The 1,153,433-nt window shown below is 42.7% G+C and overlaps 1 protein-coding gene across 1 annotated transcript; it reads right to left on the bottom strand.

Annotated features, from left to right (window-relative positions):
- Positions 1–357,990: 357,990 nt before the first annotated feature.
- On the bottom strand, positions 357,991–916,937 carry LOC126176756 (serine/threonine-protein kinase 32A). Its single transcript, XM_049923925.1, has 10 exons — positions 916,820–916,937; positions 768,957–769,012; positions 605,837–606,002; positions 576,018–576,177; positions 514,086–514,123; positions 444,887–444,976; positions 412,463–412,680; positions 389,821–389,946; positions 371,729–371,866; positions 357,991–358,671 (listed from the first exon to the last, which is right to left on the bottom strand). Exons 1-10 carry the CDS (start codon positions 916,872–916,874, stop codon positions 358,195–358,197), a joined length of 1,524 nt encoding a protein of 507 aa, XP_049779882.1. The 5' UTR covers positions 916,875–916,937; the 3' UTR covers positions 357,991–358,194.
- Between the last annotated feature and the right edge of the window lie 236,496 nt (positions 916,938–1,153,433).

Consider the following 1,153,433-nt stretch of genomic DNA (forward strand, 5'->3'; position numbering starts at 1 on the left):
AGGAAGCAGATATGTGAAGCACTCTCTATACTAGATGAAGATAAAAGGCAGTATATATTTAAGAGAGGCGTTCATTGATTAAGAAAGGTCATCATCAAACAAAGCAAATTAGGCATTGGGTATAAGATCACTTTGTCTATTGAGCAGTTTTACACGATCTTGTTTTTTATGTTTTATAAATTTGACGTTCTTCTGTCAAATGGAGAGTAGGCATATTATCCTCAATGCTCGCTATACTATGATTAGTTTCTTATAAATGCAATTCCAAGGAAGTTCTGTTGTGCGGCTATGAATGCTCATTAAAACCTTACGTTATAAGGGGAGCCAGGTTGCCCGATATGGTATTTATAACAGTTGTAAATAGGCTGTTTAGGTTTTTATGTTGGTAACGCCACTTAGCGCTCTGTATGAAAATCATTGACTGTGCTGTGAGCAGTCTGTGGCTGGTTTGCATTGTTGGAATATTCGCTATTGTAGTGTTGGGCAGTTGGACGTGAACAGCGCGAAGCGTTGCGCAGTTGGAGGTGAGCCGCCAACAGTGGTGGATGTGGGGAGAGAGAAGGCAGAATTTTAAGAGCGGACGATCTGGACGTGTATCCGCCAGAAAGAGTAAATTTGTAATACTCGATATTATGAATTAATATTTTATGACTTTTGAACATTATTAAGTTAAATACATTGTTTGTTCTCTATCAAAATCTTTCATTTGCTGACTATGCCTATCAGTAGTTAGTGCCTTCAGTAGTTGAATCTTTTATTTAGCTGGCAGTATTGGCGCTCGCTGTATTGCAGTGCTTTGAGTAACGAAGATTTTTGTGAGGTAAGTGATTCATGAAAGGTATAGGTTATTGTTAGTCAGGGCCATTCTTTTGTAGGGATTTTTGAAAGTCAGATTGCGTTGCGCTAAAAATATTGTGTGTCAGTTTAGTGTTGATGAGAATAAGTAAAGAGAATAATATCCGAGTACGTTCAGTTTTGCTCAGTTGTTTGAAAATCAAATAACGTAAGGGGTTTACCAGCACACTAATTCATGAATTTTTTTAAGGGGAAGCTTCACAGTTATTAACATCAATCCTGTATAGTCCAGAGCCATCAAATTTCTCTTACATCGTTTTCAGTTTACGTTTTACGCGCTATTTTAGGGTGCTTTGAACTTGAAACCCACGTCTAACATTAGATTTTTCTGAAACAGTTCTGTTTTCTGGGACATTTTGCCGTGAAATTTCATTGGAATGGTTTTCATTCGTTCTGGATAAGAGTATTTTTGCCTGCTGTTTATTATTCGTTTCTTTAGCCAATTGTAAGGGTACGTGACATCATTTACAGAAAACCATTAGCTGTTGCAATTTGTTTAAAATACCGAGTTCCTTACGTATTTCGCTTTCGGCCAAAGTTAGACGAAAGAATCTGGGAATCATTGGAAAAAGAAGGCTTTTTTTTATATTGTGGAGAATGGTATGAGCTGGCGAGCTTACGACACAAGCGTCTTGTGGCTGTTGTACCTCAGTTTGTTATGAACGGTAGCGCTGTTAACAAGACGACACCGCCGCACGTTGTCCTATTATACGCAGTATTTTAAATATGCGCGACGATGCTAAGCCGATTTTGTGTTTATCTTTTGACGAGGCCACTATGGTTTCATTATACTATGGCATGCTTTAAAGCAAGTATGCCTCGTCATATTTAAAGCGTATGTTTTCCATGTGTATATGAGTAATACTTTTCATTATGGCCTAATTTATGAAAATGTAGACAAGCAAATAGTTGTATTTGTTTCCTTCCAACTTTTGCTGCAGATCTGAGGGAGGCTATAGCTGACCGAAACTGGTGGTCTGAGGACCTAACGGATTTGTGATCACAGAGGGAAAAACAGAAGTTTATTTTACTTACGATGGGTCTTTTTCTTTTCTTATTGTGATTTTCAGCACCTTGTACAAAGGTGGGCTGTCAGCAGCATAATACGCTGCTCTTCAGCCGAGAGTAATACAATATAAAAACAGAATGGAGGTACAGATAATACAAGACAAAAGGCGGGTAAAGAACTGTGGACACTAAAAAACAATATACACGAAGCCGCTCACGTTGGACAAGAAAAAACACTAAAACCTGTGGACACGGCGCACAAAACACAGAAGACTGCGACGGCACAGGTGAACAATGGTGGTGTGATGGCGAAAGAACACTAAACACAAAACGAAGGCACACACAAAAGACACTGATGGCGATGATCTCCAGCGCGCGAATGTGTACTGAGCGTGTGCGAGTCCAGGGACCTGCCAAGAGAGGAGGAATGGGGGTGGGAGAGGGAGTGGGGAGAGCAGAGATGCGACGGGCAGGGGAGATAGGGGGGAGGAAGGGGGAGGGGAAGCCCGGGGAAGAGGGGTGGGGGAAGAGGGGTGGAGGAAGGGGGGGAAGGAGAGAGAAGGGAGGGAGGGTGCCCAAAGGAAAAGACACAAGAAGTGGGAGGGGAGGATCAAAGTTGATAGGAGGGGTAGATGGAGGGGAGGAGAACATCATCAGGCAGGGGCAGCTGGCAGAAGCCACCTCGGGAGAGGGTAAGGAGGGTGGAGAGATGGAGACCGGGTGGGACATCGGAATAAAGGTGCGGCAGCGGGCGGAGGTGGGAGAGGATGGGTGAGACAAGTGGGTGAGGAGGATCGAGTTTACGGGAGGTGTACAGGATCCGTATCCTTCCAAGGAAAAGGAGGAGGTGGGGCAACGGAATGAGGTCATACAGGATCCACATGGGGGAGGGGAGACGGATGCGATAGGCAAGGTGGAGAGCATGGCGTTCAAGGATCTGAAGGGGCTTATAAAAGGTAGGGGGGTGGAGATCCAGGCTGGATGGGCGTAACAAAGGATAGGGTGGATGAGGGATTTATAGGTGTGGAGTATGGTGGAGGGGTCCAGGCTCCACGTACGGCCGGAAAGGAGCTTGAGGAGATGGATTCAGGAGTGTGCCTTGGCTTGGATTGTCTTGAGATGGCGGGTCCAGGAGAGGCGACGGTTGAGGGTGAGGGCAATAGGACGGCCATAGATGGTTAGATAGAAATTGAGGAGGCAGAAGGAAGGGATGGTTTTGTCTACAATGATCGCCTGGGTTTTGGAGGGATTGACCTTGAGCAACCACTGGTTGCACCAAGTGGTGAACCGGTCAAGATGGGATTGGAGAAGGTGTTGGGAGCGCTGCAGGGTGGGGGCAAGGGAAAGGAAGGCAGTGTCATCGGCAAACTGGAGAAGGTGGACGGGGTATGACGGCGACGGCATGTCCGCCGTATACAAAGGTTACAGAAGGGGAGAGAGGACGGAGCCTTGGGGCACACCAGCAGAGAGGAAAAAGGTGTAGGAATCCGTGTTATGGATGGTGACGTAGGAAGGACGGTGGGAGGGAAAGGAGCCGATCAGACGGACGTAGTTAATGGGAAGGGCGAAGTTTGGAGCTTGAAGAGGAGACCAGAATGCCATATGTGGTCATAGGCACGTTCGAGGTCCAGGGATCGGAGGATTGCGGAGCGACAGGAATTAAGCTGCTCAGGAAGGAGATGAGTGAGGTGAAGGAGGAGGTCAGTGGAAGAGAAGGATGGCCGAAAGCCACACTGGGTAACGGGAAGGAGACGGTGCTGGAGGAGATGCTGGTGGATGCGTCAGGTGAGGATGGATTCCAGGACCTTGCTGAAGACCAAGGTAAGGCCGATGGGACGGTAGGAGGAGACGGCGGACGGCGGTTTACGAGGTTTAAGGAACATCAGGATACGGGAGGTTTTCCACAGGTCAGGGTAGTAGGTGGTGGACAGGACTACATTGTAGAGTCTTGCCAGGATGGAGAGGAAAGAGACAGGAGCTTCACGAAGGTGGCGGTAGGTGACACGATCGTGACCAGGAGCGGTGTTGCGTTTTGTGCGGAGTGTAGCAATGAGATCCTGTGTAGTGATAGGGTCATTGAGTTCCGTGTGTGCAATGTTGTCCAAGTACTGGAAACCAGGTGCGTGGGGAGGGACAGAGGTGTCAGTTCGGTCGCGGACATCTGGGAAGAGGGAGTAATCGAACTGGGGATCATCGGGGATGGAAAAGATATCGGAGAGGTAGGAGGCAAAGTGATTGGTCTTACTGAGGCTGTCAGGGAAGGGGTGACCATCATGGAGAAGAGGATAGTAGGGGGAGGGTTTAGTTCCGGTAAGGCGACGGAAGGCTGACCAGAACTTGGACGAGTTTATAGGTAGGGTAGCATTTAAACGGGTGCATGTCTGTCGCCAGTCCAGTCGTTTCTTAGCCGTGAGCAAATTTCGAATGTGTCGCTGGAGCTGCCGGTGGCGTCGTAGTGTGTCCGGGTCACGCGTGTGGAGGAAGGCACGGTAGAGACGGCGGGATTCACGGAGGAGGAGGATGGCCTGTGGGGTAAGGTAGGACGGTGGGGGTGGATGGCGACAGTAGGGACATGGGCCTCCACGGCCTCAGACAAGGTCTGCTGCAGAAAGGAGGCGGCATGGGTAACATCGTCAGGGTGGTGGTAGGTGAAGGGGTGGCTATCGACCTGGGTGGAGAGGGTAGGCATTCCAGTAGGCACGGGAATAGTCATGGATGTACTTTGGCGGAGGCTCATTACGAGGGTCGGGGCGGGGGCGACGACCGTCTGAAACGGTGAGGAGGACAGGGAGATGGTCGCTACCAATAGGACGATGGGTCTGCACTGAACATTACAAGTTCGACTTCCCAGGTGAACTAGAAATGAGAATAAATTGCTTAGCAAATTAAATACCACACACTGTTCATCATCATCATCATCATCATCATCATTATCATCAACAACAACAACAACAACAACAAAAACAACACCATCATCTTGTTCCTTATTACTTGGACTGGTGCTTTCTTCCTGAAACAGTGACTAGGAACACACTGATCTAGCAGGCTGGCCGGCTCAAGCCACTGCTGACGTAAACGCGCTGACTGTATCGAGCAGCTGGTGAAGCATTTCGCCATCACATTGGTACCACAACCCAGGCAGCAACCAGTGGTGTTAATGGGATGAAAGGTGCTCCTGCGGCATTGTAACTTGGGAACTATCTGTCAAATCGCCTGACCCTGCCACATACCCGCTTAGAGGACAAGAGACACTGAGACGTTTAAAAACATGTGTGTTTGATCTGAGTAGGTGCGTTTAAACGTAGAGTCCATATATACTTCCTATGTGCAAAAATTGAAGGAAGGAGAAATTCGTGTCGAATGATTCCATTTTTTGACTCGGAAATAATCGTTGTGTTGCACGGTATTTTCTAATAAAAATTGCTTGGTCATAAAGGAGCATAAAATGATTTATCTAACAAACTGTTTGCGTGTTCCAAATGAGAAAACTTCAGAAATATTCATTCACAGTTTGAAGCCACGAAAACATTGCAAGTGGTGTGAAATAATGTTTTTATATTCACCACGTATTGAACCATGGCGTAGACGTGTTACGATCGTATGTACACGATTGTACCCAATAGATGTTAGTGGAAATATTGGACAAAGATTTAGAACCTAATGTTCAGAACATGCCCATTACTGACACGTTATAAATTTTCCCTTGACGTTTTGACTATTGGATTATTTGCCCTTTTTCCTTCAATATGTGTGGGTACTTCTCCGTTAACTATGAGCATCTAGTTACAGGTGGGTGCTAACGTCTGTGTTGAACCATCACCGCCATTCACCAGATCCGATGTCGCTTTTCAATTTGATATAGTATGCTGTCACATATGCTCATTTAGTTATTGCTATATGATACAGAGCAAAAAAGCGGTAAACAATTTACACTTAATCCTAAATAGCTCAGCTCGACGAACCAGTGATATTCAAGCCTTTGTGCACACAATCTTCAAAGATGGAGAGAGTTGCATATAAACTCAGCAACGACCTCCAACGAGAACACAAAGTGAGTTACCGACAGATGACGTAAATGCAAATATGGAATAAAAGCTGACTATGTATATGCATTGTAGTGGATATGAATGCAAATAGATATCACGACCACGTTATTTAACAGTTAAATGAGTAAGCGTACTGCCAAGAATTAAGTTCGGCTGGAAATTGCCTGAGTTTTTACGCTCACCTTTCCCAGATTTTTTGCATAATGTAAACATCGTCCCACCGACAATACTTTGAGGGAAATGTTTATTTCTAACGACCTGACGAAGTAAAGTAGCTGTTGCGTCGTCTCCCCATTAATATTTCATTAATTCAGTGTATGATGTTGTTTCGTCAGGTGTGATACTCAGAAACTGCTATGCAGTTACAGTTAAACCAGAATACAGTTTACCTGACGAAAGCTATCGATAAGCAATCATCTCCTACACATGCATGTCCATGACAGTAAAGAATCAGCATATGTACTTCACGATTCTTCGCGCATTCTGCGTTGATGAGCTGTGTTAGAGATCGGTCTAGTGCTGAAAAGCTGCTTCTTACGCACAAATACGAGGGGCGTCCAATAAACAATGCGACACTTTTTCTTCTTGGCCAATTTCGGGTAAAAATGAGAAATTTGTTGTGGAACTTCACGGAATATTCCTACTGCAGTTGCTATAGTTTCATGAAGTTCGGGTAGATAGCGAGTCTATACATCGCCTTCAAAATGATGTCTGTAACTGACGTGCGTTCGAAGCGGAGAGTTGAGTTTCTTTTGGCAGGAAACAGAGCATCGCAAATATTCATTGGCGCTTGCGGAATGTCTACGGAGACATGGCAGTGAACAAAAGCGCAGTAAGACGTTGGACGAAGCTTCTGTCATGATCGCAACAAGGCTGCGCACACCTGTCCCATCTCCAGCGTGCGGGCTGCACAGTTGTGGCTTCTGCAGTGTTGGAACGTGCTGATAATCTCATTCGAGGTTCTCGAAGGGTCACAATGAAATACCTCCCTACTCAAATGGACGTCTCTGTGGCAGTCTAACATATTCGCCAACCGGTAGAGGTACTCAAAGATGTGTGCCCGCTGGGTTCCCCAGCACTAACAGAAGACCGTAAAGAGCAACGAAGGGCCCCCTGTGCGGAATTTCTTGCGCGATAGGAGACTGATCGTGCCAAGTTTTTGTGGAACATCGTCAGAAAAGATGAAATACTTATTACACGTTACGTTCTGCAGTTTAATTCTTAATTGCGGCCCGCCGGAGTGGCCGTGCGGTTCTAGGCGCTACAGTCTGGAACTGAGCGACCGCTACGGTCGCAGGTTGAATTCTGCCTCGGGCATTGATGTGTGTGATGTCCTTAGGCTAGTTAGGTTTAATTAGTTCTAAGTTCTAGGCGACTGATGATCTCAGAAGTTACGTCGCATAGTGCTCAGAGCCATTTCTTGATGGCGGAGTAAGGAATCCATGGTGAATATCCATGGACAGTTTGTACAGTGACTGGTACTGATGCAGGGGATAGAGGTATTATTAGGCGATGTATAAAGAAAGTAAAATGTGAGGAAGAGCAGAAACTGAGCTCCAAGATCAACCACGTTCGGGGCGCCCTGTCACAGCCACTGCACTCGACATGGTGAATCACGCGGTTGCCATCATTCCTGCAGACCGCATAATCACAACCCAGTAATTGCTCTCCGGCCATTGGTAAGTATTCGACGCTCGCGTGCAATGACGGAAATTCAAAGATGTGCTCAAGATGGTTTCCACAATTCCCCACAACACACCACAAGATTCAAAACCTACACTACTGGCCATTAAAATTGCTTCAGCAAGGAGAAATGCAGATGATAAACGGGTATTCATTGGACAAATATATTATACTAGAACTGACATGTGATTACATTTTCACGCAGTTTGGGTCCATAGATCCTGAGAAATCAGTACCCACAACAACCACCTCTGGCCATAATAATGGCCTTGATACGCCTACGCATTGAGTCAAACGGAGCTTGGATGGCCCGTTTCCCCGACATCCATTGAGCACGGTTGGGATGCGTTGGGGGACGTGTTGAAAGAAATGCCCGTGCACCAACGACTATTCGGCAGTTGCCTTACCGCGAGAACTCCTTACCAGCCTTTAGCCTTGCGTCCGTCCACCACCATTGTACTCTACGGTGAACACACACTGGTAAGAACCATGTCTTGCCTTCTGTAATGTCCAGGAATAATTAAAAATCACGTTGACATCAGTGTGATGAAGTGAATAAAACTGCCATTTCTGTTCGACTCACTGAGTATTTCTTTCAGTTATTTTCTGTACTATACTGTTCCGTTGTTCCTATGCATGGTCCGAATTTCATGGAGCTATGTTACTGGCAGTGACACATCGTGCGAAAGTTACGTTCGTCCTTGAGTATAATACACTAGTCTAGGAGCACATAGCCAACTTTTTACCATTACAGGATGAAAAGAGTGCAATATCATCTCATGGATGAAACAAGCGCTGTAAACACACATTCACATAAACCTGTAACCATAAGAAATGATAGCTTAATTTGAAGGAACAACTCAGTGCATTTCATTGTTTCCTTCACCTCTCTCTAAAATATTCGTCCCACAATATACACTCCTGGAAATTGAAATAAGAACACCGTGAATTCATTGTCCCAGGAAGGGGAAACTTTATTGACACATTCCTGGGGTCAGATACATCACATGATCACACTGACAGAACCACAGGCACATAGACACAGGCAACAGAGCATGCACAATGTCGGCACTAGTACAGTGTATATCCATCTTTCGCAGCAATGCAGGCTGCTATTCTCCCATGGAGACGATCGTAGAGATGCTGGATGTAGTCCTGTGGAACGGCTTGCCATGCCATTTCCACCTGGCGCCTCAGTTGCACCAGCGTTCGTGCTGGACGTGCAGACCGCGTGAGACGACGCTTCATCCAGTCCCAAACATGCTCAATGGGGGACAGATCCGGAGATGTTGCTGGCCAGGGTAGTTGACTTACACCTTCTAGAGCACGTTGGGTGGCACGGGATACATGCGGACGTGCATTGTCCTGTTGGAACAGCAAGTTCCCTTGCCGGTCTAGGAATGGTAGAACGATGGGTTAGATGACGGTTTGGATGTACCGTGCACTATTCAGTGTCCCCTCGACGATCACCAGTGGTGTACGGCCAGTGTAGGAGATCGCTCCCCACACCATGATGCCGGGTGTTGGCCCTGTGTGCCTCGGTCGTATGCAGTCCTGATTGTGGCGCTCACCTGCACGGCGCCAAACACGCATACGATCATCATTGGCACCAAGGCAGAAGCGACTCTCATCGCTGAAGACGACGCGTCTCCATTCGTCCCTCCATTCACGCCTGTCGCGACACCACTGGAGGCGGGCTGCACGATGTTGGGGCGTGAGCGGAAGACGGCCTAACGGTGTGCGGGACCGTAGCCCAGCTTCATGGAGACGGTTGCGAATGGTCCTCGCCGATACCCCAGGAGCAACAGTGTCCCTAATTTGCTGGGAAGTGGCGGTGCGGTCCCCTACGGCACTGCGTAGGATCCTACGGTCTTGGCGTGCATCCGTGCGTCGCTGCGGTCCGGTCCCAGGTCGACGGGCACGTGCACCTTCCGCCGACCACTGGCGACAACATCGATGTACTGTGGAGACCTCACGCCCCACGTGTTGAGCAATTCGGCGGTACGTCCACCCGGCCTCCCGCATGCCCACTATACGCCCTCGCTCAAAGTCCGTCAACTGCACATACGGTTCACGTCCACGCTGTCGCGGCATGCTACCAGTGTTAAAGACTGCGATGGAGCTCCGTATGCCACGGCAAACTGGCTGACACTGACGGCGGCGGTGCACAAATGCTTCGCAGCTAGCGCCATTCGACGGCCAACACCGTGGTTCCTGGTGTGTCCGCTGTGCCGTGCGTGTGATCATTGCTTGTACAGCCCTCTCGCAGTGTCCGGAGCAAGTATGGTGGGTCTGACACACCGGTGTCAATGTGTTCTTTTTTCCATTTCCAGGAGTGTATCTCAAAACCTTTCTAGTTTAATCGCCATAAATTCATTTTTCCATCTAATGAAGCAGCTAGTTATTTCGCGGCTACGTAATGTTTGTCTGTATACTTGCTCATCAAATAGTACCCTTTTCGTAATACGCCAGTGTCAATACCAAAATCAAGAATTACGAAGTAACTTCAAAACACGTAAATCAACATGGCTGCCACTCAGGTTACTCTATCAACCAATCACTGACGTCAAGCAAACATGGTTCTCGCAGTAAAACAGAACAATTTGCATGTATACTTCAGTATTTATTCAGTATTACTTTTACTGCTTGGTGAATTGATTTTGTGGTGACAGCGTAATCTGTTGCGAAACCTGAGGAATAAGTTAAGCTGAAAGGTGATCAGACACCATGTTGATTTACATATTTGCTAAATTATAGCCCTATATTTATGCTTGTCTACTACGAAAACATCTAGTTCAACTGCTATATCGCATTAAATAATTCTGAAAAACGCGTGATTTTTTGTACGATATATCTACCAAAAGTGCCGGGAAATGTCACGTCGGCACCCAGAACTGCTACTAGAATGGAGGCTATTTTTATTTGAGCATGCATATAGAACCATTGTTCTTTGCCTGGGAAATCAACTGTCATTTTATGATTATGTGCCACTTTCCATGTTGAGATAAACAATAGAACTACAGTTTCTCATTCAATATCAGTTACCAATATTAATAAGTTGTCACCTAGAGATTTACGATATTTTTACGTAAGAAGCACAAAAATGTCTAATTTCGTCACATTTCATACAAACTGCCAATTTCACGTTATGGCGCTAAAAAACGAAAAATTTTGCGTTATTCTTCGCTATACAATATGCGTGAAATTTTCCTGCCTCTGGCTTTACAGGACGACACCAAGGGACGTAATTTTTCTCTTCACTCAATAATTACGTTTCTATTTTCGGCATGCCGAACAACATTTGCAGTTCGATTATATTCTGCTCTAATGTAGCGCACATACACAATTACTACTCCATCACCGGACTCTTCGATTTTGCACCACGGGAGCTATCGTTTCATAACAAGCGTGTTATTGTCAGTGATACAATATCACGTGTACAATATTTTTAGGTTTCCGTACCTCAGTCGGTACAAACGGAACACTTACAGGACCGCTCTGTTGCCTGTCTGTCTGTCTGTCAGTCTGCCTGTCCGACTGCTGGAAACCCTTCTTCTCAGGAATAGGCAGGCGCGTCAAGTGAAAATTTATGTCACGTACTAAGGTCTACATTTCATTGGCGGTACAAAAATTTGAAGCTTCTAATTCATTGCAATCAAAAGATACGGCCATTTACATTACTGGCCATTAAAATTGCTACACCAAGAAGAAATGCAGATGATAAAAGGGTATTCATTGCACAAATATATTATACTAGAACTGACATGTGATTACATTTTCACGCAATTTGGGTCCTTAGATCCTGAGAAATCAGTACCCAGAACAACCACCTCTGACCGTAATAACGGCCTTGATACGCCTGGGCATTGAGTCAAACACAGCTCGGATGGCCTGTACAGGTATAGCTGCCCATGCAGCGTCAACACGATACCACAGTTCATCGAGAGTAGTGACTGGCGTATTGTGACAAGCGAGTTGCTCGGCCACCATTGACCAGACATTTTCAGTTGGTGAGAGATCTGGAGAATGTGCTGACCAGGGCAGCAGTCGAACATTTTCTGTATCCAGAAAGGCCCGTACAGGACATACAACATGCAGTCGTGCATTATCCTGCTGAAATGTTGGGTTTCACAGGGATCAAATGAATGGTAGAGCCACTGGTCGTAACACATCTGAAATGTAACGTCCACTGTTCAAAGTGCCGTCAATGAGAACAAGAGGTGACCGAGACGTGTAACCAATGGCACCCCATACCATCACGCCTCGTGATACGCCAGTATGGCGATGACCAATACACGCTCCCAATGTGCGTTCACCGCGATGTCGCCAAACACGGATCCGACCATCATGATGCTGTAAACAGAACCTGCATTAATCCGAAAAAATGACGTTTTGCCATTCGTGCACCCAGGTTCGTCGTTGAGTACACCATCGCAGGCGCTCCTGTCTGTTATGCAGCGTCAAGGGTAACAGCAGCCGTGGTCTTCGAGCTGATCGTCTGTACTGCTGCAAACGTAGTCAAACTGTTCGTGCAGATGGTTGTTGTCTTGCAAACGTCTTCATCTATGGACTCAGGGATCGAGACGTGGCTGGACGATCCGTTCCAGCCATCCGGATAAGATGTCTGTCATCTCGACTGCTAGTGATACGAGGCCGTTGGGATCCAGCGCGGCGTTCCGTATTACCCTCCTGAACCCACCGATTCCATATTCTGCTAACAGTCATTGGATCTCGACCAACGCGAGCAGCAATGTCGCGATACGATAAACCGCAATCGCGATAGGCTACAATCCGACCTTTATCAAAGTCGGAAACGTGATGGAACGCATTTCTCCTCCTTACACGAGGCATCAAAACAACGTTTCACTACGCAACGCCGGTCTACTGCTGTTTGTGTACGAGAAATCGGTTGGAAACTTGCCTCATCCGTGGCCGAGCGGTTCTAGATGCTACAGTCTGGAGTCGCGCGACCGCTACGGTCGCAGGTTCGAATCCTACCTCGGGCATTGATATTCATGATATCCTTAAGTTAGTTAGGTTTAAGTAGTTCTGAGTTCTAGGGGACTGATGACCTCAGATGTTAAGTCCCATAGTGCTCAGAGCCATTTAAACCAAGGTTGTTCTGGCTTTTCTATATGCTGAGTCAGTCCTTCCGACAATCATTTCGTCTTAGCTTCCCAGCACTACCTATTTACTTCATCCCTAAGTGACTTTATTTCTGTATTCCTAAATTTCCGTGAAAACTTTTGTATGTCCTTTTTCCACGAATAAACTTGAGTATTTGTTCTGTTAACCACGGTTTCTTCGCAGTTACCTTTCTTGTACTTATGTTTTTGTTTCCAGTTTCCGTAATTGCCCTTTTTAGAGACGTCCATTCCTCTTCATCTGAACTGCCTACTGAGCTGTTCCTTGTCGCCGGTATCTACAGCCTAAAATAACTTAAAATGTATGTCTTAGTACTTCCGTATTCCACTTCTTTGTGCATTGATTCTTCCTGACTAGTCTTTAACCTTCAGTCTACACCTTACAATCCAATATCCTATTTCGGAAACTCTGCCTGACTATGATGTAATCTAACTGAAATCTTCTTGTATCTTCCGGCCGTTTTCAAGTACACCACTTTGTCTTGTGATTCTTTAACAGAGTATCCGCTTTTACTAATATTTATTCCAGAAGTAAGTTAGTGTTTCTTCTCGCTCATTTCTAGTATCAAGCCGCTACTCCCCGTAACGCTTGCTTCACCTATACCCGAATTTCAATCCCCCATGACTATTAGATTTTCGTCGCCCTTTACGCAGTGAATTACTCGTTCAATGTGCTCATATACTGTCACTATCTCTTCATCTTCGGCTTGCGACGTCGACAGACATACCTGAACTATCGTTGTCGGTGTTGGTTTACTGTCGATTCTGATAAGAATAACCCTATCACAGAACTGTTCACACTACTCACTCTCTGCCCCAACTGGCAGGTAGCCCCACGACCAGAAATCACAGGGAGTAAGATCAGGTGATAGTGCCGGCCAAGCATGTACAAACGATCGGCTGATAATTCGATCGTTCCCAAACGTGTTTCGCAGAAGCAGGAGACCTTCATGAGGATGTGCAGTGGGGCTCCATCTTGCATGAAAACTGTTGAATTCAACACGTCTCTCTCCTATAGGACGGGTATGACATGCTGACGAAGCATATCGCAGTAACGATGGCCAGTCACACTGCACGTCTTTGGTCCTTGAGCGCGAACCAGTTCAAAAAAGAATGGGACAATGATAAACGTAGCCCTGAAGCCACACCATACGGTGACACGTTCACCATACAGAGGAACTTCATGCACAGTGACTGGAGGTGAAGATCCCCACGCTCGGAAATTCTGTGTGTTCACCTCACCCGTCAGAGAAAAATGAACTTCGTTTGTCCATAGAATGGTCCAGTCTCCGTCAACTTCAGTCATTACGGGAAAGTGGAGAGCGGAGTCAAGATGTCATAGTGCGTTCTGTGGTGCAAGCTGCTGTACGATATGGGTGTTGTACGGATACCGTTTGAGAATGGTCGACTGTCGTGACACAGCACGCGCGCTGTCTGACAATCGGGAATCGCGCGCAGCGTTTTCTGCCAGAGCAACAGAGATTTCATGAACCACCTGTGGTACAACCGGTCGTCGACCTCTTCCTGGAGCCACGCAAAGTTCACCAGTTGATTCGAACTTGTTCATCGTGCTGTGCACAGCAGGTGGAGAAAGAGGACCATTCCGTAATTCTTTCAGCCGGCTGTATTCTCGCAGTGCAGCTGCAGCGTTACTATTGTTTTGATAATAGACCTTCACCCATAATGCCCTGCTCCTTTTGTCCAAGCTCATGTTTACACGTCAAGTGCACTGCTACTGGTTAGAGTATGAATCACGGTGGCTGATCACAGCACCTGGTGGTCATAGTTGGAACTGGACGGTAGCGTTGTGACGCATTGAAATCATACACCCCATACTCTAGGCATTAATGCTACCAAGTTTGTTACTCATACGGCAATTAGCTTCCGATTTATACCGTGTTAAATAGGGAAAGTTTAATTATAACCACCCATATTTTGCCGGAATAAAAAACATTTGTACACCTGGAAAGTCGATGTGCATTTTGGTCCGATGACGGCATGTACGTCCTGGCAGACAGTAGATGTAATGGTAATGGTTTAGTCCGCCAACAACAGCGTAGTGGCGTAGCTACCAGAGCGCCATTTGTGTTTACCCTTTAACAAGGGAAGCTAGAAGCCAGAAGGATCACTGTGGTGCAAAAGTGTGAAGCAAGTAGGCAGCCATGCCACGGAGCTCCACTCGTGCCTCCTACAACCACCTAAGATAGTCTGAAAGGGGTCAAAATGTGGCCATCCGAGTTGCGGGATGGTCCATTGAGCTGGACGGTCTGCGACAGTTGTGCGACAGTGCTGGTATCATTGGGCACATGAACGTTCTCACACATTTAGCCGAGGTTCTGGCTGTTCAGGCAGTACAGACGCCCGCCAGCATCATCGTATTGTAAAAGAAGCCCAGATAAGACGGCTTGTGAGCCCATATGTGTCAACACGAACTGTTTCGAACAGGTTATTAGCAGTGAGACAATGAGCACGCAAACCTCTAGCGCATCTTCTACTCACGCCACAGCATCGGCGTGCGCGGCTCGACTGGTGCCGTCAAGGATCACTTGGAAGATGGACTGACAGGCCGTGGTCATCAGCGGTGGAAGCATATTCTGCCTGCACGCAAGTGATGGTCGCTTGCACGTACGAATAGACCCGGTAAGCGCTGTTGTGTAGTGTGCATTCGTCCAAGACACAGTGGGCCCCACCCGAAGCCTTGTGGTCTGGGGTGCGGTAAGCTACAACTCTGGTTTACCTTCACTGTTTCTGGAAGGAACGCTAACCAGTGCTTGGTGCGTGCAGAGTGTTCTTGTACCCGTTCTTTTCCGTTTTTACAACTGGAAGGTGATGTGCTGTTCCTACAGGATAATACTCACTCACACACTGCCTGTGAAAGTCAACATGCTCTGCAAGAGGTGCAGTAATTTCCCTAGCCTTCCAATCGAGCACGTGTTGAATGTGATAGTACGAGAAGTGATTCATGCAACTCGTCAACCAACAACTCTTACGAACTACGAGAACCGGTCAAGCAGGAGTGGCATGAAGTATTTCAGGAAAGTATTCGCCATCTATACGATAAACTGGATGCCAGAGTCAGCGCTTGCATCGCGCGGTATGGAGGCTACACCACGTCCTAATATGGGTGTTTCAGCTTGGGTCGATATCGGGTACTTCATAGCCGCTGCCGTTATTGATCTGTAAATGTAATCGTTTCATATACTCCACATGCAGTGTTGCAAAAATAAATCTTGAGTGATCTGCAAACCTGTGAAATGTGTACTAACTTTTTTTTCTGGCAGTGTATTGCAATGGTGTGTGTTCTTTGTTGTATGGTCTGTACGAGCTCGACGAGTCTTTGACGTTTGACTCGGTGCGGATGCTCTAATATCGTCCGAAATCCTACTGTAATCATTAATTTGCGAGTAGAGGGTTAAAGGGCAAGGGATGCTACAATGTAGCGTGCGACATCTTGTAAATTTGGGTCAGTCAGAGACCGTTTCTGGATGACAGAACTGGTAGAGGTAGCCGTTCATGAGAAGCGGTTAATCCGCGTTCGAGTCCCACGAACTTTATTGTTGTTTATATGTTTGTAAGCATCTGTGAACTACAGTGATTTTCCTACGTAATGTAATTTCATTATTGGAATTAACTTGAAGGATTTTAGTCGCGATAACAGTGTTAATGAGCTTCAAATTTCATAGTGAATGTTAACGATATTTCACAGTGTCATACTTTTAGATTTGCCTATTATAAGCAAAATACTTATATTGTGATACCTGAAATGATACTTTGTCACCTCGAGGTACTGCTCTACTGAGGGATTCAACGATTAGTGCAATTATGTTGAACACGAGAGGCCACAATTTATAAGCAACAGCATCATCACCTTATACAACGTTGGCTGTGAACCTGTTATTTCTAGATACATTCCGAACCAGTGACACATTTTCCATCAATATGTGTGCCCTGTCTCAATTCCTTACATTTCTCTTGACGACGGAAGGTCTTCGTCGTAAGGATGGAAGGCAGGAATAAAATTTCAGTTGGAAGCTCTGATTTACATAATTATATCTCCCTCTGACAAGCGCAAGAAGCATTCTCACTATAGTATTATTTCTGTTTTGGGCAGACCACCAATCTAATACTATGTCAAAATGTTCTCATTTTCAGGAATAACTTTAATATAGTCATACAAAAATAAACTTTGCTCACCAAGCTCTTTAGTTGCAGTACGCTCATGGTAAAAAGTAAATCACTTAGTTGTTATCTCTTAAGCTGTCAATCTGTAACACATTCACAGTTAATTGCCTGAGGTAAGATGCTTTGTTGCGCTGGCAGCCTAGGTAAGTGTAAGTGTTCCATATAATCTATGCATATCCCTACTGTATCGGGTTTTCTTTTTGTAACATCTGATATGTGTTAGAGGCGATTGTAAAATATTTTAGGTCTACTAGAGTGCATCATTTTTTCACAAACAAAGGCTCTTCTTACGTTGTCAGCTAAAGTCTCATCTTTTTTCCTAGAAGAGAAAGATTCACAAGTGAGACAGACATGTATCTGAGGCCTACCAAAACATAAAAAAAGTTTTCATTGAACATTTTTAGATAGAAATTGTAGTTTACATTTGAATTCCAAGTAATTTTCACTAAACATCTCTTTGGAACAATAGTGTGGTTCGTTAACAGGAATATATGAAATGTAGATCTTTCTTTATAGCTTCCACGACGTGCCCTGAACCTCTTTTATTAATAGGACGTTATCCTTCATACAATAGATTACAGAGTTGGATAGCTCTGTCATCACAAACTCCATATAAGATACAAAATGCGTTCTTACAAACAATGTGCCTTCCAGGGGGTTCTAAAACTTACCGTTCGAAGGCCACACTAACACCTTGCCTACATGTTTGTGCTTATATACCCGCATCGTAGTCGCACTGGGTTGAATGTACACAACAGGGAAGCGCTCAAATGGAATTTTTTTTATCTCCTCATATTTAAATGGGAGAGATGTTCCTTACATTTGTTAGAGTTTCTTGACAAGGCCTTATTTTTTGTATGGTAAGAGGACTGATGAGACATTGTAAAATAGTAACTTGTTCTTTCTTTGTGAAAACTGAGTAATCCTCCAATGAACTTCGTCCTTGGTATCTCTAAGCTTGCCAGAAAAATCCTTTCAGCATCTGGTACTACGAAGAAATAATTACATCATACGTTGTATTCGACACTGAAGAGGTTATTTTTCACCAATTCTAGCACTACAAAATAAAAAGGTTGGAGTAAGTTAAACAGTTACTTCCAATTTAATCATGTATTTTTAGTCAACAAGTGACAGGCTAAGAAGAAAACGTACTTGCAAGGAAAACTACAATTTCATTGGTGCATTTCTTTGTTATTCTAGCCTACATATGAAGTTTTCTTCACTCTTGCTACTATTTTTGTTATGTTACACCTCTAGACATGTGCATTTCCAATTCCTTTATTCTTTTTGACACTGACATCATTATCGCCCGAAGAAGGCATGCTTGAACAGCTGAAAAAATCAGAAACGCCTCTATAACAAACACAAATCAATCTGGGGACGAAGTATTTCGCAATGGCATTGTTATATAGAACATTCATGGACTTCTTGCCGCGTCAATTCAGGGTTAAAACATCGAGCTTCCGACGATTTCCTCCGTCGCCTTCGTCAGGCGCAATTACCTGTTAAAATTACTCCTGTGTCGGACTTATATAGTCCAAAGATAGCTTCTGATTGGACGGTAATTATGTCATGCTGTCGCTGATGCTGTCAACGTCTGCGCTGGTGGCCCCGCCGCTCCCTCTGTAGCTTCTTTTCTGCATCGAGAGCTCTCTTCCATGAGCCGCTAATATTATATCCACCATCACCGTTGGAGGTTTTCTAACACATTCTTATTCCTGCAGCATCCTTAATTATAGACTCTCAGTACGTGGGAGCCAGGGACAAAACTTTTGATTCGTCAAACAGTATTTCATGTTCTTTTGCGAGGCTGTGCTCAGCAACTGCAGATTTCTCCAGTTCTTGATTCTTTTTATGCCACTGATGTTCTGCAGACCGGTTGGAAACGTTGCTTCCACACTCACATTGGATGTTATAAATGACAGAAATCCTGAGGCAGAGACTCTCCTTAACAGGGCCTAGCATCTGCTTTATCTTATTAGGAGGTAGGAAGTTAAATTTGATTTTTCGCCTTCACAGGTCTCTGCCTATTTTGCTGCATGTAGTGCCGCGGAAGGGAAGGAATGTAATCGGTGGCTCATCACGTGAATGTTCAACATTTTCTGTGGCGCTACATCTAGCAAAATAGGCAGAGTCCCGGGAGGACGAGGTATCAGATCCATTTTCCGACCTCGTAAGAAAATAAATCAAATGCTACGCCCTCGTAAGGACTGTCTCCGTTCAGGATTCTTGGGGTTTACAACATCCCACGTGAGTGCGAAAGTGATTACATCGGTCGGTCCATCCGCAACGTTTCCTGCCGCTCTGCAGAACGTCAACGTCATATAAAAAATCTAGAACTGCAGAAATCTGCAGTTCCTGGGCACAGCCTCGCAAACTGTTTGACGAAACATAAGTGTTGTCCCAGGCTCCCACACACTGGGAGTCTATAATGAAAGATGCTGTAGAAAGAAGAACGTGTGAGAAAAACTTCATCGGTGACTATGGATATAATCTTAGCGGTGCATGGAAGCGAGCTCTTCATGCAGAGAAGATCCAGAGATATTCCGCAATATTTACGCTACGGCACGGGCGGTGGCGCCACCAGCAGGATCGTTGACACCATTTGCGACAGCATGACGCAATTACCGACCAATCAGAAGCCGTCTTTTGGCTACATAAGGCCACCAAAGCAGCAATTTGAAAGGCGGCCATATACGTAACTGCATGCCTGACAAGAATGCCTGCGCATGCGTGCTTCAGCAAGCATGCAAAAATTCCTGGCGTACACACACGGTTCAAGCATGCTTGTACAAGTAGTAATTTGTTTATCAGAAAATGTCGAGCTTAGACGGCGATGTGCTGGCTTTGCAACCTTTTTGCTTGTATTAAAAAAAGGATAAAACGTGATATGTGGAGTGAAAAATGGTTAAACAAACGAAAACATCGGTTCTGTGTTAACTATTCGTTGTAGACACGCCGTGGAAAATGTCTCCCAGTCCCGTTGATTTTCTTCTCTCTTTCTCCAAGTAATATTGTATTCTTTGACTTGACCTACAGTACAGCACAAACTTTGTACAGAATGTAGTTTAGCAGGACCAAACAAAAATTACATCAAACCATACAACTGACAAATCTCCCTATTCTTGGTTTACACGCTGAAGCATACACATTCTTGAACGCTTGCACAAGCATCCATAATAGGAATTCCATCAAGCACCAAGCTATTTGCGCAGTCTTGATGCTTGTGCAAATTTATCTACACATTTTCAAGTATGCTTGGGCAAGCACGCTTGCACAAGCGGTCTTGTCGAGCATGGAGTTTCCTGTGGGGCCGCCTTGACAGGCAGTTGCGACTGACGAAGATGGAGCAAATCGTCAAAAGCTCGAGGTTTTACCCTAAATTGAAGCGGCTAGAAGTCAGTAAGTGTTTTACACAAATCAGTTTGCTTCGTGCTATTAGTAAAATTCGTTTCACCAGGAGCTGATGCCAACAACGCGCTCTAGCGGTAAAACGCTATCACGTTGAGAAACCCCACAAGTAAGTGGCGTACAGAGCTCCAAAACCAAAGTAAATATTTACGATCCTTCCATGGCCATTGTATGCAACACACTTACGGGTTTCTATACATAATAACATATCTACTCTTCAACATTCGCTTTGTCACATAAAACGGAATTCTCATAAAAATATGATTAATGGGATTTTAAAGTAGCCGATTCAATTGTGATGTCCAGCAAGTAGAGTTGCGAGTACGTAAAAGAGTTGTTTTTTCGTACCTACTGTGTGACAGAAGGATTGATTTCCTTCACGCAACTGACACTCATGAAGAAGTTTTGATTCTGCCAGAGATTCAATAAATACTCTGCCTGAATAAAAAAATGACGCACCGACAAGACATGATCACATTTATTTAAATGTTCAGAGTTTGCAATACTCTATAAAAGGTGAAATGGCTAACAGAGTGCATTAGTTTTTAATGTTTAGCGATACCACCAGGCCTGATGTACAGAGTGAAGAAAAAATGTGAATGAAAACATGATACAAATAGGCTGTATTTTTTTATTACTTATGTGACTGGACAGTTTCGACGTTTAGTCATTTTCAAGCACGTATCTTAATCTTCCACCTTAATTTTTGATAATAATATGTCGCAGGTAGGCGTCGACAGGAATACGTCTTACTTCTAAGCGGATGTGGTACAGAAGTACGACGTATTACTCTCGACACGAACCAGTGATACAGTACAATGTAAAATGAAGCTGAAAGCTTAAAATACATGCTTGAAAATGAAGAAAGGTCGAAATTGGCCAATCGCATAGATAATAAAAAATAATACAGGCTCCCTGTACCTTGTTCTCATTCACAAGCACCTTTAGGCTGTGGATCACAGCCGCCGTAGGCCACTGAATGTATAGCTGACAGTCAGGCCTCATCCACCATGGTGCTATGGTTTGAATCCTATTCAGGCACCTTTTATATTTTTAGACATCCGTACCTAGTTCTCGTCTTTTATTAGCAGAACATCATTTTGTCCTCTGACAACAAGCTATCAGATGATCATTAAACCACATGAATGTGTCTACTAACCGCGCTGTGCACAACCATAACTGGCCCTGACAGGTTCATGTATGGCAGCTTCCAGATGGAGTACCCAAAAGACGAATGCGCCGAGAGTGCGGTGCGCTCGAGCGAGTATGAGCGAGAAAAACGCCTAATTTTCAGATTTCAGTCCTGCAGTACGCCGGACGCAGCGTTTGATTTGTGTTTGAAATTCCCTGCAAGTTTCTGATGTTCTGTTAGGACGAATGAAAAATCTGAGATAAGTAATTGTTCCTTTTTCAGAGGTAAATTACGTAACGGGTTGCCTCACGCCTCTCCATGGCTCTTCTGAAATGATAGGTCATATTAACTGCTACAGGGGTTGAGCCGAGGTGTCTTCGGAAGCCAGACTGATACTTGCAATTGACGTCATAAGTCTTACGGTAGTCTTTCAACTGAATGCGAACAACGCCCTCTAAAGATTCTCCGACTTCAATGAATTCGGCGCCGGCGTAAAGTTATACCCTAATCTTGCTTTCTTCCTTCTAAAGCTTCTGTTATTGCATGTAATATCTTGATCAATCTCTTATCTACATCTACATCTACATTTATACTCCGCAAGCCACCCAACGGTGTGTGGCGGAGAGCACTTTACGTGCCACTATCATTACCTCCCTTTCCTGGACTTTCCTCTGTTCAGTGATTCCAGTTGCTTTTCTATTCCTTGGACACTTATTTCGATGTCAGCCATTTTTTTCGTTTGTGCGAGGATTTAGAGAAGGAACTGCAGTGCGGTCTTCCTCTGTGAAACAGCTTTGGAAAAAGGTGTTTAGTATTTCAGCTTTACGCGTGTCATCCTCTGTTTCAATGCCATCATCATCCCGGAGTGTCTGGATATGCTGTTTCGGATAGTACACTCAGTATAATGTCACTCGATGCTCTGTCCCTACCACCCGTCCTAAACATCTGAGTATCCCAGTCTATATCTGGTAAATTGAAATCTCCACCTAAGACTATAACATGCTGAGAAAATTTATGTGAAATGTATTCCAAATTTTCTCTCAGCTGTTCTGCCACTAATGCTCCTGAGTCGGGAGGTCGGTAAAAGGAGCCAATTATTAACCTAGCTCGGTTGTTGATTGTAACCTCCACCCATAATAATTCACAGGAACTATCCAATTCTACTTCACTACAGGATAAACTACTACTAACAGCGACGAACACTCCACCACAGGTTGCATGCAATCTATCCTTTCTAAACACCGTCTGTACCTTTGTAAAAATTTCGGCAGAATTTATCTCTGGCTTCAGCCAGCTTTCTGTACCTATAACGATTTCAGCTTCGGTGCTTTCTATCAGCGCTTGAAGTTCCGGTACTTTACCAACGCAGCTTCGACAGTTTACAATTACAATACTGATTGCTGCTTGCCCGCATGTCCTGACTTTGCCCCGCACCCGTTGAGGCTGTTGCCCTTTCTGTACTTGTCCGAGGCCATCTAACCTAAAAAACCGCCCAGCCCACGCCACACAACCCCTGCTTCCCGTGTAGCCGCTTGTTGCGTGTAGTGGACTCCTGACCTATCCAGCGGAACCCGAAACCCCACCACCCTATGGCGCAAGTCGAGGAATCAACTTAGGTCATCATTATTACATACAGGTTACGTTAAGCATTACCTTGTAGGGTATGTAGGTGAGAGTTTGTACCTCGGTAGGTTTTACGCCCCTACCTAGACAGGTAATATAGGTTTAATAAATTTTCTTTTTTCTTTTTTAAATCATGGCATTCACGTTTTATGTGTTCCAGTCTTTTTCTGAAATTACAAACATTACTCCGGAAAATTAAGATCTTTCCCAAATGTGAAAAATTTCCAAGGTGCAACATGGTCACGCACCTAGAACAGATATTATAGAAAAATTTAAATGCGTTGCAGTCGAGGAAATGTTGTAAATACTTTTGTTACATTATTACTCTGCTAGACACTAGTAATCATTAAGTGAAATCAAATTGAAAATAATTGTTATCAAATACCAGTTACAAATTAAATACGTTTTGAAACAGACAATTTTAAACCATCACAAATTTGAAATAAAGGATTGTAACTCCGTCATAAATTACATTGAGAAGTACCTTTTGTTATTTCTTAATGGGAACAGGTGTCCTTTTTCAAACCATCCGTACCGTAGGTGTGACACTGGAGACGATCGCCTATGTACAAAAAGTGCCCCAGCAGTGACGATCAAAGGGGCACTATGGGCGGCTCTGCAACAGTAAATACGCCACATACGACTACATTACAGACTCTCGACTGTCCGTCCTATGTGGTGTATTTACTGTTGCAGAGCCGCCCATAGTGCCCCTTTGATCGTCACTGCTGGGGAACTTTTTGTACATAGGCTACCGTCTCCAGTGTCACACCTACGCTACAGATGGTTTAAAAATGGACGCAGGTGTCTGAAACTAGTCATCGTCCAGAACTTAAAAAAAATTAAAGAAAAAATCTTCTCAATGCAATTTATGACACACTTACGACCATTGATTTCAATTATAAATGACGTTATGGACCTATTTTTCACCTGCAGTATGCTGCAAGTTCGTCAGCATAGATTTCCATTTTCAAGCAGGAAAATTGTTAAGACATTCAAGAATCTCGCTTCATTTGCCGGAATGTAATGTTCAGCGGTAGTAGACCTTGTCCTGATTCAAGGTACAGGATGATGCAGCACCGACGAAGTAGAGCTAAACTGTCCATATGTTGCGTACACAGATTCAAAAATATTAAAGGTTTTACTCATCATAAAATTTTGATTTGCAATTCAAAAACTAGCAATATATTAAAAATAGCTTCAACATGTAATACAGCATATCAGCTGGAAACTCTAACAGATCTTTCTGGTGCTGATTCCCTCATGTGGTTCCAAAATCAGTCACTACACTGAGGTACCTACCAAAAACCATCGTGTATACCTATGTACAGCAACAAGAGAGAGGTTGAAACTAATTATGAATAATCTACTCGACGCCTGAAGTCTTGATTATGCTCATTCTGTCACTATCTGGAGTCTCAGAAGAAGTTTTCCTATTGACTCTCAGAACTAAGCTTGTACAGATATGTTTTAAGAAAAATGCGTCAGCCGTGAAGGAGTCGTCTCGGCATGTTACCTGTTAATGTATCAGGGACAGAGCGCGTTATGAAGAAACTAACAAAAATAGTAGCTACGAAAGAAAGAGAGGCTACATGCAGCTCTGAAGAGATAAAATGTTTAATATTAAATACCGAGGTAAATATCAACGATTTAGAGCAAATCAAAGAGATGTATGTTCAAAAGACAATACCAAAATCCTACGTAAGTGAGAAATCTAATAGCTTAAGAGAAACATATGTATTCCGTATACCATTAATGGAGTACCGCAGTCCGTCTTTTTACGAGCAGTTCAAAGAGTAAACAAGAGTACTGTAACGTCGATATAGTTCCAAAAGGGTTAAAAGAAAATCGAATTGAATATTCACTTGACGTTCTTAAATGTAGGCGTAAAGAAAGCTAGAACTTCTCGTACCAGTGTTGAAACAAGTGGTAAATCATATACATGCAAAACTTCACAAACCAAATTCGGCTACAGCAGGAGTATCACTGTGGGAAAACGACAACTAAGTTATTTACAATCTTCAAAAAGTCAAAGTGAGGGAGTAATAAGAGGAGGGGTCCACCTAAACACAGTCGTAATATAGGCACACCATTTATAAGTACTGGTTTGAGACGTTTCTGGAAGAAGCAAGAAAAATGGCAATTTAAAAACCATCGAGGCTGTAGAAAAAGTAATAAATTAGTTCTATTCGAGACTATTTACTTCACAATCCAAGTAGCGGATAGCGAAAGAAAAGGGGAAAGAGAAGGTAACCTGAAAACAAATATGCTTCATAAACGTAAATTATTTCTGCAGACATCATTCGATCTTTCGAGTACGCTATAAATATTATGGGTTGATATACACGTTACTAAACACATTTACGTAAACGGAAAACGTGCTGAAAAAGAAGAAACACTATTTCTCCGCTTCTGGACTTCCTTGTGGGAGTGACGCTTTGATTATACGCGCTGCTCAGTAGCAGAAAGAAAATATACAGCTCAGCTGCAGAAATGTAAGCTGTGGGACGTCAATAAACAAACGTTTAACTGATAAAATTTTACGGAATGTATACAGATATTTTGTAGCAACGCACGATCGAGTTGACAAAGATATTAGAAAGTCTAGATATGTAGTAAAATAAATAAAACATGAAGAAAAGGATATCAAATATCATTCATCATTTTGGTCAAAAATATCAACGAGGTTAGCAAGAACCAGCAGGTTCAGAATAGCCCGCACACGTATCCTTTAAAACGTATTTCCCCCTCCTACTGAGTAGATAGGAAATATTTCACACTGTTCAAAGTAGAAGAAAAATATATCTGTATGCCTAACTGGTAAATTACAGCGTTACTCTTTTGTTTAATACAGATAAAAAAATCGCTGACTATATGTAGTTAAAGGCAATGTGAGTTACAGCACAGTGAAGAAACTGAGATCTATACCAAAAGTAATTTAAATCGCATCAGTTATTTAGGAATGTGTAAAGTAGATATGAAGATATATGTCTAATAATATGAGCTACTTTCATCAGTATCTTTTAGCTCTACCTCCTGTATTTTAATTAGAGATGGATGGAAATAGCTTTTCAAAGCTTTCGAATTCGCTAAGCTCAATGCTTTCATTTCAGTTCCAGAAGCTTCTTCAGGCCATAGGTGATTTGATTTACAGAAACGAAGGAAGAGAAAATCAAGGGGCCAGTCAACAGAGCTCCCCACGAATGTGAATTCGGTAATGCAGCTATCACGGTAGATGACACCGAATACATTTTTCTTGTGGACTTAAATCGGCCATTGTGTAAGCTATGACCAATGTCAGAACGATGAATTCGCATATCACTTATCAGTTAAAGTAGGACTTAAACAACAATCTCATGACGAACTGTTGGAAACCAAATTTGTTCATCATATTCAATTTCTATTTCGGAATGTGACCAGCTGCTTTTCTCTTACGCCTGGAAACGAAGATGGTCTGTGTTTTTCTCAGCTCAGGAAATACTTGTCTGTCCTCACGGATGATCGCAAATTAAAGTCTCTTCTATGTGAGCATACAACTTATGCACAGCGTTCAAAAACAAATGTCGACTACTTTGTAATAGTAGCACTCATCGAAACAAGAAAAATAAGTTAAGTAAACATAGGTCGGGAAATGCATACTGTCTGCAATAAACACGTGTTTACAGGAGGTATTCAACGAGGCTTCCACTCATGAAAGTGCATCTCTCTGCCCCCTGGCGTAAGGAATGACGCACCGTTTGAAGTATACCCGTTTGTTGTTGTATCTACTGGCAAACATTGATGACACGGCCGTGTAGTATCTGCACGTCGTTGATTACCATGGCGTAGACCAATTCTTTCAAGTATTCCCATAACCAAAAGTGAAGGGGATTGAGGTCTGGGGAAAGAGCTGTCAAGGTTGTGGGGCCCTTCCGACCAGCGGTCTGAAATGTCTGCGTCAGATATTCGCGCAACATTGTGAGGAAAGTGTGCTGGTGGGCCATCATGCGTGAACCAGATTTTTATTCGTTGCTGCAGTGACACGGCCTCCAGCAAGGTAAGCGATACATTAATCAGAAAGTCCAGATAATGAGCCCCAGTTGACCATTGGTCCTATTGATCTATTGGCAAGTACGCATGCCCATTCGTTGATTAAGAATCGGTGTTAAAACCCTCTATCCTGAATTGCTGCGGGATTTACATCTGCCAGCAAATGCTGTTTATGGATATTCACAACACCATCTCTTGTGAAGCTTGCCTCATCAGTAAATAAAATCTTGGGTGTGAACAGTGGATCTGCACGTCACTTGTACAGCTATCTGTGACAGAACTGCCGTCTACCATGACGATCCTGTAGCCTTAGGGCCTGAACGCGCTGTAGATGATATGGGTACAGCAACTTTTCATGAAGTCTTTTGCTGCTGCTAATCGTCGCACAATGGTCCCCGGGGTTTCTTCTACCGACCGTAGCACACGCTCCTCCATGTCAGGCGTGCTGAGTGTGCTGGGCTTTCCGCTGTCAGTCTTCTGAGACGCAAGGATACCTGTGTTCCTCAGGCGATGGTAAAATCTGTGTGGTCGATATTTTTCAGTATAGAGGGCATTGGCTCGCAGACTACGACCATTTGCTAGACCATAGCAGAATATCATGTCCGCCTTTCAATTTGTCGAGTAGCAGGCTTCCATTGCTGACAAATGGTGGAAGAATGAGAATGTACGAGGTGCATTCAAGCTCTAAGGCCTCCGATTTTTTTTTCTAATCAACTACTCACCCGAAATCGATGAAACTGGCGTTACTTCTCGACGTAATCGCCCTGCAGACGTACACGTTTTTCACAACGCTGACGCCATGATTCCATGGCAGCGGTGAAGGCTTCTTTAGGAGTCTGTTTTGACCACTGCAAAATCGCTGGGGCAATAGCAGCACGGCTGGTGAATGTGCGGCCACGGAGAGTGTCTTTCATTGTTGGAAAAAGCCAAAAGTCACTAGGAGCCAGGTCAGGTGAGTAGGGAGCACGAGGAATAACTTCAAAGTTGTTATCACGAAGAAACTGTTGCGTAACGTTAGCTCGATGTGCGGGTGCGTTGTCTTGGTGAAACAGCACACGCGCAGCCCTTCTTGGACGTTTTTGTTGCAGTGCAGGAAGGAATTTGTTCTTCAAAACATTTTCGTAGGAGGCACCTGTTACCGTAGTGCCCTTTGGAATGCAATGGGTAAGGATTACGCCCTCGCTGTCGAAGAACATAGACACCATCATTTTTTCAGCACTGGCGGTTACCCGAGATTTTTTTGGTGGCGGTGAATCTGTGTGCTTCCATTGAGCTGACTGGCGCTTTGCTTCCGGATTGAAAAACGGCATCCACGTCTCATCCATTGTCACAACCGACGAAAAGAAAGTCCCATTCATGCTGTCGTTGCGCGTCAACATTGCTTGGCAACATGCCACACGGGCAGCCGTGTGGTCGTCCGTCAGCATTCGTGGCACCCACCTGGATGACACTTTTCGCATTTTGAGGTCGTCATGCAGGATTGTGTGCACAGAACCCACAGAAATGTCAACTCTGGAGGCGATCTGTTCAACAGTCATTCGGCGATCCCCCAAAACAATTCTCTCCAATTTCTCGATCATGTCGTCAGACCGGCTTGTGCGAACCCGAGGTTGTTTCGGTTTGTTGTCACACGATGTTCTGCCTTCATTAAACTGTCGCACCCACGAACGCACTTTCGACACATCCGTAACTCCATCACCACATGTCTCCTTCAACTGTCGATGAATTTCAATTGGTTTCACACCACGCAAATTCAGATAACGAATGATTGCACGCTGTTCAAGTAAGGAAAACGTCGCCATTTTAAGTATTTAAAACAGTTCTCATTATCGCCGCTGGCGGTAAAATTCCATCTGCCGTACGGTGCTCCCATCTCTGGGACGTATTGACAATGAACCCGGTCTTATTTTAAAACAATGCGCATGTTTCTATCTCTTTCCAGTCCGGAGAAAAGAAATCGGAGGCCGTAGAACTTGAATGCACCTCGTATGTGTAATACACCATTCGTAAGTAAAAAAAACACAGTTACTGTAAACACATAAGTGAATTCGCGTTTGGAAAACAGTAAAACAGCATGATACGTACCAAGGGTTGACAGTACTGTACAACAAGGCACACAAACACGACGAAAACTAACGTAGCCTACAACACGACTCGAACCACACAACTGACTGCAGACTACATAACGGTAGGTAGAGTACTGTGAGCAAGGCAGCGTAATACTTTAGTGACACTTTTGACAGAGCGGCAAAGCAACGACTATGTTAATATCCGCATCCAAGAGTCGCGCAGCCCTTCCTATAAATGCGTCTTTATCTCGGAAAGTACATGCTTCCGGACCCAGGGTTTTTCGACTTATTTGTCTCGTTTCGGTGAGAACTATCTCCACTCAAAGTCTTCAACACTTTTTGTTCTGAAAACCCTGAATTTGACCCTGGACAGTGTGGTGCCAAGTATTAAAATGACGCACTTCTCGTGTTAATATTGGAACGCTTTACTTGCTCCACGGATGTTTAACATTCTTTTCCCGGCTCCCTTCCTTCTTTCCTTTGTCTAAGAGCTGTCCTGGTCTTATTCTTGTTCTCTCTTTTGAAAATATAAGTGAGGTAGCTCTACTGTCTTCCTAGTGAGATGTACAGGTATTTTCTTTGAAAGCCAACCATCCATAACACATTCTAATATTTCTGAACCATTCGCCTGAAGCATTTCGTCTACTACTCAGAATTTAAAAAAAAGAATTATTTTGTTACTCGCTACTGACCCACTGTATAAACCTATCCACAAAATTTTCTGTTTATCACTTGTATCGCACAGTCATTAAATACCACGGAACTCTTATCTTCTTCCTCCTGATTCACAATAGTCATGTGCAATTTTCATTTAGTTGACAGAAATTTCACAGGTTAGCCTTATGCACATACTAATATACAGATGGCGTTAATATCGGATGCAAAAAGTATGAAATTGCAGTGCATTGGCGGAGCTGTCATTTGTGCTTAGATGATTCATGTAAAAGTTTTTCCTACATGATTATGGCCGCACCACGACAATTAACAGACTTGAACGTGGCATGGTAGATGGAACTAGACGTATAGGGCATACCACTTTGGAAATAGTTAGGAAATTTAATATTTCGGTATCCAAAGCGTCAAAAGTATTCCCGGAATACAAAATTTGGAGATTTATCTCTCACCACGGACAACTAAGTGGCCGACGGCCTTCATTTAACGACCGAGAGCGGCGGTTTTGGCGTATAGTTATCAATGCTAACAGACAAGCAACGCAGCGTGAAATAATCGCAGAAAACATTGTGGGACATAGGACGAAAGTATCCGTTTGGACAATGCGGCGAAATAGGCGTTAGTGGGCTATGGTAATAGACGATCGACGCGAGTGTCTTTGCTAATACCACAACATCGTCTGCAGCACCTCTCTTACGATCGTGTCCATATCGGTTGGACCGTAGTCGGCTGGAAAACTGTGGCCTGGTCAGATGAGACCCGATTTCAGTTGGTAAGAGCTGATGATTGGGTTCGAGTGTCGCCCATGAGGCCATGGACCCAAGGTGTCAATAAGACACTATGTAACCTCGCGTTGGCTCCATAATGGTGTAAGCTGTGTTTACATGGAACAGACCGGGTCCTCTGCTCCATCTGAACCGACCACTGACTGGAAATGGAGACCTTTTGCAGTCATTCATGGACTTCATGTTCCCAAGAAACGATGGAATTTTTATGGATACAGTTCGCTATGTCATCAGGACGCAACTGTTCGTCTCTGACTTGAAGGACATCCCGAACAGTTCGTGCGAATCTCAATGAACTTCTTTTGGGGGGAGAGGGGGGTGTCATCAATCTGCTAACTGGTTTGATGCGGCCCTCCAAGCTTTCCTCTCCTGTGCCGACATCTTAATCTTAGAGTAGCACTTGCAACCTACGACCTCAATTATTTGCTGGATGTATTCCAATCTCCGCCTTCCTCTAGAGCTTTTGCCCTCTACAGCTCCTTCTAGTACTATGGAACTAATTTCCTGAAGTCTTAACAGATGCCCTATCATCTTGTCCCATCTTCTTGTCAGTGTTTTCTACATTTTCCTTTCCTCTTAAATTCTGCTCAGAACCTTTTCATTTCTTACAGCATTCCATCTAATTTTCAACATTTGCCTGTAGCACCACATCTCAAATTCTTCGATTCGCTTCTGTTGCCGTTTTCCCACAGTCCATGTTTCACTTCCATACAACGTCGTGCTCCAAACGTACGTTCTCAGAAATTTCTTCCTCAACTTAAGGCCTAAGTTTAATACTAGTAGACTTCTCTCGGCTAGGAATGCCATTTTTGCCATTTCTAGTCTGCTTTCGATGTCCTTCTAGCTCTGTCCGTCATTCTACATCTACATCTACATTTATACTCCGCAAGCCACCGAACGGTGCGTGGCGGAGGGCACTTTACGTGCCACTGTCATTACCTCTCTTTCCTGTTCCAGTCGCGTATGGTTCACGGGAAGAACGACTGCCGGAAAGCCTCTGTGTGCGCTCGAATCTCTCTAATTTTACATTCGTGATCTCCTCGTGAGGTATAAGTAGGGGGAAGCAATATATTCGATACCTCATCCAAAAACGCACCCTCTCGAAACCTGGACAGCAAGCTGCACCGCGATACAGAGCGCCTCTCTTGCAGAGTCAGCCACTTGAGTTCGCTAAACATCCCCGTAACGCTATCACGCTTACCAAAGAACCCTGTGACGAAACGCGCCGCTCTTATTTGGAGCTTCTCTATCTCCTCTGTCAACCCGTCCTGGTACGGATCCCAATCTGATGAGCAATACACAAGTATAGGTCGAACGAGTGTTTTGTAAGCCATCTCCTTTGTTGATGGATTACATTTTCTAAGGACTCTCCCAATGAATCTCAACCTGGCACCCGCCTTACCAACAATTAATTTTATGTGATCGTTCGGAAAGCATACTCCCAGATATTTTACAGAAATAACTGCTACCAGTGTTTGTTCCGCTATCATATAATCATAAAATAAAAGATCCTTCTTTCTATGTATTCGCAATACATTACATTTGTCTATGTTGTTGTTGTTGTTGTGGTCTTCAGTCCTGAGACTGGTTTGATGCAGCTCTCCATGCTACTCTATCCTGTGCAAGCTTCTTCATCTCCCAGTATCTACTGCAACCTACATACTTCTGAATCTGCTTAGTGTATTCATCTCTTGGTCTCCCTCTACGACTTTTACCCTCCACACTGCCCTCCAATGCTAAATTTGTGATCCCTTGATGCCTCAAAACATGTCCTACCAACCGATCCCTTCTTCTAGTCAAGTTGTGCCACAAACTTCTCTTCTCCCCAATCCTATTCAATACCTCCTCATTAGTTACGTGATCTACCCACCTTATCTTCAGCATTCTTCTGTAGCACCACATTTCGAAAGCTTCTATTCTCTTCTTGTCCAAACTAGTTATAGTCCATGTTTCACTTCCATACATGGCTACACTCCATACAAATACATTCAGAAACGACTTTCTGACACTTAAATCTATACTCGATGTTAACAAATTCCTCTTCTTGAGAAACGCTTTCCTTGCCACTGCCAGTCTACATTTTATATCCTCTCTACTTCGACCATCATCGGTTATTTTACTCCCTAAATAGCAAAACTCCTTTACTACTTTAAGTGTCTCATTTCCTAATCTAATTCCCTCAGCATCACCCGACTTAATTTGACTACATTCCATTATCCTCGTTTTGCTTTTGTTGATGTTCATCGTATAACCTCCTTTCAAGACACTGTCCATTCCGTTCAACTGCTCTTCCAAGTCCTTTGCTGTCTCTGACAGAATTACAATGTCATCGGCGAACCTCAAAGTTTTTACTTCTTCTCCATGAATTTTAATACCTACTCCGAATTTTTCTTTTGTTTCCTTTACTGCTTGCTCAATATACAGATTGAATAACATCGGGGAGAGGCTACAACCCTGTCTTACTCCTTTCCCAACCACTGCTTCCCTTTCATGCCCCTCGACTCTTATAACTGCCATCTGGTTTCTGTACAAACTGTAAATAGCCTTTCGCTCCCTGTATTTTACCCCTGCCACCTTCAGAATTTGAAAGAGAGTATTCCAGTTAACATTGTCAAAAGCTTTCTCTAAGTCTACAAATGCTAGAAACGTAGGTTTGCCTTTTCTTAATCTTTCTTCTAAGATAAGTCGTAAGGTCAGTATTGCCTCAGGTGTTCCAACATTTCTACGGAATCCAAACTGATCGTCCCCGAGGTCGGCTTCTACCAGTTTTTCCATTCGTCTGTAAAGAATTCGCGTTAGTATTTTGCAGCTGTGACTTATTAAACTGATAGTTCGGTAATTTTCACATCTGTCAACACCTGCTTTCTTTGGGATTGGAATTATTATATTCTTCTTGAAGTCTGAGGGTATTTCGCCTGTCTCATACATCGTGCTCACCAGATGGTAGAGTTTTTTCATGACTGGCTCTCCCGAGGCCATCAGTAGTTCAAATGGAATGTTGTCTACTCCCGGGGCCTTGTTTCGACTCAGGTCTTTCAGTGCTCTATCAAACTCTTCACGCAGTATCTTATCTCCCATTTCGTCTTCATCTACATCCTCTTCCATTTCCATAATATTGTCGTCAAGTACATCGCCCTTGTATAAACCCTCTATATACTCCTTCCACCTTTCTGCCTTCCCTTCTTTGCTTAGAACTGGGTTGCCATCTGAGCTCTTGATATTCATACAAGTGGTTCTCTTCTCTCCAAAGGTCTCTTTAATTTTCCTGTAGGCAGTATCTATCTTTCCCCTAGTGAGACAAGCCTCTACATCCTTACATTTGTCCTCTAGCCATCCCTGCTTAGCCATTTTGCACTTCCTGTCGATCTCATTTTTGAGACGTTTGTATTCCTTTTTGCCTGCTTCATTTACTGCATTTTTATATTTTCTCCTTTCATCAATTAAATTCATTATTTCTTCTGTTACCCAAGGATTTCTATTAGCCCTCGTCTTTTTACCTACTTGATCCTCTGTTGCCTTCACTACTTCATCCCTCAGAGCTACCCATTCTTCTTTTACTGTATTTCTTTCCCTCATTCCTGTCCATTGTTCCCTTATGCTCTCCCTGAAACTCTCTACAACCTCTGGTTCTTTCAGTTTATCCAGGTCCCATCTCCTTAAATTCCCACCTTTTTGCAGTTTCTTCAGTTTCAATCTGCAGTTCATAACCAATAGATTGTGGTCAGAATCCACATCTGCCCCAGGAAATGTCTTACAATTTAAAACCTGGTTCCTAAATCTCTGTCTTACCATTATATAATCTATCTGATACCTTTTAGTATCTCCAGGATTCTTCCAGGTATACAACCTTCTTTTATGATTCTTGAACCAAGTGTTGGCTATGATTAAGTTATGCTCTGTGCAAAATTCTACAAGGCGGCTTCCTCTTTCATTCCTTCCCCCCAATCCATATTCACCTACTATGTTTCCTTCTCTCCCTTTTCCTACTGACGAATTCCAGTCACCCATGACTATTAAATTTTCGTCTCCCTTCACTACCTGAATAATTTCTTTTATCTCGTCATACATTTCATCTATTTCTTCATCATCTGCAGAGGTAGTTGGCATATAAACTTGTACTACTGTAGTAGGCATGGGCTTTGTGTCTATCTTGGCCACAATAATGCGTTCACTATGCTGTTTGTAGTAGCTAACCCGCACTCCTATTTTTTTATTCATTATTAAACCTACTCCTGCATTACCCCTATTTGATTTTGTATTTATAACCCTGTAATCACCTGACCAAAAGTCTTGTTCCTCCTGCCACCGAACTTCACTAATTCCCACTATATCTAACTTTAACCTATCCATTTCCCTTTTTAAATTTTCTAACCTACCTGACCGATTAAGGGATCTGGCATTCCACGCTATGTTAAGGGTCAGTTACTACTCCCTGCACCAAGTGCCTATTCGCTGCAGATCTTCCTGCATTTCGCTTCAATTTTCTAATGCTGCAACTTCTCTGTATACTCCATCATCATCCGCGAAACGTCGCATGGAACTTCCGACACTATCTACTAGGGCATTTATATATATTGTGAAAAGCAATGGTCCCATAACACTCCCCTGTGGCACGCCAGAGATTACTTAAACGTCTGTAGACGTCTCTTCATTGAGAACAACATGCTGTGTTCTGTTTGCTAAAAACTCTTCAATCCAGCCACACAGCTGGTCTGATTTTCCGTAGGCTCTCACTTGATTATTTAGCTGCTTAGTAGCAGAATTCCTTAACTTCATCTACTTCGTGACCGTCAGTCCTGATGTTAAGATTCTCACTATTCTCATACCTACTACTTCTCATCACTTTCGTTTTTCATCAGTTTACACTCAATCCATATTCTGTACCCATCAGATTACTCATTACATTCAGCATGTCATATAATTGATCTTCATTTTCACTCGGGATAGCAATGTCGTCAGCGAATCGGATCACTGATATCCTTTCACCTTGAATTTTAATTCCATTTCCGAATCTTTCTTTTATTTCCATAATTATTTCTTCAATATACAGATTGAACAGTATGGAAGAAAAACGACATCCCTGTCTTACGTCCTTTTTAATCCGAGCACTTCGTTCTATATGTTGTATATTAGCCGTCTCTCCCTATAGCTTATCCCTATTATTCTCAGGAATTCGAACATCTTGAAACATATTGCATTGTCGAACGCTTTTTTAGGTCGACAAATCCTATGAACGTGTCTTGATTTTTCTTTAGTCTTGTGTCCATTATTAACAGCAAAGTCAGAATTGCCTCTGTCGTGCGTTTACCTTTCCTGAAGCCTAAAGTGGTCGTCATCTAGCATATCCTCAATTTTCTTTTCCATTCTTGTATATATTGTTCTTGTCAGCAACTTGGATGCAAGAACAGTTAAGCTGACTGTGCGATAATTCTCGCACTTGTCAGCTCTTGCAGTCTTCGGAGATGTGTGATGATATTTTTCTGAGAGTCATGTGGCATGCCGCCAGACTCATACATTCTACACACCAACGTGAATAGCCGTTTTGTTGTCACTTCCCCCAATGATTTTAGAAATTCTAAGGGAATTTTATCCATCCCAAACGCCTTATTTGATCGTAAGTCCTGAAAGCTCTCTTAAATTCTACTACTGGATCTCCTATCTCTTCTAAATCGAATCCTGTTTCTTATTCTCTCAGATCAGGCAAATCTTCCCCTTCATAGAGGCCTCTTTCTACCTATGTGATCTCCCCTCTGCATTTAACAGTGGAATTTACGTTGCACTCTTAATGTTACCACCCTTGCGTTTAGTGTCACCGAACGTTGTTTAGACTTTCATGTATGCTGAATCAGTCCTTCCGTCGATCATTTCTTTTTCTATTTCTTCACATTTTTCATGCAGCCATTTCGCCTTAGCTTCCTTGCACTTGTTGTTTATTTCATTCCTCAGCGGTTTCCATTTCCGTATTCCCAAATTTCCTGAACATTTTTGTACTTCCTTCTTTTATCGATCTTGTGAAGTATTTGTTCTTTTACCCATTCCTCCATCGAAGTTACCTTCTTTACACCTACGTTTTTCTTTCCTACTTCCGTGATTGTCGCCGGCCGGTGTGGCCGAGCGGTTCTAGGTGCTACGCAGGTTCGAATCCTGCCTCGGGCATGGATGTGTGTGATGTCCTTAGGTTAGTTAGGTTTACGTAGTTCTAAGTTCTAGGGGACTGACGACCTCAGATGTTAAGTCCCATAGTGCTCAGAGCCATTTGAACCATTTGAACCGTGATTGCCCCTTTTAGACATGTCCATTCCTCTTCAACTGTACTGCCTTCTGAGCTATTCCTTATTGCTGTATGTATAGCCTTAGAGAACTTCAAGCGTATCTCATGATTCCTTAGTACTTCCGTATCCCACATTTTGCGTATTGGTTCTTCCTGACAAATCTCTTAAACTTCAGCCTATTCTTCATCACTGATAAATTGTGATCTGCGTCTGTATCTGTTCCTGGGTACACCTTACAATCCTGTATCTGATCTCGAAATATCTTTCTCACCATGATGTAATCTAACTGAAATTTTCGCGTATCGTCATGCCTTTTCCAAGTATAGCTCCTCCTCTTGTAATTCTTGAACAGAGTATTCGCTATTCCTAGCTGAAATTGGTTAAAGAACTCAATTAGTCTTTCTTTTCTCTCATTCTGCGTCATATTCTCCTGTAACCTTGTCTTCTACTCCTTCCCCTGCAACTGCATTCCAGTCACCCATGACTATTAGATTTTCATCTCCCTTCTCGTACTGTATAATATAATATGTACCTTGAATATCCTCATATACTTTCTCTATCTCTTCATCTCCCACTTGCGACGTCGGCATGTATACATAAACTATCGTTGTCGGTATTGGTTTGCTGTCGATTCTGATAAGAACCACCTAGCACTAAATTGTTCACAGTAACACATTCTCTGCCCTAACTTGCTATTCATAACGAATCCTACTCCCGTTATACCTTTTTGTGTTGCTGTTGATATAACCTTCTACTTTGTCTTCTTTCCATTTCACTTCACTGACCCCTACCGTATCTAGATTGAGCCTTTGCATTTCCCTTTTCAGATTTTCTAGCTTCCGTACCACATTCAGCCTTCTGACATTCCACGCCCCGACTCGTAGAACGTAGCCCTTCCGTTGATTATTCAATCTTTTTCTCATTGTAACCTCCCCACCCCCCCTTGACAGTCCTCTTCCGGAGATCCAAATGGGGGCTAGTCCGGAATATTTTTCCAATCGAGAGATCATTATGACACTTTTTCAATTACAGGCCACATGTCCTGTGAATACATGTTATGTGTCTTTAATGCAGCGTCTTCCATTGTCTTCTGTTTCCTCATGCTGTTAATCATTAATGATCCTTCTGCCTTTAGGGGCTGTTTCACACCCCAAGGACAAGACAGTCCTCTGAACCTCTGTCCGCTCCTCCGTCTCCTTTGACAAGGCCGTTGGGAGTGTGAAGGTGACTTTTTATGCCGCCAATGCTGATTATTAGTCAAAATTTTAGCGATGGCGGGTTTCGAATCGGTGACCGAGACCGTTGTGATTGCTAATCAAAGACGCTACTCCTACTCCACGGGTCCTACTAAAATCAGCGTTTATGGGAATAGTGAAACAGTCACTTCGTGCACAAACTCCTGCACCGTCAGCACTTTCGTAATTATGGTCGGCTGTAGAGGCAACATGGTTCCATATTTCTACATGGGACTTTTAACGACATGTTGACCCCTTTACACTTCGAGTTGCCGCACTGCGCCGGGTAAAAGTAGTTTCGACACGATATTAGGATGTAATCCATGACTTTTGTCATCTCAGTGTATAGATATTTTTTCGCGAAAGAACTTTGCGTAGTCTATTGTCCTAAATGATTTTTTTTAAAAAATCACACGGTGTACTGAAGCCTACGCACTTATTCTCCACTAAATTTCACCTTGCCTCTTCCGTCATTCACAGGGTTTGATTAGTATTAAGACCCTGTGTTCAAACGACTACTGTGATGTCGTCAGTCATACGACCACACCGCAGCCTGAGAGATCGTTCCGCCGGATGCTATTCTCTCGATAAACAGAACTGAAGAACGACTGTGCTAGCCAAGGAGTACACAGTCAGTCACAGTACTTATGCTCGCCGCGAGGCGCCGCTAGGCCACTTCACGTGTAGCAGGAGTGTAGTGCAGTTGTGCCTGTCTACAGTGTGTCAGTGGTCAGCCAGAGCCGATGTTAGTCAGTCATCGTCTGGAGCTCAGTCATTGCTGTCATCGAGTCTTTGTAGCCCAGCGCCAAGTTAGTCTTCAAGTTCACCGGATTCGACATCCAAGATTACGAGAGTAATTCGTCACTGCAAGATTTATGACTTTAAAATTGTTATTCTATACACGCTTAGTCTAGTCGCGTCTTCTATAATCATCAACCAACATATCATGGACTACAACAAAGTTAAGTAATAAATACATTCTTATTTTGTACTCCTGCTACTTAATGCGTTTTCCTGTTGTAGCTACCAAGCAGTCTTTGCATAGTAGAGCCCACGTTTCCACCTCCTTGGTTACCTCATATTTGCTACCTCATGTTTATGGACTCGGTTATGGTGGAAGATCGAGAGCCATCAATTGCATTACGCTGCTTGAGCTTAACTCGTTGGAGGATTTTTTTTTTGCTTCTAATGATTCTTTAGTCTACAAAAGATGGCATTCACCATGCCTCGTATTATGTTACTTACATTCAGTCTTATTAGCATTTAGCCTCAGAACGTGTTTTTAAGGCATTCAAACACGCCATTTGTCTCAATAGTAAGAAACCCTGTCATTTGATGATCTGGTGTGCTTTGATTAACCACTATTTATAATTTTTCTTCAAATGATATATTCAGCTATTCCTGCCATCTCCTTTCAGCAGCTTTATTTGCTCTTTTGCTCTTTCTAGATGTAATTGTCACATCGTTGCGGAAAGGAAGTCATTATTGTGTCATTCCTCTTTGCAACTCCAACATGGACTAGGTTAATTGCGCTGAAAATATTTTTACCTCAGTTTCAGTACCTTCTGAGTAGTTATCTTATCCATCCATTTAATCTTCAGAATTTTTCTGAAGCACGACGTTTCAAAAGCTGTTATTATCTTCTTGACTGAACTCTTTATCGTCCACGTTTCCCTTCCATACAAGACCACAGAGATGCATCTAATATCTTGTCGGACCTTCTCCTGCCCGCCGTAGTGCATCAGCTCGACCTGTCATGGACTCAGCAAGTCGTTAGAAGTCTCCTGTAAAACTACCCAGCCATACTGGCTCTACAGCCATCCATAACTGCGGAAGTGTTACTGGTGTAGGATTTTGTGCGTGAACTGATGTTTGAGTCCCATAAATGTTCTATGGAATTCATTTCGAGCGATCTGCGGGCCAAATCATTTACTCTAACTGACCAAAATGATCTTCAAATGAACCGTGAACAACTTTGGACCGGCAAAATGGAGCATTGTCATCCATAAAAATTCCATCGTTGTTTGGGAATATGAAAATCATGAATAGCTGCAAATGGTCTCTAATTAGCCGAACATAACCATTTCTAGTTGAGTTGGACCAGAAGACTCAGTCTGTTCCATGTAAACACAGCCCACACCACTATGGAGTCACCACCAGCTTGCGTTGTGCCTTGTTGACAACTTCGTCGTGTCGCCACACTCAAACCCTGCCATTAGCTGTTACTAACTGAAATCGGGACTCATCTGACGAGGCAACGGGTTTCCAGTCGCCTAGGATCCAACCGCTATGGCTACGAGCCCAGAAGAGGTGCTGCAGGCGATGTCGTGCTGTTACCAAAGACACTCGAGACGGTCGTCTGCCGCTACAGTCAATTAACGCCATCTTTCACCACACTGTTGTAATGGATTCGTTCGTAATTCATCCCATACTGATTTCTGCGGTTACGTCACGCAGTATTGCTTGTCTGTTAGCACTGACAAATCTATGCAAACACCGCCGCTGCCGGTCGTTAAGTGAAGGCCGTCGGGCACTGTTTCGTCTGTGGTGGGAAGTACTGCCCGAAATCTGGTATTCTGGCACACTCCTAACACTGTGGATCTCTAAATATTGACTTCTGTAATGATTTTCGAAGTGGAATGTCTCATACGCCTAGCTCCAATTTCCATTCCGCGGTCAGAGCTTGTTAATTGCCGTCGTACGGCCGTAATTACGTGGGAAACGTTTTCACATGGGTCACCCGAGTCCAAATGATAGCCCCGTCAATGCAGTGCCCATTTCTTATGTACACGAAACTACCGCAATTTGCGTACGTGCATTCCTTGACTTTTGTCACTTAGTGTATAATGGATGTATTTGCGCTCACTTACCCAGGTCATATTGGTTGGTGTCACAAAACCAAATTAATCAAATGAAGGCTGCTGGTAGTCTTCAGGGACCATATGTTTGTCTCGACTCCCCATAGATCAGCCCCCATCCATTCCCGCCGCCACTACCGGCTACCTGCAGCGTTGAAGCAGGGAACCCATCCCACTTCTTCGTGGTCCATAGTTTGTCTGGAGTTAATGCCCTCAATTCATAGGAGAAGAGCTTCGACAAGGTTCTTCAAGTATGCCATGTCCAGCTGAAGTCACTCTTCGATGTTTAGACACCGCAGAGATATTCAGCTGTGGGGATGTTTAATGCTACTTTTAATTCACTGTTCCAAAGAGTCCCATAAATTTATATTGATCAATATCGCGTCGTTCTGCAGGCCCGTCGAGTTGCAATAGGATGGTTGCAAGTTGGTCGAACTTCCTTCATCTCGGAAGACGGGTGGATCCACAGCATACTCACCTAGTCATCATGAAGATGCAGAAGAAAGGACGACACTTGGTCACCGAAAATGTTTAAATAAATATCTTATTTCGTGTTTCATGGTTGGTTGGTTTGTGGGAGACGACCAAACGGCGAGGTCATCGGTCCCATTGGATTAGGGAAGCATGGGGAAGGAAGTCGGCCTTGCCCTTTCAAAGGAACCACCTCGGCATTTGCCTCAAGCGATTTAGTGAAATCACGGAAAACCTACATCAGGATGGCGGACGCGGGTTTGAACCGTCTTCTTCCTCAATACGAGTCCAGTATGCTAACCACTGCGCCGCCTCGCTCGGTTGTGTTGCATGGTAAGCTGAGTGGACCCAAGATGTAGTTCGGAAAAAAAGACAAAAAAGTTCACAGAACCACCTCGAGCCTGAACTACACTCTCTATAGCGTGTGGGTTAAACACTTCACTGAGAAGTCGGATCATTCGACGCCCAACATGGTTTGAAAAGGTGCAAAGTCTCGACTCCTCGTATTCCACTAAATGCCTCCAGCTTCTGTTTTGTTCAGCTCATTGAAGTCGCGAAGCTTTATGTTTCCCTACAAGCACCATACTTTTGCGAGGTACTCAAGTCCAAATGCATATTGCATGCTCTTATCCCACAATGTTTGCTTGGAAAGTAGTTGATACGGTCGCGTTGACTGATATAATTACGCAACATTTTTTGTCAAAACTGTCACGTACCATAATTATATTTCAATAAATTAATAAATTAATCCAGTTAATGTAAATTAATCCCTCGCTGTAAACGAGAGAATAGTTAATGTCAATGACTGCTACATCAAACTGCTGTATTTCCATATTGAATTCTCCTTCTGGAGGTCTTCACAAATGTCATTGAAAGTCTTATTGAGTGCCGGTTCAACAGAGGCCAGTCGACCAGGGAGATCGCCAGCGACCACAAATGAAGAGGGACTGAAGGCTTTTCAGAGGAGAAACACCACCGGGGAAACGAGGAAAGCAGGTAGAAAGTTTTGTGCAGTATATTTCGAGCACGCTGAACTCTGCCAAAGAGGCATGGTCTATTTTTTCTCTTAAATGATGGAAAGTCATTGTATCATGTTTTTAACATGGGCAGTCTGCTGGCAACGAAGAGACACGCCAAGAGAATACAATGAGGAATAGCTCTTGCGACCAAACAAAAGAAACATTCTTCCTGCGCAAGCGATGGATGGGAGAAGTGATCTGAACAGCGTTAGGAATAAATCGGATGTAATACCGGTACTTAAGCTTCCCTGACAGGGATTGCTATTCCCTCACATTCTAAGAGGGTGGAAGGTCACAGATAGCGACCAAATGTGACTGCAATGGGTTAACACCCTGGCTATTAATGCTCACATTTGTCACTGTTACTGTATCATTATAATATTTGCCACAGTCCTACTTGAATCTAGACTATCTAGTAAGGCCTTGCAATTCAGTCACCCACTGACGATATGTCTGTTCTCGTTGCTTACGCAACCTAAAGAATTTTTAACGGGCAGCAGCTACTTGTACCCCGTGCTCATAATATTTTGTAAGCGCTTGCAGTAGGACATCGTATTGTACCAACTCAAGGTCCGACGTGTGAAACAACGTCACGCACAACCTATAAATAGTCACTCCCGCGCCGTAGCCAAGAAATAAGTATGTTGCTGGTACCTTGTAAGTGATGTGCTGCGATGTGCACTTTGAACTATGCGAGGTACTCTGTCCAGTCTTCCTTCACCTTGTCAAACTTACGAAATAGCGGCACATATGCAGGCAGAATGTCTTGTGTGAAGCCATGTGCGCCGTCATGAAACGATTCATCACTTGAAGGTGTTGCGCTATTTGTTGACTCTGAAAGTGAATAAGCTGAGTTAGATCAACTGTAGGCACCGGTGAAGTAGCCACTTTAACTAAGCAACCCATAAAATAACAAGACAAATAAGAAAAGAGAAAGCAGAAAGAGGGGTGCAAAAGCAAGAGCCTTGGAACCCAGAACATGATGCGAAAAAAAAACAAAAAAAAAAAAAAACAGAAGAGCAAGAAGTAAACTAGACTTCATGATGGCCACACGTAGGTTCAAAATGTTCAAATGTGTGTGAAATCTTATGGGACTTAACTGCTAAGGTCATCAGTCCCTAAGCTTACACACTACTTAACCGAAATTATCCTAAGGACAAACACACATCCATGCGCGAGGGAGGAGTCGAACCTCCGCCGGGACCAGCCGCACAGCACACGTAGGTACTAGTATTCGTCACCAGGTGTGTTTTGCATGACTTCATACACAACGGTAAGGAGAGGTGGGCTAAAGAGTTGCGCAACAACTATCAGAATAAGACAGCTGGACATAGCAGAAATTATTGGCGTACCAATTAACACAGTAAAAAGAAGATTTACGTAACTTGTATTTCTCCAAACGTGTGGAGACTCAAACAGTACGGCAAGAAATACAGTCCAGGTAATACAATAGCAACAGTGATGAGGCTCTCGGAACTAAAGCACAACTGGTGATGCCGGAGCGGCAACGAAGTGGTGTCTGCGTGACGTGGCGTAACGAAGTGACTGCAAGTACGAGTGGGCTGTGTGTCTGCCTCCAGCCGTCCTGTGTTGTGGAGACAGAGCGCGCTCATGGTACGGAGCTGCTGGAGGCGTGCCTCAGTGGGTGTGCTCCTTTGGGTCCGCTGAGTACTGTACGACCGCTATCGGCATCTGATGGAAACTTGAAATTCCATTGTTAACTTTGAGACACCCATGCCGTGTTATCAATATGTGACACCATAGAATAGGAATCGACCTTGTCGTTATCGAAGGACCTATCTTAGAGACTGCAGTAACTAGACAATGGAAAGCTAATCTGGACAAGGATTTAAGTAACAATACCGCGAAGCTAGTTCTCTGTTTTAACCTCAGCGGTAAGACATAGATATGCAGGAAGGATTCTAGAGAACAACAGTTCAATACGATCAGTTCCAGAATACTATCCCAGTGTTTGAGGTTTTATATTGTGATTTCAATGGAACACAAATTTAATGGCGCGTTCTTAGGATCGTAGCAGACCGATATGTCTCATACAAGAAAGAGATGGAGATTCTCAGAGTGCTTAAACGGAAACTTCTGCAAGAACAAGGACATTTTCGCTAAACCTTTTGCGGAAGTTAAGAAGAGGATTGTGCGTAAGTTATTGTGACTCCTCTCCTCCTTTGTCGAGATTGAAACGTCTACCACAAGTGCATATACCGGGTGATCAAAAAGTCAGTATAAATTTGAAAACGTAATAAACCACGAAATAATGTAGATAGTGAAGTAGAAATTGACACAAATGCTTGGAATGACATGGGGTTTTATTAGAACCAAAAGAAAAACAACAACAAAATATTGTTAGATGCATGAAACATCTCTTCGTTTGGTGATGATCGTGCGCTCAGCCGCCACTTTCGTCATGCTTGGCCTCCCAGGTCCCCAGACCTCAGTCCGTGCGATTATTGGCTTTGGGGTTACCTGAAGTCGCAAGTGTATCGTGATCGACCGACATCTCTAGGGACACTGAAAGACAACATCCGACGCCAATGCCTCACCATAACGCCGGACATGCTTTACAGTGCTCGACTACAGCTATTGTTGAGGAATGATGGTGGACATATTGAGCATTTCCTGTAAAGAACATCATCTTTGCTTTGTCTTACTTTGTTATGCTAATTATTGCTATTCTGATCAGGTGAAGCGCCATCTGTCGGACATTTTTGAACTTTTGTATTTTTTTGGTTCTAATAAAACCCCATGTGATTTCAAGTATTTGTGTCAATTTATACCTCTCTATCTACATTATTCCATGATTTATTCAGTTTTCAAATTTGTACTGGCTTTTTCATCACCCGGTACGTACACCGTCTGTCCAAAACTTCTGAGACTGATTTTATTCCTGGCATATAAGCGAAGACAGTGTAATAACTGCAGTGGCAGCTCGAATTAAAAACCAAATGATGTGTAACCGACGAATCAGTTGTGAGCAGGCGGAGTTAAGCAGCGGACGTGCGGAGGTTGTGTGTCAGCGTTGTTACGCCACAAATCTTGATCTAAATCAAGAGTTCAATATATTCTCCAGAAAGATATGTACATGAGGATAGTGTGGTTAAAGTTTGTTCTATGTACGTTGACTTCTGAACAAATGCAACGACGGGTGGATGTCCGCCGCAACTTTATTGAAATGCAAAACGTGGACATTTGGTTTCTGAATATATACCATGAACTTACAACAAAATGAGAAAGTGCAGAAATTCGTATGAAGGGTCATCACTTTGATAGCATACTGAGCGGAGTAGCGCAATGGTTAGCACACTGCACTCGCATTCAGGAGGACAACTGTTCAAACCCGCGTCCGGCCATCCTGTTTTAGGTTTTCCGTAATTTTCCTAGATCGCTTAAGGCAAGTGCCGACATGTTTCCTTTGTCATCATTCCGTAATCCGAGCTTGTGCTCCCTCTCTAAAGACCTCGTTGTCGACGGGACGTTAAACACTAATCTCCTCCTCCTCTTCCTCCTCCTTTGACGAGACTGAAACCAGTGTGACGCACGAGTTGAGTAACGTCCAAAAGAAGGATATTTCTGACTCTTTCACATGGTTGTGTGAACGTTTTGAGGAACGTACTGAAATGGGAGAGACTATGCAGAACCACTAAAGAATTAAAACCGCTATCTTCACTTTTTTATATTTCTTTTAACCCAGCCCCGAATTGTTTGGACTGACGGGGTATATTCCACAAGCCACTGTAGTGCGTGACGGAGGCTACCTCTTACACTATTATGATTGTAATGCGATATGTACGACAGGGATAGCATTATGAAAACACAGTCTTCTTTCAATACAGATTCTCCAAATATAGACAACATGGTTTTGGCGAGAACCACGTCATTTCGTAGAATACATTGTTTCACGGCAATGTATAAGCTACTGAGAAAATTTTCTCGTCCTTCCAATGAATCAAGTGATTACATATCCACAGGTTTTAGGCCGAGTGCTAATCAGCCGTTGGTAAATGGTGACAGCCAACATTTGACAATGGTGAAGGGGCCCTTGGCCGAAAGCTCATGGGTATGTAAGCACGTGACGTGGCAGGAAGGCCGAGAAAATTTTATCATTACTTTGTCTTTATTCCGAGGATTTCAATTTATGTTCTCAGAATATATTTCGTACACTTTCGTATGGACTGCACCGCTCTATTATCATCCCAGAAACACATTTTCGGACTGGTAGGTTGTTTCCACCACCTTCAATGAAAGTATTATTTGTAATCATTATCTTGACCTCATGTAGTTTAGCAGATTGCTTCTCTGCTATTCGCTTTTTATACAGTGCCTGCAAGAACGATTGCGTTGGGAACCTACTTTATTGATTTTATTGCGTATCAGAATTATTTTTTACCCTTTATCGATAATTTAATCACAGATAGCTCTTTGATATGTGAATGTGTGGTTGACTAGGACGGCATGTGCGACCATAGAAATAGAGTTGCTACAAATGGACCTTGAATTTTAAATTTCAGAGCTGAGTTGTGATGTGAGTGGACCAGAAACAACAGTTTTCCGCACTCTTTTTAAAAGAGTACATCTTGTGATTGCTCAGTGGGACCAACAGCTGAAATGTAGGACTATCCACTCAATCTTATTTCGATTTTTTTATGTATATATATTTGTGGGACGCTGAGTAACGGGAACTGGAATTTGTTTTAGCATCTTCCGGGCAAGACGAGGCGTTTGGTACCGCGAGATCGTTTTTTTCTTCCTATTGGCCACTCACTGGCCTCTTTCGGGAATGTTGCACCAGACAACAGCGTATGCGAAGTCTGAGGACGTTTCATTGTTTGATGATGTGGTTAGTAACACGTGTTGTTATCGAGAACGCTTGGTTGGGATTCTCGTTAGACGTTTCACAGAGTAATGTAAGTAATCCGTGGAGTAATTAAATTCATTTATCAAGGCAATTGGGCGGCTAAATTTTTCGTATGTAAATCGTATCGTTTTAAGCTTACTTTTTGGAAGGGTTTTCATTAGCCTTACACTTACTTCTTTGTACTCTACGGATTTTCACGAGCAGAATAACCAGTACCTACCCATGTTTGACACCAACCACTCGAAATTTGTAGGAATTATTAGAATTTTCTTTGATTGGTAAACTTACCTTCCAGTGACTACCATTCCCATCTCTAGTGTGTGTTTGAGATTTAAGGCATTCACAAACGCAAATGTGTCCCTTCGTTCGCATGACACGATCCTTTGCTGACAGAATAAAATACGTACAGTTTCTTACGATATAAATCCCTGTAAGGAACCATAATACTAGGATGACCTTTGTTTTGTTAAATGATTGCTAAACTTCAAGGAGAGAATAGCCCGTGTCAATTAATGTCCTTTTTCGTGTAGTACACTTCGCCAGTCTTCGCCATTGTGCATTCCACCACTCCTTCCGCTTCTGGTGACTAATAAGAATAGCTGCCCTGCTTGGGAAATGTCTTTTTAAATTGTTAATGAAACTCACTCTCTGATAATTCATGCTGAAGTCGTTCAGTCACATTCCGTTGCACATTGCAGATAAATCATTAAGCTAAATTACATTACATTCTTCTATCGACTTCAGACGACATTGTACTCAATGGAACTTACGCTTAGAGAGGCATTGTATCTTGATAAGAATCGCAGTAGCTTCATAAATTCCATTAGACATGGCGAGAGATGCACCCATATTTTCAATACTACTAAAGTTCAGAAATCAACAAAATTAGACAGTCCATAGCATCCATTTTTAAGGTTAAGTCTAACTGAAATAACAATGGGCGTCATTTATTACTTTCTTTTGACTGATTATGTGATGAAATTAGAATTATATTAATACCTTCAGTTGCTAACGGACGTTGATATATATCAACGGGGACAGGTGAAAATGTGTGCCCCAATCGGGACGCAAACCCGGGATCTCCTGCGTACATGGCAGACTCTCTATCCATCATTTGTTTCTTATTTTTGGTCGTTGCGTTTGGTCTGGACGGACGTCACAAGACAGCAGTTCCAAATTGAGCGTTGATTCCTTTGTTCAGTTTTTTTTATTACGGAACGCCACCGCTTCTCTGACCGAGCACGGTGAGCTACCGTGCCGGCTTCCACCTGAGCCACCGAGGAGACAGATGAATAGCGCGACTGCAGGGACTTATCTCTTGCACGCTTCCCGTGAGACCCACATTCTCAACTGTCCAAAATCTACATACGCAATGTACCTAATAGATATTTGCCCATCCACTCATTACTCACGCACACTAAGATGACGATTCCCGTGAGAGTTCGGGCAATCTGTGCGCATTCGCACAGACGAAGGTCAATCGCTGGGTAGCCTTTAACTATATATATGAAGATAGTAACTGCTCTCGAAAGAACAAACGGTTAAAATGGCTCTGGGCACTATGGGACTTAACTTCTGAGGTCATCAGTCCCCAAGAACTTAGAACTACTGCAACCTAACTAACCTAAGGACATCACACACATCCACGCCCGAGGCAGGATTCGAACCTGCGACTGTAGCGGTCGCGCGGTTCCAGACGGTAGCGCCTAGAACCGCTCGGACACTCTGGCCAGCTCGAAAGAACAGATACGATTGATGACAGTGCAGGCACACATTTTCAGCTGACCCCATCGAGGCATATCAACAACACTTGTCGGCAGCTGAGGGTTTCAATTAATTATCATTTATTTTTCAGTGTAAGTTTCGGATTATACATAAAGATACAGAACCTGCTGACACGGTACCTCCATATAAGTTCTCTTCCGTTTCATTGGAGCTCAAGGCCCCTTTGCTGTTAGTAGCCGCCATGTTAGTGCGTTTCACGATACTAGTGTGGCGCAACGGCAGTCTTGTGATATCCAGCGTGTTTCCACAGGGGCTGGTTGGCACTCTTGGAGCCAGCCGTGCTGATAACAGAGTCGTGGCGCGCTCCTGACGGAATTGTCCGCCACCGCTACGGTCGCGCGCAGTTCTATACGTCCGTCTGCGGCTTTGCGTCGTTTGCCCACACGGCCAGCTGTTACGACGCTGTTACCCGATCCTGCTACTGTGGAAGGTAAACACAGACACTCAGGTAAACGAGGCAGTGGAATTTCCTCCTGTGGAATATCGTGAGACTTTGTGTTTCGTGGGAGAAGAAAAGACAGGTCACTAACCGGAAGTGTTGTTACGTGATAAAGTTGTCTACAACGTCGGTTAGATTTGAAACGTCCCGTTAGAAAAATTATACATGACTGTGCTTAAACTGACACACAATATTTTTGGCGCAACGCAATCTGACTCAAAAATCCCTACAAACGAATGGCCCTGACTAACAGTATACGTTTTACAAATCACTTACCTCACAAAAATCTTCGTTACTCGAACTACTGCAATACAGCGAGCGCCACTACTGCCAGCTAAATAAAAGATTCAAACTACGGAAGGCACTAACTACTGATAGGCATAGCTAGCAAAGGAAAGATTTTAATAGAGAGCAAACAATGTATTTACCTTAATTGTCATAATATATATAGCAGTTCATGACATCCATTCGTACAAATGTACTGTTTCCGATGGACACACCTCCAGATTATCCATTCTCAAAAATCCGCCATCTCACTTCCCCACATCCACCACTGCTGGCGGCTCGCCTTCAACTGCGCAACGCTACGAGCTGTTAATAGCCAACAGGCCAACACTACAATAGCGAATATTACAACAATGCCACCCAGCAACAGACTGCACACAGCACAGCCAGTGATTTTCATACAGAGCGCTACGTGGCGTTACCATTAAAAAAACCTAAACAGCCTACTTACATAGCCCCCATGCTCCCCACAAAAAATTTTACAAATTGTTTTGGGCAGTGGCCAATACAGATTTGAAAAAGTTTTTCATAATTACAATAACAAAGAAATCAAATGCACACACTTATCGATACAATGTTGGTCAAAAGCTAAAATTTTTTCACAATCCATAAAGACAGTCCTGATCGTTCATCACAGTAAAATTGCAGTGTTTTTCTAAAAGTCTGAGCAGCAAAAGAGAATGCACACGGAAGTAGTGGATTTCCATGCAGTCTTGAAGAAGTAGTGTTGTCCTTCCAACGGAAAGACAGTGCTGACTCTTGACATGCAGACAGGTAATGGGCCACAACAGAGCAAACCCACAGCAGAGCCAGTCGAAGTTTTGAAGAATATTGGTAGGTAGGTCATCTCAGAGCAGATCCACTGTAGTCCTGGTAGAGAGTATGGTATTGGTGGGCCACCAGAGGTGCAGACCCACTGCAGACCTTTTACAGACGGCCAACAGCCATCTGTTGCGACTGTGCAGGTGCACAATCACCATCGAAGAGTCTTGCGGAGAATATAGCGAGTCCATAAACCACCACTTGTCCACTCTCAAAGTTTTTGAATTGTCCTTAGAACCAGCAATGCTGTTAACCAGTCCCTTGCTGAATTATCAACACACGTCCAAACACTAACAGTCCTCTTTTTTTCACATATTGTGCATATACTATCACCAAGAGAAATGTGTGCAGTGAAATGAATGCTTACAAGTTACTTAATTTGATGAACTGGTGTCAATTACAATTTTATAACACGATAATACAATAACAAAGGTACAAAATACATCATTAAAGAACATAACAATGCAGATATCATTTGTAGTAGTACAGGCTTTACAAAAGAATCGAAATAACATACACTTCATGTAGGGAAGCAGCCTACTCACGCTGTATAAAATTCTCATCAGTCTTTCCATTGTGTGCCAGCCTAGTTCGCTATAACTAGCTCTGACGTCATAAATGTTGCGCAATACTTTAAAAATCAAGTAAATAACCTGAAACGGTTCTAGCATGTTAGGAGTAATACTAAATCAATATGTGTTGAATGTCAGTTCAATAACATTAACCATTTTTGGAATTTGGACGTTTTTCTGTAAAAATCATTGGCGCAACAGAAAAGAGCTAGAGACTTAAAAATTTATATTTAGATTCCTTTTTCATAATAATTTAATAGAAATATTACTTTGGAACTCACAAATTAAAATTTTAGTGGAATTCATAATTTTCTGGTTTTTGTCTTAAAAATTAAGGAAGCAAGATAGATTTAGTAGGCTATTAAATAAGGCTCGGATGTTTAAATTTGAGTAGAAGGGAGATCCGCTATAATTATAAAGATGTGAGAAGTTTTAATTGAATAACTATAAAACTATAGCGATAGTGTATCTCCAAAAGGGCAAGTTCAGAGCTCGTCTACTGCGTGTGGTGTAATTAAATTAATTCACTCGCCCAAAATACTTTACTTAGCCACGTCAGACTGTTATTATGATTACTTACCTGTGTGCTGATTGCACATTTAAACTGAGAGCTTCATCGGCCATCAGCAAAGGAAGCGATGATTTATTCAATAACTTAAAGTGGTGCATTACTCATTACTAGCCCAGCGGCTAGTCGGGAGAGCCGATTTGATCAGGCGTTCCCTTAGCCATCCGCACCGCGGCTTTATAAATAAGAACGCTGCGCGAGGAAGCAAGGCCCCAGTTCTCCCCAGATGCTGAATATCACACCATCTGTGTCGGCAGTCGCGTCGCGTCGGTATCATTGCTATAAACAGCCTCGGATGCCATATTAAGTTACTCGGGATATGCGTAACCATGAAATCATTTTCGAGTGAAGTGTTAATTCTGGGATAACTTTAATGATCTATCTACAGCTTGCGTATGTCATATTTTCACGTGCAGCCGCGGGACAGACATTCTGCCATTATTTAGCGTGGCGTTTGATGAACATTATCATCAAATTATGGCGAGCGTTCACTTATACATTTAATTTGAACAGTTATAGTTGCATCAGCACATTAGACTCTGAACTCTTCTGGTAGTTGGATTGTGTGGATTCTCTTTTTTTTGATCTGTGACTTTCAGAATATAGCGAACGTTTTTACAGGATCGTTTTTGATTATGAATCCCAGACAATCTCCTAATTCCTCAGAGCTATAAGCTGTAGCTGTGAGTGTATTTCTCAGATGAAGTGGGCACTAGGAATTCTAATTACAGGCTTCACGTTTTGCTAATCACTTTCTGGTTGCCAATATTGTAGTTAGAGAGCCAGTGTTGAGAACAGCAAGAGACAGCGTAAATAATAGGAACATTTATATAACAATTACTTCCACCAGCCGTCCCACAAATGGTGCATCAGCCGGGAAATGCATTTTTTCTACATTACAATTCAACATTATATTAACAGCATATAATTTCCGCCAGCCACCCCACAACTGGTGCATCGGCCAGGAAATGCATCAACATTCCAAAACACTCTACATTATAAATAACAACAAACAATTCCACCTGCCGCCCCACAATTGGTGCATCGGCCGGGAAATGCACCTCATCTACATTACAAAACATTCTACATTTAAATAACAGCATAAATTCCACCCGCCGCCCCACAATTGGTGCATCAGCCGGGTAACAAACTGAGTAAAAGTGAAAGTGATTTTTAAAAATTCGGATTCGGGAGTGAAATGCGACATGCAACTGAGTAATAGAACAGTGATAGTGTTACGTGTGTATGTGGACGACGCAATTGGATTAACAACGCATCTGGATTGACGGAGCTGGCACTGAGTCTAGCGGCGCTGCCGGCATCGCGAGAAGCCAGTTTCGCCTCACCGCAGTCGGCCGCTGGAGCAACCAGAGCCGTGCCTGCCGTTGCGGGCCACGCAAACACACAGCAGCCGTAGAAGTGCCGTCTGCAGTTCAACGCGCTGCGTAGCGTCAGCAATCCTGGTATGCCGCGCCGGCAACGCCATACGTCGTGCAGAAGGTACTAAGTTAAGTGTAAAGCTGTTAAAAATTTTACTAACTTGCACTAAAAGAATGTCGGCGATGGAACCGCCAGAAGAAACTGAGGTTAAACTTAAATCAGAACCTATGTGTGTTGAGGGAACTGTAAATCCAGACAAGGGTTCAAGTGTAAATATGCGTGAAAATAGTAATATTAAAGTGAAATATGAAGTATTGTTTCCTGACCGTAGTGTGAAAAGGGGCAATGATTCAATAATAGAGACCCCTGTAGTGAAGCAGAAATCAGAAATTGTTAATTTATTGGATGATAGTTTATCTGATGAGTTAAAAACGAAACAGTCATCAGAGATGGTAGAGTTTAAACAGGAGAAGTTAGATATGACTGATCAATCAGAAGTTTCATTTAGTTTTGATTATTCTGGTGTTGGATCTAGTTTTTCGACACCTGAATGTGATAAAAAGCCAGCTAGTGAGCAACCCAAAGATACTGGGGCTATTGATTTAAATGTTATATTACAAGCAATAGCTGCCAGTAATGCAAAATTGTCAGCCAGTAATGCTGAATTAAAATATGAGATTGTGGCCAGCCAAACTAATTTTAATAAACGATTTGAGGCAATGGACAACACCTTCAAGGCTGGTTGCAATACGTTGAAAGAGGATCTTGACAGTTTGAATTATAAAATTGATTACAACCATGAGGATATTAATAAAAAGGTTGCTCAACAATTTTCTGAAATGTATAAAACAGTAAAATCCGAAGTTGCTGAGGTTCGCAAAGACTTCCAAATGGAAGATGCGAAGCTGGAGCAGAAGTTAACAGAAAAGATCGAGGCGGAATCTGAACTGTGCTCAGATAGGTTCAAAGATGTTAATATAAAAGTAAACATATGTCAAGGAGAAGTAGAGGCAATCAAAACTGATACTAATCATATTGTGCAAAGAGTAGATAATGTTGAAATGAGAGTAGAAAATATTAGTACTAACATTGCTAACATTGAGAGTAAAGTAGCTTCAGTAACTTCTGGTAATGGTAGTATGCAACAAATTGTAGCTGCAAACGCCGCTTTTATCGGGTGTTTGCAGTTCTTGCGGTTCGATCCAGATAAAAATGTCCACCCGCTAGATTTCTGGAACGATTTTGAAGATGTGATCCCACCAACTTGGTCTGAACGAGAGAAAATCTCATTTATTAGAAGCCATTTAGCAGGTGACGCCATGCGTTGGTCAGCTGATGTTATGGGGCATTAGCAGAATTTAAAACAGCTTTCATTAATGAGTATTGGTCTAGCAATAAGCAAAATGAAGTGTTGAGAGAATTGTTGAGTGGAAAACGCTTCAATGTAGGCAAGGAATCTATTAAAGAGTTTGCTAGGTCATGGATCTCACGTTTGTCACATTTGGCCGAAAAGCTAAAACCTGAAATGATAATACTAGGTCTTGAAGCCAAACTGCCATGGTATTGGCAAACTAGAATTATATCTGCCCCTAGAGACAATCTGGATTGTTTAATTGAATTTTTGGAACGTGTAGAGCGCGTGGCTGCCAATGAGGAGCAAGCACGTTATAACAGAAATGCTAATAACACTAGTAGTAATTTTAAGAACGAGCAGAATGGCAATGTAAACATCAGCACAGTAGGTGTTCGCCATCCTAAGAGAGGTAGGAATTGGAGAAATAATTATCAGAATCAACAATGGCATCCAAATGATAATAATTTTGTTCCGAACAAAATTATGCAGGAAAACATCAGTGCAGAAAGCAATGCTGTGCCAGTTAACTATAATGGAAATAAAGGAAACAGTAGTAGGCCAAGGCAGGAAAACTAGTTCCCGTCTATGACGACAGTGGCGCTCACCAGGCGGTTATTTTTCCTAAGCCAGTAGTTACAGTAATTGGTAAGACAGATCAGAATATTCAGACTGAACATGTGGATGAGGGGTCGGTAGCATCTAAGGATACAGCAGAAATATTAGATCACTCACAGTATTTGATAGATACCGTGTTAGAGACGCTTTCTAAGTGGGATGAGAAAGAGAAGGCGCAGCAGTATAACGGTAGGGAAGAGCTACAAAATACTGAATTGTCAGGTGAAGAAGCAGAAGAAATTCATGCTTATATTTACGATATTGGTGATGTGATCTTATCTTAAGTGCCTGTGCAGGATGTTGATACTGTACTAATAGATTTAGGACAGGAGGTAAGTGAGAGTGTAGAGGATAGCCTGTTGGGGGTCGGTGAACCCAGTAGCTGTGACCAGTTGTCACTTGAGAAGGAACCCGACGATAATAATGAAAGTGGTTTAGCTGTAACTAGTGTTATGCCTAGTCTGGAGGCGCAGAATCGCTCAGACTACAGTAATTTGGGTCATATTCAGCAAAGTAAATGTAATGAAGTCGTGCGGTGTTTCGATTTGAAAGTAATAGATCGACTGGAAAAGGCAACTGAAAATGTAATTGAGGAAACCCCTACACACTTTGACCTAAATGTAATGAAGACAGATGTCTATCACGTTAGTTGGAGACAAATCCAAAAGGAACTATTGAATGAGTTTGAGGAACCACCTGTACAACCTAGAATAAGCCACCCTATAATAATAGTGAATATGTTGGGTATCAATGTACATTGTCTCTTAGACAGTGGAAGTGAGGTGAGTGCGATATCTCAGTCCTTCTTTGATGCGTTACCTGGTAAAGACAAGCTTACAGTAATGAGGGTATCAGGACTAAGAATAATTGGTGCTACTGGCAAGGTGTCAAAAACGATAAAACAAAAAGCTTTGCTGCCCTTTGACATTAATGGTAATTTAATTGATCATCCATGCTTAATTGTAAATAATCTCAGTATTGAGGTTTTAATTGGCATAGATTTCTTGTCGAAATATCAGAGTGTTGTTGACTTTGAAAGAAGCCAGTTAAAAATGGTCTTGCCGATAACTGGAGTAATTACAGTACCTTTTAGTGATAAACATGTAGTAACTAATGATGAAACTTGGGAAGTGCCTATACGAGTTCTGAAAAATAGGGGATATTGGGACGAAGGCGTTAATTTTAGTAAAAGTAAGCTAAACACAGAAGAAGAAGAAGCAATGATTTTGGACAAAATAGAAGATAAATTGCAGGAAATCGATAAAAATTCAGCTAATCAGAAGGAAGAACTGAGACACGTTTTAAAAAGGCATCATAAGGTGTTTTCAAATCGACCTGGCGTGGTCAAAGGTTATGAATGTCAATTAAATTGGTAGTGAAAAAGCCTACCAATTAAAGTGGTGCATTACTAGCCCAGAGGCTAGTCGGGAGAGCCGATTTGATCAGGCGTTCCCTTAGCCCTCCGCACCGCGGCTTTATATATAAGAACCCTGCGCGAAGAAGCAAGGCCCCAGTTCTCTCCAGATGCTGAATATCACACCATCTGTGTCGGGGGTCGCGTCACGTCGGTATCATTGCTATAAACAGCCTCGGATGCCGTATTAAGTACTCGGGATACGCGTAACCATGAAATCATTTTCGAGTGAAGTGTTAATTCTGGGATGACTTTAATGATCTATCTACAGCTTGCGTATGTCGTATTTTCACGTGCCGCCGCGGGACAGACATTCTACCATTATTTAGCGTGGCGTTTGATGAACATTATCATCAAATTATGGCGAGCATTCACTTATACATTTAATTTGAACAGTTATAGTTGCATCAGCGCATTAGACTCTGAACTGCTCTGGTAGTTGTATTGTGTGAATTCCTTCTTTTTTTTTTTTGATCTGTGACTTTCAGAATATAGCGAACGTTTTTACACGATCGCTTTTGTTTATGAATCCCAGACAATCTCCTAATTCCTCAGAGCTATAAGCTGTAGCTATAAGTGTATCTCTCAGATGAAGTGGGCACTAGGAATTCTAATTACAGGCTTCACGTTTTGCTAATCACTTTCTGGTTGCCAATATTGTAGTTAGAGAGCCAGTGTTGAGAACAGCAAGAGACAGCGTAAATAATAGGAACATTTATATAACAATTACTTCCACCTGCCGCCCCACAAATGGTGCATTGGCCGGGAAATACCTTTTTTCTACAATACAATTCAACATTATATTAACAGCATATAATTTCCACCAGCCGCCCCACAACTGGTTCATCGGCCGGGAAATGCATCACCATTCCAAAACACTCTACATTATAAATAACAACAACCAATTCCACCCGCCGCCCCACAATTGGTGCATCGGCTGGGAAATGCACCTCATCTACATTATAAAACATTCTACATTTAAATAACAACCTAATTCCACCTGCCGCCCCACAATCAGTGTTACAGGAATTATGACATAAATAAATATATAAAACAATGAGAATAGTTTTCGAAACATTAATTTCACACATGAGCATTGAAACTGAACTGAATTAATAATGTGTAGACATCTTTACAAAGACAATCACATAGTATTTGAAAAATTCTACAACATAAATCTTATTAGCTAAACACATGGAGACAGGAAAAACACAAACGCGCAAGGGTAAACAAACACATAATGGGATAACACAAGGAAAGGACAGGATTTGTTTTACTGCAGTATTTTGCAAACAAAACTTTCTTCACTTTTTGGATATCTCCCTTCGTTCTTCATTATTCCAAAAAAGCCCTATCTATATCTGCTTTCTGTACTTTTTTCGTATAACTTCTCAATGCATTTCTTCCAATTCATCGCAACTCATTCTTTTATATAGCCTACCCCCTCTTAAGCTAACTTAAATCTACTGAGCTCAGATGCATAAACTAAGGGATGAGGCAATGCAGCAGCACAAAACAATTAACACAAACAGCAATGACAAAAAATGCAAATTGGCAAAGCTAGCAGCAGTAAATCTAATAACTTATATCTAAACATGACAAAGCTCAAGCAGAAAAAATCTTACAGTAAAAATGGCCATGTTTAATGCCTATGTCACATCTTAACACTAAAGTGATGCATCACAGAAACTTACTCTGCCAGAAAGTTACCAAGTAGTTAAAAAAATTATTTATACAATTCCTGTGAGGGGAAATGTCTATTTGTGTTACCTTTTTTTTTTAAAGAAAGTAGATCATAAAATTATTCTTCACTGTGTCTGTAGACAGAAAATAGTGATATTAGTACATCTATTAAATTTTTTGCTTTAACCAATGCTGCAGTGCAGTTACAAACTAGATATTAAACAAAATGAGAGATCTCTCAACTAGAAAGACAATAGATGAAAATGTTTCTCATCATTTCATTAGGAATTTTAGTAAATATCATAAATTAAGAGCTCCACAGTGTAATCATATGGCCGGCCGCAGTGGTCTAGTGGTTCTAGGTGCGCAGTCCGGAACCGCGGGGCTGCTACGGTCGCAGGTTTGAATCCTGCCTCGGGCATGGATGTGTGTGATGTCCTTAGGTTAGTTAGGTTTAAGTAGTTCTAAGTTCTAGGGGACTGATGACCACAGCAGTTAAGTCCCATAGTGCTCAGAGCCATTTGAACCATTTTTTGTAATCATATGTTTTCAAGTTTGAGCGTGTCTTATTTCCGATGCTTTCTACAAAGGAATGTCAATAGCGAGATTAATGACCTCTTTTTTTCTCCACCTAATGGCTTTCTTTTGTCAGACAACTATCTCTCAGCTGGGCACCCAAAACGCATTACGTCAAGGTCACTTACCTTTCTTATCGATACACAAATACATAGCATAATCAGATTCCTCATATAGCATCAGCTTATTGATCATAAACATACCGCAACAGTGTAATACACATCGTCAACATAACATCATAAAACCTCAGCCAAATATCAAAATCATCGTAGCTTCCTCCAATAATTTCAAAACCTAAAAAAAATTATCTGCTCATGTCAAAAGTTTCATCTACCTCAAACATACTTTAAATATCATGATCCCATATGAAATATATCATTCAAAGCTCTCATAGTATCACAATGGTTCTGAAAAAATATGAACATTTCACAAAGTACAGACAAATTACAATTTCATAAGTGTGAAGTTATCCAACTGTGTAATTACGTAAACATCTGTCACTGATGTAGTAAAATAAATATTTGTCTCTCTCAGTTAAATGATCAGATAACTGTGTAATTCTTTGTTACAGAAATATGGTACCGATGTGTAAAGTTGTATAAGCAAATACCATATTAGCTAGGGCTCCTTGTGCTTGCCAAACACATGGTACACAAAGTAGGTGTGTACCCCCCTGAGGATTAATGTAATTATACCCTCAGGTGTTACAGATTACAGCAATGGAATGAAATGTATTACGGAAAACCTTTGTATCATTGTAATTCAAAAATCTTTAAAAATAAATGTTTTAAGTACAAAATTAATCACTCAAATGCGTGTCTTGTAGCACTAAATGTGCGTCTTACCGATACACAAATACATAGCACAATCAAATTCCTCATATAGCATCAGCTTATTGAACATAAACATACCGCAACAGTGTAATACACATCGTCATCATAACATCATAAAACCTCAGCCAAATATCAAAATCGTCGTAGCTTCCTCCAATAATTTCAAAACCTAAAATACCATTCTGTGGAAGTGTCGTAGTTATCGTCCTCTGTAAGCAAAGTTCTGCTGAAGTCAACGTACTTACCTCATCATAAACGAAAGTGAAATGCTTCGCATATAGATATCATAGTTATTACATACCTTACGTTGATCAAGAAAGTACTATAATGTAACCTATTGTTGTGCTACGAAAAAGGCTGTCTCATTTTAGCTATACCACAAAAGTTACTACTAAAACATGTTTTACTTTCCAGAATAATACAGAAAAACTGTGCAGATATAAAACAGATACACCGCAAAAGCAACAATGTAAATTTTTTCACATATTAGTAGCGTCGTGATATAATCGTGTAGCTGTCAAATAAACTAACCACTGTGTTATCTAGTATCTCTCAGAAAGTACTTTAAATCCAGAATGTATTTTCAAGTAAACCAAAATGTTGCATTAAAATCTCATTAGCAGTACCGGTACATGTTCTAAGTATGTCAGCCTTATAGTCATTACGTAATCGTGCAACTAACAAGCAAGAATGTACACACACAATAACACTGTGTCGTCTGTTCACTATAACAATGCACTCGTAAATACTGTCTAAATATGTTCCCTAGGTTCTAGACTGGATAGTGAACTTCAAAACATTGTTGCATGTTAACAGTTTCTAAGTCTGACAAAGCATTCTAGCAACGTGAAGTGAAAAGTTTTATGGCAAAGACGAAGTTAAAAAGCAGATTATCTTTCAATAAACGGTTTTACATGTGAAATGTCATGTAAACCTTTACTCTTCCTAGTACGCAGAGTATCAACTTCAACGCAATTATCATGTGGTATACGTCGGTAAGGAACGCTAAAATTTTTCTCAAGGTTAGCGTCTATGTTATTTTTCTCTGAGCCAGCCAGCGCAAGTGACTGCCTGCGGTGCGAGTCATTGTCTGTCTCTTTGTTGGCGCGCGTCGTTATTAGGATTAGGAGACCTAACTTCTACAAATTCACCTTGTCGAGAGTGCCCTGCTCTGTTTGAATCTCGCCAGTTCTGATGCAATTCAAGTCTGTCGTTACGATTATATCGTCTGTCGTCATGTCGGTAGTTCCTGTAGTTTCTTTCTTGTCGGTTAAGTGGTGGAGAATTTCTCCCTGAATTATCACTGCATGGTGGACCGTTGTGTCTGAAGTTATTCTGTCTCCCGTGATAATAATAGTTCTGGTTTCCATATTGTCTGTTTCTATGATTGTCTCTGTTATATTCATTACTACGGAAATGCGATCTTTCTTTGTAACTATTACTCTGCCAGTGGTTGTCATCTGGGTGGTGTCTCTTTTGGTCACGATTTGTGTTGTGAGAATAGCCTTGTCGTGTCCAGTTATTATTTCTTTCATTGCCGAATTGCGATGGATGTGACCTATAATTGTTGTGTTCCTGTTTTCGCGTTCTGTGATTGTCAGTGTCAATTTCTAATTCTTGTAAGAGTCCCTGAAAAGCTTCAATGCTGTCTTCGCAATGTCCTGCCAAAATAATATGTCGTAAATGTTCAGGTAATTTGATTAAGCAAATGCGGATGAGTTCTGAGGGGCTGTATAGGTTTGACAGGTACTGATTCTTGTGCAACATGTCTTCAAAATATTTCACAAGACTGGAGAATTCCGATTGTTCGAAATGTTTCATCATTATGATGCTACGTTTTACTCGGTCTTGTGTAGCTTGAGACCAATATGCTGAGAGGAAGGCATGATAAAATTCTCCTTCACTGTGGCAATCGTGAATGACCGATCGCATTCTTACAGCTGGTTCAGTCTCTAAATAGCCACACATAAATTCTAATCTGTGCTGCAATGACCAGTTGGGAGGAAAACAATGAGAGAATTGATGAAGCCATGCTCGTGGATGAATGTCGTTGCCAGAATTCTTAAATGTTTTGAATTTACGTGTAGTAATGAACAGCTTATAGTCAAAATCATCGTGTCGGCGAGTTGCACATCGCTCATTGTTACTTCGTTTCGGCGGTTCCATCTCAAAATTCAATGCGTCTTGCCACTTTCTTTCACAATTTCCGAAGTGTCCTGTGTTATTATTTTGTGGTTGTCCCGTATTTCTATGTCCCTCTTACCGCACTGGAGCGCGAGTGTCCTCTGAAATATGTAACTCTTGTATTACTTGTGCCAACTGATCTTGTGTTTCCCGGATTTCTCTTTTGTACTGTATGTTGATTTGATTTTGATTTTGTTTGAATTTTCTAATTTGGTCATACTCTTCAGTGTCAGTGAAGGTTACAGGTCTTGTGTCATTCAGATCATCATCTACCTTTGTGGATAAGTTAGTGAACTGATCTGAAAGTTCGACTACTTTATCCGATAGTGAAATTATTTCCTCTGTGTGTTTTTCTGAACCAAGTTTCAGGGTGTCCACTTATGTTGAAATTGTATCTATTGTGTCCTTTAAGTTTTCCTGAGTTTTTGCAAGTTGCATAACCGAATCGGTAGATGCAACTGAGTCAATTTTAGCTTGCAAGGTCTCATGATTTTCATGAACAATAGTTTGCAGTTCTTTTATGGCTGCTTCGTGATTCTGTAATGCATTTTCATGCCGCGAAAAAATAGGTTGAAAATGCTCACAAATTTGTGTTTTTACGTCATTACAGACTTTTTGACATTTCGATTCAATGTTATGTAACTCAGTAGTTAAATCTTCACGTGTTTGTTCAAGCGTGGTGTCTAACTTCCGAAGATTTTGTTCCATTGTGTCTAACTTTTGAAGCTTTTGCTGTGTTTGTCTCTGGTGCTGTTCCATTGTGTCTAACTTTTGAAGATTTTGTTCCATTGCGTCTAACTTCTGAAGCTTTTGCTGTGTTTGTCTCTGATTTTGTTCCATCGTGTCTAACTTTTGAAGATTTTGTTCAGTTGTGTCTAACGTTTGTAGCCTTTGTCCCATTTGTTGCATTAACTGTAATAACAATGCACTGGTGTCTGAAACATGTTCCTCAGTGCTATTAGGCAGTGCATTTTAACCGGCAATATTCGCACTTTGGAAAGCAGAAAATGTGTCTTGACTTATTTGAGAAAACGGTGAGGACGCAAAACCTGAATCTACAGTATTTGCAAGATTGTGTCCTGTCATTTCAGATTCCTGAGGCGAGCTGTTGCCGACCGATCGATAGATAATGCTTCCCTGTGCGCCATTTGTTTCACTGTCTACGCCATTATTTGCAGCCCACTCCATTTCCCTAAGCACAATTACCAAATTACTACTTTGAACATTAGTTAATTCATTACTCGGCGGCGCTAACACACTGCTTTCGTCTTCACTGTCATTTCTCAGCTTACTTTGGAGCCTAGTATTACATTTTTCACACGCCATTATTGTCACAATATTTCACACGATAACACAGAAAAGCAAAATTTGAAGAGCAAAAATAAGAGAACACATTAATGTAACACTGAAAATAATATCTCGTTAATTGCAAGCGCAGCTGCGAAATACTTGGTGCAAATCTACATGCACGCCACAACTGTTTTACTGTACAACAATGAAAGACTGCAACTACAAAGGAGATTCTCTCTACAATTACGCGCTAGCAATAAACAAAAGCTACACTAATTACACAAACTACAAGAAAAAATCAGAAGATTCCAGTGAGGCATCCTCGGCTAAGTGTCGACATATGAAACGTCCCCTTAGAACAATTTATACATGACTGTGCTTAAACTGATACACAATATTTTTTAGCGCAACGCAATCTGACTTCCAAAAATCCCTACAAAACAATGGCCCTGACTAACATTAACCTATAGGTTCACAAATCGCTTACCTCACAAAAATCTTCGTTACTCGAACTACTGCAATACAGCGAGCGCCACTACTGCCACCTAAATAAAAGATTCAAACTACGGAAGGTACTAACTACTGATAGGCATAGTTAGCAAATGAAAGATTTTAATAGAGAACAAACAATGTATTTACCTTAATAGTCATAATATATATAGCAGTTCATGACATACATTCGTACAAATGTACTGTTTCTGATGGACACACCTCCAGATTATCCATTCTCCAAAATCCGCCATCTCACTTCCCCACATCCACCACTGCTGGCGGCACGCCTTCAACTGCGCAACGTTGATACTCGCCTTCAACGCTCATACAGAGTGCTACGTGGCGTTACCATTAAAAAAACCTAAACAGCCTACTTACAGATTCTATTGTGGGTGCGAAAGCTAACAGTCGGTGTCGCGAACGTGAGTAAAGCGTACTGGTACGAGAAGCGGAATGGACGAAGATAATAAACTACTTCTGTTTGAGATATCAGACGAGACAGATGTATTACTGATACCAGTAAGAAGGCATCTTACATTATTAAAGTCAAACATGTACTAAGGTCTTGATGTTAAAATACACACGGGTATAGAAAATAGAGTAATTTAACAGTTGCAAAAGAAAGATTTAAAGTTTAAACAACTAAGACCACACAAAGAAGTTTATTTAAAGCAATAAAATTTAGGTTGGAGTTTCATCTCAGTGATTGCAAAGTTCGAAGTTCATGTACTGTTATGACTCGCATAAACCAAGAGGACGGATTTGTATTGGAAACTCGGGCAGACCCTGCAACTTACACGGTCAAACTTATCTCTGAAAGTAAATTTCTTAGAAGCAAAATAATTGTTCTAAAAGTATTTCCTTGACCTTCTAATTCCTACGGACATCTGAACTCTGTTACCACACACGAACAGATGCAGTGAAATTTACGTGAAGACCGATCGCATTTTCTGAGTTCCAGCTAAATCTTCAGACGGGTCGATCAACCAACCACGAATGAGGTCATCCTACACAGACCTGAACAATATAAAACTTCCTGGCAGATTAAAACTGTGTGCCGGACCGAGACTCTAACTTGGAACCTCTGCCTTCTGCGGGCAAGCTTCTGTACAGTTTGGAAGGTAGGAGACCAGGTACTGACAGAAGTAAAGATGTGAGGACGGGGCGTGAGTTGTGCTTGGGTAGCTCAGATGGCGCCGGAATGGTAGCTCAGCATGTTCCGTCAGATGGTTAGCTGCCCTCTGTAATAATAATTAAAAAAATACTGAGTTAATCGATCAAAAACTAACTACAACGGATATCTTACGACGTCCGTCCCGAGCAGATGCAACGAACAAAAGCGAAAAAATTAGATTCTTTCCCTTAAAAAAAATGGTAGAGCACTTGCCTGCGAAAGGCAAAGGTCCCGAGTTCGGGTCTCGGTCCGGCACTCAGTTTTAATCTGCCACGAAGTTTCATAGCAGCGCACACTCCGCTGCTGAGTGAAAATCTCGTCCTGAACAATATAGTAAAATGTCGACTTAGTGCAGGACAACGAAAAGAAAGAAGTGTAGACATAAGTAAAGGTGAAAAAAGACTTTACATATGACAAGAAAGAGAAAAATGGATAGAAAGGAACTGATGTAATAACAAAACAGAAGTTAATTGTTTTCAGTGTGCGCTATGCATATAATGTGTATTTACTGATACGGATGTATTGTTTTTCGTGGAACCGTCTGGTGGCTACAAATACCAAGTCACTGAGCACACAGGTCCATCACAAGCGACTTTCAGGCGCTGTGATAACAGAAACGCACGCCCATGCACAAAATTTTTTTTTCTATACAGTCTGAATCTGTTTAAGATTTAAACTTTCAGCGTTGAGCAGGAGCAATACTTGGACTCTATAGTGTTCACAGAATTGTGTTATAAATTTCATACTTCTTGCTGTGGATTCATTTAAGTATTAGTGTTAGATATTCGTCTTTTACGTGTAAAAATGTTACAGGATTATCTGTTTATATCTAGCTACCAATTATAACAGTCGTAGACAACAGGAAGTGTATTACTGATTAAGTAAGCAGAGTAGTGAGGGATTATTACGGGTTGTGGTATTAACTACACAACAGTATAAAATGGAGAACGAAAGGCAACATAATACACTGTACAACCAAAAGAAGAGACAGGTGTAAGCTGCACAGCCACCCACAACTAGCCAAGGATTGATAGATCCTTTAAATACTATTCTGCATTAGTTATCGCTTCTAGTAACTGAAATCGAAGGTATCTCAAAGAGAAATATCAACAAACAAACAGAGAAGTCGCCTCAAGTCAGGAGTATATTAACTCAAGTTCCAGCAGTCATATAGAAACAAGGACAGGTCTGTAAGGGTCTAAATAAACTTAAAAAAAAGCGCTGCAGAGTTTTTCACAGGAAATTTCAGACATTAAGTTAAAGCAGGATGTGTCGAATCATCAATCACAGCAACAGTAAAGGATTTGTTTCAGGAAAACGAAAAGCTAACACAGCAGAAGTTCAATCTACACAAGCAGTTTTTTTCACAGGAAATAGGTCCTTGGGCTAGGACAAAGGAAAGCCAAGTATTCCAGTGCGCAAAGAAAAGCACATCTGAAGCAGTCGAGAATTTGTCGGGAGGTAAGTTACCTGAAGATAGTTTTATAAAACTCGAACTATAAGAAACCAAAAGGCCAATCTGTTCAGATTTCTTGAAATGGAAAACACAGATATCACATTCGATAGAGAACACGAGCAGAGAAACAGAAAAATTGCGGTGGGCTATAAAAGAAAGTCGCACTGACTTACAATACGCCGAGCGGCAGCAGATTTTGCCCAACATCTCGGAAACAAGAGAGGAGCGCTCACATGAGCTGATTGGCAACAATCGACAGTACGCTCACACTCCACCACCGCCCACGCCAATGTTATTGGAAGAAAAGTTAATAAAGCACAGACATTTCCAACTGTTCTTACCGGATGGAAAGAAAATAAATCCAGCCGTGTTTATACGCAGTTTTCCTTGTGTATGACCGAGATCATGGAGTGAGTGACAGGAAACCAGTCACATTTTAGTATATTTATAAGGTGACAGCGCTCTGTGGGCAACATGTATCGTAGAATATCAGATGGAGCGTGCATTCCTTGCAAAATACAGGTCCAGAGGACTATAAGAACGTCTCAGGAAAGAAGTGTTCTATTCGGTATCATATTGATTGAGGAACGGCATATTTCTCAATAAAGCGAGGTATTTTCGAATGATTCACTTCCACAAAGGTACATCTTACAAATGTTGAAATGTAAATTACCATTTGATGTAAGAGTAAACTTGAATATCATTTCAGAGTTGAATTTAGAACACTTTCTGTCTGTTCTTGATTCTGTTGTTTTAATACAAGAAGACGTCAGGAAAAAGTCACGATCTAACAAACGTTTAGTACAGGGAAATGCGTACAATAATAATAATAATAATAATAATACATGGCAAGCACCCGTATCATCTAACACAGCCACACATCGATCAAGACGCACCCAACACATGGCTAAGAAAAGGCAATATATACAGTGAGACGGAAGGATTCATGTTTGCAATACAGGATCAAACAATAAACACCAGATATTACAGCAAGCATACTATTAAAGATTCCAATACTACAACAAATAAATGCAGACTTTGCAAACAACAAATAGATACAGTAGATCACATCACAAGCGATGTACAATACTAGCAAACACGGAATACACCAGAAGACACGACAATGTAGCAAAAGTAATACATCAACAACTTGCCATACAACATAAACTAATAAAACAACACGTTCCCACATACAAGTATGCACCACAAAATATACTGGAGAATGATGAATACAAATTATACTGGAACAGAACCATTATAACAGATAAAACAACACCACATAACAAACCTGCATTTCTTCTTGGTGGAGCAATTTTAATGGCCAGTAGTGTAGCTGTAATTGGATGTCTTCCCTGTAAACAATTTTGTCGTAGCTTCTATTCAGTATTTTAGCATCAACGACCATCAGTATTATGGTACATCAAGCTAGAGGCAAGATAAGATTAATTCCTGACGCTAGGGTCATAAATAAAATAATTGTACCCATGACAACATATCTGGAGAATATAAATGAACTAACACAAAAATTTCACAGTGTATATTATCTGGTAAACATCGATCTCCGAGCCTAATCTGGTATGGAAAATTGGATGAGGAACCACGGAAACACAAAGCATTCATTTATGAAGGACGTAGTTATCAATCGAAAGTATTGTCTTTTGGACTAAATATTAGTTTTGCGATATTTATTTCCGTTTTGGCTCTGTCCAAGGGCTTGAATTCAAAAGTTAACTTACTCTTTTTGTAGATGCTTTACTGATTTCTACGATTTCAAGGGATGGGCATCTGGAAATCTGAGCGAACCTGTTCAAAGTTTTTGAGTTCAGTACACCCATGCAACATTGCGCCTCTTGACACCATGACACATGGACCATCTGAACAGTCGTTTTCGACATGCTTATATGGCAAGAGATGAGAACACGCAATGCATGCAGGAAAATTATCGAACATGGTAGTTCTAGTGGTCCAGGTCTATTGGGTCGGGATGCATAATGTTTCATCGGCGTAATCTCCAAATCATCGAACACAGCACAGTCATTGGTCAACGTCATCGTAACACTGTGCTCCTTCCGACTGTGCTTTACCTCTGGAGTGTATTCGGCCCTGACATCATTTCTCTGGATGATAACCTGCGAGTTTGTCGAACAGCGCAGTGTGGAGGAGCTCTGGGAACGGATTGATATTCGGCGAATGGAGTGACCTGTTCGTTCCCCTTCGAGAGGGTGTGGGATCCGTTAGGGAGCCGCACTCAAGCACGGCAACACGTACCAACGACCGTGAAGTAGTTCTCAACCGCTCTGGTCAAGAAGTGGAACGCTCTGCCACGAGAACTTCTTACCAACCTTGTTGCCAACGTAGGAGTAGGTTGTAGAGCATGCATCGTTATTGTATTTGGTAAAAGGGTCATATTGGTTCGTCTCATTGCATATTTTTTCAGATAGCTTCTCTACTTTATCGTAGAAATTCTTTCTAAGTATGGTTCAAGTTTTATTGAGCTATCTTAGTTGGTAGCGACACATCACACGAAAGTTACTTACGAGAAACTTACGCACCTGACAGAAAAATTGATTCATCGTTAAATCCAGTCACTAATATGCCGTTCTCTTTAACACTCTTTACTGTTGTAGGGAAGAAAGATGGTTAGTGATTTACTTACGGCTGTTTATAATTCTTCAGCTGTGCAGTTTTGAATCTCACAACAACTCTATGACTGAAAGAAAGGATGCCGTATCGGTAGCCTATAAATGCAGTGCTTATAAATGCAGAGAGCAATGAAACTGAAGCGAGTGTCACCAAGCGAAATATCTTCAAAGGAGATTTTCTCAGTTCGCTATGGTTCATATCACGTGTTCATGCACTGTTAAAGTTTCTGTTCAAAATGGTTCAAATGGCTCAGAGCACCATGGGACTTAACTTCATCTAAGCTCATCAGTGCCCTAGAACTTAGAACTACTTAAACCTTACTAACCTAAGGACATCACACACATCCATGCCCCAGGCAGGATTCGAACCTGCGACCGTAGCTGTCACGCGGTTCTAGACTGTAGCGCCTAGGACCGATCGGCCACCCAGGCCGGCAAAAGTTTCTGTGTTCAAACAGTGGCATTCGTCTGAAATCATGGCAGTGGAAACCTTACACGTTCAGCCATCGTGCGTTCTTGGACTGCATTACGTATGTGCTGGAAATTAGCGACAACTCAGAGAAAATTATAAAACAACATACAAGCTTTTACTAAGGTCGTCAAAAGCCTACCGAGAAATACACCAAGTAATTACACTGAACAACCACTTGATTATTGGTAACGAGCATTGTGGCATGACAACGTATGTTGGGCGTACCTCTTACAATTTTTGCACGATTTTGTTAGTGGACTACAGCCACCAGCGGGCAGCTGCCATCGCAGTGGAAGATTTACGGTACTTTCAAAACGTCCCCAGACGTAGGTCGTTAAGAACAATCGGTGGGCATGTGTAAGGCGTTCCAGGGATAGCAACGTGGGACTTGACTAAACATTTTAGGCATAGACTGAGGATAATCACAGAGGACTCGCAGGAAAACACACGAAAAATGCTGTCGAATACTAATGGAAATTCCTGGATGTGAAAGTACTAGTTTTTGTTTTTAAGAGTTAAATTTTTAGTTAGTTCTATGAAGAAAAATAGTAAGTAGTCTCATAACAGAATTTTTTGATATAAAATGCATTTTAACCATCAGCTTTTCATTTATCCAGTTAATCAACCACCGGTTTCGGCTATTAACCATAATCCAGCAGGTTTTGCTTGTATCTAATGTGTTGTGTCCTACATCGTGGATGATGGTTAATAAACGAAAACGGAGGATGACTAACGGGACAAATAAACAGCTCATGGTTGAAGTGCATTTTATACAGGGTGACAATTATTGAACTATATGGGAAAAGAAACATAAATTAGTTACAAACTACAGCGTGCACACACTTTATTCAACATGTAAACGTCGCTACAGAAATTCGTATTTAGTTTATGATACGTTCGATATACCTCCTATCATTGGCGGTGATGTGGCGCAGGCGAACAACGAAATTCAGCGTGACCCGGTAAAGTGTCGGAACATCGATGCTGTCGATGACCTCCTGAATGTCTCTTTTCAGCTCAGCAATGGTTTGGGGATTATTCCTGTAACCTTGTCTTTATTACAGCCCCACAAAAAGAAGCCGCATGTTAACAGATCCGGAGAATATGGCGGTGAATCGAGGCCCTTGTCAGTAGGCTCTGGGTATCCCAGAGCCAGAATACGGTCTCCAAAGGGCTCCTCCAGAACATCAAACACTCTCCTGCTTCCATTGGGTCGAGCTCCGGCTTGCATGAACCACATCTTGTCGAAATAAGGGTCACTTTGGATTATGGGAATGGAATCATCTTCCAAAACCTTCACGTATCGTTCGGCAGTCACTGTGTCATCAAGTAACATCGCACCCATTATTCCGTGACTGGACACTGCACATCACACAGTCACCCGTTGAGGGTGAAGAGACTTCTCGATCGTGAAATGCGGGTTCTCAGTCCCCCAAATGCTCCAATTTTTCTTACTGACGAACCCATAAAGATAAAAGTGGGCTTCGTCGCTAAACCAAACTATGCAATCGCATACTAATTCCCATCTTGCCCCGCGGCCAACCATGCAGTTTTAACGTCCGAACGCAAACCGTTCTGAAGTTATGATGATTTTATTTCATATAGTTCAGTAACTGTCCGTCTATAAAATGCACTCCTGGAAATGGTAAAAAGAACACATTGACACCGGTGTGTCAGACCCACCATACTTGCTCCGGACACTGCGAGAGGGCTGTACAAGCAATGATCACACGCACGGCACAGCGAACACACCAGGAACCGCGGTGTTGGCCGTCGAATGGCGCTAGCTGCGCAGCATTTGTGCACCGCCGCCGTCAGTGTCAGCCAGTTTGCCGTGGCATACGGAGCTCCATCGCAGTCTTTAACACTGGTAGCATGCTGCCACAGCGTGGACGTGAACCGTATGTGCAGTTGACGGACTTTGAGCGAGGGCGTATAGTGGGCATGCGGGAGGCCGGGTGGACGTACCGCCGAATTGCTCAACACGTGGGGTGTGAGGTCTCCACAGTACATCGATGTTGTCGCCAGTGGTCGGCGGAAGGTGCACGTGCCCGTCGACCTGGGACCGGACCGCAGCGACGCACGGATGCACGCCAAGACCGTAGGATCCTACGCAGTGCCGTAGGGACCCGCACCGCCACTTCCCAGCAAATTAGGGACACTGTTGCTCCTGGGGTATCGGCGAGGACCATTCGCAACCGTCTCCATGAAGCTGGGCTACGGTCCCGCACACCGTTAGGCCGTCTTCCGCTCACGCCCGCCTCCAGTGGTGTCGCGACAGGCGTGAATGGAGGGACGAACGGAGACGTGTCGTCTTCAGCGATGAGAGTCGCTTCTGCCTTGGTGCCAATGATGGTCGTATGCGTGTTTGGCGCCGTGCAGGTGAGCGCCACAATCAGGACTGCATACGACCGAGGCACACAGGGCCAACACCCGGCATCATGGTGTGGGGAGCGATCTCCTACACTGGCCGTACACCACTGGTGATCGTCGAGGGGACACTGAACAGTGCACGGTACATCCAAACCGTCATCGAACCCATCGTTCTACCATTCCTAGACCGGCAAGGGAACTTGCTGTTCCAACAGGACAATGCACGTCCGCATGTATCCCGTGCCACCCAACGTGCTCTACAAGGTGTAAGTCAACTACCGTGGCCAGCAAGATCTCCGGATATGTCCCCCATTGAGCATGTTTGGAACTGGATGAAGCGTCGTCTCACGCGGTCTGCACGTCCAGCACGAACGCTGGTCCAACTGAGGCGCCAGGTGGCAATGGCATGGCAAGCCGTTCCACAGGACTACATCCAGCATCTCTACGATCGTCTCCATGGGAGAATAGCAGCCTGCATTGCTGCGAAAGGTGGATATACACTGTACTAGTGCCGACATTGTGCATGCTCTGTTGCCTGTGTCTATGTGCCTGTGGTTCTGTCAGTGTGATCATGTGATGTATCTGACCCCAGGAATGTGTCAATAAAGTTTCCCCTTCCTGGGACAATGAATTCACGGTGTTCTTATTTCAATTTCCAGGAGTGTACTTTACAGCTGTCGAACCTCACTTTATGGAAACATGATAACAGAAGGCTGCGAACGAAGTAGTAACGATGTTTGAGACTGACTCACTTCTGCAGGAGCTGTAAGAGAATGTTGACGCGTCTCAGTCTGTAGTGAACTAATCGAAGTTAGAATGTGTTCAGAATATGTGTAGCAATTTGCAAAGTTTAACTAGTTAGTGTTGTTTAAGCATAATATAAATTTTTGTTATTTTTGAGGCTTTTTAATTTGTAGAAACACTTAGCATTCCAAAGTATCAAAATTCTTCTACGGTAATACTGACGCATAGCCACGAACCAGTACTTATTTCATTTAGCAATCCAGAATTGAGAGGTTCGCTCAATCTCCGTTTGATAGGATCAGGAGCTAAGAGACTACATAGAGAAGACGCCAGGATGATGGTGAGTCTCTGGCACCTGTTGAGAGACCTTATCGAGTCGACACCTATATTTGGGGTTTGTCAGAAGTGACGCTCGCCGCAGACCACAATCTAGTTTAAAATTAACTTGCTCCTACTGAGTGATAGGAGGCGATCTGTATGTATTCAACATGAAGGAAGACAACTTCTCTGTTGCTGTATTAGTAAATATAGTTTTTACCTGCTACAAAAAATTTGTAACCACAATTTTATCATCACAATTTTATCTTCACAATTTTATCATAATTTTATTAAAGTTACATATATGCATATTTCCAGTTGCAAGCGGCCCCCAGCGGGACTGAATGTCAACAAGTTCTCTAGTTGCTTACGTCGAATCATTTCAGTGGCGATCCTGTATCAGTGAAGTACTCTACGATATGTAATAGAGACAGATCCACTTGGCGAAACGTATTTTACGAGGGCTGTTCAATAAAGAACGATCGTAGTTTTTATTTGACAACATACCTTTACTCATCCTCATAATTTTGATGGTCGTTCTCAAAATAGTTTCCTCTGAATCCGATGGACATGTCCCAGCGTTTCGATGCACCTTCTGATGATTGATAATGGCTCCCACGAAGGCATTTCTTCGTGTCAGGGAATAGAAAAAGTCACATGGGGCTAAATCCGGACTATAGGAACGGTGAGGGATGCATTTCACGTTGATTTTTGTGAGATATTCAGCAACAACATTGGCAATATGCGGCCGCTCATTATCTTGTTGCAGCATCCAGCCTGTTTCAGGGAAATGTGCCTGATATGGACTTGCAATGTTTTCAGGACATCCCTGTAGTATTGTCCAGTTACTGACGTGTGTGCAGGTACAACATGCTGATACACCATATCATGAATATCAAAGAGTGACATGACGATGGCTTTCCAAACAGAAGCAACCATTTTTGCTTTTTTGGGAGTAGGTGATGGAGGAGATTTCCACACTGAGATTCACTGTTTGCTCTCAGGATAAAAATAATGTAGCCAAATTTCATCAGCAGTGATTACATTTGAAAGAAACTCCGGATCTTCCTCTAGCATCAACTTTAACTGCATGCAGACCTGCACGCGAATGTCCTTTTGTTCGGGAATCGACAGCCTTGGAACGCATCGTCCACAAACACGTGTCATGTGTAATTTTTCTGCCACCAACGTTTGGATGGCACACAATTAAATGTTCAGTCTTTCAGAAAGTGATCTTAAGGTAATTCGTCGATAGTGTCTCACAATGACAGCACTGTCAATGATTTCTTCCGTAACAGCAGTAACTGGAGCACTGGGTCCACCTTCCTTTAAAATTGACTGTATCCCCTCTTTAAACATTTTAAACCACCTTCGAGCTGTGCTCTAGGGAAGAACAGACTCTCTATAGGCCTCCTGTAACATTTTATAGGCGTCAGCTGAAGATTTGTAGAGACGAAAGCAAAATTTCAAAGCCGCCTATTGTTCCTAGCGTGTTATCTCCATTGCAGCGGTAGACGATACTGAACATGTCTGACCTTGCCAGCCTCTCACAGGCGGGAACCAGAAGTCCCAACAATGAAACTACTACAGCGCGTTTGTTGTACATTAAAATTTGGAAATTTGTGGTAAGGTCTTATGGGACCAAACTGCTGAGGTCATCGGACCCTAAGCTTAAACACTACTTAATCTAACTTACACTAAGGACAACACACACATCCATGCCCGAGGGAGGACTCGAACCTCTGGCGGGGGGGGGGGGGGGGGGGGTAGGGGAGGGTGGGGGGGGGGGCGGGCGCCGCGCATTGCACATTAAACTAACAGAATTTCATAAGATTAAATTTTAGCGCGAGAAATTATGACCATAAAAAATTATGATCATTCTTTATTGACACAACCCTCGTAAATACTAGATTTAGCTTTGATACGCTAATGTATCTTACCTCAACTATCCGGTTAAGTAAGTTATGAAGTAGATGTGTAGCTCCAATTAGGCACTTCAGCTAACGGCTGTAAGATGGCTATCTTTTGATGGTGTTATTAGATGTGATAATACTTGTAAAGGAAAATGATATATTTGAAGAATTGTGGTCAGAGAAACAGTTGTTAGACAACAGTATCTGTGTCTGCGAAGGCAGCACTGTGGAGTTGCATAATCTTTAACAGTCAGTAGTGGAAAGCTGCGGTGTGCAGCAGGCGGGGTTCTTCGAGTGTACAGTGTAATGCATGGACGCACTTTCGGAAGTATGTGAGTTGCAGATTTATTAGGAGGAGGAATGATGACTCAGAACGATGGTTGGATATCATACGGACATAAAACAGGGTTTTGTAATGAAGAATAAGTTATTATTTCATGAGGTAAAAGGTTGATATTTATTTTTGTAGACTTGTATTGTTGGTCGATTTCACCCTCTTCACAGTCGAGTTTTTGATAATTATTCTGTTCACTGATCTTCTGAGTTAATTTACTGTACCATGGAAGTTACCAGATTAAATTAATTTTCATACTAGAGTATATATATTATTTTTTTTGATAAGTTCCTTCCTAACAGAAATTTCAGAACTTAAAGGTTGAGTTATGTGTTTCATTAGCATTCTGTGTCAAGATTATGAACTCATTCTCGCTGGACCAACGCTAGTTAGTTTTTAGCAGTATTTTATTAGCTTCTTCGGAGACTTGTTGTGTTTCTGTTTCAGCCAGTACTTCATTTTGCATGTGAGATTCATAATAAATGATTGTTTCGTTTTCTTTGGGCGATGAAGGGTCTGTCAGTTTCTTTATTTTACCACGGCCATTTGTCAGTGCAGAAATTTTCGTATGTTCCAGGTTACATTCTTATACAGATTGACATTACAGTTTCTTTTATAAAGTAAGTTTTTTTTTCTTTTTTTCCAAAACAGTTCGCACTGACCGAGTCTCCTGAGCGTGAAATTTATTGCATATTTATTTTCTTACGGATGTGTTCGGTTTTCACTCACACAGGATTCTTTTCAGTTTCATATAAGTGATGTGGCTTTGAGCTCAGTAGCACGTGTAGGTTGTCCGTTCACATTGCCAAGCTTGTATTTACGATAACACACACTAAAGTAAAGGCTAGTCACTTACACGACCTTGCCACAGTGGTAACACTGCTTCTCGCGGGATCACTAACTTAAGCGCTTTCACCTGGATGGGTGACCGTCTGGTCTGCCGAGCGCTGTTGGCAAGCGGGGTGCATTCAGCCCTTATGAGACAAATTGAGGAGCTACCTGATTGAGAAGCAGCGGCTCCGGTCACAAAACTGACAAAGGCCGGCAGAGCGGTGTGCTGACCAAATGTCCCTTCATATCCGCATCCACTAACGCCTATGTGCTCAGGATGACACGGTGGTGGGTCAGTACCGTTGCTTCTTCCAAGCCTGTTCGGACCGAGTTCAGTTTAGTTTAGTTAAAAGATGCTTCAAATGGCTCTGAGAACTATGGGACTTAACTGTTGAGGTCATCAGTCCCCTAGAACTTAGAACTACTTAAACCTAACTAACCTAAGGACATCACACACATCCATGCCCGAGGCAGGATTCGAACCTGCGACCGCAGCGGTCGTGCGGTTCCAGACTGTAGCGCCTAGAACCGCTCGGCCACTCCGGCCGGCTTAGTTTAGTTTAATTAGACAGTTGTATTAACTTTTATCAGAGTATGTATAATAATAATTCACTCTGTTACATTAATGACATTTTAGACTCTTTTTACCGAAAACGGTCATCGTAAACAAAGGTTTTAAAAATACTGTCCCCGCTGAGAAATTGTCTCCCTTCAAGCTGACAAGTTTATAGATTTGTGTCTTTAACTGGAGATACCTAACGTAAAGTGAATGGATAACAATGAATCACCAGCGATACCACCTTAAATCATGCTATAAAATTCCCAGTGGTGAACGCATTGGTACTCAGCATTATTGACATATTATACAACATAGTGAACTGCCCTGCCATAGTGCTCTAAGGTAGAGACAGCCGCACAACAATTAACACCTAAAGTACGCAGAGAAATTAAATACAATGAACTGATGGAAGCATTTTTATGTGTTTATGGTTTATGAACGCTCAATAGCGAGGCTATCAGCGCCCTTACTAAAACAGGTAGAAACGTTAGTCACAGGAGACACAAATATCACAGTATGGAGATGTAAGAGAATAAAAAAGTCCTAATATTGATACAGAAAACTGAGCAACAACAAGACACTCTAGAAACTTGTGACAGGTGGAGAGGGAATTGGAAATGAGTGGGGATATTTTTCCTCACCTGCCCGATCTCTTAAAGATGTTTCAATTACTATTATTGAGAGTTACTGAAGTCAGTACGTTATAAGAAGCGCGCGATACATAGAAGAAAACAAGCAGATTTCTGCAAATCATTAAAAACTCTGTAACATAGCAAACAGTAGTGTGATAACTCTCACGAATTATGACTAGGCAGGTTCATGTCAAAAATCTGTGGAAACCAGAACACATTTAATGTAGAGGCTTAAGATGAAGTAATGTAGAGGATGAAAGCGATCGTGAGCATGATGTAACATATGCTTACCTTTTGATGACATTTTCAAGACTAATGACTAATATCTGAAGGTACAGCGGATAGTTTTTACTTTTGTATATGCTCAGTCAATTATTCCGACAATCATTTAGATTTCTTCATATAACATTTTTCATTTCGCCTTATCTTTCCTGCACTTCCTATTTCTTTCATTCGTAAGTCTCTTTTACAGTGTGAGCAAATAAAAGTGGCCCGAACAAGTGGATACGATTGGACCATTTGGGGCAGAATTAACGGAAAAGGAAAAGACCTGCAGCTACTTCCAACAGCAAGGAGCAACTGCCCATACAGCCGGCCGAATCTTGGGGCACATTTACACGACCTTCACGCCTGACGTCCGCCGCTCGTGGTCTCGCGGTAGCGTTCTCGCTTCCCGAGCAAGGAGTCCCGGGTTCGATTCCCGGCGGGGTCAGGGATTTTCACCTGCCTAGAGATGACTGGGTGTTTGTGTTGTCCTCATCATTTCATCATCATCCAGGAAAGTGGCGAAATTGGACTGAGCAAAGATTGGATAATTGTACGGGCGCTGATAACCACGCAGTTGAGCGCCCCACAAACCAAACATCATCATCATCACTTCACGCCTGATAGTTGTCAGCAGAGGTCCTAGCTGGCCACCGAGGCCACCTGATCAGTCAGTGTGCCACTACTATGTATTGAGAGCCCTCAAGTCTAAAGTGTATCGCAACAACTCCCATAGTCTTCAAGAACTGGAGCAGAACATTTTGTATGAGATTGCAACAATCCCAGCAGTCCAGCTTCGATCCGCCTTCAGAAACTTGTTGACCGGGGTCCAAAAGCGTCAAGAGATGAATGGCGATCATTTCCAACGTTTGCTATAATCAGGTTAATACTGTATTCCCTTCCTCTGTTGTGTTTCTTTGTACTCTGAAACTCTGTTCTACGGGCCAATTTTATTTACTCTATCCCTTATTTCTGCATTCCTGAATTTCCCTTAACAATTATTAATATACGACGACCGAAATGTAACATTTATCTTGATGGTGATCTACGAAAAACGTAATCGTCTATATTGCATCGAGTGCTTTGGAGATACGCTTCCATTGAAGTTTACGGTTTCCCGAATCTGGAAAAACATTTTGCAGTGAGATTATTCGTGGTCTTCGTAGGAAAACAGAAAGCACAGCGCATGTGCATATTTTTTTTTTTTTTGGGAGAATCACCATCAGGAGCAGCACGCAAGACCTGTCATGGCTGGTAACAAACGAGCCACGATGAAAGGTTTCATAACGAGAAGAGCCCTGCGGGAGGTGCGCTGTCCTCAGGCGGAGACGGTTACGACGACTTTTTTTTTTACAGCTTATATAAGTGGATGTAATAGGGTGGGGTAAAGAGGGAAGAGAGGCGCGGAAGGGGAGACAGGAGCTAATCTGATGAGCACAATCCTGTAAATGAGTTTCGTGTCGCTCTCTCTCCTCTAGACGCAGGGTTCCAAGCGAGGAGTTCCTTAGGGCTTATTTCAAGTTACCTACGAACTTCCAACATGGTATCCGTCACAACAATAAGTTCACCGATTTTTTTATTGATAGAATATATAATGAAAGGAGCACATTTCGGCTTTTTAATACGACCCACACTTGCTGAAATACTCTGAACTACTATGTCGTGGTCGGGTGAATTTCTTGTTGAAACTCGACGTTTATTACGCGTCTGTGGAGGGCAGCACATCCTGGCTCGCTAATGAGTGAAAGAAAATTCCCTGTCCGCGTGCTCCTGCGATGAGGCGTGACGTTGTATGTTTTGTAAACGCAAGCGCAGTTCGTCGTTGTGTGTTGCTGTTACTATCAACTCATGTGGAGAACCGTTACACAGACTCTTCAGCAACTGAAACCAGATACCAATCATTTTTAACCCCTCCTCCTTCCAACTAAAATTATGGGAGTGTTTAGTAATTTCTACGCCCTCTCTGTATAGATGATGAGTGGTAACTGGATTCCAGTGCTGAAGAAGATGAGGGTGGCTGTACCTGTGTTAGTTCAAAAATGGTTCAAATGGCTCTGAGCACTATGGGACTTAACTTCTCGTGTCATCAGTCCCCTAGAACTTAGAACTACTTAAACCTAACTAACTTAAGGACATCACACACATCCATGCCCAAGGCAGGATTCGAACCTGCAATCTAAGCGGTCACGCGGTTCCAGGCTGTAGCGCCTAGAACCGCTCGGCCACTCCGGCCGGCTATCTGTGTTAGTCCAAAATTGCATACACTATCTGATCAAAATTTCTGAACACCCATATGTTGTGCAGATTTGAACACTAGGTGTCACGAGAAGCGGACTCGCCAGTTTCAAAGGAGATAAGGACTATGGTGATGTCAGTAGACAAGCATGGAATCAGCAGAAGTAAGTAAGAGTTCCAAAGTGCTTTCAGCAGTCCACCTAGGACAATGAGTGTGCGTAGGGAGTAAAAATGAATGACGTGCAATGGTTATGTAGCTCCTCTTATGCCAAGCACTTCTGGAGTCAGTGCTAAGCCATGCTCGAGGTGGTGTAAAGGGCGACGCCACTGGGTCGTGGATGACTGGAAACTATTGGTATATAGTGATGAATCACGCCACACTCAGCGGAAATCCGCTGGAGAGGTTTGATTACGGGCAAATGTCTGGAGAACTTTATTTAGCATCAAAGTGTACTGACAGCTGTGTAGTAAAGAGGAGGTAGTGCCACAATATGGAGGGACATTTCGTATTTGTGTGGTCCCCTTGCTGTGTTCAAGAAAACGTCACATGTAGAAAGATGTGAACACATTTTACGGATTTATGTACTGTGTACAGTGAAGTAATAGTTGGAGGCGATGCTTGTTTATTAGCAGCATGACAGTGCACCCTGTCATGGAATAGTATCTGTGAGGCTTTAGTTTCAGCACAATGACATTCCTGAAATGAACTGGCCTGCCCAGACTCCCGACCTGAACCTGATGGAACACCTTTGGGACGAGTTACAATATCAGCACCGAGCAAGACACCACTGTCCGGATCGGTACATTATACGGTTTCAGCTCTTAAGCAAGAACGTTTCTCTTCCTCCACAGACGTTCACACACTTCCTTAATAGCGTCGCCAGTAGAGTTCAAGCGGTCATAAAGGCGGAGAGTGCATGCACACCATGTTAATATCCACTAATGGGTGTCCCTATACTTTTAGTATTAGTATTAGTTATGTCATGTTCCGTAGATCGTTTTCTCGATTATTTTATCGATATGATGTCGAGCAAGTCAGATTACAAGATATACAGGGTGAGTCACCTAACGTTACCGCTGGATATATTTCGTAAACCACATCAAATACTAACGAACCGCCGGCCGTGGTGGCCAAGCGGTTAAAGGCGCTACAGTCTGGAACCGCGCGACCGCTACGGTCGCAGGTTCGAATCCTGCCTCGGGCATGGATGTGTGTGATGTCCTTCGGTTAGTTAGGTTTAATTAGTTCTAAGTTCTAGGCGACTGATGACCTTAGAAGTTAAGTCACATAATGCTCAGAGCCATTTGAACCACTTTTGAACTAACGAACCGATTCCACAGACCGAACGTGACGAGAGGGGCTACTGTAATTGTTTAATACAAACCATACAAAAATGGACGGAAGTATGTTTCTTAACACAAACCTGCGTTTTTTAAAATGGAACCCCGTTAGTTTTGTTAGCACATCTGAACATATAAACAAATAAGTAATCAGTGCCGTTTGTTGTATTGTAAAATGTTAATTACAGCCGGAGATATTGTAACCTAAAGTTGACGCTTGAGTACCACTCCTCCGCTGTTCGATCGTGTGTATCGGATAGCACTGCAACATACATCGCGTTTCTACAGAATGATCTGCCAACGTTGCTCGAAAATGTCCCACTGGAAACGCGTTGACGTATGTGGTATCAGCATGATGGTGCACCTGCACATTTCGCAATTAACACTAGGCTGACCCTTGACAGGATGTTCGACGGGCGTTTCATAGGACGTGGAGGACGCATAAATTGGCCAGCCCGTTCTCCTGATCTTACACCTCTGGACTTCTTTCTGTGGGGTACGTTAAAGGAGAATGTGTACCGTGATGTGCCTACAACACCAGAGGATATGAAACAACGTATTGTGGCAGCCTGCGGCGACATTACACCAGATGTACTGCGGCGTGTACGACATTTATTACGCCAGAGATTGCAATTGTGTGCAGCAAATGATGGCCACCACATTGAACATCTATTGGCCTGACATGTCGGGACACACTCTATTCCACTCCGTAATTGAAAACGGAAACCACGCGTGTACGTGTACCTCACCGCTCATGGTAATGTACATGTGCGTCAGCGGAAAGGACCAATAAAAAGGTGTTAGCATGTGGACGTAATGTGCTGTTCCAGTCTCTTCTGTACCTAAACGGCACTGATTACGTATGTGTTTATATGTTCAGGTGTGCTAACAAAACTAACGGGGTTCCATTTAAAAAAAACGTAGGTTTGTGTTAAAAAACATACTTCCGTGCATTTTTTTATGGTTTGTATTAACCAATTACACTAGCCCCTCTCCTCACGTTCGGTCTGTGGAATCGATTCGTCAGTATTTGATGTGGTTTACGAAATATATCCAGCGGTAACGTTATGTGACTCACCCTGTATACACGCATACATGAATAGTGCTAATATTAATATTACTGAAATTTTTAGCTCTACACATGCAACTACATTTAGAGGTACTTGATGCAACAGTGTATAAGGTGCTCGAAAATAGATGTAACTGTACAAAACAGTTTTAGATTGTTGATGGGAAAGCTCTGAACCTCAGACAAAACTGATTGTGTTAATACTATCGAGTTTTTTTTCTAGATAAATCGTCACATGTTAGTAATGCGGCTTCATCAAGGCAGCGTTAGAATTCACTGGCCTCCGCTGTTACTAAAAGTCAGCACCTACTGTGCTGAATAAAAGTTTAAGTCCACAGACCGACTCGAGAACCCCCCATTCAGTGTAGTCATAGTGTAGTCTGTCTCACCACACGCCTATAATAGGAACACGGCTACATCGGCGTATTTACCAGTTTGCAGAAGACATCTAACAGCTTCCAGGAGCAAGAAAAAATTGATTTTCAGTATTTCATGTAACTACTGATCGAATTAAAAAATGCTATCATAATGTAATCATTAAGAACTATAGGTTTATTTTGAAAATTTAACACAATGTGACAAGAATTAAAGTTCTAAACTGTATATATGCATAGGCAGCCTAAATCACGGCGCGCAAATTACCTAGACCGTCTTCATTCAGTACTTGAGAGTGAGAGCACGTTACACGTGATGTCAAGCAAGAAAACGTCACACATAATGTCAGACACCTTAGAAACTCCTCCTCGGTGACACCTCGCACAAAATAAGGAAAGCTGTTTACCGCTTAATACATTTTCTCTGTTCATGCAGTAAAATTTCAGCATCAGGCGTGACGACGCTTTAATTTTTACTGCTTCACTACTAAATGTGTTCGCAACACATTTTGTACACGTTAACCACGTACTGAATGTACCTGAAAACCTATATCATCGTACGACACATAATACATGAGATGTGAGATTGAGATGCGCGTAGAACTGTGCTTCCTTAAAAAAGAGTGCTATCACGCATACTGTATTCATCCAGTTTTTCTTAATGAAAGCAGTTAGCAACTTCCAACAAACTGTAAATGTTATTACAAACCCTTTCTACACTTTTCCTCGCTTTTTTATGCAACTGCTTATCTGCATATTTACTTCCTCTTAAGGTTTGTTGTTAATTATTCACTGCAGTTGAAAAGGAATGTACATAATTAAAATACAGAACAAAATAAACATTCATCACTCCACATTATTACCGTCTTTACCAGTGGTTCAAAATGTCTGACATGCAGCAAAGTAAAATTTGAAAACATACTGAAAACAATACTTCCATGTATGGAAGTGAAACATGGACGATAAATAGTTTCGACAAGAAGAGAAATGAACCTTTCGAAATGTGGTGCTACAGAAGAATGCTGAACATTAGATATGTAGATCACATAACTAATGAGGAGGTACTGAACAGAATGGGGGAGAAGAGAAATTTGTGCACAACTTGACTAGAAGAAGGTATTGTTTGGTAGGACATGTTCTGAGGCATCAAGGTATCACCAAATTTAGTATCGGAGGGCGGCGTGGAGGGTAAAAATCGTAGAGGGAGACCAAGACATGAATACTCTAAGCAGATTCAGAAGGATGTGGATTGCAGTAGGTATTGGGAGATGAAAAAGCTTGCACAGGATTGAGTACCATGGAGAGCTGCATCAAACCAGTCTCTGGACTGAAGACCACAACAACAACAACTGAAAAAGTCTTTCTCTGACAACTCGTTCTCCATTGCATCTCTCTCCCTCTCTCTTCCACACACACACACACACACACACACACACACACACACACACAGACACACACACACACACACACACACACACACACACACACATATATATATATATATATATATATATATATATATATATATAGGGTGTTTCAAAAATGACCGGTATATTTGAAACGGCAATAAAAACTAAACGAGCAGCGATAGAAATACACCGTTTGTTGCAATATGCTTGGGACAACAGTACATTTTCAGGCAGACAAACTTTCGAAATTACAGTAGTTACAATTGTCAACAACAGATGGCGCTGCGGTCTGGGAAACTCTATAGTACGATATTTTCCACATATCCACCATGCGTAGCAATAATATGGCGTAGTCTCTGAAGGAAATTACCCGAAGCCTTTGACAACGTGTCTGGCGGAATGGCTTCACATGCAAATGAGATGTACTGCTTCAGCTGTTCAATTGTTTCTGGATTCTGGCGGTACACCTGGTCTTTCAAGTGTCCCCACAGAAAGAAGTCACAGGGGTTCATGTCTGGCGAATAGGGAGGTCAATCCACGCCGCCTCCTGTATGTTTCGGATAGCCCAAAGCAATCACACGATAATCGAAATATTCATTCAGGAAATTAAAGACGTCGGCCGTGCGATGTGGCCGGGCACCATCTTGCATAAACCACGAGGTGTTCGCAGTGTCGTCTAAGGCAGTTTGTACCGCCACAAATTCACGAAGAATGTCCAGATAGCGTGATGCAGTAATCGTTTCGGATCTGAAAAATGGGCCAATGATTCCTTTGGAAGAAATGGTGGCCCAGACCAGTACTTTATGAGGATGCAGGGACGATGGGACTGCAACATGGGGCTTTTCGGTTCCCCATATGCGCCAGTTCTGTTTATTGACGAAGCCGTCCAGGTAAAAATAAGCTTCGTCAATAAACCAAATGCTGCCCACATGCATATCGCCGTCATCAATCCTGTGCACTATATCGTTAGCGAATGTCTCTCGTGCAGCAATGGTAGCGGTGCTGAGGGGTTGCTGTGTTTGAATTTTGTATGGATAGAGGTGTAAACTCTGGCGCATGGTGACGATACGTGGACGTTGGCGTCATTTGGACCGCAGCTGCAACACGGCGAACGGAAACCCGAGGCCACTGTTGGATCACCTGCTGCACTAGCTGCGCGTTGCCCTCTGTGGTTGCCGTACGCGGTCGCCCTACCTTTCCAGCACGTTCATCCGTCACGTTCCCAGTCCGTTGAAATTTTTCAAACAGATCCTTTATTGTATCGCTTTTCGGTCCTTTGGTTACATTAAACCTCCGTTGAAAACTTCGTCTTGTTGCAACAACACTGTGTTCTAGGCGGTGGAATTCCAACACCAGAAAAATCCTCTGTTCTAAGGAATAAACCATGTTGCCTACAGCACACTTGCACGTTGTGAACAGCACACGCTTACAGCAGAAAGACGACGTACAGAATGGCGCACCCACAGACTGCATTGTCTTCTATATCGTTCACATCACTTGCAGCGCCATCTGTTGTTGAAAATTGTAACTACTGTAATTTCGAAAGTTTGTCTACCTGAAAATGTACTGTTGTCCCAAGCATATTGCAACAAACGGTGTATTTCTATCGCTGCTCGTTTAGTTTTTATTGCCGTTTCAAATATACCGGTCAATTTTGAAACACCCTGTATATACTTGTGAGTGTGTGTATATGTGTGTGTGGTGTATGGGGGTGTGTGTGTGTTTGTGTGTGAAAGAGTTTGCGATGTGAAAGCAAAATGACTTGTTCCACATCATTACGATTCATCGTGCAATTGATCTATGGAACATGAAACTAACTAAGTAACTTGAGAGTTTGTAGTTTATTGGTATTCAAAGTCCCTACTATAGAAGCTAAAAAGTAATCAAAGTCATGTAAATTACAAAATAAATACAAGAATGGAATACCTAAACTCAAAAGATTACGAAATTCTGACCAGCATTCATTATCAGAAACTGTTACTGGTTCTTATAAGCACACTGGAGAAAAACTGAAAAAGTTCGAAAAACCCATGAAATATATTCAGAATCTGAACTGCGACGCAGCACCGAGAAAGTTACGAGTATTGCGAGCATGCACACCCACGTAAAAAGTCTCGGTCAACCTTAGCCACGCCGCTGGATCGCCACACAATCTCACGTAGATTCTGCTTTGTCTGTAGTCCTTAACTGAAATCCTACCCTAAACCCTGGCCGGCCTTTAGGTCGGGAGGTGGGATTTCTCTAATATCCGACCTGACGCTAAACAAAATGCATTTGTAGAGGCATGCTTTCGAGGTGTTTCAAATAATCTGTCAGAGGACATTGTACTTTGAACATTTTACTCACGATTAACTATAAACGAATCACCATGGGTGAACACTTCCATTAAATAATTAACAGTTACTCAAATTCGTAATTTACGATAAATGTTGCTTAAAATCCTCATGCGGAGTTCACATGCCGATAAATCAATAAGTTTTATCATAGCTTCAGTATAGTTTGTATTACAGCCAGTTTTGTTAGTGAACATATCAGTCTAGTAGTACATTGCAAGATATGCATTATAATTATTGTGAATGGTGTGACCGAAAGTCTGTTTCCATATGTCGCATTGGTATGGTGTGTAGCTGTCTCATAATTTGAAATAACTTAGTTGTAGAGGCAATATGCTTGTAACTGTCATTTCAATTATGTAATTGCTGACGAAAGCTGGTGTTTCTTCTGTCTTGACGAACTTCTTAAACTTTCAACTTAATCACTAATTTTATTATATTATTAATAATTTATAACTGTTTGTGTATTACATCTGCATCCATCTTAATGTAGCTTTAGTTACTTTTGTGTGATCAAAGGAAATGTAGTACTGAATTCTTCACCGCGACGGGCTCCTTATTATGAGATGTCCAACACGTCTCTAACATGGATATTGTCCACAGTATACGTATGTATTAAAACACGTAATGCCACACGCTTCTGCATACCTCTCCTATAGAGAGACGTCATTATACACTCCTGGAAATTGAAATAAGAACACCGTGAATTCATTGTCCCAGGAAGGGGAAACTTTATTGACACATTCCTGGGGTCAGATACATCACATGATCACACTGACAGAACCACAGGCACATAGACACAGGCAACAGAGCATGCACAATGTCGGCACTAGTACAGTGTATATCCACCTTTCGCAGCAATGCAGGCTGCTATTCTCCCATGGAGACGATCGTAGAGATGCTGGATGTAGTCTTGTGGAACGGCTTGCCATGCCATTTCCACCTGGCGCCTCAGTTGGACCAGCGTTCGTGCTGGACGTGCAGACCGCGTGAGACGACGCTTCATCCAGTCCCAAACATGCTCAATGAGGGACAGATCCGGAGATCTTGCTGGCCAGGGTAGTTGACTTACACCTTCTAGAGCACGTTGGGTGGCACGGGATACATGCGGACGTGCATTGTCCTGTTGGAACAGCAAGTTCCCTTGCCGGTCTAGGAATGGTAGAACGATGGGTTCGATGACGGTTTGGATGTACCGTGCACTATTCAGTGTCCCCTCGACGATCACCAGTGGTGTACGGCCAGTGTAGGAGATCGCTCCCCACACCATGATGCCGGGTGTTGGCCCTGTGTGCCTCGGTCGTATGCAGTCCTGATTGTGGCGCTCACCTGCACGGCGCCAAACACGCATACGACCATCATTGGCACCAAGGCAGAAGCGACTCTCATCGTTGAAGACGACACGTCTCCATTCGTCCCTCCATTCACGCCTGTCGCGACACCACTGGAGGCGGGCTGCACGATGTTGGGGCGTGAGCGGAAGACGGCCTAACGGTGTGCGGGACCGCAGCCCAGCTTCATGGAGACGGTTGCGAATGGTCCTCGCCGATACCCCAGGAGCAACAGTGTCCCTAATTTGCTGCGAAGTGGCGGTGCGGTCCCCTACGGCACTGCGTAGGATCCTACGGTCTTGGCGTGCATCCGTGCGTCGCTGCGGTCCGGTCCCAGGTCGACGGGCACGTGCACCTTCCGCCGACCACTGGCGACAACATCGATGTACTGTGGAGACCTCACGCCCCACGTGTTGAGCAATTCGGCGGTACGTCCACCCGGCCTCCCGCATGCCCACTATACGCCCTCGCTCAAAGTCCGTCAACTGCACATACGGTTCACGTCCACGCTGTCGCGGCATGCTACCAGTGTTAAAGACTGCGATGGAGCTCCGTATGCCACGGCAAACTGGCTGACACTGACGGCGGCGGTGCACAAATGCTGCGCAGTTAGCGCCATTCGACGGCCAACACCGCGGTTCCTGGTGTGTCCGCTGTGCCGTGCGTGTGATCATTGCTTGTACAGCCCTCTCGCAGTGTCCGGAGCAAGTATGGTGGGTCTGACACACCGGTGTCAATGTGTTCTTTTTTCCATTTCCAGGAGTGTATATCCTGGGTCTTGGCAAAAACATTGCAACTCGTCAGGACTGCGAAAGGTGATATAGCTTTCTGTATGAGGAATATTAAGAAGATACCTCATGAGTGTATTTTCTGGATGGACAGTCAAACTAAGAAGGATCGCATCACAAAACATGTTTCCAGATGGGTTACTTGAGAAATCAGTCGTGGCACAATACGCTTTGGAATACAGATATGGATATCATTCAACGACAACTCGGCGCTTATTTCTACAAACCGAGCGAGGTGGCGCAGTGGTCAGCACACTGGACTCGCATTCGGGAGGACGACGGTTCAATCCCGATTTAGGTTTTCCGTGATTTCCCTAAATCGCTTCAGGCAAATGCCGGGATGGTTCCTTTGAAAGGGCACAGCCGATTTCCTTCCCCATCCTTCCCTCACCCGAGCTTGCGCTCCGTCTCCAATGACCTCGTTGTCGACGGGACGTTAAACACTCATATCCTCCTCCTCCTCCATTTCTACAAATAGAATACAGTCATATAAAAATTTTAAAAAACCTTAAATTAAAATCTCGGGAAACAGTGTCAACAAAGAATATGGCTTGCAGCTCAGTATAGCTTAGAGTTCGGCTTTCGTGTGATTAAAGCTGCACAAAACATGGCCCTATTCGCCAACAGACTTAGCACCACCAACGTCATAGCTGGCAGCTGGGATTACGTCAGCGGCCTCACGGCTCTCATTGACACTTGAAACTGGCCGAAGACAACTCAGCCGATAGTTCGTGGAAATTTAATCACACATCGTAGTTAGAACCTAGAGAAGATTTAATTAATTCATTTCGCCGCGAGGCCACACGCTCCAACATTAATGTAAATTTAAAAACGCTACTGCTCCTCTCTGGAACTGAATTTCCATGACTGATTGTTAGAAACTTCTGCGACTATCTAATTCCTTTTTGTGACGAAGTTAGGTTCAGTAGAGGTGAAGGTGATCCTTGTAGGTGTTTTATATTTCCACTACAGTGTTATTCTTAAATTTAACCCTTTCAGACCTGAATTTCTTCTGGAGGAAGGAAATTTTTATTTATGTGGTAATGCTCTAAAGAGATTTTTTAATGGTTTCAGATGCAGGATTTATACAAAAATACGTAAGCTTTTCAGAACATACTTTGTACACTTTGCTTCATTTTATGGATTAAAATAACTAATTACGAAATGTTCTCTAAGTAATAAATAGTAAAATGATCATTTAACAATTAGCACGTAAAATAACGATTACAATATTAAATTATACATGGGAATATCGCAAATCAACAACATCCGTGTGTTCTGGTGGTGATGAGCTGCTGCGCACCGCTACACTGACGTGGTGACATTTCTATAATGATGCCCATTAGTTGGCAGCACTTGCGCATGATGAAGAGGTTGGACAGACCAAAACGTGTACCTGAGGTAGCCATTGGGAAAAATACTTCTGTTGCAACTAAGACGCAATAAAATTTAATGTACACCATTGTAGCCAGAGGTTCTGACAGGGTTAAAATGCGAGACTGAACAGAGATAGGCTGACGTTTTTGTTCATGTTCAAAACTGCTTAATTATTTTCGTACAGAATGCCTGAGAATGCAGTGTGTAAGTCCAGTAACATTCTTTTCTGTAAGGAATTTTTAACACGTGAATTACGATCCGCCTGAAATTATGATTGCGTAGGATTCAGTGTATGCAAATGTGCTAATGTTAGTTCATGTGACCCAAAATGTATTAAACTTTGATGGAAGTTGCTGAATATAAATGTTTTCATAGGACCATACACTACATGTTTTTGTTTTGTTAGGAGTTATGTCAACATGTACGACGTTTACAGATTTCCGTCCAAATACGTAGGCATGTAGTTCTAACACGAAAGAATTACAAATCGTCAATATGGACCTGGATCAAAAATCCTTCGTTAGCGAATTACGAAAGGAATTCCCTGTAGTTATTCCTGACCAGGCAACGCACATCAGATGTACATTCTTACTTGAATTCTTCTTTACAGGTGGTCTTGACTTTTTTTTTCAGTTAGTGTGACTATCGTTTGTTCAGTAATAGTGCGTGGAGTACACTCATTTGTGATCATATTATTGCTCCCTCTTTTTCCCCACAACGTCTTACTGGAGAAACATACCTGTTCTTTGTATGTCCATCCTTTCAATGCGTAGTTATCAGGACTGCGGCTGTTCAATATGAAATGAAAATTAAAACACCCATAGGCGTCACTTTTGTATTTAATTTATTTATCCAACCAATTTCGAGTTCTATTACACCATCTGCAGACGAAATTTAGCTGATGAAAGGCGAAAATATAAAGTCACACTAAAAGAAGCATGTGAAATGGAATAAATTAAAAAAAACGTGATTGATAAGAATAATGGAAGAATGCTATGCTTTAATGGCTGGAGGACTAATGTAAGGATTTAGAAGCATATTTCACTAGAGGAAGATGGATACCTCTTATAGGAAAATTAAGCAGACCTTCGGAGAAAAGGGAAGCGGCTGTACGAATATCGAGAGCTCAGGTGGAAAACCAGTCCTAAGCAAAGAAGGGAAAGCTGAAAGGTGAAACGAGTATATATAGAGTCTATACAAGGGAGATTTTCTTCCGGGCACTATTACAGAAACGACAGGGACTTAGATGAATATGAGAGAGGAGATGATATGATACTACGAGAAAAATATGATAGAGCACTACAGAATAAAGCCGAAACAACGCCCCAGGAGTAGAGGACATTTCGTCATAACTGCTGATGGCCTTGGGAGATCCAGCCATGACAAAACTCTTACATCCAGTTTGAAAAATGTATGAGACATGCGAAATACACTAAGACTTCAAGAAGAATATTAAACTTCCAGTTCCAAAGAAATTAAGAGCTAACAGGTGTGAATATCAGTTTAATAAGCCGCGGTTGCAAAATACTAACAAGAATTCTCTACAGAAGAACGGAAAAACTGGTAGAAGCCGACCTCGGGGGAGATCGTTTTAGATTCCGGAGAATGTAGGAACACGCGAAGTAATACTAACGCTACACTTCTCTTCGAACCTAGCACAAGGAAAGGCAAATCCACGTTTATAACATTTCTAGACTTAGAGGAAGCTTGTGACAATGTTGATTGGACTACTTTCTTTGAAATTCTGAAGGTAACAGGGGTAAAATACAAGGATCAAAACGCTATTTACATTGAGAAAGCAGTAAAGGAAGACTAAAGAAATTTGGAGTAGGGATTAAAGTACAAGGAGAAGAAATAATGTGTCGATGACATTGAGAGAGACAACAAATGACTTGAAAGAGAAGGTGAATAGAATGGACAATGTCTTGAAACAAGGATATAACTTTAACACCAATGAAAGCAAAATAAAGACAATGGAATATATTAGAATTAAATCACGTGATGCTGAAGGATTTAGATTAGCAAACGAGTCACTTAAAGTAGTAGATGAGTTTTGCTGTTTGGGCAGCAAATTAACTGATGGTGGCCGAAGTAGAGAGGATATACAACGTCGACGGGAAATGGCAAGAAAAGCGTTTTTGAGGAAGAGAAATGAATTCAAATTTAAGTGCCAGGAAGTCTTTGCTGAGATTATTTGTATGGTGTGTAGTCATGTATGGACGTAAAACGTGGACGATAAAGTGAACAGAAGTTTTTGAAACGTGGTGGTGCAGAAGAATCCTGAAGACTGGATGCGTAGATCATGTAACTATTGAGAAGGTATTGAATGGAACTGACAAGAAAAGGAAGTTGTGGCACAGATTGACTAGAGGAAGGGATCGGTTGATGGGACATCAGGGGGTCACCAATTTAGTACTGGAGGGAAGTATGGGATTGGAGAGGATAAAAATCGTAGAGGAAGACCGAAAACCGAATACAGTAAGCAGACTCTGAAAGATGTAGTTTGCAGGAGCTATTAGGAGATGAAAAGATTTTTTCACAGCATGGAGAACTGCATCAAACGCGGCTTCGGACTGAAGACCACAACAACTTCAGTCGCAAGTATTGTATCTATAATGATAACAAATATGGTGTACTACCACACTTTTTATTTTAAAGCATCCCATCTTTATTAATTCGCCTAATAAGGGCACGAGAAAGCTATCCTGGATTCGCTAACAAAGCACTAGATGTCCTATCTGGAGTCTTGTGCATAACGAACTGGAGATCGTTTTAGTTACCTGTTCAGATATCTAAATATCCGCGCTCACAGTGACAGATACTTACCAGAATACAGGATATGTTCGCTTCCAGGAGAATACGATTATGAAATAGAATGTCATCACGAAACACTTACATTGTTAGGTTACAGAAGACGCTATAATTTCACTGTGAAAGTCTACGGGAGTCCTTCCGGCTTCGACCCAAACTTTTTAAATGCTGTGCTATCTCACTCCAAGCATAATGTCTTAGTCCCTGAAAGCTGCATACAGTGAATAATAAATGTACATATAATTATTGAAGATAATTCGTAATTATTTAATTTCTTATATATTTAGCTCCAGTACCTTTCTACCAGATTGCGCATTATCGTGCTCATTGTGTTATTTAATTAAGGAATGAATGTTAGATAGATAGTGTCTCTCAGTCCTTCAGAACTAATTGTGGTATTCGTAATCTACTGTTTACAGTGTAATACTAAAAATTGTAGCAGTACTTTATGATCATGAATTACGAGGCATGATAAAACTGAATTAATGATTTAATAATGAACAATTTAATTATTTTTCATGCCATCCTTTATGCGAAAGGCCTAGGTTATTACGCTTCCGTTCACGAAAATAATTCGTCTACCGGGCACGCAATCCAATAGCTTCCGACCAATTGAAGAACTAGTGACTGAGATTACTTGTTGATGTATGTGTATGGCTTTCCCTTGCTGTCTGGAGGGCTGATTTGATGATATCAGGACAGCTTCCAGATAAATGATAACTTCGTTATCAGCAATATACGCATTATACTTTGGTCAGAAAATGTAAGGTGTAGCTTTTCAATTATGCAGAACTAAAAAAGTATTAATATATTTTTGAGAAAAATTACAATTAACGTAATGTATGTACCAAGAATCAAAGAAATGTCTTCAGAGTTCATAATCACATATGCTAATTTCCTTTTTCCTTTCTTCAGTAACACTTATTTTATTTCCCGTAACAATATACAAATTTTTTGAAAGCTTTCGTTCTCTTGTCAGAGAGAGAAAAATGGTAGTTAGGGTGATTCAAACTGAAAGTAGTGTTTATATCATTTTTATTTCTATTGGGTCTTCTTCCTTCACTTTATGCTTGGCCTTTCACTCCTCATTAGAAGCTTTTACCTGCTTCATAACTTTGTTGAACGCAAAACGTAATCAGAACCGAATGTAGTATCTGTCAGCTCCAGTAGGGGACCTACAACTTAAGTTTACATCATCAGTAACAATTGTTTCGTGAATGAAATTTCTGTGGCCTGCAAACTATTCCGTACATGTTAAAATAAGATCGATTTGCAGTGAATCTCTGGTCAATCACTATTGTACTCAGTGGGGTTTGGTGGTGCTGCAATTAGTACTTCACAAATGTTGCTCCTCCAGATTTTCCATGCAGCCATTGCCAGGATACTTCGGAATATTTCCTTATAACAAATATAAATTGCTGCCATACGGAGTACATTCAGAAAAACATAACTACTGACGTAAAACAAAGGTTGCATCATATCCATTAAACTCATTCTTGCTGCGTTAGAGCGCCCACAGTCAGCCGCCGCAGCCAACACGTCCAAGATGTTCGCTTAAAGCAGGTGTTCGCAACCTCTCTGAGACTGTAGTTCCGAAGAGACTCGAGAAGGAGGAAACTGAATATTGAGCTTTTATACTTAGAAAAAAAGCACGTCACACTGAAACATTTGGAGTAACTTGTGCAAAATGCGTAAAATACCACATAAAGAGAGCATTAATTGATTAGGCAAAAAAAAAAAAAAAAAAAAAACAATCAACTGCGTTCAAATTACAAAACACATCTGTAATTTTTTTACAAATTTCATAATGCACACTTTTTATATTTAAGTTACTCAAATAAGTAATTAGCATTAATACTCTCTGTCTCAAACTGAACGAACGACAGCAGTCAGTCGCGAAATCCGTAATGTACTGCAGATATAGATGTCGATTACAACACAGACGTCATTGGAGACGTAGTTTTTTGGCTGCATAATCCCACTTACATAGATTCCAGTAACAGTTTTCTACATATTTTACGTCTGTTCTCGAATCTAACTGCTTTGTATTTTCGCATTGATGATGCTGTTATAGTAGAAATTTAGATCTGCAATGTACTGCGGATTTTGCGACTGACTGTTGTTCGCTTTCAATTTGAATGCTCAACGGTGTTGCAGACATCACTCTTGTTTAGCAGCAACTTACAGATGAGTTCAAAGTAGTGAAAGATGCTTCAGTTTTCAGAACATGCCGTATACACTCGTTGCTATTATTAAATTAACAAGCAATGCTATCTAAGCTCTGAGTTTATCAAATTTGGCGTGAGGTATCACAGCCCCATTTATTTGGAACAGCATCTATGGTGCCAGATCGATAGTGATGAAGTTGTTGTAGAGCCTACTAAATGTTTCTTTTATATCCAAAGCAGAGATGGTGTGCATGTACATTCTTTCTGTTTTAAAACTGCATACGCTGCTGCGAATGATATTAATTGACGATAGCGAAAAAAGCGTTTTCCCAGTCGCATGAGGACTCTGCATGGTGAACAAGTCGAAACGAGCAGCAGCAACACAGCACTCCTCCTCAATGCACCTACATCTGCATCTACACCTACATGACTAATCTAAAATTCGCAGTTAAGTGCCTGGCAGAGGGATCTTCGAATCACCTTCAGACTATTGGTCTATCGTTTCGTCCGCCAAACATTCGCGGGAAAAATTAAGATCTAAATTTTTCTATACAAACATTGATTTCTCTTATTTTATTACGATGATCATTCTTCCCTGTTTGCACGGTAAAATATTTTCACATTAAGTGCAGAAACTCTCGCCGCAACGATAAACGTCTTTCATTAACAATTTTCGCCCCAACTCGCTTATCATATCCGTGACGCTCTCTCCTCTATTTCGCAGTAATGAAAAACGAGTTACCCTAGTTTGTTCTCCATTAGTCCTATCCCTTAAGAGTCCTATACCCAACAGGTACACGCTAGCAGGAAAAGGACATGTGTATGTAGCCAGTCTCTTCAGTGAACCTGTCCCATCTTCTAAGTGTTCTACCAATAAAACGCAGTATTACGTTTGCCTTCCCCTTTGTGATCGTTCTAATATAAGATACACGTAATTGCAATTCCCAAGTATTTAATTGAATTGACAACATTTATGTTCGTGAGATTCATCGTGTGATCGAAATTTAACTAATTTCTTTTAGTACCATTGTGGATGATCTCATACTTTTCCTTCTTCAGAGACAATTTACCCTTTTCGTTCGATACAGATAACATATCTAAATCATTTTGCAATTGGTTTTTATCTTTTAAAAGCAGTTGCAACCTTCGCCCGCAGTTATTTGCTGGATGTATTCCACTCACTGTCTTCCTCTACTGCTTTTACCCTCTACATCTTCCTCCAGTATCACGTAAGTTATTCCTGGATGTCGTAACATATGTCCTATCAACCTGGCCCTCCTTCTTATCTGTGTCTTACATATGTTCCTTTCCTCGCCGATTCAATGAGGAACATTTCTTATCAGACCACCTTATTAGATCCTTATCGGTCCATCTAATTTTTAAATATTCTTCTGTAGCACGTCTCAAAGGCTTCGATTATCTTGTGTTCCTGTTTTCCAACAGTCCATGTCTTATTACCACATAACGCTGTGCTCCAAACGTACACTCTCAGCATTTTCTTCCTCAAATTGATACCTGTGTGTGACGCTAGTAGATTTCTCTTGGTCAGGAATGCCCTTTTTGCCAGTGTTGGTCTCCTTTTGATGTCCTTCTTGCTCCCTCCGTCATTGCTTATTTTCCTGGCTAAGAAGCAGAATTCCTTTATTTCATCTACTTCGGGGAAATTCCGATGTTAAGTTTCTTCTCATTCCTGCTATTTCTCATTACTTTCGTCTTTTTTCGATTTATTGTCTGTTTATCTTTTCTTCATTCCAGATCCTGTAATTCTTCCTGTAATCCTAATTCACTTTCATTAGGGATGGCTATGTCATCCGCGAATCCTATCACTGATAAACGTTTGCCTTGAATTTTAATCTCATTCTCGAACGTTTACTTTATTTCCATAATTCCTTCTTCAGTGTATGGAGTAGCGGCGAAAGACTACATCCCTGCCTTACACCCTTTTTAATTCGAGAACTTCATTTCTGGTGTCCCTGTCTTATTGTTCTCTTTTGGTGCATTCTGCACACCATCATCAATAGTTGTTTTGTTGTCAATTCTCCCAGTTACTTTAGAAATTCCGATGGACTGTTGGCTATCATTTCTGTCCTATCTGATCTTACGTCTTCCAAAGCTGTTTTACATTGATTGTAATACTGGACCCCTACCCCTTCCTTATAGACTCATATTCCTTGTTCTATCACGTCATCAGACACGTCTTCCCTCTCCCAGGGGCCATCAATGTACTCTTTACACCTACCCAGTCTTTCCTCTGAATTTAACAGCGGAGGTCCTACTACGTTCCTAATATTACTGCCCTTGCTTTTAATTTCACCGAAGGCTGTTTTGTCTTTTCTGTATGTTGATTCCGTCCTTATGACGATCATTTCTTTTTAGATATTTCCACATTCTTCATGCAGCCATTTTGCCATAGCTTTCCTGCAGCTCCTATCTATTTCGCCCCTAAGTGACTTGTTTTCCTGTATTCTTTAATTTCCCCGAATATTTTTGTACATCCTTCTTTCGTAGATCAATTATTGCTTGTGTTACACAAGGTTCCTTTGCATTTACCGTCCTGGTACATACGTTTTTCTTTCCAACTTTTGTCATTGTCCTTTTTATGTATGCCCATTCCTCTTCAACAAAACTGCCTACTGTGGTGTTTGATATCGCAGTATCCACATCCTTAGCGAAAGTCAAATGCATTTCATCATCCCTCAGCACCTCTTTATTCCACTTCCTACAACAGTGATTTTTCTGGATGATTCTTTTAAACTTTAGTCTACTCTTCACCTTTTATAACTTGTGAACTCAGTTTACATGTGCTCCTGGGAACGCCTTACAATCCAATATCTGACTTCGGAATTTCTGCCTGATGATGATTTAATCCAAGTGGAATATTCTGGCATTTCCCACATTTTTCAAGTATACCTCCTCCTCTTGCGATTTTTGAACAGAGTAGTCGCTATTAATAGCTGAAACTTCGTTTGTTTATATAGATTAGGAACAGCAGAGGACCTAGGACCTGTAGCACTTCCTTGGAGGCAGCACGTATTATTTCTCTTTTGCTCGATGATTTTCTATCATTATTACGTAATGCGACGTTTCTGGCAGCAAGTCACCGCTTTCATTTGAATTGTAGAGACGATACTCTATAAGCACACAGTTTTGTTAGAAATCTGTTGCGAATACCAGTGTGAAAAGCCTTCTGGATGTTTATAAATATACAATCATTTTGAGATTCCCAGTCAAAAGCGTTCATTAGTTTTTGCGACTAAAGAACTAGTTGTGTTTTGCAAGAATGATATTTTCTGAATACGTGCTATGTGTCAATACATTGTTACCTTCTAAGTAATTCGCAATGTTCGAACACTCTGTATTTTCCAGAGTCATACTGCAACTCCACGTTAGCGACATCGGTCTTCAATTCAGCGGATTACTCCTATTTCCTTTCTTGAGTATTGGTGTGACCTGTGCAGCTTTCTAATCTGTACGTACAGATCTTCCGTCGAGCGAGCGGTTGTATACGATTGTTAAGTTTGGGGCTATCCTATCAACATAATCTGAAGGGAACCTAGTTGGCATAGCATGTGGACTGGAAGAGTTGGCTTCGTTAAGCGATTTAAGCTGCTTTGCTACATCGAGGATATTTACTTTTAAGTTACTCGTGTTGGCTGCTGTTCTTGATTTGTATTCTGGAATATTTACTTCGTCATCTTTGGCGAAGAAATTTCGGACAACTGTGTTTAGTACCTCCGCTGTAGTGCCGCTGTCATCTTCAATTTTACCATCAGTATCTCGCAGTAAAGGTATTTACTGTCTATTGCAGCTGGCGTATTTTACATGTGGCTAGAATCTCTTAAGATTTTCTGCCCCATTTCGAGACAAAGTTTCTTTAGGGAAGCTGTTAAAAGTTCTCTGCTCTGTTTCGATCTTCAGTAAAATAGCTCAAATCTTGGAGATTTTTCGTTCTTTTAAATTTGATATTTCCTTTTCGTTGCTTCTGGAACAGTGTTCTGACCTGTTTTGTGACCATGGGGAGTCGGTATCGTATTTTATTAAATTACTCAGTATAAAATTCTCAACTGGTGCCGATACTATTCCTTTGAATTGAAGCCTCATTTGTTCTGCGCTTGAGTAGTTTGGAAGGAGTGGATACTTTCTCTTAGGAAGGAGTCAAACAAATTTTTATCTGCATTTTTTAAATTGGTACATTTTACATTTATTTTTGATGGATTTCGATGTTTCGGTGATCAGTTGCTTTACAACTACTTAATGGTCACTAATCCTTGTATCCGTCACGATGCTCCTTATTTACAATGGATTGTTAGTTGCTAAGAGATCAAGTATGTTTTTGCAACCATTTTGACATCGAGTGGACTCCTCAACTAATTGCTTAAAATTATTTTCAGAGATACTTTATGCTCACCAACGTCTTTGAACATGTATTTTCCCAAAAATACAAATGGTAGATTCAACTCACCACCAACTATAACTGTATGAGTTTGATACCTATTTGAAATGAGACTCAAGTTTTCTTAGAACTATTTATCAACTGAATCATCTGAGTCAGGGGGATAGGTAAAAGAAACAAATTACTAATTTATTCTGTTTTTGAGGTATTATAGCTTCACCCATACTAACTAACAGGAACCATCAACTTCAATTTCGCTACAAGATAAATCAGTTCCAACAGCAACAGACACACCTCTACCAACTGTACATAATCTATCCTTTCTCAACACCGTTAGGTCCTTTGTAAAAGTTTCAGCGGGACTTATCTCTGGCCTTAAACAACTATCGCTTTTATAACGGTTTGCACTTCAATGCATTCTACTAGTGCTTAGAGGTCTGGTTCTTTCCCAACGCAGGTACAACAATTAGTTTACAACTACAGTGTCGATTTCTTTAAAGTCAGTACCGCCATTAGACGGTTGTTTATTTACAGTGTTACATTTACACTTACACAATCATGATTTCGGCTTCAAAGTGCCAGTAGCAAGTGTTTTAAATGTTATAAATTGCCTATGATGCAATACTGTTGTGTTAAAATACACTATTAGACATATTGTCATAATAGGTTATTTTAATACAACAGTATGCCATCTTAGGCAATTTATAACACTTAAAACACTTTATAATGGCACTTTGAAGCCGAAATCATGATTGCGTAAGTGTAAATGTAACATTGTAAATGAACAACAGTCTAATGACGGTACTGACATTAAAGAAATATATTATGACTGTGCCTGTAAATGAACAATAGTCTAATGGCGGTACTGACATTAAAGAAATATATTATGACTGTGGCTCCGCATTATGAAAAAATTATTGAACAGTGCTGATTGTTGGTATGTCTATCCTGGTCCTCTGATTCTCCTGCAGCCTTTGAGACTGAAACCATTTCTGTACTTTCCTAAAGCCCTCTAGCCTAAAAAATCGCCCAGTATATTCCACGTAGTCCACATTATACATGTGACCGCCTTCTGTGTGTAGTGGGCCACTAAACCTATTAAGGGGAACCCAAAGGCCTCCACCCTAAGTCATAAGTCGAGAAATGTGCAGCCTATAAAGCCACAGAAACATCTGAACCGCTCACTCACTCGACTCTGTATCAAAGGTCCACAATCGGTCCTGTCGATGATGCTACAGATGTTTAAAATACACAAGTTTGTGTTAGAAATAATATTTGTTTCCCAACTAAAATTTCGCATAGTATTTGGTTTCTTAAGCCCCTGCCGTACGTTCATGCTGGTGAAAACCGCTTTTGAATATCTATTGTTGTTTCAGAGATATTTGAGGTTGCAGAGTTAGGAGCGCTATATATATATATATATATATATATATATATATATATATATATATATATATATGTGTGTGTGTGTGTGTGTGTGTGTGTGTGTGTGTGTGTGTGTGCGCTTAGAGAGGCCGTGTGTGCTTAGAGAGGCCTATGTTACTTACTTATATTATTGCCCACAGCCTGTGTATTACTTTCACACCGAATGCTGACAGTATCCACACTCAGCAGCCTGGTCTCATTCAGAGCAGGTGTGGTGATTGTGTCTTCCTGGAATCATGCTTTATGCATACCCATCAGACTGAAATCTTAAAAAAATCCTGGGAAACAAAAACAAATGATAAACACTGTAAACAGTCTTAAATAATTTTTCGATGTATACAAATAAAACTGAAACTTATGAATGTCATCTGTCACACCAAAAAATGGATAAGATCACACCAATACATGAACAAATGGGGATGTCTACAGACTTCATCATCCATTCCAGAATGATCACATGAACGTTTTGTGGCGGATAGTCCGATTAATACTGATATAAATTCACGCTGTTCATCTGTGTCCTTTATATAGCCACAGGAGGGCGAGTGAAGGAGGCAGGATGTATGTACTTCTACCATGTGAGTGCAGTCACATATTACATATTGAACCAATGAAGGCAGTAGGATAACAGCCACTGAATTTTCCACCAACAAGACAAGCGATCTAGATGGGAAGCAGAAAGGGGTGGATGCACCCACATCTGCCTTGCAGGCTGTGCCCACAGAATGTCTACCAGACATCTAGAGATTATAATGTTTACATGTCTAATCACTATAATGTATGTATGTTGGGTAAATATGTTCATGTGCCAGTTCACCACTGGGTAAGTTCTGAAATGCATTATTTGTGCTGAAGCCACCAGGTGGGGTAGCTGGCACACTGACTCATATTACACAGCCAGCTGGGCTGGGCCACATGGATTCATGGTAGGTGAGATGCTAATCAAAATTACCCTGCTGGGCCAAATGGGCTCAAGGCACTATAATGTAGCCAGCAGCTGGCTGTCTGCTAGTTGTCTAGTGCAGAATGGAGCAGTGTGCTGCATCTGGCGACTGCCAGAAATCTTTGCAGACTGTTCCAGTTATTTTAGACGTGTGCAAACGTGCGCTTAAACATTCTAACGTCACGAAATTCATACATACACACTCCTACTCTTTATAATGTTAACCCCCACTTTTGACACACACACACATCCGATGCGAGCAGAGGCAGTTGTTGAACTCCTTTAGCAGCTACATTTTGATGTAAATGAAAAGGTCCTGCTACAAGTGAATGTCATATTGAGCTATGAATTTTGGTGACAACGATGAGGACTGTGGTACAGAGGTGGTCATCTTTTCACCATATTGTGCAAGAAATTGTAGCGATAAGGAAAAGAGTGTCCTAACTGTGTAATAAATGACAACAGTAACGATAATAGCATGGATATTAGAACATAGTGATACAGATCCTAAATAAACACCCTTATCTCCCCACAACCAATACAATGACACTCCAACATTCAAACACAAGGTAATTTCGCTGGAGTAGGAACAGGAGGGGAGGACGTGAGAAATCAATCTGGAATCTGATCTTGCAGATGTGGATGAGGCAAAAACTGAGAACTCTTATAGCCTCCATACCCACCTCAGATTCCCTTTCTCTGGATTCATTCATAAAGAGTTTCTCATAGCTAACATGAATGCAGTCGACTGTCAGTCCAGTAGACTGTGACTTTACAAGCACTAAACAAAACAAATTTGTGAACATGAACGCACTTCCTTCCAGGGGCTAGACGAATACATATGTGTTTCTTCCAGAGATTAACCAGGTAATTAATTTCGATTGACAATAACCATCTTCAGACCCTAGTGTGAGATTTACTTCACCAAAATTAATTACATGGTTAATAAAAATTTTGTGACCCGTGCCTGAATGTATAGGAAAATTGATGTTTCGTAGATCACTGTGGAACCTTTTTGCAAATATGTAGCAGTGTCGTGTTTCATCAAATGTTTATACATTTCTTATTGAGGGTTTTCATTGTTTTATAATTTTCTTGCTGCCTCTATTTACAACAGTGAATTATTATTAATTACTCACTGTGCATGCTCTTAACTGGAATTACCGTAATGTCTTCCTACATATAGACAGATAGGAGTATTTATTGTCTATGCTATAGTAGGTTTGTAGCTTATACCAACGTCGAGTTCTTTGTGTGTTATGTGTATTGAGTATAACAATATTATCTGCCTAATTTGAATCATTTCTCTTTTGTAACACTGTACTATAGTTGAATGTAGCTGTCAACCCTGCATTTCTTTTCTGTGTTTTGCATTTCTATATGGTAGTCTTGATCGCATTTTGCCTACATCATGATATCATTTTGCCATTTTGATGTGCAGCAGATATAAATTCATGTTGCTAAAAGAGATCGTTTCATTGCTTCAATACGGACCAAATACTGTTCTCTATATGATGTGCAGTCTATGTATGAACCATCCATTCATGTTGTGAACTTTTAAAGGTATATCTAGTAATACATGTTCAATATGCTCTCAAATGACTAGCTGCATTGCTCAGTAGAGGTCTGTGCCAGTTTTACACATTGCTTTACAAAATAGAATTAGGTTCACTTTGTATTATTCTAACTGTTTCCACGGACTATTGGGGAGCCTTGGCGAGGGAAGGTACATTCATACTCAGTGTGTTGGCAGTCAGTAGGAAGCTGCAAAATTTGAGCAATCGACACTCAGTATCTGGAGGTATAGAATTGTATTGGCATGAGTCACAGTTTGTCTCAAAGATATCTTTCATCCAGGAGTATATTCAGGGGTCAGTCCATACTTTCACTTATGCTGATGTGATAGATATTGTAAAGTGGCATGGTCTCCTGACCTTCATTTCTTACGTATTCCGTCCTTACAATTGTATTCTGCACATCAAGACGCTTCATTCGAACCCAAACTCGATAAGGTAGAGTAAATTTTGTATGAATTCATGGAAGCAATACACAAATCTAATAAGTAAATCGCAAGTGCGCACCAAGGTTGAAAAAGTCGAGGCTGGCGTACACAACATGACGGCCACAGGAATTTTCGTTCTAGGGAGGCGGCCGGCCTGCTGGGAGGCCCATCCCTTCAGAGGGGTGGGTTGGCACACAACTACTTTGGCTGGAACAGCCGCCCAGAGAGAGAGGACAGCTTTTGCCAGAGCGAAGGGATAATAACCCCTGTGTTTGACTTAAAAGCAAATTCCGCTACATTGTGTGTGAGCACCCAGAAGACGTATTTTTTCACAGACAGACTGCGTAGTTACAGAGTTCTCACAGGAGAACAGTATACGCCTAACAGAGATGCTACATATTTCCACTTTGGTTGACTCAAATGAAACGTCATTCTCCTGTTAAAAGAGCAATGCTGATTGGCGGAATATTTCTGACGCAAAGAGCGAGGAACAAAGTCTCTCCTCAGTACTTCACTGGGAGAGCACATCTGTTGTTAGCGAATCAGAGTGGTACTTTACATGATTAAGTGTTGTTCACTGTGTTGGCCGCCGCATGGACAGAGTACTAGTTGAACGCCTGTGAATGAATCTTGAATGGCGTCACGGTGGACTGGTTATCTGACTGGTGTACCATGCCAATAGTTAGCGTGGGGGCAGATAAGAGTTCTTGACTTCATCAAGGTGTAGGGAGAGTTTGATTGGCGAAGGTCAATCCAGATAGAAAGAGATAGTTCTGTTATTTGTCAGCAGCGAGCGATGCAGCAGCAGTCAATGTTTCATTCTGCATAGCTGATGGCAGACTGGAGTCAAAATCACGGTCGTAGATTGTATGTAGCTCTCACCCTAAAATGTGAGTAACTTTCCCTGTTCATTACTTTTGTTATTCCTCCAGTGCTACTTGCAGTGGTCGTTCACTACAGTACAGGAATCTAGGATCCCTTTAGCTTTGGGCTTTCCTCTTGTTAATGCTCCTTCCCTCAGCCGCTAAAAACGGAAATCTTATCTGATCCCTTTTTTGTCCATGTGTCTGTCCATCCGACTTTTCAAATCCCTTTCGCTCAGGAAAGAGTAGGTGAATCAAGTTGAAATTTATGTCACATATTAAGGTCTATATCCAGTGCAATCAGAAGACATGGCCATTTGTGGCACATATTTTGATACTCGCAAAACTCACTCATGAAGACTTATAGGGTGTTTCCCTTTGACCTAAAGCCCAAAATTGTTCCTTTGTAAGTTAATCACACGAAAAAAACTGTTTTTCATTTGTTATGCTTATCCCACATCATTTTCACAATGAGGGTCCGGATGGCAGCTTCGGTATTAACAATGAAATACTCCATGGGTAAAGTTCTTCTTGACGGATGGACCATTCCTCTAAGGTCAAATATAATTCACTGAGGGTGACCATTGCTTTAGACATTCCGCAATTTTTCTTCTGTCGCTCTGAGCAGCAATTGTCTTCATCCTGCATGTTCCTGTGAGCGATCTGGTTGATCTTATCCCAGTCTTCCCGATGAATGCTGCCATTTAATTGGCTTCCAAAAATTGCTCATCAGTTCTTGGCGAGTCTCTCCTTGTTACATAAATTTTCTCGCGAAGAAAAGATCGTTCCCTTTCTGCTAGAGATATAATGTGTCTACGCGGTGGTGATTGGAAACCTACACTTCAGGAACTTTGGTGTGGACCCTACGTTCTGACAACGCAATAGAAAGGTGAGAGCGGACGCAAATTGGCTCTCTTCTTAAGTCGTTGGTCGCGGCAGCGGTACATTCTTGAAATATACTATCTCCAGAAGAGTATTACGAAACGGTTGAGGCTTTCGTTGACACATTGTTTAGTTGCTTCTGCCTCGCGTTCTACTACTCACGTTTGTTTGACCATTTTTCTGACAAAAGCCGACAGGCAATTCTCCAGAGTGTTTTGAAGACGTGAGAAGTGCATACAAAATGTGTGCTGCAACAGCATGAGTGAAACTTAAACTGCGGACATTTCTTCTATGGCAAAAATCACCAGATCACCAGTTACGATAGTTGATTTGATCAATATGAACATACCACGAACACCAAAGTACGAAAGTCAAATTAAGGGTCAACGTTTTGACGACACAACAAACGTTCGAGCCAATGTGGTGCATAAGCAGACCAACATCCTAAAGAAGAACTTTACTGACAATTTCACACGGTCGTACATTGTGCTAAAGTGGGGCCGAGGCTATGCAGAACGCCTGAAACCTTAAACCCATGTTTCAAATATTCTCAGTCTCGAAACTTTTTGCACAGAGGGAGCAATTTTCAGAATCTCCCTATAACGCCATATTTTTTTTAATCTTATGGGACTTAGTGCTAAGGTCATCAGTCCCGAAGCTTACACACTACTTAACCTAAACTATCCTAAGGACAAATACACACACCCATGCCCAACGGAGGACTCGAACCCCCGCCGGGACGAGCCGCACAACACCTTATCTCAAATGCTTTGAATCTCTTCTTTTCCAGTCCTCCCACAGACAAGATTTGGCTTCCATAAAACTCTGTGCTCCAAAAGTAGATTATAAGAAATTTCTTCCTCAGATTGAGGCCTATGTTTGACACTCATAACGTTTTTTTGATAACGGAGTGTCTCTTAGCTTGTGCAAGTCTGTATTTTGCCGTCATGTTATAAGGACTACTGCTATCTTTGATGTTATAGTGTATCGAAATTGTATTCCAGGCTTATCGCTGGCTTCTGCAACTTTCAAAGCTGGGCGCACCTTTTCTCTATAAGGAGCACTGTCTTGTATAATGTCATCAGTTCCCTAGCAGAAGTGTTCGCGAACGGTCGTAGTGTGTGGAGAAGGGTCGTTATTGGGCTTCCGCACGAGTGGTCGCGCGTAGCATAGTCATAGGTAAATAGAATTAAGAAATTGGCGGACATTACAATTCAGAGTGTGAAGTGACACGTCAGTATGAGAAAGTGTTTGCGTAAGGCAGTTATTTCTCGGGAGGGCGCGGGATTTGTTATAAGACTACGGCCCACACAGTGTTGTGCTTTGTGAATCAGTAATTTTCGTGGAAGAACATATCGACTGTAGAACGTAAATGGAAACTCTTCTTTGATCACTGGTTACCTGTTCAATTACTTTGGCAATGCAGTGTAACAATAGTTACTTCAGAATGCATGTGAAACGAGCTAGAGTTTTAACGCAGGACTAAATGGTTTAGGCACTGTTAGGAAAGGTCTACGGGTGGCGTTTTTGGCAAGTAATAAAAATGTCCTAGATCCCGGATTCGAACCTGGTCACTGCTTAAATTTTTAATAAAAATCAATGGCAATGGCAGCCGAAGACTTCCGGCATAAGAAGTTCTGCCAACGGCCTTGCCAGAGCGGGTGGAAGAGCGGGCAGAGGTTCAGGGCACTGTCTTGCCTTTGTATGGAACACCGATCATAAAAAGCGGAAGAATCAGCTACGATTAACGCCATGCAGATCGCAATGGAAATCACTGCATTAAAGACAAATGATGTGTATCCACAGGGTACGTGGACCATAATTGATAAAGTGTCATCAGCAAAAGATTTTGAATTAGTCCTCCATTCGAATCTCCAGGAGGAGACTGCCAAGGCGAAGTGACAATGCGAAAAAGATTGAATAACCAACTAAAGTGTTACATTCTACGAATCGTGGCCTGAAAGCTAGAGCTTTGAACGTGCTGAGAAAGCTAGAAAATTAGAAAAGGAAAATGTTCAGTCTAGATATAATTGGGGTCAGTCAAGTGAAATAGAAGCAAGTTAAGGATATCTGTTCAGACGAGTATAGGTTACTATCAACGGTACCAGCAGAGAGCAACCTACTGTGAATAGTTCAGTGACAGGGTTGTTCGTATCAGAATCGGCAGCAAACTAACTCCGACAACAATAGCTCAGATACATATGCCGACGTCGCAAGCAGAACATGAGGATATGTAGGAAGTAGATGAGTATACTGATCGGGTAATTCAATACCTAAAAGCAGATAAAAATGTAATAGTTATGGGGGACTGGAATGCAGTTGTAATGGAAGGACTAGAAGAAAAGGTTACGGGAGAATACGGGTCTGGTAGTAGGAATGAGAGGTGAGAAAGACTAATTGATTTCTGCAATAAACTTCAGCTAGTAATGGCGAATAATCTGTTCAAGAATCACAAGAGGAGAAGGTGTACTTCGAGAAGGTTGGGATGTACGGGAAGATTCCAGTTGGATTACATCATGGTCACACAAAGATTCCGAAATCAGGTACTGGATTGTAAGGCGTTCGCAGGAGCAGTTGTAGACTCAGATCACAATGTAGTAATGATGAAGAGGAGACTGAAGTTTAAAAGAATCATCCAGAAGAATCAGTGTTGCAGGAAGTGGAATACTGAAGTACTGAGGAATGATGAAATGCTTTTGAAGTTCGCGAAGGATGTGATATGGAATACCACAGTAGGGAGTTCTGTTGAAGAGGAATGAACGTATATAAAAAAAGGGCAATGACAGAAGTTGAAAAGAAAAATGTAGGTACCAGGACGGTAACTGCGTCCGCAGCTCGTGGTCGTGCGGTAGTGTTCTCGCTTCCCGGGCCCGGGTTCCCGGCTTCGATTCCCAACGGGGTCAGGGATTTTCTCTGCCTCGTCATGACTGGGTGTTGTGTGATGTCCTTAGGTTAGTTCGATTTAAGTAGTTCTAAGCTCTAGGGGACTGATGACCATAGATGTTAAGTCCCATAGTGCTCAGAGCCATTTGAACCATTTTTTTTTGACGGTAACTGCGAAGGAATCTTGGGTGCCACAACAAATGGTTCAGTTGCTGGATGAATGAAACAAGTAGAAAAAGTTTCGGAAAAATTCAGGAATCCAGCTATAAGTGGCTTAGGAATGAAATGAATAGGAAATGGAGGGAAGCTAAGGCGAAATGGCTGCATTAAAAATATGAGAAAATAAAAAAAAAAGAAGTGGTTGTCGGAAGAACTGATTCAGGATAGATAAAAGTCAAAACAGTCTTCAGTGAAATTAAAAACAAGGGCGGTAGCAAAAAACTTGTTCAAATTGCTCTGAGCACTATGGGACTTAACATCTGAGGTCATCAGTCCCCTAGAACATAGAACTACTTAAACCTAACTAACCTAAGGACACCACATATATCCATGCCCGAGGCAGGATTCGAACCTGCGACCGTAGCGGTCGCACGGTTCCAGGCTGAAGCGCCTAGAACCGCTCGGCCACACCGACCGGAGGGCGGTAACAAATAGGATGCTATGGGAGTTACACTGTTAACTGACGAGGAGCGAGCGGATAAGTGGAAAGGGTACAATGTGTGGCGGGGGTTCGGGGGGGAGGGGGGGAAGACTTGTCTAATAACATAACAGAAGAACAAACAGGAGTCGATAGGGTAGAGATAGTGTATCCAGTATTAGAATCAGAATTTAAAAGAGCTTTGAACGGATTAAGTTCAAATAAGACATAATGGATGGATAACAATCCTGTTGAACTTCTAAAATCGTTGGAGGAAACGGCTATTCGCATTGGTGTGTAGAGTGTATGACACTGGCGATATACCATTAGGCTTTCGGAAAAATTTCATCTACACATTTCTGAAGATAGCAAGAGCCGTCAAATGCGAGTTATTATTGCACAATCAACTTAACCCTTTGACTGCTGGAGGCGCACGGTCCGCTTGGCACGCTGAGGCGCTGTGGCCTGCACTGTCATCCGTACACCTGCGCTTATGTGGCTGACCCTCGAGCTGCCGCCTGGGGAGGAGCGCCACTCGCTGTCCCACCCGCCCTGTGCTGAATATTTCTGCAGTGGCTGCGACTCCACGCGAAATATTGTGTGTTCTCACGGCTGACACAGAATACTCGTAAATGCTCTCACTACGTAGTTCCCCTGCAGGTGAATTACTACAGAATCAAACTGTCTGGTAAAACTACACTCCTGGAAATGGAAAAAAGAACACATTGACACCGGTGTGTCAGACCCACCATACTTGCCCCGGACACTGCGAGAGGGCTGTACAAGCAATGATCACACGCACGGCACAGCGGACACACCAGGAACCGCGGTGTTGGCCGTCGAATGGCGCTAGCTGCGCAGCATTTGTGCACCGCCGCCGTCAGTGTCAGCCAGTTTGCCGTGGCATACGGAGCTCCATCACAGTCTTTAACACTGGTAGCATGCCGCGACAGCGTGGACGTGAACCGTATGTGCAGTTGACGGACTCTGAGCGAGGGCGTATAGTGGGCATGCGGGAGGCCGGGTGGACGTACCGCCGAATTGCTCACCACGTGGGGCGTGAGGTCTCCACAGTACATCGATGTTGTCGCCAGTGGTCGGCGGAAGGTGCACGTGCCCGTCGACCTGGGACCGGACCGCAACGACGCACGGATGCACGCCAAGACCGTAGGATCCTACGCAGTGCCATAGGGGACCGCACCGCCACCTCCCAGCAAATTAGGAACACTGTTGCTCCTGGGGTATCGGTGAGGACTATTCGCAACCGTCTCCATGAAGCTGGGCTACGGTCCCGCACACCGTTAGGCCGTCTTCCGCTCACGCCCCAACATCGTGCAGCCCGCCTCCAGTGGTGTCGCGACAGGCGTGAATGGAGGGACGAATGGAGACGTGTCGTCTTCAGCGATGAGAGTCGCTTCTGCCTTGGTGCCAATGATGGTCGTATGCGTGTTTGGCGCCGTGCAGGTGAGCGCCACAATCAGGACTGCATACGACCGAGGCACACAGGGCCAACACCCGGCATCATGGTGTGGAGAGCGATCTCCTACACTGACCTTACACCGCTGGTGATCGTCGAGGGGACACTGAATAGTGCACGGTACATCCAAACCGTCATCGAACCCATCGTTCTACCATTCCTAGACCGGCAAGGGAACTTGCTGTTCCAACAGGACAATGCACGTCCGCATGTATCCCGTGCCACCCAACGTGCTCTAGAAGGTGTAAGTCAACTTACCCTGGCCAACAAGATCTCCGGATCTGTCCCCCATTGAGCATGTTTGGGACTGGATGAAGCGTCGTCTCACGCGGTCTGCACGTCCAGCACGAACGCTGGTCCAATTGAGGCGCCAGGTGGAAATGGCATGGCAAGCCGTTCCACAGGACTACATCCATGGGAGAATAGCAGCCTGCATTGCTGCGAAAGGTGGATATACACTGTACTAGTGCCGACATTGTGCATGCTCTGTTGCCTGTGTCTATGTGCCTGTGGTTCTGTCAGTGTGATCATGTGATGTATCTGACCCCAGGAATGTGTCAATAAAGTTTCCCCTTAGTGGGACAATGAATTCACGGTGTTCTTATTTCAATTTCCAGAAGTGTATTTTCCGTTACCAAGAATGATATCTTGCTTGTAGTTTTTTGCACTATTTTTGTAGATTATGCCGAAAGCGACGTGATTCGTTAGCTTTACATCAATAGTTTATTGTTCTTTCTTGGATACCCGTTTATAATGTCTGCATTTATCTATGTGTTCCTCACCGTACTAACTCAAGAACGAATAAAATAAGCCATAGATTATAGATTACTGTACGTTATTTTTGTTGTTCAGAACTTCGTATTACGTCGTTTATAGGAGAAAGCGACATACAGATCATCTTTCATATCGCACTACAACATCGGAATTTACTGTGAGCAACGGTAAGAACAATTTTACTTCACGTCGTTAAATTCGTATTCTGGTGTGATAAGAAGTTTCACATGGCCTGCTGTTTGTATCGCTGAATTGCCCGAGTATTTCTTGCGCTTTGTAATTACCCGATTATGGGTAATTTTATTTCTTTGACTAAATTTGTACAATACTCGTGATTGTTGCACATAAGTCTTCAACAGATTTCCAAACATTTGAATGCTGTGAAATCTGTCTTTTTGATAGCACATTATATTCACTTATAGAGAAAATTCAAAGTCATGATCTGTAAATTTAGGCATTACTTTTACACTTTGTGAATATGTGTCCCATCCTTCTTTTTGATCCGGGCTTTGGTCCGGCACTGGCGAAGTTAAAAATATTTTTATTTCGTTTTTCCCTTTTTATAATTGCTTTTCGTTTTCGAAGTTTTTTCTAGTAGCATTATTGTATTCGCTCTATTCTGCAATTAGTAATTCTGATTCGTGTGGTATTTTTCAAAACAGGGTTCGACACACAGTGGTACCTTGCAAGTTTTACATTCGTACCTGCTTTCTCGACGCACTTTTTGTTTCCAGCAAACAATGCATCTACGCGTTAGCGCACTTTTCTTGGATTGCGCACTTGTTATAATGTCTGGAAATGCCTTCCCACAAATCTTAGAGGATTATCATCAGAACACCTTCCTCTGCCAGCTTTTCTGCGCTCTAACGCATATGTTTCTGTAAGTTCCCTTGCCAGTGACAGATGAAACTCTGCTATCGTCATTTTACGACCTGTTAGTGATCTGTGTAGGACATCAGCATTTAAAACACACAGATCTAGAACGTGAAAAAAGAACATTTTACACTACTTCATTGTTTTCCGTATACATCCGACAGAGCTAAGCAGCATATCAGATTGGTCAACTGTCCCATATTCAAGTTATAATTTACATTGCTTTGTGGTTTCTTAATTTTTTCTCCAATATTCCTGTCAATCTTTCCTGTGTCAACCATTTATGTGGTGTTACATGTGGTCAACATCCACACTTCCCTTTTGTCACACCACTTTATAGCAAGCATTGCATCAGTACACATAAATGGAATATCTCCACGTTCCAGTTTCTTCTGAAGTTTCGGCATGTTGCGTCTGTTCTTACGGATAGTACCACATGCGTTCGCCCCATGACTGTGAAGCCAGGCAAACAAGTCTGGGCTTGAGTACCAGTTATCGACATAGAGGTTATGTCCACTTTCTAAATAGGGCTTCATAAATGTAGCCACTATGTAACCACTTTTCCCTAAATTGTGGAAATCAGTTACTGTTGATGCCCCTGTATAAACAATGAAATCCAAGACATAGCCAGTCATACAATCACATAACACAAATGTTCTTATACCGAATCCACTCCGTTTTAATGGAATGAATTGTCTGAAAGATAAGCGTCCTTTGAATAATAAAAAACTTTCATCTATGCAGAGTTTCTGATGTGGATTAAATGCACAACGGAAAGCTGTACGAACTTTATTGACAATGTTCCTAATTTTGAATAATCTGTCTCCTCCAGTATTGGCAGAGTTGTCACTGAAATGTAACGTTCTTGTAAGTAACAAAAAGCGGTCTCTTGACATGAGTTCAATAAAAACTAGCGTATTTAGAAGAACGTCTCTGGTCCAGTATTCGCTAACTTTCAGTTTTTTCGCGCGAGGCATCAGAAGACAAACAGCTATGAAACAATACATTTCTTCATATCCAGTATCTTTCCACTTTGAGATTCAAGAATACGATTCGGGAGTATTCTCATTGGTGAAAGAACAAAACCGATTCGTTTCGTCAACTATATATTTCATGAGTTCTTGTGTAAAGAATAGCATGAAAACTGATAGGATACTTGACTCATTCCCAATTTGACACACATGTCCCGACAGCGTATCATCAAATGCGTGATTAACTGGCTGAAAGTAATTTTTTTCCAGTCAAATATATCACTAAGACGTGCTTTCTTCCTAGGCGTTTCACTATCACTTTCTGATTCTTCAGATACAGAACAACTAACATCTCTTGTTGAAACATGTGACTGCTTTGACACCCCTGCTGACGTGGACGGTTCATGAATAGAGCTTCCGTACTCTGTGGAAGAGCTATCACTTTCGTCAAAATCAAGTAGTTCACCCTCACTGTCGCTCCTCGTAAGAACCTCCGTGATTTCTTCCTCAGTGCAACCACGACGTCTCGCCATTTTCCTTGTAAAATACAGGAGGCGAAGAAAACTGATGTAAATTCCGATGAACAGTGAACTGTAGTGCGAAGCCTAGGCTCACAACAGACAAGCTAGCGGCCAGAACTGCGAAAGGCTACTGAGACATGGGGCGGGAAGTCCGCTGTCCGAGTATCTCGTCATCGGCACTCAGGTAGCGGCGCGCCTGTACTCGTCATCAGGGCTCAGGGGAAAACCGGCGCCCGCGACTATACTGGTCATTAGCACCCATGGAGCGGCACCCAGCATGACGAGTAAGCTCGTCAACAGCAGTCAAAGGGTTAACAGCGCATGCATACATGTTGTTGGCAATAATATACAGAAGAATGGGAAAAGAAAATTGAGAATATTTTAGATGATAATAAATTTGGCTTTCATAAAGGCAGAGGCAGCAGAGATGTAGTTCTGACGTTGCGGTTGATAATGGAAGCAAGAATGAAGAAAAATCAAGACACGTTCATAGGATATGTCGATCTGCAAAAAGTGTTCGGCAACGTAAAATCGTGCTAGAGGTTCTAAAATCTAAGAGCCAAGAGGATACAGTAAGACTGAAAAACCAAGAACGAAGTGCTCGAATTGCGAAGTGTGTAACAAAGGGATGTAGTCTTTCGCCCCAATTGTTGTCTCTACATCGAAGATACAATGACGGAAGTAAAGGAAAGCTTCAAGAGTAGTATTACAATTTAAGGTGAAAGGATATCAAAAATTCGCTGCTGATATTGATATCCTCGGTGAAATCGAGGAAAAATTACAGGATCTGTTGGAAAGAATGAAGACTCTGAAAGGTATAGAATAAATATTGATAGTAAATCGAAGAAAGACCAAAGTAATGAGAAGTAGCAGAAATGAGAACTGCGAGAAACTTATCATCACAGTTGTGGATCATAAAGTAGACGAAGGAAAGAAATTCTGCTACATAGGCAGGTAAATAACCCAAGATGGACGGAGCAAGGAGGACATAAAAAGCAGACTAGAGCTGGCATAAAGGGTATTGATGGCCAAGCGAAGTCTATTAGTATCAAATGTGGACCTTATTTTGAGGTGCACGTGTCAGAGAATGCACGTTTGGAGCATAGTATTGTGTGGTAGTGAAACATGAGCTAGGGGAAAACTGGAAATAAAGATAATCGAAGAATTAGAGATATGGTGCTACAGAAGACTGTTAAAAATTAGGTGGATTGATAGGGAAAGGCATTCGGAGGTTCTTCGCAGTATCGGCGAGGAAACAAATGCATGGAAAACACTGACAAGAAGAAGTGACAAGATGACAGGACATCTGTTGTGACATCAGGGAACTATCATACTAGAGGGAGCTGTAGAGGGGGAAAAAATGTGTTCCGTGCCAAAGGGACGATAAAACATCAAAGTAATTTGAATTGTACTGTTTAAAGTGATATTTTTCGTTTCTCAACTGAGAAGTTCTAAACTTGAAAAGTGTAAGAGATACGTATTCGTATTAAGCGCATGGTTAAGTGTACATCGCGACGAAGTGTGTTGTCTCTGTAAATCTATCGAATTCGAGTCAGATTGTCCGAAAGAAAATTAATCTAAAATAATCGAAGACAGGAACTTTACACTGAGATGATAAAAACCATGGGATAATTCCTAATATCGTGTTGGTTTCAGGCCGACGAAATGCCGGAATTCGACGTACCATGGACACAAAAAATCATTGGCTCTGCAGGAATATTGGGCCATGCTGCCTCAATAGCCATTTTGAAAGGGTTGCAGGTGCAGGATTTTTCACACGAAAGGACCTCTAGATTATGCACCGTAAATGTTCGAAGTGTGGCCAAAACCTTCAACTTCACTAATTCTACTTTGTAGTCCCCAAATTTGATGTTAAGCTTATACCAATTTCATTTCTGCTAGCTCATATTACTTTCTCTATAATTCCATCCGCATACAGATGGTTGCGGGGCCTTGCTGACCAGTATAAAATGTCGAATCGAACAACTACAGCCGTCTAAATTTCCGGCTGTTTTTTTATTTGAGCAACCAGTTTCAGTGCTACATTACACCATCTTCAGGCCCTATGAAAGACGTGTAGGAAGAATCCCACCTCTGGTCCAGTCAACATAGAAGCCAGAATTCAGCGACTGGAATCTGTAGATTTCTTCTTAAAACAGCGATCGCTTTCTTTGGCTTTCCGTTTATACTCTCTGCGTATCAGATTGTTCATTGTACAGAACACGTCCTGTAATTCTTCCTCGCTTTCACTGAGGGAAGGAATGTCATAAGTGAACCTTATAGTTGACACTCTTTCGACCTGAATTTTAGTACCACTCCTTAAACCTTATTTTTGTTCTGCCATTGCTTCTCGTATGTACAGGTTGAATACTAAGACAGACAAACCGCATGTCTGCGTTACACTGTTTTTAATTCGAACACTTCTTCCTTCGTATTTCATTCCTAACCTTCCCCATTATTAGTCTTTTCCCGTGGCATACATATGCACTGTCCAAAAAAATTAGGGGAACACGTGCATCAATGTCCGTCTATTTGATACAGGCTGTACCTATGATCTTATTGCATGGCCTGAGATCTTCGGTTTCAAAGCAGGCAACAATTAAATTAATTCGCCATCCAGTGACTGTGCTACGCATTTCGGTGTCAGGTGACCCCTAAGAAGTAAGTCAGTACCGGTGACCCAGTGTTTTCTACTGAGGTACACGGACGGCAGCTGTCAATTGTGAACGTCTTATTCAACCAAGTACTTAGAATGCGACATCTTAATGCAGTACAATCTGCAAGGGTGGTCTGTTTGATCCAGAAACGAGGGATTTTCGGTTGTATCGCCGCAGACGGCAGTGCTTCTCAATTGTCATCCCTAAACTGTGAGCAACCTACAGGGAGACAGGTCATTACACAGGGCGAGTTGGACAAAGTCGCCGACGCACTACAACTCACGTGAAGACTGATATCTGACCATCTTCGAGATGCGGCGTAGTATGGATACAGCCAGAGCACTACAAGACAATCTCAGAAGGGTGACTGGAACCGCTGTTTCCAATCAGACTTTGATGAACAGGCTGAGAGGATGGACCGTACGATAAAGACGTCCTCTTCTAGCACCCCACTTGATACAACAACATCTCGCAACTCCTCTTCAGTTTTGCTGTTCCCATATCAACAGACAACTTCGTCACTGGTGAAACGTGTTATTCATAGACGAGTCCAGATAGTCTCTGATGCTTGGTTACGATCGTGTTCATGTGCGGAGACCCGTGGTGAGCGGTACCTGCGAAATGTTGACTATGTAATCAACTGATTTGTAAAGTTCCGTTACGTTGTTGGGAGTCTTCAGTGTTGACATTCCCCATGGTCGGCTTACTGCCAGTCAGTACATCGAACACATCTTGTTGGACCACGTGGTGGCCGATGTATACGGTGGTGGCACTGAATTCCTTCTGATGCGAAGTTTCATATGGCGGGCGTCAGCAGGGATGTCTTGCGAAGCCCGGACATCGAAGTAATAGAATGGCTGGCGTTGAGTCCCGAAGTAAGCCCTATCGTGCGTATATGGGACATTCTTGACAGACGTGTTCGTGTTGCTCTACAGACACTCCAGGAGCTCTCATGGGCTCTGTTGAAGAATGGGAAAGAATACCGCAGAGTAACCTCTGGGTCTTTTATGGTGCATGCCACGCAGGTGTGGGGGAGTGATAAACGCTCATGGAGGAGTACACGTGACTGGGGTTTTCAAGTCCATTAACAAGCACCCGCGATGATGGGAAGAATGTGTCATCTTTATTTTCGATACCTGTCGATCATTTCAGTTCTTTTTTTTATGAACGATGGAAGATGTAATGATGTTTTATTGTGTACTCACTGTGTCAGAGATAAAGGTATAATTTGGTAATATATCCAGTCCTCAGTTATTGCTCAAAGAAGAATGGCAAACACCCGAAAGTCACGCTCCTCTAATTATTCTGAACACTGTATTTTGATGAGTATTTTAAACATCTGGTACTGTTTTACGTTGCCGAATGCTTGCCCGCGGTTGCCAGATCCGATTCAGGCATTACGGAGTGGACGCACTCACTGTTCAGCGCTTAACATCTGTGCCGGTTAACTGCTGTGCCTCCCCCGGGGGCCGGTAGCCGTGGGGGCGATCGCAGTGCGCGTCCGGAGCCGGCAGGTGTGAATTATTCCTCTCGGCCGCTAAACGCCGCCGGTCGGCTGCGCGCGACGTGCCGCTGCATTATTCACGCCGACGGCGCCGCTGCTTCTGAATTGTTTATGCCGACGCGACGCACTCCAGAGCTCTTCGACTCTCCAGCGGCTTCACCTTCCACTGCCGCGCAGAGTTTCTGTGACACTAATTTTCTATTCTGATATTTTCAATTATTTACAAAATTTTGTACGCATCACACATCATCTATGACAGAGTCGTAAAAATAAGGTCGACCGGCCAGTCGCGATATTCGATTAACGTAGATGGTAGAATGTGGAAGCGAACCATACTGATAAGCTTCGAGACTGTCCACAATTGATCTTCGACTCTGCAGCGAATACTAAGACATACGAACTGCATGGCTGTCTTACACTGTTTTTAATTCGAGCACTTCTTCCTTCGTCTTCCTAACCATCCCCATTACTAGTGAATCTTACAGGCAGATTAAAATTATGTGCTGCATCAGGACTCTCATGTGTAGCGTACCGACCATATATTACTGTGAGCCTGCACGATGTATTGCAGCAGCTCTTACATCAGGCGGTCTCATGATGTTTTTACTGTAATAATTAAGCAAGATCGACGCATTGTTTTCTAGGCGCTACAGTCTGGAAACGAGCGACCTCTACGGTCGCAGGTTCGAATCCTGCCTCGGGCATGGATGTGTGTGATGTCCTTAGGTTAGTTAGGTTTACTTAGTTCTACGTTCTAGGCGACTGATGACCTCGGACGTTAAGTCGCATAGTGCTCAGAGCCATTTGAACCATTTGAACGCATTGTTGCCAAGCAGGTTAGACTGGTGAAGCATCAAACTCAGCGGTACTGCACAGACTAGTGCAACAAGGGGCAAGGCAGATTTCCACACAGGCAACGGCAGTAGGATTTTTAGAATACGTAACTGATTAGTGGCGCTCTAGTCCGTCTGCTTAGTTGGGTGTTAACGTGCTCGTCTCCCATACAAGCAGGCCTGGGTTCGATTCTCGGCCGGGTTGGAGATTTTCTCCGCTCTGGGACTGGGTGTTGTGTTGTCCTTATCACAATTTCATTCTCATCACCGGCGCGCAAGTCGCCCAATGTGGCGTCGAATGAAATAGAACTTACACTTGGCGGCCGAAATTCCCCGAATGGGGGCCTCTCGGCCAACGATGCCATACGCTCATTTTCAGTGGCGCTTAAGCACAAAAACCATGTCGCTATTGGCTGTAGGTACTGCACATTTTTTTTAAATTAAATTATTCTTAGTCTTGTAGCCTTACCATGGCGATGGTGCTGTGCTGGACGACGACGCCACATGGATCTGCTAGTAGAAGTCAGAGGTTCGAGGCACTGCAAGGCAACAGCTGTACAAACTAGGCCTTTCCCTTGACTTCCAAGGGTACTTAGAAGGGACACCTTTAGTGCGAGGTCGCAAGTTCAGTCTTTATAAAACTTGTTGTAGAGTGTTTTGTTTACAGTTATGAGAGAAAAAAATATTAGATTCTAGTGACTCAGCACGTGCATCAGGAGGGTGACAAAAATAAGTGTCTGGGAGGTGCCGAAATCAACCTTCTATGGGATGTATGTATTACACTTCACAAAATGAGCATCGTCGACATTCAAGAAATGTTCAAAACAATAGATAAACTGTCATCATGAACACCGAATCAAAATGTACGGGCTGCGCGGCCGCTCCCGAAGGAGGTTTGGGCCCTCCTTCGGGCATGGGGGTGCGTGTTGTTCTTAGCATAAGTTAGTTTAACTAGTGTGTAAGTCTAGGGACCGATGACCTCAGCAGTTTGGTCCCTTAGGGATTCACACACATTTGAACATTTTGAAAAGTGGCACGCACAAAGGTCTGCGCCATCCAGATGGAAGGCAAACTCGTTGGCAGTGACAAATCGTGAAGGACGTTCAGCTACGTACCCATTCTTAAAGAATGCGTATAGAATGAAACTGGTGTAACAGGGTGGTGAGAACTGATGGAATGTGATGGCATGGAACGGAATGCGTCGTGTAGCTTATTGTGAAACTGGCTATCCGTTAAGGCGTAGCTGCAGATAGAGTGTTTTATTGGCACGGAAAAAAAGATCCAGAGGCTGAATTTGTCCTATGGCTCCGGTTGGTGTGAATTCCAACGTCACACATTTTTCAAGAGGGAAGACGCCCTCCTCTAAAGGAATACGATTTTTATAGTCCAATAATCAAGCACAAGCAAAATTTTTTGAGCAGCTATTGGTGAAACGCAATGCTCATACCACAGCTGTACTTCGCTTACGCCCATTTTCCCACTCTTGCTTGCTACATTGCCTACTGCCCTTACAACATGACGTACACGAGAAAGAGTCGTAGCTGGCACAGCACCTCCAGCTCCTCGGAACACAATAAATAACTTTTCAGCCAATTTATCATCCAGATTGACAGTCGGCCTAATTGTATTTGCATTCATTAGGGTACGGGTGTCATCTGATCTTGATTCAATTTTCTTGGTCCCTCTAATTTCCCGCATATGCATTTCTTCTTCCGATTCGTCGGAGTTGAAAACAGATTTTTTAATGAAAGAGGGGAAAAGTTTGTTTATCTCAAATTTTCGGGATGATTCTGCAGTTCGCTGTGCACCGCCATGTTGATGTTTTGTTTCAAATTTTGTTACCTTACGTCTTCCAATTATGTAGCACTGTCTGAAGTTACGGAACCACCCACTGCTTCCCGTGAAATCACTGTAATCTATATCGCGCGCAGTTTGATATTAATGACGTAGTAGGTCTTTATCATCCACGTCCTGTAAATTTTATCGAGGATCGCTGAAACGCGCAAGCACCATTTTCTGTAACAAGTGCGCCTTGGACTCTGTTCAATACGCGTTGTTTTTCTTAAGCACTACACTTTTTTTTCTTCTTTTACTATGCTGCCGATGATCTCCCATTCCATGTACGTAATGAGTAATGACGTTTAGTATCTGCATCTTGGAAAAGGATTTCACTGAACAAGGGATTTGTGGCTTCCTGTACGAGAAAGGTGATGAATTACATGGTGGCGATTGCATTTTCACTTGTTAAGCAGGTATCATCACCATTGTACTCAACATGTACATTGTCTACACACTCGAGGTTATACGATCGCGGTCGCTTTCTCGCGAGGTCAGGGATTTTCACATGGCCCCGAGATGACTGGGTGTTTGTCTTGTCCTCATAATTTCATCCTCATTCATGAAAGTGGCGAGATTGGACTGAGCAACGGTTGGGAATTTGTACGGGCGCTGATAACCGCGCAGTTGAGCGCCCCACAAACCAAACATCATCATCATCATCATCGTGCGTATACGACACCACACATTCCACTGACTCACGTTACAGAAACGCTAAGATTTGATCTACCACTCCTTCCTCACTCTCCAAATTTTCTAGCTTTCCTTTCTGGTGAAATGTCAACTTCGGCAGGTGTTGTTGCACTCATAATGCCATAAGGCACCACGCGTGATACCCGCGCGGGCGCGGTTTAAGGCACCTTGTCACGGTTCGCGCGGCTCCCCTTCCCCCTCCCCGTCGGACGTTCGAGTCCTTCCTCGGGCATGGGTGTGAGTGTTGTCCTTAGTGTAAGTTAGTTTAAGTTAGATTAAGTAGTGCGTAAGCTGAGGGACCGATGACCTCAGCAGTTTGGTCCCATAGGATCTTACCAAAAATTTCCAAAAAAACACATAATACAATGTTTGCTTGTTTATCGTTGCCGTTGCTCTGCTTTGTATCAACGCCATTATTACTGTAGCACTGTTGTGAGTTACTCGTCCACTAACCAGTTAAACTACGCTCCACAACATCATGTTGTCCTTACTATTGGATACCTCCAGTCCCACTCCCTATTGCCGTTAGCAACCAATATTGTGGTTGCACGGCAGACAATATCTGGGTCGTCGAATGTACATATCATTGGCCTTTTGCGACCTCACAATCAAGGGGTTCCTTGTTAATGCCGCAGCGAGGCTGTCCATCACAGATCAACTCTAGCAAAACAGCTCACTCTTGCCCAGGGGGCAGTGAGTGGCTCCCTGTGCACACCACCCATTGTCCGTCATCATGAGACAGGCGTCTGTTCGTTGTGGGCATCCACCACCGAGACGCAGTCGGACGTCGCCCAGGGCGACAGCAGACACAGCATCACCACGCTTACACTGCGCAGGCACAGGAACCTCACTGCCGCGCTTCGTGGGCACTCGGCGTCAGCATCGGGGGCTGTGCAAGCAGTCAGCCCAACAGAATTCAGCGGCCAGCCGGTCACTGATTAGGTGTATCAAGCAGAAAAGACGGTTCAATAAAGAACTTGTTATAAGTGCAGTAGCATTTCACTGGAGCCTGCTGTCCTCCACCTAGTCTTCACTACCGGTAACACCATCTCGGCTCACAGCTGTCCCTCCCTGCACTGCGGCACTACACAGGTAATGCCCCCACCGACTGAATTATCCATGCACATCCCACTACCCTCCCTCACAGCGTTATTCCTCCACAAACACACTATCAGATTAACACAAGCGAGACACTGGCAGAAAAACACGTAGTGAGAGAGAATACTGAGTTGTGCCTGGACAGCTCAGGCGATAAGAGCATTGCCTGCAGAAGCCATGGTTCCAGGTTTGACTCCCAGTCTGGCATACAGTTTAAAATTTCCCATGAGGTTTTTATGCTCGTGGATGATTAGTTTGATATAAGTGGGCTATCACAACTGTTCACTATATATGTTTCGTGACGAAGCTTTGCATATTTCTTTCATTTCTTGTCACCAGATGCTTCGATTTGGATGATATCGTACTGTAACGAAGGCAGTCGCCATTTTGAACATACACTTGGAAAACCTGCGTTTATTGTGTCAATAAACATTAAATACAAGCACTATTTTCCGGTTAATAGATCATCAGACTATCTGTTTCATTAAATAAACTATCTTGACAAAAGCAGTGAAGCACCCAGAAGATACATTCAGATGCCACACCATCAGCAGGTATATAAATGGTTAGAGGGGCGATTCTCAGTGAATGGATGGACAGGATGGACATTGACCCACGGGTTGTGCCGACAGCGGCTTTTCTTCCAGACACCGGACCAGCTGAAGAACTCTACTCACATTCGGATACTGAAACACACGTCCGTAAACAGCGTTCCCCACGGAAACACAAGAGACGGCGGCGTGCGCCATCGGACGAGTGTTTGCAGCGATCGTCTGACATGGACTGTGGACACTCCGACGACGGTACCGGCGGTACAAAGGCCGCAGCAACATCCCACCCAACAGATCGCCATGGTGACGACTTCAGTCCGTCCGACCGCACAGAACAGCAGGATCACAAGCAGACAGCCGCTGCCGATTCCCAGCCATTAGAGCCGATGGAGTCAGCGCCGAGTGCCGCAGCGGCCACAAACAGCCACCAACAGGTTATGGTATTTCATGGCGACTCGGCGGACGACAGTGAGGAGAACTCCTTGCCCATCGTGTAGGACGACACGTGGGGGAATTTACCCCGCCAGTGTTGATCCTTTCCCGCCATAAGATACAAGGGTACTGATGGCCAATACAGGTGCTATGGATAGACCTCAAACTTATCGCGTTGTAACTATAAATATTAATACTATACGGACGCGCGCTAAGTTATCATTGCTTCAGGATATGTTGAATTCTGCTTCCATCGTATAACCCTTCTCCAGGAAGTGTATGTTGACGACTTCGCAGTCATGTACGGTTAAGATGCTTGCGTCTCTCCAGCTTCCCCCACAGACAGCGGTGTCGCTGTACTTCTTCGGGAAGGGATAGTGGCGGACGATATCCTCTTTCTGCCTGGGGCAAGAGGAATGGCACTCACAGTACTAGGTGTCCGCCTTATCAATATCTACGCGCCTTCCGAAACGAACAAACGTCGCGAACGTTCACGATTCCTTGCGGAAGACGTCGCCCCGCTCTTCCAAGACCGCCACGACCATCTGGTGTTTGGAGGTGACTACAATTGCGTACTGGCGCCCAGAGACCAACTCCCAGGGCATAATCCGTGCCCGGAACTCGAGACGCTAATTCGAGACCTGCAGATGGTGGACACTTGGGAACATCTTCACGGCCACCGACCGGCATTCGCACACTTCACGAGTCACTCTTCACTCTTCCAGTCGCATCAACCGGATTTATGTCTCACGCTCGCTCGCCACTGGAACACAAGATGCGGAACTGTGGCCTGCAGCCTTCTCGGACCACTCAGCTTACATTTGTGCCGTCACCCTGCGGCGGCAACATGTGTTGGAAAGCCGCAGCCCGTGGAAATTAAACATCGCTCACCTGTCGTACCCGGATTGCCGCCATGGCAACGTGGCATTCATGTGAAAATCGCCTCCGTGCATATCCCACGACGATCCGCTGGTGGTTGGACTGCGCAAAACCGGCACTGAGGCGAACGTTGATAACCTACGGTCGCGACCACGCTGCTTGGCTTAGACATATACTCGACTTTTACTTCAGAGTACTGCGCGATTGCGATGGTATGGCGCCGTCTCCGGAACGACAAACGGCGGTCCACCGTGTTAAGGCTCAGATCGTCGCTAATATGCGGCGCCACCTAGAGGGGGTGGTTATCCGCTCGAGGACGCAGGATCGGATACCTAGCGAACGCCCGTCGATGTTCCACGTACTTCGTGAACGTAAACGACGCCAACGAGCGCTGATATGCTTCATCGACACGGAGGACGGTCGTCGCCTCACCACACAACAAGACATAAACACAACGTTCTACGATCATTATTTCCAGCTCTATTCTGCTCAGACCCCAGATCTCACAGCACTGGAGGACGTCTCTCAGACAATTTACGGCATCGTCACCACGGCAATGGGAGTGGCCTTGATGGAAGAAATTGCAGAAGAAGAAGTGATCGACGCCATTAAAAAAGGAGCTGTCAACAAGTCTCCTAGTCCTGATAGCCTCCCCTTGGAATTTTACCGGACTTTTCAATATTTATTAGCCACCCGATGGACGAACATCTGTCGTGAACTACTATCCCCGGAAGTGCCGCTCCCTGCGGCCCTTGTGGAAGGGATGATTATTCCTATTCACAAACCGTCCGGTGGCTCATGGCTGCAGGACTACCGCCCGTTGACCCTCTTGATCTGCGACTTTAAGATCTTTTCTCGACTGTTGGCGGCGCGGATACATCAGAGCTTACGAAACGTTACCCCCCCCCCCCCCGATCAAACGTCATTAGGAGGGACAATAATATTCAAACAGCACTCAGTGAATATTGTGACTTGATCTCACTGGCGAGGGCATGTCGTCTGAAGGGTGCACTGGCGGCAATCGATTTCAGCCAAGCTTTCGACCGAGTGGACCACGACTATTTGGAAGCGGTCATCCAATATATGAGGTACCCACAGCCATTCGTCACTGTCGTCATGCGACTACTCCGTGGCGCGACATTCCAAGGTGATCGTCAACGGTCGATCTACGCAGCCCCTCACTATTTCTCGATCGATACGCCATGGCTGCCCTTTGTCCACTTTACTTTACGCTGTGGCCATGGAACCACTCCTATGCGGCGTGCGCCAACGACTAACGGGTATGACGTTACGAGGCCACACTTTCCGATGTAAAGCGTACGCTGATGACCTGGTGATTGTCATCCGCAATGGCGACGACACCGCTAGCGCACTGAATTGGATAGCGACATATAGCATTGCCACTGGTAGTCGTATCAACGTCGCAAAATCGGTGGCGATGAACATCGGAGTCGGATTGTCGGAGGACGGTGTCACCCCCTTACAGCTCAGAGATACTTTGAAATCTCCTGGCATTGATTTTACAGACGATATACGACGAACTGCTGCTCACAACTTTCGACGGCTTTTACGAAATATTCGGACTGGGATTGCCAACAACCGTCTAAGAGCCCTGAACGTCCAACGGACCCACTATGTTAACACACATTTAGCGTCACGTGTTCTGCACATCGCCCAGATGTTACCTATACCGGTGGTGTTAGCTCGCCGTATACTTGCGGCTTTTGGTTTCTTCGTGAGTTCAGGAATGCTTTTCAAGATCAAATATGAGACTCTCACGCTTCCCCCGGATCGGGGAGGGCTTGGCCTTTATCACGTTCATGACTGAGCGGTCGCCCTATTTGTGAACACGTTAGTCAAACAATGGCACCGCCGTCCGGACAGTCTGACGAGTTTGTTGGTTGGTTGGTTGTTTCGGGGAAGGAGACCAGACAGCGAGGTCATCGGTCTCATCGGATTAGGGAAGGACGGGGAAGGAAGTCGGACGTGCCCTTTGAAAGGAACCATCCCGGCATTTGCCTGGAGCGATTTAGGGAAATCACGGAAAACCTAAATCAGGATGGCCGGACGCGGGATTGAACCGTCGTCCTCCCGAATGCGAACGAGTTTGTTAATAGAAGAATCAGCACCGCCCTCCCTGTTGCCACCTGTGTCGATACACCACGTCCCCTCCCCGCTCTTCTACATCGGTGTGTTTTACCTCGAACTCAGTTACGTTCGACTTGCATTACCAGCGACTCAACTGGCGACAGCAAAGACGGTTTATCGGGTCCTGCAACGTGGACGACCCTATAACGTCGTGGAGAGGAAGCACCCGAACATCAACTGGCGAGTAATATGGAGGACAATTCACCATTTAACACTGGATACTGACGTCACGGCGATGTGGTATATCACTGTCAACGGTAAGCAGGTGACCAGATCAAGGCTACATGCGGTCGATCTGGTAGACTCACCCATGTGCACGAGCTGTGGCGTTCAAGACAACGATGAACACCGTCTTAGCTGTGGCGAGTCTACGGCAGTGTGGCACATAGTGAGGCAAATGTCAGCATACTTCTTTCGAGTAACGCCGAATCATATCGACCTCAAGACTATCTTATTCCCGGATGGGACGTATTACCCACGCACGAAAACTAATGCCATGACGTGGCTTCGTGGACATGCGGTGCATTATTTGTTTCAAGACGGCACTAAGGACACTTTAGACTTTTGGAACTATTTGCAGGAACGACATTGCAAGATCCTCCGTAACCCAAAGTAACGACAGTATTTTTCAAATTATTTGTGGAGTGCGTCCACATAGCTGGAACATCACGGGTAAGAGAAGCTAAAATTACAAGACGATGATAGAACACTACACGGTACAACGTGGGATCTACCTTGGTCATTACGAGAAGTCATACCTGGATGATACAGCAGATGGAGAGTTTCTTCGTGAACCCTCGCACTCTATAGCAGTATTTGCCCCATTTCCTCTTTTTGTCCTCGGTGCGAAAAGGTCTTCGCAGTTTTTGTTTCCTACCCTGTGCAAAATGTAGCACCGGTTAATTGTGGTATGGATTCCACCCTTAGGTTTTGTTTCATGGCTACCTTAGCCCCGCACTTTGCTCTCTTTCTTTCTGCCTTTTGCTGCAACTGTAAGCATGTTTTTAGTTATGTGTGTCCCCAACACGATGCAACGAGTGTACTTACTACTTTTCAGTTACTTACCCTCGGGCATGGGTGTGTGTGTGTTTCTCCTTAGGTTAATTTAGGTTAAGTAGTGTGTATGCTTAGGGACTGACGACCTTAGCAGTTAAGTCCCATAGGATTTCACACACGTCTGAACATTTTTTGAACATCTGCACCTGCCATTCGAGAAAAAATAGGGGACACAATGCAACATTCTGTGTCACACATACGGTTCTTCCAATCTATTGGAGAGACACATCGGTGTTACTCTTGGCGTCATGGTGTGGGGAACCATCGGGTATGTCTTCAGGTTATTGTTGGTAGTGTTTTGGGATAATCTGGTGGCACAGTGGGAAGTCACAGACATCTTGGCTCCTCATGTGGTACGTCCCATGCGGCATTAGGGTGGTACCGTTTTTCAGCAGGACAATGCTCATCTTCATATGGCACGTGTCTCTATGGATTGACTTCATGATGTTCAGGTATTCCTCTGGATAGCGATATCCAGATCAGCCGTGTTAGAACATTACGTGGGAGCATCTCGGACATAAGCTCTGTCTCAGTTCTAGAACACAGGATAACAAGGACCAGTTAACAACAGATGTCAAACAGCTAGCCTCGGGAGAGGATTCACGACGTTTATGCCACCTTTCCCAACCGAATAAGTAATTCATTCTCACCATACAAGTCATACTGAAAAGAGCTCACATGCTGTTAACTTCTCCATAATTTCAGTTTATGTTTTAATCTCTGAGTTAACATCACATATCCGCTCAGGCTGTGAAGTTTCATTTCGTACCTTCGTCTCCTTCTGGGTACTTCACTTACTGTCAGGCAGTCTGTTTTTATTTATTAACAATCTTGCGGTATGTTTCATTTGTGCCCTGTCAGAAATAGTAGATGATGCCACAAGTCATAAGAGACATGTTGAATAGAGTAATATCATTCTTTTTTTAATGGAACAGCGTGTAACCAGGTTTCTGACCAAACATTGTTCCAATGTACCAGAATAACCTAGTGTGTGCCATGGCAGTTTGATTCTACGAAGTACGAAGTGTACTGTTAGGAGGGTGCAAATGCATTATTCCTCTGCAGTTCCCGTCTCTGCCTTTTGTAGACGATGCTCGATAGCACGATCTGTTTCGCCTTAAGAACAAGCCTGCCATACAGTTCACAGTGGTTTTCAGATTATAGAAGTACGTACATGTATATTGATACCAACTATAAAACGACCGAGTTAGTTCTTTGAAGGGGTAGCCGGGGGGCTGAGGCGCCTTGTCACGGTTCGCGCGGCTCCCTTCCTTCGAGGTTCGAGTCCTCCCTTGGGCATGGGTGTGCGTGTTGTTGTTAGCGTAAGTTAGTTTAAGTTAGATTAAGTAGTGTGTAAGCCTAGGGACCGATGACCTTAGCAGTTTGGTCCCACAGAACTTACCACAAATTTCAGTTTACTTCTTTCAAACTCGACCGACATTACACAGTTTTGTTAACAAATCTTTGTTTGTGTGATAGAGTCACGGAGTAGAATACGTCATTGTATCCGCTGTTATCGAATACATGTAAGAATGTTTAATCCTTTTCCTTTATCACATGACAAAACAGTATTCAAACTCATTTTGTGAGTGAGTGACAGGGTGGAATGGAAGGGAGCTAAGATTATTCATCCATTACTGTTTATTTGAAGTTACTGGCTGGTAGTACTAAATAAAAGATTGAGCGAGACATCGAATTACTCAGTAGAATGGTGAGAAATAGGAGGCTAGTGTGAAGTCATCACAAAAATAAACTAAGTGTATCTGTGTGATCAATTACTCAAAACACACTCACTTCGGCTAAATATGGTCGGTATCTAGTATTTCGATGCCCTTATTCTAGTCGAAATGTCAGTTTCCTATTGTCGATTTTTCTGGACAAATTATCTGAACAAGCGAATCAGATGCGATCCAATTGTGAATCAGAATGTATGTTAACAGTGATTTGGTTAGTCGTTTCCCTATGTTTCACGGGCTCTAGTCTTCAATATCTGTTTGCTTTCTGTAAATATCTCAATGCGGAAATTATTGAACTATTCATAGCTGTAAGATGTTTCTTTCTGTGTCTATTTAAGTTACGTGATTTACAGCGGAGTTTGTTTCTTTTTATAGTGTTCTCCATCTTGGCGCTAAGAAGCGTTTGTCTCGCAGCAAGGCTTCCGCTGCCTTTAATAATTTAACATATTTAACTCATTTAACTTTGTCGATAGCTGCCCACCATGTTGCGACAGTCGTAAGCAATCTAAGAGAAGGAAGTCTGCAATCTGTTGGTGGATCGTGTAAACTTCGATATGTGCAATATATTATATTTGCCTGGGCGTCGTATTTTCTTGGGTGTATAAAGGGTATCAACCCATATTTGCCTGGAGAACCGTCTAAAAACCAGACTCGGTCTAGTCGGTGAGCCAATGGTTGTCAATTTGCACCTGAATTCAATATGGGCTCGGATTCTCCGTACCCTCCCTTCTCATTACCGTCACTCAAGGTAGCGCCTTGCACAGTAAGCTATACGAACCGGTCCGTAGCTATTTCTAATGTTTGTCGTATTTTAAATGACTAGTCGCAAACGACATAATGGAGGAAATACACTCCTGGAAATTGAAATAAGAACACCGTGAATTCATTGTCCCAGGAAGGGGAAACTTTATTGACACATTCCTGGGGTCAGATACATCACATGATCACACTGACAGAACCACAGGCACATAGACACAGGCAACAGAGCATGCACAATGTCGGCACTAGTACAGTGTATATCCACCTTTCGCAGCAATGCAGGCTGCTATTCTCCCATGGAGACGATCGTAGAGATGCTGGATGTAGTCCTGTGGAACGGATTGCCATGCCATTTCCACCTGGCGCCTCAGTTGGACCAGCGATCGTGCTGGACGTGCAGACCGCGTGAGACGACGCTTCATCCAGTCCCAAACATGCTCAATGGGGGACAGATCCGGAGATCTTGCTGGCCAGGGTAGTTGACTTACACCTTCTAGAGCACGTTGGGTGGCACGGGATACATGCGTACGTGCATTGTCCTGTTGGAACAGCAAGTTCCCTTGCCGGTCTAGGAATGGTAGAACGATGGGTTCGATGACGGTTTGGATGTACCGTGCACTATTCAGTGTCCCCTCGACGATCACCAGTGGTGTACGGCCAGTGTAGGAGATCGCTCCCCACACCATGATGCCGGGTGTTGGCCCTGTGTGCCTCGGTCGTATGCAGTCCTGATAGTGGCGCTCACCTGCACGGCGTCAAACACGCATACGACCATCATTGGCACCAAGGCAGAAGCGACTCTCATCGCTGAGGACGACACGTCTCCATTCGTCCCTCCATTCACGCCTGTCGCGACACCACTGGAGGCGGGCTGCACGATGTTGGGGCGTCAGCGGAAGACGGCCTAACGGTGTGCGGGACCGTAGCCCAGCTTCATGGAGACGGTTGCGAATGGTCCTCGCCGATACCCCAGGAGCAACAGTGTCCCTAATTTGCTGGGAAGTGGCGGTGCGGTCCCCTACGGCACTGCGTAGGATCCTACGGTCTTGGCGTGTATCCGTGCGTCGCTGCGGCCCGGTCCCAGGTCGACGGGCACGTGCACCTTCCGCCGACCACTGGCGACAACATCGATGTACTGTGGAGACCTCACGCCCCACGTGTTGAGCAAATCGGCGGTACGTCCACCCGGCCTCCCGCATGCCCACTATACGCCCTCGCTCAAAGTCCGTCAACTGCACATACGGTTCACGTCCACGCTGTCGCGGCATGCTACCAGTGTTAAAGACTGCGATGGAGCTCCGTATGCCACGGCATACTGGCTGACACTGACGGCGGCGGTGCACAAATGCTGCGCAGCTAGCGCCATTCGACGGCCAACACCGCGGTTCCTGGTGTGTCCGCTGTGCCGTGCGTGTGATCATTGCTTGTACAGCTCTCTCGCAGTGTCCGGAGCAAGTATGGTGGGTCTGACACACCGGTGTCAATGTGTTCTTTTTTCCATTTCCAGGAGTGTATAATGCGACGCTTAATCGAGCACCGTTACTTATATAGTTTTCCGCAATAGATTTAAGGAACCACAAGACTTTTTTGCTACAAATTGTTGTGTGTGACATGTTTTGTATCAAAGTGTGGAGTTATCACTTACAGAGTAACGTTTATGGCTTTAATAGCCGTAATATTCGACACCGAGCTTCACTTAATAATTTGATTGAGATTGCAGTAACTTATGTTAGTTAACTACACGTTCCACAGATCATTTGAACAATTATTTTACTGAAATGGCATGGATAGTGTTTACAGGCACGGATCTTACATGATTAGTGTTAACATTGGTGAATGTATAATTTTGTAATCTCACTCACTCCACTATACGTAAAAACTACCAATTTATAAATAGAAATTCGTCCACGGAATAGAAGGAGCTGTCCTGGAGACATGATTTTAGGTTATGTTTGAAAGCTTGCTTAAGCTGACTGAAGATGTAATGTATGTCGTAAAAAGTGGAGCGAGGCGCAGACAACAGAGCCCTTGAGAAGCTGTGCCTATTTAATATACGTATAACCTAACTGGTTGCCACAACAGGAGATGTGGGGGTCACTCTTACGCTAGCAAGACAAATGTCTAACTTTCAGTAGTTATTATTTTTTAAATGTGACTCTGACTTAAATTGACAGTCACACTAGCTGTCAGATCAATAGTAAGCTATCATCCAGTTACTTCAGATATCATTTTAAATACCACTGTTGTAACGATTTGCATCATCAGCTTCCACCAAAAATGCGCAACAGAAGAAACGATTCGTGCTGACGAGTCCAGTTGATGAGGGAGGGGCCGCACGGTACAGTTCGGTCTGTGGGCCGCACGATTAAGATCTACGTTGCGCGCCGTATATAAAGATCTCACATATAATGACCTGGTGAGCAACGCGGGGTGAATCAGAGTATAGATCGTGGTAAATGATCTGTCACTGTGATTTCAACAATGCACTTAATATACCATCATCATAAGCGTTACATTCTCGAACTGTGTTAGGCGTGGGTTTGTAGGCGTACTTAGAGTTACCAGTTTGTGACTTTGGCTGCTACGTGTGTTGTAAGGAAATAAAAAAAAATTACCGGCATCCCAGTTAACTCTGGATATCCGTTTACTACCACATGAGCCTTAGGCAACTTACAAGTACATTCCACAGTTTCGCAGATTTCCGACTTGAGTGGAGCATTTCCGCGTCAAATGGGTAGACAATTTCGGAAACTTAGTGTTGTGCTTTGCTGCAGCTGAGTACAATAGACCCTTCATTTGCCCTGCATTTCCAGTGTGAATGGGAACAGCAGCATGCTGCCAGACGTAAAACAGTTGACGAAATAAGTGCAAAGATCGCTTTTTGTGCTGAACACTCTTTGCCGTCGCAATCTATTGAAAATGTTCAATCGTTTCGTTTTCAATAACATGTAACATCAATTTCTTTTTTTTTTGTGGGGGGGGGGGGGGGTTGAGGAGAGACTTCGTAACCACCACCAAAAATAACAAAAAAACAAATTTCGTTGAATATGATTAACATTAATTAACAACATACTTTTAAATGGGTTCTGATGAATAAGTAGGGTACAGAAACTGAAAATATATTTTAGCACCAATACTTTTCCTGTCATGTTTACACTCAGTTGTAGGGTTCTTTATGACACCACAAAAATTTAAACTATTACAAATTTCTATTACTTGTCGTTAATTTTTGTTCACATCATATTTTTTAAAGTTATAGAGATGTGTTAGAAGAGTCTGATCCTGAAAATATGAATATGACATTTGTTGCAAAAAGTCACACTCACTACCAAAACTGAGATTATTAAAAGCGTTAAATATTCTTTCCAAATTTTTAAAACATGAAGTACAAGATTAGGTTACTTCAAAAAGGTGTCCATAAAGTACCCCCCCCCCCCTTCCTCTTGGTATCGCAGGGCATATGCTCTGCCTAGGCTAAACTGCGTTTAACCACTGTTCATGGAATCCATGAGCTATATGCAGTACGTGGAGTGGAGCAAAATCATGCAAGGCAGCAGGTAGTGCTAGGGAGCTATGAGAAGCAACACACGTCAGATACAACATTCACCAGCTCGGAGTGGCGAATGACATATATCAGATCTTCGGATGGGGTGCGTCAGCAGTTCTGATAGCGGTACTTCACACCAATAGCAAGCAGCCGCGTGAGTTTCTCTCGGTGACAGTTGTCAGGTTAAGGACAGGTTCTCATTCAAAATGGTCGAAAATCAGGTTATTCTTTTATTGCATGTTTTTAAGGGAATGTGTTTCTAGAATTATGGGACGTGCGTTACATAAGTTTCTACAGCCCCATTGTTCGAAGCAGTGTGGAACGCTTCCAGCCAGAGACACATTGCTCAGATGGAAAATTGTCTGCGTGATACACGATCACAAAATGATTTGTATCGCAGCACCCATGCAAACATATTCGCCGAAAAAGCTGACGAACAACGTATGCAGGCATATCCAGTTCAGCCAGATCGGCTTTTCTCGCCAAGGACAAAGAGAAAATTTCTGGCCAGAATCAATTCGAGTTAGAGGAAGGATTGTTATACGGTCCTGGAATTGCAGACTGAATTTCACTAACGGAAACACTTTGTTTCGGTCGAATTTTGGTCAAAACATAATTTTTGGTCTGCCATATTGAATTTTGAAAATATAGCTTGAGATTTGGGTTCAGTGACATCAAAAATATATAATAACGCGTATTTTTATGCAATTTGAACTAATTATATATATATATAATAGTTTTCCATAAATTTTAAAGGGATTTTTCTCGAGAAAATATTTTTCAAAACTGCGTTCAGCATAAAATAAAACGGTTAAACTCATTAACTTCTATCTTTCACCCACGAAAAGGAAAGATGGTATCTTCTTAGAAGAAGGGAGGGAAAGCAAATTAATTGTGGTAGCGACGATTCTTCAGATCAGCTAAAAGATACAAGTTATGACGTCAGGTACTATATGTATGAAAATGTAGATTTCGTCACGAATGACAACACTTAAAATGAAGAATCACTTGTGCTTGACCACATTGTCATGGTAGATTTGAATTAATTCGTCAGAGACATAGAATATGACGTCGACATTTCGAATGAGGCGATAGAAGAATTATTTAGATTGAGATATGATACTGAATCAGCTGACACTTTGCCAAAGAGTGTAATACTGCAATAAAGTAATATTGTGGGATAAAACCATACCCAGTCGGTAGAGCCAATTTTAAGATTAATATTATCAAGGCAAAAGGAAACTAAAGATGAATTAAAAAAGGAACTTTGAGAATAAAAGTAACTGCTAGATCAAAAAATTATGAAAACTGAAGCTAAAACTTATAAAATTTTATCAAGGAAGTACATGCAGAATGAAATAATAGAATAAAAATTTAAATGAGCCTCAGGAAAGAAAGGGGATAATCGGAATAATTTATGACTCACATTCACATTTAAATGCAAGGACTATTAATGACTTACAGGTAGCAAATACGTTTAATAATCATTTCTTAAATGTAGTAGAAAATACGGGGACAAACAGTTCAAAAGAAAAGTCAATGCTGTATGTTGAACAGGCAACTTACATAAATTTCAACAGTACAGATGGCTCACCTACCTCTCTATATTTGTGTCTATTGTCCGCAAACTACTAAGAAGTACACAGGAGAGGGTACGCCTCATTGTACAATTTACTAGGTTTCTGCGCTTCCATTCACGTACAGAACAAGAGAAGAATGATTGTTTAAATTCCTCTGTGCGAGCTGTTATTGATCTAATCTTGTCCTCACAAAGTCTGCAAGAGCAACACGTAGAGGGTTTTAGTATATTCCTAGAGATCATTTAAAACCAGGTCCTGAAACTTTGTAAGTAGGCTTTCTCAGTATGGTTTACATCTACCTTCAAGTTCAGTTCCTTCAAAACCTCTGTGCAACTCTCCTCAGGTCAAACAGTCCTGTGACTATTCGTGCTGACCTTGTCCATATACCTTCAATATCCCCTATGAGTCCTATTTGGTATGGGTTTCATATACTTGAGCAACATTCTAGGACTAGTAGCGCGACTCATTTGTAAGCAATCTCCTTTGTATACTGATTACATTTCTCAGATGTTCCATCAGTAAACGAAAGACCATCATCCGCTTTACTCACGACAGTGTAATTGATCACAGAATGTCATATTCCTACAAAGTGATACACCAAGGTAGTTGTATGGGTTGATTGATTCCAACTGTGACTCACAGATATCATAGTCACAGGATACTACGTTTTTTCGTTTTGTGAGAAGCAAGTTGCCAATCTTTGCACCACTTCGAAATCTTTTCGAAATAGGACTGAATATTTATGAAGCTTTTTTCAGAAAGTACTTCACTACAGATAACTGCATCATCTGCCAAAAATCTGAGATCACTATTGATATTGTCCGCAAGCACATTAATATACAAAATGAACAGCATGGGTTCCAACACAAATGGGGCACATCCGGAGTTACTTTTAAATCTCTCAATCACTTTCCATCCAAGATAACTTGCAGCGTTGTCCCTATCAAATAATCCTCATTCCACTCACAAGTTTCGCTTGACATCACATACGATCATACTTTTGATAGTAATCGTAGGTGTGGTGTTGAGTCGAACGCTTTTCGGAAATCAAGCAATTCTTCATCTACCTGACTGCCTTGATCCAAAGCTTTTAGTACGTCATGTGACGGCAGTGTGATACGGGTTTCGCATGATCAATGTTTCCGGAATCCATGCTCGTTGGAATGGAGATCATTTTGTTCAAGATACCTCAATATGTTAGCGTTCAGAATATGTTTTAAGATTCTGCAACAAATCGATGTCAAGTTTACAGGACAGTAGTTTTGTGGGTCACTTCTAATACTCTTGTTGTAAACGAGTGCAATCTTCCAACCACTGAGCACGGTTTTTTCTTCGATGGAACTATGTCACATAGTAACAAAAGGAAGAGCCAACTCAGTCGAAAATTCAGTACAGAATCTACTAGGAATTCCATCGCGCTCTGGAGTTTTCTTCAGTATTAATACTTTCCGCTGTTTCCCAAAGCCACTGACACTAACAATTATATCACTAATCTCTCTAGTGGTGCCAAGATAAACTTGGTGCAGTTTTCCTGGGTTTTTCATTGCAAAGCAACGTTTGAAATTAAGCGTTTCTGCTCTTTGCTTTTCTACCCTCAATTTCACTTCCTGTGCCGGCCGCTGTGGCCGAGCTGTCCTAGGCGCTTCAGTCCGGAACTGCGCTGCTGCTACGGTTGCAGGTTCGAATATTGCCTAGGGCATGACTGTATGTGATGTCCTTAGGTTAGTTAGGTTTAAGTAGTTCTAAGTCTAGGGGACTGATGACCTCAGATGTGAAGTCCCATAGCGCTTAGAGGCATTCAGTTCTTGTTCCATATCCGTGTGAATGGACACTAACTTTGGTGACACTAACAGCCTTCCAAATGACCGGAATTTCTTTGGGTTTTGTGAAAGATCACCTGACGGTATTCTGGTACGGTTTCACTGACAAGTTGACGCACTGATCTCAACACGTTTTATTCCACATCTCTCTATCTATAGCCATACACAGTTTGCTTACAAGTTTCTTTACAATGATTGTATACCATGGAAGGCCCCGCTCATTATGAACTATTCCTCTAGGTACATCTCTGTCCCGTGCAAGGATGATTATTCTTTTTCTTTTGAATTTGAGTCATATATATGACATCTGCGTATGTACTGGTCTTTTGAATATGTTTCTTACGACGTTGCTTTCGTGGCTTAGACTCTTCTGTACTGGTGCTGAAGGTCGGTTTCACAAATGTTATCTGAAATATCACAAATGTTGCTTGACAGTGTACGGTCCACTGTGCCAGAAGATTACTTCTTTTTATGAAAGCCGCTGTCAATTGTAGTTCTCGAACATAATGAGAGTTAATATGCTGTTCGATAGAATTGGAAACGGGCTGTTGAAATAAATTGGAACTGTTGTGACCACTATTCTTGTGGGCTGTGACATCAGACTGGGCTGGCTTATCGTCGATAGTAAAATTCTGTTTGCTCAAAATAACATTTGCATCCGTGCCGGAATTCTGAATGTCACTTCCACAAAGTTGGTGTGTTGTATTTTCTGTAGTAATGGACATCGTCTTCTTTTAGTTGTTAATATTGGGATCTGACGGTAGGTTGTCGTGATTATATGTAGCTGCTTTGAAATAGATAAACGGAATAGTGATATACTGCGTGGTTTCACAGGAATCCGTAGCAACAGTAGATGGATTAGGAGTGTTGTTAGCAGCCCATTCTGACAAGCAAAATGTTTCTAAGTATGTCAATGGGCTGTGAGGGAAATACGTAGTTTACTTTTGCCCAGTACTAGTTGCACAATTCAAAGGTTCAATGTAAGAGAAATCGTCTTGTTCTTCAAAAAATTTAGCGTTGTGACGCAGTGACAATCTAATATTTCTGGTATGCGTCACAGAAGGAAAAATAACTCTGTTCTGCGTTGAGACAGAATGTGGCTTCTGATGTTTGATTGTTCGCATCGTTAATCTGAAGGAAATAAGAGTTATTTGTTGAGGTTTGATTTTGCTGTATGAATCTGGTTTGCAAATCGATGAGTGGGGAATAGAATTTATCATGACAAAGGTTGACTGAAGCAGAAGTGTTTACACACGATGAAGCGGAAAGCTGTGGCGGGGACGGAAGGTTTTCATGACTAAGGCCGGTGTTGTGTGTATCATTTTCGGGTTGACAGAAATCTTCTTTACTGTTAGTGTCATCACGTTTAATATAGGGCTTGATAACTTCACTATTAATTGTTTCAGACAGCGTGGGTGGCTCAACAGAGCGATCATGTGTGTCGCTCCATGTAGTATTGTCGTCAGTATCACTAGGATGGAATGAAATTTCTGACATGGAAACATAGCTTTGTTATCAGATTTGGTAGGTATAACTGGTTCATTAATATTTTCAGAGATTAGCCAACTGTTGTCGCTGACGGTAGCGTCAGAGGAAAAACTGTCATTTCATCCTGCTTAATAGAGGTCTCAGAGTGAACTTTAAGGCGTGCATCTCATCGAGTGTCTTGTTGATCTGTTATTTCATTAACTGATTGTATTTCATCTGTAAGCTCTTTATATGCTTCACTATGTAAATGTTAAAGCATTAATGCCATCCCTCAAAGGTTTGGTGCTTTCTGTGCATTGCCTAGCTATGACTTCAATTTTATCGCAAAGAAGTTTTTCACTGGCCTTGACGTCTGTATCTACCTGTTTGAAACGGTTATCAGTCGTTTCTATGTACTATTGAAGCTCGTCACGTATGACGGAAAACTATTCATCATTTTTATTAAATCGTTCATTGAACTGAGTGATGATGTAAACTCATAATTCTCGTAAGATAGAAAATTGCTCATCGTCTTTATTAAATCGTTCATTGAACATGTGCATGAGATTTTAAAACGTCGCTTCGATATTGCTTTGAATTGATGCGACATGTGTCACTTGTGTTGTCCTGTGTGGTGTGGAGATATCATACAATGGACGTTTAGTTTGTTGTCTTGTCTGCATAATTACCGTTTACGGAATTTGACGGATTTTTAAAAACAGATCGAATACTTTGCACTAATGTGTCCTCTGACATACCGTTGGCACTCTAACTGACTGTACAAGTATTGGATAGTTCATTGACCTGATTCGGTAAAGAATCGTGTTCTGACATTTGCGTGTTAGCAAAATCTACCTCAGCGTCTTCCGCTATCCTGGAATCGACAGTCTGAGCAGATGGTAAATTAGGTGAAATCATATTGTCATGAAACTGTACATTACTCTGGGAAGCGTAACTCACGTTTTCTGTTGTGCTTTGCAACTGTTGCACCGCAGCGTTGTTACTGTCATCCTCAACATAGTTGTCAGTAATAGGAAATTAGTCTATTTCGTTATGTACAATTATCAGATTACGCGCCGGAACCTTGACGCTTTTGCGCTGAATCGTTTCAAATACTGAGTACAAGACCAAAGATAAAAATTCAACACTCAACCCAATAAAAAAAAAAGACGGAGCATAAGAATGTCGGTGAACTGTGGAAGAATTTGGTACAAGTTAGTAAATTGCGTTGCGCCAAAAATTTCTAACTACTGTTATTGCTTCAGAGTTGTTGAGAGAACAGAATATATATATATATATATATATATATATATATATATATATATATATATATATATATATATATGACTATTCTAATATCAAGGATTTCACAAAGCGAACGACTGGCAGAGCTGTCACCAAGTGTAATGTTCTTTCATAAAATAAAAGCTTTAGGAATACGTTGAATGAATGTCTGATCTGTGGAATGAGTACTGAGCTCGAATTGACGTGTTGCGTGTTATAAGGGCAGTGGTGTGCTTACTCTGTGTTACGAAATGACTGGGCGATGCAGCTCCCAATACCTTTGAGGAAATACAGTCACCGCAAAATATATTCAGCCTCTTAGGCACTGAATCATTTGTCCTGTTCAAAACTGATAACTTTGGTCCCTGTGCACATAACAAATAAATTAAATTGTCTCACGTCTCTAGAGACGCGATATATTCTGGTCTCTCATGAAAAATGTAAATGCTAGCTTCAGGCTCAGCAGTGTGCAAAGCTGGCCATAATACACTCCTGGAAATTGAAATAAGAACACCGTGAATTCATTGTCCCAGAAAGGGGAAACTTTATTGACACATTCCTGGGGTCAGATACATCACATGATCACACTGACAGAACCACAGGCACATAGACACAGGTAACAGAGCATGCACAATGTCGGCACTAGTACAGTGTATATCCACCTTTCGCAGCAATGCAGGCTGCTATTCTCCCATGGAGACGATCGTAGAGATGCTGGATGTAGTCCTGTGGAACGGCTTGCCATGCCATTTCCACCTGGCGCCTCAGTTGGACCAGCGTTCGTGCTGGACGTGCAGACCGCGTGAGACGACGCTTCATCCAGTTCCAAACATGCTCAATGGGGGACAGATCCGGAGATCTTGCTGGCCAGGGTAGTTGACTTACACCTTCTAGAGCACGTTGGGTGGCACGGGATACATGCGGACGTGCATTGTCCTGTTGGAACAGCAAGTTCCCTTGCCGGTCTAGGAATGGTAGAACGATGGGTTCGATGACGGTTTGGATGTACCGTGCACTATTCAGTGTCCCCTCGACGATCACCAGTGGTGTACGGCCAGTGTAGGAGATCGCTCCCCACACCATGATGCCGGGTGTTGGCCCTGTGTGCCTCGGTCGTATGCAGTCCTGATTGTGGCGCTCACCTGCACGGCGCCAAACACGCATACGACCATCATTGGCACCAAGGCAGAAGCGACTCTCATCGCTGAAGACGACACGTCTCCATTCGTCCCTCCATTCACGCCTGTCGCGACACCACTGGAGGCGGGCTGCACGATGTTGGGGCGTGAGTGGAAGACGGCCTAACGGTGTGCGGGACCGTAGCCCAGCTTCATGGAGACGGTTGCCAATGGTCCTCGCCGATACCCCAGGAGCAACAGTGTCCCTAATTTGCTGGGAAGTGACGGTGCGGTCCCCTACGGCACTGCGTAGGATCCTACGGTCTTGGCGTGCATCCTTGCGTCGCTGCGGTCCGGTCCCAGGTCAACGGGCACGTGCACCTTCCGCCGACCACTGGCGACAACATCGATGTACTGTGGAGACCTCACGCCCCACGTGTTGAGCAATTCTGAGGTACGTCCACCCGGCCTCCCGCATGCCCACTATACGCCCTCGCTCAAAGTCCGTCAACTGCACATACGGTTCACGTCCACGCTGTCGCGGCATGCTACCAGTGTTAAAGACTGCGATGGAGCTCCGTATGCCACGGCAAACTGGCTGACACTGACGGCGGCGGTGCACAAATGCTGCGCAGCTAGCGCCATTCGACGGCCAACACCGCGGTTCCTGGTGTGTCCGCTGTGCCGTGCGTGTGATCATTGCTTGTACAGCCCTCTCGCAGTGTCCGGAGCAAGTATGGTGGATCTGATACACCGGTGTCAATGTGTTCTTTTTTCCATTTCCAGGAGTGTATTTTGAAATGCACATGAAATTGTTTTGGCTGATAAATGAGACCATTTAAGAAAATCCAAAGTCCTTAAATAATATATGACCTGGACAAGGAGGCGGTGCTGATTACGGAGAATTACTACCACTAAGTTTTTTTTTTACCAAAATTATATTGCCAGTTAAGTTTGGCTTTTCAAAAGCATCTAACTATTGAAGTTACGTTACTCACAATCGATTCACAATCAATGAGATTTAAACAGCAAGTATTATCTAACCTCATTAAACCATTATAAATGCAGATCATCGAATTACATATAGCTCTGTCAACAAATCTTAGAAGCATTACAAAAGCGAAATATCTAACTAGCCTTTTTATCAAAACAGTTTACATACATTCTGGGGTTACTCAACAACTACAATTTATCAGGCAACCCCTCTATACTAACCATCTAGCCGAAACAGAAATCATAATTATTTTATATTTTTACCTTGCTTGCATGAAGACGTCTGCTTCGATGTTCAACAATATTGACATACCTAAATTAATCTAAAACTGGATGGCTTCAGGCAGCACACCACAAAAACTGCCTACTCCATCGTCTTTACCTCACAGACAGCTACGTATAACTGTGTGCCAACCGCTCTCTTACTCCAATATTGTAATAATCTCTGACTAGAAGCAGTATATCTGGGTCTGCGGTCTTATACAAGTGTGCCCTAGTGTTAGTTACCCATTGTAGTTTGATAATCTTCGTTCCCATAACAGCCTCATGGTCATTAATATCTGTTTTGATGTGGAAGTTCTCAAAGAAGTCAGGTCTATTCGTAGCCATTAGAGCAAACATCTTTCCACCATGAGTGGGGCCCCGAAGTTTTTGTTTCAGTTAGTTCTCAGACATGTCATTTTGTGATGTTTCACAATACAGTGGCATCGTTTCCTTCTTATTTTACGAAATAAACTGTATTGCAGTTACGAATCTGAAACACATAATCTTCTAACGTTGGCTACTGGCACTATAGTACATGTTTAATATTATAGGAGAGGACGATATTAACTAAAGCTCTTAAAAGAAATATAAACGGTGTACAATTTTGTACTCATCGGTATAATAGTTTTAGATCTGACGCTCATTGTCTTCTTTGTCTAGGGATGAAATGGAGGTGGGTTTTATATTTCACAGTAAAGAAGTTTTCTTACAATGAACCTGTAGAATGGTTTAGTTCACATTTGTATTTCTTGTTGCCGGTTGGAGTGGCCGTGCGGTTCTGGGCGCTACAGTCTGGAGCCGAGCGACCGCTACGGTCGCAGGTTCGAATCCTGCCTCGGGCATGGATGTATGTGATGTCCTTAGGTTAGTTAGGTTTAATTAGTTCTAAGTTCTAGGCGACTGATGACCTCCGAAGTTAAGTCGCATAGTGCTCAGAGCCATTTGAACCATATTTCTTGTTGGAACACTAAAATTTCATAGTGATAACTGTTTTAATACTGAACAGAGCTTCTCTATAAATGTGTCTCATTCATGAGAACCACATTTCAGTGTGCACTACTTAAAGACGAAAACAATATTCACATGTATATGTTTCCAACTGCAGGTAGAAAAATAGCAGCTGTTTGCCACAGAAGCTGCGTGCTATATGACGACTGTATTAGGGGAATGAAAACTTAATGCATAATTTGTCCTGTATTTTAGAATATGACATTCTAACATGTTCTCGAAATGGCAGTGAAAGCAACAGCTTTTGAAGTTTACAGAAATGTAAGGTTAAAATTAGTAACAACAATTTCTTCAAATAACTATGAACTGTAACTTCTGAAATTTCTAAATATGCTGTGTGTGGAAGACAACATAGCTTTGTCTGCTAAGTGAATGTATTTACAAGAACTTATATTTTTTTAAACATAATAAACATTTTCTATTTATTGAATGAAAAAATTTCATGAACAGTTACATGAATAATATTTTGGCGAATACCCGAAATACCTGTCACTTTTGGTAACTTATGTAAAGTTGAATCTATACGATAACTAATTTTCTTAGCAGAATACTGATTCACAAAAGAGTGCAAAATTATTATTACTTTATGTGCAGATTTGAAAAGATACAAGGATTAGCAACTGCACCAATGTATAGTGCAATTTTTTGGTGAACATGAATCCTGCAATTTGTAGCTGAAAATCAGATTAAACATTACATAAAGTTAGGTGGTACTGAAAATTTATGTTATTCTGTGAAACTACTACAAATCCTGATTTGTTGCAACAAGATGTATTATCATGTCACCTCTAATAAAATTATAATTCATCAAATTGATTGTTTGGTGATTAAATGCTCCACCATCCACCAATGATGGCAATTTTATTGGTGAAGTTACGTACAAGGAACTGAAGTTTCTCTAAGAGTTTCACTTACATCAGGAGATGAATCTGATGCTCGACATGTCGGTGTATCTGAGTGTCTTGTTTGCTGACATATAAACAACCTTCACTTTTCCTTTAACCAATCCTTTCACTAGACATTTAAATTTTCTCAAAAATATCTCGCTCTGTCAACTTTAGGTTTTAACCTCCTATGTGACCTTCACTGCTATGTACTGTGTGACCTTCACTGATTTTCAGGAATTCTTCAGCTCTAGTACTCTGTTGTGAATGTCTCTGCAATTAATCACTAGAATTTCATTCACACCTGTGATTGACGTTCCTTTGGATCTTACACTGATATATCTGGGTCTCACACAGTTCTCGGTATCTGGATAGAGAGTTGCCTAATCAGAGAAACCCTTGTCAGTACCCCACACACGTTAATTAGCTGTGTAGCAACCTCTGACGTGTAGTGCACACGTGACTCATTTAGGGGGCCCTACAGTTCTTAACAATATAGCGCAAGACTAGGAAGTCGCAGCCTATCTTGTCACTGAGCCTTCGAAGTCTCTGGTTCATTCCTCCCAGACGACTCAGTACCAGGTGGGCAGGATCTCCGTTGGATCTTCTCTCTGTCTTGTATCAACCCTATCTGGTATGGATCCACACTGCTGAGCAGTATTCAAGCAGTGGGCGAACAAGCGTACTGTAAACTACTTCCTTTGTTTTCGGATTGCATTTCCTTAGGATTCTTCCAATGAATCTCAGTCTGGTATCTGCTTTACCGACGATCAACTTTATATGATCATTCCATTTTACATCACTCCTAATGCGTACTCCCAGATAATTTATGGAATTAACTGCTTCCAGTTCCTGACCTGCTATTTTGTAGCTATATGAAAAGGGATCTATCTTTCTACGTATTCGCAGTACATCACACTTGTCTACATTGAGATTCAATTGCCATTCCCTGCACCATGTGTCAATTCGCTGCAGATCCTCCTGCATTTCAGTACAATTTTCCATTGTTACAACCTCTCGATACACCACAGCATCATCTGTAAAAAGCCTCAGTGAACTTCCGTGTCATCCACAAGGTCATTTATGTATATTGTGAATGGCAACGGTCCTATGACACTCCCCTGCGGCACACCTGAAATCACTGTTACTTCGGAAGACTTCTCTCCATTGAGAATGACATGCTGCGTTCTGTTGCCTAGGAACTCTTCAATCCAATCACACAATTGGTCTGATAGTCCATATGCTCTTACTTTGTTTATTAAGCGACTGTGGGGAACTGTATCGAACGCCTTGCGGAAGTCAAGAAACACGGCATCTACCTGTGAATTTGTGTCTATGGCTCTCTGAGTTTCGTGGACGAATAGCGCGAGCTGGGTTTCACACGACCGACTTTTTCGAAACCCATGCTGATTCCCACAGAGTAGATTTCTAGTCTCCAGAAAAGTCATTATACTCGAACATAATACGTGTTCCAAAATTCTACAACTGATCGACGTTAGTGATATAGGTCTATAGTTCTGCACATCTGTTCGACATCCCTTCTTGAAAACGGGGATGACCTGCGCCCTTTTCCAATCCTTTGGAACGCTACGCTCTTCTAGAACCCTACGGTACACTGCTGCAAGAAGGGGGGCAATTTCCTTCGCGTACTCTGTGTAAAATCGAACTGGTATCAGATCAGGTCCAGCGGCCTTTCCTCTTTTGAGCGATTTTAATTGTTTCTCTATCCCTCTGTCGTCTATTTCGATATCTACCATTTTGTCATCTGTGCGACAATCTAGAGAAGGAACTACAGTGCAGTCTTCCTCTGTGAAACAGCTTTAGAAAAAGACATTTAGTATTTCGGCCTTGTCTGTCATCCTCTGTTTCAGTACCATTTTGGTCACAGAGTGTCTGGACACTTTGTTTGGTCCACCTACCGCTTTGACATAAGACTAAAATTTCTTAGGATTTTCTGCCAAGTCAGTACATAGAACTTTACTTTCGAATTCATTGAATGCCTCTCGCATTGCCCTCCTCACTCTACATTTCGCTTCGCGTAATTTTTGTTTGTCTGCAAGGCTTTGGCTATGTTTATGTTTGCTGTGAAGTTCCCTTTGCTTCCGCAGCAGTTTTCTAACTCGGTTGTTGTACCACGGTGGCTCTTTTCCATCTCTTACGATCTTGCCTGGCACATACTCATCTAACGCATATTGTACGATGGTTTTGAACTTTGTCCACTGATCCTCAACACTATCTGTACTTGAGAAAAAACTTTTGTGTTGAGCCGTCAGGTACTCTGTAATCTGCTTTTGGTCACTTTTGCTAAACAGAAAAATCTTCCTACCTTTTTTAATATTTCTATTTACGGCTGAAATCATCGATGCAGTAACCGCTTTATGATCGCTGATTCCCTGTTCTGCGTTAACTGTTTCAAATAGTTCGGGTTTGTTTGTCACCAGAAGGTCTAATATGTTATCGTCACGAGTCGGTTCTCTGTTTAACTGCTCAAGGTAGTTTTCAGATAAAGCACTTAAAAAAATTTCACTGGATTCTTTGTCCCTGCCACCCGTTATGAACGTTTGAGTCTCCCAGTCTATATCCGGCAAATTAAAATCTCCACCCGGAACTATAACATGGTGGGGAAATCTACTCGAAATATTTTCCAAATTATCCTTCAGGTGCTCAGCCACAACAACTGCTGAGCCAGGAGGCCTATAGGGACATCCAATTACCATGTCTGAGCCTGCTTTAACCGTGACCTTCATCCAAATTATTTCACATTTCGGATCTCCGTCAATTTCCTTCGATACTATTGCACTTCTTATCGCTATAAACACGCCTCCCCCTTCACTGTCCAGCCTGTCTCTGCGGTATACATTCCAATCTGAGTTTAGGATTTCATTACTGTTTACGTCTGGTTTCAGCCAATTTTCTGTCCCTAGTACTACATGGGCGTTGTGACCGTTTATTAATGAGAGCAGTTCTGGGACCTTCCTATAGACGCTCCTGCAGTTTACTATTAGCACATTAATATTGTTATTCCCTGTTGCATTTTGCCTACTCCTACCTTGCCGCATCTCAGGAGGCGTCTTGTCGGGCCTAGGGAGGGAACTGTCTAACCTAAAAAACCTACATGTGCACTCCACGCGTACTCCGCTACCCTTGTAGCCGCTTCCGGCGTCTAGTGCACGCCTGACCTATTCAGGGGGACCCTACATTTCTCAACCCGATAGCGGAGGTCGAGAAATTTGCACCCCAGATCTCCGCAGAATCGTCTGAGCCTCTGGTTTAAGCCTTCCACTCGGCCTCAAACCAGAGGACAGCGATCGGTTCTGGGAACGATACTACAAATAGTTAGCTCAGATTCCATCCCGCGAGCGAGGCTTTCCGCCTTCACCAATTCCGCCAACCGCCTGTACGAACTGAGGATGACCTCTAAACCCAGACGGCAGGAGTCATTGGTGCCGACATGAGCAACAATTTGCAGTCGGGTGCACCCAGTGCTCTCTATCGCCGCCGGCAGGGCCTCCTCCACATCTCGGATGAGACCCCCCGGCAAGGAGACAGAGTGAACACTGGTCTTCTTCCCCGACCTTTCCGCTATTTCTCTAAGGGGCTCCATCACCCGCCCAACGTTGGAGCTCCCAATAACTAATAAACCCCTCCCCCCGTGTGCCTGCTCGGACCTTGCTGAAGGAGCGGCCACATGTCCACTTACAGGCAGAGCGGGCGATGCCACACAACCAGGCTCCACATTGACCCTGCGCCTCGTGCGCCGCGAAAGCCGCTGAACCCGCCACTCCCCTTGGGGAGAGGGTGGCCCAACCGCGCCCGGTACCCGCGAAGATGTCTCGACAGCAGGGACAGTGGGTGAAGCATGTAACACCTGAGGTGTACCATGCGACGCACCAGCTTTTACAACATGTCGAAAGAGGCCGCAAGGCAAACACGCTGAATGCACGTGGTATTTTTTCCTATCCCCTGTTGCCATTTCCCTAAGGGAATACTACTATTCGCCGTATATTTGAACTGCCAACGATTGATAGACCCCAACTCCTTTCCAGTTACCTCCTCTTCACATAGGACAAAAGATTAAACTTAATCGCAGTCGCGAATAGAGTCAACCATCACCTATGGAATGGAATGATGATAGTGAAAATTTGTGCTGGACTGGGACTCGAACACGAATTTCCCGCTTATCGCTAGCGGTCGCCTTACCATTTGGCTATCCGTGCACGACTCAGTGCCGGACCCAAACTTCCATATGTCGTCGATCATTCGTCCACAACCTGTACTCGTACATCCATTATGTATTTTCAGGTACAGGTGAGACATTTTACTTGGAAGGCACCTGCCTGGGGTCAGATAAATACGAAACTTGTTCCTAATGTGCCCCATTACGCTCCTAACGTTGGAGCTACCAACTACCAGCAACCCCACCCTCTGTGAATGCCCAGACCTTACAGGCCGAGAAGCTTACTCTGGACGGCTGCAGAGGCCCAGAGACATCGTCAGATACAGATAAGGCCTGAAACATGTTCGTCAAACGAACCGGGTAGGCCCTACGATCGACCCTTCGGAAAGTTTATTGTTGCCTGCCAGACTTTGGTACGATCTCCCACTCGACTACGGGTGAGGGGTCATCCTCAGTGCACGCAGTACGCGGGGTGGCCACAGCAGTGGACCGATCAGAGGACACGTGGGACATGCTCGACGTCCCTCGCATCCATGCGTTCGATCCCCCACAGTGACGTCCCTCGGCAGCAGCCTCAAGCTGTGTGACGGAAGCCAAAGCAACCTGGAGCTGAGAGCGAAGCGTCGCCAACTCACCTCGCATCTGTACACAACAATAACAGTTCCTATCCATTACTGCAGTCGCTCCTGTTTGAAGCTCATACAAAAAATGCAACAAACGAACATTGTACTCGCCTTATTAGCAGCGGGAAATCGAAGTGCTCTCTCACTGACTGTTTAACCGACACTGAGCTGTTCTAACCAAACAAACAAAAGCCTGTACGATACGAGGGTCGATACAAAAGACGATAGCTACGGCGGTACTGTACACTAAACTGTTATTTAAATAAAATGTTGTGCCCACTAAGCACTCAAACATGCAAGAAATTACAAAAATAAACTAGTAACTACCAAGATAACTGAAAATAAGTCGCTCCTGTTTGAAGCTCGTACAAATATGTAACCAGCGAACGGTGTACTCGCCTTAGTAGTAGCAGGAACAAGGGGTGCGCTCTCGTTGACGGTCCTCTACATGAGTCAGGATCCACAGGAGAGTATAGCTCTTTATGTACCTTTGGTACACAAGTCTTGGGAGCTCTCCCAGCACACTGAAATTAAGGAAAGTATATTTTCTCTGCAAAATTAAAGCTCGCCTATACTTGATGGCGTTTCCAAAGACAGACTTCTTCCAATACAAATATCTAATGTATCACTGTCTCAGGACATATTCCGCTCTGCACCGTTAGAGGTGCAACACCAATGAAAATTTAACACATGGTGAGAAATAATTAATAGCGTGGAATCGTCGAAATGTTTAAATGTCCATATTGATGAGAATTTAAACTGGGGAAGACACATTTGGAACATCTAAAAAACTTATTTCAGCTACATTTGCACTTCGAGTCATTGCAAATGTTGGGCAGAGATAAATCAGAGGTTGACATATTTCGCGTATTTTCATTCAGTAATGTCATACGGAATAATGTTCTGGGATAACTCAACTTTAAGAAAGAAATTGTTAACTGCTCGAAAACATGCTTTAAGAATCATATGTGGTGCTTATCCACGATCACCTTGCAGACATACGTTTAAGGGCTGGGCATTCTGTCTACCGCCTCACAGTATATTTATTCCCTCACGAAGTTTGTTGTAACTAATTTACTACAGTCCAAACTGAACCATTATGTTCGTAATTACCATACCATAAGAGAAAATGATATTCATTATTCCACATTAAGGCTGTCTTTAGCTCGACAAGGGGTGCACATTGCTGCCACCAACATTTTTGGTCACTTTCCGAATGACAGAAAATGCCTGAGAGACAGCAAAGCTACATTACAAAAAAGTTGTCGATGATTACCACGTAGCCAAATTTAGGTGTGTTATGTTCAACGTGAATTAAGATGACTCGTTCCACATCATTATCATTAATCATACAAATGATACGCCCAACATGAAACTAGCTATTCGATTAGTGTTTTCTGGTATTGTTCATTGTATCCAAGGATTGTAAAAGTTAATTTTAGGTGTGAGATAGAGACTGAATATAAATGTTATGACGCTGCTATTGAGAGATCCTCGTCATTATTTTTGCCACTTTCGATCATAATGATAGGCACAACTGCATATCAACTGCATATCAAAACTACAATACTGAAGTCCCTGTGTTGTTCAGAAGTTCATTGCAAAATTCCTTCGTACATACATGCATGTCCGAAGGAACAGACACTGCTGCGGCGACTACAGCCGTTATGAAATATATGAAATTTATTCGTATTTGCGAATATGGACAGCACTTAGCTGTGTAATGGAATAATGCCAATGAGAATCTGTGTCGGACCGGCTCTCTAAAACGGATTTCTCGCTTAACACGAGAAGGAAATCCGGGTTAGTGTCCCGGTCCGACACAAATTTTCATTGTTGTCACTCCACTATACAGCTGAGTACTGTCCACATTCGCAAATGCGAATAAACTTCATGTATTTCATAACAGCTGTAGTCGCCATAATCACTGTTTCTTTGCAACGTGCTTCTGAACAACACAGGCACTGCAAAACTGTATTTATCCGTCGATACTGGGCTAGCGACTTTCTGTTCAAATGTCTCCCCTGTACAGGAATACACGAAACGAATGTACGAGGTTAATCCCAAAAGTAAGGTCTCCTATTTTTTTATAAGTACATAGAACTGTTTATTTCTACAATGGTTTACTTCAGTTTACAGCTTGAACATTTAGCTATTTTTCGACATAATCACCATTTCTGTCGATGGATTTTTTTAGAAAATGGTTCAAATGGCTCTGAGCACTATGGGACTCAACATCTGAGGTCATTAGTCCCCTAGAACTTAGAACTAGTTAAACCTAACTAACCTAAGGACATCACAAACATCCATGCCCAAGGCAGGATTCGAACCTGCGACCGTAGCGGTCTTGCGGTTCCAGACAGCAGCGCCTTTAACCGCACGGCCACTTCGGCCGAATGATTTTTGTAGACGCTGTGGCATTTTTTGTATGCCCATGTCATACCAGCTCACCGCTATGCTGTTCAGAAAGTTATGAACCTCTTCTTTCACCCTGTCGTAGGTAACAGGTGATAGTCACTGGGGCCAAGTCAGGACTATAGGGTGGGTGGGTGATTATGTTCCACAGAAACTGTTGCAGGAGAACAACGATTTACCGAGCGATGTGCGGGCGAGCGTTGTCATGGAGAATGTATAGGTCTTTGCTCAACATTCCTCTTCTCCGGTTCTGAATTGTCCGTTTGAGTTTTTTCAGAGTCTCACAGTAATTGTCAGCGTTAATCGTGATCCCAGCGATTGAGCTCCGACGACGATGTGAAAGAAGAGGTTCATAACTTTCTGAACAGCATGGCGGCGAGCTGGTATGACATGGGCATACAAAAACTGCCATAGTGTCTACAAAAATGCATCGACAGAAATTGTGATTATGTCGAAAAATATCTAAATCTTCAAACTGTAAACTGATGTAAACCATTGTAGAAATAAACAGGTCTATGTACTTATAAAAAAATAGGAGACCTTACTTTTGGGATTACCCTCATACAAGTGCAGGTTGTAGACACATAGTTGACGACATGTGGAAGTTTGGGTCTTGGTATGGGGCGTGCTCTGATAGCCTAATGGTAAGACAACCGCTCGCGATAAGCGAGAAATACGGGTTCGAGTATCGGTGCGGATACAATTTTCACAGTCGTCATTCCATTACACAGCTGATGATTCTCCGTATACGCAATTGCGCGTACATTTCATGTTTTCAAAATCATCTGTTGTCTGCGAGAAAATTGCAGTTTTGGAAAAGCCGCAAGGGAGGGAACGGGTAACATTTATTTCCTTAGAAGCCGTATTATAGACCCAAGAAGCGAAGCGAGGGGCAGACAACATATGGTACAGTGGGCACTGTTTCCAGAAGAAATTTCATCAATTAAGTGGTCAGATAATGCAATTGCTTGCTACACCAGTGGTTGTAAGGAGTAGCCTTGGACCACAGTACCAAATCTCTAACTTTCATTTAACAATTATTTTAATACAATTCTGATTCAAATGTCAATCATATATCATCACAGTAGTAAGATAACATGAGCTGACTTTAATCTGCTTTCAATAACCACTTTTTGTAGCATTAGAATAGTGATGTGCAAACGAAGAACTAGATGCAACATTGTTATCAAAAGTGCATACCGAACGAAGCAATTCGTGCTGACCAGCTCAGTCAGTGAGGATGGACCATGCGGTAAAGTTTGGTCTATGGACCATACGATGAAGACCTGAGCTACGCACATTTTATACTGATCCTGGAAAATACTGATCCTGTGAGCGATATAGAGGAGAACAGAGTATAGAATGTGTAAACTGGCATCCCAATTATCTACTGATACCCATTTTGTATTGTAGTGAACCTTAGCCAACTTACTAGCCAGTTCCATAGCCTCATCTCAAGGCCAGCGGATCCGGGATATAGTTGATTCTCTGCACAGGAACAAGGACCATCTTTAGAAGTCATTGAGTTGTTGGACAATTACAGAATCTCAGTGGTTTGCTTTTATGCAACGGAGAACATGTATGTCCCTCACAAGTCACGCATTCCCAGTACAAGTGGGAGTAGTTACATGCTGTCTGTGGTAACACAGACGAGAGAAATAAAGATGTAGAGCGCATGTTGCACTGGACATTGACTGCCATCTCATTCAGTCGCAAGAGTTCAATCGTTTCGTCTTTTTTATCGCAGTAGTAGTTTTCTATATGACATTTATCAATTATGACTCAAAACAGATGTTAAGAAAATCTTCAGTATGTCATTTTCCATTAAAATCCATGTTTAGTTTTATACCGCGTCATCATCGTTAGAAAGATCGGGATTGATACCTCAAATAGGGAGCAAGATTCAGGCTGCCGCTAATACTGTTTCACCACATTCTAACCCGGTGTCGTCTAGGGTCGTTTACATTAGGTCGGGCGTATCGTATCTCGCTCGCGCAAACTCCTCTCTCGTATCAGGGCACAGTCAGCAGCGGCAGATCCGGGAGAGGAGAGTTAATGGACAGTGAAGCAGTCGTCCGTATCGAGTGATAGTTTTCATTCGTTCCGTCGTTGAACCGTTACCGTTAAAGGTCAAAGGAGACTGTTTCAACTCTATCACTGGTCCGGCTACTGTTCTAGTTAGCAACTTGTGCCTGGCGGTTAGCAGATGAAGCGCTGCGGCACGAGTAGTGAACTGCTGACCGCTTCAAACACTGGTGATAAGACACCTTAGACCGCGCGTCCACCACGCGCGGCTCAATCTAATTGTGTGGCTAAGGTGAACAATAGGATTTGTTCCAGGATCCTATTAGATACATCACAGCTTATACAGAACTGTAACTTATAAACAACTCTAAATTAAGAGTGACATGAAGCGCTGGTATTACGATTCACGTTGAAACTGAAAACAAAACTTACTTCCATTGAAGCAACAACTTGCAAATATTCGTATGTAATGTGTAACTACGAAATTTCATTTCCGTGTAGTTGAGTTTTGGTCGTATGAAGTGTTATACATTCCTTATAAGTTACGAAACTAACGAACCAAATCATAGTTTCAACTGCTTGCAAATGTTTAAGCTGTTAATGCTATAGAACTTTTCGTATAGATTAAAACGTATTGCGCTAGCTTGTGCGATATCTTCCATGTTATCCATACCTCATATCCACGTGACGGCTGGCGCTCTTGAGGAATGCGAAAACTCATCAGATATACTGGCACCCTTACAAGACTACTATTGGGAGGTATTTTTGGTTTTTAATGAGCAGATCATTGACTGTTTAAGTTAGTTTGGCAACTTATATTTACACGTTTTAACGTTTTTACTAGCATTTCTTAACTCACCATATTTTTCGAAGACATCTTTCAGCGAGGATTTATTACAGTGCATTTAATTAAATACTTTCACAGAAGCCACTAAGAAATTTATTGTCTCTGCCATATCATTCTACAAGTTATTCCATCCGCGTTCAGCAGCCCTCACCTGAACTTACGCCAGATATAGAGGGTGTTACAAAAAGGTGCGGCCAAACTTTCAGGAAACATTCCTCACACACAAAGAAACAAAATATGTTATGTGGACATGTGTCCGGAAACGCTTACTTTCCATGTTAGAGCTCATTTTATTACTTCTCTTCAAATCACATTAATCATGGAATGGAAACGCACAGCAACAGAACGTACCAGCGTGACTTCAAACACTTTGTTACAGGAAATGTTCAAAATGTCCTCCGTTAGCGAGGATACGTGCATCCACCCTCCGCCTCATGGAATCCCTGATGCACTGATGCAGCCCTGGACAATGGCGTATTGTATCACAGCCGTCCACAATACGAGCACGAAGAGTCTCTACATTTCGTACCCGGGTTGCGTAGACAAGAGCTTTCAAATGGCCCCATAAATGAAAGTCAAGAGGGTTGAGGTCAGGAGAGCGTGGAGGCCATGGAATTGGTCCGCCTGTACCAATCCATCGGTCACCGAATCTGTTGTTGAGGAGCGTACGAACACTTCGACTGAAATGTGCAGGAGCTCCATCGTGCATGAACCACATGTTGTGTCGTACTTGTAAAGGCACATGTTCTAGCAACACAAGTAGAGTATCCCGTATGAAATCATGATAACCTGCTCCATTGAGCGTAGGTGGAAGAACATGGGGCCCAATCAAGACATCACCAACAATGCCTGTCCAAACGTTCGCAGAAAATCTGTGTTGATGACTTGATTGCACAATTGCGTGCGTATTCTCGTCAGCCCACACATGTTGATTGTGAAAATTTACAATTTGATCACGTTGGAATGAAGCCTCATCCGTAAAGAGAACATTTGCACTGAAATGAGGATTGGCACATTGTTGGATGAACCATTCGCAGAAGTATACCCGTGGAGGCCAATCATCTGCTGATAGTGCCTGCACAAGCTGTACGTGGTACGGAAACAACTGGTTCTCCCGTAGCGCTCTCCATACAGTGATGTGGTCAACGTTACCTTGCACAGCAGAAACTTCTCTGACGCTGACATTAGGGTTATCGTGAACTGCACGAAGAATTGTCTCGTGCATTGCAGGTGTCCTCGTCGTTCTAGGTCTTCCCCAGTCGCGAGTCATAGGCTGGAATGTTCCGCGGTCCCTAAGACGCCGATCAATTGCTTCGAACGTCTTCCCGTCGGGACACCTTCTTTCTGGAAATCTGTCTCGATACAAACGTACCGCGCCACGGCTATTGCCCCGTGCTAATCCATACATCAAATGGGCATCTGCCAACTCCGCATTTGTGAACATTGCACTGACTGCAAAACAACGTTCGTGATGAACACTAACCTGTTGATGCTACGTACTGATGTGCTTGATGCTAGTACTGTAGAGCAATGAGTCGCATGTCAACACAAGCACCGAAGTCAACACTACCTTCCTTCAATTGGGCCAACTGGCGGTGAATCGAGGAAGTACAGTACATACTGACGAAACTAAAATGAGCTCTAACATGGAAGTTAAGCGTTGCAAAATAACATGTGATGCACAAAGCATGGACGATATTAAAAGGAAGTTACTACGGGCAAAGAGGGCGCTCCTGGCTGAGATAAGTCTGCTAGCATCAAATATAGGTCTTAGTCTGAGGAAGAAATTTCTGTGTGTATATATATATACTCAGAAATTTCTTCCTCATATATACAGGAATGGAATTAAAATGCAGGGTGATAAAATTCGATGATGATATTGCTACCCTCAGTGAAAGTGAAGATGAATTGTAACGTATGTCGAATGGAACGAACATTCTAATGACTACAGAATATGGACTGGGAATAAACGAGTGGCAGAGATGAATTTAGCGATAAACTTAACACCACAATCAAAGAACACAAAGCACTCGAAGGAGAGGAATTCTGCTACTTTGGATGCAAAATAACTCATGACGCACAAAGCATGGACGATATTAAAAGCAAGTTAGTACGGGCCAAGGGGGCCTCCCTGACCAAGATAAGTCTGCTATTATGAATCATCGGTCTTAGCCTGAGGAAGAAATTTCTGTGAACCTATATTTGGAACACATATTGATGGTAGTGAATCATAGACTGTGGGAAAACATGAAAATTACCGAATCGAAGCCTTTGGATGAGGTGCTATGTTTACCTTCAGGCGGACTGATACGATAAGGACTGACGAAGTTCTCCGCAGAATCGAGGCAGAAAGGAACATCTGGAAAACACCGACAATAAGAAGAAACGCATGGGAGGGTGTGTGTTAAGAAAAAACTGTAGGGGAAACAGTGACTGGAATACCGTGAACAAATAGCTGAGGAGAGTGTGCAGGCGCTATTCTGACATGAAGAGTGTGGCAGAAGAGAGGAATCCGTTGCGGGCCGCATCGAACTAGTCAAAAACATGTGTACTCAAATGGGAATTATTGGAGAGAATAAGACGTTCTTTTCACAAAACACTAATGTGGACGGCTTCGACACCGGTCATTTGCGACAGTCCTTGAATGACCCTACTGCCACCAACATACATCTTGGGTAAGGACCACGAAGATAAGTTTTCCACACTAGGTGCGTATGATAGGTGTACTAGTGACAGAGGAGAGCCATTGTCCTTTGTTCAAATGTGTGTGAAATCTTATGGGTCTTAACTGCTAAGGTCATCAGTCCCTAAGCTTACACACTACTTAGCCCAGGGGCGGGCAAACGTTGCACGCGGCTCATGAGCACACAGCGCTGCACGTGTGCTGCTCGCGTGCAATCGTCGAACGGGACAGTGCCGACAGCCTGCAGGTTGCGGCAGTGTAGTACCAGGCTAAGCTGCGGACGTTGAAGCGAAGCGACCACTACGTAGTGAACGTTGTATTTCAATAACCGGAAAATGCAGAGTGAATCAAGGAAACGCAGAATTGGAGATTTGCTATCTTTTAAAAAGGAATGGGAGAATCATTTGTGCTCTGTGGAAAAACGTGAAAATTGGAAAGGTATAATATGTGACAGTATTCTCGCTGGTGAGCGGAAGTATTATAATAAATTTCAGTATGTTGCCGTTCTTAGTGCAATAAAAGAGGAATTTCTCAAGCGATTTGGGGATATATCTTACTTATCCCAAGGTTTTGAATAGTTCTCGAGAGAATCTGGTTTCTGTAGATGATATTCATCTCAGTTTGCAAATGGAATTAATAGATCTACAGTGTAATTCTCGTCTGAGAGACAAGTTCCTTTTGGCAAGACGTGTAATAGATTTTTATCAAGACTTTCCACAGCAAGAGTTTCCTCGTCTCCATCGTGGAACCATGAAGATAGTCAATGTTGGGCTCGACATACTTTTGTGAGAGATTTTTTTCTGTTATGAAAATTAATAAGTCTCGGTTAAGAGCAAACATCAGTAATGAAAATTTACATAACTGTTTGCGTTTGTCTGTATGTAGAAATTTTGTTCCAGACATTAAACGTATTGTAAACTCCACCTGTGATAATTAAATAAAACGTATCGTAGGTAATAGGTACTCTTTCAAACCATGATTACTTTCAAGCACTCCTACTAACCTTATTCCTTCATTTAACAAAGCAGGCGAGAAAACAAAACGCATTACAGGGGAAGAAGCGGAGAGACGGTATGGTGGGGAGGGATGAGAAGCTGGTTGCCAGCTTGCCCCTGTGTGCGCGCAGAACACTTGTTAACTGCACACGTGCATGTGCACCGCACACGTGCAGATTTCCTGCCCGCCCCTGACTTAGCCTAAATTATCCTAAGGACAAACACACACACCCATGCCCGAGGGAGGACTCGAACCTCCGCCGGGACCAACCGCACAGTCCATGACTGCAGCGCTAGACCGCTCGGCTAATCCCGCGCTGCCATTGTACTTTCTTCGAATGATCCCTGCTACAGTACTAACAGTGAGGTTTACTCAAGGAAGGATTTTGGTAAGTTTGGATACGCCTCAGGCGAGATATGCCCTGTTTTTCTTGTAACTGAATACCAAATAGTCGCAACGTTTTTATTTGAATATATCTGTGAGGCAACAGGCATACTATTCTAACTCAAAGATAATCGGTCTTGCTTGGACAGAAAATGCATACTGTCCAGTCCAACAATGTAAATATTTTTGCAGGATCTCGATAGAATGATCGAAACTTTGTAAATATGAATGCTATCATGCTGATGTAGAATGGTCCAATAACAAGCTGCAGTTCATATTGGGAATTATATTGTCGCGTCAGGTGTATTCGGAAATATCCACATTTATATTTCCTTTCACAAAATATAATGATATCGGAGTCCATGTCAAAGTGAATAATTGTAGACAAAGTTACTACTTCCATAGAGTTATACTGTTTACAAAACATAAGCAGGAAAACACAGCTTGTAAGTCATCCACAACGCCCTTACATACCTATTTGAGCTTCACATGCAGTAGTTACTTAGCCTATGAATCCTTCTTGACTGTAGAACAATGACGGCATTGTTTACGTAATCGACATTGCAGAAGCCTGTGTCGTATTTCCTGAAGACATCATTCTGTAGCTTCTCTCTGTATCTGGGAAGTGACAGAAGTGTCCTAAAATGGCTGTCAAAGTAGTATTACTGATTGATACATATATGGCAATCCTAGGTATTGCGCGACATTTGATTTAACACTGCGGTGTGGTATTTTTCGGTCGGCATATTCTTCAGTTCGGCAGAACTGTGCTATCAGCGCTGTTTAACCATCGCTCTCGATATATAAGATGTTCACACATCCAATGGATGTTGGAACAAAAAGAGCAGTCTATCGTTCCATCGTCACAAGTGACAGAATACAAGAATTAGCTGAATATACGAGTATATTATGTGGTCACGTAATCGTCGGATAGCTCATATTTGCTATGGAACGACATTACATCACTGAACAGAAATCACTTAAATATTTCGTTCACGATGAAAAAGGAAAAAATTACGACGACTGACAACTATCAGTTGCAACAGTTTCCAATGAAGTAAAACGTAGCGTATGGAGACTTTACACATTAATGGAAAGTACGTTAGTTAAGCCGAGGGGCGTACCTGGAACGATTTTTCGATTTAAAACCGTCTATTGTTGAATATCTGAAGGAAAAAAGAAAGCAGTTAAGAAAATTAGAACCTCCGCAATGGATTGCAGACCTTGCATTTTCAATGGATTTGCCGCCACACTGCTACAGTATGACAGTGCAAGGTGAGGAACGATTTATTTGTGATTTGATGTGGTGCATTAGAAAATCAATCGTCTGACAAGAAACACCGTCCATTCCCGTAACCTCACTGAGCTTGAAGAAAATGCGAGTTTCGAAGAAGTCATCGTGGCCTTGAAAGAATTAGAAAGATAGTTTTCTAAACGTTTCAGGATATTGCAAATCTTACATGTGTTTCGTGCTGTTTACGAGATGGTTTGCAGTTTCATTTGAAAGTGCACCTGTGTGCGTGCACGTGAAACGGATTGATCTGCGGTTTATGCCCCATTTAAATGACAAATTATTTTACGTTAAAACTGTCTAAGGCGCATTCATTGTTTTCCTCAGGAAGAGTATTGAGGTTCCAAACGCGATAAAATATTCCTGTCAAAACATGTGTGTCAAAGCATTTCTCCGCTCTGGGTCATGATTACATGGCAATCTGAGAGCGAAAATCTGTGAAACTGTCTGAATCTGTATGCCGACTGTTTGTACGAGTTAAGAACTTTATCGTGTCTTCAGTGCCGAAAAATAATTAAATAATACTGGGAAGTGACCTTGTTCATCATCTATGTTGTGAGAAGTATGAAACATAAAAGGAAGTCATAGGCAGTGCGACTGCATTGCCATTTAAATGCGGCGCTTTCACAGTTTCATCGTCTTCTCCCCTCCACGCTCAAGCAGTGAGGCATGGAAGTGGGAGAAATGTGCAGATAGGCGAGAGTGCTGGAGCAATCACGCTAGCACACGGCTCACGTTCCAAGTCTTCGATCGCCTCTGGTGTACGGTGAAGGGTATTCTGAACCACAATAACATGCTTTCTCATCCAGTTTAGTGCCGAGGAACAAAGATTACTGTGGCCCTCTGCTTACACCGGAATGTATCTAGTTCTGTCCTCGTCCTACTACGCCAGAGGTTTGATGGAGGAAATTATATGTGTCTAATATCATATATGTTTGTCGACATATACAATTTGGGTAACAGTCTTAGCGATCCACAGCGCATTTTCGTAGCATTTCATACTATATTTTCTTCAGTATTTTATTGGACACTTTGCCACTGACTACGCGAAATTCTGATGAAACACGTAACACTTCTTTGAATATTTTCTTTCTCTTCCATGAATCTGATGTAGTAAGGATTACAAACTGACGAAAAATAGTTAAGAACAAATTGGACGAGATTTTCGTAACACACCTCCATCACAAGTGTGCACTTCAAATGGTTCTGAGCACTATGGGACTGAACTTCTGAGGTCATCAGTCCCCAAGTGTGTACTTCCTTAGGAATCTTTCTGTTGACCTCTGTCAGATATCTGGCTTCCCCTAGATTTACAAAGTGCTGTGACATAGGTTTAGTTACCACCTCGTAAGAATCAATCTGCTACCATGAAACGTTGTGACGGTACTAGGCCTCTTCTATATACTGCCCCTTCAGTCTTACACGTTCTTCTCAGCAATGGAGGCCTTTATTCTAGAAGTCAACAGTTCGGCTGTTAAGGAAACGTCTCACTTCAAAAATCACTATTTTCATCATTCTGGAAATGCCTTCCATGCATTGTCTTCTTCATTCAGGGAAGGAGAAACGCTTAACCGCCTGCCGTGCCAGCAGAATCCAGGGACGAGGGAACATTTGATAATCAGAAGAGGCAGCATGTGTGACAGTTTCCTGCCTCGAATCAGGTAGGGCGTTGTCGTGCAGCAAGAGCACCTTCTCGGCAACTCCTTATGGCTCTTTTTGACAGACTTCCGTAAGCTCGTCTGACTTTCCGATAGCACGCTTCTGTGACGGTTTGCATCATACATGCATAATCTGTCAGCACCACACCACATCAGTTCCAGAAAACACTCACCATCACTTTGCCCGATAATGGTCGGGTGTCGGTGGCACTGAATCCACTTATGTCCACTGACTTGGATTGTCCGGAACAGCTGCAACATTTCCGCTGCACAGTGTGTTCAACGAACTTTTCGCTTGGTGCCAGCAATCGTGGAACCTAGCAGGCGGCGAAACTGATCTGTGGCTGAGTTTCACATGCGGCACTACTGCCTCGATTTTGATTCTCCACACTTAGAGCACCAGAGCTCCCACTTCTCTTTTACTTTATTTATTTTCTTGTGATTCCAGAGTCGTCTCACAGAGTCGGTCATCCACTTTGTTGTTTGCCGTTCATGCTCGTCTGACCTCAATGGAAGCGTCTTCGCCATCTAAGCACAGTGTGAGGAGATGGTGTCTTGTGTAATAACTCAGCATCGACGGTTACAGCGTTGTTGCTCCTCAAATACAGGAAGCGAATTACCGCACAATATCCATGCGCCGCGTCATTTTGATTTGGCTCCTCTATGGGCGTGCTACGGAACTGTGGTATGAGGATTTCAGTGTGCCCGAAGAGAGCAGACACGTACCGGTAAATAAATAAAACATTAATATCCAACTTCATTGTATCGAGATGATAGTCAGAACTAATGGGTTGAGCAATAAACAATTCACTTCTTCAAGTGAAAATTTTCTGTGAGAAATATTTTTTGGCATTGTGTTTTAAGTTATTCGATAAAGGATTGTGTGCTCTCCAAAGTAGCGCGGTTATTTTTTTAAGTTCTTGTACTGTATTCTTTTAAAGTCATTAAAATGAATTTTCAAGTCGAGATGAAAGAGTATTTTCGACACCTTCTGGTTTTTACTTTTAGTCGAGGTGCCAAAATCACGGAAGGTATTCGAATTTATATGTGATGTGCATGGCGAACAAACGATGCCTCTGGCCTCTGTGCATGGCGAACAAACGATGGCTGTCCCACGCCCGGGTTCCCGGGTTCGATTCCCGGCGGGGTCAGGGATTTTCTCTGCCTCGTGATGGCTGGGTGTTGTGTGCTGTTCTTACGTTAGTTAGGTTTAAGTAGTTCTAAGTTCTAGGGGACTGATGACCATAGCTGTTAAGTCCCATAGTGCTCAGAGCCAGAGCCCTTAGGGCTGGCTCGGAAATGATGTAAGCGATTCATAGACGGCAATTGTAACCTGAATGACATGCAATGTCCACCATGAATTGCTTGATCGGAACGAAATCGAGAACGTGAAACGTTAAGGTCAGCAAATTCAACGGCACAACAACGTTACTCAGAAAAAACGAGCTGATCGGTGACATGGAGTTCTCTTGCAACCGGCTACGCCCTCACATCGCCAACTGGACGCGCTGCCAAATCCTGCCTATCCTTCCGTCTTGGCACCTTCGAATAGCCATTTGTTCCCAATCGTTTCGAATGCGCTGTGTGGCGCTTCGCTCAATAATAACGTGGAACTAAAGGCTTGGCTGGACGATTTCCAAGAGTGGAATCATTGGTTATTTCTACCGTCGAAACACAGAGCAGGGTTCTTAACGTTGGGAAGAAGTTGTAAAGAAAAACAGAGAATACGAGGGTCGTCCACAAAAGTAAGTTCCGTTTCTATTTCTATCCGCTGCAGCTCTACGATCGCAGTTCCGAGCATGTGCGGCAGTTGCTCTGAATCAAGGAGAAGACATGTACGCCATTTTCATATCACTGCTGCCGACGTGTGCTTTGTAGTGCTTCTTTATAACGTAAGCCGTAATTGAAAATGCCACCGCGTGTGAACGTGGGGATGAAGCGTGCCTCCTTTCCATTGATTGCCGTTTTGTTCAGGGGTGTCGTACGATACCCAAGTTTCATCCTCTGTGACTATCCGACAAAGAAAACCATCGCCTTCTTCACTGTAGCGTGTCAAAAACTGAAGTGCACTGCTCGTCCGTTGTTTTTTCGTTGTTCAGCAGGAATTTTGGGTACCCAACGTGAGCAAAATTTTTGAAATTTCAGTTTTACAGTAACAATTTCATGAATTAGTGGTCGTGAGATTTGTGGACTTTCCATAGCAAGGAAGTAAGTGTAAAGTTACGGTTGTGCTTAATCTTCTCTTCAATTGTGTGAAGCAGTTGATCAGTAACCGCAGGCCGGCGTCCACTTCGTTCTTCATCGTGCACTCGATCACGACCTTCACTGAACAGTCTGACCCATCTTCTAACTATTGAATCACTCATAGCACTTTGTCCGTAAACCTCTCAGATTTGCCGATGAATTTCCTTTGGCTTAACTTTCTTTGCATTTAGAAAATGAATCACAGATCTGATTTCACACGCGGCGGCATTTTGACTTATATATGACATTACAAAGAAGCACTACAAAGCAGACGTCGGCAGCAGCGATCTGAAAATGGTGTACACGAGCTATCTAAAATGGTTTCTTCTCCTTGAGTCAGAGTAACTGCCGCGGATGCTCGGAACTGCGATCGTAGCGCTGCCTCGGATAGAAATAGAAACGGAACTTATTTTGGTGGACGACCCTCGTATATGACTGATTGATTTGTTGTTCATTTCTCACTTATTTTTGTGAAAATCTAGACTTAAAAAACTTAAATAAAAAATGAAACACCGGAACTTATGGGCCAAGCTAACATGTAACAACTCCTAACTTCCCGTTTCTCTGTAAGCTACTTCGGCGAATTTCCTATCTATTTTATGGCTATGTCTGTCTCCAGAGGATGGCGGTAGTGAAACGATAAAGAGTCTTCCTGTATTTTTAGGTTGATGGTCAGGAGCAGCTCTTTGAACCAAGCTCCATCTCTTTCAAATCGCCAGCATTTCCCTGTAAATAGCTGTGTCGTCTACAGTCAGCCTCAGAGACCTAAAAAATTTCTCTCCCAGGTGGGTTTCTGAAAAGTAACTGTCCCATACACTTTGTGTGAAGTGAAAGGTACTCCACACTGTTTTCTTTAGTGAGATTGTCTCATTAAGAACGGCACACTTGAATGTATTTGTTAACAACTGTTCAGTCCAATCACATACCTGCATCCGGCGACCTTGCTGTCCAAGTCAGGGTTTTTGTCAACAGCGAAGATTAACAGCAGAAACTATCGCCATGTGCGGTCGGGCATTATTTTGCTGAAATGTAAGCGCAAGATGGCCTGCCATGACGGACAACAAAAGAAGGCACAGAATAACGTCCAAGTACCACTGTGCTGTAAGGGTGCCGCGGATGACAAAAAAAGAAGCGGCTCTGCTATGAAAATAAATGACTCCCCAGACCATCACTTCTGCTTGTCCGGCCGTATGGCGGGCGACACTCAGGTCGGTATCCTACCGCTTTCAGAGGCATCTCCAGGCATGTCTTAGTGAGCATCGAAGTTCACTGCGAAGCGGGACCCATTACTAAAGACAATTATACTTCAGAAAATATGATTTCAGACCCGAGACGTGTGTGGAGACGCCCCAAACAATGGTGAGATAGCAGTTTGGTTGTCGCCCGCCATACGGCCCCAAAACCAAGAGTAATGGTCGGGTATGCTATTTCTTTTGACGGCAGGAATCCTTTGGCTATCATCCACGGCACGTCGTTTGCCCTTCATGAGAAGCCATCCAGGGCTTACATTTCAGCAAGATAACGCCCGACCGCACACGGCAAGTGTTTCTACCGCTTGTCTTCGTGCTTGCTAAACCTTACCTTTGCCGGCGATGTCATTGGACCTCTCCCCATTAAAGAACTTTTCGAGCATTACTAGCAGGCCCCTCCAACTAGCTCGGTGACCTAACGTGCCAATTGGGCAGAATTTGGTATGATATCCCTCAAGAGAATGTATGAGAACTCTATTAATAAATACGAAGCCGAATAACTGCTAACATAAGGACCAGAGGTTGACCAAAGGATTATTGACGTTCTCAATTTGTGAGTATATTTCTCTTGAATAAATCACCCTGCGGTATCGTCTTCATTTCTGTCGATGAACCAACGTTTGGCAGTCGGCATCAAACATCTTTGATAAACGCAACGCTAAAGCTGCAGTGTCTGTTCCTGCATATCTCCGTCAGGAATTCGAAGAAAATTTGTGTTTTATGGACATTGCTTGAAGGACAAACTTTCCCTCTGTTGGGTTCTGAAAGAACTAATTCGATATCTTTCACAATCTGTGTTTCACGCCGACTGTGTTCTTACTTAACAGACTGTAATTTACAGGACAACGCACCAGGTCCACCGCTCTATTCAGTTTCACCTGTCGTCAGTTGTTTTTGGTTTCCCAGGTTTTGTATTTCTTCGTCATTTTCACATCTTTGCCACAATGGAAAGTAGGAGTTATTTGTGATACATTATTAGTGGAGTAATTTTAGAAGACAGAATGTGATGTATCTGCCTTCACTCTACAACTTTTCGGTTCGGTGTCATCACGATCAACAGTCTTTCGGACGTATGGGTTAGTTTAAACGGTTTGAATTTACACGGAGAAAAGCCTTATTTTGTTTTTAAGCATTTTTTTAAATAACAGTTGGACTTGAAATTCATTAAATTCTGTCCTTACTTTTGTTGAACTCTGTTCACCCTTTCTTTTTCTACGACGATTTGGTTTATTCTTAGTTGTAGTCTTCTGCGGAATACTCCTGTATACTGTATGTCTTAGTGCAAGAGAGTTTGACTTGGTTAAGTTCTTCCCTGACGAATACACATCTGCTGCAGAAGACAGATATAATTTCTGTGAAATTTCTCTAACTAAACGCCTGACAGTGTTTTCCCTCACAGTCTCATTTCTTCTGAAACTGTACAGTTCTCTAATATGACTTCATTTAATTTCAATTATTGTATTTTTAAAGACCTGCTGCTCAATGTTTTAAAAGCAAGTCACATAACTTAAATTCTACATACAATAGTACATTGTTACACATTACTATCAAATATGGTTTTGAGCAACCAAAAACAGGAGTCATAACAATGAGTTACAAAGAAAATTAAATTAATTGATGGAAACGGATGGTGCAAAGTAACAAATTTTTAGTAATTTAGAACAGAAAGTGGAAATATAGGAAAGTGACAATCTGCTGATTTAGAACTTATAAATTATGAGCTGTGTTGTTGCTGCTCCAAGTAGAAGGGCCTAGGCAGAAACATCGAACCTGTCTCACCCGAAGTAACATACGAAATTGTGTCTTCTTATGTTAATAAATGAACCACGTAATGGATGATTCTATCTGCATTTGATCCCACTGTCTTAGGACACGTACTGGTTATTACATGTCTAGCTCCTTATGTAAGGCGTATAGATAGCGCTATTTGTGTCGATATATCTAAACCTAAATCTATGTCTGCTGTTATGTTGTACTGTATGTTTGTGTGCATCATGCTGTTTCCCCTAATCAGTACCATAGGCCTCGAAACTTAAACTTCGAGCCTCGATTCCCTGTATAACGTATTCCTTAGATATGTTTACATTACTCATTTTCCTTTACGTTAGTTATTTATCATGTTTGAAGCGCGTATTAGATACGTGGACCAGTCTCGTGCTATGTCTGCTCTGCTTCTAGTTATCTTATTTATATATTATCTTACTTATATATTATGCTCCTCCTTCTGACATTATGGTTGTGGTCGTATCATTTTATGTTTCTCCTTAGATCACTATCTGTGTCTGATTTTGTGACCTCCAAAGCATCGTGTTGCCGTGATTATTGTGTGTCTTATCGAGATCTGTCGTATGAACTTTCTTGTCTATAGACGTCATGCACTGTTCTTGAAACATTATCAGGAAAGTTACCTAGAGCACAGATCTCGTAACATTTCTTTGATGTCAACGTATTCTGTTATATAGTTCTACGTGTGTGAGGGTTTTGCACGGTAATGTCACGTGTTCAGAAGATCCATATGACCCACAAGTGCGTGTAGCGCTCTGGTTGAGGCCCAGGCGGCTCAGATGTGCTGGGTGCGGGCTGTGGCCGGTCAGTAAGTGAACCATGCCACGACTTGGGTCCGCATAATTCAGCGTCAGTTGATCCCGTATATAGAGGAAGAAGGACAAAACGTGATGCCTTTTGTCGGTCGTCTCTCACACCTCCAGCCATGTGTCAAGGAGTTAGATTTTTAGTTGACGCATGTTTACAACGTTCTCCCCTGTTATTTCACGAACTTTATCATGTCTGAACTCTTTAGCCACTATGTTGCTGGCCTGTAGCGGAGAGTGATGTCAGTGTGGCAATTCTCCAGAAACAACACATTCTTACTAATGTGCTTCTCTGTCCTCGCCTCACAGTGTTTTTATAGATCAGTAGACACAGGTGGTGCAAGCCCTTTCTGCAAAGCATACTATGGCTTCCAAGAGATCTGCTTGATACTTTCGTAGCGTCCTCAGTGGTACTCTGTGATTGTGTCGTGTTTTGCCTCTGCATTAGTTTCGCCGCTTTGTCAATGTGGTGTCCACACTGAAAGTAAGTCGTTCGTCAATACGTATTCCTAAGTACTGCGTTACTAGTTTCCGCTTTACGTTAATGTCAGCCAGTCTAACAAATGGGTTCCGTTTCAGTGCCCCTTTGAGTAATGGGTTTGCTGCTATTTTGAGTTTGTTTTGGCTACAACCATCACATATACTTGTCCGCATCCGCAGCTGAGAGGTCAGCGTAAATAGCTGCTATTCGGAGGACCCAGGTTCGATTCCCGGTCTTGCGAACGGTTTATCCTTGGTGGGAGGATAGGTGTAAGGTGCACTCAGCGACGTGATGCCAAAAGAGGTGATGCTTGATAGAGCAGAAGAAACCAACTGTCTGGAAAGTCTGCAAAACGAACAGGAGAGCGGTGTGCTGACCACATGCCTCTCCATACTGCAATCGGCATGGTGCCGCATGGTGGAGGACATCCTTTCAGCCTTCACGGCGTGGATGAGGAACTCGTTTAATTTCTTATACTTCTGAGAAGTTGTGTAGATTTGTTTTCAAGGTTTACTAGTTGGGTTTTCTGATACGACAAGTAAGTCATCGCCATAAGGGGCTACCACATTGACCCTGTCATCTGCGTCCAAGTTGTTTAGGAATGCCTCGTTAGCAACGTGACAAAACATTGGTCCATATATTTATCCTTGCCGGCATCCTTTCATTGTTTTCTTGACTACTTTCTGGTGTTCTCCTTGCCACTCTTCTGTCCTGTCTTTGCCCTAATCTAATTAGCTACTGCACATTGAACAATGCAGGCCAGCAAAGGTAATCAAAAGCACCTGCTATGTCCATTAAAAGTACAACTTATTTCTAATGCGCGTGTGATTTAGTCATCTATTAATTCGGTTGTCCTGAAACCGTACTGACGTGGACTTAGGCCAAAGAGCTGCCTGTGTAACTGCACCTAAGCCAGTGTGTTTTGGCGGCAGATTGGCTTCTATGTTTTATATCAGTTGGACGCTATCCTCTGAATCCTTGATACTGGCCTCGTTGGCAGCTTTCCAAGGATCAGGGACTCTTTCTTGTTGTAAGGCGTCGTTAAAAGGGGTATTATCAGTGTGAATGGATTTTTAAGAGTTAATGGATTTATTCCATCCGAGTCGGGTGCCTTGGTATTTTGAAGTCTAGCTATCTGTAGTACTTCCTCTTCACCAGCGAAAGGATGGTAACACCGCCTTTTGCGTAAATATCCTTCATTTGATAGTGTAAGTCTGCATGGTGTTAGTCATGTGTTTGTTCGTCATCAGGGAGGAGCTTGCTGTGCCGAGCTCTTCAGCCCTGTGCCGCCGTACCGTCTACCCTTTTTAGCCCTCGAATTACCAAAGGGGGCGGGAGATTGGCACATTGTGCCCACGGTTGGAAAATATCCTAATCTATTCTGGTACTTTTTATTTTAAAATTTTGAAAAAAAATTATTGTTTGAAATTATTGTTTTACATTACACTCCAAATCTTTTTTTTTTTTTTTTTTTGTTAAATTTAACCTAATGACTCACCACGTGCATCTGGAGGCGACAGACTTTGTGAGTGCGGGAGGTGCAGAGATCAACCTTCAGTTAGATATATGTATTACACTTCACTAAATGGACATAATCGATGTACCAAAAATGCTCTAAACAAACCATTAACTTTGCCCCATGAACACTGAATTAGAAATGGCGCGCTCCAGTGACCACAAAGGTTTCCACCATCAAGATCGAAGGCGAAACCCTTGGGAGCTACAATCCATGTTGGACGTTCAGGTAGATGTCGACTCTTAAAGAAGGCAATAGAGTCATACTGATGTAACTGGGTAAAGAGAACTGATGGAATGTGATGACATGCAACAGAAAGCGAAACACGTAGTTGCAGTGCCTGTGTTATGCCTATGTTATTTTGGATGACGACGCACTGCAGCGACTACAGCCGTTACGAAATAGAGTAAATGTATTCTCAGTTGCGAATATGGACAACAATTAGCTGTAATATGTGTAAGTAGGCTGTTTAGGTTCTTATATTGGTAACGCCACGTAGCGCTTTGTATGAAAATCACTGGCTGTGCTGTATGCAGTCTGTGGCTAGTTTGCATTATTGTCTGCCATTGTAGTGTTGGGCAGCTGGATGTGAACAGCGCGTAGCGTTGCGCAGTTGGAGGTGAGCCGCCAGTAGTGGTGGATGTGGGGAGAGAAATGGCGGAGTTTTGAAATGTGTAAGACTGGATGTCATAAACTGCTATGTATATTATGATTTTTCAACACTATTAAGAAAAATACATTGTTCGTTCTCTATTAAAATCTTTCATTTGCTATGCCTATCAGTAGTTAGTGCCTTCAGTAGTTTGAATCATTTATTTAGCTGGCAGTAGTGCGCTCGCTGTACTGCAGTAGTTCGAGTAACGAAGATTTGGTAAGTGATTTGATTTGTGAAACGTATAGGTTAATGTTAGTCAGGGCCATTCTTTTGTAGGGATTTTTGAAAGTCAGATTGCGTTGCGCTAAAAAATATTTTGTCAGTTTAAGCACAGTCATGTATAATTTTTCTAAGGGGACGTTTCATATGTCGACCCTTAGCTGAGGATACCTCACTGGAATCTTCTCATTTTTTCTTGTAGTTTGTGCAATTAGTGCAGCCTTTGTTTATTGCTAGCGCGTAATTGTAGAGAGAATTTCCTTTGTAGTTGTAGTTTTTCATTCTTGTACAGTAAAACAGTTGTGGCATACATGTACATTTGCACCAAGTATTTCGCAGCTGCGCCTGCAATTAACGAGATATCATTTTCAATGCTGTGTTAATGTGTTTTCTTATTTTGCTCTTCGAATTGTGCTTTTCTGTGTTGTCGTGTGAAATATTGTGACAATAATGGCGTGTGAAAAACGTAATACTAGGCTCCAAAGTAAACTGAGAAATGACAGTGAAGACGAAAGCAGTGTTTTAGCGCCACTGTGTAATGAATTAACTAATGTTCAAAGTAGTAATTTGGTAATTGTGCATAATGAAATGGAGCGGGCTGCAAATAATGGTGTAGGCAATGAAACAATTAGTGAACAGGAAAGCATTATCGATCGATCGGTCGGCAACAGCTCGCCCCAGGAATCCGAAATGACAGGACACAATCTTGCAAATACTGTAGATTCAGGTTTTACGTCCTCACCGTTTTCTCAAATAAGTCAAGACACGTTTTCTGCTTTTCAAAATGCGAATATTGCCGGTTCAAATGCATTGCCGAATAGCACTGAGGAACATGTTTCAGACACCAGTGCATTGTTATTACAATTAATGCAACAAATGGGACAAAAGCTTCAAAAGTTAGACACAATGGAACAAAATCTTCAATAGTTAGACACAATGGAACAACACCAGAGACAAACACAGCAACAGTTAGACACAATGGAAGAAAATCAGAGATAAACACAGCAACAGTTAGACTCAATGGAACAAAATCAGAGACAAACACAGCAAAAGCTTCAAAAGTTAGACACAATGGAACAGAATCAGAGGCAAACACAGCAAAAGCTTCAAAAGTTAGACACCACACTTGAACAAACACGTGAAAATTTAACTACTGAGTTGCATAACATTGAATCTAAATGTCAAAAAGTCTGTAATGACGTAAAAACACAAATTTGTGAACATTTTCAACCTATGTTTTCGCGGCATGAAAATGCATTACAGAATCACGAAGCAGCCATAAAAGAACTTCAAACCATTGTTCATGAAAATCATGAGACCTTGTGGGCTAAAATTGACTCAGTTGCATCTACCGATTCGGTTACGCTACTTGCAAAAATTCAGGAAAACTTAAAGGACACTTTTGAATACCATTAAGGTAAATACATTGTTTGTTCTCTATCAACTTGCAAAAACTCAGGAAAACTTAGAGGATACAGTAGATACGATTTCAACACAAATGGACATTCTGAACTTGGTTCAGAAAAACACACTGAGTAATTAAGTACACAATCGGAGAAAGTAGCCGAACTTTCGGATCAGTTCACTAACTTATCTGCAAAGGTAGATGATGATCTGAATGACACAAGACCTGTAGCCATCACTGACACAGAAGAGTATGAACAAATTAAAAAATTCAAACAAAATCAAAATCAAATTAATACGTAACACAAAAGAGAAATCCAGGAAGTACAAGATCAGTTGGCACAAGTAATACAAAAATTACATATTTCAGAGGACACTCGCACTCCAACACGAGAAGAGGGACATAGAAATACGGAACAGCCACAAAATAATAACACAGGGAACTTCGGAAATTATGAAAGAAATTGGCAAGGTACACCGAATTATGAGATGGAACCGCCGAAACGACGCAACAATAAACGACATGTGACTCGCCGACATGATGATTTTGACTATAAGCTGTTCATTACTACACGTAAATTCAAAGCATTTAAGAATTCTGGCAACGACATTCATCCACAAGCGTGGCTCCATCAATTCTCTCATTGTTTCCCTCCCAACTGGTCATTAGAGCACAGATTAGAATTTATGTGTGGCTACTTAGAGAATGAACCAGCTGAAAGAATGTGATCGGTCATTCACGATTGTCACAGTGAAGGAGAATTTTATCATTCCTTCCTCTCAGCATATTGGTCTCAAGCTACACAAGACCGAGTAAAACATAGCATCATAATGATGAAACATTTCGAACAATCTGAATTTTCCAGTCTTGTGAAATATTTTGAAGACATGTTGCACAAGAATCAGTACCTGTCAAACAAATACAGCCCCTCAGAACTCATTCGCATTTGCTTAATCAAACTACCTGAACATTTACGACATATTATTTTGGCAGTACGTTGCAAAGATGACGTTGAAGCTTTTCAGGGACTGTTACAAGAATTGGAAATTGACACTGACAATCGCGGAATTTGAAAACAGGAACACAACAATTACAGGTCACATCCGTCACATTTCCGTGATGAAAGAAATAATAACTGGACATGACAAGGCTATTCTCACAACACAAATCGTGACCAAAACAGACAGTACCCATATGACAACTGTTGGCAGAGTAGTAATAATTACAGGGAAAGATCACCTCTCCGCGGTGGTGACTATCACAGAGACAATCAGAGAAACAGACAATATGGGAACCAAAATAATTATTATCAAGGGAGACAGAATAACTTTAGACGCAACAGTCCAGCGTGCAGTTACGATTCAGGGAGAAATTCTCCACCACGTGACCGACAAGAAAGAAACTATGGAATCTGCCGACATCACGACAGATGGTATGATCGTAACGACAGCACTGAATTGTATCAGAACTGGCGGGATTCAAACAGGGCGGGGCCCTCTCGACAAGGTGAATTTGTAGAAGTTAGGTCTCCAAATCCCAATAACGACGCACGCCAACAAAGAGACAATAGGCAATGACTCATACCGCTGGCAGCCACAAAACGTACTTCTGAAACTGACGACGCAGCTGCCGTAGCTAGTAATTACGTAAAAATGTAAGACATTAGGGACATCTTACTCCAGGAACACGACGTATAACGTAACAACATTGCATATTATCCTGTGAGTCACATTACAGTAAATGACGTAAAATTTACGGCAGTACTTGACTCTGGCAGTCCCATTTCAGTAATTAGCGAAACAGCGTTCAGCTAATGCAACAAATCGAACGATTGCCCCACACTTCCGTGACGTAAGATTAAATTACAAGGTGCAATCGTGGGAAGAAGTGTAGATGTACGCCAACAAACCAACTTAGAATCCTTTTGTGAAAGCCACAGCTTTTCTATGAACTTTCTTATTGTTCCATTATTGTCGACGGAAATTATATTGGGAGTAGACTTTTTGAATGAATACAAAGCAATCTTAATCTTTCACAATGCTGAAATAAGTTTAGAGAAAGAAGGTAAGTCAATAGCATTGAAATTTGAAGACTGGCTCTCCAACCATGACGAAGAAATTAATTTGCTTTACCTCCTGTTAGACAACAGTTCGGAATTTGCGACGGAACTTGACACTAACAATCAGTCTGCAAGTACTGACAGGGATGATATCGACGGCGCATTTGATACTAATGAGTTAATTCAGAATAAAATTCAAACAATTGAGAATTGTAATGACACTGATAGGCAAGACCTTTTTGAGATTTCTACAAGCACATTCCACAATTTTTACTCACAAAACAAGAACAATCAAGGGATTTCAATTCCAATTTCGTGTTCGTGAGCATACTAAATCTTGTGTTAGACCATACATAATTCTGGCGCATTATAGAGACCATGTTAGAACAGAAATACAATCTATGCTTGACGAGGGCATTATTGAGCCTGCAGTAAGCTCACACAACAATCCATTACATGTTGTTGAGAAGAAAAATGGATCAATCAGGCTTGTCTTAGATTCGAGACAAATCAATACTATCATCATTCCTGAAACAGACAGGCCGCAAACGTTAGAAGAACTTCTTCAAAATTTTAATGGTGTAAAAATGTGTTTTCTTCTATTGATCTCAGATCCAGCGTTTATCAGATCGAACTTCATCCAGAATGTAGAAAATACACAGCTTTCCTTTGTTTCGGCGTTTGTTATCAGTTTCGGAAACTTTTGGTTTGAACATTTCTTCGGCAGCATTCATTCGCAGGCTAAATTCCATATTACCTGAGTTCTTAAAATGTCACATCACCTTATATGTGGACGATATTCTGATAGCAGAAGCCTCATTGGAACAACACAATCGCATCCTCAACAGAGTGTTACATATTTTTGCAGAATCTGGAATTACAGTTAACTTGGAAAAGTCTGAATTCGGTAGGACAAAGGTGAAGTTTTTGGGACATCTTATTTCTTCTGAAGGTATTCAGCCCGATCCTGAAAAGTTAGAAGCAATCAGAGCCATTCCAGTTCCATTCACAAAAAAACAAGTCCGCAGTTTTTTAGGTCTCGTAAATTTTTACCGTCGTTTTCTGAATATGCAAATTCTAGTTACACCAAAACTTTGTTCTCTCACTGGAAAAAATACTATCTGGAACTGGGACGAACAAGCACAGTTGGAATTCAATTCTTTGAAAGAATCGCTACTTAACCAGCCAATACTATCTCATCCAGATCTGTCACAAGATATCTGCCTTAACACGGATTCTTGTAAAGTCTGTCTTGGTGCCCATTTATTTCAAGAAGCCACAGAAAATGACACTACTGTTCAGAAAACCATTGCTTTTGCTAGCCGAGTGCTAAGAAAATCTGAAAAAAATTACTCCGTTACTGAATTAGAAGCTTTAGCTATCGTTTGGGCATTTAACAAATTCCGTTTCTTTCTTTATGGTAAGCACGTAAAAGTATACAGTGATCATCGTGCATTACAATTTCTTATGTCTTCAAAATTAAATCATGACAGGTTAAAACGTTGGGCATTGTTTCTGCATGAATTCCACTTCACAATAGTCTACATTTCCGGCAACGAGAACATTGTTGCGGACGCACTGTCACACGCACTGGCTGGGTTTGAGAAAAGGGAACCTCGAGAAAAATTTCAGTATTCTTTACATTCAGAAAGTCGCCTTTGAAAACTTCATCTCCATATCCTTAAAGGACATTGCTCATGAACAAGATAAAGATCCGATTTGGAAAGACATCAAAAGCAAATGGCATGAAAAGACACACACACAGATTTGGCATTATTATCTGGTTAGAAACAACATACTGTTCAAACGCTGCACTGTTGATGACAAGCTATGGGTACTTTGCATTCGTGACGATTTTGTTAATAAGCTCATTTGGTACATTCATTTCAGCTATGCACATTTTGGCCCACGAAAATGTTATCATATTCTGCGGACGACTTGTTATTTTAACAATATGGAAAAGAGAATTCGAAGAGTCTTGTCCATTTGTAAACTTTGTCAAAAGGCGAAACCATCTACTATCTCACATCGTGCTCCATTGTTTATTATCATTCCTTCTAAATTAAAAGAATTTGCTGCTGTTGATCTCTTGGGACTCCTTGTCAGAACATGGAATGGATTTTCCTACGTTCTAGTCGCTGTTGAACTTACTTCAAAATTTGTTTCTTTCACTCCGTTACGTAAAGCCACTGGACGGTCTGTATCCAACGCCTTTGTTAAAAATTTCTTACGTGAAGTTGGCCACGTTGCTAAAGTCATTTCAGATAACGGACCGCAATTCAGATCTGCTGTTTGGTCACGCATGCTTCGGAATCATAAAATCAAACCTGTTTTTATTTCATTGTACTCACCACACTGTAACCCCTCCGAATGGATTATGAAAGAAATCAATAAGCTTTGCAGACTTTATTGTCACAGAAAGCATCAGCATTGGGACAGATATTTACACTTATTTCAAAACGTGCTGAATGAAATGCCTCATGACTCCACTGCTTTACCACCTACTCTTGTACTGAAGAATGAAGAACCACCGAACAGAATCAGAGAGCTTGTACCTTTACCGAATACACGTAAACTTCCACACAAAGACATAATTGATTTGGCTATTAAAAATATAAAATCTGCAGCAGACAAAAGGAGAAAACTACACGGCAAAGCAAATGCAAAGAAATTATATATTGGTCAGAGAGTTCTCATTGAAGCTCATTCATTGTCACATAAGAAGAAACACTTGAGTCACAAATTCTTTCTAGTTTACAATGGACCTTACAGAATCCGACGTATGCCACATGATAATTGCGTTGAAGTTGAAACTCTGCGTACTAGGAAGAGTAAAGGTTTACACCACATTTCACATGTCAAACCGTTTATTTAAAGATAATCTGCTTTTTAACTTTGTCTTTGCCATATAACTTTTCACTTTACATTACTAGTATGCTTTGTCAGACTTAGAATCTATTAACATGCACCAATGTTTGAAGTTAAATATCCAGTCAAGAACCAAAAGAACTTATTTCAACAGAAATCACGAATGCATTGTTATAGTGAACAGACGACACAGTGTTGTTATTTGTACATTCTTGCTTGTTAGTTGCACGATTACGTAACGACTATAAGGCTCACATACTTAGAACATTTACCAGTACTGCTAATGAGATTTTAATGCAACATTTTGCTTTACTTGAAAATACATTCTGGATTTAAAGTACTTTCTGTGAGATACCAGATGACATAGTGGTTAGTTTATGTGACAGCTACACGATTTTATCACGACGCTACTAATGAGTGACAATTTATAGTGTTGCTTTTGCGGTGTGTTTGTCTTATATCTGCACAGTTTTTCTGAATTATTCTGGAAAGTAAAACATGTTTTAGTAGTAACTTTTGTGGTATAGCTACAGTGAGACAGCCTTTGCCGTAGCACAACAATACGTTACAGCACAGTACTTTCTTCATCAAGGCAATAACCGTAATAACTAAGATATCTATACGCAAAGCATTTCACTTTTGTTTATCATGAGGTAAGTACATTGACTTCTGCAGAACTTAGCTTTCGGAGGACGGTAACTACGACACTTCCACAGAGATTATCTTACAACAAGACGCACAGTTTAGCGCTACAGTACACGTATTTGAGTGATGAATTTTGTACTTAAAACATTTATTTTTAAAGATATTTGAAGTACAATGATACAAAGGTTTTCCGTGATACATTTCATTCCATTGCTGTAATCTGTAACACCTGAGGGTATAATTACATTAATCCTCAGGGGGGGGGGGGGGGGGTACACGCATACTTTGGGTACCATGTGTTTGGCAAGCACAAGGAACCCTAGCTAATATGGTATTTGCTTATACAACTTTACAGATCGGTACCATATTCCTCTAACACATAAATTACACAGCTATCTGATCATTTAACTGAGAGAGACAAACATTTTTTGTTACTACATCAGTGACACATGTTAACACAATTACACAGTTGTATAACTTCACACTTATGAAACTGTATTTTGTCTGTACTGTGTGAACTGTTCATATTTTTCCGGAACCATTGTGATACTATGAGAGCTTTGAATGATGTATTTGGTATGGGATCATGATTTTAAAATACTTTTGAGGTAGATGACACTATTGAAATGAGCAGAGATTTTTTTTTGTTTTGAAATTATTGGAGAAAGCTACGACGTTTTTGAGATTTGGCTGAGTTTTTATGATGTTATTATTACGATGACAATGTGTATTATGCTGTTGAGGTATGTTTAGGATCAATAAGCTGATGCCATATGAGGAATTTGATTATGCTACCTGTTTATTATGATGAAATATTGAAGAAGTGTCGACGAATATGTACACTCCTGGAAATGGAAAAAAGAACACATTGACACCGGTATGTCAGACCCACCATACTTGGTCCGGACACTGCGAGAGGGCTGTACAAGCAATGATCACACGCATGGCACAGCGGACACACCAGGAACCGCGGTGTTGGCCGTCGAATGGCGCTAGCTGCACAGCATTTGTGCGCCACCGCCGTCAGTGTCAGCCAGTTTGCCGTGGCATACGGAGCTCCATCGCAGTCTTTAACACTGGTAGCATGCCGCGACAGCGTGGACGTGAACCGTATGTGCAGTTGACGGACATTGAGCGAGGGCGTATAGTGGGCATGCGGGATGCCGGGTGGACGTACCGCCGAATTGCACAACACGTGGGGCGAGAGGTCTCCACAGTACATCGATGTTGTCGCCAGTGGTCGGCGGAAGGTGCACGTGCCCGTCGACCTGGGACCGGACCGCAGCGATGCACGGATGCACGCCAAGACCGTAGGATCCTACGCAGTGCCGTAGGGGACCGCACCGCCACTTCCTAGCAAATTAGGGACACTGTTGCTCCTGGGGTATCGGTGAGGACCATTCGCAACCGTCTCCATGAAGCTGGGCTACGGTCCCGCACACCGTTAGGCCGTCTTCCGCTCACGCCCCAACATCGTGCAGCCCGCCTCCAGTGGTGTCGCGACAGGCGTGAATGGAGGGACGAATGGACACGTGTCGTCTTCAGCGATGAGAGTCGCTTCTGCCTTGGTGCCAATGATGGTCGTATGCGTGTTTGGCGCCGTGCAGGTGAGCGCCACAATCAGGACTGCATACGACCGAGGCACACAGGGCCAACACCCGGCATCATGGTGTGGGGAGCGATCTCCTACACTGGCCGTACACCACTGGTGATCGTCGAGGGGACACTGAATAGTGCACGGTACATCCAAACCGTCATCGAACCCATCGTTCTACCATTCCTAGACCGGCAAGGGAACTTGCTGTTCCAACAGGACAATGCACGTCCGCATGTATCCCGTGCCACCCAACGTGCTCTAGAAGGTGTAAGTCAACTACCCTGGCCAGCAAGATCTCCGGATCTGTCCCCCATTGAGCATGTTTGGGACTGGATGAAGCGTCGTCTCACGCGGTCTGCACGTCCAGCACGAACGCTGGTCCAACTGAGGCGCCAGGTGGAAATGGCATGGCAAGCCGTTCCACAGGACTACATCCAGCATCTCTACGATCGTCTCCATAGGAGAATAGCAGCCTGCATTGCTGCAAAAGGTGGATATACACTGTACTAGTGCCGACATTGTGCATGCTCTGTTGCCTGTGTCTATGTGCCTGTGGTTCTGTCAGTGTGATCATGTGATGTATCTGACCCCAGGAATGTGTCAATAAAGTTTCCCCTTCCTGGGACAATGAATTCACGGTGTTCTTATTTCAATTTCCAGGAGTGTATATGTGTAATAAGGTAAGGAATAATGAGTAGTGGTTAGGGACTCTGACGTGTGAAAAAGGATGTTGGAAACCAGGAATCATACTTTAAAAGTTATGAAAGTGTGTAAATGCGTGAATGTATCACAATGCCAGCGAAAATTTTTGGACACTCTTATATTTATAGGATTTTGCTTCTATACATTTGTGACGCAAATTCTCGGCCTGTGAAATTTTTATATGAGACTGTCACTGCTGTTGTAAATATTTCGGTAAGAAAGTTAAGTGACCTTCACGTAATGCGTCGTGGACGACCAGCTGTGCCACCTGCCTGGAGAAAAAGGCATTAGGTGGAAAAAAATAGAGACAATAAACCTTGCTATTGACATTCCTTTGTAGAAAGCATCGCAAATATGACACGCTCAAACTTGAAAACATGTGATTACACTGTGGAGCTCTTAATTTATGATATTTACTAAAATGCCTAACGAAATGATGAGAAACATTTTACATCTATTGTCTTTCTAATTGTGCTCATTTTGTTTAATATCTAGTTTCTAGCTGCACTGCAGCATTGATTAAAATAAAATTTAATAGATGTACTAATATAGATATTTTATGCCTACAGATCCAGTAAATAAAATTTTATGATCTACTTCCAAAAAAAAAAAAAAACTAGGGGGCACAAAACGACATTTCCCTTCACAGGAACTGCATACATAATTTTCTTTTCAAGTACTTGGTCATTTATTTCATAGAATAAGTTTTTGTGGTGCACCACTTTAATTACATAGACATTAAGATGTGAATATACATTTCCCTTATCTGCGTTGTTGTCTTTAGTGTACTATTTTTTCTGCTTGTGGGTTTGTCATGTTTAGATATAAGTTATTACATTTACTGCTGCTAGCTTTGCCAATTTGCATTTTTTTCATTGCTGTTTGTATTAATTGTTTTGTGCTGCTGCATTGCCTCGTCCCTTAGTTTAGCATCTGAGCTCAGTAGATTTAAGTTAGCTTAAGAGGGGTAGACTATATAAGCGAATGAGTTGCGATGAATTGGCAGAAATACATTGAGAAGTTTTACGAAAAATGTACAGAAAGCATGTATAGATAGCACTTTATGAAGGGAGATCTCCAAGCAGTAAAAAAAGTTTTGTTTGCAAGATACTGCAGTAAAACAAACCCTATCCTTTCCCTTTCTGTTTTCCGCTGTGTGTTTGTGTACTCTTGTATATTTGTTTGTATATTTGTGTTCTTCCTGTCCTGATGTGTTTAGCTAATACGATTTATGTTGTAGAATTTTTCTAGTACTAAGGTACATTCACTAGGAATACTGTTATCCTCAAATATAATTTGCATTAATAATATGTTATTCACTTTGTAAAGATGTGTAGACATTATTAATTCTGTTCTGTTTCCATGCTCAAGTGTGAAATTAATGTTTCGAAAACTATTTTCATTATTTTATATATTTATTTATGTCATAATTCCTGTAACACTGATGTACATGTTTATTTCTATTCTTTTGTAAAGCCTGTTTTACTACAAATGTTATCTGTATTTTTATGTTCTTTAATGATGTATGTTGTACCTTTGTTATTGTATTCTTATGTTATAAAATTGTAATTGATACCAGTTCATCAAATTAAGTAACTTGTAAGTTACATTTCACTGCACACATTTCTGTTGGTCATAGTATATGGACAATATGTGAGAAGTAGGGACTCATAGTGTTTGCACGTGTGTTAATAATTTAGCAATGGACTGGGTAACAGCATTTCTGGTTCTAAGGACAATTGAAAAAAAAAAAACTTTGTGAGTGGACAAGTGGTGGTTTATGGACTTGCTATATAGTACAAGACTCTTCGATGGTGATTGTGCACCAGCACAGTCGCAACAGATGGCTGTTGTGGCCCATTACTTGTCTGCATGTCAAGAGTCAGCACTGTCTTTCTGTTGGAAGGACAACACTACTTTAAGACTGCATGGAAATCCACTACTTCCATGTGCATTCTCCTTTACTGCTCAGCCTTTGAGAAAAAAAAACACTGCAATTTTACTGTGATGAATGATTTGGACTGTCTTTATGGACTGTGAGAAAATTTTAGCTTTTGACCAACATTGTGTCAATAAGTGTGTGCATTTGATAGCTTTGTTATTGTAATTATAAAAAATTATTTCAAATCAGTATTGGCCACTGCCCAAAACAATTTGTAAACTTTTTTGTGGGGAGCATGGGGGCTATGTAAGTAGGCTGTTTAGGTTCTTATATTGGTAACGTCACGTAGCGCTTTGTATGAAAATCACTGGCTGTGCTGTGTGCAGTCTGTGGCTAGTTTGCATTGTCTGCCATTGTAGTGTTGGGCAGCTGGATGCGAACAGCGCGTAGCGTTGCGCAGTTGGAGGTGAGCCGCCAGTAGTGGTGGATGTGGGGAGAGAAATGGCGGAGTTTTGAAATTTTTAAGACTGGATGTCATGAACTGCTATATATGTTATGACTTTTCAACACTATTAAGGTAAATACATTGTTTGTTCTCTATCAAAATCTTTCATTTGCTAACTATGCCTATCAGTAGTTAGTGCCTTCAGTAGTTTGAATCTTTTATTTAGCTGGCAGTAGTGGCGCTCGCTGTATTGCTGTAGCTTGAGTAACGAAGATTTTTGGTGAGGTAAGTGATTTGTGAAAGGTGTAGGTTAATGTTAGTAGGGATTTTTGAAAGTCAGATTGCGTTGCGCTAAAAAATATTGTGTGTCAGTTTAAGCACAGTCATGTATAACTTTTCTAAGGGGACGTTTCATAAATGGAATGACGACAGTGAGAATTTGTGTCGAAGCGAGACTTCAACTTCCTTATGTCATCAGCTATGCGTCTACGATCTGTAGCCGTACATCCATGATATATATTCTCGTACAGGTGTCTCATTTTATTTGGAAGTCGCTTGCCCATTGTCGCCGGATAAATACGATACTGCAGTGCCTGTGATATTCGAAATTGCGATACGAAGTTCCTCTGGACATGCATGCGAATTTCAAGTAAATTGTCCCGCCTGTCGGTGATATACATAATGGAGGCATAAGTACAGGTCATAGACTTATGGTTGACGAAATATGGAAGTTTGGGTCCGTACGAGAGTCGTGCACAGACAACCAAATGGTAAGGTTACCGCTAGCGATAATGAGGAGATCTAGCTTTCAGTCTCGATGCGGCACAAATTATCACTGTCGTCGTTCCATTCTACGGCTGATGGTTGTCCATATTCGCAACTGTGAATACATTTAATGAATGCGAGACTGTGTGTTGTGGAGCTTATTGTGAAACAGACAGTTTCACGATGTTTTAAGGCTTAGCTGTAGATAGTGCGATAATACTTTTTGTAGGTTTTGTATCGCGAGTGGTCACAACAGTAACTCGTGGGCTAGGAAGTAAGAAACAGATCACGATAGCTGGGAACACTACAGAATATCAATAGACAGTGCTATGACTGAATAATCAGACACGTTTACTTGTCTTTCGACAGGCAGTCTTTTGTCTGTTCAATAAAAAACTACTTATCTACGTATGCTGACTCTTGCAGACCTAACTATGACGTTGGCAACTGCTATCTGGTGGATGTTCAAATGTGTGTGAAATCTTATGGGACTTAACTGCTAAGGTTATGAGTCCCTAAGCTTACACACTACTTAACCGAAATTACCCTAAGGACAAACACACACACCCATGCCCGAGGGAGGATTCGAACCTCCGTCGGGACCAGCCGCACAGTCCATGACGCTATCTGGTGGAGCTGAGCTGTCTAGCTGAGGAGACGCTCTGCCCTGACGAAGTGACTCCCTAGCCGTGTCGTCGGCGTCCTTTATGCAAGCGCCGGGGAGCGCGCTGGTGCCGTGCAGTCTTCCCTGACAGAGGAGATGCGGGACCTGATTTGCGCCACCCCTGGGGGTCCGCAGATACTGACGTTCACGCAGCCGGACCTTTGACAGCCACCGCACGAATGGTGTCTTACGATGACACCACAACAGGCTCGGAAAGAACAAACATCCTTAGGCTGAATTTACCCAGTGATTCCAGGTGGTATGAACGGTAATGCCACACACTTCTCAGGAGGGATAGTTTGCTCTAAAGGAGTATGATTTTTACACGCGGACCAGGAATCAAGTAAAATAAAGTTATTTAGACCAGGTATTAGCCAAAAGCAGTGCTTATACCATAGTTGTTATTTTACGCTCATTTTCCCACTCTTGCTTGCCCTTACAAGACCACTCACATGAGAAAGAATCGTAGGGGCAGAGCACCTCAAACTTCTCGCAGCAAAATAAATAACTTTCCAGCACATTTACCATCCAGATTAACAGCGGGCATAATTGTATCCGAGTGCGTTAAGGCACTGATATTAGTTGATCTGTTGTAAATTTGCTGCGATGGAATAGAAACGTAAAGATTAGTTTTTCCAAATTCTCATTTAAGAAGTATAAAGTTATTATTCTGCAAGAGTTTACCACAAGTCATTTTATGTGCATTGAAGGATAATTAATGCGGATTTTTAAAGATGGTTATAGAGTAAGGATTTATGAAGATCCGACATTTCCTTCAGAGATTATTTACAGCACCGCCCGTTCCACAGAGAGGAATCGCTGTTTTTACCAGTATAACGGGATTTCCTTTCGATCTAGATTAAGTCTCTAGACCTTCGACTCTCCTAACTGCTTATCATAAAACTTCAAGAAGTTGAGTTGCGCCATACGTGCTGGTAGCAAAAATCCGAAAACGGTCAAACAAGATTAAATCAAAATTTAGTTCAGTGCAAAGCTGATTAAGTGAAAACTAAACTTCTGCTATCCTCGTACATCGGAACCAGCATGGAACTAGCCTGTGTAACGCAGCACCAGGTGTATGGCAGTTTCATTAATTTCGGTGATCTGATGTGGAGTACTGCAATTATTCCAGCGACAGTTCGATCAGTGTACATGTGTGTGTGTGACTCTAGATGGAATATATCCTCTGAGGCTCCTCCATTCTGAGTAACATCTACGTTTGGAAGGTGTCCCATTGATACAAGTCGCACTGGACTTGCCAAGTTAAGTATTAGTCTACCGCACATTGAGTACATATGTGGTCGATGTAGTCTGCCTTGATAAGAAAGTAGCTGCTGAAATGTATCACATGAGTGAAGTGACGGCAGTTTCCCTATTTCTAGGTCCTTGATTGGCGTAAGTCCCATGTGTTGCCTCCAAGCGATTGCTCGGTCCGAAGCTCCGGTCCCAGTAGAAGGTGAAACATACTGTCGGTTTTATAGTCCATACCATTTTTGGAGGTAGAAGTTGTTCTACGGGCAGTGTGGTTATATTCTGTAGCGAACGTTGTCCGAAATTTCATATTCGGTGTGTTCAATTTGACGTCTATATAACTGCCTGTCTCTTCGACATTCAGGTCCCCCAATCTTGTCACAGATCCTATTTCGATGTTTCGCACATCTTCCACAGAACTGTTCTGTATCACAGCCTTTCGTAGAATGACCAGGGAACCAACAGGGAAAACACTTATGAGCCACTACGAAATCCTAGAAGCTTATCGCCGCGAATTATACACTCAAGAGCCAAAGAAACTGGTAACCCTGCCTAACATCGCGTAGGGCCCCCGGGAGCACGCAGAAGTGTCGCATCACGACGTGGCGTGGACTCGACTAATGTCTGAAGTAGAGTTGGAGGGAACTGACATCATGAATCCTGCAGGGCTGTCGATAAATCCGTGAGAGTACGGCGGGGCGGAGATCTCTTCTGAACAGCACGTTGCAAGGCATCCCATATATGCTCAGTAACGTTCATGTCTGGGAGTTTGGTGGCCAGTGGAAGTGTTTCAATCTAAAAGAGTAATACTGGAGCCACTCTGTATCAATTATGGAAGTTTGGGATAACGCATTATCCTGCTGGAATTGCCCACGTCGGTCGGAATACGCAATGGACATGAATGGATGCTTACCTACGTTCCACCTGTCAGAGTCGTATCTAGTCGTATCAAGAGGCCATATCACTCCAACTATACACGCCTAAGACCATTACAGAGCTTCGACTAGCTTGAACAGTCCCCCTGTTGACATGTAGGCTCCATGGATTCATAATGTTGTCTCCATACCCGGACACGTCAATCAGCTCGACACGATTTGAAACGCGACACGTCCGACCAGGCAAAATGTTTCCAGTCGTCAACAGTCCAATGTCGGTGCTGATGGGCCCAGTCGAGGCGTAAAGCTTTGTGTCGTGTAGTAATCAAGGTTACACGAGTGGGCCTTCGGCTCCGAAAGCCCATATCGATGATGTTTCCTTGAATGGTTATCAAGCTGACACTTGTTGATGGCGCAGCACTGAAATCTGTAGCAATCTGCGGAAGGGCTGCACTTCTCTCACGCTTCAATCGTCGTTGGTCCAGTTCTTTCAGCATCTTTTTCCGGCCGCAGCGATGTCTGAGATTTGATGTTTTATCGGATTCCTGACACTCACGGTACGCTCGTGAAATGGTCGTACGGGAAAATTCCCACTTCATCGCTACCTCGGAGATGCTGTGTCCCATCGCTAGTGTGCCGACTATAACAGCACATTCAAACTCACTTAAATCTTGATGACCTGCCATTGTAATCGGAGTAACCGATCTAACATGTGCGCCAAACACTTTTTGTCTTATGTAGGCGTTGCCGACAGCAGTGATGTATTCTGCCTGTTTACATGTCTTTGTATTTGAATACGCATGCCTATACCAGTCCGCTTTGCTTTTGCTTGGTCTGTCCGCGCCTCCAATTTGTATTTCGTCTTTCCAGCTGAACCAGTGGCTGCTACTGCTCAAAACCCTGCGGGATGAGTCTGCTTTCGTATCTTAACTTCGATTCTCCTTTCCGAGCTCGCTAACTTCCACTTTAAGAAGTAGGTGTATTATTCATTGTATGATTATTTACGTACTGGATAATAATGAGCTTGTTCTGTATTTTAGCATCTTTAACTGTAATTACTAATTTTCTTTTTGCTATCAACTGTATTTCAACGGAATGTAAATTTTACGATCGACTGATGTATGTGACGATGATCCGATCGAGCTCCAGCCGGGCTATAGTTAATCATTTTGCTATTAAAGTCGAACATGCTTTATTTGGCAACGTTGGCAGCTTTATAGGTATCAGTAGTACGCCTACCTGGTTGCACATTGAACTTTGAAGTTATTCACGTCATCAGGTAGGTCATACTGGCAAAGGCAAAGTCAAAGGCAACTGCACCAGGCAGTTCTTAGCGCAAACGCTCATTTTATTTCCTTAGCTCTTCGGTTTATTCTAGCTCAGCTTGGGACGGTACAAGCGCCCATATTTTCTTTCTTACTGAGACGACAGTGATGTAGATACCTTCTTCAGGTTGAGTTCGCTATGTTGTTCTCTCGAGATTTCGTCGACTAATGCAGAGTTACCAGCAGCTGGTATACCCACAGCTATCTACATTCCCGCAGAAATACTACGCACTGTTACATCTGTCTTCCTGTTGGTTTCTTTTTATTCATTCCTTTTGCCGTCAGATGTCTCCGTGAATCCATTTTGGAGCCCCGTTTTCACTTCTTGGACTCACTGCTCGAAAAATTAGTCTCAGCTAATGAAATCATTACACGTGCCATTTAATGTCTTGTAGTTCCTTCCCTGGGCTTTAGGACCCCTGCGTAAGCATGGCAAGTGAGTCCACAATGTTGTGATGGTACGTCACTTCCACTCGTTGAGGATTTGATCGAGCAGTTCCACGAAATTGCGAGGATGCTGATGTCAATGTTTTACTCGCTGTTCCCAAGAATACTTCAGATCTTCTTCAAGTTGGTTGATTTCGTATTCAAATCAGTGTGTAATAGGGTGCGGAGTGTTGAGGAAACTAGTCACATTATCTTCTAGCCCGATGAACTTTGCTGTTGTAATCTTCAGAAATGGGCGTATCAATATCAAGCTCATGATGCAGGTGTTGACTGAAGGGCAACACTGACCAATCAGTATGTTTACACAAACATGGTGGTTCATGTTAGCCGTCACCTCTGTGAGCGAGCCCAATTCACGATAAGAATAACACCCCACAAACTTCAGAGACCCACTTCCAGCTTGAATCTGACCTTGCACATATTCAGGGCTGACGTAGTGCTTTGAATACAGGAAAAACGAAATTCGTCAGACCACATTACGTTCCACCAGTCAGCTACAAATGCTATCCCAGCTTGATAATTTCTGGCCCACTGCAGCCGCGCAGAAGCATGTTCCTATGTGAGCAATGGCCTCTTACCAGATTTCCAGCTCCATATGTTCATTTTATGCTGTTACCGTATCATTGCTCTTCAGCTAACAGGTTGGAATGGGCCTTCGTTCACTACCTGCAGCAATTCGTGTCGGGTTTGGAAGCGATTTTAATTCACAAGCTGTGAAACTTATCACCAGTCCCTCTCAGTTAGGATATTTTTCTGACCACAGTTCTGACGCCGAGTTTAGTGGTCACGTGTGTTACACTACAGCTTGTAGACTCTTTGAAGAGTCCGCCGCGAAACATCAACAAATCGAGCAACTTTACACACCGAATGGGCATAGATACGGCCAAACAGGATTGCCCCTTTTTGTCACTCTGCCACTCTGCCACGTCCTTATTTGTAGCCATTTTTGCGTACAATGTCCGCTTGAAACATACATGTCTCAGTGATCGCTACCTCCTTTTGCTCAACGCAGAGGCAGAGCGCTTGGCATTTGAGTATATAACTCGATCGCTGCGACATCTGTCAAGTCAGAACGACTCATCTGTGCGTGTGCACAGGGACGACTAATTTTTTGCCCAGAAAGCTTAGTTTTCTGCAATAACCAGTGTCAGTGTATTAAAGAATACGCAATGCACTCAATCTAATTAACTAATTTTGTGAGATATTGAGACCAACGGAAACAAAACACCTTCACATCAACACGCCGGATTGGGACGATGGTTCTAATCTGCGTCCATCCATGTAGGCACAGTTTTTCCATCATTCCCCTAAATCAGTTAAAGTGGTTGTCGAGGTGGTTTCACTCAAAGATCAAGGACGGTTTCCTTCTTCAATTTTCCCTAATTCCTGCGTGTCTAACAGCCTCTCTTTAACGACACATAACACCTCCATCTTCCTTCTTTTGTTTGATGTCGACGCATTACCCTATTAATATAGAGATAATCATGGGTGTAGCATAAAAGTCATCCATACCGCGTTATGTGGTGAGGATAGTGAAGTTTGATCACATGCTTTACTTATTTAGGGAAAGTGGGTGGATAAATTCAAACTTGTTTCAGGTATGTGAACGACATTCAAAGTAAACATTCTCATTTCATCTTTATGACATTACTGTTTGCTTATCTATTCCACGAAATTTAAGGTTTTCTCTTAGCCTAGTTGTTAAAAGTTTTCGATTTGTGCCCTAAAAATACTATTAATTCTTTACATGCGAATATAATGTATTTCTGTGGTTCGTGGGTGGTCCTATGCGTTATTTCGTTATTTTCCTACTGTTCAAGTTAGATGTACGTGACGACTGCACCAGAAGATGAACACTATATTTGTGCTGCTGCTGAAAACATTAGTGTTCCAAAAAATATTTTGGGACCGATAAATAATCATTCCAACATTCATTAATGTGGTGTATATCACATCTTAATCCCCTTTTAGCGCACTAAGTGTTCTCTAACATTAAAATATGAACACAGTCCTGAGGTGGTCTTTAAACTCATGAAATTACTTCCATTCTCAGCCTGATGAAGTAAAAGCATTAACAGCCTACAAAGGCCGATGCCTTGCATTGAAACTGTCTGGTCCACGCGATTAAGCGCGATAGACTAACAGAAAGGTTCGTGCTGAAGGCTTTACAAAGCAGTACGGGGAACTGCAAGCATTGTGGCCAGAAAGCAATGTCTAATTGATAGAGCTTCGCATTCAGGGCTAATGCAGACTGAATTGATGCCAGTGGCGCATGAAAGGACTATTTAACGCAAGTGGCACTAATTGTCTCACCGCCGGTAAATTGACAATGTCATCATTGTTAATGTCATCACGCACGCCATACAATGCGGGGCGTCGATCATGTGTGGTACATTAGCACGAGTAGCTGGGCACAGGACAGCCAGCAGGGATTTCTGTGTGGACGTCGTGTGTGTGCGCAATGCAGTGCAATACCCATGTATAGCTGATATCATGTATAATTTTAGAAAAGATTTGTCGACCATTTCGGAGACATAACGATTGTCACAATACCATCTATGTTACGCTATGTGACCTTTTCTCTCTAATTGTATTATTACAAATGTAATGACACCATCGAATCTGTTCTGTCTTCTCCAAGAACTTGTAGATGAAGGGTGTAATTTCTCAATGCGTGCACCAGCGTTTGTCTTATTTATTCGTAGTATGAGTAATTACGAGCTAAATAATAATACTATTGTTCTGTATTTTAACATTCATCATTTGTAATTATTAATTTCGTTTCTTGCGATCAACAGTATTTCAAAGGAACTTATTTTCTGCGAGCCGCTATTAACGAATTGTCCAGTGATTTATCTGATAATGAAACGAACTAGCTCTAGCCGCTCTATAGTATGTTATTAAAGTCGAGTTTGTATAATTTGGTAACGTTGTCCATCTTACAGTTATCAGCATTACGTCTAGTTGCTAGCGTATTGAATTTTGAAATTATCCACGTCATCAGAAAGGTCATATTGGTAAGATCAATATAAAGGCATATAACTGCATTGGCCACATTTAAAATTAACTGTAATGAAATAAAATAAAATAAATATTAATGTGGCTCTAACATGACCGGACTTTTCTTCAAATTTAAATTAATTTAAAACTTGTTTTGTTAACACCTTCATTAATGTATAATTTAACAATATGCAACTCTGCACTTTAGGGTCCACAGCTAGGATAATAAGTTCTTCACATTAGTCATTCCATAGTGCCAAATAATTTCAGCTTGGATCTTAAACGAGTGTTCAGCTCTTTATTAGCTTCGTGAGTCAGAGTAAACATTTTAAACATGCTCAGGGCTTGGCATAAATAGGCAAACCCTTGTCCAGGATAGCACTTTTTGGATTTTCTGAGAAACAGTCTGAGACATTAATATCAGGGTGTGCATAAATTGATTTTCATTAATTGTAAATGCCTTAGCCAAAATGAAATTACACAGAACCGTAATGACATATAGCACTCTGCTAACACTAATAAATAATAACAAATGTAATTTGTTTCTAGTGCATGTTCATGGTTTCGTGGATTTTGTTCAATGGCTGATTGTTTATCAGCATTGTAAAATTTTAGATGGACTGTGTTGGGTTGATTTGTGACAGGTTACAACGAAAATAGATGTTTGTTGTAAGGGTGTTCTGTTAATTGGTTTTCACATTTTAGTCAGTATTCTATTTTGAAGTGAACACAAATTAAAACATGGCTCGAATCTTTTTAAGTTATCAGTTTTCTGACTGGTTTGATGCGGCCCGCCAAGAATTCCTCTACTATGCCAAATTCTTCATCTCAGAGCAGCACTTCAAACCTACGTCCTCAGTTATTTGCTCATTACCCTCTACATCTCCTCTAGTACCACGGAAGTTATTTATTGACGTCTTAATAGATGTCCAACCGTCCTGCTCCTTTCTTCTTGTCAGTGTTTCCCATATATACATTTCCTCACCGAAGCTGCGCCGAACATTCTCATTCTTCTGCTTATCAGTCCACAAAAATTTCAACATTCGTCCACAGCGCCACATCTCAAGTGCTTCGTTTCTCACCAATTCCGGTTTTCTCAACGTTTATGTTTCACTAACATACAATGCTGATTTCCAAACGTACATTCTCAGAAATTCTTCCTCAAATTAAGGCTGATATTTGATACCAGTAGACTTCTCTTGGCAAGGAATACCCTTCTCGTAAGTGCTAGTGTGGCTTTGCTGTGCACCTTGCTCCGTATGTCGTGGGTTGCTTTCCTACGTAGCTAGCCGAATTTATTAACTTAATCTACTTCGTGACCATCAGTCGTGATGTGAAGTTTTTCGCTGTTGTCATTTCTGCTGCTTCTCATTACTTCCGTCTTTCTTCGATTCACTCTCAATCAATATTCTGTACTAAAAAGACTGTTTATTCCATTCAGCAGATCTTGTAATTCTTCTTCACTTTCACTGAGGATAGCAATTTCATCAACGAATCTAATCGATGACACATCTTCACCCTGAATTTTAAATCCATCCTTGAACCTTTCCTTTATTTCCATAATTGTTTCTTCGATGTATAAATTGAACATAAGGGGTGAACGACTACATCCTTATCTTACACCCTTTCTAATTCGAGCACTGCTTTCTTGGTCTTCCATTCTTATTATTCGCTCTTGGCTCTTCAACATGTTCTCTGTTGCCTGTCTCTCCCTGTAGCTTATCCCTATTTTCGTTAATACTTCGAACAATTTCTACCATTTTACATCGTGGAACGCTTTTCCACTTCTAAAAGTCCTATGAATGTATTTTGACTTTTCTTTAGTCATGCTTCCATTATCAATCGCAATGTCAGAACTGCCTCTCTGATGCATTTGCCTTTCCTAAAGCCAAACTGATCGTCACATAATACATCATCAGTTTTTTCCCATTATTCTGCGTATTATTTTTGTCAGCAGTGTGGATGCATGAGCTCTTAAGCTGATTATGCGATAATTCTCGACCTTGTCAGCACTTCCTGTCTTCAGAATTGTGGGAATGTTATTCTTCCGAAAGTCAGATGGTACGTCGCTAGACTTACACATTCCACACACCAACGTGAATAGTCGTTTTGTTGCCACTTCCTTCAATGATTTTAGAAATTCTGATGGAATTCCATCATCACTTTTAAATTCTGATTCTAATACTGGATCCTCCATCTCTTCTACATCGTCTCTTGTTTCTTCTTCTATCACATCCGACATTCCCTCTCTTCGGGGCCTTCAGTTTGCTCTTTCCACCAGTCCCATTTCTCCTGTGCGTTTAACAGTGGAACATCCATCGGACTCTTAATGTTACCATCCTTACTTTTTCTTTCACCGAAGGTTGTTTTAAGTTTTGTATATGCTGAGTGGGTCCTTCCAACAATTTTTTCTTATTCGATATCTTCGCATTTTGCATGCAGCGACTTCCTAGTTATTTCAATCCTAAGAGACTTGTATTTCTATATTTCTGAATTTCTATGAAAATTTTTGTACCTTCTTCTTTCATCAATCAGAAGAAGTACTTCTAATCCAACGTCTGGCACCACGTCATGAATAGCATTTCATTTGTTTTAAGCCAAAAAATGTTATAAAGTTTCATTTGTTGAGTCACATATCTTTAGAACAACAATACATAATTGACCGAAGGTAGCATAAATGGAACTGGTTCATTCCATGTAATTTACAAAGATAGACGGAGGAGGTCCAACAGCCGATCTGTTCCAGTCATTCCACGAAGAAGGAGGTACACGGCTCGTGTTGTCTGTAGTTCAACCATGCTCAGACGGTCAATACCACGGTTCCATCACGTCCGCATTGGTACTTTGTGCCAAGAAGGGCTCTCGACAAGGGAAGTGCCCAGGCGTCTCGGGGTGAACCAGAGCGATATAGTTCGGGCGTGGAGGAGATACAGAGAGACAGGAACTGACGATGATACGACTCGCTCAGGCCATCCAAGGGCTCCTACTGCAGTGGATGACCGCTATCTGGGGATTATGGCTCGGAGGAACCCTGACAGCAACGCCACCATGTTGAAGAATTCTTTTCGCGCAACCACAGGACGTCATGTTACGACTCAAACTGTGCGGAATAGGCTGCATGATGCGCAACTTCACTCCCGACGTCCATGGCGAGGTCAATCTTTGCAACAACGACATCATGCACCGCGGTACAGATGGGCCCAACAACATGCCGAATAGAGCGCTGAGGATTGGCATCACGTTCTCTTCACTCATGAGTGTCGCATGTGCCTTCAAACAGACAATCGTCGGGGACGTGTTTGGAGGCAACCCGGTGAGGCTGAACGCCTTAGACCCACTATCCAACGAGTGCAGCAAGGTGGACGTTCGTTACCGTTTTGGGGTGGCATTATGTGGGGTCGACGTACGCCGCTGGTGGTCATGGAAGGCGCCGTAACGGCTGTACGATTCGTAAATGCCTTCCTCCGACCGACAGTGCAACCACATCGGCAGCATATTGGCGAGGCATTCATCTTCATGGACGACAATTGACGACCCCATCGTGCACATGACATCTACATCTATATACACTCCTGGAAATGGAAAAAAGAACACATTGACACCGGTGTGTCAGACCCACCATACTTGCTCCGGACACTGCGAGAGGGCTGTACAAGCAATGATCACACGCACGGCACAGCGGACACACCAGGAACCGCGGTGTTGGCCGTCGAATGGCGCTAGCTGCGCAGCATTTGTGCACCGCCGCCGTCAGTGTCAGCCAGTTTGCCGTGGCATACGGAGCTCCATCGCAGTCTTTAACACTGGTAGCATGCCGCGACAGCGTGAACGTGAACCGTATGTGCATTTGACGGACTTTGAGCGAGGGCGTATAGTGGGCATGCGGGAGGCCGGGTGGACGTACCGCCGAATTGCTCAACACGTGGGGCGTGAGGTCTCCACAGTACATCGATGTTGTCGCCAGTGGTCGGCGGAAGGTGCACGTGCCCGTCGACCTGGGACCGGATCGCAGCGACGCACGGATGCACGCCAAGACCGTAGGATCCTACGCAGTGCCGTAGGGGACCGCACCGCCACTTCCCAGCAAATTAGGGACACTGTTGCTCCTGGGGTATCGGCGAGGACCATTCGCAACCGTCTCCATGAAGCTGGGCTACGGTCCCGCACACCGTTAGGCCGTCTTCCGCTCACGCCCCAACATCGTGCAGCCCGCCTTCAGTGGTGTCGCGACAGGCGTGAATGGAGGGACGAATGGAGACGTGTCGTCTTCAGCGATGAGAGTCGCTTCTGCCTTGGTGCCAATGATGGTCGTATGCGTGTTTGGCGCCGTGCAGGTGAGCGCCACAATCAGGACTGCATACGACCGAGGCACACAGGGCCAACACCCGGCATCATGGTGTGGGGAGCGATCTCCTACACTGGCCGTACACCACTGGTGATCGTCGAGGGGACACTGAATAGTGCACGGTACATCCAAACCGTCATCGAACCCATCGTTCTACCATTCCTAGACCGGCAAGGGAACTTGCTGTTCCAACAGGACAATGCACATCCGCATGTATCCCGTGCCACTCAACGTGCTCTAGAAGGTGTAAGTCAACTACCCTGGCCAGCAAGATCTCCGGATCTGTCCCCCATTGAGCATGTTTGGGACTGGATGAAGCGTCGTCTCACGCGGTCTGCACGTCCAGCACGAACGCTGGTCCAACTGAGGCGCCAGGTGGAAATGGCATGGCAAGCCGTTCCACAGGACTACATCCAGCATCTCTACGATCGTCTCCATGGGAGAATAGCAGCCTGCATTGCTGCGAAAGGTGGATATACACTGTACTAGTGCCGACATTGTGCATGCTCTGTTGCCTGTGTCTATGTGCCTGTGGTTCTGTCAGTGTGATCATGTGATGTATCTGACCCCAGGAATGTGTCAATAAAGTTTCCCCTTCCTGGGACAATGAATTCACGGTATTCTTATTTCAATTTCCAGGAGTGTATATATATACTTCTGTAGCCACCAAGCCGTGTGTGTCGGAGGTCACAATTCGCGCCAAAGTCATATTTCCTTCAAGATAACGCCATCGCTGGATTAGAGTGGTTAGCGTGTTCTCCAGACAGGAAGCCTATCGATGATACCTGGGATAGATTGAAAAGGGCTGTTTTTGGACGACGTGACTCACCAACCACTCTGAGGGATCAGAGCCTTGATGAACTTGTGGATATTATGCCACGACGAATACAGGCATTAATCAATGCAAGAGGACGTGGTACTGGGTATTAGAGGTACCGGTGTGTTCAGCAATCTGGACCTCCAGCTCTGCAAGTCTCGCTGTATGGTGGTACAACATGCAATGTGTGGTTTTCATGAGGAATAAAAAGGGTGCAAATTATGTTTATGTCGATCTCTATTCCAATTTTCTGTGCAGGTTCCGGAACTCTCGGAACCAAGGTGATGCAAAACTTTTTTTGATTTGTGTAGAATGGCGAAAACCATGCTTTCTACGTAACCACTGTCATTCCACATGCTCAGGTTAATGTAATGTGCACACACACACACACACACACACACACACACACACACACACACACACACACATGGTGTTAAAAAACTATCCCTGATGTCCATTCATCTCAACACATGCCTCTCCCCTTCGGTGTAAGGACTCTCTGGAAGCCCCCTGATTGGTTCTCATTGTGATAAGATGCACAGAAGACACGATTGAGTAGTGTCTACACATTTTTTATTGGAGTGGCATGGAACAATTGCTTCATGTTCCCCCATAACCAGAATTCCAGTTGGGTTGGGTTGTTTTGGGGAGGAGACCAGACAGCGAGGCCATCGGTCTCGCCATCGGATTAAGGAAGGACGGGGAAAGAAGTCGGCAATGCCCTTTCAAAGGAACCATCCCGACATTCGCCTGGAGAGATTTAAGGAAATCAAGGAAAACCGAAATAAGGATGGCCAGACGGGGGATTGAACCGTCGTTCCCCCAATTGCGAGTCCAGTGTGCTAGCCACTGCGAGAACTATAGTGGGTTTGGGTCTAGGGAACGAGCAGGCCAAGGTGTGAGAGCTCCCAAACATATCCACTGGTATTCAAATGTCTTCGTCAGGTGCCGATGCACAATGCAGAGAAAATGTGCTGGAGCATCATCATGCATGAACCACTTCTTCATTCTGTCCAGACATGGCACACTCTCCAGTTAGATAGGCAGTAGGTTCTTCAGAAAGCGGTGGTAACGACTCCCACGTAAGCTCTGTGGTAGCATGTATGGCCCTATTAATCTAGCGCCAAGAGCGCCTACCGATACATCGATTGAGAATCGATCCTGACGCTTGTTTCTTCAACCACATTTGGATTTTTGTCGCCCTACACACGCTGATTATGGAAATTTACAATGCATCTCGTGTAAACTCTGCCTCATCTGTACACAAAATCTTGGAGATAAATTGAAAATCTGCACCACATCGTCGGGAGAAACACTGGCACAACTGCACGCTGAGGGGATGGCCTTCTGCCCTAAGGGCTTGGACGTGCTGAACGTGGCACGGATACAACATGGCTCATGAAGTAGTGCCCAGATTAGAGAATGACTAACACCTTCAGCTGCTGCTATTCGTTGCACACTGGTTCCATGACTGTTGTCCGCTGCACCTAGAACACGTTCCTCCATTTCAAACGTGCCAACTGAACGAGGCCTTCCACTGTCTACTTTGTTGGGTGGCACGGAACCTGTTTCCCCAGGACCTTGGACAATCGTAGAAACATCTTAACGGATGGTACCCTGCGTGCTCGAATCGTTCAGTGTACGCGAACGTAAACAGATGTAACAAGACTACTGTACATTCACATAATGTAAACGGAAAAACTCACTAAAGACCACTGAGCCAACTAAAGCTCATATCTATACTGCACGGCAGTGTCCCAGCACACTGTGGCCCTGGTATGACATGGAGAGCTAATGCAACAACGATGTTCATATCCGCAACCAAATGTTTCACTAACATACAATGCTGTGTTCCAAACGTACATTCTCAGAAATGCTCCCTTAAATTAAGGTGGATATTTGATACCAGTAGCCTTCTCTTGCCAAGGAATGCCCTTCTCGCAAGTGCTAGTCTGCTTTTGATGTCCGCCTTGCTCCGTCCGACATGGGTTGCTTTGCTAGCCAGGTAGCCGAATTAATTAACATAATCCTCATGCTAAGTTTTTCCCTGTTGTCATTTCTGCTACTTCTCATTACTTTCGTCTTTCTTCGATTTCCTCTCTGTCCATATTCTGTACTAAATAGCCTGTTGATTCTATTCAGCAGATCTTGTAATTCTTTTAACTTTCACTGAGGATAGAAATGTCATCAGCGAATCCAATCGTTGCTGTATTTTCACCTTGAATTTTAAATCCATTCTTGAACCTTTCCTTTATTTCCATAATTGTTTCTTCGATGTATAAATGGAACATAAGGGTCAAAGACTACATCCTTATCTTACACTCTTTCTAATTCAAGCACTGCTTTCTTGGTCTTCCACTCTTATTATTCGTTCTTAGCTCTTGAACATGCCTGTCTCTCCCTATAGCTTTTCCCTATTTTCGTTAGTATTTCGAACGTTCTGGACCATTTTACATCGTGGAAGACTTTTACAGGTCGAAAAGTCCTATGAACGTATTTTAAGTTTTCTTTAGTCTTACTTCCATTACCAATCGCAACGTCAGAACTACCTCTCTGGTGCATTTACCTTTCCTAAAGACAAACTGGTCGTCATGTAATACATCCTCAATTTTTTCCTTTACTCTGCGTATTATTCTTGTCAGCAGCTGTTAAGCTGATTGTGCGATAATTCTCGCACTTGTCATCACTTCCTGTCTTCCGAATTGTGGGGATGATATTTTTCCGAAAGTCAGATGATACGTCGCTAGACTTACACATTCTATACACTAACGTGAATAGTCGTATTGTTTCCACTTAATTTAATGATTTTAGAAATTCTTTTGGGATTCTATGTATCCTTTCTGCACTATTTGATCTTAAGTCTTCCAAAGCACTTTTAAATTCTGATTCTAATACTGAGTCCTCTATCTCTTCTACATCCACTCCTGTTTCTTCTTCTATCACATCCAACATTCCCCCTCATAGGAGAATTCAGTATACCCTTTCCACCAGTCCTCTCTTTCCTGTGCGTTTAACAGTGGAACATCCATTAGACTCTTAATGTTACCACCTGCAGGCGATGTAACGCTAACTCAAGAGACTGAACTTACTGAACACAAATAATCGAGAAATATACGAACTCCTACAACAGAAATATATAGTAGTACTAAAAACAGCTATATATAATCAGGTACTGTTCACCTCTACTCACATGAAAGAAAACCCGGTATTACATTCTACACCTATCGCATTAAAGTCTGCACCAGCTCCAAAAGCGTACATAATCGGACAGAATGCTTGTTTACGTCATTAGCGCTGAGCGTGAACGTTGATATTTTTGTAAATCTGCTGTTTACTCACTTGGAAAGTCCTAAAAGGTCTAAGCTCTTGTTTATTAAGAAGTTATTGTTATCTTGTGTCGGTAGAATGAAATTACGATGTGATCATACAGACTAAAGTGTTGCCTGTGTTAGTTTTATGTCATGCTGGGACAAACAAATGATTATCTATGTCTATGTTTCACAGAATTGTACACTTGGAGGCCGCAATTATGTATGCATCATTTGCTGTGGCAGTGTCCGCCTTAGTCGTTAGCAGAAAGGCAGAACGGTGACTTAATGTCATTGGTAATGCCAGGAGTAGGAACTGGGTTCGACCCTGGCTGGGAAGAAGTGGTCAAGGCAGGGGCATATACTCAGCTGTTAACGAAGGAGTTGAGGCTCGAGGATTCACAGTAATTTTGAATCTTCGTGAGAATGGACGTGCGTAGTCGACAGTCACAATGGGATCGACGCAAGTGACACAGTAATGAGGCAACCTATTTCACAACAGTTTGACCGCAAAGATGCAAAACAGTTCATGTAGTCCTCACTGTTCGTGGCCAGCACACCTGCTCTCACTGTAGTGGTTACTCTCTCGAAACTGTCCTCCCTGGCATGCCGAAATAAAACAATAGATGCAGTAAAATCAAACATATGCTGTACTTTCACACATATCGAAAGTAAAACTATATACACTTCCATGTGAAAATATAAACTTAGAATTAAACATTTGTAGTCTTAACTTATTATGGTACAGCGTATAAAGAGGATCATATAGACACCTTTTCTTGCTGAATGTCTCCATAAGCACGCTTGTATTTTCTCTATCTCATTTCATTTCAACAATAAGAAGTCATCATTGGATATAAAGCTTTTCTCAACGGCAATACAAAGAAGAGAAATTTCACTTGTTTTATTATTGTATTTATAAAAATGTATTAAGTGAAATATGTGTAGAATACCTCATGCAATAACCGAAAGAGTCCTCGAGAGCTCACGTATTTCTGACCACGCGCGTAAACAATAACAAGCAAAATGCCCGCAGTTAATGGTACGTTCTGCGCAAGCACGTATACCCCCCCCCCCCTTTTGCTGCATATTCGCAGGTCCAAGGTGGAATAGAACGGCTCCTATTTCTCCCCGGCGGATAAACCATCTGCTGAAATTATAGCTTCACCCATTTTACTGCTAAGTGGCACGTTGTCTACAGTTGGCTTGTCCACGTTAGGTGTGTCGTGTATTACAGACTTAAGATTACCACTAAATTAAACTGTATATACCGTCAGTTTAGAAACGATAAGCTCCTGTTGCTGAATCCGCTCTGCTCTAACGTTGGAGCTCTACCAACGCTACTTCACCTCTCTCTCCAACATAAACGTTAAAACCACCATCAGACCTTCTCTAGCCTTCCAATATCCACTACCTAACGTTATGGTTTGTTGCTAACCACGCCGAGCAATGCAATTGGAAGAAACGGATGGCCGAATTCACTTTTGTTGTAAGGAAATGTTTTCAAACGTTTTTCTCTGAGAAATATTAAGTCTGCATCGTTTTACATAAACTGTTTTTGGCGAAATGCTGTAGATTCCTGGTGCTCTTACGGGTCGTTGATAATGCAATCTCGTGAGAGCCTATTTGCAGCTCTGACACAGCGAACGGGTCGTGTCACGAACTAGCTTGCTTATGAGCATAGTAACACTGAAAAATGTATCTGTTTTGTGTGAGAAACCAGACAGTTTATATATACTATCAGCGTTTCAGATTTGTAAGTTATATGTGCTATAACACGTTTTAATAAATGCTTCACTCCGAATGACTTGCTAAATAATTCTCCCGTTCATTACTTCTTACGACGTGAACTCAGCGTGATAATTTGCATCAAAGCTGTAAAAGAAAAATACCTGCTGCTGTCTCATAGTATCGCAAAACATCCAGGCCATAGAGCAAAGTATAATTCACAAGCACCCAGGCCCGAAAAAAATATTGCCCTTTCTCAAGCTGGAGACATTATTTATTTTCGTGGCACTGAATCTTCGATAGTTGCGGAAATCTTTTGGCACAAGACAGATAATATCGCGTCCCCTATAGAAACTTGATACGTTCTTTACGACCAATAAAGATCGGTATCAAAAGACGAACGACGACAGATGTGTACCAAACTGCCGTATTATATTAGACAGCGAAACTAATGGAAGTCGTTGTGCACAATTTGCATCGTTCACATACGTGCTTCCACTGCAGCGTTTTACTGTGCATCATGCAAATAGGCTCACGTATTACAGCGTGCTACAATCCAGAGCTTTGCATAAACTATCACGTTAGAACAAATGAAGTATAGTAGCAAAACTTCCGACTGTGGGAATTTCTGTAAGACTTTAATTTAGTCATTTGCATCGTTCACATATTCTTGTTACTATACATCTTTTTGATATGAATATGTTTATTAGTTTACAAATATGACTAAGCACTTAACCTGTGACTGGAGTGAGAATTTTTGGTATTTCAGATACAGCATGTTATTTGTGACATACAGCCGTCGACAAGCATATAAGTAACGTCGGGTATGCCCCAAGGACGTGTGTTGGGATGTTTTCTCTTCATGTTGCGCATTAATGACCATGTGGGTTGTATTAATAGTAATCTCAGGTTTTCGTAGATTATGTAGTTATCTATAAAGAGATACCGTGTGAAGAAAGCTGCACAAATATTTAGTCAGCTCTTTACAACATTTCAAAGTGCTACAAACACTGGTAAAAAGCTTTGAAGCCAGACGCAGAGCAAAGTGTATTCTTGTACTTAAACATATATATCTCCACAAATATCGCAGGTAAAATAGCAAAACGTGAGACTGTTACGTACAACATAGTGCTCCATACTATGAGCAATTTTTGTTTGAAAATCCGCATGGAAACACATTTTATAAGGATTTGAATTTTTAATTACCATTGTTTCTATAATGGTCCATTTCTCGTAAACGAATCAAGAAATAAAAGTGGAGTTTCATAATTCATATCTGCATAAGAGGCTAATAAAGCGTGTGGAACAACCTTTTATTTAAGGTCATGCTACCTTTGAAATTAATTTTTCAGTTTTGCGTTACCTGGGACTGCTCTATTTCTCTCAAATTGTAAAGGAGAATTTTTCTTAGAGAAAAGATAACGGAAAAGTGTTCTACAGGATTATTCAGTAAGTAATTATTAAGAACTATGACAAATTTCAGAGTGTTAGCTTTTATAGTTCCTGAGAAAATGTACATTATAGAACAAAAAGCCAGTTTACGGCAATTCGCAATTCACGTTTTTATTTAAATTTTTGACATCTATAGTTACTAATGCTGTCCATACCCATAATCTTTATTCTCTTCCTCGTATTCCTGAAATAATCACTTGTCTAGCCAACTTCTGTATTTTTCCTTCTGCTGCCTGAGCTTTATTATGTCGCACTTCATCGATGCTTCTGAGTATCTTCAGTGTGATTGCACCTGGACGGAAGCCCAGTCTCTGCAGACACTTAATACTACTTACATTACCATTACTGAAGACAGACACCACGCAGCTATCTTCACAATGACGGAGAACACAGATACTGTTTTTGGAATCAAATGGTTCAAATTCAAATAGTTCAAATGGCTCTGAACACTATGGGACTTAACATCTGAGGTCATCAGTCCCCTAGAACTTAGAACTACTTAAACCTAACTAACCTAAGGACATCACACACATCCATGCCCGAGGCAGGATTCGAACCTGCGACCGTAGCGGTCGCGCGGTTCCAGACAGAAGCGCCTAGAACCGCTCGGCCACTGCGGCCGGCATTGTTTTTGGACAACGCATCCATGTAAGGTGATTGTAGCTCTCATTTATGGTCTGTGCTTTCCCATGCATGCTGACATTTTTTCAGCAGTTTAGGGTCGTCTAGGTACCTGAAAGTTGGTTTGATAACATCCAAAACAGCAAATGACAAACCATGTTTGTAGGCGTACGGCTTTCCACTGGCTTCCGTCTGAAGAAATGCCACAAAGGAAATGTTGAAGATTATCGCCTGTGGAAAGTTTGTGAAAGAATTTTGTTCTCACGGATTGCTGCATTGTTTTCACACTATGTAAGTTATCCTTGATAGCTCCTCCACAATATGTTTGTGAAATGTGAATTTTCTTGTCTGTCAGTCTGTTAACATCTCCCTGTGGCTTCCCATCTTCTAATTTCTTCCCGTTCATTTCTTTCTTAAATCTGAAAAATCTACATCTCATTCGCTTCTCTAAAGCAATCTTAAAAGCACTAGAATCTCCATCACCTATATACTTCACATACCTAACACCATAATGTTCAAATGACCTTTGTAATATTAATTTCATCCCAGTTGCTTCCATTCCACTACTTGACCCCTGGTAATTCTTGCTGCTCATTTTCTTGTATTCCTGCGGCCGCCTTTCTTCTTCACTGCCATCTTTGTTCTTTCTTGTATCACACTGAGAACAATATTTGGTCATTACTGGAATTCGAATATTTTCCCTGTCTCCACTCTAATGACAAATGATACATCATGAAAAGATGTATGGCCCCTCTTCATCTAGATTTCCTCACAAGACACACACAGATCTGACTTCACTACACAGTGTCCTTCTTCCCGCTCATTGTTAATATCTACAGCTTTCTCAACAGCTGCTTTCATGTCCTCCTTGCCCTCAACATCAAGAACACTGACGAGCGTTCTGTTGCAGGCATGTTCATCAAGCCACAAAACAAATTTGTGCATTCTCTGTCTAAACCTAAGCATCTCATGGCGTAACACAATCTTGCATTTGCCTCATAAATCTTCTCATCGGGAGCAGAATTCTTTAACCGAACATTGTATTTACAAACTTTACACAAAATATGTGTATTACATACAATGCCAATTCTGTCACTCTCATCATACAGTCTAAGGCGCTTTGACCCACAGTTACCACACGCTCATTAAACATTAATCATATGGGTCAATGTTTCTAAGTCAATTAACCTAAATCTACTGGAAAACTCGTTTTTGGTACCGAACACAGCATCAGAAGTGCTTTCAATAATTTTCTTCTTGGATGATCTCAGTGACTTTGTCGAAAATTGTTCTTCACGGCAAGGAGCATCATCTATAACACTGTTATTTAAATTTCTTGCATCTTTTACACGTGAAATTCGACATTTCCTCACTTTTTTTTTGGATATGCGTCCACTGTTACGACCCATTTCGAGCAAAACAGGTCGATACATGAAAAACTAAAACTGAAATAAGTTTGTGGCACATACTATTAAAAAACATGTTGTAAACACAGGAACAACCAAAGATAACTTTCTCGCAGCCTTTTAGACTCATCCACATTTCGTTTAGATTGTGTTAACGAAAAATTAATGCACAAAAAATTTGTAGCGTAGGGGAGGTGTGGATTACAGTATAGAAAGAGGGGGTGTGGCAGGGGCAGAAGCCCAGACAAATTTTTTACGACATATTTCTAAACAGAATTCCATTATGAAACATTGCGATGTTATTCTCAAAGAATCAATCTAATAAATTACGCAATTTAAAAAATATATATATTTTTTTCGAACTTTTGTTCTACAGCCGCACTTAAATGTTGTGAAATATAAAACTGTAAACTTCCCAAAAAGAAAAAAAAAAACGTAGGATCTTGGAATTACACTAAGGCAAAACTGGCTTCAGTAAATTCATATATTACTGGTCAAAAGTTTGCGGTCACACATAACACACTCAAGCACCAACGAAACTGGTACAGGCATGCGTATTCAAATACAGAATAACGGCACTGCGATCGGCAACGCCTGTATAAGGCAAGTGTCTGGCTCAATAGTTATATCGGTTACTGATGCTACAATGGCAGATTATCAAGATTTAAGTGAGTTGGAACGTGGTGTCATAGACAGCGCATGAGCGACGGGACACAGCATCTCAGAGGTAGCGATGACGAGGGATTTTCCCGTACGATCGTTTCACAAATATACTGTGAATATGAACCATGGACCTTGCCGCTTGTGGGGAGGCTTGCGTACCTCAGCGATACAGATGGCGGTGCCGTAGGTGCAACCACAACGGAGGAGTATGTGTTGAGAGGCCAGACAAACGTACGGTTCCTGAAGAGGGGCAGCAGCCTTTTCGGTAGTTGCAGTGGCAACAGTCTGGATGTTTGACTGATCTGCCCTTGTAACATCAACCAAAATGGCCTTGCTGTGCTGGTACTGCTAAAGGCAGAAAGCAAGGGGAAACTACAGCCGTAATTATTCCCGAGGGCATGCAGCTTTACTGTATGGTTAAAAGATTAACAGCCTCGTCTTGGGTAAAATATTCCGGATGTAGAATAGTGCCCCATTAGGATCTCCGGGCGGGGACTACTCAGGAGGACGTCGTTATCAAGAGAAAGAAAACGCGTTCTGCAGATCGGAGCGTGAAATGTCAGATCCTTTCATCAGGTAGGTAGTTTAGAAAATTTATAAAAGGAAATGTATAGGTTATACTTAGATATAGTGGGAATTAGTGAAGTTTGGTGGCAGGAAGAACAAGACTTCTGGTCATGTGAATACAGGGTTATAAATATAAAATCAAATAGGGATAATGCAGGAGTAGGATTAGTAATGAATAAAAAAATAAGAGCGGGGTAACATACTACGAACAGCGTAGTGAACTCATTATTGTAGCCAAGATAGACACAAAGCTTTCGCCTACCACAGTATTACAAGTTTATTTGTCAACTAGCTCGCAGACGACGAAGAGATTGAAGAAATGTATGATGAGATAAAAGAAATTATTCAGATAGGGAAGGGAGACGAATGTTTAATAGTCATGGGAGACTGGAATTCGATAGTAGGAAAAGGAAGAGAAGGAAAAGTTGTGGGCGAATATAGAATGGGGATAAGGAATGAAAGAGGAAGCCACATGGTGGAATTTTGCACAGACCATAAATTAATCATAGCTAACACTTGGTTTAAAAATCATGGAAGACGGTTGTATTCGTGGAAGAAGCCTGGAGACACTGGACGGTTTCATATAGATTATATAATTGTAAGACAGAGATTTAGCAACCAGGTTTTAAACTGTAAGACGTTTTCAGGGGCAGATATTGACTCTGACTACAATCTGTTAGTTATGAACTGTAGACTAAAACTGAAGAAACTGCTAAAAGGTGGAAATTGAAGGAGACGGGATCTGGATAAACCGAAAGAACCAGAGGTTTTAGAGAGTTTCAGAGAGAGCGTTAGGGAACGATTGACAAGAATGGCGGAAATAAATACAGTATAAGAAGAATGGATAGCTTTGACAGATGAAATTGAAAAGGCAGCAGAGGATCAAGTATGTAAAAAGGCGAGGGCTAGTAGAAATCCTTGGGTAACGGAAGAGATATTGAACTTAACTGATGAAAGGAGAAAATTTAAAAATTGAGTATTCCTTTTTGTATGCTTCATGCAGACAAATAGGAATACAAACGTCTCAAAAATGAGATCGAGAGGAAGCGCAAAATGGCTAAGCAGGGATGGCTAGAGGACAAATGTAAGAATGTAGAGGCATATATCATCAGGGGTAAGACTGCCTACAGGAATATTAAAGATACCTTTGGAGAAAAGAGAACCAGATCTATCAATATCAAGAACACAGATGGAAAACCAGTTCTAAGCAAAGAAGGGAAAGCAGAAAAGTGGAAGGAATATATAGAGAGTCTATACAAGGGTGACGTACTTGAGGGCGTTATTATGGAGATAGAAGAGATAGATGAAGATCAAATGGGAGATATGATACTGCGTGAAGAATCTGACAGAGCACAAGGCCCCATCAGTAGACAACATTCCATTAGAGCAACTGATAGCCTTGGGAGAATCAGCCCTGACAAAACTCTGTTGTTATGTTGCTGTGCTCGTTGCAATCTTTTCGCCTTGTTTTGTTTCTTTAATAAAGGTTTATTGGCCGTTATGTACCCCTTCAAATCTTGTTCACTAAGACGGAATTGCACTGTTTGGACAGAGATTGGAGCTGCTAACATACTATTTACTTTCTCGCGAATTTCAGGTGCAGTGCGCGTCCTCTGACGTATACTTTGCGCGCGTATGAATCGATCTTCCTTGTAGGCTGTTAATCGAGGTGTTCCAGATCGCGAAACACTTGTATTCGCACCAGCTTACTTGAACCGCTGGAACGTGTACACCACCGCGGATAGGGTGCTTTCAACTGAAACGGCAATCTGTCTCGAAGACAGACGTAGGATTGACAGTATCCTCAAAACGTTTACGAAACTATTCTTTTAATTGTTTGACAGCATGTTCAAAATGTTTACGAAACTATTCTTTTAATTATTTTGAGGCCACAATGAGACCTTCAAACCTCGAGTTTTCTTTAATGTCAGCGAGTTTAGGAAACTGGGGTGTGTTTGTAAGAAAGCGTCCCCTCTGTAGCAAGATTTTCTTTTTAATGGATCCCCCTAAAATCAGAAACAAGTTGTGTCTCACGTTGCAGTCTCTTACAGTGGATAGTGTGCTATCAAGTTTGTTTAAAATGTGAGGTCTGCAATTCATTTCGGGTGCTCTAATTCTCGTTCTTGCACTCCTCTTTCCTTCATAAATTCATCGGTTAGGAGTTTAATTCGTTCCAGGTGTGACCCTTATCTTTACCAACGTACTTTTCAGTAATCTATAAAGTATACAAATTCTTCGTTAAATTCCATCGGATACTGTTGCAGTTATAGTGGCAAAATGTGTGGGACTTCAGAAATTTTGCCGTTCATACCATCAGTTTCTTCATGTGTTGCAAGCCGGAAAATGTAGCACAAAGTGCTTCTTAGTGCACTGAACAATGAATTCTTTCTGTATATCTTTGTAATTTTTTGCTCTTTCATTGTCAGCTAAATCATTAAATGCTTTCTGTATGCTACTGTAACGTCATTTCGTAGCGAATTTTTAGTATCCGTTGCTTATCGATTTCATAATAGATATTGAGGATTTTCATCCCTCTCTTCCGTCATTCCCATTCAATTTAAAAGGTTTGTGACGATAGATCGCTAGAATGCCTCCTTTTCTGAAAATATCCACTGAACATGTGAACGTACACATAACATGAGCAATAGCTACGGGTAAACAGCGCTAACAGCACGATTCTGCCAAACTGGAAAGAGATGCGCTGATCGAAAAATGCCACACCACTGTACCATTAAAGCTGGATGAAAAGTACAGGCAACACTGCCGTAACATAAAAGATGTGCATCAAATGACATGCGCACTGTCTGTAGCTACTAGCAGGTCAGCTGAAGTAGTGCATTGATCGGTGACTACTGTGTTTGAGTCAGCTGCATTGTGTTCTGTCTGAAAGAGCGGGAAGCCAGTTCAGGCAGCCTAACAGACGGTCACTGCACCTTACTACTGAAATTCCTTCCAACATCACCTTCATCCCACATTAAGAAGGAAGTGATGGCACACTTTCTGACACTGCACTGCTTCATCCTTCATGAAAATGCTCGATGCCACCGATTGAACTCCATGCAGGAGCTCCTGCATAAGAGGGGATGGAAAATACTTGAACATCCGCAGTATTCACTGATATGATTCCACAAAATTACGACCTGTTCGCCAAAATGAAAGAACCTCTCAGTGGCATGCACTGCAACAAAAGAGATATCATCCATGGCATAGGAGGGCCCTTGCAAGACAGAGATGGACTAGCAGATGGTGTAGGACAACTTCGAATGTGATCGAGATTGGGCGATTATGCTGAGACCATGTGATATGGTGAAGGTCTGTTAGTAAGTTCTGGTATGAATTATAACAGTGGTCCCACTGTTTTTCATCCAAACCATGTAAATGAAATGATGTACTGTACTGAGAACTTCTGCAAAGGGACGAGCAAAGCTGAGGCAGACAAGCTGAACAAAGCCCACACACCATGCATGTGTGAAGTTTGGCACACATGTGCAGCCCTGATACACACTGACAACAATTTCACAAAATTTTGTAACGATTTGTATCACAACTATTTTAGCACAGCTTGATGTGCCTGCTTCTTTAAATTGTGTATATGACTGATAGATAAGTGTAAGAAAACGCAGCATAGGCTTTATGTGTAGAGTTTTGTACCGCAAGGAAGCAAGGGAGAGGATGCTGTTATCAGTGGCTGGCATCCTCTTTCTACAACACAAATGCACGTTTGAAATAATGCAGTTGTGTATTTACATGAACTGGAACATTTACTTAACTTGAATAGAGTCCACATTTGTGGTACAAGCTGATCAGCAACAGTCCTACTATAGTCACTAATCTGGTCATTATGTACTGTCATAGCCTGTGATGAACTAAACCGTTCTGTGAGTAAACTGTCAGACGCCAAACTGGATGATTGAGTGAGTGAGTGAGTCAGATCCTCCAGTCTGCGGCGGCGGCCTAAATACGTGCTGTCGAGAGGACGTTGGCGACGCATTGCTTGTGTTTGTGTCTGTGGCCTCTCTCGTTATAGGTGCTCTTGATGCAGTGCCTACTAATCGATATTTGCTTTATCTTTGCCGACTGGTGTGCTGGAGACAACTTATGACAGCACATTATGATTTGTTGGTGATACATAAAAAATGTGAAGTTTTTGAGAAGACTGCGAGCCTGCTATGCAATCAGGTTGCTTAAGTGTGCATAGTTATTATAGCTACCGTTTCACATGTGCACAGCCTTTCGGTCTTCTGCAGCTGCATGAGTAGGTAAAGACCATCAGTGCATTGACAAATTAAGTTAATGGTTATGACTGGTGGCAACAGTGAGTATTGAATACAACTAGAACAGTGTCTACTGTCGATAGCTCGCACGTACTTGACTATCTGATTTTTCTTGGTGCTCAGTAGTGCACACTTATCACTTGCGGACTCGCATTATTGAAACTGGCGGACACCCGTGGGTTCTCTCACGTATCGACAGTTTTGCCGTGATCAGCGATGGTGATTAAGTAAGGTACTGTACATGGAATAATACCAGTTGCCCTCATGTGTGTGCCTGTCAGGTAAGAACAACTGACGATGTGACAACTGATGCACGACATGGCAGGACGCGCAACGTTCCTATGAACAATGCATGTGGAGGGATGTGGGGAGGTAAGCTCCTCTATACATAGTGCTACTAAAGTAGCTATACATACGCAGAACATACCTATCAATAATAGCATTTTCAAATCTACAATATAGTTCAACTTCAAAGTATAAATACATTTTTCAAGAAATAAATATTTTTCCTGATTTTCGTAATATTCTTCAGATCAATAAATACATAGCACACAGTGGAACCTCGTATAGAGAGAATAATTCGTTCCAGAATCTTACGCGTTGTGTGAAACACTCGTTAAGCGAAATAATTTATACCATATAAATTAATGTAAAATATGATAATGCGTTACATGCACAAAAAGTATTAAAAGTTTTATCTTACTCTCGCCATTTATTCAAAGAAAAAAATACATACAGTATTATGTACTTTACTTACGATACATAACTAACTCATTTTTACTATCTACGCTAAGTATCCAGACACACCTGGCTGAAAGTGACTTACAAGTTCGTGGCGCCCTCCTTCGGTAATGCTGGAATTAAATACGGTGTTGGCCTACTGTTACCGTTAAAAATACCGGTTATCAAATAATAACTGGAACTTTGATATTTTTTCCAAGCACTTATATTGGCAATGCGCCAGTTTCACGTAGCCAATGGGAAGACAGTTTTAAGTATCCAATGAGAAACGAGGAACGATGTAAATGTTCGGAGCGCTGGAATTGAAATTGTTTGACGTTCTATAGAGGTTTCTTACAGTTTCTTTGATATTTCAGCCCAAAAGACTGGAGGTTTTTTTTTAAATTACGTGATTTGAATGGAGGTTGAGGTGAAAGCTAGGTTTGTAATGTAGCGTATGGTTTTTGTTATTGAACTGCTCTTAAGGTTAGCGAAATTACCTGTTCAAAGTTTCATAGTTCTAGAAGTTCAGTGCATTCACAGTTGCTGCGATATGATATGCTTATGTACACCTAGTAAATGATACTTGTTATAAAATACATTGCATCGACATTGTAAACCAAAGCGGTAGCTAAATTTAGTTTTACGAAAATAACAGTTTCGTGTGACTGCAGTCTTCACAAAATATTGATTGAATATCATCAAATTACTTCGTTTTATCTCGATTGCATAGTAGCTGTGCACTAACCTAACGACGGTTTCTGTGGCAAACGTTTGCATCTAGATTAAAATTATCATCAATTGATATTTTTCATATTCTCTCGTAAAATAAATTTCATTGTGGTGTCCCAGTCCGTGGTATTTAAGCTTAAAATCTACTCTTATATTATGTAACTCATTTGTCGCAAAGCAAATTTTATTTTCAAACCGTTTTACAGAAATTGTGTTTTAAAAATCATTTGTGTGTTATCTTTATTTAACTTAGCGTCTGAACAAATACGTTGAGTATTATAATGAATAAGTGTACAAACTGTTGCAGGAGTGTGAAGACCCCAGTCTTCGTACAGCCATCCTGATTTAGGTTTTCCGTGGTTTCTTTGAATTACTTCAGGCTAATTTAGGATCTGTCGCAGGTTCAGTCAGGTGCTGCAAAGTTTCTTGGCGAATGGCGGCCCATTCTTCACGAAGTGCTGCGCTGAGGAGAGGTATGGACGTCGGTCGGTGAGGCATGGAACGAAGTCGGCGTTCCAAAACATCCCAAAGGTGTTCTACAGGATTCAGGCCAGGACTCTGTGCAGGCCAGTCCTTAAATGGATGTTATTGTCGTGTAACCACTCCGCCACAGGCCGTGCATTATGAACAGGTTCTCGATCGAGTTAAAAGATGCAATCGCCCTCCCCGAATTGCTCTTCCACTGTGGGAAGCAAGAAGGTGCTTAACACATCAATGTACGCCTCTGCTGTGATAGTGCCACGAAAAACAAAAAGGGGTGCCAGCTCCCTCCATGAAAAACACGACCACACCATAACACCACCGCCTCCGAATTTTACTGTTGCACTACACACTCTGGCAGATGACGTTCACCGAACATTCGCCATACCCACACTGCCATCGGATCGCGACACTGTGTACCGTGATTTTTCACTCCACACAACGTTTTTTCACTGTTAAGTCGTCCAGTGTTTATGCTCCTCACGTCGTTTGGCGTTTACCAGCGTGATGTGTGGCTTATGAGCAGCCGCTCGACCATGAAATCCCAGTTTTCTTACCTCCCGCCTATCTGTCATAGTACTTGGAGTGAACCTCGATGCAGTTTGGAATTCCTTTGTGATGATCTGGACAGATGTCTGCCTATTACACATTACGACCCTCTTCAATTGTCAGCGGTCTCTGTCAGTCAACAGACGAGGTCGGCCTGTACGCTTTTTTTGCTGTACGTGTTCCTTCACGTTTCCACTTCACTATCACAACGGAAACAGTGGATCTAGGAATGTTTTGGAGTGTGGAAATCTCGCGTACTGACGCATAACACAAGAGACAACCAATCACCTGACAACGTTCGAAGTCCGTGAGTTCCGCGGAGCGCCCCAGTTTGCTCTCTCACCATGTCTAATGATTGCTGAGGTCACTGATATGAAGTACCTGGCAGTAGGTAGCAGCACAATGCACGTAATACGAAAAACAAATGTTTTTGGCGATATCCGGATACTTTTGATCATATAGTATATAGTAATTTGTTTCTGTCGACGCTTCAACCTTAGCGAAAATGCGACACAGCATTATCGTAAAATAAATTTGTAGCGGGCCTCTCCACTGCTTTATTGGGGTGATGATTTTCCATGTAGGCTGCAATCGGTTCACATGCTTTCATCATTTCTCTTAATGCGCCAGAAGACTGCTGCTCTGCTGTTACCGCCTCCTCCGCCTCTCTGAAGAACTTCCCTCCGGAGCTTCCTGCTGTGAAACACACTGCAACTCCATAAGATCGGTGATCATTTCTTGGGCGAGATCTTCTACAAGCTCATCGATGTCATTGTTATCGACTTTTGATCATCTTGACTCTTGGCCAAAGACAGAATCTCGTTGACTACAGGCTCCACAGGTACTGACTCAAATGCCACAGAGTCACATTCGACAACGCACTCCAGCCAAAGCTTCTTTTAAGCAGAAGTGACAGTTCTCTTTATAATCCCTTCCCATACCTTTTCTATCATCTTAACGCAGGCAACGATGCTGAAGTGATATTTCTAAAGCTCTCAGAGAGTGAGATTGGTAGCTTCAGTCAGCTCAAACAGTGCTCGAAGAGTGCTTTAGTTCAGAGCTTCTTAAAGTTAGAAATAATCTGCTATTCCACAGGCTTGAGTTACGGACTGGTGTTGGGAAGCAGTAATCGGATCTTGATTAATTGAAATTCTTCAAGGAGTTGGCCTGGAGAATCGGCAGGAGCGTTGTCCATAACAAGCAGACATGGATTGGGAGATTCATCTCACTCAAATATTTTTTCACCGATGGACCAAACACTTCATTGATTCAATCACAAAGAAGATCACGCGTCACCGAAACCTTGTTGTTGGACCTGCTCATCACACCTAACTTGCTGTTCTAGCTTTACACTTCTTGAGGGCTCGAGGAGTTGCCGAATGGTAAACAAACTGCGGTTTAATTTTCAAATCTATGCCTGCATTGGCACAGAATAGCAGCGTGAGACGGTCTTTCATTGGCTTGTGACCGGGCAGTACATTCTCCTATGCTGTTATAAAGTCATGCTTCAGCATCTTTTTCCAGAATAGACCCGTCTCGTCACAATTAGAAACCTGTTGCGGCAGATAACCATCAGTATCTACGAGCATCTTGAAATTGCTGTTGATGATCTCTGCTGCCTTTGTGTCGGAGCTGGCTATTTCACCGTGCCTCTCAACGTTGTGGACGCCGATTCTTCTCTTAAACTTCTCGAACCACCCACGGCTTCCCTGAAACATTCCGTAGACAGCTGATAAACCTCATTTCTTCTTAACGAGCTCCGTAAAATCATTCTCGCCTTTTTACAAATGATGTTCTCGTCAAAAGTGACGCATTGCAATTGCTTTTCATTTATCCATATAAGGAGCAACCTTTCGACATCTCCCAGAATACTAAACCGTTGTTTAGGTACTCAGGTGACTCCCTTTGAAGCATATACCTCCTTAACCTTGTCTTTGAACTCGAGGATAGTGCAAATAGTTGATGTACATCGATTTCATAAGCGTGCTAAATCAGCAACGCTGCCGGCTGGTGTGGTCATGTGGTTCTAGGCGCTTCAGTCTGGAACCGCGCTAGCGCTACGGTCGTAGGTTCGAATCCTGCCTCGGGCATGGATGTGTGTGATGTCCTTAGGATGGTTAGGTTTAAGTAGTTCTACGTTCTAGGGGACTGATGACCTCAGATGTTAAGTCCCATAGTGCTCAGAGCCATTGAAACCATTTTGAACCATCAGCAACGCTCATATCACGTTCGCGTTTCTCAATGCTTTTACGTTTCATTTCTAAAGTCATTTTCTTTATTTTACGATCGTCTTTTGTGGCTTTGTCTTCGGGGCAATTTCTTTGATGGCTTTTAAAATTTGCACACAAAAAACACTGTGTGAGCTCAAGTTTAGAAAAATGTGTGATCACAAGCTGCATTAAGATAGCAGAAAGAACGCTGAAATCAGACGGCAGTGCGTACCAAAAACATAGTTCATATGCCGCTGCCTACGCTGATAGGTGTTCATTTTGTTGAACGTTCCGCCTGCCGCTCGCGAACAGCTGCTGACGTCACACTAAATCGTCGTCACTCGTTATGCATAACATTCCTCGCAAAGCGAGGCATTTTTTTTACAATTTGTTTTGCTCGTTATGGAAGCTGCTCGTTAAGGGGACTTGTATATGAATAACTGCCAAAAAAACGATTCTTTAATTTTTGTTTAAAAAGAATCTGTGTAGTTTTCTGAACGAGAAAAAGTTTACTTCCAGGATAATGGTGCACAGAAGATACCAAATTTAGTGGAATTTAAAAATGGCTGCACGCACCACGATGTCCTCATGGGAAACAGTCATCTCTGTTAAAAAATAAAGTTTGTGAATCCAAACCTTACGCTCACACAGAAACTGAAAAAATTTAATGTGTTGGACATGTCCATAAAATGTTAGGTAGAAGAACGAAGAACTTGAAGAGGAGTTTGAAGGGAATGAAATTAGCTGGCGGTAAGTGCATTAGTGGACGTGGTCGGCTTACAAACGAAGAAATAGACAGGTTGTAGCATTATTATGGACAAAATAAAAATGACTTGAAGTGCTAAAGGCAGTATGGACGACCTCATTTCATAAACCCTCCACAGATGACAACCCATGTCATGGACTCTGCCCACCTGGCAGTGACTGTTGCTGTGTCTACCAGAAGGCTGTTACTCAAGGTGAGAGCTACAACCATAAATACTCTTTCCCATTTGCTATACTGGAAGTTATAAAACCTATATATAGGGATCTCAGTGACACAAGATTATTAGAGAAATGTTTACAATGTAAGACTGGTTGGATTCAAAATTCAAATGCAAATTTCAACAACTGTATATGGGAACGGATACCAAAAACTGTTCTAGTAGAAATAAATACTTTGGAAATAGGTGTGCTACATGCTGTTCTATGTTTTACTGACGGTGAAGTGTCAAGGCTTAATTTTATGGAACTTAGGGGTGTGCCTGGTGGCTAAATATCTATAGAGCTCTAATAGCCATTGGCCAAAGGAGACTCTTTGAAGCAGAAAAGTCAGAGTTGGAAGCCATCAGAGAAGCAAGAATAAGAAAAAGAAGTGTGAAAAAGAGAAGGGAGGAAGAACAAAACTGGAAACAAGGTGAATATGATCCTGGAATGCATTAGTGCCATGCAAGTTTAATAGAAAAAGCAAGTTTTAACTTTAACTTGAATGTCCCGAAATTTAAATTATTCTACATTCTTGTACACTTTGGCCAAAAACTGTTGAAGATAGAGAGCTGATTTCTTTTACTGTCTTAAAACATGCTTAACTGGAAAGTAGACTACTCTTGTGACTTAACTTTGAAAATAAAATGCTTTTTTGGAGAAAACCCATGAATTCATTAACAAAATTTATGATAATTATACTTTAAATTTTTTGTGCCACAATTTGTGACACCGCCATCTTCTCAGTACTCTGCTTTAAAGATACTAGTGTAAAGAACTTACAGGAAAAGACATATCTTCTACTTTGTTTGTATTTTGAGTAATGTGTACCTATGATTAACACAAATATTTAGCGTGGTTTATAACACTTGCAACAAATAAATGCAATTAATGCTTAAGCTGTGGTTTATACAGAAAAATGTTCCAAAAACATGTCTTAAAAGTTGGTAATAATTATATGGGCTTGCAAATCTTATTGTTTGAGTTACAGTGTTTAGAAAACTGACAATTTTTCAAGGTTTCCACTGCCATTCACAGGCCAGTCCCCTTAAGCGAGGCTCGACAGTACAACACACTTTCAGTAGTTTCCTATGTTCTTCCTCAGCATTCAAACTACCTCCATACCAAATTTCATCGAAATCGGTTGAGCAGTTACGTCGTGAAAACGGAACACACGGAGTTATTTCTCATTTACAATATTAGAATCATTATGTGTATGGATTAGTATGTATTAACTTCGGCTGCACTGTTGTGATGAGTGCAGCTATAATCAAATTTTGAATGACACGCTGTTCTGTAACAAAACTGTACTATTTTATACGATGTTATGGTAAAAGATTATAATAAACAAGACAATCGTTTAGTCGCTTTTCAAATGATCACACTACCATTATTCCCATCCTTGTTAGCATACTCAAAAAAACCTACGTTGCTGAGTGTCAACATGCAAGAAGTAAAATTTCTTCCGAAATTACGAGAGGATTAGAAGTTGCACATGAATGACTTTCATTATATATAAAACAAAATGCAGCTCAACTGTAGTAGTTATGTGCAAGAGTCCATCGTAATAAATTTTTACCTACTAATGACGCTGTACTTCGTCTCGCAATGAACATGCATGCAACAGACATTATTTTCGGGTTAAATTTGGGAGAATTATACGTACGCCTCTTGACCACGTGCAGACACTTGTGTTAGTAGTCATTAAGCTACGAATACAAATCGAAACGTCCGACGAACGAGGCACATACTCTTGCGTTAACTTTTCCCTCGTTAATTGCAGCACTCTCATGTAGCTCTACAGTTTCGTATTTGAGCTGATAATTACAAATTAAAAAATGCGTGTTAGGGGAACACCAGGTAGCAAAGCACTGATAAGGTCATTGTCACAAAATGCTTTCAGTTTTTTAAGTTTAAAGAACATAACAATTTTTTTAACTAACAGAAAGAAGTCCTGGCAAGTACGATATCTTTACTGCTGATTCAGATGCACAAAAAGCGAAAATGATTGAACCTGTGCTCAAAGTGGAAATACATTCAGGTTGCAATAATTGGAAAAGTGACGTAGTGACACTGAATGTCACAGCTGTAAATGTTGTCGGACAGGAAACTAAACTTACAGATCTTTGAATATGGGCCTTGTGAGAAATTAGCGGCTGAAAATATTAACCATTTTTCACAGTAGATGCATTAGTGCATATACAGGGGACGACGGGAATAAGTGCATATACTTCTATTGGTGGACGGTGTGCTGAACAACATTGCATCAATATTTACGCCATATTCATACCAACAATTATATCTATAAACGTAATACTCACATGTTTTTAGGTTGGTTTGTACCTCCAAGTAGGTGTGGCAGAGGCATGCTTTTAGTGCTTATCTTCCCCTGGGAAACAGATCAGATGTTGAAGTGTGGACATGTAGATGAAAAGCGGTTAGTCTGAACCGACAGATGTAGTCCACTTAGTAGTGCAGTTACGACTATGCACAAAACATCAGGTCACAAAGCTTCTGACATATTTGTGGAAAGACTGTTTCGACACAGTGAAAAAGCAACCAACACACTGATGTGTGTAAATATCAGCACTTTCACCCAGTATACAGCACTTAGCCAAATGTTATTAAATGTATGAATTATGTTATCGTGTCGTATTACTTACTGCATCCTGTAATAGAATGAAATGTTCGCAATCTTTCCAAGAGTTTAGTGGAACAATGTATGGCCACTATGGTTGACAATGGTTACCTAACTGTTAGCAGGTGACCATACATGGCCACCTTATGGTCCTGAAGTCTAATATCTGCAGTTAATCAAGCTACATTCAGTAAGACAGTTTACTTCCACAGACTACTGGTGAGCATTCACTGTGAACATAATGATAAATAACTGTAAGTTCAGTTACATACAATTTTCGTGTTTTACAAATGCAATTAATCAAAAATTTCCAAATTTAAGTTTAATGAGATCAGGTTTCCAAGTGAGTTCAGCAGTTGTAATCCAACATGTGAAGTGATGAAGTGTAAAGTTGGTTCACACTGTTCAGATAGTAAGTCAACAACAATACAAAAACTGTGAAAACTTAGGGTGAGTAGCCAAATTATTCAAAACGATAGTCAACTCTGCTGCAGGCTCAAAGACCGGTGCAGTTCCAATCATATTCTGCCTCTGCATCACGGGGTCCTGGGTTCGATTCCCGGACGGGTTTGGGATTTTCTTTGCCCGGGTACTGGGTGTTTGTGTTGCCCTGATCATTTGGTCATCATCATTTGTGACTGTGGCTAGACTGGACTCTGTAAAAAAATTGGAAAGTGTAAAGACTGGGACTTTCTACAGGCGCTGATGAGCGGGCAGTTGAGCGCCCCACAAACTAAAAGTCATCGTCATCTTACAGTCATATTCCTCTATAGTCATGTGAATTTGAGCTGGAAATTTTCTGACTGTAGAAACCACATTTCGAAAACAGATTGTTTCTTCAGATTACACAATAAGTCCCATGACGTCAGGCTAACACGAATTGCTTTACTACTGTCTAGAATGACAGCGGTTCACTCTCAGTTATTCGCAATGCTTTTCTATCTTGTCTGCTGCCTTTGGTTCAAATTGCTCTGAGCACTGTGGAACTTAACATCTGATGTCATCAGTCCCCTAGAACTTAGAACTACTTAAACCTAACTAACCTAAGGACATCACACACATCTATGCCCGAGGCAGGATTCGAGCCTGCGACCGTAGCGCTCACTCGGTTTCAGACTGAAGCGCCTAGAACCGCTCGGCCACCAACGGCCGGCACAACGACGGTCTGATTGCAGCTGACTGCGTCCACTTGGGATCCCTCTACAGGGCTCTTCGCGTCACAGAAATAATTTTATATTGTGTATAGTACCCCCCACATTACGTATACCGTCAGTCTTATTTAGCATTTGCATCTCTAATGTCTGCACAAAAATATTTCTTTAAAAGTTGCATTCTCAGAGAGTTGCCCTATATTTCAGTAATTGCTTACCGAATGTTTCTCTGTTAATTACTTAGAGTAAGAGCCTGGGCTTCGTGGTTATCACTTATTCTTCAAAAAATGATTTTCAGCTCAATATTTTTAGTGTTTAGGTCAACTTAGGAGTGTTACTTGTGTCTTCATTCAAGGCTTTCACATTGCTGCCCATTTCTTTGTGTTCGAGCGGTTTGCATAGCCTCAATTCTCACAGCATTCTTACTGACGGTTTGTAGAACCGACCGAGTTTGCATAAGGCGATCGATACATCACACAGCAACACACAATGTCTTATTTGTGAAAACGAGTTGGTTTAACGAGCGCCTCCAAGTAAGTTGATTAATTACTTATATAACTCGGATTCAGTAGTTCTCTACAGCTGCGACATTCAAATACTCTATGAACTTCACTCAACAACGTAATTCAGGTAATTCGCATCCAGCGCTGATTGCTTGACTGCAGTCAATTATTTCCATAAAATTATGAGCGAGTGACGTAAGCACTCAAGAACTATACCGGTGCGCCAACTTAAGATTCCACGCACTCATGAATTTGGTGACCAACATTCTCTCTCCGTTTACTTCAGTCACGTATACTTGCTGTTCCTGCTTACTTCAGGAGATGCGGCGAGATGTTTACCGCCACGTAATACATAACGCTACTTTTTAAGATTTAAAACGAACGCATTAATTGTAGAAGAAAGTAATGAAGTTTGTTGTTCATGGTAGGTTAATAACAGACCTAGAATGACAATAAGTGATATTTTTAATTTATGAGCTAATGTTACGCACGCAGTAACATTGCCCTGCGTTTTGGTGGGGATTGTTAAACGATTTTTAACGATTCTGGTGCCAACATGACTTCTGCTTCATCGTATACTACCGTTCTATCTCGTTAACTGCACAATAGTAATAAACCGCACCTACTAAATATACAAGTAAAATCTATCTATAGACTACAACTACTAACTGGCGAAATATGTAATATACCCAGTCCCAAATGTTCGACAATTATTCTTCATAATAACATTGCTACGTCATGTTGTTTTTCATGTTTTTTCAGTTGAGGATAGAATTCAGTACATTGCAATAATAACTGGTACTTATCTTTCCAAGGTGGATTCGGTGTCTGAGTCTCTTCTCCAGTGTAATATTCCGTAAAAGGAGAACCTGTCCTGTTTATTAACTCGATACAAAGAATTAACAATTTCAGTTTGCCACACATGTTTCTTTTTATCTTCTCATTTGAGCATCCATATTTTCACAAACATTCGTAAGATTCCTCGAAAACAATACATACAAAATGTATCCTTTCCACACAATAATTTTCACTGAAAACCTGTCCGATCATTATCTGTGAGCAACATGAATCAAAATCTCAAACTGCTAACCCCACTCTAACGCTCTTGACACCAAAAAATTGTGTGTATATTGCAGTGCTAGTTTCCAGGAATGCTAGAGCCGTAAGTAAATCAATTTCGCATTACGATAGCTTTCATTAACGAAAATGTTCGTCAGATTGAATTATGTGTTGTTTCTTGAAAATAATTATTTACGTGAAGATTTACAGGTCAAATAGTTAATATCAAAGGTGGTAAATTTTGGAAATATTAAAAATGAAGCTCTCCAATTTTTAATATCGACAGTGAAATTGATGAAATTATAAATGGGGGCAAATATTTTATTTACTGCTAACTTTGAAAATCACAAATTAATTATTGTATGTAACAGACTTCTTTTCGGTTCACATACTTTTAAAATTGTGTTTACTAATTTTCGTGATGTAAGATCGATACCTGATAATACATCGAAGTACAAGTGGAAAATATTTTTACGGAAAGAACGTATTTGACAGCTGTGAATTTTTATAAACTTTCATAGATAGGAAATAAAAAAAATACGTAAGAAAGTCAACTCGAGTCTTGGTAAACTTTAGATCGTAATACTTCATTAGTGGAGCAACAATTCCGATGGGTATTGTTATGTCCGCACTATAACACAACAAATATTCCGTGATAACCAAATTTATTTGACCTTCTGTCACTCAAATCAAAACTTAAGTTCGACTACACAACACTTCGCTGACTGTAGCGCCAAGGAGAAATCAGAGTCACTAGTAGAGAATACAAGTCCAGACCACTGCCAACCAGTCGATACCGACGCGTCCCAAGTTTCCAGCCGGGGAGGCCACAGTACGGTTCGGTCGTCGCGAAACCAGCAGCCGGGTAGTAACACAGTCATCGGCGAAGATTGAACTGGTTAAACGGGCTCAGGTCTGGCCAATCAGAGTGTTGGTAGATGGCGCCCTTATACGGTTGCTCACTCTGGTGGCAAGGGCAGCGCCGCCAGGGTAATCCGTATCGATAGTGGCGTGTAGGCTGCCGCTAACCCCGCGACGACGCGTTCACTGGCGCCAGTTGTTGACATCGTGTGTTTCGCCAGCGGCACTCGCTGTGTGCCGCGCGTGTTGTAGCACGCCGCGCCGACTTGACGGCTGCTGTGCGGCGGCCGATACGACAGGTATAGATTCTTTGCAATGTGCAACCACTATATTCCATGCCTATAAAGCCAAACTGTAAATTAACCTCTTATTTTCACGTCACCTGCATTTACATTCTGCTAATATTCTGTCATTTCCGTAAAATCCTCCATCTAGATGCGAGATTGCTTTCGGTAAACGTCAACCCTTCCTCACGCAAGCCCTCGAGCCCATATGAACTTATTAAATTCCATTCTCCCCCCTGAAAAACTGAACAATTTCGAATGCCGTTTAATTTACATTAGGTTGAGACGAGCCATTCTAACATTCCATCCCTAACTGGCTCTTTTGACCCTTCCCCACGCAAGCCCTCGAGCTCATATGAACTTATTAAATTCCATCCCCCCCCCCCCCTGAAAAACTGAACAATTTCGGATGCCGTTTAATTTACATTAGGTTGAGACGAGCCATTCTAACATTCCATCCCTAACTGGCTCTTTTGTTTTTATTTCAGATGAAAATGATTTAAATTGTATTTAAATTTTTAATTACTATTTTCATTCAATTTTCTTAAGAGCACCGCCAAATGTCGTTTCTAGGTTTAACAACATTACAGAAATTTTGCATAATAATATTCATCGGCTTCACGCGCTCAATTGTCCATGTGTCCATGTGTCCATGTGTCTCATTCTCCATTTATTTTGACCGTTTCTGCCGTTCTTTGAATCATCCATTCTAAATATTGTTATTGATGCGAAATACGTCTTGTAGCCATTGGAAAGAACATATTGTCAGCCATTGCTCGTAAAAGTCCATTTCTGCTTGTTTTATGTCATTGTAATTAGTTTAATACGTAACAGGTTCTCATTCAACAGACGACTTTGATGCGCCTATTCATTTTATGTACATGGGCGATCCGAAAATTATGGTCTATTTTCATACAATGTTGCAAAATGGTTTGCTGCCTTTCGCCTTTTGGTGACCTACTCGAACGCTGCGGAATTTGCTAGAAAATTTATTTGACATCTTCTGTTTACATGCTACTTCTTAGAGTTATTATAGATCATGTTTTCCTTCAATTTTCCACGGTAAATGCCTTTTATGGCTTACATTTCTCCTAACTGAAATTACTAATTACTTTTCTACGTCATTCACCTACTTCAACTGTACGAACCGGTACATCTTCCTTTTGCAATTTCTTAGTTTCACTGTTTCCAGGTAATATTCTTCTTTCCAAATTCCGCGTGTATTTACTTGTCGCCGGCCGCGGTGGTCTAGCGGTTCTAGGCGCTCAGTCCGGAACCGCGGGACTGCTACGGTCGCAGGTTCGAATCCTGCCTCGGGCATGGATGTGTGTGATGTCCTAAGGTTAGTTAGGTTTAAGTAGTTCTAAGTTCTAGGGGACTGATGACCTAAGATGTTAAGTCCCATAGTGCTCAGAGCCATTTGAGCCATTTACTTGTCATTTTTTCTCATCTGCTTCAGTACAAATTGTAATTTCCATATTGCATGCGTCTGAGACAATTAATGCAAACAATCACTCAATGTACAATAATGACATAAACAAACTAGTTTACACCGAGTAATTACCTTCTGTTATCATGCCAAATATGAATCACGTTTCGCAAAATCAAAAGCTGGTAACGGTTAATCACTGATTGTTGAACAACTTCGTATTTGTAAAGGAACAGATAGTACTGCGACCACTCATTAAGCGCATCTAATTATGAATGCTAGCCAGCAATTCTGTCTTCCATGTATGGAGCCTTTATAGTCCTCATTTTCCACTTATTACTCCAAAAGAGAATACGTATCACCCATTATTGTTTTGAATTTTCAACTATACCTCTTCTGCATTCTTCAGAGACTAACTAATTGTCAATAATTAGGAGTAGCCTCGATGCTCCTGTCAGTGCGGGGTTTCGAGTAAATTGCTCTCTAGCGCAGCAAATTCCTATTGCAGCAAATAAACAGTTACTGCAAATAACATCGGCATTGACGAACTGCAGTATCAGTTTTCATTGTGACAGATATGTAATTGGGTGGCAGACATATTGCCAACGCAGATTTAAGTCTTAGCGGCTATAAGTCATTGTTGTTGTTGTGGTCTTCAGTCCTGAGACTGGTTTGATGCAGCTCTCCATGCTACTCTATCCTGTGCAAGCTTCTTCATCTCCCAGTATCTACTGCAACCTACATCCTTCTGAATCTGCTTAGTGTATTCATCTCTTGGTCTCCCTCTACGATTTTTACCCTCCACACTGCCCTCCAATGCTAAATTTGTGATCCCTTGATGCCTCAAAACATGTCCTACCAACCGATCCCTTCTTCTAGTCAAGTTGTGCCACAAACTTCTCTTCTCCCCAATCCTATTCAATACCTCCTCATTAGTTACGTGATCTACCCACCTTATCTTCAGCATTCTTCTGTAGCACCACATTTCAAAAGCTTCTATTCTCTTCTTGTCCAAACTAGTTATCGTCCATGTTTCACTTCCATACATGAATGCACTCCATACAAATACTTTCAGAAACGACTTCCTGACACTTAAATCTATACTCGATGTTAAAAAAATTCCTCTTCTTGAGAAACGCTTTCCTTGCCATTGTCAGTCTACATTTTATATCCTCTCTACTTCGACCATCATCGTTTATTTTACTCCCTAAATAGCAAAACTCCTTTACTACTTTAAGTGTCTCATTTCCTAATCTAATTCCCTCAGCATCACCCGACTTAATTTGACTACATTCCATTATCCTCGTTTTGCTTTTGTTGATGTTCATCTTATATCCTCCTTTCAAGACACTGTCCATTCCGTTCAACTGCTCTTCCAAGCCCTTTGCTGTCTCTGACAGAATTACAATGTCATCGGCGAACCTCAAAGTTTTTACTTCTTCTCCATGAATTTTAATACCTACTCCGAATTTTTCTTTAGTTTCCTTTACTGCTTGCTCAATATACAGATTGAATAACATCGGGGAGAAGCTACAACCCTGTCTTACTCCTTTCCCAACCACTGCTTCCCTTTCATGCCCCTCGACTCTTATAACTGCCATCTGGTTTCTGTACAAACTGTAAATAGCCTTTCGCTCCCTGTATTTTACCCCTGCCACCTTCAGAATTTGAAAGAGAGTATTCCAGTTAACACTGTCAAAAGCTTTCTCTAAGTCTACAAATGCTAGAAACGTAGGTTTGCCTTTTCTTAATCTTTCTTCTAAGATAAGTCGTAAAGTCAGTATTGCCTCACGTCTTCCAACATTTCTACGGAATCCAAACTGATATTCCCCGAGGTCGGCTTCTACCACTTTTTCCATTCGTCTGTAAAGAATTCGTGTTAGTATTTTGCAGCTGTGACTTATTAAACTGATTGTTCGGTAATTTTCACATCTGTCAACACCTGCTTTCTTTGGGATTGGAATCATTATATTCTTCTTGAAGTCTGAGGGTATTTCGCCGCTCTCATACATCGTGCTCACCAGATGGTAGAGTTTTGTCATGACTGGCTCTCCCGAGGCCTTCAGTAGTTCAAATGGAATGTTGTCTACTCCCGGCGCCTTGTTTCGACTCAGGTCTTTCAGTGCTCTGTCAAACTCTTCACGCAGTATCTTATCTCCCATTTCGTCTTCATCTACATCCTCTTCCATTTCCATAATATTGTCCTCAAGTACATCGCCCTTGTATAAACCCTCTATATACTCCTTCCACCTTTCTGCCTTCCCTTCTTTGCTTAGAACTGGGTTGCCATCTGAGCTCTTGATATTCATACAAGTGGTTCTCTTCTCTCCAAAGGTCTCTTTAATTTTCCTGTATGCTGTATCTATCTTACCCCTAGTGAGACAAGCCTCTACATCCTTACATTTGTCCTCTAGCCATCCCTGCTTAGCCATTTTGCACTTCCTGTCGATATCATTTTTGAGACGTTTGTATTCCTTTTTGCCTGCTTCATTTACTGCGTTTTTATATTTTCTCCTTTCATCAATTAAATTCAATATTTCCTCTGTTACCCAAGGATTTCTATTAGACCTCATATTTTTACCTACTTGATCCTCTGCTGCCTTCACTACTTCATCCCTCAGAGCTACCCATTCTTCTTCTACTGTATTTCTTTCCCCCATTCCTGTCAATTGTTCCCTTATGCTCTCCCTGAATCTCTCTGTAACCTCTGGTTCTTTCAGTTTATCCAGGTCCCATCTCTTTAAATTCCCAACTTTTTGCAGTTTCTTCAGTTTCAATCTGCAGTTCATAACTAATAGATTGTGGTCAGAATCCACATCTGCCCCAGGAAATGTCTTACAATTTAAAACCTGGTTCCTAAATCTCTGTCTTACCATTATATAATCTATCTGATACCTTCTAGTATCTCCAGGATTCTTCCAGGTATACAACCTTCTTTTATGATTCTTGAACCAAGTATTGGCTATGATTAAGTTATGCTCTGTGCAAAATTCTACAAGGCGGCTTCCTCTTTCATTCCTTCCCTCAATCCATATTCACCTACTATGTTTCCTTCTCTCCCTTTTCCTACTGACGAATTCCAGTCACCCATGACTATTAAATTTTCGTCTCCCTTCACTACGTGAATAATTTCTTTTATCTCGTCATACATTTCATCTATTTCTTCATCATCTGCAGAGGTAGTTGGCATATAAACTTGTACTACTGTAGTAGGCATGGGCTTTGTGTCTATCTATAAGTCATTAAGACACCATATAATATAAAATTTAGTGCTATTAAATAGTTTCAGTATTTGTTTCTTAAATATTTGATTTTCCTAAAATGTCTCCTTCATTGAAATTAGGTGTGCCAGAGCCTCCCTTTCACCATAAAACTTCTATAAAATTTGTTCATCAGCTAGTCAAATCTTTTTCTTCTACGCGAGTTGAGTTGGCTCATTCGGGAGGAAGAAGGTTCGATTCCCCTTTCGCCTATCCCGATTTAGGCTTTCCATAACTTTTTTTTTAATTTTATTAAGGCAAATGATAGGATAATTTCTTTGAAGAGGAACGGAAGATTTCTACGCATAAACTTCACCAAATCGATCGCGTGCCCTGTTGTTAATGACCAAGTCACTAACAGGGCGTTAAACCCTGGTCGTCCTTCCTTTTGTATTTTTCTCTTTTTCTGACAAATTAAACATCAAGAACCTCGTATGAAGCTTTATTTTGACAGCAGTTTTATTTTTCTTTTCATGTTTATCTGCTTCTGTTGTTTCACTCTCAGTACAGTCCCTCTTCACAGTTACTCACTCAGATAAACGAAACTAATTAAACGTGCTATAAGCCGAATCTCATTATGCATGGTACTGCACAGAATCTGTGTTCACAAGACCAAAGTAATGAATTCCCTTCCTAACAATGACATCAGTGAACCATACCTGATGTATGACTCTTCTATGTATCAATAATACTCTTGTCTGTCGTAAGCTCTTCAGTTGACTTGTAACGCTTTTAGACACAGATTAATTAACGTTTGGTAACAGATGGATATTAGAGACTGCAAAATCTGATGTGATGATATCTCTAGCAGTCATTAGTCCACATCGCTGTTTTCCCTTTAGCGTATCATTGTTGTTGGCGGGTGCAATGTCCTGATGAAGAATATTTTTATGCAGTTCAAGTCCTGTTTCAATTTTTTTTCATTCAGTTTGACAAGAATACTTTCGTAAATTTCGCTAGTTATTGTTTCCTCATCATTCTCTATGGAGAGGGGTCGCTTAAGGCTATGCACAATCAAACCTGGTGGACTTCCTTTGGACGTGTAAACTTCCATGCGCAACTAGTGAGTGAGTTTCCATCAATACGTCCATGTGTGTTGTTTAGACCTTATCTCTTCTTTCTCGAACTTCACGTTTTCATAACTCTCCTAATAGCATCTCTGGTCTGTAAATTGGTGATTGCTTCTCGGTGTGAATGAAGTAGCCTGATTTTTTTAAAAATTTGTGCATGTGTTGGCTCAGCCAGTTTCAGGTCATAGCTTCTACAGGTCGGAAACAGTCTGAAAAGCTTGTAAGGATGTTGCAGGGTAGGTTGTGCTGAAATATAATTGTTAAGGAAAAAAATTCGGTCAGTTACCCAGTTCTCGTGTTAACTGCCATTGAAGTTAGCCATTGAGGACGTCGCGCGTCCAATTTCAAGCGGCACGCCAGGTGCAGTTAGTGTCAGTTTTCCTCATATAGTAAATTATAGCCTACAGAGTGCTCAGCCTCTGGTGCGGCTTAGATTCTTACTACCGTCGCATGCCCAAATTTTGTATCACTCTCTTCTGTGGCTGGAGTCACCATCATGGTAAATTTTTTAAATTATGCTGCCGCCATTTGACTATAATAACTTATATTTTATTGTTTTTCGTGGTTTCACTATCCAGATTTCGTCGTTTCAAGCAAATTTTCACATACAAATAAGTACAAATGGCCTAAGGTCGAAATCTGGATCGTCCTTGTTGGCTAACTTCAGTGTTAATTAACCCGGAAACGGTACAGGGTACCAATTTTTTTTCTTAACAGTTATTTCTCAGCACAACGTACCCTGCAACACTATTACAAGCTTTTCATACCGCCTATGACCACCCTGCATATGTCTCGCTAGTTAAACTCTCTACATACGCATTTTAACTGTAATTATACGGATTTGGCTATAGATTTTTATATTAGGTTTTGGGCGATGCACGCCACCTTCATTCTTCCTCCTATGATTTTTATCAAAATTTTAGGTTCTTTATCTTCTGTCGATGTTCTGTGTCGGAGAGAAAGTTGTAATACAACTTCGGCGTACTTACTTGGGACTGTGATACATTTATACTATTACTGCACGAATCTCATGCACAGTTAACTGGCAGTCGTAGCATACTTAATTAACCGGACTCTTTAAATGTTTGTTCTGTCATATAAGGTTTGTTAATGTTTATGACGCTGTAAATATCAGTTTCTACTTTTATTTGTGGAGCTCACTTAATTTTTGTATGATCTAACCTGAGCGCAAAAGGAAAAGTTAGTGAGAGTTGCTACGACGTGGTTATTGTAATTGTATGGAAGAATTGCAAGAATGCATGATTAAATTTGTAGTTAATTCAGGAATATAGAGGGCATGAAGTATACTAAACACAGCTGCCATATCCTGGAACAACTGGGGATGTAGTCGAATTGAACAAGGATGTCAGATAAGGTAAATCACTGCATACTACTTCAATGCGCTGCCACAATTCATCAATCACAGTGGCTGACGATTCGAAGCATGATGGTATCTCCACAACTCATGATTATATACTTTCAGTGGGTGACATTTAGACAACGTGCTGGTCACAGAAACGATCGAATGCGTTGTTTATCAAGGTAGATCAGGACAGCATTAGGCGAGTTATGGTGGCACGTAGGGACATGGCTGCCAAGAAGGGGGAGGGGAAGAAGGCTAACGTGCACTTCGTGCGCATACCGAGTGGAGTCGTTCCACACGTAACGGGCGACTTGTGGCGCCCTGAAAATATTCCAAGTTCGGAGTTGGCGTGGCTGCATGGGCCGCTGGGCAAGCCGGGGCTCGTCAGCATCCACGTGATGCCAAACATTAGCTGGAGCAAGAGGGGTAGCCCCAGCACGTGGTCCAGGCCAAGTGCGTGGCTGCGAATTCCATGTTGACGTTGTGTCGAGAACTCTGCTTTGTGTCGATGAAGGAGATTTGTATGCTGGGAGTACCAAAGATGGCGGACTTGTGAAACCATAACGGCAGACATTTCACAGTTCATGTAGAAATTAATAATAGACAGAAGAATCATGATACCTTAAAAAGAAGCATGTAAATTACCATTATTTACACGACGATTCTGATGGTTTAATCAGAATTTCAATATCTTTATTAGTTTAGAGTTTAATAACTGACTGTAAATTATACAAGTAACATCTAGCAACGAATTTCCAAAGTCTAAGCGGTTCATCCTATTTTGTCAATAGACATGTCTTTAGAAAGCTGTTAGTGTAAACCTAAATTGGTATCAATTACAGACATGTAACTTGAATAGTACATGAGTTTTCGGAGGTCAAAGTGGCAGATTACTATTGATTGCGTCAGGTCATAAGTACTCCACAGTTACACGAAAAAACGGTAGCAGCATGCTTGTAAATATATTTATTCGTCTATGTCTTTGTTTATATCCGATCTGTACTACTCATGACGAAATTGGTCAAATATTTACTATGCTTTAGAAAGCAGAGAAGCATTAGACTACTGGCCTATTTTTGCTTCTATTCCTTTTATATATGTTTATTTAATCTGTTCATGTATTACATAATGTGTATTAGAGCGTATTTACGGTTCAGCTGTAGGAATATTTATTTAATTTCAAGTTATTTAACTGTAGATCCAGTATTTCATGTGTTTCAATATGTTTGTGAGTGTGCATTGTCTTGGAGACATGGTGGGAACGCTCTAGCCAATCACAGCGATCGTTATTATGGTAGGCGACTACCGAAGTCAATGGAGAGAATGTATGGAAGAGCGGGAGGACCATCGGGTCGCACAGGACACAGGAGGACGCTGGATGGGAAGGAGCGACGGATGTTAGCAGGATGCATTTGGAGAGTGTTGAGAAGTTTGCGTGTGGTCACCGGAGATAGAAATATTTCGTAGTGCCAGCTTGTGTACTTGTGACATTTCCGTGGCATCTGCAGTAATGACGTAATATGCGTCTAAATGTGAATATCTCGCGAGCTATGTTGTTGCTCATAACTAACTACGTGAAATAGAAATCTACTGTTTCCCTGTTATTCAACTCTCATTTTATGTAACTGCTGGACAATCGACACTGATAAGTGTTCTGCAAAAATAAACGGCTTTCTTAAAAGTACATGTGCTATCGTACTCATCATTTAAAGTCGTTAAAATAGGACCTGCAGATTTTATTTAATTGCAATCTTTCATTTATACCTACGTTACATTCAAAATTCGCAATTGCTGAGTGATAGGAACCTTCGACCATTCGATTCATGTGTGCTTTCATATTGTATACTATGGACTCAGCAGTATTTGGCTTGTAATGCGGCAACTACGTATTCCACCCCCTAGACAACGAAACGTGTGAAAACGTTTAATATTTAAACTCTAAGTCTGAGGGTACGTAGTTGAGGGCCCCCATTAACTTTCTTTTTGAAACCCTACAAACGGTTCCTTCCAGATGACATGAAGAGCACAGGACGCAGCCAACTGCAGGTGGTTGCTCACGCCAGTACCAATGATGTGTGTCACTTTGGATTGGAAGAGATCCTGTCCGGTTTCGGGCGGCTAATAGAAGTGGTAAAGGCTGCCAGGCTCGCTTGCTTGCGAGATGGAAGCAGAGCTGACCATTTGCAGCATAGTCGACAGACCCGACTGCGGACCTGTGGTACAGAGCCGAGAGGAAGGTCCGAATCAGGGGTTCAGACGATTCTGCAACCGTGTAGGCTGCAGATTCCTCGACTTGAACCATACATCTATATCTAAATCTACATGGATACTCTGCAAATCACATTCAAGTGCCTGGCAGGTGGTTAGGTACAGGGTTCCGCTGAATAGGTCAGGAGTCCACTATACGCAGGAGGTGGTTACACGGGTAGCAGGGGCTGTGTGGCGTGGAATGGACAGTTTTTTTAAATTAGAGGGTCTCGGGAAAACACAAAGAGGGCTTCAGGCAAAAAGGGTGAAGGCCGAACACAGGACGAACATACACTACTGGCCATTAAAATTGCTACACCACGAAGATGACGTGCTACAGACGCGAAATTTAACCGACAGGAAGAAGATGCTGTGGTATGCAAATGATTAGCTTTTCAGAGCATTCACACAAGGTTGGCGCCGATGGTGACACCTACGGCGTGCTGACATGAGGAAAGTTCCCAACCGATTACCCATACACAAACAGCAGTTGACCAGCGTTGCCTGGTGAAACGTTGTTGTGATGCCTCGTGTAAGGAGGAGAAATGCGTACCATCACGTTTCAGACTTTGATAAAGGTCGGATTGTAGCCTATCGCGATTGCGGTTTATCGTATCGCGACATTCCTGCTCGTGTTGGTCGAGATCCAATGACTGTTGGCAGAATATGGAATCTGTGGGTTCAGGAGGGTAATACGGAACGCCATGCTGGATCCCAACGGCCTCGTATCAATAGCCGTCGAGATGACAGCCATCTTATCCGCATGGCTGTAACGGATCGTGCAGCCACGTCTCCATCCCTGAGTCAACAGATGGGGACGTTTGCAAGACAACAACCATCTGCACGAACAGTTCGACGACGTTTGCAGCAGCGTGGACTATCAGCTCGGAGACCATGGAGGCCGTTACCCTTGACGCTGCATCACAGACAGGAGCGCCTGCGATGGTGTACTCAACGACGAACCTGGGTGCACGAATGGCAAAACGTCATTTTTTCGGATGAATCCAGGTTCTGTTTACAGCATCATGATGGTCGCATCCGTGTTTGGCGACATCGCGGTGAACGCACATTGGAAGCGTGTATTCGTCATCGCCATACAGGCGTATCAAAAATGTTCAGATGTGTGTGAAATCTTATGGGACTTAACTGCTAAGTTCATCAGTCCCTAAGCTTACACACTACTTAACCTAAATTATCCTAAGGACAAACACACACACCCATGCCCAAGGGAGGACTCGAACCTCCGCCGGGAGCAGCCGCACAGTCCACGACTGCAGCGCCTGAGACCGTTCGGCTAATCCCACGTGGCTGGCGTACCACCCGGCGTGATGGTATGGAGTGCCATTGGTTACACTTCTCTGTCACCTCTTTTCGCAATGACGGCACTTTTAATAGTGGATGTTATACTTCAGATGTGTTACGACCCGTGGCTCTACCCTTCATTCGATCCCTGCGAAACCCTACATTTCAGCTGGATAATGCACGACCGCATGTTGCATGCCCTGTACGGGCCTTTCTGTGTACAGAAAATGTTCGACTGCTGCCCTGGCCAGCACATTCTCCAGATCTCTCACCAATTGAAAACGTCTGGTCAATGGTGGATGAGCAACTGGCTCGTCACAATACGCCAGTCACTACTCTTGATGAACTGTGGTATCATGTTGAAGCTGCATGGGCAGCTGAACCTGTACACGCCATCCAAGCTCTGTTTGACTCAGTGCTCAGGCGTATCAAGGCTGTTATTACGGCCAGAGGTGGTTGTTCTGAGTACTGATTTCTCATGATCTATGCACCCAAATTGCCTTAAAATGTAATGACATGTCAGTTCTAGTACAATATATTTGTCCAATGAATACCCGTATATCATCTTCATTTCTTCTTGGTGTAGCAGTTTAATGGCCAGTTGTGTAGATACAAGAACCGTCAGTATAACAGCAGTAAATTGTCGTAGCTGTGTTAGGAGAGTATCAGAGCTCCTAGAGCCAATAGATAGCACTAATACTCAAATCATTAAAGTCACTGGAAACTGGCTAAAGCCGGAGATAAGTTCAGCCGAAATTTTACGAAGAACATAACAGTGTTGCGAAAGGATAGTCTAATGAATGCCCTTACTACTTAAATCGATTTTGCTGAAAGTCTTAAGTTACATGAAATCAGCCTATTAAAATCTCTGGTGGAGCCCTTATTCTTAATATTCAGCGGCTGGCTTGCTAGAAAAGATCTTCACATACGTTATTATTATTAAGCGCTGCATTCAGTTGGGAAAAAATCGATCGTTTTGAACACTTCGTTCAGTTTACGACAGATCTAAAATTTCAGATGTGGACGAAGCCTTTTTGGACGATTTCAATAAAACTCAGAGATTGCAGGCTCTCTTCGTCACAGCTGAAACTTCCCAATTAATTACAGGCCCCAGACAATCATCAACAATTCAGACAGAGAACGCATTCGTCATTCACTCTAAAATGAAATGGCCACAAACCTTATTTCTGAGGAAAATTGTATATTGAATCCATTTCCGTACATGTTCCGTTTCCGTGGATTTTTAGTCTCATGAAATTTACTTTTACAAGTCCTTCTTTCTCTTTGTCTACCCCGCTAGCGGCACAAACTTTCCTGCCTCGCTTTATCGCGAAGAAGAGTAAATAAATCTCCTTTTGCAATACGAAAATCTTCCAACCGATACTTTCCGAAGCTGTTCCTTTCTCCCTCTTTGTATCTCTCTTTCTATAACTATAACTATAACTATAACTATAATGACCATGGAGCATACATCTGTGTACCTCTGTTATTCCAAAGAATAAACGTACTCGAAAAATACCTTGGCGTCGACGAGCTGTCGGCGCATATATTACTAGAAAATCTGCTCAGATACTTTTCATACGTAAATAAATGTGGATGATTTGATTGACCATTATTAATTATTGCGTGGTAGAGGGTAATTTTCCGTGGGGAGATTACAATAGGCTAAACCCAGTTGCCGGTTGGATGTTTGTTGCTGTCAGAAGTAGTTTATCTTGTCACGAACCCCTGTGAGTTAGTATGGCCATAGGTCATTGTTGGCAACCGGAGTAAAATAATAATTGGATCCTTTTACCGAGCTCCCAATTCAGATGACAAAATTGCTGAAAGGTTAAAAGAAATCTTGAGTTTGATTTCAAATACGTACCTACTCATACAATTGTAGTTGGTGGTGACTTTAATTTACCCTCGATATGTTGGCGAAAATATATGTTTAATTCCGGAGGTAGGCATAAAACGTCATCCGAAATTGCTCTTAACGCATTTTCTAAAAATTATTTCGAGCAGTTAGTTCACGAGCCCACGTGAATAATAAACGGTTGTGAAAACAAAACTTGACTTCTTGACAACCTGAGTTAATAATGAGCATCGAAACTGATACAGGGATCAGCGAACACAGGGGTGTGGTAGCAAGACCGAATATTGTAGACCCCAAATCCTACAAAATCAAACGAAATATATTCCTATTCAAAAAAGCAGATAAAAATTCACTTGACACCTTCCTGAGAGACAATCTCCACTTCTCCCAAATTAACAACGTTAGTGAAGACCAGATGTAGCTTGAATTCAGAGAAATAGCATCGGAAGCAATTGAGAGATTTGTATCAAATAAATTAACAAACGATGAAACTCATCCTCCTTGGTACATAAAACGGGTCAAAAAACTGTTGCAGAAACAACTAAAAAAATATGTCAAATTTAAACAGACGCAAAATCTCCAAGATTAGTGATCTTTTACAGAAGCTCGAAATTTATCGTGGACTTCAGTGTGAGATGCTTATAATCGTTTCCAGAACGAAACATTGTCTCGAAACCTGGAAGGAAATCTAAAGAGATTCTGGTCGTATGTGAAGTATGCTAGCGGCAGGACACAATCAGTCCCTTGTCTGAAAAATGGCAATGGAAATACTATCGAGGACAATGCTGCTAAAGCAGAGTTTTTAAACACAGACGTCCCAAACGCCTTCACAAAAGAAGACGAAGTAAGTATTCCAGAATTCCGATCAAGAACAGCGTAGAATTAGATATCCTCGGATTGGTGAAGCAACTTAAATCGTTAATAAAAGCAAGTCTTCTGATCCAGACTGTATACCAGTCAGGGTCCTTTCAGAGTATGCTGATGCAATAGTTCCATACTTAACAATCATATACTACCGCTGGCTCGACGAAAGATCCTTACCCAAAGACTATAAAGTTGCACAGGTCACACCAGTATTCGAGAAATGTAGTAAGAGTAATCCACTAAATTACAGGCCCATATCATTAACGTCGATTTACAGCAATATTTTGGAGCATTCATTGTGTTCGAACATAATGAATTACCTCGAAGGAAACTGTAATTGGCAAACAGTCAACACGGATTTAGAAAACATTGCGCTTGGAAAACTCAACTAGCCCTTTACTCGCACGAAGAGTTCAGCGCTATTGACAAGGGATTTCAAAGTGAGTCCGTATTTCTGGACTTCCCAAAGTTCAAAATGGTTCAAATGGCTCTGAGCACTATGGGACTTAACATCTGAGGTCATCAGTCCCCTAGAACGTAGAACTACTTAAACCTAACTAACCTAAGGACATCACACACATCCATGCCTGAGGTAGGATTCGAACCTGCGACCGTAGCGGTCGCGTGGTTCAAGACTGTAGCGCCTAGAACCTATCAGCCACATCGGCCGGCTGGACTTCCCAAGGCTTTTGACACTGTACCACATAAGCGGCTTGTAGTGAAATAGCGCATTTATGGAATATCGTCTCAGGTATGTGACTGGATTCTTGATTTCCTGTCAGAGTGGTTACAGTTCATAGTAACTGACGGAAAGTCATCGAGTAAAACAGAAGTGACTTCTGGTGTTCCCCAAGGTAGTGTTATAGGCCCTTTGCTGTTCCTTACCTGCATAAACGATTTGGGAGACAACCTGAGCAGTCGTCTTAGGTTGTTTGCAGATGACGCTGACGGTTATCGACTAGTGAAGTCATGATAAGATCAAAAAAAATTAAGATTTTAAAACAATATCTGTATGGTGCAAAAATTGGCAATTAACCCTAAATAACGAAAAGTGTGAGCTCATCCACATGAGTGCAAAAGGGAATCCGCTAAACTTCGGTTTCACGATAAATCAGTCAAATCTGAAGGCCATATATTCAACTAAATTCCTAGAAATCACAATTACGAATAACGTAAGTTGGAGGGAACATATAGAAAATGTTGTTGGGAAGACTAACCAAAAAATGCTTTTTATTGGCAGAACACTTATGAAATGTAACAGACCTGGTAAGGAGACTGCATACACTACGCTTGTCCGTCGTCTTTTAGAGTACTGCTGCGCGCTGTGTGATTCTTATCAGATAGGATTGACGGAGTACATCGAAAAAGTTCAAAGAAAGGCACCACGTTTTGTATTACTGTGAAATAGGGAAGAGAGTGCCACTGAAGTGATACAGGATTTGGGATGGACATTAAAACAAAGGCGTTTTTCGTTGCGGAGGAATCTTCTCACGAAATTCAAATCACCAACGTTCTCCTCCGAATGCGAAAATGTGTTTTTGACGCCAACCTACATAGGGAGAAACGATCAACATGCTAAAATAAGGGAAATCAGAGCTCGTACGGAAAGACATAGGTGTTCGTGCATTCCGTGCGCTACACGAGATTGGAATAACAGATAATTGTGAAGGTGGTTCTAGGAACCCGCTGCCAGGCACTTAAATGTGATTTACAGAGTATCCATATAGATGTAGATGTAGAATACGCGGTCTTGTGTAATCTTGTTGGAAGAGAACGTCACAGAGACCACGAGGACAGTTTACAGCCACATGTATTAACGCTTCAGAAATCACCTACAAACATCACCTGCTCTACGAATCACAGGTGATGGTATTATGTGCCCATTGGTACCAATACGATCAAGGCAGCTGCTGGGTTCGTTCACGGTACTGAAACCAGACTATTAATGTTCGTTTTCCTTGAAGACTACACATAGATGCGTCCAAAGTGATGGCTTATGGAGTACAGTGAGTTGGTGTTAGTCAAGAACGCCTTTCAGGTGACGAAGACACCATTATGAACACTTCACTGAATTTGAATGGGGTGGTGTAATACGACTAAGAGGTGCTCGATATTCCTTCCACGATACTGAAGAAAGACTCAGCAGGAATGTAGCCACTGTACATAACTGCTGGCAGCCCTGTTCGCGGTGACGTATGGTCACAAGAAAACCAGACAGGTGGCAGTACCGACAGGGAAGACCAGCGAGTCCGGCGTGGGGCTCTGGCGCATCGTACTGCATCTGCAGCAACAATGTGAGCAGCTGTTGGCACCACAGTGAGACAATGAACTTCACGAATTGGTTACTTCAAGGGCAACGCCGAGCCACAGGCCCTGTAGCGTGCATTCCACTTGACCGCAAACCTCTACCATTGGCGACTTCAGTTGTGTTAAATGAGAGCTCATTGGAAGGCAGGGTAGAGATCTGTTGTGTTTTCTGATGAAAGCTGATTCTGCCTCAGTGCCAGCGATGGCCAGCTGAGGGCCTGCAACCAATCTGTTTGCTTACAAGACACACTGGACCTACACCTGGAATTATGGTCTGGGGTATACTTTCATATGATAGCAGGTGCACTGTCGTTATCCCACACACTGAACTTTGTATGTCAGTCTGGTGATTCGACCTATTGTGCTACCATTCAGAAGCAGCATTCAAGAGGGTGTTTTCCAATACGATAATGCTCCTCTACATACCGCTGGTGTAACCCAAAATGCTCTACAGAAGTTCGACATATTCGGTTGATCTGATCGATCACCATATCTATCTCCTGTCGTGCACTTAAGGGACGTCATAAGGCGACACTCCAGTGTGATTCACAAACAGCATTAGCTGTCCGTTTGTTGACTCACCTAGTACAACTGGCGTGGAACACCATCCCGCAAACAGACATCCGGCACCAGGACAACACAATGAATGAATGCTCACAGGTTTGCATTGAACATTCTGGCGGTTACAGTGGTTATTAATGTACCAGCATTTCACATTTGTAATCGATTATCTTGCACTTGCATTAACTTCTCATCTTTAAATTTTAATACACCTAAATACGCCACCTAGAAAAATGTATTCCTGAAATTTCATTACTGTACATTAATTACTATTTGATGTTGCGAATTTTTCCCACCATTGTATATAAATCAGGCTGTATGTGAGTATGTCAGGGATCACATACCAAATTGCTGGATCAGTTTTAACTAAATTAGACTCAGGAACAGCAGCCCTTACTAGTATCAGGACAGCAGGATTTATAAGGAGCTACTTACAATGTCATCAGAGATACGGGCAAAAGACCTGTTTCTTCCAGCCAATGGAATATAGTCTTCCCTGCAAGACAGATACATTGTGTGGGAAGAGTATCCACCTGCCAAATCAACCTGCTTCACAGGGCAGCCTACACATTAGAGGCATGAAAGGCTTTTCTGGGCATGACTTGCATAGCAGGTGTGTTGTGTTCTAGCAGGGTCTTCATGCTTTATCGACCTGCTTTGCAGGGCATCCTGCACATCACGGGCAAATAAATTATTTTCAAGCCCCTGACATGTAGCTTGGCGCACATGGCAGTTATGTTGTGGGTGTAGTATCAGTCTAGTTTACTGAAATGTATCGTAGGGGCTACGTGTGCTGATGAACATAGCTGTGGACAGGTTGACATGGATAAAGGAGGCGATGGACAGAACGATGTTTAGGTGTAAGTGGACACAGGAGAAAGGGAAGAGGGGAGATGCTTGAGGCACGTGAAAGGTGGAGGGGTAGTGGGCAGGCGGGAAAGAAAGGGGGGTGGGGTGGATATGGAAGGACAGATACGGTCAGAAGAAAGTGTGGAAGATATATTCAGTAAAGGTGGGGATGAGGAGATAGGCACACAGCGGTGAGAGAATGCGGTGGACAGGCATAGCGGAAGCAGCAGGTGCGTTCAGCATGTGTGCTGAGTGCTTACTCAGATGAAGCAATAGAGAAAAGGCTCGTAACACACTAAAAGTATATATGACCCATATCAGTAAAAACAGTCATTTGTCACAGTACACAACTGCATTCAGGTGTCTTTATATCCCGTGAAATAAACTATACAACATTAAAACAGATGCGTTAGTAACAACGGAAATATTTCATGTGAAAATTTCGTCACACTTGTATAAGTAGATTCCTCTAAAGAACCTGAGTAGTAGTGTCTCTATGAAAATATACGCTGGCTTGTGTATATGGCTGAAATACAACAGGAAGGTTGGGTTGCAAGCACAGTGAGGGTACGCCTTGGCCATGTTGCGGCGACTTCACGAGCTAACAGAGACGCTTGCTTGCAGAGAATGGGGCCGTTTCAGCAGGCAGCCTCCTGCTTAGACTTGCAAACGGCCGACCGCGGCCGCACTCCCGGACCCGTCTGCAGCAAACACGGCCGGCTCGCCTACCTCTCCAACTTCACATTATAGCTGGCCTCTCATCTTCTCGCTATTAGAAACAATATCAACAGCTCTTAGCTCCGTGCTTCAACTTGATCGCTCGTCATATTGAATATAAAGGCAGGTCCATATGTCTGTATTTTAAACTCGGAATTTAGGCCTATATCTTCTTCCTGTCTCCATTTCCGTCACCATAGATGTTCCTTTTCTCCCTTCCTATTTCCATCTTCCTTTCCTTTACATTTTTTCGCTTCCTTTTCTCTCCCCCTCGCCTTTCTATTCCTATCCTTCATTCGTTTCCCTCCTATCTTTCTCCCCTTCCATTCCCTCTATCTCGTGACAGTTTTCTCCTTATTTTCTCATATTGTTTTTATTTTCTCTCTTCCTTTCTTTCATTGCCTTGTGTATTTCCTTTTTTTGTCTTTATCTTCTTTCTCAAGCTACAGCCGTCACCCACATATCTCGATTGGTTTTAAATCCAGGGAGTTTGGTGAGCAGGGAAGAACCGTAAACTCATCCTGGTGCTCTTTGAACACTGCGAGCTGTGTGACACTTTGCATTGTCCTGCAGGCAGACGTCGTCGTGCCGAGGAAAACTGCATATAGGTGGAGGGGACATGGACGCAAAGACACATGCATACCCTTGTGCCTTCCAGAATGTCGGTATCAACAAAGGAAATCTATGAAAACATTCACCAGGCCATAACGCTTCCTTCTCTGCCCTGGACCCTTTACTTTCATCTGGGAGGTCAGTAGCTCAACAGCTGCACGTCTACTCGCCTGTACACATCTCCCCTGTCATCTATGGGCAGTGGTGCACCACAGTTACCTCGGCGCCAGTTCTAGAGAGCGCCATTTTTCCATGCACAGAGGCACGCGATCAGTTTACAACTCAGCCGTTTAAGAAATGCTTCCATCGTTGGTCCGAAAGCCAATGATTATACCCTTTAGGACTTCAGATAAATGACTGCATTTCCCCATTACGACAACGATTGAACTCTCTCCCGTGTGCCCCCGAAACGCTTTATCTACCTTCCACTGGTAGTACTGTCAACGGATCCAAAGCAGAAATGCTTCTGATCCCTTAGGCCATACTGTATCAGACAATTCTATTGGGACTCATTACACGTAACGGTATTTAGTGCATCTCTCGGATGCGTTTGCAGTGTGGGGTATCTTTCAGAGGTTGAATCAAACAAGAGATTAGCACACAAATAACTAATTATGTAGAACATAAAATTCCAGCTCAGCACAAAGGAAACGATCTGAACATCAGGGATCATTCTTAGTTTACTATGGTTCCTCATACACACAACATGTATCAGACTGGCTAAATGGATGAGCAAGAACTCTACAAAAACGTGGGACAGGATGTCTGAAACTGATTCGCCCAGGTGGGCTGTAATACCCAAATGTAACATGCTCGCTAAGAATTTAATTATTGCAATAACACCTGATCATGGGAAATATTGTCATGCATGTGGGGGTTCATTCTGCTCAGGATCACCTTGGATTAGGTGGGAGGGTACTATTCGGTATAGTAAACAGGATCATCTGCAGGAGCTAATTAGTTTAAATACAGTAAAATTGCTTATACGAAACTGATATTAATGTTGTGGTATTCATTATCTTCATAGCACTGGTCTCTCTTTAGTGAATGGGATTCTTAACCGAAAAAAATAGATTTCGCACTACGTTCTGAACAGTATCATACATAGAATGAACATGATCCTACCAAACATATTGCTTCAACAACAAAATTAGCGGCACGAACTTGAATTATAGTGGTAAAGATCGATGAGGGGAAGAAGAAATAATAAACGGAACTCAGAGTTACAAAAAAACAGCAAGTGTGGCGATCACTGGTGAAGTACCAGATCCACTACACATATAAAATTTCTTTGTCGTTAAGAATTTCGCTCAGTTAACGCTCTGCAGAACCAGATGCTCTGGGTTCTCAAAGGGAGACACAGAGCACGGATCTTTTCAGCAGGTAGGACGATACGGCCACGTGGATACGTAGATACTACTAAAGAACAAAGCATGAGCACAAAATTATAGATTATACTTTCATCTGCTAGTATCCAAAACCGAATATTATTCAAAAAGCATAACTGATCATTGACTAAATACAGCTCATTTCGTCGCTAAAAACACCGTAATTCACAAAAAAGGAAAGTGGCTTATACCCAAGCCATGTTCCAGGGGAACTGCCATGCTCACGCTTCTGAGCCTGCAGGAAGAGTGTGCTAGAAGCCGGCCTCTGGGCGTCCACTAAGGATGGCGCCTCGCTATTGGCAAGGGGAGGAGATGGCGCCGATCAGCTAGTCAATAGAGCAAAACTGAGAAAGCTGGAAATCTGAGGATACGCAGCATGCTGTTTTACTGGAAGTCTATGGACCGCAAAATGGAATGCTGGAGGGTAGAGTGGTAATGCTATGTTCTCAGGGAAAGAAACTTCTATCCCCAGATATTCTAAAATGCACACCCACACAGCCATATCACGCAGGTAGACAATCAGGACCCGGTAATGGGAGAGGAAGAAGCTGCTGATGAAGATTCTTCTCCCAAGTATCGGTATGTAATCACAATATGATACTGAGGGCAATAAAATTGTAAAATTTATTATTTTCCCAGTGTATGAACTGTTCAAAGATAGTTCGGGATTGCAGCCGGTCGTTGTAAACTTCATTCCACAATTTGAACAGTTCTCGGGTATCCGACCGGGTAGCGTCGTAATTTCTCCACAATATTATGGCAGACGTACACACTACCATCTTCAGGTGGTTCCTGACGAATGCTGTGCTGTTCCTCACAGCATACGCAGGGAAAACTTCAGATCGCATTTTATTCCACGATATTTCGGCTGAACAACTGCCAGCCCTCTTCAGGTGAGCTGAACGAGGACTGACAAACACGTTCTCCGCTCCACCTTATATTGTGCTTTGATGGTACTGCCACGTATGCGTTGAAGTCGCGGAGACAGAAGGAGCACACCGCGCAGCGGCAGCGCCCTCGCTGGTGGAACTGCAAGACTCAGCTGCCGTCGGTATTGTCGCTGGCCGTAGATATCGAGGTCTTCGTCTCCAGCAAATTTCGGAGATGACGGGATTCCACGGGTTATTCAGCTGGTATCCACTGTCATGGTATATTAGACTTTCCGCAATGCGTACTTCAAGGGATTCTCTGATAATGGAGATCCAAAAGGATGTTACTGTGGCCAAAATCTAAGTTTTGTCATACACCATTGATTGTCCGTTGGAAATACAATGTTCCGCAACTGCAGACTTACTGGATTGAAGTAGGCGAGTGCAACGTTGATGTTCCATACAACGCTCTTCCACTGGACGCGTTGTCTTTCCTATAAAGACCATACAACATTGACACGGTATTTTATAAATTTCCGCTTTCCGTAGTAACAAATCATCCTTCACCGATACCAGCAGATCCGAAATCTTAGAATGTGGACGGAAAACCACTTTCACATTAAAATTATTAAGAATCCTCGCTATTTTGAAGGAGATATTTCTAGCGAAGGGAAGAAAAGCTAGGGATCTGGTTGGCGCCGCCTCCTCTTTAACCACTTTCCGGTTGCTGGCTTTACTTGAGAAGGCCCTGTTAATTTGCCGGGTCGAGTATCCATTGTCTCTGAACACCGTCCTTAAATGTGTAAGTTCCTTACGCAAATTCTCTGCATCCGACACCGTATGTGCCCTGTGCACAAGTGTTTTAAGCACACTCATGGTTTGGGTTGGATGAAGGCAACTTGAAGAATGCAAGTGCAAATTAGTGTGAGTGGGCTCACGATAAAAATAATGTCCCACCGATCTGTCACTCTTCCGTTTAACCAAAACATTCAGGAATGGAAGGCAACCCTCTTTCTCTAGTTCCATAGTAAATCGAATATTCTGATGGATGGAGTTAAGATGATGAAAAAAAAACCATTAACTTTTCTTCACCGTGGGCCACACTATGAAAGTATCATCGAAGAATCTCCCAAAAACAGTTGGTTTACAAACTGATGATTCAGGTGCTCTTTCCTCAGAATACTCCAAAAAAAAGTTAGCCACCAGAGGGGACAGAGGGCTGCCACATTAAATAGGTTGAGGAAAGAGCATGTCGAAACAAAGCAGTGATGTCCGTTTCTAGCTGGTGACCAATTAGCGTGAAGGAATTCGCATGAGGTATTTTTGTGAAAAGGGAAGCTACATCAAAACTCACTACAAGATCCGGACGATTGTTCCACCTACACTTGAGGACTGCAGCACTTCTTTCTCCTGTATCATGGGACTGTGTGGATGGACTGACTTCAGCCAAGTTAGATTGGGTATAATAGGCTGCTAGTTCCCTGCAGATGTCGAAATTCTAAGATCTGTTGGTATCGGTGAAGGATGATTTGTTACTGCGGAAAGCGGGAATTTGTAAAATATCGTGTCAGTGTGGTATGGCCTATATAGTAGAGACAATGCGAACAGTGGAAGAGCGTTGTATGGAACATCAATGTTGCACTCGCCTACTGCAACCTAGTAGTTGTATTTACAACGGATATTCAATGGAGTATGACAAAACTTTGATTTTGGCCACAGCAACATCCTTTCGGGACTCCATTATCAAAGAATCCGTTGAAACACCCATTGCGGGAAATCTAATGAACCGTGACAGTGGTTACCAACTGAATAACGCGTGTATTCCCGTCATCTCCGAGACGAAGACGCCAGAAGACTTCGATAGCTGCGGCCAGCGACAATACCGACGGCAGCTGCGTCTTCCAGTTCCACCAACGAGGGCGCTGCCGCTGCACGGTGTGTTCCTTCTGTCTCCGCGACTTCAACGCATGCGCGGCAGTACCATCAGCGCCCTATATAAGACGGAGCGGAGAACGTGTTTGTCAGTCCTCGTTCAGCTCACCTGAAGATGGCTGGCAGTTGTCCAGTCGAAACATCGTGGAATGAAGTTTACGACGACCGGCTGCAATTCCGAAATCTCTGAACAGCAATAAAATAGTGTATAAGCATGTAATGAAATCATAAATTAAGAAAGGGGTGGGGTGAAAAGACGTACTCGTTTGAACTTATTCGTACTTAGTAATCCAACAATTATCACCGTCCACAAGCAACGGCAGGTTTCCTCGATAGTCCAGGTAATGTCAATAGCTGCTGTCCAAAGTGCTACTCGTATTTTACGGCCGAAGTGGCTCCAAAACAATGGCTACGCTCTGTAGTAGAGGGCACCACATGACGAGTGGTAAGTGGCTCCTAGCACGGGCTGCAGTGTCTTGAAATTGCTTCCTGTCTTGGGCGAGTGATTTCAACAGGTGCAGTATGGTGCATCTTTCAGATCGTACAGGACACGGTGTTAAAAACAACTCACGTAAATAGTTAGATATAGGTGTATCATACACACTGACGAGAGGTAGAAGTGAAACACACAGCATGACACAGACTGGTGTACGGCAAGATGTGTCACTATGTGTTTGCAGTGTCTTGGAGGCCAGAGGAACGTCAAGATACCATTCACCGACTTGAATTTCCCAGAGACAGCAAAGGTTTAAGACTTCTATGGTCACCTGAAAGCTGGCGTTGCATGCTGAAAGGTAGAGTTTAACGTTTTCGGGTGGGTTCCTCTTTAATCTGTTGCACACTGGACAGCTTTGAGAGATGAAATAGTGAAAGCAGCTGAGGATCGAATATAACTGACAGACAAATGTAAACGAGACAGTTGAAAAAAAGTAAGTAATCTTTATTATATCATGAGCAAAGCCCAGAAGTGTTAAATCATTTATTCCACTAATCGACAAGGCGACCAATGCCTTCATGGACAAATGTTTATGATTCTCTAAGGACCCACAGCATGTGAGGCGGTGAATAGCATTGAGCTGTTTGATCTTTAATTTTGAACGTTGTTAATGTTGGAATATTTGATAGTTTCGTGTGGTATATGGATACCACAGGCTTTTACTAGGGCCTAAAAGTGCGTGTGCAAACAGCCTGAAAGAGATGGAGGGCCGGCCGCGATGGTCTAGCGGTTCTAGGCGCTCAGTCCGGAACCGCGCGACTGCTACGGTCGCAGGTTCGAATCCTGCCTCGGGCATGGATGTGTGTGCTGTCTTTAGGTTAGTTAGGTTTAAGTAGTTCTAAGTTCTAGGGGACTGATGACCACAGATGTTAAGTCCCATAGTGCTCAGAGCCATTTGAACCAGAGATGGAGGACGTAAGCGATCTGAGGCTTTCCAAGTATATATGCTGCTTCGAAGGTCCTCGGGTGCACTGTCGGATCCAATCGTCGAAGTCCCACAACATTTCAGTGAATAACCGTTCCGCCGTCTTCAGGTGATGCTGATGGAGTTATGTGTCCGCTGCAAGCTGGCGGTATTTATACCTGCCTGTCCAGAGTTCGTGCCTCGCCGGCTCCGTGCCATGTTCGGTAGTGGCAGGGGCGGAGGGAGGTTAGGGATGGAGGACTGGGGGGCGTATGGCTGTGGTGATGGTGGTGGTGGTGGTGATGGTGGTGGTGGTGGTGGTGGTTGGGAGGGGAAGTGAGAGTCTCAGTCACTTCCTGCCCGCAGTAGCTGTCGCGTGTCTCGTCCAGTCGTCACTTTTTGTTTTGATGTTGCTCAGTATTGGCGCCGGCCGGCGTGGCCGTGCGGTTAAAGGCGCTTGAGTCTGGAACCGCGTGACCGCTACGGTCGCAGGTTCGAATCCTGCCTCGGGCATGGATGTGTGTGATGTCCTTAGGTTAGTTAGGTTTAATTAGTTCTAAGTTCTAGGCGACTGATGACCTCAGAAGTTAAGTCGCATAGAGCTCAGAGCTATTTGAACCATCAGTATTGGCTCTCAGGCCTTGCTCAACTGGAAGCGCTTGTCCCTGTTAATTGTCACATAGATTTCAATCGCTTCTTTGAATATGGAGTAATCTACCATTGCAGAATTGTTGGTCTGCAGTAAGCGGGTTGGCGCTCATGTCCTGAACATCGATCTTCGATTGCGTGGATCGTTTGTGCAGTACAAGATTTTCGGCATTCACACGGAACTTGGCACATCGCCGGCCAGACCGTCTCTCACTGTCCCTAGTAAATCTCGCATTTCGGTTGGCGACCGGAAAACTGGCGTTATGTGGTGTTTCCGCAGTAGTCTGCCAATTTTTCATGATACCTTACTAGGAAATTGTAGGACGGTGGTCTTGTTATTTCTTCTTCCATGTTTTTGGGCTCTTGAATTCGAATCTGTCGGTTGCTGTATCCATTCTAGCAGAAGACAGGTTCGAGGTGCTGCAGCTCTACCGTCAGACTTTGTTCCTCTGTGTCTTAAGGCGCTGAGCACGCTGTTTTTTTGCGAGGGATGGCCGCAGCTAAAAGCATGGAGACATAAATCCGTATGCATTGGCTTACGGTATACACAGTGGACAAGCTATCTTTGTCTATATCCATGCTAAACGTTGACGAGATTCAGATGATTTAAGAATTTCTGAAGTTTTTTCGGGTCCATGTGACCAAATGACAAATGTATCGCCAACATACCGAAAGAAACAAAAAGATTTTAGTTCGGTGGTTTCCAGTGCTCTGTCGTCTGTGAAAAAATTTGATACAACTAGCGAGAAGGGGGTGCCCGTGGCTATGCCATCAGTCTGCTCGTAGTATTGTCCATTGAAAATAATACAGGTCGGTCAGAATGTCTCTATAAAGCTGCCTCAGGGCTAAACGTGTCGTTGATCAGTTTTATGGAGTCTCCTAAGGAGACTCGAAAGAAAAGAGAGCCGACATCAAAGCTGAGTATAATGTCGGACCCCTGTAGCCTTTCATCCACTGTTAGTGCTGCCACATGCCATCTGAGAGTGATTATTGCACGTTGTCGTCCAACATAGGCAGTGTTCACATTAATGTGACTGGACCTGTGATTACTATTGCCTATGAGCGGCCACAGACCTCAGTATCTAATAATGTTCTTGTTGGTGTAAGCACTCAGGGTGGTTCAGCTGCCCCTACCGTTGTCGTTTTATGCAACCCTCAATGTTACATCTGACCTTTATAAACAACGCGCAAGATTTTGATATTCTCTCGCTCGCTAGGGACGAACTATTAATCACACAAAAATATGAGCACTACAGTACCTGTAGAAAATTTAATTAAATTAAATTTTTTACTAGGAGGCATTTTCACTAAAGACTGTAGTTCTACAATTATTCAATAACAACGGATAGCAGTAAACTTCAAATACAAAAGTGTTGTTTTTTTTTCAAACACATCTATACTTCCATACTCAGCCCCTATCGGTCAGGATTTCTATTATGTCGTTCATGGCATTCCCTCCTTCCTACCATTGTACAGATATTTGCGACAGCAAGAATCATTTCCCACATTCGACCTTTTGTAGTTCTTCACTGACTGACCATTTCACGCCACGGCGTAGTCGAGCATTTACAGATTGTAAAAGTGACGTTTGTGTAAATTTTACCAATAGCATGAGATAAACAATTAAATCGTTGTATTCATCAGGCCTTTTGACTACCAAACAACTGTGGTGGTAACTATCAACGTAATTGGCTTTGGCGTAACGTTTACAAAAATCGTATTTCATTCATTACCCTCATAGACACGTGTAAATTAATAATGTTACCGAAGTAGCCGTCTACGCAGATGGTGTAATCGCCCAATCAATATATACCAAAATAGGTCGATTATCGAAATACACTCCTGGAAATTGAAATAAGAACACCGTGAATTCATTGTCCCAGGAAGGGGAAACTTTATTGACACATTCCTGGGGTCAGATACATCACATGATCACACTGACAGAACCACAGGCACATAGACACAGGCAACAGAGCATGCACAATGTCGGCACTAGTGCAGTGTATATCCACCTTTCGCAGCAATGCAGGCTGCTATTCTCCCATGGAGACGATCGTAGAGATGCTGGATGTAGTCCTGTGGAACGGCTTGCCATGCCATTTCCACCTGGCGCCTCAGTTGGACCAGCGTTCGTGCTGGACGTGCAGACCGCGTGAGACGACGCTTCATCCAGTCCAAACATGCTCAATGGGGGACAGATCCGGAGATCTTGCTGGCCAGGGTAGTTGACTTACACCTTCTAGAGCACGTTGGGTGGCACGGGATACATGCGGACGTGCATTGTCCTGTTGGAACAGCAAGTTCCCTTGCCGGTCTAGGAATGGTAGAACGATGGGTTCGATGACGATTTGGATGTACCGTGCACTATTCAGTGTCCCCTCGACGATCACCAGTGGTGTACGGCCAGTGTAGGAGATCGCTCCCCACACCATGATGCCGGGTGTTGGCCCTGTGTGCCTCGGTCGTATGCAGTCCTGATTGTGGCGCTCACCTGCACGGCGCCAAACACGTATACGACCATCATTGGCGCCAAGGCAGAAGCGAATCTCATCGCTGAAGACGACACGTCTCCATTCGTCCCTCCATTCACGCCTGTCGCGACACCACTGGAGGCGGGCTGCACGATGTTGGGGCGTGAGCGGAAGACGGTCTAACGGTGTGCGGGAGCGTAGCCCAGCTTCATGGAGACGGTTGCGAATGGTCCTCGCCGATACCCCAGGAGCAACAGTGTCCCTAATTAGCTGGGAAGTGGCGGTGCGGTCCCCTACGGCACTGCGTAGGATCCTACGGTCTTGGCGTGCATCCGTGCGTCGCTGCGGTCCGGTCCCAGGTCGACGGGCACGTGCACCTTCCGCCGACCACTGGCGACAACATCGATGTACTGTGGAGACCTCACGCCCCACGTGTTGAGCAATTCGGCGGTACGTCCACCCGGCCTCCCGCATGCCCACTATACGCCCTCGCTCAAAGTCCGTCAACTGCACATACGGTTCACGTCCACGCTGTCGCGGCATGCTACCAGTGTTAAAGACTGCGATGGAGCTCCGTATGCCACGGCAAACTGGCTGACACTGACGGCGGCGGTGCACAAATGCTGCGCAGCTAGCGCCATTCGACGGCCAACACCGCGGTTCCTGGTGTGTCCGCTGTGCCGTGCGTGTGATCATTGCTTGTACAGCTCTCTCGCAGTGTCCGGAGCAAGTATGGTGGGTCTGACACACCGGTGTCAATGTGTTCTTTTTTCCATTTCCAGGAGTGTAGTTCGTGTAGTCGGAAATTTTTGCACGGTGGTAGGAGGGAGTGCCACGAACAACATACTATAAATCCTCGCTGGTGTGGGATGTGTGTGGCGTGAAGGTTAATTTGAAGGTTACTTTTGTGCGTTTCTCGTAAATAACTCGGAAACTGTGGCCTCCAGCGAAAACGAGTCCCAGTGCAAAATTTAACTACATTACATTTCCTACAAAAGGTCCTGCTCATTTTTTCTGTAGGACTAATTGTTTGCAAGTAGCGAACGAGAGAATATACCAATTTCACGCTCGCTTTACGACGGCCAACATTAACAATGCAGGTTGCATCAAACGACAGCAGTACGTGCTTAAATTTCAACCAAGGCCTACGTTAACAAGGATCACTACACTACCTCAGTACATTACATTTTGCAACATATTGTAAACCTTCAAGGAAGTGCTCTGCGTATCATCCTCACACGACTAAAGTAATAGAATATTTCTCTTTCATATCACATTCAAATTTCTTCTCCTGTTTATCTAGGACTCTCAACTATGCTCTGTTCAAAATTACTTTGTGGTTGGCAGGTAAGGCAAAAATAGTTGGGAGGAATGTACCACGTTTCGTACACAAAGTGCGTCGTACTATCTCTAATTCAAATCTGGGAAAACCATCAACAAATTTTCTTGATAATGATCGTTACCATTCAGTTGTTGTTGAGAAGGCAGTTACCATGGGAAAGCTGAAGATGGAAATGATTGACAGGCTCCTGTGGTTTACTGTCCTGTGACTCATAACCTCAGAAAGGGAGAATTTATGGCACTAATATCTCTCGATAAACTACAGGTCCCCATATGCGAAATCCTCGTTGTGGAAAAATGGGGAACCAGCTTGCGACTGCTATTTAAATCCAGTAGAATTAACAATGGCCCAAATTGAAGGTCACACTGCTAGCCACCATTCGATGCCTGGCGCAAGTTACTTTGTACCACTGTTAGCGATTTCCTGTAAAATGGAGCGGGGGAAAAACGACCATCCCTATGCCTCCGTACCAGCAACAATTTCTCTTACCTTCGTGGCCCTTGCGCGCAAAGTAAGTTAACGGCACTAGAATAGATCTGAAGTCGGTCTGAAATGCCTGTTCCACAAATTTTCTCAACAATGCCACACGAAAAGAACGTCACCTTCCCTCCAGAGATTCCCATTTGGTTTCACAAAGCGCGAACCTACCGGCAACAAATCTAGCTGCTCGCCTTTGAATTTCTTTTATGTATTCCGTTAATCCGACTACGTGGTGATCCAACAAACTCAAACAGTACTCAAGAATGGTTCGCACTAGTATTCTAAATGCGGTATCATTTATAGATGGACTAAATTTTCCCGAACTTCCTCCAACAAACTGAAATCTACCATTCCCCTTCCCTTCTACCGTCCTTACAAGCTCGTTCCATTTCATATTTTTCTGCAACGTAACCTTACATATTTCATCGATATGACAATGTGAAACAGTACACTTCTGCTGTATTTGAACGTTACAGGATTTTTTACTCCTACTCATTCGCTTTAACTTATATTTTTCTACATTTAGAACCATTTATATGACGAACTAGAAATTCTGTGTTATCTCGTATCCTCCTACGGTCAGTCAACGACGACACCTTTCCGTTCACCACAGCGTCATCAGCAAGCAGCCATAAATTGCTGCTCACGCAATTATGTATATAGAGAGTATATAGAGAGTAGAAGTAGTCCTTTCATACTTCCCTGAGGCAATCCTGAGTCCTAACGAAACCCTGTCTCTGACGAACATTCGCCGTCGGGGACCACGTATTCAGTGCTGTTACTTAACAAGCCTTTGAACCACTCACATACCTAGGAACCAATTCGTATGCTCATATCGTCGTTAACCCTGGTTAGTAGGATGTCATGTGAAAAAAAGGGTATTGTGGGTTACGCATGGGCGATGCTTTTTAAATCTATGCTGATGTGTGGACAGAAGATTTTATGTCTAAAAGAAATCTATTATATTCGAATTTATAATATGTTCAAGAACTCTGCAGGAAACCAGTGTTATGGATATTGATCCGAATTTATGCGAGCCTGTTCTTTTCCCCCTTTTATATACTGGAGGCACCTGTGCCTTTTTCCAGTCACTTTGGACTTTGAGCTGGGCCAGAACATTATGACCAGCGACCTATTATCGACATAAGCCCGTCCAGGTGATAGGAGCGTCACCTGACGAGGAATTACTGCTAGTCACACATACGCACGTTGCACGTAAAGTCAGTGAGTGTGCGTCCGTCTGTAGAATGTGGAAGACGCGAAATCTCTCTGAGTTTGACCGAGGGCTCATTGTGATGGCCCGGAGCCTCGGCGTGAGCATTTCGGTAGCTGCCCGACTTGTCGGGTGTTCGAGGACTGCTGTAGTGAGTGTATTCAACACGTGAAGAAAGCATGTCAAGACGTCGTGTGGTTGGGCGATCACCATTCGTTACAAATGTCGGACTTCTAGGTTAGGCACACTGGTAAAACTGAACAGGTGGCGAAATGTGACATCAGATTTTAATGATGGGAAGTGTACAAATGTGTCTCAACACACAGTGCACCGAACACTCCTAACGATGAGTCTCTGCAGCCGACGGACCCACGCATATGGCAATGTTCATCTACATCTACATCTACATTTATTCTCCGCAAGCCACCCAACGGTGTTTGGCGGAGGGCACTTTACGTGCCACTGTCATTACCTCCCTTTCCTGTTCCAGTCGCGTATGGTTCGCGGGAAGAACCACTGTCTGAAAGCCTCTGTGCGCGCTCTAATCTCTCTAATTTTACATTCGTGATCTCCTCGGGAGGTATAAGTAGGGGGAAGCAATATATTCGATACCTCATCCAGAAACGCACCCTCTCGAAACCTGGCGAGCAAGCTACACCGCGATGCAGAGCGCCTCTCTTGCAGAGTCTGCCACTTGAGTTTGTTAAACATCTCCGTAACGCTATCACGGTTACCAAATAACCCTGTGACGAAACGCGCCGCTCTTCTTTGGATCTTCTCTATCTCCTCCGTCAACCCGATCTGGTACGGATCCCACACTGATGAGCAATACTCAAGTATAGGTCGAACGAGTGTTTTGTAAGCCACCTCCTTTGTTGATGGACTACATTTTCTAAGGACTCTCCCAATGAATCTCAACCTGGTACCCGCCTTACCAACAATTAATTTTATATGATCATTCCACTTCAAATCGTTCCGCACGCATACTCCCAGATATTTTACAGAAGTAACTGCTACCAGTGTTTGTTCCGCTATCATATAATCATACAATAAAGGATCCTTCTTTCTATGTATTCGCAATACATTACATTTGTCTATGTTAAGGGTCAGTTGCCACTCCCTGCACCAAGTGCCTATCCGCTGCAGATCTTCCTGCATTTCGCTACAATTTTCTAATGCTGCAACTTCTCTGTATACAACAGCATCATCCGCGAAAAGCCGCATGGAACTTCCGACACTATCTACTAGGTCATTTATATATATTGTGAAAAGCAATGGTCCCATAACACTCCCCTGTGGCACGACAGAGGTTACTTTAATGTCTGTAGACGTCTCTCCGTTGATAACAACATGCTGTGTTCTGTTTGCTAAAAACTCTTCAATCCATCCACACAGCTGGTCTGATATTCCGTAGGCTCTTACTTTGTTTATCAGGTGACAGTGCGGAACTGTATCGAACGCCTTCCGGAAGTCAAGAAAAATAGCATCTACCTGGGAGCCGGTATCTAATATTTTCTGGGTCTCATGAACAAATAAAGCGAGTTGGGTTTCACACGATCGCTGTTTCCGGAATCCATGTTGATTCCTACATAGTAGATTCTGAGTTTCCAAAAACGACATGATACTCGAGCAAAAGACATGTTCTAAAATTCTACAACAGATCGACGTCAGAGATATAGGTCTATAGTTTTGCGCATCTGCTCGACGACCCTTCTTGAAGACTGGGACTACCTGTGCTCTTTTCCAATCATTTGGAACCTTCTGTTCCTCTAGAGACTTGCGGTACACGGCTGTTAGAAGGGGGGCAAGTTCTTTCGCGTACTCTGTGTAGAATCGAATTGGTATCCCGTCAGGTCCAGTGGACTTCCCTCTGTTGAGTGATTCCAGTTGCTTTTCTATTCCTTGGACACTTATTTCGATGTCTGCCATTTTTTCGTTGGTGCGAGGATTTAGAGAAGGAACTGCAGTGCGGTCTTCCTCTGTGAAACAGCTTTGGAAAAAGGTGTTTAGTATTTCAGCTTTACGCTTGTCATCATCTGTTTCAATGCCATCATCATCCCGGAGTGTCTGGACATGATGTTTCGAGCCACTTACTGATTTAACGTAAGACCAGAACTTCCTAGGATTTTCTGTCAAGTCGGTACCTAGTATTTTACTTTCGAATTCACTGAACGCTTCACGCATAGCCCTCCTTACGCTAACTTTGACATCGTTTAGCTTCTGTTTGTCTGAGAGGTTTTGGCTGCGTTTAAACTTGGAGTGAAGCTCTCTTTGCTTTCGCAGTAGTTTCCTAACTTTGTTGTTGTACCACGGTGGGTTTTTCCCGTCCCTCACAGTTTTACTCGGCACGTACCTGTCAAAAACGCATTTTACGATTGCCTTGAACTTTTTCCATAAACACTCAACATTGTCAGTGTCGAAACAGAAATTTTCGTTTTGATCTGTTAGGTAGTCTGAAATCTGCCTTCTATTACTCTTGCTAAACAGATAAACCTTCCTCCCTTTTTTTATATTCCTATTAACTTCCATATTCAGGGATGCTGCAACGGCTTTATGATCACTGATTCCCTGTTCTGCACTTACAGAGTCGAAAAGTTCGGGCCTGTTTGTTATCAGTAGGTCCAAGATGTTATCTCCACGAGTCGGTTCTCTGTTTAATTGCTCGAGGTAATTTTCGGATAGTGCACTCAGTATAATGTCACTCGATGCTCTGTCCCTACCACCCGTCCTAAACATCTGAGTGTCCCAGTCTATATCTCGTAAATTGAAATCTCCACCTAAGACCATAACATGCTGAGAAAATTTATGTGAAATGTATTCCAAATTTTCTCTCAGTTGTTCTGCCACTAATGCTGCTGAGTCGGGGGGTCGGTAAAAGGAGCCAATTATTAACCTAGCTCGGTTGTTGAGTGTAACCTCCACCCATAATAATTCACAGGAACTATCCACTTCTACTTCACTACAGGATAAACTACTACTAACAGCGACGAACACTCCACCACCGGTTGCATGCAATCTATCCTTTCTAAACACCGTCTGTGCCTTTGTAAAAATTTCGGCAGAATTTATGTCTGGCTTCAGCCAGCTTTCTGTACCTATAACGATTTCAGCTTCGGTGCTTTCTATCAGCGCTTGAAGTTCCGGTACTTTACCAACGCAGCTTCGACAGTTTACAATTACAATACCGATTGCTGCTTGGTCCCCACATGTCCTGACTTTGCCCCGCACCCGTTGAGGCTGTTGCCCTTTCTGCACTTGCCCGAGGCCATCTAACCTAAAAAAACCGCCCAGCCCACGCCACACAACCCCTGCTACCCGTGTAGCCGCTTGTTGCGTGTAGTGGACTCCTGACCTATCCAGCGGAACCCGAAACCCCACCACCCTATGGCGCAAGTCGAGGAATCTGCAGCCCACACGGTCGCAGAACCATCTCAGCCTCTGATTCAGACCCTCCACTCGGCTCTGTACCAAAGGTCCGCAGTCAGTCCTGTCGACGATGCTGCAGATGGTGAGCTCTGCTTTAATCCTGCTAGCGAGACTGGCAGTCTTCACCAAATCAGATAGCCGCCGGAAGCCAGAGAGGATTTCCTCCGATCCATACCGACACACATTATTGGTGCCGACATGAGCGACCACCTGCAGATGGGTGCACCCTGTACCCTTCATGGCATCCGGAAGGACCCTTTCCACATCTGGAATGACTCCCCCCGGTATGCACACGGAGTGCACTTTGGTTTTCTTCCCCTCCCTTGCTGCCATATCCGTAAGGGGCCCCATTACGCGCCTGACGTTGGAGCTCCCAACTACCAGTAAGCCCACCCTCTGCGACCGTGACATCGGAAACTACGGCACTGGACGTTGGAGTAGTGGCAGAACGTTGCATGGTCTGAAGAACTCAGATACCTTCTTCACCAAGTGATGGGAGGGCGCGAATCCGTTACCTTCCAGGGGGATAGCTCCTTGACACCTCTACTGCTGGACGGAGATAAACTGGAGGCGGTTCCAGTATGTTCTAAAGAACATTCACCCAGTGGAGCTTGTTCAAATCACCACGATGGTCAAGGAATATCATACACTGATTGCAGACCACATCACCCCATCTTGACGATCATGTTTCCCAATGGAAGTGGCATTTTTCAGTATGGTAATGCGCCATGTCACAAGGCCATGAGTGTGATGGAGTGGTTCGAGGAACACAGTGACGAGTTTCAATTGATGTGCTGCCCTCAGTCACCGCCCCCCAGATCGTCAGATCAGAACCCGTTCTAACACATCTGGCATGTGACTGAACGTGACGTCAAAGCTCATCGCCGTCCTACCCGGAATTTACGGGAATTATGTGACCCGTGTGTGCAGATGTGGTGCCACCACCCTCCGGCGACGTACCAAGGCTTCATTGCTTCCGTGTTACGATGCGTCATCGGTGTTATCCGTGCCAAACTCATTAAGTAGGTGGTCAGAATGGCGCAGCAGTGTACCCCATAAAGGCAAGCTAAGTAAGTTACCAATGCTGCAGCCCACGCTCTGTAAGACGGAACTGGTATTCCATTCGGCCTGGGTACTTCATTGTTTCCAACTCTTTCAGCTGCTGCTGCTCTATGCCGGGGATGCCTGTTTCTACTTCTTCCATATAGGAGTCTGCGCGACAGTCAAACGACAGTATGTCTATACGATCCTACGGTGTGAATGATTTCTTAAACGCGGATTTTAAAAGTTCCGCTTTCCTTTTGCTGTCTTCTCTAGCGACACCGGGCTGGTTAACGAGTAACTGCAAAGAAATTTTCTGCTCGCTCATTAATCTTACGTAAGATCAGAATTTTCTCTCGTTCTCGCAAGATCTTTCACTTAGGTGTGACGGCGGAAGTAATTGTATGATTTACGCATCAACAGTACGACAGATGCACGAATTTCTACCAACTTTTGGCTGTTGACATTAGCGCGTTCTTTCTTGAACCGAAAGTGCAACAGTCTCTGCTTCTTCAGCATTTTCCGGATTTTATCATTAAATCAAATGGCGTCTTTTCCACCCTTAATCCATTTACACAATACATAGTTACTCACCGAGCGATTTACAGTAAGTTTAACTATTGCCCATAATTCCTTCACATTCCATCAAAGTGAAACTAAATTATGCTCATTTATTGTCTATGTGATATGCTGACAACTGCTTATCTGCTCCTTTCAGCATAAATACTCTCTTAGCCTGCTTGTTGAATTTATTAAAGTAAGTAACCATTGTCCCTATGACGACATCATGATCACTAATCCTTTCCTCCATACTGACACTGTCGATAAGGTCACGCCCCTTTGTTGCTACAAGATCTGAAATATTTCCACTGGGGTAGCCTAACTAATTGTTCACCCTTGAAGACTGAAAGGAAGCCACCTAACTTATGCAGAGCATCATGGAAAGTGCATGGCAGAATGAATCTGTTTCGGAAAATTGAGCAGGGGAGGTGATCATTTTATTAAAATATAGCAACAGCAACAACGACAGCGAAAGTGGCACTGAAAGCACCCATCACAGCGACGAGATTGAGGTCAGTGGAGTTTTTCCATTATCACCAGAGAAATTAAGCATAGGCGGATTCAACTAGAGCACAGGCGGATTCAACTACAGGTTTGGAAAAATTTGCAATGGCATGCCGCTATATTTGAAAATTATTTATTCTTAAGCTTCGACATTTTACTATCAAGGCCGTTCAACAGATAACGCCCAATGAAGTTTTTCTACCTTATCAATAATACAAAAAATTAAACTCACCTTAGGAGTTCAGTTTGCATCACACAAAATAAATATTACGTTTAGAATAAAAAACTGATATATTATTCCTGTTTTGCTTTTGTTCTCTTTCCCAATAACGGTTGGTCTCTTTAGATCATGTCTTCTCAGCGTGATAAACACGCATAAAACTTATTTGTTGTTACTTTATAAATAAGTAGCCAGATACCAATGGGTTAACAATCAACCTACTTCTCGGAAACAATCCTTACGGGCTACCCGTTAGCACTTGACGGGTGAGATGACCGTTGTGCATGTTATGTAACTTAAATTACGTCTTATTAGAAAAATCTGGCGAGGATACGATATTAAATAGATCAAAATGTTATGTATTCTTAAGATTTCGTTTGCATAAATGTGTTCACCTAGTTTCACTAACAAAAACGTATCACGCATGCCGAAAACTTAGTAACGTCTTAAAAATTACATTTCGTAATTTGTCTGTATATTGTCTTCATAATTTGCTGCCGCAAATAAAACTAAACTGAAAACGTTGTGTATCCCTTGCAGAACACAGTGATGCCCGTTTCATATTTGGTCATCGAATATTTAGTCTGTTTGGGATAACTGAATCAAAGTAAAATAATTTTAACCGACTATACTTTCGTAGAAAGTTATCTAAAATTTAACTACTTAGTGTTGAATTTCTTTGCATTAACATACAATTTAGGCTGTTATACAGGGTCTTATTGGTCGGCAGGTTGATTTGTGGGAGGAGACCAAACAGTGAGGTCATAGGTTCCATCGGATTAGGGAAGGGTGGGCAAAGAAGGCGACCGTGCCCTTTGAAGGGAAGCATGGTGCCAGCAGGCATTTGCCTGAAGCAATTTAGGAAAATCACGGAAAACCTAACTCAGGATGCCCGGACATTGGTTTCAACCGTCGCCATCCCGAATGCAGGTGCAGTGTGAAAACCACTGCGTCCCGATGCAAAGTGAAATAACATACACGTCAGAGAACTGAAAAGTAACGTTATTAAAATAAGAAAAATAAAGAAAATTTATATTTTCAGTCTTTCCACTAAGTTCATAGGCAGGGCATTTTTACTGAAGCTAATCTAGTCCTTTCTATTGCCACTAAATCCGGATTTAAATATACCGTCTGTAAGCTTAAATGGAAAAGAATTGTTTGTTCATTTAATATCTAACGCTAGGAAAAGAGAATGTATTTCTATTGCTGAGTATTGTGTGTTTGGGATTTATTTTAAAATAAAAAAAACCATTTCAACAATAACTAGATACAGATTTATTTTTGTTGATCTCACCAATAACTTAAAGAAACACTACCAGTGTCTGTTGTTGTGGGGGTTTGAGAGGAGGGGGGGGGGGGTAGGGGAAGGGGCTTAGCCGCTTCAACATGTCACTAGTGTGGAGAAGTGTTCTGGAACCTGTCCTCATATGGAAGAGAAGGTGCCAATGTATGTTGTGCCATTGCAAACATGTCATCATTACTTTTGAAAAGTCTTAGTATTGTCTGTGAGAGAATGTGGCTACACCTATCATACATCTAATTAATGATAGTGATGGTACTGTTTCTGAAAGCATATCCTTCCTGCGATAGTACGTGGATGTAAATAGGTCATCAGTCTCTTCATGATGTATCAACAGTTATTTTTGTCGACACGAGTAAAGCGTGGGTCACTTTACGAGGAGGGAAAACACTAACAAGAAGTGACAAAAATGAAGGAGATGAATGGAGGAAAGGTGCACACAAAGACACACAGTAAGAAACAAAGGCAATTAAATGGGGTGTATGGTACCAGCAGGCATGAAGTCCATATTCATGACAAGCGTGGTGTCCATATGTGATATGCCTTGGTGATGGAGACTCCAGTGTTGTGTCTTGCCCACTAGTCTCGTATAGGGTGCCTAAGGGATGCTGCATTCTTATAATGCTACACAATTCAGGCATATAACATTACTAGTTTTATTTCTATAATGCAGATTGACAATAAGTAGCTTGTATTTACAAAGATGTCGAAAACGATGGGCGAAATACAACATATGTCCGATCCCTTGCTATACACAATGTTCCTGCAAGTTGACAAGTTTCTGATAACTGATCCGCAAGAGCCGGTCTACAACTGAGCCTATACTGACCACTAATGTCCTCTAATATCCGTGTACTGAGCCGATCTGAGCGGCCGAGGCTGGTAGTAGCGGCCCTTGTATTCACTCCGGTTTGAGGGCGCTCCTGTCGTGGTGCGGTCCTATACCGTTCACCATTGGCCGACGTCGTCTCACCGCGTTGTCTAGTGTTGCGTTCTTCGTCTTCGTTCCGGCACTTGTGGCTACGCCAGAACATCCAGTGCTTACAAAAATGTAAAACTCTTGATGATTGGAAATCACTTGGCGAAAAGGATTGACTCAGAGTCTACATAAAAAATTGCACTCAATTGTTTTGTGGCATGGTTAAAGACACAATATTCAAGCTCTAAAAAGCATGCCAGTCCCCACCCCCTGGTTTCCTCCTTCCTCTCCACCCACCGCCCGTTGCCACGCCTCTATCGCTGTATCCCTCCCTCTCTCAACCTCCACACCCTCCATCTCTTTCATCAGGGCAATTTCCAGCACCTCCCCCTCCCGGATGTTGAACTTCGCCGTGACATCTACCCTTCCTTTCAACTGTAACCTGGACTTGTTCCCTCCCCTGCCCAGGACCCCCCTTTCCCTCTCCCCTCCTTCTCCAAGAGCGAATTTTCCTCCTCCCCCCCACGAGTCATTTCACCACATTATCAGCTGTGTCACTCCCACGTCCTTCCCTCCCCAGCCCTCTTCGACGCGCCCCCGTCCTTCCCCCCCCCCCCCTCTACCCCCTTCCGCCCTTCTTCCCTTCTCCGTCATCTCCATGCCCCTGGAAGATCCCGTGTTTTGCTCATCGTCATAAGAGTGCTATGTCAGTGTTGTGTTTGGTGCTGTCCTCCTGTCCGTCAAGAGCTGTGATTTTAATTGTGTGTTGGACATGTACATAGTGTTACTGTCAGTGATCTCAGTCATCGTTATGTGCTACGCCATCCATCGATACTTTTATGCTGCAGCCATACTTCACCTTGTGTTCTTTTAATTGTCCCCGTGTGAGCTTTTTTGTTCACAATACTTTTTTAAGGTTCTTATCTCCATTTTACAGTCGTCCCCCTTTCGTCTGTTCTCTTCCATTATTTTCACCCTTTTTTATATTTTTGTCCACCATATTTTCTCCTTTGTAATTTTAAATGTCTTCTGTTGTATCATTATTGTCTTTTGGCTGAAGAGCAGCGCATATGCTGCTGCCAGCCCGGATGGGACAAAGAAGAAAAGAAAAATGCATGCAAACAATATGGGATACTGATTTTCATGTTCTGGCCACTGATGAGCATCTTAAACATAGTTTGTTTTCTGAACTGAGGTCCAAAAACAAAACAAAAAAACATACGACTATAGATGACATAAAATACAAACATAACGTCGTAGAAGCTGTTATGACGGCAGTAATGCCAGCATTTAAAGCCTAGGCAAGTCAATATTCGTTGAAAATATATGTCCCACCGAAAGGTTGAACAATCCCAAGACTATAATTGTATCAGCAAAAGTTACAGAAGTGGTTGCTGTTGACGTTGTATCAATGCTGGAAGTTGGAAATGTTAGGAGAGTTAAAGATATTAACAATGTAACATTTATTACTGCTGCAAAGACAAAAAAATAATATGAGACATTGACGAGTAACCTATTACGGGCGACAGATGAATTAATAGACAATAAATCATTTTGCTCAGAAGTTGTTAATGTGTAAAAGAAAGAAGCAACAGAATGGGCTAAGAAAATCGTGACTTTCTCAAGAGTTCTTGTGACATCAAGAGAGAACTTCGGAACTTACTTCTTATAAGAGCCATTGCCTTCAAAACTTGGGGTCAACGAAACGTTAATTTTTAGTATGGAATTATTTGCAAAATGATTACTCACTTTGCAGTTAAAATGTATGTTACTTTTAAACTAGTCACACAAAGCAAAATTTTTACTAACAAACGGTTGGAAGGTCTACTTCTTTTGGATGTACGAAATAACACATTTATTTGTAGAATTCTAAGGAAATCTATACTTAGAAATTTTTAGAAAATTACTTTATGTAGTCGCCTGAAATAAAAAGGAAAACAATCTGAACAAATCTGAGAGGTTATCTGACGGCATTTTGCCTTCAGTGGTTAAATTTCATTGCTATGTTGTTGAACTATACGAGATAATGGCATACATTTGTGGTAGCTAAATTTTGTCTACACAGTTTGTGAGGTGTATCAGATGCACGGCGCTCATATAAAGAGGTTCTGAGAATCTCTGTAAAAAGCATTTAGCCGGCCGCGGAGGCCGAGTGGTTCTACGCGCTTCAGTCGGGAACCGCGCGACTGCTGCGGTTACAGGTTCGAATCCTGCCGCGGGCATGAATGTGTGTGACGTCCTTAGGTTAGTTAGGTGTAAGTAGTACTAAGTTCTATGGGACTGATGACCTCCGATGTTAAGTCCAATAGTGCTCAGAACCATTTGAACCAAAAAGCATATATCAAAGTGCCAGCCACAGCACCTCATTTCTTTCAAATATCTAACGCTGTTAAGCAGAAGCTAATTTTTCACGCATGCCGATGTTTATGAAATCATAATTATGAATTTGCATATGTACATGCAGACTCAAATTATGTTGAACAAGAGACCATTTGAAAACGCTGTAAGAATAAACCTGTACGTAAGGTGATCTCCATGGTCTATTGGTTATCTCTAAACTAATATTAATCTGTAATTTTTGTCTCAATTAAGGGTATTATGCTTATTTTACGCTGTTGAAGCTATTGATGGTTGTATCATCAGTGTTGCCTAAAGTCGAAATAAATAAATAATAATAAATTTCTCCTGAGCTGTGTGCCGTACAGTGATACAATTTAGCAAGTACAGTTACTGTAATATATGGATACTGTGTACAGAACGTGTTACAAATTTATTTAGTAGTGAAGGAGTAACGAATTATGCCTGATGTTCAATTTTTTTCTTCATGAACGACGAAAACGTGGCAAGCGATATATATTTCTTCTTCTTTCATAATTTTTTTGAGTGCGTCACCAGAAAAAAGTTTCGACAGGGTTAAAATTATGTATCAAGTTTGTCGGAAGAAGCTACGTGCTCTTATTGTCAAATATTTTATTCCATATAGTGTGGGTAATCCACAGTGAGGTACGGTCTCTCAAGGCGTATACGTTGTTTCTAACTTTAATACCGTACTGTATTTATTGTGTTACAACTGCAACGTAAGATTATATCTTTCTAATGGGAAGATAATGATGGCATTTATAATTTTTAAGTTTGGTCAATAATTATATGAAATAAGAAAGCCAACGATTCTTTAAAGATCGATCTTCCATACATAAAACAGCTTCAACGTCTGATCACAGAGTTAATGCGTTAAATCTCTGATTTTAAGCATCTATCGAGGAAAAGTCTAGGAAAAGGCTTGAAATTATGCTCCTGTGTTGTAAGTCGCTAAGTGTTCCCACTGTGAAACACTGAATGAACACATTGTGGTTAATTTGCGCTCCATTTTCAGCAAAAACCTAGTTTTTCATAGACATTAGTGCCAAAGAAACCGGTATAGGCACGCATATTCAAGTACAGAGATACGTAAACAGGCAGAATACGGCGCTGCGGTCGGCAAAACTTATATAAGTGCCAGGCGCAGTTGTTAGATCGGTTACTGCTGCAACAATGGCAGGTTATCAAGATTTAAGTGAGTTCGAACGTGGTGTTATAGTCGGCGCACGAGTGATGGGACACAGCATCTCCGAGGTAGCGATGAAGTGGGGATTTTCCCATACGACTATTTCAAGACTGTACCCTGAATATCAGGAATCCCGTACAACATCAAATCTCCGACATCGTTGCGGCCGGAAGAAGATCCTACAAGAACGGGGCCAACGACGACTGAAGAGAATCTTTCAGCGTGACAGAAGTGCACCCCTTCCGCAAACTGCTGCAGATTTCAATGCTGGGCCATCAACAAGTGTCAGCGTGTGAACCCTTCAACGAAACATCATCGATATGGGCCCTCTGGGCCGAAGGCCCACTCGTCTACCGTTGATGACTGCACGACACAAAGCTTTACGAATCGCCTGGGCCCGTCAACACCGACATTGGACTGTTGATGCCTGGAAACATGTTTCCTGGTCCGACGAATCTCGTTTCAGATTGTATCGAGTGGATGGCCGTGTACGAGTATGGAGACAACTTCATGAATCCGTGGATCATGCATGTCAGCGGGTGACTCTTCAAGCTGGTGGCGGCCCTGTGATGGTGTGAGGCGTGTGCAGTTGGAGTGATACGGGGCCCCTGATACGTCTAGACACGACTCTGAATGGTGACACGTACGTGTGCATCCTGTCTGATCACCTGCATCCACTCGTGTCCATTGTGCATTCCGACTGACTTGGACAGTCCAGCAGTACAATGCGACACCTCATACGTCCGGAATTGCTACAGAGTGTCTCCAGGAGCACTCTTCTGAGTTGAAATACTTCCACTGGCCACCAAGCTCCCCAGGCATGAAAATTATTGAGCATATCTGGGATGCCTTGCAAGTGCTGTTCAGAAGAGACCTCCACTCTCTCGTACCCTTACGCATTTATGAGCAGCCCTGCAAGATTCAGCACTACTTCAGACATTAGTCGAATCCATGCCACGTGGTGTTGCGGCACTTCTACGTGCTCGCGGGGCCCTACACGATATTAGGCCACAGTACTAATTTCTTTGGCTCTGTACTGCATATCTCAATGTTTATTTCGTCATGCTTCCTGTACTATGTGCCATACAAGGATAAAATTTTTCTGACACATTCAATGTTATATGCGAGTACTGTCAGGAAACAGTGTTGCAGAGTCGGTAGTACAAAAATAATGTACTGAAACGTCATGACTGATGCAAAATTTTGGCTGCATGAACAGTGAAAACGTAGTGAGCTATAAACTGTTTTTTCATTTTATTGTTTTAGGGGGAAGTCAGCGAGAAAATGTTTCGTGAATGTTTGAAATTATTGCTAAAGTTTGTAAAGCTAAGTGCTACCGTTATCAAATACTGGATGAGTGAAATATAGATATCTGTGCGTCATCAATTACGCTGCCTCAAGACAAAGATAATTTCTAACTGTAATAGTTGCCTTTCTGTGTTAAACTTTGAATCTTAGGATCTGTTCGTAATGATTACTACACATCATTTTCATTTTTTTTAAATTTCGTTCAATAATTGTACGAAATGTGTATACAAAATGTAGCTCCTGGAACTCATTAGGTGGGCAACCTACAACTGTTCTGGGTGACTGTACTCGTTTAGCAGTATAGTTAATGAATTTATCATAATGTTAGGTACGGAGAAACCACAACTGAATTAAGTACGTTTGACACCAATAGGAATTATACTAAGGACGAAACAATAGTAAAGCAATGGTGGAAATAATTACAAGGGAAGGATCTGAGCATAGTGAAAAGTAAACGCGTGAAATGTATTTTAGGATACAGTAGCTGTGGTACAATACGATTGCGGTTTCATTATTGGTTCAAATGGCTCTGAGCACTATGGGACTTAACTACTGTGGTCATCAGTCCCCTAGAACTTAGAACTACGTAAATCTAACTAACCTAAGGACATCACACACATCCATGCCCGAGGCAGGATTCGAACCTGCGACCGCAGCAGTCGCGCGGTTCCGGACTGCGCGCCTAGAACCGCTAGACCACCGCGGCCGGCTGTTTCATTATTCCAGACTGGAAACAACAATGGTAATTTCTGCGGGGTCGTAAAAACGGTTGGTGTGTTCTGTTAATCCTCCAAGCACAATGTAATCCTCATTGATTTCTCGCTGTGGGAATGAAACGAAAATTAATTTTACACCCCAAAGGATTTAGTTAAACGATTTAGCACGAACCGTTTGGTGTTACGCGATTTAGCAGATTTCGTTAATTTGCATCATGTGGATCGTTGTTTTCTTTTGTTTTGGTCATCAGATTTTCGATTACTCAGATGCAGCCCTATATCTCTTCAAAGTTCGTGTTGCTATTTACATCCCTGCATTCCTATTACAGCCATCGTTCTCAAAAGCCTGTTTACGAACACTAATCTTTGCTTACCTTGAAAGTTTTGTTAGTAAAAATTCTCTATTTAAACTAGACTGAACTGCATGTGACTGCTTTAGTCTTCAACAAAACTTACATCTGACTGCGTGAAAATATTGTTGGAAAATTAATACTCAAAATACACATCTGACTGCATGAAAGTTTAGTGGTAAAAATAAATTAAAGTCACCAACCTGCATCTGACTGCGTCTGTGGACTTAGCTCGTGCACTCCATCCCGTTTAGCCGATAATAAAACATATATTCAACTCAGCCGTAGTGGAATGGCATAAAATTGTCATTCTAGATAACTTTACAAATTTTGGCCCTGTTTGTTACTTAATAAAAATTCTGTCCTGATCTGAATAATTTGCTAACTGTGCAATGGCATATAGATTATTTTACTCTGATAAATGAAATTATTAGCTTTGCTCATGGGAACTTTAGTTTAATGTACCTTTTGGTTGAATGCAAGCACAGGATGCGGAGAACGACGTAAAGTGTGAGATGAAACTCTAGTTTTATCTAAAAAATATTTATTGTTCAAACTTTTAAGGCACATGTGAAAAACTAAAAAAAAAACTTCTATAGCATGGATTTACGAGAAAGTTTCACAAAACGCTTATTGTATCAACAATGGGATTTCTATCTAGCTTTTAGACGTTATTTAACCAAAGAAAACCTATTTTATTAATTATTCTTTCTAGTTTCCCCAGGTATGTGCTCAATATATAGCTTATTATGTGCATAGCGCCAATTCTTACTTTGATGCCGTCACGACCCGGCTGCCTCTTTCAGGCATCTAACTCCGACTCGAAACACGCCTACTGTCTCTGCGCATCTCCTCAAAACTACTCAAACTTTTACCGCGTGCACCTAGCTCTGTTAGCTGTCAAAGATCTTACTACTCGAAGATGTACTACTCGTCCAACCTTGCGGTTGGGAATTATCGACATTTTTCACTGGCTCTATCCTGATCGAATCTCAGCACATACCTTTCAACATACATAATTTTTCTCCTTCCATTATTCTTGATAGCCACCTCTTCTTATGATATGGGTTTTTCGCAGATTTTACTCCATGCCTTTTATTTTTGTCCTTTTTATTTTCTACTTCGTGTGCCCGTTTCACTCCTAAATATTCGGTAGCAGTACATCTCAAACCTGTCAGTTTCCTTCTTCTGTAGTTTTTGAAATGCACTGTTTCGCTTTCAAATTAGCCCTTTTCTAACACATCGTTTTTAATGAAACTTCCTGGCAGATTAAAACTGTGTGCCCGACCGAGACTCGAACTCGGGACCTTTGCCTTTCGCGGGCAAGTGCTCTACCAACTGAGCTACCGAAGCACGACTCACGCCCGGTACTCACAGCTTCACTTCTGCCAGTACCTCGTCTCCTACCTTCCAAACTTTACAGAAGCTCTCCTGCGAACCTTGCAGAACTAGCACTCCTGAAAGAAAGGATATTGCGGAGACATGGCTTAGCCACAGCCTGGGGGATGTTTCCAGAATGAGATTTTCACTCTGCAGCGGAGTGTGCGCAATTTGCGTACCGGTAAATATTTTATGTTCTAGAAAACTTTTTCACTTTCTGTAGCCGACTTCTGGTTTCTCTCTAGCTCTGGTTATAATATTTTATGTTGCGTCTTAGGAGGGATACTTCTTTATCTTCCTCTATTGTGCATTCTGCTATTAATAGATCGTCATTCTCCCACCCACGATGTGTTACGTTACCAATGTATATCCTCATTGGCCATCTTCAGGCCAGCAGGTGATGTTTGAAATGATTGCTGTCTCGAAAATCAACAGATACCGGTCTTTGAATGTTGGCCCACGTTTTGGACAGAACCGAGGTTGCAGTCTTCCTGAATGTCGATCACGGGGCTTGAAGATGACGTAATATCGCCGAAACTGGTAGCTGAATAAAATAAAAATTTGGAAATGTAGACGACTGGAAGGTGCTTGATTTGATATTTCAAGACTGTTAGCGTCGGTTGGTGCAAAGGAGGTTGGCTTGCAGTCCACTTAAATGTCGTACCACCGGGGAGAGCCACGTTGGCTACCAACGAATGGATGCAGCTACTAAGGGCTTTCTCAAGATTTGCAAAATACGACACTGGAGAAAACTTTGCGAGAAACTATGCACGAACTCCTCCTACGGACCGATCTGGACAGTGATTCCTCTCTCAAACGGAAACATATGTCTCCCAAGCGGCTGCAGACCTGGACAGGCCCGTCTGTCAACATTATAGCACGAACGTTGCGTAAACCAAATGATTCCGCGGCGGCCGGTTCTGCAGACTCCCTTCTAGATAGTTTAACGAAACCATTCTCTCTCGCCAAACTACACAGTGCTCTGACGTGCTCAACGGACGCATCACCGGTTACGACCAAATCTCTCCGTGATAAGCCTTTCTCCGCCAATGCAAAACGCGCTCTCGTGAGCTTCTTCAATAAAACTTTCATGGACGGGAACATTCAAGCCTGAGTCGTGCTTGGATATCTCAGTTGGTAGGGCACTTGCTCGCGAAAGGCGAAGGTCCCGAGTTCGAGTCTCGGTCCGGCACACAGTTTTAATCTGCCACGAAGTTTCATATCAGCGCACACTCGGCTGCAGAGTGAAAATCTCATTCTGTGGTATCTGAATGCTTTAGTTATTGATTTCGTGAGCTCTTTAGCAAACTGAAACTTCTACACTTTTCGGTGAGCTTTTTACGATTTCTATATGGTTTGATCGGCTGCCGTACCGTATACGCCCGTGACCAGAACCACGAGTTTATGACCCTCGCATCGTGTCTCATGGTTTCCACGAGGATGCGATATTGTGTCCCCTGCTATACGCCTTGTATTCCATCAACCTAGAGACTCTGCTTAGCTCCAGCATCAAAGTTCTTCAGTACGCGGACGACGTTTTTATGTACGCCCAGCTGGAGTGCTTTTGGGATTATAAATGGTACTGGTCAAGTGATATCGTATCCTCCGATTGCACTGTCGTCATGTATGTGTAAGACCTTTGAACGTCTCCTCGAGCTACGCTTCGAATGGTGGTTAGAAAATCAGGACTTCCTCCCTCGGATGCAATGAGGTTTTCATAAGGGCAGAAGTACCTTTGACAATACTACTTCTCTTGCTATGTACACTGAAAAAAATGTTGCTGACTAACGGGTGTCTGAATGAAACTTCCTGGCAGATTAAAAACTGTGTGCCGGATAGAGACTCGAACTCGGGACCTTTGCCTTTCGCGGGCAAGTGCTCTACCATCTGACCTACCCAAGCACGACTCACGCGCCGTCCCCACATCTTCAATTCTGCCAGTAACTCGTCTCTTATTTTTCAAACTTCACAGAAGCTCTCCTGCAAACCTTGCAGAACTAGTACTCCTGGAAGAAAGGATATTGCGGAGACATGGCTTAGCCACAGCTTGAGGGATGTTTCCAGAATGAGAGTTTTCACTACGCAGCGGAGTGTGCGCTGACATGAAACTTCCTGGCGGATTAAAACTCTGTGCCAGACGGAGACTCGAACTCTGGACCTTGGCCTTTCTCTGGCAAGTGCTCTGTGCTCTACCAACTGAGACGAGATAGTGGCAGAATTGAAGCTGTGAGGACGGGTCGTGAGTCGTGCTTGAGTAGCTCGGTTGGTAGAGCACTTGCCCGCGAAAGGCAAAGGTCCCGAGCTCGAGTCTCGGTCCGGCAAACAGCTTTAATCTTCCAGGAAGTTTCATATCAGCGCACACTCCGCTGCAGAGTGAAAAATCTCATTCTGGAAACATCCCTCAGGCTGTGGCTAAGCCATGTCCCCGCAATATCTTTTCTTCGAGGAGTGCTAGTTCTGCATGGTTCGCAGGAGAGCTTCTGTAAAGTCTGGAAAATAGGAGACGAGATACCGCCGAAACCAAAGCTGTGAGGACGGAGCCTGAGTCGTGCTTGGATATCTCAGTTGGTAGGGCACTTGCTCGCGAAAGGCGAAGGTCCCGAGTTCGAGTCTCGGTCCGGCACACAGTTTTAATCTGCCACGAAGTTTCATATCAGCGCACACTCGGCTGCAGAGTGAAAATCTCATTCTGTGGTATCTGAATGCTTTAGTTATTGATTTCGTGAGGGCTTATGACAACGTAATGATACCTGAGCTCTTTAACAAACTGAAACTTCTACACTTTTCGGTGAGCCTTTTACGATTTATATATGGTTTGATCGGCTGCCGTACCGTATACGCCCGTGACCAGAACCACGAGTTTATGACCCTCGCATCGTGTCTCATGGTTTCCACGAGGATGCGATATTGTGTCCCCTGCTATACGCCTTGTATTCCATCAACCTAGAGACTCTGCTTAGCTCCAGCATCAAAGTTCTTCAGTACGCGGACGACGTTTTTATGTACGCCCAGCTGGAGTGCTTTTGGGATTATAAATAATGGCTTAATGACGTATGTGAAATGCTGCCCACGTGAGATTTAGGAAATAGTCTCACTAATTCACCCTAAAAATTTCCCGTAGTGATACTTACGACGAAAAGAATTGCTTCTCATCAAACTTAGCTTGGGCCGTGCAGATTTCCCGTTCATTCATTGCTATATTACTCGGCCTCTACCTCGACTGCAAGCTGACGTGGACGTGTCACGTAGCGTACCTCATAAACAAGATGGAAAACGCTGGGAATGTGCTGCGGATGCTTGCTGGAGTTTAGTGGCGAGTGGAGCTGACAGTCCTTTTGGCAATTGCTTCTCACCAAACTTCATCAAGTCTTGATCCCTTCTGTATTCGATTGTGTCAGCATCGTCTACGCCAACGCAACGAAATCGACTTTCCACAAATCGATGCCCTACATTATAGGATGATATGTCTTGTTCTTGGAGCCATGAAATCAAAGCCCATCGACGCACTGCTGGTAGAATCGTCTGCAGTCACGCTAATCATACAACGGCAGATGTTTTCTGATACATTTCTCTTCATTCGGTCTTCGATAACTGATTGTCCTTCCCTGAAGACCATCGACAGAGCTAGGAGCCAGGACAGAGAAGAAAGAGGATTTCTAACTCGCTTTCGAGGATAAGAAGAAGGTGCCTGAAGAAAGAAGAAGAGGCCGGAACTAGCCCAGCGACAGACGGCCCCAGGGGACAGGGAGGACATCCAAGAAGGAGGCCACGGGTGGCGCAGCCTCACTAACAACGGACGGACGCAGGAGTTGTGGAGGACATCCCGGAAGGTGGCTAGGGGAGGTTGATGGTACATTTATATGTGCTCACACACCACCTCACTGAATAAAAATGAACTGATCTCCCCAACTTGTCCCCAGATACGAAAAACGGCGACATCTCTTGCAACTAGTTCCACAAAACTCGAAATTCACTTGCTTTCTCTCTTCGTTCGGTATTTTCTTTAATCCAGCACTGGTGCCGCACATGCCATTCGCATTCAGAATGGGGACTGACATCACTCTCTTCCGAGAGCATTTCCTTCCCGCCACTGGCAACAGTACCGCTTGCATCTATAAGGATAGCTCCAAAACTGAGGCAGGTGTGGGATGCATCTTCTTCAGTCCGTCTAGCGGCACCTACCAAGTTTATGCACTTGCTTTTGAATCGTCTATGAACACGGCGCAGTTACTGGACATCAGGGGGACCTTTATTGTCGCTCACAGCTTTTCAAGCTCGTACTGATTCTCATGGACTTCCAAAGCGTGTTGCAGAAACTACACCATCCGTTATTTGATAGACTAACAGATATGTCTTGGATGGCTTGGAGGTCGTAACAGATGGGCCAACATTGGGCATAGACGTCCACTTAATCTGGATGAAAAGGTTACCATGACATTATCCATACTGAAACTATTGATCCCCTCGCCAAGAGGAGCATTACGGAAGGACAGTTACATCCAATACCGATTCCTTCTATTGATCTCAAATTGAAATTAAGGAAGGTGCTTTGGAACTGTGAATGGCACTATAAGGGTGACTACCAGCTGGCCACAAAACCGTTCGTCTTTGTTCGACCATGGTTCGTCTCAGTGAAGCTTAATAGGCATCATGTGACTTAATATCATTCGCATGATGTACAGACAAGGGAGCTACATCGTCCACCTACACCGTTAGAAATTATCACTTCTGGACACTGCGACAACGACCAAACGGCAGTGGGGGAACTGAATCAAGGTGTGTACCAATCTTGCACATTTAAAAAATGCAGCCCCTGAAAAACAATGGAACAGTAGCAGAGGTGTCACGTGAGCTCTCGTGGAAAGCGACGAGGCACACCAGTATGAAGGCGGATGCGCCGTCATCCCAAGAGATTTCAGTACAGACAATGGTCTAAGAGGGACGTCTGTGCAGGTCAGATCCGGGGCCTGGACTTGTAGTATTCCCTCTGGCTATGCTCGCGCTCGTACTTAGATGTGTACCTCCCTCCCTGAGCGTAATTTCATTCAAGTCATTATGCAATTCTTGCTCCAATGAGCATTTAAAGCTGTAGTTATTCAAGTTTTTTCTTTGTTCTATTGTTTCCCGACCTAGGTCCACAGCTCTTTCGAACTTCCAGTTAGCCATCTGCACATTACCTGACTGGATGGACCTTCTCCAGTCTCCAACATCACTGAGCGTGTAGAGCGCTCGCTGGATGCGTTATATAGGGATTTTTTATGGTGCAGATGTGGGGCTAGGTCAGGTAATAGATCGCTTCTCTTACGAATATCGAAACTGCTCAGCCTGACGCATGTAAGACGACGGAACGGTTCTGAGGAACCCTTCTGCATTGCATGAAAAATCCGAACATAGGCCCGTGGCAGGGCAAGGAGCTAGGACAGAAAAACAGCAGAAGGTTTCTCTCCCTTTTGAGAAGAAAAAGGAGGTTGTAGGGAAGCAGCCTACTCACGCCTTATAGAATTCTCATCAGTCTATCCGTTGTGTGCCAGCCAGTCCGCTGTAACTAGCTCTGACGTCATAAATGTTGCGCAATACTTTAAAAATCAAGTAAATAACCTGAAACGTTTCTGGCACGTCAGGAGTAATACTAAATCAATATGTGTTGAATGTCAGTTCAATAACTTTAACCATTTTCAAAATTTGGACGTTTTTCTGTAAAAATCATTGGCGCAACAGAAAAGAGCAAGAGACTTAAAAATTTATATTTAGATTCCTTTTTCATAATAATTTAATAGAAACAGTACTTTGGATCTCACAAATTAAGATTTTAGCTGAAATTCAATATTTTCTGGTTTTTGTCTTAAAAATTAAGGAAGCAAGATAGATCAAGTAGGCTAATAAATAAGGCTAGGATGTTTATATTTAAGTAGAATGGAGATCCGCTATAATCATAAAGATGTGAGAAGTTTCAATTGAATAACTATATAACTATAGCGATAGCGTATCTCCAAAGGGCAAGTTCAGAGCTCGTCTACTGCGTGTAGTGTAATTAAATTAATTCTCTCGCCCAAACTATTTGACTTAGCCACGTCACACTTTTATTATGATTACTTACCTGTGTGCTGAATGCACATGTAAATTGAGAGCTTCATCGGACATCAGCAAAAGGAGCTATGATTTATTCAATGACTTAAAGTGGTGCATTACTAGCCCAGCGGCTAGTCGGGAGAGCCGATTTGATCAGGAGTTTCCTTAGCCGTCCGCACCGCGGCCTTATATATAAGAACGCTGCGCGAGGAAGAAGGCCCCAGTTCTCTCCAGACGCTGAATAGCACACCATCTGTGTCGGGAGTCGCGTCACGTCGGTATCATTGTTATAAACAGCCTCGGATGCCATATTAAGTTACTCGGGATACGCGTAACCATGAAATCATTTTCGAGTGAAGTGTTAATTCTGGGATGACTTTAATGATATATCTTCAGCTTGCGTATGTCGTATTTTCACGTGCCGCCGCGGGACAGACATTCTACCATTATTTAGCGTGGCGTTTGATGAACATTATCATCAAATTATGGCGAGCATTCATTTAAACATTTAATTTGGACAGTTATAGTTGCATCAGCGCATTAGACTCTGAACTGCTCTGTTAGTCAGGTTGTGTGGATTTTTTTTTTTTTTTCATCTGTGACTTTCAGAATACAGAGAACGTCTTTTCACGATCGTTTTTGATTATGAATCCCAGACAATCTCTTAACTCCTCAGAGCTATAAGCTGTAGCTATAAATGTATTTCTCAGATGAAGTGGACACTAGGAATTCTAATTACAGGCTTCATGTTTTGCTAATCACTTTCTGGTTGCCAAAATTGTAGTTACAGAGCCAGTGTTGAGAACGGAAAAACAACAGCATAAATAATAGGAACACTTTAAAACAAAATAATTCCTCCCCACCGCTCTACATATGGTGCATCGGCCGGGAATTAAACTGAGTAATAGTGAAAGTGATTTTTTTAAATATTCGAATTCGGGAGTGAAATGCGACACGCAACTGAGTGACAGAACAGTGATAGTGTTACGTGTGCATGGGGACGACGCAACTGGATTAACAACGCATCTGGATTGACGGAACTGGCACTGAGTCTAGCGGCGCTGCCGGCATCGCGAGGAGCCAGTTTCGCCTCACCGCAGTCGTCCGCCGGAGCCGTGCCTGCAGTTGCGGGCCACGCAAACACACAGCAGCCGTCGAAGTGCCGTTTGCAGTTCAGCGCGCCGCGTCGCATCAGTATTCCTGGTACGCCACGCCGGCAACGCCATACGTCGTGCAGAAGGAACTAAGTTAAGTGAAAAGCTGTCAAAATTTTTACTAACCTGCACTAAAAGACTGTCGGCGATGGAACCGCCAAAAGAAACTAAGGTTAAACTTAAATCAGAACCTATGTCTGTTGAGGGAACTGTAAATCCAGACAACTGTTCAGGTGTAAATATGCATGAAAATAGTAATGTTAAAGTGAAATATGAAGTATTGTCTCCTGACAGTAGTGCGAAAAGGGGCAATGATTCAATAATAGAGACCCCTGTAGTAAAGCAGAAATTAGAAATTGTTAATTTATTGGATGATAGTTTATCTGATGAGTTAAAAACGAAACAGTCATCAAAGGTGGTAGAGTTTTAGTTTTGATGATTCTGGTGTAGGAGCTAGTTTTTCATCACCTGAGTGCGATAAAAAGCCAGCTAGTGAGCAACCCAAAGATACTGAGGCTATGGATTTAAATGTAATATTACAAGCAATAGCTGCCAGTAATGCTAGAATGACAGCTGAATTAAAGTCTGAAATAAGTAAACAGGTCGAAAGCAGTAATGCTGAATTAAAGTATGAGATTGTGGCCAGCCAAACTAATTTTAATAAACGATTGGAGGTAATGGGCGATACATTCAAGGCTGGTTGCAATAAGTTGAAAGAGGATCTGGACAGTATGAATTATAAAATTGATTACAATCATGAGGATATTAAGAAAAATGTTGCTCAACAATTTTCTGAAATGTTTAAAACAGTAAAATCCGAAGTTGCTGAGGTTCGCAAAGACTTCCAAGTGGAAGAAGCCAAGCTGGAGCACAAGTTAACAGAAAAGATCGAGGCGGAGTTTGAACTGTGCTCAGATAGGTTTAAAGATGTTAATATAAAAGTAAACATATGTCAAGCAGAAGTAGACGCAATGAAAACTGATACTACTCATATTGTGCAAAGAGTAGATAATGTTGAAATGAGAGTAGAAAATATTAGTACTAACATTGCTAACATTGAGAGTAAAGTAGCTTCAGTAACTTCGGGTAATGGTAGTATACAACAAGTTGTAGCTGCAAACGCCGCTTTTATTGGGTGTCGGCAGTTCTTGCGGTTCGATCCAGATAAAAATATCCACCCGCTAGATTTCTGGAACGATTTTGAAGATGTGATTCCACCAACTTGGTCTGAACGAGAGAAAACCTCATTTATTAGAAGCCATTTAGCAGGTGACGCCATGCGTTGGCCAGCTGATGTTATGTTGAAGTGTAAAACATTAGCAGAATTTAAAACAGCTGTCGTTAATGAGTGTTGGTCTAGTAATAAGCAAAATGAAGTGTTGAGAGAATTTTGGAGTGGAAAACGCTTCAATGCAGGCAAGGAATCTATTAAAGAGTTTGCTAGGTCATGGATATCACGTTTGTCACATTTGGCCGAAAAGCTAAAACCTGAAATGATGATACTGGGTCTTGAAGCCAAACTGCCATGGTATTGGCAAACTAGAATTATATCTGCCTCTAGAGACAATCTTCATCGTTTCATTGAGTATTTGGAACGTGTAGAACGTGTTGCTGCCAATGAGGAGCAAGCACGTTATAACAGAAATACTAATAACACTAGTAGTAATTTTAAGAACGAGCAGAATGGCAATGAAACATCAGAACAGTAGGTGTTCGCCATCCTAAGAGAGGTAGGAATTGGAGAAATAATTATCAGAACCAACAATGACATCCAGATGATAGTAATTTTGTTCCAAACAAAATTATGCAGGTAAACAACAGTACGGAAAGCAATGCTGTGCCAGTTAACTATAATGGAAATAAAGGAAACAGTAGTAGGCCGAGGCAGGAAAACTAGTTCCCGTCTATGAGGACACTGGCGCTCACCAGGCGGTTACTTTTCCTAAGCCAGTAGTTACTGGAATTGGTACGACAGATCTGAATACTCAGACTGAACATGTGGATGAAGGGTCGGTAGCATCTAAGAATACAGCAGAAATATTAGATCACTCACAGTATTTGATAGATACCGTGTTAGAGACGCTTTCTAAGTGGGAAGAGAAAGAGAAGGCGCAGCAGTGTAATGGTAGGGAAGAGCTACAAAATACTGAATTGTCAGGTAAAGATGCAGAAGAAATTCATGCTTATATTTACGATGAGGATGATGTGCTCTTATCTAAAGTGCCTGTGCAGGATGTTGATACTGTACTAATAGATTTAGGACAGGAGGTAAGTGAAAATGTAGAAGGTAGCCTGATGGGGGTCGATGAACCCAGTAGCTGTGACCAGTTATCACTAGAGAAGAAACCCGACGGTAATAATGAAAGTGGTTTAGCTGTAACTAGTGTTATGCCCGGTCTGGAGGCGCAGAATCGCTCAGACTACAGTAATTTGGGTCATGTTCAGAAAACTAAGTGTAATGAAGTCGTGCGGTGTTTCGATTTGAAATTAATAGACCGACTGGAAAAGGCAGCTGAAAATGTAATTCAGGAAACCCCTAAACACTTTGACCTAAATGTAATGAAGACAAATGTCGATCACTTTAGTAGGAGACAAATCCAAAAGGAACTATTGGATGAATTTGAGGAACCACCTGTACAACCTAGAATAAGCCATCCTATAATAATAGTGAATATGTTGGGTATCAATGTACGTTGTCTCTTAGACAGTGGAAGTGAGGTGAGTGCGATATCTCAGTCCTTCTTTGAAGCAAGAAGCTTTGCTGCCCTTTAACATTAATGGTAATTTAATTGATCATCCCTGTTTAATTGTAAACAATCTCAGTATTGAGGTTTTAATTGGCATAGATTTCTTGTCGAAATATCAGAGTGTTGTTGACTTTGAAAGAAGCCAGTTAAAAATGGTCTTGCCGATAACCGGAGTAATTACAGTGCCTTTTATTGATAAACAAGTAGTAACTAATGATGAAACTTGGGAGCTGCCTATACGAGTTCTGAAAAATAGGAGATATTCGGACGAAGGTGTTAATCTTAGTAAATACAAAGGACTTTTCAGGATCATAGGAAAACCACATGCCAATGTATATAGGCTAAAGTACCCTAAGAGTAAAAAGATATTAGGTCTCAGGAACGTGATCGACCTAAAGAAGTTCATAGGTAGTGAATGAATGCTGTAGGGAGGAGGTTGCTCTGTAGCCTCTACACAGTGTGGCAGCTGTGAAGTCCCAGCTGTGTGAGATCTTCTTTCACATTTTGGATTTCACTCTCTCTTCATCTTTTCTATCCACCTAAAATATCGACCTCTTGTTTCCAACACATAAAATTTTCCGGTATGATTATCAAGCCAAAAATAAACTAATGAATTCTGTAGGGAGGAGGTTGATCTGTAACCTCTACACAGTGTGGCAGCTGTGCAGTCCCAGCTGTGTGAGATCTTCTTTCCCATTTCAGGTCTCACTCATTCTTCATCTTTCCTATCTACCATAGTTTCGACTCCTACTTTGCAATACAAAAATTTTCCGTCATGGCTATCAAGCCATGAGTTCTGTAACCATTCTATCCACCGATTAGTGAAGAAAATACCTAATCTGACAAACCTAACAGTGACATAAACAACAAAGAAGTATGATGTAATTAAGATAAAAGATATTTGAGTAACAAGTATGTATAGAACCCTGGTAATATTGTAAGTACAAAGTGTTGTTTTATTGGAAATGGTCCACCAACAGTAATTTAAAAAGATATACAAATTCGTGTACAAGCAGGTTCTGAAGTGGCAGTGTAACCTATTGTATTCTGTAGAGCTAACTAATTAATAGTAAAAGAGAGTGCTTAGTGTTATGAAAAATATGAAGATAAGTTGTAAAAATGAACTCACCTTGTGTAGCAAGGAATGGCAGTGTAATAGAATTGAACAGTGTTTGTGGTTGAGACGTGAAGTACAGGTCCCTGAAGTATTTATAAGGTTGGAGCTGGCCATTATTTTGGTGTAGTCTGTGACAGGACACACCTACACCTATTGAGGTTATGAGTTGGAGGCGTGAATGCGTCCATAGGTACCCTTATGTTAGATGAGACAGAGTAGCTCATGGTGTCCTATAGGTTTAAGGAATTTAGCATTACGCTATTCCATAATTACTTGATGCACTTTAGTGGTAAGTCGAGAGAGACTACCTGTGGTTTCAGCGTCCGATCGAGTGGAAATGGATTGCCACGTGAGGAAACTGATCAGCTGCAATACACATGGAATAAATGTGCTATCCTATGCTTTAAAATGTTAATGGAGTGAGTATTACTTAAGTTCATACACTAGCAAAGTAAATAAGTAACATAATGGCAGACGTGAAACATTAAATATAACTCAGCATAAATACACTTATATGAAGTAAGTACATAATTGCAGATGTGGAACTGACACAGCAGCAGAGGACCAATAAGTGGATTTAGTAGTCAACTAAACGTAGTGTGTTTTGAACACTCAGAACTGTACTATTACCACAAGTTACTCACATACACAAAGAAGCTGAGAAGACAATTACTAATCAAATATACTCATACTATCTCTAAGAATAAGGTACTCGAAGATGAGTCAGTTAAGTAAATAAAATACAGATTTATCAGGAATGTACCGAGCATTGGTTCAGTGTTCCGGCCCAGAAATAATAAATTGAAATTAAATAGGATTTATGATTGTATGCCTTGAACATAAATGTTCTCTAGTATGTGACTAACGGCGATTTGAGCCGTTTGTTTACCGATTTCATGACAGTCAAGTGACCGTGAGAGTACAATTAAAAAGGTTCTGTTAACTTTGTTCCAGTAACATATTGGAAGATAAAATGTATATATCCCCATTTCATTGTGACCCACCCTTAGATATTAAGTGAACAGAGTCTGAGGCACTCTTTTTGTTTGTTCTACAGGACAAACCAGACAATGACACCCTGGTAGCTGCGTGAAAGCGTGGAGTGACTTGGACACAACTCACAGTGACCCCTCCCCTTTCCCCATGTAAATTAGAGTGAACGTGAAGGACGCACACCATAGCAACTTCCCCTCCTCTACCCTTGTGAACGGAAGTGTAGAACGCCAGCCAAAGCGGCTACAACCACGTGTGTAAAGTTGAAATTGTCATGATTGTAAAATTTTCTTTCAGGTTTAGAAAAGACTGCTAAGATATGATCATTTGTTTATGTATCATGAATAACTGTGTTATATTCTTTGAATTTGTGGATATAAAAATGTATTTAATGAATTTAAGATTTTCATAATTTTACATATTTTATGTCTTTCTTTGTCTAAGACAATATGTATGCCAAAGTGTTTCATTGATTTTGCTTAAATTTTGAGAGATAATATTGCTTAAGAGGCAGTGAACATGCCAGTAATTTAAATAATTAAAGTAGATAATCAGTTTTCCTTTTAATATTTCTATATGTTTACATTTAAATTTTAATTTTCATAGGGAGTTAAGCTGTACTCTTGCATCCCTTTTTGTAATGAAATTTTTTTTTCGTTCATTAACATTCAAAAACAAAAAATTTAAGTAGAGGGTGATGTAGGGAAGCAGCCTACTCACGCCTTATAGAATTCTCATCAGTCTTTCCGTTGTGTTCCAGCCAGTCCGCTGTACATCTACATCTACATTTATACTCCGCAAGCCACCCAACGGTGTGTGGCGGAGGGCACTTTACGTGCCACTGTCATTACCTCCCTTTCCTGTTCCAGTCGCATATGTTTCGCGGGAAGAACGACTGTCTGAAAGCCTCCGTGCGCGCTCTAATCTCTCTAATTTTACATTCGTGATCTCCTCGGGAGGTATAAGTAGGGGGAAGCAATATATTCGATACCTCATCCAGAAACGCACCCTCTCGAAACCTGGCGAGCAAGCTACACCGCGATGCAGAACGCTTCTCTTGCAGAGTCTGCCACTTGAGTTTGTTAAACATCTCCGTAACGCTATCACGGTTACCAAATAACCCTGTGACGAAACGCGCCGCTCTTCTTTGGATCTTCTCTATCTCCTCCGTCAACCCGATCTGGTACGGATCCCTCACTGATGCGCAATACTCAAGTATAGGTCGAACGAGTGTTTTGTAAGCCACCTCCTTTGTTGATGGACTACATTTTCTAAGGACTCTCCTGAATCTCAACCTGGTACCCGCCTTACCAACAATTAATTTTATATGATCATTCCACTTCAAATCGTTCCGCACGCATACTCCCAGATATTTTACAGAAGTAACTGCTACCAGTGTTTGTTCTGCTATCATATAATCATACAACAAAGGATCCTTCTTTCTATGTATTCGCAATACATTACATTTGTCTATGTTAAGAGTCAGTTGCCACTCCCTGCACCAAGTGCCTATCCGCTGCAGATCTTCCTGCATTTCGCTACAATTTTCTAATGCTGCAACTTCTCTCTATATTACAGCATCATCCGCGAAAAGCCGCATTGAACTTCCGACACTATCTACTAGGTCATTTATATATATATTGTGAAAAGCAATGGTCCCATAACACTCCCCAATGGCACGCCAGAGGTTACTTTAACGTCTGTAGACGTCTCTCCATTTATAACAACATGCTGTGTTCTGTTTACTAAAAACTCTTCAATCCAGCCACACAGCTGGTCTGATATTCCGTAGGCTCTTACTTTGTTTATCAGGCGACAGTGCGGAACTGTAACTAGCTCTGACGTCATAAATGTTGCGCAATACTTTAAAAATCAAGTAAATAACCTGAAACGTTTCTGGCACGTCAGGAGTAATACTAAATCAATATGTGTTGAATGTCAGTTCAATAACTTTAACCATTTTCAAAATTTGGACGTTTTTCTGTAAAAATCATTGGCGCAACAGAAAAGAGCTAGAGACTTAAAAATTTATATTTAGATTCCTTTTCATAATAATTTAATAGAAACAGTACTTTGGATCTCACAAATTAAGATTTTAGTTGAAATTCAATATTTTCTGGTTTTTGTCTTAAAAATTAAGGAAGCAAGATAGATTAAGTAGGCTAATAAATTAGGCTAGGATGTTTATACACTCCTGGAAATGCAAAAAAGAACACATTGACACCGGTATGTCAGACCCACCATACTTGCTCTGGACACTGCGAGAGGGCTGTACAAGCAATGATCACACGCACGGCACAGCGGACACACCAGGAACCGCGGTGTTGGCCGTCGAATGGCGCTAGCTGCGCAGCATTTGTGCACCGCCGCCGTCAGTGTCAGCCAGTTTGCCGTGGCATACGGAGCTCCATCGCAGTCTTTAACACTGGTAGCATGCCGCGACCGCGTGGACGTGAACCGTATGTGCAGTTGACGGAATTTGAGCGAGGGCGTATAGTGGGCATGCGGGAGGCCGGGTGGATGTACCGCCGAATTGCTCAACACGTGGGGCGTGAGGTCTCCACAGTACATCGATGTTGTCGCCAGTGGTCGGCGGAAGGTGCACGTGCCCGTCGACCTGGGACCGGACCGCAGCGACGCACGGATGCACGCCAAGACCGTAGGATCCTACGCAGTGCCGTAGGGGACCGCACCGCCACTTCCCAGCAAATTAGGGACACTGTTGCTCCTGGGATATCAGCGAGGACCATTCGCAACCGTCTCCATGAAGCTGGGCTACGGTCCCGCACACCGTTAGGCCGTCTTCCGTTCACGCCCGAACATCGTGCAGCCCGCCTCCAGTGGTGTCGCGACAGGCTTGAATGGAGGGACGAATGGAGACGTGTCGTCTTCAGCGATGAGAGTCGCTTCTGCCTTGGTTCCAATGATGGTCGTATGCGTGTTTGGCGCCGTGCAGGTGAGCGCCACAATCAGGACTGCATACGACCGAGGCACACAGGGCCAACACCCGGCATCATGGTGTGGGGAGCGATCTCCTACACTGGCCGTACACCACTGGTGATCGTCGAGGGGACACTGAATAGTGCACGGTACATCCAAACCGTCATCGAACCCATCGTTCTACCATTCCTAGACCGGCAAGGGAACTTGCTGTTCAAACAGGACAATGCACGTCCGCATGTATCCCGTGCCACCCAACGTGCTCTAGAATGTGTAAGTCAACTACCCTGGCCAGCAAGATCTCCGGATCTGTCCCCCATTGAGCATGTTTGGGACTGGATGAAGCGTCGTCTCACGCGGTCTGCACGTCCAGCACGAACGCTGGTCCAACTGAGGCGCCAGGTGGAAATGGCATGGCAAGCCGTTCCACAGGACTACATGCAGCATCTCTACGATCGTCTCCATGGGAGAATAGCAGCCTGCATTGCTGCGAAAGGTGGATATACACTGTACTAGTGCCGACATTGTGCATGCTCTGTTGCCTGTGTCTACGTGCCTGTGGTTCTGTAAGTGTGACCATGTGATGTATCTGACCCCAGGAATGTGTCAATAAAGTTTCCCCTTCCTGGGACAATGAATTCACGGTGTTCTTGTTTCAATTTCCAGGAGTGTATTTAAGTAGAATGGGGATCCGCTATAATCATAAAGATGTGAGAAGTTTCAATTGAATAACTATATAACTATAGCGATAGCGTATCTCCAAAGGGCAAGTTCAGAGCTCGTCTACTGCGTGTAGTGTAATTAAATTAATTCTCGCGCCCAAACTATTTGACTTAGCCACGTCACACTTTTATGATTACTTACCTGTGTGCTGAATGCACATGTAAATTGAGAGCTTCATCGGACATCAGCAAAAGGAGCTATGATTTATTCAATGACTTAAAGTGGTGCATTACTAGCCCAGCGGCTAGTCGGGAGAGCCGATTTGATCAGGAGTTTCCTTAGCCGTCCGCACCGCGGCCTTATATATAAGAACGCTGCGCGAGGAAGCAAGGCCCCAGTTCTCTCCAGATGCTGAATAGCACACCATCTGTGTCGGGAGTCGCGTCGCGTCGGTATCAGTGTTATAAACAGCCTGGGATGCCGTATTAAGTTACTCAGGATACGCGTAACCATGAAACCATTTTCGAGTGAAGTGTTAATTCTGGGATGACTTTAATGATCTATCTTCAGTTTGCGTATGTCGTATTTTCACGTGCCTCCGCGGGACAGACATTCTACCATTATTTAGCGTGGCGTTTGATGAACATTATCATCAAATTATGGCGAGAATTCATTTAAACATTTAATTTGGACAGTTATAGTTGCATCAGCGCAGTAGACTCTGAACTGCTCTGTTAGTCAGGTTGTGTGGATTCTTTTTTTTTTTTTTTTTTTTCATCTGTGACTTTCAGAATACAGAGAACGTCTTTTCACGATCGTTTTTGATTATGAATCCCAGACAATCTCCTAATTCCTCAGAGCTATAAGCTGTAGCTATAAATGTATTTCTCAGATGAAGTGGGCACTAGGAATTCTAATTACAGGCTTCACGTTTTGCTAATCACTTTCTGGTTGCCAAAATTGTAGTTAGAGAGCCAGTGTTGAGAACGGCAAAACAACAGCATTAACAATAGGAACATTTTAAAACAAAATAGTTCCTCCCCGCCGCCCCACAAGGTGCTCGGAAAAAGAAGAAGAAGGAGGGTTTAGCCCAGCAACAGACGGCGCCTTTGGACAAGAAGGACTTCCAAGAAGGCGGCCAGGGAAGGTACAGTCTCAGTAGAGAGGACGGACGGCGCCCGCGGTCGAGGAGGACATCCCACAAAGTGGGCAGGGCTGATGGCAGCGCGAGGATGCGGACGACAGCGTGAGGACAGCCGGCAGCCACGGCGGGCAGCGTGGTGTCGCTGGACGAGCTGCGTTACGCAGCGCGGGGTCGCAGCCGCCACAGAGGCGGTACACCGGAACGGGCAACGTCGGGCAGTATCGCAGTGAACACACGGCGTGATGGCAGCCGGCAGCGGCAGGCAGACGCACCAAGGTACAGGCGGCGATGTCAGGCAGCGAAGGGCAGACGTCAGCGGCTGCGGCGGCGGTACATGGGCAACACTTCGCAGGAGTGCAAGAGCAACGGCAGCCATGAGACTTCCAGTGGTGAATCAAAAGACTACGAGGCATGTAACTTGTAAACATTTGGCATATGTAGAAGTCAAGTATCCTTTCGCTAGTATAGTGTAGCGTGCACAGCCCGCTAAGTGGCGCTTCGATTTCTGACTAATAACTCGCTATATACTGAGCCCATTATTTTAGTTTTAACAAAACCAGCGCAGCCTCTGACCCACCTGAGTTACAAAGTAAGCAATTCATTAATTTCTCAGACGTGCTAAAATTAATACCACAATCGTTTGGTGGCACTAAGAACGCTCTAAATGAGTTCCTTGACAATTCTATTCTTGCGTTAGAACTTATAGATCGTCCACCTCCGGTAGCTGAGTAATGCCGGCACGGTAGCTCAGCGTGTTCGGTCAGAGGGCTGCTCACACTCTGTAATAAAAAAAACTGAGTAAAGGAATCAACGATCAACTTAAACGGATGTCTTGTCCGCCCAGACCAAACGCTACGAACAATACTGAACGAAATGAAAAAAAAAGTGGTCAGCGCGGCAGAATGTCAATGCTAAGGGCCCGGGTTCGATTCATGGCTGGGTTAGAGATTTTTCTCCACTCAGGGACTGGGTGTTGTGTTGTTCTAATCATCATCACTTCATCCCCATCGACGCACAAGTCGCTGACGTGGCGTCAAATCGAAAGACTTGCACCCGACGAACGGTCTACCCGATGGGAGGCCCTAGTCACACGACAATTTTTTACTTATAGACCCACAGCAGCTTGATATTCTTTTGAAATTTGTTAAAACTAAAATAATGGGCTCGGTATATAGCGAGTTATTAGTCAGAAATCGAAGCGCCACTTAGCGTGCTGTGCACGCTACACTATACTAGCGAAAGGATACTTGACTTCTACATATGCCAAATGCTTACAAGTCAGCAAGGACGTGAGGAAAGTATAGCTCAGTGGAGCCCAAGGTTGTATACCATGCAGCGTCATTTCAGCGAATGAACCAGAGGAACCATGCGAGAATCGCAGCTAGAAAGTAGCCTTGCACTCATTTGAAAATTAATCTGAGGAGTGTTTATCCAAGGGATTTACGATGACAGGATAAAAACAATAGTGCGTGTGTGAGGTGAACAGATAACTTTACCAGAGGCTATACAGATAGCTCTGCCAGAGGAGAGCACGGTAGCATTAGTCCGAGAAAAGGTGACTGCCTAAGGAGGTAGTGTGGTGCCGCGGATTGAAAATAGAACCACAAAGTGTTTCACACGTGGGAAGCCGGACCACGTGGCACGAGAGTTCAAAATGGTTCAAATGGCTCTGAGCGCTATGGGACTTAACATCTGAGGTCATCAGTCCCCTATAACTTAGAACTACTTAAACCTAACTAACCTAAGGACATCACACACATCCATGCCCGAGGCAGGATTCGAACCTGCGGTCATAGCGGTCGCGCAGCTCCAGACTGTAGCGCCTATAACCGGTCGGCCACCTTGGCCGGCTCATCTTTTTCCTTTCGTGGCCGCTACCGTCGATTTCAATATATTTGCCGTGACATTCAGAACGTGCAGTCTTTCTTTTCATTTAATTTCGAAGTCCACGCATTTACGTTCTAAGATGAATAAATGCAGTTAACTGTAATTCTTTTTATCCAGGGTACGGGGGATGATAACACTCAAAATGTACGTGCCTCTATCCCGTTCGTATGTTAGCATACAGAGAGCAATAACAGAAAGATTCAGGACAGGCATTAAAATTTGGGTTGAAAGGATATCAGTGATAAGATCCGTTGACGACATTGTCATCCTCAGTGAAAGAGAAGAAGAATTACAGGATTTGTTAAATTGAATGGATAGTCTAATGAGTACAGAATGTGCACTGAGAGTAAACTGGAGAAAGACGAAAGTAATTAGATGGAGCAAAGATTAGAGTAGCAAGAAACCTAATACCAAAAGTGATGGTCACGAATTAAACCATCAACATCATCATCATCATCATCATCATCATCATCATCATTTAAGACTGGTTATGCCTTTCAGCGTTCAGTCTGGAGCATAGTCCCCCTTATAAAATTCCTCCATGATCCCCTATTCCGTGCTAACATTGGTGCCTCTTCTGATGTTAAGCCTATTACCTCAAAATCATTCTTAACCGAAGCCAGGTCCCTCCTCCTTGGTATACCCCGACTCCTCCTACCCTCTACTGCTGAACCCATGAGTCTCTTGGATAAACTTGCTTCTCTCATGCGTGTAATATGACCCCACCATCTAAGCCTGTTCACCCTGACTGCTACATCTATAGAGTTCATTCCCAGTTTTTCTTTGATTTCCTCATTGTGGAATGTCAGATCCCTTAATCGGGCAGGTAAGTTAGCAAATTTAAAAAGGGAAATGGATAGATTAAAGTCAGATATAGTGTGAATTAGTTATGCAGGAGTAGGTTTCATAATGAATAAAAAAATAGGAGTACGGGTAAGCTACTACAAACAGCATAATGAACGCATTATTGTTGCCAAGATAGACACAAAGCCCAGCCCACTCATACTACAGCAGTACAGTTTTATATGCCAACTAGCTCTGCAGATGACGAAGAAATTGAAGAAATGTATGATAAAAGAAATTATTCAGATAGTGAATCATCATCATCATCATCATCATCATCATTTAAGACTGATTATGCCTTTCAGCGTTCAGTCTGGAGCATAGCCCCCCTTACACAGCTCCTCCATGATCCCCTATTCAGTGCTAACATTGGTGCCTCTTCTGATGTTAAACCTATTACTTCAAAATCATTCTTAACCGAATCCAGGTACCTGCTCCTCGGTCTGCCCCGTCACCTCCTACCCTCTACTGCTGAATCCATGAGTCTCTTGGGTAACCTTGCTTTTCCCATGCGTGTAACATGACCCCACCATCTAAGCCTGTTCGCCCTGACTGCTACATCTATAGAGTTCATTCCCAGTTTTTCTTTGATGTCCTCATTGTGGACACCCTCCTGCCACTGTTCCCATCTACTAGTACCTGCAATCATCCTAGCTACTTTCATATCCGTAACCTCAACCTTGTTGATAAGGTAACCTGAATCCACCCAGCTTTTGCTCCCATACAACAAAGTTGGTCGAAAGATTGAACGGTGCACGGATAACTTAGTCTTGGTACTGACTTCCTTCTTGCAGAAGAGAGTAGATCGTAGCTGAGCGCTCACTGCATTAGCTTTGCTACACCTCGCTTCCAGTTCTTTCACTATGTTGCCATCCTGTGAGAATATGCATTCTAAGTACTTGAAACCGTCCACCTGTTCTAACTTTGTTCCTCCTATTTGGCACTCAATCCGTTTATATTTCTTTCCCACTGACATTACTTTCGTTTTGGAGATGCTAATCTTCATACCATAGTCCTTACATTTCTGATCTAGCTCTGAAATATTACTTTGCAAACTTTCAATCGAATCTTCCATCACAACTAAGTCATCCGCATATGCAAGACAGCTTATTTTATGTTCACATATCTTAATCTCACCCAGCCAGTCTGTTGTTTTCAACATATGATCCGTAAATAATATGAACAACAGTGGAGACAGGTTGCAGCCTTGTCTTACCCCTGAAACTACTCTGAACCATGAACTTAATTTACCGTCAACTCTAACTGCTGCCTGACTATCCATGTAAAGACCTTTAATTGCTTGCAAAAGTTTTCCTCCTATTCCATAATTACGTAGAACAGAAAATAACTTCCTCCTAGGAACCCGGTCATATGCCTTTTCTATATCTATAAAGCATAGATACAATTTCCTGTTCCACTCGTAACACTTCCCTCCATCTGCCCATTATTTGCCGTAAGCTAAGGATCTGGTCCTGACAACCTCTAAGAGGCGTAAAGCCACACTGATTTTCATCCAGTTTGTACTCAACTAGTACTCGCACTTCCCTTTTCAACAATACCTGAGAAGATTTTACCCACAACGCTGATTAAAGAGATACCTCTGTAGTTGTTACAATCTTTTCTGTTTCCATGTTTAAAGATTGGTGTGATTACTGCTTTTGTCCAGTCTGGTGGAACCTGTCCAGACTCCCACGCCATTTCAATTATCCTGTGTAGCCATTTAAGACCTGACATTCCACTGTATTTGATGAGTTCTGACTTCATTTCATCCACCCCAACCGCTTTATTGCACTGCAATCTATTGACCATCTTCTGCACTTCCTCAAATGTGATCCTATTTCCATCATCATTCCCATCTCATTGTACATCGAAATCTGAAACATTACTGATTGTATTTTCACCTACATTGAGCAACTCTTCAAAATATTCCCTCCATCTGCCCAAAGTATCGACAGGTTTCGCCAGCAGTTTTCCTGACCTGTCTAAAACACTTGTCATTTCCTTCGTACCTCCCTTTCAAAGACTGCTAATTACACTCCAGAATGGTTTTCCAGCAGCTTCACCCAATATCTCCAACCTGTTTCCAAAGTCTTCCCAAGATTTCTTCTTGGATGCTGCAATTATCTGTTTGGCTTTGTTTCTTTCTTCAACATAACTTTCTCTGTCTACCCTAGTTCTAGTATGTAGCCATTTTTATACGCCTTTTTTTTCCTTTTACAGGCTGCCTTGACTGTGTCATTCCACCAAGCTGTTTGCTTCATCCCACCTTTACGTATTACTGTTCGAAGACATTCTTTAGCCACTTCTCGTAGTGTGTCCCTGTACCTTGTCCATTCCTTTCCAATGACTGTAATTGACTACACTCAACTAAGTGGTACCTTTGTGAGATCACTGTAATGTACTTGTGCCTGATTTCCTTATCCTGAATTTCTCCACTGTTATCCTCCTACCTATGGACCTGACCTCCGGCACTTTCGGCCTCACATTGCGAATTTCACTGCAGATTAAATAGTGATCAGTGTCATCAAAGAATGTCCTGAATACACGTGTGTCCCTCACAGCCTTCCTGAATTCCTAATCTGTTATTATATAGTCAATGACAGATCTGGTTCCCCTGCCTTCCAAGGTATCCCGGTGAATGTTCTTATGTTTAAAAAAGGAGTTTGTGATTGCTAAGCCCATACTAGCACAGAAATACAAGAGTTGTTTCCCGTTACTGTTGGCCTCCCTATCCTCTAAAAATTTACCCATAACCTTTTCATACCCTTCTGTTCGATTTCCAATCCTGGCATTAAAATCACCCATGAGCAGAACACTGTCCTTGTCCTTTACTCTAACAACTACATCACTGAGTGCGTCATAAAAACTATCCATCTTATCTTGATCTGTCCCTTCACAATGCGAATATACCTTAATAAAATATATTTGTACTTCAAATCTTCATCATTGTTCTGTTGTGAAATTTACAACTGTGTTACCTTGGTACTACCGTAACTACTGCTGGTTGTATGGTGCTCGCCGGCCGTGGTGGTCGAGCGGTTCTAAGCGCTACAGTCTGGAACCGCGCGACCGATACGATCGCAGGTTCGAATTTTCCCTCGGCATGGATGTGTGTGATGTTCTTAGGTTAGTTAGGTTTAAGTAGTTCTAAGTTCTAGGGGACTGATGACCTCAGAAGTTAAGTCCCATAGTGCCCAGAAACATTGAACCATTTGTATGGTGCTCGTCATTTCGTGTTCCTATTTTCCATTAAGAAGATATGTTTGTACCTCAGATCTTCATTATTATTCACCGTCAAATTTGCCCTTACGTTAACATGGTGCTGTTGTAACTTCTACTGACTGTATGGTCGCTGCTGTCTATAGCTACAATAAACAAATTTATAAAATTAAATGAAGCAGACTTTTATGCGGGTCAGTTTCACTAATTTTGATACGTCCTGTATTGTACAAAAATTTTGGACATGGACACCTGCGACACCCCTTTAATCTAAGCGTCCAATGCCTCTCTTGTGTCGCTTGGGCCTTAAACCAGCCATGGTTACGTACCCGCCTTGTTGCTAAGCTACTCAGGAACTGGTAATTTTGAAACTATGTAAACTTTTTCATGGCTCCCTTTTGATCCGCAGATAATGTGAGGTTATCTCACTTATTCTTTATTGAGATGCCAGACATAATGTTAGAATTGTTTCCTGGTTCGTTTCCTTTCACATCGGTAATCATTAAGTACTCATTGTCATTCAATAAATGTTTCTCTATCGTTTGTGGCAAGTACTTCTTGAGCGTGAAAAATCTTTCAGCTCGCGTCTCATTCATTAGCATGTCCTAGAATTCTGTCTACAAATGTTTTCCAAAAAATAGGTATTGTAGTTATTTTAACAATCACCAGTTTCACTAGATCCTAAAGCAATGTTCGTCAAACATTTTTGCTAAACATGCAATACTGACATTGTGCGGCGGCACCACGGACCGCATGTGCAACGAGCCTTTTATTAATTGGTAACCCACACAAATTAGCTTCTTATGAGTCCCCAACAGAGCAGCTATAGCAAGGGCATTATAGGCTTGCTTCATGCTGACCGTTAAAAGTAGGCACCATTCGGAACGTTCCGTGTCGACTTTTCTCTGTTTCAGATTGCTGACGACCTTAGCGACCACAAGGTTGTGACAGTTTAACTGCCTGGCCAAGTATTGTTGTATTGTCTTTGCGGCCGGATGTATAACTGATTAATAACAATAACTGTGCCTATATTTTAATGCATTATGCAACACGATACAAGATCATAAATGTCATTTTTCTTACACTCATTGCGCTGTATTACAGAAAATTTATTTTAATTTCATATTACTTGCCACAAATTTGTACTGCATTTGAAGACGACAGCGCATCCACGAATGAGTGTTCCGTGTCAAAATTTATAACATAGCAGCTGATCAAATGGAGGCCTTTGAGTTGCCAGAAAACAATCCCCCTCTCACATTTCCCGACTATTCAGTGGCCCCGCTACTTCCCTTCTGACTCTTAAGGTAAGCGGCCAAATTCACTTCACACATGGTCGAGTTCACCTTCATGAGTTAAAATTAGGTACACCTTCAAATATCACTGACCTTGGGAGTATTTTCGCTTGTTACTGAGAGGGAAAACTACGATCTTAATAAGCTCTTTTACCCCCCATGAACCATAGACCTTGCCGTTAGTGGGGAGGCTTGCGTGCCTCAGCAATACAGATAGCCGTACCGTATGTGCAACCACAACGGAGGGTTATCTCTTGAGGTGTGGTTCCTAAAGAGGGGCAGCAGACTTTTCAGTAGTTGCAGGGGCAATAGTCTGGATGACTGACTGATCTGGCCTTGTAACACTAACCAAAACGTCCTTGCTGTGCTGGAACTGCGAACGGCTGAACGCAAGGGGTAACTACAGCCGTTATTTTTCCCGAGGGCATGCAGCTTTACTGTATGGTTAAATGGTGATGGCGTCCTCTTGGGTAAAATATTTCATAGGTAACATAGTCCCCCATTCGGATCTTCGGGCGGGGACTACTCAAGAGGACGTCGTTATCAGGAGAAAGAAAACTAGCGTTCTACGAATCTGAGCGTGGAATGTCAGATCCCTTAATCGGGCAGGTAAGTTAGCAAATTTAAAAAGGGAAATGGATAGATTAAAGTCAGATATAGTGTGAATTAGTGAAGTTCGGTGCCAGGAGGAACAAGACTTTTGGTCAGGTGAATACAGGGTTAAAATACAAAATCAAATAGTGGTAATGCAGGAGTAGGTTCCATAATGAATAAAAAAATAGGAGTACGGGTAAGCTACTACAAACAGCATAATGAACGCATTATTGTTGCCAAGATAGACACAAAGCCCAGCCCACTCATACTACAGCAGTACAGTTTTATATGCCAACTAGCTCTGCAGATGACGAAGAAATTGAAGAAATGTATGATAAAAGAAATTATTCAGATAGTGAATCATCATCATCATCATCATCATTTAAGACTGATTATGCCTTTCAGCGTTCAGTCTGGAGCATAGCCCCCCTTACACAGCTCCTCCATGATCCCCTATTCAGTGCTAACATTGGTGCTTCTTCTGATGTTAAACCTATTACTTCAAAATCATTCTTAACCGAATCCAGGTACCTGCTCCTCGGTCTGCCCCGTCACCTCCTACCCTCTACTGCTGAATCCATGAGTCTCTTGGGTAACCTTGCTTTTCCCATGCGTGTAACATGACCCCACCATCTAAGCCTGTTCGCCCTGACTGCTACATCTATAGAGTTCATTCCCAGTTTTTCTTTGATGTCCTCATTGTGGACACCCTCCTGCCACTGCTCCCATCTACTAGTACCTGCAATCATCCTAGCTACTTTCATATCCGTAACCTCAACCTTGTTGATAAGGTAACCTGAATCCACCCAGCTTTTGCTCCCATACAACAAAGTTGGTCGAAAGATTGAACGGTGCACGGATAACTTAGTCTTGGTACTGACTTCCTTCTTGCAGAAGAGAGTAGATCGTAGCTGAGCGCTCACTGCATTAGCTTTGCTACACCTCGCTTCCAGTTCTTTCACTATGTTGCCATCCTGTGAGAATATGCATCCTAAGTACTTGAAACCGTCCACCTGTTCTAACTTTGTTCCTCCTATTTGGCACTCAATCCGTTTATATTTCTTTCCCACTGACATTACTTTCGTTTTGGAGATGCTAATCTTCATACCATAGTCCTTACATTTCTGATCTGGCTCTGAAATATTACTTTGCAAACTTTCAATCGAATCTCCCATCACAACTAAGTCATCCGCATATGCAAGACAGCTTGTTTTGTGTTCACATATCTTAATATCACCCAGCCAGTCTGTTGTTTTCAACATATGATCCGTAAATAATATGAACAACAGTGGAGACAGGTTGCAGCCTTGTCTTACCCCTGAAACTACTCTGAACCATGAACTTAATTTACCGTCAACTCTAACTGCTGCCTGACTATCCATGTAAAGACCTTTAATTGCTTGCAAAAGTTTGCCTCCTATTCCATAATCTTGTAGAACAGACAATAACTTCCTCCTAGGAACCCGGTCATATGCCTTTTCTATATCTATAAAGCATAGATACAATTCCCTGTTCCACTCATAACACTTCTCCATTGTTTGCCATAAGCTAAAGATCTGGTCCTGACAACCTCTAAGAGGCCTAAACCCATACTGATTTTCATCCAATTGGTCCTTAACTAAATCTCGCACTTTCCTTTCAACAATACCTGAGAAGATTTTACCCACAACGCTGATTAAAGAGATACCTCTGTAGTTGTTACAATCTTTTCTGTTTCCATGTTTAAAGTCTGGTGTGATTACTGCTTTTGTCCAGTCTGATGGAACCTGTCCCGACTCCCAGGCCATTTCAATTATCCTGTGTAGCCATTTAAGACCTGACATTCCACTGCATTTGATGAGTTCCGACTTAATTTCATCCACCCCAGCCGCTTTATTGCACAGCAATCTATTGACCATTTTTTCCACTTCCTCAAATGTGATCTTATTTCCATCATCATTCCTATCCCATTCTACCTCGAAATCTGAAACATTACTGATCGCATTTTCACCTACATTGAGCACCTCTTCAAAATATTCCCTCCATCTGCCCAAGGCATCCACAGGATTCACCAGCAGTTTTCCTGACCTGTCCAAAATACTTGTCATTTCCTTCTTACCTCCCTTTCGAAGACTGCTAATTACACTCCAGAATCGTTTTCCAGCAGCTTGACCCATAGTCTCCAACCTGTTTCCAAAGTCTTCCCACGATTTCTTCTTGGATGCTGCAATTATCTGTTTGGCTTTGTTTCTTTCTTCAACATAACTTTCTCTGTCTACCTGGGTTCTGGTATGTAGCCATTTTTGATACGCCTTCTTTTTTCTTGTACAGGCTGCCTTGACTGTATCATTCCACCAAGCTGTTTGCTTCATCCTACTTTTACACACTACTGTTCCAAGATATTCTTTAGCCACTTCTAGTACTGTGTCCCTGTACCTTATCCATTCCTTTCCCAATGACTGTAATTGACTACATTCAACTAACTGGAACTTTTCTGAAATCGCTGTTATGTACTTGTGCCTGATTTCCTTATCCTGAATATCTCCACTCTTATCCTCCTACATTTGGAGCTGACCTCCTGCACCTTCGGCCTCACAATCCCAATTTCACTGCAGATTAAATAATGATCAGTGTCATCAAAGAATCCCCTGAATACACGTGTGTCCCTCACAGCCTTCCTGAATTCCAGATCTGTTATTATATAGTCAATGACAGATCTGGTTCCCCTGCCTTCCCAAGTATACCGGTGAATGTTCTTATGTTTAAAAAAGGAGTTTGTGATTACTAAGCCCATACTGGCACAGAAATCCAAGAGTTGTTTCCCGTTCCTGTTGGCCTCCCTATCCTCTAAAAATTTACCCATAATCTTTTCATACCCTTCTGTTCGATTTCCAATCCTGGCGTTAAAATCACCCATGACACTGTCCTTGTCCTTTACTCTAACAACTACATCACAGAGTGCCTCATAGAAACTATCCATCTTATCTTGATCTGTCCCTTCACAATGCGAATATACTGACACAATCCTAATTTTCTTGCTAGACACTGTCAAATCTATCCACATCAGTCGTTCGTTTACATACCTCATTGCAACTACGCTGGGTTCCATTTCTTTCCTGGTGTAAGGCCCTACACCCCATTGTGCTATTCCTGCTTTGACTCCTGACAGGTAGACCTTGTATTCTCCCACTTCCTCTTCTTTCTCACCCCTTACCCGAATGTCACTAACAGCTAAATCGTCCAGCCCCATCTTACTTGCAGCCTCTGCCAGCTCTACCTTCCCCCATTGATATTAATAGCTCCCCATCTCATTACCATTTGTTTGCCAAGTCGTATCTTAGGAGTCCCTGGTTTGTCAGTTAGAGGTGGGACTCCGTCACCTCCAAAGGTCCAAGGCATTTTGCTCTGATTGTTGCCAGCATCATGTTCAAAGTACCAGGGAAGCAGGTTGCTAGCCTTACTTGCCCCGACTCCCATTGGGTTTTACCCCTAACGGCTGAGGGACTAACCGGTGGATTTGGTAGTCTTTGCCGTATGAGCACAAAGGTGACCACGACTCAGAATATGTCCGAGATGCCCAGCCTTATTCCAAAGTAACTGGTATCCCGACTGTCGGGACCACTTACTTGGCCACTCATACGTTGCCCGCGGTTCATGAACTAGGACATGACTACAGGAACCCACACCATGAACCACCCAGATAGTGAAGGGACACGAAAATTTAATAGTCATGGGTGACTGGAATTCGATGGTAGGAAAAGGAATAGCAGGAAACGTAGTAGGTGAATATGGATTGGGGGGAAGAAATGGAAGTGGAAGCCGCCAAGTAGAATTTTGCATAACTTAATCAAGGCTAACACTTGGTCAAGAAACATAAAAGAAGATTGTATGCATGGAAGAAGCCTGGAGATACAGAAAGGTTTCGGATAGATTATATAATGGTACGACAGAGATTTAGGAACCAGGTTTTAAATTGTAAGACATTTCCAGGGGCAGATGTGGACTCTGACCCCAATCTATTGGTTATGAACTATTGATTAAAATTGAAGAAAGTGCAAAAAGGTGGGAATTTAAGGAGGTGGGACCTGGATAAACTGAAAGAACGAGAGGTTGTACAGAGTTTCAGGGAGAGCATAAGGGAACAATTGACAAAAATGGGGGAAAGAAATACAGTGGAAGAAGAATGGGTAGCTTTGAGGGATGAAGTAGTGAAGGCAACAGAGGATCTAGTAGGTAAAAAGACGAGGGCTAGTACAAATCCTTGGGTGACGGAAGAAATATTGAATTTAATTGATGAAAGAAGAAAATATAAAAATTCAGTAAATGAAGCTGGCAAAAAGGAATACAAACGTCTCAAAAATGAGATCGACAGGAAGTGCAAAATGGCTAAGCAGGCATGGCTAGAGGACAAATGTAAGGACGTAGAGCTTTATCTCACGAGGGGTAAGATAGATACTGCCTACAGGAAAATTAAAGAGACCTTTGGAGAAAAGAGAACCACTTGCACGAATATCAAACCTCAGATGGAAACCCAGTTCTAAGCAAAGAAGGGAAAGCAGAAAGGTGGAAGGAGTATATAGAGTGTCTATACAAGGGCGATGTACTTCAGGACAATGTTATGGAAATGGAAGAGGATGTAAATGAAGATGGAATGGGAGATATGATACTGCGTGAAGAGTTTGACAGAGCACTGAAAGATCTAAATCGGAACAAGGCCCCGGGAGTAGTCAATATTCCATTAGGACTACTAACAGCCTTGGGAGAGCCGGTCCTGACAAAACTCTACCATCTGGTGAGCAAAATGTATGAGACAGGCGAAATAGCCTCAGACTTCAAGTGAATTTAATAATTCCAATCCCAAAGAAAGCAGGTGTTGACACATGTGAAAATTACCGAACTATTAGTTTAAAAAGTCACAGCTGCAAAATACTAACGCGAATTCTTTACAGATGAATGGAAAAACAGGTAGAAGCCGACCTCGGGGAAGATCAGTTTGGATTCCGTAGAAATATTGGAACACGTGAGGCAATACTGACCCTACGACTTATCTTAGAAGCTAGGTTAAGAAAAGGCTAACGTACGTTTATAGCATTTGTAGACTTAGAGAAAGCTTTTGACAATGATGACTGGAATACCCTCTCTCAAATTCTGAAGGTGGAAAGGGTAAAATACAGAGAGCGAAAGGCTATTTACAACTTGTACAGAAACCAGATGGCAGTTATAAGAGTCGAGGAACATGAAGGGAAAGCAGTGGTTGGGAAGGGAGTGAGACAGGGTTGTAGTCTCTTCCAATGTTATTCAATCTGTATATTGAGCAAGCAATAAAGGGAACAAAAGAAAACTTACGAGTAGGTATTAAAATCCATGGAGAAGAAATAAAAACTTTGAGGTTCACCGACGACATTGTCATTCTGTCAGAAACAGCAAAGGACTTCGAAGAGCAGTTGAACGGAATGGACAGTGTCATGAAAGGAGGTTATAAGATGAACATCAACAAAAGCAAAACGAGGATAATGGAATGTAGTCGAATTAAATCGGGCGATGCTGAGGGAATTAGATTAGGAAATGAGTCACTTAAAGTAGTAAAGGAGTTTTGCTATTTGGGGAGCAAAATAACTGATGATGGTCGAAGTAGAGAGGATATAAAATGTAGACTGGCAATGGCAAGGAAAGCGTTTCTGAAGAAGAGAAATTTGTTAACATCGAGTATAGATTTAATTGTCAAGAGGTCGTTTCTGAAAGTATTTGTATGGAGTGTAGCCATGAATGGAAGCGAAACATGGATGGTTAGTAGTTTGGACAAGAAGAGAATAGAAGCTTTCGAAATGTGGTGCTACAGAAGAATGCTGAAGATTAGATGGGTAGATCACATAACTAATGAGGAGGTGTTGAATAGAATTGGGGAGAAGAGGCGTTTGTGGCACAACTTGCCTAGACGAAGAGATCGGTTGGTAGGACATGTTCTGAGGCATCAAGGGATCACCAATTTAGTATTGGAGGGCAGCGTGGAGGGTAAAAATCGTTGAGGAAGACCTACAGATGAATACACTAAGCAGATTCAGAAGGATGTAGGCTGCAGTACGTACTGGGAGATGAAGCAGCTTGAACAGGATAGAGTAGCATGGAGAGCTGCATCAAACCAGTCTCGGGACTGAAGACCACAACAACAACAAGAAGCAACAGCAAGAAGTCAGATAAGATCCATAAACATGGCTGAAAATCGCGGGCCACACGATTACTTAATTTACATTGTTACTGTACTGTATGGGTCTGATTATCAGTACCCTACCACACTATCGCCGCATTACTGGATCACGTTTCTGTTTCAAATGAACCTCCTTCTATTATCTTTTCTCCTGAGTGCGACACGGCTCTTTTCCACCGAAGAGAAATTCGTTGTTCTCCTCTGAATCTTCCAGGCCTTTTGTTCTGTACAATGTGTCTTTACACCTATACTTCGTGGGTTAATACATTTACTATCCTATGTAAATAAAGTCTTTCAGTTCCTACTATCAAGATTCCTTACGAAAATCTCTCCTTCAATTTCGTTACATGTTTCCTTCATCAGTTCGAGTAAGTTATGGCTCTACATTAATGGGTTGCCATTTAGTACCTAGTTTTTTTTTTCAGTTTCCTTTATTTACCGATGATCTGAAATATTTCATGTGTTCTTCATACCTTCTTCGCCTTGATGGTGAATTCTTAAACATTTCCAGGTGTTTCTTCTCTTGTGTTGTCCAACTTCAAAAGCATTTACCCCCTCTCATTGCTTTCTCTCGACGTAATTTACCTAATAGATACGCATAACTTTTCTTACCTCATTATAAGTTTCCATTGTCCAAGAGCTACCGAATTTCACACACAATCCAATATTTCATCATATTTTCACACTGTTTCTTTATCGAAATTACGATCTAAGTCTAAGTAGTGGCGGTTGACTACAGTTATGAAAACAGCAAGATCGTCCATATGTTTCCCATAACAGTTTATCCTGTTAACTTCCTTCGCATTCGTAGAACTAAGTACGCCTGTTGCTTGGTCTACTAATGTATTATTAGCCGGTATGCAGCTCGACATAACGTTTGCTATACATTTTACTTCACCAATTCCTACTTGCGTTAGTCCGTCAATCATTCTTTTCTGATTTTCTCGTTTCAAAAGACACATAAATTTGTAACAGGTCACACTCCATCTCGTAGTGTGTTATCCCTATCTATGCTCTACCACGTAAACCTCTCTTAAAATCTCCGTACTCGGAAACCCGATCGGTGAACTAACTGGGTGTGGATTTTTTCACGTGGGATATTATTTTGCAAAAACTGTCACTCACATGAATACATATTTCATATCCTTAATTTAGCAACCCGTACTCTTTTGTCGTTTATCGCAGCTAATCATTTCGCCTCTTTCGCCCACTGTCGGGAATGTGCCCAAAAATTCATCACATTCTCCATCCATTATTGATAATAACATTGGTGGATTACGGCTATGTACCACTACCTACAGGCTTCGTCTGTGAAAACTCTTCTTCCTGTGAGTGCACAAAGGAATATTATACTTCGATTTCCTTGCTTTTACTACTTTGGGATCTTTGGTGTGACGTAATAAGCGAGTGACTGCGTGTGAGATCGCTCTCTAAGTTTTTATATATTTTTAGGTTTCAGATACATATTTTAACGGTTTTTGTGATAATATTTACTATATAAGTGACTTATTAGTGGTTTCTTCATTCACCTCTGCCTTTCTTGTGTTGTGACCTGATATTTGTGAGTGTTTCGTATCGAGCAACGTAACTTCTTACCTGTGTTTACGTTCCGCGCAGACCAGTTGCAGCTGTAGCGGTGCATCGAAAGCTAAGTACTAATTAATTGTTTGTGTATAGTGGTTTATTTAGGAACTTTAGTAGTCTTCAACCGGTGTTTTTTGTGTTTTCTGGTGAAATAATTTCAGAAGAACCTTTTGGGAACTGTTTTCAGCTTCGTTACTGTGTCATTAGACGTTTGATTCTCTTTCTGTATTAGTCTTTTGTTATATTCACATTTGTTGTTTATTAATACTGTTAATAATAGTAGTTACTTCCCTTGTAGAGTAAGTTTGTGATTATTGTAGTCAGGTTTTTAACATCTTCTTATTGTAGTAGCGGAACTTAGAAAAAGTAAAATTTTACCATGAGTGAGACGTGTGGGCTTTGCCGTAAGTTCGTGAGTAGTGGACTGCGGTGTGAGACTTGTTCGAAGTATTTTCACTGGGGGGAATGCCGTGGGGAAGCTAGTGGGCATTCTGGTGAGATCCTCTCCTGAAACTGCAGGTTATGTAGCAAGAGTAAGTTGATAGAGGAGCAGGAGCGTAAAATCTGTGCCCTTCAGGTGCAGTTGAAAAACGCACAGGAGGAGCTAGATAGGATGAGGAGGGAGAAGGGGGTTGGGGAATGGGAACTGGCTGTTGGCAAGAGATCTGCTAGGAGAAGAAGATTTTCAGGTATTTCTACTATTGGTGTTTACAATAGATATGACCAACTGTCAGAGTCCAGTGGAGAGGAATCCCTAGTAGATGTAGGATGTAGATGTAGGAAGTATGCAGCAGACCTCAGCAGTTACGGTGGCTAGGACAATTGCAAAGTCGAAGAGGAAGAAGAAGGTTCTGCTGTTAGGTAGTTCTCATGGCAGAGGTGTAGGCCAGCAGTTGCAGGAAGTGCTGGGGAGTGAGTACCAGGTCACCAGCATTGTGAAGCCTAATGCACGATTGGCTCAGGTGATTGTTAACATAGGGGGGTTATGTAGGGATTTTACTAAAGAGGATCAGGTAGTGATTGTGGGTGGGGCTGGTAATAGTATTGATAGGGATGGGAGTATGACATAGATGGTGACCTGGAAAAGATAGCCACTCAGACTGGCAACACGAATGTGCATTTCGTGGAAATGTTTCAGCGTCACGATCGGCCTCATCTTAATACAGCTGTCAGGCGTAATAACATGAGACTTGGGGGTGCACTGATGACAGAAAGCATGGGTCACATTTCAGTGGTGTCGGTGGAGTCTATCAGCAGGAAGGGTTTCACTAGACATGGCCTGCACCTCAACAGGTATGGGAAGGGGAGGTTGGCAAAGCTTATAGGTGACAGCATAGGTGGGGTTGGTGAGATCGCTCATGGGAAAATTCCTGCAGTAGTGGGTGTTAGAGCTGCACCTTTTTTAGATTGAAGTCAGCTGATAGGTATTCCTGCTTAAGGGAAGTCTCTCTAACAAAGGAACCACTTTTGACAAAGCTTAGGTATCGGAGTAATGAGGGAATTAGTATATTTCATCAAAATATACAAAGTATTAGAGATAAAGTTAGTGAACTGCTTATAGGTGGTGACTCTGAAATTATTGGTATATCTGAACACTTCTTAAATAAGGAGATAATTCAGAGGCTTCCTTTACCAGGATACAGGTTGGCTGGCAGCTTTTCGAGGAGCTCTTTGCGGTGTGGGGGAGTAGCCATGTACGTGAAAAACGGCATCCCATTTGAGTCAATTGATGTTTCAAAGTACTGCACTGAAAAGATGTTTGAATGTTGTGCAGGTGTGGTTAAATTTAATGGAGCTAAACTTCTAACTGTTGTTATTTATAGATCCGCAGACTCCGATTTCACAACATTTTTGCTAAAGCTAGAGGAGGTTCTTGGTTCACTTTATAGGAAATACGGAAAGTTAGTTGTATGTTGTGACTTCAATATTAATTGTGTAAGTGATCGTGCAAGGAAGAGGATGCTGGTAGACCTCCTTAATTCACATAATCTTACGCAAACCGTATTCTTTCCAACTAGAGTGCAAGGGAACAGTAGAGCAACCATTGACAACATTTTTGTTCATTCCTCATTACTAGAAGGGCATTCTGTTAGCAAAAACGTGAATGGCCTTTCAGATCATGATGCACAAATTTTAACTTTAAAAGATTTTTTTCTGCTGCAACACGTGTTAAATATAGTCATCAGCTGTTTAGGAAAGCTGATCCAGTTGCTGTAGAGACCTTTGTAAACCTTATCAAGGAATAAGAGTGGCAAGATGTTTATAGCGCTGATACAGTAGACGATAAATATAATGCTTTTCTCAAGACTTTTCTCGTGCTCTTTGAAAGTTGCTTTCCGTTAGAACGTTCAAAACAGGGTACTAGCACAAACAGGCAGCCTGGGTGACTGACTAGAGGGATAAGAATATCTTGTAGAACAAAGTGGCAATTATATCAAAACGTTAGAAACAGTCAAAATCTAAATGCAGCAGCCCATTACAAACAGTATTGTAAGGTGCTTAAAAATGTTATTAGGAAGGCAAAAAGTATGTGGTATGCAGATAGAATAGCTAAGTCTCAGGATAAAATTAAAACCATATGGTCAGTCGTAAAGAAGTGGCGGGTCTGCAGAGACAGGTCGAGGATATGGAATCAGTGCGTAGTGGGAATGTCCGTGTTACTGATAAGTCGCATATATGTACAGTATTTAATAATTACTTTCTGAATATAGCAGGTGAACTAAATAGAAACCTAGTCCCAACAGTGAATCATATAGCGCTCTTAGAAAAAAGTGTTCGGAGACTGTTACCTGAAATGCTCCTCCATGATACTGACAAGAGGGAGATTGAGTATATAATTAAATCACTAAAGACCAAGAACTCTCATGGATATGAAAGTACTCGGTAGTGAAGCCACTTTATAAAAAGGGAGACAGGGATAATGTTGACAATTTTAGACTTATTTCTATGCCATCGGTGTTTGCTAAAGTTATCGAGAAGGTTGTATATACAAGGTTACTGGAGCATTTAAATTCACATAATTTGCTGTCAAATGTTCAGTTTGGTTTTAGAAATGGTTTAACAACTGAAAATGCTATTTTCTCTTTTCTCTGTGAGGTTTTGGACGGATTAAATAAAAGGTAGCGAACGCTAGGTGTTTCCTTTGATTTAACGAAGGCTTTTGACTGTGTTGACCACAAAATATTACTGCAGAAGCTGGACCATTATGGAGTAAGGGGAGTAGCTTACAATTGGTTCGCCTCTTACTTTAGGAACAGAAAGCAGAATGTTATTCTCCGCAATATTGAGAGTGGTAGTGATGTTCAGTCCCAATGGGGCACAGTTAAGTGGGGCGTTCCCCAAGGGTCGGTGCTGGGGCCACTGCTGTTTCTTATTTATACACTCCTGGAAATTGAAATAAGAACACCGTGAATTCATTGTCCCAGGAAGGGGAAACTTTATTGACACATTCCTGGGGTCAGATACATCACATGATCACACTGACAGAACCACAGGCACATAGACACAGGCAACAGAGCATGCACAATGTCGGCACTAGTACAGTGTATATCCACCTTTCGCAGCAATGCAGGCTGCTATTCTCCCATGGAGACGATCGTAGAGATGCTGGATGTAGTCCTGTGGAACGGCTTGCCATGCCATTTCCACCTGGCGCCTCAGTTGGACCAGCGTTCGTGCTGGACGTGCAGACCGCGTGAGACGACGCTTCATCCAGTCCCAAACATGCTCAATGGGGGACAGATCCGGAGATCTTGCTCGCCAGGGTAGTTGACTTACACCTTCTAGAGCACGTTGGGTGGCACGGGATACATGCGGACGTGCATTGTCCTGTTGGAACAGCAAGTTCCCTTGCCGGTCTAGGAATGGTAGAACGATGGGTTCGATGACGGTTTGGATGTACCGTGCACTATTCAGTGTCCCCTCGACGATCACCAGTGGTGTACGGCCAGTGTAGGAGATCGCTCCCCACACCATGATGCCGGGTGTTGGCCCTGTGTGCCTCGGTCGTATGCAGTCCTGATTGTGGCGCTCACCTGCACGGCGCCAAACAGGCATACGACCATCATTGGCACCAAGGCAGAAGCGACTCTCATCGCTGAAGACAACACGTCTCCATTCGTCCCTCCATTCACGCCTGTCGCGACACCACTGAAGGCGGGCTGCACGATGTTGGGGCGTGAGCGGAAGACGGCCTAACGGTGTGCGGGACCGTAGCCCAGCTTCATGGAGACGGTTGCGAATGGTCCTCGCCGATACCCCAGGAGCAACAGTGTCCCTAATTTGCTGGGAAGTGGCGGTACGGTCCCCTACGGCACTGCGTAGGATCCTACGGTCTTGGCGTGCATCCGTGCGTCGCTGCGGTCCGGTCCCAGGTCGACGGGCACGTGCACCTTCCGCCGACCACTGGCGACAACATCGATGTACTGTGGAGACCTCACGCCCCACGTGTTGAGCAATTCGGCGGTACGTCCACCCGGCCTCCCGCATGCCCACTATACGCCCTCGCTCAAAGTCCGTCAACTGCACATACGGTTCACGTCCACGCAGTCGCGGCATGCTACCAGTGTTAAAGACTGCGATGGAGCTCCGTATGCCACGGCAAACTGGCTGACACTGACGGCGGCGGTGCACAAATGCTGCGCAGCTATCGCCATTCGACGGCCAACACCGCGGTTCCTGGTGTGTCCGCTGTGCCGTGCGTGTGATCATTGCTTGTACGGCCCTCTCGCAGTGTCCGGAGCAAGTATGGTGGGTCTGACACACCGGTGTCAATGTGTTCTTTTTCCCATTTCCAGGAGTGTATAAATGATATGCCTTCTATTATTACAGGTCATTCAAAAATATTTCTGTTTGCTGATGACACCAGCTTGGTAGTGAAGGATCTTGTGTGTAATATTGAAATAGTATCAAATAATGTAGTTCATAAAATAAGTTCGTGGCTTGTGGAAAATAATTTGATGCTAAATCACAGTAAGACTCAGTTTTTACAGTTTATAACTCACAATTCAACATGAACCGATATTTTGACAGACAGAATGGGCAAATTATAAGCGAGACGGAACAGTTCAAGTTCCTAGGCGTTCGGATAGATAGTAAGCTGTTGTGGAAATCCCATGTCCAGGATCTTGTTCAGAAACTAAATGCTGCTTTATTTACCATTAGAACAGTATCTGAAATAAGTGACACTTCAACACGAAAAGTAGTCTACTTCGCATATTTTCATACGCTTATGTCGTATGGTATTATTATTTGGGGTAATTCTTCTGATTCAAAAAGGGTATTTTTGGCTCAAAAACTGGGTGTTCGAGCTATATGTGGTGTAAGTTCGAGAACCTCTTGTCGGCCCCTATTCAATAGTCTGGGAATTCTGACATTGCCCTCACAGTATATATTTTCTTTAATGTCGTCTGTTGTTAGCAATATTAGCCTATTCCGAAGAGTTAGCAGCTTTCACTCAGTTAATACTAGGCAGAAATGCAAACTGCATGTGGAATGCACTTCCTTGTCTCTTGTGCAGAAAGGAGTGCAGTATTCTGCTGCATCCATTTTCAATAAGCTACCGCAAGAACTCAAAAATCTTAGCATTAGCCCAAACTCTTTTAAGTCAAAACTGAAGAGTTTCCTCATGGCTCACTCCTATTCTGTCGAGGAGCTCCTGGAAGAACTAAAAAATTAAGCAAATTCCAGTGTTACATTGTTGATTTTCTTTATTTAAACTTTCGACTTGTCACCTGAATATGTTTTTTTATATTTCCTTCTATCTGTTTCTAATATCGTGTTATAATTTCATGCATTGACTCGTTCCATTACCATGGAGACTTCTCCTTAATTTGGTCCCACGGAACAATAAATAAATAAATAAAATAAATAAGAGGTCATTAGAGGGGTCTTAAAGGGAAAGATTTAGTTGATATATCAACTACATTTTTTCGAACATATCATTCCAGAACCATGATTAATGCTTAATGGAACCGAGGTTGACCTACATCTGGATGAGAAGGTGATCATTTTAATCCCGCCTCTCCAGAATTCGGGTTCCGTCTGTTAGCCACTGCGCCATCGATGTTCTACATCCACATCGATACTCTGCAAGCCACCTGACAGTATGTGGTGGAGGATACTTCTGGTACCACTAACTCATTCCCCCTTCCGTGTTCCACTCACGAGTGTTAAGTGGGAAGAATGATTTCGGTAAGCCTCTATATTAGCTCAAATGTTTCGAATTTCTCGTTGTGGTCATTTCTAGAGATGTATGTGGGAGAAGTAATGTGTTGTCCGACACTTCTCGGAGTGTACTCTCTCGAAATTTCAGTAGGAAACCCCACCCCGATTTGCAACGCCTGTTTTGTAGCGTCTGCAAATGCAGTTTACTGTCGGCCGCAGTGACCGAGCGGTTCTAGGCGCTTCAGTCTGGAGCCGCGCGACCACTACGGTCGCAGGTTCGAATCCTGCCCCGGGCATGGATGTGTGTGATGTTCTTAGATTAGTTAGGTTTAAGTAGTTCTAAGTTGTAGGGGGCTGATGACTTCAGATGTTAAATCCCATAGTGCTCAGAGCCATTTTGCTGTTATTGAGCATGTCTGTAACGCTCTCGCAGCGACCAAACGATTCCTTGATGAAACGGGCCGCTCTTCTTTGCATCTTCTCTATCTATTCTTTAATTCCTACATAGTGAGGGTCCCAGACTAATGAACAATACTCAATAATTGGTAGAACAAGAGCATTGTTAGCCATTTTCTTCGTGAATGAGTTACATTTCCTGAACATTCTTGTACGAATGTCAGTCTGGCATTTGCTTTTTCTATTATTTGCTTTGTGTGGTCATTTCATTTAAGATCCAGATAGATACTCTTAGAATGACGTATTGTTTTCTGTCTGCAAAGACGTCCCGAATACAGTTCTCCAAAAGTACCTCTTGAGCATAATCATCTTCCATAATTCCAAAACAGATTGACGTCAACTGTATAGACCTATAATTATGCCCAGCTCTCCTAAGACCTTTCTTTAAAACGGGAATGACCATCGATTTTTTCCACTCACTGAATACCCTTCGTTGCTGCAGGAAACTACAATAAACTACGGCTACAAAGGGGAGCAAATTCTTTCGCATGATCTTTGTAGAATCTTATAGATATCTCATCTGGTCCTGATACCTTTCCACTACTAGGTGTCTGTGGTTGCATTTGTGTTCCGCTATCGGTTGTCTCAATATCTGAAATTTCCACGTTCCTACTGTGATGAAAGAAGTGACCGTATTACGATCTTCCGCGGGAAAACAGTTTCGGAAGATCGAATTCAATATTTAGGCCTTCTCTCCGTTGTGTTCCGCGCTATGAGACTATGGTCTCTAACTCTACAGATGATTTCGAATCGCTTACTGATTTCACGTAAGAGAAAGACCTCTTAGGGATCTGAATCTGATAATTTGACAAAATTTGACTTTAAAACCCACTGAACGCTTTTTACATTGCTCTCCTTACGCTCATTTTCGCTTCGTTGAGCTTTTGTTTTGAGTTCTCTTGAATCTATGATGAGGCTCTCTTGGTTTACATAGGAGGTTTCTAACACAGTTATTAAACCACGGCAGTCATCACTGAAGACTTTTCCTAAAGTTTCCTCTCCGACTGCGCGAGACATGTTCAGAGGTAAAGTGGGGAACTGCAACCAGAACTCGAGGGAGTGCCGAATATATAGGCAGTGTAGAAGGCACCACAGTCCATCACGTGGCATCGGCTGCGAGCTTATCTCTGGCAGTGTCAACATTGCCGATTGAAATTAATCGATCGTTATTCTTACGTTGCAATGTTGACATCCAAATTTTATTTAATTTAACACCTTCCTCTTTTATGTAAAAATTATTGTGGTGTTTATGATTCTCAATAGCCTCTCTGTACACGTTTTCGAAATGACACTCGTCTCAACGAATTTTTTTCATGACCATCCTCTTGGTAAAGATGTTCCGCTACAGCCGAATTATGTCCCAGGCGGCAATTTCTCTTGTGTTCAGCCAGACGGGTGTTAACACGTTTTTTGTGATACCTACACAAAGCAGTCCACAACTGCAAGGAATGTTATAAACACTCTGTGTAGCCGATCTTAAACATTCTTTTATCTTCCTGGTGAGTCCGAAGGTAGTTTCCTTACCATACTTGCTCAACACATTTCCAATGCGATCTATAATCCTACTGATGAACGGTAGAGAATTTGTACCTCTGGGTGGCCGTCGTTCCCCGTCAACCCTGATTCTCTCTGTAGGGCGAAGTGGTCGATCTGCGCCCTTGTTAGAATAATTATTCTTCTTGAATAACGACCGTCGATATTCAAGCTCATCTTTTAAAGAAGTCGATTCGCTAATTTTTTTCGACCTGTTTACCAAGGCTTTCGCCGCACCTCTTTTTTGTCTGGGGCTGTGGTTAGTACCTTGGTACAGGTAACGGTCAGTATGCGTGGGTTTCCTGTACATTCTATGGCGCAACATCCCGTCCCCTCGCTTGATAACGGACACACACAAGAAATTAATTTGGCGATTATTCCCGTCTCTAACGTAAATTGTATTTTTGGATTGATACTGTTGAGATGTATCAGGAACTCATCGAATTCCTCTGCGCTGTGTGTCTGTGAAAGCTTTCACTCTGTGATGAAACCAACGTATGTCTTTCCCATCCGTTTCGACCTTGCTCAGGCATATTGAACGATGCTTTTGATTTTTTCTATTTGTGCTTCACATCATCATCCCTGTCGCTGAATGTTTGATGTTGACTACTCAGAAAATCTGTAATTTGTGCTGTGTCGCTCTTGATAGTCGGAAACATTTTCCTACGTTTCTTAACATGCCTTGCCATACCCGCAGTTGCTATAATTGCTGATATCATCCTCTACGTTAACTGATTCGACAAGTTCAGGTCTGTTTGTCGCTAGACCGTCTGAGACATTACCTTCACGACTTGTGTTCGAGGTGCTTCAGCTAGGAAATAGTTCGGAGCACTGCCGCTGCTAAAAATGAATACGTTTCTTTGGCACATCTAGTAGGAGACGAATACGTTTCACTGTAATGAAAAATTCTGTCGGAGACAAGCTAGGAGCTGAAGTGGGAGGGGTGCGAGACATTCAGGTGACGACCGGAGTCGCACGAGTTTCGTTTGCCCCCTTCTTTCTTTTGGGTGTGGACTCTCCATCACACAAAGCGCTTACATTGTAAGTGGTGCGCAGGTCTCTCTTTTAATTAAACCCACAGTCACTCCTCTGGGGAGAGCGGGACGACCGGCTGGAGGAATTTTCTCGCTGCTCTTAGTTTGCTGACGGCTTGGCGCCGCCTCTTTGTTCTGGAACAGACCTGAAATTACACGATGGAGGTGCGGAGGGACGGTGGCGCGTAGAGCGGAGAAGTTACTCTGTGCGGTACTTCCAAAAACAATTGTCTGCGTAACCAGCTTCTCTGCCATCAACGTTTTTTTTTGCCATGTGTGTTACGTGGTCACGTTCAGTGTTCCTATGCTACACACGTAATTCTACAGCAGCATTTCGTTGCAGGTTCTGTACATGCAGTGTATAAAGACTACATCATATGAAAATTAGATTATACATGATGAATATCAGATGATCAATGAGACATCCATATCTCTATATCTTAATGTATGTTGAGTTTCATTTCATATTTTATAAGCAATCGGAGATGTCTCGAATAGGCTGTGAATTCTTGAAGGTCCAGCAGAGGCCAGTTCAAGGAACTGTGGTACTAACTACTGCTTTCCAATAAATGTGTTCGTTATGAAATTTGTCGTTAATACATTTCTTTCTCAGAGCTTCTGCACAGTTCACGGAATCAGCACTAGAAATATGAACTTACTTTGGTGCCCATTACTCTGTACACGCAGTTTCATTAACTTGCTGTAAGATATAACTGTTTAACTACTCATAAATTCCTGTTCACGAGGAGCCAAAGGATTTACTGCTTGCTGTCTCCTTCTAGTCCATATTGTAGAACAACCGACCGATGGGACTGTATTAAATAAAATCTGACTTCCGTACATCTCTGGTGCAGTAATGCCATCACTGTAAGTAACACTAAACTGATGAATCATGTTAGTAACAAATTTACGATTACCTTTTGACCGTAACTATGTTTAAGAGTTTTTGACTTATTCCATATCCATTTCATCTGGCATATGTGGAACGGACATTAGCATGCATTTTGTAAATTTATTTTGTGTATTTTTCTTTTCCGGCACATTCTAATCCATACAGCTATGTACGCATGAGTGTAAGGGTGACTGCGTTCTGGGTGCCCTTTTAGACGTCAAATTTATATGGAAAATAATGAAATTGACCATTCAATAACCACTCCCTAAACCCCACCCCTATCCCCAGAAGACATCATGTGCTTTCCTCAGCTTGCAAGTCGGTGTTAGCACCCTCCCCCCTCCCCATACACCCTCCCCCATCTGCCCGATTGGCGAGAATTTCGAATTTTCGCGGGAATTTCGAATTTTCGATAGATGTCGAATTTTGGCAGGAATTTGCTCACATGTCAGAAAATACACAATCATTTTACATCTGACAACAAAAAGCTATAATTCAAGAGGATATTGTTGTTTTGTACACTACGACATGTCCCATTTCACCAATGCAATGCGTTTCTGAAACAAATCGTGAGACCATGTCTTGTAATGGAACCTCCTAATGTCACCCAGTAAAGAACCCGATAAGATTCCTCTGACACATTGAAAACAAATACCTTATGCATGATGATGCCTGACATTTTTTGCTTCGTTACTTGCTTCTGCCGAACTGTGTGTATAGTTTTCATTATCAGCAGACAACGATTTGCAATAGCAGCGGATTCTTGCGTTCTAGTTTCGTAAGCAACTTGGTCATCACCGAACAGCCTGTTTCAGGCAATCTACTTACATGTCGGGAACAATACTGTCATTTCTAGGTTCCACAATGAGCTATAATTCTAATGGTATCTATAATGAGAGATTATGAAGTATGAAATAACGCAGTTCTTGTAGTAACACCTGTCTTTAAATGTGAAGTTGTGACGATAATAATGAAACAGTAATGATTACATGAGAATAGGTATAGTTGATTCCTATTAATTTTATGAGCAAAATAGATGAGTTTGAGAGCATTCCACGTAATCAAATTACAAATTGTCATGCACATGGGTATTACATTCATTTCAGAGATATGAAACACTGATACAAGCATCTATAGTCATTTATTACATGTCAGAGCATTCCTCATCATGATTTGTAACATCCAGAATAGATAAAAAAAAACTAAGAACTATCTGCATCCAAACCAGTCATACCTCTCTGTGTAATAGAACCTCCCATAAGATTTTACTAAGACTTTCTCTTCTGATGTAGCTGCACGGAGTGGCCGCGCAGTTTGAGGCGCCATGTCACGGATTGCACAGCCCCTTCTGCCAGTGGTTCGAGTCCTCCGTTAGGCATGGGTGTGTGTGTTGTTCTTAGCATAAGTTAGTTTAGCTAGGGTATAAGTCAAAGGACTAATGATCTCAGTAGTTTGGTCCCTTAGGAATTCACATACATCTGAACGTTTTTTATTCTGATACATCTAAAAACAAATACGGTATGTCTTGACATCCAGCATTTACATGTATTGCCCTTCGGAGCAGGTGGCCATTAGTTGGAGTCACTTGCGAAGAGCTTTGTAATGTTTTGTTGCATGTACTCGAGGAAGACCATGTCCAACAGACTATCAATGACAAGACGGGGTTCCTTTATTGTTCCTTCATAACCAGTTTAATACATCGTTTTCGTGCTGTAATGTCTCCAAGCAATGTATGACTACAGATTTGTACACTGCCATACGTTTTGGTATTCTACCATGACTTTGAGGTCTGCGTCAGCTGCTGAACTGACATTAACACATTGCGGTCCATTGGCTGTAACAGAATGCTGAACATCGTGTGGTGTAATCTACACAACTCCTACAACACACGTGATGGTAGGAATATTTCTTACTGACAAAAATGTGGAAGACATCATAGCATATGGAAACTGGAACAGTTTGCGGCATTGTGGAGCATTTCCAAACTGCTGTTTGAAGGTGGTGACCTATACAATTCATCTCATCTTCCTCAGTGATGGGGTAGTGGTTGTCTAGTGTTCCAACAAGACTCTCTCAGGCTAGTGTTGTAAAACTCAAGTGTCCAGCACTACGTGGTATGAACACCAAACGAAATGTGCACTCTATCCTCAGTCAAGTGCCGTAACTATCATTTTGCTGTAATTATCTCCCAACCAGAGCAGTATATCTGGCATTTGGATCAGAGGAATTCAATGGTTAAGGAGTGTTCATCGAACGACTGTCAGTTACGTTGTTAATGATCAATGTGTTTGTTGGGTTGATGGATACCGAAAATGTATTGAAAAGTGCAATTTACTAACTTAGATTGGAACGAGCACACACATTTACTATACTGATCTGATTGTATTAATTACATCAGCATGCCACTGCATTCCTAGTGTAATAGGAAGAGCGAACATATTCAGCCTAAGGATGGTGCCATCTCCTGAGTTGGAGATGCACCCAGCGTCATCAAAGTGAAAAATGGGCGAATCTTTCGAAACAGGACCCAATGGTTGGTGTACATCTGTTGCTTTTGAGAGGGTAAATGTTCATTAAATTCCCTTTAATAGGTCAGTTGAGAACAAAACCGTCAACGAGAAAAAAAATTACATCGCTGATGGATCTATTTTATAAATCTTTTATGGATACAGATAACCTTACCCACAGTGTTATTCTTACTAGTGACATAGTTAGGTTGAACGTTCGATGTAATCCATCCAGTTCCTGCCTTAGTACTGCATTTAATGCCCTTCAAATATGTATACATCTATAACTGCTCTTTAACATCCGTGCCGTTTTTCACTCAAGCGATATCCCAGATTCGTCATATCCCTTGTCTGACTCGTTTTGACAAGGTATCTGTGGCGGGGTTTGCTGATACACAGGAAATTCGTGGTGGATTTCAGTACATAGCTGATGCTTTGTGTATGTGTGTGTTTCATGGAACTAATTTCATTTTTATTATTTTACAGAACCGTTACTGGTTAGCCTGGCATCACCGTCGCCACACCACCGCAGGAACCGCTAAGGTGGTACTTAATGTTTGGGGTAAAGCAGAAGGAGGCAGAAGATGAGGAGGAGGATAATGAAGTTAAATTTTTGTATGATACTGTAAAAGTAGAATAAAGGGACATATTTTTATATAAAAATTGTTTTTCATGACCCCTGTCTTACATACCTAGCATCTTCTATAAGACACTCACTTACAACCCCCAGTACACTACTGCAGACCATGGGTGTCTTATGCTTTGGAAATACGTCATGTGGTGCCTCTCGAGCTGTTAGTAGCATCGTAGCAACCGCAAGCACAGTGAGTAAATGATGCACTAACACTGCTGCTGCCGAACACGCGATTTCCAAGACAGAATGTGTCGTATTTAGCCACGAACTGCTTTCGATATCTGTATCAGTTTGCCACACAGCATCTCCCAATCTGTTTGAATGATTCCCCGCTTCTTACCTCACTATACATTCTCAATTTGCACTATAACTTTGATGCCACTGTCACCTGTTATACTGACATTCACACACATACTCAGTATTTGGGTTGTAACAGAGTATTTACGCTGACAGCAAGCTCACTGCACCAGCTGATTTGCATTGTCATCAGAGAGAGAATTTAACTGCGTATCTACCCTCTCAAGAGTAACTGAAAGTATAGCAACTGACGTATCCTATTTAGAAAGACTCATCCACTATTCAGTTTAAAGACTCTCGGTTCCTCTCCAGATCAGGAGATGGCACCATCCTTAGTCTGAATAAGTTCGCTCCATTTCTCCAGGAGGGCAGTGACATGTTTCTGAAATGAATATGTCAGACCAATATATTAAATGTGCGTGCCCATTTCAGTCGTAAATAGTGAAAAGCACTTTAGCACTTTTCAATCCATTTTAGATATCCATCACTCTACACAAACACATTGATCATTAACCATGTAATTGGCTCTGATTTGATGAACACTCCTTAATCATCGAACTCATCTTATCTGAATGCCAGTTATAGTGTTCTGGTTGGGAGTTAGTTTCTGTGGAATGGCAGTTACGGCACTTGACTGAAAATATAGCCCGCCGGGGTGGCCAAGCGGTTAAAGGCGCTACAGTCTGGAACCGCGCGACCGCTACGGTCGCAGGTTCGAATCCTGCCTCGGGCATGAATGTGTGTGATGTCCTTAGGTTAGTTAGGTTTAAGTAGTTCTAAGTTCTATGGGACTGATGACCTTAGAAGTTAAGTCCCATAGTGCTCAGAGCCATTTTTTTTTACTGGAAATATAGTGCGCGATTCTTTCAGTGTCCATTTCACATAGTGCCAGATACTTGTGTTTTACAGTAACAGTTTCACACAGTCTTGGTGGAACACTAGACATCATCTACCCTGCTACTATAAGATATGAGGTCAATTGCATAGGTCACCACCTTCAGACAGCTATTCGGGAATGCTCCACAAACACTTCCATTTTCCATATGCTGTGATGTCTTCCAGATTTTTGTCAATAATAATATCGCCACTTTCTTTTCTTTCTACCATCCGGTGCGTTGTGGGGGCAGCATAGTTCAGACCATGCAGTGTTTATCTTTTGTTACAGTCAATGGATCGAAACATGTTAATGTTAGTTTAGCACCGGACACAGACCTTGAAGTCAAGGTAGAATATCAGAATGTGTGGCAGTGTACAAAGCTTTAATCATACACTGCTTGGATGTGTTACAGCAGAAAAACAATATATCAAACTGCTTATGGAAGAACGACACAGGAACCCTTATTGTGATTTACAGTCTTTTGGATGTGGTCTTCCTCCACTACAGGTGACAAAACTTTACTCAGATCTGTGTAAACGACTTCGACCACTGGCCACCTGCTCAAATGGATCAATACATATATATGTAATATGCTCTATATCAACATGAACACAGTATTCGTTTTTCGATATATGAGAAGAGAGAGATGATGTAAAATCATATGGGGGAGTTTATTACAAGGAGAGGTATGACTGGTTAAATTTTAGATACAGATCGTTCCTAGTTTCTTACCTACTGTGGATGTTACAAATAACGATGGGGAGTCTTCTAGAATGTAATAAATGACTGTATAGATGCTGATCTGTATCAGTATTTCATACAACCAAAATAAATGTAATGCTGTCATGTATGAGAATTTGTGATTTGAACACATGGAGTGCTCTCAAACTACAACCTTTTGTGCACAAAACTAATAGGAAAGGAATATGTCTATTCTCGTGTAATCATGACTGTTTTTATTATTATCGTTACGATTGCGCATTTAAAACTAAGTATTACTGCAGGTCCTGTGTTTTCTCACACTTCACAATCTCTAATTATAACGTAGACGCCATTTGAATAATAGCCATTGTGGAACCTAGAAGTGATAGTGTTGTTCCCAACATGTGAGTGCATTGTTTGAAACAGGCTGCTCTGTGATGATCAAATTGCTCATGAAACTAGATCGCAAGAATCTTCTGGTTTTGCGAATGAGTGTCTGCTGGATGACAGAAACTTTATACACAGATCGCTAGAGGCGAGTAATGAAGCAAAATATATGTGTCATCACGCATTGTTTTTGATGTGCCAGAGAAATATTATCAGGTTCTCTACTAGGTGATGTTAGGAGATTCTATTACAATTCATCCTTTCACAATTTGTTTCGTAAACGCCAGTTCAATGCAGCATTGCATTGGTAAAATGGAAACTGTCATAGTGTACAAAACAACAATGTGCTCTTGAATTGTAGCTCATTGTTGTCAAATGTAAAATGTGGTTTTTCTGACATGTGAGCAAATGGCGTGGAACACTGTATTCCTCAATGTTGTTTCGCATGTCTAAAATGTTTGTAATACACAAGTGAAGGACAACTGATTTACAGGCACTAATTTGAACGTGAGGGACGCTCTCGAGCCATGTAATTTTGTCCACCAAACTGAAAGAAATCCCTCGAACATCTGCAGTTTGGTCAACTGTAGCAGGCAGTAGTGATGAAGCTTTTTCTTCACTTCATTGGATGTCGCAAAATAATGGGAGGTAGGGGGAGAGAGAGGTGCGAATTGTATCCTGCAGTTGCACATAAAAACTATACAGATTTTCTCATAAAACTGTAAGAGTGTGTGCTGCTCCTACTTTTGTGGAAAGAGGACATTTATCATTGTCATGATTGCACTTTCATTTTTTAAATAGGTGCTCGCTTATAGGGAGGTGCGCTGGCGTAAATGAATATTTTCTCCATCACAAAATAGCCATCGGTTGTGACTGGGAGGTGCGTCCAGCGTGTGTTGTCGCCTGAAGCAGCTGTTGTCCAGCCTGGGGGCAGTGTGGTGCGGTTACATTTTAGACGAACAAGTTGTACTCAGGGAGGCCATCATTTATCTCCCTTTGTTCAGGGGTGCTGCTAGAATTGCCTTCTATTGTGTATGCCAACATCATTACATCACAGCGACTGCCTGGACAGTGCAGACACGTGCTCATCGAGGACACATTGGACTGGAGGCTCTGCCACCAGATATGGCAGGAGGCTGCAGGCAGCACAGGCACCATGTGGAAGCAGTAGCAGTTGGCCGATTGGTAAATGCTGTATCCTCCACCATAGGTAAGAGTGGCTGTAAGTTTGGTAGTTCGTGACCACACATCGTTGCAAATGTATATGCAGTTGCTGACCCTCTCTCCTGGTGCAATCTTTTGGGGCGAAGATATTCCTTAGTCCCCAGTACATGTGTTGCCTTATCATCGGTTGATTATGAGTGATGGAGTTTCTTTTCCATAAAAAAAAATCGTTCAAATGGCTCTGAGCACTATGGGACTTAACATCTCAGGTAACTGCCCCTAGACTTAGAACTACTTAAACCTAACTGACCTAAGGACATCACACACATCCATGTCCGATTCGAACCTGGAACCGTGGCAGCAGCGCGGTTCCGTACTGAAGCGCCTAGAACCGCTCGGCCACAACGGCCGGCGTTTCTTTTCCACAACAATTTCTATTTGCAGTTACAACAGTGAAGGATTTTGCATCAGTGGTGGTAGTGTGAACTGGCTTTCCTGAATTTCGATTACCTAGGTTGCAGGGTGATTGTCGATGAATGCAGCAGGAGGCGTCTCTAGCTACGCCAATCGTCAAACAGCTATAGACACAGTCCTCCGCTGTATGCTTACAGATAATATACTTATTATACCCCGGACTGTCCAACACCAGCATCTCGTCAGTTGAACATATTTCCCACGAAAATAATGGTAGTACCTTTAACTCCAGCCTTTTTGCTGCCAGCTTGTAGATGACGGGTAGAGTCTAAGCACATCTGTCATTAGTTTCGAGTGGTATTGTGAATTTTTTTTCCAAGCAGGATAACACCAGGTATATGGCATCGTCAATTTTTAAGCTGTTTGCTTTTGAAGTGCTGTGCGTATAGTTCTGTAATTAGGACCGATTTTTATGAGTAATTATATTATTAGGACCATTTTTTAATTCAATTTCCCAATCAAAATAAATAAAGTGCACCAACGTAAACTCCTTCTCCTGCATCTGGATAGTATCCATGTGTTGAGGGGGGGGGGATGGGGTTTCACTTGGATGTTCAGTCCAGAAGTCTGTGATTAGAGTACCTAGAAAGGGCACATCAAATTCCTGGGTGTCGGGTGGGTTGGGAGGTCAGCACAGCCTTGGGGCACCTTTCTGAAATAACTGCAATTTTTAAAATGCCCGCCAAAATTCGTAAATCTCTTCTAAATTCGAAATTTCCTCAATAGGACAGATGGGTGACCGGTGGGGAAAGTGTGTGGTGGGAGACGGGATGGGGACTCATGTGCCAGCTGCGGAAAACACATGATGTCATCTGGGGGTGGAGTTGGGGTTTGGGGCGGGGTGGTAATTTATTGGTGAATCACATTAATTTCCATATCAATTTTACATCAAAAGTGCACCCGGAGCCTTATGACTGCTACTCACGTGGAGTAATTTACTTGACCGTGTTGCCTGAAGCCAATGTATCTCGTAATTTAAAAGTTTCAGTCTCATTGAGTAAGGATAGTTTGAATAAAAGAGTTAACATTCATTGTTTTATCACTCTTAAATAATGGTGGTTCAGGTTTCGACTTAAACTAGTTGCAGCATCTTAACTAAAACTAAATATGAAAGGAAATTATATTGCATCACCAAGTTACGGATGAATTCACAACAGTTTGTATTGTGACCATTGTGAAGCGCTCCAAGCAATTGAATCCAGTATGGTTTTTAACGAAAACGTCGCCGCAAATAATGCCAAACAGCTAAATATTGGTTGGCACGACGAGTATCCTTCTGTGAACTACGTGCAAAGTTCCACTGGAAACATTCTGCGTCTTGATTGTACAAACTACTAGGGACCGCCTGCGGGTTCCTCTATACTTTAACAACCATGATCTTGAAACGACTGGGACCTTCCTCTAATGCTTTAAGTCGCAGAAGGTGCAGCCACGAGCTCCCAATGAAAATCATGGGGTATAGTTGTAGCTCATCTGCACACGTTGACATGAAGAACGTAAAATTGTTCATATTTTGACGCGAGTGGGCAACTGTTATGTTCCGAAGAGGCAGATGTCTTGTGCTCGTTGCTCATGCTAAATGGGTGGAAGGTGGCAAAAGGGATCTGTCAGTGTAGGAGTCTGGAAAGGCTAACAAAAGATTAGTTGACACAAGTGCACTTTAAGTAAATATATTTTACTGAAGCTGTTGCTGAACAGCTGCTACACTGCTGACAACTTGTGGCAGTCGTAGCCAGCTGTAAGTGGAGGCCCGGCAAGGATGTGCGTCTACGTTCACTGAATGCTTTCCTGTAGAGGTAGCAATCAACAACCCGGTGTAACGTTCGGCACCAACAAGCAGCACAAAACTAATCTCGAACTAGAGGAAGGTGCCCAGGTGCCCACCGCTTATAACATCGTCCTGGCGGTCTTCATTGGTTGGCAGCATGGAGGTTCTACATTGGTCAGGTTATCCTATAGGTGACGATTTCAAAGCACCGCTCGCGACACCCACAGGAATCTTAATCCAGACGCTGATTACGATAATACAGTTTATGTTGGAGCGTTTCCGCCGTCTAGATATAACACAGAGTGATCAACGGGCAAGGGGACTATCAGTTCCAGGCAGCCATTACTGCCAATCACATGAACCAGGTACTTACAACTAACGGCAAAATAAACGTTTACTTTTCAAGCACGAGCTAAAATTCACCTCATTTTTTGTCTTCTTTGGTGTACGAGAAACAGTTTTACGGAATCGGATGAATTTCTTTGAAACAGCCTCTAACATATCACGGAAAAAATCCGTTGAAGGTTATACCTCTCGTACTTAGCGTAATTCAACACAGTGCAGCCATTACTGAGAAGTCTGCTAACTATTAGTAGACAAGCTAGATGCCTGAATCGTTGAACATTAAGTTTTTGCTTTCGCGTCGAAAGAGAAAAGCGTACTCCGTCAGAATGGTAGCACGACTTCCAGTCCTTGTCTCGGATCAGGATTAACTGCTCGCGATGGTATTTTAGTAAAAAAAAAAGTATTTTAGAAGCTCAATGCCAGCACGGAAACTTTTCTTTGTGGTATATAAAGGACCGTCGAGAGGCAACTACGTTAATATGGGTCACAGAGAAGAACACGGCCCACTAGATATTGTCACTATCAACAGCAGTAGGATTCGGTATGACATACACTGGCCGAGAAGGCTCACTGAATATGCGAAGCGGCCAATTTACCGTCGACAACGCAGAGGCTTCACATCATATTCAGAGCTAACGGATTCTGCAAAGATACCACCAAAGAAAGGTCGTCTTACGAAAACGGACCGCTCTTCTACAATATTTGTAGGAAGTTACTGACCATGTCTGGAAATTCTTCTCCAAGTGCGAGTTAAACAAATGGCAGCTGCAGAGCGGACACTGCACAGCGGTCAGTTTCAGTTGTTCATTCAGCGATTACTTCAAGAGTTTTCCAGTTATGGATTTAGCTCGAGGGCAGCATTCCGCCGGAGAATATTACACAACGTGAACAGAGGTGCTGCCTTAAAGCTCATAGGACATATCCTGTTTTCCGGCGTACATCGATTTCTCTTAAGTGACAAAACACACTCGTTTATAGTTATAGCAGTAGGATGGAGTAAACGTGTGGTATGTAATTTTAGAGGTACACCTTATACTTCTGAAAATCACTAAACAGAAGAGCTGTACTTTCAATTTTCACGAGACAAACCCCCATAGGATGTGGTTTCAACAGGATAGGTCTCCGCCACACTCCGATGTGGCCGTTCGGAATCACCTCCAAATTACGTACCCTTCTAAGTAGATCTTAGGCCCAAAGGCGTTTTTACGCTGTCGTTTAAAACAAGTTGTCTAGGTACACGATCAGTCGAATATTGTTCGAAATGGGCAGCTCGCCACAGAGGTATACTATTTACACAAGTTCTGTAGGTAGCTAATAACGACGTGCGAAGTGGAGGTAATCTTTCGACGCAGGTGATTATTGAACGTCATAATACTCTCGTGCCAGTTCAGCATACCTCCGTAACCTACGACACGTTACATACGACCTTTTTCAGAAGTCAACCAAACAAAGTATTCTTTAGAACCGCTTACTGACCATGTCACATCCAATGTTATAACATCAGTTTAATTAAAATAAAAAATAAAAAAATAAAAAAAAATAAAAAAAATCAGACATTACCATATTATGCTTGAATTTTCTTCAGGACAGTGTGTTTGACCACCAGCTGCCACATGAGCTCTTGCAAAGCCTGGTTTTCAGCGGTAAGGTTACAGCAGTAGCGATGGTAAACCTACTCATCACTTTGTACTATTTTAGTTTGTCCATAGACCCCACATAAAAAAAGTTTTGCATCACCTCGGTTCCGAGAAAACCGGAAGCTGTACAGAAAACTGGAATAGAGATCAACATAAACATCATTTCCCCCCTTTTTATTGCACATGAAAACCACACGTTGCATGTTGTACAACCACGCAGCGAGGCCTTTAGAGGTAGTAGTCCAGATTTCTGTACACATTGGTACCTGTAATACCCATCAGCACGTCCTCTTGCACTGATGCATTCTCGTATTCGCCGTGGCATACTATACACAAATTCATCAAGGCCCTGTTGGTCCAGATTTCCCCACTCCTCTACGGCGATTCGGCTTACATCCCCAGAGTGGTTGGTGGGTCAACTCGTTCATAAACAGCGCTTTTCAAACTTTGTCAGACATGTTCTATAGCGTTCATGTCTGGAGAACATGCTGGTCACTCTAGTCGAGCGATGTCGTTATCCTGAAGAAAGTCATTCACAAGATGTGCACGATGAGGACGCGAATTGTCGTCCATGAAGACGAATGCCCCGGTAATATACCTCCGATATAGTCGCACTATCGATCAGAGGAAGGCATTCACGTATCGTACAGACGTTGCAGCGCCTTCAAAAACCACCAGTGGTGTACGTCGGCCCCACATAATGCCACTCCAAAACAGGAGGAAACCTACACCTTTCTGCACTCTCTGGACAGAGGTGTTCAATCTCAGTCGGTTGCCTCCAAACACGTCTCCAACGATTCTCTGGTTGAATACATACGCAACACTCATCGGTGAAGAGAACATGATGCCAATCCTGAGAGGTCCATTCGCCACGTTGCTGGGCCCATCTGTAATTCGCTGCAAGGTGCCGTGGTTGCAAAGATGGCCCTCGCCTTGCATGTCAGGAGCGAAGTTGCGCATCACTCAGCCAGCTGCGCACAGTTTGAGTCGTAACACGACGTCAGGTGGCTTCACGAAAAGCATTATTCAACATGGTGGCGTTGCTGTCAGGGTTCCCCCGAGCCATAATCCGTAGGTAGGGGTCATCCACTGCAGTAGTATTCCTTGGGCGGCCTGAGCGAGGCATGTCATCGACAGTACCTGTCTCTCTGTATCTCCGAACAACATCGCTTTGGTTCACTCCGAAACCCAAGGACACCTCCGTTGTTGAGAGTCCTTCCTTGCACAAAGTAACAATGCGGACGCGATCAAACCGCGGTATTGACCGTCTAGAAATGGTTGAACTACAGACAACATGAGCCGTGTACCTCCTTCCTGGTGGAATGACTGTTCGGCTGCTGGACACCCTCCGTATAATAGGCGCAGCTCGTGCATTGTTGTTTATATCTTTGTGCGGGTTTAGTGACCTATCTAAACAGTCAAAGGGACTGTGTCTGTGATACAATAACCACAGTCAACGTCTCTCTTCAGGAGTTTTGGGAACTGGGGTGATGCCAAAGTTTCCTTGATGTGTGTAGTAAGTCTATAAATTGCGAGCTGTATACATCTAAACCGAAACAGGTGGGGTCGAGGGAAGGAAACATTGGAAATTTGTGGTAAGGTCTTATGGGACCAAACTGCTGAGGTCATTGGTCCCTAAGCTTACGCACTACTTAAACCAACTTACGCTATGGAAAACACACACACCCATGCCCGAAGGAGGAGTCGAATCTTCCGACGGGGGAAGCCCCACGGGCCGTGAAAAGACGCCTCAGACCGCGCTGCGGGGAAACATTATGAACACTCTGAGACTGTACGTAGTCTTATCACCTTCTATTCAACGGCCTAGCACGTTTCGCAGTTTAGCGCCATCTTACCACATGAATACGACATTGTGGGACATATATTTATGACACCAGAGGACTGCAGTTTAAAGATAACTTTATAAAATTCTGCCTTAATTCACCGTAGTTCTGAAATTTAGAACTAATACAGTTTACAAAAAGGTTCTTTTTTGATAAAGTTCTCTACGTATAACTCGTTTAGAAAGGTATCTTGTTCTAGGTCAGATACGACTTCTTCCTAGAGAAATGCTCACACTAACTACTGGACAGTCACTGTGGCTAATGTGCTATAGACTCATGTCAGGTTTTAAATTTTACAGTTGCACAGCACATTACATACAATGATGATCGGAAAATTAATTCCTTCATCCACCTCGGAAAAACAAGCATAGAACGGATTCTAAATGTTCTTGCCAGTTTGCCGGAGGTATGTGGCGCCAGATATCCTCTCACGGATCATACAGTTCCCGTAAATTATATTCTGGTGGTCTGTTAGTGCGGTTCTGTAGCCAGAGAGCGTACCAGATGTTTATTTAAAGACGCCTTGTTATCACCTTGAACTGCATGTAAAACACTTAATTGCCACACCGGTATACGGGCATAGAACCCATTGTCAGTATCATACGTTATGTACCTCTATATCAAATCACGTGCGTCTCAATTACACTGAGGTGACAAAAGTAATGGGATACCTCCTAATATCGTGTCGGACCTCCTTTTACCCGGCATAGTGGCGTGGACTCAACAAGTCTCTGGAAGTCCCCAGCAGTAACACTGAGCCATGCTAATACCGTCCATAATTGCGAAAGTGTTGCTGGTGCAGGAGTTTGTGCACGAGTTGACCTCTCGATTATCTCCCATAAATGTTCGATGGGGTTGATGTCGATTGGGTGACACAGAGCATTGGCGTCCATGAAAATTCCGTCGTTGTTTGGGAATATGAAGTCCATGAATGGTTGCAAATGGTTTCCAGGTAACCGAATATAACCATTTCTAGTGAATGATCGGTTCAGTTGGACCGGAAGACCAAGTCCATTCCACCCCCCCCCCCCCCCTGCGGGTCCGGGGTAAGAATAGGCCCGAGGTATTCCTGCCTGTCGTACGAGGCGACTAAAAGGAGTTTCAACCGTTTCGGCCTTCCATGTGATGGTCCCCCTTGGGGTTTGACCTCCATTTTTCAAAATTCTACAGAAGTACGAGCCTTTTGGGGAAGGACACCTTACGTGGTGTACCACTGGTCCTAAGTGCACTAAGACCTTGGCACTCAGCATTGCACCGGCGTTGTAACCATACCCACTATTCCTCAAATTGGGCCTAAACGCCTGATGGGTTGTCCAAGTTACGCCCATAGTGCATCTCCATCTGCACCAGCGATCATGATGGACTTTCCATGGCACCAGAAATCCAGCACGGTAGCCAGCCCGTTGTGGTGGGGTCGTCATGTACCCTCTAGGTTGTAGCCCCCTGACAACACAGGGATCGTACTGCCGATACCTGAGCTGCACCCTCCCCACGTCGGCCAAGGAGTAGATGCCCGTCTCCTTGGGGCATCAGGACTCCCGGCAATGGTCATCCTGCCAGGTGGCCCTTGCTGCGGCTGGGTGGCGCCCGTGGGGAGAGCCCCTGGTCGGAGTGGGTGGTATCGGGGCGGACGTTTTGCAGATGAAACGTCACCACGTATCAGGTCGCTCTGCGGCCGAGTCTTTCAAAAGAAAAGGTACCGTTTCTAGTTCTGGTTCTCCTGCCCTTTCCCCCCTGGCCACTCCAAGGGAGGAGGGACAGGCCCGCCGGCTTGGGGCGAAGTACTTCCCCCGCTATTTGGTCTGTTCTCGAACCGATAGGGGGACATTCGCCACCTCCAAGCCCATGTTCTTTGTTCAGCACATTGAGGACATCTTCGGGGAAATCGAGGCTCTCAGCAAGATGCGTTCAGGGTCCGTTCTTATCAAGACCACCTCCGCCACACAGTCGGCGGCGCTCCAGGCGTGCGACCGACTAGGGGACATCCCAGTCTCCATTGTCCCACATCTGGCACTAAATAGGACGCAGGGGGTTATTTTTCATCGTGACCTCCTGCTACAATCTGATGAGGAGCTCAGGGCCAACCTGGAGCGCCGAGGCGTGCATTTCGTCCGGCGAGTCCAGCGCGGCCCCAAAGACCGTCGCATCGACACCGGAGCCTTTATCCTCGCCTTCGAGGGGGACGTTCTCCCGGAGAAGGTAAAGGTGATGTGCTACCGGTGTGATGTGCGACCCTACGTCCCACCTCCTATGCGCTGTTTTAGGTGTTTGCGCTTTGGGCACATGTCGTCACGGTGTGAGGCTGAGCCCCTTTGTGGCGATTGTGGACGTCCTCTTCATGAGGAACATACATGCACCCCACCACCTCGGTGCGTTAATTGCCCTGGCGTCCACTCGCCTAGATCCTCAGACTGCCCCGCATATCAGAAGGAGAAGAAGATACAAGAAATCAAAACTTTGGATCGTCTCTCTTATTCTGAGGCCAGGAAGAAGTATGACCGCCTCCATCCCGTGCCATTGACCACTTCGTTTGCCTCAGTTGTGTCCACTCCTTCCGCGGTATCCTCACCCCTATCCTGTCCCCCCTCCGCCTCCTCCGCCCATCAGGGGGCTCTGCCTCCGCCTCCCAAATCCCTCCCTTCCAAATCCTCCTCCCCCGTGGCCCCCACCCCCTCTGCCCCAGGGGCCACCCTTCCTCCTCCTTCTCCCCCCACGCCACCTGAGAAGCGATCCTCTTCTCAGGCGTCCATCGGGGAAACGTTCCGGACCCCAGCTTCCGAGATCCGGCGTTCCAAAACAGACCCCGCGCGTGAGGACCTTCTTTGGGTCCAGCCCACCATCCCTGTGCCTCCTCTGCCTTCCAAGAAGGCCTCCAAGAAGAAGTCTCTATCCCCCTCTCCACCCCGGCGCGTTTCGTCTGACGCTCCTTCCGTGAGTCGCTGCTCCCGGCCGTCCTCAGTTTCGCCGGGACGCTCTGCTGCCAGGCGCTCAGCTGGCCTTTCGTCGCAAATGATGCTGCCCCTCCTACACAACCAGGGACAGCGGCCGCAGCTGGCGACGAGTCGATGGAACTGGATCCGCCTCCCGTCAGTTGTAGCGTTGTTCCCTCGCAACCTGGCCCTCCGCGGCCGTCGAGGTGACCAGCTCTTCCCCCGTCTCGTTCCCCCGACTTTTTGACTAGCGATGGCGTTGTTTCATTGGAACATAAGAGGTATTCGATTTCATCGGGAGGAATTACAACTGCTCCTCCGCCTGCACTGTCCGATCGTCCTTGGACTCCAGGAAACCAAGTTGCGCCCGACTGACCGTATTGCCTTTACCCACTATACCTCGGAGCGGTGTGACCTCACCCCTGTGGACGGTATCCCAGCTCATGGTGGGGTCATGTTGCTCGTTCGGGACGATGTCTATTACCATCCCATCCCATTGACCACCCCACTCCAAGCAATAGCTGTCCGCATTACTCTTTCTGCTTTTACTTTTTCAGTTTGTACCATCTACACTCCACCGTCGTCTGCTGTTAGTCGGGCTGACATGATGCACCTGATCGTTCAGCTTCCCCCGCCGTTTTTATTGTTTGGCGACTTCAATGCCCATCATCCCCTTTGGGGCTCTCCTGCATCCTGTCCAAGAGGCTCACTCTTGGCAGATGTCTTCAACCATCTCAATCTTGTCTGCCTCAATACCGGCGCCCCGACTTTCCTCTCGGAGTCTACTCATACCTACTCCCACTTGGACCTCTCGATCTGTTCTACCACTCTTGCCCGTCGGTTCGAGTGGTATGTCCTTTCTGACACCTATTCGAGCGACCACTTCCCCTGTGTCGTTCGTCTCCTGCACCACACCCCATCCCCACGTCCTTCGAGCTGGAACATACTGAAAGCTGACTGGGGACTTTACTCATCCCTGGTGACCTTTCCGGACCACGATTTTCCCAGTTGTGACAGTCAGGTCGAATACCTCACGGCTGTTATCATCAATGCTGCCGAACGTTCCATTCCTCGTACTACTTCTTCTTCACGTCGCGTTTCCGTCCCCTGGTGGAACGAGGCTTGTAGGGACGCTATCCGTGCTCGACGACGTGCTTTACGCACCTTTCGCCGCCATCCTACGTTGGCGAATTGTATTGAATACAAACGACTCCGAGCGCAATGCCGTAAAGTCATCAAAGACAGCAAAAAAGCTTGTTGGGCCTCTTTCACCAGCTCCTTTAACAGTTTTACTCCCTCTTCCGTCGTTTGGGGTAGCCTGCGCCGACTGTCGGGCATTAAGGCCCACTCCTCGGTACCTGGCCTGACCTCAGGTAATGCTGTCCTTGTTGATCCTGTGGCTGTCTCCAACGCCTTTGGCCGCTTTTTCGCGGAGGTTTCAAGCTCCGCCCATTAGCATCCTGCCTTCCTTCCCAGGAAAGAGGCAGAAGAGGCTCGGCGACCTTCCTTCCACTCGCTGAATCTGGAAACCTATAATGCCCCCTTTACTATGCGGGAACTCGAACGTGCGCTTGCACTGTCCCGGTCCTCTGCTCCGGGGCCAGATGCCATTCACGTTCAGATGCTGGCACACCTTTCTCCGGCGGGCAAAAGCTTCCTTCTTCGTACCTACAATCGCGTCTGGACCGAAGGTCAAGTCCCCATGCGTTGGCGTGACGCCGTTGTTGTTCCTATACCCAAACCCGGGAAGGATAGACACCTTCCTTCTAGTTACCGTCCCATTTCTCTTACAAGCTGTGTCTGTAAGGTGATGGAGCGCATGGTTAATGCTCGGTTAGTCTGGATTCTTGAATCTCGACGGCTACTTACTAATGTCCAATGCGGCTTTCGTCGCCGCCGCTCCGCTGTTGACTACCTTGTGACCTTGTCGACATTCATCATGAACAACTTTTTGCGAAGGCGCCAAACGGTAGCCGTGTTCTTCGACTTGGAGAAGGCTTATGATACCTGTTGGAGAGGAGGTATCCTCCGCACTATGCACAGGTGGGGCCTACGCGGTCGCCTGCCCCTTTTTATTGATTCCTTTTTAACGGATCGAAAGTTTAGGGTACGTGTGGGTTCCGTATTGTCCGACGTCTTCCTCCAGGAGAACGGAGTGCCTCAGGGCTCCGTCTTGAGCGTAGCCCTTTTTGCCATCGCGATCAATCCAATTATGGATTGCATTCGACCTAATGTCTCAGGCTCTTTCTTTGTCGATGACTTCGCGATCTACTGCAGTGCCCAGAGAACATGCCTCCTGGAGCGCTGCCTTCAGCGTTGTCTAGACAGCCTACACTCATGGAGCGTGGCAAATGGCTTCCGGTTCTCTGAAGAGAAGACGGTTTGTATCAACTTTTGGCGATATAAAGCGTTCCTTCCGCCATCCTTACATCTCGGTCCCGTTGTTCTCCCATTCGTGGAAACAACTAAGTTTCTAGGGCTCACGTTGGACAGGAAACTGTGTTGGTCTCCGCATGTCTCTTATTTGGCGGCCCGTTGTACACGTTCCCTCAATGTCCTCAGAGTTCTTAGTGGTTCATCTTGGGGAGCGGATCGCACTGTCCTGCTTCGCTTGTATCGGTCCATAGTCCGATCGAAGCTGGATTATGGGAGCTTCGTCTACTCGTCTGCTCGGCCATCCCTCTTACGCCGTCTCAACTCCATCCACCATCGGGGGTTATGTCTTGCAACCGGAGCCTTCTACACTAGTCCTGTCGAGAGTCTTTATGCTGAAGCTGCCGAATTACCATTGACCTACCGGCGCGACGTACTGCTGTGTCGGTATGCCTGCCGGCTGTTGTCTATGCCCGACCACCCCTCTTACCAGTCCTTCTTCGCCGATTCTCTCGACCGTCAGTACAGGTTGTATGTGTCTGCCCTGCTGCCCCCCGGAGTCCGCTTCCGTCGCCTGCTTCGACAATTGGATTTTGCCCTCCCTACCACCTTCAGAGAGGGTGAGAGCCCGACACCACCTTGGCTCCAGGCTCCGGTTCATATTTATCTCGACCTCAGCTCACTCCCAAAGGAGGGTACTCCGGCTGCAGTGTATTGCTCACGGTTTGTCGAACTTCGTGCTCGACTTGCCGGCCACACCTTTATTTACACCGATGGCTCCAAAACTGACGATGGTGTCGGCTGTGCCTTTGTCGTCGGGGCCGCCACCTTTAAATACCGGCTCCTCGACCAATGTTCCAGCTTTACGGCCGAGCTTTTTGCTCTCCATCAGGCCGTTCAGTATGCCCGCCGCCACCGCCATTCATCGTATGTACTCTGCTCTGACTCACTCAGTGCTCTTCAGAGCCTTGGAGCTCCCTATCCGGTCCATCCCTTGGTTCAACGGATACAGCAGTCCCTCCATTCTTTCGCTGATAATGGTTCTCCTGTCCGCTTTCTGTGGGTTCCCGGACATGTAGGAGTGCCTGGGAATGAGGCTGTGGATTCTGCGGCCAAGGCTGCAGTCCTCCTGCCTCGGCCAGCCTCCCATTGTGTCCCGTCATCTGACATTCGTGGGGACGTTTGTAAGAGGCTTGTGTCGTTGTGGTGGGATGCTTGGTCATCCCTCCAAGGAAACAAGCTCCGGGCAGTAAAACCGCTCCCAACTGCTTGGACAACCTCCTCCCGACCATCTCGGCGAGAGGAGGTCCTTCTGACCAGGTTGCGGATTGGGCATTGCCGGTTTAGCCACCGATACCTGCTCTCTGGTGATCCAGCCCCGCAGTGCCCTTGTGGTCAGGCATTAGCAGTGCGCCATGTTTTATTGTCGTGTCCCCGCTTTGGTGAATCTCGTGTTATCCTGCCCCTGCCATCTACTTTACCGGATATTTTAGCTGATGACGCTCGGGCAGCTGCTCGTGTTCTGCGTTTTATAACTTTGACTGGCTTGTCCAAAGACATCTAACTTTTTTACTTATTTTATCTGCATCTTTGTCAAGCCTTTCTGGTGTCCCCCCTCCCCTTGAGTTTTACTAGATTCCCTGTGCTCTAATAACTGTGAGTGGGCGCTAATGACCTCAGTAGTTGAGCGCCCTTAAACCCCATCAAAAAAAAAAAGTCCATTCCACGTAAACGTGGTTCACACCATTGTGGAGCCACTGCCAGGTTGCTCCATTCCTTGACAACATGTGTCCATGGTTTCGTGGGGTCTTATCGTCTGAAATCGGGAATCATCTGACCACGCAACAATTTTCCAATCGTGCAGGGTGCAACCGATATGGTCAAGAGCTCGGGAGAGAAGCTGCAGGTGATGTCGTGGTGTTAGTGAAGGCACTTTCGTCGGTCGTCTGCTGCCATAACCCATTAACGCAACATTTCGCCGCACTGTACTAACAGATACCTTCGTCGTGCGTCTCACATTGATTTCTGCAGTTACTCCATTCAGTGTTACTTGTCTGTTAGCACTAAGAACTCTACTCAAACGCCGCTGCTCTCAGTCGTTAAGTGAAGGCCCCCGGCCACTGCGTTGTCCGTGGTGAGAGGTAATGACTGAAATCAGGTATTCTCGGCACAGTCTTGACACTGTGCATCTCGGAATATTCCCATACGATCTCCGACATGGACTGCCCTATGTGTCTAGCTCCAACTGCCACACCACGTTTAAGGTCTGTTAATCCCGTCGTGCAGTCATTATCACGTCTGACACTTTATCATGCAAACCACGTGAGTACAAATGACAGCTCCACCAATGCATTGACCTTTTATACCTTGTGTACGCGATACTACCACTATCTGTGTATGTGCATAACATCACTATCCCATGACTTTTTCACTTTTTCTCTATGATTTCGAAGTCGCCTTGTGTACGTGTTGCGGCTGGCAAATGCTATGTTAAACGTTTGACATTTCCTATTCACATCTCTTGACAAATACTCATGAGGATTGGAACACCAAGCGTATAAGAACTGCACGTCCCAGGTATGTTCCGTCGCCATCTAATCAGTCAGATTTGACCTATAAGTTATCAGGTTGGGAAGTAGGAGTAATCCGCTGAATTACAGGCCTATATCACTAACGTCGATTTGCAGTTAGGTTTTTGAACATATACTGTATTCGAACATTATGAAGTACCTCGAAGAAAACGATTTATTGACATGTAGTCAGCACGGATACAGAAAATATCATTCTTATGAAACACAACTAGCTCTTTATACTCATGAAGTATTGAGTGCTATAGATAGGGGATGTCAAATTGATTCCATATTTTTATATTTCCAGAAGGCTTTCGACACCGTTCCTCACAAGCGTCTTCTAATCAAACTGCGTGCCTACGGAGTATCGCCTCAGTTGTGCGACTGGATTAGTGATTTCCTGTCAGAAAGGTTACAGTTCGTAGTAATAGACGGAAGTCATCGAGTAAAACAGAAGTAATAACCGGCGTTCCCCAAGGAAGTGTTGAAGGCCGTCTGCTGTTCCTGATCTATATTAACGACATAGGAGACAATCTGAGTAGCCGTCTTACAGTGTTTGCAGATGATGCTGTCATTGTAAAGTCATCAGATGATCAAAACGACTTGCAAAATGGTTTACATAAGATATCTGTATGGTGCGAAAAGTGGCAATTGACCCTGAATAAAGAAAAGTGCGGAGTTATTGACATGAGTACTAAAAGAAATCAGCTAAATTTCGATGACGCGATAAGTCACAGAAATCTGAGGGCTGTAAATTCAACTAAATACTTAGGATTACAATTACAAATAACCTAAATTGGAACGATCACATAGATTATATTGTGGGTAGAGCAAACCAAAGACTGCGTGCGATTCATAGGCAGGACACTTAGAAGGCGCAACAGGTATACAAAAGAGACTGCTTACACTACGCTTGTCCACCCTATTCTGGAGTGCTGCTGTGCAGTGTGGAATCCGCATCAGGTGGGACTGACGAATGACATCGAGAAAGTACAAAGAAGGGCGGCTCGTTTTGTATTATCGCGAAATAGGGGAGATAGTGTCACAGACATGATACGTGAATTGGCGCGGAAGTGGCAATCATTAAAACAAAGGCGTTTTTCGTTGCGACGGGATTTTCTCATGAAATTTCAATCACCAGTTTTCTCCTCCGATTGAAAAACATTCTGTTGGCTCCTACCTACATAGGAAGAAATAAGAGAAATCAGGGCTCGCACGGAAAAATTTAAGTGCTCGTTTTTCCCGCGTGCCGTTCGAGCGTGGAACGGTAGAGAGACAGCATGGAGGTGGTTCATTGAACACTCTGCCAGGCACTTTCTTGTGAATAGCAGAGTAATCACGAAGATGTAGATGTAGATCAACGTGAGTTCATTTTCGTGCTGCTCAGTTTACTGTAGCACGAATCTGTCGCTGAGACACGACAGATATCCTGACACATGATGCCATCGCCCTTGGGGAAACCATTAAACGAAGGGACGCAGGTGTTCCTCAACAACGTTCGAATCTGTCACTGCGATTTACATTACTGAAACAGGTTCATTGGTCCACTGGAAGGTCAGATGAATATCCTCCATGGTATAATATTCCCCCCACCAGCCCGTGTCCATGGCGTCTAACACGTTTCGAGTAGCCGTTCGCCTGGATGACGGCGTATCCGGACAAGACCGGCAACGTGGTCACACAAGAAGAATTCATCCGAGCATTGATTCACGCTCAAATCTCTGTGATCCTAGGCACACTGCAATCGTAACTGACGGTCATTGAGTCAACATGGTCGTTTTCTGCGATACTGCATGTTGAATAATCATTGTAAGAATACTCGTTGACTATCACATAGTTTTCCGTCTCGATTGCTATTTATATCTTTACTTTTTAAAACTATATATCGAAACGTATTTCAGGCTTAGTAATCATCAGAATCTGTCAGATAAACAGAAGAACTGAGAAGTTCTATTTGTACCAGAAAGACAATAGTGCATTGTACAGAACAAAACGAGGACATACCACAATTAAAATGTCTATACACAGCACTTCATCAAAGCACATGTAGACTTGTACCATGACTAGCGCTGTTTAGTGGCCCTTAGGTGGCGCTGAACGCAATTGGACTTCTTAAAAATAATTCAAACTGACGTCTACAAATTAAGCATACGGTCACTTCAAAAAATTATCTGCAAAAATAATAAACTGAAACTGTCTCGAAAAATTTCGAAGTGACGTCTACAATTTGAACATGAAGTCTTTTCATAAAATGTAATCTATAAATATGAAATGGACAACCGAGTTGTTAGAAAGGCTTTAAAACTATACAAGGCGGAGCTTAATGTAGCTCCGTTTCTACGGTAAGTTATGTAACGCTGTATTGCAATTTCATGTTACCTTTCATAAGTTGAGAATATAAATCATATTTACTTCATTATTGAAGTATATAGCAAAAGTATTAGCATATTAACATAGAAAGAACTGTAGAGTTTGGTAAACTCTTCAATGTATAATTTTAAAGTCACATGTGAAATGGTTTTTAACTACATAATTGTTTATTTTATTTTTATAGATGGTTTTTGACGAAATAACTGTCTGCTGTTCTTATGAATTTACGTTGATTTTTAGCGTGGCACTTCCAATTAAGATTAGGTACCTATGCACCGTTCCCTTCACTATCGGAATCGGCCTCTTAAATAATCTTCACGTGTACGAAACAAATGTAAATCAGATTGAGCGAGATGAGGACTGTGTGCAAGACGCTCTAACGCCTCGAATTACATATTCTGAAGATGTGTAGGCGCACGCTGTCATGGAAAAAAGTGAATAAAAACGCTGATTGAGTACAGACCTTGGAATTTTTTTTTTGTACGCTTCAACTCATAGGTCAGCATATCATTGTAACGTTGACTCTTTACTGTTACCTCTTTTACCAAGTAATGTTCCAGAACTGACCAATATGCGTCCTAAAAATCTGTGTTCACAGATTATTAGTCACGCATTGGTCAGTTCTAGAATATCACTTATCCCACAGAGGGTTGACTCTTGTAGTTTATATTTGGTTGGAGGTTGACTCTCCAATTTGTATTTGTTTGGAGATCTACATTGTTCCCTTTGCTTGGTCCAGTGTTTGATATTTGGGTATAAGTGATGAACCCATTATCATTCGTTTCAAAAACATTTCACCTAAGCTCTCTTTATGGTCCAACATCAGCTGACAAATTCTCACACGATTGTGCTTGTGCTGTGCAAGGAGTGTTTCGGGACACATTTTGAACAGACCTGACGAACATTGAGCCTATTATGAGTGTAGTCAAATAGTCATATCCACTGCCACGACTAATGTGCTTTGGGTTTACCGCTTCAGCAGCCACTTGTTGTTACTTAAAATCCAATCTTGGACTTGTTCATTGTTGGAATTAGTGCTGGATGGGAGCGAGCGTCCAGCTCTTTATTAGTTTTTCCATCTACCTCGGGTGCTTTTGTTCATTCCATCCGTAAACATTATACCGTTGTAAAACCTTTCCGCCGTATCGTGCTGAAAGTCTTCTGTGGATTGTTTCTCTTACATACCGCCGGTACGGATTACAGAGCGCTGCTCTTTATTGGTGCAAATGGGGAGTGGCGCAGTAATATTAACTTTTCAACACCACAGGGCCAACTGATCTGACAATGAAGAAACCTGGCGCAAACAAATAGAATGGTGTCATCCGCGTTCTAGCGGCTGCAACTGCACTAAGCAGTACTGATAACCTAAATTCAATTAGAACAAAACTATAAATACTTCTTAAACCAAAGCAATGATGTTCCTCCCACGGAAATTTTTTATTAAGTTACTGGAACATTCATTAAATGTAGGTGAGCTGGAGCCATCTAGGGAAAGAAATTCTTGTAACAGGATTTCCGAAACAGAACAATCAGAATTTGTGGCTTACCATTCAGAATGCAAGATCTTGGATTAAATCTTGCCACCTCTGCAATCATAAGAATTGTGGATATTGCTTATTCCACTTTTAATTATGTATGATTCCCCGTGCTCCTTATGTGGCTTTTCCCTTGCTTGTCTGTGAGATACATTAGACTGCACTTAACTGATAGCATTCCACTCTTCCTGTCTCCCTTACTCCATTCACGGACGTCCATGTTTAGAGTTAATGAAGTGCTCCCTACCAATACTCTGTAGATGTAAATACAGTGAAATATCGCGTTCATTCGAGAAATGCTTGAGAGTTCTCCCTCCATTCGATCGTCACTGGTCCTTCAAGCTGAGCACTAGGTATGTATTTTGCTTCTTAAACGTCATATCGATAATCACGACGCAATACAGAGCTTCCTCAACGACATAAGTTTAAGCAACAGAATGCTGGAATCTCAAAGAATCACACCTGAAATTTAGCGGTATGATATTACCGACAACCCCACATCCAGAGAAGGAATAAAACGAGTCAATAATGACTGAAATAAAAGAGGAATTATGTCTAAGAGAAACGTATAGTAATTGATGCTGAAACTGGTTAAGCAAACCTTTAACAAGAACAGCATTGTGAATGGTAAATAACTATATACATAAATCATACTTATTGCGAGGAAAATAATTAGCAAGTTTATGATGGTGGCAGAGAACAACAAGAAAACTTGAACTAATGACTAGTAAATGAATCCCAAAGATCAGCATAACGTAAAAATAGTAATATCTAGAATTCTCCTCAAGAAAAAATAACCAAAGGCATCCATACACATCTTACAAAATTGTCATGTTCAGTTCAAGTCATTGATGTAATCCAGAAGTAGAGCAAAAACGAACGCTGCAATGAAGAAAACAAATGCGTGTTACGTCTGTCTCTACACATGTTAAAATTAAAGTTATTAGAAAGTTGCGCAATAATCAAGTATCTGCATGTGCTTTAAGAATGTCGTGACTTCATAGACATGCTTTCCACAATGCTGTTTAAAATGTTCGACCTACTTTCCTTTCAGCATCCAAAATTGTTCTCTTCAGTCTTGATTTTTCTGCACATATAATTGGAATAGCGATGCAGTCGACATTTAACTGCTTGGGATATACTGATTGACACTGAACTTTTATTCAGTAAGAAACGTGGTCGAAGGTCCACCACGACACAGCTAGTTTCTAGATTGTTCTCCATACATCACTTTCCTGGACGTGTGGGATGATTCCTTCCAAAACACAACGAAAGACTCCAGGCTGTTAAAAATGTAAGTGCAGACTCCTTTATTGGTGACTGAAGACAGTAAACTGAAAACATTACATCAGTATTTACTTCATTTGCATACTAATAATTATAGCTATTAGGTGTTACATGTTTTTAAGTTGGTTATTACCTCCAAGTACATGTGGTAGGAGCTAGCCATTAATTCTTATTTTCTCCTGGTCAGTAGGTCAGGTGTTGAAATGTGGACATGTGGACGCAGAACAATTAGTCGATACTAATGGGCGTAGTCCACAGTGTTGCAGTTACAACCATGCAGAAAACATCAGGAAGTAGGTTGTGTGAGGTATTTGCAGGAATACTGTGAGATGCAGAGAAAAAAAAGAACAACTAACACACTGAAGTGAGTAGTGAGTAGAAATTAAGGCACCAATGATCTCAACATCCGTATATACCACACACTGTACAGTGGTAGAATATAAAAGTTGTAGATCTGATGTCCTGCTGTTAGTTAGTTAGTTAGTTTTCTCTACTGTCAAATGCAGTTTCTGACTTTCCCTTGCATCTCCTTGCTATATTCCTCTCTTCCAGCTCTAATAGTTCCAACTGCTAAAGACACAAAGATCCACTACCCTCACGCTACAGAACAGGTTTCCCTCTAATGGATAGAGGATGGACCTCTATGGTAGTAGTTCCTGCTAGTAAAAGTAGTGATTTGTTAACAAATGGCTCGTGAACACCATACTGACTACCATGCTCCAGTACTTGCCAGTCGCCTTACTCTGGGCTACCTGTTTTGCATCCTGCAACGTGGGACTTGACATACATTGTATGCCTTTTCCTGTCTTCCCGTCTAGTAGGGCTGTGACTGATGGCATAAAGTGGACTGTGTGATGTGAAGTCACTTAGATAGAATCATTGTCTAACGGGAGAAACAGACACATGCAAATTCATTTTTATAATACCACGTCTCGTCCATTAATCCACACACTGGCTGCGGCCAGTCAAAAGTAGTTAGCATAAAGATAAACCTCACGGTGAAATACAGAGAAGAGTTGGAGGCCGAGGAGTGAACGTTTTAGCGCGAAGCACATATTTGGGTTTTTGTACAGTGTGAGTACCTTCTGTTACTCAAATGTCGAAGCTCCTAGGAAGCATCCCTATTAGAACTGAGAGTAGGTAAATATATAAGTGGGTGTAGAAAAATATCCGCTACCATTCACAATAAAAGGTTATTTATTTGTCATAAGTAAATAACCTTTTACTGTGACTGGTAGCGGATATTTTTCTACACCCGGTGACGGAACAGTCACGGAGTTCGACAGCATCCACTATGGATAAAATTCATTTAAATATATAAGCATCTCATTAAGGCAGTCATCAGCTTGTAAGTGCGTTATAAAATACATGACACACACAAATGTGGACTTCATACAGGATGAGGCAAATAAAATTGGCTCAGACTTTGTGAAACCGTTTCTGGCAGCATTAATGGAGGAGAGAAAGATCTACAGTCACTTCCGACAGGATGGAGCAACTGTCCATACAGTTGACGGAACCGTGGAGCACAGTCTTCACGCCTGACTGTTTTTAGCAGAGGTGAGTCTGGACACTGTCCTAGATAGCCACCCAAAATCACTTTGTGTGGGGAGCGCTCAAATCTAAAGTGTATTGCAACAACCCCATTGTCTTCAAGAAGTGCAGCCGAATATTTAGGATGAGACTGCAGCAATTTCAGCAGTCCAGCTTCATCCGCCTTCAACGACTTGTTGACCAGGGCCGAAAAGTGCCAAGAGATGAATGGTGGTCACTCTCAACGTTTGCTATAGTCAGGTTAGTACTGTATTTAATTTCTTCTGCTGTATTTCTTTGTACCCTGGAATTCCGTTCTCAGGCCCACTTTTATTTGCCCGACATTGTAATTTTATTCCTAATATAAGGTAAATATGTGTTCGTTTACAGGAGATTATTGTACTTTACAGGGGGCATTTATATAATCTGAAAGCGTGAAAGCTGCTACTGTAGTTTCGCAACTAATACAAACATGGTGCTGGTGTACATTTACACAACTCTGTTGGGACACTTTTATGTACTATTTTGCATTGCCATCCCAACTGATTTTCCAGTCAAGAAAATTTTACAACAGCAGTCAGAAGCGCAATCTAAAACCAATGAAGACACAGGAGAATAAAAGGTAGAGAAAAAACTATTTTGACATAATGAATCTCAAGAAAAAATAATTCTATGAGAACAAGACTGATAAGGACAAGAAACTGGTATTATGAATGTGAAAAATGTGGGTGGGCCTACTTTTGATATCATCACCAGAACTCTGCACTAAGGTAGGTCTTCATATGGTTCTATATTCTCCTGTCTTCTACAATCCTCTTCAGGTTCACGTAATTTCCAGTTCCCTTGTGCTTCCAAAGCCACTCCGGTCTCAACGAATGTCCCATGCAGTTGGTCTTTCTCTCATAGCTTGCAGTAGTCTTATGAAGCGGATGAAAATTTTGTATTTACTGCTTCGGACGATACAGCCAATGAAAAGGAATTCAAAGATGGGTCCATTGCCTTACATGTAGGAGCGGCACACAACGATTGCGCCAAAGGGAACACTTTTTTTGTGTGCATGAATTGCAACTTGGACAATGATGAAGAATAGGCCCTTAATTAACAGTCAGACACCTGTGTAGGCCAGAAGTTCGCCAAAAGTTTTGTTTACATACAGTTTCATTTTTTTTCCTTGTCTGTTGGTGTAAGTAATCCAGTCATTTTGTTACTGGCAATGAGAAATATTTTGAAAATGTTTGTAGCATATTTTGTCTACTCGTCATTGTGCTCTGTGATACGCATAAACAAGCCCCCCATAGGTGTGTAAACTTTCCCCACAACCAGGGCAGGTTTACACACTCGACTTGAGCCTATATGAAATTATTTTGCTCTCTTCAGTTTAATGTTAACTTAGAAGTACATACACCAAATCATATTTTAATAAGCATGTTACAAGACTCAAATAGTTTCAAAAACGAGAAATTTAACCAGAAATTATAAAAATTCCAAAAATAAATCAACATAAATATACTCCGGTATCCCCAATAAGATTTACGTCTTGTGTCATATTGTTGAGTGATGTTTTTTTGGAAGAGTGCGGAATAGAAGAGACTCACAGAAAATATTGAATCATGTGTTCTAGGAAAGTATGGAAACGGTTGATGAAGAGCCGACAGATAAGATGTGTATGGACAGACAACATCGAGTGTCAGTGATGCTGGTACAAAATCAGCTGGGCAGTGACGACGGATGAAGTGCAGATTAACCATCAAATTGTGAATTGCATCATTAAAAAAATATCTGCTGCAATTTGTGCTACACAAAATAACTAGCGAGCAGAAGCATCATGGATGGTGAATGGTATATATTTCATTGTCATGTGTGACATCAACGGTCAACGGGATGACACCTAATCCATCGGTCTGGTCAGCGTAGAGCGTACAACATCCCAGTCGCAAATCACAGTTGTAAACTTACCTTTTCGGCATTCAATTATCTGTGACATCAATGTTACACCAGTAGTCGTCAAACGTTTTGGCTCAGTAGCCAGTAACGACGTTGCGGGGCGGCACCTCGGGCTTCATATGTACCCATCATTTTATTAATTGGTGATCAACTGAAATCATTATGTTATGAGCCGCCATTAACCTAGGAACACGACTTAAGGTCGTGACAAGTTGGCCGCCTGCCCCCAAGTACTGACAATTAAACGTTGGCACCATTCGGAACACCACTTGTCGACGGCAGTCTGTTTCAGATTCCTCCCACTCTCAGCGATCCCAAGGCTGTGACAATGTAGCTGCCTGACTAAATGTTGTGTATTGTCTGTTAGAAAGAATGAGTGACTCATTATTACCAGTATTTGTACTTATGTGTAAATACGTTATGCAATATACGATACGATCGTAAATGTTTGCTAATTGTTTTGAATGTAAGTTGTCTTCAATCCATTGCATTGTATTACAACAGTATATTCCTTGCTACAAATTTGTACCGTATTTGAAGATGTCCACCTCTGCAATTCACATTCAAAAATCAATGTCACTTCCATTTGAAAATTATAACACAGCTGCTGATCGATATGAGGAACACATACGCCCATGAGTTGTCACTACCTGAACCTGAAATCTATCAGTCCGTGAAACCAGTTTCGCCCCTGATGTGACCGGTCAGGTTCTCGCACACCTGCTATAATTCTTTTTTGTGTTTTTTGTTTTCGGACATACATAAGTTATCCCTCCTCAAAACCTATTAAACGTTAACATTTCTTTCATATGGAAGTGTATATTCGAAACTGGTAAAAACTGATTGAACAGTCCACGGGTATACTGCCGGTTCATAGTGTCCAACGGGCACAATATTTCGGCGATCAGACATGTCGCCTTCGTCAGGTGTTCCTGAGGGCTCCAGCCCACATTCTGCTGGCTTCTCCAGGCAGCTAAGAAACGAAGGGTTTACTATTTCCTGAGGGCGGGAGGCCGATTTAAATCCCCTCCCTCCGCGGGCCGCTCTCTTCGCCGTCCGCGCCCGCGCGCCGGCGGTCGCGAAGACGTGGGCGTCGGAATTTGTCGTAGCGTTGATGTGCTTGCTACGTCCGCCCTGTGCTGTACCTGATTGCTTCATCGAATAAAATCATTGTGCAGTTTCTGACATTCATCAGTCACGTTTTAGATATTAAAATGCTCAAATATAAGGAACAAATATTTTAAATTGATGCCTTTAGTTTTTACAACACAAGAGATCGTGGACTGTATTCACGGGAGTCAAATGTTGGGGCTCCACGTTTTGTCAATACCTAGATTTCTAGTGATGTATTCGCAACTGAATTCACCAAGTCAGTCAAAATTTAAATACATTATGAAATGTTACTCTCTATGAATATTTTTCTTTGTTACCGAGCAGAAAAACTACAACACTAAGATGCTCTTAACGTTTTTGGATTCGGCTGTTAGTTGCCAGATGCATATAATTGTGAAATACGCCTGAAAGCCGCGGGGCCCCGTGAATACTTTATTCGGGCTGCATGCAGCCCGCAGTTTGATGACCACTGGGTAAGACCTATCAAACATACCTTTGCCGACAGTATTTAGCAATTACTCCAAGATTATTGTAGACAGTGCAGATAACTTTTGGCGGTGAACGTAATATTTTGATTGTATCTTGTGTTTCATTGGTTTTATTCTGTGATTCACAAAACAGTTTAGTCGAATCTTATAAATACCACATTGCGTTTCCTATATTCTTCAGTGTTACACACATAAAAAGGTGCAGTGTCCACCTCCAATCTGTGTTAAGAGCTTCAGTCACGGAACAGCTGGGTGGTTAGCGGATTTACACGGTATACGGGGAGTTCTGTGTCATAATTTCAGTTCTGATACTAAAACACAACACTGACGAGGCAAAGCCTTAAGGGAGTGTACTTGATACTGTGTTGGTCCACCACTACGAAGCTGATTCTGCGTGGCTTCGATCCGACTAGTTCGTGGTAAGTCTCCAAACCCATGTTGTGCCAGTCATCTACGCACACATCGCGCAACTCCCGTAAATCACGAACCGATGCGTTATTCGTGTTGTGTTGGTGATCGATAGCGTGACAGATGTGTTCCATCCAGTTTAGATAAGGCAAATTTTATGGCCAAAGCATCAACGCGAGTTCACTCTCTTGCTCCTCAAACCACTGTAACATGACTCCCGCTTTGTGACACTGAATGGGAAAGCCATTGCCATTGCCATTGCCATTGCCATTGCCATTGCCGTCGAGAAAGAAGGGATTCAACCCAAATAATTTACACTTATACTAGTCCCCAACTTTTTATTTATTTTACTCCTGGCGCACTGCGAGGAATGTGAGAAAAGTAACGAGACTGATTTTTTATCAGCCAAAGTCTTTATTTTGTTTTCAAACAACAATATTGCCCCTTCAAAGTAGTCCCTTTCGGCAGCTGTTCAGCGCCAGACTCGTTTCCAGTCTTGGTTGCAACACCGAAAGGCTACAACTTTTACAATCTCTGGCATGTAGCTCACATATTTTTGAAGTTCTCCAAAGCCGCAAAATGACGTCCTTGTAAGAGTCAAAAATTCCATGATGGGAGTGGCCCTGTGACATGGGGCTTTGTCATGAAGTAGAATCCACTTGTCTGCAATGTTCGGTCTCATTCCATTCACCCTTTTGTTGAGCCTTTAAAGGAAAGCTTTATGTACTGGAGTAACAAATTCTCTACGAATGGTAGCCCCACTGTCAATAAAGGAAATCAGCATAGTTTTGTTCTTTGATTTCTTCATTCAAGATTTTTTCGTTCGAAATATCTCAGTGTGGCACTATCACTTTGCGCTTTGTTTCAGGCTCGTATTCAAAAATTCGTGATTCATCGGCTGTCATCACATTACTGAATCTCGCATGGTCTTGGCAGTTCCCGGAAGAAGATCAAAACACACGTTTCTTCTACTAGCCTTCTCATTAGTTTTGAGGTTTTTCGGCCCGATTTTGGCACAAATCTTATGCATGTGAAGAACTTCGCTCAAAATTTGATGCACGGTTAAAGTGTTTACGTTTAACAGGTCACCCATCACCCTTGTTGTCAAACATAGGTCTGATCTCACAAGAGCACGCACACGTTCGACGTTTTCGTCGGTTTTTGAAGTTGGAAGTCTCTCTGAGCGAGGTTCATCTTCAACGTGTTGTCGGCCTTCCAAGATGATATGTGACAGTAAAAAAAAATAAAAATAAAAATAAAAATAAAAATTGTGCTCTTGCTCAGGAATGTTTCCCTTAGACCCACTCAGATTTTCAATGGTCATACTCTCCGATTTCCCAAGTTTAACACAAAGCTTGATGTTACTCCAAATTCCCCCATTTTCATAACATACAACAAAAACAAAATTTTACTGATGGCGCTCTCAAAACGGTTCAAATGACTCTAAGCACTACGGGACTTAACATCTTAAGTCATCAGTCCCATAGACTTAGAACTACTTAAACCTAACTAACCTAAGAACGTCACACACATCCATGCCCGAGGCAGGATTCGAACCTGCGACCGTAGCAGCTGTACGGTTCCAGACTGAAGCGCTTAGAACAGCTCGGCCACAACGGCCGGTTTCCCTCAAAATTCACGTGGTGCCTGTACGGAGCTGAAAGTCGGACTGAGCATCCGGAACAGACCAATACACAGGTCTACAAAAGTACAACAACACAGCGTTACCAGATCGTTCACAGTGTTGTTAGTTTGATTACTTTTTCCACACACCTCGTATGTGTACAAGAAATTACGTAAGTATGCATATAAATCATATTTTATGCATTACGTTTGTACTGATGACGCGTTAAGTTGAATTGCATACCTTAATGGAATGGATACCCAGTATCTACTCAAAATAATCCTCATTTGTCACCAGAGGCCAAAGTGGATACATGTTGTCTGCAGTAATTTTCACGTAATCCACAACTGTCGTCGGACCCATGGAATCCCGCTTGTTTGATGACATCTTTAGGTTAACCCGGGAATACGCAGAGATCACCTGCTGTGGAATCCCATGGTCAAGTACGTTCGCGGAACGGAGTGCTCTGAAACACTTGTGCCTGCACCATCATTGTACTGTGTCGTCAGATACGCCGCAGATTACCACCTACCCTGCTTTATACACCGAGATGCCTCCGAACATTACGTTCTGTCTCTAATGTCCTCCATGTCAGCGGGACGTTAAACCCCATGTGACGAATCTTGGCGTCCAGTAACTTGCCATCCACCGGAGATATCAGCGTCCTTATGCCGCTTGCGGGAGGTCCTCACGACAATAGCACGCAAACAGCCGACCGGTGTTACCGTTCCCGAGATGCACGTTCCCAGGGTCGGGGTCACAAGCATCTGCCCTTCGTCAAAATCGCTTATGACAATGGGTAACAGCGCACACTGCACTGCACAGTGAAAATTTCATTCCAGTGGATTTTCTCATTTTACGTCCCGTATCGTCACTACAATGAGTCTCCATTATTCTCCGCTCAGCTTACATACACTAGTGTGCTAAGTGTACTGCCGAACGTAATATTCGCGTGATGTGTTGCTGTCAAGTAACATAGTTCGACGAAACTTGGACCATACACAGAAAGAACTGCCATGTGACAGTACAGCACAGCGCTGTGCAATAGGTAACTGAAAGAAAGATGCAATGAAGCAAAGGTAAATGACACATTTATTCAAAAGCAACAGTTACACTGCAGTCACCACAACTTACGATGGTCCCCTGAACATTACAAAAGGCGGGTGTGTGATCACCACGGACATCAGTGTTCTCATGCTGGTTAGAGGGTTGTTAAGGAGTCCTTGCAGTAGGGCGTTCCATTGCTCCGCCAGCGCGCTTGATGACTGCTGGATGGGCGCTGGTGCATGTGGACAGCTGGAATACGTCTTTCCAACGCATCCATGCGTTGTACATGGGATTTAAGTCAGGGGAACTGGTAGGTTATCCATATGCCGAATACTCTCTCGTTCCAAGGGCTACTACACCTGTACAGTTCGATGCGGTCGCACATCCTGAGTCATATAAAGGAAGTCAGTGCCCAATGCACCCCAAATAAAACGCACATAGGTTAGGAGTAAAGTGTCACAAACAACGTTGACCAATGAGTGTACGTTATGTCTGCCCACACCATATCTCTTGGACCACGAAAATGATCATGTTCGGCAATGTTCCTGAGTGCAGACTCCATAAGAGTATACCTGTAGCATTGTTGGACATGAACGCTTTGTGGGTCCAAGTGCTATAGTGTGGGGATGCGTAAGGTTGCAGCCTTCCAAATGTTTGAACACTGTACACTCACACGTCCACGTCATTGTGACACTGTACTCCTTCCCCATGTGCGTCACTTCAGGGATGCAATCAGCCTGAATCCATTTTTATGGATGAGAGTGCCAGACTGCATTGAACTGCCCCTTCGGTGCAGCTCTTGTAGTGAAAGGATATTAGGCAAATGGACCGTCCCACCCGTTACCCGGACGAAAATCTCATTGATCACGAGTAGGATGCGACGGAGAAACGTATGGCAGCACGTCCACACGCACCAACGCTCATCCAGCAGTTGTCAGCTGCGCTGGTGGAGCGGTACAACAAGAGCTCCTTACCAACCTTGTGGCCCGCATGTATGCACGTTGCAAAAGATGTATTTGTGTCCATGGCATCACACCTCCAATTAACAACCACGTCCCGCCTTTTGTAATGTCGGCGGGGCCACCAAGAATCTCAGTGACTTTAATTATTGCTTTTGGATAGAAGAGTCATTTCTGTTCGCGTCACTGCGTATTCCTTTCAGTTATCTTCCATACCGCACTGTAAATTTTGATATCTAACCGATTTGTGCGCAACAAGACACACACACACACATACACACACTCACTCACACACACACACACACACACACACACACACACAAACGCGCACGCAAACACACACAGACGTGAGAGAGAAAGAGAGTTGCTGACAATCAAGTTTGTACCCGGTTTCAACGCCATTTTTAATGCAGTTCTGTCTGCCTGATTTCTACGAGGTTCACTCCAAAAGAAATGCACACTATTTTTGTAAAAATACAGTTTTCATTCTGCATGTGTGAAAATTTTACAGTGTGTAGATACATCCTTCCCGCTAGTTTTCGAACTTAGTTCAAACTGTTCCCGTGACTGGCGCCGTCACAGCATGTCTTCAAGATGGCTGCTACACTTGACGTTCGTCAGAAGGAACGTGCTGTCGCAGAATTCCTGAGCTGTGAAAACGACAAAGTGGGAAACATCCACAAGAGGTTGAAAAAGGTGTATGGATATGCTGCTGTTGATTGCAGTACAGTTAGTCGGTGGGCAAGCAGGTTACGTGATGAAAGCGGGCACGGTAATATTGAGGATCGTCCTCGCAGCGGCAGGCCTCGTACTGCACACACACAGTGTGCAGAGAGTTAACGAATTGGTGACTGCTGAGAGGCGTATCACAGTGAACGAAGTGTCACACTCCGTTGGGATAGGGAACGGAAGTGTTTGCAAAATGCTGAAAGTGTTGGCGTTAAAAAAGGTTTGTGCCAGATAGGTTCCCAGGATGTTGACAGTGACTCACAAAGAAACAAGAAAAACGATATGCAGTGAACCTTTGGAACAGTACTAGAATGGTGGAGATGAATTTCTTGGAATAATTGTGACAGGTGATGAAACTTGGCTCCATCATTTTTCACCAGAGACGAAGAGGCAATCAATGGAGTGGCATCATGCAAATTCACCCAAGAAAAAAAAATTCAAAACCACACCTTCTGCTGGAAAAGTTATGGCTACGGTGTTTTTCGGTTCTGAAGGACTCTTGCCTGTGGACATCATGCAAAGTGGAACCACCATAAATTATGATGCATATGTGACGACACTGAAGAAACGTGTTCGACCACATCAGCAAAAGCAGGATGTTTTGCTTTTGCACGACAATGCACGGCCACATGTCAGTCAAAAAACTATGGAAGCGATCACAAAACTCGGATGGACAACACTGAAACACCCGCCTTACAGTCCTGACCTGGCTCCATGTGACTATCATCTCTTTGGAAAACTGAAAGACACTCTTCGTGGGACAAGGTTTGAAGATGATGACTCCCTTGTGCACGCTGCGAAACAGTGGCTCCAACAGGTTGGTCCAGAATTTTACCGTGCGGGTTTACAGGCGCTGGTTTCAAGATGGCGTAAGGCAGTTGAGAGGGATGGAAAGTATGTGGAGAAATGAAAATATTGTTCCTAAAGAATGTATCTACACTCTGCAAAACTTTCAAACATGTAGAATAAAAGATGGATTTTTTTAAAAAAATAGTGTGCATTTCTTTTGGAGTGACCCTCGTAATTAAATACTGGTTGAGTCAATGAGTCTGAAACGTATAAAAACGTCCAGTCTTAAAGTTTAGGTTTAGATTCAAAGGACACACGAAATTTTCACAAGTTTATCATCTGCAACTCTTTTTGAAATAAAGTTGTGACCACTTTCATTCCTGGATTTATGGCTACTGCTCGTCTTCCATGACAGCATAAATCGCAGTGCATTAAAAGGTATCAGACTGAAACTTTTTCGTGATGCGCCCTTACAAACAAGTAGGTCTTCAAGACACCGAACATGTGTAAGTAAACAGTGTCCCACTTAGGTCTGTCAAAGACATACCTCTGACTAAGCAACGAATGTCTTGTACGGATTGTTGCTTTCACCTTCCTCAGCTTGTCGTCACTTACGTCCAGGAATACTCAATCTTCCATTTACTCGTATACAAGGTGTGTCCACCAAGAGTCGCCAGAAGCATTTTCTCTGGTGTTTCGACAGATATTTTCAGTTTCGTTTCCGCGAAGTGTAGCTGGAGTCAGACCAAACAAATGCCACTCAATTTGTCTTAAATGAGACGACAGGCGCAGATGGAAAGCGTCGGTTTGCGTCCCGTTGTGAACAAAATTATTTTGAGATAGGAATTTTGCGTGCCCATTCGACAGAGTGATTCCAAATTAGTCCAGCAGGATATTGGTTTTATCGACGTGTTACTAGAGGGACAGTAAAACACGAAGAATGATTAGTGCTCCAGCGGTGACAGCACCGCCGTGGCCCGCGCTCACTGCTGCCGCCATGCTGCGGCACTCGCACAATCACTGTTCGAGTCCTAGGTTACTCTTCGTGTTTTACTGTTCCTCTAATTACATGTCGATAAAACCAATATCCTGCTGGACTAAATTGGATCACTCTGTCGAATGGGCACGCAAAATTCTTATTTCAAAATAATTTTGTTCGTAACAGGAAGCAAACCAACGCTTTCTGTCTAAATTGAACATCGCATGAGAGATATAATGACCAATATTGGCTTGGTCTGATCCCAGTTACACATTGTAAGAACGAAACTGCAAAAATCTCCTAAAACACCAGGGAAAATGCGTCTGACGAGCCATAAAAGAGGTACTGAGTAAATTACCTAGCCTTTAGCGGGATTGCACATTGCTATCATTCCTATGGGCCTCATGGACAATTACAGTCTTTACAGAAAAGGTAGGAAAGACAGACTTCATGTCGCCTTAGCTTTCCACCGCCGTATGAATAACGAGCCTATGTCAAATTTACTTTTGTAAAAAAAAAAGTGTTGATTTGCCAGCTGCAATAAAAACTGCATCAATACCGTATTTCGTGTTACATGCAAAAATGTAAGTTTCTGAAATAACTAGGGCATTTTTGCTGCATGAACATTGGCTATACTCGCATCGTATTCTTTTTAACTTCAGTTTATCTTGGATTTCATTTTTATAACGAATAAATCTCAGTTGACACATGTTTCTCTATAGAACACCAGTGTTACCGTTTATCATTTATTTATTTATTTATTTATTTATTTATTTACATGTCAAGTTCCGTAGGACCAAATTGAGGAGCAAATCTCCAAGGTCATGGAACGTGTCAGTACATGAACTTACAACATAAAAGTAATAACAGATAAAAATAAATGTTCACGAACCTGAAAGAAAATCAGTCCATAAGTTTAAGCAAACGCTATCAGCAATACAATGAGAATCAGCTCAATTTTTCAAGGAACTCCTCGACTGAATAGAAGGAGTGACCCATGAGGAAACTCTTCAGTTTCGATTTGAAAGCGCGTGGATTACTGCTAAGATTTTTGAATTCGAGTGGAAGCTTATTGAAAATGGATGCAGCAGTATACTGCACACCTTTTTGCACAAGAGTTAAGGAAGTCCGATCCAATTGGAGGTTTGATTTCAGCCGAGTATTAACCGAGTGAAAGCTGCTTATTGTTGGAAATAAACTAATATTGGTAACAAGAAACGACAATAAGGAATATACATATTGAGAGGCCAATGTCAAAGTCCCCAGACTCGTGAACAGATGTCGACAAGAGGTTCGTGAACTCACACCACTTATTGCCCGAACCGCCCGTTTCTGAGCCAAAAATATCCTTCTAGAATGGGAAGAGTTACCCCAAAACATAATACCATACGACATCAGAGAATGAAAATAAGCAAAGTAGATTAATTTACGTGTCGAAGTATCACTCACTTTCGATACCGTTCGAATAGTGAAAATGGCAGTATTAAGTCTTTGATCATTAAATACCAGAAGGACATCTGATGATGAACATAATGTTCGAAACTGGCATTAGTGATAATCAATTAAATGTGTAAAAATATATATTACAGATTTTGTTGGTAGCTGTTTCAGAACGTATTTTACCACACAACAACAGAATCGTCAAAATGCGACCTACTGACAAAGTAGTTTAAAAAACAGGAGCAGCTCAAAAGTTTAAGATTAACATAACCTTCACCAGCTTTGGTTCGTTTAATAAGTATCAGAACTAACTGTTGAATAAGACAAAGTTAGATGCTCAAAGGTGGAGATGGTGGCGCCCGAAAACTCATCAAACTGCAGACCGTTACCCATAAACCGCCCGGTTTAATGGAGGGATATAATCCCACCACGCCTTTGGCTACCCTTTCATCTATGAAAGTAGCGCAAAATATTGTTGCTTTGGAATGTGTAACAGTTAAACATGAGTTTGGGTCAAACTGACATTATCTAGCATTGTAATAAGGTCCTCGTTCCGGCTCCGGACGGTCCAATAGATGAAGTGCAGGCCTGAAGAAGTAAAACGCTGTCACATAACAAAAACTGGCGTGAAATATTCTATAGCTTTCGTTATCTAGGTCATGACTGTGTGAATGAGTCATAGATAAATGATCTGTTTTACTTTCTTTCTTTTTAAAGCATTAATTTAAACGTTGCGCAGTATTAGTGATAGGCGCGAACAGCGTCGAAGTCCCACACTATCTAAGACTTACCTGTCGTTGCATATATTCGTTTGTGCTTTTCTCCTTCCTCGAGACGGAACTTTGAAGCAACAGAAAAACTATAGCAGTCTCAACGATCACTGGAACAAAAACTGTGACAGTTGGTTGGTCTTGGATTGGGGCCGAGTGAGAAGACCTACAATAACTGCTAGAGAGAAACAGTATACTATTCCTGTCTCACGACTGATGATTTGGAAAGATTGTTGTTTCCATACATCAGTACAGACGAGTGTGATTGGCAATTACGTAAAATATTTGCAGTTAATTTCCATTCCTTGTTGTCATGCAATTCGTGACATGTATGATCTACGATAATTTACCAAAAACATAACCGAGAAGCTACTTAACAAATTTTTAGTATACAAGGGCCACTCAATAAAAAGTGGAATATATTTTACGAATCTTTTATGAGGATAGAATACAACACTTATTTAATATTCAATGTAACCATCTCCAGTTCTGTGTATATATGCCAGCACTGCAGAAGCTTCTCCCTTCCACTGGCAAACAATTCTTAGAGATGAGTGCGTGACCAGTCAAGTGCTGCCGTCTGGACTTAATCATCAGTGAACCTTGACCCACTAAGAGATTGTTTCAGGAGTTTGAAAATATGATAGTGCCAGATCTGGGGAATACGGGGTGTGGCAATAAGATCCACCAGCACTCATCCGTGCGCTTATCTTTCGTTTCTGATGTCAAATGTTTTGGAACCCACCTCGCACACACTTTCTCGGACGTCATGAGCAATATGATTGGCTGATCTGCCCCTAATGCTCATTGTTGCAGACGCCTGTATTCCCGTATCAAGTCTCGCAGTGTTGTTCATCGTGACTCCACAGAAAGAGCGTCCTACTCGTGTCGAACCTTCAATACTTGTTACACCCTGTCTGACTTTATCTTCCCACTCGTGCTCTTGTTTTCGAGTCACAAAATTTTCACCAAATTGGGCTTCCGTCCGACTGTGAATTTCAATTTGTTTCAACGCTGCAGTTAACAGAAATCCAACGACACTCCGCTGCTCCGCGTTGGTGCGAACCGGCAAGGGTACCACCATCTGATTTCACAGACTCCCAACATCCAATTCGCGAGGCAGGCTTGCCACTCCCGTAATAGTTCTGTAACACAGAAAAAAAGACCGAAGAAACATAACCTTGGTTGAAGTTTCGGATTTTTTATACAACTTTTCTGGTTTATTATTGAATGGACCTTGTAGCGTGTAATCGTCTGTTCTGATATAAACCATCTGTTCTGTAGAGGAATTTTAATAAAAAAAATGACGGTTAATGCATTGTCAATTATTAACATTTTCATCTCTGAAATTTTGTTTTATTATTGTATTATATTGTCTGTGAAAGATCGACGTGAGGGAACGAATGACGATAAGTATTAATGTTCCACCGGAGACGAGGTCATAAAAAACGGAGCACAAGTTCGTGTTAGGGAATTACGTCAATCTGGCCCAGTCACTTTGCACAACTACACGAACTTCCATAGCCCGCCTCCGTCCTCAGTCAAAATTCCCATTCAAGCCTCATCCCACTCGGCATTCCCACTCAACTTGAACAGCATTCCAGACGCTCTCCAGCTGTATTTCAATACCTCCTCAACATAGAACGAAACTAGGGATCTTGCCTGAAACCCAGACATAGGTGCATTAATCAAATGAAACTATACGGTTCCAGAGAACGTTTCAAGTCTCAAACACCTGTCATGTGTACCAACTGGGTTGAGGTGTGAATGCGTATTTGGACTGAGGACAGAGGGGTGCTACGGCGGTCCGCGCAATTGCGGAAAGACACTGTGTCAGCGTGACTTAGCGGTTAGGGCATCTGCGTAGTGAGCTGGAGAATTGGTTTCGAATCCTTGCATTCGTACAAATTTTCGTTCGTTGCTTCAGTCTGCAAATAAACATAATTTAATACTCTATGCTTACAAGTGAAACGCGTGACTATGAGTGCTTACAACAGCACGAAAATGTGCATAGGATATAAATATCACATCCTAAAATCCGTCGTATGAGCCATTTGCATGTGAAACTGCGCTCCTTATCACGAGAGACATTTGATTGTTGAGGAAATTTGGTAATGCGAAAAAACAAAATGTCAAAATACACAGAAGACAAAAAGTATTCTCAACCTTATGTGTACTTCTTTAGCAATTTAAGCTCTACGTGAGAAGGACCGCTGTACCGTCGTCAGTCATCATCAGACATCACTCTTGCTGTAACAAACAATTTTATACACCGAAGAAGAAGTTTATTCACAAGTAACTTAGTGAAAGGCAGATTACGACACTGACAGAGGAATATAAGCTTTTGAAAATATAATTAGTGCGACGTTTGTGAGTGGACTCCTTGAGTGCAGGAATGATGTTCGGTGTGAAGAAGTGCATGAAGTGCATGTTGTTCTCTTTCACTTTTCTTTGGCTAAGTCATGGAAATACCACACCTATATTTCGGAGACTGCTGTACAGCTCTATCAAATCAGTATAATGAGCTTGTTTTTCAGATGGCGTACATATTTTAAGCAGAGGGAAATAAAGCAATAAGTCATCACACTGAAATATAGGTGTTCTTGGTTTTGTTACAGCGATATTTTATTTCTTTGCTTAACCAAAGTTCCCGTTTTAAGCTGTGAAATGTCACTTGCAATGAGACACGCAGTTTTCCATGCTAATGGGTCATACTACTGTTCTTTGGACCCACGATTATATTCTAAGCACATTTTCGTGTGATTGTGAGCGTTCAAAACCACGTATTTCCCATGTTAGTGACGTCGCTGCCGATGCTACGTTAAAGTCTACATCTACATCTACATCCATACACAGCAAGCCACCTGACGGTGTGTGGCGGAGGGTACCTTGAGTACCTCTATCGGTTCTCCCTTCTATTCCAGTCTCGTATTGTTCGTGGAAAGAAGAACTGTCGGTATGTCTCTGTGTGGGCTCTAATCCCACTGATTTTATCCTCACGGTCACTGCGCGGTATACGTAGGAGGGAGCAATATACTACTTGACTCCTCGGTGAAGGTATGTTCTCGAAACTTCAACAAAAGCCCATACCGAGCTACTGAGCGTCTCACCTGCAGTGTGTTCCACTGGAGTTTATCTATCATCTCAGTAACGCTTTCGCGATTACTAAATGATCCTGTAACAAAGCGCGCTGCTCTCCGTTGGATCTTCTTTGTCTCTTCTATCAACCCTATCTGGTACGGATCCCACACTGCTGAGCAGTATTCAAGCAATGGGCGAACAAGCGTACTGTAACCTACTTCCTTTGTTTTCGGATTGCATTTCCATAGGATTCTTCCAATAAATCTCAGTCTAGCATCTGCTTTACCGACGATCTACTTTATATGATCATTCCATTTTAAATCACTCCTAATGCGTACTCCCAGATAATTTATAGTATTAACTGCTTCCAGTTGCTGGCCTGCTATATTGTAGCTAAATGATTAAGGATCTTTCTTTCTATGTATTCGCAGCACATTACACTTGTCTACATTGAGATTCAATTGCCATTCCCTGCGGCATGTCTCAATTCGCTGCAGATCCTCCTGCATTTCAGTACAATTTTCCATTGTTACAACCTCTCGATACACCACAGCATCATCTGCAAAAAGCCTCTGTGAACTTCCGTGTCATCCACAAGGTCATTTATGTATATTGTGAATAGCAACGGTCCTATGACACTCCCCTGCGGCACGCCTGAAATCACTCTTACTTCGGAAGACTTCTCTCCATTGAGAATGACATGCTGCGTTCTGTTACCTAGGAACTCTTCAATCCAATCACACAATTGGTCTGATAGTCCATATGCTCTTACTTTGTTCATTAAACGACTGTGGGGAACTGTATCGAACGCCTTGCGGAAGTCAAGAAACACGGCATCTACATGTGAATTTGTGTCTATGGCTCTCTGAGTCTCGTGGACGAATAGCGCGAGCTGGGTTTCACACGATCGTCTTTTCGAAACCCATGCTGATTCCTACAGAGTAGATTTCTAGTTTCCAGAAAAGTCATTACACTCGAACATGATACGTGTTCCAAAATTCTACAACTGATCGGCGTTAGAGATATAGGTTATAGTTCTGCACATCTGTTCGACGTCCATTCTTGAAACCGGGGATGACCTGTGCCCTTTTCCAATCCTTTGGCCCGTACGCTCTTCTCGAGACCTGCGGTACACCGCTGCAAGAAAGGGGGGGGGGGGGCAAGTTCTTTCGCGTACTCTGTGTAAAATCCAACTGGTATCCCATCAGGTCCAGCTGCCTTTCCGCTTTTGAGCGATTTTGTTTCTCTATCCCTCTGCCGTCTATTTCGATATCTACCATTTTGTCATCTGTGCGACAATCCAGAGAAGGAAGTACAGCTTTGGAAAAAGACATTTAGTATTTCGGCCTTTAGTCTTTCATCCTCTGTTTCAGTACCATTTTGGTCACAGTGTGTCTGGACATTTTGTTTTGATCCACCTACCGCTTTGACATAAGACCAAAATTTCTTAGGATTTTCTGCCAAGTCAGTACACAGAACTTTACTTCCGAACTCATTGAACGCCTCTCGCATGGCCCTCCTCACATTACATTTCGCTTCGCGTAGTTTTTGTTTGTCTGCAAGGCTTTGGCTATGTTCATGTTTGCTGTGAAGTTCGCTTCTCTTCCGCAGCAGTTTTCTAACTCGGTTGTTGCACCACGGTGGCTGTTTTCCATCTCTTACGATCTTGCTTGGCACATTCTCATCTAACACATATTGTACGATGGTTTTGAACTTTGTCCACTGATCCTCAACACTATCTGCACTTGAGTCAAAACTTTTGTGTTGAGCCATCAGGTACTCTGAAATCTGATTTTTGTCACTTTTGATAAACAAAAAAATCTTCCTACTTTTTTTAATATTTCTATTTACGGCTGAAACATCGATGCAGTAACCGCTTTATGATCGCTGATTCCCTGTTCTGCGTTAACTGTTTCAAATAGTTCGGGTCTGTTTGTCACCAGAACGTCTAATATGTTATCGCCACGAGTCGGTTCTCTGTTTAACCGCTCAAGGTACTTTTCAGATAAAGCACTTAAAAAAATTGCACTGGATTCTTTGTCCCTGCCACCCGTTATGAACCTTTGAGTCTCCCAGTCTATATCCGACAAATTAAAATCTCCACCCAGAACTAAAATGGTGGGGAAATCTACTCGAAATATTTTCCAAATTATACTTCAGGTGCTCAACCACAACAGCTGCTGAGCCAGGGGGCTATAGAGACATCCAATTACCATGTCTGAGCCTGCTTTAACCGTGACCTTCACCCAACTTATTTCACATTTCGGATCTCCGTCAATTTCCTTCGATACTATTGCACTTCTTATCGGTATAAACACGCCTCCACCTTCACTGTCCAGCCTGTCTCTGCGGTATACATTCCAATCTGAGTTTAGAATTTCATTACTGTTTACATCTGGTGTCAGCCAACCTTCTGTCCCTAGTACTATGTGGGCATTGTGACCGTTTATTAAGGAGAGCAGTTCTGGGATCTTTCTATAGACGCTCCTGCAGTTTACTATTGGCACATTAATATTGTTATTCCCTGTTGCATTTTGCCTACTCCTACCTTGCCGCGTCTCAGGTGGCGTCTTGTCAGGCCTAGGGAGGGAATTCTCTAACCTAAAAAACCCCCATTTGCACTCCACACGTACTCCGCTACCCTTGTAGCCGCTTCCGGCGTGTAGTGCACGCCTGACCTATTCAGGGGGACCCTACATTTCTCCAACCGATAGCGGAGGTCGAGAAATTTGCACCCCAGGTCTCCGCAAAATCGTCTGAGCCTCTGGTTTAAGCCTTCCACTCGGCTCCAAACTAGAGGACCGCGATCGGTTCTGGGAACGATACTGCAAATAGTTAGCTCAGATTCCACCCCGCGAGCGAGACTTTCCGCCTTCACCAACTCCGCCAACCGCCTGTACGAGCTGAGGATGACCTCTGAACCCAGACGGCAGGAGTCATTGGTGCCGACACGAGCAACAATTTGCAGTCGGGTGCACCCAGTGTTCTCTATCGCCGCCGGCAAGGCCTCCTCCACATCTCGGATGAGACCCCCCGGCAAGCAGGCAAACACTGGCCTTCTTCCACGACCTATCCGCTATTTCCCTAAGGGGCTCCATCACCCGCCTAACGTTGGAGCTCCCAATAACTCGTAAACCCCTCCCCCCGTGTGCCTGCTCGGACCTTGCTAAAAGAGCGTCCCTATGTCCACACACACGGCCAGCCTCCACACTGATCCTCCGCCTCGCGTGCCGCGAACGCCGCTGAACCCGCCACTCCCCTTAGGGAGAGGGTGGCCCAACCGCGCCCGGTGCACGCGAAGCTGTCTCGGCAGCAGGTGCAGTGGGTAAAGCATGTAACACCTGGGGTGAACCATGCGACGCACCAGACTCCCCACTGCCGCTACACTCCGAGGCAGCAGCCTGAAGACGGCTGACCGCGGCCATCAACACGTTCAGCTGTTCGCGACACAGCAGTCACACATCCAATCCATCCTAAGAAATCAATTTACTGTAGAGAGTTAATCAACTTTTAACTAGACTGCTAATTCACTAAAAGCGGCTGATAGTTGACAAAACTGTGATTACTAGACACTTCTCGTAGAAAACAATGAAAATAGCACTACCTGTCTCTAGACTGTATTGAAAACAAACACTAGCACTGCTGGCACTATGGCTGACTAAAGGGACTCCGACTGTATTCAAAACAAACACGAAATCTATGGAACACTATAACTAGCACTCGACAATTAAAGCTTCCTAAAAGCAAAAACACACGGAAGAAGAAGTGACAAGTAAGAAAAATACAGTTAATACTTAAATTAATGTAGCTCGCTGCACAGCAGACGTGAAGCAGACGGCAGTTACCAAAATGATAACAGAAGTTCTGGAATGTCTGTGGAGTGCCTGTTAGAGTATTAATTATGAAGTTTCAAAAGAACAACAACGCGATGGCGTTATCAGAGGTTTTTTTTTATCACCACTCTTCTGACTAATTTGAGGCATCCCGCTGCGAATTCTTCTCCTGTGCCAATCGTTTCATCTCAGAACCGAACTTCGAACTTACATCTTCATCTACATCTACATCTACATGGATACTCTACAAATCACATTTAAGTGCCTGGCAGAGGGTTCATCCAACTACTTTCACAATTCTCTATTATTCCAATCTCTTATAGCGCGCGCAAAGAATGAACACCTGTATCTTTCCGTACGAGCTCTGATTTCCTTTATTTTATCGTGGTGATCGTTCCTCGCTATGTAGGTCGGTGTCAAAAGATATTGTTTGCATTCGGAGGAGAAAGTTGTTGATTGGAATTCTGTGAGAAGTTTCCGTGGCAATGTAAAAACGCATTTCTTTTAATGATATCCAGCCCAAATCCTGTATCATTTCTGTGACACTTTCTCCCATATTTCGCGATTATACAAAAGGTGCTGCTTTTCCTTGAACTTTTTCGATGTACTCCGTCAGTCATGTCTGGTAAGGATCCCACACCGCGCAGCAGTATTCTAAAAGAGGACGGAAAAGCATAGTGTAGGTAGTCTGCTTAGTAGGTCTGTTACATTTTCCCATTGTCCTGCCACTAAAACGCAGTCTTTGGTTAGCCTTCCCCACAACATTTTCTATGTGTTCCCTCCAATTTAAGCTGTTCGTAACTGTAATACCTAGGTATTTAGTTGAATTTGCGGTCTTTAGATTAGACTGATTTATCGTGTAACCGAAGTTTGAGTTCCTTTTAGCACTCATGTGGATGACCTCATACTTTTCGTTATTTAGAGTCAACTGCCACTTTTCGCACCACTCAAGTATTTTGTCTAAATCGTTTTGGAGTTTGTTTGGATCTTCTGATGACTTTATTTAGTCGATAAACGACAGTGTCATCTGCAAACACCGAAGATGGCTGGTCAGATTGTATCCGATATCGTTTATGTAGATAAAGAACAGGCAAGGGACTATAACACCACCTTGGGGAACGCCAGAAATCACTTCTTTTTACATCCTCAATTATTTGCTGGATGTGCTTAAATCTTTTTCTTCCTCTTCAGTTCCTACCCTCTATAGCTCCCTTTAGTACCGTGGAACTCATTCCGTTGTGTCTTGAATGACGTCCTTTCATCCTGTTCCCTCTTTTTGTCAGTGTGTCCCATATATTCCTTTCCTCGCCAAATCTGTTCAGAACCTCGTGATTCCTTACCTTATCGGTAAATCCATACATGTATCTTCTCATCATTACTAACTTTTCTACAGGAGCGTGTATACAATGTAAATGGCATATTACTATATATATAAGTAGGTCTACTTTGGGTCCTCGGATCAATACCACAATGCCAGGTCTTGTAGGCGATGCCATCTCGATCGGCTAATAATTCAAGGATGCAACAGTTTGAAAAAATTCGGAAACAGTGCCGCACTGGCCGCTGAACGCCTAGCGAATCGGTGAGGCAACCCGCCCGACTTGGCTCGGCGTCAGGCCCGGACTCACCAGAGTAAAGGCCGGTTCCCACTAGGGCTGCCGCGCGTCAAAACCGCGCGTCAGCGGCGTGGTTGCCATGGAAACGGCGTCAGCGGCACGGCGCGGCGGGCTCTGCGTCGCGGTTTGATCATGTCGAACCGCTTCCGCTGCCGCGTGACGCGCCCCAGGTGCGCGCCGCCAATCACAGACCGCGCTGAGCGTGACGTCAGGTACGGAACCCCGGGCCACGCGAACTTTCGCCGAACCGCTGGCGCGGACGCGGCGGCAGCTATGAAATACTTATCATCCGATTCCAAGGAAACTATTCGGTAGAAAAATTTGATTCTTGGGCATGTTACAGCCTGATATCTTCTCTCGATAAAGAACCGAATTTCTTTTCGTTATTCGTGGTGGTTACTTGCTGTATCGCATTTACGTAAACCTTTACACGAAATTTTAATGAGTGTGCAGGGGTAAAAACGCATTGCGTGGACTTTGCGTACAGTTCATTTTAGGTAATACATTATTGCGTATGAAATTTAGTCAACATATCGAAATTGTTTTTAAAGCTGAGAGCAGATCGATAGCTATCACCGTTCTCGAGATATTGACTGGTACGTCGGCGGACGGGCTGTGCCGTGACCGCGCGCGGGTTGCTCTCGACGCGACCGGTACTTCGTCCTGCTCGTCGTAAACCATGTGGTTGTATCAACCGCAAATTTCGTAAACGGTTCAAGAAACGTGTTTTTTGCAAACAATAACTTGTAAAAAGTCATGTATTTCGTCGCATGATAAATATCCTAAATCTGTTTATCTACCGAGATATGAAAGTAACTACAGTTTTTCAGAAGGGATAAATGAATATTTTTAAATGACATTAATAGCATGTCGAATGAGAAGTTAAACCGAACGTTGCTAGTAGGGCTACAGCACGCATCCGGGATAACCCACTCCTGCTGGTGCGTGCAGAGTGTAAGTCCCTTATCAGCTCGTTACTGGCTGAAATCCTTTCATCCTGTTGCCTCTTCTTGTCAGTGTGTCCCATATATTCGTTTCCTCGCCAAATCTGTGCAGAACCTCGTCATTCCTTACCTTGTCGGTGCACCTTATCTTCGACATTCTTCTGTAGCACCACACTCAAGTGCTTCGATTCTCTTCTGTTGCGGTTTCCCCTCAATCCACTTTTTTGAGTTTTATCACGAATAAAATGCTGTTCTAAAAATAAAGATGAAACATTTATTTTCATTCACATGTATATACATGTTGTTCGAGTGTCAAAAGTGAATTCGTTTTCAGTCTTCCATTTTAGAGCGCCTCTCCTTACTGAGATTTCGAATGAGTGTCCTCGGTCCTGCAGCACGCACCGCACAATACGTCAGCTTACTCCGGCACCACTGCGGGAACCGCGGCGACGCTCACCCACGCGGGGAGACGTGGAGACTCAGACGGAAGATTCGTAGCTGAGGCCGAGCGCGAGGCGCGGTCACTGGCAGACTGGTGTGGTGGTCGCGGGCCGCAGCACGTCGCTGCCGCGCTCTCCCTTGCCGCCCTGCTGCGCCGGGTGCGGCGCCTTGGCGTCGTGCAGGTGGTTCATGGCGGCGTCGAAGCTGACGCCCTGGTGGCGGTGCAGCAACCCCGAGCGCGCCCGCGGCTGCTCTCCGTGCTGCGCCGCACTGCTGTTGCTGCTGCTGCTGTTGTTGTTGCCGTTGCCGTTGCTGCTGCTGTTGTTGCCGGAGCCGGGGGCGCCGGTGCTGTCGAGCCGCGGGCATGAGGCGCTGTGGGGCGACAGGGCGGCGGCGGGCACCACGGCGGAGACCGCCTCCGACGCCGCCATGGCCGCCGCCAGCTCCTCCTCCCACGCCTTCTCCTTCTGCTCCATCGCCAGCACCCTCTCGCGGTTGTACACTCTGAACTCCGGGACGTGACTCAGCTGATTCTCCGCTGGCAGGTCGCAGTCAACCTGAAACGGACCGCGAGGTACCTATCGTTTTAGTCCTGTTAAGGCCGAATAAACACCATCGGAATGGGGCATAACGACAGGCGACGTTACCGACCAATGGTGAAGTGTTCACATTAGAACAGTGGTTCCCAATCTGGGGGTAATTATCTGATGAGAGTGAAAGGTATGTGCTAAGGTCTGATCAGGGTAGCTCCAGAAAATAAAATCGGTAGTTGCCAACCGCAAGGTGGAATGAGTATAATATCTTTGAGTAGGAGGATCTTTGATGGATAAGAGGGCCGGGCGCGCGCGTGAAAAAAAAAGCTGTGTGACGGACCGAGACTCGAACTCGGGACCTTTGCCTTTCGCGGGCAAGTGCTCTACCACCTGAGCTACCCAAGCACGACTCACGCCCCGTCCTCACAGCTTTACTTCTGCCAGTATCTCGTCTCCTACCTTCCAAACTTCACAGAAGCTCTCCTGCTAACCTTGCAGAACTACTGAAAGAAAGGATATTGCGGAGATATGGCTTAGCCACAGCCTGGGGGATGTTTCCAGAAGTTTGGAAGGTAGGAGACGAGGTACTGGCAGAAGTAAAGCTGTGAGGAGGGGGCGTGAGTCTTGCTTGGGTAGCTCAGGTGGTAGAGCACTTGCCCGCGAAAGGCAAAGGTCCCGAGTTTGAGCGAAGATATGCAGGTTGGTCAGAAAATGTGTGAAATGCTTGTAGGGATGTTACAGGGCAGGTTGTACTTAGACATAAATGTTAAGAAAAAATTCGATACATTGCTCCGTTTCCGAGTTATTTAGTGTAGAATTTAGCCAATCTGGGCGTCGCGCGCTCACACTCAAGCGGCCTGCCTGGGGCGGTGTTGCCCAACGAGTGCTTTGTCTCGTTAGCTGAAACTTGAATTTACGCGCCGACGATCTGATTGGCTAACTTCAATGCTAAATAACCCGGAAACGGCGCAACGAATCGAATTTTTTTCTTAACATCTATGTCTCAGTACAACCTGCCCTGTAACATCCATACAAGCATTTCACACATTTTCTGACCACCCTGTATAATCATTTCAAACTGGTTTTTGTTAGATAATGTTCAGAGTTAGGATTTGTATGTCCAAGGTTTGACGCAGTAAGCGTTTTAGAAAAATTTTTGTCAGAGAGATTCGTGCTACAAAATGTTTGAAATGGTCTGATCAGGGTCATACACAAAACCTATATATATATATATATATATATATATATATATATATATATATATATATATATATATATATTGTTAAAATTTTTAGTCATACACAAAACCTACCATTTCAAACATTTTTGTAGCACAAATCACTCTTACAAAAAATTTTCCAAAATATATACTGAGATCAACATTGTGTTTAAATCTAACAGCCTGAATCATAATCCAAGTCCTTAGCTAATATTGAATACGAAAATCAGTAGTAAAGTAAAGTTTCCCACCAGTGAAAGAATGTAAAGAAAATGAGGCCTCTATGCAATATATATGTGCAATTCATGGCTTGAAATCGATTTTGGTCGAACTAACGAGCAAAGTTAATTCAAATAACTAATTTTATGCCATTGCGCAACTAGCATTATTCAAGTCAAGATATATTTTTATTAAGTAAACATCTGGGCCAAAAGTTAATTTCCCAGTACCATATTAATTCCATTGCACAAACGGCATTATTCTCTTAAACTTGATTGCTGAGTCAAATACGTGTTGCATTTCTGGCAAAATGGAGGAGGGCAAGAAACAAGTTCACAGACGCAGTCAGACGCAGTTTAGTTGAATAATTAATTTAGAACAATCTTATCAATGATACAATCACAATAAAAAAAGGAAACAATTTTGGTTAGCTACTTTCAAGAGGTAAAATTACATTTTCCGAGGGATAAACATTAAAGGTTTCGCTACTGTTTTGGTCAACAAACTGAATTGTTTTTGGAAGTCATTATTATTACCACTACTTTGCAAGATTGCAGTGCTAGGTGGATAATTTACCAACAATTACATTTTTTCGAATACTAGCCTTAACGTGTGGCACAATATGGTGGAGGTTACAGCCTATCAAATAAACATATAGACAACTTGTTCCTTACGAAGTCCATCCATTACACACAGTCGCTGTATCAGGCACTTTTGACAGTAACATTATCAAAAAATGGTTGAAATGGCTTTGAGTACTATGCGACTTAACTTCTGAGGTCATCAGTCACCTAGAACTTAGAATTAGTTAAACCTAACTAACCTAAGGACATCACACACATCCACGCCCGAGGCAGGATTCGAACCTGCGACCGTAGCAGTCGCTCGGCTCCAGACTGCAGCACCTAGAACCGCACGGCCACTCCGGCCGGTGACAGTAACACTGAGGCATATAAATAACATGCAGGGTATTTCCGTAAGTGCGTGAGAAATTTTAACAGGACGTAGAGGATGCGCCACTGAACAATATGAGGTACGGAACCTGGGGTCGGAGAAACTTTCTTAGGGAGATAATAGGAATAAAATCATACTACTGTGTACTTTCCTCTTTATATCAGTTAATTGCAAATACCATCATCGACACAATGAATGTACCATTTCTACTGTATCTTAAAAAATGTGCTGAAACTGACGGCCATCAACCTCAGTGCTAGCTTGACATTGGCGAACAACGTTCTGACGCACCCTGACAAATATCCCTGGTGTTTCGAAGCACATGATAGGCAGCTACAACTAAGGCAACTAATTCCATGTCCGTATCCATTGCGATCTCACACACAAGTGACTTTAGAAATCCCCGTATGAAATAATAAAGGGGATTGAGATCACATGACCTCGCAGACGTTGGATCAGGACCTTCCCTTCCAATCCAGCGACGAGGAAATACTGTACCGGTACTGCTCCACCGTGTTGTACTGTACTTCTCTGAATAGCACTGAGTAATGAATGAGTTAAAAAATGGTTGAAATGGCTCTAAGCATTATGGGACTTAACATCTGAGGTCAACAATCCCCTCGACAGGATTACTTAAACTTAACTAACCTAAATACTTCACACACATCCATGCCAGAGGCAGGATTCGAACCTGCGACAAGAGCAGAGCGCAGTTCCGGACTGAAGCGCCTAGAAACGCTCGGCCACAGCGGCCGGCAATGAATGACTCTGTCGTTGATTCATAGCACGTTGTGTCACGGACAATGTAAATACGGTACAACAGAGCCACTTTATAGAGAAGTAAAGTAAACGAAACTTGCAACATGGCTTCCTGATAATCAGGCTCTTCCTCCTTGTCTCTTTGCAGGAAATAAATAATCTACATGTAAATAAATAGCACAGTACGTGTATACTTGTACACGTTCTAGTTGCAAATAGGCTGGAAAACAGTAATACTGTTAGACAAACCGGTAGACAGGGTTAATTCCATATCTCCTTAAGCTGACTTCTCCGAGCCCTGCTTCCTTGCTTCAATTTGGTCAATGGAGAATTCTCTATGCCTTGTTACATTTTTGGACGCTCTTACGGAAATCCCTGTATACACACAAACGAACTAACTGACGGCATAACACAACAGTAGCTACGAGGGTAGGTCCATAATTCACGGCAACTATGGTATACCGAGCGAATGTTTCGCATTACCATAATCAGAGTAAATACTGTACATTTGAAAGCCCGCGGCAGACATTACTGAAATCAAGCAATCGCATTCGAGGATGGCTCGGTACCAGCGCCTGAAACATTCAGTATGAGCTGAACGTGCTACGGGATGGATCTGCCGACCTCCCCCCCCCCCCCCAACCCCCACCCTCATCCAATCTACTCACCAGACCTTAGTCTACGCTACTTGGACCTCATTCCACAACTAAAGAGACCACTGCGTGGGAGGCGTTTTGCAGATAGGGTGAATGTCCTTGCAGCATTTCGACGACAGGTGACACACATTGATGGCAATGCCAAAGGTATTCATAGCCTACTCCATCATTGTAAACGCTGTGCGTATGCACTGGGAAACCGATTTGAAGCACAGCATTTGATTCTGATTCATTTTTGTTCCATTTGTACTAGTGCACAATGAATTGACCCGAAGTTCCAACGAGTGTGATTCATTTCAACTTTACCGTGACCTCCTGTACTGGAGGCATTCAGATATACACTGTCGCGAGATCCTCAAGTTGTCGCATTATCGCAAAATATACCATAGTTGCTATGACTTATACAATGACCCTTGTATGTAATGGCTACTACACTGCTGTAGGGTCTACATTGTATTACTATTATAATTATTAGTTCCAGTGATAGGATAAAACGCATCGGCTGCCTGAAGTCTTCCGATTTTTGTGAGCTCAGAACCAAGGAGTCTGGCAGTCACAAGATTCACAAACAGCAGTCCTCAGTATAGTGCAAGCCTTATAAAATAATTGTCTTTAAACGGGGATGCAGGGTGTGGGTGCAGCGAGTGACTCTAGGGGGACGAATGGTGTAGCGGAAACATATCACTACCCTCGATGAAGACAATTAGTTTTCTTTCCTGACAAGGAGTTGTAGATACCACTCACGATGCACTGAAATTTGCTATATCATACCACAAAAGATGATGATAAAAATAAGGTGTACCAATTGTCTCATTGTCTAATTCGTATATGGTTTAGTAAAACACTTGCAAAAACTAAATTTATTTATCTTTGGTCGTTGTGAAAATAAAAGCGTTCAGGGAAAATTCTTTTTCGTTCTAAAGTTTAGCTAGGCCCTAATGTTGATGATAGTCGGCGGAGGAGGAGGTGCTACCTAATATCCTATTGCACTCTGCGCTAATGGTCTCACAAACACTGGGAATAGAAGAAACGTCAAGACGTCAGTTCGATTACACCAGTACTTACAAGGGGAAAACTGATTTTGGTAACTTATTATATTTATGGTACATGAAGCTCAGAACGCAAATACACCTCCCCCGAAGCAGTTCGACGGAACTCACAGAAATACTAAAGAGAAGCAGCTTTGTAGGTTTCCCGCCGTTTTTAGTAGCTTAAACTGTCGGAGTGGTCTTTCTACATGCGAGGTGGTTTTGCGGTAGAGTGCTCGCCTAAAGCATTTGGGGGAGGTGGGCTGGGTTTGAATCCTGGTAGAATGAAGTTTTTAAAGCAAGTTACATGTGCTCTGAGCATTTACATGAAGTATGAAATACAAAAAGGTGGATAAAATTTAATTTGTGATTTCTTTAATTGTACAGTATTGATTAAAAATTCTTTATAAAACATGGAATATAATGAAACTTTTTTTGCAACGAAACCTGGACTTTTATGTGCAATAAACAATTATGAATAATAAGGCATGTTTTTTTCATGAAAATGGCAATTGAATGTATTAGTTACCATATATTCGATGAATTTTATATTCAGTTGACGAAGGTATTCGAACTCGACGGAAAAAATACGAAAAAATTATGACCGAAACGAGAATCGCTCTAGCGATTACCATTTTCGTGCGCTTTATGTATTCTGCTCTTCACGAAAACGCTCATAGAACATTTACCTTTGTCTAAAATTCTTTATTGTATCTGGAATCGAAACCGTACCTCCCCCCAGACACTGAGCGAGCACTAGACCATATGACAACGCTGCTAGTTGAAAGGACCCTCTTGGAATGAAATTTTCACTCTACAGCGGAGTGTGCGCTGATATGAAACTTCCTGGCAGATTAAAACTGTGTGTCGGACCGAGACTCGAACTCGGGACCTTTGCCTTTCGCGGGCAAGTGCTCTACCAACTGAGCTACCCAAGCACGACTCACGCCCCGTCCCCACAGCTTTACTTCTGCCAGTACCTCGTCTCCTACCTTCCAAACTTCACAGAAGCTCTCCTGCGAACCTTGCAGAACTAGCACTCCTGAAAGAAAGGATATTGCGGAGACATGGCTTAGCCACAGCCTGGGGGATGTTTCTAGAATGAAATTTTCACTCTACAGCGGAATGTGCGCTGATATGAAACTTCCTGGCAGATCAAAACTGTGTGCCGGACCGAGACTCGAACTCACCCTCTTAGTTTACCATAATCAAAATGGCCGGAAAACTTCAAATCCATGTTGTCAGGTAATTTTAAAAGTTACATCGGACTGTTTTGGGGGAGATGTACACTCCAAGATAAAAACAAACAACGCACCACGAAGAAATTATCCGTATGAGACGAAAATCGGTACATGTGTACAGACTAACAAATGGATACAGTTTCAGAAAAAACTGGATTATTTATTCCAGAGAAGGAGCTGCAAAAACTTGCGTGAGCCCACCTCTGGCACTTATGAAAGCAGATATGGGGCTTTGCATCTACTGATAGACTTGTTGGATGTCCTCACGAGGGATATCGCCCCACATTCTGTCCAATTGGTGCGTTAGGTTGTGAAAAATTCAAAGGTACTTGGAGGGTCCTTCGCTGGTCATCGGGGCCAGATGGAAGTGGGACTCATCGCTGAAGACAATTCTTTTTCAGTCATGAGATTCCAGGCCGAAGACGTGTCTGGAAACGCCTGGGACGGGTCGGATACCACAATCAACGTCGGCCGTCACACAGCCCCACGTCGAAGATTGACAGTTGGGGTGTCATTCGGATCTCTTTGGTTGTCATCCGTGGCATCCTTGTAGGGCAGCGACACGTCGAACATATTCTACGCCCCTTTTTGTTGCCCTCACGTTTCAGTAAGACAATACCCGCCCGCTCATAGCGAGAGATGGGCCGCTTGTCTTTGTACTTGCCAAACCCTATCTTGGTCATTGAACATAATTTGACACGATATCCCTCAGGAGGACACGCAACAACTCTATTACAAATATCAAGTTGAATAACTGCCACCCCATTACGATAATTCCTTCGTGGTGCGTCAATGTTCTATTTTTTTTTTTAACTTAGGGTGTATTTGAGGTCAGAGCTTCACGGACAATACATGTAAAAAATTACAAAAACCCTATTGCCGTGCGGTCCGTTTCTAGCGGTGAAGGTGAAGTTTGAGGGATGCTAAAACGAAATAACCACATGAAAAAGTGGAGAAATCGAAAAAGAAATGATTGTTGCAAGGACTGAATCAGTATACAGACACCTCAAGACAGCATTCTATGAAATTACGAGCAAGGGGGGTAACATTAAAACGGATATTCCACCGTTCAATGCAGAGGAGAAAGCGGATAGGTGGAAAGAGTATATTTAGGGCCTCTACGAGGCGGAGGACTTATACGTTGACGTGATAGAACAGAAAAGAGGAGTCAGTAGGGAAGATATAGAGGATCCAGTATTAGGATCAGAATTTAGAAGAGCTATGGAAGACTCAAAATCAAATAAGGCAGGAAGGATGGATTCCATGGAAGTTCTAAAACCACAAGTGGCAACAAAACGACTATTCACGTTGGTGTGTAGAATGTATGAGAACTGGCGATATACTTTCGGAAAAATATCATCCACACAATTACCAAGATTGTAAAAGCCGACAAATGCGAGAACTATCATGCAATCAGCTTCACAAATGTGCATCCTGACAAGAGTAATATACAAAAGAATGGAAAAGAAAGCTGAGAATCTATCAGATGAACATCGATTCCGTTTTCGGAAAAGAAAAGGGACCAGAGAGGCACTTCTGATATTTTGGTTGATAATGGAAGCAAGACTGAAGAAAAATTAAGACACATTCATAGGATATGGAAAAAGCGTTTGACGCTGTAAAATGGTGCTATATGTTCAAAATCCAGATACAATAAGGACGGGTAATATAAAGTATGTAGAAGAGCCAAGAGCGAAGATTAGAAGACTTTAAACGAAGTGCTCGAATTAAAAACGGTATAAGAGAACGACATAGTCTTTTGTCCTTAATGTTCAGTCTCTACGTCGCAAAAGCAGTGCCGAACATAAACGAACGATTCGAGAGTGGGATGAAAATTCAGAGCGAAACGATATCAATGTTAAGAGTGGCTGATAACATTGCTATCCTCAGTCAAAGTGAAGAAGATTTACATGACATGTTGAATGGAATGAACAGTCTAATGCGTATAGAATATGCATTGAGAGTAAAACTCGAGAGTAATGAAAAGTAGCAGAAATGAGAACTGAGGGCAATTTAACATCATAACTGGTGATCATGAAGTAGACCAAGTTAAGGAATTCTCCTACATAAGCACCAAAATAACCAATGGCGGCGCTGCAGTCATGGCCTGTGCGGCTGGTCCCGGTGGAGGTTCGAGTCCTCCATCGGGAATGGGTGTGTGTGTGTCTGTCTTTAGGAAAATTTAGGTTAAGTAGGATGTAAGCTTAGGGACTGATAACCTTAGCAGTTAAGTCCCATAAGATTTCACACACTTTCGAACAATCAATGGCGGACTGAGCAAGGAAGGGATCAAAAGCAGTACAGCACTGGCAAAATGGCATTCCTGGCCGAGAGAAGTATCAAACATAGACTTTAATCTGAGAATGTACTTTTTGAGCTCAACATTTTATGGTAGCGAAACGTGGAATGTGAGAAAACTAGGACAGAAGAGAATCTAAGCATTTGCGATGTGGTGCGGCTGGCGAATGCTGAAAATTAGGTGGAATGATAAGATAAGGAATGGGGAGGTTCTGCGCAGAATCGGAGAGAAAAAGAATATGTGGAAAATACTGACAAGAAGAAGGGACAGAATGAGAGGACATCTGCTAAGACATGAGGGAATGACTTCCATGGTACTAGAGGGAGCTGTAGAGGGCAAAAACTGTAGAGGAAGACAGAGATTGGAATACATACAGCAAATACAGGGTGATAATTTTTCACAACTATATGAAATAAAACCATCATAATTTCTGAACAGATTCCATCAGGACGTTCAAACTGCACGGGTGGGCATGGAGCGTGATGGGAATTAGTGTGCGCATGCGCACGCACCTTGTTGTCGGGCATTTGCAAGTGAAAATGTCACGGTACAGCGTGCCTGAGGGTTTAGTGCTTGTGAAAGAATACTAGACGAGCAATAACAACCCGACTGCGACTCGAAGGAAGTTTGAAACCGAGTTCAAGTTGGAGATAAGCGATCCAGTTGTACTAACAATCAAGAATTTGATTCCCAAGTTTGAGAGAATAGGTAGAGTTCGTGATGACAGTGTTCGCAATGTCGGTCGTCCAAAAAGGGTGAAAACGCCTGAAAACATTTAGAACATAGGCGCTGTGCTTCAAACCAGCTCCAAGAAAACTATCGAACAAGCAGCACAGCAGTTGGGAATTAACAGCGAGACATGCGACAAATTGTTGGTGAAGACCTGCATCTCACCCCTATTTCTTTTTCTTTTCTGAGTCATCATTCTTCTGAGTGGTTTGATGCAGCCGCCACGAATTTCTCTCCTGTGCCAACTTCTCCATATCAGAGTAGCACTTGCGACATACATCCTCAATTATCTGCTGCATGTATTCCAGTCTTTGTCTCTCTACAGTTTTTGCCCTCTGCAGCTCCCTCTAGTACCATGGAAGAGAGTCCCTGACGTCTTAACAGATGTCCTATCATCCTGTCCCTTCTCCTTGTCAGTGTTTTCAGTGTTTTCCACATATTCGTTTCCTCTCCGATTCTGCGCAGAACCTCCTCATTCCTTGCCTTATCAGTCCACCTATTTTCCAACATTCGTGTGTAGCACCACATCTCAAATGCTTCGATACTTTTCTGTTCCGGTTTCCCCACACACCATGTCTCACTACCATACAATGCTGTGCTCCAAATGTATATTCTCAGAAAATAAGAAGCGCGGAGTAGCCTTGCGGTGTGAGGCGCCTTGCCAAGGTTCGCGCGGCTGCCCCCTTCTCCCCCCATCTCCTCCGTCGGAAGTTTGAGTCCTCTCTCGGGCATAGGGGTGTGTGTGTGTGTGTGTTAAGCCTAGGGACCGATACCGTTGACCTCAGCAGTTTGATCCCATAGGAACTTACCAAAAATTTAAACATTTCTCAGAAAATAATTGCTCAAATTAAGGCCTATGTTTGATACTTGTAGATTTCTCTTGGCCAGGAATGCCCTTTTTACCAGTTCTAGTCTACCTTTGACGTCCTCCTTGCTCCGTCCGTCATTTGGGTCATTGCGTATTTTGCTGCCCAGGTAGCAGAATTCATTAACTTCATCTACTACGTGATCATCAATCCCGATATTAAGTTTCTCACTGTTCTCATTTCTGCTGCTTCTCATTACTTTCGTCTTTCTTCGATTGACTCTCAGTCCATATTCTATACTCATTAGACCGTCCATTCCATTGAGCAGATGATGTAATTCTTCTTCACTTTCACTCAGGATAGCAATGTCATCAGCGAATGGAATCACTTTCAGCTTGAATTTTATTAAAACTTTGTTTTACTTCCATCATTCCGTCTTCGATGTACGGATTGAACAGTAGGAGCGAAAGACGATATCCTTGTCTTACACCCATTTTAATCCGAGAATATCTCTATCCTGGTCGCCCACTTTTATTATTCGCTCTTGTTTCTTGTACATATTCTATATTACCCCTCTCTCCCTATAGCTTATCCCTATTTTTCACATAATTTCGAACATCTTGCACCACTTTATATTGTCAAACGCTTTTTCTAGACCGACAAATCCTATGAAAGGGTCTAGATTTTTCTTTAGTCTTGCTTCAATTATTAACCACAACGTCTGAATTGCCTCTCTTGTGCCTTTTCGTTTCCTGCAGCCAAACTGATCATAATCTAACACCGTCTCAATTTTCTTTTCGATTCTTCTGTATATTATTCCTGTCACCAACTCGGATGCATGAGCTGTTAAGCTGACTGTGTGATAATTCTCGTACTTGGCAGCTCTTGCAGTCTTGGAATTGTGTGGATGACATATTTCCGAAAGTCAGACTGTTTATTGACAGACTCGTACATTCTACACACCAACGGGAATAGTCGTTTTGTTGCCACTTTCCCTAATACTTTTAGAAATTCCTATGGAATGTTATCTATCCCTTCTGCCTGATTTGATTTTGATTTTCATTCTAATACTGGATCCCCTATCTATTCTAAATCGACTCCTGTTTCTTCTTCTACCGCATCAGACAAATCTTCTCCCTCATAGAGGCCTTCAATGTACTCTTTCCAGCCATCTGCTCTCTCCTCTACAGTTAACGACGCAATTCCTGTTGCACTCTTAATGTTACCACCCATGCTTTTAATTTCACCGAAGGTTTTTCTGACTTACTTATATGCTTAGTCAGTCCTTCCGAATAAGTTTCTTTTTCGATTTCTTCACATCTTTCATGCAACCATTTCGTCTTAGATTCCCTGCATCTCCTATTTATTTCGTTCTTCAGCGTCTTATATTTCTGTATTTAAGAATTTATCTAAATATTTTTGTACTTCCTTCTTTCACCGATCAGCTGAAGTATTTCTTCTGTTATCCATGGTTTCTTTACAGTTATGTTCTTTGTGCATATGTTTTTCTTTCCAGCTTCTCTGATTGCCCTTATTAGAGATGTGCATTCCTCTTCAACTGTACTGCACATTTGACTATTTTTTATTGCTGTATCTACAGCCTTAGAGAACTTCAAGCGTGTCTCGTCATTTCTTAGTTTTTCCGTATCCCACTTCTTTGCTTATGCATTCTTCCTGACTAATCCGCTAAACTTTAGCCTACTCTTCGTAGCTACTACATTATGATCTGAGTCTATATCTGCTCCTGGGTACGCCTTACAATACAGAACTGATTTCGGAATCTGTGTCTGACCATGATGTAATCTAACTGAAGTCTTCCATTATCACTTGGCCTTCTCCAAGTATTTATACCACCTCCTCCTCCTCTTGTGATTCTTGAACAGAGTATTCGCTATTACTATCTAAAACTTGTTACGGAACTAAGTCTGAAAGACTGTCCCAAGCCCATATTCTCCTGTAACCTTTTCTTCTACTCCTTCCCCTACAACTGCATTCCAGTCTCCCAGGAATATTAGATTTTCGTCTCCATTTATGTACTGTATTAGCCTTTCAATATCCTCATATGCTTTCTCTATCTCTTCATCTTCAGCTTGCGACGTCGACATATGTGAACTATCGTTGTCGGTGTTGCTTTGCTGTCGATTCCGATAAAAACAACCCTATCACCGAACTGTTCACAATAAGACACTCTCTGCTCAACCTTCCTAATCATAACGAATCCTACTCTCGTTATACCATTTTCTGCTGCTGTTGATATTACCGTAGACCCACCTCACCATAAATCCTGGTCTTTTTTCCATTTCACTTCACTGACCCCTACTATATCTATATTGAGCCTTTGTTTTCCCTCTTCAGATTTTCTAGCTTCCTACCACGTTCAAGCTTCTTATATGCCACGCAGTGACTCTTAGACCGTTATCCTTTCGTTGATTATTAAATTTTTTCTCATTGTCACTTCCCCCTTGGTAGAAAAACATACGCCCCTCTTTATGTAGGGCTATATTAAAGGAAGGTGTACAGCAATAACGCCAAAACCATTTCTGAGCTGAAAACAACTATTCAGGAGATCATCGACAGCATCGATGTTCCGACACTTTCTGCTTCACATCATCGCCAATGATGGTAGGCATATCTGACGTGTCATAACCTAAATCCGAATACATTTAGTGACGTTTACATGATGAATATGGTGGGTGCACCACGCAGTTTGTAACTAACTTGCGTATTTTTTCATGTAGTTCGATAATTGTCACCCTGTAATTGAGGACGTAGGTTGTCAGTGCTACGCTGAGATAAAAATGTTGGCACAGTAGAGGAATTCTTGGTGAGCCGCATCAGACCAGTGAGAAGACTAACGCCAAAAAAAAGTGAGGTACATCCGTGAAGAAGTGAAAAGCACCTGCACACCATAATGTAATGCGAATCTGGCCGCGATGAAACACACAGACGTGTGAGAGCTCCTACGGAAGCTTAAGGCAGGCGCTCCTTCCACGCATCTTTAGCGAGCGGAACAGAAAAGGGGGAACTCATAATTGGTACCAGAGCCGCCCTCCGCCACAAACCGTAAGGTGTATACAAAACTACTAGGTAGGATAATTGTTTCCATATTAGAATTTAGTCTGAATGAAAAATCCATGTTTGAGTTATACATATGTGCATTCCAAAACTCACCATATCAACACTCACTGACCCCTGCATCTCTCGCAAAGAGCGCTGCTTGGCAAGACGCTTTTTCTTCTTGTGAAGTGGTCGGGTTTCAATTATCATCTCTTCCAGCTCAAAAGTAGGATCGCAGTTGAGATGGTCCTTCTGCAATAAAATAATTGTTTCATTATAATGTAATTTACGTGTCACGACTTAGTTCTTTAAAGACCAATGACCTTGACGGTATCGATACATTTACGCAAATGTGCAGACAAAAACACCTTTAACTCATCACCGAGAATTTTGTAGCTGAGGGCAAGTAAACAGAACTTTATGCTAAAGCAAATGAAGATTAGTGATTAACATGTAACTGATAGCGTCGTTATGGGAGATACAGTATCATTTCCATTAGAAAGTATGGCGAGGGAAGTCAGGCATGGAATTTTCTAACATTCGTGAGAATTGCTTAGAGAAACCACGAAAGACGAAAACGAACGAGAAATGGATTTTGACTCTTACTAATTGAGTCTTGTGTCTTCCCACGTGCACCGCTTCGCTAACTAAATCATAGTGTATCGCAATTTACGTAATTTTAAACTGATTCAGAAGTATGTATGTTGCAGTAGTTATTCGGAAATGAAGAGGCTGGCGCAGATGGAGCAGTATGGTGAGTAGCATCGAACTAGTCTTTGGGCTGAAGACCACAATAACAAAAATATGGCTACTGATACAAATAGTGTTCGTTGCTTTGCCCCTTACGTCTAGGTACGTGTAGTTCAGGTCTGTATCAAAAAGCGGATTTCCCTAACTAAATTCCTCGACTGTTTCTGACAGGGCGAACTTTGTTTTCTGCTTGCAGCTGAATATGCAAACAGAATTCAACTCGTTAACCTTGTCCTGCAGAACTTTAAGTAGCTCTACGTGAGTTGCCTGCCTGTGGAATGTGTAACCCGCTTGCCAACGGGAACATATAACAAGCTAAATGAGCACTGTACATGATATACCTTGTATAAATGCGTGTGCGCGCTTCTAAAATCTGTTTGAGTTTAAATGTGCAGTATCAACAACGAAGATAATTTTTAAATTAACTAAGGAAAGGACAGCGCATGGGCACCACTCGCATAACCCAAAGACATGAATTATTCTGTCCTGAATCAAAGTAAAATTGGCTACAAGTACTTCTAAAACACTAACCAAATGAAGAATAGTTACAGAGCTTAAAAAGCGTGTTCATCTTCATTTCCCCCATGTACGACTCTGTTATGGATAGCTGCGATTATTTACGATTTAGAACAAAGTGAATGTGTGAAATGTATGTCGATTTTTATTTTGTCCATGAATGACTGTTTTGGGGATATCTGCAAATATTTATGAGCTGAGACAAAATTAAATTAAATTTCTTAATAATTTCTTAAAATAAAATTAATTTCTTAGTATTTCACTTTCCATTTTCCTTACGTAAGAAGTGTAAAGGATCAGTAGCTGCAATGTATCCCACCATTTCTCGCACTGTCGTGAACGGTGAAAACAGCGCAGTCCATCTCCAGCCACAAATAGTAATCGTTGAACTCAAGACAATATCATTTTCTATTAACGTCCAGAACGTTTAAATGTATATACACTCCTGGAAATGGAAAAAAGAACACATTGACACCGGTGTGTCAGACCCACCATACTTGCTCCGGACACTGCGAGAGGGCTGTACAAGCAATGATCACACGCACGGCACAGCGGACACACCAGGAACCGCCGTGTTGGCCGTCGAATGGCGCTAGCTGCGCAGCATTTGTGCACCGCCGCCGTCAGTGTCAGCCAGTTTGCCGTGGCATACGGAGCTCCATCGCAGTCTTTAACACTGGTAGCATGCCGCGACAGCGTGGACGTGAACCGTATGTGCAGTTGACGGACTTTGAGCGAGGGCGTATAGTGGGCATGCGGGAGGCCGGGTGGACGTACCGCCGAATTGCTCAACACGTGGGGCGTGAGGTCTCCACAGTACATCGATGTTGTCGCCAGTGGTCGGCGGAAGGTGCACGTGCCCGTCGACCTGGGACCGGACCGCAGCGACGCACGGATGCACGCCAAGACCGTAGGATCCTACGCAGTGCAGTAGGGGACCGCACCGCCACTTCCCAGCAAATTAGGGACACTGTTGCTCCTGGGGTATCGGCGAGGACCATTCGCAACCGTCTCCATGAAGCTGGGCTACGGTCCCGCACACCGTTAGGCCGTCTTCCGCTCACGCCCCAACATCGTGCAGCCCGCCTCCAGTGGTGTCGCGACAGGCGTGAATGGAGGGACGAATGGAGACGTGTCGTCTTCAGCGATGAGAGTCGCTTCTGCCTTGGTGCCAATGATGGTCGTATGCGTGTTTGGCGCCGTGCAGGTGAGCGCCACAATCAGGACTGCATACGACCGAGGCACACAGGGCCAACACCCGGCATCATGGTGTGGGGAGCGATCTCCTACACTGGCCGTACACCACTGGTGATCGTCGAGGGGACACTGAATAGTGCACGGTACATCCAAACCGTCATCGAACCCATCGTTCTACCATTCCTAGACCGGCAAGGGAACGTGCTGTTCCAACAGGACAATGCACGTCCGCACGTATCCCGTGCCACCCAACGTGCTCTAGAAGGTGTAAGTCAACTACCCTGGCCAGCAAGATCTCCGGATCTGTCCCCCATTGAGCATGTTTGGGACTGGATGAAGCGTCGTCTCACGCGGTCTGCACGTCCAGCACGAACGCTGGTCCAACTGAGGCGCCAGGTGGAAATGGCATGGAAAGCCGTTCCACAGGACTGCATCCAGCATCTCTACGATCGTCTCCATGGGAGAATAGCAGCCTGCATTGCTGCGAAAGGTGGATATACACTGTACTAGTGCCGACATTGTGCATGCTCTGTTGCCTGTGTCTATGTGCCTGTGGTTCTGTCAGTGTGATCATGTGATGTATCTGACCCCAGGAATGTGTCAATAAAGTTTCCCCTTCCTGGGACAATGAATTCACGGTGTTCTTATTTCAATTTCCAGGAGTGTATTTGCTTGTAGTCATCGCACTGAGCCAACAGACACTATGATCTGAACAAAGGATTAAATTTCTTGATATTTCCCTTTCCATTTTCCTTATGTAACGAATGTAAACGATTTGTAGTTGCAACGTGTATCACCCTTTCTCTCCCTGCAGTTAACAATGAAAACAGCGCAGTCTATCTCCAGTCTCACTTGGTATCGTTATACGCATGACACAACACGCACAATAAAGAATGGAAACGATTGCAGATACACTGTTTCGTCTAGTCTTCAATCTCCCAGACAACGACAACACCGTACAACACTACATTTTAGCAACAACGGTAGTTTGACAAGCAATATGTTGAGATATTAAAATATTGTCCTTAAATGAGACTATCTTCCGTATCTTCAGCTTTCACTGTCTCTGATTCGGCAAATGAGCTAACTGAGATTCCTAACGGCTCTCTTCAGTGTCAGAAGATAAGATATGTAAATGCAGTCTGTCTATGTAGCGTTTGCGATTGATTTAACTGAGAAACTATACTCCAGATTACCAAATTCGAGTCGCAGCCTGGCACTGAATTTTGATGTAAAGAATTTCATGGAAGTAACACCCAATAATCAAACCGAGGCTTCATATCTGATCATTCGTCATGGTAACCTTACAATACAAAGAGATTATGATTAAAGTTAGAGTTTAACTGGTGATTCGCCATACTACGGCTATGAAGTGAGTTGCACATTAAACCAGCGGTACTGTGCAATGAGCATGACTGCTCAAGTCTGGCTTTCAATAGTTGTGGCACTATTAGCTAGAAAAGCCCATCCATCCCGGCAACGTCGTACCACATCGGATGGAAGAAATCTGTTTTTAATTGTCCTGAACCCTCAAACCACATAAAAATGCCACAGTGATATCGGTTAACTGTCATGACAGCGGCCAAGGCATGTTCAATGTGTTGCCCACCGTTTTTGGTGCAAGTTGAAATCGAGGAACAACATGTTCCACAACAGATCGGAGCGTCTCAGGGGTTTTATTCAGAATGTGTTGCGGAATGCGTGCCTTCATTTCAGCTACATTCTTAGAGTACTGAACGCAGCATCTTTGCGATAACTCGACAGCCAGAAGTCACACGGATTAAGATCAGGTGAACTGGACAGCCAGGATGTAGGGAGACGCCGACTGATAGTTCTACCACTTCCAAAATGCCGCTGCAGCAGCTTCCTCACTGGCTACGCAATGTGCCGAGGAGCGCCAGGCTACATAAAAATAATCCTGCTCATACATTCACGTTGTTGAAGATTTGGAATGGCATAGTTTTTACCACTGACGGCACAGGTACCCGCAGGACCCATCTACTCGAAAAAAAAAATGGCTCTGTGATAAACGATGCCGTCGACACGCACCACGAAGTTACCTACGCAGAATAAAGTTGTACCGGTTGATGTGCGAGTGGATTTTCCATTTTCCATATTCTGAAATTCTGTGTACTGGCATAATCTTGGAAATGGGCATCGTTTCTCCATAAAATACACTCCTGGAAATTGAAATAAGAACACCGTGAATTCATTGTCCCAGGAAGGGGAAACTTTATTGACACATTCCTGGGGTCAGATACAGCACATGATCACACTGACAGAACCACAGGCACATAGACACAGGCAACAGAGCATGCACAATGTCGGCACTAGTACAGTGTATATCCACCTTTCGCAGCAATGCAGGCTGCTATTCTCCCATGGAGACGATCGTAGAGATGCTGGATGTAGTCCTGTGGAACGGCTTGCCATGCCATTTCCACCTGGCGCCTCAGTTGGACCAGCGTTCGTGCTGGACGTGCAGACCGCGTGAGACGACGCTTCATCCAGTCCCAAACATGCTCAATGGGGGACAGATCCGGAGATCTTGCTGGCCAGGGTAGTTGACTTACACCTTCTAGAGCACGTTGGGTGGCACGGGATACATGCGGACGTGCATTGTCCTGTTGGAACAGCAAGTTCCCTTGCCGGTCTAGAAATGGTAGAACGATGGGTTCGATGACGGTTTGGATGTACCGTGCACTATTCAGTGTCCCCTCGACGATCACCAGTGGTGTACGGCCAATGTAGGAGATCGTTCCCCACACCATGATGCCGGGTGTTGGCCCTGTGTGCCTCGGTCGTATGCAGTCCTGATTGTGGCGCTCACCTGCACGTCGCCAAACACGCATACGACCATCATTGGCACCAAGGCAGAAGAGACTCTCATCGCTGAAGACGACACGTCTCCATTCGTCCCTCCATTCACGCCTGTCGCGACACCACTGGAGGCGGGCTGCACGATGTTGGGGCGTGAGCGGAAGACGGCCTAACGGTGTGCGGGACCGTAGCCCAGCTTCATGGAGACGGTTGCGAATGGTCCTCGCCGATACCCCAGGAGCAACAGTGTCCCTAATTTGCTGGGAAGTGGCGGTGCGGTCCCCTACGGCACTGCGTAGGATCCTACGGTCTTGGCGTGCATCCGTGCGTCGCTGCGGTCCGGTCCCAGGTCGACGGGCACGTGCACCTTCCGCCGACCACTGGCGACAACATTGATGTACTGTGGAGACCTCACGCCCCACGTGTTGAGCAATTCGGCGGTACGTCCACCCGGCCTCCCGCATGCCCACTATACGCCCTCGCTCAAAGTCCGTCAACTGCACATACGGTTCACGTCCACGCTGTCGCGGCATGCTACCAGTGTTAAAGACTGCGATGGAGCTCCGTATGCCACGGCAAACTGGCTGACACTGACGGCGGCGGTGCACAAATGCTGCGCAGCTAGCGCCATTCGACGGCCAACACGGCGGTTCCTGGTGTGTTCGCTGTGCCGTGCGTGTGATCATTGCTTGTACAGCCCTCTCGCAGTGTCCGGAGCAAGTATGGTGGGTCTGACACACTGGTGTCAATGTGTTCTTTTTTCCATTTCAAGGAGTGTATTTCATGACCGTTCATTGTCTACTTCCATGCGAGCAAGAAATTATGGAGCATACGTTTTCCTTACTGGCTGACAGCATTAAACAACTCTAGAACGTGGGTAATTTTGAATGGAGAGAAATGCAGGGTGCTTCGTAGAAGTAACTGCTCCGAAGTCACTGACATGTCCAAAGATCGGGCAATTCTTCATGATGCACTGCGTGTTTGCCCACCGCCGCTCGTCTCCTCCTGCAAGGTTGACACCACATCCTCTACTGGCGTCAGATCGACTGTTCCGCTCCCTCTGCGAAACTGCACTTCAATAGAACCTATATTTCTCTATATCTTAATCATTTTCTGAAACCCTTGACAGACATCGGAACAATGCGTTTTCTCATACACTTAAGTGTCCAGAACTTTGGCGCAACTACTGGTGCACGGTCGCCATTCTTGTAAAAGTGATATACCGGCAGCGCGTGATCCTGCACTGAGACAATCATGTCGAGCGTCTCAGACACAAACTGAGGAACGGCCTTTACTCTGACGAGTGGTTGTTTATCTCTTACAGCGTTTTCAAGCACGAACCATAACTATAGTCACCCTGTACAATAATCGAGAAGTCCCTAGGATATATATAGTTAAGACATCGAGCAGCCAGCACCGGACATACATGCTTGCAGAAGCACTAGCACTTACGAGGGGCGTTCAATAGGTAATGCAATCTCTTTCTCTCCACCAATTTCTGTTGAAAAAATGCGTAATTTGTTGTAGGAAATCGTGAAATATTCCAGCTTCAGCCCCTACACTTTCATGAAGTTCCACCAGGTGGTGTCTGTAGCGGAGGTGCCTACCAAGCAGAAAGCTGTAACTGAGTTTCTGATGGCGGAAAACCACAGCATCGAAGATATTCATAGGCGCTTGCAGAATAGGTACAGAGACCTGGCAGTGAACAAAAGCACGGTGAGTCGTTGGGCGAGGGGTCTGTCATTATCGCAACAAGCTCACGCAAACCTGTCCGATCTCTCGTATGTTAGCCGGCCTCACACAGCTGTGATACCGGCGTCGTTGGAACTCCTGTATGTTCGTCGTCACAAAAATGAAAACGAACTTCTGCTTCTCCATGACAACGCAAGGCGTTGCAGAAGTCTGCACACCTTAGAGTAGCTCACAAAACTGATTTTACTCTTCTTCTTCATCCACACTACAACTTGGATCTTGCACCTTGCGATTTCCTTCTGTTTGAGCCAATGAAGGTCGCCACAGGAAGCGCTACATGGGGAGGTTACTGATGCGGTAAGACGTTGGATTTGACGTCGACCGGTAGAGTGGAAACATGTGGGCATACAGGCCCTCCAAGTAAGGTCATGTAATGCGGTCGCATCGAACGAAAATCATGCTGAAAAACTGGGTTTTGTAGCCAAAGAGTGGGGAACGATGTGGTGTATTGTAATCCTGAATAAAAAAAACTTGCTCTCAGAGAAAATATGTGTTGCATTATTTATGAAACGCCTCTAATATAAGTACTGGATCTAAAAGGCAGAAGTGCAGATACCTTTATATCTGCCATAGTAATATGTACAACCAGCAGTGTATTGGTAATTTTTCCTACAAACACGTCATGAACTTTACGACCTGATGTTTTCTGCACAGTCGTAACTGCACCACAAAGATGAGTACGCCTGTCAGTTAGTCAATCATTGTGCATCCACGCATCCAAACTTCACCACCTGAACTGCTGCCAAATGAAAATATGTACTAGTGGCTTGCTCTCGCCACATGTACCGTTGGAGATACTAGCCTTCCTAGAAACCCACTTCTCCCAATAACTATAATTACTAGTGTGCAGATGGTGTAAATACACTACTGGCCATTAAAATTGCTACACCACGAAGATGACGTGACACAGATGCGAAATTTAACCGACAGGAAGAAGATGCTGTGACATGCAAATGATTTGCTTTTCAGAGCATTCTCACAGGATTGGCGCCGGTGGCGACACCTACAACGTGCTGACATGAGGAAAGTTTCCACCCGATTTCTCATAGACAGACAGCAGTTGACCGGCGTTGCCCGGTGAAACGTTTTTGTGACGCCTCGTGTAAGGAGGAGAAATGCGTACCATCACGTGTCCGACTTTGATAAAGGACGGATTGTAGCCTATCGCGATTACGATTTAACGTATCGCGACATTGCTGCTCGCGTTGGTCGAGATCCAATGACTGTTAGCAGTGTATGGAATCGGTGGGTTCAGGGCGGTAATACGGAACGCCGTGCTGGATCACAACGGCCTCGTATCACTAGCAGTCGAGATGACAGGCACTTTATCCGCATGGCTGTAACGGATCGTGCAGCCACGTCTCGATCCCTGAGTCAACAGATGGGGACGTTAGCAAGACAACAACAATCAGCACGAATAGTTCGGCGACGTTTGCAGCAGCATGGACTCTCAGCTCGGAAACCATGGCTGCGGTTACCATTGACGCTCCAACACAGACAGGAGTGCCTGCTATGGTGTACTCAACGACGAACCTGGGTGCACGAATGACAAAACGTCATTTTTTCGGATGAATCCAGGTTCTGTTTACAGCAGCATGATGGTCGCATCCGTGTTTGGCGACATCGCGATTAACGCACATTGGAAGCGTGTATTCGTCATCGCCATACTGGCGTATCACCCGGCATAATGATATGGGGTGCCACTGGTTCGCATTGACAGCACTCTGAACAGTGAACGTTACATTTCAGATGTGTTACGACCCGTGGCTCTACCCTTCATTCGATCCCTGCGAAACCCTACATTTCAGCAGGATAATGCACGACCGCATGTTGCAGGTCCTGTAGGGGCCTTTCTGGATACAGAAAATGTTCGACTGCTGTCCTGGCCAGCACATTCTCCAGATCTCTCACCAACTGAAAACGTCTGGTCAATGGTGGCCGAGCAACTGGCTCGTCACAATACGCCAGTCACGACTCTTGATGAACTGTGGTATCGTGTTGAAGATGCATGGGCATCCAAGCTCTGTTGACTCAATGTCCAGGCGTATCAAGGCCGTTATTACGGCCAGAGGAGGTTGTTCTGGGTACTGATTTCTCAGGATCTATGCACCCAAATTGCGTGAAAATGTAATCACATGTCCTAGTATAATATACTTGTCCAATGAATACCCGTTTAGCATCTGCATTTCTTCTTGGTGTAGCAGTTTTAACAGCCAGTAGTGTACTAATGTAATGTTGTTCCAAACGCTGTTCTCAGGACCAACAGAAATATCTGCACTTACACCTATTACACCAAGCATAATTAACTTTGAAAATAAATGCATCGACATCGAGGCACTCTGGAAAAGAGGAAAGGATGAATAAATTAGCTGTCGATACAGAGAAAAATATCAAGATACTGTATAAGAGCTGTAAGATCGAAAATTTAGAGGACTCCAAGCTTTTGATGAGAGACCAGAGCCTGCTAAACATTGCATTCTCTTACAAAGCGCTTGTTTGACGGAAGGTTTAGTACCAGTCGCCTGGTAGATATCCAAAAGTTGTATAGACCTAGTCAAAATGATGCATGGATAAATTATCAGCACATCCTAGTTGACAATGTATAATCTTGCTCTGAAGAGACTAAAGAAACTTAGACCAGAACAGTTGTCCCACGTTACGTAATGACATTGGGAAGAAGCTAAGTCAATAGTTATTACAATAATCGTAAAAGCACAAGTGGTTTCTCACATGGAAGTAATAGTAACAAAAATATACAGTACTTCCTCTCCTAAATTTTACAGTAATTACATTGTATCACGTATTTATTTAAAACCAATTTAAGTTATACCCGGTAAACAAAAATAAAGAACAGGTTTCAACGCATGTCACTGGGGTTCAAAGTTTTGACAAACTGTGCTGCAACGTGGCGACTAGAACACAAGAGGAATCATTTTGTGTGTTGGACTTTGCGCGAAGTCAATCCATTGTTCATGTGCAATGTGCATTCTGCCGTCGATACTGTTACGGCGTAAATTGGGTGGTTGTGTACTCATCATATCATCATCATCATCATCATTCGTGACAGTGGATAGACTGGACTGTGAAAAAAATTGGACCGTGAAAAAATTGGGACTTTGTATGGACGATGATGACGGCGCAGTTAAGCGTCCCACAAACCAAACACATCATCATCATCATCATCATCAACACAGACTTGGGAATTGTTATACTGAAGATACTGCTTACTTTGTATGCCGCTCTTTGCTTGTGACACTTCTGTATAATTGTCAAAGTTAAGTGTTGCCATTTACGTTTTTGTAATAAAACTCATTAATACGATTTGTTTGAATTGCTTGTCTAGCCAACCTAGTAAACAGGCTTCCTAGACCCTACATATTTAACAATGAGCACGGAGACATAATAGATTCAGCGATAAGTCGCCTCTGTATACGCACATTCATGACTGTCTTACCAAATTCTTGGATATTTGTTCGATATGCCAAGAGAAGAGCACTGTTCGGCCACGCACGTGTCATGAAAAAGTCGTCAGCATACGAGATCCGTTTACACGAAATCCGCAGAAGTTCACAAGACGGGCAAGCCAGGAACTTCAACTTCCTCAAACAACGGTGTGGAGCGTTCTGAAACGAAGCCTGCGTATGAAGCCTTACAAGCTGCAGTTACTGCAGTAATTTCGTTCCAACGACCGTAACAGAAGGTACAAATTTAGCATTTCGATTTCCCAGGACAAAGAAGAGGACACTTTTCGCGAACGACGCGTCTCTTCGGACAGATCGATATTTCGTCTACCGGGTAAAGTACACCGCCATAATGTAAGAATCTGGGCGTCACAAAATGATGGCATTGTTGTCCAACGTGAAAGACTCACCGAAACTGAATTTGTTTTGTGCTATTTCCATTCACAAAGTTTACGGAGCCTCTTTTTTTGCCGAAGAAACTGAGACAGGAATATCAAACGTGGACATGATGCAAAATTGGTTGTTTCCTTAAATTCATGATGATTCCGATGATTTCATTTTTATGCATGACGGCACCTAGCCTCAATTTCACCTTGACGTGCGGCGCCATCTTACCAATAGCGTCCCACAACACTGGAATGGAAGACGTGGACAATAAGAACCTGTTCATTGCTTTTGGCTTCCTGGACACCAGGCCTCGCGTATAGAATTTTTTTTTTGAGTCTATATGAAAGGCAGAGTCTGTGTCCCACCTATGGCAGCTACTTTCCAAGAGCTGAGAAATCGAACTGCTGTAGACTCAATAAACAGAGACATATTGATTCCTGTGTGAAATGAAATAGACTAATGTTTCGATGTTCCTATCTTTTGCAGTTTGTCTGTGAGAAACATTTGAAATCTGTCCTATCTTTCTGACTTAACCTATATTTTGACTGTGGCTACATTCCTAAACAGGTTGCATCTACGTGGCAGCAATTGACACAGCTCGCGTTGACAGCTTTGATGCATATGAAAATGTTGGCTGAGGGAGTACATATTTTATGCTTCAATATTTCACCCAACACTTTCTTGATTAATCACCTGTGATCAAAATATTAATGTTCAGGTGCGTAATGAAATAAAAATTGGTTACGATAGTCTTATAATTAAAAACTCGACAGCGTTCAGCCATCATCCCATTTCTCTGATGCAAAGATTTCTGTTGGGAAGGGAAAACCTTTGAAAACCGTTGACGTTTTTCTTAAAGTTTAGTCAGATTTTAGCTTAAGCTTCGAAACTTGGCGCCACCTGTATGTTGCGGGTTCATGTGTTTGTTGGAATGGGACCTCCAAGTCAGCTGCCAAATTCATTGGTTCGCTCGTTCATTGCGTACTGAGTGTCGAGTCAAGACGGTGACAAAAAAGCAACTGCAAGTGTAAAGCGTTCTTCCTTTCAAAAGGTGCAATTCAGCTACAACTGTGTGGTGTTATTTTCGTTGGGAGTACCCCATAGCACCTTCTACATTTCAAAGTTGTATCAAGGCACTGGTTGTTTATGTAGGAGGAAATCTACACGTCGATCACGAGTGCGCGTTCAGGACGTACAGCACGTTTTCCTCGAAGTCCACGGAAGTTTACTCCTGGTGCCAGCAGACATATACTCATTCCTAACGTGTCTGGCCTTTTTGTTGCGACGTTTTTGCTTCAGGCCATACAGCATTCAGTGGCTACAAGGCTTTCATATTTGCGGTAAGCAACAATGTGTAGAGGTTCGTAAATTCATTCTGGGAGTGCAGACGGAGACGACAACTTACATTCACAGTTGGTGTTCACTGATGATGATACATCCTTTTTTGAAAGAAAAGTGACTCGCCATAACATGAAAATTAGGAGGACACTGTATGGCGTCGGCTAAAAGGAGATATCGGTATCAGTAATGAGCATGACTAAATCGAAGCACGATTCGACAGAAACCAATACAAATACTGAAGAGTCTAAGAAACTGGTACAACTGCCTAATATCTTGCAGGGCCCCGCGAGCACGTAGAAGTGCCGCAACACTATGTGGCATGGACTCGACTAATGTCTGCGGTAATGCTGGAGGGAACTGATACCATGAATCCTGCAGGGATGTCCATAAATCCGTAAGTGCACGAGGAGGTGGAGGTGTCTTCTGAACAGCACGGTGCAAGGCATCCCAGATATGCTCAAAAATGTTCATGTTCGGGGAGTTGGGTGGCCAGAGAAAGTGGTTCAACTCAGAAGAGTGTTCCTAGGGCAACTTTGTAGCAATTCTGGTCGTGAGGGGTGTCTCATTGTCCAGCTGGAATTGCCCAAGTCCGTCGAGATGCACAATTCACATGAATCGATGCAGGTGATTATATAGGATGCTTACGTATGTGTCACCTGTGAGACTCGTATCTAGACGCATCAGGGGTCCAATATCACTCCAAGTGCACACGCCCCACACCATTACAGAGCCGCCACGAGTTTGAACAGCCCCCTGCTGACATACAGGGTCCTTGGATTCATGAGGTTGTCTCCATACCCCTACACGTTCATCCTCTCTATACAATTTGAAACGAGTCGTCCGACTACGTATCATGTTTTCTCTCATCAACAGTCCAATGTTGGTGTTGACGGGCCCAGGCGAGTCATAAAGCTTTGTGTCGTGCAATCATAAATTGTACACTAACAGGCCTTCGGTTCCAAATGTCCATAATGTTTCACTGAATGGTTTTCACGCAGACGGCTCAGCATTGAAATCTGCAGCAATTTGCAGAAGGGTTGTACTGCTGTCACGTTGAAAGATTCTATTCAGTCGTCGTTGGTCCCGTTCTTGCAGGATCTTTTTCTGGCCCCAGCGATGTGGGAGATTTGATGTTTTACCGGATTCCTGATATTCACGGTACACTCGTGAAATGGTCGTACAGGAAAACCCCCACTTCATTGCTATCTCGGAGATGCTGTGTCCCATGGTTCCTGCGCCGATTATAACACTACGTTCAAACTCACTTAAATCTTGATAGCCTAGTATTGTAGCTGTAGTAACCGATCTAACAACTGCGCTATACACTTGTTGTCTTATATAGGCCTTGCCGATCACAGCGCCGTATTCTACCTGTTTACGTATCTCTGTATTTGAATACGCATGCCTGTAAAAGTTTCTTTAGTGCTTCAGTGTATAATGCGCAACGGTACAATCTATTTGTATTATAGAGATTTTCTGGTGTCATACGATTAATAAACGACCTCTGTAGGCTGTTAACGGACAGCTCCTATCCTTATAGACGAGAATACAAAGTCAAATCACAGATACAATTGCTCATACAAGGACTGATAACGCCACACTACCAGAAAGGATAAGATAGGAACTCGGCAAGAGCAGCTTCGTCGTTCGGCAGCGTTACTTACAACATTACAATTGTGACTTCTCATGCACGCAGTATTGAGGCAGTAAAAGTTAATAATCGGTAATAATAGTAATCACAGAATATTTATTGATTATTACTTTAGAAGAAGCATGAGTATGGAACATTATTGTATCGAAGGTAGAGAAATTGTAAAATTCAAGTAAACTTGTGGTTTATTAGAATAATTACTACAACAAATCCTCGTATAAACTAATAGAACACGTAACATCTGCTGCACTCAATACATTTACATTTGTTTCGAATCCTGAATCGGGAATGTTAAGAAACATAGAGAAACATTTTCTGTCTGTTTGGTGAATGAATACCATGATTTACTAACTCCCGATGGTGGCTTAGATTTGGATGCGAAAGTAGCCATTGCTGAAAATTAGACCCAGCCTAATCGTCATTCTGTTCCACGGTTCATCGGCCATAGTACCACCAGATACACGCAAAGCCATAATAAAAGGAAATCAGTAACATTTTACTTCGGCTCTATGAGAGTCATTTCAGAAAATCAATTCAGAAAATATAGCTTGCTCTCTCAACACTAATATTGTAGCTATTCTCAATAGTAATACCAGCATCACGCACTCGTTCTCTACAACCGAGTGGCAACAGAATTACTAGACCACATCTTGTTTAATACAAACAACGTTGAATCAGCCTCTTCCGGCTCAGCACTGCCTGCTCGCACCAACTCATAATAATATGCAGTTCACGCGCAAAACTCCTCAGCACTGATTAACTGATAATAAGATGCACTGCAGTATATGGCAAGCCCACTTAGGACGGCGCACGCCCCACAATAGGCTAACTGCCTCACTACAACTGCTTCCAAACAACTGACTCTTTGCAAGTGTCCTTGGAACTGCCTCCTTCCCTTCCTTCAGACACAAAGCGCTCACATAGTACCACAGAGCCCTAGACTTTGTTAGCTGAAATGCTGAGATTCTTTCTCCGAAGATCGCCAGTGAAAGCTAAATACTTCCCAGGTAGCATGGAGATATCGAAATCGACCAGCGAGCGGAAGTAGTAGATATGCAAAAATATTCCATCGAAATGAAGGATGAGTGAATCAGCGAACACCTTTAAACACACAAACCACATACCACAGTCGACCGATAGAAAGTACCTACAAAGCTTCATGTGTTTTGTGCCGCTTCCTGAGAAAATATTGACGGCCCGTCCGTTTTTGCACAAATAACGTACATGGATGTGTTTGAGAACAGGCTTTTCCACAATTTATGTTAGAACATGACGAATATTTTAGTTTCCAACAGGATGGAACACCGCTGCACTCGCCACTGCATGTAGGAGCATTTGTTAACAATAAGTCGCCTTAGTGATGGATCTGCCATAAGAGCTATACGGATCGTTCAAGGAACTATTGGCCTGATCTCACGATAAGAAACTTTTATATAAGAATTCGTGGAAATCTTCGCCAGTGCGCCTCCCCTTCCAAAACTCTGGGAGAACTGCTACCCCGCATAACAGTAGCAGTGATAGTAGTTGCCGCAGACGCGATAAAATCCATCTCTGGTATACTGCGTGTCACGAAGATTGTTATACACTACGTTTGCTTCCACGAAGGGTCGTGTAATATCCTGGCTCCCGAGACTGTGCTGCCATACGATGTTTTATTTAATGTCTGTTGGGACATGTTCGAATATCGTCTAGATGTTTCTCAGATATCCGGTAGCGGGAACATTGGGAGTTTGTGGAAGTTAAATGAAACTACTGTTTCTAAACGGAATCGTAAAAACTATTCAAGATGATGTATACATGCATGTGAAACACATATCCTTATAAAATCGGATTGTTCTGTCGAGAACTAAAACTTTATAAAACTATGCACAGGTTGAGAACAATCCCTTGTTACTATCGTCATTAATGTGGAAGCTATAGAACTGTGAAACTGGTTAACCGTTTTGAACAGCTCCATTCAGGATGTGGTTTAAGACGAGATATTTCCATTAAAATACATGTAACGTATCTCCGCTCTCTGATATAGTACGCTCATCTCTATTGATTTAACACTGAAGAATGCGTGCTTTGATTTTGAAGTAAAATAAGATTAGGTACCAGCCTATGCTTGTAATACCTGTTTTTGACCTATTTTGTATCTGTATCGATATTTCGGTGTCAGTTTGTAGTATTGCTTATGTATGATGTTGTATCTGTCATGGAAATTCTTTGCGTATGTATACATGTTTCAATTATGTGAATTTTTGAACGATGTTGTTTAGTTTATACTTTTGAATTTAAATAATTCATGAAATGTTAACATCGAGTATAGATTTAAGTGTCAGGAAGTCATTTCTGAAAGTATTTGTATGGAGTGTAGCCATGTATGGAAGTGAAACATGGACGGTAAATAGTTTGGACAAGAAGAGAATAGAAGCTTTCGAAATGTGGTGCTACAGAAGAATGCTGAAGATTAGATGGGTAGATCACATAACTAATGAGGAAGTACTGAATAGGATTGGGGAGAAGAGAAGTTTGTGGCACAACTTGACCAGAAGAAGGGATCGGTTGGTAGGACATGTTCTGAGGCATCAAGCGATCACCAATTTAATATTGGAGGGCAGCGTGGAGGGTAAAAATCGTAGGGGGAGACCAAGAGATGAATACACTAAGCAGATTCAGAAGGATGTAGGTTGCAGTAGGTACTGGAAGATGAAGAAGCTTGCACAGGATAGAGTAGCATGGAGAGCTGCATCAAACCAGTCTCAGGACTGAAGACCACAACAACAACATGAAATGACTGTTATGTAATGTACTATAAATGACTTGGTTCATAATTAGGGAAGAGGCCAGAATAGCTTAAGGGCAGTATTTATGGGCCTCGGATGCTGAATTTGGTGATACTATTTTCATGGCATGGTTCTTGGCCCTATAAAAACATTGTTTCAACACCAAGAAGATCCGTTATAGGGCGAGACCGACAGTAATAACATGATTGCATCGCCGCCAGATTAATAGCAACCGCAAATGGCGTCACCATCCTTCCACTAAATTGTTTTGTATTTGACATTCTGTAAATGGACCAGGTATTTGTGAAATTTGCTTGAATTTAATAATGGTCATGGTGTTACTAAAAACTCTGTCTTACCCCCGCGATTATCTCAAATCACAAACCTGGAAAGGGTTCCTGTCCCAGTCAATTTAATTCCGAGTGTCCTAATTTATTATGAGAAAGTGGCTGAACTTGAAATTAATGTTGTGTTATCATTTGTACAGCCAGTTATAATTTTGAGTAGGTCAAAAGACTGCATATGAAAGTGCATTTGTTATTTAAAGAGTTATAGTTTGTTGTGCTTCACTTAACTATTAATTAAAGATAAGAATACTTCGCTTTTCTCATACATACTGGTGTAGTTTTGTTAATGAGCATGGTTCTTAAAAACATGAAAGCTTAGCGATCCTCATGTACCAGCGTAATTATTTAATGAAGCAATTCAAAGACTCGTTCGGAGCCAGTGTAGTTAGATTTGCATTTTGTTCAGTTGCTTCAAAGCGAGTTTAAGAAAGAACTGTTTACCGTGTTATCTATTCTAATACAAGTCGATTAATGCACAGGCTTAGAGACTCTGTATTAGGCAATGAAGTTATAGATTATGATCATTAGTAGACTCCTGATTTAAATTCTGAATCATTTGAAGCTTTTCCCTGTCTATTATTGCCACTAGTTTCATGTGTGTCGCTATTTGGTTTTATAAACTGTTGCACCTAGTTCATTTAAGGTACGTGTTTTTGAGAGGTATATGTTGCTGTTTAGTATCTCATTGGCTTATCTGACTTACTAGTTAGTTGCACATCTATGTTTAACGTTAGGTTACTGTGTTGTAGTGCGAACAGATATATAGGAAGAGTTTTGTCTGTGTGTGTGTGTGTGTGTGTGTGTGTGTGTGTGTGTGTGTGTGTGTGTGTGTGTGCGTGTCAAGAAAGGCTACGTTAGCCTTGACACTGCCTTCTGCTGTGTCGTCATGCTTGATACAAGAAAGCCTAATTAGGCTGGCGACCTGTTTTAATGTTTAATGTTACAACCTGCTTTTGTGATGGGAGAACGCCTGTTCCTGACCCGCAATTTACTATTGCTTACACTCTGTTGGAGTATTTCGGAAACGAATTCAAGTTTGATTGTTCTGCTTCCATTAGGTTATCCCACGGTCACATCTCAAAAATTCCTCGCAGAGGTATAACTTTAGCATCGATTGCCGTTTAAAGGTGGTCGGTGGTAGCGTTACATGCCGTCTTGCTATAAGCCGAGAAGCCAGTTAATCAGCTCAGTGTAATAATAGGTGGACGTCACTTACCGGAGGCACAAAGTCGGGCTTAACTTCCTTCCGCAGCACAGCGGCGAAGTCCGTGCGGGAGTAGCTAGGCAGCTTGCGCAGCTCCTCCATCGAGCTGACCCGGGCACCTGGCCGCACGCTCAGCAGCTGTGAAGAGAACAGCCTGTTACTTACAGCATCAAGCACAGCGAGCAACCACCGGCACCACGTGACGTTCCTTAAAAGGCTACATGAAGCTTGTCGTAAAATCAGTCCCTAACTACTAAAGATACTTGAAGATCCGTCTCTCCAACTGCTAAACAGGAGTATTTATTCTGTCATACCATTTTCTTTATATTCACTTAACAACTAGCGGACGGATCCCGAGTTTACTAGCGTTTCGCGCACAAATTGTTGCCGACGAATCACGAGATAAATCATGTTTACAACACACTGCCTATAGACTTCGTACAGTCTTTACCTCCATTAGCAACGTATCAAAAGTGATAGTCTTCATGTACCGTTTGCTTATTTACCATTGGGAAGGTATTTTGATAGTTGAAATTTAGCTCAAAGGTGGCTACAACACTCCTATGTAATGGTGCAAAAACCTGGTACCCTACTATGTCAGCGTCACGCTCCGTGACGCTACAAACAGCAAGACGTCGACACCTGTGAAAGGAGGGCCACAGCTTAGAAGTTCATGTCGCCTGTACTGTGAGTGAATCATGTAACATTGGCACCAGATTTCATCGAAATTCTGCCCTATGGCCCCAGGAACGTGTCACACAACGAGAAGGGCGTCACGTCCCCTCTTACTCAAATTTCACACCTTATTTTCACTCTTCTGCGATGGATGCTAGAACCTCGGCTCCCAGCGTTGAAATCATGCGGGTTTCGTACATTTGGCCGAGGAAAACGTTTCATACAAACCACTGCTCGGAATCGACATTAAAAGGGATCAGAGCGTGGCATAAAGGGTGTCAATAAAGTACCCTTTTCACTTGGTGTTAATTACCACACATTTTGTGGTTGAAAACGACAGTTCGCGGTGCGGTGTTCTTGATAACATTTGACACTGCTGACACGCTAGTATGTTTCAACCCTTCTCTAAGGGCGTTGAGGGACTGCATCAGCATTGAACGAGATCGAACTTCCCGCCCATCCCCACCCACCGCCCTAGTTCGGCAACACGCTCCGTACCACCCGCGCACCGTTGTTGATCACATTAGAAATGCACCTGTCAGAAATTTCGGCACCAAGTAAGCCTCGCCGCTGCTCTAGCGCCTAGGGGCTAGGCAGCACCTTCGACACCCGCGATGTGCGGGTTGTCTACCTTCAGGCGCTAGTGCAGCCGCCAGGCTGAATTTGGTGTCGAAGTTTCTGACAGGTACTTGTGTAAAGTGCTAAGTATACGTCCGTGGATGGCACAAACGGTGTTGACGAACTGGTGAAAGGGGAGGGGAGGGGGGTCTTAGATTGACCCATTGCCGTCTTATTTACTAACATGTATACAATGCACTCGCGCATGATGACGCCACAGGAGGGCTAAAAGCAGGAGGGCTGGAAAAAAAGAAGTACCCTTTCCTGCTTCGGATCGTGTTTAAATTTCGTCGAATATTTATGAACGCTCCCTAACGATTCCAACCTGTACACATGACCAAAACTTGCGATGGCACTGCGTTTCAAAGGGGTGCTATCACTTTCAAAGCGGATGGATGCAAATAAAAAAAAAAAAAATTCAAATATGTGTGAAATCTTATGGGACTTAAATGCTAAGGTCATCAGTCCCTAAGCTTACACACTACTTAACCTAAATTATCCTAAGGACAAACATACACCCATGCCTGAGGGAGGAGTCGAAGCTCCGCCGGAATCAGCCGCACAGTCCATGACTGCAGCGCCCTAGACCGCTCGGCGAATCCCGCGCGGCGAAATGCAGTCCCACAATGCCATTACAGAAGAGCAGAAACGTCCTATGGTGCTGGCAGTGTCAAAGGTTATCGAGAAAATGTTCCCGTTGCTCATCACACTGCGAACTTATGCTTGAGAATTTTGTGGGATTCAACGCCCCATGAAAGGAATGATTTCATTTATGCCTTTTATACCACCCACTGAGGCCTTTTCGCATCGATTCTGTGTGGCGTTATGTCTGAAACGTTGTCTTCGACCAGCGATAAGAAAACCGCATGATTTCAGCGCTGAGTGTTGTGGTTCTGAACTTCATCGCAGAGACGTCAAAAGATGGGGTTAAATGTAGGTAAGAGAAGCTCTGACAACCTTCTCACAGGGTGACTCGTCCACAGGGGCGTTGGTTAGAATTGTGGAGAAATTATGTGCCAGTGTGACACCGTTAACGCAACGTGTAGCTGTGGCCTTTCTTCTGCGTGTGTCGACACCTTGCCGTTTGAAGTGTCGCCGAGCTCGGGCGTAACGTCGCAGGGCGCGACACTTTTGCACCGTTAGGGAGAAAGGCTGTAGACATCTTTGAGCCAAGTGTCAAACTCATGCACTGCAACGGGAGACAATTACGGCATTTCGAAAAAGGTATCCTTTAATTTTGTTGTATATAGGGTTCTGAAGGCGATGCCAGCGACAGTGTCTTTTTCAGACATGTGAAAAAGCGTAAGGTGGCAGTGTTTTCCAGTGGTTAAGACAATAACTATGAAGGTGACACCATTATTGTGAATGGTTCGTTATGTCATAATGACAACATTGATCGGTGTGAAACTGACAATCACAGTTGAAACCGCTTGAAGATCATTCTCGCGTCATGAATTTCCAGCACAGTGTGACTCTATAGCCTGTGTGATTAGTCTGATCGTTAGTAATGATTATTTGAACTGTTTTTCAAAGAGTTATGCACCTATGACGATCAAATCTCAATGAAACGTAAAACATGGCCTGAAGCACTCAAGAAATCTGCTGCGACAGAAACAGACATGAAGAATCTCCTTTACCTAATTTTTCTAAAGGGACAAACAATAAAACGTAGGTGTAAACATTAATGATCAACAGATCCTCTAATAGGCACAACAGTATTTTCGCAAATTATGAGTCGCAACAGATCTGAACAGGCCTGTACTGGGTTATTTCTTCAAAAAATTCAGGATACTTTAGAAACCAAATCAACAGTTATCTTGGGACGACTGGGTGATTCCATGGTGAGGGCGCCTGAGGTTACCAACGTACGATCCTGCAAAAATTGCGAAGTGTGGGTTACTTCTTAGGATGGTATGCAGGTGTGACAGAGGCTGTCTGAAATAAGGTGGTTTACAGTGGAGGAGGAACGAAACTGGAAGACGCTGTTCTCTCAGTTCATGGCCCTTATCTTAGTATGTGGCACTGTATCTACCACGATAATTATTATGCGTTACAGTACCTCTAGTGCAGAGTTACTACTGAAAAATAAAACCAGAGTCTATGGTACTATTAGGGTGAATAGAAGTTTACCGCCGAAGAATAAAGAATAATAAAGAAAGGTGGCATAGTTCTCTCTATGTGACATACTTCCGCTTGTATGGAAAGCAAAACGACATGTCAGCATGATATCAAAAATTATGATGCCTCTGGCGCAAACACAAAGAGAAAAATATAGAAAACGTAGAGCATGTACTGAAGCCTATGTTTGTAAATCAATACAATGCTCACATGAAAGGAGGTGCTGGTGTGAATTGGTACCTATCTTAGTACCCTATTCCAAAGAAATCGAGGTAATGAATAAAAAAAGTCCATTTATCTAATAAACTGCGAGCTCTCCAATTCCTTTAGCAGCTACAAAGAAGAGAAAACTCTCTTCTCTATTCGATGGCGAAATACAGGCTTACCGACGATGTTAATGAAGGCTCTCCAGCCTTAGAGAGAGATATGTCCAGCCCATTAGTTAGTTGAACAGGGCGGCCACCACGTGAAAATCCATCTGGAAGGCTTTCAGGTGACGTGAAGCAACATGGACCTGTATCCCTTTCAAACAATGGAAAAATGAAATTTACTACCAGTGAATTTAGATATATTTTGGTTCCGCTCCATATCGAGAAATGTTTTATGGAGTACCATCCATTGAAAAAAAACTAGGAAACTTCGTTTGTGTACACCAGTGGAAAAAAATTAGAACACCCTTTTAGAAGTTTCTAAGTCACACAAGATTTGTTTTTGCAACAGTACATGAAACGGTTACATTTACAGATCAGTAGCCGCGCCGAGTGGCCGACTGGTTTGAGGCGTCACGCAGGGACTGCGCTGCACTTGCCGCCGGAGGTTCGAGTCCTCCCTCGGGCATCGGTGTGTCTATTGTTCTTAGCGTAGGCTAGTTTAATTAGTGTGTAAGTCTAGGGACCGATAACCTCTGAACATAGCTGCTAATATTCAGTGACCGTGTCAGAATTATATTGTAACAAATAAGCCCTCGGTCAGAAATATTAAGTCAAAAATGGACCTGGTTTCGACGCTACTATGAGTGTCGTCTTCAGAATTAGACTAACTGTACTAAAACATTAGGTATATAGTACATTAATAAAATTAAAGTTTGTACTATTTGTGACCGAGGGCTTGTTTGTTACAATATAACCAATAACCTCAGAAGTTTGGTCCCTTAGGAATTCACACACATTTGAACAGATCACTAACACAAGCGGTTCTGAGGTACCCGGTATCGATCCATGACGCAACACCACAGTATAGATGACGAATACTGCGAGTCACTTCTGGTTTCATCATATCCCACACGTTCTCGGCTGGAGGCAAGTTCGGAGATCGTACTGGCCAGAGAAGATGCTGCACATCTTGCAGAGCATTTTGAGTTTCACACGAAGTGTGTTTGTGCGAGCACGCTCCTGTTGGAAGAAAACATCAGCTTCCTGTTACAAGAACGGCAAAAGAACGTGTCTGTCTGACAATATTCTGCACATCCCGAACGCTGGTTAGTGTCCTCTCCAGAAACACTACCTGTGAACGAGAGTTGTAGCTTATCGCGCCCCAGACCTTAAGGCCTGGGTTAGGGCCAGTGTATGTTGGATGAATGTACTCTACGAGGTAGCGGTCACCAGTCCTACGTCAGAGGCGCAAGCAACCGTCGCTTGCGTGCAGGCAGAATCTGCTTTCAAGGCTGAAGACAACGGCGCGAAATTCGATCTTCCAAGTGATCCTCTGACGGCACTAGTTGAACCACATACATCGATGCTGTAGTATGAGTGGGAGGCGGGCTAGATGTGTGCGTGACCGTAGTACCATTGCTAATAGCCATTTCGCGACAGTTCGTGTTGACACGTCTGGGCTCACCAGCCCTCTTACCTTGTAAGTAGGCTGTATATGTTTTCTTTATGTAAGTAGGCTGTTTATGTTTTCTTATTGGCAACGTTACGTAGCGCTCTCTGAAAATCACTGGCTGTGCTGTGTGCAGACTGTGGCTAGTTTGCATTGTTGTCTGCCATTGTAGTGTTGGGCAGCGGCAGCTGGATGTGAACAGCGCGTAGCGTTGCGCAGTTGGAGGTGAGCCGCCAGCAGTGGTGGATGTGGGAAATGAGATGGCGGATTTTTGAGTACAGAATGGATATTATGAACTGCTATGTATATTATGCTTTTTCAACACTATTAAGGTAAATACATTGTTTGCTCTCTATTAAAATCTTTCATTTGCTAACTACCCCTATCAGTAGTTAGTGCCTTCAGTAGTTTGAATCTTTTATTTAGCTGGCAGTAGTGGCGCTCGCTGTATTGCAGTAGTTCGAGTAATGAAGATTTTTGTGAGGTAAGTGATTTGTGAAAGGTATAGGTTAATGTTAGTCAGGGCCATTATTTTGTAGGGATTTTTGAAAGTCAGATTGCGTTGCGCTAAATAGTATTGTATGTCAGTTTAAGCACAGTCTTGTGTATAAATGTTCTAAGGGGACGTTACAACCTGTGCTGTGGTAGCTGTAAGATCTGCCTCTGCTGCCCTTACAGTACGACAATCCTGGCTGGGGCGTGTGCTGCGTGGACGTCCAGAACCTCGTCTAGTGGTGTGAGAAATTTTACGTGACCACTGGTACCAGCGTCGTTGCACAGCTGATTCAGCACGTGGAACATGAACGGCATTTTCCGAAATGACCATCCCGCCACTCGGAAGGTCACAAAAAATGGCTCTGAGTACTATGGGACTTAACATCTGAGGTCATCAGTCCCCTAGAACCTAGAACTACTTAAACCTAACTAACCTAAGGACATCACACACATCCGTGCCCGCGGCAGGAATCGAAACTGCGACCGTAGCAGTCGCGGGGTTGCGGACTTAAGCGACTAGAACCGCTCGGCCACCGCGGCCGGCGGAAGGTCGCAATCTGACTCGCTGAGTTGTCTGTACGGAGCACGAGTGCCTACCCGTGGCATGATAACTTCTTGCTTTGCATATCTGCACCACAACGAACTTTCTGGCTATGACAATTCGTTACTGAAGGGTAGACACAGATGGCCCTCTGTTAGCTACGCCACTACGATTTCTGTTGGCGGACGACCCTGAAATAATTACCAGCACATATATTATCCTCCACGTGGCATATGCCATCATAGGATCAAAATCGACGAGCTTTGTGTAAGTCAGGGCAGTAAATTTCATAAAGGAGCATATCAACAAATGAACGCTGTAGAAATAGATAATTTTTGTTTGTGTGATACAATGGATTCGTTGTTGTACATACTAACTTAGTGTTTTATGACGATAATTTTTACATGTAGTTCACAATTATTACATTACGATTACGTTCAGGCACTATGTAAGTAAACTTGTTAGGTTTTTATATTGGTAACGCCACGTAGCGCTCTGTATGAAAATCACTGGCTCTGCTGTGTGCAGTCTGTGGCTGGTTAGCATTGTTCTAATATTCGCTATTGTAGTGTTTGGCAGTTGGATGTGAACAGCACGTAACGTTGCGCAGTTGGAGGTGAGCTGCCAGCAGTGGTGGATGTGGGGAGAGAAATGGCGGAGTTTTGAGAGCGGATGATCTGGACGTGTGTCCATCAGAGATAGTAACTTTGTAAGACTGGATGTCATGAACTGCTATATACACTCCTGGAAATGGAAAAAAGAACACATTGACACCGGTGTGTCAGACCCACCATACTTGCTCCGGACACTGCGAGAGGGCTGTACAAGCAATGATCACACGCACGGCACAGCGGACACACCAGGAACCGCGGTGTTGGCCGTCGAATGGCGCTAGCTGCGCAGCATTTGTGCACCGCCGCCGTCAGTGTCAGCCAGTTTGCCGTAGCATACGGAGCTCCATCGCAGTCTTTAACACTGGTAGCATGCCGCGACAGCGTGGGCGTGAACCGTATGTGCAGTTGACGGACTTTGAGCGAGGGCGTATAGTGGGCATGCGGGAGGCCGGGTGGACGTACCGCCGAATTGCTCAACACGTGGGGCGTGAGGTCTCCACAGTACATCGATGTTGTCGCCAGTGGTCGGCGGAAGGTGCACGTGCCCGTCGACCTGGGACCGGACCGCAGCGACGCACGGATGCACGCCAAGACCGTAGGATCCTACGCAGTGCCGTAGGGGACCGCACCGCCACTTCCCAGCAAATTAGGGACACTGTTGCTCCTGGGGTATCGGCGAGGACCATTCGCAACCGTCTCCATGAAGCTGGGCTACGGTCCCGCACACCGTTAGGCCGTCTTCCGCTCACGCCCCAACATCGTGCAGCCCGCCTCCAGTTGTGTCGCGACAGGCGTGAATGGAGGGACGAATGGAGACGTGTCGTCTTCAGCGATGAGAGTCGCTTCTGCCTTGGTGCCAATGATGGTCGTATGCGTGTTTGGCGCCGTGCAGGTGAGCGCCACAATCAGGACTGCATACGACCGAGGCACACAGGGCCAACACCCGGCATCATGGTGTGGGGAGCGATCTCCTACACTGGCCGTACACCACTGGTGATCGTCGAGGGGACACTGAATAGTGCACGGTACATCCAAACCGTCATCGAACCCATCGTTCTACCATTCATAGACCGGCAAGGGAACTTGCTGTTCCAACAGGACAATTCACGTCCGCATGTATCCCGTGCCACCCAACGTGCTCTAGAAGGTGTAAGTCAACTACCCTGGCCAGCAAGATCTCCGGATCTGTCCCCCATTGAGCATGTTTGGGACTGGATGAAGCGTCGTCTCACGCGGTCTGCACGTCCAGCACGAACGCTGGTCCAACTGAGGCGCCAGGTGGAAATGGCATGGCAAGCCGTTCCACAGGACTACATCCAGCATCTCTACGATCGTCTCCATGGGAGAATAGCAGCCTGCATTGCTGCGAAAGGTGGATATACACTGTACTAGTGCCGACATTGTGCATGCTCTGTTGCCTGTGTCTATGTGCCTGTGGTTCTGTCAGTGTGATCATGTGATGTATCTGACCCCAGGAATGTGTCAATAAAGTTTCCCCTTCCTGGGAGAATGAATTCACGGTGTTCTTATTTCAATTTCCAGGAGTGTATTATGACTTTTGAACACTATTAAGGTAAATACATTGTTTGTTCTCTATTAAAATCTTTCATTTGCTAACTATGCCTATCAGTAGTTAGTGCCTTCCGTAGTTTGAATCTTTTATTTAGCTGCCAGTAGTGTCGCTCGCTGTATTGCAGTAGTTCGAGTAATTAAGATTTTTGTGAGGTAAGTGATTTGTGAAAGGTATAGGTTAATGTTAGTCAGGGCCATTCTTTTATAGGGATTATTGAAAGTCAGATTGCGTTGCGCTAAAAATATTGGGTGTCAGTTTAAGCACAGTCATGTATAATTTTTCTAAAGGGACGTTAGAACTAAAACGATACAAAGTCGTTGAGATGTAAATTTGTTTATGATTACTTGCAAGAACAAAACAGCTAGCCAAGAAGATACCGTTTCCTATAGCCACACGACTGAACTGAAAGGTAATTACAGGACCTGAAAGACAGCTGTGTGGTGTGGGTTACATGCACATCAGGTTGGACATACTACCCTACTACTGTGCAATGTTGGAACCAAAAGTATTTCGTCCCTAAAGTGTTACAGAATCATCTACATGTTCATTGTCATGTGATGACTGCTTACATTCGCAAGTGTCGCCAGAGTGTCGCCTTAATGTAGATTTTATAGGTATTCCTGCCTCTGGCATAAGTTTTCTCGGCGTAATTTCCTTCGTCACGCATCACACTGCACATTTCAGGACGTATAAAGTTTATCATTAGACTTCTGATGATGCGGCCAGTCACGAATTCCTCATCTGCGCTAACCTCACCACCTCAGAGTAGCATTTGCATTCTACATCCTCAATTATTTGTTGAATGTGTTCCGATCTCTGTCTTTCCCTACAGTTTTTACCCTCCTGTTACCATGGAGGTTATTCCTTGTAGTCTTAATACTTGCTCTATCACCCTGTCTCGTCTTACTGTTAACGTTTTCCTCTCTTCTTCGGTTTTTGCAGAGAACCTCCTCATTCCTTATATTCTCAGTCCACCAAGTTTTCAACTTTCTTTTATAGTACCACCTCTAAAAGGCTCTGATTCTCTTCTGTTCCGATTTTCCTGCGGTCCATGATTCTGTACAACCTACAAATGTGCTCGAAAAGTCCCTATATTCTTGGAAATTCGTCACTGAATTTAAGGCCAATTTGATACCAGTAGACTTCTTTTGGTCAGGAGTGCCCTCTTTGCCTGTGCTAGAATCTGCTTATTATGTCCTCCTTGATTCGTCCATCACGTGTTATTTAGATCCCAAGGTATCTTGGTCTACTTCATGATCCCCAACAGTTTCTCCCTATTCTTAATTCTGCCACTTCTCATTACCTTCGTCTTTCTTCGATTTGTCCATAATCATCAATCATTACATTGTTCATTCCATTCAACACATCCTGCTGTTGTTCTTCACTTTCAATGAGGATGGCAACGTCATCAGCGAATATTATCATTGATATCCATTTGCTTTGAATTTGAGTCCCACTCTTCAACCTTTCTTTTGTTTCCGTCATTGCTTCTTCGGTGTTTAGAATCAACAGTAGGGGCGAAAGACTTCATCACAGGCTTACACCTTTTCTAATACAGACACATCGTTCTTTCTCTTTCAGTCTTATTCCTTCCTCTTTGTTCTTGTATACATTGTATAGATCTCTCTTTCCCTGTAGCTTACTCCTACTTATCTGAGAATTTCAAAAATCTTGCACCATTTCACACTGTAGGACGCTCTTTCTAGATCGACAGTCCTATTAGCTTACCTCGATTTTTCCTTAATTTTGCTTGTATTATCAAGCTCAAAGTCAGATCTGTCTCCCTTATGCCTTCACCTTTTCTAAAGCCAGACTGGTCGTTATCTAACAGATCCTCAATTTTCTTTTCGATTATTCTATGTATTATTCGTATCAGCTTCTTGGATGCATGGTATGTTAAGCTGATTGTGCGATAGTTTTCACACGTATTTGTCCTTGCTGTCTTCGTAATTGTGTGGATGATATTTTTCCTAAAGTCTGATCATACGTCGCCTGTGCCTTAGATTCTAAACAAAAACTTGAACAGTCGTTTGGTTGTCAGTTCTGTCTGCTTTATTGTTCTCATGACTTTCAGAGGTCTTCTAAATTCCGACTGTAATAACACATCCAATAGGACTTCCATATCGACTACAATTTGTTCTTCTGTCAAGTCAAAAGACAAGCTATCTCTCTCTCTCTCTCTCTCTCTCTCTCTCTCTCTCTCTCTCTCTCTGTCTCTCTCTCTCTCGTAGAGGTCTTCCATTTACTCTTTCCTCTGCGTTTACAGTGAAATTCCCTTCGCAGACTTAATGTATCCACCCTCGCTTTTAATTTCACCGAAAGTTCTTTTAAACTTTTAACATGCTGAGTCTGTCGTCCCGGCGACAGTTACTTTTTCGATTTCTTCACCTTTTCTTGTATCCATTTCATTCCTACGTAACTCATAATGATGTGTTTCTATCTTTCACTGAATGCTTTAGTACTTCATTCTTCCATAGATCATTTGAAGTATTTCTTTTGATACCCAAGGTTCCATCAGCTTTATCGTCCTTGTACCTATGGCAGTCCATCATCTGTGTTCACCTTTTTAGAGAAGACCACTGGTCTTTAATGAACTGCCCACTGTTGCATTCGTTATCGCAGCTTACTCATCTTTAGTGAACTTCAAACGTATCTCACCATTCCTCAGTACTTCAGTATCCCACTTCCTTCCACGCTGCTTTCTCCAGACGATTCTCTTAAACTTGAGCCTTCTCTTCATCCTTAGTAAACTGTGATCTGAACAATATCTGATTTCGCTATCTGTGTCTAGCCATGATTTAATATATCTGAAGTCTTTCCGTGTCTCCGGGTCTTTTCCGAATATAACTCATCCACTTACGATTCTTGAATAGAACATACGCGATTACCATCTGAAATTTATTGCACAACTCAATTTTTCTCTTGTCTCATTCCTTCTTCCAAGTGAATATTCCACAGTAACTGCTTCTCCTATTCCTTCCCGTACAACTGTGTTATTAGATTTTCATCTAGCTTTATATATTGAATCATTTGTTCGATGTCATCGTCTAGCTGCGACGTTGGTTCGACCAAATATAGCACCACTAATATTTAAATAAGTTTGTCTGACTAGACGTAACCATACAAACATTTAATCAGAGAATAGTAACGAAACACTAGTGGTGCAACATTCAATCGTGTTTTACATCGAAAATATCGAGATCCGCAAGCGAAAGGGACACAAAACACTCGTCATATATCTAGAATACCTGACAAATTTGCATGCAGACGATCCTTCTGAATGTAAGAAGTTAATAAGTGGAGGAAGTAAACACAGATGATATTTTATACCGATGAAATGATATGCTTATGACGGAATGAATATTTCTAGCAGCCGCTAAGACTAATTTTCAAATATTTTAAGTAAAACAGCCTCGGGCACCATAGCCAAACAAATGAAGTATATTTGTGTTAAGAGATGATTGAATTACTACTTATGAATGACCTCAGAGGACGCAACTAACGGTTTTACAAATAACTACATCGACAGAGAGACAGTGTTCAAAGACATTCTGTAATTGCAACTCATAAGTTTCGAATTTTGAACTCAAGGAAAGCTCGCACGACAACCAAAGAAAAGTTTAAGCTTAATGTTTAATTAGTACATATTGCACACAAAAGAGAAACATTAATAATGAACGACAAGTTTTGATGTGACAAATGAATCTGCTCTATATCGTTGTGTTTTAACAAGTTTATGCCAGTGGACACCTACACATAATCCTAACAGTCAGTTCACTGTCTTGTCGAATTTCTGACGTCTGTCATAAGAGCGCCATTTCCGACGACTAACTTTCAGTTTCGTCCATCGTGATTTGAGAACTCTTAGATCATTTCCATGTCGTTAGACATGAATCTAAAGACAGAGTAAAATAGTATCAAAGATCTGTATTCTCACATAAGGAATATGTAACATTTGTGAAACGTGTTTAGTGCAAAGTACAGTTGTTTTGCGTTTTTGAATCAATCTTGAAAATTAGATGACGTGTAATTAAATTACGCAGTCGTTATACAGACGTTTCCTAATTTTAAGGGAGCATTTGTTCAATTCTGTTTCTTCACCAAAAGCGCTCTGCTAACTTCGTTGTACCTTTTTGCCATTTCAAGATCGTCAGAAAAAACTGATGTACAGATGTTTCGGAGCTTCAAAAGGATTATGTACCATTTCTATTCTTAATCTTCGTTTCTAATAGAAATCTAATTTCTTGAGTAAAGACACTTTTGTAGATAATCAATCTGAAAGATATTTATACACTGTACCAGTGATAGTGCTGTATTACAGCTAAATGTTGAGCAATAATCTAGTATATCCGAGTTCTTCCTTTTGCCTTTTATTGCTGCTGTTGCCGCATTGCCGATAAATTGGTGCACAAAGAGCATTTTTAATTAATCGGATTGATAATAAAGATAAAAAATCCTGTGGCAATATAACGGGAAAAGGTTCATTTGTGTTTTTCCGCTCTTTTCTGAAATTATTAAGCGAACATTCATTTTAATAAAGCACTTGTTAATACGAAATTGTCCACGGCATCTCTTTCTTGCCTGCCGATATGATTAATAACTTTTACCAATAACTGAAATGCGACCTGTAGTAGTGTAAATAACACGGTCGTCTCTTCCAAACGACCGTTGCAACGAGTAATTTCTTACAATGAAATGAACACCCTTAGCTGCTTACAGGCGTTGACATACGTGTGCCCCGACAGGGACTAGAATCCGGGATCTCCTGCTTACATGGCAGACGCTCTATCCACCTGAGCCACCGAGGACACAGAGGATAGCACGATTGCAGGGTTTTATCTCTGGCACGCCTCCCGCGAAACCCGCATTCTCAATGTATTGTCCCGCACTCGAAAACAACATTCTCAATGTATTTCCCCGCACTACATTCGTAGTGCCCCCGCCCGTTATACTCATTACTCTCGGCGCGTTGCCGATTCCCGTAAGAGTTCGGGCACTGTTTGTGCATTCGCACAGAAGAAGAAGATGGTCAAGTGACCGGTGAGCCTTAACTATATATATATTAAGATGGTATCTGTTCTTTCGGACATGTCCGAAAGAACAAATACCATCGGTGACCATGCAGCTCGTTAGAATGAAATTACAATGAAATGAACACCCTTAGCTGCTTATCTTAGTATATATAGAGTAATTTCTTTTTGACTGTGAAGACATCTGCGAATCTGAGGTCTCATATGACTAAGTGTTTAATATTATTGCCAGGAACTTTTTCTCAGTTATGCAATAGAACTTTTCCCCTGGTTAGAATGAAAGGTTCTGTTATCGTGGAATTGTAATGCATGATGACTGTCTATACTAGCTGAATCGATTTTCTAGAACGTTCTTACACTTTTCGATGACACGAGGGTACTGCTTCAGAATAACCATCATCAGCTACACACATCAAAAGAAGTTGTACATCACCCCGGTTTCCAGAACTCTTGAAGATAGACGTTGACTGTGGATATTGTATCACAGACACAGCCTCCTGTGACTGTTCAGGAAAATCACTAAACCGCCGGCCGCGGTGGCCGAGCAGTTCTAAGCGCTTCAGTCTGGAACCGCACGATTGCTACGGTCGCAGGTTCGAATCCTACCTCGGGCATGGATGTATGTGATGTCCTTAGGTTAGGTTGGTTTAAGTAGTTCTAAGTTCTAGGGGACTGATGACCTCAGATGTTAGGTCCCATAGTGCTCAGAGCCATTTGAATTTGAGCCAGCACTGAACCCGGCCAAAGATGTAAACAACCATACATGGGCAGCGCCTATTACATGGAAGGGGTCCGACCACCGATCACTTTCAGTCATACCACAAGGAAGGAGGTACACGGTTTGTGTTGTCTGTAGTTCAACCATGCCTAGACGGTCAATACCACGGCTCGATCACGTCCGCATTGTTACTTTGTGCCGGGAAGGGCTCTCAACAAGAGAAGTGTCCATGCGTCTCGGAGTGAACCAAATCGATGTTGTACGAACATGGAGGAGATACAGAGAGACAGGAACTGTGGATGCCACGCCTCGCTCAGTCCGCCCAAGGGCTAGTATTGCAGTTGATAATATACACCTACGGATTATGGCTCGGAGGAACACTGACAGCAACGCCATCATGTTGAATAATGCTTTTCGTGCAGCCACGGGACGTCATGTTATGACTCAAACTGTGCGCAATAAGCTGTATGATGCTCAGCATCACACAACGTCCTTTCGAGGTTTATCTTTGCAGCCACGACAGCATAAAGCGCGGTACAGATGGGTCCAACAACGCGCCGAATGGACCGCTCAGGATTGGCATCACATTCTCTTCACCGATGAGTGTCGCATATGCCTTAAACCAGACAATCGTCGGAGACGTATTTGGAGGCAACCCGGTCAGGCTGAACACCTTAGACACACTGTCCAGCGAGTGCAGCAAGGTGGATTTTCCCTGCTGTTTTGGGGTGACATTATTTGGGGCCGACGTACGCCGCTGGTGGTCATGGAAGGCGCCCTAACGGCTGTACGATCGTGAATGCCACCCTCCGACCTCCAACCATATCAGCAGCAAGGCGTTCGTCTTCATGGACGACAATTTGGGACCCCATCATGCACGTCTTGTGAATGACTTCCTTCGGGATAACGACATCGCTCGACTAGAATGACCAGCATGTTTTCCAGACATGAACTCTATCGAAGATGCCTGGGGTAGATTGATAAGGGTTGTTTACGGACGACGTGACCCACCAACCACTCTGAGAGAGCTAAGCCGAATCGCCATTGAGGAATGGGACAAAACAATGGTTCAAATGGCTCTGAGCACTATGGGACTTAACATATGAAGTCATCAGTCCCCTAGAACTTAGAACTACTTAAGCCTAACTAACCTAAGGACATCACACACTTCCATGCCCGAAGCAGGATTCGAACCTGCGACCGTAGCGGTCGTGCGGTTCCAGACTGAAGCGCCTAGAACCGCTCGGCCACCAAGGCGGGCAGGAATGGTACAATCTAGACCAACAGTGCCTTGATGAACTTGCGGGTAGTATGCCACGACTAATACAGGCATGCATCAATGCAAGAGGTCGTGCCGCTGGGTATCAGAGTTACCGATGTGTACAGCAATCTGAACCACCGTCTCTGAAGGTCTCGCTGTATGGTGGTACAATACATAATGTGTGGTTTTCATGAGCAATAAAAAGGGCAGAAACGATGTTTATGTTGTTTTCTGTTCCAATTTTCTGTCAGGTTCCGGAACTCTCGGAACCAAGGTGATGGAAACCTTTTTTTGATGTATGTATTTTTTCTAAAAATAAGATGCACGTATGTGCTGGAGTAACAACTTTTAACTGGTCGATGACTTCTGTATTGTGGATAGTTTCTGTCTAAAACAACAAGATATTTGGCTCAAAGTTTCAGAAAAGAAGCAGAATGTTTCATCCACTGACAGAATAGATCGTATTGGATGTAACCTGATGTATGAAAATACTGCAATGGCTCCAAGAGGAGTCCCTGTCGTTTGGTTCATGTCTTGGGGAAAACGGGGAACTATCACTGGAGAACTAACTGATCAGTAGCCGACATGTAGGTGATAATAGTATTGAGACTCCTTCTCTGATGACAGCCCGTGAACCATAGATTTGCCACTGAAAGGAATCACTTGCACAGCTTTGGATTGTACAGTTGTGATCACTGTCTCCTTCATATTGAAAACAGGATAGAATAGTACTTTTTTTAGTTCTGTTTTCCGGATTGAGAAAAAACTGATGTTTTGTTCCATAAACAATAAGATCATAGCTCTTGAAAGACTGTGAAAAGGTGTGTTTGATAGTCTTATTGTCCTCTTGGGGAAAAATTGGAGGAAGCCAACCGCTTTCCACCAGCTAGGTGGAACGCCATCGACATCATGTGATTCCCAGTAAGGCCTAGAAAGTTATTTTCCATATCAGTGCAGTAATCAAGAAGCTCCGATTCTTCGGTCTCCACTGGTTTTCTCCCGAGCTTCTTTTATTCTACTATAGCATCTTCATTTTCATCTTTCTTATATGTCTAGTGTCGCTAACAGTTGATATTAGTACTCCAAGCACTTACTCCTTTTTCAGTGTTTCCGTTTCTTTATTTTAAACAGCACAACAACCAGCTTGAAGAATTCGTGTGGACCACGTCTCCCTTTTCTTCATATTCGAAACTTTTTCAGTTAAACAGAAACGTTAATGACAGTATATTAGATTAACAAAATAGAAATAAAAACAAGAGAAAACAGAAGGGTAAGTCGGTGAATGGTATCCAATATGAATGTTCCCAATATCACCCATAGCCGATACTACTCACCTACTGGTGAATGCACACAGCCCTACTGGAACACTATCAAGAGAAGCAATTGCGAAAATAGTATTTTTTCCAAAATTTTATACTACTGGATTTTTCTATCACCTTGCTTTGTTACGGTATAAGCAAAAAGAAGATTTGATCACATAAAATTGTTCGTACCCAGCTGGAATGTAAGTCAAAACGAAGATTAATAGGCTTACAAAACTTTCAGATCCCAGAGATGGCGCTTATATTGGCTTCAGAACTAGTGTAAGCCATTTTATACAAGGGGGGGAGGGCGATATCTGCGACACTGAACATACTACTGTGTCTTTCACCGATAGTGCTAAAATCTACACAAATGATCAGAAGTATGCAATAAGACAATGGTAGTAACAGAATAATGAATTACAGACGGCTATAATTTTTATGTTAGTTCACCTCTTATTACTTTTCGGTGTTCTCTTTTCTTATCTGCATCATTTTCATCCCACAGTGTATACCAAAACGAATTTATATTAAAACAAATTTAATGTGGTCACACAAGTACATTCTATGGCAAACTCTCACAAGTTTATTGCGTTTAGATTTATCACAAAATTTAACAGAAAAATATGGAGACAGTTCATCGAAAAACGCTGAACATGATATCCTCTAATACAAACGTGACTCATGGTTTCTACACTGAGGAAGACTGTGAGTCTGTTACCAATGTGGTCAATCTCTCAAGTGATGGATAGTTCGACGGTTTTTCTTTGTCTCCCTAATTAACGTACGAAAATACGTGCTTCTGGTACTTAATCTAAGGTTAGGTGCCACTCTTCGTTCCATCAGTACCACAGGAGAACACAGCTCTCATTTGTAAATTAACGAACTTCTAAATAGAAGATACTTAAATAGTTTTACCATTGCCTTTTGTAGTTTCATTCTCCACTTCCTTGAGTGTTTTGTATTCCTAGGCACAGTCTTGCATTTTAACAACTGTGTAGAGCAGAGTTCGGTCGTCTTGTGTATGGATAGTTACTCATATGGCTGTTTTCGGGTGCAGACTGAGTTTGTGAGAGTTCACCATAGCTCCAGTCGGTGCTGGAATTGTTTACGTTACTTGAGGCCTTTCCAATGGGCTTCACACTTTTGTGTAGGGGGGGGGGGGCAGAGAGGGGGACGGAGGGCGAGCAGGACGTGTGAAATCCAAGGAAAATCGGAGGTTCGAGTCTTCCCTGGGGCATGGGTGTGTGTGTTTCCTTAGTTGTCCTTAGTGTAAGTTAGTTTAAGTTAGATTGAGTAGTGCGTAAGCTTAGGGACCGATGACCTCAGCAGTTTGGTTCCATAAGACCTTACTACAAATTTCAAAATTTTCTAGAACAGCGAGTATTAGGTCTGTCGCCACGCCAATTACGAACAGCTGCATTTCAGTTGGCTGAGAAAAATAATTTGAAACATATCTGGAACTTATAATGTAAGGTTGCATGACTCATTGGTTTACAGGATTTATTAAGAGGCACGTTAACCTTAGCCTGCGAAAACCCGAGGGACTTTCACGAGACAGAACTGAAGGCTTAAATAAAGTAAGTAAATATTTCCAGAATTTCGAAGACATGTTAAAAGGAATGTTTTGTCTGATAAACAGGGTGTATTTATAATATGGATGAGTCCGACTTTCCTCTTAACAACAGACCCCCAAAAATAGTTAGTTGTACGGGTAAGCAAGAAATTGTTTGATTGACAAATGTGGAAAGAGTATAAAATGTGACTATTGCTACAAGCAGGGATGCATGTTGCACGTATTTTCCACTACTGGTAATTTTCAAAGGGGTGAGGAAACATCCTGAATTTGAAGACGGTTTACCTCCTAGTTCAATTACGGAGATGAGTGAGTCTTATTACATCAATGAAGAACTGTTTATGATGTGGCTTGGACCCTTCGAGAAATACGAAACAGTGGGTGGTATTACAGTTTTTATTATTGACAACCATGGCAGTCATACCAGCTTACATGCTGTAGAGTCCTCTCGGGAAAATGGGATAAAACTTTTGGGATTGTCTCCACACATTACTCATGTACTACAGCCATTAGACAGAACTTTTCTCAAGGCTCTAAGGGTTCAATGTCACAGGAATAGAACTAAGTGGATTCATTGAAACCCCAATGAAAGCATTAGAGAACAAAGAATGTGTACTATTTTCTGTAATGCCTGGAGCAAAACTGCATCTGCTGGGTGTGTAGTCAAGGGGTTCCAGTGCACAGGAATAATGCCCTTCTTCAAAGACGTTGTTCCCGAGGAGAACGTTGTTCGAGGCACGTGGTCCTTAGACCCCCACCAATCAAGCTACTGCCAGCATTATCGGAGAAGAGCGCATATCTTTAAAAGATGTAACTGAAGACCGTAACACCAGCATCAAATACGATTTCTCAGCATGGACATCTAGCCAACTCCAGAGAAAAAAAGAATCTTCCCGAAAAAGAAAACACAGACATCAGTTCGACTCATTTGAGACGAAAATCTGGAAAACCTCCGCAGCGTGGCTGTATACGCTTTAAAAATGTAATGTTTGATATCACGGAGCTTGCATTGGTGCCAGAGGGAAAAGGTGATTTTGATGTGGAAGATGTCACTGATAAGAATTGTATCAAGAAGTGATCGCAATTGTACCTAATGTGATACATATTCGAATAACTCTACTCTTTTCTTCCACCTTTTCTTGTGTTCAAACCAACACTTGCAATGGTGTAATATTTTTGTTACATATTCATTAAACATCAAGGAATAAGTGCCATAATTTAAGTTACTTCTTTCTTCAATAGGTTCCGAGCTACAATAGCATTTGTCGGAAATGATCGGAATTGCACCACCTTGCCCTAAGCATAAAAAATGTAGTTACGTCAAATGCCATTAGAAAGAACATGACTATGTTCTTTATCATAACAGTGCAGTTCAAATGGTTCAATTGGCTCTGAGCACTATGCGACTTAACTTCGGAGGTCATCAGTCGCCTAGAACTTAGAACTAATTAAACCTAACTAACCTAAGGACATCACACACATCCATGCCCGAGGCAGGATTCGAACCTGCGACCGTAGCGGTCGCTCGGTTCCAGACTGTAGCGCCTAGAACCGCACGGCCACTCCACTCCGGCCGGCTAACAGTGCAGTACATAAAATACTCTTAAACAATACTAATATTTAACAGAAATATGAGCGGTGGGATAAATTCTTAAATACAAATGCGTAGGCTTCCTCGGCAAGAGTTAGTTGGTTCACATAAAAGGTTTCCAAGTAAAGTATGGTTTAGCCGCCCTGTTATCCGTGCGGTCTAACGCACTGCTCTCCGAGCGGGAAGGCGTGCCGGTCCCCGGCACGAATTCGCCCGGCGGATTAGTATCGAGGTCCGGTGTGCCGGACAGTCTGTGGATAGTTTTTAAGCCGGTTTTCCATCTGCCTCGGCGAATGCGGGCTGGTTCCCCTTATTCCGCTTCAGTTACACTATGTCGGCTATTACTGCGCAAACACTATCTCCACGTAAGCGTACTCCGTAATTCCTCTACCACGCAAACATTTGGGGCTACACTCGTCCCGTGTGAGACGTTCCCCAATGGAGTGGGGGGGGGGGGGGGTTCACTGGGGCCGAACCGCACAATAACCCTGGGTTCGGTGTGGGGCGGCGGTGGGGTGAGTGGATTGCTGTAGCCTGTTGTGGGGTTGTGTACCACTGAGGGCTACGGCGGGGACGAAGCTTCTCCGTCGTTTCTAGGTCCCTAGTTCAATACAATGCAAGGTACGGTATCATAAAAAATTGTACTGCAGTAACCAACGTTTAGGCTACAGCTACAGTAGCCGTCGAATATGTCTGCTAGTGCGACTTTGGCGTGCAGTCATTTATATTTTGTTATTACTACTCACTGAGCGTGACAGTGGGTCACAATTTTAAAAGGTCGCTGTTATGACTGGTCTTTTGAAGAGGAAGCAGCGGAAACTTAATTATAATAGTTTGCTATGTTGGAGGGAGGAGGATCTGCTGTTACGTATTGCTTCTTGCGCTGGGGATCATGACTGCTGGATACCGGCGAATAAGGCATGAGCGATGCATCACGGATCTTATTTACCCCTGACTCAGTACGAAGCCGCATAAAAGGTCGATGAACCTGAAGTAAATGTTGGAAGTGTCTTAGGTTATGCTGAGAGCAAAGTTAATTGTGATCAGTAAAACCAAATGTTGTCACTGAGCCTTTAGTGATGTACAGTGACAAGCGGCAGAATCACATGCATTTGTTGTACATAGTAGTGTTTCTCTCTACGTACAGTAATTAAAAATGTTCCATTTCAAGTGCCAAGAAAATCTTAACGTATATAGCACATTTTGATGGATTAAACATAACTCTAATGCCCATCACTTGATTTACGAGTTTCTTTGAATCTCTATGTGTCTTTCCTGTAAAATTTACTTAATGTGACTTACTATTATGCAGATCCGAGCACCTCACTTATTCTAGCTGTTACCTGAAAATGTGTGTCTGGAGCGTCATCTGCTTACATTCCTTCGTACACTATACCTTAAAACAGTGGTTCCCAACCTTTCATAGACCATTACCGCTGAGTGCAATCAGACATTAGCTAGTACCCCTGCCGCCCCCATGCCCCTCCGCTCCGCTATTCCACCCCCCCCCCCCCCTCCCCAATCAGTCACATTATCACTAACTTAAGCACCTACCTAAACTATAGAATGAAAGACTTTTCTCGAAACACATGAATGATATTTAGTTTGTGTGTTTCTGTGTGTGTGTGGGGGGGGGGGGGGGGAGGGTTCGAATGAATGGTGAAGGAATTCGTGCTGCAACGCAAGTACTTCTCACTTCTTCTCAGATAAGAAGGCTAACTGTCCATAGTGACGGTAGATACTAGTCACGAAACATAGTTCTCCTGCATTACACCTCTCGGCCCGTCTTTGACCTGCACACTGCAATCCCATTTAAACTCAGACAAGCTCAGATATGTGGACTATGGTTACTGTTTGTGAACTAGTTGACTGCTGGACTCCTTGGCAGAAATTGGACTACTTCAAGCTGTTACTGTTTTCTGTCTAACCACTCTAATAATAATAACAATAATACTGTGTACGGTGTTACGTAGTCACTGTTGTGTCGTGCTGTCAGTTAATTCATTTATCTGTTACGAAGGGAGTAATAAACCAATTTCTGGATGACTACAAATTGCAGAAGACATTTTCCTTAGATTTTAGCATTTGTTACGTATGTGTCTCACTTTTATCGTCAGAATACTGACATTTGTGGTAAGATACTATGGGACCAAATTGCTGGGGTCCTCGGTCCCTAGACTTAAGCACTACTTAATTTAACTTAAACCAACTTACGCTAAGGAGAACACACACACCTATGCCCGAGGGAGGACTCGAACCTTCGACGGGGGGAGCCGCGCGAACCGTTGCAGTGCGCCCTAGACCGCGCGACTACCCCGCGCTGCACATGCGGGACAAAGCGCAACTTTTTGTTTAGTGGATGGACTATGTGAGGAACCCGTAGCCTTCACTGGATTAATGTAGTTATTGATAACTTATGTAATCAATATTAAAGTCTTAGAAAGGTTTTCTAATAGTAATGCACTTTTGAAATTTATTTAGCTTCGTGACTGAAGCAGAGTCGAATTGTTTGGTTTTCAACCCTCAGAAAATTCATTTAACTCCTCATGGGGTGATTACTCCGGGGTTGGGAACCACGGCCTTAGAAGTTAGAACTCAGTTGTGTTACGTACAGCTGCACAGAAATCAGGGTTTCTTAATGTATGTCGAGGGTGGTGCAACGGCAAATGGTAACACTGTCGTTCAAGCAGACAGGCAGGTATAGAGTAGTAGTGGTACTGACCGCGGCGACCAGCTCGCGGGTGCTGGGCGACCAGGCGGCGGGCAGTGCGGCGCCGCGCTGCAGCAGCGCGCGCACCTCGGCCACGGAGGTGCCCGAGTGGATGTCGAAGGGCCGCGCGCCGCACAGCGCCTCGAACGCCACCACGCCCAGCGACCACCAGTCCACCGGCGGGCCGTAGCCCAGGCACGCGTCCGCCGCGCACTCGAAGATCTCGGGCGCTGCCGGTAAGACGAGACACGTCAGCTTAAACGTGGCAAAATGTCTCCAAATACACCTTTTACCATTGGACGGATTCTGTGTTATCCTAAGAAGGGAAACTCCCCCATTGCACCCCCGCTCAGATTTAGTGGGAGAGCGCCAAGTGGACAGCCCGACAAAAATTGAATACAGATCAAGCATGAAAACAGGTAGAAGGTGTACTGAATTGTTAAAAAAAATCAAAGCAGAATATAGAGCAGGCCAAAAGAACGACGGAGTCGTGGTTAAGCGGTCACGGGGTTGAAAGTCCAAGCAGCCGTGCCGTGTTCAAACTTCCCTTGTGCCTCCCCCCCTCTTCCCCCCCCCCCCTTGCGCGTTGTTCGCTGTGTTCGAATTCGTATCTGTGGCGTGGTGTATCGTCCGTTTGCAACAGCGATGTGTAATGAAGCGGCCAATGTGAGTTGATTTTGCACAACTACGCTATTAGCAACCGAAAGGAAGTGGTTGGTTGGTTGTTTTGGGGATGGAAACCAAACTGCGAGGTCATCGACCTCATCGGATTTGGGAATGATGGGTAAGGAAATCGACCGTGCCGTTTTCCAAGGAACCTTCCCCGCATTTGCCTGAAGAGAATTAGGGAAATCACGGAAAACCTAAATCAGGATGGCCGGCCGCGGGATTGAACTGTCGTCCTCCCGAATGCGATTCCAGTGAAAGGAAGTGGCTTTCGATTGGGAACCGCAAACGTTTGATGACAAGGCGACAAGTCAACCGACTCCTCCAGCGGAAAACACGTCTAATCTGTCACACGCAGTGTTAGTGACAGTAAGTGTGTCATATGATAGGAATCTCTCACCGACGCACCTAATTTGTACGCCTGGTAACTAAGTGAGACATGCCTCCTTGCCCGATTTAGGTGTCCGTATGAATGTGAATGTGATCACCCCCAAGGAAATTATGAAAACATAACAATTTGTTATGTAACCTGAAACAAATGAACGCAACAGTTTCACAGTCACGCAATTTCTCTATGCTCTGCCAAAACGTATGTTTCTAATGTTCTTGAAGTTGCGTTTGTATATTGAATTTTTGACCCTTGAATTTCTTTGTTGTAACATAGTTCACATTTCTCTGCCTCATGATGACTGGGTGTTGTGTGATGTCCTTAGTTTAGTTAGGTTTAAGTCGTTCTAAGTTCTAGGGGACTGATGACCATAGATGTTAAGACCCATAGTGCTCAGAGCCATTTTGAACCATAGTTCACACTCGCTTATTTGTTGTTTTCATTTCTGTGAGCCGTCTATGGTGTATCTCGCCTGCTGTCACTATTGCTTCAAATGGCTCTAAGCACTATGGTATTTATTATCTGAGGTCATCAGTCCCCTAGACTTAGAACTACTTAAACCTAACTAACCTAAGGACATCACTCACATCCATGACCGACGCAGGATCCGAACCAGCGACCGTAGCACCAGCGCGATTCCGGACTGAAGCACCTAGAACCGCTCGGTCACAGCGGCCGGCTGCTCTCATTATTCATCACGTTTACTTGCGACGGTAACGTATTCTGACCACATGACTTACACTCTATTACAAATGTGTAGTATGAAAACTGCCAAGACTACAGAAAGAGAACAAAAATTTCAATGACAGGACGGACAATTCCTAATGTTGTGTAAAAGAATAAAATGGCACGAGGGAGTTTTGTAGACGGCTCGTCCGCTTTCCCGTCCACTTAACCACGACGCCGCACCTGCTCATCTTCGCTCGATATTGCACTTGCTGAACTTGGGCCGTTCACGGTTTCTACTTTGTTTCTTTTCTCACGGTTGAGTGCACCTTTTTCGTGTTTTCGTGCTTGCTCTGAGTTCAGCTTCTTAAGGGCTATCCACTGAGCATATTACGACTGAATCTGAGGAGGGTGCGCTGGAGAGTTCCTATGTAGGTACAATATACTTAGACTTGATTAAGGGGCAATCTGTAGCTCAGTGCACACGGTACAACGATGTGCTGAAATCTTAAAACTTTTTAAATCAAACAAACGTTATTAACATACTACGTCTTTATCCTTCATGCCTACAGCTTTGCAGACCTTTGACGCCACAGGATTCCGAATTGTTGCGTGTAACGAGCCGCTGTGTAACATAACTACACTCCTGGAAATGGAAAAAAGAACACATTGACACCGGTGTGTCAGACCCACCATACTTGCTCCGGACACTGCGAGAGGGCTGTACAAGCAATGATCACACGCACGGCACAGCGGACACACCAGGAACCGCGGTGTTGGCCGTCGAATGGCGCTTGCTGCGCAGCATTTGTGCACCGCCGCCGTCAGTGTCAGCCAGTTTGCCGTGGCATACGGAGCTCCATCGCAGTCTTTAACACTGGTAGCATGCCGCGACAGCGTGGACGTGAACCGTATGTGCAGTTGACGGACTTTGAGCGAGGGCGTATAGTGGGCATGCGGGAGGCCGGGTGGACGTACCGCCGAATTGCTCAACACGTGGGGCGTGAGGTCTCCACAGTACATCGATGTTGTCGCCAGTGGTCGGCGGAAGGTGCACGTGCCCGTCGACCTGGGACCGGACCGCAGCGACGCACGGATGCACGCCAAGACCGTAGGATGCTACGCAGTGCCGTAGGGGACCGCAACGCCACTTCCCAGCAAATTAGGGACACTGTTGCTCCTGGGGTATCGGCGAGGACCATTCGCAACCGTCTCCATGAAGCTGGGCTACGGTCCCGCACACCGTTAGGCCATCTTCCGCTCACGCCCCAACATCGTGCAGCCCGCCTCCAGTGGTGTCGCGACAGGCGTGAATGGAGGGACGAATGGAGACGTGTCGTCTTCAGCGATGAGAGTCGCTTCTGCCTTGGTGCCAATGATGGTCGTATGCGTGTTTGGCGCCGTGCAGGTGAGCGCCACAATCAGGACTGCATACGACCGAGGCACACAGGACCAACACCCGGCATATTGGTGTGGGGAGCGATCTCCTACACTGGCCGTACACCACTGGTGATCGTCGAGGGGACACTGAATAGTGCACGGTACATCCAAACCGTCATCGAACCCATCGTTCTACCATTCCTAGACCGGCAAGGGAACTTGCTGTTCCAACAGGACAATGCACGTCCGCATGTATCCCGTGCCACCCAACGTGCTCTAGAAGGTGTAAGTCAACTACCCTGGCCAGCAAGATCTCCGGATCTGCCCCCATGGAGCATGTTTGGGACTGGATGAAGCGTCGTCTCACGCGGTCTGCACGTCCAGCACGAACGCTGGTCCAACTGAGGCGCCAGGTGGAAATGGCATGGCAAGCCGTTCCACAGGACTACATCCAGCATCTCTACGATCGTCTCCATGGGAGAATAGCAGCCTGCATTGCTGCGAAAGGTGGATATACACTGTACTAGTGCCGACATTGTGCATGCTCTGTTGCCTGTGTCTATGTGCCTGTGGTTCTGTCAGTGTGATCATGTGATGTATCTGACCCCAGGAATGTGTCAATAAAGTTTCCCCTTCCTGGGACAATGAATTCACAGTGTTCTTATTTCAATTTCCAGGAGTGTATGTCGGTACATGAGAAACAGCGTGCAAATTGGAAGACTTTATTACACTCATGGAGCACTCTCTCCTTCAGAACGACAATTCCAGACCACACGCGAGCCCTACGACATCTGCGAAAGTGCGACACTTTGTGTCCACTGCCATCCTCCATACAGTCCCTAGTTGGCCCCAATCGACTTTCATCCGTTTCCAAAACTCAAACATTTTCGACAACTTCATTTTGACAGGATGAAGCGGTTCAAGAACAGGTGAGGTTGTGGTTACATCAGCAAAGTCAGACATTCTACAGTGACGTTATAATCAAACCGGTCTCACTTTGGGAGAAATGTGTTCATCGTCAGTGTGACTAAGATATGACGTAAGTATGTAGAAGAAGATTAAAGATGTAGAATGTTAATAATATTTGTTTTATTCAAAAGGCTTTAAGAGTTTTCATAGAAGAAGTTAGGAGGCATTACTTCTGAGTACGCTTTCGTAGCAGAATTCTGAGTGGTCCTAACAAGGAAATATCACTGAAACGAAATGATCGTAGTCGGGGCCGTAGTTTTCGATACGCACTCATAAAAGAATTCTGACCAATGCTAATTAGGAATCATCATTGAAATGAAGTGATTGTGTGGCATTGATTGACAGGAGTCTCTATCTAGGAAGTCTTTTAAGTTAACGCCATATTGGGCGACTTGCTTGTCAATTATGATGACAACACAATACCATATCCCCGAACTAAGAAAATCTTCGATCTGGTCTGGAATCAAACCTTGGCTTGCTGCATGGCGTTCAGACGCGTTGATCACTGATCTAAGAAGGTGGACAGGAAATATCAATAACCTGACCTCATATTTTAATGAAAAAATGTATGTTTATAAAATATCGGTCCCAGCATTCGATCACAAGCGAAAATTTGTGCCACAATTCTAAGAATGCGTAGTTATGACCATACGAAAATACGGCTTTTAACAATTCACGCGCATCGGTTGCCTGTCCTTGGTTCCACCCCACTGCAACCGCCTAATGCCCGAACCCCAAGTACTGACAACCAGAGCCGTCTAATTCACGTGATGTTCAAGATGAGGCAAGAAGGGGAGGCAGATGGACACATCTGACCAAAGTCTCAGAATTTTGTTCGAGAAGACGTTATCCTAAGCGATAAATGGGAAGCAATATGAATAGTGTTCTGTACGTCAACCTCACGCAAATATGCATACGACATTATTTTAACAATATTCTCGTACTAATATTCTGGCCCGCCTGTTTAACCGAGAGTGCTAATGCGCTGTTTCCTGGACTCGGTTAGGCGCGCCGTCCCGGGATCGAATCCTCCCGGTGGCTTAACGACGCGGCCCGGTGTGCCGGCCAGCCTGGATGTGTTTTTTAGGCGGTTTTCCTCATCCCCTAGCTGGTATCACGTCCCGCCTCAGTTACACGACTCGCAGACATCTTAACACGGCCGGCCGGGATGGCCGAGCGGTTCTAGGTGCTACTGTCTCGAACCGCGCGACCGCCACGACGGCAGGGTCTAATCCTGCCTCGGGCATAGATGTGTGTGATGTCCTTAGGTTAGTTAGGTTTAAGTAGTTCTAAATTCTAGGGGGATGATGACCTTAGAAGTTAAGTCCCATTGTGTTCAGAGCCATTTGAACCATGTGAACCATCGTACACTAGATGCAGACAACTGGGGTACACTCATTCCATTCTGGGGGATACGGGGTGGCGGCAGGAAGGGCATCCAGCCACTCCTTACATTAACAATGTCAATTCCGTAGCTAACCACGCCGACGCTGCTCGACCGTGAGATACAGGCGCAATCGACAGATAGATTCTCGCACTAACAGTTTGCAGCTATACATAACCTCAGAATCAGAATGGATAAACTTAAGCAACTGAAGACTTATTACGGGAAGAACTTAATAATTTTGGATTTACTATTTAACCATGCAAATCACGTTGAAGAATACAATATCTCCTCCAAATATGCTTCACTTTCACAGAGCCAGCTTTAAAATCCAACGGCAATAGCGCAAATCCCCGATGTTAATAAGTAAATAGCGCTACGCTACATTTTTATTGGCACACTGATTCGTTTCATTCGTTTGTATTGCATTTGCGAATTCCAACATAGAAATGTTTGGAGCTCACTTTGACAAAGTGAACAAAGGATGCCACCATTATCAAAAGAGTACTTTACAAACCTCTTATGCACCCCACTGTGTGGTAGTTCGAGTTCGGACATTAGTTGCTGCAGTGGAACGGCGCGAATGACAAACAACCGGTGAGGGAGAAAGTTTGCACACTGTGATTTCAGAAGGTCATAGCTGCGTACTACCAGAAATATGGCCCAAATTTTGGCGCAGAATCGATTGAGGGGGCTGATATTTTGCGCGTATGTCTTTTACTCATTAAAATATGAGGTCAAGTTGGTGACATTTTGTTGTAAGTTCAAAACACTTACCGTCCATTAAGGAGCAACTGGTAGGTTCAAATGGTTCAAATGGCTCTGAGTACTATGCGACTTAACTTCTGAGGTCATCAGTCGCCTAGAACTTAGAAATAATTAAACCTTAGTAACCTAAGGACATCACACACATCCATGCCCGAGGCAGGATTCGAACCTGCGACCGGAGCGGTCACCCCGGTCCAGACTGCAGCGCCTAGAAGCGCACGGCCACTCCGGCCGGCAGCAACTGGTAGCTCAGTGCATATCGTTTATCTGTTCACTGCGAAATCGATGGTCGATTCTTGGTAGAAACAACTTTTGTTTACGTCTATTTCAGTTTCTATTTATTATTAGATGGAAATTTTAACTGACAAACAATGAACTATACTTTCTTAGTAAAGATAGCATCTTTACGTTATCAATTACAAATCGCATGAAATTACGAGTAATCACAATGACATAAAATTCAGCACAAAATTGCGAAACATCAATCAAACAGGAAATTAATTAATTTTTGGTTTCTAGAAATTGAATATTAATATCACTGTATGTAATTTTTTCAGTTAACAATTTCGCATGTCTATGTTAAATATTAGTTTATTATCTACATCTACATCTACATCCATACTCCGCAAGCCACCTGACGGTGTGTGGCGGAGGGTACCTTGAGTACCTCTATCGGTTCTCCCTTTTATTCCAGTCTCGTACTGTTCGTGGAAAGAAGGATTGCGGTATGCTTTTGTGTGGGCTCTAATCTCTCTGATTTTATCCTCATGATCTCTTCGCGAGATATACGTAGGAGGGAGCAATATAATGCTTGACTCTTCGGTGAAGGTATGTTCTCGAAACTTTAACAAAAGCCGTACCGAGCTACTCTCCTGCAGAGTCTTCCACTGGAGTTTATCTATCATCTCCGTAACGCTTTCGCAATTACTAAATGATCCTGTAACGAAGCGTGCTGCTCTCCGTTGGATCTTCTCTATCTCTTCTATGAACCCTATTTGGTACGGATCCCACACTGCTAAGCAGTATTCAAGAAATGGGCGAACAAGCGTATTGTAACCTACTTCCTTTGTCTTCGGATTGCATTTCCTTTGGATTCTTCCAATGAATCTCAGTCTGGCATCTGCTTTACCGACAATCAACTTTATATGATCGTTCCATTTTAAATCACTCCTAATGCGTACTCCCAGATAATTTATGGAATTAACTGCTTCCAGTTGCTGACCTGCTATTTTGTAGCTAAATGATAAGTGATCTATCTTTCTATGTATTCGCAGCACATTGCACTTGTCTACATTGAGATTCAATTGCCATTCCCTGCACCATGCGTCTATTCGCTGCAGATCCTCCTGCATTTCAGTACAATTTTCAATTTTTACAACCTCTCGATACACCACAGCATCATCTGCAAAAAGCCTCAGTGAACTTCCGATGTCATCCACAAGGTCATTTGTGTATATTGTGAATTATCATGGAATTAGTGATTAAGAACATGTTGTTGTTGTGGTCTCCAGTCCAGAGACTGGTTTGATGCAGCTCTCCATGCTACTCAATCCTGCGCGAGCTTCTGCATCTCTGAGTACCTAATGCAACCTACATCCTTCTGAATCTGCTTAGTGTATTCATCTCCTGGTCTCCCCCTACGGTTTTTACCTTCCATGCTGCCCTCCAACACTGAGTTAATCATCCCTTCGTGCCCCACAAGATGTCCTACCGACTGATCCCTTCCTGTAGTCAAGTTGTGCCACAAATTACTCTTCTCCCCAGTTCTGTTCAGTACCTCCTCATTAGTTACGTGAGCTACCCATTTAATCTTCAGCAATCTTCTCTAGCACCACATTTTGAAAGCTTCTATTCTCTTCTTGTCTAAACTGTTTTCAGAAAAGACTTCCTGATACTTAAATCTATACTCTATGTTAACAAACTTCTCTTCTTCAGAAACGGTTTCCTTGCCAATGCCAGTGCACATTTTATATCCTCTCTACTTCGACCATCTTCAGTTATTTTGCTCTCCAAAAAGCAAAACTCATCTACTACTTTAAGTGTCTCATTTCCTAACCTAATTCCCTCAGCGTCATCTGATGTAATTCGACTACATCCTACTATCCTCATTTTGCTTTTGTTCATGTTCATCTTATATTCCCCTTTCAAGACACTGCCCATTCCGTTCAACAGCTTTTCCAGGTCCTTTTTTGCCTCTGGAAGAATTACAATGTCATCGGTAAACCACAAAGTTTTTATTTCTTCTCCATGGATTTTAATTCCTACTCCAAATTTTCCTTATGTTTCCTTTGCTGTTTGCTCAATATATAGACTGAATAACATCGGGGGTAGGCTACAACCCTGTTTCACCACCTTCCAAACCACTGATTCCCTTTTATGCCCCTCAACTCTTATGACAGCCATCTGGTTTCTCTATGTAAATTGTAAATTGCCTTTCGCTCCCTGTATTTGACCCCTTCCACCTTCAGAATTTGAAACAGAGTATTCTAGTCAACATTGTCAAAAGCTTTCTCTAAGTCTACAAATGCTATAAATGTAGGTTTGGCTTTCCTTTATCTATCATCCAAGATAAGTAATAGGGTCAGTATTGCCTCACGTGTTCCAACATTTCCACGGAATCCAAACTGACCTTCCCTGAGGTCGGCTTCTACTAGTTTTTCTATTCGTCTGTAAAGAATTCGCGTTAGTATTTTGCATCCGTGACTTATTAAACTTATTGTTCGGTAATTTTCACATCTGTCAGCACCTGCTTTCATTGGGATTGGAATTATTATATTCTTCTTGAAGTCCGAGGGTATTTCGCCTGTCTCATACATCTTGCTTACGAGATGGTAGAGTTTTGTCAGGACTGGCTCTCCCAAGGCCGTCAGTAGTTCTAATGGAATGTTGTCTACTCCCGGGGCCTTGTTTCGACTCAGGTCTTTCAGTGCTCTGTCAAACTCTTCACGCAATATCGTATCTCCCATTTAATCTTCATCTACATCCTCTTCCATTTCCATAATATTGTCCTCAAGTACATTGCCCTTGTATAGACCCTCTATATACTCCTTCCACCTTTCTGCTTTCCCTTCTTTGCTTAGAACTGGGTTTCCATCTCAGCTCTTGATATTCATACAAGTGGTTCTCTTTTCTCCAAAGGTCTCTTTAATTTTCCTGTAGGCAGTATGTATCTTACCCCTAGTGATATACGCCTCTACATGCTTTCATTTGTTCTCTAGCCATTCCTGCTTAGCCATTTTGCACTTCCTGTCGACCTCATTAAGAACATACATCGTTATAATTAAGCGATTGATTCAATATTTCCTAATTAACATTTTATTTTGACAACTGATTATGTGGCTAGACACAACAACGTCGACCAGTGAGTGCATCGTGTTTAAAGATTTGGAGGTCAGTACGCCCACGCAACATTACACATCTCCGTAGCATAACATCTGGATTACGAAAACGACAACGCTCGACAATGTGGCAGCGTGCTTTATGTGGTACCACTTGTCGCCACATGATAATGCTGCTGTAGTTGACCGTTCTCGACCATCTCCTCTCTTTCGGGCAGCAGTGCCTTTGTTTCAGAAAGTTACCATCCACGTGAAGTAGTGCTACGTACAATACGAAAATCATGGGCAATACTCGTTACACACACCCTTGTTTCAGTTTCCCGATGATTCTTCAGCGTGTGAAGTCATCCATGTGTTGTCTGCAGACGACGTTGCAAACGAAGAACACAGGGCACCGAAATTACTCGCTGACTGACACACAGTCTTTCACGTTCCTTCAATTGTCTCGTGTTGTGGATCCAGCCATGTTTGTTTCTGCAGTCACCCTGATCCATGCCTAATGACGTTCAACTTTCTGTTATGGCTGGGAGACGTCTTGCATCATGCTCCAGCACTTTGTCTTTTCCACTGACAATATATTACGTTACTTTTATGTTGCTTGTCCTTAGACTTTGCAGTAGTGCGCCACAGCTTATCCATTGTTAATAGTTAATTTCCTTGTTAAAGCTTTCATAATAGTTAAAGATCTTACTGTGGAGCTCCACATTACTGATGCCCTAGGCTGCTGCGTTAGAAACAGTATACGGTAATTGACTTCCTTGTTGAAGCTTTCATAACAGTTAAAAATCTTATTGTGGGGCTCCACATTACTTATGTGCAGTGTGGTCTAATTAAATTGAAACTTAACATAAATAATAATAATAGTAAGGTTTCTTCTTTACCATAACTTCATAATGCCTAATTTAATCTATTTCATATCATCGGACGCTATAAGGAATAGTTATTACAATAACTTTAAATATAGCCTTTACAAAACATGTATAATTAGTTAAAACTTTTCTCTCTTCCATTTATTGTTGAGGATTTCTTGCTTAGCGTTCATCATGCATTGTTTAAAGTCGTTTCTAGACACACCTTTCTCGTTGAAGACTTAGTTTATAAAATAATGCACGAAACAGGCGAGTATTCTACTCTCGGACGCTGCTAATGCTGTGACGTTCCTGTGCATTATTTTCTCGTTATTTCGTTGACCCTCGTTGAGACTAAACTCTAAACATGGTTCAAATGGCTCTAAGCACTATGGGACTTAACATCTGAGGTCATCAGTCCCTTAGACTTATTACATATGAGGTCATCAGTCCCTTAGAACTATTGAAACCTAACTAACCTAAGGACATCACACACATCCATGCCCGAGACAGGATTCGAACCTGGGACCGTAGCAGCAGCTCGGTTCCAGACTGAAGCGCCTAGAACCGCTCGGTCAAAGCGGCCGACTGTAAACTCACTGATTTAAATTTTAGCCATTACCACATACCTATAATTTTCCAGCAAGCTACTGTTCGGTGTGTGGAAACCTTCAACTTTGCCTGCAAAATTACAGCAGACCTTCTCCCAGTTCAGGTCTTTGCGTTTCACCTGATTTGTTGGGGGACATGGAGTCTTTTTCAAATAGATTCGATTATTTTGTTTCTCACGTAGAATATTACAAGGGAAGTCTTCAATAAAACATTATGCTGATGTCTGAAAGGCACGGATTACATTTACTGGTATCCTCCTGTCCCTATGTGTATTTTCTGTCGCGGCATCTGACACTGCATTTACTAACTCCTACGACTAGCTGGTAATTTGAGTGTGTTTATGACCATTTCTCTACTTGGTAATATTTTGTTCTTAACGATGCTCAAAAATATCCTAAGAAGAGCAGTCAGCAAGGACCCCTAGTGCGAGCTAGTATCACTAATTATAACACAACGAACTTTATAGGAGGGTGGTTGATGGGTCTTGGTCGCCAGCGTCATTTGACTTGCGTGTGCGGTTAAGGCCGGGCTGAGGTGGGCGTGTAGGCCGCCGAGTGAGTGCTCCCTTTGCCGCGCTGCTGACCAATGGCGGCCGGGCCAGGAAACACCGGAACACCGGATTCAAACGAGCGTACATGACGTCAGTTCCACCGCTAGCACCCTCAGAAGTATTTTATATACTGAAGAGCGAAAGAAGCTGCTACACCTGCCTAATATCGAGTAGGGCCCCGCGAGCACGCAACAGTGCAGCAACACGATGAGGCATGGAGTCGAATAATGTCTCAAGTAACGCTGGAGGCATTGACACCACGAATCCTTAAGGGGTATTCATAACGTAAGAGTACGACAGTGTGGAGATCTCTTCTGAAGAGCACGTTGCAAAGCATCCCAGGTATGCTCAATAATATCCATGTCTGAAGAATTTACAAAATTGTTAAGGCTTTCGTGGCCACTTGTTGACAAACTGCCTATTGGCTTCTGTCTCGGGTTCTTCGGCCGACGTTCATCTAATGATTTTTCTGACGTTTCGCCAGCACGAGTGGCTGGCATTGTCAAAGCTTCACCCTCCATTGCCGGTGGTGAACTGGCGGCGAGCTCGCGGCCGCAGGCTAAATGTACCTGGCGCGCCAACGTCCGAGGGCTTCTCCGCGGTCATTTCCGGTGCTTTTCTCCTCTTGCTACCTGCGACGGTCGTTCGCTGCAGTACGGGAAGCCAGGATCCGTTTACCTTAAGGCTTTCCTCTTTCTTGTTGAAACTGTTCGCGTGTTTTTTGATTTCTACAGCTTCTCAGAACAAGCGCGTGTGATAGTGCTTCTCTACAGACAGAACTTCCGTGTCGGCGAATTTTATTACGTGGTCGGTCTCATTCAGTGCGTGCTCTGCCACGGCCGATTTCTCCACCTGCCCCAACCTGCAATGTCGCTTATGCTCTTTGATCCTGGTATTAATGGATCGTCCAGACATTCCGACATAAACTTTTCCGCGTGTGCAAGGTATACGGTATATTCCCGACATTGCAAGTGGGTCTCTTTTCTCCTTCGCCGATCTAATGGGTACTCCACAAATTACATTAGAAGTGTAACAGAGCCAAACACTCGGCGAAGTAAGGAACCAGAAAAAGAAATGTCGGGTACGGCCTTTCTGCCATACATTCCCAGAGTGACGGACAGAATCGGGCGTATATTGCGCAAACACGGCGTAAAGACGATTTTCAAACCGACAAGGAAGATCAAAGAGTGTCTTAGATCGGCGAAGGAGAAAAGAGACCCACTTGCAATGTCGGGAATATACCGTATACCTTGCACATGCGGAAAAGTTTATGTCGGAATGACTGGACTATCCATTAACACCAGGATCAAAGAGCATAAGCGACATTGCAGGTTGGGGCAGGTGGAGAAATCGGCCGTGGCAGAGCACGCACTGAATGAGACCGACCACGTAATAAAATTCGCCGACACGGAAGTTCTGTCTGTAGAGAAGCACTATCACACGCGCTTGTTCAGAGAAGCTGTAGAAATTAAAAAAACACGCGAACAGTTTCAACAAGAAAGAGGAAAGCCTTAAGGTAAACGGATCCTGGCTTCCTGTACTGCAGCGAACGACCGTCGCAGGTAGCAAGAGGAGAAAAGCACCGGAAATGACCGCGGAGAAGCCCTCGGACGTTGGCGCGCCAAGTACATTTAGCCTGCGGCCGCGAGCTCGCCTCCAGTTCACCACCGGCAATGGAGGGTGAAGCTTTGACAATGCCAGCCACTCGTGCTGGCGAAACGTCAGAAAAATCATTAGATGAACGTCGGCCGAAGAACCCGAGACAGAAGCCAATAGGCAGTTTGCCTGAAGAATTTGGTGGCCAGCGGAAGTGGTTAAACTCAGAAGTGTGTTCGTATGGCACTCTGTAGCATTTCTGAACGTTTGGAGTGTCGCACTCTCCTGCTGGAATTGCCAAAGTCCGTCGGAATGCACGATCGACCTGAACAGATGGAGGTGATCAGACAGGATGCTTACGCACGTGTCACCTGTCGGAGTCGTATCTACACCTATCGGGGGCCCCATGTCACTCCAACTGCACACGCCCACTCCATTACGGAGCCTCCGCCAGCCTGAACAGTCCCCTGCTGACATGCAGAGTCCATGGATTTATGAGGTAGACTCCATACCAGTACACGTCCATCCCCTCGATATAATTAGAAACGAGACCCGTCCGACAAGTCGTCAACAGTCCAATGTCGGTGCTGGCGGGCCCAGGCGAGGCTCTAAGCTTTGTGTCGTGCAGTCATCAAGGCTTCGAAAGCCCATATCGACGCTGTTTCCTTGAATGGTTCGCACCCTGATATTTGTTGATGGCCCAGCACTGAAATTTGCCGCAATTTGCCGAAGGTTTGCACTTCTGTCACGTTGAACGATTCTCTTCAGTCGTCGTTCGACCCGTTCTTGCAGAATTTTTTCCCGGCCGCAACGATGTCGCAGAACTGATGTTTTTACCGGATTCCTGATACTCACGACACGCTCGTGAAATGGTCGTACGGGAAAATCCCCACTTCATCGCTACCTCGATGATGCTGTGTCCCAACGCTCGTGCGCTGACTATAACACCACTTTCAAACTAACTTAAATCTTGATAACCCGTCATTGTAGCAGCAGTAACCGATCTAGCAACTGTGCGACACACTTGTTGTCTTGTATTGGCGTTACCGACCGCAGTGCCGTATCCTATCTGTTTACATATCTCTGTAATTGAATATGCATGCGCTTCAGAGTATTTATCGTGTTTGCACACCTGCAATGCAAACCGTAATAGATACATCGAATTAACGAAGCAAAACGATTCACACTATGAAGATATAAATTGTAATTCGCCCAGTTTTATCCCTTAATTCAGCAAATACATAATAATTTTTATATTATTTAAGGTACGAAAGAGATGAAGCACTCGATCTGTAGCAATCAGCGATGCTTTTTGATTGAGATACATGTTTTGTAGAACAATTAATTAAACAGCGAAATGCTTTTTAATTGAACTTTAATTAAAAATCGACAAAAAATCTGATACAGAACACATTCACAATCAGCAATGTAGACTGGATATGTGGATGTTATTACACAGCACGCCCAAAATGTAGTTTGTAAGATTTTGTAAAACCAATGGCATAAGAAGTCACTCTCGTTCTGCCAATGGCTTTGCCTTTGGATGGTAAGCTGACCCTAGAAGGCCGAAGAATCAGCAGTGATAAATGACACGAGAATACAGAAGAAATGGAAACGACACAATGTGTATCCATAAGACATGCAGCCTGTACCTGAAAAAGTGTCATGATGATCTCTCCACTGACAAAAGATTTCGGACTGATACCTTTTTCGAATCTCAGGGAGGGAACTGCCAAGGAGGAGATGAGCGTGGAAAGAGACCGAATAACCAATGAAAGGATAACGCTCTATGAGTCGGGCCATGAAATGTCAGAAATGTGAACGTGGTAGGGAAGCTAGAAAATCTTAAAACGGAAATACTAAGGCTCAACTAGATATAGTGGATGTCAGTGAACTGAAATGGAGAGATTACGAGGATTTCCGATCAGAAGAGTATAGGGTAATACCAACAGCAGCACAATATACTTTAACGGGAGTAGAAGTCGTTATGACTAGGAAGATAGGGCAGAGTGAGTTTCTGTGAACAGTTGAGTGATAGGATTGTTCTCATCAGATTTTACATCAAATGGTTCATATGGCTCTAAGCACTATGGGACTTAACATCTGAGGTCATCAGTCCCCTAGACTTAGAACCACTTAAACCTAACTAACCTAAGGACATCAAACACATCCATTTCCGAGGCAGGGTTCGAACTTGCAACCGTAGCAGCAGCGCGGTTCCGGAGTGAAGCGCCTAGAACCACTCTGTCACAGCGGCCGGCCAGATTTGACAACAAACCAACATCGCCTGCAATAATTCAGGTATACATACCGATGTTGCAAGCAGAAGATGAAAAAGTAGAGAAAGTATTTGAGGAAACTGAACAGGTAATTCAGTTCATACAGGGGGATTAAAATCTAATATTCATGGGGAACTGGAATGCAGTTATGAGGGAAGGAGCAGAAGAAAGGGCTGCGGCACAGTATGGGCTTGGTACTAGGAATTAGGCAGGAGAGTGACTAACTGAGTACTGCAGTAAATTTCAGTTAGTAATAGTAAACACTCTCTTCAAGAAGCACAAGAGGAGGAAGTATACTTGGAATACAACAGGAGATATAGGAAGATTACTTTAGATTACTGCATGATCAGGCAGAGATAGCAGAATCAGATGTTGGACTGTAAGGCGAACCCAGCAGTAGGATGAAATTTAAGGGAGTTGTCAGAAAGAATCAATATGCAAAGAAGATGGATACGGAAGTCCAGAGGTATGAAGAGATACTCTTGAGGTTCTCTGAGACTATAGATAATGCGATAATGAATAGCTAAGTAGGCAGCTCAGTGGAAGAGGAATGGACGTCTCTAGAAAAGACAGTCACAAAAATTGTAAGGAAAAACGTAGGCACAGGGAAGGTAACCATGGATAATACGAGAAATAGTTCATGTGATCGACGAAAGGAAGTACAAAAATGTACAGGAAAATTAAGGAATCCAGCAATACAAATCACTTAAGAATGAAGTAAATATGAAGTGCAGGGGAACTAAGGCGAAATGCCTACACGAAAATCATGAAGAAATTGAAAAGAAAATTTGTCGGAAGGACTGACGCAGCATGTAGAAAAGTCAGTACAACCATCGGTGAAATTAAAATCAAGGGCCGTAACATTCGGAGTGCAATTGGAATTCCACTGTCAAATTCAGAGGTGAGAGCGAATAGGTGGAAAGAGTGCACTGAAGGCCTACATCTACATCTACATTTATACTCAGCAAGCCACCCAACGTGTGTGGCGGAGGGTACTTTACGTGCCACTGTCATTACCTCCCTTTCCTGTTCCAGTCGCGTATGGTTCGTGGGAAGAACGACTGCCGGAAAGCCTTCGTGCACGCTCGAATCTCTCTAATTTTACATTCGTAGGGGGGAAGCAATATATTCGATACCTCATCCAGAAACGCACCCTCTCGAAACTTGGACAGCAAGCTACACCGCGATGCTGAACGTCTCTCTTGCAGAGTCTGCCACTTGAGTTTGCTAAACATCTCCGTAACGCTATCATGCATACAAAATAACCCTGTGACGAAACGCGCCGCTCTTCTTTGGATCTTCTCTATCTCCTCTGTCAACCCGACCTGGTACGGGTCCCACACTGATGAGCAATACTCAAGTATAGGTCGAACGAGTGTATTGTAAGCAACCTCTTTTGTTGATGGACTACATTTTCTAAGGACTCTCCCAATGAATCTCAGTCTGGCACCCGCCTTACCAACAATTAATTTTATATGAGCATTCCTCTTCAAATCGTTCCGTACGCATACTCCCAGATGTTTTACAGAACTAACTGCTACCAGTGTTTGTTCCGCTACTATCATACAATAAATGATCCTTCTTTCTATGTATTCGCAATATATTACATTTGTCTATGTTAAGGATCAATTGTCACTCCCTGCACCAAGTGCCTATCCGCTACAAATCTTCCTTAATTTCGCTGCAATTTTCTAATGCTGCACCTTCTCTGTATACCACAGCATCATCCGCGAAAAGCCGCATGGAACTTCCGACACTATCTACTAGGTCATTTATGTGTATTGTGAAAAGCAATGGAACACTCCCCTGTGGCACGCCAGAGGTTATCTTAACGTCTGTAGACGTCTCTCCATTGAGAACAATATGCTGTGTTCTGTTTGCTAAGAACTCTTTAATCCAGCCACACAGATGGTATGATATTCCGTAGGCTCTTGCTTTGTTTATCAGGCGACAGTGCGGAACTGTATCGAACGCCTTTCGGAAGTCAAGGAAAATGGCATCTACCTGGGAGCCTGTATCTAATATTTTCTGGGTTTCATGAACAAATAAAGCGAGTTGGGTCACATACGATCGCTGTTTCCGGAATCCATGTTGATTCCTACAGAGTAGATTCTAGGTTTCCAGAAATGACATGATACGCGAGCAAAAAACATGTTCTAAAATTCTACAACAGATCGATGTCATAGATATAGGCCTATAGTTTTGCGCGTCTGCCCGACGACCCTTCTTGAAAACTGGAACTACCTGTGCTCTTTTCCAATCATTTGGAACCTTCCTTTCCTCTAGAGACTTGCGGTATACGGCTCTTAGAAGGGGGGGGGGGCAAGTTCTTTCGCGTACTTTGTGTAGAATCGAATCGGTATCCCGTCAGGTCCAGTGGACTTTCCTCTGTTGAGTGATTTCTGATGCTTTTCTATTCCTTGGACACTTATTTCGATGTCAGCCATTTTTTCCTTTGTGCGAGGATTTAGAGAAGGAACTGCACTGCGGTCTTCCTCTGTGAAACAGCTTCGCAAAAACGTGTTTAGTATTTCAGCTTTACGCGTGTCATCCTCTGTTTCAATGCCATTATCATCCCAGAGTGTCTGGATATGCTCTATAAGAGGGTGGACTTGTTTGATGACGTGATAGAAGATGAAACAGAAGGCCAAAAGGATATATAAAATTGCATCGGAATTCATAAAATTTATGTATAGAATACATGACAAATGCAGTATACCCAAAGTGGGTAACGTTATGCCAATGCAATGTCGGAGTAAAAATAATTTTTTCTTAGAATTTAAAATTTATTGAAACCATGTTACTTATATGATAAACATTATCAGCCTTCAGTAAACGGAGTCATCGACCGAACGTATTAACTTAGTTAAATAATGCGTGTGTCACAGCCTTGCCACGATTCGCGCTGCTCCCTTCGTCGGAGGTACGAATCCTCCCTCGGACATGTGTGTGTGTGTGTGTGTGTGTGTGTGCGCGTGCGTTTAAAGGAAGGGGGTGAAGATGGTTGCAACTTAAAGCACATTAAACACCAAGGGCTATCAATTCCATTAACAACTGGACAAATGGGCCTATTACTTTGTTCTAAACTTGCGATCGCAAGCTAATTAGTGTGGTGTTTGGGAGAGAAAGCGGATTTACAAGAATCAAAAGCTTCTTTAAGCTCTTTCATCTATTACTTCATTAGTAATAATTCCACTCGTAACACATTTTACAGACAGTATACACATATACCACTGAATGTACCTGCCAAACTATATCATTGTACGACACATAGCTCAGAAGAAATGACATCAGAAACAATAGGTTGCGTAAAAAGTAGCTTCTGGGAAAAACGGAGCCGAAATTACCCAGACTATACTCACCCAGTGTTTCATGATGAGAGCAGTTAGCGAGTGACAACAACCTTTAACTATGATTTCAAATCCTATCTAAACTCCTCCTCACCTAAATGGTTAACACATAAACTCACTTTTAATTAATCAGACGTTTCAAGCAGTTTTACACTTGGGATTTCGACTCTTTAAAGGCTCAGGCATTTGCTGATATTCCTCTATCGGCAACATTACTTCTCTTCTCGCCATTTTATCGCTCACGCAACTCACATCAACAAAAAGCAAACTAGACCGGACGGGAGACGAAAGCTATCTGTACTGTTAGCGCCGAAGCCGAGAGGACCTGTATTTCCTTTGATGACTCGCTAAAGCAACCACAACCAGTGGAACACTATTGAACATAAGCTAATGCGAACTAAACACGACCGCATACTACTGGCCCGGACTCACCTGTCGTTGACATCTGAGAGAATTCTCGTTCACTGTTGCAGGGCCGTTTGCGACCACTCCCGTACAAAGGGGACGTGGGGCTTAAAATGCTCCTGCGCTGACCCCCGCCCCCTTCGCACCACAACCAGGTAGGCGTTAGGCTGCTGCTATGGCATTATCTTATCGTATCAGTCGTGCACCAGAACACCAGTATTTGATCGGTAAAAATCTTGTAAGGCAGCCAAACACTGTCATACCCATTAAACAATGAAATAATTTGTGAAGAAGCAGAGCCAATTTCCAGTTGAGTCGCAACGTCTGGTGGACGTGCACTTAAGTGACTACCCGCCTCTGAACGTGCTGAGCAGGTGCTGGTTTACATTAGAGTTGAATTTACGATGAACGACGAATAACAGCAACACAGAAAGACAACGTATTCATAACAGACTAAATTCTCGAGTCGCAATAGCTGTGGTTCTGATAAACCTGTCAAATCTGTTATCTACCTCGGTAGCCGCCTAATGATCTTTTCTTTTTATGTACAGAATGGATTGTGCAACTCGAGACATCAAAATAACTTTGAAAATATGCATCCATCCCCTTAAAAGACAGTAAGGATTGAATTCGTGTAACTGACGGGAGCCTAAAAGACGGCGCGCTATAGTCGTGCTCTAGAAGAAGATAAGTAACTTTGTGCAGCAACTTCTTTTGCTACACATCAGTAGTTAAACCAAGTGTGAACGCATACTGACACGCTCTGTTAACATTTATCTTCTTCGGAAATACCATAACAGGATCCTGCTTTCTTGGTCCTGGCAAAACTTGTTGTGCACCCTGTTGTTCAAATGGTTCAAATGGCTCTGAGCACTATGGGACTTAACATCTGAGGTCATCAGTCTCCTAGAACTTAGAACTACTTTAACCTAACTAACCTAAGGACATCACACACATCCATGCCCGAGGTAGGATGCGAACCTGCGACCTTAGCGGTCGCGCGGATCCAGACTGAAGCGCCTAGAACCGCTCGGCCACACTGGCCCACGCACCCTGTTGTCCCACTTCGTGTTGTTGCCGTTTGTATGATTGGCATGAGCTCAGAAAAAGTCACGTAATATAAGCTTTACCTGGATTCTGCATTTCACAACAAGATAATCATTAAACACTGTATTCTTTGTTTATACTATATTTCACCAGGTATAAACATTTATAATTGAAACGGTCGATTGACTGAGCAACTTCCCAGTCTTCTTCAAAGGTAAATGATCACGAAAATACGAGTCATACAGCGTTTTGATATACTGATAACACATGTTGATGAAATTCAAGAATCATGGGCACCATTTCGAGAACTTAGGTGAGGTTTAAGCGAAAGTAATTGAAATTGTGATTACACTGTTTCACTATTTCCTCTTTATACGTTCTTTCAGTCCATTCTAACCATCCACGTAAAAAAAACCATTATTGCGCTATACTGTTGTTCTAATTTGTCTGAAATGGAATGCAGACGCCTACAAAGGGTTGAGTAACAGTTTTTCTATCATACTGTACTTCTCAAACCGTGGGGCGACATTATTTACATTCTACACTTTTGTATTTTTCTGGTCAGCAGAACGTCCTCCAGAATTATCGTGTCTGAATTGTCTGACTTAAGCAGAAAAAGTTTCAAGTTCTGTAAATCCACGTCACTGAAAAAGGGAGCCCAACGTCCAATAAGAATATAGTAAGCATGACTTCAGCAGTGGTAGATTGGACTCGTTAGTTGCCACTGGGTAGAGCTATGTTCTCTCTTGTTTCCGTCAGTTAATTGTGAATTGTGTATTGTTGTGATTTCTCATCTTGTTTTACCGTAAATGTGTCAGGCGTGCACGTTAGTTGTAAGTCAGTGTGCTAAGTAATGCTCCTCCAGCAACGTGTAATTTAATGGAGAACATTATTCTGCTATTCTGCTTACCGCAAATTGATGTTGATCTGTAATAATTGTCGCTTGGCACGTTGTGTTGTAACAGACACGTGTACAAGGGCTATTTCGTGAACCATGTACAACCTTTGGGAAGTCATGTCACTGCAAAATCTTTCAAACGGCATACAAAGAATAAACTATAAATTGCTTGGAATAAACAATGCAAATGACTGACAGCGTGAGCAACATCGAAAACAGCGAATGCGTAATATTAATTTAGGTGCAGGAATCGGTATTTATATCTTGCTGCTTTACGCTGTACACTGGGCTAAATTCCTCTCTGAGGAATGGCATGTGACATATAATAAATGGGAAGGATAAGTTAAGTAGCTTCTCTGGTGATATTCGAAATATGTGTACGGTTAGTGGATATCAGATTTCACCCTCTCGCCGCTCTCGTCATAATCATCATCATCATCATCATCATCATCATCATCATCATCGCCACCAACGACTGTGACGATCACAACAACAACGACAACAATAACCATAGCAACAGCGTTACATTCCACCACTCCACGAGTATTCGTCACTCGTCACACTCTCGAAGAGTAAAGCAGCTTCCAGTACGGCGTTATATACCCGCCCTAGTCGCATTCCCTCTCCCACTAGATCTATATAACAACAGGAAACTGGAGCTGCAAAAACTAAATTTGTACGGCAAAGAACTTTTTTCGCAATAACGGCTATTTGGTGTACCGTAAGGTACACTCAAGACAAATTTAAAGCCGCCAAAACGACATCGACAAGTGGTCATACAACAGAGTGCGAGTGACTTACAAAACGTGTACGAACTGATTATTCAAGAATGCTTGAGCGGTCAAACGCAACGCTATGGGATCCCGCTACTAAATCTACATCTAAATCAATACTCTGTGAGGCGCTGTGAAGTGCTTGGAAAACGATACGTCCCATTGTACACGTGATTAAGGCTATTTTCCCGTTGCATTCACGCATCGAGTGCGAGAAGAATGACTGTGTAACTGCCTCGGTGTATGCTGTAAGTAATCTAATCTTATCCTCAAGATACCTATGGGATTTATTTGTAGGGTTGTAGCGGGGTCAGGGATTTTCTCTGCCTCGTGATGACTCTGTGTTGTGTGATGTCCTTAGGTTAGTTAGGTTTAAGTAGTTCTAAGTCCTAGGGGACTGATGACCATAGATGTTAAGTCCCATAGTGCTCAGAGCCATTTGAACCATTTTTGTAGGGTTGTAGTATATTACTAGGGTCACAATTGAAACGCGGTTCTTGAAAATTACTTAGTATACTTTCGCAGGATAGTATCCGCCTACATTCAAGAGTCTACCAGTTCAGTTCTTTAAACGACTGCGACCATTCTCCCGCGCGTCAAACCAACCTGTGACCATTGCCCTGCCCTTCTCTGTACACGTTAAGTATCTCGTGTTAGTCCTATTTGGCACGGGTCTCACACACTTGAGCAGTATTCTAGGATGAGTCGCACAAGTGATTTATAAGAAATCTCCTTTGTGGAACGATTGCATTTCCCTAGTATTCTGCCAGTAAACCAAAATCTGAGCCTGCTTTGCCCAAGACTGATCCTGTATGATCGTCCCATTTCATGACCCTACTAAGTGTTACATCCACGTATTGTTATGACTTTAACGATTACAGCTTTGGCTCACAGATAATATATTCATATTGTACTATGTTTTTTAGGTTTGTGAAGAGCACAGTTTTAAATTTCTGAACATTTAAAGCAAATTGTGAATCTTTCTACCACTTTTAAATCTTATCGATGTCTGACTTAACATTTGTGTAGCTTCGATCAGACTGTACTTTGTTACAGACAAATGCGTCATGTGTAAAAAGTTTGAGATTACGGTGCTATTAATATTGTCCTCAAAGCCATTAATGTAGAACATGGACAGCAATGGTCACAATACAGTTCTCTGGGGTACACCCAAAGCTACTTCTACATCTGTCGATGATTCTCCAAACAAGATAACACGCTGCGTCCTCCCTACCAAGATATCTTCAGTCCATTCACAAATTTAGCCCGATACCACTTACGATCACTCTTTGGATAGTGAGTGTAGATGTAGCATTGAGTCAACTGCTTTTTGGAAATCGAGAAATACTGCACCTACCTGACTGCCTTGAACCAAGACTTTCAAGATGTCGTGTGAGAAAAGTGCAAGTTGGTTTTTATATGATCTATGTTTCCGAAATCCATGCTTGTGTCCAGGAGGAAGTCGTTCTGTTCGAGATACCTCATTTATGTTTGTGCTCAGAGTATATTCTACAATAAAAGGATGTCAAGGATACTGGACGATAGTTTTGTGGATCACTTCTGCTACCCTTCTTGTTTCTGTTCGGGGGATCTACGACGGATGAATCAGCCGCAAATTGGTTACAGAGCGGGATAGGCTTTCCATCGTGCGCTGTACCTTTTAGCGATTCCAGCTGTGTCTGAACGCCACTGACATTAGTATCTATTTCACTCATCTTTTCAGTTCTAGTGGCTTCAATTGAGGCAATACTCCTGATTTTTTTTTGTGTAAAGGAACATCTGGAAACAGACTTAAGCTTTTCTGTTATTGCTTTGCTACCCTCAGTTTCAGATCCAGTCTCGTCTATAACTGTCCAGACACTAATTATGGTGCCACTGACAGCCTTTACATGCGATCATAATTTTTTTGGGTTTTGTGAAAGATTTTTCGTCAATTTCTGCTAGAGCAGTCAAAGCCTTCATGCAATGCTCTTTCGACCACCAAACACGTTTCCTTCAGCATCTATGTATCTATAGCCGTATTCTTAGTTTTATACCCATTATGTGGAGCTCTATGTCTTTAGAAGTTTCTTTACAGCGATTGCATACCATGAAGGATCTCCTCCACCGTGAAGTGTTCTACAGACCACGTATCTATCCAGTGCATGGTCAACTATTGTTTCAAAATTGACCCATAGTTCTTCTACACTCTTCTGCCCAGAGCTAAGAGTTTCAGGTTCGTCAGTGAGATATCACACTTCTGATTCTTTATCTTGTGTACCGAACACGTTTATGAACACTGGACAGATTTTCAACTACCAAGATCGCTAAAATTATTTATTCATATAGATGACCGGTTTCGGCAGTCCTCTGTTCTCTTCATCGGATCTACTGTACTGAAGGAGGAGACTGTCTAATGGCGTGAACGTGGATTGAAATTTATTCATTGCTCATAAAACTACTGATCGCCTCCAAGCTGACGACGTCAGAAGGATATATGAAAGTATATATCTTTCTACATGTTTTAATTGACCTTCTTACTTTCGTATTCATTATTGCTATAACTGCCTCACGGGCGCTGATACCAGTTTTGAATTAGACATCCTTAAACAGGTCAGGACCGATGTTGCCATTAGATGTAATGTATTTGATGTCTCCTGGGGGACTTATATGCAGTTTCAGTATCCATCTCGATGGATTATAGTTTCTTGTCTGTTTGCAACAAATACACCACCTCACTTCCCATTTCCCTATGCTTTTGGTATATACTTAAATTTTTCGCAAAGATCTCACTTCTGTCAACTTAAGGTTTTAATTAGATCTTTGTGCTTTCTAGTATTACGTGAGCTGCATTGATTTTTTGGAACGCTTCAAACTCTAACACTTTGCTGCGGATGCTTCGGCAGTTAATCTCCAGGATTTTAACATTCTCACCTACGGCTAGGGGGAAGGAGTATTGATTTGGATCTTACACCGTGTCTTCCGTGTTTCCTACAGCTATCGTTACTTCATCGCATGGAGGGACGCCTAATCTCTATGCCTCTGACGTGTAGTTCACACCTGACCCATTTAGGCCGTCAGCTTTCGCTGGTGAAACTGCAGGAGACCAGTAAGTCACATACGTAGCTTCTCTGTTTGTTTTCATAGTTTAATTAAATACTTCGCAATTATTGGTTAATGGTTTTGTTTAATTCTTAAATTCACTGGGTACTTTTTGTATTTGAGAGGTGTATTCATCCATTTTAGTAACACTAACGTGTACATTCACTCTTTCTGCAGGGCAGTGGTCATCTGTTTGTTTCGTTTGGCTAGTAATCACTTATTACAGCTCGATCAGTCATTAGCCTTCATTGGTAAAACACCAGGAACCTTTTGAAATTACATTCTTAGCTTTTTCTGTTTTGTTCCATAGTTCAGTTCTTAAGCTAGTGGTAGTAGGATGGATAGAGTGTGGGCGTTTCGTGTTTAGAAGCGCAAGAAGCTGGCTGCAGTTCATCAGCAGCTGAAAACGCTTATCGCCACGGTCAGCCGTCTGCAAGCTGTTGCCTCGGGGTGTGGCGGCAGAGGAGAAACTGGCGTGCCGCACGGAACACCACAGGTGTCGTTTGTTTCGCCCACGGGCTCTGCTGTCGGGACACCTTCGAGCGTATCCGACAAGGGGGGCATCCGTCCTCCCTGCAGGGTGAATGGCGGTTTAGGCGGCCGTGTCGCTCATGGCGGAGAGCCACCGTCGAGGCTGATCGCTTGGCCTCGCCCACTCGCTCTGTAGGTGCACAGTTTGCCGTCCCTTCAGGAGCGTACTATCAGGCACACGGCTGGAGGCTTTTGGTAGCTACTGGGAGTTCTAATGTTAGGCACATTGTGGAGCCTCTTAGAGAAATAGCGTCTATGACTGGAAAGAATTCCAGTGTGCACTCGGTATGTCTACTGGGTGGCCTCTGTTGAGATGTGTACGTGGTTGAGACCCTCGATTTGCCTGCAAATCAAAGGACTTCGCTCGTACAGGGCGAGGCAAATTTTTGTTCGTGTAGACACCACTGGCCTCTGGCACTTTGCTGATGCCACCCTCAGTTTCTACGGCTGGCTTGTGAAAGTGGCCATGATTGCTGGCTTCACTCGTGGGGTGCAAGAAAAGCTTGCAATTTGTAGCATCGTACCAAGAGTTGATCGAGGTTCTTTGGTTCGGAGCCGAGTTGAGGGTCCCAGCCACAGGCTCCGTCGACTCTGTGATGATTGCGGCTGCAGATTTCTGGACTTTAAATATGGGGTCGATTGTTGTAGGATTTCTTTATATAGGTCAGCTGTCACCACACAAAGAACCGGCTACTCGGGCTGCAGATGGGGGTTTTTTAGGAGAGGCATAGTTTGAATTTCTCTTCGCTCGCCAATCGATTTGCAAAGTGAAAAATCTGACTACGACCAAAATAGAGATACTTCGGCCGTCAGAATTTTAACGTAAATTGTCGAAGTATTCGTAACAAAGTTCCTGAACTTATTGCCCTCCAGGGAAGTTGTTGCTCTGAAATCATTATTTGAACCGCAGCTGGCCGATAACGGAATTAGAAAGTTTCGAAATATTTCTAGAGGCTTGGGAAATCTATCGGAAAGTCGCCATAGGAGGGAGGACTGTTTATTGCTGACGACACGATATTGTGTCAATCGAAGTCGAATTTGAGTTATTTGTTACCGAGTATGAGGTCTAGGTCAGCTCTAGTTAATTATTCGATGTTTTTGCCAGCCACTTGATTCCACCAAAACCGTTGTAAAATCATTCAAGAAAACTCCACGGCCAGTAGCGCGGAAGTACTCCGATCGTGCAGCATAAGCTGGAGGCGAGTTGAATCTACCGTGTATAGACTGGGGTAACTACGGATTCACTACACGTGGTACGGATACAGTCTTGTGAAGTACTTTTGAACACTTTTCGAAAGCCTCCTTGTACAGCTAGTTAGACAACCCACACGCAGTGGAAATATATTAGACCTTCTAGCTACAAACAAGCCCGACCTTATTGACGGTGTCAATATAGAGACAGGGATTAGTGATCCGCCACGGAGCGGGCGGCCACTCCCGCCGGAGTTTCGAGTCCTCCATCGGGCATGGGTGTGTGTGTTGTCGCTATCGTAAGTTAGCTTAAGTAGTGTGTAAGTCAATGGACCTATGACCTCATCAGTTTGGTCCCACTGTAATTCACACACATTTGAACATTTGGTTAGTGATCATGGTTTCATCATAGCGACGATAGTTGCTACAGTTAATACATCGATCAAGAAATCCAGGATCGTATTCATGCTAGTAAAAGCAGATAAGAATTGTTAGCATCCCATTTACGCAATGAATGGATATCGTCTGGCTCGAGTATCATGCAAAGTTTAAGCAAAGTGTGAATTGCCCTCTGGTGACGAATATGCCAGATAAGTGGCTTAAGGGTGGAAAAAGAGTCTCTGTGGTTCAATATTGAAATTCAGAAAATGCTGAGGAAAGAGAGTGTTGCACTCTCTGTTCAAAAATGAACGCGCAAATGTCGACAGGCAGAAGTTAGTGGAGATCCGTGTGTCAGTAGGAGGATCAATGCCCGAAGCGTACAACTTCCACTGCCATCTTGACCTTGCGAGAGCGCAAGAAAATTATGGCCATACGTAAAATCACTAAGCTAGTCGTTGTCTTCTACCCTGTTACTCGTCGACCAGTCGAGGGTAGTAATAGAAGAGGAAATCTGAAGTTTTAAATTTCAAATTTAAGAAACCATTCATAATGGAGAATCGTAGAAACATAAACAAACCGTCGTTTGAACAACACTCAGCCTCCCCCACAGAGGAAGTATAAATAGGCATCGGTGGCGCAGAAAAAGCAACTGATAGAGTTGAAAACGGATGAGTTACAAAGTCAGATGAAATCCCTATTCGGTTTTAGACAAAGTACTCTGCAGGACTGGCCGCTTGCATAGCTTGCCTCTATTTCGCTCATCGCTCAGAGCGAGGTCCCAAGCAAATGGAGAAAGCGCAGGTGACTCTTGTACATATGAAAGGTAAAAGAACTGAGCCGGAAAATTACAGATCAGTATCATTAACATCGGTCTGCTGCAGAATTCTTGAATACATTCTGAGTTCGAATACAATAAATATCCGTGCGACAGATAAGCTTCTGCCCATGAATTAACACAGATTTAGCTAACATCGATCGTGTGACACTCAGTTTGCCCGTTTCTCACAGAGTATCCTACAAACCGTGAGTGGAGGGCAACAGGCAAATTGCATATTCCTAGATTTCCGAAAAGCATTTGGCACAGTGCCCCACTGCAAACTGTTGACGAAGATCCGAGCATCTGGATTACGTTCCCAAATATATGAGTTGTTCGAATACTTTTTAAGTAATAGAATCAGTAGATGTCGTGTACAGCAAGTGTTCACGAGACAAGACGGTATCGTGAGGAGTGTCCCAGAGAAGTGTTATAGGCCGCTATTGTTCTCCATACACATCAGTGACTTGGCGCAGTGTGTGAGACGCAGTTTATGGCTATTTGTTCATCACGTTGTGGTATACGGGAAGGTTTATCGAAACTATACATGATTGTCTTACTGGGATTGCCGCGATCATTCTTTGAATAAAAATATTGCATTTCAGTCTTTGATCGCTATTTTTTATTTTCAATAACCGGTTTCATGCTAGCTGCCCATCTTCAGATCATATATTGCAGTTACAGAGTAACCTGTCAGTACAGAACTATAGGTTTGCTGTCATAACTCATTATGTACCCTCCGCCATGCACCGTATGGGGGCTTGAGGAGTATATATGTGGATGGAGATGTAAATCCTGCAACTGTCAGCCCTATGGTGCAAATCAAGTAAGTCAAAGCCTAGCTTGTCACAGAACCTTCATAGTCTCTGTTTAGCCTTCCTCTCGACTCAGAATCATGGTTCAAGATCTGTTTTGGGGAGAATATTTCCAAACTGTGAGCTTTCCTAACCTCCATGAGCAACGCTGGTATTCTTAACCTCCTTTGCTAGTTGCCAGTATGATCCAAGTATGACCTCAGAGCCCAGATTCTTGGTACCGTTTGTTCCAAACAGCGCAACAATTTCCAACTGGTGGCCCCTGTTCCCCCAATGGCTGCCGTAATAGAGTTTTCGACATCCTGAATGATACCCTCAAGCATATACACTGAGTAAATCTGATGTCCCTCCCCATCCCTTGCTGCCATTTCTCTAAGGGGTACCATTATTCGCCGTGTGTTTGGATTACACCGATTACAAGACCTGCATCAAGGGACGGCGAACACAAAGGGATAGGCCCTTCGTGTTCGTTTCCGCTTGACACAGGACACAGCAGATTTCCCAAGGGGTGAAGCGAGTATATTGGCCTATTTCGGTTTCAGTTAAATACAGCACCTTGACACACAGTCAACAGGGATTTAGAGCCAGCCGGTGTGGCCGTGCGGTTCTAGGCGCTTCAGTCTGCAACCGCGTGACCGCTACGGTCGCAGGTTCGAAGCCTGCCTCGGGCATGAATGTGTGTGATGTCCTTAGGTTAGTTAGGTTTAAGTAGTTCTAAGTTCTAGGGGACTGATGTCCACAGATGTTAAGTCCCTTAGTGCTCAGAGCCATTTCAACCAAGGATTTAGAAAACATCGCCCTTGTGAAACACAACTAGCTCTTAACTCACACCAAGTGTTGACTGCTAATGATAAGGGATTTCAAATTGATTCTGTGTTTGTAGATTTCCAGAAGGCTTTTGACACTCTACCACACAAACGGCTTGTAGTGCAATTGTGTGCTTATGGAATATCGCCTCAGTTATGTGAATGGATTCGTGTTTTCCTGTCAGAGAGATCACAGTTCGCAGTAACTGGCGGAAAGTCATCGAGTGAAACAGAAGTGATTTCTGGCGTTCCCAAAGGTAGTGTTATAGGCCTCTGCTGTTTTTTTATCTATATAAAGGATTTAGGAGAATATCTCAGCAGCCGTCTCAGGTTTCTTGCAGATGATACTATCGTTTATGGTCTAGTAAAGTCAGTAGAGTATCAAAACAAATCGCAAAACGATTTGGAAACGATATGTGTACGAGATATAATTGGCAGTTGAGGTTAAATAATGAAAAGTGTGAGGTCATCCACATGAGTGCTAAATGGAATCCATTAAACTTCTGTTACACGATAAATCAGTGAAATCTAAAGGCCGTAAATTCTACTAAATACCTAGGAATTACAATTATGAACAACTTAAACTAGAAAGAACACATAGAAGATGCTGTGGGGAAAGCAAAGAAAAATAAAAGACTGCGTTTTATCAACACAACACATAGAAAATGTAACATATCTACTAAATAGACTGTCCACTTTATGCTTGTCAGTCCTGTTTTGGAGTGCTGCTACGCGGTCTGGAATTCTTATCAGATAGGATAAAAGGAGTACGTCGAAAAATTCAAAGAAAAGCAGCACGTTTTGTATTGCCGCGGAATAGGGGAGAAAGTGTCAGTAACATATACGGGATTTGGGGTGCACATGATTAAATCAACGGGGTTTTTGGTTGAAGCGGAATGTTCTCATGAAATCTCAATCACCAGCTTTCTCCTCAGAGTGTAAAAATATTTTGTTGACGTCGACCTGCGTAGGGAGAAACGATCATCATAACAAAATAAGGGAACTCAGAGCTCGCATTGGAAGATATAGGTGGTCGTTTTCTCCGGGCGTTGCTCGAGATTGGAATAATACAGAATTATTGTGAAAGTGTTTCGATGAACCCTCTGCGAAGCACTTAAGTGTGATTTGCAGGGTATCCATGTAGTTGTAGATGTAAAACCTGTTAGCTGGATGGGTGCAGCATCCTGCGTTCTCCTTGATCTCTGTCTCCTCTGTACAGGACGCTTAGACCTACCATTTACACGCCACTCACAGTAAAGTAAACGTGTAATGATGGGTTCTGTATTTCCTACAGGCGAGACAGTATCCACAGATGATGGTGGTATTTGAAGTACATTTGGTATTTCTGGTACACAGCTGTTGGTAGCCCTCTCAACTCACCCACTCGCAGCAGCTTATAATCACTTTAGAGTAGTCAGGGAGATATAATAGCTGTTTGCGCACAGAACCAAGTCATCCCTTGCCAGAAAAAAGCAAACGGAGTGGGGCTACCTTATGTCCGGTGCAATATTTTACGGAGAAGTAAAAAAAGAAACTTACGCCTGCTGCAGTGTTATTCAGAACAGGGAACAAATAACTTTATACTAAGCTTGTTGACTTTCTTTTAATTTATGCGTCTGATATGCTGCAAGTACGCTATTCCCAGTAGCCTTTTGCAACTAACGAGACATTTACTACGACAACAGAAAAATTGGTCCAAGTTTTAGTGCTTCTCTGAAACGTTTCTCAGGTTATGGTCACTACGAAAATTCGACAGTAGCGCTAACTTACGATACGCGCAGGCAATATACACACCAATTAAAGGAGAGAAATAAAGTGGCACTATATCTTACTTATTTACAGTAAGTGTTAACCACAAACACCGATTCATTACGAAATAGGTGATACAAAACACCTATAAAGTATGGAAATCTTTGGAAACGTTCGAAATTTCTCACAAATATGCCTTTTCCACGTAATTATGTAATGGAGTTTGGGAACGTTTACAGTTGACGATATAATACCGTACAGTATATCAGATTCCTCAGAAGCACCTATTTACTACGTTAACAGCTGAGGCGTTGTTGTCACAGTTACGAGAACTATTCCTTCAAAGCCGGCCGGAGTGGCCGTGCGGTTCTAGGCGCTACAGTCTGGAGCCGAGCGAACGCTACGGTCGCAGGTTCGAATCCTGCCTCGATCATGGATGTGTGTGATGTTCTTAGGTTAGTTAGGTTTAATTAGTTCTAAGTTCTAGGCGACTGATGACCTCAGCAGTTAAGTCGCATAGTGCTCAGAGCTATTTCAACCATTTTTATTCCTTCAGATACTAATTACATTTCATCAGTTCATACGACTTAAAAAAAAACTGTAATGCCACGTAAAACCTCGTGGATACGACATAGCAATTAAAATATTTGTTGTTAGTTACGTTGAATATGTCAGTTTCTTCTGGAACTATCTCATTTTGCTTTCTACAATAAAAGACTGGGAATCTAACGATTTATATTACACTGACAACTTAGTCGGTGATCTTGTCGGCCAAGGAATGGTCGTGAATTATTCTCTAGACTGCTGTTCAGGTCTCATGCTTCTAACCAAAGAGCAGTTACCTGTCGCATGACATGACTTTTTCATCAGGGTACTCTAATGTCAAAATAGATACAGACGCTATGGGAGAATGTCCACATAACCTTCACCTGTCATTGGTCCTAGCAATCGGATTATGGGGCTTGATTACGACCCAGACTTTAACTGAGCAACTTCGGCCTAGACACGACCTTGTTGACATGTAGGATGCTCAGGTTCATGCGGTATATGCCACACTCTCACACGCCCACCAGTCTCTTCCTTTACTCATATCTTTGCACATGCACACCCACATGCACGCATCCGCAAACGCACATCAACGGCCTACTAACCCATGTACGGCTTGGTGCCCGACATGGATGTCGCCAACTGGCCAGGCTCGAGGACGGTGGCGATGTTGAAGTCCGTCAGATGGGCGTGACCTGCAACACAAACACAAAGAAAGTCCACCTTAGTAATAAGATTATGACAGTGTTACACGAATACAGGTTCAATTCACTCATGTTATTCCCTTACAGTATGTTCTTGTGAGCTTTTGATGTGATTTGGGAAGCTCGCTCACATTCGGCAAACGATGTTTGTTAATATTTCAATACTTTGATGGTTAACTGTTTTGTTTCAGATCAGACAAATTCAAGGAAATATTCAGTTGGAGGAACCCGTTCAAAATGGTTCAAATGGCTCTGAGCACTATGGGACTTAACATCTACGGTCATCAGTCCCCTAGAACTTAGAACTACTTAAACCTAACTAACCTAAGGACAGCACACAACACCCAGTCATCACGAGGCAGAGAAAATCCCTGACCCCGCCGGGAATCGAACCCGGGAACCCAGGCGTGGGAAGCGAGAACGCTACCGCACGACCACGAGCTGCGGACAAAGTTTAATATCTTTGAATTTCAAAAATTACGACGGAAGTAAGTCACCGCCAATTAATCGATATGTTTCCGAATGAAGGAAAACAATAAGTGCCTTAATCTGAAAACAATCTAAACCTATTAATATTAATTAAATAGTGAACTAGGTCATTAAATTAGAATGTACCAATATTTGAAGTCTGTTTAGCTGCATACAGAGCGTAGCGCTAATTGTTGTGAGGCGGTATAGTACCATCTTTGATCGCTATGCTAATGATTATCACCTGCGGTACTACCACACATAATTGATAGTTCTTGACCAAATTTACGTGAAAAGATATTGTGCCCACATTTCAGACGAAGTAGCGATCTAAAAGAATTTTCTTTGTCGTTCCCACTGTTGGACTTAGCTAAAGTTACGAATGATACACACTCACTAATCATAACAACAATTTGTCACTTGTCTGGTTTTGATGCGCTGCGTTTTTAAAAGTGTCTCCCTTGAAACAGTACAAAAGGGATATACCAGAATAGGAGAAACCCGGGCCCGGTGTGGTCTCTCTGCCCCGATATGTTGCGCGCCGACACAGCCAATGATCCAGATCGATCTCCCTCTCTCACGCCCAAGGGCTTTGTCGCGCCACTATTGTCCCCCTTCCATTGCTCTGCTCTGATTCGCCTCCTTTTACTGCCCTTTGGACACAGTACTCCACCAAATACAAGTTGACAGTTTCTGCAGTCAGTACCTCGAAACGTTTATTTAATGAAGGCGACGAGTATACTATTATAGCAGCACGTTCCACACCAGTTTATCCATTCATATTCACCTCGTTGTGATACTGAAGTGAGAAAGCGGACTCAACGCAAGCACTGAACAATTTAATACACAAAAAGTGTTAAAGACGTGTGTCGGAACTACGATCGTTTCTTTCCCACAATTGCCAAAAAGTGGCGTGAAACCTAGCTTCCAGCGAAGTGACACGTTGGAAAACATTTGAGTGTGACGGAAAAAGCGACTCCGTAAAACTCTGGTAAATAATTATTAATTTATTTTGAGACGACAAACAACCTTAATATCATGAGGAATAAACAACAATAATAGCAGTACACATACTTATGGAATCAGTTTCAATTATTGCAGATATTCCAATGAAAACATTCTTGTTTAGTTTTATATTGTTTATAGCAGAAAACTATGAGGTTATTATTGGTGAAGAACGAAACCAGCCATAAATACTTCCAAAAAACTTTATGTTAACTCTGTTACCTGTTTCTAGATTTTGCAATTAACGTAACAAATTCAGCAGCAACATAGATATAAAGCTAAATGTTTGTACTGTGAAATATTTATGGTATCAAACGTTTGATATCAGTACAACTACAGAGTATCCTATTTGGTTTCCAAAGGTGATGAATGCTAATATTTGACTGGGGAATAAAATGATAAGGCTTTTTCGGTAAAAATTCATTGAAAAATGTTTAGATTGATAGCAGTATGACTAATTACGACAACTGTTCGGACAAAGTTGAACAACATATATAGAAACAACAACATATAGAAAAATTTGGTGATTTGGCTTTAGGGAAGTGAATAAATAAAACAACCTTACCCTTAAAAGGTTTAATATTATAAACGACTAGAATATTTAGTGTAACAGACGAAAACTGGTTTGTAAAAAGATAAATACTGTAGATTATTACAACAGTGAAACTTATTTCCATTCTCAATCAGTAAAATATTCTAAGAAGAACAAACGGAACAGTCAATTAATGCAAAAACATTACTTCTAGAACACATGTCTGAGGCTGCAAATAACATGATGTCTGTAGTAAAGAGTGCTTTCTTTAGTATGTGTCTGCCACGCATAACGTTCAAGACAAGAGAAAAGGCCGTACACTAGAACAAATGAAACTGTGTGTAACTTCTTATCCCATTCATGCTATTTTCCTCTCTACACAATATACGCAGTGGCTCTGGTTACATAAAATGGTGAGAACTTATGCCGCAGCATATATCGAAAATCGACATTCACCGACCGATAGCTCCACAAACTTTCCAGTCACCACCCGAGCCAACATAAACATAACAAGCTCGCGACGCCCACAAGACAAATATGTGGGCCGCAACAGCTCCGAATCAACGGGTAACATGTGCTTTATGAGAAACAATGGCTTCCCCACAATTGCCAAGAAGTAGCATGATACCTAGCTTCCAGCGAAGTGACATGTTAAAAAAAAAAAAAAATATCATGTACCGCCAGCGAGCCACACATTCGTAGAGTTGGTCGTATGTTGCGCAAACACGGCGTAAAGACTGTTTACAAACAGACGAAGAAGATCATCAAAAGACAAAAGGGGGCCAATCACAATTTGGGGAGCACATCGCATATCCTCTAGGGTAAAATATTCCGGAGGTAAAATAGTCCCCATTCGGATCTCCGGGCGGAGACTACTCAGGAGGACGTTGTTATCAGGAGAAAGACAACTGGCGTTCTACGGGTCGGAGCGTGGAATGTCAGATCCCTTAATCGGGTTGGTACGTTAGAAAATGTAAAAAGGGAAATGGACAGGTTAACGTTAGATATAGTGGGAATTAGTGAAGTTCGGTGGCAGGAGGAACAAGACTTCTGGTCAGGTGAATACAGGATTATAAATACAAAATCACATAGGGGTAATGCAAGAGTAGGTTTAATAATGAATAAAAAATAGGAATGCGGGTAAGCTACAATAAACAGCATAATGAACGCATTATTGTGGCAAGGATAGATACGAAGCCCATGCCTACCACATTAGTACAAGTTTACATGCCGACTAGCACCGCAGATAATGAAGAGATTGATGAAACGTATGATGAGGTAAAAGAAGTTATTCAGATAGTGAAGGGAGACGAAAATTTAATAGTCATGGGTGACTGGAATTCGATAGTAGGAAAAGGAAGAGAAGGAAACGTAGTAGGTGAATATGGAATGGGGGTGAGGATGGAATGAGGTAGCGGCCTGGTAGAATTTTGCACAGAGTTTAACTTAATCATATCTAACACTTGGTTCAAGAATCATAAACGAAGGTTTTATACATGGAAGAAGCCTGGAGATACTGACAGGTTTCAAGTAGATTATATAATGGTCAGACAGAGATTTAGGAACCAGGTTTTAAATTGTAAGACATGTCCAGAGGCAGATGTGGACTCTGACCACAATCTATTGGTTATGAACTGTAGATTAAATCTAAAGAAACTGCAATAGGTGGTAATTTGAGAAGATGGTTGTAGAAAGCTTCAGGGAGAACATTAGGGAACTATTGACAAGAATGGCGGAAAGAAATACGGTAGAAGAAGAATGGGTAGCTTTGACAGACGAAACGGTGAAGGCAGCAGAGGATCAAGTAGGTAAAAAGAGGAGTGCTAATAGAAATCCTTGGGTAACAGAAGTGATACTCAATTTAAGTGATGAAAGGAGAAAATACAAAAGGGCAGTAAATGAAGCAGGCAAAAAGGAATACAAACGTCTCGAGAATGAGGTCGACAGGAAGTGCAAAATAGCTAAGCAGGAATGGCTAGAGGATAAATGTAAGGATGTAGGTATATATATCACTAGAGGTAAGATAGAAACTGCCTACAAGAAAATTAAAGAGACCTTTGGAGAAAAGAGAAACACTTGCATGAATATCAAGAGCTCAGATGGAAACCCAGTTCCAAGCAAAGAAGCGAAAGCAGAAAGGTGGAAAGAGTATATAGAGGATCTATACAAGGGCCATGTTCTTGAGGACAATATTATGGAAATGGAAGAGGATAGAGATGAAGATGAAATGGGAGATATGATACTGTGTGAAGAGTTTGACAAAGCACTGAAAGACCTAAATCGAAACAAGGCCCCGTGAGTAGACAACATTCAATTTGATCTACTACCATCTGGTGAGCAAGATGTATGAGACAGGCGAAATGCCCTCAGACTTCAAAAAGAATATAATAACTCCAATCCCGAAGAAAGCAGGTGTTGACAGATGTGAAAATTACCGAACTATCAGTTTAATAACATACGGCTGCAAAATACTAACACGAATTCTTTACAGACGAATGGAAAAACTGGTAGAAGCCGACCTCGGGGAAGATCAGTTTGGATTCCGTAGAAATGTTGGAACACTTGAGGCAATACTGACTCTACGACTTTTCTTAAAAAAATAGATTAAGGAAAGGCAAACCTACGTTTCTAGCATTTGTAGACTTAGAGAAAGCTTTTGACAATGTTGACTAGAATGCTCTGTTTCAAATTCTGAAGGTGGCAGGGGTAAAATACAGGGAGCGAAAGGCTATTTACAATTTGTACAGAAACCAGATGGCAGATATAAGAGTCGAAGGGCATGAAAGGAAAGCAGTGGTTGGGAAGGGAGTGAGATAGGGTTGTAGCCTCTCCCGGATGTTATTCAATCTGTATATTGAGCAAGCAGTAAAGGAAACAAAAGAAAAATTTGTAGTAGGAATTAAAATCCATGGAGGAGAAATTAAAACATTGAGTCTCGCCGATGACATTGTAATTCTGTCAGAGACTGCAAAGGACCTGGAAGAGCAGCTGAGCGGAATGGACAGTGTCTTGAAAGAAGGATAGAACATGAACATCAACAAAAGCAAAGCGAGGATAATGGAATGTAATCGAATTAGGTCGGGTGATGCTGAGGGAATTAGATTAGGAAATGAGACACTTAAAGTAGTAAAGGAGTTTTACTATTTGGAGAGCAAAATAACAGATGATGGTCGAAGTAAAGAGGATATTAAATGTAGACTGTCAATGGCAAGGGAAGCGTTTCTGAAGCAGAGAAATTTGTTAACATCGCTTATAGATTTAAGTGTCAGGAAGACGCTTCTGAAAATATTTGTATGGAGTGTAGCCATGTATGGAAGTGAAACGTGGACGATAAATAGTTTAGACAAAAAGAGAATAGAAGCTTTCGAAATGTGGTGCTACAGAAGAATGCAGAAGGTTAGATGGGTAGATCACATAACTATTGAGGGGGTATTGAATAGAATTGTAGAGAAGAGAAATTTGTGGTACAACTTGACTAGAAGAAGGGATCGGTTGGTAGGACATATTCTGAGGCATCGAGGGATCACCAATTTAGTATTGGAGGACAACGCGGAGGATAAAATTCTTAGAGGGAGACGAAGAGATGAATACACTAAACAGATTCAGAAGGATGTAGGTTGCAGTAGGTACTGGGAGATGAAGAAGCTTGCACAGAATAGAGTAGCATGGAGAGCTGCATCAAACCAGTCTCTGGACTGAAGACCACAACAACAACAACAAATGCGGAAGATTTTTATGACTAATAGAAACATGTTTATATAAGTTCGACGAAGTGTTGAAGCGCTGTTTGTTATATTTTTGTCCCGTGTTTCTTTTTTTTTTAATTTCACCCATATTTGAGGAAATATCCTTCTTTAGCACTATGGGATGAATATTTTTTTTATTTCTTCTACAATATTCCTCTGTTTTACGTTACGGATCTCAATTTCTGAATAAATCATGAATTAAACATTGAGAATTTCAAGTTTGCTATAAAGACTGTTTATTTGTAAGTAATAGACAGGAGGTTAAACACGCAGATCGAAAATGTTCCTTAGGTTATGTGGTCCTATACATATCCTCAATAAGTTGCTAGATGGTTCACCACCTCAAGTTTCCAGGGGAATCTTGCAAGACACTTATCGCATACCTAAACAAAACGATCCATTTGAAGTAACGCCAAGAAGGTGTGCCACATGCTTAACAATCAGGTAATGCTGTACGTCATGAATTGACCAAGACTATTAGGGTAACGACCGTAGTCTATACTTATGATAGCCTTTGGTGTCCGCCCCGAAAGCTGAACGGTCAGCGTGACAGCTGCCGTCCTAAGGGGCCCGGATTCTATTCCCGGCTGGGTCGGGGATTTTCTCCGCTCAGGGAGTGGGGGTTGTGTCGTCTTCATCATCATTTCCTCCCCATCCAGAGTGCAGGTCGCCCAATGGGGCGTCGAATGTAATAAGGCCTGCACCACGCGGCCCGACCTGCGCCGTAAGGGGCCTCGTGGCCAATGACGCGAACGCTCATTTCCATTTCCATAGACTCTGGTAGTTTTACAACTTTAATACAGTGCTGCTGCAGTCCGTGAGAGAGTGAGGGCACTGGCGAGTTATCGTAAACTTTGACTGCTTAGCTACCAACCACAATACTTGCAGACTGGTCAAGTGTGGGCAAATGGCGGGCAGGTATCGGTCGACGGCGTCTGGCAGTTGGTCAATGGCTCTCAATTCAAGTGACATGTACAACAGCGGTAAGAGTGGAAAGCCATGACAGAAGTGTGTAATGGTATCGTTGTCCAAATCCCTAATAACGATCGACCTAGCAGTTCATTTCCAGCGACTTTGACGCCTTTGGTCTTCCAGAGTTTTTAGGGTGATAAGACTTCACGCTCCTGTGACAGCGCACGGTTGTAAGGAGTGGCGGAGAGGGCAGTCGGTGACGTGTGCCTGGCGGTGAATGTTGGACTGCAGCTCTGTGTGAGGAAAAAGCTAAATGTGTGTAATAAACATTCTACACAAAATTTAGAAGTAGTATACAAGTCGAAGATGTATTTAAGTAATCCCTAAAAGAATTTTAGCAGAATTATCTCTAAAGACCTACGAGTTTATAGCTGCGAAGTGAAACAGTCAACTATCCTTAACAGGCATTGCGGTAAACAGAAAATTATTTCTTTAAAGGCGACCGTGATTCAACTATGTGTATCAGAAGAGGTAATCAACTATTTCCTGAGAAGTAACGCAATAACTAAATTTAATAACATGAACACTCATGACACTGGAGAGAGCGCCCAGTTGAAATAAGCCATGTCCTCCAACTTCAGCAACTGCCTGAGTTGGCAGACGTACGTGCATGAGGTGTGCTTACTTGTGTGAATTAATGGTGTGTGTGTGTTCTCTTTTTGTGACGAAGGCTGTGGCCGGAAAGCTTATATGAAAGTCTCTGTTAATTGTGTCTATGTACAACATAACATGACATCTTTACGTTAAATAGAAATCTATATTTACCTACATTGTTGATTCATCTATATTCTGCAAGCTATCTTATCGTAGGCGGCGGAGGGTACTTGTGCGCCACTGTCATTTCCCCCTTTCCTGTGACAGCAGTATATTCGTTGACTCTTCTAGGAATGTCCGTTCTCTGAATTTTAACAGCAAACAATAAGTGACACACAACCCCTCTCTTGAAGCTGAGTTGGAAACACACATCTGTGACGCTTTCAAGTTTAATAAACGAAACTGTGCCGTAACGTGCTAATATTCTTTGGGTATTGTCTATTCCCTCCATCAATACAATCTGCTACGGGTCTGCCCCCATGCAGTAAGTTTTACGTGGTCATTTAAATCGCTCTTTACGCATTCTATCAGACATTTATGGCTGTGATTGCTCAGTTTGATTGATATGCGGTGGTGTTATCATAAAATACTGGATATTTCTGTCTATTTATACACAGTAAGTTACATTTGTTTATGTTGAAATTAAATGCCAATCCCAGCAGTCAAGGGATTCCTGCAATTGGCTCAAATTTTCTACGTTACGACTTCTCTGCATCCAAAGGAATCAGCTGCAAAGAGACTCAAGAAACTTAAAACATTATCCCCTATGGCATTTGCACTAAGGTGACAAAAGTCATAGGACACCTCCTAATACCGTGCTGGCCACCTTATTTCCGGCGTACTGCAGCATCTCGATGTAGAACGGACCCAATACGTCGTTGGAAGTCCCATCAGTAAATACTGAACCATGCTATCTTTATAGCCGTCCATAATTTCGAAACTGTTAAGGGTGCAGGATTTTGTGCTTCAACTGATCTGTCTATAGTGTCCTATAAATGTTCGATGGAATTCATATCGGGTGACCAGGGAGGCCGACGTATTCACTCGAATTGTTCATAATGTTCTTCAAACCAATCGTGAACAATTGTGGTCCGGTGGTATGGCGCACTGTCATACATAAAAATTCCATCGTTGTTTGGGAACATCAAGTCTATAAATGACCGCAAATGGTCTCCAAGTAGGCGAACATAGCCATTTCCCCCATCCATTCCATATAAACGCAGTCCACACCACTATCGAGCCACAGCAAGGCCGCACAGTGTCTTGTTGACAGCTTTGGTCCATAGCTTCGTGGGGTCTGCATCCTACCGCCAGCTCTTACCAACTGATATCGGAAGTCATATGATCATCCTGCGGTTTTCCAGTCGTGTAGCGTCCAACAAATATTGCCACGAGCCCAGGAGAGGCGCTGCAGGCCACATCGTGCAGTTAGAGCTTGTCTTTGCTGCAAAGGTACTCGTGTTGGTCGTCTGCTGCTATAGCCCATTAATGCCATATTTCGCCGTACTGTCCTAACGGATACGTTCATTGTCTGTTCCACATTCATTTCTACGGTTATTTCACACAGCGTTGATGGTCTGTTAGCACTGACAATTCTTCGCGAACGGCGCTGCCCTCGTTCATTAAGTGAATGCCGTCATCTATCGCATTATCCATCGTGAGAGGTGAGCCTGAAATTTGATATTCTTGGCACACTATTAACACTGTGGAACTCGGAATATTGCAGTCCCTAATGATTTCCGTAATGGAATTACCCATGGGTCTAGCTCCACTATCCTTCCGGGTTCAAAGCCTGTTAATTCCCGACGTGCGGGAAACACCTGAGTACAAATCACAGCTCCGCCAATGCACTGCCCTTTCTACCTCGTGTATGTGATACTACTGCCATGTGTAAATGCGCCTATCGCTGTCCCATGTGTTTTGTCAACTCGTTGTACAGGATTAGTCATAAATACAGGGGATTTTCAGAAGACGGTTGCGCAAAAACTAGAACACGTACAGAAAACATACACAAATCGGTGGATAGAGCTCCTCTCAAAGCGCTAAACTTACTTTACAGTTACTCGATATGGACACCGTTTGTGATGTGGCAAACTTCAGTACGGGCGGAAGAGAACGTGTGTGTAGTGTACTGAAGGTTGCTGCTGCTACGGCGGCAGTCCTCTTTGGAAATCTATTCATTGAGTTGCCTATCTGCAGGCACGAACTAATTCGATGCCACAGTATGGAGTGGTCATAGAGCTGTATTCTACGAAAACTAAGGTTCAGTAGTTTCAGTACACTACATAAATGAGGTAGCAAATGGTAGAATTACCGCTATCGTTGGTACGGAAAGAAACATTAATGATTGTGTAAGACAGGAATTGGGAGTCGACAACTTCTCTTTGTTTATTCGCTTTGCGCATAGTTACAACCGCTCATCATTGAGTGTTAGTCCACTGTGTATTTCATATCCTTACAGAATATAAATTACATTTTATAGGTAATAAAAATTAGTTGATTGTGCTTTCCTGTAATCAAAGTGGTTACTTTTGATGCTAGCACAGTTTACATGCACAACCATAAAAAGCTTTATAATCACTGATTTATTTTATACTCAATAGAACGCGTACATCACGATCAATGCTGATAAATGCGAAAGTTCCTTGTGAATATCAGAAACACGTTTCACGTAATCTTGACGAAGAAGTGAAGCGCTGCTTGACAGATTTTTGTTTTGGTTTGTTTGTTAATCTTACTTTTTTTTAAATAAATTGCGTTTTGCAGCGCTATATGATAAATCTTCTTTTCCTCCTACAACATTCTCGTTTCACGTTACATTTCAAAAGTTTTCAAGTACAAACTGTATAAATATTGACAGTTCTTATTTTCTGTAAATACTTCTGAACAAAAATATTCCATAGGTTCCACTGGCCTTTATATATCCTCATTCAGTTTCTAGATTTTTTTTCCTTCATTGAATTTCGATTCCCCCTCCCAGAGTGGGGCGGGCTGGCAGCAGCGAACGATGCTGCTCTGCGGCCTACAGAAGAGTTAAAAGCATAATGAGGAGATAATAAAACAATATAAACAGGCGATATTTCTGGATGGTTCAACGCTTCCATTATCGAGGGGAATCTAGTAAGCCACTGATCGCGTACGTAAACAATGCGATCGATGTGAGGTACAGGTAATGCGGGTGCGACCGTAACTGCCTAAAGATTCTAGAAAAACTCCCGTAGTCTACGCTTACTTATGGTAGCATACTGTAGTTTTAAAACGCTAGGAGTGGATCATTTCTCATCAGGTCCCAACACGTCTACCCCCTAGTGGTGCACTCAGTAGCTAAGCCACGGTAAGTATTACGAGTCGAAACTTGGAGAGACGCTCTGTCCATTCACAAATGTCATTTTTTATGCGTCTTGTAGTGTAGGCAAATTCATCTTATTAATCGCCTCGTACACATACTGTGAACAGTAATTGTTGGCTACACACGAAGCTATTTTTACGTCTGAAGTTTTCTCTCCGTTACGAATGATATGCAGTGTTCTATTGGCTAGGTACCCTTCAGTCTAACCGAAAAAATGCTGTGATATTCCACACACTCACACTTTTTACATTAGGCGACAGTAAAGAACACTATCGAATGCTTCCTGGGGATAAAATAACGTGGCATAAACCTGGTGGAGACATTGTAATAAATTAATTCATTTCGCTGTTTCAAAGATAAAAAATCCACGTAGTATCTGTATTACGTCACAGACAACGTTGATATAAATTCGTTCTCCAACTCTAAATTAACTGAAGCACGCATAGCCTCTTGTCGATCGCCTTTTTTCTCCCGTCCACCTCATGTAAAGACGCACTTCCTTGTTGCTCATAATTTCGCTAGTAATAATGATCGTGTATTTACACATTTATATTTTTATTTTATAACCATTCAGTAGGAATCCTGTTACTAATCATGTATTAAGATGTGATGTCTGTTTTGTCTTTAAATGACATTGAGAAGCGATTAGTTTCGTGACGTGACAATTACGGGCCATCGACGCCCCATTACAAAGAGATTTGCATTTTCCACAAGTCGAACCTTGCAATCTAAATTTCCTGTTACGAAGTCCTATTACTATTATTCCTTGCGTAATGCACAAAATACCATTGCATTATACCTCATATCATCACGGTCCGCTGCCAGCAAGCTCTTCGCTCCCCAACGTCGAGTCTGCACCCGTATACAAAGAAAACCAATCTTCCTACAGGTAACAGGGCCATCTATTTTACCTGGAGAATAGGGACGTTGACAGGTTCCATTCATTTTCGCTTACAATAAGCATACATAGGGTCAATTACGTATCAGAACAGGAAACGCTGAATACACAGAACATTAAATTCGCACCATCATTCTAATCATTTTTTGGACGATACTGTCAGTTCATACGTTTCAAAGCTATCTACATTGTAGGCCTATATAAAATGTAATATCATATACGTAAGGTAATGCACTGTGCAGGAAAGTAAACTGATACGGTCATTCCGTATACAGATTGGTTGCGTACAAACATTTGCTTCAACAACCCGCCGAGAATAATTTCCCTACACTGTATTTCCCACGTGGGCAATAAAATCTGAATATCACTTACCGTCGGTGCGTATTTTGTGGTCGCGTTGACGTTTTGTTGGATATTGGTATCTCGTGTAGCAAACGTGGAAGCGCGATGGGTAAACAATTTCCTGTGACGTGTCACAGTGAACAGACGATAACAGTCAGCAAACGGCAACCTGCAATTTTAAATCACTCTCACTGCGTTTCGTTTACACTAGCGTGTGGTTATGTGATTGCTGTCCATCTCTTTAGCGACTGTTTGTTTAACAACGGGGAAAGATGAATTCAGCTCCTACATAATGTCATACATAGCATCTAATTTCGCTTCACTTTCGTCCGTAATTCATTACAGAGGTAACCCACTTTAACACCCATATAGCACCGAGCGAGGTGGCGCAGTGGTTAGCACACTGGACTCGCATTCGCGAGGACGGCGGTTCAAACCCGCGTCCGGCCATCCTGCTTTACGTTTTCCGTTATTTCCCTAAATCACTTCAGGAAAATGCCTAACCCATCCTTCCCTAATTCGGTGGGACCGATGACCTCGCCGTCTGGTCCCTCCACCAAAACAACCAAGCAAACCATATAGCTCCCTACGCATGAGCCGATACATCAAATGGTTCAAATGGCTCTGAGCACTATGCGACTTAACTTCTCAGGTCATCAGTCGCCTAGAACTTAGAACTAATTAAACCTAACTAACCTAAGGACATCACACACATCCATGCCCGAGGCAGGATTCGAACCTGCGACCGTAGCGGTCGCTCAGTTCCAGACTGTAGCGCCTAGAACGGCACGGCCACTCCGGCTGGCGCCGATACATTCAGTGGAATTCAGTGCTATTGAAATGTGATTCGGAGAGATGTAATGAGCTAAACAAAATTAATGTTTCAGTTTTGCTTGTCTTACATAGCGACCGAAATTAGTATGAGTAGTTTCAGCGAGAATATACTTCGGGCATAGCCCAATATCTTTGAGACAGGCATGACTTGTAAACTTACTCTATTTTACGAGTGCTGTGTTGAAAATGGGCTAAGCCCAGAACATATTCACAGACACAAAAATATATGTAACAGTGCCCTTGGGGTTGTTTAGAATGTGGCAGTACGTATAACCAGTAGTTCAGGGATTCACGAGACACCTCTTTGAATCAAAGTGTTACAGTAATAAAATAGACAATGAAGCGCAAGATTGCTTACAACAATGTTGACCTTTTACCGGTAACGCGATTATTGTAAAAATGGTACAAATGGCTCTGAGCACTATCAAACTTAACATCTGAGGTCATCAGTCCCATAGAACTTAGAACTACTTAAACCTAACTGACCTAAGGACAGCACACAAATCCATGCCCGAGGCAGGATTCGAACCTGCGACGTAGCGGTCGCTCGGTTCCAGACTGTAACGCCTAGAACCGCACGGCCACGCCGGCCGGCTGTCGTCTTAGAGGACGTATGTCAGTTACTAGCAGATGGTGAATGTGTATGACTAAAACCGGTAATCAAGATAAATACTGTCGGCTATTGGTCATAGCGATCAGCGACCATGTGAATCTAGGGCAGTGTCGTGCCATAGAACATTAGGTGACTTCTTCTTTTGTCATGTACGGCCCTCTATTTAAGACACATTTGTTTATTAGCAGTGCAGTGAGCAATTAATTTACGGCATGTTAAAAACAGCCATTGTGGTAGGATTTTCCGGCGACAGTTGCTTTTAACGTGAATAGTATCATCATGAGGGATGCTAAAGAAGACAATCTGATATTGAAGAAATACTACTAATAAATCAGTTTCATATACTATGCATACAAAATACCGTCGATCTTCGAGAAGACTAATAATGCAAGTTCCAAGAAAGAAATCTGCTGACTAGTGTAAATATTAGTAAATAATGTCTGCAAAATACAAACACGAACTTTTGAGGCCTATATGGGAAGACTGAATGAAGCCTATCGGAGGGAGGATCAGTCTGGATTCGGGATAAATGTAGGAACAGATGAGGCAATATTGACTGTAAGATTTATCTTAGAACTTGCCTTGAATAAAGGCAAAGCTACGTAAATAGCAATTGAATGTCTAAATAAAACTTTTGAAAACGTAGCCAGGATACACTCTTAAAATAATACAGATTGCGGGGTGTGTGTTTGGGGGGGAGGGGGGAGAGAGGATTATCTACAGCTTGTACAGAAATGAGGTGTCGAAGGACATGAAAGGAAATCCGTAGTAGAGAGGAGCGAGACACGTGGTTGTACCCAATCCACGAAGTTGCTGAATCTGTACATCAGGCAAGTAGTGAAGGAAACCACAACATAAGATGAGATAAACTCTTCATATGTTTAGAATTCTGTTCGGAGGTGGTATAAGAGTTGGAAGTTCATTTGAAGCGAAAGGACATTCGCTCAGAGGTAGACACAAGACGAGCATCAGCAAACGTAAAGCAAGGATAAAGGACAACAGTCGAATTAAATAAGACGACCCATATGTAATTAGATTAGGAAATGAGACACTACAACCAGTAGATAAGTTACGTTATTAGGGCAGCAAAAAACTTAAACTGACCGAGATAGAGTAGATATAAAATGCAGACTGGAAATAGCAAGAAAATTTTTTCTGAATAAGAGAAGTATCTTATACCATAAAATTAAATGTTAGAAAATGTTATCTAAAGACATTTGTCTGGCGTATAGCGTTGTTAGGAAGTGAAACATGAATGATGGACAGGATAGACAGGAGGTGGATAGAAGTTTTTTAAGTGGGGTGCTGCAGAAGAATGCTGAGGATTAAATGGATGAATCGTATAGATAATGAACAGATACTGAATCTAATTGAGAAGAAACGAAATTTATGGTATAACTTGGCTACAGCAATATAACGAACAATCAATTTGATGGATGAGTTGGGTGTGAGCTGTAAAATTTTAGAGGAAGACCTAAGCTTGACTATGGCAAGCAGGTTCCAGCGAATCTAGGCTGCAGTAGTCATGTAGGCAGGAGGAGACTTCTACGTGATAGACAAGTATCAAACTTGTTTACGCAACAATATATTCAAAAGCGAGAATCAGAAAACACTGGCAGATGTGTAAGTTTTAAGAAGAAAAGTGTTGCCAGCATTCACCAGACATTAAATTATACGCGATCAACAATTTGAGTGATGCATTACTGGCAGGACGCTTGTGATTAATTTTGTAGCGCTGAGCATGACACATACGAGAATTACTTCTCGTGGAAAAAGTGTTAATCTCGGTGCAACTAGTTTACCATCCCCTGTGGCAGTTGCTGACAAAGAGACATTTGGCAGCTATACAGCCGGCTCGACACCCTGGGTTGCAGTGGATGATCACTGTGCAGCTCGCGCCGCTTGTATCTGTTGTCAAAAGAGTGTCACTTCCTGCCTGTCTCGCAGACGCTCTGGGAGAGTTCAGCGTGTCACGGCATGGACTTTAGACTTCAGGAGACTCCACAGACTGGCGAAACTCATGCAATTTCGTTCGAGATTGAGTAATACCCCAATAGTAACAGATTTCCAGTCGCTAGTTTTCCCAATCGTCCCATATCGTCTGCAGTGATGCTATCCAGTCTTTTAACAGAAATAATAAGTCGCCGTAAAGTATTATTAGAAGCTCATATCTGTGCTCCATGTATTATTAACGTACTTTGTGGAAATCAATATCGTCCTCCCTCCCCCCCCCCACCCTATAAGGCTCGTTACGGCGGATTGGTTGGTTGGCTGGTCGGTTGATTTAGGGGGAGGAGACCAAATAGCGACATCATCGGTCCCATCGGACTAGGGAAGGATGGAGAACGAAATCGGCCGTGCCCTTTCAAAGGAATGATCCCGGCATTTGCCTGAAGCGATTTAGGGAAACCATGGGAAACCTAAATCACGGCGGCCGGACACGAATTTGAGCCGTCGTCCTCCCGAACGAGAGTCCAGTGTGCTAATCACTGCGCTACCTCACCCGGTGGTGGAGTTGTATAACTTTGTAAAACACACTTTAGTTTCTTCCTGTAACATGCTGAGATAGCTGCATTGGGGGTCACATTCTATTTCTTCAGTTTGAAGACCTATGAAGCAGGAAAGTGGATGGACACAGTCTGGCGACCAAGTTCAAAAATGGCTCTAAACTCTATGGGACTTAACATTTGAGATCATCAGTCCCGCAGACTTAGTACTACTTAAACCTAACTAACCTAAGGACATCACACACATCCATGCCCGAGGCCGGATTCGAGCCTGCGACCGTAGCAGCAGCACGGTTCCGGACTGAAGCGCCTAGAACCGCCCGGCCACAACGGCCAGCGGCAACCAAGTCCCTCGTGCTTCAACCCTCCATCATCCCTCCACTCTGTGCATCCCCAGAACATAGTTTCTCCTTTAATACGGCTCTATTACACTTATTTGCAATACATACATTTAAAATTTTATTTTGTGGTGGTCGACAGCCTCAGCAAGTTCTGAGAACCTGTCAAGTAGACTGTATTGGTTTTAGTGTATATACACTGATCAATCGGAACATTATGATCACCTAACTAATACCCGGTTTGTCCACCTTTCACGTAAATAACATTGACGACGCGTTGGTATGGAAACAATGAGGCCTTGGTAGGTCGCTGGAGGGAGTTCTACATCTACATCTACATCCGTACTCCGCAAGCCACCTGACGGTGTGTGGCGGAGGGTACCTTGAGTACCTCTATCGGTTCTCCCTTCTATTCCAGTCTCGTATTGTTCGTGGAAAGAAGGATTGTCGGTATACCTCTGTGTGGGCTCTAATCTCTCTGATTTTATCCTCATGGTCTCTTCGCGAGATATACGTAGGAGGGAACAATATACTGCTTGACTCTTCAGTGAAGGTATGTTCTCGAAACTTCAACAACAGCCCGTACCGACCTACTGAGCGTCTCTCCTGCAGAGTCTTCCACTGGAGTTTATCTATCATCTCCGTAACGCTTTCGCGATTACTAAATGATCCTGTAACGAAGCGCGCTGCTCTCCGTTGGATCTTCTCTATATCTTCTATCAACCCTATCTGGTACGGATCCCACACTGCTGAGCAGTATTCAAGCAGTGGGCGAACAAGCGTACTGTAACCTACTTGGCACGACATATTCACACACAAGTCACCTAATTCCCGTAAATTCCGGGGAGCGTGGCCCTGAGCTCTGACGCAACTGCCAATACCTCAGATGTGTTCGACTGGGTTGAGGTCTGGCGCGCTCGCGGGCCACTGTCTTCCTTGACCACTCTGTCACACTCCTGGCCTTGTGACATTACGCACTATCTTGCTGACAAATGCCACTGCCGTCGGAAACATGATGGACATGAAGGGTTGTCTGCAGCCAGGGTACGATACTCTTTGGTGTTCATGGCGCCTTGTGCAAGGGCCACTGGACGCATAGATGCCCAGGTGAATATTGCCCAAAGCATAATGGAGCAACCGTCAGATTTTCTCCGTCTCGCCGTAGAGGTTTCAAGGAGCTGTTCTCCTCTAAGACGACGGATTCGTGCACTCTCATCGCTGTGATTAAGACGGTATCGGAATTCATCAGACCATGCAACACTCTGCCGCTGCGCCAACATCTAGTGCCGACGCTCACGTGCCCATTTCTGTCGTAGTTGCCGATGTCGTGATGTGAACAGTGGCACATACATGGGTCGTCGGCTGCGAGAGCCCATCGTCAGGAGTCTTCGGTGCACTGTGTGTTGAGATACACTAGTATTCTGTCCAGCAATAAAGTCTGATGTGTGTTTCGTCACAGTTCGCCGCCTGTCCTGTTTTACCAGTCTATCCAGCCTACGCCATCCGACATCTATAATGAGGGGTGCCCCCCCCCCCAACCCCACGACATCAGGATTCGGTTTCACCACGTGTTGAAGACACTCACCAAAGCACTCCTCGATCACCAGAAAAGTCGGCCGAGACTCCTGGCCATCACAATCTGCCCCCGATCAGACTCAGGTAGATCGCGCGCCTTCCCTATTCTACACACGGACAGCATGCTCAGTGATACTACATGCACTGTGCTTGTGTCTGACAAGCAGTTATTCCTCGCCAGGTGACTACTATCACCTGGACAAGTTTGTATCGATAGTAGATCAGCAAGGCTAAAGAAAAATCAAGACACTTTCATAGGATTTGTCGACCTGGAAGAAGCGTTCGACAATATAAAATGGTGCAAGCTGTTCGAGATTCTGAAAAAAGCAGGGGTAAGCTATAGGGAGAGACGGGTCATATACAATATGTACAACAACCAAGAGGGAATAATAAGAGTGGACGATCAAGAACGAAGTGCTCGTATTAAGAAGGGTGTAAGACAAGGCTGTAGCTTTTTGCCCCTACTCTTTAATCTGTACATCGAGGAAGCAATGATGGAAATAAAAGAAAGGTTCAGGAGTGGAATTAAAATACAAGGTGAAAGGATATCAATGATACGATTCGCTGATGACATTGCTATCCTGAGTGAAAGTGAAGAAGAATTAAATGATCTGCTGAACGGAATGAACAGTCTAATGAGTACACAGTATGGTTTGAGAGTAAATCGGAGAAAGACGAAGGTAATGAGAAGTAGTAGAAATTAGAACAGCGAGAAACTTAACATCAGGATTGATGGTCACGAAGTCAATGAAGTTAAGGAATTCTGCTACCTAGACAGTAAAATAACCAATAACGGACGGAGCAAGGAGGACATCAAAAGCAGACTCGCTATGGCAAAAAAGGCATTTCTGGCCAAGAGAAGTCTACTAATATCAAATACCGGCCTTAATTTGAGGAAGAAATTTCTGAGGATGTACGTCTGGAGTACAGCATTGTATGGTAGTGAAACATGGACTGTGGGAAAACCGGAACAAAAGAGAATCGAAGCATTTGAGAAGGTAAGGAATGAGGAGGTTCTACGCAGAATCGGAGAGGAAAGGAATATGTGGAAAACACTGATAAGGAGAAGGGACAGAATGATAGGACATCTGCTAAGACATGAGGGAATGACTTCCATGGTACTAGAGGGAGCTGTAGAGGGCAAAAACTGTAGAGGAAGACAGAGATTGGAATACGTCAAGCAAATAATTGAGGACGTAGGCTGCAAGTGCTACTCTGAGATGAAGAGGTTAGCACAGGAAAGGAATTCGTGGCGGGTCGCATCAAACCAGTCAGTCAGTAGACTGATGACCAAAAAAAAAAAAAAAAAGATCTGTGGTCACAACGTTGTGGCTGATCAGTGTACGCTTCTCTGATAGAGGCCAATAAGAGATACAATACTGCATTTACTCATGCTGGAACGACGAATGAAAATCAGAAAATATAAAAGAATTTATTCTGTAGCTACTCCAGAACTTTTCGTTGGCTTTAAATTTACCATCAATTTCTCATTCCTTGACAGACAATGGTTCCTTATGCCACGTAATTTGAAGTTCTCTGCAAACTAGTGCCCATTTACTGGATATAATTAATATTTTTAAATCTCGTAGATTCTTTCTGCGCTTATGTTCCTCGTCAATATTTCGAAGAAGAGAATGTTTACCACAAAGTTATCGTTTGATTGTGAAGTAGATTTCAGCCAACCTACCTAGTATTGGGCCACGTATACTTTTCGTTTGTGCGCAGATTTACACCAGGCAAAAAATGGTTCAAATGGCTCTGAGCACTATGCGACTTAACTTCTGAGGTCATCAGTCGCCCAGAACTTAGAACTAATTAAACCTAACTAACCTAAGGACATCACACACATTCACAGAAGGAAAAAGTGGGACAAAATGACTCCCACTGGAAGGTCATTTTGTTTTATTTAAATCATTACAAAATCAGGTAAAACGAACAGTAAGGTTGTCAGTATAAGCACATTACTGTTGTCAGTATGATGCTGCACTGCCCAGGGCCAGTAATGATAAAGGACCCGTTTAGGTCAGGCATATTGTATACAGAAGTGGAAGATAGAGCACCACTAAATTCTAATCCGTATGCATTGCATACACACAGAAATTACTGTTACAGTGTACTTATGGAGCCCAATGAGTGAATTGCGTATTTTCCGGTGAGAAAGAGCACTGGAAAACAGTCTTCGCTACATTAGGTTACTTAATCTGGTGTTACTCTGAGCTAGAATTTATGGTCAGCGACTAAGTGTAAGGTCAATGAGTTGGATGCGAGTTTTTCAACTGTGAAATACTCTCCTACATTATAGAAGCGAATATTAAATTTGAACTAATATTGCGAAAACTTTGTACTTGAATAGCTTAGAACGAAAATTTTTCTGTTTATTGCAAACGAAAACAATGGATTTTCTAAAACATTGTCTGTCATACACAACTTGAAATAGGTCGTATCGACCAAATCATGTGGAAGAACTGACAGCGACGTATATCGCAAGGCAGTAAGATCTGTTTCCCTTTGGTTTGGCAGTACTCGATAGCCATTTCTAGGCGCAAGTAAATGAAGAAAGGCAGCGCGTTTTTGTTGTCAAGTAACGTCTCCATCAATTACTTTATTTTTAATGTAATCTACGAGTAATTCTGATGTTTGATATTAACGTGAAAAGGAATCCGTTGACAGGGAAAGAACCGTGTTGGGTTCGTATCTCTGTTGCAGAACTTCACATCATGCACTTCATCTTTAAATACATGCACGCTTTGTTACTTCAGAATAGAGGTATATCAGACATCTTTTGTGGTTAGTTAACAGGGACGAAAGGGTCTTGATAGAAGTCCCGGTTAATACAAAAACCGTCGTCTTTTATTTTCAAGTTTAGATTTGGTTATTGGTATTAGTAAAAATTACGGTAATTCGTGACTCTTAATGGCTAGTCATCAATATGATATTATTAGATTAGATTACATTAGATTAATTCTTGTTTCATACATCATGAATACGATATTTCGTAATGATGTGGAACGTGTCATTTTAATGAATGATTTCTTTACATACCATGATTCAATTTCTTTACAATTTTTTACTCTCTCTCTCTCATTCTTTTTGATTTTTATCTCTCTCTCTCTCTCTCTCTCTCTCTCTCTCTGTCACACACACACACACACACACACTCATTCTTTTTTTTAATAGTTTGTTGTGCTCGACCATCGGCGAGGCCCGGAAACGTCTGTGAATGAGTTTCTTAGTTTTGAGTACACTTACGAAAGAAATATAAAAACAACTATGAGAGTTACTGATTTATGATGCTTAGTTTGCAGCCAGTTCTGATTATTATTAGTAACTACGCTCCAGTCCCTAAACCTAGATACAGAAATCCGAATCAGAGGCATTACGTATTCCAGGCCGTAGCAGCCGCGACTTGGAGACACCAGCTATGGTCACTTCTCAGCCCGCTATAAGATCACTTCGGTTAGTCTTCTTCCTGCTGGTACTGTAACTGAGAATTGGCAACAAGGCAATGTATGTTTGGCAACTCTGTGATCGACGAGTTACTTCCTGGTGTGCACGGAATTAAGCCTCAAAGTTCACTTGATTTTACCTGTCATTTCCATTGAATAATCTGGGTTATTATCGCTTGAGGTGCAACAAAAGATTGTAAATTTACGATTTTCAGCCCAGGAAAGTCGTTGTACGTGGAAATCGCAACTAATCTCGTCCTTCAAATAGCGGTTTACGAGTTCTAGCCCCTATTGGTCTCGTAAGAGGACGCTAAGCCACATACTTCTCCGCCAGCTCTGTGGTAACGTCCTGACCTGTGAAAAAGCGTCTGTTATGGTTCGCAGATCCAGTCTCACTGAGTGTAGCGTTTTCATCCCTTCTGTGAAAGAGCTACAAACAGTCAGATCAAACATCGATAAGGAAATCGCAAGGAAATACTTTCGGCCTCATAGTGCAATGGTGAAAAACTTACAATGCTGCACAACAGGTAACGCCTCTTTCCGCTGCTGAAAAGCTAATTTTATGTTTCCACGAATACAGAACTTTATTTATGAAATGCCACATTTGCATACCTCTTGTATGACACAGCATACCATTTAAACACAGACCCAATCAAAATCTAAGTGAGTAGTATTTTACCATTTCGGGTCGATAGAGCACGCTCGTGTACAGATACTCAGTTTTATAAAAACAGACTTTCGTCGTACGGTTATTGTGGGTAGTTTTATTACATTTCTTATAATACAGCTCACAATTTTCCTAAGGTTTCCTTTGGTGTTGTTAAAACAATAGTAAACATGAGAGAGAAATTAATAATCAACGATATATGCGAATTCTCTGATGTTATCTATAACAGTCTGAAAATGCACATGCGGTTTATTGATTATATGCATGTAGAAAACTTGTTCTGAGTTAAAGCTGTCAAACAAGGTTTGAAGAAGAATAAAATGCCACTACCAGACGACAGCTAATGTAGAAAATACTTTTCGGACGTATTTTGGCACGATGCGCTCTCCCCATACACAATACAAAAGTTTCGAGACGCGTCTGCTGCCTGGTTGTCTATTAAATCTGAAAAGAATAAAATGTCGCAGAAGTTAGCCCTATTCCCACATGCGACTATTTTGGGTTGAGAAGTGAAGAGAATTATGTTACAAGTTCCATTAGATTGATAACATTAGCAGACAGCAGAATTGGGTTTAAAAAAAATATAGCTATAAATTTACTCGAACTCGAGACATCTTACCTACCGTGCGTACTACGTAGCATTGCGCTACTAGCTGACACGTAGCTATAACAGCTCCAGAAGTCAAGAACAGTTCCTCCGGAACTTCTGCATTCCACAGCGCTGTGGGATAATGCATATGGCAACATCAATACTTATGAGAGACAAACGGTTATACCTTTTCTTTTGCACTGCACGACGTTTCAACAAACAGATAGCGCTCAGTAGCTCAAGTGAAAAGGAACACTTCCTATTTAAATTTCTGCAACCTACACTGTTGGCAGTTCTGTGTGGGTGGCAGTTACGTGATTTTATTTCGGTGATTACAAAATAAAGATTAATGTATGCACTGGGTAGCTGAGGCATCTACTTCATGGTGATTCGGTCAACCAAGTAAATGAATTTACTGAACATGCTGCAAATTGATACAGGCAGCCTGTGTGTCAGAATTCTCAGCCAGTGTGGCACAACTGCGTTATGATAGAAAAATGAGCCAATGAGGAGAGGATTTGGTGGTCTGTTGGGCTGATGATAGGTTCATATATCTGTGGTCTGGGTTCGATTCCAACTTCGGTCAGTGATTTTAGATAGGGAGGGACAGATTCCATTCTCTTCTGTCTACACCAAGTGAAGAAGATATACAGGGTGTTACAAAAAAGGTACGGCCAAACTTTCAGGAAACATTCCTCAAACACAAATAAAGAAAAGATGTTATGTGGACATGCGTCCGGAAACGCTTAATTTCCATGTTAGAGCTCATTTTAGTTTCGTCCACCTATGCTCAATGGAGCACGATATCATGATTTCATACGGGATACTCTACCTGTGGTGCTAGAACATGTGCCTTTACATGTACGACACAACATGTGGTTCATGCACAATGGAGGTCCTGCACATTACAGTCGAAGTTTTCGTACGCTTCTCAACAACAGATTTGGTTACCGATGGATTGGTACAGGCGGACCAATTCCATGGCCTCCACGCTCTCCTGACCTCAACCCTCTTGACTTTCATTTATAGGGGCATTTGAAAGCTCTTCTCTACGCAACCCCGGTACCAAATATATAGACTGTTTGTGCTCGTATTGTGGACGGCTGTGATACTATACGCCATTCTCCAGGGCTGCATCAGCGCATTAGGGATTCCATGGGACGGAGGGTGGATGCATGTATCCTCGCCAACGGAGCACATTTTGAACATTTCCTGTAACAAAGTGTCTGAAGACACGCTGGTTCGTTCTGTTGCTGTGTGTTTCCATTCCATGATTAATGTGATTTGAAGAGAAGTAATAAAATGAGCTCTAACATGGAAAATGAGCGTTTTTTTTTCTTTATTGATTTTCAATTCCCCCCGAAGGGGGCGGGCTGGCAGCAGCTTTGCACGCTGCTCTACAGCCTACAGACTTTTTTTAAAAAAAGGAAGAAGAAAGAAACAAGGAAAAACAGGCGATAAAATGGTGACTTAAAGTGTAAAATGGCGTAAAAATGCGGAAAGTTAAAACAGAAAGCAAAAGGGGTTGGCAATGTTGATAAAATACACAGGAATCAGACAAGTAACATAGTAGACACACAATTAAAAAACATGGCGACAGTCTGGTTTCTGTTCGCAAGAGATAAGAAATTTCACCCAGCGACAGTATGATGGCTGTTCGCTACACTTCCCAAAAGACACAACACGGAACACTCACTGGAAAAACACACACTTAAAACACTGCACGAAAATGGCGGCACAAATACGGCACTCCCGAGCCAAAGGCAGTTGGGGGGGGGGGGGAGGGAACCTGGAGGAGGGGAAAAACAAGGAGGGAGGAGAGGAAAAAACGAAAAGGGGGGGGGCAAAGGGGGGAGAGGACTAATAAAGGGGGAGACGCGCAGACGCTAGAGGGAATGAGAGGAGGCAGAGGAGGGAAATGTAAAAGGACTCGGGGGAGAGAAGGGGGCAAAGAGAGGGGGGGATGGGGAAGAAAGAGGATGGAAGGGGGGAGAGGGAGCCGGGAAAAGGACAAAGGAGGGGGAGTGAGGATCAGAGTTGAGAGGAGGGATAAATGGAGGGAGAGAGGGCATCATCCGGGAGGGGGAGTTGATGGAAGCCACCTTGGGAAAGGAGATGTAGTGTGTAGAGATGGAGGGTGGGGGTGACACAACAGTGAAGACGTGGCAGGGAGCGGGGATGGGAGAGGAGAGGAGCAACCAGGGGGTGAGGGGGTTCAAGGCGGCGGGAGGTGTAGAGGATGCGGACTATGTTCGAGGAATAGGAGCAGATGGGGGAAAAGAATGAGATCATAGAGGATCCGCGTGGGGGACGGGAGGCGTATATGGAAGGCGAGGCGGAGAGCATGACCCTCAAGGATCTGGAGGGACGTATAGAATTTGGGGGGGGGGGGGGGGGCAGATATCCAGGCAGGACTGGCATAACAGAAGATGGGACGGATTAAGGATTTGGCCGCTCCAGTGCTCGCTTCGTCCCTTTATACTGTTGTACCGCGCAACTGTGCATGCGACCACAGATGCAAATGCGCCATTGACGTTGGTCGGCGGCAGAGACGTGCATAATGCGCGACTTGTATCTATGACTCCGCAGTTGATTTTTGTTGGCATATCGATTTATCATTGTGGGCTGCACTGTGACGACGTCTTTACGAGTTTATTACAGCAAGTGCCGGATTCCATGATTTATCAAACTATCTCTATTAAGTTCGTCGTCAAGCGAATTTCAATTGCCTCCTTTACTATCGAGTCCCAAAAGGATGATGTAGTTGCCAAAATTTCGACGTTGTCATACAACATACTGTGACCATTATCAATACAGTGCTCTGCCACTGCAGACTTGTTAGGTTGTAAAAGTCGTCGCTTGACGACGAACTTAATTAATAGAGATAGTGGTTTTAATCTTGATAAATCATGGAATCCGGCACTTTAATAAACTCGCAAAGACGTCGTCACAGTGCAGCTCACAATGATATATCGATATACCAACAAAGATCAACTGCGGAGTCATAGATACAACTCGCGCATTATGCACGTCTCTGCCGCCGACCAACGTCTCTGGCGCATTTGCATCTGTGGCCGCATGCGCAGTCGCGCGGTACAATAGTACGAGGTGCGGCTAGAAAAAAACCGGACTGATGCTGGAAAAAACATTTATTTACAATTATTTACAATTTCATGTTATCTCCTTCAAATTACTCTCCTCACCGGTCTCTACACCGCTCCATACGAATTTTCCAGTGTTCATAGCAATGCTGCAGATCATTTTCGGTAAGTCCATACATTACTTCCGTCGCTTTTTCTTTTACTGCTTCAACAGTCTCAAACCTAGTTCCTTTCAAAGCTGACTTGACTTTAGGGAAAATAAAAAAGTCACAGGGGGCCAAATCAGGTGAGTAGGGTGGATGATCTAAGATGGGAATGTTGTGTTTTGCCAAAAACGTCTTCACTGACAACGCACTGTGAGCTGGGGCATTGTCTTGATGAAGGATCCATGACTTTTTTCTCCACAAATCGTTCCGTTTTCTCCGTACTCGCTCATGTAGGGTAGCCAGGACGCTAATGTAGTAATGCTGATTCACTGTTTGTCCCTCTGGTACCCAATCAATGTGCACAATCCCTTTGATGTCAAAAAAAAAAAAAAAACAATCATCATTGCCTTGAATTTCGATTTTGACATTCATGCTTTTTTTTTTCGTGGAGAACCAGGAGTTTTCCAATGCATCGTTTGGCGTTTAGTTTCGGGATCGTAAGTAAAAAACCACGATTCATTGCAAGTAATAACATTTTGTAAGAAGGTGGGATCACTTTCTATGTTTTCCAGGATGTCAGAACAAATCATTCTTCGGCGTTTCTTCTGTTGAATTGTGAGACACTTTGGAACCATTTTTGAACACACTTTGTCCATGTTGAAACTTTCATGAAGAATCTGCCTAACACTTTCCTTGTCAACTCCTGTTAACTCAGACACTGCTCTGATTGTTAAACGGCGATCTTGTCGAACAAGTTTACCGATTTTTTCAATGTTTGCATCAGTTTTTGCTGACAATGGTCTGCCAGTGCGAGTGTCATCACTGGTGTCTTCGCGGCCATCTTTAAATCGTTTAAACCACTCAAACACTTGTGTTCGCGATAAACAATCATCGCCGTACACTTGTTGTAAAATTACAAACGTTTCACTTGCAGATTTTCCTAGTTTGAAACAAAATTTGATGTTAACACGCTGTTCTTTCTGTACACTCAACATTTTCCGACGCACAGACAAAACGTCAACTACTTAAAACAGACGCCACGGGCAGACTGAGTGCAGGAGGCAGATGAAACTCGAGCAGTAGGCGGAGCGAGAGTCACGTGACAGGCCACGCGACTTTCAGCCTTATTGCATTCGTTTTATTGTTTCACCGGTACTAGTCCGGTTTTTTTCTAGCCACACCTCGTATAAAGGGACGAAGCGAGCACTGGAGCGGCAGTTTTGCGGCTCACTCTGAAGATGGCTGAACGTTATACAGCCGAAATATTAGAAGAAGAAGAATATTTATTCGGTTGCACACCCAAAAGTTAATGGAAGAGTCTGAAGATTCACAATATTTAACACCTCTCGTAGTTCGTTAACAGGGACAATAGGTGCTGGGTAGGAATTCGCGTCCGTTAAAAATGTTTGCGTTATGTAATTTAAAGTTGGTATTTGCTAATTGATACTGTCTAAAATCGAGGTATATCACTCTCTGTATGCCTAATCAGGAATGACTGTTAGTTTCCGTCAGTAACGAAATCTTTTCTTAGTCTGCATGACCTGGGTTTGAATCCATATGCAGAACGAGACGGTTCGTCGTATCATTTGAAATTCATACATATTCTGAACTAGCTGCTCGTGAATAACTTAAATTTTTAATGACATTTTGTGTTTAATAATAGGTACGGAATGTACTTTGAAGAGGAAATCATGAATACGACGAACTTACTGTGGTGTCACCGCCAGACACCACACTTGCTAGGTGGTAGCTTTTAAATCGGCCGCGGTCCGCTAGTATACGATGGACCCGCGTGTCGCCACTGTCAGTAATTGCAGACCGAGCGCCACCACACGGCAGGTCTAGAGAGACGTAGTAGCACTCGCCCCAGTTGTACAGCCGACGTTGCTAGCCATGGTTCACTGACAACTACGCTCTCATTTGCCGAGACGATAGTTAGCATAGCCTTCAGCTACATTTGCTACGACCTAGCAAGGCGCCGTATTCAAGTGATATTGAGATTCTATTAATGTATCATCAAGAGCGATGTTCTACAATTGTGGATTAAAGTTAAGTATTCCAGAAGCTACGTACTTTTCTTTATAGCATTCATTACGTATCCTGTTTCAGACCTCACGCCAGCCTGCGTGAGTTTAAGCGCGTGCCTTTCGGCTTCCACTCATTGTGTCTAGGCTGTCTTGTCTAGACACAACACTTACAACGTGCGTTACCTATCTGACGCAATAATTAGAGTGGTAACATTTCAGGTATGTCATTTATTGTAGAGGACCTGCTAGACAGCTGTGTTATGTGGGTTGCATGCGAATCCGGCGAAATGCAATTCAGGTCGTTCGGATACTTTTGACTATGACTGTATATATGAGTATATGTTGCATTCTGAGTGTAAAGCAAATAAAAAGCATTAAATGGAGCTATGTACGCTTAACAATTTAAGATGACATAACAAATTTATTAATTCGGGTATATTCAGTAACTGAATCATATATAAGAAATTTTTGCTAAAACCATATGTACGACTCAAACATGCATCGTACGTTAGCATGCTACTCACATCAGCGGCACTAAACGCTATTACGGATTTTGAGTGCGCAAAGTAACATTTCTGATGACTGTGATCCTACACGGCGCAAACCAGTGTCAGCGCCTAGCACTGTTAGTATTACAACTAGACAACGATGTACCAATTCCTCTCTAGAATGTCGATACCTTCTTCGCTGTGTGACAGGCGTGGATTTCTTCCCTTACTTGATAGTAGAACTAACGAGTATTTATATGATGCCATGTGGAGTAACAGTGATTGATCAGAAATGTATAACTATTCAGTACCAAACAGCCGTTGATTCGGATGGCTACGAATGGCAGGCAGTACCTCAGAACCACCGGAAAACAGTTCTCTGAATACTGAGACAAAAGGCATTATCTCGAAATAGCTCACCCATTCCTTCGGCAGTAATGCTATTTACCTCAGTATGAAACTTCAAGTCTGTTTGTATAATCACCACCTAGATGTCATAAATTATCTATGTTATGTTTTGGTAGTCTATTTTCTTCACCGTTCTTGTAATAACAGGATTTAATTATTTCTCGTTCGTGATTTTCAGATTTATGCACTTTAATGTAATGAAACGTAGTACACAGTTAATGCAAGCATTGCCATTGTTTACTGTCCATCTCCACGCTTCATAAAGCACCTAAATGTGTTTAACGACGCACGTACTCGTAGCTATATGCATCCAATCCACTTTGTGATGAGCCACGGGCTTTAAAACATGTACATGTACATGACTGCTCTAGAATTCACACTTAAGTGCCTGGCAGAGGTCATCGAACCATTTCAGACTACTTATCTACAGTTCCATACTCGAATAGCGCGCGGAAAAAAGGTTATTTAGATCTTTCCGTGGGAATCCTGATTTCCCGTATTTTATTGCGATGGCAATTTCTCCCTATGTAGGGTGGCACCAATAAAATATTTTCTTATTCAGAGCAGAAAGTTGGTGACTGAAATTTTTTGGAAAGATTACGCCGCAACGAAAACCGCTTTTTATGTTGTCCTTTGAACTTTTATGATGTTCTCCATCAATCCTATCTGGTACGGATAACGTACCACGCAGCAGTTTTCCAGAATCGGACGGACAAGTCAAGTGTACGCAATCTATTTGGTGAATTTGTTGCACATTATAAGAGATCTGACGATAAACCGTAATCTCTAGTTTGCCTTCACCACAACATTTTTTGTGTGTTCGATCCAATGTAAGTTGTTCGTAATTGTATTACACTGGCGGAAAAAATCGCAACACCAAAAATAAAAATTAATGTAGAATAACGAAATCACCGGTATACGTTTCTCTAGGTAACATATCTAAGTGATTAACATTGCAAGAATACAGGTTGATGTAAGTACTAGATAAGCCATTGCAGAAGTGAAATGCTAATGTATTAATAACTGGTATAACCACTAGAATGTTGACTGAAAGTATGCAGATGTGCATGCATTGTGTTGTACAGATGCCGGATGTCAGTTTATGGGATGGAGTCCCATGTCTGCTGCACTTGGCGGTAAATACTGGGACAGTTAATGTTGTTTTTGGATGAAGCTGGTGTTGTCATTCGATGATGTCTCACATGTGCTCGATTACAGACAAATCTCGTGATCGAGCAGGCCATGGCAACAATTATCCTTTTGGAAAACACCGCCTGGAACGCTGTTCATGTCATACGAAATCAGGCCCCAGATCATAACTCCACGTGTGGGTCCAGTGTGTTTATCACGCAGAAAGGTTGGTTGCAGGTCCTCAACTGGCTGCTGCGGATGTCGTACTATGCGCCAGAGCCATACGCCGAACACGATGGTCTTGGCCCTCGGTAGTGCGGTCTTCATGCGACCGTACATTCCCGTGAATACAGCTGCCAGCAGTCATGTACAATGGCTACAGTCCTGGTAAGTCTTTCTGCAGTATCGCAGAAGGATCATCCAGCTTCTCGTACCTCTATTACACGACATCGTTCAGACTCAGTGAGGTGTCGATAAACGGCGTCATTGTCCCCTTAAAGGCATCCTTGACTAACGTCAACTCACCGCGTCCAATCTCATACGTAACCAACACTCATGAGGCTTGCTGCGTGAATTTAAAGCAAACCTGATTTACATCCTCATAGTGCAACTAGATAGGAATATAAATAGATATAATCTCTCAGATGTAGAAATACGCCTACCAACTTCTGTTTATGTCGCACAACTTCTTCGTGGTGTTGCGACATTGTTTTCGTCAGTGTACGTTGGTACATAGTTGAATTCACAGGCTTTATGTTTTTGTGATTAATCGTATAACCAAAATTTAATATATAACTTTTTGTACTCATGTGGATGACTTTTCATTATTTACAATGAATTGCCACTATTCACATTAGTGGAAGTTTCGAATCCCTCCCCCAACCTATATCTAATCTCTCCATCAAACTGTATCTGTCACATCAATTGTAAGACAATGGTTGAGAAAGTACAAAGCACGTAGAAAACCGTAGCAAGGAAGTAACTTCAGATGTGCCACAGGGAAGTGTGTTGGGACCCTTAATGTTCATTACGTATATTCACGACCTGACTGACAATACAAATAGTATCAGAGGTTTGCAAGTGATGCAGATCTCTGTAATAAAGTAATGTCTGAAAAAAGCTGTACATATATTCAGCCAGATCTTGAAAAGATTTAAAAGTGTTACACATATTGGCCACTTACTTTAATTGTTCGTGTATGTAAAATTGTGCGTTCCACAAAACGAATCTGCGTTACAGCCTATGACTTCAGCATCAATGGCTCAAAACTGGTATCTGTCAACTCACAATAATACCTGTATATAACAAATGTGGGAATATAAAATGGAAAGATCACTCAGACTAGGTCCTGTGTAAAGCAAATGGCAGCCATCGGTTCTCTGGTACGATACTGGGAAAATAAAAATAGCCTACGAAGAAGATTGTTAACAGAAAACTGATGTGTCCCATCTTAGAACATTCATCAAGTTAGTAAGACTAATGCGGGATACTGAACGTACACAAGTGAGAAGATCATGGAGATACTGAGAAACTTCAACTAGTCAAAGCTTCACCAGGAAAGCCTGCTTATAAGGTTTCATAAAGTAGTGTTAAATACGTAATTCAGGAATATTTTACAACCCCAAGTATTACTCAGGTAGATCCTGGAAAACAAGTTCAGACTAATTACAGCGTGCACAGGCGCATTTAACTGGTCATTCTTCCTGCATTCCACATGGAAATGCAACGAGAAAGTGCCCTAAGACGTGGTACAATTGGAAGAACCATCTGGCAAGCCCTTCACAATGGTTTATAGAGTGTAGATGTACGCGTACACATATACGTTTATTAGATGTGTATTTGACAAAAATTTGAAGCGTAGCGATTCAAGTTCGCTTTCGTACTCTTCACCGTTATTAACTTAGAACGTTCACCACAGCTAATGTCGTTGTGTGCTGTCCTTTATAGATCCTAACTGACTGGGTTTCTTGTTTGAAACACGTACTATTAAATCCACAGAATTACACTGAATCACCATTGTCGGTCATTATTTTTTAATCACTATGCTACTACCTTTTAATAAAACTCTTCAACTAAGTTACGACACGTATTATTCAAATGTTTCACTTTCTTTATGTCAGATTTCTCTTATGTACTCGTCACTTACGTTATGTTTGCATATCATACCGATTACTGCTTCACGTAACTGCACTCGTTAAACTCCGACACACTCAAACGCTGAGTTATTTCATCCAACTCAAACGGTTCACTGACTTCGTAGACTGCACATCCTCTCGAATGGAAAAGCTACCTTATGAATATTGTAATGCTCAACACATATCCCTGCGCTTACCAAAGGAACTGAACCGGTAAACGCTACATTTTCAAGATCTGTGTACATAAATTTCAGTTTGTGCGAGAGTATGTACAGTTCTACTTCGATAATTTCCTATTTATTATTCTGAAGTCAGAATTTAATTACAAGTATTGGTGAAAGCAAGTTTGCATATGGAAATTAAACGCCTTGGAACTGTAGGTCAATGCAAATAGCTAATAAAGATGTGGCTTGTACTGTGACCTGTACGAGCCCTCTAGATGCCATTCAGCCTGCAGATTCGCGGCTCCCCTTTGTATGTGCTGTCCTTTTGACGAACCAACACCAGCCGTCTGATAATTAACTCTGCGGAAGCCAGTCCTTTGAGAGACACCAGCGCAGAAACGAAGGCTTTTGTAACTACAAACCTGGAGAGACACACTTTATGTCCCTATACCCACGTGATTCATGCCTAAAAAGCCGTTCGTGTACACCACTTAGATGAGTTAATGACATGTACTGTTTTACAGCTACAGTATCATATTGAAGCTTAATCAAGGAAGTTTCTCTGCATCTAGTTATTTCGACGTTGATGAACATCATCTACTTTGCAGGACGTTCCTCTGTGACAGGTCTGTAGTCATCTAGAACAGTCACTGATCGAAAGGGTGAGTGGAAGTGTGCATAGTTTGGTCGTAACCCTCTAACAGGCATGTTCTGTAAACTAGGCTATTCTACTCAGAACGCAAAATAAACCTCATGCGACGCTCGATTACTTTCAATTTGTTCTGTAATCACGTATTCAGAACGGTACATATTTAGCGTACGATTAAGTACGTTTGTTGAAGTTCAAACTTCACATTACGAATGATTCCCACTTTAAAAATTAAATTGCGCCGCTTTGACGGTGAACCGGGTTTTCCAGTATAGTAAGGAAACAGTTCATTCCTCAGGAGCTACCGCTGATTAATTAAGCTGCACAGCGAAATTTAACACAGTGCACCGTGTCTGTGGTATTACGTACCATCCTCTCAAAGTTGCAATGGAATTGCAAGATCGCCGGCCGCGGTGGTCTAGCGGTTCTAGGCGCGCAGTCCGGAACCGCGCGACTGCTACGGTCGCAGGTTCGAATCCTGCCTCGGGCATGGATGTGTGTGATGTCCTTAGGTTAGTTAGGTTTAAGTAGTTCTAAGTTCTAGGGGACTGATGACCACAGATGTTAAGTCCCATAGTGCTCAGAGCCATTTGAACCATTTTTTTTTTTTGCAAGTTCCCGTCAGACGCCGATAGTTGTGTGGGATACCACCCCATGAGCGTCTCAAAGTTGGCAATGGAACTGTTAAGTTTCTGTCAGATGCCGGTAACGGTCACGTGGGATGCACCAGACGTAATGGTACACGCCTGCTGAGCCAATTACTCCAGCAGCTCTGGACTCTGAGCGCCCTCTGCCGCCACGATATAGGACTGCCGGCGGCAGTCGCACAGCCCTCTCGCACTAGGAGCCACTTCTCTACGTGACGCTATGCAGACACACCCTAGTCACAGCTTCAACACCATCATTTGTGCTTTAGTTCAGAGATCCTCTTCAGTGTTGACATTAAGTCTTCTGTTTACTTCATTTGCTTCTTCGATCACTTCTGCTCCTGTCGAGCTTTCCTATGATGACGGTTGCAGCATCACTCCGTAGCCCATCCATACTATAGCACGTGAAGTCGTACACAACGGTATCTTCAGTGGGTCTCAAAAAAAAAAAAAAATGGCTCTGAGCACTATGGGACTTAACTTCTGAGGCCATCAGTCCCCTAGAACTTAGAACTACTTAAACCTAACTAACCTAAGGACATCACACACATCCATGCCCGAGGCAGGATTCGAACCTGCGACCGTAGCGGTCACGCGGTTCCAGACTGTAGCGCCTAGAAGCGCTCGGCCACTCCGGCCGGCCCTCAATTAACTTTCTTCTCGTATTACTACTAATGGCTACGAAAGGATAATGCATGATTGAAATGCATTTATAAATTAAGCCACAACTGACGTAACAGGTACTGAAAGGATTAAATAACCATTATAAGCTTTTTAGCAAACTGGTTAAGTAGATGCAGTAGCATCGTTATTACATTGCAAAAATAGGTAAGTACACAGAGTCTGCAAAGTGAAGATATCAGCAAGCGAAGGCAAGCATATTACCGGCGAGCGACGGAGGGTTCACAACTTCCTTAGGATATAACAATTTATCGCAACTATCCATCCATATCATGCTGTTGCTGCAATATTTTCTTACCGTAAGCACTGGAGGTCGGCATCAAACTGTAGTAGCATAAACTGAGGGGCCCTCCATCTCCGTCGATCGAGTGAGCACTCCTTGGGATCTTTCCCATCTTCCCTTGACCGTTTGACACCAAATGTCCTCTTTCAAATCCCCGTGTCCGGAATCTACTCCGACCCTCCATCGCTGAGTTCTGGATGTGAGTACTTCCGCCTGAATATCCAAAGGCACTCTTGTCGGCCTGCCGGCTCCCTTTCGTTCTCCTGGAGTTTCCAGTCAATCAGCAGATTTACCGCCAGCACTAGCCATTGTTATAATTTAATATGTTGCACCGTTCTTCCTGTGTCTCCTTAAAAGTATTCTCCCAATCAACTTCTTCACTGCCACTGTCAATCCAACAAGTGGAATTCATTATGTCATTGTCCACCTACCAGTGCCATCCGTTCTTTTCCCGATGGCGCGTTCTCACCATTGAAGGAAAACAAAAAGGAAAAAATAATTCCCTACTCTCTCGACGTTGGCTTTGTTGGCAGCCACGCAATAAAGTCACAGTCGGTGGTGTTCTTGGTACGGTTTTTCAAGATACTATCTGCAGTAGGAGTTTATGCTTTTGCACACCCACACAAGCTCACAGTATTTCTCTGCATTCTCTCATACCACTGGGAATGTTTATCTCGGTAACCAGAGTGCACGTTTTATAGCCTACAGGTTAGACTGGGGGGAGGGACGGATCAATGGTATTGCTGAACTGCATCCCTGAGTACTGTTCTCGGCCCTGGCGGTCTGCGCTCCAGCGCTGGCCTCGTGATTCCTCAGCCGTCCCCAAAAAACCCCGTTCTGCTGCCTTCCCTCGACCATCGGTTCATTGTCCAGCACGAAACAGCACTGGCTCCTACACCCCAAATGACTAGCCTTATAGTGGCCCTCACTGTCCCTAGCACTCGCTCTTACCTGAAGTGACCATGTCCACCTCTAAACATCACTATACAGCATCCTTGAAATCCTCTTACAGTGTAAAAGCACAGAGAGTTAGCAAAGCTACTGCAAACACTGTCACGTCCCTCCCAAAAATTCTAAGAGCAAGTGGCATATTTTATTCTTATTAACATATTAATTTGTTTCATAACCTCTTACATGAATGAGATGTGGCTAGACAGAATGGTTAGCCGCATTTCAGTCCCAGTGGAGACCATAAAGCCAAATCCACGTGTGTTACAATAATAAATTCCTTAACCAGTATGTGTATTGAAACAAGAAACAACTCATAACTCTAAAGAGGTTACATACCATTATGGCCATAGAAATTTTTCATGGTGCCTTCTCCTTTCCCATAAAAAAATTACAGAGAGTTTTCTGAAGCCTGTAGACACAGGTGTAAGAAAAATCACGTTCACACTTACATTTACAACACACACTGACTCTCTGAAACACCAATATACAATGAAAAGCCAAAACAACTGGTACACCTGCCTAGCACACAGAAGTGCCGCAACAGGACGTGGCATGAGCTCAACTAATGTCTGAAGTAGTGCTGGAGGGAACTGACACCATGTATCCTGCAGGGCTGTCCACAAATCCTTAAGAGTACTAGGGGGTGGAGATCTCTTCTGAACAGCATGTTGCAAGGCATCCCAGATATGCTCAATAATGCTCATATTTGGAGAGTGTGGTGGCCAGTGGAAGTGTTTAAACTCAGAACAGTATTGTTCTGCTGGAAATGCCCAAGTCCGTCGTAATACACAAAGGACATGAAAGGATGCAGGTGGCCAGAGTCGTACCTGGACGTATCTGTGGTCCCATACCACTCCCACTGCACACGCCCCGCACCACAAAGCCTCCACCAGACTGAACAGTCCGCTGCTCACATGAAGGGTCCATGGATTCATGAGGCTGTCTCCATATCTTACACTTTCATCCGCTCGATACAATTTGAAACGAGACTCGTCCGACCAGGCAACATGTTTCCAGGCATCAACAGTCCAATATCGGTGCTGTCGGGCCCAGGCGAGGCGTATATCTTTGTGTCGCGCAGTCACCAAGGGTAAACGAGTAGGCCTTTGGCTCCGAAAGCACGTATAGATGATTTTTCGTTGAAGGTTGGCACGCTGACACTTGTTGGTGGCCCAGCATTGAAATCTGCAGCAATTTGCTCAAGGGTTGCACTTCTGTCACGTTGAACGATTTTCTTCAGTCGCCCTTGGTCGCGTTGCTGCACGATCTTTTTCCGGCTGCAGTGCTGTCGGAAATTTGATGTTTTACCGGATTCCTGATATTCACGCTACACTCGTGAAATGGTCATACATGAAAATCTCCACTTCATCACTGCCTCGGAGATGCTGTGTCCCGTCTCCCGTGCTCCGACTATAACACCACGTTCAAACCCACTTAAATCTTGATAACCTGTCATTGTAGCAGCAGTAACCAATCTAAAATCTGCGCCATACACTTGTTGCCTTATACAGGCGTTGCCGACCACAGCGCCGTATTCTGCCTGTTTACGTATCTCTGTATTTTAATATGCTTACCTATACCAGTTTCTTTGGCGCTTCAGTGTACAAATAACTGTTCCTTTTCGTACTGACCACTTAATATGACCTGAAGTCATCAGACTCCACAAACAGAGTTCTCAGTCAGCTGTGTGTACCCATTTTTATTGTTAACTCTGATTTTCACTCGCAACTTAATTTACTACTGACACTGACCATGAAAGTGATTTCGGCAGAGTGGGATCATCTAACTGGAATCCATTTTTGCTGACAGAATTAAGTAATCTGTGTACTACCCACATTAGGGACGGTACAAAGCGGTGAGAGAAACCCAGGTAGCTTTGCCCCGATATCAGAATGATAGAGCTTTCTGTATCTCTCTCCTTACCTCTCTCTCCCTTTCTCTCAATCTCTAACCACCCTCCTCCTTCCACATCACCTGACTTTTGTAGATTCCATCTGATGGCCCCGACATCCGACCTTTAGGGATCGTTCTGGCTTTCTTGTCTGACATTGAACTTGTTATCAGAAGCTGAAGAATGAAACGGAAAAGTTATCTGGGTTAAAAATACTTATTCTTCCTTTACTCTGGCAACAAGCTGTCTGCTCGACATACAATATGTGATCAAAAGTATCCGGACACCTGACTGAATATGACTTACAAGTTTGCGGCGGCCTCCATCGGCAATGGTTCCCGGGTTCGATTCCCGGCGGGGTCAGGGATTTTCTCTGCCTCGTGATGGCTGGGTGTTGTGTGCTGTCCTTAGGTTAGTTAGGTTTAAGTAGTTCTAAGTTCTAGGGGACTGATGACCATAGCTGTTAAGTCCCATAGTGCTCAGAGCCATTTGAACCATTTTTGAACCATCGGCAATACTGGATTTCAGCATGGTGTTGGCCCACGCTTAGACTTGATGAGAGCTTCCACTCTCGCAGGCATACGTTCAATCATGTGCGGGAAGGTTTCTTGTGGAATGGCAGCCCATTCTTCACGAAGTGCTGCACTGAGAATAGGTATCGATGTCGCTAGGTGAGGCCTGGCACAAAGTCGGCGTTCCAAAGGTATTCTACAGGATTCAGGTCAGGACTCTGTGCAGGCCAGTCCATTACAGTGATGTTATTGTCGTGCAACCAATCCGCCACAGGCTGATCATTGTGAACAGGTGCTCGATCGTGTTGAAATATGCAGTCGTCATCCCCGAATTGCTCTTCAACAGTGGGAGGCAAGAAGGTGCTTAAAACATAAATGTAGGCCTGTGCTGTGATAGTGCTACGCAAAACAACAAATGGTGCAAACCCCCTCCATAAAAAACACGACCACATCATAACACCACCGCCTCCGAATTTTACTGTTGGCGCTACACACGCTGGCAGACGACGTTCAACGGGCATTCGTCATACCCACACCCTGTCACCGGATCGCTACATTGTGTACCGTGATTCGTCACTCCACACAACGATTTTCCACTGTTCAATCATCCAATGTTTGCGCTCCTTACACCAAGCGTGGCATCGTTTGGCGTTTACTGGCGTGATGTGTGGCTTATGAGCAGCTGCTCGACAATGAAATCGAAGTTTTCTCACCTCCCACCTAACTGTCATAGTACTTGCAGTGGATCATGATGCAGTTTGGAATTCCTGTGTGACGGTCTGGATAGACGTCTGCTGATTACACATTACGACCCTCTTGAACTGTCGGCGGTTTCTGTCAGTCAACAGACGTGGTAGGCCTGTACGCTTTTGTGCATTACGTCGCTTTACGTCTCCCTTTACGTCTCCACTTCACTATCACATAGGAAACAGTGGACCTAGGGATGTTTAGGAGTGTCGAAATCTCGCGTACAGACGTATGACACAAGTGACACCCAGTCACCTGACCACGTTCGAAGTCCGTGAGTTCCGAGGAGCGCCCCATTCTGCTCTCTCATGATGTATAATGACTACTGAGCTTGTTGACATGGAGTACCTGGCAGCAGGTGGCAACGCAATGCACCTAATATGAAAAACGTATATTTTTCAGGGTGTCCAGATACTTTTGATCACGTAGTGTACAACCTGTCAATCATTGATAAAGTTGGGAGATTTCCATTGTCAGTAGCTCATGATAGAAAATGGCTCTGATCACTATGGGACTTAACATCTATGGTCATCAGTCCCCTAGAACTTAGAACTACTTAAACCTAACTAACCTAAGGACATCACACAACACCCAGTCATCACGAGGCAGAGAACCTCATGATCGATGTAAGGTATCACATATAAATTGTTGTACAGAGCCGGCCGGTGCGGCCGTGCGGTTAAAGGCGCTTCAGTCTGAAACCGCGTGACCGCTACGGTTGCAGGTTCGAATCCTGCCTCGGGCATGGATGTGTGTGATGTCCTTAGGTTAGTTAGGTTTAATTAGGTCTAAGTTCTAGGCGACTGATGACCACAGAAGTTAAGTCGCATAGTGCTCAGAGCCATTTTTTTGTTGTACAGAGGTAATATATTTCCCGCCGAACTCAAGTACATTTTGCGTAAGAATCACAAAGATACGATAAGGGAAATTAGGGCTCTTGCTGAGGCGTATAAAAAATCGTTTTGTCTCGCTGTATTTGCGAGTGGAACAGGAAAGAAAACGACTACTTGTGATAAAAAGTATACTCCGCCACGCACCGTATGGTGGCTTGCGGTGTATGTACGGGGTGTGTGAAGAAAGTATTGAGACTTGTTTTTTGCCTACCAAATTTTTTTTTTTTTTTCAAATTACAATATTGTCTTCTTCAAAGCAGTTCCCTTCGGGAGCTGTACACTGGTGGAGTCGTTGATCCCAGTTTTGGTCGGGTCTTTATCATGTCGGGCACATTCTTCCGAATATTTTCCAGAATCCCAAAATGAGATCCTTTTAAGACATTTTTGGATTTTTGGGAAAGAAAAACATCAGAAAGACTCAGATCGGGTGAACAGAAATGACTACTGAGATCAAGAAATCCTTGATGGACGTGGCCGTGTGACATGGGGTGTTGCCACAATTTTTGCAGAGACCTTTCGGATGTGCTAAACTTAGATCAAAATTTGAAGTACAGTGAATTTGCTTAAATTTAACAGGTTACCCCTCATCTTGATTGTTAAACGTTGGTCTGATATCTCAATAGCACGGACATATTCGCCGTTTCCGTCAGTTTTTGAAGTTGGGGGTCTCCCTGAGCAAGGTTCATCTTCAACGTGTTCTTGACCTTCCAAAATGATTTGAACCAGCGAAAACCTTGTGCTCTTGATAAGAAATGTTCCCCGTAGGACTGTTTCAACTTTTCAAAGGTGACACTCGTGGATTCCTCTAGTTTAACACAAAACTTGATGGCATGACGTTGTTCCAAATTAGGCTGTTCCATTTTCGTGGCACACAACGAAAACAGGACTACATTAATGGCCCTCTCAAAAATCATGTGATGGCTGTATGGAGCAAAAACTCGGACGAAGAATCTGGATGGTATGAACACAGTGGTCTACACAGTACAAAAACACAGCGTTGCGAGATCGCTCGCATTGTTCTCAGTCTCATTACTTTTCTCTTAGCCCCGTAGGTAGATGTAGACGTGTAAAGCGGCAAGCTGCCCGTTAACTTGTGTGATTCTGACCAACAACACAGTAGTAACCATAGTCGCCGCTGAAATCGCAAATTGTTATCGTGGATTTTCTGTCCTATCTGCGTAGGTAGAACATAATTTATGATAACTTGCACAGGTGGTAAGGTACGGACCGACGAAACAAAATAAGCGGTTCCCGAACTAAATGACAGCAGTGATCACGAAGTACTAACCAAAAGGAGTCCAAAGGATACATAGGTCGTCTTATGCGTATACAACAATCAAGGTAGAAATACAAATCAAAAACTTAAATCAGACAATGTCAAAACTGTACTATTCTAAGACGTGTAACTAAAGGCTTCAGTGACCGGCGAGAGCCTGGCCGGCAATAGTCGGGCTGCGGTATTTAGCGGTGAACACAGATCAGAGGCCGGCGTCACCTCATGTGCTTGCCCAGCCAGCTGCTCCGCGCACGGGTCCACTCGTTCCTTAACAAGATAATTTGAAACCCTCTTCCTGAGTTAACAAGCCTTGTACTCTACTCGAAAACAGTCAATAAAGGAGCAGAAAGGTAATCGCATATTGCACTGTAAGATGAGACTGTCATGTCACAGGTGCTATAGAATGATATTGAAAACTATATTGATCAGTAATTTAAGAAATGAAGATGTTCTCCACAAAACTGGTAAAGGGGGGACTCAGAATGATGTAAACCACCGATAAGAAGATGGGACAGTCTGATGGTACATGTGTTAAGAACTACACTACTGCCCATTAAAATTGCTACACCACGAACATGACGTGCTACAGACGCGAAATTTAACCGACAGCAAGAAGATCCTGTGATATGCAAATGATTAGCATTCCAGAGCATTCACACAAGGTTGGCGCCGGTGGCGACACCTACAACGTGTTAATATGAGGAAAGTTTCCAACCGATTTCTCATACACAAACAGCAGTTGACAGGCGTTGCCTGGTGAAACGTTGTTGTGATGCCTCGTGTAAGGGGGAGAAATGTGTACCACCACGTTTCCGACTTTGATAAAGGTCGGATTGTTGCCTATCGCGATTGCGGTTCATCGTATCGCGACATTGCTGCTCGCGTTGATCGAGATCCAATGACTGTTAGCAGAGAATGGAATCGCTGGTTTCAGGAGGGTAATACGGAACGCCGTGCTCGATCCCAACGGCCTCGTATCACTAGCAGTCGAGATGACAGGCATCTTATTCGTATGGCTGTAACGGATCGTACAGCCACGTCTCGAGCCCTGAATCAACAGATGGGGACGTTTACAAGACAACAACCATCTGCGCGAACAGTTCGACAACGTTTGCAGCAGCATGGACTATCAGCTCGGAGACCATGGCTGCAGTTACCCTTGACGCTACATGACAGACAGGAGCGCCTGCGATGGTGTACTCAACGACGAACCTGGATGCACGAATGGCAAAACGTCATTTTTTCGGTTGAATCCAGGTTCTGTTTACTGCATCATGATGATCGCATCCGTGTTCTGCGACATCGCGGTGAACGCACATTGAAAACGTGTAGTCGTCATCGCCATACTGACGTATCACCCGGCGTGATAGTATGCGGGTGCCATTGGTTACACGTCTCGGTCACCTCTTGTTCGCATTGACGGCACTTTGGACAGTGGACGTTACATTTCAGATGTGTTACGACCCGTGGCTCTACCCTTCATTCGATCCCTGCGAAACCCTAAATTTCAGCAGGATAATGCACGACCGCATGTTGCAGGTCCTGTACGGGCCTTTCTGGATACAGAAAATGTTCGACTGCTGCCCTGGCCAGCACATTTTCCCGATCTCTCACCAATTGAAAACGTCTGGTCAATGGTGGCCGAGCAACTGGCTCGTCACAATATGCCAGTCACTACTTGTGATGAACTGTGGTATCGTGTTAGAGCTGCACGGCCAGCTGTAACTGCCCACGCCATCCAAGCTCTGTTTGACTCATTGCCCAGGCGTATCAAGGCCGTTATTACGGCCAGAGGTGCTTGTTCTGGGTACTGAGTTCTCAGGATCTATGCACCCAAATTGCATGTCAGTTCTAGTATAATATATTCGTCCAATGAATACCCATTTATCATCTGCATATCTTCTTGGTGTAGCAATTTTAATGGCCAGTAGTGTACTAGTTGCACTTAGACACTCACGAGTATTTACTTCCACTGAACCAAGCAATTTTCTTGCAACCATTGTCATTAACGGACGACGTTCCCTGTCCATCAGTACATGAGGTCTGCCTGGTCTGAGGTTAGCTGTGGCTGTAACTTCACGTTTACACTTCACAATAAAATCACCAACAGTCGATTTCGTCAGCTTTAGAGGGGCGAAATGTCCCTGAGTGGATTTGTTATTCAGGTGACGCCCGTGACTTGTCCACTTTTGGAATTACTAAGGTCTCCTGACTGTCCCATTCTGCTGTTACCGCATCTCTAGGACAACAAAGTACTCCCTACCTCCTTCTGCACTGGGGATCTGCTTATCTTGATATCTAGTGGTCAATTGCTCATTGTGTTCAGATACTTTCGATCATATTATGTGTAATTCCCTTATGTCTGTGTTATGGAGTAAACGACTCATGACAACTCGAGACCTCAACCGAGCTCTCATTAAATTGTTCCCAACTGCTCCTGGTGTCCATCTCATAACGAATCGTTCTAGAGTCACAGCACAACAGCCATTGGTCTGTGACCTGTCGGTATGATGCACCCATATCACTCATTCAAATGCTTCAACCTTTCTAGAAGTCAAAGATGGTGATCAAGCTGGATCTGTTCTGGGGATGCTGTGTTGCAATCTCCAACTGAAAATTTCCACTAACGACAAACGGAACCAGTAGCCTTCATATAGCCGTTGCTTTCTTAAACTGTGGGAATGAGTTCTCTTTCTGTACCGAACATAAACTCACACTAGGACGAAAATTACATCGATTTAGCCAGCACGCACGAAAATACGAGTACTGGAGTATATGCGTGGTAACGTTCGATCAAGGTGTACGAGGTCTAACCCTTTCCAGTTACGCCAGTGTAGGACTGAATCATACTGTTTAACTACTACGAAGATTTACTCGCTTTTTTCAGGGATTTCCAAAGTCGAATTTACTTAGCGCGATTAGATTGGCTTCCCTGGCTCATCGGTTTCACGTGATGCGCCCCGAGCGCGGCACGAGAGGAGTCATAAAGCGGCGCCCCGCTGCCGGATCTGGCCGGGCCGCAATAAACGTGGCCGCTGATCCCCGAGGTGATCGGTCAGCAGAGTTTTATGGAAGTCCTGCGTCCTGCCGTCGCGATCGGTAACTGCCCGACCGCTAAGAGAGACCGACCTCGCTTTATGGCCCCCACCTTACCCCGAGGAACTCCCTCTTCTCGCAGGTTCGAACGTACTTCTGGAGAGCAGTTACTTTCACGTCATCGTTTATGGGCAAATAATACTTCTGGTGCTGAGAATACCACCTACTCTATAGTTCTGCAATGATGCGCAAACGACGACGCCGATAATCTGAGACTAATCTAAATAACTATTCAAAGAATATTTTTAAATATCAGTGATAATGCTGATGAGACTTTTTTTTAAGGAGGTCCTCATATAAGAATTGCAACTGACCTCTTCTTCAGTAAGAATTTAGTCTGTGTGCAATATATTTTTACGAGTGAACGACATGGTGAAATGGTTTTGATGTGATCTACACTACCATAATAGCTATACATGTCCATTCCATCAATACGAGACTGTGAAACAACTCTTAGCTAAAAAGAAGACATTACGCACCCCGTGCAAGTCGACGAATAAAGAGTTTCTATTATATTCGTTGTAGTAGACATATTTCGGAATTAATCTTCACAAAAATACGGCTGTGTAGTTTATTGTCACCATACACATTTCCAGAGGCTTCTTCTGTTTTTTCTTTTCTTTTTTCCTTATTTTCCGTGCTTCATCTGTAGTGCGTCTCTAAAAAATTTGTAATTACAGCTGCTGTTAAGAGTCCAAACAGGTATTATTAGAAATAAGGCTCGAATGGTATCAGCGACAATAGTCGCTAATGACGTTGACATCGTTCGTGAAAGTAAGGAAGAATAACAGCTCCTATCGAATGCGATGATGTGCTGAGCACAGAATATAGACTGAAAGCAGACTGTTGAGTGGTACTTAAGATAGGTAAATAAATTGGTGAAATCAATGTGAAGTGAAGTAGAAATTAGAAAATAAAAGAAAAACTTAGTTTAGTTTAGAAGAATTACACACTGGCAAACAGCGGGCAAAGCAGCAGTGGCAACGACCGGCGCTTGAAGTCAGCACGTTCAGGAGAGAAGCGGAAACTGTCGATTCAGCCGTCAGGGCATCGCCCGACCGGCTCACGTGAAGAAGATTCTCCGAGAAGCTTCTCAACGTGACAGAAGAGGCAATGACCGGCTCACGTGTTTCTCAATTGTCACATGTGATCAACGGTCCTCGCCTACATTCCAAGAGCCAATGACCGACGCTAAGAAGATTCTTCGAGAAGCTTTTCAACGTGACAGAAGAGGCAATGATCGTGAAGTCGTTCACCTCCAGCGAACTGAAGTGAATAAATACGCGAGACGTAGTGGGCCCGACAAGAAGAGAGAGTAGCAGTAGTTTTCAGTCAGTTTCGGTGTTGAAGACCGTCATGCAAGAAGAGACTACATCATACACAGACGCACCAAGTCCTCCACTGTAATGGAATAGCAAGCAGCAGCCTCGGCGCCAGAAGACAGAAGTTAAGAGGTATTTGAAGACTGATTTTTACGTAGCCAGGTGATCGTGAGGACGGGAAGGAGACGGCCTCACATCAGCAGTCACCTGTGAGCTGGGATGAAGATCTGACAGCCGAAGACTGGCAAGCGGGAGTCCGTTGTTCGAGTTCGGGACACGCCTTCCCCCGCCGCTCCGCTCCGCTGGCCGACAAACAACACTGACACAAGCGGCCGCTTAGAGAAGATAAACACTGGGACGCCACACCCAAGGTATCACCACCCGATTAACGACTTCGTTCTCAATAATTAAACGGGCCACACAGCACGATGCGCGTCTCCAGTCAACTGGGCGAGACGGCGACACGAGATACACTCCTGGAAATGGAAAAAAGAACTCATTGACACCGGTGTGTCAGACCCACCATACTTGCTCCGGACACTGCGAGAGGGCTGTAAAAGCAATGATCACACGCACGGCACAGCGGACACACCAGGAACCGCGGTGTTGGCCGTCGAATGGCGCTAGCTGCGCAGCATTTGTGCACCACCGCCGTCAGTGTCAGCCAGTTTGCCGTGGCATACGGAGCTCCATCGCAGTCTTTAACACTGGTAGCATGCCGCGACAGCGTGGACGTCAACCGTATGTGCAGTTGACGGACTTTGAGCGAGGGCGTATAGTGGGCATGCGGGAGGCCGGGTGGACGTACCGCCGAATTGCTCAACACGTGGGGCGTGAGGTCTCCACAGTACATCGATGTTGTCGCCAGTGGTTGGCGGAAGGTGCACGTGCCCGTCGACCTGGAACCGGACCGCAGCGACGCACGGATGCACGCCAAGACCGTAGGATCCTACGCAGTGCCGTAGGGGACCGCACTGCCACTTCCCAGCAAATTAGAGACACTGTTGCTCCTGGGGTATCGGCGAGGACCATTCGCAACCGTCTCCATGAAGCTGGGCTACGGTCCCGCACACCGTTAGGCCGTCTTTCGCTCACGCCGCAACATCGTGCAGCCCGCCTCCAGTGGTGTCGCGACAGGCGTGAATGGAGGGACGAATGGAGACGTGTCGTCTTCAGCGATGAGAGTCGCTTCTGCCTTGGTGCCAATGATGGTCGTATGCGTGTTTGGCGCCGTGCAGGTGAGCGCCACAATCAGGACTGCATACGACCGAGGCACACAGGGCCAACACCCGGTATCATGGTGTGGGGAGCGATCTCCTACACTGGCCGTACACCACTGGTGATCCTCGAGGGGACACTGATAGTGCACGGTACATCCAAACCGTCATAGAACCCATCGTTCTACCATGCCTAGACCGGCAAGGGAACTTGCTGTTCCAACAGGACAATGCACGTCCGCATGTATCCCGTGCCACCCAACGTGCTCTAGAAGGTGTAAGTCAACTACCCTGGCCAGCAAGATCTCCGGATCTGTCCCCCATTGAGCATGTTTGGGACTGGATGAAGTGTCGTCTCACGCGGTCTGCACGTCCAGCACGAACGCTGGTCCAACTGAGGCGCCAGGTGGAAATGGCATGGCAAGCCGTTCCACAGGACTACATCCAGCATCTCTACGATCGTCTCCATGGGAGAATAGCAGCCTGCATTGCTGCGAAAGGTGGATATACACTGTACTAGTGCCGACATTGTGCATGCTCTGTTGCCTGTGTCTATGTGCCTGTGGTTCTGTCATTGTGATCATGTGATGTATCTGACCCCAGGAATGTGTCAATAAAGTTTCCCCTTCCTGGGACAATGAATTCATGGTGTTCTTATTTCAATTTCCAGGAGTGTACACACCGCCACACGTAATCAGACGCCGCCGCTGCCGCAGCAGAAGGCTTCGCAAACGACACAGCTGCCGCTCTCGCAGCCAGAACATCCAGTAAGGAAACAGTTGTTACAAAACTTTCAATAAAAGTTATCTTATGTAAAAATGCTGTTTCATTCTACCTCATACCAGAGCCAAGGAAGAGCCCACCCTGCCCACATGTTGTTAAGAGAGAAAAATTAATTTATTTAGTATTTTGACCCTGACATAATGCTTTAGAATCAAATGCCCTTTGCAGTAATGCTCATCCTGACAATTGACTAGCATCAAAAGAGAAAACCCAGTTACATTTAGTGACAGAAGTGTTACAAGACCAAAGAAAAAGTGGAAGCATTGCGCAGGAGCAGATTTGAGACTACTGGTGGTTATCAAAATTTGGAATCACATTTGCCTCCAAAGCGCAAAATAACGGATGATGGACGAGGCAAGGAGGACATAACAAGCAGACCAATATAGGAAAACGAGCTTTCCTTACCAAAGAATTCTCCTTTTTTCAAACATAGGCCTTAATTTGAGAGAAAAGCTGCTGAAGATGTGTATCTAGAGCGATACAGATTTTTGTGACTGAGGATCGTGGTCTACGGAAAAGTCTGAATTACGATATTACAGAACTATGTTGACAATTAAATGCATTGATAATACAAGCAATTAAAGAGTACTTGCGAGGGTCAGGAATGCTTATTAGGAGCAGGAACAGGATAACTGCCTATGTGTTAAACCGTCATGGATAACTCCATGCCATTAGAAAGAGTCGTAGAGGATAACAGTTGCAGGGAACGTTGTAAGTGCTACTGTAAGACAAACAACTTTGTACAGAAGGGATGCAATCTGTTTTATCTTAATCCTTACTATTGTTATGACATGTATTTGCCGAATGTACGTGTATGTGCACGACTGCCCCAAGTGTTGTCTACGAAAGGACTCTCCCGTGTCTTCCGTTTAGTCGAATTCGAGCATTAGTTCTGTAAAGTTGTTTGTTTCTTGTGTTTTTGTGTCTGCTTCTGTGGAAGAAGTGGTCATTAGATGCAAATGACTCAGTATCAAGAAACAGCAAGTTGGCAACGTTTCAGACCACATTATACAGTAATCACCGTTACATGGTTAATTGCGGGGATGACGACACATTCACCAATGGTAAAACAAGGACAGGCATGAATGAAAGTATAAAAGAGCACCAGCAAAACGGGAGTCGCGTGCGTAAAAATTAAATGTGGAATTTAGATTTTCACTGCCGGAAATATCTCACCTAATACACTAAACCTACCTCCATGGTCCAAATGTTGAAATGTGTGTGAATTCCTAAGGGCCCAAACTGCTGAGACCATCGGTCCCTACACTTACACACTACTTAAAGTAATTTAAACCAACTTATGCTAAGAAAACACACATACACACCCATGACGAGGGAGGACTCGAACCTCTGGCGGGTGGGGCCGCGCAGTCCGTGACATGGCGCCTCAAAGCGCGCGGCAAAATCTCCCCTCCTCCTCCCCCCCCCCCCCCCCCAATGGAGAAATAAAACGTTTCCTCTCCTTGTGAGTAGATCTTCATGAGGCACTGTAGGTTCTATTGATAAAATAAAATATTGTTTCTGCTTGCTCCTGAACGGAGGCGTAACTTCAGACATTTTCGATACTCGAGCTGAGTTGGCAGTTGTCGTTTGCTGCCATCCGCTGTTCCTAAAACAGATGAAGACTGGTACACGTCTTCCAGACATCATTCACTTTCACGTCCACCTCCTCCCGATTAATATTAATATCCTGTTTAATAATCCATACCCTCTGTATATTGCATATCTTAAAAGACACTTGCTCATACCAGCTGGACTTGTGTCTTTTCAAATTCGATCCGATGCTTTCCCATATGCAGAGTGTTCTCAAATAGCTGATTCGATTGTTTCTCTCCTTCTAAAGTTGCCCTTATGTTCTTATAATCCATTTTGCAACTTCCATTTTGTAGTATCCGCGTTCAAAACTACATGGTGCGTAATTTAGCGATTGGAAAGCATCCATGGCGGACCACAGGAGTTCCTGTATTTTTCGCTTGAGTTTTTAAATACTTCAATACTCGTTCCAATGCTTTCTCTGTGCCGTCAGTAATGTTAACAATGTACGGCCAGATAATCTTTCATTTTGCAGACGTCACTATATCACTATGATATTTAATTTTCGGTGCCAACGAGTAACAGAGTGAAATGGAGCTGCCCGACGCAGACATGAATTATGTTACCAGTACGTTCCTTAAATGAACACAGCGTTGTTGTATATCGACATGTGTTCCATACAATGTAGCAAAATGCATTTGATAAGCTAATGACTCACCGAAATGAAACGGAGTCAGTGTAACATCAAAAACTGACTAACATTATTCTCGTTTATTCTGTTTATAAAGTCTAAAGACTTTACTTCCATGATACGAATTCTTGAGAAATTAGCTTAAAAGTTCTTGGAACAAAAAAAGAGGGAGCGATTACACAAATTATTGCTTTAATGCACATATACGTTTGATGACAGAGTGATGAGTTCAGACCATAGGTTCAAAACTAATAGTAGTTCTTTAAATGTAATATCGATGATAACGCATGTCTCAGCAGTTTAATACAATGTCAATTAAATGTGTTGGAATTATGATTTCTTATACTGACACCTAAGACATACAGTAAGGGTTGCAGTTCATCATAGTAGTATGTAGGAGAACACTAAAGTGGGAACGGGCTACAAAACTAACGCATTACACTTCGCATTGTTTGTTGCTGTGTGAAGGGTGTTACATGACACACGAGGAAGCGATACCGAACTCAATAAACCCTATCCTCAGGCACACATGCAGAGCTGGTAATTTTTTTCTCCCAATTCCTTAGGGTTGGTGGCGTTATACTAGTCCCGTGAAATCTTGCTCAAATTGCGCTTGCCTCACAAGTGACTTATAGGGTGCACGCTCTTCATGCCTGTACGGCACTATCTCCGACATCGGCTATTTCGACTTGATGATAACGTTTTTTTTCTCTTATTTATACGATATATTCATCTCGTTTATAAATATAGCATTAGTAGAAACTAGACGTATTTTGCAATCGCACGAAAGTCAATTCCCCCCCCTCCCCCTCACCCCATCACGGATCGCGCGACGGGGAAAACAACTGTCTGAACGCCTCAGTATGAGCTCTAATTTTCCTTACCTCTGAATGGTGATCATTGCGCGATTTGAAAGTTGGTGGTAATAATATATGCTCCACATTCTCAGCGAAGATCGGATTTTGGAATTTAGTGAGCAGCCCCTTCCGTTTAGCTCGTCGTCTATCTGCAAGCATGTCCCACTTCAAACTTTCTACGAGATTTTTAACGCTCTCGCGATGGCTATATGTACCAGTCACAAATAATGCCACTCTTTTTTGGACTTTCACAATCTCTTGAATCAAATCCAACTGGTAAGGGCCCCGTACGGACGAACAATAGTCTAAGACTGGACAAACTAAAGTATTGTAAGGAATTTGCTTTGTTGAAGGAGTGCATCGCTCCAGGATTCTACCAATAAACCGCAATCTAGAGTTCACCTTACCCGTTACTTTTGTTATCTGATCGTTCCATTCGAGATCATTTCGAATAGCCACACCCAGATACGTGACAGATGTTACCGCTTCCAAAGACTGGGCATTTATTTTTTACTCGTACATTAATGGGGTTTTCGCTTTGTTATCCGCAGTAGGTTACACTTACTAATATTCAGAGATAACTGCCAGTCATTACATCACGCATTTATTTTCTGCAAATCCTCATTGATTTGTTCACAACTTTCGTGTGATACTACTTTCCTGTAGACTACAGCATCATCGGCAAACAGTCTAATGCCGCCGTCAATACCATCGACCAGATCGTTGTATACTCGTATATCGTAAAAAAACAGCGGACCTATATTATACGCTGCCCTGAAGCCCACCTGATGTTACGCTTGTTTCTGTTGAAGTCTCTCCATTCAGGACGACATACTCCTCTCTGTCTGTTAGAAAAGTTTGCCGATCACGGTGGTCTAGCGGTTCTGGCGCTGCAGTCCGGAACCGCGGGACTGCTACGGTCGCAGGTTCGAATCCTGCCTCGGGCATGGGTGTATGTGATGTCCTTAGGTTAGTTAGGTTTAAGTAGTTCTAAGTTCTAGGGGACTTATGACCTAAGATGTTGAGTCCCATAGTGCTCAGAGCCATTTGAACCATTTTTTTGTTAGAAAAGTTTCTATTCAACCGCTTATGTCATCGGATAGACAGTAAGCGCGCACTTTTTGGAGCAAGCGACAGTGCAGAACTGAGTCGAAAGCCTTTCGAAAGTAGAGAAATATGGCATAAACCTGGAAGCCGGCACCTACAGCCTGTTGCACATCATGCACAAAGAGCGCCAGCTGTGTCTCCCATGACAGCTGTTTCCTAAAACCATGCTGGCTTCTGCCAACGAGTTTCTCTGAGTGTAGAAAGATCATTTTGTTTGAACACAAAATATGTTCCATGATCCAACATATCGATGTCAGTGAAATTGGCCGGTAATTAAGTGCATCCGATTTTCTACCCTTTATATAGATTTCTGTAACCTAGGCCTTCTTCCACTCCGGTGTAACTTTCCATGATAGATGATGGATAGTCAACATAAAATCTTACAGGTGTATGGTCTGGGTCAGATGCCTTCCTGGCGTCTAAGGATCTTAACTGTTTTAAATCCCAGATATACTAAACATTATGCCAGTCATCCTTGCGTTTGTTCGGTAATTGAAAGGGGGAATGGTGCTGCAGTCCTCTACCGTAAACGAGTTTTCGAAAGCTAGGTTTAGAATTTCGACTTTCTGTTTATCATCATCCGTTACATTAACTGTACTGTCAGCAAGAGAAGGTAATTATTTGTAGCGTTCATAGATTTTAGGTACGACCAAAATTTTTTGGGTTATTTGTAGAATCTGCAGATAAAATATTGCTTTCAAATTCATTAAAAGAATCTCTCACCGACCTTTTAATAGCTGCTTTCATTTCGCATAATTTCTGTTTGTCAGAGGGGCAGTGACTACGTTTGAAACGACTGTGCAAAATTCTATACTTTCTCAGCAACTTCCTAATATGTTGAAACTAGGTGGATCCTCCCCCCCCCCCCCCTATATTTTTTCTAGGTACATATTTTTCTAACACGTGGTGGACAATACCTTTAAATTCCGACCAAAGATACTCAATATCCTTGTGTCCCGCGGTGAATGCTTGGAGCTGACTATGAGGATATTAATTAACGACACTTTTATTTGCTCTCCAAAACAAGGAAACTCTACGCTGTTTCTTTGGTTTTTTTTTTTTTTTTTTTTTTTTTGCAACTGCCACTGACATAAAAGCCACAACGACATTATGGTCGCTAATATCTTCTTCTAGACTATTTTCCTCAAAAAGATCAGGTTTGTTTGTCGCCAAAATATCTAATTTGTTCCCATCTAGAGTTGGTTTTCTGATCAATTGCTCAAGGTTGTATGTTGAGAGCGCACCCATTGCCAGGGTGTTCACATTCTTTTCTTTCGAATGAAAAGTAAATGTTTTGCAGTTTTGCGTTACAGTATTTATAGCGTACAGTCTCATTGATGCATTCACCGTCTAAGTTTCACGTCAACATGCAATAACCACTCACAGACGGCAGGTGGCAGCACTAGCAGTGGAGGGTATATAAAGCGTGTCGGGGCGAAGCGAAAAGCAGTCGTTGTGAAAACGGAGCTATTTGTTCTGACGTCCAAAAGGCATGATCACTGACTTGCGAGCGGAGGTTGGAAGCCTCTCTGAGAAAGCTATTCTGTAAACTGTCCGCGTGTCGCCGTGACTAAAATGTACCGTGCATGGCAAAATGGCGCCATCTACAACCGGCAACGGCGCAACTGTGGTGCGTCAAGGCCCATAGACGGCAGGGGTGAACGTCGGCTGCAGAGATGTGCACGGGCGAATAGACATGAAACTGTTGAGCAACTGAAGGCCCAGATGAACGAAGGGGCTAGTAGCAGTGCTCCTCAATGACTGTTTAGCCGCGCTGACTGCAGTTCATTGGCTGGATTTTGCTCGCCAGGTAGCCTTTCAGATGAATCACGTTCAATGCTCCATCGACGTGAAAAGACTGAAAGCAAACACCCTGTAACAATCGTCGGAAAGGCCCAGGCCGGAGGAGGGAGAATATGGTCTGGGGAATGTTTACGCGGCATTCCCTGGGTGATCTTGCCATTCTGATAGGCACACGAGATCAACGTAAGCATACATCTATCGTTCGGAACCACCTCTGCCTTCATATGTAGTTTGTTTTTCCTCGCAAGATGACATCTCCCAGTAGGACAACGGAACGTTTCACACAGCTGGAAGTGTATCTGCATGGTTCAAAGAGCACCAGGCTGAGTTCACCATATTCCCCTGCCCACCAGACTCAGGATTTAAACCGAACCGAGAATCTGTGGGACCATATCGATCAGGCTGAACGCGCCATGGATCCTCAACCGAGAAATGTAGCTCAGCTGGCCATGGTACTGAAGTCGGCATGGCTCCACATGCCTGTCTGTACCTTCCAGAACCTCATCGACTTTCTCCCTGTACGTCTTGCAGCTGTGCGCGCTGCGAGAGGTGGTTTTCCAGGTTTTGACAGGTGGTCAAAAATGTGAGCGGGCAGTGTACATTCTACATCTATATGAATACTCTAAAAATCACACTTAAGTGCCTGGCGAGGGGTTCATCGAACTACCTTCAAAATAATTCTCTATTATTCCAGTCTCTAACAGCGCTCGGAAAAAAGAACACCTACATCTTTCCGTGCATGCTCTGATTTCCCTTATTTTATTATGATGATCGTTTCTCCCTATGGAGGTCGGCATCAACAAAATATTTTCGCAGTCGGAGGAGAAAGTTGGTGATTGAAATTTCGTGAGAAAATTCCGCCGCAGGGAAGAATGCCTTTGCTTTAATGATGTCCACCCCATATCAGTGACACTCTCTCCCCTATTTCGCGATGAAACAGAACGTACTGCTCTTCTTTGAAATTGTTAGATGTACTCCGTTAATACTATCTGGTAAGGACCCCGAAACGCGTAGCAGAACTCCAAAAAAGGACGGACAAACGTAGTGTAGGCAGTCTTTTAGTATACATGTTAACTTTCGAAGTGTTCTGCCAATAAAACACAGTCTCTGGTTTGACTTCCCCACAACATTTTCTGTGTTCTTTTCAGTTTAAGTTGTTCGTCATTGTGATCTCTAGGTATTTAGTTGAATTTGCGGCCTTTAGATTTGACTGATTTATGGCGTAACCGAAATTTAACGGATTCATTTAGCACTCATGTGGATGACCTTACAATTGGAATTATTAACGGTCAATTGCAAATTTTCGCGCCATTCAGATATCTTTTCTAAATCGTTATGCAATTTGTTTTGATCTTCTGATGACTCTACTCGACGATAACAGACAGCATCATCTGCAAACTACCTTAGATGGCAGCTCAGATTGTCTCCTAAATCGTTCATGTTAATAAGAAACAACGGAGGTTGGTTGGTTGATTGGTTGGTTTAAGAGATGGCGGGAGGGACCAAACTGCTAGGTCATCGGTCCCTCGTTCCGATTAAAATAATTCGATGACTTTCCAACCAACTGAGACCCCTCTGACAGGAAATCACGAATCCACTCACTTAACTGAGACGATATTCCGTAAGCACGCAATTTCACTACAAGCCGCTTGTGTGGTACAGTGTCAAAATTCTTCTGGAAATACAGAAATACGGAATCAGTCATTTTTATCATATCATTATTAACAATATATACACCTTAATATGACACATTGATGTTCGTTTCTGCCTGTCTGTCTGTAGTCTGCAGTATAGCTGAAATTTTACTACAGTTTGTTATCTGTAACTAATCAGGATTTATCAATAATATTACACGTAAAGAACTTTTTTCTTGCGGTCTGTTGGTGTTAGACTATATTACTGGAGTTATCTATGTTACAGTCTACTGCCAACACTGAACTGTTAATTAGCATTTAACTATTCTTTGCTGGCGAGTTTAATAGCTTTCGAAAGTGCGATGACGTGTTAAAAAAAGTGTGTGAAATCTTATGGGACTTAACTGCTAAGGTCATCAGTCCCTAATCTTACACACTACTTAACCTAAATTATCCTTAGGACAAACACACACACACCCATGCCCGAGGGAGGACTCGAGCCTCTGCCGGGATCATCCGCACAGTCCATGACTGCAGCGCCTTAGACCACTCGGCTAACCATGACGTGTTACTTGTGATATTTGTGAAACGGTGAAGCGGAAGGGGAGCGTGGATGTAATTTTATTTTACTTATTTTTTGTTGTCTCCATGCACGGAGACATAAATACATGGAAACAAGAGAGCAAAGAAGAAGCAAAGATTCTGAAATCAGAATGGTCAGTAGCTTAGGAGTACTTACTTAACCTATGTGACAGCAAGTATAAGCTCTGAAGGGAAGACGGCATTTCTGACAATGAATTGTAAGATAGTTTGTTCAAGATTTCCAAGTTTTCAGATAGTCTTTTACTTGAGGATTACGTGGGATTCACACGGAGTGGTACAATTAACTGTTGCAACAGCCACTTGTAGGAAGATACAAATCGTCGAGCGATAATGAAAGCAACAAGTGAGAGGTTCGCATTAGCACCAGTGTGTGGGCAGGTGTTGTGCGTGACAGACTCATGGGCTTATATACTGAACAACACAGATTAACGGCTGCTGTGTATCAAAAATTTCTGCGCGAAAAATTACCCACGTTGGATAAAGTTACCTCTGCAGAAAGACAGTGGATGTCCTCTAATCGAGACGTGCCTAAAGCCAATTTATTACGCCTCGTGTAATAGTGCATAACACAAACATTTATTGAGTGGTGGATTGGTCAACAATGTCCAATAGCACGACTCCCCACACTGCTGACCTTAGTGCTTAGATTTCAGGTTACGGAGACGTTTAAATCCGCCGGTGTATTCCACACCCTCACACACACTCAACGTGACGCATGCATATGATCAGATGCAATAGCAGCCAGGGATATTCGCATGAGCTCATGGCTCTTTGAGAAGGAGGGCAGACTACGTTGTGACCCCATGGAAAACCTTCAGCAGAGTCAGTGACACGTGGTTAACATAGAGCAACATTACCCAAATGCCAACGAGTATTTGTTTGTTGACACTTGTTTTTAGGTCAGATTTCTAGTTTTGCCTAGTACTACTGTGATATAATTCTATTCAACTCACCGCTCTTTTCATAAATCGGAAATCGACTGTGACTAATCCATCTATTATAAGCCGATGGCTTCAGATGAAAACTGGTTTCTTCATCATAACGTAAATTCTGCGTAATAAACATTCGATCTGATATAATATAAAAGACACTCTTGGTCACTAGCCCAAAATTGCTTCAAATTATCCATCCCTTAATTGGTTTCTAATTTATCGCTAGCTTTGCTAACATACAATGGAATTCAGAACGACCTGTTATCTCCAGGGATGATAGCTTCAATGAACTGATCGTGCAAAACACTGCTAATCTTGCTTTAGAAAAGCATTTGTTACATTTAAGTCGAAGCAGAGGATAAAAATATCTTCATTTTGAAAACTTATTTTACTTCAAAGGCGATGTCGCAATTACTGTTAATTAATTAAAACATCCGTATAGATATATCGGTAACCTTCGCAATGCTGTGCCTAGACAAAATCCAGTTTCAGTTCCGTAATTCTCTCATCAAACGGAAACGATTCATACACGTTATCATGATAGCATTCTGGTTGTATTTTGTTTTGCTTTTTTCCAGTAATTTCAGCTTTTGTATATTGTAGCCCTTCCACCAGCTTTCAACCCCGTTCAATTAAAATATTATCCTAAGCAACAATTTGTGAGGGGCTTCCAATGTCATGTGGGTAAATTGAATTATCTGAATAAGTACACATCAATATAACATAAAAATTTGATGCGTAAGATATTTTGTAATTCTGAAGTATGACTTGTCTGATGCCATGTAAATGATATCACCAGCCACTGGAAGAAAGCCTCATCTGAGGGGGACGCTTAGGGGCACTTGACAGCTACAGGTGTGCGTATGTTTCGTCCTGGTTGAAGACGGCACAATGAGCTGTGAAATATTTTAGTGCATATATCTCGTGTTATCTTTGATGTACAAAGAATTAATAACAAAACATTATTCGGAGTTTTTGTTCGTTGTTAGTGTTGGTAGAAAACACGTCAAGTAACATATCAGACCGTGAGTAATGGAGCTTCTGGTGATAATGTATCACTGTAACTAATAAATGGTAGAGGGGCAGCGCATATTCAAGAACAGATAACGATGTTATCTCAAGAACACTGATAAGACTTCTGGAGTATCAACTTACGTCCTAGCCTTGAATGTAACACAAACTAGTGCCCCAAAGACATTGACTGTATCACATATGCTGAGCTTTTATCCACTTAACATCTCGTGCATCAGGTTCATCGTAAAATGAACATGCTTTACTACAAAAAAGTGTTTAAGACCCGAAGATAACAGCTAAGACTGTTGTCTTGAATTTAAAAATATATATATATTTTATGCCATCCATGCTTATGAGTAGGTTTTAACAAATAAAACAAATTGCCCTCCAATACTCTCATAAGGAAAGAATTTAATCAATATTTGCGGGATTCGTCGCTTTAGGAGGCTACGTGGTAAGTGCTGGGTCCAGTTAAGGCCAGGCCCGACAAAAGCATGCTCTTTAAGAATCTTTTTCTCGGGATGTGTTACAGATATCAGTGTCAAATGTGGTCTAAATGTTTATTGATACTTCCTCTACAAATTGGAATTTTTTCGACCGGAAATGTCGAAGAGCAAAGGCGGAAGTGGCGTCGGAACGAAACAAAATTTCGATGTAGACCTCCACGGGCGGTATGTCACAGGTCACCCGGCTCGTCTGAAATCAAAATTAAGTTGACGTTAGTGAATAATATAAGATTATTTAGCAGTTGTGCCTCGCTTAAGTTATTTGGACCGTAGGAAACAAAATGGCGGCCATTTGAAAAAAAAATAGGGTTGTCTTCATCGACTTTACGACTTCTTCGCCAAGTAAAAATATTTATAGTTGATAAATGGGAACAAAAGTGGTATAACTCCTAGACAATTTAGCTACATATAAATGCAATATTATGCAATGTACTTTCAATCTCCTATTCCGGGTCCATAAATTAGTCCTTCCTCTTCCCCACAGAGGGCATTCTGCTCGATCTGGGCCATCCTGCGCTGCTCCAGAACCGCTCGTACGGCTTGTGACAAGTGGTTTTCGGCCCCTTAATCCGGTGGTCGTCTGAATGCTTGGCGAATTGCGTCGAATAGAGTCTCGGGGTGACGTCCATCGTTGTCATGGTCTTCAAAATTGCTGAATACCCTTCGTTGAAGCTGCTCACTGCCAGGAAAATCGCAATCTCTACAGTCTGCGCACCAGAATGCAAGTGCTTAACTTCCAAACACACGCATTCAAACTTTCATTTGAATTTTGTGCGTTTCCACCGAAGCACCGGTACAATAACTCGTCCTCCGAAAGAAAAAAAAGAAACTGGAGCGTGAAAAAGGCCGATTTCAGGCAGGTGCATTTTTTTGTTCAACCGCGAATAACAAACAATTCCGTTCCGTATTCGGAAAAACCGTTTCAGGGGTGGATTCTAACATCCTGTAAGGGTTCGAAAAATGCAACTTCAAAAAAATCGATTTTTTTTAACCAGAATATAGTAAACCTCCCCTTAATGTCATATTAAACAAACTATCCTATGATGATAGTTGTAAGATATTTTTTGAATAACCTTTCTACAATGACAATGATGAACGAAATTAACGAATAGCTATTACTCTCTAACTGGCCGACAATAGGGAGAACATATGGTTCAGGATTTAGAGGTCACTTTCAGAGCCGTAATCCAATCGTGCGCTGGTCTAAGCGATTGATACGACAAAGGTCGTACCTGTGGCAGTTATTAGCTCAGGGAGGCTGCCGTTATCGGGCTGGGAACTTAAGCTCGCCGTCAGACTGAGCAGACGTTACGGGCTTGGGCGCGGCTGCGGATTAAAGCGGATGGTCCAGTCAGGCTAGCAGTACGGGCTACACAGCCCAGGTCGGCAACAGGCAGCCGCCTCCTCCCCTTCCCCCCGGCCACCCCCACCAACCCTGCCGGGCTGCGCCGGCGCCGGGGGACGGCCGGCCGGCGTCGCGACGCCGTGGCGCCGGGGGCAGGCCGCGTCTCGCCGCGGACCCGCCTGCCTCTTATTTCCAGGTGCTGAGCGAGTCGATGCACCCGCCATTTCTCACAGTAGGAGTTCTGCAGCTCAGGTTGGGGTTGGGGGTTACCTGCTACTAGCGCTTTTGCGATTTCTCTAAACGCCACCACAAAACCAATGAAACTGTCTTCAGCATGTACCAGAATCTAAGTAAATCTCGAACGGAAATTTGAGGATAAATTTGCTACCAGCCACCTTGCTATAGAGAGGTGGATCACAAGCAATTCGTAAAAATGCTTTTGGCGTAATAACAAATGATTCAAATGGCTCTGCTATGGGACTTAACTTCTGAGGTCATCAGTCCCCTAGAACTTAGAACTACTTAAACCGAACTAACCTAAGGACATCACACACATCCATGCCCGAGGCAGAATTCGAACCTGCGACCGTAGCGGTCGCGCAGTTCCAGACTGTAGCGCCTAGAACCGCTCGTCCACCCCGGCCGGAGCGTAATAACACTAAACAAATGAAAATAGAAATTTACTAGCGAACCTGGTAACGCTTCGCAACTGCTATAATAACTAGGTAACATGCTGATCTCCTCCTATTCCCTCGTTCGATCCACTTTCTCCTCCACTTTCTTTCTCCTCCTTGCCCCACTCTCTGTTGACCTCCTGTTGCCGCCACTCTATGTCCATTTCTTCCCCCTTCCGGTCTGTCCATCTCCCATTCATCTCTCTGTCTGACCCTGAGTCTTGTTTATTGTTGTTGCAAATTCAAATTCCGCGAAAATATTCCAATCATAACGCGATGATTCATAAATGAATCTTTCCTGTTTTCTGTGGAAAACGAGTGCTAGGAAAGGAAGAAAACCCACATCTATCTACATACAATTTTCTTTACAAATATACATAATGAGAAACATTGTTATGTTGAAGAAACAATTTGTCTAATGATTTAAATGCCCTGCTATCGTAGCTTGCTATCGTAGCTGTAATTGACTGCGAGAAAGACAAAAAGAACAGCAGATTTTCGCAGCAGCGCACTACAGAGTACTTTCTTCTCCTCAGTTGGTCTTAACAGAAAAGATGTACATTGTCCTTTAATTTTTCCTAACAACGTTTCCTCTTTCTACATTCACTATGTTACATTTAAAAAAAAAAGTTCCGTTTCATACAGTAACGTGTAAAAATCAAGTAAATCGGTAGAGAACTACTATGGATTTTTGCTAACTTCATCTTTTAGCATGCCCCAGATTAAAAGAATTCATGTCTGTCGTATCTGAGGATCGTGAGGGCCATTCAGTAACACCCCGCCTGCCAATCCATTCATCAAAGTTTTAGTTTATAAACACTCCCATAATAACCGAATAATGGAGGGGCGCTCCTGCTTGCTGCCATAGCAACTTCTCAACCGGCTGCAGTTGTTCAAAAATAGCACTACTTTTCAGTTCTAACAACGCTTCTTGAAGCAGTCTATGTAATTTATAGAGTTATCGTTATAGAATAAGGCGCAATCAGCGTAGCGCTGAAAATACAAAGGCCATACACTCACGCCAGGAGAGTTTAACTCTGTCTCCATCGCCACATGGGGATTTGTAGAATCCCAGTAGACACTCACCTTCAAAGTCGCTTCGTCGTTCCATGAGAAACAGTAAGTTGCGTACAACTCGCATAGTTTTGTATCCGTGCCCGGATGAACTTCATTTATGCCTTGATATACAGTAGGACCATGTGGTCTTCATTAAAGCTTTTTCTGGGTCTTTCGTAGGGCTTGTTGTTGCTGTCCCGTACTCTCTGGAGGGTTTTGTTTGACGTTTAGCAGGGGACTGCACGAAACATTGCAAGAGGAGTTTAAGATTCTTTTCTGTAGTTACAGAGTTTGACCTACATGAACAAGGAACGTCCGCTACCGACCCAGTCCCTTTAAATTTTAAATTTGCGAATACGTTGTTGAGATTGAGGCAGGATGTTTGGGAAACGTTCTACAGAAAAATCACAAACGTACTGTCATGTTCCCACCAAGCTTGCAACACAAATACCTGCTGTTCTGTAGTTCACTTTCTCCTCATTGTTTCTCAGATAACAACACATAACACAACCTGTAACTGCTTCTGTCAGCTGATTTATGAGTACTGCACATTAGTCGAGTTCAGAAATGACTACCTTTACATTTTTACCCTTTTTGTGCAACCTATAATCTGTTCTTAAATTCTTTTTTAATTCCACATCGTGAGCTGACACTGCAACAAAGTGTGGACAGGTTTAGCAACTACCAGCACGAGGATTTCCAAGCCCATGTTGAAATGTTTGTAGAACACGTATTTACACTTTGAAAGAGATCAACCCAGCAACACTTGTTCAGCCCGAAAGCACTGCACCTACCATGAATTTTTTAAGGATTTAACTCTGGTGAAAGATACGACCGCTTTATTTTACTTCTAGAGTAATGTGTACGTCCTTAATGAATTGTGTCTGCGTTCATCCCTCTCCCGCAGCTTGCGAGTTTGTCCTCTTCAATTCTACTTGAGTAGTACACCCTGTAGCTTACCTCTTTCGACAAAACGCCTTTATCTGACTCCGGACAGGCCTGGGCAAATACATATCGATGGTAGGCAATGAAAACCTCGTAACTCCTTTTCGTTAATTTTGCAGGGGAAACAAAAACTGCTTCTTAAAAACTAATGTTAAGTGACACAGAAAGTTTCTACATGTGGAACTGTATAGTAATAGCCTAGTTATTGACAGATTAGATAAATCCATGCGCTTTCAAATGTCCCTTTGATTACGGAGTTACTGGTTACTGTAATTACGAGTTTTCACAGACAGATGGAGTAACGAGGTTTACATTGCCGACCATTGATATGAAATAAATATATCCTGTTCAGACAAGTATTTACAGAGTACAAGCCTTTTGTATCGGCTAAAAGTAAAATCAGGCCTAGTTTTCACTTTTCTGAACGTTGAGGCACACACAGAAATCCCTCAGATTCCTTCTTCTCTCATATAATATGAGAACATGACAGGTTTTTGCTTTTATCGTCTTCTTTCACTCTGTATCTTTTAGGCAAGTTCACTCACATGTATAGTAGTGTAAAATTATCCTGTAAAACTTTTGTCGTACTTATATTCATGCTGTCTCTGAAAGAATAAGTAAGAACATTTAAACACAAACACCCTGCTTTGCAAGTCGTTTCCCTTGTTGCTTCAGTATGGCTACAGTCTATATTTACATATTCATTTGAGAGTGAAATCGTGCACTTCTTACTTTTTTGACGTTGACTACTCTTCTTTTGTCTTCCACTTTTCACTACCTGCACTGTTTCAGAATATTCCCACTCTTCTAAGACGTTAATAACGATGTTCCACAAAGAATGTTCTGCAACAGCTACTAATCTTATGGAGAAACGGTGACTGAACTTGAAAGAGAATTACACGGAACAATACGATTGTTATCCAACAACTGCTTGGAAATGAATTGGTTCATCTTACGTCATGTGATTGCCCGAATATAAACACATACCTGAATGTAAAGGCTATGCAAATTAACTTGTAAATTGTATGTTCTCAGTTTCTACCGTGCAGTATAAAATAAGGATTAATTAAGTTCTGAGGAATCTTTGAACACCCAGATGTCGGGTTTCGTAAAAATTTGCTGTATTCAGGCGCCTTTTTTAACGGTAAATATTCAGTTTTGTCGTATTTTCTTTTAGGCCAAAGCTCATATGTTCATGTGAGGTGTAAAGTGGTTCAGTGATGACCCATTGGCAGCAGATTTCACCACACTTCCGTCCTACGGCCATGTGGACGTCTGGCACGGTGGGAAGGTCACCACGCTCCCTCTTACCCACATTTAAATCCTGTCTGCAAATGGTTAAAATGGCTCTGAGCACTATGGGACTCAACATCTGAGGTCATCAGTCCCATAGAACTTAGAACTACTTAAACCTAACTAACCTAAGGACAACAAACACATCCATGCCCGATGCAGGATTCGAACCTGCGACCGTAACAGGCGCGCAGTTCCGGACTGAAGCGCCTAGAACCGCTCGGCCACGGCGGCCGGCCTAAATCCCATCTGTTGACGCCTCTGCGGTGGAAGTCAGAATCACGAGGAAATTATCTGAAACACGGGATTGTCTTGTGGGTCGACGGGGAAAAGACTTAACACACCACTTCTCAGAGGGTGCCATAAGGGGCGTCAGTGAAATATCCCTTTCCTTGGGCGTTGATTTCTACACATTTTGTGGTCTACAACGACAATTCGCACCGTTCTGGGCAATAAGACGACATACTTGACAACCTTGGATGCTGGTGACACCCTCCGCGGACGATTCAACTCTTCTCTGTGTACTCCGTGAGGCAGCAACGTCACTGATGACACCCCTTTGGAGGGCTGTGCGACCGCAGTTATTCCTCTGATGTACGGACTGAAAACCTAGGGAATGTTCAGAAGCATTCGAAGAAATTTGAAAGCGATCCGAAGTAGTAAAATGTGCTTATACCTTTTGCAGGAGCCCTGTTTCGCGCCCTCCTGTGGCCTGATTGCTGAGCGGTGCGATACTGACACATGTGAATAAAATGCAGAGGGGCTCTAAGATCCCAAGTTAGAAAAGGCTCACGATGGCACCTGCCTGCCTTTGTTGAGCACTTTAAAGATATACCTGCACAGAGACATTACCGTACCGGAGTCCTGGGCACTCGCAGATACGGATCGCATTGACGCACCTACGACTCCACTTGCCTTCTAGCAGGCGCATAAACAGGCGCCTAGGTCCCTCCTTTGGGTTGCGCAGTGTTTTTATATTACAACTGTTACTTGTAACATACGCGGTGGCTGCAGTTGCGTTCTCGGTGCAACGACATTTTCTTGTAACTCATTTGGTTACCCCAAAACATCGACATTTGTTCCTTTTTTTCTGCTTTTATTATAATTAATGACAATAACTAGCTTTATTTTTAAAACCGTCTCTGTCTGTAGCCATATCAGGGCGATTTTGCAACAGATGAAGTACCTTAACACAGAGATGCATTTACTGTCATACTGCTGAACTCCTCATATGTTAAGCAATACGATGTCTGATATTATTCTGCGTTAAGGGCTTCCTCTGCTGCCAAATTGACCTGACGATGGTTGTATACCACTGCCAGAGCTGGGCACTGCAAAATTACAATCAGAACTATTTTACGGTTCCGACTTCTCTGAATCGACAATTTATGTTTTATTTCACATCAACATTAGTATTTCTGATCGAAATCAATATAATGTGATATTAGCTTCCATATGAAACGCGCTTACTATTGTGGATTAATATACAAAAAGTACAAACATTTTAGTGGTACCACAACATGAAGAATCCAAGTTCTATGTGAAAACGATTCCTCATTTTATGGAAGTGAATAAGAATAAATATTCTTTAACCTATCAGAGATTATTTTAAACATAACTCTAATAGTTGTCAAATAAATGAAACATAATAACATGGATTGAACCAATCAAATTGAGTGAATTAAAAACTGAATTCCCTTCTCCTCAAATATTTCCTAAACTGAACATTCAGTACTGTTGTGAAACACGGTTGGTATGAACGAATTATACACACATACGATAGCTTCGACCGAGTGTATGTACTGAAAATGGACAGAAACAGTCGGTTACAAACCGATTCAACAGATTTACTGACTGGAAAATGGCTCTGAGCACTATGGGACTTAACTTCTGAGGTCATCAGTCCCCTAGAACTTAGAACTACTTAAACCTAACTAACCTAAGGACATCACACACATCCATGCCCGAGGCAGGATTCGAACCTGCGACCGTAGTAGCAACGCGGTTCTGGACTGAAGCGCCTAGAACCGCTCGGCCACAGTTACTGATTGGAATTTATTTTTATAAGACGTGTGACATTATTGTAAGGTAGTGTAGTGTCTATGGGCAGTATTCGTATTCTCTAAGTGTCTAGAACTCGGCTCTTTCCATTGATGTAATTGGTTTCACAATGTAATACTCGAATTATGTATTCTCATTATATCTGAGTACGTCAAAAAGATAATGGATTCTGGTTTCTTGAGTACAGAAGTCTCAAGCTACAAATCTATAAATCTTTCAGCCGAATTCAGTTTCCTGATCCTCCTGCGCGAAAATAGCTTTTTGTAACACGCTACTCAACTAGTACCACAACTTTATATAGGTTTCATGTTAGCGTCCAACAGCAAACACAGTAAGAAAGAGAATTCCGATTAATTGTTCCTTACCTACAAGTTCTACACCTTCAACCCACATAACTGCATCCAACATCAATAAGAAATGAACTCAATAGAACATTCAGTAGCAAACGGAAATATTATCGGTAGAATCATAGTGAGGAATATAGTGAAAACATTGGTCAGTAAACCAAACGGACTCTGTGGCCGAGTGGTTCTAGGCGCTTCAGTACAGATTGGCGAAATCAATATGAAACAATAAAAAAGAAAAATATACGTTAAACAGTAGCTGGCATACCTGGATGCAAAACGTGACGGTGCTCAAATAGAGTATTCGTTTGGATGACATTTCTCAAACGATTTCAGAGTTCGATAGTCACGAATATCCAGAATGTGTCTGTCAGCTTGCTATAAGGAGAAGTGTAGCGAAAACATTGGTCAGAAAATGACTTTTTCCGTCAAATCTGAAAGCACTACAATGTTGTAAATCAGACAGGATAAATATCATGTAATGCTTTCTTTCTGTATAAATGTAGAGCAGTTAACTAAATTTCTATTAACGCCACCAATCAGTTTGCAGATTCTACTAGTCCATCAGCTCCTTTACTCTCTGTCCTTCTCCTCCGGACCCCTCTCTGTCAATCTCCTCATCTTCACTCTTCACTCTTCTTCATCTGCTTTTCCCTTCTATCTCTGTCCATCTTCTCCTCCCCACTCTATCTATCTACTCCAGCCCCTTTTTCCAGTCCTCCAGCGCCCTCTAGGTCCAACTCCTCTTGTCCCTTCCGTCTCCTTCTCATGCACTCTATCTCCTTCCACTACCTCCGCCCATCTCCACCACTTTCCTTTCTCTGTGCACTTCCTCCTCCTCTCCCACATCGTTGTCCATTTCACCCCTTCCCCTCCCTGTCTCTCCATTTCTTCTCCCACCCGTTCTTTTTCCACATTATTACTCCCACCCCAAAATGTGGCTACTGGCTCTTACCCACAGAATACTTCTTTCCAGATAGTAAGTAATGTGGGTACCAAATTGAGTTGATATCATCCAGGGGCTTATGAGGGTTTTCTTTATCTGCAGTTCTACCCACTTACACATATGTCACATCGGTTTCACACATATTTAACATATTTCGCACGTATCCGTGTACATATTTCACCTGCATGTCTAGCGAATTTGGCCCTCCACATTCGATTTCACGTAGCTCAACGTTCTCGTCGTAATAATTCTGTAGGTATATTCAGTGACATATGTGGATACTGTATGCGAAATGTGTTGCGTTTAGAATTAGTAGCATACAAGTAATAAATTTAAATGTCATTCACGATGCGGCAGTTTTCCAGGCATCTCAGTGTTTACGACGTAATGTCTCCTAAACTATGTGTCATACCATGATTTTAATTTTGCTGTTACAGTCAGCGGTATATGCGAAATTCTTCGCGAATAGAGTCTAGCATAGAAATTACACATCAAATCATCATGCCTGTCGTGGTCGTGCGGTAGCGTTCTTGCTTCCCACGCCAGGGTTCCCTGGTTCGATTCCCGGCGGGGTCAGGGATTTTCTCTGCTTCGTGATGACTTGGTGTTGTGTGATGTCCTTAGGTTAGTTAGATTTAAGTAGTTCTAAGTTCCAGGGGACTGATGACCTCAGATGTTAAGTCCATAGTGCTCAGAGCCATCATGCCTGATGCGGCAGTTTTTACTGCATGAGTAGCGAACATGTAGTAAGCAATAAAATTTTTTGCTTTCATCATTTTGTGGAGGTTGCCAACAAGAAAAGTTTTTAAAAGTTTGAAATTGTGTGGAATATTTGTTGCAAGTAACTAGTGCTCTCATTCTGAAATATTGATGAATGGAGTCTGGGAATTTGCGTGTAGTAGGGTACTAACCCTTTGACAGGTAGGTGGTTTTAGCGATTCTTTCCAGAAAGTAAGTAATATGTGTACGAACTTTGGTTGTAAGCTGTCCAGTGGTTTGGGAGTAGGTTTCGAACGTACATGCATAGATACATTTTTATAATATGTGTGGTTTAAAAGGCAAACACAACCTACAGTAGAGGTTGCAAAAGATGACCAGTACCAACATAAAATCATTATAACTTTGTTTTTCTTTTTCATCAGGGACAGACAATGAAAGCGTGAGTCTAGAGGCATGTTTTTAAAGGAACATGTGATTACGTTTGTTCTTAGGAAAATTATAGAATTTGTTCCTCTATTCATGAAACCGAGTAATTCGCCCTTCTCGGTGGACATACAAAGTAATCTGTATCAACAGGATCTCATACAAGAGGGGGGAGCACCGTACGAAATAACGCGAAATTTAAAGTCTGATTGCTTACTCATATGAAGATTTTTCCATTCTCTACTGGAATTTAAAGTAAAGTCGAATTTTGGGGATAAACGTTTGATGTGGGAGAACATACTAGTTGAGGCTATCAATTTACGAGAGTATCTTTTTTCTTTCACTTCCATCTTGTTTTTCATTCATACAGGAACGTTATTCTTCCATTTATCTTACTATTTAGCACATACCGCCGCAGTTTACGGTTTCGTGGAAGAGAAAAGGTTGTTGTCTGTGTACTAAAGCAAGGCATGCTTTTTCAACGACAGCGCTTACAGGTGAAACGACTTGTCTGGTAAGTGAACTTCACCACCGGAGGTGTGAAGCTAACGCTGACAAAGACGTCACACAGCAAAATGGTTGATCATACCCGTTCAATGGCGCTACGATATTATGTCGTAGCTATATTTCTGGGATGATCATATCACCTGGGCGTGGCTGCTTCATGAGAAAAAGTTTCCACTCGGGTCACGCAACGCCTGTCACGACCGCAATATATCATCCACGAAGCAAAGCGCCTCAAACAGCAGCACATTTCATAGAAACCACAGTGAGTGGACGAAAGAGAGAATGCCTTGTTTCGGAAGTATTTACAACGTATTTTCTTTTCTCTTGCTTTATTATAGCTTAAATTTAGTACAGTTTAACTTGCTTGTTTATCTTTCCGGTGGTTCAGTTCATACATCAACTGTAATTACGGCCTCTGTAAGTGATGAATTTTAATAACTGTGGGATGCTTCTTACCTCGTAAACATGTGGTCTCCTTCTGCTCCATTTCTAATCCCCATTTGCTGTGATTTAGTCCCATATGGTCACTTTCACCTCTACTTCCTTAAGATACTTTTTACATATCGGTAATCACGATTCCTTTATAAAAGAATTTTAATTTTATTTTCGTTATGCTATATTGCGCTACACGTCCCTACATAGTTTAACTACAAAATTGCAGCAAAAATGTCGCTAGTGACAATTAAAATGATTAAAAAGAAACGTGTACTGATAGTGGGTGATGGCAGATGCAGAACGAAATTAAAGATAGTTTTTCCATGAAACAGATGTTCATTTTTACCCCTATTTTTCCATAAATACGCAATGACTGATATAAGACTGGATAAATTCTTCCCTACTGGGTCACTGAAAACTACGCGTCGTAAATTTAGTCCTGGTGGCAGAGCCAAAATGATGAATTATTGCTCTTTACTGTGCTAGCCATTCTGACGTTTTAATCTAACACTACAACACTTATTTAACATGCAGCAGAAGATAATGGAACCAACTGAGTACATTACCGATACTTAACACTAACGTAATATGCGAACTACTTATGCGAAACAAATCAATTGTTGAAAATCTTTTTATTATGTCGCTTACCCTCCTCGTTGAGAAGTATGTTGTCTGGTTTCACGTCCCTGGAAAGAGATAAAGGAATGTAAGCTACATGTTTTGTTTTGGCTCAAACTGTCATTATAATTTCCTTATTTCTTACGATTTCAGTGAATAATGGAAGAAACAAAAATGTTACGTAGCCACTAAGGCAACGTAGAATCTTATAACACACACTAAACTAGGAAAGAAAACGAATCGTGTGAAGAGGGCCTGCTACCTATTTTCGCTCACGACATGAAAATAGCAGGCAAGACTGCATAATGCAGTATGAAGGACCAACTTTTACTGATTTCTTACACCGCATATCACTGTATATAGGAAGCTGTAATATATTAAGTTCTGCTATGTCAGAATTTCCAAACTGGTAACTATCTGAAATCTTTGCCAATTTTATACAGGAGTACAGAATGTATTACGTACCTTTAATAAAATTGTTCATTCGTCTACTCGTGTTTAAACAACGAGAACAGTTTCCACACGCGATGTGATGTGTGCTTCAGGACTTCAGCTGTTCGTAATTTGGTCCTAAGATTCATATACAGTGAGTCAGGAGTGAGGGTATATACTTTTAGGGCTGATAGTATTGGTGAATCGGAACAAAAGACTTGAAATGAACATATGCCCTTTTCTAGACCATATCCGACATACAGCTGTCAGAAATGTTGTTCTTCACCAACACTCACGAATACAACCAAAGTGACTCTAGGCTACGTAGTGATCTCCTTACTAACCATTTCAATGCGCACTTCACGAAGGAGGAACTTTTCGCTCGTGTTTTACATGCGTGTTCTCAAATAAAGAACTGTACGGTGAGCTCAGATCAGCGACACAGCAGCTGTTCGCAAAATGCAGTGCAATTGATGGCCGACTTTTACAACATCATTTGTGAGGAAACCTCTAAATGTAACCTTCAAGTAACATTCATTATGTAGTTGTGTACACGGAAGTAATAAAAGCAAGATACCTACTCCGTACAGGACCTGCAACATGCGGTCGTGCTTTATCCTGCTGAAATGTAGAGTTTCGCAGGGATCGAATGAAAGGTAGAGCCACGGGTCGTAACACATCTCAGGTGTAACGTCCACTGTTCAAAGTGCCGTTAATGCGAACAAGAGGTGACCGATAGGTGTAACCAATAGCATCCCATACCATCACGCCGGGTGATATGCCAGTATGGCGATGACAAATACACGCTTCCAATGTGCGTTCACCGCGATGTCGCCAAACACGGATGCGACCATCATGCTGTACACAGAACCTGAATTCATCCGAAAAAAATGACGTTTTGCCATTCGTGCACCCAGGTTCGTCGTTGAGTACACCATCGCAGGCGATCCTGTCTGTGATGCAGCGTCGAGGGTAATCGCAACAATGATCTCCGAGCTGATAGTCCATGCAGCTGCAAACGTCGTCGAACTGTTCGTGCAGATCGTTGTTGTCTTGCAAACGTCCCCATCTGTTGACTCAGGGATCGAGACGTGGCTGTACTATCCGTTAAAGCCATAGATCTCGACTGCTAGTGATACGAGGCCTTTGGGATCCAGCACGGCGTTCCGTATTAACCTCCTGAACCCACAGATTCCATATTCTGCTAACAGTCATTGGATCTAGACCAACGCTAACAGCAATGTCGCGATACGATAAACCGCAGTCGCGATAGGCTACTATCTGACCTTTATCAAAGTCGGAAACGTGATGGTACTCATCTCTCCTTACACGAGGCATCACAACAACGTTTCACCAGGCAACGCTGGTCAACTGCTGTTTGTGTATGAGAAATCGGTGGAAACTTTCCTCATGTCAGCACGTTGTAGGTGTCGCCACCGGCGCCAACCTTGTGTGAATGCTCTAAAAAGTTATTCATTTGCACATCACAGCATCTCCTTCCTGTCGGTTAAATTTCGTGCCTGTAGCACGTCATCTTCGTGGTGTAGCAATTTTAATGGCCAGTAGTGTAGTTGCAAGTTCTGATAACGACGATGGAAGCTGGTAGGGATCACGCACACTACTGTCCAGAGCAGACCACAAAGGCTCAATAATGTTGACATCTGGTGAGTTTAGTGGCCAGGGGAGATGCAACAATTCATCCTCGTGCTCACAAGACCAGCCTTGGACGATGCGAGCTGTATGAACAGGGTCCCTGGCGTCTTGGGACACAGCACCACTACTGGGAAACAAACACTGTGCTGTGGTCTGGATCTGATCAGCCAGAAGGGTCGTATAATCCTTGACAGTGAAGCGATCTTGCAGAGTAACCACCACGGGGCGCACGGAATACCACGAAACGGCTGCCAAATGATCACCGAAGCCCCGCCATTATTCATTCTTGTGACGTAAGTACGACCAGAAATTGAGAACAGTGTGAAACAAGACACATCCGGCGAAGTGACTTTCTCCCACTGATCAACAACCCAGGTTGTATGTATCCGGCTCCATGTTTTCCTGTTACGGGTATTTTCACCGCTGATGGGTGGTTGTGCAATTCCAGCTCGCCTGCAATTCCCGGCTCCCTTCGTTTTGTTTTGGTTTTCAAGAGTGCTATATGTAGTTCTGCAGTGACTTTTACAGCTGCCGTCCCCTTATTTTTTTGTAACAGTCCTCTATAACCGTTTGTCACGATCACTCAACACACACTGTTGTCGCGTTGTGACATAGCGGCTGATGTTCTTGTGGTGTCACCCCCAGACATCACACTTGCTAGGTGGTAGGTTTTAAATCGGCCGCGGTCCGCTAGTATACGACGGACCCGCGTGTCGCCACTGTCCGTGATTGCAGACCGAGCGCCGCCACACGGCAGGTCTAGAGACACGTCCTAGCACTCGTCCCAGTTGTACAGCCGACGTTGCTAGCCATGGTTCACTGAGAATTACGCTCTCATTTGCCGAGACGATAGTAGCATAGCCTTCAGCTACATTTGCTACGACCTAGCAAGGCGCCATTACCTGTATAGATATTGAGATTCTATTAATGTATCATCAAGAGCGATGTTCTACAAATGTGGATTAAAGTTAAGTATTCCAGAAGCTACGTACTTTTCTTTATAGCATTCATTACGTATCCTGTTTCAGACCTCACGCCAGCCTGCGTGAGTTTGAGCGCGTGCCTTTCGGCTTGCTCTCATTGTGTCTAGGCTGTCTTGTCTAGACACAACAGTTCTGCCGTTTTCCCTGTATGCGGTACGGTGCCTCTTAAAATACCAAACACCTCGGCTCACTTGGTTACGGAATCACGCACCACACTAGCACCAAAACACAGGCAACCAAAACTTTTTTTTGAAAAACTTTTTTACTTTTATAGCTGATCGTTATAGATTTTTATGAGCTGAATCCAAATCTAACCTTAGTTTGATTGTATCACCCATAGTTTTCGAGCAATATGCTTTTTATTGTACAGTATTTAAGTCCTATGCTATACGGTAAACGGGGAAATTAATGAAACGCTTTGCTACCACATAAGCATCGTCTGTATTTGCAGTAAGCTATCTAAAACAATGATATGTGTTGAAACTTCCTGGGAGATTAAAACTGTGTGCCGGACCGAGACTCGAACTCGGGACCTTTGCCTTTCGCGGGCAAGTTCTCTACCATCTTTTTTTGTTCTAATCTAATTTTGTTCGTTTTTGTTCGTGGCATCTACTCGGGGCAAACGTCACAAGACATCCGTTTAAGTTTGTCGTTGATCCATTAACTCAGTTTTTTTTATTACAGAGGGCAGCTAACCCTCTGACCGAACACGCTGAGCTACCGTGCCGGCTACCATCTGAGCTACCCGAGCACGACTCACGCACCGTCCTCACAGCTTTACTTCTGCCAGTACATCGTCTCCTACCTTCCAAACTTTACAGAAGCTCTCCTGCGAACCTTGCAGAACTAGCAACGCTGTGGCTAAGCTATGTCTCCGCAATATCCTTTCTTTCAGCACTGTTAGTTCTGCAAGGTTCGCAGGAGAGCTTCTGTAAAGCTTGGAAGGTAGGAGACGAGGTACTGTCAGAAGTAAAGCTGTGAGGACGGGGCGTGAGTCGTGCTTGGGTAGCTCAGATGGTAGAGCACTTGCCCGCGAAAGGCAAAGGTCCTGAATTTGAATTTCGGTACGGCTCAAAGTTTTAATCTGTCAGGAAGTTTCATATCAGCGCACACTGCGCTGCAGAGTGAAAAACTCATTCTGGAATGATATGTGTTAATAGAAGTTTCACTTGTCAGCTGGAATTGGTTTGTATTTTCTTTCTCTTTTTTCGTTGAAGCTTCTTGTGTACCTTTTTCTACACTGAATCGCTTGCTGAACTTTTCGGTGAAGTGACCAACAGGAGTCCCCCATCATGTTGGTGTTCCAACGGCCTTAGTAGCGTTCTTCCATCACTTTAATGTCCTGGTGAAAACGCTTTCCTTGCTCCTCACTAACATCTCCCATATTGTCCGGGAAGTAATCAAGGTGACAGTTAAAAAAGTGAACTTTAAGGCTCACTAAAGATCCTAAAGTTTTAAACTTCTTTAACATTGTCGCTATGTTAGTTACATATTCTGGGTCTTTTTCATGCCCTAAGAACTTTGTAACGACTTGCTTGAGTGATAGCCGTGCTTCTTTCTCATTTAAGGTTATTGTGGATTCAAAGTTAACATCAAACATCAGTTTTCTAATGCCAGGTCCGACAAAGACGCCTTCTTCTAGTTTAAGTTCTAAAAGGTATGGAACTTTTGGCAGAGGTACTTAAAATATGGTCCATCTTTAGGCAAAGCCACTACAAACTGTTTCATTAGGCCTAACTTTATATGTAGAGGTGGTAGGAGTACGTTTTTTGGATCTACAAAGTTTTTGCGTAGAATGTTCTTGTCACCAGGTTTTAAAGACTTCCTCACAGGCCAGTTCTTTCTGCACCAGTGTTGATTGCTAGCCCTACTGCCCCATTCACACAAGAAACATGGCACGCCGGCCGCGGTGGTCTAGCGGTTCTGGCGCTGCAGTCCGGAACCGCGGGACTGCTACGGTCGCATGCCTCGGGCATGGGTGTGTGTGATGTCCTTAGGTTAGTTAGGTTTAAGTAGTTCTAAGTTCTAGGGGACTTATGACCTAAGATGTTGAGTCCCATAGTGCTCAGAGCCATTTGAACCAAACATGGCAATTTGGTAAGGCCACCTTGCTGACCAAGGAGCATTCATGTTACTTTTACTCGTAGATCGCCAATTATCATCCAACCATGAGCAGAATAGCCTATTTTATTTAGCACCATTTCTAGGATTTCATAGCTTTTTCATATGTACAGAACGTCCAACAGGTATAGGCGCATACATGTTATCACTGTGTAATAAAACAGCCTTTAAAGTAGTTTTGGATGAATCACTAAAACAGCCTCCAGTCTTCCTTTTTGGATTCAATACCAAACTCATTCATCAGACTGGGAATGTCTGAGCAGTACACTAAATAACCTTCTCGTTGAAAAACTTGGAAAATTGCTGCTCTCTCTTTGTATACATGTATATGCTGGTTCCAACTGCCAACAAGTTCTTTTCTTTTAATCTGGAGCCAAGCAATTCAGTTTCTTCTTTTGTTAAGCCCAGATCCCTAGGCAAATCGTTAAGCTCGGTCTGAGTAAACAATTTGGGCTCTAGACTTTCTGTATCGTATTACAATGGAATTCATCATCATCTGGCTCATCTAAATCATATCGCTCGTCAGAAAATACTTCTGCTGGAATATAATTGAAATCTTTTGGTGGTTCAGGAACCGACAAATCCACACCATGCCCTACTGGTCAGATGGCGGACGGAAGGTTAGGGTAGCTTATTACCTTTTTGTTTTTCGAATTATGACCAGTAATATCAACACTGTAAAAGAAGCAATCGTCAGAATAATTTCTAGGCTCCCTCCACATCATAGGAACAGCAAATCGAAAGGCTTTTTTCTCCTTTTGGGACCATTTTCTCAGATCTTCAACACACACATAACATACCTTATGTGGCGCCCAAAATTTATCTTGATCACCAAGTTCAGATCCAAAGTGTGATAAACTTTTTTCACGAAGTCTGTAATGTTTGTTTGGTGTTTTTTAATCACCAATTCACCACAAATATAATAAAAACAATTAGCAGAATTTTTACAAAAGTGATTAGACATTGTACTGGGTACATGTACAGGAAATGGTAAAGTGAGGTTAGGTTGACAGTAAACAAAACACCATCTGTTAACACTAAAATGGAATCGACCTTTCTCTTTGCCACCAAATGTTTTTGAGCAGTGCTACCAACGTCATCCACATTCATTACATCTCCTTTTCAAATTATTTTAACTATATAAAAGCTGTTAAATTCTTTAAAAAATCGCTTAATTTAATACATTTAACTGTAAAATGTGAATAAATGGTGGGTAATATTTTTTTTAAAGTGTCTTATTTGTATTTCCCACCCTAAAAACATAAGAATAAGGTATTTTCAGCAAAAAAGGTTTTCCATCGCTGGCCTGTGTAATTTACCCACGCTCTAATTTACTTAGCTCCGACGTATTGTGCTCACAGCTTCACAAACCACTGTTCTCACCACGCCTGACACCTGCAACGTTTTGAGGACAAGTTCCGTTCGCAGTAAAATACAACAACTCAAGCTGTGGGCTTGGCTAGCATCTGCATTTGTGTTCGAGTATGCACCTGTCGTCGTGTTTTCAAATTTTTGCCCAACACCTGCAGTCTATACATCGAAGAAAACTTGTGAGGAAGGTGGCAAGCCCTATGAATAGATCGACATTTTTACATTCATACTCTGCAAACCACTGTGAAGCGCAGAGAAGAAGATTTTCGCTCTGTACCACATAATTATGTTTCTTCTCATTCTGCTCGAGAATTGGAAGAAGCGAGAATGATTGCTTAAATACATTTGTGCGTGCTGACCTATCGTAGCTTAGCGATCTGTAAGGTGCGATATGTAGAGTGCTGAATTATTTTCCTAGTTCCCTCCCTAATACTATTTCTTGAAAGCTGGTAAATAGGTATTCGGGGCGAACTTAAGGTCGATCTTCAAGCGTCTGCCGGTTCATGTTTTTCGGCATTTTCGTAATTATCTCCCATGACACAGACAAACATTTGTGCTGCCCTACTTTATACGCGTTCAGTACTCACTGTAAGCATTTTTTGACATACGTCCCTCATACTTAAAAATCTTCCAGGACGAACCATACAAGTGTCTTATAAATAATCTCCTTTGCACACTGAATAAATTTTCTCAATAACCCAGCAAAGAACCGATGTCTTTCGCCTGCTTTATCTGCAATGGAGTCTATGAGAGCGTTCCGTTTCATATCCCCACGAATTAATTGTATTTTCTCATTTTGAAAGAATTGAAGGGCGATCTGTTCAATTTTTAAAAATCATTCAACAGCCAAGATTGCATAAATAATTTTTATTTAAGAAAACTGGTTTCAGCAGACTATGCTGTCATCTTCAGATCTTTCTTCCTCCACAAATTCCTAAACCAGATATGTGTATGAGTTGATAAATGCCAATTGTGGAACGGCGGTATTGCATGATTAGTCACTGTTGTCAAAAGCTCCTTAAAACATATAACCTGTAAGACACTTCGCTGAAACACTCCTTCAGATACAGAACCATCGATCGGTGACCCTCCATGCACGATAACAATCTTTTGTTCTCCCAAGCAATAAATTCTCAATCCAGCTGCAAATTTAGTTTGATACCCCACATGAAAATACTTTCATTAATAAGTGTTGATATGGTTTTAAGTCAAATGCTTTTCTGAAGTCAGACAAACACGTGACCATTCATGCAGCCCTACTTTTTATGCGTCCAGTATAATGCATCAGGCTGCCTTGAGCGATGGCTTTCACAACGTACGTGAGAAAAGCGGGGTTTGGATTTCGCGTGGTCGAAATCTTTGTTGTTCACTATGTCTGGCATAGAGGTGACATACTGTTCGTGGTACATCACTACGTTTGAGCACAGAAATCGTTCTAATATTTCACAAGAGATGGATGTTAGTGAGACTGGACGGTAGTTTCGTGGATTACTTCTGCTATCCTACTAGTAGACAGTTGTGATCTGTGCTTTCATCTAACTACAGTGCAGTATTTTTGCTCGAGGGATCTACAAGAGTAACTAACTCAGACATAAATTCTATGTAAAATCTGATAGGGATTCCATTGGGTCCTGGAGCTTTATTTGATTTTATTGATCCCTTTTGTTTCTCAACGCAATGGCGTTAATTTCTTCATCACTCCTCTCAACAGTAGTGCGAGAATTATACTCGGCAGTGCCCTATGACCCTTCTTTGAAGAGAAACATTTGAAATCAGAAATCAGCAATTCTGTCTTTGTTTTAATACCCTAAATTTCAGTTCCTGTACCGTCCTTGAGTGTACGGACACTGACATACATACTACTGTTGGCGTCACCGTAATGCATTCTCTGGGTTTCGCGCGAGGTCATTCGATAAAATTCTGCTGTAGCAGTAATTGGAATCTTAATGCACACCATTTTAACCAAAATTCACGTATTGCGCAGTAATCGGTGTTTCTTTAGAAGTTCCTTTCCAGACACTGTACACCATGCGGGTCCTTCCATCATTAAATTCACGTTTTCCTGTCTCAAACTGAATGTTTCAAGTCTCTTATTAGGTATGTCATTACCGTCTCTCCATGCAGTTTATGAGTATATAAATCTTTCTACTTGTTTCAGTTGTCATTTGTACTTTGGGTATCTCTTTGTTGCCACCGAATGTAACACATTTCAGTCAGCAAAGGGCTTCCGAACTATCTGCTCTAAGAGGTTTCTTACCATACCCGCCATTTACGAAACTATTAATATTCCCGCCGGTTATATTACAACCGATCTCATGTTTTCTCTTAAGTGTTCGGTTCTTTTTCAGGGTAGGTCTGATAGCCGATAGGATATAATTGTTACCTACTGATCAACCTTAATATTAACAGAGATTAGTCCAAAATATCTGGCTTAAGCTTTAATTTACAACTGAATAGGTTTGAGTTTCCTGTCTACAGCGAAGAATCCACCATCATCATTTCCTATTAGTCTGTCCTTTCGATACATATTTAGATTCATATCAACAATCTCATTTCCTCAGTTTCGGACTTAGTCAACTTCCTGTACCTAAGCTTTACCGTTTTGTTTGTAGTGCTTCAAACTCTGACACTTTTTTGCGAATGATTCGGCAGCTGATCACTAGTATTGTAGTAGTCTTACCTCCGTGTGACAACAGGAGGCATTTATTTGGATCTTACCATAATTATTCGATGTCTCAAACAGTTGTTACTACCTGGAGAGCCGCCTAATAATTAAAAAAATAGAAAAAAGTGGTTGCGCTCTGCTCACGGCCAGCTACCATAGTAACAGATTCTGATGTATAATGCACTTATGAGGCATTTAAGGGGCACCCTTTCACGCAACTAAGATGTTACAGCCCAGCATGTAACAGAACCTTCCATTTGATTCAGAACCAGGGAACGGGGAATGATCAGTTCTGGGGACAGTGCTCTAAATTTTGTCATTCCCTGCCTGTAGATATAACCATCCAAGTAGATGTCAGAGACCAAACGTCTAGCATCGTTCCTTCCAACGTGCGCCGCAATAGAAGCCGGTTGCAAGCTGTTTCTTCAGTGGCTTCAGGAACAACCTCCTCAAAACGTTTAATGAAGCCTCGAGGCACGAACAGTGAGTGCACAAGATGATGCTTATTATCCCTTGTTCCACGTTACTCCTGAAAGAAAACAGTGCATGATTTCCAACGGATGAAGTCTGTCACATTAGCTCAGTATGTTTCAGCTTCAGTGAGATCTCATCATTAGGGGGAATTGTGTAGTACCCTAAAGCCCACCTGGACTCACCACCACCACGCCACCCACAGACAATTCGTCAGGTGGTAACATAGCCTGTACTTTTTTGAGTGTATCTACGGAAGATGGCAGTATTTGAGGTACTTTTTGTATCTCCCGTAAGTGCTTCTCGATAGTCCGCTCAACACAGCCATTTGCAACAGTTTTCAATCGCCTGACAGCATTCTGGGCAATTTCCAGCTGATCGAGAACAGCATTTGCAGAACACTAAAAACTGGAAAAAATTAAATAGATTCGAGAAAGTTTCAGACCTAAAATTGTATGAAGCTTGGGACACAGTTTACTGATAACCTGAAGGTAATTGGAACTCTGAGTACCTAACTTGTTTTCCAAGGTTATTATCATAATAAACTCGAGAAATAAACTCTAAAATAGTAGAAATTTACGACAAATTCACACAATGCACACCGAAGCAGAATGGAAATTTACGACAAATCCAGTTGAAGTATACACTTTTGAGTAGGGAAACGAAATGGACTGCAATTCGACAGTTATAATATGTGCAAAATACGTTACTATGCCACAGCAGTTGTGTTCCTAATATCCGTGTTTGCTCCTCGAACGTAAACTTTCCTTAGAGGAAATTAGTCTACTAATGGAAAAAGGGTGAAACGATTTTTCAAACCAGATATTACCACCAAAATTTGTAAAACATACAACTGTCGTGACAGCCATCGATTATTATGTAACACGTTACGCACGGCACTTGTAAAAAAGAATTTGTAAAAAAGAATTTTAAAAAAATCTTTACTATGCGGTCATATACTGAATTAGGGGAAACTCTTGTCCGACCGAGGATATTACGGACTGGATTTGTAAGAACCACAAGTGAACTTTAGAACTGATAGTATGGTCTGTAACCAACGTTTGAAAATACACAACATACCATTACACAAACACAAATCTTAATAGCTCAGTGAAAGATAATGGTGATTAGGAAACCTCATACCAAGGCGAAAATGACAGATATTCAATGCACATCATCATCTGTGCCTCTTGCCCAAAACGTTCCTCAAAGTGTAATTGAATGTTGTGAAACAGTGTCCCGTTCCTTTGTGGTTCTCAATTACGCTTATATAATGTTTTAGTATAACGTATGTTAAATGATAGTTAAAAAAAAAGATTTCCATTACACACAGAATTTGTTAAAAACTTCCTGTAATTTTCTAAGAAAGAATATTATAGTCATTCTTCAACAACTCGCTCTAAAACAGCAACATTTACATATCCTATCCTACGGTTGAGGAGACTCCTGTCGCTACTTCATTAGCTGTGGGTTTACCGTTTCACTATTGTAATTACAATTTTTTATTTACTGTTGGGCAGCATGCTTTTCAAAGGCTGAGTGGCTGGAATCTGCTTAAATACACTCCTGGAAATGGAAAAAAGAACACATTGACACCGGTGTGTCAGACCCACCATACTTGCTCCGGACACTGCGAGAGGGCTGTATAAGCAATGATCACACGCACGGCACAGCGGACACACCAGGAACCGCGGTGTTGGCCGTCGAATGGCGCTAGCTGCGCAGCATTTGTGCACCGCCGCCGTCAGTGTAAGCCAGTTTGCCGTGGCATACGGAGCTCCATCGCAGTCTTTAACACTGGTAGCATGCCGCGACAGCGTGGACGTGAACCGTATGTGCAGTTGACGGACTTTGAGCGAGGGCGTATAGTGGGCATGCGGGAGGCCGGGTGGACGTACCGCCGAATTGCTCAACACGTGGGGCGTGAGGTCTCCACAGTACATCGATGTTGTCGCCAGTGGTCGGCGGAAGGTGCACGTGCCCGTCGACCTGGGACCGGACCGCAGCGACGCACGGATGCACGCCAAGACCGTAGGATCCTACGCAGTGCCGTAGGGGACCGCACCGCCACTTCCCAGCAAATTAGGGACACTGTTGCTCCTGGGGTATCGGCGAGGACCATTCGCAACCGTCTCCATGAAGCTGGGCTACGGTCCCGCACACCGTTAGGCCGTCTTCCGCTCACGCCCCAACATCGTGCAGCCCGCCTCCAGTGGTGTCGCGACAGGCGTGAATGGAGGGACGAATGGAGACGTGTCGTCTTCAGCGATGAGAGTCGCTTCTGCCTTGGTGCCAATGATGGTCGTATGCGTGTTTGGCGCCGTGCAGGTGAGCGCCACAATCAGGACTGCATACGACCGAGGCACACAGGGCCAACACCCGGCATCATGGTGTGGGGAGCGATCTCCTACACTGGCCGTACACCACTGGTGATCGTCGAGGGGACACTGAATAGTGCACGGTACATCCAAACCGTCATCGAACCCATCGTTCTACCATTCCTAGACCGGCAAGGGAACTTGCTGTTCCAACAGGACAATGCACGTCCGCATGTATCCCGTGCCACCCAACGTGCTCTAGAAGGTGTAAGTCAACTACCCTGGCCAGCAAGATCTCCGGATCTGTCCCCCATTGAGCATGTTTGGGACTGGATGAAGCGTCGTCTCACGCGGTCTGCACGTCCAGCACGAACGCTGGTCCAACTGAGGCGCCAGGTGGAAATGGCATGGCAAGCCGTTCCACAGGACTACATCCAGCATCTCTACGATCGTCTCCATGGGAGAATAGCAGCCTGCATTGCTGCGAAAGGTGGATATACACTGTACTAGTGCCGACATTGTGCATGCTCTGTTGCCTGTGTCTATGTGCCTGTGGTTCTGTCAGTGTGATCATGTGATGTATCTGACCCCAGGAATGTGTCAATAAAGTTTCCCCTTCCTGGGACAATGAATTCACGGTGTTCTTATTTCAATTTCCAGGAGTGTATGTGAACATGCAACGAGGCATGTGGGAGAAATAGGTAATAATCCTAAAATTGCACTCAAATAAAATTAGTTTTAGAAACGTTTTGTGCCATTAGAAATAATGTACTTCTAAAATTACTCTAACAGTCACTTTAAGATATATGGTGGAGAGTACTTTTAGTATTACCATCTTTTCTCTGCTTTCCTGTCATGTAAGAACCACTATTAATTTCAACAAGTATGTCTTCTTTAGTATGAAAGGCATTATTTAATTATTTATTTATTTATGTCTTGGAAGTGATGGTTAAGCACTGCATGAATGAAACTAAATACCGATAAGTAAATAATTATATACTACTGGAGCGTGATGAATAATGAAACCTCCGACTTTTCATATGAAATATCTCAAAGCTTCTTAAATAAAACAAACGTTATTAAGATTGTGCATCTTTGTCCTTCATGTCAATTTATTTGCAGCCCTCTGCTGCTACAGAGTGCGAATTGCAGCGTGTAACACGGCGGTGAGTAACGCAAAAGAAACAGTGAGCTGTACTCGAGGGTCTAAACTACAGAAAATGTGCCACACGTAGAGCGTCCTATCCTTCATCACGACAATGTCACACCACATATGAGCGCTACGAGATCTGCAACAATCTGCCTTGGGTCATCCTCGACAGAGTCCCGACTTGGCTACATCCTATTCTAATCTGTTTCCAAAACTTAAAGATCACCTCAGAGAACTTCGCTTGATAGCGATGAAGCGGTGCAAGCAGAGGTGATGTTATGGTTCCGTCGACAAAGTGAAACATACTGCAGGGTCGGCATCAACAAACTGCTCTCATTCGCAGAAACGTGTTCGTCACCAGTATGACTATGTTGAGAAATAAATGTATAGATGTAAAGAATACAAATGTAAAATGTTAATAACATTTGTTTTATTTAAAAAGCTTTCAGAGTTTTCACATACAAAATGTGGAGGTATTACTTTCCAGCGGTTCCTCGTACATTATGCCAGTATTCTAAAAACTACACGTATACTATAACTTATCTGCTACATCAACCTAAACGTTACATTAGTGCCGAAGAGCGAACCAGGCAGCACTTTATGTATGTGCATATTTAAGTGCGATAATGTCTACTGCCATAACTTTAAAAGGAAACATATACGTCCATCAGATTGATTTTGTACTGCAGCTGCTTCACAGTGACCGGCCTGTAATAAGACAAATGTGGTTTTGGTGTAATTACAATGTATTCCACGCAATTATCGAATTTTGTGCGGAGGGATTTATGGTGGAATCACAACATAGCGTTGAGGAAGGGAAAGGCAACACTGAGATTTGTGGGAAGAATTTAAGGGAATATATGTAGGATTAGAAACCCTTGTTCTTAAGTGCTGTTCACCAGTCGAAAACCACATACAAAGTCTGAATAATTAAAGAGTAGCGCGGATTTGTATGGTTAAGGCAGCAGTGTAACAAAAATTGCTCTACAAACCCAGATGAGTGATTCCACATGCCCGCATCTCGTGGTCGTGCGGTAGCGTTCTCGCTTCCCACGCCCGGGTTCCCGGGTTCGATTCCCGGCGGGGTCAGGGATTTTCTCTGCCTCGTGATGGCTGGGTGTTATGTGCTGTCCTTAGGTTAGTTAGGTTTAAGTAGTTCTAAGTTCTAGGGGACTGATGACCATAGATGTTAAGTCCCATAGTGCTCAGAGCCATTTGATTCCACATGGAAACGGTAAGATGCATCACAAAGGACTATCTTCTGAAAATTATTTCGTACAATAAACATATGGAAAAACTAGTAGAAGCCGACCTCGGGGAAGATCCGTTTGGATTCCGTAGAAATACTGGAACACGTGAGGCAATACTGACCTTACGACTTATCTTAGAAGAAAGATTAAGGAAAGGCAAACCTACGTTTCTAGCATTTGTAGACTTAGAGAAAGCTTTTGAAAATGTTGACTGGAATACTCTCTTTCAAATTCTAAAGCTGGCAGGGGTAAAATATAGGGAGCGAAAGGCTATTTACAATTTGTACAGAAACCAGATGGCAGTTATAAGAGTCGAGGGACATGAAGGGGAAGCAGTGGTTGGGAAGGGAGTGAGACAGGGTTGTAGCCTCTCCTCGATGTTATTCAATCTGTATATTGAGCAAGCAGTCAAGGAAACAAAATAAAAATTCGGAGTAGGTATTAAAATCCATGGAGAAGAAATAAAAACCTTGAGGTTTGCCGATGACATTGTAATTCTGTCAGAGACAGCAAAGGACCTGGAGGAGCAGTTGAACGGAATGGACAGTGTCTTGAAAGGAGGATATAAGATGAACATCAACAAAAGCAAAACGAGGATAATGGAATGTAGTCGAATTAAGTCGGGTGATGCTGAGGGAAATAGATTAGGAAATGAGACACTTAAAGTAGTAAAGGAGTTTTGCTATTTGGGGAGCAAAATAACTGATGATGGTCGAAGTAGAGAGGATATAAAATGTAGACTGGCAATGGCAAGGAAAGCGTTTCTGAAGAAGAGAAATTTGTTAACATCGAGTATAGATTTAAGTGTCAGGAAGTCATTTCTGAAAGTATTTGTATGGAATGTAGCCATGTATGGAAGTGAAACATGGACGGTAAATAGTTTGGACAAGAAAAGAATAGAAGCTTTTGAAATGTGGTGTTACAGAAGAATGCTGAAGATTAGATGGGTAGATCACATAACTAATGAGGAAGTATTGAATAGGATTGGGGAGAAGAGAAGTTTGTGGCACAACTTGACCAGAAGAAGGGATCGGTTGGTAGGACATGTTCTGAGGCATCAAGGGATCACCAATTTAATATTGGAGGGCAGCGTGGAGGGTAAAAATCGTAGGGGGAGACCAAGAGATGAATACACTAAGCAGATTCAGAAGGATGTAGGTTGCAGTAGGTACTGGGAGATGAAGAAGCTTGCACAGGATAGAGTAGCATGGAGAGCTGCATCAAACCAATCTCAGGACTGAAGACCACAACAACAACAACGATAAACATATCGCGTTATGATGATGATATTAAATTGTTGAAGCTGGGGTGTATACTGGGTGATGGTGCTGCTGTTATTTCGGCATGTTATCTGCAAAATCATTTCGAACGATCCTGACAAACTTCTTTCTATTAAACCTAGTTTGATTGCATTGGAGTTGTTGAGTCAGAATCGGGTAATGTGCGTCCTAAAGTCGTATAATAACATGTGTGGCACGATTTCAAGGCACTCAATATAGCTGTTTAATTGTTGAAATGTGGTTCAACGATAAAACTACGGATTGGACTTGCCACTGATTGATGAATTCCTTTCCTCTATGAAGTCCCACCATGGAGGATAGCAATATGTTTATTTCTTCCAGTATCCGTCACAACTGCGATAATAATTATTTCTTTGTGGCGACTAGTTTTGTATCATTACGACCATTTCCAAACCCTAGTCTTAAACTAAAGTGTTATCATCCAATCGTTCGACTGCAAGGAAGCCATTTTATATACTCGCATGATGTTTAACATTTTGTATTCATGTTATGATGACTAACGACGAATATGAACATTTATTACTCATATGTTCACTGATATGATTCCATTTACGTTTAAGGCTATGGTTTGGATGATCCGAAACTAATCGCCACAAACTAATGGCTGTTATCACCGCTGTGACAGATATTGGAAAAAATAAAAAATATATATTATCCTTACTTGAAATGTGTGATTACCACGGAATGTAATGAGTCACTGCGGGCTTTCGATGAACGCACCCCAGTGCTCTAGGGTAACGCGTGATGGTCGTTGTGTACGGAGTATCAGCTACCAGGATGCAAACTCCGCAAGCTGTGATTAACGAGCAAAGCCGCGGTTGGCCACCAGGCGGCTCACTGAACACCGACCTCAGGGTTATCAAGACAAACGAGCTCTGGCCCTGAGGCATATTTTTCCAGGGGGAGTGTTATACGACGGGAATCGCTACACATGGTGCGTCATGCTCCAGCTCCGAAGAAGCTCACTCCCCCCCCCCCCCCCCCGGCCCCTTTTGTGTACGATGAGACGAGCTCCACAACTGTCACAAAGAAAAATGGAAGGTGGTGTAGGATTCAGATACTAATCCGTCACTCTATCGCTTCCGGTTGTATCATGACAAATTTTGGGTGATTTTATCCACAGCCGTTAAGCAGGAGGAAACTTTACCAAGAGTTTAGGGCTGGGACTAAAGCTAGGAGACAGTAGCCATGCAGGCACAAGAGCCGCAGCAAACACTACCATCAGCCGACGAGCTCCACAACTGTCACAAAGAAAAATGGAAGGTGGTGTAGGATTCAGATACTAATCCGTCACTCTATCGCTTCCGGTTGTATCATGACAAATTTTGGGTGATTTTATCCACAGCCGTTAAGCAGGAGGAAACTTTACCAAGAGTTTAGGGCTGGGACTAAAGCTAGGAGACAGTAGCCATGCAGGCACAAGAGCCGCAGCAAACACTACCATCAGCCTTCCCAGGCAACAGGGGAGAGTCACCAGGTACCAGAGACGATGCAAGCTCGTAGTTTAGGTGTTCCTTTATTGTACTGGTGCTGTAAAATAGAATAATGATCTACTATGAGAACCCAACGCTAAGCTGATAACGTTGTGGCATTCTGAAACTGCCCCAAAAATGCTATTTCATAGAGCAATTGCCATCTATAATGTCACTCCAGATGGGACGATGACCTCTGTGTGTACGACTTTTAATAGAATCTTTGAGAGAAATTACCACCTTTTGACTGCATATTTGTATTCATCTATTTTAAACAATCACTATTCAGCTTTACAACTATTGTCATGTTAAGTCTGAAATCTCAAAAAATGTCCTACCTACCTAAAAGACATGTCATCGTCAAAGTAACAATTATCTGCTCTTATAAACTGGTCTTCGTATTGAAGGAAGTGAGTACATATCAAAGGCAAATAATATGGGTGGTACTGGCCACAGCAAATAAATATTAACCGACTGTAAAGCGTATCTGACCGCCAATACATTGCTGTGACCTGCAACCAACATCTCCAAATGCCGTCCATACATTAACTTTTAATAGATATCTGATGGCTCTGGACCCAAGCATAATGAATCCAGTCGTAAGATGTGTGAAACAATGAAAAACGAAGAAGTGATAGAGATTTGAGATACTTAGAAGAAGAAATGGTTCAAATGGCTCTGAGCACTATGGCATTTAACGTCTGAGGCCATCAGTCCCCTAGAACTCAGAACTACTTAAATCTAACTAACCTAAGGACATCACACACATCCATGGCCGAGGCAGGATTCGAACCTGCGACCGTAGCAGTCTCGCGGTTCCGGACTGAAGCGCCAAGAACTGCTCGGTCACCGCGGCCGGCTAGAATAAGACCCAGAAGCCCCGTCTTCTTGTGTGAACAGTAATATCAGTAACGCGAAGTTCAGTTACTGATGAACTGTCACACGATATGAATGGAAGAAAAAGCAGTTCAACATCTTAGGGAGTACTGAAATATCAGAATATGAGTCAGTTTAGATTCTACAAAAAAGATCCGTCTGCGTGAAATGAATTTGTCACTCTGCGACAACGTGTAAGAAAATTCTGTTACCACAGCAATGCGTGTGTGAAACTCTGAGATGTAAAAAGAAGGTACAGAGTATAGAACAATTAGCAGACAACAAAATGCAGCAGCCGTATTATTCTTATGGCCAGAACAGCTTAATCGACAGTGCTGGCTCCACGCTGGAACGCTGGGGTGGATATTCCCCTCTCCGTTTGAAATTCTTGCACACTTGCTGTCTGATCCGTCCAGACTTTTTTCGGAATTTACAAATGCTACAGACTCCAAGAACATGCGAATATCATTGGTTGCATCCTTAGTGGCAAATTTTATAATTTTAGAGGATTTCCTTTTCCGCCTGTTCTACAATGACGACGTGATACTCATTATCCCCTCAGAAGTATACAGCTTGTGCTACAATGACGACGATCAGAAGTATCCGAACATCCCTATGTGATATGGAACTGACCACTAGATGTCATAAGACGTAGACCCACCAGTATAAAAGGAGGTGGGAAGGATTGTGTTTTCAGTACAAAAGTTGTAACAGCAGAAAATGCGTCGGTAAGGGAGCTCAGCGGCTTCGAACATGGACCAGTAATTTGAATGTCACGATTGTAATATATAAGTCAGGGACATTTAAACCCTTCTACAGCTGCCCGTCTCGACTGTTGGTGATGTAACTGTGAAGTTTAAAGGCGAAGGAACAGCCACAGCTAAACCATTATCAGGCATACCACTTGCAACGGTCAGGAACCTCCTAGTATTGTGGAGGGTGGCTGGAAAAAATATCATGAAATCAGCGGAAGGAATCACTCTTGAGTTCTTAAGTGCTACCAGTAGTCCAGTCAGCAGAAGTGTGACCACACTCCTTTTTCATTTCCACTAATAGATGTCCGTATTCTTTTGATCAGATGGTTTATACTGACGCCACCCAAGCATCGATGACTTGGGTCGGAATTAGGCTGGATATACACTAGTGTCCAAAAGTTAAGGATAGTCACTGAAACACAGAAATGAAAAGAGAAAAGGTGAGGAACCACCCAACATCGCCGTAAATATTTACCAGCGAATCCTACTTCTTCGCTCTGAATAGGGAAAGAGTAGTCAGTGCTGTGAATAGTGGCGAAACAGAAAAAAACAGAAAAACCATAAACTGTGCATAAGACCATGCGTGTCTCAGTCTTGCGTGTCCTTTCACAGTGAACAGAGTATACTCTCTTGGTCACGTTGACAACGTAATGCCATAAAGAGCCATTTGGACTATGCTTTGCAGGGTAGAATAATCGGCCGCCTGGAAACAGGCGAAACGTATACCGCAGTCTCTGTAACCTTGTATGTTGCACAGTGTGTCATTTCGGAGCCTTGGCACCCGTTTCGAGGAACAGAAAATGTTAGTCGTCGGCCAGTAACAGATCGACGAAGCAAAGCTACGCCAAATAAGGAATTAGGTCATAACTGCACGACGAAATTGGCGAACACGTGCAAGACAATTGGCTGCAAAGCTTGCAGCTGCCTCCGCAGGTGCTCTTTCCCGACTGACTGTGTATCGGAGGCTCGAACAGCAGTGTTATTTACCACACGTCCTGCCATGTGCATTCCTAAAATCTGCAATCCTTTTTCAATGGAAATGAGGATTCTGTCAACCGTCATTTGATCTTCTCATTGAAATTGGTGTACAGAATCAGGCCGTTTAATGATTTGCTCTTTCTCGCGCATTTCTGTAGTCATTGATTGTCAGCTTTTGAGTCTGTGAATCCAGCAAGTTGTTAAACGTCATCACCTCCCACCTCTAAATTTAATTGTCTGTCAACATCGACCACTCCTTCAATCACATTGTCAATTGGATCAGGATCTGGTGCTGATTCCCCCTCAGTTTCGGCGGTGAAAAGACTGGACACAGTTATTTTCATGGCGCTATTTGAAGTTTATTGTGAAATTTCATTCGAAGATTGTCCAGTTATTCTCTTGGCATCCAAAACATTGACACGCTTCCAGAAATCTTTAACTGAATGTTCATCGTTTGGTTTCACAGCTCGTTTCATAGTTTTATGTAGATGTGCCCATCTCGTGTAGTAAACTTTAAATGTTCTAGTTTATTTATTTAATCGTATGGCTAGGACCCCCCGTCGGGCAGGCCGTTCGCCGGCTGCCGGTCTTTCAATTTGACGCCACGTCGGCGACCTGCAGTCGATGAGGATGATAGGATGATGATGAGGACAGCACAACACCCAGTCCCTGGGGGGAGAAAATTCGCCGACCCAGCCCGGAATCGAACCCGGGCCCAGAGAATTGACAATCCGTCACGCTGACCATGTTCTTTTTCTGTCTTTCCATTTTGTTCGGTATTGTTCGTTGCGTTTGGTCTGGGCGGACGTCACAAGACATCCGTTCAAATTGATCGTTGATTCCTCTACTCAGTTTTTTTTTAATTTATTTATTTTTTTTTTTTTATTACAGAGGGCGAGCAGCCTTTTGACCGAACACGCTGAGCTACCGTGCCGGTGCCATTCAGCTACCGGGGACGGACAATGTTCTAATGACTCCCTGGCACATAGGTTGAAGCAAACTGGTTGTATTCGGTACACAACTTTCATATGTGAGTCGTGTGGAGGATGATCTGGTGCGTCGTCGATTAATAGCATAATTTAAAATGGTATTTGTCTTAATTGGCAGTAACCTCCGATTCAGTGATGAAGTGATGATCAAACCAGACCTCAAAATGGAAAGCTGTCACTCAAGCTTTTGCATTCGACTTCTAAATCACGGGCAACCCAGCTTTAGATGCATTTTTTAAAGCTTTTGGATCATCTGAGCGACAAACTAAGAGACGTTTTAATTTACAATCAAGATCACTGTCAATCTGTCTTAGGAGGTTTTAAGACATGGAAAGGTTTTTTCTTCTCATGCGGTAAAAATTCATTACGGCATCTTCTACCTGAACATGGTTTGGCTGATATAGCCACCTTTAAACATTCAATTTTTGACCGTCTCCTCAGCTTCTTCTTTCAGTCTCTCAAAAATCAGTTTAGCTCGAACGTAAAACGTGTTCTAGTCAAAAGGACTATTTTTCACTTTTACCTGATTATCATATTATAATGTTAACATTGTTTCTATCTACACGATAAAATCATTACTTTTACGAATGGTACTTGAATTCAAAGGCTGAGCATTTTACACAGCTTCGAGAATTTTTTCTTTGCCTTTTATAATTGTTCTGGATGCTGATTTCAGCTGATCAAACTTCTTTCTCAATTCACTAATTTTAAGTTTTGCATCGAAGTTTTTAATAGTACTAAGTTTACATTCCACAGATAACAGTATTCTTTTCTCGCTTGATGGTAATGAACCAGTTCTGCTTCGTTTGAATGATGTAATTAGAATCTATCAATTGGGCGGGCTCTGCGGATAAAATAATTCCGCACGAAAGAGTTCCGAACTTGTCGTAAGCTGATCACGGTGTGGTCGGCGAGGGGAAATAAAAGGGTACGGTCCTGAAACAGACGAATTGCGTAACACCGGATTTGCATGAAACGGTGTAGCGTGTACTACTCCACCTCCTGGCAACTGAAAATCTATTTCAGCGCAGAACTGCTCACGTGGAAGTGAACGTGGAGTAGAAAGCTTCGTACTCCTAATCATTTTCGGATTGTCATTAACCTAATCTGTGATCTACGGGAGAAATAATCAGATGTAAATATAATTTACATTAGGGAGTAATCCAAAGAGTGCTATAGGGCAGTTACTGTTCACAGCGCTTGTGGTGGATTATTTCGTGAATTCCATGTGACTGTTTTGTGGACGATGGTGTACACACAGGAAGTTTGCAACGCCAAAAGACTGCAGCGAAATGAGGGGAGATCTGCAAAGTATCGCTGATTTTTGCAGTGACTGGCAGTTGACCTCACCGTGAAATGTAGTGTGTTGTTCGTAAGTAGTCTAAGAGGTCCATTACGCAATTGGCAATAAATCACTAGAAACAGTATCCACCGCAAAGTACGTAGTGGTAACTGTCCGGCACGGCCTAAAGTGAAACAGTTCTAGCTATAAGAAAAACAGATAGCATATTCAGATTCACTCCAAGAATCTGACGGAAATAAAATTCATTCATGAAAGAAGTGGCTGACTAAATACACGTTCAATGTATTTTTCAGTATTTCTCACCAATCTGGGATCATTATGAGGCTGATTTATAGTAGAAATAGAGAAAATCCAAGGAAGAGCACCTTCTTTTGTTACGGCATTGCTTAATACACCGAGAACGTAATGGAGATTCTCAACAAATTCCAGTGGCAGTTGTTGTAAGACAGGCGTTTTGCATCATGGAGAGAGTTTGCCATTGAAATTCCTAGAGCGAAGCCCCGACTAGACTCTGGATTCAAATTATTGCCACCCACATGTGTCTCGCAAAATGATGGCGAGAAAGTGAAGGAAAAATGACATTATACGGAGAATTACTACTGTCGTATCGTAAAGTTACATGCGTATGTAGCTGTAGATTTAAGCGTATATGTTTTATGCTTAAATGTCGGGAAACAACAGAGGTATCAAACGAGAAGATACGTATCGGAACAGTATCCTGCAACCTTATACTCACAGGAGCGTGTAATTTTCACTTTATAAACTTCAACATTTTTTAAAGAAAGTAAGTTACAACCAAGGTCGCGACTCCGCTGTTTATCCGTAGTTAAAGCTTGATAAAGATAGATAATGGCCATATCTTGGTAAATAATTAAGAAACCAATCGAATTCGTAGGGAATACGAAAACACGAGGGCGTGCTGAAAAGAAATGCCTCCGAATCATTTATGTGAATGTCTTGAAGCTTTTTAAAGGAGACAAACTATTTTAACACTCTAAAGCTTAATTCTTCATGTCTACATATTTATTTCTCGACGTAGTCACCTGCCGCCTAATAATTTTCTCCAAAAGACAGATCAGTTTGTTGATACCATCACTGTAGAATGGCTGACTTTGTTGACGGACCCAAAACTTCACCTATGCTTGTATCGCCTAATTACTATCAAAGTGAAGTCATCGAAGGGGTTCTTTAAGTTTTGGAAACAATAAAGATCTTATGGGTCGAAGTCTGGACTGTAAGGTGGATGATCGATGACAAAGAACGCAAGAAGTCGGATTTCAGCAGATATCACAACGTTCTCGTTCGGTCTGTGATGCTGATGGAGAGGCAGCTCGATGTGTGGCATGTTTTCTGCCATTTAGCTACTTGATTTCCGCACGCTGTTTCTCCCACACCGACGAAGTTACGTTACACTCCGCCATGTTAAACGGTACAATTCTGAGTCCTCTAACAGCAGAGCCGGCCGCTGTGGCCGAGCGGTTCTATACGCTTCACTCCGGAACTGCGCTGCTGCTACGGTCGCTGGTTCGAATCCTGCCTCGGGCATGGATGTGTGTGATATCCTTAAGTCAGTTAGGTTTAAGTAGTTGTAAGTTACAGGCGATGATGACCTCAGATGCTACGTCCTATAGTGCTCAGAGCCATTTGTTTCTAGCGGCAGTGGGCTGCAATTAGCGTGAACGAAGCAGGAAAGGCATCCCAGTAATACGTAATACCTCTAACGATATTTAGAACAGAATAACCGATCCGGAGGCATTACTTTTAGCACGACCTTGTACGTATTATTTTGTGAAATACTTTGCTTTAAGTATTATGTATTTAAAAAAAATTAGCTCTTGATAGCTTGTATTTCTCAGAAAACTTCTGAGTGCAAAATACACAAAATGCTTCATACATTCTGCTAAAACTATTGAGCGTGAGTAAAATACAAGTCTAAAATAATGAAACTGGGTATTACGCCGAATTTAAAAATACTTTTAATTCGCCTACACTTTTGAATTTTTGTAACACTGAAACCATACTAGAAATTAATACCTCAATTTAAGAAGAAAAACAACATTAAATTATAACATCGACTTTAATGACTCCTGGAACTCAACGACCAAATCGAATGTCCTGTACGCAAATTAATCTGGTCATGAAAAAGAAATAAGAAAAATAATGTTAAAGTAACAATGCATCGATCGGCATTATGGACTCGCATTCGGTCGGAAGACGACTGAAATCGCCAACCGGCCTTCAACATTTACGTTTCCCATTCTTTCCTTAAAACTCTTCCGCATCCTTTCATCCTTTCGTAACCCAAGTTTGTGCTTCATCTCCAATCAGTTCGCTGTTGACGGGATGCTAAATCCTAGTCTTTATTTTATTAACAAAGTATTTGTCAGTTTTCCTATAAGGTTTAGATGACTCACAGATATGTTTTCATAAGCAAGTCCATTTATGAAATGTGCATTGACCCTCTTAAAATGAGACATCCTTTACACCAAATAATATTAAGTCGGTGGTTAAGTAGGGACTGCTATAGTGCAGATGAAACAGAAATTTAGGAATTATGTTAGTCATCAAAGCTATACTGAATAGTTTGCTCGCCATTTTGTGAGGGCTGATGGACGTTGTATATTTTCTGAAAGTCATTCGAAAAATGTCTAAACCAGTGGATCAAGAATTCAAAAATGATAAAAGGGATGACTGTTCAATTGTAGCTCACGATGTTTAGAAAGTTGTTTTCTTTCCTGTCCCATTTCCATTACAACTCTTGTGTTCATAGTCTGATACAATTCAAACAGGAAGCAAGTGAGCAATCAGTTGATTTTCAATCTAAGAGTTATTGCAGATCCATATTTCAGCCAGAGTACAGCTATCATCAATGCGACAAAATATAAGAAATACAAAGTAAACATACAATTAATGGCATAAAACGAGATCCACACCACAATTTTACACAATTGGCGGCACCACGTTAAGTACCATACCGTATGAAGCGAGACATGGAGACTCAACAGGTTCGTAAATGATGTTGTTGTTGTGGTCTTCAGTCCAGTGACTGGTTTGATGCAGCTCTCCATGCTACTCTATCCTGTGCAAGCTTCCTCATGTACCAGTACCTACTGCAACCTACATCCTTCTGAATCTGTTTGGTGTATTGATCTCTTGGTCTCCCTCTACGATTTTTACCCTCCATGCTGCCCTCCAATACCAAATTGGTAATCCCTTGATGCCTCAGAGTAGCCCTACCAACCGATCCCTTCTTCTATTGAAGGTGTGCCACAAATTTCTCTTCTCTACAATTCTATTCAATACCTCCACATTAGTTATGTGATCTACCCATCTAATCTTCAACATTCTTCTGTAGCACAACATACCGAAAGATTCTATTCTCTTCTTGTCTAAACTATCTATCGTCCACGTTTCACCTATATACATGGCTACACTACATACAAATACTTTCAGAAACGACTTCCTGACACTTAAATCTATACTCGATGGTAACAAATTTCTCTTCCTCAGAAACGCTTTCCTTGCCATTGACAGTCTACATTCCATTATCCTCGTTTTGCTTTTGTTGATGTTCATCTTCTATCCTCCTTGAAGACACTGTCCATTCCGTTCAACTGCTTTTCTAGGTCCTTTTCTGTCTCTGACAGAATTACAATGTCATCGGCGAACCTCAAAGTTTTTATTTCTTCTCCATGGACTATAATTCCTACTCCGAATTTTTCTTTTGTTTCCTTTACTGCTTGCTCAGTATGAAGACTGAATAGCATCGGGTAGAGGCTACAAGCCTGTCTCACTCCCTTCCCAACCACTGCTTCCCTTTCATAGCCTTCGACTCTTATAAGTGCCATCTGCTTTCTGTACAACATGTAAATGGCCTTTCGCTCCCTGTATTTTACCCCTGCCACCTTCAGAATTTGAAAGAGACTATTCCAGTCAACATTGTCAAAAGCTTTCTCTAAGTCTACAAATGCTAGAAACGTAGGTTTCCCTTTCCGTAATCTATTGTTTAAGATAAGTCGTAGGGTCAGTATTGCCTCACGTGTTCCAACATTTCTACGGAATCCAAACTGATCTTCCCCGAGGTCGGCATCTACCAGTTTTTCCATTCGTCTGTAAATAATTCGTGTTAGTATTTTGCAGCCATGGCTTATTAAACTGATAGTTCGGTAATTTTCTTATCTGTCAACATCTGCCTACTTTGGGATTGGAATTAATATATTCTTCTTGAAGTCTGAGGGTATCTCGCATCATACATCTTGCTCACTAGATGGTAGAGTTTTGTTAGGCCTGGCTCTCCCAAGGCTGTCAGTATTTCTAATGGAATGTTGTCTACTCCCGGGGCCTTGTTTCGACTTAGGTATTTCAGTGCTCCGTCAAACTCTTCACGTAGTATCATATCTCCGATTTCATCTTCATCTACATTCTCTTCCATTTCCATAATATTGTCATCAAGAACGTCGCCCTTGTATAGACCCTCTATATACTCCTTCCACCTTTCTGCTTTCCCTTCTTTCTTTAGAACTGGGTTTCCATCTGAGCTCTTGATATGCATGCAAGTGGTTCTCTTTTCTCCATAGGTGTCTTTAATTATCCTGTACTCAGTATCTATCTTACCCCGAGTGATACGCACCTCTACATCCTTACATTTGTTCTCTAGCCCTCCCTGCTTAGCCATTTTGCACTTCCTGTCGATCTCATTTTTGAGACGTTTGTATTCCTTTTTGTCTGCTTCATTTACTGCATTTTTGTATTTTCTCCTTTCATCAGCTAAATTCAATCTCTTCTGTAACCCAAGGATTTCTATTAGCCCTCGTCTTTTTACCTATGCGATCCTTTTCTTCCTTCACTATTTCATCTCTCAAAGTTACCCATTCTTTTTCTACCGTATTTCTTTCCCTCATTCTTCTGAGTCGTTCCCTAAAGCTCTCCCTGAAACTCTCTACAACCTCTCGTTCTTTCAGTTTATCCAGGTCCCATCTCCTCAAATTCCCAACTTTTTGCAGTTTCTTCAGTTTTAATCTACAGTTCATAACCAATAGATTGTGATCAGAGTCCACATCTGCCCCTGGAAATGTCTTACAATTTAAAACCTGGTTCCTGAATCTCTGTCTTACCATTATATAATCTATCTGAAACCTTCGAGTATCTCCAGGGTTCTTCCATGTATACAACCTTCTTTCATGATTCTTGAACCAAATGTTAGCTATGATTAAGTTATGCTCTGTGCAAAATTCTACCAGGTGGCTTCCTCTTTCATTACTTAGTCCAATTCCATATTCACCTACTACGTTTCCTTCTCTTCCTTTTCCTATTATCTAGTTCAAGTCACCCATGACTATTAAATATTCGTCTCCCTTCACTATCTGAATAATTTCTGTTATCTCATCATACATTTCGTCGATCTCTTCGTCATCTGCAGAGCTAGTTAGCATATAAACTTGTATTACTGTGGTAGGCGTCGGCTTGTATGTATCTTGGCCACAATAATGCGTTCACTATGCTGTTTGTAGTAGCTTACCCGCATTCCTGTTTTCCTATTCATTATTAAACGTACTCCTGCATTACCCCTATTTGATTTTGTATTTATAACCCTGTATTCACCGGATCAGAAATCTTGTTGCTCCTGCCACCGAACTTCAGTAATTTCCACTATATCTAACTTTAACCTATCCATTTCCCTTTTTAAATTATCTAACCCACCTTCCCGATTAAGGGACCTGACATTCCACGCTCCGATCTGTAGAACGCCACGTTTCTTTCTGCTGATAACAACGTCCTCCTGAGTAGTCCCCACCCGGAGATACGAACGGGGGACTATTTTACCTCCGGAATATTTTACCATAGAGGACACCATCATCATTTAACCATACAGTAAAGCTGCATGCCCTCGGGAATAATTACGGCTGTAGTTTCTCCTTGCTTTTAGCCGTTCTCAGTACCAGCACAGCAAGGCCGTTTTGATTAGTGTTACAAGGCCAGATCTGTCAATGATCCAAACTGTTAGCCCTGCGACCACTGAAAATGCTGCTGCCCGTCTTCAGGAACCACACGCTTGTCTGGCCTTTCAACAGATACCCCTGCATTGTGGTGGCACCTACGGTACGGCTATCCGTATCGCTGAGGTACGCAGTACACGTCATAGAGGATAAACAACGTCCTCTATCTCAATGACATCCATGTATAACCAGCAATGAATAAAGATATTGTATTAAAATCAAAGTAGACAAAGAACAGTTACGCCAGAATAACAGTTATGCATTAAACAGATGACAAGTTAAAGTAAGAGCGATATAATGGATTAGTGGAACAATTCGCTAATAAAGATGTAAAACAATAACTTCAAATTTCATTAATTTTATTTTAATTTGTAGCCGTGATTAATGTCTTGGTATTGTTACGTTCTCATGATGATCGGTATTTCACTCTAGTGATGATTTTACTATCACATGAACTAATAAGCACTGGAAACCACCACAAGCAGTATCCGGCGTTTTCTATTGTTTTTATTGTTGTGAGACATAAGGATGTGTTTTGTGCAGCGTTTGTAATTATTACGAGTACTATATATTTAAGTGCCATATATTAAAGCTAGTTGGAGGATATCGTTAACTCTTCAGTTACAGGGTTTTATAGTGAGTAAAATTCTGTGTACTTTTAAAACTAGTTACGTAATACGTGCACTATTACGCCATACTTCATTGGTCGTACAACATCTGTATATTGAAACAAAACATGATTTTCTATCGTAGAACACATTATATTTGCAAATGAACTGATTTTATTTAATGTCTTAAAGATTTTTCCTCTCTTTAAAATAGAAATTTGTGTTAGCAGCCAATAGCTTCTATTACAAAACTTTTTTTAAAATGTTAACTGTTCTTTTATGATACTACTCCTTAATTTGACTTCTGTTAGTGATAACTGGTGTGTAGTAGCTAAGCCGTGCCGGTTGTTATCGATATTGCGCGTTGTTACGCTTTTTGGCCGTTACCCAGCAACGACTTGGCGCGTTGCTCCCGAGACGATGGGCGCAGTGACATCCGGGCTGTTTACAGCCATACAGAGCCCGCAAAGATGGGTGTCTGTCTGCATCTGGTGGTCAAGAACGAGGGTTCCAACTGGCGACAGGAGCGCGGAGTCCATTCCGAGAGGGAAACCTCAGAGGTGTCTAGCAGAGCGGCGCGTGGCCGACTGCAAGGCGCTGGGGGCGTGTGCACAGGAGGTGAAGACGGTGCCCGAACTTCGGGAGCAGGAATCGTCGTCTCACACAGCGCGATCAGAGGAGGATCGGTGTACAAGTCACCACATGGAACAGCCCCTTTTCAAACAAGAAGGACTGATCTTGGTGAGTACGTTTTAAAATATTTGCTATTGCTGTGTGCTTGCCCACGGAGCTGACTTTAGTGTATAGTCCAATATGGTTCAGTGCTGTTTGCCGGAACTTCACTCCCTATTGGTCTTGCAGTATGTTTTGCACTTGGTGTTTGCTACTGGTACCGACAGATTTGAAAAGAGTTTATTTTTAATCGTTTGGGATTAAATTGCTTCCCCAATTAACTTGTTCCCGTTATCGTTGTTCGGAATTAAATGTTCTTTGCCCCATGTTTAAACCGGCTATTTATTCATTTGAGTGCCGCGGGGTGTACGGGGAGGATAGATTTGAACAGTATTGCGGGTCAGAAATTGCGTGCGCCCGATTTTAAAATTTTTATTACGGTTGTCACTTGTTCTAGTCGACGCTGTATATTTTGCTTGATGCTATTCGATTACGCTTCCGTCATCAACGGCGTCTTTCGCAAATTTCAATCTAGGTGTATTACGCTTGTATCAGGTTTTCCAGGACTTCTTGTTCTTGGCTTCATATTTATGGGGTTTAAATTACGTAATAGTGTAATGAAACGTTAATTATATACGTTTCTGGAAGTTCCAATGCAATGTGCAATCCAATGAAACTTTGACGGCTAACTGGTAATTGGGCACTTGTTAAATGTATTCTATCTACATGTTTTACGAGTACCAGTGACTGCTCTATTTGGCCTGCATACTGTAGAACGGTGCTTTCAGTGCTGTGAATTGGTGCTGCGTTTGAGTTTTGCCCAAACTCGACTGACCATAAAAGAAATCAGGAAATAGGGCACCTGCTGCCATTTATAATTGCATTTTAAACTTTCGGACAAGAATTTGTTTCTTTTTCATCAATTAACCCCCTGCTTCCTTATTTTACTTTTACTGAGCAGACGGCCTTGCCCTACCACTCCCACAACGTCTGGCTCACTGCCCATTTCAGTTGAGTAATAATGTAATACAAAGATTATTATATACAGTATTGATCGACTTCATCGATTGAAACACTTCTAAATGTAAATAGGCTATTCGTTCCCAGGTACATGACCCTGCTGTACCTACGAGGGGCGTTCAATAAGTAATGGAACACTTTTTTTTCTGAAAGCTGGTTGGCTTTATTCAAGATTCCAATACACCACATCATTTCCCACTCTTTTGGCTAAATAACCCTATTTTTCAACATAAGCTCCATTGAGTGCGACATTACGAAACCTTAGTGGCAGGGAGTATCGAAAACCGCCGCATCATTCACATAACGCTTTCCGCGGAGCGCATTATTCGTTGAGCCAAACAGATAGAAGTCCGAAGGTGCGAGATTCGGGCTGTAGATTGGATGAGGAGGGACAGTCCAATGAAGTTTTGTGAGCACCTCTAGGGTACGCCGAATTCTGCGGTGCCTTGCGTTATCACGGAGAATTTCATATACATTTTTGTGGCGGGGAATACGTTAAATGTGTTTCTTCCAGATACTGAGTTAGTCGTAGCACGATGAGGGAGGACATCAAACAGAATAATCACTTCAGAGTCCCAGTCTACCGTACCCAAGACTTTATCGGCTGAGGGAGCGGCTTTGAATTTTTTCTTCAAAGGATAGGTGATGAATCGCCAATACATCGATTGCCGTTTTGTTAAGGGTTCGAAGTGATGAAACCATGTTTCATCGCCTGTGACGATGTTGGACAAAAAAATGCCACGATCGCCGGCCGCGGTGGCCGAGCGGTTCTAGGCGCTGCAGTCCGGATCCGCGCGACTGCTACGGTCGCAGGTTCGAATCCTGCCTCGGGCATGGATGTGTGTGATGTCCTTAGGTTAGTTAGGTTTAAGTGGTTCTACGTTCTAGGGGACTAATGGCCTCAGATGTTGTCCCATAGTGCTCTGAGCCATTTGAACCATTTTTTTGAACTGTCATGATCATCCTCGTAACGCGCAAGCAATTCCGCACAGATTGTCCCTCGTTACTCGTTATGACCTGTTAGTCGTCGAGAAACCCAGTGAGCACACATCTTTGAGTAGACCAGATGGTGCACGAGTGTGTCAGCACTTCCAAAAGAGACGTCCAGTTGCGCGGGATTAGCCGAACGGTCTTAGGCGCAGCAGTCACGGACTGTGCGGCTGGTCCCGGCGGAGGTTCGAGTCCTCCCTCGAGCATGGGCGTGTGTGTTTGTCCTTAGGATAGTTTAGGTTAAGTAGTGTGTAAGCTTAGTGACTGCTGACCATAGTCCGCAGCTCGTGGTCGTGTGGTAGCGTTGTCGCTTCCCGCGCCCGGGTTCCCGGGTTCGATTCCCGCGGGGTCAGGGATTTTCTCTGCCTCGTGATGACTGGGTGTTGTGTAATGTCCTTAGGTTAGTTAGGTTTAAGTTGTTCTAAGCTGTAGGGGACTGATGACCATAGATGTTATGTCCCATAGTGCTCCGAGCCATTTGAACTATTTTTGATGACGATAGCAGTTAAGTCCCATAAGATTTCACATACATTTGAACAGACGTCCAGTTGAGCAGCGACGTGTTTGATTGTGATCCGTCGATCACCTCGAATGGCAGTGTCCGCACATTGCAAGACAGCAGGAGTCACACCTGTGTACTGCCGGTCGCTATGCGGGAGATCAGACACGTCTGAGATTCCTTGTTGGGATGGTGACAGATGCCTCGCCCATTGCCTCACCGTACTTTAGTCCACCGTGACGTCTCCGTAGACACTGTGCAAGCACCTACGAATGCTCTGGTTATCCGCCAAAGGAAATTCGATGACTGAACTCTGCTTGGATCTCACCTCCGCTACAGACCAAAATTTGAAGGCTACGCGTAGGGTGGCCACCTAACGGAACTTGATGAAACTATAGGAGCTGAAGCGGGAATATTCCACAATGTTACACAACAATTTCGCATTTCTTCAACCGAAACTTACCGCCAAAAAAACTGTGTTCTGTTACTTATTGAACTCCCCTTGCATAATTTCAGACTGGAAAAATATAATACATTAAAATCATTTTGCAAAGTGCAACACCTCTCCTACTAAAAAATATTGGATGTCGTTAAAAATTTCTTTGAGTAATCATCTCCGTAATGAAGGCGATATACAGAAAAAGTTTCGTATTAAGAAGTAAGCTATTTATTGAATGTGATATACAAATAAACTAAATGAGTAAAAGATTTCAGATCTCGTCACGCTAACATCGTGTTTGTTGTTGTTGTGGTCTTCAGTCCCGAGACTGGTTTGATGCAGCTCTCCATGCTACTCTATCCTGTGCAAGCTTCTTCATCTCCCAATATGTACTGCAGCCTACATCCTTCTGAATCTGTTTAGTGTATTCATCTCTTGGTCTCCCTCTACGATTTTTACCCTCCACGCTGCCCTCCAATACTAAATTGGTGATCCCTTGATGCCTCAGAACATGTCCTACCAACCGATCCCTTCTTCTTGTCAAGTTGTGCCACAAACTCCTCTTCTCCCCAATCCTATTCAATACTTCCTCATTAGTTGTGTGATCTACCCATCTAATCTTCAGCATTCTTCTGTAGCACCACATTTCAAAGGCCTCTATTCTCTTCTTGTTCAAACTATTTATCGTCCATGTTTCACTTCCATACATGGCTACACTCCATGCAAATACTTTCAGAAACGACTTCCTGACATTTAAATCTATACTTGATGTTAACAAATTTCTCTTCTTCAGAAACGCTTTCCTTGCCATTGCCAGTCTACATTTTATATCCTCTCTACTTCGACCATCATCAGTTATTTTGCTCCCCAAATAGCAAAACTCCTTTACTACTTTAAACGTCTCATTTCCTAATCTAATTCCCTCAGCATCACCCGACTTAATTCGACTACATTCCATTATCCTCGTTTTGCTTTTGTTGATGTTCATCTTATATCCTCCTTTCAAGACTCTGTCCATTCCGTTCAACTGCTCCTCCAGGTCCTTTGCTGTCTCTGACAGAATTACAATGTCATCGGCAAACCTCAAGGTTTTTATTTCTTCTCCATGGATTTTAATACCTACTCCGAATTTTTCTTTTGTTTCCTTTACTGCTTGCTCAATATACAGATTGAATAATATTGGGGAGAGGCTACAACCCTGTCTCACTCCCTTCCCAACCACTGCTTCCCTTTCATGTCCCTCGACTCTTATAAGTGCCATCTGCTTTCTGTAAAAATTGTAAATAGACTTTCGCTCCCTATATTTTACCCCTGCCACCTTCAGAACTTGAAAGAGATTATTCCAGTCAACATTGTCAAAAGATTTCTCTAAGTCTACAAATGCTAGAAACGTAGGTTTGCCTTTTCTTAATCTAGCTTCTAAGATAAGTCGTAGGGGCAGTATTGCCTCACGTGTTTCCATATTTCTACGGAATCCAAACTGATCTTCCCCGAGGTCGGCTTCTACCAGTTTTTCCATCCTTCTGTACAGAATTCGCGTTAGTATTTTGCAGCCGTGACTCATTAAACTGACAGTTCGGTAATTTTCCCATCTGTCAACGCCTGCTTTCTTTGGGATTGGAATTATTATATTCTTCTTGAAGTCTGAGGGTATTTCGCCTGTCTCATACATCTTGCTCACCGGATGGTATAGTTTTGTCAGGACTGTCTCTGCCAAGGCTGTCAGTAGTTCTAATGGAATGTTGACTACTCCCAGGGCCTTGTTTCGACTTAGGTCTTTCAGTGCTCTATCAAATTCTTCACGCAGTATCTTCATATAATGTTTATAAAACCGACCGGGCGAGGTGGCGCAGTGGTTAGCACAAGGGACTCGCATTAGGGAGGACAACGGTTCAAACCCTTGTCCGACCATCCTGATTTAGGTTTTCCGTGATTTCCCTCAATCGCCTCAGGCATATGCCGGGATGTTCCTTTGAAAGGGCACGGCCAATTTCCTTCCCGATCCTCCCCTAACCCGAGCGTGTGCTCCGTTTCTAATGACCTCGTTGTTCACGGGACGTTAAACACTAATCTCCTACTCCTCCTCCTATTCATAAAAACCGTTCCAAAACATAGATCTGCAGTTGCTTAGTAACAAATTAATAAAAGATTAGCACCTACCGCCCGTTATCAATTCTGCGTTGTATGTACTTGCACTGTATAAGATGTACCACTTCATGCTGGCTGCATGACATGTACACTACATACTATAAACAAGAAAGAAAATTAGTCCCTGAAAATATTGGTCGTCATGCATTTTTGCCGAATTATAGTGGAAAGCTTTCTGAGAGGAGACAATTAGTAACCTATAAGTCGTGTTATGGCCTTGTCAGTGAATCGATTTTGCGACATGAGTTCTCTCTGACAATATATATCACATGTTTGTTTTAACAAGGAGGAGGATTCGTTTTTATACAAGTATACCTGCAATTTTCTTCCGCTGCATCCGATGGTTATAAGTGTCATGAAGCTAAAGTGTAAAATGAAAATATGAAAGTAACCAGTCGATGTCAATTGTCGTCAAAATTTCAGTATGTATTTTAGTTATCCTATGTGCAAGGAAAGGAATATAACTTGTAATAAAAACGCAATTCAAAGTTAATGAAACTCAATGTTAAAATTGAGGTGTCTCAGCCATGTTTCCACTTTATTTGATTGATGTTACATCGCTGTCTTACATAATCAACCGTTCTCAAATGGCTCTGAGCACTATAGGATTTCACATCTATGGTCATCAGTCCCCTAGAACTTAGAACTACTTAAACCTAACTAACCTAAGGGCAGCACACAACACCCAGCCATCACGAGGCAGAGAAAATCCCTGACCCCGCCGGGAATCGAACCCGGGAACGCGGGCGTGGGAAGCGAGAACGCTACCGCACGACCACAAGATGCGGGCAACCGTTCTCAGTAGCTGACGCTATGTCGTAATTTACCATAATGGACTAATAAATATCTGAAACCCATAAACTGGCTCTTATGAATGACAATGAAGGCAAAAAAAATTAAACTGTAACCGTTTATTTCTCTCATTTACGCAAGCGTTAAACATATTCCTTACTTTCCGCAAAAGTGACTGATTGCCGTTGTGGTCGAAGATGCACTGAGTTACTAGCATGGGTAATTCAAGGATTTGCTACCCTCGAAAAGACTCATATAACCTCGACTACAATAGCTACCCTTCATTCTGTTCAATTGCTTTGTTTCCTGAGATTAAGACATCTGACATTAAAATTTTGTTGTTTTTTTTAATGATGGGATACTAGACAGTGGTTTGTTTTTTGACTGACATGTGCATGAAAGTGAATGACAACGCTCCAATTTGGCTAACCTTTCAAAATCTTTCTTGCCTTCAGTGCCGTTGTTCCTTTCCTGATGCTCATGCTTCAATCCCGTGTCGTATTGTTACATGAGTGGTGTAATTGTTCACTTGTCATTATTTACATTCTTTAGCAATGAACTACAGACTGAGTGTCTGGGTTTAGACTTATCTTTTTTTCGTAGCTACCATAGATCCACGTCATCTACAGTACTAGACCTTGGTGGCGTAGGTTTACTCGAACCGCAGTCCTGAGAGTAAGCGTTTGAACCTACAGTTTGTGAAGAGCTCCACCAATGAGATTTACATCTAGTAATGCGCGTGCAGTTGCAAAGTCCAGATTAGTTTCTTTTCTCCGACAAAGTACTAAGCAAATTTGTTTTAATTTATTTATTTTGAGTTCATTACTAGTCTAAGAGCACCACTGCTGACTCGCCGTGCATTTGAATGATTCCTGAAGATGAGCAATTGCAGTCGAAGCTAGAAACATCTGTCCGCCACCGTAGCTGAATGGTCAGCGTGGCTGACTAGCAGGCGTATGACCGAGTCTCGATTCCCGCTACTGCCACGGATTTTTTCGTTGGTGGAAGGACAGTGACGGGTCCAATCAGTCTCGTGATGCCAAGTGTGGAGCTGCTTGAGCGAGAAGCAGCGGTTCCAAGGCCTGCAAAGCCGATAGCGGTAGAGAGAGTAATGTGAAGACCCGGCGCCCCCTCCATACGTCACGGAAAGGACGCCTTTGGCTGAAGATGACAAGGCGGTCGGCGTTCTCAATTGGCCCGTCTCAAGGCACAAAGGTGGACTTTTGCTTTGGTAACGTTTATGAAAGCTAATGCAAAAACTGATTACACCTGTACTTAAATTAACAAAGAGACCGCATAGAAAATCGATGTTTGTAATTTTTTATATTTATGGTACGTCAAGTTCGGGACTCAAATGTCAGAGTCCCAAAGCAGATCGCTGCAATTCTAAACAATTCTCGAGGAAATTTATCGTGAAGTTTTCTGATCATTTTTAATAAGTTTAATTTAAGTACTTCTATCGGGAAGCAGTGTCACTCTGTGTTATAGTGATGGCTTGCCATGTGGAGGACCTGGGTTCGATACCTGGCAGAATCATATTTTTTCCACAAGCATTTCCGTAGACGTTGAATACGTAAAGACGAAGAAACAAGAACGGTAGCGCTGGAGGCTGACAAACACTGCATCGAGCGTCGTTTTGGTCATTATTACTTCTTTCTTTTTTTCGTTCAGCTCCAATACTTATCATTTAAATATAAAATTCATCAAATGTATGCCAATTAAGAGACATAATTGTGATTTTTATGAAAAATACACGTCTTGTTTCTAATAAGGGAACCTCCCCATCGCACCCTCCTCAGATTTAGTTATAAGTTGCCACAGTGCATAGGCCTTGAAAAACTGAACACAGATCAATCGAGAAAACAGGAAGAAGTTTTGTGGAACTATGAAAAAAACAATCAAAATATACAAACTGAGTACTCCATGCGGAAGATTGGCAACATCAAGGAGAGACCTAACTCAGGAACGCCGTGGTCCCGTGGTTAGTGTGAGAAATTGCGGAACAAGAGGTCCTTGGTTCAAGTCTTCCGTCGAGCGAAAAGTTTAATTTTTTAATTTTCAGACAATTATCAAAGTTCAGGCACTCACACATAATCAACTTCGCTCTCCAAAATTCCAGGACATCTTCAGATTTGCTTGGACATATGCAGGATTTGACGGTATACACACGGAAAAATTTGAAAACGTTAAAAACATATGTTTTGACAGAGCACAGGAGAAAGTGTGCGACTGTGAAACTGTTGGATTCACTTGTTGCAGTTTATGTGACAAACACTTATGTTTTCATCACTTTTTTGGAAGTAATTTTCACATCCACAAGAAAACCTAAATCGGGCAAGGTAGAAGAATCTTTTTACCCATTCGCCAAGTGTACAAGATCGACAACATATTCCTGTCATGTGACGCACATGCCGTCACCAGTGTCGTAAAGAATATATCAGACGTGTTTCCCTGTGAAGGAATCGGTTGACCTATGACCTTGCGATCAAATGTTTTCGGTTCCCATTGGAGAGGCACGTCCTTTCGTCTACTAATCGCACGGTTTTGCGGTACGGTCTCAAAACACAGACGCTAAACTTATTACAGTGAACAGAGGCGTCAATGAACGAATGGACAGATCATAACTTTGCGAAAATAAAGAGAAACCCTTCCCTCGAGGGGAGACTTGAACTAAGGACCTCCCATTCCGCAGCTGCTCACGCTACCCACGGGACCACGGCGCACATGAGCCCAGATTATCCTTGATGTTGCCTATCTTCGCATGGACTACTCAGTCTGTATATTTTGCTTAGTTTTTCATAGTTCCACACAAGGCCTATCCACTGTGCCAGTCCGCAGCTCGTGGTCGTGCGGTAGCGTTCTCGCTTCCCACGCCCGTGTTCCCGGGTTCGATTCCCGGCGGGGTCAGGGATTTTCTCTGCCTCGTGATGACTGGGTGTTGTGTGCTCTCCTTAGGTTAGTTAGGTTTAAGTAGTTCTAAGTTCTAGGGGACTGATGACCATAGATGTTAAGTCCCATAGTGCTCAGAGCCATTTTGAACCATTTTCCACTGTGCCAACTTATAACTAAATCTGAGGGGGGTGCGATGGGGAGGTTCCCTTGTAAGTACATATCTCACACAAGCATCCACCGAGCGAGGGGGCACAGTGGTTAGCACACTGGACTCGCATGCGGGAGGACGACGGATCAATCCCACGTCCGACCATCCTGATTTAGGTTTTCCGTGATTTCCCTAAATCGCATCAGGCAAATGCCGAGATGGCTCATTTTAAAGGACACGACGAACTTCCTTCTCCACCCTTCCCTAATCCGATGGGACCGATGTGACCTCACTGTTTGACCCCTTTCCGCCCCCCCCCCCCCCCCCGAATTAACTAACCAAGCTAAATAACACAAGAATCCAGTTTCCAGTGCAAACATAAATTCTTAATTACCGATCAGTTACTAAAGTTTGTTAATCAAGATGCTTTAAATTAGATAAAAAACATTATAAATTAAATTTTCCCAGTCAGTGTAGATTTTACGCTACACGGAAATGCTCGTAGAACATGCACTTTTTCTAAAAAAAATTATTCCTCTGAGGTCGGAACCCTCGTTAGTGTAGCACGCTACAACGTAGCCATAGCCACACTACCTGCTGAACACAAAGGACTCTATGTTACCATATTAAATATGGTTGGAAAACGCCAAAGAGAATTTTCTCGACAATTTTTTAGAGTTGCATCTAACTGCACTCGACGACTGAGTAATAGTGTTCACGTTCCATCAATATGACTGCCGTGTGGTCTCCCTGTAAGTACCTAATGTCATACTCACCATGCAAGGAATTCAGTAGATGTTTCATGTGTATCACTAGGAATACAAAAGAGATACAGTATTTAAGTCTATTTTTGCATGGTTGTTCGACGTTCGTTTCATAACACACGCTGAGCGTTTCTGGATTGCCACCATTCATACCGCCGAGTGACTTGCAATATATCAGGTAGATTTAGCGCGTAAAATATTTCGTATTTTTATGGTTTTAGAGATGTGCATTATGCAGTAAACTGAAGGTCATATTTAAGCTAGGATAACTGAAATCTGTTACATGTGGTTAAAATATACTCACAATAGGATTTGCGTAGCTCATAGATCGAAAAAATAATTAGAAACCTTAAGAAGTGTTTGCAGTTCAGAACATGTAAGAGTTGTCCCATCAGAATCTCAATAAGTGTAAATAAATGTAGGTGCAGCAGATTCAACTTCGTGGCATTAGCAGTTGACAGCAAACTCATCTGGGATTAAGCAAACATCCGAACTGTAAAACCCCTAAGTAGATATTTGATAGCGATGAGATTTTTGTCAGACATATATGACTACAAGTTTTGATGCCTCAGTACACCATCTTCAGTCCTTAACTGACGTTGAGTGTGTTAACTCCAACTGTATAGACGATTCCATCAGTGGGCAACATCTACGATCTGAATTTTTTAGACTGCCTCTAACAACGATGTTGTGTCTCCAACCATTAACTACGACGATAAATTGAGTATTAGATTAGGAAATAAGACAATGAAAGTAGTAGATGAGTTCTGCTGTTTGGGATAGTAGAGAAGATGTAAAATACCTACTGGCATTGGCGAGAAAAGCATTTCTGAAAAGAGAATTTTGTTAAAATCGAATAGAAACAGGAAATATTTTCTGAAGGTATTTGCGTGGAATACGGCTTTGTAAGAAAAGCATAAGAGAACGGTAAACAGTGTATAAAAGTAGACAACAGGAACTCCGAGAATATGATGGTACAGAGGAACTCTTATCGTACAGCTTCATTAAACGAAGAGCTAGGCTAATGAGATACATCTTGAAGCATCAAGCATACGTTACTTTGGTAGTGGGCGGAAAAGAGGGGTAGTGGGGTTATTGAGGAGCTGCAAAAGTTTGATTCTTCTAACCGGCTTCAAATTAATGTGGTTTGCAGTATTTGCGCATAGATGAGAAGACTTGCGCAAGAAACACTGGGGTGGAGAACTGCATTAAACCAGTCTTCGGACTAAAGTCCACAACAACAGCACCACTTATTATGCTAAAAGCAGTACATTTCGGTTACTGTGGGCACAAATTGTAACCTAAACATTTTTCAAACACATAGAAATCTAAATATCGTATATGTGATATTTTTCCTCACTCTAGGTGGCAATATTCTAGTTTTCCAGTTTTCATAAGGTGTGTCAGTTTCAGTACAAATATAACGTAATTGTGGACCGAACATTAGTTCACGTTAAGGAAGTAAATCTACCGTCACTGTTTGGGAAAAACCACCTCAGAAAGAAAGAAAGAAGAAATGCACGAACGAACAATCTTAATCTCAATGACCAGACTAGTGTTTGACTTCCGACTTAACAGAAAATGAGACCTTTCTACAAAGTCTTTCCAGACTATTCGAAATTTCTTATGTCTGAGTGAGTTGTAACACGCAGAATTTTCTTTCCTTTTTCATGTTTAGCGGATATTACACTGTCCAGCAACGTAAATCTGACCACCTGTCACAAGCCCGAATAACCGCGTTTTGCAATGCGGACCGTTGCGAGACGTACAGGAAGAGTATCAGTGGGGTTCTGGAAGGTACCAAAAGGAATGTGAAGTCACGCCGACTCCACTGCCAGCTGCACTAGGTTCGTCGATAAGAAATGGCGCAAGCAGCCCGATGAGGGTGGTCCAATAGATTCTCGATTGGGTTTAAATCTGGGGAGTACGGTGGCCGGGGGAGTGAGGTAAACCCAACCTGGGTCTCTCTAAATCACGCGCCTAAATTGCAAAATATGGCACGTTCCAATGTCCTGCTGGTGGATTCCACCGCGCCAACGAAAAGCAAACTGCATGTAGACATGGACATGGTCTCCAGGAACAGGTGCTTGCTCCTGTTATCCACTGTGCCATACAGAACGACGAGGTCACCGAGGGGATGCCACAAAAACATTCCCCAGACCATAACGCTTTCTTCCAGAGCCTGGACCCTTCTTACGATTGTTACAGGGTGTTTGCTTTCAGACGTTTCACGCCGTACACGCCAACGGCCACGGGAACAACAGAGCATAAAACGCGATTCATGTCTGAAAAGGCCACCTGTCGCCACTCAGTGGACGTCCTGCCTAAGTCGCCAATGAACATCAGTCAGCGTGGAACGAGATGCCTGCTGCGGAGGCACATACGCAGCAACGTTCGTTGAACGGTTGTTGGGGACACACTGTCGGTAGCCCCTTGGTTCATTTGGCCAGTCAGTTGCTCGACAGTTGCACGTCTATTCGCCCGGACACATACTCACAGCCGTCATTCACGCCTGTCACCTATGGACTGTGCCGTGCCACAGCTGGATAGAGTCATGTTCTCGTGCGTGGTATACTTTAACCTCAACAGCACACGAACAGTTCACAAATTCAGCCGTTTCCGAAATGCTTCCACCCTCAGCCTGAAAGCCGATGACTATGCCCTTTTAAAAGTCAGATAAATTGTTCCGTTTCAGTCTTACGGTAACGGCTGCCCTGCTTCCCGGGTCCCACTGATACGCTTCATACTCTCTCCTCTGCTAGTGCTGCCACCTGTCGCCCGTGAGTCGTTGTTACACTGTTGGTTGGTCCGGGGGAGGGGACCAAACAGCGAGGTCATCGGTCCCATCGGATCAGGGAAGGATGGGGAAGGAAGTCGGCCGTGCCCTTTCGAAGGAACCATCCCAGCATTTGCTTGAAGAGATTTAAGGAAATCACGGAAAATGTAAATCAGGATGGCCGGGCGCGCGTTTCAACCGTCGTCCCCCCGAATGCGTGTCTAGTGTGATAACCACAGCGCCACCTCGCTTGCTTTTATTGCATGTTCAGGTTGACATAGGTGGTGGTCACATCAATGTGACGGGACTGTATACGTCATAGATGTATCGTGATTTCTAGATTCTCTGTAGTAACCCTAACCTAACCTGAACATGCAATAAAAGCAAGCGAGGTGGCGCTGTGGTTATCACACTAGACACGCATTCGGCAGCACAGGCAGCACTATGGGATTGAACATCTGAGGTCATCAGTCCCTTAGAACTTAGAACTACTTAAACCTAACTAACCTAAGGAAATCACACACATCCATGCCCGAGGCAGGATTCGAAACTGCGACCGTAGCGGTCGCGCGGTTCCAGACTGAAGCGCCTAGAACCGCTCGGTCACAAAGACCGGCCGAACACAGATCACGATCACAGAAGACGAAAAAATAAGCGGAGACACGTATTCATGATGAAAATACGCTGCTTGGAAACTGTTACACACTAAGGCCACTTAACTACTCACTATAAGAGCGTGAGTACTTCAATCCTATTTCTGTGCAACGTTTGGTTGAATAAATTTCAGTACACAGAGGTAATAGTTAAGCGCTGTGTTTTGATTCCGCACCTATAATACTTGAAATTTTACGATTGCTAATGTATAGGTAGGTTTCAGAGTTCCTATGAGTATAATATCGAGTATGACGTGGTGAAAGTAACTATTTTGGATTCTGTTTGTAGGCGGTTTGTGTGTAGAACAAGGAAATATATGTATATACCAACGGAAATGAAACTGACTTATCGTTGTGAAGTATGCTCTAACAGTATACACAAATTACATTTGAGAAACTAGAATATTTTAATGCATCATATTTACTAAGACTCAGATGTGAAAGAGGTTACTGAAGATGAATAACGTTTTTATAGATTTAGTGAAAATGGCAGTACCTACTGAATAAAACACTGACACTGAATAAAGCGGTAGCACTATACCGTGGAAGAAGGTGAGTGTTTTGTTCCTTGCCGTATTACATCGTTGTCGTCATAGCAGAGGAAACACTGCCATATATCCTCTCGACTCCAAACCAATGTCTGCTCATGTTGTATCCCTGGTAAGGTCTAGAGATGACTGCACTTTGACTGTAAAAAGAGAAATCCGAGCGAAAATCACATTATCTAAACACTCAGTCCCATGTCAGTTCCTGAATCGTGTACATCGAGTGTTTAACATTTACAATATAGCTTCCGCCGTTCACCTAGTGATAAGCAGATGTGGCGCCTGTTTACGGACAGTCAGAATTTACACGACATTTCCATCATTACCAACAAGCGACACTGCCATTCTTTACCCAGTTATTGCTTTTCCAACCATCTCGAGATAAATCACTGTAGAAAACTGGATGCAATTGGCTGCATTTTCTTATCTGTCCTTCTCTGGATTTCAGTGAACAGCAAACGTACCTCCACCCAGCTACCGTCCTGAACAATTCAAAGACTAAAATCCGTACCCCAGCCTAAACTCAGCGTAATCGAAAGCGCCAATTCCATTCTTCAAAATCCTGCTGAAATGCAGCATGTTACTGATTTACACCAACAAAATATCACGAACGACACTATAAATTACTTCCATATTCCACCTATCTTTCCACTACATCATCTTACTCTAGTACATGAATCCCGTCTTCTCTACAGAGAATTCATCTCAACTGCAACCAACATACACACCCCTGTTGCTGACAGCATCAGCGACATGTTCGTAGTTAATTACATGGTAAACTGCATCATAAATGGTGCACACCGAGCCTTACAAGAAACATCACAAGAAACTTCCCAAAGTAATGAAAAATATTTTGCAGTTTAATATGGGAAGAAAACCACCCCGACATATTAATATGCAAAATAATAGGTGCCGCCGAGACAACTCCACCAAAGCCAATAAATTGACGTCCTGTCCGCCCCCGGTAGCTGAGTGGTCAGCGCGACAGTATGTCAATCCTAAGGGGCCGGGTTCGATTACCGGCTGGGTCGGAGATTTTCTCCGCTCAGGGACTGGTTGTTGTGTTGTCCTACTCATCATCATTTCATCCCCATCGATGCCCAAGCCGCCGAAGTTGCGTCAGAGCGAAAGACTTGCACCCGGCGAACAGTCTACCTGACGGGAGGCCCTAGTCACACGACATTTACGACTGGAATACTGCCTAGAAGACACTATTTTTAACTACAACTTGGTCACTCCTTGGAAGGAGTGTTTATCTCTTAACTCCAGTGGCAGATACTGTAAGAGTACTACACGAGTACTACACGAGGTGGTTCACTTTTAAAATTCCGAGAGCGTTGGTTTCTTGAAGAGTCAGGGAATACGAGTAGTGTATTGATTTCTCCTACGTATACTTCGCGAAAAATACCATGAAGGTAAAAGTGGAGGGTTACCAGGAATTCCTGATCTTAAAACTATTGGATCGAGGACTGAGTGAAGCTGACATTGTTGATAAGCTAGCGCTGGCCTTCAACTTCTCAGTCTTTTCATTTGTTTTATACGCTTCACAACGATTTCCTTTCCTTCCTCTTCACTTCAGAGTAGCAGCCAACGTCTGAAAAAGATTCTATGAAACCTCTGCAAACCCGTAAGTCTAAATTGCTGAGACATCACGTCGATGTAGATGGGAAGAAACCAGTCCATAATGATTTTCCAAGTATTATTTACAAGCATCGGTTGCAGCTGACCTGAATCCCCTCGGTCTGGTCAACGTGGTAGAGTGTACGGCGTCGCTGTCCGATGCTGCCACACGAGAGGCGGCGCAATAGCGTTCCATCTGACAGCTCCCAGAGCGGCCGAGAGCAAATCCTTTCTCCGATTAACGAGCTTCCAAGACAAGCTATTTCGCCGGCGAAACTGTTACGCTGCACCTGATGCAGTATCGGCAGAGCTGCCGTCCACGTAATTGGAGCAGAGCGGTCGGTCTCGTCGTCTGTGTTGTGGCAGCCACCTGCACGATGCGACACAAGCATAGCGAACTGATAGCAGCGTCCTGCGCCAACAGAGGGGAAAGAGGAGTTTTTCTAGACATACTGCGAACTCAGTACGGGAGGAAGCAATTACAAATCCAATATACTTTCAAAGCAGTAAATCGCCACGAAAATTGTACATCAGTTGTATAGAGAGGAACGAAGATGAGAGTTTAATGTCCCGTCGACGACTTGGTCGTTAGAGGTGGAGCACTAGCTCAGATTAGAAAAATATGGGGGATGGAAATCACACTCGCCATTTGACAAATCATATTCCGGCATTCATCTCAAGCGATTTCGGGAAATAACGGGAAATCTCAGTACGGATGGCGGGACGAGGACTTGAACCGCCGACGTTCATAATACGAGTGCCGTGTATTACCATTACGACATCTGGCTCCCAATAATCTGCACATTTCACCAACTGTTCATGATGTCTCCTTCAAAAGTGAGGCGTTATTAACACTTATTTTACCTTTAAACGGCCATTTTAAAACATCACCAGCGACGGTAAAAACAAAATGTAACAACTGCGATGAAAGCTTGTTTTTAAAACAACAACTCGCGAAAATTACTATGTTTGCTATGTTTTAAAATTAATAATATGATATAAGATTGTTACCATGACTTCATGATGAAAGGGAAGGGAGTTCCGAAAAAATACGTTGAGCTAAGATTAGAGCGTAACGTTGTAGGCTTTAACAGATAAAGAAGTTATATGTTATGATTAATTTCGTATTTACAGTATTGGCGTTCTAATGGGTGAGTAAGAATAACGCATGAAGCGACTGGTGCGTCGTCTTACCTGGATTGTTGATGCATGGGTAGACTTTTGAGTGTTGGATCTCGGATTTTTGGATGATTTAATGGTCTCGGACCGCTTTAGGATGGAGAGCAGACACGGATACTGTGGCTAATTAAAGGCTTTTGAGTAGTCAATGGAAACGAAAATGTTTATTTTCATTTTTCAGCTGATGAGAGATATGTTGAAGGATTTGGTAAGTTTGAAGATTCTGAACAGAATGGGTGGGCTGCGTGGTGCTGATGAGATCGTTGGGTGAGGATGGCTTCAACGATTTTCTGAAGGCTATATGGAATATCTCTATACACTGAAATCTACCTCCGTACAGTGAATATGGCCCAACGATAGCGCGATCTGGTCTTTTGAATAATGACAGGACTATGAAGTTAGGTAACAGGAATTTGGGCTTGTACGGAGGCATGGAGATAGTCATTTTCCCTTCGTTCTGTTTCCGATTGGAACAGGAAAGGAACTAACTAGTAGTTGTACAATGAACCCTCCGGCACGCACAATACGGTAGCCTGCAGAGTATGTATGCAGACGTAGAATTAAAAAATGAGAAATTTTTCCACAGTATAGGCGAGGAAACAGATATGCGGAAAAATGCTAACTGCCAAAAGGTACAAGAAAATGGGGCACGTGTTAAAACAACAGGAAATATTTTTCATGGTACTAGAGAGAATCACTGAAAGCCAAACTTATATAGAAAAACAGAGGTTAAAACACACACTGTTTGCAAAAAAATGTGGTTTTATTTCTCTTTAGGCACCAAAAGACTCATTTTCATGAAAAATATTTTTCTGTATCGCAGTGTTGGGTGTTCGTATTAAATATTTTCCAGTTTAAAAGCAAATGTCGGAATATTTCGTCGTATTTAATGAGAAGAAAGAGTATTCAATTAATATTTAATAGATTTCGGCTTGTCCTTCTGTTATCACAATATAAAACGGCCTTCATCAAAAAATTGGTAAGATTTATACACTCAGAACTACAGCAAATTACCTATTACTCAGGTTAAAGCGGACCCAATACTGCACTAATAATCGAGAAACAAGGATTATTCAAAAGATACAAGCTATTACCGGCAAGCGCTACTGATGCTTCTACAATACGTGCTACTTGACACACTTGAAACGCCATTCCATTGTAGTACTTACCGGAAAGTGGCACTACTACGTAAGGTCTTCAGTCATACTCCTGTTATCGGAGGAGACATTAATCTTCCAATAATGAGTCGGTGCAATAGCAAATTTGTTAATGGTGGGCATGACAAGACAGTCCGAGAAATCTTGCTAAATGTCTTCTCTGAAAACTACTTAGAACAGATACTGTTACACCACACCCATCACGGGAATATATTGGATCTAATGGCAACAAATACGAGGCCGTGCTGAAAGGTAACGCCTCATAAATGTTTTACTCTGTTCCCAATATTAATTGGGCATCACATATCATGCACCCTCAGTCGACTTTTCGGCTTTGCTGACGCAAGTTGCAAACCTTTTCCGCTTGAGGGCTCCGAAGTGTTCCGTTCATTACGACAATGTGTAGCGTAACTATGGCGGTCGTGAGAGACACCGAGCTATACACAGGTTTCTGAGGAGAATTCAACATCTCTCAACAATTTCTCTTGCGTTTTGAGCGTGATATTGATGGGTCCATTAGCAACATTTTGACTGGAGATGAAAGCTGGGTACATCTTTTTGATCCAGAAAACAAGAGAATATATTGGAATTCCGCTACAAAGTAATACCGTCGCCAAAATGGTTCAAGTTGTGTTCACAGTGCTGTGAGATGTTCAAGTAGCGATGTAATTGGAATTCATGCCTAAAGGCAACACCATAAACTTCTTAAGGTACTGTGAGACCCTCACAAAATTGAAAGCACGAATTCGATGAGGTAGTCCACACATGGGGCACCGTCTCTTTCAGCATGACAATGCCAGACCACACAACAATGCTGCGACATCTGCAACAATCCGACGCCTTGCATCCACTGCCATCGATCATCCAACATACAATGTGAGGCCAGTGTTTCTCCTGGCGTATACAATTTTCGAACAACTTACGGGAACACATCCAGACAGTATTAACAGCGACGGCCAATATTTCGACGGGAGCACACCCCGACATTTCCAAGGCAAACTCCAACGGACAGGCGATATACAGCTAAATTTGAAACCTCAGTTCTCGGACTAATGCAGGAAACATAGCACACACTGAATTCTAGTGCCACCAAAGATGACCAGTCAGAGATATCGATAGTGAGACTACGAACTAGCAGATGAGGTAACACTGACTCTGTCCATCTGTTTTTTGACAAGGGAAAGAGCAGGATTCCAAACAAAGTTTAAGCAGAAACCTCCAACCCTGTTTACAAGGTTGCTCGCTAATGTAATCTCAACTGCACCCTTAATAACACTGTTCCAATAGTTGGACATGCATACTAATATCTCGGTGTTGTTGTATAACATAAGCTGACCAATATCCAAGCAATGTTCGGCAATAGCAGATCTACTTGGCTGCTGTAATCGTGTGTGCCGTTTATGCTCAGTACATCGGTCCTATCTGTTACCAACTGTTCGTCTAAAATTGTGAGCCGTATGTTTGTGACTATTACAGCACCATCTATCACAAAGCGAAAAAAGTGGTCCAACTAAAACATTCATATTTCTTTACGTAGTACACGAATATGTAATAAAAATGGGGATTCCTTTTTTCAAAAAACGCAGTTGGTATACGTTTGACCTATGGCAGCGCCATCTAGCGGGCCAACCATAGCGCCATCTGGTTTCGTGAGATATTTGGCCCGGTCACGATCAATGGACCACCCTGTATAAATATGGCCAGAGATGCAGTTGGGGGAGAGACTTTGCACACAGGTATCAATCTGTCTGCGTCAGTCAAACGCCGGCTTACGCGCTGCCGCGGAGGACGTCACCTGCCAAACGTGTTCGGTAAACGTAGGAAGTAAATTCGCGAGAACTGTACACCATTCTGAAACGCTTAGATTTCACGGAAGTAACTGTCTGTGTATCTCCGTAATGTTGACAAAACCACGTCGCAAGTTGAGAGATTATTTTTCACTTTTAAGGCCACCAATTAACTTTGATGATTAGAAGTCGGGTTGATTGACCATTTTACATGGAACTTACCATAGAGGTCGCCTCTGAGCAGCTAATAGTGATGTTTCCCATAAGGAGATTGTTATTATTTTCTGGAATATTATTATAGTTGTGCGTGTGAACATGTACTGAATGTATGAATCAGTTACAACTCAAAATTTTTATTTACAGTCATAGCTCCTGATGCTACTGAGTAAATAGCAAGTAGGAACAGTTCCTTTAATGTGGACTTGCAGACTGGAAACAATGGTCAGTATGTTCTCCAAATCTTTCTGATTGACTGCAAAAGTAATTTACATGCTATTGTAAACGGCGAAGTAAATTTATACTTTTTAGTTTACCTGCCGCTCCACAACAAGGCAAATTGTTCTACAGTAAATGTCAGCTGGTAATATCGATTTCATTGTTCAAAAAACACATAAGGAGGAAGTATACTTGTAAAAAGCCTAAAGACACAGGAAAATTCCAGCGGGATTGCCTTATGGTCAGACAGAGATGCCGAAACAGTTATTGGATTTTAAGACATACCCATGAGCAGCTGTAGATTCATATCACAGTTTTATAATGATATGCAGTTGACTGAAGTTTAATAAATTCAGCAGAAAGAAGGAGTATGGATAGAAGTAGGAATCTGAAGCACTCAAGGGAGACGATGTATGTTTGAAAATATCTAAGTTAGTAGCTACAGTGATAGTGAATACCACAGTAGGCAGTCCGGTTCAGGACGAACGGACATCTCTTACACGGGTAATAACGGAACTTGGACAGAGAAATATAGGTAGAAGAAGGCTAACTGCGAAGAAACATTGGGTAACGGAACAAATACTCGATGGTTATAACTAAACGGACGGTGCTCCGAGTGCTTCGGTGCGAGTTGTATGTACCACAGGATACCGAAACATCGTAGGTATGTTCATTAATCGATACGCTCTGGGAGTATGCTGCAAAAAGTAACAGTTCTACTTTCTGCCATCAGGTGGAAATATGGTGCTGTAAGCAGTCAGAATGTGGTGCGGATGCAGGAAAAGGGGAGCAACGATCAAACACATGAAAACGGTGGTTCTACCACGATTGTTAAGATACCGTCGCAAGTTCAGTATGTATCCAATGTGTTCTCCCGATTCAGCAACATGCAGAATCCGTAACACGGCTAGGACGGCAGTGGCGATCAGCATATCTGGTATAACTAAAGTGACATCGTCACATGTTATCCATCAGAACTGGATGAGTCCAGTTACAGGCCTGATCGACATGATCTTTCAGACATCCTCACAACCAGAAACACACATTTTTAGGTCGGTAGACCTGGAAGGCCACATTTCTTGACATTGCCTAGAGATGGTGTGGTCGTTATCGAAGGTATCTTGAAGAAAATCTTTCACCTGACAACGACAGGCGCTGTCGCTCCATCTTGGATGAAAATAGTGTTGTGGACACAGTGGTGTTTTTGTAAAGCTGGACACGCGTGTTGCACAAGGAGATCCTTATATTGTGCAGATATCACTGAACACCTAGCAGGCTCGCGAGGTGTCATCTCATCGAAGAAATACATGTGACAGTCCTGTATATTCATGGTACCGTGCAAAGTAAAATGCGCCTCGTCTGTCCAAGTAATATTCCCCAGTCAAATGTCGTCAAAAAGTGTGCCAAAACAACGAAAGGCTATGTTATGGTGTTGTAGCCCATCTTGCCATTTTGAATCTTGTAGGGATACCAACGTAAAATGCACCTTAAAATCTTTTGGGCTCTTGACCAGGGTAGAGACAATTCCCGTAACACAACTCGAGCACTTGTTGAAGAATTTAAGGCATGTACTTGGTTGGCTGGCTGGTTGGTTGGTTGGTTGGTTGCTTGGTTGATTTTGGGGAGGGTATCAAACAGCGAGGTCACCGGTCCCAACGGATTAGCGATGGAAGGGGAAGGAAGTCGGTCATGCCCTTTCAAAGGTGACAGAACAAGAAATGGAAATCGACCTGAAAAACGTATGGGATCAAGTAATAGAGTCAGAGTTTGACAGAGCTAAGGAAGACTTGCAATCTAGGAAGGCAGAAAACATAGAGAACATTCCTTCGGCCTCCCTAAAACCAGTGTGGGTACTGGCAATTAAACGGCTATTCGGCCGGCCGGAGTGGCCGAGAGGTTCTAGACACTTCAGTCTAGAACCGTGCTACCGCTAAGGTCGCAGGTTCGAATTCTGCCTCGGGCATGGATGTGTGTGATGTCCTTAGTTTAGTTAGGTTTAAGTAGTTCTAAGTTCTAGGAGACTGATGACCTCAGATGTTGAGTCCCATAATGCTCAGATCCATTTGAAGCATTTGACCAAAACGGCTATTCAGGTTGCTATGTAAAATTTATGAGATTGGAAACATAACATCAGACTTTCAGAAAAAAGTCCATCTTCACAATTCCCGAAGTTAGCAGAGACAGACTGAGAATTATTACACAGTCAGCTTAACAGCTCATGTGTAGAAATCGCGGAAAAAAATGAGATAGGAAAGCACCTACATGAATATGAAATCAAGACTTAAGAAAAATCGGGACACGTTCATAGGACCCTACGATGTAGAAAAAGCGTTCGATGAAGTAAAATGACGTGAAACATATTAAAATCTTCGAAAATCAGAATATTCTTTTTGGGAAAAGGCGGCTAATATGCAATATGTACAAGAATCAAGAAAGAGCGATAAGAATGGAAGACCAGGGACGAAGTGCTCGGGGTAAAAATTGATGTAAGACAGGGATGTAGGTTTCTCCCGTACTGTTTAATCGGTGCATCAGAGAATCAATGACAGAAATAAGAGATACATTCAGAAGAGGGTTTAAATTCATGCTGACATAATATCAATGAAAAGGTTTACACATGGCATTACTAACCTAAATAGAAGCGAGGAGAAATTACAAGATATGCTCACTGGATTACACAGTTCAATTATCACGGAATTTGGACTGAGAGCCGCTGCAGAATATATATTGGGGCATCAAGAATTACCCACTCTGAAAATAGAAGTTCCAGCCATGCGGCTACGCCTTCAATAATAAAAATTGACATTAAAACAATAGCTTTTTGGTTGTCATGTTTTTTCCTGCTTTTAAATGATATAAAAATACATTGGATGTATGATAGATTTTTTTTTATATATATTTTTTATTTTCTTTCTTTTTTTCATTTTTTTCTGTTTTTTCATTTTTTTCCTCTCATTCGCTCACACATTCACACAATATGTACATTGTACACACTCATACATATTACAGTTAACACATTCTCACACTCATTCATTCACCTTTTTTTATATATAACATAATAATAATAAATAAATAAATAATAATACAATAAAATAAGATTTAAAATATAATTAAAATAAAATTAAATTAAGATTAAAATTCAAATAAAATTAAAATTATAAAATTAAAATTATTATAATTATTAAAATTATATAAAAATATATACACAAGATGTGTAATCTTGTTATTCGCGTAGATCATCGGGTGGAGGCCAGGTAGTGCACTCTGGGTCCAAGTTCTCGTACAAGTTCGTTATCTGACTGTTGTGTGTTTTCGTAAAAGGTTTTGGCAGTGGTTCTGAATCGGTCTTTCAAATAAGGTACCCCTGCGAGTTGGTGAAGTTCATTCGTTGGGAACCGGTATGGCAGATGTAGCCGTTGTATGTGGGTTGGAGCAGCATTGCGCCACACAACAGCGGCGTAGTCTAAGATTGATACACCAGTGTAAGGTACAGTATCACCCCCAGTCTTGATGGTAGTGTTGACGCTGGATTTAATAATGGGTAGAGCTGTACCATTCTTGTCCTGGCCTTCCCCCAAATCGGGCGCGGACGTCCGAGGGAGCACCGGGGAAGAGACAACACATTACAAGCAGCGCCAGGCGGGCGCGGACGGCAGAGAGAGCACCCAGCGCCCTCTGGGCATAAGTACTGGACAAGATCCTCCAATATGGCAGTCTCAGGCAGCACCTGAAGAAGGCAACGAGTTACCTGGCCGAAATATTGTGCCAGAGCGACAGAAACATCCGGCAGTAGACCCGATTATTCCACATGCCAAAGACAAAAATGACGAGGAGTAGCAGAAAAGGGATTAATGGTAAACTTAACACGAAAATTGGGGACTACGAAGTAGACGAAGTGATGGGATTCTGCTATATTGGAAGCAAAATAACATATGATGGATAAAGGTGGGAGGACACAAAATGCCAACTAGCACATGCAAAGACGGCACTCTCGCCGAAAATAATCTACTAGTATTAAATGTAGTCCTTTATTTGAAAAAGCAATTTGGGAGAATATACATCAAGAGCACAACGATCTACGTTAGACTATTATTGATTATATGGAAACAGCATACGAAGAGAATGAAAGTGTTTTGACGTAGAATGAAGAATGTTAGATGGAGAGGTAAGATAAGAAACGAGATGTCTCTCGGCATAATAGAAAAGAATAGAAATACGAGGAGAATACTGATAAGAAGAACGGAGAGGATGATGAAACATCACTCAGTAAATTGCATTTTACTATAGAGAGCTATAGGGGATCACACACATTGGAACATGTCCAATAAATGACTAAGGACTTTGGGTGGAAATGCTCGCGAGAAACGAAGAGCCTGCCGCTGGAGTAGAAGTTGTCTTACGCTGCATTTAACCAGTCATATGACTAGCGAACTAAAGAAATCTGGTAAAATGGGAAATGTCCTCTGTTACACAGCTGACATTTGTTTGAAGACTGTGGATGTAGATGTAAATCACAACAAGATTTACCAAGAAGATAAACGTAAAGAAGTCAGAAGTAGCATGTGTGAGCTCTTTCAAACGATAACTAGAATTACAATAATTAAGATAACGAGTCGAGGCGTGGAATGTCAGTAGTTTGAACGTGGTAGGGAAACTAAAATATATGAAAAGCCTCAATCTAAATAAAGTGGGGGGGAGGAGGGAGGGATAGAGTTAGCGAAGTGAAACGGGAAGAAGACAAGGGTCTTTGGTCAGATAAGTAGAGGGAAATATCAACAGAAGCAGAAAATGGTTTAACGAGAGTAGGATTCGCTATGAATAGTAAGGTAGGGCAGAAAATGACTTACCGTGAACAGATCAGTGATAGGGTTGTTATCATCAAAATTGGCAGCAAACCAAAACCGACAACAGTTTAGTTATACATACCAACGTCACAAGCCGAATACGATGAAATAGAGTATATGGCAATACAAAACGACTAATTCAGCAAGTCAAGGGAGATGAAAATCAAATAGTCATGGGGACTGGAATGCTGTTGAAGGGGAAGGAGTAGAAGAAAATATTACGAGATAATATGGAAACTAAAGGGAAAGAGGAGAAAGACTTATTGAGTTCTGCAATAAATTTGATCTAGTACTAACGAATCAGAAATCACAAGAGGAGGAGGTATATTTGGAAAAAGCCGGGAGATATTCGAAGATTTCAGTTAGATTTTATCATGATTAGGCAGAGATTCCGAAATCAGATACAGATTTGTACGGCGTACCCAGGAGCAGATTCTGACTCAGATCACAATTTAGTAGTGATGAAGAGTATGCTGAAGTTTGTGGGATTAGTCAAGAGAAATTAATACACAAGAAAATGGGATACAGAAATACTAAAGAATAAGGAGATACTCTTGAAGTTCTCTCTGGCTATAGATACTGCTATAAGGAATAGCTCAGTAAGCAGTTCAGTTGGAGAGGAAAGGACACATCTAAAAGGGGCTATCACACAAATTGGAGAGAGAAACAGAGGTTTAAAGAAGGGAACTGTGAAGAAATCGTGTATAACATAAGAAGTACTTAACTTGAACGATGAAAGAAGGAAGTACAAAAACGTTCAGAGAAATTTAGGAATATAGAAATACAAGTCACTTAGAAATTAAATAAGAAAATAAGCAGAAAGTGCAGGGAAGCTAAGACGAAATGGCTGAAAGAAAAATGTGAAAAAATCGAAAGTGAAAAGATTGTCGGAAGGACTGACACAGCATACAGTAAAGTCAGAAGAACATTCGGTGAAATTAAAAGCAAGAATGCAGTGGGAATTCCACTGTTAAATGCAGAAAAGGGAGCAGATAGCTGGAAAGAGTACATTAACTGTCTTTATGAGGGTGAAGACCTGTCTCATGACGTGATGTGAAAAGAAACAGGAGTCGATATACAAGAGACAGGGTATCCAATATTAGAATCAGAATTTAAAAGAGCCTTGGAAGAGTTGCTACCGAATAAGACGGAAGCGGTAGACAATATTCCATCAGAGTTTCTAAAATCATTGGGGGAAATGGCCACAAAAATGACTATTCATGTTGGTGTGCAGAACGTATGAGTCTCGCAATATACCATTTGACTTTCGGAAAAACATCATGCACAAAATTCCGAAGATTCCAGGAGCTGACAAGTGCGAGAATTATCACACATCAGCTTAACAGCTCATGCATATAAGTTGCTGACTATAATAATATATAGAAGAAAGTAAAAGAAAACTAAGAATGTGTTAGATGACGATCAGTTTGGCTTTAGAGAGGTAATTCTGACTTTGTGATTGATAATGGAGGCAAGACTGAAGAAAAATCAAGACACATATAAGGATCTGTTGATCTAGAGAAAGCGTTCGACAATGTGAAATGGTGGAAGATGTTCGAAATTCTCAGAAAAATAGGAGTAAGCTCTAGGGAAATACGGGTGATATACAATATGTACAAGAACCAAGAGGGAATGTCAGTAGTCAGAGACGAAGTGTTCAGATTAGAAACGGTGTAATAAAGGGATATAGTCTTTCACCCCTTCTGTTCAATCTATACATCGAAGAAGCAATCACGGAAATAAAAGAAAGGTTCAAGAGTTGAATTAAAATTAAAAGTGAAAGAATAGCAACGATGTGATTCGTTGATGACATTGCTATTCTCAATGGAAGAGAAGAAGAATTACAGGACCAGCTGAATGAAATAAACACTCTCATGAGTACACAATATCGGCTGAGAGTAAATCGAAGAAAGACAAAGGCTTTTAGCGAGACACGTTAGAAGTGGCGATCACGAAGTAGATGAAGTTAAGGAATTCTGTTAACTGGGCAGCAAAAACCCACGACATCAAAATCAGAAAAGTGCTGCCGAAAAGGGCATTCCTCGCCAAGAGAAGTCTACTAGTATAAAACACAGGCCTTAATTTGAGGAAGAAATCCCAGAGAATGAACGTTTGGAGCATAGCATTGTACGGTAGTGAAACATGGACTTTGGGGAACCAGAGAAGAAGAGAATCGACTTATTTAAGATTTGTTGTTAAAGAAGAATGTTGAAAATTAGATGGAATGAGAAGGTAAGGAATGAGGAGGTCCTACGAAGAATCGCCAAGAAAAGGAATGTGTGGAAAACACTAATAAGAAGAAGGGACAGAATGGTAGGACATCTTTTGAGACATTAGGGAATAACTTCCATAGTACTGGATAAGCAAAGAAGCCACATAGAAAACTTTTCCATTCTAATTAATCAGAAAGAAAGGAAATCCAAAACTTTTCGCTGTGAAGTTGTAATAAACAGTGCAACAGTCCAGTAACAGAACAGAGTTTAGTGTCTAAATTGTGAGAAGTTGCGGCAGAGCTCCCGTTCTTGTTGTTAAATATTATTTATTCTGATGGAAATATCTGTCTTCTTCACAAGCGTTTGAATTGTTCGTTAAATAAATTGTTGTGTTAATTAGAATTATTATATTCTGAGAAACGAGGTCCAGTACAAGAACGTATATTCAAGTTTAAACAAAGAATAAGCATTGAATGACACTTACGTTTTTCTCACTATGATAATAAATGGCAAACTTATCAGACTAGAAACACATTCTTACCCATCTGTCGCGTAAGACTACCTATTTCCATCACTTTTTTAACTTATTACTTATTACAGCTTAAATTTTACATATCCCTTTCGGATTCTGCTATACAAGCGAGCGCGCAGAAGTGCCACAACACGACGCGGCCTCGACTTCACTAATGTCTGACGTAGTACTGGAGGCAATTGAAACCATGAATCCGGCTGGTCTGTCATTAAATCCGTAAGGGTACTAGGGGATGGTGATCTCTTCTGATCAGCACATTGCAAGACATCTCAGATATGCTCAATAATATTCATTTCTGGGGAGTTTGGTAGCTAGCGGAAGTGTTTAAACTGAGAAGAGTGTTCAAAAATGGCTCTAAGCCCTATGGGACTTAACATCTGAGGTCATCAGTCCCCTAGACTTAGAACTACTTAAACCTAACTAACTTAAGGACATTACACACATCCATGCCCGAGTCAGGATTCGAACCTGCGACCGTAGCAGCTGCGCGGTTCCGGACAGAAGCGCCTAGAAGCACTCGGCCACAGCTGCCGGCGAGAAGAGCGTTCCTGGACCCACTCTGTAGCAATTCTGAACGTATGGGGTGCAACATTGTCCTGCTGGAATTGTCCGAGTCTGTCGGAATGCTTAATGGACTTGAATGGATGCAGGTGATCAGACAGGATTCTTACGTAGCAATGTCGGAGATTTGATGTTTTATCGGATTCCTGATATTCACGATACACTCGTGAAATGGCCGTACGGGAAAATCCCCAATCCATCGCTACCTCGGATACGCTGTGTCCCATCGCTCGTGCGCCGACTGTAACACCACGTTCAAAATCACTTAAATCTTGATAACCTGCCGTTGTAGCAGCAGAAACCGATCTAACAACTGAGCCGGATACTTGTTGACTTATGTAGTCGTTGCTGACAGCAGCGCCGTATTCTGCCTGTTTACATATCTCGATGGTGAATGTTCATCGGAGGTGAGGGTATCATCTGGAGTGCCCTAGGGAAGTGTGGTGGGTCCGCTGTTGTGTTCTATCTACATAAATGATCTTTTGGATGGGGTGGATAGCAATGTGCGGCTGTTTGCTGATGATGCTGTGGTGTACGGGAAGGTGTCGTTGAGTGACTGTAGGAGGATACAAGATGACTTGGACAGGATTTGTGACTGGGGTAAAGAATGGCAGCTAACTCTAAATAAAGATAAATGTAAATTAATGCAGATGAATAGGAAAAAGAGTCCTGTAATGTTTGAATACTCCATTAATAGTGTAGTGCTTGACACAGTCACGTCGATTAAATATTTGGGCGTAACATTGCAGAGCGATATGAAGTGGGACATGTAATGGCAGTTGTGGGGAAGGCGGATAATCGGCTTCGGTTCATTGGTAGAATTTTGGGAAGATGTGGTTCATCTGTAAAGGAGTCCGCTTATAAAACACTAATACGACCTATTCTTGAGTACTGCTCGAGCGTTTGGGGTCCCTATCAGGTCGGATTAAGGGAGGACATAGAAGCAATTCAGAGGCGGGCTGCTAAATTTGTTCCTGGTAGGTTTGATCATCACGCGAGTGTTACGGAAATGCTTTAGGAACTCGGGTCGGAGTTTCTAGAGGAAACGAGGCGTTCTTTTCGTGAATCGCTACTGAGGAAATTTAGAGAACCAGCATTTGAGGCTGATTGTAGTACAATTTTACTGCCGCCATCTTACATTTTGCGGAAAGACCCCACAGATAAGATAAGAGAGATTAGGGCTCGTACACAGGCATGTAGGCAGTCATTTTTGCCTCGTTCTGTTTGGGAGTGGAACAGGGAGAGAAGATGCTAGCTGTGGTACGAGGTTCCCTCCGTCACGCACCGTATGGTGGATTGCGGAGTATGTACGCAGATGTCGATGTAGATATCTGAATACGCGTGGTTATAGCAGTTCCTTTCGCGCTTCAGAGTATAACAACCAAAAATAAGACGAAATATTAGTTAACATATCAATGTTATTTGCTGTATTTCATGCAGTACATCGTAATTTAAATCTTAAACACGCAATCTTGCCCCACTTTATTCCATCCATTCTCACGTTTCTGAATACAATCATACAATACTCACGGCCTCATAATTACAACCAAATATTGTTGACTGAGAACACTATGATAATAATAAAAATAATATGTATCGTCTAGTGAATAAGCCGCCTGTAGCAGGTATCCACCTGGAAGCTGAACAAGATAATGGTATACAACGAGGCCCACGGGTAAGACAGGCCGCTAGGCGTATGTCACGAGGGTAAGCACGCGCTCAGTCCATCAATCGCTCAACTCAGCAGACGAACTGCGTTTTTAAACCTGTCAGCTCGTAATAGGGTATTTACGTACAAACAAGAATTGCATTTTATACTGGAATCCGCTATTATGTAGTTTTACTGATTACTAGGACAGCAACGAAACACGCAACTTTTCAATATGCTGCAATTTACGATTTACGTTGTATTCTCGACATAAATTGGCTTGTTTATAGCATTCAGTCTCTTCTCCTTAACAGTCGTCATTTGATACAAGATATAGCGCCTCATTTAACGGATAATCATTTTGGCATGATTCTGGTTCATTGTGCCTAGCACAGCCGTAACAAACTTGTAGTAGGCCTATGAACTTCTGGTCGTTGAGGCATTACCAATCAGTAACTCGCCATAATAACAGACTGCAACAGGTGATGCAAATCTAGTCTGTACTTTAACACCCAATTAAGAGAGAACAGGTTTAGAAAAGCAGGTAGTCTGCTGTTCTAAACGAAAGAGCGAGCTGTACCCTGCCCTCGTGACGTACGCACCACAGCCTGTCTTTCGAGGTATACATGTAATGACGTTATGCATTGCCTCGTCTCTATTAGGAGAAGGTTGTGTGTAGAGAAAACAGTTAACTGACAGTGCATGCACATGACTCGTGAATGCAACTTCGCCATATGTAGGGTGATTCAGCTGCCCGTAACGCTGGGTTTTATGCCGCCCGCGACAAGTTCAAATACCATGTGCTAGATTTTCTTCTTATCTCGCTTGCTCCGCATAATCTATTAGTCCTACAGAAAAATTGAACGGAACATTTTTGTAGGAAAGTGGATACAGCTAAATTTTGTACTGAGATACGATTTCGCTGGAGGTAATAGTTTCTGCATTTAAAAAAAAAGTTTAAAAAATTCGAAAACCACAAGTACTTCCAGTACAAAATTAATCTATACTGTGTTTCATACAAAAAGGACCTGTTCATTTTTTCCGTAGGGCTCATAGTTAATTCTTAGCCATCGAGAGAATATCAAATATCGCATGTGATATTTGAAGGCTTTGCGAGTTGCATAAATCGCAACGGTAGAGACAGCTGGATCACTGTACATATGGGGTGGTCAGAAACAGTCTGAAAAGCTTGTTACGGCGTTGCAGGGTAGGTTGTGTTGAAACATAACTGTTCAGAAACAAACTTAATATGTTGCATCGTTTCCTCGTTAATTGGCATTGAGGTAAGGCAATCAGGCCATTGCGCGTGTAAATTCAAGCATCCTGCCATATACAAATGGTGTCAGTTGTTCCCTTTAGCGTAGATGATAGCGCACGAGACTGCCCAGCTTTTGGTTCGGGTTCAGTCATTAGTACCGTCCAATCTACAATTTTTGTATCTGTTGTGTACATAGTTCCGCGTAGTCAGAGCGTACACAGTTTTCCCACTAGAGCGCGCCCCGCTAAGCACAACAGCGCAGGCGCAGCGCTCGTCCATCTCCGCACTACGAGATGGCGCTGCCTTAGAGACGGACCAAATTCTGCTTCCGCCGATCCACGTATTAATATGTAACGCAGCCAGTGAGATTGCTGCTAACGTAGAACTTTTTCTCCTCTTGGATCACACACGCGCAGTGATACCTGAACGCGCGAGGTATTATAATGAGTGTACAGATCTCCGATTAGTCAGTCTGCATTAGTCTGCACCAGTCTGTACGAGTCTGCATTAGTCTGTACCAGTCTATAGTCAAGTTTCAGTCTGCACCTAATAAGATTATCATATTCCTGTACATAGCCACGAAGATAAATGTATAGACACTTTGTCAAGTATCATAGATATGTGAGAATAAGATTAACGTACCAAGACCAAAGGAACTTCAGATTGTCAATTGTAAACAGCATCCAGAATCAAGTTATGGTTCAAATGGCTCTGAGCACTATGGGACTCAACTGCTGTGGTCATAAATCCCCTAGAACTTAGAACTACTTAAACCTAACTAACGTAAGGACATCACACACATCCATGCCCGAGGCAGGATTCGAACCTGCGACCGTAGCGGTCGTGCGGTTCCAGACTGTAGCGCCTTTAACCGCTCGGCCACTCCTGCCGGCGAATCAAGTTACGTAATGTCTATGCTTTTTATTATTTTAATAAATGTGTGTGAAAATTAATCAAGTTCTGTTTAATGTTGGTCACCGTCAATCTGCTACTCTAAGCGTGCAAGTGGCATTTCTATCGTCTGACCTAACGGCAGAAGATAAACACGCCACAATAAGACCACGAGACATATTGCTGACACTAGCCAACTTCGTTAGGGCGACAAGTCAAATAATCTGATGATGTGTGTACTGAAGGTCTTACAGTACGCACACCACAGTATCACTCTCTGGCTGGAATTTGGGAAACAAAACGAAAAACACATTTGGCGACACCGTTTCTGGCGGGGTGCCTGAATTTGCGCACGCAACAGACCGATTGGCCGGACTTTACACATAATTACCTCGGAAACGGTACAATGTATAGAATTCCTTTGCTTAACAGTTATTTCTCAGCACAATCCACACAGAAACACCCTTACAAGTTTTTCACACTAATCGTGACCAACCTGAATATTTTGTACGGCGAGAGAAGGTCCCTAACTGACTTGGCACGGCTTTTTTGTATGCTTCGCATGAGCAGATATGTAAAGCGATTTTGTTTACTTTTCTACGGCAACACCTGCGTGTTGTCACAGTTGTAGACAATTAAAGCTTTGGTCAGTACTGACGGTTGGCTTTTGCACTTCGTGATAAAAGCTTGCCAACAGCGCTTCCAGATGACAGGAATCTTCGTTCGCCGTACGTGAGTGCAGTAGGGTGGCGTGCGGGGACGCGGCACAGTGCTGGCGCGAGGCGGTGCACCTGTTGCGCGCCCCACCTGTGCACGATGCGGCGGCTGTGCAGGTAGTCGAGCGCCATGGCCAGCTCGCAGACGTACAGCTGCACGCACGCCTCCGAGAAGCGCACGCGCTGCGAGATGTGGTAGCGCAGGTCGCCGCCCAGCAGCAGGTCCGACACCATGAACAGGTCTTCCTCGTCTGCAACACCCAACACCGCCGGTTGTAGTTTAACGAGCATTTCGCTCTCGTTTAAGTGTACGGCCGAAAGAGTCAGCCTTCAGGAATTATGAAACGAACCCTGTCAACCAGGACCGTGTGCCACAAACAGCGCAGGTTCGCCACGAGATGGGGAAATTCACAGGCGTCTATTGTGCTGAATGAGACCTAAGCGCTGTAGTGTGCGAGTCAGACAGACGAGAACCTACGTCATAGGGAAACCCCGTCGTAGCTGTTTGTGGCCACGGATACATAGCAGTGGCGCACCTAAGATCAGCCATAAAGGCAAACATTTATCAAAACTATTTAATTTTGTAGTAATTCAGGGAATGAAACCACGGAAATTTTAATCTGCCGTCCTTCGTAGATTTAAGTGTCAGGAAATCGTTTCTGAAAGTATTTGTATGGAGTGTAGCCATGTATGGAAGTGAAACATGGACGATAAATAGTTTAGACAAGAAGAGAATAGAGGCTTTAGAAATGTGGTGCTACAGAAGAATGCTGAAGATTAGATGGGTAGATCACATAACTAATGAGGAGGTATTGAACAGAATTGGGGAGAAGAGGAGTTTGTGGCACAACTTGACTAGAAGAAGAGATCGGTTGGTAGGACATGTTCTGAGACATCGAGGGATCACTAATTTAGTATTGGAAGGCATCGTGGAGGGTAAAAATCGTACAGGGAGACCAAGAGATGAATACACTAAGCAGATTCAGAAGGATGTAGGCTGCAGAAGGTACTGGGAGATGAAGAAACTTGCACAGGATACAGTAGCATGGAGAGCTGCATCAAGCCAGTCTCAGGACTGAAGACCACAACAACAACAACCAATAAAACTTGAATATTGATCATATCTATAATAGTTTAGGATTTACTGTTAAACTGAAATTAACAGGTTTTGTAACGAATACCTGAATGCTAAAATCTGAACGGTTTGACGCGCTTCATTAGAATGACAAATGTTGTCAATACCAACTTTGTAACTTTATTTTCTTAAAAGATATAGTAAATTCAAATTACCACTATTTTCAGTTAATAATCAGATCATCATTTCAAAAATGTTCTAACATGTGTCAAATCTTATGGGACTTAACTGCTAAGGTCATCAGTCCCTAAGCTTACACACCACTTAACCTAAATTATCCTAAGGACAAACACACACACCCATGCCCGAGGGCGGACTTGAGCCTCCGTCGGGACCATCATCATTTCCACCACACAAAACACATTGAATGATGACAGCATGACACCTTATTTAATCATTAGGTAAAAGAATATTTGTTGTAAGGTTTAGTGCATAATAGTTACTTTTGTCGTTTATTTATTTATCAAAAAGCACATTGGTGCAAGGCTACGGCCCGTGGCATTCGAAGTTAAGAAAGAAATGGTATTGGTTTTATATAAAAGAATGTAACGTTTATTATGTAATGGATATTATTGTTACTTTATACAGAATGTGAAAGTGGTCAAGCTTTGATTATTTAAGTATGTTAAAATGTAAAATAATGTAGAAAAAGCTGTAGTCAATCAGAGGGACGACTTCAGGAAAGGGAACTGCACTAGTCAGTTGAGCGAAGATGTTCGCCTCGCGGAGAAATGCGACCGTTGACGGGCAGAGGGACAGTGCTGGTGAAGACACGAAAGCGCACGGTCGCTCTTTAAGTAGCTATGAAGTGAAACGACTTAGAAAATGTCACGTTGTGTGGTATCGCGGGACTTGGTCTCTCTGAGGAGAGCAGCCGTGCGCCTAGTGTGAACTCTAACTTTCCGCATAGTTAACGAGGTGGAGTATTGGACTTGTAATTCGCGATGAGATTGTGAATAATCGAACCGAGTAGAATGGATATGCACTCGAGTGTAACAGTAACTCTAAATACGACCACTTTCGCTATTAGTTTGCTTTCTGAATAAATATTATTCTAACCAAATCGCAACTGTGTGCCTACATCATTTATGGGTTGTTAATTTAGCTCCCGATATTATTATTACTGTTACATATTATATTAATGTTGTATGTTTCATACAATTTCGAAAACCTGCCATCAGCCAGACAATTTAACTAAAGGATCACAAGTGTCTAATTCTGGGCGTGTAATGCGACACGTGCGGTTCAACCCCAGACGAGTTTGAGCCAAGACATTTCGACGAAGAGGAACCGCATGTGAGCCCGAACATCTTTGGGATGTCATTTCGCACAGTGATATCTGTTCCGAAAACCTTCCAACAAGGTTAGGTCACTTACCATGGTGTTATTAAACGTCTTCCACCTAGCAAATGTACATTGGGAAGTAAGATGAAATATTTCGTTCTGAGCAACTCCTATTCCAGTGAAGAATTTTTGTTTTAAAACTTGTACTTAGTGCAAAAGTGCTACATACCGGGTGGTTATAATTCAAGTGCAGCTACTCACGAACTTCCAGTGAGGGCTCTACTTTTCGTATGGCAGCAGAACTTGTTAGATATGCTAATGCGTTAACGTGGAATAGATTTATGCTGGGAAAAATTTAGGTCCAACTGTTTGCCCACAGGTACAAATTTGGCCCTGTACACGGCCTGTATGACTGCATGACACCGACGCTGTTATCTGACAAGTCACAAAGTGAGCGAACGTTGAGGTTTTCTAGAGTAGAGACTATGAGCTGTTAGTGAAAATGTTTTATGTGAAAAGCAGCAATTACACTGAAGCTTTGAGAGAGTATCAAATGACAGTAGTGCGGCACCTGGAACAGGAAGACGTCCTACTCCGGTGGAAGATACTGACGAGGTTTCTGTTGCTGTAACTGACCGTGCAGCACTTGCCCTGGCTAGTGCTGCTTCTCGTGCAGTGTCACGAGAACTGTCCATCCCTTGGCCAACAGTGCGGCAAATTTTGCGGTCTACATTACGCTGGTACCCGTACTACATCCAGACGTTGCAGCAACTATACCGCCTGATCCCAACCAACGTTCTGACTTTGCTCTTCGGTTTCTGACACTGATGTAACTTGAAGAGTCTCATTTTACAGTACAGGGTGCAGTGGATACACAGAACTGTAGAATTTGTGGTGCTGTTAAACCGTGTGGTGCGCACGAAGAGCTATTGACTCGCATTGTGTGATTGTGATTCACAATCACCTTTACTCTCCGTTCGTTCTTCTTTGACGAGAATGCACCCAGAGGGCTTGTCAGGTGTACCGTGACGTCTACACATTATCGTGATCTCCTTGAACAGCGTGTGATTCTTCCTCTGGAAGAGTGCAACTGTGTACAAAACACAGTTTTCGTGCAAGATGGGGTGACACCTCATGTCGCTCGTCCTTTAGAGATTTGCTTATTGCAAGCTTCCACGAACATATTATATCCAAAGGTTTTCCAAATGCAAGGCTTGGAAGATCGCCTGATCCGAATCCAGTACGCGATAATTAGGACAAGTTCGGTCTCTACCTGATCTGATAACCAGCATACAGGAACACGTTGCGCAGATTCCATCGGAGTAGTCGCGAGTCGTTTTACAAATGCGGCATGTCGTCGACGACTCCGGTCCTCAGACTGAACAAATTGTGTAAGCGACGGTTGATAATAAAATCTGCGTTATGCCTTTTTGACTTGTTTGAATTTTTCTGCCCATGTTCAGTTCCTAAACGATTAGATAAAGAAACACTCCTATACGTCTTTCTTGCATTAACAGCTCCAGATATGCACCTGATGGCCAAAATTGGAATTAACTTTATCCAGCGTAAATCGGTTCCACATTAAGGTATTAGCTTATCTACGAAGTTTCACTGTTATACGATTAATAAAGCCCACACTGGACCTCTGTGAGTAGCTGTACTTTAATTATAGCCATCCCGTACACCGCTGGCCTTTAAAAGTTAAAACTCCACGGAAAATAGCAAATAACGAAATTTTACCCATAGAGCGTATAAAGTATAGTGGGAAGACGACGTGATTAAATTTGTAGGTTATCTGGGGGAACGCAGGGTGCGAAATTTAGCGCACAGAGCTGCCAGCCTTGACAGCAACAATGTTTCTAATGCCGTCGGACATCGAGACGAAATGAGCTGGGGTGGCAGATACATGTGTGCAACTACATGTTACTTAAACTCTATTCCAGAACTCTTCATGCGTAGTGTTTGGCGAGAAGTTTCATGGCACACTGTCGGCAATAATAAACCAAACATTTTCAGTGGGTGATAGATCCGGTGAACGTGCAGACCAGGGCAACAATCGAAAACTACATCGAGGTATGTATGCATCAGCAACACGTGGTCTTACGTTATAACGTGGGAAGGAAGAGTTATTTTTGTATCCAAGAATGTAGGGTATTGCCTACCACTCTGACGTAGCTTTATGCTCTCATGATGCTGCAGTTTCAATGGACAGCAGTGGACCTACTTGTGTTGTTAAACTAAATACTACAAGTTTCCTGATGTGGCTCTGTTTTTCAGCTATTATTATAATTATTAGTTCTATAAAGTGAAACCTTTTGTTCTTAGTGAAATATGGCATCATTCGCCGATTCATTAACCCGGTATACTGTTAAGATCTCAGTAATGAGCATGGTACCACCAAACCCCTCTTTTCAGCAAATTCATTCCTTGAAAGAAAGGGAGAATTTGTTTTACACGTTCGTAAGCAAACTCACTCACTCTCTTTCTGTCTCTGTCTGTATGTCTATCTGTCTCTCTCCCTCTCTTTCTCTCTCTCCCTCTCTCTCTCTCTCTCTCTCTCTCTCTCTCTCTCTCTCACACACACACACACACACACACACACACAGACACACACACACACAGGGAGCGAGAGAGAGAGAGATAATTTGGTTATATGTGCACCAACGTGACCAGAGACGTCAAATAAACAGACAATCCGTGTAGTTGAAATCTTCTCAGTTTTCCCACCGTAAATATGAAGTTATTGCCAGGTAAGTAGCGAAATGTTTCACATCATTTAGTGTGAAAATAAAAATAAAAGCAAAGGGTTTCGACGAGAACATGTGCCGAATTTTCGTTAGTGATGTTGAAGTGTCTCTCTTAACCTACGTCCACGTGAACTGAAACGCAGAGTTGGGCAAGAGACAAGTGACTGTAACTAACATTTTATTTATACAAATATTACTGATTGAAGGTGTTGAAAACTACACTGTGCAACACGATGACGATATAACTTCTTCGAGACACCGTAATAGTCTCCTATTACGATGCAGAAGTTTGAAATTTGGGTCAAAGGTGCCAGCAGCTTTCCTCTGCAATGTTTCAAAGACAGGGCGCCCTTCAATGTCACCGTCGAGCCTGCCGACGCTTCAAACAGCAAGGCGTCGACACACGCCAAAAAAATGGAGTTTCATGAGGGATGGGAGATGGGTTATTGCTGTCACGTTGGCACCAATTTCCCCACAATCCTGCCCAACGCCGCCGCCGACGTGTCACGCGATGGGAAGATTGCCACGCTCCCCTCTTACCAACGTTCCAACATTTCAGCCTTCTTTGAAGCCTCTGTGATGAAGGTCAGAACCACAACCGCCCATTGCTGAAATCAGGCTGTTTTCTTAATGGTTGCCGAGAAAAACATTTCAGACACACCGCCGCTCAGGATCGACACTAAAATCCCTTAGGATTTGGCATAAAAGTGTGTCAATGGAACGTCTTGACAGTCTCTGATACTAGTTACAACTCCACATACGATTCACTGCTTTTCTAAGGGCATCGTAGGTCCAAAGGCCCAATGAACATGATCGCAACCCTTTGTTGTGTAGTGCGGCTGCAATTTTTGCTCTGTTGTGCATGGCGGCATCACTAGTGACTATTCAAACCCATTCAACGAAATTGGAAAGGGATTCAGAGCAGCAAAGCGTGTTCATGTTTTTGTAGCCCTCCTGTTACCCTCCCTGCTGGGGTGTGATCAAGTGGGGAGTTGGGAGGGGGGCAAAGGGTCCTACTAACTCCCCCAGTTTGGCAACACCTTCAGTACCAGCTGCGAAAATTTGTTGATCCATTTCAAAAGGTACCTGTACGGAGACAATACGTGACGAATTCCTAGGCGCTTACAGACAGGCAACGCACTGGCACCCTACAGCTGAGTGGCGCTACGGTAGTGTTCTAGCACCTGCTTGCAGACAAGTGGAAACTGAGCGGTATCGAAGGGGTTTGCTGCCTGCAGGAATCTGGTACACGTCGTTTCTATACAAGTACATTTTTAAAGTGCGCGACGTAGCTACGTTGGTGACACCAAAGGTGTTGTCAACTGGGTGGCTTTTGAGGGATCCTTTCCTGTTTCATTCAAACATTTGTCAATGTCACCTTCCTCATGATAACACCACGGGAGGCTGCGAAACAGGGGAAATAAAAATGCATAAACATACGTTGCTTCTTTGAATCATGTTCAAATTTCTTGGAATGGTTTTGTACGGTCCCTAGTGATTTCACCCTGTACAGAAGAGCAAACGCTGCAGTAGTGCTACACTCCAGACGGGTGCGACAACGTTCAGTGGGATTGCAGGCCCACGAAATCCTAACAGAAATGTTGAATCCTATAGTGTCTATCGACAGTGTCAAAGGTTGTCAAGAACTTCATCCTGCTGCTCATCGCATTGTGAACTGTCGTTTCTGACCGCAAAAGTTTATGGCAATCAGATCTCCAAGGGAACAGCTGGTTTCAATAACACTGCTTTTGCCCTTCTTCCTTCCGCTCCTTCCCCCACCCCCGCCCCCCGCCCACCACAAGGCCCTTTTGTGTCGACTCTGAGCGACAGTGTGGCTGAAACATTTTGCTCGGCCACCAAGAAGAAATCCTCATGTTTTCAACCCTGGATTTCGTGGTCGTGACTTCTATTGGAGAGTCGTCAAGAGAAGGGGTTAAATGTGGGTAAGAGGGGGTGTGAAGATCTTTCCACCGTGTGACACATCAACGGGGGTGTCGGGCAGAATTTTCGTGAAATTTAGTGCCAATGTGACATAATAAACCCACCTTACATTTCACATGAACTTCTGAGCTCTGGTCTTTCCTTCTCGTGTGTTCACACCTTACTGTTTGAAGTTTCGGCGAGAGGCGAGTGGGATGTCGCAGGGTGGCACACTATGTACCATTACAGACGAAAATTGTAACAACCTTTGAGTCACATCTCAAATTTCTGCGACCCAATGGGAGACAGTTACCAGGTTTCGAAAAAGAGACCCTTTAAATGAGTTGCGCTGTATGTATCACATGTAAAACCAAAGATGTATATTATTTCAAATATCTACTGTATATGCCTTTAAATATAAAAAACAAAGATATTATTTGAATTGGGTATTATGTGCAGCCAGTCAAAAGAGTTTTAATTTATAAAATTATCTAAAGCTCTTTTCTGTAACGTGAAGTCACCAGTAAGTGGTCAGAAGCAGCCACAATTAAATATCAGTCAGTAAATATTCTGCAGGGACTTGCAGCTAACAAAAGCGTTTTCTAGTGTCAATAGTAGCGAAAAACTCTATTCTTATTTTAAGGAGCGAAGTACAGCCGCGATTAAAACAGTGGACTCTTATTCGGGAGGACGAAGGTTCATACCCACTTCCAGTTATCAAGATTACGGATTTATATGTTTTTCTTAAATGACTTAGGTACTGGGACGCTTCCTTTAAATGAAAATGGCCGATTTCCTTCCTCAATCTTGTTTTCTTAATAACAAAACTGACGTAATAGGTTATTTTATGAGGAGGCCATCTGTCGTAATGCTGTTGCAGTTCCGCTTAATGCACGCATTGTACACCAATGGGACACTGACTTAGGGCCAAGAAGATTTAAAATTCCCTGCGACCCTGACTAGCCACCATTTATCGACTTATGTGTGCTGTAAGCAGAACTTAGGTGTGATCGAGAAATACCAATGGCCCCATGAAAAAAAGAAACAATAGCCTGTGAGATAGAGATGCTACCCATGGGAGCTGAAGGAGGGTTTTATGTGAAAGAGTGAAGAGCAAAGTGCATTGGTGTACGTACGTGATGTATTTGCTTGTTAGTTCGGATATCACAAAGAATGAGTTACAAGAGAGGAGCTACTGAAAGTAAACAGACAGCTAGCCGACTTCCAGAATGGTGATGAGTGAAAGAATGGTCCAAGAGAAATGTAAAAATTAGGCGCTTAAAACGCTCTTGCCAGTACCTAATAAAAAGACAAATCCTGCAGTCATTTCCAAAAGGATACCCACTGTTCAGAAACGATGCTAGTTATCAAACTGAAGTATCCACAAATGTCATTTTCACAAATAAGTGGAATTCTGTTAATAGTGAACGTTCGGTGAGCGACAACGGAAGCTACAGGTCACCATCGCCAAGTAGCTAATTGACCACAACAGGCCGTACTCCGCTGAAAACATCGACATATATCGTTTATTCCTTGGCTTTGAGATAAGTTTAATGTGCCTCACCCTTCTTTATGGATTTACAGAACTCTTATATTCTGAGGCACTACAATCGTAGAAACAAAAAACTATGTAGTATAGAATTGTTGGTTTAAGATCTAGAAGGCCAACTCGGTCCCCTAATAGGAAAGTTTTTCTCTCTGCTTAAACTGCAATCTTTGTACCTGAAGGGTGGTTCAAATGGTTCAAATGGCTCTGAGCACTATGGGACTCAACTGCTGTGGTCATAAGTCCCCTAGAACTTAGAACTACTTAAACCTAACTAACCTAAAGACAGCACACAACACCCAGCCATCACGAGGCAGAGAAAATCCCTGACCCCGCCGGGAATCGAACCCGGGAACCCGTGCGTGGGAAGCGAGGACGCTACCGCACGACCACGAGATGCGGGCCCTGAAGGGTGGATGTGTAGTATGAACTACATAGGTTTGGTATATAAATGCACGAGTTTGTCTAGCTGTTCAGGGACTGGCTTTGTATTATCGAGAACTGATGTTCGAATTTCCATCCGACCTTTCACATGTAGGTTTACCGTGATTTTGCTAAACCGAGTAACGCGAAACAGCCCTTTGATAAAGAAATTAGCCGATTTCATTCACTTTCCTCTTCCTATCCGAGCTTCTCCTCCGTCTCTAATGACACGGCGTCGAAGGGGCGTTCCTTTCTGATTCAATGTTTACGACTGTCTTAGAAACGACATAGGATAAATGTACAGGGTTCGATGAATACAGAGATACATCGACAACAGAAAATGGTATAGACGGGAGAAGAAATAGCTATGAATAAGAGGACATGACAAAGATTAAGTTACTGTGAACGATTCAGAGATAGGGTTAGTCTCATCAGAGCCAAAACCCAACTAAGTACGACTACTATAGTTAGGTACACATGCTGGCGCCATAAGCAGCAAATGATGAAAGAGGAGACTGTGTATGAAGGACTTGAATGTACAGCTCAGATATGAATGCAGGAAAAATTTAATTACTATTAAGGATCGGAAAGTTATAGTACAGGAAAGCGTAGAAGAAAGGTTACGCGAGAATACTGGTTCGGAAACGGAAGTGAGTGAGGGGAAAATTCCCTTAGTTTCTGCAGTAACTCTCACCTATTTACACCAAGTAAGTTGTTAAATGGCACAAGAGGAGGAAGTTTAGTTGGAAACCGCCAGGACACACAAAGGGATATCTATTTGACTACATCATCATGACGCAGAGATTGTCAGTTAATGGATTGTAAGGCGTACTCAGCAGCAGATACAGACTCATATCACAATTTAATCATAATGAAGAGTTTACTCAAGTGGTTAACAAAATCGTAAGAATGAACCAACGTATAAGGAAGCGAAATACGGAAATATTGAGGAATGGGTATGTGCTTTCGAAATTCTGTGCGGCTGTAGGTATTGGAATACCGAGCTGTATAGTATGTAGTTCAGTTTATGAGTATTGGATACCTCTAAAAAAGGGTATTCACATACGTCAAACGTAGTTATAAGAAACCATGCTGAGAAGAGCTGGTATGCAACAGAAACATGCAAGTCTCATAGAGATTAAATCAGTTGGAAGTTGATGGAACCTAAAGCGAAACGGCTATAGCAAAATCGCGAACAAATTGAAAATAAAATAGTGGTAAGAAAGACTGATTCATCCTAGAGAAAATTAGGCAAATTTAAAAGCGTTATACGTCAAGAGTTAAATACAAAGGATCTAGAGTGTCGACGGAAATAGTGAATTCTAGGCCTCTACGCAACGGAAACCTGTTGGCAATGTGGTAGAAGATGAAACGGCTGCAGATTTGGATGACTGGGGATTTAGTGTCGCTGTCAGAGTTTGGGAATCCTCTCAAGATCTTATGATGGAAGATGTCAGATGAGATAAACAAAATATTTACACGATTTCTAAAATCTTTGGGTGAAGTGGTAACTGAACAATTATTCGAGTTCGAACGTAAAATCTAGGAGATTGGAAGCATGCTGCTTTTTGCAAGAGTAAGGTAGACTCACTCCCGAAATCAAGGGGAGAAATGTGCGAGAAAGCACACTATCAGCGTGGTGGCTCATGCATCAAAGTTGCTGTCCACAGTAATATAGAAACGAATGGAAAACGGAATAGAAAATCAAGTGGTGACTAGTTAGTCAGCAGCAGTTCTGCCTATACACTTGATTAAGCCTAAACATGAAAAACATTTTCATAGTACTCGTTGACCTGGTAATACGTTCGACGATGTAATGTGATGCAAAAAGTAAATAAGAGCAACGACAATATAAGACCAACAACTAAATGCTCCGGCTAAAAAGCTGAAAGAACCAAGGAGGATATAAGAGTAAGTCTAGTAGAGACAAAGAGAGAATTCTTCACAAAATAAAGTCTGCTGGTAACTAAAAAGTTCTTCCTGCGAGAAGAATACTAGTCTGGAGCGTAGTTCATCTGGAGATGAATCAAGGACGATGTAAGAACCGTATACGAAGTTATCTAAGGGATTTGAGAAATGGTGTTAAGGAAGCGGGTTTGCTGATTTGTTATCGTCAGATTCGACGAACAAGCATTACGGATATGTTTCGTGACCTTAATGGGAATTCCTGGAGGGAAGAGGACGTTCTTTTTGCGAAACACTAGTGAGAAAATTTAGAGAACCGGTATTGGAAGCTAACTGCAAGACGATTCGATTGCCGCCACCACACATTTCGTGTAAGGACCACGAATAGAAGAGACGCTGGGGCTTCTACGGGGGCATATAGACGGTCGTGTTCCCCTCACTCTATTTGCGAATGGAACAGGAAAGGGAATAACTAGCAGTGGAACAAGATACCCTCCACATAGCACCATACTGTGGCTTGCGGAGTACGTACGTAGATGTACAAGTAAAAAATAAAAAACTTCTCCACAGAATCGTCGAGGAAATAAATATGTGGGAAACGTTAACTATCAAAAGTAATAAGATAACGGGACGCATGTTAAGATATCAGGGAATATTTCTCATAGTACGAGAGAGAATCGTTGAAGGCCAAAATTATAGATGAAGACAGAGATTAGAAAATACACAAGAAACATCTGCAGACATTGGTTGCTCCTCAGATGAAAAGGCTGGCACTGGAAAGGAAATCAATGTTCACCGTATGAAACCAATGAAAAGACTGACGGCCCTACGAAAAAAATGTACTGAGAAGTTGAAATCCGGGACTTCCAAGAATCTTTCCAGTTTTAGCTTCACGGTATTTTCGGCGAACTATGCGTGGGAGGAATCAATATACTATTATCTGCCGCCTCTTCAAGAAACGTACGCTCTGGGAATTTTAAAAGTAAGCTACATCGTGTAATGCAACACCTCTATTACAGCACCTGCCACTGGAGTTAGATAACATCTCAGTAATGGTTTCTCGTTCACTAAACGAACCTGTGACGAAACGTACTGCTCTTTTATGAATCTGCTCTATTTGATACATTAGTTGTATCTGGCAAGAATCCAGCACTACGAGCAATGCTCAGGTGCCGGTAGAATGTGAGTTTTCTACACAGCCTCTTTCGTCGACTGACTGCTCTTATTGAGGAGTCTGGCAATGAATCTGTCTGGTAACTGTCTTCCGTACGTGTAGCTTTATGTGGTCGTTCCACTTTAATTCGCGCCGTATGCTCAACTGCGTGTTTTATGGATGTGACTGCATCCACTGATTGTTCGACAATCGCGTGACCATGGTTCCTGTATTTGTGATTTCTCTACATATAACAGCATCATCCGCGAATAGCCTTGTCAAGCTACTGATGTTATCCAGTACGTCATTCATACATATGGCAACCAGTGATGGTTCTGTAACACTCCCTTGTGGTACACAGGAAGTTCTGTTTACGTCTGACGATTTCTCTCCGTTAACAATGACAAGCTGTGTACTACTTACTAGGAACTCTTAAATCCAGTCCAAATGCTGGCCTTATTATCCGTACGCTCGCCTTTTGTTCATTAGGCGAAGTTATTGAACTGTACCGTACGCCTTCTGGAAGTCAAGGAACACCGAATCGCCGGCCGAAGTGGCCGCGCGGTTCTGGCGCTGCAGTCTGGAACCGCGAGACCGCTACGGTCGCAGGTTCGAATCCTGCCTCGGGCATGGTTGTGTGTGATGTCCTTAGGTTAGTTAGGTTTAACTAGTTCTAAGTTCTAGGGGACTAATGACCTCAGCAGTTGAGTCCCATAGTGCTCAGAGCCATTTGAACCATTTGAACACCGAATCAACCTGGGCACATGTAAGGATAATTTTTCTGCAAGCATTATGAAATAGCTGTAACAAGTCTATGTGGAAAGCGTCATGTCTTTCTGCGAACGCAGACTGAACGTACTCGGTAACTTATGCAGCTGTTTTAATATACATGCATTCTGACGCGAAAGTCATTGGTTACGCCTGTGTCAGCAGTAGGACACCTGAAGGAAGAATGTTGTGGATGTGCACGTAAAGCGAATGGCGCATGAGGGGGATGGGACAGAGCGTTCAAAATTTTAGGAATGGTTATTCCACATGACTCAATTACATAGAACTTGAAGACTTTCAGTGTTACAGTCAATTGATTTGATATTACTGTCGATAGTATCTGTCCAGAACATAAATCAATCCCTGTAACATTCCTTTGGTTTTCAAGGAAGTCTAGGTGGTCTCTGCGACTCGGTAAAAATGTCCCTGGCAGTTAGATTCATGACTGGAATACCTTTGCAATATGAAGATATATAACCCAAGAGTCAAAGAGGATTCATTTAGAATTTCATAAAGTTATTTAGACGTATTTTCTATCCGGCCGTGGTGGCCGTGTTGTTCTAGGCGCTGCAGTCCGGAACCGTGGGACTGTTACGGTCGCAGGTTCGAATCCTGCATCGGGCATGGATGTGTGTGATGTCCTTAGGTTAGCTAGGTTTAAGTAGTTCCAAGTTCTAGGGGACTGATGACCTAAGATGTTAAGTCCCATAGTGCTCAGAGCCATTTTGACGTATTTACTGGCTTTTTCTCTCTTATTTGTCTTCTGACTTGTGTTTTACCACATGCTTTTCTCTTCGAAGATTTTTGTCTCTACATTTCGACTACAACGAATACACATCACAACCTGTTTTCGATGCTCTAGTGTACTCTTACAAGATACCAACTTTCCAGCGCTGAATTTACTGTTTCTGGCTGCCTTTCGCAGAATACACAACCTCATCACTTTTGATGGAAAGATGTTTCAAAGACTTCTTTCTCTGTTATTTATTTTTGAACGTCGTCAACTCCTACCTCAGATGTCCATTTAACTTCTAACGCTGTTCCTTAGTACCACATTTCTACTGCGTACAATTTCCTAGTCTCCTGCTTTCCAGTGGTACACTTCCTCTTTCATACGCCAGGTGTATTCTAGACATACCCTTTCAAGAACTCCTTCCGCAACTCCACGTCAATATTTGATACCAGAAGGATTTATTTGTTAAAGTAAGTTTCCTCCCGCTGTATCATTCTGATGCTGACAACTCTTTTCCTTCATTAATGAAATTTATTCGCAATTGCGGAATCCTACTGACATGGTCTGCGTTAGGTATGAAGATATTACCTACTGGTGGCACATGATAATTTGTGCCGGACTGGGACTTGAACTCAGATTTCCCGCTTTAATTGAGCTGCCACCGTGACCACTTTGGCTATTCAAGCACGCTTCCAGGACCGAACTAGGCTTCCTGATGTCATGTTGTCTACGACCCCATAGCTCGTAGTTTCCCAGATCGAGAATTCTTTCCCTTCTTCTTCTGCTGTATGAGCCCCGTGTTGATGAATGCAAGTCACGTTTCTCCTTTTTATCACGTTCCTCATTCCTTTGTGCATCTTTAAGTTATATTTTGTGCTGTTTTTGTTCCCTTAGCGTTTTTATTTCCTTTCTTGGACGTACGTCGTAAAGAACAGTGGTACGTCCACTTTGCCCCAGAAGTTTCTTAACACAAATTTATGTGTGTGTGTGTGTGTGTGTGTGTGTGTGTGTGTGTGTTAGAGAGAGAGAGACAGAGAGAGATTTATGCAGAATTTTCGCATCAAAGCAGATAATGTTTCTGGTTCACACATAGGCTTGCTGTGTTTCTTAATTTTATTTTGATTTTCAATATGGTGGTCACTTACTTGCGTAACTGCATACAAAAAGTGTAGAAATAGTCATATGCAGTTACTACGAAGTAACTCCACTCTGACAAGCAATGTTCGATCGGTTGTGTTAATACACACGGTATTCCGAAACGATTCGTTCTTTAGTTATGTTACATATGAAGGGCTTATTTCAATAGTGGTACAAGTCCATTACCTCAACTTTTCTGTCTATAATGCTTCTGAAATTAATGAGCCAAATAAACAGAAAGAAAGGTTCATCTCTCGTAAGAAGCTATATGCTCGAATATTTCTCGTATCTCAACTGCAGATTTTTCAGCGCTCATTTATCTTTAGGACTCTTGTATCTCAATATGAACAAAACTGGACTTGTACCACTATTGAAATAAGCCATTCCTATAGTATCCGAATTTCTATTGTTTGGAATGATTTACACAGAAGGTAGTTTAGCATGCTAATTGCAGCAGTGGCATTCACAGGGACTGCTCGAAAGCGTGACCATTGGCACGCAGTACATCGTCGGACCACTGATTTTAGTGTCCGTTTGAAGATTCCCGGCATGCGCACAATAGCACCAGAAGCGACGGCGCTTCTGGCGACTAGGCCTTCTTCTGTTCCCATAACGGTTTCGTGCACCAACTGCTTCATATGCCTTGCAGAGGAAAAATCCAGACACGTGAGGTCAGACTATCTGAGTGGCCAGGCCACAATGTCCTGCATCGATTCCACAAGGTGGCCCTCAGATGATTACTCACAGCGATGCTGAAATGGGCTGGCGCACTGTCGAGCTGGAGGTACATCCTCTCTCTAACATCCACAGGTAAATCCTCCAGCAGTTCTGGCAACATACGTTCCACGAATATTGAAAATATCCATTCGCTGAGGAGGAACAGAACATTGTATGGTCCAGTCATCCGATCACCGAGAATGCTGGCCCACACATCAACACCAAATCATTGTTGATGAGGACTATGTCGAGTAAATCGTGGATTCACATATGCCCAAACATGCGAACTGTGGATTTTGAAAGAGCTTTCACGAGTAAACGACCTCTGTTCGGTGTATAGAACCTCGTCTGGAAATCAAGGGCGCAGGGCAATTCTTCATAAAAACCATTGTACTAAGTGCTATCTGTTGTAAAAATCATTGTGCTAACTGCACGCGTTGGGGAAAATCTGTAAGTGCTAATACTGCTATGCGCTGGTGGGGGAAAGGACGAAGCCGCTGGTCACGTAAAACATTCCACACAAGGCTATGTTCGACGCCAAGGATGCGTGTCGTGTAGGATTCGTGTCGTGTACTTGTAGGTGGAGTGTCTTCAACATGTCGCAGAATCTCGTCTTCCATTCTGGGAGTTCACACTGTTCGAGCCGGCCGCTGTGGCCGAGCGGTTCTAGGCGATTCAGTCCGGAACCGAGCTGCTGCTACGGTCGCAGATTCGAATCCTGCCTCGGGCATGGATGTATGTGATGTCCTTAGGTTAGTCAGGTTTAAGTAGTCCTAAGTTCTAGGGGACAGATGACTTCAAATGTTAAGTCCCATAGTGCTCAGAGACATTTGAACCATTTGAAGCACACTGTTTGACCAGTATCATGCATACCTGCACGGAAAGAGCCTGTTTACGTAATAGGCGATGCAGACGACCGAATGTTAGGTGTTGCGAAAATCGTCGGTTGGGGAAGCACTGTCGACTCTCTTGCACTGCAGCTCGTCCCTTTCCATTCAACAGACGCATGTACCAGATGCCTTTCAGCCCATTCATAATACGTAAAACGCTCCATGTTCACTGTTGTCACAAGGTGGCAATGACTGCGAATGAATCTCTGTGTTTCCAAGCGGACTTCAGAGCCAACCACCCGTCCACAGAGCAAATTTGATATTTCAGTCAGTCAGCGACTTCGTCAGCGCCCCTAACAAAATGTTTTCTAACAATACGAGATGACTTTAGAGAACATATGTTCCTGATGGAAATATATTTATATTGAGTTTCTGTACCTCCAGTATCAATCTGAGCAAATAGTTTCCGAACACGCAGTACCTTCGAGCGTCGCAGCCGCGCTTGTTACAGGGTTGAAGCCTGTCCATATTCAATTATTTCCTCAACATCTCCTCAGAATTCCGTGTGGTTCCTATACGAACTGCGCGCTGCAGATGGGCGATCTATCTGTCTGCCTCACTCTCGTTAGTTACATGAAATGTTTCTGCGTTTTGCTTGGTGCAAAGCCGGCCGGAGTGGCCAAGCGGTTCTAGGCGCTACAGTCGGGAACCGCGCGACCGCTACGGTCGCAGGTTCGAATCCTGCCTCGAGCATTGATGTATGTGATGTCCTTAGGTTAGTTAGGTTTAAGTAGTTCTAAGTTCTAGGGGACTGATGACCTTAGAAGTTGAGTCCCATAGTGCTCAGAGCCATTTGAACCATTTTGAAGCTTGGTGCAAATCCTTCAACAATTTTTAAAAGTAACCATTTTTTATACTTTTCCTTTTCTAGGTAGAATGGACTCTTCGATTAACTACTCATTCGAAAGTGATACATTTATCAGCCAAACACCAGGCCAGTTGGTAATGCGGCAGTTTTCGACTATTTGAGACGGGATTTCTAGTTCCAGTATGTACCTTACAACCAACAGAACACTCCAGAAAACAGTTATGAGAACCAAGGGATGGAAACAATTTTTAATTTATTTCTGGGAAATTTGTTCCAGAAGAAATATGAAAACCTAGTGCATGTGAAATTACACTTGTTTACGCGAACACAGAGTGCATTCCGTCGCTTCTTCGACGTTTTTGTTGTTGTTGCTATTGTTGTTGTTGTTGTCGTCGTCGTCGTCTTCCGTCCGAAGACTGATTTGATGCAACTCTCCATGCTACTCTATCCTGTGAGAGCCTCTCCATCTCAGAACAATTACGCAACCTACATCCATCTGAATCTGCTTACTGTGATCATCTCTTGGCCTTCCTCCTCGATTCATAGTCCCCAAAGGTTCCTCCAGTACTAAGTTGGTGATCCCTTGATGTCTCAGAATGTGTCCTGTCAACCGTTCCCTCCTTTTTGGTCAAGTTGTGCCACAAATTCCTTGTCTACCCAATTCTATTCAGTACCTCCTCATTAGTTCTATGATCTAGCCATATAATCTCTAACATTCCACTGTACCACCACATTTCTAAGGCTTCTATTGCTGCCCAAATAGCAGAAATCATCTACTGATTTAAGTGTTTCGTTTCCTAATCTATCCTCCTTAGCATCACCTAATTTAATTCGATTTCATTCCATTAGCCTTATTTTGCACTTGTTGATGTTCATTTTACATCCTCCTTTCAAGGTAATCTCCATTCCGTTCAATTGCACATCCAAGTACTTTCCTAACTCTGACAGAATTACAATGTCATCGGGAAACCTCAGAGTTTATATCTTTTCCCTGAGCTGTAATTCCTACTCCTAATTTTTCTTTAGTTACCTTTATTGTTTGTTCAGTGTACAGATTCAATAACACCGGGTGTAGGCTACAGCCCTGTCTCATTCCCTTCTCACCACAGCTTCCCTTTCATTCAATTTTAACATCTGTCAGCAACTGCTTTCTTTAGAATTGGAATTATTACATTCTTCTTGAAGTCTTTGGGTATTTCGCCTCTCTCATACATCCTGAACACCGGATGGAAGAGCTTTGTCGATATTAGACTGTAATTGCTGTCGAAATCGGTTACAGTATTAATGTTGATATGTCTAATATTATTGATGAGCCCACATAGACGATGTTTTGTTGAATGTTTCGCGAGATGACACTTCTTGATGGTCCAGTATTGAAATCTGCAGCAATTTGGAGGAGGGTTGAACTTCCGTCACGTAGAACGATTCTCTTCAATCGTCGTTGGTTCCGTTCTGACAGGATCGTTTTCCGGCCGTAGAGATATCGGAGATTTGATGTTTTACTGGATTCCTGATATTCACGGTACAGTCGTCAAATCCCCACTTTATCGCTACCTCGGAGATGCTGTGTCCCATCGCCCGTGCGCCGACTATAACACGACGTTTAAACTCACTTAAATCTTGATAACCTGCCATTGTAGCAGCAGTAACTGATCTAACAACTGCGCCAGACACTTTCTGTCTTACATAGGCAATGCAGACTACAGCTCCGTATTCAGCCTGTTTACATATCTGTGTTTGAGTATGCATGCACGTACTAGTGTTTTTTTTTTTTTTTTTTTTTTTTTTTGTGCTTCAATGATGTAGATCTGTGAAGGCAAGCATGACGTCCTTCTTACGAAGCAACAAAACTGAAGAAGGCAGTCGGAAATTATTATAGTTAAAAGCTAACTTAAACAGAAGGTTATCTCGGCTGTCTTCCGAGGCTATAGAAACATGTCGGACAGTTGAATAAGTGTGAATGGTATCCCAACATTTATCAAAATCCTTAGAACTACTGTAACCTTAGCAGTATCAACGCATTTTCTATGACGTGTAATACCAACGGGGGACCGAGTTCTTTATGCCCACCACATAAAAGATTAAAAAAAACAATTTTCGCTAATTGTTGTTAACTTTCATTGGAAATGAGCGTGTGGCATTGCTGGCCGGGAGGCCCCAGTTGGGGAAGTTCGGGCGGCGAGTCTTATCGCAGTCACGCCACGTTGGGCGACTCGCTTGCCGGTGATGAGGATGAAATGATGATGAGGACAATACAACACCCAGACCACGAGCGGAGAAAATCTCCAACCCGGCCGGGAATCGAACCGGGGCCCACTTGCATGGGAGGCAACACGGTACCAACCAGCTAAGCAGGCGGACTAACTTTAATTAACAATATACTTCTCAAATAGGTGCTGCTGTACCAGGTGTACAAGTATGAAACCGGAATTGGGCCGCAATAATGAAACTCTGTTGTTTGAAACTCATAAACAATATTTTATTCAAAATAATCTCCATTGCTATTTATACATTTCTCTTACCTCTCCGGCAGGCTAAGAATGCCACGCCAAAGACACATCTTCTTTTGAAGCGAACCAGTCAGCGAGCAATTTTCATGCATTTTCATACGAATTGAAGCGTTGTTCAGCGAGAGAGTGTCCCAGTGACGCAAATAGATGATAATCGAACGGAGGCAAGTCTAGAGAATGGGCCACATGCCCTAGTATTTCCCAATTGAAGGCCTACATCGGTTCCCTGACCCGTTTTGTGTGTGTGACGGGGCGTCATCATGGAGCAATACGACTTTGTATTGCCTTTTTCCATATTCCTGTCGTTTTACACGTAATGCTCGATTTAAATCAATCATTTTCTGTTGGTACCGATCAGTGTTAACGGTTTCACAAGGTTTCAGCAGCTCGTAATAGATCACACCCTTCTGATCCCACCAAACACAGAGCATTGTCTTGTTTCCAAAGTGATTTTGTCTTGCAGTGGATGTCGATGGTTTGCCTGCATTTAACCATGATTTACGACGCTTAGGATTCTCAAAATATATCCCTTTTTTTATCAACTGTCAATATTCAATTTATTTTGTATCTGGCGAGCAGCATGTCACAAGTGGTCTTTCCATTTGCTTGCTGTCTATCCAGCAGTTCATGTAGAATCCATTTTCCCACTTTCTGTAACTTTCTCATAGCTTTCAGCCGAAGAGAAACGGCTTTCTGCGTCACATTCAGTAGTTCCGCGAGTTCCTGTTGAGTTTGAGTATCATCTTCATCCTATAAAGCGTGCAATTCGTTGTCTTCGAACTTTTTTCAGTGCTGTCCCACGATCGTCGTTTCTCACGTCAAAATCACCACTTTTTAATTCTTTCATCCACTCGAAACACTGTTTTCCCAAGAGCATGTTCGCCGAAAGCTTCGACAAGCGTCCGATGCGATTCTATAGCAGTTTTCTTCAAACGATAACAGAAAACCAGTGCTGTCCGCAAATCGTAGTTCGTAGGCACAAAACTCGACATGTTTATGGGTTTGAAACAGATGGAGATGTATGGAACTTGGTCTACTGTGTGTTGACATTGGTCGTCAGCCGTTACAGGAAGCAGATGGCGCTGCAGACGCGGTCTCACGGGCCATACATATGCTGACGGCTAGCACCATCTAAAGGGAAATTTTGGTTTCATACTTCTACATCTGGTATAAGTAGGGTCCATCACGTAATAATTTCTTCCAGCACAATTTTATAAGTACCAACACATTGTCCGTAATGTGTACAACGAGCGGAGGGATACTTCACGAATGTCACAAGAAATTTTTAAAAAATATAAATTTCATTAACTATCGCTGACTTTTATTTACTACATATTTTACAAAGATGTATATATTTGTGTGAAGGGTCCTGAACCTGATACTATGTATATGACAATTGTTGTGAACCTGATAGTATGAATATGGCAATTGTTGTGAAAAGTCACGATCACTACTAAGAATTAGATTTTAATGAAAAATTTAAAACAATTGCGGAATCTAGTGTAAGATAACATTAAAAAGAATAAACAATTTTTCAATATTTTCAACTATATTACGATGGTTAATGTGTAAATGCAGTTTGATTTGCCGATAGAAAAGACATTTTAATCAAGCTCTACTTTGTTCCACCTTCATTTCTCTTACGCCAATTTATTCGTTCATTTTGTGTCTTACGGAGGCTATACAACGGAGCCGCTCTCTCCTACGCACATATTGGAGGTGCTATTTTGGGCCCCTCTTCAACTCTCAGCAACTCTCATGGCTGTGCCAAACAGTGTTCTTTTCACTTGCTCAATATTAGCTGTGCATTCCTGTTTGCTGTGTTAAGTTCTTGTACTTCGTTCATTAAGTTGTGTCATTGGTCAGAACATAACAGGTTTTCTCTTAAAATATTTAATTTTCTTCGGCGCTGATTTAAAAAGTATTTCCAACTTTGAAATGCTCCATTAACTAACAATTTGTGTTGTTACTCAAAACAAAAATGAACGCTTCCTACAAACAGTGTTCTATCATTTCTTGTACTAAATGAAAATACTGGGGTTTGAAGCGCAAATGCTTGTGGAACTCTCGCTACACTCATGTTTCTGGAAGCCCCATATAGATTCTTGTAGTTACGTGTGACTTTTGTGAGCAACAGACAAGTGCATGTTCCCGGTCGCTCCACATTGTTTCGAGTTGTCTAAATGCCACTTGATTTTCGCAATTTCGTTCGCTCAGCCACCAAGTTTATCCAAACTGTTTATACGACACGCGAACTGAATTGTCACAATGCAGCCTCTTATCGAGTTTGGCACAATATGCGCATCGCACAACTACTGTGTTGACTCGCCCAAATGAAATTCCGATGCAGCTTTCAGCGGAGCCATGTCGTGTAGAGGTACAATTCAAACTGCAGCCAAACAGCGAAGCAAGAGAGTTCTGTCATTCTTTCCTTCCTTTTTCCTTATAATTGCTAACTGAATTCTCAACACAGTTGCGTGACTTACTGTTGTAGCTGATATTAAACAAGTAGTGGTATTAAGTTACATTTTTCGATTTAAATTTTCTATATTGTGCCCATCACATAACAGTTCTTAACCAAACTTAAAATGCAGCGAACATGTTCAAGAATTTAGATGATACTTAAAGTGTTTATCCAGCTTTGAACTAAACTCCATTAATTCGAACAAAATATCTGTGATTTTGGATTCACCCATTATGCAATCCAGAACCGTCTCAGAAACGAATAGAAATTATTACTGAATATATGACATAACTGATATTCTACGGCATCCCCATTTGTCAGACAACAGACTCTCCGTAACGACAACTTAATGCGCTTCAGCATTGATTTTAACCAACACTAACAAATTCACATGATTGCAGATGTCATTTTCAGGTTTTCCATGAGCCTTCGCTTACGCTCATATATGCACTTTCTGTATAACGATTTCTTTGGTACATTGTAACTTCATACCGCCACACAGCTACATAATACTTATTTTTTCGGTTATGATTTATCGCACAGCTCATAAAAATTTCTGTATTTTGCAACTGAATGTTTTATATATGTTAATCACACATGCCTCACTTATTCATACTAGACATCTTCAGTGGTCTGAACTAACAAACAAAAGCTTTTTTTCTACATATGTTGTATAGATAGCGTTCTCTTACTTGTGTTGCTATGCCATGTCTGTATCCCAGCGTGTTGGTGACTTTCTTTTATTAGTTGTTCTTGATACATTAATTCGTCAGTGCCTTATAAGTTAACAGAATCTTCCGTCGGTTCTTGGTAGAACAACCTTATAATAATAAGATGGCCTTGTAAGCCGAAAACCGGTTAGCAATAAAAATAATATTGTAGAACAAAAGCAAACTAGCCTTATAAGTTCTTTGTAACTGATATTAAAATTTCTTGCCGACATCCCACTATATTAGGGGTTTTAGCTGTTGCATGTTAATGCCCCATACTCTTCCATACGAATCAGTTGGCTCTGCAGCGTGTACAAGGATGCATTAAATCTGTCTTCTGAGCATGTGGCTTGGTCTAAACTAACAACTTCAGTCTACACTGAGTGATGGGTCAAGGAATAGTAACTCACACCTTATGCTAATTGGGTTACTTTCGTAGAAAACTGGAATATCTGCTACTGTTATTGATACGAAAACACTATCACCTCAAATGACCCATCAGTAGTATCGTTACTACCACTATATGCTACAAGACAGGCTCTGGCTAAACTTCACAGACATATTCCACATAGTTAGAAGTCTACCAACCCATTAATTACGCGTTAGGATTCGTTTTCTACAGTTATTCATTGTAAGTCAATCGTGGAAAGCAGGAGGGAATAGAAAATGAAAATCGTTCTTACAGAAAATTTTTAAATTGCCTTCCGCTTGCATTGACACTTGTCAATCCGCCGCATTGGATTCCAGACGCACTGATCTTTCCCTGGAATATTCAGTGTGGTTTTGCAGCCCTCCACAATACGAGCACGGAGACTTCCTGCATATTGTACCGGGATCCGATTCACAAGGGGGGCGGGGGGGGGAGGGAGGCTGGATCGTTTGGGTAAAGGTCATCGGTCTCATCGGATTAGGGAAGGGTGGGGAAGGTCGTCGGCCGTGCCCTTTCAAAGGAACCATCCCGGCATTTACCTAGAACGATTTAGGGAAATTATGGAAAACCTAAGTCAGGATGGCCGGACGTGGGATAGAACCGTCGTCCTCCCGAATTCGAGTCCAGTGTGCTTGGTGATACGCAAGGGATTTAAACTGCCTACACATCTGAAACTCGGACATGTTTAGATCCTAAGAACGTGAAGCCTAAGGAATTAGTCAGTCTTTTTCTACCCATCTGCTATTTGGAACCCGACAGTTATTAACTTTAAAATGTGGATTGGCTCCATTGCGTATGAAATACATTTTTTCTCATACGGATAAGGAAACGTACTCTAGGTAAAGTATTCTCTGGTGGAGCACAAAGCACTGACGATGAACCTAAGAAGAAACTTTAAAATCCGTACGCAAAGCAAGATTTCCATGTCATATGCTAGGTACTTTCAGGTCTTGAAGTTTCTTATGATTAACTTGGTAAAGAGGGTCGTGGAAAACGAGAACTAATATGGAAACAAAACGTTTCCGGACCGATGTTCACATAAAATAGTTTCTTTTTCCATGTATTGGTATGCTAACCGAAAGTTCCTAGCTATCCTATTGTTACACATCGTAAATTATTTACTGTTTAAACGAACAGGTTAAAATTAGCTCTGTAATGATTTGTTCCTGAACAGACTTACCCGTATAACTGACGACACATGGAGGTGAGACATGCCCGAATCGAACCCGCAGGACGAGGTAGCGATCAATGGTCAAGTACACATCTGAAATTGAGCGTTTATTTTTTCGTGGTATATCGCATTCATTTCGCCATATTCTGCGTTGGTTCGCAATCGCCGTCTCAAGGAACACAATACATAAAACACCAACAACAACAGCACACAGAAAAATGTTTACACTATTCATGGACAGATATAGCACACGCTTTTCATCTCTTGGGTTAACAGACGACTGAGGCACCAGGAGCGAAACCAACGACGTTAAAATATTTGGTAGATCATGGAGTACACATTGATGAGCCAAGACATTATGACCACCTGCTTAATAGCTTGTTTGTTTGTCCTTGGGAAAAAATATATCATTGATTCTTTGTATCAGACATCCGACGGTTTTCTGGTAGTTTTAGGAGTTATATGGCATTAGATGTCTACGTACAGGTCATGTAATTCGCGTAAATGAAGAGCCGCTTATTTGCATTCGCGGTGATGGTCCTCTGTAGCGACCGACATGGGTTCCTAGGATTTATATTAGGGGACTTATGTCGTCGAGACATCAACGTGAGATTACTATAATGCCCCTCAAACCACTGTAGCTCGGTACTGCATCCAAGACACGTCCAGTTACAGTGATGAAAAATGGCACGGTACTGCATCCAAGACACGTCCAGTTACAGTGATGAAAAATGGCAGCGCCGTCGGGAGAGACATCAAGCATGATGAGATGCGGGGAGTTCGCAGCTGTCACGTGTCTTCGAGTACTACCACAGGTATCATGCAAGAGCCGGAGAATGTCTCCCACGGCATAATTCGACTCCCACCAGCCTGCATCCGTGGCGCGCTGCACGTTTAGAGCCGCCGTTCACGTCGATGACGTCGTTTGTAAAGATGAACATCGACCTCACGTAGCAAAAACGTGATTCGCCCGAGAAGCTGACTCGTTTCCATTAATCTATGAATGAATTCCGATCGGCACGTGCCCACGGCAGTTGGGACAACATTTGAACACGTAGTGGTGGTCTGCTGCGGAGCTCCATGTTCAACAATGTACGATGAACGGTGGGTTCCAAAACACTTGTGTGTGCACCAGCATTGTGCTCTTTCGGCAAAGATGTTACAGATCACCATCTATCCTACTTTACAGAGCAGGCAAGCCTCCACGTTTGTGGAGATTCGATGACGCCCAACCATTTAGTGCCCTTACCTCTTTTCATAGATACTCACGACAGTAGCACACTAACATTCGACCCCCTTCGCCGGTTTCGGGATACTCGTTCACAGACTCTGCGTAATAATAATCTGTCCTTTGTGAAAGTCGCTTATCTCGATGGATTCCGTCATTTGCAGCCCATATCTGCGCTAGGGCGATCCCCCTCTGTGTCTGCTCCACTTCTATTACCGCGTCACGTGCCCGCAACGCCACCAAGCAGCATCCAACGTCGCGGTGAATAGCAGTTACAATGTTTTATTAGATCAGTGTACATCACGCGATCCCCGTGACTTGCGAGACATTCTGTAAGAGGAGGTAAGGAAACGTCAGCTTCAAACTTCACTGGAAGCAGTAGATTAACAATATGAAACTTCTACCTTTGCTACAATTCCGTTAGTAAGAGAAAAAGAAGGAAGATTACAGTGTATTAGAGACACCTTTTGTATCATTGCTCCACAGCGATGGGATTCTCAGGAATGAATACGCGATAAAAAAGAACGCATAAGACATATGTATAAAAAATGTTTATTCCGTAGATCGTAAGTGAAGTGAGCTACATGAATGTGAGATAGTTAAAAAAAACTTAACATACGACGGTACCCTGAAAAGTAATACACTACTGGCCATTAAAATAGCTACACCAAGAAGAAATGCAGATGATAAACGGGTATTCATTGGACGAATATATTAAACCAGAACTGACACGTGATTACATTGTCACGCAATTTGGGTGCATAGATCCTTAGATATCAGTACCCAGAACAACCACCTCTGGCCGTAATAACGGCCTTGATACGCCTGGGCATTGAGTCAAACAGAGCTTGGATAGCGTGTACATGTACGAGTACAGCTGCCCATGCAGCTTCAACGCGATACCACAGTTCATCAAGAGTAGTGACGCGTATTGTGACGGGCCAGTTCCTCGGCCACCATTGACCAGACGTTTTCAATTGGTGAGAGATCTAGAGAATGTGCTGGCCAGGGCAGCAGTCGAACATTTTCTGTATCCAGAAAGGCCCGTACAGAACCTGCAACATGCGGTCGTGCATTATCCTGCTGAAATGTAGGGTTTCCCAGGGATCGAATGTAGGGTAGGGCACGAGGTCGTAACACAACTGAAATGTAACGTCCACTGTTCAAAGTGCCGTCAATGCGAAGAAGAGGTGACCGAGACGTGTAGCCGATGGCACACCATACCATCATGTCGGGTGATACGCCAGTATGACGAATACACGCTTCCAATGTGCGTTCACCGCGATGTCGATAAACACGGATGCGACCATCATGATGCTGTAAACAGAACCTGGATTCATCCGAAAAAATGACGTTTTGCCATTGGTGCACCCAGGTTCGTCGTTGAGTACACCATCGCTGCCGCTCCTGTCTGTGATGCAGCGTCAAGGGTAACCGGAGCCACGGTCTCCGAGCTGACAGTCCATACTGCTGCAAACGTCGTCGAACTGTTCGTGCAGATCGTTGTTGTCTTGCAAACGTCCTCATCTGTTGACTCACGGATCGAGACGTGGCTGCACGATCCGTTACAGCCATGCGGATAAGATGCCTGTCATCTCGACTGCTAGGGATACGAGGCCGTTGGAATCCAGCACGGCGTTCCGTATTACCCTCCTGAACCCACCGATTCCATATTCTGCTAAAAGTCATTGGATCTCGACCAACGCGAGCAGCAACGTCGCGATACGATAAACCGCAATCGCGATAGGCTACAATCCGACCTTTATCGAAGTCGGAAACGTGATGGTACGCATTCCTCCTCCTTACACGAGGCATCACAACAACATTTCACCAGGCAACGCCGGTCAACTGCTGTTTGTGTATGAGAAATCGGTTGGAAACTCTCCTCATGTCAGCAGGTTGTAGGTGTCGCTACCGGCGCCAACCTTGTGTGAATGCTCTGAAAAGCTAATCATTTGCATATTCAGCATCTTCTTCCTGTCGGTTAAATTTCGCGTATGCAGCAGGTCGCCTTCGTGGTGTAGCAATTTTAATTGCCAGTAGTGTATCTCTAAATTAAGGATATGAAAGCTCTTAACGCTTTTTAAATAAAACAGTCTTTGTTAACATTCTACATCTCTGTTCTTCACGTCTCCATATTTACCTCTCAACATATTTCTCCCAAAAAGAGACCAGTTTATTGAGGGCGTCACTGTAAAGTGTTTGACTTTGTTAATGGAGCTACAGTTTCACCTATGCTTATACCTCCTGATCACTATCAAAGTGGAGTCTTAGAAGGTATTCTTAAAAGTTTTGGAAACATGAAAATCAGATGAGGCCAGATCGGTACTGCAGGGGGAATGATAGATGACAGTGAACCCAAAGCGTCGGATGGTTGGAGACGCAGCGCTCGAGTGTGCCGTGGTGTCATGCTGAAGGGAAGGGTGCTCCATGTCTGAATGTACTCTTCGAATTCGAAACTAGAATACAGCACGCTCGCAAGCACCGACATAGTTAGGTTACACAACGCCATATTACACGCTAAAGTTAATATTCCACCAGCGGAAGAGGGCTTCAAATATGTAGATATGAAGAATAAAGATGTAAAATTAATAACTTTTGGTTTCAGTAAAAGTCTTTAAGAGTTTTCGCATAAAACTTCGGAGACATTGCTTCTCAAAAAACATGTAAATATGTATAAATTGAGGTGTTATGATAATCCTTAGGAGCCACGTGTCGTGAAACAGAGAGTAGCTTAGAACACTTATACTGCTCGCATTACTGCACTGAAAATAAAATAATCCCGTCACTCTCTTAAACAGATCTGTATCAGCAGCTAAACTTTCCATGGCTTCTATCAACGTACTTAAAAGTGTGTTCCTGAATAAAGAGCATATATCTGCACAACGTAAGTGACTTTAAATCTTAATGTAGTTATCTTTATCATTGACTAGCTCTATCACGCAGTTTACCTTAAGTTAAATGATTATTTATTAAAAATTTACTCCTATGTATTTGTTTCAGTTTTCTTGTAGTCCATCTTCTCCTTTCACCTCTCTTTGCCCATTCCCTCCACCCCGCACTCTCTGTCGATCTCTTCCTTCCCTCTCACTCTGTCCATGGGCTCTTACCCCCTCCGCCCTTCCCACTGTCCAACTCCTCCTTCATCCTCACGCTGTTCATTCTTCCTCCCTCCTGCCCCTGTCCGTCTCTTTCTTTTCTCAGTCCACTTCCTCTTCCTCCCCTTCTCTGCCCATTTCTTGTTCCTTCCTCCCAGTCCATCTGCTCCTTCTCCCTCTCTATCTGTCCATCTTCTCCTCCGTCCTTCTACCCCACTTTACCACCTCTACCCCAAAAATGAGGCTGGTTGTTCTTACTCCTACAGTTTTTTTTCCTGATAGTAATTAATATGTGTACCAAATTTGACTGAAATCGTTCCAGATTTTTAGGTCGAGCTTTTTACCTGTGGCTTTATCCGCATATGCGCAAGTCAAATATATTATATATGCATTTTACATATTTCACACATATTTGTTGTACACATGCTCGTATTTCACGTACGCCTCTAGTGAATTTCGCCCTGCAGTTTCATTTCCACGCAGCTCAACGTATGACGATGTGTCTCCTGAACTTTGAGTCATACAATTATATAATTTTGCTGGTACTTTCAGTGGTGTATGTAATTACTGTCTGCGAAATGTGTAACGAGTACATTTAGTACTAAAGAAATAATAAATTAATACGTCATGTTTCATGCGTCAGTTCTCAGCATGGACGGCAAAAATATAGTAAGCGATAACCTTTTCAAAAAAATGGTTCAAATGGCTCTGAGCACTATGGGACTCAACTTCTGAGGTCATTAGTCCCCTAGAACTTAGAACTACTTAAACCTAACTAACCTAAGGACATCACACACATCCATGCCCGAGGCAGGATTCGAACCTGCGAGCGTAGTTGTCGCGCGGTTCCACACTGAAGCGCCTAGAACGGCTCAGCCACACTGGCCAGCGCAAATGCAGTTTCTGACCATTGCAGAACATGGCTCAGTAACAGCGATAGAGATACTTCTTCCACAGTCTGCGATTATATTAACAGAATGAATAAGAAGGAGAAGAAGGTTTTGCTGTTAAGAGTTGGCAGGAGTTAACTACCAACGTGTTGCATGTTGCTAACATTAAAGGAAAATATTTGGTTTTCAATCACTGGCATGTATATGTGCATTTTAACGCTGGTGGCGAGCAGGCTCGCGTACCTTGGAAGGAGAACCAGAGGTTGACAAGGAAGGGATGCTCCAGCGAGGCGAGGATGTCCACCTCTCGCAGCACGTTGCGCAGCGCGTCCCTCTCCACGCAGGCGCTCTTGTTCATGTACTTCATGGCGAACATGCGTTTGCAGTCCTTCTTCTGCACGATGCACACCTGTAGACACAACACCAGTAACACAAGTAAGCAAAGCATTGTTACAGCTGAAGACGGGGTCCCCCCCCCCTTACACCCTCCCCTACACGAGACGCACAAGTCCACGACGCAATGTAATTACCGAACAGCACGATAGCATTAATCATAAAGCTTATTATTGACTCACAACTTCTCATAATGACAACAATACGTATCTTCTCCTACTGCCTGACCGCAAATGCTTTCCTTGTGCCATGGAAACAGGAAGTTATCAAGATTCCATCCAAGAAGAATACCGCAGTACCCTCTACCTTCCCATCTGTATTCTTCCGGCACTGTCGAAAGCATTAGAAGGTACATATCTGATCAAAAGTATCCAGCCAGCCCTATGTACTGCGGAACTGAATAACAGATGTCACGAGAGACCAACGCGCTAATATAAAACGATAAGGGGAGTATTGTGTTGGCAGTAGAGCAGCAGTATCAGCAGAATGGAACGCTCAGGAGAGGTCATTAACTTTGAACGTAGACTAATCATTGCATGTCACCTGAGTAACAGATCCGCCAGGGACATTTCAAAGCCTCTAAAACAGCCCAAGTGGACTGTTTGTGGTGTGGTCCTGAAGTGAAAACGTGAAAGAAACAACAAGACCTAAACCAACGCCGGGCAGAGGTCATGTAGTGACAGACCGATTATTGCGGAGGGTGCCTGTAAGAAATCGCGTGAAACTGGCGGATAGAGTCACGCGTGACATTCAAAGTGCTACCAGCAGTCCAGCTGGTACAGTGACTGGGCGTTCGGAATTAAAAATAATGGAAAACAGTGATCGAGTGGCTTCCTCATTAGACATTCGTTTCTGTAGTCAGTGAAAAACGAGCCTTGATGTGATGCAAACAGTTACGCCACTGGACAGGGAACGAGTAATTAGGAATGATGGATCACGCTACACCATGTGGCAATCTAATAGAAGAATTTTGGTTTGGAGAATGCCTGGACAAGCGTGCAATGTGCGTATATTTTAATCAGATACGTAGACTATTTTCGAAAAGGATAAATGCGTAGTTTAAAGGACCACAAAGATTTCAAATGTATAAACACTGTATGTCGTTCCGCAGTTTAATCGATATATCCCATCACAAAACACCTTACTACACTACTGGCCATTAAAATTGCTACACCACGAAAACGACCTGCTACAGACGCGCAATTTAACATACAGGAAGAAGATGCTGTGATATACAAATGATTAGCTTTTCACAGCATTCAAAGAAGGTTAGCGCCGGCGGGAACACCTACAACGTGCTGACATGAGGAAAGTCACCAACCGATTTCTCATATACAAACAGCGGTTGACCGGCGTTGCCTGGTTAAACGTTGTAGTGATGCCTCTTGTAAAGAGGAGAAATGCGTAATATCACGTTTCCGACTTTAATAAAGGTCGGATTGTAGCCTATCGCGATTGCAGTTTATCGTATCGCGACATTGTTGTTCGCGTTGGTCGAGATCCTATGACTGTTGTCAGAATATGGAATCGGTCGGTTCAGGAAGGTAATACGGAACGCCATGCTGGATCCCAACGGCCTCGTATCACTAGCAGTCGAGATGACTGGCATTTTATCCGCATGGCTGCAACGGATCGTGCAGCCACGTCTCGATCCCTGAGTCAACAGATGGGGACGATTGCAAGACAATAACCATCTGCACGAATAGTTCGACGACGTTTGCAGCAGCATGGACTATCAGCTCAGAGACCACGGATGCGGCCGGTCAGTGTGACCGAGCGGTTCTAGGTGCTTCAGTCTAGAACCGTGCTACCGCTACGGTCGCAGGTTCGAATCCTGCCTCGGGCATGGATGTGTGTGATTCCTTAGGTTAGTTAGGTTTAAATAGTTCTAAGTTCTATGGGACTGATGACCTCAGATGTTAAGTCCCATAGTGCTCAGAGCCATTTGAACCATTTTTGAACCATGGCTGCGGTTACCCTTGGCGCTGCATCACAGACAGGAGCGCCAGCGATGGTGTACTCGACGACGAACCTGGGTGCAAGAACGGCATAACGTCATTTTTTCGGATGAATCCAGGTTCTGTTTATAGCATCATGATGTTCGCATCCGTGTTTGGTGACATCGTGGTGAACGCACATTCGTCATCGCCATACTGGCGTATCACGCGGCGTGATGTTATGGGGTGACATTTGTTACACTTTTCGGTCACCTCTTGTTCGCATTGATGGCACTTTGAACAGTGGACGTTACATTTCAGATGTACTACGACCCGTGGCTCTACCCTTCATTCGATCCCTGCGTTACCCTACATTACAGCAGGATAATGCACGACCGCATGTTCCAGGTCCTGTACGGGCCTTTCTGGATACAGAAAATGTTCGACTGCTGCCCTGGCCAGCACATTCTCCAGATCTCTCACCAACTGAAAACGTCTGGTCAATGGTGGCCGAGCAACTGGCTCGTCACAATACACTAGTCACTGCTGTTGATGAACTGTGGTATCCACGCTAGTCACTACTGTTGATGAACTGTGGTATCGCGTTGAAGCTGCATGGGCAGCTGTACTCGTACATGTACACGCTATCCAAGCTCTGTTTGACTCATTGCCCAGGCGTATCAAGGCCGTTATTAAGGCCGGAGGTGGTTGTTCTGGGTACTTATTTCTCAGGATCTATGCACCCAAAGTGCGTGAAAATGTGATCATATGTCAGTTCTAGTATAATATATTTGTCCAATGAATACCCGTTTAACATCTGCATTTCTTCTTGGTGTAGCAATCTTAATGGCCACTAGTGTATTTCCCAAAATCAAATACTTTATTCCATCCATCCTTCCTAAAAATCGTGTTGTATGGTTCTACATTTATTAGATGTTGGTGTAGTTAATTAAGGGTTAGTAACGAGTATTAGTTTTGAATACAGCAGTATTTTAAGTAATACTTGTCATCGTATCTAATGCCAACAGTAAAGTACGGAGGTGTTGATGTTACGGCATGAGAGCACGTTTTTCGTGACTGGATAGTGCTCTCATTATTGTGTTCAACAGAACACTAAATGAGGAACAATATGAACACATTTTGAAGCATTGTGTATTACGTACAGAAGAAAAACATCCACATGACAGCGCTCACTGTGACATAATGGTTTATGGGCAGTAACATCCTTCGAAAGGTGTTGCCTGCCCCTAATCCCGACTTGAACCAGATGTAACAACTTTGGGATGAGCTACAATGTGGACTTCGCGCCAGACGCCATTGCTCGAATTCGCTACATTCTTTGGTTTCAGAACTTGATGCAGAATAGTGCTACTCCTCCAAAGATACCTCACTAAATGTGTCCGACCAGCCTACCTACTACTTAATTACAAACAACCTACTATGAGAAACAGTTACAAGGTTTTAAATATTAGCTGGAAATTACCATGCACTTACAACTATTACGCAGTTAATAAATCAGTTAATAAATAAATATCATTAACAAATAATTATAAGTAATTAATTAATTAAATTTAATTTCAAATATATGTCTATTGTCGCAGTAGACAGTCAAATCATTATAACACACTACTATGTACGCCACTAGAGGAACGAAAACAAAGTGCTACATTCCACTGATAAAGTAAAATATCTTCCTGTAATTCGTTTCCTTCATTGAAAGGAGGACAAAGTAAAATATCTTCCAGTAATTCGTTTCCTTCATTGAAAGGAGGACAATGGTGGAAATGTATGGCCACAATGCACTGTCATGTAACACAGTGATTGATTGGCGTATACTAAGCCAGTGTAGTCAGACAAGTCTTAACGAAGGAGAGCGCAGTGACAGAACATCTTCCTGAGCAGAACTGGGTGTGCCAAGAGAAGTAGAGGCACCAGTGCCGTATGCAGAGTAGAAATGCTATGGCGGCTTCCTTGAAAAGACCTTCAAGGTGATCACGTGATAGTACGTGATCCTGGACGTAATGCATGGCGTTATCAGTGACCTTGAGCTCGTGAAGTCACCACACTTATCAGTGACATCATCAAACAATAATATCAATCAATTACCAATTGCAAATGGAAATTCCTTACTCCCACTCCTCTCCTCCCCTTCTCTTCTCGCCCCCTTATCCCCAGACAACAATAGTGCAGTATTAACAATGAAACCAGGCTCAAATCAAATATTTTACCTCATCTACGATGTTTCTCAACTCCAAAATGCAGTAGTGATGCAAGAAAAAGTGATCTTTGCGTTGCAGGAGTTACTAAATATGTAAAGTGCATGCAATCTGATAATGTGTACTGTCATTGCCTTGCGTTTCTTTTGCATCCAGCTTAGGAGCGGAGCAAAGAGTCTACACCAGAAGGGCCGGCCGATGTGGCCGAGCGGTTCTAGGCTCTTCAGTAGAGATGGGCAAACTGAAACACGTAATTGTTTCGAAACAAATGAAACAGTGCAATGTAATGTTTCGATACGCTGTTTCGAAACAGTGAAACAGTTTGTGTTTAGTAATCTAATAAACCTACACATTTTATCATCTTGAATGTCTACTGTATAAGTATGTCCATATAAACACAAATGAGGAGCGAGAGCGCTTATCATATTGCAGAAAGTATGAAACTATCACTTAGGCGTATAGGCATTTCGTATTTCCTGCAGCAAATGCATTGCTTTCGTGTCGTATGACTTTCATACTTTTCAATTGGCTGAGGACAGCCATAGCTGAAAACAGAAGAACCACCACGAACGGAACTGGAGGTGGGAGCAAACTGCAGAAACTACGGACGTGGTACTGGGATTCCCACATTCCGTTAGTACGAGTAATAATCCCATCCTGCTAATTTCCATGCACACAAAGGGAATCATTGTGGATAATAGGCACATTGACTATAGACTCACAGATAATTCGAATAAATAACAAAATATAACAGAAAAAAGTTTTGTCTTTCAAGTTGTTTCGAACCGTTACTATAAATTCACCATGCTCCCCAGCCCTTCCCGTTCACCCTTACACTATAAGTGATATGTCCAACAGATTGCTTGCAATTATACCTACGTCAGATTTGTGTATGTGTCTAATAACTGTCACTCTACGCCTTCTTTATTCAAAATGTTGTAGGTTTACTTGTGTTTCTTAATATGATTACTGTACATGAACAGAGAAGCGTATGTTATAAAAAAAAAGTGTAATTTAACTGAATGATTTGCACATATTTATTATTTTGAATGTGAATAGTATGCGTTGTTTTATTGTTCGGTTAGTGTTTATGAAGCAGATGTTACGCCATTTCGGAATAGGACAGTCAGCTAGAAACGAAGCTTTATTTTCGGATATCTTAAGATTCATGCTATTGCCTGTCAAAAAGATTTCGACACTCTTGAAAGTATTTCATGAAGTGGTATGTTGTGTTTCAGTACCTGTGCCGGCCCGAATCTCGTCCGACACAGAGCGGAATGAAACATCACTGTTTCGATACAATTAGTCCGTTCCAAGCACAGGTGGACTGAAACAGCCTTATTTTGAAACAACGATACAGTTTCTGTGTCTGGCCCGAGATCGAATCTGGTCCGGTTATCCGAGACAGGGGCGGAATGAAACATCACTGTTTCGAAACAGTGACCCACAGCCGTTCCGAAACACTGAAACAGTTCCACGTATCGATATACTGTATCGAAACATAGAAACAGTGGCCAAGTCTACTCTTCAGTCTGGAACTGCGCGACCGCAGCGGTCGCAGGTTCTAATCCTGCCTCGGGCATGAAAGTGTGTAATGTCGTTAGGTTTAAGTAGTTCTAAGTCTAGGGGACTGATGACCTCAGATGTTAAGTCCCATAGTGCTTAGAGCCATTTGACCCATTCTACACCACAAGAAATAATACAATCGGTGACAAATACTACTTAACATACTGCAGTATTCAGAACAATGACTCGCTAAAATCCGGTGATCAACTACACCAACGTCTAAAAAAGTACAACTATACTTAAAACACGATTTTTAGGAAAGGATGTATGGAGGTGTTTCATTAGGATATATCGATTAAACTGCAGAACGACAAACAGTGTTTATACACAAACTCACGAGACGACCAAAGACTGTATCAGAGTGATGTAACATATCCAGAGACAATGTCAGGGCCGGTATCTTGAAAATAAATATGTAATTACTTACCATTTATTGTAAGTTGTCACGCTGTTGGCAAGCAGATTAAAAATTTTCGCATCTAATTCGTTTGTATCACTTACTGAAATTTATTTAGCTTGCATTTAGCGCTACTGACACTTCCATTAGGTTAAGGAGTACTCGCTTACGAAGAAAGCAATATTCGTGCACTAGATCTGCATGATCTCTTGGCCTTTAAACGAAGTATTTTTCCGCTTCTAAAAGTGTCTACATGACTTACTAAAACACACGGACGTTGCATGCTCATCGTTTTTTTCCAGATCTCTATTAAAATACGATCTTTCCATGATACACGACACCTGTTCTCTGCCTACTCAGTGGCAACTTTCACTGTCGAACAAGATATGAGACTCCACTCCTTCTTCTATGTTAAATTCCCTGTCGAAAGCTAGCTAAAGAAGGGCCCCAACGCTGCAGCAAATAACAGGTCTCCCTCACCTCAATAAGAGGAAACGAGAAGAAGAAGTAATTAGAATCGCAATGATTGGCAGTAGTGAACATTATCTACAGTTTTTATGCAGCGCTAAAAAATAGACTATCCTGACTACTGGGATGTGCACGTTACATTATAAAAAAGTTTCATGGCTGTTTCTGTCTAACTCCTCCTTCATCCTCACGCTGTTCATTCTTCCTCCCTCCTGCCCCTGTCCGTCTCTTTCTTTTCTCAGTCCACTTCCTCTTCCTCCCCTTCTCTGCCCATTTCTTGTTCCTTCCTCCCAGTCCATCTGCTCCTTCTCCCTCTCTGTCTGTCCATCTTCTCCTCCTAGCGGACAAATGTAGGTTTATAGAGGCATGTATAACTGGGTGAAAATTAGATAACACCTACAAAAAAATTAAAGAGAAAATATAATATCAAGACCTCAGACGGAAAACCAGTCCTGAACAAAGATGGGAAAGGTGGAAAGAGGGTCTGTACAAGGGAAATGTCCTTGAAGGCAATATTACTGAAATGGTTCAAAATGGCTCTGAGCACTATGGGACTTAACATCTGAGGTCATCAGTCCCCTAGAACTTAGAACTACTTAAACCTAAGTAACCTAAGGACATCACACACATCCATGCCCGAGGCATGATTCGAACTTGCGACCGTAGCGGTCGCGCGGTTCCAGACTGAAGCGCCAGTAAGCCGGCCACACTGGCCGGCTGACTGAAGTGGTAGGGGACGTGGATGAAGATGAGATGGGACATAGGATACTGCTAGAAGAATTTGACAGAGCAATGAAATATTTAATTCGAAAAAGGCCGCAGGAGTAGAGGATATTTCCAGAGAAGTACTGATAGTCTTGGGAGAGCCAGCCGTGATAAAACTCTCCCATCTGGTGAGCAAGCTGTATGAAACAGGCGAAATAGTCTCAGCCTTCAAGAACAATATAATAATACCAGTTACAAAGGAAGAAAGTTGTGACGGGGGTGGATATTACCGAAAGATCAGTTTAATAAGTCAAGGTTGAAAAATACTAACAAGAATTCCTTACAGAAGAAAGGAAAAAATGGTAGAAGCCAACCTCGCTAAGAACAGTCTGAATTTCAGAGAAATGTACGAGCATATGAGTCAATACTGACCCTACGACTTCTCTTAAAAGACAGGTCCAGGAATGGCAAACTTACGTTTAATGCATTTGCAGACTTAGGTAAATGTTCTGATAATGATGATTGGAAGTTATGAAGGTCGCGTTGGTAGACTACAGAACCGGAAGGCTATTTACAACTTGTACAGAAACGAGACGGCAGTTATAACAGTCGAGGTGCAGGACAGGGATGCTGTTGTTGAAAGGGAGTGAGAGAGAATTGTAGCCTAGCGCAGGGGTTATTGAATTTGTGGCACTGAGCGAGCAGCAAAGGAAACCGCAGAAAAATTGGAGTAGGAATTAATGTCCACGAAAATTAAAATAAAAAAAATTTGAGCTTTACTGATGCCTTTGTAATCATCTCATAGACAGCAAAGGACTTGGAAGACCGTTGAAAGGAATGGACAGTGTCTTGAAAGGATGATGTAAGATGAACATCAAAAAATTAAAACAAAGGTAATGGAATGTCTTCGAATTAAATCCGGTGACGCTGAGGAAATTAGATTAGAAAACGAGACACCTGAGTTAGTAGATAAGTTTTCATATTTCACCAGCAAAGTAACTGATGATAGCCGAAGTAAAGATATAAAATGTAGATTGGCAACGGCAAGAATAGCCTTTCTGAAGAAGAGAATTTTTTTAACATGTAATTATGTATTTTCTCTTCTGAAGGTATTTGTCTCAAGTATAGCAAAGTGTGGAAGTAAACAGGACGAATAACATTTCAGACAAGAAAGGAATTGAGGCTTTTGAAACGTAGTGCTACAGCAGAAAGCTGAAAATTAGATTAGCAGAGCGCATAACTAATGAGGAAGTACTGAACAGAATTTGGGAGATGAGAAATTTGTGGCAAAACCTTACTACAAGAAGGGATCGGTTGATAGGACACATTCTGAGGCATCAAGTGATTGCCAGTTTAGTACTGGAGGGAAGAGTGTGTGTGTGTGTGTGTGTGTGTGTGTGTGTGTGTGTGCGTGGGGGAGGGGGGAGAGGGAGACGAGAGATGAACACAGAAAGTAGATTCAGAAGAACGTAGGCTTTAATAGTTATTCGGAGATGAAGGGCCTTGCACAAGACAGAGCAGCACGGAGAGCTGCATCAAACCAGTCTACAGACAACAAGAACAACACCGTCAACAACAACAACATGGGGAAGGAAAGAGAAAGCAGGAGTGCAGAATATTCAGAACCCGGACGATATGCTCTCAATATGGCTGCGGAGTACAACAGTCTGATCAAGGGAACGATGTCCGCCCCCCGCCCCCCCACCCCTCCCCAGTAGCTGAGTGGTCATCGCGACAGAATGTCAATCCTAAGGGCCCGGGCTCGATTCCCGTCTGGGTTGGAGATTTCCTCCGCTCCGGGACTGGGTGTTGTGTTGCCCTAAGCCCTAATTATCATCATTTCATCACCATCGATGCACATGTCGCCGACGTGGCGTCAAATCGAAAGACTTGCAGCGGGCGAACGGTCTACCCGACGGGAGGCCATAGTCAGGGAACGATCATCTGCAAAATGTGATGACAACAAGGACCAGTCCACAGGCAAGAAAACTGACAGTTGTACTGAAGTCACGAGGCCCAGTACTGCCTGAAGACCAGCTAATAAATAACCCAAGCTCACATAATGATTCTGGTACATATATTTAGTTTCCAAAACCTCATCTTTTCTTGTGACAAAGTACGTAGTCTTCAACGGAAGACTGGAGCTTGTTTAATCACAAGAGATGAGGCTTGTGGGCCAACAACGTACAGAATGTTAGAATGTAACCAATGTGGAAAACAGTCGCCGGCCGGGGTGGCCGAGCGGTTCTAGGCGCTACAGTCTGGAACAGCGCGACCGCTACGGTCGCAGGTTCGAATTCTGCCTCGGGAATGGATGTGTGTGATGTCCTTAGGTTAGTTAAGTTTAAGTAGTTCAACGTTCTACGGGAGTGATGACCTCAGAAGGTAAGTCCCATAGAGCTCAGAGGCATTTGAACCACTTTTGAAAACAGTCGTTGGTATTCAATGTCACATAAATTACGTTAAAACTGTCTTATAATTCGGTTTTGATTTGCCTTGGTGAATTTTCCTAAAGATGAGGAATATTAAATTAGACAATTACTCGGAATCTAAGTATCTTGTACATATAGCGACAATTCTTAGCAAAACGTTCCCCCAGCTAAAAGGAGATTCCTACAGAAAGTGAGCCATCCTTCTATTCGGAGGAGATCTGATAGCCGCCCCTCGGAAACTGCGGCGAAGCGCTGCCGCGAAGAGAGTGGGCAGCCGCTATCAGTAAATGCGTCTCGCCAAACCACAGTCCGGCTATCGACCCCCGCCTCCCGCCCCTCGCAGCCCCCTCCCGCGCCGCTGCCTAATGCGGCGTGCAGCCTATCTCGATGAAAGAGACAAACACGCTGTCTGGAATTGGGGTCCCGGCCCGCGGCCCCAGACGCCTTTCATCCGACGCCACAGCCTGCTTCCCAGCTCCAGGCCACCGCCTCCGTCCGTAGCGGCTTTCCGCCGTTTTTGCTCAGCGATGCAGACAGCCCCATCCGTTGTTTTGGAACTTTTTAAGCCTGAGGATATTTTCAACACTCTCTTCGCCAGTACTCCTATCTCTTACAACATCTGGTCGTGCGATTTTATTACCATTTTTTCGAAGAAACAACAAATCAAAATAGTCGAATCCGAAAAATCGAGGTCTCCATGAATGTTTCCCAGTATGTCGCCTTAACGTCCTTCAGATGAAATGAACTTTCTGTATATTCAGAAGTAACATCCACGCTACATATCGGTTTAAACTTCAACTTTTTTTTTAATAATGTATGACGTTACCTTCTAAGCTCTGGAAAACGACTTCAAATAATTCTTGACTTTTTCCATAAACGTGTATCAAATGTTTCAAACGTCTCTGAGCGCTATGGGACTTACCTTCTGAGGTCATCAGTCCCCTAGAACTTAGAACTACTTAAACCTAACTAACCTAAGGACATCACACATATCCATGCCCGAGGCAGAATTCGAACCTGCGACCGTAGCTTGCGCGCGGTTCCAGACTGAAGCGCCTAGAACCGCTCGGCCACACTGGCCGGCAACCGTGTATCCTGCGTACATTACTGTTTATATTTCGGTTACATGGGCAAATATGCTAAAACAATGCTACAAGCAACGAATGCCTCCTATGTACAGATTTCCTATAAATGTTTCCCGACGTTAAGAAAGAAACCAAACAGATCTGAATCTAAATCCACATGATAACGGTGCAATTCAAAATTACGTGCCTGGCAGAAGGTTTGTAAGTAGGCTGTTTAGCTTTTTGTATTGGTAACGCCACGTAGCGCTCTGTATGAAAATCACTGGCTGTGCTGTGTGCAGTCTGTGGATGGTTGGCATTGTTGAAATATTCGCCATTGTAGTGTTGAGCAATTGGATGTGAACAGCGCGTAGCGTTGCGCAGTTGGAGGTGAGCCGCCAGCAGTGGTGGATGTGGGGAGAGAGATGGTGGAGTTTTTAGAGCGGATGATCTGGACGTGTGTCCATCAAAGATTGGATGTCATGAACTGATATATATATATATATATATATATATAATGACTTTTGAACACTATTAAGGTAAATACACTCCTGGAAATTGAAATAAGAACACCGTGAATTCATTGTCCCAGGAAGGGGAAACTTTATTGACACATTCCTGGGGTCAGATACATCACATGATCACACTGACAGAACCACAGGCACATAGACACAGGCAACAGAGCATGCACAATTTCGGCACTAGTACAGTGTATATCCACCGTTCGCAGCAATGCAGGCTGCTATTATCCCATGTAGACGTTCGTAGAGATGCTGGATGTAGTCCTGTGGAACGGCTTGCCATGCCATTTCCACCTGGCGCCTCAGTTGGACCAGCGTTCGTGCTGGACGTGCAGACCGCGTGAGACGACGCTTCATCCAGTCCCAAACATGCGCAAACATGCGGAGATCTTGCTGGCCAGGGTAGTTGACTTACACCTTCTAGAGCACGTTGGGTGGCACGGGATACATGCGGACGTGCATTGTCCTGTTGGAACAGCAAGTTCCCTTGCCGGTCTAGGAATGGTAGAACGATGGGTTCGATGACGGTTTGGATGTACCGTGCACTATTCAGTGTCCCCTCGACGATCACCAGTGGTGTACGGCCAGTGTAGGAGATCGCTCCCCACACCATGATGCCGGGTGTTGGCCCTGTGTGCCTCGGTCGTATGCAGTCCTGATTGTGGCGCTCACCTGCACAGCGCCAAACACACATACGACCATCATTGGCACCAAGGCAGAAGCGACTCTCATCGCTGAAGACGACACGTCTCCATTCGTCCCTCCATTCACGCCTGTCGCGACACCACTGGAGGCGGGCTGCACGATGTTGGGGCGTGAGCGGAAGACGGCCTAACGGTGTGCGGGACCGTAGCCCAGCTTCATGGAGACGGTTGCGAATGGTCCTCGCCGATACCCCAGGAGCAACAGTGTCCCTAATTTGCTGCGAAGTGGCGGTTCGGTCCCCTACGGCACTGCGTAGGATCCTACGGTCTTGGCGTGCATCCGTGCGTCGCTGCGGTCCGGTCCCAGGTCGACGGGCACGTGCACCTTCCGCCGACCACTGGCGACAACATCGATGTACTGTGGAGACCTCACGCCCCACGTGTTGAGCAATTCGGCGGTACGTCCGCCCGGCCTCCCGCATGCCCACTATACGCCCTCGCTCAAAGTCCGTCAACTGCACATACGGTTCACGTCCACGCTGTCGCGGCATGCTACCAGTGTTAAAGACTGCGATGGAGCTCCGTATGCCACGGTAAACTGGCTGACACTGACGGCGGCGGTGCACAAATGCTGCGCAGCTAGCGCCATTCGACGGCCAACACCGCGGTTCCTGGTGTGTCCGCTGTGCCGTGCGTGTGATCATTGCTTGTACAGCCCTCTCGCAGTGTCCGGAGCAAGTATGGTGGGTCTGACACACCGGTGTTAATGTGTTCTTTTTTTCATTTCCAGGAGTGTACATTGTTTGTTCTCTATCAAAATATTTCATTTGCTAGCTATGCCTATCAGCAGTTAGTGCCTTCAGTAGTTAGAATCTTTTATTTAGCTGGCAGTAGTGGCGCTCGCTGTATTGCAGTAGTTCGTGTAACGAAGATTTTTGTGAGGTAAGTGATTCATGAAAGGTATAGGTTATTGTTAGTCAGGGCCATTCTTTTGTAGGGGTTTTTGAAAGCCTGATTGCGTTGCGCTAAAAAATTGTGTGTCAGTTTAGTGTTGATCAGAATAAGTAAAAAGAGTAATGTCTGAGTACGTACAGTTTTGCTCAGTTGCTTGAAAATCAAATAACGTAGAGGTTTATCAGCACAGTAATTCATTAATTCTTCTAAGGGTCGTTTCAGGTTTATCGAATGACCGTCAAGCTGTTTCTCTACCATTCCACTCTTGAACAGCTCGCGGGAAAACGAATACGTAAATCTCTCCGTGCAAGCTCTGACTTCTCGTATTTTCTTATTATGATCATCTTTACCTACACAAGTGGGCGCCAACAAAATATTTTCACACTCCGACAATAAAGTCGGTGATTGAAATTCAATGATACGATCTTGCCGCAAGGAAAAACGTCTTCGTTTTGATGATTGCTTCCCCAATTCCCATATCACATTCGAGCCAATAGCCACTTTTAGCTAACATAAATATCTTGTCTAAATCGTTTTCTAATTGGTTTTTATCATCTGATGACTTTAAGAGACTGTAAATGACGACATCATCTGCAGACAATCTAATTGGACTACTCATATTGCCTCCTAAATTGTTCATGTAGATCGGGAACAGCAGTGTTTATACCGTCCCTTTACCTTATTATACACCGTCCAGTCGCGTTAATGTGAACACCGCATATGTTCGACGTCAACGTACAACCACCACTCAGAGACGGCAGGTGACATGGTATATAAAGCGTGTCGGCGGTGCGCGGATAGTAGTGCAGTTATTGAGTTATCTGACGTCCAAAAAGGCACGGACATTGGTTCCCGGACCAAAGCCAAAATTCGGAACGTTTTTTTGTGAGAAACCTATAGCCGGAAATGTGAAAGAAAAGTTTCTAGAGCACTATGTACATTATCTGTAGTAGGTAAGATAAATGAATGACCAGAATGCTGTAGTTCGGAAACCTCTTCTGACAAAACAGTGGAGTACAATCAAATATTGTAAACAGAACCAATGCCGCAATTCTTTCGAGTAAATGTTCAGTATGACGGTCACCAACTTCGTTACGTAATGTGCGACGACGAACACTGCTTTGTCTATTTCTCTGTAAGAGTCCACGCTTTTTTCTGACAGTATAAAATGCAGTATAGGTCCGCTCTAGAAGCTCAGGTATTGTTCCCACTTGTGTTGAATACACCAAGATCTTTATACACAAAGAACTTTACACAACCCTAGAGAAAAAAAGGCAAAAGGAGTGAGGTCAGGAGAGCGCACGGGCCAAGGAACTGGACGTCCCCCTCCAATCACCCTGCCTGACGTGGTCTGTCAGAACCATCGTTCTCGAACCACTAAATAGTGCGCAGTTGCAACGAAACGTTCTCCAGACGTCCAGGCAAGGCACTGTCCGTAAATTACAAGTACTCTGTCCCGTTCAAACAGTTTGATACGATGTGTGTTCCAATAACGTCACCTCCAAGAAATCCATCACAAATATTTACCGCGTCTCTCACTTGATAATTTCACGTACGGGTAGTGCGTGTGTTCCCAACAGCCCATTGGTGGTTGTAGGAGCTTTATTTCACATTTCCGGCTACAGGTCCCTCGTATCAAAACGTTCCGAATTTCTTCCTATACAATCTCCTAAATTTTTGAAACGTCGTTCTTGTACATCTCTGTCAATGTAACTGTCTACGGCTCATCTTCTCCTTCGCTCCGTCTATAATACATTTGCTGTTGAGTGGTCAGTGAACTCCAGCTAAGAGGGTTTATGTTTCCTAGACTGGAACTAGAGCGTAAAAGTTAGTTTTGTGTTCTTAAGATCGAATCCTCTCACCGATGGTGACCTCATTAGCGGCGCGGAACATTTGCTCGGAGTTTACAGCAGCTAATGGCTTTTGTTCCGGCGATGGAGAGCGGCCAACTTTCAGACCGGAAAACTAAGGCAGATCCTCTGTTTCTAAATTGCCCTTACGAGCAGAAAAAACTTGATGGGAATATCGTGTCTGGTCTTTGCATCTGTTGTATGAGTATTTTGTGCCGATTCGTAAACAACGCAGTCATGTTTTCTCTGTCAACGGTCAGCAGGTTTTTTTTCTCTTCAGTTGATCAATGCAGTTGTACATTTGCTGATCCCGATGTAATGGGAACGGAAAATAATAATAATAAAATAAATAATACAATAATAATAATAGCAATCGCTTGCGGTTTTATAACCTTTGTGTCGTTTATTGAGATAAATAATAAACCAGGATCCTTAAAATCCATGTACTGAGCTGCCCCTGTTGCGTAAGACACAGCGCACTTGTTTCTGAAACGGGGAACATGAGCCAGACCCAGACGAGATCTGTGCTGCTGGTTAATGAGCACAGGTCTGTTACAGCGCGTAATGGTAATTAGCATTTCCCTTATAACCACTTATATTTTAAAGTGGCCCCGCATTGCTGCGACTCAATCTCATGAACTGGAAAAGAAAGAAAAGAGGAAGCACACGTTTCTAACGTGTATGAGAATTGGATATACGTCCTAATCTTCGATGATCTCCCCCCCTTCCCTCCCCCATCTCTGTTCATCTCCTCCTCCCCCATTTTTTGCCCAACTCCTCCTCCTCCTCGTACCTCCCCTCCATTTTCCATAACTCTTTTTCTCCATCGATTTTCTCTTGCACCCTCTTCTCCATGTCCTCCTGCCCCCTCCCTTCACTGTCCCTCTCCTTTTTCCCGCTCTCTATGCCTATTTCCTCCCACCCTTCTGTACGAGTCGTCGTCTCCCCCTCTTCCCTCTGACCTTGACCGTCATCTATTGTAATTGGAAATTCACATTCTTTAATTATTATTGCAATTATAAGCCAGAAATACGAGTTTCCTGTTTTCTGTGAAAACCGTCAAAGAGGATGAAAACAAAACAGCACATTGTTGTGTATAAAATTTTTCTTTGAATATATATACAATGAGAGAGAATATATATGGGAGAAACAATTTGTCTAATGATATACATCTTCTGCCAACGGTGTCAAGACTGGCTGCGACAAAGGAAACAGTAAACGCACATCTTTATGCCAATGAATTTTCTTTCGTGCAGTTGATTTTAATAGAAAATATGTACATTGTTGTTTCAAAAACTATGTAAGCTATGTCTGTCTGAATATTTAACAGATTATTGTTTAAAATTTGAAGAACGTAAGGTGGTCAAGAACTTTAGAGATTTTTGCTAACAGTGTTTCACTAACACATATATTCGTCCAAACTTCTATTAGAGAAATTTGTCAAGTTTTGAAGTAAATGACTAAAACCTTTTTTGTGGTTTTTGATAATGATGGTCCCATTTTATACATTATACACATATTTAGATGTCATGTATATTAAGAAATATGTAGCCTACTGCCTGTCTGACTGCTCATTAGACTATTGTGCACAATTTTAAGTAAATCTGTCAATACTGCTTCGAGATTTCTGGTAACAATGTTTCCCCTTTATACATGACACATATAAGTGTTATTCTAAATGATGGACCCATTTTCAAATTCGTATGTATTCAAGTACAAATCCAAAATAAACAAGTTTTATACCAATGAAAAGCGGAAGTTTCAAAGTTTTTTCATAAAGTTTGATATCAGTTTAATAAATTTAATAATTTGTATTTAATTAGTTTTTAATAACTATTTAATAATTAGAAATGTCATAAATGTTATAGATGTTCAGTGTGGCTGCACGGCAATCATCGATGCAGTAGCCAAACTCGTCCCAAACATGCGAAAGCATACCTGCTGTTACTGAGTGCACGGCAGCAGTGATATGGTTCCGCAGATCGTTCAGATTAATTACAGATTATTAAATTTATTAAACTGGTATCAAACATTATAAAGGAAAACTTTGAAACTTCCTCTTTTCATTCATATAAAGCTTGTTCATTTTGGATTTGTATTTGAATAAATACGAAATTTTGGAAATGGGTCCATCATTTAGAATAACTCTATTTATATACTACATATATTAAACGTATATAGGTTGCGTCTGTCTGAATATTTATTAGCGTACCGTGTAAAAATTTTAAGTATGTCAGTCAAGAATAAGAACGTTTGACAGTTGTATATTACTTATTTATTTGTGTATTGTATACATTAATGTAGTAGCTGTATGAAAAGACGGACTTCTGCACGTGCTACATTGTGTCAAAATTTCAAAGGAATCGACAGACTACTTTTAGAGTTTTGCGAGCACAAAGCACATGTAGGATGTATTTTTATGTACTGTGTAATGGGTATAAGTGCAAATAATTTTTTATTTAGTACCTTTATATGTAAACACATCAGCGTGTTGGTTGCCTCTGCATCGGACAGTATTCCTACAAACAAGTTCCAGCTTTACGGCTTAATGTTCTCTCCACAGTCATACTGCACCATTATGTGGATACACTTATCAACATAGACACACCGTTTGGCGTCCACGCGTCCACATTTGAACACTCACGTGAAAAAGCATTAATTGATTGGTCTTTCCATATGTACTTGGAAGTACCAACCAACCTAAAATCATACGACTTGTAATGGCTGTAATTATTAGTCTCCAAATGACGTCAGTACTGATGTAATTTTATTCAGTTCACAGTCCTCTGCTACCAATAGAAATATCTGCGCTTATAGCTGTTACATCCTGTATCTAAAATTAGACAATGCTGCCGACATTTTGATAAAACCACGTAATTTCAGAATTAAACAAAATGCAGTCATTTTCCAAGTGTATTGAGCTTGACACATTACTGCAGCTGTGACTAAGAAAACCCTCCACTCTTAACGTAACTTGAGAAATATACATAAATGTTTAAAAAAATTAATAATTTAGCTTTTTGTTTAACGGACTGACACTCTAATCGAAACACCACCTGGATTAATGAGAAATTGTACGAGTTCACATATCACTGTGAACTCAATGTCACATGAAAATTTCTAAAACTAAACACACTTTCCAGTCAGACAAGTTGTCAAACCGAAATATATCACACTCTTCATATCTTCCACCAATGACAGGCAACACATTCTGCCCTCTTATAGGCTGGAAGCGATGCCCGTGCATATGGCACAAAACACGCAAATGTAGACAAACAACAACCTTCAGACACTGGAAATAGATATGACGACAGAAAAAAGTGGAAAAAAATGCATGCAGGGAAATTGTGCCAATTCTCATAGCCAGCGAGAGACTCCACAAGTATCAACAAGAAAGAATTTTGCACACAGCTCGATACAGGTACTTACAAAAACGGTATGAGCACGAACTTCGTTAGAAGTTAATGCATTGGCTATAATAATTAACATACAGAAAAGTCAATGACAGGTTTTTCATCATTACTGACACTGAATACTTATTTAATAACTTTTGATCACAGAAAGTTCATGTCTGTCAATATATTGAAAGCTTATGCAGCGAATTGGAGAGATTTCTATTAAACAGGATGGTCAGAAACAGTCTCCAAACTGTGGGTTGTGCTGAGAAATAATTATTACGATAAAAGTTCGATACGTTGGGCAATTTCCGAGTTAATTAGCTTTTAATTTAGCCAATCACGGTGTTGCGCGCAAATTCAAGCGGCTTGCCTCAGACGGTGACACCAAACGTGTTCTTTGTTTGCTTTCCTGAAACCGAACTAGAGAACGATACAATAATTGGACACGGGGCGGTTGGAAAGATCTAACCCGAGACAAAAGATGGGCAGTCTTGTGCGCTATCACGTACGCTATGAAAACGGTTGCCACTAACTGTGTCTCGCGGCTCGCTTGAATTTGCGCGCAACGGCCTGATTAGGGAACTTCAATACCAGCTAACTCTGGAACGGCGCAGCTTATAGAATTTTTTTTCTTAGCAACTACTGCTCAGCACAGCTTTCCTGCAATACCCTTAGAACACATGCAAATTGTTTCTGACCATTCTGAACACAGTTCATGTTTTTAATTACTTACCGGTTGCAGTTAAGATTTCATGTCAGGTATCGCACTTCCTGCAACTTTACTGCAACATACCGTACCAAAACGACACGTTTTGGAAATATTTTAACAACGCGTATCGCTAGAAGTACGTATCTCCGTAATATGCAAGCATAAACACGAAATCCACCAAAAAAGGCACTTTAGCCTCGAAATCACAGGAATCATGATTTGGCTAAGCCATTTGCTTTTGTCAGCCAAGCAGAGCATAGTCCACGTGTTCTGGTCAACCAGCCACATCACAGAGTAAGCGCACAGGACAGGAGATCTGGTCAGTCATTCGAAACATCATTTTTGTCACATGAACGTATAAATGAGAATGGTTAATGTTTTTAATGAATACACGCACAATATAGTAGCAGGTGAAACTAGGGCTTCACATAGAGTCTTGTTTGTCACAAAAATTTGGCTCCTTTTATCCACGTATGTGGTTCAGCAGGCACCTAAGGGCATAGCTTAAATTACTGCGAATCAAATGACTGAGTATTAAACGAAATATATATTAATATATAATTGAGTATTATATACAAACACTACGTGATGAAACAATGAATGGAACAAATAAACAAAGGAAAAATACTTGTGTAGCAACTACATTGTTTAAGGTATATTATGGAAGATGGAGTTCAACGGATGCCTTCTTGGTAAATAGGCATTATGCAAACCCAATAAAAGCGACTTATAGTCGTGGATCGTGGACAATAATCTAGTCCCACGGTCAGCGCCATATGCCTTGCTCTACGTAACTTCATGCCAAATGAAGATCCATTCCGTCGTTGGCGTCTACAGCAAGTGCGGAAGGATAGTTGCAGCGAAATTGTCAATCACATTCAAGCAGAATAACCGCATCGGTACTTGGTTCGGCATTTCGCTAATGACTGTAAGAAAAATCTCTGACTTTTCCGCCATTTTGGCCTCCATGTGTTATCCAGAGATGAAGAGTCTTATCAGAGATTTCAGCTTCTCTAAGCATACGGTAACGGACTAGTCTTCATTTTGTCCAATAGAACAGTTACTGCTGACGATTAACAGCCGTATTAAATTATTTTATCGTGTGCGAGCACTATGGGACGCAGAGACTAAGACACATGTATTTTTGGCTCGATCCTGGCGGCATTCTTGGGTGCCTGAGATGGTTAAGCGACCGCTCGCTTAAAGCGGGAAATCCGGGCTCGAGTACCGATCTGGCATAAATTATCATAAGTTACTAGTAAATCGTAAAGCCATTGTGCAGTCGTATATGAATACATTTCATAAGAAAAGATCTTCCTTGCGGGGATGATCATTAGCGGCTGCTTTAAGCCGACCGACACTCTAGGTACTGAAGGTATTCAGAGCCTTAGTGTGTAACGTCGTGTGAACTTCGTATATCCGACAGGTCGTTCTGTTAACACAAGAACGTGGAGAGATTGCAGAGGGACGTGAGATGTGCCATCCCATGATATGGCAGGAAGGCCGCACGTTTTGTGGGCTCCTACATGAGTACATGTTCCATAAAACATATCGCTCGAAAGGACTTTACCGTTGAGGCGGGTAAGAATGCTGCAAGCACGATTAACGACTGCAATTCCGTGCCTTTTAGAGAAAAAGTTGTCTTCAGTGTCCAGACCATTAAGGGTATGTGAAAGCATGGCCTTGCTTATAATTATGCACTTCCTATAGAGGGAAGTGCCCCTCCCCCCAAAGCCATTCAAGCGGACCGCCAGGTTCTTGTAGATGCATTCTCCTAAAACCAATGTGTATACAGTACTTTATTTATTTATTCCTGTCTTACATCGGAGCAGGGCTTCACATATACAGATCCTTCTTTACATCATATTTACCTAAGTAATGACAATTTTAAGATCGGCTTCTACCGCTCCGTAGCGGAGTACGCAAGTCACCTGCTTCACGTGTTACTTTTCACCAAATTGCAGTGGCCCTGTTATGAAAACGTGCGATGCAATGTTCCTTAAACAGGCCCTACAGAGACTACAACTGCTGTGGATGGTTGGATGATTTGGGGGAGGGACAAAACGGTGAGGTCATTTGTCCCATCGCATTAGGAAAGGAAGTCGGCCATGCCCTCCAAAGGAACTATCTCAGCATTTGCCTGAAGCGATTTAGAAAAATCACGGAAAACTTAAATCAGGATGGCCGGACGCGGGTTTGAACCGCCGTCCTTCCGAATGCGAGTTCAGTGTGTTAACCAATGCGCCGCCTAGCACGGTCAGCTATTATAAAAGAAATAAAATGTATTCGCGCTTGCGGAAATTGACATCTCCAACTGTTTCATGGAATGACAACTATGAAAATTTGTGCCGGACAGGGGCTCGAACTCGGTCTTTCCACTTTACACGAGCGGTCTCCGTAACAGGATTTTTAAGCACTTTTTTATCACAAATACAAAAATTTCACAATAATGACAAGGTGGAAAATATACTGCACACTCTGCACAAGAAAATTTTCACTACAATTCTTTATCGTGCTTGTGGCCTGAATGATAGTGAACATAGTAAAATTAGAGTACAAAAGGATACCTGCGTGACAGAGTTCTATTTTATTTTAACAGTATTAAAAAGAATACAACAACCTGGGAGACCTTTCTGGTAGTAGAACACAAGAGCTACAACCACTCGAAACGTCAGAGAGAATATTTGTGTGAATTCCTAAGGGACCAAACTGCTTAGGTCATCGGCCCCTAGACTTACACACTAGTTAAACTAACTTATACTAACTTATCCTAAGAACAACACACACACACACCCATGCCAGAGGGAGGACTCGAACCTCCGGGAGGAGGGGCCGCGCAGTCCGTGACATGGCGCCCCAAACCGCGCGGCCATTCCGCGGGGTGAAACGTCAGAAAATAAAAGCTATCCAGTCTCCACAGCAGAGACCCATCCGGGTGTGACTTCTTGGAGTTCATTCCTGTTTAGTGTTCCATTGTTAGATAAACTGCCTAGTTGTCCACCACAATCAACTTGTCTTAACCAAGGGGATCACGAATACACTGCTTAAGTATTTACCAAAAATCTGATAATATCTGGAATAGTTCTGTAATTCATCTTGTCTTTCCTATAGGAAAGTCCGAACGACAAGCATATCTCTGAGACCGTCTGGCAAAGGTACTACACAGAAAGTTTTTTGACAGTTGATCGCATTTGTCTTTGATGGAGGGAACTAGGTCTCAGTCGGGTGAAGGAGCGTTCCTGGATGGACAATTAGCGACGGCACTCGCAGATAGAAGGCAAGCCTCTTTCGAATTAGAAATTCCTTTTTCCCAAGTGATCTTCACCTGTGTCAGTAGCACGACAGTGCCATGCACATTGGGAACTGGCCAGAGCAATGCTGTGCAGTCTACGTCTTTTCGTTAAGCACCAGGTACCAGGTGGCGCGGACATCCATCGCGAAATATGTTCTCTGAACCGCTCATCGCACAGCAGGCCACGCCACTCCTGGGTGACGTCCTCTTCAGGACGGGCAAAAAGAGGCTATATCATCTGCATAAGCGCAGCACTGGAAACTTCTCTCTCAAAGAGATCCCCAAAAGATGTTGTTGCAACGCATGTAGCAGTGGCTCTGCCGTAATTGCATAGAGTATCGTTGGGAGGAGACAGCCCTGTGGCCATAATACTAGACAAGACACCACGGAGAACGCGTATGATTACGCGGGTAAAGCAGACAGGGATGGCCATGGGATACAGCACGGTGGCCAAGAAGGAATAACTCACTTTAACTAGTGCACGTTCAAAGTCCACGAGACCAGAGTACCATCCAACCAACAGGCTGATGTAGTGGCGATCACACCTCGATAGGCTCCAGCCTCCAAAGACTTTTTTCTCGTATGAAATACACCCTAAGACAAAAAATAACGAAATATGAATAAATTATCCGAATACGAGGGAAAGTGATAGGTGTGATGTAGATGTACAGTCAAACACTGATTTCACTTTCAGGAAAGCTGGATAATTTATTCAAGAGAAAGAACTTCACAGAATGACCAAGTCGATAATGTGTTGGTCCAACTCTGGCCCTTACGCAAGCAGTTATTGGGTATGGCACTAACTGACAGAGTACTTGGATGTCCTCCTAAGGGACATCGTACTAAATTCTGTCCATCTGACACATTAGATAGTCAAACTCCGGGGATAATTGGAGGGTCCTGTCCTTAATGCCGCAAACGTTCGCAATTGCGGAGACAGCCAGCGAATTTTCCCGCCAATGCAGAGATTGTCAAACACGAAGACAAAGAACAGGGACTCATGTCATGCGCCGTCGGATATTGTCCTGCTGAAATGTATACCTAGGATGGCTTGCAATGCAGGGTCACAAAACAGGGCGTAGAATATCATCTACACACGGCTGTGCTGTAAGCGGGCCATGGATGACAACCAAAGTGATCCCGCTATGATAAGAAATGTCACCCCAGACCATTATTTCTGGCTGGTGACAGTTAGAATGGCTGGCGACAATTAGGATGACATATCACCACTGTCCAGGGCGTCTCCAGACACGTCTTCGGCCTGGAATCTCGTTGACTGGAGTAGAACTGTCTACAATGATGAGTTCTACCTCGAGCTGAGTAGCAATGACCAGCTAAGACGTATCTGGAGATGCCCCAGACGACGGTGGAGTGATGGCCTAGGATGCCATTTCTTTTCATAGCGGAACCACTTTGTTTGTCACCCACGGCACCCATGCAGCACAGCGGTACGTCGACGATATTCTAGGTCCTGTTTCTTTTGCCTTTGATGGCAAGCAATTCTGGGCTTATATTTCAGCAAGATAATATATGCCGGCTCATGGAGAGGATTTCTATTGCTTGTTTCCGTGCTTGCCAAACCCAACTTTAGTCAGCAGAGACGGCAGATCTTACCCAAATTGAAAACGTTAAGAATTTTATAGTCAGAGCCCTCCAACCAGTTCGGGATTCTCACAATCCAACGCTCCAACTGAACAGAATTTCGCACGAAATCCTCCAGGAGGGCCTCCAACAACTCTATCAATCAATGCCAAGCTGAGTAATTTCTTTGTTAATTGCCAGATGTGGACTAATGTGTTTCTAACTTCCTCAATTAAAGAAACTCTTTCTCTTTAATAAATCATTCAATTTTCTCGATTTTCTAATCAGTTTTTTTATCTCTACATGTACATCATCTTTACCTATTTCCCTGTCATTTGGATTATTTCTTCATGGTGCGTCTCTCTCTCTCTCTCTCTCTCTTCTCTCTCTCTCTCTCTCTCTTCTCTCTCTCTCTCTCTCTCTCTCTCTATCTCTCTCTCTCTCTCTCAATTTCCTTTCCTCTTTCTCTCTCTCTCTTTTGTCTTAGGCTGTAAATTGGCGCAATACTAGCTTAAGGCGCACAGCCAATATTCTCGTGAAGACCTTGAAATGATAGTTGAGGAGGGTGATAAGTCGGTAACATTCAGTAAGTGTGTGTCCAGTTGGTTTGGGCACCAAAATAATGAGACCCCCCATAAAAGCAAGTTGTTTGGGAACTGCTAATGACAGCATCTCTTGGTGCATCTCCTTTCACCATGGGGCCATGATATTCTTCAAGGTCCAGCATAATTCCAATGGGAAAGCATCTGAACCAGGTGATTTATTAACTACTCCTCTTGGCCATGGCGTCCACAGTTTCATCACTCGTCATCTCCTCCAAAAGAAGTGCTGTAGTTTGGAGATAATGTGGGGCATAGAGGGAGGTTCTTTGCTGAACCTGTCCTGGCACCTCGTTCGCACCACGACTCCTTCTAGCCTGTGGTTGGAAAGGGTGAGAATCTTCGATTTGGCATGATGGATATCCACCTCATGATCCAGGGATGGTGCGAGCGCTGGAAGTTCTCAGAGAAGTGGGTAAAACAAGTCCATCATTTGTTGGTGCCAGAGCGATCTTTCCCTATTCTAACAAAACAGTGGAAATTGGAAACCTAACCTGACACATTTGAGCCACCATCGAAACTTCGACAGATACTTCAGCAACTGACATTCACATAAGGCCCATGTACTCGCTATTAGTTGCCTATATTCCTGACCCAATATGAGAGCCACATTCATTTACCATGATCCCCAACTTCTCCACACCGTCTGTCTCTGGAGGGTAACTCTTCACATATATATACTGTCGACCGAGAAATCCATTGGCCAGCACTACACTTCCCGGATCGATGTCACATGGTCAGAAGAGACATACAGTAGATGCGACCAAGTTTGTTGGTGGAATGACTAGTTACATAAGTGAAGCTAATGAGAAAACTATATGACAGATTACAAGTATCAGCAAGACTCAGGTGTTCAACGAAGATACGCAGTCTGTGGCACATAGTGTCGCTTGGTTGTTGGTCTTTCTGAGATAGTTCATTATTAAAGTCTCCGCCAATAAAGATGTGGTCATAGCAACCCAAGAAGAGAGGCGTAATTTCTTCTCGTAAAATCATGACTGGTCCAGCCTTTTATTTGTCCCAGAGGGAACATAGACATTAATAACTCGAGTCCCCTGCATATCGAACGTCGGTCCCGATGATGACGGCAAGTACATCACATTGGTTACCTCTTTTCCACCTCACACAAGGGGCTCCGTTCCACTGCCTCCCATAGTCATCTTGTAGGGTGTCTATTCGAACTCCCTGCATTAGCGCAACATCTACATCCACCGCTCTGAGCATATCGCATAGCGATTGAGTTTGATATGGGTGCCAAGCGTGTTGAGATTGATTGAGGCAACCTGGAACGCTTGCAGATGGTTCTCAGGCAGTGGTACGTTCATAACAGCATGGGAAGGAGAAGTAATCATAGCAGCAGATCAGCCACACTGCATCCATCCACCCCTTCACCACTCAAAATATTCTAGTGTTCCTATGCCTCCGAGGCAACAGCCGCCTGTGCATCTTTGGTGAAAGATTCAGGGACAATACTATCTGCCCATGTCATTCGGTGCGTGGAAGGTCGTCAAACAGCTCCTCGTTAGGACCTGTGGGTATGCTTCACAGAACATAGGGCATCGTTGTTCACGATCAGTTTGCCTTTAGAAAAGGTAAAGGCACCTTAGAGGCAAGTCTGACGTTGCAGTTGATAATACACGTTCATAGAATTTGTCAACCTTAAAAAAGTATTCGACAGTGTCATATGGTGTAATATGTTCGATATTCTGAGGAAAATAGGAGTAAACTATAGGGAAAGACGGATAACACAGAGCATGCACAAAATCCAAGAATGAATACTAACAGTGGTAGACCAAGAACGAATTGCACAGATTAAAAAGGGTGTAGGACTGGGATGTAGTCTTTTGCCCCATGTCTTCAATCTATACATAGAAGAAACAATGATGGAAATAAAAGAAAGGTTCAAGAGTGGAATTAAAATTCAAGGTGAAACGGTATTAGTAATAAAGTTCGCTGATGTCACGGGATTTACTGGATGGCATGAACAGTCTACTGAGTACAGGATATGGATTGAGAGTGAGTCGAAGAAAGACCAAGGTTATAAGAAGTAGTAGAAATGAGACCTGCGAGAAGCTTAACATCAGGATTGATGGTCACATTGTAGATGAAGTTAAGGAATTCTGCTACCTAGGCAGCAAAATAAACAATGAAAGACGGAGTAAGGAGGACATCAAAAGCAGGTAAGCACTGGTAGAAAAGGCATTCCTGGCCAAGAGAACTCTACTATTATCAAACATGGGCCTTAATCTGAGGAAGAAATTTCTGAGAACGTACGTTTGGAGCGCAGCATTGTATGTTAGTGAAATGTGGAGCCGGCCCTTGTGACCGAGCGGTTCTAGGCGCTTCAGTCCGGAACCGCGCTGCTGCTACGGTCGCAGGTTCGAATCCTGCCTCGGGCATGGATGTGTGTGATGTCATAAGGTTAGTTAGGTTTAAGTAGTTCTAAGTCTAGTGGACTGATGGCCTCAGATATTATGTCCCATCGTGTTTAGAGACATCTGAACCATTTTGATATATGGACTCTGGCAAAATCGGGACAGAAGAAAATCGAAGCATTTGAGATTTGGTATTACAGACGAATGTTAAAAGTTAGTTGGACTGTTAAAGTAACGAATGAGGAGTTTCTGCGCAGAATCGGAGAGGAAAGGAATCTATAGAAGATAGTGACAAGAATAAGGGACAGCACAGGATGATAGGACATCTGTTAAGACATCAGGGAATAACTTCCCTGATACTAGTAGGAGTTGTAAATGGTGAAAACTGTGAGGAAGACAGAGATTGGAATTCATCGAGCGAATAATTGAGGATGCAGATTGCAAATAATAGTTTCAGATGAAGAGTTTGACACAGAAGAAGGATTCGTGGAGGGCCACGTCATGCCAGTCTGAAGACTGAGGATCGAAAAAAATGAGTGTGACGTTGTCTAGCATTTATACAGCATCTGTGATAGGTACTAGGGTCCTTATAAGATAACAGAAACCACTTCACCAGTCAACATTAGGCTATAGTTGCTGATTAGATCAACAATAATGCATGTTGGACACCTGTGACCGTCCAGAAGCGCTTCAGGAATAGAAGAAGTGGAAATACAGAAAAATGGAAAAAGCAAAAAGGTCGCAGTGTGGTATACAGGAAAGCGTCCATGACCCTGTGCAAGAAGTGCCACATGATCTGAGGTCAAGGAAATAGCAGATGTGTTTTTATTGTGTTTACTGATGATCATTTAGGATATTATGTACATGGTGCAGGTAGTAGTATATTAAAGGCGAATGTATGAATATTTTATTACAATACCTTTTCTTTAGTCTCACTTTTGTGAAAGATGCTGACCAGTGACAGCACGCATCATAGGGGGTAGGGAAGATGATGCCTCGGCTTACTGATATCAATAATTGGGATGGGAAGGATGCTAGTCTTGGAAGTGCTTCCCCTCGTCACCACCGCTGGTGGTGTTGCGGAACTAGCGTCTAGAGGGAGGAGTTTTTTTTGCCAGACAAGTGGAATAGACTCTGAGTTTGATGTTTAACACATGAGAATACCAGAATGAAATAAGGTGCTGAGAGTGAAATAAGGTGCTGGAGGAGATGTATTCTGGTTTGCGACAGCCGACAATAGGTGAGTACCTGTGGAAGTTTTCTGGGAAGTGTGAAAAACTGTCTAAATCATATGAGCAGTTGCCAGGAAAGATGCAGCTTTTAGTGGTGGTGGTGACGCTTACATTACCATGGCAGAAGAGAGGTTGGATAAACGCTGGGAGAGGTTTTTGGAGACTGTATGGACTATGTGAAGATATCATTTAACTTTACGAACAGGGACGAGTCACTCATGAAAAACGTGTAGAAGTACTGGGTGTAAGAGTCACAACAACAAGCCTACCGCAATCGCTAATGGGTAGCATCTGGGATATGTGAGTGGAGACGACAGGTTTGCAAGAGGTGTCAGAGGAGTCACTGTCCATGAATATAGTTGATGTGCCTCTTGCCGCTCACCTTGGCCATGTTCCATTCATCGAAAGGGGATTGTCCCTGCAAGATTCCACTCCGCATTGCTGATGTCAGTGCTGTGGCCCAGCCAGTCTCGCCACAGGCCCAGCATTGAGTACACCTGTCAGCAAAGCAGGCCACCACTACGAGATGCAGCCAGCTGGATGGGCACTAGCTACCGGCTGACTACCAGATTACTGCTATTGGACAGGAGTACGATTGCGTCCCCACCACGCCACAGAACCGGTGTATAAGTTGGAAATAAAATGTTATCCACTCTCCACAATCGACCACGAAGCCTTCTGACAATGTAGCTGCCCCACGCCATTCCTAGAGTCGGCTATATTATGAAATAAATGCTACGTGCTTTTAAAACAAACATTTACTATTACCTATTTTTAAAAATTAAAAACGAATTGGGAGGGGTCTGCTTTTTGGCGGTTTCCTCTATCACTCTAGGACATTAAACATTCCTATTTTATTCTTACTGCATGCTTAGCATTTTTCGAGTCGTTTGTGTGTTCACTCAAAGAAAATGTGTTGTCGAAATTAGTTGACTAGATCTCGTATCCTGTGCTCTGCTTGCCTGATATAAGTGCATTGATTTCAGTGTTTCTGAAGATACTGTGCTGTATTTGGTGGATTTCGTATATATACTTGCGTGATACGAAATATTCAGTTTAAGTGAAACACCGAATTAAAGATTTCTCTCCAAAACACACCGCTTTTGGTATGGTTTCTTTGTCTGAATTGGCGATGAGTCTGATACCAGTGTATGGTAACGTTAATAGTACAACAGTGCAGGTTCAACCCAAGATTACGACCTTATTTCAAGGTCACTGGATCCCCTCCCATCTGCCCTTTCTTCTCCCTCCCCCAACACATGGCGTGGTCACCAAAACACAGTGATGGAATAAAATGACCATGACCCCATGGTGTGGCGACTCTCTGGGACATTATGAATTAAGTTCCCCTTCCGATCCCAATTACTCATTATAAATTCAGTTATCATTTGAACTCTGTGCACTGTTGTGAAATGAACGTCTTTGTTTGGGGCAGGAGTAGGTAATTCTTACAAGTAATAATTAGAACTTAATGTCAGGTTTAATGTTAAGAATAATTTTTTCAGGGCCTTAGTTACTAGCGCCTTCTAACCACAGTGAAAGAAACGAGCTCAGCTATCCTACTTAGACAATGGCTGTAAATATTACTATAAATGCTGAGATCAAAAACTTTGGCATTTTTAAATTCTATAATCAAGCTCTCCCACCTCACATTGCTATATGCTAGAATTTCCCCAAATACCCTTGCCTTTATTCTAAGGTGTATCTAATAATTTTAATCAGTACTGTAGAGCATTATCCTCCCAGCCAGGTGAGTCAGTAGCCCTCACCTACAGCAACTCTGTGCAGTTACAGGCAATGTGCTACCCGAGATTTCGTACAGTGTTTAGGGGTCTTGTGAAATCATATATTCCTATAGTTTACAACAAATAATTAAACCTATAGGCAGACATTGTGTAATTTATAACCTTTCTCTCTGTTCTGTCTCCCTAGCAATTGTATCGATGGTCTATGTCTCTGTTCATGAATAAAAGAGGTCGCTTACATGTTAACACTATTAACTGCTTTTGCGATGCTATTTACAGGCAAAGATATGAAGGAAGTTTAATATTAGCTATATCCTCTGCAATAACTGTCACATCTCTGACTGACAATTATTATCTCCAAAATCATTACACATCACAACATCCTTGCGCTTTTTTTTCTTCCCTTCGCTGTAACTGGAGAACTCAGGCAGATATCCTCCATCCCATTCCCGCTGCAGAGCCATCAAGTCATATCGTCAGGTGATATTCGCACCCGAGTTTTGATTTTTTAAAGTCAAGAGGCCATATATATATTTTCTTGTGACATTGACGTTACCACGTGTTAAAGGTATGAACAACCACGTTTTGCAACATGGACCGCTGCGAGACGTGCAGGAAGAGAGTGAGTGGCGTTATAGAAAGTACCAATAGAGATATGGAGTCATGCTGACTCCTGTGACGTAGACAGATGCGCCGTATTTCTCGGTTGAGCATCAACGGCGCGAACACCCCGATCGAGGCGGTCCCACAGATTCTCAACTGGGATTGGCCGGCCGGTGTGGCCGAGCGGTTCTAGGCGCTTCAGTCTGGAATCGCGCGCAGGTTCGAATCCTGCCTCGGGCATGGGTGTGTGTCATGTCCTCAGGTTAGTTAGGTTTAAGTAGTCGTAAGTTCTGGCGGACTGATGACCTCAGATGTTAAGTCCCATAGTGCTCAGAACCATTTGAACCATTTGAACTGGGATTGAAATAGAGGGATTTGATGGCGAGGGGGATACAGTAAACTCTCACCCTGGCGCACTTCAAACCATGCACGTACACTGCAAGCTGTGTGAGGTGTTACATTGTAATGCTGATAGATACCATCTTGACGAGAAAATCAAAGTGCATGTAGGGGTGGATGGGGTCTCCAGGCGTACATATGCATTTGTATAGATCCATTGTGCCTTCCAGAATGACGAGATCACCCAGGGAAAGCCACGAAAACATTCCCCAAATCATAACGCTCCCTCTTTCGACCTGAACCCGTCCAACGTTCGAACGGTCATTTGTCCAATGGAGCATGAAACGTGATTTGTCTGAAGAGGCCACCTGTCACCACTCAGTGGACGTTCAGTTGCGGTAATGGCGTGCAAACCCCAGCCTTCGTAGCCGACGAACAGCAGTCGGCATGGGTGCACGAACCAGGTGCCTGCTTTGGAGGCCAATACGGAGCAACGTTCGATGAACGGTCGTTGAGCTGATACCGTTGGTAGGCCCTTGGTTCATCTTGTTGGTCAATTACACAACACTTGCAGTTCTTTGCAAAAACAGACATAATGTCTCGTGGGATACCGCAATCACTGATTATACAATGTTACTTATAATCCATCTTGATTGCAAAAATGTTTATTCACATGACCGGTTTCGGTTTCTATAGAACCATCTTCAGATCTGCAATTTCGGTTACAGGAGTAACCCGTCCACACACACCAACCTTCACATGCTGCGTCACTTGCAGTTCTGTTGGTCTGTATGCATCTCTGCAGCCCGTACACATCTCCGCAGTTGCCTCAGTGCTGGTTTTGGATAGCACCACTTTGTCTTGCATGGTATCCTTTAACCATGGCGGCATGTGAACAGTTTATAAACTTAGCCGCTTCGGAAATGCGTCCAACCTTGACCTGAAAGCCAATGATCATGCCCTTCTGGCTCCGTTTTGGCATTATGACAACGAGTGCACTGTTTTCCTCGTCTCCCCGATTCGCTTTATATATCCTCCGCTACTAGTGTTGGCACCTACCGTCTGTGAGTGTTTATTGTACGCTGACGTCAAACATAGGCGGCATTCACTTTAGTGTGACCAGACGATATATAAAGAACATAGATAGCGATACTATTACGTACTCCATGCGGTTGTGCTGAAATGATAAGCATTCGTACGTTTAAATGGCTCTGAGCACTATGGGAATTAACTTCTGAGGTCATCAGTCCCCAAGAACTTATAGCTACTTAAACCCAACTAACCTAAGGACATCACAGATATCCATGCCCGTGGCAGGATTCGAAACTGCGACCGTAGCGGTCGCCCGGTTCCAGACTGTAGCGCCTAGAACCGCTCGGCCACCCCGGCCGGCGTTTTTGTACGTATAAGGGTGTAGCGCAATCATGGCCGTTTGATATTTGCAGCATTCCACCTTCACGGTGTTTTAATTTCAATGGACAGCAGTATACTTATCAGATAGCCTGGCTGGATACCACCCAGAAAGGTACTGAATCTGACATTACGCATTTAGTACATTACCTACACGGTAAAATCTTTGAATCATTTAAAGAATTGCCTTTTTCCATAAGCTATCCGAAGAAGCAGGTCTCTATTCTTCAACAGACTGCACTCAAATCTTCAATAATGTCAAGCAATACAGGAATGAACCACTTGTTTCATAAGTCACCGACAGAAAGAGTAAGCATTAGAGGCGTATTTTCCACTAATTAGAGGAAAGAGTCAGGGTAATCTTTGGAAAAGCCTGCAAACCGTCTCAGGGTCACATAGTGTTGTTACTGAGCAGATAACTTCTTAGAGAATTAGCCTTAAGAAGGAAACTCGGTTCACGTCTTCCTTCTGTATAATCTTCCTTCTGTATAATCGCCACGTTGGAAGCCCAAAGGGAGAAAAATTCCTACCTCTAAAATGAAGATATGTAATCCGCGGTAACACCAATTTGTTTGGGCCCGAGTGCCCACAGCGTCGCTCCGAGAAACCCGCAGAACTTTCCGCAGTAATTTCTCCAACGCCGCCTGCGCCTTTGTGGAGCTGCGCAGCGCTATTTGTGAAGAACAAAGCCCTCTTCTGGCAGCGAGCGTGCGCTGTAAGGGCGCCACTATCGCCTGCCAGCTACTCTTAACACGGGTTTACGCAGAAACCTCGTTACGGCGGAGATATACGGCGAGAAAACGACGCCAGTACGACAAAAGGTGCCCTCCGCAGTTTTTGGCCCTGCGCGCACAGAAGCGGAAATGATTACAGTAAGCCACTTTCGTAGAAGTAGAGGTGCTCGGGAGGAATTTGTTGGTTCGTGCAACATCTGCTAAGCGGTATATAATTATTCTTCCTGTTTATACACAACGTGAGTGGACCAAATGAGAGAGAGATTTTTTTCTCTCTCTCTTCCCGTAGTTCACTCGGTTCGAAGGTCATTTCTCTACCATACAGACAGAAACCCGCAGCAACTTCCATAGCTTGCATTTTCACAATTCGTATTGGAAGTGAAGTCTCATGCTTCTTGACAGAGCGTAGGGGAACGATGCGGAAGACCCGCACCGCCGTACTAGGCAAGGCCCTTATGGAGGTAGTTTGCCGTTGTCTTCCTCCGATCGTAATGCGGATGAATGATGATGATGATGAAGACGACACAACAACACCCAATCATCTCGGGGCAGTTGAAAATCCCTGACACCGCCGGGAGTCGAACCCGGGACCCCGTGCTCGGAAAGCGAGGACGCTACTGCGAGACTACGAGCTGCGGACACAATTCGTACTAAAGTGTCAAAATATAAATTGATCCTGAATGTCTACACGGCTTTACTTAAGACAAGGAAATTGAACTTGCCTCTATGCTGAGTTCGCAGTACTGGCAAAGTCATCATATTCTTGAATTATCCATTGAGTACAAAGGCTACAGGCGGCCATAGACTTGAAGCAAAACAAATTTACTAATGTCACCGCTGCTAAACGACGCTTGGCAATACTGGAGCTACCTGAAGCATAAAACACATTGTATAAAAATCCTACAGCACATTAAGATGCTCACCAAGGAAGTCCATTTGTCTCAGCCATTCCACTTTGCCTAGAATTTCCGTAGATGGCAAACACCAGACGTAGTACTAAGGCGTCTTACACCAGTTTCGAGCGTCGTCTTCCTCAGGTATGTAAACTGACAGATTGGCTCAAAGTGCTATTCAGTACCAGCAGGGGATTGCAACGTTAGTGTCTGACATAACTGCCGGCCGCTGCCGATATCGGTCGGCATCAACTGTGACGAACTGATCCGCGTAGGTGCCCTCTGGACTGACGGTAAGTAAGCCGTTGCTTAACTACAGGCAAAGGGCCCAGCATTGGCCCCTGTATTTCCCTGAATAATATTTATGAGAGGCATTTTGGTGCTTGACACAGGCCGGCAAGAACGTATTTTAGTCGGAATGAGTACAGTTCATGATTTAACTCAGGTCAGTCTCGTTTTCGGCTTTTGATCAACGTCTTCATCTATTTTTCATTTGAGTTACTGTATCATTGTTTTTCGATTAAGGATCAGTGCTGATTCCCAACTGCATTCTTTCGCCTTAGACATGACTTTCATCATAGACGATGAGGAGTGCTGGATCATCACCCAGCCACGCCAAATGTTACACTGCGGCATTCTGTAACCTATGACATAGCATTAGTAAGTACTTTCCTTTAGTATGAAATTACAAGTTGCATTTATTAACCATACGGGATGTTTCCGTAAGAGCTCCACTAAACAATTTGAGGTGTGGAACCTGAGGTCAGAGAAACCAGGTTTAGGAGATAACAGGAATAAAATTACATTAGTTACAGTTAACTGTAAATGCCATCATTGACACAATGAACATACCATTTGTGCTATACCTTATAAAATGTGCTGAAACTGACGGCCATCAACCTCAATGCAAGCATGACACCGGCGAATAAGATTCTGGCGCACCCTGACAAATATCCCTGGTGCCCTGGTGTGTTTCAAATCACTCACAGGCAGCTACAGTTTTGGCAATTAATGTAACCTCCGTTACCACTGGGGTCTCATACACAAGTGACTTTAGATACCCCTATAGGAAATAATCATGGGGATTCAGGTCAGGTGACCGCGCAGGCCATGCAATAGGACCTCCCCTTCCAATCCAGCTACCAGGAAATACTTCCCAATAATCAGTCAACCAACCCAGAATCTCATTTCCCCTATTATCACCGTATCTACCTCTTCAGCTTAACATGCGAGTCATTCTGAACAGTCTCCAACCACAAAGACCTGAAAAATTTCAGGCTGACCTCGCGACCAAGCAGCCGCTCACGTACCAAGAAATGGCTAACCTGACAATCCCACGTCACCTCTGGTCTGAGAGCGACGTTCTCAAGTAAGTATGCCGCAACCCATGCCAGTTTACGGTACCATATTATCAGCAGTTGTACTTTTATGACGTCAGCACAAATGGTGAAATTTCGACCACGGGCAACACAGGTAATAATAATTTCGTGCACTTCAGTGGCACTGTGCAAGTCTTTCTATTGGACCCCAGTCACTCATCGGGGAAAGGTGCTCTGCAGATTGTTATTTTCATGAACTCCATAAAAAAAGAACCGTGTGTTCCTAGGTACACTATTTTTTACGTACGTCACCCTCCCTTACTCTTCTAAAATCTTTTGAAAATAAAAACTTTATATTCCTACATATAATTTACCATAATGGCTGTCTTCATTCATATAAAGAAGGAAGGTCTCATCGTCACTGAAGTCGAGAGATACTAAATGCTTTTGGCTTCATCCCTTATTTTCTTTAATTGGTTTCTTGGGGGATGATGATAGGAAGGTCATTGGGTATTAAGCGCTTTAATTACTCTTCGTTCCATTTAAGTCTGTTGATGGCTCTTACTCCAATTGCTATACTTTTCAAGATCTCTTGGTGGACGTTTTGCGTGGGCGAGGCACACGGTACAGGGAAATTGTGTGTGGCCATGTCTACCATGTTGCACAAAGGCCGCTCCTAGGTAACAATGGCGGTGGTCAGGGCGCTCTCTTTCAAAGGTACTCCTGGCTTTCTCTTGACCAGAGATAAGGCAACGAGGATTCCGTGAAATCAGCCAGACCGACGCCATGGTGCGTGGAACAGGGCAGTCAGGCATTGTATTGTTGTGTTCTTAGAATTGGGGTTCAATGACAGTGCGGCATCTGCCAAGCCAGCATCTGACGTAGGCACAGTACTTTACTATGTGGTTACTCCACCTTGACTGCGGTCTTCCTATAGCATTCTGATTGGTGAACTGTTGGTGATGCTTTCTGACATAACAAGGTGTCTTAGTTTTGGCGGAAGGGCACTCCGTTGGAGTAGGCTTTTTGTGGTGTTTTGGAGGGACTGTGCATAGCCATGTGAACACTAGTGATTGGCGCTATGGACTGTGACCGGCCGCCATTCGCAGCTAAGTGGCTTGGAGGGCGCATCTTAATTTTTACAGAGTCCATGCAAAGAACGGAACCCTATTCCAGACTGCAGGAAAGAGAGAAAACGAGAAGTAGCGAGCGAAGATCGGTGGAGTTAAGAGTATTCAGTATATTGGTAGCTGGGACAGAGTCTTTGTAAGCACTGATCTCGACAGCCAGTCTGGATAACTTGGGCCCAGTTCGCGACTTGTCGGAATGTCGGCCATAGCCGCACCTCGTGACGGTGATCAGCAGTCCTGAATACAGTCTGTGTACTCTGTGGATAATTCAAGAATATGATGACTTGTGCCGGTGCTGTGAATTCAGCTTAGAGGCAGGTTCAATTTCCTTGTATTATGTAACGCCGCGTAGGCATTCAGGAGCAACTTATATTTTGACACTTTCATACGAATTGTAAAAATGCAAGCTGTGGACGGTGCTGTGGGTTTCTGACTGTATGTTACACACATGGCATTCGAACCCAGTGAACTACGGGAAGAGAGACAGGAAAAAAAATCTCTCTCTCATTTGGTCCACCCAAGTTGTATGTAAAAATGAAGAGTAATTATATACCGCTTAGCAGATGTTGCACGAACCAACAAATTTCTCCCGAGCACCTCTACTTCTAAGAAAGTGACTTACTATAATCATTTTCGCTTCTGTGCGCGCAGCGCCAAAACTGAGGAGGGCACCTTTTGTCGTACTGGCTTCGTTTTCTCGTCGTATACCTCATCGATGATACCTGACTCCAAACAATGACTCACTTAGGTATTTGGACTCTCCAAACACAGGGCATGCCTGAACAGTGTCCACAGTAGATCCAATTTACATGTGGGTTTCGAGTACTATTACTCGATCACTGCACCACATGTTAGCGAACTGGCAATCTATTAGGATAATCAGGACACTCACGGTAGACGAAAGGGAACTACTATCATTTGATACATTCCCCACTACAACTTTGCCAACTAATTATTCACAGAAATCTACTGCACTTGTCACGTATTTGAATAGGCACATATTGCCATAATATATGAAGACTGAATAAATTTTTGCTTTAAACCAATAAATCTCATTGTGATACTAAATTCTACCATCATTTCAGTAATTAGAGAGCCACATTAGAATATCCCACACTTATTCACATTTTTTGGGGGAGATTATTCAACATATTGTAAATTATGTAAAGAAGTAAAACCACGAAGTGTCATAAACAACAGGGCCAAATAGATTCTTTTACATTTAGACATCCCTGGACATAATAGGGGGACTGGCAATTCTTGAGCTTTTTTTTTTGTTTTGTTTTCTTCTTTTTTCTTGTTTTGTGGCGCAAAAACAACCGAAGTCATAAGCGCCCATGTCATAATCTCAGCATAACACGAAATAAAAAAAGTTAAAATGACTATACGTTAAGCCCAATCGACTGAAGGACTCCCCCCTTCGGGAATGAACGACAAAATACGCCATAAAGACAGCGAAGTTCCCAAATCAAAGATTAAAAATGTCGTTCGCCGTTTTACTGTGACGGATAAAAAGTAAAATACAGTCGTCAGTCCGCGCAATGTTCACTAAAACGGCCCATAACTCAGACGGAAAACACACACTACAACGTAACCGTTAAAAAGAGGGTTTTGGGTCAGGAAACGGCGAACCGAAAAACGTTGATGACAATGAGTACAAACGGATGGGGGGTCTCTACGTAGCAAATGACGATGGCTAAAATGACAGTGCCCAATACACAACAGAGATAAAATGATCTACTCGCGACGGGAAGGCTGTTGGGAGAGGTTCGATTCACCGGATATTGTTCCCATGAAGAGAATATGAGTGTTGGTGCCTAAGTGACATCATCTGCCGACTGACGGCAACACGGAGATAATCCGAAGGAATGGAAGAGCTAGCTCTCTGTGGAAGGAGGTCTGCGGTCTTGGCAGCAGCGTCAGCAGCCTCATTTCTCGCCATGCTGACGTGACCAGCAACCCAGATGAACATCATGGTGGCTCCCCTCATCAGCGAGCAAGTGGACGCTTTCTTGGACGCGTTGCACTAAGGCATAGACTGTGCACAGCACACAGCGGCTATGAAGGGCTCTAAGAGAATCGGAGTAGATGACACGACTGAAGAGCCTGTGTCGTCGTATGAACTGCACGGCCTGGTGAGCAATGTTCCGCAAGCTGAAACCGAAAATCGTCGGTGCCGATTACGAAGGCACACCCGACATTACAGTCGGTCCGAGAGCCATCAGTCTACAGAAAGGCACTATTGCTAAGTTCCGTGCGAAGGTCGAGAAACTTACAGCAATACTCTGATGTGGTTTCCTTAGGAAGCGACTGAAGCCTAAAATGAACGCGGGCTGCCGTACGACGCCAAGGTGCTGAATGTTTCGCACCCATCGGTAACGTGGTAGGTAGCGTGAAGTTAGCTGCCAGAGCAGTAGCTGAAAGCAAACTCTAGGAGTTAACAGAGAAGAAGGACGCGCCCCATACTGGAGGTCAAGAGAGTCAGCGAAAAAGAGGGCACTGAATGAAAGGCCGGGCATGGTAGACGGACGGCACACGTATCCACTGAGGAGGACATCACGCCGATATGACAGACGGTGGTAGTTCAGCAGCTTCTGCATAGAGACTCTTTCAAATGGTTCAAATGGCTCTGAGCACTATGGGACTTAACATCTGTGGTCATCAGTCCCCTAGAACTTAGAACTACGTAAACCTAACTAACCTAAGGACATCACACACATCTATTCCCGAGGCAGCATTCGAACCTGCGACCGTAGCGGTCACGCGGTTCCTAACTAAAGCGTCTAGAACAGCACGGCCACAACGGCCAGCATAGAGACTCTCAATTGGGCAAGTGTAAACGGCGCCAGTGGCCAAAAGTATTCCACGATGGTGGCTTTTGTTAAGACTGCGTAATGAGGACGGACGTGGAGAGGAATAAATGAAACACACATAGTCTAGTTAGGAAAGGACAATGGATCGGTACAAACGGAGGAGGGTGGTCCGATCCGCTCCTCAGGATGTACGGCTTAGACCACGTAGCACACCAACCAGGTACAGCATGTGGCCGGGTAAGACACGTGGGAAGACCAAGAAAGTTTCCTATCAAGCACAAGCCTCAGGAATGCCGTAGTTTCAGCGAACGGAAGAGCGACGGGCCCAAGATGTAAAGACTAGTTAGAAACCCACTGCGCAAACAGAAATTCATACAAACGGTTTTGTCAATGGAAAAGCGTAAATTATTGTCGAAGCTCTAAGAGTAAAGACGATCGAGACATCTCTGAAGACGTCGCTCAAGAAGACAAGTCTGTGGAGAACTGCAATAGATCACAAATTCGTCTACGAAAAGGGATCCGGAGATATCTGGTTGGAGACAGTCCATAATCGGGTTAATAGCCATAGCAAAGACGGCGACGCTGAGGATGGAACCCTGAGTCAACCCGTTCGGCTGGAAAAAGGCTTCCGAGAATGCCGAATCAACACGTACCTCTAAAACTCATCCTAAAGGAGATGGAGCAAGCGACCTCGGAAGCCCCACGTGTATAGAGTACGGAGGATACCAATCCTCCGCCGGCCGGAGTGGCCGTGCGGTTCTAGGCGCTACAGTCTGGAACCGAGCGACCGCTACGGTCGCAGGTTCGAATCCTGCCTCGGGAATGGATGTGTGTGATGTTCTTAGGTTAGTTAGGTTTAATTAGTTCTAAGTTCTAGGCGACTGATGACCCCAGAAGTTAAGTCGCATAGTGCTCAGAACCATTTGAACCATTTGAACCAATCGTTCAGTAGGTGTCGTACGCTTTCTCGAAATCAAAAAAACACGGCCACAGTCTGGTATTTCAGCAGGAAACCGTCCATGACGCGGGTTTCCAAAGTGACGAAACAGTCAACTGCAGAACGGCGCTCACAAAATGCACACTGTGCAGTAATAAGTAGATTGCGAGACTCGAGCCACCATACCTGTCGGTGGTGAATCACACGTTCCGTCTCCTTGGAAACACAGCTGGTGAGAGAAATGGGGTGGTACCTAACAGGGAGTGTTCCTGGAGGTGGTGTGTATCTTCAAAACATTGAGATACAGGTTTTACTCAAACCAGGGGACTGGTTCACCTCACCATCAAGCACTCTTCGTTATCATCAGAGGTGGAGCACAAGATGGAATCAGGGAATGATAAATGTGCAGGCACTAGGTTCAAGTAACTTAAGGAAATCTCGGATAGACTTAATATGTACATCTGGGCAGGGATTTGAACCGTCGCGCTCCCAAATGCGAGTCAAGTGTGCTAATCAGTGCGCCACCTTTCTTGGCTGAACTCATGTTAAGTGTATAATATAAATATTTTGTAGAGACAACGTGACATATAACGATAACTCCCATTTGTAAAGTTAGTGGCTGAGGGAATAATACGATGTGTTCATCATTTACTAACTGCCATGACAGATGTACCTGAGTATTAAGTCCATCAGAAACATCAAGAGCTAGCACAAATTGTTAGTAGCTACTTCGTCAGAAGTGTTCAGTCACAATTATACTTGATCAACGGATGTGCGGCGGGAAAAGTCCTATTAATGATGTAAAGAATATTTGTACATACCCACATTCATGCGTATATGTAGAAATTGGCCTATATTAAAATTTTATCACTTCTTTTTTAAGCTTTTCATTTTCCTATATAATGTAATACGATAAGCGCATTTACTTTCCAAGCCGACCATACCATTTCTCAATTTAGCGCTATCCATCTTCGCATTGCACCAATTGTTTTCTTGGTTTGTTTGAATCTGAAACTAATTTCATTATTATATTATGGTATTACGGTTAGTATACTTCTTTTTCTGGGTACGCTATTCATGTGATTCAGTCAAGCTATGGCGTCTCATTCAGACGATTGTAAGTTTCATAAAGTGTACATTACTCTTTCTTCTAAAAATGCTGAGAGCCAGAAATAGGAGAAATCTGCATAAATGCTGTACTTTTATCAAGCTGAGGACCGTATACAATCGTGTCAGAGCCTACGCAGGAACTACAGACGAGAGTTTTAGTACGTGCTCCAGCGATCTCAATGTAGTTCGTCGTTTAGACAGATCAACTAATCAGAGGTTGTATTAAACGATTCAGAATGGAAGAGTAAAACATGAAGTTTCTCCACATTTAAATTATAACTAGTGGCAGAATCACAGGAATCTCACGTGCGAGCCATGAGAACACCGCAAATTAGTCACGCTGCTTCATATGACTTGACTGGTAGTTTTACTCATACATGTACCTCATTAATATACGCAAAGTTGTTACCTGTTTAATATGGATGTAGCAGAATAAGCTGTTTATTCATATCCTACACTCACCCTTCTATCCTGTCGCGGCCCCAGCCAAACCTACACCTTGCACACGCCAGTCAAAAAGGAAAAAAATTCTTCCAGCTCTCCCCATTGAAATACATTATCGTAGTAGATACATGGCCACTACCGACAGTGGAAAATTTATTGTTCTTTTAAAAAAGAAGAGCCAACGGCCTTGCCGCAGTCGTAACACTGGATCTCGTCCGATAGCTGAAGGTAACCGCTACCTGGTTGGCTAGTACTGGAATGGGTGTCCGTCCGGGACTCCAGTGGGCTGTTGGCAAGCGGAGTGCACTCAACCCTTATGAGGCCAATTGAGGAGCTACTTGGCTGAGAAGTGGCGGCTCCGGTCACGAAAGCTTATGACGGCCGGGAGAGCGATATGCTGACAACATGCCCCTCCATTTCCGCATTCCAGTGACCCCTACCGTCTGAGGACGACACGGCTGTCGGTTAGTGCCGTTGGGGTTTCCGAGGACTGTTCAGGCGCAGTTTAGTTGTGGAAGTGGAAATTTGTATAACATTAATATGGTTATCGGTACAGAGCCCGTTATTAGGCTACTAATAAATTTCGGCGATAAAGAAAATTTATAAACAACATCGTCAATTCCATACATTGGTGTTACGTTTCTATTCAGCCGCGGATAAAAGTGAATCATCTATCACAGCTCTCGATTGGTTGGATTCCCTCACAGTAACATTCTGCCACATGGGGCACCACCAATCGACAAAAACTTCGTAAGGTACGTTTTTGGAGCCAATGGCTTAAAAATCAATGTTTCGTAACTACGACGAGCAGGGAATCACTTCGAGCCGAGAACGATCTACACACTGAACGTTTGAAACCGTCCCTTGTCAGCCAACGCAACTTTAAATTACCTGCAGAGAACATTAAAACGCTAAAAGAGACTGTCAGGCTGCATAATTTATTGCAGACATGAGTTAAGAGACACGTGACACATAGCCAAACCTGAATTATGGTTATGTAGATATGTAACACAAAGTTATAGGTTTAAAATTATCTCTAATTTTACTGTGACTTTTCCAATATTTTATTTATAGCGTACAGCCCTCTTACAGAAGTGTGTAATCTAGCAGATTATCATTTTCATTATCTCATACGCTGACGAAAAGAATCTACCACAGTGGCAGAAGAACTAAAACGCTGACTTGAAATAAAGAACACTGGGCTCGTTTTTGGCTAGACTCTTCTTATTCCTTTTTCTTATTCGTTCTTAACTTGGAGTCACCTTGTGTACAAATGAAATTCAGCGTACAACAAGGGATTCTTGCCATCTGAAAGATTTTGAACAATCAGTAGATGATGAAAGTGCAAGAAAGTTTGACGGTTTAAGGATCTATTAACAATGAAATATTTGCACGCAAAGCACAAACTCGGATTGGCGGGAAACAGGATGTGTACTTTTTAAACGTGATATCCCGGCATTCCTCTGAAGTGGTAGGTATTCTGTCGTGGATTTTAAAACTGTTACTTCCGAAACCTAGTTCACTGAGTACCACGGCCACATCATAATTGAACTTTTCTTCGTAGAGGATCACAGTAATGTAGGATTTTTTTGAAAGAAATTTTCGCCATTTGACTGTAAATTGTTTGTTTATTTCACATAATCATGATTCCGGCATTATAACCGTTCTCAAGTGCATTCTGAACTGAAAATTGATAAGGCGTGCATATCATACAGTGCAGGGTATAGGAACAGGAAGCCATTACAATTTGAAACCATTATTTACATGTTGCAATATATCTGACAAGTAATCATCGTAAATACATATTTCTGGTTTTGTAGACCAGTTGTGATACTACAGGATATGAGTACACATCGAAGCTACATTGTGCACAGTGAGTAACCATTAATATAGAATGCGAGGCATTTAAAAGCCAAAGCCTTCCTCTGAGCAGAATTCACCACATATGTACACCAACTGACATTAACATTTGTCAGAACAGTGACATATACAGTAACAAGGCTGCACCACTGTGTGACCCAAATGATCTTTGGATTACCAGAGACATTACAAGGAAAGAGAAGATGGATATTTATTTGTCTAATTGTTTAACATGTCCTTGAAATACATTTTCATAACACCCTCTTAATAAGGTACAATGTAGTACTCCACAGACTCCAATCTCAAAAATGATCGCGTGCCTGTTGTATTATAAAATCGCAATTCACTGGTATCTGGAGACTTAGCACACTTGTGCAACAACTTCCACAACCCGTGTAAAATGGCGGAAACGCAGCAAAACTCAGAAACAGAAAGATCTTAAGCTAGAACCTGCCCAATGGCATTGTCTACACATTCTTAATAGACGATAACGGCTACAACGGTACAATGAAAAACGACATTTCAATGAAAAGAGGCGGGGGGGGGGGGGGTTGGAATGTGTGGTACAGGGAAGAGGGCTGCGGGAAGGGGGTGAAGTGGAAAGGACAGTTGAGGGGGAGTGGCCGGTGCTATTAAGTTTTAGTTCAACAAGCACTAGAGAATGGCTGTGTAGCCGAAATAATGATTGTATGAAATAAATATACAATTTACAGCCAAATGGCTGAAACTGTTATAGAAAAACAGCGCATCACAATTGATTTTTGACAGTGCTTGTATTTAGCAATCAAATGGAGTGGATAGTTGATCTGAAACCGACAACTGCAGTGTTCAGTGTTTCTGAACAAGGACTGGTTAGGACTAAGCTAATTGAGTAACCATTAACAAATATTGAATTACTAGGCAATCTATGAACATCAAATCATGTACTCGTAGAAACTGAAATGATGAGGTTGGATGTTTCTACGCTGGAGCAGAAAAATTTATAATTCGAATAAGACATCCATTCGACGTTTGTAATTCACATGTGATCTTTCAATTTGCACAAAATATAGTCCTATTTAAGAGTTCATTGGCCATGTGAAAATTGTGTGTTTCTTTCCACAACGCAAAATTTGTTGAGAACAGCTCACTGAGACCATAAAGTTTCAGTTGGATCAAGGGTGTCCTTGACCAGATCCAGTAAATTCTGCATTCTCTTAGTCTCAAAACATACAGACTCACTGATGAGACAATACCATGACCACCTGCTTAATTGCGTGTTGCTCGACCACTGAGATGCAATGCAAAAGCGATTCTCCTTCATGTGGATTCTGCAAGTCCTTTGCAGGTTTCTGGGAGTTTGGGCACGCCATTCCCGTAAATTACCTGTCGCGGATTTGTGGGCACAAAGCTAGCGCCTGATAGCTTACCACATGTGCTCCACATGTTTCAGATCAGACGATTTTGGTGGCCAAGTCATCAATATTAGTTCACTATAACGCTCCTCAAACTATTATATCCGGAAGCGATCATCGACCTGATTCATCTGACTAGGCGAGACGTTTCCATTGATCTACGATCTAACCTCATTGTTCCCATGCCATCGTTAATCGTAATGAACGATGTAGTTTGAATCAAAATGGAACACATAGAGATCGTCTGTTGCCGAGCCCCATGTTCAACTGTGTGCGCCAAACAGTGTTCTCAGGAACACGTGTGTCCGCCCCAGGATTGTACTCTGACGTCAGATTACCGCAGATCACCGCCTGCCCTGCTTTTCACTGCGGCTAACCGAACGACTCCAAGTTCTTTGACGAGGAGTGGACGTCCCACACCTTGTCGGCTACTTGTGGCTTCGTTATTCTTCAGTCAGTTTCAACAGACACTCACTACAGAAGCACGCTAACAGCCGACCAGCATCTCTGTTTCCTAGACGCTCGTTCCGAGACGTCGGACTATAACAAGCTCCCATTTGTCAAAGCAGCTTACGTCGGAGGATTTCTCCGTTTGCAGCCCATACCGCCGTCGCTGTTCCCAACGCATATACACGATTTACGAGACAATCTCGACTGCTCTCTCAGATTATTTACCGATGAATCTGTCGTTTAACGTCTAGTGAAGTCACCAGAAGATCAAAATCAATTGCAAAAAGATTTAGAACGTTATCAGTATGATTCGAAAACTGGGGATTGATTCTAAATTATAAAATGTCTGAGGTAACCCACATGAGTACTAAAGCGAATCCGTTAAATTTCGGTTACACGATAAATCGCACAAATATGATGCTTCTTAATTCATTTAATTAGGTACAGTGTTACAGTTACGAACAGTATAAATTGGAACTATCACGCTGATAATGTTGTGAAGAAAGAGAACCAAAGCCAGCGATTTATTGGCAGAGCGCACAGCAGATGTCGCAGACCTACACGTAGTTATAACCAAACGTTCGCTGCTTGAGAGGGCCACCGTAACAAACGAGTGATCATTGGATAACGAAACTCTGTGGAAGGGCTTGCGAAAGAGAATTAACCAATAAATTATTGAAGAAGTATGTTTTAATATCCACATCATGGGGTAACGTTTGTTAACTGCGTGCCATGTTTACGTTCCAGGTTACAAACGTTGCTCAAAGTGACAGCCGCCCACGTCGCTGTACCAGTACCGTGCATAACGGCAAGTCAAGACACTGCCACTACTAACAATGCAAATCCTGCAGCGCACAGTCGGATCATCATTCCTATGAAGATCGGAACTCAAACGGTAATTAGGTTTCCGTCTACACTGCGAAAGTTTAAATATAAGCACCCTGACTAATTACACTGGCTACTCCACGCTTATCCGTGCTCTTGTGGAGTATTGCTGCACGGTATAAGATCCTTACCAGACAGGAATCACGGCGACCATCGAAAAAGTTCAAAGAATGGCAGTTTGTTTTGTATTATTGCAATTTAGGGTGGAGAGTGTCACAGATATGACACACGAGTTCGGATGGCAATCATCTGGAAGAAAAAAGGAACAAAAAGTGTTTCTCAATGCGACGAGAGCTTTCCATGAAATTTCAATCAGAAATTTTCTCCTCCGAATGCGGAAGTATTCTTATTAACATCCACCTACTTAGAAAGAAATTATATCGCAATACAATAAGAAAAATTACAGCTCCCACCGAAAAAATCTAACTGTTCGTTTTTTTCCGCGCGCTGCTCGAGAATAGAACGGTAGCGAAGCAGCTTCAAGGTGGTTCGATAAACCCTATGCTTAGGAATGAATTGTAGAGTAGATGCAGATAGGGAAGGCTTCCCCATTGTCATTACTTCGCTTATAAAGGGTGCTAGAAGAAACAGTATTCTATGGGTGGCAGCAAGCACCAAACCAATTAAAAACGAAATATATCGAGTAAAATGCATACCTTAAGAGCTATGAGCACTTGTTCATCATCGCTACCGTGAAACCCATCTCTTCTGCCAAAAAACTACCCATTGATCTTAAAGTATACATTTTAGAGCCCATTACTTCTAAACACTTTTATCTTGTTTTGGTCCTCTCCACTTCCTCTCCAAATATGGAGAGGACATATGTTTAAAAGTAGTGAAGATGAACAAGTGATGATAGCTCTTAAGGTATGCTTTTTATGGACCATGATTGCTGGACATTTTCTTCTTGTTTTATTCCATACTACCACCTCTCTAAATATGTATGATTGTCCTGTAAGACCCTGCTTCCTTTGCGTCACGTGCGCACAACGCCGTCAGCAGACATTGAGTCCCTCTCTGGTCGTAATGCCTTGTCTCATCACTGTGTTGTCACTACACACACCACACTCACAGCTTGTTATTTAGTCACAATCCTGACATGGTATTCGCAAGAATCATACATGGATAAAATCCGGACATTGTTGCTTAACGAAAAATTTCCAGTGCTTCAGTAAATCCTTAGAATTCTCTCATACACGAAGAACATCATGGTATTAACCGTTCTCTCTCTCTCTCAAGTAATTAAAGATTCTGACTACAGTACGCTGATAGTATCTTAACGTCATGAAAACTAGAAATCCTTGATTATGCACTATTTTGTCTTTTTTTCATAAAGAATGCAAAATTAATTCATAAGAATGGAAAATTAACTGCGGCACGTGCAGTCAATTTCAACGCTAAAGCTTGAAAAATTTAGAATCTGATGTTTACTGTCATCATCACCATCAACGATCAGTTTTACAAGTTTGCTTCACTAAAATGCTTTCAACAACAGTGGGAAGAAAACATTTTTTAAATTATTGTGGCAGAATATGTGTCGAGAACCATCACGATATCATATTTATTTCACTTTTAGTCGGCGTATCAACTGTTTGTATTGCTCTCGGGTGTCCATAGAGTCGTTTAAGTAGTGCGATATTTCGCTTTTTTTTCAGTCAAGGAAAGCTTCCAGAATCCGCTCGAGAATCCGGCTATAGCCGCTGGTGTTGCCATCTGTTTTGTCGTCTTAGTGCGGTGGTTCCGACACTTTCATAGACCATTACCCCTGAGTGTGATCAGACATTAGCTACTACCCCTCCCTCCCCCCCCCCCTCACCCTTCCACCACATTATCACTAACTTCAGCACAAAACTAAACTGTAGAATGAAAGACTTATTTTGGAACACTTTTATTTTTAAATTGATGGAAGATGTGAAAGATGAATGATATTTAGTGTGCGTTTTGTGTGTGTGTGTGTGTGTGTGTGTGTGTGTGTGTGTGTGTGCGCGTGCGCGCGCGCGTGTGTGTGTTAGAATGAATGATGAAGCAATTTACGGTGCATCGCAATTGCTACCCACACCTTCATCTCGGATTAGAAAGTTAAGTATCTTCCCCTGCATTACTCTTCCCCATTGTGGAATTCGCTTGACCTGTACACTGTAACCCCATTTAAAATCAAACAAGTTCAGATGTGTGCACTTACTGATTGCGGGAGACATGACTTCTGAACTGGCAGAAATTGGACGATTTCAGGCTGTTAATGCTTTGTATCTACCTAGTCTAATAATAATAATACTGCGTACAGCCTTACGTATTTACTGCTGTGCGCGATGTCAACTAATTCATTTATCTGTTTCGAAGCGAATAATCAAGCAATTTCTGGACGACTGCAGGTACTATCTACAACCTGGAGAAGAGATTTTCTTGAGATATTTAGCTTTTATAACGTATATGTTTCAGTTTTATCTTCGGCAACGCGCGGAAGAAAGCACTACATACGAGTGAAGGGGGTGGATAAAGTGCGGAACCTGTAACCTCCATTGGATTAATGCTACTAATTGAGAAAAAGTACACTATGTGATCAAAATTATTTGGACATCCCAAAAAAACACTAGTTTTTCATATCAGGTGCATTGCGCTGCCACCTACTGCCAGGTACTCCACATCAGCGACCTCAGTAGTCATTAGACATCGTGAGAAAGCAGAATGGGGCGCTCCGCGGAACTCACGGACTTCGAACGTGGTCAGGTGACTGGGTATTACTTGTGCCATATGTCTGTGTGCGAGATTTCCACACTCCTAAACGTCACTAGGTCCACTGTGTCCGATGGGATAGTGAAGTGGAAACGTGAAGGGACACGTGCAGCACAAAATCTTACAGGCAGACCTCGTCTGTTGACTAGCCGGCCGGTGTGGCCGTGCGGTTCTGGCGCTACAGTCTGGAACCGCGTGACCGCTACGGTCGCAGGTTCGAATCCTGCCTCGGGCAGATGTTAAGTCCCATAGTGCTCATAGCCATTTGAACCATCGTCTGTTGACTGACAGAGACCGCCGATAGTTGAAGAGGGTCGTAGTGTGTAATAGGCAGACATCTGTCCAAACCATCACACAGGAATTCCAGACTGCACTACAGCAACTACTATGACAGTTAGGTGAGAAAACTTTGATTTCGTGGTCAAGCGGCTGCTCATAAGCCACACGTCATGCCGGTAATTGGTAACGGACGTCTCGCTTGGTGCAAGGAGCGTAAACATTGGACGATTGAACAGTGGAAAAACGTTGTGTGGAGTGACGTATCATGGTACACAATGTGGCGATCCGATGGCAGGATGTGGGTATGGCGAAAGCCCGATGAACGTCATCTGACAGCGTGTGTACTGCCAACAGTAAAATTTGGAGGCGGTGGTGTTCTGATGTGGTCGTGTTTTTCATGGAGGGGGCTTGCACCCCTTGTTATTTTGCGTCGGACTATCACAACTCAGGCCTACATTGATGTTTTAAGCACCTTCTTGCTTCCCACTATTGAAGAGCAATTCGGAGATGGTGATTGCATCTTTCAACACGATTGAGAACCTGTTCATAGTGCCTGTGGCGGAGTGATTACATGACAATAACATCCCTGTAATGGACTGGCCTGCACAGAGTCCTGACCTGAATGCTGTAGAACACCTTTGGGATGTTGTGGAACGCCGACTTCGTGCCAGGCCTCACCGAGCGACATCGTTACCTCTCCTCAGTGCAGCACTCTGTGAAGAATGGGCTGCCGTTCCCCAAGAAACCTCCCAGCACCTGACTGAACGTATACCTGCGAGAGTGGAAGCTTCATCAAGGCTATGGGTGGGCCAACACCATATTCAATTCCAGCGTTACCGACTGAGGGCGCCACGAACTTGTAATTCATTTTGAGCCAGGTGTCCGGATACTTTTAATCATATAGTGTAGTTGTGGATAACTTATATAACCAGTATTAGAGTCTTACAAAATTGTGATACTAGTAATGATCTTTTGAAAATAATTTAGTTTCGTGACTGAAACAGAATCAAATCGTTTAGTTTTTTCCCCGTCAGAAAATTTCATTTTACCGCTCACCTTGGGAACCACTACTCTAGGGCGAGAGTGATCTACTCTGGGAGTCTGTCTTCAGTTGTAGGTGTAGCTCCCGTCCCTGCGTTAAGTTCGTCTTGATGTGAGGAGAGAGATGGCGGAGTTCTGAAATTTGCAATACTGGATATCATGAACTACTATATACATTATGACTTTTGAACACTATTGAGGTAAATACATTGTTTGTTTTCTAGTAAAGTCTTTCATTTGCTAACTATGCGTATCAGTAGTTAGTGCCTTCCGTAGCTTGAATCTTTTATTTAGCTGGCAGTAGTGGCGCTCGCTGTATTGCAGTAGTTCGAGTAACGAAGATTTTTGGTGAGGTAAGTGATTTGTGAAACGTATAGGTTAATGTTAGTCAGGGCCATTCTTTTGTAGGGATTTTTGAAAGTCAGATTGCGTTGCGCTAAAAAATATTGTGTGTCACTTTAGTGAATGTTTGAGTACGTTCAGTTTTGCTCACCTGTTTGAAAAGCAAATAGTGTAAGAGGTTTATCAGCACAGTAATTCAGAAATTTTTCTAAGGGGAAGTTTCAAAAGTCCCAATTTTTACACAGCCTAATTTCTAGACAGAGTCCAATATAGCCACTGTCACGAATGATGATGATGAAATTATGAGGACAACACAAACACCTTGTCCCCGGGCAGAGAAAATCCCCAACCCGACCGGGAATCGAACCCGGGACCCCGTGATGCGTACGGCATAGACGACATTTTCTAATCCTCTTTATCAACAGAGACAGTAGCGGCACTCTCAGTAAAGTGTGAGACTTAGCGCTCAGCAACTATAGTCACAAACCCGGTCGAGAGCGACTTTCGCGCCCGACAGGGTCGGTAGAGCAATCGGAAATCGCGGCCCAGCACCACTCCACCTGACGCAGCTTGTGGTCGGGTAGTGAGGGAAGGGCTGGAGAGTGATGAGGCCCGTATTGATCAAAGATCTTTGTTAAGGGTTTTGTCCCACTGCTTTGATCAAAGTACTTCACTACAGCTGTTACACTATCGTCAAATTCCTCATCATAGATGTTGGAGAGTGGATGCTGGACAGTTAATCGGCTGTCAGCAGCACTTGATGTAATATTGGTGGCGAGGAAAAGGAAAAGAAAAAGAAACGGAAACGAAGGACAGCAAGAAGAGAAGCTCACAGTGTCCACCAGAATTTGCTTCGTGACCTACTGTTCGAGGACATAAGAGCTACGAAACTTCTGTAAAGTTTGTAAGATAGGAGACGCGGTACTAGCGGAAGTAAAACTGTGACGACGGGTCGTGAGTCACGTTTGGGAAGCTCAGTCGGTGGAGCACTGGCCCACAAAAGGCCAAGGTCCTGAGTTCGAGTGCCGCGCTGTTACAAAATTTTAAGCTGTCAGGAACTTTCAGCTACGATAATTATTTGAGAATGGATGAACAAATATTTCAATTTGTCCTCTTAAGAGCAGCCCCTTATATCTGCAAACAAGATACTCGTTTAAAAAATGTGATTTCTGCTAAGGATCGGCTCATTGTTATGTTAAGATTTCTAGTAACAGGCGAAACCTATTCGAGCTTACAAGATAATACTCGCATCCCATAGTGTACCACTTCATATCTTGTTCCAGAAACATGTGAAGCAACATATGAGTATAAATCATTTAAGGGAGAATTTATGAACGTTAGGTTGCGTTATGTAGAGTACCTAATAAATATATTTCACTTATGGTTCAAATGGCTCTGAGCACTATGGGACTTAACTTCTGAGGTCATCAGTCCCCTAGAACTTAGAACTACTTAAACCTAACTAACCTAAGGACATCACACACATCTATTCCCGAGGCCGCATTCGAACCTGCGACCGTAGCGGTCACGCAATTTCAGACGGAAGCGCCTAGAACCGCACGGCCACACCGGCCGGCACATTTCACTTATGCACACTTTATTAACAATACATTTACTTCCACATTACCACACATAACTGAGTCCATTAGATTTCTTCCCTACATCAACCACAGTGCAATCCCTTCGAATACATCTGACAGCCTAACAGTTCACTGAGGTTTTCATAATTCAAGTGTTTGGTGTTGTAAAGTATGTCTGAACAAAGATCTTTGAGCAAGGAAATCTTTGATAAAGCTTCCCTAGTACATTGTCGTAGATTTAGCAAAGGACTGTGATCAAAGATCTCTCTCAAAGAAATTTGACAGTTTAAAACGGACCTAAGAGTATGAAGGAGGCGCGACGTAGCGAAAACTCTCAACCTACAGGTATCGTCTTAAGATGACGGTGAGGTACGCTGTCGAAATATCGTGCAACGGTAACGACTACACGTGGCTGCACCCGCAAGAGCAAACAAAAATACGGTTAATCGGATGTATACATGTAATGTTAAACCTCTGGGGTCAAAATTATACAAACGGTACAGGATTCCAATATTTGTATTTCGGAAGCACAAACAATGGCCGGAAACAAATGTTTCAGGCGAAACGAGGACTTGAATGAGTGATACCAGTGTAGCATTACTCACACCGCTGCTTCAGGAAGGAGGTGCTACCCGAGTACACAATACGCAATTGTCTGTGATGTTCTATTTGGAATTTTTTTCCCTGCAGTATTAGATGACTTCCTCAGTGTCTGAAATCTCGAACAGAAGCTATAGAGTGACTGGCTGATTCTGTCTGAGATGCCTGTCTGTCTTGTTTTGGAACCAGCAACAGGAATGCCTGGCAAACTGTGGCAAAATTCTGTGGCTGCGCTATAATACGTGCGGTGAACTGGCGGTTGTCACTGTACGTAGTAGAACTTTAAATTTAAATTATGTACATGTCAATAAAGAACTAAACAACAATTTTCGACAGTTACTTCCTTAACGCATTGTACTTTGTTAACGATCGCCTAACATCAGTATGATTTTTCTTACACTGAGGTTAGCGATTTGTAGGAGAGTTACTTTTGGTGCTATGTTACCTGTTGGATCAAAGAAACATTAGGAATTAACGTCCCTTCGACATAGATGTCTTTAGGGACCTAGCACAAATTTCAACTGTTTCAAGGAAGAGGAAAGTTATCGTCCGCGCCCTTTCAAAGGAATCATCCCGGCTTCCCATGGAGCGATTTAGGGAAATTTCGGGAAACTGTAAGTTTGCTGTTTATGTTTTTATGTAAGTAGGCTGTTTATGTTTTCTTTATGTAAGTTTGCTGTTTATGTTTTTTTTATTGACAACGTTACGTAGCACTCTCTATATGAAAAGTTTGAATTGTTGTCTGCCATTGTTGTCATGAACTGCTATAGCTGGATGCGAACAGCGCGTAGCGCTGGGCAGTTGGAGGTGAGCCGCCAGCAGTGGTGGACGTGGGGAGAGAGATGGCCGAGTTTTGATAATCTGTAAGACTGGATGTCAATTATGAATATTAAGGTAAATACATTGTTTGTTCTCTAATAATATCTTTCATTTGCTAACTATCCCTATCAGTAGTTAGTGCCTCCAGTAGTTTGAATCTTTTATTTAGCTGGCAGTAGTGGCACTCGCTGTATTGCAGTAGTTCGAGCAGCGAAGATTTTTGTGAGGTAAGTGATTTGTAAAAGGTATAGGTTAAAGTTAGTCAGGGCCATTGTTTTGTAGGGGTTATTGAAAGTCAGATTGCGTTGCGCTAAAAATTATTGTGTGCCAGGTTAAGCACAGTCTTGTACAATTGTTCTAAGGGGACGTTTCATATGGCGACCCTGCCAGGGATACCTCACTGGAATCTTCTGATTTTTTCTTGTAGTTTGTGTATTTAGTGTAGCTTTTGTTTATTGCTAGCGCGTAATTGTAGAGAGAATCTCCTTTGTAGTTGCAGTCTTTCATTGTTGTAATGTAAAACAGTTGTGGCATGCATGTAGATTTGCAACAAGTATTTCGCAGCTGCGCTTGTAATTAACTACATATTATTTTCAGTGCTATGTTAATGTGTTCTCTTATTTTTGCTCTTCAAATTGTGTTTTCGTGTGTTATCGTGTGAAATATTGTCTCAATAATGGCGTGTGAAAAACGTAACACTCGGCTCCAAAGTAAACTAAGAAACGACAGTGAAGACGAAAGCAATGTGTTAGCGCCACTGTGTAATGAGTTAACTAATGTTCAAAGTAGTAATTTGGTAACTGTGCATAGGGAAATGGAGCGGGCGTCAAACAATGGCCCTGACTAACTTTAACCTATACCTTTTACAAATCACTTACCTCACAAAAATCTTCGCTGCTCGAACTACTGCAATACAAAAGAATGGCCCTGGCTAACATTAACCTATGCCTTTCACAAATCACTTACCTCACAGAAATCTTCATTACTCGAACTACTGCAATACAGCGAGCGCCACTACTGCCAGCTAAATAAAAGATTCAAACTACTGGAGGCACTAACTACTGATAGGGATAGTTAGCAAATGAAAGATATTATTAGAGAACAAACAATGTATTTACCTTAATATTCATAATTGACATCCAGTCTTACAGATTATCAAAACTCGGCCATCTCTCTCCCCACGTCCACCACTACTGGCGGCTCACCTCCAACTGCCCAGCGCTACGCGCTGTTCGCATCCAGCTATAGCAGTTCATGACAACAATGGCAGACAACAATTCAAACTTTTCATATAGAGAGTGCTACGTAACGTTGTCAATAAAAAAAAACATAAACAGCAAACTTACATAAAGAAAACATAAACAGCCTACTTACATAAAAACATAAACAGCAAACTTACAAAACCTAAACCTCGATGGTCGAAATTGGATGTGAACCATCACGCTCCCGAATGCGAGTCCATTGTGCTATACAGTGCGCCACCTCGCTTACTTGGAATAAGAATACATTTTTCATCCTATGTATTCCCTAGTTAGCGCCCTTTGTGTAAGACGCAGCACACCTTTCGAATTCAGGAACAGTGCAAGCCATCGAAACGGCTTTTCGGCAAATGCTGCCACGTGGAAAGGCTTGTAATTTTTTCCATGCTTAATCGTATCACCTCTTGCATCAAAAGAAATATTGAGACAAGTTATACTTCTTTAAATCACGATATATTTCTGTCAACGCCATTCGAAAGCTCCAGGAAATATAAGTACAGCGCGTTACTGTTCGGTTATGACGATGTTTGTACGTAATTGTAGTACTCGTGAAAATCATTATGAAGACAGAATGAGCTGAACAGGATTGCTAAGCCGCAGACAAGTAGGTGATGTGTAATGTGCCAACGTATTGCAAAACTGTTGTCGAAAAAATACTGCGGCGACGTTCAGTATCCATATGTGTCGGGGAAAACGCACAGTAGTATCTGTCCCGGGCTACGTGCCTATCGACAGCAGTAAGACGATACTCCGAGAGCCATGATGCTAGCCGGCCGCTGTTGCAGAGCGGTTCTAGGCGCTCCAGTCCGGAACCGCGCTGCTGCTATGGTCGCATGTTCGAGTCCTCCCGCGGTCATGGATGTGTGTGATGCCCTTAGGTTAGTTAGATTTAAGTAGTTCTAAGTCTAGGGGACTAATGACCTCCCATAGTGCTTAGAGCCATTTAAACCATTTTTTCCAAGTTCTTCATAAATTTTCCTCGATATTGTAATCTTTGAATTAACGTTTTATACTCTCTCATCCCGTGAAGTTCCTTTCTGTTTCGTTCTCCCCTTTTGGGTGTTCCCATTTTTTTCAAACTGTGTAAATCCATTTTTAACATTCGCAGCTTAACCAGTTTCGGTGTCATATAAAATACGACCTAAATGAAATACGTTATATGGTATTAGCGTAGCAAGTTTCTTGCTTGCTTAAGGCTTACGTGAGGGCCCGCTTAGTGGTGTTTAATAAGAAGATTCCATCCACCTTGCCTTTCAATTTAACAGATTTTTGGGATCATTTCGCGAAAAGTTATACCACAGCACTCACATTTCCAAGAAGTTCTGAGTGGACCTGAAAAGGGTTTGGCGTTCTGTTAAATAACATAATATTTACTTCAGTGACACAAGAGCTGATATTATTAATTCACCGAGTGAAATCAAGTGTCTCTCTGCTTGCTGTCATTTACTAAAAACCTTCTTTCGATATCTCAAACTATTCAGTTCACGAAATAAAAGGGCTGCTGCGTCGTACACGACTGAGCCTGTACATCAGAGTGAACAAGAAAATCTGTAAGATTACTTAGCTAAGGGAGTTGTAATGTGTTTTTAATGACTGCATAGACGTCTGCTTGGTCGAAATATTATTTGCTGTTTTTCTCGCTATTTGAAGCAGAATGAGCTCTCAGTAAAGACAGCGCATTAATCACTGGCGGAGGTTTCCCCGCCCCTTTGTTACATTCTACTGTGACCATCTGTACTGATCAGGTACGTCGCGTCGCTGTGAAACGCATTAATCAGTGCGTAGCGGGCGGAAGAATTTATTTGTTATTTTAATGAGTGCTGAGCTAATTAAAAATAATGAAAGACAAAATGAGCGGCGGCCCCGTAATGAAATCATGCGGCGAGCCCTGCCGGAGTGAGTATCATCACGGCTTTTCTGTAACACGCTAACGAACTAGTTAACGGGATCGATATGTTAATGCGGGCGGCCAAAGAGCAGAGCATACATTATACAGCCCAACATAAAAAAGGAAGAGCCACTCTCAAACTAATTCCGCAAATCCCAGATCCAAACCACATTCATTAAACAGTGCCATAGTGGGTCGTTTTTCTTTACACATGCTTTAATTTGCTTGCGAGTGACTACGAAATGCACATCTGTCGTAGCGAGAAAAGTTTCTAATCCTTCAAATACTGACAGACGGTTTGTAAGTCTGGTACTAACAAAAATCTGTGGAATTTGGGGTACAATGATGTAAAAGTTTCTTTTTATTTATCGCGTCTGCGACGCTCGCATTAAATGTTATCAGAATACTTGATATACTTTCCTTAAACACATTTCTATGATACATAAGTCTTTGGGGAAACCAAACTAAGAAAAATTGTAAACAGTTTAAAACACAGTTTATCCCTCCTTTTACGCAGTATTATGTTCCCCCAAGGATGGAGCAGAGTGATTTTATTCCGACATAATGTAAAGCTCTGCTATTCTCAATCATCTCAGCAATTTTGTACTCGCCCGCATCTCGTGGTCGTGCGGTAGCGTTCTCGCTTCCCACGCCCGGGTTCCCGGGTTCGATTCCCGGCGGGGTCAGGGATTTTCTCTGCCTCGTGATGGCTGGGTGTTGTGTGCTGTCCTTAGATTAGTTAGGTTTAAGTAGTTCTAAGTTCTAGGGGACTGATGATCATAGCTGTTAAGTCCCATAGTGCTCAGAGCCCTTTGAACCATTTAATTTTGTACTCGGGCATAGAAGTTAAAAACTGTCGATATTTAGGAGGGAATAGACATTTCAGAATCGCCTTACAACCAAGCGAACCTGTTGAAAAACGTGGTCGGAGCAGGGAGTTAGGGGCATTTGTTCTCCAGGTACTAGAACTGCGTGAAACCGTAGTGAATGAACATTTATTTATATAAGTGTAAGTAAAGGCATAGATTTGCTCGTCTTGTCTCGATTCAAATGAATGACCGAAGTTCAAGAAAAATTTATATCCTGTTCACCAGCAACTACACTATCTGATCCAAAGTACCAAAGTATCTGGAAACCACTACATAATGCGTAATTGTCTATTATATGTCACGAGAGGCCAAACTGACAGTACGAAAGGAGGAGGGGTGGTGAGGGAGTACTGTGTAGTCAGTAGAGAAGCACTAACATTAGATCCGGTCAGTTAGGAGAGCTCAGTGACGTCGCAAGGGGGCTAGTCGTTGGATATAAGCCGAGTAATTAAATCCATCAGGGACATTTCACAGTTCTAAAGCTGCCGAATTCCATGTTGGTGATTTGATTGTGCAGTGAAAACACGAAGTTATAACCACAGTTTAACTAAGACCAGACTTGCCTCAAGTACTGACGGATGGGGACTGCGGAGGGTGGCAGCAAAACGCATGAAATCAGTGGAAGGAATCTAGCACAATGACTTTGTGTAGGGAGTTAAAAAGAAAGGGGTATCTGCTAGAGTATGGTAGGTGGACAATAACATTCTTGGCCTACTCAGAGTCGAGACCTCAGCCCATTGGTACATCTTTGGGATGAGTTACAACGTCAACTTCACTCCGTACCCCAGCTTCCAGAATCTCTGAGTTAGACTGTTGAGGAATAATGCGCTACCACTCCTCCAGAGACATTCGAACCTCTTTGCAAGTGCACCCACAAGAGTTAAGGCAGTCACAAACGCGAAGTATGGACGCAGTCCGTATTAATGTCGACAAATAGGTGATCGAGTACTTTTAATCAGGTTGTGTACATTTAATCCGTTATCGAGCTAACCTGGGAATGCTATCTCATGGTTTTCGAACAGTGGCATTAAAGGTAACTACCGATACTGATTTAGAAGATAAGAATCAGATGAACGACCTACGGGCGGGAAAGATTTTCGCACTGAAAGATGTTGGAACAGCTAAGTGGCAAGAAATTGACGATACTGAAATCAACGATAGTGTAGGAAATGCGGTAGACTTCTCACCTGACTGGCGGCTAAAGCCTTTGAAGCATGCCCTGTTCTCTAAGAGCGCTGGCTTATTGTAGTTGCTTCATGCGTAACAGGCTGCTAATTGCCTTGGGAAAAGAAGGGGAAGGTGAGAGGATATTAATCATACGCAGCCACGCGGACTAAACACCGTTTTGGTAAATTAAAATTATGTGTTAGACCTGAACTCGAAACCAGGAACTTGCCTTTCGTGACCAGTACCGGTACTGGCGGAAGTAAAGCTGTAGGGGGAGGTCGTGGGTGTTTCTTGGATAGCTCAGTCGGTAACAGCATTGATAGCTAACGGAAAGGTCCAGCACACAGCTTTAATCTGCCAGCAAGTTGCATAACAGGTGAATTTTAAGTACTCAGTAGCGTGTATTTCTAAACATGAGCTGAAATTTTGGAAATCTGTGGTAAGTTCCTGCGGGACGAAACTGCTGAGGTCATCGGTTCCTGGGCTTATATACTACTTAATCTAACTTAAAGTAATTGACGCTAAGGACAACACACACACCCATGCCCAAAGGAGGACTCTAACCTCCAACGTGGGTAACCGCGCGAACCGTGGCAAGGCGCCCCAGACCGCGTGGCTGCTCCGCGGGCCATTGAACTGAGAAACACAATTTGTACATCTAGTTCAGGCCAAGTACGGCAGTGTGTGATTCAAAGGAGGAGCTTCTAAAAGAAATTAGTATCTTTGTGTGCGAATGATATGAATGGCACGAACGATACATACGCCAAATTCTGCACTTAACCCATTACACACAGTAACAGTTGTTTGACTGTGCATCCGAGGAGCGTTGGACCGGCCACAATGCATTTACGTCACAGATGTTCTTCATGTCAATGGAGATGACTGAACGAGTTGTAATGATGTGTGGTAGCAGCAACTCACAACTATTGGCACTTTATTATAGGTACTTCTCAGCAAATTCCTGTCTCCATATCCATCTTGCAATCTAATTGTCAAGTGGAGTAATTGTGAAACTCAGTTTTTGTTCTGGATGAAGGAAGAGATTAATTGGCTTGGACCGAACATTAAAGCTTACTATACGCAACGATCGTTTGACTACTGCAAATCACTTTCACTACATCAGTTGTTGTGATGCTGCTCAGTAACCACACACTAGAAGAACGAGTTTGCATCGTCCATCACTACGGTACCAACGACATCATTACCGGTATGAGGAACCGTGGAAGACGGTTGTATGAGGAACCGTGGAAGACGGTTTCATGAAATAGTGAATCTCAGTAAATCATACAGAACTCAGTGTGTGGACCAGGAGCTCTTCTCGACTCCTGTATTTACCTGAGTGTGTTGTGGCAACGGCAAAATTCAGTCTAAGCTTCTCTGTGGTCTAGAACTGTTGCTCTTTTACAGGCCACGCACCGCCGCTTTTCACTCATGGAAACGCGAAAGCTTGTGTTTATGGAATCGTTTTAGACAATATAACGTATTTCAGTGATTCCAAAACGGAATCCTCGAGTCCAAGCCAATCCCCCCCACCCCCCGCCACGGACTGGATGCATGCACGTAATCGATTAATCGGTTGGAAAGAATGTCATAAGGCTGTCGTATCCTATTCTGAGGCAAGTTGACCCACTGTTGTAACTTGTCCTTGATATCCTGCAATGGAGTTGCCGCCCACTTGGTCTCACACGTCCTATTGCGGACTAATATGGAGATCTCTTGGCCACGCTGACAGTTCATAGAGACCGGTACGATGTGTAGACAGCACTGTCCAGTTGAAAAATGGGACCACGATACTGTCGCGTGACAGGACGCAAGATGATTGTGACATACAGTCATGCCAGGACACTTCCCTCAATCACTACCAACGGTGATCTGAAGTGATGGATCTCCACAACCCGACGCCAGAAATAACATCGTTATGTCTCTCCAAAAGATTGAAAGAATGGACAGCTCCTCAGGTCGCTGCGGTCTTGAAAAACCACGATTAGCCGCTGAACACAAAGCGACGCGTTTCGTCTCCAGTCCATGCTAACCGGGCACCGTATCGCTGCGGTTTGTTGCGGGGACAACTGCAGCCTACACATGGTATGGTAATTCCATAGTCCAGCTGCTGCAGGTCTCCGACAAATGGTGAGGGATGACGCAAAATGTTGCAGGCGGTCCATTACTTGTTGTCTGATGGCAGGTCCAGATATGAATGAGATACGATGCGCTTGATGCACGGTACTGCGATGCTTTCTCGTGGTAGTTAGACTTCGTTGACCGGGACTTTGAAGACGAGTATGCCAGCCCTCACGTTCGCTGTCACTCCAATATAGGACCACCGTCACATTCAAATGCTCCGCAGACACGGACAAAGCACGAGTCGATCAGCCGGCCGATGGTGACTCACAATGAGACAATTTTCAAATTCTTTCAGGTGTTGATAACGCTGTCCCACACGAGTACTTGACATCTCTGTGGCCCTCGAATTGAACGCTCACCTTCGGACGCTGTTCACGCCACTTATTTACCTTACTAGTCCTGGAAACAATATTAAACACGAACAGTCTACATCTACATCTACGTCTACATGGTTACTCTGCAATTCACACTTAAGAGCCTGGTACAGAGTTTATCGAACCATTTTCATACTACTTCTCTACCATTCCACTCTCGAATGGCGCGTGGGAAAAAGCAACACCTAAATCTTTCCGTTCGAGCTCTGATTTCCCTTATTTTATAATTATGATCATTTCTCCCTACGCCGCGCGACCGCTACGGTTGCAGGTTCGAATCCTGCCTCGGGCATGGATGTGTGTGATGTCCTTAGGTTAGTTAGGTTTAAGTAGTTCGAAGTTCTAGGGGACTTATGACCTCAGCAGTTGAGTCCCATAGCGCTCAGAACCATTTGAACCATTTTTTTGTCCCTATGTAGCTGGATGTCAACAAAACATTTTCGCATTCGGAAGAGAAAGTTAGTGATTGAAATTTCGAAAATAGATCTCGCCGCAAAGAAAACCGCCCTTGTTTCAGTGACTGCCATCCCAACTCACTTATCATATCAGTGACACTCTCACCCCTATTGCGTGATAAGACAAAACCAGTTGCCGTTCTTTACTCTCTTTCAACGTCTTCCGTCAACCCCACCTGGTATGGATTCCACATCGTGCAGCAGTATTCCAGCAGAGGACGGACAGGTGTAATGCAGGTTGTCTCTTTATTGGGTTTGTCGCATCTTCTAAGTGTTCTGCCAACGAAGCGCAGTCTTTGTTTCGCTTTCCCCACAATATTATCTATGTGGTCTTTCCCATTTCAGTTTCTCGTAATTGTAATTCCTAGGTATTTAGTCAAATTGACAGCTTTATTTATCGTTTACCCAAAACTGGACGGATTTCTTTTAGTACCCATGTGGATGACCTCGCACTTTTCTTTGTTTAGGGCAATTGCCACTTTTCGCACCATACAGAAATTCTTTCTAGATCATTTTGTAATTGGAATTGATCGTCTGATGATTTTACTAGACGGTAAATTACAGCGTCATCTTCAAACAGTCTAAGGGGCTGCCCATATTAACACCTAGATCATTTATGTAAATCAGGAACAGCAGAGGGCCTATGACACCACCTTGCGGAACGCGATATCACTTCTTTTCTACCCGATGATTTACCGTCTATCACTACGAACTCTGACCTCTCTGAGTGGAAATCACGAATCCAGTCACACAACTGAGACGATACTCCATATGCACGCAATTTGATTCATAGTCGCTTGTGAGGAACGGTATCAAAAGCCTTCTGAAAATCTAGGAATGTGGAATCGATCTGAGATCCCTTGTCGACAGTACCCACTACTTGGGAATAAAGAGCTAGCTGTGTTACACAAGAACGATATTTTCTGAATCCGTGTTGGTTATGTATTAATAAGTCATATTCTTCAAGGTGATTCATAATGTTCGAGTACAGTATATGCTCCAAAATCCTACTGCAAATTGAGGTCAGTGATATGGGTCTATTTGTACGATGAAACATTGACATCCTACTACATCTTTTGGGTACTCCACTTTTATTTCCAGGCGGAGTATATCATTTTGGTATCAGCGTGATGCCCCGTCTGGCCAGAAAGCGGAACGAAGAAAATAAGCTTCAGGTGCCAGTATGTTTCCTAGTAGCCCCCTCCTATGATCCAAATCTCATTACCCAACAACGTAGAAATGGAGTACCACCATGCTCCGCATCGTTGAGGAAACATCCCCGAAAATCAGTACTGTAACACTAACTCTTAGACCCTATGGGTGTCTTCGAAACGAATAGCCGCGGGTGTCCCGAGATTTTCAGCAATGTAGTATAACATAATATCGGAAAGGACTAGACCTCCATTAGCGAAGGCAAAAGCTTCTGGGTGTTGGCTCCCCAAATCACAGAACTACAGACTCGCAAGTAGTAAAACCCATAGTCTTGTATATTTATCACCTTGTAGTATTACAGAATCAAATCACCGAGGTAACGCGCTGTCGGGCTTGGCCTAGCACTTGGGTGGATGACCGTCTGGGTCTACTGAGCTCTGTTGGCAAATGGGGTGCACTCAGCCCTTGTGAGGTCAATTGAGGAGCTATTTGATCAAAAAGTAGTGGCTTCGGTCACGAAAACTGACAATGGCCGGGAGAGCGGTATGTTGACCACATGGCCCTCCATATTCGCATCCTGTGACGCCTAACAGCTGGGGATGACACGGCTGTCGGTCAGTGCCATTGAGTCTTCCAATGCGAGTTCGTAAGAAGTCTATTTTTGTTTTTAGTACTACAGACACTATCAACGAACTATTGCAGGTTTTCGACAAAACTGAAACTCCTAAGAATGGCACAACTTTGTGTAGAGACGCTACTGTAAACACGAGTGCTTCATATGAAATGAATACCACCATCTTGCCATCATATGGCAAGTTTTCAGTTATCAACTATGGAAAAGCAGTAATAAATACAAGAGCATTACTAGGACTTCATTGGGAATAACGTCTGTAAAATATTTTGGCACGTCAGATCATTTCAGGCTGATAGCGCACTTCCACATAAACCTTATAACAAGTAATTTTCTCGATATCAGAAATCTATGATCGTGGCAATGCCGGAAATAAAAATTGAGGAAAAATCTTTCTCAAAAAGTTTCTTACTTCACAAAACCATAAGGAATAAATTTTGAGAAAGCATTTGACAAAATTCCATCCATGGTAAAATTCCATCCATGGCGTCATAAATTCCTATCCCCGTAAGCTCTACTTTTGATTAAGTACAAATAGGAATATTTCATATTACAAAGTTGTTCGCCTGAAACAGGATCACATGAAGGCAGCAATTGAGTCACGAACGGTCAATAAACAGAACACCGTATCATATCTAGTTATCAACGAGCCCTAGATACATCATTCCAGGTAGTATGAGTAAGTATACGTCTGGCATCAGTAATGCCATGTTTCTCCTACTAATTAAATGTTCATGTGTAGTATAAGAGTCGATCAAAATGTTTCAGTTCAAAGCACGTGCAGTCCAGAATCGGTATGCCGATCAAGCGAAATGGCCGTGAGTACTGAGACAATCATCCCAACGATGCACCAGGTTGAAGGTACTTGTTTCGTAGAGCACCGTGTCCTGGTGCTCGAAGGAGTCCGTAACTGTCTGCTGCACATCCTCCTCCGACAGGAATCGTCGACCCTTCAGGACGCTTTTTTTTTTTTTTTTTTTTGTTGAAGGAACCGAAGGCCTGATCATTGCACGGAGAGAAATAACAACTATAGTGCGGGTGCTCGAGCGTCTCCCAATTGAGTTGGAGTAATATATGAATTACGATATTTGTGATATGTGGACGTGCGTTATTATGAAGCAGCAGCACCCCTTGCCGCGTACCGTTCCATAACGATGGTTTTCAACAGACATGTTGCTGCATACACATTCTTCATTTACCGATGGATATCTACCGGAGTTTGTTCTTCGGTAGTCAGGAAAAGAATGACAGTATGTTGGTCCTGTTTGGGCGCATTGGGTAATAACATGGCCTTATTTCACGTTTCCGCATTTAAGCATTTACCCAGACGCACCTCGGAAAGAGACGAATGCCACAGTATTGCCTTGCCTATTTGTCGGTGCTTATATACCAGCATCGTAGTCACGCTACGGTGCTATACGCTGAAGCAACGCCCTCAGACGGGAAGATTTTGATACTTATAGTGATATCTTTGAAAAAAGTTCAGACAAGCTAAGAAATGATGGTGAATAGGCAGTGCCTAAATCTGATTCGGTTCGAAACCTGATTCTGGATTACTTCGCTAGAAGTGAGTCAGTGGCAAGAGGTTCCTAATTGCAAACAATTCCGTACTACCCTTGAAAGCGAGCACACTGAATTCACTTACTCGTTAAAATGAAGGTGACGTTAGGCAAGGCGAAGCTGTGACTGTTTTCCCAAGGAAGCTTTGCCGATGGCAGCATTGGATCTCCCAGATGCAAAACCTATGTTCTTCCTTCGTCATAAACAGTTAAAACGTGACGTTACTCTCCATCAATGTAGTCGCTTTACGGAACAAAAGCAGTTTAGGCACATCTCTCGAACGGTTGACTACAAACTTTTTCAATTCGTTCTCAGCAAAGTCGGTTCGGTGAATTGCTAACAGCAACAGATTAATACTACCATTTTGATTAGTCATATAGTATGCGAAATTATTCTATAAAGTTAGTTGTAAAGAAACATGGGACTTTCTCGAGGAAACAGGTTCACGTTGACGCCTACTGGAACTAACAATAAAGCACGCACAACATTTCAGATAGACCCTTTGAGGGAAGGAATGCGTTCTACATTCTTTACAATTGGAGTACCTGTTGTGTACCCTTAGGATCGTCAGAATCCTTTCCTGTGGTACTTCGAAAGATTCTTTGAAACTGATTTTTGAAAGTGAATTAGTTGCATTAGGTTACGGTAAGAAACTGTTTATTATTTTGCGATCGTCTCAAGAGCTGACTGATGTGGAAACTGCCTATTGTCATATGCATTAAAATATTTGCAAAAGTTCTTGAGCGAAGAACGGAAGCAAAACATTGAAGTAGGAAAGAGTAAGGAATCTTGAAGTAAAAAGATAAAGATCCTTTCGTGGAAAGAAACAGCCATTAAAATCCAAAAGTTTAAAGGTGATATTACGGAAGAGTTTTGTGGTTCAGCTGGACTGATTGAGTATTGAACTAAGACGCCTTCAGCGAGTCAACGAGAAATAAGTCCTGCTAAAGAACGTAACAAATCGAAGAGACAGAATTGTTGACCATTCTTTATGCAGTGAGTCGTTGGTGAAAATTTTAATAGAAAGAATAGAAGAAATGCTTCTGACAGACCTAGATATGAGTATATAAGACAGATGTTTGATCATGTAAGATGTGTCACTTATACTGAAATGAAGGAAGCAGTGAAAAATCGCAAGCCATTCGGGATGTCTCTTTTCACTCATGTTTGATAAAGTAATAAACTCCATAGAAGATAATTGTCACAAAACCAATTCCAGTAACTCCTACAAAGTCTTTGTCGGTATGGAACCTTTCCAAAAAACGATATCTCGTCAACGACTCTCACTGCAACACACGCCACTGACATTCTAATTTATCCTGATTTTAGATTGTCAGTGTCAATAGGCATTTTTCCATTTAAAAAGTGTATGTTTGCAAAAACATACAATTTCTAAGAACTATTACGATCTGTTTATTGGCTAACAGTATGAACCCCTGACTACCAATTGATTCTGTGAAAACCGCACGTCAAAAGCACTTTCCACTTCCGTAATTTTTACGGTGCAAGTTTTAGGTGATTCAAACTGCATATCGAACACAGGCGTTCATAACCAATTCCAAGCGTCGTGAACTTTCCTGCGAAGGACATTGCGGGATACCATCACTGTACTCAATAATTTAGAGTACAAGTGTTTGTATAATTTTCTTCCTCAGGTGAACAGTGAAGAGAATTTTATATTTGTTGTAGTAGGGAAGGAAAACATAGGGACAAAGAAGGTAGCTGCGAAGAAACCATGGGTAACAGAAGAAATACTTCACTTGATTGATGAAAGGAGGAAGTACAAACACGTTCCGGGAAAATCAGGAATACAGAAATGCAAGTCGCTGAGGAATGAAATAAATAGGAAGTGCAGGGAAGCTAAGACGAAATGGCTGCAGGAAAAATGTGAAGACATCGAAAAAGATATGATTGTCGGAAGGACAGACTCAGCATACAGGAAAGTCAAAACAACCTTTGGTGACATTAAAAGCAACGGTGGTAACATTAAGATGGCAACGGGAATTCCACTGTTAAATGCAGAGGAGAGAGCAGATAGGTGGAAAGAATACATTGAAAGCCTCTATGAGGGTGAAGATTTGTCTGATGTGATAGAAGAAGAAACAGGAGTCGATTCAGAAGAGATAGGGGATCCAGTATTAGAATCGGAATTTAAAGTAGCTTTGGAGGACTTACGGTCAAATAAGGCAGAAGGGATAGATAACATTCCATCAGAATTTCTAAAATCATTGGGGGAAGTGGCAACAAAACGACTATTCACGTTGGTGTGTAGAATATATGAGTCAGGCGATATACCATCTGACTTTCGGAAAAGCATCATCCACACAATTCCGAAGACGGTAAGAGCTGACAAGTGCGAGAATTATCGCACAATCAGCTTAACTGCTCATGCATCGAGCTGCTTACAAGAATAATATACAGAAGAATGGAAAAGAAAATCGAGAATGCGCTAAGTGACGATCAGTTTGGCTTTAGGAAAAGTAAAGGGACGAGAGAGGCAATTCTGACGTTACGGCTAATAATGGAAGCAAGGCTAAAGAAAAATCAAGACACTTTCATAGGATTTGTCGACCTGGAAAAAGCATTCGACAATATAAAATGGTGCAAGCTGTTCGAGATTCTGAAAAAAGTAGGAGTAAGCTATAGGGAGAGACGGATCATACAAAATATGTACAACAACCAAGAGGGAATAATAAGAGTGGACGATCAAGAAAGATGTGCTCGTATTAAGATGGGTGTAAGACAAGGCTGTAGCCTTTCGCCCCTACTCTTCAATCTGTACATCGGGGAAGCAATGATGGAAATAAAAGAAAGGTTCAGGAGTGAAATTAAAATACAAGGTGAAAGGATATCAATGATACGATTCGCTGATGACATTGCTATCCTGAGTGAAAGTGAAGAAGAATTAAATGATCTGCTGAACGGAATGAACAGTCTAATGAGTACACAGTATGGTTTGAGAGTAAATTGGAGAAAGACGAAGGTAATGAGAAGTAGTAGAAATGAGAACAGCGAGAAACTTAACATCAGGATTGATGGTCACGAAGTCAATGACGTTAAGAAATTCTGCTACCTAGTCAGTAAAATAACCAATAACGGACGGAGCAAGGAGGACATCAAAAGCAGACTCGCTATGGCAAAAAAGGCATTTCTGACCAAGAGAAGTCTACTAATATTAAATACCGGCCTTAATTTGAGGAAGAAATTTCTGAGGATGTACGTCTGGAGTACAGCATTGTATGGTAGTGAAACATGGACTGTGGGAAAACCGGAACAGAAGAGAATCGAAGCATTTGAGATGTGGTGCTATAGACGAAAATTAAGTACTCAGACCTTTTCAGATTTTAATGTGCTATTGGTCCTGGACTCTTTGCTCAGAGAGAAGTTGATATTTGACCCATTTAGTATTAAAGGTGATTGGGATTCCCGATATTTCAGACTAATGAGCCTCGAATGACCAAACGTACTACTTGGCTTTTGGAAGGGTTGAGATTTAACGTCAGATTGTTTGCCGATTTTGATTGTGCACACAGATCGGTGTTTAGATTCTTGTCAGCTATCTTTAAGTTTGTTGGTTTTGCACCTAGATGCAACTTGAGGCCTGGGATTAAAAAATTCAGTTATGACTATTACTGTTTTGACAGTGTTGTGTTGTTGAGTTTTCATCTGTACTTCATGCCTTTGGTCGGTACAGTCAAAGTAGCGCGTGAGTCTTTTCTATGGTCACAGCAGTATGAGTAGGTTTACTGATGTATGGGTTCACTGAATGTACTGTGGGATCAGCACAATGGCACTTGACAATACTTCCACATCTGTTTAAAGTGCCTACGGGAAAGCGGCCCTACCATGTTACATTGATTGCGTATCATTACCTTTTTCAATTTTGTTAACATATTTGTGACAGTAACCTTCACAAATAGGGTAACAAGCGGAATACAATTACATTATCCACAAATGTAAACTGATGTGACTGCTGTTACTGAGGGAACAGCTTAGAATTGGTCCGTTACACAAAACAGATTAGAACACTGCTACAGAAGCAAAGGAAAAAGGCATGCCAAACTTCAAAGAAAGCAAAACCCACAAGATCGACCAAGTTTTACAGAAGCTCGAAATTAGTGCGAAAGTCAGAGCGGGGTGCTTCCAGTAGTTTCCGTAATGGAAACTTGTGTCGAGATATGGCAGAAACTGGAAGAGATTCTGGTCGAATGTGTAGTACACCAGCGGAAAGACACATTCAATACCTTCACTGCGCAATTACAACGGTAATGTCATGGATGACAGCGGCACTAATGCAGAGTTACTAAATACAATTTTCCGAAACTCCATCACCGAAGAAGGCGAAGAACGTACTCCTGAATTAGATTCACGAACAACTGCCAACATGAGTAACTTAGAAGTAAAAATCCTTGGTGTAACGAAGCAGCTTAAATCACTTAATAAAGGCAAGGTTTAAGGTCCATATTGTACACCAGTTAGGTTCCTCTTAGAGTATGCTGACACAGTAGCTCCATATTTAGCAATCGTATACAATCGCTCGCTCCTCGAAAGATACGTACCTAAAGGCTAGAAAGTAGCACAAGTTATACCAATACTCAAGAAATGAAACAGGATAATCTGCCGAATTACAGATCCATAACGCTAACTTCGATTTGCACTAGGATTTTGTAACATATACTGCACACGAACATTACGAATTACCTCTAAGAAAACGATTTACTGACCAACAGCCAACACGGACTCAGAACATACCGTTCTTGTGGAACGCAACTAGCTGTTTTATTCTCACAAAGTAATCAGTGTTATCGAAAGGGGATGTTAAACTGATTCCATATTTTTAGATTTCCAGGACGCTTCGGACATCGTTCCTCACAAGCGACTTCTTATCATATTGCTTGCCTATAGAGTATCGTCTCAGTCATCCGACTAGATTTGTTATTTACTGTCAGAAATGTTACAGTACGCAGTAATCGATGGAATATCATCGAGTTGAACAGAAGTCGTATCTGGCGTTCCACAAGGAAGTGTTATTGACCATTTACTGTTCACGATATTGATAAACGATCTACGAGACAATCTGAGGACCACCCTTAGACTATTTGCAGATGATGCTGTCTTTTATCGTCTATTAGTCATCAGATGATCAAAATAAATTGTAAAATGATTTACACAAGATATCTGTATGGTACTAAAAATTGGAAATGACTGTAAATAATAAGAGTGTGAAGTCCTCCACATGAATGCTTAAAGGAATCCGCCAAATTTCGGTTACAGGATAAAACACATAAACCGAAAGGCCGTAAATTCAACTAAAGGCTTAAGGATTATAATTGCGAATAACTTACATTGGAACGATCACGTAGATAACATTGTGGGGAAAGCAAACCAAAAATTGCTGCACATTGGCAGAATACTTAGAAAAATGCAACATGTCTACTAAAGACAGTCCTCACACTATGCTTGTCTACCTTCTTCTGGAGTGTTGCTGTGCAGTGTTGAATCAGCATCAGATGGAGTTGATAGACGACATCGAAAAAGTTCAAAGAATGGCAGCTCGTTTTATATCATCGCAAAATAGGGGGATAGTGCCACGAATGTAATGTGTGAATTGAAGTGGCAATCATTAAAACAAGAGCGTTTTTCATTGCGGCAGGATCTCCTGATGAAATTTAAATCACAAACATTTTCCTCCGAGTGTTAAAATATTTTGTTACCCCCATCTACATACGCAGGTATGCTCATTGTTTTGGCGTAAAGTCAAGTGCCAGCACGCCAGTTGGGAACGACATAGCAGACAGGGTAGTGAGAGGGATGGGTTGTTTGAGGAAGGAGACCAGACAGCAAGGTCATAGGTCTCATCAGATTAGGGAAAGACGGGGAAGGAAGTCGGCCGTACCCTTTCAAAGGAACCATCCCGGCATTTGTCTGGAGCGATTTAGGGAAAGCACGGGAAACCTAAATCAGGTTGGCCGGACGTGGGATTGAACCGTCGTCCTCCCGAATGCGAGCCTAGTGTGCTAGCCACTGCGCCACCTCACTCGGTTCAGGGCTGTGAGAAGAGATCAGCCATTCTCACGCTGGCCGGACCGCCTTCCAGGATGACAACGCGACAGCAGCGGTATCTATGTGAAGAGGGCATAAGCGTCGCGACCAACTGACGACGCCCCAGTTCAATAGCAGCTTCAAGACTATCGCCTTGGATAGAAGCGTCAACGCTAGACCACTTCGCTTGTACACACTATGTAACTCAAACTTGGAACTGTCTATACTCAAGAAGATGTCTTATTCTGTACGTCGCCCTGTGTTTGCGACGTATCTGTGTAATTCAAAAGTTAAGTATCGTATCTTTTCATTTTGTAATAACACTCATTAATACGGTATGCTTGAAAGTTTTGTTAGCGAACCTAGTAAGGAGGCTTCCTTGACGCCACAATCATAATAATATAAGAGAAATCAGAGCTCGTACTGAAACATTTAACTGTTCGTTTTCCCCGTGCCTTGTTCGAGAATAGAACGATAAAGAAACAGTTTCATGGTTGTTCGCCCTCTCTGCAACGCACTTAATTGTGATATGCAGAGTAATGAGGTAGATGTAGATATTCTGATCGTTGTATGTCACTGTTAAGTACAAATAGCACTACCAGGAAAACTCGACCGAGGCAGAACAGAGCAGTAGAATACTGAATGTAAGTTTGAGGGTGAGAGTAAGTGGTTTCCGGTCAAACCACGCATACGACATCGACATTTACAGAGTTCTTTAGATGCTTTCTGCGCAGTAAAGATATAGAGAGAAATGGGAGTAACAATCCAATGAAATGCATCACCTTGTAAGGAGCTAACGGAGTCGAAGGGTCTCTGACACCAAAATACGATATAAATGTCCGCAGCTCGTGGTCTTGCGTTCTCGCTTCCTGCGCACGGGGTCCCGGGTTCGATTCCCGGCGGGGTCAGGGATTTTCTCTACCTCGTGGTGACTGGGTGTTGTGTGTTCTTCATCATCATCATCATCATTGACTCTCAAGTCGCCGAAGTGGCGTCAACTAAAAAAAAAGGACTTGCAATACGGCGGCCGAACTTCCCTGCATGGGGCCTCCCGGCCAACAGTGCCATACGACCATTTCATTTCACCATATAAATGTATCTCTGAAGACATCCGGAAATTATGTTGGTGCAGTTCGGGTTCATTGCGAATGTAAAGGAAACTATAGAAAGATCACTGCTATGAACAACTTCCAACAGATTAACGACGCTAGTCGTGCGTCGTTAAGACAACTTGTGGATACCAAAGCAACGTAGTTTCGACTAACGATCCGGTAATTAGTTTGAAACTAAATCTATAACTCTTCGTATATATGTTGCTTTCTGATAGTAGCTTTACTCAACGCTTACTACGTTATCATAGGATTCCGCCGTTAACGGAATTTCTTATATGGACCACTTGAAGGAAAATTCCATAAAGTGCAGGTGCCGTAAGTGGAGATAATGAGAGTAAGAAGTAGTTTGGTAAGCAATTTGTAACAGAGAGTTAGCGCAAAATTTTAAGCACTGTACCGTAATTAGAGAAGTTCCAGTTCACCTTCCTGGTACAGCTATTACGTTCTTCCTAAATCACATCATATAAACAACAGGGCAGCAACGCCACTTTACAACGCTTGCAGGGCAGTTTCTAATTTGCACCTCGTTTATAGCGAAGACAAAAATGAAACTTAGGGAGAGAGGAGAAAAACGACTCATAAGAGAAACAGGGGATACGACCTGAATTCTTTGTCGCGATATCGGATATCAGTGTATCGGAAGAACGAAGAGAAAGATTTTAATAGGTTTTTGCTCCGTCACAACGCGCACGTGAATGGCCTTTGTCTCCGGGGCTATGGCTGCCCTGACGAAGTGCCTGCCAAGCAACGTGGCCACCACACAGGAACTCGCCTGCAAATTAAAGCGCTGGCCTGGAAACCGCACAGAGTTGAAAGAAGTTCGCTGCCGGTGCAAATTAATCACGCTGTTGTGCTGCAGTCGGGTATTGTTGTTTGCTTGTTTCTTTAATTAAATTTTGGCTTTTGAAAAGCCACTGTAATAGCTGTGTGTTCTTTCTTCTAACGAAGAAGGCGGAAAAAATTTGTTATTTAATCACCGAGTACAATAGACGTGAAATATGAAGGAAAATTTACGTTGATCGTACGATTTTTCAGTCCCGGTTACAGAGGGATTAGAAAGATTGAAGCATACTAAACTGCGGAGACAACACAAAATTTTTCAAAGGTAAAACAAATAATTTTGCTGAAGACTTTACTAATACAGGCTTATAAATACAAAATCAAATAAGGGTAACGCAGGAGTAGGTTTAATAATGAATAAAAAATAGGAGTGCGGGGAAGCTACTACAAACAGCACAGTGAACGCATTACTATGGCCAAGATAGACACGAAGCCCACGCCTACTACAGTAGTACATGTTTATATGCCAACTAGCTCCGCAGAAGACGAAGAAATTGATGAAATGTATAATGAGATAAAAGAAATTATTAAATTATTCAGATAGTGAAGGGGGACGAACATTTAATAGTCATGGGTGACTCGAATTCGATAGTAGGGAAAAGGAGAGAAGTAAATGTAGTAGGTCATTATTGATTGGGGGGAGGAAATAAAAGAGGAAGCCGCCTGGTAGAATTTTGCGCAAAGCATAACTTAATCATAGCTAACATTTCGTTCAAGAATCATGAAAGAAGATTGTATACCTGGAAGAAGCCTGCAGATACTAGAAGGTATCACATAGATTATATAATGGTAAGACAGAGATTTAGGAACCAGGTTTTAAATTGAAGAGTTTGAGAGAGCACTGAAAGACCTAAGTCGAAACAAGACCCCGGGAGTAGACAACATTCCATTAGAACTACTGACAGCCTTGGGAGAGCCAGTCCTGACAAAACTCTACCATCTGGTGAGCAAGATGTATGAGAGAAGCGAAATACCCTTAGACTTCAAGAAGAATATAATAATTCCAATCCCAAAGAAAGCAGGTGTTGACAGATGTGAAAATTACCGAAGAACTATCAGTTTAATAAGTCACAGCTGCAAAATACTAACGCAAATTCTTTACAGACGAATGGAAAAATTGGTAGAAGCCGGCCTCGGGGAAGATCGGTTTGGATTCCGCAGAAATATTGACCCTACGACTTATCTTAGAAGATAGATTAAGGAAAGGCAAACCTACGTTTCTAAAATTTGTAGACTTAGAGAAAGCTTTTAACAATGTTATTGGAATACCCTCTTTCAAATTCAGAAGGTGGTAGGGCTAAAATACAGGGAACGGAAGGCTATTTACAATTTGTACAGAAACCATATGGCTGTTATGAGTCGAGGGACATGAAAGGGAATCAGTGGTTGGAAGGTAGTGAGACAGGGTTAGCCTCTCCCCGATGTTATTCAATCTGTATATTGAGCAAGCAGTAAAGTAAACAAAAGAAAAATTCGGAGTAGGAATTAAAATCCATGGAGAAAAAATAAAAACTTTGAGTTTTGCCGATGACATTGTAATTCTGTGGCGGCCAGAGTGGCCGAGCGGTTAAAGGCGCTACAGTCTGGAACCGCACGACCGCTACGGTCGCAGGTTCGAATCCTGCCTCGGGCATGGATGTGTGTGATGTCCTTAGGTTAGTTAGCTTTGAGTAGTTCTAAGTTCTAGGGGACTTACGACCACAGCAGTTGAGTCCCATAGTGCTCAGAGCCATTTGAACCATTTTGTAATTCTGTCAGAGACAGCAAAGGACTTGGAAGAGCAGTTGAAGGGAATAGACAGTGTCTTGAAAGAAGGATATAAGATGAACATCAACAAAAGCAAAACGACGGTAATGAAATGTAGTCGAATTAAGTCGGGTGATGCTGAGTGAATTAGATTAGGAAATGAGACACTTAAAGTAGTAAAGGAGTTTTTCTATTTGGGGAGCAAAATAACTGATGATGGTCGAAGAAGAGAGGATATAAAATGTGCACTGGCAATGGCAAGGAAACCGTTTCTGAAGAAGAGAAGTTTGTTAACATCGAGTATATATTTAAGGATCAGGAAGTCTTTTCTGAAAGTATTTGTGTGGAACGTAGCCATGTGTAGAAGTGAGACATGGACGATAAATTGTTTGGACAAGAAGAGAATAGAAGCTTTCGAAATGTGGTGCTACAGAACAATGCTGAATGTTAGTCGGACAGATCACATAACTAATGAGGAGGTATTGAATAGAATTGGCGAGAAGAGGAGTTTGTGACACAACTTTAGTAGAAGAAGGGATTGATTGGCAGGACATGTTCTGAGGCATCAAGGGATCACCAATTTAGTACTGGAGGGCTGCGTGGAGGGTAAAAATCGTAGAGGGAGTCCAAGAGGTGAATACACGAAGCAGATTGAGAAGGATGTAGTTAGCAGTAGGTACTGGGAGATGAAGAGGCTTGCACAGGATAGAGTAAGATCTCAACAACAACAACAGCTAAAAAGAATTGCATTTCATGTGGGGTCCTGAACACTCGTGTCTTATAGGGTGCCTACGAAGCTGAGCTCTCAGGTAGCTAGACGACATACAAGCAAATCACATTAATGGAGTTTATGTAGTAACTGAACTGACAATAGTTAACTTCGATTTACAAGTCATGTGGCAAGCAGTTAGCGACATGCAAATAACCAATGTCTTTCGCTATACAGGGTGTTACAAAAAGTTACGGCCAAACTTTCAGGAAACATTCCTCACACACAAATAAAGAAAAGATGTTATGTGGACATGTGTCCGGAAACGCTTAATTTCCATGTTAGAGCTCATTTTAGTTTCGTTCTTCCACCTACGCTCAATGGAGCACGTTATCATGTTTTCATACGGGATACTCTACCTGTGCTGCTAGAAAATGTGCCTTAACAAGTACGACACGACATGTGGTTCATGCACGATGGAGCTCCTGCACATTTCAGTCGAAGTGTTCGTACGCTTCTCAACAACAGATTCGGTGACCGATGGGTTGGTAGCGGCGGACAAATTCTATGGCCTCCACACTCTCCTGACCTCAACCCTCTTGACTTTCATTTATGGGGGCATTTGAAAGCTCTTTTCTACGCAACCCCCGTACCAAATGTAGAGACTCTTCGTGTTCGTATTGTGCGCGGCTGTGATACAATACGCCATTCTCCAGGGCCGAATCAGCGCATCAGGGATTCCATGCGACGGAGGGTGGATGCATGTATCCTTGCTAACGGAGGACATTTTGATCATTTCCTGTAACAAAGTGTTTGAAATCACGCTGGTACGTTCTGTTGCTGTGTGTTTCCATTCCATGATTAACGTGATTTGAAGAGAAGTAATAAAATGAGCTCTAACATGGAAAGTAAGCGTTTCCGGACACATCTCCACATAACATATTTTCTTTATTTATGTATGAGGAATGTTTCCTGAAAGTTTGGCCGTACCTTTTTGTGACACCCTGTATACAGTGTCCATGCAAGTAATGGATATGGATCAGCCGGCCGAAGTGGCCGTGCGGTTAAAGGCGCTGCAGTCTGGAACCGCAAGACCGCTACGGTCGCAGGTTCGAATCCTGCCTCGGGCATGGATGTTTGTGATGTCCTTAGGTTAGTTAGGTTTAACTAGTTCTAAGTTCTAGGGGACTAATGACCTCAGCAGTTGAGTCCCATAGTGCTCAGAGCCATTTGAACCATTTGATATGGATCACAAGTCACGGCTCTGCTAGTGCTCTCTTCTAGTCTGGTCTGCTGTTGTCCTCTACTAGTACGCGTCTTCTATTGTCGGGCCGTGGCTGGCAGGAGTGGCGCTTATATTCTCTTCGGATAGAGGCCGCTCGTGTCGCGGTGCGGCCCTAGTCAGCGTACTATTGGCTAACGACGTCTGATACCCTTCTCTGCGGGTACGTTCTATCTCTTCCTGCCTGCGCTTGTCGTTACGCCGGAACATTTTATACTCGTAGTGGTAACGCAACAGATACTTTTACTTTTTTCGTACTTTTCAGTCTCTGCTGCAAGGTGTAGAGTGCTCTGTTTCTGATCCAGACCACTGTAGATGCACTATTCTTTCCTGTCAAATAACAGACGATTGGTAGTAGCGCAGAAGGCTTACCTGTTGGAAATTAGAAACGAGTCGCGATTAAAATGTTACCGTATTTGTCTTAGAATCAGGAGAATATTGGCGAAACCTTGGCCGAAACAATTTATTGCCTGTACTTTTCATTTTGGTGCTAGAGCGGGCTGTACTAATGGAAGGACCTGGAACTTTTCAGGTAAATGACAGACGAGTTGATATGATGAGACTTCCATTTCCGGCATTTCATTACAACCAAGGGAAATTTAAAGTTTACTTGTTTATACACTGTTTGTAGGAGCAGATATTTGAAATTCACCTACATAGTAGCTTCAGTAACAATACGGAAACAGGAGATAGATAGTAAAGATGAGTTACCGCTTTCTTCTTCATACATGCTGAAATAAGGAAAACGGAGCTAGAGATGGAGACATATTACGTCACAGTTCCATCGTTTTCATCTCATATTCATTGAGCACGTAATAGAGTAATTTATTCTTAGGCATGTTCAGGTACAGGTTGAGAAGTATCTAATTCTGAATATGTAATATTACGCACTCACAAGGAAACATCACGAACTTGATCTCACATTTAAAGATGAAAAATGCACATATGCACTATTCCAGTCTCAGAAAGCGATCCATGTGAAAATTTCAGCCGTAATACTTACTATAATAGTAAAGAGCTATGACCTACTGAACGTACAGTTTTTAAACTTTCTCGGGTACCGTTTGTGTGTCGCTAGCTCGACCCAATTTCCGCCGCCTTGTGCCGGAGCTTGAAGTGCTGAGCAGTGGAGTGACAACCAGAACCCTCCCATACGCGAGATGTTGAAGGCTAGGGAAGAGGAAGGGGAGGGTAGACACCTGCCCTAAGTGTTTGTCCGACAACGTATGATATTCTATGCGAAAATAATTTAAGTAACATCAGTACGTAATATGGCAACCTCATACACATGCACGTTCAGTATTATGTTAACATTACCCTGGTATATATATATATATATATATATATATATATATATATATATATATATATATATATGTATGATTCAAAATCAAAATCAATAAACAACGTACATAACTGAAGACTTGTTATGAAATGAAGTTAATTATTTTCGTTTTACATGGCACATCTCCAGCAAATGTACTTCAGTTTAACAGAACTAGCTTTAAAATCAAAGAAGGTAACTTACAAGACCGATGTTAATAACTGAGTAACGCTAGGTTACTTCATTAATAACACACTCATTCCTTTCACTCATTTACACTGCACTTGTGAATCTCAGTATAGTAATATTCAAAGCAAAGAAATCTCTGGTACCAGCTGCAGGTTAGAAACTGCGCACTTTGACACAATGAACAAAGGATGTTACCTACGTAGAAACAGTATTTCGCAAACCCTGAAGCCGGATTTTTCTAGGAGTAGGAATTTAGCACCGCATAGTACGTAACGCGCTCGACGTTCTACGTCGTCCACGTAACAGTGACGAAATAGTGAATGTATTTTCAGTCAGAGTGCAATGCGTAGTGCGCCAACTCTTTACATCAACCGTGAGAGCCCAACTGGTTCTGAACGAGTCTTATGAGTTGTACTGAATTAGTGCCAAAGACAATGGAAGATTGTATGGAATACTGAGAAAAGCAGAAACAGGTGTAACAATGTCCGCTGTAAAAAAAAAAAAAATAGAGACAGCTGCTGGGACAAGTTGAGATTTCTAGAATGTGAGGAAAACGATAGGACCACTTCTTCAGTTGTTATATCACTCACTGAAAATGTGGAAGAATATCCTAATATTATTCTATATTATCCTAACATTATTGCTTATCAGCAACGTTCTCCAGGTCCAACACTGACACACCAGTAACACCTCTTATTGAATTTACTCAAACGTCTGACATTGTACTCAAGCAAACTATTTTTCACTAAGTGACCTTACTGATGATCAGACTAATATGAGAAACAATACATAACAAGACAATGTTTTGTGTAATGTTCAATTCTTTACCTATGACATATTTAAAGCAGGGTGTATATGTGTGTCTGCTAACTCCTCTAAAACCCCTCGATCGATTTTAAGCAAACTTGGCCTAGAAATAGTAGGCTTCATGAGTATCAGCACCGTGGGGCTTATAACTTCCTAGCTACAATAGTAGCATAGATATAGGTATTGACACATAGGTAATGGTATATAGGTAATGGCATACAGCCAATGGCATATAGGCTACCCTACAAAGAAGCCTTTATTTGGGACAGTATCAGCCTACCAAATCAACACGCTTTGCAGGGCAGCCTACACGTTAAGGGCAAGAAATATTTTCTGTCCCCTGACATGTAGACTGCCATGCATGACAGGCATGTTGTGTTCGAGTAGTATCAGCCTGCTTTATCAACTTCTTTGCATGGCGGCCTGTATGTCAGGGGCAAATAAATGATTCTTGAGCTCATGATATGTAGCCTGCCCTACATGAACGACATGTTATGGAAGCAATATTGGCCTACTATTTTGGACCTTCCTGATGAGCATGGCTGGGGACAGGTTAAGGCGGATGCGGAGGCTTCAGACAGGGAAAGGTAGATGAGTAAATAGACAGAGAGAGGGAAGGAGGGGATGATGCATGAAGCAAATGGAAGGTGTAGGGGAGTAGTGAGCAGATGGAAAAAGAAGAGTAGGGGGTGGAGATGGAAAAACAGAGTTGCAAAATCATATGGTCACAGGGAGCGGGGAGAAAGATATGATCAGAGAGAGAAGGTGGAGTAAATGGACAAACAGAATGTGGAATAGGAGTTGGAGAGACAGAAACAGTGGAGAGGAGGAGATATATAAAGATGGGAGGATGAGGCAGACAGGCAGAGGGAGAAAGAGGTGAACATAGAGAGGGAGAGGGGGAGGAATGTTCAATATATCAGTCGAGCACGTACATGGGCGAAGCTGCAGTGGAAAGTCCACTTTCCTGTACAAAACTCACTGGAATATATGAACATTGTTTTGTGGTAGCGTGTATCTGAGGGTTTTGTTCTGTGCTACAGACTCATAAAATGTTTAAGTTTTTCCCTGAATTACTTGCACATAACAAAAAATCATCTGCCAGAAAATTCCTTTCACGTAATGTACGTCTCAGACAGTACGTGTGGACTCAAGTAGCTAATGCGTTTCCAGTTTCGCTTTCTGCGTAAACAGAAACGCACTAGTTACGTAAGTTTTGCGTCGCTGCCGACGCAAAACGCGCTGTCCTCTTCGCACGACGCAAAATTCCTGCCCCGTAGGAGAACCCGGCATTACTCACTCCACTATGCATTAAGAGGGTGCATTGCGGCAGAGCGACTGGCAAAGAAACGTTGCGCACAAAAGGTTAAAAGCTGTACTTTCGAAAGGTCATAACAGCGTAAAATCGGAATTATGGTCAGAGCTTTTGCGCAGGATTGATTGCTGGGGTTGGCTCTTGTGGGTTTTTTCTCTTACAATATCAGATGAAGATAGTGACGTTTCGTTGTCACAGTGTCATCCATTTAATTCCATTAACTGAATTGGCATCTGAGAAGGTTTCTTGTAGCTAGCGTTAGTAATCTTACAGCTCATAATGCAATGCAATCAAATGACCACTCTTCATCATGTCTTCACAGCTCCACACAGCACTGTACACACTTCACCATTCACATCATACACTGATGAGCCAAAATAGTCTAAAACATATACGTAATACTGTTCGTACACATTTGGAACGCAGTATAGCAACGATTCTGTGCGGAACGGATTCGAAAAGTCCTGGTAGATTTTCAGACGTATGTGACATTAGATTTCTGAGCGCTGGTCACACAGTTCCCCTAAATTACGGTTTTTGGGCGTTGAGTTGGAGGCCTAAAGTGCCCCAGGTGTGTTCCATCGGATTCAGCTCAGGCGAATTTGGTGGCCAAGATACCAACGTCAGTTCACGATCATGCTCCACTAACACTGTAGCACACTTCTAGTCTTGTGACATAGGCATTTATTCTGATAGCAAATGCCATCACAGATGGGCGAAGACATCAAGTATGAAGGGATACGGCTAATCCGCAGTAGTGTTCAGGTAGTTCACAGTTGTCGAGATGCCTTCTTTTACTACCACAGTTGTTACGAAAGCCCAGAGGAATGAGCCATAGTAGAATAATACTGGTCCACTGGCCTGTGTCCGCAGCGTGGTGCACATTTCGTACGGTTGGCGGCGTACCCAGATACGGCAACTGATCAGACGCTGCAAGAAACATTACTCATCCGACAAGGTGACACATTTCCATCGATCCACGGTCTAGTCCCGTTAATTACTCACCCACAGCAATCGTCATTAGATCAGTGGATCCCAAATTATCTGATTGCAGTCGACATTAGCTAGTGCCTGCCCCCCCTCCTCCCCTTTCCCCCAGCCATCATCAACATTAGAGCACAACTAAACTAATGAGTGAAAAAGAACTTTCTTTGAATACTTTTATTTGTACAGTGACGAAAGATAAGTGATGCTTGTTTTTTGTAGGTGTTTTACTAAACACCAAAATAATGAGTCAGTGGCACTATTAGTACTGCTTATTTCTAACATCCTTTTCTTCAGATTGACTAACTGCTGTGCCCGGTGTTGTCCTGGGTGTTTAATATCTGCCACACTAAGTGGTTGGTCCTGTGCCTTGCTGATGCTCATAGAAGACGATTAGTTGCGCCATCTGTTGTTACATTTTGTGATAAGTATCTCCTTGGAGTTTTGGAGAATTTGTCTTTATCGTTTCTGCCCAATTTTCACTGTTTCGAGTAGGTCTGTGTTTGAGCACGACTGGAACTGTTCGAACAGTTTACGTCACACCTTGTAAATATCGGGTTCTATTAGATCTTCTGATTGTCCAGAGATCTAATAATTTTTGATGGTACTATGCTCACGATTTGCCTTAGCGTTTGTACAGCACTATGGATTTTAATAATAAAAATAACTGTGAAACACAGACTAAAAGTATCTTCTAGGGTATGTCTGTAACAACAGCAATCATATTTCTGTCAAATTCTCTAGCTCTCTCTCGTCCCGCGATCTAGTTATGTCTGATGGTACTATCTTCAGTAAGGATGTTGCCGCTGTATTTTATTCTCGCGTTAGGAACTACAGTCGATTTACCACAATTTATTTCATTTTTTACGCATTTGATTTTTTATTAATTTTCTTCATTTTTACATCTGAACGTAGAAATTAGAAGTAAATCAGCCAATAACTTCAAAGTAAATAGATTAAATACTCGTCGAGGTGTTTGGTAACAACGTTTCTCATTTGCGTTTGTTAAAAAACACATGTAGACTCAATCCACCCAAATGCTCATTAGGGGAGTCTGTAGAAATCCTTCCTTTCTCCTTTATATATCACATACACGTATGTTAAAATTCAGATTACGATATATTACATGGACAGCGATCTTCGTTTTGTCTAGAAGGTAAATTATGCAAAATTTCATTAAGGTCATAGAAAAATGTGTGTGTGTGGGTGGGGGGGGGGGAGGCGGTCTGATGACCTCAGATGTTCAGTCCCATAGTGCTTAGAGCCATTTGTACCATTTGAAAGGTAGTTGCTGGGCGGTGACAAAATCCATGTGGTATCTCCTAAGCTGTTGCACCTCCTTTAGCCTAGAGTATTGCACCAGCTCCACGTGGCATGGCTTCATCGAGTCGTTGGAAGTACCTTGCAGAAATATTGAGTGACCTCTCGATTGCGTCCCATAAATTTTCGATAGGATTTATATCGATCGATCTGAATGGCCAAATCATTCGTTCGAACTGTTCAGAATGTTCTTCAAACCGAGCGCGAACGCCGGCCGGGATGGTCGATCGGTTCTAGGCGCTACAGTCTGGAACCGGGTGACCGCTACAGTCGCAGGTTCGAATCCTGCCTCGGGCATGGATGTGTGTGATGTCCTTAGGTTAGTTAGGTTTAAGTAGTTCTAAGTTCTAGGGGACCGATGACCTTAGAAGTTAAGTCCCATAGTGCTCAGAGCCATTTGAACCATTTTTTTAAGCAACCGCGAACAACCGTGGCCCAGTGACATGGCGCATTGCCACTAATAACAATTCCATCGTTGTTTGGAGATACAAAGTCCTTGTATGGCTGCAAGTGGTCTCCAGGTAGCTGAATATAACCATTTTTAGTCATTATCGGTACAGTTGGGCCAGAGGACTGTCTATTCCAGGTAAACCCAGTCCCACCATTATGGAAGCACCACAAGCTTACACAGTGCGTTGTTGACAGCGTGGCTCCATGGCTTGCTGGGGTCTGCGGTACACTCAAACCATACCATCAGCTCTTACCAACTGAAATCGGGACTCATCTGACCAGGCCACGGTTCACCAGTTGTCTATGCTCCAACCGCTATGGTCACGATCCAAGGAGGGATTCTACAGGCGACGTTACGTTAGCAAGGCAGTTGCGTGGGTCATCAGCTGCCGTATCCCCATTGACGTCAGATTTCACCGCACTCTCCTAATGAAAACGTTAGTCGTACGTCCCATAATGATTTCTGCTGTTATTTCACGCAGTGTTCCTTGTCTGTTAGCACTGACCACTCTATTCAAACGCCGCTGCTCTCGGTCATTAAGTGAAAGCTGTCGGGGGCTGCGTTGTCCGTGGTGAGAGTTAATGCCTCGGCACAAACTGGACACTGTGAATTTCGGAATACCGAAGTCGCGGACCATTTACGAAATGGAATGTCTCTTGACTCTAGCTCTAACTACCATTCCGCGTTAGAAATCTGTTAATTCCCGTCGTTCGGCCATAATCACATCGGAAATATGTTCACATGATCATGTGAGTACAAATCACAGGTCTGCCAATGCAGTGCCCTTTTATACATCGTGTGTACGATACTACCACCGTTATACGTGCATATCGCTATCTCGTGTTTTTGTCATCTTACTGTACATCCTCATCTAAAATCAACGAAGTGAAAATGTACGCATTATACTTACTGTTCGTAAGTTACTTTAATGCGGACACACTACTTCTGAATTAACAGAAATTGAATTCAGGCTGCCAGTGCTTTGTGTCTGAATACTGCCAATAATAACAATAATAATAATACTAATAATAATAATGACACAATGTAAGCCCCACGGCGGTGCGGTAGACATTACATAGTTGCTGCTGCTTTGTGAAACGAATAAAGAGACAGTTTCTGGTATGTTCCTGGAACTACGCACAACTCGGATAAAGCTTTTTTATGGGACATGTGACATATATATCTCAATTATATTGTCATAGGTCCATGGTACAAAATGAAAGAACTATGTGTAGTGAGTGGATTGTGTGAGTAATACATTCATACACTCATTTCGCAAGTTGTAACCTCCAACACACTGCATCACACGTTAGTCAAACAACGCAATGAAAAAATATTATTATTGGGAACTGAAATCATCTGTGTTACAGTCTTAATAAATAGTAATAACCGTAATTATCTCATGTCTAAAGATATCGTATGAGAAGACGCAGTACATGGAAAGAAAGCGCAACAATAATACCATGTACACAGAACACAGAATGGATAACAGAATGGAAAAATTCAAATATATTAAGGAATATATAAAAATAGGAGGAGCAAACAAGGCATCCGTCAAGCAAATAACAGAAAAATTTCAGGAGGCATACAAACTGACATACGTGCACTACAATCAAACAAATATTTCAAGACAGGCTAAACGCAGGCACTACAGTACATTTACATTACCAGAAGCACTTTAAGCATCAGAAAAGATCACAATTGGAACATTAGGCATCACAGAGACAGAGAAAAAGAACGTAAAACCCTCAGAAAAATTTTTGGTGCAATACATAGAGATGGTATATGGATGAAGATACCAACTAAACAATTATTTGAACAGACAGACAGACTCACAGACATGATCAGAAAACGCCGAATAACATTCTATGGACACATACATACAATGAACAACAACAACTTTTAAAGAGGATTTTTGATGTGGTAAATAGTTCAATCAAACAAACCAGTTGGTTTCAAGAAAGAGAAGAAGACCTAAAACAAGCAGGGATCTGTATTGAAATGATAAATTAAAGAGACAAATTCAGGAACTAAATTATGAACACGAAATTTGAAGAAAAAGAAAGGAAGAGAACAGGCAAAATGTGGACAGAACAAAGGAAACAGGGACACAGTCAAAGAATGAATGGGTTTTGGGAAGAGAAAAATACGAAGGAAACAAGGGGAAAAAGTGAATAATAATGTGACACTCAAGTTAATCACTGTCCTGGAGGCAAAAACGGGTAATAATAAAATAATAATAATTATTATTTTTTAGAATAATTTAGTTACTCAACCGAAAGGTAAGTTTACCCTTTTGTTTTTACTCCTCAGTAAAAACAATTTACCCTTCAGAGGATAATTATCCTAAGGGTGGGAAACCACCGCAAGAGATGAGCGTGGTAACAGGTTAGGGTCGTCTGCTGCGGAATCCCATATGCGCTGAACGGTACGCTCCAAAACACTTGTGTCTACACGAGCCACAGTGATCAGCTTTCACATCTGATACAGATCTCCGCCTTCCGTCCTCTACAGAGCGAACAAGCGTCCGACCTCCTTGTCCTTTGATGAGGCGTGGACGTTCAACACTTTCTCGGCAACTCATGGTTTCACCGTCCTTTAGTCACTTTCCCTTGAAGCTCACGGCAGCAGAGCGAGAACAACCGACCAACCGCAGTTACCGCGATGCTCGCTTAGAAGCGCTGGACCATAAATTCTGCCCTCTGTCACGGTGTCAGTGGATTCCCCCATCGGCAACCAGTGTCGTTGGTATAATGTCACCTCCGCTCCCACTGTAAAATTTCCATTCCGTGACACTTGTCTGCAGCGCCAACAAGTGGCATTCATTCTCGCAGTGGAAGCGACCATCGGTACGTATGCGACAGCATGCGCTGCCTACTAGATTCCAAACTGCTAGGCATATAAACGGGATTTTTCCGGAGCTCGTACCTCGGGTGCTGTTTGTGATACGAAGATGGGGCAAGTTTTTCTTTTGAATAGACTTTATACTAGGGAGCACTTATATACCCAACAGAAGAATCGTCGTACTGTAACTATCCTACAGTCCGGGGTCAAAGTGTAAACACTACACACTTCCTCCAGTTTATGCAAATGGAGTAAGTCGTCGGCTCTTTTTGTGTTAGATGTGGTCTACGGAGCGCCTTTGGAGTGTTACGTAGGCATCATTTAGTTCATGGGCGGTTACTGAGAAAAGTTGAAAAACGTGGTGTTTGAGCACCAACAGCGAGCCGCGGATTCCAAGACGGCTATGCACAACGAACAACATTGAGAATTTTGCTGATATGTTTTCCCGTGTCCGAGATACAGAGGTTCAAATTTATCCTACTTGTACGCCTAAAATACGCATGTAAAATCCGGTGTGACGCAAAAACGTAGTTTATAAGGTGACGTAGTTCGGAGAAATACGCTGTAAAGTATCTCCAGTAACATCAGAGCGAGTCTGGTAACCCCATGATGTAGAACTAAAACACACGAAAACTTTTTGTGCTTATGAAATCCCGTCTAAGGTGTAAAATTATATAGTCTTGCATTATTTCAGTTTCACATAAGTAAAGTATCAATATTTCACTGACCCATAAATTTCTTTTCATATCAGTGACATGCCCTGCTGTGACAGGGAAAAGAAGGGAACCAGCGGAAAAATGCTGCTATTGGAGCCAAAAAGAGTCGAATATGCTGCAGTTTATTAAAAGACAGACTGAAAACTGGGGTAAAAGCTACCTCGTTCCACGTTCCTCTGCACCTTTAAAAATATTACCAAAAATTTTGCCATACGAACGTATTCGCTCTTTTTATACTGAGAGATAGTGAAAGTGGAAAATCGATAAACTCTGGAAGACTTTGTTTGTTTAACAGAAAGAACGAAAGAGACAACGGTAGTGTGAGAGAAAGGGGGGAACACAGTGGCAATGGAATATAGTTGACAGTGACAGAACAGTGCTGGCAAAAGAGTAAAAGAGATAATGCCATTGGGAGAGGAATAAAGAGAAGGAACTAGGTGAGAGGCAGTGATAATAAGAGAAAGAGTCTACGATAATGACAGCGTGGAAGACAGGGGCAGTGATAGTGAGACGAGGCAGCAGCAGTGGGAAGGAATGTATGTGAAAGTAGCAGTAAGAGAGAGCAAGAGGAAGACAGAGGCAGTGAAAGGAGATAGCGGTGGTGGTAGTAGTACTAGTGGTAGTAGTAAGACAGAAAGAGGGAGACTATGGCTGTGAGATGGACAGAACACAAAGAGATAATGATAATGTCAATGAGTTGGGCATGATGAGAGAGTGAGAATGGTCGAATGGGAGTGGATGCCTATGAGTGACCTACAGCCCTGTACTATAGGGTGTGAGCGAGTCATAGTTTGGGCAGCTTGTGGGATTGAAAGGTGAGTTGCATGTTAAAAGAGCGCAAATATGCTTGAAGGGTACTGTTTTTAGGAAAATTTTTGAAGAAGCGGAGAAATCTAGAATGAAATGGCTGCTACCCCTTTTTAGGAGACTTTTTCATAAAGAGGCGCATATTCGCCTTTTTTGTGCTTCAATAGGAGCATTTTTCCACTGACTCATCATTGTAGACTCATAGTATTCCGCGAAAAGATTTTACGCTATATTATAACAGACAGCAGGCAAACAATCTACATTGAAGCGCCAAGACACTGGTTTAGGCTTGCGTATACAAAACCAGAGGCATGTAAACAGGCAGAATACAACGCTGCGGTTGCCAACGCCTATGTAAGGAAACAAGTGTGTGGCGCAGTTGTTAGTCTGGTTACTGCTGCCACAATGGCAGAGTATCAAGACTTTAGTGAGTCTGAACATGGTGTTATAGTCGGCGCGCGCGGCAATGGGACACAGCATCTCCGAGGTAGCGATGGACTGGAGTTTTTCCCTTACGACCATTTCACCAGTGTACCGCGAATACCAGGAATCTTGTAAAAAATCAATCTCTTACATCGCTGCGGCCGAAAACAGATCCTGCAATAACGGGATCAACGACGACTGAAGAGAATCGTTCAAGAAGTGCAAAGCCTTCCGCAGATAGCTGCAGATTTCAACGCTGGGCCCTCAACAAGCGAACCATTCAACGAAACATCATCGATAAGGACTTTCGGAGCCGAAGGCCCACTCGTGTACCCTTGATAACTGCACGACACAAAATCTTTACGCCTCATCTGATCCCGTTAACACCGACATTGGACTGTTGATGACTAGAACATGTTGCCTGATCGGACGATTCCCGTTTCAAATTGTATCCACCGCATGGATGTGTACGGGTATGGAAAGAACTTTATGAATCCATGGACCCTGCATGTCAGGAGGGGACTATTCCAGCTGGTGGAGAATCTGTAATGGAGAGGGACGCATGCAGTTGGAGTGATATGGTACCCCTGATAGGTCTAGATATGATCTGACACGTACGTAAGCATCCTGTCTGATCACCTGCATCCATTCATGTCTATTGTGTATTCCGATGGACTTAGGCAATTCCAGCAGGACAATGCGAAACCCCACACATCATAATCGCTATAGAGTGGCTCCAGGAACACACTTCGGATTTTAAACACTTCCGCTGGCCCCATGACTCCCCGGACTCGAACCTTATTGAGCATATCTGTGATGCCTTGCAACGTGCAGTTCATAAGTGATCTCCACCCCTCGTACTCTTCGGGATTTATGGACAGCCCTGCAGGATACATGGTGTCAATTCCCTCCTGCACTACTTCAGACGTTAGTCGAGTGCATGCCAAGTCATGTTGCGGCACTTCTGCGTGCTCTAGTGGGCCCTACACGATATTAGGCAGGTGTACCAGGTTCTTTGGCTCTTCAGTGCACATGCTTGCTGTTTTACTTGGAATTTTTCCGGTTTTTCGTATCAGCCAGAATGCGGCGTGTAATCGGTCACGTGGAGTACAGTTGGTTCAGTTCTGCGATCGGATGTTGCTCACTATCACTAACCACAATGTCCCTGTATTAATGTACGAGTATACAGCCTCCAAAAAGCCAACCCGCGTTCGCCGTGATCCTTGTCAACAGTCACTCATCTGACATGCTTTTGCAATATTTATCTGATGTACTTCTTCGGCCTGCAAGCGACTGCATTTTGCGTTGCATTATGTAGAGAGACGGGGTCGACGTCTGCAATTCTTTTACTGTACTATCTTAGTTTCAGCTCAGAAATTCTGTTGATTACGTCCTTAACCTAGGCTATAGTAAAATGACAATGATTTTCGCTCTAAAATAAGCAACAATCATAATTTACGATATGAGTCCCATTACGTAATGAGATGGCTGTGCGATATAGACCACAGTATTCGTTAAAAGCGGTGCACTCAAATTTCATCTCCTTGCTCTTATCGATTAAATAACGTTGGTGAGTTGGCGCGGAGGAAATTTAAGTGGCAGCACGTTCTCCGTTTTACTGCCATTTCCCGGAGTAAACAGCAGCGGAATTACCGCTGTGGACAACCTACGGCGGGCACTGGCGTACGAGCACCAGCGCTAGTGGGATAAGAGCCAAACAGCAGATAGAAAAATGACATAGAGGGGGCACATTAGCATTGGGGAAGTGGCACTGCGCAGCAAAAGCACGTATAAAATAACAATTTCCTGGAAGGGATGCATGTAAAACCGCAGTGCCCATAACGACTCGACCTACTTACTGAAACAGCGTTTTTTACATCGGCCAACGTAAAGCGATGTCACAAATATAAAACTGTTTTTCGCTATGAATGCGATTCGTAAAGTTAGCTGAATTTCAGCTAGAGCGTTTTACGCTCGCACAAGATGGTTCAAATGGCTCTGAGCCCTATGGGACTTAACTTCTGAGGTTATCAGTCCCCTAGAACTTAGAACTACTTAAACCTAACTAACCTAAGCACATCACACACATCCATGCCCGAGGCAGGATTCGAACCTGCGACGGTAGCGGTCGCGCGGTTCCAGAGTGTAGCGCCTAGAACCGCTCGGCCACTCCGGCCGGCTACGCTCGCACGTTCAGCTAAATGGTTTTCCCAAAAAACTGCCCAACATATATGAAGCAACGTGTCAGTTGCAATGAATGTTGAAACCGCTGATTCTAAAATATGTTCTCATGCTTGCCGTTCAGATTACTTTTTTTTTTTTTTTTTGGCAGTTTACTAACACACAGCGTCACCGCTTCAGATCCGGTCCAACTGTCTCGGTGGACAAGTGAGAGGAGACTCAAAGCAACGGCTGAATAACAGCCCAGCATAGCACGTTGAAGGTTTGGCGGTGAAACTTTAAGTTCCGTGCCACCCTCCGACTGTGGAAGTACAGAGGAGGGGTGCAATAATGCGCAAACTTTATGGTCAAAGAAAAAACTGGCTGGACGAGAACAAATGGCTCTGAGCACTATGGGACTCAACATCTTAGGTCATAAGTCCCCTAGAACTTAGAACTACTTAAACCTAACTAACCTAAGGACACCACACACACCCATGCCTGAGGCAGGATTCGAACCTGCTACCGCAGCAGTCCCGCGGTTCCGAACTGCAGCGCCAGAACCGCTAGACCACCGCGGCCGGCCGGACGAGAACAAGCCATTGCTAGTGACTGTACGAAAATGGACAGAAAAACGTGGTCGTATTGGGCCTATCGTCAGTCATAGCCCGAATCCGAGTCCTCCAGGATGGTGAGCGGAACGGTGTGTCAGTGCCAGCGCCTTGGAACTGTGGTGCCGATGGTTTGAAGTCCAGCGACTGTGTCACGGAGGGCGTTCACTTTACTGTATAGTTGGCGAGCCTTACGGCAAATGGTCGTCTTGAGAAGGGTTGTATTTGTCTTCTCAAGTGGAGTGACAATCCTGGCGAGTGGAGGGGCGTGAAGACTACACCTGAGAATTTTATTGAATAAGCAGTTCACATAAAATGCCAAAACTGGTGATTTCTCAAACTGGGGAACAATCAAGAATGGAATGCCGCAAGGTTCGGTCTTGGGTTCTCTGCTGTTCTTAATATATATTAATGACTTGCCATTCTATATTCACGAAGATGCAAAGCTGGTACTTTTGCAGATGATACAAGTATAGCTATCACACCCAACAGACAAGAATTAACTGGTGAAATTTTAAACGATGTTTTCAAAAAATCGTTAAGAGCTTCTCTGCAAATGGGCTCTCATTAAACTTTTGCAACACACAGTACATACAGTTCCACACAGTAAATGGATGAGACCATTAATAAACATAGACTTCGATCAGAAATCGTTAGCTAAGGTAGAACATTGAAAATTTCTAGGTGTATGCATTGATGAGAGGTTGAACTGAAAAAAAAAAAAAACACACTGAAGATATGCTGAAACGTTTGAGTTGAGCTACTTATGCTATTACGGTCACTGCAAATTTTGGCGATATACATCTCAGTAAATTAGCTTACCACGCCTATTTTCATTCTCTGCTTTCGTATGGCATCATATTCTGGGGTAACTCATCATTGATAAAAAGAGTGTACATTGCACAAAAGTGTGTAATCAGAATAACTGCTGGAGCTCATCCAAGATCATCCTGCAGACGCTTATTTAAAGAGCTAGAGATCTTCGCTGTAGCCTCACAATATACACTCCTGGAAATGGAAAAAAGAACACATTGACACCGGTGTGTCAGACCCACCATACTTGCTCCGGACACTGCGAGAGGGCTGTACAAGCAATGATCACACGCACGGCACAGCGGACACACCAGGAACCGCGGTGTTGGCCGTCGAATGGCGCTAGCTGCGCAGCATTTGTGCACCGCCGCCGTCAGTGTCAGCCAGTTTGCCGTGGCATATGGAGCTCCATCGCAGTCTTTAACACTGGTAGCATGCCGCGACAGCGTGGACGTGAACCGTATGTGCAGTTGACGGACTTTGAGCGAGGGCGTATAGTGGGCATGCGGGAGGCCGGGTGGACGTACCGCCGAATTGCTCAACACGTGGGGCGTGAGGTCTCCACAGTACATCGATGTTGTCGCCAGTGGTCGGCGGAAGGTGCACGTGCCCGTCGACCTTTGACCGGACCGCAGCGACGCACGGATGCACGCCAAGACCGTAGGATCCTACGCAGTGCCGTAGGGGACCGCACCGCCACTTCCCAGCAAATTAGGGACACTGTTGCTCCTGGGGTATCGGCGAGGACCATTCGCAACCGTCTCCATGAAGCTGGGCTACGGTCCCGCACACCGTTAGGCCGTCTTCCGCTCACGCCCCAACATCGTGCAGCCCGCCTCCAGTGGTGTCGCGACAGGCGTGAATGGAGGGACGAATGGAGACGTGTCGTCTTCAGCGATGAGAGCCGCTTCTGCCTTGGTGCCAATGATGGTCGTATGCGTGTTTGGCGCCGTGCAGGTGAGCGCCACAATCAGGACTGCATACGACCGAGGCACACAGGGCCAACACCCGGCATCATGGTGTGGGGAGCGATCTCCTACACTGGCCGTACACCACTGGTGATCGTCGAGGGGACACTGAATAGTGCACGGTACATCCAAACCGTCATCGAACCCATCGTTCTACCATTCCTAGACCGGCCAGGGAACTTGCTGTTCCAACAGGACAATGCACGTCCGCATGTATCCCGTGCCACCCAACGTGCTCTAGAAGGTGTAAGTCAACTACCCTGGCCAGCAAGATCTCCGGATCTGTCCCCCATTGAGCATGTTTGGGACTGGATGAAGCGTCGTCTCACGCGGTCTGCACGTCCAGCACGAACGCTGGTCCAACTGAGGCGCCAGGTGGAAATGGCATGGCAAGCCGTTCCACAGGACTACATCCAGCATCTCTACGATCGTCTCCATGGGAGAATAGCAGCCTGCATTGCTGCGAAAGGTGGATATACACTGTACTAGTGCCGACATTGTGCATGCTCTGTTGCCTGTTTCTATGTGCCTGTGGTTCTGTCAGTGTGATCATCTGTATCTGACCCCAGGAATGTGTCAATAAAGTTTCCCCTTCCTGGGACAATGAATTCACGGTGTTCTTATTTCAATTTCCAGGAGTGTATATATTCACTTATGAAATTTGTTATTACCAATCCGAACGAATTCAAAGGTAATAGCAGTGTACATGGCTACAGCACAAGGAGAAAGAATGATCTTCACTACTCAAGGTTAAATCTAACTTTGGCCCAGAAGGGGGTAAATTATGCTGCCACAAAAGTCTTTGGTCACTTACCTAATAGCATCAAAAGTCTGACAGATAGCCATATAGCATTTAAAAGGAAATTAAAAGAATTTCTTGATGGCAACTCCTTCTACTCATTAGATGAATTTTTTGATATAGTAAATGGGTAATTACCCAACCCTCACAAAAAAATATTAAGTGTTATGTAATATTTTGTGTAATGTAATATCTTGTACAGACAGATTTTATTAACCTGACACGTTCCACAGCATTACGAAGTGTATTCATGATCTATGGAACAAGTACTAATCTAATCTAACCTATTCTGTAGGCGCTGGAGCATCAGCATCCGGTACTTACTGATCGTGATCCGCGCAGAGGAACCATATGTTAGGGAGTGTAGGACAACGGAGTGATACAGCCGGAGCTTGGTATCTAAATTCAGCTCTCGTCTGGAGAAGAGCGGGTACAAGGCCTTTGTCAACTTTAACCCTTTTGGGGTGGTGTATTCTGCGTGGCGGTGGAAGTAAAGTTTCTTATCCAACCAGACCCCGAGATACTTAGTAGCTTGGGCGCACGGGATCCGGACGCCCTCGATTGAGATGTTGTGGCGGAGTATAGGGCTCCGTTTTGTGAAATACACTGCCGTAGTTTTGGCGGCATTAAGGGCCATCCTATTGGAGCGACACCTGGTGACTGTTGCATCCACTTGCTTTTGGAGGCGAAGAATGAGTTGATCAGGATTGCAGCCGGTCGTATAAAGGGCCGTGTCATCGGCGTATTGCGCTAAATGGCAGTAACGGATGACGGGCATGTCATTGACATAGACATTAACAAGAACGGGGAACAGCACAGAGCCCTGAGGGTTACCCATCGACATGTGGCGTACACTGGAGCGCTTTCTCCGCTGAACAATGAGGAAGGTCATCTGGTGAAGGAAATCATCCACAATCTTAATGTAGATGTCAGGGATGGACGTTTGCATCAACATCTTATACACCAGGTTGTCCTGCCAAATCTTATCATAAGCATTCAGAATACAAAGAGCAACGGCGTATAAATTAATGATTGAACCGCCGAAACGCACCAGCAGACGCTGCCTATTGTGCAATGAATGCAATACGAATTAAAACCAATGTTAAATCCGTAACAACTGTTCCGGCTTAACGACAAGGGCCGGCACGAAGATTAAGAACGCAGGCTGTGAGACGTCCGCTGACTAGGACAGCACCACGACAGGAGGGACCTCTACAAGAAGAGAATATAAGCGCCACTCCTGCCAGCCTCGACCGGACACTAGCAGACCAGGCATTAGAAGAGCTGTCATCCTAACTGTTATACTGAAAATTGTGCCTTACATCAGTTGCTTACATGGACACTGTTTGTACTAAAGGACAATAATTGTTTACATGCCGCCTATTGCTTGCAACACGTTCTTGTAAATCAAAGTTAAGTACTGTCAATCTACTTTATTGTAATAAAAACCACTAATATGATTTGCTTGAATTGTCGTATAGCTATCCGATAAAACAGCATCCTTTAGGCACCCTGTAAGAGACGAATGGGCAGGACTCCGCACCAACTACAACCATCTCAAAGCAGTTGCTCGAATCTGAGTTATAATAAAAAGTTCCACTATGCAGATTTTCTCTGTCCTCTAATGATCGTGCTATTAGTCTCTTACGAGATAGTGAAAGATAAAATTTTACGCAAAAACAGGGCAACGTCGTGTTTAACGATGACGAATTTTGCTACAGTGCCCAGCAAACCTTACGGACCACAAAGATAAAGCAGCATAACATATTAACAACTAAGTGGAAATGAATGACAGTATTAAGTTATTTTTCCAGGGGTCTCCCAGTCGCGCCCAGAAAGCTGCAGGTCAAATGGCGTGAGATCAGCGTGACTATAGTGCTAAATGGGGCTGATCTCACAACACGAGTCAGTTGAAGGAACAGGAAAAGATAGTGTGTTTCAGTCACCAAGCGATTATGCTGCAACATACTGGAAGGGCCCGCCCCCGGTAGCTGAGTAGTCAGCGCGACAGAATGTGAATACGAAGGACCCGGGTTCAATTCCCGGCTGGGTAGGAGATTTTCTCCGCTCAGGGACTGGGTGTTGTATTGTCCTAATCATCATCATTTCGTCCCCATCGACGTGCAAGTCGCCGACGTGGAGTCAAATCGAAAGACTTCCACCCGGCGAACGGTCTACCCGACGGGAGTCCCTAGTCACACGACATTTACATTTTACGAGTGGAAAAATCGTCGAGAAGCTGGAAGAAAGACGAAGTGAACGAGTGTAGCCCAGGAGTTTGGTACTGCTCACACAATTGTTTCACGTGCATGGCGAGCGTTCCGAACCAACCCAAGGCGTAGCTGCCCAAAGGAGAGAAGGTGGCTGATCAAGGTCAACTACAGCAGCATACGGCCGCTACGTTGTACCGTTGTACAACAGCCAGGAACAGACCCACGTCAAACAGCGGGTAGAATTGCAACCACATTTGACAGCACTGCAAGGAGCGCGATCTCACTCTCCATTGCATAGCAACTGAATAGGAGTGGTCTCATTGTCTGAAGATCAGTACGTTGTGTTCCGTTGAGATCGTTGACACATCAGCGGCGCCGTCTGCGATGGACCCAAGAGCATAGGGACTCGACCAACGAGGTGGGTGGTCGTGTTTCAGTCTACGTAGCGATTCTGGACGAACCCTCGCAAGGTGAGAGGTGCGAACACATGTTGCCCTCGGGAACACTATCGAACAAGATTGTTTCAGTCGCTCAGGTTTTCATGGCGTGGGGAGGCATAATATTCCAACGCATGGGCGTACCTACGTCCAAATCCTTGGAGGCGGTACACTGACCGACGAACGTTATTGTTGCACTGCCCATGCGCATCTTTTCAGGTACGCAATTAGTTATTACTTCACATCGCATCGAACCGCGTGGGTAGCTCTTGGAACGAGAGAACCTTCGATTAATGAACTGGCCTGCCCGTTCCCCTGACGTAAATCCCATCGAGCACGCACTCGATGCGTCGTCGACACGTATTTCAGACGTTACATGCACCAAAGATCGTCCAGCAATTATCAGCTCTGCAGGTGGAGAAATGAAACACTGTAAGAACTCCTTATCAACCTTATGCAGCATGGGAGCACTTTGCAGAGGATACATTACCCTCCGTGTCATTATACACCCTGTTAGGAACCGTTTCGTATCTTTTGTAACATCCAGGGCACCATCAGAAATAGCGGTGATCAGTGTAAATATTATCGTTGAATAAAAGTATCACTTTTCTTCGTCTCATTGTGTATTTCTTTCAGTTATCTTCTGTGCTGTAATGTATCAGTTCTTTCTATGTGTTGTCAAGTTTCGTCGAGCTATGTTACATTGCAGTGACACATCATGCGTAAGTTCGTTTCGTCTTTAAGTTCTGCACACCTGTCTGCTCTGTCAGCGATGGTCGATGGTGTTGACAAGAGGAATGGCACTTACTGGAATGTTCTAGTCGGCTTGACTTTGTACGTGCTGTAATCTTTGGTTTGTGCCGCCAAGAAGTACTGCCTGTCGCCGCAGTGTAGTGTGTGACGGTGCTGCTACTTATACACACATTTACCATCATATTCGAGTGTGTAAAATTTCCTATACTCCATATCTCCTATAATGGAAAGCTGTTATATACTACTAGTTGGGAAGGACTCGCTTCGCGCAGTCTTTTATTTTCAATTATTTCTCAGCTGCGAAAAAGTTCAATTAATCTTCTCATTAAAGTGGCATCTAATTCACTCAAAGTATATTGCTGTGAACTGTATTTGGTGGTTTGCTTCGTCATCCAAAGAAAGATAACTTTTGTGGCTGTCGAGAATGTGAATACAGCATGTGGAGTGCCTCCTTCAGTCAACGGTTATGTCAGTAGAATCCGCGCAGGATATGGTGGCTGATGCGCAGTGATCCATTTTCTTCCTAAGCGCTGGGCGAGTTCATTCGCTTGTTCGGAAGAGGGGGGGGGGGGGGGGGGCTTCAGTGTTTGGCCCGTCGGTAATGACAGAATTGAGGCGCACGCTCTGCGTTTTTTCTCAAACTATTTTACAGAAACTTTTCAGTAAAAAATTATATGTTTGCTTTACTTATAGTTTTATATGCCAGGTTCATGATGATATGCCCATCATTTCGTTAATGGTCATAGATACATGGAAGTAAGACACTGCACGAAATTCGGAAAAGTTTGAAATGAAAAATATATAATACATAACATATTTCTGCATATGAAATTTAGCTAAGATACTGAATTTCTCTCAGTGACCAATCTCGAGAAAATTGATCTAGTGTAGCACGCTCATTTGGGATCGGACCGCGCCAGCGATAAAGCCAAAGTGAAATTTCCGCAACATTTCTCATATTTCTTAAATGGTTCGAGATATCGAAATGACATTTTGACAATGATGGCATACAAAGAGAAGAGTATTTTGCCATATGGTTATTACGCAAAACTTGATTATCTCCTGTGTTATTCCACTAACTACAGACGTTGTCCATGAAATAACGCGGTTTTTAAGTGCCATCGATAGCTGGTGAAACGGGAAATGCTGTGAGGTTTGCAACAATGTAAGTGAAGAAATTACACGTTTATTTTTGTACCGAGGATGTGATTTTTCATATGGTACCGACCTTACTTTATCTGAATTCCTAAATTAATAAGCCTACTTAATTGTGATGAACCGAAAGAAAGATTCCCTGTATGTGCCCCGATCCACAAACTACCCAACTCATCTCCACCTGGTAAAGAGGTGATCAAAGAGATCATCAACAACCTTAAGAATAATAAGGCAGCTGGACAGGATTCAATAGTGGCGGAACTACTGAAGCTGGCAAATATTGAAACTTTAGATATACTAGTCCAACTTTTTGAGGAGATCTAGAGAACTGGGATGATACCAACTGAATGGCAGTCAACTTCAATCCATCCTCTACACAAAAAGGCGATAAAAGATTGTGAATAACTATAGGGGCATCTCATTAGTATCTGTTCCATATAAAATTGAATCGAATGCGATACAGAACAGAATAGAAGGTCATCTTGACCAACTGATTGGGAATATCAAGCTGGTTTCCGAAAGGGCCGTTCTTGCCCAGAACTGATCTTTAACCTGAAGAACATCAACACGTACAAAACAAAACTGCAGGAAATAACTATGTGGTCGTGTTTGTTGGTTTTCAGAAGGCATATGACTCCATCGACCGACAGGCATTAAAGAATATTTTGGAAGAGCTTGGGGTAGATGATACATCAAGCAAACTGATCAAACAAACTGTCACTAACACAGTGTCAAAAATAAAATTTATGACTGAGCTATCAGAATCCTTTACAATCAGAACGGGCGTAAGACAAGGAGATGGACTATCCCCACTCCTTTTCAACTGCGTCTTGGAAAAGGTCATTCCAGAGTCGAGGAATTTGCTACCCCAAGAAGAAACAAATGAAGAGCGGTTCAGAATTGGTCCTAAGAACAAAGGTGTGTACGATGACTGCTTGGCCTTTGCGGATCACCTGGCCATTTTTGCTAGAACACAGAGTCAGCAGTCAAGAAGATCAATTGGCTGTCAGAAATTGCTGAAAAAGTTGGACTCCAGATCTCTATTCAAAAGACAAAATATATGACGAACATCTGTGATGGACCTGAATGGGTGAACACCAATCTTGCCCGCGGTATTCCTGCCTGTCGTAAGAGGCGACTAAAAGGAGTCTCAAACGTTTCGGCCTTATGTGATGGTCCCCTGTCGGGTTTGACCTCCATATCTCAAAATTTTTCCGAAGAGCGAGCCGATTGGGGAAGGGCGCCTTACTTGGTGCATTGTGTCCATGTTGTGTTGAGAACTTTCGCCATCTTATTCGTAGTTGCATTGCAGTCCTGCCCGCTCTCCATCGCTTGGGCATGGATACGCTCCTGCGTGCACTTTCTGCCAAGCACTGTGCAGGGCCATTTTCTGCACTGACGACGCCCATGGACCACATGTCACCTAACATCCAGCACGGTAGCCAGTCCGTTGTGGTGGGGCCGCCATGTACCCTCTTGGTTGTAGCCCCCTGACAACACAGGGATCGCTCTACTGATGCCTGCGCCGTTAACTCCCCACGTATGCCAAGGAGTAGGTGCCCATCTCCCTGGGGCATCGGGACTCCCGGCAATGGCCATCCTGCCAGGTGGCCTTTGCTGTGGCTGGGTGGCGCCCGTGGGGAGGGCCCTTGGTCGGAGTAGGTGGCATCAGGGCGGATGACCCGCAATGAAGCGTGGTACATCATCTCTCGCTGGCGGCCAGCCGTCAGCAGTCTCTAAGCGTTCCAAAGCTCACTTTAAGGCTAATGTGTATGACCCCAAATCGTTCCCCTCCCTCGCCACACCATGGGAGGAACGAAAGGCATTGCATGAAAGTGAGACGTATTCGCCCAGATATCTTGTCTGTACCAGAGCTGATGGGGAATATTTTATGTCCGTGAAGCCTCAGTTCTTTGTAGAGCATTTAGAGGACAAGTTTGGAGAGGTGGAGGGCTTGTCCAAGATGCGGTCCGGATCGGTGTTGATAAAAACAGCATCGTCAGCCCAGTCGCGGGCCTTGCTCGCTTGTACTAAGCTGGGGGATGTCTCTGTCACTATCACGCCCCATAAAAGTCTGAATATGGTCCAGGGCATTATCTTCCACAGGGATCTCCTTTTACAGTCCGATGACGAGCTGCGCGCCAACTTGGAGCGCCGTGGTGTCCATTTCGTCCGGCGCTTCCACCGGGGTCCGAGGGATCGTCAAGTTGCCACCGGTGCCTTCATCTTGGCCTTCGAGGGTGACACATTACCTGAGAAGGTCAAGGTGATGGTGTACCATTGTGATGTCAAGCCTTATATCCCTCCCCCGATGCGGTGCTTCAAGTGTTGGAAGTTCGGCCATATGTCTTCACGCTGTGCTTCCGACCTCGTCTGTCGCGATTGCGGTCGACCATCCCATCCTGATCATCCCTGTGCCCCGCCTCCAAACTGTGTGAACTGTGGTGCGCACCATCCGCCTTGCTCGCCAGACTGTCCGATTCTGCAGAGGGAGCGGAAGATCATGGAAATCAAGACTCTCGACCGCCTGACGTACACTGAGGCGAAGCGGAAATATGATCGGCTTCATCCAGTGCGCATGACAGCTTCTTATGCCGCAACTGTCACTCCTGCTACAGTTCCATCCGCTCCAGTCAGCTCTCAGAGTCGAAGTCCCACACCTGCCCCCTTGATGGTGGGGGGCACTAAACCCACAGTTGCTCCTGCTCCATCTACTTCAGGAGCAACACCCCCCCACCCATCGGGGACATCCTACTCTCGTAAGGAATGGGTCCCTTGGGGACCTCCCTTCCCAAGTTCCGACCGGTACCAAGGCCGAAAGCCGCAAGTGGCTTAAACAACCGCCAGTCCCTGGTCGTCGGGACACACGGTCGTCATCTGTCCCTGAGACTGACCCAGTGACGCCCTCCCAGCCTGAGCCACCAAAGGCACAGCGCGAGAAGCAGAAGAAGAAGAAACTCCCCAAGGCAACCGACATTGCGGTGGCACCCATTCCACTGCTTCCTACAAGCTCTGCGTCTGAGGATGAGGTGGAGATTCTGGCGTCCGCTGAGGACATGGATCTCGCCAGTCCCTCGGATGCAATAGATAGCTGTTGTCCAGGTGGTGACTCAGTAGCAGCAGGGGCCCCGGAGGCGTAATCTGCCTCCCCAGTGCCTTCACGCCTTTCCCATCCATGGCTAATACCACCCTCCAGTGGAACTGCAGCGGTTTCTTCCACCATCTAGCTGAGCTCCGCCAACTTCTCAGCCGTCATCCTTTCCTTTGCATTGCTCTGCAGGAAACTTGGTTTCCAGCAATGCGAACCCCCGCCCTCCGTGGCTATCGGGGTTATTTTAAGAACAGGGCAGCTTATGCACTGGTGTCTGGTGGCGTCTGCATATATGTCCTTAACTCTCTTCACAGCGAGTTTGTACCTCTACAAACAGCTTTAGCGGCTGTCGCTGTTCGGGTGTGGACGCCACAGGCTATTACCATCTGCAGTATTTACCTTCCACCTGATGGTGCTGTCGCGCAGCATGTCCTGGCTGCTCTGATAGCCCAACTGCCGCCACCTTTTTTGCTGCTGGGCGATTTCAATGCCCACAACCCTCTATGGGGTGGGACTGTTTCCGATGACCGCGGTCGGGCCGTGGAGCATGTGTTGGCTCAGCTCGACCTTAGCCTCTTGAACACCGGTGCTCCCATGCATTTCAGTGTGGCCCATGGCTCGTTCTCGGCCATCGATCTCTCTATTTGCAGCCCTGGACTTGTCCCATCCCTCCACTGGAGAGTGCATCCTGACCTGTGTGGTAGTGACCATTTTCCCATCTATTTGTCACTGCCCCAGTGTCATTCTTCTGGGCGCCTGCCCCGCTGGGCTCTCCACAGGGCTGACTGGCCGGCTTTTACTTCCGCTGCAACCATTGAGTCTCCCCCACAGGGTGACATTGACGAGGTGGTCCGTGTTTAACCACGTCCATCATTTCAGCGGCTGAGGCTTCCATCCCCCGTTCTTCTGGCCTCCCTCGGAGGAAGGCTGTCCTCTGGTGGTCGCCGGAGATTGCTGAGGCTATTCGCGACCGTAGGCGGGCTCTTCAGCGTCATAGGCGGCACCCGTCTCTGGAGACCGTCATCGCCTTTAAGAGGCTCCGTGCCTTCGCCCGTCGTCTTATTGCACGGCGTAAGCAGGAGTGCTGGGAGAGGTACGTCTCATCCCTGGGCTCCCGTGTCTCCCCCTCGCTCGTGTGGTCCCGGATCCGGCGGATTTATGGATCCCAGACCCCTACGGGTGTCCCTGGGATCTCCCTGGCCGGCGCTGTCTGCACGGACGCTGCCGCCATTGCTGAACACCTTGCTGCGCACTTCGCTAAGAGCTCTGCGACTGCAACTTATCCCCCCACCTTTCGCTCTCTCAAGGAGCGTGCCGAGCAGACGCCGTTATCGTTCTGCACGTGTCGTTCTGAAGAATACAATGCTCCTTTCAGCGAGAGGGAATTCCTCGCTGCCCTCGCCGATTGCCCTGATACAGCACCAGGCCCGGACTGCATCCACCCACAGATGCTGAAGCATCTCTCCAGGGATTGCCAGAAACACATCCTCACCATCTTTAACCGCATCTGGAGCGAGGGCGTGTTCCCGTCGCAATGGCGAGAGGGTCTTATTGTCCCCATCTTGAAGCCTGGTGCGGACCCACTGGCGGTGGACAGCTATCGTCCCATTACCCTCACCAACGTTTTGAGCAAATTGCTCAAACGTATGGTGGGGCGGCGTTTGTGTTGGGTCCTTGAGTCGCACGGTCTCCTCACTCCCTCCCAGGGTGGCTTCCGCCGGGGCCGGTCTGCAGCGGACAATTTGGTGCGGCTGGAATCTGCTGTCCGTACGGCCTTTGCCCGACGTCAGCATCTCGTTGCTGTATTTTTCGATCTGCGGAAGGCGTATGACACCACATGGCGGCATCATATCCTCGCCATGTTGCATGAGTGGGGTCTTCGTGGTCGGCTCCCGGCTTTTCTTCAAAGCTTTTTATTGCGCCGCTCTTTCCGGGTGCAAGTCGGTGCCACCTCTAGTTCCTCTTATATACAGGAAAATGGGGTCCCGCAGGGCTCGGTGTTGAGCGTCTCCTTATTTCTAGTGGCCATTAATGGTCTGGCTGCAGCAGTGGGGTCGTTGGTGTCTCCTTCTTTGTATGCCGACGACTTCTGCATCTCATTTAGCTCCACGACTACGGGAGTCGCCGAACGCAGGCTGCAAGTCGCCGTTCGCAAGGCAGCATCATGGGCTCTGACTCATGGTTTTCAGTTCTCTGCTGCCAAGACTTGAGTTATGCACTTCTGCAGGCGTCGGACGGTCCCCCCTCATCCTGCACTTTACCTTGACGGCCACCTACTTGACGTGGTGGACACTTGCCGCTTCTTGGGACTCGTGTTTGATGCCCAGCTCACATGGGTTCCTCATGTTACTCAGCTGAAGCAAAAATGCTGGCGGCACCTCAACGCCCTCCGCTGCCTTAGCCACACGTCTTGGGGTGCAGATCGCTGCACGTTGCTGCGATTGTACAGAGCCCTTGTGCAGTTCCGGCTTGATTATGGGAGCCTGGCCTATGGGTCTGCGTCACCTTCAGTGTTGCAGTTGTTAGACCCCATACACCACTGTGGGGTTCGGCTTGCAACTGGCGCTTTTTGCACCAGCCCCGTGGATAGTCTACTGGTCGAGGCCGGGGTTCCCCCACTGCGGATTCGCCGCCATCGTCTGCTCGCCGACTATGCTATCCACGTGCATTGCTCGCCAGGCCATCCCAATCGTCGCCTGCTTTTCCCTGCCATGGTCCTCCATCTGCCCGAACGGCGACCTAGGTCTGGGCTTTCCGTAGCTGTCCGTGTCCAGTCCCTGCTGTCAGAACTGGGGTCGTTCCCTCTTCTGCCTCCCTTCCGGGTCCGTACACCTACGCCTCCCTGGTGTTTGTCCCGGCCGTCCGTCCGTCTGGATTTGGCACAGGGACCTAAGGACTCGGTTCCGCCGGTGGCCCTCCATCGCCGTTTTCTTGCGCTCCTCGAATCATTTCCGGGCTGTGAGCCTGTCTACACTGATGGTTCCCTGGTTGATGGTCGCACTGCCTACGCTTTTGCTCACGCTGCCCATGTTGAGCAACGCTCCTTGCCGGCTGGCTGCAGTATTTTTACTGCAGAGCTGGTGGCCATCTTGCGCGCTCTTGAGCATATGCGTTTCTGCTCAGGTAGGTCCGTCGTCATCTGCAGTGACTCCCTGAGCAGCCTTCAGGCCATCGACTGCTGCTATCCCTCTTCTCCTCTGGTGTCCTCTATTCAGGAGTCTGTTTCCGCCATTGCCCGCTCTGGTCGTTCGGTGGTCTTGGTTTGGACGCCAGGTCACGTTGGCATCCCGGGGAACGAACGTGTTGACAGGCTGGCCAAAGGGGCGATCGACGCCCCAGCTTTGGAGATCGGCCTCACAGCTCGCGACCTGCAGCTGGTGTTGCGCCGTAAGATGCTTGGGGTGTGGCATGGCATGACAGCCCAGAATAAACTGCGGGCTGTCAAGGAGACGACCGATGTGTGGCTCTCCTCCCTGCGGTCTTCTCGCAGGGACTCTGTCATCCTGTGTCGGCTCCGCATCGGCCATACATACCTGACACACGGCCATCTTTTGCGTCAGGAGGATCCCCCCCTGTGTCGATGTGGGTCCCGGCTGACGGTCGCCCACGTTTGTTGGAGTGTCCCCGACTGCGCACCCTTTGGCAGTCTTTTAATCTCCCGGGCACCTTGCCTTTGATTTTATGCGACAATGCCTCCATGGCTGACAGTGTTTTACATTTTATCCGTGCTAGTCCTTTTTATGGTTCCATTTAGAGTGGTCCTGCACCTTTCCCTTTGTGTGTCTCTTGTCCTCGAGTCTCTCATATTTGGTTGCAGCTTTTAGTGTGTAGTCGGTTGGTTGACTCTTTCCCTTTTTTGTTGTTGTGGTCAGTCAACCAGTCTCCGGCCATCTTCTTTTCTTCTGTTTCTTTCTGTCTGGTGTTCATCTGTCCTCTTCGTGTCTGTCGTATTCGTTACCGCATTTGTGTTCTTTTAGGGCCTGGGGGGGAGTATCCTTCCCCTTGGGGTTTTATCTGCTCCGCGCCTTAATGTCTCGCCTGTTTTTGGAATGGGGGACTGATGACCTTAGCTGTTTAGTCCCCCTTAAACATCCTAACAACCACCACCACCAATCTTGGAAAAATCGGACGATTTAAGAATTTCAGGTATCTCAGTGAAGTCATCCAGGAGAATGGATTAGAAGAAGAAGCAATTAATGCCAGGATGAGGAAGTTAGACCAAGCACACCAACTGACAAAGAATACCAACAACAAAAAGTCTATCAGTATAGGGGCCAAGTTCCGACATTATAACACAGTCGTAAGATCTGAGGGCTTATATGCGTCCGAAACTTTGAGCATGAATATACAAGGTCAAGCTGAGCGGCTGGAAAAGCGAGGGCGTAGGTTATTAAGCAAAATCCTAGGTAATAGATGGATTGATGGACAATGGCGAAAGAGAGCAAATGAGGACTTATACAGCAAGACAGAACCTATCACAGCATCCATTAAGAAGAGACGATTGTTATTTTACGGTCATCTCTTGAGGATGGACGGTGACCGACTAACCAAAAGAATATGGAATTTCATCCAGTCTAAGAAAAGAAGGCCAAGATGGTTCGAAGAATGTGAAAAAGATCTTAGGCAGATTGGCATCTCAGAGAAAGAAATTCCTGACAGGAACATATTTAGAAGATTGGTGAACAACTTCCACTGTTTTGAAATGGCATCAACGTCCAAAAGACGGAGAGGACCATTATCCGAAACGCATAAACAGGCACTTCTTGGTGGGCTCATAAGATACTGGCAGGAAGTCAAAGCTGGAACAAGAAGAAGACCTAGACACTGAAATGAAATTGGTTGTTACCACGCAGTCCACAGAGGCTCAGCTCGATGGTAAAAAAAAGCCACTGTTTCATAATTCTCCCACAACTGCGTCTGCACAACATGCTGTTGAGGTGACACTATGTAAATTTCGCTGTATTTTGATAAAATAAATAAATTTTAACACGGCAGCAGGGGAAGGGTGTAGGTTTTATTCAAAACTGGTCATTCGAGACACTTCTCTGAAAGTTACATGTGGTTAACAAGCCAGACGAAAATAAATCGCTCCATTGTCAATCAAATTCTTTTTAGATATTAACCAAGCAGAGGTGACATCTTTTTGAATGGTCACCATGCAAGTCTGAGCATGGAGGAGCTCCACTTAATATTTACAATAAACGTGAATGTAGGCTTCAGTTTAAAATGTCACTTCCCCTCCAGCAAGCATTCAGCATTTCCCCTACAGTGACTGCCTGCAAACTGCCCCCCCCCCCCTCTTCCCCGCTACCGCTGTTCCCACGCATGTCCTGTCGACAGCGCATCTAACGGCCACGGTAATTTGCACGGACTCTACCGCCGGTTCCCATCAGATCACCCAAATTAAGTGCTGTCGGGCTTGGCTAGCACTTGGATGGGTGACCATTCAGGTCTGCTGAGCGCTGTTGGTAAGTGGGCTATACCGAGCCCATATGACACCAGTTGAAGAGATCATCGACAAGCAGCGGTTCCTGTCATGAAAACCGACAACGGCCGCAAGATCGTGTGCTGACTACACGCCTCTCTATCTCCGCATCCAGTGACGCCTATCAGCTTGGATGACACATCAGTCGATCCGTACCAGTAGATCTTCTAAGGAGTCTTCAGAGGAAGTCCAGCTTTCAGTATCCCTTACGAGAAACGCGTTTCTTTTAAATTCATTCTGCAACATTGGAATGTTTCCTCTTAAGCTTTATTGACAGTAATACGGTACGCTAACCATAGCAGAAATTGAAGCCTTTTAAAGCTAGATGGTAAATTAGTAGAAATAAGTAAGATTTGTGGTTTTAATATTCTTTCCTTTTTCTTTCTGATTTCTTATGAGGGAATTTCAAAAAGTAGGGTAGATATAATAACGACAAGTCAAGTAACTTTTATTTAATGCTGAGCTACTTTTAAAAAAAATGATGGATAAAAGACATTAATTTTTATCACAGATACCAAGTCTCTGTAAATAACGGTAGCGATGGTCTCTCAATCGCTCAGTTTCTTGACAATAGAAATCCACTCTTTGGTCACAGGATCATTCCAGAAGCACTGAGTGTATGTCCTCACTATTGAAAAATCTATCGTCCATCAACCCCCCCCCTTTTTCCAACGTTCTTTTAGTTTCCCGAAAAGATGGAAATCGCCTAGTGGAAGAACTGGGATGTATGATGCGTCAGCATCGCCCAAGACTGTGCAGCCTTGGTCATATTGCCGGCATCATTTCACTACAGAAGGATGCGACATTGCATTTGGTCCATATATCTCCAGAATTCCACGGTGAGTCCGTGAACAATTCGGACCTTTTTTCCAGCTGGAATCATACCTCCATGTGTATTTCAACTTCGGACTACATTCCCAGTTACCATGCCATTTCGTTCCCACACTAGGATACACTCGTTATCCATACCACAGCAAAACTTCGTCTACAGGGCACCTCTAATATTTTCTCTCTTCTCACAACGTGCCACTCTTGTTATGTAATGGTCTTAGCGTTGGACGACATGCGTAAATTGCTTTCTGAAGTCCCTACATATTTCCGCTTCTCTGATGTTTACTAGCGGGAGCAACGATGGAATTTAGAAATTCTGTTGCGAAATTTTATCACTGTATCAATATAGTTATCTTCCTCTGGTATCATATTCTACATTCTTTGATTAACTTGTTCAACTACTTCAGTTTTTGTTGCTAAATTCGTTCGCTCACACATCCATTCATTTTTTAGGTATTTTCTCTGTATTAACGGATACACTTCTTTTCGATGAGTCGGCATTCTGCCTTCAATATGTTTCACAACTCATCATTTAACACGATTTTAAAGAAGTGCGGATCAATCTGTATTCTACGATATGCGAGCATATTGTGGGATTCTTGAAAGCAGTCTGATGCTAAAGGGATGGAAGGTGTACTGGGTGTCACCACAATGTGATGAAGAAGGCTTCAAACAAATGCATCTCTACAACCACTGAATCTACCACTACACAGGCATTATAGAGCACTACGGTGAAAACAAGGGTAGCATCAGAGACAAAAACTAGTGATTTTTGGTAAGTGGTTTTGCAAACATCGTCAACCACACCCAAAAACAATCAGTTGTTGTTGTGGACTTCAGTCCAGAGACTGGTTTGATGCAGTTCTCCAAGCTACTCTACCCTGTGCAGGCTTCTCCATCTCCGAGTAACTACTGCATCCTAAATCCATTTGAATCTGATTAATGTAGTCATCTCTTGGTCTCCCTCTAAATTGGTGATCCCTTGATGCCTCAGAATATTTCTTGCCAATCGATCCCTTCTTCTAATCAAGTTGTGCCACAAATTCCTCTTCTCCCCAATTCTGTTCAGTACCTCCTCATTAGTTATATGATGTATCCATCTAATGTTCAGCATTCTTCTGTAGCACCACATTTTGAAAGTTTCTATTTTCATCTTGTCTAAACTATTTATCGTCCATGTTTCACTTCCATACGTGGCTAAACGCCGTACAAATACTTTCGGAAGAGACTTCCTGACGCTAAAATTATACTCGATGTTAACAAATTCGTCTTATTCAGAATCGCTCTCCTTGCCATAGCCTGTCTACATTATACCCTCTCCACTTCGACCATCATCAGTTATTTTGCTCCCCAAATAGCAAAACCCACCTACTACTTTAAGTGTCTCATTTCCTAATCTAATTCCCTCAGCATGACCTGATTTGATTCGACTACATTCCGTTATCCTCGTTTTGGTTTTATTGATGTTCATCTTATATCCTCCTTTCAACACCCTGTCAATTCCGTTCAGCTGCTCTTAAAGGTCCTTTGCTATCTCTGACAGAATTAAGATGTCATCGGCGAACCTCAAACTTTTTATTTCTTCTCCATGGATATTAATTCCTACTCCAAATTTTTCTTTTGTTTCCCTTACTGCTGGCTCAATATACAGATTAAATAACATCGGGGTAGGCTACAACCAGTCTCACTCCCTTCTCAACCACTACTTCCCTTTCATGCCCCTCAACTCTTATTACTCCCATCTGGTTTGTATACAAATTGTAAATAGCCTTTCGCTACCTGTATTGTACCCCTGCCACCTTCAGAATTTGTAAGAGAACAGTCAACATTTTCAAAAGCTTACTCTAAGTCTACAAATGCTAGAAACGTAGGTTTGCCGTTCTTTGATCTATCTTCTAAGGTAAGTCGTAGGGTCAGTTCAGTATTGCCAAGCGTGTTCCAATATTTCTACGGAATCCAAAGTGATCTTCCCCGAGGTCGGCTTCTACCAGTTTTTCCATTCGCCTGTATAGAATTCGTGTAAGTATTTTGCATCCATGACTTATTAAACTGATAATTCGGTAATTTTCACATCTGTCAAAACCTCCTTTCTTTGCCATTGGAATAATTATTCCTTCTTTAAGTCTGAGGGTATTTCGCCTGTCTCATACATCTTGCTCATAAGATGGTTGAGTTTTGTGATGGCTGTCTCTCCCAAGACTGTTTGTAGTTCGAATGGAATGTTGTCTATTCCCGAGGCCATGTTTCAGTTTAGGTCTTCCCGTGCTCTGTCACTTTCTTCATGCGGTATCGTATCTCCCATTTCAGCCACATTTATGTACTATTCCATTTCCATACATCACTCTTGTATATACCCTCTATATATTCCTTCCACCATTGTGTTTTCCCTTCTTTGGCTAAAACTGGTTTCTCATATGAACTCTTGATATTAATACAGGTGGTTCTCTTTCCTCCAAAAGTCCCTTTGATTTTCCTGTAGATGGCATCTATCTTACCCTAGTGATATATACCTCTACATCCATACATTTGTCCTTTAGCTATTCCTGCTTAGCCAGTTTGCGTTTCCAGTAGATTTCAATTCTTAAACGTTTGTATTCCCTTTCGCCTGCTTCATTTATTGCATTTTTATATTTTATTCTTTCATCAGTTAAATTGAATATCTGTTCTGTTACCCAGGGTTTTCTACTAGCACTCGTCTTGTTACCTACTTGATCCTCTGCTGCCTTCACTATTTCGTCTCTCAAAGCTACCCACTCTTCTTCTACTGTATTTCTTTCCCCCGTTCTTATCAATCGTTCCCTAATGCTCTCCCTGAAGCTCTCTACAACCTCTGCTTCTTTCAGTTTATCCAGGTCCCATCTCATCAACTTACCACCTTTTTGCAGTTTCTTCAGTTTTAATCTACAGTTCTTAACTAATAAATTGTGGTCAGAGTCCACTTCTGCCCCTGGAAATGTCTTACAATTTAAAACCTGGTTCCTAAATATCTGTCTTACCGTTATATAATCTATCTGAAACCTCCAGTGCCTCCAGGCCTCTTCCACGTACATAATCTTCTTTCACGATTCTTAAACCAAGTTTTAGCTATGATTAAATTACGCTCTGTGCAAAATTCTACCAGGCGTCTTCCTCTTTCATTCCTTACCCCCAGTCCATATTCACCTTCTACTTTTGCTTCTCTTCCTTTTCCTGCTACCAATTTCCAGTCCCCATGACCATTAAATTTTCGTCTCCCTTAAATATCTAAATAATTTCTTCTATCACTTCATACCTTTCTTCAATCTCTTTACTACATCAATAAAATTAAGAACTCTTTAGTATAAAAAGTAGACATAGCAATACTATGATATCGGACCATGGCATCTCTCAACCGATTTAAAATAAAGAATTTTAGAGAGCGTCAGAGTAGAGCTTTGTTAATTTTAGAAGCACGGCAATCGATTGAAACTGAATACGCAATATATGCTTTAATAATAGAGGTATATGAGAAGCAGCAGTCGTCAGAGAGTCGGTTCAATACAACACTATCCATTGCCGTAAGACGTATTTGATACTTCTAGATTGTATCAGGGATAGGCGTCGTAATAGACGGCCCGAACAAACAAATGTAATGCCGTCTAGGTGTACAGAAGGGTCGAGAAAAATCTATGATGTAACACGCTATGGTAACATATGCATCTTATCCCGCAGCGCTGATATTTGTACTAAAATAGCCAAGATCATTTTAGTTTTACGTGACTACTCCGCTATTTAAAGATTCGCATTTGATCTCATTGATTTACATCGCGCATCTCTTGCATGTACGTCCCTCTATCACAGTCCTATTCCTGTTTCTCGTTAAAGTGCATTAGATCATTGTTTAGAGTGAACTGTGAGTGGGTTGTAGTAACAGTAATAATTCCAGCATTCCCATGATTCGCAATGTTTCCGTTAACTCTGTTTCGTTAATTAACAGAATACCGAAATTATGTATTTACGTAACTATCTCATTAAATAATAACGTCCTATTGCATTAAAGTGGCGCAGTAAAATTAAAAGAAATATTTTCAGGAAGACTATGATTACTGTGCACTGCGTGAATGCATGGGTGTACGAATGCACCAAACAGCAAGAGAGACTGAATTCCATGTTATAGTTCAATCACAGTTTCTGGTTAATCAACGTTTCTTACTGTCTTTTGGTCGTGTCGAATTTTTAACTGCTGTCAGTCTGTCAGTGTCATCATCTATTCTCCGTATTTGGGATGTTACCGAATAAAGTTACGTAGATACACGTATTTAGACAAATACTGTTGTTGCTCTTGATAATGCACTTTTCATAGTAATGTAGTAGCATCATAGGCTGCACCACCCGCTCCTTCCATCTCTGTGATTTCTACCTCACCCCTTATGGTCGTCCCATCCAGCTCACCCCCACCATTTAATACTTTGGCCTCACCCTCGACCGTGACCTCACCTCGACCCCTTACATCCTGACCATCCAGCAGAAAGCCCATTCCCGCCTGCACCTCCTGAAACTCCTGTCTGGCCGGACATGAGGATTGCATCCTTCCACCATCCTCCACACCTACAAATCCCTCATTCGTTCTATCCTCTGTTACGCCAGCGTTGTCTGCGTCTCTGCACCCACCTGCTTTTACAAGGCCCCCCAAATCCTCGAACGACATACGCTCTACCTTGCCTTCCGTATCCGCCTTCCTTCTTCCACATGGCTCCTGTATGAACTCATCGCCTTCCCCAACTTCTTCCTTTTCCTCCAACATATCCGCATCCTTTACACGGTCCACAGGCTTGATTCCCCTCACCCCCTTGTTCCCTCCTTCCTCTCCATCCCCCGCCCGTTGCCGCGCCTCTATCGCTGTATTCCTCCCTCTCTCCACCTTCACACCCTCCATCTCCTTCATCAGGGCAATTTCCTGAGCCTCCCCGTCCCAGGTGATGAACTTCACTGTGGCATATACCCTTGATTCTAACTATAACCTGGCCTTGTTCCCCCCCCTCCCCCCAGGGCTCCATTTTTTTCTCACCCTTCCTTCTCCCAGAGCGGATTTTCCCCCTTCTGTCCCTGAGTCCCTGCACCCCCACCTCGGCTGTTTTCCTCTCCTGTCCTTTCCATTCCGAGCCCTCCTTCAGCGCATCCCCCACCTCATCCACCCTTTTTGTCCTGTCCTCATCGCCTCCTTCCCCTTCTCCCTATTTCCCTTGTCCCCCTGTCCCATGTAGATCCTCCCAGGTTTTTATTCGGTATCAGTGTGCTACGTTAGTGATGTGTTTTGGTGCCGTTCTACAGTGTCATCTAGTGATGTGCGTTTTAATTGTGCGCTCGACCTTTTTATTTCCCATGACAGTTCCTTGTTACGCTGTCCGTCATGTGGCTGTTTTACTCGTTCTACGGACTTTTATGCTCCAGCCATACTTCGCCTGGTGCTTTTTAATTTAGTGTGTGTAATTTTTTGTGCAACAATTTTTTTTTAGATTTTTATCTCCGATTTACAGTAACCACTTTGTACGTCTTATTTGCTTCTGTTCCGCCTTTTTTGTTTCTATATTCCACCTTGTTATCTCCTTGTTCCGCCTTTTTTGTTTCCATATTCCACCTTGTTATCTCCTGGTTCCGCCTTTTTTGTTTCTATATTCCACCTTGTTATCTCCTTTATATTGTTTTTAAATGTCTCCTTGTCTATTTATGTCTCTTGGCTGAAGAGCAGCGCTTATACTGCTGCCAGCACGCCCTGATGGGGAATGGAAATGACAATAAAGAAAAATTGTGTGATTTCAGTTCCGGCTTCGGCGAGTGAATGCGACGGCCTACTCACCTGAAGCTGGTGGCTACGTGGACCGCAGACATACTGTGTCCAAGTGACGACATGTTCCGGCTGGAGACACGACATGAAGACAACCAATTATAACGCTGGGAATGTTTACAGAGCCATATTTATTAGGTTGTTTATTCATCATGGTCCACGTTTTTAACACAATTGCCTAGTCGACTGCAGCAAAAATCAAACGTCTATTACCGTTTAACATAGTGAAAACATACACTACACAACGCGATTTGTCTAAATACATATCTCTACATAACTATACTCATTAACAACCAAAATACATAGAATAGCCAAAACTACGTGAAATGAACCCCTACATTCTGACACATGTAAGTTTATAATTTTAATTAAGTGACAGCAGAGATCCCTTTAACGTTATAAGCTACACCATTAAATAGTCCAAGGCTTCTGGTGTTGGCTGAGGGGAGACTGACCAGTGCATGACACACTAACAACACCATCTAGACTATTCTGTCACTACTAGTTCTAGTCCAATCTGCATTCGAAGTAACACGTTTTAAAAAATACGAAAACGGGTGGTAGCGGGAAGGACAATTACCTTCCAAGATCATCGTGTCAGAGTACAATTATTGAACTACTTCTTAGCTCATCAGGTTCTACAGGACTCAATTTCGTGTCACAAGGAGTCTGGCCATTGTTGTTTGCTCCCGTGATGACATTTAAAACTGTGCGTAAACATTATCGGTTTGTGTAAAACATCATTCATGTAAGATCATGTCGTCAAAGTGTTTTTCTACTTCTTTTTTCTCCTTTTAAAATAGTATATGTGGCTCTTCCAGGTGTTATGCTGAATCTCGATACGTTACCCGAAATTGCTGCACAACCCATAAAGGCACGGGCAGAAGTTCATATCGGGGAAGGACACAAACGGTCCAGTTGCTGTATGCGTTTTATGCGATTTGCGGAAACGACGGAAAATCCAAATCTTGATGGCCGAACAAGGGAAGTAGATCCCATTCCTCACGGATTTATGTTCAGTGACTTAATTACTCCCAGTCGCATACTTGGAGGCACCTACAGAGGAACAGGAATACGGCTCTTCTGCAGTGGGACGGTGCTGCCCTCTTTCCGACGCAGTTACCCCCACATCGCCCTTTGCTGCGTGCCAGCACGTCTTTCATTTACCGCCTCGCAGACACAGGAATTGTATTACAGTACAATTATTGATGTGGGTCTAACAGCCACAATCTGCAGTTTCCCTTCTTCCTACCCTTGGCAGGACGCAGCAGCTCGCAGGCAAATAAAACTTGGCGAGGCTATTTTAACCGAGAAATAAATTAACAGATTAACCCTGTTAGGTGAGTACTTTGATAATAAGGGCACAGGTCGAACTGAAACATTGATATAATTATTTTTGCGAAATAAATAGATGATTGACAGAATTAAATGAACGGTCAGATTTCGCCAGTCATTATTACTTGAGTAGTTTTAAAGATTTATTTTAAATTATTTGCTTACATCAGTTCATATGAAATTCTCGTATGACACTACATGATAAACATCTTTGTTTATGTACGAGGAAGTGTGCACCTTGAGTGACGTGTTGCGCAATAATAATGTGGATGAAGCAATGTGTGTTGACTGTAGATGTTAAAAAAAAATCGGTAAGTTTGTCACCGTTTCTCATCATAATTTTTCTTTGTTTCATCCACGGGTTTCGAAACTTAACATCTAATCTATTCACGAAAGGAACGTACATTTCGCGTAAACTCTGAAGAGCAGGTGTAAAAAATAAGAACACGAAAAAATTGTGGCAGAAGGCGCTGTCACTTATATTTCTGAGAATCATTTTACCATTGAAACTTACGTATTTGAATAACTACAATTTCCAACTGGTCCTTGAGAGAAGTCAAATGAGCAAATGTATCACTGAATGATGAATTCACTACTTCATTCTAAAATATCCATACTTTAGCAGCTAATTATAACCATTTACTAGACACAAATTTTAAAATTTTTTAACTCTCACTCTTTCATTAAGTGCGGCTGCTATGAAGTAATGATCTGATCATGATACAGACACCTCATTTATTTAAAGTGCTGAGAATAGGAATTTGATACAGGTGACTATATTGTTGATCCACCAACGAAAGAATGATTTCACTGATCAATCCAGATCAGCAAACTTAAGTGTGTAGAAATCAAGTTTAAATAAGCTTTTGTTTATCAACTAAGGGATGCTACGCTCTCTAAACATTCTACGTATCCGCAGTATTCTCGCTAGTCCAACGTGTCTTAACTAATTAGTTGCTAATGAAGTAAAATCGACAACTAACGGCTCTTTTTATTTTTTGAGGGCGGGGGGGGGGGAGAGGTACTGAGAAACAGAGACGTCTTCATAACAGAATTTCATCATTTTCGTGACAATGTGACAATGCACAACTGCAGTCTACTAAAATGCCGTGCACATATCACAGACCATTGCCATGCATGATTAACACTCTGTCGCGTCCCGACACAGGTCCAAGCTACCAAATCGAATTAGTGTGGCCTTTGGATAGGGGACAAAAGAAATTTGTGACGCAAGCTGATTAGGAGAAGGATCAGTCGATAGGACACATTTTGAGACATCAAGAGTTCACTAATTTAGTACTGAAGGGGAGCGTGAGGGGAGGGGGGAGTGGATGAAATCGTAGAGAGAGAGACGAAGAGATGAATACAGTAAGCCGATTCCGTAGGATAGGTTGCAGTTGTTACTCAGAGACCAAGAGGCTTGCACAGAACAGAGTAGCATGGAGAGCTGCATCAGTCCAGTCTTCAGACTAAGACCACAACAACAACAACAACGGTGTCAAGAGGAAGTAGAACCTCCTTCGCTATCTGGGACTATTGTTGCGAACACAGAAGGGTCTTTAACTGGGATGGTGCTGTGCTAAAATAGCAGCATCATATGAACTCTTTAAAAGAGTTTATTTACCATTAGACATAATATATGAGGTGTATGACCAAAAAACCCTTAACATTCGAGGTGTTATCGAAAATACGGCGAATAATTTTATTAGAAACGAAGTAATACACTTATATGGAATTTGAGTTAATCTCCTTCAAAGTACTGTCCTAAGGCTGGCAATACACTTATGCTAACGCTGAATCCATGACTGGAAGCATTCCTACAGTATTCATTTGTATAGGAGTTCAGCTGCTTTGTCGTGTCCCTCTCAATGTCAAGAATGGTGTCAAAATGTTTTCTTTTAATTTTGGAGCGGAGGCAGAAGTCACATGGTGCTAAATGGGGTGAGTAAGGCGGATGTGGTGAGATAGGAACAGCTTTCCGGCCAAAAGTTCGCCAATCAAGAACGAGGTATGCCACCCCCGCACTGTCGTGATGAAGAAGGAAGCCCTGGTTCCATTTTTCTGGTATCTTTTTTCGTACATCGTTTCTCAAACGTTGCACTACGCCCTTGGAATATTCGGCGTATACAGTTGCTGTCCTTGGAACGAACTCTGATTGCACTAAGCCTTCAATGTCGAAAAATCAATGAATTTGACACTGAAATTGGATTTTAATTGACGTGCATCTTTAGGGTGAGAAGATTAGCTGGTTTTCCGTTCGGAACTCTGAATTTTCGTCTCAAGATCACTCATTGACCCAGTTTTCAACTCCAGGTCAGTTTTGGACATGAATTCCGGACCTAAATGAAGGTTATCCTTTAACTCAGTAAAACTAACACACGCTCTCCCTCTGTTAACCACTTGAATGTCTGGGAACAAATTTTGTACTCCGTTCTCTCAAGTACAAATTATCAGTTAAAATACTTGGCACGGGCACGTACGAGATGCTAAGTTCTTCGGTAAGCTCTCGAATAGTTGTTCTCCCGTTTGAACGAATAATTTTTTCCCTTTTTGTTCGTTTTTTTCTGTTTCTGAAGTTAATGGACGTCCCGAGAGTTTCTGGAACTCTACCGACTCATTTCCGCCTTCAAATCGGTCATACCGCTTGTAAACAGTCTTCAGAGTTACGGCATTATCGTCGTAGACCAATTTCAACATTTCATGAGTTTCTTTGGCAGTTTTTTGCAACTTCAAGCAGAAGTTAATGTTCGCGCTTTGCTCGAAATCAATGATGCGCGACAGACATGGTAAACATAACGTCACTCCGGTGCCTCTGGACGCCGATTGACAGGCCTGGGTCCGGAACCGCGCTGCTGCTACGGTCGCAGGTTCGAATCCTGCCTCGGGCGTGGATGTATGTGATATCCTTAGGTTAGTTCGGTTTAAGTAGTTTTACGTTTAGCGGACTTATGACCTCAGATGTTAAGTCCGATAGTCCTTAGAGCCATTTGAACCATTTGACATGTCAGGACATGTTCCAACTTGACGTTGCCTGTCTCAACGGATCAGGCTATCGGACAAATTGCATCAAACGCTTGTTGCATCAGCAGTGGCTGTTAAAAAATCATTCACCGTATTTTTTGACCATACCTCATATATACATAAGCCGCACTTGATATGCAGTTTCTACTTTCGAGACTGTTTCACTTGTAACACATGGGCTCCCCGCTACAAAGTGACTAGAGCCAGCAGGCGTCTTGTTCTAGTCACTATTAAGTGCACTCCGTAGAGTGCCCAGCTCAAAGGTAGGAACAACTGTTGCCACTTATTGTGCCATCTACTGAATTAATGGCCAGTTGGTGTACCTACTAATCAATGCCCTCGGCCTAATTCACAAGAGACAAGTTTCTAATAGCAAATGAAATACACTACACCGCAATTTGAGGATAAAGCAGACTGTCTTTGTCCAACGCTGTTGAATGAAACATCTATAAGACATCTGAAAAATTGGTACTCATCTATCACCTGCACCACCTGAGTAACACAATATTCTCGTGGATGGAGTCCTACCGCTCCAGCCGCTATGGCTCCTGTCAACCACTGTCACTGGCACCTCCTTAGTACTTCTTCTATGCTCCGCCACTCCACTTGTCTATTGCTCTCCTCTACTGCTCAGCAATCTATTACTCCATTACTCCAGTAGCGATTTGGCACTGCCGGTGCTGTCTCTACACTCTTACCTTATCTCTCTCCACTCTGAAATGATTGCATACGACCTGGTTCATTACCTTTCTAGAACATTCCATCTCCATGTGATCACAAAACATGGCCTTGATCCTCACCTCAATTCGCAGTTTTGACAACTGGTAGCCACGTGCAGGGCCTCGGCCGATCTTCAAGTGATTACTCGCTTCCAGCTGTGTCCAGACCGTTATATGGAGCAAATATCCTGGCCACCTGGTTGGCTCTTCACGTACACACATGTTTGTCTGCCAAGAAGTTTCCTTGGAAGCTGCTTCACGTATACTCTGACAATTAACTAACTGTGGTGACTGACAACATAGTGATTATTAAACGCTGGATGCATGTGGTACAACACCGAGTATTATTGGAAGTAGTGTGGATCTTTTATCAAAACCATTAAAATAACGATTCGTCTGGCAGAAAAAACGCCATTTTTATGTAGGTATTATTTATTTTATTCAGAAACTGTGAAATTAGCTGATCATACCAATCAGCACTGGCAGTCAATTACTATTCTCCTTTCTTTCATCCTGTTCCATCCAGTTGTTTGCCATAGCATTTTATGTAACAAAGCTGAAACATGTATAAATTACTGGTAAGATAGTCCGCGGTGTTCTAGAAACAGTGTGAACATATGTCTTTCTCAAGCGTATGACTTTTTTGAGGAATAATAACCAATGGTGCCAGCGCAATACACGAGGGATGGGGATCAACCTGTACACAAGGCAAAAACTTGGGGAATATTGCTGATTTGAGTGTTTTTCCTAATATATGTTATTATCTCCAAATACCTGTTCACTAATCCCAAATTAGACATTTTTCCTTTAACACTAAGAAATGTTGCAGTATATGGAAACGGAGTGGTAGCCAATGTTTTCAAACTTTTACTGTTCATATCAAGCACAAGTAAAGACGTACTGCTTCACCCACATATACCGTGCAATATAATCGCAAAAACGAAGAAAATGGAAATAAATTAGTAACTTAATACTGTAGAGGCAGCCAATATTAATTATTACGATTTGCAGATATTGTGTTTATAATTTTGATTTAAGAAATTGACTTTCATATTATTGATTGACAACAAACATTTATTGTTGAGTTCACACGTATTACGCCTTACCTATTATCCTGAATTTCAGTATATTAACACCTTAGATGTTACCAATCTGATTAGTCAATTAATATTGATTAACAAACAATGTAAATAGATTCCTAACCATTATTTCCCATTGAAAGTTATTTCATTTAACAGAAATGGTATTTCAGATTTCAATTAAGGATACGTTGATCTCATTAAGTTGTGTTTGAAATACTATACAAGATCTTGTCTTGTATGTAAGTGTCCGTCCACTGATATAAATCTCTTGCTCTTCCGCATACTGTATCGGTACATCGACACCCAGAGTCTCTTTTACAATAAATACCCTGCGCCTTCACAATGTGTAGCATGCTAACCGATCGACTCAATTATATTACAACGTACTCTGTGACGATGATCGAATGCACAGTAGCTGATTTCACACTTGTCTGTGAGACCTACAGTTGCACTCAGGCTGTGTCCTTCTTGGCATGTCACCTCCGCATGTAGCGTGCACTCAAATATGCGGTTTACTCGACAGGAACACTATGTGGCACTACGTTCACCTCAGCAGTGCTCCTTATAAGACGAGGTATGTCAATGTAGTTTTATTTTGGTATTTTCACTGTAAAAGTAACTAGCGCCCATTCCAAACTTCGTTTCTTTATGGAGACACATATATTTGCGGAGGTCTGTCTTTGTAAAACGCTATATTACTGTTTTGTTTATGTCCCAGATATTTGATATGACATTAAAATGGAAGGTAAGCCACATGCAGCAACTGTAGTTGCAGTTAAAGATAACACAATAATATGAGGACTTTAACAACAGAGAATACTTAAAAATGTTGTTCATCTTCAAGTAAGATGAGAAATTATTAAAATTATGTATTTATTTAACCTGATAAGACCACACAAGTGAGGTTTCTCTTACATTTAAATATGTATTATTCACATTTTATCTGTGTATAAAGTCACATGTAGTATGCAATTTAACATGTAGGTAAGGCAACAACAGGTGTGAGAAAGGTAGTAGCTACTTCAGAAATAACAGCAGCTGAAGTTAGCTTGTGAAATGGACAGTATTAGCTATATTTGTAGAGAAAATTAAGTTTAGATTTAGGCTGAGGCATAAACGGGTGACTGTAGAGGCAGGACCCTTAGAGACAGGGAGAGGCATGGGAAACCGATGGATTACAAATAATAGAAAGAGGAAAAGCTAGATGAGGTCAGGGAGTGTAACAGCAAAATGAAGACAAAAGAAGAAATTCTGGAAGAAAAATAAGCGTTTGCTTCCCTGCAAAGTAGAAGAAATTGTTACGATGATAGTTTTTGTGAGAAGAATTATGACGCTACATTCTTCAGGGGTGACAAACTATTATTGCCACATTTATATAAGGTCTATTAGAGATTAACAAGCCTTAAAGGCCAGCTGTACTGGTAATTAATTTTTACTATAATGTGATTCGTGATATTAGATGTGTTGTGAGGGCGAACGAGATACACTAAATAGACACCACTGATGCACCGGTACGGAGGTACTGTCTCAGATTTCATTTTGTCGTGACTGTAGTTAACTCATAACTTAGTAATTTTCGCCAAAATAGTGTATACTGTTGTGAGGGAGCCCTTTGCACTGAATCTGGAAGGTTCTTCGAGCGTGAATACACCAGAGAGGCACCAGAGAAGCGATTCTGGCCATTATAACAAGTTAGTGTCTGGCATGCTAAGGAAAAAAAACTACCCGCTCAAATCTGTGTAAATGAACACCTACTTCAGATCCTTTCTAACTTGATCAATCAGTCAACTTTGTTGTTATCGTGTTTGTGGATCTTCATGAAAATACAGGGTGTTAGTTTTTTCTCGGAACAACTAAATATAATGAAAAATTCTCATCTTATGTAAACAAAAATGTTTCAGACGAAAAGTTAATATTTAAAAGCGGACGTATGTCTATGACAAAACTGATCATCCTCCAACCACCCCCCATGGGGGTCAACTTTTCATTTTAAAATGTGATCTTCCCTTTATTTCAGATTCGGATTCTACGTCAAAACATACTAGCGTTTATCCGAAACATGTTTTTTTTTTTTCAATTGTGGCACATGGTGCTGTGATCGGTGCGAGAGTTAAGGTGGTTGGACGGAATATCACGTCGAAATCAGTCCCTCTGATGGTGAGATTCGAGGGGGCTCATCGAAATCAAGTATTCTGATGGTGTGGGGACTCCGAAGTGTATCCAAAGCGAACGGAAAAATATTTTATGTTAAATGTAAATTTTATACTTAAATATCTAAATACAAAAATTTTACTGTGAAATAAAATTAGCGAAACTAAAAGGAATTTTAACAATAATATCAACTGTTTGGAAGAAAAAGTTTATTAAACTTCCTGGCGGATTAAAACTGTGTGCCGGGCCGAGACTCGAACTCGGGACATTTGCCTATCGTGGGCAGAAGTACAGCTGTGAGGACGGGGCGTGAGTCGTGCTTGGGTAGCTCAGTTGCCCGCGAAAGGCAAAGGTCCCGTGTTCGAGTCTCGGCCCGGCACACAGTTTTAATCCGCCAGGAAGTTTCATATCAGCGCACACTCCGCTGTAGAGTGAAAATTTCATTCCAAAAAGTTTATATTTTTGTTGAAAATGTAATGTAGAGTCAAAAGAGTCGGTTTTTAATTGTAAAAATAGGAAAAACTGAATTTTGTAGATTACAGTGCTATATACAACGAATGAAAAAAAAGCCATGTGCATTTTTGACCGTAGAATACAAAACTGAAATAAATAGGAGGGTTTCAAATTTCAAAATAAAAATTTTATTATCCTCTCTCCCCAAATAGGGACAGGGCTAGACAGATGTCCCCCTGGAAAATATTAACTTTTGATTTGGACTGTTTTCTTCGTACGATGCGTGTTTTTCGAGATATTTAGTAGTTTTAAGTTAAATGTGTGTGTGTGAATTCCTAAGTTCCCAAACTGCTGAGATCATTGGTCTCTAGACTTACACACTACGTAAACTAACTTTAATTTATGCTAATAACAACACACACACCCATGCCCGAGGGAGCTCTCGAACCTCCGGCGGGAGGGGCCGCGCAATCCATGACATGGCGCTTGAAACCGGGTGGCCACTCCACGCAGGCTGAAGTTAATACAACCACCCTGTATGTACATGGTAGTCAGAAACAGTCTCAAAAGCTTGTAACGGTGTTGCAGGTAGGCTCTGCTGTGAAACACTTTTTAAGAAAAAAACGATGAATGTGTTACACTGCTACAGAGTTATTAGCACTGAAGTTACCCAGTGAGGCCGCTGCGCGCGCAAATACGTGCGGCCAGACAGATACGTTTTCTATCCATTGTTCTCTTAGCGTAGATGACAGCACTCGAGACTACTCACCCTTAGGCTCGGTATCGATTATTACTACCGCCCTATGTTCATTTTTGTATCGATCCCTTGTTCGATCTTAGGAAACCAATAGAAGAACACTTCTGGCGACACCATCTCTGGCGGGCCTCTTTAATCTGTGCGCGGAACGGCCTTGTGGATTGACCTCAATGCTAATTCACTCTCAAACAGCGCAACGTGTCGAACTTTTTCTTAACAATTATTTGTCAGCACAATATACCCTGAAACATCTTTACAAGCTTTTCAGTCTTTTCTGACCATACTGTATATTTAATTGAACCTGTAATCGACTCTTATTTAAACAGAGTTGTGCTATCCCTTTCTTCTTAAGTATCCACTGTGGTTTTGTGGGCACGCTCGACTCACACCAGCGGTAGGAAATGAATTCGATGCGTTAGGCGCGGACAGAGCAACAGGTGATCATCTCCCACAAACAGAGCTGTGGACGTCGCTTCACAGTATTACTATTCCTTCAGGACATAATGTCGAGCCATTTCATAGATAATCGTGCATATCAAAAGAAACTAGAGTACAGTGATGATGCATTTTTATCGAAATACTTTTCGTCCATAAACAAAGCAGTAGTTATCAACATTTGTAAAGACAAATGTTTGCAAATAGAGAGTTAGGTAAAGATTTTATTTTCAGCAGATATTAAGAAAACGATGTGCAATGAGATTCGTTTCTGTGGTGTCATCCAGCGATCGCAGTGTCACACCAGAGTAGGCACCGCGAATCGACACGACAGACATTAGCGAGGTCTCGTTCTAATCCGCGTGGGCCAATGTGAGGCGCTCCTGAAGTCACGCACAGCAGCGCCCTCGCAGGCTAATAAAGTGGCGAGCATGTTAGAGCCCTGCCCAGTTCGTGACCTCTTCTGAAGGCGTCAGAGTCATCCAGTAGGACTACCGAGTGATTCAAAGTTTCAGTTAGTTTTGTACTTTCATAAATGTGGAACACTGCATTTCAAGAGCACAGTTTATCAATTAGAGCATCAAGTGCTGTTTTAATAGTCACTAACAGTTGTAAGTTATGAGGAACTTCTGTGGCAAATAACTGCGTCAAAATCAATTAAATCTATTATTCGTGAGTTATATGTAGAGCGTATGAGCCATCTCATAGAGCAATCAATGAGCCCACACTTATGGCCGGACGAAAGTACACTACTGGCCATTAAAATTGCTACACCACGAAGATGACGTGTTACAGACGCGAAATTTAACCGACAGGAATAAGATGCTGTGATATGCAAATGATGAGCTTTTCAGAGAATTCACACAAGGTTGGCGTCGGTGGTGACACCTACAAAGTGCTGACATGAGGAAAGTTTCCAAGCGATTTCTCATACACAAACACCATTTGACCGGCGTTGCCTGGTGAAATGTTGTTGTGATGCCTCGTGTAAGGAGGAGGAATGCGTACCATCACGTTTCCGACTTTGATGAAGGACAGATTGTAGCCTATCGCGGTTGCGGTTTATCGTATCGCGACATTGCTGCTCGCGTTGGTCTAGATCCAATGACTGTTAGCACAATATGGAATCGGTGGGTTCAGGAGAGTAATACGGAAAGCCGTGCTGGATCTCAACGGCATCGTATCACTAGCATTAGAGATGACAGGCATCTTAACCGCATGGCTGTAACGGATCGTACAGCCACGTCTCGATTCCTGAGTCAAGACAACAACCCTCTGCACCAACAGTTCGACGGCGTTTGCAGCAGCATGGACTATCAGCTCTGAGACCATGGCTGCGGTTACCCTTGACGGTGCATCACAGACAGGAGCGCCTGCGATGGTGTACTCATCGACGAACCTGGGAGCACGAATGGCAAAACGTCATTTTTTCGGAAGAATCCAGGTTCTACAGCATCATGATGGTCGCATCCTGGCGACATCGCGGTGAACGCACATTGGAAGCGTGTATTCGTCATCGCCATACTGGTGTATCACCCGGCGTGATGGTATGGGGTGCCATTGGTGACACGTCTCGGTGACCTTTTGTTCGCATTGACGGCACTTTGAACAGTGAACGTTACAGTTCCGATGTGTTACGACCCGTGGCTGTACCCTTCATTTGATCCCTGCGAAACCCTACATTTCAGCAGGATAATGCACGACCGCATGTTGCAGGTCCTGTACGGGCTTTCTGGACACAGGAAATGTTCCACTGCTGCCCCGGCCAGCACATTCTCCAGATCTCTCACCAACTGAAAACGTCTGGTCAATAGTGGCCGAGCAACTGACTAGTCACAATGCGCCAGTCACTACTCTTGATGAACTGTGGTATCGTCTTGAAGCTGCATGGGCGGCTGTACCTGTACACGCTATCCAAGCTCTGTTTAACTCAATTCCCAGGCGTATCAAGGCCGTTATTACGGCCAGAGGTGGTTGTTCTGGGTACTGATTTCTCAGGATCTATGCACCCAAAGTGCGTGAAAATGTAATAACATATCAGTTCTACTATGATATATTTGTCAAGTTAATACCCGTTTATCATCTGCATTTCTTCTCGGTGTAGCAGTTTTAATGGCCATTAGTGTAGTTTCGTCTGGTCGGAACAGTTTCCGACATGGAGACGCTCTTCGTCCGACACAATATTGTTTTCTTCTTGCGTCGAGGAGACAAAAGGGGCAGATTCTAAGAAATGGTGGACCACTCCCACCAGGATTTCACTCGCGCTGAATTGCCCTCATCACCGTCGTGGTACTTAAAAAGGCACATTATTTTGATGAATACGGCAGTTTAAATCTTTAAGCCCACCTCGACGACTGCGTTAAGCACGGCCGTTGTAGCGGGCAGGGACGGCTTATTCATTTCTAGCAGAAGGGGAGAGAGCTCCCCCAGGGAGCGCGAGGAGTCGGCCATTACTGGGCTCGGAAAGGAGGCCGACCGCGCGGCGCAGGCAGTGCAGCGCAGCGCACACAGCGGCGTGTATTTTTCATCAGAGACAGATGGAGGCCGCTCTCGGCGGGACGCACAAAGGCCGCGCCCCGAGGCCGGCGCCCGCTTACGAGGGGCGAGCTCTCTAGCTGCAAGGCGGCGCCGCTGCCTGCTGCTGCTGCTGCTGCCTCTGTGGCCGGGGGAAGTTGGCCGGCAGTGCGGGCTCGACGTCAGCATTCTGCTCCGCACTGCCTCAGGCGGCAGGTCTGCCCGCTGCCTCGCTGCCGTGGCAGGTAACCGTCTCGCTCCCAACATGTCGGAACATAGGGACGTCTGCCCGAAACGGCTGCGGCATCCTGTGCTGCGCTCTCAAAGTAAGCGGCTCACCCACGAACTGGATGTCAGCGAGAGCACCGCGGAAGGCTGTCCACGTCTTATTGTTCAATGCATCGACGCACGGTGGCAGTTGCCGAGAGCAGTGGACAGCCGCCGGCGGTTGTGATGCACCGAAGTACAGTGTTCCTGTTGCCAGGGGTAATGATGGCCACTAATATATTGTTCCCACCAACAGAACAGGACTGAAAGAATGATTTTTCACTCTGCAGCAGAGTGTGCGCTGATACGAAATTTTCTGCCAAATCAAAACTGTGTGCTGGACCGAGATTCGAACTCGTGGCCTTAGCCTTTCTTGGGAAAGTGGTCTACTGAAACTAGCTCCAGGCTGTGGCTAAGACATGTCTTCCCAATATCCATTCTTACAGGAGGGCTAGTCCTGCAAGATTTGCCAGAGAACTTCTGTGGTGTTTGGAAGGTGTGAGATGTGTGTGAAATCTTATGGGACTTAACTGCTAAGGTCATCAGTCCCTAAGCTTACACACTACTTAACCTAAATTATCCGAAGGACAAACACACACACCCATGCCGGAGGGAGGACTCGAACCTCCGCCGGGACCAGCCGCATAGTCTATGACTGCAGTGCCTTAGACCGCTCGGCTAGTCAAAATGGTTCAAATGGCTCTGAGTACTATGGGACTTCATCTGAGGTCATCAGTCCGATAGAACATAGAACTACTTAAACCTAACTAACCTAAGGGCATCACACACATCCATGTCCGAGGCAGGATTCGAACCTGCGACCGTAGCGGTTGCGCGTTTCCAGACTGAAGCGCCTAGAACCGCTCGGCCAAACGACCGGCTGCTCGGCTAATCCCACGCGGTGGTATGAGATGTACTGGAGGAAGTAAAGTTCTTTGGAGGGGACAGGAGTAGTGCTCGGGTAGCTCAGTTCAATAAAATTTGTGCCCATCACTCCAGTGCTATCTCACATTTCCACCTATTTTTTCAAACTTAGTTACATGCACAATGCTCTTCCAACCACGCACCCATAGTGGGTGAAAGACTTTTTCAACTTGATCTTGATGCACACCGCCCGCAACGCACTGATGGCACAATTCCCAGACGTCCAATAGTCGACTCTATGGAAGGCTGTTCATGCACCTTTCCTTCCTTCTGACAACAGGGAATTTTGGTACCATATTGTCAACAGTAAGTTTTCCAACAACCAACGACTACACTGTATTGGTCTATTGGTCTGGCTGCGTCGCCACTTTGTACCAATTGCCTGTGCAATGCCACCAATGAGCATCACTTGAAATTCGAGATCTGATTCCTAATACAGTTTGTATTGAGCTGCTGCCTCTGCGCCCCACCAGCTACGGTCCCCACCCTTCTCCTACTCCTTCCACATTCTTCTAGTTTCCACTGCCTTCCCCCTTACCCAGCTAAACAACATGCTATCATGTGAATTAAAGGTAAGACCATACCCCACATTGAGCTACTGATTTTTGGTGTCATATACTGTACGCACACAGTTTACTCGAATGTTCTCCCACATGTCGCCAGACCTTTGCCAGTTACCTGCACAGCATGACAACCCACCTCCTAATAGTCCCTGTGTACCCAACCTCCTACATCCTTGACATGCGTATAATCATTTCCAGAATGGTGAAGCATACCAATATGCCCAGGCCCGCGACCTGAATGTGTGCAGGGGAATTGAGTTTAAATTTTAATATGTGTCTGCGTGCGATTTTTACGGCTCCCCCTATCCCTCCCCCCCCCCCTGTCCCAACATTGACCCCTCTTGTCTTGCGTGCATACATATAATAAAAAAAGCCTTTGTTGTCAGTTACCTTGATCAAATTCCTTTGCCATCAAATCCGCAGTGGCGGGGGGGGGGGGGGGGGGGAGTGCGGAGGGCGAGTATGTTGCGACCCATTCTGTCACGATTCATGAGGTGGTTAAAAGAAGAGGCAGTTGAAACAAAAGCAAAAGTCAGTAACGCACTTGCGCAGAAAAGGGAAGGGGACCGATTTCGAATCTCGCTCCGGGTACATTTTTAATCTGCCACTAAGTTTCAGGAAAGGATTAATTTATATTTTCTTAGTGATAGGGTTTGATGTATTTATATCTGTTGTGTCATAGGTAAGGAAGAGAAAAGATAACTGGAGCACATTCATATGTGAAAGAGATGCAGCAAGACAGAAAACCCATCGCTAGCTGTTATCAATGAATCCAAGAAATTGGCCACAAGGGAGACCTGCGATAGCCCTCCACAAAAGCCAAAGGTATTGTGACCAAGGGGCTAAAATCGCGTATTTCCTTGTCTTGTTTAACGTGAATGACGTTTTTTCTTACACTGTCTCTGCATTATAAAAGTGGTCACAAACGTGAGTTGTTGACATAGAATAGGGAAGTATGAAAGATGGTGGTGTCATCCGAGCAGGCCACTGCTGTGGCAATACCATCAGGCACTTCCCCTTTCCTTTTGTTTCAGTGATTATCATACAATTTCATTCGCTTTCGGTGCCTCTAAATTTTCCCTGATTGATATTAGTCTGATGGACTATTACTGTTAGGGTAAACCACGGACTGATCTCACAATACATGCTTGACTTGAGTAGCAGAAGTAGAATTAAACTCGGCTATAGAGACAGATTTTTGGACGCTGGAGGTGGTCATTGTATTAGGGGCAGTCTTAGAACTTTCCCCGAGTAGCAGGCGAGTTCTCGGAACCATCTCTTTGCTACTCTCCCTCTGTAGTCACTGAAACTGTCCGTGGGCCCTGTAGGCCAGCATTCTGGCAGTCGGCCTTGTTCCGCTAGCGACCGAAGCAAGAGGGTGGGAACGCCGTGGCTGAATGCAAAATGACACTTCTTTAGAAACTGGCAGCGCCGGGCATCCTGACGCCAGCCTAATCACTTTATTAGCGGGTGGACGTGGTTTGGGAGTCTGATCCCCTTATCCTGTGTGCGGATCCAGGAAAAGCGGCGTCAGGCTGGGGTCCAGCTAAGGTGTCTATTATAAGAACAGCATACCTTGTGAGTTGGGACGACAAATCTCTCCGGATATCGTGTTTCTTAGATGCCGCCATGCCTCGCTAAGACGGCGCCCACTAAATCGGTTTATGGACGAGACGGATCTTATTTTCACTAGGAGGCTTCCCTCATCTTGTGAAATGCGCCGGGGTTTGGCTGCAGGACCTCCAGGCACTGTTTGCTGCTTTCTCAGAGAACAGAATGTGTACTGCACTGCAGTAATTGGTTGAGGTAGATCGGGTCTCCTTGCTAGAAAACATGATCAGCACGGTAACCGTTGCTGGGCATATTCATGAACATTGGGAGGGGGGAGGGGGGGAATGGCTGTTTTTTGGAAGGTTTTGAGCAACAGCTAGGACTTGCTTCTCGATCATTGAGGAGTACAGACACTACAGCTCTTCCACTTCTACGGAGAAATCAGTTAGTTGTAAACTCTTCCGGACACCTGGGCGAAACTTTAATATTTTTGCAGATGTGAGACAATCATTGGTGGATGTGGGGTCATCTCTCACAGTACGACGCACCTTGCAGCTTTGGCAGCGCCCGCACGCAGACGGCAGCAATTGGTTCAAATGGCTCTAAGCACTATGGGACTTAACATCTGAGGTCATCAGTCCCCTAGACTTAGAACTACTTAACCCTAACTAACCTAAGGACATTACACACATCCATGCCCGAGGCAGAGTTCGAACCTGCGACCGTAGCAGCAGCGCTGAAGCGCCTAGGTGCTTCAGTCTGGAACCGCGCGACCGCTACCTAATGATCTCTTGATCAGCTTAGTACTAGATACACTTACGTTTCCAAGGCTCGGTATACAGAGTGTAACGGGTATAGGTGTAGGTATTTCTATTGGTGATTAAGAATGGTGTACGGATTAACACTACAGCCGGCCGATGTGGGCGATCGGTTCTAGGCGCTTCAGTCCGGAACCGCACTGCTGCTACGGTCGCAGGTTCGAATCCTGCCTCGGGCATGGATGCGTGTGATGTCCTTAGATTTGTCAACTTCATAGAGCAATTATGCCCATGCAGGACACATTAGGTCGTAAGGTCTGTGACGTGTGTGCGGGAAAACTGCTCGACGCAGAGAAAATACTATCAACACATTGATGCTTGTACATGTTAAGGTACCACATATAAAAATATCTTTATACCCGTCACACCCTGTATAGCTGCAGGCATCCGACTGTAACACGTGTTTATACTACGATACCCATGCAGTGGTTAGACACTGGACTCGCATTCGGGAGGACGACGGTTCAATCCCGCGTCCGGCCATCCTGATTTAGGTTTTCAGTGATTTCCCTAAATCGCTCCAGGCAAATGCTGGGATGGTTCCTTTCAAAGGGCACGGCCGACTTCCCTCCCCGTCCTTCCCTAATGCGATGAGACCGATGACCTCGCTGTCTGGTCTCCTTCCCCAAACCAACCAACCAACCCCTTCAGCATGAGGATACCAGACCATACACGAGTGCAGCGACATCTGCAAAATCCGACGCCTTCGGTTCATTGTTACTGATTATCTTAGTACAGTCCCGACTGGGCCCTATCCGATTTTCATCTGTTTCCAAAACATAAAGAAAACATTCGTGGACTTCACATTGACAGTGACTAAGTGGTGCAAGCAGAGGTGAGGTTGTGGCTCCGTCAACCAAGTCTAAAAATCTACATTTATGGCGCCAAAAAAACTGATCTTTCATTGGGAGAAATTTATTCATCGCCAGAGTAAATACGTTAGGAGATAAATATATAGACATAACGAACAGAGATGTAGAATGTGAATAACGCCTGCTTTATTTTAAAAGCTTCATGGGCTGTCACATAAAAATTTTGGAGGCATTACTTTCCAGCACGCCCTCTTACTACAAGAATAAAATACGTAGGATAGATGGACACATTGAGAAATTAATCAGAATTAACTTAATAAACCTAGTTATACAGAATAAATTGGTGTCCCAAATTAGTTATTATGGATAGACGGTTTAGAACCTGAAATATTATAACTGGTTGCCTCGTCCTCAACTAGTGTAGATATTCGTACAGAATGAATACTGTCGATGGGATGTGTTTTTATATTACAATAATACTTCTACCTCTTCTACTTCAAATACTATGCAGACTGCTGAACCAAGATTTACAATAAATGAAGTACAATGAGTAAAATGAAGTGAAAATAATGTGTGAGTAAAGTGGCAGCGAGGGAGGTTGTGCTCTTAATGGTAAATTGGGGCGATCCTGCGATATAACATTCGTGTAACTAACATTTCAATATGACTGCCTGTTTCTCCAAGTTGATGTCCCAGGTATCGTTCTGCCAAACACAGTGCAAAGACAGATTAATGCTGCTTCTGCTACTATGTGATAATGAAGCCCCTTAGTAACATCGGTATTGTCAGCCAACAATCTGGCTGCTCGCTTGCTCGGTTTAGTCTACATTCGTGAACAGAAGAATACACTATAGAAAAAATTCACTCGTTTAGTCAGATAAGTTAAAGGAAGTGTGCTTCACTCACTGTGTCAAAACTGATACAATTCTTCTCGGCGACAGAAGGGATCACCGCACGAAGCGGCTTTGAGCTGTTCTTCGGCAACACAGTGGTAACCCAGCATAACACGAAGATCGGAAGACGAGAGTGTGGAGGGAAGGAACTCTAGAGCAGAAAATGAAACTTGAATGAAGTTTGGACAGCAATTCTGCTGCGACTGGCGCCGGATTAATGAAATGGTTTCAGTCCAATAACCTTTGCCAGAGAGGAGGGCATTAACGGAGAATGACAGCGGACGAGTTACACGGGGACCGCAAAGAAATCAGGTCGTTCTTGTCTGAGGGGCAGACGCAAGATGGAGGGGGACGTAGGAGGCACTTCTCCGAGCAAATGTTGGTCGTAAAAGTGCCGTCTACGACGCTACGTCCGACAAGCCGCCCTGGGGGAAGGAACGCCTTATCTAGGTATCCCCCGTAACCCAAGTACTCAAAACGGCTCTCTCATAAACGAGGTGATAGAAACAACACACCGTCAATGGAAAATCTCCACTGCTTTCCTTCTAAATTAACACGCGCTGTAAAATCCATCAGCGACAAGTTTAAAAATTAATGAACTTCGGTACAAATTTCATCGTCACTAACACAGAACATTTAGTAAACAAAACTAACAATGAGACATTTTATTCATGTGCATTTATTTTACTTCCTTTTTTCCTGTGCTGATGTGCAACCAAGCAACTTGGGCAAAATAGTTAAACATCTCACGTGGTTACATCTACGTGTACATCTACATACATACATCGCGACCCACCGTATGGTGCGTGGAGGAGGGTACCCTGTACAACTACTAATAGTTATTTCCTTTCCTACTTCACTGTCTGAATGACTCTGTAGGAGCCCTAGTATCACTGATCTTATCTTCGAGGTCCTTACGCTAAATGTACGTTGGTGGCAGCAGAAATTTTCTGCAGTCAGCCTCAAATGCTGATTTTCAAAATTTTCTCGATAGTGCTTCTCAAAACGCACGTCGCCATCCCTCCAGTGAATCCCATTTGAGTTACCGAAATATCTATGTACTACTTGCGTGTTCTTCGAACCTACCGGTAACAAATGTAGCAGTCGCCTCTGAATTGGTCCAATCTCTTCCTTCAATCCGACCTGGTGCGGATCCCAAACACTTGAGCGACACTCGAAAATGGGTCGGACTAACGTCCTACATGCGATCTTCTTTAGAGATGAACCACACATTCCTAAAATTCTCCCAGTTAATCAAAGTCGATTATTTGCCTTCTCTACTACATTCCTTACATGCTCATCTCATTGCATACTGATTTGCAACGTTACGCCTAGATATTTAATCGATGTGAGTATGTCAACTAGTACACTTCTGGTGCTGTATTTGAACATTATGGGTTTGTTTTTTCTACTTATCTGCATCAACTTTCATTTTTCTACATTAAGTCATTCACCGCACCAGCTAGAAATTTTATCTATGTCATCTTGTATCCTCCAACAGTTACTCAACGACGATACGTTGCCGTACAACATAGCATCATCAGCAAACAAGAGCAGATTGCTGCTCATATTTAACTTATGTTAAACATTTTTCCATTTAGGCCCGTCGGAATACTGAAATACAAATTAAATGTCTAAAATATTATAACTAGACACTTTAAAAACTATATTTCCTTTACTTTCTTTTTTAAAAGTTGTTAAATGCATATTTAATTTAGACGTCGTAAGAAACTGAAGTAGGAATTTGCTCAAACCTTGACATAACGCAGTACTATCTACAACACCAACATCTATTCACGAATGCGGAAGGACATCGTTGTTTAATATTAGATGTTAAAACGCTATTCTGTAGTAACTGAGTAAAAGGTATGGTATGCAGATGCCTGGATTGGTCAATAAAGTCTATGTGCCTCATTCTTCTTCCAGAACTGCTGTGTGATGGGAAGGCAGGATATGGGGCAAATCCTGAATAATCTTGTGGCCAATACGTGAAGTGTCTCAAGGAACGACGGTGTAGATCTGCACACAGTATAGCCGCAGTTAAGCCAGTACCGTACAAAGACTATAAAACTATACTTGACATGTTCCGTTTGCTCTCCATATCCTGTACGTCTCCTATCAAAATGAAGGCCCTAGATCCTGACCAACTCTTAACAACCAATGATAGAGTTCCTAATTGTCAGACTGCGTTGCGAAATGAAGTGAAATGATGACAGCCGCAGTCTTCCTACCCATTCGACTAGTCTATGTTATGATTTAAATAATAAAAAATTACATAAGTTACCCATTTTTTCACGCCTAGCGTAGACGTTAAAAGGACGTTTGTTTACATAACTATTATTATGATATTTGCATGTGTGATTTTCTACTTCTCTTGTACTGTAGCCTTTTTTTTAGGTTATACTGCAATCACAGCGCAAGAGGGGCAGAAAATCACACATGCAAATATCATAAAAATATTTATGTAAACAAAGGCACTTGAAAATCAGAATAAATTCTCAAAACGCGTTATGCTGAACATGAAACATGAATGAAACAGTTGCAGACTTTCCAGAAAAATCGGTTATGATGAACGAAATTAAATTCAGTCTAAGTTAGTTTCTGACGCTACTACAGTTACAGCTGCTGTTTTGTGTTTATGTGATGAAAGCAAGGGGACAACAATGATAAGCTTAACGTACAAAGGTGTCTAGTTCTCCTTTAGGTCTCTCCACTCTAGGATCACCCTTCCCGTGTTGAACTACTTTTAGCCTCCCCAGTAGTATTATTGAAATCAATTTCTTCTCACGGATAAAATATGATTTTAAGTGGGTCTTGTAATTTCCCCCCTCCTTCCTAATTCGAGCTAGTATCCACAATAAGCATAGTCTTTTAAGTTAAATTTGAGAGGAGCGAAGATTACAATAAACTACCTAGATTACTTAGCTTTTCGTGTAGAGTTGGCTCCAGTTTTTCTTGTCTAGGGGTCTGATTCTTGAAGCTGATATTCTCACATTTTAGTTCCTCATGGTTGAATTGATCTAAACTGAAGACTGTTGTTGCATAATTTTTGTTGTTTCGTTAATATATTGCGCCACATTTTAGTATATCATACAGTCTTTTGGATTTTCACATTAACAAAGCCGAAATTACATTGTTCGCCCAAAATACAAAAATACGTCCGACCTCATCAGAGACATGCTTACAACTATGTCACTCAGCGGAAATAACAATATTGCAAAGAGCTTACAAGTTTTCGTGACAAGTTAATTTCTATTAGTTTCGACTACTATTTCATAAATTAATCCAGAAATAAACATAGTAAACAGTTCTAGAGCGCGTAACTAATAATAGAAATTTTTAGTGTGCCAAATAATTCGTAATTTGTAATGTTTCTAAAAAGAAATGATTTTTACTGTACATTCATAGCTACTATTTAACGATTATAACATCCAAAATAAAGTAATTCCTTTTCATAAATTTTAGCTTGAAATGTAACATACTGTATCTAAAATTACATGAATGTTTAGCAGCTGAGAGAATACTGATCTGTCCAACATCCGAAAAGTAATACTGGTATCGACAACTACTGTCGATGAAAAGTAATGCTAGAGGAGGACGTCCCGTTACAATCTGAAATGAGTTTGCACAACATCATGCACTTAGATTTCCATAGTTATCCGCGTTTAATAAATTTATTAATCACCATGAGGATCAGCAGTACATTATAAGTTTCGTTCAACGGGTCAGAAAGTTCACTAACAATTGACAGTTATCAATGCTGATTAACTTTGACGTACGCATAATTTGTCTGCTCGTTGATATCTAACTACAGTTTAAACTGAACAGTTGACACAGAACTTCACATGATGAGTACTAAGTGCCGACAGAATAAATTAAAAAAAGAACTGGGTGACATAATATCGGCACTGGTTGAGTGGCCACCACCGACTGACTGGTGCAGAAGATTATATTATTACCAGACGCCGAATGACCGAAGAACCCAATGCTTGCACAGGATAATGCCCATCACCCACTGACTTGGAATGTTGACAATTGGCTACAGACTGACTGGATTAGTACGCAATGACCGTTTAAGGAGGAGCGTAAGCTGAGTTTGCAAAATGTTTGAAATGTAAAGCTATTGGAATTTGGATATTCACCCAAAATTTAGAAGTTAGGGTACACAAACACGTTACACTAAGAAGTTATTTTGACTAATAATTAGCTGAACGTCCTTATATTGGTGCAAATTATGTCTCTATGTTGCGGAAGTTTTAGGGCGCATAGGAATTTCCAAAGCCTACCAAAAATTTTCTGGAAACTTTCATATTCTCGTTGAAAAATTTCAAACTAACATCTTATTTTAGGAAAAAGATGTATTTTTGGGATCGGAAAAATTAAGGCTATTAGATAATAACACTGAAATTTTCAAAGCATTATATTTTTAGATTAAAAATGTACTAGAAATGAGCCGGCCGCGGTGGTCTCGCGGTTCTAGGCGCTCAGTCCGGAACCGCGCCTCTGCTACGGTCACAGGTTCGAATCCTGCCTCGGGCATGGATGTGTGTGATGTCCTTAGGTTAGTTAGGTTTAATTAGTTCTAAGTTCTAGGGGGCTGATGACCTTAGATGTTAAGTCCCATAGTGCTCAGAGCCATTTGAACCATTTTTGTACTAGAAAAGAGTCATCGAATGAAGATAAAGTTTTGAATCACGTAGTTTTCAGACAATTTACTCTTTGAAACGACGGAAATGAATGCTTTCAAATACGGCACCTATACTACAAAACGGATAACCCATGGCAGGGTCACCCGCTTCCTCTTGTTGGTTGCCTACGTAACGGTTCCAAGAACAACAAACATTTGCTTTGCGATATTTCGTACATTTATTGGCCGCAGTTGAAAATTTAAGCTACTCTCATAATGTACAGTTTAAGTCAAGTGAAACAGATAGAACTTGTGTACAAGTCAGGAGGCAGTGTAACTCACGGCTCGCAAATTACCCAGACTATATTCATCTAGTATTGGAGAATGAGAGCACTCAGCAACTTTCGAGAAACTTTATACATAATTTCAAACATGAAATTACCTGGCAGATTAAAACTGTGTGTCGTACCTAGACTAGAAATCAGGACATTTTCCTTTCGCTGGTGATTTTTTACCAACCGATCTACCTAAGCACAGCTGCCGACCCGTTCTCACAGCTTTACTTCCGCCACTACCACACATCATACCTTCCAAATTTCACTGACGTCCTCCTGGATTACCACTTCTGGAAGAAAGAATATTGCGGATATACGGCTTAGCCAAAGAGCGACGTTTCCATAGTGAAATTTTCACTCTGCAGTGGAGTGCGAGACATGAAGATATCTGGCTGATTAAAACTGTGTGCCCGACCAAGACACGAACTCTGGACTTTTCCCTTTCGCGGCCATGTCAAGTCTGTAAGGTGGGAGACGAGATACTGTTGAAAGTAAAGCTGTGAGTCGTGCTTTGGTAGCTCCTTCAGCAGAATTCTTGCCCGCGAAAGGCAAACGTTCCGATTTCGAATATCGGTCCGGCACACAGTTTTGATCTGCCAGGAATTTACAAACCAGCGCACACTTCGGTGCAGAAGGAGAAACTCATTCTGCAAATTTCAAACCGTTTCGCAACTTTTTCCTCGCTGTCCCTCCTCCCCCCCCCCTCCCTCTCGACTAACCAGACACACACGAAATGATGAAAAGAAGATAAAATTATGGCTTACTATATTTTTGCTGTTCATAGCATAAATCTTCAGCATGAGACATGGCGTTTTAGTTTATTACTTTTTCACTACTAACTGTATTAGCCAGACATTTTGTAGATAGGATTTTCATACACACTGAAAGTAAACGGAAACGTATATCATCGTGCGCCACATAGTACAGGAAATATGACGTCATGGAGATTGAGATGCGTGAAAAACTAGCTTTCTCTTAAAAGATAGCGAAAATCACCCACAGTATATTCATACAGTATTTGGTAATGAGAGTGCCTAGCACCATCAATCAAACCTTAAACATAATTTCAGACCTTTTCTAAACGTTTTCGTGCTTACATACTTAACCTCAAATATTTAATCCATTATCACTTTTGTGAAGTAATCAGACGTTTGGAGCTGTTTTACACGTGGGAGTTCGGTTCTGTAAAGAATCGTGGGTTTATTGCTATCACTCCTAAAACAAGCAGTTAATAGCAGGGTCGAATTCTGAAGTGCACGTGACTTCTGCGATTTGCAAATTCTAAATATTTTTCTAAATACAGTGTTCTACAGGAACTACATTATCGTTATCAGCTGACTGTAAACTACATACTGAAAAACAGAGTTTTCAAAATTGTAGCTAATGTAAAAATTTTGAGATGTCGTATACTCGAAGTACATGCATACCTTACGAAATAGAGAGTACAAAAAAAGTATTATTTATGTTAAAAGTAATATTATAGCGAATTGAGTTTTCCACGTTGCTAAATTTTACGTAGAGGCTGAAATACGTTAGCAGATCGGGGATCACAAAGTAAAACGGTGAACACCTGCAGAGGTTTACTCTTTGCTGGAAGAGTCCATTTACGTCCCATTTATTTTGTCTTTCCACTAATATTACCATCTAAGTGAGTACACTTCCACGAAGCATTATTGAAGTGTGGCATCAAGGCTTTGAGCTCTTAGTTTTAGCAGTTTTCTTATTTATCATCCATTATTGCTCCAATGAAGATGTTAGGAATATATTTAATGGGGAAACATGTTACACATTCTCGATCTGTCGGAAGACATGAACTTGTAATCTGAGCAATGTATTCGTCTGAGATAATTTTTTAGGCCCGGAGGAGAATACTAATTTAGCAGTGAGTGTATCAGTTTATGTTCATTTGTTGCTAGAAGTGTTCATTTTGGCTTCAGTCGCTATTACCTACGTAGATGATTTCTTCTTTGGTAAACGTATTCAGCCTTTGACGCAGACGATGAGATGTATGTGTGTGATGCACGACACATTTGCATTTTTTTCCTTCCTTTCATTGTGTATTATTCGTCCTTTAACCACTGTCTCTTAGATTTCCTTTTGCTCTACGAATGCACCAAAGTCTCGGGTATAAGTGCCATTCATTTGCGTAGAATAGTGGCACTGCACGATGTTTCCTGATTTGCGTGCTTTGTTGACACATTTGGTAGTAGATTCATTCCTATTGTAGGTTAGGTAGCGCGCCTGTATTGCTGCTGTACAAAACAGCGCACTGGATTAAGAAGATACGTCTTCACTTTAAGGGAAAGAAACTCTTCTATTTCTGTATTATCTACTCAAGAAACGTCCAAACTGCCTTAACAAATTTAATAACTAGCAAATTTTTGTCGAAAAATCATTTCTCAATTTTTTTCAAAGATAGGAAATCGCTAATTACAGGCCCATGTTCAATGGAGGTGAAAGTAAACGTGCGTCCCCAGCGTAAGCGTATAGAGCCGCCAGTCACCAGTCCTAAATTGACAATGCGACTGACGTAGGGAATTCCACCTGTCAAGACGCCTCGAAGGATCGTTTCATCTTCGGCAGCTGTCCGCATACTGCTACTTTACGGCAAGGATTATCGTCATAGGAAGCTGACCGCCGAATTGGCATATTCCCAGCGACGTCATTGAACTTCCAACCGCTATCGTGGGGGATTGTGATCAATACCACCAACCGATGACCACGATCTTCAAATTATGGCTCCCAGATGTACTTCAAGGAGAATGCTACAGAACGGTACGGTGCCTTTTTGAAGGCAACCCAGAGGGCCGTTTTTATTTTTTTTCACAGAACGTGGGCAAGGGAACACATGGTATAAAATTTGGGTCATTGTCATTGCCATTGCAGGATTATGCTGACGCCCGAAGATGCAGAAGAATGTGTGACGGTGGCTGACGCTATTCATTGCCAACGAGGACAGTCTGAGGGTCGTACAGTACGGGACACGTTCCTTCCACCAATAGTACAGTTCTACAGTTGGCATTTTGGCGACTGGTTCGGCTTTAAAAAATATGATGACAGTCACAGCGCACTTATCATACATTCATCTGGAAGACACAAATCAACCAAATGTAAGGGACAACAGCACCTGCTGGCCTGAACCTGAATGCGTATGATTAGGATTAGTTGTAAGTTGTTGTGCCCCCTCGTGCGAACCTTCTTCACCAGCTGAATGACCACCAGGAATATCTAAACATTCTACAAGTAACGGTGTGAAGCAAGACTCTGTTGAATATTTTCCTGGAGTTGCTTAAGACCAGAGAAAAAATGTTACTATCGGTGCACAAAAATGACGAAAATGCTCCTGACTGAAAAGGGGGTACTGGCCGCCCCATTCTACCTTCCTCAGCACTTTTAGAAATTTTGCCAAAAATTTTGGCATGCGAATATATTCGTGTTCTTTTTAACATAGAACTTGCGTTTCACACCCACAAGCTGCTCTAACTGCAATTTACTCAAACACTCTAGCCCATCTCTGTAAGTTGCTCATACACATCCACTCCCACTTGCCATTATCACTCAATACTTGATCCCAAATCGTTGACGTTATCTCTTTGTGTTTCCCTACCTGACACTGTCCATTGTCTTACAGCCATAGTCCCCTTAATTTTGTCCTACCACAACTCTCTTCCTCGTGTTCAGTGTCATATACTCTGTCTCTCACTATCATTGGCTCTCACCTACTTCCACTTTCTTCTCTTTATTCAACTCCCAGTGACACTGCCTCTTTCACTCTTTTCCTAACAGTTTTCTGTCATTGTCAACTATGTTACACTGCCAATGTGTCCCTCTCTTTCTTTCCCACTGCCGTTGTCTCCTTCGGCCTTGCTATAACAACAACTACTATCTACTATCTTTAAGTATTTATTGTCATTCCGTCTCTTTCCCACTGCCACTGTCTCCTTCTCTCTCAGCAAAAAAAAAGGTCGGATACGTTCGCATGTCACAATTTTTGGGAAAATTATTAAGGTGCTGAAGATGGTGCAATGATGCGGCTGACACCCCTCTTATCAGTCTGTGTTCTAAACAGTAGCATATTCGCCATTTTTGCGCTCCGATGGGAGTATTCTTCCGCTGATTCCATTTTTGTCCCTGCCACTGCAGGGTATGTCGCTCATATTAAAACAACTTTATGGATCAATATAATTTGGATAGTTTACTTATATGAAATTGAAATAACGCGTATCTAATTTTATGCATCAGACCGTATTTAAAGTGCACAAAAATTTTCCGTGTACTTCAGTATTACAACATGTGGTTTCCAGAACGCTTCTGATGATAACGGAGACACTCTACAGCGTATTGCTCTGTGGTACGTCACTTTAAACTACGCTTTTTCCTCGCACGGGATTTCACGTGCATATTTTACGAGTGCAAGTAGGGTAACTTCGAACCTCTGCAAGTTTGTTCGACATCGGGATTTTAGGGATATATTGTAACAGTTACATCCATTCGCTGTGCGTAGCTGTTTGGGACCCTGCGCAATCGTTTTGGTATCCTGAACCACATTCTTGGGGTGTTTTGCGATAGCGGATAAAGATTTTTGAAAATGCGAAAATGGGGCTTCTGGATCAATGCCTAGATAATATAACTTCCAAATATGAGCCATTTTATGTGGTGCTTTATTATTCGTATATCGCGTCACACTGAATTTTACGTGCGTACGCGTCACACTGAATTTTATCTGAGTATTTTATGTGTCCTTATAAGGCAACTTTGAACCTCTGGTGCTGATGGAGAACGGTATGAAAGCTGCCGTCTTCCCCATCCAGCCATTCATTCGCCTGATAAAGGGTTATAATAACGACACCCAATCATTTTTTAATTCTTGTAAGTCAGTGGTAATCGCATGACATAAAGTCCTCGCTAGGATTGCGAACATTTATGATGTTCGGTTGTTATGAAAAGTCCTCTCAACAGTGAAGTGATACATATTGAAATAATAAAGTACTGCACTAGCTGCGTTGTTTCACGAGTAATGCCACGCTTTTCAGGCATTTTAAAGTGCTGTGGGAGTTTTGTACGTAATGTCCGCGTGTATTGTTCTGTTTCTCTTGTAACATTAACGTGACAGGGAGGATGTCACCCGCTTCTAATCCTCCCTCCACTTTTCATGTGGAAGAAGAGTGACTCAGATTGATGGCACAGTTTACTTCCATAAGGTATTTTTTACAGGTCCGTACTGTTGTTTAGTGAATAAAATACAAGAGTATTGATTATCAGACTATATTTTTGACTGGATTAAGGACTTCCTTGAAGCTATAATTCAAAGCGTCGTTCTGAGCGGAACAAAACTGACAGATGTAAAAGTGACCTGGAGTACCCAAGGGAGTGTTATAAGGGTGTTGCTGTTTAACGTACATATTAATGACCTAATGGATAATGCTGGAGGCTCGTGATATTCGTGGCCGCTTCTGTTGTTTATAGGAAGGTTGCAACGCCAGAAGAGTAGGGAAATGCAGGAAGACCTGTAGGGGGGACGATTGGTGCAGGGGCTGGCAGTTGACCCTGAACACAGAATAAAATTAAACACATTGCGTGTAATTAGGCAGAAAGACCTGTTGCTGTAGGATTAAATAATAATGCCTAAGAATAACCATCCATGTGGACCTAAGTGCAATGACCACATAAAACAGTAACAAAAGCAAACATGAGAGTGAGATTCATTGGGGGATTCTTAAGCAAATTTATTTCTCCCTTGGAAGATGTGGCTTACAAAACACTTACTCTATCTATTCTTAGGTATTATTTGTCAGTCTGGGACCCTTATTAAGCACGATTAGTAGCAGAGACAAAGGAGATCAAAAACGGAGTGGCTCGTTCGTAACAAGATCAGTCATTTCGAGAGAGAATGTCACGGTTAACTCACTTAACTACACTGGCAGACGACACAACAGAGGCGTTGTGCTGTCAAGCGAGGTTTACTTTTGAAATTTCGAGAGAGAACGTTACAGACATTGGACAGCAAATTACTTCTCTTCACGTATGTCTCACGAAATAGTAGTAAGAGATCCCATTTCCGTGACTGTCTCGTTGGGAGAGTTACCGACAAATTGTTCTTCCCGCGCGTCAGTCGCGAATGGAAGAGGGAAGGAAGTCGAAAATACAAAGGTACGAGAACCACTTATCGCTGTATGCTGCGTGATTAGCCGAGCAGTCCTGGACTGCTTGGCTGTCCCGGCGGAGGATCGAGTCCTCTCTCGGCCATGGGTGTGTGTGTTTGCCTTAGGATAATTCAGGTTAAGTAGTGTGTAAGCATAGGGACTGATGACCTTAGCAGTTAAGTCCCCTAAGATTTCACACACGTTTGAACATTTATTGCTGTATGCTGTATGGTGGCTTGCGTAGTATAGATATAGATGTAATATCTCAATGCGGTGTATGACTTCCCAATGATTGATTTCATGCGGTCATATTACATTAACTCGTTCTATAAATGCAGGGTGATTTCGTGACGATGTTACAAACTTTCGTGGACGATGGAGGAGGATAAGTGTACCAATTTGAGGTAAGAGATCCTAGTCGTGAAACGATCCAGTGGGAAGTTATAAGCGAAAAATGTTCTGATACTGGTGACAGTGGAATACATATACCGGTACTGTAGTTTCCAAAATTGTAGGATAAGCAATTTTCAGAGGTGGTAGTATGGACCAAAACAATAAAAATGTCTATCAAACGTGTGCTCCAAAATGCACATCTTAGGAACTGTGGGGCCTTGTTCCTCATCGATAATGTGAAACACAACTCTTCTACAGCAAGCTCTTTCGCTTCCATATTTTTGGAAGAGGTTGCTTGATCCCAAAACAAGAAAAACTGTCAAGTAAATATGAGCACTTATTCAGTAAAAGATATGTGTTTCAAGCGACAAAATCTTAGCATCAATCGTCCCGGTACATACACAGTTCAATGACATTAACGTGAGCATCTTTCAAAAGCCTGAATAATCACCTTCTGCAGCGGAAGCCGCTGAGAGATGTTCAGGAAGAGAACCAATGAGGTTGTGGAAAACACCGACAGGGATGTGGAGCCATATCGACTCCAGTGCCGTGTCCAGCTGCGCTACGTTTCTCGGTTGAGGATCCATGGTGCGAACAGCCCGACCGAGGTGATCCCACAAATTCTAGATTGCGTGTAAATCGTGGGAATCTGGTGGCCAGGGTAGTACGGCAAAATCATTCAGGTACTCTTCGAACCTCTAGCTATGTGACAGATTGCATTGTCCTGCCGGTAAATGCCATAGTACCGAGGAAAAACAAACTGCTTATATCTACATCTGCATCTACATCCATACTCCGCAAGCCACCTGGCGGTGTGTGGCGGAGGGTACCTTGAGTACCTCCATCGGTTCTCCCTTCTATTCCAGTCTGGTATTGTTCGTGGAAAGAAGGATTGTCGGTATGCTTCTGTGTGGGCTCTAATTTCTCTGATTTTATCCTCATGGTCTCTTCACGAGATATACGTAGGAGGGAGCAATATACTGCTTGATTCTTCGGTGAAGGTATGTTCTCGAAACTTCAACAAAAGCCCGTACCGAGCTACTGAGCGTCTCTCCTGCAGAGTCTTCCACTGGAGTTTATCTATCATCTCTGTAACGCTTTCGCGATTACTAAATGATCCTGTAACGAAGCGCGCTGCTCTTCGTTGGATCTTCTCTATCTCTTCTATCAAACCTATCTGGTACGGATCCCACACTGCTGAGCAGTATTCAAACAGTGGGCGAACAAGCGTACTGTAACATACTTCCTTTGTTTTCAGATTGCATTTCCTTAGGATTCTTCCAATGAATCTCAGTCTGGCATCTGCTTTACCAACGATAAATTTCATATGATCATTCCATTTTAAATCACTCCTAATGCGTACTCCCAGATAATTTATGGATTTAACTGCTTCCAGTTGCTGACCTGCTGTATTGTAGCTAAATGATAAGGGATCTATCTTTCTATGTATTATAGGAGTGGATATGGTCCCCAAGGATAGATAGATACATGTATTGATCTGTTGTGCCTTCCAGAATGACGAAATCACCCAAGGATACACCCGCCGGCTTGTACCCTGCCAATGATAGTTGGAAGGTGTTTGCTCACAGACGCATCAAGCCGCACCCGCCAACGGCCGTCTGTCCGATGGAGCATACAACGTGATTCATCTGTACAGGCCATTTGTCGCCACTCAGTGACGTCCACTTGCCGTATTGGAGGAAAAATTCCAGCTTTAGACTTCGATGAGAAGCGTCCGGCATGGCTGCATGAACCAGGCGCCTGTGATGGAGGCCCTTATGCAACAATGTTTGCTGAACGGTAGTTGAGGAGAAGCTGTTGGTACCTCCTTGGTTTATCTGGACGGTCAAATGCTCAACAGATGGACTGCTTGAGCCGCGTTCATCACAGTCATCTATGGGCCGTGTTGCACCACAGTTGCCTCAGCACCCGATTTGGAAAGAGACATTTGGACGTGAACGGTATACTTCCATCGCGTCGTGATGAGAACAGTTTACAAACTTGACCGTTTCAGAAGCGCTTGCATACTTGGCCCGACAGCCGGTAAGCATCTGGTTTCGGAGGTCACATAAATCGCTCCGTTTCCACATAACGATAAAGACTATACTCTTTTCCGGGTCCGTACGACACGCTTTATATACCCCCCATTCATTGTGGTGTCACCTGCCATCTGTGATCGGTTACTGCGCGCTGACATAGGCGGTGGTCACATTTACGTGAATGGACGGTGTGTATTCCACAGTCAGAGGTTTCACTCTCAGCTTCTGATTCTGTTGTTTCCGGACAAGGGTGCCTTACATCAAACTCATATGCTTAGCCTTCTCCATCATTTCTGAAAGTTTGTTAACATCATGGAATCACCCCATATACTAACAGATGTTTAATATATTTTATTGCCAGTGATTGTTTAGCAATTGTATGAGCAACAAATGACGGATCTTTCAATCTATTCGTAAATAACGGATTTATACTAGGGATCAACTTAACTTTAATTATCTGATTAAAACGTCGCTGCTTTGCAGGCCATCCAGCATTTTGACACAATCTCCTAGCGTTGTGACTTCACTTCATGCAACAGCATCAACCGCAAACATGCAGGTTTCGATTTCATTTATACGTACTGCTTACAAGAATGATCCTGTAACAGAAACTTGGGGTAGGCTCGAAGCTACTACACTGAAGATCCAAAGAATCACACTTGCCTAATATCGTGTAGGGCTCCCGCGAGTACCCAAAAGTGCCGCAACACGACGTGGCACGTACGCGACTAATGTCTCAAGTATGGCTGGAGTGAATTGACACCACGAATCCTGCAGGACTGTCCATAAACCTGTAAGGGTACGACGGGGTGGAGAACCCTTCTGAATAGCACGTTTCAAGGTATCTCAGATATGCTTACGTCTGCGGAGTTTGGTGGCCAGCGGAAGTATTTAAACTCAGAAGAGTGTTCCTCGAACCACTCTGTAGCAAATTCCGTACGTGTGGGGTGTCGCATAGTCCTTCTGGAATTGCCCAAGTCAGTCAGAATGCACAACGGACATGAATGGATGCAGGTAATCAGACGGGAGGGTTATGTACGTGTCAGCTGTCAAGAGTCGTATCTGGACGTATCAGGGGTCCCGTACCATTCCAACTGCACACGCCACACACCTTTACAGAGCCTCCACCAGCTTCAACAGTTCCCTGGTGACATGCAGGGTCCATGGTTTCATGATATTGTCTCTGTACCCGTACACGTTCATCCGCTCGATACAACATGAAACGAGACTCATCCGACGAGGCAACATGTTTCAGTCGCCAACAGTCCAATGTCGGTTTTGACGGGCCCAGGCGAAGCGTAAATATTTTTGTCGTGCAGTCGTCAAGAGTACACGTGTGAGCCTGTGAAAGCCCATATCGATAATGTTTCGTTGAATGGTTCGCATGCTGACACTTGTTGATGGCCCAGCCTTGAAATATGCAGCAATTTGCGAAAGGGTTGCACTTCTGTCACGGTAAACGATTCTCGTTAGTCACCTCTGATCCCGTTCTTGCAGGACCATTTTCCGGCCGAAGCAATGTCGGAGATTTGGTGTTTTACCGGATTCCTGATATTCACGGTACACTCGTGAAATAGTCGTACGGGATACTCCACATTTCATCGCTACCTTGGAGATGCCATGTCGCATCGCTCGTGCGCCGACTAGAACACCACGGTCAAAAAATCGTTCAAATGGCTCTGAGCACTATGGGACTCAACTGCTGTGGTCATAAGTCCCCTAGAACTTAGAACTACTTAAACCTAACTAACCTAAGGACATCACACACATCCATGCCCGAAGCAGGATTCGAACCTGCGACCGTAGCAGTCGTGCGGCTCCAGACTGTAGCGCCTTTAACCGCTCGGCCACTCCGGCCGGCCACCACGGTCAAGCTCACTTAAATCTTCATAACCTGCCATTGTAGCAGCAGTAACCGATCTAGCAACTGCGCTAGATACTTGTCGTCCGATGTTGGGTTTGCGGATCGCAGCACCTTTTTCTGCCTGTTTATATATCTGTGCATTTGAATATATATGCCTATACCAATTTCTTGGGCGCTGTGGTATATTTGTCTAAACGTTTGTTTCCATTAACAGAGCCACGATGCGTTCTGTTTGCTAGTAACCCTTCAATCTAATCTCAGAACCAGCCTGCTATATCGTACGCTCGTATTTTGTTGATTAAGGAACAGTGCGGAAGCGCATAGAACCCTTTCTGGAAAGATCACAGTATTAACATGAGTGACGGTGTCTACTGTCTCTAGGGTTTCGTGGACAAAGAAAGCGAGCTGGGTTTCGTTAGACCTTTTTTTTTTTACATACCTTCTCAATGAGGCTTCTTGAAAATGGGAATGACCTGTGCATTTTTCCAGTCATTTGGAACTCACCGTTCCTCCAGTGACCTACGATAGTCTGTTGCTAGAGGAGTTGCAGCTTTTGTGCCATACTCTGTACTGAATAATTGCATCGGTGTCCCGCAACGTTCTGTTGCCTCTCCTCTGTTGAGCGATTTAAGTTGGTTTTCTATCCTGCGGACACACATTTCGGCATCTCCCATTTTGGGATTAGACTGGAGACTGGAAGACGTAATCGCAATCAGATATTCGTCAGTTAAAAGATTTTGGAGAACACTCTCCTTCGCGTTAGTCGCCAGTCCTCTGAAGAGCCCTTTTATACTTGACTTTCTGCAGAGAACGGGATTGTCAGTTTTTACTTTTGAGCGTCTCGTGTAAAATTTCACAACGTATTTATGGTAGGAGGGGTAACTGTCGCTTGTGTGGAGGAGAATCTGGGGCGAAGTGCGGGTAAGACGGCGTGACATGCTGTTGCGCACCCCCTCTAGAAACGGCGGAGTGCTTAGGCGTAGCGGAACGACGCGTAGAAGGCCGGCACCTCGAGTTATCGGCAACTTGCGCACAGCGCTAAGAGCTTTTATGGCAAGTTCTGAGAACATTTTTGAATAAATCTCCATTGCAAAATTTGTTGCTAAACAGTACCTTCCTCTCAAGCCTTTCACCGGCGGAATATCCTCGAAGGAAAAACGTGTACGATGATTCTGCTCAGAAAATTACGTCGAGTCTTTAGGTAAACAAGCTGAAGTGTTTTACGTAACGGAATAGTATTCCCTGTCAGGGTTTTAAGATAAGGGAAAATCTCGTTCCTACGGTTTTTTTTTCGGAGCCGGGACTGCACGGTAAACCGTAAAACACAGGTAATCCAGATATGTACGCACAGCTACACAACTACCGTGTTCAAAAAACAGGTAATCCAGATATGTACGCACACACACCTATTCAACTACCGTGTTCAAAAAACAGGTAATCCACATATGTACGCACACACACCTACACAACTACCGTGTTCAAAAAACAGGTAATCCAGATATGTACGCACACCTACACCATTACCGTGTTCAAAAAACATGCTTCATGCCACATTCGAAAACACACTGCATTACTTACACGTTAATCGTTAGATATTAGCAATTTATTTACTAAATTATACTTAAAACATACAGTATTTCGTCTCACTTATTTTCAGTTCACTTTCAGAAAACAAGCATTCATTTTTTTCTCGTTTTCATTAACATTCTTTCTGATACGGCGCTCAGTTTTCGGAGAGTCAAGACATCGATCCCTTCAAACAAATTCTGTCCTGCATTCTCTAATACAGATTGACGGATTTCAGTGCTTCAGTATATGCGATAACGGGTCTCTCGATCTCCACCTCTTCGCTCTCTTCCTGTACCGAATGTATTTTGTTCGTTATACCCGTGTCACACAGCTACTCACATTTCGTTTCAGGGGAATCGGTATTTCCCCACTCGTGAGTATTATTTTTGTATACGCCTTCGCAACCACAGATTTGTATTTGTTCTGATTATAAGAGAATACGTCGTGCTTCGTATTTTACTTTAACAAGACTATTGAATTATGTATGGATAATACACAAGCCGAAAATTACGCATCAGGATAATCGGGAGTTTGCTGTAGCTGTGGCTGTACGTTAGACGTGTTTTCTTTGTTCCCTGTCAGACGGATGAGAATATTTATAGTCGCTATCCAAATGGTTTGAATCTCGTGACTGCGTTTCTGAGTGTCTGCTTAGCAATTTTCTAGCTGCGGATGGAAATATTACGTGCATTACATTCATTTCACCTTTTGTGTTAACGTAAGCAGTTAATAAATTAAATTTTCTTTATAAATTTTTGTCGCGACGTGGCCGTCAATTATCATTTCATACGCAAATGTATTTACCCAAGTTTCTCCAGGACAAAACATCTACGCATCCCATTCGCAAATAGGAACGAGTGAAAATGGCTGACTGTATACCTCCGTACGACCCTAACTTCATTATTATTGTCAAAAAAATTGTTCAAATAGCTGTGAGCACTATGGGACTTAACTTCTGAGGACATCAGTGCCCTAGAACTTAGAACTACTTAAACCTAACTAACCTAAGGACATCACACACATCCATGCCCATTATTATTGTCTTCGTGGTTCTTACGCTTAATGTACGTTGGCGACAGCACCAGTTTTGTTGCAGTCAGCATCAAATGCACATACTGAGAATTTTCGCAATAGTGTTTCGTGAAAAGAACGTCGTCTACCTAATTGCGCTCACGAATGATCTCCTTAATACTCTCGCCTTGATCGAACCTGTGGTAACAGACCTAGGAGCATGTCTGTAATTTGATGTCTTCTTTCAATCCGACCTGCTAGGTATCCGAAACACTCGATCAGTACGCGAGAATAAGTCGCACAAATTTTCTGTACTTGGTTTCCTTTATAGATGAGCTATGCCTTCCTAAAATTCTTGCAAATAACCGCTGTCAAGCATTTGTCTTCCATATTACCGTCCGTAAGTGTTCACCGGATTTTATTTCATTTTGCAACATTACGCCCATAGACAGGGCGTTAGGCGTGCAAGTGCAGACACCGTGATCATTGGTACCTTAATACGTACTCACACGAGCGTGTTAGTTCTTTTTCTTTGCGTCTAATAGCCTTCCAGCGAACACATCACATGATTCACTACCTGTTGTTTTCTGTATGTTCGTGACTGCACCACTAAGTTGACTACGCCTGTTAGTATGGATTAACCGTTTTACGTCCACGTGCCCACGCTTCAACACCTGACTTCTGACTTGTTTTCCAGGGGTTAAATAAACGCTGATGGCCTGCTCTTGCCGCATATACTTGGAGGTACTAACCAACCAAAATCATGCTAATCGTGATACCTGTAATTAGTAGCCTGAAAACGAAGTAAATATTGGCGTAATGTTGTTCAGTGCTCTGTCTTTAGTCACCAATAAAAATATCTGCGCCTATACCACTCTGTACACAAGTGGCACGACTTTGTCAGGCAGGACACTACTAGTACTGTATTCGAGTATTACATGACTTTTTTTCCTACTCTGCTGCTTTAACTCACATTTTTCTACATCTAGAGCAAGCTGCCATCCGTCACACCAAGCACAAATTCTTTCCAAGTCATCGTGTAGCCTTCGACAGTCATTCAGCGACAATACTGTCTGGTACCACATCGCCATCAGCGAACAGTTGCAGACTGCAGCTCATCCTACCCGCCAGGTCATTTACCTACGTAGAGAACAAGAACGGTTATATAGCTCTCCCTTGTGGCACTCCTAACGATACTCTTGTCTCTGATGAACACTCGCGCTGGAATACTGGGTTCTATTACTTAAATACTCTTCGAGCCATTCACGTATCTGGAAACCTATCCATACACTCGGATCATCATTAACGGTCTGCAGTGGGGCAACGTCAAAAGCTTTCCGTAAATGTAATAACACGGTCTTTGCCTGCTGCTCTTTATCCACAGTCAGTCGGATATCACGTCAGATAAGGGCAAGCTGAGTTTTGCATGAGCGATGCTTTCTGGATTACCTGATTTGTGCTCATCTGTGAATAGAAGCTTCTTTCTCTGAAGGAAATTTATAATGTTCGAACTTCGAATACGGTCAACAATCTGCAGATGTACGAAAATTAGTCTCTAATTTGACGGGTCCCTTCGTTTACCGTTCTTATACACAGGAGTCGCCTGCGCTTTTCTTCAGCCGCTTGCTGCTTTGCGCTGGGAAAGATGTATTCGTGATACATGTAGGTTTAGTAAGGGGCCAATGCGTAGAGCACACTATCTGAAACATAATTAGGATTCCATTCGCACCTAGCGACTTCCAGTTGTTTCTCAACGCCAGGAATGCCTGTTTTATGTCCTCTATAAGGACCTCTCTATGTCGGTCAGACGATGGTATTTTAGTACGATCTTCCCGCGTGAAAGATTTTTCAAATACAAAGTTTAAAACTTCAGGTTTGCTTTTACTGTCTTCTGTTGCCTAACACCACTGGTTGACGAGGAACTCGACAGAAGTATTCGACCTTCATAATGATTTTTCGTAGGATCAGAATTTACACTGATTCTCCGCAAGACCTTTCGCTTCCCGCATCGATCTTTTTGTAGATGCACCAATTTGGTACTGACATTTTGGCGTTCTTTTTTGAACGACAATGCAACAGCCTCTGGTTCATTAACGACTTTTTTTTTTTACCACGGTGAGTCTTTTCTCTCTTGAAGTCACTTACTCTGTACATACTTTCCCAGAGCACAATTTTCCATCAGTTCAAACTTTGCCTGTTATTCTTCTTCATGCAGTTAAATACCTGTATGCGAAAACGAGTGCTCGAGAAAATATTATTGATACTCTACGGAGCTACCACGTAGTTTTTCATTTATAGAAGCAGGGAATACTCCTTTTGGGCAGAATGAGTGTTTAGTCGAGATGGAGACACAGAGCAACTGATTGTTTTGAAAATTATTTTTTGTTCGGCACAATTACAATAATTTCAAAACGAACGACCGCTTTCGGACTGCTTCGGTTATCATCAGGTTTAAAAAAATCAGAAACTGGTTGTACATATCACCTCAAATTTGAAATACAGTAAAATAAATTCTGTAACCATGAAACACATGCCAAGGTTGAGTTGCACTTTTGCGGAAAGCACATTGTCAATGAACACACGTGAGGAGTGTCTTGCATATAAATGCTAATAACTGTGAGCTACTGACTATTCGTTTCCTAACGACAAATTTTTATTAAACGAGTTTCAATTAAAATTTTAAAAGTCATTGTTGATGGAACACACGTGCATATATTATAATTATTCTAAAAATAAGGGAGGATTAAATGTTGAGTAAATTGTCCCTTAGCTGTTTTCTCCTGTCCTTCAGTCTTTTTCAACAAACATTACGTCTGTAAGTGATCATCAGAATACTAGAATGGAAATTCTCGCTGACGACCACTGATGTGGCGTAAACCTGACATATTTTTATTTCCATGGCGAATTGGGTACAGTTCTTTATGCTGTACATACACACATCAAGAAAGTTTTGCATCTACCCAGTTTCCAAAACTCCTGAAGATAGACGTTGCTGTGGATACTGTATCACAGACACAGTCCCATTGACTGTTCAGAGACGTCACTAAACTCGCCCAAAGCAGTAAACAGCCATACATGAGCACCGCCTATTAGACGGAGGGGGTCCAACAGCCGATCAGTTCCAGTCATTCCACAAGGAACGAGATACATGTGCTCGTGTTGTCTGTAGTTCAACCGTGCCTAGACGGTCAATACCGCGGTTCGACCGAGTCCGCATTGTTACTTTGTGCCAGAAAGGGCTCTCAACAAGGGAAGTGTCCAGGCGTCTCCGAGTGAATGAAAGCGATGTTGTTCTGACATGGAGGAGATAAAGAGGACAGAAACTGTCGATGACATTCCTCGTTCAGGCACTCAAGGGCTACTACTACAGTGGATAACCGCTACCTACAGATTATGGCTTGGAGGAACTCTGACAGCAACGCCACCACGTTGAATAGTGCTTTTTGTGCAGCCACAGGACGTCGTGTTACGACTTAAACTGTGCCCAATAAGCTGCATTATGCGCAACTTCACTCCCGACGTCCATGGCGAAGTCCATCTTTGCAACCACGACACCATGCAGCGCGGTACAGATATGCCAAACAGCATGCCGAATGGACTGCTCGGGATTGGCATCACATTCTCTTCACCGATGAGTGTTGCATATGCCTTCTACCAGACAATCGTCGGAGACATGTTTAGAGACAACCCGGTCAGGCTGGACGCCTTAGACACACTATCCAGTGAATGCAGTAAGGTGGAAGTTCCCTGCTGTTTTGGGGTGGCATTATATGGGGACGACGTACGCCGGTGGTGGTCATGGAAGGCGCCGTAACGGCTGTACGATACGTGAATGCCATCCTCCGACCGACAGTGCAACCATAGCGGCAGCATATTGGCGAGGCATTCATCTTCATGGACGACAATTCGCGCCCCCATCGTGCACGTCTTGTGAATGGCTTCCTTCAGGATAACGATATCGCTCGACTGAAGTGGTCAGCATGTTCTCCAGACACGAACCCCATCGAACATGCCTGGGATAGTTTGGAAAGGGCTGTTTATGGACTACGTGATCCACCAGCCACTTTGAGGGATCTACGCCAAATCGCCGTTGACGAGTGGGACAATCTGGCCCAACAATGCCTTGATGAACGACCAGCACGGAAGAAACTTTCCAGTTTCCAGTTAAAATGGACGAAAATAGAATCTGAAGCTGAAAGAACGAAGAAAAATGAAACTTAAGCAGAGATATCGAGATTCTCATTCATAATTTCACTAACCTGAACCCATTATTCATATATGCAGTCTTATCAAATGATGATTTACACAAAGAGATTATTTGGTAAATGGGAGCACATCATCACAGATATTCGACTCCATAGTCCTGAAATATTTTGAATACTAGTTTAATACACATGATTTTTATTAACATCGAAAGATTCCCAACAGCAAACAAAAGATATTGGTGAAACTAGCCGGGTGTGTGGAGGGGTCAGAATAATTGAATACTTTTTTTGTTTTTGTTTTGCCCAGTTTCAGTTTCACGGGAAAATTACACCACAGAAACTAATTTGGAATGTCTTCAAAACCGTGATATATAAAAATGTGCTTTATAAGAAAATTGAAGTGTAATTAACGTTATTGAAGACTGTATAATTTACATCTGTAATAATTTGAAATTTTGCAAAATGTCACCATTATTAATTAATTTCGAATAATGAAAACTCTTGTTACAACATAAATTATAAAAGCTTTCAAACCACGTACGTCCATATGTAATAAAGCTGCCCAAAGTAATAAAGCTGGTTTCTGAAATGCCATTTTAGAAAAACAAACGGCACACAATGTGCTGTTCGAGTAGTTTCAACATACCCAATTACAATATCTAAATGTTCACTGTCATCTTAGATATTTTACTTTACTTATTTTTGTATTATGTTTTAAATTTTTATTTTATCTTTTACATTTTTCTTTAGTTTACCATTCCACATACTTATTATTTCCAGTTAACAAAATAGACACAACTCACTATAATGATACAAAATATATCTACTTTTGCATGTACATGGATACTCTGCAAATCACATTTAAGTGCCTGGCAAAGGGTTCATCGGACCACCTTCACAATTCTCTATTATTCCAATCTCGTATAGCGCGCGGAAAGAACGAACACCTATATCTTTGCGTACGATCACTGATTTCCCTTATTTTACCACGGTGATCGTTTCTTCCTATGCAGGTCGGCGTCAACAAAACATTTTCGCATTCGGAGAAGAAAGTTGGTGATTGGAATTTCGTGATAAGATTCCCTCTGTAATGAAAAACGGCTTTGTTTTAATGATATGCATCCCAAATCCTATATCATTTCAGTGACAGTCTTTCCCCTATTTCGCCAAAATATAAAACGTGCTTCCCTCCTCTGAACTGCCATGCGGGGTAGCCGTGCGATCTGAGGCGTCTTGTCAGGGACCGTGCGGCTCCCCCCGTCGGAGATTCGAGTCCTCCCTCGGGCATGGGACTGTGTGTTGTCCTCCTTAGCGTAAGTTAGTTTAAATTAGATTAAGTAGTTCGTAAGGCTAGGGACTGATGACCTCAGGAGTTTGGTCCAACAGCCTTTACCACAAATTTCCAAATTTTTATCTTTAAACTTTTTAGATGTGCTTCGTCAATCCTATCTGGTAAGGATCCCACACCGCTCAGTAGTATTCTAAAAGAGGACGGACAAGATCTGCTACATTTCCTAAGTGCCCCGCCAATAAAACTCGATCTTTCGTTAACCTCCCCCACAGCATTTTCCATGTATTCGTTCCAATTTAAGTTGTTAGTAATTGTAATTCCTAGGTACTTAATTGAATTAAAGACCTTTAGATTTGACTGATTTATCGTATAACCGAAGTTTAAAGGATTTCTTTTAGCACTCGTGTGGATGACCTCACACTTTTCGTTATTTAGGATCAATTGCCAATTTTCGCACCATTAGAGGCCCATATCATTAACGTTCGATATGCAGCAGGTTCTGGAACATATATCGTGTTCGAATACACTTACAGGAAGTATCTACTTCAATTCCGCGACGAGGTAAACTACTTCAAACAGCAACAAACACGCCACTGCCAACTGTGTTTTACCTATACTTTCGGCACACCGTTGGGCTCTTCGCAAAAATTTCGGCTGAACTTATTCTGGCTTTAGCTAGCTTTCAATGTCTATAACGATTTGAGCAGAGTGATTTCAATTAGCGCTAGGATCTCTGGTACTTTCCCAACACAGCTACGACAATTTATAACTGTTATATCAGTGGTTCCTGTATCTACATTCTTCCTGTGTTTGGCCTGCACCCTTAGTGACTGAAGCCATTTTTCTGTTTTCCCGAAACCCTCAAACCTAAAAATCGCCCAGTCCACGCCACACAGACCCTGCTACCCGTGTAACGGCCTCCTGGGTGTAGTGGACTCCTGACCTATTTAACGGAACCCGAAACCCAACCATCCTATGGCGCAAGTCAAGGAATCTGCAGCCTACACGGTCGCAGAACAGTCTGAGCCTCTGTTTCAATCTCTCCACTCGGTTCTGTACCAGAGATCCGCAATCGGTCCTATGCTGCAAATGGTCAGCTCTGCTTTCATCTCGCAAGCAAGAGTGGCAGACTTTACCACTTCTGTTAGCCACTGGAAACCAGAGCGAATCTCTTCCGATCCAAAGAGACATACATCATTGATACCGACGTGAGCAACCACCTGCAGTTGGCTGCACCTTGTGCTATTCATGGCATCCGGAAGGACCCATTCCACTTCTGGAATGACTCCACCTGGTATGCACACGTAGTGCACGTTGGATTTCTTCCCCTTCTTGGCAGGCATGTCCCGAAGGGGCCTCATAACGCGCCCAACGTTGGAGCTCGCAACTATCAATGATTCCACCCACTATGATTGCCTGGATCTTGCAGGCTGAGAGGTTTCCTCTGAAACAGGACAGGCGACTGCATCTGGCTGAGCGACAGTGTCAGCCACAGACAGCACCTGGAACCTGTTTGTCAGACTAACTCGGGAGGCCTTACGTGCGGCCCACTGGGAACTCTTTCGCCACCTGCTACGCACTGGAGCGATCTCCCTTTCGACACACGGGAGGGGTCAGCCTCAGTGCGAGCAGTAACTGGGCTGGCCACCGGTGAGGACCGATCAGAGGACTCTGACGTGCTGGACGTCCGTTGGATCCCCACGGCCTTCCCACAACAATAGTGCCCATCCACTGCAGCTTCAAGCTGTGTAACTGAAGCCATCACAGCCTGGAGCTGAGATCGAAGTGTCACCAACTCGGCTCGCATCCGCACACAACAATCACAGTCCCTATCTATACTAAAGACCATGGAAAACTGAACTCTATTGTCGACGCTGACGAAAACGCAGGAACCGTGTCATATAAATTAGATTAATATGCAGAGATTCACAAATCTAACTACCGAATCACTCGGGTGAAACTAAATAACTCGCCCCTGATTAGGAACTTGTAATATGTCACAAAATGAGTTTACTTTTCGACACAAACGAAAACGCGAGAACTGTGGCTATGCGATATTAAATTAGCACGCAGAAACTCAATAGACTAAACTATCGAAATACACAGATGAAATTGTACATTTCGATCCTGGTTAGGAACAGGTAAAAGTCAGAAAATCGGTTACTTCCTTGTTTCTGCGTCTGTCTCGGCCAGTAATAATAAACTTTAAATAAGAGCATGATGTAAAAATGTTGTGTTTTAAGCATTTACTCACAGATTATCATTACTGTAATGATTCTGTATCACAATAATAACTTTCTGGTTACTGTAAATAAACAAATTCCGCGCATTTTAAACGGTAAACTAAAACACCAAAAGGAAACATGAAAGCAAACCGTAAGATAATTTAAAACATAACACAAAACTAAGTTAAATAAATAGTCAGATTAATAGTTAACGGTTAGATATTTTAATTGGGCATGCTTAAAATACTCCAACTGCACATTGTGTAGAATACATATTTCAAAATTAATTAATGATGGTGGGGTACTTTGCAAAATTTCAGATTATTACAAAAGTTGATTGTACCGTTTTCAAGAAAGTTAATTACATTTTAACTTTTACGTGAAACACGTGTTTTACATATGATGTTTTGTAAGATGTCCCCTCTGATCCTAATACGCCAAATTACCTTTTGCGGTGTGATGTACCCCTTAAACGTGAAGTTGGGCACAAATGAAAAACGTATTCAATTATTTGGACCCTCTAAATGTGCGTCAAGTTTCATGAAGATCGTTTGTTTACACTGGGGAACTTTCCCTTGCAAGTGGAATGGCGTCCAGTCGCACTGATTGTTTTCTTCTGAGCAGCTCACACAGCGTTTCAACTATGTACAACGTCACGCTTGCATCAGCGCATCCACTCTTACCCACACTCCACATCTTATGCCAATGAAAATTTAACGTCATACTCCTACCTGAACATGAAGTCAGACAACTTTTATGGAATGTCTTGTTTTGCATGCACGCTACGGCTCCTCTTCCAGTCGTACCATTTTCTTCCTTTGCAATACACTCTTCCACCTAAAACACGTATCGTCTGCACATTTGAGCTCACCGCGAGGATACCGTTTTGTGGCGCCGTGGGCACGTGACGCAGCAAAGAAAGTTATAAAACGGAACAGAGACGAATCAGGAATCACTCTAGCAACGACACACACCGCTAATCGGAAAACCCAGTAAGATAAGCGATTCTAACAAAGAGCGGGTTGTTGTGGGCCGGCGCGTGGACACGAGCAACTCGGAAACGGCGAAGCTATCCGCTGTTCGAGTACTATTCTAGTGAGCGTTACAGAGAAGTGGTTCAAGGACAGGGAAACGACTAGGCCTCTGTTTTCTACGTCCACACTCCATGACAGAAAGTTGCAAATGTGTTCCATCGGGTTCGGATCAAATGAATTTGGTAGTAAAGACATCAAGGCGAGTTCGCTACCATGCGCCTTAAGTCCCTGGAGCAGTTAGAAATTGCCAACGCAGTCGGAGAAAACATCAAGCATGACGGATGCAGATGATCCGCAGTGTTCACGTAGTTGGCAGCTGTCACTGTGTCGTCAGTGATTTCCACAGGCTGCATGGAGACCCACTTGAGTGTCTCCCACAGCATAAGACAGTTCCCACCAGTCTGCGTCCGGACCGTGCCCAATGTAGTCGCAACTGACGATGTCATTAGGTCAACACTGGTAGGGCTCGACTGTCACGGAGTCTCACATTCCGACAAGAAAATATGCCGAACGTTTTGCTTCGGTCCCAGTACTAAACTCTTCACCAGATCCGTCCGAGACCACTACCAATTGACAATATTCCGACCTCTACGTTACGTGATGAGGCGTGGACATCCAACAACTTGTCGACAACTCATGTCTTCACCGTCGTTCTACGACAGTCGCATGCAAACAACTAATCAGCTGTATCATTTAAAGATGATGGGCCCAGGCGCCTGTTTATAACAATCCGGCCTTTGGAAAAGTCACTTAAGTCAGTGGACGTTACTCGTGTCGTCATTAGAACTATTCCCTTTCGTCTATGCTCCATTCACACACTTCCATTACCAAGATACGTGGCCGTAACGCTACCAGACGGAAATTCAGTATCGCAGTGACCAATGATCATACTGTTGATAGTACTGACACCAAATAATAACCTATGTACTCGGTGTCCGACGCCTTTTATCAATCGATTTAAGTTCTCATAGTAAATACATTTAAGTTAAGGAAAAAAAACTTGATTCACGACGGGCTGAAATATGGCGTAATACATAAGATCCTCAGATACATGCTGTAAGAGTTCATTTTTTTCTGCCAGCCCTTTCCCAGAAAATCCCATTTCATAGATTTTTAAGCAAGATATTTCTGAGTTACAGATAAAAACTTGTGACATGTGTCACAGCTCTATTAGGAAATTTGCTTACAATGACTTACGTAATGGCATCTCAACTGCGCAACACAATTAAAGTGTCGCTTTTTGGAAACCCAGAAATTATCTCTCATTGCATCACCGAAGTTTTAAATATGGTTACAAATTGCCTACACCCTTCCTCTGCAGTGGTGTAAAAGCTTGGCACCTTGTGATATCAGTCTCTGTCTAGGCGACGATTCAAACAGGAAGGTGTCAACACATGCGAAAAAAGGCCAAAGCACAGAAGTTCATGTAAAGTGGAAGGTGAACTGATGATATCATACTGGCACCAAATTTCACCAAAATTCTTCCCAGCGCTACCGTGGGCTTCCCACTCGATGTCATGCAGGTCAGAACCGCGACATCGACCGTTGAGATCATTCGGTTTCCTCATGAATGGCAGAAGGTAACATTTCAGACATATCGCCGATCAGAATGGAGACAAGAAGACCTCAATGGCTTGCATAAAGGACATCATTGAAACCATCTCTTTCCTTGGGCGCCGCGCGGGATTAGCCGAGCGGTCTAGGCGCTGCAGTCACGGACTGTGCGGCTGGTCCCGACTGAGGTTCGAGTCCTCCCTCGGGCATGGGTGTGTGTGTTTGTCCTTAGGATAATTTAGGTTAAGTAGTGTGTAAGCTTAGGAACTGATGACCTTAGCAGTTAATTCCCATAATATTTCACACAAATTTGAACATTTTTTTCTTCGGTGTTGATTTCTACACATTTCGTGTTCGGAAACACCAGTTCGCATTATAACGAGCAAAAGGACGACGTTTTTGACAACCATTGATACTCCTAACACCCCCGGATGATTCAGCCCTTTCCTAAGGACATCACGGATCAGCAACCACGTTGAACGTGAACGGACATATTTGGAGTGTTTTACGTCTACAGCTTTTTCAATATGGTACCGCTAACGGGAAACGTAAGTATTAGACGAAATGTGAATGTGAGGTGAAGCAGCGGAGGGTGATTATTGTCTATCGGGCCTCCTACCTCGTGCCCTCCTGTGACGTGATCACACATGTGTGAGTAAAACAATAAAGGATTTCTCTAAGATCCCCAGTTTAGCAACATGCTTGGTGCCAGCCACTCGGCTTTGTAAGCACTTCAAATATGTAGCTGCATAGAGGCAAACACCCCTCTGATTCCTCATGCCTACTAGTAGGCGTAAGAGCGGCAGAGTAGCGTGCCTTTATACACCTAGGATTCTTGTCACAGTTTGTCTCTGTACAGGTACAACTTTAAAGTGCTCAAGAGAAGCGGACAGATGACGACGAGCGTGTTGCCGAATAGGGAGGTCTCAAAAATGGCTTTGAGCGCTATGGGACACAACATCTTAGGTCATAAGTCCCCTAGAACTTAGACTTACTTAAACCTAACTAACCTAAGAACATCACACACACCCATGCCCGAGGCAGGATTCGAACCTGCGACCGTAGCAGTCCCGCGGTTCCGGACTGCAGCGCCAGAACCGCTAGACCACCGCGGCCGGCTGGGAGGTCTCAGAGGGACTCTGCCGTTCCAGTCATGCAAATGTCGATATCATACCCCTCCTTGATCACATCACAGGACGGGATGAAATAGGTGGGCTGATGGAGACTGAGCACGCTCTCCTGCTTCAGATCACGTTAATTTCAGCGAATGCTTTTGATAGTCTCTAGCGTTCCCACCCCGTACACCTCAGCAAAAGTTGTAGTCACACTGCACTCCAAAGGGGTGCGATCACGTTCAACTAGCTGCTGTCCCACTTTGTCATTAGGAAATCGTTGAATCGTCAGGGGCTGTCAGCATTGTCAAAGGATAACAAGAACGGCGCCTTGTTGCTCACCACAATGCGAACTGTCGTTTTCGACCGCGAGATGTGTGAGAATCAACGACCCAAGGAAAGGCGTTGTTTCATTGACACTCTTTATGGCTCCTTCTGAGGCCTCTACGTAACGATTCTGAGCGTCGATGTGTCTCAAATCTTTTCGTCGGCCATTCATGAGCAAACCATTTGATTTTAACGTGGGACCTGGTGATCTGACCTCCGTCGCACATGCGTCGAAAGAAAGGATAAAACATGAGTAAGAAGGAGAGAGAGGACCTCCTCATCATGTGACACGTCCATGGTGCCATTGGGAAAAATTGTGGTGAAGTTGGGTGCCAAAGTGACGTTATTAACCCACCTAACATCACATACACTCCTGGAAATTGAAATAAGAACACCGTGAATTCATTGTCCCAGGAAGGGGAAACTTTATTGACACATTCCTGGGGTCAGATACATCACATGATCACACTGACAGAACCACAGGCACATAGACACAGGCAACAGAGCATGCACAATGGCGGCACTAGTACAGTGTATATCCACCTTTCGCAGCAATGCAGGCTGCTATTCTCCCATGGAGACGATCGTAGAGATGCTGGATGTAGTCCTGTGGAACGGCTTGCCATGCCATTTCCACCTGGCGCCTCAGTTGGACCAGCGTTCGTGCTGGACGTGCAGACCGCGTGAGACGACGCTTCATCCAGTCCCAAACATGCTCAATGGGGGACAGATCCGGAGATCTTGCTGGCCAGGGTGGCTGACTTACACCTTCTAGAGCACGTTGGGTGGCACGGGATACATGCGGACGTGCATTGTCCTGTTGGAACAGCAAGTTCCCTTGCCGGTCTAGGAATGGTAGAACGATGGGTTCGATGACGGTTTGGATGTACCGTGCACTATTCAGTGTCCCCTCGACGATCACCAGTGGTGTACGGCCAGTGTAGGAGATCGCTCCCCGCACCATGATGCCGGGTGTTGGCCCTGTGTGCCTCGGTCGTATGCAGTCCTGATTGTGGCGCTCACCTGCACGGTGCCAAACACGCATACGGCCATCATTGGCACCAAGGCAGAAGCGACTCTCATCGCTGAAGACGACACGTCTCCATTCGTCCCTCCATTCACGCCTGTCGGGACACCAATGGAGGCGGGCTGCACGATGTTGGGGCGTGAGCGGAAGACGGCCTAACGGTGTGCGGGACCGTAGCCCAGCTTCATGGAGACGGTTGCAAATGGTCCTCGCCGATACCCCAGGAGCAACAGTGTCCCTAATTTGCTGGGAAGTGGCGGTGCGGTCCCCTACGGCACTGCGTAGGATCCTACGGTCTTGGCGTGCATCCGTGCGTCGCTGCGGTCCGGTCCCAGGTCGACGGGCACGTGCACCTTCCGCCGACCACTGGCGACAACATCGATGTACTGTGGAGACCTCACGCCCCACGTGTTGAGCAATTCGGCGGTACGTCCACCCGGCCTCCCGCATGCCCACTATACGCCTTCGCTCAAAGTCCGTCAACTGCACATACGGTTCACGTCCACGCTGTCGCGGCATGCTACCAGTGTTAAAGACTGCGATGGAGCTCCGTATGCCACGGCAAACTGGCTGACACTGACGGCGGCGGTGCATAAATGCTGCGCAGCTAGCGCCATTCGACGGCCAACACCGCGGTTTCTGGTGTGTCCGCTGTGCCGTGCGTGTGATCATTGCTTGTACAGCCCTCTCGCAGTGTCCGGAGCAAGTATGGTGGGTCTGACACACCGGTGTCAATGTGTTCTTTTTTACATTTCCAGGAGTGTATGAACTTCTGAACTCTGGCCTTTTTTCCCTCCTTGCTGTTACAAGCACGGCTGAGCCCGAGGCTGACGTAGCGCGGCGCCACGCTTTTGCATTGCTGTAGAGAAAGATTGTAGTCACCTTTGAGCCGGACTTCACATTTCTACGACGCTACAGGAGACAATTACGGCGTTTCCTAGAAGTGGAGCTTTAATTATTTTGCACAATATACACACATTTAAGAGAAATATCCGTATGTGATGTCTTACCTTGCCAAAACTGCCCTTCCCTATCGCTCTCAGTATCTGGAAGTGGTCGAAATTAACTGAAAAAGCACAGAAAGAAGGTAACTATTAGTTGAAAATCCAGTCATAAGCCAGAAGGCAAGTAAGTAGGAAAAGGTAAGTAGTCACACGAATATGGAATCAGGTCTTTGTTAACTATATGATCGTAATTTTAATTATAAAGTCACAAGCTGTATAATACTCTCTAAAATAAATGAAGTTCGAAATTCTGTCACTCTTGAGAGGCAACACTCTTAGAGCGTGTGCACAAGCTCAAATTGTTGAAGTATTCGGAAACAAATTAATCATCTACATTTCAAATGAGCAATCCCAGCCTTTGCTTTAAGCGATTCAGGCAAATGATGGGAGACCTTAATCTGGACGGGGATTTGTACCTCCATTCTCCTGCATGCGAATCTGTTTTATCACCGTGCCAAAACGTTCGATTTGATGTGCTCTCTACTGCTGTTCATGAATACACAAGGTGAAGTAAGTAACTTGTGTCATAAGCTGAAACTCAACTAGGATAACGTACCTGGCTGTAGTGGAAATGAAACAGTGGCTGGGAAGGACGAGAGTGGGAGACAAATCAGCATCACCTTGATGCTGGAGTATCCTTGGACTGACATGAATCTTTATGTTCCGACTGGAATGCGAACCCCATCCTCACGAAAACGAGACGAGTGCCGTAATCATTGCGGATGGCTGACACATATAAGCTAGTGTCAACGTTTTCCATTACGATGCAGACATTGCCACAATATTATCAAATAAATGTATAAAACACTTATTTATACACCGAAGCGCCAAAGAAACTACTATAGGTATGCGTACTGAAATACAGACATATGTAAACAGGCAGAATACGGCGCTGCGGTCGGCACCGCCTATATAAGCCAACACCTGTCTGGCGCAATCGTTAGATCGATTACTGCTCCTTCAAGGGCAGATTATCAAGATATAAATGAGTTTGAACGTGGTGTTATTTTCGGCGCACGAACAATGTGACACAGCCTCTCCGAGGTACCCATGAAGTGGGAATTTTCCCGCGCCACTATTTCACGAGTGTACCGTGAATAAAACGAATTCGGTAAAGCATCAAATCTCCGATATCCTTCAGGACGGAAAAAGAACCTGCAAGAACCAGACAAACGACGACTGAAGAGAACCATTCAACGTGACACAAGTGCATCCCTTCCGCAAATTGCTGCATATTTCAATGCTGGGCATCAACAAGCGTTAGCGTCCGAACCATTCGACGACACACCATCTATATGGGCTATCGTAACAGAGTGTCCACTCGTTTACCCTTGATGACTGAACGACACCAAACTTTGCACCTCGCCTGCGTCCGTCAACACCGACATCGGACTGTTGATGTCTGAAACATGTTGCCTCGTCGGACGAGTCTCGTTTCAAGTTGTATCGAGTGGATGAACCTGTACGGGTACAGAGACAACCTCATGAATCCATGGACCCTGCATGTCAGCAGGGAACTGTTCACGCTGGTGGAGGCTCTGTAAAGGTGTGTGGCGTGTGCAGTTGGAATGGTACGGGACCCCTGATACGTCCAGATACGACTCTTGACAGCTGACACGTACATAACCCTCCCGTCTGATTACCTGCATCCATTCATGTCCGTTGTGCATTCTGACTGACTTGGGCAATTCCAGAAGGACTATGCGACACCCCACACGTACGGGATTTGCTACAGAGTGGTTCGAGGAACACTCTTCTGAGTTTAAATACTTCCACTGGCCACCAAACTCCGCAGACGCAAGCATATCTGAGATACCTTGAAACGTGCTGTTCAGAAGGGTTCTCCACCCCGTCGTACCCTTACAGGTTTATGGACAGTCCTGCAGGATTCGTGGTGTCAGTTCACTCCAGCCATACTTGAGACATTGGTCGAGTACATGCCACGTCGTGTTGCGGCACTTTTGGGTACTCGCGGGAGCCCTACACAATATTAGGAAGGTATACGAGTTTCTTTGGCTCTTCAGTGTAAGCCTTATCAAAGTGTAATTAGATATTCAGAATATCTGTTCGTTCTCTTAGTTTAATTTATTGTGTCCTGTTTTTTGAATCCAATAACTGAGCTGCAGGAGAGTATTCTTACTTTTGAACTCCAAACAAACCTTTTCAAAATGACCTTATTCTTTAAGTGTTAGGTGTCAAATAGCTGAAAGTAATCCTGTGTATCACTTTCATAACAGTAATGTCTATAAATCTTTGTTGGCATCAAAAGGTCAATCTTTTGCACTACAGTAAGTAAGCTATTCTAATTTGTTGGACCTTCACTGTTGTAGACTGCGTCGAGACTTTCCCGTGCTCTCATGTCTTAGAAAGTGCCTCGAGGGGTAGGCAAGTAATTTACAATTTGTTAATTCAAATTGTCCAACCCTGTCTGGCTCGGCAGTTCGGGAGTAAGACATATTGGTAACTGCGTGTCAGTGGACAGCGCTAATGCTCCTTTTTAGTTTTATCTATATCTTGCAGCTGTGAACGTGACTGTATTCAGTATACAGTAAGTATGAATAAAAACGCCTTCAGTCACAACTTTTCGGTGTTTTATTAAATTTATTGAATGCAGATTACTCGATGCATTTCGAACTCGCATAAATCGACTAATACATAATTTACATTTGCTGCTGAGTGAGGTGAAATGCATGTTTCTGCTATGAAAAGGATTGGCGTTAGGCTTTTTATTATGTGAATCAAGTGCGGAAAACATGTGAGAAACAGTGGAGATACAGGGGCAAACGTACCGAACAAACAGGGGAGAACATTTTTAACCTTTTGAGGACAGCATAAGTTCGTTTATTCATTCTGTCGTCGAACTTCACGTCACACAAGGTGCACATTTGTTTACACATTTTAAAAACGTTCTACAGATATAGTTTAACGTGATATGAACAAATATTTAGTTTACTATGTAGTGTCAGAGATGTAGTTAGAGGACAGAGCATTAAAAAGTTAATATAAGCAACAAATAAATTTAAAATAGTTCTTTAATATTACTAAAGAAACTACGGCTAGTGATATCTTTGTGTACATTTAAAACAGATTTAGGCTTTTTGATTTTGCAGTAGTATATTTCTAGTTGTAGCAGATTAGAAGTCTTACCATTGGCTTTATTGTGAAAAGCGCCTAATTACTTTTCTATCCTGTTGACAATGTACATCGATTCTACTATATGCTATGAAATAAGTAATTTTTAAAAATGGTTCAGTCTCAAAGAATTTGTGTGTCCTTGGAAACGGGTTTTGCAATATCTGACTTTCTTACCCACATATGGGCAGGGCCACTGGGGAATGATACTTCATACATTCCATTGCTGCTGAATTTTTATTTATCTGTGTTTATCTAAGCGTCTTAACTTATTACTAGCAGAAAATAAACCTCTACATTGGTTTGTTTGAATAGGCTAGCAATTTTTTGTGACATGTGGCCTAGGTATCAGATGCTGGCAAACATGTTCCAATCTTTTTCAGTATGGCAATATTCTGTCTTATTTTTGGATTTCAGTGTGTCTAAATTATGAGATGGTATGACTGTGTAGCCGTTGTTTATGGCAATAGCCTGCATTTTATGATGTAAAACTTTGGCATAAAGCCATTTTATTCTAAGGCAAGTGAGTGTGATCCGTGTGCCATGGACTTAAAAGGCAGAAGGTTTGTGTGCAGTGGGACAGAATGATGAGTTGTCAACTGTTATGTCTGTGTATGTTGAAGTAACGCTTTTATTGGAGGCAGGTATTTCTAAAATACATGAAATTTACGTTTTTGTTTTCCTGATATTCTATAGTGAATTTGATATTTTCGTGGAATAAAATGAATAGTGCAAGTAGATCCTCGATCTCCAATCTTCTACCATCGTACAGCAGCAGTTCATCATCAACATACCCCCAGTAATATACTGTTTTACTTTTAGGCCTACTGTCTCCTTCAAAGAATATTTTTTAAGATGATTGAGAAATAAAATAAAATGGTTCAAATGGCTCTGAGCAGTACATCACACACATCCATGCCCGAAGCAGGATTCGAACCTGCGACCGTAGTCGTCACGCGGTTGCAAGCGAAAGCCCCTAAAACCGCTCGGCCACACCGGCCGGCTGAGAAATAAATGTGGCAGGAAACTCCTTATACTGCTGCCCATGGAAAGAACCTCTTTCTGGTTGTAAATTTTCCATTAAAGGTTAAGTTATTATGTGACATGTTAGTTGCAACATGTCAGTGACCTATAATATTTTTGAAATTGACAGCTTTTTTTTGTTTTAGTAAGTTTTTTAAAAATTAACTCTATTATTTCTTCTGTCAATTCATTTGTAAATAGTTTAGCTACATCAAAAGAAGCAAACGTGTACATACAGAAAATTCTATATATTTCATTTGAGTTGCTAAACCAACAGTGCTGTACACAGACATAACAATTGGCAGCTCATCATGCCATACCAATGAATACAAATATGCTGCTTTTAGACCTCTGCTACGTAGATCACACTCACCAGACTCAAAAGAAATCACCCTTAGGGCAGAAATGGACGCAACAGAAAATATTACCAAAAACAATGGGTACACAGCCAAAACAACTGATAACTGAGACACACTAATACACAAAAATAAGACAAAAGATTGCTGTACTAAGAAAGAAGGGAAAATATTAGCTAGTATCCCATACCTAGGCCCTGTATTACAAAATATGCTAACCTATTCAAGGAAACCAATGTAACAATTGCATTCCCCACTAATAATAATTAAGAACACTTGCCAGTCCACACCATAAAAACAGTTAACCAAAAATTCAACAGCAGTGGAATATATGCCCCAGTTCTCTTGCCTACTATATAGGGAAAACAGGTAGAAATTTCAAAACCGGTTTCCAAGAACACATAAACTTTTTCAGCTTCAACAACTTTGAAAAATTGATTTCTAGCATATGCTATGAAATAACCTAAGATGTTATTAAAAGGATAGAAAACAATTTGGTAGTACTACACAATGAAGGTAACTGTAGGATGCTCAATCTGTTAGAACAATTGGAAATATTCCTTCACAAAATCAAAAATCGTGAATCTGTATTAAATGAACGAACAAGTTTCGCTGGCCACAGTTATTTCAGTAACTTTAAAGACTTATTTTAAAATTTGTTCTTTGCATATTCTTAACACTCTAACCATGTTTCCGACACTACGTGAAAAACTTTATCTTTGATCATATCATGTTAAAATACACCTGTGAAGTGTTTTTAAAATGTGTAAACAAATCTTCACCTTGAGCGGCGTGATTTTGAATGACAGAATGAATTAAGCAATGTATTCTGACCTCAGAACGTTAAAAATGTTCTCCCTTGTTTGTTCGGTAAGTTCTTCCCTTTTTTTCCACATTTTCTCACATATTTTCCGCACTTGATTTACGAAATACAAACCCTTACATACAACTTTCTCAAATCGGAAACATAACTTTCACCACACTCAAGAGCTACTGTAAACTATATTTGAGACTTTTTGCACCTGACGATGCACCTACAGGTTCTGTAATGTATCGTGTTTATATCATTGCAATTTTGTCAAATAAAGACATGATTGGCGACCATAGCTGTTAATTGCTACAGATTGTTGACGGTGCGTAGCAGTAACAATCCACAGTGGCTTTATGTATTTTATTCAAAAAGTATCTTAACCGGTCTCGAATTATTACGATTCATCATCAGAGGTGTTTAATGCATTCGTCAAAACACATGTTATGTTGGTTTACTGGGGAGTGGTGCGTTATTGAGTGGCAAGTTACCGTGAAACGGCGGTGTGGACTTTTTTTAACAGTTTTTCCCCTACTAAAGACATTCATATAGATAATTTCTCTATTTGTATTCTCTCTCTCTCTCTCTCTCTCTCTCTCTCTCACACACACACACACACACACACACACACACACACACACACACAGTAAATGACAACCGTACAAACTTATTTTACAAAGTGGTAGAGAAATGAATGTGAATTTAGTGAAAACTCATATGTTGTGTGAACAGTGCTGACAATACTCGATTAAAATTTCTTAACATTTAGTGTCATGGAAATAGCTGACTTAGTTGACGTATACAGTAGTATAAGAGTTGTTACTTTACCTGCAGACAGGTGGAAAAGTTTTATTTATATAGGAATGTGGAAGGTACTTCTGGAAGTGTTTTCAGGAAAGGAGTATGAGCCAATTAAATTTGCTCATTGGTCGAGGTAGCTGTTTTTGTGTGTGTGTACTTCTATTTCTTCTAGAAAACATTCACAGAGTCTCCTTTTTCTACTATACGTAATACTTTCATATCGTTCTTAGCGTTTCTCACTGAACAGTTTTCTTAAGAACTGTGGGCTGAAAATGTAGGTTTGTTTAAATTGTCAAATCTTGGCATGAAAGTGTTCTATGTATGTTAATTTCGAAACCTCTGCCTGTCTTACCAACATAAAACAGCAGGCAGCTTACCGGTAAACCAACTTAACATGTGTCTTTACGAGAGAATGAAACCCCTCAGATGATGAACTGTATTACTTCGAAACCCGTTACGGAACTTTTGGAATAAAGCAACCTGAAAGCAAATCGTGGGTGGTTACCGCTGTACACCATCAACAGTCTGTAAGGATTTACTTCTGGATCATCGCTACATCAAAAGGTGGCTACCCAGTTCTGCCACTCATTTTTGAACCTGGCGGTATCCGAATAGCGAAGAGTTTCACAAGAACTGGGTAACTTAATCTGAAGTGTCAGATGCGGCAACAAATAAGACACTGAATGCCAGTCCAACTCTTCTAAAGAAGCTGAAGACAGTGGATACGGGTCAAATATCCTTGGTTTTAGTGCTGACATTTCCATATTACTTCTAGATTCTGATCCAGAACCTTAAGGACACATCTGCAGGTTTTACGACAGTTGACAAACATCCGCCCTATGAATTTTTTCAGGTGAATGGCTGAGGAAAAGAGTAGCTGAGAAAAATTTATTTGTTTTATTGTTCCATATTACTCTGGGCTTTCAACCTATGACCTCAGGCCAAAATTATAGAAAACAGTATCGCTCACACTCACACCCACACACACATACTAACGCCCGCTCGCCTGCTCTTTCATTGAGGTACTAAGATCTGGAGGGCGTAGATTCGTGCTATTTTCCCCTCCATCACTTTACCTAAGTTTCATCATGTTAACATTCCACTACAACCTAATAAACAACTGAGCATCAGCAGCCACAGTAGCATACACTGAGAGGTGTTATCCCTTTCACAAACAAAGCACAACTTTTTTCTATCACGACGGGATAAGGAAAGGTAAGGAGGATGGTATGACAAGGGATAGGACCCTTGAGCTCTTCTGCTTAGCAACTCGACAAAGAGGAAATATCCGGTTAAAAACAATGTAAATTCGTATAAGGTGGATTTTTCTGCATTTGACTGCAGGATATTCAGAGCACAAACGTGGGGACAGTTGGGCGAAGTTTGCCATCTTGAATTTTTGAAGAGGAGTGGATGAGGCCAGCGGAAGGGACGTCAAGCTAATTTTGTTTACAGAAGAAATTCGAATAATATATCATTGTGTTTTATTAAGGCACAGGATGCATTTCGGACGTTGTGGGTCCATCATCATGTACAAATTGCTGGATACATTATTTGCATCTATTCCTGAGTGATGCTATGCGAAATTATATTCCTGTTGTTAGAAGGTTAGAGATTAAATTCCGAAATTCACGAATGAAGAATCTGAAAATACACTAAAATCGTGAAAAACTGGCCAAAAGGTACAGGAAAAACAGTTTTAACGTTGATCTCTGCATTCTGTAGCTGCACATCACATCACTTGACGCGCACTTGTTTTCACTCATCAAAACGCTTATTAGCAGACACAATATGATATGACACGACCGAAGGAGTGGCTGAAGGCATTATTACCAGATCAATTTGTTTCAGAACTCTCATTTTAATACTGCAGTGGACGCGCTTGGAAGTGTTTTTTATAGCGTGATGCTGTTTGTTTCATAACATCCTGCTTCGCCCCAAAATTTTAGTATGTAAATCGTCCTACTGCGTTTCTTCTTTGAGTTTCTGAAAAATCGGAGCAAGGCCATTCCTGTAGGTACACGAAATTTATTTGCAGTTGCGAATATGGACAACCATCAGTTGTATAATGGAATGACGAGAATGCAAATTTGTGCCGGGCGGGGACTCGAACCCGGAATTCTGGCTTGTCGCGCGGGGTCGCCTGATCACTAGGATATCCGAACACATTTCTCGGCTAGACTCAAACATCCATATGTCGTCAACCATGACCTGCACTCATACATTCATTATGTTTATTCCCGTACAGGGGAGTCATTTTAATTGAAAGTCGCTTGCCCGGTATCAGCGAATAATTACGATATTGCAGTGCCTGTGTTGTTTAGAAGTACAATGCAGTGTTCCTTTGGATATGCATGCATGTCAAAAAGAACAGACACTGCAGTTTCATGTACATCATAACAGCTGAAGTCGTTGGAGTGCGAAGCAACATCGCATCGTACTTGTGAACAACACAGGCACTGCAGTATCATATTTCTACGGATGGTCTACACGGCTGAATTAACATTATCTCGTTAGTACGTATTCACAGATTGACCATTAAATGTCTCAGTATTAATTAAGTGTGTATTTATTGCTGCGAGCACAGTTACATGTTAACAGGGTTCATATGGTTCAAATGGCTATGAGCACTATGGGACTTAATTTCTGAGGTCATCAGTCTGCTAGAACTTAGAATTACTTAAACCTAACTAACCTAAGGACATCACGCACATCCATGCCCGAGGCAGGATTCGAACCTGCGACCGTAGCGGTCGCGCGGCTCCAGACTGCAGCGATCTAGAACCGCTCGGCCGTTAACAGGGAAGAAACATCTTGAGACAGGTATCGCACACGAGCGAGGTCCGTGCCCGCATACGGGCGGAGCAAACGATAAACAATGTCTGGCGGCGGCAGCCACTGATCCAATAAGCGAGTACGGTCGTTTTACTTTATCTTCAGAAAGTCCTGTGAGTGAGGTAGCGCAAAATTTCTGTTACAGCGTCTCGAGTCGGAGTGCCGGCGGTGTTTGAGCGCGCGTAACTGGCGCGCTCCCGGCGCCTGCCTTATCCCCTTGAGGTCATTTTGCGAGTAGGGAGCCGGCCCAAGTCCCCAATTAGCCCCGCGGGCCGCTTAATGAGAGAGCCGAGCCGGCTGCCGGCGCCGCTGATTGGCCCCCACGAGCTAACGCGCCGCGCCGCGCCGCCCTGGCAACGGTCTACTCGCTGCCAACTTCGGCCGCTCCGGAAGTCGGCAGGATGATGCGGCCCACAGCAGGTGGCCTGCAGTAACGCTGACGCGCCTAGCTGTTTCTCTGCTCTGACTGTCTCCCAAACTGCTGAACCCCATATCCGACGCTAATTGGTGGGTCGCTCTGAGACCAACTTATCGTCACTGGTCGGTTTACTCACTGCTATGTGCTGTGACCTCACTTCTTTACCCGTTTCTTAAGTAACTGAACGCCTCCAACCATGAAGATGCTTAGCTCTTCTTAACCCTTTGCCTGCCAGTGACTTATACCTGAAACCAACATATACAGGCTGTTCAATTTATCTGAAGACACTGAAATATCTCGAAAACAACACATTGGACGCAAAATTTTTATATTTTTGTTCGTCTCGTAGGGGGACATCCACTGATACCAAATTCAACCCCCCACCCCACCGCGTGTGTGCGGGAGGGAGGAAACTTTGAAATCTTAAATAGGAACCCTCATTTATTATTGCAGATTCAGATTCTACGGAAAGAAATACATCGGTTTTGTCTGAAATATTTTTCTTCGTTACACAACGAATGGCGCTGTAATCAGAAAAATTAGAAGGAATAGAAAACAGTATGTTTCGAAATGCTATCCAATGATACTTGAAATAGCCCCCATCTCCACGGTGCAAGAGTAGGACAGGCAGTTATTTCATTACGTTTAATGGTACTGCACAGCTTGTTATGATAAGTCGTAGTTCGGTCCATGGCCACAGTGGTGCGGAGAGCAGTCAGCTTTCGTTTTGTCGGAGGAATAAAACGTTCAGAACGGGGTTTCCCATCAAAATTTACGAAATAATTGCCTGTCCTACCCTCACAACGTGGAAGTGGAGGGTTAATCCAAGGGTCATTGCATACCATTTTGATACTATGATTTTCTATCCGTTTGGATTTCTCCGATTACAGCGGCATCCCGTCACGAAACTAAAAAAATGTTTTACAAAAACTTAAGAAGTTTTTCTGTAGAATCCGACTCTGCAATGAAAAATAGAGGATCTTATTTAGGATTTCAAATTTGAGCTCTCTGACCTCACACATGGTGTGTGGTGGGCATTCGAGTTTGATAACATTGGATATCCCTCTCCAAGTAGAACAAACATTAGCTGTAAATATATGAATATGGTATCTCTTCTTTCGGATGTGGAGAGAGAGAGAGAGAGAGAGAGAGAGATCAGGTGTCCCTCGCATGCCGTCCTCTGTAGCTTTATGTTTCCCGCATACGTTAGTGCAAAAAGGGTTGCCTCGTCAATGCTGTCCTTAGGGGAAGTGCATGTACAAGCGAAATTCCACCAAGCTGTGCCGCCATCCGCGCATTTTCCTCCTGGTGCCGCTCTGATAAGGTAACGTGGTTGTTCTACAGACAAACAGGCAACAAATGCAATGTACTCCAGCGAAGAATACCCCGATATGACACTCATCTATGAGATCTCGACGCACCGCAATGGAGCTGAGGTCAGGAGGCTGTAGTCACAGTGTTTTACAGCGTGACGTCCTCCTTCTGCTCATGTTTTTAGACGTACAGAGATGCGTTTAATAACCGAGGGAGATTTCAACTCGAGGAAGACCAATCCGCGACGCAGCCGATGTTGCCCGGAACGTTATTGGAGCACATTCCACGCATGATAAAAGTAGCTCAAATGACATAACGGTTACGTAAAGTGTAAAACAGAAGAAAGTGTTATCATGCTATTGCATTTTGGTTGCAGTATTATTTGTACCTATAATGTCCACCTGATTAAGTGGGTGTTAACGTGCTTGCCTCCCGTGCAGCGCGCCCGGGTTCGATTCCTGGCCGGGGTGGAGATTTTCTCCGCTCGTGGACTGGGTGTTGTGTGTCCTCATCATCGTTTCATCTTCAACACCGGCACGCAAGTCGCCCAATGTGGCGTCGACTGCAATAAGTCTTGCACTTGGCGGCCGAACTTCCCCAAATGGGGCCTCCCAGCCAACAATGCCGTACGCTCATTTCATTTCATGTGCCTACAATAACAATAACATTATTACTGTCAGTATCATTAATATTATGAAAGTCATTAGATGTCGCCCAGTAATAAGTGCCCTGGTGTCTAAAATTAAAGCAAAAAACGGAAATTTGGCAAGGTTGCGATTGTTTAGCCGCAAAACAGTGTAAGCAAGCGATAGTAAAGTAGAAACAACGTAAACAATACAGAACGTAAACAACTGCAATAAGCATAAAGGTAGACAAAAATGTTCTTCGTTTTTTTCTTTTGATCTGCAAACACATTCTACAACTGCGACAACTGATTAAGCTGCTCAGTATGGGGTGTGACCACCTCTGGCAGCGATACAGGCCTGACAACGACGGGACGTGCTGTGAATGGTGTCACCAGTCTCGTGTTGAGGCAATAACGCCCACTCTTCCTGCAGAGTTGCTCGCAGTCTTGAAGAGGGATTGGTTTACTGCTGATGTGATGGAAGCCCTCTTCCTAGTACATCACAGACTTGATCTATGGAACCGCGTGACTGCTACGGTCGCAGGTTCGAATCATGCATCGGGCATGGATGTGTGTGATGTTCTTAGGTTGGTTAGGTTTAAGTGGTTCTAAGTTCTAGGGGACTGATGACCACAGCAGTTAAGTCCCATAGTGCTCAGAGCAACTTGATCTATGGGATTCAAATCGCGAGAGCGAACAGGCCATGCCATGCGTGCAATAGCTTCAGTTTCCAAGAAAACATCAACCACTGGTGTTCCATGAGGTTGAGCATTATCGTCCATCAGTACCAGTCTGGGCCCACAGCACCTCGCGACAACCGCAAAGACGTCCCAACATCTCTCTGATACCTGACAGCAGCTAAGCCTTGCCGATTCCCCCGTACAGTTTCATTAATAGGGGTTCGAGTGGTAAATATAATGCCTGTCCACACCGTTATGGATCCATCTTGATAACGGTCTCTTCCTACAATATCTGGATTCCAAAATCATGTCCCACGTTTCCTCCAAATGCGAATTCTTCGAGAATCAACCTTCAGACTAAATCGGGACTCACCTGTGAAAACAACATTGGCCCACGTCCGCAGCTCGTAGTCTAGTGGCTACCCTTGCTGCCTCTGGATCATGCGGTCCTCGGATCGATTCCAATACGGGTTGGAGTTTTCTCTGCCCGGGGACTGGGTGTCTGTGTTGTCTTCGTCGTTTCATCATCATTCATGAAAGTGGCTAGATTACACTGTGTAAAGACGACTGTGTAAAGATGGCCGCACAGTTGAGGTCCCCACAAACCAAACATCATCAACACTGGTCCACAGTTCGACCGTTCTGGTGGCATGTTGGTGACTCCACTCTAGACGTTCCCTTCTCTGAAGACGCGTCAGAGGTAAACATACAGCAGGTCTCCGACAGTAAAGATCACTCTGCCAAAGTCTTCTGAACCGACCGCCTGGATGAACTAAGAGGCTACTAGCAGTGGCAACGATTCCAGCAGACAGGAAACGTGTCCAGGCGCTACAGTACGGGCCAGTACGGGACGTCCACATCTACATCTATATCTACATCTACATCTACATGATTACTCTGCAATTCACATTTAAGTGCTTGGCAGAGGGTTCATCGAACCACAATCATACTATCTCTCTACCATTGCGCTCCCGAACAGCGCGCGAGAAAAACGAACACCTAAACCTTTCTGTTCGAGCTCTGATTTCTCTTATTTTATTTTGATTATCATTCCTACCTATGTAGGTTGGGCTCAACAAAATATTTTCGCATTCGGAAGAGAAAGTTGGTGACTGAAATTTCGTAAATAGATCTCACCGCGACCAAAAACGTTTTTGCTTTAATGACTTCCATCCCAACTCGCCTATCATATCTGCCACACTCTCTCCCCTATTACGTGATAATACAAAACATTGCCCTTTTTTGCACCCTTTCGATGTCCCCCGTCAATCCCACCTGGTAAGGATCCCACACTGCGGAGCAATATTCTAACAGAGCACGAACGAATGTAGTGTAAGCTGTCTCTTTAGTGGGCTTGTTGCATCTTCTAAGTGTCCTGCCAATGAAACGCAACGTTTGGCTCGCCTTCCCCACAATATTATCTATGTGGTCTTTCCAACTGAAGTTGTTCGTAATTTTAACACCCAGGTACTTAGTTGAATTGACAGCCTTGAGAATTGTACTATTTATCGAGTAATCGAATTCCAACGGATTTCTTTTGGAACTCATGTGGATCACCTCACACTTTTCGTTATTTAGCTTCAACTGCCACCTGCCACACCATACAGCAATCTTTTCTAAATCGCTTTGCAACTGATACTAGTCTTCGGATGACCTTACTAGACGGTAAATTACAGCATCATCTGTGGTGTACAAGGCCACAAGAAGACTGATATCTCACCATCAGTGTCCGTAGACGGCCACGGAGTACAGTAGGTAGCCTTGTTCGGAACTTTACCGCAGTCGATGGAACAGTTGTCTCCAGACACACAGTCTAGAGACAACTGAACAGGCATGGTTTATTCGCCCGGAGACCTGCAAGGCGCATTCCACTGACCCCTGGTCACAGGAGAACTCGTAAAGTCTGATGTCACTAACACAGTACATGGTCAATGGAACAGTGATCCCAGGTTACGTTAATGGACATGTCCAGATATAGTCTGAACAGTGATTCTCGACGGGTTTTCATCTGGCGTGAACCAGGAACCAGATACCAACCCCTCAATGTTCTTGAAAGGGACCTGTATGGAGGTCGTGGTTTGATGGTGTGGTATGTGATTATGATTGGTGCACGTACACCCCTGCATGTCTCTGACAGGGGAACTGTAACACCCGACAGTTGTATCGGGACGTCATTTTGCACCAGTATGTCCGCCTTTTCAGGGATGCAGTGTGTCCCACCTTCCTCCTGGTGGATGAAAGCGCACGGCCCGATCCAGCTTCCATCGTAAAGGAGTACCTTGAAACAAAAGATATCAGGCGAATGGAGTGGTCTGCCTGTTCTCGCGACCTAAACCACATTGAGCACGTCTGGGATGCTCTCGGTCGATGTATCGCTGCACGTCTTCAAACCCCTAGGACACTTCAGGAGCTCCGACAGGCACTTGTGCAAGAATGGGAGGCTGTACCCCAGCAACTGCTCAACCACCGTATCCAGAGTATGCCAACCCGTTGTGCGGCCTGTGTACGTGTGCATGGTGATCATATCCCATATTGATGTAGGGATACATGCGCAGGAAACAGTGACGTTTTGTAGCACATGTGTTTCGGGACGGTTTTCTCAACTTATCACCGATACCGTGGACTTACAGATCTGTGTCGTATGTGTTCCCTACGTGCCTGTGCTCTTAGTGCCAGTTTCGTGTAGTGCCACGTTGTGTGGCACCACATTCTGTAATTATCCTTAATTTATGAGCATGAGTGTACATAGAACACTGTTCTGACCCCGACTGACACTTGCGACGTATTGAGGACATTGGACGGGCGTCGTTCGTGGTGAAATACATCAGCGCTACCTGCAGGCTTGGCTAGCATCTGCATTCGTGTTAAAGCATGCATTTATCGCGTTGTCCCCCTATTTCTGTCCAACTCCTAAATATCGTTATTCGATTGTCCTCACAATTGTAAGATTTGGCATTTTGAACGTTCCCTTTTCCATCCTTCAATTTCTTTCATCAGAGCATTTTCTGACTTTTCTTTTGCTATTGACTTAACACTGACACAAACATTATTTTTATCGCTTCTGAAATCCCTCTCGATCGCTAGTTTTCGGTTTCCCACCACAAAATACACCGTGTACGTTTCAAACGCTACGCTCTAAAGACAACATGAGGCTTCCTGGTACGGAAACCGATCGCGTGAGCAAAAAACTTCCCCTCGAATAGATAGCCGTGGCAGGCGGCGGGAGTGGTTTATATGCATGGAATAAGGTGTCAGCCGTGACAGGCGTCACAGAGCACGCGACGCTGCGTCGTGACGTGTGGGGGCGGCCTCTCGCGTCGCGTGCCGCGGGCCACGGGGGCAGCAGCTGGCCTCTGGGGGCGGCGCCGGCTGTCACTCTGTTCTGCACTCTCCGTCATCTAACGCCGCTGTTTTGCTCACTTTTACTGTACAAATGTACTTTTCGGGTCAATATTAGTCACCACTCAAATACCCCAAAAACTAAAACACATTTTTGTGCGTTTGTTGACATTGTAGTCTACCAATACTAGCTGATAAATCCTGCCATGTCAGGGGATTTATTTTGTTGAGTTTCTAGTAGAAATGAAAACAAAAAACGAACAACGTAGTGAAGTATCGGAAAAATTTCATTTCCATGTATTCGTGAAAATAACGGCGTAATAAATTTAAAAGTTATGCATGATTGAACAGTTTTTCACATATCTCAGAGTTTGAAACTTCCTGGCAGATTAAAACTGTGTGCCGGACCGGACCTTGCATAGGTCCCTAGTTCTAGTCTCGGTCCGGCACACAGTTTTAATCTGCCAGGAAGTTTCCTATCAGCGCACACTCCGCTGCAGAGTGAAAATCTCATTCTGGAAACATCTCAGTTTGTTTATAAAGTCAAAGCCCCTCATCTATGTGTCATACAATGATATAATTTTATAGGTACATTCGGCAGCGTATGTAGGTAGTGTAAGAAAAATGAGTTGCGAATAGAGCTAGCAGAAAAGAAGTAATAAATTTAAATAGACAGCCCACCAGTTATTTATACATTTCAGTGTTTATGACGTCATGTCTCCTGAACTATATGCGATACAATAATACACTCCTGGAAATGGAAAAAAGAACACATTGACACCGGTGTGTCAGACCCACCATACTTGCTCCGGACACTGCGAGAGGGCTGTACAAGCAATGATCACACGCACGGCACAGCGGACACACCAGGAACCGCGGTGTTGGCCGTCGAATGGCGCTAGCTGCGCAGCATTTGTGCACCGCCGCCGTCAGTGTCAGCCAGTTTGCCGTGGCATACGGAGCTCCATCGCAGTCTTTAACACTGGTAGCATGCCGCGACAGCGTGGACGTGAACCGTATGTGCAGTTGAGGGACTTTGAGCGAGGGCGTATAGTGGGCATGCGGGAGGCCGGGTGGACGTACCGCCGAATTGCTCAACACGTGGGGCGTGAGGTCTCCACAGTACATCGATGTTGTCGCCAGTGGTCGGCGGAAGGTGCACGTGCCCGTCGACCTGGGACCGGACCGCAGCGACGCACGGATGCACGCCAAGACCGTAGGATCCTACGCAGTGCCGTAGGGGACCGCACCGCCACTTCCCAGCAAATTAGGGACACTGTTGCTCCTGGGGTATCGGCGAGGACCATTCGCAACCGTCTCCATGAAGCTGGGCTACGGTCCCGCACACCGTTAGGCCGTCTTCCGCTCACGCCCCAACATCGTGCAGCCCGCCTCCAGTGGTGTCGCGACAGGCGTGAATGGAGGGACGAATGGAGACGTGTCGTCTTCAGCGATGAGAGTCGCTTCTGCCTTGGTGCCAATGATGGTCGTATGCGTGTTTGGCGCCGTGCAGGTGAGCGCCACAATCAGGACTGCATACGACCGAGGCACACAGGGCCAACACCCGGCATCATGGTGTGGGGAGCGATCTCCTACACTGGCCGTACACCACTGGTGATCGTCGAGGGGACACTGAATAGTGCACGGTACATCCAAACCGTCATCGAACCCATCGTTCTACCATTCCTAGACCGGCAAGGGAACTTGCTGTTCCAACAGGACAATGCACGTCCGCATGTATCCCGTGCCACCCAGCGTGCTCTAGAAGGTGTAAGTCAACTACCCTGGCCAGCAAGATCTCCGGATCAGTCCCCCATTTAGCATGTTTGGGACTGGATGAAGCGTCGTCTCACGCGGTCTGCACGTCCAACACGAACGCTGGTCCAACTGAGGCGCCAGGTGGAAATGGCATGGCAAGCCGTTCCACAGGACTGCATCCAGCATCTCTACGATCGTCTCCATGGGAGAATAGCAGCCTGCATTGCTGCGAAAGGTGGATATACACTGTACTAGTGCCGACGTTGTGCATGCTCTGTTGCCTGTGTCTATGTGCCTGTGGTTCTGTCAGTGTGATCACGTGATGTATCTGACCCCAGGAATGTGTCAATAAAGTTTCCCCTTCCTGGGACAATGAATTCACGGTGTTCTTATTTCAATTTCCAGGAGTGTATATATTTGTAGGTGCATTTAACGGCACATGCGGACAGTGCCTATTAAATTTATTGTGAATACAGCCATTTGCACAGAACGAATACATTTAACACAGCTTTTCCCGTATCGAATTGTTTATGACGTCATATCTCCTCAATTATGATAGACAGGTAATTGTTACCGCCGGCCGCAGTGGCCGAGCGGTTCTAGGAGCTACAGACTAGAACCGCGTGACCGCTACGGTCGCAGGTTTGAATCTTCCCTCGGGCATGTATGTGTGTGATGTCCTTAGGTTAGTTAGGTTTAAGTAGTTCTAAGTTCTAGGGGACTGATGACCTCAGTAGTTAAGTCCCATAGTGCTCAGAGCCATTTGAACCATTTTCAATTGATACCCCCACCTAGATTGCTGCCTGACACAAATAGACATATATAAATATCTTATAATAATAAGAACAACAACCAGAATGTACAACACATTAAGAAAATTTCTTATTCTAACACTGACATAGGATAAATTTGGAACAATACAGTTTTCAATTAGGCATCCTTATTACGAAGTGTTACGTTATTTCCCTTTTGATACTTTTTTTTTTTTTTAGTTTAGAGCTTGCAGTTTGGATACAAGCAGTCATGAATATATCGACAAAATCATAAATAGGAAACAACAGTTTTCAATACAGGCATTTTTAAGGCATTAACATGTGTGTTCTTACTTTTATTATTACTAATTTCAGTTTCGGTACAAATAGGTGGTATACGTTTTGGAAACATGTATGTTACATTTTATACACAGTACGTTTGTTTTATTGTCATTGCTTTTTGGACTCAGCTTGCAGTGTGCACGTTTAATAGGCTGTCTTTTTGCCATTGATTCTACCACACCTGTCAGACTTTCAGGGTTTTAGGATGCATCTGACAATTCTCAGAGAATCTTCTGTTCTTCCGAAATGCGGCCCTGTTACACCGGCGGGTGTAACTACAATTCCGTATTTCCATTTTCAGACAGAAAATTGTGTAAACTGTTTTGTAAAGGTTGTGGACTGTCGTCACAGTCATAATAAAATATTTGCTATCGGATCCATTACTTCCAAGATTATCAAATGTTGAAAATATTCCTTCATCTTTTGAGGAATTTACTAATTCTTCCAACTCGAACTCGTCAGTGAAGTAACTTGAAAATTACCGCCCCAAGGGAAGGATGGTTTCGCTGACACTTGATGCCACCTCCTGAGGCCTTTACATGTCGATTCTGAGCGGCAGTGAGTCTGAATTTGTTTTTCTCGGCCACCCATAAGAAAACTACGTGGTTTCAATGCTGGACGCCTTGGTTCCGACTTCCGACTTCCGACGCAGAGGCGTCAAGAGAACGAGTAAGATGTGAGTAGAAGAGGCGTGAGCTTCTCATGATGTGAAACCTCCACAGTGGCGTCGGGCAGAATTGTAATGTTATTAATGTTTTATTATTACTTTTTTAGCGTGTCACCACTTTACATTTTGAAGCATCGTCGAGCCAGCCGGTGGCGTTGCAGGGCGCCACGCTTTGTCAAGGATTACAGAGGAAGGTTGGAAGCTCGTGTGAGAGAAATGTCGCAATGGGAGAAAATTACGAAAAATAAATAAATAAATAAAAGTTGGCCTTTAACTTTCTTGCGCTGCACATTACATGTCAGAGAAAAAGCTCCGGTGTCGCGATAAGGTAGATGGAGTGGTTAAAATTATTTCCATGTGTCATAAAAGTTGTCACACTGTTCACTTCATCTCACTGAAAACCGCATCTGCTACTGCTACTTGTTCCGAATTTATCTGGAGTGGTCTGACGTAGCTGCCCTATCCTGCATAGGCCAATATTTCCTATGTAATAAAGAGATATTTTTAAGTTTACATTTAACAAAGGAATTTCGTTACTTGTAAAAATAAATTCTTTCTCATTGCAATTACATGTGTTTTCTAATTTTCTAGTTTGTGACGAATTTACGTCGTGACAACACACACACACACACACACACACACACACACACACACACACACACACACAGTTGATCGGAAAAATTATTGCCACTGCCCACCCTGAGACTGAATGCCACCCTGTGGCGCTGTGGGCACGTCACGCAATAACAGAAGTATGTAAACGGAGCAGAGACGAGTGGAGGAGAAGCATTCTAGTGACGCTACTAGGTGGCGCGTTTTTGTATTTCCATCCTTGTGCCTGGAGGTCAGGGAGAATACGGCCGTTAATTACTGTAAGAAACTGAAACATCTACAGCTGTCCTTATGATGTCCTTTATTGTGTGGCTAGCAGTTTCGGCGCTTCAGTGCACCACCTTCAGGCGTCTACATCTACATCTACATTTATACTCCGCAAGCCACCCAACGGTGTGTGGCGGAGGGCACTTTACGTGCCACTGTCATTATCTCCCTTTCCTGTTCCAGTCGCGTATGGTTCGCGGGAAGTACGACTGTCTGAAAGCCTCTGTGCGCGCTCTAATCTCTCTAATTTTACATTCGTGATCTCCTCGGGAGGTATAAGTAGGGGGAAGCAATATATTCGATACCTCATCCAGAAACGCACCCTCTCGAAACCTGGCGAGCAAGCTACACCGCGATGCAGAGCGCCTCTCTTGCAGGGTCTGCCACTTGAGTTTGTTAAACATCTCCGTAACGCTATCACGGTTACCAAATAACCCTGTGACGAAACGCGCCGCTCATCTTTGGATCTTCTCTATCTCCTCCGTCAACCCGATCTGGTACGGATCCCACACTGATGAGCAATACTCAAATATAGGTCGAACGAGTGTTTTGTAAGCCACCTCCTTTGTTGATGGACTACATTTTCTAAGGACTCTCCCAATGAATCTCAACCTAGTACCCGCCTTACCAACAATTAATTTTATATGATCATTCCACTTCAAATCGTTCCGCACGCATACTCCCAGATATTTTACAGAAGTAACTGCTACCAGTGTTTGTTCCGCTATCATATAATCATACAATAAAGGATCCTTCTTTCTATGTATTCGCAATACATTACATTTGTCTATGTTAAGGGTCAGTTGCCACTCCCTGCACCAAGTGCCTATCCGCTGCAGATCTTCCTGCATTTCGCTACAGTAATAAAAGCATTATCAGCAATGCAATTCAAACATAGTTTAAAAACAGAATGAGAATAAAGGACAAGACTCTACAAGTGAATTTACAGCGATCATTTGATAGAACGAACAGATACATCCATTGTCACATATCTTCATGCTTGACGTCTTTCCCGCCCGCTGTGGCCTCCTCCAGCAGGATAATTGTCCGTTTCATAAGGCCCACACTGTACTACAGTAGTCTGATATGCATGATGGTGAACTCACGATGGCTTGGCCATAGAATTCGCCTCATCTGAACCCAATGGATCACATCTGGGACGTTCCAGGATGGCAGCTCCGTGCCCACGAATATCCGGCCCGTAATTTAGGAGAATATTATGACCTTTTTGTTAATATTCTGTGCCACGTACCGCGGGAAACCTACGAATGACTTTTTCGAATGCATGCTATTGCATAACAACGGCCGTATTGCGTTCCAAAGATTGGAGCAATACTCTGTTAAGCAGGTGGTCGTAATTTGTGACTTATCAGCAAACTGTCTTCTTCTTCTTATTCTTCTTCTTCTCTTTTGGCTTTTCCTTGTCTTTATGGGGTCGGCGTTATTATATGGCTTCAGGCGATGTTAATGACAGTTGATGTCCGCATGCCACTCCTCACGCCTCCATGCACTCCGGGACGGAAACTGTGTACACCGTCTGGCTCTAGAGTAAATCTTAGGTTTAGGTTCGAGAACGATTCCTAAATGTTTGCGTAGTGTCTGTCTGAGGTAGTGCACGGTCACCAGCCTGTTGTTCGCCCCGCTGGAAGTGAAAAATTGCTTGAAAACCACATCCAGACTGGGTGTCTCGTCAGTCTTCGTTCTCGAGGCGGATTCATTCCGGGGCAACTTGCTTCCCCGAATCCCGGAAGCGGTGAGTTAACGTACTCGTCTGTCATGGCGGGTCTCATCGAGTCAGGTGTATATAGTAAAGAAAAAAAACTGAGGTCAGACATATGGTCAGAGCCCAGGTGCCATGGGAGTAAGCAAGCTTCACCTAGCAATGTGCGGCTAAAATATATTTTTTCGTAGAGCTGTATTACCTATCGGCCGGCCGCAGTGGCCGAGCGGTTCTAGGCACTTCAGTCGGGAACCGCGCGACCGCTTCGGTCGCAGGTTCGAATCCTGCCTCGGGCATGGGTGTGTGTGATGTCAGGTTAGTTAGGTTTAATTGGTTCTAAGTTCTAGGGGACTGATGAGCTCAGAGTCATTTTTTTGTATTACCTATCGCTAAATCTGGTTGTCGACTCTACGTCTAACTACTACTGCGAATAAGTTAATGGCATCTCTTTGCTGTTATGGTATTCACTTCCAGTCCCATTATTACCTTCATCTCCAGAAACGGTGGTTTCGACCACTGCGGGAAACTCAATAGCCCGGCGTCGCCCCGCAGCGGTGGCGCAAACTTCTCTGCGAGTTGTGCAGGCGACAGCTCTGCACACCCTACCCAGCCGACGCAGCCGCCGTACCTAGCAACGAGATTAAATTCTGGGAATTTGCGATCTCTCCAACCGTGACAGCGATTCGCGCCGCCTGTCCATGCGAACAGCGAATCGGCCGCCTCCTCAGTACTGCTCCGACGCTTACTGGGAGCCTACATCCTTTCACACGCACCCTCAGTAGAAGCGGATTTTTCTCCGGCGTACGTCACTACTTACAGAGATTAGCTGTCGCTCAATATGAATGTAGTGGGGAATATAGAGTGATGCCTCAGGACATGTCACAATCAACCAGTGTCATAAAATTTAAAGGCATCCAGTTCGTCTCACAACAGCAGTTATATCCGACATTTATCAGTGCTAGGATTCTATATATACTTCCATACACCACAAGCTAGCTGATTATGTGTTGCTTAATGAGCTTCTGGTACCACTTTCATTCCTCATTCCTGTTCCGTTCGTGAATGGTTTCGCGGCAAGAATTTGTATGATTCCTTAATCGAAATGATGTAGAACGAGTCAGTTTACGGGCTACGTATACGTTATTAGTATAGACATTAACGAACAAAGTATTATTTTTAGTCCTATTCCTGCAATTACAATTAAAATAGGTTTTTATTACTTACTGGCTACCAGTTTTTAAGTAAAAATTCTTCGGTGGAATACAAAGAGTTGTCCAGGAGAAATGTTTTTAAATTACATTTTACTTCGCTCTCTGGCAGACACGTTATGTTACAGGGCAAATGATCAAAAATTATTGTTGGTGCATATTGAACTTTCTTAACCACTGACAGCTTTAACAACCGATAATAGAGGCCATTTTTCGATCTAGTGTTGTAGGTATGGACACCACTATCCTTCTGAAATTTGGCTGGATTATTTATGACGAATTTCATTAGCGAATACAAACATTTATATCTACGTGAATATTCTGCAAATCACACTAAAGTGCCTGGCACAAGGTTCATCGAACTACCTTCACAATAACTCACTATGATTCCAATGTCGAACAGCGCGCAGAAAAAACGAAGACCTATATCTTTCCGTGCGAGTTCTGATTTCACTTATTTTATTACAATGAACGTTTTTTCCTATGTAACTCGACGTCAACAAAGTGTTTTCGCATTCGGGGGGGGGGGGGGGGGAGTTGGTGACTGAAATTTCGTGAGAAGATTCCGCCGCAATGAAAAACGCCATTGTTTCAATGACGTCCACCCCAAATGCTGTCTCATGTTAGTGGCACTCTCTTCCCTATTTCGCTATAAGACAAAATTTACTGTTTTTCTTTGAAATATCTCGATTTACTCGTCACTCCTATCTGATTCCGGACTGCGCAGCAGTACTGCAAAAGAGGATGGACAAGCATAGCGTACGCAGTCTCTTTAGCAGATCTGTTACATTTTCGAAGTGTTCTGCCAATAAGCGCAGTCTTCGGTTTGACTTCCCCACAACATTTTCTATGGGTTATTTCCAATTTAAGTTGCTCGGAATTGTAATTCCTAGGTATTTGTTTGAATTTACGGTCTTAGATTTGACTGATTTGTCGTGTAACCGAAGTTTAACGGATTCTTTTTAGCACTCATGTGGATGGCCTCATACATTTTATTGTTTAGGGTCAATTACCAATTTTCGAACCCTTCAGATATATATTCTAAATCATTTTGAAATTTGTTTTAACCTTCTGATGACTTTACTAGACGATAAACGACATCATCTGCAGACAACCTAAGATGGCTGCTCAGATTGTCTCCTAAACCTTTTGTATAGACAAGGAACAGCAGAGGGCTTAAAAACTACCTTGGGGAACGCCAGAAATCATTTCTGTTTTACTCGATTACTCTCCGTAAATTATTACTACCTGTGACCTCTCTAACAAGAAATCAATAATTCAGTAACATAATTGACACGATATTTCATAATCATGCACTTTCACTACAAGCTGTTTGTGTGACACAGCGTCAAAAGCTTTCCTGAAATCTAGAAATACGGAATCAATTTGAAATCCCTTGTCAATAGCAATCAACACTTCGTATGAATAAAGAGCTAGTTGTGTTTCACAAGAACGATGTTTTCTAAATCTGTGTTGACTGTGTGTCAATAGACCGTTCTCTTTGAGGTAATTTATAATATTCGAACACGATACATGTTCCAAAATCCTGCTGCATATCAACGTTAAGGGTGTGGGCCTGTAATTTAGAGGATTGATTACTCCTACTACCTTTCTTGAATACTGGTATGACCTCTGCAGCTTTCTAATCTTTGGGTACTCATATTTCTTTGAGCGAGCGATTGTATATGATTGTTAAGTGCAGAGCTATGATCAGTATATTGTGAAAGGAACCTAACTGGCGTACAGTCTGGACCGGAAGACTTGCTTTTATTAAGTTTCTGAGTTGCTTCACTATTTCGAAGATACCTACTTCTACGTTACTCATGTCGACAGCTGTTTTTCATTCGAATTCTGGACTATTTTTTCGTCTTCTTCGCTGAAGGAATTTCGAAAGGCCGTGTTTAGTAACTCTGCTTTGGCAGCACTGCCGTCGTTAGTATTTCCATTGCTATCGGGCGCAGAGAATGCATTGATTGCGTCTTGCCGCTAGCATACTTTACATGCGACCAGAATCTTTTTGGATTTTCTGCCAGGTTTCGGGACAAAGTTTCGTTTTGGAAACTTTTATAAGAATCTCGCACTGAAGACCGCGCAAAATTTCGAGCTTCAGTAAAATATCGTCAACCTCTGAGATTTTGAGTTCGTTTAAATTTTTTTCCTTGTTCTGAAACAGTGTTCTGACCTGTTTTATCAACCGAGGCAGATCAGCTCCGTCGTTTGTTAATTTATTTGCTATAAATCTCTTAATTTCTGTCGATAGTATTTCTTTGAGTTCAAGCCACATCTGATCTATACTTACATTTTTAACCTGGAAGGAATGGAGATTGTCTCTCATGAAGGCGTCAAGTGAATTTATATATGCGGTATATTTTTCGTATATTTCTGGAAGATTTGGGAGTTACAATATTCAATCTCTCTACGACACACCATGTGTGTACTAACCCCTGTACCCGCTTTGTTGCTCGTTATTAGCTCAGAATTATTTGTTGATAAGAGGTCAAGTGTGTTTTCACAACCGTTTACTACTCGAAATAATTTTCAGAGAATGCGTCAAGAACAATTTCGCGAACATACTGACGGTAGATTAAAGTCGCTACCAGCTACAATTGTATGAGTCGAGTACATGTTTGAAATTAAACTCAAGTTTTCTTTGAAACTTTCAGCAATTGTAACATCTACGTTGGGAAGTCAGTAATTTTATTATTTTATTCCAGCTACCAAGAATGACCTCTGCCCATTCTAATTCACAGGAATTGTCTGCTTCAGTTTCGATACAAGACAAATTACTTCTAATAGCAACAAACATACCACCACCAAGTACATTAATTCTTTCCCTTCTGAGCACCGTTACTTTCTTCGCAAAAATTTCGGCTGACTTATCTGTGGCTCTACCCAGCTTTCAGTATCGTCTTCAAAAAGTACCAATTTTGCTTCTCGAATGTTAAGTGAAAGGTAATACATATATGTAAGGATTAGGAGAGGACCAAAAATTGAGCCCTTTGGGACTATCTTTGTGATTTTTTTTCCCCAGTTACTAAAAGTCCCTACCTTTCCGTGAATTATTCAGCACAACCTTTTCCATTCCGTCTGTTAAGTATGATTCAAACGAGGTGAACGTAAAGCCATCTATTCCATTAAAATTAAGTTTTTCAAGGACATTAATATGATGTACACAATCAAACGCCTTGCCTAGATCACAAAAAATACCAACTGGTGATATGTAATTCTTTAAGACTTATTCTATTTGATGAGTGAATTTATAAATAGCATTCTCAGTCGAGCAACCCTTTCTGGGATCTAAACTCTGAGATGCTACGTAAATTGTTTCCACTTAAGTGTGAGATTGCTCTTGAGTATATTGCGTTTCGAATGTTTTGCAAAAGGATACCAGCAAGGAAACTGGACTATAATGGTTTAAATCTGTCGTACCACCTCTCTTGTGAAGTGTTCTAACAAGTGAATATTTTTAACTGTCTGGAAAACTTCTCTGTTCCAGAGATGCACTGAATATATCACTAAGGTCATTACTTATTAAGGTGGAACAAAGTTCCAGAATTCTGTCTGAAATTCCGTCAACCACCCATGAGGTTATGTTTCTTATAATTTTATACATGTGTTAATATCAGTGAAGGATAAACCTCCAAATTAGCCCTAGTTTCTCGTCATACTCATTTTGTGATTCATACGTGAGCAGTAGTAATATGTTGCTCGACTCTTCTTCAAGCGTATGCTCTCGGAATTTATACAATAAACCTATCTGTGGCACACAAAGCCCCGCTTGTAGCATCTGCCACTGGAATGCATCGAGCATGACCGTAACACTCCCACGCCGACTGAGCTATCCCGTGAAGAAACGTGCCGCTCTTCGTTTGATCTTCTCTATCTCTTTTTTCAAACTAGCCTAGTGAGCATGCCAGTCTGGTGAACAATTCTGAAGAAGTGGTCCTAAAACTATTTTGTAAGCCAATTCTCTCGTGGATGAATTGCGTTTCTCCAAAAGATTGCCCCAATGAATCTGAGCTTGGCATATGATCTTTCTGCCATGAATTTTATGTCATCATTCCAATAAGGTCGCTCCGGACAATTACTCATAGATTTACTACAGTTCTCACTGCTTCCTGTGATTTTTTGCCAATAACTATGGAACAGTAACGAGTGTCTTCGCCTCGTCATAAGCAATACGTTACATTTATTTATATTTAGGGTTACATGATAGTCCCTCCATCAGTCGTAGATCCTCCGCATTTTACTTCTGTCTTCTGGTGTTGCAACCATTGACTTTCACTAGATAATTTATATATGTTGCAACCGTACCACACCTGCAACTCCTTCTTTGGGTACGTTTGAACTGAAATGTTATAAGCATCTCATGAAAATCAAATGGATTTATGAAGTCAAGAATAACGAAATTCTTAAGAGTGTGCGACATAATTCCATGGAATATATAGTGGAAAAAGATGAGTTCATTGGCCATTTAATGAAACATGAGAGGCTCCTAAAAACAATAATCTAGAGATATATCAATGGAACAGCATCTAGAGGAAGAGTGAAATACGTACATTAAAGTATAAATCTTCAACTGTAGCACCTGTTCAGCAATAAAGAAGAAGGCAGAAAAACGTGAACACCGAAAATCTGCTACGAACCAGTCACCAGCCAACAAACGCTGCGGCTGAGTGCTACAGGAAAGATGGATAATTACATGTCCAGTGTATTCTATTACACTTGTTATGAAGGAATAAAGACATTCTTTTAAACAGAGTGGCATTAATGTTTTCACTATGTAAATAAATTTGTCCAGTTTGTGCGGCTTATTCAGCTATTGTTGTTTTGATATTTCGTATAAGATATTTCATATTGCTTAAATTACGAAATATCCCAATGTTACATACTGTATGATATCCAAATTATCTTAAATTACTAGATCTACCTCTGTTGTCAAATGGGAAGCTTCGCTGCCATTGATATGAAAGGATTCGGGTTCGATTCCTGGTCCCTTCTCAGAATTTTTTTTCTCACAAGGTAAAGTTCCCATCACCCCCTCCCCCCCTCCTCTCCTTAGATTTAGTGTTAAAATGGCCCAGAGGGCAGCCTGTCAAAAACTGAACATCGATTAAGCATGAAAACAGGAAGTAGGTACACTGAACAGTGAAAAAAGAAGCAAAATAGTGGACGCTGCAAGCTCAAGATACGCAACATCGAGCGAATATTATGAACCGCACGTCGTGGATGTGTGGTCATGGTGTTGGCCTGCAAAGCGGAAGACTTCTATTCAAACTCCCTCGTGCCCAATTCTTTTCTCCACAATTACGAACTTTCGGTCCGGTCACTGACTTCTCTGTTCTCGTTCTGTAGTCTTGGAAACTGTCACACTACACATTGGTCGTAGGATACGAGTCACGTGGAAAGAATATAACACCGTCGCAAGTATATGTGATGAACAGCAAGATCCTTTATGGACCTCTCACAATAAAAAATTTAAGAAAACGGGTGCGAACTATGTTACAGAAAAGAAGTTCTACAGTCAAAACTACCAAAACTGAACGCAAGAGTCATAACATGTGGTACTTGTGTAGAACAAGCCCTACACCGTGACCACACAAACACGACGCCGCAGCTATCCGAATACACTCGATGTCACATATCTTGAGCTTGGGCCGTTCACTGTTTCCATTTCGCTCTTTTTTTCGCAGTTCATCTCTTCTTTTTCCTATTTTCATGCTCAATTTTTGTTAAGTTTTTGACCGGATATGCACTGCGTGGTCTTACCACTAAATCTGACTAGGGTGCGACGGGGAATTAGGTATGGTTTCGTGCAAAAGAAATAACTCAGCCTCATAAGGCCAAATGAGGAACGACATCACCATGACTCATCCTCTGGCAACACGGCTGGAGGGACTGGTTACGTGCGACCATAGACCTCTTCTCGTATCACCTTGTAGACAGCAGTCGGCCAGTCAGAAAAGGCCTACGCCTTAATCTGTCAGTGGTGTTTACGTTCAATGGATCCTGTAGCTTCAGCATCTCTTACACGTTTATTTTCTGCGGAAATTTGATATCTACCAGCGTTCAAAGACGGAACAGTATTGCAGCTACTGAAAAACGTACATTAGCACTATTTTAGATGGAAGTTATACGGCAGTTACCTGTCCCAGTGATCTGAAAAAAATATGTCAGTGCGAGATGCATAAACCATGTATGGAAATTGAAAAAGTAGTGGAACACTTACATATACAGCTAATATACTCAGGATAACGTAAGCTTTCTCGGAAATAAAATAAAAACTACGAGGGTAGTATTGTCTTCAGCTGAAATGAGAAAAGCTCAGTGCAACACATTTGTGAAAAAGCCTCCCACTGAGAGTACGTCGCGTTCCGTTTCGAAAATATATTTGTCATATCACAAGAAATATTATGCAAATGATACGTTTTAGAATTTATGGACTTTCGACATTTGCACAGAAACTTTGCATAATATAAACTCGTTTAAAATTATATCTGTACAACATTACAGAAGTATCTTAAAAATATAATATGTCATCTTAAGATCCGTAACTGGTTACAAGAAAAATGAAATATAATTTATTATAAGTCAATAAATGATTATGGCTCCATTAGAGTTCCTAGCGTAAGTATGTCACAAGAATTATTCCACTACTGCTCATAAACTTCCACCTCTGGGACCATAGGTGTAATTAATAATGATATGATGATAAGAGTCAATTTTTATGTTTCATATATGGCACTTTCTTACTGACCGACAGCAAATAATTGTTTTCGATTTTATGCTTCATGTAGAGCAGACGGGCAATGTCGCAGAGCGGAGATTTTTTTTCATCCTCAAGTGTTTACGATAAGCCTCCATGATTTGATTGCCTGAATCCGAGTCATGATACTTTATGTTCTGTTACCCCATACTGTATCCCCCATTACCATGAACACTTTTCTGGGATAATTATTATACACAATTCAATTGTATGTAACGAATTTTTTTGCTGAGTTCCTCTAGTTTTACATATTATAAGTTATAAATTTGATGTCTCTTTGTCAAACAATAAATGAGTTAGTCATTTAGATTTGCAAAGTCCAGTAGGTTTAGAAAATAGGTTGGAAGGAGTTTGCAAATTGTTTTGGCAGCTTTTCCAGTATCATCTGTAAGTTTCAAGCTTGGGACTAGATGATTTTCTAATTCTTTGAAGTCCTTGTATTATTTCCCAAAGACATTTTGTTTGTAAGATCTTGGTACATTTCTGTTCGTCTGTTGAACTGTTATTTACATTTTTCTCCATTCTGAAGACTTTGGATGATCTTCTCAGTTTATATATTACTAACTTAGCGTCCACTGATTCGCTCATGATTGTGCAGTAATTAGATCAGAAATAATTTTATAAATGTATATCAGGCATTCTCAAAAAATTTGTGTGTTAATGAGCTGTTTCCTCTTCAATGCCATTCTGACAAAGTCAATTTGTCGTGGTGACTGTTAAATAGCTTTCTTTGATTTAGCTCACAAAATGTAACAACTTTTCAAGTTTTCACATTAATTAAAGCTTGTAAAGCGTGTTCATTTCCGAATGGAACTATGACCAAAAAGAGATTCTGGCAGCTGGAGTCCAAGGTTTTTGTTAATCATGCCTTTTTGATATTTCCATGGAAACTTTCACCCCCTAACACACATTTCTTGTATCTAATCGAGAAATGAAATACCAGTTTCAATGGATTTAGCTTTTATTAATACAACGAACTATTTTTAACAATTTTCGTCCCCTATTTCATCCCCTTGGTGGTTGAATTTCCAATACCAGTGAAACACGTTTTTTTTTTATTTCTAATAGAGATGTCAAATACAAATCTTCATAGACGTAGGTTTGAAAAGGCTTTCAAAGTGAATAATGTCATAGAACATTTCATTCCCTATTTCACTTTCGTAGTGGGTTGAATTTCCTAAAACAATGGAACATACATTTTTTTTAAATTTCTAACTGAGAAGTCAGTGCCATTTTCAAAGATGTACCTTTAAAATTCTTTAATAGTCCTTTAATAATGATTTGCTCTAAAAAAAAATTTCGCCCAATATTTTAGTCCCTTAGGCGCTAAATTTCCAAAAATCCCTTCCTAAATGACGCCTACAGTATAAAATCAACATCCTCTGCAAATTTCAAGTTTCTGTCCTTAGTAGATTGGGATGGGCGATGACGAGTCAATGAGTTAGTTAGTGGGGACATTGGCTTTTATATATAGAGATCTGAGGAAGCCCCATAGTTTTCCTGTTTTAAGTCTTTCGTCCATTACTATATATGCACCGATGCACTACTCTTCATACCGTGCTAATGTTTTGCGATGCGTGGCATACTCGGTTTTTAATGTCATATCAATAGTAAATCAAGACTAAAATTTGAGAGATAAAAATTACAAAATATTGCGAAACATTCCGATAAGACGAGAGAGATTGTAATATCTGATTAGTGCATTCAGGCAGTCATTTTCCTTCCAATAGTATTTCCGACCATTAAGGAGTCCTATTAGCAATTCAATCGAATACAGTGCTCCCTACAAGAACTTTCAAGGGAATCGAGAAACGCAGGAAGCAATAACAGACTTTTCCGGCTGGATCGAATGGTGAATTTCCAATTCATTTTCGACGTATCTTGCGCATTTCTGATGGATGTTTGCAAATTAAATGAAGTCAAAAGAAAGTTTTGAAATATCGTTTGCATACTGAATGAAATTGGTAGTCCTATAGGATTGTAACACCACTGGAAGAGATGTAGGCTATTTAAAATGACTATGTACATTCAAGTACAACATTAACCAACTGTTATTATTGCTGACGCGATGTTGGAAGGGACGGTTGTTATTATATGGCACTGCACTAAGTCGCTTAGAAAATAAATTAGGGTCTCATGTGTTCCCTAGATTTCAACAGTGTTTATCCGTGAGTTGCGATAGTTTTAGCAAAGCTTCGTTCACAAAGTGCAGTCAATAAGACAAGCAACCTACACACTTATAAAAATATTTGCATTTATGTTCGTTACACATCTCCTCTTAAACCTATGGATCAATTTCACCCAAACTTGGTACCCATGTCACACATATCTCGTACTATCTGGTACTATTAGGGGAAGAAATACCCATGTTTTGTGGGGGTGGTTGTGAAAAGGAGGACACGTGGAAATATAACCCAGGAATTTCTGCATAAATTTCAACCAAATTTTGATAATAGATGATTCATTATTTATTAAATTTGTATAGCAATGTTGTACGGATAATATGCCTTTATCGCCCCTACGGTTAGGGGTGCGGGTTATGTGCAGTGACAATTGAAATAATTCAATAACGACCGACGTTAGTGTCAGATCCGTGATTTCAGGAGTATTTAGGGTCATTTGGTGACAGTCCCGATGAAGTTTCATCTCCATGGGTGGGGCTGAGTGTGCAAAGACAGTGAGACATCGGCATATCTCCGTTACACCTGAAGCAATTGCTAGAAATCGGAGCGTGCACATAGCTTGTTTAAAAAAAAATAAAAAGTCTACCAGACAATAAGAAACTTTTAGTACCCCTGTGGGTGAGGGTAGTGGTGAAGCAGGGTGCCATAAAAAGACTAATTTAGGACATCTGGGACAATTTCAATCAAATTAAGTTTATACATGACTCAGTATTTGCAAAAACGTAGCGTGAGAGTAAGATGCTCTTACAACCCCGACAGGTTTGGGATGGGAATGAGGTGGGATGATATTTAAATATCTTCGGAAACGACTTGCGGGTATCTTTTTCCTATATTTGGTTGATTCAGAATACTTTAAAAGTGTTATGTAAAGAAAGAATGTTAGCAAATACGAAGAAATGAAATGAAATATTTACCATATTAAAAATATAAAACAAGTCTCTCCTATTTTCGCACCCAGGAAGATAAGTCATCGTCCACTACATTTTTCATAATTATTACCCAAACAGATTGACAAGTTTTCGAACGATGCAGGTGAAACTGCACGGCCCAATTCACTACAGATACAGACGAGAAATGTATACAAATATGTGTGTAATATGTTAAATATATGTGAAATACAATGCCTGACAAAACAAGGACCAAGAAGACGTGGACGGATGTTAATGTAATTTCCTACACGTGTACGCTATCGGCGGGTCTGTAAGTAATTACAGCTGGAATTCTCTGTGACAGGTAGAACGGTGACCAGAGTGCATTAGCGTTCCGAAGGACATGGAGATGTAGCATACTCGCGTGTGACAACGAAATGATCGAACGACACAGCTTGGAAGGAGCCTTATTGTGGGTCTCCATTTCGTCGGTTGATCGAAACGTGCAATATCCAGATTGGTGGGGCATTCACATGAGGTACTATGGTATCGATAGCTACTATGCCACGGCGTAGGTACAAGTCCTTAGATTGGCACTACGAGAGCGGACGATCCACATCGACGACAGCGCCCTCTAGCCGGCCGCTCCAGATGCAGCCCACTTGATCACGAGCAGACGACCGACCAACATTGTTTCATTTTCATAGTGGGCAAGCCACTACAGATTTTGCCTGTGTAACTTCTGTTAGCTTTCATACATCCTGCTTCGCACCTACGTGCTCATCATAACCAAAGTTATCTAACCATATTTTACTACTTGTCTTACCTAGAGTAAACATCTTTTTCTTTACTTGCAGTACCGACGCATTTCTACCTCACCTGCTCCTCCTAACTTCCTACATTCGACCTGCTCTCAAAATTACAGGAGCAGACCCATGCTCCGCTTTCCAGGCGGGATACAAAAGGTACTCGCTCAATGTTGGAAAATATGGGAAAGTGAGGGCAAGCGTACTGGTATGTCTGTCCACCACAAAGGAGGATCTCTGTATTGAGCACCAAACATATCATTACACCTTCACGTCTACGCCTGCCACCCGAAACCAAGTGATGGGGGACCTGTAACATTCTGTGTCATCCCATACCACTGATCGGAGACCAGCAGCAGCTGAACTAGGGAACTGTCGGCCCATGCGTCCGCTGCGGTTATTACAACTGAGACAGCTGTGACTGAAATGCTGCCGTGATCAGGAAGCATGGACTGCTGGTGAATGCCATCGCATTGTGTTCAGTGAAGAATCACAGCACTACCCTGGACCCCCTGAAGAACCATCGTCCACGTGTATGGCGGTGACCAGGTGAGAGGTCCAATTCTTCCAAAGTTTTGGAGACGCACAGCGGTCTTACTCATCACATCATGGTATGGGGAGGGATCGGGTATGACTTCAGGTCGTGTCTAGTAGTGACTGAGAGAATTCGGACGTCACAAAGGTACGTCACAGGTATCCTCCATTCCAAATGTTAACTAGCACGCGATAGTATCGTAGTGGCATTTTCCAACAGGACACTGCTCCCCCACAAACAGCGACCACAAATTGATAGGTCATGGATATGACCAACTTGTATGTCAACTCCGTGCCAGTGCCAGTATCCTCAGGAGAGGATGCAACGGTTTTATGATGCTCTTCCCAACCTCATCAGAGCATACATCTAGGCTAGAGAGAATGCAACGTGATACTGACGGGTGGTCTCATACAGCCAAGTTGTTAGTAAATTTGACTCGGTACGCAGTCACTCAATAACATACAACACCCTTTCAACCCGTGAAATTTCTTTTGTTTGTTCTTCCTCTACTGGTGCTTCACTTTTGTTGTCAGACAGTGTTTATGTATGTGTGAAATACAAGTGATATACGCATAAGCGTGTGAAGCCACAGGAAGAAAGCTATTAGAACAATAAATGTGAACGCACAGAAAAACTTGATATTATTAACAGTCTTACAGTCATTTAAAAATATCAGATGCGCCTTGGAACCTAAGATATGCTGCGCTTCGCCGTGCACTGATTTTGTTTATCACTATAACATGACCACACGGTCCCAAAGGATCTTCACGGACAACCCACGCCGAGAACATCGGCGGACTCTTCGAACGAATGATTCCAGGTATCTGGAAATGAGCTCGGGACTGCTCTGTAGATTGCATTCCTCAAGCAGTCTTGTAGCAAGAATGTCTGAAGAAACCGCATCTCCAAGATATGAAAATCCCACACTACGACCAGAGCTACACGTAGAGTGCCTTAATATTACTGATTGCACAATTCGTCCACGTCAATACTCAAGCCCCAGCCCGGAAGTATGGAAAGACAATGTGGCAAGTTGTAGACTGTAGTTCTTCGAACTCAGGTGTCATTCGAAATATGTCTATAATTACTTTGGAATGATATTTTTTTAGTTTTTCTACATTTCACAACACAATTACAGGGCCACGTTTTTACACCCCTTAAATGTCTCCCACTGCAACGCAGAAGTTTGAAATTTGGCTTCAAAGAGCCCAGAACCTTCTTCTGTAATGGTTCAGAAGCGGTGGTGGTGCCCTGCGACGTCACCCTCTGCCCCGGTGACGCTTGAAACAGCAAGGTGTCGACACATGTGGAAAAAATTCCACAGCTCAGAAGTTCGCGCAAGGTCGGTTAATAATACCATAGTGGCACCAAATTTCACCACAATTCTGCTCAGTACCACTGTAGACGAGTCACACGATGGGAAAGTCGACACACTCCCTTTTACCCACATTTCAACCCTGCTTTGGACGCCTATGTAACGGAGATCAGAACAGCGACGCCAAGCTTTCAAATCACGCTGTTTCTTCATGGGTGGACGAGAAAAACATTTCAGACATACCACCGCTCGGAATCGACACGAAAAGACCTCAGGAGGTAACGTAAGCCTTCCTTTGTGGCGTTAATTCCCTCGCATTTGACGGTCGAAAACAGCCACATTGCGATGAGCAACAGGGCGCCATTCTTGACAACGTTCGACAGGCGATTAAACTCTTCTTTAAGGACCTAGTTTCATTGAAACCCTATTGAACTAGATCTGAGTACTTTGGAGTGTAGCGCGACCGCAATTTTTGCTCTGTTATACACTTTGAAACCACTAGGGACCACTCGCAGCCGTTCCACGAAATGCGAAAGTGATCCAAAGCCTCAAAAGGTATTTATGCTCTTTCAGCCCACTTGCTTCACGCCATCCTGCGTGCAGGGAGGGCCGGGGGCTTGCTACATTGACACGTGTGTGAATAAACTAGCAAAGGATTAAAAATATTGTTTCTCATCGAATGTGAATTTCTTTTATGTACTGACGTCTGTGGTAAACATTATAACAGCAACACTTACGTATACGTATCTCCAGGAAAGGAAACAGTACGGAACAGAGCGAAGTACAGCTCAGTAGCACATCAGAATACAATAGCTGCATCACGCAGTACTGTCTGCTGGGTGACGTTGGCTGCAGCTAAAAACAAATGATTACCAGCCAAACTCTTCCGACGTCTACTGACTTCAAATGTGTCAGGGCTAGGCAGCTGATCAGCCAGCTTTCATTTAACACATTGTACACCGATCAGCCAGAACATTATGACCACAGACTTACTATCCATATGGACCAGTGCAGGAGATAGCAGTGTCACCTGGCGAGGAATGACTGCTAGTCAGACACGCGCATGTTGCATGTAGTATCAGTGAGCGTGCTGTCCGTGTGTAGAGTGTGGAAATCGCGCGATCTGTCTGAGTTTCTTTTATGTCTAATTCCACTGGGAACCATGTGCACCATGACCGTATTATGGTCAATATGTTTTGGATACATAGCAGCATCGGTTGTAAATACTAAAAGCCTTTATTTTACCTATAGATTTCGGTCACTGTGTGACCATCTTCAGTGCAAATTATTCGAACCTTGTAGGCCCATTTCATAATAGCACAACATTTTCTATGCGGTGATGGCCCAGAGCCTCGGCACGAGAATTTCAGAAACTGCAAGATTTATCGGTTGTTCGAGGAGTGCTGTGTTGAGGGTCTTCAACATGTGGCGAAGCGGAAGAAAGGTGGAACCACGTCCAGACGTCATGGGTTGGGCGGCCACACCTCATAACAGATGTCGGAAATTGTAGGATGGGCAGACTGGTAAAATAGCACAGGCTGCAAACTGTGGCGGAACTAACATCAGATTTTAATGCTGGGGAGAGTACAAGTGTGTCTGAACCCGCAGTGCACCGAACACTTCTAACGATGGGCCCTCGCATCCGATGACCCATAAATGTGCCAATGTTAATACTTCGACATAGGCAACTACGACTGAAATTGGCACATGAGCATCGGCACTGGACGTTGGCGCATCGTGCCGATGGCAGGACGAGAATCCGTCGTCTTCCAGAGGAACAGTTCCTTGACACCTGTACTGCGGGACGGAGACCAGCTGGCGACTGCTCCAGTATGCTCTGGGAATATTCACGTGGGCTTTCTTGGGACCAGTGGAGCTCGTGCAAGCCATCATGAAGGCCAAGGAGTATCGTGCACTAACCAGGTACACCCCTTCACGGCGATCATGTTTCCCGACGACAATGGCATTTTTCAGCAAGATAATGCACCATATCACAAGGCCAGGAGTGTGATACAGTGATTCGACGAAGTTCCAATTGATGTGCTGGGCCCCCAACTCACCACATTTGAACCCGATCGAACACATCTGAGACGTGATTGAAGGTGGCGTCAGAGCTCATCGCCCCCTCCCTGGAATTTATGGAATTAGGTAATGTGCCGATCTGGTGCCCACTCCTTCCAACGACTTACCAAGGCCTGATTACTGCCACGCCACGGCTCGTCGCCACTGTTACACGTGCCAGAGTTGGACATACCGGCTACTAAGCATGTGATCATCATGTTCTGGCTGATCAGTGTATGTACTATATAACACAGTAAACAACACGTAGAAGTTAATTTATTGTGATATAGTATGCAGTAGAAATCAACAAAATTCACAGGTCAGCTACATAATTTTTTACAAAGCTCTACAAATCTTTTTCTGTAATTCTCAATACATTCCACCACTGCTGTAAATTTCAGTTAAGAACGCTTTATTGATCTATCAGATACCTTACCTGGCCTGTTGACTTCACAGTGAAGGTCCTTCCATCTGGAAGTAATGCCCTTATAATGAAGCTTTGCTTCGGTATGTGCACCGATGAGTGAACATGCTATTGAAAATACAGTAGTGCACTTCAGTATTAGGTATTTCCAAACTATGATACAGACATGCAAGAATAACTGTCGCTGACCTGTAATACTGCCCTGAAATATGCCGAATTTAAGTCGCCGAAACTGTGTCTACCAACCTGAGCAAGTCAGCCGTGATGGTGTTGTGACGTCGATGTAGTAAGGGCGGAAACTCGAAAAAATGCGCCGGTTATGTCTAGGTGGCTTCTTGGAACCCCCAAGTTGAAACAAGCGTCGAAAAATAAACGCCTGTTCCCTTGTAACAAACAAAGACCTAATATACAGCGTGACTGGCCTCGCACGCCGTCTATTTGAGGAGTGCTTATTTCACGTGCTAAGTACTTCCTTCGCAACAGAGCGCAGGCTACCGGTCGCCAACACCTGTGAGGCCTTCAGGAAGAGCTTTTAGGATGAGTGGTGCAAGGACAGTTAAACAGCTCGACCGTGGATTTTATTCATCATTTAGCAACATAAATCATATAGCAACTGCTAAATTATTGCTACTCTTTTACGACGTACTTCTGTATTCAGTGTAAGTTAACACCCTGTACAATAAAGTAGCCACAGAGTAGATATCGCTTTGCAAATAGTCACGAAGTCACATAACAAACTGTGCAAGTGCAGCTAAAGTTTATAGATGATTAGGTGTACCGCTATTACTGTGCCCGTTTCTAGACTAATATGGCCACCACAATCGTCACAATTTCCTCCCAATTATTGATGCATTCCGTCAGAAATAATTCATTAACTCTGGAGAGTTACCACAGTTCAGAGGGAAGATCAGTAATAAAGAGTGCTTCTTACAAATCAGTGCGTTGCTTTTAGGAACTAGGACAGAAAGAAGTAACCCAGAATGAGATTTTCACTCTGCAGCGGAGTGTACGCTGATACGAAACTTCCTGGCAGATTAAAACTGTGTGCCGGACCGAGACTCGAACTCGGGACCTTTGCCTTTCGCGGGCAAGTGCTCTACCAACTGAGCTACCCAAGCACGACTCACGTCCCGTCCTCACAGCTTTACTTCTGCCAGTACCTTTTTCAGAAAGAAGTAAGCTATAACTCTTGATTTCGACTTGTTATTTTATTATCCTACCGTTTGATTTGTCCAGTCTTACTATACTTTTCTGGGAGGGTGATCGAAGGCACTAACATTTGAATCCTTATGGAATTCCCAGCATACAGCTTGACTGAGGTCCGATCCATCTACTGTCGGATAATACTGCTACCTGGACCACGTATTCACGGCTTGATGCGAGACAGCATTCTTTTCATCTTCCTTTTCCTGACATCCCACAAGAGGAAGACATGGACTTAACGCTGCTATCTGGACCACACCTAGTAAAGCACTGTGCCGTTCAACCAGCTTTTGTCTCGATGACAGTTTTACCTTGTTTAAGCACGTCTGTGGTCAGTGTCTGGGAAATGTTTTAGACTCTAGAATGCTTAATAAACACACATTTTACTTGGAATCCAAAGACCAATGAAACCACATAAAGCGCCCTGATTGGTAGTCCAGAAGGTTTTTCTATGGAACCCAGTAATGGAACTCAGTCGGGTACCGTATGTAGTTCAGTCAAAATGGATCGGAACATACTGCAACGTGTGGTTACATCTACATCGACATCATACTCCACAAGCCACCTAATGAAGTGACGGAGGGTAGTTTTTTTCCGCTAACTGAACCCTCCAAACTCGTTCAACTCGCGGTTAGCGTGTGGGAAGAATGATTGACGGTAAGACCCTGTATTGGCTCGAATTTCTCGAATTTTCTACTCATTACGCGAGACGTATGTAAGGGAAGTAGTATGTTGTCCTACTCCTACTCTTCACCAGAAATTCATGCCATTTGTTTTCTTTATGTTCAAACTAACTTTATTCCTTAACGACCAGCTGTAAACTTCCTTGTGGTTCTCATTTGCTTTCTCTGCAAGGAGTTCTCTTTTTTCCACAGTGATTATAATATCAGCAAAGATGAGCACTTTTCTTCATGACTAACAGTAGGACAGTCATCAATGTACATCAGGAACAGTATTGGTCCTAAACCGCTGCCCTGAGGATCTCTTATATTATATTATATATATTACACTGGTAAGTGTTTACTAAAACTTTGGACTTACTTTAGGTGGGTGTGATATCTACTCTTTGTACTGTATCTGCCAGGCATGATCAGAAACAGTCATTAGCTACACCTGTTATTCATAACTAGCTGTCACCCGCAGCTATGTTTACATATCAGTAGTTTTTTTATGATGAGTTATGGTGAGTAAGTAAATTACGGTATGTGCAATAACATCAGTTTCCCTGACGTGTGTCCGTCTTGGGAAGCGTAGCTCGCAATGTGTTGCTCCCCACTATACCCCTGTGTACAGAGGGGTGTGTACAGAGGGGTGATTCTGTACATTGTGCTACTGAAGTATTGTGGAAGCATGGATTAAACATATTGTATAAGGATTGTATTCATTACTTTGAATCTTATCAAACAGTACATACGAACCAATAAAAGCGGTTTAACAAATATGATTCGGACAACATTCATTTCACAACACGTCTTGAAAACTTGATATTATTTTGACGTCACGTACAATATTTACGAACACATGATCCTTTTGGAAAGGGAGGATATGAATGTCATATCTCCTCGATTTCTCGCAGCAATTTAAGCTGTACTCTTAGATACCTCTTGACCGCACACTCGGAAATCGCCACATATTCGGAAATAAACAGCCAATTTCTGAGATGAAAGAATACCTATTGCACCTCGTATTAGTCGCAGCATTTAAAGCTGTACTATTAGACTCTCCCCTACCCCCCCCCCCTTTCTCCTCAGAAATCGCCACATATTGGTAAATAAACAGAGAAGTGTTTATGACAAGAAAGAAAATATTATTGCTCCTCGTTCCGCCTGCAGAATTTTAAGCTGTCCTCTTAGGTTCCTCCCTAACCACACAGTCGGAAATCGATAAATATTTATTTCATCCTTCGTTCTCTAATCAGACAAAAGTGTAAGTAACATCGAATATTGGAGAACACACTTGTATTAGATTTATAAGAAAGTCCCAGAATGTGTCCACAACGCAAACATAAAAAAGAAAAAGGGATCTGCATGTGGTGGGAAGCGAACCGGCATCTTCCAGTTGCAGCAACCATGATATTATCCATTACGCTAGCACTTAGTAATGCAATGTTTGTCTCCTGCCTTGGTTATCATGTTATCTCTTGAAGGCTTATTCGTTGTGGCGTAATTAACTGACATTCAATCATAATGATGAGTTTCTGATAGATTTTCAAAGCTCCGTTGCTGAAAAAGCATACTGCAAATTATAATACAAGCTTGTTTCATGTTTAATTTGTAAATTATTGACGATCATAGCTCAGTCCTGAGAGAGCACTTTTATATCAAGGCATTAACCATAGATAAATAGTTATGCTAAGTTTAATTACAACATTAGTTATAATAAATCATTCCAAGAATGATGCGTTTTTATAACTCTCCAATATTAGTGCATGATGTCTTGTGAGAGTCCAATATCGAACGCTAACGCAAGTGCGCAGTTGGTAGCTCCTACGACCGTCGATATCGACGTCACGTTTGCTGGAAATGTTGTTCCAAAGCGAAAGAGTAAATAGCTTTCTTAGAGCAAATATTTTTCACTAATTCGTGTAATATTCTTTTTATCAATAAGTACCTTGTACCACACACTTTCTAAAGTGGCCTATATTCTTTGTCAGTTGTTTAGGCAATGTCCTTAGCAAATGTCATCCAAATCCATTAAGCGGATCAGTGATAATAAATTTGAACGTCGTGTATGATGCGGCAATTTTCCACTCATCTCAGTGTCATATATCCCGAACTAAATATCGCACAATACCTGACTTTGCATTTACAATCAGTGATAGTTATATGTGAGCACTGTCCGCAAAATGTTTCGCTAATATAGTTAGTAGAAAAGTAGTAATAAATTAAAACGCCACGTTTGACGCGGAAACGATTGGCGAAAATATAATAAGTGCTAAACATTCTTCTTTTCATTATTTTGTGATGGGTGTTTGCGACAAGTAGTTCGATGTTAGGAACATCATGTGTAAACTTCGTCGCGAGTCACCAACTGCTCTGGTTCCCAAACACTTGATGAATACAAACTTGATATTCACGTGTCGTGCCCTACAATTGCTTTTCACCCCTCCCCAAATTCCATAGGTAAGTGGTTGTCACCCCCACAACGATTTTTTTACATACATTTTTATAATATATATGGATATCTTCTGTGATCCGATTTTGATTAACTGAAGCGTATACGGTGCTCCAAACTATGTTCAAGTTACCTTCGAAAATCCATGAAAATTGTTTTGGAGATTATCGTGTTCAAAGGCAGACAGACAGACAGATGCGACGGTTTTCCAGATTTATTATTGGTATGTAGATCCAGATGTTTCTAGCTTATGTAATAGAAGTTTATAGCCAACAGTATAAAAAACCATAGGGAGATCTAAACAGATGCCTGTGACACACTCATCTTCATTAACAGCATCAAGTACTACTTTTGTTAATTCTACTATAGCTGATTCCGTACTTCTACCACTTCGCAAACCAAACTGTGAGTCACTTAAAAGATTCTACTTACTCAAGTAATTCATTAATCTGTGTTTCATAATTAATTCTATTATTCTTGGGAATGGTAACAGCAGAGAAATGGGCCGCTAATATTCTATGTCTTCTGCATTACCGTTCCTTAGCAGAAGTTCTACGCTTGCCTGTTTTAAATATTCTGGGCATTACCCTGATGCAAAAGGTTCATTGGTTATGTTTGTTATGGATGCTTGCATAATCTTTATGCATTGTTCCAGTATGCACATTGGTACTTCATTTATGCCTTCTGACATTTAATTTTTTTAGTTTTTGTGCGTTTTTGCAGACTAAATGCTCTGTGCTTGGTAGCAACATCATTTTATTTATGTTAGTGTCTAATTATTTACAGGCGTTATGTTTGTTTTGGGGAATTTTTGCAGTAACGTCCCTGCAATACGTGAAAAATACTCATTTACGTAGTTGTCTAGTTGGTGTCGGTCATTTATTACTTCATCCACCCCCAATATCAGCATGTTATTCTGCCTTTTTTGTCCCTAGCTATTTCCTTTTTTAATCACATTTCTGACTTTTGGTTTTATTCTCTCTGCCTTTTTTGTCCCTAGCTATTTCCTTTTTAATGACATTCCTGACATTTGGTTTTATTCTCTGCATTGTATATTATTTTGTCATTAAATGACTTTTTTGCAGCATCGGTACCTTCCTATGATTCTTTTTAATCTGTGATGGGCACTCAAGAACTCTGGCTCATTATCACTCTTTTTCTAGAAATTAAGGTGGATGGACTCCTTTATATCTGCTGTTATCCATTTGTTTTTGTGGGGCATTGATATGGATGTGGGTACTGTTGAAAATATCTTTTCGAAGTTCAACTTACGTAACGTTGAGAATTTGATTTTTACATTGGTCTCTCTATACATTTCATCTCAGCTTTGTTTTACCAGATCTTTTGTAAAATCTTGAATTTTGATTTCTGATAAATATGTTTTGCAAGTTTGCCGTTCAGGGATTTTTTCCGTACCTGATTTTACCATTATTATACGGCAGAAATGGTCTGACAGACCAAGATATTTTACAGGTACATCACACTTTTGCCTGCCCAACTCTGTGGCCGCATGGTTATTATTGATGAAGCCATTGCAATATCTCTAGTTGCACTATTGACCAAGTGCCTTCTCGTATGGATTCAAAAAATGTTGTAATATTTGCAGGGACACTTGTTTGTAATGGTTTGGTTACAATTACGATCTAGGATATCGTATTCAATCGTACGTGACTATTAACATCGCGGAGGTGAAGAGATTCTTTCAGGAAGATAATTTTCCTCACTAAAGGATTTGGAATGTTCGCAGAGGACAGGAAAAGTTCTATTTGCGTCAACTGCTGGAGGCGAACCTGGTTTTTCGAATAATATGTTGAAATTACTTCTCTCCTTTTCCGATTTCGCAATTGTTCTGTGAGGTCAACCTCTATCGTTGTAAACACGGTTTGCCCGCATCTCGAGGTCGTGCGGTAGCGTTCTCGCTTCACACGCCTGAGTTCCCGGGTTCGATTCCAGGCGGGGTCAGGGATTTTCTCTGCCTCGTGATGGCTGGGTGTTGTGTGCTGTCCTTCGGTTAGTTAGGTTTAAGTAGTTCTAAGTTCTAGGGGAATGATGACCATAGATGTTAAGTCCCATAGTGCTCAGAGCCATTTTTGAAACACGGTTTGGAACATGTAAGTCGCATCTAAGGTTTTTGGTGGGTACCCCTCAGTTGACAGGCGACCACCAATGTAAAATACAACAATTTAATGAAAAATAGTAACGAACATACGACAATAGCGCCTCTCATGGAACATTAAACGGAGTGTGAACGACAATTCTGTTTTTATTATTCTAAGGCTTAAATGTGGAATACGCCAACTGATACAGCAACCGTCAGTAACCTCGAAACTACTGAGTAGCCCAAAGTCACTGGGGGCCTTTGGGTCTAGAGTCCCTTAACGGCGACTTAAGAGTTAGCGGTACATTTGTCTCAGCTCATTCCTGGTCGATAATGGTTGCTGACACCCCATGTATCTTCCTGTCTCTGTAAGTCTATCTTTGTACAAGATGATTGTGGGACTTGGGCTGTTCAATGCAAAATGTAAAGTTAAGAATAAAACTGAAAACACCTTCACCCGTCTATATTTCGAATGTAATTTATTTCCCAACATTCAATAGGCTATCTTCAGGCCCCCTAACCAAGTGTAGGAGGAATCCAACCTCATGTGCAGTCGAAATAGCAGCCAGCAGTAAGTAAGTAGTACCAACAGACTTGTAGTTTCAACAACTAGATCACTTCGTTCATCAGTTCGTGATGCTGTACCACTCTCCATCTTCTGGTACATATTCCTCCTCTTCACCCTTGATTTTATTCGGTACCTGATCTATCTTACATACATTCTGTATATTCTTGCCATTTGTTCATGACCTCCTATGGCTCTTCAGCTACTATACTGTCCGATCTTGCTATTTGCATGTTAGTTTTCCTATTTTAGTTTCAAGAACAATCTCCCTGTTCAATCTACATATCTTTTATGCCTGAACTGTCTTCCCATTCCTCTTATTTCCTCGCATTTCTCTTTCATCCATCTTTCTGTTGCTTCTTCAGTTTTTCTTCATAATTCATTATTCAGTTCCCTGGCTGCGAAAGACAATGGTCCCGAGTTCGAGCCTCAGTCCTGCACACAGTGTTATCTGCCAGGATGTTTCATTATTACCCCGTTTTACACGTCACATGGACATCTGAGCTCTGGCCTTTTATAACAAGTGTCGACACCTTGCTGAAGGGTCCCCGAGTCCGAAGGTGACGTCGCAGTGAATCATGATTTTGCATGATGACTGAAGAAGGATGTAGACACCTTTGACCCAAATTTCAATCTTCTGTAGCCGGCCGATGTGGCCGAGCGGTTCTAGGTGCTTAAGTCTGCAGCCGCACGACCGCTAAGTTCACAGGTTCGAATCCTGCCTCGGGCGTGGGTGTGTGTGATGTCCTTAGGTTAGGTAGGTTTAAGTAGTTCTAAGTTCTAGGGGACTGATGACCTCAGATGTTAAGTCCCATAGTTGTCAGAGCCATTTGAACCATTGAATCTTCTGTGTAGCAACGGGAGACCATTATGCAGTTATGAATCCTTTAACTGTGCTGGAAAGTGTATATTTCTCCTAGCTTCCAGTCTTCCCTTCTTTTCTTAATACTGGCTTCCCATCAGAGTGCTAAATACTGACACATGGGCTCCCCTCCTCTTGCAAGGTCCCTTTAATTTTTTTATAAGCGGCAACTGTTTTTCCCTGGGTTATATGCTAACTATATCGACTAAAATGTTATTTAGCACCAATTAAAACGTCCCAGGTACGGTATCACAGATCGCTAGCTTTTATTGTTACTCCATTGCTAATGCAGAGGGGTGGGGTAGAAGATTACAGCGTTATGTACTTGTTCCTTCCCACACCTGCAGTGATTTCCTTTGTCAGCAGCCACTTTGATGTGACGTGAACCTATACTATTACTGCTTCTTTCGTGTTAGTAGTCTCTGAAACAACACTAGGGACTTTGCGTTATGGATTCAATGTTCAAGTCTTCACCTGCTGTTCATGTTACGGTCCCTGACTTTGAGGATACTGTTTTGAAATGGTTTGAGGACAGTTAAGGAAGTGATGTTGGATTACATAATGGCAACGAGATTGAAAGTGAACATAATAGAGAATACGAACAGTGCGAAAGTGAAGACAAATTTGTTTTGTCACCTGTGAAATACTTGAATGAAAACAATGATCAGAGTGATGAAGACAGTACTGTCAGGCTGAATCCTTAACTAAAGGTTCTGTTAGAAATATATTTAGTTGAAACAAATAGCGCTGGTCGACGAAGCCTCTTCCAAAGATGTTGTTGTTGTTGTTGTACTCAGTCCTGAGAGTGGTTTGATGCAGCTCTCCATGCTACTCTATCCTGTGCAAGCTTCTTCATCTCCCAGTACCTACTACAACCTACATCCTTCTGAATCTGTTTAGTGTATTCATCTCTTAGTCTCCCTCTACGATTTTTACCCTCCACGCTGCCCTCCAATACTGAATTGGTGATCCATTGCTCTTCCAAAGATATCCAAAGGCATTATTTTTCCGCGTGCTGGACGTTAGTTGCGTGAATGCACTTGTCCTTAGCAATTCCTGCAAGTACAACACTCAGGTGAACCCCGGACGTGAGTTGCGTGAATGTACTTGTCCTTCGGTGTTCCTACTAGGACAACACTCAGGTGAACCACTTTAATTTTTTGAAGAAGCTTGCAAACAAGTTGTTTACATCACAAGTAAAAAGCGACTCAACAACTAACATATAACCCGTAACCTTCGTGTATACATTAACTGTATTTTGCGGTGTAGCAGAACAAAGAGTAGAATTCGTTGAAGAACGATTGTAAAAACGCAAAACATCCTCCACCAGTGAGCCAAACACGAATAGAATGACGTTTTATATTCGTCATTGATGTAAAAAGCAAAACTAGCTTGATTTCTCTGTAAAAACTTCCAGGAGAGCAAAGAAAACCTCTGTAAATAAAATTAAAAAACTGAAAATTATTAAAGTAATTTTCAATATTTTAATGTTTTATGGGAGTTTTTATTATTGTATTTATAATAAACATATAAAAATATAGCAAAAAGTAAAATTTAGAGTGCAAGGTATTTGAGTTTTCGTAGCATTAACATTCTCATGTAATATTACGTTCATTTTGTGCACTTTTTGGGTTAAATGCGTTTTTTCGTAAAAATAAATTTTAAAATTTATTTGAATAAATTTTTTGTGTGATATTTATATAACCTTTGCGTAAAAAGCTCAAAGCTCAAATATTTCACTGACAGAACTGAATGCGATTTTTAAGGGTATTTAAACATAGAGAGGTATGTAAGATCGCACCAGTGACAGTGTGTGACAAAAGAAATACCTGTGAAGCTAAGAATTAAACCCCGTACCAACATCGAGGCGGTCGGAAGACGATTGTGGATAACCCGTTGTAAGGGATGGCTTATGCCGTTCCGCCTCGGCACTTGCAGACAGGCGTGGCGACAAAACACAGGGAGCGCGCGCCGGCCGCTGTCACAGGCAGCCTCCGGGCAGGCGCTTTGACTTGCAGATGCGGCGGCGGACAGGCGCTGCCGGCGAGTCGTCGCGACAAGCGGCCGGCCTGCCTACTCTCGTGTAGAGCTGGCTGCAGGCGCACAGGGGCCGCCCCACCCACTGACAGCAATCAGCTGCGCATCCATCATCACGTCGTCACAGGCACAGTTGCCCAATACTGTGTCGCCCCATCACACACACACTCAACGTAAGGCAGAAATACGTCAGCACCCAGAATATATTACCGCTGAAGTAAGAAATTAGGAAAACTTGACCGAAGGATACTGAACGGAAAAAGATGCAGACCGGTCTTGCGATTGTGCCACGTTGCGTGTAAGGTACTCCTCCTATTGAAGCAACATTTAATTTCCTTATTTTCTACTTGTACAATTTTGCATCGCGTCTTCAGACAGAGTCCGTGCAGAATATTGTGGCCGGTAGATACGTAGTCAGGAGGGCACAAGTGGGGAGAGCGGTAGTGGTGGGGGTTACGGGCAGACGCTGTAGGAGAAATGCTGAGCACTAGAGGGGAAGTGCCACTCTAAACTGAAGGCAACGCTCACATTTTTTAAATATTAAGTGGAGCCCCTCCACGCCCACAATTGCGTTGTGACAATTCAAAAACACCTCTGCTTTTGTTAGTAAGTAAAAAGGATTCCATTTAAAATGCAGCAATTTATTTTCGCATGGCTTGTTAATCAATCGGGACTTTCAGAGCAGCATCATGAGTGGTGATTTCTGACTAAAACTTACACATTTCTCTCGTTGACGTGTTAAAATTAGCTTCTTTTGCCAAAACACAGCAGGGTTTATACAGTGCCACCTCATCAACTTGCTGTGCAGACGGAATTCAGAGACAATTCTGAAACAGGGGTTTATTAAGTGAGGAAATAAGGAAAAGTAAGGTCAGCAGCTTATGAAAACTCACTACAAAATAAACGTGTAAGTCTTCACTTATGTTGCTCCAAAACCTGTAGCATTTCTCGTTTCACCAGCTATCAATGGCCCCTAAAAATTACATTCTTTCATCAAAAAATTATGTTCTTTCATCGAAAACGTCTGTAGTTAGTTGAATAAAACGGCAAATAATAAGGTTTTACATAATAACCAAACGGAAAAATGTTCTCCTCTTTGTGTACTATCATTTGCCAAAATCTCGTTTCGATATCTCTAGCAATTTATGAAATATGAAGAATGTTGTGAATATTTAAAAAAATGGTTCAAATGGCTCTGAGCACTATGGGACTTTACTTCTGAGGTCATCACTCTCCTAGAACTTAGAATTACTTAAACCTAACTAACCTAAGGATATCACACACATCCATGCCCGAGGCAGGATTCGAACCTGCGACCGTAGCGGTCGCGCGGTTCCAGACTGTAGCGCCTAGAACCGCTCGGCTACTCCGGCCGGCTGAATATTTCACTTTGGCCTTATAGCTGGAGTGCTGCGATTGGAAATGAGAATATAAAATCATATCAGTTTTCTCGAGATGATAACAGATAGAGACCTTTAGCCAATTATAAAGAAAAATTCGATACGTTAGCTGAACTTCATACGCAGTAACGAATTATGACGTATGTACCAAACGCAAAATCATAGCGACCCCTGATTTTCATTGCAAAATTTTTCGAATTTCGCGCAGTGTCTTACTTCCATGTAAATACCACAGTAACTGTGACCATTAACGAAATTATGGGCAGATAATAATGAACCGCACATTTAAAGCTATGAGTAATGCAAAAACGAATTTTTTTCATCGAATAGTTCCTGTAAAATCGTTTCAGAAATACTGCATGGCGTGTGCCTCGATTCTCGCATCACCGACCGGCCAAAGAGTGGCAAACATTTTCGGCCTCCCGTTCCAAACAAACAAATGAACTTTCTCAGCGCTTTCTACGAAAATTGGCCACTGCCATCGGCCACCGTCTCCTGAGCGGACTCTTTATCATGTAGATCTGAATGAGTAAAGCGGTACTGCAAAATGAACACATTAGGGAGTAAGATATTAGTCCAACGCTGGCTGAAGGAGCCAGTGAACCATATGGCGTTTCCAGTGGACCTTGGTGAGAAGTGCTGTGGCTAGGACACGAGAACGCCCGTTACGTCAGCAGCGAGATACATGGGGAAAACAAAGTTACTCGGGCGCGAAGCAAGTAATTTTGCACAATAAATATTTGCTAATAAAAGTCGCTTTTCTAATACTAGTATTAGGAGAAGCCTACAGGTCATCAGTACTTTCTTAAGCAATATTCCAATGCTATAAATTGATCAGCTTAATAAGTAAATGAATAACGTTCAAGCTAACGGAAATCTACGAACGGCTACGAAATACCACGAGTGTAAGTACGAGGTACAGGCTGTGCACCATGGTCTTCAGTCGCCGATAGGATGCCTTCCAATGTAGTTCTGTCGTATGACAATGCTCTTAGGAAATCGTCAATTTTCAGTTAATCGTCATTAACTGTGTGAATATTGTAAGTTTATAATATTTAGTAAATAAACGCATCATAATGCTATCCCTTTTGAACGTTATTCCGAAAAATATGTATGTATGTACTACCTGGGGACCTAGAAACGACAAAAAGGCTTCGTCCCGCCGTAGCCCTCAGTGGTCACAACATTACAACAGGCCACAGCAGTCCACCCACCCCACCGCGGTCGCACACCGAACCCAGGGTTATTATGTGGTTCTGCCCCCAGTAGACCCCCCCCCCCTCCGCCGCCCGGGAACGTCTCATATCAAACGAGTGTAACCCCAAATGTTTGCGCGTACGCGTACATGGAAACAGTGTTTCCGCAGATATCGCCGACACAGTGTAACTGAGGCGGAATAAGGGGAACCAGCCCGCATTCGCCAAGGTACATGGAAAACCGCCTTAAAAAAACCATCCACAGGCTGGCCGGCACACCGGACCTCGACACTAATCCGCTGGGCGGATTACTGGATTTCTGCTTGCGACCGGCACGCCTTCCCGCTCGGGAAGCTGCGCGTTAGACCACGAAGCTAGTAGGAGGGTTTCCGAATAATAGCTTTCCGTTCCGTTATTTAGTATAACAGGAAGTAGAATTTTACTTTACAGAAAATCCGACGGCGCCGATACTGCTTCTGCGATGGACGTAAACTTCGAGAGCTTCTTGGCGAAACAGGTAGAAAGAATCCTACACGATGACTCACTAAGGTAGCCCAAGGACGGGTGGTGTTAATTTTCACAAAATTCTGATGGAAAATCACGGCCATTCGTAATGTATGCCTCATATACCATCTCCTTCAGGCTCATTGGCTAAATTGATACATTTATGGACGTTTAGTACAATTGGGGGATTCATGCATCGACTGTCCATTGGAAGGTTAGTCATACTCTTATCACCTCGAAAAAATGAAGTTATGCATATTTTTTGCATTATTGACTGTTCTGTTCGTTGTTAATAGAATATTTTATCCATTACGAACGGAAAACACATGACACTTCTGTAATATCTGTACTAACAACAAAACTGTTAAACCGTCGTGTCTCTCTGTCGGTTTGAACACGCTAATCTCCAAACCTACTAGACGAATTTTTAAGGATTTTTGCACGAAACTTCAGAGTACCTTGAAGCAACATACAGGTTCTATTTTGTCAGAACCGACTCACGAAAAAAATATAGTAAATTAAACTTTTGTCTGAAAAACCGTCATGCCTGTCTGCTTGTCTCTTTGAATACTCTTATCTCCAAAAGTACCTGAGAATTGTCATGGGGTTTCCACAAGTACCTTGAGCGTGGCTTTTGGCAAGATATTCGCTTTATTTCATCAAAATGGGATAACGGAAAAGCGGATATTGTAATTTAAAGTTTTGTTCCCCTCTGAAAAATATAACGTGGCACAGGGAAACATTAAGTCACTGAAAAAGGTACTTACTCTTCGACGTTTGAACTGCACCATATTTGTGAAAATACGTTTATTGATTCCTATGTTCCATGCAATAAGATTCAAAATAATAAACAGAATGCTTATACAATACTCAACGTATTTAGCCCATACTTTCATTTCAATATTATTGTATACGAATGTAAATCTGTTACGTATTCACAACTAAACTGCGGAACCTATTTCGATGAAATTTGCGTAGGAGATAGTCTGAAACCTGACGAAAAACAAAGGTTGCCTTAGAAATTAAGGAAAAAAAATCGATCCCTAAGAGTCTGAAGCAGGAGATGAAACATCCTTTTTTCAGAAGTGAACACGTACGAACACGCGTATTTATCACAGGCACATTGAGACAAAATAGATATTAGTCTGCTGTTGTTAATTTTTAACAGCTTATACTCCCGACAGTTCGTTATGACGTGGACTGCGTCAATTCCTTACAGAATCAGTTCCGCTTTCAATTGCTTCGAAGACGTTAAATCTATTTTAAGTACGAGGGCACTTCAAAAAATAAGTTACTCGTTAGTATGGCTGGCGAAGTAGCTTTGGCTGCGTGATGCACTTCACTTCGAAGTGACACGTGTACGTGACGATATTTATCAACATAGTCACTAAGTCTCTGCACACAACGAACGGAACGCTCTACGAATCGTTGAATTCCTCGACGATAGGAATCCACTCCTTTGTCAGAGAGCCATTCGAGAACTACTGTGAGAAAGTTCTCACCGCGATTGCTGCGAGTCAGTTCCTCGCTTGCCTGGACACTGCCGCCTGTGGTCGACGTCGATGGTTTTCCTTCCAGAACAGCATCACCCACACCCGCGAGGCTATCGTCAAATTCTTGCACCACTTCGCTACCGCTGGAGGCGACCTCGCATTTGTTCTGAATACCACCGCATGTTGACGGTGAACCTGTGAGCAATTTACACGTTTGCCCACGAGAATCGCACCCTTCGCGTACTTCAGCTATGGTGTACGTTTCAGTTGCTTCGCCATTTCACTCCCAGTCTGTAATAAACCTTTTAACCGTACTGCAGTAAAGCTGTGTCTGCTAGAAACCAAGAAAATACTGTACTCTCTTACAACAATGTACCACTTTTGTTGGGCAAAGGTCTCAGTGTGGGACGACACGTGTAACTTACGTTTTGAAGACCCCATGTAGTAGTGGCTAACGATATTTATTTTTAAGGAATGACATCGTTTCCATCGGTCAATTAGTTTAAATGGGTACTTTATTCCGTGCACCTAGCTATTTTAGAACGTGTGATCATTGTCTATTTCATACAACTGAATGGATGTAAGAATATGAAAAAATAGCTCCACTGTCTGTATCGTTTCTCAAAATTATACGGCTAGTATGGTTGATAGAGACATATCACCAAGTAATCAGTAAAAAAGAGAAATCACATGCTATACACAGTTACGCATGGTATGACTGTCAACTGTGCATGGTAACCCATCAACTGTAGATAGCTTGTTAGTTCTTTTTTATGTTTTTTCTTTTTTTTTTCCCGTTTACAAGAGCAACAGTCCGTATCAATTTTGAGTAACAGCGCTATGTTTCTGGGATAACATTACATACATCACAGTCGTAATCACCGTTAACACAGTCCAAGTCCTCACTCCATGAGACAGTGCAGAGAGATTTTGAATTTAAGGGCACGAAGTCTGGTGATAACTTCACGCTATAACCCATCTTGCCCTTCCCAGCCAAAGGCTTGCTCCACCAGATTTCGAAAACGCTATCTCCGAGATGAGTCTCATCGCGCACGCATATGTTACTGACTTCGCCTACGAAGGCGAGTTTTTAACATATTACTGAAAAAGGTTTTGGCCGAAAGCTCAGTGCGTAACAGTCTTTTCGCTATGCCTGTCTGTAACTCAACGTGTCAAATTCACGGTGAGGCTATAAGAAAATGTTCCGTAAATTAGAAGTAGTATTGTAGCGGAAAACATCCTATTTCCATGTTGATTTGCATTACATACTTCCTACGTTCCTCAAGTCACTCGATACGTGGTCAATTGTCTTTATGCTCACATACTTCCCCACGCGCCATGAGAAGTTTGCGCAAAAGATAATGTATATCTTATTTCCTCTTGCTTTTGAACTACGACCGTCTTTTCCTAACAATCTTCAAACATAAATAAACATACGGTAAGTGTTGCCAATATGCTAAGCTATATGAGGAGCTGTGAATAGGTTTCTTTATCAGTAAAATCCTAAGGAGCTGCTATGGCGGAATTTGTACCTCATGACATCGGAACTAATAACGTTGAATCCATTCAGAAGACACCGACGTCACGATTCGTATATCCGTGCTCACTCCAATTGCTAGTGACAACATCAAGATCTTGATATCTAGTCGTATTCGTTATCAATCGATGATATTTATGGAAAAAACGTGAAACAGATCTGCACATAAAGTGTAGCGTAGAAGGTTACATCAGACACAGACTTAATAATTGGTGAGCTGCAACTATGCCGAATAATGAACACAGCGATGTCCTGGAACAGCATTCTGAGCGCTAAAACGTTTCTTTTAGCAAAAAAAAAAAATTGTGTGCTGGGGTTACCAAATGTAATCTAACCTTCACAGAGTCCAGTTGTCAAGACGCACTGTCGGGCAACCAAGAGGACTGATGTTCGTCGCTTCCAAGGAAAGAAGATTCTTCTAGTGCTGCTAATAGGAGTGCGTTTGTTAATTATGGATGTGCATTACGTGGGGCGGGAATAACAGCATCCAAACAGACGACTCCAATCAAGAGAAAATGTAGCAAGGGATGAAATCCAAACCTGAGGACCAAGGTCGCCGATTACTGGGAATGGATATGACAAGGATCTGTAGAAATAATACGACGTACGCAGCGTCGGAACTCAAGCAGCACTCCGAGAAAGCTGCATAAAATGAACAGCAGCAATCGAATGCCAGATTTATTGTGTCTGATCTGCCCCGACACGTGTGGCGTCGAAGTGACTGTCGCCAAAACTGGCAACATGGGCCAACAGAGTTTATAAGAGGACTGTATCGTTCAGACATTCATATTTTCACCTAATTCGAAAGGTAACTTGGAAAGTAATTAAAATAGGACGATAGAGATGTATCTACTGACAATACAGAGGATTTACTTTCGGGTACAACGGACACAACGAACCTAATTACCAAACTACTACTTCCTGCTGTTAAACATGAAGGTAAGTCTGATAACACGGAGTACTTTTACATGGCCTTCTGTTCATCTTTTTATTCTGCAGACGATCACTGCCGTTGTAGCAACCTCATTGTTTAAAGTTATTTCATATGTCTTCTAGGACAACTGACACAGTTACTACACCAACATCTCATCGCAGTTTTTTAAGAAATCTTGCGAACATCCCTGGGCCGGTCAGTTACTCGACTCGAAAAATTAAGCGTTTATTGTAATCCTTAAATCACAATGTACGGTACAGATACACTCCCCCCTCCCCCCCCACCCTACAAGTTTTTAAACAAAACAAAAAAAATGATACACCACGAAGGAGTAATTCCAGTGGGATGGAAATCGGTAGATCTGATGTACATGTACAGACAAACAAACGATTACTATTTCAGAAAAATTTGATGAGTTATTCAAGAGAAAGAGTTTCAAAATTGAACAAATCAATAACGCGTTAGCTCACCTCTGCTCTTATGCAAATAGTTACTCGGCTTGGCATAGTTTTAAGCAGTTTTTGGATGTCCTCTTGAGGAACATCGTGTCAAATTCTGTCCAATTGGAGCTTTAGATTGTCAAAATGCAGAGCTTGTTGAAAGGGCCTGTCGATAATGCCCTAAACGTTCTCAACTGTGAAGAAGTCCGGTGATCTTGCTGCCAAGTAATCCATGGATGGCCTGCCATGAGGGGCAACAAACCTGGGCGTAGGATATCGTCGACGTACTTCTTTGCTGCTAGGGGCCACGGATGACAACCAGAGGGATACTGCTATGAAAAGAAATGGTACCCCAGACCATCACTGCTGGTTATTGAGCCGTATGACGGGCGACAGTTAGATTGGTATACCAGAGATCACAGGTGTCGAGGGCGCCTCCAGGCACGTCTTCGGCCTAGAACCTCACGACTGGAATTGAAGTGTTTTCAGTGAGGAGTCCTGCTTCAATAACCGATGAAAACGTGCCTGGAGTCGCCTCGGCTAGCTGTGGGATACTAACCTCACTGTTGCCCTTCGTACGCCCCGACTACCGGGAATTATTGTTTAATATTGTCATCCACGGCACCCTTACAAAACGGAAGTACGTCGACGATATTCTAAGGCCGCGTTTTGATGCCATACATGGAAAGCCAACCTGGGCTTGGATTTCAGCAAGATAGTAACCCACCTGCAGACTGCGACAGTTGCTACTGCTTGTCTTGGTGCTTGCCAAACCCTCCCCTGGTCATAAAGGTCACCGAATCTCTTCTCGGTTGAGAACGTTCGGAGCATTGTGGGCAGGGCCCTCCAAACATCTCTGGATTTTGACGATCTAACGTGTCAATTGCATAGAATTTGGCACGATATCTCTCAGGGCTACATCCAACAACTCTGCCAATCAATGCCAAGCGTAAGGGCCAGAGGTGGATTGACGCGCTTTGGATCCACTCATTTTGAGGAGCACTTTCCCTTGGATAAATCAGCCAGTTTTTCCGAGTTTGCAATCGTTTGTTTGTGTGTTTATGAGATTCACCTCTACCCATTTCTGTCCCATTCGGGTAATTCATTCGTAGTGCGTCAGCTTTGTTTGTATTAGGTTTGCATACCATGGATTTAAGCGCAACACAGCATACCACGCGTTACAAAATTCTTGCGCAAGCGATTCAAAAGGTTTAGGTACCTAGTCCGACGAAACGCATCTTTACGACCGCCTAAAGGTGGTCCCATGTGATACTGAAGACATTAACCCAGATGTTTCCATTTTTTCGGTTTTTTATGTACAGAATTCGTTCCGAGCTATATGGAATATCCATCCTGAGTGTTACGTAATATTAAAGTTTGTTTCATGAATCAAAGCGAGCGAAGTGGGACAGCGGTTAACGTGCTGGACTCGCATTTGGGAGGATGATGGTTCAAATCCGCGTCCAACCATCCAGATTCAGGTTTTCCGTGATTTCCGTGATTTCCCTAAATCGCTCTAAGTGAATACCTTTGATTGGGTTCCGCCGACTTTTTTCGCCATCCTTGAAAAAATCCGAGCCTGTGCTCAGTCGCTAATGACTTTGTTGTCGACGGGACGTTGGACTTTAGTCATCATTTTCACGTATCAAAAGTAGGATAGCCTATATCACCGAACAGATGTGCTTATAAAATTGTTATCAGCGCTGTTACTGTTATCGGGAGTGATGTGCTATCGGCTGTGTCACTCGGGATAAAATAAGATTACACAGCTCCCTCTTTGTACGAGGCTCTTAAAACATAAACCTAACATCAGTTAAGCTCTTGCTATTATATGTTCTTGTTCATATAATGTATACGGTGTTGCAGTATGATAACATATGCTGTACGTCGTATAGTTTTCGGTAATTCGTTGGAAACGCGCAATAATTTGGTCAGAGAAATTAAAGCTGGGAACGATAGTGAGCGTTCCTTCACCGGTAAATGTGGCAGGAATGAGTTCATGAACCACCAGCGCGTTTGAATAGCATCTAAACGGTTCCCGCCGCTCTAGAAGAAAGAGACCTATTTTGATTCCTTCAAGCGCCAAATAAGTGGTGATAGTAGAGCATGTAACGATTCCAAGTACATACGACGAGAGTGTTATTCTCCTAACAACTGCACCTAATGTAGTATGTTTCCACAATGTTGTCTTGCGGTACCGGACGAAAGTGAAGCCGTAGTTACAACATTTGATTCACATCTTGGAGGAGAGTGGTTCTGAGACGGTGCGTAGTCGATATCGGAGAGTGTTGCATTCCGTTCGCGATGTATTGCTTGCGGCGCGAGGTGGCGGGCGTGGATGGTCGAGGCCTTGAGGAGAGAAATACAGGCCGGGGGGGGGGGAGGGGGGGCAGGTGAATGTCGCGGTTTATTTACACTCCGTGTGGCCTGCTGTGCCTCGCACTAGGTGGAGTGGTGCGGAAGTGTGTTTTAATAGCTGTGGTCCACAGCGGTGGAGACCCTGCAATGTAGCGAAGTCTTACTAGGCTGCCGTGTGTGGGTTTGCATGCAGATACGGCGCTAGGCATGAAGCTTCAAGTTTCAGCGGATTAAGTCGACCGTTGTAACCGCACTGGGCGGGCACATTGTGTGGCTCGTTAACGTGGAAATACGGTGGATACTAAGCGCCTTTAGTTGATGTTGCATTGGGAAGGCGTTATGGCTCATGGAACGTTATTCTGTGTGGGGGAACAAAGATGAACTACCCTTCTGCATGACAAGGGAGAGCATCTTCTTTAAAATTCATTGCTCGTCCTTTACTTGTTTTAGTAGATTTCGCCCTGTTCAAACAACAGTGGCTTCTATTAATTTTATATGAATTTTGTATGTTATTTTTATCAGCCGATGTGCTGGCTGCACTTGAAGTCATGGGTTTCATTATTATACATTCTCGTAAAGTTCTTTTAAAGCTGTTGTTTGGTTTTGATTTTATTGACCTATCTTAAGTGGTGCCGAGCTTATTGAAGCACACTCTTATTTAATTACTTCAGTGTGCAATGATTGCTCCTTCAGCTTAACGCAGTAAACATTCGCAAATTGTTTTCTTATTGGTCGGCTTCTCCTAGAGTTCCCTTTCTTACTAGTAACTTAACTGCTGAGTTATTTCAGTGGCGTCATTAGCTGACGTCCTGTATCTTTTATGTAAAGTTGGATTTTTAACGTGGCCTGGGAGCGTGTTGCGTCCAGTTTGTAATTTGTTTTGGTTGCTGCTATTTAATTAATGTAAAGTATGTTAATACAGTTTTATGAATTTAAAATTTTGTTCAACTTTGAAGATAAAAGGTAGGGACTGTTCAGTTTAAATCTCTGTCGGGCCATCTGGACTTAGGTCTTCCACGCCCTACCTAACAGCATTAAGACAACTGCCTGCACAGCTTCTTTGAGATGAATACAGTCCATGTCCTCCGCCACGTTTCCCCAGTTCCAGATTGAGCTCAGTCTCTAACAATCTCGCTGTCAGGGGCTCGCTGTCAGGGGAACGTTAAACTACTACCCTTCAGACACTCAAACGTTGTCGTTGTGGTCTCCAGTCCGAAGACAGGTTTTATGCATCTCTCCAGTCTAGTCTACAAGACTCTTCATCTCTGCATAATTATTGTACCCACATTAATTTTGGTTTGTAATATTCATACCCGCCATCAGCATCATCTGCCTTCTTTGTAATTTGAATTATTGAATTTTTTAAAGTCTGGTCCCATTTCGCTCGCCTTCTGGTGTACTTGGTGTAATAGTTTTGACATGGTATACTTTCCCAAGGATCCCAATAGTTCTGAGGGCATATCCTCTACCCCAGATGCCTTGTTTTGACTCAGGTCATTCAACGTTCTGTAAAATTTATGTTGTTGCGTCATATCTCCCATCGGCTCTTCATCTACATACATCTTCTGCTCTTTCCGAAATATTATCTTCGGTCCACCTTTCATACTTTCCTGCTTTGCTTAGGTCGGTCTTGCCATTTTAGCTCCGAATTTTAATACAGCTGCTTGTCTCGTTTACTTAACTGTTCCACTTCTGCGTACATTACACCAATTCTCGAAGCTATTCAGTCTTATTCTATATTGTTAGCTTATCCTGTTTCAGTCAGTAATTGCCTAAAGCTCACTTGGAAACTCTGAGCAATCTCTAGTTCTTTGAACTCACGCAAGTCCTATCTCTTTAATTTCTTACCTCCCTGCAATTTTAGTCCTTAGTTCATAACAAGACCACATCCGACCCTGGAAATGTTTTGCAGTTACACTTCCACGTATACACCCTTCTTTCATGGTTCTTAAATGAAGTTAGCAGTGATAAAATTAATGCTGTGCAAAATGCTATCATGCGTCTTCCCGTTGTATTTTTTCCCTACATTCGTGTTCTCCTGCTATTTTATCTCCTCCCTTTCCCTCTTATCGTATTCTATTACCCCATCACAATCAAACTTCTTGTCCCATAATCATCTCAATTTCTTTTATCTTGTCATTTCTTTTGTCTTGTCTTGCTTCACTCGCTTCATCGTCTTTGGAGAAAGCAGGCATACAAACTTTGTAAGGGTCCGCCTACTGCCGAGATGGTTTTATATTTCGCGTAACATTGTACTGAAGGGATCGGTACAACGGACAGCCGAGTGTACAGACATGGACCAAGAGGGCAAATTTATGTTAACGTCATGAAACATGTTGCTGAGTGATGGGTTATTTGTGGGAAACGCTGTCAGCCACGACCAGAGGACTGAGTTCTACGACGCTGGCGGAAGGTAACCGACGGCCGGTCAAGGATGCTACTGTTGTCAAAGACAAAAATTATCGACGGCCATTGCTGAAAATGAATATAAAACACCAAAAAAGAAATGAGGGGAAGTTCGGCTACTCCATATTCATGTAATGATCAAAGAGCGCCGAGTTTATTTTTTATCTGAACTTCGGTGTTAATGGATTTTAGAGTAGTCGGAGATCACCTTCGTTATTATGAATTGCCATTGAATGTATTATCAGTTTAAACCACACTGATGTGACTGTGTGAGTTGCTTCATATGTTACGTCAGGGTTTTCCAGTGCGTTTCTAATCAATTGACCCATGCTAAATGAATTAGTTATCAGTTTACGAACTGTGTTGGTTTTCTTCTGAGAAGCTGTTTTTTCATGTGTTTTGTGAAGTTTTCCTCACATGTGGCTAAAATACTAAGGAATTACACTCGACGTCATCTGATTAGCTAGTCAGAGCCTGTTCACGATCGCTTGCGTGTAGAGGATTACACTCTAGTAGTTTAGCTCCTGGTTGTGCGGGTGCCTCCTGAGACGATAATTACAACTAGAGGTCCTGAGGTGTCAAGTAAGTCCGACAGTGGACAGTACAACTACTCCCAAAGCAGATACAAGACCAACTGATAAAGAAACTGCCACACTGGCGTCTCTACTTCAATAAAACGTTTCATATGTGTAAGTGCTCTCACGTGCTTCCCACTTAGAAACAAATCAAAATGTTACTGGAAACAAAAATAGATTCGAACTTAACAACTTATGAGTATTGTAACAAAGGGAACGCGTTACTCTAAGTTCCTTAAAGGTACGAGGTGTGTTTTTTAAGTAAGTACCGTTTTGAAATTAAAACAGAAGTGCTAAGATATCTCAATAATTTTATTTTTACATGAAAGCCTGTACTTTAATCTACTTTTCTACATAATTTCCGTCTATATTGAGGCACTTGTCATAACGTTGTGCCGATTTTTGAATACGTCCCTCACAGAAGTCTGCCGCCTGACTTGTTAATCACTGCATCACCACTGTTTTGACTTCGTCATCGTCTTGAAGACGCTGACCGCCCAGGTGTTTCTTCAAGTGCAGGAACAGATGGTAGTCACTGGACGCAAGATCGGGGCTGTACAGAGGATGATCTAGAGTTTCCCATCAAAAAGATGTGATGAGATCTTTGCTCTGACTCGCCACATGCGGACGGGCATTGTCTTGCAGCAAAACGATGCCCTTTCTCAACTTCCATGGACAGTTTCTTTGATTCTGGTGTGACGTAGGCCACCCATGTTTCATCGCACGTAACAATATAGCTTACGAAATCATCACTGTCGATGTGGTACCGCTCAAGGAAAGTCAATGCACTGTCTAAACGTTTGGTTTTGTGCATATCCGTCAACATTGTCGGTACCCAACGTGCGCACAATTTTCGGTAGTTCAAGTGCTCGGTCACAATGTCATACAAAACACTACGAGAAACATTAGGAAAGCCACCCCGCAAGGAGGAAATCGCAAAGCGTGTTTTCTCTCACCTTATTGTCCACTTCCTGCACCAAACTTTTATTAACGACCGAACGACGCCCACTCTGTTGTTCATCATTCACATTTTTGCGGCCATCTTTAAATGCTCTCACCCACTTTCTTACCATTCCATCACTCATAGTGTTTTCTCCGTAAACTGCACAGATCTCGCGATGACTATCGATCTCTTTCAGGCCTTTAGCACTACGAAATCTTATAACAGCCCGTACTTCACAGTCGGCGGGACTCACGATTATCGGAGGCATCTTAAACGCTCAGTACACAATTTAAACAAAGAAGAATCAAACAAAATGGTTCAAATGGCTCTGAGCACTATGGGACTTAACATCTGAGGTCATCACTCCCCTAGACCTACAACTGCTTAAACCTAACTTAACCTAAGGACATCACACACAGCCATGCCCGAGACAGGATTCGAACCTGCGACCGTAGCAGCAGCGCGGTTCTGGACAAAAGCGCCTAGAACCGCTCGACCACAGTGCGTAGATTAAGGTACAGACTTTCATGTAAAAATAAAATTGTTGAGATATCTTAGCATGTCTTTTTTTAAAATTTCAAAACGGTACTTACTGTAAAAAAAACGCCTCGTACAAAAGACTGTGGGATAATTGGTGTGAATCGGAATGTGAAATAACATTCGAGGATGACAGAATTAAATAATGGTAGGCTTCTTCATTAACCCCAACCCTCGACGCCTAAATACACAGGTTCGCATAAGCCAGCTATGAACAACAAACAGAGACAATAGCTCAAACAAAAATAAAAATATGCACACAAAAGGCTCTTTTTCTGCTATTCGTAGATACACAATCGATTTCTTAGAGAGTGTTGTTCACACAAGACATTTTCATCAAAAATATAAACAAACTGTATGGTAGAATTCTCTGACTACGCACTTACTGTATGATAGATACTGTACTGTACTTAACTGACAGTTGACAATCGCTGGTTACTAGCCAGTGTTGTTGGAACTGAAACGTTACTTGCAAAACTTGTGCTGTGAAATGCTGTAAATGCTCTATTAAGACGCATATTGATATCACTTATAAGTATCTGGATGGTGTTCCACAGACAGGCTGAAAAAAAATTCAAGTACTACTGATTGCTTGTACCAGATCCCACCCAATTCCAGTTGTAGTTAGCTTAAGAGAAGATGAAGGGGGTCTTTCTTCCTGCTTCTACCAGTAGTAAGTTTTAGCATGGGTTTTCTTACAGACAGGTTTTTTTTATGTTGATGCACGAATGTGTCACTTTATCTAGCCATCGGTTTCGCTGAACATCGTTCGGTGAGGTGCTTTCCTGTCTTTCGCTTAGGGTCTTCTATGATCCCTAGCTATCTATAAGGAAGCTCCATCGACGACACCATATGCAGACAGCGCCTCGATGTCACACCAGCACTAAACAATATCTTGTGAAATGGTATAAACACGATGTTCAAACATTTATTGAGATTAAACTGTGAAAATCAAGTCATCCACAAATTCAGTTTATGGAAAAAGAACTTGGTTACTGTATACGTCCAAACAAAAAAGCTATTTAAATACTGAAAACTTTATCCAAGAAAATCTGAAACAATTGTCAAAATGTAATTTACCCTTTAATTGTGTAGAATCCATTGATCAGTGTTGAAAGGGTGTTCCTGCGGCTTTGCCCACGTTTTCTTCAGGATAGGATTAAATCGTAATTCTAAACGAATAACTAACGCAGGGTCAACAAAATCTAATTTGACTAAAAATAAGTGTTGGTACAAACAAAACTGTAAGCAAACGATCAGTGTTACGGAGAACTACCTGAACAATTTTTAAAAGTTACATATCAATTGCATGCTAACCAGTTTCACAAACATAAAGTGCAACGAAACACTGAACTGATATCTTTGTAAAATATGGCATTGTCAAGACTAAAATATTTCAGCGTTAGTTTGCATGATGCACAGAACTATTTTGTATACACGTATTGAACATTTTGAACTACTTATTTACTCGAATGATGTAACGACTAAATCTTCATCCCTCATCCCCTTTCCCAGACGGGAAGAACAGTTTTTGCATATGAGATGATAAGGGAAAAAATGGAAGCAAAGATGTTGTGAACAGCAGCAATATTTAATTATTAAGGAGGATTGCTCCAAGAGTGGTGGTCAGGGGGGGGGGGGAGGTTATAATATCCCAGAAAGACTTATTAGTTCATTTAAACACTTCTTGGTCGATTTGCGCGTCATTAGTGTAGTAGTTTATTATAATTAACAGTCAAAGACGCTCTTGGCGCGTAATCTGAAACTGCAGTAGTTCGACTGTCCACTGCTTTTCATAAAACAGTGCCTTCTCTATTGTCGAAAGTAGAGGAAGAAACATTTTGTTTTCGGTTTCACGACATTGTATTATACAAAAGTTACTGGTTCTCCAATTAAAAGTACGACAACCTTTGTCATTTACTCTACTCACTATGTAGTTAGACGTGGTTATGCCTAAATGTTAATGAGCAAATTGTGTGGAAATTTCATATTTGGTGCATGCCAAAAAGTTTAGCGGACTGATTGTTGTGCGCATAGAGTCTACAACCTTCGGATAATTTGCTTTCCACTGCCTAATTAAAAATAAGTAACTGCGCTAACAGCCAGTCAGATAAACAGTGTGTCAATCTGCCCATAGAGGGAATACATAGCCAACCATAATAAGGAGGCTGAAAAAGAAACCTTCAAAAGACATATCAAACACCACTGCCAAATAGTAACTCAACACTAAAATATGACAGAACTTTGACATGTTTTAACCAATGTTTTAACGTGATCCTTGCGACCTGTAGCTGCTTCCTGCATCACAAGATTAAAAAGGCCTGGGAGTTACTGACTTTCACTTCTTGTCTCACATGATGATGGAGGAGCTTAGTATTATAATATATAGGTTTAATCAGCACATTCATTATTTTGTTACTCAGCAGTCTAAAGTAATCCGTCTGAAGTTCGCAACAGAGCACGCAGTAACAAAGCAGCTCGAGCTAACGAATTACCTACTCCTACCAGTGGAGCCTGTCGAAGATCAATCGACACTCTGCAGAACCCATGTCGGAATGAAATTTTCTCCAAGATATTTAATCTGTTCTGCAAGATACTATAGGGAACTTTGAGAATTTAGGCGAGCGGCAGCAACGCCATAATTTGAAGCATTGAGTCGAGCTGCGAGGCTTCCTTGGATGCTAACGTTTGTAAGACATGATCCGCTAAGAACAAAAGTACGGTTTGGAATCGTTATTTCTTTGTCGTGGTTCAGAATCGTGTTCGTGACATTTATTGCATAATATAAATGTTATTCGATATTCTCTTCTTTTTCTTGTGCCTTTCGCAAGGTCGGCATGGTTAGGGTCGTATTTGGCAGGGTTAGTTTAAGGGGTAGCTAGGTGCGCTTCCTGTCGACAGCCCGTAACGCAAATGATGATTATGACGATGAAATGATGAGGACAACACAAATACCCAGTCCCCAGAGAAAATTCCCAACCCGGTCGGGAATCGAAACCGATACCTCGTGATCCAGAGGCAGCAACGGTGGTAGCCACTAGACCACGAGCTGCGGACCTAAACGATATTCATTAACTATTATAAAAGTTTTTAACATTTGGAAATTTTCAGCCCGTTCGAACATCGTATTCACTAAATTTAGGAAAATGTTTTAGCATTTTGTTTTCTTAAAATGTTAATAACTTATTTTGCTATAAATTTTTAATTAAGAAATACATAAAATTTGTAAAGCAAGATGTTTAATAAATAAAGAAATTAAAATGTAGAGTCCGGAAAATGCCCGTAATGAGTGTAATTTACTTTCTCTTCTGCGATGAAAATATTGTTTACTTTATTGACTTATTATGGAAATTTCATTTATTCAGAGCTAGAACTATACTTTCTTAACATACACTATATTTTATCCTTTTGTTTCACATGGATTGTTTAGTAAAGGATTATGTATTTCTATCTTTATGTTTTTATAAATATCATTGCAGACTGCAAAAATTAAAATCACGTAAGATGTCTGTAGTTTTGCGAGAGCAAGTAATAGTAATCACGTATAAGCAACAATAATTCTGGTAGAGTGTCATGATGGCTGTGGCTGCACGAGCTTCTAATTGAGACTTCTGACAGAAGTTATGCTACGCTAAAATGGACCGAAATGAATGTATTTGTTTGAAATATTTATAGATAATCAGTCGTAACTAGTTGTATCATTCTACGTGACATGTATTCAGTACGTTAGTATAAGATTTCGAATGACGAGTGTGATCGTGAATGCGATTTTCACAATTTTGTTTTGTTTAAAGTGTTTGTAAATTAACTGCAAACTTTGATACACGTCTGAAAAGTTAATTAATCAATGATCATTCATCTACCATGACATACGATGCTTATAATTTGAAATGCAACAAAAGACGCCACAGTTAGGTCACATGACGCAATATAGTTTCCGTCCAGTATAAAATTTTAATATCGAATGAAATTTTCCCTCTGGAGCGGAATGTGCGCTGATATAAAACTTCCTAGCAGATTAATTTTTTTTTTAAATTTGTGGTAAGGTCTTATGGTACCAAACTGCTGAGGTCATAGGTCCCTAAGCTTCCACAGTACTTAATCTAACTTAAACTAACTTATGCTGAGGACAACACACAAACCCATGCCTGAGGGAGGACTTGAACCTCCTAAGGGGGGAACCGCGCGAACAGTGACAAAACGCCCTAGACCGCGTGGCTACCTAGCCCGGCTGACAGATTAAAATTGTATGCCGGACCGAGACTCGAACTCGAGACCTTTGCCTTTCGCGGGCAAGTGCTCTACGACAGAGCTACCCAAGCATCAATCAGACCCGTCCTTACAACTTTACTTCCGCGGAAACTCGTCCCATACCTGCAAGGTTTGCAGGAGAGCTTCTGTGAAGTTTAGAAATTAGGAGACTGGGTACTGCCCGAAGTAATGCTAAGAGGACGGGTCGTGCGTGGGTAGCTCAGCCCGTAGAGCACTTGCCCGAGAAAGGCAAAGGTCTCGATTTCGAGTCTCGGTTCGGCTCACAGTTTTAATCTGCCAGGAATTTTCTAGTTTTAATATGCTGGGAAATTTCGGGATTAGTAGCGTTACCATAGAGCTGGAAGCAGAAAATCAATATATGCAGAAGTACTAACCTGCCCGTTAATGACGCGATTTCCAGTTGCATGAATTAACTAATTGTACCATTTAGTTTTCCTAATAGTTTGATAAACCTAATAAACTGAATTCCCCGCTCTCTTTTTACTTCGTGTGTCCGTTGTTCAGCTTACGACGTAAACCGATTAGCGCAACTGTGGCCTCAAGCAGATAAAGGTAATGTAAGAGCACCAGGATTAACGCGCGTGAAGCGGAAGAGCACGAATTAAAATTTTACATTGCACAGCACACAAACATTTTCATTCAAATGATGATTCCACTAGGAATCGATAATTGTTTGGTATTTCTGATATAGGAAACCAGTTTCCTTGGATCCTGAAATGGATTTCTTTACGACTGACCATTCATGCGATACACGATTCGTTATTAAAGTTCTACAGACAAGTTAAAAGACGAATGCAAAGAGTATTTGATGTGGGAATCTTCGAGTTTCTTTATTCTCTCCCATCCAGGACGTTTTCGTGTAATTGCCATTAAGCATAAATCTTTTCTTCGTTTATTATTTCTTGATTAATTTATACTCCCAACAGACATTAATTATACATTTAGTAATGTAGTATCACGCAAATTATGAAATCTTGAACATGCTTCGTAGGAATCGTGATTCTGATACTCTCCAAAGCCCAACGTACGGCAGTCTTAAAATTGCTGTCCACGATCAGCTTTCTCGCGGCTTCAGTGTAAATTATAATAGAATTATCTCCTATTATTCGTTGTCATTATTGTTGTTTACTTGCAAGGAAATTGATGCTGATTGATGTAGTCGTAACTGAAACAAAATGTCAATAGATCGTGCCTTGACATAGTTTAATAAATAATGATGTGAAGGCAGTTTACATTTGACTGAAGAGTTCTTATTGAGATTAACCCTGTTAATAATATATGCATTAAGGTTGTTGCAGAAGTTACTATCACATTTTGATGTAGTGTGAATTACTTGATCTCGGTTGTTTAATGGCAATACGAAAAGAACTCACCAACAGCGGAATATTATTTATATTATTTAGTGTACAAAATTCTCATTCATATGGTTTTAAAAACGTGCAGGATATAGACTGAGGTCCGATTAAGAGAGTAAAATTATTAATTAATTAGAAACTCAGTCTTAATTGGCGCGGTCAGTGTTCTTTTGCATTGAATTACTTACTGTAAGTACCTCTCATATTACTACATAACCCGTATTCTATCACGTTGAAGTTATGTAAACAATATCATTACTACAAAATGTTGTAATGCATTCAGTTTATCATTTACTTTCCACTTCTTAAATATTCATAGAATCAAATTCGTTAACACAGTTCAGTTGTATAACTTCTAATCCACACAAAATAGGTAATATTTTTGCACTGCATCTAACCTAGGGCATTCTGAGGATCTTACATGTTCATATGTCATACTAATTCTTATTTTGTGGCATTTTTAAACCTATAATTTAGTAAGGCTGTATGCTGAGTATAGATAATGAAGCAGGAGTGACTGGTTGAGTCATATTCATCAGCTAAATCAGACGTTGCCTGCTGACAATGATTTGAGAATTATCGCGGTTTGTGTTGCGCGCATGTTGCCCATAGCATTTGAATCAGTTCTAGTAGATGGGCAGCCTCCTTGAGATTGAGACACGTTGAGGTGTCTGTATTTCAATGGAACCGGAATAAAACTGCAGCCATCTCGAAATTATATTCACTTAACATATTTGCGTTGCGTTATAGTATACTCAAGGTTTCAATGTGAAGATATTCATTGCGTGTTGTGGCATACAAGACTTTTATACATAAAAGTCATGTTTCAGCTGGTTTTTGGGGATAGAGGAATTCCAACAATAAATAATACACTGTGGGATCTGTCATCAATATTTGTCTATTAATTACTTTATTGTACGTTTCGTAATATGCCACTGAAATTACTGGCGTGACTGGCCCATTGGAGAAATGGATTTGGGAAAGCTTAGTGTAGCACCAACCCTAGTAGCCTCGTGGCAGTCTGACAGCTTCGCTTATCCCCTCGTCCGCCTGTTTATGCTTCTGCTTTCGTCTAACATAAGTGTGTTGCCTGAAGTTTGTTTTGTTGTGAATTGAGCAAGAATTGTAATAATACTGGAGTATGTGACTAGGTTCTAATTTTCATCCCAGTATTCACTTCAACTGCGTCAGGAAAACGATGGGAAACCTCACAATGGGGCTGCAACTACTCGTCATCATCGATTTCGTCAACATTTATCGTAAAAGCAGGGTCTGGCCTGATTTGAGAGCGGCAGAAGTAGGCGATCCAGACATCCAATGGTTTTAAATGAATAGTATTTACGACACGGGTCGGGCGAGGCGTTTTCCATTTGTGTGATAGCTAAGTTACCAAGCATCGACTGGTGCTGCAGAATGAGTACAGAACGGTAACCTGAGGGTTGTGGGGTCAAGCCTCTATGTGCGAACATTTTTATCTGCAATTTTTAAATTACTTATGCTGTAAATCAATAGAAATTTTACTCAATACATTATATTTATTAATATCTTCATAAAAGGCATGAAAAGGAAAGGCAAAGGAAAATTTGGAATTGCAAATAAATTCCCATGAAAGGATTGTAAGACGTACACGACAACTTGGTGTATAAAATAAGATACTTTCATGATTTTACATTTGGTTATTTACACGTCCTGAGGTGATATTCATCGAAAAAACAGGGGACCCAGTAATTGTCTTGCTATCTTGTACACGTCTTAAACGCTGCAGTTTTACAATTATATGGTTGTTTTAAAGTATAAAGGAAAACAAACTTGGTTTATATTCACGATGTGCAGTGGCGTCTATTTTCATGCCGTCCACTTGGGATACGATTTCTTTTTCTCTCTCGATGAGTCGATTTTACCTGCGTCGGGAACATATTGTTCACGTGCAGCTGCTATTGGCTGCTTGATGATCATAACTTAGACTAATGGAATACTTAGCCCTGAAAGCTTAGATAATCCCTTCTGGCAATGTTATTTTCCGAGTTATTTTGGACGCTGTAACTACAATCCTTTCTTGGAAATTTATTTTCAATGCAAAATTTTCCTTGAGCTTCCCTTACCAAGCCTTTTATGAAGATATTAATAAAAGCAATATACTAACCATGAATTCGGTATGTTTGCAGTGTAAGCAACGTAAAAATTCGAAATAAAAAAGTTTTCTGATAGGGAGCTAACCCCCCCGACCCTCTGACTACCGTTCTGAATTCTTTCCACTGCATCAACCACTGTCTGGAAACTACACTATCATGCATGGCTCATGCCTCGGCCGACATGCGCAAAAAATGCTATTTTTTTTTCTAAACGCTTTACCATTTGGAGCTCCACTTCTGTCACTTTCATTTCTAGCCACACCTTACATATTCCACAAATCTGGACGAAATCTGTGATGATGATCAGGTGCGATCCCCCTGTCATTCCAGATGACCGGATATAGCATTTGAACCCCAGCTCTTCTCCAGAATTCACGTCCATTGTGAAACCCTGCTGTATCTGACTGGAAGAGTCTCTTGTGGGGCAAGCAATCGTCGTACATACCAGCACCACATTACTCTGTATACCTCTTGCAGCAAGGCAGAGGAAAGGAATCCGCAGCTTCTGTAGTAAGAGAGTAATAGATATCAGTAACTCCAGTGCAGTACGGCTTCCGGCTAAGGCAAGGTGTATTGCGTACAGAAACGTAAAGTTACTCGACTGATGTAGAGAAATAAAAAAAATATATGTTGTCTATTTTATACTCTTCACAACACACGTCGTATTGAAAGTGACTTGCACAGCGTTTGTGATAGTACACGGTTCCCAACTCTTAGCTTTTTTCTATGGACATTATTGTTTAAAAGTTGTTCCTGCAGATGTTCTCATTTTTTCTGAAACACCTTGTGTTTGGATTATTGATACTCCTGAAGACTCACTGGATATTAAATAGCAAGATTAATGCAATGTAATTAAAAACAATAACTAATTTTAGGACATTAGCAACATGGCAGTACTTGTAATCTTTCGTTGGGCAATAGCTTTTATGCATTTAACAAAGTCACGCACGTTACTGATTACTTTCGTTTACCTTATACTTCAGTAATACGTCTAACTACCAAGCAGATCAGTGCCTCATAAGTTCATACAACAAAAAATTAGCCACCCCAGTGCGCACGCACAGATGAATCAATGAGTCTTTACAGATGGTGCAGCGATTGAGTGCTTAACAATGGTCGCATAGCTTCTACGCGAGAATAAGGTTGTAGTGAAGAGTGAGGCATTTATGTTTGAAACAGATATTGTACGCAAAGGTGGATAAATGTAAGTTCATGTCACAGTGGCAGAAAAGCTCAATCAAAAATTTTTTTCAAATGGCTCTGAGCACTATGGGACTTAAGATCTATGGTCATCAGTCCCCTAGAACTTAGAACTACTTAAACCTAACTAACCTAAGGACATCACACAACACCCAGTCATCACGAGGCAGAGAAAATCCCTGACCCCGCCGGGAATCGAAAAGCTCAATCGTTTTTGGTCCTGCCCAAGGCCATAACGTGTCAAGCTGCTTGATTTGTTGGTGTATCGCGGCGGACTCCTCCCTGTGTCTGAAAGCAGTAGCGAACACACGGGGCCACGAAACACGACGTTAGAATTGAGGGCTAAAGAGATCGTGACTCAGAAGGTGCGGAGATGCGTTTCACGGCTTGTGAATCAAAATCGCTTCCAAACCCGACAGGAATTTCTGCAGGCTGTGAATGAAGGTCTATCCTAACCTGGTAGCGAAAGAACATTGTGACAGCAACCGTATACAATAAACATCTGGAGATAGTCATTTCGCAAGAGGCCATTACTCACTCAGGCCCGTAAAGCTGCGCGTCTTCAACGGGCTAGAAATCATCTAAAGTGGACAGTAGCTGACCGCCAGAACTTACTACGGTCTCGCGAATCACATTTTTGTCTATATTCGAATGACACACGTCGTTATCTGCACCGAAGGTCAAATGAAGCATTTCGTCTAGAATGTGTGCAAGATCATGTGCAAGCCAAAGGTTGGTGTGTTATGTTTCGGGAGTGCTTTACTTATCATGAACCAGAATGTTTATGTAAGCATTCCGAATTATCAGGTGTAGCCTTCCAGTCAACACCTGCATGATGAGAATGCTGTTGGAAGCCCTATTATTCATGGCGACTACAGTAAATTTCATCGGGCTGGAAGAATATATGACTGGTTTCATAATATTCTTCGAACCTATTAAATCCCAAGTACCCTACAAAATCTCTCGACTTGAACTCTGTAGAAAATATATGGGACATCTAGGAGCAGGGGGTAAAACATCGACATCAGTATCCCCTAAATTCGGTGAAACTGCGCGATCACATCAAATGGTGCAAATGGCTCTGATCACTATGAAACTTAACATCTTAGGTCATCAGTCCCCTAGAACGTAGAACTACTCAAACCTAACTAACCTAAGGACATCACACACATCCAACATCCATGTCCGAGGCAGGATTCGAACCTGTGACGGTAGCATTCGCACGGTTCCGGACTGTAACGCCTAGAACCGCTCGGCCACCGCGGCCGACGCAATCACATCCTCAGAAAGAATCTTAACTTGGATGTGACGTAACTGCATAACATTGTGGATTTACTTTATAATCCAGTCAAAGTGGATATCAACGCCAGAGCGCAATTACACGGTATTAAATGATGCTTGTAATGATTTCCTAGGGGTGACTGATTTTTCTGTCCAGTTAGCTTATATTGTTCTCTAAAAAAATTTTAACAATCAAAACTGCTCGCAAACAGGTTCAAAACAGGAGGAAAGAGTCTCTAGTCCAAAACAGTGTTACGTTAATGGGGTGCAAATATCTTTTGAACGCTTGTGCTCCACCTCAGTAAATGGCAAGAACTCAGTGAACACCTACACGCTGACACTTTTTCTGCCTTTCCCGCTCCTCAGTAGGAACTTAGCTCGTCAGCTGTTCCTCACTGGTAGTTTGATAAGTTTCTTGTGGAATGAATATCAAATGCATTTCTTTTAATTATTTGGCGAAAGAGGTTGTAAAATGTATGCACGTTGCTTCCCAATTTATGAAACATTAATGTACTAAGTTTTCAAAATTAGTTGCACCTGGTATTGAACAATACGTAGTCAATGACTAATATACAGGGTGTTTATAAATGAATATCGGGGTTTTAACGCTTTATAATATTTATTATATTAAAGTTACAGTTATAAATGATATGTCAAATGAAAGAGCAACTCAAACAGTTTTTCCAAGAACCTTACAAATGTCCACTGGCATAGCGAAGAACGCGACTGGTTGAACTTCACTGTACCCAAGCGCTGCATAGGCTCCAAGGGGCCCAATGACAGGGCTTGCTTTGCATGGCCTCCACGTTCAAACGCCATGCTATTTTTTCCTTTGAGGCTTCATCAAGGATCGTGTGTACGTGCCTCCGCTACCAGCAGATCTTCCTGAATTAAGAAACCGGATTGAAGCAGCTGTTGCTACAATCACTGAAGACACACTTATCAACGTTTGGGAAGACCTCAGATATAGACGTGATGTGTGCCGTGTGACAACTGGTGCTTACATTGAACGTTTATAAGGTTCTTGGTCAAACTATTTGAGTTGCTCTTTCATTTGACATATGATTTATAACTGTAAGTTTAATATAACTGTACCCAAAGCGTTAAAACCTTGATATTCATTTATAAACACCGTGAATTGCAAATGATAAAACGTGAGAGAAATTACTTACTGATTAGTAGATTACTGATACAACATAGTTTTCTCTGTCTATACTTACACCACTATACGTTACTCTTTACGGAATCCTAAAGTTACCGAAACGTATCCTGTGTTTACAGGGCTGCCAGCTGTCGACTAAAAGATACTCAAACATGTAGCATGTGCCACTAATGCGATATTTACGAAGAGTAACTAGTCGAATTTTGTTGTGTGTTTCGAAAGACGTTTACAATTTCGTTTTTGGTATGTGCAAATGGAGTTGCTGCTAAACAGGTATTTCACGTGATACCCTGCGTCAGCGGAAGTCAGTGTGTTTCTCGTTGCAACTAATTTATGTAGGTGAAATTTTATGGAGTATAAACATTCACTAGAACATTACCTAAGAACTCTAAACCGAAATAAGATTTTACGACGTTTATTAAAAGGAACTACCGTGTACGACTTCATACACAATGCTAAGGACAGGTGAGCAACAGAGTGACGTAACAACTGTCGACATATTAAACTGGGCACGAGCAGAAATGATCAGCTAACAGGTTGATAAAATAAATAGAAGATTTAGTTAACTTCTATTTGTCCAAGTGCACGAATACTCATTATAAATAATGTAAGAAGAAATAGAGTCCCGCTGTCAATGACAACAAGAATGAGGCTCCGTAAAACAAAGCACAAACAATGGTATTGGTCTCACTACCAGGTGGCATCTGCTTAGAATCAAGTAGCAAGAAGGCTCCAAGTGCGAATGGCTTTGTTGCTGCCGCTTGCTCTCCTATATTGCGGCTAAACAGGGCTCTCATAGTGTACAGTCACAGGAGGCTGGCTCAGCATGCATGCTCCATTGGTTTCGCCAGATCTCCCACGACCACTATCGGCATCTGACCTACACTTGCAATTTTGTTGCGAGCTTAAAACCAGCGGTAGGGTGGTATCGATATGTGACACCACAGGGACAATAAAGCACGAAGGTCAACCAGTACCCCATCAAAGAATGGGTTGTGGTGCTGCATGGCATTAGCAGAGAGGTAGATAACATGTCCAAGGCTGGTAGACGAGACGGGGCCAGATGGTATGGGGGAGTTTGCGAACAGATACTTATCAATCTTTCGACGTCTTTTACTGATATCGATTGTATTAGAAAATGATCGAAGTATGCCATGCAATCACAGTATTGCTCCATCCTGCTACAGTATCACTTTCAAAACATTTCCATATCCTAACACGAAAAACGTGGGACACATGCAATAAATAGTAGTTATAATGTAAACTACTCATGCATCAATTATGTACTGCATGCGCCGCACTTTTCCGTTACAAAACTTAACAACAGTGTCATAGCCATTAAAGATCCACAAGCACAAAATTTTCAGGACTACTGATATGGTGTCAGAAATCTGTATGCAGCTAGGAGCAATTATTTTATTCTTTTTAGTCCGATTTAGAATATAATATATGAAACATTTATTTCCATTTAAAAGGTTATTTATGTTTACAACTGCTGAATTACAAAAATGATGGTTCAAATGGTTCAAATGGCTCTGAGCACTATGCGACTTAACATTTGAGGTCATCAGTCCCCTAGAACTTAGAAGTACTTAAACCTAACTAACCTAAGGACATCACACACATCCATGCCCGAGGCAGGATTCGAACCTGCGACGTAGCGGTCGCGCGGTTTTTAGTGGGGATGTACACTTTCATCTGCGACATAGGAAAGCCTTTCCAAAGAGAAATTCACCGAAATAACATTTGTGGAATTCGATCAAATGACCAAGGGATGTGGAACAAAGGGTTGCACCCCCGAGTCGCATTCAGGAACACAACAGTTAAAATCTCCGTCCAGCTATCCACATTTAGGTTTCCTGTGATTTTCCTAAATAGCTTAAGGCAAATGCTGGGATAGTTCCTTCACAAGAGGACGGCCTATGTCCTTCACCCATTCTTTCCTAATCCGAGCTTGTGCTCCGTCTGTAATCTCCTCGCTGAATACGGGACGTTACACACTAATCTTACTTTCTTCCTTTTTAATCAAACGGCAACTAGACAACAGATAACAGTGCCACAAACAACTGTCCTTTCGTCAGCAGAAGTGGTTCCGGAAAACGAAGTTTCGAATAAAAAAAATAAAAAGAAAAAGAAAAAGACTTGGGGTCCAACACACAATTTATTAAAATGTCATACGATATCTGATAGACAAGACCTGGAAAACACTGGGAGAATCTTCATTTCAAGGAGGAACAGTGAGTTTATATAACACAGATAACCATCAAAGGACACAGCGGGTGATATTCGTATTTACGTAGCAGCACAATGGCAACAATAATGGAGAATAGTTTAGAGGCCAGGCAATGAGTACGACTAAGAACACGGCTCGCATCATCTGGAGAAGATTACACGGTCGGTCGACGAGATGCTGTCCAAAAAAAAAATGGAAACAATAGCTCAGATGAATATTTGAAGCCACATTATCAGTTTTTTTACGTTTACCGTAGTGACTTTGTGTGTGTATGTGTGTTTTTCTTCAAATGAACTACGTAGTTTCTTCCGTTTTTTGATGTTTGCAGTGAAAGACCGTCAGGCCCTGACATGATCAGGATAATTTTAGTATACAAGCGAGCTGCTGCTCCAAAAGTACAGTGACATTTTGAATGAAAGAAAAGCTTTTTCCAATGTAGTATACTTTGTCAAAGTCTGAACAGCTTCACGAACACCTTCTACGAACGCTGCAAAACCAGAGCACAGAGTGATGAGCTTCAAGTGTGTAGGTAAAAGCACAAACCATAGCTTCTCCGACATATTTATTTTCGTAGTCTCCATAGTTATGCTGTCCGAGAAACTCTGGCGTTTGCACCACGGTACTGGTATCGTCGTGTTTCATTTCACGACTATATTCGAGTCTGTGCTCGGTGACAGCTGTTTTGCTTTGGTAGTCGTGTGTGTCACAAATCATTTCGTTAACTGTTCCAAGAGACTGTCCCACGTAAGCTTTGCTACAGTCGCACTGATTGCGATGTAGACCCAACTTTAGGAGGCCCATATCGCCCTCAGAACTGGAATGAAGACCTTTTATCTTTGCTGACGGAAGAGAAATGCAGTGGATGCCATGTTTTCGCAGGAGTCAGCGTCTCTTTTCCTACATTCTTCACTTTTCTTTTCCTTTCTCAGTCTCTACTGCTTCATCGGGCATTTTTAAAATTTATTTTGACTTCAACCCTTTTAATTTGTCGATGTGAGTAACCAATTCTTCAGAGTACTATTCCTAGACGTAATTCTTCAGCGAGTTTCTCCTTGTCTAGAACTGACCGGAAACTATACGCATTACCTACGCGTATATTCCTCATGAGGTTTTTTTTTCTACAATGAAACTTGAACCACTGCCCTTTTATAGAGCCTCAACGCATCACTGTTTTGCAACCTTGTGAGTGGGTTTTCGCGCTATACCAGTAGGCTGCACCGTAAACCATTGAGTACAGATTAATTGGGCGTGGCGGGTTGCAGGTACCGCCCCTGTTCCTCTGCGGGCCCGGTCGGCATTCTGCGGTCTTCGCTTCCCGCTGCGCCTTGCTCCGGGAATAGACTGAATCCTCGAAATGGCGACTGGAACCTGCGCTCGCTCACCATCAACACAGGGCTCGGTGTTTCCACTGCTGCTGCTTCTTCAAATAGACACCGCCGAGGACACGCAACTTCGAGGTCAGAGTCAGCAAACGAGGCATATAAACACTACCTGTTTAGTTTTCATTCTGTCAGTGACGGATAACATAATTTTTCTTCTCATCGCCAAAATTACTGAGTTCGACGAAATAACGTGTAAATCTGCTAGGAAAGAGCTACAGCTGTTAGTTCACAAGCTTCCGCAACATACAGGAAGATACTTAATACTTGGAACTTGCGTCATCAGCGGACACTAAAACAAATAAAGGGGTCTATTTGATCCTTCGTGTTCAAACATGGGTTGATCAGGCTAAGACGCACTTTCTCTGTGACGCCTGCATCCAACGATTATGACGATACAATGAACCTTGCACGAAGAAACAGAAGGTAACGAAATGAAAAATAGCAAAAATGGAAAAAATATCTTTTCAAAAGAAAAGAAAAGCAAATAGAATTTAAGTAATAAATAGAAGTGTAAAAAAAGAACTATGAAAAGTTTTGAAATTGATAAAAAAAGCATACCTGAAACTAAGAAAAAGCAAAAAAGGGAAATCTCGCTCTTTAGAACAGCAAAAACTTAAAAAAATGGAAATTAAAAAAAATTAGCTATTACATACATCATTGAAATTGAAACGAAACAAAACACAGGAGCATCATTTTGCTTCCTGTCCATGCTATATTTCATTTCAGCTTAATTAATATTAAGCAATACGAAAATTGATTACACTATATCCACCATAAGCTATTCCAGGGGATTCACTTCCTTCTTAGCACCTACACTGAACCACAAATCCTGGAATCCTCTGAAAATTATCAGGTGCTGTCAGAAATCAAAAGTGCCATCACACATCGAAAGGTATTCGGTAAGCCTTGGATAACGTATGATGAGGACGAAGTAGCTAAATTTTATGTTTTCCATGATTTTCCTATGCCATTTGACATGAATGTCTGAATACATTCTTAAAGAAAGCCACGACCGATTTACTTCCCCATCCAATCTATCCTGAGATGCTGATCGGTTGTAATGCGATACGATGCAAAACTTTAGCATCCCATCTTTCTATGATCTTTCAGAATCTATCAGTACCTACAAATACCTTGACCGAAGGATTTAAAATAGGTTGACACTTCTCATCTATACCGGTGGGACCTCTGTAATGAAACTTCCTAATGGAATAATAGTGTATGTCTCACAATTGTGATGCCAAGAACAAGGGAAACACATTTTTAGCTTTTTCTGGCAGTAATGAAAAGCTTGTGGAGATCTCTGTAAGGAAATTAGAAAGGAGAGCTCAACGCGGTAAGCTGAACCCAGGTCTTTCAAAATATTCAAAATATCCATTCACCTAGGAAAGAGGTTTCTAACTTTTCTGAGACTTCATCTGCATTTATATCTACACTCCTGGAAATGGAAAAAATAACACATTGACACCGGTGTGTCAGACCCACCATACTTGCTCCGGACACTGCCAGAGGGCTGTACAAGCAATGATCACACGCACGGCACAGCGGACACACCAGGAACCGCGGTGTTGGCCGTCGAATGGCGCTAGCTGCGCAGCATTTGTGCACCGCCGCCGTCAGTGTCAGCCAGTTTGCCGTGGCATACGGAGCTCCATCGCAGTCTTTAACACTGGTAGCATGCCGCGACAGCGTGGACGTGAACCGTATGTGCAGTTGACGGACTTTGAGCGAGGGCGTATAGTGGGCATGCGGGAGGCCGGGTGGACGTACCGCCGAATTGCTCAACACGTGGGGCGTGAGGTCTCCACAGTACATCGATGTTGTCGCCAGTGGTCGGCGGAAGGTGCACGTGCCCGTCGACCTGGGACCGGACCGCAGCGACGCACGGATGCACGCCAAGACCGTAGGATCCTACGCAGTGCCGTAGGGGACCGCACCGCCACTTCCCAGCAAATTAGGGACACTGTTGCTCCTGGGGTATCGGCGAGGACCATTCGCAACCGTCTCCATGAAGCTGGGCTACGGTCCCGCACACCGTTAGGCCGTCTTCCGCTCACGCCCCAACATCGTGCAGCTCGCCTCCAGTGGTGTCGCGACAGGCGTGAATGGAGGGACGAATCGAGACGTGTCGTCTTCAGCGATGAGAGTCGCTTTTGCCTTGGTGCCAATGATGGTCGTATGCGTGTTTGGCGCCGTGCAGGTGAGCGCCACAATCAGGACTGCATACGACCGAGGCACACAGGGCATCATGGTGTGGGGAGCGATCTCCTACACTGACCGTACACCACTGGTGATCGTCGAGGGGACACTGAATAGTGCACGGTACATCCAAACCGTCATCGAACCCATCGTTCTACCATTCCTAGACCGGCAAGGGAACTTGCTGTTCCAACAGGACAATGCACGTCCGCATGTATCCCGTGCCACCCAACGTGCTCTAGAAGGTGTAAGTCAACTACCCTGGCCAGCAAGATCTCCGGATCTGTCCCCCATTGAGCATGTTTGGGACTGGATGAAGCGTCGTCTCACGCGGTCTGCACGTCCAGCACGAACGCTGGTCCAACTGAGGCGCCAGGTGGAAATGGCATGGCAAGCCGTTCCACAGGACTACATCCAGCATCTCTACGATCGTCTCCATGGGAGAATAGCAGCGTGCATTGCTGCGAAAGGTGGATATACACTGTACTAGTGCCGACATTGTGCATGCTCTGTTGCCTGTGTCTATGTGCCTGTGGTTCTGTCAGTGTGATCATGTGATGTATCTGACCCCAAGAATGTGTCAATAAAGTTTCCCCTTCCTGGGACAATGAATTCACGGTGTTCTTATTTCAATTTCCAGGAGTGTATATCTACATGGATACTCTGCAAGCCACCGTTCGGTGAGTGGTGGAGGGTATCTTGTACCACTACTTGTCATTTCCTTTCCTGTTCCACAGACAGACTTCAAAAATTCACACTTCTTTTCCAATTTCACTACAATACTCTTAGAATAAAAGATACATAACATGACAGTCGTTTGACTCTAGACCCAGAAACAGCTTAGTAATATATAAAATAAATTGTTTATATCATGATGTGCACAATAATATTGTAACAGGTGCTCAATTTGGCCCGCATCTCGTGGTCGTGCGGTAGCGTTCTCGCTTCCCACGCCCGGGTTCCCGGGTTCGATTCCCGGCGGGGTCAGGGATTTTCTCTGCCTCGTGATGGCTGGGTGTTGTGTGGTGTCCTTAGGTTAGTTAGGTTTAAGTAGTTCTAAGTTCTAGGGGACTGATGACCATAGATGTTAAGTCCCATAGTGCTCAGAGCCATTTGAACCATTTGCTCAATTTGTAATGTCAACCTACATCTGCAATACGGTAACGAGACGTGCAGAAGACATGTAAACATCTGACACCACATAGATCGACAAATCGATAGTCAAATCGAAACCAGCTGTATTTCGACCACCATCTTGTCTGTAGCACTACAGGTTTGTTTTTGTGATAGTGTTTGCAAGTTAGTATTACTTTAGTGAAAATTTGTGAACAGTGACCAAGAAAGTCGAGAGAGCCACGGAAATGGGAACACCTCAGCGCATCACAACGAGACTGCCACGCCAGAAGAAGAATAAACTGAGTGACCATTACATTTTCATGCAAACATCAGTCCAGATTCCAAAGTGACATCGCCTGTTACAAAGTTTTCTCTCCTTCCACAGGATATGCACAGCATTTATGTGTGTGTGTGAAATGTTATGGGACTTAACTGCTAAGGTCATCAGTCCCTAAGCTTACACACTACTTAACCTAAATTATGCTAAGGACAAACACACACACGCATGCCCGAGGGAGGACTCGAACCTCCGGTGCGACCAGCGGCACAGCATTTATGAAAAGACTATGTAACTTTATTGTGTCCTTATTGTAGAATTGTTTTTGTAATGCCATTTAGCTTGAAGATGAGGTATTCCCTCGAAACATGTCGCTACATAAATAAGAAATACAATAGTCAACGAAGTTCGTGACTGGTAGCGGTAATTTAAAAAACCTTTTCATAGAACTGCAACTACTGCCTTCCAGTACATCATATGCAAGTGACAAGCGTTTATAATGTTTCATTACTTAATTTGCCAAATTTTATGCCTAATATGAATTATGTATGCTTAACATTATGAAGTTAGGGAGCGATCTTGATTAATGTAGAAACAGAAATACAACTTCAGACAGCTACTAACGCTATTGCACAGCATTTACTGTGACGATCATCTTCAGGAAACTACGTGGGCATCATCAGATTTTCCACAGTACATTTAACTGAATCTTGATCAAACGCATATTATACCGCGTCATATCATACAACGATACTTTATGAATATGAGAACAGTAGTATACCAGCAAGTCAAGCATAACTTATCTAAAACAGCGCCCATATTGCTCTGATCACAAGAGCTCATGTACGCACATTAGCAGAATAGAGCCTCCAGCAGGAGGTGAGGTCTCTCGTACCCTTTATACCAATGACGCCAACCGATTTACCCATTTATTTTAAGCGATGACAATAAACGAGATTCAAGCTCAGCGAGAGGGGGGAAGGTGAGATAGAGAGAGAGAAGGGAGACAGACGGAGAGAAATGAAAGGAGGAGATGGACAGAGACAGGGGAAGGAGAAGATGGACAGAAAAAGGAAGGAGTAGGAATGGATGGAAGTAGGGGTAGGAGGTGATGGTAAGAGAGACGGCGGAGGTGATTGTGTACAGAGAGAGGAGGGGAGAACGATATCAGGATGTATATCCAGATTCCACACACATTCAGCAACTGTGAATCATTGCCGGGCTCGCTAGTCATTACTTAAATACAGCTCGCACTATTACGAGGTCGCGAGCACCTCGTCGCGTCGTTGCGCTGCGCGGGTGCGGAAATGAAACAGCCCGCTACCCGCTACCCGCTGTCAGCTGGACAGTGGATTAACGGCGCGCTCACTGGGCGCTTCGATTTATCCGCTGGTGGTTTCCTTATCGCCAGCCCCGCCCTCTGGCTGGCCTGCTGCTAGTGGCCACCGAACCGTTATTGCGGACGTAAAATTCCCAACGGCCGACCTCTGCTCCGGCCGGCTTTCCGATATTGAAATTCCTTTCGCTAGAGCGACACTCGATCGAGATCGAGGAGCCAGGTGCGCGCTATTTCACGTATTATTTGCTTGTCACGACGTGAAAGGACGTTTAGGCGTGCGGCGGAGGCAGTCTGTGAACTTTATGGGTCGGATACGAACGGGTCGTTCGTCTGAAGATACTAGCAGGTGAAACTGGAAAAAATATGTTACCAGTTCACGTCATAAATTAATCACCTCTCGCTTTAATTTACTCACGGAAAAGTTGAATTAGGATAGTTAGTTAACTTTCTACTTTTTCCCTGACCTGTAGGACGCACGTTGTCCGGTAGTCTACAAGTTAGGGTGTAAACTTCAGAAAGATTTTCCCTCGTCAAACAACAATTGATGCGTGGCGTTCATTGTCTATAGAAAATTAATATCTTCGTAAAGTAACTTACAATAATTCAAAGTAATATCAAACCTGTAATTTTATTATGAACATTCTGAGAAACAATCACACAGCTTAAACCTAAAAACCAGCTCATGTAAAAGAGGGTAAGATAAGGCACTACGGCTGAAGTAGGAGACATGTTCAAATGGCTCAAATGGCTCAGAGCACTATGCGACTTAACTTCTGTGGTCATCAGTCGCCTAGAACGTAGAACTAATTAAACCTAACTAACCTAATGATATCACACACATTCAAACCCGAGGCAGGATTCGAACCTGCGACCGTAGCGGTCGTTCGGCTCCAGACTCTAGCGCCTAAAACCGCACGGACACTCCAGGCGGCAGGAGACAGGTAAATGAAGTTTTTACTACCACTTCCAATAAATAAAGTGACTTAAGAAATTTTTTGTTTATGCATTTTCAACATTGCAATCACACGAATCATCCCCAACACAGTTCGTTTATTATGGGGGGTAAGGTAATTGAAGTCGTACTTCCTAAGGGAGAATTACTGTAATTGATAGAATAATTCGAGTAACAAAATTAGTTTTGCGTACACTCACTCTTTATTTATAAGCTACACCTTGCTTCCACACAAATATAAAAATCTTTTTGCAAATGGAATGGGTTTGCAGCCTTTTCAAGTCTTTACCTTCGGAATGATTTAAGGCCCCTAGCTTCCTAGTCCGTACCCCCTACAACCTAAGTCAACCCGACCGCTGTGGTCGAGCGGTTCTAGGCGCTTCAGTGTGGAACCGCGTTGCTGCTACGGTCGCAGGTTCGAATCCTGCCTAGGGCATGGATGTGTGTGATGTCCTTAGGTTAGTTAGGTTTAAGTAGTTCTAAGTTCTAGGAGACTGATGACCTAAAATGTTAAGTCCCATAGTGCTCAGAGCCATTTGAACCATTTTTGAAATTAAGTGAGGCTTAGGATACGATGTCAACGACGACGTAATAAATCCATATTGCTTATAGATTTTTCCTGAAAAAAAAAAAAGTAATCACGGGAGGCGAGACTTGGTACATTAGTGGAAATCGATATAAGGGCATGGTTCTTATGAAAGTATTGTAAAATATTTGAAGCATACATGTATCGAATTTATTACGAAAGTTATACGAGGTACATGTAAGACAATCATCACGGAAATATGTAGTTCCTTTCATAACACGAATCTCAAAATAAGGGGTTTGCACACCTTGAAAATATTTCCCAAACATTTCTCTAGGGGGTTCAGATGTGAGGTACGTACAGGCTAGCGCAAGACATAGCTATCTTTATCTTAAAACCATTTTTTGGCTGGAGCAGGAACAGACACAGATGGAATACCTTGTTGAAACATCAGACATTCATCCCCTAGGTTCTCATACATTCTAATCAATCCTCTCTCTGTAGCATCTCAGTGCACATACTAAAGTTCAGTCTAGTTATCAGTCAAGTAATGCCTATTTAGCGCAGAAGACTGTGCAAATCACAGCACTTCTACCACAAAATTTTCTGCTCTTTCCTACCCGCTGATCTGTCCTCGGAACAAGCCAACAATATTTAAATTCATCCGGCCCATCTAAATCAAAGTTCTTCTCATCACTGAAAATCACTTTATCCCATTCTGAAGTCCCTCACACATGTTTTTTTAGCAAAATGCCATCTAGTCTGTTGATGTTTGAGTGTTAGAGCAGGTTTTATATTCTTATTTTTATTGTTATTTTATGGTTTTATAGAAAAAATTAGTATGTATTCTTGGTTTTCAAATGGAGTCTTGAAATTTCCATTGAAACTAAACCCGCCTTTTGTGTGTGTGTGTGTGTGTGTGTGTGTGTGTGTGTGTGTGTGTGTTGGCGTGTGGTAATATTTCTCTAAAGAGCCGTGGCAGTTTTTTTTCTGCGTGCTCTTGAGTCCGTTAAAAGTCGCTGTGTTTATTTGCTGGTTCCTTCGCATATCTCCCCAGAGTCTCCCCATCTCCTCGTCGACGTAGTGTAGCTGAAACTTTCTACAGTAATTAGTAGGACTAGGAAGAGTAATATTTACCTTCGAGTCTCACCTAATTATTCATCAGACTTTACTATCGAGTTGTAATACGTAATATTCACCATGGTAAGTTCCCTTCATCTTTATCACAGCAGGAACAAAACCGGACTCATTAACATTACATTCAACAACATAGGTAATAAAAATCAGAGATAATGCAATGATAATGTTTGTTCTTCTTATGCAAGGAGTCACTTCTTTGGCTCCTACAAACAGCACAGTAACTGCCCGAGTTATTTCCGTAATAAAATATGATAAAACTGTTTCTACAATCGTTTCTTGAATGAAAGATGTTTGTCATGTAGCAAAATTTTTCGTAAACGTCTTGCAGTCACTATCAACAACAAATCGGCAGCAATTTGAAGGGAGCTACGATTTGTGACTCTCGCTTTGCGCAAAAGAAACACCTTCGATGCCACAAATAATTTTGTACTTTGCCCATGTTTTCCGGTATGACCATATCGTGCGCCCAGTCTAACGAAATTATCAATCCCTGTACTTGAACTGTTGAACGTATTTGCGATTTGACGGTTGCAGACTCTCATTTCGTGGTATGCGGCGACTTTTGCTTTTCTACCACACGATAACTATTTTCTGCGTAGCATAGTCACAGTCGTAGTCTGTGTTCAACATGAAGTGTCGGTAATGGTCTCTGTCTTTTATCTGCTGTAAAGACAAATATGCACCCTCCAACACTGCACAGAGCGGACTGCCACAACAGCCGTAACAGAGTTCCACCCTCTACCGCATGAATCACTGATATCTTGTTATATCCGACAGCGAACAGCTTTTTAGAACGATGATATTGGAAAGTTGGTAGAACGCTACAACAAATGTCTAAGTTGGAGCAACAACGATATAGAGAAGTAGTACAACCCAGTGCCTCCCGTATTATTCAACTACTTGATTACTCGATTTTATAAATACTTTCTTTAAATATACAAGTTAATGAATTTTGTAGGTAATTAGTGTATATGAAATTTTAATATACGTTGATAGGATAAGTAAAAATTATTTACAGGGTGACATTTATTGAACTATATGAAAAGCCCCCATGAACCCATGAACCATGGACCTTACCGCTGGTGGGGAGACTTGCGTGCCTCAGCGATACAAATACCCGTACCGTAGGTGCAACCACAACGGAAGGGTATCTGTTGAGAGGCCAGACAAACGGGTGGTTCCTGAAGAGGGGCAGCAGCCTTCTCACTAGTTGCAGGGGCAACAGTCCGGATGATTGACTGATCTGGCCTTGTAACACTAACCAAAACGGCTTTGCTGTGCTGGTATTGCGAACGGCTGAAAGCAAGGGGGAAACTACAGCTTTACTGTACGGTTAAATGATGATGGCGTCCTCTTGGGTAAAATATTCCAGAGGTAAAATAGTCCCCCATTCGGATCTCCGGGCGGGGACTACTCGAGAGGAAGTCGTTATCAGGAGAAAGAAAACTGGCGTTCTACGGATCGGAGCGTTGTATGTCAGATCCCTTAATCGGGCAGGTAGGTTAGAAAATTTAAAAACGGAAATGGATAGGTTAAAGTTAGATATAGTGGGAATGAGTGAAGTTCGTTGGCAGGAGGAACAAGACTTCTGGTCAGGTGTATACAGGGTTATAAATATAAAATCAAATAGGTGTAATGCAGGAGTAGGTTTAATAACGAATAGGTAAACAGGAATGCCGCTAAGCTACTGCAAACAGCAAAGTGAACGCAATATTGTAGCCAAGATAGACACGAAGCCCAGTCCTACCACAGTAGTACAAGTTTATATGCCAACTAGCACCGCAATTGACGAAAAGATTGATGAAATGTATGATGAGATAAAAAAAATTATTCAGATAGTGAAGGGAGACGAAAGTTTAACAGTCATGGGTGACTGGAACCCGATAGTAGGAAGGAAACGTAGTAGGTGAATATGGAATGGGGGTAAGGAATGAAAGAGGAAGCCGCCTGGTAAAATTTTGCACAGAGCATAACTTAATCATAGCTAACACTTGGTTCAAGAATCATGAAAGAAGGTTTTATACATGGAAGAAACCTGGAGATACTCGAAGGTCTCAGATAGATTATATAATGGTAAGACAGATTCAGGAACGAGGTTTTAAACTGCAAGACATTTCCAGGTGAAGATGTGGACTCTGACAACAATCTATTGCTTCTGAACTGTAGATCAAAACTGAAGAAACTGCAAAAAGGTGGGAATTGGAGGAGATGTGCTTGGATAAACTGACTAAACCAGAGATCGTAGAGAGTTTCAGGGAGAGCATTAGGGAACGATTGACAAGAATGGGGGAAAGAAACGCAGTAGGAGAAGAATGGGTAGCTTTCAGAGATGAAATAGTGAAGGCAGCGGAGGATCAAGTAGGTAAAAAGACGAGGGATAATAGAAATCCTTGGGTACCAGAAGTGATATTGAATTCAATCGACGAAAGAAGAAAATATTAAAATGCAATAAATGAAACAGGCAAAAGGAAATACAAAAGTCCCAAAAATTAGATCGACAGGAAGTGCAATCAGGGATGGCTGGAGTACAAATATAAGTATGTAGAGGTGCATATCACTAGAGGTAAGATAGATACTGCCTACAGGAAAATTAAAGAGACCTTTGAAGAAAAGAGAACCACATGCATGAATATCAAGAGCTCAGATTGAAACCCAGTTCAAAGCAAAGAAGGGAAAGAGAAAGCTGGCAGGAGCATATAGATGGTCTATACAAGGACGATGTTGTTGAAGACAACAATATATAAATGGAAGAGAATGTAGATGAAGATGAAATGGGATATATGATACGGCGTGAAGAGTTTGACAGAGCACTGAAAGACCGAAGACGAAACAAGGCCCCGGGAGTAGACAACATTCCATTAGAACTACTGACAGCCTTGGGAGAGCCAGGACTAACAAAACTCTACTGTCTAGTGAGCAAGATGTATGACGTAGGCGGAATACCCTCAGACTTCAAGAAGAATATAATAATTTCAATCCCAAAGAAAGCAGGTGTTGACAGATGTTAAAATTACCGAACTATCAGTTTAATAAGCCACGGTTACAAAATACTAACACGAATTCTTTACAGACGAATAGAATAACTGGTAGAAGCCGACCTCGTGGAAGATCAGTTTGGATTCCGTAGAAATGGACTTATTTTAGAAGACAGATTAAGGAAAGGCAAACCTAAGTTTCTAGTATTTGTAGACTTTGAGAAAGCTGTTGACTGGAATACTCTCTTTGAAATACTGAAGGTGACAGGGGTAAAATAAAGGGAGCGAAAGGCTATTTACAGTTTGCACAGAAAGCAGATGGCAGTTATAAGAGTCGACGGGCATGAAAGGGAAGCAGTGGTTGGGAAGGGAGTGAGACACGGTTGTAGCCTATCCCCGATATTATTCAATCTGTATATTGAGCAAGCAGTAAAGGAAACAAAAGAAAAATTCGGAGTAGGAATTAAAATCCATGGAGAGGAAATAAAAACTTTGAGGTTCACCGATGACATTGTAATTCTATCAGAGACAGCAAAGGACCTGGAAGAGCAGCTGAACGGAATGGACAGTATATTGAAATGAGGATATAAGATGAACATCAACAAAAGCAAAACGAGGATAATGGAAGGTCGTCGAATTAAATCGGGTGATGCTGCTGGAATTAGATTAGGAAATGAGACGCTTAAAGTAGTAAATGAGTTTTGCTATTTGGGGAGCAAAATAACTGATGCTGGCTGAAGAATAGAGGATATAAAATGCAGATTGGTAATTGCAAGGAAAGCGTTTTTTGAAGAAGAGAAATTTGTTAATATCGAGCATAGATTTAAGTGTCAGGAAGTCGTTTCTGAAATTACTTGTAGTGAGTGTAGCCATGTATTGAAGTGAAGGTGGACGATAAATAGTTTACACAAGAAGAAAACAGAAGCTTTCGGAATGTGGTGCTACAGAAGAATTCTGAAGATTAGATGGGTAGATCACAGAACTAATGAGGAGGTATTGAATAGAATTAGAGAGAAGAGAAATTTGTGGCACAACTTGACTAGAAGAAGGGATCGGTTGGTAGGGCATATTTTCAGGCATCAAGGGATAACCAATTTAATATTGGAGGGCAGCGTGGAGGGTAAAAATCGTAGAGGGAGACCAAGAGATGAATACACCAAACAGATTCACAAGCATGTAGGTTGCAGTAGGTACTGGGAGATGAAGAAGCTTGCACAGGATAGAATATTATGGAGAGCTGCTTCAAAGCAGTCTCTGGACTGAAGACCACAACACACAACAACATGATATAAAATCCTCGTAACTTCTGAATGGTTTGCGTTAGGACGTTGAAACTGCACCGTTGGCTGTGGAGCATAATAAGAATTAGTATGGGCACGCATGGTTTGGCTTAGCGATGAAGCCCACTTTCATGTGGATGGGTTCGTCATTAAGCAAAATTGGAGCATTTGAGTAACTGAGAATCCGAATTTCGCGACTGAGAAGTCTCTTCACTCTCATCATGTGACAGTGTGATGTGCAACGTCCAGTCAAGGAATAATCCGTGCGATATTCCTTGACGGCATAGTGACTGCCGAACGGCACGTGAAGGTTTTGAAAGATGATTTCATCCCCTTTAACCAAAGTGATCCTGATTTCGACAAGATGTGGTTCATGAAAGACAGAGCCCGACCCCATCGTAGCAGGAGAGTGTTTGATGTCCTGGAAGGGCACTTTGGGGACCGCATTCTGGCACTGTGGTACACAAAGGCTACCGGCATGGGCCTCGATGGTCGCCATTTTCTTCGGATATGAACAAATGGCTCCTTTCTGTGGGGCTATATTAAAGACAAGGTGTACAGCAATAAGACAATAGCCACTGCTAAACTGAAAACAGCGATTCCGGAGGTCATCGACAGCATGGATGTTCCGATACTTCAACGGGTTATGCAGAATTTCCAAATTCATCTGCGCCACATCATAGCCAATGATGGCAGGCATGTCGAACATGTCATAACCTAAATCTTAATATCTATAGTGACTTTTACGTGTTGAATAAAATGTGAACACGTCGTAGTTTATAATTAATTTACGTTTTTTCATATACTTGAATAATTATCATTCTGCATGGCAAATAATAGCAGAAAACACCGTGTAACAATAACATCGTTGGCGTGAGCGCACGCAGTCGTAGATGTGAAGGCAGAGAAGTAATTCCGAAGCACCTGAGGTGTGGATCAGACACATGTGTCGCCGGTCGAAATATTGTTGTAATATGCGGTTAGGCAAATTATAAGAGGAAGATCAAGTATGTGAGCACAGTATATGGTCGCAAGAAGGTTTTGGAAGTAATGAAGAGCCGTTTGCTAATCAAGAAGAGCCTCTTGACAATACTGTATCTAATAATCAGCACTACCTCGCACCACAAGCAACGCGCCGCAAAGTAAGCTCCAGCCAGTATTTTGTATCTGGATAATAGACAAGCCAATTTTTAGTAACTTTTTGAAACAGTAGAGTGTGTTTAGTCACAGGACAAGCCTGGAGAGAGATACTGAACTGACCCGAGTCGTTAGCCATAAGCAACGTTCTGTTCTTTCACTATAGATTCCGAGAAAGTCACGATTGATTGAAATAGTCAAAAGAAGCCAAATATAGTCAAATTTACAGTTGATTTTCGATTAAGTACTTGTTCCGTTCAAAAGCAGTAATAACATACCGTTCAAATAGTATAGCACTATTATTGCAGACAACCACCTCAAATTAAAAGTGATTTAATTAAAATTCATTTTCTATGAAAAAACTACGCTGGCTTTCCTGTAGTCAAAGTAGATTTGTAATTTTATTTTGTATTTTGTAAATCATATTACATGTATACGTCAACGTAACATTAGTACCGAAAATACTTGCTGTCACAGATGAAGATTATTACGGCATTAATCTGAGACGCAATCAGTTGCAGAGAAATATGTAGAGAATGAAACAGTTTTTGTCACTGTTAAACATATTTTGAAACGGACAGCATTATCATGGGTTACGTAACACAGTACAGATTCCAATAAAGTGTTGCTAGACAGTGATTATTATTGGTGATTGTTATGGTAGCTAACGTCATTGAATTCTATATTAACGTCTTTTGTGTTCATGTCAGACGTGTCTTTTACATGTAAGTTAGCGCATGTGAGTTTTGTCCAGCTGCTGCTTTGTCTTTCCCACAAGATATTTACGTAATTTCAAAGTCATTACAATTACTTACCAAAATTAACTTTTGGTCGTTATTGGAGCTGGTGACGGTGTTATTCTGAAATCTACGAGTAAATTCATTCAAACCGTGTCCAGTGAAACTTAGTTTATTAGCATTTTTTTACATTCCGGTCGTTGTTTTACGCAGTAACAAACGCTCGTGCGATATCGATCGTATTGTGACTATCTATATTCTGTTGGTAAGCATAGATTTTCCAATTCCACTAACACCCATAACTCCAGATGTCAAACACTCAGATAGGTATCAAACATTGTGTGTCGATACACTATCAATCAAAACACCGATTTAGTTCGTGCTGTGTGCTGTCGTACAGTAGAAGATGGGTAAACAGTAATTAAAAGTAACACCAGAACTACAGAGTACAGGCAAACCGTATCTCTGAATGTGACGATCTCTGATTGGTGAATTACAATTATGATTATTCATAGAGACAAAATGAATAATATATGAATGACTGAATATTAATACTGTAATTAGTTATATTTTGGCCACGATACAATTTATATGTAAGTTTTGCACTACTGAAAGTTTTGTAATACGTGGTATTAAATTGTAATCTGTGGTGACAAATAAACAAACTTGAAAGAAAAAAAAGTAGAGCGCCAGATTATCACACTAAAGGTCACGAGTTAGAAACCCATTGGTTGCGATTTTTTTTAACAAATTACGCTTGAAATTGTTATAGGGGAGAACATGTTTCTGCCATGTAAAAGGACATTTCAGAGTTTGTAACAATGTTCTTTTGGCAATCTGCTTTCACTTCGTTAGTTGAAAATGGCAAACCTATAGAGATAGGTCTGGTGTTATCTATACATATATACACTATAGGTTTTCTAGTTTCAGCTAACGAAGCTAAAGAACATTGCCAATACTACAAGCTCTGAAACGTCCTTTTACATGGCAAAAACACGATATCTCATAGAACAATTTTAAACATAGTCTGTCTTTTTTCATCTTTAGTAGGTTTAGAACTCAGGACTTAGAACATAATATTCTGACGCTCTACTAACTCACCTGCCAGAGATCTTCACAGACTATTGCCACAGATATTGTTTAGCGGTACTCCGTAGTTCTGGTGTTACTTTTAATTTCCGTTTACGCATCTTCTACTGGACGACAGCACACACCACAAACTGAATCGGTGTTATGGTTGATACTCTATCTACACACAACGTTTGGTACTGATCTCAGTGTCTGACATCTGGAGGTTTGTGTGTAAGAGTGGAACATTAAGTACACGTGTCACAATAAAACTTTACATAGGCCGTGGAGTATAGGTACTTCGTAGGCGTAGCTAACTATTGTAAATAAAACATTTTTGATTTTCACTGTGATTTCCATTTCACGACCGATCGCACCTACATGCATCTGCATGATTGCTCCGCAATTCACATATAAATGCCTGGCAGAGTTTTCATCGAACCACTTTTAAGCTGCTTCTCCACCGTTCCACTCTCGAACAGCACGTGGGAAAAACGAACAGTTAAATCTTTTCGTATGAGCTCTGATTCCTCTTGTTCTATTATGATTTCTTGCTTTGTAGGTGGACGCCATCAAAAGATTTTCACGCTTTGACAAGACAGTTGGTGATTTAAATTTCATGAGAAGAACCTGCCGCAGCGAAAAATGGCTTTGTTATATTAACTGTCATCCCAATTCGTGTATCATATCCGTGGGACTCTTTCCCCTATTTGGCGACAATACAAAACGAGCTGCCCTTCTTTGAACTTTTTCAATGTCCTTCGTCAATCCTACCTTATGCGGAGCCCACACTGCACCGCAGTACACCGGAAGAGAGCGGACAACCCTAGTCTAAGCAGTCTCTTTAGCAGACGTGTTAAATTTTCTAAGTGTTTTGCCAATAAAATGCAGTCTATGGTTTGCTTTCTGCATAATATTATCTATGCCATTGTTACAGTTTAAGTTATTCGTTATTGTAATTTCTAAGTATTTAGTCGAGTTTACAGCGTTTAGTTTTGTGTAATTTATCGTGTAACTCGAATTTAGTGGATCCTTTTTAGTACTCGTGTGTATGATCTGACACTTTTCATGATTTAGAGTCAACTGCCACTTTTGCCTAACAGTTATCCTTCCTAAATCGTTTTGCAATTTATTCTGATCATCTGATGACAGCGGCATTTGCAAAATATCTAAGAGGACTGCTCAGATTTTCTTCCAGATTGTTTACGCAGCTCAGGAACAAGATCTTAACAAACGTGTAGCCCTTGTATTAAAACCACTTATGGGATATTTCGGGGTTTTTGCTATTCTATAGAGTTATAATTTAATATCTTCTTGCTACACCAAGAAGAAATGCAGAAGATAAACGTGTATTCATTGGACAAATATATTATACTAGAAGTAACATGTGATTACATTTTCATGCAATTTGGGTGAATAGATAATGAGAAATCAGTACCCAGAACAACCACCACTGGCCGTAATAACGGCCTCGATACGCCTGGTCATTGAGTCAAACAGAGCTTGGATGGCGTGTACAGGTACAGCTGGCCATGCAGCTTCAACACGATACCACAGTTCATTAAGAGTAGTGACTGGCGTATTGTGACGAGCCAGTTGCTCGGCCACCATTGACCAGACGTTTTCAATTGGTGAGACATCTGGAGAATGTGCTGGCCAGGGCAGCAGTCCAACATTTTCTGTATCCAGAAAGTCCCGTACAGGACCTGCAACATGCGGTCGTGCGTTATCCTGCTGAAATGTAGGTTTCGCAGAGATCGAATGAAGGGTAGAGCCGGTAGAGCCACGAGTCGTAATACATCTGAAATGTAACGTCCACTGTTCAAAGTGCCGTCAATGGGAACAAGAGGTGACCGAGACATGTAACCAATGGCACCCCACACCATCACGCCCGGTGATACGCCAGTATGGCGATGACGAATACACGCTTCCAATGTGCATTCACCGCGATGTCGCCAAACACGGATGCGACCATCATGATGCTGTAAACAGTACTGGATTCATCCGAAAAAATGACGTTTTGCCATTCGTGCACCCAGGTTCGTCGTTGAGTACACCATCGCAGGCGCTCGTGTTTGTGATGCAGCGTCAAGGGTAACCGCAGCCATGGCTTCCGAGCTGATAGTCCATGCTGCTGCTAACGTCGTCGAACTGTTCGTGCAGATGTTTGTTGTCTTGCAAACGTCCCCATCTGTTGATTCAGGATCGAGACGTGGCTGCAGGATCCGTTACAGTCATGCGGATAAGATGCTTGTCATTTCGACTGCTAGTGATACGAGGCCGTTGGGATCCAGCACGACGTTCCGTATTACCGTCCTGAAAACACCGATTATATATTCTGCTAACATTCATTGGACCTCAACCAACGCGAGCAGCTATGTCGCGATACGATAAAACGCATTCGCGATAGGCTACAATCCAGCTTTTAGCATAGTCGGAAACTTGATGGTACACGAGGCATCACAACAAAGTTTCATCAGGCATCGCCGGTCAACTGCTGTTTATGTATGAGAAATCGGTTGGATACTTTCCGCATGTCAGCACGTCTTAGGTGTCGCCACCGGCGCCAACCTTGTGTGAATGCTCTGAAAAGCTAATCATTTGCATACCACAGCATCTTCTTCCTTTCCGTTAAATTTCGCGTCTGTAGCACGTCATCTTCGTTGTGTAGCAATTTTAATGGCCATTAGTGTATGATGAAATCGAAATCAGCATCGATTGTTTGCCAAGATGCCACGTTCTTAATCTGAGCTCTACCAATTTGCTGTCACAGCTGTGCAGTAAGTCCGCAATGGAAGAAGTAGCAGGTGAAGCTGCGACCAAGAAGAGAATGGAGTAGCAGAGCGGTCCGTAACGGCAGCTGGGCAGCTCGGCTGGCTGGCTGCCTGTAGGCGCCGCGATTCATGGCGGCCCGAGCGCCAGCAGGGCCGGCCACATTTCCGGCCCAGCAGCGGAGGGAAGGCTGGAGCCCTGGCCCGCCCCGAAAGCGGATTACTACCGCCGGAGGCCCGCGCGGGATTCCGCCCCACGCCGCACGACTCATATTTCCGCACAGACGAAACACACCAACACTGTCTTTTCTGTCAACACTTCAAATAGCTGGAATAGAAATGTTTCTGGCAGCAGTGATTCTGAGACGTGCGTTTTTAGCCTATGGACCGAAGCTTTCCACATGTTCACTAACCATATGAACTGCACCTTCACTAATACCAACTCCTGAGACCGAGAGAGCAGGAAATTTGCTGATTGTTGACGCTTCACTCCGTCTATTGCATGTGTAGATGCAGGGTATTCAGAGTGTAAGTGGAGATATTTTGATCATTAGTACCTCAGTAACTACCCTGCGTTAGTTGTTTCTTCTCTTCCTCTAACAGTCTTTCCACAAACACGTCGCATAATTTATACACTGACGTTTTCTGCATGGTCGTAAATGCACCACTGCACCACGAAGTGGACTACTCCTTTGAGTATGGACTAACTGTTTTGTGTCGACGCGTCCAGACTTTAACCCCGACCTGCTGCCCAGGGAAAACAAGCATGGTGACAGGGTGACAGCTGAAAAAAGTCGAAATGTTTTTTATTGCGCAATTCTAATGTACATATTGAAGAATTATTCCCCACAATATTATGAGCGAGCTCCAAAAAGTAATTATTCTGTGAGCGTTTGAAGCAGAGCGCCCACGGCACGCCTCGGCGTTTAAGGATCGGTTCCGCGCTCACGCTCCCTGTTTATACTGATTTGATTAAACCTGCTTTGCTAGATCGTTGTTTGGGCGGTTTTACTCAAAACGTAAATGAAAGTTTCAATAGTCTCATTTGGAGATACGCTCCAAGAATAACATCCAGCCGAAGCGAAATTGTGAACATTGCTTCAAGTTTGGACGTATATCTATTCAATGTAGGCCATACTGCATTAATGCACGTGGCAAATTCCCTCCAAATCAAAAACGGCGATGAAGTTCTCCGATTCTGTGAAGATAGAGACGCCAGCGACCATGCACTCAAGCGGCAAAAACGGCCTTGAGGATTAGAAGATGGTTTCTCAGGACAAAGTAGCTGAAAGCAGTCATCCACTAGCCGGGGCGACAGTTACTATGGAGCAGGCATCGATGATATCCAGTAAGCTTCAAGCTTTGTCCTTTGCTTTTTTATACTGTAAATACTTGTCAAACTTTAAATACGCTTTTCTCAAAATTATGTTTTTCGGCAGAGTTGTCGTCGCCCACGATACAATTGTCAACCGATCTTAACGATTTTTAGTCTCCCTTGAAGCAAATTGAATTCTCTGCAGTTCATCGTAGCCGTTTTTTTATGCAGATATTTAGTTCTTTTTTGGCCAAAAAAGAGGGGTCCGAAAAATGGCAACTTTTTTAAAATATCTAAAATTTCGCCAATTTATTATTTTATTTTTTTCAACTCCCTACGATGAACTAAAATTTCATCTATAAGAACCAGAATAATACGTTAACTTCATGTTTCAGATAACCACAACCGGAGTTACAGCGACAACCGCTGATCTATCTCCTTTCAGAGCTGCTTCGGGAAAATCCCAGTTGCACAGTGAAGATTTTAATATCTTTCAATAAAAGAGACCAATAAAAACTTCAAAGCATGCTTTAATCAGTTCAGCAAACCCAATTTTTCTACTACATTCCAGTATGTAGAAAAATCACTCCTGAATTTGAGCTATATTTTCGTCCGTCACACTGTCGTTCCCCTTGAAAGGCTTGCTGGGGTTTCTTCTACTACTAAACTACGTAACTCAGTTTAAGTTAAGCACCGACAATTAACATAAATCAACTTTCCATCTCATAAACATTACAAAATGCACATTTGTTGCCAATACCGTGAGCCACTAAATCAAACGCGGTACAGTCTTTCGCCTGTGCCTCACCGCAGTCAGATACGAATTATTATTACTCTTTGTTTGCCGAGCCTGCTACTAACCATTCTCGGCGTCAGGCATTCCACTAGATTTGAAACTTGCAAGGGTATCGTACGCCTGCATCTTCATTCTTTGGTGGGATTAGGTTCAGAACTTTAACATCACTGCCAGGTCTACTCAACAAAGCAAAAGTTGAGTATTTTTAACGTACATTCTTTTAATAAATGATTATTCTTGTTTCTCATGTGTTGGGAAAGTTAATCTGTTTGAGACATACTGTCTTATGATATTACCGTGGCAACCATGCAACTAGGCTACTTTCCTGCAGCCACAGAACCCTGTAGCTGTGGTTTCACTTCCCGCTAACTATATCTTGGGCGTCTAAGTTATTGGTGGAAAAGCGGTTCTATACCTAAGTGAACAAAATTATCATTATACAACATCAACAACAGCACTTTCGGACACGCTGAGACATTTAGCAAAACCTGTTTCTGGTAAGGGACACCTGGATCCCGAGGTCTGACATCTGGTTCAAATGGCTCTGAGCACTATGGGACTTAACATCTGTGGTCATCAGTCCCCTAGAACTTAGAACTACTTAAACCTAACTAACCTAAGGATATCACACACATCCATGCCCGAGGCAGGATTCGAACCTGCGACCGTAGCAGCAGCGCGGTTCCCGTCTGAAGCGCCTAGAACCGCTCGGCCACAACGGCCGGCTCTGACATCTGGAATAGATCTTTTAGAAGAAACGCTCTACTGGGCGACGTATGAAGATAACTTTCTCTGAGAAACGAAAACACTGTGTCTCTCAATCAACACAAGATGATAATCCTGCAGCACTCAATTTCTTCAGAAATACGTAAATGAAACAGGCAATTCTGAGTAGAAGAAGTAGTCAACCCAATCTCATACCACCAAGGAAAGTAAACGATTGTGTGTCCAATAAAAGACAGCCATGGTCTCAGTTACAGGAATTTATGAAAGTTCTTTAATTTATAAAAGTCTTTTTCTGAATACGGTGCCAATTACATTGCTGAGTGCACAGAGCATCGACGTCACATTAAAAACGTGATTTCCACTAACATACTGTTTCTCACAAACAAACATAGAATTATATTTTACGAAACGAAAATATACAGCACCGCATCGTTTACTGGCATTCGTTCAACAAACTGGTAGAGATCAGGAGATGCAGCAATAGCTGCTATATCCTTATCAGTGCGTGCAGATGCTGGAAACCTACAGAGAAATAAGCCGACTGAACTGGCATCCACCACGATTACAAGTGATACAAATATTCCTCCATCTCAGACATCGAGATTATACCTGGAACCTCAAAGAAGTTTCATGAATTGGTGAAGTCTTTACGTCATTCGGTCAATACACATGAAAGTAGCTCACGGACAATTAATATGACAGTTAACCGACGATGAAGGTAGAGTAAATCGTTGGAAAGCTTGAGTATACAAACAAATCAGACGCAGGAATAAAACTAAGAAACATTTATCCAACAACGTCGTTGTGAATTATGTTCTCAGTTTCAATAGCTTTCTTATTTCATTTACGTTTTCTCGAGGCATGAAAATTGTCCTTCGTCCACTCGAAGCTAAAAGACGAAACCGATCAACAGCGTTCACCTACTAGTAAAATGCAGTCCATACGTTTTCTTTACTCACACATCCTGAATCAGTGTTTATTTATTCATTTTTATCCGAAAATAAATATATTTTCAAAACTGATAGGCCTACCTGTAAATAAGATATACAGAGTGTATCATAAATATTGATCCGTATTTCACAAGACATATATTCTACATCTACACCTACATCTACATACATACTTCACACCCTAGGCTAAGGCGAATGGTGCAGATTACCTCCTACCACTACTACTCATTCTCAGCCCCTTTATCACTCGCAAATGGAGCTTTTTACGAATCCTAATTTTTCCTTATTTTGTCTATGTGGTCCTCATGTAAAATGTACATTGGCGGTAGCAGAATAGTTTTCTAATCACTCGCAAAATCTGGGTCTCTACATTTTCTCAGCAGTGAAACTTCCCGGCAAATTAGAACTATGTTCCAAACAGACACTCGGAATCGAAACTTTTGCCTTCCGCGTGCAGGTGCCCTGCTCAGCTTTATTTCCGCCAGTGTATCATCTCCTACCTTACAAACTTCACAGAAGTTCTCCTGCGAAACTTGCCGCATTAGCATTCCTGAAAGAAAGGATACTGCGGAGACATGACTTAGGTACAGAATGAAATTTTCACTCTACAGCGGAGTGTGCGCTAATAATATCTTTAATTTGCGCAGGAGACCTTCTGTTGAGTTTGGAAGGTAAGAGACGAGGTACTGGCGAAATTACACTACGTGGGAGAGTCCTGAGTCGTGTCTGGCTAGCTCAGTCAGCAGAGCACTTGCCCGTGAATGGCAAAGGTCCCGAGTTCGAGTCTCGGTCCGGCGCACACTTTTAATCTACAAGGAAGTTTCGTATCGGTGCACACTCCCCTACAGAGTGAAAATTTCTCCGATCAACACATGTCAACCGAGAAACATACTGGTTTCTATTACTTAATAAGTTAACACACATGTGAATAAGACTTCTTATGTTCGGACGTGCGTTTACAGTACCCAGTGCGCACTGTGTCAAAAGCTACCAGTAAATGTCGGTATATGGATTACGCCTATTGTCCTCAATCCATGGTTGCATCGTATAAGTGGTTTGGTGCACCGGCGTCTCTCTAGGGGGCAGACACGTGCGAGACGGGTGTGTACAGGCACGTGGATGCGCTCGGTATGGACGTCCGCCCCACCCGAGTTCTAAAAGCCCCCAGCCCCCCCCCCCCCCCCGACCTCGAACGCCATGTCTTCCGCCTCGTTTCCCACGTCCGCTTACCTTTTCCCTTAAGAATGGTTTACCAACTCATCAAATTTCCATCTATCCTCACTCACATTGAACACCTCTGAATCACCGACACCATCCGCAAACTCGACTCCAACAGTCCGACTGTGCCCCCTCTCCTTTCCTAACCCAGTGTCCTGCTGCGCCTCTACCCACACATCCCTCCAACCCTCCAACTGCACACCCTCCACGTGTCCTCTGTCAAAGAAATTTCAACTTTTTCTCTCTCCCAGACCACGGACTCCGCCGCAACAGATACCTATCCTATCAACTCTGAATCCATGCCACCCTATTACCCCCTCCCCCTCCCACCAGTCAGGACCCCTCCTTGACCTCACCCTGTACCATATCCACTCTCTTTCTCTGCCGCTTCCCACCCTCCTTTCCTTTCAAATTTATAGATCCCAGCTACCCCTCACTGCTTGTCACTCACACCCTCCGCTATCTCATCACCATCTCTTACCAGTCTTCACCCCTCATCACCACAACTCTCCAATTTCCCACCATATCCATCTTTCTTTTGATCTACAATGTCATCCCACGACAGCTCCTTTCCGAGTTTGAGATAATGGCTCCGTTTTTAATGGTCAGTGTCTCTTCTGTCGTATTCAGTGTTTTCGAAGTGTTTAGTTAGCTCCATACGGCGGCTGGCTTATCCTGGTTGGCATAAGTGGCTTGCGATTTAACGAGGAAGTGCAGCTTTGTTGGGCCGCAGGGAGCAATGTGCTTCCGCGTTACGGCCAAGAGATTGGCCCACCGAGAGGGTTCGCTTATTGGTGTGTAGCAGACGTGTTTACCACGTGTGTGGTTGCCGCCAGTTGGTAGGAGCCGTCGCTTGTGTCACGTACTGGAAGGAGCCTGCAGTCCTGAAGCGGAGACTCCAATTACTCCGTCAGCTGTGAGGAGTGAATTGTGACCGCTTGGCCTTGCGCTGTCTCTTAACGGATCTATACGCTTTATTTGGCGAGTCTCTGACATATTTGAGCCGTGGTAAAATTTGCTGTTTTGAGGAGGTCGCCGCAGCGCTTAGTGCGAAGCAGTCGCCCTCCGTTTCTGGCGGTGGCGCCGTTGTGGCAATCGCAGCTTTGGTGTCTCCCTCTGGTGTAAAAGGGGAAAGTTTAACTGTTCACGTGCATTTAAGGGGCGCTATAAGTTCGCCAGAGGCAGCTGGTCAGTCGGAGTGAGTCTGGGTCAGTCTCGCGTCACCAGGTGCTGGTCTGTCCTCGTCCGCATTTGTGCGGCAGTTAGTGTCTGTCTGTCGGCGGAGTGCTAGTATGTCTGAGGTTTGGATCAAACTTTAAAACCAGAAAATGAGAGTTTTGCCACTCCTCCAGTAACAGAAGTTAGCTAGTGGTCGCCCGGTCGGGGCTGAGTTCCTGCATTTGAGTCTGCGCGTGAGGCCGCCAGTCTGCTCGAGTTGCTCGGGCAACGGTCATTGGGGTTTGGGTCGATCGGTTGGTCGGTCGCGCACTGAGACACAAGATGACTTGTCAGCCTTGAGCGTCGGTGCATATGAGGTCGCCACGTGAGTCCAGTGGGCCGCGCCGTATAGAAAGGGGTAGTGGCTTCGCGGTCGACACGAGAGCAACAGGAGTCAAACCACGACGTCGGGCTGGCCGGTGCGAGCTGCGACGCCGTGAGACGGAAGATAGGCGCGCCGTCCTGCGTCCGTTGAAGCGGCTGGCAGCGGACGGCTCGGGAGAGCGTTGGGGCTGCTGCGCCAGGTCTTCACCAGACATCTCAGTTTATTAGAAGTTAAGTGATTGGAGATATGTTGTTTCATTTACTTGTTAAAGTCTACTCGTTTTCTTGGTGAGGTCACCAGCCGTTTTGCTTTGGGGTCGCCGCACCATTCTTCTCCGTTTGCCCACCGGCGGAAAGGTGGTTATTTATGAATTGGGTGGTCCGTTTTTCCCTTGTGGAGTAGGAGCGGGTTAGAGCAATCTGCGGTTCGGGTTGTTCAGTAATCCCCCTGTCAATCTGCCATACGTTAATAGCTGCCTCTGTCATGTTTGTCGGATTCGGTATTAACGAATTTATTGCTTAAGGTGAAGGCCGAATCCATGAAATATGTTTTTATCTTGCCTATCATCTTGAGAGGTGGTATATGTGTAATGTAGAGCATGTTTGTACATTTTATGTAAGACTGCATTTCATGGGTTTTTATTTAAATGGTAATTTTAGTATATAAAATTGCCACCCTTCCACCGTAAGAGTTTTATTTTAGAAACAAGCTGCACTTTCGGTGGAAAGTAAAATATTTGATGTGAGTGTTTTGTACCATTTACATCCCTCCTACAGGGGGCCATAGTTTGTGTGTTTGTGTGAGTTGTTAAAATTTTCAGTTTAAAGTAATCTGGTGTGTTGCAGATTTGCACCAGTGTAGTCTTCCGCCGTGTTAAAAGGGAGAGGCGAGGTTCTCACCCCGAAGGCTCATACTGTAAAAAAAAAAAAAAAAAAAAAAAAAAAACTTATTTCTGCCTCTGAATAAATTGTAACTTGATATTTAGAGGGTGCTTTCTGATTATAATTTTTAAGTCTGTTTAACTTTTTTAAAAGAAAAAGGAAAGGGTTTCAGGAATAAAATTTCCATTTGTTGAAAGAAATTTGTTTTTATCAGCTACCCACTGGCAACCACTTTCACGCTCACATAGTGTGATTAAATGTGTTAATGTTCTTGATGAATCGCTAGTAAATAAAGTAAATTCTTTAAGAAAAGATTTTCAAAGTGAACCCACGGTTCAATGTTATTCTGTGCTAGTGAGCCTTTTGACCCCTGCAGTCTGTCAGGTTCCGCCATTCTGGTTCTCAGTAAATAGCGCTGTGATTGGAACCATTCGCACTTTGCGTGTCCATTTAGACCTCGCCGCGTTCAAGTAATACGAATAGGTAACTTTTTACTTGCAAGTCATGCGCGGTATTGTGAGGCAAGCGGGTTTATTGGTGGATTGATTAACTTCAACCAAATCGTTACTTATGGGCTAATGCCTGAGGAAGTTAACAACTTTATAAGGTACGTTCTGGTGCAATCAGTGCAAATGTATTCAAAATTGCCAGAAGAACCATTTATGTTTATTTAGAGTGGCTCTTCATTTGTTCAAGCTGCTGAGGTGTTGCTCAGTTATCTTTGTATGATTGTGTTGGCCACTTCAAATACTGGCTGAACTGACAGCTGTTTTCAAAACTTTGAATGATAAAATTAGTTATCTCAGTGATGTTGGCTGACCGTTGTGGCAGAGCGGTTCTAGGCGCTTTAGACTGGAACCGCACTGCTGCTACGAATCCTGCCTCGGGCACGGATGTGTGTGCTGTCCTTAGGTTAGTTAGGTTTTTTAGTAGTTTCAGTCTAGGGGACAGATGACCTCATATGTTAAGTCCCATAGTGCTTAGAGTAATTTGCACCATTTGAAGTGATGTTGGAGTTCGTTCTAAATGTATTAAGTGTTGCTCTTGTCTTTTAAGATTTTGGTGTGTTGCAGGAAGGTTTGCTGAATTGTACATTATACCAGTTGATATTAAAGGTGATTATGTGAAGGCCGTTGCTTTTAAAAGTTTCCGCCCCTAAGCAATTGGTTGTTGCCGCATTCAAAACTAGCCTTCACGTTTTGAACCCTAATTAGCTTAAGAGGCTGTACCTTTAATTTGGTTCACTTGTAACTGCTGCAATTTATCTGGCATTTCTAAAACGATTACTGTTTCAATTCAGTAATGATCGTTTTCTGTGTTATAAAATTTTGGTACACCTGAACTCAAATTTTAGGAACATTTTAATAGTTTCTTTTTAATTGAACATTCAAGTTTCATTGGGCTGTAACTAAAATTTTAAGTGCTCTTAGTTGGCCTTTTTGAAGATACGGTCAAAAGATACTAAATAAGCTTCTATGTTATTGTTTATTTATGATAAATAAATTGACATTAAAAGCAATTCGTATTTACATTGTGCCCAGCACCTCACCACTCCACTACCTAGCTCCACACCATAACAATGGTAGCAGAACATGGTTTTACCAGAGAGGCAAGGTTCTGATAATGATCTTAGGCAGGGAAAACTTGTCTTGTCTCTGTGTACTGTTGTGTGCTCTTTACTGTTTTCTCTCTAAGCATTGTGATGGGATCAGTCCTAGGTAGGAGAGGTGTGCTAGGGATCTCATACTTTCGCAAGATGCTGCTGCAGTACGAACTTGTGATACAGTACGCTCCGGTGGAAGGCAGCGTTACAGAACTGAGCCGGCACTCGTGCGGTTCACTTGACAGCCACCTGGCTATCACAGCAACCACACCCGGCGAGGTGGGTGATACCTGCACTGCGTGCGGTAGCTCGCTGTTTGGTGTCCACGTGAATATTGGTCCTTTGCAAGGGAGTGCTCCTATCCACATGCAGATTGCAGAACATAAGCTCACTTGTTTCATGTAAGTGACTTTTATCAAGATTAGTGTAAGATTAATATCGATCCAAAACAGATCTCCCTTATTGAAAAGATACGGTGGAAACTTATCCAATTACAGTTTCAGGCTAGTTTGTTACGCTGGAAACATAGTGTGGAAATGGAAGTGGTTTTGTTCCCCGTTTCAGGTATTTCTGAGGAAAAGGATGAGGACTCTTGGAAAAATTATGAAGCATGGTGGAAGTTCTTTTGGAAAAAACGACATTTTGTCAATGGAGTGAGTGACTGATTATCTTGTAAATTTTTTTGTTTATTTATAGACGCAATCACATTCATATGACACAGTCATAACCGGTTCCGGCCATACAATGACCATCTTCAGATTCTATAACAATACAAAACAAAATTTATATTAAAACCTAAAAATAACTGCAATATTTAACCAGGCTTATTAGTAATCTAACCGAATGTATGCGAAATACATATAGTTTATAACTAAAGGCGGCATACACTGAACACAGGTTCATGCATTGTCAAACGATAAAATGTAAAATACGAGGGCCTCTGCGCCAGGGAAAGGTAGATCTTACGGAATATTGCTCAACACAATATAGTCCGAATCTCCATTTGTAGTCTTTTATGCAGCTGCGTCTCCTTTCTTTTTCAGTGGCCTTCAACCTATTCCCGTCTTCTTCCTTTGCTTCCCGTCTTCTTCCTTTGCTTCCCGTCTTCTTCCTTTGCTTCCCGTCTTCTTCCTTTGCTTCCCGTCTTCTTCCTTTGCTTCCCGTCTTCTTCCTTTGCTTCCCGTCTTCTTCCTTTGCTTCCCGTCTTCTTCCTTTGCTTCCCGTCTTCTTCCTTTGCTTCCCGTCTTCTTCCTTTGCTTCCCGTCTTCTTCCTTTGCTTCCCGTCTTCTTCCTTTGCTTCCCGTCTTCTTCCTTTGCTTCCCGTCTTCTTTCTGTTCCTTCCCCCTCCCCCTGTCGTTTTCGCCGGTCACGAAGCTGCGCTCTCACCGAAGCTGCTGCCAGAGCACGTGGGCCGGCTACCGTTCCCCGATTATGCCATTACTCCTGAGCACTTATAGTTGCTCGGTCGAGTGTATTTATATCAATTAGCTGCGCTCCTGGTACTGGCTAGTCGAGCACCAGCGAATCCCGTAGGAGACCCTATTCGTCCTCATTAAGTGCGGCCTCGTGTGCTGGAGCGTGGGCTCTGATTTTAATTGAAATACAGCCCGCGGACGAAAGCCGCTCTGCCAGGTTTGTCCACCGAGCGGCGACGGCGTAAAGGCGGCCATTGCAGACGCTGCAGCCGGGCGTTAAGCCTGTTATGACGTCGCGGGGACACGGCTAATGGAAACAGCCAGCGCTTGCCGTAATATACTCCGCTCCGCTACTGGGGCTGGTTTGTGCCGGCCCTGTTGCCTAATTGATTCGCTTGAATTATGACTACGCAGCCGTGCTAGTAATACGCTTCTGTCTAGATTAATGTGTCATTTGGTCGCGCCAAGCGTGGTAGACACTGAAATATAACAAGTTCATTTTTCCATCGACTTCAGTATTCATTCTCGCGAGGGCTACATTTATGTCGTTGTTAAACTCTTAAGACACGTTCGAAACTAGAGAACCTTCCCCATGCTTGTCATCACATACAGTCGTTTCAGAGGCTTAACCCTCAGTTACTCTCGTGATAATTCCTGACACGGTCGCTGGCGCAGGTGACATGTGACATCCACAAACGGTGTAGTGGGGCATTTTGAACGATGTATATGAACAATTTCTGGATTGTTTTGTTAAATCTAAATGTACTACATTTAATACACTACGCAGTATATGTTCTAATTTTTGAAACAGTACGCGCAAGAATTTTATAAGCTTACATTTCAAAATAATAAAGTTACATCTACTTTTCATGTTAACATCGAGGTATGCCTAACAATGCAAGTATTTGTCAAAAGGACGTGAAAATTACTGAAGGCTATTATGACCGCCATTGAATTTAGAAATTGTTTTCATTATTGCGATTTCATCCTTTTGCCATTATCAAGCAGTAGTGCAAAAGATTTTGTTTCAGCACATGTCAGAATTTAAAATCCTTCGACATGCATCTTTGTCCTCGTTAGAACGAAGTCTTTTCCTGCAGCAACACATCAACATCGAACGAGCGCGAAGCTCCGTACATCCTGAAATGATGTAAATTACTCGAATTTTGAACAGTGTTAACATCCTTAACACAAGTCTCTATAAATCAATGTTCAAAGACCCTGCAAAGATGAATACATTATTTACGTGTAAATACTGTGTTACAAATAATGATTTACAGAGATTTGTGTTAAGGAAATGGTTCAAGTGGCTCTGAGCACTATGGGACTAAACAACTGTGGTCATCAGTCCCCTAGAACTTAGAACTACTTAAACCTAACTAACCTAAGGACATCACACACATCCATGCCCGAGGCAGGATTCGAACCTGCGACCGTAGCGGCCACGCGGCTCCAGACTGACGCGCCTAGAACCGCACGGCCACACCGGCCGGCTGTGTTAAGGATGTTAAGCTGTTACCAACGTTAGTTAAGACCTATTTACTGAGCCGTGGCGCATTCTCTTCACCTCTGGCGCCAACTGTGTCTCAGCCCTTCGCCTTAGCTTTCTTTGCCATGGCACGATTGTCCACTTGAAGTTGAAAAGGAGCGCACTAAGACGCGCTGACAGTTTTCCCTTACCAGCTGGGCCCGTCCTGTCCGCCTCACCCCCACCCTCACCTTCCTTGGACTCACCATTGACTGTCACCTCACTGGATCCCTCATCTCCACTCTATCCCATCCAAAGCCCACAACCACCTCCGTCTCCTTAAACTCCTCTCTGGCCCGACATGGAGGTTGAACCCTTCTACCATCCTCCACACCTAAACAACCTTAATCCGTCCCATCCTCTGTTATGCCAGTTTTGCCGGGATATCCGCCCCCCCCCCCGCCCCCCAAATTCTGTAAGTCCCTCCAGATCCTTGAACACCATGCACTCCGCCTCGCATTCCATATACGCCTCCCGTCCCCCATGTAAGTCTTCTATGACCTGATTCCTTTTCCTGGAACATTTCTGAGTCCTCTACACCTCCCGCCGCCTTGATCCCCCCCACCCCCTGGTGGCTCCGCTCCTCTCTAACCCCCGCCCTCTGCCGCACCTTCACCGTTGTGCCCCCCTCCCTACCCTCCACCTCTACACCCTTCATCTCCTTTCTGAAGGTGGCTTCCATCCTCATATCAACTCTGATCCTCACCTTCCCCTCCCTCCCTCTGTCCTTTCCGCGGGATCCCTCTCCCCCCCTTCCATCCTGTTTTCTTTTTTCCCCACCTACCCTCTCTTTCTCTCCTCTGAGTCCTTTTGCTTTCACCTTCACTGCATTTCCCTACTCCTTCTCTCATCTACCCTGCCCCCCTTTTTCTGTGTCCTCTCCCTCCATCAGCTCCCCCTCTTTTGCTTCTCGTCTCCTCCCCCCTTTTCTCCCCTCTCCTCTCTGGGTCCTTCCCCCTCCCCCGTCCCCACCACCAGCCTTCGTGTCTCCTTTATAGTGCAGTGTTTAAGACATGTGTCACTGTTGTATGTCCCGTTTTCTTTACGTGTTGTGAACAGAGACCATCCTGTCACTAGGTGTGTTTTTTAACTCTTGCGAACAGAAACCAGCCATGATTTTTTTAGTTGTGCCTGTCTAATTACCATTTGTTTTAATCGTCATCACCAACCCTTTGTTTTAAATTTTAACTTCAGGAGCTTTTCGCCCTGTTACAGTTTAAACCTTTTTTAAAATCTACTGTAGGTTGCAGAGCTGCTGCCAGGCCGCCCCCTCCACCTCCTCACCCCTCTGGTGGGGAATCGAAATTCAGTAGAGAAAAAAAGAAAAAAAACGCTCTGACAGGTCGGTCTCCGGCGAGATTGGAGGGAGCTACGGGCACGTTCGGGCCAGGGCAGTACTCTCGTGTTCCGAGCGTGCTACGGCTGTGACGGTCGCGGCGAGCAGCCAGCCCTGGGGCAGTGCAGGGCCGCTGTTGGTTTGGTGTGACGCGGAGGAGCGACACTGCTCAGGTCACGACAGCGTAGCCGAACTGGGGTTGTCAGCGTACGCAGTGGAAGCTGTGCTGTCTGCCCGTGGGCGATTTAGGCCTCGGTGTGGCTGTGTCCTGCCCCGTGGCATTACGCAGTGCCTCCAGCCCTCATGTTGGTGTTGCAGATGGCATACTTTCTAGCGAGTGAGCCGTTTGAAGTTCTGTACTCCGAAATACCAAGTTGTTGGCAGTTATTTTTCTGTTGCAAACCGTGCCGTGTTGTGGTGCTATTTTACTTTCTGCCCCAGCAGTGCTCGATTCTCCCCCTCCCATACTGCTATGCAGAACGAAACCTCGTCTCGAAACCTGGCGGAAAATTCAAAGAGATTCCGCTCGTATGTGAAGTATGCTAGCGGCAAGATACAATTAATGCCTTCTCTGCGCGATAGCAACAGAGCTACTATCAAACACAGTGCCGCCAAAGTAGAGTTATTAACCACAGCATTTTGAAATTCCTTCACCAAAGAAGACGAAGTAAATATTACGGAATTTGAACCAAGAACAGCTGCCAACACGAATAACGTAGAAGTAGGTATCCTCGGAGTAGTGAAGCAACTTAAATGACTTAACAAAAGCTAGTCTTCCTGTCCAGGCTGTATATCAGTTAGGTTCCTTTCGGAGTATGCTGATACTATACCTCCATACTTAACAATCATATACAATCGTTCGCTCGACGAAAGATCCGTACTCAAAGACTGGAAAGGTGCTCAGGTCACACCAATATTCAAGAAAGATAGTAAGAGTATTCTACTAAATTACAGGCCCATATCATTAACGTCGATAGGCAGCAGGATTTTGGAACATATATTGTGTTCGAACATTATGAATTACCTCAAAGAAAAGTCTATTGACGCACAGTCAACACGGATTTAGTAAACATCGTTCTTGTGCAACTTAACTAGCTCTTTCCTCGCATGAAGTGCTGAGTGCTACTGACAAGGGATTTCAAATTGATTCCTTACTTCCGGATTTCCGTAAGGACACTATACCATACAACCGGCTTGTAGAGAAATTCCCTGCTTATGGAATATCGTATCAGTTATGTGACTGGATTCGTGATTTACTGTCAGAGATGTCACAGGTCGTAGTAATTGGCGGGAAGTCATCTAGTAACACAGAAGTGATTTCTGGAATTCCGACTGTGCGGCTGGTCCCGGCGGAGGTTCGAATCCTCCCTCGGGCATGGGTGTGTGTGTTTGTCCTTAGAATAATTTAGGTTAAGTAGTGTGTAAGGCTAGGGACTGATGACCTTAGCAGTTGAGTTCCGTAAGATTTCACACACATCTGAACATTTCTGGCGTTTCCCAAGGTAGTGTTGTAGGCCCTTAGCTGTTCCTTATCTATATAAACGCTTGGGGAGACAATTTGAGCAGCCGTATTAGGTTGTTTACAGACGCCGCTGTGGCGGAGTACATCGGAAAAGTTCAAATAAGGGCAGCAGGCTTTGTATTATCGCGAAATAGGGGAGAGAGTGTCACTGAAATGATACAGGATTTGGGGTGGACATCATTAAAACAAAGGCGTTTTCGTTGCGGCGGAATCTTCTCACGACATTTCAATCACCAACTTTCTTCTCCGAATGCGAAAAGATTTTTTTCATGCCGACCTACGTAGGGAGAAACGATCACCATAATGAAATATGGGAAGTCGGAACTCGCACGTAAGGATATAGATGTTCGTTTTTTTCCGAACGCTATACGAAAATGGAATAATAGAGAATTGTGAAGGTGGTTCGATGAACCCTGTGCCAGGCACTTAAATGTGATTTGCAGAATATCCATGTAGAGGTAGATGTAGATATTTACATCAAACTGTTGCACCTTTGAAATGAGTTTTGCATGGTCGTGCCAAGCGCTTACCACTTAAAATGTTTTAACGTGAAGTCAGTGAGAAACGCTAAGCGCCTGCAAGTTTGTTACTGATTCTTAAACTGCATTCAGTCTGGGAGGTGTCATTACAAACTCCGTAAATTTCAAATCTATTATTTGCACGTTACAGGGATTCGGTGTTACTTATGTTAGATAACCCTCTTAATCGCCCAGTGTTTCTATAACTTAAGTTGTGTAATTTGGTGACCATTTTCACTGCGGCTACGTAAAGTGGCGCTCAGTCCGGAACCTCGCGACTGCTACGGTCGCAGGTTCGAATCCTGCCTCGGGCATGGATGTGTGTGATGTCCTTAGGTTAGTTAGGTTTAAGTAGTTCAAAGTTCTAGGGGACTGATGACCACAGATGTTAAGTCCCATAGTGCTCGGAGCCATTTGACCCATTTTTTTACGTAAAGTGAAAAGGTCTAAGCAGACTAGTCATGATTATTTTTATCTCCTTGTCTGAAAGTTTGTCTACAACAATATGAGCTGTGTTGCATTTGCCGAAACCATTGGTTACTCCGATCGGTTAATTCAGTGTTTACTGTCTTACATTAGTGCTGAGTAAATGGTTGACGGCTCCACAAGAGTCGAAACGCTAGGCTATGAATTTATTGCTTCTTCCATATGTTGTTGAGTGCAACTTGTTTGCCTGTGTTGTGTGGGAGGCTGCCTCAGGTGCTGCCGCCGTCAGGTGCAGTCAGTGGGGCCTACGCTCTCTCAAGGGGTCATAGTGCAACGGCACAATGATGATGAAAAATCGCCTCCTTTTTAAGTTGTAAATCATGCCATTTTAAATAAAGGAAGTAGAGGTACTGATTCTACTGGGCCCATACGGCTGCAGAATAAAGAAACTAAATTTATGTTTGAAGGATTTTTGTGATTTCTATTTTTCTCTGAGATAAGTCGGTTCAAATGCTGTGAAATTGTATCGTGCTTAAAGTCCTCTTAATAAAGGATTGGTTGTAACCTTCTGATGATGAACTTTTTTATCGAATTGCAAATCTTTTTCGAAACTGAAGTTTAAATTTAATTGAGGCATCATTTCACTAGCCAGGTCTATTTGTTCACGTCACAAGAGTGATTTTCTTTTTGTCAGGCATTCATATAGAAATTTTTTATATGAATTTGCGCTTTTAGTTATTGTGTGTTGTATTTCACGGGCTAATCGCCAGTGGCTCCGAACTATAAATTCAATATGTTGTCAGTTTTAGTTTTTCATTTTACTGCTACATTTTAATTACATAATGCTTATGGGATAAGAACCGGTTATTGTAGTCTGAATATCTATGCTGATACCAGTGTGCCATGCTGTTATGCTATTAAGTTGTGATAAATAAATGATTTAAGAAGGGGATTTTTCTGTTGTATCCTTCAGTGGGTCTGGTCCTACTTCCACAGCCATGTGCTGTGCAATTACCTATCTCCTGACTGAAGTGAGTTAGTTTCTTCTTGGACTTCAATTCATCTGTAAACTATCATTCACTTCAAGAGGAAAAACATAATAATAAAATCCGTATACTGTGTTTTCAATAATATTTTCATTATGCCAAAGTATACTGCCTGAGAAAAATGTGAACCACTCAGAGGACATGGACGACTGTTAATGTAACTTCGTTCATCTGCACACCATCTATCGGTATGTAAATTATTAGAAGCAATTCTCTGCGTGCATTATTTTTGTTCGTGTTTAGTCTTGTTACCGGAGCCAGTAGTGTTTGTAAGTGGCGTCAGGTGTTGAGTGGTCTCTGTGAAGGAAACGGAGATACCGCGTACTCGCCTGAGACACCGTTCCCACTATCCGACATAGCTTTAAAGCGGCCTCACTGTGTGTCTCCAGTTGACCGGCCAACATTACTGTCACATGGCGGTAGCAGTCAGCGTGGGCAGTGCGGTGCTGCCGATGCTGGAGTATCCTTCGTGTTGGACTGTCCTTGTAAATACATATCGATAAAACCAATACCGCTCTAGACCAATATGGCAACGCTCTATCGAATGGGCTCGTAAACTTCCACTTAAGCGCTGGGGTCCACGTGCTCACTACACTGGGCATGTGCACCAACGCGTTAAAAACCATTTTGTTTGTAGCGAGAAACAAAGCGACGCTTTCCGTCGAACCTGGTCATCGAATGAAAAACCTGATCAGCAGTATTTGTTTGGGCTAACTCCACGTACACATTGCAAATCGAAATTGCTCTTGACAACCTATGTGTGGTATGTATTAACGGCTCCGTAGCACTTGCTTGGAATACCACTGATATCAGCCTTACATTTGTCAATACTGCTTCGTTAAGAGCAAGGTACCATCTACAAATAAATCCTGAGTCTAATCACAAATCTAGTCCGGTTTTCTGTATGATCGTATTTGCGCTAATTAAACGACAGTGAGGACTCGTGTAAAACGCCTACCTGTAGTCAATTAACACGGAAGCAACCTAGGTGCCGCTGTGTACTGCACCTCGAATCTCGTGGATCCAAAGAACGAACTCCTTTCACATGGTGTCTGTTTTCAGAATCCTTATTGATATTTATAGATCCATTCTCCAAAAGCGTCATAATATGTGAGCTTAAAACATGTTCCATACTATTCCATCTTGGTGGAAGTCAGGTACGGTTTGTGTAATAGATCGTTTTATTCAGCTTATTCCTGTTGCTTAGTTTCATGTTTGCCTACTTGGCCATGTATTGTTAATTTCATTATGAAGTAGCTGTTGCTGAAACACTGAAATCAAACAAGAAGGAAAGCTTTGTAATTATGGTTAAGTTTATTACTTAGCCTACAGTGTTTGCTATGTATACTTAAGTAGGAAAACCTGTTTCTGCTAATAGAAGGAATTTTTTAGTGTTTATGTGTTGTTCAGTCATGTGTGAAACTGAGCTCCTACCCATGGACTATATTGTGAGAAAACTTTCTTTCCAAAACAAATGCTTCTTGCCCCATTGCTAATTTGCCAGTTATGACCTACAGGCATTTTGGTACTTCAAAAGGTTTGCAGAGTGCTGTTGTATGGGGAACGTGATGTTTACTGTGTTGTGCTTGCACTAGATTGTGTAACTTCTGGAAATTAGCATCTTCCAGTGCTTTACTTCATGCTGAGCAAATTCTTGTTAACTATCCACTAATAGAGGATAGTATTACCATAATATGCTTGGCCTACGGAGACTCAAATGTGCTGCTGTTGACATAAGCTGGTGCTGGGTTACGGTTACATAACTGGTGCTTATCTGGTTGCAAGATTGTTACCAATAGATAAAGAGGGACAATCCTCATATTTGTCCAGCTGGCATTGTCATGACTAGCAAAGTAATTGTCAAAAAATACTTTGCAACTGTTGGGCTCAATGACAGTGGACATCACTTCTGAAACTATTTTGGACCCCAGTGGTAGACCACCATTGTCATCCCGGCCGTGCTTAAAATTATGTGCGTATGTCCTACGGCTCTCAATGAACGGGGAAAGTATTGTTCTCTTTTTAATCGCCAGGTATTGTTTGTTGCTCCAACGGCCTTCAGTATACGCTAGGTAATCTTTGTCGCTCCTGCGACCTGCAGTATACAGTGAGGTACCAAAAGGCATGGGGGATAGCGATATACAATCACTGCTCACAGATAGCGCCGGTGTCGCGTATGCGAGGTATAAAAGGGCAGTGCGTTGGCGGAGCTGTCATTTGTACTCAAACTATTCATTTTCGACATGTTTACGACCGCACAACGGGAATTAAGATTTGAACACGGAATGGTAACTGGAGACGCGTAGAATACTCCATTTCGGAAATCGTTAGGGAATAAAATATTCAGTGATCCACAGCGTCAAAGGTGTGCCGAGAATACGAAACGTTAGGCATTACCTCTCGCCACGGACAACGCAGCGGCCGGCGGTCTTCACGTAACAGCTGAGAGCAGCGGCATTTGCGTAGATTTTGTCAGTGGTTACAGGCAAGCAACACCTCCTGAAATGACCGCAGACATCAATTTGAGAAGTACGCTGAACTTATCCTTTAGGACAGTGCAGCGAAATTTGGCGTTAACGGGCTATGGCAGCAGGCGACCTACACGAGTGCCTTTGTTAACAGCACAACATCGCCCGCAGCGCCTCTCCTGTACTCATGACAACATCAGTTACCTCAATACCTTCCATGTCTCATCTGGCTACAACAGTCAACACTCGCCTTTGCATGGTTGTCTGTAGTGTGATGCCAGACAGTGTACAGAGTACAATAAGGTGACAAGTGCCGAAACTCATCCTGCCAGGTGTAGAGCCGATACTCGACGTGGCATGGATGCAACAAGTCATCATAAGTCACCGACAGAAATATTGAGCCATAGTGCCTCTGCAGCTGTCCATAATTGCGAAAATGTCAATGGAGGGGAATTCGCAAAACGGTTGAAAATTTGGCCGCTTTCCCACATGAAGCAAAATTTTATAAGGCACAAACAAACCGTCAACACTACCCTACACTGTGAATCAGATATATGACCTATCGGACACTAACCGATGATGTTATAGATACGCTTATGCTGACCGAGAAGCCTACACCAGTACCCAGCTGCAGCTGCCGTGTAACAGCGCACCACAACGTCAAAGGTACCCGCCTGCACGATACCCGCTCCTAACAAAACCTGCCCTTGCATGACCTGTCGTAGGCAGCAAGAAAGCCGCTACTGCTCTTACATCGCGACCCAAATATTGCAGAGGGTTTTTCTCCCTGGCTTTTGCCTTGGCACTTTTTCCCGCTGTCCTTCAAACCGCTACCGTTCATTCAACTTTAGACCCATCTATCTCCAGATGATCGCGTATAAATGCTTAATCATAACCCCACGCACGCAAACATAGCAGTACCCACATCCTGCGAGGCCTAACTTAGTGAAAACTAACCAATATGCAGAGATGACAGTAGACCTTTTCTTTTAAAAAAGAAAAAAAAGAGGAAAAAGCTTAAGCAAGTAGAAGTTTACTGTGATCAGAAAGGAGCTGAACTTAAAAGGGGACCGTACGAACTTCGCCTCATCGATTTCCTTCTCATTGACAAGGTTTTTAGGGCCCGACTAGGACCTCTATAAATGTAAACGAGGAAATCGAGTTTTGAAATTTTTAGCGTGTTTATATACTTCGTATGCACTCTAGCACGCAAGGTGTCCTCAGCGGAGCGCTTAACCGTTCAGTTTCATAATCGCGAGGTTTCTGGCTCGAATTTCGCTTCCAGTAGTTTGCTTGTTCCTTCTCCGTAACTCTAACAAGATATAACCGTGGTACGCAATGTAATTATGTGATTACGAAGAACCGTTTATGAATGTAAACCAAGTTTGATTTGCAATAGGTACATTGGAAAAAAGTGCAAATGCAAAAGTTCTGCTTTCATTACATGTACTGTATGTCGCGATAATTGTTTCCCATGTTTCTATGATTAGTATCAACCTGATTTGTGCAATGCTACATAGGTTACACATTATTTTTCAGAAATGTAGATAGAGTGATGTAAATAAAATGGCTGCAATGATGTGATTGCATATAAAAACAGGATACACAAGAACTTTGAATCTCCTCACGAATTTTTTTTCTTTTCCAGGATAAAGATCACTACAATAATAAATGAGTCAAAAATGGTTCAAATGACTCTGAGCACTATGGGACTTAACATCTGTGGTCATCAGTCCCCTAGAACTTAGAACTACTTAAATCTAACTAACCTAAGAACATCACACACATCCATGCCTGAGGCAGGATTCGAACCTGCGACCGTAGCGGTCACGCGGTTCCAGACTGAAGCGCTGAGAACCGCACGGCCACACCGGCCGGCTTAAATGAGTCATTAAATGCTGATAATTCGCACAGTCATAAACAATTTGTTGTTAAAAATACGTGGCAATAAAAGAAAATATACCAGCAGTCAGATCCGATCCAGACATATCGCACTTATGAAACTATACGTTTATTCGCTCGACTGTGGACTCCTTGTTTAATAGAATTATTTTCTCTTCTTTTTTGAGTCATCAGTCTTCTGACTGGTATGATGCGGCCCACTATGAATTCTTCTCATGCGACAACCTCTTCAATTCGGAATAGTACTTGCACACTATGCCCTCAATTCCATTTCTGTCTTCCGAACGGTTTTTTACCGTCTACAGTACTGTCTAGTACCATCGAAGTTATTCTCCAGTGTCTTAACAAATATCATATCATCCTGACCCTCCTATTTGTCAGTGTTTTCTGTATATTCTTTTCTTTGCCAATTCTACGGAGAACCCCTCATTCCTTATCAGTCTAATACTTCTGTAACACAACTCAGATACTTCAATTCTCTATTGTTCCCGGTTTTCCCACAGCTATACTTCACTACCACATCATTCTGTGCTCCAACCGTATATTCTGAGAATTTCCTTCTTCAAATTAAGATCTATGTTTGGTACTAGGAATTCCCTTGTTGCCTGTGCTAGTCTGCTATTGACGTCCTGGTTGCTTCGTCCGTCATGGTTTATTTTGCTAGCTAGGCAGCAGAACTCCTTAACTTCATCTACTTCGTGAGCACCGATTTTGATAAGATTCTCGCTATTCTCATTTCTGCTATTTCTCATTAGCTTTGTGTTTTTCCATCTTACGCTTATTCCGTATTCTGCACTCAATAGACTGGTTATCCCATTCAACAGAGCCTGTAATTCTTCTGAAGTTTCACTGTGTATAGCAATGTCGTCAGTGAATCTTGTCATTCATATCCTTCAGCAATATATTTTAATTCCATACTCTAAACATTCATTTCCGCATTGCTTCTCGAATGTATAGGTTGAACAGTAGGTGCAAAAGACTGCATTCCTACCCTCAGGTCTTTTTAACCCGAGCACTTCGCTCTTGGTCTGCCAATCTCGTTATTTCACCTTGGTACTTGTTCATATTGTAAATCACCCGTCTTTTCCTAGCTCATAGTCCTATTGCACAGTTTCATATTTTCGAACGCTTTTGCTAGATCGACAAATGATATTAGCTTATATTGATTCTTCTTCAGTCTTACTTCCACTGTAAAGCGCAAAGTCAGAGCTGCGTTTCTCGTGCCTTTCCTAAATCCAAATTGATCGTTATCTAACAGATCCTCAGTCTTCTTTCCCCTTTTTCTGTACGTTATTCTCATGAGCAGTTTGGATGCATTGGCTGTTATTCTGGTGTGCGATAGTTTTCGCGCATGTCTGCTCTTGCCATCTCCATAGATATATGGATGATATTTTTCCGGAAGTTTGATGGTACGCCACCAGTCTCAAAGATTCTACACATCAACTTGAATAGTCATTTGGTTGCCAGTACCCCAATAAATTTCGAAAATTCCGATGGAATGTTAGCTATCCCTTCTGCCTTATTTCTGTCTTTTAGGGCTCTCTTAAATTCTGACTGATACTGGATCCCCTACGTCTTCCTTATCGACTCCAGTTTCCTCTATTACATCAAACAAATCCGCCCTCTCGTGGATGCCGTCAGTGTACTCCTCCAACCTATCAGCGGTTTTATCTCCATTCCACAGTGGAATTCCGATTGCAGTCTTAAAGTTACCACCACTGCTTTCAATTTCACTGAAGGTTGTTTTGACTTACCTATATGCTGTGTAAGACCTTCCGATGAGCAATTCTTTTTCGATTTCTTCACATTTTTCCTACAGGCATTTAGCCTTGCCTTACCTGCACTTCCTGTGTATTTCATCCCTAAGTGATTCACATTATCTGTATTCCTGTTTTTCCTTCGACATTTTTGTACTTCCTACCTTCTTAGGATTACCCTTGATCTAGGGGTAGCGTCTTTGATTCATAATCAAAACGTTTTCGGTCCCGGGTTCGATCCCCACCACTGCCTAAATTTTAATAAATAATCAGCATTGGCGCCGAAGACTTCCGGCATAAGAAGTCAGCCTCATTCTGCCAACGGCCTTGTCAAAGAGGGCGGAGGAGCGGATAGAGGTTCAGGGCACTCTCTTGCCCTAGGGGTGGGAAATTGCCCCTAAAGGCGGAAGAATCAGCAATGATCAATGGCATGAGGATGCAGAAGGCAATGGAAACCACTGCATTAAAGACACGTAACATGTATCCACAGGACATGTGGCCTGTAATTGAAGAAGTGTCATGATGATCTCTCCATTGGCAAAAGATTCCGTAATAGTTCCCCATTCGGATCTCCGGGAGGGGACTGCCAAGGAGGAGGTTACCATGAGAAAAAGATTGAATAATCAACGAAAGGATAACGTTCTACGAGTCGGGGCGTGGAATGTCAGAAGCTTGAACGTGGTAAGGAAACTAGAAAATCTGAAAAGGGAAATGCAAAGGCTCAATCTAGATATAGTAGGGGTCAGTGAAGTGAAGTGGAAGGAAGACAAGGATTTCTGGTCAGATGAGTATCGGGTAATATCAACAGCAGCAGAAAATGGTATAACAGGTGTAGGATTCGTTATGAATAGGAAGGTAGGGCAGAGGGTGTGTTACTGTGAACAGTTCAGTGACCGGGTTGTTCTAATCAGAATCGACAGCAGACCAAAACCGACAACGATAGTTCAGGTATACACGCTGACGTCGCAAGATGATGATGAACAGATAGAGAAAGTGTATGAGGATATTGAGAGGGTAATGCAGTATGTAAAGGGGGACGAAAATCTAATAGTCATGGGCGACTGGAATGCAGTTGTAGGGGAAGGAGTAGAAGAAAAGGTTACAGGAGAATATGGGCTTGGGACAAGGAATGAGAGAGGGGAAAGACTAATTGAGTTCTGTAACAAGTTTCAGCTAGTAATAGCGAATACCCTGTTCAAGAATCACAAGAGGAGGAGGTATACTTGGAAAAGGCCGGGAGATACGGGAAGATTTCAATTATATTGCATCATGGTCAGACAGAGATTCCGAAATCAGGTACTGGATTGTAAGGCTTACCCAGGAGCAGATATAGCCTCAGATCACAATATAGTAGTGATGAAGAGTAGGCTGAAGTTCAAGACATTAGTCAGGAAGAATCAATACGCAAAGAAGTGGGATACGGAAGTATTAAGTAATGACGAGATACGTTTGAAGTTCTCTAACGCTATAGATACAGCAATAAGGAATAGCGCAGTAGGCAGTACAGTTGAAGATGAATGGACATCTCTAAAAAGGGCCATCACAGAAATTGGGAAGGAAAACATAGGTACAAAGAAGGTAGCTGCGAAGAAGCCATGGGTAACAGAAGAAATACTTCAGTTGATTGATGAAAGGAGGAAGTACGAACATGTTCCGGGAAAATCAGGAATACAGAAATACAAGTCGCTGAGGAATGAAATAAATAGGAAGTGCAGGGAAGCTAAGACGAAATGGCTGCAGGAAAAATGTGAAGACATCGAAAAAGATATGATTGTCGGAAGGACAGACTCAGCATACAGGAAAGTCAAAACAACCTTTGGTGAAATTAAAAGCAACGGTGGTAACATTAAGAGTGCAACGGGAATTCCACTGTTAAATGCAGAGGAGAGAGCAGATAGGTGGAAAAAATACATTGAAAGCCTCTATGAGGGTGAAGATTTGTCTGATGTGATAGAAGAAGAAACAGGAGTCGATTTAGAAGAGATAGGGGATCCAGTATTAGAATCGGAATTTAAAAGAGCTTTGGAGGACTTACTGTCAAATAAGGCAGAAGGGATGGATAGCATTCCATCAGAATTCCTAAAATCATAGGGGGAAGTAGCAACAAAACGACTATTCACGTTGGTGTGTAGAATATATGAGTCTGGCGATATACCATCTGACTTTTGGAAAAGCATCAACACAATTCCGAAGACGGCAAGAGCTGACAAGTGCGAGAATTATCGCACAATCAGCTTAACAGCTCATGCATCGAAGCTGCTTACAAGAATAATATACAGAAGAACGGAAAAGAAAATTGAGAATGCGCTAGGTGACGATCAGTTTGGCTTTAGGAAAAGTAAAGGGACGAGAGAGGCAATTCTGACGTTACGCCTAATAATGGAAGCAAGGCTAAAGAAAAATCAAGACACTTTCATAGGATTTGTCGACCTGAAAAAAGCGTTCGACAATATAAAATGGTGCAAGCTGTTAGAGATTCTGAAAAAAGTAGGGGTAAGCTATAAGGAGAGACGGGTCATATACAATATGTACAACAACCAAGAGGGAATAATAAGAGTGGACGATCAAGAACGAAGTGCTCGTATTAAGAAGGGTGTAAGACAAGGCTGTAGCCTTTCGCCCCTACTCTTCAATCTGTACATCGAGGAAGCAATGATGGAAATAAAAGAAAGGTTCAGGAGTGGAATTAAAATACAAGGTGAAAGGATATCATTGATACGATTCGCTGCTGACATTGCTATCCTGAGTGAAAGTGAAGAAGAATTAAATGATGTGCTGAACGGAATGAACAGTCTGAGTACACAGGATGGTTTGAGAGTAAATCGGAGAAAGACGAAGGTAATGAGAAGTAGTAGAAATGAGAACAGCGAGGAACTTAACATCAGGATTGATGGTCACGAAGTCAATGAAGTTAAGGAATTCTGCTACCTAGGCAGTAAAATAACCAATGACGGACGGAGCAAGGAGGACATCAAAAGCAGACGCTCTATGGCAAAAAAGGCATTTCTGGCCAAGAGAAGTCTACTAATATCAAATACCGGCCTTAATTTGAGGAAGAAATTTCTGAGGATGTACGTCTGGAGTACAGCATTGTATGGTAGTGAAACATGGACTGTGGGAAAACCGGAACAGAAGAGAATCGAAGCATTTGAGATGTGGTGCTATAGACGAATGTTGAAAATTAGGTGGACTGATAAGGTAACGAATAAGGAGGTTCTACGCAGAATCGGAGGGGAAAGGAATATGTGGAAAATACTGATAAGGAGAAGGGACAGGATGATAGGACATCTGCTAAGACATGAGGGAATGACTTCCATGATACTAGAGGGAGCTGTAGAGGGCAAAAACTGTAGAGGAAGACAGAGATTGAAATACGTCAAGCAAATAATTGAGGACGTAGGTTGCAAGTGCTACTCTGAGATGAAGAGGTTAGCACAGGAAAGGAATTCGTGGCGGGCCGCATCAGACCAGTCAGTAGACTGATGACCAAAAAAAAAACCTTCATCTATCAACTGAAGTATTCATTCTCTAACCCAAGATTTCTACGGAGTTACCTTAGAGCTATTTATGTCTGATTTTCCGGCATCTGTGACTGCCCTTGTTATAGATGTCCACTCCTCTTACACTTAACTGTCTTGTGTGATATTCCTTATCGCAGTATCTACATACTTAGTGAAATTTAAACGCGTCTCAATACTCCTCAGTACTTCAGTGTATAATTTCCGTCCACAATGATTCTTCCATACGATTCTCTGAGTCTGTAAGTTCCTGGGTACGCCTTACAATATCTGATTTCGGAATCTCTGTCCAGCCATGATGTAATACAGCTGAAATCTTCCCGTGTCTCCGGGTCTTTTCCAAGTATACCATTTCCTCTTGTGATTTTGTGATTCTTGAACGGAATATTTGCCGTTACCAACTGAACTTTGTTGCAGAACCCAGTCTGACTCCCTCTTCTCTCGTTCCTACTGCCTAGACGATATTCCACCGTAAGCTTTTCTTCCATCCTCCACGATTATTATTAGATCTTCAACTTCCTTTACATACAGAATTAACTTCTTTAATTTCTGTCAATGATCACAAAACTTTTGGTCCTCAGATTACTGGTTTCAGTCAGCAATGACCATCTTCCAGTCTGTTTTATAACTTGACCTAAAATAATAAAGTCATAGTGGAGTCGTCACAAAACATACACAAAATTAGCATAACATCGTCACCCATTTTTAAAACGTGATGTAAATTGGGCCACAGTTCTGGCAGAGTCATACTGTTTCTACTGCTGCTGATCATAAACTGCAATACAGTAGCCACAACATATGTTCTTGGATGACAACACTGTACGGTAGTGAAACGTGTAGTGTGGTAAAACCGGAACGGAAGAGAGTCGGAGCATTTGATGTGTGGTGCCACAGAAGAATGCTGAACATCAGGTAGACCGATAACGTAAGCAATGAGGAGGTTCCCCGCAGCATCGGCGAGGAAAGGAATGTATGGAAAACACTGACAAGAGTAAGGGCCAGGGTGACAGGATATGTGTGAAGACATCAGGAACTAACTTCCATGGTAATAGAGGGAGATGCAGAAAATCAGAACCGTAGAGGAAGACACTGAATGGAATACATCCAGAAAATGACTGAAGACGTTGGTTGCAAATGCTACTCTGAGATGAAAAGATTGGCACATGAGTGAGTGTAGTTCGTGACGGGCCGTATCAAACCAGTCAAAACACTGATAACTCAAAAACTCCATTAAGACGATCAGACGTCAGGTTTTATAAGCAAACAGAATCTAGAGAGCACGAAACTTGAGTAAAAGTTTTCCAAAGTTTATTCTCTGTTTCTCCACCTTAAGAAAGCAGGGTTTTTTGGTGGTTATTTTTGATTATGTCCAATACGGCTTTCTACACTGTCTGACTTTTCTGCTTTAAATTTTTGAAATTTAGAGGCAATCTAACGTTAATGGTGTAAGAATAAATATATCTATACTCCGTATTACTTAAATTTATTTCCCAATTCGTTGCGTGTACAGGGTTTCATTACAAGAATATGTAATTTCAGATGGATGAATCCAAAAATCAGTATCCATATTTATATTGAGATTATAAAAGATTTGATTTACATATTGAATTAAATACATTTAACTTTTCCGTGATACAGTGATCAATCTTCCAAAGAAATCTATTGAGTACAGATCAGCCGTGGCACAGTGGTCTATCTTCCAAAAAAAATATATTGAGTACAGATCAGTTCTCTGAGGTGTAATATGATTCGTGTGTATCCGGGCAATTTTTTTTTCCTTGCGGCACGACACGTTCTCACTTTCGAAGGCTGAATTACATAAAAATACCAATTCAGGACACTTTCCTCGTCCTGGACGCGGACGTCGAAGGTCCTGCCATTTGGATATATTTAACACTACGGGGGGACAAGTGCAAAAGGAGACTTCTAGGGATAAGCACTAATCCGGATTACTGTGAGCGTTGTAAGCAATAGGAATGCGGCAGTGTTTATATTGACACAGGATATGAAGTACAGTGTGGTACGAAAAAAAGTCGGAAAGATTAATGGCTGCAGAAAATTTAACGTGAGTCAGTGAATTCAAGCGTTCTGTTTCCAGCGCCTTCCAAACACTCATGGCATAGTTAGGCAACAGCAGAACAACTCGAGCGGGAACTATGTTACTAACGCGCATCGCTGCATCGGTGGAATTTGGCGGCAGCTCCCCTCGCGGTCCGAGGGTAACCAACGGCTGTCCTAGGAGGCCCTGCTAGGCAAACTCGAGCGGCCACATGTTTAATTAAGGAGCACATATTACCTGCGGCAGGGTGCGTTCCCAGGCTACCGCAGTAATCAGCCGAGTAAATGACCTGCTGTTTGTCTCTCGAGCGCCCAGGGGCGTTCGCAAACTGCTGGACTTTCTGTCGGGCTAAACACTCCACACAATCTGTACAACGGGAAATCTGATCTCTCAGCCTTGTCTTTTGTTACTTTATTATCCGTCATCACGCGCTTTTTTTTCTAGCTCTGTAAACTCTCAATTTGATCTCAGTTCTTCCGGATTGCAAAATTTAATCGTGTGTTTCATTTCAGCTGCTGCCTTTCCTACTTTGCAGTAAACTTGGTGCCTTTCTTACTGTTGAGGAACATGTACCTACAATAATATCATGCGTCTGTTACTAACCAAGATACGATCATATAGAGTATCTTCGCAGATAGGTCTTTCGAACGAGAAATACTCGAGTAACATGAGCCTGTATGTTGTACAGATCTGAGAGTGCCTCACAGGGACAGAAGTAACATGCCCCAAAGAATCATAATAGACTTCTCATGTTTTCACTATACTTTCAGGTGATCTTCAAGGCGTGCGGCGCAGTTTTTATGCCCCATGTCACCACAGATGGTGATGATATCGCCTTCACAAGATATAAAAGGGCGATGCATTGGTAGAAATGTCATTTGTTCCCAGGAGGTGCAGGTGAAAAGGTTTCAGACGTGATTATGGCCGTACGATGGCAATCAAGACTTTGAACACGGAATGATAGGTGGAGCTAGGCGCACAGGACATTCCATTGCGGAAATCATTAGGAAAATCTGTATTCAGAGATCCACAGTGTTAAGAGTGTGCTGAGAATAGCAAATTTCAAGTGTTACTATGGATAACGCAGGCAGCGACGATATTCACTTAACGACCGAGAGCAGCGGCGTTTGCTTAGAGTTATCAGTGCTGACAGAGAAATAACCACAAAAATCAATGTGGCACGTACGAGGAACATATCCTCTAGGGCATAATTGGCGTTAATGAGCTATGGCAGCAGACTGTCGACGAGTATCTTTCCTAACAGCACAAAATAGCCTGCAGCGCCTCGCCTGGGCTCATGACAATATCCGTTGGGCCCTAGACGACTGCAAAACTGTGACCTGGTCAGATGGGTATCGATTTCAGTTGGCAGGAGATAATGGTGGGGATCGATCGTAGCGCAAACCTCACGAAGTCATGGATCCAAGCTGTCAACAACGTACGGTGAAAGCTGGTGGGGTCCGCAACTCGTGATCGTGCGGTAGCGTTCTCCTTTTCCACGCCCGGGTTCCTGGGTTCGATTCCCGCCGGGGCCAGGGATTTTCTCTGCCTCGTGATGACTGGGTATCGTGTGATGTCCTTAGGTTAGTTAGGTTTAAGTAGTTCTAAGTTCTAGGGGACTGATGACCATAGCTGTTAAGTCCCATTGTGCTCAGAGCCATTTGAACCATTTGAACCAAAGCTGGTGATGGCTCGATAATGGCATGGGCTGTGTTTACGTGGAATGGACTAGGTCCTCTGATCAAAATGAACCCACCATTGACTGGAAATAGTTATGTACGGTTATTTGGAGACCATTTGCAGCCATTCTTGGACTTCATGTTCCCAAACATGTCACTGGGCCACAACTGTTCGCGTCTGGTTTGAAGAACATTCTGGACAATTCGAGCGGAAGATTTGGCCACCTATACCGCCCGACATGAATCCCATCGAACATTTATGGAACATAATTGAGAGGCCAGTTCGTGCACAAAATCCTGTACCGGCAACATTATCGCAATTATGGACGACCATGTAGGGAGCATGGCTTAATATTTCTGCTAGGGACTTTCAACGACTTGTTGAGTCCATGACACATACAGTTGCTCCACTACACCGGGCAAAAGGGAGCTCCTACACGATATTAAGAGGTATTCCATGATTTCTGTCACCTCAGTGTACATTATGTTATCAGGAGTTCCCTAACACCTGTTAATGGGCATTAATGTGGGATGTGTCTACAGATCGCCTTTGTCACGGCTTAACTCTGATGGCATCACTTTTAATGATGTCTGAACGGCTATGGAGGTATGGCTGACCATTCTTCATCAAGAGCAGAGACCATAAAAGGTAATGAAAAGGGTCGTCTGTGAGCGAAGTCCACATTGTAACTCATCCCGATGATCTTTCACTGAGTTCAGGTCGGTACTTTGAACAGGCCAGACAATTTCGGTAGTGTTACTGTCCACAAACCATTGCTTTCCAGATGATGCTTTATCACACTGTGCATATATTTGCAGCGAAATCCCCAAACAGAGTAATTTCTACCTCTCAGATATCTACATCCAGCACGTCTTCCCTGAGATAATTTTCATGATGAACTCGTTAGTATGTCCCAGCAAGAAACTACGACTGACTGCATACCCAGACTTCAAAAACATTAATTTATCTGATTTTGCAACTGAGGTGCAAGAAGTAGTTTGGGGTGCGTCTTCTGTTCCTTTCCCGGACATAAAGGAAAAACTTCATGGTTTTAAAAACAAACTTCCAGAACTGTGTGACAATTTTGCTCTCCTGAAGACCGGAAGAGTAAGAAGGAAGCCTGCACCTTGGCTAACTGAAGAACTAAAACAGCCCATGACTCTCATACACTTGACGTCGGGCATGAAAACTGCGCCACACGCCTTGAAGTTCTCCTCACTACAGACCTATAGAAAAAGTACATATCTAATCTAATACAAAAGATGACCGTTAAGCTCACTGTGTGGTAAGCATATTAGCAGCTTTTTCGAGTGCTCATTCTGTTTACTGAAGACGAGAGAAATACGTCAGGAAATTTCATAAACTACTTGGTCTTCAAGGATGCTTTGTGTCCTGATTAATATACTACTTTTGGTAATGAAATTCTACTATTCTCGTCGTTACCCGACAGCGTCCGAGCTGCAATTGAGGCTGTTTGTATCTAACTCTCAAACTAACGTGTATACTTAAACGTGAGACGTTCTACGCTCTTGCCCGTGTAGATGCGTGCATTGTATTATTTTACAAAGCAGAGTCGTGCCTATTATAGGAAGTATCTCGTGTGAAAGCATATTCCTGGAATAAGCCAATTACACCAAAACGTCGATACGGCAGTAAGTTTGACAGTGACACAGCACAATTACAAACCTCTGTCCAACTGGTAGCACAAGTCCTACGCACGTTATAACTCGACATGCATTTGGAAGAATCGGAGTTCGGAGCCCCATCTTGCCACCCTCAATTTTTTTTAATTTTTTTTATTTCCATCTCAGATCAGTCTTAGCTCATGCGCTGCAAGTAAATGACCTGAACTTGAAAGGAACACTAACTTTAACATCCAATTTTTTCTCCCACACTTCAGTGTTAATACGCGAATCGTGATGAATTCCATTCGTTACCAGATTCCAAACTCGTTACGTATCAACCTTCTTAAAGACACCAGAGACTTCCTCAAACGACAGCTGAGTTCTCAGGCAGTGGTTATAATTAAACTTTTGCTACTTGAGAGGCGCTCAGCGATTAAAAAATTTCATTTTAATTGTCACGTGAGAGGGAAACACTTGTTAGCTGCTTACCATGTTCACGTTTCAGTTTTCTAAAGTTGCTCAATGTGACGACGTTCTCGCTTCCCAAGAACGGGCTCTCGGGTTCTATTCCCGGCGGGGTCATGGATTTTCACCTGCCTGGATATGACTGGGTGTTTGTGCTGTCCTCATCATTTCATCTTCATTCATGAAAGTGGCGAGACTGGAAGGTTGGGAATTTGTACGGGCGCTAATAACCGCGCAGTTGGGCTCCTCACAAACCAGTCATCACCATCATTTCACAATTGTCCGCAGGACTTTTCAAAGGGTGGACCATGAAATGTTCAGCTGCCGTGGCAGCTCGTGCATTGCTTGAATATCGGGTATCGCGTCCAGCATTCCCTGTCATGGCAACAGTGACATCTTTAAGAATTTGTGACACTACTATCCATCGGCCACTCCCAGGAGCAATTCACAAACGGCCAGTTAAAATGTTCAACCTCTTCCAGCGGCTTGGACGACCTCCTCTCGGCCCTCACGCAGGGAGGAGGTCATTTTAACTAGGCTACATATTGGGAACTGCCTTTTTAGCCATCGTCATTTAATAAGTGGCACCACCCCACCACTTTGCAGACACTGCGGCCAAGTTTTAACCGTCCTCCACTTCCTGATGGAATGCCCATTTTTTAACCGTTTACGTTCCCACTTGAGTTTGTCATCTGCCGTTTAAGCAAATGACGCGGGGGCTGTCGAACGCGTTTTACTTTTTATCCGCCAAAGTAACATGGCGAAGGCCATTTAAGTTTTAGTTCTGGACCTCCGCTCCAGTATGGTGTCTTTTTTAGCCATTCCTCACGTGCCTGTCTTAGCTGTCTTCTCGTATGTCAATTGGGACTGACGTATAGTCATTTTTCAACTCCTCTGTCTCCTCGTGCTCTATAGTTTTTACTTGGTCGCGAATGACCCCAGCTGTTTTTTGCGCCCTAAAGCAAAACAAACAAAACGAAACCGGTGCGGAAGGAGGATCTCTCCGTATTTCTTTCATACCTGGATACTCGCAAAGAGCAGCGGCACTATTGCTGTTGTTTTGATAAAATGTCTTTAAAAGTAAAGCGTTGCTCACTTTTTCCATAACTATGCTGACTGTCTGCGACTATAATGCACACTGATGCTCGTATTTGAGCCCTTTGTCGAGGTACCTGTACCGACGCAAGCAGAAATTCGTGTTGCTAACACTACTAACAACGAATTTCCTGCAGCGCACAGTCTCAATGTAATTCATTCAAAGTTGGGGGTGCTCATACTGTAAACAGTTTTCTGTCTCAAGTAGTGAAACTTTAATTATAACGACACTGTATACTTCCACTGGTGTCAGTTTCCCCTAACAATTACTATCTTTCTTTCTTTCTTTTGCTTGCGCCGTTTCCCGCACTGACGCACGGTCGGCATGGTTAATCGGATGTGGCAAGGTTAACTGAAGGGGTGCCCTTCCTGCCGCACCACGTACTCCCCCCCCCCCCCCCCCTGGGACTGAAGTAGTGTACCCCAACTGTCTGTGTTTAGTGTAATGGATGGAATAGTGGGAATGTGTTCAGATGTCTGCGAGCCGTGTAACTGAGGGGGGACGTGGGGACCAGCCCAGTATTCACCTAGTGGGATGTGGAAAACCGCCTAAAAACCATATCCAGTCTGGCTGGCACACCGGCCTCCGTAGTTAAGCCGCCAGGCGGATTCGATCTGGGGCCGGCGCGCCTAACCGAGTCCAGGAAGCAGCGCATTAGCGCTCTCGGCTAACCTGACGGGTCCCCGTAACAATTACAATGATACACACTATACATGTGAATGCAGTGTCTGTATATAACACCTTCCCTACGTTCACCCTTTTTTGTAAATTCTGGCCGTACTGAAGGTGGAAAATATGGATATGTAAGGGAAGTGGATTCCTGTTCGAGATGAGTTTTCCAGTCCACAGTTAAATTTTCGTGCTTTACCGTAATAATTTATGATGAATGGCGAATCCTTTCTTGCAACAAGGCCTCAATTGCTTCTTCTTCCTCCGTTGTTGTTGGCCATTTGAGTGTAAATCCATCATATAGCCACTGTACCTATTTACTCAGTTACCAAGCCAGTTTCAAACTAACATAGGCTCATTTTTAATGCAAAAAGTTTATTAATGATTGCAGATGGGCCAGTGCCAAGTGGTGTTAGTGCCACGAATTGCTGTTGGACGCCGTTAGTAGTACGGCGACGTAAGGTTGAAACACGGGCATCAGTGTGCATTACAGGCGCAGACAGTCGACATGGGTCTCAACAAGGTGAGCAGGGTTTTACTCGTAAACCTGTCTTATCAGAACAACTGAAACAGCTGCTGCTCTCCACGACGCGTTAAAGGAATACAGAGAGGTCCTCTTTCTGGGGCTGAAGAACATGATTCGGAAGTTCGAATGCACTGGCGATTTGAGAATTGCTTGGAAGAAGCAGATGGCCAATTGCCCCACGAATTGTTGAAGAATTTGCTGTTGCCATGGCCGAGAATGCTGGACGCAAAGCCCGACCTTCAAGCAGTGCACGAGCTGTGTCACAACAGCTGAACACCCCACGTTCCACTGTTCGGAAAGTACTGCGAGCAATTGCAAAGTGGTATGACTAGTGATAGTGAGGTTTCACGCTATTGTAGATGGAAATGGCCATCATACTGATCAACGTTTGTAATCCGGAAGGTAAACATGGTACGCAGTTAACAGGTGTTATCCTCCGACGTGGAAATTACAATATGTTTCTCTCAATGGTGCAAAATGAGAATTATTGCATGCACAATGCTATATAAGACTCTACCGTCTAAGACGGTAAGGGGAGGTTAAGGACATTCCACTGTTCAATGACAGTATCAAAAGTTACTACAAAAGCTGGACGGATGCACACCAAACTAAGTAGGTTGGTTGGTTTAAAAGGGGGAGGGGAGAGGGGGGAGGGGGAAGGATCAAACTGCGAGGTAATCGGTCCCTTGGTTCAAATGGCTCTGTGCACTATGGGACTTAACATCTGAGGCCATCAGTCCCCTAGAACTTACAACCACTTAATCCTAACTAACCTATGGACATCACACACATCCATGCCTGAGGCAGGATTCGAAGTTACGACCGTATCGGTCGCGCGGTTCCAGACTGAAGCGCCTAGAGCCGCTCGGCCACAGCGGCCGGCTCGGTCCCTTGTTCCCAATAAAATAATTACACAAGGGAAAGAAGAAAAGAAAGTAGACATACAGCACAATAACACTACTATGGACAAAATTGGAAAAGAAAATGGCTGAGAGAAGCAAGAAACGGGCAGAAGGGGTAAAAACACGAGATCAGATGACCGTGGCTGGCCGACCACGAGAATAAAAAGGAAAAGCGAGCCACTCTGCGACAAATTAAAACGCCCACCCTAAAAGCATTAGAGTGAAGAACACAAAGGGACAAAGGACATGCGCTAAAACTTATATAGAATTATAAAACCCACCGTCACGTATGAAACGTAAAACTAAATTAGCCGATGACGCGTTGTCAGCTAAAATTAATGGCAACGAGTCCGGCAACTGAAGAGACCGTCGCAGGGCAGCCAAGGAAGGACAGCTCACCAAGATATGGGCCACTGCCAGCCGGGCGCCGTACCGACACTGAGGTGGGTCTTAACGGAGCAGGAGGCAGCCGTGTGTCACCCAAGCGTGGCCAATGCTGAGCCAGTGGAGAACCACAGAGTCCCTGCGAGAGGCACGCATGGAGGAATGCCACACATTCGTAGTCCTTATTGGCATGCAATCTGTTGTGTGTGCTGAGGTAATGCCATTTCGTCTCCCAAAGCTACAAAACCTTGCTGCATAGTACTGCACGCGGGTCAGTTGCAGAGAAGCCTATCTACATAAGCGGTTTCCGTGTAGCCTGTTTGGCCAGCCTGTCGGCCAGTTCGTTGCCTGGGATTCCGACGTGACCTGGGGTCCAGACAAACACCACTGAACGACCGGACAGTTCTAGGGCGTAGATGGACTCCTGGATGGTCGCTACCTAAGGATGACGAGGGTAGCATTGGTCGATAGCTTGTAGGCTCCTCAAGGAGACAGTACACAGAAGAAACGACTCCCCAGGGCATGAACGGATGTGCTCAAGAGCACGTGATATATCCACCAGCTCAGCAGTGAAAACACTGCAGCCATCGGGCAAGGAATGTTGTTCATTATGTCCTCCATGGACATACGAGAAGCCGATGTGAGCATCAGCCATCGAGCCGACAGTGTAAACCACTTTGTGGCCTCGGTACATGTCAGGCATCGGGAGGAAGTCGCAGCGGAGAGCCGCTGGGGTAACTGAGTCCTTAGGGCCATGTGAAAGGTCCATGGAGGTGTACGTGAATGGACCTCAAGTGTAGGTGGTAAAGGCAAGGACTCCAGTTCCGAAAGAAGGGATCGGACTCGAACTGCAATTGGAAGCCCTGACCTGTGCCGCATATGGGGGAAATGAACTGCCGTGGGTGGGAAAAGGAGACGGTGATTCAGATGCGCAGGAGAACTATGAACGTGTGTAACGTAACTGGCGAGCAGTTGTGAACGGCTAACCTGCAATGGAGGGACTCCGACCTCCACAAGAACGCTGGTCACTGGACTCGTCCTAAAAGCTCCTGTCGCCTGGCGAACGCTACAGTATTGCACTGGGTCGAGTAAACGCAACACTGAGGGCGCCGCCGTACCATAAACCAGACTCCCATAGTCAAGGCGGGATTGAACAAGGGCTCTGTAGAGCTGCAACAGCGTAGAGCGATCTGCACCCCAGTTGTTGCTGCTCAGGCCGCGGAGGGTATTGAGGTGCTGCCAGCACTTTCGCTTAAGCTGACGAAGGTGAGGAAGCCAAGTCAATCGGGAGTCGGAAACCAGTTCTAAGAATCGATATGTCTTCACTACAGTGCGTGGATCGTCATTAAGGCAAAGCTCTGGTTCTAGATGAACGGTACGACGCCGACAGAAGTGCATAACACACGACTTTGGGGCAGAAAACTGGAAACGATGGGCTAGAGCCCATGACTGCGCCTTGTGGACGGCTCCCTGTAGGCGCCGCTCAGCAACACTGATGGAACAGTACGAAATGCAGAAGTCGTCTGGATACAGAGAAGTTGAGACGGACGGCCCTACAGCTGCTGCTGGACCATTAATGGCCACTATAAATAGAGACACACTCAATACAGAGCCCTGCGGGACCCCATTCTCCTGGATATGGGAAGAACTATGGGAGGCACCAACTTGGACACGGAAAGTACGAAGCGACAGGAAATTTTCGATAAAAATCGGGAGCAGGCCTCGGAGACCCCACTTGAATAATGTGGCAAGAATATGATATCCCCAGGTTGTGACATATGCTTTTCGTAAATTAGAAAAGGCGGCGACCAGGTGTTAGCGTCTGGAAAAGGCTGTTCGGATGGCAACCTCGAGGGTCACAAGATTATCAGTGGTAGAGCGACCCTGGCGGAAGCCGCCCTGACATGGAGTCAGTAGGCCACGTGACTCCAAGACCCAACCCAACCGCCGACACACCATACGTTCCAGCAGCTTACAAAGAACGTTGGTGAGGCTGATGGGCCTACAGCTATCCACATCAAGCAGGTTTTTGCAGGGTTTGAGCACTAGAATGATGGCGTTCTCCCACCATTGTGATGGAAAGACGCCATCGGACCAGATCCGGTTGAAGATGACGAGAAGATCTCGCTTTTAGTCAGATGAGTGATGTTTAATCATCGGACTGTGGATCCGATCAGGCTCAGGACCTGTGTGGGAGTACTGTGCAAGGGCACTGAGGAGCTCCCACTCTGTAAATGGGGAGTTATAGGCTCCACTGTGGTGTGTAGTGAACGAGAGGACTTTCCCTTGCAGCCGCCGTTTGAGAGTGCGAAAGGCTGGTAATTCACCGACGCAGAGGCTCGATCATAGTGCTCAGCACAGTGCTCGGCAATCGCGATTGCATCGGTAGATAACACGCCATTTATGTTAACACTGGGAACACCTGTTGGGGTCTGGTACCCGAAAACACGTTTGAACTTTTCCCATACTTGGGAAGTTGACGTATGGCACACAATGGTCGAGACGTATCTCTCCCAACAGTCCTACTTCCGTCCTTTGATAAGTTGGCGAACGCGGGCACGGAGCTGTTTAAAGGCTACGAGGTGCTACAGGGAATGGTGCCTCTTACGCCGATGTAGAGCCCGCCGACGCTCCTTAATTGCTTCAGCGAATTCCGGCGACCACCAAGGGATGCCTTTCGCCAGGGGCACCCTAAATAGCGAAGGATCGCGTTTGCTGCTGCAGAAAGGATTGTTGTAGTCACCTGCTCAACGATCACATCGATGTTACCGTGTGGGGGAGGTTCAACGGTGACAGCAGAGGTGAAAGTTTCCCAGTCAGCCTTATTTAAAGCCCATCAGGGAATCGGTCCGTGGGCCTGACGCCAGGGCAGTGACAGGAAAATGGGGAAGTTGTCACTACCACACAGGTCGTAACGTGCTCTCCAGAGGATTGGTGGGAGAAGTCCTGGGCTGCAAATTGATGAATCAATGCCCGAGTAACTACCATGATCCACAGTGAAATGTGTGGCGGCCTCAGTATTTAAGAGGTAGAGGTCGAACTGAGACAGTAAAGTTTCGAAATCTCCGCCTCGGCCAGCAAGCACGGCGGCACCCCAGAAGGCGTTATGGGCATTAAAATCTCACGAAAGAAGAAAGGTTTAGGGAGTTCATTAACCAGTGCAGTTAATACATTCAGGGGTACTGCACCATATGGAGTAAGATATACATTGCGGACAGTTATTTCCTGTGTTTTCCTTATTCTGACAGCAACAGCTTCAAAAAGGTTCAAATGACTGTGAGCACTATGGGACTTTACCTCTCAGGTCATCAGTCCCCTAGAACTTAGAACTACTTAAACCTAACTAACCCAAGGACATCACACACATCCATGCCCGAGGCAGGATTCGAACCTGCGACCGTAGCAGTCAGGCAGTTCCAGACTGAAGCGCCTAGAGCCGCTCAGCCACACTGGCCAGCCCACAGCTTCAAGAAGGGTTTGACGGGGCACTGTTTCACCACAGACTGAATTTAGGATATAAAAGCAAACTCCACCTGACACTAGATTAGAGTCGCTACGGTTCCTGTAATATCCCTCATAGCCATGGAGGGCAATGGTCCACATTGTTGGGAACCAGGTTTCCTGGAGGGGAATGCAGAAAGAAGATTAAAGCTTGACAGTTGCTGTAGCTCAGCCAGGAGGTGGGAAAAAACGCTGCAATTCCACCGGAGGATGACGTCATCGTGAGACTGGGAAGTCTCTTTCGCAGGAGAGGTTCTGTAAAGTTTGGAACGTAGGAGGCGAGGTACTGGCAGAAGTAAAGCTGTGAGGACGGGGCGTGAGTCGTGCTTGGGTAGCTCAGTTGGTACAGCACTTGCCCGCGAAAGGCAAAGGTCCCGAGTTCGAGTCTCGGTCCGGCACACAGTTTTAATCTGCCAGGAAGTTTCATTGTTTTACCTACTCGTCTGCACTGACTTATTTTTCTACATTTAGAGCAAACTGCCCTGCATCACATAATATAAAATTCTGTCTATGTCATCCCGTATCCTTCTACACAGCGATACTTTCCCATATGTTACAGCGTCTTCAGCAAACAGTGCAGATAGCTACTCATCTTATCTGTCGCATCAAGTGCACTTGCCCGCGAAAGGCAAAGGTCCCGAGTTCGAGTCTCGGTCCGTCACACAAATTTAATCTGCCAGGAAGTTTCATATCAGCGCACACTCCGCTGCAGAGTGAAAATCTCATTCAGGTAAAACAATGTTGTGATATACGAATACAGTATTAATGGTGTGCTGTTTAACAGTCATTCTACGACAGATATCTAAATCGGAGTGGCGGCTACTACTAGCTTGAAGGTGTAGCTAAATGTTGCAAACGAAACATTTCGTGACCGACTGAAGGTTAAAAAAATAGCATTCATACGTAGGCGTAACATTTCAAAGCGAAATGAAACGTAACGAGCGCATAAGGACAGTAGTAAGGAAGGCGAATAGTCCACTTCAGTTTACTGGGAGAGTTGCAGTAAAGTGTAGGTCATTTATAAAGGAGATAGTGTATAGAACACTTGTGCGACCCATTCATGAGTACTGCTTGAGTGCTTGCGATGCCCACTTAGTCGGATTAAAGGAAGACACTGGAGCAATTCAGAGGCGAGTCTCTACATTTGTTACCGATAGGGTAAATCCATACGTGTCACAGAGATTCTCTGTGAATTAGAACTTCAAAACGATTGTACTGACCCCAATGTACATTTCGTGAATGGGCCGCGAAGACAAGATAATAGTGATTTTGCGAGTGGTATACGAAACGAAGTGACCAATAGTACACATGGTACCATCCACCATACACCACACAGTGGCGTGCGGAATGTGTAAGTATGTGTAGATAGAGCAGTGATATGTAAATGTATTCTGCATAGTTCCTAAAAGTTCTAAAATTTTTGTGAGCTTCATCACGTATGTTACTGTGCTCAAAGGCAGCAACTCGCCGGCTGTCATTTTTATGACTCTCCCTGTATACATTTCTTTCCACTCCCCACACCTCTGGTCATAGATGTATTCATGCGTTCATGAAATTCATAGTGCTCTCACTGCACTGGGGAACCACAATAAATCATTAGTACAAACATTTGATTGAGATTTCAAACTTACCTTAATGAATTCCGTAAGTTTGCCCACCAAAGCGTTGCATGCTTCTGATACCAAGTGTCATACAGGTGAGAAGTGCAATTTAAAGACGTACGTCAAACATTCGTACTATCAGAAACAGATGGGTGATCTTCAGTCTGGTTGTAACCAGTATACAGTCTGCCATATTGGTACTTACCTTTTCAGTTCTCGGAGTAATTGCTTTTAGAATATATAAATCATAATGGGCCGACACGTTGATGAAATTCACAAGTTTCAATTTTGGTATATGTACGGCAACTAAGGAAAAAAAATAGTTTTCCCATCTGAACAACCGCTCTCCGTCCAACTATCTGCTTTCGACCATTTAACTGCTTGTAAACATGTAAATGTATTTCCGCAACCGCTGCGGAGCAGCAATCGCCGGCAATTTGACGGACGGCACTAAGAGGCTATATTGATGGCAATATGCAATTTCTATGACTTATGTAAAGGACGCATGTGAGGATGACAGCAGTAGAAACATGCAGAACGTCTCTCATGTGCTGAGGTCATTTCATTGAAAAATTGTATAAAATATTTAGTGGTCGCGTATGGCGACGCTCTAGTCGTACAAACTTCTACGTAGGAATCATCACGGATTTCACAGCACCTACGGTGCGAAATTTACAAATTTGAATGCTCTATATAAAAAGACAGCTTCGAATATCTCCCTTCGGTCAGAGATGATGAATCTTTGTACTTCTGTCATTTTTCTCCAAAGAAATATTTCATTAGGTCGTGTTGACCCATCAAACTAATTGTAGAGCTAAATTTTGTTACCGCATACTACTATTCTTTTTTTGCTTATTTTGTGCATGTTTAAACATACGACAGTGCAGGAATGAATGCATATTTTCAGATCTGATAGTGCTTAGGACTTATGGCTCTAACGATTAATAAAAAACAAACTAAATACTTTAATATTAATACTCCATTTGCAATACGAAATAGACCTTTCTTAGTCCGATCAAACATTTCTAGTCCACCTAAATAAAAAGAAATTAATGTGACTTCTGCTGTTTCAATTTCGATTTACATTACATCAGGTGCATAGTTTGTAACTTTTGGCCGAATTCCAGCTGAGTTCAAATCATCTGACTATTGGTTTCTTAGCGAATATTTAATTTTAATGATTTCAGGAAATAATGACTCGCAGGCGTCGGTAGATGAAAATACTATCAAGATAACAAGCGCCATCTTTTTCAGACAGCTATACCGATCTGGAACTGAATTCTGAATTACCGCAGTTTTACTGTCGGCATTTTTGCTCCTATTGCCTGGTAATCCTCATAATTCGTTTACTTCCAACGCTTTTCTTCCTTCGATAGATGTTTCAGTCCAAACTGAATTAGTCTGCAAATCAAACAGGTGCGTTTCACTTTCTTCAGTTTCCAACCAATCAAGTATAGACAAGTTCGGTGCATCCATTCAAGTCACATCTCGATACAAAATAAATTTTGGTGCTTCCGACAGCTATTCGAATTGAGAAAATCGCAATGAAAATTCTTCGATTGAAGAATGTACTATCGACGAAAGTTTCGCAGTAACTTTTTCTTCGTGTGCCTATCCGGATAAATCCAAATCTCTGGCAATTTTTTTCACGATTGGGAGATACTTGTAGTTTTTGGAAGCAATATCCTTATTAAAACTTGCAGTTAAGCCTCAAAAGCGCAAATAAGATGTATCATAACAATACCTGTTTTGTTTGGGCCTCGAAGCATTATGGTCGAATAATTGAAATGATGGGAAATGCCCGTAAAAAATATCAATTTTGAAAACCATAATATCCATAAAATGTAAGTATTGCACAATTTTTTCCTCAATTTGTAAAAACAGCCTGGTTTCTTCCAAACAACCCACAATTCATTGAAATACGTTGCCGCAGCTCTACCAGCGAACATTGTTGTACATCAGTAAGCCATTATACACCGAGATGACTTTATCTAACAACGCTTCGAACTTTCTTTTATTAGAAGCTTACGACGATATAAGGTTTACTATTTTTTATCAATGGAACCAAAACCACCCTTTCCACACAAGGGTGGTTGTAGTAGGATGCAGTGGGGTTCAAGAGTAGAATGTCCAGTGCGTGCTTGAAATAAATTAGTAAATCCTTGGCTTTCGTCAACCATATTTGGAGCACCATTAGTCGTTACCGAATCAGTTTTGCTTAAAATTATTTCCTTTAAGTAAGGGAGCTTTTAACAGCCGTACAAACATCTCTGCTCTTAGTAGTAGCTGGCAACAATAGTATTGCAACCAATTCTTCTTTGATCCCATTTCAAATATTGAGAGAACTCCGCTAATTGGGAAGATTTAGCTACAACTGTACTTTCTCAAGACACAACTAAATATAAGGAGAAGACATTTTCCGCCATTCTTATAATTCTGTCGTTGATTCTGTTTCTGGATAAGGACGACCATCTTTGTTGCCCCCAATTATCTTACCTTTATTTTCAAAAACTGATGGGGCACATGCCAACCAGGCTTCCTTAAAAAATTCCCCGTCGCCAAAGTGTTGACCATGCCGGGCAACAGAATTTGCACCGAGAAACGTCTGGCACTGATCCGCCAATCCTTGATAAAATACTTAATCATAGATATCGATGCTCATTCCTATGTTTAATAGCACATGCAACGAATTGCTTTTGCTCTGATTTGCTTTTTTTACAAAGAGGTTTGTAATTTGTTTCAAAGTGCCGTCTTACAGCCGATGTTCTACATATCACTGTCCCACAACAAAACAAACCACTTTACTGGCTTTATTAATCATCCCACATTTCTCAGTCCACCAAGTTCGAAATTTTCTGTTACATTTACCTAGAATTTTTCGTTCCTTTGCCAAACTACCCAAGTTCCATAACCTCACGGGTTTAAAATGGTACTAACTATGTGTAATTGCGCCACAAGAAGTAAGCGTGCAACAAACAAAATCTAACTGGTGAACCCTGTTTCGCCACGACAATTTGTCAGTACGGTGTCTGTCGGCAGAGGTCTGAAATCATCGTTGGTAGAGCAGGTACCGACTTACGCCATCAAACAGCGTATAACGGTGCGTTATTACTACGCATTTGAGGACGCCATGACTCGCAACGTGGGATTGTGCGAAGATATTTCGTCTACCACTTCTAAGCATCGGTATAGACAGCACTTTCACGATGTACTTGATTCTATCACTTAAAACACAAATAAATTATTGGTATCAGGTGTACCTACCTAAATTCCTCATTTAACATATTGGTGACAAAACACGAGCCTGGCTCGGGCCAAAACTTCCAGTTAAAAAGCCGCTCTCGGGCACATTTCGGGCCGCGAGTTTTTCGACGCGCGAGCCATCTACCGTTGGAAAACTCGACACATTTCGTATGAGAATAATGCACTGACGTCTCGTTATCTGCCAATTGACTGGTGCTGCCCTCTGTTGTCCGTATCTAGACTTATTTCAAAAGAAACATCAGCGAACGAAACAGCTGCTGTCGCGAATGGCTGAGCTAATAAGATGTGACATAATTTTGCGCGCGTACGCATTAGGTTTCGCGGTTCGCGGTAATTTTCTTTCAGATACGTCATATTCGTTGAGTGTTCAGGAAATTTTGGAAGCCCATACGGATGAAATTGCTCAATAACTGACGTCTCATTTTTTTCTTGGCAGGGTAATGATACTTTATTTTAAAATTTGTAATCGGTCAAAGAACTAAAGCAAATATGAGAAACAAATCTTGAAGCTTGGCCCTGGTGTAGTGCGTATTACTCTTGACAATACATAATTACTTGCGTGCCCCTAACGCTTGAAATAACTGCACAAATGGCCCAATATTCTTCGAAGTAGCTGGTCTTGAAAGTGTGAATGCCGTGCCCATATAATACACATCAAAAAAAGTTTTTTTGCATCACCCCGGTTCCCAGAACTCCTGAAAACAGACGTTGACTGTGGATAACATATCACTGACACAGTCCCTTTCACTGTTTAAAGACGTGACTAAACCCGCCCAAAGATGTAAACAACCATGCATGAGCAGCTCCTATTAGACGGGAGGGGGTCCGACAGCCGATCAGTTCCAGTTATTCCACCAGGAAGGAGGTACACGGCTCGTGTTGTCTGTAGTTCAAGCATGAATAGACGCTCAATACCGCCGTTCGATCGCGTCCGCATTGTTACTTTGTGCCAGGAAGCACTCTCAACATGGGAGGTATACAGGCGTCTCGGAGTGAACCAAAGCGATGTTGTTCGGACATGGAGGAGATACAGAGAGACAGGAACTTCGATGACATGCCTCGCTCAGGCCGCCTAAGGGCGACTGCTGTAGTGGATGACCGCTACCTACGGATTATGGCTGGAGGAACCCTGACAGCAACGCCACCATGTTGAACAATGCTCTTCGTGCTACCACAGGACGTCGTGTTACGACTCAAACTGTGCGCAATGGGCTGCACGATGCGCATCTTCACTCCCGAGGTCCATGGCGAGGTCCATCTTTGCAACCAGCTAGACAATCGTCGGAGACTTGTTTGGAGTCAACCCAGTCAGACTGAACGCTTTAGACACACTGTCCAGCAAGTGCAGCAAGGTGGAGGTTCCCTGCTGTTTTGGGGTGGCATTATGTGGGGCCGACGTACGCCGCTGGTGGTCATGGAAGGCGTCGTAACGGCTTTGCGATAGGTGAATGCCGTCCTCCGCCCGATAGTGCAACCATATTGGCGGTATTGGCGAGGCATTCGTCTCCATGGACGACAATTCGCACTCCCATCGTGCACATCTTGTGAATCACTTGCTTCAGGATAACGACGTCGCTCGACCAGAGTGGCCCGCATGTTCTCCAGACATGAATCCTACCGAACGTGCCTGGGATAGGTTAAAAACGACTGTTTATGGACGACGTGACCCACCAACCACTCTGAGGGATCTACACCGAATCGCCGTTGAGGAGTGGGAAAATCTGGACCGACAGTGGCTTGATGAACTTGTGGACAGTATGCCACGACGAATAAAGGCATGCATCAATGCAAGAGAACGTGCTAAACACTCGGAACCGAGGTGATGCAAAACATTGTTTGATGTGTGTAATTGGTCACGTACCACTAATGGTAGCCGGTCTAACCGTACGCCTTCCCTGCCTTAGGTAGATATGTGGAATGTCGTCTACAGTTGTAAGGCCAGGTATTTACTGTGAGAGAGGAATGGGTTTTCAGACATCTGTACGCAGGGAATGAAAATGCTGTGTCCAGTAGTCACTGAGGGAAGTGCTTGTGGCAGTTCAGCGGCGAACTGGCCGCGTATGTTCACAAAACTATTAACCATGTTCTGCGGAAAGTGTTACTCTAACTGCTGTAGGCGGACTTCAGTGCTTATTTTCATCTAACGGTTGCACGAGTTCTGAGCACTAAAGGCCGGTCTAGTAATCGCCGAAGGATTAGGACTTATTTTAAAAGCCATAATGGAGTAACTTGTGAAATTTGGCATTAGGCACAGCTGTGCCCGCCTTTAACTATTCACCAGTACAATGTTATAGCCTGAGCATAATCGTCGAATAGACTGCGAACTTTATGCGAAGATTCTTGCCAGTCCCTAAAAGCACTCCGTCTTCAGGCCACAAGTGGCCCATCGGGACCATCCGTCCGCCGCGTCATCCTCAGTTGATGATGCGGATAGGAGGGGCGTGGGGTCAGCACACCGCTCTCCCGGTCGTTATGATGGTTTTCTTTGACCGGAGCCGCTACTATTCGGTCGAGTAGCTCCTCAATTGGCATCACGAGGCTGAGTGCACCCCGAAAAATGGCAACAGCGCATGGCGGCTGGTTGGTCACCCATCCAAGTGCCGGCCACGTCCAACAGCGCTTAACTTCGGTGATCTCACGGGAACCGGTGTATTCACGGCGGCAAGGCCGTTGCCCCAGTCCCTAACTGTATTGCAATATTCTCACATTAAGCCGGATTTATCTAATTTTCGCCAACCTCTTTTCTTCCATTTGCTCCGTTTCATTAGGTCGTTCTCGTCGATTTCGCACAGTACTGTGAGTCGTGTGAACACTTTTAGCTGGGAATATACTACCGTAAACACTGCCGGACAACAGTGGCCGAGAATGTTGCCGAACATTTGGCTGGTATTTATGTGGCAGGCAATGCTGACAGGCAACAATGCTGCCCTATATGGTCGGTAATACACACGGTCGTGGCACTTTAATGTGACCATCGACCTCTGTTCGACGTCAATGTGCAATTATCACTCATAGATGGCAGGTGGCAGCACTAGTACTGGAGGAGGACGCGGGAAACGATGCACTCGTTGTTGTAATGCGGAAAAGGAGAGATTTGTCTGATATCCAAAACGGTATGATCATTGGCATTCGGCCAAGGGTGGTAGGATTTGTAAAAACGGCTTAAGTTTGTAAACAGTTCGCTTGCCATCCTCGTTAAAATATATCGTGCATGGCAAACTGCCGATGTCCTCACCCGGTACCGAGGAATCCGTGGTGCACCACGGGACATAGATAAGAGTGTTCAACGGCGGCTACGGAGATGTTTATGGGCGAACAGACGTGCAACTGACGATCCAGGTGAACCCTGGGGCTACCAACAGTGTCTCCTCACCAACCGTTCAGAGAACATTTCCTGCCTACGGGCACCTGCAGCTGGCGCCTTGTTAATGCACCCCTGCTCACTGCTGTTCATCGCTGACGAAAGCAACTAGCAAGTAGTGATAGGTGGTCTTTCCAGATGAATCACGTTTTATGCTCCATTTTAGAGACGGCTATTGAAGTGTACGACGTGAAACTTCTGAAAGCAAACACTATGGAAAAATCGTCGGAATGGTGAAGGCTGGAGGAGGGAATGTTTCCGAGGCATTTCCTGAGTGATCTCTGAAAGGCGCAATGGATCAACACAAGTACGCATTTATCCTTGTGGACCATGTCCACCCCTAAATGCAATTTGTTATTCCCCCGTACGACGGCATCTACCAGCAGGACAATGCGACGTGTTGTGCAGCTGGCAGTTTTCAAGCGTGTTTCGAGAAACACCACGTCACTCCTCTAGCCACCAGACTCCGCGAATTTACGTCCAACTGAGAATTCGTGGAAACATCTTTATCGGGCTATTCGCACGGTGGATCTTCAACCGAGAAGCGTATCGCAGCTGGCAACAGCACTGGAGTCGGCACGGCTCCACATCCCTGTTTTTTTTTTCTGCATCTCATTTTGTTCGTTTTCGTTCGTTGTATCTGCTCGGGGCGTACGTCGCAAGACACCCGTTTCGTTTCGTCGCTGATCCATTAACTCAGTTCGTTTTCTTTTTTATTACAGAGGGCAGCTAACCCTCTGACCTAACACGCTGAGTTACCGTGCCGGCAGCCCTGTCGGTACCTCAGAACCTCAGTGACTCTTCTTGTGCGTGTAGCACCGGTCTGCGCTTCAGATGGTGGTTATTAAAGCTTCTGCAAGATGGTCATATTAAAGTAACCAGACAGTGTAGAATCAACGGACATGCCATCAAATGGGTCGCCATAATATACTGAAATAAAAGAAGTTGACGACAATGAATTCCACACGATTTTAAAAACCTTAAGTTGGCTGTGGAAAAAAACAACGAGCGATCTGAACGTAATCTAAGGATTATTTAAATCATCCCCTTTGTAGACGACTTTTGATGCGAGGAAAGTATTTTTTTGCGTTTTGCTGATCTGTCTTTACTGAAAGATAACTTGGCTTATGAGTCACTTATTTCTCAAGTGTTTTACAGTTTATCCGATGAAACTAACAGAGGATGTTATGAGAGAAATTCGACAAAAGCACTCTCTGCCCTCTACTTTTTGGCCGGCGGAAATCAAAGATCCTTGTCGGACATGTCCGAAAGAACAGATGCCACCTCACCGGCCATTTGACCATCTTCTTCTGGGCGCACGCACAAACAGTGCGCGAACTCTTATGGGAACTGGCAGTAAAGCCGCGAGTAATGAGTATAATGGGCAGGGGCACTATGAATATAGTGCGGGAAATAAGATGCGAATGTGGGTCTCACGGGAGGCGTGCCAGGGATAAAGCCCTGCTGTCGCACTATCCTCTGTGTCCTCTCGGTGGCTCAGATGGATAGAGTGTCTGCCATGTAACAAGGGGATCCCGGGTTCGAGTCCCGGTCATGGCACGCGTTTTCAACCATCCCCATTGACTTATATCAACGTCTGTATGCAGCTAAGTGTATTCATTTCATTGAAAGATCATTCTGACTCGCGATAGCAGTCTGTGACGATTTATGTTAGCTTTGACGGTGCCGTGAAGAGGGTGCTCATGTAACGTGTAATCTTGCTTTCGCACGCACTCCTTGCCAAAGGCACGAAGTTCAGTGCGGTCACAGAACCACATACGTTCCCCACAGCATTTACGTTCATAGTACAAAATGCAACACCGCTTCCTTTTCTAGAAACACTGGGCATAGCCATAACATCTGTTTCCCTCAAAGTTAGCAGTAAGTTATTTATGTAGACTAAATACAAATCTGACTTTCATTAAACTCAGAATTAGCGCTTTGCATTTCAAATTGCCAATATTATGAATCATCACCAACAATAACCATTTGCAACTCGTCTGTTCTTTTCCATTCTGTCCAGCTGGTGATAATGTTCTTAAATGAACGATATATTCGAAAACAAGCAAAGATCCACTGGATCCATTTACAAACTGGAGACCACATGTGGTAGAGTGACCATTCCAAGTAACAGATTTTATAGTGGTATACTGTAATTTTGGCACCGCAATTACTCAACAATAGAGTGAAAGAAACATGGACTTCAAATATTGTTGTGTTGTTTAATTATGCAAAAATCGAATTAAGAAACGAGATAAAAGTTCTGCAGCAAAACTTCCAGGCAGGTTTCTTGAAGTCACTGGAAGTGCTCATCGGAAAGATTTAATGGTTTTCCTTGAGGAGAGCTCAAATACTCACTTTTATCCTACCTACTGAATTTCTGGGAATAGAGAATGTAGGTAAAAGGAACAAAATTCTATTGCCCATTCCAGACAGTGGCTCACAGCTGCTGATAGTCTACGAGTATTTGAAAGCTGTGCCTTTCTACTCTCGACTTTGGGAACAATTTGCAGGCCACACCGATTAGCAAGCCAATTGTACTTGACATACGAGCCAATATTTGGAAACACAGGACGTCCACTAATTACTCTCTCCCGCAATCATAATAGACATGGACTGTTTGTTAACAGGCCGCATTTGTTTTTGTGTTTTCACATCTTTTTATCACGACTGCAAATTGTTCATAAATTATTTACCTACAAATTTTCAAGGTAGCAGAATTGCTACTCTGTAGTGACACAAGCAACGAATTGCGTTAACACGTTTCTTTCTACCAACACTTAACCAACATTAATTGTGGATGTATTACTAGACGAAACGGTACAAGAACTCAAAACTCAAAGGAACTCTTTGAGAGTGGCGGTTTATATTCCTTGAATATACTATTTTTCTACTGATGGAATTCCATGTATTTTGTTGTAGATTGTTCTTTGCATATCAGTTTAGTTTCAGACCGTGGTAGAAGAACATTTCAATAAGTATTTCGGTGGTACTGTGTTTTAACTAAGAAAACAGTGGACTGATGGCTGCATTCAGCTGATTCTCCGTATGTACGTGAACCTGATTTAGGTCTACAACGAGAGATCAACACCGTAATTTACGATTTCTCAGTATGTTTAGGGCGGGATTTGCTAGTCCAAAATAATATCTTTCGGGTGAGAATAAAACATTGTGTTCACCTGACTACTTAAATAAAAATATTTAGTCACGCAACGCCAACGTAAACCACCTCCCTATTTAATTCCGTTAGTGATGGATTTCGTTAACAGCATCTGACTCCAAATATTACGGTATGGCTTCATCGCGATTATGATGTAACTTGAATTGGCATTACTTCATTGTTAATAACAAATCCAACAAGGATTGAATCTGCACGTATAAAACCAACGACCAGGAACAGCTCAGAAATTGTGATGTAGAGGCACAAACCGAGGTTAATCTTATTCAGTAAGGACTGGTTTCAGGCGCTCTATGAATTGTAGTTATCGTGTCGTAACATAGTGGTCTAGAGGTCCGTTAATCAACGACAAATTGTAATGTCTTCCTGCTCAAGCGTGGTGAAATACACGGCTACAATATCTCGTGAGAGTAACACATTCTCTTTGGGAAGTTTCCGCACGTTTTTGTCCTTTTATATAAATGTCCATATTAGCACTAAAAACGTTTCAAAAATTTCTGCATAAACGCAAAAAACAAAAAAAGTAATCAACTGGAATTTATTATCAAATACAATTAATCCTTTCAGACCCTCCGGCTACAACTGTGTACATTAACTTTTACAGTGTCTCAGCTCCAACAGAAGTATTTCTTCCCAATGGAAACCTGAGGTATACATTTGTGAACGTTGATACTCTTCATCATGCGCAAATGTTGCCAACTGTTCTCCATCACTATGAAAATGTCAGTAAGTCAATGTAACATTGTGCAGCAGCTTGTCGTTGGTTCGCTATATTTCATTGTATATTTGAATATTGTAATTATTATTTTACATGATAATTATTGATGATCATTTTACTATTTATTACAATACAGAATTTCATAATTAATTATTGTAGCCCACAAAATGTAGCCAAGTATACTAAGTATATTTTGAAAACAGGTACATATTTTTGTATAAATCTTGTAGCTAAAATCATTAAAAATCACTTAAGAGCATTACCATACAAAGAAAACATTTCCTTCCCCAACAAAAATTAAAGGATGAAAGGGTTAATAGTTACATTAAGTGCCCATGGTATTTAGATATGTGAATGATATGTAATAGACAAAGGGAAATTTCACACTAGGTGTACATCGGCGATTGCCTAATAGCCTTCCTTCGAGGTACTGCTACATAAAATGCAGAAGACAGCAAACTAAGGTATTTACGCAAAAATACCGTTTCTCAATTGAAGTCTTAGTTTCGCAGCTACGCTTACGAGCACGTTTCCTATGTTCAATATATCTTAACCCATCTTCATATTCGAATACTCTTCAACACTCTTAATGATGGTTTGTAATGCCTACATGCGTTTCACACGTTCAAGTTAGCAAGACACATTGCTATACAGCGTTAATGACAATTATAATCGAATGTAGGATTTACATTGTTCCTTCACTTAAACTTTTTTTCATAAAAGTAGAACTGTAATCACACACAGATCTGTTAGAAAAAATTTAATTCACGCAGACGAACGTAATTGTTACCTTGGAACTTTTAAGAGAGGGTATCTACATAATATACTAAGTAGTCAAAAATATTGAAAAACTCATTTTATTTGCCTTCTTCCCTGTTTTATAACGACGAAGAAGTTAAGTGTTCAACTATCATCATGTGAGATCTGCAACAGCTGACCACACGTATTTCACTATAATTTACAAAAAAAAAGTGGACGCATTGAATACATAGCTTTATCACTGGTTTCGTCCTCTTACGGACATCATCAGACGTCGTCTTTGGTACTGCATATTGTATTCTTATCAGCTACATCACGTTAGCAGTTCAAAAATGATTCAAATGCCTCTAAGCACTATGGGACGTAACATCTGAGGTCATCAGACCCCTAGACTTAGAACTACTTAAACCTAACTAATCTAAGGACATCACAAACATCCATGCCCGACGCAGGATTCGAACCTGCGACGGTACCAACCACGTGGTTCCAGACTGAGGCGCCTAGAACCGCTCGGCCACAGAAGTAATTAGGTACTTAGTAATTTACATGTTTCATTAATAACATCTCGATATAACGTGGAACATCTCAATCCATGTAACAGTGTAATACATATTAGCGGGAACGTGTCTACATTCTGACGGTTTATATTACTGGTTTTTACATTGATTGTAATTTACCAAGTGAAACATTCGCTCGCAAATTCTATCCAATCACGCATTCACTTCTGGTGTAAAAGGAATTGTCAAGTAAAGATGGGTTAAAATTTGTTTCAAAACTTTTTCCTTTGGCTAATAATGCATTTAGCTTTCGAAGGCGGTGGTAAAATATTGTTGTGGAGACATGGTTTGCCCCCTCGCCCTGCTATGGAACAGGGAATTTACGTGGTGAATACTGAAGGTCATTTCTGTTTCTATTTTTTAATACTAGTATTCTAAAATATAATTCAAGTTATGAAGAGTTCATTACAAAAAGATATGTAGTTTACTGTGAATATTGTGTACATTAAGCGTGGAGAAAATTAACGACATCCTACGACGGTCACTAAAATTATCGATAGTTGGTGACTTCCCTGTAAAATACGTTGCATCGACTTTGACATGGTCGCGTTACACAGATATTGCCACAAATGGCAGGAAATTACGGTAAAAGATAAAGCACGAGGAAACGCGGAGAACGCGTAACAATGACCTTGACGCGTTTGTGGACGTGGGAGCGGCCGCGCTGCAGCCTCTGGACTACATTAAGCAGAGAGAGCACCCACCTTCCTGGTCAGCGGGGCCCCGCGAGCAGGCGCGCGCCGACTGGTGAGCGCCCATGGTGTGTGGCCACAGCTGGCCGCATCCCCGGCCGCCGACACTGTGCCGTCGCCGCCGACGTGCCGCGCTCCCAAAACAAACACCGGTCGCGCAGTGCGCACGCGCACGGCCACCGCCGCCGCCGCCGCCGCCTATGACGTCACGACCGCCTGACGGCGCGGCGCACGCGACACCGGAGGAGAAGGCTGGCGGAGATGTGGCCCTCGCAGCCGCTAGTTTCCGCTACATCTGCATTAGCACGCGGCCGGCCGCTTAGATGAACTCGCGGCAGTAGGCTGCACAGAATTACTGGGAAAGCTACTTCTGGGGGGAAAATGCTGTCAAAGAAGTAAAGTAATTCATTAATGAAAGTGATTAATAAGTATTGTATTTTTCGTTCCTGCCATGACTACACCACTTCATGCCTTTAAGGGGCTCCGGAACGCCCTATACTTTCAATGTTAAAATAACGCTTATAAATTACATCTTTCCTCACAAAGTATTTGAGGTAGGAAGTTGAACTTTTTACAGATTATTTATTGGAATATGGGCTACAACTTAACACAGGGATTTTACAAAATTTTAGTTCAGTTGTTAAAGATGATTTTTTTTCAATTGTAATGAAAATTCACATCATTTTTTTGCAATTTTTTATTTATATATTCAAAAATATACAGTTTTTTGGGAAAAAGGCTGTGTTAAATTATGCAGAAGGTACTGTGTAACATTTACTGAAAGTTTGAAACAAATATGTTTGGAAGATCCTTAGAAAACATGTAATTAGTATGAGAAAATAAAAAGTTTTGGGAATCGAGCGACAAAGATTGGATTAACTTTTTAGTGCATTCCAGGTCCATAGGATGGATTATCTTCATCCTCTGCAAACTCCTCCTCCAGCTTCCTCTTGTTCCTCCTCCTGTTTACTCTTGCTTGTATTTCTAGACTCTTTACAGCCCTGTCTGCAGCCCGAAGGCGTTCCTTGTCTAAAGCAAGCGTCGCTCGTACCATGTTAGAATGTTATTATTTACAGTAATAACACATACCTTTGGCTTTCCAACATTTCTCCTTTTCTTAAAAGCCTTCAGAGGATTTCTAATAACTTTACTTTTACTCATTATTATACTTCAACAAAACAGAGACTCAAGAAACAGAATTAATTACGAATATTTTCGAGATAACGACAGAGTAAATAAACATGAAACAATCGACAATCACACCAGCGATATATATTGAACCATCACAGGTTAGCCACAACACATACTTTATCTCACATCACTAAAATGTACCTGATGAACACGGACGTTAATAATAACACCATTTGACAGCAGTTTAACAGCGCCACAATGGGTCACGCCCAAGTAGAACACATTTCAAAAAAAAATTTTTAAATAGTTGTAGTCTTCGGTGAATAAATTATATATCTATTAAAAGGTAATAGTCTGCAGATTCAGAAAACGCAAAAAAGTAAAAATTGAACTTTTCATGATTTTGAATCTTTCCGGAGCCCCTTAATGAGTTTAGTAAAATAATCAATTTTTATCGTACTGACACCTCTTGAACTCACATTTAGCCGATTTCGTACACTGATAAGTATTATCTTTTACCAGAAGGAACAGCATGTCACGGTCGAGAGGCCATTGACTATTATTTTTTTAATATAATTTGTCATTACATCTCTCTATGAAGATACTATCGATGGTTGTTTTTCAGCAACTAGCTACGGCACTTCTGAATCTTACGTAATAATTAAGTTGAATGATAATCTTACTGACATCACTGAATGGCAGACACGAACTGCTCTTACGGTCTGACAAAATCAAATGGCTCAAATGGCTCTGAGCACTATGGGACTTAACTTCTGAGGTCATCAGTCCCCTAGACTTAGAACTACCTAAACCTAACTAACCTAAGGACATCACACACATCCATCCCCGAGGCAGGATTCGAACCTTTGACCGTAGCGGTTCCAGACTGAAGCGCCTAGAACCGCTCGGCCACACTGGCCGGCTTTCGTGTTTCACAAAGTCGTTCAAATATACCATCGTTTGACCATTGGATGGTACGGACGACATAGTAATACGCACCCCCTGACGTAAAGCAACATCTGAAAGATTTGAAAGAAAATAAATCACCACGTCCGGATGGAATCTCAATTTCATTTTACAAAGAGTACTGTACGTCGTTGTCTCCTTACTTATTTTGCATTTGTCGTGAAACTCTCGCCCAGCACAAAGTCCCAAGCGACTGGAACAAAGTCCCAAGCGGCTGGAGAAAAGCGCAGGGGTCTCCAGTATGTAAGAAGTGAAAAAGAACTGACCCGCAAAATAACAGAGCAATATCCCTAACTTTTGTTTGCTGCAGAAACCTTGAACATATTCTCAGTTCGAATACAATAAACTTACAAAAGACTGAGAAGCTTACGTCCACGAATCAGCATGGATTTAGAAAGCATCGGTCGAGCGAAACTTCAGCTTGCCATTTTTTCACACGATATACTAAAAGCTATGGATGAAGGGCAACAGTTGCCGCACGGGATTAGCCGAGCGGTCTAGGCGCTGCAGTCATAGACTCTGAGGCTGGTCCCGGCGGAGGTTCGAGTCCTCCCTCGGGCATGGGTGTGTGTGTTTGTCCTTAGAATAATTGTAATTTAGGTTAAGTAGTGTGTAAGCTTAGGGACTGATGACCATAGCAGTTAAGTCCCATAAGATTTCACACACACATTTTTTGAAGGGCAACAGCCAGATTCCATATTTCTATATTTCCGGAAAGCATTTGACACACTGCCCAATTGCAGGCTGTTAACGAAGGTACGAGCATATGGAGTAAGTTCACAGATATATAATGGCCCGCAGGCTTTTTAAATAATGGAACCCAGTATCATGTTCTCGGCGGCGTGTGTTCATCAGATGGTTCAAATGCCTCTGAGCACTATGGGACTCAACTTCTGAGGTCATCAGTCCCCTAGAACTTAGAACTACCTAAACCTAACCAACCTAAGGACAACACACACATCCATGCCCGAGGCAGGATGCGAACCTCCGACCGTAGCGTTCTCGCGGTTCCAGACTGCACCCCATAGAACCGCACGGCCACTCCGGCCGGCTGTTCATCAGAGACAAAGGTATCGTCAGGAGGGTCCCAGTGAAGTATGATAGGACCTCTGTTGTTCTCTACATACATAAATGATTTGGCGGACTGGGTGGGCAGCAATTTGCGGTTGTTTGACGATGATGCTTTGTTGTACGGTAACTTGTCCAAGTTGAGTGACTGTAGGAAGATGAATGGCAGCTAGCTCTAAATGTGGAAAAATGCAAGTTAATGCGGATGAGTAGGAAGAACAAACCAGTAATGTTCGCTTACAGTATTACTAGCGTCCTGTTCGACACAGTCAAGTCGTATAAATATCCGGGTGTAACACTGCAAAGCGATATGCGGTGGAACGAGCGTGTGAGAACTGTGGTAGGGAAGGCGAATGGTCGACTTCGATTTATTGATAGAATTTTAGTAAAGAGTGGTTCACCTGTAAAGGAGACAGCATATAGGACGCTGGTGCCACCTATTCTTGAGTACTGCTCGAGTTTTTGGGTTTCGTACCAGGTCGGACTGAAGGAAGACATCGAAGCAATTCAGAGATGGGCTACTAGATTTGTTACTGGCAGGTTCGAACAACACGTAAGTGTTACGGAGATGCTTCGGTAACTCAGATAGGAATCCCTAAGGGTAGGGGACGTTCTTTCGGAGAAACACTATTGAGAAAATTTAGAGAACCGGCATTTGAAGCTTACTGCTGAACGATTCTACTGCCGTCAACATACAATGCTCCTTAAGCACCACGAAGATAATATACGAGAAATTAGGGCTCATACGGAGCCATATAGACTGTCGTTTTTCCCTCTCTCTGTTTGCGAGTGGAACAGGAATGGAAATGACTGGTGCAAGATACCCATCGCAAAGCGCATGTCCCAAGGACATGTCTTGATTTTCCTACCCTGTTGCTTCTATTATAAACCGCAACGTCACACCTCTTTCTCTGGTGCTTTTACCTTTCCTAAAGACAAACTGATCGTCATCTAACAAATACTCAGTTTCCTTTTCCATTCTTTTGTTTATTATTTTCGTCATCAGCTTGGATACATCAGCTGTTAAGCTGTTGCGCGATAATTCTCGAGCTAACCTACCCTTGCTTTCTTCGTAATTGTTGGATGATGTTTTTCCGAAAGTCTGATGGCGTATCGCTAACTTCATACTTCCTTCATACAAACGTTAACAGTCGTTTTGTGGTTCCCCTGATGATTTCAGAAATTTCGATGTAATTTTAACTGTCCCTTCTGACTTATTTGATCATAACTCTTCTAAAGCGCTTTTAAAATTTGATTCCATTACTGTATCCCTTCTCTTCCCTGTCGCCTCTTGTTTCCTCTCCTTTCATGTCAACAGAAAAGTCCTCGCTCCCATAGAGGTCTTCCAGTGTACTCTTTCATCCTATCGGCTCTCTCCTCTGCATTTAACAGTTGGATTCCAATTATACTCTTACTGTTACTGCCCTTGCTTTTAATTTCACCAAAGGCTGTTTTGAATTTTCTATTTGCTAAGTGATTCTTTCTAACGATCACTTCTTTATCGATTTCCTCACATGTTCCCTGCACTTCCTATTTATTTCATTCGTAAGTGACTTGTATTTCTGTATTCCTGAACATCAATGAACACTTTCTTACTTCCTTTTTTTTGTGTCAATCAGTTAAAGTATTTCTCCTGTTAGCGAAGGTTTCTTCGGCGTTACTGCCCTAATGCTTTTGTTTGTCCGTTCACCATCTGCTTTGCCCTTTTTGGAGTGGTCCATTCCATTTCAGCTGAACTGCCTACTTTACTACTCCTTATCGCAGTATGCACATGCGTAGCGAAATTCAAACTGGCCTCACCATTTCTCAGTATCCCACTACCCCATTTACTTCCACACTGATTCTTAAGTTCAGTCTACTTTTCATCATTACTAAATTGTGATCTGAGTAACACCTGCTCCAGGGTATGCTTTAAAATCCAATAGCTGATTTCGGAACCTCTGTCTAACCATGATTTAATCCAGCGAGAATCGTTTCAAGTCTGAGTCTCTTCCAAGTATACCTCCCCCTCTTGTGATTGTTGAACACAGTATTCGCTATTACCATCTGAAAATTTATTGCAGAGCTCAGTCTTTCTTCTGTCTCATTTCTACTGCCAACCCCTATAACGACGTTCAAATTCTCTACCGTTATTAGAATTTCATCTCCCCTTACATACCGAACTACCCGCTCAATATCCTTGCATACTCCCTCTATCTCTCCGTTTTTTTGCTTGTGACGTCGATATGCATACCTGAACTATCGTTTTCGGCGTTGATCTGATGTCGAAACTGATGAGAACAACCGCAACGATGAACTGTTAACAGTACCTTACCCTCTGCTCTACTTACCTACTCACAGTGAATCCTACTCTTGTTACACCATTTTCTGTTGCTGTTGATATTATCCTGTATTCGCCTTACCAGAAATGCTTACCTTCATTCTACTTCATACTTGGGTTCAGTTAAGATTTGGAGTCTGCCTTCACAGATATCCACATGACACACTATTTGATCTCTTAACATCAGCCGTTGAGGAGCTGGGTAGCCTTGAGCAGTAACACATACACCAGCAACTTCACTTTGTGCTATGAAGGATCCAAGCATTTCCCAATGTATGGTGCAGAGCAAAAGAGGATTGAGTGTTACTCAGCAGTAGCTTCCTTTTCACAGCTGTACAAACACGGCACTTCCGAACAGACTGTTTATTGTTTTGTTTTCATTTCACAGTTGAGTGTACTGAAAAACCTTGTCGAGCAGTTTATGTCGTCCCCATAGTATTATCTGATTCTGAATAAGTCAAGAGAATAAAGATTAGAACTTTGATATAGAAATCATACTAAATACAACGTTGAGTCAGAGGAACACGACAGTGTCGGAGATGTTACGTAATTTCGACGCTCCTGGTTGAGTGGCAGAAGTCTACGTAGTACTGCGACCCCATTTCTGGTGCTGAATAACGGAAGGCTCCTCATTCTGAATATGCATCGAGAACATGTCGCCCCCGTTGTTTCTCTGTAAAGTCGGTGATGGAAGACGGGCTACAGCCAATGGGAACGTTGAAAACAAGTGTTGGACCATTTATAGCTTTAATTACGGCGACGCGGAAATACCTCATTTCTCTCCGCTGTGCGCAGAGATCCACCTTAATTAAATGCAGCGCAGCAGTATGCTCGCAAGAAGCTTTCTCTCAGCTCCTGCCTGAACATCCTCGCAGCAAGCTGTTGTCTAAGATTGCGGACAGACTAAGAGAGCTGTATTCTGTCTGGCTAGTATTTTCTGCTGCTTCCTTGTTTTCTTCGCAGGAAATTACCCTTGTTAAGAAAGCAGATATTCTAGTGTTAACACTTGTAACATTCTACGTCACAGTGAAAAGTCTTTACCGCGGTTACATGTTGTCTTTACCGCGGTTACATGTTGTCTGGACGTAGAAGAGTGCTTTTTCAACGTTGAATTCTTTCCGGAAAAGCGAAGGAATGTGTGCCCTCATTGAGGACAGTCCCAGTAGAAGCACAGGGTGTATCAACAAGAATCATCTGATTTTAAAAAAATCATAACTATGTGAGGTAACTGGCGAGTTGTGACGCCCTGGAAATATTATATGTTCGGAGCTTGGGCGGCCGCACAGGACGCTCGTCAAAGCCGCGGCGAATTGATCTCCGATATCATTTCGGTAATGTGTTAATTTCATGTCACTTGAATACAGATTAACCAAGGCCATCAGCCTTTCTTATATGTGAGGGACATTGTTTCTCATGACAATTCCGTGGTACAAGTATTCTTTAGAATAAGATAGCTTCCGATCAGCCAACAGGCCATATGGTATAATCCTTTACTTCTGTCACAATCATTCATGCTCAGGCATCTGGCAACCTTTGTATTAAACCATCAGTAGAAACAAAAGCAAACTCTTTCATTCAGTTCCTCTCATATACAGGGTGTTTCAAAAATAACCGGTATATTTGAAACGGCAATAAAAACTAAACGAGCAGCGATAGAAATACACCGTTTGTTGCAATATGCTTGGGACAACAGTACATTTTAAGACGGACAAACTTTCGAAATTACAGTAGTTACAATTTTCAACAACAGATGGCGCTGCAAGTGATGTGAAAGATATAGAAGACAACGCAGTCTGTGAGTGCGCCATTCTGTACGTCGTCTTTCTGCTGTAAGCGTGTGCTGTAGACAACATGGTTTATTCCTTAAAACAGAGGATTTTTCTGGTGTTGGAATTCCACCGCCTAGAACAGTGTTGTTGCAACAAGACGAAGTTTTCAACGGAGGTTTCATGTAACCAAAGGACCGAAAAGCGATACAATAAAGGATCTGTTTGAAAAATTTCAATGGACTGGGAACGTGATGGATGAACGTGCTGGAAAGGTAGGGCGACCGCGTACGGCAACCACAGAGGGCAACGCGCAGCTAGTGCAGCAGGTGATCCAACAGCGACCTCGGGTTTCCGTTCGCCGTGTTGCGGCTGCGGTCCAAATGACGCCAACGTCCACGTATCGTCTCACGCGCCAGAGTTTACACCTCTATCCATACAAAATTCAAACGCGGCAACCCCTCAGCGCCGCTACCATTGCTGCACGAGAGACATTCGCTAACGATATAGTGCACAGGATTGATGACGGCGATATGCATGTGGGCAGCATTTGGTTTATTGACGAAGCTTATTTTTACCTGGACGGCTTCGTCAATAAACAGAACTGGCGCATATGGGGAACCGAAAAGCCCCATGTTGCAGTCCCTGCATCCTCAAAAAGTACTGGTCTGGGCCGCCATTTCTTCCAAAGGAATCATTGGCCCATTTTTCAGATCCGAAACGATTACTGCATCACGCTATCTGGACATTCTTCGTGAATTTTTGGCGGTACAAACTGCCTTAGACGACACTGCGAACACCTCGTGGTTTATGCAAGATGGTGCCCGGCCACATCGCACGGCCGACGTCTTTAATTTCCTGAATGAATATTTCGATGATCGTGTGATTGCTTTGGGCTATCCGTAACATACAGGAGGCGGCGTGGATTGGCCTCCCTATTCGCCAGACATGAACCCCTGTGACTTCTTTCTGTGGGGACACTTGAAAGACCAGGTGTACCGCCAGAATCCAGAAACAATTGAACAGCTGAAGCAGTACATCTCGTCTGCATGTGAAGCCATTCCGCCAGACACGTTGTCAAAGGTTTCGGGTAATTTCATTCAGAGACTACGCCATATTATTGCTACCCATGGTGGATATGTGGAAAATATCGTACTATAGAGTTTCCCAGACCGCAGCGCCATCTGTTGTTGAAAATTGTAACTACTGTAATTTCGAAAGTTTGTCTGCCTGAAAATGTACTGTTGTCCCAAGCATATTGCAACAAACGGTGTATTTCTATCGCAGCTCGTTTAGTTTTTATTGCCGTTTCAAATATACCGGTCATTTTTGAAACACCCTGTAGTAAAGGCTTGTTTCAATTGATTCAGCCTGCCAGAATACTTAGATTCCCGCTACCCCTCCGCATATTCTAATAGTAGCCTTGTTTCAAGATTTGTGTTACCCCTTTCGCCATTAATACGGCACCATGCTTGATCTAATCCACTGTGATAATGAAGATAAGACTGAATCGCTTTTGTAGTAGCAGATGAATGCTATTATTTAGGCGTGGTTAGCGCAGGCGGCAGGGTACTGGGTGTTCGTTTACGAGCGACGCAACTGGTGCCCATTTTAATGTTTCCACAGTACACTGAAAGGTGGAAATGTTTCCGACTGAGTCGGACTTGATGCAATGTACGTTTTCGCAATGATTCGAGCTGCTAACGATGATGCTCTTCCTGGTACTCCATTCCTTTCTGCAGCAGTGCTGTCTGCTTCTTGTGTCCGTCTCCTTGCTGCGGGAGGAAGAAAAATCGTGCGGAATTGTTAGTTCGGCCACCGGGTTGCAAGTCTTACTTCGGGTGACGCCACATTGGGCGACTTGTGTGCCGGTTATGATGGTGAAGAATGATAAGGACAACACAACACCCAGTCGACGAGCGGAGATCATCTCCAACCCTGCCGGGAATCAAACCGTTGTCTGCTGGATGGTAGACAAACAGATTACCACTCAGCTAAGCAAGTGGACGGTGCGGGAGGAATATTAACTGTTCAGCGTCCAAGATTGGCCAGTCTTTCCTACGTTGCCATTACCATGTCTCATTCAAAAATTATTTATTACAACACAATTCACGTCCAAATGCTACTGGCACAAACATCAAAGAAGTTGGTAACAGGGAACAGCCGGGCAAAGAATAATGAAGTCCCATACTGTGTCGACATTCACGTTCAGGGGCAGTACGCGATTATCATTAATACCAGCTAAAGTAATCAGAGAAAATAACTTTGTATACATATCTACGGCAACGACTCAGTGTTGACGCAGTTTTAATTGTTTTTATACATACAGCTTCGATCCCGACGACAACTTCTCGTACTTCGCATTTGAAAGGTGATTACATCGCTGCTAACTGTTGTGTCTCTTATTTCGCCCTATGGAGACCTAACCAGCGAGTATATGAAAAAAAAAGCAAGTCGCGTTGTTCCACATACATTTTCTTTGAATTTATTAATCTTGATTTATGGTCCACCACGTAGTCAACAGACGTTTCTTTTATATACTATATTTGGAAATAAGTTATACATAAAAAACCACACACACATTCTCGTTGCCATTTTTTAGACTACGTAATACACTTAAATGCCAAAGAAACTGTTATAGACATGAGTACTCAAACACAGAAATATGTAAACAGCCAGAATACGGCGCTGCGGTCGGCAACGCCTATATAAGACAAGTTTCTGGCGCAGTTGTTAGATCGCTTGTTGTTGCTACAATGTCAGGTTATCAACATTTAAGTGAGTTTCAACGTGGTGTTATAGTCGGCACACGAGCGATGGGAAACAGCATCTCCGAGGTAGTGCTGAAGTGGGGATTTTCCAGTACGACCATTTCACGTGTGTGCCGTGAATATCGGGAATCCGGTAAAACATCAAATCTCCGACATTGCTGTGACCGGAAAAAGATCCTGCAAGAAGGGGATAACGATGACTGGAGAGAAACTTTCAACGTGACAGAAGTGCAACCCTTCCGCAAATTACTGCAGATTTCAATGCTGAGCCATCAACTAGAGTCAGCGTGTGAACCATTCATCGAAACATCATCGATATGAGCTGTCTGATCCGAAAGCCCACTCGTGTCCCATTGACGACTGCACGATACAAAGCTTTACGTCTCGTCTGGGCCCGTCAACACTGACATTCGACTGTTGATGACTGGAAATATGTTGCCTGGTAGGACGAGTCTCGTGTTCAAGCCGGTGAAGGCTTTGTAATGTTGTGGAGTGGTGTTCAGTTGGAGTGATATTGGACCCCTGTTACGTCTAGATACGACTCTGGCATGTGACACGTACGTAAGCATCTTGTCTGACCACTTGCATCCATTCCTGTCCATCGTCCATTCCGACGCACTTGGGCCATTCCAGCAGGACAATGCAACACCCCAAGCGTCCATAATTGCTACAGAGTGGATCCAGGAATACTCTTATGAGTTTAAACTTCCACTGGCCACTAAACTCCCTAGATATGAACATTACTGAGCATATCTGGGATGCCTTGCAACGTGCTGTTCATAAGAGGTCTCCACTTCCTCATAGTGTTACGGATATACGGACAGCACTGCAGGATTATGGGTGTCTGTTCCCTCCAGCACTGCTTCTGACATTGGTCGGGTCCATACCACATCGTGTTGAGGCACACCTGAGTGCTCGCGGGTGCCCAACACAATACTAGGCAGGTGTACCAATTTCCTTGGCTCTTCAGTGTATATACTAGTGACCTCGTTAGCTACCAGCGGAGAACCGTTGCGCGACTGCGCATTCCTCTGAACTTGTATCTTGTGTAAGCTAACTGTAACCCATTGGAGGCAGCCATTAGAACTACCCTCCACCTAGTATTACAAAATAATAATGATAATAATAATAGTAATAATAATAAAATGATTGAAAAGAGAGAGAAAAGGAACAGAAAGCAAAATAGAGCTGAGAAGGAAAGAAACATACAAAATTCACATTTCATGGTTAATCGGATGTTGTGATAATGTAATCGAAACCAGTAACCATGTGCATAAGTTCTTAACTAAACCGTTAAAATAATTACATTTGTGTAAAGATAGGTATCATTACTAAGCAAATTTGTTGGGGAGATGAGAAGTGCTACATGCTTTTTTTAGTAACCTGGAATAATTTCAGGGGGTAAGGTACTCAACGTCCAGATTCCTTTTCACACTAGATATAGGAACCCGGTTGATCCGAAAGCTGGTGTACAGTGCTCTGGGCCATTTCCTTTTCAGCACTTGTCTGGAAGGTAAGGCACTGTACATACAGTCTCCCTTTCATACTCGAAATCGGTTCCGAAGACATCTCGGCTTCGAAAACGGAGACAAGCTGACGGTCTACTAAACCCTCTTTCCCCTGCCCGTAAATTCTTGACCTGATATCGAAAAAATCTCCTCTTCTATGGCATGTTGCATCATTCTACCCAAGGCACGAAGTTGTTGGTCTACATGCTTTCATTTGGATGTATGTGAGAAGACTGAAGCCATTTCATTCAAATTTCTGTTCATCGCAGACAGGATACCGTCTGCCATCAGGGACTCGTAAATTGGACATTCCAGGAGGACATGGTCTGGTGTACCAATGGCTCCGCCATCACAGCTGGATACTCCTTCTTTCGAATTCTTCGTACATAATCTGGGTGTGGACCATGTCTACCAGAAAGTGTACAACATCTGTAGTTGGTTGAATGTGTTCCATCTCGAGTGTCTCCCTGACATTTGGAAATGAACAATATGTTTGCCTCCCATTGTCAGGACCATTCCTTTTCTCCTGGAACAAATCCGCCCGTGATACATTCTCTGATGGAGATAGGGTTACGTTCACGGGACTTAAGTATTTTGTTTACCTTTTATGGCAATTTTTCTTCATCCGGAAGATGCCAGCTCTTTCGCTGATACGCAGACTAAGAGCTAGGACCCTAACGCTACTTGCAACGCGTCATTTCCTATGCTTGATGCACCCGAGCAGCAAAGGTATCGAAACGGCACTGTAGGCAGCCACTCACCGAGACACATACTCAGTCATCTGCGGCTGTGTCGATGTGTTCCGCCATTGAGCTGACCATGGTCTGTCCTCTTCTCATGCGCCACCGTCGGCGTGCCATACATTAAGCTTAGCCTGCAGGACCGCTGGAAACATTTATGCCGGCCGCGGTGGTCTAGCGGTTCAGGCGCTCAGTCCGGAACCGCTAGACTACTACGGTCGCAGGTTCGAATCCTGCCTCGGGCATGGATGTGTGTGATATCCTTAGGTTAGTTAGGTTGAAGTAGTTCTAAGTTCTAGGGGACTGATGACCACAGATGTTAAGTCCCATAGTGCTCAGAGCCATCTGAACCATTTGAAACATTTATCTGGACTTTCCAGCAGGGTCGCTATCGAGCCAGGACACAAAAGAGATGAAACCTCGTTTTCAGTACCACTGTAAACTAAAACAAATCCTACGATGAAGCACAGAACAGACCTTGAAAATTTGGAGTCGCTCTCGGACACATTATGTCAGAAGAACCAACATGCAACAGACAATAAACATATTTGAATCAAGTTAGTGAGGTAAGTAACATTCATATCTCATTGTTAAATGTTTTAGCGACACAATAAGTATCGTTTAGGAACTTAGACACGGAGTCGGATGATGACACTTAACATACATAACAAAGGGTAAAGATAAAATTTTCTGCGCAGAGACGTCCTTGAAATGGATTATAATTTGGGTTTTTTTGTGTGACGGCATATACTATGTGATCAAAAGTATCCGGACACCTGGCTGAAAATGACTTAGAAGTTCGTGGCGCCCTCCATCGGTAATGCTGGAATTCAATATGGTTTTGGTCCACCCTCAGCCTTGATGACAGCTTCCACTCTCGCAGGCATAACGCTCAGTCAGGTGCTGGAAGGTTTCTTGGGGAATACCAGCCCATTCTTCACGAAGTGCTGCGCTGAGGAGAGGTATCGATGTCGGTCGGTGAGGCCTGGCACAAAGTCGGCGTTCCAAAACATCCCAAAGGTGTTCTGTAGGATTCAGGTTAGGGCTTTGCGCAGGCCAGCCCATTACAGGGATGTTATTCTCGTATAACCGCTCTGCCACAGGGCGTGTGTTATGAACAGGTGCTCGATCGGGTTGAAAGATGGAATCGCCATTCCCGAATTGCTCTTCAACAGTGGAAAGCAAGAAGGTGCTTAAGAAGTCATTGCAGGTCTGTGCTGTGATAGTGTCACGCAAAACAACAATCGATGCAAGCCCCCTCAATGAACAACACTACTACACCATAACACCGCCGGCCGGTGTGGCCGTGCGGTTAAAGGCGCTTCAGTCTGGAACCGCGTGACCGCTACGGTCGCAGGTTCGAATCCTGCCTCGGGCATGGATGTGTGTGATGTCCTTAGGTTAGTTAGGTTTAATTAGTTCTAAGTTCTAGGCGACTGCTGACCACAGATGTTAAGTCCCATAGTGCTCAGAGCCATTTGAACCATTTGAACCATAACACCATCGCCTCCGAATCTTACTGTTGGCACTACACACGCTGGCAGATGACATTCACCGGGCATTCGCCATACCCACACCCTGTCATCGGATTGCCACATTGTGTACCGTGATTCGTCATTCCACACAACGTTTTTCCCTTGTTCAATCGTCCAATGTTAACGCTCCTTACATCAAGCGATGCTTCGTTTGGCATTTACCGACGTGATGTGTGGCTTATGAGCAGCCGCTCAACCATGAAATCCAAGTTTCCTCACTTCCCGCCTAACTGTCATAGTAGCTGCAGTGGGTCTATAACATCTATTTACGTGCGTTGTGCTAAGTATGTCTGTAACATACAATAAGCGTTATCCTTTGGGAGGAATTTTAAAATTTGACCGTGTGTTTACCTAATGGACAGGTAACGCACATGAATTTCGTGAATATGGCAGTCAATAGAAAGCTGAAAGACTTAAATTTTGTAATTAATGAAAGTAGCAAAGTTCACGTAAATGAAATACTAAAGTCACCAGCCTAATTAGGCATAATACTTTGAAACATTAAGTTTAAAGAAAAATGAACATGGATTGCTGATGAGACTCCCATTAATGCTCCTTTTAAACAGTGCAATGGAAACACACAACTAAAGAACGAACTAAATAGTGGTTTGCAATAGGTAGCTTTTTACACAAGCCAGCAAACATAGAGAACTAAAGAATACTTCACTCATAGTAATAAAAGTTACTATCGCAATCATTAATTAATTCAGTACTAATGTAACATCAAGATGTTACTAAAGACACACTGGGCCGAAATTGGGCATGGTTAGAGTTCTGATTTCAGTTAACATATACATACCACAAATGAAATTAAATAATTCTACACCTATACTTATTATGCCTTCATTATTAGCAATGTCACAGATTTCTTTTAATAGCAACCGAAAAACAATCTTTAGTTTGACTTTCTCATAGTGGAAAAGAATATAGTGGGGGCCTATAAACTGTCATTTACTCTAAAGGTCTATTTCAGAGACAAATTGCATTACTCTAATGCGAATATATAACACCATTTGAATTTGTTTACATTTCAACACTATATAGCAATTTACTCAATTAATATTTTCAAATAAAACATCAGATATTAGTTCCTAGTAATAGTCACAACAAAGTTAAGTTTCATGAAAGTTTAAATTATGTGGCTCTTTCACTACCTGTGAAGCAGGTGGTTTAACTAGCATCATTTATACACTTTAGCACTGAAACTCTGGCACATTCAAAGTAGAAACAATTCAGTGATTACTCAGAAACGGGATATTAGGTCTTTAGCACGTTTAGGATAGGACCCTGCATAGGTTTCATGATCAGGACAATTTCAAAGTTCAAACACATATTTTTATCACTGAAATTATTATTGAAAAAAAAACAAATGTACTGGTCCATACTAAAATGCATATCTGATTTCCTGAAGTTGGCGGAGAACTGGCGCAATAGTGGTGGCAAACACGTGGCGGCTATCTGGACTCACCTCTTGCAGTTTAAGGCTCTTTTCAAATTTCTTCTTGGCAACGTATTAATCATTCAGAGCCATTCCATAATACAAAGGCACCATATTACAGCCGAAACCACATCCTAGGCAATTTCAACATAAATCGGTTTCCGAATGCCTCACGTGACACCTACGGTGTTGACTGTATACCTGCTGGCCACTGACTGCGTAATGTGCTCTCTCTCTTGCCGCCCATATCGACTGCCAAATCCACCTTTTCCCGTTCGCCAAGCCCCTTCCGCGGTGGAGGGAGTTCCCTACACCTTTTCGTTTATATAATACAACTGCCCTAAGTATGAACCAGTATTCAAAGTACAATTTCTCTTTTATGAGCACACATATTTTATAAAGTTTGATTATTTTTAAACATTATTAAGTTTTTATACTATATACTTCACAACCTTCCACTTCCCTTCGACAATTCAAAGATCTTAAATAGTACAAAGCAATCACTTCATAGTTAAATACACATAATAACACTGTATAAACTATTTACACTCGATAATGGTGTTACAGATCCTGATGCAGTTTGGAATTCCTGTATGATGGTCTGGATAGATGTCTGCCTATTACACATTACGACCTTCTTCAACTGTCGACAGTTTCTGTCAGTCAACAGATGAGCTCGGCCTGTATGCCTGTATGCTTTTATGCTGTACGTGTCCCTTCACGTTTCCACTTCACTGTCACATTTGAAACAGTGGACCTAGGGATGTTTAGGAGTGTGGAAATCTCGCATACAAACGTGTGACACAAGGAACACCCAATTACCTGACCACGTTCGAAGTCCGTGAGTTCCACGGAACGCCACATTCAGCTCTCTCACGATGTCTAATGACGAATGAGGTAGCTGATATGGAAGTACTTGGCAGCAAGTAGCAAAACAGTGCACCTAATATGAAAAACGTATCTTTTTGCCGGTGTCACATAGTGTATGTCACATAATAATGTAACTAAACCGACAATTGACACACAAGCTGCTTATCTTTATAAGACCGCTTTAAATAGTTTTGAGTGACGTGTTCAACTGGATAATATGAAAATTCATGTCATGATAGAATTGTGTGTTTTGGACTTTTAATCGCAGACAGGGTTACTAAGAGACTGTTCAGCTACGATATCGGTTTCCGAATTCAGCACATCCATTTCCTGTTGCAACTGATCAAAGTGAAGGACGTCGCGAAACTGTAGCCACAGACGAAAATGATAGACAAATCTAGTATAAAAAAGGGCCATATTTCAATGAATGATAGGTTTATAGCAGTGTATCAAATATCTAATGCCGTAAACGTATCATCAGGAAGAGTACTGTTTAATTTAGAGGAGATTCTGTGCAACTATAGTAGCGCATTTTTTGAATTGTAGCCAAAAGCAAAGCGAAAAGAACATTATTAACAATATTTTAACTCGGAACGAATTTTCAGCCTGCAGCGGAGGGCGCGTTGATTTAAAACCTCCTGGCAGATTAAAACTGTGTGCTGGACCGGCACACAGTTTTAATATGGCATCAAGTTTCTGTAATTTAAAGGTTTGAAAGGAATTCACTCTTCACACTCAGAAGCGAAACATCCCTCAATGAAATGGTATAAATCTGTGTCCCTACATTAAAAAAGTTCTGAAGTCGATATAATCTGCCGGAAATGTTAAGCTCTATATTTCCTTGTCACGCAAAAGTTATTCTTTGTGTTGATTAACTTTGAATAAGGTAGATCACTAACTGCGGAAGGGAGAAAGGATGCTCAAGATCGACTGCATAAGACACAAATACATATCACGCGATCTGCATTGTAAAAGAAAAGCCATGGTGCATCTTGACAAAGCAGCTGACCATAAATTGCTTTGCCAATAGAAACCCCTGAGGCTTTTAAGTTGTTAGTCTAATCACAAGAGATCCTCTTCTGGCTCCCATCTACTCGAACTTACAAAAAAATTTGAGCGTCGAGAAGGATTTGTGTCCTATGAAGTGGTTAGGAGTTTTTACTCGAATGGTAGCTGTATTCTGCCAGCCTTTGCAATTCGCATTTCAGTCATGGAATATTGTCACTAGGAAAACACTGAACCCATTGTATTTACTGAAAAGAGAGTTGCAGTGAAAGTAGTTCATTTTTACCTGTTTTTAAAACCAGGTGCATAAATTTTCACCAAACGCTTGTATTCCGTTGAATGCGCTGATGCCCTCGCGGTGCACCACGACCTTCTCCCCACGATGGACACTCCGTCAACATTCAGCGTCAATACGTGTTCTACATCGTACAGTGATGGCGAAGTAAACGCAAAACACTACTACTGCGATGACACTGGAAGGGTAGAAAAATCCTGTCCGTAGGTGCCACCTATTTTTATAGTCACGTTTAAAAACAGTGCAGCATATGATGTCAACAGCAAATATCTTAAAATGAAGTCACCAACATGTGTGTGAGAACGGTAAGAAAAGCATGCAGCTACTCGAAAAAAGTGGTGAAAACTACTATAGGGAGAGCAATACTAGAGGATAGTCGGTGCACAAACTCGTATATTACTGTTTGCCGATTCTTTCGTATAAACTGTAGCTTATGGTCACGTGACACTGTAGGCGGAACGCGGAGGACAACATGTGATCTAAAACGCGTCAATTTAAATTTAATCAGCTTACAAAAACAAAGTGGAGATGTTGAGCGCAGGGTAACAAACAAGCGCCGAGTGAGTATATTTGATTAGTGGTAGAGAAATATTTACTTGTTTGAGTACAAGAAGGATAAATATTTCCACGAAGGTCGTTGCACTTTGTGGTTCCACATAAATATAACTTCCTCCCGCTTTCCATTTTTTGTTTCAAATTCTGCAAATCTTTGCGCATTTTGGGAATACGGTAATTCTTTGTTAAAGACTCAAGACTGATTAAAAGCGAAATTAGATGTTATTGGAAAGCCGTTGTGATAGGAAGAGAAAGATGTGATTAAAAGTCTACCATTTCTTGTGTGGAAGAGAACTGAGGTAAAGGCTGACATGTTCGATTCTACTGCCCGAACCAGCTTATAGTGACTAGTGGTTTGAACACCAGAGTCGTGGAATTATGTGATGTGAAAAAAAGTCTCTTGTATTAGTGATATATAATATCAGGAATTAAAGTTTGTTTACTTCGGTTCGCGCTGTATGTAATTTTAATAGCGCCCACAGTCTCGTTTCCTTCAAACACAATTTGTAATTAGAATCCCTGAAGCAATACGCACAAAACATTTAAACTACTGTAGCTACACTGACGTCATACAAAAAGAAAATCTAGGCAATCATGTACATAGCGCTCTATAATGTAAATGAAAATTGGATTATCATATTTCCTATTCTTAGTTTCCAATTTTTAATATATTTCTTATTAAATTAAATGTGAGAAACGTTTACGTTAATTTTGTAATGTTTTCTCTTTCGATTTTTGTCCTTTTTCTCTTTGCTCTTCTTTCTGTGGTTGTCATTGTGTTCGCGGGAACTGAACTATGTGATAAAAGTTTATCGAGCTAAGGTTGACACTGTTATTTAATGTTCCTCGTAAGTTGTTAGCTGAAATAAGCCTGCAATAAGATTGCAGGCTTAAATGTGCCTCGGCATAAGCTCGACAAACTACGACAACACTTACATCTTTGAAATGTTAAAACTATTCAAACTAATACTAAACTCCGTCCACACAGGCCTCGGAAGCCCCACTGTACCGACCACCCGCCATTTTGTCCTCAATCGATAGGCGTCACTGAATGATAACGGTTTCCCATCTGCATTAAAATAAAATAAAATCTGTTTCATCAACAGCTCTCACCAGGTCGTGAATATATTTTCTCTAGTTTCAGTTTAGAAAATGATCTCTTTATGACAATAAGTTCTACCTCCTTACGAATATACACCAACGTCCCCCTATCAGATTCTAACGCAGAGTGAATAATAATTCACACGTTTGCTCACAAGAAGCAGTCGAACAGTTGAATTTCGGTAGCATTAAGTAAGTGCGCTGAGCGCCTTCGACTACTATCTACATACTCGTATAATAGATACTCTTTCAATTCACATGAAGCAACAAATATAATTCGAGACATCGGGAATCCATACATATTATAAAAATGGATGTACGCATATATGTGTGTGTATGTATATACGAATGTATGTTCCTCATATCCACTTACACCACTTAATCGATTTTAACGAAACTTGGTACAAATATCATTTAAGCTCTGTAAATCATTTCTACGGTGCTAGGAACGACCTACCTATCGAAGTAGTGGGAGTGAAAAATCAGTGTAGCACACGATTCGCGAATACCCTAACTTTAGTCATCCAGTGAGAATGCACATAATTTTAAACCTTCACGAAACTTTTTCTGCTGACGACCTCAGCAAATGACGCAAGGAAAAACGCTTATCGCTGATGGAACTATTTCAACGAAATATGACATGTATAACAGCTACACTCTGTAAAGAAATACTGTGGGTGTAGGAAGCGCGATAATGTGGAAAGATAAGGGAAGAGAAGGAGTTGGACAGAGTGAGGAGCATGGAGGAGAAGGAAGAGAGAGAGAGAGAGAGAGAGAGATGGGGGGGGGAGAAAGAAATGGACAGAGAGAGGGGAGAGTAACAGATGGACAGAGACAGAGGGATAAAGAGGTAGGCAGAGAGAGGGGGAAGAAGGAGATGAACAGGCGGAGGGGGAAGAGGAAATGGAGAGTGAAAGGTAAGAGGAAGATGTGGACAAGGAGAGGAGAGAGGAGGGTACCGACTGCGGAAGAAAATAGGTAGAGATGAACAGCGATTGGGGTGAGTAGGAGATGGACAGAGAGAGAGAGAGAGAGAGGGGGGAGGGAGGAGATGCATAGAGAGAGGTGGGAGGAAGGAATGGATAGAGAGGGGAGAGGAAGATGTGGACTAATATACGATTGGAATAAATACTGAGCTAGTTAACCAAAAGTCTTACTGCTATCCAGGACGATTCAGCTAAGCTGTTCTCATCAGACATTTCTTGAACCGTTTAAGAAACTGTAATTTGTTTCCACTCAAATGAATTACAAAGTAACCCTCAGTGACGGACAAATAGTATTTTTTCAAAGATACATTAATTACAGAGATATGTGTCGACTTAGTTTTTTCAGATGGAGTTGCAGCAATTTCTGGGCTCTATCGTAGTTCTAAGAGAGACAAGTTGAACGGTGTTTCACTCTTCAAAATCTGATTAGTAATTTCGAAGATATTACACAATTTGGAACTCAGGATTTGTTTCCATCATTACTGTCTTAGGTAGAAGCTGAGTTAAAATTAAAATTTAAAACAGTCTTGATCGCATTTTTTTTATTGGGATGAGTGACCGGTTTAGACTCTTTTATAGAGTCATCTTCAGACTCCAGAGCTGTGGAGGGCACTGCCAGACGAGTTCCGTCGACCCTCGCCGCTCGTGTACAGCAAAGGATTCTACATCTACATGTCTATCCTGCAATTCACAATTTCTGTTAGGTTCCTTTCAGCTACCTCTCTACCGTTTCACTCTCTAACAGTACTCGCGAAAACAAATACTTAAATCTTTTCTCGCGAGCTCTGTTTTCTCTTATTTTATTATATTTATCATTTATTTCTATGTAGGTGGGGCAGCAACAAAATATTTTCACACTCTGAGGAGAAAGTTGGCGACTGAAGTTTCATGAGAAGATCTTGTCGCAGCGAAAAACGTCTTCCTTTTAATGATTACCACCCCAATTCGGTATTGTATCTGTGGCCCTCTCATCCCCTTTTTTCGTGATTAAAACATTGGCGGACACAGCTTCTAAATAAATACATAGGCTGCCAACGACATATTAAATAATTCAGTGAATATTCGAATATCTTTGAAATGATACAATTTTTAGCTACAGAATAATAAAAGATAATCTGTTTCATAAACAGCTCTCACCAGATCGTGAATTTATTTTTTTGCAGTACTTTTTCACAAAATGACTCTTAGCACTATGGGACTTAACTTCTGAGGTCATCAGTCCCCTATAACTTAGAACTACTTAAACCTAACGAACCTAAGGACATCACACACATCCATGCCCGAGGCAGGATTCGAACCTGCGACCGTAGCGGTCACGCAGTTCCAGACTGTAGCGCCTAGAACCGCACGGCCACGGCGACCGGCCTTTTCAGAAAATGGCCTCTTTATAGCGATGGTTCCTATCTCCTTTTCTTAATATCATATCAGAGTCTAATACAGAGTTAATAATGGTTTAGACATTTCGTCGCAACAAGCAGCAGTACAACTGACTTTCTGCAACATTGTATACGTACGCCCTGCGCGTATGACTACTGACCACATATTGTTAGAGATAGTCGGACAGTTAGCATGTAGCAGCAAATAAACACTGAGGTGCAACAGAGTCCTCAGTGGAATCAGACATCGTTAGTTATCAGATGTAGATGCTTCCATTCAGCTTCCCAAACTCATGTGGGTGAAGGCTGTTGTCATTATTTGTTTTTATTTTTATTTGAAATTTTTACCTTCTTAGCTGGAAAGGGCAAGAATTAGCAGGTTTTTCTTGTAACATTTTCAGACAGTTATAGTAAAAATTCGTCAGCACATACAAATAAAGCAATCGAGTATTCAGTTAACATATAAGGTAATTTTCTCTTAGGTTTAAATTTTTCATTTGGACACAGACAAGAATTACACTGAAGCGACAAAGAAACTGGTATAGGTATGCGTATTCAAACACAGAAATATGTAAACAGACAGATTACGGCGCTGTACTCGGCAACGCTTATATATGACAAGTGTCTGGCGCAGTTCTTGGTTACTGCTGCTGCAATGGCAGGTTATCAAGATTTAAGTTGTGTTATAGTCTGTGCACGAGCGATGGGACACAGCATCTCCGAGGTGGCAATGAAGTGGGGATTTTCTCGTAGGACCCGTGAATATCACGAATCCGGTAAAACATCATATCTCCGTCACTGTTGCCGCTGGGAAAATATTCTGCAAGAACGGGACCAACGACGACTAAACAGAATCGTTCAACATGATAGAAGTGCAACCCTTCCGCAAACTGCTGCAGATTCCAATGGTGGGCCATCAACAAGTTTCAGCGTGCAAAGCATTCAACGAAATATCATAGATATGGGCTTTTGGAGCCGAAGGCCTACTCGTGTTCTCTTTATGTATTGTATGGAACTGGGGACCTAGAAACGATGAAGAGGTTTCGTCCCCACCGTAGCCCCCAGTGGTTCACAACCCCATAACAGGCTACATCAGTCCACTCACCCCACCGTCGCCCCACACCGAACCCAGGGTTATTGTGCGGTTCTGCCCCCATTGGACCCCCCCCCCCCCCACCCGCTCGGTAACGTCTCACACCAGACAAGTGTAACCCCAATGTTTGCGTGGTAGCCCGTCGACACCCACATTGGACTCATGACGATTGGAAACATGTTGCCTGGTCGGACGACTCTCATTTCAAGTTGCATAGAGCGGATGGACGTGTACGGGTGTGGAGACAACCTCTTGAATCTATGGGCCCTGCATTTCAGCAGGAGACTCTTCAAGTTGTTCAAGCTGGCTCTGTAATTGTGTGGTACGTGTGCAGCTGGAGTGATATTGACCCCTGATACGTCTAGATACGACTCTGACGGGTGACACATAGGTAAGCGTCCTGTCTGATCACCTGCATCTATTCATGCCCATTGGGCATTCCGGGAGAACTGAGCAATTCCAGTAGGACAATGCGACACCACACAAGTCCAGAATTGCTACAGAGTAGCTCCAGGAACACTCTTCTGAGTTTAAATACTTTCGCTGGCCACCAAACTCCCTAGGCAGGAACATTACTGAGCGTATCTGGGATGCCTTGCAACGTGCTGTTCAGTAGATATCTCCACCTGATTGTACTCTTACGGATTTATGGAAAGCCCTGCAGGATTCATGGTGTCTGTTCCCTCCAGCACTACCTGAGACATTAGTCGATTCCATGCCACGTCATGTTGTGGCACCTCTGCATGCTCGCGGGAGCCCTACACGATGTTAGGCAGGTTTACCAGTTTCTTTGGCTCTTCAGTGTAGATTCTGTTCTCCCTTTGTTTTTAACAAGTTTACGTCACACAGTTATTTTGCTTTTACACTGTTGGTCCCTTTTGACAATGTTGACTGCAACACTCTCTTTCAAATTCTGAACGTGGCAGGGGTAAAATACAGGGAGCGAAAGGCTATATACAATTTGTACAGAAACCAGATGGCAGTTATAAGAGTTGAGGGGCATGAAAGGGGCAGCAGTAGTTGGGAAGGGAGTGAGATGGATGTTATTGAATCTGTATATTGAGCAAGCAGTAAAGGAAACAAAAGAAAAATTTGGAGTAGGAATTAAAATCCATGGAGAAGGAATAAAAACTTTGGGATTCGCCGATGACATTGTAATTTTGTCAAAGGCAGCAAAGGACCTGGAAGAGCAGTTTAACGGAATGGACAGTGTCTTGAAAGGAGGATATAACATGAACATCAACAAAAGCAAAACGAGGTTAATGGAATGTAGTCGAATTAAAACGGGTGATGCTGAGGGAATTAGATTAGCAAATGAGACACTTAAAGTAGTCGATGAGTTTTGCTATTTGGGGAGCAAAATAACTGATGATAGTCGAAGTAGAGAGAATATAAAATGTAGACTGACATCGGCAAGGAAAGCGTTTCTGAAGAGAGAAATTTGTCAACATCGAGTATAGATTTAAATGTCAGGAAGTCATTTTTGAAAGTGCTAGTGTGGAGTGAAGCTATGTATGGAAGTGAAACTTGGCGATAAATAGTTTAGACAAGAAGAGATTAGAAGCTTTCTAAATGTGGTGCTACAGAAGAATGCTGAAGATTATATGGGTAGTGTGGTGTCACCGCCAGACACCACACTTGCTTGGTGGTAGCCTTTAAATCGGCCGCGGTCCGTTAGTATACGTCGGACCCGCGTGTCGCCACTATCAGTGATTGCAGACCGAGCGCCGCCACACGGCAGGTCTTGTCTAGAGAGACTCCCTAGCACTCACCCCAGTTGTACAGCCGACTTTTCTAGCGATGATTCACTGACTACATACGCTCTCATTTGCAGAGACGATAGTTTAGCATAGCCTTGAGCTACGTCATTTGCTACGACCTAGCAAGGCGCCATATTCAGTAATTAAAATGAACTCTGAAAAGATTATATTGTGAATCATGTACCGTCAAGAGCGACGTTCATCATTAATGGATTAAAGTTAAGTATCAAACTAATTACGTAGGCTTTCTGAATTCTAATACCTTGTCATGTTCCAGACCTCACGTCAGTATAGTTCTTCCCTCCTCACGCCAGCCTGCGTGAGCTAAAACACGTGCATTTCGGCCTCCTCTCGTAACACGGTGTTGGCTCTTCTGCCAACACAACAGGTAGACCACATAACTAATGGCGAGGTATTGACCAGAATTCGGGAAAAGAGAAATTTGTGGCATTACCTCACTAGAAGAAGGGATCGGTTGGCAGGACATGTTCTGAGGCATCAAGGGATCACCAATTTAGTATCGGAGGGCAGCCTGGAGGTTAAAAATCGTAGAGGGAGACCAAGAGATGAATAGACTAAGCAGATTCACAAGGATGTAGGTTGCAGTAGGTACTGGGAGATGAAGCAGCTTGCACAGGATAGAGTAGCATGGACAGCTGCATCAAACCAGTCTCTGGACTGAAGACCACAACAACTACTATTGTTTCAGTGAAGCGTCTGATACAGTTTTGTTTTAAAAATGAGTAATTTTCCTACAATGCCTACTCCGTGTGCAAGGTTGGATCTTTTATTGCAAGCACTAGAGTATTTTTTTATGCCATAGTATTCGGTCTTTTTTGAGAAAAACGAGAGCAAAACACCAAGAGAAGCCTTCAACCTTGAGTTATTGATATTACACAATGCAGATTTATAACCTAATTGAAAAATAATCGTTCTGAGTCGGGCGTTTTAATAGTTTTAGTGTATTCGTGATAGATGTTTCTACGTTATTTTACGTAATGTTTAGTATTTTCGTACACATTATGTAAGTAGGCTGTTTATGTTTTCTTATTGGCAACGTTACGTAGCGCTCTGTATGAAAATCACTGGCTGTGCTGTGTGCAGTCTGTGGCTAGTTTGCATTGTTGTCTGCCATTGTAGTGTTGGGCAGCTGGACGTGAACAGCGCGTAGCGTTGCGCAGTTGGAGGTGAGCCGCCAGCAATGGTGGATGTGTGGAAGGAAATGGCGGAGTTTTGAAATTACATATATTATGACTTTTGATGATATTAAGGTAAATACATTGTTTGTTCTCTATTAAAATCTTTCATTTGCTAACTATCCCTATTAGTAGTTAGTGCCTTCCGTAGTTTGAATCTTTTATTTAGCTGATAGTAATGGCGCTCGCTGTATTGCAGTAGTTCGAGTAACCAAGATTTTTGTGAGGTAAGCGATTTGTGAAACGTATAGGTTAATGTTAGTCAGGGCCATTTTTTGTAGGGCTTTTTGAAAGTCAGATTGCGTTGCGCTTAAAATATTGTGTGTCAGTTTAAGCACAGTCGTGTATAATTGTTCTAAGGGGACGTTTCAATTATTTTAATTTCGTTATGAATATTGAGTAACATGTCCCGATGCAGCTGACATCACTAATCTCTTCCCTTTGCTTTCTCCCGATCTCCACCTTCAATTTACATAGAACAGAATTTTGTTTTAATTGGAAAGAGTGGAAGAGTAGAACTTTCTATTTACAGGGACAATAGTTTTTTCATGCATAAGTTTTCCTTTTATGTTTTTTTTAATTTGTTATTTTTAATCTTCGACTGTACGGCATCATAGTGACATGTGCATTCAAGTGGGAGTGTTGTTATTGGTGTTGGTGGACCTTTTTCGGCAAACAGTCAAGGCTGGGGTCTTGGAACCAATTGGGACTCTACAATGGTTACGGGAAAACGTGAATTAAGCGCCATCCAGCTTAGCCGATGACAGGATTATATGCATCATTCGTAAAAAAATGAATAAATCAAACAAAAAGTTTCTGAAAGTAAAACACATTTATTTCCCGTAATCAGATGTGAGTATCCCAGTATGTTTTACCCTTACTCCAACGGCAGTCAGTAATACAAACATTGTGATATTGTCTCTGACATTTATCAATCGCTACTGATAACAGATCACAGCCCGTCGAAAGCCGAATCTCAACATGTCGCTGAAAAACTGTCCATACACCTACAAGTAAAGTAATGTTCCGTCTTTGCGATGCACTGCACACAGAGTATCGCTGCATCTATTTTAAATAGCGTAATGCAGTCACTTAGCTGCACATAGCATCCGTGTTAACATTGATCACATCAGGTAAGATAAATGTTGTGTAATTAAAGTTCTCTTTGTTTAATGCTGTTCAATAACAATAATGCGTTAATTATATGACGTTACTTTTATGTTATAACATTTAGCTAAATTGCGAAAAGGTTATTATTAAATAAGACATCAACACACTGGCGGACACCGTTTGTAGATAAATGTAACGGCTGCCATATGCAGACCTAGTAAATTAATTTTTGCTGTTTATTTATCTACTATGCAGTGGTACATGTATATATACTTGACCTCAACATATTAGAGTCGACAGATGAAATTTATTCTTCTTTTATATGAAAGAAATGAAGTTCCTTAGAGCCCTACTTACGTCCCGTTGATTCTTCTGTGTAGATGCATTTAAGAAGTCATATAGTCGTCTTTTAGTTAATTATGAATAATAATCTAACTGTTGGGTTAAAATGACTAACTATTTATTGAATATGTACAAGTTTATTATAATTATGCTTCAGCAGCTTAATTACGCTCGGAAGGAAAGTTCGGTGATGTCATAATTGAAAGTCATCAGCGTGCTATCATATACATATTTGCTTCATTTCTCACAGAACCTGCAGTCTAAATTGCTTGATATTCGAAGTCAGATTATTCTTGCTGTCCACTGCAACATATTTCATCACCATCCTACAGCTATCTCTCTGCCTGGTTTCATCACGGTGGGAAAAATAACAGTAAATCGCTCAGAATCAGCTGCAATGGGAGTTTGTTCAAATTACATCTTAATCGAAAATTAAACAAATCCATTTTCTCTCCCGCTGAAAAGTTCGTGATTTTCCCACATCAGAACAGTTAGTTTTCTGAGCTAATCAATTTATAGAGATCCGCTTCAGTTCTAATATTTATTCAGACCACGACCGGTTTCGAGATTGCTGCCATGCGGCCGCCTGGCGGCGGGCATGCACTGACTGGTCCGCACGCGTGTGATGTATTGCCAAATACTATAATTTCGTACACCTGAAGATGGGAATTTAAAATCTCGAAACAGGTTGTGGTTGAATAAATATTAGTACAAGTGAAGCAGACCTCTCAATTGCTCATGTCCCACGAGTCCAATCTTGTGCAGTCTGGCATTCCATCTACATTCTGACTACACACGTTTTTATGGGAAATACCAAACAAACAAACGCTCGTATGTTTACAAGGTGGCTTGTGGCAAGCTTCATGGATAACCAAGGCGCCAGCGACGACAGCAGTTGCGCTCATGTTTTTGCCGGTGGCGCTACAGTTGCGAAACTAATTGTTTACGCTGATTACGTGTCCGCTGCTGCGCAGAGTAAGTGTCCATACGGCGAGCACGGATTTAAGTGACCACACGGCACTGAGCAGGCAGTTCCAGTTGAGCTTCCCATCCCAGATGATAAAAACGGCACTACAACAGTGATTAGCTTAGCAGTCGCCAGGGGGAAGCAATTGATAGCGGCCACCACGGACTTGCTGACCGCAGCGCCGTATTCTGCCTGTTTACCAATCTCTGTATTTGAATACGCATACCTATGCCAGTTTCTTTGGCGCTGCAGTGTACATGAGCAGCTCAGTAAATGCTAGGAATATCTTGTTTATTGAACGTGATGGTGATTCGATGGCCTTTATTCAGAAATGAGTTTCTTACAAAATTAAAAATACCTTAAACCCTTACGATTATTAATATGTAATTACAAGTGTTAATTAATCTGTAGTTGCTTTTATGAATAAAAATAAACACACAACTTACTGGAGCTGCCAGGTTCCATTGAAACACCTTCTCACATCTTCTTGGAACATCTACGTTTTTGTGGAGATCATCCGCTGGATTCCACAAACTTTTCCTTCCGAAAATGCTGCTATTAATGTTTTGTTATGCACGGTAGAGAAGAAATAAACGAAATGACGTAATCAGCAACCTCTGTCATGTAGTATAATCTTCAAAACCGCTAGGCGACATACCAAGAAGAACCTAATCGACCGTTCCTCTAGCGACACGCCAAGCAACTAGCTTGCTCACCTAGCGCTAATTGCGGCCGGTCTCTTAAGTTTACAGCAGTTTTTTTTAGCAAAATGAGTCACGTGATGAATCGTGAGACACTTAGGTGCCAACTGAGGTGCGGCTGGCATGTCCGTAGCTTTAGAAGCGTATCTCTGTAATGCTTTCATGCTTACTAAATGAATCTCTGACGAAATGTGCCACTCTTCTTTATATCTTTATTTCCTTTGTCAATCTTATCAGGCAATGTTTCTAGGCCGATGAGCAATATCATGTATCGGTTGACAGAGCGTTTTGTAAGTTACATCCTTCTCGTCTGTTTTACACTTCCTGAGTATTCTTCCAATGCATCTCAGTTTGGCATCTGCCTTTCCTACGGTTTGTTTTAAGTGGTTACTCCACTTTCAATCTTTCTATGCGTGTACTCTGAGATATTTAATGATTGTGACTGCTTCCAGTAACTGTGACGTGGTGGTTAATGATAAATACTGTATCTTCCAACTATTTGTGATCAACACGCTACGTGCACCAGGATTCGATCCTCTGCAAGTCTTCCTGCATTTCCCTAGAGTTTTCAAGGGACTAGCTATGTACATCAACATCATTCACTATTAGTTGCACTGAGATTCCGACATTATCTGCTGGTTCATTTACAGGAGTTTGTAGCTGTCACTGCCAAATGTAGACGTTAGCATGTGGTGGAGGAATGTATGATGTGGATGGAAACTGTCAGGATGCGACATATTAAAACTCGGCCGTGATCTTCAAGTGTTTTATTATTCCCAGCTACAGTGCTGCATTCCTTTCTGTCTACGTCACAGTGTACCGCGATGCTGAGGACGCCACTTCGCTGTCTGAAAAACGGCTTGGCACGGAAGGGCTACCTCAGCGACCCCTGCAACGTGCTGCGTCGTGCCAGCTGTGTACAGCCACGGAGTTTTGACGATGTCAGGATGCGCTGGCAGCCGACTCAGCAGCCTTCGTCCCCGTTGCATCGGCGCCACTCACTGGGAGCCGCAGGGTGGCCCGCTGTGTGCTTCTTCACTGTTGTGGTTAAGGTCGTGGGCGACAACAAGCGCGTGCTATCTGACAGCCAAATCTGTGGCCCTTGCCTCGAGATGCCTCTGGCATGTGTTAGGAGCCAACAAGACTGCCTGCAGTACCGAGCCATGGAGTGGCCCGCCACTGGCTGGGTACAGACCCTGCGTTGGCCTCAGAGGGTCGAACCAGTGACCTGCCGTGGACTGGGACGCTGGCGCCCCATCTGCTGCTGCATGGAGCCGGTGGTGTGGCATGTCCCGCCATCCAGGACGGCTGCCTAACTTGAACCCCGTTCGTTAGAAAACCGGCACCTATTTATATGCCGCTGTGTGCCTCTGTTCTGCTAATGCGCTGCTCCGAGTCACGTACTCAATACCTACAATAGGATGCGCCAGTGCGCCCCTTTTGCCTGTAACTTGCGCCATGCAAACTGCTGAATTTACTCTTTTCAGCGGTTTGACGGCCCTGTGGCCTTCATTCTACTTCGCAACTGTTGGTCAGCGTAACTTACTGTCAACAGGCCCACGCCTGCTGTAACTAGTGCACTCAGAAATTGTAGTATACACCACTTCTAACAAACACCGAACAACGCGCTCCAGTACGCGGTAGAGATGGGGGATCCGCTCTTGAACTAATTCATAGAGTTGAATCTTTCAAAGGAGTGAACAATCAGTGATTCAGAAAAAAAGAACGGTAGCTCCAAACGTTTCCCACGGCAGAGAGAGAGAGAGAGAGAGAGAGAGAGAGAGAGAGAGAGAGAGACGGAGCATATCAGCAGCGCCTCTTCTGGTCAGAGCACAGTGCACGCCACACAACACAGCCAGCGCCGGCCTCTGCCCTGCTTCTACCTTGGCTGCCTGCATTGTGCAGTGCTCCATTGGATTTTGTGTTTCACATATGCCGTGCCGTCTCTGTGCGTCGTCTGCCGCATGCAGTGTCGCACTCTGTCGGCGATCGTTTCAGTCGCACGTCCTGCCCTCTGGGCAGCTGGTGCGAGCAACAGGACAGAGAGCCACCTAGCGGATAATATAGGAACTACTTGCAACAACCTGCTCGCAAGGGAACGGACGATTTGTCTCGGAGCGGGTGAGTTCACCGCTCCCCCCCACCCTCGGAACTCGCCCGTTCAACGCTCACCCCACCGTCTCGACTCTAGCCAGAGCGTTGAGCAAAGCGACTCAGGTGTCACTCTGGTCGCTGCGGTCTCAGCTCACGCAGTAATACAGCTCGCGGCTCGACCTACTCGACTCAGCGCCTCTGCATCGGAGTTCGTCCCTACTGGATATTGTTCTTCGTAGTAATACCGCTATGTATATTACATTATTATGTTATTTATACATCAATTGTTTTTATTTTATTTTTATTTGTTTAAACTGATTAGATTAGGTTCCTGATGACTCCTCTTACTATAGGATTTTTATTATGGACACTCGAATTGACGCTTTAATTACGAGCGAACCGATAAATGTATCGCAAAATGTGATACACCAATATTTTCCTTGTTTTATTCTGCGTAAGGCTATATGCAGCACTTTCGTTTTACAGTCAAATTTATATTTTGCGATTTTAGGCGTCTTCGGAAGGAAACGTTCACTTTAAAAATATATGGCTTGCGATGTATTTGTATGAGGTTAATGAAATTTTAATACATTATAGCCAAATATATTGTTAATGTAAATCTCAAGTTACGAAATTTTCCGATCACCCAAAAAACCACGATAGTGCAAAATAAATCAATAATCAAAAACTTTGTCATATCGTGGAAATTTCAATAAACAATACAAAATTCTTACTCATTATCTGTGTTCAAGATCAAAATACAGGTATAGTACTGGAATAAACCAAGTTTAAAGGGCAATGTGCCTTCCATTTATTTTCTACTGTAAATGAGTGGTAAGTCATGAAAAAGAGCTAATTCATTTCAGGGAGTGAACAGTTCTGATCCAATCTCTGAAAAGAACAGTTTTGCCCATCTCTAGTACGCTGCCGCCAAATACATCGCTGGCCGCACTTCTCTGGGCGCCCCGCTGCTTCCATCGCTGGCCGTCTTCACACGCACGCTCCCTTATGTGGCCGAGAAATACATCGCTGGCCGCACTTCTCCGGGCGGCTCGCGGCTACCATCGCTGGCCACCTTCGCGCGCGCGCGTTTGTCAGCACACAGCAATTGGCTACGCCAGGAAACATTGCGATTGGTTTTCCCTGGAAAACAGCGACCCCAGCCGGCGGCTCCATTAACTAGCAAGCCTTACATAAACCCGGCCACCGCCGCAAACGACAGTTCTCATCGGGAAGTGCAGTACGCCGTGTTCCAGCTACTTGTGAATGACTCGCGCACCACTCGAGGTTACCTGGCTGCTCGGCGGAAATCTAGCGACTTCACTTGGAGAGACTGAACTTCACTGGACTTGGGAATAATTACGGGACGTGCACCCCACCATGCACATTTGGACATTGGTATAACCAAACTTTAATTATGCATTACTTCTGAGTGTGAGCCTGGGTAGACGCTTGGCTAACTTAATTGTTGAAAAGTGATTTGTGATTTAATAAACCAGACTGACGAGGTTATTGTGTTATTCCTGGTTATAACAGAAATATTACACCGAATCTAACTTTCCTATCTTAAACCGTGGTGCCGCTACATGCTGAACAAAAGTACGGAAACACCAGAAACACAATAACTGCCACGTCTGATACAAAATACGGTGCAGGAAACCTGGTTCATTCGTAACAGCTTCCAGTCGTCTCGGAATGGATAAATACAGGCCCTGTGTGGTTTCCAGGGATATCTTATACAATTCTTCCTGAAAACTGGTGGCAAGTTCAAGTAATGATGATGGATAGCGACCGCGCACCAACCTCTCCAAAACAGAACGCAGATGCTCAATAACATTAAGATCTGATGGCTGTGGTGGCGTAGGCATATGTGAAACTTCATTCTCATGCTCACAAAACCAGTCCTGGACGATGCGAGTTCTGTGAACAAGAGTCGTGTCTTCTTGGAACTCAGCGTCGCCATTAGGAAAAAGGCATCGTAACATGGGATGGACCTTATCAGCCAAAATGGTCATATAGTCCTTGGCGGTAATGTGATATTGCGGAGTAACCGTGGGGTCCATGGAATACCACGATATGGTTGCCTAAATCATCACCAAACCTCTGTCATTTATCACTCTTGGGACGTAAGCATGACCCGAAGATAGAAACAGTGCGTAACGCGACGCATGCGACCAAATGATTGTCTTCTACTGCTCTGTAGTCCAGGTTTCATTGCTTAGGCACCGCGTATTCCTGTTATGGGAATTTGCAACACTGATGATTAGTTTTGGAATATTGTCTGTATTGTTACATAACAGATAATGTCTTCCCGACTTCCGTTTATGAGATATAAATCTTCAATGTGGTGCTTGTTAGAAACACGAATGCGTCTGCTATCTTGGCTGCGGAAGCATCGACCGTACAAACACCAACAACCAGCCCACACTCGAATTCCCTTACCTCCGACACAATTCACTCTGTTATACAGAACACTTTTCTGACCACGACTGACATTTTTATTGAGGACATTGCACAGCTGTCGTTTCTTGTCAAACGCGACACACATTCATGAAACTGACAAAATGTAGAGTAGAGGACGTGATACATTAAATAATCTACTTTCTCAACACTTGTAAAAGCTATAACTGTCATCAGTGACGGCCGTCAACTTAAATTAAGATCTTACTTCCTTGTAACTACTAACGGAAAGAATATTATGACGACCAGAGCATTGAACTGCATTTTTGAACACTTCAGCTAAGTTTGACTCAGATACAAGTCTGACAGTATCCTAACGCTAGCAGTTGCCACTTGTCCATGAACAACAAGTTTCAACGGACATCCAGCATCTTGACAAACATCGCTTTCACAACAAGGTTCCCCCTCATCAGTACCACAGCTGTCTGTCGTAGCGATCCCACAATGAGTTCGTGTACTACGTCAGAAAACTGTCTGCACCCTTTATGCCCTACCAGAGTGTGCACTTGACTCTAGAACTTGTAGTAATCTATTTGTTAGGCACATTTTTTGTGTGCTACCCAGTTTGACGAGCTATTTAACTTCAAATATCTACTATAAATTGCAAATAACTGTACAATGAGATTTACTAAGCTTCCGGTTACGTAATGCAGTTGATTATGCAGGGCTACTATAATTGATTCAGTCATTTTCAAAGCTCTATAAATCCCTAATGATTGATGCATGAATAGAACATTAAACTCAAAAAATTAGAATCTTTCACTCTACAGACGTTCTATGATTGCCCCCTGGGCACAGGACACATATCCACGCGGTAATAAAGTTCGTTCCATACTTTATGTAGCAACATTCTGGCAAGGTGCCCACAGGTATGTTCTCCAAGTTGGTTCCAATGTGCACGATAGTCGGGGAAAGTAAACACTGTCCTTAATGTAACGCTAAAGAAAAAAGTCACAGGGCGGTCGATCAAACGACGCGAGGAACAAGGTGCAAAGCCACATCCTCACCACCAACCCCAATCCATCAATGCGGAAGTGCGTCCAACATATGAAGGTAAGAGGTAACCAATGCGGTGTTCTCACAGACGAAAATGCGTCCGTACGGCTTCGTTTGTGACACTGCACAGGAGACATTAGCCTTCGGCGAATCTCGTTCACGCGCCACTGTTTCAAGGAGATTTTCGATTATCCACACTCTCATACAAGTATTGTGGTGATTAGCTTTCCCAAAGAAGTGGAACGCCGCTTCGTTCCTGAATGTCAGCTTCGAGGTGAAACGTTTATCATCAACCGATTCCTGCATTGTGAAGGAAAATTGACGGCACCGACCGTAATCGTCTCGTTTTAATTGTTGCACGAGCCACAGACGGTACGGTTTGAAATGTAGCCGCCTTCACAAAATCTCCCACTTCTTTTGCTGCGCTATTCCAGTTCGTGTCTTTGACGGACCGTTGATTTTTTTGGTCTGGGTACGAAACTTACCATCACCCTTTCCACGATTGTATCTCCACGCTTAGTCGACAAGTACCTTTCTGTTTACTGAGACAACTATCTGTAAGATATCGATACTAATGCATAAAGCCACGGGTTCTTTCCATAGTTACTTCTAAACGCATCCTGCACTGTTATAACAGATAAACATCTCGCATATTCCAACACAAAAAACTTTTCCTGCTTTCTCACTATTTTGTCAAGACACTGCACACCTAACGCCAGCTGGTGGGTGTAAAGTGAACTTTAAGAGTTTACAGTTCTCTTCAAGAATCAATCGTATTTGCACATGTAATACTCTAGAACATATAGAACATTGGAAACGAATGAATCATTTACAGTAATTCCTTACATCCATCATAAAGTGGATTTACTTAATTAGTCATAGATGATTTATACACATACCTTATGGGCAAATAAAAAAGAATGCAAGTAAATACTTCTTGCTTTATACTACCAGCCTGTCATAAGTCATAGGGGAGAGCGTAGTGTTTCTAAATAGTGGCGCAGAGAGACTATGGCGCCACTGTTGATAAGGAATTGACATGCCCATTAATTAAATTGATGATGTAATTCCCTGATCTACTGTTATGCTGATACATGATCCCCTGATCACACCTACTCTTCTGCTACGTGGTTTATGACCCACTGGGGATAATCCACCATTCAGAGGAACCCCTAGTCTCCCTTGTACAGGTTGTCCTCCACCAACCCTCGTACATGCGAAATGGAGTAAAGTGATAATGTATGAGTGTAGGCATAATACTTTTCAGCAAATAATGGTGATACAATGGGATACATTGAGGATGCGTTTTGCAACTCGTAAGTGTATTTCCAGTTCTGGAGCTGTTCATGTTTTTTGAAATAGCCAGTCCATCCTAAGTGCAGGAGACAACATTGTCCTATTCCACTACCCCAGACTTAATGAACCAGAGGTGCTCGCCTTGGTATATGGGTCACTGGTGCCAGCAAGAAGAAGTTCGAATTGTTGGGAAACTGTTCTACAACCGCTGCCGGAAGAATTTTCTTTATTTCGCCAGGGAAACCGAACTGATAATTATCTGACAGCCTTACTGTAAGAAATTCAAATCAATACAACTGCTTAAAATTGGCAGGATGATGTAAAAAAGCAATCGTCTTGGAACAATCGTCCACACAGAGAAAACGCTGAAAGTAAATAACTAGAGCAAAACCATAATGTCGCACACACATCGAAAAACGTTTTGTAACTCACCACATATCGTTGAAAACTTAGAGCTACACACAGACAAACATCTGAAAAACATCAATGTAAAACAACCCGTCCTAATAATATGCTGCTTGCTGCAGGTACAAAATCATCTGTACAGGTATAAAAACACACACATTGAAAATCGATGAATGACTCACACAACAAGACAGCATGTCATGAAAAAAAGCGCCCACCACTTAATTGTCGTACATGAAAAAACGGCAGTTAAATAACGTTGGTAAGACCCTCTCATGCAATAGACACAACGTACACTTCTGCTTCTGCCCCACTCAACCAGCATATTGCTTAGTTCACTCTTCAGCCACTCACATGGCGCTGCCAGCACCACCAACGTGACCTGCCCCTGCAACAATGGGCGCAAGCCCAATTCGCAGCCAAGGCACAGTGGCTCCCTTTGATTTCACAGCTGAGCGACTGTGGTACTCTTTGATATTCGATACCTGATAGACTACTTCTGCTCTCTCTCAAGTGAGCCAGTCGTTGTGACCGAGCGGTTCTAAGCAGTTCGTCCCTGAAACGCGTGGCTGCTATGGTCGCAGGTTCGAATCCTGCCTCGAGCATGGATGTGTGTGATGTCCTTAGGTTAGTTAGATTTAAGTAGTTCTAGGTCTAGGGGACTGATGACAGATGTTAAGCACCATAGTGCTTAAAGCCACTTGAGCCATTTTGAACCATCTCTCAAGTGCTTACTCCCTCTTGCAACACTTGCTCCTCAAACCCACGGACCAAGGTGTTCTCCTTCCTCCTCACACCTACTTCCCTCCTGTCCCCCACATGTGAATTGGTGGGAAATCTTGTGCTGAGCTGCTGGAGAGAGAGGATGTAAGATTTTTATTTATTTTATTTATTCTTGAAGCTGTTATCTTGGATTCTCCTACAGATGCCTCCACACTCCAACTCCCCGTCCCAGTTTCCACTGTCCCACCGCCCAATTTTTCTGATTGCGTATGTGTAGTATATGCTCGCCTTCATATGTGCCCTAGTCCACGATACCACTCTAAATTGGCCCCCAATTTATCCGTTGACCAAGCATACAGCTGTGGTTGTTCTTGGACACGTATGTGTTGCAGGACATGACACAATGTGGGTGGTTTACTCCTGAATTGTTATTGATGATAACAGTCTATGGAAGTGTCAAACAACCGGCGACCATTCCCCTGCTTGCTCTCCTTGGTGTATGGCGTGTTCGATATTGGCAGGAATGCAGCATTCTACCATCATCTACCTTTACTGGTCTATGCGTAGGTTATTGGCGCCTTTATTATCAAGGGTATTATCCTACAGTGGCCTCCTCCAGCGTCTGACATATATTAACCGTGCAAGTTTCTCTCTGACACACTATGGCAACAAAATTGAAGGTGGTAACACAACTACCTTGTACACCAAAGACAACATCGATTACCTGTAACATAGCCAGGAACATGACATTATCATATACCCTACACAACAATACTATATGAGAAACACACTACTTTCGAGGTTGTTATGCTACAGCTCTCTCCACACACTACCGTCTCCAGACGCCACCGCCACCATCCCACCCTCCATACATATATCAACCAATAATACGTTTCTTGTATTTTTCTGTCATGTGTAAAATCGATAATACATCGAAAACTTCCACTATTTTGATGTGAAAGCTATGGAATATCCATCTTATTTACGAACACCACTGTGAGTAAAAGCGAGAACTATTTTGGTTCGAACTCTAAGTTCTGAAAGATCAGTGTTACATGCCCTTGTGTGACGGAATCTTTCAGTGGAACAGTCGTATCTAACGCCATCCTACCTGTTTTAAGTGACCAGCTATTAAAAAGCATAATCATGATGATAATAAAGCAGTCATGATGCGATGAGAAAACATGTTACCAAATTATTTCAATGGACAAAATGTTACAGTTTGAGAGCTTTTCTCATGTTTAAGTCTTGCAAATGAATTGTCACGCACGTAGCTATTATATGCATTTCAGATTCATGAAATATCAATTGCAAAACAGTGTCTTCCACAAATGTCAAAGTAACTTTCCTAGTTACTTTGTAATATCCAATGAAATAAAACTATGAGTACACTAGTAGCATTCAGCCCTCTCTATCGAAAAGAACTGCCACTTTGTCGAACCTATTGGCTAAGGATCCTGATCAAAACACCAGATGGTCGGTCTCTCTCTTTCTCTCTCTCTCTGTCTATGCATTGGGTAACTGTTCCTTTGTCTTTGGGTAACCCTCCCTGCAACATTGTCTCTGACTTAATTTGGGACTGACCAGAAGCACAAGGGCATCATACACGACACATTTGACGTCTCATGATAGAACAAATAATCAATACACTTCAACACCTTGCTTTTGAAAGAGCATAACATGTATTCCAAATTGCACAATCGATTGACGTTAGTGATATAAACCTGTATGCTCATTCCAATACTGTAAATATCTTTCTGCGAAGACTGTTACATTCGAATCTTACTCACGGCACCTTCCAAGTACATGCGGTCTCTCTAGATGTGTGCATGCTGATGATGTTAGCACACGTTATTGCTGAATACTCGATATAGAATTAAATCATTTGAGAATGTTGTAACAGTATAACAGACAATTAAGAAGAAGAAATGTCTGGTTTGTGCGTGATGGTCCTCCAGGTGAAGGACTTTGAAACAATTCACATAAATCACTTGTGCTATCAGCTCCCGAGCATTTTTCTAGTGTTTGAAATCCATATGAAGAAGGTTTTGAAAAGAAAGATATGATCGTAGAACATAAACATTTAGTCCTAGACACTAAGTACTAAGGTGTACAGTTCGGCGCTGAAACACGCTATAATATTAAAACTGTGTGGTTCTCTGATACGTTAGCCATGTGGAATGCAATACTGTTAATAATCCAATGCAGAAAAAATATTTCCAACACCTGACATACATTCACCCTCAAAGTTATGTATACCACTACTACCAAAACATATATACTATTCAATACATGCAATATATAGGTTTTTGGAAGTGTATAGCTCCTATTGTTACATCTGATTACAGTTCGGAAGTTATGCTGTTCCCACATCAGTTCTATAAAGTGATTGTCAGCCAGGGAAAATGCATGAAATAGAGACATCTTATGAGGAAACAGACACATGCATTGACTAGCGGAATTACACACCATGACACAATAACTCCATGAAAAGAACACAGTCTCTCCCACACACATAACTGCCAACCAAATGTGTACACAGGTGTGCAGTACCTCAAAAACCCCTGTCACTGACGTGGAATCACTGCAGTTATGAAACTGAAAGCTTGATTTATGGGTAAAGTACTTTATAAATCGATCCTTCTGTAGTTGTCATGGTCAAATGCCACACAACGCAAAGATCGCAGGAACGCATTCGTAGGTCCACAGGACCCTCACACTCTGCCTGTCGAGTCTGGTCCGGCTCAACAGTGGCCTGCACTTTTATCTTTTATCCAGAATTGCCCATTCATTGCGCTTGCATCCAAGACTGCTGGCTGCACTAGACAATGCCATATCACAAGTCATGACCAACGAACTGGTCAATTTGCCTCACTATATTCACTCATCTTTCTCTTCATCGTCAAATTTAATGCAGTATTGATAACAAATCATCTCTCTATGTAGACTGTCATTCAACCCCTCAGATATCACACTTTAAACAATTGTTACGACCTCATATTATTACTACAATTCCAAAATCACATATGATGTTCGATGCTGTCAGTATGTTTCATAATCTAGTAAGTAAATCAAAAACCTGATAAACATTATTACGTTTGTTATTGGCAGCTGGTTGTAAGATGCACCACACAGTCCCCCCTGTCATAGGTTTGAGTCCTCCCTTGGGCATGGGTGTGTGTTGTCCTTAGTGTAAGTTAGTTTAAGTTAGGTTAAGTAATGTGTAAGCATAGGGATTAATGACAACTTTTTGGTCCCATATGAACTTATTACCACCACCACAACCACCACCACCACTCAACATTGCTGCCTCTGACATCATGAATGGTTCCTGTGTTGTAGTTTTGTAAGCAGTTCGATACTTACTTTTTTTTTTTTGCTGCAACACATCCAAGCAGTGTAGGACTACAGCTTTGTACACTGCCATAAGTTCTCATTCCATACCACGACCTTGAGGAGTATCAGGTGCAAAACCAACATTAACACATTTCATTTCATTGGATCTCAGTGTGTGTTGGATGGACATCATACAGGGTAGGGTGTGCTTCTCCTACAATACACACAGGGTGGTGGAAATAAAAAAATAGAAGCGATGTTTCTTATTGATGAAAGTATGGAAGACATCACAACATAAGGAAACAGGAAGAGTTTGAAGCATTTTGGAGCATTTCCAAACAGCTTTCTGAATGTGATGACTTTTACATTTAATCTCTTGTACCACATTGATGGGGTAGCATATGTCATGGTGTTCCATTTTTGAAGAGTCTAAGACTATTGGTTCCATACATTGCACACAAGTACATGATTACTGTTTGTGTCCTAGGTGTTGGTCACTGCGACCTCCAAATCTTTGGACACTGCGTATTTTATTTTTATGGCTTACAGCGACTATCCATGTGTAGAGCATGGTGTATTATGCAGGACTTACACCTACAGAGTGAGGATAGTATGCACTATCAGTTGTCATTCGCACTGGTGGAGGAATGGAACGATTTTCATCCGCCCAGCCTGGCATGTAAGTACCCTAATTTTCGTCATATTTTCTAAGTTTTGAGTATTTTCCATCAATTTTCGCTATTTTATCATCTGTTTCATAATTTCAGTGGATTATCTGAGCTCTAAACACTTGCTCTCATCGTCTTATCATGTCAATGAAACATCTCATCGTGTCGGTCCAGGGATGATCTCGGCTAATGACATTACATCTTGGTTCTGATTTTCTGTATCGTTGCTAAACCATTACTCCATTACTAAGATGTTGTGACGTTGGTTGAAATGCTACAACGAGCAATAACCATTATGCATATTGTTAAATGTCAGAATGTTCTGTCTGTGTGTGTGCTAAAGATGCATGTATACCAGAAAGTCAGACATCTCAGACTTGCTTGTGCTTCCAAACCTATAGCGGCGACTTCAGTGGCTTTCTTGGAAGGATACGCCACTTAAACCCTCTCCCACAACAATGAGTCTTATTGATTTCGCTCAGTATTCCAACACGTGCCCAGTTTCCATTCCTGTGTAGTATAAATGCTAATAGTCCCACCCCCTCCCGCCACCATAATCAGATTCCCCATACATAGAGTTTAAACCCATACGGAAAACTTGCTCACACATCGGCAGCTGTATTCTTTTCCCAGATATGTTTCTTTTCGCCACACACCTCAATACTCATTTCATAACTTCAGTGTCAAATGGGACTTTACATCTGAGGTCATCGGTCCCCTAGACTTAGAACTACTTAAACGTAACTAACCTAAGGACATCACACACACCCATTCCCGAAGCAGGATTCGAACGTGTGACCGTAGCAGCGGCGTATTTTCGGACTGAAGCGTGTAGAACCGCTCGGCCACAGGGTCTGGCGATGTTTTAGCGGATTCCTCGTATTCACGGTATACTAGTGAAATGGTCGTGCAGGAAAATCCCCACTTCATCGCTACATCGGAGATGCTGTGTCCCTTCGCTCGTGCGCCGACTACAACACCACGTTCAAACCCACTTAAATCATTATAATCTGCCATTGTAGCATTGTAGCTCCAATTTTCTTTTCCATAAGTATAGCGCAGTAACTGTACTTAGAGGAGGAATTTCCTTAATAAGAAGTGGTTTAAGTTTATTCAATACATTGGTTCCCCTCCTTAACACTCGCAGGAAAAACTTGGTTTACAAGAATGAGCTCTAATAAGGTAATGTCTAATCGATGGTATGGCAGAGAACTCTGTCCTGTATTGGGGGATGTACGTTTCGCCTGCTTCAATAATCTTCATCTCAGAATAGCATTTGCAACCTATATCCTCAATTATTTGCTGGATGTATCCCAATCTCTGCCTTCCTCTACAGCTCCCTCTAGTACCAAGGAACTCATTCCTTCTTATCAGATGTCCCTTCTCCTTATCACTGTTTTCCACTTATTCCTTTCCTCACCAATTCTGTGCAGAGATTCCTCATTCCTTGCCTTATCAGTCCTCCTAATTTTCAACGTAAGAAAATGTATGGCAGTGTAAAAAGCTGTTGTCGTACGGTGCTTTGGTGTATTATACTAAAAAAACAGTATCTCAAACTGCTTACAAAACTACAACACAAGAATCCTTCACAACCTTAGAGATGGCACTGTTGTGATACTGAGTTTTTGGGACACTTCCTACGACATTGTGGGGACATAATTATTAAGAGAACTGATGCATCTTACAACTGGCTCCAATATAAGAAATGGAATACTGTTTATCATACGTTTGTTTGACTTACAGCTGAAATCGGCCACTGATAACATGAGACATACTGATAACATAGAGCATTGTATGTGAATCTGGAATCATAATGACCATATGAGGTCTCAACAGTCGTTTAAGGTGTGATATCTGAGAGGCTGAATCATAGTCAAAGTGGGGCGATGTTTGTCTCTTTTTTTTAACATTTGCATTGAATATAATGGTAGAGAAAAGACAAATCGATGTAGTGAGGTAAACCGACTGGTCCATTAGTCAGAACTTGGAGCATGGGCCTTGCATAGTGCAGCTGAACATGCAAACATTTAGAAAGATTGCATGTACTTGGAGTGTGTCATGAGTAAGGTTGGTGCAGAACAGACTTCACAGAATGGCAGTTACATTATTGGAATGAGACCAGGCAATACTGCTAGTCACGGTCGGTTGTGCAATTTTAGGACTGAATGAATGGAAATTTTTGGGTTAAGCCAAGGGCCACTGCTGAGCCTCACTGAACCAGCTGTCAAGGCTGCATGGGTCCTGCTGACCTACGAAAGTGTATCCATGATCTCTGCGTTGTGCAGTTACTCCATTTCAGTGACAGGTGTTTGTGAGATACTGCGCACCTGGTGTACGCGTTTCGTTGACAGTTGTTGTGTGTGGAAGTGACTGTATTCTATTCATGGAGTTAGTGTGCCATGGTGTGTAATTCGCTATTCTTTTGTCTATTTTCTCACAAGATGTCGTTGTTTTAAGCATTTCCCATTGCTGGCGATCATTTCATAGGACTGATGTGTGCACAGCATAAATTGGATGTGAAGGGTTTGTGCTATATGCCCCCAGAAAGCTATGTACTGCATTTATCACAAAGTATCTATGTTTTTGGTGTAAATTGTAGTAGTTTTTTAATATCAAAGTTTCACACTATAGTGAGTAGGATACAAAATTTGCAAGGTGAATGTATTTCGGTTGCTGAAAATATATTTCCTGCACTGGACTATTAACAAAATTGATTCCACATGACCAATATATCAGAAAACCCCACAGCATTAACATTACAGCATGTTTAAGCGCCAAACTATGTAACTTTAGCACTGTGTGTTTATGTTCTACGATTATATCTATCAGTCCAAAACCTTGTTGACATGCACAACAAACATGATGACAATATTCCAGAATTGACAGTACAAATGATCTACGTACATTGTTTCAAACTCTTTCTGTCTGAAGCTCCATCATGCATAAACCACATTTTCCTACTTCTTTGTAACTGTCTGCTATATTACCACAACACTCTCAAACGTTTTAGGCCTATATCTGCTACACAGAGAAAAGCAGTGCTAACCTGCTGAGCATGCAAACATTTAGAAAGATAGCATGTACTTGGAGTGTGTCATGAGTAAGGTTGGTGCATAACAGACTTCACAGAATGACAGTTACATTATTGGAATGAGACCAGTCATGGTCGGTTGTGCAATTTTAGGACACATGTAATGCCGTTACTGAAAGTAAAATTTCGAAGTGTATTGATTATGTGGCACTCCATTCGCTCTCTCCCATCACGAGAAGTCAAACGTAGCAGGTGTAGTTTCTTCCTATTTCTGTTTAGTTTCTGATTTAATCAGGAGGGTTGGCCAAAGACAGAGGAACAATTATATGATGCGTAGAGAGGGATATCATCTAGAATTTCTTTTCAGGGTCCTCAGCCAATGGGTTCAATAAAGAGGCAGCTTGTTTCTAAAAAATACAGGATGTTTTCATGTAATTCATAGTTCTACTCCAATGGATGTTACCAAACAACGAAGAGAGGGAGAGAGATGTGCTTTGCAGCTTGCAGTCAAACGTAAAACTGACTTTTGTGACATATGTGAAAGACACTGTTCAACATTGATATTTCAAGCTTTTGAAATGCATGTATGCTACAGAAAATACACATATTATACTCCTCTCTGTCCAACACCAACATCTCGTCAATTGAACAGATTTATTGTTAAAAATAATGACACCAATATCCTCTCCATCCTTTTTACCACCAATTCACAATTGAGGGAGGCGAGGGGAGGCGCGCTGTCTATCACAAACTGATTAAATAAAGAAATGAAAACTGAATTTTTTAAATAAACAACATATTATTATGAATATAGTTTTATTTTCTTAATGGCTTACATAAATCACTTAAATTGAGCCCATTTCAGTGGATTGCCATCATAAGATGCTTGTAAATACATAAGTAAGTGGTGAAATGGTGTTCTGAATATAATGGTCCGTAACTATGATCAGAAAAGTTATGATACATTCGTTTGGGTGTTTTTGCTTTACACGTAATATCGTTGCTGCCATGTCTTGTCTTTTTGTAGAATTATTAGTTTCTCCTTGCATGTATGTTAAAGACATACATCTGACTTCAATCGCTTTTTTATGTATGCTATTTTTCTCTTGACAGCTTGGACGACAGTGGATCAGCGATATTACATGTTTACATAGTAACCATTGTAAATAAGTGATCTGTGGAAATTTTTAATTATTTTTTTGCGTTTGGTTCTAATTATGTTTTTGCCTGGAATTTTTTTTTATTTGAGATTTTTATGTTATATTTTTATTCTTTCGTAACAATTTTGTTATTGTCTATGATTTGTGATGTTTTTTTCTTTGTGTTATGACCTTGTTTTATACTCTTCTTGTTGTTATCGCTGTAACTGTGAATATGTGTTATTTAGTGTCTCTGATTTATTACTTTAACCTGTTTTCTTCGTTTCTAATGTGAATAAATTTTTCTATGCTTTTTTGTGCTTTAGGTCGGGTTGTTCATTTAATAATTTTGTGGGGTAGCTATATGCATATGAATATACCTCTATTTCCTCGAATATGTTCATGAATGCTCCCTTTTGCGTAATTTGGATGATTTTTAGTGCTTCGTTTATGGATTTTGCCTCGAGTTCTTCTTTTTGTTTAAATAGCAATGCAGCTGGCTGATATTCATAATAATCATGTCATTAGATGACATATTTTGCGCCGTGGGTACCAAAGAACAAAAAAATATTATTTTACCCCCTGCAATATAAATGACATTGATTTGAATTTTGGTCATGAAATCCTTCCTCTCCTGCAGCTCAGCACAGGCTTCCTCCAATTCACCAGTTTGGGAGAGGAGACATGAAGAGGGCTAGATGAGGGCTGGGGGATTTATTAGGAATGAGAAAAGCGGCTCAAAACTTAACTGCGAAGGAATGACAAAGAAAGTGTCCATTTTCCTTCAGGGGAGTGGCATAGAATGGGGAGGGGATTATGGGGTGTTTTTCAGGATAGGTTATACCCACAGGGTCATAAACCACTTACCAAAACATACGTTACCCCCAGGAGTCGTAAATCAACTAAGACAACAATAGGCTACAGAGATTATGTCATCAATTTAATTAAATAGCGTATTAATTTGATATCAAAAGAGGCAACATACACTGTTGGACTAATTTCCTATAATCAAGAACGGTCATGGAATATAAGCACAAAACTATAGGCCTGTATCACTGACCTTAGTTGGTTGTAGAATTATTATTGTGCCATTTCTGGACACTGAAAATGACCTCTGTACCAATCAACAAAGTTGCAGCAAACAATGGGCTTTTGAAATCCAGCTTGCACTGTTCATCTGTGAGACATAAAAGGCAGTAGATACCCGCATCCATGTAGGCTGATCACATTATGGGCATATGGAATCACAGGCCAGCTGTATGACTGAAAGGCAACGGCCTTGTCGCAGTGGATACACCGGCTCCCGTGAGATCAGCGAAGTACAGCGCTGTCAGGCGTGGCCGGCACTTTGATGGGTGACCATCCAGCCGCCATGCATTGTTGCCATTTTTCGGGGTGCACTCAGCCTCGTGATGCCAATTGAGGAGCTACTCGAGCGAATAGTGGCGGCTCCGGTCAAAGAAAACCATCATAACGACCGGGAGAGCGGTGTGCTGACCACACGCCCCTCCTATCCGCATCTTCAGCTGAGGATGATACGGCGGTCGAATGGTCCCGATGGACCTCTTGTGGCCTGAAGACGGAGTGCTGTATGACTGAAATGAAGATTTTGTAGCAAATAGAATACATGTCGTTCTTAATGGAGAGAAATATTAACATTTAAAAGTAGCGTCGACATACCACAACTGGCATATTTAGTGGTTAACCTCGGAACTTACATGATCCTGTTTGTAGATGATGGTGAGATACAGCAATGCCAGAAAATCAACAGTTGCTGCAAACATTTGCAATGTTCTGCATAGAAATAGGTGTAAACACATGTTATTTATTGTGAAAGGAGATAAGTAACAAGAGCTTGTGACATATCGGTGCAAGAGGACCCCATGTACAAATCTGTCACTTGCACTTTACTTCATGTATTAAGGATTATTTCAGTCAAAAGGTCACGTAAATTTTTAGAGGCTATTCAAGTTGTGACCGTCTAGTCGTTATCAACAGCCCATGAATACGTCTTTGCTAATGCATGCATCACAACAGGCTACGAGTCAACATTGCCATTACACCACTAGTTCTCGTCAAGAAGAGCATTCTAAATGTACGCTATATTCCTAGGGAACCACATGACTATTATTAAGACAATGACGAACTCTAAATTTTTTCTCCCCAATATTAACTAAACTTCGATTTTGTATTTAATTTGTAGTCTATGATGCACAGAATACACTGAAAGAAATTAATAGTTATGGTGCATTTCCACGAAACTTCTAAAATTTGGCGAAACGAACCATAATAAGATTGTATAACGGTTATGATGGATTCACCGTAACATCACGCTTCATCGAGATAAGATAGCTACTTTGTCGTAACTGGAACGTTCGCCAGTATTCTCTAAAATTCGGGATTCCTTAGAAACCCTATAATGCTTATACAAACACTAAGTCATGTCTGCACGCGAAATAGCAGTATATTTATTGTCAATAAGAAAAGATATTTTGAAATGCAGCGAAAGTCGGGTTCCTTTCTGTCTCTAGTGGTAGCACGAATTCAGAAGGCATTCGTCATTCCGGCGGTGGGGGAGTTTGTTTCCAGACAAAGAGTAATCAGAAGCCATTTAACTCCCACTCAGGTACTCAGAAAGAAATCTGCGTAATCGCCTCTGTAAGTGGGCAAGTTGCAGAGTTTAGGGGTGTAATTAGCAGAGGCGGCTGCTGGCTCGGCTGCGGATGGTAGGGGCTAGGAGGGTCAGGAAAGGGGGAGCTGCAGACAAATGAAGGCGCGGCTCCCAAACCTCGGCCACGCGTACTTCTCGGACTTCAACCATCGGCGCTTTGCGAAGTCTACTCCGGAGCCTTTGCCCTCTGATAGTTAGTAATATACTCTAGTGTTATGAATTAGCATTAAGGATGGCGGTTATCGCTGAAACAACCGGATTTTTGTTATATCTGTTTTTCCAACTCCATTTTAACCGCAGTGTTAAAACCGAACAAAAATTGATAAAATTTACGTACCTCAGTTTCAAGAGACATAGACTTACAATATTAAATTAAATAGTCAAATAAACGAAAACTTAATCCGTCCACCGCTTGCTGCTTTTCTCGATAAGTGAAAAGTGGTTGAACACTACGAAAAAATCACCAGCATTCTCATACTGATTCCTGTTTTTTGAAACTCTTCTCAAAAATCATATGGTTACCGAGAATCATACCACTAGTTGGGCATGGTGAATAATCAGTGCTGAAGGCTGAACGCTGAAGTTGAAGAAATGTATTTTGAGTGTTAATTTGTTCATTAACAAGGCGATAAGCAGATAAAGGCATATTAATTAGCCACAAGCAGCAGATCAGCTACTTTAATGTTTTTCTAAGTTTTTTTTTAAAGTTTTACACGATGTCGCAAGATTGTTGTGCCTCCTCCAGTTTCTAACCTTTCAAGCAAATAAAGCATTGTACTTTGATACCGTACTTGGTAAAATATTATTAGGCCAAGGAGCTGAGGATGGTGCCATTCTGCAATAGAACTGATGTTCAATGACAACAGCAAGAAACCACCATCTATAGAAAAGATGGGGCAAGTCTTGCAGACTGCATGTACACAAGTGCCATCTAATAAGCCACACCACATTGTAACAGGTGCATTATTGTCTGCAATGTTGCACCAATTCTTCTGTCATGTTTTTGTTGTTCGTTTCTGTCGGCATTTCTTATTACAATGGCGTTGATTGCTTTTCCCATGTTCTGTATAACGCAAAATTATTTATAGCAATCTGAATTTTCGAAATAAAAATTATTCATTTAAAAAAGTTTATTTATAAAAGAAAAATTTTATCATTGCTGCCACGTCTAATTGATATTTCGGATTTTTACCCGGCTGTTGGCAAGAACAAAAAAACACGTATTAAAATCGAGAGCAATCAAATACCGAAAAATACCAGTTTTTCAGAACGAAAATATCGGTATTTGGTTTAATTAGTCGGTTCTTCCCATCCCTAATTAGCGTAATAGCACTCCATTTCTACAGGGTACTCTAAATATGTGGTTTAAAACTAGGCAGGCAGTAGATGACTCAAAGTTGAATAACATCAGGTAATGACAGTTAAAAATAAATACTTAGTTCTTGATTGACATAAACAGCTTTCTCATAATAATGGTTGTGGTTCTTATAAAATTGCATATGATGCTAACAGTTACGGTTTTCCTTTATTTCATTTCCGCCCGACGCGCTTCGGGAAATAATTTCCAATATCAAATACGTTTGTTATAATGCCTCTCTTAATGATTTCTTTTTCTCCTCTTATGTGCAAGGCCACTCGTTATACATTACTTTCACAGTTCGCAGTTCACAGTTCACACTAAAAAAGTAAGTATAAATGTGTGTAATCCACAACAAGGAACCTTAAAATCACCGGAATAACGCAGCTGCTGATACATCGCAAGCACTACACCTACAAATATAATAGTACATGAAAAAATGCGCTTTATGTTGGAATTAGTTCCCAGAGTGTGTCACCAGGACAATATATCAAGAAAAAAGCGGCTGGCAGTAGTGTATATTTCCTAACAAATACCATTGTTTTTGAAACTTCCTGGCAGATTAAAACTGTGTGCCCGACCGAGACTCGAACTCGGGACCTTTGCCTTTCGCGGGCAAGTGCTCTACCAACTGAGCTACCGAAGCACGACTCACGCCCGGTACTCACAGCTTTACTTCTGCCAGTACCTCGTCTCCTACCTTCCAAACTTTACAGAAGCTCTCCTGCGAACCTTGCAGAACTAGCACTCCTGAAAGAAAGGATATTGCGGAGACATGGCTTAGCCACAGCCTGGGGGATGTTTCCAGAATGAGATTTCACTCTGCTGTGGCTAAGCCATGTCTCCGCAATATCCTTTCTTTCAGGAGTGCTAGTTCTGCAAGGTTCGCAGGAGAGCTTCTGTAAAGTTTGGAAGGTAGGAGACGAGGTACTGGCAGAAGTAAAGCTGTGAGTACCGGGCGTGAGTCGTGCTTCGGTAGCTCAGTTGGTAGAGCACTTGCCCGCGAAAGGCAAAGGTCCCGAGTTCGAGTCTCGGTCGGGCACACAGTTTTAATCTGCCAGGAAGTTTCATATCAGCGCACTCTCCGCTGCAGAGTGAAAATCTCATTCTGGAACCATTGTTTTTATTGCAATCTTCCAATAACTATTTCGCCATGGCTAAAACAAAATTATACCCTACAGCAACAACTCAAGCACATGGTAAATATTCAAAGTGAAGGTCGCTAGTTAGTGCAAGCGTTACAGGACTGAGCTTTGGAACGAAAATGATTTTTCCCCAGTGCTCAGGACGAAAGGAACTGCAGCTCCATCAGTGCTGTCCACACCGTATTCTTCAATGTGTGCCTTTCACGGCAAAGTGGATTGGTGCATATTGATGAATCTCAGCCCTACACGATCCAAAATCACCTCCTAAAATTCTGCTTTCGGAAAATAATTTATTTTGAATCTTTGTCAGTTCTTTGTGACTTGTGGTGGATCCGCGAAGTTCCAACCGATGACGATACATTTATTCCAATTTGGCCGAATGATCTTGCTAAGCTTTTCTAACCACATTACTTTGACTACTTCATTACACTCTATAACAGGATACATGAAATGCATGTCTAAAAGTTACTGTAACGAGTAATGCTACGTTTTCGACGGCCAGTCACAAACAGCGATAAGCTCCAAGGAGGACACATAACAAACAATTGTGTATTTTCTAAGGTAGCATCCCAACGTCGAAGCGTCAGGCAGCGATTTCCTTAGAATACAAGGAGTTAGCGAACTACTGCTTCACACACGTTACTGTGTCAGCGCGCCGATCTCTTGCTGCATTCATTTCAGGCAATTGACTCCTTACGTGGAGTTACTAAGTTTTAGGGCTCTTTGCTGTTGTTTTGACCCGTAAGGTTTGGGAAACACTAGCAATATCTTTGTGCTCAGTGACCGAAGTGACTTTTTGTCTTCTAATTTGTATGTTTTTTTCTTGAATCCCTGGGAACAATCTGGCCGTTTCCTTACGTATCATTAGGAACAGAAAGACTCATATACCGTGAAGCGTACTATACGGTGTTTTGGAACGTCCTCAATGTGCAACAGGCCAGTCCTTCAGCCTGAAGACTTACGAAACTAAGGTGGCTAGTTCCTGTTGGAACACAGGTGAACTTCTAAAGAACTAGGAAGGTACTAGAGAGGTTCCTAAGAATTTGGAAGGTAGGACAGAAGTTCCCGAGGTACTTGCATACTTCAGTTGGTCACTAATAGCAATCTGAGAGACGTAATGGAGTGCATGAATACTTGAAAGGCAGGGGGTTAATTGTCATCCTGTTCCGAAGGACAGTTTTAGTCTGCCTACCACTTTCAGGATAAGGAATTACTTAATTAATAATTTATTTATTTCGTTATTGTTGCTGAACGTTAGTTCTTGTTCTACACTGAATGCTCCCTGTGTACCCGGGGTGGTATATTAACACATAAAGACATCATTGTATCAAATACTATATCCCGAAATAAAATTCCTCTTTCAGTGCTTCATGTGCAAAACGAAATGTAACCATATTTATTGCAGTTAATAATCTAGTGGTTTTATTGTTAATACTGCAGATTTGAAATCTGATTTTTGTCACAAACGAAGACAAAACAGTGGTCCGATTCCAGTTACCGGGATTTATTTCCATTAGTCCAACGCATATCTACGTTGGGCTGTCAGTCACTAATTTTTGAAGGAAGTGTCAGACAACCATTACTTTTTAAGACTAACAATCAAATCTGTTGATATTGTTTCTTTTTCTTCTAATTTCTTTGAGTCAAATTAAACTGACTGACTTTGTGAACGTGGTTAAGATTTCGTCAACGATAGAAAGCAAGTCTAGAAAAACCTGACTAGTACGTAATAAAAAGCAGTTTTAATCATTTAATTGTTGATAGTAATCAACAACAAGCTTTTTCCATCTTTATAAGAAAAAGATTTTCTACATACTACTTCGATACAAACCACAATTCTTCTCAAGCTCTGAGTATCCGTTATCCCTCTTTATCTTTTTCAGGCATCTGCTTCAGTAGTCTCACATCCTTATCTACGTTCAACAATTATTCCTCTATACTTCTTCTTTCACTACACTGTAACTTTCCCTAAATTGTGTGTCAATATACTGTAGTCTGTCACTTTTTCCTCAATTTTATGTTGTATATCGTACCAGGAGAGCTATTAAACTTTCGTCTGTGCCAATTTAACCCAAATATATTTCTTCCTTTATTCGATCCTAGATGGAACATTTTTGTGTCATCTTTCAATGGACTTCCCATTCCGCCCCGTGTTGTCAAGCGTTTGTTTTTCTGCGGAAAGCCTTTACGCCAATTAACCACAAACTTATCATGAGCCGGCCGCTGTTGCCGAGCGGCTATAGGCGCTTCAGTCCGAAACCTCGCTGCTGCTACGGTCGCAGGTTCGAATCCTGCCTCAGGCATGGATGTGTGTGATGTCCTTAGGTTAGTTGGGTTTGAGCAGTTCTAAGTCTAGGGGACTGATGACCTGAGAGAGATTTGTAGCCTATCCTCGATTTTACTCAATCAGTGTACTGAACAAGCAGTATAAGCAACCAAGAAGAAAATTGGAAGCGGAATTAATGCTGAGGACTGTGAAGTGACAGACTTGCACTTGTTTGACAAGCGGATCGGCACAGCCTGAGTCCTCACACAGGTGAAAATGGTTCACGATTAGGTATCAAGTGAAGCTATTAGTTTAATCTCAACTTCTGCTGTTGGGGAGATATATACACGTCGCAGTGACTGGCTGTCATATGAGCAGCAAGTATTCTGAAGATTTACTGTGAGTGATTTTTTCCAACTGAGTGGCCGTTGCAGTAACGCACATGTCGCATGGCAAAACCTCATAGGCCACAAATATTTCACAGCCGCCGTAATCAAAATCCGTATTAGTGAAGATACAGAATAGGTTCAAAAATGGTTCAATGGCTCTGAGCACTATGGGACTTAACAGCTGTGGTCATCAGTCCCCTAGAACTTAGAACTACTTAAACCTAACTAACCTAAGGACATCACACACATCCATGCCCGAGGCAGGATTCGAACCTGCGACCGTAGCAGTCGCGCGGTTCCGGACTGCGCGCCTAGAACTGCGAGACTACCGCGGCCGGCACAGAACAGGTAGTGACAAGATATGAACGAGGGAAACGAAGTGGTGAAGCTTGAATGAACACCCATTCTGTAAACGTAATGGTACTTTACATACTTATGATGGAAGATATGAATGTACCTATTACCTTTGAAAATTACTAACATCTAAATGACTTGAGCAGTATTAATGGACAAGCAAAGCAGCAAGCCCAATCATGGTATGAACTAAGCTGGATGTGACCTGTTTCGGCAAGTTGCGACTTGTTCCAAGTAAAAGTAAATAATCAACTACTTCAGACTTCTCAAGCATAGGTATTACAGTTTCCTTACCTTATTAAAACAGGCATTAAACAGAGATACATAGAAATGAAATTTACTGTGGTACTTAAATCAGGGAGATGAAATTTCATGTTTATGATGATGATAGGCGGGTGTACAATTATTGTACATAATTTTTGATATCGTGACACATGTAAGCTGCATATAATTACCCAAAAACTATATCAGCTTGTCCTGAAAATTTACCAACTTACCCTAAAAATGTATCAGCTTTGCTTAAAATATATAAATTTGACCCTGAATTGTATGACCTTGACCTAAAAACACATCGACTTTGTCTGAAAATGTATCATCCTGTCCAATTTCACATCACATCACAGAACATATATTTTTCAAGCAATAAATAGATTTCGCCATCTACTTTGAATGGTGGATAGTCTTGGAGCACAAAATGGTGCTTCTACAAGTGAAAGCTCAACTAATTCTGAAAATTCTGTATAACTCTCTTTCAGCCATTTTCCTCTCGAAATATTGGGACAAAAATGAAGGCATCAGGATTTAGCGACATGATCCATGAATTCATTCCCTTTAATTCTAGTTTACAATTTGTTAACGCCAATTCAAAAAGTTTGTTTTTAAAGTTTAGTGTGGTCAGACCCACGTTTCTACAGGTTCATCTTTTCCTCAAAAATACTCCTGGGTTTGACTTCTTATATTATTATTATTATTATTATTATTATTATTATTGTCTGCAAACTAAGTACAATAAATCTTTTTCCAAAACATTCTCAGTAAAAACATGCCTATAATGTCTACGCTTAGCATCGTGCATCAAAAATTAATGCAGTAATACAGAACTGAAAACTGAATTTAGCAAGAATTTTGTACTCAATTTGCTCTTTTCCATAGTAAGTTCAGCTTCCGAAATATGTGTAATATAACAATTACTGAATGAGTAGTGAGGACAAGTTTTTGACATGAGAATAACGTTGCTTACTCGCACTGACAGGCGCTCTTTGAGCTTCAATACTGATGTACAGTGGTACTGACATGTATTTCCAATGTGGCACGCATTTGATATTATGCCGAGCTGAACGAGTCGGATCCACCGTATGTCAGCGAGACAAGACCATCATGCTCACTGTCAGTCAGCGACGGCCGACGTCTGCCTGCTACTCTCTGGCACTTGACAAGCATCACAACAATTTAGATGCGTGAAATAATTAATCTGAGTCCTCGTTGTGCCTAAGGAAATCGAACTTAATACATACGCAGTGTGTGTGTGTGTGTGTGTGTGTGTGTGTGTGTGTGTGGGTGGGTGGGTGGGTGGGTGGGTGGGTGGGTGTGTGTGTGTGTGTGTATGTGTGCGTGTGTTTCTGTGGATATTTTTGAGCAAAGGCTCTTGCAGAAAAATGTATACTGCAGTGTGATTGGTTGTCAGTATGTCCATTTCTATAGTATGTATTGATTTGTCTGGAATGCACAGAAGAGAAATTTGGACGATAAGCATTTCAGACAAGAAGAGGAGATTAGAAATTTCCTGCAGAAGAATGCTGAAGATTATATGGGTAGATGGAGCAACTAATAAGGAGGCTTTAATCGAATTGGGGAGTGAATAATTCAATGGAACGGCTTCGCTAAAAGAAGTGATCGATTTGATAGAACACGTCGTGAGGCATCATGCGATCACCAATTTAGTATTGGGAGAAGGAGGGTAAAAGTCGTAGAGGGGAAAGCAAGACGTGTATACAGTAATGAGATTCAGATATACACTACTGGCCATTAAAATTGCTACACTAAGAAGAAATGCAGATGATAAACGGGTTTTCAGTGGACAAATATATTATATTAGAGTTGACATGTGATTACATTTTTACGCAATTTGGGTGCATAGATCCTGAGAAATCACTACCCAGAACAACCACCTCTGGCCGTAATAACGGCCTTGATACGCCTGGGCATTGAGTCAAACAGAGCTTGGATGGCGTTTACAGGTACAGCTGCCCATGCAGCTTCAACACGATACCACAGTTCATCGAGAATAGTCACTGGCGTGTTGTGACGAGCCAGTTGCTCGGCCACCATCGAACAGACGTTTTCAATTGGTGAGAGATCTGGAAGAATGTGCTGGCCAGGGCAGCAGTCGAACATTTTCTGTATCCAGAAAGGCCCGTACAGGACCTGCACATACGGTCGTGCATTATCCTGCTGAAATGTGGTGTTTCGCAGGGATCGAATGAAGGGTAGAGTCACGGGTCATAACACATCTGAAATGTAACGTCCACTGTTCAAAGTGCCGTCAATGCGAACAAGAGGTGACCGAGACGTGTAACCAATGGCACCCCATACCATCACGCCGGGTGATACGCCACTATGACGATGACGAATACTCGCTTCCATTGTGCGTTCACCGCGATGTCGCCAAACACGGATGCGACCGTCATGATGCTGTAAACAGAACCTGGATTCATCCGAAAAAATGACGTTTTCCCATTCGTACATCCAGGTTCGTCGTTGAGTACACCATCGCAGGCTCTCCTGTCTGTGATGCAAGGTCAAGGGTAACCGCAGCCATGGTCTCCGAGCTGACAGTCCATGCTGCTGCAAACGTCGTCGAACTGTTCGTGCAGATGGTTGTTGTCTTGCAAACGTCCCCATCTGTTGACTCAGGGATCGACACGTGGCTGCACGATCCGTTACAGCCATGCGGATAAGATGCCTGTCATCTCGACTGCTAGTGATTCGTGGCCGTTGGGATCCAGCACGGCGTTCCGTATTACCCTCCTGAACCCACCGATTCCATACTCTGCTAACAATCATTGGATCTCGACCAACGCGAGCAGCAATGTCGCGATACGATAAACCGCAATCGCGATAAGCTACAATATGGCCTTTATCAAAGTCGGAAACGTGATGGTACGCATTTCTACTCCTTACACGAGGCATCACAACAACGTTTCACCAGGCAACGCCGGTCAGCTTCTGTTTGTGTATGAGAAATCGGTTGGAAACTTTCCTCATGTCAACACGTTGTAGGTGTCGCCACCGGCGCCAACCTTGTGTGAGTGCTCTGGAAAGCTAATCAGTTGCATATCACAGCATCTTCTTCCTGTCGGTTAAATTTCGCGGCTGTAGCACGTCATCTTTGGGGTGTAGCAATTTTAATGGCCAGTAGTGTATATAGGCTGCAGTAGATACGTGGACGCGAAATGGCGTTCAGATGATAGACTCGTGGAGAGTTGCATCTAGCCAGTCTTCTGACTGAACCACAACAACAGCAATATTGTTAAATGATTCGATAGAGTCGTTTCTTTCTTTTCATATCAGATATCGTTTTGGGTAAAGTTTTGACGTTGTTTTTGCTGATAGCTTTGTACTGAAACATGTAATGTAACTGGATTCAAACAAGTAAAAATTTCTATCTATCTTGAGATACAGCCATCGAAACGTTTCAGAATTCATTCTTGCATACTAAGGCACATGCAACATTTAAGTGAGGACAAAAATTTCGGTACTAAAATGTAACTCCTACAGCCGTTCTTACAAAGTTATTTGTTATACTGCTACTAGTTTCGGTGTTTGAGTACACTTTCTTCACGCCTTAACTGACGCTGAGGTTGTTAGTCCAGTTGTATACACGTTTCATCAGTGACCAATATCTATTAACTGGTTTACATAGAGGACATGTAACAATGATGTTGTGTCTCCACCGATGGTTGGTCCTATGTAGTTGCAGAATGACTTCTGCCATAGCATTCAGCCAAGACGACAGACTTATGTTTAACCTCCTGCTGTGTCAGATCAAGTTTTGTCTTCAGATATGGAATTTGACAAGCATTTGGTTCAGATTTCTGAAAATGGAGAGAACTCAGTATTTTTTTCATGCAAGCAGGAGAGTTTAACTCTAAGTGCGAGTTCGACATGAACATCACTTAGTACCACTTTATTCATACCGATAGAACGTTCGTTAAACTATAATTTGGTTGTTGGAAGTTTAAATACAGGTTTTCATTGGAATGGACACAAACCGTCGTCCTCATTAACGTTAATATGAACAGGGATCTTTTGGTACTTATTTCAAAATAGGGCAGGGTTAGTCGTATTTTCCACACCAGGAGTGTCTTTACGAATAGATCCGTCATGTAGCATATAAACAGAGCAGATGCAACCACCGCCCAGTTCACGATAGAGCCATCATAGTTCAGGCTATTTTCAGCCTTACACCCCAGTACCGTGTAACAGCCAACACCTCACGTCACTGGGCCATTCCTCAGACGTTGAAGGCAGATACCTGATGGATGCTCCCCAACGCAACCACGACGATGCAGCACAAGTGGCCGATATGATAAAATGTAGCTTATTTCCAGCAGTGTAGGGTCAACTCCTTACTCAGCCCCGAGCATCATCCATTGATCATTAGATTTGCGTGCCAATTTCAACACTGTAATACACATTCAGTGTTGATTAGGAAGGGCATATTCTTTCGCGAATGAGCAGTGGGAAAACACTCAGACCGCTCCACTTCTTTTTCCTCGCTTTAAAAAACATTCATCGACCAATTAAGTTCATTTTGTTTATGTCGATAACTCTTACTTATATTCACCACCTTAACAGCAGTGCTGCTGAAACATGTTCAGTATGCCTTTTTGTGCTTTGTTCAGATACATGAAAATCTTAAAACATACTACCTTCCTTTCAGGTCACGGGTACCAATCATCAACTGTATCTATATATGATTCTTAAGGGTGAGAGGACCATTGACTGAAGTTAATACAACTATTTTCGTGACATGCATAATTTTTTTAGTAAATTTGTTGAAAAAGATTATTCATATGTCAGGATTCCAACCTCGCGTTGAATGTCAAAGGGCTAATTTATTCCTCGCACTATCCAATATGCATTGCGCCACTGGTCAGGTATTCAACTTAAGGTGAGTAGTGTGGTGTTTCACATAAATGCACACAAGTCAAAGTTTTTCGAAAACACTACACACGATGGGAGTCTTGTAATGTGTAATACTGTGCTTTACAGCTTACCAATTTTCATACAAAACACTGAGGGAAGGAAAATTAAACCTTAACGTCCTGTCGACTAGACTGAACACCAGCTCATATTGGGCAGAAATTCGCAGTGCCCTTTCAAAGGACCCATTCCGGCGCTCGCTTAAGTGACTGGAAAATCACGAGAAACTAAACGTGGATGGTGTAGTCCAGTATCTTATCATTCCATCCCCCTCTCTGTAAAAACCGAGATATTAAGATTAATAAAGCTTTTAGCACTGTGATTTACCTTGTTATTGCCTGTCTGCATTTTATACGGTCTCTACTGCAATCACCATCAGTTATTTTGCTACCCAAATAGCACAACTGATTTACTACATTTAGTATCATCTTGCTTGGGTTGGAGACTCCCGTTGACGCTTTTTCCGTGTTTGCGAACTATACTACTGTTCTTTTGTTAGTTAGACACCTTCACGCAGAAATGTTAATGTACTTACGACAACGCCTAGCAACAATGTGACGTCACATCACCGACTTTTGCCTCAAAAAGTGCTCTGTCTTAACTGAGGTTTGGCGTTCGCTTGTCCTGGTCTGAAAGTATTGTTGGATTTTTTTTTTAATTTTCCTCCCGTTGTGCGTGTGTGTATTTATCGTAATGGTGAAAACCCATGAATTAACTCCTAGCAAGAAAAATTATATCGAGGTTTTACACAGTGAAGGCCTAAACGACACTGAAATTGCGAAGAGATTGATCTGCTTGGTGCAGTTGTACGTCGAAATATGCAGAAGCTGAAGGCCAATGGAAATATGGAGGATTTACCAGAAAGCGGGTTCCCACGCATTTCTTGGCCTCGGGAGGACACAATACTTCGTTGACCAAGGCGGAAAACCACAAGCGATTTTTAACTGCTGCAATGAAGAAAAAAAGGCTGACATGGGCCAGACTGCACATAAAATGTACAGAAGAGCAGTAGAGACTTACTGTGTTTTCAGATGAAAAGCGGTTTTACGTGATGAGTGTGAACCCAGTCAAAGGATGGATCCTGGCTGCCTCGTGCGAACTATGAAACATGCTTCATCGGTAATTGTGCGGAGAGCAAAAACATAACAAGGTGTCGGAAGGCTGTGCTTTGTTCAGAGATCAGTGAACAGTGATCAGTACGAAGTTTTGATTGGGATCACTCTGATGTTCACTGCACGTGATGCTTCCCAGATGCGCATTGGATTTTCCAACAATATTTGGCTCGTTGCTACATATAAAAAAGTGAGTTTTGGCTATTTTTTTTTGTAATACAATTTCCAGTGTTACTGCTGTTACATATCGTCCAAACATATTATTTCAGGTTCGGTCTGTAACGACTGAATTGGGTATTGGGTATCAGAGAACTACTGTGGCTGGCAAATTCGCCAGACCCTAATCCAATTGAGAATTTGTGGCGACTGGTTGGCAAAGAGGTTCAGAAGAAAAAGTCTACCACAAAACAGGAGTTCTAGGAGGTAACTATGAAACTGTGGCACCATGAAACTGACATCATTATCATTACAAAATTTATCGACTCAATGTCTGACAGAGTGAAGGTCAAGGAGGGGGGAGGGGTCCAATGCAATACTAAGATCATTTAAAGTACGTCTGATGAATAATTCATTTTTGGTACACAATATTTTGTGCTATGACCAAATTAAATGGAAATTTCATCAAAATATTGAATATTTAACTCCGATATCATCAGTCAAATCACATGCCATTGTACAGATATGTACGTTCTGTTGACATAATTCATGTAATTACAATTTTATGAACAATCTTGTGTTCCATTATAATGTTCCTTCTCACTTGTACACTACCCTTCTCGTTAAATATTTGAAATTTCAAAGACGAATGCGTTTTTAGAAGTTCTCAACCAAAATTCTAAAAATTTAGCAGGGGCGTGTTATAATTTAGAGCAGTCGTGTACATTTGGGTGTATGCAAAACACAATTATTTCTTTTTTATTTACCTAGACATGTTTTGACACCTATGTGTAATCATCTAGCAGACACTGAACAGAACTTCGACATCACCGCTGCACCTGGAGTGGTATCACGATGAAGAATATGGTTTTCTGACCGGTTTTGTCGCAGCAGATGCACCATAGAGTCATCGTTCTGAACCAGAAAGAAAGCGTCGGTACCACCAAAGGAAGTACATGGACTCACTTCCAGCTAAAACATCCGCAACAGCACACACTCACGTGGGGTTTGTGGAGATTTTACAGTGCCATGAGTAGCACTGGGTTAGCACGGCTGTCAGCTGTGTTTACGAAGATCTGAGTGGAATGTGTTTCACTGAAATGAAGTCTCACAGACACTGATCGGCCAGAACGCTATTACCACCTACCTAACAACCATTTCACTCTAAACTGACATCGACCTGCGTTAAAGGATGATAGAAATGAGATATAGTAACCGGCTGAGAATGGTTGTAATGAGTTTTGATCCAATGATACACTGACGATGCATTGGCGAGAGAGGAGAAGGTGCGGCAGGTCATTTATCACGCATTTAACCATTTTTTCAGTTGTTTTCTCGGGTGTATTAGTTGTCTGATATAGCCTGCATTAGACTGGAACAAAACTGTGTATTCTATGTGTGACTTAGAGCGCTATCTTCCTGTGATCGCTAACAGCAAACCTCTCCATACAGTCACCAGAGGACTTCCAACGCATGTGTGATGAATCATGTCCACCCAACTAATGAGAAACCTATTTCGGCACTGTTCTACAGACGAACGTAGATGTACGCGAAGTACTCCATTTCTTTGCCACATCTTGGACATAAATCGAGTCTTCAGTTTCGTAGCTGCAGCGACTCTAAGTTAGTCATAGGGGTTTGTGCAGTACTGCAATACCTATGTATACATTTGATTTACAGATGTTGTGTGTGGAAGAGACTGTATTCTATTCACAGATTTAGTGCACCATGGCGTGTAATTTCACATTCAGAAACCATTGTTATGCGTTTGCCTGTTTCCTCATAAGATGTCGTTGTTTCTTGCATTTTGCATTGCTGATGACCATTTTATAGGACTGACGCGAGCATAACACAGTGAAAGGTGGCTACACTGAGGTGGCTACACTGAGGTGGCTACACTGAGCCACAGCGCCAGAGATTGCGCCAAAGAGTATTATTCAGCCGCCTCCACTGGCAGTGCTGGCCGAGAAGTCGTGCAGTACATCAGTGGCACCCAGTAATGTTGTACAGGTCCAGACACCAGTCCATAATATTCACTATCACTAATCACACAGTTCATCAGCAGAAATTAAACATTTCTAAGTGTCCCACATCAATGTTGAACAGGTGCAGGTGTGAACAACAGTTTGAATGCACACACAATTGCTTTTACAAAATTATTCTCAATGCTCTTACACTAAACATACAAATTATAATAAACACACAAACGATATCAGATAATTGTCATATTAAATATTACAAATACACAAATATCAGTAAACCTATAATATTTATGGGTGTCAGTGCAAGCCACAACAAACAAGTAAAATAATATTTAGGAGATAGGTCGGTACCAATTATTTGGGATTAGGAAAAGAAAACACACAAAACACACTCACTCATTTTTCATCCACGTTAAGTACTACTGTGTAATTGAATAGTGTTAACTGTGTAAATGCAATTCTGTCCAAAATTTTATGTTCAACTGGTGTATCAAGTAGTAGTGGCAGCAATTTATAACAGTCGATAATAGTTAGTCAACGTCATAGTCATCAAGTCAAGACCAATGTTTGCCAAGCCAAATCAAAATGTACGGTTGCTGAACAACTGTCAGTGTGCCAAGATATGCAATTACTTCCTCTCTCCAAAAAAAAAAAAAAAAAAAAAAAGTACATACTGCTTAGTGATTTAACAAAGTATGTGTGTAGACAATCTTCTTTCTACTTGAGTGTTCTAGTCTGCCAACTTCATCTTCCTTGTTCCATATAAACCAACAAAATAAATATGCTCCTCACTTACTTTACCTCTTATCCACCAAAACTCCAATAATAATCAGCATCACATAATCTTAATATTTCAATAATACCTCTTACGTCGATACATATAAAACTTGTCATCAATATCATTTACCTTACCTCTTGTCCACCAAAACTCCAATAATCATCAACTTCACACAATCTCAATACCTCAATAATACCTCTTCAATACGTCGATACATATAAACCTAATTACCAATATCATTTCACTTCCATAACAACTCTTTCCTCTAGTCAGTCTTCTCGAACAAGTACAGATAAAATCCTAGTGCAAAGTTCAATTCATCATCCCATGCAATCCGAAGACACAGTGTCCACACACAACATCTGTGTAATCCATCTGACACAAATCTTCTACTCATTATGAATTATAAAATACATTTTGGTTACCTTGTCCATCATTAAATAAAAGAAATGCAAACATGACCTCTAACAGACTTTAGTTCGAAGAAATCTCAGTAATTAAGTACGATTACGGAGTGTGAATGATCATAATATTTCACAGTGTGTACACCACTTCAAGAATCATGGCAGAAGCAAACATGTGGAGTATTTTTTGTGTCAAGTGTCACTTGCTATTTCAATTGCTCACGAAGAATGTAGTGTAATAACTGTCAATGGTCTAAACCTAGTGTTGGTTTGTCATGTCGTTAGCTTCGTTCCTATTAGCATAAATTTATACAGCTTCCATAAAACCTCCAGCTCATGTGACTTCTATGACGTTTCTTGTACTAATGTCGTTCGTCGAATTACTGCAGTTCATTTTCTTATGTTAAAATATAAAGCACTGAGCGTAAGCAAAACATGCATTAGCGAGTAAATATACCAGTGGAGAACAGAATGTCAACAAGTGGATGCAGCACAATTCCTACAACGAGGCTCTGCCAAGCAAACAATCTATAATTAATACCATAGTGTGACCTAAGCTCCATGTTTGTACACCGTATATCAGCATTTCTATATACCAAATTAAAGAGTAGTTATGACAACAAACAGAAATGTATAAATATGCAATCCATACGCAAAGCAGAAAATATGTATCTTACATAATAAACAGGTCATTAGCATCATATCAGCATAAGCAAATAAATGTTCATATGTAATCTTAATAAGTAAACATGAAGGCGCAAGCAGATAAATCACAAAGTGTAACCTACATACATAACCACATCAGCACAATTAATCAAGTGACAATTATAATTTAAATAAATAAGCACAGCAGGCACATAATAGAAAAATATGACATCAGTGAAAAAGCAGTGCAGCCAAGCGATGCATAATATACACAAGTAACAACCCTGTTCATTAATCAATCATTGTCAAATCAGTTAATGTACGCAAGCACGTCGCTTCACAAGTAAATTCATAGAACATGAAATTTAGCACAAAGTATGAATCACGTAATCGGGAGCAGCAAATTACGTCTAAAGTACGTACCTAAGTGGAAATATGTTACCTGAAAAATAAACTCAATTAATAGTTACCTTTTTGGTTTATTACTTTTTTTTTCGAAATTACATTCTTCCTGAAATTTTCTCGATAGCAAGTCCTCTTAACGTCGGACACACACAGAATTTACCTGAAGGTCTTAAATATTTTATACAACCGTATCCTGAAAAACACTGAACGTTAATAACATAATTTATCAAGTCACTATAGCTTTATACTGAATTTAATCGGAGAAATTAGACTGTGTATTTGTTTACGGCTGTCAATGCATTCGCACTTAGCGCTCGATCAGCTGTAGGCGCGTGACGTAGGAAGTAATTGTTTGCGGTCAACGACTGCCTTGTGCGGCGCGCAGACTTCACTGTTGCTTTGAGTATCTGCCGCCGCCGGAACACGGCGCGGTATCCTTGCATTCTCCGTGTGTTTACGTACAACTGTTAGTTTCTCAAAAGTATGTCATTCCACAAAAATTTTAACGTTAGATATATGATGTATTCCCTTAGAGCGCCGAGATTTAAGAGTTTCTACTTCAACAGTGTTATCACGAATAATTTTGCGAATCCTATATGGACCATTATAAAGCAGAAAAAATTTGCGACACAAGCCTTTTCCTTTGTGAGACAAACGATGAGACTTAATTAACACTTTTTGACCAACTGACAAGGTTTTTAAACGACCAGGACGCTTAGCTGATTTCTCTCTTCTAGCAGCCGCAGATGCAATATTTTGCAAAGCCAGGTTCACAACTTCAGAATGCCGCAGTTTCTGTGTAGGCGGAAAAGGAACGATTTCAGAAATGCGATTTGTCGGTGCTTTGTTTTTTAATATCAGTATAGGCGGTAAAGAAGTTGAATCATTAGGAAGTTCATTCAGAATGTTTCGAAAAATATGAAGATACTGATCCCACGTTCTGTGATTCTGATGACAATAAAAACGACACAATTTATTGATTTCCTTCATCCATCTCTCTGAAGCGTTAGATTGAGGGTGAAAAAGTGAAATGAAAATTGGTTTAATCCCACGACGCCGTAGAGTACGAAGCCAAATTTTAGAACGAAACTGTGATCCATTATCTGATATAACCTTATCAACATGACCCACTTCTTTAAGAAAATGTTTGATGAAGCGTTAGATACTGAACGAGCTGTTGCTTTGCGTAAAGGTGTAAAACACACATATTTTGATGTCAGTTCCACTGCTACGAAAATGTACACAAAACCATTAGTAGAACGAACCACTGGACCGAACAAATCGACTGCAGCCATGTCCTTTAATTTCGCTGGAATGATAGGAAATAACGGTGCTCTCTGAGAAATAGTTGGCGGCTTAGCCTTTTGACATAATTTGCATAAACGAGGTGTGGCCAAATTGTCCAATCTAACAAAGCGTCTAAGAAAATTACAGACACCAAGGAAACTACGAACATCACGTTTTGTGGTAGGAACAGCATAATTACGAATTGCGTCTAGTTTCTCTGGATCAGGAAGAATACCTTCTGTAGAAATAATGTGACCGAGAAATTTCACCTGAGAACGACCAAATTCAGATTTTTCCAAGTTCACTGTAATGCCAACTCTTGCAAAAATACGTAATAATGAATCCAAAATTTTGTTGTGCTCACTCCAAGAACGTTTAGCAATAAGAATGTCGTCAACATATGAAGTAATATTGTCACGAAGATAAACAGGTAAAATTTCATTTAAACCATGAATGCATGCTGCAGAAGATATAGTAAGTCCAAACGGTAATTTCCGAAATCACTTTTGGGTAAAATAGTCATATCCGGTTATTTTTTACACGCTCTCTAGGTAGATTGATAGTCGAAGAGTTCTTTCGATAGATGCAGAGAATAGTAAAAGAGTAGGCAGCGGTGCAGAAAACTAAAAGGGAAATAGCACCACTACAGCTCAGGGCCCTGTGCACGCTACGGCACATATTCACTTAGTGTAGCGAATCCCCTGAGGACTTTAATAGCCGCACATAAATTCCAGTTTGTGACTTAGTGGCCAATTTGGTGGAAGTGCGTACAGAAATTGAGCTAACCATGAACATGGATGTATGTCATTCTTAGAATTGCAAGAGATCTTAAATTTCCGAACAGTTAAGAAGTGTTTATAGTCAAAGTTTTCTCCTCGTGGCGAGAAAGACCTCCCGCGTCTGTCCCAGTCCGAATGTCGATTATTGTCAAGTTCGCGCGCCTGGCGCTCTCTTGTTGCTTCTCGTAAATGAAATAAATTATTTTCTTCTAAGCCCTCTGCTATCTGTGATTCTAAATTTCTTCTACCGTCTTTTCCTACGATTTTGCTTTCAATTTGTTTGACTTGCTTTCCTAATGCCTCAAATTCCCTTTTAACGCGTTCATTAAATTTTCCGTGATTTTCAACATGCTTATTTATGTTATGGTACTCTTCGGTTTCTGAAAATGGCAATGGAGTTGTATCATCTGAATCTCTGTCCCCATTTAAACTAAGACTTGTCAATTTATCTGAAATCTCCTCAACTCTTTCCGATAAGTCACCTAATTGTTCTTTCTGTTTATTTACGTCTTCTGTAAGTGTCGCGACTCGGGTTTCAGTATTGACACATTTGGTAGTTAACTGTTGATATTGTTGTGTTAGGTTATTTAATCTGTCATTTGGTACGGATTCCACGATTCTCTCAAATATTTCTTCCTTATCGTGTGCACGTTGTAAATTTAACTCTGAAAATTTTTGTACTATCGCGCGATCTCTTTCTTCCTGTTCTCTATCCTGTTCCTTTTGTCTGATTTCTATTGAAATTAATCTATTATTGTGAGCATTCAAAATTGGTTGTACTTCTTCTCTAATTTCTTTTTTTAATTCATCTTTCATGTTTTTGAAACATGTCCCTATTCGTGAGTCTAACCGTGTTTCCATTGTTTCCATATCAGTCTCTAATCGTGTTGCCAAAGTTCCCATCTGTGATCCCAGTGAGTTTAACCGTGTTTCCATTGTTCCCCTATCTGTTTTTAATTCAGATCGTAACTGTGATCCCATTGTTCCCATATCAGTTTTAATTGTTCCTATCTCTGTTTTAAATTCAGATCGAAAATTTAATATTGCACTCATCAACTGCTCCATATTAACTTGTTCGAAATTCTTTTCGCCTCTAACATTTCCCGTAAAACTAACTTCCTTCGTCATAGCAGTAAAGCTATCTGTGTTCGATACTATCCCAGAATCTTCTGTCATTAATCTCGTATTCTGAAAATTCTTTAATTGTGAAAAGTTTTGAACTGGTTCTGGACTATTTTCCCTGCTTATTAAATTGTTTTCTACTTCATTATTCATGATACTGTTTTCCTCTGTTGGCGAGTTCTCCATGTCAACAATTTCGTCATTCTCACTATCCATCATTTTTGCCTTTTTCATCGATCGCGTAATCATTTACAAAATATACAAAACTCGTCACTATATGAAAATTACACACAATGAGACTTTATCCTCAACAATATCATTCACGCGAAATGCTTCCCTCAAACACGATTAGCGAACAATTAGAACCTTCACAATTGCACAAAATTGTCAGACCTGTATACAAGACATCAAAAATTAAATTCTGCAAAAATACCGTCAGAAGAATGACAAGACAGCTGCAAATGTTCATTACCAAATCTACACATGCAATATAGATTACAATTACTAAACTACAAATTACTACAACAATACTACTGTCTACTATTTTTACAATCAGAAGAATTCCAAGGGACGATCCGAAGCAGCGGTCGCCACGTGCATGGGGGCTTAATTAATTATTAAGATTATGCAAATAATTTTACTGTCTGTCCGGTTACGCAGCCTCGTAACCCGTTGGCCCTGACTAGTTTTAGTACGCAATCTGACTGCATAGAATAACAACAAAGAATGGAAGAAAATTTCCGTTAACATAATTAATTAATTAAGTCCCCAGCAACTATAAAACGTACGAAACCAAAGCACAAGTGTAACTGTTCTGTGTGTGGAAGTGTGATTCAACGTACACATCTGGCACGGTTCTTCTTCAATAAGACAAGAAATTTTAAGTACCATTTATATTGAAGTAATTAAAAGAATAGAAATACTATAATTGCGCAAGGAAACCAGAATTACACTCTAATACAAGAACACAAGCCAGATGCTTTGTTGACTGACCTGTAATGACACATTATTTAAGACATTGAAATAATAAAAGGAAAAGGGAATTTTTTACCTCATATATATTGACGAAAAGCACTCTGATCGTTACAATATCTCCATTCGAACAAAATCTGCTGTCAAACTGCATAAAACATGGAACAAGCACTCTCCACCACGACTTCACAACAACTCTCCACTTCCACCTCTCGACAAGCACTGTCTACCACCGCATCTGAACAACTACAGTCCACCACGACTTCTCGGCCAGCACTGCCAGTGGAGTCGGCTGAATAATACTCTTTGGCGCAATCTCTGGCGCTGTGGCTCAGTGTAGCCACCTCAGTGTAGCCACCTTTCAATAGTTTCCGAACTGTGCTACATAACTAAGGAAAGCTGTATAGCCGGCCGAAGTGGCCGAGCGGTTCTAGGGGCTACAGTCTGGAATCGCGCGACCGCTACGGTCGCAGGTTCGAATCCTGCCTCTGGCATGGATGTGTGTGATGTCCTTAGGTTAGTTAGGTTTAAGTAGTTCTAAGATCTAGGGGACTGACGACCTCAGAAGTTAAGTCCCATAGTATTCAGAGCCATTTGAACCATTTGAAAGCTGTATAGTGCATGTTTAACAAAGAATCTATGTTTTTGTTTTCCTCCTTTGGTCTAAAAAGTTAGTAGTTTCATCATCTTAAAGTTTCTCGCCATAGTGAGTGGGATAGAAAACTTAAAGGGTGAATGTTTGTCTGGTGTTGGAAATATATTTCCTGCTTTGGGGTATTAACAGCGTTTCAGTCGGAATTTACACTGCTTTACAATTATGACGATGAAGTCCCATATTCCTTGACAGAGCGTAGAGGAAGTTGCGGGAGACCCGCACCGCTGTACTAGGCAAGGTCCTAGCAGAGGTGGTTTGCCATTGCCTTCCTCCGACCGTAATGGGGATGAATGATGATGATGAAGACGGCACAACACCCAGTCATCTCGAGGCAGGTGAAAATCCCTGACCCCTCCGGGAATCGAATCCGGGACTCCGTGCACGCGAAGCAACAACGCTACCGTGAGACCACGAGCTATGGACTTACAATTATAGCATGCTTAAGAGCAGAACCATGTAGTCTTAGTTGCGTGTGTTTATTTTCTATGATCGTGTCTCTCTTCCCAGTACCTTTCTGACTGGTAAGCCAAACCCTACAACAATACTACTGAATTTATAGCACGAGTGCTTTGTGAAAAAAATTTCAAACTCCTTCCTCCTGGAGTTCCATTATGCATAAACCATGCGTTTCTTCTTCTTCTAAATCATCTATCATCACAATGCTCTCGCACGTATCAGGCTCTTATCTACTGTATACCAGTAAGGGGTGTTAACCTCCTCTGCATCCATGCATCTAGAGAGATCGTGTAGGCCGAGCGGTTCTAGGCACTTCAGTCTGGAACCGCGCTGCTGTTACTGTCGCAGGTTCGAATCCTGCCTCGGGCATGGATGTGTGTGATGTCCTTAGGTTGGTTAGGTTTAAGTAGTTCTAAGTCTAGGGGACTGATGACCTCAGATGTAAAGTTCCATAGTGCTCAGAGCCATTTGAACCATTTGAGATCGCATATGACGCAACACTGATGATGAAGTATGGAGATCGAAGGGGCATCTCGCTTCGAAATAGAGGGCAGAATGCTGCTATGGATATGATTCGTCTGTTGAGGGTGATAATTATCAATGGTGTTGGTGAGATGTTTCAATCTCTGAGAATACCTTAGGAATGCAAGAATACTTTATCATTCCCATCCACGTAGGGGGAGGTGGCAAATCGTAATAAAATCTTACCGAATTTATAAAGAGTTTCGTATAAGGAACTTGGTTCTTCTCCCCCTCTCTGCCGATGGCTATTTCCTACACTAAGAAACAATATTTCTATCATGTGATGTAGGCAGTGTAACATGGCTTACGTTATGTACACATGTATATGACCCTCGCAAATTAATGGTGGAGTGGTTTGGGAATGGAGCAGAAGTTGAGAACCTTGCTGCAATGTCACTGGCTGATAGCATCACCAGACAGGCGTGATGAGACGTTGTGCTGAGACAACTAGTCGAAAGTGGTGGCTTAGACCTTGAGTAATTTGGTAAAATGAGTTGAAATTATGGAAAACCTGGTAAAATTGCGAAACTGGTGATGAATATGGAACACTAATAAAATGTGACGAAATGTGAATGGGTGATGGTACTTACATGCTCGGCAGGTTGTACGAAAATCATTCCATTCCTCCACCTGTGGGATTGACAATTGGTGGTGCATACTATATGTGCTCCATGGCTTTAAGTGATGCAGGATAATGCCTTGTTTCACGTACAGATATGGATTGTAAGTCATAAAAATGAAAGACGCAGTATCCAAAGATGTGGAGCTCAGGATGACTACCACGTAAGTCACCGAAACACCGATCACATAGTTAGGGGCAATGTGCACCACCAATATTAGGAATCAGTGCTCTGGGTCTCTTCGAAAACGGAACACTGAGACATCTGTTACCTTGTCACTTAGGGAGATGAGATTAAATATAGTGGTCATCACCTTCGGACAGCTGTTTGAAAACGCTCCACAAATCCGACAATTCTTCCTGTTTCCATATCTTCTTTCCCATTTTTGTAAAAAAGAAACGCCTCTTCGGTCTTCTATTCCAACCATCCTGTTTTTTGTGCGAGCAGCTTAGTTTACACCATGCGATTTGTACTTCCTGTGAAAGTCATAGATCGAAATGTGTTAATGTTCAAAACCAGGGTAGGACAATAAAACGTAAGGCTACGTACACAGCTGTAGTCACACATTACTTCATGAGTTATAGCAAAGAACACTGCATCAAATGCTAGTGAAACAAGAACACAACAACCCCTGTATTGTGATTGATAGTCTGTCTGCTATGATCTTCCTCCAGTAGAGGCGACAAAACTTAACACAGGTTCGTGGAAGCGACTTTGATTACTGGCCGCCTGCTACATGTATATTTAATGGGATAACCACATATGGTCGATGTGAACACATCGACAGTATTTATTTGTTTCCGATATATCGGAAGAGAGAGTCGTGGTAAAATCCAGTAGTTCTCTACCAGGTGACGTTAGCGAAGTTTTTATAGTTCATAGTTTTATTCCATTGGATGTTACAAAAAATAATAACGCGGAACATAGAGAAAGAGGGAGGAGGGAGAGAGGGAGAGACTGTGCTCTCAACGAAGACTCTGAGACCAATTTCAGCGTGGTAATCATAGGAATACGATAAAGAACATTAGGGCATGTACAGGGGAATATTTATAGACTGTCATTCACTATCGATGAATTGTAGGTGTTATGCCTCTGAATTCTTTTGTGCGGTCCTTGTATACTTTGCATTGGTGTGAATTTCACTCTGTGAGTTAGTGTGCTGTTTCTCTCTTTGTAATAGCCCTTTACCTAGTTATTGACGAATGACTGACAGTCTTCTGAATATGGGACAGTGCTGGGATTTCAAGAGACATAGCAGGAGTCTGTGACTTGGCTGGGGTTATCAATTCCTCCTGCTCTGGCAAACGTCGACTATTGTGCAAGAACATACGTAACGTAGATAAAAGATGGGAGGACATTTTAATTTTCATCTCGACATTTAATCCTCGACGGATATGTAATAATGATGTGAAGGTAGGGTTTTGCTACTGGAAGCTATGGTAGGCCATGCGAAACCACACCCAGCTGGTAGCAGTGTGAAGATACCATAATTCTTCGGATGCTATACACCTATAATGATAAACACTCTGCTTGTCGGGAATGCTATGCTGTTGGAACGAAAAGTTGCTGTGGTTAGTGTTTAGACAAGTCATCAGACGCGTGTGGGGAAGTGATCAAACTACTATTCCTGTAAAACATTATGGGTATCTAGCTGTAATTGGAGGATAGATAAAATGTGGGGAATTGTGACTTCAACGCTTTGACGAGTATATCAGACTTTAGGGGATGATAGATTCATTTCATAAACAGCTGCATAATATAGCAATGCAAGGGTTCAACTGTGTAAGCAAGGCAAGCAATACAGCTGTAACCTCATGGATACACATAACGTCACCTCAACGGGTCCAGTAAGCTGATCCTCACATGATCTTTGTCGCACTCTTGACTGAGATGTTTATTACAGTACACAAATACATATCTGTGGTGTCTTTCCAACACTTCGTCCATAAGAGCTCTGTTGATTATCACTCTGTGTCTGACGCTTATGCTTTACAACACTTGTTTGAGAGTTTCTTGGCAGGACGCAGCATCTTCCAGAAGTCCTGTCTGAAAATACCTGCAGTCTATTCTTCAATCTTATTGGCAGGAAGACTGAAACATGAGGTAATTTCCTAGATATGAGGAGAATCGAGACACCTCGCTAGTGTGAGTGTAGCCAGACCATAATTTTTTTTTCACATATAAACGATAATTGCACTGCTGATGTGATATGTGTACGTGTTGGAGCATAAAGTTACTGTGGTCAGCGTTCCACCGCATGTAAAGAAAATGATGATGTTACTGGGACTACATCCATTCGTAAGGGAGATATGGATTCGAAGAGGAAAGTTTCAAAGCATCAATAGCTGTAAGGAGTACGAAACGCTTTACATGGAAAATTTTGTACAGTCATCAGACGGATATAGATCTCTGTGGGAAATTGATAGTGTCAGAGGCATGTCACCAGGAGGAGGTGTTTCTGTTACTTCGGTCACTGTTGAATGTCATCACGTTGGTGGTGCAATCGTAATATGTAATTGTAATTACACTGATAAATACCTGCATGTGACTAATTTCCTAGGATGACTCTGCTTGGCTCCAGGCACCAGGCAGAGGTAGCTGTATGGTGCGAACAGCCACTGAGCCTCCCAAACGAGGCAGGCAGGGTACAAATGTGCAGTTGACGTAACTGTGTCGCCATCTCGGCGGATCAATAGCGAACTAATATTCAGGCATGTCTTGGACAACCTTTGCCGTCGTGTGTGTTGCGAGCACTCTCCGATTTCTGTGTGGAAAGTTGCGAAGATTCAATATGGCAAGTGCCTGTGCTGGACAATTATTCCCCCCTATGTAAATTGACCGATTGATGGCTTAGCAGTCATAGTGGCAGTTTCTCCAGCCTCTCAGCATCTGATACAACTGGTGTGTGGATGCCAGGAGATGTATGTGTGAAGACGACCAGTGGTGGTGTCCTACAGAAGTTTCCGCTTTTTCCAACATTTAATCACGGCAACTACAAAGGGATGGATCCTGGTTTAAGTGTATGTGTTTACAATGCGCCCTGTCCATGTGCTGACGGCTGTTGTGTGTGGTGTTGAGTGCTGCTCAATGTATCCCAGTGGATTCTGTCTGGTAGCGAACAGGTTGAATAGTATTAGTTTAAATAAATATGGATTTTCTGATGTTACCATGCTATCACATGGCAGGCCCTTTCCCCTCCTTCTTCTTCCTGATGTAGCAGAGAGAGCAAACTTAGTAATTCTATAGTGCTCTAAAAATACACTTAGCAGACCTGTAGGAGGTCGGGAGTTATACAATCAGGATGGCATAAATTCCCGCCAAAATTTGAAATCACAACTACAGTTTTATACAGAACCTCTTCCAACTGCAATGTCAAATTCCTGATTGATCAATTCATTGTTTCCCACAGTGGTGTTACAAGCACACTCCAGTCAAATCCCTGCCCTGTCGCCTGCAAACTGCTTAACGACGTAGCGCAAGTGAGATGAAATTTTCAGCCATCTCCATCGCAATGGATTTCCCCCCCCCCCCCCAAACGACCTAACTGTGCCAGTATCAACCAATAACAGGAAAGGAAAATCCAGGAGTAAGGTTTGGAAATCGTGTGGTTGAGACATCAGTCCTGGAATTCTCGCCACATGTGCCAGTTCCATTATCCATCAATAGGATGCAATGGAAAACTGTCCCACACAGAGGGTATCGATTTAATTAATTAGTCAATCAACTTGTTAGAGTGGGGGCCTATTTCCAAGATTTCCACAGCCACAGAAGACTGGGGGTTTCCCAGGTATCTGCTGCTTTCTTCAGCATAAAGAAAGGTTTAGTGTGGTTTCTGGTGGCACATGACAGACGGTACCTAGTTCTTCCAGACTGCCTTTTTTCCATGTGCTACAGGTTTCCATAGCACCCGAAGCATGAGAACAAAAAGATACACCGACTAGCAGTCAAGGTCTGCATGTGAGGCAAGGAGTGCAGGGGAGGGGATTGAAGGGCAGGGGGGGTATGGAGAGTGGGGCGCATAGAGTGTGGCATGGCCCTGCTGGTGGTGCAACTACTACTATGGGAGAGGGGCACTTGCAGTCTTATGCTGCAGCTGCAGCGCAAGTATTTTTTCCTCGAAGAAAGTGACTACTGTAATTACATTTTCTGCCAATATCGTTAGGGTATTCCTTGAAGGACTGGAAAATATAGCGATCTATTTGTGTATTTAATTACTTTTTCGATTTGTTTTACAAGGCTTGCATCCTTCAGAATTAAATAAACAGCAGAGAATGATGAGCGTTTCCCACCAAATAAATGAGAGATCCAAACCTTGTGAATTTGTATGGAAATTGAATATTATTAATGTAATTGAATTTTCTGTTGTGCGATCCTTTCACTTCACAACTTTTCCCACCAATTTTTTCTGGGAGTGGTGGGGAAGGAGAGTGTAAGGGGTGAGGGATTGGGGAGGTACATCATCTGGTGATGGCAATGTACAGCTGCTCACTTGATCCCTGTACATCTATGTGAGAACACACAGAACTTTTTACTGGCAATTTAGAGAAATTTTCCAAGAGGATAAAACCCATAATTTCCAAAAATAAAGAGTATGTCCTTGCATACAAAAACTTCTGCACAGACTGAGCGATTTTCCCACTAATTTGTTTTCTGAGGAGGGGGTGGGGGTGGGAATGGGAGGAAGGAAGGATGGGGAATTTCTCAAAGAGGGAGAGGAGGGGATAAAAAGTGACACAATAGGTTAATGAGAGGGGTGAAGGAAGGAGGTGACAAAAAGTGGCTCAGAAATGAACGAAAAGTTATAGGGAACAACAGGTTAAGGTGTGGGGAGGAATAAAGCAGAATGATAGCTTAATGAGTGGGGGATAGGGAGGGGGATGGAGTGACATGGAAAACCATTTAACAGAACAATAGGTTAAGGAAGGATTATCCCAAGGGGCTCAGAAATCAATTAGCATAACAATAGGTCGGCCCATGAAATTGTGCTTGCCCCTGATGTACGCAACCAGCACTAAAAAACGAGCTCATGCCACTGTTACCCTACTACCGCTGAGATGGTGTGCACCATCGTTGACGCTGACTTCTCACAAACAGCAAGGATTATTCAGTACTGCATTTACTGCTTCACCTTAGCCAAAGTTTCTAAATTCTGGCCTGCAGCTTGGGAAGCTTAAAATGACTCCACCAGGTTAAGAATTTCTTCCAGAGAAGGATCAGCAAACTGCAAAGCATTTTGAGTGACTTCCTTAACTGGTGCTGCCTGAATAATTACATAATTGATGATAGTGTTAGAGTATGATTGTTCAGTTTTAGGGGCTATGATGTGACGTTCCCTATTCAACCCTTGGAATTCCACTGCCTAGGCTCAGAAGGTTTCAGTAGATTGTTACAGCACTGGTAGAATTCGACTCGAGAGGAAATCACATGCCACTGACGATGAAAGTATGCATTCAGTAGATCACATATTCCTTCGAAATGTGACCGGTTCAGTTAAAAAGACCACTTTGCGCCATAAGTGATAAGTGAGTGACTTTATCCGAGGCAGGAAAAGAGGTTTAACATGGCCAGCGTCGATTACCTGAAATGCAGCTAAATGCTGACATAACCACTTTTTGTAGCAGTTCCAACCTTAGTAGGCTTCTCAGAAGGCTGAAACGCTGATGGATGAGCTGGTCGCTACTGAGATAGCAGCTTTCTTATTAAAGAGTCTTAACGCATCTGGCTCTCGAATCGCTGATGCAGGATCCACAGCACTAATGCTTCTATACACTAGGCTGGCTGAACTGGTGTCCACTGAGGCAGTGGAAAATATTACTGATGATTCACGGTCATTAGTAGCATACATTGGTCCGACTGGCGCCCTCGCCAATTGTGCTGTTATTCTCAACACAGTAAAACACAGAACAACTGTAGACAGCTGTATTTGGTTCCGAAAAGTACGATACGAAACATTCAAAAGCGTAATAATCTGACAACACAGAGCAGCCCAAGAGCGTACCTAAGTTAATAGCAGCTTAAGTATCGAAGCACAGTGCAGTAGAATAATGGTAAACAGTGCAAGCAATGAAGTGCATCTGTGACTTTGATCCGGTGTTTAATAGGAGTCGTAGTTTGGAGATTGAAAAGTGATGCTAGAAGGATGCCTGCATGCTCAAATTGGGCTCTGGACTCGCGCCAGCATCTGCGGTGCTTCTCCTGGTGTATATCCCTATTATGAGCCTGTGGCTGAACCGGGGAGCCTCAAGATTGCGAATCATGGTGGGAGGCGCATGAAAGAGAGCGGTGGCGCGCTGGTTGTTATCCAGCGATCGTGTAGGCGGAGAGCAGCTGTGGTCCTGCTGTGGCTTGAGTCGGCGGCAGGGTAATTCAGTGCAAACTCCAGCCGAAGGATGTGGTAACCCATAGGGTCACCACACAGTGTAACCATAACCATCCTTACACTGTCACGTATACAGGGTGAGTCAACTAACGTTACCGCTTGATATATTTCGTAAACCACATCAAATACTGACGAAACTATTCCACACACCGAACGTGAGGAGGGGGGGCTAGTGTAATTGGTTAATACAAACCATACAAAAATGCACGGAAGTATGTTTTTTAACACAAACCTACGTTTTTTTAATGGAACCACGTTAGTTTTGTTAGCACATCTGAACATATAAACAAATACGTAATCAGTGCCGTTTGTTGCATTGTAAAATGTTAATTACATCCGGAGATATTGTAACCTAAAGTTGACGCTTGAGTACTACTCCTCCGCTGTTCGATCGTGTGTATCGGAGAGCACCGAATTACGTAGGGATCCAAAGGGAACGGTGATGGACCTTATGTACAGAAGAGACTGGAACAGCACATTACGTCCACATGCTAACACCTTTTTACTGGTCATTTTCACTGACGCACTTGTACATTACCATGACGTGGAGGACGCATGAATTGGCCAGCCCGTTCTCCTGATCTTACACCTCTGGACTTCTTTCTGTGGGGTACGTTAAAGGAGAATGTGTACCGTGACGTGCCTACAACCCCAGAGGATATGAAACAACGTATTGTGGCAGCCTGCGGCGACATTACTCCATATGTACTGCGGCGTGTACGACATTCATTACGCCAGAGATTGCAATTGTGTGCAGCAAATGATGGCCACCACATTGAACATCTATTGGCCTGACATGTCGGGACACACTCTATTCCACTCCGTAATTGAAAACGGAAACCACGTGTGTACGTGTACCTCACACCTTATGGTAATGTACATGTGCGTCAGTGAAAAAGACCAATTAAAAGGTGTTAGCATGTGGACGTAATGTGCTGTTTCAGTCTCTTCTGTACCTAAGGTCCATCACCGTTCCCTTTGGATCACTACGTAGTTCGGTGCTCTCCGATACACACGATCGAACAGCGGAGGAGTGGTACTCAAGCGTCAACTTTAGGTTACAATATCTCCGGATGTAATTAACATTTTACAATGCAACAAACGGCACTGATTACGTATTTGTTTATATGTTCAGATGGGCTAACAAAACAAACGGGGTTCCATTAAAAAAACGTAGGTTTGTGTTAATAAACATACTTCCGTGCATTTTTGTATGGTTTGTATTAACCAATTACACTAGCCCCTCTCCTCACGTTCGGTCTGTGGAATCGATTCGTCAGTATTTGATGTGGTTTACGAAATATATCCAGCGGTAATGTTAGGTGACTCACCCTGTATAGCGTCTCGTTTACGAAGTTCAAAAAGAAAACAAACATTGAATAAATTTAAGTCTCCTATGACCTTAGCATACAAAAATAAACTAAGTAAATCATCATTTGCACGATATTTCCAAATAAATTCCACTCATCAACACTAAATGTTGGGCAGTGTGAACTCTACCAACCCCCGGAAGGCAAATGAACGACCAAGCACATTGTATGTATGTTGTATGTTAACGCGGAGCCTAGAAACGACGCAGAGGCTCCGTCCCCGTCGCAGCCACAGTGGTCCACAACTCCACAACGGCTACCGCAGTCCACTTCACCCCTCCGCCGCCCCACACCGAACCCAGAGTTATTGTGCGGTTCGGCCCCCGGTGGACACCCCCAGGGAACGTCTCACACCAGACGAGTGTACCCCTTTGTTTGTGTGCTAGAGTAATGGTGGTGTACACGTACGTGGAGAATTTGTTTGCGCAGCAATTGCCGACACAGCTTAGCTGAGGCGGAATAAGGGGAACCAGCCTGCATTGGCCGAGGCAGATGGAAAACCGCCTAAAAACCATCCACAGACTGGCCGGCTCTCCGGACCTCGACACAAGCCCGCCGGGCGGATTCGTACCGGGGACCAGGCGCTCCTTCCCGCCCGGAGAGCCGTGCGTTAGACTGTACGGCCAACCAGACGGGCACCAAGCACATGACTGACATATTAAGAGGTGGGCAGAAGATAGAAATCAAAGAGAAAATTAGGGTATCTCTTTTAAAGGTTGGTATATCAGAGTATTCAACGACATACGTTCCTCACAGATTAATGAGGAGGAAAGCTATTTAGCATCAATAACTTCAGAGGATAAAGATTTGCGATATTATGAAAGCAGTGAAAAACATACCTTTCTTATACATGATGTAACAGGTATAAGTGCAGATATCGTTCTTGGTGAGTATACTGGACAACATTATATCAGTAATTACTTTATCTGCAGACTAATAATTACAGCTACTGGCAGTAGTATCTTTTTAGATTGGGTAGTACCTCCAACTACATGTGGCAACAGCAAGCTGTTAATGCATATTTTCCGCTCGTCAGCACTGACAGATATAGTTCGCTTGGTGGTGCAATTAATACCGTGCAGAAAACATCAGGTACTAAATGATGTAACAAATTTGTGTGAAGACTATAAGACACAGAGAAGAAACAACATATTCAGTGATGTGTGTACATATTAAGGTACCACATACAAAAATTTATGTACCTATAGCCATTACACCCTGTAAATTGTTATTTTATCTCCTCAAAAATTGGATCCTACCCACATCTGGTGGCATGCATGTCTCAGTAGTGCAGATAGCGAACCGTAGGTGCAACCACAACAGAGGGGGATATGTGGAGACGCCAGCCTGGAGAGTTATACCTCTTAATTGGCTAGGTAGGTTTGACAATATAAAAAGGTACATGAGTAGTAAGAAGTGAGGTATATTGTGAATTAGTGAAACATGGTGGCAGGAACAAAAAAATGTCTGGTAGGTGAGTACTGGTTTATCAACACAAAATCTAATAGTTGTCCTGCAGGTGTAGGTCTACTGATGAATAAGAAACAGGCAGGTGGCTCACCTGCCATGAACAGCATTGTGAACGCTTTGTCACAGTCAAGACAGACATGAAACCAATAAAATGAAACGTGCCTATGGTATTTCTGGCTCTATGGTTGGCCGGTACAAGTCTTCTTATGCGACTCCACTTCTGTGACTTGCGCATCGACGATGATGAAATGATGATGAGAAGAACACACTCAACCAGTCCTGAGTGAAAAAAATCCTGACCCAGCCAGGAATCGAACCTGGAGCCAGGTGATCAAGAGTCGGTTAATCACAAGACCTTGAGCTACCGACACGAATCTAGTAACCATCACAGTAATAACTATATATGTCAAATGGATCCACAGATGATGAAGGTACTGAAGGAATATAAGATGATATATACGAAATTATTCATATAGTTAAGAGAGAGGAAAATTTTATTGTTTTGGGGGACTGGAATCCGACAGTAGAAAAAGGAAGAGAAGGAAAATTGGGAGGAGAACGTGGACTAAGGGAAAGGAAGAGTAAGCCACCCAGTATAACTCTGCATAGAGCATAATTTAATCATTGCTAACGCTTGGTTTAAAAAAGTTGAATACTGGACGTGATCTGAAGACATTGTAACATTCAGGACTGATTGTACAACGCTAAGAAGACATTCATAAACGACATGTTAATTATAAGATGTTTCCAGGGACAGATTTGAACAAAACTTATTCGCTACTAACTACAGATGAAATGTGAAGAAACTGAAAAAAGGGAGGAACATAGGACCTGGATTAACTGAAAGAGTAAGAAGATGCTGAGGATTTCAGAGGGAGCATTTGGCCATGATTATAGATCACGGAAAAGCAATACAATAGAAGATGAATGGGTAGCTTTAAAACATGAAAGAGCAAAGGCAGTACAGAATTAATACATAAAATCATAAAGCCTAGTAGAAATCCTTGTAGATCACATGAGGTAAAGAGGTTAACTGACGAAAGCAGAAAATATAAAAATTCATAAAATGAATCAGGTGAAAGAGAACACACGTCTAAACAGTCACACTGATCGGAAACGCAAAATGCCAAAGTAAAAATAGTAAAGCGAGAAATGCAATTCTGTAGAAGTATAAGACCTAGGAGGAATAATCGACGCTATCTATAACAAAATTAAATATACCTTCGGAGAAAAGAGAACAGCTGTATGAATGTGAAGAGCTCAGATGGCAAGCCAGTACTAGACAAAGGAGGGGAAGCTATATGGTGCAAGGAATGTATAAAGAGGCTCTACAAAGGAAATTAACTTGAGGACAATAATTTAGAAAGGTGAGATGAAGTAGATGAAAATGAGATGGCAGATATGATAATCCGGGGAGTCCAAGTGGAAATAAATCCCCTGGAGAAAACGACATGGCTGCAGCACTACTGAGAACCTTGTCGGGCTTCAGGAAGTATGTAATAATTCCAATTTCAAAGAAAGAAGTTCCTCGTAAATGTAAATATTACCGGAATATCGATTTAATAAGTCGTGGTTGTAAAATTCTAACACGAATTATTTACAGAAGAATGAAAAAAACTGGTAGAAGCCCATCTCATGGGAGATCAATTTCAGTACAGTGATATAAAGAAACACTCCAGGCAATACTAAACCTACGACTTATATTAGAAAATAAGTTACAGGAAGGCTCAGTTACGTTTATGGCATTCGTAGATTTAGAAAAACCTTGAGGCAATATCGACTAGAAACACTCATTCCAATTTTGAAGGTACTAGGAATAGATAGAGGAAGCGAAAGGTTATTTATACGAGGGATGTCCAGAAAGTAAGTTACGATGGGTCGCGAAATGGAAACGACTATGAAAATACGATAAAGCTTTGCAAAGATGTGTTGGGTAGTGTCTCTAGTATGACTCTAGGTAGAATTATGTCGCTCTTTTCATTCCTGAGCTCTTAGTGAGCGCGTAAAGATGTTATAGAAAATAGTGTCTCCCGCCAAGTACGAGGGCCTGGTGGGAATTTTCCCCTGAAGCTATGCAACCAACATTACATAACTGTCGTGCGGTTTCTTCTTCAAGACAATTCTCAGCCTCATTCTGCAGGTGCAACGAAGACGTTCCCGCATCGTTTCAATTGGAAATGTTTGGTTAACCACAATACAGCCCGTAATTGTCTCACACTGAGTTTCATCTCTGCTCAAACGAACCGCTGGCTATGAAGACAACATTTTGGCACAGACAACGAGCTTTAGGGCAGCGTAGAGAATTGGCGGAAAGCACTGGCGGCTGCCTTCTGTGATGAGGGTATTGGAAAGTTGGTACAACGCTACTACGAATGTCTGAGTCAGAACGGCGACTACGTAGAGACGTAGCTGAAAGGTGTAGCTAACTGTTACAAATGAAACATTTCTGATTTTCACTGTGATTTTCATTTCGCGATCAATCGTAACTTACTTTCTGGACAGCCTTCGTAGCTTGTACAGAAACCAGACTGCAATTATCCAAGGACATGACAGGGAAGAAGTGGTTTAGAAGGGATATAGACAGAATTGTAGACTGTCCCTCAGGTATTCAGTCTGTGCATTGATGAAGCAGTAATGGGAAGCAAGGAGAATTTTGGGAAGGGGAATGAACTACAGGGGAAAATATTTGAGGTTTGCTGACAATATTGTAATTCTGTTAGATACGGCAAAGGACTTGGAAGATCAGCTGCAAGGAATGGATAGTGTTTTGAAAAGAGTTTGAGATGAGCACCAATGTAAGTGAAACAAGGGCAATGGAACATAGTCCAACTACTGTAAGATTTCGGTTGGGGAACGAGATAATAAAGCCAATGGATGGTTTTGCTGTTTCGTCAGCCAAATAGCTGATGATGACCAAAGCAGAGAGGATATAAAATGAAGACTGGTAAGGAAAGAGTTTGTGAAGTAGAGGAATTCCTTAACATATGGTATCCTCTTTTATGGCCAAACTCTACTATCGTACATTATCTTATAAAACGAACTTTTATAGTAATTGAGTAGTAGTGTGAAGCTACTTGCTGAGCAAAGATATGATGAGGAGTGGATCTGTACCGTTATGGAAAAATGGTTCAAATGACTCTGAGTACTATGGGACTTAACTTCTGAGGACATCAGTCCCCTTTAACTTAGAACTACTGAAACCTAACTAGCCTAAGGACGTCACACACATCCATGCCCGAGGCAGGATTCGAACCTGCGACCGTAGTGGTCGCGCGGTTCCAGACTGTAGCGCCTAGAACCGCTCGGCCACTCCGGATGGCCGTTATGGACACTGCAAGCGATATTTATTCTTTGCCTGTAGTATATGGTTGACTCTGGGTACACGGGTATCAGATTGGTCTTGTTTTGTATGATGATACAGCTGAGATGAGTTCTGTCTGGAGATATATTGATTTCTGTAATTGTACTTTGAGATGTGGAAAGGAGTTGTAAGAAGGCGAATGAAGAATTACGACATTGTTATCTATGGAATTATATGGATGCAGTAAGTGAACGGCCAATAAATGTCTCTATCGCTGCACTTCTGGCGAGATTAAATTTCAGTTCTACCCATATTCATTTCAGTAACTGGTCTTAAGGGTTCGCGGTCGACGGCACGGGAGTGACAGGTTCAGAGGGCGAGTCCGCAGTAAACGGTCAATTGTATTTCTCTAAGTCTCTACGAGAACGACGACTTCCATATTGGGACATATCATGCACCGAGAGTCGTTTACTGGCCGTAAATAATCTCTCTTTCTTTAATTTTTTTTCAAAATTTCAGAAACTTCGTTAAAATGAACACTGATTTATTTAGAGGTTTGAAATTCGCTTAATTATTGTAAGAGTAGTAGTAGGTAGGACATTTAAAACTTCTAGTGTAAATTTGTCTTGAGAAATCTTTTCTGAAACTATTTGTTTGGAGTGTAGCCTCGTACGGAAGTGAAACATGGTTAATAATCAGTTCAGGTAAGAAGAAAACGTTCTGAAATATGGTGCTCTAGAAGAACGCTGAAGATTAGGTAAGTACATCGAGTAGATAATAAAGACAACTGGAAAAAAATTATGGCTTTGCTTTTTAAAGGAAGGGATCGGATGCTGGGACACTTCTTAACCCTTTCCTGCCCCGCGGGACATAAAAGTCCCGTCCACTTTCTGAGGTCATAAAACAGCGTAGGTTTTAATTCATACATTGGCACCCTGTCGGGAAGTCTGTGGACTTTTGCTGTAGCACAAGAAACTTTGGCTGTGATAATCAATAGCCCTGCCCACAGGCGATAATAAACGACGGACTGTTGTGTGACTGTTGTTCGTTTTATCGCAAGGGTACGCGCCTTGCTGGCATGAAAGGACATTATCATGTGTTCATATTTATAAAGTGGTTTTATACCGTTTTCGCTAACGTAAAATGATATTATAAATACAATAAGTAAATAACCAATCAGGTACGATGCACGGGACTCAGAAGTCCCACATGTGTTTTGTAGACTGTACTACACTGTTTTTAGTTCCCTTGGTAACAGTCTCCCCAAATATTAAATCATTTGGCGCTGTTTTAGTATTCCGGGCAGGAAAGTGTTATGGCGCCAGGGAACAGTCGATTTGATAGTGGAAGGAAAAGTGTATGTGTGTGTGTGGTGGGCGGGGGGGGGGGGGGGGGGGGGGAAGGATTATAATGGGAGACCAAGGCATTAATACAGTAAGCAGATTAGAAGGGTTGTAGCTTACAGCTGTTAAGAGGCTTTCACAGGACAGCCTAGCGTGGAGGGCATCAATCCAGTCTTTCCGCTGAAGACCGCAGGAACAACACTAAGAACGACAACTTTGTTATCCAGAAAGTAGCCTCAGTTTTTGCCTAGGGGTAAAAACAGAACGGAATTATACATCAGTCACGAGCCAAAATCCGCTGCAGGTCAGAATCAACCGACTAACACACTAAACCCTGTGTTCTACTAAAATTCGCCCACTGTTGAAATGAAAGAGTTGTAAAGATTATGGATAGTGCCTTGCGTGAGTGTTTTCCGATTCCACAGTGGACTGCAGCTGACACTCGTGCAGCTGAGTGCGGCCACCTGTGCGGCCAGCAGCTCTCAGTTCCCTCGCCGTTTCCTCGGCAGCTGTACGCTACATTCCCCTCACGTATAAGGATACAGCCAGCCGCGGCCGTTTTCCCGCTGTGACGGTCTGCGAAGGAAGTGGCCAGCAGTACCCACCTAACTTCTCCACTTCCTCGTACCATTTCCTTGCTTCTTTCTATGTGTTACGAACACGATGCAGTTCCCAACACGCTCAGATCGTAGTTGTTCTCTGCGTCGGACTAGTACTGTCAGCTGTTACATATTCTCATCTGTTCCTTAGACTTATTGCAAGTTATTTATAAATTAATGAGGACACTGCTGCATTTCCACTGTTGTCCACGCCATCTTTAAAAGAGATTCAGTTTATTCACTGCATCGAACGCGTGAACTGCATATCGAACAGATTTAGAGAAATTTACGAGGACGTTTCTTTGCGCAACCAGTCCTACATGAGACTGAGAATAATTAGCAGTAACATTTGCAGGAGCACAGCACACTGACTTTATTAAGCAGCTATTTAATAAACGATCGTTGCGACTGTTGTGAGATTGTTCGTGAGTGAAAACCGTGTGTAAGTGAAAATTTTATATCAGTCCAGTGTGAACATTTCAACCCGCGCTTCTTGAAAGTATTTCTTTACTGAAAAACTCTGAACCTTCCAGTGCGGCAGCTCACAAATCCTACTGTCATAATTTTAACTGCAGATCTGCTTAAATCAGACACGAGGATTCGTCATATGGCGGCGCGGAATCGTCGACAGACGAGTCATAGATCTCATCACTCCTCGCCACCTAGGTACAACAGGCAGGAGCAATCACTGACTTCATATCGTTGGTTGCCGCAGAAGGGATATGAACAACCTCCACGATGTAACGACTCTTGCCTTCTCAGAACTTTCGTACTTCAATTGAAATGTTCGATTCCATATAAATATCGGACTGTACCTAAGTTCTATATTCCACATTTAAATATAATTTTACATATCATCTGACCACCAAAACACTGTTTATCTTATAACATAATTTAATTTTTATATCAATCCGTTTAGCAACATCGATCTTAAACCAACAAAATTAGTAATTACAGTTGTTAAATTAAATGTGTCAAAAATCACTTTTCAATTAAACATTATGCTTTAGTTATCATCTAAACACAAGTTCTGTTTGCATTTTAATTTTTCTAATTTTACTATCGGTAATTCAATCGAGAATTATACAAAGACATGAAGCCTTTTATACTGTCAAAATTTGCAACCTTTATTATTAACTATTAGGCGCATAAATCTTTGTATACATAACTATTTCCCAAAAACATTAAGTAAATTATACATGAAAAGTAATCTGAATTAAGGCAACCATAATAGAATTTATTTGAACTACGTCTTGTTCTAGAAGGATGTTGAAGCTATTTACGTACATGTAGAAATTTTACGCGCCAGATGCGCCATAATAGTTTCAGTTGTTGTCGAGATTGGTCAATGTAACTCCCAAGTTCTTTGTGTTGTGTTGAAATGGTTCACAATATGTTTTATTAACAAGTAGTGTTGTAGAAAGTGTCAAGAATTCATGAATAAATACTGATAATGTCAAAAAGCAACAATATTGCAGCGACTTTTACTGAAACAAAAAATGTTCCACCATTTTACCTGGAAAGCTTACACAGGAACCCACACTATAGACAATGAGACAGGCACAGCAAGATAAGTAACAGTTATCTTCTATTACAATGTTTCTGCTCTTATGAAATTATATAAGCTTTGGCAATAATAGAGCAGTTAGTTCAGTGCAGAATATTCAAATATTTTCTGTACATCTACGAACATTTTGATAGGAAGGGATATGCAACATCATAAGAGTGACGCAAATAAACGATAGTCTGTAACAGCTGAATTTAAATTAGAGAGCCTAGTTCCTTTAATTTCACGAAACAATTTAAAACTCGAGCAGACAAAACTATACTAAACTATATACTTCAAGCATAGACAATAAACCTATAGCTTTTATTTGGGGTTGAACGTCGACTTTTACCAAACACTGTATGAATATACATAGATACTAGCTAAAAGAATGCCATCAACATGTTATGCATTTAAGGTGTTAGTAACAATTTGTAACAGTCAATTATTTCTGGGGATCGAGAGCACAAAATATGAAACAAGAGTCTGAAACTTCCTGGCAGATTAAAACTGTGTGCCCGACCGAGACTCGAACTCGGAACCTTTGCCTTTCGCGAGCAAATGTGCTCTACCGACTGAGCTACCCAAGCACGACTCACGCTGCGTCTTCACAGTTTTACTTCTGCCAGTATTGGAAACAAGAGTTTGTTTGAAGTTACATGTACCCAGGAGAAAGAAACAATAAATTCTAAGCAGGAGATAAAAGTGAAAAAGATTCCTCAAATACATCTACATAAAAGACAGCTAAAATGTCCTTCAGAAGCAAATCACACAATTAAAGGTTGTTTAGACGCAGAATAGTGGATAGTAATACAAGCGGTAACTATAGGACATTTTCGCATTTCAATGCATGACTGATTGTGGTTTACTGCTTGCATAACGAAAAAATAAATCATATGCCAGGGTGTAAAAATAAATGTCAGTAATGCTCATTGGCTTAGTTGTTGAGGTGAACAGTGGCACATAGTTGAATATGGAGCCTAGAATTGATGCAAGGGGCTTTGCAGTATCCTGAAAGTCCAGGAGTCATAGGTAGGTGTCTTAGTGCGTGTGGCAGTGAAGAGTGGAACTGCGTTTTACATTGCCAGTAAGTGGAAACAGTCTAGGCGTCATCAGCGAGTGTCCACGGTGTGTGCTGCAATGAAGAAAGAAACAACGTTCTATTTGCAAGTTACCTCAAGCAAATTATGTGTAAATCAAGGAACATTACACGGTAGGGACTTACCAAATGAGGCAGTGGAGCTGTTAAGACACTGACCTTGTATTCAGGAGGATGAAGTTGTCTGTTCATCTGTCCATCTGGCCATTTTGATATGAGTTTACCGTGGTTCTGATTGATTGCTAAGAAAAATTCTGAGATGGTTCTTTAATCAAGGCAATGGCTAACCACCTGTCCTGACAACACAGTCTACCTGTCCTATCTTCATAAAGCATGCTTATTATATATTTTGGCCTATTGATTTGAACTGTATTAACTTCACATATCCTCTATGATTGTGAGATGATCCTTCGGTGAATATAAAAAATTAATAATAAAGAAACACTAAAATCCCATTGTTCACAGGGTTCAGAGGAATGGGTATTCCCTGACTATCGCATGACCTGCGCTCTGTAGTGATGTAGGCACACTGCACATGTCAAGCAATAACCGAGGTTACCCTGTATACACATGAATAAAGATACTTACACAGTCGAAAGGTTTTCAAAACAATTAGTCTGAGACTTATTGCCTCAGAATTAAAGTAAATGTGGTTATCATCCCCTGTTCTGAGCAAAGTTTAAGAGGTTTCGCTTGACTGTAAGGCAAATGCGACGACTGCAAGAACGCTTCCATATGTTTTCAGTTGCCACTCGATCTGCTTCCACTACCTTCTAGCCTGGTATTAGGAAGAAACATTCCTGGCACTGCATTGGATAATAGCCTGTTCTAGCTACGGAACGACAAGTATAAAAAATAGAAATTTTTGTATTCCAATACCATTTTAACATGTCAATGAATACACGCCATGGATTTATAAATAAATTAGAAGTACTTGCAGCAACTGCGCAGACAACACTAAATTATAGACGATTTATGAATTCCCACAACTCATAAACAACAGACAAATAAGACTGCGTGTTTCTTAAACTACGAACAAGTCGTAACGTGAATCAGTAAATTTATTTACCTGGAGATTTCAATTTTCTTTAGCATGTAGTCCAGCAATTAAATTTGCACTATTTATTACGAATTTTATGGAGTGTTTGTGCGCAATAAATCCTAATGGTAAAGAATGTATGGTAATTTCCAAGATCCCTTGCGAGTGATACGTATCGAGTGCACGACTGTCATGGCGTGATATACGGTAGCGGTATTGTTTGCAGCGTAGACAACAACAACGAGCGACCGCGTGGTTGTCATGGCTCCAATATCCATTTTGTTTATAGCGTTGACAACAACGAAGAAAGATATACCAGAAAAACTAACAGTAATGTAACTTATCACACTCGTGATCCAGATCTTCATCATCGACAGTTCCACGTTTCGTGTATCCAACCAGGAGCAGTACTGTTTAGTTATTTCTTTCATCAAGCTTAGCACACTTCTCCCCATGACAATCCACACCATTTCTAAAATCGTAATTCGGCAGTAAACGAAGTCTAAACCACTTTCCACCCCACAAAATCTCGGAATTAATTCCCGCGAGGTAAGGGTAGTGCCAAGTCCACACTACAGTAACTTCTGTCATCTCCAGAACACTACTGACATTAGATGTGTTGTCAGCAGTGCTGTAAACAAAATTGATATCTCGTGCCATGACAGTCGCACGCTCGATAGACACACATCAAAAAAATCACACTGGTTCCCACAACTCCTGAAGATAGACGCTGACTATAGGTACGTCTCAGAGATGTCACTAAACCCAACCAAAGACGTAAACAGCCATGCATGGACAGTGCCTATTAGACGGAGGGGGCCCGACAGCAGATCAGTTTCAGGCATTTCACCAGGAAGGAGGTACACGGCTCGTGTTGTCTGTGTTTCAACCATGCTAGACGGTCAATACCGCGGTTCGATCGCGTACGCATTGTTACTTTGTGCCAGGAAGGGTTCTCAACAAGTTAAGTGCCCAGGTGTCTCGGAGTGAACCAAAGCGATGCTGTTCGGACATGGAGGAGATACAAAGAGACGGGAACTGTCGATGACATGCCTCACTCCGGACGCCCAAGGGCTACTACTGCCGTGGCTACCTACGGATTATAGCTCGAGAAACCCTGTCAGCAACGCGACCATGTTGAAAGATGCTCTTCGTGCAGCCACAGGACATCGCGTTACGACTCAAACTGTGCACAATAGGCTGCAGATGCGCAACTTCACTCCTGACGTCCAGGGCGAGGTCCGTCTTTGCAACCAAACATGCATCGCGTCACAGATGGATCCAACAACGTGCCGAAAGGACCGCTGAGGATTGGCATCACGTTCTCTTCACCGATGAGTGCCACATACGTTTTCGACCAGACAATCGTCGGAAACCTGTTTGGAGGCAACCCGGTCAGGCTGAACGCCTTAGGCACACTGTCCAGCGAGTGTAGTGAGGTGGAGGTTCCATGCTGTTTTGGGGTGGCATTATATGGGGCCGTCGTACGCCGCTGGTGGTCATGAAAGGCGCCGTAACGGTTCTACGATACGTGAATGCAATCCTTCCACCAATAGTGCAACCATGTCGCCAGCATATTGGCGAGGCATTCGTCTTCATGGACGACAATTCGCACCCCCATCGCGCACATCTTGTGAATGACTTCCTTCAGGATAACGACATCGTTCGACTAGAGTGGCCAGCATGTTCTCCAGACATGAACCCTATTGAACATGCCTGGGATAGATTGCAAAGGGCTGTTTATGGACGACATGACCCACCAACCACTCTGCGACGTCTGCGCCGAGTCGCCATTGAGGAGTGGGACCATCTGGACCAACAGTGCTTTGATGAACTTGTGGATAATATGCCACGACGAATAAAGGCATGCATCAATGAAAGAGGACGTGCTACTGGGTATTAGAGATGCCAGTGTGTACAACAATCTGGTCCACCACATCTGAAGATCTCGCTGTATAGTGGTATAGCATGCAATATGTGGTTTTAATGAGCAATAGAAAGTGCGGAAATGTTGTTTATATTGATCTATATTCCAATTTTCTGTACAGGTGCCGGAACTCTCAGAACCGAGGTGATGCAAAACATTTTTTGACGTGTGTACATAGCTTACAACGGTTTTTGGATATTACCGAAATCGTGTAAAGGTAATGCACTACTCACAAAAAGCATTCAACTTTATCCGTCGATACGTTTTTATACGTATTAAATTAGCCAGAAAAGATTAATTTCATCTGAAGACAGAACTGACAGGGTGCCTTTTTTGGGGGTAGCAGGGGAACACCATGTATTACTTGTTCGCAACCAGAAGGCCGCGGGATCCCTGGTTCTGGGTCGGCAGAAATCGGTACATGTCGTTTTGGCTTAGGGCCACGAGTGTTTTCTTTCCAGCTGCTCTCAACCTCAGCGATCCAATACACAACGTTCCGTACAGTATGTAGGCATCACGCAGTGACTGTTGTCCTTGTTATGTTGCATCGTAAGGAAATAACATTGGTGAGTGACAAAGTGCTTCCCGGCCCATCCACTCCTCGCAGGGCAAGTGGCAGGACATCACGAGTGCGGGAAAAATTATTTTAATGTCGCTGAATGGTCTTGCCGCGTAAGATTTAAAAAATATCTCGAACTTCCTTTGACCTTCTCTACCTCCACATTCGAAAGCTGACTAACAACTAATGACATTACGGTGTTTTAACGGATGTTATGCTGGTATTTTATGTGCAATAATCCGCCCACTTAGGTCGTCATGATGCCATGCTAGCGCCAAGGAATGTAAGACTTAGATTATGTGATAGTCTTTGGTGGAAGAATAATAGTAGAGCCATCGACGTCAGTGAACTTTGTAAAGTACACTATTCCGTAGATTAGTCTTACATCTTAAAATGTTCTCGCAACGGTCATAGACTATTTAATTAAATTCACTGTTGATAACAAACAGTCTTTATAACATTGCGCTTACGTGAAGCGCCGGCAACATTAAGTTTTTTAGGACACCTTTAATGCATTTTCAGTCCTTGAATCCGGCCGTTACCTCTCCCTTTACTTTCTGCTCTATTTTTTGCAACAACACATCCACTGTAGTAGTTAGTGTCTTAACCTTCGCCTCTAGCTTTAACTGGGCATTATCGAGACTGTTTACTTTCGTGTCCAGTTCTTCGACCTTTTTCGGCAGATCTTTTGTTTGAATAATGAAGTTCGACATTTCTTCTTTGAGATCATCCATTTCCCTCCTGAAATGCAAAGAAGTATCATCTAAAACTTTATTTAATCTTTCGACAAGTTTTTCATTTCTATGCTTTTCTTTCTGTCCGCGGTCAAGTTCCTTTTGTCTATCTTTCTCTTCGCTCTCACGTCCGTTCTGTCTCTCTTTCACCTCCTTCTCACGTTCCTTTGCTTTTTCCCTCGCATCAAGCTGCGCTAGCAGTAACGTCAAGAAGTCATTGGTCTGCCGCGGCAGTGACGTTACATCAGCTGATGTAGTAGCCGTTTCGCGTTTCGACTTCGTTTAAAGCGCCAGCTACAGTGCTTATCTGCTGTTCCAGCGCTTCCACGCTAGATCCGGGCAGAACATTTTGTCTTGACATGACGTCGGTTTGCAAATTTTGGATCCCCGAATCAGTTTACTCAATTAATTCGACTAAATTCCCTTCTTGCATATCCTCCGTCATCTCGACTTCGGATGATGCTTCACCTTCAGCTTTGTCTTTCTTATGTGGTCTACCAAAGTTCTATACTCTACAAATTCCCACCAAAAATACGCAACGACACACAACAAATATACACAAACATACACATACATACACCACAAATGTAAAATATTACTGCTTAATCACTGGTTGTATTAATCTGAGCTCTTTCACTTGAAGCAAATGAAACACAGGCACATGAATCTGTTCGTGCTTTAGCAATAAGGCACTGTAAGTAAAATTCTGCTATAAGTCGCTTAAAAGATTGATTTAAACTTTCTGCTAACTTTATCTGCGCTTTAAAATTAAGGCACTGTAAGTACACTTTATACGACTTCACTTAGAAGATTGTTTTTAGCTATCTAAAAGCTCTATCTTTACTAACACTGAGACACCTAAGTACATTTCCGCATTATGTCACATAAAAAATTGATTTTAACTACCAGAAACTTTATTACGGCGTATAAAATCTCAGAATTTACACAGAATCATCAAAGGAGCTATCCTTCATTTACGTAAGTTATGCTTCATGCATGGCCCCCAGATACTTAATTGCCTGACTTTCTGAAATTTGGAAGACCATGCAGTCGTATTGATTAATTTTTTGTTGCTTCATGCGTCTCTCCAGTTCTAAGTACGGACGGAAGATTAAATTCCAGTAAATGGTTTACTTCCATTTCTCCTTTTGTCCCGTCTACGTATATACATACTCAGCCGTGTAAATTGTACATGAAAAAGAACACATTGTATTTTACAACATACACAAACAGGTAAATACATACAACAATTCAAGCTCCACCGTTAGGGAGCCATTTTATTAAATGGTTTTATTTTAGACACTCTTTACTATCAGTATATCTTTTTTATCATTTATGGTTCAGCGTGAAACGTCTAAACTTATGCCACGTAACTACGTACATAAGAATATTACAGATATAATTTTTTTTTATCTCAGGGATTTATTACAGATGAAAAGCATGAGAAGTTAATTATCGTGGAGACACGCTGTGAATGTTGTATGCAACTGTTAATAAATTCTTTGCTTAGCGCTCTTTCTCTTTAATTCTTCAAAAGCTATTAATAAAGTATCGACCGAGAAGCGGCTTAAAGAAGTCACTGAACTGTAGTCCTGGTTGAATTTATAATATTTTTAAAACAATTGTTACTGCTATATTTGAAATTTATTTGCAGAGTACGTATATGACGTACTCGCTGCCGTATCTCGTGTAGGAAGATTTAAAGGAATTTGTATTAGCTGTGGCGTTTAATGGTTGCCAACAACGCTGCCGACCTCGCAGTGCATAACTCGGCTCAGCTTCCTGAAAACATATAAAAGTATATCGCCTTGAGAGGAGGGATGGACTAAATGCTTAAGTTAAAACAATTTTATAATAGATAACGTAGTTAGCATAAAGTTATACTATAGATTACACTTACGTTGGCAATGGCCGACCCTGCGTCCTATTCAGAGCGTTAAATGATGTCCGTTCCTTCAAAGAATATACATTTTTACATGCAGATTCGCTGCCGCATTGTTTCGACAACGTAATTGTTGAATGTCTTTTTACAGTTTTATTATTATTCGTAGTTGTTAATTTTCATTTAAACCAAGAGTCTTTTATTAACTGACATTCCCAGCACACGATACAACCATTTCATCCTTAATGTCTTCTCCGACGGTTATGAAACCTTCCAGCAAAATAACTGTTCGAATTACAAGGCTAGAATCGCACTATTCTAGCTCGGGGAGCATGATAGTGAATTTACGTTGATGACTTCACCCTATGTGAACCTTATGGAATGCATTTCGGATGCTATCGGGGACCATCTCCGCGTCCACAAACCACCGTGACATAATTTCTGGTAGTTGCATCACGTATCTGAAGGTATTTGGTGCCACATACCTTAGAATACCTACAAAACACTTCTAGAATCCCTGTCAAGCGGAAGTGCTGTTGTACAGCGTTCAAAAATTGGACCGACACGATATCAGGCAGGTGGCGACGAAGTTTTGGCTGGTCAGTGGATTAGCCCTACAACGTGTCACAGGGCTGTCGCCACGAAATCACATTCGTTGGCTAAATCATAGCACTAGCCTTCGAAAATCAGCCACCGCATTGAGTTGTTTCCTCTTCCACTACTAGCACAATTCGTTACTACTCTTTTCACTCGAAAAATTAGAAAACTTTGGACTGGCATCATGATACAGCGTGTAAATTTACCCCAACCTAGAAAATTTTGCAAGATATTTGTGCAAGCAATGAAAACCTTCCCTGTGAGACAAACAGAACAAAATTTGTGGAAATATTACCATCTTAATAGCAGGTGGACGAAGAAGACATCTTTTTCTTGCAAGTGGATCGAATATATCTTGCATGGACGTACTGCTGAAAAGCTGTATTTTTAATCACACGAAATAAAACCATTTTCGTGATAGCGTGACAGTTATTTCATCAACATAAAAGAACACTTCAAAATAAAACACGAATTTAATAAATAACTACCAAACTTATATGTTACACGCCTGAAACTTTTCCACAGATGCAGTTGTCGCCCTGTGTAATTCAGTAGCCAAAGTCGATAACGTGTTGTAATGCAGTAGTATTCAATCTGCAAGTAGTGCGCTTGAAACCTGCTGGGAGAGAAATTTTCATCAGTAGTATTCGATCGGCAAGGAGAGAACTGATGATTGCATGAATGCTGTGCATGTTTCATCGTGTCTCATGTAGGATGGTTGGTGGTGTTCCGTTCAGCAGATGGACATAGAATGTTTGGCAGAGGGCTTAGCACGGGCCCCTTTCCTTTTTCATTGCCATCAACAGTTCGAAAATGGTACTACGCTCTATATGCAGTCATGGCAGTCATATACAAGAAACATGACACAGATAACATTATACAGAGAACGAGTGCCCAGTTAGGTGCGATTAGATTATACACTCCTGGAAATTGAAATAAGAACACCGTGAATTCATTGTCCCAGGAAGGGGAAACTTTATTGACACATTCCTGGGGTCAGATACCTCACATGATCACACTGACAGAACCACAGGCACATAGACACAGGCAACAGAGCATGCACAATGTCGGCACTAGTACAGTGTATATCCACCTTTCGCAGCAATGCAGGCTGCTATTCTCCCATGGAGACGATCGTAGAGATGCTGGATGTAGTCCTGTGGAACGGCTTGCCATGCCATTTCCACCTGGCGCCTCAGTTGGACCAGCGTTCGTGCTGGACGTGCAGACCGCGTGAGACGACGCTTCATCCAGTCCCAAACATGCTCAATGGGGGACAGATCCGGAGATCTTGCTGGCCAGGGTAGTTGAATTACACCTTCTAGAGCACGTTGGGTGGCACGGGATACATGCGGACGTGCATTGTCCTGTTGGAACAGCAAGTTCCCTTGCCGGTCTAGGAATGGTAGAACGATGGGTTCGATGACGGTTTGGATGTACCGTGCACTATTCAGTGTCCCCTCAACGATCACCAGTGGTGTACGGCCAATGTAGGAGATCGCTCCCCACACCATGATGCCGGGTGTTGGCCCTGTGTGCCTCGGTCGTATGCAGTCCTGATTGTGGCGCTCACCTGCACGGCGCCAAACACGCATACGACCATCATTGGCACCAAGGCAGAAGCGACTCTCATCGCTGAAGACGACACGTCTCTATTCGTCCCTCCATTCACGCCTGTCGCGACACCACTGGAGGCGGGCTGCACGATGTTGGGGCGTGAGAGGAAGACGGCCTAACGGTGTGCGGGACCGTAGCCCAACTTCATGGAGACGGTTGCGAATGGTCCTCGCCGATACCCCAGGAGCAACAGTGTCCCTAATTTGCTGGGAAGTGGCGGTGCGGTCCCCTACGGCACTGCGTAGGATCCTACGGTCTTGGCGTGCATCCGTGCGTCGCTGCGGTCCGGTCCCAGGTCGAAGGGCACGTGCACCTTCCGCCGACCACTGGCGACAACATCGATGTACTGTGGAGACCTCACGCCCCACGTGTTGAGCAATTCGGCGGTACGTCCACCCGGCCTCCCGCATGCCCACTACACGCCCTCGCTCAAAGTCCGTCAACTGCACATACGGTTCACGTCCACGCTGTCGCGGCATGCTACCAGTGTTAAAGACTGCGATGGAGCTCCGTATGCCACGGCAAACTGGCTGACACTGACGGCGGCGGTGCACAAATGCTGCGCAGCTAGCGCCATTCGACGGCCAACACCGCGGTTCCTGGTGTGTCCGCTGTGCCGTGCGTGTGATCATTGCTTGTACAGCCCTCTCGCAGTGTCCGGAGCAAGTATGGTGGGTCTGACACACCGGTGTCAATGTGTTCTTTTTTCCATTTCCAGGAGTGTATTAGATATACTTTTTGTTCCACAGATCCACAGTCAGATCCTAAATAATGTAGAACACGCCATGAAACAAAAAGACCGCTACATAAAAACAAATTTTGTATTTAAAGAAAGAGATATTTTAATATTCCTGTAGATACTAAGTGTAACGGTCCTCATCAGTATCGATTATATGTCAAACAATCTGAAACATTTTTTAAGAGGTAACACCGAATCTTGTAACAAATGTTTAAATCAGTATGCACTGAGGAGTATACTATAATTTTTAGAGTACTGCAACGACACATCATCAACGAGAAAACAGTTTACAATACTTATTTACATTGGCCACATTACTGCACTGAAGATGTGCTGTAGCCAGATTTTACGTAAATCTCGCGTTATTTAGCATTTTTAATAATATGTACATAAAACAGTAAGTGAATCTAAAGCAGCCAACCAGTTGCAACAAAATGTGAATGTATTCAACCTTTTACCATGATTTCGACACATGTAAACCCAACTTCTACAGAAATGCACGCATCTAAAATTTCACATAGATAAAAATAGTCTACTAAGAAATTCGTCTATGGACTAAAATGAGACTAACTAAATTTCATTAACAGCTGAACTTTTTATGTCTGTTGGCCAGTTATTGAAAAGGTGTGTTACCTAGTAATGGACACCATTCTGGACCAAACTAAGTGACACTAGAGCCCGCCCAGCTAGCCGCGCGGTCTAACGCGCTGATTCCCGAGAGGGGAGGCGTGCCGGTCCCCGGCGCTAATCCGCCCAGCAGATAAGTGTCGAGGTCCGGTGTGCCAGCCAGCCTGTGGATGATTTTCATCGTGGTCTTCCATCTGCCTCGATGAAAGCGGGCTGGTTCCCCTTATTCCGCTTCAGTTACACTATGTCGACGATTGCTGCACAAACACTGTCTCCACATACGCGTCAACCATAATTACTCTACCACGCAAACATTTGGGGTTACACTCGTCTGGTGTGAGACGTTTCTGGGGGGCGATGGTCCACTAGCGCCCGAACCGCACAGTAACTCTGGGTTCGGCGTGGTCCGGCGGTGGGATTGGTGGACTGCTGTGGGGTTTGAACCACTGAGGGCTACAGCGGGACGAAGGTCCCCGGTTTAATACACAATACATACGTGACACTAGCCTTTCTGTAGATTATTCTTGTTTCTTGTATTGAATCTATGAAATGAGCTGTTGGATTAAAAAATATTTATGACAGGTTTAATTAAGGATTGAATGTGTTGCGAAGCAGTAGGTAGGAACTCCAGTTCCCTGAACAGACCTATACAGCATGATCTTCAGTTTTCAGTACAAACAGTTCGTATTAGATGTTTTTGAATATAGGAAACGTTGCCTTGGCTTGACGAGTTATTCGCCCCCCCCCCCTCTCTCTCTCCCTTAAGAAGTGTAAATTTATGACATTAAGAAATGAAAGTAAGCGATATAAGGTAGCATACTTATTTTTATGCGACTTGTATCTGAGAATATCCGCATTGTAAATAAAGTTTTCCTTACAGCAGTTCCGTGGTATGTTTGTCCCAGTTAAATTTACTGTGAGTCTCGAATCTCAATAATTTAATCCTGTCTACTTCTTCTATGTGTCTGTCGTCATATTCCGGTCATATACTGGGAAGAAACGTCATAGAAGTGGTGAACTGTGTACAGGGTGTCGTTTCAAACTTTAGAGATAAACAGTTGGGTAGGAATCTGTATTAATGTCAAGGAAATTGCATTAAAAGTTCTTTCTAAAACCATATTTCATTTGCTGATTATTGTAATGTTTGAAACTTGTGCAAAACAAAAACTTGGCATTCCATAATGTTACCGGTGAAATTTCGTTAATTACTGAAGGAAACTTCAGCGCCTCAAACTGGAACCTTGGGGACAAAATAACAAATTATTTACCAGTTAGATACCAGTTACATGATGACTGATAGCTTAATACAGGTCTCTTTCCTGTTGAAACAGATTTTATTTGTTTAACCAACTGAACCCAAGTGCAGAACGAATACGACTTTAAGTATCCCACTGATTACTTTTGCGAATGGTGATGAAGCAGTGTGACAGTGTTTCCGTAAATCCAACATGAGGTAGTGGACAGTTGTTTTTGAAGGTGTACATGATTTGCCATTTATACCAGTGTTCGTATCGCCTGCAAATAAAACAAACTTGGCACCTGTTAATGCTACTGATGAAAGGTCATTAATATACACCAGAAAAATTAATAGCCGCAAACTTGGAACTTGTAGGATATCACGTGTAATAAATTCGCAGTTTGGCTTGAATGCAGGAATCTGTCTTACTCAAAGATCTTTTAGATTATGCCGACTGAAACCAAGCGAAGAACGCCATATAACTTTAGTTTATCGCCCATTTGCTTTGGAGTATGGTGCTGAAAACAATGTCCCTGCAACGAAAATTTCACTAATCACATTTGCTGAAACTATATCCGATTTTCTATTTATTATGATGTTTGTATCGTCCGCAAACAAAACAAACTTGGCTTCTGGTAACATCTCTGATGAAAATTCAGTATGCACAAAAAAATGTAAGGGCCCTAAAATGGAACCTTGTGGAACACTACATGCAATTAGTTACCAGTTGCATGGTGACTCACAGCTTAATACAGGATTCTTTCCTAGTGAAAGTAGATCTTTCTGATTCAGAAGGCTGAATTCAGACAAGAAATTCCATACGACTGTAATTTATCACACTGGTTGCTTCCGAGTATAATGACGAAAACAATGTGTCTACGGTCCACGGATGCACCTCTCACGTATTGGGCGAACCACTGAGGAAGCAGAGGAAATAGGGGAGACGAAGCGACCGCTCAAGTGTCGCCCGAGCGTGGGCGGGCTAAACCAGGCGTCGAGACGCATTTGCAAGTCAAAGCGGCGTCGGTCGTTACGATGGCGGCGGCGTCGCTGGTCCAAGCGCCCTGCCGTACAGTACGTGTGCACTAAAGAGTTCCTAACCGCTGGCAACCAGTTATCAAATTTCTCCTTTTCTTATTGGTGTATGCAAGGAAAATTCGAGAATTACTTTGAGACGTGCCACAAGGGTCAGCTGTTTCCTAAATTCCATAATGTTGTGGCTTTGGATTACGCTGTAGCAGCTTCAAAATGAATCGGCGGGAGACATTTGTTCCTCCGAATTTCGTCTATAAACGGGCGTAGTAGAGAGGTAGACATAATGTTTTGATAATGAGTTCGTAATAATAAAGTTATTTTTTGTTTATTTACTGAAACATGACTGCAGCGCAGAAACCCCCAAGCGATATAGCACCATAACATATCGGTAGAAGAGCTAAAGCAAAATGGCGTAGCCCATTGATAAAGTGGAGTATCCTGCAATAATTCGATTTCTGCATCAGCGGAAATGTTGCAGCTATGGCAGACCATCGTAGAAGTAATCTGTATTAGCGTCGTAATGTTTTTAATTACATTATTTAGCCACACAGAATCCAGTTGAAAAATGTATCGAATCTTGAATGATTTTTAAAGTTAAATTATATTGTTGGGCACTTTAGTAGGCTATAATCAGTGATTCATCATACCGTTTCTTTCTTAGCTAGCAGCTGGACTCCCATTTCTTTTACTGAAAAATATTGTAAATAGTTTCGGACATCGCACACGGCAGTGTATCCGTTAACAAGATGGGACCGAATCTACAGTGTTCTTTCCGGTGACTTCGTCACTTTTTATGTTGTGTTTTTCAGCACTCGTAGATTCGTCAGCTGCATTTGTATTTGATTGGCGTTAGTAATATGGAGAAGTTTGCATTAATTGAAAATCTTGTAAGTGGGCGGTAAAACGTATTTATGGTGTTTTGTTTCAGTTTCGATTTTGTGAATACCGATATCTAATATTCACAAAAGTTAAGCGATTGGCTGAGATGGCGTCTGTATGATTGTATTTCAAAATATATTGTTGAGGGACGTCGTGCAACGGTAAATATAAAGAACCAACCGGGGGTTAATATTGTTCATAACGATGTAGTGTTATTTGGTTTTAATGAGTTCAATATTGGAAACAACGCCATAATTAGTGTTGCCAGTTCGAGTACATTAGTTTTCGGGATAGTACGCTACAAAAATTGGGATTTTGCTTCTCAAGCTGGGACAGTTAAAATAAATACAGTCTCTGAAAACCAGAATTTATTTTTTTCATTAACCACTGACAACCTATGGTAATAAATCTGTTATTACCTAGCAAGTAATGAACGTCGACATACATTTTACGAAACAATAAATCCTAACTATTAAATTGGTATAACAATTTTAAGATTTTTTTACAAATATACTTTGCTTTTAATCAAAGAATGAGTTGTCAAACACCCCTAGTAGGTTTGTCAAGATATCACATCAAATCACAACGTACGTAACTGTACTCATAAATTAAGTGGTCTGGATGATTGTCATATCTGTCATTATAGGCTATATTACTACAATTGTCGTATTGAAATCTACAATACCTGGCCACGAAATAATTATTTTTTATTAAAATTATATTTTGAATTTCATTTTACAGCTTTAAGCAACGCTTTTTTATTATAGTATAATTATAAAAGTCTGTGCATGACATTTTTATTTGTATCACTGCTTTTACATGTTCAAGAGATAGTCGATTACGTTTCCCAGACCAAACTATATTTGACTAAGGAAAAATCTCTCTGTTGCACCGTTTTAAACAGGTATGGATGCTATTAAATAAAATAAATCCTGCATATTGAGAAGATTATGGTTTTCAAGTAAAGCGTGCCATGCTCTTGATGTCGTCAACTTTTTGTTCTGTACTATTGCGTTTAGTACTTCTTCGACATCACGAACTTCCTCATAAAGAGCGTCCTTTGAAAACGTGTAATAGTAAGTTTTTCAGTAAAATTAAAAATTGATACCTAAGTTAAAGGGTCATCAGTAGAGAAAATGGCTTAAACAGTTTTAATTTGTTCGTATTAAACTCATACCTTGTTTTTATATAGTTTAGAAATATTCTATACCATCAACAGCAAACAGTTTTTATTCCTGAGGCAGTTTCAATAGGTACATTTTTATTCCATTGCTGCAAGTGAAACCCAGAATTATTCGCCAATCCTTTGCCTTAATTTGTTAGTGACTCCGACCATTACATCGTAGCCGTCGTGAAATAGCAGTCTTTCGTTTTCAAGGCTCAGTGCAGCATCCTGTAGCTCTTTCAGTGCATTTTGGAAGAAAGCGTGGTGAGAATGTTTGCTCTCTATTAAAGAAATTACAGAGTACAAAATAACACTCCTCTTCGCCCAGTGAGATGAATATTTCTTCGGTATTCAGTAGGATTTCAATGCACGCTCTACAACAGAAAATAATGATAGCCATCGCATTTTTACATGCCGCAGGGCCGGAGCAAATTCAGATTCGTGCATTTCGTAAAGATGTTTTAAAGCTTTTTCTCTTTTTGCTTACTATGAAGAATATCTATGTAGCTTAAGAATAAAATACTTCAAATCAAATTTACTTTAACTCAAAGCAAATTTTACACGTCTGTAAAATACGTTCTGGACATCCCCAAGGAAAAAGGGTATTGTTTTCATTATACAGTGTCTGAAAAGCTTACTTACGGCATCCCAAACATACATTTTCGTTGTGTGAACAAAAACTGGTAAGCAATTTGATGTCAGTATCGCGTTCCTTTAGACGTGCTACTAAGTGTTTAAATGGCTAATGCAGTTTCATCTGCGTCTTCGTAAAAGTCAAGCACTTACGTTTTTAAATTTATCTTTGGGCTACAAAATTTTAAAAACAATGGAAACAGTTTTGCTATACTTTGATTAGAAAGTATCTGTAGTAACACTAGAAAGTGCTACTTCGGAGGACCTCTATGGTTTCTTGAATAGACGATTGACCTAAAATATTATGTGCAATTGCGCTGGCCTTTGTTCTTCCACGTTTAAGTTTTTCTGCAATTACTGAATCACTACACAAGACACTATAAAGCTTAGCTTCACAGTCCAGAGAATTATATGACAGAGTGTGCTTAACGGAATGACAAGTTTTAGTTACTTTGGCAGCTACAAGTTTTTCTTTTTGAGTGCTTATTTGATCGGTGTTCAGAAACCCTTTTCAGTTTTCGTGACATTTGTACTTCTTTCTTTCTTCGTATGATCAACACTACTTTTGTGCTTTCCTAAGTCATTTTTGCCACCATGAAATGTGCTGACATCCTTTGAGCACAATGTGCAGCGTGCTCTGTATATTATCAGTAACGAAACTCGTTGAAGCAATGTTACTTGTCTCAAAAATCTGTTCAGTAATTACTCATTTTCATCAAATGCTGAAAAGAAAAAGTTGGTAATTATACATCGCAACTATTCAAAAAATGGACGGAAATGTGTACTACCCGTCTCCTTTACGATTGCCTATTTAGCTAGAGGGGAATTTAAGGAGATGGGACCTGGATAAACTGAAAGAACCAGAGGTTGTACAGAGTTTTAGGGAGAGCATAAGGGAACAGTTGACAGGAATGGGGGAAAGAAATACAGTAGAAGAAGAATGGGTAGCTTTGAGGGATGAAGTAGTGAAGGCAGCAGAGGATCAAGTAGGTAAAAAGACCAGGGCTCTTAGAAATCCTTGGGTAACAGAAGAAATATTGAATTTAATTGATGAAAGGAGAAAATATAAAAATTCAGTTAATGAAGCAGGCAAAAAGGAATACAAACGTCTCAAAAATGAGATCGACAGGAAGTGCAAAATGGCTAAGCAGGGATGGCTAGACGACAAATGTAAGGATGTAGAGGCTTATCTCACTAGGGGTAAGATAGATACTGCCTACAGGAAAATTAAAGAGACCTTTGGAGATAAGAGAACCACTTGTATGGACATCAAGAGCTCAGATGGAAACCCAGTTCTAAGCAAAGAAGGGAAAGCAGAAAGGTGGGAGGAGTATATAGAGGATCTATACAAGGGCGATGTACTTGAGGACAATATTATGGAAATGGAAGAGGATGTAGATGAAGATGAAATGGGAGATACGATACTGCGTGAAGAGTTTGACAGAGCACTGAAAGACCTGAGTCGAAACAAGGCCCCCGGAGTAGACAACATTCCATTGGAACTACTGACAGCCTTGGGAGAGCCAGTCCTGACAAAACTCTACCATTTGGTGAGCAAGATGTATGAAACAGGCGAAATACCCTCAGACTTCAAGAAGAATATAATAGTTCCAATCCCAAAGAAAGCAGGTGTTGACAGATGTGAAAATTACCGAACAATCAGTTTAATAAGCCACAGCTGCAAAATACTAACACGAATTCTTTGCAGACGAATGGAAAAAATAGTAGAAGCCGACCTCGGGGAAGATCAATTTGGATTCCGTAGAAATACTGGAACACGTGAGCCAATACTGACCTTACGACTTATCTTAGAAGAAAGATTAAGGAAAGGCAAACCTACGTTTCTAGCATTTGTAGACTTAGAGAAAGCTTTTGACAATGTTGACTGGAATACTCTCTTTCAAATTCTAAAGGTGGCAGGGGTAAAATACAGGGAGCGAAAGGCTATTTACAATTTGTACAGAAACCAGATGGCAGTTATAAGAGTTGAGGGACATGAAAGGGAAGCAGTGGTTGGGAAGGGAGTGAGACAGGGTTGTAGCCTCTCCCCGATGTTATTCAATCTGTATATTGAGCAAGCAGTAAAGGAAACAAAAGAAAAATTCGGAGTAGGTATTAAAATCCATGGAGAAGAAATAAAAACCTTGAGGTTTGCCGATGACATTGTAATTCTGTCAGAGACAGCAAAGGACCTGGAAGAGCAGTTGAACGGAATGGACAGTGTCTTGAAAGGAGGATATAAGATGAACATCAACAAAAGCAAAACGAGGATAATGGAATGTAGTCGAATTAAGTCGGGTGATGCTGAGGGAATTAGATTAGGAAATGAGACACTTAAAGTAGTAAAGGAGTTTTGCTATTTGGGGAGCACAATAACTGATGATGGTCGAAGTAGAGAGGATATAAAATGCAGACTGGCAATGGCAAGGAAAGCGTTTCTGAAGAAGAGAAATTTGTTAACATCGAGTATAGATTTAAGTGTCAGGAAGTCATTTCTGAAAGTATTTGTATGGAGTGTAGCCATGTATGGAAGTGAAACATGGACGGTAAATATTTTGGACAAGAAGAGAATAGAAGCTTTCGAAATGTGGTGCTACAGAAGAATGGTGAAGATTAGATGGGTAGATCACATAACTAATGAGGAAGTATTGAATAGGATTGGGGAGAAGAGAAGTTTGTGGCACAACTTGACCAGAAGAAGGGATCGGTTGGTAGGACATGTTCTGAGGCATCAAGGGATCACCAATTTAATATTGGAGGGCAGCGTGGAGGGTAAAAATCGTAGGGGGAGACCTAGAGATGAATACACTAAGCAGATTCAGAAGGATGTAGGTTGCAGTAGGTACTGGGAGATGAAGAAGCTTGCACAGGATAGAGTAGCATGGAGAGCTGCATCAAACCAGTCTCAGGACTGAAGACCACAACAACAACAACATTTAGCTAGGGGCGCAGCGAATTGTTTACGTGCTCCACTATTGGTTGTTTCCAATGACGCAGCAGCAGCAGCATCGCTCAGAGTTCAAATTATGCACAGTTCTTAATCAGTGAAAATCTGGCGTACAGGAGAAAAACTACATCCATTTATAATACATCCTTCTACAGAAAAAGCATCGGAAGAAAAGACTGTTGTCTGACGGTCAAATAAATGAGCTGAATATGTACGAAATAAAACAAACTATGAATATTAATGCTACTGTACAGTCCAGAGCTTCCCCAGTCTTCTTCGAGCTGGGTCGTCATGATTCGGGACATTTCGTGTATCTGTTTTGTATCTGTGCCAACTTAACGATCTTATGGTGGCTTAACAACAGCCTAAAACTGATCACATTCATTGCTAGAAGCACAGCATTTGAAGACAACCGTCTTTATAACATTGTTATTTCCACGTGTAACATATACAGTGCGTCCCACTCAAACCTCCCTGATTTCAAAGACCCAGGAAAAAAAAACCACTGTAGATACGACAGTGAAAAATGCACCACACTGCAGAGCATCTCAAAGAATTTATTTATTTATCATCAGTACACTTCTACATGTGAACCACTTGTAGCACGAAGAAAATCGAGTCTATATTCAATTTATTGCCAAGTTCTTTGTAACATTTCCTCTGTTATTGTTGCAATCGCATTAGTGATACGATATCGCAATGTAGGAATATCGTCCACTTTGGTCGCATACACGCGGTCCTTCACGAATCCCCACATGAAGAACTCAAGCGGCATAATGTCGGGTGAACGTGGTGGCCAGGCAATGGGTCCTCCGCGTCTGATCCAACGATTGGGAAATTTCCTGTCCAGGAACTTGCGAACAGCCGTTGACAGATGCGGAGGAGCTCCATCTTGTTGGAAAATCATGTTGGGTTGCAAGTCTTGTATCTGAGGGTACACAAACTGCTTCAACATGTTCAGATACACTGGCCCATCCACTGTCCGTTCCTCAGAGAAGAATGGTCCAACAATCATGTCGTTCATTAGCCCGCACCAGACGTTTAGTTTAGGGCAATCACGAACATGTTCAATGTTCAACTTGCGGATTTTGCGAATCCCAAATCCGAACTTTATGCCTATTAAACCATCTTGATAGATGAAAGTTTGTCTCATCTGAGAATAACGTCTTTCCATGAAGCTGGCATCCATATCAATACGCTGCAGCATATCCGAAGCAAATTGTTGTTGGTGTGGTTTGTCGTTTGGCGTCAAATATTGCAGAATTTACAGCATCAATGGGTTTTTTGCTACCTTATTGTTACGACATGTTGTGAAATTTTGCTGGTTTCCCAATTATCTCCACTGTGAAGCCTACACTAAGTAACTTTTCGTGCCACTGTTTCTTAAATCCACAGCATGTAGTAACAAGAAGATAACAACAAATCCACAGATAATGGTGAAATTTCAGCGAAACATGTCTGGGAAATAAAAATAGAAATTATGTTTTACTCAAGGTGGACGCTTTCCAAAGGCAAATATCTTAGCTCGATTGTTACGAAATAATTTAGTAAGTATATATTTTAGACTTGAAAAATAGTATATATGCAGCTACAAGTCGCTTAGAAGCTAGCAGAATCATTAAAATCTATTCAAATTCGAAGCACTCACATAACCCGAATTAAGGATCAAGTATACTGCTCTACTGAATTAACATTTTGCATTGCTGAAATATAATTTAATCTATATTTATTTGTAAAACACCTAGTTTCATGAATTTCTCACACTTACAGTAAAATGAAATGTATGTTGTAGCGTGTATCATTTTAGCTTTTATTTAATCAACCATACCCTTGAACTAATGATGCGGTGCAAACATATTGGCGAAAACCGAAAACCAGTTTTTAGGTCTGACCATCCGGTATATCGGTTACTTTTTATCTTACTTAAAGCCGGTTATTTTGTTTTTTATTAACAACCGATTGGGAAAAACCGCCAAAATCGTCTTGCCTCGGCTTTGCACGAAAGTTTTCAGTTTTTAAATAAAGTGGCGCATTTTTTGTTTTTGAAAATGCAATTATGTGTATTCTGTTGCCCTGAAATATCGATACTTTAGACACTGGGCAAAGCAAACAATAATAGTTTAATAAGGACCCTACGACAGAAAGGTACCACAGTCAAGTGAAACAAGAGCTGCATTGGTGTGCCAAAAGACGGTACGCTTGACACACTTGTGTATATCACGAGTATGATATCACCGTTAATTCGCAAACATATTAGCAAGTGCTGTGCGAGTAAGGAGATCTCAATTTTTTTAAAGAAATTATTATCGAGAGGAAGCAATAAAAACATTTCTTGGAAGAAAATATTTTTTTCTTTAAAAACTCGTTGTATATAGTACACAATTTTATAAGCTCGATAGTTTTGTAGAGCCCAGATGCATTTAGAAAACGTTTCATTAGCGGGAGATGCTTCGTTCAGGTAAGCGGACCTCTTGAGATTGTTTCCTTAGCATCACGTTTCACCTCTGGCGGTAAAGTTCTTGTTTTGGAGTAATTTACCAGTTAATCTTTCTTCGTTTACAGGTCCTTTGTTATCAATATTTCTCCATTTCAAAACTCCTTGCAGCATTGTTTTCTGAAGTGATGGCTGGAGATAAAGAGACATGCAGACACACGATGATGAGAGATATTCGGGAAACCGAATGAACGGCTAATAACAGGCAAAAGCTGCCTGCCATCGTACAGTACCTTCTCTGTCAGTGATAAACGCATCTACCGACAGAGTATTTTAATTGATAATTTCCATGCTGATGGAAAAGTCGACACTAAAAATTGAAATGCTACAAGCAGTGATTATTGTAAAATTTGGTATGGGCAGTAGTGTAAACTTTTTTGAAATTCTAAACCAAAACGAAGGAATAAAGAATGCTACTCGTATGAGAAGTATGTTTTCATAAATAAATGAATACTTCAGCTGCTTACGTTTCTTTCCTAATTTCAGAGCAACAGTCACCCCCATTTAGTTATCCTCACTCACCATACATAACCATCCCGTGCTGATATTTCCTTCCTTCCATTTTGTTCGTAAAATTGATCGCTCTATCTATAATGGATAATCTTAAACGTACAGGTAAAAGTATAACAGAACGTTAAGAACATATATTGATTGCAACAATACAACTTCTAAAAGATATATTAAATTATTGCACGGTTGCATCTTACGTTAGTTTCCGCATAAGAAAACTGGAAGGCGTACAAAACGAACACAACGCTCCTGCCTGAGTGTGAAATGTGGAGCGGCGCAGAGGGGGTGAACGACACTGGCCGTAGCCGCGCGTCAGCAAAGGGAACTAAACAATATGATGTCTGTATCGCACCACTTTTTAGCTGCGGAACTTTTATAATTTACGACTGATGTAAAATCGGGATATTCGCCGTCCCGATAGAGTGTGAATCGGGATGTGTTAACAGATTCTCGAAAATCGGGACGTCCTGCGAAAATAAGGACACCTGGCAACCCTAGCTGTAACATCATGCCTACATACAGGGTGTTACAAAAATGTACGGTCAAACTTTCAGGAAACATTCCTCACACACAAAGAAAGAAAATATGTTATGTGGACATGTGTCCGGAAACGCTTACTTTCCATGTTAGAGCTCATTTTATTACTTCTCTTCAAATCACATTAATCATGAAATGGAAAAACACAGCAACAGAACGTACCAGCGTGACTTCAAACACTTTGTTACAGGATATGTTCAAAATGTCCTCCGTTAGCGAGGATACATGCATCCACCCTCCGTCGCATGGAATCCCTGATGCGCGAATGTAGCCCTGGAGAATGGCGTATTGTATCACAGTCGTCCACAATACGAGCACGAAGAGTCTCTACATTTGGTACCGGGGTTGCGTAGAGAAGAGCTTTCAAATTCCCCCATAAATGAAAGTCAAGAGGGTTGAAGTCAGGAGAGCGTGGAGGCCATGGAATTGGTCCGCCTCTACCAATCCATCGGTCACCGAATCTGTTGTTGAGAAGCGTACGAACACTTCGACTGAAATGTGCAGGAGCTCCATCGTGCGTGAACCGCATGTTGTGTCGTACTTGTAAAGGCACATGTTCTAACAGCACAGGTAGAGTATCCCGTATCAAATGATGATAACGTGCTCCATTGAGCGTAGGTGGAAGAACATGGGGCCCAATCAAGACATCACCAACAATGCCTGCCCGAACGTTCACAGAAAATCTGTGTTGATGACGTGATTGCACAATTGCGTGCGGATTCTCGTCATCCCTCACATGTTGATTGTGAAAATTTACAATTTGATCACGTTGGAATGAAGCCTCATCCGTAAAGAGAACATTTGCACTGAAATGAGAATTGATACATTGTTGGATGAACCATTCGCAGAAGTGTACCCATGGAGGCCAATCAGCTGCTGATAGTGCCTGCACACGCTGTACATGGTACGGAAACAACTGGTTCTCCCGTAGCAATCTCCATACAGTGACGTGGTCAACGTTACCTTGTACAGCAGCAACTTCTCTGACGCTGACATTAGGGTTATCGTCAACTGCACGAAGAATTGCCTCGTCCATTGCAGTTGTCCTCGTCGTTCTAGGTCTTCTCCAGTCGCGAGTCATAGGCTGGAATGTTCTGTGCTCCCTAAGACGCCGATCAATTGCTTCGAACGTCTTCCTGTCGGGACATCTTCGTTCTGGAAGTCTGTCTCGATACAAACGTACCGCACCACGTCTATAGCCCCGTGCTAATCCATACATCTAACGGGCATCTGCCAACTGCGGATTTGTAAACATTGCACTGACTGCAAAACCACGTTCGTGATGAACACTAACCTGTTGATGCTACGTACTGATGTGCTTGATGCTAGTGCTGTAGAGCAATGAGTCGCATGTCAACACAAGCGCCGAAGTCAACATTACCTTCCTTCAATTTGGCCAACTGGCGGTGAATCGAGGAAGTACAGTACATCCTGACGAAACTAAAATGAGCTCTAACATGGAAATTAAGCGTTTCCGGACACACGTCCACATAATATCTTTTCTTTATTTGTGTGTGAAGAATGTTTCCTGAAAGTTTGACCGTACATTTTTGTAACACCTTGTATAGTGCATACCGCTTGTCACACTAAGGATTTTCCGTTTATGTGAATCTTTGCAGAATACTTACTCAAAATTCTATGACTTATAGTTGTGCTGTCCTTGAATCAACAACTGATTTCACTTAATATTTATTATCTGCTCACAGGGAGCAGAACGGATCCTGAGCGGGGTGCGGGGAGCGTGGGAAGCAGGCTCCGCCCACCGGATCTCAATACTATGGCTGCTGGCGTGCGAGGAACGTGCGGGGAGAGCAAGCTGAGGATACGTAACATAGCGCTGGAAACGTGCTTGCCGTAACATATAAATGTATGTTCCAAGAAGCGTTGAAAAATGTGCCATCTGTTGGTCACCGTAACAACTGCTACGTATTGCCCCTGCCGTAGCATCCGCGAATGTAAAAACGGAGACTGGGGCATAACAAATGCTTGCAAGAACATTGATATCATGATCGATAGTATCATATAAAGTCAAGGAGCTTGCTGCTACTAATTCCGTATCAGTTCTCATAGATAATTTGAAAAGAGCTGGAAATGTGTTACATTGTTGCAATAAAAAGAGTGATAAAAGTTTCGAACTTTTATTAACATATGCAACACATAATTATAAAATACAGAATAATTATAAACACGTAATAATTACAGGAAGATGAGAATCACTCTGAACCTTACTGCATTCCTCATCTGTGCAAGACTTTCTGTTATCGTCGCTATCGTCCGATTCGGCAGTATCAGTAATGAATTGGTCTATAGCGAGTTCCACGTAGTGCCTCAAATAATCTTCTTCCAGCTACTGGATTCCTGCAATATGCTTACTAGTGTTCAGCAGTTTCTGCCAGAAGGGACTCACTGTCAGTCTTCAACAAATTGTCGTTTGAAATATCGCCAGAAGTATTTCGCTCGCTCAACAATCTTTCAGCTTTTGCCAATGCTAGTTCCACAGCATTTAAATCGCAGTTATATGGGGGCAAGGAGACAACTATATTGCCTTTCTCTATTGTCATTTCGCTGACCGCTTACGACTTCTTCGCAGGTTTGTTTTGTTGATGTACAGATAGCACGATCTAGATTCTCACGCTGTCATTATATTCAACATTCCTCTTCTGCAGCCATTCCAACATCCTTGCTTTTGAGCCATACCGCTTGGGTGGTTTGTCCACCTATGATGTGCTACGGAGCGTTGCCCATCAAAATTACTGAGTTCTGGGGAACATTTTGAACAACCTTATTTATGAAGCATCTCTCAAAGTTCTGCGTGTTCGTCTGAGCATGGTAGTCACCTGTGAGTGACTTTGCTCAGAATTTTTGTTTGGCTTCCCTGACGAACCCCAGCGTACTGTTAGTGGCACCCATGTGAAGCTAGGGTGGGTCGCTGATTTGTACAAATGTGCTGTAAAAGTCGTGAAATGAATTTACATATTGTGAATACATATTAGTCAGGTACGTGTGCAAATGAAAATTTATGCCACACCAGGACTCGAACCCGGATTTCCCACGTGTCATATGTAGCTGCCTTAACCAGTTTCTTTTATATACACTGAAGTGGCGAGCGGAAATTTGTACCAATGCAGGTGTCCTGCTTACTAGGCAGGTTCGTTAGCCACTAAACCACCTTTTTCTGTGAAAGGAACCTTCCCGGAGCCCATAGGGAGTGGTGGAGGCAAAGTGAGCAGGGGTCGCAACCCGAGGCCTGGCCACCAAGTCCCGTTCACACGCTCTACGAACCACAGAAAGTGTGCGGAATGTAGAGGTACAATGAACATCGTTTATTTATTTATTTTCCTTTTCGTTCTTTTTTGTCATTAATAGCACCGAGAATATCAGGAAACCGCCGCCCCGCAAGAGGAGGGCGCAGCAAGACGTCAGACTAATTGAGAGTATCAAGGTATACTTTTTCTGTGAAGAAAATTCCAGTGACAGTGAATACATCGGTTCTACGTGTGGAAAGAGACGAGGATGAATTCTTCATGGCAGGAATACCTCAGCCCTGTGGTGGGTTAAGAAAGACACTGCAAAGGAAACTGGAGAAAATTTGTCTATATTTTGTATTGCAAACAACTGCACAATGGCGTTCATTAAGGAACTGCCAAAAGTCAAGGATACTTTTCTCGCCGTCAGCAAACAAGTACTGCCGTGCGTGTCCACAAAACCACGTCACAGAGTCCGCCTTCGCTTGCGGGAAGTATACAGCGTCCGGAAAGAGAAGCAGTTGAGCAGGTATCTGATGAGGAGTCGTACGGCTAATTAGCGACAACATCTGTCGTACCAGGAACCAGACACCTCTCGCCGATCTGCACACCAGCCAGTGCTCGTCTGTGTCCAAAACATCATAGACGACACACAACGGCGTGTCTGCGGGATGAATCCTGTGAAGGCGTGACCGACATACTTGCTTCCCATTAACAGTAAGGTCAGTGTCAAGATAAGGAGCGCATTCGCCAAACCGCACGCCAGTCGAGGTGGGGGAGGCTTCCCCTAAATCACATTCGGTGACCTGTGCTGCAGAAGGAAACCATAGATCGCTTTCGTGGATGTGAACTGCGCCAGCATTATCACGGTACTCTGTACGGAAGTAAAGGAAGGGCCGTGGGACTTACGAAAGCCGGATAGGTGCGGAGAGAGGGTCTGATGCCAGGGCCTCCAGCAATAGGCTGGTAAGGCGCATAGAACTACATCTTCATCAACATCATACTCCTCAAGCCACCTAGTGGTGTGTGGCGTAGGGTTCTTTCGCTACCACTACCTGATCCCTCCAACCCCGTTCCACTCGCGAATAGTGCGTGGGAAGAATGATCTATGTAGGAAGAATTAATATGTCGTCCGACTCCGCCACAACCTCATGTGAGAGCCAGGCTCTGTCAGGCACATGATACAGACCCAAAGCGCCCCTGCACCGCGGGAGGGGGAGGGTGAAGGTCTCGTACCTTATCTTGAACATCAAGCCGTGGGAAACAAACGAACCCAACGTCGCTAGCATGCAGCGGGCCATGGATGCGAAATAGGAAGTGTCTGTACCACGTGGGGGATACGTGACGCCGAATATACATTTACGTTTTGTGTGCGTTACAGAAGATCAAGTACTCGTAAACGGTGATCTAAGAGTCCAGCTCGTAGTTGGGAAAGTTGATGGCAGCAGTTGAGGGCAATCGTTCACCGCAGATCACTTGCGAAATCGAGTCCTAAGCATCGGAGGGTATCAGCTACACACAGTGGAGCAACACTGTCCGCAGGAAGCCCCGCACCTATAGCCATGGCACTCGATGCGCGGACTTTAAGGTAGCTACCAGAAGCTTCGCCGTAGGTGCTAACCCATACCAGTGACTCCCTGACCTCAACACCGCTACGAAGAACGATGGCGAGATCGTCTGCATAAGCAGTGCAGCTGAATACATGGTCATTGAGAGACATCTCCGAGAGGCATCGACGGAAGCACCATAATTCCGTGGCGAATGCGTACAACAGTGCAGAGAGCGGGGCAGCCTTTAAGCACTGATCAACCGATCGTGTTGGGAGGAGTCAGATGGCCATTGTAGAATACAAGAGACGTAGCTCCACGAAGGGGACGCATTAGAACGTCGACGTTAGTATCGGGGTAGTCCATATTGCGGAGCACCCCTTCCAGGAGGTTGTGATCGACTCGATCGAATGCCTGGCTGAAGTCAAGAGCTGCCAAACGTCCAGGCAACAACGAGTGTGAGCAAAAGCGATTGTGTCCCGATAGCGGCAGAGGGCGGTGCGGATATTATTGACATCTCCCAAAGAAGTTTGATAGAGTGAAACCACGTATCCAGCTGCCCGTTTAAGCTGCGTACCAACAGCTGGATAAAGATCTTTGTATCACTGTTGAGTAAAGTTACATCAGTGAGGTTCCCCGAGGCTTGCGGATGGGAATTAGGAAACCATCGAGGGAAACGTCTGGAATCGGTACGAAAGGTGACAAAAGGCCCTGACAAATTTCCGTCCACAAGGGCTCCAGAAGGGGGCGAAATGTCCGATAAAACTTCAGTGGGAGGCCGTCAGGGCCATACGACCTGTTCGAAGAACCCGCCTGGATAGCGTCATGGATTTCGTCCACCGTGACGTTAGCAATCAGATTCATCTTGCAAGCACGGAAGCCGAGCCAAAGGAGAGTCTGGAGACCGTCATAATATTGGCAGGGCAGTGACGTTGTTCAGAGTACAGCTGTGGATGGAGGGCAGATGCGGTATCCCATTGGGTATCAAAACGCTGCCCATCATCAGTCGTAAGACATTAATCAAATTCCTCCGACAGTGGCGTCGTTCCGCTATGACATGATACATATATGGACGCTCTTGCACTAACCCGTCGTCTGTGCGCTCCCTGACCATAGCTCCTTCAAGGCGGCGGCGAAAGAGGGATGTGATCTGTGCCTTGGCACGTTTCGCCATTGTCTGGCGCTCTGGTGAATACGGCTTCGTAGTACATTCCCGGAGAATGGTGAAATAGAATTCATGAGTACGTCGCCACTACGCTGCAACCTCCCTTCCGTAGCCAATCAAGGCCTTGTGCACAGAGCACTCACCATGACAGAGCAGACGGATAGGCATCACAGCGTCGACGACAAGCTGCCCATGTGGTCTCGATGAGCTGCCGACAGGCGGGTGAAGTAAGGTGGATCGTGTACAGTTTCCATGGTCCACAGCCGCGTCACACCCTTTGGTAGCAGTGATTCATGGCGCAGACACGAGGGTTGGAACTTAAATAGTGGCAGATATTTATTCAGAACCGATACAAAAGAGTTACATGTTTGCACCTGTGACCGTCCTTCAAAGTAGTCACCAGCGTTGTGTGGAATCCGTTCCCAGCGATGTGGAAGGCGTTAGCAGAGCCTGTTCTGTTGATGGTGCAAATGGAGCGGTCTACAGCATGTCGAATCTCTGGAACAGTTTTGAAGCGAATGCCACAAAATGATTCCTTCATCTTCGGAATCAAATCAAAGTCACAAAGACTTAAGTCCGGGAAGTATGGTGGATGGCAGAGTACTTCCCAGTCCCATCGACCGAACAGAGCAGCCACAGCTTTCGCTGTATGCGCCCGCGCATTGGCGTCAAAATGATGGATGGGTTGCGCAGAAAGTGTAGCCGCTTCTTTCGCAAGCTGGTCGCAGGTGATTCTCCAAAAACGAACAGTAATACTGTGCACTGACGGTCTGCCGTGGAGGAACGTAATGCGTTAGGATAACACCATCACAGTCGTATACCGTTACTTTAGATCGCTCGCTCACAAGTGACTGTGTTTCCCTCGATAGTGCGCACGCCGGTGACGTGGTACGGGATAAGAGGAGCAGAAGGAAGAGAAAGGCATATGAAGTATGATGGAACAACAGGCCAGAAAAGAAGACAGAAGAGGATGCTTTTGGAGGATGAAGAAGAAGACCCTGATAATCCATCCTACCATCCTATAGTGCAGGAATGTATTGAGAAACTTTGATAGCCATTTCCCGCAAATTAGAATTTTTCGAATATAAGGAACATTTTCTCAAAATCCACTCAAGCTAGAGAGATGAAATTTTTATACAGCACTCCTAGTGGTCAAACTTACATTGTAACACAGCCATTTGGCAATATGTTCAGTAGTTTCATTTCAGTTTAATTATAAAGCAATTATTTGTAAAAAAATTTGGGTCATTAATAAAAAAAATAATTGGAAGGAAACTAGAGAAGATACTCCAAAATCCCTCTGTCATAACTGCAATACTAAACCACTCTATATGCAAAAAAAATTCAAATTTTTCTATTTGGTAGTTTATTCATAAATGTTCCTCAAACTTAGTGATTTTAACATCGGCAGCATAGGCACCTCCGGCTCCCGTTAAGTAGTCTGTAAGCTTAGTGACTGATGACCGTAGCAGTTAAGTCCCATAAGATTTATAAGATTTCACATGCATGTGAACATTTTTGTGTCGTACGCGAATGGCGTTGGCATTGACCGAGGCTATGGGATAAGTCTGGAAAGCTGTCATCGCCAGGAGGTCAGGCGATTCAGACATGGTGAAAACACAGGGAACTCCCTGTTGGGCCACCAGTGGAAGAGCACATCACTGTGACTGGGAGGAAGCCATCCCCACCAAGAGGGGCCTATCGTTCTTTAGACCTCCAAAACGTCCATTCTCAGCATCTACGTCGTCCGCCCAGAAGACAGATGTGTCACTGGGCCAGTTCAGTGGAACATTATCAGAGGTACGCCGACAGGTAGCGTCAGACACAGAAAAAGGGGGGGGGGGGACTGCATAGGCGGGGAGGGGGGAAGGTCGGTGTTCAGAGGTGGGCGCTGACTGGAGATTGAGGCGGAAAAAGACGTCGCGTCGTCAGGTGTCAGAGCGTCAATATCAATAGCAGGGTCGTCATCCTGTGCAGAATTCCGATGGACGCAGTCATTAGAAGGGGCACAGCTTTGTCTCTTTCGTTTCCTCGCTGACCGTTGCTTCCTAACATGGTGTTCCCTGTCGGATGGCGGGTGGCTATCACCCGACATGTGGCCAGATCGCAGAAAGTCAGAGGGAGATACAGCTCTATGATCATCAACCATGGGGACGCGACAGACAGCTTGTGCCTGCCGACGATCGTCGTTCATTTGTTTTGCCTCCGGCAGCGGTGTAGGGGAAAGAGGCGAAACGTCCATCGCCTCGTCGACAGGATCCGACACGGGTACAGTCAGATGCAGAGGGAGCATAGTGGACAGCACCGCCGCAGACGCATAAGGCAGAGGTAACACAGTGGACGTCGGAGGAAGAACAACGCCTCCGATCGGTGTCCGAACCAGTCTACGTCGGAGACATTCAGAACAGACGTGGCCTTCCTTGTCGCAACCTGATCAGGTGCGCGGCTGGGCATCGTACATGACGGCAGCCCTGCACCCGGTAATAGCCAAGTAGGGAGGCACGTGTTCCCGTAGTTCAACTGTTATTTGACGGACACCACTGTGGACACGGTATGTTTCGAACGTCTACCACGTTTCAGACACGTCGCTGACGACGTTGCCGTAAGGTTTAAAAGCGGTCACCACAACGTCCGACGGTACCTCAAACGGGAGTTCGAAAATCCGCAATGTTCTGAGGTCACAACCAGCTTGATCAACCATAACAGGCCCTATATGTCCGTCAGAGTATCGGAGTCCGCAGCTCGTGGTCGTGCGGTAGCGTTCTCGTTTCCCACGCCCGGGTTCCCGGGTTCGATTCCCGGCGGGGTCAGGGATTTTCTCTGCCTCGGGCATGGGTGTGTGTGATGTCCTTAGGTTAGTTAGGTTTAAGTAGTTCTAAGTCCTAGGGGACTGATGACCATAGATGTTAAGTCCCATAGTGCTCAGAGCCATTTTTTTTAGTATCGGAACTTACGATCGTTAGTGTGATGCTACACAACGTCGGGCGCAGCTCGTCATTCACCATCTGTATGTACATAGTGGTACTGAGGATCGAAAAATGTATTCCGAGAACACCTTGTGGCGGGAGATGCATTTCATCCCGTATGAAACGTTCAACTTCATGCGCCTTCGGTCGTTCGTGATCTAACGGAAAAGTTAATTTAATTGACGCTTGGCGGTAAGGAAACGCCATGACGGTCATTCAAGTCGGACTCTGACACAAGCCGCTACGCTGAAGTAAACAAACGCGACCTCGCTCGCAAACACAAAACAGGTGAGACGCAAACAAGGCGAGCGCGCCTCACCACAGCCAAAGGCCTACTGCCACTTTGGCTGTCTGAACATGTCCCCAGTGCCTGTCCAGACCTACCTGTCAAGCAGACGCAGTCGGAATGCCTGCTCTTTCGTGAAATTATGCATAAGAAGATTATTGGTATTTTAGTACCATCATTTTAGCCCCACCAGGCGTGGTTGTGTTATTAATGGTGACAGTGCCTGCATTTATTACAATGTCCTTCAGGCATGCATGAATAGCGACCATTCATGTCAAGTGGGAAGTCTGGGTTCGAGTTGTTATCTGGCACAAATTTTCATTTGTACAAGTCAAAGACAGTGACTGTTCCTGCAGACATGCATATATGTCTGAAAGACATTGTATTGTAATAAATGCGCCGGCCGGTGTGGCCGAGCGGTTCTAGGCGCTTCAGTCTGGAACCGCGCGACCGCTACGGTCGCAGGTTCGAATCCTGCCTCGGGCATGGATGTGTGTGCTGTCCTTAGGTTAGTTAGGTTTAAGTAGTTCTAAGTTCTAGGGGACTGATAACCTCAGATGCTAAGTCCCATAGAGCTCAGAGCGATTTTTGTAATAAATGCAGTTCCTGCATAAATACAGATACTGTCGTCATTAGTAATAGTATTTGTATATGTATATAAATACGCTTACTACCACTGTTCTGGTTAGTCTCACAAAATACTGCAGGAAGTCTGACACGCTCTTCACTAATACACAGGCTGGATGACAAGGAAGGTTTGTATTACAGAAAAGTCGGCCACCTGTAGATAATTTGTGTACACCTGCGAACCCAAGGTGATTTCTAGTTTTGTACAAATGTCCTATAAAAGTGAAAGTGTTTTTGTGTACATGTAAATTTGTTTACACATGCTGCAGCTAAAAGTTAAGCAACCTTTACTGGAAACAGTAACTAATTCCTTTTTTTTTCTTGGCGTTGTTAAACGTGTAGCTGCACTATAGCACAGCTCATAGCTTTGCAGTATACATATTCGTGCTTAACGGGACCAGTGGTAATCTTTCTTCAAAAAATGTGATGTAAAATGATGCCTAAGCACATCAGGAGGAGCTCCTGGGGCACGTAATGCATCACACATTGAAACAGCAATCACAATTAGCGACCAAAGGTGGTTTGCTTACTTTTTTTTGGAAAGTATTGCATTCACGGTAACAACACTGACAACAATGATATAGAGGATATAAAATCCTGTCTGAGGCCTGCAATCATTTTTATGTTAATAATTGGGAACCAGTGCTGTACAACCGCAATAAAGTCATCGGATGTTCAATTGACTCTTTTATTATAACAAGCTACGCGTTTCGGGATTACACCCAACTTCAGACATCTGTTACAAAAAAGTACTAAAGATAAGTGAACAGCACACACAATACGTGCTCAAGACGTGTTGAGTGTGCTGTTCAATTACGTTTTGTACTTTTTTTGTAACAGATGTCTGAAGATGGGTGTAATCCCTAAACACATAACATGTTCTAATAAAAGAGTCAATTGAACTTCTCATGACTTTGTTGCGATTGTACAGTATTAGTTGCCAATTACTGACAACAATGGACAAAATTAAGAATTCATTCCATTTGACACTGTTTGTAATTTCTCCTCACTTTCACTGAAGATAACAATATCTACATCGAATCGTATCATTGATATGCTTTGTAACATAAGGCTAATGTTAGCGAACTATCAACTAAGTAAAAGAGTTTTGGCACAGAATTGTAAGTGTTGGTTTCGCTGGTGGGACCAAGGCGAGAGGAATAGGTGGAGGCCATCATGCTAAGCCCCACAGTTACCAACCAGCAGGAACCAAATGACCAGAAATCTGTGGTTCTCCCCAGGCAACAGGAGTTGCGGGAGGCGGCTAGCCAGCAGAAAGTATCGTCTGCTTTGTGAGTGGATTGTGAGACACCAGCACTCGCAAAATGTAGTAATACGGCTACTTTGAAATATTTAGGAACTCAGCAGTACCTCACAATTTCATTGTAGCATAAAACCAATCTTATATGCATGCTCATGGCACTGATGTGTGGGTATTGAGACATTAATACTATCGATATCACGGAACCTACAGGACTTTAATAGTCACAGTAAATCAATATTCTTACAAAATATGTTGAAAATCAATAACTGTTGAACGCTTCATGCGATCTTGACAAACAAGCTATGGAATGATATCTTAGGACATCGCTGAAAGCCATGTATTCATACATATTTTATTTATTGAGTTACTACACTCTTTGCGCCATTTAATTATGCAGATGTGTGAGATCATCATATTTTCCACAGTTACACAGCAAATGAATGTAGTATGGCAGTCTTTATACCTTTTCCTACTTAACCATATAACATATGCATAAATTATTAATTAATTTCTAGTTTCTGTTACTATAGGTTATTCATATTGAGCTCACTGCAGTCTAATTAAAAAGAATTACGTCAGATGCTTTCCACTTGTATTCTTAAAGCATCTTCCGTGGTTATTCTGTAAATTGCTTGCATACGTTTGTACATTTTTGATTGTTTTAAGTACAAACGAAGGTTGATGTACAAAGGTATTTATCCAGTTTAAAGAATAACCACGGATGATGCTTTAAAAACAAAGCAAAACGCGTCTTATGTAATTCCTTTTGGTCCGCTCAAGATGAATAACCTGTAGTAACACATGTCAACAGCTGCTACGGAAGATGACCACACAAGCAAACGTACTAACTTCTAGTTTATTTAATGTAATCTTAATTTGGTCTGTATTAAACACACTTATCACTTGGAAGACGTAATAGCCATATATGGTTTGGTTCAAATGGCTCTGAGCACTATGCGACCTAACATCTGAGGTCATCAGTCGCCTAGAACTTAGAACTAATTAAACCTAACTAACCGAAGGACATCACACACATCCATGCCCAAGGGAGGATTCGAACCTGCGACCGGAGCGGTCGCTCGGCTCCAGAGTGTAGCGCTTAGAACCGCACGGCCACTCCGGCCGGCCATATATGGTTTGATACCATCACTGAATAGAGTACATATCAGTTGGTCAAACTTTGTTTCACACATTTTAAAAACTTTTTCTTTGTCATTTATAATAGGGATGCATGTTTTAATTGATTATGCTTAAAATTTTAGATATATAATAATGTGTCTGGTGTGAAAGGTACCAGGTAACAAAGTACTTTAACATATATGAAATTTTTGTAAGTTATGCATATTTTGAATGGTGCTCCATTTTCAGTATTAAAAGTACAGGGTGTAAATAAATTCCGGGAACACTTTCAATCATTTATTGCACAAGAACTAAACATTGTACAGATGTCATACATATTGCATTTGGAAGAGAAACTCTGAAAAACTCTGAAACCTTTTTTCTTGAGAAACATTTTATATGCGAACCACGAGTGACCCGGAAGACGTCAATACGGTAATCAAATTCTTGCCATCCCGGCCCAGCACGGCATCCTCGACTGTGGCAGTCGCTTCCCGTAGTCTCTTCCTGAGCTCTGATACATCACGCGGTAGAGGCGGTACATACACCAGATCTTTAATGTGTCCCCACAGAAAAAAGTCACACGAAGTGAGATCTGGTGATCCGGCCATTTCATGAAACAGCTGTCCCCTTCTGTAGTACGGACGATCCATCGATGCGTCAACTCCGTGTTTAGGTACCCACGAATTTCAGGACGAAAATGGGGTGAATCCCCATCCTGCTGAAAGGTGAATGGAGAGTCCGATTGCATTTGAGGCATCAGAAATTGCTGCAACATGCTCGAGTAGGAATACCCAGTGAAAGTGCTGTCGGCGAAGTGCTCTTGCACCTGTTTGCGACTAGAGCTCACTATCGGCAAATTACCAAACTACGCTGTGGCGGTATAAATGAAAAAAAAAAAAAACTCTCAAGGTTTCTCCTCAATATGACATATGTATGATATCTGCACAATGTTTGGTTCTTGTGCAATAAATAATTGAACGTGTTCTCGGAATTTATGTACATCCAGTACATTGTGAATTTTGGAGGGGGAACTGAAGGCTTAAAAGTGCGAGTGAGAAATTGGTCTAGGTCAATCTGAGTTGAGTGATTCATCTATACAGATTGATTTGGAGGCAATTTGTTGGTATGCTGATAGTGCAGTTTCACTCTTGTAAAAATGAGAGGTTTTGGACGGGAAGCGTTCACACAAGTGCTTACACACTCATTTGTACTTGAAAACGAATGTTACTATAAGACATGTCGAAACCTACCCTATTTTTTTATACAGGAAGAAGACAACGAAAGAATTGCACTGTCAAAATTATAGCTGCTAAGAGACACTGCAAGTATTTAAAAAAATAGCTGAAAATTGCCACATTTGTAACGCGAACGGTGGCGATAGAAATGTACACCCCTACTGGCGCTGGAGCAACTGTCAAGGACGTTACAGGTTACCGTTCGTTGATAGTTTCTCTAACACTATAGTACACAGTTACTATTCTCTCGAATTAACCACTCAAGTCACATCTATTACAAATAATCAGTTGCTTTTTGCAGTATTGGTAAGTATTGTCAATACAGATAAAGCTGAATTAATATTTATTGTGCTTTCGTAACACATGCCTGCTAATAGCACCTTCTTTTTCCTTCCAATTTCACAGTAGTGTGGAATCCAATTAATGCCTCAATTTTGCAGTAGTGAAATATGAAGAACGTGGTTTCCAGACGAAATCACCTACTTCTCCTGAGGACGTGTATGTGTCATTTGTTAGTTGATTTCCCTGACATTCATTCGAATGATATCGACATTTCGTTTGAAATTGTGGATATGTTAGAAGAAATAGGAAATAACTGTGATGATTCCATGAATTGTGGTTCGGACATCAGTTGTGCCAGTAACAGTTCTGAAGGAGAACACCTTCCGAGCCTAAAACAAACACGTACTACAACTGTTTTCAGAGACAAAGAAAAGGCAATGATATATTGGTTCAACGAAGGAGGGCAAAACGCTTAGAGTTACGCAGTGTGCAAAGGCGTTTCCGTTCGTAAGATCGGAGAGTGAGCTGTACAAATGGAAGTACAAATTACGTGAAGTAATAATTATGCGCCAAACAGAAACCCGAAACCACCTGAATGAAAACTGTTCGAAAGATTTAGAACCACTTTTGATAAGCTATGACCGTTAGCGATGGAGATCTACGAAGCTGCGTCCTCCGAATTGCACCTGACATGAACCTTGCTAATTTCCAGGCTTTGTCGACCTGGCTACGAAGGTTCAAGAAATCGTACGGAACAGGAAGTCGCAAAATTACCAAGTTTACGTCACGTAAACGTGTAGTTCAGCTGCCAGTGATAGACAATGCCATAGAGAAATTCATAGCTGACGTAAAGTTTAAACTTACTGTTATCCCCACAACCGCTGTTTATAAAGTTATAGGTCAGGATTCGTAAAAGAACTGCATGTAAACCGCACTTTATCATTTCGGGGTGGAAAAAACGGGTAGTCGGTTGCCCAATAAACGAATGCAATGATACATTCATATACGATAATGGCAGTGATAAGTATGAATGGTTTACTGTTTCCGCTGCTGTTTATCTGTCTTCAAGAACCGCAAGGCAAATTAGTACCAAAAATAAAACGTGGACTGTTTAGTTGCAAGTCTTGCAATGAAAGTATCAAAATCTGGAAAAATGGGAAGAATAATTTTCAACATTTCGTGTGAAACATATTCCTACCAGCTGCAGAATCTAATTAATTGCTATTGTTGGAGTCATGGTCTTGACATAATGACACGTTCGTTTTTGTGGAGGACGTCAAAAAATCTGTGCATGTTATGTGGATTCCACCTGGAACTACTAGTGAAGTTCAACCTGCCGATAACATTTTTTCGACAGTGGTTCATGGTGTGGGTTCCTGTAGTCATGTCCTATTTCATGAACCACGGGCAACGTATGAGTGGCCAAGTAAGTGGTCCCGACAGTCGAGATACCAGTTACTTTGGAATAAGGCTGGGCATCTCGGACATATTCTGAGCCGTGGTCACCTTTGTGCTCATACGGCAAAGACTACCAAATCCACCGGTTATTCCCTCAACCGTTAGGGGTAAAACTCAATGGGACTCGGGGCAAGTAAGGCTAGCAACCTGCTTCCCTGTTACTTTAAATATGATGTTGGCAACAATCAGAGCAAAATGCCTCGGACCTTTGGAGGTGACGTAGTCCCACCTCTAACTGACAAACCATGGACTCCTAAGATACGACTTGGCAAATAAATGGTAATGAGATGGGGGGCTATTAATATCAATGGGGGCTACTCTGGGAAGAAGGTAGAGCTGGCAGAGGCTGCAAGTAAGATGGGGCTGGACGTTTTAGCTGTTAGTGACATTCGGGTAAGGGGTGAGAAAGAAGAAAAAGTGAGAGAATACAAGGTCTACCTGGCAGGAGTCAAAGCAGGAATAGCACAGTGGGGTGTAGGGCTTTACATCAGGAAAGAAATGGAACCCAGCGTAGTTGCAGTAAGGTATGTAAACGAACGACTGATGTGGTTAGATTTGACAGTGTCTAGCAATAAAAAAAGGATTGTGTTAGTATATTCGCATTGTGAAGGGACAGATCAAGATAAGATGGATAGTTTTTATGAGGCACTCAGTGATGTAGTTGTTAGAGTAACGAGACAAGGACGGTGTTCTGCTCGTGGGTGATTTTATGCCAGGATTGGAAATCGAACAGAAGGATATCAAAAGGATATGGGTAAATTTGGAGAGGATATGGAGGCCAACAGGATTGGGAAACAACTCTTGGATTTCTGTGCCAGTATGGGCTTAGCAATCACAAACTCCTTTTTTAAACATAAGAACATTCACCGGTATACTTGGGAAGGCAGGGAACCAGATCTGTCATTGACTACATAATAACAGATTACGAATTCAGGAAGGCTGTGAGGGACACACGTGTATTCAGGGGATTCTTTGATCACACTGATCATTATTTAATCTGCAGTGAAATTGGGATTGTGAGGCCGAAAGTGCCGGAGGTCAGGTCCATATGTAGGAGGATAAGAGTGGAGAAACTTCAGGATAAGGAAATGAGGCACAAGTACATAACAGCGATCTCAGAAAGGTACCACTTAGTTGAATGTAGTCAATTACAGTCATTGGAAAAGGAATGGACAAGGTACAGGGACACAGTACTAGAAGTGGCTAAAGAATGTCTTGCAACAGTAGTGTGTAAAAGTAGAATCAAGCAAACAGCTTGGTGGAATGACACAGTCAAGGCAGCCTGTAAAATGAAAAAGAAGGCGTATCAAAAATGGCTACATACTTGAACTCAGGTAGACAGAGAAAGTTATGTTGAAGAAAGAAACAAAGCCAAACAGATAATTGCAGCATCCAAGAAGAAATCTTGGGAAGACTTTGGAAACAGGTTGGAGACTATGGGTCAAGCTGCTGGAAAACCATTCTGGAGTGTAATTAGCAGTCTTCGAAAGGGAGGTAAGAAGGAAATGACAAGTATTTTGGACAGGTCAGGAAAACTGCTGGTGAATCCTGTGGATGCCTTGGGCAGATGGAGGGAATAATTTGAAGAGTTGCTCAATGTAGGTGAAAATACGATCAGCAATGTTTCAGATTTCGAGGTAGAATGGGATAGCAATGATGATGGAAATAGGATCACATTTGAGGAAGTGGAGAAAATGGTCAATAGATTGCAGGGCAATAAAGCAGCTGGGGTGGATGAAATTAAGTCGGAACTCATCAGATACAGTGGAATGTTAGGTCTTAAATGGCTACACAGGATAACTGAAATGGCCTGGGAGTCTGGACAGGTTTCATCAGACTGGACAAAAGCAGTAATCACACCAATCTTTAAACATGCAAACAGAAAAGATTGTAACAACTACAGAGGTATCTCTTTAATCAGCATTGTGGGTAAAATCTTCTGAGGTATTGTTGAAAGGAAAGTGCGAGTATTAGTTGAGGACCAACTGGATGAAAATCAGTGTGGGTTTAGGCCTCTTAGAGGTTGTCAGGACCAGATCTTTAGCTTACGGCAAATAGTGGAGAAGTGTTATGAGTGGAACGGGGAATTGTATCTATGCTTTATAGACCTAGAAAAGGCATATGACCGGGTTCCTAGGAGGAAGTTATTGTCTGTTCTACGAGATTATGGAATAGGAGGCAAACTTTTGCAAGCAATTAAAGGTCTTTACATGGATAGTCAGGCAGCAGTTAGAGTTGACGGTAAATTAAGATTATGGTTCAGAGTAGTTTCAGGGGTAAGACAAGGCTGCATCCTGTCTCCACTGTTGTTCGTATTATTTATGGATCATATGTTGAAAACAATAGACTGGCTGGGTGAGATCAAGATATGTGAACACAAAATAAGCAGTCTTGCATATGCGGATGACGCAGTTGTGATGGCAAATTCGGTTGAAAGTTTGCAAAGTAATATTTCAGAGCTAGATCAGAAATGTAAGGACTATCGTATGAAGATTAGCATCTCCAAAACGAAAGTAATGTCAGTGGGAAAGAAATATAAACGGATTGAGTGCCAAATAGGAGGAACAAAGTTGGAACAGGTGGACGGTTTCAAGTACTTAGGATGCATATTCTCACAGGATGGCAACATAGAGGAAGAACTGGAAGCGAGGTGTACCAAAGCTAATGCAGCAGGAGTGCTCAGCTACGATCTACTCCCTTCTGCAAGAAGGAAGTCAGTACCAAGACTAAGTTATCTGTGCACCGTTCAATCTTTCGACCAACTTTGTTGTATGGGAGCGAAAGCTGGGTGGTTTCAGGTTACCTTATCAACAAGGTTGAGGTTACGGATATGAAAGTAGCTAGGAGGATTGCAGGTACTAGTAGATGGGAACAATGGCAGGAGGGTGTCCACAATGAGGAAATCAAAGAAAAACTGGGAATGAACTCTATAGATGTAGCAGTCGGGGCGAACAGGCTTAGATGGTGGGGTCATGTTACACGCATGGGAGAAGCAAGGTTACCCAAGAGACTCATGGGTTCAGCAGTAGAGGGTAGGAGGAGTCGGGGCAGACCAAGGAGAAGGTACCTGGATTCGGTTAAGAATTATTTTGAAGAAATAGGTTTAACATCAGAAGAGGCACCAATGTTAGCACTGAATAGGGGATCATGGAGGAATTTTATAAGGGGGGCTATACTCCAGACTGAACGCTGAAAGGCATAATCAGTCTTAAATAATGATGATGATGGAATTAATTTTTCAGGAAATTATCAGACAACATAATTTCTGATGCCTCTCATTGATTTCAGGTTTATCAGTGTAACCGTATTCTCAAGCTCCAGGCATTTGTGCATTACCAATTTTCTTCGCCACGCTTTACGAATTTGATCAAGTATGCCTGGTATGCGGGGCAATATGGAAAACAACGGCCGGGACCATTTGTGACTTAATCCAACTTCTGTCTAAATAAAACTAGTGGTTACTGCGGCGTGCCTGACTGCATCAATTTTTCCTTTTTCCGATGTGCCTGGTGCAAGAAAAACGTTTGTTTTGGTCATTCAATAGACTCTTCCCATTTTTGTGACGATTGCAGGGAATAAACAAAGAACTGTTTCACTGATAGACGTACAACATTCAAACATTATTATAAGGAATGGCCTGCTGGAATTGTTATAAAATATAGTACTGCAAGACACATTTCATTTCAACAAATTGTAAGTCCTTACTGATGGAAGTCGTTCAAAATGGTTAAAATGGCTCTGAGCACTATGGGACTTAACATCTGAGGTCATCAGTCCCCTATAACTTAGAACTATTTAAACCTAACCAACCTAAGGACATCACACACATCCATGCTCGAGGCAGGATTCGAACCTGCGACCGTAGCGGTCACGCGGTTCCAGACTGAAGCGCCTAGAACTGCTCAGCTCCACCGGCCGGCGGTGGGAGTCGTCTGTGGCATCAAACACTACCATAATTTTATTTTCTCTGCTAGCCTCCTGTCCAAAAATTGTAATGTCGATATGAAATGATTCAAAACATTTCTGTGTAATTTAAGCCAAGTTTTCACCGGAGCAAACAAGCACGAGCAAAAGAGACTTCTGTCTGGTGTACCCGGTAGACCTCTTTCAGGTCTTTCAACTGGCCGACACTGCAGCTATTAACTAACGTGTAACTAATCCTCCCAGTTACCTAATCGGAAAATGGAGACCTGTAGTTCAACTTGGAATCTGAACCAACTCCAACATCTATGAGAAGTGGATGCTTGGTTAAAAATCATAGTGAGAATGATGTGGTCTGAACAGGTCGCGCTCTCTGGATCACAAAGCGTGCACTTTGCTACTAGACCATTTTTGTTTTAGAAGAAAAAAAATGCATATGACCATTAGACCTTACAAGCATAGTGGAAACGCTTGTGCATAGTGTAACCTATTGAGATGATGTTCGACGTCGGTAATTGGTGTTCTGTTTATAAATTTCCCGTCATTGGTAATGAGAAGCCAGAGAAGAATGGCAGACGACATACAAGGAAAATTTTGGACCAGTGCTAAGGAGAGATGGAGAAGCAATTACGTGTAAAGTGCACGATCTCCACGCATGTCACGTTTCCGTACAAATTGAGACACTTGCATTCTTCCTTCCCTGCGCTATTTTGCATAGTCCGTCAAGAACAGTGTGCTCACCACGCAAAATAATCCTCACTGAAAATCAAAGTTTCGCATTGTGGCTCTAACAAGATAGAGTTGTATCCTGTATGCTGAATATTAGCTCCAAAAACTAAAAGCACAGCGTTCATAGGCAATGTTCGCTACCTCGTTTTCTCTTCTGTTTCCTCTAGTATAAACGATTCTACCCATGTACAAGCAAATGTACGGAATTTTCTGCATATGCTCATTCGCTCCATTGTAAACCACGCATTAGGAGCTCTAAAATTGGTGTCTGTGAACTCCGAATAATTCCGCTACGCAGCGCTGTGTGAGTGATTCGCCGAGTAGCGCGCTAGGCGGGCAGGGCTGAACAAACCACTGTTATAAACTTGTACGTCTCCTTAGAAAAATTATGAATGACTGTGCTAGTAAACTTCTACGTTATGTGATAGAAAGACAGCCGAGTAAAACTGAACGTACTCAGACACTTCTCTATTCACTTATTCTGATCATCACTAAACTGACACACAGTATTTGTTTTAGCGCAACGCAATCTGACTTTCAATAATCCCTACAAAAGAATGTCCCTACTAACAATAACCTGTACCTTTCATGAATCACTTACCTCACAAAAATCTGCGTTATTCGAACTACTGCAATACAGCGAGCGCCAATATTGCCAGCTAAATAAAAGATTCTAACTACTGAAGGCACTAACTACTGATAATCATAGTTAGCAAATGAAAGATTTTGATAGGCAACAAAAAATCTATTTACCTTAATAATGATTTCCTTTTTCTGGCGGACACACGTCCAGATCGTCCGCTTATAGTGACCTCTCAAAATTCTGCCATCTCTCTCTCCACATTCACCACTGCTGGCGGCTCACCTCCGAGTGCCCAACGCTGCACGCTGTTCACATCCAACTGCCCAACACCACAATAGTGAATACTCCAACAATGAGCGCAACCAGCCACAGACTGCTCGCAGCGCAGTCAGCGATTTTCAGACAGAGCGCTACGTGGCGTTTCCAACATAAAAACCTAAACAGCCTACTTACAAACTCTTCACGTGGAAAAACGTGTGAAACTTCAACATGACTTGTAGTTCCTCTTGGCAGCTAAAATTTTGGCAGTGCATTGCTTTCGCAGCCTTCTTCCTTTGTAAAAAATTTCAGGGCAGGTTTCGATAGGTCTCTTTGGACGATTCCCTAGTTAGCTTCTGAGAATTAACTGGAAACTTTTATGAGTGCTAGATGATGTGCAACCACTGAATTTAAATTATTTTTCTTGTGGCTTGGTAACCACACAGATTGCATCAGTGAACTGCACCAGTATGCCCAGGTCCCCCATCAGGAATTGTGATCATGCACTCTGATGTCTTAAAGCTACGCCATATCCCTAGATACCCATCTCGGATTCTTACGTCATAGATCCAAACCACTGTTCCCCATTCATTCTTCTTGGATCTCCTTTGGCATTCTGACGTCATAGAGTTGCACCAGTATCCCGTCCGCCCAGATAGCTGAGTGGTCAGCGTGGCACACTGCTGACCTACGGGCCCGGGTTCGATTTCTGGCTGGGTCGGGGATTTTTTCCGCTCAGGGACTTTGTGTTGTGCTATCTTCATCATCATTTCATCCCCATCCGACGGGCAGGTCTCCTAATGCGGCATCGAATGTAATAAGACCTGCACCAAGGCGGCCGGACCTGCCCCGCAAGGGGCCTCCTGGCCATTGACGCCAAACGTTCATTTCCATTTACCAGTATCTCTTCATTAGTTGTTTTGAGTTTTCAACCAGTAGAATAACTATGCATCTTGGGTTTTCCACCAGTTCACACTTTGGAGAACTGGCCTAGGTGTGCAGTCTCAGACTGCATTACTTTGTGCATAGGTCAATCGCGCTATTTTTGAATTTCCAAATTATTTTTTTTAGAATTTGCTCTTGATTTTTGATTTTTCACCACTCGTTTAATTTCCCAACATTGTGTTCAAAGGGGAATTGGCCTATGTCAGAGGGGTGGGAGAGGATGGTGCAAACTGGCAACAGTGCATGACAAGGGGTAAGATAGGGAGGATGGGGACAGGGGAAATAGGCAACTATGCAGCCTGCACCAGAATTCTCATTGTCTGTCCACAGTACACACAATCAGTCAGCTAAATCTCAGTTTCTGTATTCGTAAGGCTACTGAAGACGTTTAAGGTCAGTGTGCGTCTGTGGAAACGACCCTTTGAGAGGTGCAATACTCCATATGTCCATCGGATGCACTGCTATTTGCAGTGTTCGGTCACACACAGGTTGAATGGGGCCTGTACCCACTGACAGCGCGGTTCCCGTTTTTAAAGTGGTTACCATTGTCAAGGTGTCTCACACATCTCCAGTCACCGCAGATTAGAATGTTTCCACCGCCACTGTGTTATGCCTCGTTAAACGGTTGTGAGCAGTATACTACTCCTTATTGAGAGGTTTGACAACACACTTTGGTAGACTAAAAAATGAGGCAACTTCCTTGAGGTTGAAGACGACCAAACCTGGCAGCTCCTTTCTGTTATCACCCATTATTTCCATGCAACGTTTTGGCACATGTATGCCATTTCACCGTCACAGCTTATATCATCAGTATAGGGTCGTATGGCGACATACACCATCTTCAACGCTCCAAAATGTCGACAGTGTTCTTTTAGGTGGGTGATTAATATTTTGTGTTAACATTTTAGAACGTATTTTTTAGATCATCATATGCCGTGGAAATATCTGTATTTTTCTTAGGTCAATGTCTCGCTAGCAGACTTAATTGTAGCAGTTTCCCTTATAAGTATGTAAAAAATTATAAGAAATGTTCCTGCCATGACACGTAACTGCCTCACATGTGTATTTTTGGTGACTATTTTCAGGTATAAGTTTCACCTCTTGTAGAACTTTCCTGTTTGAATGTTTATATTGTGTTAGCTGTATTTAACTATTAATTGTAATATGTATGGAGCTTCTGTGTTTAAAGTAACTGAGTGCATGATCACATATATTATATGCAATCCCCGTGAAAAATTCACATCTGACCTTCTACATTTGAATATTACGTTACTGCACAAATTTTATACCTGATAACAATACATGAATATCCAACACAAAACATTTAACAATCACTGAAATAAATAATATCAAAATGTATATCATACCCGTTATTGCTTCACTGAATGTTGTATGGGTGGACAATGACTACTGTTCCCTAAGTCCACAAAACATTTTTAACTCGGGTACTAATAATCACTTGGCTTACCTGTGGAACACTGGAGAAACAGGCTATTGGAAATCAAATGCATTTCTCAGGAATCAGCTAAAAGAAACAAGTTGCTTCTGTCATAACTAAAATACAAGTTACGGAGTGCAGTGTAGGTGTGCTGAGCGCTAGGCGGACACAAGTTAATAATCAGAACTTGCGACTTACAATACGAGTCCGTATTGCTACGTTTTACAACTTTTAAAATAACAAGGGAGATGCAGAGACTCATTAATGAATTACTTCCAAACTGTTTAGGCTTAATTGTGTATTAATCAGCGAAATTAAAAAGATGAGAACAAGACTGAATTACTGATCGCTATTAATGTATGTGAATACCAAACACAAAACGCTTGAAATTAATTCTTTAAACAAAATTTACATTCAGTTCTCCAAATTCGAAAATGGGAAAAGAATGCTGTGTTTCGTTCCTGAGGTCATGTACGAGGCTTGGAACTTCAGTAGTGGCAACTGTTTGTTTACAGCTCGTACAAGATAGATACGTGTTTCACAGTTTTACTGACCTTCAACGTAGTCACCAGCATTGTGTATAACCCGTTGCCAGCGATGTGGAAGTCGTAAGATACTCTAAACAGTGCCAGTTGTGTTGACAGTTCAAATGGCTCTGAGCACTATGCGACTTAACTTCTGAGTGGCCTAGAACTTAGAACTAATTAAACCTAACTAACCTAAGGACATCACACACATCCATGCCCGAGGCAGGATTCGAACCTGCGACCGTAGCGGTCACGCGGTTCCAGACTGAAGCGCCTTTAACCGCACGGCCACTTCGGCCGGCCGTTGATAGTTCGAGCAGCACGGTCTATTGCCCGACGAATTAGTAGCAGTTTTGAAATGAATTCCGTGAAGTACTTCCTTCAGTTTAGAAATTGACTTGAACTCACGAAGGCTTAAGTCAAGGGAGTGTGGTAGGTGGTACAGCATTTAGCAGACCCATCAGTCAAACAAATCAATAACAGCTTGCGCTGTACATGCTTGAGCATTGTCCTGAAAAATGACGGTCATGTCCTGCAGAAAGTGTCGTATATATTCTATTGTCATATATATTCTCTTTTGAAAACATGATATTATTCTGAGATTAAAAAAAATTAACTACCGTAAGAAGTGTGTAACTGTACCGCTTGTGTAACGGAAAACTTTGTCGCTGATGAATTTCGCGTTCTGAAGGACCTTGTAGAAATTTTCCAGCGAGAAAATTGAGAAGAAAATAATAAAATTAATTTTGGTAACACCAGAGAACATTACTGTATTGTGTCCCCTATGAATAAATTTTATTTAGGAGAGTGTCTGAACTTGACAGAGCGAGAGGGCTTGTATGCCTCCGCCAGGAATTTAGCTCCGATGGCTTCCCACAATACGATGGAGGATATTACCTGTCTCCCGAAAATTTTTATTTGCCGTTCTTACTGGCTTCTCGTCAATGCACTCAGCACCCAGATCCCAGATATACAATTTATGAAAGTAACTGTAGGTACTTTCAAACCAATATTTCCGCTGAAGTAATCAAAATATATTTCTCTCTGTGGTTTTGTGAAAGCCAAGTTTTATTGAGGTATACTACGAGTCTATTGTCCTCAGCACGCAGTAAGTTTATTGCACACAAAATTTGCTTTTGCTGCTGCAAGATCTCTGAATTCCATTCAAAAATTACGTCGATCATTACACTTTTTGAATCAAAAGGCTAGTGAGAGGGGGAGACAAAGAAAAGAGGTCTCAGAGACAGAATAATATTTGTGACAATCCCGGTTTCCACGTAAATGTCTGGCGTTCCAATAAAATCAGTCGGGACACATGTTTCTCCCGGCTTTTAATTGAGGAACAAAATGCATGCAGCAATATTTCTCATTTAATTATTTGCGAAAAACAAGTTTTCTAGAAGTAGAACGTCACAGAAATATACATTTTCACATTATGTGGGCGTACCGAGTTTGGTTTAACTGGTCTTATGCCTAAAGGAAGAGTGAGAGATATATCGAAAAGAAAACAAGTTGCTACCTACCCCAATCTCTAACTTGCCGGCCATCCACTTTATGGTTCTGTAGACAAGCAAAACCAAACGGGACTGCAGTCGTATGGAAGTTAATTATATAAAGAATTCGAGCAATGCGTCGCGTGTTAGCAGTGGTTATCGAATATGATGCATGCTTGTCCTAAACGTCTGGAGTCAATAGAAATCTTAAATTTTAGAATGAAATGTATGCCTGGTATCCGATTACAGATTCGTAGTATTACATATTTTTCAGAATTAACAAACTGTACCTACGTCCCTAGTAAGTGACTAATTATTGCAGAATATATGTCCAAGTTAATACAATGAAAAAGAATACATCAATCGTTTTGGTTTGTGAAGAAAAGAATTCATTTATGTGTAATGTACCAACATTTTCCTTCCTAAGTCACGAAACTAAGATACATCCACGCTGCCGGCCGCTTTGGCCGAGCGGTTCTAGGCGCTTCAGTCTGGAACCGCGCGACCGCTACGGTCGCAGATTCGAATACTGCCTTGGGCATGGATGTGAGTCATGTCCTTAGGTTAGTTAGGTTTAAGCAGTTCTAAGTTCTAGGGGCTGATGACCTCAGATGTTAAGTCCCATAGTGCTCAGACCCATTTGAACCATTTACATTCTCGCTACGGGTCTTCAACTGCTGTCATCATCTGCCTATTATCGATTTCAAAATCTGAGATAACTGACAAGACAGATAAATGTGATTTGTAGCAACGAGTTTAGGTATACACAAAAGTGTTCCGGTTTTTTCTCTTTGTAATTTGGTCAGCCTAGGCCTGCTGTGTAGCAGTTAGCTTCTGAGGACTGCAAGCAATGGGTGTGGTCTTGAGATGTCTGCAGGGTGTCTGATGAGTCACTTCCTTTATTTAAGTCGCTTCCCACGCCCGGGTTCCCGGGTTCGATTCCCGGCGGGGTCAGGGATTTTCTCTGCCTCGTGATGACTGGGTGTTGTGTGCTGTCCTTAGGTTAGTTAGGTTTAAGTAGTTCTAAGTTCTAGGGGACTGATGACCATAGATGTTAAGTCCCATGGTGCTCAGAGCCATTTGAACCATTTGAACCTTTATTTAAACAGTTATAATTTCTTTATTTATGAACCAATTTTCTTAAAACTGCTTTTGTTAGAAACAGTACTCCATGAACTTGTGTTTAATATCTTTCTAAACTTCCACATAAGCTCCAACATTCTTTACCTGATACATCGGATATTTCTGCTTCCAATTTTATCCAAGTTCTGAGGTTTTCTCTTGTAAACGTCCTACTCAGCGCAACCAAGAGAAAAAAAATCGCAAGGTGTTAAATCGGGGCTGGAGGCAGGCCATTCATATGCACGACAGCTGTCAGTGCAACGATCTGGGAAATGATTCTGCAACCATTCACGTATATCATTTGCAAAACGCGCAGGTGCTCCGTCCTGCATGAAGTGAAACCGTGGGATTTTTCATTGTGAAATTGCTGGACATATACGGATCTTGCAGCATGTCGAGGAATATCTCGCCATTCATTGCGTTCCAAAGAAAGAAAAGACCAACAACTTCGGTTGACATGATGCATACCGTACCGTCACCTATGGAGACCCCTGCGCTTTTTCAGCACATTCGTGTAGCCAGAATGATCTTTTCAATCTGCAGCGGAGTGTGCGCTAATATGAAACTTCCTGGCAGATTAAAACTGTGTGCCAGACGGAGACTTGAACTGAGGACCTTTGCCTTTCGCGGGCAAGTGCTCTACCGGTAGAGCGCTTGCCCGTGAAAGGCAAAGGTCCCGAGTTCGAGTCTCGGTCCGGCACACAGTTTTAATCTGCCAGGAAGTTTCACATTCGTGTAGGTTTTCAGCTGCTTAACAATGACAGTTATGCTTCTTTACAAATACTCCGATGTGGAAAACTGCCTCATCAATCCACAGAACGTTCTCAAAAAGTTCAGGTCAGTCATCATACCAACCCAAGATAATGGCTCCAGAGTCCATTCTTCTGTCACAGTCATCATGAAACAATTGCTGACACTAAAACTGGCTTCCACAGCATAAAAGTGAGATCTTGCAACTGCTTAATGTGAAAGACTACATTAAAGAGATCCTTGATGCAGTGAATTCTGAGTGTTCCTCATGAACATTTCACGAACTCTGTCAACATTCTCTGGTGTCCTGGCAATTTTTGACTCTTTTTGCACCCTCTGTTGTATGAAACCCTCCTTTAGCCCTCCATCATCTTTGTAGTCACCACATATTCCCAGACCTCATAACGAGTTCCTATTTTCATTCGTTCTTCCTTAGTCAACACGTGCATCATTTTCCAACTCAAATAAAAGAATAAAATTATATTAGGCACAACCTCAAGAAGTGCTGATTCTAACAAAAGTAGTTCTAAGAAAACTGGTTCATAAATAAAGAAATTATAACTGTTTAAAAAGACACCCTAAACGAGGCCTGTTAGAAAAGTAGCAGACGCTTTAAAAAAAAAAAAACTAACACCTGGAGTGAGGAAGTGTGTAGTACTCATGTCGGTTTTTTATTGCAAGCGAAATGACACTTTAGTCGGCCATCAATATGCCAAATGACTACGTCACTGCCAAAGTTAACATTGTGGTGTAGCATCAGCACTTTTTAGGCGTATTCCATTGTGACCAAAGATTTGGCCATGAAGAGAGTGTAGGTGAAACCCGTGCCAAAGCTGCTGATGGCGGGGCAAACGTAACTATATGTTGGCGTCTCACAGGACATGCTGGATTCTACAAAAGCAACCCCAACTTCGTGAACACCAGAAGCACTTTTGACGAGTCCTGGGTGTGTCTGCGTATGACCTGGAAACCATATATCCCAGTGGAAGCATTTATCGTCATCACCAAGTGTGCAGTAATGTCAAAGTGAAGGTGCCCGCTTTCATTGACACCAGCGGGGTGCTTTACCATGAGTACACACTGTAATCTCCCCACGGAAAATTACCTCTACCACGCAATAATTAATAATGGTCAATCAAATCATCCACATTTATTTACGTATGAAAAGTATCTGAGCAGATTTTCTAGTAATATATGCGCCGACAGCTCGTCGACGCCAAGGTATTTTTTCGAGTACGTTTATTCTTTGGAACAACAGAGGTACACAGGTGTATGCTCCATGGTCATTATAGTTATAGAAGGAGAGATAGAAAGAGAGGGAAAGGAACAGCTTCGGAAAGTATCGGTTGGAAGATTTTCGTATTGCAAAAGGAGATTTATTTACTCTTCTTCGCGATAAAGCGAGGCAGGAAAGTTTGTGCCGCTAGCGGGGTAGACAAAGAGAAAGAAGGACTTGTAAAAGTAAATTTCATGAGACTAAAAATCCACGGAAACGGAACATGTACGGAAATGGATTCAATATACAATTTTCCTCAGAAATAAGGTTTGTGACCATTTCATTTTAGAGTGAATGACGAATGCGTTCTCTGTCTGAATTGTTGATGATTGTCTGGGGCCTGTAATTAATTGGGAAGTTTCAGCTGTGACGAAGAGAGCCTGCAATCTCTGAGTTTTATTGAAATCGTCCAAAAAGGCTTCGTCCACATCTGAAATTTTAGATCTGTCGTAAACTGAACGAAGTGTTCAAAACGATCGATTTCTTCCCAACTGAATGCAGCGCTTAATAATAATAACGTATGTGAAGATCTTTTCTAGCAAGCCAGCCGCTGAATATTAAGAAGAAGGGCTCCACCAGAGATTTTAATAGGCTGATTTCATGTAACTTAAGACTTTCAGCAAAATCAATTTAAGTAGTAAGGGCATTCATTAGAATGGCCAATCCGTGACAGGACACGTTTTTGGACGTTGTTAAAATAATTTTGTTCTTTGTTTCATGTGAACTACGACGAGACAACTTAACGTGGAAAAGAGAAGAAATACTCGCAGGCGCATTATTTCATCGACAAATAAACGCAGCACGCTGGACGCAGAAAAAAGGCCAGATCTATAATTTTTTTGTAACTTTACTAGTATTGAGGAAGTAGTCGTAGATTTGAACATTTTCTAATTGTGTTCATAACAGAAGTAGTTTGGTTCACTTGCCCTAGTTGCATTTACCTGTATAAGTACCATAACAAAGTAGCCACAGAAGTATTCGTGTGAAGGGAGATATATATATATATCTTGACGGTAGAACATTTATATGGTTTTAACGAGGGCAATGTTTAAGATGAGTCAAGCAGAGCAGAGCAATACGCAACAGCCTTCAGCTGTGAGCACTGATGATAATGATGTAGTAAGGAGTGTTGTAGAACCGATCGCTACAGATAGCGCAATAGAACGCCCGGTAGACACGGCGGGAGATGTATCAGCCAGTACGCAACATGGATTAGACCCATTGGTCATTATCATGAGGCAGATGCAGATGTTAACGGAGAACGTGAAAAATATGAAAACTGACATTAACGCGAAATTAGCCTCAGTTACTGAAGGGCAGGAAAATATGAAAACTGACATTAACGCGAAATTAGCCTCAGTTACTGAAGGGCAAAACCATTTGAATACAAAATTAGCCTCAGTTACTGAAGGGCAAGAAAATTTGAAAACCGACATTAACGCGAAGTTCGCCGCAGTGAATGAAGGGCAAAATGATCTGAATGCGAAGTTAGCCTCAGTTACTGAGGGGCAAAATGATTTGAATACGAAGTTAGCATCAGTTACGGAAGGGCAGGAAAAGCTGAAAGCTGAGATTAAGCAGCAATTACACGACAGTTTTTCCGAATTAGAACAACGGATAGAGGCGAAGACAAAGGAACTTAAAGATCAGGCCGAAGAGACGGAACGAAAATTAACTGCACAAATCGAATTGGTTAAAGCTCAATGTGAGGAATCTACTCACCGCGTACGTGTAGAAATGAAGGAGTACGTGGCTATTAAGATAGATACCGTACGCGAACAGGTGGAAATGGTTCCGCGATTAGTACAAAAGCAAGATGCCATGTCGTGTGCAATTGCGCAACTTCCTGAATTGGCACGTACGCAGACGAACATAAAGGAAAGTGTGGAACATCTGACAGAACGTCAAGACGTTATAGACCACCAGATTAATGTATTAACGGGTAAATTATCCGAAATCACATTAGAAAACAAAAGGCTAATGTGTGAAAACGTTGAGCATAATGTTAAAGAAGCATTCCAGAGTCTGTGCGGCAAACAGGAAGAGAATTTGTTTGCGAAAGGACTAGAGGAAGTGCGACAGCAGTTAGGTGCTGATCTCGAGCATTGGAAACAAACGATAGCAGAGTCGATACGCGTTTCACAACAAGGCTCAGAACAAATGAATACCGGCCAGCAGCAGAAGTTGCCAGCGACTATAGAGCCAGTTACTGCACATTCGCACACAATACCGACTTGTGTGAGTAACTCAAATATTAAATTGCCACGAGCTAGTTGTTCGCGTGAAGTTTTATCTGACGGAGATTACGAAAGCCTTTGCCATGCCGAAGAAAAAATGATAAAGCATCGGCAATTTCAGATTTTTAATACTGACAAAAGGGGGGTCCATCCGATTGTTTTTATTCGAAGTTTTAGAGGAGTTCTACCCAGAAATTGGTCGGAGTGGCAGAAGATCAGTTTCGTTACTGGGTATATACAAGGTTCGGGGGCGATATGGGCCTCGGATATGACCTCTGTTTGCTCGACCTATGACGATTTTGAGAAAGCGTTTTTAGCAAAGTTCTGGTCAGAAGGAGTACAGGAACGCCTAAGGCAGGAGGTGCTCTACCCAGAGCCTTTCTCCTTTTCGAAAGGAAGCCTTAGGAAGTATTTTGAAAAATATATAAATAAAACTAGATATTGGGACAGACCTATGCCTTTGCCAGACATAATAAACATACTTAAAGCAAGATTACCAACGAGCATCCGGAATCAATTAATTTACGGCAACGATAAAGACCTGGAGTCGTTCCTCACGACGTTAGATCATATAGATATTATAGAAGAGAACAACCAGAAAGCCCGTAACAACAGATTCCAATATCGGGAGATAGAACCTCCGCCAAATGGTAGGCAAGGGAACGCACAGAGATCGATAAATAGTGGAGAAACCCCTCAAAATCTCAATAATAATACCGGCAATAGTCTTGCGAAGGGCTATCCAAGGAACAACAGGAATGGGAAACGATATAATCCCGTATGGGGGAACGAAAGGAATTTCAGACCACAAGCTTGGAACAATAACAGTAATAGAAAGTGGAACCAACCGGGGGGAACAAACTCAAATAACCAACATCAGTGGGGACGGACATCCGCGAATCAACCGGTAATTACCGAAGTGACGGAGGAGGTCAACCACCAGGTGAATCAAAATCCAACAAACTTGTAAGGACCCACTCGTGCCCCGGAGGAGCGGTCAACAATAGGTTGAGGGGCAACAGGATATGTATACCCATGCTAACGTATAATGATGGACGATTACTGGCAGATGAATTGACCGAGGACTTAGAACCCCAAGATGAGAATAGGGAACAGGTGGCAGTAGCCGAAGTGCAAGTCATTTTGGAAACTGTACCTATAGTGGCAGTTTTAGACACAGCTGCAACCACAAATGTCATTTCGGAGGCTCTATTCAACAAGATCAGAAATATAAGACGAGTACCAATTTTTCCAGTTCAAAATTGCAAAATAATAGGCGCCGTTGGGGCTCGATCGGCGAATGTAAAAGTGCAGTCACTACTTAGTGTAGAAGTAGGAAATGTAGCAATATTAAGCACATTCCTTGTGGTGAAAAATTTGGTGGTAGACTGCATTATCGGAGTCGACAGCCTGCGTAAATACGGATGCAGAATAGATTTTAAAACAGGAAAAATTTGGTTAGATGTAAATAAACAAGAAATTGAATTGGACTTGTTGAAAAAAGAAAGCCTTACCAGAAAATATAATAGTGGGATCAGTGTGCAAGTAATCAGGACTGCACGAAATTCTAAACAGCACGTGAATAATGAGTTCAAAGTCAAAGGAGATTTCGGTCAATTAGTGGATGAGAAGTTAAATGAATCCGACTGCATCACGGAAGATCAGAAGAAGCAGCTCAAAGGGTTATTATCAGCGTATGAAAACGTGTTTGATGAAAGGCCAGGAGTGATTAAAGGATACATATGCCATCTCTACGTTAAGCCGCACGAAACGTATTGTAGAACTTTCTATCCTGTTCCCTGGAGGTTAAAGGCTCAAGTTCAAAAGGAAATAGATCGCATGTTGAAATGGGGTTTGATCGAACCCTCTACAAGCCCATACTGCTCCCCATTGTTGGTTGTGCCAAAAGCAAATGGAACTGTGAGACTGGTACTCGACGCCAGGGAAATAAGTAAAATTATAATTCCAGTGAGGACACACCCGGAAAACATAGACGAACTGATACAACGGTTTCAGGATGTCCAATATTTGACGAGCATCGATTTGCGGAGTTCTTATTGGCAAGTCAAGCTGGATGAGGTATCGAGGAAATATACAGCTTTCATTTATGCAGGAAGAAGTTACCAATTTACTGTAGTTCCTTTCGGACTCAACATTAGTGCTGGGATTTTTATAGCAGCGCTAGATTACGCATTAGGCCCAGAACTAAGAAGCAGGATAACAGTATTTGTTGATGATATGCTTATTGCATCGAAGACCTGGGAAGAGCATATTACTTTACTGAGGCGGGTGTTGGACGTTTTCAAAACCATGGGAATAACTGCTAACCTACAGAAATCACATTTTGCACTAAATAGAATCAAGTTCCTGGGGCATATAATTGACGCAAAGGGAATTTTACCGACCAAGGAAAAGCTAATGGCGATTAGTAAGTTTCCAACACCAAGAAATAGGAGGCAATTAAAAGGGTTTTTGGGTCTTGCATCATTTTTTAGAAGATTTATCACGAATCAGGCCATGAATGCAGCAGCACTGAATAGTTTGCTGAAGAAGGATGTGCCCTGGCTCTGGACATTAGAGTGTCAAGAAGCATTCGAAGAGATAAAGAAGCAATTAGTAAATGCACCGCTTTTGTACCATCCGGACATGCAAGAGGAATTCTATTTGTCAACAGATTCGTCAAATGTGGGTCTTGGAGCGTGCCTTTTCCAAGTACGCAAGATAAATGGACAGCTTAACTTTTGTCCGATTGCGTTTGCTAGTCGTGTTTTGTCCAACTGTGAACGAACGTACACGACGACAGAATTGGAGGCTCTTGCGGTCGTCTGGGGATTTAAAAAATTTCACTATTACTTATATGGGTCGAAGACTATCGTATATTGCGATCACCAATCATTAACGTTTTTACAAACGTGTAAACTGTTACACCCCAGACTGGCTAGATGGACTCTCGCTCTGCAACAATACCAGTTTCAGATCGTACATGTCTCAGGGCAGCAAAACATTATTGCGGACGCTCTATCAAGGTCACCGCAGGGTTTAACCAAAGAGATTGAAGTAAATAATTCCTCAGAATTCCCGATATTGCTGCTGCAGGAAAATCCATATAAGACGTACTACATCAATTTGTGTGTGCATATGGCCCAGTTACAGAAAAAGGATGCTCAATGGGGAAGTGTCATTCAAAGGTTACAACAGCAACCTTCGGATCAGATTGCAAATTATTACAAGCTAGTAAATGGCGTATTATTTTTCCGCTGTGGAAGGCCAAACAAAGTCCGTTGGTGTGTTTGTATACCTGAGGCACAAATAGAGAAACTTGTCTGGTTCACTCATTTGACCTGGGGACATTTCGGTGCGACAAAATGTGCAGACAAGATAAGTGGGTACTGTTATTTCCCCAACATAAAGCGCAGAGTGCACGAGGTCTTAAAGAGGTGCATAATCTGCCAAAAAACAAAGCCGGATTCAAAAGGGACTAAGCACCCATTATGCTCTATAGTAGTACAAGAACCAAAAGGATTAATTTCGTGCGATCTGTGTGGACCGTTACCTACTTCAAGAGGTGGTGTTAAATATGTGTTAGCATTTCTGGATGTGTGCACGAAATACGTAAAGCTATACCCGATAAAGACTGCTACAGCAAAAGTAATTGTATTAAGATTAATAAGAGATTATCTTCCACATGTGGGTATACCAAAGGCGATCATAACTGACAATGCTAAAATATTTACGGGACTCCGGTGGAAGCAGACTTTGTCTCAAGTCGGTGTGAAACACGTACTAACATCATTTTACCACCCACAAGGTAATTTGGTGGAGAGGATTTTTAGAGAATTCAATCGATTTATGAGGACGTATTGTCATAATAAGCAAACTGCGTGGGCAAATTATGTGGAAGAGTTTGAGCAAATATACAATAACAGGCCACACTCCTCAACTGGATATACACCTCGTGAATTGATGTTCGAAGAAAAGGAGGAAAACTTCTGGACTGACCATATCCCCAAAACTCAGGAAACCGAGATGCCTTGGGAAGAAAAAATAAGACAAGCTATCATAAATATGACGAAAAAGGCTGATCAAAGAAAACAACGATATGACAAATTGATCAAGAGGGTACAGACATACCATGTCGGCGAGAAGGTACTAGTCAAACGACATACCAAATCATCCGTAATAAAGAAAAGTATAAAGAAATGGGAGTTACTATATACTGGACCATACATTATCCTACAAATTCCGAATCCTGGAGCTTATCTGTTAGCATACCCGGGATCGAACAAAATAAAAGGGTTATTTCCTCATAACGACTTAAAAAGATATAATGAAGATTAGAAGATAGGGAGGAATGGTGTTCCGAGTGACAGAGATGAACGCTCGTAAAAAATATAACAATAAACTGTGTGTGTGTAATGTTAAAAGCCTTTAAATTGAAATAGTTAGTTAGTGACATAGAGTATAGAAGTAATGACTCATTAGTACTATTGAGGGTTGTAAAAAAGGATAGTGGAGACAGGCTTCACCTGTGGTTTGGGTGAACATAGAACTTTAGCATTGCTAATGTTATCAAGATGTATAAAAGATCTGACTGACCTTCAAGAAGAATAAAATGTTTCCCTGCAAATGACGCTGAATAATCTAAAGAGGTTCGAGTGAAGATTCGTATATAATCTCATGTGAACGCTTAAATGTGTAAATATGTGAATTGTGGTAGTGAATCGTGAGTGACGGTTAACGCCGCAACGATTATTTCCCGCGCAAAACAGTTGACGTCAGCGCGAGAATTAAAATCGATATAGACGATACAGATATTCTTTGTAAGAGACTCGCACCAAACGCGAGGATAAATTGATTCATGTTGAACTTTAAAAGGAATAGGTGGTATAATTAGAAGCTAAGAGTTTTAATTTTTTATTGAATGATTAAAGAAAGTAGTATTCATAGATTCACTAGTAATTTAATGGTTCGTGTTCATTTGGGAATTTTGTGTGAAAAATCCATTTCCATATATGAGCATGGATGAACGCCGTATGAATCAGAGAGTAAATGAAAGAAGTGAATCCGCATTCTTCAATGCTAATAACTTCTACATTTCAGCACTCAAGTGTAGAAATATATGTATTTAGAATAAAAAGTTTTTTTTGAGTATAGCTAAATTATATGACTTATCAAAGAAATATGGATGATGTCTTGCAATAAAATGAACTACACTTTCCATTATTCGATAATTTGAATCCAAAATCTATAGTCAGTTACATGAATCCTTTAAATTACGAAGAACAAATCAGTCACAGAAAATCTGTTAAAACTTTTGGACTTATAAGCACAAGTGGGGAGGCAAAGTCAAAAGGAGTATTCAAACGAGAGTAAATCTGATGATGCTTTTGGCAACATCATTAATTAAGAGTTGAATTCCTTGAAGTACGTCGTAACAAAAAGGATCCATGAAGCCACAAGGATTTTGCTTTCAAAAAGGAGAATCTTGGACGGTGCTACCTAATCAGTTCTCTTACAGGAAGAGTTTCCCTTTTGGTCATTGCTAATCCTTTTGGAATGAATGTTGCATGTGAATTCGAGTATCCCTGTCCCTTCTACTCTTCCCATTGTGGGCCGCGTAGAAGATCAACGACAGAGGGGGCCGCATAGAAGACCGACTACAACTGTGGACGTCGGGGACATGCAAGACCCGGGGGAGTTTAGCACCGCAAGATATATTGTCCTAGAAGCAAGATTGTAAAACGCAAATTCACGTTATTTATTGTAAAACGTTTTTTTTTTGCTAGAGGCACAAACTACTCTTCTCCAAATCGTGGTACTAATTAGGCCCTATCTTTCCTTTAGAGATAAATTTCAAAATTATTTTTGTTCTTCTATAGGCTTTCCTATCTTCTATGTACCGTAGGCTGGGGGTCTAAGCTTAAGAGGTTTTCCAAGGTTTCCCTGCTTAAGAAAGTTCCAGAATGGGTAGACCCTGACATACGTTCATGAAAGATCATCTTCCTTGGTTGTGCACAGCAAACATAACACCTAGATGCACGTAAAAGTAATACAGCCGCGGTACCGGTCTCTTCATTTCTTCTGTCTTCAACATTTCTTTTCTTCGTCTAGTTCAAACACAATATTCTTTTTCAGTCGGAGGACTGACAATCATCACTTCCGGGTTATCCACGCTAATAGATAGCTCGCGAAGTGTGTTCGGTGAATAAAAATTGCCCTCACAAACTTCGCTCGCTGCGAGGGGTATTGTAATCTCCCCACGGAAAATTACCTCTACCACGCAATAATTAATAATGGTCAATCAAATCATCCACATTTATTTACGTATGAAAAGTATCTGAGCAGATTTTCTAGTAATATATGCGCCGACAGCTCGTCGACGCCAAGGTATTTTTTCGAGTACGTTTATTCTTTGGAACAACAGAGGTACACAGGTGTATGCTCCATGGTCATTATAGTTATAGAAGGAGAGATAGAAAGAGAGGGAAAGGAACAGCTTCGGAAAGTATCGGTTGGAAGATTTTCGTATTGCAAAAGGAGATTTATTTACTCTTCTTCGCGATAAAGCGAGGCAGGAAAGTTTGTGCCGCTAGCGGGGTAGACAAAGAGAAAGAAGGACTTGTAAAAGTAAATTTCATGAGACTAAAAATCCACGGAAACGGAACATGTACGGAAATGGATTCAATATACAATTTTCCTCAGAAATAAGGTTTGTGACCATTTCATTTTAGAGTGAATGACGAATGCGTTCTCTGTCTGAATTGTTGATGATTGTCTGGGGCCTGTAATTAATTGGGAAGTTTCAGCTGTGACGAAGAGAGCCTGCAATCTCTGAGTTTTATTGAAATCGTCCAAAAAGGCTTCGTCCACATCTGAAATTTTAGATCTGTCGTAAACTGAACGAAGTGTTCAAAACGATCGATTTCTTCCCAACTGAATGCAGCGCTTAATAATAATAACGTATGTGAAGATCTTTTCTAGCAAGCCAGCCGCTGAATATTAAGAAGAAGGGCTCCACCAGAGATTTTAATAGGCTGATTTCATGTAACTTAAGACTTTCAGCAAAATCAATTTAAGTAGTAAGGGCATTCATTAGAACACCACAGTGTCAAACAATCAGCAAAGGGCACTACGGAGACGTCCTCCGTCGCCTACGGGATGCTGTGTGGTGCAAGAGACCGCACTTGTGGTCAACAGGAAATTGGTACCTCCATCACGATAATGCTCCTGTATATTCCTCGCACTTGATTGACTTTTTGGCGAACAATCAGATTTCAGTGCTTCAGCAGGCTCCTTACTCCCCTGATATGGCTTCCTTAGGCTTTTGGATGTTCCCCAAACTCAAGAGGCCATTTACAGGAATGCGATTTCAGATAAGAGAGGACATTGTGGCAACAACGACAGCCGAGCTAAACCATCCCGAAAGAGGCTTTTTCGGCATACTTCTAACAATTGAGGCATTGCCGGAAGAAGTGTGTGGAGTCCCAAGGGACTACTTTGAAGGCGATTAGGTGTCCAACGCTCCAGATGGCCCAGTTTTTCTTCCTGGCCAAAGTCTGATACTTTTGTAGCAGACCTCGTAGTTTCTTGATGGCCATTTCTGTTATGAAGACGGTGCTTTCCTGTATCGCACGAAGTAGACTCCCATTCGAGGCCGCCTCCGTCTGGAAGCGGTGTGGAGTAATGAAGCCGACCGAGCGTCCGGCGGTGAGGGTTCGCCATGACAAGTGGCTGGCGGCTTAGGCCGGGGCGCCGGCGGCCGCAGCTGAGAGCAGATCCGTGTTCTCGGCTGGGTGCTGCCGGCTCCTCGCCGCAGGGGCCGCTCGCCGGCGGGTCCACACAGCCCGGATTAACGCTGCGCGCTTTCCCTCCCACAAACACAGGCGCTCGATTTTTATGTCATAATATGCTCACCTTCCGTGCTAGGCTTTTAAGGAACACCTCTTCCACTTCGTACTTCGTTCTGTGTTTCACGAAACAGCAGCGTTCCTGTCCTTACTGTACAGATTTTCACACCGGTTTCCTCGTGTCTCGCAAGGATGATATAAGATGAACATCAACAAAAGCAAAACGGGGATAATGGAATGTAGTCGAATTAAGTCGGGTGATGCTGAGGGAATTAGATTAGGTAATGAGACACTTTAAGTAGTAAAGGAGGATTGCTATTTGGGGAGCAAATTAGCTGATGATGGTCGAAGTAGAGAGGATATAAAATGTAGACTGGCAATGGCAAGGGAAGTGTTTCTGAAGAAGAGAAATTTGTTAACATCGAGTTTAGATTTAAGTGTCAGGAAGTCGTTTAGTGTAGCCATGTATGGAAGTGAAACATACGCAATAAATAGTTTGGACAGGAAGAGAATAGAAGCTTTCGAAATGTGGTGCTAGAGAAGAATGCTGAAGATTAGGTGCGTAGATCACATAACTAATGAGGAGGTATTGAATAAAATTGGGGAGAAGAGGAATTTGTGGCACAACTTGACAAGAAGAAGGTCCCGGTTGGTAGGGCATGTTCTGAGGCATCAAGGGATCACAAATTTAGCTTTCGAGGGCAGCGTGGAGGGTAAAAATCGTAGAGGGAGACCAATAGATGAATACACTAAGCAGATTCAGAAGGATGTAGGTTGCAATAAGTACTGGGAGATGAAGAAGCTTGCACAGGATAGGGTAGAATGGAGAGCTGCAGCAAACCAGTCTCAGGACTGAAGACAACAACAACAACAACATCCCCAAACCTATAGGCCAAGACAGAAACGTTCAGATTAAAAAGTCGTCTCAAATATTTACGTGAGTGGCTAGACACGAGGGCTTGCTGGAAAGGGATGCCTCAGAATTTTTAAAGTGAAAACTCTTAAAACATTTTAAATAAAGCAGACGTTATCAACATTCTCCACCATTATTCTTGATGTATGTATGTTTTTTTTTTTTACTTCATGTTTTGCCTAAATGCAGGTCTTGTCATGAGGTAAACCTCGTCAGAGATGTAAACGGCATGAGCGTCTAGGAAAGTGATTCCAGTGGTGGTTTCCCGTTGCCTTCCACTGATGATGATGTAGTGATAATGAGCCGTAGCCCTCAGTCGTTCATAATCCCACATCAGGCCACAGCAGTCCACCTACCCCAGCGCCACCCCACACTGAACCCAGGGTTATTGTGCGGTTCGGCCCCCCTCTTCCCCCTCTCCCCCCTCACCCCCCCCCAAGTGAACCTCTCATACCAGTTGAGTGTAACCCCAAATGTTTGCGCGGTAATTATGATGTAAGCGTACGCGGAAACGGTGTTAGCGCAGCAGTCGCTGACACAGTGTAACTGAGGCGGAATAAGGGGAACCAGCCCGCATTCTCCGAGGTAGATGGAAAACCGCCTTAAAAACCATCGACAGGCTGGCCGGCACACCCGACCTCGACACTAATCCTCAAGGCCGATTCGTGCCGGGGACCGGCACAACTTCCCGCTCGGGAAGCAGCGCGATAGACCGTACGGCTAGCCGGGCGGACTATTCTTAATGTCTTCATGTGTTTTTCTCAGTATGGTCACCCTGACGACAAACACATTCCTCGCAACGAGAGACCAGTTAGTTGATCCCGTCAGCGTAGAATGTAAGACTTCCTTGAAGGAGGCATATAACCTCGCCTCTGCCTCTGCTGCCTCGTCACTATCACATTGAAGTCCTGGAAGCTATTCTTTAAGTTTTGGAAACAGATGAAAATCAGACGGTGACAGCTCGGGAGTGTATGGAGGGTGATCGATGACTGTGAATACAAGGCGTCGGATTGTTGCAGATGTGACGCTAACTTGTGCGTTCCTGACATTGTCAAGCTGAAGGAGAGGGCGTTCCATGTGTGGACGAGCTTTTCGTATTCGAAACTTCATTACAGCTTGTTGTTTACCATGCACCGATATATTTACGTTACGTACCAACATGCCAGACGCTACAGTTCTGACCTCTATAGTGGGTGTCAACTGTTAATAAAATTTGTTTTACTAAAAAAAGCTTTAAGAGCCTTCACACAGAAAGTCGGAGGCATTAGTTTTCAGTGTGCCCTCGCATAATCAGCAATGAGAAGGTCAGAAGAGTGCAAATAAGATGCCGGCCAATGTGGCCGTGAGGTTCTAGGCGCTGCAGTCTGGAACCGCGGGACCGCTACGGTCGCAGGTTCGAATCCTGCCTCGGGCATGGATGTTTGTGATGTCCTTAGGTTAGTTAGGTTTAACTAGTTCTAAGTTCTAGGGGACTGATGACCTCAGAAGTTGAGTTCCATAGTGCTCAGAGCCATTTCTTGCAAATAAGATGTACTTTTATGGTGTAGGCCTGTCTCCCAATAGATCTCAAACGCACCTTATTATAAACTCCAAATATTTACCAATAAGTATTTGTATTTCGCTTACTAAAATTTAAGAAAACTTGCCGCCGAAAAATAAAGTTTAAATAAAGTTCGCATTTAGAGGTTAACACGAAGTTGTCGGGAATTATGTAATAGGGTGGTAAAATATATAGATAATCATGTAATTTTCGGACAAAACATATTACTAAATCTGCACAAAATGCTGTTTTGAGAGTGCTCTTCATTTACACTCTTAAAATAATTCAGTAACAGAAAAAATAATTTGATTGGATAACAAATCTGTTAAGTTTATAAACTTCCAATCAATGTTTTAAAACAGTAGACTTGATTCGTCTGACATTCATCTGTTTGCGGAAGTCACGTATCCAATCGTCTTTCTCATCACTTGCACAGTCAGGGTGGTCCCACGTTTTCCCGACTTCACGATATAAAAACAGAACCAGCTACGTCTATAGCCCAAAGTCGAGCTATACGTAGCGACCTACTACTCTTTTACTTTAAAAAATGCATAGTTTTCATCGCTAGTGAACACCTTCAATAATTATTGCATGTTTTGAAAACTGAACTGCAAAACTTTGGTCAAACTACGCAAACAATTTTTCTGTGCCGTAACTCGAACCATGATTGTAGAGGAACTGGACTAGCTACAGAGTTGCAGAGCGTCACAGGAACATTTTGTAGTTCATCCGTCTCCCGCTATGGAGCGCCACTCGATGAATAAGAAATCACAGTATTCCATACTGCGTAGCTAGTCCATAATATCCGAAGTTCGTGTACAAGAAAAAGCCTTTGTCGTGGGGCACCAAAGGTAAACATTGTGATACAGCACTGACACCTGAGGCTCTCTATGGAGCGGAAACGCTAAAACTACATCTACATCAACATCCATACTCCGCAAGCCACGTGACGGTGTGTGGCAGAGGGTAACTAGCGATGTTAGTTGGCGTAAAAAAATTTGTGAATGTAAAACGATGACTGGTTAGAAGCATACTTGCCGCTATGACAACAGAAACAAAAAACTACAGTCTGTAGTCTACACGCCATGAGTAGGAAGGTGCAGAGAATATAATGCGCACAATGTGCAGAACAAGAATGTGTTTCTTTGGACATTTTGCCAGAATGGATGATGAGAGACTGACAAAGCAAATCTTTAGTAAAATTATGGAGCTGAAAGGACAATCAGCATTGTTTACATCGACACTTAACGATCTCAAAAAACCAAACATAAACATTATGTAAGCACATAACAAAAGTTCTTATTCTGAACAAAATGCAGAAAATTAACTTCAAAGACGAACAAGAAAGAAAAATTAAACAGCCTCACAACACGGAATAGCTCAATAAGCTTACAGCAGAACATATGAAGCGAATCGGTGAAAAGAACTAGGAATGCATGCTGCTCGAATTGAAATATTGATTTACTTCGCTCTAAATGGGTTATTCATATAAATAAAAAGGCATAAAGCAGGTACGCAGTCTATCTCCATTGCCATTCAAACTATACATTGAGGAAGCATTGAAGGAAATTAAAGAAGCCATCCGCGGTGACCGAGCGGTTCTAGGCGCTTCAGTGTGGAACCGCGCGACCGCACGGTCGCAGGTTCGAATCCTGCCTCGGGCATGGATGTGTGTGATGTCCTTAGATTAGTTAGGTTTAAGTAGTTCTAAGTTCTAGGGGACTGATGACCTCAGATGTTAAGTCCCATAGTGCTCAGAGCCATTTGAACCAAATAAAAGAAAATTTTAGTAGTGGGGTTAAAATTAAGGGTGAAACGTGCGAATTACTAGTAGTAATGCCTTACACTAAATTTGAATTCTTAAGCAGAGATTCAGCACTAGACTTAGTCGGGCGATGCTCGGTTCTGTTTAGAATTATCACTTGACATAGTCATAACATCAAGCAGAACTATTGAGTTTTCATGCCCAACAGTTAAAATCGCTGCAAAAAACCTGTAGCTTTCGGTCTAGTCCTTTATCCATCATTCAGGCACTACGTATGTATTTCTTGAAAAAATCAGCAACCACACAGGTTTGGGCACCTAGTGACCTTCTTTAGAGGATCATCATCATCATCATCATCATTTAAGACTGATTATGCCTTTCAGCGATCAGTCTGGAGCATAGCCCCATCTTATAAAATTCCTCCATGATCCCCTATTCAGTGCTAACATTGGTGCCTCTTCTGATAATAAACCTATTACTTCAAAATCATTCTTAACCGAATCCAGGTACCTTCTCCTTGGTCTGCCCCGACTCCTCATACCCTCTACTGCTGAACCCATGAGTCTCTTGGGTAGCCTTGCTTCTCCCATACGTGTAACATGACCCCACCATCTAAGCCTGTTCGCCCTGAGTGCTACATCTATAGAGTTCATTCCCAGTTTTTCTTTGATTTCCTCATTGTGGACACCCTCCTGCCATTGTTCCCATCTACTAGTACCTGCAATCATCCTAGCTACTTTCATATCCGTAACCTCAACCTTGTTGATAAGGTAACCTGAATCCACCCAGCTTTCTCTCCCATACAACAAAGTTGGTCGAAAGATTGAACGGTGCACAGATAACTTAGTCTCGGTACTGACTTCCTTCTTGCAGAAGAGAGTAGATCGTAGCTAGGCGCTCACTGCATTAGCTTTGCTACACCTCGCTTCCAGTTCTTTCACTATGTTGCCATCCTGTGAGAATATGCATCCTAAGTACTTGAAACCGTCCACCTGTTCTAACTTTGTTCCTCCTATTTGGCACTCAATCCGTTTGTATTTCTTTCCCACTGACATTACTTTCGTTTTGGAGATGCTAATCTTCATACCATAGTCCTTACATTTCTGATCTAGCTCTGAAATATTACTTTGCAAACTTTCAATCGAATCTGCCATCACAACTAAGTCATCTGCATATGCAAGACTGCTTATTTTGTGTTCACATATCTTAATCTCACCCAGCCAGTCTATTGTTTTCAACATATGATCCATAAATAATATGAACAACAGTGGAGACAGGTTGCAGCCTTGTCTTACCCCTGAAACTACTCTGAACCATAAACTCAATGTACCGTCAACTCTAACTGCTGCCTGACTGTCCATGTAATGACCTATAATTGCTTGCAAAAGTTTGCCTCCTATTCCATAATCTCGTAGAACAGACAATAACTTCCTCCTAGGAACCCGGTCATATGCCTTTTCTAGATCTATTAAGCATAGATACAATTCCCTGTTCCACTCATAACACTTCTCCATTATTTGCCGTAAGCTAAAGATCTGGTCTGACAACCTCTAAGAGGCCTAAACCCACACTGATTTTCATCCAATTGGTCCTCAACTGATTCTCGCACTTTCCTTTCAACAATACCTGAGAAGATTTTACCCACAACGCTGATTAAAGAGATACCTCTGTAGTTGTTACAATCTTTTCTGTTTCCATGTTTAAAGATTGGTGTGATTACTGCTTTTGTCCAGTCTGATGGAACCTGTCCCGACTCCCAGGCCATTTCAGTTATCCTGTGTAGCCATTTAAGACCTGACATTCCACTGTATTTGATGAGTTCCGACTTAATTCCATCCACCCCAGCTGCTTTATTGCACTGCAATCTATTGACCATTTTCTCCACTTCCTCAAATGTGATCCTATTTCCATCATCATTCCTATCCCACTCTCCCTCGAAATCTGAAACATTACTGATCGCATTTTCACCTACACTGAGCAACTCTTCAAAATATTCCCTCCATCTGCCCAAGGCATCCACAGGATTCACCAGCAGTTTTCCTGACCTGTCCAAAACACTTGTCATTTCCTTCTTACCGCCCTTTCGAAGACTGCTGATTACACTCCAGAATGGTTTTCCGGCAGCTTGACCCATAGTCTCCAACCTGTTTCCAAAGTCTTCCCAAGATTTCTTCTTGGATGCTGCAATTATCTGTTTGGCTTTGTTTCTTTGTTCAACGTAACTTTCTCTGTCTACCTGAGTTCTAGTATGTAGCCATTTTTGATACGCCTTCTTTTTCCTTTTACAGGCTGCCTTGACTGTGTCATTCCACCAAGCTGTTTGCTTGATCCTACTTTTACACACGGCTTTTCCAAGACAATCTTTAGCCACTTCTAGTACTGTGCCCCTGCACCTTGTCCATTCATTTTCCAATGACTGTAATTGACTACATTCAACTAACTGGTACCTTTCTGAGATCGCTGTTATGTACTTGTGCCTGATTTCCTTATCCTGAAGTTTCTCCACTCTTATCCTCCAAATATCGACCTGACCTCCTGCACTTTCGGCCTCACAATCCCAATTTCACTGCAGATTAAATAATGATCAGTGTCATCAAAGAATCCCCTGAATACACGTGTGTCCCTCACAGCCTTCCTGAACTCCTGATCTGTTATTATATAGTCAATGACAGATCTGGTTCCCCTGCCTTCCCAAGTATACCGGTAAATTTTCTTATGTTTTAAAAAGGAGTTTGTGATTACTAAGCCCATACTGGCACAGAAATCCAAGAGTTGTTTCCCGTTCCTGTTAGCCTCCATATCCTCTCCAAATTTACCCATAACCTTTTGATACCCTTCTGTTCGATTTACAAACCTGGCGATAAAATCACCCATGAGCAGAATACTGTCCTTTACTCTAACAACTACATCACTGAGAGCCCCAAAAAAACTATCCATCTTATCTTGATCTGTCCCTTCACACTGCGAATATACTGACACAATCCTAATTTTCTTGCTAGACACTGTCAAATCTATCCACATCAGTCGTTCGTTTACATACCTTATTGTAACTACGCTGGGTTCCATTTCTTTCCTGATGTAAAGCCCTACACTCCATTGTGCTATTCCTGCTTTGACTCCTGACAGGTAGACCTTGTATTCTCCCACTTCCTCTTCTTTGTAACCCCTTATCCGAATGTCACTAACAGCTAAAACGTCCAGCCCCATCTTACTTGCAGCCTCTGCCAGCTCTACCTTCTTCCCAGAGTAGCCCCCATTGATATTAATAGCTCCCCATCTCATTACCATTTGTTTGCCAAGTCGTATCTTAGGAGTCACTGGTTTGTCAGTTAGAGGTGGGACTCCGTCACCTCCAAAGGTCCGAAGCATTTTGCTCCGATTGTTGCCAGCATCATATTTAAAGTACCAGGGAAGCAGGTTGCTAGCCTTACTTGCCCCGAGTCCCATTGGGTTTTACCCCTAACGGCTGAGGGACTAACTGTTGGATTTGGTAGTCTTTGCCGTATGAGCGCAAAGGTGACCACGACTCAGAATATGTCCGAGATGCCCAGCCTTATTCCAAAGTAACTGGTATCCCGACTGTCGGGACCACTTAGTTGGCCACTCATACGTTGCCTGTGGTTCATGAACTAGGACATGACTACAGGAACCCACACCAGAGGATTGTACAGAAAAATATGCCACAACTAGGCACAAGCTAGATAAGATTATTGGAATTTAAGAAAGGAAAGCTTAAAAACTTGAAGATAAAAATATAATTGTACAGAAAAATATGCCACAACTAGGCACAAGTCAGATAAGACTATTGGAATTTAAGAAAGGAAAGCTTAAAAACTTGAAGATAAAAATATAATTATTGCATTATTAGCGATCGTTTACGTGTAGGCAGCATATTACCGTAGTCCTAAAAATACAAGACCCATGTGTATTACAATAATAAATGCGATAATGCAAAAAGACCTCGTAAGCACTTAAATGTGGACCACAATGCCTGTATAGGTGTTGTATAAGGAAACCAAACTACAAATGCAGATATCATGCCAGAACTGGAGCTAAACAGCTAATGACATGCATATCTTGAGGTTGGTCTCAGGGTTGGGGTAAAACGACGATAAAATAATATTACAAAAACTGAAGCAACTGTCGTTGCCGTTAGGCATAAACGAAAATGTAAGTGTGCATAGCCAGCGTTTTTAGTATTTAGTATATAAAAACCTAATGATAAATAAGAAAGTAGTATAAAGAACCTGTTGTCCTATGGATCGGAAGTTGAGGAACTAATCTCTGAAACATGTGTAGCGAGGTTAGTAGTGTGCTAGCAGCAGCGCTGCTCAGTAGCTGCTGGAGCACTGATTATTCTTCGTGTTTTACTGTTCAATACATGTAGAGAAAACGAATAGCACATCAGACTAATATGACAACCCTCTGTCTAATGGGTGCGTAAACTCCACTTTAAAAATCATTTAGTTTGTAATGGGAAACCAATCGAGGCTTTCCGTTGACGCTAGGTGTCGTATGAAAGACGTGACGAGCAGGAGTTGTTTGGGCTGACTCCAGACAGACGTTGTTAAACGAAATTGCAAACTATCTACAGCACCGCCAGAAAAGATTCGCCTGACGACACAAAAGACAGACACACGGTGTATTTCTTTTTTCTTTCGTGTTTTAGAACGATCATCTGTGATGTAAAATAACCAGTCATTTCCTGAATTCGAAAACTGTATAGAGATGGAAATACGAGACAGGGAGAGGTAAATACGTCATGATAATTAGTTAGTATGTCAGGGCAGGGCGCAAGCGCAATATTTTGCTGTAGGGTGCGTCCAAAATTTATGTAAGATGTATGAATAAACACCTAGAATGGATTCCATTTAGCAAATGCTAAACCTCGAAAAGTCTTAAACGCAGATGCATGTGCTCCATACTACATGAGCGTAAACTAACTGCTAATGAGGGATCTAATTGTCATTTATCTTCTAGTGAACAGTGTAAACTAAGATTTGTAAAATTTTAATTGATGCACCAGTTATCATACACAAAGTCATGTTCACACATTAATCATTGAAATTTGTTGGTCATTTATTAAGTCGCCGAGGAGCCTGAGCTTAGTATTTTCACTGTTGGAGGCCATGGAGCCCAGATACATTTGTACCTCATGAATATTTTTATAACCTTCGAAAGCCTGAGAGCCACGGTATTATACTGATTCTTCAGTTTTTGAGTCCAGAGATCCATACTTCTTGTTGTCAAACGAGTTATTGATGATTATATTAAACAAGGATATTAAAAACTCGTATAACAGTTTTTAAGTTAATTCTGTTTCTGTATGTCTAATATCCCATGCAACACGGTCTTGAGGGCTTTTCAAGTGATGCAAGTAATACGACCTACACTAGGAGGTAAGGTGAACACCTGATTAGAAATGCAGCTGTCCGATGAAAGTGATACAACCTTGACTGACTGGCATTCTGAGGAACAACGCCCCAAAGAGTGACGTCTGTCAACGCAACACAGCTGTCTCCATATAGTCTGTCTGTAAACTCAAGAGCGAGCAGCGCTTTTGGTCGGGGAAGTCGCCTTTCCCGGAAGAACGCTGCCACCGGCCTACAGGGGCACCCAAAATCTGTTGCCCGTTATCTGTCTAGCGGTGTAGTTCGGCGTGCAGTGATATACGTCGTTTCTGTTCGTGGGATTTTAGTTGCCAGTGTCAGTGAGTAAACTTTGTATACTTACTGATGTACTTCGATATCTGGAAATGATGGATAATCGACTAGTATTGCAAGAAAATGTGCAGAATACGAGGAAGAGGAGGTTTTGGGGAGTAACGAGCGTTCGATCGTTCAAAAATGGTTCAAATGGCTCTGAGCACTATGGGACTTAACATCTATGGTCATCAGTCCCCTAGAACTTAGAACTACTTAAACCTAACTAACCTAAGGACAGCACACAACGCCCAGTCATCACGAGGCAGAGAAAATCCCTGACCCCGCCGGGAATGGAACCCGGGAACCCGCGTTCGATCGTCTCTAATGTTATTACAGCGTGTATTAAAGAGGCGACCCAAAAATAACTGTTGGCTAATATTACCAGTCCAAATTAAAGGCCTGCACTTTATGCAAACGTCAGCCTCATCTAATAGGACCATAAGTAAGGAAAAATAAGCAGCATGGTTTACTGGAATCGCCACGAAGAAAAACTGATAATTTTGGGAGGAAACCTATCGTTACTGACAGTTTCAAAATCACATAAAACCTTTGATGCTTATGGAAATCTAAGTCTCTATCTCGGTCACTGTTCACCTGATTCTAAGACATATTTCTTAAAACATGTGCGCCATAGCTATTATAAACACTGCTGAAATTTCCTTCAAAACATTTACACCGATTCTGGGCTTCTAAGCAAAAAGCTTGATATACGAGGTGCGTTCACATATAAATTTTTAATTTTTGGCAAGAACTTTATTTGTTAATCTACAGCAATGTTATCCTCTTCAAAATATTCCTCATTACATACTATACACTTGTGCCAGTGCTTTTTCTAATACCCGAAACACTTTAGGAACTGTTTCTTCGGGATAGTTTATAGGTCTCTTTAACTGTGCATTTTTAATCTCATACATGCTTGTAAAACCGCCGTCCTTTAAGGCCTGCTTATACCACTTGTCTGCCCTTGGTTTACTCATAACAGGCTCACCAAAAGCAATATTTACCATTTCTAAAAATTTCATACACTTTATTCCATTCTTATAACAAAATTTAATACAGATTGTCTAGTTTATTTTTATACGTAACAAGTAATGGTAGATGCTACCAAAACACATGTAGCCTTTCTGACAGCTGACAACAGAGTTAATACCCAATATGCATAGCATTGAACACATACTTTTGATGCATATTTACCACGACAGTGACAAAAAAGTAATGCAAATCGGACTAATACAAGACAGAAAGCTATAAATTTCTGCTTACTTTTTAAACACTCTTTGTGTTGCAAGAATTGTTAAGTTTCAATGCAGTTCTTCAAAGAAAACTTTTACCTTTTAGAAGAAACACAAAATAAGAACAAGCCTTAAATTCTACTGACTGATTACGTTACATGAGTTTCGTTTTACGAATAGCAACAGAGGAACATACATTCACATGAACAGGCATTTGGTTCTATGTTTGTAGTAGAATCCTGACTTCCGTTCTTACGTTAATATTATTTAACCTATAATGTTGTGTTTCGGAAGAAGCTATCGTTTTTTTGTATTCCTTATGGTCTTAATGCATTTGTCTAAAAAAAACGAAGCCGAGACGTATCTGCACACGGCTTCGCCACAGATTTGAAGCGCGCGCCGCGGCATGGCCGGTACTATGTTGTGAAGCAGCCTGTAGAAGCGCCTTGTGACGTAGATGGTTTGGCAGAGTGGGGACTCGCTCGCTCGCTCTTCAGTTTACCGACAGACTATACCAGCTGTGGCCCAATTTACAGCCACATACCTCACAGAGCATGCCTGCTGCACCTCAAGCAGTGCACCACTATCTGACTGGTTCATGGCTCTCGACAACACCACACCAGCCATCCATCTGACCATAGAATAATTCTGCAGAGATCGCCTTGTCCACAACGACAACATTGATTAGCTAGCTGGCTGTAAGTCAGCCTGAGTAATTAGCACACCTGCATAGCTGGACTGCAAAAGGAATTGCCTATGAACAAATAATGATGTTCCCCTACTAGGTCATGCTAAACGCATAAACATTAAAGATCTGTCAATTCATAACAACTTTTTGTGTGGTTATCCAGTTTAGTCTTGAGTCATGTGATTCAGATACATTCACGTTGAATTTTCAGATAGCATCCCATTTCTTTGTTGCTTGTGTGTGAGAATGAACATTATTGTGACAAACTCCACAGTGTCAAATTACTTGTGAATCAAGGACATACATTTCCATTGTTGCTGTCTGATGACTGCTCAGACAAGCAAAGAACTCATGAGCTTTATTCTGATGGACAGTGTTTGAAATGGAGAAGGAACCAGTTGTTGTCAATACTAGGCTACGGACATGAACATTATGCCAGCCAACCCGTTGTTTATGATTGAGGTGTATCATCAGTTACTTTAAAATGCTACTAACTTGGACTTACGGGTCATGTTACACTTCCACGAGCAACCATTATTCTTAATTCTTTCATTTCCATGTTGATTCATGTGCCAAACATTCCGAAAAAACAATTTGTGTAATGAACAGTGGATTTGTCCAAGAACAATGAAGTGTGTGTCCGTCTTGTTGCTTTATTGTTGCCTTTCAGGGCCAAGTATGCTCTAATCTGTCGGCCCAACCGAAGTTTATTTAACAATTTTCGAAGAAGAAAAACACCATCAGTGGTGGTGAGAATTGTTTGCATTTGTAATTCAGTATTTGTTCTGATACTTATACATTAATTCTGACCACGCCTTCAGCAATGTCACAGTTTGCACGTATTTGCAGTTTTATAATGTTTGTTATGAAAATATGCTGTAATTAAGTTACTACTTTGTTTGATACAATCTATTCTTGATGTCGCAATTGTGACACTTGTTTACCAATGTGTAATATCAATTTGTTCAAACACTAACACAGGTATTTGTATAAAAGAATCTATTGTTTCTAGTATTCATGGTGTTGCGTTCGGATTTCCACACATTGTATGTAGTCACGATTATATTAGTTGAGAATTTGCAAACCTTTACTTCTATATAATCATAAAACTACGCACGACCTGTACGAATTTCTCTGGTTGTGCTTCTTGAATGTCAATGTATTTTTATCATTGATGTTGTTCAATGTGATGAACTACATAGTAGGAAATGTTGATAGTGGAATGAACTATTTCGTATTGTAATACAGAAAGGTGGGATGTAATAACTACCTGTAAATTGATTTGAGTATGTTCAGACTTCGAATATAAGCTATTCATCTTGTTGGAGGTTATCCAGCACAGCCTTCATTGATGAACATTTTAAAATAATAATATGTGTGTCTAATATTGTACTAGCTAATGTTTCCCCTTTATAAATAACCACCCATGGCATGAAACACATCACATGATGGGCATGTGAATGAGAAAACAAAAATGGTACCTGTACCCCAGCAAAATGTCTTTAATGAACTCAAGCTACAGATTAATTTCGGCACAATTTCATCAGCATCCATTTTAAACTTGACAAGGAGGTGATGTTACATGGCAGTTAATCCCCACACTGTCCAGCAACATAAGTCAGAATCTATCAGGCACATTCCGATGGTTAAATAGTCACTGTAGTTGATCCTTTAAAGCTGTATCATAACTGTAGAAAACAATCAGTATTGCCAGTGACTGTTCAGTTAATAATTTCTTCTCTTCCTTCCTTTTATTTTCTGAAGCCTTGAAATCTTTCTTACATTTATGATTATGAAGTGTATGTTGGGAAGGGAACAAACACTGCAAGTAATCCTGAGTTGGGAATGAGTGGAAATGTAGTGATTCGGCTGATTGAGAACTTGCCTAGGCATGCCAATTTCAAACTCTTTATGGACAACTGGTTTACTTCCCTCAACCTAGCAGTGAAGCTTAGAAATGAAGGAATATAGACGTTCCACATCCCAATATTGTGCAGGAGTATAATATTCATATGGGAGGAGTGGACCTCCATGATACACTCCTGGAAATGGAAAAAAGAGCACATTGACACCGGTGTGTCAGACCCACCATACTTGCTCCGGACACTGCGAGAGGGCGGTACAAGCAATGATCACACGCACGGCACAGCGGACACACCGGGAACCGCGGTGTTGGCCGTCGAATGGCGCTAGCTGCGCAGCATTTGTGCACCGCCGCCGTCAGTGTCAGCCAGTTTGCCGTGGCATACGGAGCTCCATCGCAGTCTTTAACACTGGTAGCATGCCGCGACGGCGTGGACGTGAACCGCATGTGCAGTTGACGGACTTTGAGCGAGGGCGTGCAGTGGGCATGCGGGAGGCCGGGTGGACGTACCGCCGAATTGCTCAACACGTGGGGCGTGAGGTCTCCACAGTACATCGATGTTGTCGCCAGTGGCCGGCGGAAGGTGCACGTGCCCGTCGACCTGGGACCTGACCGCAGCGACGCACGGATGCACGCCAAGACCGTAGGATCCTACGCAGTGCCGTAGGGGACCGCACCGCCACTTCCCAGCAAATTAGGGACACTGTTGCTCCTGGGGTATCGGCGAGGACCATTCGCAACCGTCTCCATGAAGCTGGGCTACGGTCCCGCACACCGTTAGGCCGTCTTCCGCTCACGCCCCAACATCGTGCAGCCCGCCTCCAGTGGTGTCGCGACAGGCGTGAATGGAGGGACGAATGGAGACGTGTCGTCTTCAGCGATGACAGTCGCTTCTGCCTTGGTGCCAATGATGGTCGTATGCGTGTTTGGCGCCGTGCAGGTGAGCGTCACAATCAGGACTGCATACGACCGAGGCACACAGGGCCAACACCCGGCATCATGGTGTGGGGAACGATCTCCTACACTGGCCGTACACCACTGGTGATCGTCGAGGGGACACTGAATAGTGCACGGTACATCCAAACCGTCATCGAACCCATCGTTCTACCATTCCTAGACTGGCAAGGGAACTTGCTGTTCCAACAGGACAATGCACGTCCGCATGTACCCCGTGCCACCCAACGTGCTCTAGAAGGTGTAAGTCAACTACCCTGGCCAGCAAGATCTCCGGATCTGTCCCCCATTGAGCATGTTTGGGACTGGATGAAGCGTCGTCTCACGCGGTCTGCACGTCCAGCACGAACGCTGGTCCAACTGAGGCGCCAGGTGGATATGGCATGGCAAGCCGTTCCACAGGACTACATCCAGCATCTCTACGATCGTCTCCATGGGAGAATAGCAGCTTGCATTGCTGCGAAAGGTGGATATACACTGTACTAGTGCCGACATTGTGCATGCTCTGTTGCCTGTGTCTATGTGCCTGTGGTTCCGTCAGTGTGATCATGTGATGTATCGGACCCCAGGAATGTGTCAATAAAGTTTCCCCTTCCTGGGACAATGAATTCACGGTGTTCTTATTTCAATTTCCAGGAGTGTATATTGGTCATACAGAATAAACATAAAAAGCAAGAGGTACTACCTGAGAAATATTTTCCATTTCACAGACATGGCTTGTGTGAACGCTTGGCTGCTTTACAGGCGACCCCGCGCTCAGATAAATGAGAAATATACATCACTGCTGAAGTTTAGTGCAGAAATAGCAAGTGCCTTGCTGAAGAAAGGAATTGGTACACTTGCATGAAAGAGGGGCTATCCAGCCACGGACTCTCCAAGTCTAACTACTCCCAAAGTCGCCCAGTCGCTGATGTGAGCTTTGACCAAATAGGACACTGGCCAGAGCATTTAGAATCAAACTCAAGATGCGGACTTTGTATAAAGGCATATTCAAGAGTTAAATGCTCCAAGTACAATGTTGCATTGAGTTTCAACAAACAAAACAACTGTTTCAGAAATTTTCATTGTAAATAAATCAGTAAAAAATCAGTTTAGTAGCTTGGTTTTGTGTTAAAAATAAATTAAAGGTTCAAAGAAATATGCTGTTTTATTCCTTAACAAAACGCCGGCCGCGGTGGTCTAGCGGTTCTGGCGCTGCAGTCCGGAACCGCGGGACTGCTACGGTCGCAGGTTCGAATCCTGCCTCGGGCATGGGTGTGTGTGATGTCCTTAGGTTAGTTAGGTTTAAGTAGTTCTAAGTTCTAGGGGACTTATGACCTAAGATGTTGAGTCCCATAGTGCTCAGAGCCATTTGAACCATTTGAACCTTAACAAAACAATAAAGAGTTGTTACATTTACTAATAAAATATATAAGAAATTAGTTTATGTATTTATACTGACTACTTTACACTTACGGTGAATTTCTGTGACAATGGTGCCATATGGAATCATTATTTTATTTATTAACGAATAGCTTCAAAAGAACTTTTACAATGGATATGGCATATGTGCAACATGTCAGTAAATATTCATCAAAAAAATATTTTCCCCAATATTTTTGTAAATGTGACGCATGAAGGGCTAAGTGTGTATTGAAGTATAGTCATGTAGAAGTAGATGCAAATGTAGTAGAACATCACAGTAGCACTCCAGTATGGATTCCAGCTCAGGCACAACTTAGCTTCATAAGGAATACCCAGACAGCAGATGGCTCCATCGCTATTCTTTAAGAAAGGACGAGCTGTCGGCGTCGACGTCATTGTAGACGGGGTACAAACACGAAGGACTGGGTAAGCGTCCTGAACCCCGATACATGCGGATACTAATTCTGTCCCCCTCTCTTTTAAAACAAGTCTTAAGACTGGTGCGATGTCGAATGTTGAGTACCAAAATGTAAACAGTGGAGAAATCGTTTCAAAGGCAGTAGTAATCTGGTAGTTAAAACGTCGCGCGCACGCGCGCGTGCACACACACCATACACACACATACACACACACACACACACACACACACACACACCATACACACTTCAGTTAAGCGAGAGAAACATGATATACACCACTGCTGAAGTTTCGTGCAGAAACTAAAAAACTAGCTTTCGTCTTTCTTACGAGATTAATAATATCTGTTTTCACAAGATATATTTGCACAATAAGATTCCACACCTTTTAAATCAGACTTACTCAGGCCAGATCACGTAGTATATCAACGTCACATCATTCATGTTTTTTATGTAATGCAAAGGCAAAAACAATAGCTAATGCTTCATTTCAATTTTACTTTAATCTTCATTTAAGTTAAAAGAAAAAATGGGCATGGGACTGAGACACGCACATCCATATTTAAAAATGATGCCCACAACAGATGAACTCGAAAATACTCTGGCATTTTACTGCACAGAAAAGTCTCATTGATTTGTATTTAATATTTCTTGTTACAAAATACCAATACATTCTCTTACATTGATTACCATTGTGTTAACTACCCGGCAGTAGACCAATAAGTGAAGAGCGAGTTATATTCCACAGCGACACGTCCCAAAAAACAATTATAATGGACGTCGTTTCCCTTATAGATACAATTTTAGATCTTCTTTCATAATATCTTGCAATAACAATTTAAATAGCTTTTATAGGTTATATTTATTTCATACGTAATTGCTGGTAACTACAATGGAGGTGACATGATAGGACTACCTTACAGTGTTGTCCATGTGTAACTGTCACATTGCATGAAAGGTTTATCTATTTAGGTAGCCATCTGAGGGGCATCCGGTGCGAACTCGGGCTGTCAAAGAAATTTTCACCAGCTGTTCTTGCCCCGCGGCGAGAGGAGAGGTAGCAGCGTGAAGTTCTTCACCAGCAGCTGTGTGGTAATGCCACGGTTACGCTCCGAAAAAAATGTTCAAATGTGTGTGAAATCTTGTGGGACTTAACTGCTAAGGTCATCAGTCCCTAAGCTTACACAATACTTAACCTAAATTATCCTAAGGACAAACACAAACACCCATGCCCGAGGGAGGACTCGAACCTCCGCCGGGATCAGCCGTTACGCTCCGAAGCATACGAAAGCAAGAAATGTGGCACAGTTATTATCGAACATAGGCTATAAATGAGGAGATCCTGTTAGTTCACATCGAGAGGAATTGGCAACGTGAGGACACCAGATTTCACATCCTCCCTTCCCATTCAACATCACCAATGAAAAAAGCACGACCCTGCTGGGCCGTGGCGGCTTCCTTCCTTCAAGTCTCCCGCTGTGCCCACTAGACAACTAGCGGTCCTCGCCACAGAGAGCGTCTTCAAAAAGGAGGAGCGGCCGAGCCGCCGCGAACGGGCCCAGCTGTAGGCCGATTCCCACTCCAGCGTGGCGGCGGGGCGCGCAGCAACGCCAGACGCAAGCGTTTTCCGCGTTGACGCGGCGGCTCGCGGAATTTGCGTTCCCATCTGGAAGCGGCGGACGCTAGCCGTAGCAAATGTCGGACCGCCACTGGGGTATGGGTCGGGACCCACCGAAACGCCCGGTGCGTTTGATTAACTGTACCGTGAAGCTACACGAAGGAAAGACGAAGCTGGGTGAAGACATACCGATTTTTTATTTTCTTTACGATGTACCCTTTCACATATTTCGTTATTCATGTTTTATTATTTCACCATAAACAGATTTCATCACTACCGCCCATGGTAGTTCACTATCTCATTTAGAAAACCGATCGCCCCAGAAAAAAATTGGTTCAAATGGCTCTAAGGACTATGGGACTTAACATCTGAGGTCATCAGTGCCCTAGAACTTAGAACTACTTAAACCTAACTAACCTAAGGACATCACACACGTCCATGCCCGAGGCAGGATTCGAACCTGCGACCGTAGCAGCAGCGCGGTTTCGGACTGAAGCACCTAGAACCGCTCGGCCACAGTGGTCGGCGTCCCAGAACAGAAATTTACTTTTCATAACAGCTTTTAGTACCTAAATGCAGTTTATTATAATGATAGTATATTACGTCAGCTGATCCTCAGTATTTGCTACGTTAAGATCATGTATTTTAACCACTATGTGAGTGCTAGCTATTGAAACTACCAATGAAGTAGTATCACAGCACCCAACTCCATCTCTGAACTGTCATTAACATTATCATGACCATGACAGACATAACGCTTAAACTCAAACCGCAGTGATACAAGTTCACACACCTACCTACACCACAGGTTATGAACAGATTGAAACAATGTACGGTAAAAGAGATTACTCAGACTGTTAAGCGAGACAAAAATTTAAAATGTGCTGAGAGAATGGAATACGGTAGCAGTTATAGGAAGAGAAAATAGTAAGAATATATAGGCTTGGGGGAAGGGATGAAAGTTGAAGCCACGTGATAGAATTCAGCACAGACCACAACGTAATCGTCGCCAACACTTTGCTCAAGAATCATGATAGAATAATACATATTTGCAACAGAGTTTTCGAAACCAGATTTAAAACTGTAACCCGGTGCAGACTCAGACTGACAATAATTTATTGGTTACGAACTGCAGTTTACATCTAAAGTGACAGTAAACGGTAGCAGATAAGGGACGTGGGACCTGAATAAGTTAATAATCTTAATGGTACCATAAGGCAACGACTGACTCAAACAGAGGAAGGAATCCATTACAATACGAACGGATATCTTTCAAAGAACAAGTGGCAAATGCAGCAGAGGATGTTAATGGGAAAAAGGGACAGCAGAAATACTTGGATACAAGATGAAATCTTTGATTGACTTGACAGGAGAAAATATAAAAATGCAGCAGATAAAGTAGGCCATGTGGAATAGAGATGTCTAAAAATGACGTTGACCGAGAGTCCAAAATCACAACAGTGATTTTCCACTTGGAAAACTTAGGTTCCGATATTAAATAAGAATGAAAACTTTACTCAAAGGAGAAGCGACTGTGGAGAGCTCATTTGCCAAGTCAGAACTAATCAAATAAGAGAAGGCTAGAAAGTGGAAGCAATATGTAGAGAGGAGAGGGGGAAGGGTTATACAAACTAACACGAGCACACTGTTAGATTCCTGTGAAATGCCTGAACACGAGAGGCAATACTAATCCTACCACTTAGATAAGTATATAGACTGAAGAAAGCAAACCTGTTTTTATAGCATTTTCATATTTAGGGAAAGGTTTTGACAATATTAACTGAAAGACACTCTTTGGAGTTCTGGAGGTATCAGCGATAAAACATAGGGACACAAATTATCTACAACTTGAACAGAAACCAACCGGTAGTTCTATGACTTCAATGACTTGAAACGGAAGCAGTAATAGAGAAGGCAGAACTAGAAAGGATATAAAATGCAGATTGTCAATAGCAAGAAGAGCGTTTCTGAAAAAGAAAATTTGTTCACATCGAATATAATTGTTAATGGTTGAGTAGCATTTTGTAAAGATATTTGTGTGGAGTGTAGCCTTGGATGTAAATGAAACGTGGACGATGAACAGTTCTGTCAAGAAGTCAATCGACGCTTTCAAAACGTGGTGATAAATAAAAATGCTGAAGATTAGTTGCGAAGATCGTATTACTAAAGAAGAGGTACTGAATTAAACAGAGGAGGAAGAGGACATTATGGCACAACTTGTCTACAAGAGGAGTTGGTTGACAGGATATATTATGAGGTATCAAGAAATTGTCAGTTTGATAATGGAGGCTAAACTGTTGAGATATAACAAGGTTTGCAACTGTAAGCAGATTAGAATGGACGTAGGATGCAGTATTTACGTAGAGATGAAGAGGCCTACAAAGAATAAACTGCTATGGAACATTGTATCAACACACAGACGAATTGTATAACACCATATTTCATTAGGAAGGTCAGTTGCGTATATATTACCAGTATATTTGTTTAATATAGCCTCTAGCACATATATTTGTAATGTACTTGTGTAAACATCTCTATTAGTCTCCGCAAACAGCCATATGCTAGGGAAAAGTTACAACTTGAATGCAGTTTTCTTATGGCGACTGTCAGCAAATGATAAAGTTTAGTTACTGTTTTGGTCACTCTGCCACTTGTAGAATTTTCCATAAGACATGTAGTCCTTCATGAAACAACAACCAAACACTGGCTACGTATTATCCATAACTTTCGAATGGACTGGCAGTTCTCAAACTATGTAGAAGCCACCGATGGCAAATGTATCGTAATGCAATTTTACGTATGCTGCAATACGATTTTTGTGCCGTGGAGGCTTTTCCGCTGACTTTATATATCATGTGACCATTCTCAGGCATATTAAAGGATGCCCTAACATCGCATGAAATTATTTTTAATTGTCGTTTGTGTCGCGGAAAGCAGATTAATCAAGAAATACGGTATTTTGGCAACCATATATCAAATCAGGAATTCGATTATAACGCCTAAAGTGGTAACTGTTAAACCAATTATTATGACCGGTCCTTTACAACTACTTGCAAGAAAACGATTCATATAATGTTATGTTTGGTACTTTATGCCAAGGTGTTTAACACAAAGATTCGATCAGGGATCAAAAATCTTTAGGTAAAAGAAATCGATTTATCAAAAGCTATATATCCTAACTGTAAAGACTGTTTTAGCAATGCTGGAAAGACTAATTGGAAATCCGGTGTTATTACATGTAATTATAAAGTATACTAAACGTTGCAAATAAACAAAATGTCTTACGGCTAAACGCAGTAATCAATAAGAAGTTTGTTTACGTGGCTATCACATGCAGCAACCACAGAAATATTGGTTTTGTAAATAGCAAACACCATTTTCCTCCTGTGATGTATTTCATTTGTTCTAGATGCTTTTCGCCTTTTACTTTTAAGACACTTCTAGTGGAATGTGTATGATATTTGTAGCTTATGAAACAGATAACGTCTTATTTTTTACGTGAATAAATGATTACTTACAGTTAATCGAAATTTTTCCTGGCATCTGCGTTTCCTCTCAATTGGTCGCAGGCTGTAGCTCACGCTATAAAATCACCTACAAGAATTAAGCTAATTTACACGTTGAAAACTTTTTTCTTCGCAACTTTCATATTCTTTGCGCTAATTGGAGTGGAGCGGAATTATTATTCTGTCAATAGCTCCGGATATTTTACCAAAAACTGATTAAGAGTCGTAACTACTGTGTGTTCATTTTATGTCTCTTCTTATTTGGTTTGTTTATCTACACGTTGCCAACCTAACGAAGTAGGTATATGCTGAAAACTAAAGTCTGTTCATTCTGATCCCTTTATATCTCTTTATGTGTGTGTGTAGTGACTCAGGGTGAGTTGTAGAAAGTTGAATGTGAATATAATATCTGCCAGAGCGTAGTTGAGAGTTTTTGTGTTCAGCTGATTCGAGTTTTGGTTTAAATACGTTCTGGAGGGTTCATGTAAGAGTGACGACAAAGGAGTTGGGTGCTAGTATTCTGACAATACCGTCCTTTGAAATGTTATGCTACTATTTTATCTATTAATGTAAGCAATGAGTACTCTTTCATGAACTCCTCCCCAAAACATTTAAACCAAAACTGAAATCAGATGAACACCAAACCTTTCTGCCACTCTCTGACGACTATTGCATTCACTTTCAACTTTCTATAACTCTCGCTGACCAGCCACACACATATACCAATGTAACGAGAACAGAAATAAACAAACGTTAGTTTTCAGCATATAATTCGTTAGGTTCGCAACATGTACATAAACAAACCAAACACGAAGAGACATGAAGTGAACACACTGCAGTTACGTCTTTAAATTCCAGTTTTCGGTAAAATGGCTACAAGCTAGTGACAGAAGAAAAAAGAGCGAACGTGCAATGTGACAATGTGGTGACCAGGTGAGAGGGAACGCAGATGTCCGCGAAAAACTCGATTAACTGTAAGTAAACACTTATTCACGTAAAAAATTTTAAGTATTTTATTATCTGCAAGTATCGCATATCAAAACAAGATTGATTCATTCTAGGTTCCACTGAAGATGCCTTAAGTAAAAGGCGACACGCGTCTTGAACAAATAAAGTACAATGCAAGAAGAAAATTGCGTTTGTTATATACCGAAGGAAATAATGAATAGTTGTAGGTAATTCGCAAATAATTTTTATGACATACCATCAAATTAGTTTCGGTTTAACTTCTGTAGGTCTATACAGAATATTGTAAATATTACCGTGTTCCATGTCACTATAATTTTCATTTCACATGCTGTTAAATGATGTTTAAAAATCTCATCGATCCATTCTGAAAAACTGTAATTACTTTCACATCTAGGTGGATAAATAGATTTTGGATATTCTTTATGCGACGCAATACATGACTCATTTGCAAAGCAACACGTTTAGGTTTCTTGAACCGTTCACGAAATTTGCGGCTGATACAACCACATGGTTTACGACGAGAATGGCGAACAAAGTATCGGTCGCTTCGCGATCGACCTGCGCGCGCCCACCGCACAACCCGTCCGCCGACATATCATTCAATATCTCGAGAACGGTCATAGCTATCGTTCTGCTTTCAAGTTTAAAAACAATTTCGATATGTCGACTAAATTTCGTACGCAACAATGTATTATCTTAAATAAACTATACGCAAAGTCCACGCAATGTGTTTTTACCTCTGCACGCTCATTAAAATTTCGTGTAATGGTTTATGTAAACGCTATTCAGCAAGTAACCACGACGAATAACGATATGAAAGTCAGTCCTTTATAGAGAGAAGATAACAGGCTGTAAGATGCAGAAGAATCAAATGTTTTCACAGAAAAGTTTCATTTAAATCAGATGTTGCTGACGGTGTTGCCATGGCAACCAAGGCCCTGCCCCACTGTCTAGGACCCGGAAATGGTCTAGATTAGGCCTGTCGTTAAAATATCAACAGATCGATGTTTTTCCTACGAATATCGATATATATGAGCTATATTATTCCCACAACATATGGACATCAAAATAGCAATATTGAGTGCCTATTTTTATTTTATATCATACTTTTTCCACAATTTTTGGTAAATATTTGCAGTTGTTCTTTTGAAATTGTACTAGAACATAATTTTTACTTCCACCATGTAAAGGGGTCTTACTACTTTTTGAGCTTTCATCATGTCAGATCTTCCACGTTGACTGTGTGAAGCAAGTACATGTGGCACAAAAGAGGTAGAAGTCCAGTTGTCCGAGGGAGGGGGGGGGGGGTGAAATAACATGATTTCTGACTTGAAGAAATAGCACAGCAGTGGAGAGAAAAAACTTTTTTAACACAACTAGTGTGCTATGTCTTTACATCAGCATTCTACAAAAACAGTTGCTGACAATTATGAATACAAATCTAAACGATAAACCTGGTCTTTGCTTTGGGCGGAGACGTGTGAGGGAAAATGTTGATGTAATCAGCACTCAGCACTACCAGCAGATATTGCAATGTTTACCTTCACCATTCAATTTTGACATTACAGTTGCTGGGTCACTGGTGTTGGTAGGAATGAAAAAATAAGGAAGTCGGAATGAAGTGTTAGACAAACCCCCATATGTGACGAAACCGAACGGCGGACGGACACCTTTTATTGTGCCACTTACACACAGTTACCATTGTTAGCAAAGTGGTTATCTCGAAGCATGAAAATGCTTCGTTTTACTTTCAGTTCTTGCTCTAAGGGGGATAGGAAGCTTATTAGCTTGTTGATGTACAGAATATGTAGTAATAAATCAATACTTAAATATACAGCTCTAAAACTGGCTGTATATTTAAAATGTGCACCCGGTATTTTTATAGGCTCGTATGTTAATATTCCTTCCATCGATAATGTTTTCAATATATACAGCGCCGATAATAATATCTCTTTAAAATATCGATTTATCGGATTATTCCCGGTATTTTTTTAAAAAGTCAACAGTCCTAGTAACGATGGTCGTTAGGACTTATTACGAGGCCTGTCAACACGGGGGTTCTCCGAAGTTATTCCTGAGTGCGCATTATTGTGGTGATCTTGGTCATGTGTGTTCCTTGAGCGCCAAAATTTATTTCATTTGTACGTTCAAGTCATCTTCCTGGCATCTGGGGAATCAGTTTGTATGAAGTAATGCACAGATAGTCTGATGTTTTGGAGAGTCTGATTCATTATGTACTTTGGCCTTTAGATTATGAGATCACTGTGCTGTCCGTTGGGTCAGTGGGCTTGGATCTCGTCAAATACGTTAGATGGCTTAGTCAGTATGAGGCGATAATTGTGGTGTCTGGGTTTGTTTCCTGTTCTGGTATCTTACCTCACTGTGCTCAGGAGAATCAAGGAGCTTCAGTGCCTGATATATGGGTCATGTAAACGTATGCTCAACAGTATATCTGCCAGGATAAAAGTATTTAAAATTATATAAATGGTTGGTGATTCCAAGTGCGGAGAATTGAAGACTTTGGTTGAGGTCGCACATGCTAATGGAACCCTTTCCTGACTGCCCACCCAATTACGGGATATTATGAAAGGGGCTATTGATGGCGCAACTTATACACTATCTTAGTTTGTTCCTGTCTTAGGGCTGTTGCAACACACTCAGAAGACACCGAACATGTTGGACCCATAGTTCTCTTGTGGACTTGCTCTCTGTGTGTAACAGCTGCAGACGTTGTCTTCGCCGAGCCTGCCGCCTCCTGCATCTATTCGCGTCGCAAGGAATTAACTTATGTAACTTTGTTACAGGCGCTTGCATCAATAATTGTAATATTTGGTTTTATTCTCCTTTTTTTTTAAAAAAAAGAGACATCACCCCATCTTGTGTTTTGATTCACGTGAGTTAAGACTGTCAGGCTGTTTGGTTAATGTTTTGCAGGGCCACGAACGGCCGTTGCCCATGTGTTAATTATCCTTTAATTTCATCACCTAGCGCTAGCCAGGTTTAAATTCTTGAAGAGCCGTCATGCCTTTTCTTCATTTGTTAAATTTTTCCTAGTGTTTTATTAGCTGGCACTGGCTTTTAGATGTAGAGGTAGTGTGTTTATGGGAACACATTTATCAGTAATTGCCTTCGGCACCCATCACGTTCTTGGTTTCATATTAGTCGGGATCCCGTTTTCAGATGTGAATTGTGGTGTCAGATTCTAAAACACAAATGGGTCGTTTTTATGAGAGTAATCACGCTGCATGTTGGCACTGATTGCTTTTTTTCCCCTTGTACCAAATGTGTAAAAGTTCTACATTAGAGTAAATTCTGTTATTTCTTTTTCAAGCATTAAGGGCCTTGTGGGTTTCTCTTCAAATTCTTAAAGAATCTTTTGGCTTCGCTCTATTTTAAATTTGTCAAGCGGCAACAGCCGTTGGGTATATGCTAAAAATCTGATAAATATGAAACTGGAAATTTGCACCTTACAGTCAGTTTGCTTAGTGTGAAACTGGAAATATGCATTTAATCATCTTTTGTAATAAATGTTTCACAAATTGTATATGATGTTTTCTTGAAACCTGGTCCAGTCCTTCCACGTAGTTTACTCTGAGCGCTTGGTCGACACCTGACTTGCACTCCCCACGCACTCGATACAGTCAGAAATAAGTCACTATACTCACATTCCGCAAACGATATGTGGCCAGTGGTTGCCAATAAATAATACCTTTAGGACTTTGGCGGCTTAAACTAAAGAGACGACCTCAGATGACAATATCATTCGATCATTCGACATTTTGTTAGTAAAAATAATATGTCTATTTTTTGTCTCTTATTTAGATGTTTGTAAGAATCAGTAGAGAAAACAGAGAAGCAACGCTTTAATGAGAACAGGCAGTCGCCCAGTCGTTTCATCCGTTGTATAGTGAAACGAGCAAAATTTCAATATTCCTTGAAGGCTTTAAGATGTAATTCTGGAGGGACTGACGTCAAAAGGAGTGATTTCTGGTTGCTTCCTTTAATCAGAGGTCCAGGGAATTGACGACTAAGAAGCGTAAATTTCGACTCACAATGGAGCTCATCAAGCAACATTCTACTCCGCTGCCCTCGCGTTTCTGCATCTCTCTCTTTTTCTCTCCCCCTCCTTCGGCCTCCTCTTCAAAATTTCAGGTGAGCGGTACCGCCTATCCAGCAAGTGAACGCCACATTAGAGATTTTAGGTTAAAATTTATGTTGTAGTTACAGATTTCAGATCCTGTGTCGGATACGGTGTTTTGAATCTTTTATTGAGTCTCATTAATTAAAGAAATTACAGTTTACTCAAAATGCAGAGATTCAACTCTCTCCAAAGTACAGAAAAAAGTAGACTTTGTGCTATGCCTTAGAACGCATCTGCTACGTGTTATGTTCTCTAATACTTACGTCCAATAATTTAGTACTGAAGATGGCAAATTACACAGAACAACTTAACATTAATTCTAAACAATTACTTCTAACTAATTAGCAATAAATTTAAATCGAAGTGAGTAATCAGTAGAACAAAAAATGAAATTTACAAGACTTTTCAGCATCTTCAGGCGCTTGGAATTCTGTTGTAACTATTCAGTTCGTCGCTGCCCCGGTATGCCTAGGAGTTGTGGCTATAGTGCGTGGCAATACCTAAATTTACAGTAAAGTAAGTTCAAGAAACTGATTTACTAATCCTCCCACACGCGATGCCAAAACTGTTCTGAATCAAAGAAACTGACATATAAATCATGAAAACTAATCGGCCTTAATAAGCCATGTCGAGCGCAAAAAGTAATGAAACAGCAAATCATTTAACGGATAAGAACATGGAAACATTTTTGCTTATTATTATATCATCAATAGAAATAGTAGTATCTGGTCCGATTTGACTGGACATAAACATGACGCAAAAGTTAAGCAAGTAAGAGGGGAGCAAATGAATTGTCTAATCTCGTCACTCAGGGGTATCAGTTTTGCATGAGGACAATGTGGAGCAGGTTTGAGGTCAGCACGACACCATGATTAGACCTCGTTGTTTGCGTTACTGCCTGTTGGCAGCAATCAGCTTTCACGTATTGTGATCTCTGACTTTGCTGCGACGCACTGGGCAGCTTAACTCATTCCTTCTTCCATGCTGGCCAATGTAATTCGTTCGCGTCTAGTACACTCGGCGGTCTATGCAGTGTTCCTGTGTTTACGCTTCCGTCTACTATAGTCAGCAGTAACTATCTTGCAGAAGTGGTGCTAGCGTAATGTTCGGAGGCTGTCAGGCAAGAAAATCCAGTCAGATGCTTAAAGATTCAACCACTGAACTGCAAGGATTTTCCCATTTGAAATGAGTGGAAACGAGATGTTACAAAGTGAAATCTGGAATGAGTGAGTCATGGCGACTCAAAGTCTGAAAACTTAGTTAACAACAGACTGACATCCCCCCAGAAGACAAAAATCGCTGTCTCTGCTGATACCTCGAACTGCATGGTCACTATCTCATCGCTGTCTCTTGACTGCCTTCTCTTCTACTAACTATTTACTGTCTAATCTCTGTCTACCCACGTCCATTGACTGTCTACTGTCTAACTGACTGAAAAGTCACTGTTTCTTCACCATCTGCCCGACCGATTGATCTCTTGGCTGTCCCTACTTGGTAGTTTCGTCCATGGTCTCCCACACTCTGCCCTACAGAATGTTGAATTTCCATCAAAGTCTTTGTCACTGATGGAGTCAATTTTAGATCCAAGACAGTGGACAATGAACGCTGTGCAATCACCCATCACAGTCTTCAAACAGAGTGAAAATGTCTCATCTTACGGTGACTGGTGTGTAATCTGGGAACTCCCGTCTCATTTTCAAGTTCTTCCTCTTTGTGTCGTTCCCAGTGCTGGCTGCCGTCTCCCGAGCAAATTGTATTTCACTAGACATTGCTTCAAGTGTCTCTCTGCATTCATAAATCGTCAAGAATGCAGGCACTCAGCAACAACCCACCACGTTTGTAATGGGAAACCTGTGCTGTGCTTAGATGGCACCAGGCGCTCGTGGTTTGGCACCATGGGCCTTGGTGCTCATCAGACATTACAGGGGCAACTGTTTCTGAGTGAGACAAACACTTCTGTTAAGGTATCTCTATGTGACTTTTGGGGATGCCTCACATACTGGTGGTAGACAAGCGTTACGTGGTGTCACCGCCAGACACCACACTTGCTAGGTGATAGCATTTAGATCGGCCGCGGTCCGTTAGTATACGTCGGACCCGCGTGTCGCCACTATCAGTGATTGCAGACCGAGCGCCGCCACACGGCCGGTCTAGTCTAGAGAGACTCCCTAGCACTCGCCCAGTTGTACAGCTGACTTTGCTAGTGATGGTTCACGGTCTACATACGCTCTCATTTGCAGAGATGACAGTTTAGCATAGCCTTCAGCTACGTCATTTGCTACGACCTAGCAAGGCGCCATATTCAGTTACTATAAGTACTATCTTGAAGAATGTTTTCTGAACAGATAATATCGTGACTCATGTACCGTCAAGAGCGACGTTCATCATTAATGGATTAAAGTTCAGTATCAAACTAATTATGTCCGCTTTCTGAATTCTCATTCCTTGTCATGTTCCAGACCTCACGTCAGTATAGTTCTTTCCCCCTCACGCCAGCCCGCGTTAGCTAAAACGCGTGCGTTTCGGCCTCCACTCGTAACATGGTGTTGGCTCTTCTGCTAACACACAACGTTACTCTGCAAGCTTCCAACTTTCAACTGCTATCAAGACTTTCATGAATATGGCAAAGGTAATGTTAATCAGAAGACTAGGAGTTGTGGTTTAAATAACAATAGATTTATTCATTCTTAACATCACAAGACAAAAAAAAATGGCTCAAGAAACGGCACACAAAAATTTTCATTGGACAAACGCTTTCAGTGATATGCGGCCTGTGGTGAACATAGTGATCAGCTAGGAATCAACACACGACACTAACCAGAACTAATCGCTTTATCTGACTTCATACATGCAAATCCTTGGTATGGCTCAAAAACTACGCTACTATCAAGCATCTACACTCTACCATTCCGTAAAGAAAAATATGGTTCCAACGAACAGGGTGTTGAGAAGCATATATTCGAGCCGTACGCCGTAGCAGCGAATACTTTACGCTCCTGCTGGTCAGGGAGGCACACCATGATACACTCGGCGACTGAGTCATGGGCGGCAGCAATCTGTTATTAACGGCGCGTGCCCGAAAAATGCAAGTATGCAGCCTCACGTTCGACTAATTCGGAATGCAGGTACTACCCTATGAGCCTCTGAAACCCCGATGGATTCCAGTGTGCAGGTGGACCCATTTGCTGGTCTGCCAAACCAATTTGACTCCGTGCCACGACTATGCGTGACGGAATATGTCAAATGCTTAGACGGCCGACTCAATACAAATGAGTACACCCAGGCATCACTCGTTGTGGGTTCAGATGGTGACTGGCACAGACTCTAAGTGGAACACTAGCGAAGTGCCGGCCGGAGTGGCCGTGCGGTTCTAGGCGCTACAGTCTGGAGCCGAGCGACCGCTACGGTCGCAGGTTCGAATCCTGCCTCGGGCATTGCTGTGTGTGATGTCCTTAGGTTAGTTAGGTTTAATTACTTCTAAGTTCTAGGCGACTGATGACCTCAGAAGTTAAGTCGCATAGTGCTCAGAGCCATTTTGAACTACCGAAGTACACAAGTCTCACCCTTTAGGTAAAGACTTGCAGTTCGTTACTGGCGAAGCGCCAGTAGAGGAGAGTCCTCTTCCTTTTCTTCAGTATAGTGATCGACCGAACTACTACTTGATTTCTATGGTGTTTATCCGCATCATTGCGTTCTGATACCTCTCTGTCTTCTCTGTCCGGATTTCTAATCATCGCCTCTGCTTCGATATGTTGTGGTACGTTCACAACTCTCATCCTGAGAGTCCAGCGGTGAATCATAATGACAACTACAACTTCTGCAGATACTATCACAAATTGCGCGAATAGCCCTTCGTCTAGTGTATGTCTCGGTATCTCTTGAGCCACTACTATGCTGTGCTGATTCATACACAACAAGCTGCTCGTCACTCTAGTCTGTGCAACTACTTCGTCCCTACGTAAGTAGCGGAACCTACATCCTTTTGAGGCTACTTACTGCAGACAAGCTTTGATCTCTGTCTACCTCACACTCCCTTCCATTACCAAGTTAACCATTCGTTGAGTCCTCAGAATTAGTTCCAACACTCATTCTTCATTTGGCACACTTTTGGCATAAATTTCGTTTTTCCCTGATTCGATTAAGTATCTTCTTCATTGGGCTATTCGACCTACTCACCTTATCTTCTGCGTACTTCCGTAACGCTACATTTCAAAAGTTTGTATTTTTTCCTTGTCTTTACTGTTTATCGTCCACGTTGCACTATCTTGTAAGGCTACACTCCAGACAAACACTTTCGGAAGAGACTTCTCAAGTCTTCAATTTGTATTACAATATTTACTTAAGACTTTACATTATTAAGTATTTCATTACATTGTAATTAACCTTGAGGACACTGCGCCACTCGGCGAAACGCCAGATCATATCAGCTCTGTGCAATTTAGTCATGTATTTATGTTAGATAAAGCTACCATTTCGTGTGCCACTGTTGTCAAGTTAAGTTATAAAACATGAGTTAAAACTTCATGGATCACACAATATTTCCGCATTATTTGTTATAGCTAAATTCATAGCCGGCCGATGTAGCCGAGTAGTTCTAGGCACTTCAGTCCGGAACAGCGCTGCTGTTACTGTCGCAGGTTCGAATCCTGCCTCTGGCACGGATGTGTGTAATGTCCTTGGGTTAGTTAGGTTTAAGTAGTTCTAAGTCTAGTGGGCTGATGACCTCAGATGTTAAGTCCCGTAGTGTTCAGAGCCACCTAAATTTATGCACGTGTTCATGGCTTCTGTCACCTGCATGTCACAATACAGAACTTCATGCTTCATCTTTTTCACAACTGAGATATTTGCTGTTAGTTTACATTTGTACTCCTCTTGTTACATACAGTGCTTGGCGTTCCTGTGTAGAAATGCATTCAAAGATGTAATTGCTCATTTAGATCAGATGGCTAGGAATTTTGCGAATATTAATGTGATGTGAGATTATCACATTAACATTAATGTAATCGACCTCTTACGCAAAGGGAATTTCAATCCTGCCTCTTCTTCTGCGTGTCAAATCTACACAATTTGTCCGACCACGTTGAAATTCATTTACCTTATAGTAAAGGGTCTTGAATGTTGGTTCCAATGTCAACAGACCAACTTCTCAAATGAAGGTGTTTTATCACAGCAGAGGAATCTTCTTTTTTCTGTTTCTCTGCGATACACGAAAGAAAGCTTCTGATGAACAACTGTGTATTGCATCCTCTGGAAATTGTTAAAAAGTATAATAACCGCACATTTCAACGTAACTACATTTTCCGCTATCTCATACTGATTCATCAGACTTATCGATCCATCCGCGTATGGTTAACTGAAGGAGACTGGTTGCACCACAGTTTACCTTGTAACTGCAGCTTTATTTGTGTGGTGCGGCGAACAGGGGTAAACTGAAAGAGGATTTCACTTACTGGACAGGCTTCCACAGACAATCTCCGGAGTTAGTCCAGCCATATTATTCCGCTCCAGAAACGTACTGTCGTGCTGTGTTTTGCAACCACGAGCGGTGTTTTGATGCGTCCATGTGCACCGCTATTCGTATTGTCGCTACAGTGAATATGTCCTGTGCAAGATCCGCATCCACTGTACTCATTTCACCGCAGATAATTTGATAAAACTTCAGGCTGTTCTTCCAGCTAGCTAACACATTTTGAAAGTTGCATATATACACGTCACGGCTTTTCTTCTCGAAATATTAACAGAAAATGTAAACCTCAAGCAATTCCTTCTGCGTGCTGAAGGACGGCTGAATTTCATTGCGTATAATCGTATTTTCTATATGTACACAATACAGCCTGGAATCGCTAACAGCATTCCCGTATTGATGTAATTATAGAAAGGTGATCTGACAACATTATGTGACTAAGCAAACTTTGAGATAACATTAAGTTTGCATAACTTATTTCTGAAAAGTTTGAAAATTGTTAAGTAATATAATCAGCACATCAGATATGCGAAAGAGTGTTAATAAATTCTACGACTGTTGGAAAAATGATTTAGTGACAAGAATCTTGGTAGTGGGAAACTTATATCGGTTTCATCTGCAGTTATATAGTCCACATTGCTTTATATCCTATATTATATTTGTAATTATAAATCACGGTTGCAGGTTACGTATGTTACAAGTTATAAGCTTCCTGATTTACTCCGATATCACATTCACATCTTACCACCAACATTAATTTGCGTGATATGCGGCATGATTTAGTCTATATTAAATCAGAATGGTTTCAGTATAACATCACTCCTTACTTTACAAAGAATTAAAACAGTGATGGCTTTATATCTGAATGTAATTTCGACCAATATCCCCATGTCTCGTAAGTAACGATATGGTAAATTGTTCAGTTGTGCCAAATGCTTCAATAGTCCTGACAGGCAATCCATAGTCAGTAACATCAGCACCAGTGTACCAAAAAACTCAGAAACAGTTTTCGCAATTCATCAAATGTACATGACGTAAATAAATCAGCAATAAATGTATGTAGGTTGTATTTCTTCTGAGTTTCCAGTATATTCCCTTTCACAGTGTGATTAAGAGTAAATGGTTAAGGTCCACGATGTGTGAATGGTACAGCAACTAGATGTTACCTAACTATCATCTCTGGAAATAACTACACTGATCTTTCCTAAATTCAAAACAGAGCCATTGTAACCTTCCCGTATATAAAAATTTCCTGTACAAAATAGACTGAGAATTGAAGCTGAAAATTTTTGACGTAAGCAGCGCTACATCATGGCCCTGTGAAATCAACCTGAATAAACTTAAAACTCTTACCTCATAATGGTGTCGCCGGATAACGCTGTGTATATATGTGCTCCTAAATGGCACAGCTAAGTGCAATGCTGGCCTATCTACTACAACTGAACAACGTTTGCCTCACATTTGCATTATTAGAAAAAAACTGACTTTTGCTTGTTGACGCAGCTGCATTGCTGGTCCTCTGATTATTAAACAACACATGACTATGATCTGGGGAAATTGGTTAAATACATAAATTCTAGTAAATGACTGGTAAAAAATTATGTTCTGAAAAACCTTATTATTGAAAACATTTCTGCAAACCGTTACATAAAAACTTGAACATTACAAGTCTGACTTAATTAGTGCTGACAAATCACAAAAAGATTGAAACAAATTCATATTAACATCTCAGACAACACAATTTAAGCATGCACATGGCAATGAATAATAAAGTTTACCGTACACTACATGGCAATGAACTGCGCTGCACCAGTGGCGACTGCTATAGCTCTTACATGGCTGGCAACTGTACTGTAGCGGTGAGCTACTATGACTACTCCGTAACAGCAAGCTATTGCGACTCCTCCATAACAACGAACTATTGCGACTGCTCTGTAGGAGTAAACGATTATTACTTCCGCCGACGCTGCTCTGACCTGCGATTCTATTGCAGCAGAGATGTTTCATATAGCAGGCAGCGCGTGAGCACTACTTCGGAATTACATTTGGTCCAGTAGGGTAGTGAACAGTAAAGCTCTTACATAATGAACCCCTTACATAACCCTCCACTGGGAGGTTAAAATTTAGCAGCGATGGTGAGTCAATTGGACTTGCCATGAGCAACAAATTTTTCTATTGCAAATAGATATGACATATTTAGTTTACTAAGTCTACAAAATGAGTTCTAGTAATTAATATACATACGTTTTACACAATTCCAGAGTATATCGTTGACAAATTATACAGGGTGGTCCATTGATCATGACCGGGCCAAATATCTCACGAAATAAGTGTCAAACGAAAAAACTAGAAAGAACGAAACTTGTCTAGCTTGAAGGGGAAAACCAGATGGCACCATGGTTGGCCCGCTAGATGGCGTTGCCTTAGGTCAAACGGATATCAACTGCGGTTTTTTTAAATAGGAACCCCCATTTTTTATTACATATTCGTGTAGCACGTAAAGAAATAAGAATGTTATAGTTGGACCACTTTATTCGCTTTTTGATAGATGGCGCTGTAATAGTCACAAACATATGGCTCACAATTTTAGACGAACAGTTGGTAACAAGTAGGTTTTTTAAATTAAAATACAGAACGTAGGTACGTTTGAACATTTTATTTCAGTTGCTCCAATGTGATACATGTACCTTTGTGGACTTATCAATTCTGAGAACGCATGCTGTTACAGCGTGATTACCTGTAAATACCACATTAATGCAATAAATGCTCATAATGTCAGTCAACTTCAATACATTTGGCAATACGTGTAACGACATTCCTCTCAAAAGCGAGTAGTTCGCCTTCCGTAATGTTCTCACATGCATTGACAATGGGCTGACGCATGTTGTCAGGCGTTGTCGGTGGATCGCGATAGCAAATACCCTTCAACTTTCCCCACAGAAATAAATCCAGGGACGTCAGATCCGGTGAACGTGCCGGCCATGATATGGTGCTTCGACGACCAATCCACCTGTCATGAAATATGCTATTCGATACCGTTTCAACCACACGCGAGCTATGCGCCGGACATCCATCATGTTGGAAGTACATCGTCATTCTGTCATGCAGTGAAACATCTTGTAGTATCAACGGTAGTACATTACGTAGGAAATCAGCATACATTGCACCATTTAGATTGCCATCGATAAAATGAGGGCCAATTATCCTTCCTCCCACAATGCTGCACCATACATTAACCCGTCCGGTCGCTGATGTTGCACTTGTCGCAGCCATCGTGGATTTTCCGTTGCCCAATAGTGCATATTGTGCCGGTTTACTTTATGGCTGTTGGTGAATGATGCTTCGTCGCTAAATAGAACGCGTGCAAAAAATCTGTCATCGTCCCATATTTTCTCTTGTGCGCAGTGGCAGAACTGTACAAGACGTTCAAAGTCATCGCCATGCAATTCCTGGTGAAAGGAAATATGGAACAGGTGTAATTGATGTAGATGAGCATTCTCAACACCGATGTTTTTGAGATTCCCGTTTCTCGAGCAATTTCTCTGCTACTGATGTGCGGATTAGCCGCGACAGCAGCTAAAACGCCTATTTTCAAGTGCGGTAATGCAGACACAATATCACAATGTAGTGGCATAAAGAAATATGCAATAAACAAGATAGTGGGATATCATAATGCAAAAATATCAAAGTGAACTGGTGTTTGTTATATCTTAAAAACTACATAGTATATACAGAGAATATTCTATTTTCTATAGGAAAACCATCATATGTACATTATTAAGTGGAAAATATACTAGGTCGGTGATTACATTAAGTGAACTGACTTACTAGGTTCAAGTTATTGGGAATTTGCTAAGAGAAACTATCTTGTTTATAAAATGGGCACAGTCTGATATTACGACAAGAAAAGCGACCTGCTAACCTCATCTTGCGGGCAGTTTCCAGGAAAATTATCAACATAATCAGTAAGTTCAAGTTATTGTGAATTTGCCAAGAAATGTTATTTATAAAATGTGCACGGTCTGATATTACGACAAGAAAAGCGACCTGCTAACCTCATCTTGCCGGGCATTTACCAAGAAAATACAATCATAATCAGTATGTGGTGACATAAATGTAGCAGACTCTTGTGGCCGAGCGGTTCTAGGCGCTTCAGTCCGGAACCACGCTGCTATTGCGGTCGCAGGTTAGAATCGCCATGCAATTCCTGGTGAAAGGAAATATGGAACAGGTGTAATTGATGTAGATGAGCATTCTCAACACCGATGTTTTTGAGATTCCCGTTTCTCGAGCAATTTCTCTGCTACTGATGTGCGGATTAGCCGCGACAGCAGCTAAAACGCCTACTTGAGCATCATCATTTGTTGCAGGTCATGGTCGACGTTTCACATGTGGCTGAATACTTCCTGTTTCCTTAAATAACGTAACTATCCGGCGAAAGGTCCGGACGCTTGGATGATGTCGTCCAGGATACCGAGCAGCACAAGTAGCACACGCCCGTTGGGCATTTTGATCACAATAGCCATACATCAACACGATCTCGACCTTTTCCGCAATCGGTAAACGGTCCATTTTAACACTGGTAATGTACACCCGCACTGGCGAAATGTTACGTGATACCACGTATTTATACGTTTGTGACTATTAGAGCGCCATCTATCACATAGCGGAAAAGTGGTCCAACTAAAACATTCATATTTCTTTACGTACTACACGAATATGTAATAAAAAATGGGGGTTCCTATTTAAAAAACGCAGTTAATATGCGTTTGACATATGGTAGCGCCATCTAGCAGGCCAACCATAGCGCCATCTGGTTTCCCGCTTCAAGCAAGACGATTTTCGTTCTTTGTAGTTTTTTCGTTTGATGCTTATTTCGTGAGATATTTGGCCCAGTCACTATCAATGGACCACCCTGTACAAGTACTGATCATACAAAGGCAGTTATGAATATTAAGAATGAGATGAAGTGCAAATGCACTGTATAAGTCTTTAGCATCTTTATAAGAAAAAGGTGAGGAAGGATTGGATAGCATCATGGTTGTGGCACAGTGGGTTGCACATAGCTGCACTGAAAAGTCCATATCTTTTCACAGAAGCACAACACCAAGTGTGACAATCTGAAGTTCTCTTTCCCAAAGCATTTACCACTGTAGTCAAGACACTGAAATGTATTAATATTGTTTGTTGTCCTTTTGGTAGTACATTAGGCACACCAAACTGTAGGTCCATGATAACATCTCCATTGGTCAGGGTGGTGGACAGCTTGATATGTCAACAGTACATTCTTATAGAATCCATAACCTTACATCAACGCAGAATTAGTGAAAAAACCAAATAGAGTGCTCCATGACTATGAGGATGGGCAGGATATAGGAATGTTTCATTAACTGGTGATAACTACGTCAGAGTTTGAAGGATACATTTAGTCTTACAATATCTTGTAAAAAAATTACGTTATTGAGGTCAATCCAAAGTTACAAAGTATAAGCCAAGTTTCCATGATATAAAATATGTAATTCACATGAGCGTTTCATTGGCGGCTTTACATAGATACACTCCTGGAAATGGAAAAAAGAACACATTGACACCGGTGTGTCAGACCCACCATACTTGCTCCGGACACTGCGAGAGGGCTGTACAAGCAATGATCACACGCACGGCACAGCGGACACACCAGGAACCGCGGTGTTGGCCGTCGAATGGCGCTAGCTGCGCAGCATTTGTGCACCGCCGCCGTCAGTGTCAGCCAGTTTGCCGTGGCATACGGAGCTCCATCGCAGTCTTTAACACTGGTAGCATGCCGCGACAGCGTGGACGTGAACCGTATGTGCAGTTGACGGACTTTGAGCGAGGGCGTATAGTGGGCATGCGGGAGGCCGGGTGGACGTACCGCCGAATTGCTCAACACGTGGGGCGTGAGGTCTCCACAGTACATCGATGTTGTCGCCAGTGGTCGGCGGAAGGTGCACGTGCCCGTCGACCTGGGACCGGACCGCAGCGACGCACGGATGCACGCCAAGACCGTAGGATCCTACGCAGTGCCGTAGGGGACCGCACTGCCACTTCCCAGCAAATTAGGGACACTGTTGCTCCTGGGGTATCGGCGAGGACCATTCGCAACCGTCTCCATGAAGCTGGGCTACGGTCCCGCACACCGTTAGGCCGTCTTCCGCTCACGCCCCAACATCGTGCAGCCCGCCTCCAGTGGTGTCGCGACAGGCGTGAATGGAGGGACGAATGTAGACGTGTCGTCTTCAGCGATGAGAGTCGCTTCTGCCTTGGTGCCAATGATGGTCGTATGCGTGTTTGGCGCCGTACAGGTGAGCGCCACAATCAGGACTGCATACGACTGAGGCACACAGGGCCAACACCCGGCATCATGGTGTGGGGAGCGATCTCCTACACTGGCCGTACACCACTGGTGATCGTCGACGGGACACTGAATAGTGCACGCTACATCCAAACCGTCATCGAACCCATCGTTCTACCATTCCTAGACCGGCAAGGGAACTTGCTGTTCCAACAGGACAATTCACGTCCGCATGTATCCCGTGCCACCCAACGTGCTCTAGATGGTGTAATTCAACTACCCTGGCCAGCAAGATCTCCGGATCTCTCCCCAATTGAGCATGTTTGGGACTGGATGAAGCGTCGTCTCACGCGGTCTGCACGTCCAGCACGAACGCTGGTCCAACTGAGGCGCCAGGTGGAAATGGCATGGCAAGCCGTTCCACAGGACTACATCCAGCATCTCTACGATCGTCTCCATGGGAGAATAGCAGCCTGCATTGCTGCGAAAGGTGGATATACACTGTACTAGTGCCGACATTGTGCATGCTCTGTTGCCTGTGTCTATGTGCCTGTGGTTCTGTCAGTGTGATCATGTGATGTATCTGACCCCAGGAATGTGTCAATAAAGTTTCCCCTTCCTGGGACAATGAATTCACGGTGTTCTTATTTCAATTTCCAGGAGTGTATATACGATGTGACATAATTAGTAGATCAAGAAAAAATTTTATGTTACTCATTTATATTGCTTCAAGGAAGCTATACATGACAGTTTTACAAAATGTTGTGGCGTTCAAAGGCCAAACCATAAAATTAAATATTAAATAAGTGTAACATATAAACAATCATTAGTAATCTTACATTCTTAGCTGGAGAGCTGTTGGTACTCAGTGGCCTGTCAATACTTCATTAAGTCATACAGATGATATACAAATCATTATTCATAAATAGGAATTATTACATCATTAATTGGGATCATTACTGGTAATTTTCCATTCTTAGCTGAAGAAGTGTTGGCACTCAGTGACCTGTCAATACTTCATTGAGTGATACAGATGATACACAAATTCGGAAATAGGTTTTATTACATATAGCATTAAGCTGTTAGTAAGTACATATAATTTTGTGCCAGTGACATAAGAATACCTAAAATGTATGACATTTAACCTTGTGATCAAGGTGCTTAGCCTGATGATACATACTAGTAATGGAATCAATACATAAGACAAGAATGGAATTTTTGGGTATATATCAGACTAGAAATGCATTGCTATGGGATTAATGTTTAACTGCTTTTAATGTACTGCTGGAAATAAAATGATTAACATCGTTTGTCATTCATCATGAGTCAGCCATAGCTAGGTTAACAAATAAGTAAATATATGTGATCACATTTGTGAATGATAGAAAGAAGTAAGTAAAATACAAGTAGTGGAGCAGGTTTAACAATGAAGTGTCTGTAGCATATAACCAAAAATATTTCAGAAATGATTCTGATGACATGAAATGTTATTCCTGGAAAAAAAATAGAGTGGATTATTAAGCTGAAACAAGAAATGAACGCATATTAGGCAGAAAAGTAATAAACTCTGAATTAACAGGTAATGAAAAAATTGTGTTTAATATGAATGTATTCTAGCTGTCTCTTCCAAAAACATTCAGTCATTACATTTTGTGATATATGACATACTGTAAAAAAGAACTTCAACAAATACTTAAACAACTACGTAGCATCTCACAACTAAAAGGACAACTTCATCATTATTATCATATGCAAAAAATAAAGACTTCAGTATTCATCATCATCATTTGTCTGTGTCAGCTCAAGGCATGACTTCTCTAGTATCATTTTCTTCTCATAACATTATTACTGCAATTATTCTCTTTCATATTAATTCATTCTCATCACCATTTCATATATTATAGAGTCTGTTACATCTAACATATTGCATCACTAAAATTAACATTATAGATTTACTTGATAGTCTGCCATAATCGTGTCATACTCTGAAAGAAAAATTATTAGTTAAGACTGATGTCATATGGTGTGTATAGTATATTATTGTTATGCTTGTTTATTCTGGTCCATTTACTTATTATGACAGTATGTTGCATTTTCTTTCTTTCGTTCTGATGGTAAAATATCCACATCAATTTACAGTAAACACTGTAGTTGTTTAATTTATTTGTTTTACAAGGTATTGCTTCCTGAAAATGATGAATATGGATTAATATCTAGCATTTACATTATATAGACAACAAGGGAAAACTTATTTCTAAAGATATGATCAAATACAACATAGCAAAAACATTTGTTTGTTGTTTTGTTTTATAACATATATCAAGGTATGTGCATATAGCATAGCATAATAGAAAAATGTGGTAGGTACAAATCCATAGACAAGAATATTTTCAAGTGCTGTAATGCAGACACAATATCACAATGTAGTGGCATAAAGAAATATGCAATAAACAAGATAGTGGGATATCATAATGCAAAAATATCAAAGTGAACTGGTGTTTGTTATATCTTAAAAACTACATAGTATATACAGAGAATATTCTATTTTCTATAGGAAAACCATCATATGTACATTATTAAGTGGAAAATATACTAGGTCGGTGATTACATTAAGTGAACTGACTTACTAGGTTCAAGTTATTGGGAATTTGCTAAGAGAAACTATCTTGTTTATAAAATGGGCACAGTCTGATATTACGACAAGAAAAGCGACCTGCTAACCTCATCTTGCGGGCAGTTTCCAGGAAAATTATCAACATAATCAGTAAGTTCAAGTTATTGTGAATTTGCCAAGAAATGTTATTTATAAAATGTGCACGGTCTGATATTACGACAAGAAAAGCGACCTGCTAACCTCATCTTGCCGGGCATTTACCAAGAAAATACAATCATAATCAGTATGTGGTGACATAAATGTAGCAGACCCATGTGGCCGAGCGGTTCTAGGCGCTTCAGTCCGGAACCACGCTGCTATTGCGGTCGCAGGTTAGAATCCTGCCTCGGGCATGGATACCTGTGATGTCCTTAGGTTAGTTAGGTTTAAGTAGTTCTAAGTCTAGGGGACTGATGACCTCATATGTTAAGTCCCATAGTGCTCAGAGCCATTTGAACCATTTGAACATAAATGTAAATGTAACTGGAAATGGCATTACAGTGTGACAATCATTAAACAAGTTCATTCTATAAAGGGTTTGACGTTTGAAATGTGGTCGTTACCTTTTGACTTTCTGGTTCGTAAATTTCGATATATACTACATTGGCGTAAGGAATGCTGCGGATTCTATATGGACCAGCGAATAGAAGTTCAAATTTACTACATCTACTCTTTCCTGTCTTCTGCGGCGCTCTGCGGTATGCTTGATATGTTGAGCGCAATGTCAATTATTTCGTGGTGGCGTAGTCGACGTGATGTAGGAAAAGATACCAGTTCTTTAATTTTATTGGGTGGCTCAACGTTCTTCAAAATAGCAGTAGGAGATAACATAGTGGATTCATCTGGTATAGAATTAGTCTCATCTTTGAATGAAAATCTGTCTGTGTCCTAATTAATATGTTTCTTATGGCAGTATATTCTACGCAGTTTACCAATTTCTTTCATCCATCGTTCAGAAGGGCTCGAAGAAGCACAATACTTGGATATATAAATCGGAGAAATGCTTCTAGCTTGTAACATACGTATCCATGTTGTAGATCCAAATTGTGGTCCATTGTCGGTGATTACTTTCAGTACATGACCTACATGAGGTGGAAAATGTTTTACGAATGCATTTGAAATAGATTTAGCAGTAGCTTTGCGTGGCGGAGTAAAGGTAACAAATTTCGAAGTGAGTTCAACAGCAACAAAGATATAACAAAAACCTCTATTAGATCTAGGAATCGGTCCAAAGATGTCTACACCGGCCATATGCCTTAATTTAATGGGTACAATATGATATAACGGTGGGATATGTGAAGTAGTGGCTGATTTAGCTTTCTGGCAGATTTTACATGACTCTAAAACTCGTCCAATACGTTTCTCCATGTTGGCAAAATAACAATTCTGTCTTAGGATAAGAAAACATTTTCTGGCTCCATAATGGACGTAGCTTAAATGAATGTAGCAAATTAATCTGTTAACAAGCTCTTCAGGTATGCAGAGTAACCATTTGCTGTCAGGGCCAGAGCGGCGGAACAAAATGTTGTTGCATAAAGTGTAATTGTTTCTAATGGTATCGTTAATCCTATCTTGCTAAAGGTATTTAATTTCTTTCCATACATTGTCTTTGCTCTGTTCTTTCGCAATGCCTCGTAATGAGGACGAAATGAAATTTTCAAATGTGACTTGTTGATATACATGAGGCTGAAACTTGTTTGGCAGAAGTTGGCTGCGACGTCTTGCTGATTGTTGCTGAGAGAACGGGATAGTGCGCCTGCCACAATATTTTTCTCAGCGGAAATATCAACAATTGTAAAATTAAACACCTGTAAATAAAGTTTCCTTCTACTTAATCTGTCAAGTGTGAATTTGGCGGACAGTAAAGCTGTATAGCTCTATGGTCTGTGTAAACGAGTGTATGTCTTCCATAAAGAAAATGCCTAAGTCTGGTAAATGCCCATATGACAAATAATGTTTCAAGCTCTGTAACAGAATAATTTCGTTCAGCAGATGACAGAATGCGACTTGCAAATGCGATGTTTTTGATTACTGTAGTACCATGTTCTTCGATTTCCTAAAAAAGTGTACGCCTATAGCTGTGTTACAACTATCTGTAGCAATGGAAAAATTTTTGGTGGGATCTGGGTGTGATAAAAGTGGTGCGTTCAACAAGGCATGATTCAGATTAATAAATTCAGATTGTGCTTGGTTATACCACGACCAAATAGCGTTTTTGCCTGTCAACTGGCGTAATCTAGAGGTTCCAAAACGGAGTAATAAATAAATTTACCAAAAAATCTGATTAATCCTAGAAAACTACGGAGCTGTTTCTTACTCGTTCGAACAGTAATGTCACACAAAGCTTAAAGTTTTTCAGGGTCAGGCGCAGTACCTTCTGCTGAAATTACATCTCCAAGAAATTTTATGGAGGGTTTGCCAAAGTGCGATTTGCTAAGGATAACTGTGAGTCCTTGAGCACGAAAAGTTGGTAACAAATGTTAAAGAATGAAATTATGTTGAGACCAGTTAGCTTCTGCTATAAGGATGTCGTCTACGTACGTTGTGATTCTATTTTTAAGTTCTTTCAGAAGTATTGTGCTCATATCACGAATAAATTCTGCTGAAGAAATTGTTAATCCAAATTGCGAAATTGATAACAATCACCAAAACACAGAAAAGCTGTGTACTTTCTGCAGTTGGGATGGAGCTGAATCTGACATAACCCGGATTTTAAATCTAAGGTGGAATAGATAGCAGTACCATGAAATTTCTGAAGAAGTTCTTCTAGTGTCTGTGGGCGATCTATTTCATTAATGATAATGTCATTAACGTGACGAGAATCAAGTACAAGGTGAAGTGAGCCCTCCTTTTTCTTAACAATATGAAGCGGGTTTACGTACGGACTAACTGCCGGTTCGATAATGCCTTGGTCTAGCATAGCTTGTAGTTCTTTCTTGACTATTTCTCTGTGGATATAGGGAATAGGATAATGTTCGGCTTTAAGTGTGCGTGCTGTTTAACTTTAAATTCATACATGAAACCAGACATAGTGCCAGGAATGTTGTCGAAAACTGGGGCCTGCTGTATAAGATTTCCACGTAGTTGAGTACGTTCGTCATCTGTATTTGCGTTGCTCTGTTTTACTTTCTCAGAAATCGTTTGCATCACGTCGTAATCAGATTCGTCTGGTGTCTCGTCGTTGTGTACATACGTATCTGTGAACAATGTGGAATGCCAGTCGACGTTACGGGATGTAGACATGACTTTTGTTCGATTAATTGCCTGTTCTTCTGCTGATAATGTGTGCTGAAATTTCCATGCCAGCTGTGCTTTTCCATCCTTTAACATCAAATACCAACTTTTGAAATCCATAATTGCGTCTTGTTGTACCAAAAAATTCGTGCTTAAGATAACGTCTATTGTCAATAAATGAACAATCCAAAAGTTTGTGCGAAACGTATGACCTGCAATAAAAAATAATAAGTGTGTCTGTAGTTTTACATCTACTTGTTTACCAGATACTGCACCTCTTACTTTAGTTTTGCCTAGTGGTAACGTAGGATAATTATTTCCTCTGTTACATTTGTTGAAATTCTCTTCATTCATTACTGAAATAGGTGATCCAGAATCGATTACTACTGAAAATGTGAATGATCCAATTTTTACTTCAATAACAGGGTGGGAGATGGTTTTTTGTATAACTGGTTTTTCATGTAAAATCGTATCCTGGATATCGTCAAAAGAAATAACATTTTCATGAACAAAATCTTGTGTATTAAACGTGTTGCTTACGTTGCTGGAAGATGCAACCTGTACTGTATCTAGTCAAATTCCTTCTGACGTGCTGTTATTTGCGGGAGGATGCTGTGGCATATCAGCTATCTGTACTGTTCTGTTACTTCGTTTTGCCGTATTAGGTTGAGGATGATATCGACTGTCTGGTTCATTCATGATAATCTGTGGTTGTGGATGATTCTGCTACTGACAAAACCTACTATTGTGAAATCTGTGCTCATTGCATTTAGATTTGTCATGATAATTACTATTATAAGGCGCGTTGATATAAGAGTTGAAATAATGGGTTTTCTGTACATACTGGTTTCCTTGTTGCTGAACGTTACTACTCGGCGGAGCCGATGCTATATGTGTAGACGGCGTAACATTAAAGTTTGGCTGACCTTGGAAATTGCATTGTTGGTTATGTATGTTAACTGGCTGGTTTTGCTGCTGTTGTTGGGAAAAGCCTCGATTGTTGCCAAAATGTGTCTGCGGTTGCTGATAATTTTGTTCATACTGATGATTAAAATTCTGTCTGTCATTAAAGTTGCGGTGGTAGTTCTTGTCATTTCGGGAACGTCTAGCTACTTTGCTATTAAAATAGCGTGGCTGGTCGTAGTTACCGTATACCTGTTGGCCTTGGTTATGTTGTGAAAGATTTTTATTTATGAATGATTAATATGACTGCTGGACTTCCAAAAGCTGTAATAAGTCTTTAAATGCCGAAATATTCTCTTTCTATTGTCCAGTTAAGAGCGATACTCTTAACAATTGTGGTAATTTCGAAATACATAGCTGAATTAGTGCTGACTCGCTTATGGTTCGCATAAATATTGGTTTTGGTGTACCATATGATCAAAAAATTGCGTGATAGTGGTAAAATTGGAGTTTTCATAGTTCGGTAGGCTAATTAACTGATCCTTGATACTGCGCTGTGTCGGTTTCGACCAATACGCTGACAGAAAAGCAGTTTAAAATTCTTCTACTGAGTAACATTGTCTCGCGATCGGTCTCACTCGAGTTGCCGGTTCGCCTTCCAAAAAGCTGCAAATATATTCTAGCTTGTGTGTTACAGTGCAAGTTGGAGGAAATGCAAAAGTAAATTGTTTTATCCAGTCCAAGGGGGGAATTTGTGTTCTGTCATTCTTAAATATCTTAAATTTCCTAACGGATAAAAAGTGATTGTAGTCGAAATTATCGTCTCTAAATGTTTGAGCAAGATCAAGGTTGTATAAGAATCTGTTTGTCTGCGTCTGTTCGGAATCTAAGTCACATACTCTCTGCAATCTACTTGAGTTGTGTTGGCTGCGGGAGTGTGACAAATGTTCTGAATGTGGCGTATGGTGTGAGATGTTAGAGGCTGAAATATTTTTCATTTCTGTCAATTCATGCTGTAAAGATGACATTTTTTGACGTAGCATTTTATTGGATTTACCTAACTCACTGATTATTTGCTGCATATTTTGAAATTTGGATGTCTGAATGAAGGAAACTGGCGACGTATCGTCTGATTTAATGTCATTATTGTTCTTTATAATGTCAACTCTAGTGGCTAATTCATCAAATTTTTCAGTTAGTGCTTATACCTGATTGTCATTTCTGGCGTCACAAGCATCAGTTTGTTTTTGCATTTTATGCGTAGTTTTATTTAATTTCTTAACGTCTGCTTTAATGTCATCGGGATCGTGTACTAATTCCAATTGTGCAATTCTACTAGTAACTGTCTGAATGTTTTCTGTGTATTTATTTTATAAGGTCTGAAGATAAGTGTCTGTTTTGTTTTCAGATCGGTAAGTTTAACCTGTAATTCTGTGTTCCATTGTTTGACTGTGTTAATTTCATACGATACCGTAGCAGTGTTGATGTCTACATATGTTTTTGCTTTCACGAGTGACTTACACTTATGTTCCTGTCTCTGTGTAATAATTGTTTGCATGACTTGTTTCTTTACTTTGTTCAGTTCTTGTATCAGTTTGCGGTAACGGGTTTCGCTGCTTTGTATGTGGTAATTAAAATGTTCGTCAATTTGGGTGTTCTGTTGTTCAAATTTCTCTTCAACTTTCGCATCCAAAGCACGTAAAAGTTCTGCTGATACTGCTTTAAGCTCATCGTGTAACCGTGTTGTGTTTTCTGAACATTGTTTAGCGACTGCGTTGATTTCATCTCTAAGTAATTTTGTTGTGGCTTTGTGTGTGTTCCGTATTTATCGTGCAACGGGTCTGATTTCTTCACCACCATTCCTGGTACAGGCCTTAATTTCCTCACGTAATTGTTTTCTAGTTTCATTACATTGCACGGCAATAGCTGTAATCTGTTGAGAAAGCTGTTCAATAGACGTGACAAGTTTTTCATTAATCTGTTTGAAATTTTCATCGGATTGTTTCACTGATCTGTAGCGTTTTTCATTCGACTGTTTGAAATTTTCTTTGGTTTGTTTGACCAGACCTGTCGTGTTTTTCATCAGACTGATCAAGGCGCTTGTTAAGTCGTTTATAATTGTTGTCTTGTTTTTCATTCGACCGTTTGATATTTTCATTTAGTTGTAGCAATACTGCCATAACATGATTAAGATCAAAATTAGTGACTCTTTTTATTGTGCTATGTAATAGTGTATGTGCTTTTAGTACTTGTTCTGTAACCATTTGTTCATTGTCTGATTCATGAAAAGGTTTGCTGATTGGTTGTGCACTGTTGGTCACTACATCGGAACTAAATAAATCTGACGTATTTTGAGTTTTCACTAGTAGCATTTAGCTGCTTACTGTGTAAATTTTGCACTTCTGATGTGTGAAACTGGGCAGCGTTCAATGTAGTGTAACGCACCGAGTCATCAATTGTTGTTATATTTACTGTTGACATCATTAAATCAATTGACTCATCGTTTAGATTTGAAATTTTACTGGTGGTTCACACGCACTGATTGTCTAAGGTAGAATTAGAACTGTGAGACTGAATATCTCTAGCATTATTAGTTAAACTACTCAAATCAGCGTTTTCATTCATTGCATTTCGCGAGGTACTGTTTGCAGTTCTTCGCAGCATTTATATAAGTCAAAGGTGGACACAAAATTAAACAAAGCCAAAGCGGACACAAAATGGAGCAATTACAGTGACAACAAAGAGCAATAAATAGCCAATGATCTGTGAAAAAAATAAAGAATTAGCAAATGGTTTGCGCCAGATTCAAACTACACTTAACACTAGATAAGTAAGAGCAGATATATAGCTGACTACTTCTCAGAAAATTCTCAAAAGTGCGATCCTGGCCGGATGTCGCCAAGTGTAACCTTCCCGTATATAAAAAATTTCCAGTACAAAATTGACTGAGGATTGAAACTGATAAATTTTGGACGTAATCAGCACTACGTCATGGCCCTGTAAAATCAACCTGAATAAACTGAAAAATTCTTACCTCATAATGGCATCGCTGGATAACACTCTAATATATCTGCTCCTAAATGGCACAGCTTAGTGCAATGCAGGCCTATCCATTACTACTGAACAACGTTTGTCTGATATTTGCATTATTAGAAAAAAACTGACTTTGCTTGTTGGCACAGCTGCATAGCTTGTCCTCTGATTATTAAACAACATATGACTATGATCTGGGAAAATTTGTAAAATATTTAAATTCAAGTAAATGATTGGAAAAAAATTATGTTCTAAAAAATCTTATTATTGAAAACATTTCTGCAAACCGTTACATAAAAAATTGAACATTATAAGTCTGACTTAATTAGTGCTGACAAATCACAAAAAGATTGAAACAAATTCATATTAATATCTCAGACAACAAATCTAAGTACGCACATGGCGATGAAGAATAATAAAGTTTACCTTACACTACATGGCAATGAACTGCACTCCACCAGCGGCGACTGATATTGGTCTTACGTGGCAAGCAACTGTACTGTAGCGATGAGCTACTACGACTTCTCCGTAACAATGAACTATCGCGACTGCTCTGTAGGACAGATCGATTATTACTTCTGCCGACATTGCTCTGACCTGTGATTCTATTACAGCAGAGATGTTTTATATCGCAGGCAGTGCGTGAGCAATACATCGAAATTACGTTTGCTCTTGTAGGGTAGTGAACAGTAAACCTCTTATATAATGAACCCCTTACACTACAACATACAGTATACATATTTTCAGTGACTTGCTTTTGTGCTTTGTTACCAGTGACTATGGGTTGCAGTGTTCTCTGTCAGCGATCAAATAATTTTCGGGACCGAGAGCTGGCTAAACCCACAGTCTAACATAGGGCCTAGTTCACACGATAGCACCGTCTTGCACCACTCATTGCGTGAAACGAGTTTCACGCAAATGGTTTCGTATATGTCTGTAGACACGCCGCCATCAGTGTACGTTCCAGTTCCTGAGTGCCATATATTATTGTCTAAAATGAAACTTTTGACATGTGTATGAGTTGTGGTGGAGTTAATGCTTCTTTGCGTGAAGTCGCTGCTTAAAAAAAATTAAGGAACGTGTTTGGGTTTGCAAGTGGATCAATAAAAGAAGTCAGCTGGTTGCTTGGCGATCTTGCTAAAAGAAATTGTATTGTATTGTGTTGTGTGTTAACTGGGGGCCTAGAAACGACGGAAAGGCTCCATCCCCATCACAGCCGCAGTGGTTCACAACCCCACGACGACTATCGCGGTCCACTTCACCTCTCCGTCACCCCATACCGAATGACTCATTTGTTGTTATTGTGTGGTTCAGCCCCAGGTGGACCCCCCCCCCCCCCCTCAGGGAACGTCTCACACCAGACAAGTGTGACCCCTATGTTTGCATGGTACAGTAATGGTGGTGTACACGTACGTGGAGAACTTGTTTGCGCAGCAACCGCCGACATAGCGTAGCGGAGGCAAAATAAGGGGAACCAGCCTGCATTCGCCGAGGCAGATGGAAAACCGCCTAAAAATCATCCACAGACTAGCGGGCTCACCGGACCTCGACACAAGTCCACCAGGTGCTCCTACCCAATCCTGCTTACCGAGCGGGCTAAAAGAAATGGTAGTGAAAGCTCGAAGAAACTATTTGAATCGCCTCCGAATATCACCAGACCACTTCACGTATCTTTCAATACAGTGAACAATGCAATAAGGAAAAAAGATACTGTAGTGCGTGCAGCCAGAGCTAAAGTTGCAAATTACATTGCGTTTCCTGTCAAGTGGCGATTCGTATTCTTCACTAAAATACCTGTATCGTGTTCCTAAATCCACAATTGTCAAATTTGTCCCAACTGTTTGTGATGCCATCTACATGGGACTTGCAGAATATATGGAGGTAAAGCATATCACTGTTTAATTATTTTTATAATATTATTATTAAGGGTCAAAATTGAATTTCCAATTACAATTTAACTTAATTCAATGTGGCATTATATGAGTACTATAAGGTGATGGCTTCTGACTGTGACAGTCCTTCTTCCCCACCTAATATTTGCTCGGCAGCAACTAACCGTTCTGAGTGGACTTGTTCTTTCTTTTGCTGTTCGGCCAGGAAACGCTTTCACTTAGAGTTAATTAGGGACTGGATTTCCTCCATCAGTTCTACGTTATATTCTTCTGGAAATTTCCGCATTTGCTTAATAATGCTCTAGAAAAACTGGTAATTTCATCCTCTTCCTCAGGATGATCTGTAATTTGACCTTAGCGCATCGACAGCATTTTCCAGATGCTGGATAGAGTCTTCGACACACCTTTCCTTTGTACTGTATTTTGATGCTGATTGCAAGCAGCTGCTGCAAGATTGAACACTCAAACTACAATTGATTTTGTTCATGTGGGTGGAGACTGTAGTTCACTTACTAGTGTGCCCTCCAATACATGCTGATTTTTCATATTCTTCATTTCTTTATCATCATCCTGGAAGGGAGAGAATGAGATTGTGATAACCAGACATGTAATATACCTAATCATAATTTAGTATCATTCTAATGACCTGGAATCATTGGATCAGTAATCCTAATTACTTTTTTCAGGTACCACAGGCTGAAAATGAATGGAGGGTCATCATGAAAGATTTTGAAATTCGATGGAATTTCCCATGCTTTTGTGCAGTAGATGGGAAACATTTAGTGATTAAATGTCCACCAAATACCTTTTCTGAATTCCACAATTACACTACTGGCCATTAAAATTGCTACACCACGAAGAGATGAAGATGATAAATGGGTATTCATTGGACAAATATATTATACTAGAACTGACATTTGATTACATTTTCACGCAATTTGGGTGCATAGATCCTGAGAAATCAGTACCCAGACAAACCACCTCTGGCCGTAATAACGGTCTTGATACGCCTGGGCGTTGAGTCAAACAGAGTTTGAATGGCGTGTACAGGTACAGCTGCCCATGCAGCTTCAACACGATACCACAGTTCATCAGGAGTAGTGACTGGCGTATTGTGACGAGCCAGTTGCTCGGCCACCATTGACCAGACGTTTTCAATTGGTGAGAGATCTGGAGAATGTGCTGGCCGGGGCAGCAGTCGAACATTTTCTGTATCCAGAAAGGCCCGTACAGGACCTGCAACATGCGGTCGTGCATTATCCTACCTAAATGTAGGGTTTCGTAGGGATCGAATGAAGGGTAGAGCCACGGGTCGTAACACATCTTAAAAGTAACGTTCACTGTTCAAAGTGCCGCCATTGCGAACAAGAGGTGACCGAGACGTGTAACCCATGGCACCCCATACCATCACGCCGGGTGATACGCCAGTATGGCGATGACTAATACACGCTTCCAATGTGCGTTCACCGCGATGTCGCCAAACACGGATGCAGCCATCATGATGCTGTAAACAGAACCTGGATACATCCGAAAAAATTACATTCGTCGTTGTGTACACCATCGCAGGCGCTCCTGTCTGTGATGCAGCGTCAAGGGTAACCGCAGCCATGGTCTCCGAGTTGATAGTCCATGCTGCTGAAAACGTCGTCGAACTGATCGTGCAGATGGTTGTTGTCTTGCAAACATCCCTGTCTGTTGACTCAGGGATCGAGACGTGGCTGCACGATCCGTTACAGCCATGCGGATAAGATGCCTGTCATCTCGACTGCTAGTGATACGAGGCCGTTGGGATCCAGCACGGCGTTCCGTATGACCCTCCTGAACCCACCGATTCCATATTCTGCTAACAGTCATTGGATCTCGACCAACGCGAGCAGGAATGTCGCGATAGGCTACAATCTGACCTTTATCAAAGTCGGAATCGTGGTGGTACGCATTTCTCCTCCTTAAACGAGGCATCACAACGATGTTTCACCAGGAAACGCCGGTCAACTGCTGTTTGTGTATGAGAAATCGGTTGGAAACCTTCTTCGTGTCAGCACGTTGTAGGTGTCGCCACCGGCGCCAACCTTGTGTGAATGCTCTGAAATGCTAATCACTTGCATATCACAGCATCTTCTTCCTGTCGGTTAAATTTCGCGTCTGTAGCACATCATCTTCGTGGTGTAGCAATTTTAATGGCCAGTACTGTACAAGGGGACCTTCAGCATTGTTCTCTTTGCTGTTGTAGACGGTAATTACTGATTTATTTGTGCTAATATTGGTGAAGCAGAGAGGGCGTCTGTTGGTGGCATTTTTGCAAGCTGTACACTAAAATCGGCAATAAAATCCAGAATTCTCTGCCTGCCAGAAGATGCAGTTTTAGTTGGTAATGATGCTTTCCCATTGACACCGTATTTGATGAAACCTTTTTCAAAACATGTCCCACTGAGCATAAAAGAAAAAATATTCAATTACAGACTTTCGAGAGCTCGACGTGTTGTAGAAAATGCGTTCGGAATTCTCATGTCGAAATTTCGTGTATCTGAAAAGCCGATACCACTCAACACACAAATAGTGGACAAAATTGAAAGGTATACAAGTGCTGTCCACAACTGGCAGAGAAAAGCAGCTCCCCAACAATATTTACAGCCCAAATTGATAGACCAGGCGAATGTGGAATGTGGAATTTACCAGCCAGGGATATGGAGTATAAATGCAGAGGGGCTGATAGATGCAGGCCTACAAGCCGGCAGCAGTAATTATTCAAAACAGGCTGTATTAAGAACAACATGATTTACAGACTACTTTATTACAGATGGAGCTGTGCCGGGGCAAAATTTAAGAATCTGAAAATATGTACCAGTACTACAAAATGTGAATGTTAAGCTCTGACGACTTTTTAAATAAATGAATATTGAGTAAAGAATTCAACTTACCAGATTTGTGTATCCTGTTCACCTATACACAATCTTCCTTAAAAACGAATGAGACATCTCGAACCATGGGATTTTCGTCTTGTAGACACGGGCTGCTCCACAGCTAGATGTTTTGCTTGCCTGCATTTTCTTAGTTCGTTGGTGTATGTACTCCTAATTGATTGTATTTTGTCCTGCAGCTCAGACATCGTTTGTCCTTCAATGTTTATATCGCGTAGGACGGCCTCAAGTGCAACAACACGTCGCTGCTTGTTTTTTTAGTCGGCATCATTGAAATCCCACAAACACTTATCCATAGTGTAGATGTCCAAAATGCGAAGAATTTCTTTCATTCCTCACTTCATATTTCTGTTTGTTTAAACTATACTGACACACGTAACCCCAAAGCTCGCGCAAGTATAATAGTGTCGCCAAAGGACCGCACCGAAACTGCTTACGTTCATAATCGGGTTGCGCAAACGCGCACCGCGCATGAGCAGTAGTCACGTAGCACCGTTGCATGCAATCTAGTGTCGTCGTGTAAACGAGGCATAATAGTAGCGACTGCAGCGCACCAAGCTGCCAGGAGGTTGCACTATTAAGTTCGGTGAGATCTTGTGAAAGCGAAAGCGAATCGTAATTGTTTATGTTGGGCTGTAAAATGATTTTTACAAACGAGAGCGTCTGTAGCGCAATAAATTGCAGCAACAAGAAGATGAAGACACCACAGTTGTCTTTTTTTAGGTTTCCTAACGATCTTAGGAGGTATGAATCGCTACATTACAGAACAGTTTACATACGATTTCTTGTAATCTACACATATTTACTGGAGAATGTTGTGTCCTTTAAGAATAAAAAATTACTACTAAACAGCAGAAGACTTGACCTTTTGCAGAAAAGCGTCGTATATCTTCTCAAAAATCTGAAGTTTCTTCACAGCACTTTCAGTCAAATCAGTGAATGTGGAACATCGGTATGGTGTACAGAATGCAATAACTACATTATTTAACGTAGCAGATAAGCTACCACAACCGTAGCTGAAGTAAAGACCACACAGACGTGATAAGAAAATAACAAAAGGAATAAAAATTGTTTCCGAACGCAGAGGAAACCAGTTTCACAATTGTTGCTGCATCTGACCCACAAACTTCAGTAATGTTCAACACATTCGCTTATAAAGCAAAAATAATTACATTTACAAAAAACATTTATGTACTAGAAAGTTGTGTGAAGTGTAAGACTGTGCTATGCACTAGGCACCCTTCAGAGTTTTTATACAAGGAAAATGCCTGTCATAATAGGAATTGACACCGAGCGGTTCTAGGCGCTTCAGTCTGGAACCGTGCGACCCCTACGGTCGCAGGTTCAAATCCTGCCTCGGGCATGGGTGTGTGTGATGTCCTTAGGTTAGTTAGGTTTAAAATTAAGTTCTAGAGGACTGATGACCTCAGAAGTTAAGTCCCATAGTGCTCAGAGCCATTTGAACCATTTTGAATAGGAATTGAAAACTAAACAAATACTTTTTTTCATGCATGAAATATGTGTTTGTATTCTGTTGTTTCCAGCGGAGTCAGCTGCAATTACGTATGTATTTGGAATTATTTATCGATTATTAATTTGTAGCTTACGTCACTGAATTACAGAGATTCGACTGTTTTTGCATGTATTTCGTGATCGTTGAAGTCTCTTGGTAATTTACTAATGCTTGGAACGCAAAAGTCCTATAACTATTTCGCTAATTAACTAAAAAATAATTAAAATCAAACTTTAATTTTACGGCTGTTATCTCGCCGCTTGGGGCGCTAGTGTCACACCAGATGGTAACGTTTTTCACAGCAGTGAGTTTCCCTACTGTATGTGTCAGATTGTGCTACGCCGAAAATAGGAAGCTCTGAGACGTTTAGCTATTCATGGAACGTATATGAAAAAGACAGCTTAGACGCCGTGGGAAGGGATCTGGTCAGTGCAGCCGAGAAAAATGTCTCTACTGTCAGTGTGACAGTGACGTTATCTGGTCGCGTGTAACAGGTCTAGGTGAAACCAAGATAACTGTTGACATTTTTACCGGCCACCCGATTCTTCTGTGGCGGTTTTGGAAACACTGATAGAAAGTCTACGTCAGTAGAGCGGAAAGAATCACATCATACAATATTAGTTGGAGACGACTTTAACCTACCAAGCATACACTGGTATGTCTATGTATTCAATGCAGGAGGTACAGACAGATATACTTGTGAAGTTCTTTGATCACATTGCCCGAAAACTGTCTTCAGAAGCTAGTTCGACAGTCCCCATGCAATGGTAATATTTTAGACCTCGTAGCCGCAAATAGGCCTGACTTAATCGACGGCGTCAGTATATAGACGGTCATTGGTGACCATGATGTAACGACTTTGGTTGACAGCGTTAATAAATCAGTCAAGAGGTTATAGGTGAGCATTTCTGCTAGAAACAGCAGATAGACGGTTTTTAGCATCCCACTTTAAACAATGAATTGACATAGCATAGCTCCAGTATGACGGACGTAGAGGAATTATACTCAAAGTTTAAACGGATTGTAATTCGTACTCTGGAGAACTATGTGCAGACTAAGTGGATTAACAGCGAAATTCTGAAAATGATAAGGAAACAAAGCTTCTGCACTCTCGGTTCAAAAGAGAATGGGCAAATGATGAAAGAAAAAAGTTAAGAGAAATTCGTGCGTCTGCAAAAATATCGATGGGCGAAGCTTACAACGGCCGTCGTCATATCTTGCCATAGACCCGAGAAAATTCTGGTTCTAAGTAAAATCGGCTAGTGGGTCGATGTCTTGTATTCAGTCACACGTTGACCAGTCTGGTGTGGCAGTAGAATTAGAAAAAGTAATGCCTAAGTTTTAAATTTCGAATTTAAGAAACAATTCACACAGGACAATCGTACTAACATACCAGGTCGTGATGGAATCCCAAATCGGTTTTACAAAGAGCAATTGATAGCTCTGACCCATTGCTTAGCTTGCACTTATCGCGAATCTCTCGCCCAGAGCAAACCCATAAGCGACTGGTAAAGAGCGCTGCTGACTTCTGTATATAGAAAGGTAAAAGAACGGACCAGAAAAATTACAGACCAATATCCTTAACATAGGTCTGCTGTAGAATCCTTTCATATATTTCCAGTTCGAATTTAAAAAGTTACCTTGAGAGGGAAAAGTTTCTTCTGTCCACAAACCACCACGGTTCTAGAAAACATCATTAGTGCGAAACTCAGCGTGCCCTCTTCTCACGTGAGATCCTGCGAATCATGAATGAAGGGCAACAGGCGGATTTCATATTTCTAGGTTTCAGTAATGCCTTTGGCACGGTGCCACACTGTCGACTGTTAACGAAGGTACGAACATACGGAACAGGTTCCTAGGTATGTATCTCAAAGACTTCTTAAGTAAGAGAACCCAGTATGTTGTCCTCGACGGCGAGTGTTCACGGGAGATAAGAGTATGATCAGAAGTGTCTCAGGAAAGTGTGATAAGACCGCTGTTATTTTATATGCACATAAACGATCTGCTGACAATGTCAGCAGCAGACAGCGGCTGTTTGCTGACGATGCTGAGATGTATGCGAATGTATCGTCGTTGAGTGGCTGTAGGAGAATACAAGATGACTTAGAAAAAAATTCTAGCTGATGTATGAACGACAGATAGCTCTAAATGTAGGAAAAGTCTAAGTTAATGCAGATGAGTAGGAAAAACAAACACATAACGTTCGAATACAGTAGTATGTTCCTTGACATAGTTACGTCGACGAAATAAGCTATTGCTAAGCAATATGAAATGGAATGAGCATGTAAGTGGTGCAGTAGGGAAGGCGAATTTTAGGGGTGTCGATCATTTTTAGAGGAGAGCCTACATAGTGCGACCCATTGTAGACTAGTCTTCGAGTGTTTGGGATACGCACCAGGTCGGATTAGGACAAGACATCGAAACAGTTTAGAAGTGGGCAGCTAGAACTATTACCGGTATCTTACAATAGCACGCGATTATTACGAAGATGCTTCGAGAACTCAAATGTTAATGAATGGACGGAATTCGACATTCCTTTGGAGGAGCACTTTGAGAAAATTTAGAGAACCGGCATTTGAAACTAGCTCCAGAGAGATTCTACTGCCGCCAATTTACATTTCGCTTAAGGACCATGAAGGTAAGAGTGGAGAGATCAGGCCTGGTATAGAGGCATATTGACAGTTGTTCTTCCCTCGTTCTGTTTGCGAGTGGTGCAGAAAAGAAAATGATGCCAACGGTAGCTTGCGGTGTATGTGTGTTGTGTCAGCTACTGAGGGAGTCAGCACCAGTAGGAAAGAAAAGCGGATTCTGGCGCACCTTTCATATCAAATTGATATAAAATTAGTTCAGTAAATTAATTAACTGATCAATTAATTACCCCCACCTCCTAATAACGTCATGAGTTTTCCACAGCTGACACATGGGACCCTTCCCCTACCACCAGCCCCTCCCCTTCCCTCCCCTCTAAATTGTGGTAAATTGAAATTTTGGTGAGAAATTCAAAAATGGTGCCCTTGGGCCTCCACATTCCCCTCTTCCCTACCCTTCTCCCCTCCCCCATTTCGAAACTAGTGGGAAAAGGGCTCAGACTGTGTTGGTCTGCCGAATACGATGGACCTAAGTCTTTATTTTGTACACAGTGCGCAACATAGCTTGTTGTTGTAGTAGTCTTCAGTACTAAGACTGGTTTGATGCAGCTCTCCATGCTACTCTATCCTGTGCAAGCCTCTTCATCAACCCCGTACCTACTGCAGCCTACATCCTTCTGAATCTGCTTAGTGTATTCATCTCTTGGTCTCCCTCCACGATTTTCACCCTCCACGCTGCCCTCCAGTACTAAATTGGCGATCCCTTGATACCTCAGAACATGTCCTACCAACCGATCCCTTCTTCTAGTCAAGTTGTGCCACAAACTCCTCTTCTCCCCAATTCTACTCAATACCTCCTCATTAGTTATGTGATCTACCCATCCAATCTTCAGCATTCTTCTGTAGCACCACAGTTCGAAAGCTTTTATTCTCTTCTTGTCTAAACTATTTATAACTATTTATCGTCCACGTTTCACTTCCATACATGACTACACTCCATACAGATACTTTCAGAAACGACTTCCTGACACCTAAATCAATACCCGATGTTAACAAATTTCTCTTCTTCAGAAACGCTTTCCTTACCATTGCCAGTCTACATTTTATATCCTCTCTACTTCGACCATCGTCAATTATTTTGCTCCCCGAATAGCAAAACTCCTTTACTACTTTAAGTGTCTCATTTCGAAATCTAATTCCCGCAGCATCACCCGACTTAATTCGACTACATTCCAGTATCCTCGTTTTGCTTTTGTTGATGTTCATCTTATACCCTCCTTTCAAGACACTGTCCCGTTCAACTGCTCTTCCAAGTTCTTTGCCGTCTCTGACAGAATTACAATGTCATCGGCGAACCTCAAAGTTTTTATTTCTACTCCATGGATTTCAATACCTACTCCGAACTTTTCTTTCGTTTTCTTTACTGCTTGCTCAATATACAGATTGAATAGCATCAGGGAGAGGCTACAACCCTGTCTCATTCCCTTCCCAACCACTGCTTCCATTTCGTGTCCCTCGACTCTTATAACTGCCATCTGCTTTCTGTACAAATTGTAAATAGCCTGTCGCTCCCTGTATTTTACCCCTGCCACCTTCAGAACATTGCTTATTTAAACAATTTGAGTTGCCATCGATTGAGCAGTAAATAGTAGCTCCCCCCAGTATAGTCAGCAGCTTCTGTATGTGGAGTGGATATTTTCGCTATTGGTTTAACACTGAGGAACTGCTCCAGCCAGTCTAGTCAATAGCCCTATATGGAAAGCATATATCTACAAGCGAATAGCTGCTGCTGGGAGGAGCATAGCCGGCCGCGGTGGTCTAGCGGTTCTAGGCGCGCAGTCCGGAACCGCGCGACTGCTACAGTCGCAGGTTAGAATCCTGCCTCGGGCATGGATGTGTGTGATGTCCTTAGGTTAGTTAGGTTTAAGTAGTTCTAAGTTCTAGGGGACTGATGACCACAGATGTTAAAGTCCCATAGTGCTCAGAGCCATTTGAACCATTTTGAGGAGCATAAGGATGGGTCATAACAATATTAGAACAGCGATCCACTGCCCCAGGACACCTATTTTCTTTTCCTTTATTGTTATTTCATCTCCCAATTCCCCATATGGGTGGGTCATTGGGCTATCAGCAGTACAATACTCCGCTCTTCAGCGAAGAGTTCTCACAAAAATAGAACAAAAGTGATAGAAAAACAAATATGTGAGGACTTGTTATATTGTAAGTTAAAAAGATTAATGATGGACAGCTAAAAGGACTAAGAACATATACAACTTAAAAACACATATGTGATGAGGTGAAATTCTTCAATGAAAAAACACAGGAACACTGCAATTGCATAGAACATCTAAAAGACCGGAAAAAGGTAAAAAATATTCTGGGAGGGGAGAATATGCACCATAGAGATTTAGGGGATAGTGGGTAAGGAGATAGGGGTCGGTTAAGTGGATAAACTATGGAGAGGAAAGGTAGAAGACGAAGCAGATAGTGTGATTATAGACATTGGGAAGGACAGAAGGTGAGGAGAGTAATGGTGTGTTGGGAGGGTAGTAGCATAAGAAGAAATGGATACGACTGAGTGTAGAAGGAAAAAGAGAGAGGAGCCCTGATGTGGAGTGGGACAGGTGAGGAAGGGTTAAAGTTGGTAGGAGGGATAAATATAAGGGTGGATATGATTGTATGGGAGAGGGAGCTCATTGTAGTGTCATTGGATAGGATATGGTGTGTATAGAAGTGTAGCATTGGAGGGATGTGTTGGTGAAGGAGTAGCTGCATACCAGGGTTGGTTATTAGAATGGAGACAATAGGGTTATTGGAGACTAGACTGCGGACACCCACATTTGATGTGGGTGAGGAGGGTGGGAACTCGGTGAAATGGTAGAGAATCCAGGTGGGGGAAGGTAAACAAATGCAAAAAGCGAGATGGAGTGCATAGCGTTCTAGGATTTGGAAGGATTTATAGAAATTTGGTGCAATGGAGAGCCAAGCAACATTTGAATAAAAAAGGGTAGGTCAGATGAGGGTTTTGTAGGTGTGGAGGACAGTGAAGGGGTATAATCACAAGGTTCAGCCTTGTAGTAGTTTTAGTAATTTTAGTCTATTGTGAGCTATCAGTTGGATGGTTAGTAGGTGGAGGTTCCATGCAAGTGCCAGCTGAGGGTTAGTCAAAGATATTTTAGTGTGTTAGTTTGCTGGATAGGAAGGTTAAAAATGGTAAGGTTATGTCATAGAGGTGGGAGACGCAGGTGGTTTGTCCTATAAATATTGGCTGGGTTTTGGAGGGGTTGATCTTGAGGATCCATTGGTTACACCAGGATGTAAACTGATTGAGGTGAATTTGAAGGGACTGTTGAGATTTCTAGAGTGTTGGGTTGAGGGTGAGGAAAAGTAGTGTCATCAGCATTCTGAAGGAGATGGTCTGGTGGTGGTGGTTTGCGTATATCAGCGGTGTAAAGGAGATAAAGGAGAGGAGAGAGGACAGAACCTTGGGGTACCTCTGCAGTGGGATGGAAAGTATGGGAATTGGCATCGTTAATAGTGACAAAGGATGGACGATTAGGCACGAAGGATGCAATAAGGCAGACGTAGTTAACTGGAAGTGCATATGTCTGGAGTTTGAGTTTGAAGAGGAGACCGGACTAACATACATGATCGTAGGCTTTTTCTAGGTCGAGGGAGACAAAAATAGCGAATTTACAGGAGTTGAGTTGGTGGGGTAGGAGATGGGAGAGGTGTAGGAGCTGGACATCAGAGGAGAAATTAAGATGGAAGCTACACTGGGTAACTGGAAAAAGGTGGTGTTGGTTCAGGTGTTGATGGATGTGCTGGAAGAGGATGGATTTGAGGACCTTGTTAAACACAGTGGTGAGGCAGATGGGGTGGTATAAGGTGATATCAGTAGGAGATTGTTAGGGTTTGACGAAAAGTAGGATTTTTTTGTTTTCCATTGTTGAGGATAGTCACCTGTGAAGAATATAGTGGTGTAAAGGGTTGCAACAGTGATAAGGAAGGAGAGGGGGTATTCTTTGAGGTGTCGATATGTAATGCAGTCATGACTGGAGAAAGTGTTGCGTTTCTTGCTGAGTACTTGTTTTATGTTACTTACTGTAATTGGTGTATTTAATTCTCTGTATGGTATGTTATCCAAGTACTGAAAGCTGTGAGCCAGGGACGGAACAACGACATTTGTACGTTCATGGACATTAGGGAAAAGAGAGTAACCAAAATTTGCACCATCGGGAATGGAGAAGACACATAGAATGCAAAGTGGTTAGCTTTGCTCAAGTTGTCAAGTAAGGGATGGATATCATGGAGAAGTGGGTAGTAATGTATAGTTTTATAGCCAGTGAGTCAATGGAATGCTTTCCAGTACTTGAAACAGTTAATGGGGAGTGTAGCGTTGAGTTTGGTGCATGTCTGGTGCCAGTCACGGCGTTTCCTTGCATTCCTGATATGTCTCTATATTTGCAGGTGTTGTAGTTTTTGACTGCATCACAGAAATGAGTCTGCAGAAAGGACAGGATTCTCAGAGGAATAGCAGGGCTTTGGAGGGGGAGGGAGGGGCGGTGGGGATATATGGTCTTGGTAGGAATGTGAGTGGATATAAAATCTGACAAGGTCCACTATAGGAAGGACGTGGCATGAGGCATAACGACAGGTTTCTGGAGGGACACGGGGCAGCTCTTGGACAGAGATTCAGATGGGGTGCACAGGGATCAGGTTATGTGGAGGAGATTGTAGGGAGTACAGGTAGATGGTCACTTCCAACCGGATGAAGGACTTCTGCAGTGAGATATCAAAGGAGATTGGGAAATGTTAGGATGACATCAGGACTGATGTGGCTTTCCCTTACAGGGAATCAGTAAACTAACGCCACCACTGGTGTTCTGCAGCCATCTGCTATGAATGTTCAGGTCTGCAGCAATAATGTAGGTAGAAATGTACAATATATATGGCTAAGGAAGTCATACAGAATGGGTTGATGATGTCGAATGTAAATGGTCACATAGGCAATATTTAGGGTGTGGAAAAAGAGAGTAAGGACCAAGTGTTTCAGTAGGTGTATTGTAAAGGGCCGTGGCCAAAACAGAATGCTCTTGTTGTGGCCAAATGCAACTCCAACTCTGGTCAGGGGAAGGGGATTACCTGTGTTGTGGAGGATATAGGAAGAGGTGCAGTTTGTGTAACAGGTTTGGAGAAATGTTTCGTTAAAGATAAATGTATGGACGTTGTGATGGGATAGAGTATGTATTATAAGGTGTTTATTGATGGGGAGAAAGAGAATGCTGTGTTACAGGATTATGTGGTGCTGCCATGGTTTGTGTGAATGCGGTCTGAGCATGTTTAGACAAGGCTGTCATGGTGGGTGAAAACGAAGTGGATCTGGTTATGGAAGTAAATGTTTTGTGTGTTGAAGATGGAATGGGCTGCAAGGGAGATTTGTTGGAGGGTGTGTGGGCATTGGAATGGATGGATGTTTTGGAGAACGATTGTAAGGACATCGATAATATTTTCAGTAGTGGGAATTGTTGGGATGAGTAGGTATATAGTGGGACAGATTGGGAGAGTGTGTTCATGTTTGGTAGGTTGTGGATTAGCTTTGCTTTTCGTTGAGTAAGTGAGGTGGGAGTCATTGCAGGTGTAGCAGGTATGTGGGGTGCTAGGTTAGGGCCCTGTTTAAGAAAATGGAAGGTTTTTCTGTGTGGACAAGTAGGTGGCTTTCGACGATCTGCGGTAAGGGGGGTCATTGTAATAGAGGCATTTTGGCAGAATTAGGACTGAAGATGGAATTTTGAAGGTTCAATATTGTGTTGATAGTGGAAGATCAGGGTTCCTCTTTAAGGAGGAGGTCTATGGTGGCAGGAAATTCAGAGAATATATGGACAAGGGAATGGGACCCAGGTCATTATTGATGAACAGGGCTCTTCAGGCTAAATCCATGTGGTTGTTAACCTCTGACACCACTTCCTCGTCCATGATCTCAAGGTCGACTTTTGTGACCACAGCAGTGAGGTTGGGTGATGGTGGGAAGGTTGAGCTTAATTGGCCCTGGGTGTGGTGGTGAGAGGTGTTAAGGAGGCTCTTGGACCAAAGGTAATGCAAGCAATTTTGGAGATGATTGAAATATGGAAGTTGAAATTTAGGGGCTTTAATAAGATGGAATATTTTCTTGGGATCATTTGTTGAATGTGGAGCCTGGGCAGGTATTTTTGATTTTGTAGGTGAGGAATTTCGGTTTAAGGAACTTTGGGTCAGGGTTGGAGAGGATGAAGGTGTCGAAGGTAGGGGAAGAAGTTGGAGAAGGAAAAGCTGTATTCATATGCAGGGTGTCTTCAGGTTCAGTGTGGTTTTGTAGGTGTGGGAATGTGAGAGATGTCAGTGGTTTGACGTTTTGCAGGTTTCTTAACTGCTTTGGGAGAGAAGAATGGTTGTGGGATGGGTGGGTGGTGGGATACGAAGTTGTTTATGGTTGCCTGGTGTAGGTCCTTCATCATGGCTTGCATTGGTCGGTGGAGTTAGGCTCAATGAGGTGATGCTTGAGACATCACCTGTTGCAACTGTTACTTGGCAGGCAGTGACACATGCAGCAGTGGTGGAGCTGGCTGGTGAGTCCTGGATGAAAGAGAAAAGGTGGAGTGAGCTGGGGACAGAGATAGATACATATGTAACTCCAGCAGTAGGACACGATATGGTAGGTAAAGGAGGATGGATGTAGGAGGAAGGGTTAGAGGACATGCTCCATATGGTGACAGTGGGAGCAGGAGAGGTGTAGATGATTGAAATAATACAGAGGTCCATAATGGCAGAGAGTGATGAATAGCGTTGACTGCGATGAACAGCTGCTGAAACAACGCTGAGATGATTGTGACTAGCTGTGAACGATGAGAATGGCTCTGATGTGACAGGAATGACAGGAGCTACGTCAGTGATGCGGCGGCGGTGATTGGCAGATGTAAGCTGTGGCGATTCTGTTGATCATTGCTGATTCTTCCAACTTCAGAGGCAGTTTCCCATACTCCGGACAAGAGAGTGTCCTGAACTTCTGCTCCTCCGCCCCCTTTGAGAAGGCTATTGGCAGAATGAGGGTGCCTTCTGATGCTGGAAGTCTTCGGCCGCCAATGCTGATTATTAATCAAAACTTAAGCAACGGCTGGGTTTCGAACCTGCGATCGAGGGCGCTTTAGATTATTAAGCAAAGACGCTGCCCATAGACTATGAGTGTATTACTGCCATCCAGAACAGGCGTCAAAACTTTACAGAAGTCCATGGAATCGACTTCGATCACTGGTCGTGTGCTCCAGTGGACCAATACATGTATATTTAATGGGTTCACCACACAGGATCGATGTCAACACGCAGATGGTATTTGTGTCCCAATGTACCCGAAGAGAGAAATGCTGTAAACTCTTACTGATTTCTCTACCAAGCAATGTTAGCGAAGCTTTTATAGCTCGTAGTTTTACTCCATTGGATGTTACAAAATAATAAGGAGAGGGAGAAACAAGAGAAAGGAGATTAGGACATGCACTTATAGAGCGATGTTTGTAGACTATCATTTAATATCAATGTTTTACTTCTGAGTTTCTTTGTGTGGACTGAGTATACTGTGCCTGGTTATGAATTTCTTCCTGTAGATTAGTGTGCTATTTTCCTCGTTGTGATAGCTCTCTACCTGTCAGCGTTTTAACTAATGGAACAGTGCAGTCAGAATGTGATGCGATTTCGTAAGAATTGTGGGGTCTGTAACTTGGTGGGGGGACATCTCTTACTCGCAGAAACTGGTGGACTCAAATGCTATATACCGAAGACTCGAAGATTCATGAGGATGTGGCAGGTAAGCGATACTGTGACGAAAGAGGAGTTGAGAGCTCTATATTGTTTCTTATAAGTATTGTGGGCAAACATACGAGTATTACAACCTCCTGCATACATCTCGCGAAGTGACTACAATGAGAAAATTTGGGGCTAATATCAATGTTTCTACAGAGAGGCAAGCAGCACCAGCAGAAGTTCTGTCTTTTGTGTTATCAATAAATAAGAGACAACATACTTGTGCTTGTAAATCGATGGGTTGACACCTTAATAAGAAGATTAAATTTACATTTACACCTACATGGTTTCTTTGCAAGACATGTTGCCGTGTGCGTCGAAGGTACCATGTACCACTACTTATCATTGCCTTCTCTATTCCACTCGCCAATTCACCGAGGGAGAAAGACTACATGTTTGCCTCTCTATGAGCTATAATTTCCTGTATCTTATTTTCGTGGTCCTTATGCGAAATGTACATTGGCGGTAGTAGAATCCTTGTGCTTTTTTATCTTCAGACACTGTGTTCAGGTAAGATAATTAACACTTTGCAAGCGGGGGAAAGGGGTATGTGGAGAGCCAACAGCGCCCTCTGGTGGTGGTGGTGGTGGTGGTGGTGTTGTTGTGAACTAGAAGCTAGACCTGAACCTCAAGGTGAACACAAATTTTGATATTCCTGCCAATAATTTGAATTTCCCACCAAAATTTCAATTTCCCATCAATTAGTGGGAAGAGATCAGGATGGGAGAGAGATGTGTGGAGGAAAGATGAGGGATGGGGTGGGGTGAGGTGGGGTGGTGGGGTGGGGGAAGGACCCATGTGCCAACTGGGGAAAACCCACGATGTCATCAGAATGGGGTTATTTATTCCTCAATTAATTATTTTCTGTAATTAACTTCATATCAATTTGATATCAAAAGTGTACCCGGACCTGCTTTGCCCTGCTACTAGCACTTACTCAAGCAGGGAAGGAGAGCAGTTTCGATGGTCTGTGGCAGGAATCCAAAATGATCTGTAGAAAACACTTGCAGAGCACTTTATTTCTGGACAGCAGGGAAACATAACTCAACTTCTCACTATGAGGTGGCTGTATGTCCTTCCTGTGCCTCCTGTATGCAATTACTTTTATACACTATTACTACTCACAGAATGCAGACTAAGTATCGTTTTCCCACAACTCAGTACTGATGTTCTCGAAGTCTGTGACCAAACTAGCTTTGATCAGCTATGGGAGGCTCGTTAAGTCAGCATTGGCAGGCGGCGCTGAACTCTTCCTGGAGATGTGGCACTGCCCAATCTTTCCGTTGGCGCTCATGTCTGTGCTTTCTTGATGCCATTTCACGGAACTCCCCTGGTCAGTGTGCAGTTGATGCATGAGGACTGCACAGTATGTGATATAGACATTGAAACAGTAGATGGCTGAGCGTGTTGGACAAAGATTCCCATATTTTGTTTCCTGCCTTTTTACAGCATAGAGGTTTCTGAATCACTAGGACAGAAAAGAAAATACTATGTGTTACTGCGCCTATTGCTTTGGGTGTCCTCAATACCTGGAGGAGAACAAATAGATTGTTTCGAAACTACTAGAAAAACGGTGACAATTCTGCTATATGACTTCAGTAGTATAGCGTTATCCAGTTGTTGATAAGCTGATCAGAAAATTGATTCAGCTCTGTTCCACTTATCCTGTATTCACACAATCCGTAGTCGTGGAACAACACCACAGGTGCAGACGACCTCCTAAATCATAAACTTGCACTAGTCCAACATTTAAGCACATGTAATTCGCAAAATAGAATTTAAGCACTGAAGACGTATCTTGAAGAAAGTTCACGCCGCCTGCTCAGGCACACTAAAGGTGTCAAAAATTACGAATGAACTAAGCGATTATTCACTAACAATAACATGATACTAAAATAAGCCCAAGTATCTGCTTCTCAATGTAAAAGGACATATGTATTTAAATGCATATTACCTAAAGTGACACCAGCATTTGTTACGATTTAATGTCCCACAGATACGAATTTCAAGTCCCAACAATGCATTTCTTACAATAGGATTTTAAATACACAGTTTTCAATTAGATTATTAGTATTTCTAGGTAACTCATAATGGGTTTAGCCGAGATTTCCCAGTGCTTGTCAATTTTCTGTACGAAATGTACATTTAAGATACAAACCACATTATATATTCCTGGGAAACTTAATTTTTGCACGATTTTCAGGAAGAGAGAATATTTATTTGAAATAAAAAGTTATTCTGACTATTTGGTCGTTTTCTAATGAAGTACTACAATGTTGTGCTCCTCTGATAGTTCCTTACCACAATCAGTGACAGAAGAGTTATAGCTGCACATGCCAAATGAAACATTTTGGCTAATTAAATGGAAAAAAATACATGCTATGGAAATAAGAACAAACATAATGTGTTTTAATTACATCCTGCACTCTAGTGCTGTTTGTTGTAATTAATAAATATGTTCAACGTGCATTGGTTTCCCAAGCTAGCTAACACAATACAATCCATCATCATATAAATTGATCTTTACATAAAAATGACTTTGCAGTGTTGGACTTAACAATATGCATTACCACATAAAAATGGCACCCGACATAGATTATATTCTACAGAATGGTACTAATGAATGTGATGCTGAAGATTAAAAAAATTAGTCGCAGATAAGCCCATCAAAATATTAAATGCTCAAACAAAAGTTATATTATTACTAACATATTTGCACCATCACAGGACTTCTGTTTTTGTTCGTTTCAGTACACTCAGTATTGTATTTCGGTAACTGTCTGCTAAATAGCTGAAATTTGGTAATATATTTTGAACAACCGAACAATTCTTCGATTCAAATAAGATTTTATTTGAATATAAACATACTCACTATTGTACAATGTAATTACAAAAAATTATTCGTTAATCATTTATAGTTTACGAATTTTGAGCATCTTGTACTCCTAAAATAGTTTTAATAGTACTTTCCACGCTGTTATGTCCCGGTAATGCAGCATACAGGTTCATGGCACTACCAGGTATTAAATACGGATCAAACTACAGCTCTCTGAGCATCAGTCCAAATATAGCTTTTCCATTACTCAAGGGAGGTGTCCCTTTTCTGTAGAAAATAAACAAATGGCTAACTAATTCTTTATTTATTGATATGAAATTCTGAAATCTCCCTTTAAAGGATTTGTTAATTAGAATTGATCGGTGACTCCATGGAGTGCTGTGTGCACAACGACCATACATGTTAAATTAAAAGGAAGGTCATTGTTGGCCGTAATATTGATGGTTTATAGATAGCAAAATCGATTCTTCAGTGCTGGAAGTTAAAAATTTCACATAATGATCAGTGAATAAAACCAAAAACCACAAATACACCTGAGTATAAACCAACTGTTGGAATGAACATTCTCGTGGTGTACAAAGTAAACTCATAGACACTGGTATCAAGTTACCAGTAACCAAATCTGAGAGACTATAACAATAACTGAAGCCGCTGTTTACATTCACTTATACAGCAGACCTCGGATTGACAGGGTCTTGGAACGCCCTCTATGTGGCGTGTGTCACGTGAAGACTTAACAATACTTTATTTGGCAAGAGATTACCACAAAATACCAAAGTACACTTTCAAATCATTAACTGAACATTTCAATTTTTACAATTGTACATTAAAAAGTGCACAGCAAAAAAGAAAGGGGGAAATGCAGATCTTAGCAACATATGCTGGCGTGTTATTTTCAAACAACTTAAAAAACATGTATGCATAAAAATCAACAGGTAAAATTATATGGTGTCAGATTACAGGACTAGTAAAAAAGAAAAATATGCAAATAACATGACGTCAAATATAACAGAACTTGTTATAACACAGTAACCGCCATGTGGCGTAGGGAATCAGAGATATAAAGTTATTAATTTACGTAAAATATTACATTGAAACCAAGAATTCAAATAAATAAATAGTGGCAATTATACAATGTATGTCACAATACAGCAGGTCAAAATGCGATGAAACATTACGTTCGTTCTAGTCGGCGCCAACCTGTAATGGATCTCCACCTCTCTTACTAGCTTACTCAAAAATTTAAGACATTTTCAAGTAACCTCTGAATATTTCAGCTGCTGTAATTACTATAAACATTCATTATTATGCTCTTAGTTTATTTAAGAAATAATAATTGAATCATTTCCTTTTAATAGTTAGTCAAAGACTTTTAACATTGCTCATAAAATCGGTGTCTCAAGCATCGATTTTTATGGTTTCAGTTTAAGGGTTGAATTTTATTAATTTTTAGTCAAATTTCAGCTGTTGCATTACATGTTCAATCGATAAAATGTAAATCTACTCTTATCTGCATTGACTCACATGCGTGAATCCGTCAATGCCCACAGTGTAGCTTCGAGGTCATGTCAGACACCTGTTGTAGACAGCAAACAGCGTGTGTGATGGATCGCCTATATCGGCCGTCATGACCTTCTTTGCAATATTTGAGTTTTTAATAAGGTGATTGCTGAGATGCCGACGAACTAACGCCGTGGAGGATTTTCTGTGTGTTAAATGGATGAAAACTGTTTCATAACTGAGCTGCGCTATCAATGATACGACAGTTGGAACACCTGTAACTAGTCGTTGGCAGCGATCTATGCGACAGCTGGCGATAAAACCGCAGTTGTCAAAGAACGCCAGGCCATGACCACTAATGACTGAAAGTATTTAATGATATTGTTAAAAACCAGTTTTGTACTTTTTAATCATGTACGAAATCTTGTGTTACATGTATGCGCCAGGCCAGATTTGCTTGACTGGAATTTGAATTGAAATATTAGTGATTACTGATAGCCAGAGTAACTCGGCGCGATATTTGTTAGGGAATGAGAATACTTCGCCACTGATTTAGAGCATTTCTCACCTTTTGATTCGCAGTTTACTTCACTGAATAAATTTATTAGTGAGTTTGCGTGGTTGAAGTTTCACATTGACGAGGTACTTTGTTTATTGCGTGTATAGTTCTGATCTCTCATCACTATGAGCACGAAGTCAGATAATTGAAGAGAATGTCCGGGGCTAGTTAACTGAGATAGCTAAAGAATTATTAGGGATACATATTTTTAAGCCCCATTGTGTAGCACATACTTGGATCGATGACTAACTAGGTGCATCCAAGTTCGTATGGGCTATTGAACTCAGGATAAATTAAAGCCCATGAATAGAACGAACGCTAAAGTCTAAATATTCTAGGGAAAAATTGTTTCACAAGCAGCATCACCAGATATGTTTCAAGAAAAAGACAGAGCACCACGGAAGCAGACCACCGTCCTTCTCTCTCACACAATGGCACCCCTCACATCCGATCATGGTGCTCCGTCCTTTCCCATGATGCCAATTTTTATTCTCATTTACTTTTCTACATCTACGTCTATGTTCTTCAAAGCACTATAGAGTGCTTGTCAGACGGCACTTTCGTCTCACAGATTTTCGGCTTCCATTGATGTAACGAGAGCGAAACCATGACTGCTTAAATAAGACTGGGCGTTCTATAATAACTAATCTAATTTCTTCTTTGTTGGCGACTGTTCCTTGGACGGTTTAAAATAAGCTTTTGCGATATAGTTAACATTTATCTCAAAGTGTCTAGTCGTGTAGGATGTCAGCCTTTCCATGACGTTCTCCCGAGGGTCAAATAACTCTTTCAGCCACGTTTCATAAGGAGTACACCCGAGTAAGCAGTTTTCTAGCATGGGAAACACTAGTGTCTTATAAGCAGCCTTCTTTGAGTATTAACTGAATTTTTTAAGTAACCTTCCAACGAAACTATATCTCTCACCTGATACACTTATCATTGAGCCTCTATGCCCACTGCGATTAATATCTCCACGAATTCATTACAGGCTGCTGCACTAAGCTGCGGCGACGCTGGGGCAACAGTGATGAAAGCTGCGACACGTCTGGTGTTGCTGGACTCCCCTCGCTACCCCGATGTCTTCGACTGAACCTCTTAGACTGTTCGTTATGTGGTCAATTTGTCCTCACCAAAGTATGAATTACGGACTGTGGTGAATTCTCGTATCTCTGACACAACACGTACTAGTTGCTTCCCATTGTTGATAACATATTTGAGCCAGCACGGGATATCTCGTCTGTTGGGCGAGTAGCCGATTTTTTTAGGGCTGGTTTGGTCACTGGGATCTCCAGCGTTATGTGGGTAATTGACCCCCAGAGGAAAATAGCAGGCAGATAAAATGTCGGAGTGCACTCGGTGTAATTTCCTTTAGGTGGCGTCTGAGATGTGCGGGAGGCGCTGCCAGCAGTTATTGAACTCACCGGTTCCTACCGGCTGTGCACAGTGGCTCGCCAGGGCTCTTAGCCTGTCCTAGGTTCCTACGGGCTGTTAGCTGGAGAGGCAGCTACCGTTGCACGCAGAGTGCAAACACACCTCACCGTTGGCAGCATCGTGACCACAACCGACGCGGTCCTTTTGAAGTTGCGTTGACTATCTAAACCAGAGGCTAAAGCTGCTCTGCGACGATCTCGGATGCCAATTTCATCTATCTTCGCTATAGGACGATGTAGCTGAGTGTAGTGGACGCGTGTACAGTGTAGTACTATGTTTGTGTTGTATGAAAATGAGAGAAGGGAGAAGATGAAACCCGTTGCCACCACGTAGCCAACAACTCTCGAATAGCACCAAGAGGGCCATCGAGCTTAACGTTCCTATATGACTTCTTCAGGCAACGCGGAGAAGTTTGAAATTTAATCCAGCACATTGGCGTAAGGACTGGCGATAAGCAAATTTAAGCCATCAACTCTCCATCGCTTGCGGGCCAAATACTGTTTGTGACAATTTCATCCAAAACTAGGAATCGCAATGACCTACCACAGAGTCGAACGCCGCCGCACAGGCTTTTTTTTTTTTTACATAGAGTTGGAGCCCCTCCACGCCCACACCGGCATGATGGCCAACACAAAAGGTCTACTGCCATCTCTGCATAAGGGTTAGTATTCACTAAAGTGAGGTGTCGCAGGATGTGGGTACTGCGATGTTTGCGTACGTCTGGTTAGTATTAACCATTAATACGCGCTCATCTGGAGATAGATTGGTCGAAATCTGACGAAGGGTAGCGGTTTGAAGGGCAGAGGAAAAAAAGTGCCAAGGCAAGAGCCAAGGGAAAAAAACCTCTGCGAAAGTTAGGTCGGGCGGCAAGAGCAGTAGCGGTTGTCTTGCTGCCTGCGATAGGTTGTGGAAGGATAGGCTTTGTTAGTAGTGGGTATCATGCATGTCGATACCTTGACGTTGTGCGTTTGTGCTGCTCGGCGGCTGGCGCTGGGTGCTGGTACAGAGTCCTCGTTCAGCGTCCTGCAACCTGGAACAGTTATGTTTGTAATCGGTCTTGTGTCCGATAGGTCATATACCGGAGGCACAGTGTGAGGGAGTGTTGGGAGATTGTTCGTGCGTCTGTGGGCGAGCTCGTCGGTGTCCCTGCTGTGGCCTGTTGGTCGGCTCTAATAGCAGCTGGTAGTTGCCAGTCAGTGTTGCTGATATGCAGGGGCTTACCGACGTTTGTCGCTGTTTGCATATGTTAGTTTACCATAGGTGGTTATGCCCTAGCTAGCAGTGTCTTTGGTCGCTTGTGTTTCCACCTGTGGTTGTGATCGTAGTTTCCCAGAGTGAGGATGAAAGGATTGTTCGAGTGTCTCGAGTTCCTGTATAGTCGTGTGGCGTGTTTCTTGAATACTTCCTCGAGGGTATCAAGGCGGTATTCATGGTGAAGATCCACGGGGCGTGTGTAGCGTGGAGCATTGCTAATGATTCGTAGCACTTTGTTCTGTATGATCTGCAGGCGGCGCAGTCGTGTGGGAGCTGCATATCCCCAGACGGGAGCTGCGTACGTCATCAGAGGTCTAATCAGTGTCATGTATAAGGACCTCGACACCCTCCTATTCAGTGTGCTTTCCCTGTTGAGCATTGGGTAGAGCTGTTTGAGCCTCGCGTGCGCTCGGTTGGCAACGTATTCGATGTGGTCCCCCCATGTAAGTTTCCGGTCCAGCCAGACACCAAGGTATCTGACTTTCTCTCGGAAACGTATTGGGCGTGTATGTAGTGTTATCGGTTTACAGTGTTGGTGTTTGCGCAGTAGTTTCGGTCTGCGTGTGAACAGAACTGCTTCGCACTTGTCGACGTTTACTTTAATACGCCATCGCTGCAGCCAAGGCTCAGCTGTTCTGAGTGCTGTCTGTATTCGTGAGTTGATGTTCGACGGTTTCCAGTCTTGCGCGAGGATGGCTGTGTCATCCGCGTAGACGGCTAACGTCGTGTTTCGTGTCGCTGGGAAGTCATTAATGTACAGGTTAAACAAGATGGGCCCCAGGCGTGCATTAGTCACTTCATATACGGAGCCGGGTTGGGAATCAGTGATCATAAGGGTATGACAGCATGAGCGACTAGAGATGTCAAAAATAGTAGGTAAAAAGGGTAGGAAAACATTTAAGGGAAGCAAGAGTGACAGGATATGAATTGCAGAGTTCAGTATATAAGTAGGCAATATCATATATTTTTGTTTGAGGTTGAAGATGTTGAGCCCAAATCAGTAAAACTCTTAAGTATTGTACAGGATGCCTTAGACAAGTAGTCGTGCGCGGTGAGAAACTTTGTGAGGGGATTAGAAAGACCCACCGTGGTTCAGTATCCGTGTTAGAAACGCGCTGCGAAAGCAAAGAGAGCTACATCTCAGATTCCGGCGAACGCAAAGCTTGGTCGATAGACATAATTTGAATGAAGCCGAAATGATTGTGAGGTGAACGATTTGGGAAGCATTCAGTGAATTTCAAGGAAATATTATGCCAAACGTTCTCACTAAAACTCCTGATATATTTTCGTCTCATGTAACGTTAGTAAGCGTATCGAAAAACTGCTCAACGCTGGAAGGACAACTGTAAAAGTTGAGATACCTGGGAGGTTCTATGGAAATTATGCGAAAGAATTTGCTCCCCTTCTGGCAGTACTTCATCAAAGGTCAGTGGACAGAGGAAGGGTACTTGTTGATTGAGAAAAAAAAGAATAGGTCATTCTCGTTAACAAGAAAGACGTCGGGCAGACGCTCGTAACTATCGGCCTATATCTTTGGCGTTAGCCTGTTGTAGGACTATGAAATAAGTTTTATGCTCATGTACATTAGTTTCCAGAAGTTAAGCACAATCATGAAAACACGAAAATGAAACGAGGAAAGGTCAGCAATCGTCCAGCATCACCGTAAATATTTATCTACGAACCCTACTTGTTCGCTTTGTGTAGGAAAGGAGTACTCCGTGTAGTGAAAAGAAGCGTAACCGAAATGCAAAAATACAACAGTCCATGAGGCCACTCATTTCTGACTTGTTCCTCCGTTCATTGTGAGGAGAGTGTAGTCTCTTGGTCAAGTGGATAACGTAATGCCATAAACGTGACGTTTGGACCCTGTTTTGCAGGATAGAACACTCGACCGCCTGGAAGCAGATCAGACACAGACCGAAGTCACAGTATCCTTGGATGTGCCACAAAAAAGGCTTTGACGACGATGTAGATACAGAAGATGTTCATCGTAGGCCAGTATCAAGTCGACCAAGAATAACCACACACCAGAACTGATATCTGACCGTTACTGCCCGACGAAATCGGAGTGCACCTGCAAGACAACTGGCTGCAGAGCTTGCAGCAGCCACAGGAGTTGCTGTTCCCTGACAGACTGTGTATTGCACGTTCAGAACATCAGACCTGTTTGTCAGGCGAGAGGGTGAATGCAGCCCGCTCACTCCAGCGCAGAGACAGGCCTGTGTGTTGTGAAATCGGCATCATCAAAATTGGACCACGAGTGAAAGGAGTAATGTATGCTTCACAGAAGAATCCCGCTTCCGTTTACAAAATGATTCTCGTTACATTTTTCTCTGGAGAGAACATCGTAGCCGACACAACAGTGGAACAATGGAAAGTGGTTTGTTTGCTGGTGACGGCGTCGTAGTGTAGCTAGGCATCGTGTCGAATGGCTGTACGTAGCTCCAAATGTTCAGTGCTGGTCACAGGAGTATTGTAAACGTTCAGATTTCTTCAAAAATACCGAAACTACAAATATTAATAACTCATTTAATTATCAAGAAATAACATCTTTAAAAAATTATTCGATAGACCAAAATTTATTATTACAATAATAATAATAATAATGTATTTATTTTTAGCATTATTAGCAGTAGTTAACATTACTAATATTAACCAAGGACCTATTCATAAAATAAGAAAATTTTACTAATGAATAAACCCCTATGATTAAGACACCCTTTAATTAAAATTATTAATAATTCCCTAACTGATCTATCCACACCAACAAACATTTCATTTTGATGAAATTTTGGGTCTCTATTGTGGCTATTTTAGTAATTCAAATTGTGGCCGGATTATTTTTAGCTATACATTATACATGAAACATTGAAATAGCATTCAGTAGTGTAATTCACATCTGTCAGGACGTAAATAATGGTTCAATTATCCGAACATTACATGCAAATGGAATATCTATATTTTTTATTTGCGTTTATTTGAATGTAGGACGAGGTATCTACAACGATTCTTATATCTATATACACACCTGAATAATTGGTACAATAATTTTATTCTTGGTTATAGCAATTACTTTCATAGGTTATGTTCTACCTTGAGGTCAAATATCATTCTGAGGTGCAACACTTATTAATAATTACTGTAATAGTAATTACAAACAAATACTTTTCGATTCAGAATATTTCTAAAATTCTACACAAATGGATGTCCGTCATGTACAGTGACTGGTTTCTACTATCCTTCTTGTAGACTAGTATGTCCTATGATTTCTTGTTCAAAATATTCACAGTGTATCATGATTCGAAGACCGGCTAACTCAGTTGCAAATTCCTCAGTTGCAAATTCTGTGCAGAATCTGGTGTAGATTCCATCGGGCACTGCCATGTCGTGTGGGGGAACTCTGCATGTCCCACAACGAGCACACTATGACCTGGGCACGACTGTTCCTGAACACAGTCTTACAAAAATGAATGTAATTCTCCCTCTCAATGTGTCCTGCATTAAAATTAAGTCCAGAATAAGTTTCATTGATTCCTTACACAACACAAAAATCGTGATAGACTCTTACAGTGGCGTAACTCTGAATGCTTCCTCGAGCCCCCTGTGTATTCCTCGCTACTTTCTGCCCAGCACTGCAATGTGCTGTACCGGTTGAAGCTTATGCATCCAAGTGCTGGCCCCTAAGGTACAGGCACAGTCCACCGTGAGTAAGTTTGAAATTCACCGGCAATCGAATTCATACCTTTAGTTATCTTTCAATGAACATACTAGGGTGGGTTTTGCATAAGTCTTCCCTATACCAGGTTGCCTTTGTACGTTTTAAATATATACTGGATATTGTGTTTTAACATATAATCAGCAAAAATTCAATTTTTTGCAACCAAATGGTTTTTGTCCACCAAACATGTTTCGGCTATTGATGCCAGGCTTCGTCAGTGGCCTATAATGTAAAGAAAACTTGGTAATTATACATATTTTGATACGAGATATTTAGAGATTACTGGCAGCTCATTTAAATTATCTGACTATTTATAAATATATGGCTGTATTTTTAATATATTTACATTCATTTCTATATTCTTTGCATTGATCTATGTGTACATATTATGTACTAGCTGCTACACATAGCTGTATATCAGTAGTTCTTTTTATGAGTGATGATGAGTAAGTAAGCTACTGTATGTGCTATAACATCAGTTGCCCTCACGTGTCTGCTCGATCGGGTAGGCGCAGATCGTAATGTGTGTACCACTCTCCCCCCTCTCGAGCTGCCCCTCACATTGTGTGTCAGTGCTGATCAGTGCATCAGAGGCGTATGGACAGGAACGCTCATCTATGCATCGTGTTACTGAAGTAGCTATACATATTACAACATGTACATTATGCAACAAATAGAGTGAAAATATCAATTAAACACAATGAAAATTTTATAAGCATTGTATTCATTACCATTGAATCGCATCATGAAGTGCATATCAACCAATAAAAGCATTTCCACAAATATGTTTCCGATCAAAAGTCAAAGAGTAAATAGCTTTATCAAAGAATAAAGAATTTGCCCTGCGTTCTTACTCAGGGTTCATGCAACTTCCATGCTAAATTTTATCGACATTGGTTCAGCGAGTTAGTTGTGAAATGTAACAGACGGAGTTATTTTCGTATTTATAATATTAGTACTGATACATTTTTTTTTCGTGATCCGAATTTGATGACGTAAAGCCTGCATGGCTTGTTCAAGCTATCTGTAGAAAACTCATGAAAATTCGTGTAGTAGTTTTGGAGATTAGTGTGTTCAAACGGAGAAACAGAACGATACCACGGCTTTAGATAAAACTTGAAACCACGATAGCTCTTTTTGCGTATTTGATAAAATAAAGCCTACATAGTGCCCCAGACCTCACTCAAGCTACATGTGAGAAACTCAAGAAAATTCCTTTAGTAGTTTTGGAGAAGCGTGCTCCGACAGACAGGCGCAACAGTTTTATAGATTTATTATTAGTGTACGAGATGGGATACGTACTACATTGTTCTGTATCTATTATATGGTAAGTGTATTGTTTGTGGTTTTAAGCCGCTAAAGAAGTTGCTGGATTGGCCTGATAGACACAATGCTATTATAATGTTATTACAAAATTTAAAAAAATTAAAGTACGTTAAATACCGTAAATCAAAGAAGTATGACGAAAATGTTTGTGTAGGAAATGATTATATAAATGAGTTTTAATTGCAAGAATATTTTTAAGCTAATGATAACTTATAAGCTTTACATTCAACTCCTTTCATTAAGTGTAAATTGTCCAGCTAACTATTTTGACAATGTACAACATTGTTCTGGACGAATTCGTACCTTTCTCTGTTTTTCTGCTCCGTTTTACGTAGAGAACTAGAGCCGAAAATAAAGTCTGGACGTAGTCTTACCATGTTACTCACAATAATGTGTAAGAGTAACTGACTGAAACAACAAGATAAAACTGTCGCTCGCATTCGTCATTCACCGTCTTCCCAAAATCGTGTTCAGTCATTCTTCTACCTAAAGGACACTTTGCGGAATACAGTGAATTGCGAAGCTCGTTTTCTCTCCTGCAGACCTGTACCTGCAAGAAAACAAAAAATGAATTGTGTAATTTTATTTTTTCGAGATGGTTATTATAACGTTAAGTCTATTCCTCATTCTCAAACTTACTATACTAACCTGTTAAAACGCACTGTCAAAAATAAGACTTAAAGTGAAGATAAAATCTCGTAATATGTTAGACCGTGTGGTGTTCAAATTCTTGTACACGATCGACGTTTCGACCCAACAGCTGGTCTTTTCTTCAGGATTATCTGGTGTTCGCGGTTAGCTGTGACTGAAGAAGATCCCAATAGAGGTGTCGAAACGTCGACCGTGCAGAAAATATTGAAAAGGCACATGACGCGGCCTACCATCCTAGAAGATTTTACGAGGGGCGCTCAATAAGTAACTCAACACATTTTTCTCTGAAACAAGTTAGACGTATTCAGGACTTGCCTATTATGCATTATTCCCCACACTTTTGGTTATATAACGTCTGTGCTGTGCGACAGTCTTATCCAGCATTACTGAGAGGGCCTGTATCCCTTCATGACTGCAAAGTCAGCGTGTTGCTGTATCAATAATCTCCCCGTCACCATGTACTGCTTTCCGTGGAGTGCATCCCTCACTGAGCCAGACGGATGGAATTCGGAAACTTCGAGATGCAGGCTGTAGGGTGGATGAGGTGGAATAGCCCAGTGAAGTTTTGCGGGCTTATCTATGGTGGGCAGCACTACTAACACAGACGTCCGATTGAGCAGCGAGTTTTCTGATCACGATCCGTCGATTACTTCGAATGGCAAAGTCCTCACGCTCCAACACTGCAGGCTTCACGGTCGTGTGCGGTCGGCCGACACGCAGGAGATCGGACAGATTTGCGCGACCTTGTTGCGATGATGACCGACGCCTCGCCCAACGACTCGCCGTGCTTTCGTTGATTGACAGGTACCCGAAGACATTCCGCAAGCGCATATGTCAGGACTGAAGCGGGAATATTCCACGCTGTCCCAAAACAAATTCCGTATTTTTTCAGCCGAAATTGCCCACGAAAAAAAAAGTGTTGCATTACTTATTAAACGTCTCTCTCATAGATTCGCCAACAAACGTCTACGAATTCCTGCAGATTTGCGTGCTAAGCACATATTCAAAACTGTGTGCGTACTAGTTATGGAAAAAATTTTCATCTGCCGTGCCAAAGGCTTCATGTTGATGGTGCCTACAATCAGAACAAACAGTGCTTATTTACCTCGTCGTATGTAACTGGGCCAAGGAGTTTAATTGGACGTTGCCGTTAGAGAGACATTCCTCGAAGCTTCCCCGGTGCTTAACGGCGATAAATTTGGAATGCCCCTGCCCAGCCCTCTCTTGACCACGCGGGCGCGGCAGGAAGCGGTCCCCGGCGTGCGTTCCCCGCCCTCCGCCCCCCGCCTGCCACCCCGCAGCGATAAACATTTTACGGGCAGATAGCGGGGCCCGTCCGCGCGCTGAATGGATAATTTACGGCGCGGGTCGGCCGCTGGCCCGGCCCTCTGGGATCCGTCTGGTCTGGTCTGGTCTGGAGAGCACCACGGACGACGAATTATTCATAACGCGCGCGCGCTGGAGCCCCGCCAGAGACCGCAGGATCTCGCCCCGACACATAACCGGACCACCCTGGACGCGCGGTGTCCAGCTCCTTAGGCTGCCGCACGGGACAGACTCTCATTATACAGAGCACGTGAGTCGAGTAACCATTCATACGTACTGTAGTGTTCTAATGTCATCAACAACGAGGTTTCTTCTGATAACTTTTCATTCCCTATCCCAAACGTATAGCCGGCTGTTCGATCAATAACCCATTTCAGAGTCAGGGACTTTTTAGCCAGATATCAGCCCGCCCTCGTCTAAATTTGGGAGATTTCCAGTTCCAGCACTTGCCTTAAAACCAAGGGGAATCCTGCTCAGAACCTTGGTCAGAACCAGGGCAAAAGAACTTTTGTGTTGATGCGTAAGTTCGTCTCAATTTGGGAGGGATTTCCAATTCCAGTACTTGCCTTAAAACCAAGGAAATCCTGCTCAGAACCTTGGTCAGAACCAGGGAAAAGGAGCCCTTATCTTGGTGCATAAGTTCGCATCGTTTTCCCATAAGATGAACAGACACGAAAGATAAACATAATTGAGACTTTGGACGTCAATAATATACACTCCTGCTCTATTTACAACAGTCTGCCGACGCAGGGGTAATTCTTTGATTCTGCGACTACGGCAATCACGTGGTTTTCAGAAAAAGAACTCGTCGAGCTGTGTTCCTAGCATATTTTTATCCGGAAAGGAAGTTCCTTGAAGCTTTTCGATAGAAAGCTGAAAAGATGAAAATCTGAGGTTTCAGGATCAGCTGGTTGGGGAATGACTTCCCAACATAGTTCCTATGTAGTGTTTTTTGTCAGTCTAGCAGAATGCGCACGCTCGTTATCGTGCAGTAGCAACGCTTTACGCAGAGTTCCTCGTCGTTCTTCTTCTACTCCGTCTGCAAGACGTCTCGGTTGTTGGCAATAAATGTCAGCAGTTACGATTACACCTAGGGGAATCAATTCTAACATTCTGCGTGGTGTCTGTTTGTTCTATATCGTGTCTCCCTACCACTTTCGCGCAACGACGCTCTGAGCGTGTTTTTTAGGGAATTGACTAGTTTGAACCTGGGACCTGTTGCTGGTAAGGAGACGCCAGACCACACATGACATGTAGAGTTCAGAAGAGTTCAGTGAGACTAGCGATGATATAACCCAATACTTAATGATTTCAGCGTCAGCTTCACTACACTCCCTGTAAAAGAATCTTAATACTAACTAAATTTAGTGGAAGGGGTTCAAGGCTTTCCTATTTTTAGTTAGCTGGTAAAATAACGTCGAAAAAGCAGTTAAGTTTACCATTGGAAATTTTATTCTACTCACAAAACATTGTTTATAAATTGCACTATTGATAAAAGGAAATGTTTTAATACAGGATGGTAAAAACCAACTGCGTTCAACAAAAATGTGAACGAATATTCCCTGAATGGGTTTCCAAGTTCTACAATGGATCGAAGGATGACCTATGCCATACCACTATAACTACATAACAGAAAAATCACCGCATTTCAGATTTTTACTTCAAGTGGCAAATGTGAACACCATGAGCTTTAATTGACGATCGACACTAGTATTACGCAAAAAGGGGGTGTAACAGATGAGACTTCTGCAGTTCTGAGTGAAGCTTTATGCGCTGTTATGCGGCATCGTGTGCGTTCATTACCTTGTCAGTGTTCGTCAGGGGGCGGCGGTCAGCACAGCTCCGCTCACCTCGCCGTCTCGGAAGCAATTCTCCTCTAACTTCTCCTTCTACATCTACATCTACATCCATACTCCGCAAGCCACCTGACGGTGTGTGGCGGAGGGTACCTTCAGTACCTATATCGGTTCTCCCTTCTATTCCAGTCTCGTATTGTTCGTGGAAAGAAGGATTGTCGGTATGCCTCTGTGTGGGCTCTAATCTCTCTGATTTTATACTCATGGTCTCTTGGCGAGATATACGTAGGAGGGAGCAATATACTGCTTGACTCTGTGGTGAAGGTATGTTCTCGAAACTTTGACAAAAGCCCGTACCGAGCTACTGAGCGTCTCTCCTGCAGAGTCTTCCACTGGAGTTTATCTATCATCTCCGTAACGCTTTCGCGATTACTAAATGATCCTGTAACGAAGCGCGCTGCTCTCCGTTGGATCTTCTCTATGTCTTGTATCAACCCTATCTGGTACGGATCCCACACTGCTGAGCAGTATTCAAGCAGTGGGCGAACATGCGTACTGTAACCTACTTCCTTTGTTTTCGGATTGCATTTCCTTAGGATTCTTCCAATGAATCTCAGTCTGGCATCTGCTTTACCGACAATCAACATTATATGATCATTCCATTTTAAATCACTCCTAATGCGTACTCCCAGATAATTTATGGTATTAACTGCTTCCAGTTGCTGACCTGCTATTTTGTAGCTAAATGATAAAGGATCTATCTTTCTGTGTATTCTCAGCACATTACACTTGTCTACATTGAGATTCAATTGCCATTCCCTGCACCATGCGTCAATTCGCTGCAGATCCTCCTGCATTTCAGTACAATTTTCCATTGTTACAACCTCTCGATACACCACAGCATCATCTGCAAAAAGCCTCAGTGAACTTCCGATGTCATCCACCAGGTCATTTATGTATATTGTGAATAGCAACGGTCCTATGACCTCCCCTGCGGCACACCTGAAATCACTGTTACTTCGGAAGACTTCTCTCCATTGAGAATAACATGCTGCGTCCTGTTATCTAGGAACTCTTCAATCCAATCACACAATTGGTCTGATAGTCCATATGCTCTTACTTTGTTTATTAAACGACTGTGGGGAACTGTATCGAACGCCTTGCGGAAGTCAAGAAACACGGCATCTACCTGTGAACCCGTGTCTATGGCCCTCTGAGTCTCGTGGACGAATAGCGCGAGCTGGGTTTCACATGACCGTCTTTTTCTAAACCCATGCTGATTCCTACAGATTAGATTTCTCGTCTCCAGAAAAGTCATTATACTCGAACACAATACGTGTTCCAAAATTCTACAACTGATCGACGTTAGAGATATAGGTCTATAGTTCTGCACATCTGTTCGACGTCCCTTCTTGAAAACGGGGATGACCTGTGCCCTTTTCCAATCTTTTGGAACGCTACGCTCTTCTAGAGACCTACGGTACACCGCTGCAAGAAGGGGGGCAAGTTCCTTCGCGTACTCTGTGTAAAATTGAACTGGTATCCCATCAGGTCCAGAGGCCTTTCCTCTTTTGAGCGATTTTAATTGTTTCTCTATCCCTCTGTCGTCTATTTCGATATCTACCATTTTGTCATTTGTGCGACAATCTAGAGAAGGAACTACAGTGCAATCTTCCTCTGTGAAACAACTTTGGAAAAAGACATTTAGTATTTCGGCCTTTAGTCTGTCATCCTCTGTTTCAGTACCATTTTGGTCACAGAGTGTCTGGACATTTTGTTTTGCTCCACCTACCGCTTTGACATAAGACCAAAATTTCTTAGGATTTTCTGCCAAGTCAGTACATAGAACTTTACTTTCGAATTCATTGAACGACTCTCGCATAGCCCTCCTCACACTACATTTCGCTTCGCGTAATTTTTGTTTGTCTGCAAGGCTTTGGCTATGTTTATGTTTGCTGTGAAGTTCCCTTTGCTTCCGCAGCAGGTTTCTAACTCGGTTGTTGTACCACGGTGGCTCTTTTCCATCTCTTACGATCTTGCTTGGCACATACTCATCTAACGCATAATGTACGACGGTTTTGAACTTTGTCCACTGATCCTCAACACTATCTGTACTTGAGACAAAACTTTTGTGTTGAGCCAACAGGTACTCTGAAATCTGCTTTTTGTCACTTTTTCTGAACAGAAAAATCTTCCTACCCTTTTTAATATTCCTATTTACGGCTGAAATCATCGATGCCGTAACCGCTTTATGATCGCTGATTCCCTGTTCTGCGTTAACTTTTTCAAATAGTTCGGGTCTGTTTGTCACCAGAGGGTCTAATATGTTATCGCCACGAGTCGGTTCTCTGTTTAACTGCTCAAGGTAGTTTTCAGATAAAGCACTTAAAAAAATTTCACTGGATTCTTTGTCCCTGCCACCCGTTATGAACGTTTGTGTCTCCCAGTCTATATCCGGCAAATTAAAATCTCCACCCAGAACTATAACATGGTGGGGAAATCTACTCGAAATATTTTCCAAATTATACTTCAGGTGCTCAGCCACAACAGCTGCTGAGCCAGGGGGCCTATAGAGACATCCAATTACCATGTTTGAGCCTGCTTTAACCGCGACCTTCACCCAAATCATTTCACATTTCGGATCTCCGTCAATTTCCTTCGATACTATTGCACTTCTTATCGCTATAAACACGCCTCCTCCTTCACTGTTCAGCCTGTCTCTGCGGTATACATTCCAATCTGAGTTCAGGATTTCATTACTGTTTACGTCTGGTTTCAGCCAACTTTCTGTCCCTAGTACTATATGGGCGTTGTGATCGTTTATTAATGAGAGCAGTTCTGGGACCTTTCTATAGACGCTCCTGCAGTTTACTATTAGCACATTAATATTGATATTCCCTGTTGCATTTTGCCTACTCCTACCTTGCCGTGTCTCAGGAGGCGTCTTGTCGGGCCTAAGGAGGGGATCCTCCAACCTAAAAAAACCCCATGTGCACTCCACACGTACTCCGCTACCCTTGTAGCCGCTTCCGGCGTATAGTGCACGCCTGACCTATTCAGGGGGACCCTACATTTCTCCATTTCCTTACTACAATTTACCGAAGATGGTTTAAAAAAAACTATCAGGCTGTGTTTTCATCTGACCAATTAGGGTCTCAATGTTAACCTTAAGCTCCGCCTACAAAAATTCTGTCTATCCCATGAGAAACGTTATACTTTTCGTGGTGTGACAATGTTTTTAAAGTTTGCAACGTAACAGAGACGGGAAAAAGTCTCACGCTAAAACTTGCAGCTGGTGTGGTCCTTTTAGTGTTATCGTAAGATCTATACTGTTCTTCTGGAGGGCTCTATCTTTTAACATGGGCTGGGGGGGGGGGTAGTCCTGACGTAACAGAGACGCGAAAAAGTCTCACGCTAAAACTTGCGGCTGGGGAAGCCCTTTTTGTGTTATCGTAAGATCTATACTGTTCTTCTGGAGGGCTCTAGCTTTTAACTTGGGCTGGGGGGGTGGTCCTAGCGGTTAGCTGGCGACGTGGGTGTCCGTCCCTTATCGTAGGGCCTTCCAGCTTAACACGGTTCTATTCTCGGCTTCTGTTCTCGTTTCTCCCCTCGGAACTGCGTCTGTCTCACGGTGAGAAGGTGTGACAAGCATTTAGGCATTCTTGTGTTAGTCTGTGGTATTCCATTTGCTCACTCGTTGCTCGTATTAATTTGCTTAATTTAATGTCACTATTTATTCGGAGCTATGTGACATACTACTGGATTTGCTTATCATGTCAGGGTTTTCATGGAAGGTGCTGGATTTGCCTGACACCTTACACAATTCGTAGTACATTACACCACCGCTGTTCCACCAGATGCATAACATTATCTTTTGAGGATTCATGCAGGTCTTTGTACCGGTATTTGATGTTTCGTTTGCGCTCAACCTTTCATTTCTTTTCCTTATGTTAGCACGAAGACATCATTTCTCGTCACCAATAACGATACAGTATAGGAATGGTAGGCGTTGTTCACTTGAAAATTAATGACGAGCAGGCAAAGATGCACATATGGCCACCCTCTGATTTTTACGAGTCTGGGTTAGAGCATACGGTATCCATACACATGATTTTTCCACCTTCTCCATTGCATGCAAATATCTCACGTTGGGCAATGGTCACAGTTTATTTCGTGTGCCAGCTCTAGTACACTGACGTGGACCATTGTGGATTAATGTGTTTAAACGATCTTCCTCAAACACAGAAGGTCTTCTGAACGAGGAGAGTCACTAATGTCAAAATGATCCTCCTTAAAGTGAGAACCATTTTCTTACCGTGCTCTGTCAAGTAGCATTATCCCCATACATGGCGCAAATGCTTCTGGCCGCCTCTGCTGCTGTCACTTGCCTATTGAACTGAAACAGAAGGATATATCTGAAATGTTCCAACTTATCCATTTGGCACTGCATTTACTAGCGTCCCCAGGTCCACTCACTATCGCCAAATGACAAAACATAAACTCACATAGCAACAATGGACTACAAGTAAACGACAGCAGAAAAATAAACCCTTACAACCGGAATACCAAAATGAAAAACAAATACAGGTACGAACTTATGCACTAATTTAATAATTTTATTTCAACTCCCAGTTTGTTCCAGACAAAAGACATGAAAGGCTACTGAATGTGTATTTGCATTTCTTTACGAGACATATTCGGAGAGTAAGGTCCGATTTGGCGCTAAATGGAAACCACTATGCAATGAAGCTCTGCACGGATGTGTTGGGCGGTGTCTCTAGTATGCACGTTGATCGCCTCACGTCGCTCTTTTCAATTCTGAGGGCACAATGATCGAGTAGAGATGCCTACAAAATCTATGTCTCCCGCCAAGTACGGAAGCCTGGTGAGAGATTTCACCTGAAGCTATGCAGCCCACATAACATAAATATCACGCGCTTCTTTCTTCAAAACAGTTCTCAGCCACATTCTGCAGGGGCAATAAAGACACTCCTGCAGCGTTTCCGATGGGAAGTGTTTGATCACCCACAATACAGTCCTTAATTGGCTCCCTCAGATGTTCATCTCTGCTCACATGGACCGCTGACTACGAAGACATTTCGATACAACCAACGAAAGGCAGACCAGCGTAGAGAATTGGCGGAAAGCACAGTCGGCTGCTTTCTGTGACGAGGGTACTGGAAAGTTTGTACAGCGCCACCACAAATGTTTTAGTCGGAGCGGCCACTATTTAGAGAGGTAGATGGAAGGTGTGGTTAACTGCTGCGTATAAATAATTTTTGATTTTCACTGTGATTTCCATTTCGCGACCAATCGGACTTTGCTTTTCGAACAGCCCTCGTATGTGCATACACAGTAAAATCGACGACTCGATTGACATGTGTAGTGTACCTCCGAGGGGTAGTAGCACAGTTTTAATTACTGCTTCGAAAACCCAAGCTCCCGTCAAATACACTCCTGGAAATTGAAATAAGAACACCGTGAATTCATTGTCCCAGGAAGGGGAAACTTTATTGACACATTCCTGGGGTCAGATACATCACATGATCACACTGACAGAACCACAGGCACATCGACACAGGCAACAGAGCATGCACAACGTCGGCACTAGTACAGTGTATATCCACCTTTCGCAGCAATGCAGGCTGCTATTCTCCCATGGAGACGATCGTAGAGATGCTGGATGTAGTCCTGTGGAACGGCTTGCCATGCCATTTCCACCTGGCGCCTCAGTTGTACCAGCGTTCGTGCTGGACGTGCAGACCGCGTGAGACGACGCTTCATCCAGTCCCAAACATGCTCAATGGGGGACAGATCCGGAGATCTTGCTGGCCAGGGTAGTTGACTTACACCTTCTAGAGCACGTTGGGTGGCACGGGATGCATGCGGACGTGCATTGTCCTGTTGGAACAGCAAGTTCCCTTGCCGGTCTAGGAATGGTAGAACGATGGGTTCGATGACGGTTTGGATGTACCGTGCACTATTCAGTGTCCCCTCGACGATCACCAGTGGTCTACGGCCAGTGTAGGAGATCGCTCCCCACACCATGATGCCGGGTGTTGGCCCTGTGTGCCTCGGTCGTATGCAGTCCTGATTGTGGCGCTCACCTGCACGGCGCCAAACACGCATACGACCATCATTGGCACCAAGGCAGAAGCGACTCTCATCGCTGAAGACGACACGTCTCCATTCGTCCCTCCATTCACGCCTGTCGCGACACCACTGGAGGCGGGCTGCACGATGTTGGGGCGTGAGCGGAAGACGGCCTAACGGTGTGCGGGACCGTAGCCCAGCTTCATGGAGACGGTTGCGAATGGTCCTCGCCGATAACCCAGGAGCAACAGTGTCCCTAATTTGCTGGGAAGTGGCGGTGCGGTTCCATACGGCACTGCGTAGGATCCTACGGTCTTGGCGTGCATACGTGCGTCGCTGCGGTCCGGTCCCAGGTCGACGGGCACGTGCACCTTCCGCCGACCACTGGCGACAACATCGATGTACTGTGGAGACCTCACGCCCCACGTGTTGAGCAATTCGGCGGTACGTCCACCCGGCCTCCCGCATGCCCACTATACGCCCTCGCTCAAAGTCCGTCAACTGCACATACGGTTCACGTCCACGCTGTCGCGGCATGCTACCAGTGTTAAAGACTGCGATGGAGCTCCGTATGCCACGGCAAACTGGCTGACACTGACGGCGGCGGTGCACAAATGCTGCGCAGCTAGCGCCATTCGACGGCCAACACCGCGGTTCCTGGTGTGTCCGCTGTGCCGTGCGTGTGATCATTGCTTGTACAGCCCTCTCGCAGTGTCCGGAGCAAGTATGGTGGGTCTGACACACCGGTGTCGATGTGTTCTTTTTCCATTTCCAGGAGTGTAGATACACATTACACACTGTTTCAACTATATTTCCCAAAAACTTTGCCACTTCCATTTCATTTCCTACTCATTGATGTAGTTCATCTTTTGTGCAAGAGACTGGAGAAACCCAGCATTGAAGCATATGATGAACAGTCCAGTCTTCTCCACAGTCATACTGAATATCATTTGGATCAGTGTAGCGCCATCTGGCCAAATTAACCTTTGATCTGCCAACTCTAGATCACAGTCTATTCAGGCACTTTCAACACATCCATTTCACGTCATTGCCACAAGGTACAAGCTGCGATGATAAAGGTACGTAATGTAGAGAGTCCTTCTCTACACATTCACCTATCAATGTGATATAATCTTCCCAACGACGGATAATTTGGCACAGCCCTTGGTTATACAAATCTGCATTATTGGCTGTTCAGGAAACGCTCCATCTCGAAAATCACCTGGTCTTCACTCAATAAATGCTTGCCATGTAATGTATTCCTCATCCGTGCAAACAAGAAGAAGCTATTTCAGGAGAATATTGGGAGGACTGTGGGGGAGGAGCGGTGGTATAAAATTTGGTAAGCTAAAGAAGGTGTAAGTATAAGTGTACAGACCGAACTGAGGTGATGTCGTCAAGTAAAAGCACCATCTTATACGGCTTCCTACGACACACAGCCCTCCATAACCTCGTTACTTTGTGCATTGCTGTCGCTTTCCCCTTACCTGTTTCAGTCGCGATTGGTACGAGAGAGAAAGAATATTTCGTCCATAAATGACCGTTGATGAGTGTAGCTCAAACTGTTTATTGCCCTAACAATTTATCTTCCCACTACGCGTTTCGGTGGATCGCAATATCATCTTTCATTGAATATTAGTGTTGTTGCAATCCTGATATCAGAGTAGAGGACAGACATGTTTACACAGCGCAGACATACTGCAAGATGGGCTATGTTTCGTCTTTTGAAGGCAAATAGAATCGAAAAAGTGCTTCTACTGCTAGGTGGTGCATTTACTCTTCACTTTACGTTGTGTTTATAATGTCATTTCACGATCGTTCTCATTTATTACGGTCACACCTTTTGTGTAGAATGACAGAGCAAACATAATGCACAATGAGGAATGCATGTAGCAAGTAGAAGTAGGCAGCATCTTTTTGATTCTACTTCCATTCATAAGACGAAACACAAGCTGTCTTTCACTTTGTTTGCTGCAGTGAAAAGGCTTCTGTGCTTCACACAATACCTGAAATGCGCGATGGAATGCTGAAAAGCACTGCCTCCGAATTTTTATCTGAGAACACTTCAAGCTTATCATCAGTTAATAATAGTTTAACATTGAATTAATCAATATCTTTATATGGAACAGTACCTCAAGTTCACGTAAACTTCTGTGAAATAATCAAAGTTCCAATAGCGCAGATCTGAAATTAAAGTTCAACATTTGCGAAGTAACTAAATTACGAATGCATTCCAAGCACAAAAATAACAGCAGTAAAGTTTTACAGTTGGGAATGCGTCACCTGATGCAAAATATTCTATGACTCATGTTGAGAATATCTCAGACTGTTGACTAGCGACACACATGACAATCGTAAGTTCATGACTCAACACTTAGAATACTTGAGAGGTGACATACTGCCGCTTATAAATACTCCCTGTTCCAGATCTCAAATCAGACGGCCACCGGATCCGGTCCAGA

The sequence above is a fragment of the Schistocerca cancellata genome, chromosome 3 (genome assembly GCF_023864275.1).
Source record: "Schistocerca cancellata isolate TAMUIC-IGC-003103 chromosome 3, iqSchCanc2.1, whole genome shotgun sequence".
NCBI lineage: Eukaryota > Metazoa > Arthropoda > Insecta > Orthoptera > Acrididae > Schistocerca > Schistocerca cancellata.

Bases quoted from the DNA above. Each gene is read 5' to 3' on its own strand.
- LOC126176756 (XM_049923925.1), bottom strand. From the start codon at position 916,874: ATGGGCGCTCACCAGTCGGCGCGCGCCTGCTCGCGGGGCCCCGCTGAC. The intron at 606,003-768,956 runs GTAAGACATCAC...TTGTGTCTACAG, and splicing joins GGAAGGGCAGTTTTGGCAAG to GTGTGCATCGTGCAGAAGAA. The intron at 412,681-444,886 runs GTTAGTAGGCCG...TCTTACCGGCAG, and splicing joins GGGCACCAAGCCGTACATGG to CGCCCGAGATCTTCGAGTGC.